Genomic DNA, 1,153,433 nt, shown 5'->3' with positions numbered 1-1,153,433 from the left:
TAAGTTCTCTCAAAGGAATCAACAAAGTATCAGAGATTTAATAATATCTCCCATATAAATGGGTTTTATACTTCAGAAATATTTTTGTTCACCACACAGTACTGCATTTAAAACAATATGTAAAGACATGATTTTAATAAATATTTCTAAGAACGTTAGCTTTTACATATGAGTAAGAACAGTGTTTTTACATTGACAAAATAAGTTCACCATACTGTAGGGCATACAATCCACTATGTAAAGTTACCTGAATGAAATATTTCTAAAAATGATTTAAAAATATTTTAATTTTTTTTCAAAGTGAGCATGAGGAACAAAATTCTATCTCTTTGAAGAGACAACTGGCAGAAATGTGTAGTGGAGTGATAGTAGGAAACAATGCAAGGATGTAGAAATTACTCCAGATTATTGAAGCTCAGATATTAAAAAGGTTTGGTTTACATGGCAGTAAACAGGAAATTAAAGCAGTAATTACATGAGAATGAAGATGGATTCAGTTCATTCCATGCTAAAAATATCACAGATCATTTTTTTGCTCTTCCTCCTAGATTTTATCTTCTAACCCTTAAGCTATTTATTTCTTCTCAAGTCTGAAGTTACTTCAAAAGTTTCCACATTCTTCATGATTCAAAGAAGCCAGAATTAACATTAGACTACACTATGGTGATCTAATGATGTACAGTGAGTAAAATAATAATAACATCTATTATGAATTGAGTGTTCATAGGTTGTCAGGTATTGTACAAAATGTCCTTTACACACATTCTCCCATTTAGTACTCATGAAATCACTGTAATTTAAGCAATATAGTCTCCATTTTACAGATGATGAAACTGAGGCTTACAGAGATTAAACAATTACCCCCAAAGGTACAGAGAAGAAAATATAATTAATCTAATATTTATATCAAGATCCAAAGTCCTGGCTCTTAGCCATTATTGCTAGCATGCTTGCTCTTTAAAATAAACTATAGTGCAATTTTTTATGTTGGAATTTTTTATATGAGCTGTCCATTGAAATGATTTTTAAAAATTTGTGTTCATAAACACAGTTTCAACTGTACTAATCATTACGTATTTCAATATATTGGTTTATAACTCTTTCTGAATGCTATTTATCCATTTTTGCCATTTGGAATTAGTTACTTAAATTCTCATCCTACTCTCAAGGATGGTTGTTTTTTGGTACCCGGAATAGGTATAAAGTGTCAAATGATAACCAATCGATTGATCATGTGAAACATTATTTCTGCAACTAAGTACATACAGATTCTATGTCTTCTACTCATCTAACTTTCCAATGAAGTGGCCCTAGAAAGCATCAAGACCCACTTATAAGACAGGAAAGGAGATTATAGGAGAAATGTGTAATAAAAATAAAAAATAGTACAACATACAGAATATAGTCAATAATATTGTAATAAGGTTATGTGATGACATACAATAACCACATTTCTCAAGGTATTTCATAATGTAGATAAATATTGAATACCTACGTTCTACACTAGAAAATAAGAGTATAAGTCAAATATACTTCATTTTCTAATTTTTTAAAATTTAAATTCAATTAGCCAACATATCACTAGATTCACATGTAGTGTTCGGTAATTCATCAGTTGCTTATAACACCAAGTGCTCATCACATTACATGCTCTCCTTAATGCCTGTCACTGAGTTAAGCCTTCTCCCCACCCACCACCCCTCCAGCAACCCTCAGTTTGTTTCCTGTAGTTAAGTCTCTCATGGTTTGTCATCCTCTCTGATTTCTTCCCATTCAGTTTTCATTCCCTTCCCCTAAATGATCCTCTGTGCTATTTCTTATATTCCTCATAAGAGTGAAACCATATGATAATTTTCTTTATCTAATTGACTTATTTCACTCAGCATAATATCCTCCAGTTCCATCTATGTTGATGTAAATGGTAAGATTTCATCCTTTTTGATGGCTGAGTAATATTCCCCCCCTCTCTCTGTATATATTTTTTATTTATATATTGAGGGACTTCCATACTGTTTTCCAAAGTGGCTACAACAGCTTGTATTCCCACTAGCAGTGTAAAAGTGTTCCCCTTTCTCCACATCTTTACCAACATTTCCTTTTTCCTGTCTTATTAATTTTAGCCATTCTGACTGGTGTGAGGTGGTATCTCATTGTGATTTTGATTTGTATTTCCCTGATGCCAAGTGATGAAGAGCATTTTTTCATGTGTCTGTTGGCCATTTGTATGTCTTCTTTGGAGAAATGTCTGTTCATGTCTTCTGCCCATTTCTTGACTGGATTATTTTTGTTTTTTGGGTGTTGAGATTAGTAAATTCTTTAGAGATCTTGGATACTAGCCCTTTATCTGATATGTCATTTGCAAATATCTCCTCCCATTCCATAATCTGCCTTTTAGTTTTATTGACTGTTTCCTTTGCTGTGCAAAAGTTTTTATCTTGATGAAGTCCCAATAGTGCATTTTAGCTTTTGTTTATCTTGCCTTTGGAGATGTGTCTAGCAAGAATTCGCAGTGGCTGAGGTCAAAGAGATTGCTGCCTGTGTTCTTCTCTAGGATTTTGATGGATTCCTGTCTCACATTTAGGTCTTTCATTCATTTTGAGTTTATCTTTGTGTATGGTGTAAGAAAAAGGTCCAATTTCATTCTTCCACATGTGGCTGTCCAATTTTCCCAGCACCATTTGTTGAAGAGCCTATCCTTTTTCCATTGGATATTCTTTCCTATTTTGTCCAAGATTAGTTGACCATAAAGTTGAGGGTCCATTTCTGGGTTCTCTCTTCTGTTCCATTTTTCTATGTGTCTGTTTTTGTGCTGGTACCATACTGTCTTGATGATTACAACTTTGTAATAGAGCTTGAAGTCTGGCTTTGTGATGACAGCAGCTTTGGTTTTCTTTTTCAACATTCTTTTGGATTTTTGGGGTCTTTCTTGATTCCATACCAATTTTAGGATCATTTTTTCCAGCTCTATGAAAAATGTCAAAGGTAGGTTGATAAGGATTGCACTGAATGTGTAGATTGGGAATCATAAACACTTTAACAATATTTATTATTCCAATCCATGAGCATGGAATGTTTTTAAATTTCTTTGTATCTTTGTCAATTATTTTCATAAGTGTTCTGTAGTTTTTAGAGTACAGATTCTCTTTGATTATGTTTATTCCTAGGTATCTTATGGTTTTTGGTGCAATTGTAAATGGGATTGATTCTTCTATTTCTGTTTCTTCTGTCTCGTTGTTAGTGTATAGAAATGCAGCTTATTTCTGTGCATTGATTTTATATCCTGCCATGGTGCTGAATTGCTGTATGAGTTCTAGTTATTTTGGGGTGGAGTCTTTTGGGTTTTCCACATAAAGTGTCATGTCATCTGTGAAGAGTGAGAGTTTGACTCCTTTGACAATTTGAATGCATTTATTTCTTTTTGTTCTCTGATTATTGAGGCTAGGATTTCTAATACTATGTTGAACAACAGTGATGGGAGTACGCATCCCTGTTGTGTTCCTGACCTTAAGGGAAAAGCTCTCTATTTTTCCCCATTGAGAGTGATATTTGCTGCGGGCTTTTCGTAGGTGGCTTTTATGATATTGAAGTACGTTCCCTCTAACCTTACACTGTGGAGAGTTTTAGTCAAGAAAAAATGCTGTATTTTGTCAAATGCTCTTTCTGCATAAATTGAGAGGATCATATGGTTCTTGTCCTTTCTTTTATTAATGTGATGTATAACATAGTTTGATTTGCTAATGTTGAATGACACTTGCATCCCAGGAATAAATTCCACTTGGTCGTGGTGAATAATCCTTTTAATGTACTGTTGGATCCTGTTGAATAGTATCTTCATGAGTGTTTGGTCATCCATGTTCATTGGGGAATTTGTATGTAATTCTCCTTTTTGTTGGGGTCTTTGTTTGGTTTGTGATCAAGGTAAGGCTGGCCTAATAGAATGAATTTGGAAGTTTTCTTTCCATTTGTTTTTTGAAACAGGATCAGAAGAATAGATATTACTTCTTCTTTAGATATTTGGTAGAATTCCCCTGGGAAGCCATCAGGCCCTGGACTCTTGTTTGTCGGGAGATTTTTGATTACTGATTCAATTTCCTCACTGGTTATGAGTCTGATCAGATTTTTTCTTTCTTCCTGTTTCAGTTTTGGTAGTTTATAAGTTTCCAGGAATGCATGCATTTCTTCCAGATTGCCTAATTTTTGGCAAAATTTGCTCATAATATGTTTTTAAAATTGTACTTCCTTAGTGGTAGTCGTGCCTCTCCTCTTTCATTCATGATTTTCTTAATTTGGGCCCTTTTTCTTTTTTTGATAAGTATGGCTAAGGGTTTATTGATCTTATTAATTCCTAAAGAACCAACTTCTAGTTTCATTGATCTGTTCTACCGTTCTGGTTTATATTTTATTGATTTCTGCTCTAATCTTTGTTTTTTTGCTTCTCCTGCTGGGTTTAGGCTCCATTTGCTGTTTTTTCTCCAGCTCCTTTAGGTGTAAAGTTAGCCTGTGTATTTGATATTTTTCTCATTTTCTGAGAGAGGCTTGTATTGCTATGAACTTCCATCTTAGGACCTCCTTTGCTGTATCCCAAAGATTTTGAACAGTTGTGTTTTCGTTTTCATTTGTTCCCATGATTTTTAAAAAATTATTCTTTAATTTCCTGGTTGACCTGTTCATTCTTTAGTAGGACTCTCCTTAGCCTCTAAGTGTTTGAATTCCTTCTAAATTTTCTCTTGTGCTTGAGTCAACTTTCAAAGCATTGCACTTTGAAAATATGCAGGGAATAATCCCAATCTTTCGGTTTCAGTTGAGACATGATTTGTGACCCAGTATGTGATCTATTCTGGAGAGTGTTCCATGTGTATTCGAGAAGAATGTGTATTCTGTTGCTTTAGGATGGAATGTTCTGTATATATCTGTGAAGTTCATTTGGTCCAGTGCATCATTCAAAGCCCTTGTTTCCTTGTTAATCTTCTGCTTAGATGACCTATCCATTATTGTGAGTGGGGTATTAAAGTCCTTTACTATTATTGTAGTATTATCAATGTGTTTCTTCAATTTTGTTATTGATTGATTGATATAATTGGATGCTCCCAAGTTAGGAGCATGCTTTTTTAAAAAATAATTGTTAGATCTTCTTGTTGGATAGACCCTTAAGGTATGATATAGTGTGTCCTTCTTCATCCTTTACTGCAGTCTTTCATTTAAAATCTAATTTGTCTGATATGACAATTGCTATCCCAGCTTTCTTTTGAGGTCCATTAGAATGGTGAATCATTCTCCAACCCCTCACTTTCAGTCTGGAGGTATCTTTAGGTCTTAAATGAGTTTCTTGTAGACAGCATATGGATGGGTCTTGCTTTTTTATCCAATCTGATACCCTGTGTCTTTTGATTGAAACATTTAGCCCATTTGCATCTAGAGTAACTATTGAAAGATACGAATTTAGTATCATTCTATTTCCTGTAAAGTCCCTGTTTCTGTAGATTGTCTGTGTTTCTTTCTGGTCTATGTTACTCTTGGGCTCTCTCTTCACTTGCAGGATCCTCATTAATATTTCTTGCAGGGCTGATTTAGCGGTAACATATTCTGTTAGTTTCTGTCTGTCCTGGAAGCTCTTTATCTCTCCTTCCATTCTGAATGACAGCCTAGTTTGGATAAACTATTCTTGACTGCATGTTTAATACCCGGAATATATCATTCTAGCCCTTTCTGGCCTACCAGGTCTCTGTGAATAAGTCTGGTGCCAGTCTAATATTCTTACCCCTGTAGGTTAAGAACTTCTTTTCTTGAGCTGCTTTCAGGATTTTCCCTTTATCTCTGAATTTTGCAAGCTTCACTATTAAATATCAGGGTGTTGATCTATTTTTATTGATTTGAGAAAGGGTCCTCGCTACCTGTGGGACTTGAATGCCTGTTTCCTTCCCCAGATTAGGGAAGGTCTTAGCTATGATTTGCTCAAAAATACCTTCTTGCCCTCTCTCTTTCTTCTCCCTCAGGGACCCCAATAATTGTAATATTATTTTGTTTTATGGAATCATCGATTTCTTGAAGCCTCCTCTTATGGTCCATTAGTTGTTTTTCTCTCTTTTCTTCAGCTTCCTTCATTTCCATCATTTTTTTCTTCTGTCACTGACGCTCTGTTCTGCCTCATTTACCCTAGCTGTTAGAGTATCCAATTTAGACTGCATCTCAGTTAAAGCATTTTTAATTTGGACCTGATTAGATCTCGTTTCTGCACTGAGAGATTATCTAGTTCTTTAATGCTTTTTTCAAGCTCAACTAGTATCTTTATAATTGTTTTATTGAATTCCAGTTCTGACATTTTACTTATATCCATATTGATTAGGTCTCTGGCAGAGATCTTCTGGTTTTTTCTTTTGTTGTGAATTACTCCTTCTAATCATTTTCCCAGAGAAGAATGGATGAATGAGTGAAAAAAATAAAAAAAAATATCCACCATGACCCAAGAGAAATACACACTAGACAAATATGAAGAGATCAGAAACTAAAAAAGAAAAAAAAAAGAACAAAAAAAGGGAAATAAAAAAGAGGGGAAAAGGGGGTGAGGAAGAGAGAATATAGTCGCACAGAGTGGACAAAACAGGGCAATCTACTTGGTGCTGAGTGTATTTTGGTCTCTGTGTTAGAAGACACTAAATCCCAAAATTGTAAAGAAAGCAAAACTTACATATATACAAAAATAAAATTGAATAGAATGAAAGGAAGCCAATAATGAAGACTATATTTATAAAATGTAAACTTAAAAAATGAAAGTTAAAAGGACTTGAAAACAAAGATTTGATAAAATAAGAAACTAGTTGAATGGGAAAAAAGAAAAAAAAGAAATGGAAAATTTTATGCTGAAACATAAACGAATCATGAGAATAAACATCAAATTCTTGATACTATTTTACCCTAGTACTGGAGTTTTGCCATCCTGTGAGTTCTGTAAATTTGCTGTTCACCTGTTCTTCCAGCTGGTCTTCTGGGGGAGGGGTCTGTTGCACTGATTCTCAGGTGTTTTTGCCTGGACAGGGTTGCACCAACACTTGCCATGAGGCCGGGCTCACTGTAAGCTCTTTCTGTTTGATCTGTGTGGCTTTTGCTCCTGGAAAGCTTTCTGAACTTCTTTAGAGGATCAAAATAAAAATGAGCCATGCCCTATCTCCAGCCCTAGAGCTGAAAGGTCAAGGTCCCCTCTCTTCAGTAAACACTCAGGGATTAGTGGTCTTCACTTTTGTGTGTGCCAAACTCTGCAGACTCTTGTGGTACACTATCTCACCAATCCTCCCAGGGGAAGGCAGAAGTTTCCCATGTTTCTGCACTTTACAGTGCCCCAGCATGGAGAGCAGTCTTCGGATCATGCATGCACTTGCTCCACCCCTTCCAGGGGAAGGTGGAGGGTCACAGTTTTCCTGTCTTTTGCAGGGCTCCTGCACTGAGAGGTGTCCCCTGGTTTTCCGTACACCTGTTCTGCCCTCCTAGAGGAAGGCAGAGGGTCCCCGACTTCCTGTCCTTTGCAGGGTCCCCACATAGACAGCAGTTATCCAGTTGAGTCTCAGCTCATGGTTTATGGCAAACGGAGCTGAGAGCTCCCTCCTGGGCTGACTAACCATAACCAGTTTCCCCACCTCAATGCTTGGGAACTCTACCAGCTCAGGCACCCCCATTCTTTCTGTGACCCCAGGGATTCTGAGACCACATTGTCTCACCTAGGATTCTGACATGTTTCACCACCTGAGCACGTTTCAGGTAGGGATGTCTCTCATTGAAGCAGATTTCTAAGGGTTCCAATTTTGCACTCTAGGGCTATATCACTTTCTGCTGGCAGCTTTCAGAGGTTCCCTCCCCCTGCTGTTTATCTTCTTATATATCTCCTCAGATTAACTTCTCCACACCTCCTACCTTGCAAAAAGTGGTCACTTTTCTACTTGTAGAGTTTCAGCAATTCTTTTTTTATATCTCAGGTTGAATTCATTGGTGTTCAGAAGTATTTGATAATTATCTAGTTAAATTCAAGGGACCAGATGAAATGAGGTCCTCTACTCTTCCACCATATTGCCTCTCTCCCCCTAAAAACCCTGTCAAGTGTACCTTAATTAAAAATTAAAAAAAATTAAAAATAGTAAACTATGAATCTATAAGATGAAAAAAATAATGGGAAAAGTAACACTGGATTGAAATTCACCTTTCTCCTATCTTCCTTTGTTGGACATATCACAAGTCTGGGGTTCAGAAACTTCAGAAAAAAATATATGTATTAAATTACCTCAATGAAGGGGCACCTGCGTGGCTCAATCAGTTAAGTGACTGCCTTCAGCACAAGTCATGATCCTAGGGTCCTGGGATTGAGCCCCACATTGGGGTCCTTGATCAGCGGGAGACTGCTTCTCCCTCTCCTTCAGCTTGCCACTCCCCCTGCTTGTTCTCTCTCTCTCTCAAATATAAATAAAATCTTTTTTTTTAGAAGTTTCAGTATAGATAACTGGCCAGTGAGCAGAAGTATTTGTTTGTTTGTTTTTAAGATTATTTATTTATTTATTTGACAGAGAGAGACAGGCTGTGAGAGAGGGAACACAAGCAGGGGGAGTGGGAGAGGAAGAAGCAGGCTTCCAGCGGAGGAGCCCAATGTGGGACTCGATCCTGGAACACCGGGATCACGCCCTGAGCCGAAGGCAGACGCCTAACAACTGCACTACCCAGGCGCCCCTAAATAAAATCTTTTTAAAAAACTACCTCAATGAAGTAGGTTTACAGGGAACATACCTCAACATAAAAAGTCCATATGAGAATCCCATAGCTAACATACTGAATAAGAAAAACTGATAGCATTGCTCCTAAGAAACTTAGAACTTTTCCCCTAAGTTCAGGAATAAGACAAAGATGTCCACTCTCACCACTTTTATTCAACATAGTACTGGAAGTCCTAGGCACAGCAAATAGGTAGTCAAAAGAAATAAAAATATCCGCATTGGTAAAGAAGAAGTAAAACTTTCACTATTCACAGATGACATGATATTATATATGGAAAATCCTAAAGACCCTATTAAAAACAAAAACAAAAACCCTCTAGAACTGACAAAGGAATTCAGTAAATTCAGAGGGTAAAAATCAGTGTGCAGAAATCCATTGTATTCCTTTTCACTAATAACAAAGCAGCAGAGACTGATTAAGAAAACAATCCCATTTATAATTGCATCAAAAAATAACAAAGTACCCAAGAATAAACTTAAGTAAGTGAAGGACCTGTACTCTGAAAATATAAAACATTGATGAAAAAATTAATGACACAAAGAAATGAAAAGACATTCTATGCTCATGGACTGGAAGAGCATATATTGTTAAAATGTCCATATTACCCAAAGCAATCTACACATTTAATATAATACCTATCAAAATACCAACAGCATTTTTCACAGAACTAGAACAAGCAAACCTAAAATTTGCATGGAACATCAAAAGACCCTGAATAACCAAAGCAATCTTTGAAAAAGAAACAAAACTGGAGGTATCACAATCCCAGACTTAAGTTATACTACAGAGCCATAGTAATCACAACAGTAGAGTGCTAGCACAAAAATAGACACATAGATCAATGGAACAGAAGAGATCAATGGAACAGAAGAGAAACTCTTAAATAAAACTACATTATATGCTCAATTAATCTTTGACAAAGGAGGAAAGAATATGCAATGGGAAAAAAGTCTCATCAACAATTGGTATTGGGAATACTGGACATCTACACATCAAAGAATGCAACTGAACTAGTTTCTTACATCATACACAAACATAAATAGAAAATGGATTAAGGACTTAAGTGTGAGACCCAAAACCATACAAATTTTAGAAGAGAGCACAGGCACTAAATTCTCTGACATCAGCCACAGCAACATTTTCTAGATATGTCTCCTGAGACAAGGAAAACAAAAGCAAAAATAAACTATTGGTACTACATAAAAATGCTTCTGCACAGTGAAAGAACAATCAACAAGAGTAAAAGACAGCCTACTGAATGGGAGAAGATATTTGCAAATGACATCCCCCAAAGAGTTAGTAATCCAAAATATACAAATAACTTATAAAACTCAACACCAAGAAATAAATAATCCAATTTAAAAATGGGCAAAAATATGAACATACATTTCTCCAATGAAGATATACAAGTTGCCAACAGACACATGAAAAATGCTCAACATCACTCATCATCAGGGAAATGCAAATCAACACTACAATGAGATAGCACCTCACACTTGTCAAAATGGTTAAAATCACAAATACAAGAAACAACAGGTGTTGGCAAGGATGTGGAACAAAAGGAACACTCATGCAGTGTTGGTGGGAATGCAAATAGATGTAGCCACTCTTGAAAACAGTATGGAGGGTCCTCAAAAAGTTAAAAATAAAACTGCCTGACATTCACATTTCTGGGTATTTACTGAAAGAATACAAAAACACTAATTGAAAGAGGTACATGCACCCTTATGTTTGTATCTGTGTTATTTACAATAGCCAAGATATGGAAGTATCCCACGTTTCCATTGATTGATGAATGGGTAATGAAGATGTGGTATAGATGTACAATGGAATATTAGCCATAAAAAGAATGAAATCTTGCCATTTACAATGGCATGGTTGGACCTAGTAAGTATTATGCTAAGTGAAATAAGTCAGTCAGAGAAACACAAGTACCAAATGATTTCACTCATATGTTGAATTTAACAAACAAAACAAACAAGTAAAGGGAAAAAGAGAGAGAGAGAGAGAGAGAGAGAGAGAGAAATCCAAGAAACAGATCCTTAATTAAGGAGAACAAATGGATAGTTACCACAAGGGATGGTGGTGGGGAGATGGGTTAAATAGATGATGGGGATTAAAGAGTACTTGTGATGATAGGCATTGGGTAATGTATGGAAATATTGAATCACTATATTTAACACTTGAAGAGAATAAAACATAGTATGTTAACTAACTGGAATGAGAATAAAAACTTAAGAAAAAATAAAATAAATGGCATGAATGAAAAAAAAAAGCAATTGATACTAGAGTAGCTGGACAGTGATCTGCCTCTGCCTCCTCCCCCTAAACTTGAACCTATACCTAGATGTTACAACATTCATAAAATTTAACCAAAGATGGATCATGGACATAAATGAAAATTACAGAATTATAAAAATTTTAGAGGATAACAGGAGAAAACCTAGACGAACTTGGGTGTGGTGACACCTTTTTAGATACAACATCAAACGGATGAACTATGAAATAAAAAAATGGGAATTTGGACGTCATTAAAATTAAAAATTCTGCTCTTCAAAAGACACTGTTAAGAGAATAAGACACCTTTTTCATGACACATCCCCAAAGGCAAGAGAAACAAAATATTAAATGAACTTATGGGACTTCATCAAGGTTAAAAGCTTCTGCACAGCCAAGGAAACAGTCAGAAAAACTAAGAGGCAGCCCACGGAATGGGAGAATATATTTGCAAATGACACTACAGATAAAGGACTGGTATCCAAGATCTACAAAGAACTTCTCAAACTCAATACACGAGAAACAAATAAACAAATCAAAAAATGGGCAGAAGATATGAACAGACACTTTTCCAATGAAGACATACAAATGGCTAACAGACACATGAAAAAATGTTCAAAATCATTAGCCATCAAGGACATTCAAATCAAAACCACACTGAGATACCACCTTACGCCAGTTAGAATGGCAAAAATAGACAAGTCAAGAGACAACAATTGTTGGAGAGGATGTGGAGAAAGGGGATCCCTCCTACATTGTTGGTGGGAATGCAAGTTGGTACAGCCACTCTGGAAAACAGTGTGGAGGTCCCTTAAAAAGTTAAAAATTGAGCTACCCTATGATCCAGCCATTGCACTACTGGGTGTTTACCCCAAAGATACAGACGTAGTAAAGAGAAGGGCCATATGCACCCCAATGTTCATAGCAGCAATGTCCACAATAGCTAAATCGTGGAAGGAGCCGAGATGCCCTTCAACAGATGACTGGATTAAGAAGTTGTGGTCCATATATACAATGGAATATTACTCAGCTATCAGAAAGAACGAGTTCTCAACATTTGCTACAACATGGACGGCACTGGAGGAGATAATGCTAGGTGAAATAAGTCAAGCAAAGAAAGACAACTATCATATGATTTCTCTCATCTATGGAACATAAGAACTAGGATGATGGGTAGGGGAAGAAAGGGATAAAGAAAGGGGGGGTAATCAGAAGGGGGAATGAAACATGAGAGACTATGGACTATGAGAAACAAACTGAGGGCCTCAGAGGGGAGGGGGGTGGGGGAATGGGATAGACCGGTGATGGGTAGTAAGGAGGGCACGTATTGCATGGTGCACTGGGTGTTATACGCAACTAATGAATCATCGAGCCTTACATCGGAAACCGGGGATGTACTGTATGGTGACTAACATAATATAATAAAAAATCATTAAAAAAAAAAAGAAATCTCTATACTGATGCTACCCCTCCCAGAGACTGGAAAGAAAAGATGAAATGAATAAAATTTTAAGAAATCAAAAAAAAAAAGAGAATAAGACAGAGTATGAAGAAATCTTTGCAGAATACATAATAAATAAAGGAATGGTATCCAAAATACATGAAATAACTGCTAAAACTCAACAATAAGAATACAGACAACCCAATAAAAACTGAACCAAGGAACAGACACTTAAGCAAAGAGGATATACAGATGGAAAATAAGAATATAAAATGGTGGTCAACATCAGATTTCATCAGGAAATTGAAAATAATACACTGCACTTATATCACACATCTATCAGAATAGCCAAAATACTATAGTAAGCTGTTGGTAGTTAAGTTTTGGAAGTATCAAAAGTTATATGTGGATTTTTGACTGTGCAAGGTTGGTGCTCATAACCCCACATTTGTCAAGGCTCAACTGTATATGCAGAAATTCAAATGAAGTAATGAAATAGTTGCTTTAGGCCCACTATTGACCAGCAGCCTTATCAATAGCATAAACAGTCAATTAACACATATTTTTCATGTTATATGCATTATATAATGTATACTCACAATAAAGTAAGCTAGAAAAATGAAAATGTCACTAAGAAAATCATAATGATGAGAAAATGCATTTACAGCACTGTACTGTATATTTTTAAATCTAAAATAATGTGTATGTAAGTGGACCCAAACAGTTCAAACCCATGTTGTTCAATGGTCAGCTGTATATAAATGTAAGGGGAAGAGCTCCTGAGTGCTTCAGTCTGTAAATCATCTACCTTCGTCTCAGGTCATGATCCCAGGGTCCTGGGATGAGCCCCACTCGGGCTCCCTGCTCAGTGGGGAGACTGCTTCTCCCTCTCTTCCCTGCTCATGCTCTCTCTCTCTCTCTCTCTCTCTCTCGAGTAAATAAATATTTTTAAAAAGATTTTATTTATTTATTTGTCAGAGAGAGGGGGAGCTGCAGGCAGAGGGAGAAGCAGGTTCCCCACTGAGCAGGGAGCCCAATGCTGGACTCGATCCCAGGACCCTGGGATCATGACCTGGGCCAAAGGCAGATGCTTAACCAACTGAGCCACCCAGGTCCCAATAAGAAAATCTTTTAAAAAAATAAATGAAAGGGGAAATATTATATAATTTATAAATCAGAATGACCTTCTATTAGTTGAACATTACTGTATATAGTGTTTTAATGTAACTTCATCTCTAATTCTGTATTCTAAGATGGCTTTTATCTTGAGGCAACATGGAATGAGCATTGGCCTGGGAATCAGATCAGCTTTCAATTTCCAGCTTCATGAATTCTGAGCAGTTGTGTGACTAAGTAAAGTACTTACTTCTCTGAGATTTGGATTCTTCATCCATAAAACATGGATAATATCCATTTTCTGGGAGAGTGAGGATTAATAACATCATGAATGCAAATCCCTTAAAACAGGGCCAGTCTCTATAATGGACACTCAAATGATATTAGTAAAAAATAGTGTTTAGGTAAAGGTGATGTTAATGTTGAAAAACTTTTAAAAACTTTATATTTATGGTGGAAGTAGGAAATAAAATACTCAAAAAGTAATCAGTTTTTTTTCTTTTTTAAAGAAAAGAAGCCAATTGAGGTGTAAATGTGTGCCTCTCCTGATGCTTATGGTCATAAGAAATCATTATGACAACAAAACTTTCAAGTATTCAAAATAAAGAATTGCTTTAATGTTTTAATTTAATATAAATGTTTAATTAATTAAAAAAAACTATAGCTAAAACCTAAAACATGGGTAACACCAAATGCTGGTGAGGATATGCATCAATAAGAATTTTGTTTGTTGATGGTGAAAATGTAAAATGTTACTTTGGAAGGCAGTTCAGCATTTTCTTTAAAAACTAAGTATACTCTTACTCTATGATCTAGCAATTGTACTTTTTAAATATTTACCCAAATGAGTTGAAAATTTATGTCCATACAAAAACATTTACATGAATGTTTATAACAGCTTTAGTCATAATTGCCAAAACTTAGAAGAAATCAAGATGTCAATCCAATTTGTGAATGGATAAACTAATAGTGGTACATCTATATAATGGACTATAACTCAGCAATAAAAATAAATGAGCTGCTAAGTCACAAAAAGTATGAAGAAAACTTAAATGCATATTGGTAAGCGAAATAAGTCAATATGAAAAGGGTATATACTGTATGATACCAACTATATAATGTTCTGGAAAAGGAGAAAAAAGGGACAGTAAAGAGGAAAGGTTGCAAAGGGTTTAGGGAGAGGGAAAGAGGGATGAATATGTGAAGCACAGGGAGATTTTAGGACAGTGAAACTATTCTATATGATACTGTCATGGTGGATACATGTCATTATACATTTTTACATATATACATATATAGATTTATACATATATACATTTATACATATACACACAAGGGAATACCTCTCAGCCATCAAAAAAATGAAATCTTACCATTTATATTGATATGGATAGAACTGGATGGTATTATGCTGAGTGAAATAAGTCAATCAGAGAAAGACAATTACCATATGATGGCACTCATATGTGGAATTTAAAAAACACCATCATAGAGGAAGTGAGGTTAAAATGAAACAAGATGAAATCAGAGAGGGAGACAAGCCATAAGAGACTCTTAGTCAAAGGAAACAAACTGAGGGTTGCTGGAGGAGAGGGGAGCAGGGTCATGGGGTATCTGGGTGATGGACATTAAGGAGGGAACGTGATATAATGAGCACTGGGTATTACATAAGACTGATGATTCACTGACCTCTACCTCTGAAACTAATGATATCCTATATGTTAATTAATTGAATTTAAATTTAAAAATATTGGGAAAATAAAAGATGGAGTCATTCATGTCAGGCAGGGTCCTGTGTCAAGCAATGATGTAGGCCCTAAAGTGACTGCAGCTACCAGATATCACAGAGAGCAGCGCCAACTGATGATGACCTGGAACTGATAACAAGAGGAAGCAGATGAGGTCTTCAGGGGCCCAAAAATAATTAATTCCCTTTTAAAAGGGAGGGTTTTTGCAGCCATCAGACTTTTCAAGACACTACTCCTCTACTCTGACCACTTAAAAAAGACAGCTGTCCCAGAAGTCTCCACCAGATTGATCTTGGAACAGAACTGAGCTCCTTCATGGCTTGAACATCAGAAGCAGTAACGGCCGAGAGATGACCCGGACCAGACAGGGGACTCATCTCAACTGTGTGCTCACAAACTGACTTTGAGTTTGGTTCATTAACTTCCTACCCCCTGTGTTATCTTTTTTTTTGGCGGGATGGATTTTGTTTATTTGGTTGAGAGAGAGACAGAGAGAGCACTAGCAGGGGGAGGAGCAGGAGGTGATGGAGAAGTGGACTCCCCACTGATCAGGGAGACCCAAATGGAGCTCGATCCCAGGACCCTGAGATCATGATCTGTGCTGAAGACAGATGCCTGACCAACTGAGACACCCAGGGGTCACACCCCCTCTGTCATCTTGTTTGTTGTGTGGCTTGTCTTGTGTTCTGCTTTGGATGCCATGTAAGCAAAGTTAATCACATGGTGAAATGTTATTTAGTTTGGAATCCTGAGCCTATTTTACAATGTTATGTTACACTCACTGTATGGTAGAATAAAGCTGACACGGTGGGAAGACAAAAAACAAAAAAACAAAAAACAAAAAACTAGGCAAAGAAAGGTAACATGATGTCTTCAAAAATGGCATTTGCAAAATAGTACCATATAAGCAAAGAGGGGTGCCAAGTTCTATTATGAACTTATGAACTTTGGTCCATGACAACCACATAATGCCTTTTTGGCATGATAAAAACTGTTATTTTTTTTTAAACAGGCATATCAAAACAAAATGGAAAAATCAACATAGACTTAATATACGCTCAGATTATCTGTGATTTATCTTTTTTACTTTGTTACAACAAAATATATTTATTGTATCTTAAAGAATATCATCAATTTCAGGAATTACAATTTATACTAGCAATTATTTTTAACCTACATTAATTTGTATTTTTATAAATTTATTTCTGAGTATGTAATACTACAATATTAATTTGTTAATAATCAAGCTTAGTTGTTTGGAATATTTGGAGAGAAGACAGGGATTATCCCTTTGTTTAGATTGGTTATTTCTGAAATAATGGCAAGAATGCCTATGATATACTTACAAATGTATATATAATACATCAGTAAACATACAACACACACACGTATATCTGTATAACATTTTCTGGTTCAAAATAAATTATGACTTAGGTTGTTTTCATGCATTCTTCACAGCTAACACATTTAATTATTCCTAAGTTCTTTATTTCTAACTTGAATGTTCTTCTTTTATTCTTACTAATTAAAGGTAAAAAGAAATAGGCTAAGGTAATAATAATAATGCAATAATGATAAAACACCTCATAATACCACAATATCAGAATACTACAGATGCTGATCATGCTATCATAATAGATCTTTTTTTATTATTACTTTGACAAATAGTTATCATCAAAATGTCAGACAGAGCTTTAAATTTCTAAAAAGTAGGAAGACTCACTTAACCAGTTTCATCAATGCAATGCTAGTAATCAATTTTGTTTTGTTTCAGATTTTTAATATAACATTTTCTTTTCTTATTTGACTAAACCAGTCAGTGGTTTTGATGTCCTACAGTTATAGAAAACATGTATATTTTGCAATTATTTGAGTTTAGCTGTACCTTAAAACCTAGACTTCTAAGTAGGTGGGTAGACCAAATGTTTTTAAAAAGCAAATTCACTCTCTAATTTTCTAGCACTGCAGCTCTGACAGCAATGTATGAAGTCTCACATGATTTAAACCTGGATATTTATGGAGACTTGTGATAACTAAGATATGCTCATGTCCTTCCTACAAAAGTTCCCAGATTTACACTTCCAACAATGGAAGTCATGTGTTTCCAGAGGAAGGTTAACATCTCTGGCATTTCCTGCCTGCTATGGTTTGATAGATATTCACTTTTGTTTTTTGTTTTAAAGAAAGTTTAAAACAAGATATCTTTTGAAACAGCTAGCTTCCTCACTGAGGTGGAAAATGAGGGTTTTTTAATGCTTCTTTATTTTTATTTACTTATTCTTTTGAGCACTGAATTTTTTTTCTCATTCTGTTGATGTTTTGAACTCTTATTGCTTTGTCCATCTCAATAAGCTTTCACCTACATTATCTCAGCATGGTGTAATAGAAAGAGCAAGGGCTTTGAACACAGAAGACCTGGTTCTCCATGAGGTACTAATATCATCTTATTATACAGATGATGAAATTGAAGTACAAAGTAGTTAAGTAAATTTTCCAAATTTATACTGTGTAAGTGGCAAAGCCAGGATTTTAAGGAAGGCAGTCTGACTTTAGAGTCCATGGTATTTACAGTTTTCCTTTATTGTCTCTGATTGGCTTTTATTATTATTTCTGATAGTCCCTAAAGTAGGTAGACCTTGCCCAAACTCACATAACATCTCAGAAGAGAAAAATCATCACTTGATCTTATGCTCAGAAAATGCTGGTCAAATTTCACCATTTTAATCTCCCATAGTAATCATTTTAATTTCCCATAGTAGTAGAAACACATATATGCAAAACACACACACACACAAGGTTTAGGGTAAAAAAGAGGTTACATTCAATAGTTTAACCCTTAGAATGTAACGGAAGAGATGTAGGCTCTTATAGCTGAACAACTTGGCCAACTTAATTACTCTTCTAAAATTGCCTGAGATCAACAACACTAAACTTCACTGTTAAAGCAATAGTGCTAATCAAGTTTAGGTTGTCATAATGGGGTCAGAAACATAAGTATTAAAATGATACAGTAGAATGAATGCAGTAGAGAGGGATCCAGGATAGCACACAGAAAATAAAGTCTGAATATAAACCACTAGTTGGGAATGGAACCCTTTAGGGCTTCACATACTCAAATTTATCTGAATTCTCCTCCATCCCTCCTTCTAGGAATGCAGGTAAATTTCTTCCTGAATCCTAACAGAGAGAAAAACAACTAAATAACCATCTTTATCTTTACCCCAGCATGCTTTACACACACATACACATGCGCTTTAGAAATGTTGAAAGTTTATAATCCTCCTGAAAATCTGTTCTGAAAAAATTCACAACCACTTAAACAGAACTTTCTAACAGTCTCAATGGTTATTCTCATAGTTGTATTTGAATAGTTTTACAGCCTTTAAGACTTTTCTTAATTAACCAGAACATTTTCTACCTTGTTTTATTCATTATGCTAAAATGTAAGTTTCTGATAAACTCAACTCAAAAGTAAATGCCATGTTGGCGTGCCTGGGGAGCTCAATTGGTTATGTGTCTGACTCTTGATTTCGGCTCAGGTCATGATCTCAAGGTTGTGAGATGGAGCCCCATGTCAGGCTCTGCACTGGGCATGAAACCTGCTTAAGATTCTTTCTCTCCCTCTCCTTCCCCTCCCATCCTAGCATGGGCTCATGTGTATGCTTTCTCTATATATAATAAAAATAAATAAATATCATGCATGTCAAAATTAAAGACAATGAAACAAGAAAAACAATAAATAAATAAATAAATAAATAAATAAATAAATAAATAAAGTTTCCATAACCCTCATGTCATTTGGTGTTCACAAGTCAGTAAAGAATGCTGGAATCCTTAGATTATCCATGTAACTGCTGACTAATTTGTGTGATGAGAAAGCATTTTAATGTCTAAAAATATTATTCAGGGGTGTCTGGGTGGGTCAGTCAGTTGAGCATCTACCTTTGGCTCAAATCATGATGCCAGGGTCCTGGGATAGAGCCCCATGTCAGGCCCCCTGCTCAGCAGGGAGCTTGCTTCTTGCTCTCCCTCTGTGTGTGTGCTCTCTCTCTCTCAAATAAATAAATAAAATATTTTTAAAAAATAAAATAAAAATATAAAAATATTATTCATCATGACCTATATAATTCAACTATCAGTCTTAATCATGACAATCTTATTCTTAACTGTCTTTGAAATTCATCTTACTTTTTTCCCATTTTTCTTGATTCTCAGCTGATTTAAAGTGCTATTTTTAATTTTAAAAACAGTAAACTCCCTGCAAGAGAGGAGAAAATGGTAGAAGAGTAGGGGACCCTAGTTTCATCTGGTCGATTGAATTCATCTACATATCTATCAAATTGTTCTCAACACCTGTGAATTCAACCTGAGATCTAAGAAAAGAATTGTTGCAATTCTACAAATGGAAAAGTGACCACTTTTTGCAAGGTAGGAAGTGTGGAGAAGTGAATTTTAGGGGATATATCCAAAGACAAATCACGGGGGGAAGGAGCCTCTGTAAGCCGGTTACTGGAAAGTGATACAGCAGTGGAATGCAAAATCATAACGTTTAGAAATCTGCTCCAGTGAAGGACATCCCTGCCTGAAAGATAGTCAGGTGGTGACATAGGGCAGAATCCTAGGTGGGACAGTGTGGTCTCTGGATTACTGGAGTCACAGAAAGAACAAGGGTGTCTGAATGCAGCAGAGTGCCCAAGCATTGGAGGGGGGAACCTGACTACATTCAGTGAGCTCAGGAGTGGGATCTCAGCTCAGTGCTGCCATAAACCACTAACCCCAGCAGGATCAGTGACTACTTTCTGAGCAGGGGATCAGCAAGCAGCAGAACCATGAGAGAGACCCTCCTCCTTCTCCCAGGAGGAGTGGCATCAATGTGTTGCATAATGGGGCAAGAGCTCACAGAGCAGAGGCTCAGCAAGTGGCAGAACTGCGGTGAGATCTCCATCTTTCCCCCAGGAGGATCAGCATGGGTATGCTGTGCAGAAGTCTGCAGAGTTTGGTACACACAAAAGTGATTAACTGCTTTTCCATGAAGGTCCACTGAAGACTAGGGACCATGATGTTTCAGCTTTGGAGCTGGAGATTGGGGCAATGCCAGTTTTACTTTTATTTATTTATTTTTTATCCTCTGAAGTTGCAAGGAAAACCTTCAAGGAACAGAAGCTACATAGATCCACTCAAAGCATCTTAAACTGAACCCAGCCCCCTGGCGAAGGGTGGTGAAACTCCGTTCAGGCAAAGACACCTGAGATTCAGTGGAACAGGCCCCTCCCCCAGAAGATCAGCAGGAACATCAGGCTAATACCAAGTTGACAGATCACATAGAACTGAAAAACTTCTGAGCTATGGGAAAATAATATAGAGAATCCGAGGGGTTTTTTTTCATGATTCTTTTGTCTTTCAGCTTAAAATTTTCTTTCCTTTTTTCTTTTTTTTTCTTTTTCAACTAGTTTTTTAATTTTATCAACTATTATTTTAAGGTTTTTTTTTAATTTTCATTTTTACATTTACATTTTATAGATATATTCTTCATTTTTGGCTTCCTTTCACTGTATTCAATTATATATATATATATATATATATATATATATATATACTATATATTATATATATTTTTTTCTTTCTTTACAAATTTAACATCTAGTATCTTCTAACAGACCAAAATACACTTAAGACCAAGCATATCACACTGTTTTGTCCACCTGTTAGATTATATTCTCTCCTTTATCCTTTTTCTTTTCTTTTTTGGTTTCTAATCTTCTCGGATTTGTCTAGTGTATATTTCACTGGGGATGGTGGTTTTGTTCTCTTCTTCATTGATTCTTCTCTCGACAGAAATGAATAGAAGGAGAAATTCACAACAAAAGAAAGAACCAGAGGTAATACTCTCTGCCATAGATTTAATCAATATGGATATAAGTATGATGTCAGACCTAGAATTCAAAATAACGATTATAAAGATACTAGCTGGGCTTGAAAAAAGCATAAAAGACACTATAGAGTCTCTCAGTGCAGAAAAAAATATCTAAAACTAATCAGGCCAAAATTAAAAATGTTCTAACTGAGATGCAGTCTAAACTGGATGCTCTAACAGCCAGGGTAAATGAGGCAGAAGACAGAGTCAGTGACATAGAAAGTAGGTAAGTAAGGAAGGAAAGTAAGGAAGCTGAGGAAAAGACAGAAAAACAGCTACTGGATCATTAGGGAGGCTTTGAGAAATCAGTGATAACATAAAGGGAAACAGTATTAGGATAATTTGGGTCCCAGAGGAAGAGGAAAGAGAGATAAGGACAGAAGGTATATTTGAACAAATCATACCTGAGAATTTCCCTACTCTGGAGAAGGAAACAGGCATTCAAGTCCAGGAGGCACAGAGAACCCCACTCAAAATCAATAAAAACAGACCCACACCCCAGCATATAATAGTGAAGCCTGCAAAATTCAAAGATAAAAAGAAAATCCTGGCAGCAGCTTAAGACAAGAAGTCCTTAACCTACAAGGGTAGAAATATTAGACTGGCAGCAGACCTAACCACAAAGACCTGGCAGGCCACAAAGTATTGACATGTTATATTCAGGGTATTAAATGAAAAAAGCATGCAGCCAAGAATACTTTATCCAGCAAGACTGTCATTCAGAATAGAAGGAGAGATAAAGAGCTTGCAGGTCAAACAGAAGCTAAAATAATTTGTGATCACTAAACCAGCTCTGCAAGAAACATTAAGAGGGGATCCTGTAAGTGAATACAGATCCCAAAAGTAAAATAGACCAGAAAGAAACAGAAAATCTACAGAATCAAGGCCTTTACAGGTAATACAATGACACTAAATTCATATCTCAATAGTTACTCTAAATGTAAATGGGCTAAATGCTCCAATCAAAAGACACAGGGTATCAGATTGGATAAAAATGCAAGACCCATCCATATGCTGTCTACAAGAGAGTCATTTTAGACCTAAAGCCACCTCCAGGTTGAATGTGAGGGGGTGGGGAACTATTTTTCATGCTAATGGTCATCAAAAGAAAACTGGGTTAGCAATCCTTATATCAGACAAATTAGATTTTAAACCACGGACTGTAGAAAGGGATGAAGAAGGACACTATATCATACTTAAAGGGCCTGTCCAACAAAAAGATCTAACAATTATAAATATTTATGCTCTTAACTTGGGAGCAGCCAATTATATCAATCAGTTAATAACAAAATTAAAGAAACACATTGATAATACTACAGTAATAGTAGGGGACTTCAACACCCCACTCGCAACAATGGACATATCATGTAAGCAGAAGATCAACAAGGAAACCAGGGCTTTGAATGATGCACTGGCCCAGATGGACTTCACAAATAAATACAGAGCATTCCATCCTAAAGCAACAGAGTACACACTCTTCTCAAGTACATATGGAACACTCTCCAGAATAGATCATATACTGGGTCACAAATCAGGTCTCAACTGGTACCAGAAGATTAGGATTGTTGCCTGCATATTTTCAGACCACGATGCTTTGAAACTTCACTCAAACACAAGAGGAAATTTGGAAGGAACTCAAATACCTGGAGCTTAAAGAGCATCCTACTAAAGAACAAATGAGTCAACCAGGAAATTAAAGTAGAATTTTAAAAAAAATCATGGAAGCAAATGAAAATGAAAACACAACTATTCAAAATATTTAGGAAACAACAAAGGCAGTCCTAAGAGGGAAGTGCAGAGCAATACAAACCTTTCTCAAGAAACAAGAAAAGTCTCAAATATACAACCTAACCATACACATAAAGGAGGTGGAGAAAGAACAGCAAATAGAGCCTAAACCAGCAGGAAAGGAAAATTAATGGAGATTAGAGCAGGCATCAATGAAATAGAGACCAAAAGAACAGAAGAACAGATCAATGAAACTAGAATCTGGTTCTTCGAAAGAAATAATAAGATTGATAACCCCCTAGCCAGACTTATCAAAAAAAAAAAAAAGATAAAGGACCCAAATTAATGAAAAAGAAGTCAAACTCTCACTTTTCTCAGATGACATGATACTTTATGTGGAAAACCCAAAAGACTCCACCCAAAAATTGCTAGAATTCATACAGCAATTCAGCAAAGTGGCAGGATATAAAAATCAATGTACTGAAATCAGTTGCATTTCTATACACTAACAATGAGACAGAAGAAAAAGAAAGTAATGAATTGATCCCATTTACAATTGCACCAAAAAACATCAGAAACCTATGAATATACTCAACCAAAGAGGAAAAATGTTTGCCCTCTAAAAACTGGAGAACACTTACGAAAGAAATTGAGGAAGATCTAAGAAATGGAAAAACATTCCATCCTCATGGATTAGAAGAATAAATATGGTCAAAATGTCCATGTTACCCAGAGCAATCTACACAGTCAATGCAATCCCTATCAAAACACCATCAATATTTTTCACAGAGTTGAAACAAATAATCCTAAAATTTGTATGGAATCACAAAAGACCCTGAGTAGCCAGAGGAATGTTGAAAAAGAAAACCAAAGCTGGTGGTGTCACAATGCCAGACTTCAACTTTTATTACAAATCTGTAATCATCAAGACAGTATTATACTGGCACAAAAACAGACACATAATAGAGAGCCCAGAAATGGACCCTCAACTCTATGGTCAACCAATTTTCAAGAGAGCAGGAAAGAATATCCAATGGAAAAAAGACAGTGTCTTCAAAAAATGGTGTTGGAAAAATTGGACAGCCACATGCACAAGAATGAAACTGGACCATTTTCTTTCACTATACAGAAAGATAAACTAAAATGGATGAAAGACCTAAATGTGAGGCAAGAATCCATCAAAATCCTAGAGGACAACACAGGCACCTACCTCTTGGACTTCAGCCACAGCAACTTCTTGTTGGACATGTCTCCAAAGGCAAAGGAAACAAAAGCAAAAATGAACTACTGGGACTTCATCAAGATAAAAAGCTTCTACACAGCAAAGGCAACAGTCAACAAAATTAAAAGCAGCCTACAGAATGGGAGAAGATATTTGCAAATGACATATCAGATAAAGGGCTAGCACCCAAGATCTATAAAGAACTTAAGAAACTCAACACTCAAAAAACAAATAATCCAGTCAAGAAATGAGCAGAAAACGTGAGCAGACATTTCTCCAAAGAAGGCATATGAATGGCCAATAGACCAATGCTCCACATCACTTGGCATCATGGAAATACAAATCAAAACCACAATAAGGTAGCACCTCACACTAGTCAGAATGGCTAAAATTTACAAGTCAGTAAACAACAATTGTTGGTGAGAATATGGAGAAAGGGGAACCCTTTTACAATCTTGGGGGGGAATGTAAGCTAGTACAGCCACTCTAGGAAACAGAATGGAGGTTGCTCAAGAAGCTAAAAATAAAGATACACTATGACCCAGAATTTGCACTACTGAGTATTTACTCCAAATATACAATTGTAGAGATCCGAAAGAGCACCTGCACTCCAATGTATATAGCAGTAATGTTCACAATAGCCAAACTATGGAAAAAGCCCAGATATCCATTGACAGAAGAATGTGTAAAGAAGATGTGGCATATGTGTGTGTGTGTGTGTGTGTGTGTGTGTGTGTGTGTATTTATCACTGAAGATCATATGGGAAGGGAGGGAAAATCTGAATGGAAAGAAATCAGAGAGGGAGACAAGCTATGGTACCCCTAATTCCAGGAAATAAACTGAGGGTTACTGAAGGGAGGTGGGTGGGGGATGGGGTAACTGGGTGATGGGCATTAAAGAGGGCACGTGAAGTGATGAGCACTGGGTGTTATAGACAACTGATGAATTACTGCACTCTACATCTGAAACTAATGATGTTCTACATGTTGCCTAATTGAATTTAAATAAAAGGAAAAAGATAAAAAATAAAAACACTAAATCCTAACCTTAAGTAAAATATAATTCTCCCACCTCCTGTTTCTCTTTACTTGTGTGTGTGTGTGTGTGTGTGTGTGTGTGTGCGTGCATATGTGTGTGTCTACATGTGTGTGTGTTTTCAGGAGCTTTTAAATATTTGTTTCCACCGGGGATGTACTGTATGGTGACTAACATAATATAATAAAAAATCATTATTAATAAAAAAAAAGAATGAAAAAATAAATAAATAAATATTTGTTTCCATTTTGAATGCCAATTTTTAAGTATTTAAAAATATTTATGAACGTATATTGCTTCCCCATGTTGCAGAGCCTCATTGTCCTAAAAAAGAATGTAGCTTTGATTGTGAATGAGATTTATGAAAGACTTGGAATTGGTGTCCAATTGCTACCTACCTTACTCAGGTATTGTTACACTGTCAGGAAGTAAAGAAAAAAAAATAAGATTCTTTCAGACTTCTTTTTGTTTGGAACAGGAAAGGCAAACCATAATAACAAGTACAAAAACTGACCTACACCAAATGAAATATTGACAATGTATGGAAATTCCAATGAACAGAGAATGCTACTCTTCTGTTTTCTTCAAAAATGTGTGTAAATGGCCTGTCAGATGTGTCATTCTGACTAAGTGAATGCCCACAGCACAGATTTATTACACAGAATTCATGTGTTCCACAAAATTTCATTATCTTTGTTAATATTGTTAATATTAACATATTGCTAATTCCACTAAATGTGATTGCACTGTGTAAAATTGCACATGCCACAATTTGATATTTCTACATCCTCTACAAATAAAGTTGTATTTTTCATTTATGTTATCTATAAATGAGAATTGAGAAATATGAATGTAATACCCAATGTCATGCCAACTCCCTTCAACTATTTAAGTAGCAATATTAGATTATAAGTACATTAGTTTGATGTAATGTATATCAAGAATAGAGTCAAAAAGCATTGTTAAGTTATATGACATTGCAAACCACAAACCACTGTTGATCTTCAAACAGGGAATGTTGATGAAAAGTTTCATTGATAACCTTGTAAGTTACACTTTTGAGAGTACTTTCAGGAAGGGTTATTACCTGTGATGTTTTGAGCAAATTACTTTTCAGAACATCAGTTTTTCCTTTTGTAAAGTGGGGTGTATAACAATGAAAGGAAAAAATGCATATAAAAACCTTTGGTAACTCTGGGGCCCCAGACATGATGGCCTAAGCTCTTCAAATGGTAACACTTGGAAGTATTATCACAGAATGAATAAGAAGATACAGACAGTTATTAAAATGGAAAAATAGAACAAGGATAATTAAACTGCTAGCCTTTTATCACTTTTAATTAAGAATGAACTTAAATTAGAATCATATTGCTATAGTGGTTGCTCATTCATCAGATGATTGGTATACAGTACTATGTTTATGAACTAATATTTCATATCTCTGAAGAAGGTAATACAAGACATTTGAGAGGTGTAGAAAGTCTCAGAAGGGATAAATTGGTCAAAATTATTGCCAGAGCTATGACTATAAAAATAACCTTATTTATGGTACATAATGGCTTACAACACATTAACAAACTGTTTGTATTACAAAAGTTATGTATACCCGATGAAAATATATTTAGTTATTTATTTTTAAGATTTTATTTATTTATTTGACAGAGAGAGAGAGAGACAGCAAGAGAGGGAATAGAAGCATGGGGAGTGGGAGAGGAAAAAGCAGGCTCCCAGCACAGGAGCCTGATGTTGGGCTCAATCCCAGACCGCCAGGATCACACCCTGAGCTGAAGGCAGACCCTTAAAGACTGAGCCACCCAGGCACCCCATACCCTATGACAATTTAAATTTTGTTAATCCATTTAAAATATTAATTTCTGGGTTCCAAGATGGCAGAGGAACAGAAGACCTAAAGTTCGTCTGGTCCCAGGAATTCAGCGAGAGAGCTACCAAACCATTCTGAATATCTATGAACGCAACTGGAGAACAAAGAACAGAGTAGCAGAAACTCTATGAACAGAAAAGCGACCACTTTCTGCAAGGAGGAGAAAAGATGGCGGAGGAGTAGGAGACCCTTTCTCAGCTGGTCCCGAGTCGAACTGGATATCTACCAGACCATCCTGAACACCCACAGAATCAGCCTGAGATGCAGGAAGATACACCTGGATCTCTACAAACGAACATCTCCAGCACTGAGTATTGAAGTACAAATCTGGGAGCTGTGAACCCGCACACAGATATAGGAAGATAAACGGAAGGGGGAGGGAGCCTCCACACTCAAGCATCGGGAAGCAGTAGCCACTTGTGCTGGGAAGTGGGCCAGACTCCTGGACCGGCACCCGCGAGAGAGCTGACTGAGACCGTGAGCCCAGGAAGGCACATGACCAGACTGAAAACTGGAGCTCCAGTGTGCTTACTGGAACCGGATTAAATCCAGGAGCTTGGGAGCGTGCACATGTCCAAACTGAAAACAGGAGCTCCAGACTGCACACTCTAACTAGACTGAAACTGAGAGCTCGGGAGTGCACGAGCGACCAGACTGAAAACCAGCGCTCCAGAGCGCACTCAAACCATACTGAAACAGGGAGCTCGGAAGCTCAGGAGCGCGCATGGGAACCAGGGATAGCTGGTGGTGTTAGAAGCACAAAGGACAGAGACACGCTGGTCCTGGAAGTGAGGGCTGGGACACAGGCTGTGGGGCACACATCCCCCGTCACTGTAGGGTTATTAGCAGCACCGATAGTAACAGAGTTAAAGTGGCCAAGAGAGCTCAGTGGAGAGTGAACTACGATCTCTCTGTTCTGAGACAGAGGCTAGGATACGGCCACTGCTGCTCTGACTCTCAGAAGAGGCACAGAAAACCACTAGGGAAAGCTGGAGAAAACAAAAGCCTGGAAATACTGGCTCACATTGTGCCCATCCCCATCCCCCCTTGCAGGGGACAGGGCAACTCTACCCAAACAGGGTTTCCTGAATATCAGCACAGCAGGCCCCTTGCCCAGAAGGCAAGCTGAAAAATCAGGAAACCGACATCCCTAAGGTCCCTATAAAACAAGTGCACACTTCCTGTGTCCTAGTCAATAACTTGGGCTCTGGGCATCCCCACAACCTCTCCTCATCAGAATGACGAGAAGGAGAAATCCCCCCCCCCAGCAAAGAGAAGATAATGAGTCTGTGGCCTCTGCCACAGAACTGATGGATATGGATATAACCAAATTGTCAGAAATCGAGTTCAGAGTAACAATGGTCAAGATGATGTGTAGGCTTGAAAAAACTATTAATGGAAATATTAACGAGAATATAGAATCTCTAAGGGCAGAAATGAGAGCGAATCTGGCAGAAATTAAAAATGCTATGAATCAAATGCAATCTAAACTAGATGCTCTGACAGCCAGGGTAAATGAGGCAGAAGAACGAATAAGTGAATTGGAGGATGGGATGGTAGAACAGAAAGTTAAAACAGAAACTTGCCTCAAAAAAATCCAATCTCAAAAATGTAGATTATGGGCAATTACTGACTCAATGAAACGTTCCAATGTCAGAATCATCGGCATCCCTGAGGGGGTGGAGAAAGAGAGAGGTCTAGAAGAGATATTTGAACAAATTGTAGATGAGAACTTCCCTAATCTGGCAAAGGAAACAAGCATTCATGTCCAGGAAGCAGAGAGGACCCCTCCCAAGGTCAATGAGAACACACCTACGCCACGTCACGTCATAGTGCATTTCACAAATATTAGATCCAAGGATACAGTATTGAAAGCGGCTGGGGAAGAAAATCCTTACGTACAGAGGAAAAAATATCAGAATAACGTCAGACGTGTCTACAGAGACCAGGCAGGCTAGGAAGGGTTGGCAGGGTATTTTCAAAGCTCTATCTGAGAAGAACAAGAAGCCAAGGGTCCTTTATCCAGCAAGGCTGTCATTCAGAATTGATGGAGAGATAAGGACCTTCTAGGATTGGCAGAAACTCAAGGAATATGTAACCACCAAACCAGCCCTACAGGAGATATTAAGGGGGGTTCTATAAAAGTAAAAAGGCCCCAAGAGTGATATAGAACAAAAAGTCACAATCTATACAAACAAAGACTTCACAGGCAACAGGACATCATTAAAATCACATCTCTCAATAATCACTCTCAATGTGAATGGTCTAAAAGCTCCTATAAAACACCACAGGGTTGCAGATTGGATAAAAAGACATGACCCATCCATTTGCTGACTACAAGAGACTCATTTTGAACACAAAGATACATTCAGACTGAAAGTGAAGGGATGGAAAACCATTTTTCATGTGAATGGACCTCAAAAGAAAGCTGGGGTAGCAATTCTCATATCAGACAGATTAGATTTTAAACAAAAAGACTGTAGTGAAAGATAAAGAAGGACACTATATTATTCTTAAAGGATGTATCCAACAAGTGGATATGACAATTATAAATATCTATGCCCCCCAAAGGGGAGCAACTAGATACATAAGACAACTCTTAACCAGAAAAAAAGAGACATATAGATAATAATACATTAATAGTAGGGGACCTCATCACTCCGTCCTCAGCAATAGACAGACACCTAAGCAGAAAATCAACAAAGAAACAAGAGCTTTGAATGACATACTGGAACAGATGGACCTCATAGATATATATAGAACACTACATCCCAGAACAGCAGAATACTCATTCTCTTCAAATTCATATGGAACTTCTTCCAAAATAGGCCATATACTGGGTCACAAAACAGCTCTTAACCAATACCAAAGACTGAAATTATTCCCTGTATACACTCAGACCACAATGCTTTGAAACTGGAACTCAATCACAAGGAAAAATTTGGAAGAAACGCAAACACTTGGAAACTAAGAACCATCTTGCTCAAAAATGATTGGGTAAACCAGGAAATTAAAAATCAGTTTAAACAATTTCTGGAGACCAATGAGAAATAAAACGCATCGGTCCAAAACCTGTGGGACACTGCAAAGGCAGTCCTAAGGGGAAAATACATAGCCATCCAAGCCTCACTCAAAGGAATAAAACAACCTAAAGTGCAGTTTTTATATTCTCACCTCAAGAAGCTGGAGCTGGAAAGAGGAATAGGCCTAACCCACACACGAGAAGGCAGGTGATCAAGATTAGAGCAGAGATCAATGAATTAGAAACCAGGAACACAGTAGAGCAGATCAACAGAACTAGAAGCTGGTTCTTTGAAAGAATAAATAAGATTGATAAGCCACTGGTCAGACTTATTCGAAAGAATAGAGAAAGGAACCAAATTAATAAAATTATGAATGAAAGGGGAGATATCACAACCAACACCAATGAAATAGGAAGTATCATTAGAAACTTTTATCAACAGCTTTATGCCAATAAATTAAACAACCTGGAAGACATGGATGCCGTCCTGGAAACCTATAAACTAACAAGACTGAAACAGGAAGAAATTGATGACATAAACAGACCGATTAACTATGAAGAGCTTGAAGCAGTGATCAAAAACCTCCCCAAGATCCCTCCTACATTGTTGGTGGGAATGCAAGTTGGTACAGCCACTCTGAAAAACAGTGTGGAGGTCCCTTAAAAAGTTAAAAATTGAGCTACCCTATGATCCAGCCATTGCACTACTGGGTATTTACCCCAAAGATACAGACGTAGTGAAGAGAAGGGCCATATGCACCCCAATGTTCATAGCAGCAATGTCCACAATAGCTAAATTGTGGAAGGAGCCGAGATGCCCTTCAACAGATGACTGGATTAAGAAGTTGTGGTCCATATATACAATGGAATATTACTCAGCTATCAGAAAGAACGAGTTCTCAACATTTGCTACAACATGGACGGCACTGGAGGAGATAATGCTAAGTGAAATAAGTCAAGCAGAGAAAGACAACTATCATATGATTTCTCTCATCTATGGAACATAAGAACTAGGATGATCGGTAGGGGAAGAAAGGGATAAAGAAAGGGGGGGTAATCAGAAGGGGGAATGAAACATGAGAGACTATGGACTATGAGAAACAAACTGAGGACTTCAGAGGGGAGGGGGGTGGGGGAATGGGATAGACCGGTGATGGGTAGTAAGGAGGGCACGTATTGCATGGTGCACTGGGTGTTATACACAACTAATGAATCATCGAGCCTTACATCGGAAACCGGGGATGTACTGTATGGTGACTAACATAATATAATAAAAAATCATTTAAAAAAAAAAAAAAAAAAAAAAACCTCCCCAAAAACAAGAGTCCAAGGCCTGACGGATTCCCCACGGAGTTCTACCAAACATTCAAAGAAGAAATAATACCTATTCTCCTGAAGCTGTTTCAAAAAATAGAAACAGAAGGAAAGCTACAAAACTCATTCTATGAGGCCAGTATTACCTTGATCCCCAAACCAGGCAAAGACCCCATCAAAAAGGACAATTACAGACCGATTTCCCTGATGAATATGGATGCCAAAATTCTCAGCAACATCCTAGCTAATAGGATCCAAATGTACATTAAAAGGATCATCCACCAAGACCAAGTGGGATTCATTTCTGGGATGCAAGCGTGGTTCAACATTCACAATTTGATCAGTGTGATAGATCATATCAAAAAGAAAAGAGTCAAGAACCATATGACCCTCTCAACTGATGCAGAAAAAGCATTTGAAAAAATACAGCTACCTTTTCTGATTAAAACCCTTCAGAGTGTAGGGATAGAGGGTACATGCCTCAATTTCATAAAAACCATCAATGAAAAGCCTACAGCAAATATCATTCTCAATGGGGAAAAGCTGAAAGCCTTTCCCTTAAGATCAGGAACACGACAAGGATGCCCACTCTGGCCATTATTATTCAACATAGTACTAGAAGTCCTTGCAACAGCAATCAGACCACAGAACGGGATAAAATGTATCTAAATTGTCAAGGAAAAAGTCAAACTGTCTCTCTTCGCAGATGACATGACACTCTATATAGAAAACCCAAAAGACTCCACCGACAACCTACTAGAACTTATAGAACAATTCAGTAATCTGGCGGGATACAAAATCAATGCTCAGAAATCAGTTGCATTTCTATACATGAACAATGAGACTGAAGAAAGAGAAATTAGGGAATCCATTCTATTTACAATAGCACCAAAAATCATACATTATCTAGGAATTAACGTAACTGGAGACACAAGGGATCTATATTCAAGAAACAACAAATCACTCTTGAAAGACATTGAAGAAGACACAAAAAGATGGGAAAATATTCCATGCTCATAGATTGGAAGAATAAACATAGTTAATATGTCTATGATACCCAGAGCAATCTACACTTTCAATGCCATCCCGATCAAAATACCAATGACATTTTTCAAAGAACTGGAACAAACAGCCCTTAAATTTGTGGGGAACCAGAAAAGGCTCTGAATCGCCAAGGAATTGTTAAAAAGGAAAACAAAGCTGGCGGCATCACATTGGCAGATTTCAAGCTGTACTACAAAGCTGTGATCACAAAGACAGCATGGTACTGGCACAAAAACAGACACATAGACCAATGGAACAGAATAGAGAACCCAGAAATGGACCCTCGGCTCTTTGGGCAACTAATCTTTGACAAAGTAGGAAAACACATCCAGTGGAAAAGACAGTCACTTCAATAAATGGTGCTGGGAAAATTGGACAGCTATATGCAAAAGAATGAAACTTGACCACTCTCTCACACCATACACAAAGATAAACTCCAAATGGTTGAAAGACCTCGATGTGAGACAGGAATCCATCAAAATCCTAGAGAAGAACATAGACTGCAACCTCTTTGACATCGGCTACAGCAACTTTTTTCATGACACATCTCCAAAAGCATGTGAAACAAAAGAGAAATTGAACTTGTGGGACTTCATCAAGATAAAAACTTCTGCACAGCCAAGGAAACAGTCCAAAAAACTAAGAGTCAGCCCACAGAATGGAAGAAGATATTTGCAAATGACACTACAAATAAAAGACTTGTGTACAAGATCTACAAAGAACGTCTCAAACTCAATACACGTGAAACAAATAACCAAATCAATAAATGGGCAGAAGATATGAACAGACACTTTTCCAATGAAGACATACAAATGGCTAACAGACACATGAAAAAATGTTCAAAATCATTAGCCATCAGGGAAATTCAAATCAAAACCACATTGAGATATCACCTTATGCCAGTTAGAATGGCAAAAATGAGCAAGGCAGGAAACGACAATTGTTGGAGAGGATGTGTAGACAGGGGATCCCTCCTACATTGTTGGTGGGAATGCAAGTTGGTACAGCCACTTTGGAAAACAGTGTGGAGGTCCCTTAAAAAGTTAAAAATTGAGTTACCCTATGATCCAGCCATTGCACTACTGGGTATTTACCCCAAAGATACATATGCAGTGAAGAGAAGGGCCATATGTACCCCAATGTTCATAGCAGCATTGTCCACAATAGCTAAATCATGGAAGGAGCTGAGATGCCCTTCAACAGATGACTGGATTAAGAAGATGTGGTCCATATATACAATGCAATATTACTCAGCCATCAGAAATAACGATTACACAACATTCGCAGCAACATGGATAGGACTGGAGGAGATTATGCTAAGTGAAAATATCAAGCAGAGAAAGACAATTATCATATGGTTTCACTCATTTATGGAACATAAGAAATAGGAGGATCGGTAGGAGAAGGAAGGGAAGAATGCATGGGGGTAAACAGAAGGGGGAATGAACCATGAAAGACTGTGGACTCTGGGAAACAAACTGAGAGCTTCAGAGTGGGGATGGGGTGGGGGATTGGGATAGGCCAGTGATGGGTATTAAGGATGGCACATATTGGGGGCGCCTGGGTAGCACAGTCATTAAGCGTCTGCCTTCGGCTCAGGGCGTGATCCCGGCGTTCTGGGATCCAGCCCTGCATCAGGCTCCTCCGCTGGGAGCCTGCTCCTTCCTCTCCCACTCCCCCTGCTTGTGTTCCCTCTCTAGCTGGCTGTGTCTCTCTCTGTCAAATAAATAAATAAAATCTTTACAAAAAAAAGGAGGGCACATATTGCATGGTGCACTGGGTGTTATATGCAAGTAATGAATCATGGAACATTGCATCAAGAACTGGGTACATACTGTATGGTGACTAATATAACCAAATAAATATTTTTAAGAAAATACAATAAAATATTAGTTTCTGGGCGGTAGATATATAGCAGTGAATAAGATAGGTATATAAAACCTGACCTCATGGAGGTTGCATTCAATCCTAAAAGGTAATAAGTGCATAAAATGAAAGCAGTGTGTTCCATTTCGAGCTATTATCTTACCTGTCAAAAAATAACTATTATCAAAGCTCAATGCCTCTCCTTTCATATCTTTTCTGATCCTTACACAAACGTATGTGTGTATTTGGATGTTTGACTTTGATTTGCACAAGTGTAGGATCATACAACACATGTTATTATATGTTGGTTTTAGTTACTTAATAACATTCCAGGGTCACTGTTTGAGGTATTTTTTTTCACTTTCTGTGCCCTTTTAAGTTTATGGATTAAAGAAAAGCTAATAATACACAAGCTTCTGCCTACTTTCTTCTTTTGAAGTTGTAATTATTTTTGTTATACTTTGTTGTCATTGATATGAAGATTTCTAACTAAAGAAAGGTACAATGTTAAGGTATTTCTAGATAATTCCTAGCAAGCAGAAAGTCTCAAGGCCTATAAATCGGTGAAAATAATGATTGCATAAAGTTACTATGTACATGCCAGATATTTGTTAGGAGTAGAAAAAAAAATTCTTGATAACATAATTTTACACATTGATCTCTGCTCTAATCTTCATCAACTGCTTTCTCTTCCGTGGATTAGGCGTGTACTTCTGTTGCTGTTTCACCTTCTTGAGGTGAGACTATAAAAACTGCATTTTTGATTTTCCTATTCTTTTGAGTGAGGATTGGATGGCTATGTATTTTCCCTTTAGGACTGCCTTTGCAGTGTCCCATAGGTTTTGGACCATTGTGCTTTCATTCTCCTTGGTCTCCATAAATTGTTTAAATTGATTTTTGATTTCCTGGTTTATCAAATCATTCTTGAGCAGGATAGTTCTTACTCTCCAAGTGTTTGAGTTTCTTCCAAATTTTTTCCTTGTAATTGAGTTCCAATTTCACAGCATTGTGGTCTGAGAATATGCAGGGAATAATTTCAGTCTTTTGGTATCTGTTGAGACCTGTTTTGTGACCCAGAACATGATCTATTCTTGAGAATGTTCCATGGGCATTAGAATAGAATGAGTATTCTTTTGTTCTGGGGTGTAGTGTTCTATATATAATCTATGATGTCCAACTCCTCTAGTATGGCATTCAAAGCTCTTGTTTCTTTGTTGATTTTCTGCTTAGCTGATCTATCTATTGCTGATAGTGGAGTGTTGAGGTCCCCTTCTATTAACGTATTATTATCTATATGTCTCTTTATTCTGGTGAAGAATTGGCTTGTGTATCTTGCTGCTTCTCTGTTGGGGGCATAGATATTAATAATTGTCATGTCCACTTGTTGGATACATCCTTTAAGAATAATATAGTGCCCTTCTGTATCTCTAACTATATTCTTTAGTTTAAAATCTAATCTGTCTGATATGAGAATTTTTACCCCACCTTCCTTTGATGTCCATTGGCGTGAAAGATGGTATTCCATCCCTTTACTTTCAGTCTGCATGTATCTTTAGGGTCAAAATGAGTCTCTTGTAGGCAGCAAATGGATGGGTCATATCTTTTTATCCAATCTGCAACCCTGTGGCCTTTTATGGGAGCATTTAGGCCATTTACATTGAGACTGATTATTGAGAGATATGATTTTAATGATGCCATATTGCCAGTAAAGTCTTTGTTTCTATAGATTGTGACTTTCTGTTCTGTATCACTCTTGGGGCCTTTTTACTTTTATAGAAACCCCCTTAATATCTCCTGTAGTGCTGGTTTTGTGGTTATGAAATTGGTCAGTGACTGGCAATTCTGGAAAGTCTTTATCTCTCCATCAATTCTGAATGACAGCCTTGCTGGATAAAGGATCCTTGGCTGCATGTGTTTCTCTGAAAGAGCTTTAAAAATACCCTCCCAACCCTTTCTCTCATTCCAGGTCTGTGTAGACAGGTCTGACGTAATTCTGATACCTTGGCCTTGGCACATGAGAAATTTCTTTGCCCTGGCCACTTTCAATACGGTATCCTTGGATCTAATATTCATGAATTGTACTATGATGTGACGTGGTGTAGGTTTGTCGTGGTTGAATTTGGGAGGGGTCCTCTGCCTCTTGGACACAAAGGCTTGTTTCCTTTGTTAGATTAGGGAAGTTTTCAGCTACAATTTGTTCAAATATCTCTTCTAGACCTCTGTTTTTCTCCACCCCTTGAGGATTCCAATGATTCTGACATTGGAATGTTTCACTGAGTCAGTAATCTCCCCTAACCTACACCCTTGAGATTTAATTTTTTGAGCCAAGTTTCTGTTTTAGCTTTCTCTTCTACCAACCCATATTCCAATTCACTGAGTCGTTCTTCTACCTCATTTTCCCTGGCCATCAGAGCATCTAGTTTTGACTTCATTTGATTCACAGTATTTTTAATTTCTGCCAGATTTGCTCTCATTTCTGCCCTTAGAGATGCTATATTCTCATTAATACTTTCATTATTTTTTTTCAAGCCTACACATCATCTTGACCATAGTTACTCTGAACTCCATTTCTAATAATTTGGTTAAATCCATATCCATTAGTTCTGTGGCAGGAGCCACAGACTCATTGTCTTTTCTTTGCTGAGAGGGATTTCTCCTTCTCGTCATTCTGATGAGGAGAGGCTGCAGGGTTGTCCAGAGCCCAAATTATTGACGAATTTGAATCCAGGAGCACAGTAGAACACATCAACAGAACTAGAAACTGGTTCTTTGAAAGAATAAATAAAATAGATAAGCCATTGGCAAGACTCATCCAAAAGAACAAAGACCCAAATTAATAAAATTATGAATAAAAACGGAGAGGTAACAACCAACACCAATGAAATAGGAAAAATTAGTAGAAACTTTAATTAACAGCTTTATGCCAATAAATTAAACAATCTGGAAGAGATGGATTCCTTCCTGGAAACCTATAAACTACCAAGACTGAAACAGGAAGAAATTGATTTTTTAAGCAGACCAATTAATTATGAAGAGATTGAAACAGTGATGAAAAACCTTCCAAAAAACAAAATGCCAGGGTCTGATGGATTCCCCGGGGAATTCTACCAAACATTCAAAGAAGAAATAATACCTATTCTCCTAAAGCTGTTTCAAAAAATAGAAACAGAAGGAAAACTACCAAACTCATTCTATGAGGCCAATATTACCATGATTCCCAAACCAGGCAAAGACCCCATCAAAAAGGAGTATTACAGACCGATATCCCTGATTAATATGGATGCCAAAATTCTCAAAAAGATACTAGCTAATAGGATCCAACAGTACATTAAAAGGATTATCACTCATTACCAAGTGGGATTCATCCCTGGAATGCAAGGGTGGTTCAACATTCGCAAATCTATCAGTGTGATAGATTATATCAATAAGAAAAGAGGCAAGAATTATATGATCCTCTCAATTGATGCAGAAAAAGCATTTGACAAAATACAGCATCCTTTTCTGATTAAAACCCTTCAGAGTGTAGGGATAGAGGGTACATTCCTCAATCTCATAAAAACCATCTATGAAAAGCCTACAGCAAATATCATTCTCAAGGGGGGAAAGCTGGAAGCCTTTCCCTTAAGATCAGGAACATGACAAGGATGCCCACTCTCGCCATTATTATTCAACATAGTACTAGAAGTCCTTGCAACAGCAATCAGACAACAAAAAGGGATAAGAGGTATCCAAATTGGCGAAGAAGAAGTCAAACAGTCTCTCTTCACAGATGACATGGTACTCTATATGGAACCCAAAAGAATCCACCCCCAAACTACTAGAAGTTATAGAGCAATTCAGTAATGTGGCAAGATACAAAATTAATGCTCAGAAATCAGTGTCATTCCTATACACGAACAATGAGACTGAAGAAAGAGAAATTAGGGAATCCATTCCATTTACAATAGCACCAAAAATCATATGTTATCTTGGAATTTACTTAACCAGAGATGTAAAGGAGCTATATTCTAGAAACTACAAATCACTCCTGAAAGACATTGAAGAAGACACAAAAAGAAAACTATTCCATGCTCATGGATTGGAAGAATTAACATAGTTAAAATGTCCATGCTACCCAGAGCAATCTAAACTTTCAATGCTATCCCGATCAAAATACCGATGACATTTTTCAAAGAACTGGAACAAACAGCCCTTAAATTTGTGTGGAACCAGAAAAGGCCCCGAATCGCCAAGGAATTGTTGAAAAGAAAAAACAAAGCTGGGGGCATCAAAATACCGGATTTCAATTTGTACTACAAAGCTGTGATCACAAAGACAGCATGATACTGGCACAAAAACAGGCACATAGACCAATGGAACAGAATAGAGAACCCAGAAATGGACCCTCGGCTCTTTGGGTAACTAATCTTTGACAAAGCAGGAAAATACATCCAGTGGAAGAAAGACAGTCTCTTCAATAAATGGTGCTGGGAAAATTGGACAGCTACATACAGAAGAATGAAACTTGACCATTCTCTCACACCATAAACAAAGATAAACTCCAAATGGATGAAACACCTCGATGTGAGACAGGAATCCACCAAAATCCTAGAGGAGAACATAGGCTGCAACCTCTTTGACATCGGCCACAGCAACTTTTCTCATGACACATCTCCAAAGGCAAGAGAAACAGAAAAAAATGAACTTGTGGGACTTCATCAATATAAAAAGCTTCTGCACAGCCAAGGAAACAGTAAAAAAAAACTAAGAGGCAGCCCATGGAATGGGAGAAGATATTTGCAAATGGTGCTACAGATAAAAGACTGGTATCCAAGATCTACAAAGAACTTCTCAAACTCAATACAAGTGAAACAAATAATCAAATCAAAAAATGGGCAGCATATATGAACAGACACTTTCCCAATGAAGACATACAAATGGCTAACAGACACATGAAAAAATGTTCAGAATCATTAGCCATCAGGGAAATTCAAATCAAAACCACACTGAGATACCACCTTACACCAGTTAGAATGGCAAAAATGGACAAGGCAGGAAACAACAAATGTTGGAGAGGATGTGGAGAAAGGGGATCGCTCTTACATTGTTGGTGGGAATGCAAGTTGGTACAGCCACTTTGGGAAATATTGTGGAGGTCCCTTAAGAAGTTAAAAATTGAGCTACCCTATGATTCAGCAATTGCACTACTGGGTATTTACCCCAAAGATACAGACGTAGTGAAGAGAAGGGCCATATGTACCTCAATGTTCATAGCAGCATTGTCCACAATAGCTAAATCATGGAAAGTTCCAAGATGTCCTTCAACAGACGACTGGATTAAGAAGATGTGGTCCATATATACAATGGAATATTACTCAGCCATCAGAAAGAACAATTACACAACATTTGTAGCATCATGGACGGGACTGGAGGAGATTATGCTAAGTGAAATAAGTCAAGCAGAGAAAGAGAATTATCATATGGTTTCACTCATTTATGGAACATATGAAATAGCAAGACCAGTAGGAGAAGGAAGGGAAGAATGAAGCAGGGGTAAACAGAAGGGGGAATGAACCATGAGAGACTGTAGACTCTGGGAAACAAACTGAGGGCTTCAGAGGGGAGGGGAGTTGGGGGATTGGGATAGGCCAGTGATGGGTATTAAGGAGGGCACATATTGCATGGTGCGCTGGGTTTTATATGCAAATAATGAACATGGAATATTGCATCAAAAACTGGGGATGTACTGTATGGTGACTAATATAAGAAAATAAAAATTACTAAAAAACATAAAAGATTTTATTTATTTATTTATTTATTTATTTATTTATTTGAGAGAGAGACTGGGCATTTTGACAAGTGTGAGGTGATATCTCATTATGGTTTTGATTTACATTTCCTTGATGATTAGTGATATTGAACATCTTTTCCTCTGTCTGTGGGATGTTCAAATATCTCCTTTGAAGAAGTGTCTATTCAGGTCTTCTGCCCACTTTTAATTGGATTGATTATTTTTTGACATTAAGTTGTATGAGTCTTTTATATATTTTGGATATTAACCCGTTACTGGTTATATCATTGGGAAAAATCTACTCCCATTCAGTATGTTGCCTTTTCATTTTGTTGGTGGTGTCCATCACTGTGCAAAAGCTTTTTGTTATTGTTAAAGCTTCTTAGTTTGATGCAGTTTTATTTATTTTTGCTTTTGTTGCCCTTGCATGATGAGAAAGAGTCACAAAAATATTGCTCAGACTTACATCCTGGAGTTTACTGCTTATGTTTTCTTCCAGATTTTTTTCTGGTCTTACATTTACATCTTTAATCCATTTTGTGTTTATTTTTGTATATGGTGTAAGAAATAAGTCCAGTTTCATTCTTTTCATGTTGTCTAGTTTTCCTAACACCATTTATTGAAAAGTCTGTCTTTTTCCCATTGTATGTTCTTGCCTCCCTTGTTGAAGATCAATTAGCCATATAAATATGGGTTTATTTCTGGACTCTCTATTCTGTTCCGTTGATCTAGATGTCTGTTTTTGTGACAGCACCATACTGTTTTGGTTAGTATAGCTTTGTATTATACTTTGAATTCAGGGAGCATGATACCCACCGTTTTGTTATTCTTTTTTCAAGATTGCTTTGACTTCTCAGGGCTTTCTTGTGTTTCCATACAAATTTGAGGATTCTATGTTCTAGTTCTGTAAAAAAATGTCATTGGTATTTTGAATAGAATTGTACTGAATCTGCAGATTATTTTGTGTAGTATAATCATTTAACAATTTCAATTCTTTCAATCAATGAACACAGTGTATCTTTCAATTTGTTTGGGCCATCTTCAATTTCTTTTATCAACGTCTTATGGTTTTCAGAGTACAAGGCTTTCACCTCTGTGGTTAAATGTTTTCCTTGATATTTCATTCTTTTGGATGCAATTATAAACGGGATTGTTTTCTTAATTTCTTTTTATGTTAGTTCATTTTCAATTTATAGAAATGCAATAGATTTATGTTTATTTATGTATATTAATATTTTATCCTGCAGTTTACCAAATTCATTTCCTAGCTCTAATAGTTTTTTGGTGAATGTTTGATATTTTCAGTGCCAAGGTATTTTCAGTACCTTGTTTGCAGATAAATTTTACAAAATGTACATAATACTTTTGTTCACATTTTCACTATCATTTCATATAAACCTTTTCATTAGATGAAAATTGACTAAGGACAAAAAAATAAGAGAAATTAATGCTCATTGTCCAAATCTTTTCCAAGGAATTTGGCTTCAATACTCTTCTATGAATATTTACCTTTATATCCCTTTGTGTCTTTCTAGTTAAAGTAAATTTCCTACTGATGATAAATTTATAGCTCCTACTTGAATTTTATATCATTTATACCATATTTGAATCAATATTCTTCTTTATACTAAACAGAATAAATAAATCATTTTATGTACTTTTATTTTTTCATTGGATGTATTTTTTTCTTTATAAATTGTTCCTGAATAATTCTGAAAGCTTTTCAACTGTAAGTTACTGGTATGTTGATCTCATTCTTTGTGAAATTGTGGTGATAGGAGTAACTGGTATTTATAGAGTTCCATTCCTTTCCCATTAACTTTGTAGCTAGACTGTGTTGATCTCTGAGTGCCAGCAGACATAACCACAGACTTTCAGCCAGGAAGCAAAAATTTTGATTTACTATTGTTGCTGTGCATTTTAATATACACAAATGCACTTTATCCTCATGCAAGTTATTTGAACTTTAGAACATAATTTCATTGTATATTCCATGAAAATTACTTAAGGAAACTGAGCAGTTGGGTCCTACAATTAGTAAAGACTTTATAAAATGTGAAAGCATTTATTAATTTTACAAAAAGAGATTTAACTTTACAGATATTTATGCTTGAATAATATACACATGCTTCGGTCCACCATTCCTACAGGTAAATATTTATTCCCTGACAGAACTGAATTCCGTACCTTAATAAAAAAATCTTTTTCACTTCCTGAACCATACACACAACTATTAAATTATGAAACTGTTTTGGGTCTATAATGTTATAAAGTAAAAAGTGAATGATGAATTCTTAGCACTAAGATTTTTTTCTAAATAATTTAAAATTTTCTACTTTTTGTACTGCGGGTTAACACTTCCTTTATCTAATTTAATAAACAAAGTAACACTATTAACTGCAATTTATTAGATTACCACAATTGATTAATTTATCACTTAGTCAATACTTGGTCCCATACAACTATAAATGTCAATACAAGTACTAAACTTAGAAGTAGAATATTTAGGTGAATCCAGATTCTAGATTTCATTAGATATATGACTTTGAAAAAAAGCTAAGGGAGGTTATTTTTTCTCCTTCACATTATGTACACTATAGCATAACTTGTAGCATGGTCTATACAGAGAGGAGCCATTGATCCAGAATATCTTGTTTTGAATTATATCCTTGTGACTGAATAGCCATATAACCTTGGAAAAAATAAATTTTGTATGCCTTAGCTTTCTTATCAGAGAAATAATAGTAATAAGAATGTTTAGAGAATTGAATGTGTCAATTTGTACAAAATGACTAAAGTAATAATACATAGCAAGAAATATAAAGTAATTGTCACTATTTTTTATTGTTGTTGTTGATGTTGTTAGCATCCTTATTATTGTTTTTATTATTAAATTTTGGGTTAGCAGATAAATTAAATATGGCCTTTGTTCTACACCATCACTTTTTTCTTTTCTAATTATTTATTATTGAACATATTTGACATATCACAAGTGTAAATTTAAAGTGTGCAATGTGTTTGCTTTAATATATTTATATGTTGTGATATGATTGCAATTGTAGAGACATTTATTACATTATGTAATTATAGCACAATATTGCCTATATATACCATGCATTAAATTCTTATGGCTTATTTACTACTCATTGCAAATTTGTACCCTTAAACAACATCAGTCTTATCTGCCCAATGCTCATCGCTTGGTAATCACATTTTTTTGTTATTTACAGATTTGACTTCTTTTAGATTCTAAATATAAATGATGTTATACAGTAGTTGTAGTTCTCTGTCTGACTCATCTCACTTATCATAATATTCTCAATGTCCATCTGTGTTGTTTCAAATAGGAAGATACCCTGTTTTCTCATGTCTGAGTGATATTCCATTGTGTATATATACCACACCTTTTTTATCCATTCATCCATTGATGGGTGTTTAGTTGTTTCCCTATTTTGACTATTGCAAATAATGCTGCAGTAAACATGGGGGTGCATCTATTTCTTCAAAATACTGTTTAAATTTTCTCTGGGTATTTATGCAGCAGTGGAATTGCTGAATCTTATTGTCAATTTATTTTTATTTATCTTTTTTGAGAAACTCCTTATTGTTTTCCATAGTGGTTGGAACAAATTCTATTCCCACCAACATTGCGTAAGGTTTCCCCTTTCACCACATCCTTGACAACACCTGTTGTCTCTTGTCTTCTTGATGAGAGCCAAAACAATCTACACATTTACTACAATCCCTATCAAAATACCCAGAGCACTTTTCATACATCTAAAACAAACAATCCTAAAATTTGTATGGAACCACAAAATAACCCAAATAGTCAAACAACCTTGAAAAAGAAAAAAAAAACAAAACAAAAAACAAAGCTGGAGGTGTCACAGTTCTGGGCTTCAAGTTATATTACAAAGCTGTACTGACCGAAACAGTATGGTAATGGAACAAAAAATAAACACATAGGTCAATAGAACAGAATAGAAAACCCATAAATGAACCCATAACTCTATGGTCAATTAATCTTCAACAAAGCAGGAAAGAATACTCACAGGGCAAAAGATAGTCTCTTCAACAAATGGTGTTGCAAAAACTGGAGAGCAAATACAAAGGAATGAAAATGGACCATTTTCTTTTTTTTTTTTTTTTCTTTTTCTTTTTTTTTTTTTTTTAATGATTTTTTATTATATTATGTTAGTCACCATACAGTACATCCCCGGTTTCCGATGTAAGGCTCGATGATTCATTAGTTGTGTATAACACCCAGTGCACCATGCAATACGTGCCCTCCTTACTACCCATCACCGGTCTATCCCATTCCCCCACCCCCCTCCCCTCTGAAGTCCTCAGTTTGTTTCTCATAGTCCATAGTCTCTCATGTTTCATTCCCCCTTCTGATTACCCCCCCCTTTCTTTATCCCTTTCTTCCCCTACTGATCATCCTAGTTCTTATGTTCGAAAATGGACCATTTTCTTACAGTATACACACAAATAAATTCAAAATGAATTAAAGACCTAAATTTGATACCTGAAACCATAAAAAATTCTAGGGGAGAAAGCAAGCAGTAAACTCTTTGAAATCAGCTGTAGCAACTTCTCACTATATATGTCTCCTAAAGCAAGGGAAACAAAAGCAAAAAATAATCTATAGGTACTTCATCAAAATAAAAGGCATCTGCACAGTAAGAGAAACAATCAACAAAAACAAAAGACGACTTATGGAATGGGAGAATATATTTGCATATGATATATCTGATAAGAGGTTAGTATCCAAAATTTATGAAGAATTTATAAAACTCGATAGACAAAAATGTATAATCCAATTCAAAAGTGAGCAGAAGACATGAATAGGCATTTTTCAAAAGAAACTATACATTTTTCTACAGAAGACATAAAGATGTCTAACAGACATATGAAAAGATGCTCAACATCATTTATCACCAGGGAAATGCAAATCAAACTACAATGAGATATCACCTCAAACCTGTCAGAATGGTTAAGATCAATAACACAAGAAACAGGAGCATTGGCGAAGATGTGGAGAAAAGTGAATCCTCCTGCACTGTTGGTGGGAATGCCAACTGGTGCAGCTACTCTGGAAAACAGTGTGGAGTTTCCTCAAAAAGTTAAAAATAGAACTACCATATGATCCAGCAATTGCAGCAATTGGATATTTACCCAAAGAATGCAAAAATACTAATTCAAATTGATATGTGAACCCCAATAGCATCATTATCTACAATAAGCAAACTATGGAAACAGCCCAAGTGTCCACTGACTGATGAATGGATAAAACATATGCGGGATATCTATCTATCTATATCTATCTATCTATCTATCTATCTATCTATCTATCTATCTATCTCTATCTCTCTCTCTCTCTCTCTCTCTCTCTCTCTCTCTCTCTATATATATATATATATATATATATATATATATATATATTGAATTGAATACTTTTTCTTGCTTTGTCAAAGAGTAGTTGATCATAGAGATGAGGGTCCATTTCTGGAATCTTTATTCTGTTCCATTGCCTATGTGTCTGTTTTTGTGCTAGTACCATGCTGTCTTGGTGATCACAGCTTTATGGTATCGTTGAAATCAGGTAATGTGATGCCCCCAGCTTTGGTTTTCTTTTCTTTTCTTTTTTTTAATTTGTATTATGTTATGTTAGTCACCATACAGTACATCATTAGTTTTTGATGTAGTGTTCCCTGATTCATTGTTTGCATATAACACCCAGTGCTCCATGCAATACGTGCCCTCCTTAATACTCATCACCATGCTAACTCATCCCCCCACCTCCACTCTCCTCTGAAACCCTCAGTTTGTTTCCCAGAGTCCATAGTCTCTCATGGTTCATTTCCCCTTTTGTTTACCACACACCCCCCCGGTCATTATTTCCTTCCTTTGATCTTCTTTTTCAACATTCCCTTGGCAATTCAGGGTCTTTTCTGTTTCCATACAAATTTTAGGATTATTTGTTCCAGCTTTTTGAAAAATGCCAATGGTATTTTAACAGAGATGGCATTGAAAGTGTAAATTGCTCTGGGCAGGATAGACATTTTAACAATGTTTATTCTTCCAATCCATGAGAATGGAATATTCTTCCATCTTTTTGTGTCTTACTCCATTCCTTTCATAAGTGTTCTGTCGTTTCTAGAGTATAGATCCTTTACCTCTTTAGTTAGGTTTAATCCTAGGTATCTTATGGGTTTTTTTTTTTTTTTTGCTATTGTGAAGGAATTGATTCCTTAATTTATCTTTCTACAGTTACATTGTTAGTGTATAGAAAAGCAACCAATTTCTGTGCATTGATTTTGTATCCTGCCACATTGCTGAATTGCTGTATGAGTTCTAGGAATTTGGGGGTGGAGTCTTTTGGGTTTTCCACATAAAGTATCATGTCATCTGTGAAGAGGGAGAATTTGACTTCTTCATTGCCAATTTGGATGCCTTCTATTTCTTTTTGTTGTCTGATTGCTGTTTGCTAAGACTTCCAATACTGTGTTGAACAATAGTGGTGAAAGTGGGCATTCCTGTAGTGTTCCTGATCTTAGGGGAAAAGCTCTCAGCTTTTCCCCATTGATAATGATATTTGTTGTGGGGTTTTCATAGATGGTTTTTATGATATTGAGGAATATTCCCTCTATCCCTATAATCTGAAAAGTTTTAATCAGGAATGGATGTTGTATTTTGTCTAATGCTTTCCCTCCATTAGTTGAGAAGATCATATGGTTCCAATGGAAAAAAGATAGTCTCTTCAATAAGTGGTGCTGGGAAAATTGGACAGCTATATACAGAAGAATGAAACTGGACCACTCCCTTATGTCATACACAAAGATAAACTGAAAATGGATGAAAGACCTCATTGTGAGACAGGAATCCATCAAAATCCCAGAGGAGAACATAGGCAACAACCTCTTATACATCAGTCACAGTAACTTCATTCAAGACACATCTCCAAGGCAAGTGAAACAAAAGCAAAAATGAACTTTTGGGACTTCATCAAGATCAAAAGCTTCTGCACAGCAAAGGAAACAGTCAACAAAACTAAGAGGCAGCCCACGGAATGGGAAAAGATATTTGCAAATGACATTACAAAGGGCTGATATCCAAGATCTATAAAGAACTTCTCAAACTCAACACTCAAAAAACTAATAACCCAGTTAAAAAATGTGCAGAAGACATGAACAGAGACTTCTCCAAAGAAGACATATGAATGGCTAACAGACACATGAAAAATGCTCAACATCACTAGCCATCAGGGAAATACAAATCAAAACCACAATGAGATACAACCTTACACCAGTTAGAATGGAAAAAAATTAACAGAACAGGACACAACAAATGTTGGCAAGGATGTGGAGAAAGGGAAATCCTCTTACATTGTTGGTGGGAATGCAAGCTTATACAGCCACATGGAAACAGTATGGAGGTTCCTCAAGATGTTAAAAAAAGAGCTACCCTATGACCCAACAATTGCACTACTAGCTATTTACCCTAAACATATAGATGTAGTGAAAAGAAGGGGCACGTGCACCCCAATGTTCATAGCAGCAATGCCCACAGTAGCCAAACTGTGGAAGGAGCCAAGATGCCCCTCCACAGACTAATGGATAAAGAAGATGTAGTCCATATACACAATGGAATATTACTCAGCCATCAGAAAGGATGAATACCCACCATTTGCATCGACATGGATGTAACTGGAGGGGATTATGCTAAGTGAAATAAGTCAAGCAGAGAACGACATTTATCATATGATTTCACTTACACGTGGAACATCAGGAAAAGAATGGAGGACATTAGGAGAAAGGAAAAATGGGGAAAATGGGGAATCAGAGGGGGAGATGAACCATGAGAGACTATGGACTCTGGAAAACTACCTGAGGGTGTCAGAGGGGAGGAGCATGGGGGATGATCAGCCTGGAGATGGGTATTAAGGAGGGCACATATTGCATGGAGCACTGGGTGTTATATGCAAACAATGAATCAGGGAACACTATATCAAAAACTAGTGATGTACTGTACGGTGACTAACATAACATAATAAAAAAATAACCCCCCCAGAAAAAAAACACAATTGAATATCAGTCAACCATAAAAAAGAATGAAATCTTGCCATTTGCAATGTCATGGATAGAGTTAGAGACTATTATGCTAAGTGAAATAAGTGAGTTAGAGAAAGTCGTATACCATATAATTTCACTCATATGTGGAATTTAAGAAATAAAACCAATGAGCATAGGGAGGAAAGAAAGAGAGAGAGAGGCAAAACAAGAAACAGACTCTTAACTACAGAGAAACAACTGATGGCTATCATAGGAGAGGTGGTTAGGGGGATTGGTAAAATATGTGATAGGGATTAAGGAATGCACTTCTGATGAGCACCAGGTGTTGTATGTAAGTGTTGGATCATTAAACTGTACACCTGAAACTAATATTACACTGTATCTGAAATAACCAAATTAAAACAAAAAGTTAAACAGAAGAAATGAATGCATCCTGCTAAGTAAACCTGATAGCTGTACTTATTCTGATCCCATATTCACAAACTACCCTTTTTAAAAATTGGCTTCCTGTATATTTCCTATTGTATACCACATTAAATGATGTGTATACTTTTCATTTAATATTAATATACTAGTTTTTATACTTTTCATTTAATTATACTTTTCATTTAATATTATACTTTTCATTTAATATTAATATACTTTTCATTTATACTTTTCATTTATACTTTTATTTATACTTTTCATTTAATATTAATATACTAGTATTTTGATTCATTTCATCAGTCTCACTGAACTTGGTTGATTGGTCAATGTCCAGTCTTCAGTCTACATCACTGAACCTCTTCTGTTTCAAATTACCTGTAGCATAGTTTCTGGTACTCAATATACAGGCACTCAATATACGTTGTTGAATAAATGAATTAATGAATTAATATAAGTATTCATCAGCTTTCCACATTTAATTTAAAATTCAATGTCACATAAGAACTTGAGTCATAAAATTTGAATTCCTAGTAATTCATTATAGTTACCCATATCTCTATTTGTAAAAAACTCTCAACTAAAAGTTATATCCCCAAATGAAACTCACCATCATAATTTGAGCACATGCATTCTCTATTTCATGTTTCTGCCACAGATGTGTTTAGTTCAATGCGAGAATGGTGAGAAATTCTATCATTAGATAACATTACACCATAGACTGGAAAATCACATGATACTGTTTTGTTTCCACTATCAACAATTCCCTGTACTCCCATTGTTCTTTTATAGCCAGCTTTGTTATTTCAGGGAACAGGCAATCAAAGGCTAGTTCCCCAACATATATCCTATGGTAATAAATCTTTGTCTAAAATGTCATTCATATGTTTGAAATTATTTTTTCCTTGGCTCTTTAAATATGTTGTCAAATTCTTAATGTTTCCAATGACTACAAAAACTAATAAACTGCTGATTATTTCACTTTTAAGAATTGTCCAAAAAAAACCCACGTTATTTCCTTTATTAACCCCATATTTACAGGATATCATAAATGTAGTTCCAGAAAGTGTTTAGGTTTTTTGTGAAATCTTAAGCTAAAAGTGTAGTTTTGACTTACAGAATTTGAGTGTGCCAAAAAATACCTTGAAAAGGCACTTATTCAAAAAATTCCTCAGCCAACCATGTAGAAAATAAAATTACATTAGGAATCTTACTTTAATATCAGCCTTCAAATGCAAAATTGAGAGTTGTGCTATAATATAGTTTTTCTAAAATAAAGTTTCAGGCTGTTAGGTCTCAATAATCACATATTTGTGCACATTATATTAAGAGTCAATAATATTCAGCGTAATCCAACTTTTTAAGAAAAATTTTTTAAAAATTTAATAATGAAAAAATAAGATTCTCCCTGAATTTCTCCCTATGTATGCTTATCTCTGTAGGACTCAATATAAAGAAGTGTCTCTGTTAAGAAAGCTTTGTTGTTTTTTTTATACATAGTGACTTTTCCTTACCTTATTTCTCCATTCAATATAATAATATTGCCTATTTGGTATTTTTATACCAATAAATTTGAAAAGCTCTAAACACCACCTTCAGAACCTGGGAGGAGAGGAAAAGTGGACACTGGAAGTGTGAGAATTGACATAGTGTTTATGTCCCAGATTCTCATATCTTTTGGCATACACTGCCATCTTTTGCTATGATTTACTGTTTCTGGCTTTCATAAAGAAAAGAAAGAGGTAACCACAGAAACATAGTATTATATTATTAAACTTTATAAAATTATATTCATATTCATAAATGTTAGAGTCAATAGTAGGTATTTGGCAAGCTACTGACATCTTGTTTCAATGCCAACAAGCATTACAGTTGGATAATATTTCCTTAAACACTTTTTCCTAGCCTGCCATCAGAATAGAGAGATAATAATACATCTGTTACTTTTTAAATAATTAAAGACCATATTATATTACCCTTCAGCCCTTTTTTTGGCCAATATTTTTTTTCCTTTTTGTAGATTGTTTCTTAATTTCAGACTTACATTTACTGTTTTCTTGATATATTTATGGTCTCGTCATGTTAACAACATGGATATATTTAGAATATTTTAGTGCCTGTCTTCTTAAGCAAAAAAGTATATGTCTCTTTTAAAGACTCCTTTTGGTGTAAAACCTGTTTAAGTTTTTCTGAAAATATGCATAGAAAAATAAATGTTACTTTTAAGCAGAGACATTGAATGGTCATTTGCATGTTTTCCTATATAATCTCTTACTATGTATAACCATTATAAATTTTACTACTTATTTTTCCTTTCAATGAAAATTATTTGATGTTTGGCTAAATTCACCCACTTCATTGTATAACTATCATTTTGAAATCAGAGACTCTTTCAAGCATTTAGCCAGGTGGAATTACCATATGGCTTTGTTTTTTAAAAATACTAACCCCCTCCTCAATGTTTTCAACTTTATGCATTTTACATTTAAAGGTTGTCAGTTTTTGACCTGTATACACTGTGACTCTATTTCTGAAATGGAAACTAAAACTAACTTTAGGGGCGCCTGGGTGGCACAGCGGTTAAGCGTCTGCCTTCGGCTCAGGGCGTGATCCCGGCGTTGTGGGATCGAGCCCCACATCAGGCTCCTCTGCTATGAGCCTGCTTCTTCCTCTCCCACTCCCCCTGCTTGTGTTCCCTCTCTCGCTGGCTGTCTCTGTCTCTGTCGAATAAATAAATAAAATCTTAAAAAAAAAAAAAACTAACTTTATATCAGATCTAAACTAGGACAAAATATGTCATTAGAATTTCAAATGCTAGTACGTAAGAGGTATGAATTATGTAAGAGGTGCTCGCTGTGTATTATTGTTACTTAACACTTAGATGGAATATGTTGTTTCTGATGTGCTCATGCAAATAGTTGCTTGGTCATGCAAGTAAACAGCAAAAAAAGTAATACAAGCTATTTGTTACAAGTTTGACAATCTTTAACTATATTTTTAAATAAGGCAATTATAAGTAGTGATTACATACAATCAGATTGCACCCTTCTTTAGTAAATTAGTGGAATATCTAAACATATATTAGCAAAGTGTACTGTGAAGATACATTGATGGTTTAACTTACTGTGGTCACTTTTCTCAGCGTCAGGCAGAAATATACATGAGTGACATCTCACTTCTCAGGGTTTGCACTGTAGGGAAAATGCTTTTCATAAGCTCACTTTTCAGACAATCAAATAAAAAAATAGACATAATCTAAAGCATTAAGATGATCTACATAAATGTTATCACACTCACAATACCTTGGTTTCCACAAGATTCACACTCCTTTCACCCTGGTTTCTACAGGATTAGTTCCATGATGATTTTAAACCATAGGGGAAAATGTGACTCTGGAAAAGTGATTTAAACAGCATGAGGAAACAAACTGAGGTCCTCAGAGGGGAGAGGGGTGGGGGAATGGGATAGACCGGTGATGGGTAGTAAGGAGGGCACGTATTGCATGGTGCACTGGATGTTATACGCAACTAATGAATCATCGAGCCTTACATCGGAAACCGGGGATGTACTGTATGGTGACTAACATAATATAATAAAAAATCATTAAAAAATAAATAAAAATAAACAGCACGAGGAGTTAAATAGGACTACCCTATGATCCCAGCACCATTTATTGAAGAGACTGTCTTTTTTCCATTGGATATTCTTTTCTTCTTTGTCAAAGATTAGTTGACTTTAGAGTTGAGGGTCCATTTCTGGGTTCTCTATTCTCCGTGGATCTATCTGTTTTTTGTGCCACTACCATACTGCCTTGATGATTACTTTATTGCATTGTAATACACCTGAAGTCTGTAATTGGGATACATCTGACTTTGGTTTTAATTGTCAACATTCCTTTGGCTATTTGGGGTCTTTTATGGTTCCTTAGAAATTTTAGGGTTGTTTGTTCCAGCTCTGTGAAAAATGTTGATGGTATTTTGATAGGGATTGCATTGAATGTGTAGATTGCTTTGGGTCACATACACATTTTAACAATATTTGTTCTTCCAATCCATGACCATGGAATGTTTTGCCATTTCTTTGTGTCTTCAATTTCTTTCATAAGTGTTCTATAATTTTCAGAGTACAGGTCTTTACCTCTTCGGAGAGGTTTATTCCTAGGTATCTTATGGTTTTTGGTGCAAATGTAAATGGGATTGTTTCTTTGATTTCTCTTTCTTCTGCCCCTTGTTAGTGTTCAGAATTGTAAAGGAATTCTGTGCATTAATTTTATATCCTGCAACTTTGCTCAATTACTGTATCAGTTCTATGAATTTTTTGGCAGACTCTTTGGTTTTCTAAATAGAGAATCATGTCATCTAGGAAGAGAGAGTTTGACTTCTTCTTTGCTGATTGGGATTCCTTTAATGTCTTTTTGTTATCTAACTTCTGAGACTAAGACTTCCAGCACTATGTTGATCAATAGCAGTGAGAGTGAACATCCCTGTCATGATCCTGACCTTAGGGGAAAACACTCAGTTTTTCCCCTTTGAAGATGTTATTTGCTGTGGATTTTTCATAAATGGCACTTATGATGTTGAAGTATGTCCCTTCCTTCCCTGCAGCACAGAGAGTTTTAATCAAGAAACAATGCTGTAGTTTGTCAAAATCTTTTTCTGCACCAGTTGAGAGGATCATATGGTTCTTGTTCTTTCTTTTATTAATGTAGTGTGTCACATTGATTGATTTGTGAATGTGAAACCACCCATGCATCCCAGGAATAAATCCCACTTTTTAGTAGTGAATAATCCTCTTAATGTACTGTTTTATCCTATTAGCTAGTATCTCGGTGAGAATTTTGGCAGCCATGTTCATTAGCGATATTGGTCTGTAATTTTCCTTTTTGGTGAGGTCTTTGGCTTTGGGATCAAGGTAGTGTTGGCTTCATAGAATGAGTCTGGAAGTTTTGCTTCCATTTATATATATTTTTGAAATAGCTTCAGAAGAATAGGTATTAATTCTTTAAATGTTTGGTAGAATTCTCCTGGGAAGCCATCTGGTCCCAAAATCTTTTTTTGGGGGGGGAAATATTTCCTTACTGCTTCAATCTTTGCTGATTATGAGTCTGTTCAGGTTTTCTATTTCTTCCTGTTTCAGTTTTGGTAATTTATATGTTTCTAGGAATGCATCCATTTCTTCCAGATTGTCTAATTTGTTGGCATATAGTTGCTCATAATATGTTCTTATAATTGTTTGTATTTCTTTGCTGTCGGTTGTGGTCTTTCCTCTTTCATTCACGATTTTATTTTTTATTTTTGGGAGGTCCTTTCTCATTTATTTTAGATAAGTCTGGCTAGGGGTCTATTGATCTTATTTATTCTTTCAAAGAACTAACTCCTAGTTTCTTTGATATGGTCTACTGTTCTTTTGATTTCTATTTCATTGATTTCTGCTCTAATCTTTATTATTTCTCTTTTCCTATTGGGTTCTGGCTTTATTTGCTGTTTTTTCCAGTGACTTCAGGTGTAAGATTAGTTTGTGTAATTGAGACTTTTCTTGTTTCTTGAGAAATCCTTGTATTGCTATATACTTTCCTCTTAGGACTGCCTTTGCTGCATCCCAAATGTTCTGAACCGTTATGTTTTCATTTTCATTTGTTTCCATGTATTTTTTAAAAATTCTTTAATTTCTTGGTTGACCCATTCATTCTTTAGTAGGATGCTCTTTAACCTCCATGTATTTGTGTTCCATCCAAATGTTCTCTTGTGTTTGAATTCAAGTTTTAAAGCATTGTGGCCTAAAAATATACTTGGTATAATCTCAGTCTTTTGGTACCTGTTAAGACCTGATTGGTGAGCCAGTATGTGATCTATTTTGGGGAATGGTCCATGTGCACTCGAGAAGAATGTGTTTTCTGCTGCTTTAGGATGAAAGGCTCTGAATATATATGTGAAGCCCAACTGGCCCAGTGTATTATTCCAAGCCCTTATTTCCTTATTGATCTTTTGCTTAGATGATCTGCCCATTGCTGTGAGTGGGATGTTAAAGTTCCCTCCTATTATTGTATTATTAATATGTTTCTTTAATTTGGTTATTAATTGGTTGATATAACTGGCTGCTGCAAGTTAGGAACAAAATATTTACAATTATTTGATCTTCTTTTTGGATAGATCCCTTTATTATGATATAGAGTCCTCCTTCATCTCTTATTGCAGTCTTTGGTTTACAATCTAGCTTGTCTGATATAAGGATGACTACTCCGGCTTTCTTTTGATGTCTATTAGCGTGATAAACAGATCCCCACCCCCTTACTTCAATCTTGAGGTGTCTTTGGGTCTAAAATGAGTCTTTTCAAGGTAGCATATTGATGGGTATTGTATTTTATTCAATATAATACCCTATGATGTTTGATTAGAGCATTTAGTCCATTTATGTTCAGTGTAGTTTGTCCTGGAAACTCATTATCACTCCTTCTACTCTGAATGATAGCTTTTCCAGAACAAAGTATTTTTGGCTGCATATTTTTCCCATTTAGCACATTGAATATATCATGCTAGTCCTTTCTCACCTGCCATGTCTCTATGGACAGGTTGGCTGCCAACCTTAACTTTCTACCCTTTTTGGTTAAGGACTTCTTGTCCTGAGCTACTTTCAGGATTTTCTTTATCTCTGAAATTTGAAAGTTTCACTATTATATGTCGAGGTGTCAACCTATTTTTATTGATTTTAAGTGTCCGACTCTTGATTTTGGCTCAGGTGATGATCTCAGGGTTGTGAGGTCAAGACCCACATTGGGCTCCACTCAGCATGGTGTCTGCTTGAGATTCTCTCTCTCTCCTTCTGCCTCTCCCCCAACTCACATTCTCTCTCCTAAATAAATAAATAAATAAATAAATAAATAAATAAATAAAATCTTAAAAAATATGTCACCTAAAATCATCTTGCATATTCCCAAAGGCATAATTGCCATACTTGGGAAAACTGACAGCCACCTATCTTGCACTGACTTGCTTTCAGATACACTTAACTGACTGAGCCACCTGGGTGCCCCTACACTAACATATTTCCTAAAAGTTATTTATTTATTTATTTATTTATTTATTTATTTATTTAAATGTGTGTTAGAGTAATGGAACTAGTCCATCAAACTGGTGATTTCAGTTTTTGAGACTTCTATGACACTTAGACTAAAACTCTCTACCCCTTCCAAAGCAAGATGCTCTATAGTTAATTTTAAAATGTTAAATTAATAATAGTGTGCATTGTCTGCAGAGATCACAAATATTCTGATGATAGTACACAGGATGATTAAAGATTTTGAGAAACAACGATAACTTACAATCCTGATTTCATTTCCTAACTTAAAGACACAGGAATAATGTCTGGTTCTTGAGAAGTAGCAGGGAAACTGTTTTTCACCATGACAGTTTGCATTTTCTAGGGTTTACACTTTTATTCAGACCTATCAAATTTATTTTATTTTATTTTTTTCAGTTCTTTAAATTTGATTTTAATATACTTTATATGTATGTGCTTAGACAGGCACAAGTATAATATAAATCAGATAGAGGAGAATTTAACTTTGAACCTTAGCCTAAAATATTGACTTTCTTAGCATATGAAATAAATATAAGTGAGTCTCATTGAATTTATAACTTTAATAAACTGTAACAATTTCCTTAAGAAAACAACCATATTATTTTGTGTACTGATTCATAATTCTTTAAACTTCATATCTAATGTTGTTTTAACCATTTATATTTTTACCAACTTTAACCAAAGTAAACAACACAAAATAAAACTAGAAGATAGGAAACAGGAATTGTCTAACTAATTGCCTTTCCATAAGCATACATTTTATATCACTTTAACAAATTTAAGGCTACAAATGAACATCTGGACATGTGTGGGGGTTATCATTTAAAGTGTTATCATTTAAAGACATTTCACATCATATTAATCTGTAACCATTCTATGTCTAAAAATAAGCAGCAAAGGCTTAAAAATTGTTTGATTACCAGTATTTATGTATTTTCTCTTGTTAGAGTTTGTCTAGGTATACAAAGCTATGTTGTATTAAAATTTCTTTTATTACTCATGTAAACGAAGCCACATAATACAATGTATTCTCTACACTTTATACTAATTACTCTGAAATGCTTGATAAACTATAGTCTGCATGGAAATCATCTCTGCAGAAGTTCTTTTTCATACACGCTGTGAATGAATGCTTTTTGTACTGTGTAGTTATGACATTAATAGTGTTTTATCATTTGTTTATAGCATTTTTATTCACTGCACACTAAGGAAATAATTAATTTAGCATAATGAGGAACTGAATCTGTCCTTTGAGAATGTATTATTGGGCTGTTTGAGATGAGAAATTACATAACTAATCCTTTTTAAAAGTTTTTATTTAAGTTCCAGTTAATTAACATACAGTGCAATATTAGTGTCGGGTGTTCAATATAGACCTATATAGTTCAATATACTGTATACCATACAACATCTGGTAATCATCAGAGCAAGTACACTCCTTAACCTCCATCACCTCTTTTATCCATGTCCCTACCCACCTCCCTTCTAGTAACCATCATTTTATTCTCTGTATTTAAAAATCTGTTTTCTGGTTTGCCTCCCAATCTTTTTTTTCCCTTTACTCATTTATTTTGTTTCTTAAATTCCACATATGAATGAAATCATAAGGAATATGTCTTTCTCTAAGTTATTTCATTTAGCATAATACTCTAGCTCCATCCACATCCATGCAAATGGCAATATTTCATTCTTTTTTATGACTGACCTATATTCCATAGTATCTATATACCTCTTCTTTATACATTCATCACTCGATTGATGCTTGGGATTTTTTTCATAATTTGGCTACTGTAGACAACGCTGCTATAAACATGGGGGTGCATGTATCCCTTTGCGTTACTATTTTTGTATTCTTTGGGTAAACACTTAGCAGTGCAATTGCTGGGTTTTAGGGTAGTTCTATTTTTAACTTTTTGAGGAATCTCCATACTGCTTTCCAGAATGGCTGCACTAGTTTGCATTCCCACCAATAGTGTAAGTGGTTCCCCTTTCTCCACATCCTCACCAGCACCTTGTTTCTTGTCTTGTTGATTTTATCCATTCTGACAGGTTTGAGGTGATATCACGTTGTAGTTTTGATTTGTATTTCCCTGATAATCAGTGATGTTGAGCATCTTTTCATACGTCTACTGATGATCTCTATGTCTTCTTTGGGAAAACATCTGTTTATGTCTTCTGCTCATTTTTAAATTAGATTATTCATTTTTGGGTGTAGAGTTTTATAAATTCTTTACATGTTTTAAATACAACCCCTTTCTCAGACATGTCATTTGCAAATATCTTCTCCCATTCTGCGGGTTGCCTTTTAGTTTTGTTGATTGTTTCCATCACTGTGCAGAAGATTTGTATTTTGATGTATTCTCAATAGTTCATTTTCACTTTTGATTCCCTTGCCTGAGTACACATATCTAGAAAAAATTTTCTAGGGTAAATGTCAAAGAGGTTAGTGCCTGTCTTCTCCACTAGGATTTTGATGGTTTCCTGTCTCACATTCAGGTGTTTAATCCATTTTGAATTTGTTTTCATGTATGGTGAAAGAGTTTCCAGTTTCATTCTTTTGTATGTTGCTGTCCAATTTTCCCAACACCATTTGTTGAAGGGACTGTCTTGTTCCCATTGGATATTCATTCCAGTTTTCAGAGTACAGTTTTGTGGGTTTTTTTAAACCTCTTTCATTAAGTTTATCCCTAGTTAATCTTACTATTTTTAGTGCGATTGTAAATGGGTTGTTATCTTAGTTTATCTCTCTGTTGTTTCATTAGTGGTGTACACAAATGTAACAGATATATGCACATTAACTCATATCCTGCAACTTTACTGAATTTATTTATCACTTTTAGCAGTTTTTTAATACAGTCTTTCAGGGTTTGTTTTGTTTTGTTTTGTTTTTGCATATGGTATTAAGTCATCTGCAAATATTGAAAATTTGATTCTCCCTTATCAATTTGAGTATATTTTATTCATTTTTCTTGTCTGATTCCTCTGGATAGTTTTTCCAGTAGTAAGTTAGATAAAGGTGGTGATAGTTTACATCCTTGTATTGTTCCTCATCTGAGGGAAAAATCTTTCAGTTTTTCTCCATTGACTATGATGTAACTTGTGGGTTTCCTTATGCAGCCTTTATTATGTTGAGGTATGTTCCTTCTAAACATACTTTGTTAAGTGTTTCTCCTTTTTTAAAATTTGTTGTATTAGTCACCATACAGTACATCCCCAGTTTTTGATGCAATGTTCCATGATTCATTATTTGCGTATAACACCCAGTGTTCCATGCAACATGTGCCCTCCTTCATACCCATCACTAGCTTATCCCAATCGCCCAACCCCCTCCCCTCTGAAGCCCTCAGTTTGTTTCCCAGAGTCCACAGTCTCTCATGGTTCATTCCCCCTTCTGTTTACCCTCCCTTCATTCTTCCCTTCCTTTTCCTACCGATCTTCCTGCTATTTCTTATGTTCCCTAAATGAGTGAAACCATATGATAATTGTCTTTCTCTGCTTGAGCTATTTCACTTAGCATAATCTCCTCTAGTCCCATCCATGTTGCTGTTAAGTATTTCAATCATGAATGGATGTTGTTCTTTGTCAAACCTTTATCTGCATCTATTGAGATGATCATATACTTTTTATGCCTTCTTTTTTTAATAATAATATTTTTGTTATATTATGCTAGTCACCATACAGTACATCCTTACTTTTTGATGTAAAGTTCCATGATTCATTACTTGAGTATAACACCTAGTGCATCATGCAATACGTGCCCTCCTTAATACCCATCACCAGCCTATCCCATTCACTAATGCCCCTCCCCTCTGAAGCCCTCAGTTTGCTTCCCAGAGTCCATAGTCTCTCATGTTTCATTCCCTCTTCTGTTTACCCCCTTTCTTCTCCTACTGATCTTCCTACTTCTTATGTTTCAAAGATGAGAGAAACCATATGATAATTGTCTTTCTCTGCTTGACTTACTTCACTTAGAATTATCTCTTCCAGTGCCATTATGTTGCAGCAAATGTGAGCAATCATTCTTTTTGATGGCTGAGTAATATTGCATTGTATATATGGACCACATCTTCTTAATCCACTCATCTGTTAAAGGGCATCTCAGCTCCTTCCATGATTTAGCTATTATGGACAGTGCTGCTATGAACATTGGGGTGCATATGGCCCTTTTCTTCACTACGTTTGTATCTTTGGGGTAAATACCAAGTAGTGTAATTGCTGGATCATAGGGTAGCACAATTTTTAACTTTTTAAGGGACCTCCACATTGTTTTCAACAGTAGCTGTACCAACTTGCATTCCCACCAACAATGTAGGAGGGATCCCCTTTCTCCACATCATCTCCAACAATTGTTGTTTCCTGCCTTGTCCATTTTTGCCATTCTAACTGGTGTTAGGTGATATCTCAAGGTGGTTTTGATTTGAATTTCCCTGATGGCTAATGATTTTGAACATTTTTTCATGTGTCTGTTAGCCATTTGTATGTCCTCATTGGAAAAGTGTCTGTTCATATCTTCTGCCCATTTTATGATTTGTTTATTTTTTCTTGTGTATTGAGCTTCAGAAGTTCTTTGTCGATCTTGGATACCAGTCTTTTATCTGTAGTGTCATCTGCAAATATCTTCTCCCATTCCGTGGGCTGACTCTTAGTTTTTTGGACTGTTTCCTTGGCTGTGCAGAAGCTTTTAATCTTGATGAAGTCCCACAAGTTCATTTTTTCTTTTCCTTCTCTTGCCTTTGGAGATATGTCATGAAAAATTTGCTGTGGCCGATGTCATAATGGTTGCTGACTCTGTTCTCCTCTAGGATTTTAATGGATACCTCTCTCACATCGAGGTCTTTCAACCATTTGGAGTTTATCGTTGTGTATGGTGTGAGAGAGTAGTCAAGTTTCACTCTTTTGCATGTAGCTGTCCAATTTTCCCAACACCATTTATTGAAGAGACTGTCTTTTTTCTACTGGATGTGTTTTCCTGCTTTGTCAAAGATTAGTTGCCCATAGAGCTGAGGGTCCATTTCTGGGGATCTCTATTCTGTTCCATTGGTCTATGTGCCTGTTTTTGTGCCAGTATCATGCTGTCTTTGTGATCACAGCTTTGTAGTACAGCTTGAAATTCGGCAATGTGATGTCCCCAGCTTTGTTTTTCCTTTTCAACAATTCCTTGGCAATTCGGGGCCTTTTCTGGTTCCACACAAATGTAAGGGCTGTTTGTTCCAGTTCTTTGAAAAATGTCATCGGTATTTTGATTGGGATAGCATTGAAAGTGCAGATTGCTCTGGGTAGCATGACATTTTAACTATGTTAATTCTTCCGATCCATGAGCATGGAATATTTTTCCATCTTTTTGTGGCTTCTTCAATGTCTTTCAAGAGTGATTTATAGTTTCTAGAATATAGATCATTTACATCTCTGGTTAAGTTAATTCCAAGGTAACGTATGATTTTTGTTGCTATTGTAAATGGAATGGATTCCCTAATTTCTTTTTCTTCAGCCTCATTGTTCGTGTATAGGAATGCAACACATTTCTGAGCATTGATTTTGTATCCTGCCACATTACTGAATTGACTCTATGACTTTTAGAAGTTTGGGAGCGGATTCTGTTGGGTTTTCCATCTAGAGTATCATGTCATCTGCGAAGAGAGACATTTTGACTTCTTCTTTGCCGATTTGGATATCTTTTTTCTCTTTTTGTTGTCTGATTGCTGTTGCAAGGACTTCTAGTACTATGTTGAATAATAGTGGCGAGAGTGAGCATCCTTGTCATGTTCCTGATCTTAAGGGAAAGGCTTCCAGCTTTCCCCCCTTGAAAATGATATTTGATGTAGGCTTTTCATAGATTTTATGAGATTGAGGAATGTACCCTCTATCCCTACACTCTGAAGGATTTTAATCAGGAAAGGATGTTGTATTTTGTCAAATGCTTTTTCTGCATCTATTGAGAGGATCATATGAGTCTTGGCTTTTTTCTTGTTGATATAATCTATCACAAGGGTAGATTTGCGAATGTCGAACCACCCTTGCATCCCAGGGATGAATCCCACTTGGTCATGATGGATCATCCTTTTAATGTACTATTGGATCCTATTAGCTAGGATCTTGTTGAGAATCTTGGCATCCATATTCACCTGGGAAATTGGTCTGTAATTCTCCTTTTAATGGGGTCTTTGCCTGGTTTGGGGATCAATGTAATATTGGCCTCATAGAATGAGTTTGGTAGTTTTCCTTCTTGTTCTACTTTTTGAAACAGCTTTAGGAGAATAGGTAGTATTTCTTCTTTGAATGTTTGGTAGAATTCCCTGGGGAATCCATCAGGCCCTGGAGTTTAGTTTTTTGGAAGGTTTTTAATCACTGTTTCCATCTCTTCATAATTAATTGGTCTGTTTAAAAAGTCAATTTCTTCCTGTTTCAGTCTTGGTAGTTTAAGGGTTTCCAGGAAGGCCTCCATCTCTCCCAGGTTGCTTAATTTATTGGCATAAAGCTGTTGATAAAAGTTTCTAATACTCTTTCCTATTTCATTGGATTTGTTGTGACCTCTCCCTTTTCATTCATAATTTTATTAATTTGGGTCCTTTCTCTAATCTTTTGGATAAGTCGTGCCAGTGGCTTATCTATTTCATTTATTCTTTTAAAGAACCAGCTTCTATTTCTGCTGATCTGCTGTACTGTGCTCTTGGTTTCTAATTCATTGATCTCTGCTCTATTCTTGATCAACTGCTTTCTTGTGTGTAGATTAGGCCTGTTCTTCTGTTGTCTTCCAGCTTCTTGAGGTACGAATATATTTTTGTTTTTTAAAGATTTTATTTATTTATTTGACAGAGATAGAGACAGCCAGCGAGAGAGGGAACACAAGCAGGGGGAGTGGGAGAGGAAGAAGCAGGCTCATAGCGGAAGAGCCTGATGTGGGGCTCAATCCCATAAAGCCGGGATCACGCCCTGAGCCGAAGGCAGACGCTTAACCACTGTGCCACCCAGGCGCCCCTTGAGGTACGAATATAAAAAGTGCATTTTAGATTTTTCTGTTCTTTTGGGTGAGGCTTTGTTAGCTATGTATTTTCCCCTTAGGACTGCCTTTGCATTGTCCCATAGGTTTTGGACCATTGTGTTTTCATTCTTGTAGGTCTCCATAAATATTTTAAATTGATTTTTGATTTCCTGGTTTATCGAATCATTCCTGAGCAGGATGATTCTTAGTCTCCAAGTGTTTGAGTTTCTTCCCAATTTTTCCTTGTGGTTGAGTTCCAATTTCACAGCATTGTGGTTGAGAATATGCAGGGAATAATTTCAGTCTTTTAGTATCAGTTGAGATCTGTTTTGTGACCCAGAGCATGGTCTATTCTTGAGAATGTTCCATGGGCATTAGAATAGAATGAGTATTCTTTGGTTCTGGGCTGTAGTGTTCTAAATATATCTATGAGGCGCAACTCATCTAGTATGGCATTCAAAACTCTTGTTTCTTTGTTGATTTTCTGCTTACGTGATCTATCTATTTCTGATAGTGGAGTGTTGAGGTCCCCTACTATTAACGTGTTGTTATCTATATGTCTCTTTTTTCTGGTTAAGAACTGGCTTGTGTATCTTGCTCTTCCACTGTTGGGGGCATAGATATTAATATTTGTCATATCCACTTGTTGGATACATCCTTTAAGAATAATATAGTGCCCTTCTGTGTCTCTAACTATAGTCTTTAGTTTAAAATCCAATCTGATATGAGAATTGCTACCCCAGCTTTCTTTTGAGGTCCATTGGCATAAAAGATGGTATTCCATCCCTTTACTTTCAGTCTGGATATATCTTTAGGTTCAAAATGAGTCTCTTGTAGGCAGCAAATGGATGGGTCCTGTCTTTTTATCCAATCTGCAACCCTGTGGCCTTTTATGGGAGCATTTAGGCCATTTACATTGAGACTGATTATTGAGAGATATGATTTTAATGATGCCATGATGCCTGTCAAGTCTTTGTTTCTATAGACTGTGACTTTCTGTTCTGTATCACTCTTGGGGCCTTTTTACTTTTATAGAACCCCCCCTTAATATCTCCTGTAGGGCTGGTTTCGTGGTTATGAAATTAGTCAGTGACTGGCGATTCTCAAAGGTCCTTATCTCTCCATCAGTTCTGAATGAGAGCCTTGCTGGATAAAGGATCCTTGGCTGCATGTATTTCTCTGAAAGAGTTTTAAAAATGTCTCCCCCAACCCTTTCTCTCATCCCAGATCTGTGGAGACAGGTCTGAGGTAATTCTGATACTTTTGCCTTGGTACGTGAGAAATTTCTTTGCCCTGGGCGCTTTCAATACTGTATCCTTGGATCTAATATTTGCGAATTGCACTATGATGTGACGTGGTTTAGGTTTGTCGAGGTTGAATTTGGGAGGGGTCCTCTCTGCCTCTTGGACACGAAGGCTTGTTTCCTTTGCTAGATTAGGGAAATTTTCAGTTACAATTTGTTCAAATATCTCTTCTAGACCTCTGTTTTTCTCCACCCCCTCAGGGATGCCGATGATTCTCACATTAGAACATTTCAATGAGTCAGTAATCTCCCATAACCTATATTCCTGAGATTGGATATTTTTAAGACAAGCTTCTGTTTTAGCTTTCTCTTCTACCAACCCATCCTCCAATTCACTAATTTGTTCTTCTGCCTCATTTTCCCTGTCCATCAGAGCATCTAGTTTTGACTGCATTTGATTCATAGCATTTTTAATTTCTGTCAGATTTGCTCTCATTTCTGCCCCTTCGAGATTGTATATTCTCATTAATATTTTCGTTAATATTTTTTTCAAGTCCACACATCATCTTGACCATTGTTACTCCGAACTCCATTTCTGACTATTTGTTTATATCCATATCCATCAGTTCTGTGGCAGAGGCCACAGACTCATTATCTTTTCTTTGCTGGGGAGGATTTCTCCTTCTCGTCATTCTGATGAGGAGAGGTTGCGTAGTTGTCCAGAGCCCAAATTATTGACCAGGACTCAGGCAGTGTGCTCTTGTTTTATAGGGACCTTAAGGTTGTGGGCTTCTTCATTTTTGCGCCTGTCTTCTGGGGGAGGGGCCTGCCATGCTGATACTCAGGCAACCCTGTTTGGGTAGAGTCTCCCAGTCCCCTGGGAGGGGGAATGGGGATGGGCACAATGTGAGCTGGTATTTGCAAGCTTTTGTTTTCTGGCGGCTTTCCCTGGTGGTTTGCTGTGCCTTATCTGAGAGTCAGAGCAGCAATGGCTGAATCCCAGCCTCTGTCTCAGATCGGAGAGATCACGGTCCGCTCTCCACTGAGCTCTTCTGGCCTGTTTAACTCTGTTTCTGTTGGTGTTGCTGAAAACCCTACAGCATCCCAGGTTGTGCACCCCACAGCCGGTGTCCCTTCCCATTCCAGCATGTCTCTGTCCTTGTTTCTAATACCTCCAGCCACCAGCTGCCCCTGCCAGTGCTCCCGAGCTCTGTTTCAGTGTTGTTGAAGCCCACTCCGGAGCTCCAGTTTTCAGACTGGTCACACGTGTTCCCAGGCTCACGGTCTCAGTCCGCTCTTTTGCGGGTGCCCATCAGCGAGTCCGCCCGCTCCCCAGTGCAGGTGACTACCGCTTCCTGTTGCCCGAAAGCGGAGGCTCCCTTCCCCTTCCATTTATCTTCTGATATCTGTGCACGGATTCATGGCTCCCCACTCCATACCTCAATACTCAGTGCTAGAGATGTTCATTTGTATAGATCCAGATGTATCTTCCTACGTCTCAGGCTGATTCTGTGGGTGTTCAGGATGGTCTGGTACCTATCCTGCTTGACTCAGGAGACCAGCTGAAAAAGGGGACCCCTACTCCTCTGCCAACTTAACTCCTACACCTATGCCTTTTTTAATTGATGTGGTGTATCATGTTAATTGATTTACAAATATTGAATTACTCTTGCATCATGGGAATAAATCCCAATTGATCATGGTGAAGGATTTTTGTAATGTATTTTTAGCTTCAGTTTGTGAATATTTTGTTGAGGATTCTTGGATCTATGTTCATTAGATAAATTGGCCTTAGTTATCTTTCTTTGTTGTGTCTTCATCTTGTTTTGGTATCAGGCTAATGTTAGCCCCATAGAATAAACTGGGATGCTTTTCTTCCTCTTCTATTTTTCAGAATAGTTTGTCTTATGTTTTGTGTAATTCACTTATGAAGCAGGCTGGACCTGCTCATTTGTTTCTTGGGATTTTTTTTTTTTAAATCACAGATTCAGTTTCATTGCATGTATTCTATCTGTTTAATTTTTATATTTCTTTTTGATTCTGTTTTGGGAGGTTATATGTTTCCATGAATTTATCCATTTCTTCTGGGTTGTCCAATTTGTTGACATAAAGTTATTCATAGTATTGTCTTAATATTGTTTGTATTTCCCTGGTTTGGGCTGTTATTTCACTTCTTTCCTTTGTGATTATATTCACCTGAGTCATGTGTGTGTGTGTGTGTGTGTGTGTGTGTGTGCACGTGAGCACATGCACACCTGGGTAAATGTTGATCAATTTTGTTGATCTTTTTTTTTCTTTTTATCTTTTCAAAGAACTGGTTCCTGGTTTCATTAATCTGTTCTATTGGGGCGCCTGGGTGGCACAGTCGTTAAGCGTCTGCCTTCGGCTCAGGGCGTGATCCCGTCATTATGGGATCGAGCCCCACATCAGGCTCTTCCACTAGGAGCCTGCGTCTTCCTCTCACACTCCCCCTGCTATGTTCCCTCTCTCACTGGCTGTCTTTCTGTCAAATAAATAAATAAAATCTTAAAAACAAAAACAAAAAAAAACCATAAATCTGTTCTATTGCATTTTTTAGTATCTTTTTCACTTATTTCTGTTCAAATCTTTATTGTCGTCCTTCTACTGGTATTTGGTTTTGTTTGTTCTTCCTTTTCTAGTTTCATTAGGTGCAAGGTTCAATTGTTCATTTGATATTTTTCTTGTTTCTTGATGTAGGTTTGTACTGCCGTAAACTTTCCTATGAGAACTACTTTTGCTGCATCCCAAAGCTTTTGGAGCATTGTGTTTTCATTTTCATGCGTTTCCAGGTATTTTTTAATTTCTTCTTTGATTTCCGGGTTGATCCATAAATTGTTTAGTAATATGGTATTTAACTCCATGCATTTGTGCTCTTTCCAGATTTTTTTAAATGGTTGACTTCTAGTTTGATAGTGTTGTGGTCAGAAAAGATGCATGGTATGAATTAGATCTTTCTGAATATTTTGAGGCTTGTTTTGTGACCTAATATGTTATCTATTCTGAAGAATGTCCCATGTGCTCTTCAACAGAATGCGATTTCTGCTGTTTTAGAATGGAATGTTCTGAATATATCTGTTAAATCTATCTGCTTCAGTCTGTCATTCAAAGCCATTGTTTTCTTGTTTATCTGATTAGATGATCAGTCCATTGATGTATGTGGGGTGTTAAAGTCCCCTACTATTATTGTATTTTTATAGATTAGTTCCTTTATGTTTGTTGCTAACTATTTTATGTATTTTGGTACTCCCATATTGGGTGCATAAATATTCATAGTTGTTATACCTTCTTGTGGAATTGTCCTTTTTATCTTTTGTTATAATCTTTGTTTTAATGTCTATTTTGTCCAATATTATCAAATATAAGTATTGTTACTCCAGCCTTCATCTGACATCCATTTGGATGGTATATGTTTCTCTACCCCCTCACTTTCAATCTGTAGGTGTCTTTAAGTCTAAAAAGAGTCTCTTCAAGGGAGCATATTGATGGGTCTTGTTTTTCAATCCATTCTGTCCCCTATCTCTTTTGATTTGAGCATTTAAGTACATTTATATTAAAAGTAATTATTGATAGATATGTATGATTACCATTTTATTACTTGTGTTGTGGTTGTTTCTGAATGTTTTCTCTGATCCTTTCTTGTCTTTCTTTCATGCTTTGCTGTTATTGCTGTTGTTGTTGCCTTTAGTAATATATTTGGATTCTTTTTCTCTATGCTTTGCTTATTTATTAGTAGTTTTTGATTTGTGGTTACCATTAGGTTTGTATGTAACTTCTACATATAGCAGTCTGTGCTAAGTTCCCGGTCATTTCAGTTTGATTCCATTCTATACTCATCTCTTCACCTCATTTTTTTTTGGGGGGGGGAGATTGTCATAGCTCACATCCTTTTATTTTGTGAGTTCCTTGTCCGATTTTCTACAGAAATATTCATTTTTACTACTTTTGTGTTTTCTACCTATATACTGTCACTTTAGTTTTTCCTTTCCACTTAAAGTGTCTACTTAATATTTCTTGAAAGGCCGATGTAGTGTTTTCATGAACTCCTTTAGTTTTTGTTTGTCTGGGAAACTTTTTCTCTCCTGTTCTGAATGATTGCTTTGCTGGATTGAATTTTCTTTGTTTCAGATTTTTCCCATTTAGCACCTTGAATATATCATGCTACTTCTTTCTGGCTTGGAAAGTTTGTGCTGAAAAACCCTGATAGTTCTGTTGGGTTTCCCTTGTATATAACTGTCTTCTTTTATATTGCTGTTTTAATTTTCTTTTTCTTTATCATTATATTTTGCCATTTTAGTTATAATATGTCCTGGTGTGGATCTCCTTTTGTTGATTTTGTTGGGTATTCTCTGTGCCTCCTGAATTGGGATATCCATTCCTTCCTAAGATTAGGGAAGTTTACAGCATTTTTTTTTCAAATAAATTCCCTGCCCCCTTTTCTCTCTCTTCTTCTGGGAGTTCTATAATACAAATGATATTTTGTTTGGTGGAATTACTGAATTCCTTAAGTTTATTCTCATTTCACATAAATCATTTTTTATTTAAATTCAATTAGCCAACATAGAGTACATTAGTTTTTGATATAATGTTCAATGATTCATTAGTTGCATATAACACCCACTACTCATCACATCACATGCCCTCCTTAATGGCTGTCACCCAGTTACCCTATCCACCCACCCACCTCCCAATCTGCAACCTTCATTTTGTTTCCCAGAGTCAAGAGTCTCTCATGGTTTGTCTCCCTTTCTAATTTCTTCCCATTCACTTTTCCCTCCCTTCCTCTATTGTCCTCTACAGTATTCCTTGTATTCTACATATTAGTGAAACCATATGATAATTGTCTTTCTCTGCTTGACTTATTTCACTTAGCATAATACCTTTTTCTCTCTTTTTTTTTCAACTTGGATACTTTCCACTACTCTGTCTTCTAGGTCATTAATTCATTCCACTGCTTCTTCCATCCTACTGTTTATTCTGTGAAACATGTTTCTTATTTTGTTCATAGAGCCTTTATTTTTGCTATGTTATTCCTTATCTCTGTGTTAAGGGTCTCAGTGATGCCTTTCACTCTTTTCTCAGGTCCAATGACTATCTTTATGATCATTAGCCTAAATTGTCTATCAGGCATGCTAATTCTACCTGTTTTACTTAGATCTGTGGCCATGGCCTTGTCTTATTCTTTAATTTGGGACAGATTTCTTTATCTTTTCATTTTGCCTAAGTCTCCATGCCTGCTTCTGTTTGTTAGGAAAGCCAGCTATGTCTCCTGTACTTGAGGGTAATTGTCTTATGAAGAAGAGGTCTGTAGAGTCCTGCCATGTAGTGTCCCACATTCCCCAGGGCCTGACATTTCAGGGAGTGTCTCCAATGTGTGCTTAGTGCTCTCTGCTTTTGTGTCCTGGCCACTTTATCTTTCAGGCCAGTCATCTGCAGAGACTCTCTTTGCATGTTTTGTGTAGTGTTTGGTCTCTCACCTAAATGTGGCCAGAGTTAACTAAGTGTTCTCTTGTCTGTTTGTGAAATGAGACCTATTGACACCACTACCAGAACTGAGGCCTTTCAAAACTCCTGGTTTGGGAGACAAGATGTGGGGTGGGTTTGGAGAGGTCTTATGTGGGAAGGGGTCTTCAATGCTAGGACTGAGACAAAGGAGACTATCTAGAGTGATTCCACCAGAACACTAGGGTGTGGGGCTTGTGAAGGTAAGTTAGGTAGGGAGTATGTATTCTGCACTGGTTTCCACAGGTAGTCCTGTTCTCACGCTGAGGGGCAAAGGAGAGAATGGTGCCTATCAGTTCCTCTGTTTCTGGAGGGGTTTTTCTGTGAACACTGCCTGGGACATGCTCCAAGCTTACCAAATAACCTTTCCACTGTTTCCCATGCACTCTTTAGATTACTGTTTCCATGCTATATGTCTGTAGGCTGTTTGCCCTGCCTTTTCTCTAATAGCATCTCCAATGCCCTCCAAGCTCTATCTGAGTCAAGCCTGATGGCCTTTAAAACTCCAAGTTTTAAGTACCCCTGGTTGCAGAAATACACAAAATTCAGACCCTCTTGCTTTTAATGCCAATTGCTATGGGTATTCCTTTTCCCCATGTACTCCTCTGTGTGCTAGTTTGTCCCTCACTCTTCTACATAACTGTGGCTCCCTCCCCAATGCAGTGACCATGACCTTTTTCTCTCTCAAAGTACATCTCTGCACTTCCTACCTTCTTCAATGTGACCTCTTCTTTACCTTTAGTTGTGGTGGTTGTTCTGACAGTCTTCAAATTGATTTCTGCAGTATTTAGGTAGTTTGTTAATTATCTAGTTGTATTTATGGAATGAAGCAAGCCTGCGGTCCTCCTAATCTGCTGTTATCTTCCCCTCCCTCTCTATGACTGTTTTTTGATTTGTGGTTACCATTCTGTTTATATATAAAATCTTCTGCATATAGCAGACTATATTAAGATGATGGTTGATTAGGTTTGAACTCATTTTTTACTCTTTCCTCCATGGCTCAGATATTTGGCATCATGCTTTACATTATTTTATTTTGTGCTTATCTTGACTGAATTTTACAGGTACACTTAATTAATTAATTAATTAATTTATTTATTTATTTTTGCTTTTGTACTTCCTATTTTTCTTACTCTTAGTTCTGGCTTTAGTTTTGCATTGAAGAGTCCCCATTAACACTTCTTGTAGGGCTGGTTTAGTGGTTATGAATTCTTTTAACCTTTGTCTTAAAATCTCTTTTTCTCTTCTATTCTTTAGGATTGTTTTGCTGGATAGAATATTTCTGAATGCAGATTTTTGATTTTCATTATTTTGAATACATCTTGCCACTCTCTTGTGGCCTGCAAAGTTTCTGCTGAAAAATCAGTTTATATCCTTATGGGATTTCTTTTTTATGTAACTGTCTTCTCTTACAAACTTTAACATTCTTACTTTATCACTATTTTTTCTTTTTTGCTATTTTAATTACTGTGTTCCTTAGTGTGGACCTCCTTGGGTTGAATTTGTTGGGGGATTTCTGTGCTTCCTGAATCTGTATCTGTTTCCCTTCCCAGATTTGAGAATTTTTCAGCTATTATTTGTTCAAATACATTTCTCTCCCCCTTTCTGTTTCTTGTCCTTCTGGGATCCCTGTAATGCAAATGTTATTACTTTTAATGGTGTCACAGTGTTCTCTAAGTCTATTCTCATTATGCAGTATTTATCTCTTACCTTTTCAGCTTGATTGCTTCCCATTTCACTATCCTCCAGGTTACCAATAAGTTTCTCTCTTTTCTGTAGCTTACTATTTATTCCATATATTGTATTTTTAATTTCATTTATTGAGCTATTCAATTATTTTTTACCTCTTTATCAAAGGTCTCACTAATATCCTCCACCCTTTTCTGAAGCCTGGTCTTTATGATCCTACTTTAAATTCTCTATCAGGCATGTTATTTATTTCTGTTTCATTTAGATCTCCTGCTGTGATTTTGTCCTGTTCTTTCATTTAGGACATATTCCTCTGTCTCCTCATTTTTTGTCTACTTTTGTGTGTCTGTTTCTCTATGTTAGGGAAGTCCTCTTCTCTTGAAAGTAATGGCTTTATGATGAATAGGTCTTATAGTCCCCTGCAGTTCAGTGTTCACTGTTCACCAGAACCTGGCACTACAGGAGAGTCTCCCATGTGTACTGCTTGCATTCTGTTGTTTCACTTTTTCTTTCAGTCCAGACTTCTGCACTGAATCTCCCTGTTGTGGATTGTGCTTGCTATCTGTGTTGTTAGTGAGACCCAGGCAGCCTGGCTCTTGAAGGAACATCACCATAGGTGGGCTCAGGACTGGGGTTGTAATGTTAACAAAATTTTTGCTGATCCACTAGTCTTAGGCCAGATTCCCCTAAGCATGGTGTTGAGCAGTGTGTGACATGAGGCAGAGGTCATGGCTAGGGCATGGCACATGAAGAAGGCAGAGTTGGTGAGTGTTGGTGTGTATGGCAATGGTGGTGGTTGTGAGGTACAAAACATCTAACTACAGTGGTGAGACAGGGCACTCACCACAGTAGTAATATTTCCCCGAGTTCAGGGCTAAGGCCAGAAGGCTTAGAGTAGTGGAGTCCTCAGGAGAACTCTTCAGTGGAGCAGACTGCTAACAGGTTAGGTAACAGTTGTCTGTGCAGCACTGCCTCAGGTGGTCCTGTGTTTATGCTAGGGAGCAGGGGAAGAAAATGGCTCCTGGAGCTCCTTTGTTCCTGGAAAATTCCCCCAACTTGCTCTGAAATCTGTATAATGGATCTTCCTCTTGTTTACTCCAGGCATTGTGCAAACTGCTGCTTCTATGTTGTTTCACCATGGGCTGCTATCTTGTTAAATGCAGAGATTCAGCTATCACTGGCCCGCCCTCCTGTCCCAGTACTGAGTCAGCTGACTTTTAGAATTCCAGAATCCAAGTCCCATTGGTTATACAAACTCAGGGAAGTCGGTCTCTGGTTTTTGAAGCCAGACTTATGGAGATTCATCTTCCTGTTTGGGTTCCCTGGTGAGAGAGACCATTTCTTTCCCCTTGCAGTGCCCAAAGTTCCCTGCTTCTTGTGGGCAGCTCCTGATCACCATTTCTGCCCTCCCTAACTTCTCAGATGTAGCTTCTTCTCTATAACTAGTTGTGGAGTTTGTTCTACCAGCTTTGGGATTAGTGTCTAGTTTATTTACATGGATGTGAGTGATATCTAGTTGTAAATGTGGGAGAGGGTGAGCTTCGGGTCTTCCTATTCCGTCATGTTCCCAAGCTTCTCCCCAGTGGGAATGTTATTAACTAATAATGTAATTATGGATGTAGAGGAAATATAAAAATAAAGAAGTAGGAATTATTTATAGAAATGTGTGTGTGTGTGTGTGTGTGTGTGTGTGTGTGTTTGCAGTAATTTAAATCTTCAGGGTTATTTTAAGAATAATTTTATATAGTGCAGAATTAAACTTTTCACAAAATATATAGCATATGCTTTATTTTCAGAATATTCTCTCGGAACAGCAGCCATAAGGCACATATTTTGAACTTCTCGTCTTGTGTGGAGATTAATTTCAATGAACCATTCACATGTTCTCAAGACACTGTCTAAACATTATTTAAATTCAAAGGGTGATGTGGATATGAATTTGACAGAAGATCAGACAAATATTGAAAAATCTTTCCCTCTTCATCTTTCCTCTCTTCCTTTAACAAGCAATCTTCAAATGGCAGTCTGATTACCACTTCATGTTATAATATGAGTCCCAGTCAACTAAGATAAAGCAATTAGAAAAATTTATCAGAAGTAGTTTCAATGTTTTTCAAAGACAAATATAATATTTCTTTTAAATTTAAGTAGTATAAATATGAAACAATACAGAAAAATATGAATGAGGAAGTTTGCCTACAATGCCATCACAGAGATAACTACTATTAAAATCTTGTTGCATATATTTCTAGACTTTATTCTTTACTCTTTACATTTATATGTAATAACTACATCATCAAAAAGATCAAATTATGTAACCTGCTTTTAACACTGGAAAATATATTGTGAGCATCTATTCATGTAGAAAACCTATTGATTCATAACATTTCTGATGATATCACTTCAGTGGTCATAGATAATTCCATTAGTTTATTCTGTCGTCATTTATTTACACACTTTTTGATGGTCGTTTTGTTTCTTCCCCCCAAACTTCCAATACAAGTAGTAGTTTTAACAAACATTTTAGATATACAACCTTTAAATTACATTTTAGATATACAACCTTTAAATTAAAACTTGCACATAATCTCGGTACTAATTGTAATTGTTTTGATGCTCTTGTTGAATCAGGAAATAGGATATCAAGCTCCATTTTTTTTTTCAGCCTATTCCCCATTCCTCTCCACTGGAAATATCCCCCGAAGAGACTCCAAAGAACCACACAATGTTATGTGACTCTTAGCACCCAGAGTCTTGAAAACCAATGTTATGAAACATGTTGCACTCAGTTTCCTTGTGCATACTTCTGTATGCGTTTGCCTAATAATTTCTGAGACAAAATGTCTAGCTAGAAGTAGACTGATGAATCATTGAATATGCAGTTTTATTTCTGACATTATTTATTAATTGCCCTCTAGAAAATATGTATCAATTTACAAACCTCCAAATAAACTTGATATTTATTTACATGTATTTGGTGTGATTGAACATCTTTCTTAATGTATATTGATCATTTGTGCCCAACGCACAGTACATACTCAATAAATATTTATGAAATGAATAAATTTAATTTTTCTTCTGTTAATTACTCTATTTACTTTAATATTGACACTTTCTTCTTTTTTCACTGATATATGTAAGGAGTTTCTTTTCTATTCATTTTATTATGTTATGTTGTTTTGTAGTAAAGATATTAACTTACTCTCTAGCATATATATATATATATATATATATATATATATATATATATACATATACATATATACATACATATACATATTTTCCTGATTGACTTTTAACATTATGTTGGGGTTTTTGTTTGTATATATTTTGAAATTTTGTGTAGTCATATTTATCAAATTGTTATGGTTTTCCCTTTTGGTATCTTGTGTTAAACACCCTTACCCTCAAGCAATAAATAAAATAATCACCTACATTTTTTCTCATTTATGAATATTTGATCTATATTCATGGGACAAATTCTGTTAATTATAATTATCAGAATTTATAATTTTATAATTTAGTACAAAACCCCACAATTAATTACAAAACATTTTGTTGGTAAATAAACTTAGTGACAATTGTTTTAGATTTGCATTTCTTTTTGACATACATATAATTTTGCCTTGATAGTCCACTAGTAAAGTGCTTAGCTTTCTCTGTTAATTTTCCTGTTTAATCAGTAATCTCCTGCTGTTTAGAGTGTGTGTGATAGTCCCATCAAATGGCTTTAGTAACTAAAGTTGCTAGAAAGGCAGGATTAGATTGGGGGGTTACTGATTTATTTCATGGTAAAGGAAGAATGACCTCTTTACTAAAACTATCAAATCACAACTGTGATCCTAAATTGCATTTGTTATAAGTTTGAGAAGTACCAGCTTTTAAGGAAGAGCTGAGTCTTCAAAGTTTCCCTTCATTAAACATGAGGGTATAACACAGGTAAGCCTATCAGCAGGCAAGAAAATACAAACTCTCCCAGTTTTAAAAATTCATGTATTCTCATAAAGTAAGGTAATGAGGCTTTATTATATTGAAAGGAGAACCGATGTACAGATGTGATATAATCACTTATTTGTGTAAAGGGCACCTAAAGAATTTTTTTTAATCCCTCAGCATTGGTTAAGAAATTAGCTATTTAAATTTTATCCTCCAGAGAGGAAATTTATATATATATATATATGTATATATATATATATATATATATATACATATATATATATATTGAGCTCAATTGCTCAATTGCTGATGAATATGATTCCTTTACTTCTTTCTCCTCAAACACATGTCTGTTATTATTCAAATAAACTTTATACTATATTACTTTATTTTAATTAAGCACAAATTCTATCAGTGTGGAATTTGAAGTTCACTAGCTATCCTACTACTACTAGAGTTCAGCATCTCAAAGGAAATACTGAAATTTTATCTGGATCTTAAAGGATAGGTGGGATGTCTAAGAAGATATGAATAATTAAGTAATTGATGAAATCACTGATTTCACTTTGAGACAGGTTATATATAAAACTTGTAGAGGAGAAAGGAGTTTCTAAATAGCTTTTTAGGCTAACCAAACATGGTAGTAACATGGACAGCATAGAAAAGTGTACCAGTTGGGAAGAAAAGAGAAAGGCAAATTCAGTTATTAGTCATGTTGAGTTTAAATAACAAAACATCCAGTAGAACTCTTTTAGATAAGTATAACTATTTCTCTGGAGATTGGTGAGAGGGTTAGCAGTCATCTATGTAAAAGATGAGTATCGACACTGTAACAACAGATACATTTTTAATGTTGAAAAGAGAAAGGAAGCTATGAGTTCAATGAGGGTGAAAAATAATCCCCTTTGAACTCACTGATAATCTTACTTTTCTATGGCATGTAAACTTTCAGATATCACTAATGGCCTTCTACTTGCCATGCCATTACAGTGGCTGAGGAATATGTGTGGTGGTGGAGTGTTTTCTTATTTTTTTTCTACACTGAGCTTCATATCACATTTTTGGAAAGCCAAAACAAAAAGAAATAAGGTAGACAAGTGTTTGAAAATAGGAAGTAGATCTAGTTGTTTAATGCAATATTACTCTAGGTCACTAGTAAGCACCTGATTTGAATATTCGATCTTTGAATGGCAGATAAATTGAAAAGACTTTTAAAAGACTTTAAATATATTATCATGGTTTGCTTGAAACTTTCAAATGTACCTGCATCAGCATTCTTTCATCTTTGTTGACCTTACAAAACAATAAAGATTATGTGAATGAGAAGTAGCTGAGGACACACATCTTTGCACAAAAATCATCAGAAAACTCCATATACCAAAGGTTTATTTGTAGATAGATAACAATCCTAAGGCATAATAAGGATATAAGATGCTGTACAGTGGAGTTTTTCTTTTTCACCTTTCAGCAAAATAGTAAGACCTAAGACTAAGCGGTTTTCTAAATGGTATTCAGTTTTATATTATATAATTTTGTTAAGATAACCTGTGTTCAAGAGTAACACTCTAATCACTATAGATTATTATCTTGCTCTCCACTTAAAGGGCCTTATGAACACTCCAATGGGAAATAATAAGATTATAGTTTTAAACTATATAGTTCACTACTGACATTTAAATTTAGTAAGTAATTTATAGTGAACAAAAACCTGGGCTTGAAATAATGTACGATCAGTGGAAAGCTTATCTTGAAGAGGAGATGAATATTTTAGAAAGCATTTTTGTCTCTGCTAAAAGAAACAGAAACAGTGTCATTTTCACTAAGACAAATGGAGTAAGTACAGAAAACACAGTGGAAAGATTATTGCTATGAAAACAGACTCTAAGTGTCCTACATTCTGCCAAGATTATAATCACATGTCTTTTTATAGATTACTTAGCCTTTCACTGTGAAACTATACGTGAGATTGGGAAAAACAATTTGGGAAAGGGTGCCTTGAGATTACAAAGCTTTTGATTTGGTAGCTATTTTATAGACAAGGAACAGCAGAAAAGATAATGCATCCATTTTAAAAGAAGTTTGTAAGAAATATTGAAACATAAACAAAAATCTTTAACAGCTATTGTCCAGGAACAATATTAATACTACATGCAAAAAATTATGTAGTGTCATTCCCCTCAAATAAGTTCATAGTTTCTCCTTGTAACTGGTTTCATTTGTTACTCCAAATAATGAATGAATAAGACTAAAAAAATGGAATATTTTGGGAAATACAAAATAGTAAGTTTTGATATATGTACCAAAAACTTACAAGTAACATAAACTGTTGCCACTAGATGATAATTATAAAGATAGAGTTGACAAAAAGTGAATGGGATGTAATGAAAATCTTGTTTCCTAGTATAGGAATCATATCTCTTTGAAGAGATGTATTTTGTGGATGGGAGAGTGAGCATTTGGTAAATTGAATTAGATGCCCAAGAAAGATTTTAGAGGAACTGTCAATGGTATGGATAAGGTTTTATTTTGTTTTGTTTTGTTTTTTGGGTTTTTTGTTGTTGTTGTTTAGAGGAGGTAAATAGCTAAATAGAAGCTTTTATTTTTTGAGTGGTTTATGCAATCTAAGAACCATTGTTGAATTGGTAAAAAAAAAAAAAAGCACAGTGGGTTTAGATTTATGTGGAGAAATAGAATGTGAAATGAAGAAGCTGACCTATTTAAAGAAACTTCAGGGGAAAAAGTGAAAGCATTTAATGAGAATTTTAAGGATGTTATTTTGCATGATATTCCTTGTCTCTGTCTAATATGATATTTGTCCAATAAATTATAGAGTTGAATCACTTTATTTAGAGAGAAAATTAATTATTTGCTATAGCTTAAGGATGAGAATGGAGTGAGAATAGAGGCTCCACCTACTGGGATATAGTTGTAATATCATGGTATTCCACAGAGAGCATCATATTATGTTTCTGTTCAATGAAGGATCCACTTATTTCGTCTTGTGTTTGGTTATTTTTTTAAATACAATTTGGTGAGGTATAATTGAAGTACATGTACTTGATATATATGGACACATAGTATGTTGACCTACGGGGGGACATTTCTCTTGGGCAATTGCGTTAAAGTAGAATGCCTAGGCCATAGGTATGCACACACTTAAATTTATAAGAAATATCCAAATTATTTTCTTAAATGATTTTATCATGTTATTATTCCCATAACCAGTGTGTGAGGGTTGCAGGTGCTCCACAAAGGACTCCGTTTTAACCTAAGGCTTCTACTACAGAAACGATTTTTGCAACCAAGGGAAGCAGAATCAAACAATCATGCATTCATAGAATTGTAAAAAATGTAACAAAAAAGTAAGAAGGCTGATTAAGGAGAGAAAATAAACACACAGAAGGTATATACTTCAGAAAGGGAGAACAACTCCAAAGTTAATCAGTAAAATATGAAATACACAAAAAATAGGGGTTATATTTGGAAACAAATGTGAAGTGGAGAAGATTATATCTATGCATAAGAGTTAAAATGCATGCTAGGAAACTTGACTGCCTGAATATATTTTGAGTCTGACATTTCCTGTGGAAAATTGCTTGACTATATGTCCATTTCTTATTTGTAAAATGGAAATAAGTATCTCATAGTACAATAATGACAATGATGATGACAGTGGTGATGATGATGATGATAAGAAGAAAAGAAAAAGAAGAAGAGTAAAAACAATGAAGAGGTAGGGTCAGGGTGAGGATTAAATAAATTAGCTCATGTGAAGCATATAGAAGAGTGTTGTGCATGTGAAAGGGCTCAAAAGTTTCAGATCCTGGGTTCTTTTTTTTAATGTTTTTTTATTATATTATGTTAGTCATCATACAGTACATCCCTGGTTTCTGATGTAAAGTTCGATGATTCATTAGTTGCATATAACACCCAGTGAACCATGCAACATGTGTCCTCCTCACTACCCATCACCAGTCTATCCCATTCCCCCACCCCCTCCCCTCTGAAGCCCTCAGTTTAAGAAGAAGCTCCTGGATTCTGATAAAGCAGGTAAGTTATTGGTAGGAGAAGAAAGGGATAAAGAAAGGGAGGGTAATCAGAAGGGGGAATGAAGCATGAGAGACTATGGACTCTGAAAAACAAACTGAGAGCTTCAGAGGGGAGGGGGGTTGGGGAATGGGATAGGCTGGCGATGGGTAGTAAGGAGGGCACGTATTGCATGGTGCACTGGGTGTTACATGCAACTAATGAATCATTGAACTTTACATCAAAAACCGGGGATGTACTGTATGGTGAATAACATAATATAATTAAAATATTATTATGAAAACAAGGAAATGTATCATTGGTCTGCAATATGTTATCACTGGGGAAGGTCTGGGGAAGGTACATGAGAACTCTGTACTAATTTTGCAACTTCTTGCCAGTATAAAATTATTTCAAAATAAAAAGTTAAAAAAAAGGAAAGGAAAATATTTTAGTCAGCTTTTAACATTCAAAATAGAACACAAAGCAAAACAGTGGTCACAAAAGCCAAGCTTTGTTGAAATAACACTTGATTATCAAAGCATATTCAATGTTCAAAAAGCCAAGTATAGATGATTCTGATAGCATAGTTTTTTTTTTTCATTAACTGTAGAGAAGATGTATCCCTTTCCCTTTAACAGCTAAGCAAGTAGACTTGCTACCCTAGTGTAGGAGACTACTAGTTAGATACTTGAAAGTCAGGTCAGTGACCAGATTAATAAAAATGCAGTGCTGCAGAAGGATTTAAAATATGCACCTTTGGTTAGGTTTAGTCTTCGTTTTTTTTTTTTTTTCTTTTTGGTGTAATTATAAATAGGATGTTCTTAATTTATCTTTCTGCTACTTCATTATTAACTTATAGAAATGAAACAGATTTCTGTTTATTAATTTTGCATCCTGCAGCTGTACTAAATCAGTTTAACAGTTCTAGTAGTTTTTGTTAGAATCATTAGAGTTTTTCTATACATAGTATCATATCATCTATAAATGGTGAAAGTTTTATATCTTCTTTACCAGTTTGGATGCCTTTTATTTCTTTTCCTTGTCTGTGTCTAGGACTTCCAGTATTATGCCAAATAAAAATGGGAAGAGTGGACATCCTTGTGTTGTTCCTGATCTTTGAGGAAAAGCTCTCAGTTTTTACTATCGAGTATGATGTGAGCTGTGGGCTTTTAATATGTGTCCTTTATTATGTTTAGGTATGTTACCTCTAAGTCTACTTTGTTGAGGACTTTTATCATGAATGGATGTTATACTTTCTCAAATGCTTTTCCTGCATCACTGAATGATCATATAGTTTTGTGGGGGTTTTTTTTTTGATCATATGGTTTTTATGTCTCTTGTTATGTGATGTGTCATGTTGACTGATTTGCAAATATTGAACAACCCTTGCATCATTAAAATAAATACCACTTGATTGTGGTGAATGACTTTTTAAAATGTATTGTAAGATCAATTTGCTAGTATTGTGTTGAGGATTTTGCATCTATGTTCATCAGAAATATTGGGCTTTAGTTTGCCTTTTTACTGGGCTTTATTTGGTTTTGATTTCAGGGTAATGCTGGCCCCATAGAACGAATTTGGAAGCTTCCCTTCCTCTTCTATTTGTTAGAATAGTTTGAGAATGAAAGGAGTAACTCTCTAAATGTTTTTGATATAATTCATTTGTAAATCCATCTGGTCCTAGACTTTTGTATTTTAAGAGCATTTTGATTACTGATTTAATTTCTAATAATCAATCTGATCAAATTTTGTATTTCTTCCTGATTTTGCTTTGGTAGGTTATATGTTTCCAGGAATTTATCTATTTCTTTTAGGTTGTTTAATTTGTTGTCATATGATTTTCTCATAATATTCTCTTATAATCCTTTGTTTTTCTCTGGTGTTGGTTCTTATATCTCTTCCCTCATTATTGATTTAATGTATTTGACACCTATACTTCAAAACTTATAAACATTGGTGAAATAAATTAGGGATGACACAAATTGAAAGACATTCCATGCTCACAGATAAGGACAACCAATATTTTTAAAATGCCAATACTACAAAAAGCAATCTACAGTTTTAATGTAATCCCTATCAAAATACCAAGAGAATTTTTCACAAAACTAGAGAAAATAATCCCAAAATCTGTATGGAAACATGAAAGACTGAGTAGCAAAACAGTATTTAAAAAGAAAAATAAAACTGGAGGTATCACAATTCCAGATTTCAAGATACACTGCAATGTTGTAATAATCAAAACAGTATGATACTGGCACAAACATAGACACTTAAATCAATGAAAAAAAAAAAAAGAAACCCAGAAATAAACCTACACCTTTATGGTCAATTAATCTACAACAAAGGAGGCAATGATATATAATTGGAAAAAGACAGTCTTTTCAACAAATTTTCTTGGGAAAACTGGACAGCTATATGTAAAAGAATGAAACTGGACACATTTTTATACCATACACAAAAATAAACTCAAAATTGATTAAAGACCTGAATATGACACCTGAAACCTTTAAATTCCTAAAAGAGAACACAGAGAGTGATCTCTTTGACATCAACTGTAGAAACATTTTTCTAGATATGTCTCCTTTGGCAAGGGAAACAAAAGCAAAATTAAGCTATTGGGACTACACCAAACTAAAAAAAGCTTTTGCACAGCGAATGAAACCATAAAGAAAACAAAAAGATAATAAACTGAATGGGAGAAGATATTTGTAAATGTTATATATGGAAAGAGGTTAATATCCAGAATGTATAAAGAATGTATAATACTCAACACCCAAAACCCAAATAATCTATTAAAAAATGGGTGGGGAATATGATACACAGTTTTCTAAAGAAGACATACAGATGATCAACAGACACATAAAAAGATGCCAGAACATATGAACAAAGGGGAAAAAAGAGAGAGGCAAACCAAGAAACACACCTATTTTTTAAAATTTAAATTCATGTAGCCAAGGTATGGTACATCATTAGTTTCAGAAGTAGTGTTCAATAATTCATAAGTTGCATATAACACCCAGTGCTCATCACATCCTGTGCCTCCTTAATGTTCATCACCTGGTTACCCCTTAATCCTACAGATCTCCCCTCCAGCAACCCTCAGTTTGTTTCCTATAGTTAGGAGTCTCTCATGGTTTTAACTAACTGAAATTTAAATAAAAACTTTAAAAAATGATATATGGGTTTGTAAAAAAAGAGAGAGAGAGAGAGAGAGATGCTCAACATTAGGCAAATGAAAATTAAAAACCACAATGAGATATCACATCATGGCTGTTAGAATTGCTAAAATCAAGAAGACCATAAACAAGTGCAGGCAAGGATGTGGAGAAGAATGAACTCTCATGCACAATTGTTGGGAATGTAAATTGGTACAACAACTGTAGAAAACAGTATGGAGGTTCCTCAAAAAATTAAAAGTGGTAATACCGTCAGTTCCAGTAATCCCACTATTGGTTATCTATCCAGGGTAAATGAAAACATTAAGTTGATGGGGCGCCTGGGTAGAGCAGTCGTTAAGCATCTGCCTTTGGCTCAGGGCGTGATCCCAGTGTTCTGGGATGGAGTCCCGCATCGGGCTCCTCCGCTGGGAGCCTGCTTCTTCCTCTCCCACTCCTCTGCTGTGTTCCCTCTCTCGTTGGCTGTCTCTCTGTCACATAAATAAATAAAATCTTTAAAAAAAAGAGAAACATTAATTTGAAAAGATATATGCACCTGTATGTTTATTGAAGATTTATTTACAATAACCAAGACATGGAAGCAACCTAATTATCCATCAATAGATCAATGGATATGGAAAATGTGATATATATATATATATATATATATATATATATAAAATGTGATATTACACCCTCATTAGAAAAGATAAGATCTTTGCCATTTAAGACAATATTGATGGACCTAGAGGGTATTATGCTAAGTGAAATCAGTCTGAGAAAGAGAAATTTCATATGATTTCACTCATAAATGCAATCTAAAATATGAATAAACAAACAAAAAGCAGAATCAGAACTATAAAAACAGAGAAAAAACTGATAGTTGCCAGAGTGAAGGGGGCTGGGGTTTGGGAAAATAAATGAAGGGGAGTGGCAAATGCAGGCCTCCAGTGATGGAATGAGTAAGCCACAAGAATAAAAAAAAAAAAAGAACATAAAAGGAAGGGGGGAAAGATGGCAGAGGAGTAGGGGACCCTATTACAGCTGGTCCACCAAATCAAGCTGGATATCTACCAGACCATCCTGAACACCCATGAAATCAGCCTGAGACATAAGAAGATACATCTAGATCTCTACAAACAGAACATCTCCGGAGCTGGGTATCGAGGTATGAAACGGGGAGCCAAGGGTCTGTGTACAGATATTGGAAGATAAAAGGAAGGGGGTGGGAGACATCAGGCTCATGTGCCAGGAAGGCAGAAGCCTCCCTTGCTGGGGAGCGGGCCAGACTGGCAGACCCGTAACCACAGGGAAACAAGACTGAAACCAGGAGCTCAGGAGCACATGCGTGAACTGGGGGCGGCTGGCAGTTTTAGAAGCACAAAGGGCAGAGACCTGCCGGCCCTGGCAGCAAGAACTGGGAGAGTGGCTGTGGGGTGCACAACCAGGGACACTGTGGGATTTTAGCAGCATCAACAGAGCTCAGTGAAGAGCAGACTCCGATCTCTCTGTTCTGAGACACAGGTTTGGATATGGTCACTGCTGCTCTGACTCTCAGAAAAGACAAAGAAAGCCACCAGGGAAAGCCGGCAGAGAACAAAAGCCCCAGAAAAAAGGTTCTCACTGTACCCCCCCACAGGGGGCAGGGTAACCCTGCCCAAACAGTGTTGCCTGAGTATGAGCATGGCAGGCCCCTTCCCCAGAAGGCAGGCTGAAAGAACAAGAAGCCCACATCCCTAAGGTCCCTATAAAACAAGTGCATCTTGCTTGGGTCCTGGTCAATAATTTGAGCTCTGTACATCCCCACAACCCCACCTCATCAGAATGACAAGGAGGAGGAACCACCAAGAAAGGAAAGAAACAAAGACTGTGGCCTCTGCCACAGAACTAATGGATATGGATATAATCAAATTGTCAGAAATGGATTTCCGAGTAACAATTGTCAAGATGATGTATAGGCTTCAGAAAAATATTAATGAGAATATAGTATTTCTAAGGGCTGAAATGAGAAAGAATCTGGCAGAAATTAAGAATTTTATGAATCAAATGCAGTCTAAAGTGGATGCTCTGACTGCCAGAGGAAATGAGGCAGAAGAACGAATTAGTGAGAGAAGAATCATGGGAAAAGAAACTCTGTTTTCAAGAAAAAAGGCTACGGGAGATTACTGACTCAATGAAACATTCCAACGTCAGAATCATCGGCATCCCCAAGGGGGTGGAAAAAGAGAGAGGTCTAGAAGAGATATTTTAACAAATTGTAGCTAGTTTGGTAAAGGAAACAAGCATTCATGTCCAAGAGGCAGAGAGGACCCCTCCCAAGATCAATTAGAACAGACCAACACAACAAAATATAACAGTGCAATTCACAAATCTTACATTCCAAGGAAACAATCTTGAAAACAGCAAGGGGGAAGAGATTCTTCATGTACAGAGGGAGGAACATCAGAATAACGTCAGACCTGGCTACAGAGACCTGGCAAGCCAGAAAGGGCTGGCAAGACATATTCAGAGCACTAAGTGAGAAGAACATGCAGCCAAGGATACGTTTTCCAGCAAGGCTGTCATTCAGAAAGGACAGAGAGACAAGGAGCTTCCAAGACTGGCAGAAACTGAAAGAATATGTGACCCCCAAGCCAGCCCTACAGAAATATTAATGGGGGTTCTACAAAAGCAAAAAGACCTCAAGAGTGATACAGAACAGAAATTTACAGGGACAATCTATAGAAACAAGAACTTCATGGGCAGCATGATGACATTAAAATCGTATCTCTCAATAATAATTCTCAATGGGAATGGCCTAAATGCTCCCATAAAATGCCACAGGGTTGCAGATTGGATAAAAAGACATGACCCATTCATATGCTGTCTACAAGAGACTTACTTTGAACCTAAAGATAGATCCAGACTGAAAGTGAAGGGATGGAGAACCATTCTTCATGCCAACGGACCTCAAAAGAAAGCTGGGATAGCAATTCTCTTATCAGACAGAGTAGATTTTAAGCTAAAGACTGTAGTTAGAGATACAGAAGGACACTATATTATTCTTAAAGGGTGTATCCAACAAGAGGATCTAACCATTATAAATATCTATGCCCCCAACAGGGAAGCATCTAGATACACAAGCCAGAATAAAGAGACATATAGATAATGATACATTAATAGTAGGGGACATCAGGGCACCTGGGTGGCTCAGTCGTTAAGCATCTGCATTCAGCTCAGGGCATGATCCCGGTGTTCTGGGATAGAACCCCACATCAGGCTCTTCTGTTGGAGCCCGCTTCTTCCTCTCCCACTCCCACTGCTTGTGTTCCCTCTCTCGCTGGCTGTTTCTCTCTCTGTCAAGTAAATAAATAAAATATTTTTTAAAAAATAGTAGGGAACCTCAACAGTCCACTCTCAGCAATAGATAGATCATCTAAGCAGAAAATCAACAAAGAAACAAGAACTTTGAATGACATACTGGACCAGATGGACCTCATAGATATATACAGAACACTACATCCTAGAACAACAGAAAACTCATTCTTTTTGAATGCACATGGAACTTTCTCCGGAATAGACCATATACTGAGTCAGAAAACAGGTCTCAACTGGTATCAAAAGACTGAGATTATTCCCTGCATATTTCCAGACCACAATGCTTTGAAACTAGAACTCAATCACAAGGAAAATTTGGAAGAAACTCAAACACTTGGAAACTAAGAACAATCCTGTTTAAGAATGATTGGGTATATGCACCCCAATGTTCATAGCAGCTCTGTCCACAACAGCTAAATCGTGGAAGGAGCCGAGATGCCCTTCAACAGATGACTGGATTAAGAAGTTTTGGTCCATATATACAATGGAATATTATTCAGCTATCAAAAAGAACGATTTCTCAACATTTGCTGCAACATGGACGGCACTGGAGGAGATAATGCTAAGTGAAATAAGTCAAGCAGAGAAAGACAATTATCATATGGTTTCTCTCATGTATGGAACATAAGAACTAGGAAGATTGGTAGGAGAACAAAGGGATAAAGAAAGGGGGGGTAATTAGAGGGGGGAGTGAAGCATGAGAGACTATGGAGTCTGAGAAACAAACTGAGGGCTTCGGAGGGGAAAGGGGTGGGGGAATGGGATAGGCTGGTGATGGGTAGTAAGGAGGGCATGTATTGCATGGTGCACTGGGTGTTATACGCAACCAATGAATCATCAAACTTTACATCAAAAACCAGGGATGTACTGTATGGTGACTAACATAATATAATAAAAAAATATTAAAAAAAAGAATGGGTAAAACAGGAAAATAAAGAAGAACTAAGCAATTTATGGAAACCAATGAGAATGAAAACACATCTGTCCAAAACCTATGGAACACTGCAAAGTCGGTCCTAAGGGGAAAATACATAGCCATTCAAGCCTCACTCAAAAGAACAGAAAAATTTAAAATGCAGTCTTTATAGTCTCACCTTAAGAAGCTGGAGATGGAATGGAAGAACAGGCCTAAGCCACACACGAAAAGAAAATTGATTAATATTAGAGCAGAGATCAATGAATTAGAAACCAGAAATACAGTAGAGCAGATCAACAGAACTAGAAACTGGTTCCTTGAAAGAATCAATAAGATCGATAAGCCCCTGGCCAGACTTATTCAAAAAAATAAAGTGCCCAAATTAAGAAAATTATGAATGAAAGGAAAGAGATCATGAATAACACCAAGGAAATACAAACAATCATTAGAGGGGTGCCTGGGTGGCACAGCGGTTAAGTGCCTCCGGCTCAGGGTGTGATCCCGGCATTATGGGATCGAGCTCCACATCAGGCTCCTCCGCTATGAGCCTGCTTCTTCCTCTCCCACTCCCCCTGCTTGTGTTCCCTCTCTCACTGGCTGTCTCTATCTCTGTTGAATAAATCAATAAAATCTTTAAAAAAAACCCAGTCATTAGAAACTATTATCCACAACTATATGCCAGTAAATTAAACAACCTGGAAGAAATGGATGCCTTCCTGGAAACCTATAAATTACCAACACTGAAACAGGAAGAAATTGATTATCTAAACAGACCAATTAATCATGAAGAGATTTGAAGTAATGATCAGAGGGGTCAGGGATGGGGGAATGGAATAGGCTGGTGATGGGTAGTAAGGAGGGCACATATTGCTTGGTGCACTCAGTGTTATACACAACTAATGAATCATGGAACTTTACATAAAAAATCAGGGATGTACTGTATGGTGACTAACATAAAATAATTTAAAAAAATATTATAAAACAAAGAAACAAACAAAACAAACAAACAAAAAACCTCCCCCCAAAAAACAAGAGTCCAGGGCCTGATGGATTCCCTGGGGAATTCTACCAAACATTCAAAGAAGAAATAATACCTAGTCTTCTGAAGCTGTTTCAAAAAAATAGAAACAGAAGGAAAACTACCAAACTCATTTTATTAGACCAGTATTACCTTGATCCCCAAACCAGGCAAAGACCCCATCAAAAAGGAGAATTACAGTCCAATCCCTGATGAGTATGGATGACAAAATTCTCAACAATATCCTAGCTAATAGGATCCAACATTACATTAAAACTATGATCCATTGCGACCAAGTGGAATTCACCCCTGGGATACAATGATGGTTCACCATCTGCAAATCGATCAGTGTGATAGATCAAATTAATAAGAGAAGAGACAAGAATCATATGATCCTCTCAATTGATGCAGAAAAAGCATTTGACAAAACACAGAATCCTTTCCTGATTAAAACCCTTCAGAGTGTAGGGGTAGAGGGTACATTCCTCAATTTCATAAAAACCATCTATGAAAATTCTACAGCAAATATCATTCTCAATGGGGAAAAGCTGAGAGCCTTTCCCTTAAGATCAGGAACACGACAAGGATGCCCTTCTTACCATTATTGTTCAACATACTACTAGAAGTCTTAGCAACAGCACTCGGACAACAAAAAAGAATAAAAGGTATTCAATTTGGCAATGATGAAGTTGAACTCCTTCTGTTTGCAGATGACATGATACTTTATGTGGAAAACCCAAAAGACTCCACCCCCAAATTACTAGAACTCACATAACAATTCAGTAATGTGGCAGGATACAAAATCAATGCTCAGAAATCATTTGCATTTCTATCCACGAACAATGAGACTGAAGAAAGAAAAATTAGGGAATCAATTCCATTTCCAATAACACCAAAACCCATAAGATATCTCGGAACAAAATTAACCAGAGATGTAAAGGATCTATACTCTAGAAACTACAGAACACTGATGAAAGACATTGAAGAAGACACAAAAAGATAGAAAAACATTCCATGCTCATGGATTGGAAGAATAAACATAGTTAAAATGTCTATGCTACCCAGAGCAATCTACACTTTCAATGCCATCCCCATCAAAATACCAATGACGTTTTTCAAAGAGCTGGAACAAACAATCCTAAAATGTGTGTGGAACCAGAAAAGACCCTGAATCGCCAAGGAAATGTTGAAAAGGAAAACAAAGCTGGGGGCATCACGTTGCCTGATTTCAAGCTATCCTACAAAGCTGTGAGTACCAAGACAGCATGGTACTGGCACAAAAACAGACACATAGACTGATGGAACAGAATACAGACTCCAGAAATGGACCCTGGACTCTATGGTCAACTAAACTTGACAAAGCAGGAAAAACATTCAGTGGAAAAAAGACGGTCTCTTCAATAAATGGTGCTGGGAAAATTGGACAGCTATATACATTAGAATGAAACTTGACCACTCTCTCACACCACACAAAGATAAACTCCAAATGGGTGAAAGACCTCAATGTGAGACAGGAATCCATCAATATCTTAGAGGAGAGCATAGGCAGCAACCTCTATGACATTGGCCACAGCAACTTCTTTCATGACACATCTCCAAAGGAAAGTGAAACAAAAGCAAAAATTAACTTTTGGGACTTCATCAAGATAAAAATCTTCTGCATAGCAAAGGAAACAGTCAAAAAAACAAAGAGGCAACCCACAGAAGGGGAGAAGATATTTGCAAATGACACTACAGATAAAAGGCTGCTATCCAAGATCTATAAAGAACGTCTCAAACTCAACACCCAAGAAACTAATAATCAGATAAAAAATGGGCAGAAGTTAATGAACAGACACTTTTCCAATGAAGACATACAAATGGCCAACAGACACATGAAAAATGTTCAAAATCATTAGCCATCAGGGAAATTCAAATCAAAACCACCTTGGGATACCACCTTACACCAGTTAGAATGGCAAAAATTGACAAGGCAGGAAACAACAATTGTTGGAGAGGATGTGGAGAAGGGGGAACCCTCTTACACTGTTGGTGGGAATGTAGGTTGGTACAGCCACTCTGGAAAACAGTGTGGAGGTTCCTCAAAAAGTTAAAAATAGAGCTACCCTCTGACCCAGCAATGAACTCCTGGGTATTTACCCCAACAATACAGACGTGGTGAAGAAAAGGGCCATATGCACCCCAATGTTCATAGCAGCATTGTCCATAATAGCCAAACTGTGGAAGGAGTTGAGATGCTCTTCAACAGATGAATGGATAAAGAAGATGTCGTCCATATATACAATGGAATATTACTCAACCACCAGAAAGAATCATTACCCAATATCTGCATCAACTTGGATGGGACTGGAGGAGATTATGCTAAGTGAAATAAGTCAAGCAGAGAAAGACAATTATCATATGGTTTCACTCATTTGTGGAACAGGAGGAATAGCAGGGTAGGAGAAAGAATAGATTGGTAGGAGAAAGAAGGGAAAAATGATGGGGGTGGTAAACAGAAGGGGAAATGAACCATGAGAAACTATGGACTCCAAGAAACAAACTGAGGGTTTTAGAGTGGAGGCGGGGATGGGCTAGCCTGGTGATGGGTATTAAGGATGGCATGTATTGCATGGAACACTGGTTGTTATATGCAAACAATGAATCATGGAACACTACATCAAAAACTAATGATGTACTGTGTGGTGACTAACATATCATAATAAAAAATATTTTATCAGTGTAAAAAAAACAATGAGGTACTATACCTTAGCCAATTGAATTTAAATTAAAAAGCAGAGCATAAAGAATACAGTTAATGATATTGTAATAGTGATGTAATGGGACAAATATTATATATACCTGGGGTGAACAAAGTATCATGTAAACACTTGTCAAATCACTAAATTATACACCTGAAACTAATGCAACATTTTATGTTAACTACACTCAAATTACACAAAAAGGAAGTCGAAATTTGAATAGATTGAATATTTAAACAGAAAGAGAATGTCTAAACCAGAAGAAATGAAAATATATTTTTCAAGTTTTTATGTAAATTCCAGTTAGTTTACATATAGTGTAACATATATTGAATATATATATATATACATATACATATATATATATATATATATATATATATATATATATATATATATATATAATTCCTGGTTAAAAGAGAACAATATAAAATATAAAATATGAGCATGTACACATGGAAAAACTAATGAAATTTTACAAATAGTATTAAAGCCAAAAATAGGACTTCCTCTTCCACTCAAGATGAAGTCACAAGAACCAGATTTATCCTCCTACTTGAAATAACTAACAGAAGCAGACAAAATATAAGAAACAATGGTTTTCAAGATATAGGTGTCAGACAATAAAGCCAGTGATCCATAAAGAAAAAAAGGCTAAAAGAACAATGAAGTTAGTCTTATAATTGCTCTAGTTTATTGCTTGCAGATACATTCCAGGTCACAGCACAGAAAAGTGAACTCAGGAGGAGCCTAGGAGACTCTTTGTGATTAGGAGATATAGTTGAGAGTCTGAGGAGACCTAGCGTTTAGAATTCACAGAGCAGAGTATCAAAGGGGAGAGAGCTATAGAGGGTTCTACTGGAGTATTAAAGGAAGGAATGATTAGTGCATATGGACTGAGGAAATTATCTGAGACCAGGGGGAAGAAGTTTTCTGAAAGACTAGAGAGAATAATGCCCAGCCTCAAGAATGTCAGGAACAGTTTTCCTTCTAGTCAGATAGCAAAACTTCATGATTTATAAGATTGAGTCCCAGGGAATGCCTGCTAAGTCTGCATGAGGAGTGAGGAATAATTAGCCCTAGATTGCCTAATAAGTTTCCAAACCAAAACCTAAAAGTATCAGACTTTTTCCAAACAACCTAAATGGATCACAAAACAAATGTAAAGGAGATTTATAAAAATACAAAAATAACTACAACCTAATCAAGTATATGGAAGATTGGACATGTTAAGTGGACACCTGGAAAATAGTTAAAGACCCAAATCTAACTTTTAGAGATCAATATTCAAATGTTTAAGGTGAAAATTTACATTTGATTGGACAGCGATGAAGAAAAAATAAGTGAATTTGCAGTCATAGCAATAGAAAATATTCAAAATGAAAAACAGACTCCAACCCCCTTAAAAATAAAGAATGCATCAGTGTATTCCGAGCAGAGAAACCATCCAAGGCAAGCTGGACTACTGACCTACAGTATTATGAGATAATGTCTTTGTGTTTTCTTCTTTATTCTGTTTTTAAAACTTATTTTATTTAAATTCAATTAGTTAATATATACTGTGATATTGGTTTCAGATGTAGAATTTACTTATTCATCTGTTGTGTAAACGCCCAGTGCTCATTATATCATATACCCTCCTTAATGCCCTTCACCCAGTTACACCATCCCCCCACCGACCTCCCCTCCAGAAACCCTCAGTTTGTTTCCTACAGTTAAGAATCTCCTATGGTTTGTCTCCCTCTCTAATTTTGTCTTATTTTATTTTTCCCTCCCTTCCCCTATGATCCTCTGTTTTGTTTCTTAAATTCCACATAGGAGTGAAACCATTTGATAATTGTCTTTCTCTGATTGACTTATTTCACTCAGCATAATACCTCTAGTTCCATCCACATTGATGTAAATGGTAATATTTTTTTTTCCTTCTCTTTCTTTCTTTCTTTCTTTCTTTCTTTCTTTGTTTCTTTCTCTCTTTCTTTTCTTTTTGGATGGCTGAGTAATATCCACAAGCCAACCAATATGATACATCACATTAATTAAAAAAGGGAGAAGAACTGTATGATCCTCTCAATTGATGCAGAAAAAGCATTTAACAAAATATGGCATCATTTCTTGATTAAAAATCTCCATAGTTTAGGGATAGAGGGAACATACCTCAATATCATAAAAACCACATATGGAAAGACCATAGTGAATATCATTCTCAATGGGGAAAAACTGAGAGTTCTTCCCCCATGGTCAGGAATATGACAGGTATGCCCACTCTCACCACTGTTGATCAACACACAACTAGAAGTCCTAGCCTCAGCAATCAGACAACAAAAAGAAATAAAAGGCACCCAAACTGGCAATGATGAAGTCAAACTCTCACTCTTCCCAGATGACATGATACTTTATGTGGAAAACCCAAGATTCCATCCAAAAATTGCTAGATCTCACACAGTAATTCAGCAACTCGGCAGGATATACAATCAATGCAGAGAAATCATTTGCATTTTTATACACTAACAATGAGACAGAAGAAAGAGAAATTGAGGAATTGATCCCATTTACAATTGTACCAAAAACTGTAAGATGCCTAGGAATAAACCTAACCAAAGAGGTAAAGGATCTGTACTCTGAAAACTATAGAACACTTATGAAAGAAATTGAGGAAGACCCAAAAAAATGGAAAAACATTCCATGCTCATGGATTGGAAGAACAAATTTGTTAAAATGTCTTTGTGTTTTCTTTAAGCTTCTAAGTTTGTGGTGATTTCTTATAGCAGGAAAAGAAAACAAACACAAAATGAAAAAAAAAAGATATTTCAATAACTCTTGATAATTGAGAGAACCATAAATATAAAATTGGTAAGCATACAGTAGACTTTAATAAGACCATCAACAAACAGGATATAATTAGCACTTGTAGAGCATTCCATCAACCAACAACAGAATTCACATTCTAAGTAAGTATTGGTTTTAATTGCTCCCTTTGGTTATAAAAGTCATTTATCAGTGGGAGCCTGAGTATAAAAACGTTCATTTCTTTTTCTTTTCATGGAGCAAATGGAACCCTCATACAATGTTGGTGGTAACATAAAATATTACAATCACTTAGGAAAACAATTTAGTTGTTTCATATAAATTCAAACATTCATCTACCCTATGGTCTAGTCATTCTACCCTAGGCATTTACCCACCTCCAAAATGAAATCATGTGACAATATAAAGACTTGAACATGTACATTCATAACAATTTTTTTCAGTAGTCAAAAACTGAAACTAATCCACATATTTTTCAATAAGCAAATGCATAAACATATTCTATGTTCATACAATGAAATGCTATTCAGCAATAAAAAGAAATGAATTAGATATACCCAGCATTACAGATAAATCTGAAATAATTATACCAAATGAAATAAGCCAGACAAAACAGAGTACAGAGTACATATTATATGATTCTATTTATATAAAACTCTATAAAATGCAATCTAATCTATGGTGTCGGAAAGTATATCAATGGTTGCCCGAAGAGGGTTGTGCAGGGAGAACAAAAGTGAGGGTTTACAAAAAGGATCACTAGGGACCTTTTGAGAGTGATGAGATGTTCATTCTCTTGATTGTGGTGATAGTTTCATGGATGTATATACATGTCAAAACTTAATGTATTGTACACTTAAATATGTGCAGTTTACGATGTGCCAATTTTACTCCAATAAAACTTTTTTTAAATCCATGTTATAAGGTAATGATCATTCCAGAATAGAATGGAACGAGGCAAGAATTAGGACATTTTAAAAACCGTCACCATATGGAGGAAAAGAAATCTAGACAGAATTAGGAGAGTTTGATCTTTTGATCATACTGGTTAAGAGTTATCACCAATTGCTGAGAATAGAAGCTAGAAATTAAAATTCTAACTCCACAATAGTTTTCAGAGTTTGTAGTATCATCTTATGTTGTATGTTTATAAGTAAGTAGGTTATGGAATGTGTGTATTCTCATTTCTTATTTCTAAGTAATTGCTCTTAGTAAGTCTAATAATTCCTTTTGATGTCTTTCTAAATTGGGGGCACCTGGGTGGCACAGCAGTTAAGCGTCTGCCTTCAGCTCAGGGTGTGATCTCGGCGTTATGGGATCGAGCCCCACATCAGGCTCCTCCGCTATGAGCCTGCTTCTTCCTCTCCCACTCCCCCTGCTTGTGTTCCCTCTCTCGCTGGCTGTCTCTATCTCTGTCAAATAAATAAATAAAATCTTAAAAAAAATAAATTAAATCTATATCTATATATCTGTCTCTCTTTGTGTCTCTGTCTCTTTGTCTCTCTCTTTGTGTGCATATGTGTGTAGTGGTCCTACTTCACTTTTTAATACTTTATTTAACATACTGTGGGTAATAACGGTATTTTTGTGAGATAAATTTTTGTCTAAATGAGCTATATATTACACTTACATGAAAAAACTCTGGTTTGGGAGTCCAGTTCATGGTTCTCAGTAATTATGTACACAGGAACACAAAGTGGATCCAGTAATGCTTAGTGTTTTATCTTGATAGAGAACAAAAGTTAACAAATCTTACAGTCTGTGACATTGCTCCTTTATCCCACAGATTATGTACTGAGAAAAATATGGTTGTCTAAATATCATGCAAAATGGATCACAAGTTGTATGTGTATAAGTTATTCAAATTGTAATTATTCCTCCCAAATTGTTAATTGAATAACAAAAAATAGAAATATTTAGTTAACCCATGGGTATTAAGGAGGGCATGGATTACATGGAGCACTGGGTGTTATATGCAAACGAGTCATGGAACACTACATCAAAAGCAGAAAGGGGAATGAACCATGAGAGAGAATGGACTCTGGGAAACAAACTGAGGGCTTTAGAGGGGAGGGGTTGGGGGACTGGGATAGGTCGGTGATGGGTATTAAGGAGGCACATACTACATGGTGCACTGGGTGTTATATGCAAATAATGAATCATTTGGAACACTACATCAAAATGGAATCAATGGAACACTACATCAAAAACTAAGGATATACTTTATGGTGACTAACATAACATAATAAAAATTATTATTAAAAAAAATAATGCTGTACTATATGGAGACTAACATAACATAGTAAAATAAAAAAATAAATATTTAGTTAAAACATTTTGGTTACATAAATTTTATAAATGAAGCACACCAATTAAACAGGATGTTGACCAGAAGAAAATTTAAGAGATATCCTTGGGGTGCCTTTGTGGCTCAGTGGTTAAGCATCTGTCTTGGGCTCAGGTCATGATCCCAGGGTCCTGGGATCAAGTCCTGCATAAGGTTCTTTGCTCAGTGGGGAACCTACTTCTCCCTCTCCCTCTGCCTGCTGCTCCCCCTGCTTGTTCTCTCTCTCTCTCTCTCTTTGTCAAATAAATTTAAAAAAAAAGAGATTTCCTTAAATAAAACAACAGATCACAGTGCATTATGCACAGCATCTTCTCAATTTGTAGATCCATATAAGCCAAATAATGTACAGAGATTTACATGACTTAACTACTTATGCACCCTGTACTTAAAGTTTTGGTAAAATATGAAAAAAAAAAAAAACACCTGTGATCAGGTTCCTATAATTGTGTTTAACAAGTACTTCATGATAGTCACAGTTTTTTTTATTATCAAACATTTTAAATGTCTATAAGTAAAAAAAAGTGCAGGACTATATATATATATATACATATATATATACATATATATATACATATATATATACATATATATATACACGTATATATACATATATATGTATATATATACATATATAATGATTTAAGAGGCTCTAAGAAGCTGACTCCTATACTGCAAGTCACTAACCAATGACAACATCAGTAGCAGTGGCACTAAGAATAGCAACAAACCATTGCTAGCTCCACATCACCCACACTCTATCTCTTATTCTACAAATTGTCCATTTAACTTTTTCTATTGTCTATACTTCTAAGAAGTGATTCATGGAAAGGAGAATTTATCTCAATTTAAAAGGAAACTAATTTCTAGGAAAGTTATGTCATTAAAGTCACTTTGTGGTGTATTTTGATCTAAACAATTACACCTATTGAAACATTTACTGAATAGCCACTATATACCTGACACTATGCTAGGGCCAAGGATACAAAGATAAATAAGATGCATTCTTTGCCCTCAAAGACATTAATGCCTAGTGTGGGAAATAGGAAAAATAGATAAATCATAATATATGCTAATATGTAGGTGTCATGGAAATGCACACAAGGACCCTTTACTTGTGTATGTTTGTGTGTGTGGTGTAGTAGACTAGGGAAGTTCAGAGATGAGAACAAGGTCAGGCAAGGCCTCTTAAGTGAGATTCCACTCAAAATTAGATTTAAAGGACAATAAGGAGTTAAAGAGGCAGGGTCGCCTGGTGGCTCAGACAGTTAAGCATCTGCCTTTGGCTCAGGTCATGATCCCAGGGTCCTGGGATTAACTCCAGCACCCAGGCTCCCTGCTCAGTGGGGAGCCTGCTTCTCCCTCTCCCCTGCTCCCCTGCTCGTGCTCTCTCATGCACTCTCTCTCTCAAATAAATGATCTTGGGGTCATGAGTTCTAGTCCCACACTGGATGTAGAGATTACTTAAATAATAAATAAATAAATAAATAAATAAATAAATAAATAAATAAATAATAAATAAATAAATAAAACTTTACAAAAAAATTAAGACATCATCCTGATCAGATTTAACCTCCTAATAATTATTACCTAAGAATAGTCATTAAGATGGAGTCCCAATAGTTTATTTTTGCTTTTATTTCCCTAGCCACAGGAACTATATCTAGAAAAATGTTGCTATGGCTGATGTCAGAGAAATTACTCTCAGTGCTCTCTTCCAGAGTTTTTATATGTTCAGGTCTCACATTTAGGTCTTTAATCCATTTTAAGTTTATTTTTGTGTGTGGTGAAATAAAGCGGTCCAGATTCATTCTTCTTCGTGTAGCTGTTCAGTTTTCCCAATACCATTTCTTGAAGGAAACCAGCAAAACTAAAAGGCAATCTACTGAATGAGGGAAGATACTTGCAAATGACTTATTTGATAAAGGGTTACTATCCAAATTATACTTAGAACTTTTACAACTTAATACCTAAAAAACGAGTAATCCAATTTAAAAAATTATTGAAGCACTATATTTTTCACATGAAACTAATATAACACTCTGTGTTGACTATATTGGAATTAAAATTTAAAAGAATTAATAAGAAAAGAATAGTCATTAAGAAAATGAAGACTTTCATGAAGAGAATAAGAGCACTGCTAATGTTTATTGGGTATCTGCTATTCCTTATGGTAATCTGACTCCATGTTTGATATTTGACTATGGACAGCATTTAGGTTCTGTCCCTTCTCTTTGCTATTACCACATATCTAGTAACATAGATAAGGAAAACTACATGTCTCTTGGGATCTTTGTTCCTGGGGGAATCTGAATCCCACAGCCCCAGCCTGCAAATGGGATCTCTCCTCCTGCAACACTCTTTAGCCATTATAAAAGCCAAAACAGGGCGCCTGGGTGGCACAGCGGTTAAGCGTCTGCCTTTGGCTCAGGGCATGATCCCGGCGATCTGGGATCGAGCCCCACATCAGGCTCTTCTGCTATGAGCCTGCTTCTTCCTCTCCCACTCCCCCTGCTTGTGTTCCCTCTCTCGCTGGCTGTCTCTATCTCTGTCGAATAAATAAATAAAATCTTTTAAAAAAATAAAAATAAAAAAAAAAAGCCAAAACAACTCTCTGCTCTGCTTTTGCTTTTCCATACCAGCTTGTACCTGCCTTGCTCTATACAGAAGTTTCTTCTGTGAATAATACATTGTCTTGCAAGTAAGTGTTATCAGTCTCAATATCTGACCTACTAATTGGACAGAATTCACCCCATCTTCATGCAGCTGATCATAAAACACTGGGGTGGTTTACAGATTTATCATATATAACCTTACTTAATTACCAGTTCAATCATTTGAGTTTACTTTTATTATTTCCTTTTTGCAGAAGAGAAAACTAATCATCAGAGAGGTTGTTTCATCTGTCCAAAGTCACGCAGATAATAAGTGGCAGTGTCAGGAGTTGAACCAAGTTCTTCCAAAATCCAAAATCCTTGCAGAAAATGAAGGCCTGGGTAGAGTGCTGAAGATCTTGACTTTGCATTACTAGAGGTAATATTTTCCTTAACTGCAATTTGAAAAAGTCTGGAAAGAAGACAAATAATCAGTAAAAGTCACTCAGTTTATATGGTTGCAATCCATAAGAAAAATGTAGTAGTAATGATATAGTCTAGCCAGATTTTGTTTTTCTAAAATTGGTACGGCAGTTAATGGAAAGTGTTAGTGAATAAAGTCATTCTTGAAAGCTTTTGCTATAGAGGTAGCAAATAGTTCTTCCCTTTGGTCATTCTTTACTTTGTTATTTCTCTTTTGGCTTTTCCCAAAGAAAGTCCTGGCCTTTATCCTCAGCTCATAGTACATAATCTCTAAGTACTTGAACTAGTCCAAAGATGAGAATGTCTTTTTATTCATTGTGGACCCCATAGACACCTAATGAAATGACTCATGGTAGGCTCACTGGGCCCCATGATATCGGCCAGACCTCCATGGAGCAGGAAGGCTGTAGATTGCGTTCAACCATACAGACAAGCAATAAATTAATCATTCTTACCTACTGAAGCCCCAGTAAAAACTCTGGACACCAAATTCCAGGTAAATTCCTCAAGTTGGCAATACTTTCAGTGTGTTGTCACACATTAATGACAAGAGAGTACTATAGACTGAATTCTCATGTCTCCCCGAAATTCACATGTTAAAACTTAATCCCCAGTATGATAGTATTAGAAAGTGGGGACTTTGGGAAGTAATTAGGCCATGAGGGTGGAGCCCTCAGGAATGAAATTATCATGCTTATAAAAGAGTCCCCAGAGATGTATCTTGTCTCTTCTGTTTATAAGGTTATAGTGAGAAGATGGCAGTCTGTGAATCAGGAAGAGGATCCTTTCCAGACACCAAATCTGCTAACACCCTGACCTTGGATTTCTCATTCTTCAGAACTGTGAGAAATAAATTGTCATTCATAAATTATCCAGTCTATGGTATTTTTGTTATATCAGCCTGAGCTAAGACAGTAATATGTCCTGAGAACACTGGTAGTTTTGCACTTGTGACCCTTACTGACTCTCCCCTATGTGTCTCTTCCTTTGGCTCATTTTCTATACCCATTCTTTTGATAAACCATAATAGGGTTGCAGTAAGTTCTGTGAAACTTTCTGGCAAATCATCAAACTGAAAGTAGTTTTGGAAAACTTCTAAACTTGGAGATAGCATCAGAAGTGAGACTGGTCTTATGTGGATTCTTCCCTCTAACTTTGTAATTGAACCTAAACTGATTTTAGTTGGGGCCAGAAGCTTTGGGTGGACTTGGCTATCTGGAAAACTGCACCTTCAGCCTCAAAATATGGCTTACTCCAGAAATTTAATGTGGTTACACTGCAATGTAGTCACTTCTGATTTGGGGGAAAAGATAGCAAGTAATAAAGAATTCCATCTATGTCACAAAGGTTAGCATTTGTTGGCTATTTCCATATCAAAAATATAAAAACAATGCAAATGAAGTCAGACTATTTTTAAATGTAAAAAAAAGTTTCAATATGTTATCAAATACTAGATAAATTTCATAGAAATTAATAGAAAATAGCAACAAATTATAAAATAAAAATACTGTGGTAAATATTAATTTTTGGAGAAGACTTCTATCTTTTTTTTAAGACTTCTATCTTATTACCATATGATAAATTATTTATATGTAAACCCTGCTAATATAATTTATTATAAGCAATAAGACTTTAGTTTAATTTATGCTATATTACAAAGTATGCCACTAGAGTGTGCAAAAACATTTTCTTAGAATAGAAAATAATTTTTTAAAAGATTTTATTTATTCATTCAACAGAGAGAGAGAGACAGCCAGTGAGAGAGGGAACACAAGCAGGGGGAGTGGGAGAGGAAGAAGCAGGCTCCCAGTGGAGGAGCCTGACATGGGGCTTGATCCCAGAACGCCAGGATCACGCCCTGAGCTAAAGGCAGATGCTTAACGACTGAGCCACCCAGGTGCCCCAGAAAATAATTTTCTTAAAAAATGATATGGTTATATACTGTTTTGAGAAAAAAGTTCCATTCATTGTTGCATTAATATTACAACCATATTTAAGAAAATTAATGTAGTAACACAAGTTTTCAATTTTTCTATCATCTTAAAACTTTTATACAACTTTATAATATATATATATATATATGCCTCCAGATTATGAAAGTACTAGAAATTTTAATTATAATAGCTATCATTTAGTGCAATAAGAAATAAAGATCTAGCTTTCACATTATTTATTCTGTTGAAAGAAGCCAATGTGAGTAATTGGTAGCAGGGCCCAAACATCAAGGAAGCTTAGCACATTGGTAAAATAATGCATTGGTATTGTCAATGTGAAGATAAAATATCACAATGAAATCTTGTGAAATTAGGCAAATTTAGGATACAAATGGCAAATATTTCAAATTTTGATTATTTTTGTTTCATTTGGAAGATTTGTGATATGTAGAATTATACTTATATTTATATACAAATGAACATAAAGAGCAAATGCTTTTTATAGTGAAGGCACATGATAAGACAAAAATATGACTTTTTAAAGCCACATTCTTCTTTATAGAAATGTCTTCTATAACCTAAGGGAAATTCTGTCAGTAAGCAGCTCAATGCAAAAAAAAAAAAAAAAAAAAAAAGAACAGGAATTAGAAAAATAAATACACCTTTCACTTTCCTGTCACACTCCTCCCCAGTTGGAATGTCCCACAAGAAACAAGGGGAAAGGCAAGCCTTAATCTTTAGTTATGACTCTTCAAGCCCACAAACATTTAAATACAGACCAGTGGACTTGTAATTGTGTGCATTTGTTGATGTGGAGAGAAAGAGAGGCATATTATGCCAGTAGTTTCTGGTATCTCCAACTCTAATATGTCTAATTTTAAGCTGACCATCTAAGTCCCATCCTACAACCAAGACCACAATGTTTTCCAAGAATTCACATCCTGATAGGGATCCCAAACCTTCAATATTAGGGATGTGAAAGAGGCCATAACCATATATAAAGAGAGGATTTTTTTTAATTCCAAGAATAAATTTCATTTAGTAGATTTTACATTTTTTGTATGAAGGTTTTAGTGGAAGTTTTATTATCAGATTTGCCTTAAAATAGGCAGACATGGGGCTTCTGGGTGGATCAGATGGTTAAGCATTTGCCTTCAGCTCCAGTCATTATCTCTGGGTACTGGGGTTGAGCCTCATGTCAGGCTCCCAGCTCAGCGGGGAGTCTGTTTCTCCCTCTCCCTCTGCCTCTCCTCTTGCTTGTGCACTCTCTGTCTCTTTCTCTCTCTCTCAAGTGAATAAATAAAAAATCTTTAAAAAATAAATAAAATAGGTAGACATAACAACAGAAGAAATTATAAAAATAAAGTCAAAAACTTCTTCAAAAATGTAAATGGTCCAAATGACTTTATAGGTAAGTTCCCTCAAAAATACAAGAGACAGAGGAGGAAGATGGCAGAGGAGTAGGGGACCCTATTTCAAATGGAACCCTGAATTTAGCTGGATATCTACCAAACCATTCTGAACACCCACAAAATCAGCCTGAGATGTAAGAATATAGATCTGGAGCTCTACAAGCAGAAAAACACCACCTGTCCCAAGGTATGAAGGGTGAAGGCATGATTCTGTGGGCAGATATTGGAAGATAAGTAGAAGGAGAAGGGAGCCACCATAAGCTGGTGCTGGGAAAGGGATATAACACCAGAGAGCAAAAGTGTCTTGCACTGAGCACAGACCCGCAGACCTATAGCAGTGCAGAAAGGACATTAGTACAGCCCCCTGACAGGATCCAGGAGCTGCATGTGCACACCCATGAAACAGGGGTAACTCACAGTTTTAGAAACACAAAGGGCAGAGACATGCCCAGCTCTGGGATCCACCTCTGGGAGTCTTGCTGTGGGACTTACAACCTGAGAGGCTGCAGTTTTTAGCAGCACAGACAGAAATGGAGACTGTGTGTCCTGGAGAGCTCAGTGAAGAGCATACTGTGATTTCTCTGCTCTGAGACAGAGTTTTGGATGTGGTCACTATTGCTCTGACACTTGGAAGAGACAAAGAAAGCTGTTAGGGAAAGTGGGCAGAAAAAAGTCCAAAAAACTGGTTTTCACTGAGTCCACTGCCTCTTGACAGGGTGCAGGGCAACTCTGCCCAAGAAAGGTTGCCTGAGTAATGGTGAGGCAGGCCCTTCCACCAGAAGACAGGCTGGAAGAAAAACAGGATGACAACTCTGAGGTCCCTATAAAACTGGTGCATCTTGCTTGGGTCATGGTTAATACGTTGGACTCTGTACAGTAACTCAACCACCCCCAACAAAATGACTAAGAGAAGGAATCCCCAACATAGAAAAGAATCAGAGACTATGGCCTCTGCCACAGACCTAATGGATATGGAGATAAACAAGACGTCAGAGATAGATTTCCAGAGTAACAATTATGAAGACAATATCTAGGCTTGAGAAAAATATTAGTGACAATATAAAATCTCTAAGGGCAGAAATGAGAAATAAGATCTAATCAGGCTGAACTTAAAAATGCTATGAATGAAATGCAGTCTAAACTGGATACTCTGACTGCCAGGGTAAACGAGGCAGAAGAATGAATTAGTGAGCTGGAAGATAAGATGATAAAAAAGAAGGATACCAAGGAGGCTTGGGAAAAACAGCTTAAAGCCCAAGAGATCAGACTGAGAGAGATTAATGATGCCATGAAATGTTCCAATGTCAAAATTATTGGGATCCCTGAGGGTGGAGAGAGAGAGAGAGAGAGAGAGAGGGGGGGGTCTAGAAGATATCATAGCTGAGGAAATCATAGCTGAGAACTTTCCTAGTCTGGGGAAGGAAACAAGCATTCGTGTCCAAGAGGCAGAGAGGACCCTTCCCATGATCAATGAAAACAGACCAATGCACTGACATATACTAGTACAACTCACAAATCTTGATCCAAAGAAACAATCCTGAAAGCAGCTAGGGGGAAGAGATTTCTCATGTACAGAGGGAGGAACATCAGAATAACTTCACACCTGTCCACAGAGACATGGCAAGCCAGAAAGGGCTGGCAAGACAGATTGAAAGTGAGGTGATGGAGAACCATTTACCATATCAACAGATCTCAAAAGAAAGCAGGGGTAACAATCCTCATATCAGACAAATTAGATTTTAAACCCAAGACTGTAGTAAGAGATGTAAAATGACACTATATCATACTTATAGGGTCTATTCAACAAGAAGATCTAACAACTGTAAATATCTATGCCCCCAAAATGGAAGCAGGCAACTACATAAGCCAACCGTTAACAAAAATAAAGAATTATATTGATTACAATACTTTATTAGTAGGAGACCTCAACATTCCACTCTCAGCAATGGACAGATCTTCTAAGCAGATCAACAAAGAAAAAAGAGCTTTGAATGACACACTGGACCAGAGGGACTTCATAGAAATATACAGGACATTCTACCCTAAAACACCAGAATGCTCATTCTTCTTGAGTGAACATGAAACTTTCTCCAGAATAGACCACATACTGGGTTACAAATCAGGTGTCAATTGATACCAAAAGACTGAGATTATTCCTTGTATATTTTCAGACCACAGTGCTTTGAAACTGGAACTCAATCACAAGAAAAAATTTGGAAGGAATTCAAACATTTGGAAGCTAAAGACCATTCTGCTAAAAAATGTTTGGGTCAAGAAGGAAATTAAAGGACTTAAACAATTCATAGAAACCAATGAGAGTGAAAAGACATCAGTCAAAAAACCTATGAGTACTGCAAACGTGGTCCTAAGGGGCTAATACATAGCCATCCAAGCCTGACTCAGAAAAATAGAAAAATCCTGAGTACACAAGATAGCTTTACACCTTAAAGAACTGGAGAAAGAAGAACAAATAAAGTCAAAGCCAAGCAGGAGAAGCAAAATAATAAAGATTAGAGCAGAGATCAATGAATTAGAAATCAGAAAAATAGAGCAGATCAACAAAACTAGAAGCTGGTTCTTTGAAACATAAAAAGATTTATAAACCACTGGCCAGACTTATCCAAAAGAAAAGAGAAATGACCCAAATTAATAAAATCATGAATGAAAGGGGAGAGATCACGACTAACACCAAGGAAATAGAAATAATTTTTACAAATTATCATCAGCAACTATATGCTAGCAAACTAGGCAATCTGGAAGAAATGGATGCCTTCCTGGAAACTTTTAAACATCAAGATTGAAACAGGAAGAAATTGAAACTCCAAATAGACCAATAGCCAGTAACAAAACTGAGGCAATAATAAAAAACCTCCCAAAAGAATTCCCAGGGGAATTCTACCAAACATTTAAAGAAGAATAACACCTATTCTTCTGAAGCTGTTTCAAAATCAGAAAGAGAAGGAAAACTTCCAAACTCATTCTATGAGGCCAGCATTACCTTGATCCCAAAACCAGGCAAAGATTCCATCAAAAAGGAGAATTACAGACCAATGTCACTGATGAACACGGGTGCCAAAATACTCAACAAGATCCTGGCTAATAGGATCCAACAGTACATTAAAAGGATGATCCATCATGACCAGGTGGGATTTAACCCTGGGATGCAAGGGTTCTTCGACATTTGCAAATCAATCAATCAATCAATCAATCAATTAATGTGTTAGAACACTTCAATAAAAGAAAAGACAAGCCATATGATACTCTCAATTGATGCAGAAAAAGCATTTGAAAAAATACAGCATCCTTTCCTGATTAAACTCTCCAGAGTGTAGGGATAGAGGGAACATTACTAAATTTTGTTTAAAAAAAACACCTACGAAAAGCCCACAGAGAATCTCATTCTCAGTGGGGAAATGCTGAGAGCTTTTCCCTTAAGATCAGGAAAATGACAAGGTTGACCACAATGGCCACTATTGTTCAACATAATACTAGAAGTTCTAGCATCAGCTATCAGACTATAAAAATAAATAAAAGGTATTCAAATTGGCAAAAAAGAAGTCAAACCCTCTGTCTTCGCAGATGACACGATACTTTATGTGGAAAACCCAAAAGACTCCACCACCAAATTACTAGAACTCATACAGCAATTCAGCAACATGGCAGGATAAAAAAAAATCAATGCACAGAAATCAGTTGATTTTCTATACACTAACAATGTAACTGTAGAAAGATAAATTAGGGAATTGATTCCATTTACAATAGCAACAAAAACCATAAGATATCTTGGAATAAACCTAACCAAAGAGGTAAAGGATCTATACTCTAGAAACTACAGAACATGGATGAAAGACATTGACGAGGACACAGAAAAATGAAAAACATCTCATGTTCATGGATTGGAAGAATAAACATTGTTAAAATGTCTATGCTGCCCAGAGCAATAAAAAATTTAAATGCTATCCCTATTAAAATACCATATGCATTTTTCAAAGAGTGGGTACAAGCAATCCTAAAATTTGTATGGAACCAGAAAAGACGTTGAATCCCCAAGGTAACAATGAAAAAGAAAAACAAAGCTGGACGCATCATGTTCCCTCATTTCTTGCTATATTACAAAGCAATGATCAGCAAGACAGCATGGTATTGGCACAAAAACAGACACATAGACCAATGGAACAGAATCGGGAGCCTAGATATGGACCCTCAACTCTATGGTCAACTAATCTTCGACAAATGAGGGAAAAAATATCCAATGGAAAAAAGATAGTCTTGTTAATAAATGGTGCTGGGAAAATTGCACAGCTATATACAGAAGAATGAAACTGGACCATTCTCTTACATCATGCACAAAGATAAACTCTAAGTAGATGAAAGACCTCAATGTGAGACAGGAATCCATCAAAATCCTAGAGAAGAACATAGGCAGTAACCTCTTCAACCTTGGACACAACAAATTCTTTCAAGACATGTCACTAAAGCCAAGGGGAGAAAAAGCAAAAAATGAACTTTTGGGACTTCATCAAGATAAAAATCTTCTGCACAACAAAGGAAACAGTCGACAGAACTACGAGGCAACCCACAGAATGGGAGAAGATATTTGCAAATGATATTACAGATAAAGGGCTGGTATCTAAGATCTATAAAGAACTTCTCAAACTCAACACCCAAAAATCAAATAATCAGATTAAAAAAGAACAAAGATGGGCAGAAGACAGGAACAGACACTTTTCCAAAGAAGACATATGAATGGCTAACAGACACATGAAAAATGTTCAACATCATTAGCCATCAGGGAAATTCAAATCAAAACCACAATGAGATACCACCTTACACCAGTTAGAATGGCAAAAAATGGACAAGGCAAGAAACAACAAATGTTGGAGAGGATGTGGAGAAAGGGGAACCCTCTTACACTGTTGGTGGGAATGCAAGTTGGTACAGGCACTTTGGAAAACAGTGTGGAGGTTCCTCAAAAAGTTAAAAAATAGAGCTACCCTATGACCCAGCAATGCACTACTGGGTATTTACCCCAAAGATACAGACGTAGTGAAGAGAAGGGCCATATGCACCCCAATGTTCACAGCAGCCTTGCCCACAATAGCTAAACTCTGGAAGGAACCAAGACGCCCTTCAACAGACAAATGGATAAAGAAGATATGGTCCATATATACAATGGAATATTACTCAGCAATCAGAAATAATGATCACCCAACAGGGATGAGACTGAAGGAGATTATGCTAAGTGAAATAAGTCAAGCAAAGAAAGACAATTATCATGTGGTTTCACTCATTTGTGGAACATAAGGAATAGCAGGGAGATCGTTAGGAGAAGGAAGTGAAAAATGAAGGGGCTTAACAGAAGGGGGAATGAACCATGAGAGACTATGGACTCTGGGAAACGAACTAAGGATTTTAGAGGGGAGGGGGTGGTGATGGGCTAGCTTGGTGATGGGTATTAAGGAGGGCATATATTGCATGGAACACTGGGTGTTATACACAAATAATGAATCATGGAACACTACATCAAAAACTGTAGCAGTTCAATAAATTCTCAAAGGATTTAAAAACAAATAAATAATTAAATAAAAATAAAAATAAAAATAATTATTAGCTAATGATGTACTGTATGGTGACTAACATATAATTTTTAAAAAACTGAAGATAATTCTCAAGCAGTGATGAACAAAACTAAAAGTATAGAAAACCCAGCTTTCTCACTATTCAGTGTAACAACTCTGAGGCATATTTTAGTCAGTATCTCAGAGACTGAACCCCAGGTGTTCACAGTGATAACTTCTTTATTATCACCATTACTGGTTTTCCTTTCTTCCCTGACTCATTTTCCTTCCTCTCAGTGATTTTTGTGGTTGCTTCCCAAATAAACTATTTTCAGTTAAACATTTAAGATATACTTTTGAGGAAATATAAAATTAAAAAAATGTCCATCCAAAATTTAATTTCTTAATCAATTACAACTCCACATATTTATTTGGGCTTTCAAACTCCAAATTATATTTTAATTTTTTAATAAATTTTATTGTATTCAAATTAAATTAATTAACATATTTTATCACTAGTTTCAGATGTAGAATTCAGTTACTCTTATAACATCATTTGCCCTCTTTAATGCCCATAAACCAGTCATCTCATCCCGCCAAACCCTTTCCCTCCAACAACCCTCAGTTTGTCTCCTATAGTTAAGAGTTCCTTATGGTTTGTCTCTCTTTCTGATTTCATCTAATTTTATTTTCCCTCCATTCCCCTATTATCCTGTTTTGTTTCTTAAATTTCACATATGAGTGAAATCAGATGATAATTGTCTTTCTCTGATTGACTTATTTCATTTAGCATAGTACCCTCTAGACCCATCAATGTCATTGCAAAAGGTAAGATTTCATTTTTATTGATGGTTAAGCTATATATATATATATATATATCCACATCTTCTTTATCCATTCATCATGGACATCTGGGTTCTTTCCATAGTTTCGTTATTGTGGACATTGATGCTGTAAACATTGGGGTGCATGTGCCCCTTCAAATCACTACATTTGTATCCTTTAGGTAAATACCTAGTAGTGCAATTGCTGGGGCATAGGGTAAGTCTATTTACAACTTTTTGAGAAACCTCCATACTTTTTTCCAGAGAGGCTGCAACAGTTTGCATTGCCACCAACAGAATAAGAGTGTTCCCTTTCTCCACATCCTTGTCAATATTTGTTCTTTCCTGATTTGGTAATTTTAGCCATTTTGACTGGTGTGAGGTGGAATCTCATTGTGGTTTTGAATTGTATTTCCCTGATGATGAGTGATACTAAGATTTGTTTCATGTGCCTGTTGGCAATTTGTATGTCTCCCTTGGAAAAAATGTCTATTCATATCCTCTGCCCATTTCTTGACTGGATTATATTTTTGGGGGTATTGAGTTTGATAAGTTCCTTTTTATAAGATTTTATTTATTTATTCATGAAAAAGAGAGAAAGAGAGAGAGAGGCAGAGGAAGAAGCAGACTACCCATGGAGCAGGGAGCCTGATGTGGGACTCAATCCTAGGACCTTGGGATCACAACCTAGGCCGAAGGCAGACGCTTAACTGACTGAGCCACCTAGGCACCCCGATAAGTTCTTTATATATCTTGGATACTAGCCCTTTATCTGATAAGACATTTACAAATATCTTCTCCCATTCTGCAGGTTGTCCTTTGGTTTTGTTTTATTTGTTTCTTTTGCTCTGCACAAGATTTTTATCTCAAGGAAGTCCCAATAATTCATTTTATCTTTGTTTCCCTTGCCTTTGGAGACATGTCTACCAAGAAGTTGTTATGGCCAAGGTCGAAGAGGTGGCTGCCTATCTTCTCCTCTAGGATTTTGATGTCCTATCTCACATTTAGGTATTTCATCTATTTTGAGTTTATCTTTTTGTATGCCATAAGAAAATGGTCCAGATTCATTCTTCTACATGTGGCTGTACAATTTTCCCAACACCATTTGTTGAAGAGGCTGTCTTTTTTCCATTGGATATTCTTTCCTGCATTGTCAAAGATTAGTGTACCACGGAGTTGAAGGTCCATTTCTGAGTTCTCTATTCTGTTCCATTGATCTATGTGTCTGTTTTTGCACCAGTACCATACTATCTTGATGATTACAGCTTTGTAATATAGCCTGAAGTCAGGAAATGTGATGCTACCAGCATTGGTTTTCTTTTTCAACATTCCTGTGGCTATCCACAATTAATTGGTTTATATAATTGGTTTATATAATTGGCTGCTCCCAATTTAGGGGCATAAATATTTACATTTGTTAAGTCTTATTGCTGGATAGACCATCTAAGTATCATATAGAGTCCCTCTTCATCTCTTACTACAGTCTTTGGTTTAAAATCGAATTTGTCTGATATAAATATTACTACCCCATCTTTATTTAGATGTCCATTAGCATGATAAATGGTCCTCCATCCCCTCACTTTTTAAAAAGATTTTATTTATTTATTTGACAGAAAGAGAGAGAGTAAAAGCAGGGGGATTGGCAGAGGGAGAGGGAGAAGCAGTCTCCCCACTGAGCAGGGATCCTGATGTGGGACTCGATCCCAGGACCCTGAGCTCATGACCTCAGCCAAAGGCAGATGCTTAACCAACTGAGCCACCCAGGTGCCCCTATCCCCTCACTTTCAATCTGGATGTGTCTTTGGGTCTAAAATGAGTCTCTTGTAGACAGCATACTGATGGGACTTGATTGTTGTTTTTGTTTTTGTTTGTTTTTTTTATCCAGTATGATACCCTGTGTCCTTTGATTGGAGCATTTAGTCCATTTACATTCAGAGGAATTATTGAAATGTATGAATTTAGTACCACTGTAGTGCCTGTAAAGTCACTGTTTCTGTAGATTGTCTCTATTCCTTTCTACTCTTTGTTACTTTTGAATTCTCTCTTCACTCAAAGGATCCCCTTTAATATTTCATTCAGGGCTGGTTCAGTGATCACATATTCTTTTATTTTTTGTTTGTATTGCATGCTTTTTATCTCTCCTTCCATTCTGAATGACAGCCTTGCTGGATAAAGTATTTTTGGCTGTATATTTTTCTCATTTAACACCTTGAATATATCATGACAGTCCTTTCTGGCTTGCCAGATCTCTGTGGACAGGTCTGCTGCCAGCCTTTTGTTTCTACCCTTGTAGTTTAAAGACGTCTTGTCTTGAGCTGCTTTCAGGATTTTCTCTCTATCTCTGAAATTTGCAAGCTTCACTATTATATGTCAGGATGTTGACCTATTTTTATTGATTTGATGTGTGTTTTCTGGGCCCCCTGCCCTTGAATGCTTGTTTCCTTCCCCAGATTAGGAAAGATCTCATCTCTCATTTGTTCAAATAAGCCTTCTGCACCTCTTTCTCTTTCCTCATCTTCTGTGACCCATGTTATTTGAATATTATTGCCCTTTATGGTATTACTGCTTTCTCAAAATCTCCCCACATGATACAGTAGGTGTTTTACTGTTTTTCTCAGCTTCCTTACTTTCCATCATTTTGCCTTCTATGTCACTGACTCTCTCTTCTGCCTTGGTTACTCAGTAGAAACTTCATTTTTGACTGCATCTCAGTAATAGCATTTTTATTTTTCCCCTGATTAGATTTTAGTTCTTTTATTTCTGCAGTAAGGGATTCCTAAGTGTCCTTTATGTTTTTTTTTAAAGCCCAGCTAGTAACTTTATAATTGTTGTTTTAAATTATAGTTCTGACATCTTACTTATATCCATATTGATTAAATCTAAGGCAGAGGGTACTTCCTCTGGTTCTTTCTTTTGCTGTGAATTTCTCCTTCTGGTCATTTTGTCCAGAGAAGAAAGGAGTAAATAAAGAAAAAAAAAAAACAGCAAAAGCAGCAATAATAATATCACCAACAACAATATCTTCAGGAAATGATTCTGGCTTATGTTGTGTATACTCTGTTGTTTTGTTTTGGCTTCTCTTTCCCACTGGTCCTTCCACTACAGAATTCCTCCTTGCTTGTAGTGTAGTGTTTTCTCCTTTAAGTAGGTATGCTTTGATTTGTTTGTGAAGTTAAGTCAGAAGCTGATATTTTGGAGATTTCTTTATTCAGTAGACTTGGTAGATGCAGTGGTTTGTGTTGGTCTTCTGAGGGAGAAGCCTGCTGTGCTGGCTCACAATCTGATTTGACCTCCTAAAGATGCCCCTGCCAGGTCAGGGGGGTGAGGTTTAGTGTAGGACTCTCCAGCTTCCATTAGAGGCTCTGTGTTTCTCTCTGGAATCTGACTGTGCTGGTGGGTGGGAGTAGGGTGGGGTGGTGGAGGAGGTAGAGTATGGTGTCACCTTGCCCTCTTGTCTCTGGGGAGTGGAACACACAGCAGCTGCTGCTCACCATACCCTCTTAGAAAAGGGAACAATCTCCTGTGACCCAACCCTTGTCAGTTCCCTACCTTAACCTCTCTGTGTCTAGGTTATTGGCATGTCCAGAGCCACAGATCTCCCGTATTTTATCACTGGCCAATGGCTGGGATTCAAAACTCCAAGTTTTAAAGGATGTGGTAATGTGCATGCCCCCTCCCATCCACTGGTGGGAAGGCTCAGAGTGTGCCCAGCACAGTGCCATCCCCAAAATGCCATCACACAGTGCACACACAGAAGCTAGAGATCGTTGTAACACTCAGAGAAAAGCTGGAGCCAGGTTATCAGCCATCTGCACTGGACTCAGTCCCCTAGTTCCCTTTGTCCCAGAAAAACCATTGCAGAGGCTTGAATCTATTGTACCTCACAGTAAAAAGTGGAGCAGCCACTTTATCTGCAATCTGCTCTAGTCTCTGTGCTCCCCTCAGTCAGTCCCAGAAAAGCAGCCAATCAGTGTCCGCACAGAGATTTAAACCTATTGTGCCTCACACCCAAAAGCTAGAGGTTTTCTGCCCTCTGTAGGCTTCTGTGAACCCGCTGCTGAGCTCCACTCAGTGGCTCACTGCCTGTCCTTTTGTCTACGGAGAGGAGAGATACGTCCTCTAAATTCCCTCCAGGAAGGAGAGCAACCTCTCCCTGCACGACCTACGGATCCACTCATCATGGCATATTTTGAGGTCACAAACTCCTGCATTCTTTTCAACTTTCTTCCTCTTCCTGACTTTGCTCCATGAACCAGACTTCTTCCCCTTCCCAACCACGGGGCTTCCCAATCCCCCACTTCAGGGCTCTGAACCTTGCCTCTGACAAATTCTCTTGCTCTAACTGTGCAGATTGTTTCCATGTTCCTCTGATCCTCTTCCTAGTTATTCAAAATAGTTGAAGGTTGGTATAGTTTTATTTGAAGGATGATGCAAGGTTGGGGTCCCCCTACTACTCTGCCATCTTGGAAATCTCCAAATTATGTTTAAATGGTTGTGATACTTACCACCTAACTTTTTGAAGAAACCAAAGACTAAATAAACAATACAGTAATATTACTGAATGAATATTTTCACTATCTCAGATGGAAAACGTGCTAAAATCACTTCTAGTTACTGTGCTTGTGCTTTTTTATTTGGTTAAAAGCAAAGTGGAAAGAAGTTTTTCATTCAAAACTTGCATTCTGTTCACAGTATGAATCTTCACTTGGGCAGTATACATTTTTAGTTGACATTTGATAGGCCAGCAGTCATATGTGGAAGGCATTTGTAGTTTATATTTATACAATGTATAGTATAAAAATATGTAGTAAGAAATTGATAAGTTTAGCTGTTGGCATCAGAAATGAAAAGGAAAGAGTATTGTTTGATGGGACAGTGGTGTTCTATTTTAAGACATATACAACTAGCATTTCAAATTTGAAATACCAATGAGCAGTCACATCTGCTTGTTTTTTCTGTGGGTTATTATGTATAATATAAATAAAATTCTTGTTAGGAGATTTATTTCACCCAGCCATGTGTGCAATTCAATGATTAATTTAGAGTTATTTATTTATTTATTTATTTATTTATTTATTTAGGTGAAAATGGTCATATGGGCCTGAGTTGTCTTGCCTTTTGAAGAGAATATTTATAAGTTTCCTTCCTCATGCCAGTTTTTACCATAGGAAACATAAGTAGTTGTACCAAAAACAAAACAAAACAAAATAAAATCCCACAAAGTGTTAGTTTCTGACCTAGTTAGCCTAGTACATAAAATGTAAAACAAATAAATCAAACAAATGGCAGTTAAAGACATGGGGCTTGTTGGAAGAAAAATGAAACAAGCATTTAGTAGACTATGCAAGCAGAGTTATTATATCAGCAGAAATATTTTAACTGATTTGAAAGGTATGTTTTGCAAATGCTTATTTTCTTACTGATTCCAATCCTTTGCATATGATGATTTTAATTGAATGATTATCCCTTTGCTAAAATATTATAAATATGGTAAAAAATAGAAATGATGTAAAACAATTTTTCATACTTTGATAATCATTCATTCATTCATGCATGCAAGCATTCATTGAAATGAAGAGTTACCAAGCATGGTGCTGGCTCTTAAGTATATGCAGAACTATGAAAAGGCCTCTGCACTCAAGGATCTCAGTCTAGAAGGAAAATCAGCGTGTAAATATACCATTATAATTCAAAATTTTAAGCCACATGGTCTTGAGACAGACTCGACTCAATTATCTCTGTCTCCTCCTACAGTCTATAAAGATATCTAATTTAAGTTTTGCTTTAGAAATTTCCCCAGCCCCTACCTCTCAAGATATGCTTTTTATTTTTTATTCTGATCTTTTTCCACTTCCAGTGTTTTTCACTTTCTTTGACTAGTTGTTTAGATTCAATACTTCTTTGCATGGCCTTACTTTCTTCTCTCTTCCCTGAATTTTGTCTCTCTAGCCAGTCTTGGCTTCACAGTTGGACTACTCTCAGGCCAACTCTGTTACTCTTCTATGTCCAGGGGGAGAGTGCAGGATTCTATATATTATGCTGAGCTAAAGTCCCCAGGTTCCTGCTTGTCTTGGAGAAGGTCAAGGTAACTATAAGAAAGCAACATGCAACGTCTTATGATTTGATCTGCCTGGGATGAAATGATGGACCTTACCTTTTTTCCAAAACTGGAAAAATTACTTTTTTGAAGTTGTGACACTTGTTTTCTGGGACAAGTTACTCAAAAATATTTTAAGGAAAGGGAAAGTCATCAAAAAGTGTTTCCTACTTTTCTATTTTTGTGTATATATATATGAAATTTAGAATTTATAATTTTGCACTTTATTTAATACACATAAGCCTAATAAGTTTTTCTATCTTTTCTTGCATCTGTTAGGCATTTTTAAGCTTTCAAGAAATCGTTCATTTCATCTAAGGTATTGAACTGATTTATATAAAATTCTTTATATTATTTTACTATGTTTAATGTCTGTAAGATTTAGAAAGATAGTCTGTTATTTCTGATATTAATAATTTGTTTTCTGTCTATGCCACTATAATGTAAGTTTCCTGAGGGCAAGAATTCATTTTTTTGACATTTCCCCATGTCTAATAACAAACACATTGTTAGATACATAAAAGGCATTTAGTTCATATTTGTTGAGTGGTAGGCCAGAATTGCAATTGTATATTCATTCATTAACATATCTACTAAATGCTTAAAATTTCTTAAAGTCAGAGGTCCTTTTTAGTTAGTGGGTAATAGTAAAGCAAAGTGATTAATCACATAGGCTCCAGAAGTAGATTGTCTGTGTTTGAAGTCTGGCTTCATTATTTACCTTCTCAGTAAACTTAAGCAAGTCAGTTAATTTCTATCTGATAATAGCAGAGCTCTCCTCTTAAGATATTGTGAATATTAAATGGAATAATACAATTAGGAGGGAATTAAGATGGTAAAGTATAGGGGGACCAAGGGCTTGCCTCATCCTTTGAACACATGCAGATTGACATCAGATCATTTTGAACACCTAGAGAACTAAGTTGAGGATTAAGGGAACAATCTGCACAATCAGAGGGAAAGAAAGTGGCACATATGAAGTATGGAGATGTGAATTGGGGGAGAGAAAAACCACAGTGCCATGGAATGGAGGGAGCCCTTTCTACAGAAAAAAGAGAGAGAAAGAGGGAGGGTGGAAGAGAACAGTGTGTTGGGTTTGTGCAAGTAAAACACTTCACCAAAACCATTGACAGGGAAGTTGAGAGAAATCAACTATTGCAAGTTTTTACAAACAACAGAGTTCAAATTCTGAGGATGTGGAAGTTGATGGCATTTGCTGGGTTTGATCTGGGCATGCATGGTAGTGCTCTTGGGGAGAGGGAGGGCAGAGGCCCAGGAGTGGACAGCATGGTAAAGGGATCTCCTGGGTCCTATGGGAGACAATGTTCCCCTTCCTGGAGTACATTTGAAAGAGGGCATATTTCTTTTCCAAGGACAAAACACTCAGCAGGTGCCATTGAGCAGCCATTCATCAGGAGTGGAAAGAGGCTTTCACAGAGGCTAGATAACCTGGTTACTGCATTTTGCTGTACTTCACCAAAAATTTCAAGGACATGTGCAGGCATGCCACTGTTTTTCTGTGATGAAACAGCACCAAACACAACATGGTGAAGCTCTCCTCCAGAGGGGTAGAGTGGGTCTATACCATGTTAGGTCCTTTAAAGTTTTGGAGTTTTGAATCCCAGCTACATGCCAGAAGTAAAACACAGAATGATGATGCTGGGCATAACAACAGCCCTGGGCATAGACAGGGTGGGGGCATGGATCTGATAGAAGCCTGGGACACAAGTGGGGAGATTGTTTGCTTTTCTGTGAGGGCTTCCTGAGCAATGGCTGGCATGAACTCCCTTCTCCAAGGAAGAGAGACTTGGGGGATACCATCCCCCCCCACCAGCACAGTCAGACTTCAGTGAGAAGCACAGCATTCTGAGTGGAGGCTGGAGCAGCTTACACTAAATCCTAACTGCCCCCAAACCCTGCAGGTGCATCTTTACTAGGGCAGGTCTGACTGTGAGGCAACACTGTGGGCCTCTCCCCCAGAAGACCAGCACAGGCTTCCCACATGCACCAAGTCTACTAACACTAATCATAGAGTGCTTGAAAGCATCAGCATCAGGTCTGGTGGAAATAGGACCAGACTTTCTTTCTTTATTTTTTCTTTCCTCCTTTTTTTTTTTTTGAATCAGGCTTATGGTCTTTTGTTTGTCTGTTTGCTGTTGCTTGTTTGTTTTACTTTTCCTCTTCTCATTTTTGGATGAGTCTTTTTTTTCCAGGCTTATTTTAACAAACAAATCAAAGCACACCTAGGTCAAGGTCCAAACACTCCCTATTGCAAGCAAGGTGGAACTCTGCAGAGGACTGACCTGTGGGAAAAAGCACTCAAACAGAATATCAGAGTGTACACAACATACACCAGAAACACTTCTTGAAGTGACAGGTCTCAGACAGTTTATGACCCCTTCTTAACGTAACATTATTCTCAGGTGCAGGACATAACAAGCTTTCATAACAGGCAAAAGACAAAAACCTAGACAAAATGATAAGATGGAGGAATTCTTCCCAAATGAAAGATCAAGAAGAAATCACATCCAGGAATTTGCTCAATATATATATATATATATATATATATATATATATATATGCAATATATCTGAACAAGAATTTAAAACAGTCATAAAAATACTAGCTGGGCTTGAAAGAAGCATGAAAGACACCAGAGAAACCATTGATGTAGATATTGAGGACCTAAAAACTAGTCAGGCTGAAATAAAAAATGTTATAACTGAAATGAAAAACTGACTGGATGTAATCACAATGAGGATTGAAGAGTCAGACGAATGAACTGGTGATATACAAAATAAAAGTATGGAAAATAACGAAGCTGAAAAGAGGAAGGAAAGAAACCTATTAGATCATGACTGTAGACTTAAGGAACTCAGTGACTCCATAAAATGCAATAATACCTGTATCATAGAAGTCCAAGAAGAAGAAGAACAGGAAAAAAAGGGTAAAAGATTTATTTGAACAAATTACAGCTGAGAACTTCCCAAATCTGGGGAAGAGAACAAGCATTCAGTTCCAAGAGTCACAGAGAACTCCCTCAAAATCAACAAAAACAGGTCAACACCAAGATATATCATAGTGAAATTTACAAAATACAAAGATAAGAGAGACTTCTGAAAGCAGCTAGGGACAAAATGTCCTTAACTTACAAGGTCAGACATATAAGGTTAGCAGCAGACTTGTCCACAGAAACTTGGCAGGCTAGGAAACAGCATCATGAGGTATTCAACATGCTAAATGGGGGAAATATGTGGCCAAGAATACTATATCCAGCAAGGCTGTAATTCAGAATAGGAGATATAGAGTTTCCCAAAGAAGCAAAAACTGAAGAAGTTCATGAACACTAAACCAACTATGCAAGATATATTAAAGGGAACACTATGAGCAGGAAAGAGAGACCAAAAGCAGCAAAGACTAGAAAGGAATACATACAGTCTACAGGAACAGCAAATTTACAGGTAATGCAATGGTACTATATTCATATCTATCAATAATTACTCTGAATGTAAATGGACTAAATGTTCCAATCAAAACACACAGGGTAACAGATTGGATTTAAAAAAAAAAAAACAAGACCCATTGATATGCTGCTCAGAAGAGTCTCATTTTAGATACAAAGTCACCTCCAGATTGAAAATGAGGGGATGGAGACCCATTTATCATGCTAATGGAAATAAAAAGAAAGCTGGAGTAGCCATACTTATATCAGACAAACTAGATTTTTTTTAATTTTAATGTTTTTTTTATTATACTATGCTAGTCACCATACACTACATCCCTGGTTTCCTATGTAAAGTTCGATGATTCATTAGTTGCGTATAACACCCAATGCACCATGCAATACGTGCCCTCCTTACTACCCATCACCAGTCTATCCCATTCCCCCACCCCCCTCCCCTCTGAGGCCCTCAGTTTGTTTCTCAGAGTCCATAGTCTCTCATGCTTCATTCCCCCTTCTGATTACCCCCTTTCTTTATCCCTTTCTACCCCTACTGATCTTCCTAGTTCTTATGTTCCATAGATGAAAGAAATCATATGATAATTGTCTTTCTCTGCTTGACTTATTTCACTTAGCATTATCTCCTCCAGTGCCATCCATGTTGCAGCAAATGTTGAGAATTCATTCTTTCTGATAGCTGAGTAATATTCCATTGCATATATGGACCACAACTTCTTAATCCAGTCATCTGTTGAAGGGTATCTCAGTTCCTTCCATGCTTTGGTTATTGTGGACAATGCTGCTATGAACATTGGGGTGCATATGGCCCTTCTCTTCACTACAGACACTTTTCCAATGAAGACATATAAATGGCTAACAGACACATGAAAAAATGTTCAAAATCATTAGCCATCAGAGAATTTCAAATCAAAACCACACTAAGATACCACCTTACGCCAGTCAGACAAACTAGATTTTAAACCAAAGACCATAATAAGCAATGAAGAAGGGCACTATACCATAATACAGAGGTCTATCCAACAAGAAGATCTAACAATTGTAAGTATTTATGCCCCCAACATGGAAGCAGCCAAATATATAAATCAATTAATAGCATACTTAAAGGAACTCATTGATAATAATACAATAATAGTTGGGGACTTTAACACCCCACTTGGAGCAATGGATGATCAGCTAAGCAGAAAATCCACAAGGAAACAAAGACATTGAGTGGCACACTGGATCAGATGGACTTAACAGATATATTCAGAGCATTTCATCCTAAAGCAGCAAAATACACGTTCTTTTCAAGTGCACATGGAACATTCCCCAGAATATATGACATACTGGGTCACAAATCAGGTCTTAACCAGTTCAAAATGACTGAGATCAAGCAGAGAAAGGCAATTATCATATGGTTTCACTCATTTATGGAACATAAGATGTAAGAAGATTGGTAGGAGAAGAAAGGGAAGAAGGAAGGGGGGGGTAAAGAGAAGGGGGAATGAACCACAAGAGACTATGGACTCTGGGAAACAAACTGAGGGCTTAAGAGGGGAGGGGGGTGGGGGATTGGGATAGGCCAGTGATGGGTATTAAGGAGGGCACATATTGCATTGTGCACTGGGTGTTATATGCAAGTAATGAATCATGGAACTTTACATCAAAAACTAAGGATGTACTGTACGGTGACTAACATAACATAATAAAAATTTATTATTAAAAAAAACCAAAAAGACTGAGATCATACCATGCATATTTTCTAACCACAGAGCTATGAAACTTGAAGTCAAGGACAAAACAAACAAACAACAAAACAAAAAAAAGCAAACAAACAAGAAACTTGGGAAGACCATGAAGGCATGGAAGTTAAAGAACATTCTACTAAAGAATGGATTAACCAGAAAATTAATGAAGATATACAAACGTAAATGGGAGCAAATGAAAATGAAAATAAGGCCAAAACGTTTGGGATGTAGCAAAAGGGGTCATAAGGGAGTAGTATATAGCAATACAGGTCTTCCTTAAGGAGCAAGAAAAGTCTCAGATATACAAACTAAGCCTACACCTAAAGGAGCTGGAAAAATACCAGCAAATAAAGCCTAAAACAGGCAGAAGTAGGGAAATAATAGACATTAGAGCAGAAATATATGATACAGACATTTAAAAAAAAGTAAGAACAGATCAACAAAACTAGGAGCTGGTTCTTTGAAACAATTAACAAAATTGATAAACACTTAGCCATACATATAAAAAAGAAAAGAAAAAGGACTCAAATAATTTAAATCACAAATGAAAGAGATCATAATGAACACAACAGAAATACAAACAATGAAAAGAGAATATTACATGGGGATCTTGGGTGGCTCAGTTAAGAACCCAAATCCCGATTTCAGGTCATGATCTCAGGGTCCTGGGATGAAGCCCATCGTGAGGCTTCCAAATCAGCAGGGAGTTTGCTTGTCTCCCTCTATTTCTGCCCCTCCCCCTGCTAATGATCTCTCTCTCTCTCTCTTCCCTAAATAAATAAATAAATAAATAAATCTTTTCTTTTAAAGAGTGCTATGAGTAATTATATGTCAACAAATTGGACAAACTGGAAGAAATGGACAAATTCCTAGAAATATACAAACTACCAAAACTGAAAAAGAAGAAATATGAAATTTGAACAGACCAATAACAATAAAAAAATTGAATCAAAAATCTCCCAAAAAACAGGAGTCCAGGGCTGGATGGCTTCCCAGGGGAATTCTACCAAACATTTAAAGAATATTTAATACTTATTCTTCTCAAAACTGTTTAAAAAATTGAAATGGAAGGAAAACTTCCAATCTCATTCTATGAGGCCAACATTACCTTGCTTCCAAATCCAGACAAAGATCCCACTAAAAAAGAGAATTACACATCGATATCTCTGATGAATATGAATGCAAAAATTCTCAAAAACATACTAGTAAATAGAACCAACAGCACATTAAAAGAATTGTTCACCACGATCAAGTGGGTTTGTTTCTGGGCTTCAGAAATGGTTCAATATCCACAAATCAATTAACATGATAAAACGCGTTCATAAAAATAAGGATAAAAAACATATGGTCCTCTTAATACATACAGAAAAAGGATTTCACGAAACACAGCATTCTTTCTTGATAAAAACCATCAAGGAAGTAGGGATAGGAAGAACATACCTTAACATCATAAAGTCCATGTATGAAAGACACAGAGCTAATATCATCCTCAATAGGAGAAAACAGAGCTTTTCCTCTGAGGTCAGGAACACAACAAGGATGTCCACTCTCACCACTGTTGTTCAACATAGTACTGGAAGTCCTAGCCTCAAAAATCAGACAACAAAAAGAAACAAAGTCATCCAAATTGGCAAGGAAGAAATCAAACTTTCTTTCTTTTTTTTTGACAGTATCTTTATTTTTATAATAATTTTTTATTATATTGTGTTAGTCACCATACAGTACATCCCTAGCTTTTGATGTAAAGTTCCATGATTCATTACTTGCATATAACACCCAGTGCACCATGCAATACGTGCTCTCCTTAATACCCATCACTGGCCTATCCCATTTCCCCACCCCCTGAAGTCAAACTTTCACTCTTTGAAGATGACATGATACACTATGTAGGAAAACTTAAAGACTCCACAAAAACATTTCTATAATGCATACATCAATTCAGCAAAGACACAGGATAGAAAGTCAATGTACAGGAATCTTTTGCATTTCTATACACCAATAATGAAGCAGCAGAAAAAGAAATCAAACAATCAACACCATTTACAATTGCACCAAAAAAACGTAAGCTACCTGGGAAAAAACTTACCCAAAGAGGTAAAAGATCTATGCTCTGAAAAATGTAGAACACTTATGAAAGAAATTGAAGAGGACACAAAGACATGCGGGAAAAAATTCCATACTCATGAATTGGAAGAATAATTATTGTTAAAATGGCCATACTACTCAAAACTATCTACATATTCAATGCAATCCCTATCAAAATAACACCAGCATTTTCATAGAGCTAGAATCAATAATTCTAAAATCTGTATGGCACCAGAAAATACCCTGAATAGCCAAATTAATGTTAAAAACCAAAAGCAAAACAGGAAGCATCACAATTCTGGTCTTCAAGTTGTACTACAAACCTCTAATCATCAAGACAGTATGGTACTGGCATGAAAACAGACACATAGATAAGTGCAACAGAATAAAGAAACCCAAAATAGTCCCGCAACTATATGGTCAAATAATCTTTGAGAAAGCAGGAAAGAAAATCCAATGCAAAAAAAAATACAGTCTTCAAAATACAGTTTTGGGAAAACTGGACAGTGACATGCACAAGAATGAAACTGGATCGCTTTCCTAGATCATACACAAAAAGAAATTCAAAATGGATGAAAGGCCTAAATGTGACACAGGAAACCAACAATATCCCAGAGGGGAATACGAACAGCAACCTCTTTGACTTTGTCCATAACAATGTCTTACTACACACTTCTCCTGAGAGAAGGGAAACAAAAGCAAACATGAACTATTAAGATTTCATTAAGAAAAAGAGTTTCTATACAGGCAAGGAAACAATCAACAAAACTGAAAGGCAACATACAGAATGGGGGAAGATATTTGCAAATGACATATCAGATAAAGGGCTACTATCCAAATCTATAAAGAACTTAACAAACTCAATACCTAAAAAATAAACAACCCAGTTAAAAAATGGGCAGAAGACATAAACAGACATTTCTCCAAAAAGGACATACAAATGGCGAATAGACACATAAAAAATGCCAACATCACTTATCATCAGGGAAATACAAACCAAAAACACAATGAGCTATCACCTCACACCTGTCAGAATGGCTGAAACTAACAACTCAGCAAACAACAGATGTTGGCAAGGATGTGGAAAACAAGGCATCCTCTTACATTGTTGGTGGGAATGGAAACTTGTGTAGCCATTGAGGAAAACAGTATGGAAGTTCCTCAAAAAGTTAAAAATAGGTTGCAAGTTTGGAGGGGGGCAAGATGATGGCAGAGAACAAATACAGAAATTCAGCAATGTGGAAGGATACAAAATCAATGCATAGAAATCAGTTGCATTTCTAGCACTAACAATGTGACTGACGGAAGAGAAATTAAGGAATAGATTCCATTTACAATAGGACCAAAAACAATAAGAAACATAGGAATAAACCCAACCAAAGAAGAAAATGATCTACACTCTAGAAACTACAGAACACTTATGAAAGAAATGGAGGAAGACACAAAGAGATGGAAAAAGAGTCCATGCTCATGGACAAGAAGAATAAACATTATTAAAATGTCTCTGCTGCCCAGAGCAAGCTACACTCTCAATGCCATCCCTATCAAAATACCACCGATATTTTTCACAGAACTGGAACAAACAATCTTAAAACTTGTATGGAACCAGAAAAGACCCTGAATTACCAGGGGATTGTTGAAAAAGAAAACCAAAGCTGGTGGCCTCACAATGCCCGACTTCAAGCTATATTACATAGCTGTGATCATCAAGACAGCATGGTATTGGCACAAAAACAGACACATAGATCAATGGAATAGAATAGAGAGCCCTGAAATGAACCCTCAACTCTATGGTCAACTAATCTTCAACAAATCAGGAAATAATATCCAATGGAAAAAAGACAGTCTCTTCAATAAATGGTGCTGGGCAAATTGGATAGCCACATGCAGAAGAATGAAATTGGACCATTCTCTTACACCATACACAAAGATAAACTCAAAATGGATGAAAAACCTAAATGTGAGATAGGAATCTATTAAAATCCTAGAGGAGAACATAGGCAGTAACCTCTTTGACATAGACCACAGTGACTTATTTCAAGACACGTCTCTAAAGGCAAGGGAAACAAAAGCAAAAATGAACTACTGGGACTTCATCAAGATCAAAAGCTTTTGCACGGCAAAGAAAACAGTCAGCAAAACTAAGAGACAACCCACAGAATGGGAGAAGTTGTGTACAAATGACATTACAGATAAAGGGTTGGTATCCAAGACCTATAAAGAACTTCTCAAACTGAACACCCAAAAAACAAATAATCATCACGAAATGGGCAGAAGACATGGACAGACACTTCTCCAAAGAAGATATACAAATGGCTAACAGACACATGAAAAAATGTTGAACATCACTAGCCATCAGTGAAATTCATATCAAAACCAGTATGAGATACCACCTTACACCAGTTAGAATAGCAAAAGTTAACAAGGCAGCAAACAAAAAGTGTTGGTGAGAATGTGGAGAATGGGGAACCCTCTTACTCTGTTGTTGGGAATGCAAGCTGGTACAGCCACTTTGGAAAACAATGTGGAAGTTCCTCAAAATGTTAAACATTGAGCTACCCTATGACCCAGCAATTGCACTACTGGGTATTTACCCCAAAGATACAGATGTAGTGAAAAGAAGGGGCACATGCACCCCAATGTTCACAACAGCAATGTCCACAATAGCCAAACTGTGGAAGAAGCCAAGATTCCCTTCAACAGATGAATGGGTAAAGATGTGGTTCATATATACAATGGAATTTTAGTCAGCCATCAGAAAGGATGAATACCCACCATTTGCATTGACATGGATGGAACTGGAGGGGGTTATGCTAAGTGAAATAAGTTGAGAGAAATACAATTATCATATGGTTTCACTCACATGTGGAACATAAGGAATAGTGCACAGGACCACTGGGGAAGGAAGGAAAAACTGAACAGGAAGAAATCAGAGAGGGAGACAAAGCATGATAGACTCTGGATATCAGGAACCAAACTGAGGGTTACGGAAGGTGGGGGGATGGAGTAACCAGGTGATGGGTACTAAGGAAGGCATGTGTTGTGAGGAGCACCGGGTGTTATATGCAACTAATGATTCATTGAACACTACATCAAAAACTAATGAGGTACTATATTTGGCTAATTGAACATAAAACAAAGAGATAATGCTAAGTGAAATAAGTCAAGGAGAGAAAGACAATTATATGGTTTCTCTCATCTATGCAACATAAGAACTAGGAACATCGGTAGGGGAAGAAAGGGATAAAGAAAGGGGGGGTTAATCAGAAGGGGGAATGGAGCATGAGAGACTATGGACTCTGAGAAACAAACTGAGGGCTTCAGAGGGGAGGGGGTGGGGGAATGGGATAGGCTGGTGATGGGTAGTAAGGGGGCACATATTGCATGGTGCACTGGGTGTTATATGCAACTAATGAATCATGGAACTTTACATCAAAAACTAGGGATGTACTGTATGGTGACTAACATAATATAATAAAAAATATTATTGTAAAAAAAAAGACAAGAAATAACAAGTGTTGGTGAGGTTATGGAGACAAGGGAACCCTCGAGCGCTGCTTATGGGAATGTAAATTGGTGCTGCCACTATGGAGAACAATAACAAGGTTCTTCAAAAACTTAAAAATGGAAGTATCATATGATCCATCAATCCACTACTTGGCATATAACCAAAAGAAATAAAATCAGTATTTGAAAGAGATTTCTGCACTCCCATGTTCATTGCAGCATTATTCACAATAACCAAAACATGGAAACAACCTAAGTGTCCATCAACAGATGAATGGATAAAGAAAATGGGATATGTATATATACAATGGAATATTACTCAAACATAAAAAAAGAAGGAAGTCCTGCCATTTGTGACAGCATGGATGGACCGTGAGGGCATTATACTAAGTGAAATAAGTCAGACAGAGAAAGACAAACACTTTATGATCTCACTTATACACAGAATCTAAAAAAGCCAAACTCACAGAAACAGAGAGTGGGATGGTGGTTAGCAGGTTCTGGGTTATGGGGAAAATGGGCAGATGTTGGCCAAATTATACAAAATTGCAGATGTAAGACAAATAAGTACTAGGTCTCTGATATATAGCATTGTGACTATAGTTAAAAATACTATATTATATATTTAAAAGTTGCTAAGAGAGTAGATTTTAAATGTTCTTACCATGCACACACACACACACACACACACACACACACACAATTATGGATATGTTAACTAACTTTGTTGTAGTAATAATTTTGTAATGTATTCATGTATCAAATCATAATGTTGTAGACTTAAATAATGTTATATGCCAATTTTTATCTCAATAAAGCTGGGAAAATTTGTTTAAAAGAAAAAAAATTAAAACAAAGTAACAAAAATAATAAATAAATAAATAAATAATAATAAGTTTATGAATAAAATTATCCTATGATCCAACAATTACACTATAATTTATTTATCCAAAGGACACAAAAATAATTATTTGAAGGGACATGCTCCCCAATGTTTATAGAAGCACTATCAACAGTAACCAAATTATGGAAAGAGCCCAAATATCCATGAACTAATAAAGGATAAAGATGAAGTGGTGTATATGTATACAGTGGAATATTCTTCATCCATCAAAAGGAATGAAATCTTGCAATTTGCATTTACGTGGATGGAGCTAGAATGTATTGTACTAAGCAAAATAAGTCAGTCAGAGAAAGACAAATACCATGTGATTTTACTCATGTGTGAAATTAAAAAAAAAATAAAACATATTTATATAGGGCAAGGGAAGGAAAAATCAGATAAAAACAGAGATGAAGACAAACCATAAGAGACTCTATAGAGAAAAGACTGAGGATTGCCGGAGGGGAGTTGGTTTGGGAGATGCGCTAAATTGTTAATGGGCATTAAGGAGGGCACTTGTCTTGAGCACTGCATGTTATATGTAAGTGATAAATCACTAAATCCTACTCCTGAAACCAATACTACACTCTATGTTAACTAACTTTAATTTAAGTAAAATCTTGGAAGAAAAAAAAATAAGGGGGAACACAAATTATTTTCTTTCTGCATTTATTCATATGTACTTTATTAATGTTCTGATAATAGGAACTTTTACTGTTGGGTCCTGGCCTCCTTTTCCTTCATTCCCATTTTCTGCAAGGCCTCTTTGTCTGTTATGAAGAGTGTTTGCTCCCCAGCAAGGGGTAGGGTACAGTTTAACAAGGTGTGGGCTGGGCTGCTTGTGAAATGGGATCTGCCACCAATGTCACCTGAACTGGGGTTCCTGAAAACACACTGGTGGGGAGATGAGGGTTTGGTAGGGTTTACACTGGGGGAGGGGTTCCCACAGTTTCAGGACTGAGGCATGCATGACTGGGAAGGGTGGATCTACTGAAGCATGGTGGGAAGGGTTGATGTAAGCAAATTAGGTGGGTGCCCTGTTGGTTCTCACAGGTTGCTGTGTGTTTATGCTGGGGGGCCAGAAAGTTAATGGTGCCTGCCAGCTCCTTTGTTCCTGTAGGGGTCTCCTTGTGGTCCCTGCCTCTCCAGGCCATGCTCTGAGATGAGTAAAGAACTCACCCATCCATTTGCTCCAGGTGTTTTTCAATCTGCTGATTCCATGCTGTATCTCCACTGTCTGTTTGTCCTATGTTTCTTTCAATGTGGTGTCCCACTTCCTAATGCCCTCTGGGCTCTCCCAGAGCCAAGCCCAACAAATGTTAAAATTCCAAGGTTTAAGTCCTACTGGTTGTAAGAACTCACAAAATTCAGCTCCACTCACTTTCAAAGCCAAATATCATGGGGATTTGCCTTCTCCTTGTGGGCTTCCTGGTGTGGTACACTGTTTTTTGCCCTTCTCTGTGCCATGGACTCCCTCCCAGCTACATTCAGCCATGGTCCCTTTCATTCCCAAACCACATCTCCAGTCTTCCTACCTTCTTAAACATGGCATCTTCTCTACCTTTAGTTGTGAAATTTCTTCTGCCAATTTTTGGATATTTTCTGGGTTCTTTACACTGATGAGAGTGTTATTTAATTGTATTCCTGGGACAAGGCTAGCTTAGGGTCCTATACCTCTGCCATCCTCCCAGTCTGCTTTTGAAAATAAGAACATTTAAAGAAATTAGGTTACCTAACATGTTAATATTTCTTTAGCTGCCCTAAAAGCTCCATGTAAGACATATACATGGAATAATTTTATTTATTTATTTTTTAATAATATTTATTTTGTTTTATTAGTCACCATACAACACATCCCCAGTTCTTGATGCAATGTTCCATGATTCATTACTTCCATATAACACCCAGTGCACCATGCAATATGTGCCCCCCTTAATACCCAACACTGGCTTATCACAATCCCCCATGCCACTCCCCTCTGAAGCCCTCAGTTTGTTTCCCAGAGTCCACAGTCTCTCATGGTTCATTCCTCCTTCTGTTTACCCCCCCCTTCATTCTTCCCTTCCTTCTCCTACCGAACTCCCTGCTATTTCTTATGTTCCATATGAGGGAAACAATATAATTGTCTTTCTCTGCTTGACTTATTTCACTTAGCATAATCTCCTTCAGTCCCATCCATGTTGCTACAAATGTTGAGAAATCATTCTTTCTGATGGCTGAGTAATATTCCATTGTATATATGGACCACAGCTTCTTAATCCAGTAATCTGTTGAAGGGCATCTCGGCTCCTTCCACAATTTAGCTATTGTGGATATTGCTGCTATGAACATTGGGGTGCATATGACCCTTCTCTTCACTATGTCTGTATCTTGGGGGTAAATACCCAGTAGTGCAATTGCTGGATCACAGGGTAGCTCTATTTCTAACTTTTTAAGGGACCTCCACACTGTTTTCCAAAGTGGGTGCACCAACTTGCATTCCCACCAACAGTGTAAGAGGGTTCCCCTTCCTCCACATCCTCTCCAACATTTGTTGTTTCCTGCCTTGTCCATTTTTGCCATTCTAACTGCTGTAAGGTGGTATCTCAAGGTGGTTTTGATTTGAATTTCCCTGATGGCTAATGATGTTGAACATTTTTTCATGTGTCTGTTAGCCATTTGTATGTCTTCATTGGAAAAGTGTCTGTTTATATCTTCTGCCCATTTATTGATTTGATTATTTGTTTCATGTGTATTGAGTTTGAGAAGTTCTTTGTAGATCTTGGATACAAGTCTTTTATCTGCAGTGTCATTTGCAAATATCTTCTCCCATTCCGTGGGCTGCCTCTTCATTTTTTTGACTGTTTCCTTGACTGTGCAGAAGATTTTTATCTTGATGAAGTCACACAAGTTCAATTTCTCTTTTGCTTCATTTGCCTTTGGAGATGTGTTATGAAAAAAGTTGCTGTGGCCGATGTCAAAGAGGTTGAAGCCTATGTTCTCCTCTAGGATTTTGATGGATTCCTGTCTCACATCGAGGTCTTTCATCCATTTGGAGTTTATCTTTGAGTATGGTGTGAGAGAGTGATCAAGATTCATTCTTTTGCATATAGCTGTCCAATTTTCCCAACACCATTAATTGAAGAGACTGTCTTTTTTCCATTGGATGTTTTTTCTTGCTTTCTCAAGTATTAGTTGCCCAAAAAGGCAAGGGTCTATTTCTGGGTTCTCTGTTCTGTTCCATTGGTCTATGTGTCTGTTTTTGTGCCAGTACCATGCTGTCTTTGTGATCACAGCTTTGTAGTATAGCTTGAAGTCCAGCAACGTGATGACCCCAGCTTTGTTTTTCCTTTTCAACAATTCCTTGGAGATTCAGGGTCTTTTCTGGTTCCACACAAATTTAAGGGCTGTTTGTTCCAGTTATTTCAAAAAGGTCATTGGTATTTTGATCAGGATAGCATTGAAAGTGTAGATTGCTCTGAGTAGCATAGACATTTTAACTATGTTTATTCTTCCGATCCATGAGAATGGAATATTTTTCCATCTTTTTGTGTCTTCTTCAACATCTTTCAAGAGTGATTTGTAGTTTCTAGAATATAGATCTTTTATGTCTCTGGTTAAGTTAATTCCGAGATAACGTATGATTTTTGGTGGTATTGTAAATGGAATGGATTCCCTAATTTCTCTTTCTTCAGTCTCATTGTTTGTGTTTAGAAATGCAACTGATTTCTGAGCATTGATTTTGTATCCCACCACATTACTGAATTGTTCTATATGTTCTAGTAGTTTGGTGGTGGAGTTTTTCGAATTTTCTATATAGAGTATCATGTCATCTGAGAAGAGAGACAGTTTTATTTCTTCTTTGCCGATTTGGATACCTTTTATCCCTTTTTGTTGTCCGATTGCTGTTGCAAGGATTTCTAGTACTATGTTGAATAATAATGGCGAGAGTGGGCATCATTGTCGTCTTCCTTATCTTAAGGGAAAGGCTTCCAGCTTTTCCCCGTTGAGAATGATATTCGCTGTAAGCTTTTCATAGATGGTTTTTATGAAATTGAGGAATGTACCCTCTATCCCTACACTCTGAAGGGTTTTAATCAGGAAGGATGCTGTATTTTGTCAAATGCTTTTTCTGCATCAATTGAGAGGATCATATGGTTCTTGACTCTTTTCTTGTTGATATGATCTATCACACTGATCGATTTGCAAATATTGAACCACCCTTGCATCCCAGGGATGAATCCCACTTGGTTTTGATGGATAATACTTTTAATGTACTTTTGGATCCTATTAGCAAGGATATTGTTGAGAATTTGGCATCCATATTCATCAGGGAAATAGGTCTGTAATACTCCTTTTTGATGGAGTCTTTGCCTGGTTTGGGGATCAAGGTTATACTGGCCTCATAGAATGAGTTTGGTAGTTATCTTTCTTTTTCTGTTTTTTGAAACAGCTTCAGGAGACTAGGTATTATTTCTTCTTTGAATATTTGGTACAATTCCCCAGGGAATTCGTCAGGCCCTGGTCTCTTGTTTTTGGGGATATTTCTGATAACTGCTTCCATCTCTTCATAATTAATCGGTCTGTTTAAAAAATCAATTTCTTCCTGTTTCAGTCTTGTTAGTTTATAGGTTTCCAGGAAGGCATCCATTTCTTCCAGGTCGTTTAATTTATTGGCATAAAGCTGTTGATAAAAGTTTCTAATGACCTTCCCTATTTCATTGGTATTGGTTGTGATCTCTCCTCTTTCATTCATAATTTTATTAATTTGGGTCCTTTCTTTATTCTTTTGAATAAGTCTGGTCAGTGATTATCGATCTTATTTATTCTTTCAAAGAACCAGCTTCTAGTTCTGTTGATCTGCTCTACTGTGCTCCTGGTTTCTAAATCATTGATCTCTGCTCTAATCTTCATCACCTGCCTTCTCGTGCATGGGTTAGGCCTATTCTTCTGTTCCAGCTGCAGCTTCTTTTGGTAAGAATTTAAAAACTGCATTGTAGATTTTTCTATTCTTTTGAATGAGGCTTGGATGGCTATGCATTTTCCCCTTAGGACTGCCTTTGCAGTGTCCCACAGGTTTTGGACCATTGTGTTTTCATTCTCGTTGGTCTCCAGAAATTGTTTAAACTGATTTTTATTTCCTGGTTTACCCGATCATTTTTGAGCAACATGGGTTTAGTTTCCAAGTGTTTGAGTTTCTTCCAAATTTTTCCTTGTGATTGAGGTCCAGTTTCAAAGCATTGTGGTCTGAGAATATGCAGGGAATAATCTCAGTCTTTTGGTATCAGTTGATTTCCATTTTGTGACCCAGTACATGGTCTTTTCTGGAGAAAGTTCCATGTGCATTTGAAAAGAATAAGTATTCTGTTGTTCTGGGATGTAGTGTTCTATATATATCTATGAGGTCCATCTGTTCCAGTATGTCGTTCAAAACTCTTGTTTCTTTGTTGATTTTCTGCTTCCGTGATCTGTCTATTGCTGAGAGCGGAGTGTTGAGGTCCCCTACTATTAATGTTAATTATTATCTATATGTCTCTCTATTCTGGTTAAGTGTTGGCTTATGTATCTAGCTGCTCCCCTGTTGGGGGCATAGATATTTATAATTGTCATATCCACTTGTTGGATACATCTTTTAAGAATAATATAGTGTCCAACTGTACCTTTCACTACAGTCTTTAGTTTAAAATCCAATCTGTCTGATATGAGAATTGCTACCCCAACTTTCTTTTGAGGTCCATTTGCATGAAAAATGGTATTCCATCCATTTACTTTCAGTCTGGATATATCTTTAGGTTCAAAATGAGTCTCTTGGAGACGGCAAATGGATGGGTCATGTCTATTTATCCAATCTGCAACCCTGTGGTGTTTTATGGGAGCATTTAGGCCATTCACATTGAGAGTGATTATTGAGAGATATGATTTTAATGATGTCATGTTTCCTGTGAAGTCCTTGTTTCTATAGATTGTGACTTTCTGTTCTGTATCACTCTCGGGGCCTTTTTACTTTTATAGAACCCCCCTTAATATCTCCTGTAGGGCTGGTTTGTTGGTTACAAATTCCTTGAGATTCTGCCAATCCTGGAAGGTCCTTATCTCTCCATCAATTCTGAATGACAGCCTTGCTGGATAAAGGATCCTTGGCTTCATGTTCTTCTCAGATAGAGCTTTGAAAATACCCTGCCAACCCTTCCTAGCCTGCCAGGTCTCTGTAGACATGTCTGATGTTATTCTGATATTTTTCCCTCTATACATAAGGATTTTCTCCCCCGGCCGCTTTCAATACTGTATCCTTGGATCTAATATTTGTGAATTGCACTATGACGTGACATGGTGTAGGTCTGTTCTCATTGACCTTGGGAGGGGTCCTCTCTGCTTCCTGGACATGAATGCCTGTTTCCTTTGACAGTTTAGGGAAGTTCTCAGCTACAATTTGTTCAAATATCTCTTCTAGACCTCTCTCTTTCTCCACCCCCTGGGGATGCTAATGATGCTGACATTGGAACATTTCATTGAGTCAGTAATTTCCCTTAATCTACATTCTTGAAATTGGATTTTTTTGAGGCATGTTTCTGTTTTACCTTTCTCTTCTACCATCCCATCCTCCAATTCACTAATTTGTTCTTTTGCCTCATTTTCCCTGGCTGTCAGAGCGTCTAGTTTAGACTGCATTTGATTCATAGCATTTTTAATTTCTGCCAGATTTGCTCTCATTTCTGCCCTTAGAGATTCTATATTCTTGTTAATATTTCCATTAATAGTTTTTTCAAGCCTACACATCATCTTGACCATTGTTACTCTGAACTCGATTTCTGACAATTTGGTTATATCCATATCCATCAGTTCTGTGGCAGAGGCCACAGACTCATTATCTTCTCTTTGCTGGTGGGGATTTCTCCTTCTCGTCATTCTGATGAGGAGAGTTTGTGGGGATGCCCAGAGCCGAAGTTATTGACCAGGACACAGGCAGTGTGCACTTGTTTTATAGGGACCTTAGGGATGTCGGCTTCCTGATTTTTCAGCCTGCCTTCTGGGCAAGGGGCCTGCTGTGCTGATATTCAGGAAACCCTGTTTCGGTAGAGTTGCCCCATCCCCTGCGAGGGGGGATGGGGATGGGCACAATGTGAGCTGGTATTTCCGGGCTTTTGTTCTCTGGTTGCTTTCCCTGCCGGTTTTCTGTGCCTCTTTTGAGAGTCAGAGCAGCAGTGGCCATATCCTAGCCTCTGTCTCAGAGCTGAGAGATCATAATTCCCTCTCCACTGAACTCTCTTGGCCACTTTAACTCTGTTTCTATCAGTGCTGCTAAAAACCCTGCAGCGACCCAGGATGTGAGCCCCACAACCTGTGTCCCAGCCCTTACTTCCAGGGCCGGCGCGTCTCTGTCCTTTGTGTTTCTAACACTGCCCGCCGCCCCCTGGTTCCCACGCGCGCTCCTGAGCTCCCTGTTTCAGTATGGTTCGCATGCGCTCTGGAGTACCAGTTTGCAGTCTGGTCGCGCACACACTCCCGAGCTCTCAGTTTCAGTCTAGTTCGAGTGTGCAGTCCGGAGCTCCTGTTTTCAGTTTGGACACGCGTGTTCCCAGGCTCACTGTCTCAGTCCACTCTCTTGCAGGTGCCGGTCCACGAGTCCAGCTCGTTCCCCAGCACAAGGGGTTATTGCTTGCTGGTGCCCGAAATCAGAGGCTCCCTCCCCCTTCAGTTTATCTTCCTATATCTGTGCGTGGATTCACAGCTCCCCGTTTCATACCTCAATACTCAGCACTGGAGATGTTCGTTTGTAGAGATCCAGGTGTATCTTCCTGCATCTCAGGCTGATTCTGTGGGTGTTCAGGATGGTCTGGTAGATATCCAGCTCGACTCAGAGCAGCTGAGAAAGAGTCTCCTACTCCTCTGCCATCTTTTCTCCTCCTTCCAGAAAGTGGTCACTTTTCTGTTCATAGAGTTGCTTCTATTCTTTTCTTCATTCTCCAGTTGAGTTTGTAGGTGTTCAGAATTGTCTGATAGCTATCTAGCTGAATTCCTGGGACCAGACAAAATTTAAGCCTCCTGCTCCTCTGCCATCTTGGACTCCTCTCCATGGAATAATTTTAAACTTCCTTTTTCTGGACACCTGGGTGGCTCAGTTGGTTAAGCGTCTGTGTTTGGCTCAGGTCATGATCCCAGAATCCTGGGACTGAGTCCCTCGTCAGTGTCTCTGCTCTGCAGGGTGTCTGCTTTTCCCTCTGCCCCTCCTCCCACTATTTTATTATCTCAATCTCTTTCTCTTGTTCTCCCTCTTCCATTTTTTATGTTTTTATTTAAATTCCAGCTAGTTAACATACAGTGTAATATTAGTTTCAGGTGTACAATATAGTGATTCAACACTTCCGTATAACACCCAGTGCTCATCATAATAAGTGTATTCCTTAAACCCCATCACCTATTTAACCCATTTCCCCTCCGTTAACCATCAGTTTGTTCTCTATAGTTAAAAGTCTGTTTCTTGGTTTGCCTCTCTTTTTTCCCCTTTACTCTTTTCCATTATACATATATACCACTTCTTCCATATCTATTCATCAGTGAATCGACACTTGGACTGTTTCCATATTTTGCCTATTGTAGATAATGCTGCTATAAGTATTAGGGTGTATGTATCCCTTTGAATTTTTTTTTTTTGGTATTCTTTGGGTAAATACCTAGTAGTGCAATTGATTGATCATAGGGTAGTTCTATTTTTAACCTTTTGAGGAACATCCATACTGCTTTTCAGAGTGGCTGCACCAGTTTGCATTCCCACCAACAGTGCAAATGTGTTCCCCTTTCTCCACATCCTTGCCAACACCTATTGTCTCTTGTGTTGATTTTATCCATTCTGGTAGGTGTGATGTGATATTTCATTATAGTTAAACTTCCATTTTAAAGATACAAGTACACTGGAACCCTCCATTGATTGGAATTTGAGACTAAAGAGTACAATATTAATAAGAATAGCACACACTTACTAGGATAGACAACATTATAAATGCTTTGCATATTTGATATTGTTTATTATCTCAAAAACATATAAGAGATAGATATTATTATGAAACTAAGGGTTGACAATGTTAAGTAACTTGTCCATCATCATACACTTATACTATTACAAGGCAGATACCTGATTCTGATGCTAATAGTCACACATTCTGTATGTTTGTATATATTTACTTTTTATTGAGATATTTTTATAATGTAAATGAAAGAAAATATCATAATCATAAGTATAGCATAATTATATTTTTGTATATATGCATAACCCAACCCAATTCAAGCTAAAGAATATTTCCAAAACTTTAAAATTTCTCCCTGTTCTTCTTCATAGTCAATATTTCCCCAGAAATGACCACAACACTGAGTCATGATAATGATGTATCACTTGTCATACATGTTCTTGAACCTCATATAAATGAAATCATATACTGTTTACTTCTTTGTTTTTCACTTCTATTGCAAAACGATATTTTGATATTCATCTATGCTTTTGCATATATCACTTTTTTCACTTATTTTTTGAATATCTCAATAGATGAATATGCTATGGTATTTACTTATCTGTTCTGTTGAGACATTTGTGATTTTTTTTCAGTTTGATGATATTATGAATGAAGCTGTCATGAAAATCTTAATATAAACCTTTTGTTGGGAATGGACTTTCATTTCCCCTAGGTATATAATCTGAGAGTAGAATTTCTAGGTCATAGATTATGTGTATTTTAAGATTTAGTAGATACTGCCAAATATTTTCCCAAAGTGGTTGTGCCAATTTTTACTCCCTCCAGAAATATATGAAATTTTCAGTTGTAAAGTCCATACTTTTGATAAAAATTGTATACTTTTAAGATGTAAATGCCTATTTATATACATATACATGTAGGAATGATGACTACAATAAAGCTAATTAACATATCTTCTTAAATAGCTACCTTGGGTGTGTGTGTGTGTGTGTGTGTGTGTGATAAAGGCACTTGAAACATACTCTCTTAGCAAATTTCCAGTATTCAATACAGTATTATTAACTATAGTCATCATGCTGTACATTAAGATCTCTAACCTTATTCATTCTATATAGTTGCAGTTTTGTGTGCTTTGGCTAACATATCCTCCATTTTCCCCACCTCCCTGCCCTAATAACCACCTTTTTACTCTCTGCTTCCATGTATTCAGCAAAATCCACACCATGATACTATACTATGTGTGTTGCAGAAAAATAAACTGATATCAGGAATTTCTGTAATGAAGTAACTTCCAGACTGTGTTCCTAGTGCATGGTACATTTTTTGTTTGTTTTGTTTTGTTTACCTTCATATGCACTCACAGGCCTGTATAGTTATTACTGGTGTTCAGATTATCTGATGTCTACAAATCTCATCAATCAATAAAAAGGCTTTTTCATTTGTACTCATTGGACAAATATATTTGAGTACCTGTAGTAAGCCATAAGGATGGGTGCTGAAGTAAGCCAAACAGATGTGGTTTCTGTACTTACGGAGTTCACAATTCTGAGGAGTAAGACAGACAAATAATAGAATGAAGTGGAAATATCCACTGTTTTGCATAAGAATGGTTTCAACATAGATGTGGGGAAGTCATGGAAGGATTTATGAAGGAAGAGATCTCTATCTTAAAGGAAGCCATAAAATTCATCACCCTTACTAGGATACATTTGAGTGTGAAAAGTGTATCATTAATAATTACACCAAGATAGTAGGCCAAAAATAGTATGATTATAGGAAAAGTGGAGCATATAGTTAACCTATTTATCTGTGTCTCAAGGATAACTTGGAGTTAACCAGATAAAATGGGAAAGTTGGGAGAAGCATGTTTTAGGCAGAAGGACTAACATATGCAAAGACCAATATATAAGAAATAGTACATAGCAGTAGAAAACTAAACATAGTTTAGTATCAGTAGAGTATAATGTTTAAGATAGAAAGTGATAAAAATGAGGCTGAATGGATAAATAGAGGTCAAATCACATAGGTCTATGTAATAAAAAGTCAGGAATGTGTTTTAAACAGATAACATATCATGAAGTTTACATTTCAGGAAGGTCGCTTGAGTTGTAATATGGAGCACAAATCAGAAGGGAACAAAACGAAAGATTAGTATTTCAATTAGATTGCAACAATATTAGTGAAAGATGGTGAACTACAAAAGTTATTCTAGTGTAGTTGAAGGGATATCAGTAGATTCAGGATACTTACACAGAACTGGTAGTATTTGGTTGTTATTTGCGTATAGGGTTAGAAGGAGGAATAGTGTATGACTAAGATTTGAGGCTTAATCAAATGCATGGATGTTGGTTTTCTTTCCATTTACTGGAATTGGAGGCAAAAAAGAAAGATTTTTGGAGAAAGATAATGAGTTCTGTTTGGGACATATGGAAGAGCCTGTTGATCTTTTGTCCTATATGCCCTCAGCCCACCTCTCAGTTTATTTATCACTAATTTAGATAGTTCCTATGCACACAGACAGCTTCAAGTTCCTGTGTCATTCAACTTCCCCACGGAGATTTCATGCTCAGTCCACTCTGAGGGCAACTTGGAAGTGCTGGAGCATTAACACTACCAAGGGCAGTTGGAAAACAACCACAGAGCCAGAATCTCTCAAAGAAAAGGATGCAAGTTTCCCATAAACTGAATGTGGGCCACACATGAGAGAGTTGACAAAGGAGTGTCTTCGGTATGATTTTGAAGAGAATAACTGGAGGAGCAAGAAGATATTTGTGGAAGATATATATTTTCAGGAAGCTGAAAATTGTTGTTCCAGATGTCTCTGGAAAGAGTTAAAAGCAAGTAACCAGAATGGGACAGTATTCACTCATTTCAAGGGAATTGTAGATGAGAAATCTCTGGTAATGGGTGGGTGGACTGCATGATTCTGAAGAACTAAAAGCCTTCATGAAAGTCAGCATGCATTAAGTCTGCCCGTCTCAGAGACTACATGAAAACAGATTATAACATTATTAGTCAGGTAAGAATTTTACCACTCATGGGATCTCTTCAGTCTCCTCAAGAACCAACTCTGGAAGTGTACAAAAGCTGGGATAGCTACTAAAAAGGAAGGATTATAGGTAGTATACAAAGATAAAAGTAGCCAAATTGCATATCCTTATCCCCATTGCAAGTGATGAGCTTTCAGCAGTCCTGTTTTTTTATTATTGTATGAGACTGAATGCTTTAATTATTGACTAAAAATTCTTTTACAACTAAAGCATGATCAAAAAGTCATGTTGCAAGAAAGGGGGGTTAATCAGAAGGGGGAATGAAACATGAGAGACTATGGACTATGAGAAACAAACTGAGAGCCTCAGAGGGGAGGGGGGTGGGGGATTGGGATAGACCGGTGATGGGTAGTAAGGAGGGCACGTATTGCATGGTGCACTGGGTGTTATACGCAACTAATGAAGCATCGAACTTTACATCGGAATCCGGGGATGTACTGTATGGTGACTAACACAATATAACAAAAAATCATTAAAAAAAAGTCATGTTGCTGTCTCAAATATTCTGTCCAGCTGAATAAAATGTAAGGATGATAAAAATAAAATTACTGTATGATTATATCTCATCAGTAATACTTGTTCAATATACCACTTAAATGTATGTGTACTATTGTTTTTATAAATTCACTATTGAAAATGTACAAGAAGCTTGGGAAGATGGTGGAGTAGGAGGATCTTAAGCTCACCCCATCCCACATTTAGAACTAGATATCATTCAGATTCTTGTAAATAAGCCAGAGAGTGATCCAAAGACTGACAGAACAAACTCCACAAGTAAATGTAGAGAAACAGCATGCAAGAGTTTGGGAAGAGCAAACTCAGTAGTCAGGAGCTGCCTGCAGGAGGGAAGGAGCTGTGGGCATAGAGAGGGGAAAGCACCAGGGAGCCAACCCAAGGAAAACAAATCCCCGTAGTGTCTGGCTTTGAAAACCATTCCCTGACTTTGTATAACCAGTGGGACATTGGACCTGGAGCCTTAAAAGTCAGCTGACTCAGCACTGGGCCAACCAGGAGGTGAGTGATAGTGGGGTCTCCACCTTTAAAGTGATAGCAGCCTGTGGAAATGCAACATAGAAGCCAGTTTCCACAATCCTTGGGGAAAATGGGAGGAAGATCTGTTTATTCTGATTTTGGAGCATGTTGGGGGACTTCTTCAGAAGCAAAGGAAATGGCAGAATCTATTTTCCTCTTTTGCCCTCCATCATAAACAGGGGGTCACCTGTGGGAAGGCACTGCACAGACACTTGCTACTTAACCTGCTAGCAGTGCACGCTACCCTCTCATTCTCCTGAGGACCCACCCACTCCAAGCCCGCTAGCCTTAGCCCTGGGCTCAGCACAAATTTTGTTAACCATGTTTGTATATGCTTGCCCAGCCACCAGGCACACAGACACCACATGCCCCAATTTCCACCACCTCCTCTGCACAGTCACTCCTGTCAACTCCATGCATGGTGACCCTGGCTGCCTCTTCTATATGCCGCATCCCCAGCCACCACCTCCTCCTCCATGCACCATGCCCCTGGCCACCCCCACCACCACTGCTCCCTGGGCCCATAAAGACAACCACACTTCAGGGATCTAGCCTTGGACTAGCAGATTAGCTCAAATTTTGCTAACAACTCCAGAGCCCTGAAGTCATGCCCACTAATAGCAAGCCTACCTGGGTCTCATTAAAACCAGAGACAAAGAACAATCCATAACAGCCAAAGAGTCAGTGCAGACCTCTTGATTGAAAAACAATGTGACTCAGAAACAACAGCAGGACACAAGCAACATACATGGTGCACTCCCTTGAAGTGCCAGATTCTAGTGAACAGGGGATACCTCACTGCACTATAGAACACCTTCTTCATAAAGTCACTGCATTCATGGGCAGAAGACATAGCTGACTTTTCTAACACAGACACAGAGAAGTAGACAAAATAAGGAGACAAAGAAATATATCCCAAATGCAAGAACAGGACAAAATCACAGCAGAAGATGTAAGTGAAAAAGAAATAAATAATATTCCTGATAGAGAATTTAAAGTAATATTTTTCAAGATACTCACTGGATTTCCAAAAATGGTGGAGGACATCAGTGAGGCCCTTGAAAAGAGATTGAGAGAGAGAGAGAGAGAGAGAGGAAGAACACAATAAATGAAATTAAAAATACAATTGGAGAAATAAATAGCAGGCTACAGGAAGTAGAACAACATATCAGTGACCTGGAGGATAGGGTAATGGAAAGCAATCAAGCTGGGCAGGTGAGAAACAAACAAATATTGCCTAAAAAGAATAGAGTTAGAGAACTCAGTGACTCCATCAAGCATAATAACATTGGCTTAATAGATGTCCCAGAAGGAGAAGAGAGAAAGGAAGACACAAAATGTATATGAAGAAAAAAAAGAGAAGCTAAAACTTCTCCAATCTGGTGAGGGAAACAGAGATTCAGGTTCAGGAGGCACAGAGAGCCCCTAAAAAATTCAACCCAAGAACGCCCATACCAAGACACATAGTAATTGAAATGGGGGAAAAAGTGATAAAGAAAGAATTTTAAAGGTTGCAATGGAAAAGTAGACTTTTACATAAAAAGGAATCACCATAAGGTTAACAGCTGACTTTTCAGCAAAAATTTTGCAGGCCAAAAGGGAGTGGAATGATTTATTCAAAGTTCTGAGAGGGAAAAATATACTGCCAAAAATACTCTATCCACCAAGGTTAACATTCAGAATAGAAGAAGAGATAAAGAATTTCCCAAACAAAAAGTTAAAAGAATTTATGACCACTAAACCAGCCATACAGGAAATGTTAGCAGGAACTCTGTGAGTGGAAAATAAGAAAACTGTAAATAAGAATAAGAAAAATAGGGAGCACAAAAGCAAAATTAAAAATGTGTTCTTGTGAAAAACAATCAAGAGTACAACAAAATAAAAATATGTAAAATATGTTACCAAATATCTGAAACTTGGAAGGGAGAGGAGCAAAGAATGAGTTTAATATTAAGCAACTATCAGCTTAATACAGACTACTATATGCAGAAAATGTTAGCTATAAACCAAATGGTAACCACAAATCAAAAAAGAGTAATATATTTGCAAAAAAGTAAAGAGTAAGGAATCCATGTATATCACTAAGGGAAACCAGCAAACCATGAAAGAGAGAAAGAGAAGAAAGGGGGATGTTAACACCCCACTTACATCAATGGACATATCTAAACAGAAAATCACAGAAAGAATGACCTTGAATGACACACTGGAACAGATGGATTTAACAGATATATTTCCCTTGCCATGGAATACATATTTAGAAAAATGTTGCTATGGCCAATGTCAGAAACATTAATGCCCTAGCTCTCTTCTAGGATTTTTTTTATTTGAGGGAGAGAGAGAGAGAAAGAGAGAGAGAGAGGGAGGGAGAGAGAGAGAGAGAGAGTAGGGGGAGGGACAGAGGGAGAGAATCTTCAAGCAGACTCCCCATTCAGTGAGGACCATGACACAGGGTTTGATCTCATGACCCATGAGATCATGACCTGAGCCAAAACCAAGAGTGGTAAGTTTAACCAATTGAGCCACTCAGGTGTCCCTCTTCTAGGTTTTCATTGTTTCAGGTCTCACATTTAGGTTTTTTCCATATTGAGTTTATTTGTGTTTATGGTGTAAAAATGTGGTCCAGTTTCATTCTTTTGCATGTAGCTGACCAGTTTTCCCAACACCGTTTGTTGAAAAGACTGTCTTTTTCCCATTGGATATTCTTTCCTGCTTTGTCAAAGATTAATTCACCATATAATTATGGGTTTATTTCTCAGTTTTCTATTCTGTTCTATTGATCTATGTGTCTGTTTTGTGCTAATACCATACTGTTTTGATTACTACATCTTTGCAGTATAACTTGAAGTCTAGAATTGTGATACCCTTAGCTTTGATTTGCTTATTTATGGTTTTTTATATAATATTTTTTTATTATGTTAGTCACCATACAGTACATCCCTAGTTTTTGATGTTAAGTTCCATGATTCATTACTTGTGTATAACACCCAGTGCACCATGCAATACATGCCCTCCTTACTACCCATCACCAGCCTATCCCATTCCCCACCCCCTCCCCTCTGAAGCCCTCAGTTTCCCAGAGTCCATAGTCTCTCATGGTTCATTCCCCCTTCTGTTTACCCCCCCCCTTTCTTCTTCCCTTTCTTCTCCTACCGATCTTCCTGGTTTCACTCATTTATAGAACATAAGAAGTTGATTTGCTCATTTAAAATTCCTTTAGCTATTCAGGTTCTTTTGTGGATCCATATAAATTTTAGGAATTTTTGTTCTAGCTATGTGATAGCTATTTGTAATAGAGATTGCATTAAATGTGCTGATTGCTTTGGGTAGTATAGACATTTTGACAATATTTGTTCTTCAAATCCATTAGTATGGAATGTCTTCCCATTTCTTCGTGTCACCCTCAGATTCTTCCATCAATGTTTTATACTTTTCAGAGTACAATTGGCATATATAGACAATGGAATATAATTAATCCATAGAAGAGAATGAGATATTACCATTTGCAATAACACAGATTGATCTACAAGGCATTATCCTAAGTGAAATAAGTTAGATAGAGAAACACAAATATTATATAATTTCACTTAAAAGAGTATTCTAAAAACATAAAATCAAAGAAATAAAAATAAACAAACAAATAAACAAAAAACAGACTCTTCAATACAGAGAATAAATTGATGGTTGCCAGAGGGATGAGTGAAGGGATGGGTTAAATAGATAAAAGGGATTAAGAGTTACAAGCTTCCAATTATAAAATAAATAGGTCACAGAGATGAAAAATACAGCATAGGGAATATAGTCAATAATAATGTAATAACATTGGGTGGTGACAGATGGTGACTGCACTTATCATGGTGAGCATTCAATATTGTATAAGAGTTGTTGAATCAATATGTTGCACACCTGAAAACATTACAACATTGTATGCTAATTATATTTCTATAAAAATTTATTAGGGATATCTAACTTGTCCTTTTTTTTCATTTCAGTACGTACAGCTCTATCTCGTTCTTTTCATTGCTGTATATTATATAATTGTGCTATAATTAATGTAACTACTTCTTTAATGGTGAAAATTAAAGTTTTATCTGTTTACTACTACAAATGCTGCTGTAAACATATAAAAATTGTCTCTTTCACTCTCTCACACACACATTATACACATATACACACAATATATATATCCCTGTTTTTGTCAATCTGTGAAGTAGGATAAATTTTTAGAAGCAGAATTATTTAATAAAATGGCAAGCACATTTTATATTTTATAGACACTTCTATATTACTTTCTGAAAAAGATTTTACCTATCCACATTTTTGAGATTTTAAAATATGTCCACAAATTCTTTGCTACTCCTCTCCTCAAAAGGAAGGAGTTTTATTTTACACCAGTGAGTGTGGGCTATACTTAGTAACTCTTCCTTCAAATAAAGTGTGACGAAAGTGAGGATGTGGGACTTCTGAGACTCTACAGTAAAAAGCATTGGGTTTTTCTCCTCTTCTTATGTCACTCTTCTTGGGGAAAGTCAGCTGTCATTTTATCAGAATGCTTAATGAAATTTATGGAGAGGTCCATGTTGTGAGTAAATTGGGTCTCATGCCAATAGTTAGCAAGGAACTGAGATTATCAGCCATGTGAGTGACCAATCTTGGAAGTGAATCCACCAGGAGACCTAGACAATGTCTTCAGTGCAATCTTCTGAAAAACCTCAAGCCAGATCAACCCATCTAAGCCACTCCTGATTTTCTATCCCACAAAACCTGAGAGAACAAATGTGTATTGTTTTAAGATGCAAACTTTTTAGGAAATATTTTACACAGGAACCAATAATTAATAATCATATTTTCAACAACAGTATGTAATGTACTTTTTTCCTTATACCTTGGAAAATATCAATCCTTCATTTATCACTTTTGTAAATTTAATAAGAAAAACAAATTTAAATGAACATGACTCTTGCCCATATTTCCAACCTCTAATTATTGGGGTGTCTAATGCTTGGTTTTTGAAGTAATTCTCTTCTTTACATTCACTTCCTTAGGAATTTATTTGATCTCATGGCTTGAAAATTTAATTACATACTTACAAATCTCAAATTTATATCTCTAGTCCTAACCTCACTTATTCAACTGCCTACTCAATGCCTCCACTTGGAGGTCTAATATGTCTAAAATATTCTAACTAAACAAAATTTCTGACCTTCCCTTGTATACACATGTATCTGTATATATCTGATACACCTGTAGTTTTCTGTGTCTCGGTAAATGGCAACTCTATCAAGTTGCTTAAGCTAAAAATCTTGGAATTACCCTTGTTTTTTCATTGGCAAATCTTGGGTATACCTTCAGAAGATTTTAAAAAACCAACTACTTTTTACCACTTCCTCTTCCATTTTCTTTGTCCAAGCTACTACTCTCCTAAATAGTTTCCCTACTTTCACCCTTGCTCCCTAGAATTTATACCCTACATAAGTAGCAATGTTGATCTTTCAAAACACATCATGTCCATTTTCTGCTGAAAATCCTCTAATATCTTCCCATTCTATCCAGAATAAAAACCAAAGTCCTATAATGACCTACAAATGCTTTCTCTAATTTTGTCTCCTACTATAAGTCACCTTGCTTGCTTCATTCAGCCACACTGGCCACATAGTGGTTACTGCAAGCTGCAATGCAAGTTTCTGCCTCAGGACCATTTGATGAAGTTATCTCTTTCTTAATAATCTATAAGTACACTTGTATTTAAAAATCTTTGTCATCAAATTCTCGCAATTCTTGTATAACAAATGCGACTGGTCTTCCAAAGAAAAGAGAAAGGACCCAGATTATTAAAATTATGAATGAAAAAGGAGAGGTCACGACGAACACCACTGAAATTGGAAGGATTATTAGAAATTTTTATCAACACCTATATGCCAATAAACTAAGCAATCTGGAAGAGATGGAATCTTTCCTGGAAACCTATAAACTACCAAGATTGAAACCGGAAGAAATTGATTTCTTAAACAGGCCAATTAATTATGAAGAAATTGAGTCAGTGATAAACAACCTTCCAAATAACAAAACTCCAGGCCCGGACGGTTTTCCTGGGGAATTCTACCAAACATTCAAAGAAGAAATAATACCTATTCTCCTAAAGCTATTTCAAAAAATAGAAACAGAAGGAAAGCTACCAAACTCATTCTATGAGGCCAATATTACCTTGATCCCCAAACCAGGCAAAGACCCCCTCAAAAAGGAGAATTATAGACTGATCTCCCTAATGAATATGGACGCCAAAATCCTCAACAAGATACTTGCTAATAGAATCCAACAGTACATTAAAAGGATTATCCATCACGATCAAGTGGGATTCATACCTGGGATGCAAGCGTGGTTCAATATTCGCAAATCAATCAGCGGAAATCAATCAAAATTTCTAGTAATCCTTCCAATTTCAGTGGTCTTCGTCGTGACCTCTCCTTTTTCATTCATAATTTTAATAATCTGGGTCCTTTCTCTTTTCTTTTGGATAAGTCTTGCCAGTGGTCTATTTTATTGATTCTCTCAAAGAACCAGCTTCTAGTCCTGTTGATCTGCTCTAATGTACTTCTGGTTTCTGATTGATTGATTTCCGCTCTAATTTTGGTCAACTGCTTCCTCGTGTGTGGATTAGGCCTGTCCCTCTGTTGCTGTTCCAGCTTCTTGAGGTGAGAATATAAAAACTGCATTTTAGATTTCTCTATTCTTTTGAGTGAGTCTTGGATGGCTATGTATTTCCCCCTCAGGACTGCCTTTGCAGTATCCCATAGGTTTTGGACTGTTGTATTTTCATTCTCATTGGTATCCATAAATTGTTTAATTTGATTTTTGATTTCCTGGTTTATCGAGTCATTCCTGAGCAGGATGGTTCTTAGTCTCCAAGTGTTTGAGTTTCTTCCAAATTTTTCCTTGTGGTTGAGTTTCGATTTCAGAGCGTTGTGGTCTGAGAATATGCAGGGGATAATTTCAATCTTTTGGTATCGGCTGAGACCTGTTTTGTGTCCCAGAACATGGTCTATTCTTGAAAATGTTCCATGGGCATTAGAATAGAAGGAGTATTCTTTGGTTCTGGGGTGTAGTGTTCTATATATATCTATGAGGTCCAACTCGTCGAGTATGGCATTCAAAGCCTTTGATTCTTTGCTTAGTTTTTGCCAGGGTGTTCTGTCTATTTCTGAGAGTGGAGTGTTGAGGTCCCCTACTATTAATGTATTTTTATCTATATGTCTCTTTATTCTGGTTAAGAGTTGGCTTGTGTATCTTGCTGCTCCCCTGTTGGGGACATATATATTTATAATTGTCATATCCACTTGTTGAATACTTCCTTTAAGAATAATATAGTGCCCTTCTGCATCTCTAACTATAGTCTGTAGTTTAAAATCCAATTTATCTGATATGAGAATTGCTACCCCAGCTTTCTTTTGAGGTCCATTTGCGTAAAATATGGTACTCCATCCCCTTACTCTCAGTCTGAATGCATCTTTGGGTTCGAAATGAGTCTCTTGTAGACAGCAAATGGATGGGCCATTTCTTTTGATCCAATCTGCAACCCTGTGGCGCTTTATGGGAAGGTTCAAACCATTCACATTAAGACTGAGTACTGAAAGATATGATTTTAATGATGCCATGTTGCCAGTAAAGTCTTTGTTTGTATTGGCTGTGACTTTCTGTCCTGTATCACTCTTGGGGCCTTTTTACTTTTATAGAACCCCCTGTAATATCTCCTGTAGGGCTGGTTTCGTTGTTATGAAATTGGTTAATGACTGGAGATTCTGAAATGTCTTTATTTCTCCATCAATTCTGAGTGACAGCCTTGCTGTATGAAGGATCCTTGGCTGCATGTTTTTCTCTGAAAGAGCTTTAAATATGCTCCCCCAACCCTTTCTCTCATTCTAGGTCTGTGTAGACAGGTCTGACGTAATTCTGATACCTTTGCCTTGGTACGTGAGAAATTTCTTTGCCCTGGCCACTTTCAATAATGTATCCTTGGATCTAATATTTGCGAAATGCACTATGACGTGACGTGGCATAGGTTTGTCATGGTTGAGCTTGGGAGGGGTCCTCTCTGCCTCTTGGACACGAATTTTTGTTTCCCTTGCTAGATTAGGGAAGTTTTCAGCTACAATTTGTTCAAATATCTCTTCTAGACCTCTGTTTTTCTCCACCCCCTCAGGGATGCCGATGATTCTAACATTGGATCGTTTCATTGAGTCAGTAATCTCCCGTAACCTACATTCGTGGGCTTGGATTTTTTTAAGAGCAGCTTTTATTTTCGTTTTTTCCTCTGTTAACCCATCCTCCAATTCACTAACCCTTTCCTCTGCTTCTGTGACCCTGGCCGTCAGAGCCTCTAGTTTTGCCTGCATTTGGCTCATAGAATTTTTAATTTCTGTCAGATTCACTCTCATTTCTGTCCTTAGGGATTCTATATTTTCAGTAACGTTTTTGTTAATAGTTTTTTCAATTCTACTCATCATTTTGACCATCGTTACTCTGAATTCCATTTCTGATACTTTGGTTACATCCATATCCATTATTTCTGTGGCAGAGGCCACAGACTCACTGTCTTTTCTTTGCTGGGGGTGGGGGCTTCTCCTTCTTGTCATCCTGATGAGGAGAGGTTGCGGAGTTGTCCAGAGCCCAAATTATTGACTGGGTCCCAGGCCGTGCCCCTTGTTTTATAGGGATCTTAGGGATGTGGGCTTCTTCTTTAAAGATTTTATTTATTTATTTATCTGAGAGAGAGAGACAGACAGCAAGAATGGGAACAGAAGCAGGGGAGTGGGAGAGGAAGAAGCAGGCTCCCAGCGGAGGAGCCCGATGAGGGACTCCTTTCCGGAATGCCAGGATCATGCCCTAAGCCGGAGACAGGCACTCAATGACTGTGCCACCCAGGCGCCCCTGGTTGTGGGCTTCTTGATTTTTCAGCCTGCCTTCTGTGTTCTGGGGGAGGGGCCTGCCGCGCTGATACTCAGGCAACCCTGTTTGGGTAGAGTCTCTGTGTCCCCTGCGAGGGGCGATGGGGATGGGCACGCTGTGAGCCGGTATTTCCAGGCTTTTTCTCTGGCGGCTTTCCCTGGCAGTCTGCTATGCCTCTTCTGAGAGTCAGAGCAGCAGAGGCTGAATTGTCACAGAACAGAGGGATTTTGGCCCGTTCTCCACTGATGTTCTGGCCACTTTAACTCCGTTACTGTTGGTGCTGCTCAACCCTGCAGCGTCCCGGGATGTGCGCCCTACATCCGGCGTCCCAGCCCTCACTTCCAGGGCTGGTGCATCTCTGTCCTTTGTGTTTCTAACGCCGCCAGCCGCCAGCCGCGCTGTGAGCTCCAGGATCTCCCGGTCACAGTCTATGCCCGGTAAGCACACCGTGATTCCGGAGTTCTGCGAGATGCCTGGTGGCGCGCGCTCCCGGCTCACCGGTCTCAGTCCGCTCTCTCCCGGGTGCCCTCTGCAAGTCTGCCTGCTCCCCGGTGCAGGTGGCTGCCACTTCCCGGCGCCCGAACGTGGCGGCTCCCTCCCCCTTCCGTTTATCTTCTGATATCTGTGCGAGGTTTCACAGCTCCCCTCTTCGTACCTCAATATTCAGCGCTGGAGATGTTCATTTGTAGAGATCCAGATGTATCTTCTTGCATCTCAGGCTGATTCCGTGGATGTTCAGGCTGGTCTGGTACCTATCCAGCTCGACTCAGGGGACCTGCTGAAAAAGGGGTCCCCTACCCCTCCACCATCTTAACCCCACCTTGGACCACATCTTCTTAATCCAGTCATCTGTTGAAGGGCATCATGGCTCCATCCGTGACTTAGCTATTGTGGACGATGCTGCTATGAACATTGGGGTGCATACGGCCCTTCACTATGTCTGTATCTTTGGGGTAAATACCCAGTAGTGCAATGGCTGGGTCATAGTGTAGCTCAATTTTTAACTTTTTAAGGGACCTCCACACTGTTTTCCAAAGTGGCTGTACCAACTTGCATTCCCACCAACAACGTAGGAGGGATCCCCTTTCTCTACATCCTCTCCAACAATTGTTGTTTCTTGCCTTGTCCATTTTTGTCATTCTAACTGGCATAAGGTGGTATCTTAGTGTGGTTTTGATTTGAATTTCACTGATGGCTAATGATTTTGAACATTTTTTCATGTGTCTGTTAGCCATTTGTATGTCTTCATTGGAAAACTGTCTATTCATATATTCTGCCCATTTTATGATTTGTTTATTTGTTTCTCGTGTATTGAGTTTGAGAAGTTCTTTGTCGATCTTGGATACCAGTCTTTTATCAGTATTGTCACTTGTAAATATATTCTCCCATTCCATGGGTTGCCTCTTCGTTTTTTTGACTGTTCGCTTGGCTGTGCAGAAACTTTTTATCTTGATGAAGTCCCACAAGTTCATTTTTTCTTTTGTTTCTCTTGCCTTTGGAGATGTGTCACGAAAAACGTTGCTGTGGCCGATGTCGTAGAGGTTGCTGCCTATGTTCTCCTCTAGGATTTTGATGGATTCCTGTCTCACATCAAGGTCGTTCATCCATTTGGAGTTGATCTTTGTGTATGGTGTGAGAGAGTGGTCAAGGTTCATTCTAATGTATATAGCTGTCCAATTTTCCCAGCACCATTTATTGAAGAGACTGTCTTTTTTCCACTGGATGTTTTTTCCTGCTTTGTCAAAGATTAGTTGCCCAAAGAGCCGAGGGTCCATTTCTGGGTTCTCTATTCTGTTCCATTGGTCTATGTGTCTGTTTTTGTGCCAGTACCATGCTTTCTTTGTGATCACAGCTTTGTAGTAGAACTTGAAATCTGGCATTGTGATGCCCCCAGCTTTGTTTTTCCTTTTCAACAATTCCTTGGCGAATCTGGGCCTTTTCTGGTTCCACACAAATTTAAGGGCTGTTTGTTTCAGTTCTTTGAAAAATGTCATTGGTATTTTGATCAGGATAGCACTGAATGTGTAGATGGCTTTGGGTAACATGGACATTTCAACTATGTTAATTCTTCTGATCCACGAGCATGGAATATTTTTCCATCTTTTAGTGTCTTCTTCAATGTCTTTCAAGAGTAATTTGTAGTTTCTAGAATATAGATCCTTTACATCTCTGGTTAAGTTAATTCCAAGATAACGTATGATTTTTGGTGATATTGGAAATAGAATGGATTCCCTAATTTCTCTTTCTTCAGTCTCATTGTTCATGTATAGAAATGCAACTGATTTCTGAGCATTGATTTTGTATTCTGCCACATTTCTGAATTGTTCTATAACGTTTGGAAGTGGATTCTTTTGGGTTTTCCATATAGAGTATCATGTCATCTGTGAAGAGAGACAGTTTGACTTCTTCTTTGGCGGTTTGGATACCTTTTATCCCTTTTTGTTGTCTGATTGCTGTTGCAAGTACTTCTAGTACTATGTTGAATAATAATGATGAGAGTGGGCATCCTTGTCATGTTCCTGATCTTAAGGGAAAGGCTTACAGCTTCTCCCCATTAAGAATGATATTTGCTGTAGGCTTTTCATAGATAGTTTTTATGAGATTGAAGAATGTACCCTCTATCCCTACATTTTGAAGGGTTTTAATCAGGCAAGGATGCTGTATTTTGTCAAATGCTTTTTTGGCATCAATTGAGAGGATCATATTATACTTGACTCTTTTATTGTTGGTATGATCTATATCACTGATAGATTTGCTGATGTTGAACCATGCTTGCATCCCAGGGATGAATCCAACTTTGTCATGATGGATAATCCTTTTAATGTACTGTTGGATCCTATTAGGTCAGATCTTTTTGAGAATTTTGGTGTCCATATTCATCAGGGATATTGGTCTGTAATTCTCCTTTTTGATTGGGTCTTTGCCTGGTATGGGTATCAAGGTAATATTGGCCTCATAGAATGAGTTTTGTAGTTTTTCTTCTGTTTCTATTTTTTGAAACAGCTTTAAGAGAATAGGCATTATTTCTTCTTTGAATGTTTCGTAGAATTCCCTAGGGAATCCATCAGGCTTTGGAGTTTTGTTTTTTGGAAGGTTTTTAATCACTGCTTCAATCTCTTCATAATTAATTGGCCTGTTTAAAAAATCAATTTATTCCTGTTTCAGTCTAGGTAGTTTATAGGTTTCCAGGAAGGCCTCCATCTCTTCCAGGTTGCTTAATTTATTGGCATAAAGCTGTTGATAAACGTTTCTAATAATCCTTCCTATTTCATTGATGTTGGTTGTGACCTCTCCCTTTTCATTCATAATTTTATTAACTTGGGTCCTTTCTCTATTCTTCTGGATAAGCCTTGCCAGTGGCTAATCTATTTTATTTATTCTTTCAAAGAACCAGCTTCTATTTCTGCTGATCTGCTCTACTGTGCTCCTGGTTTCTAATTCATTGATCTCTGCTCTAATCTTGATCAACTGCTTTCTCGTGCTTGGATTAGGCCTATTCTTCTGTTGCTGTTCCAGCTTCTTGAAGTGACAATATAAAAACTGCATTTTAGATTTTTCTATTCTTTTGAGTGAGGCTTCGATGGCTATGTAATTCCCCCTTAGGACTTCCTTTGCAGTATCCCATAGGTTTTGGACCATTGTGTTTTCATTCTCATTGGTCTGCATACATTGTTTAAATTGATTTTTGATTTCCTGGTTTATCAAATCATTCTTGAGCAGGATGGTTCTTCGTCTCCAAGTGTTTGAGTCTTCCAAATTTTTCCTTGTGATTGAGTTCCAATTTCAAAGCATTGTGGTCTGAGAATATACAGGGAATAATTTCAGTCTTTTGGTGTTGGTTGAGACATGTTTTGTGACCCAGCATACTGTCTATTCTGGAGCATGTTCCATGTGCATTTGAAAAGAATGAGTATTCTTTTTTTCTGGGGTGTAGTGTTCTATATATATCTATGAGGTCCATCTGGTCTAATATGGCATTCAAAGCTCTTGTTGCTTTGTTGATTTTCTGCTTAGGTGATCTGTCTATTGCTGATAGTGGAGTGTTGAGGTCCCCTACTATTAACACATTTTTATCTATATGTCTCTTTATTCTGTTTAAGAGTTGGCTTGTGTATCTTGCTGCTCCCCTGTTGGGGGCATAGATATTTATAATTGTCATATCCACTTGTTGGATACATCCTTTAAGAATAATATAGTGTCCTTCTCTATCTTTAACTACAGTCTTCAGTTTAAAATCCAATCTGTCTGATATGAGAATTGCCACCTCAGCTTTCTTTTGAGGTCCATCGGCATGAAGAATGGTTTTCCATCCCTTCACTTTCAGTCTGGATGTATCTTTAGGTTCAAAATGAGTCTCTTATAGCCAGCAAATGGATGGGTCATGTCTTTTTATCCAATCTGCCACCCTTTGGCCTTTTATGGGAGCATTTAGGCCATTCACATTGAGAGTGATTATTGAGAGATATGATTTTTATGATGCCATGTTGCCTGTAAAGTCTTTTTTTCTATAGATTGTAAATTTCTGTTCTGTATCACTCTTGGGGCCTTTTTACATTTATAGAACCCCCTTAATATCTCCTGTAGGGCTGGTTTCGTGGTTATGAAATTGGTCAGTGATTGGCGATTCTGGAAGGTCCTTATCTCTCTATCAATTCTGAATGATAGCCTTGTTGGATAAAGGATCCTTGGCTGCATGTTTTTCTCTGAAAGAGTTTTAAAAATGCCCCCCAACCCTTTCTCTCATTCCACGTCTGTGTAGACAGGTCTGACATAATTCTGAAAACTTTGCCTTGGTACGTGAGAAATTTCTTTGCCCTGGCCGCTTTCAATACTGTATCCTTGGATCTAATATTTGCAAAATGCACTATGACGTGACGTGGCGTAGGTTTGTTGTGGTTGAGCTTGGGAGGGGTCCTCTCTGCCTCTTGGACACGAATGCTTGTTTCCTTTGCCAGATTAGGGAAGTTTTCAGCTATAATTTGTTCACTTATCTCTTATAGACCTCTCTCTTTCTCCACCCCCTCAGAGTTGCCAATGATTCTGACATTGGAATGTTTCATTAAGTCAGTGATCTCCCATAATCTACATTCTTGAGATTGGATTTTTTTGAGCTAAGTTTCTGTTTTAGGGTTGTCTTCTACCAACCCATCCTCCAATTTGCCAATTCGTTCTTCTGCCTCATTTACCCTGGCCATCAGAGTATCTATTTTTGACTGCATTTGATTCATATTATTCTTAATTTCTGCCACATTCCCTCTCATTTCCACCCTTAGAGATTCTATATTCTCATTAATATTTTCGTTAATACTTTTTTCAAGTCTAAACATCATCTTGACCATCGTTGCTCTGAATTCCATTTCTGATAATTTGGTTATATCCATATCCATTAGTTCTGTGGCAGAGGCCACAGACTCATTGTCTTTTTTCCTGGGGGGGATTTCTCCTTCTCATCATTCTGATGAGGAGAGGTTGTGGGGTTGTCCAGAGCCCAAATTATTGACCAGGACCCATGCAGTGTGCACTTGTTTTATAGGGACCTGAGGGATGTGGGCTTCTTGATTTTTCAGCCTGCCTTCTGGGGGAGGGGCCTGCTGCGCCGATACTCAGGCTACCCTGTTTGGGTAGAGTCTCCCTCTCCCCTGCATGGGGGAATGGGGATGGGCACACTGTGAGTCAGTATTTCTATCCTTTTGTTCTCTGGTGGCTTTCTCTGGCGGCTTGCTCTGCCTCTTCTGAGATTCAGAGCAGCAGTGGCCGAATCCCAGCCTCTGTCTCAGAACAGAGAGATCGCAGTCCGCTTTCCCCTGAGCTCTTCTGGCTATGTTAACTCTGTTTCTGTTGGTGCTGCTAAACTCTACGGTGTCCCAGGATGTGCGCCCCACAGCTGGTGTCCCAGCCCTCACTTCCAGGGCCAGCACATCTCTGTCCTTTGTGTTTCTAACACTGCCAGCCACCCCTGCGTGCTCTGGAACTCCTTTTCAGTGTGGTTCACACACACTCCGGAGCTCTGTTTTTCAGACTGATTGCTTGCTTGCTCCCCGGCTCATGGTCTAAGTCTGCTCTCTCGCTGGTGCTGGTCTGTGAGTCAGCCCACTCCCCAGTGCAGGTGACTACTGTTCCCTGCGCCCTAATGCGTTGGCTCCCTCCCCTTTCCGTTTATCTTTCGATATTTGTGTGTGGATTCACGGTTCCCTGTTTCGTACCTCAATACTCAGTGCTGGAGATGTTCATTTGTAGAGATCCAGGTGTATCTTCCTGCATCTCAGGCTGATCCCGTGGGTGTTCAGGATGGTCTGGTACCTATCCTGCTTGACTCAGGGGACCAGTTAAAAAAGGGGACCCCTAGTCTTCCACCATCTTAGCTCCTCCATTTCTTGCTTTTGAGGTAAGCTTGTATAGCCATAAACTTTCCTCTTAGAACAACACTTCCAGCATCCCCGATTTTTTTCCATTTTATCTTCATTTTCATTTGTCTCCATGTAATTTATTTCTTTTTTATTTTTTGGTTAACTCATTTATTGTTTAATAGAATGTTATTTAACCTCAAAGTGTTTGTGCTCTTTCCAAGTTTTTCTTGTTGTTGATTTCTAGTTTCATAACTTTGTGGTCAGAGAAGATGCATGGTATTACTTCAATCATTTTGATTTGTTGAAAATTTTTTGGTGGCCTAATACATGATCTATTCTGGACAATATTCCATATACGCCTGAAAAGAATGTGTATTCTGACCTTTTAGGATGGAATGTTCTGAACATGTCTGTTAAATCCACCTGGCCTCGTGTGTCCTTCTAAATAATTGTTTCCTTATTTATTTTCTGATTGGATGGTCTGTTCATCTATGTAAGTGAGGAGATAAAGTCCCACACTATTATTGTATTACTAGTGATTAGTTCTTCTTTGTGTGTTATTAACTATTTTATGTATTTGTGTGGTCCTATGTTGGGTGCATATATATTTAAATTTTTTATCTTCTTTTGGATTGTCCTCTTTATTATCATATAGTGCTCTTCTTTTTCTCTTATTACCATCTTTGTTTTAAAGGCTAATTTTTCTGATATAAGAATTGCTACTTAGGCTTTCTTACAATATCCTTTTGCGTGATAAATATTTCTCCACTTTCAGTGTGCAGGTGTCTTTCTATTGAAAATTAGTCTCCTGTAGGCAGCATATAGATGGGTCTTATTTTGTTATCTATTCTGTTGCAATATGTCTTTTGATTGGAGCATTTAGTCCATTTACATTAAAAGTAATTATTGGTAGATACATATTTTTTCGCCATTCCATTTCTTATTTTGTGGTTATTTCTGAAGTTTTTTTCTACTCTTTTTTTCTCTTTCTTTCATGGTTTGCTTTACTGATATATTTGAATTATTTTGTCTTTATTTATGCATATCTATTAGTGAGTTTTGGTTTTTAGCATTGTATATAACAACTTCTGCATATAGCAGTGTATATTACATCGATGATTATTGAAGTTTGAACTCATTTTTTTCTCCTCTCCCCCCCCCCAAGTTTTAGGTATATGGTATTACATTTTACATACTTTTATTTTGTGAATTTCTTGATTGATTGTTTACAGAAATATTCATTTTTACTGCTTTTGTTTTTCCTACTTTCATACTGTCACTTTTGGTTACTCCTTTGCACTCAAAAATTTTCCTTTAACATTTCTTGAAGGGCTGGCTTAGTGGTCATGAACACCTATAGATTCTGTTTTTCTGGGAAACTCTTTATCTCTCTATTCTGAGAGATAGCCTTGCTGGATAGAGTATTCTTGACTGAAGATTTTTCCCATTCAGTGCTTTGAATATATCATGTCACTGTCTTCTAGCTTGGAATGTTTCTGCTGAAAAATCCCCTCATAGCTTTATGGGGTTTTCCTTGTATGCAACTATCTTCTTTTGTCTTGTTGCTTTGATTTTTTTTCTTTATTACAATAATTTGCCATTTTAATTATAATATGTCCTGAAGTGGATCTGCTTTTCTTGATTTTTTTTTTGGGGGGGGGCTCTGTGACTCCTGGATCTATATATTTGTTTCTTACCCAGGTTAGGGACTCTTTTAGCTATTTTTTTTTTCAAATAATCCCCCCCCCTCTTTCTCTCTCTTCTTTTCTTAAACTCCTATAATGCAAATATTATTATATTCGATGGAGCCACTGAGTTCCCTGTCTATTCTTGTTTTGCAAAATTATTTTTCTCTCCTTTGTTCATCTTGATTACTTTCCATTATTCTGTCTTCTAGGTCATTAATTTGTTTCTCTGCTTCTTCCATCTTGCTGTTCATTACATTAATTGTGTTTCTAATCTCATTTATTGCACTTTTCATCTCTGATTTGTTCTTTTTCTTTCTGTGTTAAGGGTTTCACTGATATCTTCCGGTCTTTTCTCAAGGCCAGTGAGTGTCTTTATTATACTTGCTTTAAATACTCCATCATGCATGTTACTTACATCTGTTTCAGTTAAAACTCTGGGTTGGGCCTTGTCTTATTCTTTTACTTGGGACAAATTTCTCTGTCTTCTCATTTTGTCTGCGTCTATTTATGTTTGTCAGAAATATCAGCTACATCTCCTGCTCTTGAGGGTAATGACCTTATGAAGAACAGTGCCCTGTGATGTAGTTTCCCCTATTCCCCAGGGCCTGACCCTTCTGGGAGTGCCTGCAGTGTGTGCTTCATGTGCTTTGCTGATTTATCCGCTCTGTTTTATCTTTAGGCCAGTAGTCTGTGGAGGTTTTTTTAAAATTATTTTTAATTTTTCCTGATTTGGGCAGTGCTGGGTCTTGGCCTGAATCTGGCAAGTTTTAACTAGGTGTGGTCCAGTGTCCTTGTGAAAAAAGACTTGTCACCACTGCCACCAGAACTTAGGGCCTGAAAATCCCAGGGTTGGGAGACAGGGTGAGGGCAAGGGGTTTGGGCTGGTCATCTGGGGAGTGGGCCTATAGAGATGGGACTGATGCAAGTGTGACTGGGAAGGACAGTTCCAGTGAAGTGGGGGAAGCAGTGTTGGTGTAAGAAAGTTAGGAAGTTAGGTATTGAGTATTAGCACTGTGCTGGTTCCTGCAGTTGATGTTGTGCTTATGTTGAGGGAGAAAGAAGGGACATGGCACCTGCCAGTTCCTTTATTTCTAGAGGGGTCTCTCCATGAAAGCTGCTTCTTTGGAACATGCTCTGAGATGAGCAAATAACCTTCCCACCATGTGCTCTAGGTACTCTTCAGATTGTTGTTTCCATGCTATATATCTGTGGGATCTTTGCCCTCCCTTCTTTTCAAGAGCAGCTCCAGTGCCCTCCCTGAGCCAAGCCTGCTGACCTTTAATACTCCAGTCCTTAGGCCCTGCCAGTTGCAATAAATCATGAAATTCGACTCTTCTCTCTTTCCAAGCCAATTGCTTTGGGTATCTGTCTTCTCCATGTAGACTCCCTTGTGTGTTTGTCTTCCAGACTAGCCACGGCTTCCTCCCCAATATAGCGGCCACAATCTATTTCTCTCTGAAACTGCAACTCTGCACTTCCTATCGTTTCCAATGTGACCTGTTTTCTACCTTTGGTTGTGGAGTTCGTTCTGTCAGTCTTCAGGTCAATTTCTGGCATATTTAAGTGATTTAATAGCTGTCTAGTTGTGTGTGAGATGAAGCAAGCCTAGGGTCCTTCTATTCCACCTCCATCTTCCCTTCCCAATACTTTTGTTTCTTTAATTTTTAAACCAGAATTTTAATTGATTTACTCACTACCACTTTAATATTATACTACTCTAAGTTTAACTATATTTAATTTTACTAATGAGTTTTATATTTTCATATGTTTTCCTGTTAGTAATTATTGTCATTTAATTTCAGCTTGAAGGACTCCAGTTAACATTTGTTTTAATCTAGTTTATTGGTGATGAACTCTTTCATCTTCAGTTTGTATGGAAAACTCTTCATCTCTTCTTCAATTCTGAAAGACAACTTTTCTAAGTAGAGTATTATTGGGTATTAGGTTTTTTATTTGTTTGTTTTTTCATTTTTGTTTTGTTTTGTTTTTTGTTTTTTGTTTTTTTACATTGAATATATTTCCCCAGTCCCCCTGGTCTGCAAGTTTTATGGTTAAAAATCAACTCGAAGCTGCTTTCCTCTTGCTGCTTTTAACATCTTCCCTTGTCTTTATTTTTTTACTTTTAATTATAATGTGTCTCAGTGTGGGTCTTTTGGCTTCACCTCTTTTGGTAGTCTTTGAGCTTCCTGGATCTGGATGTCTGTTTCTTTCTCCAGGTTAGGAAATTTTTCAGCCAGTACTACTTTGAATAAGCATTCTGTTGCTTTCTCTCTCTCTCTCTCTGTCTCTCTCTCTCTCTCTGTCTCTCTCTCTCTCTCCTTCTTGGATCCCTAGAATGCATATATTGGTCTGTTTATGGTGTCCCATAAATCTCTCAAACTATCTTTACTCTTTTTCATTACTTATTTTTTCTTAGTGCTTCTATGATTGGATGAATTCCACTACCCTATCTTAAAGTTTGCTGGTACATTTTTTTCACCTGTTGTAGTCTGTTACTGAAACCCTTCCATTGGATTTCTGTACGCAGTTAATGTATTCTTTAGATCTATAATTTTTGTTTGGTATTTTTTAGGGTTTTCTATTTATTTGTGGAAATTCTCACTTTGTTCATGCCTTAATTCTGACCTTGTGAGCATCTTTATAATGGTTATTTTGAAGTGTCTAGCAGATAAATCAGTTATTTCTGTTTCACTAAGATTGATTTCTAGAAATTTTTCTTTTTCTTTTGTTTAGAACATATTCTCCTGTGTTCTCATATTTCTTGTCTCTTCATGTTAGTTTCTTTGCTTTAGTTAAAACAACCAACTCTTGCAGTCTTGATTTAGTGGTTTTTGTGCAGGAATTAAACCTTTTAAATCAGCCTGACCCAAGCTCCTGGTTGTCCTTCAAACTTTTGTGATTTTCTAAGCCATCATCTTTATTTGTAATGTCTCTCAGTAGTTGAGGGTGTGTCAAGACTAATCAGTGTCCCAAAGGAGAGGATTACAGTTAACACCTCAGTTCAGGCTTATTAGTACTTACTCCTAAGTCAGCAACTGGAAAATTATGTAATTTAGGCCCTTTCAATGAGAAAGTGTGAGATAGGCATTCTTTCATGTTGCCTCTGTGCTGAGCTCAGGTGTACAGTCATGGCAAGTTCCTCTTGTGCACATTTAGAAACTGTTTTTTGTTGTTGTTGTTTTCTATGGTTCTATGAGATTTGAGAGTGCCAGTGCCACCTATTAGAGCTAGGTTATTTGGGGGCTCATTTCTTGTGTGAAAGCTATAACAGTTGGGACACTAAATGTGTGGACAAGATCTTCTGGTGACTTGGTTTTGTTGTTGGAGCAAGCTGGTGGAAGAAGATGGGATAAGTGTTCAGGCTTTCCTGGGCTCCAGGAAGGATTGCAACCAGCCCTTAAATGCATGTTAAAGTAGTCAGACCCTCAGGCAGCAGCTTATAAAGTATGCAGTCAAAATCTTTTCAGCAAATACTGAGAAGTAGGCATTTTCACTACTCTTTTGTGTTCAGTTTTAGAATAACCATAATGAGTGCTTGTATGCCCTGTTAATAACAACTTCTCCTTCTCCTTCTCCTTCTTCTTCTTCTTCTTCTTCTTCTTCTTCTTCTGCTATAGTTCTGTGGGTGTCTCGAGTGCAAGGCTTTTTGACTTTTCAGAGCTATTTCAGGGGTCAGGGTTCCATCTCTTGGGTGGGAGTCTTCAAATTTGGGAGAATAGATGTGTGGTCTAAATGCTTCAGTACTCTGAGAAACGTGGGAAGTTGGGAGTTCCCTCCCAATTGTATTGCATTCTGCTGGTAATGTGGTTTATGGTGAGAGAGTGTCTCAACCTTTCCTACCTGTTTTGATGAAGGTATTTTCTCATTCTTCGGATGTGTAGGAGTCACCCATCTATTTTCTGGATTTTTTTTCAGAAGTTGCTCCATGTGTATTTGTAAATTCAGCACCTAATGGGAGAGGAAAGTTTAGGAGCCTGTATGCCACCATATTGGTCCCTAAAAAGTTATTATTCTTTCTTCATATATAAATTATTCTAATCCCTTCATGAGCTGATTTTAAGATTTTCTAATTTATATTTTATTTTCAGAAGTTTGACTGGCATGTGCCCAGATTAATCCTGGATTCTGCAGAGATTTGTGCAGTTTTGAATATAATTTGGAAAATATTTGCCATGATTTCCTCAACTTTTTCCTGCCCTATTTTCCTGCCCTATTTTCCTTTCTTCTCTTTTTAGGTTTTTAATTACAGGTATTTTCAACCACTTGATATTGTTCCACAGATTATTTTGTTTTATTTGAACTTTTTACATTTATTTTTAATTGACCTTCATTTTAGTTAATTTATGATCTGTCTTCATGTTCATTGAATATTTCTTGTGTGGCATCCAAACATTCTTAAGCTTATCATGTGATTTTATTTCACATATTTTTCAATTCTGAGGTTTCCATTGCAATGTTCCTTTATCACTTCTAAAAGTTCACATCTCTTCTGTTTTATATTCACCTCCTCTTGTAATCCTTAAACTTAGTTTTAATAGCTATTTTAAAGTTTTCACCAATCTCAAGATCTATCTTATCTTTGATTACTTCTATTGTTAATTTCTCCTGATTATAAGTCACATTTTATGAAGACTAACATGTTTCATAATTTATATTATATATTGGACATCATGGATGAACAAACATGGAGATTCTGATGCCTGTCATCTTACTCTGAAGGGTATTGGATTTTTCTCCTTCCATATTTTGTTGTTAGTTTTGTTGCTTCCTTTTTCTTTCATTTTCTATTTTCAGGGTTTAAACATTTCCCTATTCATTCTTTCTTTCCCCTTGGAATTTGTAGTATTTTTTAATCTCATTAATAGTTATTATATCTTTCCATGAACTCACAGTCAGACACATAATTCCCAACCAATTAACTACTGTTTCTTCCACTAATATGTATTTTTCTGTGTCAACTTGACATACTTTTTTAATCTAATTTTTCTTGCACTCTTAGGTGAAGGAACCTCTGGACTACTCATTCCATTTCGTAAGAGAAGCTTAACCTTTATTGATTTCATACATTGTGCTGGTGTATGGGACATTCTTTGGAGGATTCAACTAGTAAACAAACAAACAAAAACACACCAAGTTAGAAAGCCAATCATTTGCTCTATCATCTTCCTTTTGTAAATACAAAAATAAGCTCAGAGTAATTATATCATTTTATATTTTCATATAGAAGCTAAAGTCTAGAACTTAGGTCTTTTTTTTAAGATTTTATTTATTTATTCGACAGAGATAGAGACAGCCAGTGAGAGAGGGAACACAAGCAGGGGGAGTGGGAGAGGAAGAAGCATCCTCACAGCGGAGGAGCCTGATGTGGGGCTCGATCCCATAACGCTGGGACCACACCCTGAGCTGAAGGCAGATGCCCAACTGCTGTTCCACCCAGGCGCCCCAAGAACTTAGGTCTTGTGACTTTCTAACTGTACCACATTTCTTCATATAAGGAGCACTGACTTCCTTAAAGTAAAACAAATTCAGGTGAAATATAATAAAGAGCTTCCTCGTGCATTATATAATGCACACAGGTCAGCAACAATCCAAAAACTATCAATGATGCATTTAAGGCTCAAGTGATCATTTGTGACTGGGAAACACTGTTAACAGTTAACTGCCACTTCTTCTCCATATTTTGGGTCATTGGATTTTCAAATAAGCTAAAAATGTGGTTACACTGCATTTGAATTTTAACAGCTTTTGAAGTACCCATACTACCTCCTTTTAAATACCTGAATGTCAGTACTAAGAAAGGATTGCAAAGCTTGTTTTATAAAATATTAACAAACATTTATTTTACTCTTCAGGCAAAGATCAATAAAGAAAATCTCTTCAGTACAATCAAGAGTACTTTTTATGTAATTAAAAAAAATAGTTGCTGCAGTTGAGCAGTTGCAGGTCAAAACTGCTCATGTGGCCATCAAACACAGTCATGTTTTTAAACTTTATTTTTTTTTTACTTTAGATGCCAGCTCTATAAAACTCAATTTCCTGTGTATTTTCATTTCTTTCTTTCTTATTCTGTAAACATAGTCCCAGTTTCCCAGAAGATTCAAACACAGATGGCTGTCTTATTGTGGCAGAAGCAAAAATGCTACATTAATGTTTACCAGGATTAAAAATCCTCTTGGCAGTAGTGGCATATGTTACCAGTTAATTGTTGCACTGTAAGCTACCCTGCTATTTTAAAACATGGACTCATTTTACATGCTTACATCACAACAGTATGAAATGTCAAATTTTGGGGGATACATTTTAAATTTAGTTGAATCAAAATTAGTCACAAAGAAGGCTATTCTTCCATATTATCTGTGCGTTTAAGTAAGAGTGGACTGCAGTATCATTTATGGTTAAAAGGACCCTGTAGTTGCTCGGTATTCAAGCAGATTTATGTGAACTATACAGAGTGTCCCAGCAATGATTAATTATTTTAGCATCTTTTATACTTTATTTTATACAATTGATACCTTGAGTACAAAACCTGCTGTAAATAGAAGTATTATTAAAATGCAATATAGAGTAATGTAAGCCTTCTAAAAATGGTGAGCAAAGTGTCTTTAATAACTTCTCACCAATAACTACTTGACAATATTGACTGAGGACATTCAACAACCCATATGGTCAGGTAATTAATATTATGTAAATAACACCAACCTTTGAAAGTCTGTATTTTCCTATTAACTTATGATACTATTTTGTGTATGACAAGTGAAATATTGTTAACACAATGAAATGTTTCACGTGGACAAAATATAAGAAAAACTTTAGAAAGTTGAGATTTTGGTTTGATCAATTTTGTCAATAATCTAAATATTTATCTCACTGTTTTATCACCTTTCTGTGGAATATTTCCAGTTCCCACACTCCTTATCTTGGGTACCACCTACCATTTCAGTCATTCATTACCTTGAGAAAGCAGAAGATAGTTTATTAAAGTGTGTAGGATTCCTGCTTCTGGCCAAGATGGAATAACAGGGCAATCCCTTTACCTAGAAGCACTCTAAAAGCAGAAAAATAACAACACCATGAATTCACCAGACTACAATCTGGAGGAACTTTTAAGTCCACTGTACTGGGAGAAAACACCAGACCAAAACTGACAGTCTCTGTAAGATGAAAGTAAAAAACTTGGAGTCTGTGTAAACCAAAGTAGCCAGATTTGACACAGCAGAATATTGAGATGTTTACAAATATAGAGATCTGCAGAGATTCCCCATTAAATATTAGTTGAATACTAATTCAAGCCAAGGAAAAAATCACTTGAAAGAAGAAGCTACAAGAAGCTACATGGAAGAAGCTATATGGAGCTCACACATGTCTTAAGATACTGCTTGTTTCCAATAGTCAGAGTGGAAAATGTCATAATCAGGAGATATCAGGTAAAGTACTCTGAAGAGTCTTTCACTAGTTTTGAAGAAGAATTAACTTTAGAATAAATGTAATTGTGATTCTGCCTAACAAAGTTTAAAAGAAAGACATGAAAGGATAAAATTATTTCCATATTATTTCATCATGTCCTACAAAAATAGCTCAAGCTAATAAATAGTGATGTAATATATGCAGAACCCAAAAGTTAAAATTTACAATGTCTGACATTCAGTGAAAAAATAACAAGCCTTTAAAGAAGCAGGAAAATACAACTCACATGGGGGGGGGAACAATCAACAGAAACTGATACAGAAATTACAGACAAATAATATAAATAGATACCTTCCTGGGTGGCTCAGTCAGTTAAGCATCTGCCTTGGGTCATGATCCCAGGGTTCTGGAATTGAGTCCCACATTGGGCTCCCTGCTCCATGGAGAGATTGATTCTCCTTCTCCCTCTGCCTGTCACTCTGCCTACTTCTGCTCTCTCTCTCTCTAACAAATAAATAAATAAATCTTAAAAAAATATAATAATATAAAGAGCAGACAATGATACAAAAACAATTATGTTCTATATATTTGAGAAGGTAGAGGAAATATTTAACATGTTAAGTGGAGATTTTTAAAAAGTGTGTTTTTGTGTGTGTGCATGTAAAATACCAAATTGAACTTCTAGAAATGAAAAATAAAATATGTTAATATTAAAAATACACTTCCATTAATAACAGATTAAACATCATGGAAAAAATCTTACTGAAATTGAAACAAACAAAAGACACATCCAAAATGAAACAGAAAAAAATGGCTGAAAAAAAATGAACAGAGCATCATTAAACTCTGGAACAATTTCAGGTGACCAAATTAAATATAAATATAAGCACAAATATAAATATAACACAAATGTATATGTATTTAGAGCTTTGGAAAGAGATAAGAAAAAGGTAGAGAAAAATAAAACTGATGATACAAAAACTGGACATTTTCCAAATTTGACTAAAACTATAAATCCACAAATTAAAAGTGCTCCATAAACGCAAGCACAAGAATCATAAATAAAACTGCCAAGATGTTATATGCAGCTAATGAATTGTTGAACACGACATCAAAAACTATGTTGGATAATTGAACATTAAAAAAACACTTTGCCAAGGCATATTATTACCAAGTTGCTAACAGCCAGTAAGAAAGAGAAAATCTTAAAAGCATAAGAAACCTATGTGCAGAGGAGTAAAGAAAAGATGACAGCAATTGTTCATCAAAAAAAAGTGCAAGCTTTAGGGGCGCCTGGGTGGCACAGTCGTTAAGCGTCTGCCTTCGGCTCAGGGCGTGATCCCGGTGTTCTGGGATCGAGCCCCACGTCAGGCTCCTCTGCTGGGAGCCTGCTTCTTCCTCTCCCACTGCCCCTACTTGTGTTTCCTCTCTGACTGGCTGTCTCTCTGTGTCAAATAAATAAATAAATAAAATATTTTTAAAAAAAGTTCAAGCTTTAAAAAGGTGGAACAAAATATTTTAAATACTGAAAAAATGTCAACCTAAACTTCTTTACCTAGTGAAAATATATTTCAAAAATGAAAATGATTGCAGGCTTGTTACTGGAACTTAAATCATTGATTCTCCTGGGGCTCGGGCCTTTGGACTCAGACTGGAATTATACCATCAGTACATCTTGGTCTCCAGGTTTTGACTGGTGATCTCGTGACACATCATAATTAAGTGTGGCTTGGATAAGGCACAGAAGGCACTGTGATTCTCCTGGAGAGAAGACAGACAAACAACACAGGGGCAGACAACTTGGAAACAGCAAACTGAAAAACACCAAGGGCACACAAGAGGGAGATTATCCATTCTTCTTGAGGTGAGTACCTGACGGTAACATTCATGGAGATGTCTCTCCAGGAAAAAAGGAGCTGGCTGTTGGCATTTCCCATCCCTATCCCTCAGCATAAACATGGAGTTGCCTGTGGGAAGAAGTGCAGTGTCAAAGGAAGGCTGCTTAACCTGCTTACACTAAGCAACCCCCCACCCTGTGCTCTGGAGGGATTGCCTCTGTCTGTCAAGCTTGCCTCAGTTCCAGTATGGTATGTCCCTCTCCTAGAAGACCAACACAAACCCCTGCCCAAATGAAGTCTCCCAACAAGAGAGTCCTGTAGGGCTTCAGTTCCGGTGGAGGTGATGTCAAGTATAATTTAACAAGCAGACAAAGGCTCACCATGTTAAAATTTGACACATTCAGCTAGGGACCAAACACTGTCCACAACAGGCAAGTAAAGACTATGCAAACAACTGCCCAATAGTATAGAAAATCCAAAACACAATAGCAGAGTATATGCAGCACACAGCGCAGATGTTCCCTGCAATACAAGGCCCAGGGCACTACATGATCTCTTCTTCATCAAGCCAATACTTTCAGAAGCAGGAGAAATAACTGGATTTTCTAACACAGAAGAAGGCAGAGACTTCAACAATCCAACACAGAGGAATTTATCCCAAAATGAAAGAACAAGAGAAAGGCATACCCAAAGATTTAAGCTAAACGAATATAACATGTGTAATGGAGAATTGAAAGAATCAATCCTAAGGAAACTTACTGGGCTTGATAAAAGAATAGAAGACATCAGTGAGACCCTTACCACAGACATTAAAGAGTTTAAAAACAATCAATCAGTGATGAAAAATGCAATAAACAAGATTGGAAACAGGCTTAATGCAATGAACAACAGCCTAGAAGGAGCAGAGGAATGAATTTGACATAAAAGAAAAATTAATGGAAAATAATGTAGTTGAATGAAAGGGAGAAATAAGAATTGGAAAATGCAAGAATAGGTTTGGGAAACTCAGTGTCTCCATCAAATGGATAACATTAATGTAATAGAAATATAGGAAGAAGAAGAGAAAAAAAGGGGACTGAAATTGTATTTCAACAAGTACTAGCAGAAAACTTCCCTCATCTGGAGAAGGAAAGAAATATTTATATCTAGGAGGTGCAGACAACTCCCATCAAAATCAATAAAAGCAGGCCAACATTAAGACATATTGTAATTAAATTCACAAAAATAGTGAAAAAGAAAAAAAAAAGCAGCAAGGGAAAAGACAGTAATGTATAAGGGAAACCCAATAAGCCTAGCGAGGGTTGTTTCAGGAGAAACATTCCAAGCTAGAAGGGAATGGCATGATATATTCTAAGGGCTGAATGGAAAAGACTTGTAGCCAATAATACTCTATCTAGGAAGGCTAACATTTACAATAGAAGGAGAGATAGTTTCCCAGATGAACAAAAACTAAGGAGTTCATGACCATTAAAACAACCCTGAAAGAAATATTAAGGGGAATCTTTGAGTGGAAAGGAAAAACTAAAAGTGACAAAGACGAGACAGGATCAGAGAAAATCCCCAGAAACAATGACAAAGCAAGTAAGGAAATGGCACTAAATATATATCTACCAATAATTACTCTGAATGTAAATAGAGTCAGTGTCTCAATAAAATGTCATAGGGTGTCAGAATGTAAAAACAAAAACAAAAACAAAAACAAAAAAACAAAAAAAAAAAACAAAACCAAGACCCATCTACATGCTGCCTACAAGAGACTCATTTAGAAAATGACAACTGCTGATTGTAAGTGAGGGGATGGAGAAACATTGATCACTCAAATGGATGTCAAAAGAAAGCCAGAATAACAATAATTATATCAGGCAAACTAGACTTAACACAAAGACTGTAAAAAGACAAAATTGGCAATATATAATCATAAAGGGAACAATCCAACAGGAAGATATAACAATTGCAAACATTTATGCACCAAATATGGGAGCACACAAATATGTAAAACAATTAATAACAAAAAATAAACTATTGTAGGACACTTTTAACACCCCAATTGCATCGATGGTCAGATCATCTATGCAGAAAATCGCAAAGAAACAATGGTTTTGAATAACACGCTGAACCAGATGGACTAAACAGATATATTCAGAACATTTCATCCTACAGCAGCAGAATACACATTATTTTTTTTTTTATTTAACTCCAATTAGTCAACATATGGTACATCATTAGTTTCAGATTTAGTGTTCAATAATTCATCAGTTGCTTATAACACCCAGCGCTCATCACATCATGTATCCTTCTTAATGCCTATGACCCAGGTGCCCCATCCCCACAGCTGCCTCGCCTTCAGCAACTCTCGGTTTGTTTCCCAGAGATAAGAGTCTCTCATTGTTTCCTTTTCTGATTTCTTCCCATTCAGTTTTCCCTCCCTTCCCTTAAAATACTCTCCGCTATATCTTATATTCCACTTATGAGTGAAACCATATGATAACTGTCTTTCTCTGATTGACTTACTTCACTTAGCATAATCCCCTCCAGTTCCATCCATGTCGATGCAAATGGTGGGTATTCATCCTTTCTGATGGCTGAATAATATTCCATTGTATATAAAAACCACATTTTCTTTATCCATTCATCTGTCAAAGGACATCTTGGCTCCTTCCATGTTTTGCCAATTGTGGTCGTTGCTGCTATGATCATTGGGATGCAAGTGCTCCTTCATTTCAGATCTGTAACTTTGGAGTAAATACCCAGTAAAGCAATTGCTGGGTCATAGGATAGCTCTATTTTTAACTTCTTGAGGAACATCCATATTGTTTTCCATAGGGACTGTACCAGCTTGCATTCCCACCAACAATGTAAAAGAGTTCCCCTTTCTCCATATCCTCACCAACATTTGTTGTTTCTTGCCTTGTTAATTTTATCCAATCAAAATGGCTTAAGATGGTATCTTATTGTGGTTTTGGTGTGTATTTCAAACAAGTGATGTGGAGCATTTTTTCATATGTCTGTTAGCCATTTGTATGTCTTCTTTGGAGAAATATCTGTTCGTGTCTTATGCCTATTTCTTACTGGATTATTTGATTTTTGGATGTTGAGTTTGATGTCTTTTTTATAGATCTTGGATACCAACCCTTTATCTGATATATCATTGTCAATATCTTCTCTCATTCTGTAGGTTGTCTTTCAGTTTTGTTGACTGTTTCCTTTGCTGTGCAAAAGTTTTTATCTTGATAAAGTCCCAATACTTCATTTTTGCTTTTGTTTCCCTTGCCTTCAGAGATGTGTTTTTCAAGAAGTTGCTGTGTCCAAGGTCAAAAAGGTTGCTGCCTGTGTTCTCCTCTTGATTTTGATGGATTTTTGGTATTTCATCCACTTGGAGCTTATCTTTGTGTATGGTGTAAAAGAATGATCCAGTTTCATTCTTCTGCATGTGGCTGTCTAATCTTTCCACCACCATCGATTGAAGAGACTGTCTTTTTTCCTTTGGATATTCTTTCCTGTGTTATCAAAGATTAGTTGACCATAGAGTTGAGGGTCCATTTCTGGATTCTCTATTCCGTTCCACTGATCAATGTGTCTGGTTTTGTGCCCGTACCATACTGCCTTAATGATTACAGCCTTGTAATAAAGCTTGAAGTCTGACATGGTGATGCCACCTGCTTTGGTTTTCTTTTTTCGACATTCCTCTGGGTATTCGGGGTCTTTTCAAGTCCCACCCAAATTTTAGGATTGTTTCTTCCAGCTCTGTGAAAAATGTCAATGGTATTTTGATAGGGATTGTACTGAATGTGTAGATTGCTCTGGGTGTCATAGACATTTTAACATTATTTGTTTTTCCAATCCATGAGCATGAAATGTTTTTCCATCTCCTTATGTCTTCCTCAATTTCTTTCATAAGTTTTCTGTAGTATTTGGAGTACAGGTCTTTTACCTCTTTGGTTAGGTTTAGTCCTAGGTATCATATGGCTTTTGATGCAGTTGTAAATGGGATCAATTCCTTAATTTCTCTTTCTTCAGCCTCATTGTTAGTGTATAGAAATGCAGCTGATTCCTGTGCATTGATTTTGTTTCCTGGACATCGCTGAATATCTGTATGAGTTCTAGATATTTCAGGGTGGAATTTTTGGGTTTTCCACATAAAGTATCATGTAATCTGTTAAGAGTGAGAATTTGACTTATTCTTTGCCAAATTGAATGTCTTTTATTTCTTTTTGTTGTCTTATTGCTGAGACTAGGAGTTCTAGTATAATGTTGAAAAGCAGTGGTGAGAGTGGACATCTCTGTTGTGTTCCTGCCATTAGGGGAGAAGCTCTGAGTTTTTCTCCATTGAGAATTAAATTCTCTGTGGGCTTTTTGTAGATGGTTTTATGTTATTGAACTATGTTCCCTCTATCCCTACACTTTGAAGAGTTTTAATCAAGAAAGGATGTTGTAGTTTGTCAAATGCTTATTCTGAATCAATTAAGAGGATCAGATGGTTCTTGTCTTTTCTTTTATTAATATGATCTATCACACTGATTTGTGAATGCTGAACCACCCTTGTATCCCAGGAATAAATCCCACCTGGTCGTGGTGAATAAACTTTTTACTGTACTGTGAGATCCTATTGGCTAGGATCTTGTTGAGTATTTTGGCAACCATGTTCATCAGGGATATTGCTCTGTAATTCTCCTTTTTGATGGGGTCTTTGTCTGGGCTTGGGGTCAAGGAAATGCTGGCCTCATAGAACAAGTTTGGATGTTTTCCTCCCATTTCTATTTTTTTTAGATAGCTTCAGTAGAATGGGTATTATTTCTTCTTTAAATGTTTGGTGGAAATCTCCTGGGAAGCCATCTGGCCCTGGACTCTCATTTTTTGGGGAGATTTTTGATTACTGCTTCAGTTTTCTTGCTGGTTATGGGTCCGTTCAGATTTTCTATTTCTTTATATTTCAGTTTTGGTATTTTATGTTTCTAGGAATACATCCATTTCTTCCAGATTTCCTAGTTTGTTGACATACAGTTGCTCATAATATGTTCTTGAAATTGTATTTCCTTGGTGTTATTTGTGATATCTCCTCCTTTCATTCATTATTTTATTAATTTGGTTCCTTTCTCTTTTCTTTTGGATAAGCCTGGCTAGGGGTTTATCAATCTTATTAATTCTTTCAATGAACCAGCTTCTAGTTTTGTTATTCTGTTCTACTGTTCTTGTTTCTATTTCATTGATTTCTGCTCTATTCTTTATTATTTCTCTTCTCCTGCTTGGTTTAGGATTTATATGCTGTTCTTTCTCTGGCTGCTTTAGATGTACATTTAGCTTTTATATTTGGAATTTTTCTAATTTTTTGAGAGAGGCTTGTATTGCAATGTACTTCCCTCTTAGGACCACCTTTATTGTAACTCAAATGTTTTGAACAGTTGCATTTTTGTTCTCATTAGTTTTCATAAATTTTTAAAATTCTTCTTTAATTTCCTGGTTGACCCATTCATTCTTTTGTAAGATGTTCTTTAACCTCTGAGTGAGTGTTTCCAAATTTCTTCTTTTGATTGAGTTTAAGTTTAGGGCATGGTGGTCTGAAAATATGCAGGAAATAATACCAATCTTTTGGTATCAATTGAGACCTGATTTGTTACCCAGTATGTGATTTATTCTGGAGAATGTTCCATGTGCTCATGAGAAGAATGAATATTCTTTTAGTTTAGGATGGAATGTTCTGTATATACCTGTGAAGTCCATTTGGTTCAGTGTGTCATTCAAAGCTCTCATTTCTTTGTTAATCTTCTGCTTAGATGATCTGTTCATTGCAATGATTGGGGTGTTGAAGTTCCCTACTGTTAACCTAGTAATGTCAATGTTATTTTGGTACTGTCAATGTTACTTTGGTTAATAATTGTTTGCTATAATTGGCTCCTTCCAAATTAGGAGGATAAATATTTATAACTGTTAGATCTTTTTGTTGGGTAGATGCTTCAAGTATGATATAGTGTCCCGTTTCATTTCTTATTACAGCCTTTAATTAAATTAAATCAAAATAAAACATGGACGGGACTGGAGGAGATTATGCTAAGTGGAGTAAGTCAAGCAGATAAAGACAACTGTCATATGGTTTCACTCATTTATTGAACATAAGAAATAGAAGGAAGATTGGTAAGAGTAGGAAGGGAAGAATGAAAGGGGGTAAACAGAAGGGAGAATGAACCATGAGAGACTGTGGACTCTGGGAAGCAATCTGAGGGCTTCAGAGGGGAGAGGGGTGGGGGAATGGGATACGCCAGTGATGGGTATTAAGGAGGGCACATATTGCATGGTGCACTGGGTATTTATTATACGCAAATAATGAATCATGGAACATTACATCAACAACTAAGGATATACTGTATGGTGACTAACATAACATAATAAAAAATTATTATAGAAAATAAAAAATAATAAAACTAATTTGTCTGATATGAGGATTTCTACCCCAGCTTTCTTTTGAGGTCCATTGACAAGATAAATGGTTCTCCATACCCTCACTTTCAGTCTGGATGTCTCTTTAGTCAAAATGAGTTGCTTTTTGACAACATATAGATGGATCATTCTTTTTTAACCAATCTGTTACCCTGTGTCTTTTGACTGGTGCATTTACCCCATTTACGTTCAGAGTAACCATTGAAAGATATGAATTTTCTGTCATTGCATTGTCTATAAAGTCCCTGTTTCTGTAGATTGTCTTTATTTCTTTCTGTTCTGTGTTACTCTTGAGTCCTTGTTTTGCTTACAGGGTCCCCATTAGTATTTCTTGCAGTACTAGTTTGGTGGTCACATATTCTTTCAGTTTCTGTTTCTCCTGGAAGCTCTTTATCTCTCCTTCCATTTTGAATTACAGCCTTGCTGGATAAAGTATTCTTGGCTGCATGTTCTTCTCATTTAGTACCCTGAATATATCATGACAGCCCTTTCTGGCCTTCCAGTTCTCTGTGTATAGGTCTGATGTTAGTCTGGTGTTCTTCCCTCTGTAGGTTAGGAACCTCTTGTCTTGAGCTGCTCTCAGGATTTTCTCTTTGTCTTTGAAATTTGCAAGCTTCACTATTATATGTTGGGGTGTTGTTCTATTATTATTGATTTGAGAAGGCGTCCTTTCTACCTCTTGGACATGAATTCCTGTTTCCTTCTCCAGATTAGGGAAGTACTTAGCTATTATATGCTCAAATATACGTTCTGGCCCTCTGTCTCTTCTTCCTCAGGCACCCCAATAATTCTGATATTATTTCATTTATGGCATCACTCATTTCTCGAATCTTTTCCTCATGGGCTATTAGTTGTTTTTCTCTCTTTTCCTCAACTTTCTTCCTTTCCATCATTTTTTCTTCTAGATCACTTACTCTCTCTTCCACCTCACTTACACTAGTTTTTAAAGCATCCAATTTAGACTGCTTCTTGGAGCATTTTTAATTTTGGCCTGATTAGGTCTCCTTTCTGCAATAAGATATTCTGTACTGTCTTTTATTTTTTTTCAAGCCCATCTATTATCTTTATAATTATCCTGAATTCCGTTTCTGGCATCTTATATTCATATCAGTTAGATCTGGTGCAGAGAGCATTACCTCTGGTCCTTTCTTTTGTTATGAGTTCCTTCTTCTAGTCATTTTGCCCAGAGAAGAATGAGTGAGTGAGCAGAATGAAAGATATCAAACATCACCCAACACATTATTTCAAATGTACATGGGACTGTCCCCATAATAGATAACTTACTAGGTCATAAATCAGACCTGAACAACTACAAAAAGATTGAGATCATATGATACATATTTTCTGAACACAACATTATGAAACTTGAAAACAAACAAGAAAAAAATTGAAAAGACCACCAATACATGAAGGTTAAGGAGCATTCTACTAAAGAATGAGTAGGTCAACCAGGACGTTAAAGATGAAATGAAAAATACATGGAAACAAATGAAAATGAAAACATGATTTTCCAAAACCTTTGGGATGCAGCGTAAGTGGTCAAAAGATGGAAGTATATAGCAATACAGACCTACCTCAAGAAGCAAGAAAAATCTCAAATATACAACCTAACCTTACACCTAAAGGAGCTAGAAAAAGAAGAACAAATGAAACCTAAATCCAGCAGAGGAAAGGTAATAATAAAGATTAGAGAAGACAAAAGTGATATACAAACAAACAAAAAGAGCGAACAGATCAATGAAAACAGGAGCTGTTTTTTCCTGAAAGAATCAATATATTGATAAAGCCACATGTATTAAAAAAAAAGAGAGAAAGAACCCAAATAAATAAAGTCATGAATGAGAGAGGAGAGATCACAACCAACACCACAGAAATACAAACAATTATAGGAGAATGCTATGAAAAATTATATACCATCAATTAGGGCAATCTGGAAGAAATGGATAAATTGTTAAAAGCCTATATATTTATATAACTGAAACAGGAAGAAATAGAAAACTCAAACACACTGATAACCAGCAAAGAAATTAAATCAGTAATCAAAAATCACGAAACAAACAAAAGCCCAGGGCCAGATGGCTTCATGGAAGAAGTCTATGAAACATTTATAGAAGAATTAGTACCTTTTCTTCTCAAACTATTCCAAAAAGTAAAAATGGGTGGAAAACTTCCAAACTCACTCTATGAAGCCAGAATTACTTGATTCAAACACCAGCCACACACACACACACAAAACAACTTCTTTATCCACTCATTAGTCGATGGACATTTGGGTTCTCCATACTGTTTTCCAGGGTGGTTGCACCAGTTTGCATCCCTACCAGTAATGTAAGAGGGTTTCCCTTTCTTGACATCCTTGCCAACATCTGTTTTTTTTTTTCTGTGATGTTAGTTTTAGACATTCCAATGGGTGTGAGGTGGTATCTCACAGTAGTTATGATTTGTAATTCCCTAATGATGAGTGATATTGAGCACCTTTTCATGTGTTTGTTAGCCTTATGGATGTCTTCTTTGGGAAAAAAAATGTCTATTCATTTCTTCTGCCCATTTCTTAACTGGATTAGGTCTTGATCTCAGGGTAATGAGTTTGAGCCCTGTATTGGGCTCCACACTGGGCATGGAGCCTTCTTTAAAAAAAAAAAAAAGGAAAATTTAATGCACTGGATCCTTATATTAGAAAAGAAGAAAATGGTTGAAATTAATTACTTCTGCCTGCACTGTAATAAACTAGGCAAGGAAAAATAAACTAAACCCAAAGTGCAGAATTAGGAAATAATAAATATGAGAACAACAATCAACAAACTAGAAAACAGAAATATAAATAATGAAACTCAGTGTAATATAACTTAGGGTTTTTTGACATACATTTCTATCCAGATTTATCACAATAAAAAGAAATAAGATGAAAAAAAAGAAAAAGATGTAAATTTCCATATCAAGAAGGGGATGTCATCACCACATATTCTGTAGTTATTACATGTGATAAAATAATAATAAGATGATGATATGAAGAACGTTTGCCAATTCTGACAACCTAAATGAAAAATAATTCTTGAAAGACACATACTGAGAAACTGATTAAAAAAGAAATGGATTAAATCAGTTTATATCTGTTAAAGACATTGATATTTTAGTTACAAAACTTCCTACAAAGAAAACCTAAGCACAGATGGCTTTACTCACAAATTCCATAAACATTTAAGGAAGAAATAATGCAAATGTATCCTCAAAATCTTCTCTATAGTTAAAAAAGAGGGGATATATTTCAACTTCATTTACGAGGCCACGGTTCTTACAGGCCATTTATATTAAAACTAGACGATGGTATTGTATGTAAAGAATACTACAGGATAATAAGGAAAACTATAATACCTCTCATAAACTTTTATGCAGAATTTGTTTTTAAAAGATATTTATTTATGTCTTTATTTATTTGAGAGAGAAAGAGGGAGAGAGAAGCAGGGTCCCTGCTAAGCAGACAACCCAGCATGGGATTCGATCCCAGGACCCTGAGATCATGACCTGAGCCGAAAGGCAGATGCTTAACAGACTGAGCCACCTAGGCTCCCCCCAAATTTCTTAATAATATGTAGAATCATGCCATATTTAACAATAATAGAATATGCAAACAATGAATCATGGAACACTACATTTAAAACTAATGGTGTACTGTATGGTGAATAACATAACATAATAAAACATTTTTTTAAAAAAGAGAAAAAAAACAATAATAGAATATGAAAAGCAGACTTTATTCCCAGGATTTCAGGGATCACTTAATATTACCATTTATTTTTTTAGAAAAGATTTATTTATTTATTTGAGAGAGAGAGAGAGAGAGAGAGCATGAATGGGGGAGGGGCAGAGGGAGAGAAAGCATTCTTAAGCAGACTACCTGCTGAGTACAGAGCCCACCCGGGGCTGGATCCCAGGACCCTGAGATCATGACCTGAGCTGAAATCAAGGGCCAGCCATTTAACAGATTGAGCCACCCAAGCATCACTTAATGTTACCATTTCTAACATCCCTGATACATGATAAATGCTCAAGAGATAATAGTTATTTTTAATGACAACATAGTACTTATTATATAGTTAATATTTAGCAGACAGCTTAGATTTATCCAATATTACTTGTGGATCTATAACAAATTCTTATCCAACCTAAAGCATATATCATCAGAGGAAATACCTACTGAGGTTTGAATTTATACACAACCTTGGAACTGTCCCTCTAGATTGATCTTAGCACAGAAAAAATGCTTTTGTTCTGTTACAATCTATGCTGAATGATAGTTTTGATGAGCACTGGGTATTATATGTAAGTAATGAATCACTAAATTAAAAAATTAAAAACAAACAAAAAAGAAGCTTGCTGAGAAACACCCTTCTAAATATGATAAGCCACTGAAATCTATTACACTGAACTATAATTAGCACTGTTAATAATATCTTTTCCAAGAAAAGAATTTAATGAGTGTGCAGAACCAAAAAATCCAGAAGTATCATTATATATATGTATATATATATGTATATATATATATATAATTCTAATATATATTATATATATATCATTCTAATATATATTATATATATATCATTCTAATATATATTATATATATATATATATATAATATATATTGTGTTGAATGATGGTGTTTTATTATTATTATTAACATCCAAAACCTTTGGGATGCAGCAAATGCAGTCCAAAGGGGGAAGTATATAGAAGTACAGGCCTACATAAGAAGCAAGAAAAATCTCAAATAAACAACCTATCCTTACACCTAAAGGGGCTAGAAAAAGAACAACAATCGAAGCCTAAAATCAGCAGAACAAAGAAAATGATGAAGTTTAGAACAGAAATAAATGATAAAAACTAAAAATACAAAAGAGCAGATCAATGAAACCAGGAACTGGTTCTTTGAAACAAATAATGAACTGATAAATCCTTAGCAAGCCTTATCAAAAAGAAAAGAGAAAGGACCAAAATAAACAGAATCACAAATGAGAGAGAACAAATAGTAACCAACATCAAAAAAATGCAAACAATTATAAAACAATATTATGAAAAACTCTATGCCAACAAATTAACAACGTGGAAGAAATTAATAAATCCCTATAAACATATAAACTACCAAAAACTAAAACAAGAAATAGAAAACTTGAACAGATAGTCAGCAAAGAAATTGAATCAGTAAACAAAAATCTCCAACTAACAAAATTCCATGGCAAGATGGCTTTAAAGACAAATTCTACCAATCATTTAAGAAGAGTTATTACCTATTATTCTTAAACTATTCAAAAAAATAGAAAAAGAAGAAAAACTTCCAAATTCTTTCAATGAGGCCGACAATTTGCTGATAACAAAACCAGATAAACACCCAACTGAAAAAGAAAACTACAGGCCAATATTCTTCATAAACATGGATGCAAAAATTCTCAATAAAATACTAGTACACTGACTCCAACAGTATAATAAAAGAATTATTCACCATGATAAAGTGGAATTTATTACTGGGCAGCAAGTGTAGTTTAATAGTCACAAATCAATCAAAAAGATACACCACATTTATATGGTAAGAACCATATGATTATTTCATTAGATGCAGAAAAAAAGTTGACAAAATACAACAACCATTCATAATAAAAATCTTCAACAAAGTAGTTTTAGAGTGAACAGAACATATCTCATCATAATAAAGGCCATATATGAAAAATACATAGCTGATACCACCTTTAATGGGGAAAACTGAGAGCCTTTCCTCTATGGTCAGGAACAAGACAAGGATGTCCAATTTAACTGCTGTTATTTAATACGGTACTGGAAGTACTACCCTCGGCAAACAGACAGCACAAAGAAATAAAAGGCATCCAAATCAACAAGGAAGAATTTAAACTTTCACTCTTTGCAGTTGACACAATATTCTATATACAAAACCTGAAAGACTTCACCAAAAAATTGCCAGAACTGATACATGAATTCAATAAAGTCTCAGGATACAAAATCAGCATACAGAAATCTGTTGCATTTCTATATACCAATAATGCAGCAAGAAAAATCAAGGAATAAATCCCATTTACAATTGTATCAAGAACCATGAGATACCTAGGAGATAAACTAACCAAAGTGGTAAAAGATCTGTACTTTGAAAACTATAAAACACTGATGAAAGAAATAGAAAAGAAAACGAAGAAATGGAAAAAAAAACTTTCTATGTTCATGGATTGGAAGAACAAATATTGTTAAAATGTTTATACTACCCAAAGAAATCTACACATTCATTGCAATCCTTACCAAAATACCACCAGAATTTTTCACAGATCTAGAACAAACAATTCTAAAATCTGTATGAAACCACAAGAGACCCAGAATAGGCAAAGAAATGTTGAAAAAGAAATGTAAAGCTGGAGGCATCACAATTTCAGTCTTCAAGTTATATTACAAAGCTATAGTGATCAAGAAGATCAGTAGTGGAACAATACTAAACATGTAGATCCATAGAACAGAACAGAAAACCCAGAAATGAACCCAGAACTATATGTTCAACTAATCTTTGACAAAGCAGGAAGGAATATCCAGTGGAAAAATGACAGTCTCTTCAACAAACGCTATTGGGAAAACTGGACAGCAATAAGCAAAAGAATGAAACTGGTCATCAGTTCACTATTCAGCCATCAAAAAATGAAATCTTGTCCTTTGCAATGATGTGGATGGAGCTAGAATATTATGCTAAGTGAAATAAATCATTCAGAGAAACCATATGATCTCACTGATATGTGGAATTTAAGAAATAACACCAATGAACATATGGGAATTAGAAAAAGAAAAAAAAGGAGAGAGGGAAACAAGATGTAAGTGACAACAAACTGAGGGTTGATGGAAGGAGATGTTTTGGGTATGGGCTAGTTGGTTGATGGGTTTTAAAGAGGGCACTTGTGATGAGCAGTGGGTGTTGTATGTAAGTGATGAATCACTGAATTCTATATTGCACTGTATGTTAACTAATAAAATTTAAATATAAAAAAAGAAACATTGGGGTACATCTACCCCTTTGAATTAGTATTTTTGTATCCTTTGGGTGAATACCTAGTAGTGTAATTGCTGGATCATAGGGTTAGTGTATAGATATGTGATGGATTTCTGCACATTGATTTTATTTCCTGTGACTTTGCTGAATTCATGCATGAGTTTTAGCATTTATTGTTGGAGTCTTTTGGGTTTTCCACGTTGAGTATCATATTGTCTTCAAATACTGTAAGTTTGACTTCTTCCTCACCAATTTGGATGCCTTTTATTTCTTTTTATTGTCTGTTGCTGAGGCTAAGACTTTCAGGACTATGTAAGTAATGGTGAGTGAGAGTGGCCAACCTTGTGTTGTTCCTGACCGTAAGGAAAAGGCTATCACTTTTTCCCCATTTAGGATGATATTAGCTGTGGTTCTTCCATATTTGGCCTTTAAGATGTTAAGGGTTTTTATCAGGAAAGGATGTTGCATTTTATCAAATGGTATTTCTCATATGGTTCTTATCCTTTCTTTTATTAACATGGTGTATCACATCGATTGATTTGGGAATATTGAACCACTCCTGCAGCCCAGGAATAAACCCCACTTAGTCATTGTGAATAATCCTTTTAATGTACGGTTAGAGTATCTTAGTGAGAATTTTTGCCTCCATGTTAATCAGGGATATTGGCCTGTAATTCTCCTTTTTAGTGGGGTCTTTGTCTGGTTTTGAGATCAATGTAATGCTAGATTCATAAAATTGAGTCTGGAAGTTTTCCCTGTTATTTCTATTTTTTAGAACAGTTTCAGAAGAATAGGTATTATTTCTTTAAATGTTTGGTAGAATTCCCCTGGGAAGCCATCAGGATCTGGAATTTTGTTTGTTGGGACATTTTTTTTTTAAGATTTTATTTATTTATTTGACACAGAGAGAGAGAGAGCATAAGCAAGCGGAGCAGCAGGCAGAGGGAGAGAGAGAGGCAGGCTCCCTATTGAGCAGAGAGCCCAACGTGGGGCTCGATCCCAGGATCCTGGGATCATGACCCGAGCCAAAGGCAGATACTTAACCTACTGAGCCATCCAGGTGTTGGGAGATTTTTGATTACTGATTCAATTTCTTTGTTCATTATGAATCTATTCATATTTTCTGTCTTCTTGTTTCAGTTTGGTATTTTATATGTTTCTAGGAATTTATCCATTTCATCCAGATTGCCTAATTTGTTGACATATAATTTCTAATATTCTCATAATGGTTTGTATTTCTGTGGTGTTGGTTGTGATCTCTCCTCTTTCATTCATGATTTTATTTATTTGGTTCCTTTCTCTTTTCGTTTTGATAAGTCTGGCTAGGGGTTCATCAATTTTGTTAATTCTTTCAAAGAACCAGCTCCTAGTTTTGTTGATCTGTTCTACCATGCTTTTTTTAAAAAATTTCTATATCATTGATTTCTGTTCTAATCATTATTATCTCCACTCTTTTGCTGGCTCTCATTTTACTAGCTGTTCTTTTTCTAGCTCCTTTAGGTGTAAAGTTGGGTTGTGTATTTTAAAGTCTTCTTGCCTTTTGAGGCAGGTATGTATTACAATATACTTTCCTCTTAGGACTGCCTTTGCTGCATCCCAAAGGTTTTGGGCTGTCATGCTTTCGTTTTCATTTGCTTCCAAACTTTTTATTTTTTTCTTTAATTTCCTGGTAAACCCATTCATTAATTAGTATTATTTTCTTTATCCTCCATGTATCTGAGGTCTTTCCAATTTTTTTCCTTGTGGTTCACTTCCATTTTCATAGTATTGTGACTGAAAATATGCACAGTATGATCTCAATTTTTTTGTAATTGTTGAGGACTGATTTGTGACCCAGTATGTGACTTATTCTGGAGAATGTTTCATGTGTACTGAGAAGAATGTGTAATCTGTTCCTTTAGGATAAAATGTTCTGAATATATTAAGTCCATCCTTTTCAGTATGTCACCCAAAGCCATTGTTTCCTGCTTAGATGATCTGTCCATTGTTGTAAGTGGGGTCCTAAATTCCCCTACTATTATTGTACTATTATCAATGAGTGTTTTAATGTTTATTACTAATTGATGCATATATGTTGGTGCTCCCAAGTTGGTGGCATAAAAATTTACTGTTGTTATATCTTGTTTGACAGACCCCTTAATTATGATATAATGCCCTTCTTCATCTCTTTTTGCAGTCTTTGTTTTAAATCTAGATTTTCTGATATATGTATGGCTACTCTGGCTTTCTTTTGAAATCCATTAACATGATAGGTAGTTCTCCATCCCCTCAAGTTTGATCTGCAGGCATCTTTAGTTCTAAAATGAGTCTCTTGTAGGAAGCATATAGATAGCTCTTTTTTTAAAATCTCTTCTGATATCCTATGTCTCTTGGCTGGCACATTTACTCCATTTACATTCAGAGAGATTATTGTAAGATATGAATTTAGTGTCATTGTGTTATGTATAGAGTTGGTATTTCTGGTGATATTCTCTGATCATTTCTCTTCATTGTTGTTTTGGTCTTCTTTTCTCCACTCAAGGAGTCCCCCTTAAGATTTCTTGTGGGGCTGGTTTAGTGGTCACAAACTCCATTGGTTTTTGTTTGTCTGGAAAACTTTTTTTATCTCTCCTTCTATTCTGAATGACAGCCTTGATGGATAAAGAATTAATTGCCAAGGAACTGTTGAAAAGGAAAAAAAAGCTGGGGGCATCACAAAGCTGGATTTCAAGCTATACTGCAAAGCTGTGATCAGAAAGACAGCATGGTACTGGCACAAAAAAAGACACATAGACCGATGGAACAGAACAGATAATCCAGAAATGGCCCCTCGGCTCTTTGGGCAAACTAATTTTTGACAAAGCAGGAAAAAACATCCAGTGGAAAAAAAGACAGTCTCTTCAACAAATGGTGTTGGGAAAATTGGACAGCTACATGCAAAAGAATGAAACTTAACCACTCTCTCACGCCATACTCAAAGATCAACTCCAAATGGATGAAAGATCTCGATGTGAGACAGGAATCCAACAAAGTCCTAGAGGAGAACATAGGCAGCAACCTCTTCAACATCGGCCGCAACAACTTTTTTCATGACACATCTGCAAAGGCATGAGAAACAAAAGAAAAAATGAACTTGTGTGACTTCATCAAGATAAAAACCTTCTGCACAGCCAAGGAAACAGTCAAAAAAACTAAGAGGCAGCCCACGGAATGGGAGAAGATATTTGCAAATGACACTACAGATAAAAGATTAGTATCCAAGATCTACAAAGAACTTCTCAAACTCAATACATAGGAAACAAATAATCAAATCAAAAAATGGGCAGAAGATATGAACAGACACTTTTCCAAAGATGACATACAAATGGCTAACAGACACATGAAAAAATGTTCAAAATCATTAGCCATCAGGGAAATTCAAATCAAAACCACATTGAGACACTACCTTATGCCAGCTATAATGGCAAAAATGGACAAGGCAGGAAACAACAAATGTTGGAGAGGATGTGGAGAAAGGGGTTCCCTCCTACATTGTTGGTGGGAATGCAAGTTGGTACAGCCACTTTGGAAAACAGTGTGGAGATCCCCTAAAAAGTTAAAAATTGTGCTACCCTATGATCCAGCAATTGCACTACTGGGTATTTACCCCAAAGATAGAGATGTAGTGAAGCGAAGGGCCATATGCACCTCAATGTTCATAGGAGCATTGTCCGCAATAGCTAAATCATGGAAGGAGCTGAGATGCGCTTCAACAGATGACTGGATTAAGAAGATGCAGTCCATATATACAATGGAATATTACTCAGCCATCAAAAAGAACGATTTCTCAACATTTGCAGCAACATGTATGGGACTGGAGGAGATAATGCGAAGCAAAGTATGTCAAGCAGAGAAAGACAATTATCATATGATTTCACTCATTTATGGAACATAAGAAGTAGGAAGATCAGTAGGAGACGAAAAGGAAGAAGAAAGGGGGGTAAACAGAAGGGGGAATGAACCATGAGAGACTATGGACTCTGGGAAACAAACTGATGGTTTCAGAGGGGAGGGGGGTGGGGGATTGGGATAGTCCAGTGATGCGTATTAAGGAAGGCATGTATTGCATGGTGCACTGGGTGTTATATGCAAATAATGAATCATGGAACATTGCATCAAAAACTGGGGATGTACTGTATGGTGACTAATATAACAAAATAAAAATTATTTTAAAAAAACTAGGGATGTACTGTATGGTGACTAACATAATAAAATAAAAAGTATTATAAAAAAAAGATTTCTTGGCTGCTTATTTTTCCCATTCAACATGTTGAATATATCCTACCTCTCGCTTCTGGTCTGCCAAATTTCTGTGGCCTGATCTGGTGCAAATCTGATCTGTCTTTCCTTATAGCTTAAGGACCTTTTTTTCCCTTGCTGATTTCAGGATTCTTTCCTGTCTGTAAATTTGAAATTGCATGAATTTGACTATATGCCTTGGCGATGGTCGACTTTATTGAATTTAATGGGAGTTGTCTCTACTTCTTGTACTTTAAAGTCTGTGTCATTCCCCAGATTAGGGAAATTTTTTATTATAATTTGTTCAAATAAATCATCTGCCCCTTTATCTCTTACTTCACCTTCTGGGACCCCAATGATATGAATGTTATTGTGTTTTAATAAGTTTCTGAGTTTTTTAAGTCTACCTTTGTGGTCCAATACTTTTCTTTCCCTCTTCTTTTCAGCTTCATTATTTTCCATAATTTTATCTTCTGTATGACTGATTTTCTCCTCTGCTTCATCCTTCCTCATTTTTATGGCCTCCACTTGGTACTGCATCTTGGTTATAGCATTTTTAATTTTGGCCTGACTAGATTTTAGTTCTTTTATCTCTGCAGTAAAGGATTCTCTAGTGTCTTCTATGTTTTCAAGCCCAGCTAGTATACTTATAATCATTGTTTTAAATTCTAGTTCAAACATCTTACTTACACTTGTTTTGATTAAATTTTTGACCATGAGTTCCACCTTGTGTTCCTCCTTTCGGGGTGAATTCCTTTATCTCATCATTTTGTCCAGAAAAAGAAAAGAAGAAAGAGAAAAAGAAGAAACAAACAAAACATAAAGAAAATGAAAAAGAAGAAAAAACAAAAACAAGAACAAAACAAAGAAACAAGACAGCCAAAAGAATTAGATCCTGGGTGCGTTTTAGGTTTTGGTCTGCTTGTTAAAAGAATCTAGATACCAAAATAAAAATAATAATAAAATGAAATAAAAGTAAACCAATAATAATAATAATAATAATACCAAAAATAAGCCAATATATACACAAATGTAAAAATAAAAATAAATTTGAAATAATAAAATAAGGAATAAAATTAAAAAGGAAGCTAGATCTTATTTATCCTAGAGCAGAAGCTTTGCAGCACTCTATGATCAATAAACTTGTTTCAGACTGGTTATTTGTGCTTGTCTTCTTGGGAAGGGGTCTTCTCTGCTAATTTTTGGGCTGACTTGTTTTAGTGGGTATGCATCTTCAGGACATGGAGATGGGGCTACTTGTATATGGCTCCAGCCTCCACTAGGTGGTGCTCCTTGGTCCCAAAAGCACGCCATCAGCACTGATGGGTGGGATGAAAGTTGCTGCACCCTGCTCTCTAGCCTCAGAGCTGAAATTTTGCACTCCCTGCTTTTCAGTGAGCCCTCACAGAAGAGCAATCAATCATCCGATTTGTGTCCCAAGTTTCCATCTGAACCCTATGTTCACCCTGCCTGTGTTGAAGCCTTTTTATCTCTGGATTGCAACTAAATTACAAAACTCCAAATTTCAGGGAATCCAGTGGCATGGACCTGCACTGTTCCTCCAGGGGAGGGTCCTGCCACACTTGTTGGCCATTCCCAGAAAAGTGGTTGCATAACTCTGTGGTGGTTAGTAGTTTATAGCAGAAAGCCATCACTATGACCGACTGCTCCTGGCTGACTTCCTGGTTCCTATGCCTGGTAACTGTGCAGCACCTTGATGCCACCTGTTCTTCCTGTGACCCAGGGGATCTTTATAACACCCTGTCTCTTCTGGGATTCTGCCCCACTTCACCACCTGAGCACCTTTAAGGCAAGCACATCCCAGATGGTAGCAAACTTCCAAAAGTTCAGATTTTGTGCTCCAAAGCTTCTAATACTTTGCAGTAGCTTCCATAAACAAGCTCCCTCCATGTCACCAGATCCACAGTTATATCTACCCCCAAGTGAACTTATGTACCTCCTAAAAGGTAGTTGCATTTGTACTTACAGACTTGCAGATTTTGTTCTCTCAGAACTCAGATTGATTTCTTGGGTATTCAAAATGATTTGATATTATTGAGCTGTGTTCATGAGATAAGACAAACTCAGGGTCCCCCAAGTGTCCATCTACTGATGAATGGATAAAGAAGTTATATATATGTTTCAGCCTTAAAAATAATGAAATTTTGCCTTTTTCACCTATATGGATGGAGCTATTGAGCATTTTGCTAAGCAAAGTAAGTCAGTTAGAGAAAGACAAATACCATATAATTTCACTCACATGTGGAATTTAAGAGACAAAACAAACAATCATAGGGGGAAAAAAGAGTTAAACCATGAAACAGACTTTTAATTATAAAGAACAAACATGGTTACCAGAGGGGAGGTGGGTGAGTGGATGGGTTAAATAGGTGATGGAAATTAAGGATTGTACTTTTTGTAATGAGCACTAGGTGTTGTATGGAAGAGTTGAATCACTAAATCATACATACATCTAAAATTAATACACTGTGTATGTTAACCAACTTGAATTTAAATAAAACTTAAAAAGAAAATAAATACAATGTAATATCATTTAGCCATAAAAATAAAGAATCCTTGCCATTTAAAACAACATGGATCTAGAGGGTATTATTCTAAATGAGACAAATCATGCAAAGAAAGACAAATACCACATGATTTCACTTGTATATGGAAACTAAAAAAAGTAAATGAATAAACAAACAAAAGAGAATCAGATTCATATATACAGAAACAAACTGTTAGCAGAGGGGGGATAAGATGGGAAGGAGGTGAAATAGATGGAAATTAAAAGGTACAAACTCTCAGTTATAAAATAAATATCTCATTGGGATATAGTGTACAACACAGGAAATACAGCCAATAATATTGAACTATTATTGTATGGTGACAGACAGTAACTAGAATTATCATGGAGATCATTTTGTAATGTACAAAAATATTGAATCGCTATGATGCATGCTTGAAACTAATAGTATATTGTATGTCAATTATACTAAAATAAAATAAAACAGAGCTCTAAATTATTCTACAAATAGTGGAGAATCACTGGTAAGTCGAGATAGGGAAAGTGACATTATCAAAGCAAAGATTTCATCATTAAACTGAAGGTACCGTATTAGGTAGAAAGAGTTTTAGTTGTTGCTAGAGATGGTGAGATCATGAAAGAGGCAATTGCAGTGATCTAGGCATGGGGTCACAGAGTCTTAAGATAGGGTAATTTTAATGAGAAAAGTGCAGAGCAAAAAAGAGAAAAGATAATAGAAATTGAGATGTTTGGTGGAGAATCCGAATGGGGAATAAAGAAGATATTTGCTATTAGAAATATTTTGATTGAACTTCCTATTGGTAAAATATAGGAAAGGAAATATCCCATTTGTACATTTGTATGCCAAATTGAAGTTTGGAAAATAAGTTTGGTGTATAAATATGGATTTGGGAATACATTGCTTGTGTCAGTGACGATTATTGATACCATAATATCAGAAAGATATAAGGTTTACAGTGCATAGAAAGAAAATTATACCTACTACTAGATTTTTAAAAATGTTCATATTTAACATTTTGGAGTAAGAAGATAAGTGAATGATAACTGAGAAAGAACATCACAGAGGTTGGTGCCACTTTGCATTATGTGAACTGCAGATATTCCATTCTCTTAAGGCAATGATTTTTATTCTAAAATAGTTGATGAAAATCTTATGTTGTTGGCTTTATTTTTAACAACGTTACCACTTTACACACAATTAGTTACACTTTCTCTAACAGATTGATCATATATATCTGTCTGCTGTGTATACATTCATCTTTCCACTTCCTTATTATTATTTGTGCTATTGTGTTTTCTCGGAATGATTTTCCCATGGACACAATTATTGTTTTGTAAAAAAATGAGTATAACACTATGCTTTAATTGTTCCATTTACCAGATAAATAAAAGTGTCTGTCTTTATTTGAAAAGTATTTAGGATAGAGACCTGTTTGTGATGGAGAAAAATGACAGAATAGTAGGAGGACCCCAGCCTTCCCTTGTCCCTTGAACACAGCTACGTAAATATCAAATAATTCTGAATACCCAAGAAATGATCTGAGGACTGCCAGAACAAACCATACAAATAGAGGGAGAGAAGAGGCCACATCATGGAAGGTAGGAGGATCAAAGACATGATTTGGGGAAGAGACAGATCATGGGTGCTGCAGAGGGGAGGGATCCCTAGCCATAGAAAGAGGAGAGAGAAAAAGAGTGAGAGAGAAGCACAGGAGCACACAGGGGATTATACAAGGAAAACACTTCCCCAAAACTATTATCTGAGAAAATGAAAGGGGCAACCAGTTTTTGCAACCAGTGGGGCTCAAAGACTGGAGTTGTAGAAGTCCAAGGGCTTGCCTGAGATAGAGACCTGAGAGTGCTGCAGTGTCCAGTAGAGAAGGCAGGCAGGTAACCCACTAGCAGATGGTGTGATCTGGGGTTCACCTATGATGAGCTGGAAAAGATTGTTCCCTCTTCTTGGAGCTCATCTGAGAGAGGTCACATTGCCTTTCCATTGACAAAAGAGCTGTGGATGCTATTTCCCTCCCCTCCCCCTCAGCATGGGTGCAGAGATACCTGTTGAGGTCGGCTATTTTGGACACTGGCTTCTCAGTGTGCTTTGCTCCAAACTCTGTGCTCCAGAACTCTGGTGTGACTGCCTTTTTGTGTCAAACCCACAAACCTTCCTCCAGAAAACCAGGGCATTTCCCAGCCACACCAGTCCCTAAAGTTTGGAGTTTAAAACTAAGCCAGCCTGTCTGAGATAAATCCCAAAGTGCACTAAAATGCTCCAGGAAGGCAAGCAACCTGGACACAGACAGTGTGAAAACACAGATCTGAAAAACATATTGAATACACAAGGGGAAATTATTTGTTCTTCTAGGAGGTCTTCCTTGACATCACCAATCAGGAACTCCCCTCTTGTGGGGCAAAGGAGCTGACTGACACCATTTACAGCTCCACCTCCCCTCAGTATAAACTAACTTCAGTAAAGAGCATAGTACCAATGCTGACTGCCTAATATGGTTACACAAAGCCACCCCACCCCCCTGAACTATTCAGGTGCTGCTTTTCTCAGCCAAGTGTGCCTGAAAACCAGTGCAGCTGGCCCTTCACCCAGGTGACCACCACAAACCCCCCATAGGCACCACATCTAATGACCATAGAATTCTGCAAGCTTTCAGCTCTAATAGAAATGGTATCAGGTTTCTTTTAACAAGTAGACTAGAGCACACCTAGTTAAAGCTTGCCACACTCTGAAAAAGGTCCCAAACCCTCCCCACAAAAGGCAAAGAGAAACTGCAGGACTGACCTGAGGGATAGAGCAGCCATAATGCAGCAGCAGAGTGCACACAACATACACCAGAGACACTTCCTAAAAAAACAGGCCCTAGGTATTATATGAACTCTTCTTCATAAAGCCATTAATCTGAGGAGCAGGAAACATAACAGGCTTTCCTAGCACAGAGAAGATGACAGAGACCTAGACAAAGTGCCAAGATGGAGGAATCATCCCAAAAGAAAGAACAAGAAAAGTTCACAGCCAGAGATCTAATTGAAACAGATATAACTAATATGCCTGCTCCAAATTTTAAAGCAACAATCATAAGGATACTAGCTGGGCTTGAGAAAAGGATAAAAGACTTCAGGGATTCCCTTACTGCAGAGATAAAAGAGCTTAAAACAAATCAAGCTGAAATGAAATATGCAATAACCAAGATTCAAAACCAAGTGGATTTAATGACCACAAGGATGACAAAAAGCAGAGGAACAAACAAGTGATATAGAAGATAGAACAATGGAAAATAATGAAGCTGTACAAAGAGGGAAAGAAAAATCGTGGATCATTAAAGTAGACTTAGGGAATGCTGTGACTCTATCAAGTATAGTAACACTTTTATTATAGAAGTCTCAGAAAAAGAAAAGAGAAAAGGGGCAGAAGCTTTACTTGGGGAAATTATAGTTGACAACTTCTCAACCTGTGGAAGGAAACAGACTTCAAAATCCAGGAGGCACAGAAAACTCCCATCAAAATCAACAAAAGCAGGTGAGCTCCAAGGCATATTGTAGTTAAATTTGCAAAATAGATGAAAAAATCTTAAAAGCATCAAGAAAAATGAAATCCCTTACAAACATGGGGAGACCAATAAGATTAGCAGCAGATATCTCCACAGAAACTTGGCAGCCCAGAAAACAGTGCACTGATATAATCAATGTGCTGAATGGGAAAAATAGACAGCCAAGAATACTCTATCCAACCAGTCTGTCATTCAAAATAGGAGGAGAGATAGTTTCCCAGACAAAAACAAAACAAAACAAAATAAACAAATGAACAAAAACAACAAGAACAACTAAAGGAGTTTCTGACCACTAAACCATCACTACAAGAAAATTTAAAGGAAAATCTTTGAGTGGGAAAGAAAGACCAAAAGTGACAAAGACTGGAAAGAAACACAGAAAATCTCCAGAAACAATGAAAACACAAGTAATAAAATGACAGTAAACTCATATCTATCAACAATCAATCTGAATGTAAAGGGGCTAAATGCTTCAGTAAAAACACATAGGGTGTTGGAATGAATAAAAACAAGATCCATCTATATGCTGCCTACCTAAAGACACGTGCATATTGAAAGTGAGGGGATGAAGAAACACTGACAGCAAATAGACTTCAAAAGAAAACAGATTAGCAAAATTTGTATCAGAAAAACTAGATTTTGACCATAACAAGAGATGAAGAAGGACACTATATCATAATAAAGGGGTCTATCCAACAAGAATACCTAAAAATTGTAAATATTTACTGCCCCAACTTGAGAGCACAGAAATATGTACAACAATTAAAAACAAACATAAAGAAACTCATTGATAATAATACAATAATAGTAGGGGACTTTAACACCCCACTTACAGCAATGGACAGATCACCTAAGCAGAAAATCAACATGGAAACAATGGTTTTGAATGACACACCAGACAAAATGGACTTAACACATATATTCAGAACATTTTGTCTAAAGCAGCAGAATATATATTATTTTCAAGTGCACATGGTACAGTTTCCAGAATAGATCACATGCTAGGTCACATATCAGGGCTTAACAAGTACAAAAAGATTGAGATCATACCATGAATCTCTCTGAGCACAACACTATGAAACTTGAAGTCAACCACAGGAAAATATGTGAAAAGACCATAAATACATGGAAGTTAAAGAATATCCTACTAAAGAATGAATGGGTTAGCCAGGAAATTAAAAAAGAGATAAAAGAAAATACATGGAAACAAATGAAAATAAAAATTAGATGGTTCAAATCTTTGGGATACAGCAAAAGTGGTCATAAGAGGGAAGTATATTGCAATACAGGCCTACCTCAAGAAGCAACAAAAACCGCAAATATATAACCTAAATTTATACCTAAAAGAACTAGAAAAAAAAAACAACAAATTAAGCCTAAAGCCAGCACAAAAAGGGAAATAATAAATATTAGAGCAGAAAAAAATGATTAAAAAAAAAAAAACCTAGTAGAACAGATCAATGAAACCAGGAGCTGGTTTTTTTTTTTACAAAACTAATAAAACTGGTAAACCACTAGCCAGACCTATCAAAAAGAAAAGAGAAAGAACCCAAATAAATGAAATCACAACCAACACCACAGAAATAAAAAATAGTTATGAGAATATTATGAAAAATTATATGCCAATGAATCTAACAATCTGGAAGAAATGGATAAATTCCTAAAAACATATAAACTATCAAAACTGAAACATAGAAAACTCAAGAATACTGATAACCAGTCAAAAAAATTGAATCTGTAATCAAATATCTCCCAACAAAACTCCAAGGCCAGATGGCCACGTGGGATAGTTTACCAGACATTTAAAGAAGAATAAATATCTATTCTTCTCAAACTATTGTGAAAAAAATAGAAATGGAAGGGAAACTTTCAATCTCATTCTATGAGGTCAGGATTATCCTGATTCCAACAGCAGACAAAGATCCCACTGTAAAAGAGAATCACAGGCCAATATCCCTGATGAACATGAATGCAAGAATTCTCAACAAAATACTAGTAAAATAAATGCATTCTCCATAATCAACTGGGATTTATTCCTGGATTGCAAGGGTGATTCAATATTCACAAATCAATCAGGGTGATACATCATGTTAATAAAAGAAAGTATAAGAACTGTATGATCCTCTCAATAGATGAAAAAAATTGACAAAGTACAGCATCCATTCATGATAAAAACCCTCAATGAAGTAGGGAAAATACCTCAACACAGTAAAAGCCACATATAAAAATCACACATCTAATATCATCTTCAACGGGGAAAAACCAAGAATTTTACCTCTATTGTGAGCAAAAAGAGGGGGATGCCCATTCTCGCCACTGTTATTTAACATAATACTGAAATCCATACCTCAACAATCAGACAACAAAAAGAAATAAAAGGCATCCAAATCAGCAAGGAAGATGTAAATATTCAGTATTTGCAGACAACATGATATTCTATGTAGAAAACATGGAAGACCCCAGCAAAAATTGCTAGAACTTGTACATGAATTCAATAATGCCACAGGATAGAAAATCAATGTACAGAAATCAATTGCATTTCTATACACCAATAATGAAACAGCTAAAGAGAAAACAAGTCATTGATTTCATTTACAATTGTACCAAAACCCATAAGATATATAGGAATAAACCTAACCAAAGAGGTAAAAGATCTGTATTCTGAAAACTATAGAACACTGATGAAAGTAATTGAAGAGGACAAAAAAGAAATGGAAAAACAGTCCATGCTCATGGATTGGAAGAACAAATATTGTTAAAAAATCTATACTGCCCAATGAAATCTGCACGTTTATCAGAATCCCTGTCAAAATATGAAAAACATTTTTCATGTAGCTGTAACAAGCAATCTCAAAATTTGTATGGTACCACAGAAGACCCCAAATAGCCAAAGAAATCTTGAAAAATGAAAGCAAAGCTGGAGGCATCACAATTCTGAACTTCAAATTATATTGCAAAGCTGTAGTGATCAGGACAGTATGGTATTGCACAAAACAGACACATAGATCCATAGAACAGAATAGAAAACCCAGAAATGAACCCACAACTTTATGGTCAACTAATCCTGGACAAAGCAGGAAAGAATACCCAATGGAAAAAAGACAGTCTCTTCAACAAATGGTGCTGGGAAAGCTGGACAGCAATATGCAAAAGACTGAAACTGGATCACTATCTTATACCATACACAAAAGTAAATTCAATAACAATGAAAGACCTAAATATGAGACAGGAAACCATCAGAATCCTAAAGGAGAACACAGGTAGTAACCTCTTTGACATCAGCTATGGCAACTTCTTACTAGATATGTCTCCTGCAGCAAGGGAAACAAAAGCATAAATAAAGTATTTAGACTTCATAAAAATAAAATTCTGCACAGCAAAGAAAACAATCAACTGCACAGTGAAGGAAACAATCAACAAAACTAAAAGGCAGCCTTCAAAGTGGAAGAAGATATTTGCAAATAAACATCTGATCATGGATTAGTATCCAAAATATACAAAGACTTATCAAACTCAACACCTAATAAACAAATAATCCAGTTAAGAAAGAATCATGGAACTTTACATCAAAAACTAGGGATGTACTGTATGGTGACTAACATAATATAATAAAAATATTATTTAAAAAGTGAAGAAAACGTGAATAAACATGTTTCTAAAGAAGACATCCATATGGCTAACAGACACATGAAAAGATGCTCAACATCACTCATTACTAGGGGAATACAAATCAAAACTAAAGTGAGATATCAACTCACAGCTGTCAGAATGGCTAAAATTAACAACACAGGAAACAACAGATTTTGGCAAGCAAGCAGAGATATGGAAACTCTCTTACACATTTGGTGGGAATGCAGACTAGTGCAGCCACTATGGAAAAGAGTATGGAAGTACCTCAAAAAGTTAAAAATAGAACTAACCTATGATCCAGCAATCACACTATTTGGCATTTACCCAAAGCATACAAAAATACTGATTTGAAGGGACACATGCACCCCTATATTATAGCAGCATTATCAACAGTAGCCAATGGAAAGAGACCAAATGTCCACTGACCAATGAATGGATAAAGAAGATACACACACACACACACACACACACACCATGCAATGAAATATTACTCAACCATAAAAAAATAAAGAAATCTGGCCATTTGCAGTGACATGGATAGAGCAAGACAGTATTATGCTAAGCAAAATAAGCCAGTCAGAGAAAGGCAAATACTACATGATTTCACTCATATGTGGAATATAAGGAATATAACAGTTGAACATAAGGGAAAAAATGAGAGAGACAAAACAACACAGACTCAACTGTAGAGAACAAATTGAAGGTTTCTGGAGGGGTGGTGGGCAGAGAGAATGAATTAAATGGGAATAGTTATTAAGGAGCACCGGGTTTTGTATGTAAGTGATGAATCACTCAATTCTATACCTGAAACTAATATTACACTATATGTTAACCAATCAAAATTTAAATAAAATCTCAAAGAAAAAAAAGTAAAGTATTTAGATAAAGTTTCATTTTTCTAAGAAATTCTGAAATGTTTCCACAAATGCAGGCTCTGATGTATGCGTGTTCATCTTAGGCAAAATTTCCCAAAGTCATTTCCATAAAACACCAGTGTAATTGGTTGCTAATAAGTGCCCTACAAGAAAATATTTCCTTGATCAAATAGGCTTGGAAATGGTAGGATATTCAATGTTAAATATGTTTTCTACATGCAGCACATCCCAGAGCCTTTAATGGGCTAATTGTTATGACAAATCCCCAAAAGGAAAAAAAATCTTATAAATCATTTCTTTATAAATTGTGCTGGGTCAATACTCCATGGAACACATTTTGGAAATATTTGTTTAAGGTTAATTGTTTTTCCACAGGTTCTTGTATGTGTTTATTATACTGGCAGCAGAATAAGCACTTACCTATTTTCTCTAGGCTTTATAGTTCTTTTTACCGCTCCAATGGCTCACTTCATAGTTTTCCACACTTGTTCTTTAATGATTTTTAGAAAGCACATATTTGAGTTATTTCACAAGCTAAAGTGTTGATTTTAAATAAATATTTATGGTTTATTTCCTTATACAATCTTTCAGGGCTTGTGATTGTGTGAAAAAAGTTCACATTTATTGTTTATTATTATTATTATTAAATTTTTGAACACTAGAATTGTGTGTAAAGTTGCAGAAATATCACCAGTAAGTTTATTTTTTTTTTACATTAAAAGATGATTTCATTTTTGCCCAGTGGGACAGTGTATTGTGGGAAATAAACAAACAAAAACATTGCTCTTTATACATTATGAACTTCTTTGTTAGGCTTCAGAGGATTTATCCAAAAGAAAACTCAAGCTCTTAGAAAGACACAAAAACCTATCACTTCAAAATTGTAACAGATTTTATCTTGAAAAAGTCCCAATAGTTCATTTTTTGTCACAGCAAAGGAAACAGTTGACAAAATGAAAAGACAACATATGGAATGGGAGAAGATATTTGCAAATGTCTTATCAAGTAAACGGCTAGTATCTAAAAATCTATAAAGAACTTATCAAACTCAACACCCTAAACACTAATAATCCAGTCAAGAAATGGTCAGAAGACATGAACAGACATTTCTCCAAAGAAAACATACAAATGGCCAACAGACACATGAAAAAACAATCAACATCACTTGGTATCAGGGAAATACAAATCACAACCGCAATGAGATACCTCACAGTAGTCAGGATGGCTAAAATTAACAAGACAGGAAACAACAAATGTTGGTAAGGATGCAGAGAAATGGGAACCCTCTTGTACTGTTGGTGGGAATGAAGCTAGTACAACCACTCTGGAAAACATTATGGAAGTTCCTCAAAAAGTTAAAAATAGTACTACCCCATGACCCAGCAATTGCACTACTAGATATTTACCCAAAGGATACAAATCTAGTGATCCGAAGGGCCACCTGCACCCCAATGTTCTTAATAACAATATCCACTATAGCTAAACTATGGAAAGAGCCAAGATGTCCATCAACAGATGAATGGATAAAGAAGATGTGAGATATATATATATATATATATATATATATATATATATATATATATATATATATATATATATAAAACAATGGAATACTACTCGGCCATGAAAAGAATGAAATCTTACCATTTGCAATGAGGTGGATGGAACTAGAGGGCATTATGCTAAGCGAAATAAGTCAGTCAGAGAAAGACAAATGCTGTATGATTTCACTAATTTGTGGAACTTAAGAAACAAAACAGAGGATCATAGGGGAAAGAGGGGAAAATAAAATAAGACAGAATCAGAGAGGGAGACAAACCATAAGAGCCTTTTTTTTTAATTATTTTATTTATTTATTTGACAGAGACAGCCAGCGAGAGAGGGGAGTGGGAGAGGAAGAAGCAGGCTCCTAGCGGAGGAGCCTGATGTGGGGCTCGATCCCAGAATGCTGGGATCACGCCCTGAGCTGAAGGCAGACGCTTAATGACTGCGCCACCCAGGCGCCCCTCCATAAGAGCCTTTAAACTGCTAGGAAATAAACTGAGAGTTGCTGGGGAGGATGTGGGTGGGGGGATGGGGTAAAGGAAACAGTCATCAAAACAAAGAGGCAACCCACAGAATGGGAGAGGATATTTGCAAATGACACTACAGATAAATGGCTGGTATCCAAGATCTATAAAGAATTTCTCAAACTCAATACATGAGAAACAAATAATCAAATTAAAAAATGGGCAGAAGATATGAACAGACATTTTTCCAATGAAGACACACGAATGGCCAACAGACATATGAAAAAATGTTCAACATCATTAGCCATCAGGGAAATTCAAATCAAAACCACCTTGAGATACCACCTTACACCAGTCAGAATGGCAAAAATAGACAAGGCAAGAAACAACAAATGTTGGAGAGGATGTGGAGAAGGGGGAACCCTCTTACACTGTTGGTGGGAATGCAAGTTGGTACAGCCACTTCGGAAAACAGTGTGGAGGTCCCTCAAAAAGTTAAAAATAGAGCTACCCTATGACCCAGCAATTGCACTACTGGGTATTTACCACAAAGATAGAGACATAGTAAAGAGAAGGACCATATGCACCCCAATGTTCATAGCAGCATTGTCCCCAATAGTTAAATTGTGGAAGGAGCCAAGATGCCTTTCAACAGACGAATGGATAAAGAAGATGTGGTCCATATACACAATGAAATATCACTCAGCCATGAGAAAGAACGATTACCCAACATTTGCAGCCAAATGGATGGGACTGGAGGAGATTATGATAAGTGAAATAAGTCAAGCAGAGAAAGACAATTATCATATGGTTTCCCTCATTTATGGAACATAAGAAATAGCAGGGAGATTGGTAGGAGAAGGAAGGGAAGAATGAAGGGGGGGTAAACAGAAGGGGGAATGAACCATGAGAGACTATAGACTCTGGGAAACAAACTGAGGGCTTCAGAGGAGAGGGGGGTGGGGTATTGGGCTAGGCCGGTGATGGGTATTAAGGAGGGCACGTATTGCATGGAGCACTGGGTGTTATAGGCAAACAATGAATCATGGAACACTACATCAAAAACTAATGATGTACTGTGCGGTGACTAACATAACATAATAAAAAATTTAAAAAATAAAAAATAAATAAAACAAATTAATATATGGAAGGGGAAAAAAGAGTAAACAAAAATATTTGATGATAGAAAAGAAACTGAAGGTTGACAGAGAAGGTGGGTGGGGAATGGGATAGATGGGTCATGCATATTGAGGAAGGCACTTGCTATCATGAGCACTGGTTGTTCTCTAAAAGTGATAAACCACTGAACTCTACTCCTGAAACCAATAGTGCACTGTATGTTAACTAAATAAAATTGAAATAAAGTTTTGAAAAAAGAAAAAAACCACGAGTGAAATCATATGGCATTAATCTTTCTGTGATTTATTTCATTTAGCATAATATACACTAGCTCTATCCACGTACTTGCAAATGCAAGATTTCATTCTTTTGATGGCTGAATTCAATTGTATAATTGTATATATATATATATATATCTCATATGGACAAATTCCTAGAAATATACAAACAACCAAAACTTATTCTGTATCCAATCATCAGTTGATGGACATTTGGGCTGTTTCAATAATTTGGCTATTATTGATAATGCTGCTGTAAACATGAGGGTGCATGTGTCCCTTTGAATCAGTACTTTTGTATCCTTTGGGTAAATACCTAGCAGTGAAATTGCTGGATCATAGGGTAGTTATTTTTAACTACTATTTTAACTTTTTGAAGAATGTCCATAATGTTTGTGGAGTGGGTAAACCGGTTTGTATTTCCACCAACAGTGCAAGAGGGTTACCCTTTCCCCACATCCTTGCCAACATCTGTTGTTTCCTGTGTTGTTAATTTTAGGCATTCGGAGACCTGTGAGGTGGTATCTCATTTTAGTTTTGATTTGTATTTCAATGATGATGAGTGATGTTGAGCATCATTTCATGTCTTTGATGGCCATTTGTATGTCTTCTTTAGAAAAATGTCTATTCATGTCATCTGTCCTTTTCTTAACTGGATTATTTTGGGGGGTGTTTGATAAGTTATTTATGTATTTTAGATACTAACCCTTTATGGGATATGTCATTTGCAAGTATCTTCTCCAATTACAAAGGATCCCTTTTAGTTTTGTTGATTGTTTCCTTTGCTGTGCAGAAGTTTTTATCTTGATGAAGTCCAATAGTTCATTTTTGCTTTTGTTTCCCTTGCTGCCAGTGCATGTCTATTAAGAAGTTGTTCCAGCTGAAATCAAAGAGGGTGGTGCCTCAGTTGTCCTCTAGGATTTTGATAGTTTCCTGCCTCACATTTAGTTCTTTCATCCATTTAGAATATATGTTTTTGTATGGTGTAAGAAAGTGGTTCAATATGTATTTTGCATGATATGTCCAGTTTTCCCAACACCATTTGTTGAAGAGATTGTCTTTTATCCAATGGGTCTTCTTTCCTGCATTGCCAAATGTTGGTTGACCATATAGTTGTGGGTCTATTCCTATATTCTCTATTGTGTTCCACTGATCTATGTGTCTGTTTTTGTGCCAGTACCATACTGTCTGATCACTACAGCTTTGTAATAGAACTAGAAATCCAGAATTGTGGTGCCTCCGGGTTTGCTCTTCTTTTTCAAAATTGCTTTGGCTACTCAGGGTCTTTTGTGGCTTCATGCAAATTTAGGATTGTTTGTTATAGCTCTGTGAAAAATGCTGCTGATATTTTGGTAAGGATTGCATTAAATGTGTAGATTGCTTTGGGTAGATAGACATTTTAACAATATTTATTTATTTTTCCAACCAATGAGAATGGGATGTTTTTCCATTTTTTGTGTCTTCCTCAATTTCATTCATAAGTGTTCTATAGTTTTCTGAGTACAGTATTTATGAGAGAGAGAGAGCACAAGCAGTGGGAGAGGGAGAAGCAGACTCCCCACTGAGCAGGGAGCCCAATGCAGGGCTTGATCTCAGGACCCTGAGCCAAAGACAGGTGCTTAACTGACTGCCACCCAGGCACTCCTGTTGAATGATTTTGTATTCTGAGACCTTACTGAGTTTACATGTCTGTCTTAGCAATTTTTTGGTAGAGTTTCAGGACTTATACATTGAACATCATGTCCTCTGTGAATAGTGAAAGTTTAAATTTTTCATTGCCAATTTGGATGCCTTTTATTTCTTTTATTTGTCTGATTGCTGAGTTTAGGAGTTCCAGTAGTACGTTAAATACTAATGGTGAAAGTGGACATCCCATGTCTTGTTCCTAATCATAGAGGACAAGATCTCTGTTTTTCCCCTTTGTGGATATATTAGCTGTGGGTCTTTTGTATATGGCCTATATGATGTTGACATATGTTCTCTCTATCCCTACCTTATTTTCAGGTTTTTTTTTTTAAATCAAGAATGGATGTTGTAGTTTGTCAAATGCATTTTCTCCATCTATTGAGAGGATCGTATGGTTCTTATCATTTTTTCATTGTGGTGATGCATCACATTGTTTGATTTGGAATATTTATTTACCCTTGCTTCTCAGGAATAAATCCCACTTGATCATGGTCCATGATCCAACTGTACTGTTGGATTTGATATGCTAGTATTTTGTTGAGAATTTTTACATCCATTTTCATCAGGGATATTGGCCTGTAATTCCCTTTTGTGGAGGGTTGTTTGTCTGGTTTTGGAATCAAGGTAAAACTAGTCTCATAGAATGAGTTTGTTAGTTTTCTTCCTTTTCTACTTTTTTTTAACAATTCGAGTAACATAGTTATTAACTCTTCATTAAATGTGTAGTAGAATTCACCTGTGAAGCCATCTTACCCTGCACTTTTTTTTGGAGGGGAGATATTTGATTACTGAATCAATTTCTTTGCTGGTTATCTGTATATTCAAGTTTTTTAGTTCTTCCTGTTTCAGTTTTGGTAGTTTATGTTTCTAGGAATTTAACCATTTATTCCAGTTTGCCCAATTTGTTAGCTCATATTTTTTCATAATATTCTCTTATGATAATTTGTATTTCTCTGGTGTTGGTTATGATCTCTTCTCTGTCATTTGTTATTTTAGTTATTTGGGTCCTTTGTCTTTTCTTTCTGATAAGTCTGGCTAGGTGTTTATCGATTTTATTAATTTACTGTTTTGTTTGTTTCTAAATCATTTATTTCTTCTCTAATCTTTATTATTTTCCTTCTTCTACTGACTTTAGGCTTCATTTGTTGTTCTTTTTCTAGCTTTTTTAGGTGTAAGATTAGGTTGTGTATTTGAGATTTTTTCTTGAGGTAGGCCTATATACTTCCCTTTTAGGTCATTTTGCTGCATCTAAAAGGTTTTGAACTCTCCTGTTTTTCTTTTAATTTGTTTTCATGTATTTTTTAATTTCTTCTTTAATTTCCTGCTTAACATATTCATTCTTTAGTAAGATGTTGTTTAACCTCCACATATTTGTGGTCTTTCTAATTTTTTTCTTGTGGTGACTTCATATTTCATATCATTGTGGACAGAAAAGCTGCACGGTATGATTTCAATCTTTTTGTACTTGTTGAGGCTTGATTTATGACCGTGCATGTGATATATTCTGGAGAATTTTCCATGTGCACTGGAAAAGAATGTGTATTCTGCTACTTTAGAATGAAATGTTATGAACATATCTGTTAAGTCCATCTAGTCCAGTGCGTCACTCAAAGCCATTGTTTCCTTGTCAATTTTCTGCTTAGATAATCTACCCTTGATGTAAGTGGGGTGTTTAAGTCCCCTAGTATTGTATTATGATCAATGTGTTCCTTTATCTTTGTTATTATTTTTACATATTTGGGTGCTCCCAAGTTGGGGGCATAAATATTTATAATTTTAGGTCTTCTTGTTGGATAGACCCCTTTATTATGATACAGTGCCCTCATTTATCTTTTATTACAGTCCATGGTTTAAAATCTAGCTTGTCTGATATAAGTATGGCTAGTCTAGCTTTCTTTTGACATCCATTATCATGATACATGGTTTTCCATCCCCTCACTTTCAATCTGCAGGTGTCTGTAGGTCTACAATGAATCTCTTGTAGGCAGCAAAAAGATGGGATTTGTTTATCTTTTTTATCCCTTCTGATACACTATATCTTTTGATTGGAGCATTTAGTCCATTTACATTCAGAGTGATTATTGTTATATATGAATTTGGTGCCATTTTATATCTTTTTTTGTCATTGTGTCAGGATATTTTCTCTTTTTTTCAGTGTTTGTCACTTTTGGTCTTTCCCACTCAAAGAGTCACCTTATTTTTTTCCCTTATCTCTGTATTTTGCAAATTTTACTGATATGTGTTGGGTTAGCCTGTTTTTATTGATTTTGATGGGAGTTCTTTGTGACTAATGAATTAGTATGTCTGTTTCCTTCCCCAGATTAGGGAAGTTTTTGGCTATAATTTGTTCAAATAAACCTTCTTCCCCCCTTTTCTCTCTCCTCTTCTCCTGGGACTCCTATGATATAAATGGTATTACACTTTATGGTGTCACTGAATTCCCTAAGTCTATATCCATGGTCTTATATTTTTCTTTTCTCTTTTTCAGCTTCATTATTTTCCATAATTTTATATTCTATCTCATTTATTTATTCCTCTGATTCTTCCAGCCTCATGATCATTACATCCAGTCAGTTTTCATGTCAGTTATAACAATTTTGACTGACAAGTTTTTAGGTTTTTCATCTCTATGGAAAGGAACTCCCTAGTGTCTTTTATGCTTTTCTCAGGTCCAACTAGTATCCTTATGGTTGTTGCTCTCTGGATCAAACATATTTCTTTTATCTTTTATCTGTTTCAATTAGATCCATGGCCATGATCTTTTCTTGTTTTTTCTTCTGGGATGAGTTCCTCCATCTTGGCATTTTGTCTAGGTCTCTTTTTTCCTCTTTGTTTTAGAAAATCCCATTATGCTTCCTGCATCTGAGAGTAGTGGCTTTATTATGAAGAGTTAATATACTGTCCAAGGCCTGGCCTTTCAGGATGTTTTTCTGGCGTATGCTTTTTTGCATTCTGCTGCTGTGTTTTGGCTGTTTTTTTTCCCCCTCTGTTCAGTTTCTGTGGAGTTCTTGTCCTCATTGGGGACTGTTTGGACCTTGGCCAGACTGTGGTGAGTTTTAGCTAAGTGTGCTCTGCTCTGCTTGTTAAAAGAGAGCTGATGTTATTTCCACTAGAATTATCTGTTGATCAAAAATCTTTGTTTCAACTTCTCCTTGAACTTTATTTTTTTAAACAAGTCTTCATCTTTTCCTAATGCCTAAACTTATTTCTTTAATTTGCTTAATCATTTTCTTTTACTATTCTAGCTATTTCATAATTGTTAGGAAAAAATACTGTGATTCATTTATGAGAAAAAACATAATGGTTTAGATGGCAGCATCATGCATTGCATTTCTTATTTCCCCTTGTTAAATATATTGTTTCCAGAGTGACTGAACCAGTTTGCATTCCCATCAACAGTGCAAGAGGGTTGCCCTCTTTCCACATCCTTGTGTGCACCTGTTATTTCTTGTTTGGTTGATTTTAGTCATTATGACATGAATGAGGTGATATCTCATTGTAGTTTTGATTTGTATTTCCCTGATGATGAGTGATATTAAGCATCTTTTCATGTATCTGCTGGCTATCCATATATCTTCTTTGGAAAAATACATATTCATGTCTTCTGCTCATTTTTAAATTGGGTTATTGGTTGTTTTGTTTTGGTGTTGACTTTTATAAATGTTTGTATATTTTAAATACTAACCTTTTATCAGACTGGAATACAGTATGGAATTTCCTCAAAAAGTTAAAAATAGAACCAACCTATTACTCAGAAATTTCACTACTAGGTATTTATTCAAAGAATACAAAAATACTAATTTGAAAGGAAACATGCACCCCAATGTTTATAGCAACATTATCTACAATACACAAATCATGGAAACAGTCCAAATGTGCATTGACTGATAAATGGATAAAGAAGATGTGGTATATATATAGAAGAGTTACGTGTACATAATATATATAAAAGAATATTACTCAGTCATAAAAAATGAAATCTTGCCTTTGTAATGATGCAGATGGAACTAGGAAGTATTATGTTGAGTGAGGTAAGTCAGTCAAAGAGAGACTAATGACATATGATTTCATTCATATGTGGAATTTAAGAAACAAAACAAATGAGCATAAGGAAGAAAGAGACAGAGAGGCAAACCAAGAATCAGACTCTTAATTATAGAGAAAAATGTGATGGTTATCAGAGGGGAGATCAGTGGGGGTTGGGTAAAATAGGTAATGGTGATTAAGGGGTGCACTTGTCATGAGCACCAAGTGTTATGTGGAAGTGTTGAATCACTAAATGTACATCTGAAACTAATACTACACTGTATGTTAATTAAATGGAATTTAAATAAAAACTTAAAAAAATAAATTCATTGTTTCCAAAAGACCTCTTCCAAAAATGCATTTCTGTTATCTTTGTTCTTTTATTTTTCTATTTTTTTTTTCTTTTTTGGTATTCAAGAAACCTTCCTGACTCTGATGCATTGCCTTTGAAAAGACTGGAGTGACTGCATACTATTGGTGTCTCCCTCTTTGCTTAGGCTGATCTAAGAAACAAACATATTCCAGGACAATAACTGCAAAGGTACTGGGAGTTTCAGGAGCCCCTAGAAACCTCTGTTTGGTGTGTGTGTTTAAAGTTGGTTATACCTGAAGGACTATTATTATTATTTACTGCCAAGTACCCTACAGTTTAAACATGTGTGGATGTGAAAGATGTATGGATGTCAATTTTTGCCATTCTAACTGGCATAAGGTGGTATCTTAGTGTGGTTTTGATTTGAATTTCCCTGATGGCTAATGATTTTGAACACTTTTCCATGTGTCTGTTAGCCATTTGTATATCATCATTGAAAAATTATCTGTTCATATCTTCTGCCCATTTTATGATTTGTTTATGTGTTTCTCGCATATTGAGTTTGAGAAGTTCTTTGTAGATACTGGATACCAGTCTTTTATCTGTAGTATCATTTGCAAATATATTCTCCCATTCCGTGGGCTGCCTATTAGTTAGAATGGTTAAAAATTGACAAGGCAAGAAACAACAATTGCTGGAGAGGATGTGGAGAAAGGCGATCCCTCCTACATTGTTGGTGGGAATGCAAGTTGGTACAACCACTCTGGAAAACACTGTGGAGGTCCCTTAAAAATTTAAAAATTGATGCCCTATGATCCAGCCATTGCACTACTGGGTATTTACCCCAAAATTACAGATGTAGTGAAGAGAAGGGCCATATGCACCCCAATGTTCATAGCAGCATTGTCCACAATAGCTAAATCGTGGAAGGAGCTGAGATGCCCTTCAACAGATGACTGGATTAAGAGGTTGTGGTCCAGAGAGTTAAGATGGTGGAGGAGTAGGGGACCCCTTTTTCAGCCGGTCCCCTGAGTTGAGTTGGATAGGTACCAGACCAGCCTGAACATCAATGGAATCAGCCTGAGACGCAGGAAGATACATCTGGATATCTACGAATGAACATCTCCAGCACAGGGTATTGAGATATGAAGCAGGGAGCTGTGAAACCCCGCAGAGATATTGGAAGATAAACAGAAGGGGGGAGAGCCGCCACATTCTGGTGCCGGGAAGCGGTAGCCACCTGCACGGGGGAGCAGGTGGACTCGTGGACCGGTACCCACGAGAGAGCAGACTGAGACCGTGAGCCAGGGAACACGCGCCACCAGACTGAAACAGAGATCCGGTGTGCTCACTGGAACCAGACTGAGACCGGGAGATCCGGGAGCACATGGGGGCGGCTGGCGGCTGGTGGTGCAAGAAACACAAAGGACAGAGACACGCCGGCCCAGGAAGTGAGGGCTTGGATGCTGGGTGTGGGGCACACATCCCAGGACACTGCAGGGTTGAGCAGCACCAACAGAAACAGATTGAAAGTGGCCAGATAATCAGTGGAGAACAGTCTGCGATCCCTCCGTTCTGAGAAAGAGGCTGAGATTCGGCCACTGTTGCTCTGACTCTCAGAAGAGGCACAGTAAACCGCCAGGGGAAGCCGCCAGAGAACAAAAGCCTGGAAATACAGGCTCACAGTGTGCCCATCCCCATCCCCCCTCCCAGGGGACACAGAGACTCTACCCAAACAGGGTTGCCTGAGTATCGGCACGGCAGGCCTCTCCCTCAGAAGGCAGGCTAAAAAAATCAAGAAGCCCACATCCCAAAGATCCCTATAAAACAAGGGTGCATGCCCTGGGTCCCAGTCAATAATTTGGGCTCTGGACAATCCCGCAACCTCTCCTCATCAGAATGACGAGAGGAGAAATCCCTCCCAGCAAGGAGAAGACAATGAGTCTGTGGCTTCTGCCACAGAACTAATGGATATAGATATAACCAAATTATCAGAAATGGAATTCAGAGTAACAATGGTCAAGATGATGTGTAGACTTGAAAAAAGTATTAAGGAAAATGTTAATAAGAATATAGAATCTCTAAGGATGGAAATGAGAGCAGATCGGGCAGAAATTAAAAATTCTACGAGCCAAATGCAGTCAAAACTAGAGGCTCTGTCTGACGGCCAGGGTGAATGAGGCAGAAGAACATATCAGCAAATTGGAGGATGGGTTAGTAGAAGAAAAAGCTAAAATAGAATCTGGACTCAAAAAAATCCACACTCAGGAATGTAGGTTATGGGAGATTACGGACTCAATGAAACGTTCCAATGTCAGAATCATTGGCATCCCTGAGGGGGTGGAGAAAAACAGAGGTCTAGAGGAGATATTTGAACAAATTGTAGCTGAAAACTTCCCTAATCTAGCAAGGGAAACAAACATTCGTGTCCAAGAGGCAGAGAGGACCCCTCCAAGCTCAACCATGACAAACCTACACCACGTCACGTCATAGTGCAATTCACAAATATTAGATCCAAGGATACAGTATTGAAAGTGGCTAAAGCAAAGAAATTTCTTATGTACTAAGGCAAAGGTATCAGAATTATGTTCAACCTGTCTACACAGACCTGGAATGAGAGAAAGTGTTGGGGGGGGCATTTGTAAAGCTCTTTCAGAGAAAAACATGCAGCCAAGGATAGTTCATCCAGCAAGGCTGTCATTCAGAATTGATGGAGAAATAAAGACCTCCCAGAATCACCAGTCATTGACCAATTTTGTAACCACAAAGCCAGCCCTACAGGAGATATTAAGGGGCATTCTATAAAAGTAAAAAGGCCCCAAGAGTGATACAGAACAGAAAGTCACAATCTACAGAAACAAAGACTTTACTGGCAACATGGCATCATTAAAATCATATCTCTCAATAATCAATCTCAATGTAAATGGCTTAAATGCTCCTATAAAATGCCACAGGGTTGCAGATTGGATAAAAAGACATGATCCATCCATTTGCTGTCTGCAAGAGACTCATTTTGAACCTAAAGATACATTCAGACTGATAGTAAAGGGATGGAATACCATCTTTCACGCCAATGGACCTCAAAAGAAAGCTGGGGTAGTTAATTCTCATATCAGACAGATTGGATTTTAAACTAAAGACTATAGTTAGAGACACGGAAGGGCACTATATTATTCTTAAAGGATGTATCCAACAAGTGGAGATGACAATTATAAATATGCACCCAACAGGGGAGAAGCAAGATACACAAGCCAACTCTTAACAACAGTAAAGAGACATATAGATAAAAATACACTAATTGTAGGGGACCTCAACACTCCACTATCAGCAATAGAGAGATCAGCTAAGCAGAAAATCAACAAAGAAACAAGAGCTTTGAATGCCATACTAGACGTTTTGAACCTCATAGGTATATATAGAACACTACACCCCAGAATAAAAGAATACTCATTTTATTCTAATGCCCATGGAACATTCTCAAGAATAGACCATGTTCTCGGACACAAAACAGGTCTCAAGACTGGTATCCAAGATCTACAAAAAACTCAAACTCAATACACGAAAAACACACAAACAAATCATAAAATGGGCACAAGATATGAACAGACACTTTTCCAAAGATAACATACAAATGGCTAACAGACAAGGCAAGAAACAACAGTTGCTGGAGAGGATGTGGAGAAAGGGGATCCCTCCTACATTGTTGGGAATGCAAGTTGGTACAGCCACTTTGGAAAACAGTGTGGAGGTCCCTCAAAAAGTTAAAAATTGAGCTATCCTATGACCCAGCCATTGCACTACTGGGTATTTACCCCAGAGATACAGATGTAGTGAAGAGAAGGTCCATATGCACCCGAATGCTCATAGCAGCATTGTCCACAATATCTAAATCGTGGAAGGAATCAAGATGCCCTTCAACAGATGACTGGATTAAGAAGTTGTGCTCCATATATACTATGGAATATTGCTCAGCTATCAGAAAGAACGAGTTCTCAACATTTGCTGCAACATGGACGGCACTGGAGGAGATAATGTAAGTGAAATAAGTCAAGCAGAGAAAGACAATTATCATATGATTTCTCTCATCTATGGAACATAAGAACTAGGAAGATCGGTAGGGGAAGAAATGGAGAAAGAAAGGGGGGTAATCAGAAGGGGGAATGAAGCATGACTGACCATGGACTATGAGAAACAAACTGAGGGCTTCAGAGGGGAGATGGTTGGGGGAATGGGATAGACTTGTGATGGGTAGTAAGGAGGGCACGTATTGCATGGTGCACTGGGCGTTATACGCAACTAATGAATCATCGAACTTTACATCAGAAACCAGGGATGTACTGTATGGTGACTAACATAATATAATAAAAAAACATTAAAATAAAAAAAAAGAAGTTGTGGTCAATATACACAATGCAATATTACTCAGCTATGAAAAACAATGATTTCTCAAGATTTGCTGCAACATGGACGGCACTGGAGGAGATAATGTTAAGTGAAAGAAGTCAAGCAGAGAAAGACAATTATCATATGGTTTCTCTCATCTATGGAACATAAGAACTAGGAAGATCAGTAGGGGTAGAAAGGGATAAAGAAAGGGGGGTAATCAGAAGAGGGAATGAAGCATGAGAGACTATGGACTCTGAGAAACAAACTGAGGGCTTCAGAGCGGAGAGGGGTGGGGAATGGGATAGACTGAGGATCGGTAGAAAGGAGGGCACGTATTGCATGGTGCACTGGGTGTTATATGCAACTAATGAAGCATTGAGCTTTACATTGGAAACCAGGGATGTACTGTATGGTGACTAACATAATATAATAAAAAAAAATTAATAAAATGTGTATGGATGTATATATTTATCTGCAAAGACCATACAATAGTAGGCACACTGTTTGCAAAGGTGACCAAATGGTCTTTTATAAAAGACAACCGTCCAGGAACTGACTTTTTAGCAACTATTTTCCCTGACTTGGTTCAAATAAAAAGAAATTGCCAATAATTTTGGCAAAAATTCAAACAACAAGAAGAAACTTTGTGGCTAATGACATTTTGAAGGGAATTCATTAAGGAGAGAAAATGAGTTGAATTTTTTTGAAGAAGACATTAATCATATGTCAAATGCAAAATAATATGGGTGTTAAGAAGTATATTTTCTTAGCAAGTGAAAAATGGTGAACTAAATTTTATACCAACTGTAAATTAAAGTAACAAAAATTGAGTGGACAAGTTGCTATTTTTAATGAAGTTCTTTTTTAAAATAAGTTGTTTTGGGTAAGTTATGGAAACTTATTTATTGATTTTCTGGGTATGGAGGCCTATGAACACTTTGTATAATTGCCCAGATAGTAAATATTTCTGACCTTGTGGGCAATAGAGTCTCCCTCACAACAAAACTCTGCCATTGTATTGCAAATCACCATAGACCATGTGTAAACACATGGTTATAGTTGTTCTAACAAAACTTTATTTACAAGTACAGGAAACTATGACTCACAACCCAAAGTTTGTAGGAAAAAATGGATGACTTAATAGGTTGTAAGAACACTTCTGATTTGAGAAAATAATATTTTTATTGTCACTTTGAAATGTTTTCTTAAGAAATTTTGTAATAGGTATGCCATTACCCGATCAGTGGTGCATATTCTTTTCAACATAGATTAAAAGAAATCATATGTGTAAAAAATACACAGCTTAAGTTTATAAAAGGAAATTATAAGGGTATTTATCAAAAAACAAGTAATTTTTTATTAGTTCAGCCCTAAGAGGTAGATTTCATTCTATATACTTTAATGTTAACCTAAAAGCCTGATTTACTGATGGTATGTTACACTTAAAGCTAAATTATCAAGCAACAATATAGATATCATTTTTAAAAACATTGTAGATAGAAAATAAGGATTAAAAATACATGATAATCATAGTTGTCTTCCTAATTCTATGAGGGGAAATAACTCTGGGATCAAAGAAGGCAAAATAAAATTTGTATTTACTGTTATTATAAAGAATATGTAAAGAATACTATAAATGTGAGTGTGAAATGGACCATTTGGAAAAGGTAGAAGTTAGCTATTGGGGACAAAATAGATTTGTCATACAAAAATCTCTAGTGTGTTGTTGGGATTAATTATTGAATAGCACTATGACAGAACATTCTCCCTGATGACATTGTAGATAAAGCTATAAAGGAGTCAGGAAATATATAGCAGCGATAAGTAATGCAAAAGCAAGGGAATTGAGCAGATAATTCAATAGATCTTTTCTTCTGGAATGTATCTTTCATTGTCTCTCTCTCTCTCTCTCTCTCTCTATATATATATATATATATATACACTCTAATATATATATATCATAATTCTCTATATACATATATACTTACATATATAATTATATATACATGTACATGTATATATATAATTTAAAGAAGCTTAAGAGCCAATTCGCTTCTCTTTAATTATAAAAGGATTTATGGGGACAAGTATATAAGGGAAAAAACTTAATTTGCATATCCCTGACTAGTGATAATGTGTAAGGCCAATGATAGTTTCCATGTGATATGGAAGCAAATATTTCTTGGATGTCTTTATAATGAAATAACTAGAATGGTCCTGTTATAGGCAATATGGGAAATATTAATGCCATAGAACAGCAAAGATGACTCATTAAACTTTTAATCTTTTTGTCAAATGAACTCCATGTATTTACCACCTGCCTGTCTACATTTGGAGCAATTATAATGATATCTATAGTCCTGAGTAGGAACAATATGTAAATTCTAATCATTTTTAGAAAATTTTGTTGACTTAAATTTCATTCACTCTCTCTTTATTTCTTATCTGTGAAACACTAGAATTTGTTGAATTTAAGCTTTTGAAAGAGTTCTTAATGTACACGGGTAATTCTCTAAAATAAGAGCATAATAAAATTTGCTCCTCTTTCTAGGGCTATTATGAAGACAATTTGAAATTACCCATGATTCACCCAAGCCCTAAGATCATATTTCATGTTTTACTACAGGTGATCTTTACTGACAGAATTCAGAGAATAGGCTTTTTCTTTCTTTTTCTGTGTCACTTATTAAATTAGACTGAGAAGAAAAAAGATTTTGTGGTACATGGCCTCAGGGCTTAAATAAAAAGGGATAAAGAGCTTTGCAAATAAGTCTACATTCTGCAAGATATGCACAGTATGCAATAATTTAATACTAAAGAAGTTGAAAAAAGTTTTGATTTCTTTTTATGTTTTGATAAAAATATGAAAAACATGAATATCTCTGACATATGTTCATGTAAGTCACAATCTATACGTCAGATGGTTTGCCTAATATGCAAGTATACTGTAGTGGAAGATCAACTGCTATAGCCTATAAATATTCATTTTGATATAGAAGAATCTAATAAAGAATTATATGTATTGGGTTATTCATTCACATATTCACATCTATGTGATCTTCATCAAAAGAGTGAATTACTAGAAATTCTTTCATCTGCCTTGTTGTTCTTTTTAAGAGAATATGAGTATTTACATTCTATAATCTTCATTTGGAGCAAGAATATCTATGCTTGAGGAACACAACAAGCAATAAGAGTAAAAGTAATTGATGTAGAAGAAAGGTACAAAAATGTTGACTATAGCTTTAAATAAGATTTCTCCAGATATTTTTTTTCTTTTTGGAAGTGACAAGAGCACTTGTGATGAGCACTGGGTGTTATGCACAACTAATGAATCATTGAATACTACGTCAAAAACTGATGATGTTCTACATGGTGGCTAACTGAACATAATAAAAAATTAAAAACTAAAAAAATGAATAATTTTAATTGCTAAAAAAAAAGAAAGTGACAAAGGCTTAAGAACCTCCTGCTGTCTTGTTGTTCAACATCTCTATTGCCCATCTGCATTTTGGGTGGTAGGAAATTCCAAGTGGGAATTTGATATTATTAATCATGTTATATCACAAGGATTAGGAATACAAAAACACTTTATGCTTTATATCAGACATCTCCTGTCCAATAAGGCAAGTGAACAAATATAACATGAATATAATATATTCACACTGATTAAAGTTTACCTGGTATAAATTTGTGCACAAGAATTGCTAAGATGGTGCTCTAACAAGTTTCCACTCTCTGCATAATGAACAACATAAAAACAATCAAGCGTTTCAATTTCCTGTTATTTTGTCATAGCCCAGAAATGTGATTGTTAAAAATCCATGCAAAAAATCAAGAAACAACGTATGTTTTAAATAGCACATTATCACATTTAATTGTACATACAACATAGTGAATTAAATAAATTATGAAATTGCAATATTTTCTTTGGGTATTTACATTTGCATGTGTTTTTCTACAAGAAGACACTCATAAACTTTGAAGATAAAAACCAAATTCAACTGTATCAAAACAAAAGTTATGATAATATATTTATATATTGATAACTGGCACTTAGCATCTTTTTCATGTGAAGTTCATAGTTTATTGACTACTATTGTTTCCAAATGGAAACAATAAGAGAAAGACTTATTAACTTATTGTTAATCATCTTGGCTATTAGAGATCACCAGGAATGAGAACAGAGATCCTATGTCCTTCCATTGATATTTCACAGACATTGCATCTATGAGATATAGTCAGTGACTTCTAAGTATAGTGATTTCTAAGTATAGTAACTGTAGATGGCTTCACAGCTGACTCACAACTGCCTTCATTTCCTTTTATGCCCTCCATGTTCTATTAAACCAGACTGTGGCCATGAATCCTTGAATGTTCATCCCATAATCCAGTGCTAACATTATCAACCAAGTCCAGACATAAGAAGTGTAAGTATAAAGACCTATATACAAAATATTCCAAGTATAATTTAAGCCCTACTAGTTAACACTTTCTGGCCACTAGGCATGCTATAGTAGTTTTGCTGTGTGATGCAATAGGTTGCGTATGTGCTGATTCAGAAATTTTTATTAGGAAAAATGACTACGCATTGGTCTTAAAAAATGTTCAGAATATCTGACAAAAACCTGTAACATCTGCACAAGTAACGTAAATATACCTTATAGTTTGGTCAGTTCCCAATCCCAAATGAGCATGCTTACATGCACATGCATGTGCATACATGTGCGTGTGAGCACACACACACACACGCACACACACACACACACACACACACAACACTGTGGTGGGCAGAATTTTAAGATGACCCCAAGATTCCTGTTCTCCCCTTATACACAATACGTGCAATACACTCCCTTTGAGTGTGGGTGGGAACTGAAAATCATGGGATATCATTCTAATGATTTTGCCATATTGTGTTGAAAAGAGATTTTGAGCATGCCATTATTGTTTCTAATCAGTTGATTTTGAATTGGCCAAAAGAGAAATTACCCTGGGTGGGTTGAACCTAATCAGATGAACTCATAAAAGAGAGAAGAAGCAGCCTATACTTTCCAGTTGGTCTTGGAGAAGAAGACTTCATTCTTCCCTTCCTTCTCCTACCAATCTTCCTTCTATTTCTTATGTTCCATAAATGAGTGAAACCATATGATAATTGTTTTTCTCTGCTTGACTTATTTCACTTAGCATAATCTCCTCCAGTCCCCTTCATGTTGCTGCGGAGGTTGGGTAAGCATTCTTTCTAATGGCTGAGTAATATTTCATTGTATCCAAGATCTACAAAGAACTTCTCAAACTCAATACATGAGAAACAAATAATCAAATCAAAAAATGGGCAGAAGATATGAACAGACACTTTTCCAATGAAGACATACAAATGGCTAACAGACACATGAAAAAATGTTCAACATCATTAGCCATCAGGGAAATTCAAATCAAAACCACCTTGAGATACCACCTTACACCAGTTAGAATGGCAAAATGGACAAGGCAGGAAACAACAAATGTTGGAGAGGATGTGGAGAAAGGGGATCCCTCTTACACTGTTGGTGGGAATGCAAGTTGGTGCAGCCACTTTGGAAAACAGTGTGGAGATCCCTTAAAAAGTTAAAAATGGAGCTACCCTATGATCCAGCAATTGCACTACTGGGTATTTACCCCAAAGATAGAGACGTAGTGAAAAGAAAGACCATATGCACCCCAATGTTCATAGCAGCATTGTCCACAATAGCTAAATTGTGGAAGGAGCCGAGATGCCCTTCAACAGATGACTGGATCAAGATGTGGTCCATATATATAAAATGTTGTATATTCTTAAACATCTCTAGAATGCCCTTCCTGGCCAATACAATTTAGTTTGAATCCAAGAAAGGCAGGGCCAAAGAAGAAAGCCAATAAGCTAACAATTTTGTTTTGTTTTGTTCATATTATGTGTTTTTGTGAGGGGTTAACTCATGTAGGGAAATCACTAAAATACCCTATCACATTAATTTTTCCAAAATTACAGATTCGTGTGATTTGATAGGCCTTTTTTACCTCAAAGAATTTATTGTACGTTTCACTAGCACACATTCAAAATGTCTCCTTTGCAGAAATATCTAACCAAGTCCTTTGCATTTTTATTCAGATTATTTTGGATGTTTTTGCTATTGAGCTATATGAGTTTTTTTCTATATTTTGGATATTAACTCCTTATTGGATATATGGTGTGTGAATATCTTCTCCCATTAGAAGGGTTGATTTTTCATTTTGTTAACTTTTCCCTTTGCTGTGTGGAGCTTTTTCGTTTAATATAGTTCCATTTGTATATTTTGTTGTTGTTGTTGCCCCAGATTTTGGTGTCATGCCCAAAAAAATCATTGTCAAAACCAATGTCAAGAAGCATTTTCCCTCTGTTTTTTTCCAGGAGTTTTACATTTTCAGGTTTTATATTTAATCCTTTAATTTATTTTGAGTTGATTTTTGTGTATAAGGACACAGCCATCCTTTTGAATGCAAATATTCAGGTTTAAAACACCATTTTTTGAATTTGATAAGTTCTTTATAGATTTTGGATATTAGCCCTTTACCTAATATGTCGTTTGCAAATATCTTTTCCCATTCTATAAGTTGCCTTTTAGTTTTGTTGCCTGTTTCCTTTGCTGTGCAGAAGCTTTTCATCTTTTTTTTAAATGTTTTTTTAGTATATTATGTTAGTCACCATACAGTACATCCCCGGTTTCTGATGTAAAGTTCGATGATTCATTAGTTGTATATAGCACCCAGTGCACCATGCAATACATGCCCTCCTTACTACCCATCACCAGTCTATCCCATTCCCCCACCCCCATCCCCTCTGAAGCCCTCAGTTTGTTTCTCAGAGTCCATAGTCTCTCATGCTTCATTCCCCCTTCTGATCACTCCCCTTTCTTTATCCCTTTCTTCCCCTACCGATCTTCCTAGTTCTTATGTTCCATAGATGAGAGAAATTATATGATAATTTTCTTTCTCTGCTTGACTTATTTCACTTAGCATTATCTCCTCCAGTGCTGTCCATGTTGCAGCAAATGTTGAGAAATCATTCTTTGTGATAGCTGAGTAATATTCCATTGCATATATGGACCACAGCTTCTTAATCCAGTCATCTGTTGAAGGGCATCTCAGTTCCTTCCACAATTTAGCTATTGTGGACAATGCTACAGCAGAAGCTTTTCATCTTGATGAAGTCCCAATAGTTCATTTTTGCTTTTGTTTCTCTTGCCTTTGAAGATGTGTCTAGCAAGAAGATGCCGTGGCTGAAGTCACAGAGGTTGCTGCCTGTGTTGGCCTTTAGGTTTTTGATGGATTCCTGTCTCACATTGAAGTCTTTCATCCATTTAGAGTTTATTTTTGTGTGTGATATAAGAAAATTGTCCAGTTTCATTCTTCTGCTTGTGGCTGTGCAATTTCACAAACACAATTTGTTGAGGAGGTTGTCTTTTTTCCATTGAATATTTTTTCCTGCTTTGTCGAAGATTAGTTGACCATAGAATTGAAGGTCCATTTTTGGGGTCTTTATTCTGTTCCAGGGATCTATGTGTCTGTTTTTGTCCCAGTACCGTACTGTTGATGACTATAGCTTTGTAATACAGCTTGAAGTCCAAAATTGTGATGCGCTTTGGTTTTCTTTTTCAACATTCCTTTGGCTATTTGAGGTCTTTTCTGGTTCAATACAAATTTTAGAATTATTTGTTATAGTTCTCTGAAAAATGTTGATGGTATTCTGATAGGGATTGCATTGAATGTATAGATTGCTTTGGGTAACATAGACATCTTAACAATATTTGTTCTTCCAATCCATGAGCATGGAATGTTTTTCCATTTCTTTGTGTTTTCCTTGATTTCATTCATAAGTGTTTTATAGTTCTCAGAGTACAGATCTTTTACCACTTTGGTTACGTTTATTCCTAGGCATTTTATGTTTTTTGGTGTAATTGTAAATGGGATCTATTCCTTGATTTATTTTTGTTCTATGTGACAAGTTTTAAGTAGGTGTGCTCTGGTCTGGCTATGAAATGAGCCCTGTTACCACTGCTGCCAGAACCAAGGCCCCACAAATCTACTTTTGGAGAGGTGGTGTGGGCAGTGGTTTTGGCAGGCCATCTGGGAGAGGGGGCCTACAGCACTGTGAGTGAGGCAAGAGTGACTGGGAAATGTGATTGCCCCAAAGCACAGTGTGGTGGGTCTTGGTGTAAGCAACTTAATTTTCTTCTCCGAGCTTGTTCCCACAGGTGGCCCTTGGCTTATACTGAGGGGCAGGAGAGGGAAATGGAGACTGACAGTTCCTTTATTTCCAGAGGGGTCCCTCCATAAATGTTGTCTCTTTGGGACATGCTCTGAGATGAGCAAATAACCTCCCCACTGTGTGCCCCAGCTGTTCTTTAGATCACTGTTTCCAAGCTGTATATCCTCAGGCTGTTTGCTCTTCCTTCTCTCTAAGTGCAGCCCCAATGCCTCCAGGTTCTCCCTGAGCCCAGCCTGCTGACATTTGGAACTCCACACTTTAACCCTGGCTGGTTTCCAGAACCCATGAATTTTTGCCCTTCTCATTTTCCAAGCCAGTTGTTATGGGGATTCATTTTCCCATGTTCTCCTATGTGCTAGTCTGTCTCTCACCCTTCTCTGTGATGGTGGCTCCCTCCTCACTGCAGCAGCCATGATCCTTTTCTTTCCCAAACCACATATCCACACTTCCTACCTTCTTCAGTGTGGCCTCTTCTGTACCTTTAGTTTTGGAGTTTGTTCTGACAGTCTGCAGGTCAACTTCTGGGGCATTTAGGGTGATTTGTTAGTTATCTAGTTGTATTTGTAGGACAGGGTGAGCCTAGAGTCCTCCTACTCTGCCACTATCTTCCCCTCTACTGAGTTTTAGTTTTGATGTTAAAATTTCCCCAACAAAGTGAAAGGTTCTAGTCAAATCCTCTTAAAATTTCATTTCATGTTTCACTTTTCTATACTAGTGGAAGCAGGTAGATAACTGCATTGATTTCTTTTCCTCTAAACCAAATATTTTTTCTGTAAGTTATCTTAGTGAGGGGACATTTGAACTATCTATTTCTTTTCTAGATGTGGTTTACCAATTCTATTTAGAACTCAGAATCTGGTTATAATCATTTGTTAATTTGACAAATATTTACTGTGTATATACATTGTTCCAGGCACTATTTTAGATGTTGCAGATTTACCAGTGAACAACAATAAAAAAAATCTCTGTCCTTATAGAGCTCAAGTTCTAGATGGAAAAGGAAGTAGTACCTGGAGACAATCAAAAAGCTTAAATAAATACCACTTGTATGTTAGTTACTTTAAAGACTCTTTTACCAACTCTGCCTAATTCATTGGTCTCAAAAGAGTCTTGACAAGGAAAAGCTCTGATGCATTTGCCCAGTTAACTTCTGCAAAGTCCCCATACTTTATCCATAGATATCCTAATAATTATAGAAAAGGTGGAATTTGGTTTAGTTTTTGATTATGAAATAGCATGTAGTAGACATTGTAAAGAAAGTGCTGGGGAATCATTTGATAGAAAAATAGTTATACTTGTTCTATTAACCATTATCTGACCATGTAAAACAATGAGAACATTTAAATATTTTTCTTTTTACAAACAATATGGTGATATATATAGCTATATATACAGAAGTAATATTGACTTAAGTATTTAAGTAAAAGAATTCCATTTTGGCAAACCAATGGGCCATCAAAATTACTGTTACATTAGAAGTCTAAATGATGAACTACCATTAGTGTCCAAAGGGAAATATTCATTATTATTTCAGAAAAAAATCTTGTGAATGTTGATAAAACCATTATTCAATGCTTAATGCTTTTTCACATCTCCTCCCATTCTGGTTTTCTTCTCTTCATTCAGTGTCTCTGGGGTTTCAGGTCTCAATTGCTGATATTTTTTCTTTGTAAATTCTATAAAATTTAATAACACTTTACAATATGGTTTTAACATGCAGTATGGTTTTAACATAAAAGATTAAGACAAAAACAGCAATCTCCTGTTATTCTGTTATACAGGATTTTAGGGTTTATAGATGCCACTGTCCCCAAATCAAAAAAAGCACTATAATTATGAACCACCTGCTACAACATGGATATAACTTCATTATAACAAATAAGATATTTCAATGGTGAGTATTGAAATATGATTATCCTGAAAAAAAAAAGATGTGATTATCCTGTAAAAGTGTTTCATACTCTGCTGGTTCCTTCCTGGTCAAATGCATGGAAATATCAATTTACTAATCTACTTTAAAATATCCATTAGCAATTTAATTCTACAAATAGAGCTCGGCCTGAAAATATATTTCATATTTCATTTTTAGCTAAAGATGTTTTCATCCTTCTTTACTTTTCTTCCTTCAGTAGTAGGAGTGTATTTTGGACACATGATCTTAAATTCACTTTTATTGCATGTATAAAAATATTTGATATGATTGATTGTTATATCAGTCCTATATTATATCTGCCTGTCATGTGAGTTTCTTTTTTTTTTTTTTTTAAGATTTTATTTATTTATTTATTCGACAGAGATAGAGACAGCCAGCGAGAGAGGGAACACAAGCAGGGGGAGTGGGAGAGGAAGAAGCAGGCTCATAGTGGAAGAGCCTGATGTGGGGCTCGATCCCGGATCGCCAGGATCACGCCCTGAGCTGAAGGTAGACGCTTAACCGCTGTGCCACCCAGGCGCCCCTGTCATGTGAGTTTCTTAAATCAATTGTGTTATTAAAATATCCTTATTTTGTAGGCGCCTGGGTGGCTCAGTTGCTTAAGTGTCTAACTCTTGATTTTTGGCTCAGATCATGATCTCAGGGTTGTGAGATCAAGCCCTACGTTGGGCTCCACACTGGGCATGGAGCCTGCTGAAGATACTCCCTCTCCCCCGCCTCCCCTCAAAAAAATAAATACAATTAAAATGTAAAATATACTTATTTTGTCTTACATAAATATATTGATTGAGTTTTTAACAAGTCTTTAAGGAAGAAAAACTCATTTTGTGATGCAAATGTGTATCACATTTCTGAACTTTCCAAAAATTTAGGGATTGCTGTTATTTTTCACAAACGGTCAGTATTTTCAATGCAATACAACTAAAAATGTAACTCCAACAATGTTAACAACTTGCATTTGAACCATGCCAAAAATTATACTAAACTAGTATTGATATGGTGTATATTGTTTTCTCTGTCACACCTAATGTGCTATTTCAAAAAGGAATTTTTAATATACAAGAATGTTCTACTCATCAGAATTAAATTTTTTAGTTTCATATAGCTATAATTTTGTTATTGTAAGTGTGTGTGTATGTGTGTGTGTATGCACTGTAAAAGAATGGTCTCTGGAATCCACTGAAGCATAGTGTTTAATAATATAATTTATAGCTGTTTACACAACAATTGCAGCTACTGTAAACAGAGAAGAGGTTGTCTACTAAGCCACAAATATGTGTTGTGCCATCAAAATTCTATAAATGTCAGGAATTATAGTATCTCAGATCAAACACTTTGTATATACATGTAACACTTATTTATGTATGCAATTAAATTATGTTCTTCTTTGAAAGCAAATTACAGTTTTGCATATTTATACATCTGGGTTTTTTTTTTTTAATATAAGGACAGCATTTAACAGTTTGTATGGGAGGATCAATTAGAACAGTGACTCTCTACTCCAATTTATAAAAAGAGGCTTTTTAAAAGTATAAATAACAGACAGCAATGTGTTTATGAAGGCTGCTGATAGAAAAATAAGTTAAAGGTCAGAGTTAAATTAACAATTATTTGGTTCAAAGTTATGTTTATAATACACATACATCTCAATTGAAAACATACATCAAAATAACAATATCTAGTTTTGTTGATCTGTTCCACTATTTTTCTGGGTTCTATTTCATTGATCTCTATTATAACTTTATTATTTCTCTTCTCCTGCTTGGTTTAGGCTTTATTTGCTGTTCTTTCTCCAACTCCTCTAGGTGTAGGGTTAGCATGTGCCTTAGGAGCATTAGGAGCAGAGGCAGCTTCTGAGAGCAGCTAACCTGGAGACCAGCATTTTGCTGTGTTTTACTTTAAATTCCAAACCCTTGCACATTCATGCAACTGTCCTTCTTGGACAAACAGGCACTAGCCACAACACAGTAAGACCATCCCTCAGAGTCTCAGTGTGGGTTTGCACCATACCAGGTCCCTAAAATTTGGAGTTTTGAAACCCAGTTGGCATACTTGAGATAAAACACAAGAGTACTGTGCCACTGGATGGACAGATGGTTCACACACAGACAGGGTGAAGGCATGAATCTGAGGGAAGCCTGGGAAACAGGAGGGGAGATTATTCACTCTCCTGAAGAGAATTAGGAGCAAAATCCCCTCTCAAAGGGCAAGAGCCAGCTGATGACATTTGTACCTATGCTCCTCAGCATAGATATGCTTCAGTGAGCAGCACAGCACCCACAATGGAGGCTTGAGCTGCTTACACCAAGTCCTGATCCACTGTGCTTTGCAGGTGCTTTTGTAATAGGGCAAGTGATCCCCAGAGTAAGAGTGGCAGTGGGCCCCTCCCCCAAAAAACAAGCACAAAGCCCCAGAACCCACCAAGTCTTCTGACCATAGAGTACTGTAAAGCTTCAGCTATAGGAGAAATAGGCTCCAGACTCTTAATAAGCAGACCAAAACACACCTAATTTGAACTCATCACGCAGTCCACAAGGTCTGAATACTCCCCATGGCAGGTAAGGAGAAATTCTTCAGAGGACTGACTTGAGGAAAAGAGCACACCAAACACAACAACAAAGAGCACACCAAACACAATAGCAGAGTGCACACAGCATACAACAGATGCACTTCCTGAAACATCAGGCCCTGGAAAATATCAGACTTCTTCATAATATATCCAATACTCTCAGGAACAAGAAACATAACAGGCTTTATAAACACAGAAAAGAACAGAGACTTAGACAAAATGCCAAGATATAGGAATTCATCCCAAAAGAAAGAACAAGAGAAACTCAGCCAGAGATCTAATCTAAAGATCTAAAAGATACAATTAATGTGCTTGAACAAGATTTTAAAACAACAATCATAAGGGTGCTAACTGATCTTGAGAAAATCAAAGAAGACCTCAGGGAGTCCCTTACTGCAGAAATAAAAAACTTAAAAACTAGTCAGGCAAAAAAAAAAAAAAAAAAGTTATAACCAACATTCAATCAAAGCCAATTGAATGTAATGACCACGAGGGTGGATGAAGCAGAGGAACAAATAAGTGACATAGATTATAAAATAATGGAAAATACTGAAGCTGAAAAGAAGAGGGAAAGAAAAATATTGGATCACAAGTGTAGATTAAGGGAATTCAGTGACTCCATAAAGCATAATAATATTCATATCATAGAAGTCTCAGAAGAAGAAGAGAGGAAAATGGAGAAGAAGGTTTATTTGACCAAATTATAGCTTAAAACTTCCCTGATCTGCAGAAGGAAACAAGCATACTAATCTAGTAGTCACAGAGAATTCCCAACAAAATCAACAAAACCAGGCCAACACCAAGACATAGTAAAATTTGCAAAATACAGAGATAAAGAACCCTAAAAACAGCAAGAAAAAAGAAATCCCTAACTTACAAGGGAAGATGCCTACGATTAGAAGCAGATTTCTCCACAAAAACTTGACTGGCCATAAAGAGGTAGCATGATATATTTAATTAGCTGATTGGGAAAAATCTGCAGTCAAGAATACTGTATCCAGCAAGGCTGTCATTTAGAATAGAAGGAGAGATAAAGATTTTCCCAGTCAAACAAAAACTAAAGGAGTTTGTGACCACTAAACCAGCACTGCAAGAAATATTAATGGGGACTCTTTATAGAGTCCAGAAAGACCAGAAAGGAACAGAGAAAACCTCCAGAAAAACTGACTTTACAGGTAATACAATGGCACTAAAGTCATATCTGTCAATAATCACTCTGAATGTAAATGGAGTAAATGCTCCAATCAAAAGACAAAAGACATCAGAATGCATTTAAAAAGATCCATTAGCATTGTGTTAAGAAGAGACTCACTTTAGACCTAAACACACCTGCAGACTGAAAGTAAGAGGATGGAGAATGATTTATCATGCTAATGTATGTTAAAAGCTAGACTACCCATACTTACATCAAGCAAACTAGATTTTAAATGAAAGAAATTGTAACAAGAGACAAAGAAGTGCACTATATCATAATAAAGAGGTCTATCCAACAAGATCTAAAAATTGTAAATATTTATGCCCCCAACTTGGGAACACACAAATATATAAATCATTTAATAACAAAGAAACTCGGTAACAATACAATAATTATAAGGGATATTAACACCCCATTTATAGAAAGGACAGATCATCTAAGTAGAAAATCAACAAGGAAACAATGGCTTTGAATGACACACTGGACCAGATGGCATTAACAGATAAATTCAGAACATTTCATCCTAAAGCAGCAGAATACACATTCTTTTCAAGAGCACATGGGACATTCTCTGAAATAGATCCTATACTGGGTCATGAATCAGGCCTCAAAAAGTACAAAAAAATATTGAGATCATACCAAGCATATTTTCAGACAACAATGCGATGAAACCTAAAGTCAATCACAAGAAAAAATTTGGAAAGACCTGAAATACATGGAGGTAAAAGAACATACTACTAAAATGTGAATGGGTCAACCAGGAAATTAAAGAAGAAATTTAAAAACACATGGAGACAAATGAAAGTGAAAATGCAAAGGTCCAAATCATTTGCAAAATAATAAAGGGAAAAAATAAAGATTAGAGCATAAATAAATGATATAGAAACGAGGAAAAAAGGAGAACAGATCAATGAATCCAGGAGAGGGTTGTTTCTTTTTTATTTCTTTTTTCTAATAATAATTTTATTGTGAGTCACCATACAGTATATCCTTAGTTTTTGATGTAGTGTTCCATGATTCATTATTTGCATATAACACCCAGTGCAACATGCAATATGTGCCCTCCTTAATACCCATCACCGCCTATCCCAATCCCCCACCCCCTTCCCCTCTGAAGCCCTCATTTTTTTCCCAAGTCCACAGTCTCTCGTGGTTCATTTCCGTTTCTGTTTACCACCCCCTTCATTCTTCCCTTCCTTCTCCTACTGATCTCCCTGCTATTTCTTATGTTCCATAAATGAGTGAAATCATATGATAATTGTCTTTCTCTGCTTGACTTATTTCACTTAGCATGATCTCCAGTCTCATCCATGTTGCTGCGAATGTTGGGTAATCATCCTTTCCGATGGCTGAGTAATAATGGTGCTGGGAAAATCGGACAGCTATATGCCAAAGAATGAAACTTGACCAATGTCTCACACCATACACAAAGATAGACTCCAAATGGATGAAAGACCTCGATGTTAGATAGGAATCCATCAAAATCATAGAAGAGAACATAGGCTGTAACCTCTTTGACATCGGCCACAGCAACTTTTTTCATGACAAATCTCCAAAGACAAGAGAAACAAAAGAAAAAATGAACTTGTGGGACTTCCTCAAGATAAAAATCTTCTGCACAGCCAAGGAAACAGTCAAAAAAACTAAGAGGCAGCCCACGGAATGGGAGAAGATATTTGCAAATGATGCTACAGATAAAAGACTGGTATCCAAGATCTACAAAGAACTTCTCAAACTCAATACATGAAGAGAGGGTTGTTTCAAAAAAATACTAAAATTGATAAACCCCTAGCCAGACTTATCAAAAGAGAGAGAGAGAGAGAGAGAGAGAGAGAGAGAGAGAGAAAGGACTCAAATAAAATGACAAGTGAAAGAGGAGAGATTACAAACAACCCCATGAAAATACAATTATAAGAGAATATTATGAAAAAAGTATATACCAATATGTTTGGCAATCTAGAAGAAATGGATAAATTCTTAGAAACATATAATTACCAAAATTGGAACAGAAAGAACAAAAAATTTGAGTAGACACATAACCAGCAAAGAAACTGAATTAGTAATCAAAAATCTCCCAAAAACAAAGCCCAGGGCCAGATGGTTGCAGCGGTGAATTCCGCCAGACATTTAAGGAAGAGTTAATATATTTTCTTCTCAAACTGTTCCAAAAAATAAAATGGAAGGAAAACTTCCAAACTCCCTCTACAAAGCCAGCAGTACTTTGATTCCAAAACCAGACAAAGACCCCACTAAAAAGGAGAGTTAAAGGTCAATGTCCCTGATAAACATGGATACAAAAATTCTCTACAAGACATTTACAAATAGAATACAACAGTACATTAAAAGAATTATTCAACACAAGCAAGTGGAATTTATTCCTGGGCTGCAATAATGGTTCAATATTTGCAAATCAATCAACATAATATACATCATTATTAAAAGAAAAGATAAGAAGTGTATGATCTTCTCAATAAATGTAGAAAAAGCATTTGACAACATACAGCATCAATTTATTATTAGTAGTAGTATTTTAAAGATTTTTATTTATTTATTTGAGAAAGAGAGCATGAGTTGGGGGGGGAGGAGCAGAGGGAGAGGGAGAAGCAAACTCCCCACCAAGCAGACAGCCCAATGTGGGGCTCAATCCTGGGACCCTGGGATCATGACCCAAGCTGAAGGCAGACACTTAAGCAACACAAGTGCCCCCGACATCCATTCTTGATTAAAACTCCCAAAAAAGTAGGGGTAGAGAGAACATACCTCAACATCATAAATATCATGTACAAATGACCACAGGTAATATAACCCTTGTTGGGGAAACCTGAGAGCTTTTTCTCTAAGGTCAGGAATAAGACAAGGATGTCCACTCTCACCATTGTTACTTAACATAGTACTAGAAGTCTTGGCCTCCACAATCAGACAACAAAAATTAAATAAATAAAAGCCCTCCAGATCAGCAAGGAAGAAGTCAAACTCACTATTTGCAGATGACATTATGCTCTCTGTAGAAAACCCAAAAGACCACACCAAAACATTTCTAGAAGTGATACACGAATTCAGCAATGTTACAGGATACAAAATCAATGTAGAGACATCTGTTGCATTTCTATACACCTATAATGAAGCAGCTGAAAGAGAAATCCAGCAATCAATCCCACTTACAATTGCACCAAAAACCATTAGATACCTAGGAATAAATCTAATAGAGGAGATAAAAAATCTGTACTTTGAAAACTATACAACACTAATGAAAGAAATTGAAGAGGACACAAAGAAATGGAAAAACATTCCATGCTCATGGATTGAAAGAACAAATATTGTTAAAATGTCTATACTACTCAAAGCAGTCTACACATTTAATGCAATCCCTATCAAAATACCAACACTTTTCACAGAGCTAGGAAAAAAGATTTCTAAAATTTGTATGAAATACAAAAGACCCAGAATAGCCAAAGGAATGTTGATAAAGAAAACCAAAGCTGGAGGATTTCCAGACTTCAAGCTATATTAAAAATCTCTAGTCATCAAGGCAATATGGTAATGGCACAAAAACAGACACACAGTTCAATGAAACAAAATAAAAAAAAAAAACACAGTGTGGACCCACACCTATATTGTTACCTAATCTTTGACAAAGCAGGAAAGAATATCCAATGGGAAAAAGACAGTCTCTTCAACAGATGATGTTTGGAAAACTGGACAGGAGCATGCAGAAGAATGAAACTGGGCTACTTTCTTACACGATACACAAAAAATAAATTCAAAATGGATAAAAGACCTGAACGTGAGACAGGAAAACATCAAAATCCTTGAGGAGAACACAGAGAGCAATTTCTTTTACATTGTCTGTGGTAACTTCTTACCTTATATGTCTCCTGAGGCAAGGGAAACAACAAAAAAAAGTGAACCCTTGGGCTTCATCAAGATAAAAAGCTTCTGTGCAGTGAAAGAAACAGTCAACAAAACTAAAAGGCAATCTAGAGAATAGCAGAAGGTACTTGCAAATGACATATCTGATTAAGTGTTAGTGTCCAAAACCTCTAAAGAGTTTACCAAACTCAACAACTAGAAACAAATAATCTAGCTAAGAAATGGGAAGACAACATGAATAGACTTTTTTCCCCAAGAAGACATCCAGATGGCTAACAGACACATGAAAAGATGCTCAACATCATTCAACATCAGGAAAATACAAATGAAAACTACAATGAGACATCACCTCACATACGTCTGAATGGCTAGAATTAACAACACAAGAAACAACAGATAATGTCAAGGATAAGGAGAAAGGGGGAACCTCTTAAACTGTTTGTGGGATTGCAAACTGGTTCAGCCAGTATACAGGAAAACAGTATACAGTTTCCTCAAAAAGTTAAAAATAGAACTACCCTATGACCCAGGAATTATACTACCAGGTATTTACCCAAAGATACAAAAATACTGATTCAAAAGGACACATGCACGCTTATATTTATAGCAGCATTATCAACAATAGCTAAATTAGGAATGAAAACAAATTTCCATTGACTGATGAATGGATAAAGAAGAAGTGGTATATATAGATACAATGGAATAATCCTCAGCCATCAAAAAGAATGAATCTTGCCTTCTGCAAGGATGTGGATGGAGCTAGAATTTATTATGCTGAGTGATACAAGTCAGTCAGAGAAAGACAAATACCATATGATTTCCCTCATATGTGAAATTTATGAAACAAAACAGATGACCATATGGGAAGGGGGTGGAGAGAGGGAGGCTAACCATAAGAGAGTTTTAACTATAGAGAAAAAACATAGGGTTGATGGAGTGGAGGTGGGTGGGGAATGGGCTAAATGGGAAATGAGTTTAAGGAGGACACTTCTGATGAGCACTGGGTGTTATATGTAAGTGATGAATCACTAAACTCCACTCTTGAAACCAATACTACACTATATGTTGACTAACTAGAATTTAAATAAAAACTGGAAACAAACAGAAAGAAACACCCATTGTGCATTAAAATAAACATCCAAAATTATTGTTCTACATAGCCAACTGGAGGCATGGGCCGGGTGGGCACATAAATATTTTTATTGCTTCTGCAGCATATAATATTACATTTTCTGTTGTCATAAAATGTATACTGATCAGCAAATAATATTATTCTTATAACTGAGTACACATGGGAATCATTTTATACTGGATTTCAGTGTAATATGGTATGCATATTTGTGAGGTCCTTAACTTTCATTGTATTTATGGAAGGTGATGTTCCTTATTAAATATTCAAAAGAGGGGACCCCTCTAGAGGATCCAAACCTTTTAAAATGCCTTCATGATAATTTTATTTCTGTCTACTCTGTTGGTCCTAAAAGACTGAGAAAAAGAGAGTGAGCATTCTCAAAAGTTGCCAAATGCATAATAGGGGCAAGCTCAAATGACTATTTTGTTGCTTTTGTGCAAAAATAATTTAGTTTTTAAATATACAGCACTAGGAAGCTGAAATATAATAAAGTGAAAAATGTTCAGTGTATATTAACATTAATATGATTATCCTATCAATACATTATATTCATCTATGTTAAAAGCAAAATTTTAAAAAAAGATTAATGCAAAATAAAAAATGCTCATAATTTCTCAGCATAATGATTTTTATCAAGTTGCAACATTTAAAGATTTTCTCTCATTAACTTCTAATAAAGATATCTCCTCCCAAAAAATATTTATCCTCCCAAAAATACTAATTTCATGACTTTGGAATATATGGAGTTAATAGGCTTTTTTGTTTTCCTTTGGTTTAATGATTTTACTATTCACACAGTTCCTGACCACTGCATCAAAACTTCAACATTTTACTGACAGCAAGTTTCCAAAAGTTATTTGACCAAACTGATGTTCTTCATTACTGTAGACAATACACATGCTGCTTTAAAACTCTGTTAATTTATTTAAAAGTGAGGAGAAAAAATTAGGAATATATTTTTCACTGATAGTCTAAAAATCAATTTAATTAAAATTTTAGTTATTAAGTATGTATGTATGTGACATTACCTTACTATGTTTCTTAATATAATTTCAATTATGCTTTAACAATAAAGAAACACTTTTAGTTTTACTTTCAGTGAGTTGTGTTGGGATTTAGAGCAGGTAATCTGAATGTATGCCTCTGTGTGTGTGTGTGTGTGTGTGTGTGTATTTGTGTTTGTGTTAACAAAGCAATAGTACTCTGAACAAAGATAGATAAAAAATGCACTTAAGTCTGTAAACTTAATGGGATGTTTTTAATAAATGTACCAACAGAACAAAGATTTCATCAAACTGGAATATCTACTGTAATTTATAATTTTCAAAAACCTGGCAGCCTTAGCACTTTTAAGAATTCAAGAGATAGTAAATCAGGGGTAGCTAAGATGGTGACATAGTAGGAGGATCCTAGGCTTGTCTCATCCCTCTAACACAATTAGATAATTATCAAATTATTCTGAATACCCAAGAAATCAACCTGAGGACAGACAGAACAAACTCATGACTAGAGGGATAGAAGAGGCCACAGAGAGGAAGGTAGGAAGTGAGGAGATGTGTTTTGGGGAAGAAACAGATAGATGGTGTTGCAGACAGAAGGGAGCCTTTGTTGCAGAGAAAGGAGAGAGAGAGAGAGAGAGAGAGAGAGAGAGAGAGAAACACAGGGGAACACACAAGAACACTTTCCCAAAGCCATTGGGTAGGAAAATGAGAGGGGCTAATTTTGGTGAGTTTTTGCACCAGTGGGGCTTGAAGACTAGAGATATATGTTTGGGGGGGGGGTGGGGGAGGCTCCATGCCCAGTGTGCAGCCCATCTCAGGCCTTGAACTCATTACCCTGAGATCAAGACCTGAGCTGAGATCAAGAGTTAGATGCTTAACTGACTGAGCCACCCAGGCACCCCAAGACTGGATTTCTTAAAGTGGGCAGGCTTGGCTGGTACAGAGTCCTGACGGCACTGCCCTACTGCTGGAGAGAAGGCAAGCACAAAACCCAGGGACAGATGGCACAACCTGAAGAATGATTGGGGCACACAGGAAGATTATTTCCTCTTTTGGAGTGCATTCTTGAAAGGTAGCTTTCATAGAAATGCTTCTCCAGGGACAAAGGAGCTTGTGGGGTCATTTCCCTCCCCCACTCCAAGCATAAATGCAGAGCCATATGCTAAGGGCAGCTGAGCCTCAACACTGGCTGCCTAGCCTGCTTGCTTCAAGTCCCACACCTCTGTCCTCTGGTGCAACTGCCCTTCTCAGTCAAGCCTACCTTAGTCTCAGCTCAACAAACACCTGCCCAAGAAGACAAGCACAGATCCTAGCCCACACCATGTCCCTAAAGCCTGGAGTTTTAAAAGTCAGCAGGCTTAGCTGTAATAGAGCTTAGAGAGCTCTGTACTGCTCCTGGAGAGAAGGCAGACGGATAAACTAGAGGGAGATAGCTTGATAACAGCAATCTGAAAAGCATCTGGGACACGTGGGGGGAAGAAAATCCACTCTTCTCAGAGTGTTTCCCTGAGAGCAACAAACACTGAGACTCCTATCCAGGGTCTCAAGGACCCTCCCACACTCCCATCAAAAGTACAGAACAACTTTCAATAAACAGCATAGCACATACACTGGCCACCAAACCTTTTACACCAGGTCCCACACCTCCTTGCTCTAGTGGTACTGCCCTTCTTGGTCAAGGTTGCCCCTGTCCCAGCATGGTGGGATGCTTCCACAGAAGACCAGCAGAAACCCCTGCCTACACCACAGCTCTTGATCAGAGTTCTACAAGACATCAGTTCTAGTGGAAGGCGCATCAGCTCTCATTTAACAAACAGACAAGAACACACCAAGTTAAAACTCACCATACTCTGCCCAAGGTCCAAACACTGCCCACTGCAGGCAAGGAGAAACTCTGTTGATGACAGACGTGAAGGATAGAGTAACCAAAACACAACAGCAGAGTGCACACAATACACATCAGAGATGCTTCCTGAAGCACCAGGCCCTGGACACTATATGACCTCTTCTTTATAAAGCCATTACCTTAAGGAGCAGGAAATGTAAAAGGCTTTTCTAACACACAGAAGGCAAAAACTTAGACAAGATGCCAAGATGGAGTAGTTCATCCCAAATGGAAGAACAAGATAAGGTCACTGAGATGTAAGCAAAACAGATAGAAGTAATATGCTTGATGGAGAATTTAAAGCAACATTCATAAGGATACTCAATGAGCTTGAGAAAAGTATGGAAGAGTTCAGGGAGGCCTTCAGGAATCAGTCAGAAATAAAAAGTACAATAACTGAGATAGGAAACACACTGGATGCAATGAACACAAGGATGGAAGAAGCAGAGGAATGTATAAGTGGTAGAAGATTAAAACAATGGAAAATAATGAAACTGATCAAAAGGTAAAGAAGAATTAAGGAACATATGAATAGACTTAGGAACATCAGTGATTACATCAAATGCTATAACATTCATATTATAGGAGACCCAGAAGAAGAAGAGAGAGAAAAGGGGGCAGAAAATTTATTTGTGGAAATAATAACCAAAAACTTCCCTAATCTGGGGAAGTAAACAGACATCCAGATGCAGGAGGTACAGAGAACTCCCATGATAATCAACAAACTGTCCAACACAAAGATGTATTGTAATTAAATTTAAAAAATATAGAGATAAAGAAAAAAATGCTAAAAACAGCAAAACACAAGATGACTCTAACATGTGAGGGAAAACCCATAGGCTAGCTGAAGATCTCTCCACAGAAACTTGACAAACCAGAAGAAAGTGGCATGATATCATCAATGTGCTAAATGGGAGAAATCTGCAGCCAAGAATATTCTCTAGAGCAAAACTGTCATTCAGAATAAGAAAGACAGTTTCCCAGACAAACAAAAATGGAAGCAGTTTGTAACCACTAAACTAGCCCTGCAAGAGATATTAAAGGGGAATCTTTGAGTGAGAAGGAAAGACCAAAAGCAACAAAGACTAGAAAGGAAAGAGAAAATCTCCAGAAACAGTGACAAAACAATAATAAAATGACACTGAATTTATATCTATCAATAATTACTTTGAATGTAAATGGACAACATGCTCCATACAAAAGATACAAGGTGTCAGAATGGATATAAAAAAAAAGAACAAGACCCATCTTTTTGCAGCCTACCAGACACATTTCAGACCTAAAGACACCTGCAGATAGAAAGGGAGGAGCTGGAGAAATATTTATCATGCAAATGGATGCCAAAAGAATGCAAGAGTAGCAATACTTATATCAGACAATGTGGATGTTAAACCAAAGACTGTGACAAAACATGAAGAAGGACACTATATCAATAATAAAGGGGACTATCCAACAAAATCTACCACTTGTAAATATTTATGCACAAAACATGGGAGCACCAAAACATATAAAACAAATAATAAGAAACAAAAATAAATTAATGTTAATAATATAACAACAGTAGGGAACTTTATTTTAACACACCACTTACATCAATGGACAAATCATCTAAGAGGAAAATAAACCAGGAAACAGTGATTTTGAATGACACACTGACCACATGGGCTTAGATATAATCAGAGTGTTTGAACCTAAAGCAGCAGAATAAACATTCTTTTCAAGTGCATATGGGAAATTCTCCAGAATAGATCATATTCTAGGTCACAAATCAGGTCTCAAGAAGTAGAAAAAGACTGAAGTCATACCGTGTATCTTTTCTAACCACAACTCTATAAAACTTGAAGTCAACTGCAGGAAAATATTTGGAAAGACCACAATATACATGGAGGTTAAAGAACATACTATGAAAGAATTAATATGTCAATCAGGAAATGAAAGAAGGAATACAAAAATAATACATGGAGACAAATGAAAATGAAAACACAAAGGTACAAAAGGCTTGGGAGGCAACAAAAGTGGTCATAAGAGGGAAGTATATACCAACACAAGACTAATGAAAGAAGCAAGAAAATCTCAAATAAACAACCCAACATCTCACCTAGAGGAGCTAGAAAAAGAACAACAAATGAAGCCTAAACCCGGTCCAAGAAGGGAAATAATAAAGATTAAAGCAGAAATAAATAATATAGAAAATAAAAATACAATAGAACTGATCAATGAAGCTGGGAGCTGGTTCATTGAAAAAAATAAAATAAAATTGATAAACCACTAGCCAGACTTATTAAAAAGGAAAGAGAAAGGATCCAAATCACTAATACCACAATATGAGAGGAGAAATAACAATCAACACAACAGAAATACAAACAATTAGAAGACAATTTTATGAAAAACTATGTGCCAACAAGTTGGACAACCTGGAATAAATGGGTAAGTTCCCAAAAGCATATAAACTATACAACTTGAGACAGAAAAAAAAAAGAATAGAAAAATTCAACATTCTGATATCCAGCCAAGAAATTGAATTAATAATCAAACATCTCCCAACAAACAAAAGTCCAGAACCAGATGGCTGCACAGGGCACTTGTACCAAGCATTTTAAAAAGAGTTAATACCTATATTTTTCAATCCATTGGAAACAACAGAAATGGAAGGAAGACTTCTGAACTCATTTTATGAGGCCAGCATTACCCTGATGTCCACTCTCAACACTGTATTTAACATAGGACTGGAAGTCCTAGACTCTGCAATCAGAAACCAAAAAGAAATAAAAGGCATCCAAATCAGCAAGAAAGAAGTCAAACTTTCACTATTTGCAGATCACATGGTACTCTATATAGAACATAAGAACGACTCCACCATTTTTTTTCTAGAATTGGTACAAGAATTCAGCAAAGTTGCAGGATACACAATCAATGTAGAGAAATCGGTTCCATTTCCATGCACCAATAATGAGGCACCAGAAAGAGAAATCAAGGAATCAATCCCATTTACAATTGCACCAAAAACCATAGGATACTTAGGAAAAAACCTAACCAAAGAGGTAAAAATTGAACTCCAAAAACTATAAAACACTGAAGAAAGAAATTGAAGATGACAAGGAGAAATAATGAAAAAAATCTCATGTTCATAGATCGGAAGAAAAATATTGTTAGAATGTCTACATTATTCAAAGCAATCTACACATACAGTGCAATCCCTTTCAAAATGGAAACAGCATTTTTCAAGGAGGTAGTATAAACAATCCTAAAATTTGTACGAATCACAAAAGACCCCGAATAGCCAAAACAATCTTGAAAAAGAAAACCAAATCTGGAAGCATAACAATTCCAGACTTCCAGCTATATTATAAAGCTTTAGTGATCAAGAGAGTATGGCACTGGCACAAAAGTAGACACATAGATCAATGGAACAGAACAGACAACCCAGAATTGAACCTACAATTATATGGTCAACTAATATTTGGCAAATCAGGAAAGAATATCTAATTGGATAAAAACAATTTCTTCAACAAATGGTGTTGGGAAAACTGGACAGCAGCATGCAAAAGAAAGTGGACCACCATATACCAGGTCATTAAAGTTTAGAGTGTTAAAACTCAACAGGCTTGGCTTGGTAGAGCCCCAAATGCACAGCATTCCCCCAGGGTGGCAAGGAACCCAGAAAGAGATAGTGCAAAAACAGTGATCTGAACAAATACCTAGGATACAGGGTGGGAAGTCATTCACTATTCTGGGAGGACTTCCCTGAGAGCACTAAGCACTGACTCCTGCTACCAGGACAAAGGAACTGGTTGGGACCATTTCCCTTTCCCACATCTCAGCATAAAGGAACTTCAGTAAACAGCACAGCATCAACACTGGCCGACTAACCCACTTACACCAAGTATTGCCTCCCTGTGCTCTGTTTTTATGGCTTTTCTCAGGCAAGTGTGCCTAAGGACCAGCAGAGTGGGCCCTTTCTCCAGAAAACCAGCACAAAACCCACACAAACTTCATCTACTTATGATAGACTCCTGCAAAGCTTCAGTTCTAGTGGAAATAGTATCAGGTCTCATTTAACAAACAGACCAGACCACACCTAGTTACAATTCACTGCTGTTTGGCTAAGGCCCAAACACTCTCCACTGCAGGTAAGGAGAAACTCTGTAGACCACTGACATAAGGGATAAAGCAGCTAAAAGACAGGAGCCAAGCATATGCAACACATACCAGACACATTCCTGAAGTGCCAGGCCCTGGACATTATATGAACTCTTCTTCATAAAGATATTACTCTCAGAAGTAGGAAACATAACAGGATTTTCTAACACAGAGAAGACAGAGACCCAGACAAATGCCAAGATGGAGGAATACCTCCCATAAGAAAGAAGAATGAAAGGTCTTGAACAGAGATCTAAGTGAAACAGATATAAGTAATATGTCTGATGCAGAATAAGCAGCAGTCATAAGGATACTCACAAGACTTGAGAAAAGCATGGAAGACCTCAGGAGGCCCTTACCACAGAGATAAAATAATAAAAAATCAATCAGGCAGGAGAAGGAGGAAGATGGTGGAAGAGTAGGGGACCCTATTTCAACCAGTCCCCTGAATTTAGCTAAATATCTACGAAACTATTCTGAACACACACAAAATCAGCCTGAGATGTAAGAATATATATCTGGATCTCTACAAGTAGAAAAGCACTGCCTGTCGGGAGGTAGGAAGGGCAGAGTCATGACCCTGCAGGCAGATATCCAAAGATAAACAGAAGGGGGAGCGGAGACACCATAAGCTGGTGCTGGGAAGGTGATATAACAACACCAGAGCACAAAAACGTCCCACACTGGGGACCAGGCACAGACTCACAGACCTGTAGCAGTGGAGAAAGGACTTTAGTTCAGCCCCCTGACAGCATCCAGGAGCTGTGGGTGTGCATGCATGAACAGGGGGCTGCTCACTGTTTTAGAAGCACAAAGGGCAGAGAGGAACCTGGCCCTCCCATTGAACTTTGAGAGAGTTGCTGTGGAGTACACAACCAGGGAAGCTGCAGTTTGTAACAACACAAACAGAAACAGAGACTGCATGTCTTGGAAAGCTCAGTAGAGAGCAGACTGCAATTTCTCTCTTCTGAGACAGAAGTTTGGAAGAGGTCACTTCTGCTCTGACTCTTAGAAGAGAGGTGGAAAGCTGCCAGGGAAAGCTGCCAGAAAACAAAAGCCCTAAAAACCAGTTTTCACTGAGCTCACTGCCCCCCAACAGGGGGCAGGGCAACTCTGCCCAAGCACAGTTGTCTGAGTAACATTGTAGCAGGCCCCTCCCCCAGAAGACAGGCTGGAAGAACAAGAGGATGACAATCTTAGGGCCCCTATAAAACTGGTGCATCTTGCTTGGGTCATGGTTAATACTTTGGACTCTGTACATTCCCTCAACCATCCCCCAACAGAATGACTAAGAGGAGGAACCCCCAACAAAGAAAAGAATCAGAGACTTTGGCCTCTGACACAGGCCTAATGGATAAGGATTTAAGCAAAATGTCAGAAATAAACAACAGAGTAACAATTATGAAGTCAATATCTAGGATCGAGAAAAATATTAGCGACAATATAGAATCTCTAAGGGTAGAAATGAGATCTAATAAGGTCGAACTTAAAAATGTTATGAATGAAATGCAGTCTAAACTGGATAATTTGACTGCCAGGGTACATGAGGCAGAAGAATGAATTGGTGAGCTAGGAGAAAAGATGATAGGAAAGAAGGAAACCAAGGAGGCCTGGGAAAAACAGATTAAAGCCCAAGAGATCAGACTGAAAGAGATTAATGACACCATGAAACGTTCCAATGTCAGAATTATTGGGATCCCTGAGGGGGTGGAGAGAGAGAGGTCTGGAAGATATATTTGAGTAAATTGTAGCTGAGAACTTCCCTAATCTGGGGAAGGAAACAAACATTCATGTCCAAGAGGCGGAGTGGACCTCTCGCAAGATCAATGAGAACAGACCAATGCTCCGACATATAAAAGTACAACTGACAAATCTTAGATCTAAGGAAACAATCCTGAAAGCAGCTAGGAGGAAGAGATTTCTTACATACAGAGGGAGAAACATCAGAATAATGCCAGACCTGTCCACAAAAAAAGCAGGCAAGACATATTCAGGGTACTGAATGAGAAGAACATGCGGCCAAGTATACTTTATCCAGCAAGGGTGTCATTCAGAATGGATGAAGAGACAAGGAGCTTCCAAGACCAGCAGAAACTGAAAGAATATGTGACCACTAAGCTGGCCCTGCAAGAAATATTAATGGGGGTTCTATAAAAGAAGAAAGACCTCAAGAGTGATACAGAACAGAAATTTACAGAGACAACCTATAGAAACAAGGACTTCACAGGAAACATGATGGCATTAATCATATATTTCAATAATCACTCTCAATGTGAAGAGCCTAAATGCTCCCATGAAACAGCACAGGGTTGCAGATTGGATAAAAAGACATGATCTATCCATATGCTGTCTACAAGAGACTCATTCTGAACCTAAAGATAACCTCCAGACTGAAAGTGAAGGGATGGAGAACCATTTTTCATGCCAACAGACTTCAAAAGAAAGCTGGGGTAGCAATTCTCATATCAAATAAATTACATTTGAAGCTAAAGACTGTAGAAAGAGATTAAGAGGGACTCTATATCATTCTTAAAGAGTCTATCCAACAAGAAAATCTAACAATTGTAAATATCTATGACCCCAAAATGGGAGCAGCCAGTTACATAAACCAGCTGTTAACCAAAATAAAGAATCAGATCGACAATAGTACATTAATAGTAGATTTTAACATTCCACTCTCAGCACTGGACAGATCATCTAAACATAAGATCAACAAAGAAACAAGAGCTTTGAATGACACATTGGACCAGATGGACTTTGTAGATACGTACAGAACAATACACCCTAAAACAACACAATACTCATTCTTCTCGAACACACACAGAACTTTCATCAGAATAGACCACATACTAGGTCACAAATCAGGTCTCGACTGATTCCAAAAGATTGAGATTATTTCCTGCATATTTTCAGACCACAATGCTTTGAAAATGGAACTCAAACACAAGAAAAAGTTTGGAAGGAATTCAAACACTTGGAAGTTAATGACTATCCTGCTAAAGAATGTTTGGGTCAACCAGGAAATTAAAGAACTTAAACAATTCATGGAAACCAATGAGAATGAAAACACATCAGTCCAAAACCTATGGTTTACTGCGAAGGTGGTCCCAGGCTGGAAATGCATAGCCATCCAAACCTTGCTCAAAAAAGTAGAAAAATCTGGAATACACAAACTAACCATACACTTAATGGAACTGGAGAAAGAACAGCAAATGAAACCTAAACCAAGCAGGAGAAGAGAAATAATAAAGATTATAGCAGAAATCAATTAAATAGAAACTAGGAAAACAGGAGAGCAGATCAACAAAACTAGAAGCTGGTTCTTTAAAGGAATTAATAAGATCAATAAACCTCTGGCCAGACTTATCCAAAAGAAAAGGGAAAGGACCCAAATTAATAACATTATGAATGGAAGGGAAGAGATCACAGCTATCACCATGCAAATAGAGACAATTATTAGAAATTATTACCAACAATTGTATGCCAACAAATTAAGCAACCTGGAAGAAATCGATGCCTTCCTGGAAACTTATAAACTATGAAGACTTAAACAGGAAGAAATAGACAATCTGAGTAGACCAATAACCAGTAAAGAAATTAAAGCAGTGATGAAAAACCTCCCAAAATACAAGTCTATGGCCTGATGGATTTCCAGGGGAATTCTACCAAAAACTTAAAGAAGAAATAATGCCTATTCTCCTGAGCTGTTTCAAAAAATAGAAACAGAAGGAAAACTTCCAAACTCCTTCTATATGGCCAGCATTACCTTGATCCCAATACCAGGCAAAGACCCCATCAAAAAGGAGAATTACAGACCAATATCCCTGATGGATATAGATGCCAAAATTCTCAACAAGATCTTAGCCAATAGGATGCAACAGTACATTAAAAGGATTATCGATCATGACCAGGTGGGATTTATTCCTGGGATGCAAGGGTGGTTCAACATTTGAAAATCAATCAATGTGATAGTACATATTAATAAGAGAAGAGACAAGAACTATATGATCCTCTCAATTAATGCAGAAAACACATTTGATAAATACAACATCCTTACCTGGTTAAAACTCTTAAAAGTGTATAGATAGACTGAACATTCTTCAATTTCAAAAAACATCTATGAAAAGCCCACAGCAAATATCATTGTCAATGGGGAAAAGTTGAGAACCTTTCCCTTAAGAATAGGAACATGACAAGGATGCCCACTCTCACCACTATTTTTCAACATAGTAATAGAAGTCCTAGCATTTCTGGGAAACAAACAGGGTTTTAGAGGGGAGGGGAGTGGGGAATTGGGATAGGCCAGTGATGGGTATTAAGGAGGGCACATATTGCATGGAGCACTGGGTGTTATACGCAAACAGTGAATCATGGAACACTACATCGAAAACTAATGATGTACTGTATGGTGACTAACATATCATAATTTTTTAAAAAATAAATTTTAAAAAAGAGGTCCTAACATCAACAGACAACAAAAAGAAATAAAAGGTATTCAAATTGGCAAAGAAGAAGTCAAACTCTCTCTCTTCACAGATGACATGATACTTTATGTGGAAAACTCAAAACACTCCACCTTCAAATTACTAGAACTCATACAGCAATTGAGTAATGTGGCAGGATTCAAAATCAATGCACAGAATTCAGTTGCTTTTCTATACACTAACAATGTAACTGTAGAAAGAGAAATTAAGGAATCAATTTCATTCACAATAGCAAAAAACAAAACAAAACAAAACTGTAAGATACCTTGAAATAAACCTAACCAAAGAGGTAAAGGATCTATACTCTAGGAAGTAAAGAACACTTATGAAAGAAATGGAGGAAGACACAAAAAGACAGAAAAAACATTCCATGCTCATGGATTGGAAAAATATACATTGTTAAAATGTATATCCTGCCCAGACCAATTTACACTTTCTAAGCTATCCCTATTAAAATAGCATTGGCATTTTTCAAAAAGCTGGAACAAACTATCCTAAAATTTGTATGGAAACAGGAAAGACCCTGAATCGCCAAGGGAATGTTGAAAAAGAAAAGAAGGGGCACATGCACTCCAATGTTAATAGCAGCAATGTCCACAATAGCCGAGATGCCCTTCAATAGATGAATGGATGAAGAAGATGTGGTTCATATATACAGTGAAATATTACTAATCTATCGGAAAGGATGAATACCCACCATTTGGGTTGGACAGAACTGGAGGGGATTATGCTAAGTGAAATAAGTCAAGCAGAGAAAGACAATTATCATCTGGGTTCACTCCTATGTGGATCATAAGAAATAACATAGATGACATTAGGAGAAGGAAGGGAAAATTGAATGGGGGGGGAATCAGCAGGGGAGACCAACCATGAGAGACTATGGACTCTGGGAAACAAACTGAGTGTTTCAGAGGGAGGGTGTTGGGGGAATGCGTTAACCTGGATATGGGTATAAAGGAGGGCACGTATTACAATGAGCACTGGGTGTTATATGCAATTAATGAGTCATGGAACACTTCATCAAAAACTATGAAGTACTGTATGGTGACTAACATAACATAATAAGAAAAAAAGAACAGACAGAAATGAAAAATTCATTTTGGAGATTTGAAACTGGATGTAATGACTGCAAGGGTGGATGAAGTATAGGAATAAATAAGTGACACAGAAGATTATTTATGAAAATCATGGAGATGAATAAAATAGACAAAGAAGAATGATGGATCATGAGAATAAACTTTGGAAACTCAGTGACTCATCAAATGTAATAGCATTCATATCATAGGAATCTCAGATGAGAAGAGAGAAAATGGGGCACAAGGTTCATTTGAGGAAATAATGGTTGAAAACTTCCACAATTTGGGGAAGGAAATGGATATTCAAATCCAGGAGGCACAGAGGACTCCCATGAAAATCAACAAAAACAGGCCAACATCAAGACATATTGTAACTATATTTGTAAAATGTAGTCATAAAGAAAAAATCCTAAAAGCAACAACACAAAGGAAGTTCCTAATGTACAAGGGAAGACCCACAAGGTTAGTAGCAGATCTCTCAAAAAAAACTTGGCAAACCAGAAGGGAGGAGTGTGATATGTTCAACATGGTAAATGGGAAAAATCTGCAGCCAAGCATACCCTATCCAGCATGGCTTTCATTCAGAATACGAGATATAAAGAAATTTCCAAACCACCACCACCACCACCACCACCACCACAACAACAACAACAAATGAAAGAAGTTCATGACCACTAAACCAGCCCTGCAAGAAATATTCAAGGGCATCCCGTAAGTGAAGAGAGAGCCAAAAGTAACATAGAACAGAAAGGAACAGAGACAATATACAAAAACAAGGCTTTTATAGGAGCTACTGAGTCCAAATGGGCCAGCCCTGAAACCTGGCTTGGTGGTGGTGTTCGTATAGCAGTTGCAGGTGGGGTCCTAAATGACTAGTCTTTAGACCTTTATTGCTTGTTTTGTCATTGTTTCTGGAGGTTTTCCCCAGGGAGTTTCAAAAGAGAACTATCCTATGCTCCAGCATTTACACTACTAAGTTTTTACCCAGAGGATACAAAAATACTGATTCAAAGAGATACCTGCACCCTGATCTTTACAGCAGCATTATCAACAATAGCTAAAGTTTGGAAACAGCCTAAATGTCCATTGACTGATGTTTAGATTAAGAAGATGTGGTATATATTTACAATGGAATATTCTTCAGCCATAAAAAAGAATGAAATCTTGCCATTTGCCACAACATAGATGGAGCAAGAGAATATTATGCTAAAGGAATCAGTCAGCGGAAGACAAATAGTATATGATTTCACTTATATGTGAAATTTAAGAAACAAAACAAATGAATGTAAGTGGGAAAAAAAGAGAGGCAAACCAGAAAACAGACTCTTAACTGTAGAGAACAAACTGAGGGTTGCTAGAAGAGAAGTTGGTTGGCGGGGGGGGGGGGGGGGCGAGGGATGGGTTAAATGTATGATGAGTATTAAGGAGGGCACTTGTAATGAACACAGGGTGCTGTATGTAAGTGATGAAACATTAAATTCTATACCTGAAACTAATAGTGCACTGTCTGTTAACTAACTAGAATTTAAATAAAAACCTGGAAAAGAAAAAAAAAGGCCTTTTTTTTTTTACTTTGTTAGCAAATCCATCAGCTGCTTGGAAATCTCCTATTCCCCTTGTACTGAAAGAGACCCAAACCCAGTATATGTAAGTCTAAAAAAATAACTATTTCATACCTTTGTTTCCTAATGAGAGAGGTAATTTTATTTCTTAATTCATTGGAAACCTTGGTTTTATTTCCTTAACTATTTTAAAAATCCAATATAGACTCTCCTTTTATTACCGTTTAGGAACATTTTTTAATACAAAATGGATCAAAATGTGTCACACTAGTGACCTGGTTCCTCATCACTATTTTATTTTATTTTATTTTTTTTAAAGATTTTATTTATTCAACAGAGACAGAGACAGCCAGCGAGAGAGGGAACACAAGCAGGGGGAGTGGGAGAGGAAGAAGCAGGCTCATAGCAGAAGAGCCTGATGTGGGGCTCGATCCCATCACGCCGGGATCACGCCCTGAGCCGAAGGCAGACGCTTAACCGCTGTGCCACCCAGGCGCCCCTTCATCACTATTTTAAAAAGAAAATGTTGAAACCAAAATACCAGCAGGACTAATAATTTTATTAATTTTGTTTTATATATTTCAAAACTATATTGTTAAAGACATAAAGATTACTTGTCATGTGCTCTTATTTATTATGCATCTTATATAATGTATATAATAGCTTACCATTATGAATGTATTTTTAATGTTTTAATTTTGAATTATTTTTACCATTATGAATGTATTTTTAATGTTTTAATTTTGAATTATTTTAACAATTTTATCTTGTGTGTATATATATATTAATTTACCTGATATATATATGTGTATATATATGCATATACAATTTTATTTTTAATTTTTATGTGTGCAGGAGAATTTTATGATACTTCAGGGGTTCAGAATTGAGAGATTATGTTCTGGTTTAACACAATAAAACTTAAAATCAAATATCAAACAATTAAATTTTTAAAATTACTTAGATATACTCAGCAACAGAAACTTCTCATTTAGACATATCTTTTCCACAGATTTTAGGTTCTTGGGCTTTTCTTTGGATTTAAACTTATGATCCTGTGCCTATTTTCTGGGCCTTTTCAATCATTAATCTCTGGCTTCACACACAAAGTCAAACCTTTTCTTGCTTTATTATTCAAAGAATGTAGAACATTTTGAAAGGAGATACAATAAACAAAATAATATTGCAAGCTCTAGAGCCTCACAGTCTGAGTACAAATATTTGCTCTCTATCAGCCTTAGACAAATTAAGGTACTACTCTTTGAAACATTTTCCTACTTTATAAGAAGGGGATGACAGTAGTAACTATCTGTTAACATTTTTGTCGTGAGGATTAAATGACATAATAAATCTCAAGAACTTAGAGCAATGCTTTGCATATATCATGTGTTCAATTGTTAACAATATTATACAAAGAAAAGGCAACTATTGCTTTGATGAATTTTGTTTTCAACTTGTAAACTAAACATTATTTTATATACATACTAATAAGCATGGATATGTATACTTCATTAATTTATTTTTTTTGATAAGTTAACTTTTGCTTTTTTAAGGAATCTAGTTTTGAGAAATGCATAAAGCCAACTATATGCCTTGCATGCTGACAGAGAAATAAAAATAACGTTAAGGTGGGTTGCAGAATGTAAAGTTGCATATCATCACCATTTGTGAATGAGAAACAGATAAATGTTGTTGGGGTGATTTAACCAGGAAAGTGAAATTCCTCTATGCTCAATCTAACAGTGTTAGTTTGTTTTAAATGTGCCTGTTCTAAACAGCATTGAACTGGGTTATTAAAAACCCAATGTGAGTAGAGAGCTCAGGAATAAATCCACACATATATTTATTGTCAATTAATTTGTGTCAAAGGAGACAAGAATATACAATGAATATAGGATAGTCTATTCAATAAATGGTGTTAGGAAAACTGGACAGCCAGATACAAAAGAATGAAACTAGACAACTATCTTACACCATACATAAAAATCAACTCAAAATGGATTGAAGATTTGAATGGAACACCTGAAACTGTAAAATTCCTAGAAGAAAACATATGGAGTAACTCCTTAACATCAGTCTTGGCAATGATTGTCTGATTTGACACCAAAAGCAAAGGTAACAAAAGGAAAAATAAACAAGTGGGACTACATCAAATTAAAAAGATTCTTCATAGGAAAGGAAAACATCAACAGAATGAAAAATCAACCTTTGAAATGGAAGAAAGTATTGGCAAATCATATCTCTGATAAGTCTTAATATCCAATATATAAAGAACTCATAAAACTCAATAGCAAAAAAATCTGATTTTTAAATGGGTAGAGGGGCTGAATAGACATTTAAAGAAAACATACAAACAAGAATACAATACATGAAACAGTACTCAAAATCACTAATCATTGGGAAATACAAATGAGAACCACAATGAGATATCACATTACACCTGTTAGAAGGGTTGTCCTAGAAAACCAAAACCAAAACCAAACCAAAACAAAACAAAAACAAGCAACAAGTGTTGACAAGGATGTGGAGAAAAGAGAACACTTGTGCATTGTTGATGGGAATGTAAGTTGGTGCAGACACTATGGAAAACTGTATGGAGGTTCCACAAAAAGTTAAAAATAGAACTACCATATACACGATCCAGAAATCTCACTTCTGGATATTTATGCAAAGGAAACAAAATCACTGTCTCAAAGAGATATCTGCTCCCCCATGTTCATTGCAGCATTATTTACAATAGTCCAAACATGGAAATAACCAGTGTCCATCAATGGATGAATGAATAAAGAAGATGTGTGTGTGTGTGTGTGTGTGTGTGTGTGTGTGTGTGTGTGTATTTATATATAATAGAATATCATTCAGTCAAATAGGAAGAAATCATGTCATTTTTGACAATATGGATCAACCTTGAGGGCATTATGCTAAGGAAAATTAGAGAAAAACAAATACTGTATGGTCTCACTTATATGTAGAATTAAAAAAAAAGAAAACAGAACTCATAAATGCAGAAAACAGATTGATGGTTGTCAGTAGCAGAGAGTGGGGAGAGGGCAAAATGGGTTAAGGTCATCAAAAGGTACAAACTTCCAGTTATGGGATATGTAAGTCCTGGGGATGTAATGTGCATCACAGTGATGATGGTTGATAATACTGCATTGTGTATTTGAAAGCTACTGTGAGAGTAGGTCTTAAAAGTTCTCATCACAAAAAAAAAAGTTTGTAACTATGTGTGTTGATGGATGTTAATTAAACTTGTGGAAATAATTTTGCAATATATAAATATTTCAAATTATATTGTACACCAAAAATCAACACAATGTTGTATGTCATATCTCAATAAAAAATAAAATAAAATAACAAAATATCCAATCTGAGAATCTGTCTTTAATAGTTGAATTTTATTGATTCATCATTATGATGATTATAATATATTTGAACTCTTCCAGCTCTGCTAGTTAGTGTTTTCTCATTTCATTTTTTCACTTTAATGTCTTAGGTTGGTATAAATGCGTTTTATTTGCTTTCTTACTGGGATTAAAAACACATATTTTTATCTTATTTTAATGATTATTTTTAGTATTTTCACAGAAATGTTTATATTTGTATAAAATATATATAACTTTTTTTTGATAGAAATTCCTTCCCCAACCCAAACAATACAAAGAATTTAGGAAGCTTTTACTGCCCTATGCATTCTCTCCAACTTTCTATGCTGATATTCCCTAAATTTTATGTTTTTATTTGACTTCGCATGCCTATAATTCATAAATTTTAGAGGAGACAGAATCTTATTTTAGGTGATAAGCTGATTGTCCCTGCCTTTCTTCACCCCATACATACTGCTTATCATTCTTTCAATTATATGCTCTGTGGCCTCTGAGTATGTCTAGTCCTCTGCCTCCACTCACAGTCTAGCTAGACTGATGCCAGTTATTTGGGCAATCCCAGATAAACAAAGGTGTTGGACTTGTGGACTAACTTTACCTCCCCAGGTGGAATCTGAGATTTGGGATTTTTCCACTTAGTTTGTGCTGAATGGGAGGAGGATCTATGGTATTTACCAACCTAAGCTACCATTTCCATTCTCCCCCAGGCAGCTAGACTCTGCCACACCCACTTGAAGTACAAGATAAGGCAAGACAGAAACCAGTCCTTGAGGGAGGCCCCTCTGAAGATTGAGATATTAGACACAGGAAACAACCACCTCCATTCCCAGGGAGAAGTTTCCACCTGGGGGTGACTTTTGGAACTTAAGATGCTGCATTGGAAGCCAGAACTCCAGCAAAACTGTCTTCAGAATCTCCCTACTGACTTCAGTGAGTGTGGTTTCACATTCACCTGGGGGTGCAGGAGCTTTTCAGTTAGTTTCTGCATTTTCCACAGTGGGAATTTGTCCATGGATTGCTGCTCAATCAGTGTGTTTGTACAGAAAGAAAATTCAGGGCCTCCTACTCCATCATCTTGCTGATATCACTCCCATATTATTACAGTTTCTTAAGGAGGAAGGTTAGGTTATTGAATTAAGATCTTTCTTCTTCCTTGAAATAGACATTTAGAGTTATAAATTTCCCTCTAAAGACTACTTTATGTGTGTCCCACAAACGTTAGTATGTGCTGTCTTCATTTCAGTCATCTCAAAGCTGTTGGTTTTTTAAAATTTTACTTGTGATCATTTCTTTGGCTCGTTGTTTATTTAGGAGTGTGCTGTTTTACTTTCCATGTTTTGTAAATTTCCCCCAAATGTTCCTGCTATTGATTTCTAATTTCCTTTCATTGTTGTTGGAGAACATACCTTCTATTATTTCTATATTTTAGATGTGTTGAAGTTTGTGGCCTACATATGGTCTATTCCAGAGAATGTTTCATGTGTACTTGAGAAGAATGCATATTCTCTTCTGTAGGATACTACAGATGAACATTAGTTCAAGTTGGTTTATTGAGTTGATCAAGTCCTCTATTTCCTTGTTGATATTGTGTCTTGTTGCTCTATTCATTGTTGAAAGTGGTTGTTGAAATCTCCAATTATTATTTAATTGAATATTTCATCCTCTATTTCTGTCAGTTTTTGGTTCATATGTGTTGGTGTAAGAGTCAAATATTTTTATAATTGTTATATAGTTCCTGATTGATTGACACTCTTATCATTATAAAATATCACTCTATCTATAGTAAATTTTTTGTTGTTGTTTTAAAGACTATGTTGTCTGGTATTAGTATGAGTTCAACTTTCCTGTGATTGCTATTTGTATGAATATCGTTTCCTAACAATTGACTTTTAAGTTACATCTATGAATCTAAAGTGTGTCTCCTGTATACACCATATAGTGAGGTTATGTTTTTAACCAGTTTGACAATCGCTGCCCTTCAACATTAAATGCAAATTAAATTAATTCGCATTTAATATTGATATAACTGGATTTATATCTGCCTTTTACTTTTTATATTTTATATATATATCAAATATATATATATTGCCTCTTACTTTTTATATTATATATATATGTAATGTCTTTTTTCTTTTCGTATTCCTCATTAACTGCATTTTTAATGCAGGGATTATTTTCTAGTATATCATTTTACTATTTTTTAAATTTTTTTTTATTATATTATGTTAGTCACCATACAGTACATCCCGGGTTTCTGATGTAAAGTTCGATGATTCATTAGTTGCGTATAACACCCAGTGCACCATGCAATACGTGCCCTCTTTACTACCCATCACCAGCCTACCCATTCCCCCAGCCCCCTCACCTCTGAAGCCCTCAGTTTGTTTCTCAGAGTCCATAGTCTCTCATGCTTCATTCCTCCGTCTGATCATCCCCCCTTCTCTATCCCCCCCTACTGATCTTCCTAGTACTTATGTTCCATGGATGAGAGAAACCATATGATAATTGTCTTTCTCTGCTTGACTTATTTCACTTAGCATTATCTCCTCCAGTGCCATCCATGTTGCAGCAAATGTTGAGAACTCGTTCTTTCTGATAGCTGAGCAATATTCCATTGTATATATGGACCACAACTTCTTAATCCAGTCATCTGTTGAAGGGCATCTCAGTTCCTTCCACGATTTAGCTCTTGTGGACAATGCTGCTATGAACATTGGGGTGCATATGGCCCTTTTCTTCACTAAGTCTGTGTCTTTGGGGTAAATATACAGTAATACAATTGCTGGATCATAGGGTAGCTCCAGCAACTGTTGTTTCTTGTCAATTTTTGCCATTCTAACTGGCGTAAGGTGGTATCTTAGTGTGGTTTTGATTTGACTTTCCTGATGGCTAATGATTTTGAACATTTTTTCATGTGTCTGTTAGCCATTTGTACGTCATCATTGGAAAAGTGTCTTTTCATATCTACTGCCCGTTTTATGATTTGTTTATTTGTTTCACGCGTATTGAGTTTGAGAAGTTCTTTGTAGATCTTGGATACCAGTCTTTTATCTGTAGCATCATTTGCAAATATATTCTCCCATTCCGTGGGCTGCCTCTTAGTTTTTTTGACTGTTTCTTTGGCTGTGCAGAAGTTTTTTATCATTTTACTTTTTAAATAATTTTTTGATTATAGCTTCTTTAATAAAATTTTATTTTTTAATTTCAAATCTGGTATAGTTGATATACAGTGTTATATTAGATTCAGATATATAAATTCAACAATTTGACTCTAGCTTTATTTATTTATTTATTTATTTATTTATTTATTTATCTTTCTTTTTATTTTTTATTATATTATGTTAGTCACCATACATACATCCCTGGTTTTTGATGTAAAGTTCCATGATTCATTACTTGCGTATAACACCCAGTGCCCTCCTTAATACCCATCACCAGCCTATCCCATTCCCCCACCCCCTCCCCTCTGAAGCCTTCAGTTTGTTTCCCAGAGGCCATAGTCTCTCATGGTTCATTCCCCCTTCTGTTCACCCCCACTTTCTACTTCCCTTTCTTCTCCTACCGATCTTCTCACTTCTTATATACCATAAATGAGTGAAACCATATGATAATTGTCTTTCTCTGCTTGACTTATTTCGCTTAGCATTATCTCCTCCAGTCCCATCTATGTTGCAGCAAATGTTGAGAAATCGTTCTTTTTGATGGCTGAGTAATATTCCATTGAATACATGGACCACATCTTCTTAATCCAGTCATCTGTTGAAGGGCATCTCGGCTCCTTCCACGATTTAGCTATTGTGTACAATGCTGCTATGAACATTGGGGTGCATATGGCCCTTCTCTTCATCTGGTCTGAATCTTTGGGATAAATACCCAGTAGTGCAATTGCTGAGTCATAGGGTAGCTCCATTTTTAAGTTTTAAGGGACTTCCACGCTGTTTTCCAGAGTAGCTGTACCAGTTTGCATTTCCACCAACAATATAAGAGGGATCCCCTTTCTCCACATCCTCTCCAACATTTGTGGTTTCCTGCCTTGTCTATTTTTGCCATTCTAACTGGTGTAAGGTGGTATCTTAGTGTGCTTTTGATTTGAATTTCCCTGATGGCTAATGATTTTGAACATTTTTTCATGTGTCTGTTAGCCATTTGTATGTCTTCATTGGAAAAGTGTCTGTTCATATCTCCTGCCCATTTTTTTGATTTGATTATTTGTTTCACGTGTATTGAGTTTGAGAAGTTCTTTGTAGATCTTGGATACCAGTCTTTTATCTGTAGTGTCATTTGCAAATATATTCTCCCATTCCGTGGGCTGCCTCTTAGTTTTTTTGACTGTTTCCTTGGCTGTGCAGAAGCCTTTTATTTTTATGAAGTCACACAAGTTCATTTCTTCTTTTGTTTCTCTTGCCTTTGGAGATATGTCATGAAAAAAGTTGCTGTGGCCGATGTCACAGAGGTTGCTGCCTATGCTCTCCTCTAGGATTTTGATGGATTCCTGTCTCACATCCAGGTCTTTCATCCATTTGGAGTTGATCTTTGTGTATGGTATGAGAGATTGGTCAAGTTTCATTCTTTTGCATGTAGCTGTCCAATTTTCCCAGCACCATTTATTGATGAGACTGTCTTTTTTCCACTGGATGTTTTTTCCTTCTTTCTCAAAGATTAGTTGCCCAAAGAGCCAAGGGTCCATTTCTGGAGTCTGTATTCGGTTCCATTGGTCTATGTGTCTGTTTATGTGCCAGTACCATGGCTGTCTTTGTGATCACAGCTTTGTAGTACAGCTTAAAATCCAGCATCGTGATGCCCCAAGCTTTGTTTTTCCTTTTCCACAATTCCTTGGCGATTCGGGGCCTTTTCTGGTTCCACAAAAATTTAAGGGCTGTTTGTTCCAGTTCTTTGAAAAATGTCATTGGTATTTTGATTGGGATGGCATTGAAAGTGTAGATTGCTCTGGGTAGCATAGATATTTTAATTATGTTAATTCTTCCAATCCATGAGCATTGAATATTTTTCCATCTTTTTGTGTCTTTTTCAATGACTTTCAAGAGTGATTTCTAGTTTCTAGAATATAGATCCTTTACCTCTCCAGTTAAGTTAATTCTAAGATAAAGTATGGTTTTTGGTGCTATTGTAAATGGAATGAATTCCCTAATTTCTCTTTCTTCAGTATCATTGTTCATGTATAGAAGTGCAACCGATTTCTGAGCATTGATTTTGTGTCCCGCCACGTTACTGAATTGCTCTATAAGTTCTAGTATTTTGGGGGTGGATTCTTTTGGGTTTTCCAAATACAGTATCGCATCATCTGCGAAGAGAGACAGTTTGATTTCTTCTTTGCCGATTTGGATACCTTTTATCCCTTTTTGTTGTCTGATTGCTGTTGCAAGGACTTCTTCTTTTTTTTTTTTTTTAAAGATTTTATTTATTTATTCGACAGAGATAGAGACAGCCAGCGAGAGAGGGAACATAAGCAGGGGGAGTGGGAGAGGAAGAAGCAGGCCCACAGTGGAAGAGCCTGATGTGGGGCTCGATCCCATAACGCCGGGATCACGCCCTGAGCCGAAGGCAGACGCTTAACCGCTGTGCCACCCAGGCGCCCCTGTTGCAAGGACTTCTAGTACTATGTTGAATAATAGTGGAGAGAGTGGGCATCCTTGTCGTGTTCCTGATCTTAAGGGAAAGGCTTCCAGTTTTTCCCCATTGAGAGTGATATTCGCTGTAAGCTTTTCATAGATGGTTTTTATGAAATTGAGGAATGTGCCCTCTATCCCTACACTCTGAAGTGTTTTAATCAGGAATGGATGCTGTATTTTGCCAAATGATTTTTCTGCATCTATTGAAAGGATCATATGGTTTTTGACTCTTGTCGATATGATGTATCCCACTGATATATTTGTGAATGTTGAACCACGCTTGCATCCCAGGGATGAATCCCACTGGGTCATGATGGATAATCCTTTTAATGTACTGTTGGATCCTATTAGCTAGGATCTTGTTGAGAAATTTGGTGTCCATATTCATCAGGGATATCGGTCAGTAATTCTCCTTTTTGATGGGGTTTTTGCCTGGTTTGGGGATCAAGATAATACTGGCCTCATAGAATGAATTTGGTAGTTTTCCTTTTGTTTCTATTTTTTGAAACAGCTTCAGAAGACTAGGTATTATTTCTTCTTTGAATGTTTGGTAGAATTCCCGGGGAATCCATCAGGCCCTGGAGTCTTGTTTTTCTGGAGGTTTTTGATAACTGCTTCAATCTCTTCATAATTAATCAGTCTGTGTGAAAAATCAATTTCTTCCTCTTTCAGTCTTGGTAATTTATAGGTTTCCAGGAAGTCATCCATTTCTCCCAGATTATTTAATTTATTGGCATAAAGCTGTTGATAGAAGTTTCTAATGATCCTTCCTATTTCATTGGTGTTGGTCATGACATCTCCCTTTTCATTCATAATTTTGTTAAGTTGGGTCCTTTCTCTGTTCTTTTGAATAATCTTGCCAGTGGCTTATCGATTTTATTTATTCTTTCAAAGAACCACCTTCTAGTTCTGTTGATCTGCTCTACGGTGCTTCTGGTTTCTAATTCATTGATCTCTGCTCTAATCTTGATCAACTGCTTTCTCATGCGTGGATTAGGCCTGTTCCTCTGTTGCTGTTCCAGCTTCTTGAGGTAAGAATATAAAAACTGCATTTTAGTTTTTTCTATTCTTTTGAGTGAGGCTTGGATGGCTATGTATTTCCCCCTTAGGACTGCCTTTGCAGTATCCTATAGGTTTTGGACCATTGTGTTTTCATTCTCGTTGGTCTCCATAAATTGTTTAAGTTGATTTTTGATTTCCTGGTTTATCGAATCATTCCTGAGCAGGATGTTTCTTACTCTCCAAGTGTTTGAGTTTCTTCCAAATTTTTCCTTGTGATTGAGTTCCAATTTCAAAGCACTGTGGTCTGAGAATATGCAGGGAATAATTTCAGTCTTTTGGTATTGTTTGAGACCTGTTTTGTGACCCAGCATACTGTCTATTCTGGAGAATGTTCCATGTGCATTTGAAAAGAATGAGTATTCTTTTTTTCTGGGGTGTAGTGTTCTATATATATCTATGGGTCCATCTGGTCTAATGTGGCATTCAAAGCTCTTGTTTCTTTGCTTATTTTCTGCTTAGGTGATCTGTCTATTGCTAATAGTGGAGTGTTGAGGTCCCCTACTATTAACGCATTTTTATCTATATGTCTCTTTATTCTGTTTAAGAGTTGGCTTGTGTATCTTGCTGCTCCCCTGTTGGGGGCATAGATATTTATAATTGTCATATCCACTTGTTGGTTACATCTTTTAAGAATAATATATTGTCCTTCTCTATCTCTAACTACAGTCTTCAGTTTAAAATCCAATCTGTCTGATATGAGAATTGCCACCTCAGCTTTCTTTTGAGGTCCATCGGCATGAAAAATGGCTTTCCATCCCTTCACTTTCAGTCTGGATGTATCTTTAGGTTCAAAATGAGTCTCTTGTAGACAGCAAATGGATGGGTCATGTCTTTTTATCCAATCTGCCACCCTTTGGCCTTTTATGGGAGCATTAGGCCATTCACATTGAGAATGATTATTGAGAGATATGATTTTTATGATGCCATGTTGCCTGTAAAGTCTTTTTTTCTATAGATTGTAAATTTCTGTTCTGTATCCCTCTTGGGGTCTTTTTACTTTTATAGAACCCCCTTAATATCTCCTGTAGGGCTGGTTTCGTGGTTATGAAATTGGTCAGTGACTGGCGATTCTGGAAGGTCCTTATCTCTCCATCAATTCTGAATGATAGCCTTGCTGGATCAAGGATCCTTGGCTGCATGTTTTTCTCCGAAAGAGCTTTACAAATGCCCCCCAACCCTTTCTCTCATTCCAGGTCTATGTAGACAAGTCTGACGTAATACTGATAACTTTGCCTTGGTACATGAGAAATTTCTTTGCCCTGGCTGCTTTCAATACTGTATCCTTGGATCTAATATTTGCGAATTGCACTATGATGTGACGTGGCATAGGTTTGTTGTGGTTGAGCTTGGGAGGGTTCCTCTCTGCCTCTTGGACATGAATGCTTGTTTCCTTTCCTAGATTGGGGAAGTTTTCAGCTACAATTTGTTCAAATATCTCTTCTAAACCTCTCTCTGTTTCCACCCACTCGGGGATGCTGATGATTCTGACATTGGAGCGTTTCATTGAGTCAGTAATCTCCCATAAACTACATTCTTGAGATTGGATTTTTTTGAGCCCAGTTTCTGTTTTAGCTTTCTCTTCTACCATCCCATCCTCTAATTCACTGATTCGTCTTCTGCCTTTTTACCCTGGCTGTCAGAGCATCTAGTTTTGACTGCATTTGATTCATAGCATTTTTAATTTCTGCCAAATTCACTCTCATTTCTGCCCTTAGAGATTCTATATTCTCGTTAATATTTTTGTTAATATTTTTCAAGTCTACACATCATCTTGACCATTGTTACTCTGAACTCCATTTCTGATAATTTGGTTATATCCATATCCATCAGTTCTGTGGCAGAGGCCACAGTTTCATTACCTTTTCTTTGCTGGGGGGGATTTCTCCTTCTTGTCATCTGATGAGGAGAGGTTGCGGCATTGCACAGAGCCCAAATTATTGACCAGGACCCATGCAGTGTGCTCTTGTTTTATAGGGACCTGAGGGATGTGGGCTTCTTGATTTTTCAGCCTGCCTTCTGGGGAAGCGGCCTGCCACACTGATACTCAGGCAACCCTGTTTGGATAGAGTCTCCCTGTCACCTGTGAGAGGGGTGGGGATGTGCACAATGCAAACTGGTATTTCTGGGCTTTTGTTCCCTGATGGCTTTCCTTGGCTGTTTTCTGTGACTCTTCTGAGAGTCAGAGCAGCAGTGGCCGAATCCTAGCCTCTGTCCCAGAACAGAGAGATTGCAGTCAGATCTCCACTGAGCTCTCCTGGCCTCTTTAACTGTATTTATGTTGGTGCTGCTAAAAACCCTGCAGCATCCCTGGTGTACACCCCACAGCTGCTGTCCCAACCCTCACTTCCAGGGCTGGCATGTCTCTGGCCTTTGTGTTTCTAACACCGCCAGCCGCCAGTGCCACCCCCCCCCCCACACTCCCAAGCTCCCTGTTTCAGTGAGGTTTGCGCACACCCTGGAGCGCAGGTTTTCAATCTGGTTGCGCGTGCACTCCTGAGCTCCCGGTCTCAGTCTGGTTCCAGTGAGCGCACCAGAGCACTGGTTTTCAGTTTGGACGTGATCGCATTCCCAGGCTCATGGTGTCAGTCTGTTCTCTCATGCGTGCCCATCCGCGAGTCCAGCCCGCTCCCCAGTGCAGGTGGCTACCACTTCCCAGTGCCCTAGCGCGGCGGCTCCCTCCCCCTTCTGTTTATCTTCTGGTATCTGTGCGTGGATTCATGGCTCCCCGCTTCCTACCTCAATACTCAGCACTGGAGATGTTCATTTGTAGAGATCCAGATGTATCTTCCTGCATCTCAGGCTGCTTCCGTGGGTTTTCTGGATGGTCTGGTACCGATCCAGCTCGGCTCAGGGGACCAGCTGAAAAATGGGACCCCTACTTCTCTGCCGTCTTAATTCCTCGACCTCAACTGTAGCTTTTTAAATTATTTTGAATGGCTGTCCTTAGGTTTACCATATGAATTTCAACTTATCAGAATCAGCTTCAAATTTATGCTCTCTTAATTCCAGTAATACATATAAATGTAACTCCTATTTTCCTTTTCTTCTTTCATGGTATTATGCATAGTATATTTATGAATGTTACAAACCCAACAATATGTTGTTATAATTATTACTTTAATATCTGTAGTCATCCCCTTAAGCAATATAGCTTTGTTCCACCAACCTTCTTTGTGCTGTCATTAAAAAATATATTGTACGTATGTAATATATTTATGTTACAGACTCCACATTGTATTATATACATATTATTTTATACAATTGTTTTAAAAATAAGTTTTGAGACAAAGAAATAACGTGCATCAATACTGTTTATAATTACAAAATTAATTTCACTGTTTTCTTTGTTTTTCATGTTGATTTAAATAACCATTTACAGTCACTTGCTATCAAACTGAATAAATTTCTTTAGTATTTCTTGTAAGCTAGGTAAGATAGCAATAAATTCTCATTTTTTTGCTTGCTTTTTGTTTGTTTGTTTTTTAAGTCTAGGAGGCATTATTTTACTTTAATTTTGGGCGAAAAAAGCTTCTCTCTATATGTGATTCTTGGGTGACTGAGCACTCAGAGTGTGTTCTCCCATTGCCTTTAGCATCCATTGTTTATTGTGAAAACTCATTTGTTAATCTTCTTGGACTATATATCTTGTTGCTTCAAAATTTTCTCCTTGTCTTTGAGTTTCACCATATTTTCTATGATGTGTCTTTTAAAAAATATTTTTTATTTATTTGAGAGAATGAGAGAGCCTACAAGCAGGAGGGGCAGGGGGAGAAGGAGAGATGATCTGAAACAGGCTCTGCACTGAGCACAGAGCCTGAAGCAAGGCTTGATCTCACAACCTTGAGATCAAGACCTGAGCTGAAACCAAGAGTCAGACGCTTACCGACTGTGCACTCAGGTGCCTCTCTGTGATGTGTCTTTTTGTGGATCTCTTTGCGTTTATCCAACTGGGATTATGTTCTTCACGTATGTGTAGGTTATTGTTTTTCAATAAATTTGAATACTTTTCTGTTATTGTTTTTTTGAATATGTTTCTGCTCATTTCTCTTTCTGCTCCACTCTGGTCATCTCATTACACATATTGTTATGACTGATAATGTTGCACATTCTCTGAGGCTCTGTTCCTTTTCCTTTCTCCTTTTTACTCTCTCTTTTTCAGTTTACAAAAATGTTTATTGATTTATTATTGAGTCCACTAATTTTTCTTTTTGCCAGTTTAAATCGACTGTTGAGCTCCTGTAATAATTTGCAAATTTCAGCTATTGTACTTCTCAACTCCAGAAGTTTAAATTGATTCTTTAATAAAATTTTGATGTCTTTATTGATAGTCTCTACTTGATAGAACATTGTTATCCTATGTTCCTTTACTTTTATAATCATGCTTTCCCTTAATTCTGTACATATAATAGTTATTTTGAAGTCTTTTTCTGTTAAATATGACATCTGTTCACTTTCAAAGACAGCTTGTGTCCTTTTTTCCAGTGTATCATTCATACTTTATTAAAGATCTATTTATTTATTTTAGAGAGAGAGAGAGAGCACAAGTGGGAGGGGAAGGGAGAGAGAGAATCTCAAGCAGACTTGGCCCTGAGCATGGAGTCTGCCACAGGGATTGATCTCACAACCCTGAGATCACAACCCGAGCCAAAACCAGAGTTGGATGCTTAAGCAACTACATCACCCAGGTGCCCCATCATTTGTACTTTTTAGTTTCCTTGCATAACTAGTAATATTTTGTTGGAAATTAGATATTTTATATAATAATAGTAGTAACTCTGGGTACTGTTCCATCCACTAGTGGGGTTGTCATTATCATTTGTTTATTTATTTTTTAGTGACTGGCTGGATTACTTTCTTTCCCTGAATCTAATGTCAAATTCCATAGGACAATGGCAAGCTTAACCCAGAGTGATACTGCTGATCTAGGAATGAAGTGCTTACTGGAGAGGGCAGCAGCCTAAGGTATGCAGCCACCTTCCTCATGAGCCAGGGTAGGGACAATCAAGGTCCAAGTGTCCTTAGTATGTCACACAAAAGGTGGAGTCAACATTCTATTAGTGGAAACATGGTGGAAGCAGTGATTTTCTACCTCCTAAATGTAATTGGCCAGGATTTAGCCTTACGTAGCTGGAGGCAAGATGGCAAATGATGAAGTAATGCTCCTTACAAGAAGAAAACCATCTGAATAGGGGCTGGAAGTTGTGGCAGTCTAGAGTGGATTTTCTACCTCACTGAAAAGAAGTAGAAGAGAAAGAGTGGTTTTGGTTTAAGTATCACATATTCTCATATTAGTTACCAAATTTTAATAGAGTTTTTAAAAAAAACATATGTTTCTTCATTTGCTATTTGATCTTAAGACCATTTCATAAGGCTTTAAATGGCTGTATTTAAATAACTTTCAACAGTTTTATTGGGGACCAGGTTGACATGCTGCAAGCAATCCACTTATTATATCTTGTTTATCATTAGCAAGAACTTCCAGAACATAGCTAAATATTAGTGATAAATGAGAGCTTGTTTTATCCTTGAATATAATGATAATGGTTGTCTTTTGTCTTTATATATGATAGTTGTTCCTGAAATGAACTAGAATTTTTATCATAAAAGAATTATCCTCTTATTCCTTACTTTATTAAAATTTTCTTTAAAAATTAAAACTTTTTCAAGGGTTCAAGATGGTGGCATAGAAAAACTCTGAACTCACTTCCTCCAAAGAATGCACCAAATTACACTGATTAATAGAACGATTCCTCCTGAAGAAGAACTGAGGGCTGACTGTTCAACTATTGAACAACTGAAGATAGAGAGAATGGCAAAAGGGTAGCAAGAGAGATGGAGACACAATAACAAAGGGAAAAGCCACCACCAACACTGCAAATGACAGTGGGAAGAGATAGTATTGAGGGACTGGGAAGAGGTGACTTTGTCCTTGGACAAGGGAAAAAAAGTTTAAAAGAGAAATTAAAATATAAAAGAGACAAAACTAGAACTCTGCCAAACAGCAGAGGAGCTTCTGGGCAAGTTCTCTGGGTCAGAGGGACTGGAAAACAACATGGCTTACATTCCCCCACCCCCCACCCCCATTAAAAGCCTAGACTGGGTCAGGGTCTGGACACCATAATAGGCAGGTCCAGTCATCTCAGTAAACTTACAACTTCAGTGAGCCCAGGGTCCACAAACCCACACTAGCCCTAGTCATGCTGGGCACAGAAAAAGAAGTCATATAAAAGGGACAAGGAACTGTGGGAACACTATCCCCCATATGAATAGCCCAGACCAGAGGAGGGTCTGGATGCCATAAGGGGCAGGTTTGGACACCATAATTAGTGGGACCTAACACCATAAATGGAAAGTCTGGTTATCACAGGAATCTTGTGACCTCAGCAATCCAAGGGTCCACAAGTGCATGCCAGCCCTAGCCACGCTGGGACACTGAAAAAAAAAGCCATAGTTTAAAGGGAAAAGGAACTAAGGGATGTTCTCTCCACCCCCATCTTAAAAACCCAGAACATAGCAGGGTCAGCTCACAGTGTATGTGTGACCTCAACAAGCCCAGGGTCCACAAACCCACATCAATTGCCTTGTGGTGCTAAGGCACAGAAAACAAGCTGCAGTTTTGTGGATTTTGGGGGGGTTATTGTATTGTATTTCTTATTTTATTACTATTTTTTAATTTGTCCAGCCTTGTTTATTTTTTTTTCTTTTTGGATTTTTTCTTACTTTTTCCTTTTTTTCATTTCTTTTTTTCCTTTTCTTTTAAAATTTTTTTCTTTTTTATTTTCTTCTTATATTTTATTATTTGTTATTCTTATTTATTATTAATTTTTAAAATTTATTCCTTCTATAAAAAGTCACAGTTTAAAAAAAAACAACTGGCATTTATAGCCACAGCTCCTGCCAACCAGCAAAATCACCAAACAAACATAGCATGTGTAGGAGACACCATACACAAGACTACTTGAAGTTTAGGAGAATTAGCCATTTTGCCTAATTCATAGATACAAACACAGAAAGTCAAACAAACTGAAGAGACAAAAGAATATGCTCCAAAAGAAAGAACAAGAAAGCAGCTAAGGGGAAAAAAGTGAAATGAAACAGAGATAAGCAATATGCCTAATAAAGAATTTAAAGTAGTGATTGTAGAGATACCAGGCTGGAGAAAAGAATGGACAATGTCAGTGAGACCTTCAATAAAGAGGTAGAAAATGCTAAAAAGAACCAAACAGAGTCAAATGATCTAATAACTAAAATAAAAAACACACTAGAGGGAATCAACAGTATATTAGAGGATGCAGAAAAACATATCAGCAATCTCAAAAACAGGGCAAGGAGAAGCACACAAGCTGAACAGAAAAAAGAGAAAAGAACTTTAAGAAAATAAGGATAGATTATGGCATCTCTTTTGCACATGATGTGAACAAAAATTTGCATTATATGGGTCCCAGAAGAAAAATATGAACAAAAAGATCTAAAATATGACAACATATACATAAAATGTGGAGAAAGGAATAAAAAAGCAAGAGAGCGGGAAAAGAGAAATAAAGAAGATATTTTCCTTTTCTGTTTTTTTTCCTAATGTGTTTTAACATAAATGACCACCCAATTAATATGGACTGCTATTAGGATGTTATATACGAATTTATGGTAACCACAAACCTAAAACCTATGATAGACACACAAAAAAATTGAAAGAAAGAAAGCCAAACAAAATACAATAGAAACTCAGAAAGAAAGGAAGAGGAGAAAGGATTAAAGAAAAAATGCAAAAACAACCAGAAAACAAAACTTTTAAATGGCAGTAAGTACATACTTATCAATAATTATTTTAAATGATAATAGCCTATATGTCCCAGTCAAAAGACATATAGAGTGATGGAATGGATAAAAAAGAAAAAGAAAAAAAAGATCTATCTATATGCCACCTACAAAAGACTCGCCTCAGAAATAAGATGCATATGGACTGAAAGTGAAGGGATGGAAAAACATTCACCATGGAACTAAAAGTGAAAAAAACAAAAAGTTGGGGTAGTAGTACTTACATCAAACAAAAGAAACTGGCTAGGTCTGCATTTGTGCCCATAACATGGCAGTGCTCATCTCAGGATCCCCTCCAAGTCCATGGAGAATGAGCCAAAGCTAGGGTGCTGTTTCTTGTAATACTGTGCTTTTATATATATCTCTTTTAATTCTTACAGAAATTCTGTATATACATATTGTCTAATTCAGGAACAAATAAACAAGCTCAGAGAAGTTAAAAATAGATGTAAAAAACTTTATAATATTTCGAGAGGAATTCAGGATACTATCTTCATGCCCATTGGTAAAGTAGAATTTATACATAAAGAAAATTCACAACAAAAATGAGAAAGAATGATAACGTGATCACAATAACTTTAAATTTTCTTCACAATAAGACATCAAAGCAAAATTAAAGGAAAGTCATAAATTAGTACAAGACACTCGGAGTGTTCATTACTGGCATAATGCAGAAAGAACATTTCTAAATAATAAGATAAACATAAATTTAAAATGGGCAAATCTATTAATAGGTAATTTAAAGAAAAAGAATAGCAAATAAACATTTTAAAAATGCTCAAAGTTATTAGCAATCAAGTAAATGCAACTTTTAAAATGAGGGTATGATTTCACATGGTTGAAAAAAATTAATGATTGGCAAAAAATTAATCAGGGAATAAATGTTGGCAATGATGGAGAAAAACAGAATCCGTAGCATAATGAATGTGTGGGTATAAATTGGTAAAACTATGCTCCATATCTACTAAAGCTAAAGATGCACATATATAACAACTTAGGATTTCCACATTTCAATGATTTCTATTAGCCTATAAAAAAAACAAATATTTGCACAATGAAACATGTATAAAAATGTTCATAGTAGGGGCACCTGGGTTCAGTCAGTTAGGCATCTGCCTTTGGCTCAGGTCATGATCCTGGAGTCCTGGGATCGAGCCCCCTGTCAGGCTCCCTGCTCAATGGGGAGTCTGCTTCTCCCTTTCCCTGCTCCTTCTCCCTCTCTCCCTCTCTTTCTCACTCACTCTCTCTTAAATGGATAAATAAATCTTTATAAATAAACAATATTGCAAAAAATATGCTTTTAGGACAATTACCAAAGACTTTAATGCACATACACACACAGATACACACACACACACACACACACACACACACACAGCACTTGCCTTCTCTACCACTCATTTTGAAAATAATGAAAAAATCATTCACAGTAAGACTGTTGGTGATAGAAAGGAAAAGAAATATCAATAACCAACACTTAGAATAGTATTTCATACATAGTAGAGCCTCCATAAATAATTTTTGAAAGGATAAGTGGATCTAAAACTGCATTAATTGGAAAACAGATATATACATTTTGGTATTTATGTCCAATGAAATCTATCTAAAAGTGTTAATGAATGAACTAGATCTGATGCATCAATATGTATAAATTTTTAATATAACATAAAATACACAAGTTGCATATGTAAGGACAGTATGATATTATGTATCTAAAATCTTACAACATCAAAGCAATTCATCATATTACTAATGAATACACAGATATATAATAAAAGTGATTACACAAACTCTCATATGTATGAATGATTAATATAAAATTCAATAAAATTCAATATAGCCATCACCCATGAGGAAGAAAACAAATGGAAAAGACGAGAGGTACACATGGGACTATATATGTATAGCATTTCTTACAAAAATAATTTAAAATAAATATGTTATAGTATTTAAAAAGTTGAAGTTGGTACATACTTGTTTATAATATAATTTTCTATATGTTTAGCATTTGAAATATTTCATAATGAAAACCATGTTGGAAATTTTGAAGTAATTTTATATGTTAACCTAGAAAAGAGAAAATTAAACATGAATATTTTACATCTTTAAATATTAGAAAATTTTCATATAAAATGATGACCAGGCTCATTTTGTCTTCATCTCAATGGTAGAACAGAACATAAAAGTTTTAAATTACATACAGAAATATGATGATGCAAAAGAATAATTTTTAAATAACTTGAGCAGTGGAAAAGTGTGTTTCCTTTCACTATGCCTTGAGCTCCTTTTCTTCCACTAGAAACTTTTAGGGATGCCACAGAGAAATTCGTGGACTGCATAGGAAGACTGCATTGAAGCTTATTATCTATCTATCTATCTATCTATCTATCTATCTATCTATGAGAGAGCATGAGCAGGGGGAGGGGCAGAAGGAGCACAGACTCCCTGCTGAGTGGGGAACCCAACACAGGGCTGGATCCCAGGACCCTGAGATCATGACCTGAGTCAAAAGCAAGTGTCACCAACTGAGCCACCCAGTTATCCCTAAAGCTTTTAAGGCTATCCTCTGTGTCTCTATAATTTGACTAAAAGGAGATAATTGATCATACCCAAGCAGAAACCAGGGAGTGTGCTGTAACTCAAAATATTGTGGCTTCTGTGACTTTTTGCTTTTAAATTTTATTGGTGAAGACAGCATGCTCGTGTATCTTGTGGCCAGGAGCTATATCAAATATATAGATAACAGAAGAAAGTTCCAAATCATCTTAATGGGTTGAATTATGTGGCCTAAAATAACAGGAATAAATATAAATAATAGGTAATCATATATAAGTAAGACATGTAAAAAATGTACACATGGTCTAATTTAAAAACCCCATAATGTACAAAAGAATGAATAGTTTCTTAACACTTGGGTATAACCCAATGGTGAGCTCCCTGTCAGTCAAAAGATTGAATGAATTGACAAAATGGTCATTCAAGTCCTAGAATGCATTAATAGATATTGCTGTCTAGAAAATGGAATTGATGGTATTACAATTATATATGATATACTTTAAAAAGTATGAAGCTAGAGAAGAATGACCAGATGGAGACTGTATTCACAGCACAGATACATGAAGAAAAATTAAAGGAACTACAAAAATGGGAGAAGAAAAATTGAAAGGAAAAGGCAAACAATACCTCTTTTCAAAAAATTCTCTTATGGTGGGGCATCTGGGTGGTTCAGATAAGTGTCTGCTTTCAACTCAGGTCATGATCTCAGAGTCCTGGGATTGAGCACTGCATTGGGCTTCCTGCTCAGTGGGGAGTCTGCTTCTTTCTCTCCCTCTGCCCCTCCCCTATTCATGCTCTCTCTCATGCTCTTTCTCTCTCTCTCTCTCAAATAAATTAATAAAATCTTAAAAAAATAATGTTCTCATGTAGAAGAAGGGTTAGTTTTAAAACTGAGAATTATTTCAGATGATGTTTCTAAAATTATAATATGGTTAGTTCTATAATTAGTTCTAAAGATACAAATATATTCTAAAATGAAATAGATAACCTCATGATATAATAAGCTCTTTATCATTTAGGATGTTCATGCAGATGCTGCATGAAAATTTTAAAAGATGTTGCTTATGGAATTCATTCATCAGGCATGATTCTCACCAAAGTACTGGTATTTAATACCTAATATTGGTGCCAAATATAATAGTACCTTATATAAAGACATGGGAGATTATTATTTATTTAAATCATGAAAGTATTCTATCTTGTTTTATCACATTGTGTTTATTTTTAATTAGAATAATAAATTATTATGTAAATTATATGAATTATAGTTCTATATTATATAAATCATATAATAATACTTATTATATAAAATAATCAATTAATTTAAATATTTTCCAAACATGCATAGTATACATAATTTAAGCAATTTAAGAAATTATACAAACAAAAAATGCAAAAACACATACAGTAGGGTCTGGATGAAGATGATGGCAGAATAGGAGGACCATAGGCTCATCTCATAACACAAACACAACTAGATAATATCAAGTCATCCAAAATACCCCAGAAATCATATTGAAGACTGACAGAACAAACTGCATAACTACAGGGAGAGAAGATGCCACTTTGAGGAAGGTAGGAAGTATGGAGACCTATTTTGGGGAAGAAACATATTACAGGTGCTGTGGAGAAGAGGGAGTCCTGGTCACAGAAAAAGGCAAGGGAGAGGAGTGCACAGGGGATTGCACAAGGAGAATACTTGCCCAAAGTCATTGACTAGGAAAGCGAAAGAGGCTGATTTTCGTCAGCTTTTGCAATCAGCATGGCTCAAAAACTGTGGTTTTAGAGGTCCATAGCATGGCTGGTATAGATCCCTGAAGGTGCTGCAGTATTCCTGAAGAAAAGGTAGGCAGGTAACCCGGGGGGGGGGGGAGGGGAGCGCTATCTGATGATTGGCTAAGATACACTGGGAGAAACCATACCATCTTCCTGGAGTGCATCTGAGAGAGGTAGAACTGCCTCTCTGGGGACAAAAGAGCTCATAGCTTCCTTTTCCCTCCTGTGCCCCTCAGCTAAAGCACAGAGACACTTGCTGAGGGTGGCTAACCCAGACACTTGTTGTTTAGTGTGCTTTGCCCCAAATCCCACATTCCTGTCCTCTGGTGTTACTGCCTTTCTGGGTCAAACCTATATCTATCCCAGCATGGTGAGACCCTCCCCCAGAAGACCAGAGCAGATCTCTGCCATACCTGAATGACACACTGGACCAGATGGACTTACAGATATATTCAGAACATTTCTTCCTAAAGCAGAAGAATACACATTCCTTTTGAGTGGACAAGGGACATTCTCCAGAATAGACCACATTCTAGACGACAAATCAGGCCTCAACAAGTACAAAAGGATTGAGATCATACCATGAATCTTTTCTTACCATAATGCTATGAAAATTGAAGTCAACCACAAGAAAAAAATTGGGAAGATCACAAACATGAAGGTTAAAGAACATCCAAGGAATGAATGGATCATTCAGGAAATGAAAGAATAAATAAAAAATACATGGAAAATGAAAATAAAAACACAGCAGTTGAAAACCTTGGAGATGAAGTAAAAAAACATTCATAAGAAGGAAGTACAGAGCGATACAGCCCTACCTCAAGAAGGAAGAAAAATCCCTAATAAAAAGGCTACCCTTACACCTAAATAAGCTAGAAAAAGAACAATAAACAAGCCTAAAGCCAGAAGGAGAAAGGAAATAATAAAGATTAGAGAAGAAATACATGATATAGAAATTAAAATACAGTAGAACAGATAAATGAAACCAGGAGCTGGTTCTTTGAAAGAAGCAATAAAATTGATAAACTCCCAGCCAGACTTACCAAAAAGGAAAGGGAAAGGACTCAAATAAATAAAATCACAAATGAGTGAGGAGAGATCACAACCAAAACCACAGAAATACAAACAATTGTAAGAGAATATTATGAAAAATTATATGCTAACATTTGGGCAATCCAGAAGAAAGCGATAAATTCCTATAAACATACAAACATTAAAACTGAAGCAGGAAGAAATTGAAACTTTGAACATACCAATGAACAGCAAGTGATATATTGATAATGGGTTAGCATCCAAAACACATAAAGAACTTATAAAACTCAACACCCAAAAAACAAATAATCCAGTTAAGAAATGGGCAGAAGACATGAATAGACATTTTCCCAAAGAAGACATACAGATGAATAATATACACATGAAAAGAAGACATACAGATTAATAACAAACACATGAAAAGATGCTCAACATCACTCATCATCAGGGAAATACAAATCAAACTACAATGAGCTATCTCCTCACACCTGTCAGAATGGCTAAAATTAACAATATAGGAAACAACAGATGGTGGCAAGGATGTCAAGAAAGGGAAACCATCTTACACTGCTGGGAATGCAAACTGGTGCAGCCACTCTGGAAAACAGTATAGAGTTTCCTCAAAAAGTTAAAAATAGAACTGCCCTATGATCCTGTGATTGCACTACTAGGTATTTACACAAAGGATACAAAAATACTGATTTTAAGGAAGACATGCATCTGATCTTTATAGCAGCATTATCAACAATAGTCAAATTTTGGAAAGAACCCAAATGTCCATTGACTGATGAATGGATAAAGAAGAGATGGTATATATATATATATATATATATATATATATATATATATATATAGTGCAATATTACTCAGCCATAATAAAGAATGAAATCTTGTCATTTGCAACAATGTGAATGGAACTAGAGAGTATTATGGTAAGCAAAATAAGTCAGTCAGAGAAAGAGAAATACAATATGATATCACTCATATGTGAAATTTAAGAAACAAACAAAAGGGCTAATGGAATAAAGAAGGAGATAGGCAAAGCAAGGAACAGACTATTAACTAATGGATATAGAAATAACCAAGATGACAGAAATGGATTTCAGAGTAACAATTATCGAGATGGTGTATAGGCTTGAGAAAAATATTAACAAAAATATAGAATCTCTAAGGGCTGAAATGAGAACGAATCCGGCAGAAATTAAAAAGGCTATGAATGAAATGCAGTCTAAACTGGATGCTCTGACTGTCAGGGTAAATGAGGCAGAAGAATGAATTAGTGAGTTAGAAGGTGAGGTGATAGAAAAAAGAAAAAGAGGTAACATGGGAAAAAAGACTCCAATTTCAAGAAAAAAAGCTATGGGAGATTACTGATTCAAAGAAACATTCCAATGTCAGAATTAAAGGGATCCCCAATGGGGTGGAGAAAGAGGTAGGTCTAGAAGGGATAATTGAACAAATTGTAGCTGAGAACTTCACTAATCTGGTGAAGGAAACAAGCATTCATGTCCAAGAGGCAGAGAGGACCCCTCCCAAATCAATGAGAACAGACCAACACCACTACATATAATAGTACAATTCGCAAATCTTAGATCCAAGGAAACAATCTTGAAAGGGGGAGAGATTCCTTATGTACAGAGAGAGGAACATCAGAATAATGTCAGACCTGTTTACAGAGACCTGGCAAGCCAGAAAGGGCTGGCAAGACATATTCAGAGCACTAAGTGAGAAGAACATGCAGACAAGAATACTGTTTCCAGCAAGGCTGTCATTCAAAATGGATGGAGAGACAAGGACTGTCCAAGACCGGCAGAAACTGAAAGAATGTGTGACCATGGATCCAGCCCTACAAGAAATACTAAAGGAGGTTCTATAAGAGTAGAAAGACCCTAAGAATGATACAGAACAGAAATTTACAGAGACAATTTATAGGAACAGGGACTTCACAGGCAGCATGATGGCAATACAATCATATCTTTCAATAATCACTCTCAACATGAACAGCCTAAATGCTCCAATGAAATAGCACAGGGTAGCAGATTGGATAAAAAGACATGACCCACCCATATGCTGTCTACAAGAGACTCACTTTGAACCTAAAGATACAGCCAGACTGAAAATGAAGGGATGGAGAACCATTTTTCATGCCAACGGACCTCAAAAGAAAGCTGGGGTAGCAATTCTAGTATGAGACACATTAGATTTCAAGCTAAAGACTGAAGTTAGAGATACAGAAAGGCACTATATTATTCTTAAAGGGTGTATCCAACAAGAGGATCTAACTCTTATAAATATCTATGCCCCCAACAGGGGAGCAGGCAGCTACATAAGCCAACTCTTAATCAGAATAATGAGACATATACATAATAATACATTAATAGTAAGGGACCACAACACTCCACTCTCAGCAATAGACAGATCACCTAAGCAGAAAATTGACAAAGAAACAAGAGCTTTGAATGACACACTGAACCAGATGGACCTCATAGATGTACACAGAACATTCCACCCAAAAACAACAGAATACTCATCCTTTTCGAATGCACATGGAACTTCCTCCAGAATAGACCATATACTGGGTCACAAAACAAGTCTCAACTGATACCAAAAGACTGAGATTATTCCCTGCATATTCTCAGACCACAGTGCTTGAAACTTAAACTCAATCACAAGAAAAAATATGGAAGAAACTCAAACACTTGGAAACTAAGGACCATCCTGCTTAAGAATGTTTGGGTAAACCAGGAAATTAAAGAAGAGCTTAAGCAATTTATGGAAACCAATGAGAATGAAAACACTTCAGTCCAAAACCTACGGGATGCTGAAAGGAGGTCCTAAGGGGGAAATACATAGCCATCCAAGCCTCACTCAAAAGAATAGAAAAATCTGAAATGCAGTTCTTACATGCACGCCTTAAACAGCTGGAGATGGAACAAAAGAACAGGCCTAAATCACACACAAAAAGACAACCAATTAAGATTAGAGCAGAGATAATGAATTAGAGACCAGAAATACAGTAGAGCAGATCAACAAAACTAGAAGCTGGTTCTTTGAAAGAATTAATAAGATCTATAAGCCACTGGCCAGACTTATTCAAAAGAATAGAGAAAGGACCCAAATTAATAAAATTATGAATGAAAGTGGAGAGATCACAACTAACACAAAGGAAATAGAAACAATCTTTACAAACCATTACCAACAACTATATGCCAATAAATTAAGCAACCTGGAAGAAATGGATGCCTTCCTGGAAACCTGTAAACTACCAAGACTGAAACAGGAAGAAATTGACAACATAAATAGATGAATAACCAGTGAGGAGATTGAAGCAGTGATGAAAAACTTCCCAGAAAACAAGAGTCCAGGGCCTGATGGATTCCCTGGGGAATTCAACCAAACAGTCAAAGAAGAAATAACACCTATTCTCCTGAAGCTGCTTAAAAAAAAAATAGAAACAGAAGGAAAACTTCCAAACCCATTCTATGAGGCCAGCATTACCTTGATCCCAAAACGAGGAAAAGACCCCATCAAAAAGGAGAATTACTGACCGATATCCTTGATGAATATGGATGCCAAAATTCTCAACAAGATCCTAGCTAATAGAATCCAACAGTACATTAAAAGGATGATCCATCATGACCAAGTGGGATTTATGCATGAGATGCAAGTGCAGTTCAACATTTGTAATGCCTCAATTTCCTAAAAACCATCTATGAAAAGCCCCCAGCAAATATCATTCTCAATGAGGAAGAGCTGAGAGCCTTTCCCTTAAGAGCAGGAACATGACAAGGATGTCCACTCCCACCATTATTCTTCAACATAGTGCTAGAAGTCCTAGCAACAGCAATCAGACAACAAAAAAAGAATAAAATGTATTCAAATTGGCAAAGAAGAAGTCAAACACTCTCTCTTCACAGATGACATGATACTTTATGTGGAAAACCCAAAGAACTCCACCCCCAAATTACTAGAACTCATACAACAGTTCAGTAACATGGCAGGATAAAAAATCAATGCACAGAAATCAGTTGCTTTTCTGTACATCAACAATATAACTATAAAAAGAGAAATTAGGGAATAAATTCCCTTTACAATAGCACCAAAAACCATAAGATACCCTGGAATAAACCTAACCAAAGAGGTAAAGGATCTATACTCCAGAAACTACAGAACAGTGATGAAAGACATTGAAGAAGAAACAAAAAGATGGAAAAACATTCCATGCTTATGGATTCAAAGAATAAACATAGTTAAAATGTCTATGCTACCCAGAGCAATCTACACTTTCAACACCATCCAAAATACCAATGACGTTTCTCAAAGAGCTGGAACAAACAATCCTAAAATTTGTGTGGAATCAGAAAAGACCGGAATAGCCAAGGAAATGTTGAAAAAGAAAAACAAAGCTGGGGGCATCACGTTGCCTGATTTCAAGCTATACTACAAAACTGTGATCACCAAGACAGCATGGTACTGGCACAAAAACAGACACATAGACCAATGGAACTTAATACAGACTCCAGAAATGGACCCTCGGCTCTTTGGGCAACTAATCTTTGATAAAGCAGGAAAAAACATCCGGTGGAAAAAAGACAGTCTCTTCAATAAATGGTGCTGGGAAAATTGGGCAGCTATATACAGAAGAATGAAACTTGACCACTCTCTCACACCATACACAAAGATAAACTACAAATGGATGAAAGACCTCTATGTGAGCCAGGAATCCATCAAAATCCTAGAGGAGAACATAGGCTGCAACCTCTTTGACATCGGCCACAGCAACTTCTTTCATGACACATCTCCAACAGCAAGGGAAGCAAAAACAAAAATGAATTTTTGGGACTTAATCAAGATAAAAAGCTTCTGCACAGCAAAGGAAACAGTCAACAAAACAGAGGCAGCCCACAGAATGGGAGAAGATATTTGCAAATGACACTACAGATAAATGGCTGGTATCCAAGATCTACAAAGAACTTCTCAAACTCAATACTCAATAAACAAATAATCAAATCAGAAAATGGGCAGAAGATATGAACAGACGTTTTTCCAGTGACAACATACAAATGGCTAACAGACACATGAAGAAATGTTCAACATCATTAGCCATCAGGGAAATTCAAATCAAAATCACATTGAGATACTACCTTACGCCAGTTAGAATGGCAAAAATTGACCAGGCGAGAAACACCAAATGTTGGAGAGGAAATGGAGAAAGGGGAACCCTCTTACGCTGTTGGTGGGAATGCAAGTTGGAAAACAGTATGGAGGGCCACTTTGGAAAACAGTATGGAGGGCCCTTAAAAAAATTAAAAATAGAGCTACCCTATGACCCAGCAATTGCACTACTGGGTATTTACCCCAAAGATACAGATGTAGTGTAAAGAAGGGCCATATGCACCCCAATGTTAATAGCAGCATTGTCCACAATAGCCAAACTGTGGAAGGAGCCCAGATGCCCTTCAACAGATGAATGGATAAGGAAGATGTGGTCCATATACACAATGGAATATTACTCAGCCCTCAGAAAGAATGATTACCCAACATTTGCATCAACATGGATGGGAGTGGAGGAGATTATGCTAAGTGGAATAAGTCAAACAGAGAAAGACAGTTATCATATCATTTCACTCATTTGTGGAACATAAGTAATAGTAGGGAGATTGTTAGGAGAAGGAAGTGGAAAATGAAGGGGTGTAAACGGGGGGGGGATGAACCATGAGAAACTATGGACTCTGGGAAACAAACTGAAGGTTTTAGAGGGGAGGGCAGTGGGGGGATGGCCTAGCCTAGTGAACGGTATTAAGGAAGGCACGTATTTCATGCAGCACTGGGTGTTATACACAAGCAATGAATCATGGAACATTACATCAAAAACTAGTGATGTACTGTATGGTGACTAAAGTATCATAATAAAAAAATAATAAAATAAAAAAATAGACTTTGGAATTCTTATATATTGTCCTTTCTCTCTTCCTTTTCCTGAGTTGATATTTATTTTATATTTTTACAGCACCAAGATTATAGCATTTACATTCTCCACTTTTACCATAATTTTTGCAATCTTATAATTGCATGGTTTGTTCTTTTTTGATTTATCTCCTAATTCACTTGATTTTATCATCGCATAGGGGTTTTTCAAGAAAATTTTAGTAGTGTTACTTCTTTATTTCACATTTGCTTTCATGTTTCAACATGTTTTTCTGCGTAAAGAATTCTGGAGTCACATTTTATTTCCTTTAGAAAAAAAAATTCTTTATCTTGAAGTTCAATCACTTCAGCATGAAATATGTCCTAGTGTGACCAGTCAGTATCAACTTTTTCTGAAATTATTTATTACTCTTTCTTAATTTCATATAAACTTACTTATATTAAGTATTTTAATAATTTTCCTCACTAATGTGTTTAATTTTTTTTTACTTTAGAGACACTGAGTATTTGCATAGGAGATTTTCTTTGTCTTCTCTAGATTGTTTTCTGATTCCTTGGTCTTTCACAACTATGTTACCTATAATCTCTAAACTTTCATGTTATTAATTTTTTATCCATATTTGTTCTTTGCTTTTTCTAGTTTATTAATTATATAAAAATATTCTGACCCATGATTTATTATCTTAAGTCAAAAATCTACTTTTTCTCTCATCTTTTACCTTTGCATTTTATTTAAACCATGTTGTTCTAAAGTACAAAGCATTTGTGGTGTTTTTGTATTACTTGGGTTATGTTTTTTTCTAGTATAGTTTCTTTCTCTGTCCTTTTTATTAAAAGTGTCTTATGGGGCACCTGGGTGGCTCCGTCAGTTAAGCATCTGCCTTCAGCTCAGGTCACGATCCTAGGGTCCTGGGATCCAGCACCACTTCAAACTTCCTTCTCAGGGGGAGCCTGCTTCTCCCTCTGCCTCTCCCTCTCCCTCCGCCCCTCCCGTTTCATGCTCATACACTCTCTCTCACTCTCAAATAAATAAATAAATAAACAGATAGATAAAATCTTTAAAAAAATAAAAAATAAGAGTGTCTTACTATTTTTTCTTTTGCTGTAACACATCGCCATAATTTCCATGCCAAAACTTTTTAGCTTTTTCACATTATGGAGTTCCTGCAACTTTGTCTAAACTTTTTTTTTTCCTCTCATGTAATGTGTGTTACTTTAACTCCTTGTCAATGCTTCTAAGAGTTAACTTTTCCTAGAAGAGGTTATTTAAGGATGGTTATTTTTGTTCTATCCATTTTTTCTGTAGTCTGCCTCCATGGAGAGAAGAAAGGACAATTTGTGGTTGGTTTTCTTTTCCCAAAATTTGTTATATCTGCTGTACCAAGATGCCCTACCTAGTTATGAAATGTATTTCATTTCCTCGATGTAGCTGTTTTAAAATATATATATATTTGACAGAGACAGAGAGAGAAAGAGCACAAGAAGGGGAGCCATAGACAGAGGGAGAGGGAGAATCAGGCTCCCCACTGAGTGGAGGGCCAGACCCTGGGCCTGATCCCAGGACTCTGGGATCATGACCTGAGCCAAAAGTAGATGCCCAACCTACTGAGCCACCCAGGAGCCCCAATTTCCTTGATGTATCCTTCAACTTAAAATTTACTCAGCTAATTGTTCATTTATCCTTAGAAACCTCACTTCTGTCAGAAAAATTCAGTCTCATAACTTCCTCTGTTTTGCAATTATCTCTCCAGCATCTCTTTCTCCCGAAAGAGACAAAGTAAGGATAGCCAACTAGTGTGCTTTTACACATTTGGTTAAATTAGTAAAAACTCTCAGGTTTTTGTGGAATCACCATCACAGTTTCTAACCTAAAAGAATGGAGTAGGCCCTGTCGTGTCCCTCTCTAAGATGTGCCCTGCCACATTATTACCTCTTTTTTTTTTCTTAGTTGTCACTTTTTGAAGCTAATTATATTGGTCCGTGCCTCTTTTCTTGTTTATGGTTTACTAGCTTTTTTGTATTACTTTTTTATCATCTTCTTATAGCTTTTGCTGTTTTTCTTATTAATATTTGCTGTTTCATTAATTTTTCTTTTAATTAAAAATCTGAGCATTAGAGGAGGAATATTTTCAGGCAGTATTTTCCTTTCCATTGAAAACTGAAAATCTGAAAATTTGCTTTTATATGGTCCAAGTCTAGAATTATTAGGAAGTGAGAAAATGACTTCATGCCCCATGGCGGAGTGATTTTTTTAAAAGTCTAATTGTAAATAATACCTTCTGAACTATAGTAAATTGTCTGTTGAAACATGAAATTTGGCTCCCATAAAAATAGTGGAAATCTGGATTACACAAAATTTTATGAAAATGATAGTTTTTTCCCATTGAACATGTTTTATGTATGCAAATAATTTCAGAACTCTTATTTAAAGCCACAAACCAGGGGCGCCTGGGTGGCTCAGTCATTAAGCGTCTGCCTTCGGCTCAGGGTGTGATCCCAGAGCCCTGGGATTGAGCCCCGCCGCAGGCTCCCTGCTCTGCTGGGAGCCTGCTTCTTCCTCTCCTACTCGCCCCAGTTGTGTTCCCTCTCTCTCTGGCTGTCTCTCTCTGTGTCAAATAAATAAATAAAATCTTAAAAAGAATATAAAGCCACAAACCAAAATCTATAATGCTTCCTTGGAATCATTATGCTTATTTTTCATTATTATTTTATTTTAATCTTATCCACTATATTACTAATATCAAAATATTAAAATTTCTTCATGTGTTATCATTTTGATCTTTAGATATGACCTATTATGACATTAATGTTAGTAAGTAGAAAATATGTATCACTTAATCATATAGAGATAAAAAAGTCATATTGATCATCTTGTCTAGCTTTCATGATTTCTAAGTATATATTTGGTTTTAATAAGAGTCATGGATTTTCTGTGAAACAGAAAACATATTGATTTGGTTTTATGCCAAAGGTTTAAATAAAAATTCAGCCCTAATGGGACAATACAAAATCTTATTTTAAGTTTACAATCCTCCGCTGAGTTTATGTGTTATTACATTTTGTTTTCCTAGCAGTCATGTATGCATTCTATCATTTTCTGCAGTGGGAAAGTACTGTGTATGAGTTACAAGTTATTTCTTTTTTTGAAAAAGATTTTATTTATTTATTTGGGAGAGGGAGTAAGGGAGAGAGGGAGTGATTGAGAGAGAGAAAGAGAGCACAAGTGGGGGAGGAGGGTAGGCAGAGGGACAAGCAGACTGCCCCCTGAACAGGGAGCCTGACACAGGGCTCGATTCCAGGACCTTGAGATCATGACCCGAGCCAAAGGCAGATGCTTAACCACCTGAACCACCCAGGTACCCCATGTTACAATTTCAACGTCACCTAAAACCTGATTTAATAGAACTTTTGACAGGAAGAGAGTGAAGTCTAATTGCATTTGTCAAGAATCTTATAACTAATAACAACTTGTACTTCTGTCTACTTAATCTATAGGATACATATTTATAGGCAGTGGGTTAACAACCAAAAATGTATAACTTTTTAACTTCTCTCTCACATTTTTAAATCAATTTCTATCTGTATGCAATACATGGAAAACCAGCAGTCAATTTACATTAAATTTTCACAGGGGTATATAGAGATCTCTGAAATTATGAGTACACATTATTTATAAATATAAAGTCAGAACTAAGAACTTTTATTCTAAAGTTATATGAACGCCTATCCAATGCAGAAACAAAAATAGTCAAGAAGTCACTGGTGATGTATAATATCACTTAGGGCAGTTAAAACACAGGAACTGTACCAAAGGAAAAATGGGTGAGGATTGGAACAAATAATGTTAAAATAGATCTGGGAAAATTTGGAGGTAAAAAAAGTACTGGATGAAATAAAAATATTCACCTAAAGAACTGAAATAAAATGGTCGAAAACCGGTGTTCTATGACATTTATCTCAAAATTGCCTGCATTCTGTAATAATAATAATAATAAATAATAATAATGATAATAATTGCAGGTTTTGTGTACAAACTATTTTGGTATAAAAATTTTCATTCTTCATACATAACAGATGCACAAAAGAAGAAATGTTTTATGAGTTGTTCTCCTAAATAATAAATTGCTTACTTTCTTTGTTTGATAAGCCTTGATATTTCTACATGCTGTGCACTGGAGAAGTATGCAAATAATTTAATATGATGGAAAATCCTATTTTTTTTAGAAAAATTGGCAACATTAAGAGTCAAAACATGATAAAACATCACAGTCTGTTTCTAAATGCTTTGCATTTTAATATGGTTGAAGTTAAAGCAGTAAGTAATTTTAGAGATTTTCCCTTGAGCAACATATTTCTTTTTATATGCAATTATTCTCTGAGTGCATTAGATAATGCTATGGTTCCCCCAGCTGTATGCACATCTATAAATCATTAATGGGGCAGTTAACTGAAACAAAACTAAAATATTTGCATTACCTGGCAGAGGGATGCTTTAATTGACTTCTAGTTATTTACAATTTTTTTTCCTTTTCAAATAATGACTTTAAGTAATTTAGGATTCTTTTATTCACAAAGAAATTAGATACTGCCTATTTATTAAAAGTATTTTTTCTATGTGACAGAAACTTTCAGTGATGAAGATGGGGTCAGAGGTAGTATTTTTTACTAGATTAAACCCAACCCCACTCTCCTTGCTACCCTCCCTGCCAACTAAAAAGGCAGGGACTATTGAAGTCCACAAATGAAAAGAAAATGCATGTGTCCAAAAATGAGATAAGGAGAATGAGCCCAGGGAAACATACATTTGGGGGGTATGTTTATTGATCCCTTATGTTCTTGAGGGGCAATGTTTTATTAAGTATTTTATTTAAATTCTGGTATAGTTAACATACAGTGAGTGTTATATTACCTTCAGGTATACAATATAGGTATTCAAAATTTCTATGCATTACTCAGTGCTCATCATGATACATATGTACTCCTTAAGTCCCATCACCTATTTCACCCATACTCCCACCTACCTCCATTCCAGTTTGTCCCCTGTAGTTGAGTCTGTTTCTTTCTCTCTCTCTCTTACCCTCTCTCTTTTTCTCTCAACACTTTGCTCCTTTGTTTGGTTTCTTAAATTCCATATATTAGTGAACTCCCATGGTATTTGTCTTTCTCTGACTGAGTTCTTTCACATAACACTGTACTCTCGAGCTCTATCCATGTTGCTGTTAAGGATTTCATTCTTTTATATGGTTGAGATCATATATATATATATATATATATATATATATATATCTCACATCTTCTTTATACATTGATCAACATACACTTGGGCTGCTTTCACAACTTGCCTATTGTAATTAATGCTGTAGTAAGCATAAGAGTTCCTGTATCCCTTTGAATTAGTGTTTCTATATTTTGGGGATGAAAACCCAATGGAGTGATTACTGGACCATAGGGTAGCTTTATTTTTAACTTTTTGAGGAAACTCCATATTGTTTTCCAGAGTGATTATTATTACTAGTGCAATTGTACATGGGTTTGTTTTCTTAACTTCTCTTTCTTCTTCTTCATTATTGGTGTATACAAATGCAACAGATTTATTTACATTTTTTTGTATCATGTGACATTACTGAATTCATTTATCAATTCTAGCAGTTTTTTTAATTTGGTGGAGACTTATGAGTTTTCTATATAGACTATCATGACATTTTGACATTTGCAAATACTGGAACTTATGCTTCATCCTTAACAATTTGTATGCCTTTTATTTCTTTTTGTTTTCTCATTGCTATGACTAGGATTTCCAGGACTATGCTGAACAATAGTGGTGACAGTGGGCATCTTGTCTTGTTCCCGACCTTAGGGAAAACTCTGTTTTTTCCCATTGAGGATGATATTAGCTGTGGGTTTTTCATATATGCCCTTCATTATATTGAGGTTTGTTCCCTCTAAACCTACTTTGTTGAGGGTTTTTATCATGAATGGATGATGTACTTTTCTGCATTCTACTGAAAGGATCATACAGTTTATATTCTTTCTGTTATTGATGTGATGTACCACATTGGTTGATTTGTGAATATTGAGCCACACTTACAACACAAGAATAAATCCCACTTGATCATGGTAAATGATTCTTTTAATGTAATGTTAGATTCAATTTCTTAGTATTTTGTGGAGGATTTTTCTCCGGTTTATTCTATGTTCATCAGCAATTTTGGCATGTAGTTCTCCTTCTTCATGCTGTCTTTTATCTGATTTTGATATTAGAGTAATGCTGGCCTCATACAATGAATTTAGAAGTTTTCCTGACTTTTCTTTTTTCTTTTTTTGGAATAATTTGAGAAGGGTAAGTATTAATTCCTCTTTAAATTTTTGGTAGAATTCCCCTGGGAATGTAGACTTAGGAAACTCAGTGACTCCATAAAGTGTAATAACATTCATATCATAGAAGTCCCAGAGGAAGAGAGGGGGAGAGGGGGCAGGTTTATTTGAGGAAATCATAGATGAAAGCATCCCAAATCTGGGGAAGAAAACAGACATCAAAATCCAAGAGGCAGAGAGAACTCCCACTAATATCAACAAAACCTGGCCAACACTAAGACATATCATATTAAATTTGCAAAACACAAAGAAAAAGAAAGAATCCTGAAGCAGCAAGGGAAAAGAAATCCATACCTTTCAAGAGAAGACAAATAAGGTTAGTAACAGCTCTCACCACAGAAACTTGTCAGTCAAGAAGAAAGTTGCATGATATATTCAATGTGCTGAATGGGAAAAATATGCAGCCAAGAATACTTTGTCCAGCAAGGCTGTCATTCAGAATAGGAGAGGTAAGGAGTTACACAGATGGTGCGCCTTCATGGCTCAGTCAGATGAGCATCTGGTTCTTGATCTCAGCTCAGTTCTTGATCTCAGGGCCATGAGTTTAAGCCCTAGACAAATAAAATCTAAATGAGTTCATGACCACTAAACCTTCCCTGCAAGAAATACTAGAGGGAATGCTTTGAGTGAGAAAGACCAAAAGTAATAAAGACTAGAAAGGAACAGAGAAAATCTTCAGACACACCAACTTTACAGATTATACAATAGCACAGAATTTGTATCTATCAGTAATTATTCTGAATGTAAATGGACTAATGCTCCAATCAAAAGACATAGGGTATCAGAATGGATAAAAAAGCAAGACCTATCAATATGTTGCCTACAAGACTCATCTTAGATCTAAAGTCCCCTGAAGATTGAAAGTGAGGGGATGGAGAACCATCTATCATGCTAATGGACATGCTAATGGAAAGCCAACTCATCTTTGCACAAAAAACTATAAGAAACAGGAATAAACCTGACCAAAGAGGTAAATGATCTGTACTCTCAAAACTATAGAACACTTATGAAAGAAATTAAAGAGGGCATGAAGAAATGGAAAAGTATGTCATGCTCATGGATTAGAAAAACAAATATTCTTTAAATGACTCACTTCCCAAAGCAATCTATACATGTAATGCTATCTCTATCAAAATACTACCAGAAGTTTTCATAGAGCTAAAATAAACAATACTAAAATTTGTATGGAATGACAGTAGACCCTGAATAGCAAAAGCAATTCTGAAAAAGAACATCAGAACTGGAGGCATCACAATTCCAGACTTCAAACTCTATTATAAAGCTATAGTAATCAAGACAGTATTGTAGTGGCACAGAAACAGACACATAGATCAATGGAATAGAACAGAAAACCCAGAAATGGGCCCACAACTATATCATCAACTAATCTTCAACAATGCAGGAAAGAATATTCAATGAAAAAAGGTGGCCTCTTCAACAAATGGTGTTGGGAAAACTGGACAGCAACATGCAGAGGAATGAAACTGGACCATTTTTTTACACCAAACACAAAAAATATCAAAATGATGAAAGACCTAAGTGTGAGATGGGAAAACATCAAAATCCTAGAGGACAACACAGGTAGCAACCTCTTTGATCTAGGCCATAGCAACTTCTACTAGACATGTCACTTGAGGCAAGGGAAACAAAAGCAAAAATGAACTATTGGGACTTCATTAAGATAAAGAGCTTCTGCACAGTGAAGGAAATAATCAACAAAATTAACGGGCAATCTACAGAATAGGAGGAGATATTTGCAAATGACATATCTGATTAAGGGTTAGTATCCAAAATCTATAAAGAATTTATCAAGCTCAACACCCAGAAACAAATAATCTAGTTAAGAAATGGAAAGAAGATATTAATAGACCTTTTTTCCCCCCCAAGAAGACATCCAGATGGCTAACAGACACATGAAAGGATGCTCTACATCATTCATCATCAGGAAAATATAAATGAAAACTACAATGAGATATCACCTTACATGTGTCTGAATGGCTAGAATTAACAACACAAGAAACAACAGATGTAAAAAGTTAAAAATAGGACTACCATATGACCCAGAAATTGCACTACCAGGTATTTACCCAAAGGATACAAAATACCGGGGCGCCTGGGTAGCGCAGTCGTTAAAGCGTCTGCCTTCGGCTCAGGGCGTGATCCCGGCGTTCCGGGATCGAGTCCCACATCGGGCTCCTCCGCTATGAGCCTGCTTCTTCCTTTCCCACTCCCCCTGCTGTGTTCCCTCTCTCACTGGCTGTCTCTCTGTCACATAAATAAATAAAATCTTTAAAAAAAAAAAAAAGGATACAAAATACCTATTCAAAAGGACATGTGCACACTGATGTTTATAGCAGCATTATCAACATAGCCAAATTATGGAATGAACACAAATATCCTTTGACCGATGAGTGAATAAAGAAGAAGTGGTAGATAGATAGATGATAGATAGATAGATAGGTAGATAGATAGATAGATAGATGATAGATGATGATGATGATGATAGATAGATAGATAGACAGATAGAGATAGAGATATTAGATACAATGGAATATTCCTAAGCCATCAAAAAGAATGAAATATTGCCTTTTGCAAGGATGTGAATGGAGCTAGAATTTATTATGCTAAGTGAAACAAGTCAGAGAAAAACAAATACTGTATGATTTCACTCATATGTGGAATTTAAGAAAGATGGGGCACCTGGGTGCCTTAATCGTTAAGCATCTGCCTTTGGCTCAGGTCATGATCCCAGGGTCCTGGGATCAAGCCCTGCATCGGCTCTCTGCTCAGCGGGAAGCCTGCTTCTCCCTCTCCCACTCCTCCTGCTTGTGTTCCCTCTCTTGCTGTCTCTCTCTGTCAAATAAATAAATAAAATCTTTAAAAAAAGAAAGAAAACATATGAACATAGAGTAAGGAGGGAAAAAGAGAGAGAGGAGGCAAACCATAAAAGAGTCTTAATTGTAGAGAACAAACTGAGGGTTGATAGAGGGGAGTTGTGCAGCAGATGGGCTAAATCGTAAATGGGTTTTAAGGAAGGCACTTGTGATGGACAATTGGTTATATGTATGTGGTGAATCACTATATTATATGCCTGAGATCAATATTACACTATATATTCACTTACTAGAATTTAAAGAAAACTTGAAACAAAAATAAAATAATAAAATGAAATAAAATAATGATAAACAACAACATGAAAGCATATGAAAATATAAAGCTCCCTTGTAAAGGTAAGCATATAGAGAAGAAGAATAATGTAATAGTGTGTGAATTACTTTTAAGTATTAAAGTTAATAAAAGTATTAGGAATAAGTATAACTTCAAAAATTTGGTAATAATGAACACAAAGATGTGAAATGGGATATCAATAACAAAGTGTGTGGGGAGAAAGAAAATCATTGAGTTTTTGTGTGTGATTAAAGTTCAGTTGTTATCAGCTTAAAATAGTGTTTTAACTTATAAAAGATGGTTTATATAAGTTTCCTATTAACCACAAAGAAAATATTTATGGAATATAGGCACACAGAAAAAAGTGAAAGTATATCCTACCTAAAAATCATTGAAATGAATGTATATCACTACCAAAAGCATACCAGCTTATCACTAAACTATACCAAAGTATATCACTACAAATCAGTCAATGAAACGAAAAGGAAGAAAAAAAGTAGGGAATGAGAAATAACAAAATGAAGACAGAAAATGATTTAAAAAATGGCAATGAATATTAAGTCCTTTGGTGTCAATAATCACTTTAAACATAAATGGACTAAACTCAAATTCAAAAGACATAAAGTGGCTGAATGCATAAGTATATAGTAGTATATATAGTCTACATAAAGCATAAAGAACAACTAAAAAATGTGTACTTTAGATTTAATTGCAGGCTGAAAATGAACTGATGGAAAAAGATATTCTGTTCAAGTGGTAAGCAAAAGAGAGCAGCAGTGACTATACTTATATCAGACAAAGTAGACTTTAAGTAAAAAAAAAAAGTCACAAAAATAGTGTAGGACATTATATAATGATGAAAGGATCAATTCATCAGGAAGATATAACAATGACAGGTATATATACACCAAATATCAGAAGGCCTAAATTTATAAAGAAAACACTGACAGAATGAAGGGAGAAATAGGCAGGAATAAAATAACAGTAGGAGACATCACAACTGATGCATAGAAATAAAAAGGATCATAAATGATTATTTTAAACAATTAGATACCCCCCAAATTGGATAACCTAAAAGAAATGAATAAATTCCTAGAAACACAAAAACTACCAAGACTGAATCATGAAGAAATAGAAAACTTAAACAGATCAATCATAAATAAGAATATAGAGTTAATGATCAAAAACCTCCCAACAAAGAAAATTCCTCAACTCTTCCAAAAAATAGAAGAAGGGAAACCACTTTCAAACCTATTTTATGAAGACAGCATCACCCTGATAATAAAGTCAAAGATACCATAAGAAAAGAAAAAAAAAATCCCTGATGAAAATAAGTGTAAAAATCTATAAAAATATATTAACACACTGAATTTAACAGTATATTTAAAAGATTATACACCATGACCAAGAGGGATTAATCCCTGGGTTTCAAGGATGGTTCAACATATACAAATCAATCAATGTGATGCAACATATTAACAGAATAAAGGGTAAAAACTATATGATCATCTCAATAGATGCAGTAAAGTGTTTGACAAAACTAAATAAGCTTCCATGATGAAAATGTTCAATAAGCTTGATTTAAGAAGAATTTATCCCAACATAATAAAGGCCACGTATGAAAAGCCCACAACTAACACATTCAGTGGGAAAAACAAAACAAAACTGAAAACTTCTCTAAGATCAGAAAAAAGACAAGGTTACCCATTTTGCCACTAGTATTCATTTTTTTAAAGATTTTATTTATTTATTTGAGAGAGAGCACAGACAGAGAGTGAGAGGGAGAAGCAGACTCCCTGCTGAGCAGAGAGCTTGACACAGGGCTCTGTCCCAGGATCTGATATCATGACCTGATCTGAAGGCAGATACTTAACCGACTGAGACAACCAGTCTCCCCAGTTGCCACTCTTATTCAATGTAGTACTAGAAGTCCTAACCAGAAAAATTAGGCAAGAAAATGAAAGAAAAGGCATCCAAATCAGAAAGAGAGAAGTAAAATCTCCATCTGCATACAACATGAAATTATATGTAGAAAAACTAAAAACTCCTAAAACAAACTGTTGAAACTAATAAATGAATTCAACAAAGTTTAGATATACAAAATCAACAAACAATCTATTGTATTTCTGTACCTCAACAATGAACCCTCCAAAAAGGAAATTGAGGAAACAATCCCACTTACAATAGCATCAAAAAGAATAAAGTAATTGAGAATAATCTTACAGGAAGGTGAAACACTTGTACACTGAAAATCATAAAATATTGATAAAAATAAAGAAGACACACAAATAAATGGAATGATATCCCATGTTGATGGAGTGGAAAAGTTAATATTGTTAAAACGTGTATAATATCCAATGCCATTCCCATTAAAATCTCAGTGGCATTTTTTACAAAAGTAGAAAAAAACCTTTTCTTAAAACAACCTTGAAATTTATATGGAACCACAAAAGACCCTGAATAGTCAAAGCAATCTTAAAAAAGAACAAAGCTGGAACCATCACAGATCTTGATTTTATACTATATTATAATGCATAGTAATTAAAACAGTATAGTAGTGGTGTGAAGACAGACATATAGACTAATGAAACAGAATAGAGAGCCCAGAAATAACCCACATACCTATAGTCAACTCATCTTTCATAAAGGCACTGGTAACACACAATAGGGAAAGAATAGTCTCTTCAACAAATGATGTTGATAAAACTAGATAACCACATGAAAAAGAATGATATTGGTCCCTCATCTAATATCAAATACAAAACTTAATTCAAAATGTATTAAAGACTTAAATAGAAGAACAGAAACTGTAAAACTTTTAGAAGGACACATAAAGGAAAAGCTTCGTGACAGTGATATTGGCAATGATTTCTTGGATATGACACCAAAAGTATAACAAAAAAAGTAACATTAAAAAAAAAGAAAAGTGGGATTAAACTAAAAAGCTTCTGCACAGCAAAGGAACTAGTAGTGATCAGAGTGAAGAAGCTACCTACAGAACTGGGAGGAAATATTTTCAAACCCCGTATCTGAAAAGGGTATTAAGGAGGGCACATGTTGTGATGAGCACTGGGTGTTATATGCAACTAATGAATCATGGAGCACTACATCAAAAAATAATGATGTACCATATGTTGGCTAACTGAACATACTTAAAAATTATTTAAAAAATTAAAATAAATATTCTAAATCTATAAGGAACTCTTACAACTTAAGGGCAAAAACAAAAACAAAAAAATCTCGATTAATTAGTGAGCAAAAGACTTGAATAGAAATTTCTCTGAAGACATACAAATGGCTATCAGGTATAATAAAAGGTCCACAACATCACTAATCATCAGGGAAATGTAAGTCAAAACCATAATGAGATATCATGTCACACCTGTTAGGGTGGCTATTACCAAAAAAAAAAAAAAAAAGAAAGAAAAATGATGAGATTGTGCAAAATTGGAAACTAGGAACCCTGGAACCCTTATATATTGTTAGTGGAAATGCAATATTGGGCTGAACCATGGAAAATACTAAAGAGGTTCCCCCCAAAATTTTAAAAAATACTGTATGATACAGTAATCCCACTTGTATATACCCAAAGGAATTGAAATCAGTATCTTGAACAAATATCTAGACTCCCATAATAATTGCAGCATTATGAACAAGGGGAAGCATATGGAAACAACCTAATTGTTTATGGACAGGTTGATGTATTGAAATAAGCCAGTCACAGGACAATACTGCTTGATTCCACTTACATTAGATAAGTAAAAACATCAACTTTATAAAAACAGAGAGTAGCATAGCTATTGTTAGGGGGTGAGGGAAATGGGAAAAATTTTAATAGGTATAAAGTTTCACTTATACAAAATAAACAAGTTCGAGAGATCTTCTGTACCAAATTGTGCTTGTACTTAACAATACTGTATTGTGAATTAAAAATTTCTTAAGTGGGGGTGCCTGGGTGGCTCAGTCAGTTAAGTATCTTACTCTTGATCTCAGTTCAGGTCTCGATCTCAAGGTCACGAGTTCAAGCCCTGCATTGGGCTCCACGCTGGGCATGGAACCTACTAACAAACAAACAAACAAATAATAAATAAATAAATAAATAAATAAATAAATAAATATTCTTAAGTGGGTAGATCTCATGTTAAGTGTTCTTACCATGATATAAAATTCAAAAATAAAAAATAAATATAGAGGAATAAAAAGTAAGAGAAAACTACTGGTGTTATCATTGAAGGAGCTGTGTAATATTTGTATCTCCATAACAATCTTCTTATAACAAACAAGAAACAGGATAAGGAAAGAAAAATAATTGATCTCATCTCAATAAAAAAAACTGACAGAAAATTTTTACAAATTCCAGATTATAAGTAACTATGGCCAAACTATCAATAGCATGATGTCCTGCACAATATTGTCAGATATGTTGTGGGGATAGGAAAAAGGTGAAATGGAAATACCAATTCTGTAAGCCACAGATATGAAAAAATATCTTACCAGTAAATACTCTTAGCCATAAAAGACACTACCATGACTGGAAACCCAGGCATACAGTTCTTAGAGCCAACACAGCCGTAAAGAGCCTTCAGAATGTCCAAGTTGTCAATGACTGCAAAAACCAGCTACATATAGCTTGAAAAGGGTCAAACAGTAAGCCCTGTGAAGCTTGGATATACACAGAAAATATTTTTTCTTCAAAAAAGAAATATGCTTGAATCAAATTCATTAAGAGCAAAGAGAAAATACTAGGAATAAGGAAACTTTGCAACATCAGGTCAAGTGTAAGAACCAAAGGAAATGAATCACAGTAAAGACAACAGAGTCTTTGAGACTTGAGACTCTAAAAACTTTGAGAGTTAAACTTCAGGTAACATCCAAGTAATCTCCTATACACCAAAATTCCTACAGTTAACACTTTGAATCTTAATTAACTTATTTTATTGAGACAATATAAACATAACATTTATTATTTTGACAACTTTAAGTGTTAATAATTGCATTCACTGTTGTGCAACCATCATCACTATTCCCAAAAAAATTTAGCACCCCAAACAGAAATTCCTTAACTATTAAGGATTATCTCTCCATTCCTCCCTCCTCCACGAGCAGTAACATGTTTGTGAATTTGCCTATTTTAAACATATCACGTAAGTGCAGTCATACAATATTTGTCCTTTGTGTCTAGTTTATTCTCTTACAATGTTTTTGAGGATCATCTGTGTTGTAGCGTTTATCAGAACTTCATTTTTATTATTGAATAATATTTCATTGCATATATATACCATATTTTGTATATCCATTTATTTGTTTATGGACACAAGATTTTTTCCTAACTTTTGGCTATTATGAATAATGCTGCAATAAATATTGACAAACAAGTATCTGTTTAAATCTCTGTTTTCAATTCTTTGTGATATACATATAAACAGAGATAACAGAAATTATATATATATATATATGTATATGTATATGTATATATATACATTTCTTTATTTCCTGGGTTACCCTACAATCCTGCTTTTAACTTTCTGAAAGTAACCTCCAAACTATTGTCCACAACATTTGTATCATTTTACAGTCTCACACACAATGTACAAGAATAACAATTTCTTTACATCTTTACCAACACTTACTTCTGTTTTTAAATTATTATTATAGCCATCCTTATAGATGTGAAGTGCTACCTCATTGTGGTTTTTATTTGTAGTTCTGTAATGATTGATGTTGAATATCTTGTCATGCACTTATTGACTATTTGTAGATCTTCCTTGAAGAAATATCTAATTAAGTGCTTTGCCCATTTTGTAATTGGGATATTTATCTTTTGTTGTTGAGTTGTAGGATTTCTTTATACATTTTGTATTTAAACCATGGAATATTACTCAGCTATCAGAAAGAACGAGTTCTCAACATTTGCTGCAACATGAACGGCACTGGAGGAGATGATGCTAAGTGAAATAAGTCAAGCAGAGAAAGATAATTATCATATGATTTCTCTCATCTATGGAACATAAGAACTAGGAAGATCAGTAGGGGAAGAAAGGGATAAAGAAAGGAGGGGTAATCAGAAGGGGGAATGAAGCATGAGAGACTATGGACTCTGGGAAACAAACTGAGGGCCTCAGAGGGGAGGGGAGTGGGGGAATGGGATAGGCTGGTGATGGGTAGTAAGGAGGGCACGTATTGCATGGTGCACTGGGTGTTATACGCAACTAATGAATCATCGAACTTTACATCAGAAACCAGGGATGTCCTGTATGGTGACTAACATAATATAATTAAAATTTTTTAAAAAAATAATAAACCATTGTCTGATATATGATTTGCAAATATTCGTTCACATTCTGTCGGTTGGCATTTCAATTTCTGGATGATGTCTTTGATTCACAATGGTTTTTAATTTCAATGAAGTACAATCTATCTATTTTTTTTCTTTTATTTGTGCTTTTGTTGTCTGTTACTGGCTGAGTTATGTCTCCCCACCATTTACATGTTGAAGTCATAATCCCCAATACCTCAGAATATGACTGTATTTGGGATAGGTCCTTTATGGAGGCAATTAAATTAAAATGAAGACGTTAGGGTGGACCCTAATCCTGTATGACTGATATCCTTATAAGAAGAGGAGATTATGAAACAGACACACACAAAGGAAATACCATGTGAAGACATAAGGTGAAGATGGTCATCTACAAGTCAAGGAGAGAGGCTTCAGAGGAAACCAACCTTGCTGAAACCTTCATCTCATACATCTGGCTTATAGAATTGAGAGAAAATGAATTTCTGGGTGCCTGGGTGGCTCAGTTGGTTAAGCAACTGCCTTTGGCTCAGGTGATGTTCCCAGGGTCCTGGGATTGAGCCCCACATCTGGCTCCCTGCTCAAAAGGGAGCCTGATTCTCCCTCTCCCTCTGTAAAGCCGCTCTCCCTGCTTGTGCACACACTCTCTCTCTGTGTCAAATAAATAAAACCTTAAAAAAAAAGAAAATACCCAGTGCATCATGCAACTGGGTGTTATACGCAAGTAATAAATCATGGAACTTTGAAAAAAGTTAAAAATAAGTAAAAAAATAAATAAAATAAGATAAAAGAAAATAAAAAAGAAAATAAATTTCTGTTGTGTAAGCCATGTTTATGAGGTACTTTGTTATGGCTACCTTAGCAAACTAGTACAGGGTCATATTTAAAAATCTATTACCAAATCTAAGGTTAAAATATTTTTACCCACTACATTTTCTTATAAGAAATTTAAATAAGAAATTTATCATATGATTTCTCTCATCTATGGAACATAAGAAATAGGAAGATCAGTAGGGGAAGAAAGGGATAAAGAAAGGGAGGGGGTAATCAGAAGGGGGAATGAAGTATGAGAGACTATGGACTCTGAGAAACAAACTGAGGGCTTCAGAGGGGAGGGGGGTGGGGTAATGGGATGGACTGGTGATGGGTAGTGAGGAGGGCACGTGTTGCATGGTGCACTGGGTGTTATACGCAACTAATGAAGCATCGAGCTTTACATCAGAAACCAGGGAGGTACTGTATGGTGACTAACATAATATAATAAAAAAATATTATTATAAACAAAAACAATAGCCAAACTATGGAGAGACCACAAATGTCCATGGACTGATGAATGGATAAAGAAGATTTGGTGTATATACATACAATGAAATATTACTCAGTCATCAAAAAGAATGAAATCTTGCCATTTGCAAGGATGTGAATGGAGCTAGATGTATTATGCTACGTGAAATAAGTCAGTCAAAGAAAGACAAATACCATGTGATTTCACTCAGATATGGAATTTGAGTAACAAAACAGATGAACATATGGGAAGGAGTAGAAAAGAAAGAGAAAGAGGGAGGGAAACAAACCACAAGAGACTCTTAACTATAGATAACAGAGGGTTGATGTAGGGAGACGTTTGGGGGGATGGGGGGTTGGACTAGATGGGTGATGGGTATTAAGGAGGGCACTTGGAATGAGCTCTGGGTGTTGTATGTAAGGGATGAATCACTGAATTCTACTCTTGAAACCAGTATTGTACTCTATGTTAACTAACTAGTATTTAAATAATTTTTAAGTTAAAAAATTAAAAAATTAAAAAGATGTAAAAAAAAAAAGTAAATCTCTTGTAGCAGCAAATTGATGGATCTTGTTTTTTGTTTGTTTGTTTTAATCCTTTCAGGCACTCTGTCTTTTGAGTGGAGAATTTAGTATGATTACGTAAGTAATTATTGATAGGTAAGGATTTACAATTTTTATTAGTTAAATTGTTTTCCTACTGTAGTTCTTTTTTTTCCCCTTTCTTCCTCTTTTGTTGTGTTGTTTTTGTGATTTGTTGATATTTTTGTAGTGGTATGCTTTGGTTCCTTTCTCTTTATCTTTTGTGTATCTACTAGAATTTTTTTTCTCTGTGGTTACCATGAGACCTGCATAAAACATAATTATAACATAATTATAATACATAATAATATAACATAAAATATACTTATTTTAAGGTGATAACAACTAATTTTCAATCCCATACAAAAACTCCACACTTTCACTTCTCCCTCTCCTACTTTTTATGTGATTGGCATAAGAATTTCTACCTTTTTTCAATGTGTACCCATTAATAATTTATTGTAGATGTTGTTATTTTGGATACTTTCAGGGTTTTTTTAAGATTTTTTAATTTATTTTGAGAGAGAGAGAGAGACCACATGAGTGGGGAAAGGGGCAGAGGGCAAGGGAGAAGGAGAGAAGCAGACTCCCTACTGAGTGCAGAGCCCAATGCAGGGCTCGATCCCATGACCCTGAGATCATGACCTTAGCTGAAATCAATAATTGGAAGCTTAACTGACTGAGCCACCCAGGCACCCTGATGCTTTTGTTTTTTTGTTTTATACTAGAGTTAAAAGTGATTTACACCCCAGCATCACTGTAAGATATTCTGAATTTGGCTATGTACTTAGACCTTTACTCGTGAGTTTTATACTTTCATATGTTTTCATGTTGTTACTTAGCATCATTTTATTTCAATTTGAAAAACTTCCTTTCGCTTTTTTTTATAAGGCAAAAGTAGTAACGATAAAGTCCCTCAGCTTCTGTTTGTCTGGTAATGTCTTGTTTCTCTTTGCAAGGTATAGTATTCTTAATTGGCAGAGCTGTTTTCTTTCTTTCAAAACTTTGAATATATCATCCCACTCCATAGTGGCCTGCAAGTTTTTTGCTTAGAAAATTGCTGATAGCCATATGGGGGTTCCCTTATACATGATGAGCTGCTTTTCTCTTGCTGCTTTCCAACTTACCTCTTTATCTTTGAATTTTGACAATTTCATTATAATGTATCTTGGAGTGATCTTCTTTGTGTTGATCTTCCTTGGAGTTTTATATAAGTTCCATGAATCTGAGGGTCCATATCTCTTCCAAGATTTAGAAAGTTTTCAGTCATTATTTTTTAAATAAGCTTTCTGACCCTTTCTATCTTATACTTCTGGGACTCCCATATAGAATATATTAATTCATTTGGTTGTGTCCCATAGGCTGTCTGTTTTCTTCACCCTTTTTCATTCTTTGTTCTTTTTATTCCCCTAATTTCAAATAACTTCCTTTGAATTCACTGTTTCTTTCTTCTGAATGATTGAGTCTGTTGTTAATTTCTACTGAACTTTTAAGTCTTAGTCATTATATTCTTCAGCTCCAGGATTTCTGTTTGGTTCTTCTTTATGGTTTTCACTTCCTTATTAAACTTCTCATTTTGTCCATGCATCAGTTTTTTAATTTAATTTAGTTGTCTATCTGTGCTTCTTTCTTTTCCTTTCTTTCTTTCTCTTTCTTTCTTTCTTTCTTTCTCTTTCTTTTTCTTTTTTTTTTTTTTTTGCTCTTATGGAGATTCTTTAAGATAATTGTTTTGATTTTCTTGTCAAGTAATTTGTAGATCTCCATTGCTTTGGAGTCAATTGCTGGAACTTTATCAGTTTTCTTTGCTGGTGATATATTTGCCTGAATCTTCTTGATCCATGTAGCCTTGTGCTGTTTGTGCATTTCAAAGAGCAAATACCCCTTCCCATATTTATGGACTGGTTTCAGCAGGTAAAGACTTCCTCCTGCTTGGTCCCTGGACTGATGGGATTGCCTCCAGGATCACAGTTAAGCAGGTCTTGAGTCAGGTCACATGGCTGTCACTATGTCTGTAGTGGGGTCTATGGTTTGTGCAATTGTTACTTGAAACTTAGGTGGTCTTGGATCCGATCCCATCTCATTGATAGAAGAACAGGCCTGCCTCCAGGACCTTGGTCAGTAGGGTAAGTGCTCTATATAAGTCTGCTTCAGGGAAGTTGGGTCCACAGCTGGTGGGCCTGTTACCAGGTGGGTGTGGCTCTCATCAGATCCCTGGGAGCAACCCCACTAAGTCACTGGGGAAGATCTCTGGGTGACAGGACTAGATCCAGACCACAGCTGAGAAAGACTAGGACCAAATCACAGTGCAACATCGGATCAACAACCGGGACTGAAGTCTTCAGTCTTCTCTCCAGGGTTACAGAGAGACATGTCTTCTGTCAAGTTCCTGGCAGGAAAACTCTTTCTGGACTGTGTCTAAAGTGGGCTGGAGCCAGGTCACAGGTCTGCTTCAGAATCTGCAATCAGAACATGGTCAGCAGGCCTGCCTACTGGGGCATGGATGGGCATGTCTTTTGCTGAGTACCTGGATCATCAGGACTGCTTCCAGACCACAGATGAGTGAGGCTTGAGCCAAGACACAGGCCACTTCAATGTCCATAGCCAGCACCAAATTCAGTTGGTCTGTTACCTGAGGCATGGGCAGGTTTGGCTCCTCCTAGGTCCCATGGCCGATTGTGCTGGTGACAAGACCAAAGCCAAATGGGGCTGTAACTAAGTACACAGGTTTTCTGGGTCTTTATCCAGGATCACAAAAAAATGTCCTGTGACCTAGACATGAGCCTGTTTTCTAAAATAGCCTTGCTTGGTCTTGGGCTGGATCAGTGTTTCACAATCTCCTACATGGGTCCCAAAGCTCCCACAAAGGTACTTTTTTTCCATGAATAGATGTCAAATTACCATTGTGAGGGGATATGAGCAGGGGGCTTTCTATTCTTCCATCTTGCTCCAAATGAAATTATTTTATACAACCTAAATGTCTAACAATATGAGGTAAGCTGAATTATTGTACCTCTGAACTGTGCAATAGAATGAAGTCATTAAAAACATGTTGTATTATTAAAAAAATGATGTCATATATTGTTATATGAATAAAGGAGGTTCCAAAAGAGCATGTATAAGGAAACTTCAGGACTTTGGTCTGATGTGTTAAGAGTTTACAAGTTGTCACTATTGTACTCACAACAAGAAGGCAAACTGAAAATCAGCAACTTTTCTTATATTCATCAGAAAATTGAAGTCAGAGGGCAAACAACTGTCAGGAAAATTGGAGAAATTGATACTGAGAATTACAGCTTACCAGCAACGGAAGTCTACCACTGAAGCTAGTACTGATTGGAACACTTAAACTCTAATTAATGAATTGCTGTATGCTCAGGTTGGACTAACTTGAGAATTGAAAACTTGGCATGTCCAGTCTTAGTGGGGATCTCAAAACTTTATAAATTTTATCTCCAGGAGCCCTACCAAATCCACTGGACGAAGGTTGGAGAAAAATCCTCTCATGCGTCTGGCACAGGGAGGTAAAAAGTACCCATTTTGAAAAACAGCCAGAGCATTCTGTTCTTCTTAACCATGGCACATCCTCAAAAGAAACTATTCATTAGAGACTAACTTATTTTTATTTACTTATTTATTTTTCACCAAGGCCTAACTAACCTGGGGGAAGGGAAATACCCAACTTCAGTCCCCTCTGTCTGTTCTGACTCACCTAAGGGAAGAAAAAAAATCTAAGAAGCACTTGTGAAAATCACAGTCCAGGGACACATGCTCCTAAATGACTGAGGACTGGTCATAGGAGAATAGAATTCTTCCTCTCTCTCACACCATACCACCATATCAATCTGGCTACTGTATAATAGTGGATTACAACTTAAAGAACTACAAGATTCAGACCCTGTTTAAAAAGGACTGTCTTGGGAAAATCCAAAGACAAAGAGGGAAATAAAAACAAGCACACTAGAGAAAAATTTAGCCTCCTCTAACAGCAGCTACAGCCAACAGTAAACACAGACTATCTCCCAGCCAGAAAAACAAAACTTTTAACCAATACAGGTCTGACTTTGAATAAAAAATTACAAGACATGCTAAAAGGCAAAACAAAACAAAACAAAAACACACAGTTGAAAAGACAAACAAGTATCAAAATTAGACTAAGACATGACAGAAATTTTGGATTTATCAACTGGATTTAAAATAATTATGATAAATACGCTAATGATTCCAATAGAAAAAGTAGAAAACATGGAAAAGCACATAGGTAATGTGAGCAGAGATGGACATGATAAAAAAGAATCAAAAGAATATGCTAGAAATCAACAATACTATAAAAAGTAGCAAAGAATTTCAATGGGCTCATCAGTAAACATGGCCTTGGAAAGAATCAGTGAGCTTGAAAATATGTGCATAGACACTACTAAAACATACATGCAAATATAAAAAGAATGATTTGACAATCTAAAATAGCTATTTATTCAAAATAATCATAGCAATAATGTATTCAATGATTATAGTTTATGGATAACTGAAATAAATAATTACAATATGGTAAGAGATGGGAGGGAGGAATTTGTAATAATATGTTATAAAGTACTTACACTACCCATAAAGAAATACAGTGTTATTTGAAAATTGATTTAGATTAGTTGTAAATGTATATTGCAATCTCTAGGGCATCCACTTAGAATTTTTAAAAATAAATTTATTTGAAATGCTAAGTATGAAGACAAAAATGTAATCACAAAAATGCCTAATTAAAGCCAAAGAAAGCAGAAAAAGAGTAGAAAACAAAATAACAAGAGAAAAAATAACAAAACAATGAATTGAACATAAACATGTAGCAGATTAAACCAAATATACTAATAATAACATTAAATATGGTCTAAATACACTAATTAAAGGACATAAATTGCCAGAGTGGATAACAAGAACAAATATGAATTAGGACCCAACCTTAATAATAAAATATGGCTGACCCTAGTTCTGGATTTTCTTAGTGCAATGCTTATTAATACATATTTTTATTGAAAAAATAAGCACCTATAACATTCCATATTCATTGTAGCACAGTTAAAATTTTAGAAATAGAAAAAATCAGCTTTATATACAGTAACACTTCCAACAGTACAGTGTAGTACTTACAGACTTATAGGTGTGTGTGCGTGAGTGTGTGTGTGTGTGTGTGTATTTCTGTGTGATTATGGTACCCATAGTTTTGTAGTTTGACTTTTTTTTTCAATTATTTATGTATTGTGAGCTTTTACTTAGGCCCATTATATATACAAAATATCCATGGCTGCAGAGAAGTCCCTCAATGGAGGTAACATGATTTATTTAGCAATGATATCTATTGCTGGACATAGAGTTTATTTCACTTTCCCTTGATACAAAAAAAGTGCTGCTGTGAAAAATCTTGTATAAACACTTTTACATGGTTGTGGCAAGGATTTTATAGACTACGTTTATAAAACTTAAATACTAAGTCAAAGATATGTAAATTTATGAAGCTTTTGCAACATATTGATTAATTTTCCTCCAAAAAGTTTATCAGTAAGCACTATCTATTGCAATGTATGAGTGAATTTTTTCACACATATTCATTAACATTAAACATAATTATTATTTTTACTTTCTGTTAATATTATATGTACAAGAGGGTTTCTCATTTCAATTTGTATTGTATTGCAAGTGAGGTTGAGTATGCTTCAAATTTGAATTTTTTAATTAATGAAGTAATTAATCTGTCCATTTTCATTTGACTTTTTTCTTATTAATTACCAATAACTTTATATGATAAAAGGTTACTAACCCTTTGTCAGTCTATATTGTAAATATAGAGCCTGTTTTCTTTTTTATTTTTGCCTGTTGTTTTTCTTTAACTTTCATTTTATATTATGTTTATTATGCAGCTATGGTTGACTGCTAAGATTCAGATTCCTCGATCTTTCCCTTATGGTTTCTGTCTTAGGGGTTATGCTTAGAGAGGACTTTACTTTTAACAACACAATATAGACATTAATCTATATTAGCTTAATTACTTATATGGTTTCTTTCAAAAATTAGACTTTCAAATTTAGCAGCCATTACATGCCAATTCCATGGAGGCACATTTAAATATATCTTGTAATAAAAACAGATGATTTTCAATATTAAAAAGAATATTTACTTCCCAGAGTCCATAGTCTCTCATGTTTCATTCCCCCTTCTGTTTACCCCCCCTTTCTTCTTCCCTTTCTTCTCCTACCAATCTTCCTACTTCTTATGTTCCATAAATGAGTGAAACCATATTATATGGACTCTGGGAAACAAACTGAGGGCTTCAGAGGGTGAGGGTGGGGGAATGGGATAGGCTGGTGATGGGTATTAAGGAGGGCACGTATTGCATGGTGCACTGGGTGTTATACACAAGTAATGAATCATGGAACTTTACATCAAAAACTAGGGATGTACTGTATGGTGACATAATATAATAAAAAATCTTATTAAAAAATAAAATAAAAAGAATATTTACTAGTATATATTTTCAATATTCTATAACTACAAGCATAATGCTTTGCATAGATACAGATATGCATGTGCATTTGTATATATTTGGGCAAACTAACACTTTTTTCTCTCCTTTAGAAGCATCTGTATTGTCTGTACAGGGATATGTGCACATACATGTTATTGGTGTGGGTCTTTATCAGATAATTGATGCTTTAGCCATAATTGTCCCTATATTGTTATGGCTATATCTTAAAACATCTTACAGCAGAAATTTTTCAAAACATTGCAGTGTACAAATTCAGTATGACATTAATTCATTTGCATACATTTGAGGAATATTGATGTAAAATCATAATAACACTTTTACATATATTGTTATATTCCATGCAGTCAAACTAGACCATGTAATTGGAGGTGTACTCTTACTAGCTGCCATACATCTTTTACACAAATTATCAACCAAAATTTCCTTTAGTAACTATTTTAGGTAATGTAGATCCAATAAGCCTATCCTGATGTTAATGATGGTGATGACTTTTAGCCTTTTAGTTAGAGAAAACTAATATTAAGTAGATGGCTATGGTTTTTAATCTGTACATAACTGGAGCTGTTTTAATTTTCAAAATGGAATCACTTAGTACTGGCTAAAGGTAATATACTTTGCCTTCAGTTTTTCACTAGATTTGTTCTGTGAAGATACTCCTCTCTTATAGAAAAATAAATGTAAATGCATTCAGTAACAACCCATTGTTTCAATTCGTCATTAGGCATTGTGAGACAGACGATGTTACAAGTAAATACTTTAAATATTAAACTACATAATAAGAAATTCTGTGCAGATGGCTATTGGGTTATGCTTTTATGGCATGAATGCTGCTGTAGTGCCTAGGCCCTCTACAAATGATATCTCTGGACCACAGTCATCCATATACACTTTATTCTTTTCTATCTGTATCACTGGGGGCTCCCACAAGATATAAGGGGATATTCACCCTGAAAGAAAATCCCACTGAGAAACATTACTATTATGGAGTTCTTTGTCATCCTTGAAATGGAAGTATTATTCATCATGTTTTCTTGGCAGCCTGATTCACATGGGAGTTACACAACGGCAATGTATGTGTTCTGATTAGTTAATTTGAATGGCATATTTAAGAACTAGTGGTTGCTCACTGATAATTCTAATTTGCTCATTATGAAAGCATGAAAAAACTTAGCAAAACAGAGTATTAGTTACAAGCCATTTGATTAGGTAAGGCAGAGATATTTGTACTTCATATCCTGGCCTGTCAATATTTATGAGTAGTTAAGAAATTAACAACAGTTTTCTTCTGTAAAGCTTATTAATTCCCTAAATGTCATTTGCCAGTAGTTTGATATTTAAAATTCTTACAAGGGTAAATTAGAAATCAACAAAATACTTGCCAACCTAATATCAGTGCAGTTTAGAGAAATCAAAGTGATTATTTGAGGAGAAGTAATAAGATTACAGTTAAGAGATGTTAAAGAAGATGTAAGTAGTTGGCTCACAAAGTTCTCTATGAGATGTCAGCCATTAAACTTTACTTTTAATCCTTAGATTATGCTAGCATAAATTCAATGGGAGTTTAGTCATAAGAGGAAATGGTAGTGCTCCTTTTACCTGTCAGCACTGTGAGAATTGATAGACTTATGCCCCAAGGCTTCATGCTAACAGTTTACAGAAGGTTAACAAAACAGATGGGCCAGAACTGACATTTTAGGCATGTTGAAAAAATGGTTGCACTATGACTGAACATTAGATGTCATTCCATCAACATTTTCTTTTGTTACTTGAGCATAACAGGGACACTGTCAACTTGACATTCAGAAGGCTGGTTTATACTTTCTATTATTATTATTTTTTAATGCTGTTGAACTCTAAGCTCTAGCCTCAAAAAGAAGAGAAAAACAAAGCCTTCCTTAGGGCATCCTGGGCTACGGTATTTAAAAAGATCTTGGCCCAAGTCAGAAATTCTTTTAAAACTCCAGCATCCTCAAAGTCTGAGGCAGGAATGATTGCAAACATTGGATAGAGAATCTTCTCAAAATTGGGGTATGAAGGAAAATTCTTTTTACTCTAAATTCCTCCACCTACATCTCTTGCTTCCTAATTTTGGCTGCAACTAGGAACTCTGATTTTAGCTAAATCTAAGAGATAAATGAATAACTATTTGTATGAGTTTTGAAAAATTGTTTTGAGCAGAAGGAGACTCACTTGGAGTTTACTGTGTATTTGTAGAAGTCAATATCAGCTTAAACTGGAATGTATGTCAAGGTGGTTAAGATATTCAATCATTCGTTCACACGTGATACAGTAAACATTAAAAGAATGAGCACTGTGTGTCAGGTGCAGTGCTAAGTGCTCAATAAAAGCATGAGTTCAGGGGCGCCCGGGTAGCTTAGTCTGTTAAATGTCTGCCTTCTGCTCAGGTCATGATCCCAGAGTCCTGGGATGGAGCCCCACACTGGGTCCCTGCTCAACGGGGAATCTGCTTCTCCCTCTCTCTCTGCCTTTCCCTCCTCTCTCTCATGCTCTCTGTCTCTGTCTCTCTCTCTCTCTCAAATAAATAAATAAAATCTTTAAAAAAAGCATGAGTTTATTCATTCAGCATTGGGTATGCTGAGAGCTATGGTAGATATTGGGGGAGTTACAGAGTATAGATAATCTCTAGTCTAGTGGGGAAATAAATATAACAAAAAATAATTCTAATATACTGTCACCTGCTAATAATGATACCAAAAGCTACAATTTATTGGGCACCTCCTCTGTGCTAGGCACTGTTTGATTTAGTTAAATACTTTCAAGCTGCATACCAAACCTATGAAGTGGGTACTATTATCTACATTTTATTTTTTATTTTTTTATTTTTTTTAAAGATTTTATATATTTATTTATTTGACAGAGATAGAGACAGCCAGCGAGAGAGGGAACACAAGCAGGGGGAGTGGGAGAAGAAGCAGGCTCATAGCAGAAGAGCCTGATGTGGGGCTCGATCCCATAATGCCGGGATCACACCCTGAGCCGAAGGCAGACGCTTAACTGCTGTGCCACCCAGGCGCCCCTATTATCTACATTTTAGACAAGGATATATATTCTGAAGTCACAGAGATAGAGTCAGGATTCAAACCTGTTTATCTGGTTCCAAAACTGGTGTACATTGACAGAGAGAACGTCAAAGGGTTATGAAGCAAAGAAAAAAATAGGTTTGGGAAGAATTAGCAGAGAGGAAAATAAGTGTTCTGAATTTCAAAGGATGAAGTAAAAGTTAACCAGATAGAGAAAAGGGTACTGGCAAGGCTGGATTTTTGCATTTAAAATTGGTAACACATATAATAAAACTGAATAAAAATTTGTGCTATTAATTTTAATTTTTTCATAGAATGATATCAAATGGCAAATTTTTAAAAATGTCAGGATAAGAGAGAGACCACGGAATAAAGGAAAAGCCTTCATATGTACATTATTGGCACTTTTTTCCTTCTTTTTGAAGAAAAAGTCACACATTTTTATTTTTCACTTGGCCCCACAAATTATGTAGCTAGCTGTAGGTGCTGGTTGTTTTAGGCAGAAAGAACATGAGATATAAGAAAATGGAGGCATTAAGTACTGTCTCTTGCTCAAGTTGTTGGGTGCATGTTTGGTATGTGAGGGAACTAGTAGGAATTGGGGAGGAAGAAGTAAGACTTTTGTATGCCATCCCCAATTAAGGAGGAGGCACTGAAGGATTAAGGCTAATAATAGCAGGGCCCAAATAAAATCCTGGAAGGATCTCTCTAGGTTTATGATGGAATGGAGTGAGAAAATCTAATACCTGATAGACCAGTCAGGATCTGAAACTCTCCAAATAGGAGACAATAGAGGTCTGAACTAATATGGTGACAATTTAGAAGGGAAATGACTTTGAAAGTTATTTCTGAGAAAGAACTGACTATATTTGATGGCTGATCTAAATGTTGGTAATAAAGAAAAGGGAAGATTCAGGAGATCTCTGAGGTTCCTAGTTTGAGACACCCATGATAGTTATTTCTTAACTTAAAAAAAAATTTTTTTACTGAAAGGAGCATGTTTGAAAGTAAGGATCAAAATTTTGGTTTTGAATGTATTTCACATCCTGTATATGTTGTGATCAAATGGATATGTCCAGAAGACACTTGGAAATATAAGTCCAGAAATATTTGTGTTTCAGTAAGACAATATTTTGCTACTTTGGCAATAATTTTGAATTATCTGGCTCTCTAATTTCTGGCCATTCATGTTCTTCAGAAGTAGATTCTAATTCTAGAAATAAGTAAGGCAGTCTGAGAACCTAAATGATTATTCACAAAGTCCCTGGACTAAAATCATATAATGTATTCTTCTAGACTCTGACCTAAAGCATGATTCTTACTAACACTTAAAGAGCTTCAGTATCTATCTTTGAGATCCTTGTCACTCATGAAACATCCATTAGAGAAGAGTTCTGAAAAGCAGCAGGGATGTACAATGAAGAAAATACAGGAAAGTATTCCTTTAGAAACATGCTGAATGGGGCGCATGGGTGGTTCAGTCAGTGAAGCATCTGCCTTTGGCTCGGGTCATGATCCCAGGGTCCTGGGATCGAGCCCCACGTTGGGCTCCCTGCTCAGCGGGAAACTGCTTCTCCCTCTCCCACTCCCACTGCTTGCGTTCCCTCTCTCGCTGTCTCTCTCTCTCTCTCTCTCTCTGTCAAATAAATATATAAAATCTTTAATAAGAAAGTAAACATGCTGAGTAATAAACATTAAGTGAAATGATGTATGCAAAGATAATTTGTCAAATGTCTACACAAATATCTACATGGTTTTAATCACTCAGGATAAAACTCGTCTTTCTTAATGACCAAGAGAATAAAAGACACTTTTTCCCTTCTCATAGTTGCAAGTGTCTTAAGAACTAAGGACAGGTGGCTTAACCTTGGTGAAATGTTTGAGCCCCTGAGGCACTGGACGTTTTTAGGAGCTTCAAATGCCCTCAAGCTCTATAGACTATGGAGTGAGCACCCTGTATGTGGGGCCACTTCTAATTTTTGAGAAATAGTGAATCACAGAAAAAGAAAAATCAAAGGAGTAATAGAGAAAAGAAAAAACTTTAGACTTATTTCTTCCTAGAGTACCACGGTACTAAAGAAAAAAGGATTTTAAGGGATAAAAGTAGGTTTTTCTGAAATAAATTGTATCTTTGCTTGAAGGTAGCTTAATCTCTGTTCCCCTAACTAGCTATGCTCATCCTTCAAGTTGCAAGCGAGATACCATTTTCTCCAGGAAGTCTTCCTTGACCCCCAGGTCTTAGTTAAGTTTTGTCCCTCTATGTTTCCACAGAAACTTTGATTTCCTCCATGACAACACACAAAATAATGCAATTATCTGTAAGGACTGTGAGGTCCCTGAAGACAGTGTCCATTTCTGTCATCTCCATTACAATACCTCAACATATAGCACAGTGCTCAATAAATATTTGTTGTATGAAGGAATGAATAGATGGATGGAAGAGATGAATGCATAAATGGTCTATTTTGGAGGAATCTGTGTCTTTGCATGAAGACGTTTTAGGCATGAAGGAACTTTAGAGAGATAGAGATCCACATCAGGTAATTCTGAATGCAACAGGAGATAGCAATTAGCAAACAAGTAGGTGGGGGAGAATGGACATTATTAAAGCAGTCACAAGGACAGAAGTTAGAGTTATCTGCTGGATATAGAAGGAGTTAAGAAGGCTGAAAAGTAAACCTCCCAGCATGTCCATAAGAAAACATCAACATTATCATCCTGAATCATAAAGAAAACATAAATCAGGCTTCAGAAGTTGTGAAAGTAGAGCATATCTGGTGTACATGTGATTGATTTTTACCTCAAATAGCCCCCTTCCAATATTTAAGTGTTTAGAATAATAATTTTAGTAATCAAAACTTTATGATTTATATTGGCATATAAATAGACACATCAATGAATGGAACAGAACAGATAGCCCAGAAATAAACCTATGTATATATGGTCAATTAATTTACAACAAAGAAGTCAAGAATATATAATGGGGAAAGGATAGTTTCTTCAATAAATGGTGTTGGGAAAACTGGGCATCCACATGCAAAAGAATGAAATTGGACCATGCACAAAATTCAACACAAAACCAATTAAAGACTTGAACATAAGAACTGAAACCATAGGATTTCTAGAAGAAAACATATGGGGTAATCTGCCTGACATTGGTCTTAGAAATGATTTTTTTTTTATTTGACACCAAAAGCAAAAATAAGCAGGTGGGGGATGCCTGGGTGGCTCAGTTGGTTAAGTGTCTGCCTTCGGCTCAGATCGCGATCTCAGGGTTCTGGAATTGAGTCCCACATTGGGCTCTTTGCTAAGCAGGGAGCATACTTCTTCCTCTTCCTGCTGCTCCCCCTGCTTTACTCTTTCTCTCTCAGACAAATAAATAAACAAAATCTTAAAAAAAATAAGCAGGTGGGACTACATCAAATTAAAAAGCTTTTGTGTAACAAAGGAAACCATCAACAAAATGAAAAGGAAACCTACAGAACGGGAGAGAATACTTGAAAAGCATATCTATGATAAGGGATTAATATCGAAAGTATAGAAAGAATCCACACAACTCAATAGTAGAAAAACAATCCAATTTAAAAATGGACAGAGGAACTGAATAGACATTTCTCCAAAGAAGATATCTTAATGGCCAACAGGTACATGAAAAGGTGCCCAACATCACTAATCAGGGGAATGCAAGTCAAAATCATAATGAGCTATTGTCTCATATCTTTTAGGAGAGCTATTATCAAAAAGATAAGAAATTATGAGTGTTGGGGAGGATGTGGAGAAAAAGGAACCCTTGTGCACTGTTTGTGGGAATGTAAATTAATGCAGCCACTATGGAAACCAGAATGGAGGTTCCTCAAAAATTAAAAGTAGAATTACCATATGATCCAAAAATTCTACTTCTGGGTATTTATCCAAAAGAAATGAAATCACCATCTTGAAAAGATATCTGCATCCCCCCGTTTATGCAGCATTACTTACAATCGCCAAGACATGGAAGCAACCTAAGTGTCCATCAATGGATGAATGGAAAAATACATAAATTCATATATAAATTCATATACATATGAATATTATTCAGACATAAAGAAGAAGGAAATCCTATCATTTACAACCACTTGGATGGTCCTTGAGGGCATTATGTTAAGTAATAAATATCAGACAGAGAAAGAAAAATACTGTATGATCTCACTTAGATGTGGAATCTTTATTTTTTTATCTTTTATTATGTTAGTCACCATACAGTACATCCCTAGTTTTTTATGTAAAGTTCCATGATTCATTACTTGCGTACAACACCCAGTGCACCACGCAATACGTGCCCTCCTTACTACCCATCACCAGCCTATCCCATTCCCCTACCCCCCTCCCCTCCGAAGCCCTCAGTCTGTTTCTCAGAGTCCATAGTCTCTCATGCTTCATTCCCCCTTCTGATTACCCCCCTTTCTTTATCCCTTTCTTCCCCTACTGATCTTCCTAGTTCTAATGTTCCATAGATGAGAGAAATCATATGATAATTGTCTTTCTCTGCTTGACTTATTTGGCTTAGCGTTATCTCTTCCAGTCTCGTCCATGTGGAATCTTTAAAAAACTAAAATGATAGATTCAGAGAACATATTGGTGGTTGCCAGAGATGGGGGTGAGGGTGGACAAAATGAGTGAAGGTCAGAAGGTAAAAACTTCCAGTAATAAATAAGTTCTAGGATATAATGTACAGTATGTTGACTATTAAATGAAAACATAATTTTAGTCATTGGGAAAATTTACTTATGTACCTCACCTTCTTCCCTGTTACAGTCTAATTATGTTCTATTACTGCTAGGCAACCTCTGATTTCCAACTGGAATGTGTTCAAGATTTTCAATGATGATTTGGTTCTTCAGAATAAAAAATACATTTTTATATCAGTCTTGTCATTTGTAATGTTTACCTTCTTAAGCAAACAAAAAATACAATTAAACTACTAGAATAGCTGATCTATAGATAGAGCCATCAGTGCTTTAAAACTCCAGCTACCAGGCGCCTGGGTGGCTCAGTAGGTTAAGTGTCTGCCTTTGGCTCAGGTCATGATCCCAGGGTCTTGAGATTGAGTCCCGCATTGGCCTCCCTGCTCAGCCGGGAGTCTGCTTCTCTCTCTATCCTTCCCCCTGCTCATGCTCTCTCTCTATCTCACTCTCTGTCTCAAATAAATAATTAATTAATTAAAAAATAAATAAAAAATAAAACTCCCAGATACCTATCAAACTTCACAATCTTGTCCATGGGAAAAAAATTGGCCTCATTATGAGTTCCATAATAAATCCCAAGGATATACCAACCAGGATATCCTTAGTAGCAAGATATGGAAATATTTCATCTCCATTTCAGTGTATTGAGTGATGAGAGCAAGGTGATTCATGGGGCTGGGAATGTTGCAAAAGTTCTGACTTTGAGGTTAGCCTGGACAAGGAAGTATAGGTGGCAGAGGGTGGGTGAGAGTTCAGTGGGAGCATGACCTCTCAGGTAGTAGAACTGCTTACACCTGAAAGTAGCGAAAGGAGTGAAACTGGGTGACAGGAAAGAAGTTGAGGCAAAGTTGGAGCCATAGTTCATACATAAAGGATGCCATTTAGCATTCAAGGATTGCCTGTATTTGTAAAGTTGAAAGAATTAAGTTAACTGAGTCTTCAGTTGAAGTGTTTTATTTCAAACAGAAGTTTCTGTGGCAGGGGCACCTGGGTGGCACAGCGGTTAAGCGTCTGCCTTTGGCTCAGGGCGTGATCCCGGCGTTCTGGGATCGAGCCCCACATCGGGCTCTTCCGCTATGAGCCTGCTTCTTCCTCTCCCACTCCCCCTGCTTGTGTTCCCTCTCTCGCTGGCTGTCTCTATCTCTGTCGAATAAATAAATAAAATCTTTAAAAAAAAAAAAGGAGTTTCTGTGGCAAATCATTTTATTGATGTTTGTAGAAGCTTAAATCTCAATATTAAACCTTGCTAAGAACACTTTCTTCATATTGATCAACCCACAGAATAACTCACATTTTCATAATTAACTAAGATTTCAAACATTTATAAATATTGATAGCTAATGTGCCATCCCTAATTACAAGGAAAACTGCTTTTAAATTAGAAATATGTAGAGGAAATTGTAAAAGTGTTATTTTATGATGTGTAACTGTCTCTCTTCCTATACGATCTCCATTCAATCCATCCCACACTGCTCTCTGATTAATCTCTCAAATGGGTTCCCATTATGTGCTTATAGCTACATATTGTATACTTTTTAGCATAAAGTTAACTGCGAGTATTATGGGTTTAATGTGCTTTGGAAAAAGTTATCCAAAGATGACGAAATAGTCCCCCCATCATAACACAATGAATTACCATGACATGGCCTGAAAAGTTCATTAGTTGATTTTAACTGCGTTTGCATTTATTATAGTGCATCCTGGTCACCAGACCTCTCTGATTCAAATAGGTAAGGGGAGAGGCTCCTGGGTGGCTCATTTTGTTGAGCATCTGACTTAAGCTCAATTCTCTTCCCTCCTCCCTTTGTTCCTCCCCCCCACCCCGTGGCTCTCCTCTGCACACTCTCTTTCAGGTAAATAAATAAAATATTTTTTAAAAATAAAAATTAAAAAAAAAACCCAAATAGGTAAGGGAATTTGTTGATGGGGCATAAATCAATTCCAAAAATTTTAAATAAATATGCCTGGGTATCCTAGGCAACCTTACTATTACTAAGTCAGTACACTTGCTTTCTTGAAATTTCTGTCTCCCATATTTCTAATGTATCAGGACTTAAAACATGGTCCCAGGTCTGTATTCTCAGTTCTATTATCATTTAGTTTAAAACTAGAAATTTTAGAGAGATTGCAACATAACTGAGATAAGGCAAAAAGGGGAAATCTCACATGGACAGTATGAGGTCAAGAGAGGGGACTTTGTTTAAAACATTAAAGAGCTGAGCTTCAGAATTATCATCAACATCTAGGCATGTTATATATGAAATTACTTCCACCCTTTCCAATGATAGCTAACAACCTTTATACCTAAATTTCTTTTTATATCTCATATTATTTGAGAGACAATTGAATCATGTGAAATTTTTTAAATGTTCAGATTTGATTTCAATAACTCATTGAGAAAGAAAAGCAGATGCGTTTTGTGTGTATATACTGTGTGTGTGCATACTGGCATGAACATGAGTGCAAACAGGAATGAAACCATGCTGATTCATTTTACATTACCTGTAACACCTGATGGATTTCTATCATTTTTAACTAGGAATCACTTATCTATGTGTATGATTGGGGGTAGTTTTTCTCCATCAAGTTCAAACTGAAGTGGCAAAACTTTGGTTCACTATCAGTTTTCACCTTTCTAATACTAAAAGCTGTCCAACAAAAGAAGTAGCTTCTTGGCATTATAATTGTCCAAATCCTAATTATGTGCCTACCTTTGAGATATCAGGTTATTGATGGTTTTCAAAGATCCTCCCACCCACCCCTTAATCTAAGATTCTATTATAAGTTATTTTTGGATCATCATCCACAGAGACAATTTTCTCTGAATAAGAAGGCACAAAGTTGGTGTTTGTTGGTGGAAAGGGGCCTTCATGACCAAATCCCTTAGCATTCATTTATACATGTTATCAGATGGGAAGAGTGACAACAATTGGATCTCCAAAAATGTTAGGTACTTTGAAAGATATGGGAAGACCCCTATACTAGAATTATAATTGTAGATGAAGGTCCTATGATTATGTCAGAAGGTAGGAACAGTCGTGTTTTCCCACCACTACTACATAAGCAGTGAACTTGAGGTCGGAGTCCCCGAAGTTTTCACTCAGCTAATCAACTCCTTTCACCAGTCTCAGGATTAATGTAAATCATACAATCTCCAAAGAGAGGGGAATGATGTGGCCCTGATCCTCCCAACCCTAGAAGACAGCTTATACCTAAGAAAGAATTGATAGACAATGAAACCACTACCCTGCAATGAAGGAATTCCTGCTTGTGCCAGCTCTTTTCTCAAGGCTAAGTTTCTTTTTTTTTTTTAAGATTTTATTTATTTATTCGACAGAGATAGAGACAGCCAGAGAGAGAGAGAACACAAGCACGGGGAGTGGGAGAGAAAGAAGCAGGCTCCCAGCGGAGGAGCCTGATGTGGGCCTCGATCCCATAACACCAGGATCACGCCCTGAGCCGAAGGCAGACGCTTAACCGCTGTGCCACCCAGGCGCCCCTCAAGGCTAAGGTTCTTAAGTTGTTGGAGGAGGGAGGTAGTGGTGAGGAGGAGGTTGTGGAAGGGTGGTCAAGGGTTTGCATCGAAATGCAAGCAATCCTATCCCAGGAAACATGAAGGTACAGAGTAGGCTTCAATCCCAGTATTTTCCTTTCCCATTCTCTCCAGATGGGCCAATGAGATGAGTTTCAAATAATCAGAAGATTCCTATAGTTGCTTCTACTTCCTAAGAAGTTCCAGCTATCTACCAGACTCAGAACCAAATTGCCCCCAAAATGCTAAGCCAGTCTGGATAACTGCTACCAGATGAGGTTAAACCACAGACACTATTAGGCACCTGGACCACTGACAGTTGGGCAGCAAAGGGCACAGGCTTCCTCTGGTCATTACACTAAGCTTTGAATAATGCAATCCTGCATATCATGTGATTGATTATTGGTATACTTCTTATTGTGTTATGGTGGGAGGAGGTCATACTAGCAGAACAGGCCTGCTTAGTCAACAAAATCCCTTAGGGATATTTCTCCTCTAGAGTAGAGAAAGTGCTTACAGTCTTCTCAGGACTCTTAAAACTTCCTTAAACAATGATGGTAAGGAGGTGATGGTGAGAGGAAACATCTGGAAGTGAGCAACATGGTTCCAAATTAGAAGACCTACAGTCTGTGGTGAGCCGCTGTGGAATACAACACACCTTTTACAAGACAGGGTGAGGAGCAGAAGTGGCAATGTATAGGAAAAGCTTAGAGGTTTCTTGGTGAACCAGATTTTAGATGGACTCAAGGATTGTAGTGGGAATGAACCAAAGAGAAAGCGAAGACATTTTAGATAAATTAGGGCAGGGCCACAGTTCTGGTTTTGGTTTTTCATTAAGCTTTTTAAAAATCTGGCCTTGGTTTTTCATTAGGCTACAATGAATATTTGGATGTACAGAAATTTCTTTGGGCCAGAATAGATACCCTTTCCATTTTATTGTTCTCTACTGAAGGTGTTTCTCAAGAAGACGTTTTTTTTAGAAATAGCATGTTCAGAAATGATTTTCCAGTTTTTGATTGTGTCCCAGTACAACCCTTCCTCCAAAAATCAAGTTCACTAAGCACACACAACCAGGAAAATGCAATCTGGTGTGATTCAGTAGAACAACTGAAGACAAGAATATTGGACTGCTTGAACAAAAGAACTGAAATGAGACATATGTTCATATTTGTTTGGAAATAACCAAACCAGAGGAAGCTTTGCAAATACTGACCTAGTTCCTGAATTTTGATTTGCACTATGACTTCACTTCAATGACTGCAGTTGGCAATTTGAAAATAAAAACTCAGTGACAAGTGACAAAGTCAAAATGCTTTTATTTATACTGAAGTTTAGCAAGTACATTTTTAACAAAGAAGGTGTACTTTAACTTAATATATGGCAGGACAGAGAAACCATACATATGTTTCTAGTCTCTAACACACTACTGCATTTTTTTCCTTAAAAGACAAAAAGCCAAGCTGAAGTGAGCATAGAAAAGCATCACATATGGTCAAGTCACTTTACTCATTAGATTTAGCTCATATTCTTAAACTGAGCAATCAGTTTACATCATTGCATTTAAACTGTACACATGTTCCTATTTTAACGTAATATAGACTGAATAGATGCTTCAGTAAACAAAGCTTTGCTTAAACACAATTGAAATAATTCCATGTTGAATAATTTCAGAGATAAACTGGAATCACAAGCATCTTCATTTATGTAAAGCCAGCGAGGACCTTTCAGGCCGAATAAAACTGTTGTGCCATTGCTAAACAGTAATAGTTACCTCCTTCAAAAAAAAGAAAACAAGTTAGTTCTTCTGAGGAATAATTCTGATATGTGCTTAAAAATACTGAACTTCTATTTTCAGTCACCTAAATGATCTGATGTAACAGGCTTGATTTAGTATTGGTAAAATTTGAAATTTCTTAACATTTCTATAGTTATTGTGTCAGTTTTCAAAGATCTTTCAAGTTTTTTGCTACAGCATCTGTTCTTCCCACAGCATTGAAGACCTTGAAGACTGATAAGACTCATTTTGTAAAGTATGATGTCTATAGTTACCCACATTACTTTTGCTTTTTGTACATAATGATATGTTCAAGACCCCTATGATTTACCACAACAAGGAGAAAGGAGTGTCTGGTTATCATCTAAGGTAATGATAGCTTTGTACATTTAGAATTTCCCTTCCCCAGATTAACCCTGAGACTGTGTATACTGCACGAAGGAGACTAGTTCTGAGTATCAATTTAACCACGTGTTTGGTCAAACTTAAATGTTGGCAATCTATTTAAATGTTGGCCATGAAAAGAATCCATACTATCCGTATTTGATCGTGTGGATAAAAATTACACTTGGAAACAATTTTCAAAAAGAAATTCTACCTCTTTTTGTCTAACGTTGTTCTTTTCCATAGATATGCCTTATGACTTGAGTCTCTATCCAGCTACCTCATAAAAAATTTGTCTCTGGTCACAAAAGAAGAACCAAGAAAGAAAGTGTGGTTGTACAAATCCATCACCTATGCTTAAGAAACAATTAAAGCCTGTGTTTGTGAGTTGAATGTATCAACTTCACACATAAAGGAGAGTACATTATCATTGTTCGACTGATATGCCTAAAGTATTAATTCAGTCTGGTCAAAATTTAGCATTGTCAAGAGGAAAATATACCCCTTTTCAGCCTTGTGTATAAAATCTTTAAAATATTTATTCTTTCTCTATAGAGGTATTGTAGTGAGTCAGTGGAATTTTCTGGATAATACTTCAGAACCAAAAATAAAGATATGGTAAGATAATAGAAGAATAAAAGTCTGTGTTAGTCAGATGACCTAGAGGGTCAACCTTCATTAGAGCGCAACCAGTTATTTTGCCAAAGAGCCTGTGGAATTCATTTGAACTTTACCTAGGACCAGAAGAAAACAAAGTTTGAATTTGGGGGAACTCTTTAGTAGTCTGTCACCCCACTGAATTGCTCAGATCCCTTTGTGGCATCTAAGAATAGTCATTCTGATAAAATTCACCAGATAGTTGCTCAGTTTTCCAGTCTATCTCATCTTCTGTATACACAGCCTAAATGTCAAAGGAAAGCTCTTCAGCATCAAATGGAAAACAAGGTTGAATTTTATACAATGTAGTTAAAGCTTAAATCATGCAATATAAATTGTGAACATTACAAACTTGAAAGCAATAGCAAAACAAAATAATACCTTATAAAAAAAGGTCCATAAGCACAATAACAAATGATAAAAAGCAATCACCATCTGCCCTTTAGAAAAATGGTTTCTGAAAAATCTCCCTTCTTTATTACGTTTAATTACTGCCTTAAAAAAAAAAAAAGACAGACATATCTGCCCACACCCTTCATTAAATGTGCTGGTTTACAAGGCCTATCAGGAACTATTTCCATAGCAGCTCAGAAATCCAAAGAAGAACTAGGCTAACAAGAAGAAGACAGTATTAATATGAATCATTTTTTCTACCCAGAATGCAATAATTTGAGATTTCATAGTAGTAAACCTTTTTCTCCTAATTTAGAGGATAGTAGCAAAGTAGACTCTTGTGCAGCATGCTGTATAATGTTGACACAGATTCTGTTATTGTTCTACATATACCAATTCTGAGTGATCATAAGGAAGGAGCCAATATTGACCTGCTAATTGGCACTGATCCTTGGAGCAATCTCAATGTTTGCCACATTTCAATTTCAAATGCATTTCAGCTATAATATGAGTGATTTATCATTTAGTAGTAGCTGTCAAAGTAAACTCCTAGATAAAACAAAAACATCTGGAACCATAAATAGAGGAGAGCAGTAGCTGAATTTCAATCCAAACCCAGCGTGCTCACTTCATTAGGAGCAGGAAACAGCTAATTAGTAATTAAATGTTGGGTGTTTGTAAGAGTGCTTGTACTTGAGTTCCAAAAGAGATGATCTAATATGCATTCTAGATATAAATAAGATTAAAGATCAGGAAGAGCAGCCAACAAAACCTCTCTAGAAGAATGTTAAGGAGCTTGGGAATTTATAAGGAGCAATACACACTGACATATGGGAAGAGCTGACACAGTTAATTGCTTTAAGATTTCGCAGATAAGTTAAAGGGCAGGGGAGTTTGATATACACAGGTGTGACCATTTAAAAAATAAAAGCGAAGGCCCGTATTGTCCTTCTCTTAGCACAGCAATGCCTGATATAGGCATATACCATGGCACAGGGGTCTGGTGAGGCCCCCTTCATACAGGAGATGAGCCTCTGCTGATCAGTTGAGTTATTTTTAAAGAACCACACCTGTTTGTTCCAAACTCAAGAAAGTGTGAGACTTGCCTTCTGTGGTATACATCTGAAGCTTATGAAAGGAAAAAGCTAAAATTGGGTGTCACAAAAAAGGCAGATATTTGGGAAAAGACCAGAAGAAAACATATGAGGATTTCTTATAGTTCAACCCAAATCAATTAAACATATCTATTTGTAAAAAGACAGTAGTTTGTTTTTACGTGACTTAGATAATTCGAATATGCTATTCAATTTCCCCTATAGTTTAATACATGCTGTTTGACTATCAAATAATGAGACATTCTGGATGCCACATTTTTAGTCACACCTCTTTGTTATTCAGTTCAGATATTTGATATTAGTATAATTTTTAAAAATTGTATTTGCCTCAATCCATGATTTATGTCTTTTTTTATACATGATTTATTTCTAATTTGGCATTATTCACTGAATTAGGTTAAGGCAGCACACCTAATCTCCACCAGTAGACCTTCTACAGTCTATCAAGAGCCCAAGAAGTCAAATTCCTGTGCTTAGAAGAAATTCCTTCAGAGCGTGGAATGACTGGAATATCACACTGATATGAATTAACCTAACATTTTAAAATGTGTAGCGTAGGTGGCCATTCCAGCAGAAATTGCACGTGTTGTCACAGGGAACTGATTATCAGAGAATGGATTAAAAACTCTGTTGGCCTTTTGCATAAGATGAGTGGTGCTTTTGTCACATCAGCAATTAATTCTAGGGAAGATGTAAAAATAGCATAATAGATTAGATTTTGCTTGGTGTAGGGATGGCACAGTAGGATAAGACATTAAAATATTTGATCGCTAGAGTGCCACTTGACACATTGGAATACTGTTCTCTTAGATTCTCAGGAGGCATGAAAATAATGATGACAGGTATTTGCCACCAGCCTTTGGCCAGACCTCCATTAAGTAAACAGTTAAAGATATTTGAGACCATTTCATAGAAAATTCAAGCCAAATGACCCATTTGGTTCTAATTACTGGAACATCTTATGCACCTGGCCATATTTGGATCGGAAGGTGAACAGTGGAAAATAACCACGATGTGACTGATCCATCATATCTGCCTTTCATTCTTATGTCTATAGATTTTTCAGTCTGTTTAGTTGTTGATAGCTTAATAAAGAAGAAGCAGGACTGGAGATGGGAGGAGAGCAGAAAAGAATAAAAGGGTTATTTTTAGTAGCTTGGGTATGTGTTTTTATCATTGTCTTCTTTATAAATAAGGAATGTGCTAGTAGAAAGGGATTAAATGACTTGCTTTACCATCAACAGATCAAAGGGAGACTAGGAATAGCAAAGTCTGCAAACTACATCTGTCTATATTCCCTTAGAGAACACTACAGGCATATTTTTCGTTTGTTTTTGTTTTGTTTTGTTTTGTTTTGTTTTAGAAAAGTGAGCTCCAAAGCAGTGATAACAAATATTGGTCATTTGCACAAATGAGTTAGCTCCTCACATATTTCCTGTTAAATCCCAGGTCAGCCAAAGATAAAGCTATTTCACGGTAATCACAACTTAAAGTGGGTGTGCCTAAGTTCCTGTCACACCATTTAGAAATAGCATTTTCTCTCTCAAAAATTCTTGTACCAACTTACCCCACTAGGATGCTGTTTGATGAATGTGATAACATTTATGAAACACTATGAACTCCATGGAAGAAAGGGGTTATAGAAGTGTAAAGTATCATGTTCGGTCATCATTATGATGATCCCCTAAGAACTTGTGAAGCCTATTCTCTAGCACATTTTTCCTGTACGTGCAAGGTTCTATTTATCAATAATGAACAAATAGTAATTGAAGGTTCCATATTTTAAGAATTTGAGTATTAATTCTAAAGAATTACAGCACTAGATAAGCAGGTAACTGCTACAGCACTCTATTCGTGCCTATGATCAGTTGGAGTTCCGGCATCAGTGTTCAGGCTGCACAGAAAAAACAATAAGACCTGGTCAAAATTTCATTATGACAAAGAAAATTCAAAATCTACTCAATGAACTTCCCTGGAAACCACAAAATGGCTTTACAGTATTTTGCTGTGCTATATATGTTCAAGATTTGAATGAATATCTGTGCAATAAATGTATTATTTTATTAGGCTTATCCCTTAAACATATATTCATTGATGTGAGTTTCATTCTATTAAAAATGAAATTATACAAAGGTGAACAAAACTGTAGATTTACAGTAGTTTAAAGCTTAATCTTATTCTCTCGGGGTGATATTGACAATATAAAAATAGCATAAATGACATTTCCTAACTCTAAAATATGCTTATGAGCCCCTTGTGCATGTTCTACTGCTTTACAACCTGCAGTGAAATGCATGACTAGCTTAATAAGCAAGGCATTAAGAAAGGTTTTTCCCCCTTCATAATCTAAACGTGAATAAAGACCCACACCATTTTCCCTGAGTCAAAATCTTGTTAATGATTGCAATTTTCCCTCAGGATGAGATTTCCTTCCGTGACAGAATGGTTATTTAAAAGTACCTTCTCACTGCGTATTTATTGATTGATTTGAGTAATTGACACACAGTGTTACATCAGCTTCAGGTGTACAACATAGTGATTCAACATCTCTATATGTTATGCTATGCTCACCACAAGCGTAGCTACCATCTGTCGCCATACAAGGCTATTACAGTATCATTGACTGTATTCTCTATGCTGTGCCTTTTATTCCTGTGACTCGTTCATTCCATAACTGGAAGCCTGTGTGTTTTTTTAACTGCAAAGAAATTAGTCTATTATGTTTTTGAAGGTTTAATTTATGTTTAGAAAAAGTTATTTTTCCTACCCAGAGCTCGTTTTCTTCCAAGTGTTTCCTTACCACTTATGCACTTATATAAGCAGTGGGATTAGGGACTGCACTTGATATGATGAGCGCATTGCACTGTAAGTTAACTAACTAGAATTTAAATAAAAATTCGAAAATATAAAAAGGAGTGTACTTGTTTTGGTAAGAACCGGGTGCTGTATGTAACTGTTGAAACTCTAAATCGTACACCTGAAACTAATATTGCACCGATGTTAATTAACTGGAATTTAAACAAAAACTTTAAAAAAGACAATCACATTTCCTTAAGAACTGATAGGCTTCATCATAGGCATACGTTAGGCTATCAAACCTTTCTTTTGGGGTAGCTACCTTATTCATGAACTAATGGCAGTATTTTATAAACAATTTCTCCAGCTAAGTAGTAAGTTTTATGTTTTCAAGTTGCTTGACTAGTGATGTGTCTCTAATCTTCAAATAGGCACTATATTATTTGGCACTAAATAAGATCCTATCTGAAAGGCCATGTTTTCCTAACCTGAATAAGGAGAGATAAAACAATGTGCTGGTTAATGCTCCAATTCAGTCTTAGGTTCAATCCAACTTAAATATTCAGTCAATTGTATGAGCTCTACTTCATTGTGGAAGCATGTTCAGAATGTGGCATTCTCAAATCAAATAAGTGATAACAGTTTGGAGTCCAGTTAGATATTAGCACAGTAGTATAAATATGGAGCTACTAATTTGAAAATAGGAAGAGTAGACTAATGCAAGAAAGGGGCTGATAATAAAATAGTATAGCATTTGATTACTGTCTGCCTAGAGAAAGCATTGTTTTAGAGACATTTTTTAATAGGGTCTGATGTTGATTTTATAATGTGGCACTTTTTTAAAAAATGGAAGTTTCTTGAAAATAATAACTTGACTTTATTAGCACCCCAAATTACTGATTTATATTTTAACCAAAACAAAGATCAGTACAGGTTGTCTTTTCTTTGCAAATGGTATCACAATGGAACATCAACCTCTCTTCCCACTTTTAACCTACTTTGTTTTTGTGAATTAATTCTTTAATATACCCTTTTCCCGTTTATTTAATCTCTGGTCTTTGAGAGACCCACCCTAAAAAGGTGGCATGGATGCCCTTCTATTCTCATATGAAGATAAATTATAAAAAATATATTTGCCATAACTGTATACTGAAGAGAGTATGTTTTAAAGGAGGTTTTAGACATCAGTTCTATGCCAAATATTTCATTCTTACTAAAATCTGCACATGCGAACACAAATGCTAACTTCATATGTATTTTACTGGGCAGAGTAATAATGAAATCTTGTTTTTGTCATACTCGTCAGAAATTATAGATCTAATTTATTGAAGAGGATGATTAGGCAAATATTATAATTACTATTTTAATAAAATTAAAGAAGAGATAGGTTGAATTACTTCTCCAGCTTAGTAACTGAGTTAGACAATTAGTGACTGAAAAATTCTGACTACTAGACTGGTGCTCTTCCTACGTTGTGTCTCCCACAGACCAGATATAAAATGTCAATAAAAGTGCATGTGTCCAGTACACAGACCTGCAATTTTTGAGCCACACTAAGAGCTCTAGATGTACTTGAATTCTACTTTCCTGCAGGGAAAAGAAAGGAAAAGAAAGAAGAATAAATAAAAACTAGTATTTATGGAACACTGACTATGTTAGGAGCCATATTAAGCCATTCTAAGCACTTGTGTCACATGTGGAATGCCATATTCTTTCACTACTTCTTATAGATAATGCCATGGTGAAAAGTGGTAAGTTGCTTATGTCATTTCTCTAAAACTCTAAGGTTGTATCATCCACCTTCCAAAGTATATAATTTAAAAAATGTTTTGTAAAGGTCAAATTTATTTGAGCTTTATTTAGGAAGCATATTATAAATATTTTAATGTTATATTTAAAAGTACAATTAAGTTATTTTTATAACTTTTAACTACCCTTTTTATATATCAAACTAATAGAAAAACACTATAATCCTGAATTTCAAAGGAATCAAAATGTGCTATCAAAATATGGATGAAAATGAAAATGAAAGTAATGGGAAAACATTCAATGTTTACTTGAACAACATTAAAAATGACCACATCCAACATTTCCCATAGAGGATTGAAATGTAGTTACCAGGAGATTGTAAACTTTGAGTTGCAGGTTATGCCTCATCCATTTTAAATGGTTAGTCACCAATGCTGAGATCAACATGATATTTATCTGTATTTTTTAAAGAAAATACAAGCACTTAAACATTTATGGGATAATAGGGAAATAGTGAAGAAATGTTTATAAAAATGCCGTTTTCTTTCAAGTTAAAAGAGAAATTGGTGAAAATGTTGTCTAAATAACCATTTGCATTATTGAGATAGATTGCAGCTTAGGTAAGCAGATTATTACTAATGTTAATTTTCAAATATTAAACAAGTGAATTATAAACTGTGGGGGTCAACAGATTAGGGGACTTCAAGGAGGTCTGTATAAAATCTAAAGAATGCTTTTCTTTAAATTCACTTTAATTTCCAAAAGTGATTGTTATATGGTTATTATAAACGAGAAAGAAGTTCTCTATAGCAAACAAATAAGACTTCATGCTAATGGCCCACAGTAAAGAATCCTGGACTAATTTACATACCTGAGGATCTGCTAAGGTCTTGTTCTGATAGATTATGTGAGTTTTGCCACAAATAGAAAAGTTTCTTTCTATTTTTATGTCAGCTTCTCTACACAGTTCTAAATAGAAAAGAGAGCTGTATGGTATTTGTGTAGTTTTTGTAAGTACTACCCCAATCTCTGTGAAATATTAAGGCAGAAGTGATTATTTAATTATAGTTGGTTTTAAGCTATTTTGGTGAATTAACTACAAGCTGGAGAAGCTTTCTTCCATCCAGGTCCTGTTGCATGGTTTTGCATATAATATTACAGTCTAGTTAAATATCCTAGCTAGCTGACTATGAGAGATTTTAACAGTATGGATTGAAAGCGATATTAACACAAATTGACAATGAGGATAATGGGTGAGGGAGTTAAGATTCCTATGTTTTAGAACCCACTATTAATAGCGAGCCAATTAACTTATCTTAGACTATTTCCCTACTTATAAAATGGAGGTTAATCATACCTCTAATTATCATATAGATATAATGCTGGTAGAGGATGTGTGTGTTAAGAATGGCACAAAGACAAAATCCTCTTTCTGATGGAATCGTTACTAATGAGAGAACTAACAATAAACCCGGGCTTGCCACATTTTGTGCAATGGAACAGGAAAACTTAGCCAAATATATATTAAAAAAAAATCAAAGTCTTCAAAGGGAAGGGAGACTGGAGGGAACTGCGAAGGGAGACATCTTAAACGGATTTATTATTTGAGTTCCTGAATGCAGCCATGCCTGAATCTATCCCTGGAAGTTTCAGTTAAGTCATCCAATAAGTTACCTTTTTAAATTAAGCCCTTGCTCACACTATCCTCAAAAAAAAAAAAAAAAAAAAGAAAGAAAAGAAAGAAAAAAAAAAAAAAGAAATGGCACAAAGTTCACCAAGCTATACAAATACAAAGATCTTGCCTTTCTTTTTTTCACTCTTCCAGTTTTAGGATTATCCAATAAGCATGTTGGCATAGAACCACAGCACATTTATGTGGCTGCAACATTATTCTGCTTTTTATTTTTCATTTTATTCTACTTATTTGAAAAAAAGTGGTATGATAACAATTACATACTATTACAGCCTTCTATGAAAATGCTGTGTGTTTTTAATTGAAACACAAATGTAAAACTGGGGAACTTTTAATCAGAGAAAGGCTTTCCTTTTGCATTTTCCTTAAGCTTATCTGGGTTTGGGGAGGGATAGAGTGAATTTTAAGCTTAAAAATGTATTGTATAAGTACAGAGGATGGAGCACAAAGTAACTGGTTAAACAGTTTATAGAGTTGAGTTAACCCTTCCTGGATAAGAGTCAGAAAGATCTTTTGATTGATGAATCAATTCTACAGACTTCTAAAATGCTGAGTAGCAGAACAACCTATTTTGCTTTGCAAGTCTCACTACCTTGCTATCACTACAACTACAATTTCATCTGTTGTGTAAGTGAGATATAACTGGAGTTGTATGTCTTAGATCTGTAGATGAGACTTTATGTTATCATCATTAGTGTGGCAGCCTTTCAGTCATTGCAAATATTCCATTAACAATGTAGTGGTAGGTGGTGCAAGCCACCTCTTGACAACCAAGCCCTTATTTATCAAGTAATGTAAGCTCTTTCCATCCTTAGAAAGAACTAAAAGCATAATGTGTGCTATAATCTGACAGGTATTTCACAGAAAAAGATATGATATGGTCTGGGAGGTACCATCCATCAAGATAAAAATCCTGTGAAGGATGAAGAAAATGAGAGAGAAATACTTCCTGGGGGAGAAAATAAAAACACTCGGGCCCTCTAATGAATCTTACAGGAAAAAAAAATACTGCCGCTTTAGAGAAAGATGCTAAAATCTTCTCTGTGGGGTGTGTGCTACAGTCTTTTTTCCCTCTATGATGGCAGTTGCAGTAAAGTTTCTCTGAGTAGTAAAAGGCTCCTACTCTCAAAGGACGCATTTAAGAGGAAAGAAGGCCCACTTCCCACAATCTCTAATCTCTGACACGCTATACACTTTAGAAAAGAACATTTCCACTTTACAGTGAGAATATTAAAGTGCCCATGTACACTTTCCAACATAGTATGAGACATAAAAGGAGAGGACAATTAATGAGTGATGAGGATAGAGAAGGAAGTAGTCTGTGGAGTCCCAGGAGAAAGACGTAGAGCACAATGTGGTGGGAATCAGTAGAAAAGCCTACAGAGGAATTCTACCTGCTCTCCTTTTAGTTTTTCTTGTCAAATCACATACATGGCAAGTAATCATATACGATTTAGTTTTTCCAATCTCTTTACTTGCTCCTACCATCACTTGCATTGCTATTCTACCAGATTCTGCAATGACAATTTTAGCCCAAGGGTAATTGTTTCCAATAAATATTGGCATGCCATCTGAAGCTCATCGGAGGAATGTTATTCTGGGTAACAAAGTGAGCAGCAGAGATGGAATATAAGGAAGTTCCAAAGGCCAAGGAAGGCTAGATGTTGCTCAAATTGATTTTGAGAGAGAGGATGAGAATATACATAGTCATATATTTTTCGTAGTATTAATATATATTAAAATTTCTATATTATAAACACATATATTAAATTACATTGTAAAATATAATAAGTGTGTTTTTTTAGCATGGAAGTGTTAAAATTGTGTCTGTTGCTTTTGGAGTCAAATAACACTTTAGTCACCTTGTTTTTAATTCTTCAGTGGCAGCTTCACCAAGTGGTGCGTGGAGGAGATGATGCTTTTTATATTTTAGAATGGTTACTCTATATTCTCTGAATAAGCTTTCACATTTTTCTGAAGAAAAATGGCTCAGTAGGGAAAAATTTTTAGTAGGTTTATCTTTTGCAACAAATTTTGTTTTACTTTTAACATGTAAGTTAGATTTAATATCTATTTCTGGTGTGTAAGTAGCAAAAGGAAGGAAAATTATTTAAGATTCCACCATATTTATGGAAAAACATATTCCAGCATTAAATCATTTTGTGTCATGGTCAAACATGTAGGCAAAAAAAAAAAAAGCAAATGTAAAAGTTATTCACACAGATTGCCATTCCTCTTGCAAAAACAGTTGCAAATTTGTTTGTTTTTTAAATTTTGTTTTGTTTTCCCCAAATACAATGGAAAGAACAGGAGCAATGTGTCACTGTGCCCTTGCAATTTATGATGCTATCTCCCTTGAACTTTTTTTATTATTTTATTTTGTTACTAGAAAGTCAGCTCGTGAAGCTCTTGTGTGTTTTCTAAAACTTAAGAGCTTCATATCCTGGGCTTGTTTTATCTGTTATTATTAAGATGATGATGTCGATTCTCAAAAATTTAAGAACATGCACTGTCAACTCTAACAGTAGCCCCTAACGATGAAATAGAGTCATACAAGAGTTAACTAAGGTATAAACATGCAAAAGGAGAAGTCTCCCTGTGATAATAAAATGATGTTATTTTCTGTTCAGCAGTTCATGTTACTGCTGTTCATGCTAATTAATTAAAGGAGCTGTTGCTTTAATGTGCAAATAGGGAATCTGAGAAACTGAGAGGGCTTTTAGGTCTCCAAGTGAAGTTAAGTCAATCTGGGCGCCGGCAATCAAATGTAATGAAATCACTTGTCAGTGCTAAGCTTGCAAAAACTGTGAAGTTTGACTAGGGAGTAAAAGGATTATAATTAGATTTCCAATAGGATAATAACTAAATGGCAGAACACAGTAAAGAGAAAATATTACTTTGTTAGCTAATGGTACTGCTGTTCAGTTTTAGTTTTTATCAGTGCACTTGTAGTTGTGCTAATTTAATTTGCTTTTATCAGCAGAAATGCACTACACAAATGGTACTCGAATGTCATTTGCAAAAATCATTGATCTGAAGGTGCACTTAATGATACCCAGTATGTTTATTTTATGTGAAACAGAGATTGGTTGATAAGATGGTTAATGTGCTGTCTGCAGGCCCTCAACTGAGTTATGTGACTCTAGGTGGGACAATATTCGTGTATATGCTCCACCGTCCTTCACCTCCAGCAGTAGCTGGACAGAGCTGTCAGAGTGAGTATGTATTCGTTGTTTGAGCACCTTAAAATATTCAGAAGGAGGTGCTATGATAGACTGCTAAAATAAGGGTTACAAAATGTGGTGTATGCATACCTTCTCTGTCAAACAACATTCGAAGCATAAAAGACACGAAATAACTAAGCTAAAGAGATTTAGAATACATATAAGAATTTTAGTACAAAGAATATTTGTACTAAAGTCCGTGTGATAATTATCATAAAACTGTATATGACCTTAATACTTTTGAAGATGGCCGAGCAACGTTCTTCCAAGCCCTCTTTAAACTCTCTTAAGGATATATCCCATTGGAGTTAATTTAATTTCAAAAGTGAGAGCACTGGGTGATTGATAGATTTCTATCCAGCAGAGCTATTGACAATAGGAAGAGAAAAGACTTCACTGATGCTGGAATTGTTTGCTGTGACAAAAATGAGTTTTGGAAATGGCACTGGATTGGCCTGCATGAATTGGCCCTCATAAACAATGCTAGCAAATACTTTTCCAAGATAAGAAATGGGTAATTGAGGGAAATGGAAAGATGAAATCAGTATCAAAATAAGTCACAAAAGATAAAAACTATAAAACTAGTAGGAAGCACAAAACTACTAGGAAGAATGAAAAAATAATGGCCAAGTTTGCATTTTATGTTTTCCAGGCATTATACATTGTAAGAAGTTCATAAATGCATATAAAAGAATTTTTCAATACTGAACATCTTAAATAATAAGTAATATTACTGGGATTTTTCAGGTAATTACTCGAATTGATTGATTTTGTGAACTATATTCAAAACAGTCCTGATAATATTTTCTGGCACCTATCCCACTGGCTAATAAAACTTTTTTTTTCTCAAAAAATAAACTTGTGATGGGTATTAAGGAGGGCGAGTATTGCAATGAGCACTGGGTGTTATACGCAAACAATGAAGCATGGAACACTACTACATCAAAAATAAATAAATAAATAAACTTACTTTAGATATTAAATTGTGATTCTACTGTCATATAACACAAAGCATTCACTCTAGTTTTCCATAAATTGATGATGGGAACTTTATCATTTATAGTGCTTAAATGCTATGCTAAGAGAGATGAGAATGTGTACTTTTCCATTTTCATTACATTTCTCAAGATTATTTAACATAACCTAAAAGACAGACATTCAATAAGTAATTTTTAACACACCATACTTTACTATATTGACACTATTAGATTTGAAAAAATGATAAAAATTAAATGATAAAAATAATAGAAGTTAAGTCCCTTGCTTTAAAATAAATTCTCTTAATCCTTTTAAAGATGTACTAATTCCCTCATGTTTAGCCAGCAAAAAATGGAACTTATTAAAAGTATGCTCAATGAAAATAAATATTAAATGTGCCCTACCCTAATCACAAATTAATGTGCAAAAGCCATTCTTTGCAGATTTTGTTAAAATAAGAAAATTTAAACCGAATGGAAGGTTTTTGATTTATATCATCTAACTAACCTCCCATGAATAAGATATCCATTTTTTGTTGCATGGAAATGAAATACCTTTAGGACAGTAAAAAAGCTTGCATTTATTTTCAAAGTTGGGAAAGATGTCACTACTGCAAAATAAGGCATCATATACATTAAACAAACAGCAATGGATTGAAAGTATAGGATTAAAGGATAATAAAGAGACAACCCACTGATGGTGTGTTTGCTTTAACCTCTCCAGTTCCAAAGCTGACCTTACATCCCATCAAAGGAGGGGCACAATCAAACCCAATATTCCATAAGAGACTGGGTCTATATTTGTGTGCCACAAATTAAGAAGTCATCAAATGCTTCAGGCTTACTCAGCCCTATCTTGGCCCAATATGTGGTGGCAAACTCAACTAGTGGTAGCCCAAAATTAGTGGGGCTTTCCTCATAAATTTAACTGTGGTGAATTGATTGGACAAACACTGAGTCTTGTCCATATTGGCTTTGGTCACATAGACACAACTTGTAAACTGAGGGAAGAAAGCAAGCAAGCAAAAGAGGGATAAGAAATATCAAAATCTTCACTGAATGAACTAAACATACATGCTTTCACACTTAGCAAAATTAATGCATTAGTTAGGTCGACTCCACCGCAGCAGAAACAGGCATTATCAGAAGATCCATGAGTTCTGACATTCCTAGTTTTGTAAAAATGATGGGCGAATTTAAATGAATGAGGGTTTCTAAATTTTCTGAAACTGCCACATAAATGGTGACACACAAAAGAACCCAAAGGGATCTTTTACTCACATCTAGTTCTGTTACCTTCATGGAGATCTAGTCGTCACATAATGAAAAAGCATTGATTAGTTAATCTTCTAGCAAGCAACATATCCATGATTGTCTTGCTTTCTGAAGTTAGGAAATCATTTTCTCGTGGAGATGCCTTTTCTTTTTTTTATTACAGTGAGACATTTTTTTCATATTAAACATAAAAATAAAGGTAATCCGCATAAAAAAAGGGCTAGAAAACTGAATTAGAATCAGACTAGAAAAACTCTAGTGGTTAAATTCAATTTCTCTTTTCAGGTTGTTTTGCACGCCAGTGAAATTCTATATTGACTTGTTTCATCTATTCTCTTATACTAAGATTTTTAAATATTTTAAAGGATCTAAACATTTACGGGAATCCTGAGAATCATGAATTATGAGTCGTGCTCTTATTTCCATATTTAGATGGTTTCTAAAGTAATCTAAATTTAGCATTGGAATTTAGAGGTTGATAAAGAGTGTTGTCTAGAACTCATTAAACATATTGATAGGTTATGATTATTCTACCTGTGGCTTTTATAAACAGTAGTGAGGTTTTTTAAAGTATATTAATGTACACTTCGGAAAAGTAAATTATATTCACATTTATGAATTTTTAGAATACGCCTAACACATAAATATACATTCTTTTAACAGCTAAACATACAAGAGATTTGCCCACATTATATGTGAAATTATTAGTCCTTATGTGTATAATCTCAGAAAACACTGAAGACTTCTCCCTCTGCCATAAAGTAAGAAGAAATAAACTTACTTCTTTTATTTATATAAAGAACATCAACATAGGAGCTCACGCCCACCCCATATCAGACAGTTTTAGAGAGGAGTATGCTGTTTACTGTACCTTGCATAGCAGTGCTATCATGAGGAGTCCCACTGTTTTCTATTTCAACGTCTGGAATTCCAGTATCTGAAAGAAGTGACATTCAAGATTAAGGTACAATTCTATTTTTTCTGATTCCATTTAAGGTGAAAGCAGTAATTTGGTCCCATAGATAACACAAGACCTTAGATGGCATTTTTGTTTTTGTATGTTTGTTTTTAATGGTAAGAGGGAGGATTATAAACTATAGCTGAATTCTACAGTTTGGCATATATTTTCAAGTATATAGTAAATACTTCTTTATTTCATTCTCTAGAGATAATTCTCAGGAAAATAATCCCCTCAGACTATCAGGTAACATGACCTGACTGTAGAATAAGAAAAAGATGGATACAATTACATAAATGGAAGTTCCCCATTCTTATGCTATATTTTGCATTGTAAAATGTGATAGATGGTGAGATTATTTCTATGCTAAGTACACTGAACACCAAAACACAGTTATGGTTTGTGGTCTTTATGCAGTACTGGCTATAAGGGCAAAAGGATACACGAATTGTTTTGGACAAAAAAAAATTTGAGGAAAAGAAGAAATAAGAAGTTAGGTTTTTATTTTCAATTTTAAATATGAGATGTGATTATCTAAAAGCTACCCATATCCACGAAGTACAGCTTTATATGACAATTTCTGTATGTACACATTTGCTTGGACACCCTTGGGTAATGTGATAACAGATGGCAGTGCACCATCCAATGCCATCGAAGATTAACATAAGAAAATAATTTGAATACAAGGTACCCATCATGCTGTAGAAACAGCTGTTTTTCCCTTATGATAGAAAAGCTATACCTAGATGGAGTTCAATTATGGGTGGATTTTAAATATGTGAAAAAAATGTCGAACCACTTCAGAACGACAAGTTCAGGGCCTCAAATAATAATAATGAGTGCACAGAACATATGTCCCATTGCTACTCAAGAAATGTTATTTTTGAAACCTTTGATAAGCAAGGATGCTGGCTCCCACTAAGATGTCTCATTGTGGAAATTATTAATGTATAATTACTTACTCTTTCTTTTCTGTGTCTCAAAATGACGGGAATTGAACTTTTTGTTTGTTTTTTAAAAGATTTTATTTTTTTTTATTTGACAGGGAGAGAGAGAGTGAGAGAGGGAACACAAACGGGGGAGCGGGAGCAGGAGAAGCAGGCTTCCCGCTGAGTGGGGAGCCCAATGCAGGGCTCGATCCCAGGACCGATCATAACCTGAGCCGAAGGCAGACGCCTGATGACTGAGCCACCCAGGCACCCCGGAATTGAACTTTTGGAAAGAAAGAATTTATAAAAATTCTTTACTCGTTCTTAGTCTAGGACACTGAAGCATCCTTCTAGTTTTATGTGTGTGTCATACTATGTATGGGGTATGTGTACATTGCATACAATTCTTAGGCTTATACTTGCTATACACACATATTAGTTAATATACGTATGTATATTTAACATGTCAGTTAAAAATACAATCTGTCAATGTGTTATGAAAGAAGAACCCGAATATTCTATGAGATGAAATGACGTTGTGAAGACTCAGAACTGAAAATGTAATAAGAAAAATGTGGAATTAGATTTCATGACAGAAGCATCTCTTCTCACAGAATCTCCAAGAATGTACTTAGAACATTTTTTTTTCATCCAGGCCCTCCTTGAACCCTCAACACTGATGCAATCTACATTAAAGAAACCATCATCCCATAATTCATTAGAAGAGAGTACACCAATCATTAGCATATTTTAATATGAATGGACATAAAATACTTACATTTTAGGTGCAAGAAGATTATCAGTATTACTGCTTCTACTGTGAAAGTCAGCAGGGTTTCCTGTTATTCCTAGGCTATTTGTATCTCCCAGAATAGGGATTATTTTGACACATTTAATAAATAACAAAAGCACTTGGCCTCAAATTGATTTTTTAATTATTCTTGAACAAAGCCTGCCCCTCCCTTCCTTCCTTCCTTCCTTCCTTCCTCCCTCCCTCCTTCCCTCTTCTTTCTTTCTTTCTTTCTTTCTTTCTTTCTTTCTTTCTTTCTTTCTTTCTTTCTTTCTTTCTTTCTCCATCTCTCTCTTTTTTAAATCGTTTTTTTTTCCTTTGTGTACCTTGAGTGTGAAAGTCCAAATCAGACAGTACCTTTCAACATCCTTAGGCCACTGTCATTTGTAGTGGCTTGCTTAAGTGCTTGTTCCACTTGTTCCCGGCGTTTTGATTCAAATTCCAAGGCTTCCTGCAGTTTTCTCTTGGCTTTTTTCTCCTTCTTCAGACGCTTTTGCATGGTAGCTAAAATATGAAAAGGCAAATCACTGGCAAATTTTGGTCAATAAAATAGGGTTGCCAGTTTTGGTGGATTATAAACCATAGATACAGATACAGAGAGAGACACAAACCATATCATTAGCTTTTTTTGGTTCCAGTTCTCATTAGATTCAACCAGTGTTCAATCAGATAATTTACCTCTTTCTGCTTTCACCTTTGCAGTGCATATGTTTTATAATAAACATGCATTTGTATAGCAGTGGTAGTAATGGGAGAAAATTATTTTCTACTTTCATTAACTACATGCTTTTAATGATAGCATTAAATATTTCATAATTTCTTAGATAGAAATTTTGGGTGCCTGCAATATATTGGTTCATAGCATGGTTTTAAGCATACCAATCTTCATAGTCTTTCTGAATCAGTTTTTAAAAATTGAGATATTTTCATTGTGACAATAGAAAAACATTCAAGAAACATGCAAAATTAAAAATTTTATGACATTTAAAAAATGTTAAAAGTGTTCACATATAATTAAAATGTTTTACTGAATTATTTAAGTTTCACTTGTATTTATTTCACAGTTCAAGGTCTTTCACATAAATGACCTTCAGCAACATGAAAAGAATAATTTACCCAGGTAAATTTATATTTATGTGAAACAAAAATTCAGAGGTCTGAGGTAATAACAAAATTGGAAAACTTGAAACAAAGACACTGAGAATCAGAGGGAGAGAATCTTCAAGCAAACTCCACACTGAGTGTGGAGCCCTAATGCGGGATCTATCATCTCACAACCCAGGAGATCATGACCTGAGCCTGAGTTGGGGGAAGGGGCAGAGGGAGAGGAAGGAAGAGGGAGAAGTAGGATCCCCACTGAGCAGGGAGCCTAACTCTGGGCTCTATCCCAGGACCCCAGGATCACAACCTGAGCCAACTGAGCCCCCCAGGCACCCCTACGATGTCTAGGCATTTTTAAAAGACAATAGATGTGATAGTAATTATACAGATAGATCTGAAGAGTCTATGAGAAGTTAATGAACAGAAATTGGTACAAGTATAACCCTAAAAGTTAGAAGCCAGTTTTACTCTATGTAGTAGATACACATAAGTCAATCTGAGAATGTTATTATATTTAACATATGATTATTATCTTCTTTAGTATAAAAAATATCCTACTAAAATATGTTTTTATGACTCCTAATCATAATAATCCATTTTGTATACCAAATACCAGAAATCAATGAATTTTTCTAAACTTTACAAAGACAAATTAGCTTTTGCTTAATAGTATTTAATGACTTTGACAAGACAATGAGAGGTTTAATTCTTTCGTTTTTAAGATTTTACTTACTTATTTGTTTATTTATGTAAACTCTACAACCAACGTAGGGCTTGAACTTACAACCTTGAGATCAGGAGTCACATGTTCTACCAACTGAGCCAACAAGGTGCCCCCCCCCCCCATTTTTTAAGATTTTATTTTTTAAACAGGTTTAATTCTTTTTTAAATGTAGTGACAATTTATATTTTGAACCAGACTAATAATGATCCCTAGGCCTTAAGGAAAATATACAAGTTTTCAATTACTTGCCAAAATTTTTGGAGTATAATATTCTACTTTGGAATAATGTAAAGTTAGTGGATTTCACTCAACTGGAATTATTCTTCCTTGTTTAAGGAGGCATTATCTACCTTGTGGATTTTCCCTCCCTTTCTTTGCCTCTCCTTCCCACTCTAACTATTTTATTGAATTTTTATTTTGTGACCCTTCTACAGAAGAGTAAGCAGAGAAAAGAAGTTGAAATTCACAGTCATCACTCTGGCTGCTCTTTAGTATTTTATGGTAAATGTTAGGAAAAGGTGGAAATTATTGGCTGAAGTGAAGTTTTAAATTTTATCTGGTTTTGATATGAACTAGTCTCTTTGTCCATATTTGTACATAATCTAATGTCTACCCATGGTTGGAAAGTTAATTCTACTTGTGAACATTAATTATCCATTATCTCTTGTCTCCATCCCCACTTATGCTATCTTAGTTCAGTCCTCATCACCACGGCCAGGAACAAACTCCTTTCACATAAAAGAGGCAAACTCCTTTTACATAATTTCCTCGTATTGAGTCTTACTCCAAGCCCTCTCTAATCTATTCCCAACACCAAAGTGGTCTAATTGAAATCAGACCAGATCATCCCCCCTGCTTATCTTTGACTACTTCCTATCACCTGTAAGACAAAATCCAAGCTAATCTTTTATGTGGTTAAAAATGTCCTTCACAATTTAGCCTCTACCCTCATCTTTCTCCCTCATCTCCCACAATTCATTTCATAGAATTCAGAGCCACAGTAATAAAAACTGTTTATAGTTGCCAATGTATGAGGCTTCTTGCCTTCACGCCTACGCTCACTGATACCTCTATCTAGAATGTCCAAATCACTCAGATACTCTCATGCCCTTTCTTAGCCTAATGACCTTCAAGACTCAGGTTCAAGTATCAGCATGAGGAAGCCTTCCTCAACCATTCACTACCTCACCAAGCTGAACTAACTACCCCTTCTCTATATAACCATTTATACTGTGCATCATTGCTCTTATCACTTGAAATACACCGGTTGGTTGTGCTAGCCCTCTGAAATGTAAATCCCTCAAGGACAGGGACTGAGTTTTATTTATCTTAAATCCCCAGAATCTAGCATTCACTGTTCTTGGCAAAGAGTAAGCATTCCATCTACAAGAAATTAATAGATTAGCTATATCCAGGGGTATTTTATGAAATTGTGAGAAAACTAAGAATATTCATATTTTCCAAATCTGCAACTGGCCTGAAGTCCAGATCTATTCCATTATCTTTTATAATAAAGAGAAATAGTATAGATATCTTACCATGTGGATTACACACAGCATTTGATTCTTAGCTTGTCTTTTTTTTAGTAGTTCCGAACTAAACCTGAGAATATTTCTACTAGTATTGAAAATATCTACAACAAAATATTTATTCTGTAATTGAACTTGTTAAACTTACTTCTGCTTTGAAGCTCAACTGCGAGTTGTCTTTCAAGGTTTTCTCTAATTTCTCTCTCTCTATAGAGCTCCATTCGCAGTTCCTTTTTTTCTTGTTGAATCTGCTTCTCCTGGATGTGAGCATTATCCAAAGCCACTTTCAGTAGACCCTGTCAAAGTATAGCAAATGACATGCAGTTCATCTTATCTGTTTTACTTTCTCAAATATGAAATAATTTATGTAGATGCTAATGTCTTGTATTACATTTATTTTGTTTATAGAAATATTGTTGACCTGAATGTTGGTCAACAGAGTCTCCACGGAGGACAGACTATCAGCAAAAATGAATGGTCCAGGGAATCCAGGAGGCAATGCCTGCCCAGGAGTCAGTTGAATCTTGTCCAAGGGTGATTTCATCATTGGAATTTGAAATGGTACTTCTTCTGGAAAAAAAACAAAATTAATATCAGAATGTTCACAAATTAACAGGTCAAAATTTTCACTGTGTTTCCTTTACCTCTAACAGCATCTATAAATATTTTGTTTCTAAAACTAGATGATGGAAAACTCTTAATTGGAAGTCATACCTATTCCTCAGCTGCCTCTAGTTTCTCAAAATAAATGTTTCAGTAAATAATCAGTGAAAATGAAACATTTACTGCTAAAGAGGAATGAGACTTGGAGAAACACATTTATGATATGTTTATGAATACCTATAAATTAAATAATCAGATCACCTCCTTGTAAAGCATACACTGCTTTTTTTTTGTCCTTTTCAAATCTGTCATCTATCTATCATCTATCTATCTATCTATCTATCTATCTATCTATCATCATCTACCTATCTATATCTACCTATCTATCATCTCCACTCTTTAAATAGCTTTATCGAAGTATATTCATACACAATAAAATTCACCTATTTTAAGTGTACATTTCAATGATTTTTAGTTAATTTACAGAGTTGTGCAGCCACCATCACAAATCTCTCTTAGAACATCTTGATCACCCCCAAAATACCCCTTATGCCCATTTACAGTTAATCTCATTCTCCACCCCCAGCCCTTGGCAGCAACTAATCTACTTTCTGCCTCCATAGGACTGCCTTTTCTGAATATTTTACACAAATAGATACAATCTGTGGTCTTTTATGTCTGGCTTCTTTCACTTAGCATAATGTTTTTGATGTTTATCCATGTGGTAGCATGTATCAGTGGTTTCTTCCTTCTTATTGATGGAAAGTGTTCCATTACATGGATACATTGTTTTTTGCTTAATTATTCACTATTTGGATTATTTCCAGTATTACCTTTTATTTTGAAGAATACTACTTCTGAAAAAATATTACCTGTGGTGTAAAAACACAAGTTGTATCTTTTCACCCTTTTTATTTTTATATTATCTTCTCCCACATTCTCATCACTTTAATAAGATTCTCTCTTAGCTTCAGATAAAGAGACACCAATAGAATTTTGTTTAATAAGATGTTTTGAACAGATATATCTAATGACGAAAGGAATCTTCTCTTACACTGAGAAGCTAACTACTTGACTATGTACTTGAATTCTGATTGTACATGTTTTATGTGAGACATACAAATCAGACAACAAAATTTCCCCTGCAATTAGAAACTGGGGTTTTTTTGACATAGGTAAAAATAAACTGCTTCAAAGAAGTAATCTTGGAAGATAGCCAAACAAACCTTGGTATTCCTTTTTTTTCCTTTTAATTCATCTATTTATTTGAGAAAGAGAGAGAGAGAATGGAGGGAAGGGGCAAAAGAAGAGGGAGAGAGAGAATCTCAAGCATACTCCCCACCAAGCACAGAGCCCAACAGACACAGGGCTTGATCTCATGACCTTGAGATCATGACTAGAGCTGAAATTAAGAGTTGGGTGCTTAACCAACTGAGTTACCCAGGCTCTACAAACACTGGTATTTTTTAAATTATTATTTAAATTCAACTAGCCAACACATAGCACATCATTAATTTCAGATATAGTGTTCAACAAATTATCAGTTGTGTATAGTATCCAATGCTCATCACATCATGTGCCCTCCTTAGTGCCCATCACCCAGTTACCCCATCCTCCCACCCATCTCCCCTTCAGCAACCCTCATTTCTTTCCCATAGTTAAGAGTCTCTCATCGTTTGTCTCCCCCTCTGATTTCTTCCCATTCATTTTCCCTCCCTTTACTTATGGTCCTCTGCACTGTTTCTTATATTCCACATATGAGTGAAACCATATGATAATTGTCTTTCTCCTGTTACTTATTTCACTTAGCATAATACTCTCCAGTTCCACCCAAGTTGATGTAAATGGTAAGCATCCTTTCTGATGGCTGAGTAATATTCCATCGTATATGTGGACCACATCTTCTTTATCCATTCATTTGTTGGAAAACATCTTGGCTCCTTCCACAGTTTGGCTATTGTGGATATTGCTGCTATGAATGTTGGGGTGCCGGTGTCCCTTCGTTTTACCACATCTGTATCTTTCAAACCCTGGTATTCTTAAATGGCTTCAACAGCAGTACATGATGGGGTGAATCATAGCACTTCAAACAAAATTACTCTACTCACTGTAGTCTCTTCATTTCGGTAACTGGGCACAGACAAAGTTTGAAAATATGCATCTCCCTGGTCAGTAAAATTTTCAGTGACCCCGTATGAGAGTCATTCAAGAAAAACAAAAACAAAAACAAAAACAAAAACAAAAAAACACTAGGCTTGAATCTGGACCTAACCAATTTTCACAAAAATTTAGCTATTGGTTCCAGTTCCATTGGAGATAGGAATATGCATTTATCATATAGTTAGAGCTAATTTTTTCAACTCCAAGCAGTCTTTACATGTAGTATGCAGGGTCTTGAACCACATGGATTTCATAGTCATCATGGTTTGTTCCGTAGCAAATGGTATGCCCCATTTACTGTACGGGAAGCTATGGCATAGAATTGTGGGAACCTTCTGTGATATTTTTAGCAGGACAGCATTATCTCTGAATAAAATGCTTTTAATAGAGATCACTGTTTCCAACTTCTTTTTTTGTACAATTTTCAGTTTGCCAAAATCTGTATGGATAAAAAAATGCTAAGCAATTATATTATAGAATTAACAGTTTTGTATTATTTGAATCCAAACATAATATAATAAAATATTATTAAAAATATATATATATCTTATTGAATTGCAACTTTTAAAAAAAAACAAAAAAAAACCCAAAATGTTATAAAAAAACAGTTGTTTATTGGTCTTAAAGAATTCAATAAAATGTATAAATTAACCTGTTAATTTTCTTTTAGTGCAGGAAGCTATAATGAACATATTCTTAGGAATTGTTTTATCATAAAACTTAAAAAATATTTTGATTATAAATGCATGATGCATGTGTTTTGTACAACACCCTTGTAAAATTAACCCTAAACTCTTTCCCTTTTTCCTTCCTTCCTTCCTTCCTTCCTTCCTTCCTTCCTTCCTTCCTTCTTTCCTTCCTTCCTTCCTTCCTTCCTTCCTTCCTTCCTTCCTTCCTTCCTTCCTTCCTTCTTTGCTAGTGGTAGTTTTAGAAGAGGTGAAGTATTCCAGAGGGAGTGAGCACATTATCAGAAATTCTGTGATCTACTTCAACTACAAAGTTTGAACACTTGAAATATGTCACTAAAAAACTAAATTCTAAAATGTTTTAAGCATCATCTCTAATGCTTCTAAAGTACATTTCTTAACACCTAACCAAACAATATTATGTCTTATTTGTATTGTTTGAAGTCTGTATTTAGCTAGTATTTTGTTTTCTGCACATGACAAGTGGATAGAATAACTTCATAATGATTTATTGATAATAACTGGGGAGGTTTTGCACCTTTGTATTGATGTTTATAAATCTAAAAGTATGAATTTATGCACCTTGGAAGATCTATTTTTACAAAATGAACTGCTACGAATTTAGAACATTGACATCCTGCTGATTCAGAGATAATACGTTTCTCTTGAATAAACATTTTGTATCAGGGGCAGAGTTCTTAAAATTAATGGATTCTTTGTTATGTATCCCTCTATACACAAGTAACCTCAGTGATAAGAATCTGAGGGGTATTCTACAAACAAGATATCCAAAAAGGAAAGCAGTACATTCAGGATGCATAAACAAAATTAAAACTACATTAAAATTCCCAGAAGTCTTCTATTTGGAGATTAAATAAATGCCATTGAATTGGTTGAAAGGAAAATTACTATTGACTATGAAGACAGGTTGCATGGTCTATGGTTTGTAATGTTGCTGTACAGTAGATTGAAGTTTCAAAATAGCATTACTCTTCTTTAAAGAGATGGACACAGTTGAATTAGGTGTTGCTTGCCGCAGTGAGGATCAAATGCAAAAAGAATCATATTTCATCGGACCTAGTCAACACCAGGAAAATAAATAGAAATATAAGAGGTATGCAGGCAATGATTCATTTTGATAATCTGGCCCAAGAGAGACACATAGAGACAGCACACAGATCTAAGCTTCTACCAAAAGACAAATAGGACACAGAGGGTGGGAATTGGGATGACAGTGTAGCAGAGGTCACATCGATTTTCAGCAGCAGTTTTCACACTGATGAGATAACCCTGGACTCTATTTGGCCCATTGTTCATATCCTACCTGTCCCACAAGCAATAAATTTCCTAGACCTAGAAAAGGGCAGTAAAGAAGAAGGATTCTACTTACGACTTCTTATGATTAAGTTTCTGTACTAACCAAACATGTTTTTTCAGACCAAGGTCACATTGCATGTTAAGGTCCATAATAGCCAAAAGCTAGTCGAAGTGTATTATATTTTGGTGTAAATGAGTGAAAAGTGTCAAACCATTTGTCATTTTTTTCCTGATTTTAAATCACATGTTACAAAAATGTGTAATAAATGCATTAGAAATATATTTCAATCTTGTAAGAGATCTTCGCATCCGAATGACATCAACATTTTGCTCAGAGTTTAAAGACATTCACTGTTATGTAGGAATTTATTTGGGAGGTTTGAGAAATCCTAATTGCCAATAAAATTAAATATGGACAAGTACTAGAACCATAGACTGTCAGTTAAAGAAGAGCATCTCTTTGTAAGCCAGGAAGAAAAGGTTTTGACTGAGAGCTATGATTTAAAAGGCTGGTGTTCAAAATGTGTATGTTACAATTTTTATCAGCACACATGATACAATGGCATAAACTAAAAGATAAAGATAGGACAACTGCTATCTAGCTGAGGACATGAGCAACTTCTTCATTTATTGAAGCAAAGTGGAGACTGCTTTTATTGAGCCTGTTTGTTAAACTTGCTATATTTTGTAGCAGCCCTTGGCAATCCATTTGAAGAATAAGCTCTTAATTTAATTTCTTCCTTAGGGCCCAGATGAATAGATGCAAAAGTTGACAAGAACTTTATCTGTATAAAAAAGATAAACATATGGTAAATGCTCCGAATGAAAAAGTCTCCCCCAAAATTAAAATCAAGACTGCTAGAGGGGCGCCTGGGTGGCTCAGTCAGTTGAGCACCTGCCTTCCCTCTGCTGCGCCCCCTGCTTGTGCTCTCTCTCACTCACGCTCTCTCTCTCTTAAATAAATAAATAAATAAATCTGAAAAAAAAAAAGACTGTTAGAACTTTCTATATGAATATTGTGCTTATTTTCCCACTTTTTCATGGAGTTCAGTGTTTCCTCTTTCCTCTGGGCTTGGAGGATTGTAATACATAATTAGAAAATGAACACCGCTGACTCACTCAGCAGTGGGAAAATGCGGCAACCTGCCATCAGGTCATCAGTTTTTATTCTTTAACAAATAAATTATATTTCACTATTTGATTTGAGTGCTTTCCCCTAAATACAGCTGCTCAAGAGACACTCTTTTGTTGGTGCCATCAATATTACATTTGGCACAAGCAAGACACCTGCTTCCCTCTTCCAAACTGAGGAACAATAACAACAATAAAATGACCAACTGCTGTGTAATGATGTGACTTGCATGAATATAAGGAAGTGTTCACGGTCTGAGTCCAACAATGACTCAAATGTCGCCCTTACCAAACGTGGAAAAGAAAAACTTGATCCCCAAATTGTTACCTTTCTTTAGGGAGACGAAAAATAAATAATGCTGACAAATGAAAACCGAAAACTCATAGCAAAAGGGTGAAAAAGGTCACCAGCCTGAGAAAGTGAGATACAATACTTCTAAAACTAGTATGCCCCTGCTTTGTTCTAGATCCTTAGATTACGAATTTGGCATAACAGGTTCCTTTATAAATTACGAATTAGAAATAAGTCATCTTTCAGAAAAAAATATTATGCTGATAACAAATATTATATCCAGTGTAGTGTTGGAGGAAGTATGATACCCAGTCCTTGCTGTTAAGGAGCTGACACATCTTGAATAAAAGTCAACAAGTTATAGAAATGGACAATTAAGTGTGAAATCATGTGACATAGGTTGTTAAGTGCCTCTCAAAAGAGAGATCACTGCAGTCCGGAGTAAGCGTTTAAACTAATCCATTCACTCTAGCTGAAAAGTGTTCCCATTGTCATTAAAATAAATCCCATGGACTTCCCCCAAGATATTAGGTATACCAACAAGTTTCCTTGCCCAAACTAGCATTGAAAAAACTGGGTTAAACAATGATAAACAGTTTTAATTAAAGCAAGGGTTAGCAGATAAATTATAGGGTGTTTAGTGAAATTTGAATTTCAGATAAATAGCAAATGATCTCTCAATGTAAGGATGTCCAAAATACTCCATGGGACATAGTTAGACAAAAAAAATAATTTGTTGTTGGGGTGCCTGGGTGGCTCAGTCAATTTCAGTTCAGGTCATGATCTCAGGGTGGTGAGATCCAGCCGCACGTCAGGCGCCTCACTCAGCGGGTAATCTGCTCCAGATTCTCTTGGTCTCCCTCTCCCTCTGCCCCTACACCCCCATGCATGCAACATACTCTCTCAAATAAATAAATAAATCTTTAAAATGATAATAATAATTTGTTGTTTATCTGAATCAAATATCACTGGGCATGTTGTTTTCGTTTTTATCTGTTCAATCTATTAAAGCAGAACAACTCAGAGCCTTTAAAAAGCTAGTGCTAAATAGAAGCATATGGTATCTATTAATTTAGGCGGCTGCGAACACAGTGATGAAGAACAAAAGATGCCAAAGCCTGACTGTGTAGCTTTGAAACTCTGCCCTGTGGTTTGCTAGCCCCTGGGAAGTTACTTAATTTTTCTGTGCCTCAATTTCCTCATCTATAAAGTTCAGATAATAATACCTATCTCATAAGGTTGTTAAAAAGATTAATGAGCTACTATTTGTAAAGTTTGTACAACAATGCCCGACCCAAAGGAAATGCAAAATAATTGTTTGTTAAATAAATTAAATGGCAGTTGAAAATTCCTAGGAGTAGGAGAGGATCCTATAGTAAAATATTTTGACCAGCTAAGCATCCATTAACACCTCATAAAACGTGTGGCAAGATTCTTCTTTAAGTAGTAATGAGATAAGCCTGGCTTCACCCTAAAGTAAGCCAATGTTACTTTTTCAGTTATCAAAGGCCTGGGGAGACTTTGTAAGTTAAGGTCAGTGTTTCTCAACGGGGGGTAATTTTGCAGTCCAAAGGACATCTGGCAATGGCTGGAGACATTTTTGACTGTCAAAATTGAACTAGAGAGCTTAATAAGCTTAATAAAATAATAAGTTTATCAGTTATTTAGAACTAACACAATGCTTTACAAAGTATGTTTTATAGTTCTTATGCATTTAATTTTGGGCGCCCAACTTCAGTTCTTTGCTCAAATGGCACCTTATTATTGAAATCTATACTGAACATTCTATTTAATATTGCACTCTGCAGCCCTATTTTCATTCCCTTGACAGGTTTTCTTTTTTCCTAGAAAATTTAACACCAATAATATATAATGTAACTGACTTATTTACTATTTTTGTTATGCATTTTATCTCACTACAATATACTCTTCATGAAAGTGGGAACTTGGTCTTTTTAAAAATTTTCCTACTGGTGTCCTCTTAGCATCTACAATTGTAACTATCCTGGGTCTGCAACATGTGTAATGACTTTGGATATGCAGACTGGTAACCTTAAAACTTGAGGTAAGATTTCTAATCATCAAATTGATTCCATTATTTCTTTCTATTCAAAAAGACAAGGTTGTACATGAATATGTAATTTTTAAAATATTTTTATAAGTATATGGTCAGAGAAAGGAAGAAAGGAGCGGAGGTAAAGAGTTTCTGGTCAAACCTCAGCCTTTTCAATAAAATCAATGATTACCATACAGATAATGGGACAAACTGAAATTTTGCAATTTTGAAAAATAGTTGCTATAGTTGTCATAACATGCCTACTTTATATTTATTGAACTTGTCTACATATCATAGTCCTTTGAGCAAAAAATAGTAAAATATAAATCTTTCTGGCTCACACACATACTCTCCCATCATCTTTGAGATGATGTATTACTGCATCAAAGATAAAGCAAACTTGACTGGGTTTTTTAAAGTAGATCTATATTTACTAGAGCCTAGAAATTTAGAGAAAAAAAAAAGCTGAGGATCCAGAATGGAAAGAAATTTTAAACATAGACCAGAATTTGCTCTGAAAACTGCAAGACAGGCAAAAATTTCTAATATGAACAACCAAACAGTCCAGAGGCACCTGCAAGTCTCTTCTCCAGAAAACCACCCTGGCTACTCTGTGAAAAAGGCTGCAGAGATAACGTTAACTGAATCGGGAGTAATAATGTAACAGTCTGCGTCAGAAATTGACAAACAAGAGGCAGGAGTGGGCACAGAGGTAAAATTGGAAGGAAGCTGAGGTTTTAAAGAGATGGGTTTAAGAAAGATTGTGGGGAGGACACACATTTCCATCAATTAACTGACTCTTCCAGGTGATAATGTTTTATTATGCTGACTTACCTTTAAAATGGCCTCAGGGTTTCAATATAAGTCTGCTTTTACCCTTACTAGGGATTCAGTCATCTGGCTGACTGCAGAGGCTGTAAAGCAGATTGCTCATTTTGTTTCTCTGCCAGGAAATATGCAAGCCTTTCCATCAATTAGGGAAGAAACCTCTCTTCTTAATCTGGCACAAATAAGGAAGGGGAATTTATTGTTCTGACCTGGAAATTCAGGTGCTAACTTTAAAATCACTGTTGTTGTTCTTGTTGTTGTCGTTGTGTTGTTTTGACTTAGTTAACATGCCTGACTAGAGAGGTTTGGTGGAAGGTACAAGGGAACAAGATACTAATATCTAGCACTTTAACAGCAATAGTTCTTAAACCTTATCATGTATCAGAATGTTCTGAAGATGTTTTTTAAAAAGCTCCCAACTCCCAAAGTTTCTGATTCAGTAGGCCTGGGGTAGGGACTGGCAACTGGAAATTCTAAGCGCCCAACTGATAGTTGATGTTGCCGGTTTGGGGACCACAGTTTGTGGAAACATTGGACCATATTAAGGTCAAATTTTGCTACATTTAAAGAGGATTAATATTGCCTCCTATCACGATATCTTTTTAAACTAGTCTGTACAATTTTAAGAAATCATTTCAAAATGATAACTAAATTTTAAGTATATATTTCCACAGCTTTAAGAATTGCATGAAATTAAAGACGCATCAACTAGCTTCTTCTATAGATCTAGAGATCCTAAAAGTCAATTTACATTGCCCTGAAAAGAAGTGTATAATGGAACCTATTTGTAAACGTAGAATCAGGAAGCAAAATAGTAAAAAACAGTGAGTCTACGCAGATAAAAGCAAAATTCTTTTCCAAGAATGAATTTAACATGAGCAATTGTTTAATAAGGAAAACCACAGTTCAATGCATTAATCCTTAGATACTATTTCCCTGTACTCAAGAAAGGTGGAAAGTGGGTATTCTGGCAGAATTAAGATTAAAAAGTAAAGATGATTCAAAATCAGAATGACACTGTCATGGAAAACTTGGCAAGAATACTCTATATAGCAGTTTATAATTTGTCACCTCCTATAAACCCTTCAATAACAAATGAATAGATACACAGGTTTGACATTTATATATAGATATCCTCACTAATAACTGCAATTATACCTATTTATAATCTGTGCAAGTCATAGTTTATTTTACCACCATACCAATGATAGAAAATTAAGAACATTCTTTTATCATTAGTTATCTCCCTCTCCTCTGTCTCACAGACACACAAACATTCACATGCATGCATGAATGCCCACACACACATCGGTGAGATTATATGCTGATGTTTCTGTTTTAGCTAAGAAATAAGAAATTGAGGCACTAAGGCACCATATTTTTGTGATAAAAATTATGAAGTGTTTTCCTAATAGATGAGCAATCATAATAGCAACACTGTTGTAAACCTAGCCTGTTCAAAATGACACTAATCATTTAATTTAACTATTTTACAAAGCTGAATTTTTCGAATAAATGTTAATTATTAGGGCAAAACACTACAATTTTCACATTTTTTTTCTTGTGTAATGGAGGCATTAAGACATCAAAACGACTGCTTTTCCTCTGAAAATCTCTAGTTTTATCAAAGAAGTAGGCATCTATCAGTAATGCTCCATTCAACAACCTTCACCAAATGCACAGTCCTGCTTTTAGATGTTGTCTATTGCCATGAGAACTTACATTATCCATTGAACAAGCTCTTTTTTGTTAAAATGATAATAATTTATAACATACATCTAAGGGGGTGGGAGGGATAAACATCATCAATAGAACATATTAATGCGCCATTTTATTTCATGTTTTAACATTGCTCTTCCTCATCTTCATTTCTAGTTAGTTTGAAGGGCTTGTTTCAATTTTACTCTCTTCTATTTCAATATTCATATCTAACTTAATGACTTCTTTATTTTTGAAACTTTATTTTATTTAACAGTGTATCACAGAAATACTTTTGTTGTAAAGATATACTCATGGTACACAGTATTCTTTTTACTGATTTCATTGTATTCAATCCTATGATGTAATTTATAAATTCTTAATCCACTTGTCTTAATCTCTAAACATTCAAAGCACATTTTGGGTACTCTTTTATGGCATTTTCTACTTATTATTATGTATTACTATGTATTTGGTTGTGCCTTTATTTCCCTATTCTGCTGTAAGTTCCTATAGGGGAAGAACTGTGTTTCACTAATGATGTACTATATGTTGGCTAATTGAATTTAAATTTTAAAAAAAGAACTGTGTTTCAACGTCTCATTGGTCTCCATAATTGCTACTAAATCCACAGGAGTGCTTTGGTAAAAATAGATACTATTTTTGCTAAATGCATAACTACTTATAGCCAGAACAAAGAATATCAACCAAACTAGTTACAATGTTGCTTCAAATTACTGAGTTTCTAAATGCAATAACTCAAGGACTTTTAAAAAAGATTTTATTTATTCATTTGAGAGAGACAGAGAGCACACAAGCAGGGGGAGAGACAGAGGGAGAGGGAGAAGCAGGCTCCCCACTGAGCCAGCCAGGAGCCTGATGTGGGGCTCAATCCCAGGACCTGGAGATCACGACCTAAGCAGAAAGCTGATGCCTAACCGTCTGAGCCACCCAGGAGCCCCTAACTTAATGACTTTTATCAGAAACATGTAGTGAGTACCTGATGTGCATGGCATTGTACTATAAATTAAAATGAGTTCACAGACTTATAAATTGAAGAGCGTGGTAGTGATTTCTTCTAATAACTACATCAGACAACTATATATTACCTGTATGACAAAGAGAAATAATTCCAAAAAATCTCAATCAATTAGAAAGTTTTCACAAATGTATCATTCAGTTTAACTTCAATGGTTACTCAAGGGTCAATCACCAAATACCCCCACTTTCTTGTTTTAAATCTTTTTTCCCCTGAAATGTGTGAGTCTGCTATTCCACCCATAATGCAACGAATATGACTGGATCTCTCTGTATCTTGGGATGTTAGCCCTGTAAAGCTTTAATGTCCCTATTTTAGAATAGGAAGAACCACCTCAGAGTGTTTGTGGGAGGTTTAAATGAGAAAACTAAAGTGGAAGTACCTAGTATTGTACTTAGCATATAGTAGATCCTTAGTAAAAATTGGCTGGATCTGAAGCTATGCTAGCCTTCTATATATGGAATGTTTAAGGGGAAAAAAAAACTGCATTGAGTATACACTGATTCCAAGATTTGCCCATGAAAATTTTTTTTTCTTTAATGTCTTCTAGTAAATTGATTAAAGGACTTAATATAGCAACCATTCATTAAGGTTTTATAGTATTTTGTCTTCCTAATAATCAGACAAAAACAAACGAGATTTTGTAACTAAAATCGCTCAGATTAGTTCTAAGGTAGTTGGAAGACTTCAGGCTCACATTATTCGAGTCACATTTTTTTTTCTTAAATTTAATTTGGGCTACAATTTTATCCACATGGAGAAATACAAATTTAAGGAGAGTATGCCTTCTACTGAAAAAAAAAAAAAAAGCAGGAAAAATGTATCTTAGATTTTCCTGACAAATTCAGCCGTATTTTATTAATGTTGAAATTCCTTTACCCATTATTTGTTACAGATATTTATGGATCCATATGGAATGGCAGGTGTTGAAGCAAAAACACTGCAGTTATTTTTCTCTTTTGCTAATAACCCTAGTACATAAGGATTTTATTTTCATCGTGTATCATAAGGGCTTTAGTTTGAATGAAATATATAAAATGTTTATTGAATATAAAATACAGAATTATTATAAGATTATGTCTATGCTGAGTGTGGGTCTGTGCAGACAAAATAGAGTTTGTTGTTTTAATTAGCTTGCAGGCAGATATATATTTATATATTTCAAAGCTTGAAATAAAGAGTGAAAAATTGGGTAATCCAAATTACTCTAAAACTGCACAAACTGTTCAGAACTGCCCGGGTAATTTCTCAGCTCTCAACTTCCAGTGACAGTTTAGGTCGCTCTGATTTTCTCCTCTTTTCTTTCCCTATCTGATCCTGTCCTCATACATACTCATCATAGTCAATGATATTTCTTTAGAGGAAAAATTATTTTTAAAAATCTACTTTGCACAAAGCCCAACACAAATCAACAATTAATATTAAATGCAGTCATCTAACATTTTCTATTTGTGTGAATGTTCAAATATTGTGAACTCAGCCAGAGGAAACTTGCAATGTAAAGAAATGGAAATAAAGAGGAAATTAAGAACTAACATCTAATATCTTATAATACTAATGTCTTGTAAACAGACTTGAACAAATCATTCAAACTTTCTGTCCCAGATTCCGATTTTATGAAATTGTTCTATTTTAGCCATTCCGTTATTTGGATAAGTGCTTTAAGGATCAATATTATAACATTTGATTCCAGTGAAGTTCTATTCAGTTTAGTACCATAGATTATTCATTTATGCATTTGACATGTGCTTGTCTTCATTCACTTTGCATGACTTTCGGGAGCATGCCTCCACCCGCCGAGCAGCTGTATCTATCCAGTTCCCGTAGAGATTGTCATTTTCCTAATCTGAATTGATCCCTAGGGAAAATCACTTTGCTTACTGCCTCTGTGTCCACTCTCACTTCCCCAACCATTATTCAGTTCCTATTTGGCATTTTTTCCAGTGTGAAAATACCATATTTTGTACACGACATTGAAATTACCTCCTGTTCTTGGTTACTGACAATGGATTCCGTCCTACCTTCAGTTAAAATACCTGTATTAACTGAGAGTGAAATATGCCATAGTTAGCCTTTGATGCTCAAGTACAATCTGTGTCACAGAATCTTAAGAGAATTTACTAATAACCTAAGAAACCACCTAACTTTACCTAACACCGTCTGAGACAGTCTGATGTTTTAAGAAAAACTATCAGAGTGTAAAAGCAATGATATAATGCTATTTAAGTTTGGATAATGGTGTATATTGCTTTGTTGCCTCAGCTACAACTTCCCAGAGGATACTTCCCTATCTGGATACTTAAAATACATGTTATCTTCCCCCATTTGCTTAAAATGTGGGCTCCGTTATTAGCAAAATTTTATTAAGCACACTTCATAGCTCTTTAAACTTTGTCAGCTCTTCCAAACATGTAAAATATACACAAGCCGCATTTTCGGGTCCCAGATAATTATTTTTAATCTACTTTCCAATGGGATAAAACATATTGTAAAGGACAATTCTGCTATTATGTCTTCCCTGCTTAAACTTCAGAAATATCATATTCCCGGCCACCCACTGAAGCCAACAAGTATCTAGACAAGGCACTAGTATTTTCACAGACGTAAAATACTCCTAATAAAATAGAGATCTAAAATAGGAACAAATTACTCATTCCACTTTAATGAAAGAGTAGCATTTGAACTGCATTACTCTTATGATATTGACATTCCGATTTGTACGTTGCGCATACCATTTCAAAGCTATATACCCTGTTCAAATGGCATGGTGTCTTTTTGCAATACTGCTTGTGTCCAAACAGATACAAGGTTTGTAGAAAATGCATCTAGGGAGCCATAAAACTGGTGGAAAACATATTTCTCCACAGTATTTTAGTACTTTGAAAAATGCAATCACAGGGAAAAATGTTTTGCTATAAACATCTTAAAAGCCTTATAAAGGCAATGGCTTCCCACAGCACTTAAGAGCTAGAATAGACTAGGTCTTATATCCTAAAGCTCAAATTCTTTCAATTTCCTTGATTTTTCACAGGCTTTGTTCTTGAAATTTAAAAAGATTTTAAGTGCAGTGCAATCTGTATGCAAGTATGATAATTAATACTCTGACAACAAATTTGCAATATTACAATGTTTACCAAAATGAAACCAGAAAATGCATTTTCCCTTCAACATAGGTTATACTCTTATGCACAAGGTATTGTTTGATGACAGTAACTTAGCAAAGAAAAATGACATTATACATACTTAACATGCTGAGTATGTTTGGGTAAGTTCCAAATACGCCAGAGTAGGGAAAAATGCCCTATGTGTTCCTCATGGTAGAGTAGATTAGAATTTAAATTAGAAGCAAAGATAGTCAAATCCTAAATTCAGGATTTCTGGAGTTGAAATCTGGGAATATTTGATTCTGTTTTTATGGTTTTTTTATTTTTTAGAAAATCTTAGGAATTAATTAAAAATGAAGTTCCTCGCTGTTGTATAATGCCTTCTACTCAGTCCTCATAAATTTCATTTCCATATTTGTGAATGGGAACTGTGTGTGTGCATGTGTGTGTGCGTGCGTGTGCGTGCATGTGTGTGTGTGTGTGTGTGTGTGTGTGTAGTCTCTCTTACAATTCAAGATAAAGTAAAAGGGTACTTTCCACCTCCTTGTTTTATACCAGAGTTTATTCTCTTATATGCATTTCAAAATCATTTTTATTAACTAGCATCTTTCCTCAAAATTTACTAGTGGTTCCCAATTGTTCTTCCAAATGAATACAGATATAATCATGAAATGTATTACCTCCACCAATTACTTTTTATCCAGCTATCTTTTTTTTCGATTATGTTATATCTGGCAAAACACTGAAGCATCTTAAACGTTTTGTAAACAATCATTCTTCCCTGCCACTTAGAGATGTCCCCACTATTGAAGAAAGAAAAGGTATAGTACCATTTTCGTTTTTCTCTGAAAGGGAAAGAATAACTAGAGTCTACTCCAGTCTGTGTTTTTAGCAATTACTTTTACTCTTAGCTCCAGTTTTTCACTTTCTACTTTCCAATGGACACTTTCACCAGGATATTTTGTCATGACATGAAACGATTCAGAAAGAAAATCCATCACTTTATTAAGATCGCTTATCATCCAACCATAGGTTTCAACCAAATACGACTTCATATCATGATTCTTAGTCATTTTCGCCATCTCTTACCAAGGTTGGAATCCTCCTAATCACTTAGACTCTTCTCTCTCTTTTGTCTCTCACATCATATCTAATCTGTAAACAGGTCTTCCTAATACTACCTTTAAAATATCTCCTATTCCAATCACCTCACATTTGGATAGTTAGCTGGAGTCTATGGCTTTGGTCTTTCCCTATTCTATGCCATTTTGGACACTAACACTAGATTGAAATGCCCAAGATAAATTTTATCTTCTTTGAACAAACCAATAGGCCCTCAAAGACCTCCAATATTTTACCCTACTTTTTGTACTTCATCCACAAATACTCCTCTACAAAAATTTCAGTTTTTATCAACCTGTTTGACTCCTTGTTGCCTACTACTCAAAAAGCATTCTCATTTCTATAATTTTTCTTCAACACACATATCTAGAATATTAGCCTATCCCTTCCACAGTTCTAAATATTATCTGTCATTTAAGATCTTAAATTAATGTCCTCCTCCACTGAAGCTTTTCCTGACTATCGCAGCCCATAATAACCTTCCACTTCTCTTAAATCCTACAGTTAATTTTCTGAACCACACATATAGAAACATATTCTGTACTAAAATATTTCTCTCACAGTGTTATTTACAACTTTTATTAGTAATCAAATATTTATATATTAATACCTAAATTCCCTAATTAGACAATTAGACATTAAATAATTTGAGAGTAGGGAATGTTGTCTACTTATTCTCTTTTTCTTCTGCAGAGACTACTATTTTGCTATATACACCGTTGATTGAATACATATTTGTAGTTTGATTATTAAATTACATAGGATGGGAAACAACAAGAATGTTTTAAAGAGGTTAGGGATATCTACAGAGCACACGTGAAGACTAAGAACACAGAAGCATGAAAGTAAATAGATCCCTAGACTCAGAATCTTTGGAAACTTCCCATGATCCCCAATTTAAGGAAAGAGCACTCAACAGGGTAACATCTATTTTGTGGATGGAATGCGATTGTGACAGCTTGTGGACATGTCTAGTGGTCAGAAAGTCATTAATGAGGATAGGATTTTGAGGTATCGATTCAATCCTGAACAAATCTAACTTTCCTAAATCCAAACTGAATAGGTTTTTATAGGTGGAAAAAAATGTATGATTTTCCTAGCATTATTTAACATTTCTTTAAGCAACATTCTGTGCTTGATAGGAACTAGGTTCTTGTTCTCTGACAGTTGATAACATAAATGTTTTTCAACCTTTTTTTTAAGAAAGATTTTATTTATTTGACAGAGAGAAACACAGCGAGAGAGGGAACACAAACAGGGGGAGTGGGAGAGGGAGAAGTAGGCTTCCCGCTGAGCAGGGAGCCCAATGCGGGGCTCAATCACAGGACCCTGGGATGATGACCTGAGCCAAAGGCAGATGCTTAATGACTGAGCCACCCAGGCGCCCCTATGTTTTTCGTCCTTAATAACAACATACTATTTACAATTTAAACTGGAGTTATTCTCCAATTTCTAACATTTTGAAAAAGTGAAATTTCAATTTGTGGTTTCTAAGCTCTTGTGTACTTGTTCTTTATTATATACAAAAAATATGATTTAATCTTGACTCTACACTTTTAAAAGAGACTAGCCATAGTAGTATGCAACTTAAGCTGTGTCTACACATAAAACTATTTTGATCCTTTTCACTGAACCGATTTAATATAAAACATATAGTAAATTGAGAGAAAAAGAAACCAATCAATTATCTTACAGAGTTGACATATTTTCAGATTGAATTGGTTTGTCCAATTCAATTGTAATGACCAAACTGTGTGCATGATAGAATCAAGTGCATATAAAACTTAAAGCCATCGTCTTCATTTCTACCTAGAAATAAGGTACATGTGTGAAATATTCTTTCTACACAAATAAAAGAATTTCTGTAGCACTTAATATTATTCTAGATTGAATTACAACTGGGAAATTAATTCAATTATTATTTTCCTTCAGTTGATTTCACCCCTCTATTTTTGTCAAATTGCATATCATTTGTGAAATATGTGACATCTATTTCTAATACCTTAAAAAAAAGGTAGTTTTATAAATCCTTTTGGCACAGTATCTTAGACACAGAAGAAAATAATTCCATGCTGAATTATCTCTGCTATGAACAAGTTATTTATGTATAAATGTTCAACATTTAACTGCCTTTTGTCTCTTATCTCCATTCAGTGTTGTGCATGTAAAAGTATCTTAAACCTGTTCCAATTCATTTAGAAGAACCAGGATAGATTGAATTGTACACTGTTATCTGGGGCTCAGTAGAGATTAGACTATATTTTTACACTTTCTGAATAAACACAATATTTTTTTAAATTGTAATTGAAGATAATTTAAAAATAGGGATATATTTTCCATATTGTACATACCATTTTAAATTGGCTCCATTGTTTTTGTAATTAAAAATTATTAATATCACATAGAAGATTTTGGGCTTCTATAGTTTTCAAAAGGTTGTTACCACCTAAAAGTTATGGGAAATGTGCCTGTGTTAACCATGCAAACAAGACAAAAATCAAAATTATCAACCACCCTTTTAAGACCTAACCTACTATGCAGTACTTGAAGATGGAAAGCCTTGCAAAAATATCCATCAGATAGGGGTCTCCTTTCATGAGGAAGATAAAATTGCCTCATGGGGGCCACTGTCCTTTTCTATTACTCAAACCACAGAGAAAACTAAAATTTAACCATTTGTAATAACAATAACAACTTTGTTCTTGTTTTGTGAATCATTAGTCATGGTTACACAGAATTTTATATGCATGATAAAAAATGATCTAGAGTTATGTAAATTGAGAATAAAGATTTGGCCTAGAAAAAAAAACATGAATATAAAGCCTCAAATGTAGATACACGGAATCTTTTTAAGAAGACATCTTGAAATTCTCACAAGTTGGAAAGCTAGCCCCACATGAAAGGACAAATCAGAGAGGGGAAATTATAATTAGATATACCTTAGAATAGAGCCAGCCTACATTAAAAAATGAGTAACTCTTACATATTCTTAGAATATAATTCAACTTAAATTAAGTAGGTACTTTATCAAGAGGAGAAAAAAACAAAGAAAAAACTTAAAGTGATTCTCCAGTGACTTAAAGGTGTCTTCTGTGTGATACAAATATAAATACATGTCCTTTTACTGTCTGATTGTTTCTGAGCTATTTTCCTCCCCTTTCCTCTGTAATATGGTCATTGGTCAAAGAGGGAAATCTCTATTAAGTGAGGGAAAAGGGAAATCCCCATTAGCTTAATGTGTGGGCAGTATTAATTAAAATAAAGAAATTATCATGGAGAAAATGAAAATGGGAAAGTGGTATAATTAAACAATTTGCATATCATTGTAGTTCAACAATTGTGCCAAGGCATATGACATGTAAAAGCAAATTCAATTCCATTGTGCGGGATCTCAAATAATATGTTCCACAACAGTGATGTGCTTGAAAAACAACGAAACCCCCCAAATACTGTTCATTGGGTATCATATCCTTGCCAGTGTATGTATATTTATTTTATCTTGTAAAATAAACTCTAACTCCTTTTCCAGCCCTGGCAGAACAAAATAAAACTTTTAATTTTCATTCAAAAGTGTCAAAGCACAAAATTATTTTTTTCCATTTAAATATCTAGAGACATGTTTCTATGTTGGCACTAGATTTTAGTGGTATTGTTTGAAGATTTATTTTTCAACCCCTCATTAAAGGCAATGATGTTGAAAGAAAATTATTTCTGCAGGAAAATATTGTTTACTACATTAGTATTAAATTTGTTCACAGTTCCTGTTCATTAAATAAAAAAGGTTTCCAAATCCAATAGCCACAATATTGTGTCTTAATTGGCACATGAAATACTAATACAAAAATGTTACAAGTATTTATAAGTAGTTTATAAACAACTAACCAAGACCACTGTGAACATATGATGCCATCTTTTTATCACATAATCAGTAAGAATTTCATCACACTAATTTGGACATGCTGTTTCCATCCATATCCTCATCCGTCACTTAGAGTAATTAGTTTGGCTGCCTCCCTATCACAATGATAACCACGACACCAACACTGACTGTTCCTGGCTCGGTCCCTGCAGGTTGCTGATGTATCAGCTGTGATATAATCATTACCCAGCACTCAAAACTTAATGGACAGCAACTTGCTCTTTAGGTCCATATGTGCATGTGCATCTCCACTCTCCCACTTACTACTCCAGAAACTTCTGGTACTGCTCTCTGCTCCAGTTGAAGGGAGAAGAAAGAGCCAAGGTGCATATTTTGTCTATTTCAAATCTGTCACCCTACTTCTAAGTGATTATTTATCTGCCTCTCTTCCTTTCTGCCTCTTCTCTCCTACCTTGCCCCCAAACCCATGACCTAAGTATACGTGGTAGTCTGGCGTTAGGGAATAATGGTCTATTTCGGTTATAGAAAGAAGGAGGGGAGGGGCATCTGGGTGGCACAGTGGTTGAGTGTCTGCCTTCGGCTCAGGGCGTGATCCCAGCTTTATGGGATCGAGCCCCACATCGGGCTCCTCTGCTATGAGCCTGCTTCTTCCTCTCCCACTCCCCCTGCTTGTGTTCCCTCTCTCGCTGGCTGTCTCTATCTATGTCAAATAAATAAATAAAATCTTAAAAAAAAAAAAGAAAGAAGGAGGGGAGTTCAAACTTCTATCCATGGCTCTGCCTATATATTTCTATAAAGATATGCTTCTTATGACACCACTTCTCTGCTTACCTTTTATAAAAAACAAAATCACTGAAAGAGTTGTCTATGTTTGTGGTAGCCAGTTCTCTTGTAAACTTACTTCTTTATTTCTTATTATGTTATGTTAGTCACCATACAGTACATCATTACTTTTTGATGTAGTGTTCCATGATTCATTGTTTGCATATAACACCCAGTGCACCATACAATACGTGCCCTCCTTACTACCCATCACCAGCCTATCCCATTCCCCCACCCCCCTCCCCTCTGAAGCCCTCAGTTTGTTTCCCAGAGTCTGTAGTCTCTCATGGTTCATTCCCCCTCCCCCCTTTCTTCTTCCCTTTCTTCTCCTACAGATCTTCCTACTTCTTATGTTCCATAAATGAGTGAAACCATATGATAATTGTCTTTCTGTGCTTGACTTATTTCACTTAGCGTTATCTCCTCTAGTCCCGTCCATGTTGCTGCAAATGTTGGGTAATCGTTCTTTCTGATGGCTGAGTGCTATTCCATTGTATATATGGACCACATCTTCTTAATCCAGTCATCTGTTGAAGGGCATCTTGGCTCCTTCCACGATTTAGCTATTATGGACAGTGCTGCTATGAACATTGGGTGGCATATGGCCCTTCTCTTCACTATGTCTGTATCTTTGGGGTAAATATCCAGTAGTGCAATGGCTGGATCATAAGGTAGCTCCATTTTGAACTTTTTAGGGGACCTCCACACTGTTTAACAGAGTGGCTGTACCAACTTGCATTCCCACCAACAATGTAGGGATCCCCTTTCTCCACATCCTCTCAACAAATTTTATTTTTTATTTTTTTCATAATAATATTTTTATTATATTATGTTATTCACCATACAGTACATCCCTGGTTTTTGATGTAAAGTTCCATGATTCATTAGTTGCGTATAACACCCAGTGCTCCATGCAATACGTGCCCTCCTTAATACCCATCACCGGCCTAGCCCATCCACCCACCTCCCTCCTCTCTAAAACCTTTAGTTTGATTCCTAGAGTTCATAGTCTCTCATGGTTCATTTCCCCTTCTGTTAAGCTTTTGCTCTCCCCTGTCCACAGACACTACTCTTACAAAAGTGGCCAATTATTTACATTGCTATGTCCAGGGGTCAATTATTGGCCCCAATCTTACTTGACTTAGCACCTACTGACACGGTTAATCATGCCATTAAAGTATTATGTCATTTGAATTCTGAGATAGCCTTCTATGAGTTTTCTTCCTACTTTATTTACTGTTCCTTTGAGTTTCCTCCACAAGTTCCTCTTATCTCCAAGACGTATTTTGGATGCTTGAAGGCCCAGTCCTTAGGCCTCCTCTCTTTAATCACTCCTTTCCATTCCTAGAGCACCTAGAACACTGCTTTGCAGATATTGTAGATTCACAATAATTATTTGTTGATTATGTTTTAATCCATTCGGTTTTGCATAAGGTAATAATATAATAAGGTTGATTTCTCTAAATTTCATATACAAAAAACCCCTGTCTCATGAGTTTCTAATCATCATGCGTACACAAATACATCTCATTTGTGGGCATATAAGCATGCACATACACAAGCTTATAAATAATAGTGTCATGAATATAATTTCTTTTTTCAATGAATTTCCTTGGAATAGATCTCCGGTAATGACTCCCACTTACCATTTCCATTGAAATTACAATTTGTAGCTTGTTAATGGGAAAGCATTATGTAAAGATTTCAAGCCACTGTGTTCAGAAATGCCACTGATTGTCTCTATTACTGGAATAACAAGCCCCCCCCCAAAATATAATAGCATGCAATATGAACATTGCCCTTGGCAGCGCCATTAAGCTGAGCAGTGAACTACTTCAAATAGCTGTGAGTGTTAAACATTAGTTCAGCCTTAAGTAGGTTGATTTTAATAGCCAAATGTGCACTGCAGTCTATCTGAACATTCAAAGCACCTTTCAAACTTGATTTTACAGAAATGTTAATAACCAGAACAAACTATTGAAGACAGAAAAGAAGAATAATTATTTCAACAGATGAAAGGAAACAGTAAATAAAGCCTCATGTTTTAAAAGGGTAGCAGTAACTTACTATCCTAAGCTCAAAGCACCATGGAGATATTTAAACTGTTATTTATATAAGAATTATTTTAATTTGTAAGTACAATTCTCAGGGAAAAATTAATAGCTTTTCTCAGCTTGAGTTATTTATTGAAATACCATAGGAATATTTATTTTCCAAGTAGAACTTAACGAGTTTATAAATGTCTAATTTAGATATTTTCTACAATGATGAAAAATAAGAATGAATCACAAAAAGATAAATGGCCATGATCAGAAAGGGAATAGAAAGTTACAAAAGCTGGTGTTAAAAGGCTCTTAACCTTTTGGTGGTGGTGTGATGGTAAAAGTGCTGACAGTGAGGTATAAGTCTAATGAGTTTCATTGCCTCTTCTCAGTGACACCACTAGGTTACTCTGAGAATGTGTTGAAATAATAAACAAATAGACAAAGAACATAAATATTGTAAAAATACCATGGTCTTGGAATTGTTCTTATTATTGCTATGTTGATATTTACAAGTAGAGAGTTCAAGCTGTAAATTTCAATCATAAAAGTGTCAAAACAGTGAACTCATGATATTGAAAAATACTTTGAAAGAAAATGAAAAATTATTTGTTAATAAAATATATTGATCTAAAATCAGATTTGTGGTAAACCAAGCCTAAAGCATATTCATTATATACAAAAGAAAATAATTCTCAGCACTTCATTCTATCAGAGTTTTTCCTTCAGGAACAGTGCAATTTGTTTCACTAAAACGAATACCTAAATTTTACTCTGAAAATTTCATAAAGAAATGCAAGCAATGGAAACTAAGTTAACGACCTACATGTTCTTATATCCCAGGTATTCATATTTTTAGACAAGATTCTTGAGCATTATGATAAACTCTTTAAGGCCCTACTGAGTTAGAATAAAAACTGGAACCCTGGGGCGCCTGGGTGGCTCAGCCTGTTAAGCTTCTGCCCAGAGTCCTGGGATTGAGCCCTGCATCAGTCTCCCTGCTCAATGGGGCCTCTGCTTCTTCCTCTCCTTCTGCTGCTCTCCTGGCTTGTGCTCTCTCTCTCTCTGTCAAATAAAATCTTAAACAAAACAAAACAAAACAAAACAAACAACTGGAACCCTTTTCAGAACATTAAATTGGTTCATGAGGCTTAAAAAAATAAAAATGAGCTGATCACCCCTATAAATTGGTCCTTCGGATTAGAAAGAATCATTACCATAGTTAGAAATATTTTAAGATTGAATTTGTGAAGGAAATTTTAGTTTTCTAATATTTTAAGATCTTGGACAGTAGGAGATAGCCTTGTGTAGTTCTTGTATTTCCTCAGAAGCACAGTGTGTGTAAGCAATCAAATGCTCAATACGTGTGGGCTTTTAAGATGATTTCCTTAAGACAACAATACTAGAAATACGACTGTTTCATATAGCAGGGAAGACAATCTGTCCTTAGGAATTCTATAGATGTCTTTTACTGATGGTGAGGTGACTCCCTTAATGTAATTCAGCCCAGGATTTTATCTCACAACGTGTGTTTAGTGAAGCCATATCAGAACACTAGTTCTATGCAATAGGAGTAGAAATATAACCTGATATATTTCTGGCAATTAAAACAGGAACTGGAACTCTGGCAATGTCTTTCTTCCTGTGTATCTCCTACCCTTTCCAAATATAATATTCTATTACCACTATTCCCAGATGAAGAGAAAAACAAAGCACCCATGCCTTATTTTTATAATAATTTCACAATTTCACTTTAGATTTACAGTCTGCTTGTATAGCATGAATACTTCTATAAGGTTGAAATTAGAATTGACAAAATAAAAGCTAGGTTTATATACCCAGAAATGGTAAGTGAGGCTGATTTCTAGTCAGTCTTATTAGTAGGACAACTAAATAAGATGAATAGTTGTTCTACTAATTCAATCATCAAGCATTCTTGGTTGTTTAGGTGAGCACAATATCATACTAAGCACTATGGTATTTGTAATTATGATACAAGTGCCAAGTATTATCTTAAGCTGTTTACATTCATTATCTCATTTATTCCCCATAACAACAGCATAAGATTGGTACTATTGTTTCCTCATTTTCTAGCTGAAGAAATGGACTTTGAGAGATTAAAAACACATGCCCAAACTATACAACAAAGCTCAGAAGTAAATTCAGTTCTGTTTGATTCTAGAATCTGAGCTCTTAACAATTGTCTCTTTAACTACACAGCATAATGCTTGTCTTGTTGTACATTGCACTAATATAGCAACATTTTACAAACCCATAAAGTCATATTCTGAAAAACAACAGACAGTCTGACAATAAGGTTTTTGAATTTCCTTACAACAAAGATTCTCAGTCTTGACGGCTAATAGGGATATACCTAAACTACATGTTTAAGTAGGTGAATGGGATCCAGGAAGCCAAGATACAGAAAACATCAGGTTTAACTGTATCTAGCAGCATACACATTAAAAAAAAAAAAGTGAAATGCAGTCTTCCAGAAAAGAAGCAATGTCATGAAAAAACTTGGCTTACAAGTTTTGTAAATGCTGCATTTTCAATATTATGGTGTCAGTCTTCATTCATTCTATGACAAGGATGTCAATCCAACAGCAGTCTGGTTTTAGAAGACTTTAAACAAAGATTAAAGCAATGATACTGCTGAGTTAACGTTATCTTCCCACTTAAACACTTTCATGCTATAGCATCAATATTAACTTCAAACTATTCTTTCAAAGCAAACATAATGGTACTAACTTTGGTATCTCCCTTGTCAACAAAAACCATAATTTCTAGAGCTACTTCAGATATTTGTGAAACAGTTGCTTCAATTTATATTTTTAAGGAATTGTAATATCGAAAGCCTTTTCAGTGTTTGTTTTTTGTATATTCTGTTTAGCAATAAAAGGTAATGCACTTAAACATGAAATATTATTTTCATTCTCACTTTAGATCAGTCACAAATGAAAGGCATCCAAAAATCAATTTAATAAGCAAATCAATTCAGCAAACAAAATCAGGGTAATTACAACATTAGCAGCCTCAGCATCAAGTTGACTTGTAAACAAAAATGAACTCAAGTCCTAGATAATATGTCACTACAAGCCTCAGTTTTAAGCAAGCCACATAACATTTCTGTAATGCTCATATAAAAAGACCATGATAATTTTTGTTTTGTTTTTCAAAAGTGTTACCATGTAAATGTCACTATAAACACAAAAATAAAATAGTTAATATGTGGGATGTAAGCATGCTCCAATGCTATATATTAATAGTTCAATGTTATATATTAAGATTTCAATGCTTGAGGGCAATAGGCTTTTCAAAGGAATTTGCACTTAACACTGTACAAAGTTCTCTATATTTAACTAGCATTTGGTGAGTACAATCGGGGGATGACTCTGTATCAGGCACTAACACTTCAACAGAAAATAAGACATAGTCTTCAAGGAATATTTTGTATTTTAGTTGCTCTTATTTTTAGGGCCCCAGAACATCCCAGAACTAAAAAAGATTTTAAAAACTGAATCAATTATTTGGATATAACTAAATTAGGCATCAAAATGTGTTATTTTCCTCTGAAAGGTAAGGTGTTTGGCCACATTTGATAGTAAGACCTTGTCACCTGACCTAGTGATAGAAACTGTCAGGTGAGATACACTCTCTCACCATCTCTGAGTAAAGGAATTAATGGATTTATAAATGTAGCACTTTATTTACCATTTGAGGGTGAGAGCTGGACAGGGAGAAAAGGTAGAACTTTGTTTTATGTTTGCAATTGACTGGGAAAAATAGGTTAATCTGATTGGGGAAAGCCAGAGGCAATTCAAGTGAATTACTTACAAGTACCTCAAGTCAAAAGCTGCCAAAAGTTCATGTTTCTTCAAAAGATGTTCTGAAGCTAAGGGACTAGCATTTGAGAATTCTTGGACACCTTGAACTTAAGATTCTTCTTTTAAGGTTCCACAGTTTCCTTAGAACCAGGAATGATGCACCATAATTTTGCTGTGAAAATGTAGTGACCCATACGAATATATGGGCATATTAGTGCTTGACTGAAAACATTAAGTGAGTTCCTAATATATAGTCACCAATGAGTATATGTTTGTATGTGCTTGTTGTATGTACATATGCTTTAAAATTCCAGGTGATTTCACTGAGCATTCCCCATATAAATTGAAAGTGGACTAAAGGGTCATTTTAACTACAGTTTTCTACTACTAGAATATCTGAGGAAAGGAATCTCACAGAGCTTCTGGTATCATTTTGGGTGTCAAAATCAATAATAGCATCTTATCAAAAAATAATAAATTTGTCCTTTAAAATGAAATGACTCTCTCAATCTACTCTGATACAGCCAAGAATATGAGAATGTCTGTGTCCTCAATTCCTATATGATTATGACTATATTCCTACATGATTATAGATGTATGCTCGTATAATTAAACAAAATAAAGTAATGTAACATTCCAAGTTTTCTCAAATGAGTTAATAATATACGTATCCTCAAATTTTTCTAAAAATTACTTGGAAAATATTACAAATAATCTATTTTAAAGATTTTTATTTATTTGAGAGAGAGAACATAAGCAGGGGAGCGAAACAGATGGAGAGTTAGAGAGAGATTGAGAAAGAGACAAACAGAAGCAGACTCCTCACTGAGCAGGAAGCCCAGATACAGGGCTCTATCCCAGGACCTGGAGATCATGACCTGAGCCGAAGGCAGAAGCTTAACCAACTGAGCCACCCAGGCACCCCTACACATACTCTTAACATGTATTGATTTATTATTTGATTCCATTCTACCATAAGTCTATGAACCCTCTGCAAGATCAATTATTTTGAAATAATTGCAAGCAAATTCTAGATTCTACTGAAATTTGCTTCCACACAGGAAGAGACAATTAGAAAAACATGGACTGTAAGCACAACTGATAGTTTTCAGTGTTTTACCTAGAATGAATTTGAAAATTTTGTGTCCTTAAATAGGAAAGGTAAATATAATAATTTTTGGAAGCTGACATTACTAATCATGAAATTCTGCCTAACACAATACCTTTCTTTTTGCTGTTTATGTTGTTAATTTATTGGTGTTACAAAAAATCCATAAATTGCTTTAGAAATATCAAACGTGATGAGAGAATTCATGCTTCAGTTTGACTAAAGTTGTGAATGATCTGTCGTGTAGAAATACTATTCCATATACTACCCTACAGGGAAAATATTTGTTACATATTATAGTAATAACAGAGCCAATTCTTAATTATTCATAAAAAGAGAAGGGAAATCCAATACAGGGAATAATCCAAAGTAACTCATTCTTTTGATTGTGAAATATATTATATGATTTTTAAAAAATTTTTCCTGAGCAAACATGGGCTTAGTTTTTCCCCCTTATAATCCATCCTGCAAATGACCAATAGATTTACCACTCAAAAACAGTGTTTTGATCACATTACTCTAAGACCTGTTATATAAAATATTAACCCTTTACCCTGAAAATCCTGACACTCAACAACTGGATCCCACTGAGTTTTCCTGCCAGTTCATCTATAAGTCTCTAATGGATGAACCCTTTTTCATTGGAAAAAAAGGCAAGCTCACTGCCTTAAAGATATCTTATAGACCAGAAGTGTGTTGTAGGGCAATCACACACCTGAGATCAAATTTTGATGTAATGTAACACTTATTACCTGTGCCAAAGTGGCCAAATTGACTAATCTTTCTGTTCACCAATATTACTAACTAGTTATTTGAACAGAACCCACCTATTATATGTTTTGTGTGTATTTGTTGATGACTAATTCATTCAATGTAGACACATTCACTAACTAACTTGCTTACACCACTCCCTGCTCCCTCCAGCTGGGCCTGACTCAGTCCCAGCACTAAAGGTACTCTCCACCAGAATACTGTTGCAAAACTTGCCAACAATGTATCTCCCAACTGCATGCTTTGCTGGGCCTTGGTCCCAGCAGCAGCAGGTGGTTACCTCCCAGCAAGAACCCATGCACCTTGTTAAAACTACACACCTTGCCAGCATGAGCTTTGTGGAGTAGGTCTCTGAAGTGGAGGTGTATACCCTGTGGAAGAGGACCTGCATGCACAATTTATGGGCACCACACCCCTGCCCACACCTATGTTATGGAGGAACCATAGCTAGCTCTGGTCTTGACAGCTATGTCGCCTGTGGAAAAGGACCACCACCATCTTGTTAAAAATGCATACCCTGCTTACTTCTTTCAAGACCAAGAGACATAGGTGACTTTCCTAACAGAGAAACAGACACAGAGAGTTAGGTAAAATGAAGAGACAGAGGAATATGTCATAAATGAAAGAACAGGACAAAATCATAGCAAGAGACCTAAGCAAAATGGAGATAAGTAATGTGCCCGATAGAGAATTTAAAGTAATGATCATACAGATATTCACTTGATGTATGAAAAGAGTAGAAGACATCAGTGAGACTCTTAACACAGATATAAAAAAAGAATCAATCAGAGAAGAATATAATAACTGAAATTAAAAATACGCTAGATGGAATAAATAGCAGGCTAGAATATACAGGAGAATGAATTGGTGACCTGAAGAAACAGACTAATGAAAAGTAATCAAGCTGAGCAGGTGAGAGAAAAAAAATATTCAAAAGGAGAATACACATAGGGAACTTAGTGAAACCATCAAGAATAATAACATACACATTATGGGGTTCCCAGAAGAAGGAGAAGAGAGAAAAGGGGGGACAGAAAATTGATTTGAAGTAATAATAGCATAAAACTTCCTAAACTTGGGTGAGGAAACAGAAATTCAGATTGAGGAAGCACAGAGATCCCCCAACAAAATCAATCCAAGGAGGTACACAACAAAACACATAGCAATTAAAATGGCAAAAAGCAGTGATAAAGAATTCTTAAAACATCAAGACAAAAGAAGATGTTGCATACAAAGGAAACCCCATGAAGCTATGAGTGGGTTTTTCAACAGAAACATTAGAGGCCAGAAGGGAATGGCACGATATATTAAAAGAGCTGAAAGGAAAAAAAAAAAAATTTGCAGCCAAGAATACTCTATCCAGCAAGGCTATCTTTAGGAATAGAAAGACATATAAAGAGTTTCCCAGACAAAGGTTAAAGGAGTTCATGAATACTAAACCAGCCTACAAGAAATGTTAAAGGGGAATCTGTGAATGGAAAGGAAAGAATATAAATAAGAGTAAGAAAAGTATAATGACAAAGCAGTAAAATAAATGCATATTTAAAAATCAGTCAAGAGAGTCACAAAATAAAAGGAAGTAAGTATAATACTACATAACCTAAAACGGGAGGAGGAGAGGAGTAAAGAATGGGTTCAAACTTAAGCAACCATCAACTTAAGATAGACTACCATATGCAGAAGATGTTGTTCACAAACCTAATGGTATCCCAAGTCAAAAACCAATAATATATGTGCAAAGAATAGAGAGAAAGAAATCAAAGTATATCACTAAAGAAAGTCAACTTACAGCGAGAGAAGAAAGTAAGGGAAGAATGGAACAGAGAAGTTTAACAAAAACAAACACAAAACAAATAAGAAAATGGCAATGAATACATACTTATTAACAATTACTTTGAATGTAAATGGACTAAATGCTCACATCAAAAGACATAGGGTGATGGAATGAATTAAAACAACAACAACAAGATCCATCTATATGCTGCCTACAAGGGACTCACTTCAGACTTAAAGACACATGCAGATTGAAAGTGAGGAGATGAAGAAACATTTATAATGCAAATGGATGTGAAAAGAAAGCCAGGGTAGCAATACTTACATCAGACAAAATTTACTTTAAAACAAACACTATAACAACAGATAAAGAAGAACACTATATGATCATTAACAGGACAATCCAACAAGAAGACATGCATTCTAGTTATGCACTCAACATGGAAGAACCCAAATACATAGAACACTTAATAATAAATATAACTAATACACAGTACCACAATAATGGTAGGGGACTTTAACACTCCTTTTACATCAATGGGCAGATAATCCAAACAGAAAATCAACAAAGAGTGTACTTGTTGTGATGAACATTGAATGATGTACAGAATTGTTGAATCCCTACATTGTACACCTGAAACTGATATAAAACTGCATGATAATTATATTGGAATTTAAATGAAAAAAAGAAAAGAAAATCAAGAAAACAGTTGCTTTCATGACAACTGGACCAGATTGATTTAATAGATCTATTCAGAACATTCCATCCTAAACACCACAATATATATTCGTTTCAAGTGCACATGGATCATTCTCCAGAATAGAGGACATACTAGGTCACAAACAATGAATGGGTTGATCAAGAAATAAAAAAAATTTTTAAAAATACGTGAAGACAAATGAAAATCAAAATGTAAGGATCCAAAATCTTTGGGATGCAGCAAAAGCATTTCTAACAGAAAAGTTTATAGCAGCTTGGAGTTAAGATGGTGGAGTAGTAGGGGGATCCAATGCTTGCCTTGTATCTCGATCACAGCTAGACAAATATAAAATCATTCTGAACACCCAAGAAATCAATCTGAAGACTAAAAGAACAAACTGCACATCTAGAGGGAGAAAAATAGCCACATTGTGGAAGGTAGAAGCTATGGAGAGTTGATTAGGGGGAGAAAAGAACTGTGGGTGCTGCGGTGGAGGGAGCACTGATCATGGAGAGAGGAAAGAGGGAGAGAGAGATAGAGAAAGCAGCACACAGGGGACTTGCACAAAAGAATCTCTTCCCCCAAACCACTGACTGGGAAAAGGAGAAGGGCTGATTATTGCAAGTTTTTACAAGAGAGGATCGCAAAGTCTGAAGTTATAAGGTCTGTGCCAATAATGCATTGTGCCGGGTGGGTTTAGCAGTGCTCCTGTGGGGAAGGAGGGCAGAAGCTTGGGAGCAGACAGCATGGTCTAAGGATAACCAGGATCACACTGGAAGAAACAATTCCCTTTCTTGGAGTACATTTGGGAGAGATGGCACTGCCTCTAAGAGGACAAAAGAGAAGGTGGGCACCATTGAGCAGCCCCATTAATTAGCATAGCAGCAGAAGCAACTGCTGAAGGCAGGTAATTTGGAAGCCAGATTTTGGCTGCTCTTTACTATAAACTCCCAGGTCCTGCATAATCATGCAACTACTTTTCTGGGACAAAGAGGCAACAGCCACAGTAGGGGAAGACCCTCCACCAGAGGACTAGCACAGGTCTGTGCTGCACTGCATCCCTAAAATTTGGAGTTTTTGAAACCCAGCTGCATGCCTGAAATAAAACACAGGACTACTGAGCCACTAGGCAGGCACATGGCTTGGACACAGACAGGGTGAAAACAGGGTTCTGCAGGAAGCCTGGGACACAAGTGGAGAGATTGTTTGCTCCTCTGTGATGGCTTTCTTAATAGTGCCAGGTGCGAACTCTACTTTTTAGGGACGAGAGAATGGGATGATGCCATTTTTCTCCCCTGCAAATCAGCAGGAATAGACTTCAATGAGAAACACAGCACACCCCAGTGGAGGCTGGAGCCGCTTACACCAACCCCTACCCCACTGTGCCCTATAAGTATATCTTTACTAGGGGAAGTTGGCCTTAGAACCAGCACAGCAGGCACCTCCCCCAGAAGAAAAGCACACGCTAAGTCTACTAATCATAGAATACTGCAAAGCTTCATCTCTATTGTAAATAGGATCAGGCTCATTTTAATAAGTATACCTAAGGACACCTAGGTAAACACCACACACGGGACAAGATCAAACATTCCCATGGCAGGCAAGTAGAAACTCTGCAGAAGACAGACCAGAGGGAAAGAAGAGCCAAAATACAACAACAGAGTACAGACTCTGAAACACTTTCTGAAGCAACAGGCCCTGGACATTATATGACCTCTTCTTAATATAGGTATTACTCTCAGGAGCAGAAAATTTAACGTGCCGTCCTAACACCCACAGATACAAAAACAGTGACCTAGACAAAATGCCAAGATAGAGGATTTCCCCCCAAAAGAAAGAACATGATGAGGTGAGGGCCATGGATCTAATCAACCAGATGTAAATAATATACCTGAACAAAAATTTCAAATAACAATCATAAGGATACTAGCTGGACTTTAGAAAAACACTAAAGACACAAGACATAAAAGCGGTCTTTTACTGCAGAGATAAAAGACTAAAAACTAGTCAGGCTGAAATAAAAAAAGCTATAACCAGGATGCAAGACTAACTATATGTAATGCCAATGAAGATGGATGAAGCAGACAAATGAATCAGTGAAATAGAAGATAAAATTATGGAAAATAATAAAGCTGTAAAGGAGAGGGAAAGTATTGGATCATAAATGTTGACATAGGGAACTGAGTGATTACAAAAAGCATAATAACATTCCTATCATAGGAGTCCCAGAAAAATAAGAGAGAGAAAAAAGGGGCAGAAGGTTTATTTGAGCAAATTATAGCTGAAAATGTCCTTAATCTGGGGAAGGAAATAGACGTCCAAATCCAGGAGACACAGAAAATTGTCACCAAAATCAACAAAAGCAGGCCACCACCAAGACATATTGTAGTAAAATTTGCAAACTACAGAGATAAGGAAAAAATCCTAAAAGCAGCAAGGGAAAAATCCCTAAATTACAAGGGAAGACAAAGTTAGTAGCAGATTTCTTCACAGAAAAATGGCAGGCCAGAATAGAGTGGTATGGTATATTCAAAATGCTGAATGGGAAAAATTTGCAGCCAAGAATTCTTTATCCAGCAAGGCTGTTATCCAGAATAAAAGGAGAAATAGAGATTCCCAGACAAAAAATGAAGGAGTTCATAACCATTTAACCAGCCCTACAAGAAATATTAAAGGGGATGTTTTGAGTGGGAAAGAAAGACCAAAAGCAACAAAGGCAAGAAAGGAGCAAAGAAAATCTCCAGAATTACTAACTTTACAGGTAATACAATGGCACTAAATTCTAATCTATTAATAATTACCCTGAATGTAAATGGACTAAATGCTCCAATTAATTACATAGTGTATCAGAATGGATTAAAAAATAAGACCCATCTATATTCTACTTACAAAAGACTCATTTTAGACCTAAAGACACCTCCAGAATGAAAGTGAGGGAATGGAGAAACATTTATCATGCTAAAGGATGTCAAAAAAAAAACAAAACAAAACAGAATAGCCAAATGTACATCAGACAAACTAGATTTTAAACCGAGGACTGTAACAAGAGATGAAGAAGGGTACTATATCATAATAAAAGGGTTTATCCAAAAAGAATACCTAACAAATGTAAATAGTTATGCCACAACTTGGGAGCACCCAAATATATAAATCGATTAATAAAAAAAAATAAACTCACCGATAATAATACAATAATAGTAGGGGACTTTAACACTCCACTCACAGCAATGAACAGATCATCTATGACAAATAATCAACAAGGAAACAATGGCTTTGAATGACACACTGGACCAGAAGGATTTAGCAGATATAACCAGAACATTTCATCCTAAAGCAGCAGAATATACATTCTTTCTGAGTGCACATGGAACATTTTCCAGAATAGATCACATACTGGGTCACAAATCAGCCCTCAATAAATACAAAAAGATTGAGATCATACCATGTATATTTTCAGACCACAATGCTATGAAACTTAAAGCACACAAGTAAAAAATTGGAAAGACCACAAATACAAGGAGGTTAAAGAACGTCCTACTAAAGAATGAATGGGTTAAACAGGAAATTAAAGAATAAGTTTTTAAAAAATACGTGGAAGCAAATGAAAATGAAAACACAACAGTCCAGTACCTTTCAGATGCATCAAAGGTGGTCATAAGAGGGAAGTATATAGCAATACAGGCCTACCTCAAGAAGCAGAGAAAATCTCAAATACACAACATAACCATTCACTTAAAAGGGCTACAAAAGTAACATGAAATAAAGCCTAAGGCCAGCAGAAGAAGGGAAATAATAAAGATTAGAGCAGAAATAAATGATATAGAAACAAATAAATAAAACCCACAGTAGAACAGATCAATGAAACATAGAGCTGATTCTTTGAAAGAATTAATAAAATTGATAACCCTATAGCCAGACTTATCAAAAAGGAAAGAGAAAGGACCAAAATAAATAAAATTACAAATAAGAGAGGAGAGATCACAACCAACATCACAGAAATACAAAAATCATAAGAGAATATTACAAAAAATAATATGCCAACAAATTGGGCCACCTTGAAGAAGTGGATAAATTCCTAGAAACATACAAAATACCAAAACTGAAACAGGGAGAAATAGAAAATATGTACAGACCCATAACCAGCAAAAAATTGAATTGGTAATCAAAAATCTTACAAAAAACAGAAGTCCAGCGCCAGATGGCTTCCCAGTGGAATTCTACCAGAATTTTAAAGAAGAGTTAATATGTATTCTCCTCAAACTGTTCCAAAAAATAGAAATGGAAGCAAAACTTCCAAACTCATTCTAAGAGGACAGCATTACCTTGATTCAAAAACCAGACAAAGAGCTCACAAAAAGGAGAATTACAGGTCAATATCCATGATGAACATGGATGCAAAAATTCTCAACAAGAGACTAGCAAATTGAATTCAATAGTATATTAAAAGAATCATTCACCACGATCAAGTGGGTTTTATTCCTGGGCTGCAAGTGTGGTTCAATATTCATAAATCAATCAATGTGATAAACAACATTAATAAGAGAAAGGATAAGAATCATGTGATTCTCTCAATAGATGCAGAAAAAGCATTTGACAAAATACAGCATCCCTTCTTGACAAAAACCTTCAACAAAGTAAGGAAAGATGGAACAAACCTCAACATCATAAAGTCCATATACAAAAGACCCACCACTGATATAATCAACAGGCAAAAATGGAGAGCTTTTTCTCTAAGGTCAAGAACAAGACAGGGATGTCAACTCTCACTATTGTTATTTAACATAGTACTGGAAGTCCTAGCCTCAGCAATCAGACAACAAAAAGAAATGAAAGGCATCCAATGAACCATGAGAGACTATGGACTCTGGGAAACAAACCGAGGGCTTCAGAGGGCAGGGGGGTGGGGGAATGGGATAGGCTGGTGATGGGTAGTAAGGAGGGCACGTATTGCATGGTGCACTGGGTGTTATACGCAACTAATGAATCATGGAACCTTACATCAAAAACTAGGGATGTACTGTATGGTCACTAACATTATATAATAAAAAACTATTATTAAAAAAATGAAAGGCATCCAAATCAGCAAGGAAGAAGTCAAACACTCACTATATGCAGACTACATCATACTATATGTAGAAAGCCCAAAAGACTGCACCAAAAAATTACGGGACATGATATATGAATTCAGCAGTCACAGGATATCAGATCAATGTACAGAAATCGGTTGCATTTCTATACACCAATAATGAAACAGCAGAAAGAGAACTCAAGGAATCAATCCCATTTACAATTGCACCAAAAAAATACGAGATACCTAGGCATAAACCTAACCAAACAGGCAAAATATCTGTACTCTGAAAACTCAAGAACAGAAAGAACACAAAGAAATGGAAATATATTCCAAGCTCATGAACTGGAAGAACAAATATTGTTAAAATATCCATTTACCCAAAGCAATCTACACATTTAATGCAATCCCTATCAAAATACCAACAGCATTTTTCACAGAGCTACAACAAACAATCCTAAAATTTGTATGGAACCACAAAAGAACCTGAATAGCCAAAGAAATCTCAAAAAGGAAAAGCATAGCTGGAGGCATCACAATTCCTGACTTCAAGTCATATTACAAAGCTGTAGTAATCAAATGAGTACAGTACTGACACAAAAATAGACTCATATGTCTGTAGAACAGAATAAAGAGCCCATAAATAAACCCATAATTTTATGGTAAATTAATATTCAACAAAAGAACGAGAATATGCAATGTGAGAAGGTCTTTTCAACAAATGGTGTGGGGAATACAGATCAGCCACATGCAAAAGAATGAAACTGAACCACTTTTTTTACACCAAACACAAAAATAAACTCAAAATGGATTAAAGATATGTGATACTTGAAACCTTAAAAATCCTAGAAGAGAGCACAGGGAGTAATTTCTCTGACATCAACCCTTGCAACATCTTTCTAAATATGTCTCCTAGACATGGGAAACAAAATAAAAATAAACTATTTGGGCTGCATGAAAATAAGTAAAGGAAACAATCAACCAAATGAAAATAAGATTTACTAAATGGGAGAAAATATTTGCAAATGACATATCTGATAAAGAGTTAGTATGCAGAATATATAAAGAATTTACATAACCCAACACCAAAAAATAAATAATTCAACTAAAAATAGCAGAAGACATAAACACACATTTTTCCAAGAAGACATACAGATGGTCAACAGACACAAGAAAGGATGCTCAACATCACTCATCATCAAGGAAATACAAATCAAAACCACAATAAGAGATCACCTGTCAGAATGGCTAAAATCAACAACACAAGAAGCAACGGGTGTTGGCAAGGATGTGGAGGAGGGAAACCCTCTTGCCCTGTTAGTGGGAGTGCAAGCTGGTGCAGCCACTCTGGAAAACAGTATGGAGTTTTCTCAAAAAGTTAAAAATAGAACTATTCTATGATCCAGCAATTGCACTACTTGGTATTTACCCAAAAAACACAAAAACACTATTTCAAAGTGATACATGCACCCCTATGTTTATTGCAGCATTATTTATAATGGCCAAATTATGGAAACAACCTAAGTATCCATTGGCAGATAAATGGATAAACAATATGTAGTGTGTGTGTGTTTGTATATAGATGAAGATATAAAGATGAATAGGTAGATAGATTAGATAGATGATAGATGATGATAGATAGATGATAGATAGATGATAGATAGATAGATAGATAGATAGATATTACTCAGCCATAAAAAAATAACAAAATCCATTTTCGTTGACATGGGTGGATCTAAAGAGTATAATGCTAAGTAAAGTTAGCCAATCAGAGAAAGACAAACACCATATGATCTCACTCACATGTGGAATTGAAGAAAGAAAACAAATGAAAAAAGGAAAGAAAAAAAAAAGGAGACAAACCAAAAAATAGGCTCTTAAATATAGAGAACAAAGAGATGGTTACCTGAGGGGAGGCGGGTGGGGCCATGGGTGAATTAGGTGAAAGAGATTAAAATTAAACTTATCTTTATGAGCAGTCAGTAATATACAGAATTTTGGAATCACTATATTGTACACCTGAAATGAATATAACACTATATGATAAATACATTGGAATTAAAATACATATGGCTTAGACTAACCTCAGTGTTCTCCGATTTAAATTTGCCAAAGAGAATTCACAGAGTGGCAAATAACAGAAAAGGTCAAATTCAGATTTAGCATCAGTGTGCTACCCTATATTTCAATTAATAGTACTTGAAGGGAAAACTCTCTAAAAGATTGCACTCTATTTATACAAATAGATTCTCAGAATATGCACTCACCCACATTTCTGCCAGGTGCCCTCCTTCTTTGAGGCTTTCTAGGGAAAATGCAAATGTCATTTGAATACTTAAGGGACATTCCTTTCTTTGTGGTATTTTGCTTAAACTAAGGAGGAGAGAGAGAAATACATATCTAAACAATGCCAGAAGTAAAATACAAATTAGCATCATTATAAGAAATAAGTATTGCTTGTGAGGTTCTTGCCAATGAATTAACTCCTGTTCACATCTTATGTAGCCCAAAATTACATAAAGCACAGGAGTTCAGAGGTATTAATTTTCCCACAATAGTGACATTCTATGGTCAATTAAATCCCTAATGTTAAATTAATTATTAAAGACAAAAGTCTACACTAATGATTCATTGGATATAGGTCAAGTCCATACAAGATTAAACTGTTTTGGGGGGGGATATGTGTGATATGTTTCAGGAAACTTTCTGCTACTTAGCAAAGAGAGTTTAAATGTACGACTAGAATACATTAAATCATATTGACCAGTTGTAATTAAGAGATTGATCTGCCCTTCAGCAATTAATTTATTTCAAGTGTGGGTATTAAGGGCAACCAAGACACTGGGAGGAAGACTATTGGGAAGAAGAACAAATCCCTGAACTCAAGGTATTTAGAATCTTGGTGGTAAAAACAAAGATACGGAGGTTTGCAATTAGTAAACACAACTCACAGAATATAATATAGAGTAAGTTCATGTGAATACCAGGAAAATCTTCAAGGAATTGAGCCTAGGATAGCTTATTAGCGTTTCAGTAGATAAAGGTGGAGTGTGAGGTTTTTCCAAATTTAGTCAATGGCATGAACAAAATAACAGTGTGTAAGTCATACAGGTAGAAATGTGTGGTGTGCAAGCAGCAAATAATTTTTAATCTAATTTGGTGCAAAAAGACAAGATAAGGCTGGAGATAAAATTTGAAGACAGGTAGTAAAGGCAGTGGTATATTGGAACTAGCTTCACACCAGTTTCTGAAGGTGACTATTAACATCTTTATCATGTCTTTATTCAGTGGCATCATGTCGTTAGCTTGAAACTGGCCATAGTAGGAGAATTTCCACCATTTTGTCAAATACCACAAATCAGGGCCATTTATTGATTGATTCATTGATAACCACTTTTCAGGATACTACTGTATTTAAGAATTTGAATGCTAGGGTCAGGAAAATTTTTATCTTAGAAGACCTGTGTGAGGTATTGAAGAATTTTAGCAGAGAAATGATATGAGAGTCATTTCCCTAGAGCTGTAAGTTAAAGCCACAGACATAGACAGGATTTCCAAGAGAGTGTTTAGAGAAAGAAGTGTTCTGAAGAAAGAATGGTTGGAAATATCTAAAATTAAAGGAGGAAAAGGAGCTTACCAATGAAATACATAAAAAGAATAGCCAGAAATGAAATAGGAAGATCAGAATAAAGCCAATTCATAAAAGAAAGAAATGTTTCAAGAATGAAAAGCCATTAACTTGTCAAAGACATTAACTTTCAAGCATCCTTAAGATTTAGAAAAGGCATTAGGGAAAAGAAAATAAGCAAAATGACATGCTAGGGGTCATATAGACTATTACTGTACATTTACTGTATAACACATAGTTATACAAGTATATTACAACATATGAAACAAAAGATCACTGTGGATCAAGTGTAAAAGGTGTTTTCCTAGAATGTGATTAAGGTCTATAATAATCTTTTTTTAAATATCAATTCATATACAAAAGAAACAGGAGAGAGTAAAAACTTCAAGATTCAGTGCCATCATGTTAAATACTATGCATTAAATATGGTGTTGCTGTGGTTTTACCCTGGAATAATTCTTACTATCACATGTTCTATTACTGACAAAGAGCCCTCACCAACCTTTTTAAAGACTTAAAATTGGTATCTAACATGTGTATAGTACAAAGCAGTTTCACATACATTATTTCATTTAACCTTCCTAACAACACAGTGAATTAAGTGTAACTCCCATTTTACCTATTATGTAACCAAGGCTGAGAAATACTAAGTGATTTGTCCAACATCAAAACATCTGACAAGGAAGAGTGTGGAACCATAAGCCCACCTTTCTTTCTTTCCTTCATTCCTTCCTTCCTTCTTTCCTTCCTTCCTCCCTCCCTCTCTCTCTCTTGCTTTCTTACTTTTTTTCTTGCTTTCTTTCTTGCTTTCTAGAGAAATGAGCAGTGGGGTGTGGAGGGGCAGAGAGAGAGGGAGGGAGAATCTTAAGCAGGGTCTGCACTAGGTGTGGAGCCTGAAGTGGGGCTTGATCTCATGACCCTGAGATCATGACCTGAGCCAAAATCAGGAGTTGGATGCTTAACCTAATGAGCTATTCAGGCACCTCCCAGGCCTTCTCATTCCAAGCCCAGAATAATTTTTCCTGCAATATGCTGTGTCACATCTTCCCTTTGTCTTAGTACTTATTTAACTGAAAGTCCATGGTCTTTAATGTAATTAAACCTAAAATTAATAACTTGGTACATTTTCTTAATATGTGAAGAGTGACTGAGACTGACTTGATAAGAACATCTCCCGTGATCTGGGGATAAAACCTACTCCTTTCTTTAATTATTTTATTTTATTTTTATTATGTTCGATTAGCCGACATATAATACATCATTAGTTTTTGATGTAGTGTTCAATGATTCATTAGTTGTGTATAACACCCAGTGCTCATCACCGCATGTGTCTTTCTTTAATTTTTTTAAATTCTATATTAATTTTATTTTTAATTTTTGTTACATTATCTTCAGGTGTACAACATAGTAATTAGATAACTCTGAGTTATGCAATGCTCACCACAAATGTAGCTACCATCTGTTATCATACAACACTAATATAATACCATTGACTATATTCCCCATGCTTTACTTTTTATCCCAGTGATCTATTTGCTCCATAACTGAAATTCTATATCCCCAGATTCCCTTCACCCAGTTTGCATATCCCCTCACAGCCCTATCCTCTGACAATCATCAGTCTATTGTTTGTATTTATGGGTCTGTTTCTGCTTTTTGTTTGTTTTGTGTTTTAGATTCCACATATAAATGAAATCAAATGGTATCTGTCTTTCTCTGACTTATTTCACATAGCATAATACTCTCTAGGTCCACCCATGTTATCTCAAGTGGCAAGATCTCATTCTTTTTATGGCTGGGTAATATTCCCTTGTATGTATACTCCATTTCTTCTTTATCCATTCATCTATTTATGGACACTTGGATTGCTTCCACATCTCAGCTATTGTAAATAATGATTCAATAAACATAGGGGTGCATATATCATTTCAAGGTGGTGTTTTCATTTTCTTTGGGTAAATACCCAAAAGCAGAATTACTGGATCATATGATATTTTTGATTTTCTGAGGAACTTCCATACTGTCTTCCACAGTGGTTGCATAAATTTACATTCCCACTAATAGTGCACAAGTGTTCTTCATCTACACATCCTTACACTTGTTATTTTTTCTCTTTTTGATTCTAGCCATTCTGAATGCTGTGAGGTAATATCTCATTGTGGTTTGATTTGCATTTCCCTGATGATTAGTGATGTTGAGCATCTTGTCCTGTGCCTGTTGGCCATCTATATGTCTTATTTGAAAAGATGTCTCTTTAGGTCCTTGGTCCATCTTTTAATTGGATTATTTGGGATTTTTGGTGTTGAGTTGTACAAATTCTTTATATATATTGAATATTAACCCCTTACTAGATATATCATTTGCAAATATCTTCTCCCATTCAGTAGGTTTCCTTTTTGTTTTGTTGATGGTTTCCTTCACTGTGAGAAATCTTTTTATTTTGGTGTAATTCCAATAGCTTATTTTTGCTTTTGTTTCCCTTTCTTGAGGAGACATATCCAGAAATGTGTCTCTAAGGCCAAAGTCAAAGAGATTACTGCTCATGTTTTCTCCAGGAGTTTTATGGTTTCAGGTCTCACATTTAGGTTTTTAATTGATTTTAAGTTTACTTTTGTGTATGGTGTAAGTGGTCCAGTTTCATTATTTTGCACATAGCTGTCCAGTTTTCTAGCACCATGTATTAAAGAAACTACCTTTTCTGTATTGTATATTCTTGCTTCCTTTGTCACAGATTAATTGACCATATAAGCGTGGGTTTTTTTCTAGGCTCTCTATTCTGTTCTATTGATCTATGTGTCTATTTTTGTGCCAGTAACATACTGTTTTGATCACTACAGACTTGTAGTATATCTTGAAATCTGAAACTGTGATACCTCCAGCTTTGTCTCTCTTTCTCAAGAACGCTTTGGCTATTTGGAGTATTTTTTGATTCTATACAAATTTTAGTATCATTTGTCTGTTAGATGATCATTGTTCTGTTAATAATGCTGCTGGTATTTTGACAAGGATTGCATTGATCTACAGATTGCTTTGGGTAGTATGAATATTTAACAATATTAATTTTTCCAAACCATGAGGATGGAGTATCTTTCCATTTGTTTGTGTTGTTTTCAATTTTGTTCATCTAAGTTTTGTCATTTTCAGAGTACAGGTCTTTCACTTCTTTGGTTAAGTTTATTCCTAGATATTTTATTACTTTTGGTGCAATTTATAAATGTAATTATAAGTGTTATTGTCTTCTTAATTTCTCTTTCTGATACTTTGGTATTAGTGTACACAAATGCAACCGATTTCTGTATATTAATTGTGTATCCTGAAATTTTACTGTTTATTATTTCTAATACTTTTTTGGTGGAGTATTTAGGGTTTTCTCTATGTACTAACACGTTATCTGCAAATAGTGACAGTTTAATGTCTTCCTAACCAATTTGGATGCCTTTTATTCCTTTTTCTTGTCTGATTGCTGTGACTAGGACTTCCAATACTATGTTGAATAAAAGTGATGAGAGTGGACAATGTTGTCTTTTACCTGATCTTAAAGTAAAAGTTCTCAGTTTTTCACCATTGAGGATGATGTTGGCTATGGGTTTTTCATACATGGACTTTATTATGTTCAGGCATGTACACTCTAAACCCACTTCATTGAGAGTTTTCATTGTGAGTGGATACTGAATATTGTCAAATGCTTTTTCTGCATCTCTTGAGCTGTTTGTATGATTTTTATCCTTCATTTTGATAATGTGGTGTGTCATGTTGATTGATTTGTGAATATTGAACCATCCTTGCATCCCTGGAATAAATCCCACTTGATCATGGTGAATGATCTTTTCAATGTATCATTGAATACAGTTTACTAATATTTTGTTGAAGATTTTTGCATGTGTGTTCATCAGGGATATTGGCCTGTAGTTTTCTTTTTTTTTTTTTTAAAGATTTTATTTATTTATTTGGCAGAGATAGAGACAGCCAGCGAGAGAGGGAACACAAGCAGGGGGAGTGGGAGAGGGAGAAGCAGGCTCATAGTGGAGGAGCCTGACGTGGGGCTCAATCCCATAATGCCGGGATCACGCTCTGAGCCGAAGGCAGATGCTCAACCGCTGTGCCACCCAGGCGCCCCAGTAGTTTTCTTTTCTTATGTTGTCTTTGTCTCATTTTTATATGAGGGTCATGCTAGCCTTGTAGAATGTATTCAGACGTTTTCTTTCCTCTTCTGTTTTTTGGAATAGTTTGAGGAGAATAGGTATTGAACTTTCTTTAAATGTCAGGTAGAATTCCTCGGTGAAGATATCTGGTCCTGGATTTTTATTTGTTGAGGCTTTTTGAATACCAATTCAATCTCATTACAAGTTATTTTTTATTCAGATTTTTTTACTTCCTCCTGACTCAGTTTTGGAAGATTTAATGTTTCTAGATATTTGTCCATTTCTTCTAGGTTGTCCAATTTGTTGGCATATAATTTTTTATAGTAGTCTCTTATAATCCTTCGTATTTCTGTGGTGTTGGTTGTTAATTCTCTTTCATTTATGATTTTGTTTTTGTGTCCTTTCTCTTTTTTTTTTAACTGAGTATGGCAAAGAGTTTATCAATTTTGTTGATTTTATCAAAGAGCCAATTCTCAGTTCCATTGATCTTTTCTTCCTTTTCCAAATTTTTATTTATATACTTGTTAGTTAACATATAGTGTAATATTGGTTTCAGGAGTATAATTTAGTGATTCATCACTTACTTACAACACCCAGTGCTCATCATAAAAAGTGCCCTTCATTGGGGCGCCTGGGTGGCACAGCGGTTAAGCGTCTGCCTTCGGCTCAGGGCGTGATCCCAGCATTCTGGGATTGAGCCCCACATCAGGCTCTTCTGCTATGAGCCTGCTTCTTCCTCTCCCACTCCCCCTGCTTGTGTTCCCTCTCTCGCTGGCTGTCTCTGTCTCTGTCAAATAAATAAATAAAATCTTTTAAAAAAAGTGCCCTTCATAAATACCTATTATCAGTTTACCCCACCCCCCACCCATCTCCTTCCATCAACCCTCACTTTATTCTCCATGGTTAAGAGTCTCTTATGGTTTGCTACCCTCTCTCTTTTTCCCCTTCCCATATGTTCCCCTGGTTTATTTCCTAAATTCCACATATGAGTGAAATCAGATGGTATTTGATTTTCTCTGACAGACTTATTTTGCTTAGCATAGTGTACTCCAGCTATATCAATGTTGTTGCAAATGGCAAATTTTCATTCTTTTTATGGCTGAGTAATATTCCATTATATACACATACACAAAAATATACATACATACATATCATATCTACTTTATCCATTCGCAAGTCAATGACACTTGAGGTGAGTCATAGTGTAGTTCTATTTTTAGCTTTTTTTAAATTTAATAGTACTTTATTAATAATACATGCTAACCATCATCTAAGCTTTCAGCAAGTTATAATCTTTTTTTTTAATAATAATATTTTATTATATTATGTTAGTCACCATAAGTACATCCCTACTTTTTGATGTAAACTTCCATGATTCATTACTTGCGTATAACACCCACTGCACCATGCAATACGTGCCCTCCTTAATACCCATCACCAGCCCATCCTATTCCCCCACCCCCCTCCCCTCTGAAGCCTTCAGTTTGTTTCTCAGAGTCCATAGTCTCTCATGGTTCATTCCCCCTTCTGTTTACCCCCCTTCATTCTTCCCTTTCTTCTCCTACCAATCTTCCTATTTCTTATGTTCCATAAATGAGTGAAACCATATGATAATTATCTTTCTCTGTTTGACTTATTTCGCTTAGCATTATCTCCTTCAGTCCCATTCATGTTGCAGCAAATGTTGAGAAATCATTCTTTTTGATGGCTGAGTAATATTCCATTGTATATATGGACCACATCTTCTTAATCTAGTCATCTGTTGAAGGGCGTCTCGGCCCTTCCATGATTTAGCTATTGTGGACAATGCTGCTATGAACACTGGGGTGCATATGGCCCTTCTCTTCACCTGGTCTGGATCTTTGGGGTAAATACCCAGTAGCGCAATTGCTAGATCATAGGGTAGCTCAATTTTTAACTTTTTAAGGGATCTCCACACTGTTTTCCAAAGTGGCTGTACCAACTTGCATTCCCACCAACAATGTAAGAGGGATCCCCTTTCTCCACATCCTCTCCAACAATTGTTGTCTCTTGCCTTGTCAATTTTTGCCATTCTAACTGGCATAAGGTGGTATCTCAGTGTGGTTTTGAGTTGATTTTCCCTGGTGGCTAATGATTTTGAACATTTTTTCATGTGTCTGTTAGCCATTTGTATGTCCTCTTTGGAAAAGTGCCTGCTCATGTCTTCTGCCCATTTCTTGACTTGATTATTTTTTTTTTTTTGAGTATTGAGTTTGAGAAGTTCTTTATAGATCTTGGATACCAGCCCTTTATCTGTAGTGTCATTTGCAAATATCTTCTCCCATTCTGTGGATTGACTCTTAGTTTTGTCAACTATTTCCTTTGCTGTGCAGAAGCTTTTTATCTTGGTGAAGTCCCAAAAGTTCATTTTCTCTTTTGTTTCCCTTGCCTTTGGAGTAGTGTCTTGAAAGAAGTTGCTGTAGCTGATGTCAAAGAGGTTACTGCCTATCTTCTCTTCTTGGGTTTTGATGGATTCCTGTCTCACATTGGTTTTTCAACCATTTAGAGTTTATCTTTGTATATAATGTAAGAGAACGGTTGACTTTCATTCTTATGTATAACTGTCCAATTTTCCCAGCACCATTTATTGAAGAGATGGTCTTTTTTCCATTGGATATTTTTTCCTGCTTTGTCGAAGATTTGTTGACCATAGAGTTGAGGGCCCATATCTGGGCTCTCTAATCTGTTCCATTGATCTGTGTGTCTGTTTTTGTGCCAGTACCATGCTGTATTGGCAATCGGATCTATACTCTAGAATCCACAGAACACTGATGAGAGACATTGGGAAAGATACGAAAAGATGGAAAAACCATTCCATGCTCATGGATCAGAAGAATAAATATTGTTAAAATGTCTATGCTGCTCAGAGCAATCTATACTTTCAAGCCATCCCAATCATAATACTAATGCCATTTTTCAAAGTTCTGGAACAAACAATCCTAAAATTCATATACAACCAGAAAAGACCCTGAATTGCCAAGGAAATGCTGAAAAACAAAACAAAAACAAAACAAAAAAAAACAAAAAACAAAGCTGGGGGCATCATGTTGCCTGATTTCAAGCTATCTTACAAAGCTATGATCTTTTTTTCTTTTTGCTGTTCAGATTGGGTGCTTTTCATTACCTTATTTTCCAGATCACTGATCCATTCTTCTGCATCTGCTAATCTACTGTTGATTCTTTCTAGTGTATTTTTCATTTCAGTTACTGTATTCTTCAACTCTGGTTCCTTTTTATATTTTCTATCTCTTTGGTGAAGTTCTCACTATATTGGTTCCCCCTTTCTCTTCAGCCTGGGGAGCATCTTTATGATCATTACTTTGAAGTCTTTATAGGTATATTGTTTACCTCCATTTCACTTAGTTCTTTTTCTGAAGTTTTGTCTTTTTCTTGTGTTTGGAGCATACTCCTCTGTCTTCTCAGTTTCCTTGACTTTCTGTGTTTGTCTCTATGAATTAGTTGGAATAGTTACTTCTTCTAAACCTAAAGGAATGGTCTTGTGTATGGTAATCCCCTGTGTAGACTGTGTCTGTTTACCTCACCTGGCTGTCTGGAGCTGTGTCTGGTGTGGGCTGGGTGTTTCCAGTCATTCCATGCTGGGGTTGCTATGGTTGGATGTGGAGATTAAGTGTGCATGGGCCAGGGAGTTCGTGGGGTTTTCTTTGCAGAATCCTCTGGCAGAACAACTGAAGGTGAATTGGGTGCAAACTGGGGAGTGGGGTGTCCCAGGGCTGTCTGCACAGATGTCATCCTAATAAGTAGCTGAAGCTGAAGTGGATGTAAGCTAGGGGGTCTTGGAACTTCACACAGAGGGCACCCTGGCAGGAGAGCTACACCTGAAGTGGGCACAGGCTGAGGCATTCCCCAAGCTCATTGCACAGACAGTACCATAGCAGGACACCTGAAGCTGGAGTGGGTGCAAGTCAGAGGGTCCCAGGTCTTTCCATGCAGAGTGCACATTGGCAGGAGGGCTGAAGCTGAAGTGGCTGTAAGCTATGATGTCTTGGGGTGCTTGGTACAGGGGGTGCCCTAGTGGGGCAGCTGGAACCAAAGCACTGTGAGCAAGGTGGTCCTAGAGCTCCCTGTATGTGAGGTACCCTAGCAAGTCAGCTGCAATTGAAGTGGTGTGGACCTGAAGTATTCTGGGGGGCTTTGCACCTGTATTTCCTTGGCAAGATAGCTGGAGATGTAGTGAGCACTGACCAAGAGTGTTGCAATATGCATTACATTTGGGCTACCTCGTTAAACTGGCTGAGGATGCCCAAATCCTGCTATCATGGTCCATTTTGTCCATGCTATCAAGGTAGAGGGGGTACATAAATTGTGGAGCTTGCCAATATTTGGTAGGGTTCTAGAGCTGCTTCCTTTATATTCTAGTTGCCTTTTTCGATTACAGCATTTTTTTTCTTTCTGTGCCCCGGGGCAGATAAATCTGCTCATTGTCACTCAGTACTATCCTTCCCCACTGCAGTTCACAGCATTGGGTGAGAAGGTTCCCTTTGTTACTGTATCTCCAACCCTTTTGCTTTTCTCTATGTGGTCTCTCTATGTTTTGTTGCGCAGAAGCTGTTCAGTCAGCTCTCCATTTTTCTTCAGGAGGAATTACTCCATAAATAGGTGTAGATTTGATATGTCTATGGAGGAGCTGAGTTCAGGGTCTTCTTACACTGTCATCTTAGGCTAGAAGATACCTAGTTCTTCTTGTGTATGACTTTGGGCAAGAAATTCTACCTCTCTGGACCTGTTTTCTCATGCATAAATGAGAAATTTAATGTGAGAATTTAATGAGATAATCCATACAAAGCACTTAGAACAATGCGTGACATATAGTAAGTTCTTAATAAATACTATCTACTTTGATTATTGCACTGTGGAAATCAAAGGCCATTTACTAACATTCAATAGTTATTAAGTGTTTTTGTAGTAGGGCTGAGATCTTTCTGGACTGATGATACTTTGATAAATAAGTGCTGGAATTTACTAAAACTGGTCCATGTAAGGTGGATCAGTTTGTTTTATGAATAAATCAGTGATCTGCACTCATTATATGTAGTTTGCCTTTAACTAAATGTAAATAGCCCCTCCTTATAAAGACTTAATCATTTAAAAAGTAGTAGTCACAAAAATTTGAAATAACTATTAATTCAAAATTACAATTAGAAGCTATAATGGTAGGAAATGAAATTTCAAATAAAATTAGGATTTTTTTTGTGGTTGTCAGGACTTTAGAATGATTTAAAATCTGTTTTACAGGGGCACCTGGGTGGCTCAGTCAGTGAAGCGTCTGCCTTCGGCCATGATCTCTGGGTCCTGGGATTGAGCCCTGCATCAAGCACCTTGCTAAACATGGAGTCGGTTTCTCCCTCTCCTGCCCCCCCACTTGTGGTTTCTCTCTCTCTCCCTCTCTCAAACAAATAAATAAATCTTTAAAAAAGTAAAATAAAATCTGTTTTACATATGCAAGCAGAGTTCTTTTTATATGCATATAATACATTTTCAATAAATTGAATCTAGCCATTGTAAGAAACAAAAAACGATAGTCTTTTAAAATTATTTTTAGTAAAATTGTTTCCATAACAAGCATAACTATTTATCAGTTTTGAAAACAGACCAACTAATAGTGAAGATAAACTAATCTTGGCACACAATATAGAGAATGCCAATATGTCTTTTTTTTCAAAAACAGTTTTGCATCAATTTTATACATTTTTCAGGTTCTTATCTCAAAGCCCAAGCAGTTATTCATATCTTTCAGAAATCATTATATACTACTTCTAATAATTTTCCTATAGATGATTTTATAAGAGAAAAGAAAATATTAATTGCTACCAGATGCTGTTACTTCATACCTGTTTATAAACACACACAAAAAAATGTACTCAAGGGATTGAAAAAGAACAACAGCTATTTCATTTTGTATTTCCTTATTTTGTAGGTACCCTGATCATTTGCCCTTTTTTTTCAGATGTCCAATCTAATATCAGGAAGTGGTTGTTCATTTTGACCATTCTTCAGAGTTAAGAATCTTCTTCCCTCTTTCTATGATAAACAGAATGCCCCTACTCTAAAGATGCCCAGATCCTAATTCCTGAATCCCAAGAATATATGAACTTACATGGGAAAATAGAATTTTCTAGATGTGATTAAGCTTATGGACATGAGATCAGGAAACTGTTCTGAATTATCACAATGGGCCCAGTGTGATCACTTGAGTCATTATATATGAAGGTCAGAGAGATGCAATATGAGTAAGTCTAAATTCACTGTGCTGGCTTTGAAGATGAAGGAAAGGGTACATAAGCCAAGAAACAAAGATGGCCTGTAGAGCCTGGAAACAGCCCTTAGGGACGGCCAGTGAAAATTCAGGAACCTTAGTCCTACAACAAACCACAAGGAATTGATTCTGCTAGCAATCTGAAAGAACAGGATATAGATTCTTCCCTAGAGCTATTAGAAAGTAAAACATTGAAGAAACACAAAAAGATGGAAAAATATTCCATGCTCATGGATCGGAAGAATTAACGTAGTTAAAATGTCTATGCTACCCAGAGCAATCTACACTTTCAATGCCATCCCGATCAAAATACCAATGACATTCTTCAAAGAACTGGAACAAACAATCCTAAAATTTGTGTGGAACCAGAAAAGGCCCTGAATTGCCAAGGAATTGTTGAAAAGGAAAAACAAACCTGGGGGCATCACCTTGCCAGATTTCAAGTTGTACTACAAAGCTGTGATCACAAAGACAGCATGGCACTGGCACAAAAACAGACACATAGACCAATGGAACAGAATAGAGAGCCCAGAAATGGACCCTCGGCTCTTTGGGCAACTAATCTTTGACAAAGCAGGAAAAAACATCCAGTGGAAAAAAGACAGTCTCTTCAATAAATGGTGCTGGGAAAATTGGACAGCTACATGCAAAAGGAAGAAACTTGACCACTCTCTCACACCATACACAAAGATAAACTCCAAATGGATGAAAGACCTCGATGTGAGACAGAAATCCATCAAAATCCTAGAGGAGAACATAGGCGACAACCTCTATAACATCGGACACAGCAACTTTTTTCATGACACATCTCCAAAGGCAAGAGAAACAAAAGAGAAAATGAACTTTGGGACTTCACCAAGATAAAAAGCTTCTGCACAGCAAAGGAAATAGTCAACAAAACTAAGAGTCAATCCACAGAATGGGAAAAGATATTTGCAAATGACACTACAGATAAAGGGCTGGTATCCAAGATCTATAAAGAACTTCTCAAACTCAATACTCAAAAAAAAAAAAAAAAATCAAGTCAAGAAATGGGCAGAAGACATGAGCAGGCACTTTTCCAAAGAGGACACACAAATGGCTAACAGACACATGAAAAAATGTTCAAAATCATTAGCCACCAGGGAAAATCAACTCAAAACCACACTGAGATACCACCTTATGCCAGTTAGAATGGCAAAAATTGACAAGGCAAGAGACAACAATTGTTGGTGAGGATGTGGAGAAAGGGGATCCTTCTTACATTGTTGGTGGGAATGCAAGTTGGTACAGCCACTTTGGAAAACAGTGTGGAGATCCCTTAAAAAGTTAAAAATTGAGCTACCCTATGATCTAGCAATTGCGCTACTGGGTATTTACCCCAAAGATCCAGACCAGGTGAAGAAAAGGGCCATATGCATCCCAATGTTCATAGCAGCATTGTCCACGGTAGCTAAATCATGGAAGAGCCGAGATGCCCTTCAACAGATGAGTGGATTAAGAAGATGTGGTCCATATATACAATGGAATATTACTCAGCCATCAAAAAGAATGATTTCTCAACATTTGCTGCAACATGGACGGAACTGGAGGAGATAATGCTAAGCGAAATAAGCCAAGCAGAGAAAGATAATTATCATATGGTTTCACTCATTTATAGAACATAAGAAATAGGAAAATCGGATAGGAGAAGAAAGGGAAGAATTAAGGGGGTACACAGAAGGGGGAATGAACCACGAAAGACTATGGATTCTGGGAAACAAACTGAGGGCTTCGGGGGGTGTGTGGGATAGCCTGGTGATGGGTATTTAGGAGGGCACATATTGTGTGGTGCACTGGGTGTTATACGCAAGTGATGAATCATGGAAGTTTACATCAAAAAGTAGGGATGTACTGTATGGTGACTAACATAATATAAAAAATATTATTATTAAAAAAAAAGAAAGTGAAACAGACAACCAACACCCTGGTTTTAGTCTGGTGAGGACCATACCAGAGTTTTGACCTACAGAAATGTAAGATAATAAATTTGTATTGCTTAAGCCACTAAGTTTGAGGTAATTTGTTACGATAATAATAGAAACCTAATATACTCTTCATCATTTCATACAGGAAATAACCTTTTAAGATTTTGCTGTAATTTTCTCTTAAAAGATGAATAAAGATAAATAAAAGTTGGACCTCATAAGTATCATCTCCTGTTACCTGTGACTATAAAAAATGCAGACACCAAAAAAAAAGAAAAAGAAAAGAAAAAAAAAAGAAAAGAAGAATGTGGCCATTCTCATTTGTTATGTGCTTCACTGAAGAAAATAAAACGCAAACATCTGAGTTGGATCGATTAAAATATATGAAACTGCAGATATTTAAATAAGTAAGAGTGTAATCCATATGCCTAAGTATAAAGTTTTTCCTTTTTTACTGAAAATGAAATTCAGGCTACATATCTGGAAAGGGAATTTTAGCTTAGTATTTTGAAGCAGAAACAGCTACACTGACAAGACATTGAAGATATTTAATTATACTGATGTGTGGCACATGAGACGTTGAAACAATTGATATGCATCTGTTTTTAGAGTTCAAAAATCTGATTTTAATGGTTTATTTTACTACTAATAATGAAAATATCCAAATCATAATAATAATGGAGAAATCAGGGGTGCCTGGGTGCCTCAGTTGGTTAAGCGTCTGCCTTTGGCTCAGATCATGATCCCCTGCTCAGTAGGTAGTCTGCTTCTCCCTCTCCCTCTGCCCCTCCCCATTGCTCATGCTCTTTTTCTCACTCTCTCTCTCAAATAAATAAATTAATTAAATATTTTAAAAATGAACAAATCATATCTTTAGAGCTCATTTTTAATTTTTTCAAGATTATTTGAGAGAGAGAGAGAGAGAGAGGAGAGAAAGGCAGAAGGAGAGGAGAGAGAGAATCCCAAGCAGACTCTGTGCCAGGTGTGGAGCAGGGCTCGAACCCACAATCCATGAGATCAAGACATGAGCTGATATTGAGAGTTGAGTGTTTAAGTGACTGAGCCACGCAGGTGCCCCTAGAACTCATTTTTAAAACAAACAAACAAACAAACAAACAAACAAACAAACAGTACTATTTTCCATATAAATAATTCTAAATTGAAAATATAAAAAAATAGTCTCAAATTCATTAATACCAATGCTGAGCTCAACACAACACTGAGACGCCACGTATTCCCATTTTGCAGATAAGGAAACTAAGGCTTAGAGAGATTAATTTGTCTAGTGTATTATTGGTTAACTATTTCACTGCCTCACTCAACATTATCAAGGGCCAATTATGACTAGATACAATGGCTTGTATGTAGGAAAGCTGCGACAAGTACTTAGATGTAAATTTCCCACTCTACTTTTGCTTCTGATAATATTTTTTCAAGTGGGAGGTTGACATCTTAACAAAGATTGCGTCTTTCTTACTCTGAAATATCAACATGCAGACAGATCTCTTATCTTTCTACCCATCATAGAGAATAGAAAATACTCAGTTTTCCCAATTACCTGGGAGTTGGCTTCCCAATTTCAGGGACTAGCAAAGCACCTTATGAATGAAAAACCTTCAGAGAAAGAATATGAAAGGGTGGGAAATAAATTTGGCTCTCTCTTATTTCAACACCCACCGAGTAACAATATTCACAAGGATTTAAACAAAAAAAAATCTTTATTTGAGAATAAATGCTTGTAGATACTAATTTAGAGATATAGAGTCTTTTAGTTATTTTTTGCACTGAACTAATGGCTTTCAGGTTAAAGTTGTTTAAAAGAGCTTTGGCAAGTTCATGAGGTGACATAGTCAATTCTTTTTGATCCATTTGCAGTTTTCTTTAATTTTATAACAATTTTTTATTATGTTATATTAGTCACCATACAGTATATCCTTAGTTTCTAATGTAGTGTTCCATGGTTCATTATTTGATCCATTTGCAGTTAAATGATGGCTTGAATTCATGATGGCTCGAATCTTTCATTTGTTCATCTGTTTTTATCTTCAACAATAATTTTTTTAAATCCTTTATTTTTTTAAGAATTAAAAAAAATCTTTTAAAAATAATTTCTTTTATTTCCCTTCCATCTAAATTCCACTTAATTTCTAATGCTTGAAGCATTATGAAAAATATGTCAAAAGATGAATAGCAGCTTGCATTTATCTTTTAATATGTATTCCCATTCTTTTGCTTGGAGGGCAGTATATTAGATACATAGATATAGATACAGATAGAATGATATCAAGCTTCACACATAATATGTACCTATCAAAATGTATCTATATGAGCATTTTTTTCTAATAATATCCTATATTTTAAAATAGAGTAGCTAAATGGAGTCCATTTTAAAGCTGTTCCTGTCTCTATTGACTTTTTATTTATTAAATTATCAATTGTTTTCTTTGAGAGGAAATGCACTCTGCCTTACAGAAAATTGGTGCTAAAATCCTGTATAGATTAAAACAGCAAGAGAAGTAAACAAATTAGGTAATGTTTTCAAAGCAGTATGCTGAGTACAATTTTAATCAAAGGAGTGATTAAAGATTAAAATAGTCGAAATAATAATTGGTACTACAGCTTCTGTCTTCAGTGTCTCTCAATTTCTACATCTTTTTTGGAATGGTAAAGATTAGATTTTCATATACTTTTTCAGTTTACATCTCTCTTTGTATTGTCTGGATTCCAACAAAAAAATCCAGGAGAACAGATGTCTAACATACATTCTGTATTCACAGAAATAAACCATTAGTCATTTCAAGGTTACTGAATTCAGCCAAGATAAAGATTCTAAATGTATGGGACAGTTAATGCATTGATGTAAAAACACTGCATCCTCACTTAATATAACCTAATCCAGCTAGGCTATTAAAAAGATGTGGGATTTCTTTTCTACACAGGATTTGAGTTCCATAAACATTTACTGGGCACATTTATATTAGCTAGATGATTTGATAGATGATTTCTTCAGAGTGGCTTCTAACCCTCAATCTAGAAACATATGTTGAGTAATTTTGGATAATCTCTAGTTTCTTGCTCATTAGTTTAATCTCATTTTTCCTTTCTTTAGGGAACTCATATAAAGTGTAAGATAACTATATATTTGAAGTCCTTAGGGATCTAAATCTATGGTTTGTTGTTTCTGTGACTCTATTATGGTGGTTTGATTCTTTGGGTATTTGAAGACTTTTTTTTTCTTGTGAGTTCATATCTGGTTAAATTTAATTGTGAGAAATCCAAGGGCCTAAAATGAACATTCTTTTCTTCAGAAGAAAACTGTGTTTGCTTATATTAGAAGCTACTGATATGGGGAACCTGGCTTAATGCAGGAGTTTCCATTTCAGCATCCTCACCTTACTTTATCTTGATAGCAACCCAGCTTTCCTTTAGATCTATTACTGCTTAGAGCAAATTTCTTGAACTCTTGGTTTCAATTCCATGCATTTTTTTTCCTTTCATTATTCTTTTCTCCCTTGCTCTTCTACTTTCTCTGTCTTTTTCTCTCCTTTTTGTCTGGTTCACTAGGAATTACACCTTGTGAGTCCAACAATGCATTAAAAAGTATGTTTCTTTAATGAAGATTTAATTATATTGTAGCAGGAGAGCTCTTCAGTGTATCTAACTTGATATTGTTGAAAGCTGAGCTCTCAATATATGTTGACAATGAATGAATAAATGTGTGTCACTGTGCATGTAAGCTCCCTGTATATTATAACACATTTATGCACAATGTTACTTTAGAAGACACCTATCAATATCCTAGAAAAAGTTTTAAATACTCTAAAAACAAATAATATTGAATATATCTCTTAGAAATATTCATGTAAATGTAGAGACTCTTATGCTAAATACTAAACTCACAGAAAACAATCTCTAAAGAATATATCACTTACATCAATAGAATTATACAATATCTATGAGCTACTTGAGGACAAGAATATCCTTCATCATAACATTTCCAACACATGAATCAATGTGAGACACAGAAAACATTTACAAAAATAATTAATTAAAATCACAGTAAGGACCCCAATTATAACCCTGAGAAAAGTATGCATATGTAAATTATTTTTCTTATTCTATCATTGCCATATCAAATGCTAATTAGATTTCTATTACATTCAGTATCATAGTACTTTAACAAGATCAGCTGTCACCATTGAAATCATCAAGATTCTTTTTTAATGAAAATCTACACAATAACTAATGTATCTAACCACATTCTCATTCATTAAAAAAAAAGAACTTTTAAATACTTAAAAAAATTTATCGGGGACCTGTAAAATATGATTATGCAAACAAATGTACCCATAATGAATAATTAGAAACCTTGACAAAAATATTTATTATTAGAAGATTAAACCTAAAATTTGAAGTTTTTAGTTTTAAAAATACACATGATCATTCTATGATTACAGTAATTAACATGTGGTGCTCTTATCTCAACAAATAAATTCTTGTCTAAAGGATGAGAATAACTAAATTAGAATAAATAAAAATGCATTACTATGACTACTTGATTTGTCACTGAAATTATAAATGAATTGTTTTGGATCAGAATATGCCAGTTTTAGAAATATTAACAGCAGATATTATCCTTGCATAACAAATATTGCTAGAATGATAAGTAACTATGGAAGTCTTTTATTTTTAAGATTTTATTTATTTATTTGAGAGAGAGTGAGAGAGCATGAGCAGTGGGGAGGGGCAAAGTGAGAGGAAGAAGCAGACTCCCCGCTGAGCAGGAAGCCCAACGTGGGGCTTGATCCAAGGACCTTGAGATCATGACCTGAGCTGAAGGCAGACTTTTAAACAATTGAGCCACACAGGTAACCCTAGAATGATAGCTAACTGTGGAAGTCTTGAAAATAGAAAAGAGAGTAAAAAATATTTTAAAATGCTATATTTTTTAATAGGGAAGAATCAAGTACACTGATATATTTATTTTTACCTTTGTATTCAAATGACTACATTTTCAATTAGTTTAAACCTGAATATACACATGTAACTTAATAATACAACTCTAATAATACCATAGGAAGTCTCTCAGGCCAGAGTTCTATGAATATGAGTATGAGACTATTAATGTAAAATTAGTAATAACAAGTATGTTTATATTATTTGAGCACTTATATTTTAATTCAATACAATCTCCAATGTTGCTTTTAGAATTTAGCTTCCACAAAGACATGCATGCATGTGTGTGCACAAACACACATACTTTCACGGACACACACACACACACACACCATGCTTATTCGTCATTTAAGAAAGGCTCTAGGTTAAAGAGAACAGAAATAGAATGATTATGGCCAGTTTGTTTTATGTGTTATTATTGGTTTTTAAGCTGATGGTTTAAATAAGTATGCTTTGAGAACTATAACAAATCTGTATATCAGGTGCAAATAATTTTTTAAAAGTGAAATTCTGTCACATTGGTCAAAACAAGTCAGATAGTGTCAAAAGAATTGCAGCTGACCCTGACAGATTTTGATACAAATGAAAAAAGACCCAAAAAGGGATTTCTAAAAGGCATAAACTACTAGCTTGATCTGCCTTGTTTGAGATTGTAAAATTATTCCCAGATGTGGCCTTCATGGTAACCACATCCTTATAAATAGCATTCGACTCTGTTCTAATGTGATGTTCAGATATGGGTAATAGGAATTGAGATAAAGTTAGTTTATTTCAAAACTCCTTGTCATTTTAATCTGCAATGTTAAATTATTAATGTTAAAGGCTTTGTTTACTGTGATTTTACAAAATGGGGAAAAGGAGTGGCTGATCTTTAATCTGGAGATTTGATTATAATAGAAATAAATATAAAGATATATATTAATCATCAAAAACAACCTCGAGGACAAATATAAAATCATGTCTTTATTTACTTCAAAAAATGCATGAAAATAATCTCTAGCTCATAAGTCACAACTAAGCCAAAATATTAATAGGCCAAACACGTTGTAGGTGTTGTAAAATAACATTGCATTTTAAAATCTTTAAATTTAATGTATACCTTGGTTTCTCAGCTCATTGTTTGTACCTTGTTCACCCTATCTGGATGATTTGTTTAATCCTTTAAAAAGTTTCTAGAGAATTAATCTTCATATCACATTTGCCTATTGATGTTTCAGGTGTTGTGTACCTGTTTTATCTATTCTGCTTTCATCACTGTAAAAAAATATAATTATTTTGTCAAAGAAGTACCTCAAATTGTACAATATATTTTTCCACTAATGAAATCTGTGAGATTAAAATGAAGGTAGAGGACACTTCCAACTAATTGTATAAGACTAGTCTCCCAACTCATTCTATGAGGCAGTAATTCCCTGATACCGAAGTGAAAGACATCACAAGAAGAAGAAAAAAAAGCTGTAGAAAAAACAAATTATGAATATTAGTGCAAAAAATGCTCAACAAAGTATGAGCAATTGAAATTCAGCAGCATGTAAAGATGACTATACACCATAGCCAAGAATGTTTTATCCAAAGACAAAAAGTTCAACATACAAAAAATTGTAAAACTATCTCTTTTTGTAGATGACATGATCTAATATGTAGAAAACTCTAAAAACTCCACAAAACCCTGTGAGAACTAATAAACAAATTCATTGAAGTTGCAAGATAGAAAAATCAACATACAAAAATCCACTGTGTTTCTATATAATAATAAAGAGCTATCACACAGAGAAGTTAAGAAAACAATCCTAATTACAATTGCATCAAAAAGAATAATGTATCTAGGAATAAATTTAACCAAGGTAGTTAAAAAAACACCTTGTACACTGAAAACTACACAATGTTGTTGAAACAAATTAAAGAAGACACAATGGAAAGACAGCTCATGTTCATGAATTGGAAGACACGACATACTTCTCAAAGTGATCTATAAATTCAAAGCAATCTCTATCAAAGCCCCTATGGCAGTTTTTACAGAAATAGAAAAAAAAACAATTCTAGAATTCATATGGAACCACAAAAGATCCCAAATGTCTACAGCAATCTTAAGGGGGAAAAAAGAACAAAGCTTGAAGCATACTTCTTGGATTAAAATTGTTACAAAGCTGTAGTAATCAAAACAGTATGGTACTGGCATAAAAACAGACACATAATGAATGGAACAGAATAGAGAGCCCAAAATAAATCCACTCATATATGGTCAACTTATCTTTGACAAAGATGCCAAAAATATATAATAGGAGAAGGATAATCTCTTCAACAAATGGTGCTGTGAAAACTGGATATCCACATGAAAAATAATGAAATTAGACCCTTATTTTACATCTTAAAAATGGATTAAACGTTTAAACATAAAACCTGAGATTGTAAAGCTCTTAGATGAAAACATAGGGGAAAAGCTTCATGAAAACAGTCTAGGCAATGATTTCTTGGATATGCCACCAGAAGCACAAGTAACAAAAGCAAAAAAGACAAGTGTGGATACATCAAACTAAAAAGTTTCTGTACCATAAAATGAAAACTCAACATAGTAAAACAGCAATCCACAGAACTGAAGAAAATATTTGCAAACTATACATCTGATAAGGACATGGTATCCAACATATATAAGGAACTCTTACAACTCAATAAAAAATTAAAACAACCTAGTTTGTTTAGTAAAAGTCACTTAAATAGACATTTCTCCAAAAGAGACATACAAATAGCCAACGGGTATATAAAAATATGGTCATCACTCATCATCAAGAAAAATCAAATCAAAACCACAATGAGATATAACCTTACACCTGTTAGGATAGTTATTTAAAAACATAACAATTGTTTATCTGATAAAGGGTTAATATCCAAAATATATAAAGAACTTATAGGAGAGGAAAGGCAAGATGGCAGAGGAGTAGGGGACCTCATTTCCACTGGTTCCCTGAATTTAGATGGATATCTACCAAACCATTTTGAACACCCACGAAATCAGCCTGAGATTTAAGAATATAGATAGGTAGATTAGATAGATAGATGATAGATAGATAGATAGATAGATAGATAAATAGACACATAGATAGATAGATGATAGATAGATAGATGATAGATAGATAGATAGATAGATAGATAGATAGATAGATAGATAGATGATATAGATATCTGGATATCTACAAACAGAAAAACACCCCTGTCCCAAAGTAGGAGGGACAAGTCATGAATCCATGGGAAGATATCATAAGACAAGCAGAAGGGGGAGGGAGCTGCCATAAGCTGGCTCCTGGAAAGTGATGTAACACTGGAGCACAAAAGCATCCTGCGCCAGAACTGGGCAAAAACTCACAGAGTAGTAGGTAGCAGCTGGGAAAGGGCTTTAGAGCAGGTGCACACACACGAGTGTGAACCTGGGACTGCTCATGGTTTGAGAGGCACAAAGGGCGGAGACAAGGCCAGGCCCCTGGGTTGACCACTGAGAAGGTTGCTGTGGGCCCCCACCATTGTGGGAGGCTGTGGTTTTCAGCAGCACAGACAGAAACAGAGACTGTGTGTTCTGGAGGGTTTAGAGAAGAGCAGACTGATTTCTCTGCTCTACGACAAACTTTTGAGTGCAGTCATTTTTGCTCTGACCCTGGGAAGAGGATTGGAAAGCCATCAGAGAACAAAAGCTTAAAAAACCGATTTCCACTGAGCTCTGACTCCTTACAGGAGGCAGGGCAACTCTGCCCAAGCAGGGTTGCCTGAGAAACAGTGTGGCAGTCCCCTCCCCCACAAAATAGGCTGGAAGAACAAAAGGATGAAAACCCTAGGGCCCCCATAAAACTGTAAAACCCTAACACCAGGGGAAGATAGTATATTGAGCTCTCGGCATTGCCTCACGGCTTGTGTATTTTTCAGATACTACTTTTTCTTTTTATTCTTTCTTCTATGCTGCTTCTCTGTTTTTTTCTTTTTACTTTTTTCTCATTTCAACTAGATACTTAATATATCATATTTCATAGTAGCTTTTACACTTGTACTTTTTCACACCTATATATTTTTTATAGATACATGCTTCAATGTAGTCCTTTTTCCCCTATTCAATACTACCTTTATATATATACCAGTTTTACTTTCCCTGTAATTTTGGGAAGTAGTGTCCTCTAAAAAATAGAACAAAATATATCCAGGAAAAACTGAAACACCCTACTTTGCCCACAATGAGAGATTACAGCTCCCTTTCCTCTCACCCCCCTTTTTAATTTTTAATTTTTTATATTTTTTTATTTATTTTTTCAAATGATTTTTTATTATATTATGTTAGTTACCATACAGTACATCCCCGGTTTCCAATGTAAGGCTCGATGATTCATTAGTTGCGTATAACACCCAGTGCACCATGCAATATGTGCCCTCCTTACTACCCATCACCAGTCTATCCCATTCCCCCACCCCCATCCCCTCTGAGGCCCTCAGTTTGTTTCTCATAGTCCATAGTCTCTCATGTTTCATATTCCCTTCTGATTACACCCCCTTTCTTTATCCCTTTCTTCCCCTACTGATCGTCCTAGTTCTTATGTTCCATAGATGAGAGAAATCATATGATAATTGTCTTTCTCTGCTTGACTTATTTCACTTAGCATTATCTCCTCCAGTGCTGTCCATGTTGCAGCAAATGTTGAGAATTCATTCTTTCTGATAGCTGAGTAATATTCCATTGTATATATGGACCACAACTTCTTAATCCAGTCATCTGTTGAAGGGCATCTCGGCTCCTTCCACGATTTAGCTATTGTGGACATTGCTGCTATGAACATTGGGGTGCATATGGCCCTTCTCTTCACTACATCAGTATCTTTGGGGTAAACACCCAGTAGTGCAATGGCTGGGTCATAGGGTAGCTCAATTTTTAAATACTTAAGGGACCTCCACACTGTTTTCCAGAGTGGCTGTACCAACTTGCATTCCCACCAACAATGTAGGAGGGATCCCGTTTCTCCACATCCTCTCCAACAATTGTTGTCTCTTGCCTTGTCTATTTTTGCCATTCTAACTGGCATAAGGTGGTATCTCAGTGTGGTTTTGATTTGAATTTCCCTGATGGCTAATGATTTTGAACATTTTTTCATGTGTCTGTTAGCCATTTGTATGTCTTCATTGGAAACGTGTCTGTTCATATCTTCTGCCCATTTTTTGATTTGATTATTTGTTTCTCGCGTATTGAGTTTGAGAATTCTTTGTAGATCTTGGATACCAGCCCTTTATCTATAGTGTCATTTGCAAATATATTTTCCCATTCCTTGGGCTGCCTCTTAGTTTTTTTGACTGTTTCTTTGGCTGTGCAGAAGCTTTTTATCTTGATGAAGTCCCATAAGTTCATTTTATCTTTTGTTTCTCTTGCCTTTGGGGATGTGTCATGAAAAAGGTTGCTTTGGCTGATGTCGTAGAGGTTGCTGCCTATGTTCTCCTCTAGAATTTTGATGGATTCCTGCCTCACATCGGGGTCTTTCATCCATTTGGAGTTTATTTTGTGTATGGTGTGAGATAGTGGTCAAGTTTCATTCTTTTGCATGTAGCTGTCCAATTTTCCCAGCACCATTTATTGAAGAGACTGTCTTTTTTCCTCCAGAAGTTTTTTCCTACTTTATCAAAGATTAGTTGCCCAAACAGCCAAGGGTCCATTTCTGGGTTCTCTATTCTGTTCCATTGGTCTATGTGTCTGTTTTTGTGCCAGTACCATGCTGTCTTTGTGATCACAGCTTTGTAGTACAGCTCGAAATCCAGCATTGTGATGCCTCCAGCTTTGTTTTTACTTGTCAACAGTTCCTTGGAGATTCGGGGCTTTTTCTGGTTCCATACAAAGTTAAGGACTATTTGTTCCAGTTCTTTGAAAAATGTCATCAGTATTTTGATCGGGAAGCACTGAAAGTGTAGATTGCTCTGGGTAGCATGGACATTTTAACTATGTTAATTCTTTCAATCCATGAGCATGGAATGTTTTTCCATCTTTTTTGTCTTCCTCAATGTCTTTAAAGAGTGATTTATAGTTTCTAGAATATAGGTACTTTACGTCTCTGGTTAAGTTAATTCCAAGGTAACATATAGTTTTTGGTGCTATTGTAAATGGGATGGATTCCCTAATTTCTCTTTCTTCGGTCTCGTTATTCGTGTATAGAAATGCAACTGATTTCTGAGCATTGATTTTGTATCCCGCCATATTACTGAATTGCTCTATAACTTCTAATAGTTTGGGAGTGGCTTCTTTTGGGTTTTCCATATAGAGTATTGTGTCATCTGCAAAGAGAGACATTTTGACTTCTTCTTTGCCGATTTGGATACCTTTTATCCCTTTTTGCTGTCTGATTGCTGTTTCAAGGACTTCTAGTACTATGTTGAATAACAGTGGCGAGAGTGGGCATCCTTGTCGAGTTCCTGATCTTAAGGGAAAGGCTTCCAGCTTTTCCCCATTGAGAATAATATTTGCAGTAGGCTTTTCATAGGTGGTTTTTATGAGATTGAGAAATGTACCCTCTATTCCTACACTCTGAAGGGTTTTAACCAGGAAAAGATGCTGTATTTTGTCAAATGCTTTTTCGGCATCGATTGAGAGGATCATATGGTTCCTGAGACTTTTCTTGTTGATATGATGTATCACGCTGAATGATTTGCGAATATTGAACCACGCTTGCATCCCAGGCATGAATCCCACTTGATCATGATGGATAATCCTTTTAATGTACTGTTGGATTCTATTAGCAAGTATCTTGTTGAGGATTTTGGCGTCCATATTCATTAGGGAAATCGGTCTGTAATTTTCCTTTTTGATGGGGTCTTTGCCTGGTTTGGGGATCAAGGTAATATTGGCCTCATAGAATGAGTTTGGTAGCTTTCCTTCTGTTTCTATTTTTTGAAATAGCTTTAGGAGAATAGGTATAATTTCTTCTTTGAATGTTTGGTAGAATTCCCCAGGAAAACCATCCGGGCCTGGAGTTTTGTTATTTGGAAGGTTGTTTATCACTGACTCAATCTCTTCTTAATTAATTGGCCTGTTTAAGATATCAATTTCTTCCTATTTCAATCTTGGTAGTTTATAGGTTTCCAGGAAGGATTCCATCTCTTCCAGATTGCTTAGTTTATTGGCATATAGCTATTGATAAAAATTTCTAATAATCCTTCCAATTTCAATGGTGTTTGTCATGACCTCTCCTTTTTCATTCATAATTTTAATAATTTGGGTCCTTTCTCTTTTCTTTTGGATAAGTCTTGCCAGTGGTCTGTCAATTTTATTGATTCTCTCAAAGAACCAGCTTCTAATCCTGTTGATCTTCTCTACTGTACTTCTGGTTTCTGATTGATTGATTTCCGCTCTAATTTTGGTCAACTGCTTCCTCATGAGTGGATTAGGCCTGTCCCTCTGTTGCTGTTCCAGCTTCTTGAGGTGAGAATATAAAAACTGCATTTTAGATTTTTCTATTCTTTTGAGTGAGGCTTGGATGGCTATGTATTTCCCCCTTAGGACTGCCTTTGCAGTATCCCATAGGTTTTGGACCGTTGTGTTTTCATTCTCGTTGGTCTCCATAAATTGTTTAAGTTGATTTTTGATTTCCTGGTTTATCGAGTCATTCCTGAGCAGGATGGTTCTTAGTCTCCAAGTGTTTGAGTTTCTTCCAAATTTTTTCTTGTGGTTGAGTTCCAATTTCAGAGCGTTGCGGTCTGAGAATATGCAGGGGATAATTTCAATCTTTTGGTATCGGTTGAGACCTGTTTTGTGTCCCAGAACATGGTCTATTCTTGAGAATGTTCCATGGGCATTAGAATAGAAGGAGTATTCTTTGGTTCTGGGGTGTAGTGTTCTATATATATCTATGAGGTCCAACTCGTCGAGTATGGCATTCAAAGCCTTTGATTCTTTGCTTAGTTTTTGCCAGGGTGTTCTGTCTATTTCTGATAGTGGAGTGTTGAGGTCTCCTCCTATTAGTGTATTTTTATCTATATGTATCTTTATTCTGGTTAAGAGTTGGCTTGTGTATCTTGGTGCTCCCCTGTTGGGGGCATATATATTTATAATTGTCATATCCACTTGTTGAATACTTCCTTTAAGAATAATATAGTGCCCTTCTGCATCTCTAACTATAGTCTCTAGTTTAAAATCCAATCTATCTGATATGAGAATTGCTACCCCAGCTTTCTTTTGAGGTCCATTTGCATGAAAGATGGTACTCCATCCCCTTACTCTCAGTCTGAATGCATCTTTGGGTTCGAAATGAGTCTCTTGTAGACAGCAAATGGGTGGGTCATTTCTTTTTATCCAATCTGCAACCCTGTGTTATTTATGGGAGCATTTAAACCATTTACATTGGCACTAAGAACTGAGAGATAGAATTTTAATGATGCCATGTTGCCAGTAAAGTCTTTGTTTGTATTGGTTGTGACTTTCTGTTCTGTATCACTTTTGGGGCCTTTTTACTTTTATAGAACCCCCCTTAATATCTCCTGTAGGGCTGGTTTCGTGGTTATGAAATTGGTTAGTGACTGGCGATTCTGAAATGTCTTTATTTCTCCATCAATTCTGAATGACAGCCTTGCTGGATAAAGGATCCTCGGCTGCATGTTTTTCTCTGAAAGAGCTTTAAAAATGCCCCCCAACCCTTTCTCTCATTCCAGGTCTGTGTAGACAGGTCTGACATAATTCTGATGCCTTTGCCTTGGTACATGAGAAATTTCTTTGCCTTGGCTGCTTTCAATACTGTATCCTTGGATCTAATATTTGCGAAATGAACTATGACGTGACGTGGCGTAGGTTTGTTGTGTTTGAGCTTGGGAGGGGTCCTCTCTGCCTCTTGGACACGAATGTTTGTTTCCTTCGCTAGATTAGGGAAGTTTTCAGCTACAATTTGTTCAAATATCTCTTCTAGACCTCTTTTTTTCTCCACCCCCTCGGGGATGCCGATGATTCTGACATTGGATCGTTTCATTGAGTCAGTAATCTCCCGTAACCTACATTCGTGGGCTTGGATTTTTTTAAGACCAGCTTCTATTTTCGTTTTTTTCCTCTATTAACCCATCCTGCAGTTCACTAATACACTCCTCTGCTTCGGTGACCCTGGCCATCTGAGCCTCTAGTTTTGCCTGCATTTGGCTCATAGAATTTTTAATTTCTGTCAGATTCGCTCTCATTTCTGTCCTTAGGGATTCTATATTCTCAGTAACCTTTTCGTTAATACTTATTTCAATTCTACTCATCATTTTGACCATCGTTACTCTGAATTCCATTTCTGATAATTTGGTTACATCGATATCCATTATTTCTGTGGCAGAGGCCACAGACTCACTGTTTTTTCTTTGCTGGGGGGGCTTCTCCTTCTTGTCATTCTGATGAGGAGAGGTTGCGGGGTTGTGCAGAGCCCAAATTATTGACTGGGCCCCCAGGCCGTGCCCCTTGTTTTATAGGGATCTTGGGGATGTGGGCTTCTTCTTTAAAGATTTTATTTATTTATATGTGGCAGAGAGCCAACCAGCGAGAGAGGGAACACAAGCAGGGGAGTGGGAGAGGAAGAAGCAGGCTCCCAGTGGAGGAGCCCGATGAGGGACTCCTTTCCGGAACGCTGGGATCACGCCCTAAGCCGGTGACAGGCGCTCAATGACTGCGCCACCCAGGCGCCCTGGGTTGTGGGCTTCTTGATTTTTCAGCCTGCCTTCTGTGTTCTGGGGGAGGGGCCTGCCACGCGGATACTCAGGCAACCCTGTTTGGGTAGAGTCTCCGTGTCCTCTGTGAGGGGGGTTGGGGATGGGCACGCTGTGAGCCGGTACTTCCAGGCTTTTCTTCTCTGGCGGCTTTCCTGGCGGTCTGCTGTGCTTCTTCTGAGAGTCGGAGCAGCAGCGGCCGAATTTCAGCCTTTGTCACAGAACAGAGGGATTGCGGCCTGTTCTCCACTGATGTTCTGGCCACTTTAACTCCGTTACTGTTGGTGCTGCTCAACCCTGCAGCGACCCGAGATGTGAGCCCCACACCCGGCATCCCAGGCCTCACTTCCAGGGTCGGCGCGTCTCTGTCCTTTGTGTTTCTAACGCCACCAGCCACCAGCTGCCCTGTGTGCTCCTGGAGCTCCCGGTCTCAGTCTGAATCCAGTGAGCACACCGGGATTCCTGAGTTTCCCGAGATGTCTGGTGGTGCACGCTCCCGGCTCACCGGTCTCAGTCTTTTCTCTCGCGGGTGCCGTCCGCGAGTCCACCCGCTCCCCTGTGCAGGTGGCCACCACTTCCCGGTGCCCGAACTCGGCGGCTCCCTCCCCCTTCCGTTTATCTTCCGATATCTGTGCTCGGATTCATGGCTCCCTGCTTTGTACCTCAATACTCAGCGCTGGAGATGTTCATTTGTAGAGATCCAGATTTATCTTCCTGTGTCTCAGGCTGCTTCCGTGGTTGTTTAAGCTGGTCTGGTACCTATCCAGCTCGACTCAGGGGACCGGCTGAAAAAGGGGTCCCCTACTCCTCCACCATCTTAACTCCTTAATTTTTTTTTATTTTTTAATTTTATAAATTTTATTAATGGGCTTCGTTTTGGCTTTGTTTTTTTGGTGGTGGCTTCTGACTGCTCCAGATTTTCCTAGGGTTCATCTTGCTTGGGTAGTGTTTGGTATTTTGGACTCAATACATTCCCTCAACCATCCCTCAAGAGAATGACTAGGAGGAGGAACTCTTAACAGAGAAAGAACCAGAGACAATGGTCTCTGCCTCAGACCTAATGGATATGGATATAAGCGTGATGACAGAGATAGACTTAAGGGTAGCAATTATGAAGTCAATAGCTAGGCTTGAGAAAACCATTACCAGTGATATAGAATCTCTAAAGGCATAAATGAGATCTAATCAGGCCAAAATAAAAATGCTATGAATGAGATTCAGTCTAAACTGGATACTCTAACAGCTAGGGTAAATGAAGCGAAGAATGAATTAGTGAGCTAGAAGATAAGCTGATAGAAAGGAAAGAAGTCAAGAAGGCTAGGGATAAACAACTAGAAGCCCTTGAGATCAGAATTAGAGAGATCAATGGCACCATGAAATGTCCCAATGTCAGAATTATTGGAATTCCTGAGCGGGTGGAGAGAGAGAAAGAGAGGACTAGAAGAGATATTTGAGCAAATCATAGCTGAGAACTTCCCTAATCTGGGAAGGAAACAAGCATTTGTGTCCAAGAGGCAGAGAGGAAACCTTCAAAAACCAATAAAAATAGGCCAACACTCTCGCATATATAGTAACCCTTGCTAATCTTACCGCCAAGGGAGCAATGCTGAGAGCAATATGATGACACTAAATACATATCTTTCAGTAGTTACTCTCAATGTGAATGGCCTAAATGCTCCCATGAATTGGCACAGGGTTGCAGATTGAATACAAAGACAGGACCCATCCATTTGTTGTCTACAAGATACTCATTTTGAACCTAAAGTCACCTCCATATTGAAAATGAGGGGATGGAGAACCATTTTTCATGCCAGAGGACCTCAAAAGAAAGCTGGGGTTGCAATTCTCATATCAGACAAATTAGATTTTAAACAAAATAATAAAGTAGGAGATGTAGAGGGACACTATATCATATTTAAAGTGTCTTTCCAACAAGAAAATCTAACAATTATAAATATCTATGCCCCCAACATGGGAGCAGCCAACTACATAAGTTAGTTTTAACCAAAATAAAGAATCATATTGATAATAATACATTAATAGGAGATCTTAACATTCCACTCTCAGCAGTGGAGAGATCATCTAAGCAGAAGATCAATAAAGAAACAAGAGCTTTGAATGACACATTCGTAGATATATACAGAACATTCCACTCTAAAACAACAGAATACTCATTCTTCTCGAATGCACATGGAATTTTCTCCAAAATACACTACATACTGGGTCACAAATCAGGTCTCAGCCAATACCAAAAGATTGACATTATTCCCTGTATGTTATCAGACCACAATGCCTTGAAACGAACTCAGTCACAAGAAAAAAAATTTGGAAGGAATTCAAACACTTAGAAGTTAAAGAACATCCTGCTAAAGAATGATTGGGTCAAACAGGAAACTAAAAAAAACTTAAACAATTCATGGAAGCTAATAAGAATGGAAAACAGTGGTCCAAAACCTATGGGATATTGCAAAGGTGATCCTAAGAGGGAAATACATAGCCATCCAAGCCTCTCTCAGAAAATTAGAAAAATCCCAAACGCACAAGCTAACCCTACACCTAAAGGAGCTGGAGAAAGAACAGCAAATAAAACCTAAACCAAGCAAGAGATGAGAACTAATAAGGATTAGACCAGAGACCAATGAAATAGAAGCCAGAAAAATAGTAGAATAGATCAATGAAACTAGGAGCTTGTTCTTTGAAAGAATTAATAAGATCGATAAACCTCCAGCCAGACTTATCCAAGAGAAAGGAGAAAGGACCCAAATCAATAAAATCATTAATGAAAGAGGAAAGGTCATGACTAACACCAAGGAAATAGAAGGATTTATTAGAAATTATTACCAGCAACTGTTTGCCAACACATTAAGCAATGTGGAAGAAATGGATGCCTTCATGGAAACTTACAAACTACCGACTGAAACAGGAAGAAATAGACAATCTGAATAGACCAATAGCCAGTAACAAAATTGAAGCAGTAATCAAAAACCACCCAAAAAACAAGAGTCGAGGGTCAGGTGGCTTCCCAGGGGAATTCAACCAAACATTTAAAGAAGAAATCATACCGATTTACTGAAGCTGTTTCAAAAAATAGAAACAGAAGGAAAACTTCCAAACTCGTTCTATGAGGCCAGCATTACCCTGATCCCAAAACCAGGCAAAGACCCCATCATAAAGAAGAATTACATACCAATATCCCTGTTGAACATGGATGCCAAAATACTCAACAAGATCCTAGCTAATAGAATCCAACAGTACATTAAAAGGATTAATCACCACAACCAAGTGGGATTTATTCCTGGGATGTAAGGGTGGTTCAACATTTGGACATCAATCAACCTGCTAGATCACATTAATAAAAGAAAAGACAAGAATGATATGATCCTCTCAGCTGATGAAGAAAAAGCATTTGACAAAATACATCTTTTCCTGATTAAAACTCTTTAGAATTTAGGGATACAGGGGGCATTCTTCAATATCATAAAAACCATCTATGAAAAGTCCACAGTGACTATCATTCTCAATGGGGAAAAGCTCTCAGCTTTTCCCTTAAGGTCAGGAACACGACAGGGGTGCCCACTCTCACCGCTATTGTTCGACATAGTGCTAGAAGTCCTAGCATCAGCAATCAGACAACAAAAAGAAATAAAAGGCATTCAAATTGGCAGAGAAGTCAAACTCTCTCTTCACAGATGACATGATACTTTATGTGGAAAATCCAGAAGACTCCACCCCCAAATTACTAGAACTCATTCAACAATTCAGCAATGTAGCAGTATACAAAATCAATGCACAGAAATTAGTTGCTTTTCTATACATTAACAATGTAAGTGTACAAAGAGAAATTAAGGAATTGATTCCATTTACAACAGCACCAAAACCCATAAAATACCTAGGAATAAACCTAACCAAAGATGTAAAAGATCTATACTCTAGAAACTACAGAACCTTATGAAAGAAATTGAGGAAGACACAAAAAGATGGAAAAACATTCCATGCTCATGCATTGGAAGAATAAACATTGTTAAAATGTCCACCCTGTCCAGAGCAGTCTACACTTTCAATGCCATTCCTATTAAAATACCATTCACATTTTTCTAGGAGCCTGAACAAATAATCCTAAAATTTTTATGGAACCAAAAAAAACCCTGAGTTGCCATGGAAATGTTGAAAAAGAAAAACAAAACAGGGGGCACCACAATGCCTGACTTCAAGCTATATTACAAACCTGTGATCACCAAGATGACATGGTATTGGCACAAAAACAGATACATAGACCAGTGGAACAGAACAGACACTCCAGAAAGGGACCCTCAACTCTATGGTTAACATTTTTAACAAATCAAAATTAAAAGTTGGAAACAAAAAATCCAAACATTTCAATTTAAAAATGGAAAAAGTATTTAAATAGATATTTCTCCAGAAAAGATATGCAAATGGATAATAAATTCCTCAAAAGATGCCCCAAGTCATTATTCATCAAGGAATGAAAATGAAAACCACAAGTTAATACTTCATATCCACTAGAATGGCTATAACCAAAAAGGAAAATAATAATAAGTATTCGAAAGGATAGGGAAAAACTGGAACCCTTACATTGCTGGTAGGAATATAAAATTCTGTAGCCACCTTGGAAAACAGTGTGGCAGTTCCAGAAGTGATTAAATGGAAGGTTACATGACCCAGCAATTCTACTCTTATGACCCAGCAATTCTACTCATAAGTATGTACACAAGAGAAATAAAAATATAAATGAATACAAAAAATTACACAAACATTTATAGTAGTATTATATGTAATAGCCAAAAAATGAAAACATTCCAAATGTCCATCTACTGATGAATGGATAAACAAAATGTAGTATATCCGTAGACTAGAATAATATTAGAGATAAAAAAGAAATAAAGTAATGATTCATTCTACATCATAGATGAACCTTGAAATCATATAAGTGAAAGAAGCAAGACACAAAAGGGCACATATTGTATCAGTCCATTTTAAATATCCAGATTAGGCAAATCCATAGATAAATATCAGATTAGTGGTTTCCAGAGGTTGAGGGAAGGGGGATGGGCAGTGACAATTAATAGGTACAATAGATTGGTTTGTTTGTTTGTTTTGGTTTATGAATATGTTCTTAAGTTAGATAGTAGGGATGTTTCCACAACCTTGATAATATGATAAAAAACACTAAATTTCACACTTTAAATGGGTGAGCTCTGTTATATATGTGGTGCATCTCAATTTTGTTTAAAAAAATGAAGGAAAGGTAGACTTCTGCCTCCAAAAGATGGAGTAGATACATATTTTTTCCTATTCCTCCCTCTAAGTACCACTAAAACCTCGGGACATTTTCTGTATAAAACGTAAGAACACTCTGAAAAAGTACAGAGGAAAGAAGATCAGTTAGTGACAGTGGAAGCTAGAGAATAACACAAAAGTGATATCCCTGACCTTTCCTTTTGTCTCATCTATCCCTGACTGAATAATAGAAAAGACAGCAGTTCAGAAACACCAATTGGCATGCACATGCAAGTGTGCATGCACACACACACACACACACACACACAATCCCCAAGAAAAGCAAGTTTTCTCTAGCCAAAAGATAGGAATGGGTAGTTTAAGAATGAGTCCCAAGTATCTGGGACTATATCAAAGATCCAACATTTGTGTCATTGGGCTCTCAGGGAAGAAAGAAGCAAGGCTAAAAAGCTACTCAAAGAAATAAGGTCTGAAAACCTCCCAAATTTCTCAAAACATAAACTAACAGATTCAAGACTCTGAGTAAATTCCAAAAAGAATATATCCAAAGAAATCTTCACCAGACACATCATAGTCAAACTTTAAAACTAATGACAAAGAAAATCTTGAAAGTAGTCAGAGGATAACAACCAATTACTTATTGAAGGAAAAGCAATTTATTTATTTATTTATTTATTTATTTATTTATTTATTTATTTAAATGTTTCAAGTTTTTATTTAAATTCTAGTTAACATGTAGTGTAATATTAGTTTCAGGAGTAGAATTTAGTGGTTCATCACTTACATATAACACCTAGTGATCATCACAAGTACCCTCCTTAATACCCATCGTCAATTTAGTCCATCCCCCCACCTATTTTCCCTCCAGCAACCCTCAGTTTCTTCTCTATTGTTAAGAGTCTATTATGGTTTGCCTCTTTCTCTCTCTCTCTCTCTTTTTACTTTCCCTATGTTTGTCTGTTTTGTTTCTTAAACTCTACATATGAGTGAAATAAAATGGTATTTGTCTTTCTCTGACTGACTTATTTCACCTAGCATAATACAGACTATCTCCATCGATGTCATTGCACATGGCAAGATCTCATTCCTTTTTATGGCTGACTAATAGACATATATATATGTATTTGTATATATCTGTGTATATATATATACATATATAGTGTGTGTGTGCATATATATGTGTGTGTGTATATATGTGTGTGTGTGTGTATAGCACGCACACACATATATTGTGTATGTGTATACAATACATCAGGGTGCATATGCATGCCCCTCTGATCAGTATTTTTGTATCCTTTGGGTAAATATATAGTAGGGAAATTGCTGGGTCGTAGGGTAGTTCTATTTCTAACTTTCTAAGGAACCTCCATACTGTTTCCCAGACTGACTGCATCAGCTTGCATTCCCACCAAGAGTGTAAGAGGGTTCGTCTTTCTTTGCATCCTCACCAACATCTGTTGTTTCCTGTGTGGTTAATTTTAGACATTCTGACACGTGTGAGGTGGTATCTCATCGTGTTTTTTTTTTAAGGATTTTATTTATTTATTTATTTGAGAGAGAGAGAGAACGAGCATGAACAGAGAGAGAGGAAGAGGCAGAAGCATACTCCCTACTGAGCAGGGAGCCTGATGCAGGGCTCAATCTCAGGACCCTGAGATAATGACCTGAGTCAAAGGCAGACAGATGCTTAACCAACTAAGCCCCCAGGCGGCCTTCATTGTGGTTTTGATTTGTATTTCCTTGATGATGAGTGATATTGAGCATCTTTATATGTGTCTGTTAGTTATTTGTATGTCTTCTTCAGAAAAAACTATCTATTCATGTGCTCTGCCATTTCTTAACTGGATTATTTGTTTTTTGGGTGTTGAGTTTGATAAGTTCTTTATAGATTTTGAATACTAACCCTTTATCAGATATGTCATTTTCAAATGTTGTCTCCAATTCTGTAGGCTGCCTTTTAGTTTTGTTGATGGTTTCCCTCACTCTGCAGAAGATTTTTATCTTGAAGAAGTCCCAGTAGTTCATTTCGGCTTTCGTTTCCCTTGCCACAGGGAACTTATTTAGAAAAAAAAAAAAACTTGCTTCAGTAGATGTCAGAGAAGTTATTGCCTGTGGTCTTTTCTAGGATTTTTATAATTTAGGTCTCATATTTAGGTCGTTCATCCTTATTGAATTTATTTTTGTGTGTGGTGTAGCACAAATGGTCTGGTTTCATTCTTCTGCATATTGCTGTCCAGGTTTCCCAGAACCATTTGGTGAAGAGACTGTCTTTTTTCCATTGGATACTCTTTCCTGCTTTGTCAAAGATTAGTTGACCATATAGCTGTGGGTGCATTACTGGATTTTCTATTCTATTCCATTGATCTATGTTTCTGTTTCTGTGCCAGTACCATAGTGCAGCAAATGACTACAGCTTTGTAATATAGCTTGAAGTCCAGAATTCTGATGCCTCCAGCTTTGCTTTTCTTTTTCAAGATTGCTTTGGCTATTCAGGGCCTTTCGTGGTTCCATACAAAATTTAGGATTATTTGTTCTAGCTCTGTGAAAAATGCTGGTGGTATTTTGACAGGGATTGCATTAAATGTGTAGATCGTTTTGAGTAGTATAGACATTTTAACAATACTTGTTCTTCCAATCTACAAGCATGGAATATTTTTCCATTTCTTTGTGTCATCTCCAATTTCTTTCATAAGTTTTTTATACTGTTCAGAATACAGATCTTTTACCTCTTTGGTTAGGTTTATTCCTAGGTATCTTATGGTTTTGGTGCAACTGTAAATGGGATTGATTCATCAATTTATCTTTCTGCTGCTTCATGATTGGTGTATAAAATGCAAAAGTTTTCTGTACATTGATTTTGTATCCTGTAACTTTTCTGTATCTGTATATCACTTCCAGTAACTTTTTGGTGGAGTCTTTTGTGTTTTCTACATGGAGTATCATGCCATCTATGAATAGTGAATGTTTGACTTTTCCTTGCTGATTTGGATGCCTTTTATTTCTTTTTGTTGTCTGATTACTGAGGCTAGGACTTCCAGTACTATGTTTAATAACAGTGATGACAGTGGCATCCATGTCTTGTTCCTGACCATAGAGGAAAAGCTCTGTTTTCCCCTATTGAGGATGATATTACCTGTGCATTTTTTTGTATATGGCCTTTATGATACTGTATTACGTTTCCTCTATCCTTATTTCTTGAAGGTTTTTATCAAGAATAAATGTTGTGCTTTGTCAAATGCTTTTTCTGCATCCATTGAGAGGATCATATGGTTCTTTTTTTTTAAACTAGAAATTCTCAATTATATAATCACAAAAAGAAGGAAGAGATCTGTCAGTTTGGCCTTTGGGATGAGCAACAACAAAAACACACCAACATTAAAATAAAACAACTGTTATAAAACATCAGACGAAAACAGCCAGAGAATTGGCAGGACAACCAGGTGCAATATACAAAATTTTCTTCAGGTTTATAAGGGATAGCTCAAAAAATAAATAATTTGCATTAGTCTTTAACAATGCAGATATTAATATTACCCCTTATATATTTTTTTATTTTAATGTTTTTTTATTATATTATGTTAGTCACCAAACAGTACATCCCTGGTTTCTGATGTAAAGTTCAATGATTCATTAGTTGCCTATAACACCAAGTGCACCATGCAATACGTGCCCTCCTTACTACCCATCACCAGCCTATCCCATTCCCCCACCCCACTCCCCTCTGAGGCCCTCAGTTTGTTTCTCATAGTCCATAGTCTCTCATGCTTCATTCCCCCTTCTGATTACCCCCCTTTCTTCTTCCCTTTCTTCCCTACCGAACTTCCTAGTTCCTATGTTCCATAGATGAGAGAAATCATATGATAATTGTCTTTCTCTGCTTGACTTATTTCACTTAGCATTATCTCCTCCAGTGCCGTCCATGTTGCAGCAAATGTTGAGAACTCATTCTTTCTGAAAGCTGAGTAATATTCTATTGTATATATGGACCACAACTTCTTAATCCAGTCATCTGTTGAAGGGCATCTCAGTTCCTTCCACGATTTAGCTAATGTGGACAATGCTGCTATGAACATTGGGGTGCATATGGCCCTTCTCTTCACTACGTCTGTATCTTTGGGGTAAATACCCAGTAGTGCAATGGCTGGGTCATAGGGTAGCTCAATTTTTAACTTTTTAAGGGAACTCCACACTATTTTCCAGAGTGGCTGCACCATCTTGCATTCCCACCAACAATGTAGGAGGGATCCCCTTTCTCCGCATCCCCTCCAACAATTGTTGTTTCTTCCCTTGTCTATTTTTGCCATTCTAACTGGTGTAAGATGGTATCTTAGTGTGGTTTTGATTGGAATTTCCCTGATGGCTAATGATGTTGAACATTTTTTCATGTGTCTGTTAGCCATTTGTATGTCTTCATTGGAAAAGTGTCTGTTCATATCTTCTGCCCATTTTATGATTTGTTTACTTGTTTCTCATGTATTGAGTTTGAGAAGTTCTTTGTAGATCTTGCATACCAGTCTTTTATCTGTAGCATCATTTGCAAATATATTTTCCCATTCCGTGGGCTGCCTCTTAGTTTTTGGACTGTTTCCTTGGCTGTGCAGAAGCTTTTTATCTTGATGAGGTCCCACAAGTTCATTTTTTCTTTTGTTTCTCTTGCCTTTGGAGATGTGTCATGAAAAAGGTTCTTTGGCCGATGTCGTAGAGGTTGCTGCCTATGTTCTCCTCTAGAATTTTGTTGGATTCCTGTCTCACATCGAGGTCTTTCATCCATTTGGAGTTTATCTTTGTGTATGGTGTGAGAGAGTGGTCAAGTCTCATTCTTTTGCATGTAGCTGTCCAATTTTTCCAGCACCATTTATTGAAGAGACTGTCTTTTTTCCTCCAGAAGTTTTTTCCTACTTTATCAAAGATTAGTTGCCCAAACAGCCAAGGGTCCATTTCTGGGTTCTCTATTCTGTTCCATTGGTCTATGTGTCTGTTTTTGTGCCAGTACCATGCTGTCTTTGTGATCACAGCTTTGTAGTACAGCTCGAAATCCAGCATTGTGATGCCTCCAGCTTTGTTTTTACTTGTCAGCAGTTCCTTGGAGATTCGGGGCTTTTTCTGGTTCCATACAAAGTTAAGGACTATTTGTTCCAGTTCTTTGAAAAATGTCATCAGTATTTTGATCGGGAAGCACTGAAAGTGTAGATTGCTCTGGGTAGCATGGACATTTTAACTATGTTAATTCTTTCAATCCATGAGCATGGAATGTTTTTCCATCTTTTTTGTCTTCCTCAATGTCTTTAAAGAGTGATTTAGTTTCTAGAATATAGATTCTTTACGTCTCTGGTTAAGTTAATTCCAAGGTAACGTATGGTTTTTGGTGCTATTGTAAATGGGATGGATTCCCTAATTTCTCTTTCTTCAGTCTAATTATTCGTATATAGAAATGCAACTGATTTCTGAGCATTCATTTTGTATCTCGCCACATTACTGAATTGCTCTATAACTTTAATAGTTCGGGCGTGGATTCTTTTGGGTTTTCCATATAGAGTATCATGTCATCTGCAAAGAGAGACATTTTGACTTCTTTGCCGATTTTGATACCTTTTATCCCTTTTTGTTGTCTGATTGCTGTTGCAAGGACTTCTAGTACTATGTTGGATAATAGTGGCGAGAGTGGGCATCCTTGTCGAGTTCCTGATCTTAAGGGAAGGGCTTCCAGCTTTTCCCCATTGAGAATGATATTTGTTGTAGGCTTTTCATAGACGGTTTTTATGAGATTGAGGAATGTACCTTCTATTCCTACACTCTGAAGGGTTTTAATCAGGAAAGGATGCTGTATTTTGTCAAGTGCTTTTTCTGCATCAATTGAGATGATCATATGGTTCCTGAGTCTTTTCTTGTTGATATGATGTATCACGCTGATCGATTTAAGAATGTTGAACCATGCTTGCATCCCAGGGATGAATCCCACTTTGTCATGATGGATAATCTTTTTAATGTACTGTTGGATTCTATTAGCCAGGATCTTGTTGAGGGTTTTGGCGTCCATATTCATTAGGGACATCGGTCTGTAATTTTCCTTTTTGATGGGGTCTTTGCCTGGTTTGGGGATCAAGGTAATATTGGCCTCATAGAATGAGTTTGGTAGCTTTCCTTCTGTTTCTATTTTTTGAAATAGCTTTAGAAGAATAGGTATTATTTCTTCTTTGAATGTTTGGTAGAATTCCCTAGGAAAACCGTCCAGGCCTGGAGTTTCGTTATTTGGAGGGTTGCTTATCACTGCTTCAATCTCTTCATAATTAATTGGCCTGTTTAAAAAATCAATTTCTGGGGCGCCTGGGTGGCACAGCGGTTTGGCGACTGCCTTCGGCTCAGGGCGTGATCCCGGCGTTATGGGATCGAGTCCCACATCAGGCTTCTCCTCTATGAGCCTGCTTCTTCCTCTCCCACTCCCCCTGCTTGCGTTCCCTGTCTCGCTGGCTGTCTCTATCTCTGTCAAATAAATAAATAAAATCTTTAAAAAAAAAATTAAAAAAATAAAAAAATAAAAAATCAATTTCTTCCTGCTTCAGTGTTGGTAGTTTATAGGTTTCCAGGAAGGCCTCCATCTCTTCCAGATTGCTTAATTTATTGGCATATAGCTGTTGATAAAAGTTTCTAATAATCCTTCCAATTTCATTGATGTTGGTTGTGACCTCTCCTTTTTCATTCACAATTTTATTAATTTGGGTCCTTTCTCTATTTTTTGGATAAGTCTTGCCAGTCTGTCAATTTTATTGATTCTCTCAACGAACCAGCCTCTAGTTCTGTTGATCTGCTCTACTGTACTCCCGGTTTCTAATTCATTGATTTCTGCTCTAATCGTGGTCAACTGCTTCCTCGTGTGTGGATTAGGCCTGTCCCTCTGTTGCTGTTCCAGCTTCTTGAGGTGAGAATATAAAAACTGCATTTTAGATTTTTCTATTCTTTTGAGTGAAGCTTGGATGGCTACGCATTTCCCCTTAGGACTGCCTTTGCAGTATCCCATAGGTTTTGGACTGTTGTGTTTTCATTCTCGTTGGTCTCCATAAATTGTTTAAATTGATTTTTGATTTCCTGGTTTATCGAGTCATTCTTGAGCAGTATGGTTCGTAGTCTCCAAGTGTTTGAGTTTCTTCCAAATTTTTTCTTGTGGTTGAGTTCCAATTTCAGGGTGTTGTGGTCTGAGAATAAGCAGGGAATAATTTCAGTCTTTTGGTATCGGTTGAGACCTGTTTTGTGACCCAGAATATGGTCTATTCTTGTGAATGTGCCATGGGCATTAGAATAGAATGAGTATTCTTTGGTTCTGGGGTGTAGTGTTCTACATATATCTATGAGGTCCAACTCGTCGAGTATGGCATTCAAAGCCCTTGTTTCTTTGCTGCTTTCTTACTTAGGTGATCTGTCTATTGCTGATAGTGGAGTGTTGAGGTCCCCTACGATTAGTGTATTTTTATCGATATGTCTCTTTATTGTGGTTAAGAGTTGGCTTGTGTATCTTGCTGCCCCCCTCTTGGGGGCATATATATTTATAATTGTCATATGCACTTGTTGGATACATCCTTTAAGAATAATATAGTGCCCTTCTGTGTCTCTAACTATAGTCTTTAGTTCAAAATCCAATCTGTCTGATATGAGAATTGCTACCCCAGCTTTCTTTTGAGGTCCATTGGTCTGAAAGATGGTATTCCATCCCTTTACTTTCAGTCTGAATGTATCTTTAGGTTCAAATTGAGTCTCTTGTAGACAGCAAATGGATGGGTCATGTCTTTTTATCCAATCTGCCACCCTGTGGCAGCATTCAGGCTATTTACATTGAGACTGATTATTGAGAGATATGATTTTAATGATGCCATTTTGCCAGTTAAGTCTGTGTTTCTATAGATTGTGACTTTTTGTTCTGTATCACTCTTGGAGCTTTTTTACTTTTATAAAACCCCCCTTAATATCTCCTGTAGGGCTGCTTTCGTGGTTACAAAATTGGTCAGTGACTGACAATTCTGGAAGGTTTTTATTTCTGCATCCATTCTGAATGACAGCCTTGCTGGATAGAGGGTCCTTGGCTGCATGTTTTTCTCTGAAAAAGCTTTAAAAATGCCCCCCCAACCCTTTCTCTCATTCCAGGTCTGTGTAGACAGGTCTGACGTAATTCTGATACCTTTGCCTTGGTATGTGAGAAATTTCTTTGCCCTGGCCACTTTCAATACTGTATCCTTGAATCTAATATCTGAGAATTGCACTATGATGTGATGTGGCGTATGTTTGTCGTGGTTGAACTTGGGAGGGGTCCTCTCTCCTTTGGACATGGATGTTTGTTTCCCTTGCTAGATTAGGGAAGTTTTCAGCTACAATTTGTTCAAATATCTCTTCTTGTCCTCTGTTTTTCTCCACCCCCTCGGGAATGCCAATGATTCTGACATTGGAACGTTTCATTGTGTCCGTAATCTCCCGTAACCTACATTCCTGAGTGTGGATTTTTTTGAGTCCAGATTCTATTTTAGCTTTTTCTTCTACTAACCCATCCTCCAATTCGCTGATACGTTCTTCTGCCTCATTCACCCTGGCCATCAGAGCCTCTAGTTTTGACTGCATTTGGCTCATAGAATTTTTAATTTCTGCCAAGTTCGCTCTCATTTCCACCCTTAGAGATTCTATATTCTCATTAACATGTTCGTTAATACTTTTTTCAAGTCTACACATCATCTTGACCATTGTTACTCTGAATTCCATTTCTGATAATTTGGTTATATCCATATCCATTAGTTCTGTGGCAAAGGCCACAGACTCATTGTCTTTTCTTTGCTGGAGGGATTTCTCCTTCTCGTCATTCTGATGAGGAGAGGTTGTGGGGTTGTCCAGAGCCCAAATTTTTGACTGGGACCCAGGCCATGCACCCTTGTTTTATAGGGATCTTAGCGATGTGGGCTTCTTGATTTTTCAGCCTGCCTTCTGGGGGAGGGGCCTGCCGCACTGATACTCAGGCAACCCTGTTTAGGTAGAGTCTCTGTGTCCCCTGCGAGGGGAGATGGGGATGGGCACAATGTGAGCCAATATTTCCAGGCTTTTGTTCCCTGGCGGCTTTCCCTGGTGGTTTGCTGTGCCTCTTCTGAGAGTCAGAACAGCAGTAGCCGAATCTCAGCCTCTGTCTCAGAAGAGAGGGATTGCGGACCATTCTCCACTGATGTTCTGGCCACTTTAACTCTGTTTCTGTTGGTGCTGCTCACCCCTGCAGCGTCCCACACCTGGCTTCCCAGCCCTCACTTCCAGGGCTGGCACGTCTCTGTCCTTTGTGGTTTTTTTTTCTTTCTTTTTTTTTTAATGATTTTTTATTATATTATGTTAGTCACCATACAGTACATCCCCGGTTTCCGATGTAAGGCTCGATGATTCATTAGTTGTGTATAACACCCAGTGCACCATGCAATACGTGCCCTCCTTACTACCCATCACCAGTCTATCCCATTCCCCCACCCCCCTCCCCTCTGAGGCCCTCAGTTTGTCCTTTGTGTTTCTAACACCGCCAGCCTCCAGCTGCCCCTGCGTGCTCTGGAGATCCCGGTTTCAGTCTGGTTCCAGTGAGCACACCGGAGCTCCGTTTCAGTCTGGTGGCGCGCTCCCAGCTCACGGCTCACGGTCTTGGTCTGTTGTCTCACGGGTGCCGTCCACGAGTCCGCCAGCTCCCCCATGTCCCGGCGTCCAAACGCGGTGGCTCCCTCCCCCTTCCGTTTATCTTCCGATATCGGTGCGCGGTTTCACGGCTCCCCGCTTCGTACCTCAATACTCAGTGCTGGAGATGTTCATTTGTAGAGATCCAGATGTATCTTCCTGTGTCTCAGGCTAATTCTGTGGATGTTCATGCTGGTCTGGTACCTATCCAACTCGACTCAGGGGACCGGCTGAAAAAGGGGTCCCCTGGTCCTCTGCCATCTTAACTACCCCCCAGGATCATATGGTTCTTATCCTTTCTTTAATTTATGTGTATCACATTGATTGATTTCTGAATAGTGAACCACTCTTGTTTCCCAGGAATAAATCCCACTTGGTTGCTGTGAATAATTCTTTTAATGTATGGTTGGATTTGATTTCCTAGTATCTTGTTGAGAATTTTTGCTTCCATGTTCATTCAGGGATATTGGCCTGTAATTCTCTTCTTTAGTGGGGTTTGGTTTTGGAATCGATGTAATGCTGGCCTCATAGAATGAATTTGGATGTTTTCTTTCCATTTCTCCTATTTGGAATTATTTGAGAAGAATGTGTATTAACTATTCTTTAAATGTTTGGATGAATTCTGTTGGGAAGCCAACTGTCCCTGGACTTTTGTTTGTTGGGAGATTTGTGATTATTGATTCAATTTCTTTGCTTGTTATAGGTCTGTTCAGCTTTTGTATTTCTTCTTGTTTCAGCTTTTGTAGTTTTGAGGTTTCTAGGAATTTATCCATTTCTTCCCAGTTGCTCCATTTGTTGGCAACCAATTTTTCATAATATTACTTTATAATTGTTTGTATTTCTGTGTTGTTGATTGTGATCTCTCCTCTCTCATTTGTGATTTTATTTATTTGGATCCTTTCTCTTTTCCTTTTAAGTCTGGCTAGGGGTTTACCAATTTTATTAATTCCTTCAGAGAACCAGCTCCTAGTTTCACTGGTCTGTTTTGCTGGAGTTTTTTCATAACATTTATTTCTGTCCTAATCTTTATTATTTCCTTTCTTCTGATGGCTTTAGGTTTCATTTGCTTTCCTTTTCTAGCTTCTTTAGGTGAAATGTTAGGTTGTGTGCTTGAGATTTTTCTTGCTTCCTGAGGTAAGCATATATTGCTGTATACTTCCCTCTTTGGTCCACTTTTGCTGCATCCCAAATATTTTGGACCATCATATTTTCATTTTCATTTGTTTCCAAGTACTTTTTAATTTTTTTCTTTAATATCTTGGTAAACCAACTCATTCTTTAGTAGAACATTCTTTACCCTGTATATATTTGTGGTCATCCCAAATTTTTTTCTTGTGGTTGACTTCAAGTTTTACACCACTGTGGCCCAAAAATAAGCATGGTATGACTTCAATCTTTTTTATTTGTTAAGGCATGATTTGTGACCCAGTGTGTGATCTATTCTGGAGAATGTCCCATGTGCACTCAAAAATACTGTGTATTCTGCTGTTTTAAGATGAAATGTTCTTTTTTTTAAGGATTTTATTTATTTATTCGACAGAGATAGAGACAGCCAGCAAGAGAGGGAACACAAGCAGGGGGAGTGGGAGAGGAAGAAGCAGGCTCCTAGCAGAGAAGCCTGATGTGGGGCTTGATCCCATAATGCCGGGATCACGCCCTGAGCTGAAGGCAGATGCTTAACTGCTGTGCCACCCAGGTACCCCAAGATGAAATGTTCTGAATGTATCTGTTAAGGTGATCTGGTCCAGTGTGTTGCTCAAAGTCATTTTTCCTTGTTGATTTTCTGCTTCGAAGATCCTCCATTGCTATAAGTGGGGAGTTAAAATTCCCTACTATTATTGTATTATTGTAAATGAGTTCCTTTATGTTTGTTATTAATTGATTTATATATTTCAGTGCTCCCAGGTTGGGAGCATAAATATTTACAATTGTTAAATCTTATTGGATAGACCCCTTTATTATGACATAGAGCCCTTCTTCAACTCTTGTTACAGTCTTTGGTTTAAAATCTAATTTGCTTAATATAAGTATTGGTATTCTGGGTTTCTTTTGATGTACATTAGCATGATAAATGGTTATCTATCCCCTCACTTTCATTCTGGAGGTGTCTTTAGGTCTAAAATGAATCTTCTCTAAGTAGTATATAGATGGGTCTTTTAAAATTATTTATTCTGATACCCTATGTCTTCTGATTGGTGCATTTAATCCATTTACATTCAGAGTGATTGTTGATAGATATGAATCTAGTGTTATTTTATTACCTGCAAAATCAGTGTTTCTGGAGATTTTCTCTGATTCTTTCTAGTCTTTGCTTTTTGTCTTTCTTTACCACTCAAAGATTTGCCTTTAACGGTTCTTGCAGGGCTGATTGAGTGGTCATGAACTCTTTTATTTATTTTGTTTGTTTGTTTGTCTGGGAAAATCTTTATCTCTGCATGTATTCTGAGGGACAGCCTTCTTGGATGAAGTATTCTTGGCTGCAAATTTTTCCCATTCAACACATTGAATATACCATACCACTGTCTTCTAGCCTTGTAAGTTTCTGTGGAGATATCTGCTGCTAACCTTATTTGTCTTCCCTTATAAGTTAGGGATTTCTTTTCCCTTGGTGCTTTTAGGAGTTTTTCCTTATTTCCATATTTTGCAAATTTTACTACAATATGTCTTGGTTTTGGCCTGCTTTTGATGGGAGTTCTCTCTGCCTACTGGATTTGTATTTAGAATATATAAAGAACTCTCAAATTTTAGCAATATGAAAACAAGCAAGCCAGTTAGAAAATGGGGATAAGACATGAAGAGATGTTTCAACAAAAAGGATATACAGTCAAGGGGCTCAATATCACTAGTCATTAGAGAAATGCAAATTAAAATCATAATGATGTCACTACACACACCTATGAGAACAGCTAAATTAAAAAAAAAAAGGACAACACAAAATGCTGGCAAGGATGTGGAAAATGGACCACTCATATATTGCTGGTGGGAGTATAAAAATGGCCCAGCTACTCTGAATGACAATTTGGCAGTTTGTTGTAATCTAGACATTCACTTACTATGTGACCCAGCAATTGCACTTTTGGGCATTTGTCCCAGAGAAATGAAAGTTATATTACATAAACACCTATACATAGGTGTTCATAGAAGCTTTATTAATAACATGAAGAAATTGGAAACAAGATGTCCTACAATGGACGAATGGTTACACAACTACTCAGCAACAAAATGGAAAAATTAAAAACACATGCAACAATTTGGATGAATATTAAGAGAATTATGCTGAGTGAAATAAAAGCTTATCTCAAAAAGTCACATAATGTATGATTCCATTTTTAGAACATTCTTAGAATGATGGAATTATAGAGATGGAAAACAGATTAGTGGTTCTCAGAAGTCAGGGATCATGGGGTGGGGATAGACAATAAGGGCATAACAGGAGAGAACCCTGTGGTGGTGGAACATGTATCGATTTGCAGTGGTGGTTACACAAATCTATACATGTGATATAATTCCATAGAAAAATACACACAGAGACATACACACTAATGGTTGTAGGTAAAACTGGTGAAATATGAATAAGGTCTATGGTTATAGCAATGTAAATTTTTTGACTTTCATATTATATTATAATTATATAAGATATTGCCATTGGGAGAAATTAGTTGAAGGAAACACAAGATTTTTCTGTATTCTTTTTGAAACTTATTGTCAATCTGCAATTGTTTCTAAATAAAAAAATAAATGAATGTAATTCAAAGAATATTTCCAAACTCTGTGCAATGAAAGTATCATAGCCAATGAGGTTTAACCAAGGCATGATTGCTAAAAGAAAATTTCCAGTGAGTATGTCCTTTTTTCCTCTCATTTCTATTTAGAATCACTGAAAAGCATAAAATGCATGAAACTGTATTTTTCACTTCCCTTTATGTATTTTAGCTTCATCATAAAGTTTATTTGTAATGATGTTTGTATTTTAGTTGGTGCAATACATTTGTCTCTCTTATTGAAGATAATATAATATTCAGAAGATATATTTTCTATTTTAACCATAGTCAATATTCATTTCCAAACACCTAAATAGTGCCATTTGGTCTGAAAGATTTAGTGTAGTATCTAACATTATCTAGGAATAAAAAGAGAAAAGCATTTGATTGAAAAGAGAACATTTAAATTATTATAGTGTCTATATATAGCCCAAGTCCTGCTCTAAACTAAAATTAGTCTATTTGCATAAAAACAAATACTTTTATTCTAGATGAGATATACTTTAGATTCTTATGATCAAAGGAAGTTAAAATTATTAGTTTTTCATCAGTAGCCTGTAGACTGATTTAAAATGTAATGGTTCAGTGGACTCAAGTCTTGGGCTTAATGATAAATATATTGTTCCACCGTTTCTATAGAATTCCAGACTTGATCAACAGTGCTTCTTGCACACGTAAAGTTATCAATAAATAAATTCAATAAAAAATGAAAAATATCAAAAACCTTTATTCCTGCTAGCAGCTTGGGAGACCACTGGCTGCCATGGGAAGAGGATCTTACTTTGTGCCTTTGTTTCCACATGGTTTAAACTACAGTGAGTAGTCACAACTGCTCTACTTTAAAGAATTCCAGAACTGACTGCTAAAAGCCATGTAACACAATGTTATAACATGCAATTGATTTACTCAATTTGTTTGACAAAGTCTGTGGAAAAATAAAATCAAAGCCTTCTCTTAACTGATCAGTCAGTTGAGTCAAAATACTCGAGTCAATACTAAAATACCAATTTTGGTAAGTCATTTTGGACATAGTCTAAATGGACATCACTGACAAGAAAGCCCAGACTAACAGAGGTGGAAATGTCTGCATATGAAAATTCAAGGGGAAATGTAAATTATTGAGACATGTATTACCGTCTCTCAGTTTTACAAGGTACAGCAAGAGGTGGGCTGCATGAAGCTTACTCTAATGGTAATTCTTCATTTTTCTGAAATTTCCACATAATAGCAAAACTGGCATTTTATAATTTCCAAAGCTATAAATCATTTTTTAAATCATGATGATATTACTCAAAACAGATGTGAAAACATATGTTTGCCATAGGTGTATAAACTGCTTACTTGTCATATTTAATAATGTTGAGACTTCTACTTTAACTTCGTTTCCTCTTAATAACTCAAATCTATTGAAGAAAATATATTTTATCTTAATATCACATATATAACTGGTAGAATTTGACATCAAAAATCTCATTTTAAAGAAAGCTTTCCACTATAACCTTGATGCAGTTTAATATGCCACTCCTATCTATTAATGTCCTCATCAGAATGTGTGACCAACCTATTTGATTGAAATGAGTAAAACTGCCATTTCACAGCTAGAGATTCAGAAATGCCAGTACATACTACTGTGTATTTTATGAAAATCAGTTACTGTACATCCGTACTAGTGCTCCAGCTCATTTTTCATAAGACACAGTAGTGTGTACTTGAACATTGCAGCACACAGGCCAGCCCTAAATGCCATTTTGACTTATGGGGCTTGCAGTTTTGATAGAATCACATGCATCATGTACAGCTTGAGATTTTCCTAGAAAAGTTGTTTTACTACCACACTGTCCTTCAAACGGTCATGACTTGGTGGTAAAGAGGTCTCAGGAACAAATTGTTGCTGGGTTAAGAATGAAATTTCATCTTTAACTAGAATTCCATTACCCGTATAAGAGGTTGGGTATTTTAATATACTAAAACTGGCTTCTTCCATTCTGGCAAGTATTCTGAAATCAATCATTTACATCTTGGAGCCCCAGAGGGTATAGCCTTTCAGCATTTGGATAAGAAATGACTAAACATGTGGCAAGGAAACCAACCATGGATCAATGAAATTAAAATCATACATTATTCCAAATTCTAACTAAAACGTTCATCTATGTAATTAGGAAGGAAGCTCAGTCTAGAGAAGAAAGATAAATTTCTCCATTAACTCTTCAGTTCATGGAGTCTTTTTTCTATATATTATGAGTATCTTTAGTAGAGATAGAAAAATACACCCTATACTGAAGTACAAACAAGCGATTTGGTAATCTGATAAATTACATATTAGCTTATGCTCTTTAGAGTTACTGTTTAACTCACAACGGCAGACATAATGTATAGCCTATAACATATGCCAATATGTTTTCTTTTTCTCCTATCTTTTAGCCTTTTAAACAAAGTTGTACTCAGTTTTCATGTCAAGATAACATGACTTTGAAATAGCATGACTTTGAAATTCTTACTCTTCCTACCTTCTTTAAACTGATATCCTAAGAAAAAACTGGATACTGTGCAGAGATGATCCATGTAACTCAGTGGATCAAAAGCTAGATTGGCATCATATCTATCAACATTCTAGGTAAATACTTGGTTGGAGTAACTTGCTAAGCTTTCACTTGAAATGCCCAAATAAGCATATATTTTAAAAATCTCTTTTGGTGGTTGGGGTGATATCTTTTCTCCATGACAGCAACTCAGGTTTTCAAATGTAACTATCAAATGGTGAGTCGTTCAAACATAGTTAACCAAGTGCATATATAATAAAATGAGAGTCAGAAGTTTCTGATCAGGCATAAAATGAAGTTTCCAGCCACAGGCACAGAAAAACTTCAGGATGTTATTAATTTATTAACATTAAATAAACAAGCTTCAGGTAAACATATTTTTTTTTACTAATAAAAGAATTTATCTGAAGCCAGTATAAATCTATTCTGTTTAGGAAAGGTGGATGCAATATACAGCACTGGCATGTTAATTCAGTTACTATCTAATATTTGTGTGTCCATCAAATAAGCAAAAGTCATTTCACCTTTATTATCCCTTTGGAATTTTTTGATGGTTGGTCCATTATCTTGATCAACAATTAGTTCCTCTCTATTGTTGGACATCATAGCTATAAATAAAAGAAAAAAAACTGAGTAATTTTCTTGCAAAACACTCAAAAGAAAGGTAGAAAATTATTATATAAATAGCTATTTTACTCCAATAACAACTAACATGAATTGTATACATCTCTATTTCTGAAACCGTGGAATCATTTGTGTTGGTTTGATGATTATATAATTTAAAGATCAAGAAGCTACTCAATCCTGTGAATTTTTAAAAATTTTTTTAAGATTTTATTTATTTATTTGATAGTGAGAGAGCACAAGTAGGCAGAGCGGCAAGCAGAAGGAGAAGAAGAGGCAGGCTCCCTGCTGAGCAGAGAACCTGATGCAGGGCTGAATCCCAGAATCCAGAGATCATGACCTGAGCTGAAGGTAGACGCTTAACCGACTGAGCCATCCAGTGCCCTAATCATGTGAATTTTTAAAGTGGGATTAATATATAGTGCGTATATAATTGCCTACATATTTTCTTTAAATCATTTTAAATGTTAAAATTCATATGCAAATTAACTATTTACCTGCATAATTAATAATCTAGTTCCCAAAATATTTCTAGAAAGAATTTATCACTTAATTTAGTGCGTTTAAAATAATTACAGATTTAACTCACTTTATAGAGGTTTTTTTTTTTTTAAAAAAATATATAACAAAATTAATAGGTGAAGTATAGCTTTCTGATAATTATAAATGCTTCTTCACAAAATATTTATATTGAAAGAAAATAAACATGCCAATTTTCATGGTTTATCATTTAATTCTCTTTTGTTATATTTTATTAAAACATTATGCTGCTAAGGGCGTCTGGGTGGTTCAGTCGGTTAAGCGTCTGCCTTTGCCTCGGTTCATGATCCCAGGGTCCTGGGATAGAGCCCCACATTGGGCTCCCTACTCAGTGGGGAGCCTACTTCTCCTTCTCTTCCTTGCATTTGCTCTCTCTCATTATCTCTATCTCTCTCTATCAAATAAATAAAATCTTTAAAAAAACATATTGCTCCATATTTTTTTCCTTTATAGACAATCTCACTATCATGCTTAGATATCTGGGAATGTGCATAGACAGCCTAATTACTGCCAGTGGAATTAGAAATGTTTTATGTGGTTAATATATTTTTTAGAAAATTACATTGCTTTAGAAATATTTGATTTTACTTCTAAGTGTAAGATACCATTCCTTTACAACATATCTATCACATAATATATTTCCCTACGTGTTTTGCTCTTAGCCAGCCCTCAATAAATAATTCTCTCTCTCCCTTTTCTCTCTCCCCCACCCCTCATCAATACAAAGATTATCCTGATGGAATAATGTGTGTTTTGTTTTCTTGATTCTTTAATGGTCATCTGGCTATATCTGCTTGTCTTGCTCAGACTCCCTTAAATCAGTTGCACACAGTGTTGTAACAACCAGGTAGTCTGTGTCCAAAAGCTGTGATAAAGAAAAGCTAGAAGACCTGTCACCTCTTCCAGGAATTAAACTTACTCCCTTAGGGCCACTAACCTCAAGTTCTAGCTCAGTGGTTCTTAACACTGGCTGCACATTAGGATCTCATGAGGAGACACTGAAAATCAAAACAAAACAGTCCTGCCAGACTCTGTTCCAGACCAGGTAAATCAGACTCTGAGCATGTAACCCAGGCATCCAGATTTGTAAATGCTCCATGAGTGAATATAATGGAGAGCCAGATTTGAGACTCTTTGGGCTTACTATGAACCACAAACAATATATAATATTGAAAGGTTAAATGAGACTCGGATGAATTTCCAGAAGGCAGAAATAATTTTCATCCTTTCCCAGCACAAATAAAGAAACTAACACCTCTGTTAATCCCTCAAATTCCTCTCCTGCCCGAAAAACAAAAACAAAAACAATAAGCAAAAAAAAAACATATTTTGGAAAGGTTTAAGGCAATCACTATTATGAAATATAAAAACTTAGAGTTCATTTAAAGGACGTCCTTATAGAGTAAGACTAAAAGAGGAACAGAAACCATTTTTTCCTAGAGGAAATCGATATTTAGGAAATCGATTTTGTCGATACAACAGATTAATAAAGATTTTACTTATCTCATTTGGTTCATAATTATTATATACTAAATGAGAATTTGTTACAACTGGGTGCACTTGGTAACATCTGTATACCTGAGTAAAATCAGACAGCTAAAGATAATAAGCAGTCAAGGTAAAGCCACACAGACAAAAATAGTGCTTATCCCTCACATTTCCTTAGCACTTTAATCTTCTGAAGTGTTTGTCCATATTATTTCATTAGACCTCATAAAAATCCAGTGCATTAGGCCTGGCAGAAATATTTCCATATATTAGGTAAAGAAACTCACGATGGTTAAGTGACATACCCAAGGTCTCATAGCTACTGAGTGCCAGAACTGTGGCTAGATTCAAGTTTCCAATATGTCACATCACTGACAATACCATTATAGTATTTCTGGGATAGTGTCTATGGTGTAAGACTTCCAAGATAATAAAAAAAAATAAACTAAGGGAAAACATCTTAAATATTTTTGATCTAAATTATTGAGATTGTAGCAAATTATGTCTTGGTTCACTTTTTAATCACTCTTAAATGATCAACTGTTTGAAAGATATTTTATCTTTCATTAGTCAAAGATGCTGTGAATGTAGCAAGTGATTGTATCACATGAACTGTTAAATACCAATATGTTGAACTAACATATACTCTACAAAAAATCCCATCCTATTGTTACCATGGAATCCAGTGACACAGTAAATAAAGGCCCTTCCAGAGAAGAAACTTCTAATACGTTTAGTTTCATTTTGTTGTTCAAATTGCTTCAGCAGTAAAAAATGACCACTTCAGAAAGTCATTTTTATTAAGGAGGCATCAACTCCCCCACCTTCTTTCTCCCCCTTTCTATTGACTAATGAAGAAATTCTCAAAAGAATATATTTTAATTCCTTGTTTTAGATGAGATACTTACCCATCCTCTCTGAATGATGATCCATCTGAGAAGGAGAGCTGGACACACTGCTGCTGGGGTGGGAGGAAGTCTGACTCTCAGGGTGATGATTCTCTTCTACAGAGGGAACAGGAGAAGGACTCTCTGGGATCCGTTCCTGACACAAAAGGAAACACAACAGGAAATGTCATCTGTTCATCAAGTTTTTCATGTTGTTGAGTCCATAATATTTGAAATGTTGACCTCTCACTTATCCCAAAAGCATACATGTTCATGACAGTTGGTCTTAAACGTGTATCTTTAGACAAATACATATTTTTTGTTCTTGTAAAATTAATGGGATATTATGAGGGTTAGAGAATGTGAAAAGGCTCAGTGCCATGCTGTATATATGTCAGAGTTTCAAGAAAAGTTAGTTTCCATTTCCTTTCCTAGAAAATTCATGAAGAATTATGAACATAGGTGTGCAGTGAAGATTATTGTTATTGTAAACTCTTATATTTATATATATTCCAAAGCCTGGAGCGTGATCCTACTCTCTAAGAAGATCTTTCAAAAGTAAACACTTTAGAATCTAAGAATAAAACACAAATAGTAGCATCTGGTACATACTGAGTCTTTCTGCACAAATAAAAATTATGGAAACAATATACATGCACTCTATCAGACTTTAGGAATTTATGTTGAATTCTGCCAGCAAAATGGTTTGGTAGTGATAGGACACAATGATAGGTTTTCCAAACTAACATTAAAACCTGTCAATATCAATTGCTTAGTATTATTTAGATTTTTATAGTTTTAAATAAAGAATTAGAATAAAAATAAAACATTTATTTTCCATACCTCTACAGTAACTGTTATAGTTCTCAAGACTTTTGTGATTATGAATATTGCTATAAAACTCTGAAATTATTCACTATGTTTATGCATCACAACTTGATGAATAAATCTGACAATCATTCAATTAATTTGATCACTAGAAGAACCAAATTGCTGTGTTTATGCACATATGCAATTAATGTGAGTGGGTAATAGACATGCTGGGACAGAGAATGTTTGTTCTATAAAATATTTAATTCATCCATAATAAATTTCTTAAATGTTCTAATTATCTGTAATTACAACATCAGTATTCTAGTTATCATAGCAGTAAGAATTAGTTTGTCAAATATGTGCTTGTACATTTTCAAATTGATTTTGCATGAAAGGCCTAAAATTTATAAATTCCCTAAAGAAAACTGTTGTTTGTTTAGATACAAAAGTAACAGCACAAGAGTTAAAGCTTATTATTTCATTAGTAGAAGTTAACATTTTGCAACATCTATCATTGCAGCAGGCAGAATAGTAGCAGGCAGAATAGTGGCCCCCAAAATGTCCACTCCACGTCTTGATGACTGAGACCTGTGAATATGCTACATCACATGGTAAATGGATTTTTCAGATGTGATTGAGAAACTTGAGATAGATAAATTACACTTAGAGGCAGAAAGGGAAGGTCAGAGGGAGATATTATGGAAAAAGAATCAGAGATGCAAACTTTCTGACTTTGAAGATGGATGAAGGGAACCATGAGCCAAGAAATGTGGGTGGCTTCTAGAAGGTGGAAAACAAGGAAATAGATTCATCCCTGGCAGATACAGAAAGAAATGCAGCCCTGCCAACACCTTGATTTTAGCTCAGTGATACCTATGTTAGACATCCAGCCTACAGAACTGTAAGAAAATAAACTTGCATTGTTTTAAGCACTAAATGTGTCATATTTTCTTATAGCGGCAATAAAACACTAATACAATCATTAATGTAGTTTTATTTTTAAATGGTGTTTAATGTTATTGCTTAGCTTATAATTAACATTTGGTAATTTTAATAAAATGAATAGTAGAATTTGACTATATTAGCTGCAGTATTATATCCTAATTAAATACTGATAATTATAATAATTTTATGTTACACTTTAAAGATTCTATAACTGTTGTCATACCTCAAAAAATGTTTTAAGACAGAGAAATATATATTTAATTCATATTTACTATACAGATAAATATCTAGTTGTAACACTACATATACAGCACAAAATAAAAAAGAAACATTTAAGCAAAGCAGAAGAAAAGAATCTAGTTTTTATTTTCTAAATAATTTCACTTGTATTCTGGAGTGATGGTATGGGGATAGATAGTAAGGTATATACAGCCCTTGTACCACATTCTTTTACTTTCTGAGAAGACCAATAGTTCATTAGTTGTGAAATTCAACTTAAACTCTCATGATTAAAAATATATTCTTTAAATAGTATATGTACACAAAAACACACCAATGCAAGGATTTTTATATATAAGGTCAAAATTAATTTTTTTGGCTTTCACTGTTGTATAGCCTCAATGATTCTATGCCAAAATATGTATATGAAGTGTAGAACATTCAGTATTTGTCTTTGAATTGTAACATTGAAAATTTGTTGAAAAAGTATGTAATTCAATGAACTACAATTAAGTTTCATGGACATCCGAATGAATGGACAGGGACAAAGTACAGCAGTTACTAGGCAAAAATAGAACTGAACTAACAAAATCACTATATGGTGGCAAACAAGAATCATACACACAGAAATATATGCCACCATAATAAAAATGGAAAACTTTTAAGTTGGTTGATAAAATTGATGGTTTGGAAAAACAAGAGAATCCAACTGACAGTGATACTTGCTCTTGTCCACTCTGTTTAACAAAAAATGAAAGCTCACTTTGAATTGTCTTTAAAAATTGAGAGAACATCTACACAAATAGAAAAATGCAATGAAAATGAGGAAAAATACAATACTATAAAGGAAGATCCCCCCAAATGCTTAAAATTAGTAAATGATCAAATAATACGAACTCAAATAACTTACTCTTCAACTCCCTCTTTGACATTTTCAGCACCATATTAGGTGAAACAATAAACTAACTTTGAAAACATGATATAGTAACATTTTGCATAAAGTAATATTTCTGCTTTAAGATTTCATAGCCTGCACTTTCCAAATTCAGTCAAGGTTCAGTTCATTGTTATTGTTTTCTTAAGGCCCTACAGAGGTCAGACTTTTTCACCATGTAAACTGTATTAGATAAGTTCAGTGTCTTATATTGATTAAGAGTTAGGTGGGTTTAAAATGTGTGTGTGTGTGTGTGTGTGTGTGTGTGTGTGTGTGTAGAGCTGGGAATGTTTAATTTCTCTTAAAGTAATTTATAGTTCTATGAACAATTTCTTCTTTGCAAGTAAACAGATCCATTTTTCACCCCTGTAATCACTATGCATCTATTTAGCTACTTAACTGCAATGTGCTTTGGTTCATTAGGTGGCTAGTGTTGTGTCTCAGCCTAGTTAAAATTTCACAGCAAGTTAATCTGTTTTACTACAAATGAGAACACAAGTGATAATGTCCTCATCATTTGCCAAATACAGGGTTAACAGTATTTGCAACAAATCAATAAGGGCATTTAAAAAGGAAAATTGCAACTCTAAAACCCCAATCATTTTTAGTCATTGATGACTTAATTTTATTTGGCATTTATGACTTTTACAACCCTGCTACACTTCATGTATTTCATTTAGGCCCACTGACAACAGCTGTAGCTCTTCTGAAACACTACAGGTCTTCTCCAGATTCAAAGTAACAAAAGGGAGACATTTCCAAAATTGATACATACTTACCCAATCAAATCCCCATTTCCCTACAACTAGTAAATTTATCTGTAATAATAACTCAGATTCTAGCATATATGTATAGTTCAAGGCTAATGCCTAAAAAGAAAGAAACATTACAGAAAATATTATTAATTAGTACATGCTATCCCCTCTTTTATCATACTTTTCCCCTTTTGGGAGGTATATACCACAAATGGTCAAAGGAGACATTCATCATATTAAATCATTTGAAAGTACATTTGACCCTTAATAAAGAATAGGGTCAATGCTTAGAAAATTGAGTTCTATACAAGGTTTAACACAGTCGATTTGATTTAGGATTTAGTTTATTGGCAGTAAAGTATCAACTCTGCCCATTTTCATGCAGATGCTTTATTTCACCTCAGTATATTCCTTTACATCCTTGGAAATGTGGTAGTATACATAGAATGTATGAAGTACTAATAAATACATATTAAACGTGTTTATACATATGTGTACATGTGTGTAGTTGCCTTTTACTAGCAACTGTATCAGTCAATGTTAAATTGTTACCTCTGACATTTTATTATGTTGTTATTAAGTATTCAGTGTGATTATGTATTATATAATTTGTCTTTTTATTTTTATTTAATTGGAATTCAACTCTCACTGTAATTATGCTTCCAAATGCTAATACATTAATGAGTTCCTAAAGGATTTAATGGCATTTCACTACTGAGGAGTGGCTTTTGGAAGTCTGTATGAGTGCTAGATATTTTACTCATGCATTTGTCTTGATATTTCATATTTAATTGATCTGCTCCTTCTGTACTGTCACCAGAGTTCTGCAGAAACAGAACAGACTGTAACTTGACAGACTTTAATAATAAAATCAGGGACAGGGAAATGAAAAGTTTATTCATTGTTGCTGCTAACTTGGCTTACTACTATTCCTGAGGAAGAATTTGATGCCTTAATTTGGTATCTCTGAATAATATTGGAAATATGACAACTTATGGACCTTTACAAATCAGTTTAAGAATTAGTCTGTGGGGGCACCTGGGTGGCTCAGCAGGTTAAGCGGCCAACTTTTGGTTTGGGCTCAGGTCATGATCTGGGGGTCCGGGGACCAAGCTCCACATTAGGCTCCATGCTTAGCAGAGAATCTGTGGATTCTCTCTCCCTCTCCTCCTGCCCCCCCCCCACTCATGCTCTCTCTTTCTCTTAAATAAATAAATAAATAAATAAATAAATAAATAAATAAATCTTTATTATAAAAAAGAATTAGTCTGTTTTCCACAATCACCAATTTACAATCTTATTAAAGTTAACATAAATGAATACAGCAGGGTTTTCATGAATTAAAAAAAAATAAGCAGATAAGGGATGCAGCTGGAACATGTAACCATGAAACAGTCCAAAATCATAGGCACACCCTACATGTGATCTATGTTATATTAGGGCAAAAGATGCTTTCACATCTTCACCCAGATCAACTTGTTCTGGAAGAGGCTGACAGCTTAAGAGAATCAGTCTTAATATCTGCTCATAGCTTGCAAATGCCCTCGAGTGGGAAAATGGATAGTTCAGTGGGAAAGTGCAGGGCTTCCAAATTATGTTTTGGGATTGGACCTCTGCCACCCACCCAAACACACACACACACACACACACACACACACACACACCCCTCAGTTCTCACTCAACCCATCTTTACCTTATGTTCTAAAAGATAGTAATTGCTTTGTATTTCCATAGAGCATTATTTTTCTTTTTCAAGTTATATTTAAATTCCAGTTAGCTAAAATAAAGTGTAATATTAGTTTCAGGTGTAGAATTTAAAATAAAGACTCAACTAGTGATTTTTCAGTGCATTTGCATTATCATAAAAAACCCTCTCTGTGTTGATTAATTTTAATACCAGATGTTCACATGCTAATGCCACTGCTTTGTGACCATTTCCTATCAATTCATTAATTGCCAGCTGCTCAACCAAACAAAAACCAGAGCTAATGAGACGGTACTGGTAAACATCCAAAACACAGTTCTACTTAAATTTCTCAAATTTGTTACCAGAGAAAACTACTGTACACTGATATTACAAAGTATCCCATGAAGTATAGAATTGTTGAATCACTATACTGTACACCTGAAACTAATATAACACTGTATGTTAATTAACTGAAATTAAAATAAAAAACTTAAAAAAGCACAGTTTCCCACACACAAAAAAAATAAGGTACAAATGTCAAATAGGAAATAGGTTCTCATACCAGTCAGGTATTTTACCTATTTTTTTAAAGATTTTATTTATTTATTGGACAGAGAAAAATACAGTGAGAGAGGGAACACAAGCAGGGGGAGAGGGAAAGGGAAAAGCAGACTTCCCGCTGAGCAGGGAGCACAATGTGGGGCTCGATCCCAGGACCCCAGGATCATGCCCTGAGCTGAAGGCAGACACTCAACAACTGAGCCACCCAGGCGCCCCAGGTATTTTACCTATTTTGCTCTCAGGATTTTGCCATACTCGGTGATACAACTAAAGGATGAATAGCCTTTCAAGCCTAATAATCATAATGCAATTTCCAGTTCCTGCTATACCTATATTAGTTATTAGATACAAGTGTTACTTGCCGAGCCAATAGTAAAGGAATCTGAGGTAGAACTAAAGAATATATGCTTGGAGTAACAATATTCCCAAACTTATTTTTGACAAAACCAAAACCAAAACCAAAACAAAACAAAAACAAAAAAACATTTGTTTGCAACTTGTAATGTCTTTTCCAGTTTTGCAATTAAATTCTATATCACTAATGATCATTTATGTTAGAAATACTCCCCAAAGTCTAATATACAATGAATCATTATTTTTAATTAATTCATTCAGCAAACATCAAGTGTCTAATGTACCTATTGAGGACAGAAAGAAGGTCTGTGGGTATTTTCACATGGGATGTAAATGTTCATAGTTCAAACTGAAGAATAAATAATCCACACATAAGCAGTCAAAATGGCTTAAAATAAAATATGAATCAAATCAATTTTGGTATTAGAATAGACACTCCTCTCCAGTCCCCACCAGATCCCTAACTCTTTATTCTGCATGGAGATCAAATCAGTCATGACTGGTGAACAAATGCTCTGTAGATGGAGGGTACAATACCAGTATATGTATCTAATGGTGGGGGGAACCCTTGGTTATGGTAGTGATAGGGGTTATACAGAGGCATGTGTATAAGAGAAGTTACTTCTTTCTCAGGCTAGCTCTTGGCCATGATATTATTGCTCTCTACTTACTAGTATCTTTATATGGATCCGTGAGTATAAAATATAATAAAATAAAATAATATTTGCTAATATACACTGACTAATAAATGCCAAACAGTGCTCTAAGTATGTTGACAAGCCTTGTCTCATTTAGTCTCATGTTAACACTACACTATGAGGTAGTTATAACCACTCTCACCATTTCACTGGAAGATGAGGGAAACTGAGATAACAGGTATAATTTGCCTAAAGTCAGTCATATAACAAGGAATGGTGAAACCAGAATTTAAATACAGGCAGGCAGTCTGACTTCAGAGCCTATGCTCCTACCCATTAGGCCATACTGTCTCCAATGAAATCTGCTTCGTAATTCATCTAACCTCACTAACAAACTATAATGGTTCTAGCCAGAAATAGTATATAATTCTACAAATTCTTTTGAGGGTGGAGCTTAAGTCTGTTTCACTTTCGCGTTTTTGACAAAGCAATGTGACACAGTCCTTTGCACATATTAAATCTTGCAAAATCAGTGAATTCTGTGTTCTTGCCCTCTTTCCTAACAAAAAATGATGACAATAATAATTCAGTAAGCCAATATTCAGCAACAGCTATTCTTTTTGGCTAACTGCAAGGCTAACTGCAATATACTTGCTGACTTTTTGGTCTGTATTATCTTCTCCCCCAAAGATTACCAGTGATTCATGACTTTTTGTCCACCCTACTTAATGCTCTAAAACAGTGCTATATAATAAAATTTTTTGCAATGATGCAATGTTCTATCCTTGTGCTGTCTAATATAGTAGCCACAAGTGACATGTGATTACTGAGCACTTGAAATGTGGCTAGTTGCAACAGAGCAACTGAGGTTTTCATTTTCTTTACTTCATTTAAATTGAAATTGCCACATGTGGCTAGTGGCTACTGTATTGAACAGTGTTGCTATAGTAGATATGTTCTATGCATCTAAAACTCATTGTTAGGGTGCCGGTGTGACTCAGTCCGTTAAGTGTCTGCCCTCAGCTCAGGTCATGATCATGGGGGTCCTGGAATCAATCCCTGCTTGGGCTCCCTGCTCAGCGGGGAGTCTGCTTCTCCCTCTCCCTCTGCCCCTCCCCCGGATCATGCTTGCTCTCTCATGCTCTATCAAATAAATAAATAAAATATTTAAAAAAATAAAACTCGTTGTTAATTACAATGGTTACATGGTTTACATCCATGAAGATAGGGAAATTCACTAAACTATAAGTAAATATGTATATATATATAATTTATGATATATGTATAATTTTAGAAATATAAACTTCTAAGAGTCACATCACTTCTCAGATCCTTTAAAAGCTATGGTTTTCTCTCCTACCTGTGAAAAGAAAATTTTAAAACTATGACAGGAGTGGTGAATAGACAGCCATGTCTACTCTTCTTTGTGTTAGCTTTCACTATTTGAGGGCATTTGCAGGAATACACACCTCTGATTATGAAAGGTTTCTCACACTGAGGTAGAAATATTTACACATTGGTAGAAGAAAAAGGCCCAAATGCAATCATGTTCTTTTCAATTTGACATCAGTCTATGTGAAGTGATATAATTTCCATTGAGAAACAAACTACTTATTCATTGATTTTTATAGAGTTTTCTCATACTTTTAGTTAATATGTTATGTTATTTTGAAGAAATAGAAAATTAGTAGGTAAACTAGTTTGAAAGTTTTTGTTTTGTTTAATGGATATGAAGGAAGATTGGCATGGAGAGTTTGATTTGATAAACATTTCGTATTTCATATAATGTTTTTAAAAGGAAAGTATTATTTTGAAGCCTGTTCAAGCTAAGGCCAATTGCTAAATATTCAGTAATTTTGTGAGCCAGGTGTTAAAATGATGGTAACTTGAAATCAGCCATGACGGAAATATTTACAACACAGAAATTGGAAAATGGTATAAGTCAGAGCTCTTCTTTTTTATTTTGTGTTGTTTGGGGTCTTTTTTTTGGAGATACAGCTTACAGGCACACCACTGGATGCTGGCCCAAATAAAAAACATTGAATGTTTAAGTCCATTATAGGAATCTGAGGTTTTTATTTCTTTCTAATGTTCAACGTCATCTGACTAGGCAAATATTTAAGTATATGAATAAGTACACTAAATATTGTATTCATTTGAGTTTATGAGCATTCAAAGAAGCACAAGTAGAGTGTCATATGATAAAAATATGTATTAGGTAAAATGCATTCAATTACAGTAATCTGTATCCCACACAGTTCCTTTTAAAGAACCTGAAAAATTAGAAACAAACATCATACAGTAACAAAACATGTACTATTAAAACATTAAACAGAGAATGTAGGAAAATTCAAATCATTATATGTAGTTTCCATTCTTGCTATGACTCAGGAACCTGGTCTTACAGAGTATAAAACAAAATCTGCAAAACCATGTTTTCAAAATAGTACATGAGTTCATTTTGTCTATTTAAATGTTTAATAAAAAATCATAGAACTATTAATCCTGTTTATTGTTTGTCTCTTCACATTAGATTATAAACCTTAAAAACCACCTGATGCATAATAGAAACTCAATCATCGAAAAAAAAATATGGACGCACCCACAAACTTTTTAAACTAGGTATCAGTGGCTTATTCTGATTCAATTAGTTAACAAATGGGCTTGCTAACAAATGCCAATTGGGTCTACCTGAATTAAAATGAGGAGCTAACATGACTTATACATTAACCCAAACAGTTTTCTGATATAGACTCAATCAGAAGAAATGTAAACACAGAAACAGTGTAAAGAAAGTGAGATCTATGTTGCAGAAAGAAAAACTGAAAATAGAAATATTAAAATAGTTGCTTCCAGACCTTTAATCAGAAGTGGTAAGTGCTGGAAATTAAATATGATTTGTAGGCCAGTCATTCACTAACTCGATAACACTATTTATCATATAATCCTAATATTCAAATCACATGCTGTAAGACCAGCTTCCAAAGGAAATTGGGATCACAGTCTCATGATCATCAGTGGCAAAGCACAGGCATCAGCTTAACACAAACTATGCTAAAGAAGAGTAGCAGGTGTTTAGAAGGATATGAAACCTTCTTTTAATATTGCAGTATGTTCCCCCTGCCCCGCACACCAGCGACATTTTTAAATGATATGGAAAAAAGGTAAAGTTTTACATGCAAGTAAAAAAAAAGATATGTAAATAAGAATAATTGAATAATAAAGCAGGAAAAAACATCCAGTGGAAAAAAGACAGTCTCTTCAATAAATGGTGCTGGGAAAATTGGTCATATGAATGCAAAAGAATGAAACTTGACCACTCTCTCACATCATACACAAAGATCAACTCCAAATGGATGAAAGACCTCGATGTGAGACAGGAATCCATCAAAATCCTAGAGGAGAGCATAGGCAGCAACCTCTATGACATCGGCCACAGCAACCTTTTTCATGACACATCTCCAAAGGCAAGAGAAACAAAAGATAAAATGAACTTGTGGGACTTTATCAAGATAGAAAGCTTCTGCACAGCCAAGGAAACAGTCCAAAAAACTAAGAGGCAGCCCACGGAATGGGAGAAGATATTTGCAAATGATGCTACAGATAAAAGACTGGTATCCAAGATCTACAAAGAACTTCTCAAACTCAATACATGAGAAACAAATAAACAAATCAAAAAATGGGCCGAAGATATGAACAGACACTTTTCCAATGAAGACATACAAATGGCTAACAGACACATAAAAAATGTTCAACATCATTAGCCATCAGGGAAATTCAAATCAAAACCACACTAAGATACCACCTTATGCCGGTTAGAATGGCAAAAATTGACAAGGCAAGAAACAACAATTGTTGGAGAGGATGAGGAGAAAGGGGATCCCTCCTACATTGTTGGTGGGAATGCAAGTTGGTACAGCCACTCTGGAAAACAGTGTGGAGTTCCCTTAAAAGGTTAAAAATTGAGCTACCCTATGACCCAGCCATTGCACTACTGGGTATTTACCCCAAAGATACAGACGTAGTGAAGAGAAGGGCCATATGCACCCTAATGTTCATAGCAGCATTGTCCACAATAGCTAAATCATGGAAGGTGCCGAGATGCCCTTCAACAGATGACTGGATTAAGAAGATGTGGTCCATATATACAATGGAATATTACTGAGCTATCAAAAAGAACGATTTGTCAACATTTGCTGCAACATGGACGGCACTGGAGGAGATAATGCTAAGTGAAATAAGTCAACCAGAGAAAGACAATTATATGGTTTCTCTCATCTATGGAACATAAGAACTAGGAAGATTGGTAGGAAAAGAAAGGGATAAAGAAAGGGGGGGTAATCAGAAGGGGAATGAAGCATGAAAGACTATTGACTCTGAGAAACTGAGGGCTTCAGAGGGGGAGGGGGTGGGGGAATGGGATAGGCTGGTGATGGGTAGTAAGGAGGGCATGTATTGCATGGTGCACTGGGTGTTATATGCAACTAATGAATTATCGAACTTTACATCAATAAATAAATAAACAAATAATTTTAAAAAGAATAATTGAATAATTAAAACATATGAATAAATATGGTAGCTCTATTTCTGAACTTTCATAAATTTTATTATAACTAAACATGTACTTTGGACTTTTTGTGCAATGTGCCCTAATCTCTTTCTGTATATGTTTCTGATTTAAATTTGTTTTTATGCAGGTGAGTTTTAGAATGCCAAAAATAGGGGCACCTGAGTGGCTTAGATGGTTAAGCAGCTGCTTTAGGCTCAGGTCATGATCTCTGGGTCCTGGGATCGAGCCCCACGTTGTTGGGCTCCCAGCTCAGCAGGGAGTCTGCTTCTCCCTCTATGTCTGCCTCTCCCCACTGCTCGTGTGCTCTCTCTCGCTCTCTCTCAAATGAATGAATAAAATATTTTAAAAATGTTGAAAATAAGGATACAATGGAAATACCAGCAGATCATTAACTGTAGAGATGCTAGCACGGTGACATTATAATCACATTAGATTGTATATTCTGATGACTGAATATCTCCCTTAAATTCCTATGTTAAAACTCTAACCTTAATGTGAAAGTATTTGGAAATGGGACTTCTGGGGGGTAATAAAGTCATGGCGTGGGGGAGCCCTCATGGTGGGATTAATGCCCTTTTAAGAAGAGATATGAGAAAATTTGCTTCCTGTCTACCTTTGCCATGTGTGAACACAGTGAGAAGGTGATCATCTGGAAACCAGAAAGAGAGCTCTCACCAGGAATCAGAAGTCACTTTGATCTTGGACTTTCCAGCCTCTAGAAATATGATAAATAAATTTATCATGTTTAAGCCACCCGGTCTATGGTATTTTGTTATAGCAAACCAGCAAAGAAGGTGAATCAGGTTATTGTGTCTTTCCCTAATTCACAGTGGATTTGTCAGAAAGAAATCAAATTTCATAATTGTGGCATTTCTTTCAAAATGTTCAATGTTAAATTTTCTTTTTTTTTCAGCATCCGAATTTTTATTTTATGTTGGCATAATACAGATAAAATTGCCATTCACACAGATAAGTAGATGAACATTTCTTTTTTTTTAAATAACATCTTGTGATCTAAGTATATTTTCTTTTTTTATTGTTTTTATTTTTTTATTTTAATAATATTTATTTTGTTATATTAGTCACCATACAGTACATCCTCAGTTCTTGATGCAATGTTCCACGATTCATTACTTGCATATAAAACCCAGTGCACCATGCAATATGTGCCCTCCTTAATACCGATCACCAGCGTATCCCAATCCTCCACCCCCTCCCCTCTGAAGCCCTCAGTGTGTTTCCCAGAGTCCACAGTCTCTCATGGTTCATTCCCCCTTCTGTTTACCCCCCTTCATTCTTCCCTTCCTTCTCCTACCGATCTTCCTATTTCTTATATTCCATAAATGAGTGAAACCATACGATAATTGTCTTTCTCTGCTTGACTTATTTCACTTAGCATAATCTCCTCCAGTCCCATCCATGTTGCTGCAAATGTTGTGTAATCATTCTTTCTGAGGGCTGAGTAATATTCCATTGTATATATGGACCACATCTTCTTTATCCAGTCATCTGTTGAAGGGCATCTTGGCTTCTTCCACAGTTTAGCTATTGTGACAATGTTGCTATGAACATTGGGGTGCGTATGGCCCTTCTTTTCCCTACGTCTGTATCTTTGGGGTAAATACCCAGTAGTGCAATGGCTGGGTCATTGGGTAGCTCTATTTTTAACTTTTTGAGGGACCTCCACACTGTTTTCCAAAGTGGCTGTACCAACTTGTATTCCCACCAACAGCGTAAGAGGATTCCCTTTCTCCACATCCTCTCCAGCATTTGTTGTTTCTTGCCTTGTCAATTTTTGCCATTCTAACTGGTGTAAGGTGGTATCTCAATGTGGTTTGATTTGAATTTCCCTGATGGCTAATGATGCTGAACATTTTTTCATGTGTCTATTAGCCATCGTTATGTCTTCTTTGAAGAAGTGCCTATTCATGTCTTCTGCCCATTTTTTGACTTGTTTTTTGGGTGTTGAGTTTGAGAAGTTCTTTATAGATCTTAGATACCAGTCCTTTATCTGTAGTGTCATTTGATCAATGTGATGAAAGTATTAATAAGAGAAGAGACAAGAACCATATGATTCTCTCAACTGATGCAGAAAAAGCATTTGACAAAATACAGCATCCTTTCCTGATTAAAACTCTTCAGAGTATAGGGATAGAGCGAACATTCCTCAATTTCATAAAAACCATCTATGGAGAGACCACAGTGAATATCATTCTCAATGGGGAAAAGCTGAGAGCCTTTCACTTAAGATCAGGAACATAACAAGGATGGCTACTCTCTCCACTATTGTACAACATTGTACTAGAAGTCCTAGCATCAGCAATCAGACAACAAAAACAAATAAAAGGTATTCAAATTGGCAAAGAAGAAGTCAAACTCTCTATCTTCACAGATGGCATGATACTTTATGTGGAAAACCCAAAAGACTTCACCCCCAAATTACTAGAACTCACAGCAATTCGGTAATATGGCAGGATTCAAAATCAATGCACAGAAATCAGTTGATTTCCTCTACACTAACAATGTAACTGTAAAAAGAGAAATTAGGGAATCATTTCCATTTACAATAGCACCAAAAACCATAAGATACCTTGGAATAAACCTAACCAAAGAAGTAAAGGATCTATACTCTAGAAACTCTGGAACACTGATGAAAGACATTGATGAAGAAACAAAAAGATGGAAAAACATTTCATTTTGATATTGTTAAAATATCTATGCTGCCCAGAGCAATCTACACTTTCAATACCATCCTGATCAAAATACCAATGGCATTTTTCAAAGTGCTGGAACAAACAATCCTAAAATTCATATGCAACCAGAAAAGACCTCAAATTGCTAAGGAAATGTTGAAAAAAAAAAAACCAAAGCTGGGGGCATCACATTGCCTGATTTCAAGCTATATCACAAAGCTGTGATCACCAAGACAGAATGGTACTGGCACAAAAACAGACACATAGATCAATGGAACAGAATAGAGAACCCAGATATGGACCTTCAACTCTATGTTCAACTAAACTTTGACAAAGCAGGAAAAAATATCCAATGGAAGAAAGAAAGTCTCTTCAATAAATGGTGCTGGGAAAATTGGACAGCTTTATACAAAGGAGTGAAAACTCAACCATTCTCTTAACACTATACACAAAGATAAACACTAAATGGATGAAAGACCTCAATTTGAGACAGGAATCCATCAAAATCAGAGAGGAGAACATAGGCTGTAACCTCTTTGACATCAGCCACAGCAACTTCTTTCAAGACTCATCTCCAAATGCAAAGGAAATAAAAGTGAAAATGAACTTCTGGGACTTTATCAAGATAAAACCGTCTTCACAGCAAAGAAAACAGTCAACAAAACTAAGAGACAAACCACAGAATGGAAGAAGATATTTGTAAATGGAACATGAGAACAGACTTAGAGAACTCAGTGACAACATCAAACGTAACATTTGTATTATAGGAGTCCCAGAAGAAGAGAGAGTAAAGGGGACATAAATTTTTTGAAGAAATAATAACTGAACACTTCCCTAATCTGGGAAGGAAAAGAGACACCCAGATCCAGGAGGCACAGAGAGTTCCCATCAAAATCAACAAAAGCAGACCCACACCAACACATATTTTAGTTAAATTTGCAAAATATAGTGGTAAAGAAATAATCTTAAAACCAGCAAGACAAAAGAAGTCCTTAACGTGCAATGGAAGACCCAGAAGGCTAGCCAGAGATTTCTCAACAGGAGCTTGGCAAGCCAGAGGGAGTGGCATAATATATTCAAAGTGCTAAATGGGAATCATCTGCAGCTAAGAATGCTGTATGTAGGAAAACTATCATTCAGAATAGAAGGAGAGATAAAGTTACCTAGAGAAGCAAAACTAAAGATGTAACAATTGTAAATATTTATGCCCTCAACTTGGAAACATGCACTTATATAAAACAATAACAAACATAAAGGAACTCATTGATAATAATACAACAATAGTAGGGGACTTTAACACCCCACATACATCAATGCACGGATCATCTAAACAGAAAGTCATCAAAGAAAAAATGGCTTTGAATGACACTGGAACAAATGGACTGAACATATATTTTCAGAACATTCAATCCTAAAACACAAAGTACTTATTCTTTTCAAGTACACATGGGACATTCTCCAGAATAGATCGCATACCAGGTCACACATCAAGCCTCAACAAATATAAAAAGACTGAAGTAATACTATGCACCTTTTCTGACCACAGTGCTATGAACCTGAAGTCAACTACAAGAAAAAAAATGGAAAAGCCATAAATACATGAAGGTTAATCAACATGCTACTAAACAATGAATGGGTTAACAAGGAAATCAAATAATAAACTTTTAAAAAACGGAAACAAATGAAAATGTAAACACAATGGTCCAAAATCTTTATGATGCAGCAAAAGTCGTCCTGAGGGAAGTATATAGCATTACAGGCCTATGTCAAGAAGCAGAAAAATCTCAAATAAACAACGTAACCTTACATCTAAAGGAGCTAGAAAAAGAACAACAAATTAAACTTAAAGCCAGCCAAAGGAAGGAAATAATACATACTAGAGCAGAAATAAATTATATAGAAACTAAGAAAACACAACAGAACAGATCAAAAAAATCAGGAGATGGTACTTTGAAAAAATTCATAAAATTGATACACCTCTAGCTCTTCTTAACAAAAATAAAAGAGTAAGGACCCAAGTAAATAGAATCACAAATAAAGAGAAGAAATAACAATCAATGTCACAGAAATACAAACAATTTAAGAGTATATTATGAAAAACTACATGCTGACAAATTGTACAACCTGGAAGGAATGGACACATTCCTAGAAACATAAAATTAGCAAAACTGAAACAAGAAGAAATAGAAAACTTGAACATACCAATTACCAGCAAAGAAATTGAATCAGTAATAAAAAAACTCCCAACAAGCTAAAATCCAGGGCCAGATGGCTTCACAGGCAAATTCTATCAAACATGTAAAAACAAGTGAGAACCTATACTTCTTAAACTTTTCGAAAAAATAGAAAAAGAAGGGAAACCTCCAAATTCAACCCATGAGGACAGCATGACCATGATACCAAAACCAGGTAAAGACTCCACTAATAAAGAGAACTACAGGCAAATATCCCTGATGAACACAGATGCAAAATTCTTAACAAAATACTAGCAAACTGAATCCAACAATACATTTAAAAAATCTTTCACCATGATTAAGTGGAATTTATTCCTGGGTGGTTCAATATTCACAAATCAATCAACATAATGTTATCACACCAATAGCAGAAAGAGTAAGAACCATATTATCACCTCAATAGATGCAGGAAAAGCATTAGACAAAGCACAACATCCATTCATGATAAAAAAAAAATGTAGGTTTAGAAAGAATATACCTTGAGGCACCTGGGTGGCTTAGTTAATAGTGTCTGACTCTAGGTTTTGGCTCAGGTCATGATCTCATTGGTCCTGAGATCAAGCCTTGGTTCAGGCTCTGCACTCAATAGGGAGTCTGCTTGAGGATTCTCTCCCTCTGCTTCTCCTCCCACTCACATGCTGACTCTCTCTCCCTCTCTCTCTCTCTCAAACAAATATTTAAAAGAAAAAAAGAAGGAACATACCTTAACATAATAAAGGCCATATATGAAAACCCACAGATATTATCATCCTCAATGGGGTAAAACTGACAGATTTTCCTCTACAGTCAGGAGCAAGACTGGGATGTCACTATCACCACTGTTATTTAACACAGTACTGGGAGTCCTAGCCACAGCAATTGTAAAACAAAAAGAAATAAAAGGCACCTAAATTGGCAAGAAAGAGGTAAAACTTACACTATTTGCAGATGATATGATATTATACATAGAAAACCAAAATGACTCCACAAAATAAACAAACAAAACCAAGCAAACTAACAACGACAACAAAAACTGCTAGAAGTGATAAATTCAGTAAAGTCACAGGATACAAAACAATGTAAAGAAATCTGTTGCATTTCTATTCAGGAAAAATGAAGCAGCAGAAAGACAAATTAAGGAATCAATCCCAATTACAACTGCACCAAAATCCATAAGATACTTACGAATAAACCTACCCAAAATGTGTAAGACTAGTACTCTGAAAACAATGATACATTGATAAAGATGACCCAAAGAAATGGAAAGACACTCCATGCTCATGGATTAGAAGAATAAATTTTGTTAAAATGTCTATACTATCCAAAGCAATCTATATTTAATGCAATCTCTATCAACATGCCAACAACGATTTTCACAGAGCTAGAAAAAAACAGTTCTAAAATTTGTAATGAACTCCAAAAGACTCTGAGTAACCAAAACAATCTTGAAAAAGAAAAGCAAATGTGGAGGTGTCACAATTTCAGACTTCAAGTTATATTACAAAGCTGTAGTGATCGAAACAGTATGGTACTGGCACAAAAATAAATACATAGATCACAGGAAAAGAGGACAAATCACAAAAATGAACCTACAATCATATGGTTAATTAATCTTTGACAAAGGTGGGGGATACGTAATGGAAAAAAGGCTGTCTCTTCAACAAATGGCAAATGGTGTTGGGAAAACTGGACAGCAACTTGTGAAAGAATTAAAGTTCTGAAAGACCACTTTCTTACACCAAACATAAAAATAAACTCAAAATGGATTAAAGACCTAAATGTGAGACATGAAACATTTAAAATCCTAGAGGCAACAAACTGAGGGCTTCAGAGGGGAGGGGGGTGGGGGAATGGGGTAGGCTGGTGATGGGTAGTAAGGAGGACACGTATTGCATGGTGCACTGGGTTTTATACACAACTGATGGATCATCGAACTTTACATCAAAAACCAGGGATGTACTGTATGGTGACTAACATAACATTAAAAAATATGATTATTAAAATAAATAAATAAATAAATAAATAAATAAATAAATAAAAGCAGATTGCATGCTGAGATGCCATAAAATTTCACTTTTAATTAGTCTATAATGGCAAAGGGTCACAATTCAATATCTGCGGTATAAAAGCAGTATACTTCAGGAGCTTGAGTTTAATGTTTTGCCACCATAGCATGGGGTAACAGCTAATGTCTTTATTTTAAATAAAGGATCAGAATTTACTTTTTCTAAAAAAAAAATCCTAGAGGCAAACACAGGCAATAACCTTTTTGACATAAGCTGTAGCAACTTCTTTCTAGATATGTCTCCTGAGGCAAGGGAAACAAAAGCAAAAATAAACTATTGGAACTACATTAAAATAACTTCTACACAGTGAAGGAAACAATGACCAAAACTAAAGGAAACCTAAGGAATTGGAGAAGATACATGCAAATGACACTCTGATAAAGGATTGGTATCCAAAATATAAAAAGAACTTATAAAACTCAACAACACAAAAAGGATTAATACAATTATATATGGACAGAAGACATGAATTGACTTTTTTCCAAAGAAGACATACAGATGGCCAACAGACACATGAAAAAATGTTCAACATCACTTATCATCAGGGAAATGCAAATCAAAAGTACAATGAGATATCTCCTCACACCTGTCAGCATGGCTAAAATCAACAACATGAGAAACAACAGGTGTGGGCAAGGGTATGGAGGAAGGGAAACCCTCTTGTGCTGTTGATAGGAATGCAAACTGGAGCTGCCACTCTGGAAAACAGTACGGAGTTTCCTCAAGAAGTTGAAAATAGAACTACCCTACAATCCAGCAATTGCACTACTAGGTATTTATCAAAGGAATACAAAAATACTAATTCAAAGGGATACCTATGTCCCAGTGTTTATAGCAGCATTATCTACAATAGCCAAATTAAGGAAAGAGCCCAAGTATCTATCAACTGATGAATATATAAAGAAGTGGTGTGTGTGTGTGTGTGTGTGTGTGTGTGTGTGTGTGTGTGTGTATAGTGGTGTATTATTCAGCCATAAAAAAGATGATATCTCGCCATTTGCAATGACATGGATAGAGCTAGAGAGTATTATGTTAAGTGAAATGCCATTTGGAGAAAGACAAAAACCTATGATTTCACTCATATACAGATTTTAAGAAACAACACAAATAAGCATATAGGAAAAAAAAGAGAGTAAGGCAAACCAAGAAACAGACTCTTAACATAGAGAACAAACTGATGATTACCAGAGGGCAGAGTGGTGGAGGGATGAATTAAATATCTGATGGAGATTAAGGAGTGCACCTGCTGTGATAAGCACCAGGTTTTGTATGGAAGTGTTGAATCTCAATGTTGTACACCTGAAACTAATATTATATTGTCTGTTAACTAACTGAAATTTAAATAAAAACTTTTAAAAATCTGTAAATGTAAATAAAACATGTTTTTGTTTGAATAGTCCCCATATCCTCCAAATCATAGTATATGAAAAAGTCTCAATACGTAGGTTTGCCCACTGCCTGTAGGATTCTAACAGATTGAACTTGAAAGTGTTCTTCACCAAGAAGCATATTGAAAACAAATTTCTATTAAAATATACATCAACTGAGGTGTGGAATTTCTGTCCTTAGAGCTTAGTATCATATTGATAACTATTCTTGAAAGGAGTGCTAAAAATTTCAATATATTAACACCCATTTGGCAATTAATTAGAAAGTTTTTTATAATGTTATTTCTTGTGAATTATTTTCAAAGCTAGTAGTTGCAATTATATAATAATATCTTTGTAAAAAATAAACAAAACTTGGCAACAATATTAAAAGCCTCTCACTATTCACAGAAATCAACTATTTAAAAACAAAACAAAATAAAACATTTTTTCTTCATTTCCCTACCATTCTCTGATAGAAATCTACTTCTATAGATCTGTAGAAAAATTTTATCAAAGAGCATTCAAAATAAATATATTGTTTTCAACTGACTTTGGTCAAAATAATTATATGAAAGCAGATACAAATTTCATATTTGGTAAGACTTAAATAAGCATGTTGTATAATATCAGCTTTTAAAAAGCAGTATCCAGTTTTATGTCTGTAAAGGTTCTCTTTCTAAAGTCGCATATGAAATAGTCAAATTAGCAGTAAACAAAAATATAGCTCTATTGCTTTAATATGTTAACAATATTTGGATTATTTAAGGAGAAGATAATTATCCTTTCCATTTCCATCATCATCACTGCCAATAACCGAATGCTAGTCATGAGCTCCTCCCCAAGTACCCCTTCACTCCAAATTCATGGCAAAGCTACCATACGTCCCAAGCATTCAACCAAAATGTAGCTGATTCAGTCTGAATAATCATCATTAAGAAAGCTGAATAAATACATTTTTGAAAAGCCACAAACATGCTTCTACTAAAAGCAGTTTTTCATCATTTCAAAGCAAGTACTTTAAACCATGCTCTGTTTCTTAATAGTTTTCTAATTTTGTGTGGGGGTCGCATTTACTTAGTAGTCACCCAATTTCAAAATTATCAGAAATTTATTCCATCTTTTAAATATGTTCATGTATGGGGGCACCAGGGCGGCTCAGTCATTAACGTCTGCCTTCAGCTCAGGTCATGATCCCAGGGTCCTAGGATCAAGCCCCAAGTCAGTCTCCCTGCTCTGTGGGGAGCCTGCTTCTCCCTCTCCCACTCCCCCTGCTTGTGTTCTCTCTCTTGCTATCTCTCTCTCTGTGAGATAAATAAAATCTTTAAAAAATTTTTTAAAAATAAATAAATATGTTCATGGATGATTTTTTTTTCTCAAAGATTACTCTGTTTCCTGGTTTAGCCTCTGATCAAATATTCAAACAACAAAGTTTTGATTAGCTACAGTAGACTGATCTATTGAGGGCCACAATCTTTGCAGGAAGCATACTTCTACTTGGCCATGTAAATATATATGGAGCTTAATAAAAAATTATCAATTTTTCTTGTCCTTTCCCACAAAAGTTTGTCACAAATTTCCCCTATTTTTTAAAAAATCCCCCAAACTGGAAGCTAATTTAAAATGAAAGAAAAATAGCCAGAATCTTACATTTCCTCTGCCTTTCTTTCACATTCCCCCATGTACATCTATTACGATCATATCTATATTGCCAAGGTCCAGTTCAAATCCAACAACTGTAATGTTTTTCTTGATATTTTCCCCCTCTTTCTGCCAAGCTAGGTATAATAAGCCCCACCTCTAAATTTCTTTAATACTTGGTGATATTCTATACCATTCATCACAGTCTGTCTTGTTAGTGCAAGACAAATGGGTACTTGTTTGTATCACATTTAGTTTGTGAGTACTTGAAGTCAGGCATTATGTCTTCTTTACCTATATCCCATGTTGCCCCATACAACATGTATACATGAAGGGTATAATATTTGTTGAATAAATAAAAGAAATAAGTGGGTTGTTCTTATTAACCATAATCTTTTAATCCCATGTACCTTTGTATTATCTCCTTGCCAAAAGAAAAAAAATACTAAAAAGCCAAGTTCACATGATACTTGCAGAGAGGGCAGAGAGGCCATATGCCAAACTAATAGAAAACATCAGGACATATTATAAAATATTACTTGTGCTTCATTACCCAATGGTCATGAAAATTTGAAAAAAGATAGTATTCTAATGATTATAATGATAATGCTATAAATTATCATAAATATTTGCTTAATGTTTCACAGTTTTTTAACTTATATTTTACTCATATTGTCTCTGGACAATGAATGAAGTAAGTGGGATAGATTATTACTATAACATTTAGTTTACAGTTGAGGAAACAAGTTCATGCAGGTTAAATGTCATATCCAAGGTTGTTGAGGTAAAGTGGCAGGATCAGAATCAAAACTTAGGTCTTTCTGACTACAAGTCCTGTATGGTTTATACTACCACGGAACTGCTTCCCAAACACCAAAAAGATGCACAGTGTATACTTCATTTCACCCTAGCAATGGCAATGATTTTTGTACACTATTCTACTGTGCCATTAGTCTTGCTATGCCTCCCACACACTGTGCTCATGATTGCAAGACATGAAGCTAGAATTAAAAGTGATGTCTGTGGTCATGGAAACAAACAAACAAACAAACAATCAACAACAATAAAACACCTTAGCAGGCCTAGACAGAAATAAAATCAATACTATATGCTAAGCAACTGAGTCAGTAAGCTGTGTGTTTATACTGAAGATTCAGTGGTATTGCTAATATTTTCTCAAAATTTACATGTAATTAAAGCCTGTGTCCTCTTCCAAATCATGATTCTTACCTTTATAACAGAGGCCCCAGCTCTGGAGAGTGGACTGTGAATCTGGGCTGCAGCAGCCATGTTGGCAATAGTATTGAGATGGTTCATCTGATTCATTGCCATGGCAACTGATGCAGGAGGTAAGCTGACTGGAAGTAAGGGATGAGGCATCATCATAAATGGCAGATCCAGTCCTAAAAGAGGCAGTGTACGTTAAATTACTACATTTGGAAAAGGAAAATCACATCAAAATTAATGCTATGAAATAGTAAAAAAAAAAAAAAGTATCTGGATTCATTCTTGTTGGCTTTTCTTTTCTTTTTTTTTTTTTAAGATTTTATTTATTTATTCGACAGAGATAGAGACAGCCAGCGAGAGAGGGAACACAAGCAGGGGGAGTGGGAGAGGAAGAAGCAGGCTCATAGCGGAAGAGTCTGATGGGGGGCTCGATCCCAGAACGCCGGGATCACGCCCTGAGCCGAAGGCAGACGCTTAACCGCTGTGCCACCCAGGCGCCCCTGGCTTTTCTTTTAAATCAAGTTTTATCATATCCTAGTATCTCTTTGGGCAATTAATGGTACCTAAGATTTAATATTGCTTTATACTTTATCTATAAACTTTTATCTATTCCTTGTTCTCGCTCTCACTCTCAAATATTTATATGACGCAATTTGTTTTACCCATAAAACTAAATAAAAATCCTTAAGCCAAGCACCATTTTGTTCAATAAGAAGGAACTTTCTTTTTAATCATTATAATATATTGATTTGTTAGTAGCTTCTAACTTAACACCTTCTTTAGAAAATATAATAGTGGTGCTGGTAAGACAGGATGTAGATTCTCTAGGCTTCAGAATTATTAAAGAAAATAAGACTTGGAATACATCCTTTTTTTGAAGATCTTATTTATTTATTTACTTTAGAGAGAGAGTGTGTGAGTGGGGGGAGAAGCAGAGGGAGAGAGAATCTGAAACATATTCTGCGCTGAGTGCAGAGCCCAATGCAGGGGTCAATCTCATGTCCTTGAAATCACTACCTGAGCCGAAACCAAGAGTCTGATCCTTAACCAACTAAACCACCCAGATGCCCCTTGGAATATGTTCTACCCTTTTAGTTATAATCTCTAAAATGAATGTGATGGCTCTAATTTGAAGCCTTTATCAATACGGAGTAACTCCTCTATAAAAATATTTAAATTATTTTCGGTTTAATAACAAATACCAACATCATTGAGTAGTATCTAGAATTCTGTTTGTTTTCTTATGCAAAGTGAAATAGTTTTCACACATTTTAAATTTCTTAATGAATATCTTTCAAGTATTATCCACATTACATATGTGTAACTTGTGTTACATCATGAAAAATGTAACAAATTAAAGTAGTTGTCTTCTTACCCTTATGAGGTTGGGATTTGTGAGGAAACATCTTTGAGCAGAGGTTAGGGAAGGTTAGCCTAACATTACAGATACTAACATCACTATGATAAGTAAACCATAGTGGTCTACAATGTATTTTAAACTGTTGCCTCAACAGTAATCTTGCCTTCATCTGGACAGAAGCCCAGAAACCAGTAATCTTTAACAGATGTTCTGAAATATCCTTGCCTATAATTTTCCAAAATTATTATAGATTATAGAAATCTACAATGGATAGTGTTTATGTTGATCCCACACACAATTATCTAGTATTAATAAAATCCTTTTATCCTTTTTGCTGTCCCCTCATTTTTTTTTTGCATCGAAGATCACAATATCTAGTGAACAACAATGAATCAATAGGAAGTATTATCAGAGTCTTCCTAAATCTCATTCCTCAAAACAACAGTAACAGTAATACAAACTCTCAAAACGCATACTTTTAGGACAAAGGCAGCCTAGAAAAAAAATGCTATTAGTTGATTTAAGGTCTGTCTCCTAAGCTGAACAATGATGGTTGAATTAAAGCCATCAACAACAACAACAACAAAATATCAAAATTGTGCAATACAATAAAACACACTTAACAGGTCTCATGCAACACTAAAGTGATCGTCTCAATTGAAGGAACTCCTATATAAAGAATGCAACAGTCACCAATATTTGTAATAAAACAGCCATAAAATGCACTGTTAATAAAATTACACAATGGTTTAAAGAAGGTTAGAAACTGAAATTCTGCATGGAAACCAAGAAGAACATACTCTACTTCCTATAACTGAAAATCCCCACAGAATATTAATAAATTTTAAACTTTCCCCCTATCAATTCACTTATGACTCACTATCTCTAATCCTTTCAAGGAGCAATCTGCCAAACCCAACTTTTCAGTTATGAAGTTTCCTTCTGTGATTATTAATTTATTAGAGAAGCCTCAATACAGTGTAAACACTGAATTAAAATTGGCCTCTGCACCCCCTTTTAAACTACAAATTTTTCAGTTAGCATTCCAAAATTACTTTGATGTCTATGCATTTTTATACTATACTCATCATATGAATTTGCTATAATGATATTACATAACACATATTAAATTAATCACTGTTTATCTTTTTCCTAGACCTTCACTTTATGCTCAACATAATAGTAACCCTCAATGATGTAAATAGGTTTCTATATAAGGCTCTCATTTACCCAAGATAATTATAGATCTCAATTCTTCTTTGTGTTCTCAGAATTTTAGTAGAAAATTGACCAAATTGTAGATGAAAAGTAGCCATCAGTGCCTCCCTTTACCACACAAATGCTTAAATAAGCCTCTGTTCAATTTACTTTTCCCTTAACAGTGTAATAATCTGTCCTCATCCTCCAAAGATTTTCAGCGTCATTCAGACATCAACTGGCCATATCAAGTCACGTGCTTACTTAAAGTCCAATTGACGTATAAACTAAACACAGACTACAAACAGAATTTAACAGCCTATCAACAGTTTTAAAATACAATTCATCAAACATTTTAAAAGACCCTGAAGGACTTAAAAGTTACACTTCCAGATCATGACCTGCAATAACTGTCAATTGACTGTAATACCTTAGACTCTAAGCTAATATTTACATCTCTGGCTAGTTTAAAAGTGACCCCACATGAGCTGCACATGCAAAGCATATGCAAATACTGAATTATGTAAGTCAACCTTTTTCCAAAGTTGAAAACATTAAATTAAGGGCCATCAAAAGTACACCACACTCTAACAATCTGGCTCATTTAGTAACATGCCAGAAATGTATAAACTTTTAATAGTATGGTAATTAAATTATTTTTTTAAATCACCAAAATGGATCATCTCTTTCCTGTTTACCCTAAGGTCATCATGCTAGCTACTATAAGCTTTATTTTCAAAGAATTTTGGTATTCCAGCAACTCATAACTTTTATGTAAGTGAATAGCACCATCTCTTCATAGGTATTAAGGCTACAAACGTCAGTAATACTCTAATACTCCTAAAATCCCATGCTCATTTCATTTCCAAGAGATGTTGACCTCTGTAACATCTTGCCATTTCTAGTCAGGTACCAATCCTATCATCCTTGTTTGGTACCCTGTCTTTCTGGTTGGTTCTCTTATGCCATTTCATTTACCTTTCCACTCCAATTTTAGGACTTTAGTGGCTACTTACCATCTCCAAAATAAAAAATAAGTACTGTATGGTGACTAACATAACATAATAATAAAAAAAGAAAGAAAACAACAACAACAGCAACAACAACAACTACAACAACAACAACATAAATAAATAAATAAATAAATAAATAAATAAATAAATAAATAGCTCTTTGGTTCCATGTGAAGTTACTTTTCTAGCTTCATTATCTCAGGATATTTGTCTATGTATGCTCTACTCTAGCCTCGCTGAACTAATTGCAGCACTCTACAATTTGAATTCACCTTAGCTTACTCTTACTCGTGCCTCTATCTGGAATCTACCTCTTTAACCCTATTTATTTTGGTACAGTAAAGTTCTTTCTTTTTAAATCCATAGACTTGATTTTTAGAAAAGCTTAAGGTTTACAGAAAAAAAATGAGTAGAAATTGGAGAATTTCCATCTATCTCCTCTCCATGTATCAACCTTTTAAGTATCATACAGATCAGTTCGACCGCCCTAAAAATCCCTTGCACTCCATAGATTCATCCCTTCATTATTACCCTTGGTTTTTACTGTCTCTATAGATATGTCTTTCCTCAACGCCATATAGGTGGAATCATACACTATTTTTTTTTTCAGACTGGCTTTGTTTCACTTAGAAATATGCACTTACAGTTCTTCTAAGACTTAGTTTTGAAAAAAAAATTCTATTCAGGCGTAGCTGATAATCAGTGTTATATTAGTTTCAGGTGTGCAAGACAGTGATTTCACCAGTTGATACATTATGTTATGCTCACCACAAGTATAGCTACCATCTGTCACCATACAACACTATTACAATATCATTGACTACATTCCTTATGCTGTACCTTTTATTCCTGTGATTTATTCATTCCATAACTGGAAGGCTGTGTCTCCCAGCTCCCTCACCCATTTTGCCCATCCCCCCACTGGCAACCATCAACTTGTTCTCTACTAACAAGAATGATTCTGTTTTTCATTTGTTTCTTTTTTTGAAGATTCCAAATATGAGTAAAATCATATGGTATTTATCTTTGTCTGATTATTTCACTTAGCATAATACCTTTTAGGTCCCTCCATGCTTTGCAAATGGCAAGATCTCATCCTTTCTTATGACTGAATAAGATGACTGAATGTATATATATATACACTACATCTTCTGTATCCAATCATCTATCAATGGACTCAGATTGCTTCCATATCTTGGCTACTGTAAATAATTCTGCAATAAACATAGTGGTGAATATATCTTTTGCCTTAATGTTTTCATTTTGGGGAGTTAGTACCCAGTAGTGGAATTATTAGGTATGATATTTGTATTTTTAATATTTTGAAGAACATCCCTAATGTTTTTCAAATTGGTACACAAATTTACATTCCCACCAACAGTGCACAAGGGTTCCTTTTTGTCCATATCAACACTAAACTTATTTCTTGTCTTTTGATACTGGCCATTCTGACAGATGTAAGGTGATATCTGTTTATAGTTTTGATCTGCATTTCTCTGATGATTATTGATGTTGAGCATCTTTTCATGTGTACTTTGACAACTGTATGTGTCTTTGGAAAAATATTATTCAATATCTCTGCCCATCTTTTTAATCAGATTGTTGCTTGTTTGTGTTTTGGTGTTGAGTTGTATAGCTTCTTTTTTTTAAGTTTTTATTTAAATTCCAGGTAGTTAACTTACCGTGTAATATTAGTTTCAGGTGTACAAGAAAGTGCCTCAGCACTTCCATACATCACCTAGTGTTCATCACAATTACTGTACTCCTTAATCCCCATCACCATTGTACCTATCCCACCACCAAATTCCCTTCTGGCAACAATAAGTTTTCTCTCTATGGTTTACCTCTCTTTCTCTCTCTCTCTTTTTCCCCTTTGTTTTGTTTCTTAAATTACACATATGAGTGAAATCACGTGGTATTTGTCATTCTCTGACTGACTTCACTTAGCCTAATACTGTCTACCTCCATCCACCCATGTTGTTGCAAATGGAAAATTTTCATTCTTTTTATTACTAATAGTATATATATATATATATATATATATATATATATATACATATATATAATATCACATCTTCTTTATCCATTCATCAGTCCATGGATACTGGGCTGTTTCCATAATTTGGCTATTGTAGATAATGCTGCTATATATATATCGGGTGTACGTGTCCCTTTGAATTAGTAATTTTGTATTCTTTTGGTAAATACCTAATAGTGCAATTGCTGTATCCTAGGGAAATTCTATTTTTAATCTTATGAGGAGCTTCCATACTATTATCCAGAGATGCTGCAAGAGTTTACATTTCCACCAACAGTACAAGAGGGTTCCCCTTTCTTGACATCTTTGCCAACAACTGTTTCTTGTGTTGTTGATTTTAGCCATTCCTACCAGTGTAAGGTGATATCTCATTGTAGTTTCAATTTGCATTTCCCTATTGATAAGTGATAATGAGCATCTTTTCATGCATATGTTAGCTTTCTATATGTCTTCTTTGGAAAAATGTCTATTCATGCCTTCTGCCCGTTTTTTCATTATATTATTAGTTTATTCAGTGTTGAGTTTTAGAAGTTCTTTATATATTTTGGATACTAGCACATTATCAGATATGTTATTTGCAAATATCCTTTCCCATTCTGTAGGTTGTCTTTTAGTTTTAATGGTTTCCTTTGCTGTGCAGAGCGTTTTTGTTATGATGAAGTCATATATTTATTTTTTCCCTTACCTCAGGAGACATATCTAGAAATAAGTTGCTAAGGCCAATGTCAAAGAAGTTACTGCCTGTGTTCTCTTCAGGAATTTTTATGGGTTCAGGTTTCACATTTAGACCTTTAATACATTTTGAATTTACTTTTGCGTATGGTATAAGAAAGTATTCACATTTCTTTTGCATGTGTCTGTCCAGTTTTCCTAACACCGTTTGTTAAAAAGACTTTTTCCCACTGGATATTCTTTCTTGCTTTGTCAAAGATTAATTGACCATATATTTGTGGGTTATTTTCATGGTTTTCTCTTCTGATTTATTGATCTCTGTGTCAATTTTTGTGCCAGTACCATATGGTTTTTATTACTACCGCTTTGTAGTAGTAATATAACTTGTAATACAACTTGAAGTCCAGAACTGTTAATGACTCCAGCTATGCTTTTCTTCTTCAAGATTGCTTTGGCAATCTTTTGTGGCTGGAGTCTTTTGTGGTTCCATACAAATTTTAGGATTATTTGTTCTAGCTCTGTGAAAAATGCTGGTGGCATTTTGATAGGGATTGTATTAAGTGTGTAGATTGTTTTGTGTAGTAGAGACATTTTAAAAATACTTGTTCCTCCAATCCATGGGCATGAAATGTCTTTCCATTTCTTTATGTCATCTTTGATTTCTTTCATAAATGTTTTATACTTTTCAGAGTACAGGTTTTTCACCTCATTGGTAAGGTATATATTACATATATATCTTACTATTTTTGGTGCAATTATAAGTGGGATTGATTCCTTAATTTCTCTTTCTGCTGCTTCATTATTGGTGTATAGAAATGCAGCAGTAATTTTCATATGATTTCTCCCATCTATGGAACATAAGAACTAGGAAGATTGGTAGGGGAAGAAAGGGATAAAGAAAGGGGGGGTAATCAGAAGGGGGAATGAAGCATGAGAGACTATGGACTCTGGGAAACAAACTGAGGGCTTCAGAGGGGAGGGGGGTGGGGGAATGGGATAGGCTGGTGATGGGTAGTAAGGAGGGCACGTATTGCATGGTGCACAGGGTGTTATATGCAACTAATGAATCATCGAACTTTACATCAAAAACCAGGGATGTACTTTATGGTGACTAACATAATATAATAAAAAATATTATTATAAGAGAAAAAAATAAATAAATTGTTAAAGTTGTAAAAAAAACCAGAAATGCAGCAGTTATGTTGATTTTTTATCCTGGGATCTTACTGAATTTGATTATCACTTCTAGCAGATTTTTGGTGGAGGCTTTTGGGTTTTATACATATATATATATACATATATATATATATACATATATATATACATATATACATATATGTATATATATATGTATATATATATATATATATATATAGTATCATGTCCTCTGAAAATAGTGAAAGTTCTACTTCTTCCTTGTCAATTTGGATGCCTTTTATTTCTTTTTATTTTCTGATTGCTGTGGCTAGACATTCTAGTACTATGTTAAATACCAGTGGTGAGAGTGGACCTTCTTGCCTTCTTCCTGACCTTAGAGGAAAAGCCCTCAGTTTTTCCTCATTAATGATGATGCTAGCTTTGGCATTTTTATATATGCCCTTTATTATGTTGAGGTATGTTCCCTCTAACCCTACTTTGTTGAGGTTTTTTTTTTTTATTATCATGAATGGATGCTTTACTTTCTCAAATGCTTTTTCAGCATCTGTCGATTGTCCTTGATTGATTTGTGAATATCGAACTACCATTGCAACCCAGAAATAAATCCCACTTAATCGTGGTGTAAGATTTTTTAAATGTATTGCTGGATTTGATTTGCTAATATATTATTGAGGATTTTTGCATCTATGTACATCAGGGATATTCAGCTGAAGTTCTATTTTTCAGTGGTGTTTTTATCTGGTTTTGGCATTAGGGTAATGCTTGCCTCAAAGAATGAATTTGGATTTTTTCCTTCCTTTTCTATTTTTTGGAATAGTGTGAGAATAAATATTAAGTCTTCTTTAAATGTTTGGTACAATTCACCTGTGAAGCCGGGGTGCCTGGGTGGCTCAGTTGTTAAGCATCTGCCTTCAGCTCAGGGCGTGATCCCAGAGTTCTGGGATTGAGCCCCACATCAGGCTCCTCCGCTGGGAACCTGCTTCTTCCTCTCCCACTCCCCGTGCTTGTGTTCCCTCTCTTGCTGGCTGTCTCTCTCTGTGTCAAATAAATAAATAAAATCTTTAAAAAAAAATTTCCCTGTGAAGCCATCTGGTCCTGGGCTTTCATTTGCTGGGAGTTTTTTGATTACTCATTCAGTTTTTTTGGTGGTTATTAGTCTGTTCAAGTTTTCTATTCCCTCCTGTTTCAGTTTTGGTAATTTATAGGTTTCTAGGAATTCATCCATTTATTCCATATTATCCAATTTTTTTGCATATAGTTTTTCATATTTCCTTATGATTATATTTCTGTGGTGTTGGTTGTTATTTGTCCTCTCTCATTTGTGATTTTATTTAATTGGATCTTTCTCTTGTTTTTGTAAAGTCTAGCTAGAGGTTTATCAGTTTTGTTGATTTTTTTTTCAAAGAACTAGTTCCTGTTTCTATTGTTTATTCAGTTTCTGTATCACTTATTTCTACTTTAATGTTTATAATTTCTTTCCTTCTGCTGTCTTAAGGCTTTGTTTGTGGTTCTTTTTCTAGCTCCATTAGGTGTAAGTTTAGGTTTTTTATTGGTGATTTTTTGTTTCTTGAGGTACAACTGTAGTGCTATATACTTACCACTTAGGACCATTTTTGTTTCATTCAAAAGATTTTGGACCATTTTGTTTACATTTTCAATTGTTTCCATATATAATCTTTATTTCTTCCTTGATTTCCTTGTTGACCATTCATTGTTTACTAGTACATATTTTAACCATCATGTGTTTGTGACCTTTCCAGTTTTTTCTTGTGGTTGACTACTAGTTTCATAGCTTTGTAGTCAGCAAAGGTGCATGGTATAACTTCAAACTTTTTGTACTTGTCAAGGCCTGTTTCTTGGCCTAATATGTGATCTATTCTGGACAATGTTCTACGTGCACTTGAAAAGAATACAGATTGTTATTTCAGGATGGAATGTTCTGCATATATCTGTTATCTGGTCCAGTGTGTCTTTCAAAGCTTTTCTTTACTTGGTGACTTTCTGTTTAGATGATCTGTCCATTGATCTAAGTGGGATGTTAAAATCCCCTACTCTTGTTGTAGTATTATCAATTAGTTCCATTATGTTTGTTATTAATTGTTTTATATATTTGGGTGGTCACATGTGTGTGCATAAATATTTACAACTGTTATATGTTCTACTTGGATTATCCTCTTTACTATTTTATATGGCCCCTCTTTATCTGTCATTACCATTTTAAATTTAAATTCAATTAGCCAACATATAGTATTTCATTAGTTTCAGATGTAGAGTTTAGTAATTCATCAGTTGCATATAACACCCAGTGCTCATTACATCATGTGCCCTCCTTATTGCCTGTTTCATTACTATTTAAAAAATAATAATAATTAATAATAATAATAATAATGACAATAAAAGTATGGCTACTCTGGCTTTCTTTTGATATCCATTTGCATGAAAAATATCCCTCCATCCCCTCACTTTCAATCTTCCAGTGACTTTATGTCAAAAACGAGTCTCTTGGAAGAATCATTTGGATTGGTCTTCTTTGTTATCCATTCTAACACCCTATGTCTTTTGATTGGAGCATTTTGTTCATTGACATTCAAAGTAATTATTGACAGATATGTATTTATTGCCATTTTAATACTTGTTTTGTGGTTGTTTCTAGAGATTTTCTCTGATCCTTTCTTGTCTTTCTCTCTTTCATGTTTTGTTGACTTTTTATTAGTGATATATTTGGATTACTTTCTCTTTATCTTTGCATGTTTATTAGTAGTTTGTGATATATGGTTACCATGAGGTTTGTATATATCCTTTTCTGCAAATAGCAGTCTATATTCACTTGATGGTTGTTCAGTTTTGTACTCATTCTTTTCTCATCTTCCCCCCCCCCCATTTTAGGTATATGTTATTATATTTTATAAACATTTCTGTATGAGTTCCTAGACTGATTTTTTTCAGAAATTTAATTTTTACTCTTTTCATGTTTCCTACCTTTATATTGTAACTTTTGGTCTCTCCTTCCCATTCAAAATGTCCCCTTCAATGTGTCTTGCATGGCTGATGTAGTGGTCATGAACTCCTTTAGTTTTTGTTTGTCTGGGAAACTCTTTATCTTTCCTTTTGTTCTGAATGGTAGCCTTGCTGGATAGAATATTCTTGGGTGCATATTTTTCCCATTCAGCAGTTTGAATATATCATGTCATTCCCTTCTGGCTGCCAAGTTTCTGTTGGGAAATCTCCTGCTAGCATTATGGATCTTCCCTTGTAAGTTCAGTACTTCTTTTGTCTTGCTGCATTTAAGGTACTTTCTTTATCACTATATTTTCCTAATTTAAGTACAAGATGTCTTGGTGTTAGCCTGCTATTGTTGATTTTGATGGGAGTTCAGAGTTCTCTGTGCCTCTGGGATCTGGGTATCTTTTCCTTCCCCAGATTAGGGAAGTGGTCAGCTATTATTTCTTCAAATAAATTTTCTCTTTTTGTAAAGATTTATTTATTTATTTGATGGGGGGAGAATACAAGCATGGGGAGCAGCAAGCAGAGGGAGAGGCAGGCAGAGGAAGAGTGAGAAGTAGGCTCCCCGGCTAAGCAGGGAGCCCAACATGGGGCTTGATCCCAGGACCCTGGGATCATGACCTGAGCTAAAGGCAGATGCTTAATCAACTAAGCCACCCAAGTGCCCCCAAATAAATTTTCTGTCCACTTTTCTTCTTCTTCTTTTTCTTGGACTCCTATAATATGAATGCTATTATATTTGATGGAGTCACTGAGTTCCCTAAATCTATTCTCGTTTTGCATAATTCTTTCTTGCTTCTTGTTCAGCTTCATTGCTTTCCATTACTTTGTCTTCCAGGTAATTAATTTATTCCTCTGCTTCTTCCAATCAGCTGTTCATTGCCTCAAGCATGTTCTAATATGATTTATTAGACTCTTCATCTCTGATTTATTCTTTTTTAACTCTTTTTTTCTCTGTGGTAAGGGTCTCACTGATGTCCTCTATTTTTTCCTCAAGCTCAGTGAGTTCCTTATAATTGTTGCTTTAAATTTTCCTTCAGGCTTGTTAATTATATATTTTTTTCACTTAGATCTTTGGCTGTGGCTTTATCTTGTTTTTCATTCCTCTGTCTTGACATTTCATTTAAGTCTCTGCTTTCTTCTGTGTTAGAAAATGGAGTTATGCCTCCTGCTCCTGGAAGTAATGACCTTATGAAGAAGAGGTCATGTAATGTGAAAGGCCTGGTATATCAAGGAGTGTCTCTGGTGTGTGCTTCTTGTACTCTGCTGTTGTGTTTTGGCTGCTTTTTCCTTCTGGACATTCTTCTGCAGAGGCTCTCCTTGTCTGCTGTGGACAGTGTTTTGTCCCTGGCTTGAATATGGTCAGTTTTAACTAGGCGTGTTCTGGTTGGCCTGTGAAATGAGACCTCACACTACCTCCACCAGAACTAAGCCCCTGCAAAACTCTCTGGTAGGGGAGAGGTAGTGTGGGCTGTGGTTTGTGCTGGTCTTCAGGGGAAGGAGCCCTCTGGACTTGAATGGGGTAAGTGTGACTGAGTAGGGTGGATCCATCAGAACACAGGGGATGGGGCTTGGTGTAAGCAATTTAGGTAGCCAGTGTTAGAACTACACTGCTTCCTTCAGGTGACTTTTGTTTATGCTGAGAGACTTGGGAGGGAAATGGTGCCAGTCAGCTCCTTTGTTTCCAGAGAGGTATCTCGATGAATGCTGACAATCAGGCAACTTCTCAGAGAACAGTGAATAATTTCTCTATGTGCCCCAGGTGCTCGTCAGATCACTCCTTGCTGTCTGTCCCTGGGTAATTTGTCTGCCTTCTCTCCAGGAGCAGGGCAGTGCCCTCCAGGCTCTATATCAGGCACAGCCCCTGACCTTTCAAACTCCAGGCTTTAAGCCCTGCTGGTTGCAAGAACTCACAAAATTCAGTCCTTTTTTTCCTAAGTCAAGGGCTATGGAGAAATATTTTCCTTGTGTATTCCCCTGTTTGCTCCACTCTCTTGTGCCCTTCTCCAGGACCATGGCTCCCTCACCTCTGCAGCAGCTATGATCTGTTTCTCCCCTAACTCTCATCTCTGCACTTCCTACCTTCTTTGATGTGTCCTCTTTCTTTATGGAGTTTTTTTTCTGTCAGTTTTCAGGTGATTTCTGGAGTGTTTAGGATGATTTGATAGTCATATAGTTGTGTTTACAGGATGAGATGAAACTAAGGTCCTCCTAGTTTGCCATCATCTTCTAAGCTCTGTATAAGTTCTTTATATATTTGGATATTTACGTCTTATTGGGCATATCATTTCCAAATATATTCTCCCATTCAATAGGTTACCTTTTGTCTTGTTGATGTTTTCCTTTTTTGTGAAAAGTTTTTTATTTTGATGTAGTCCTAATCATTTTTTTTTAATTTCCCTTGCCTTAGGAGACACACATAGAAAAATGTTGTTACAACTTATGGCAGAGAAATTACTACCTCTGTTCTCTTCAAAGGTTTCTATAATTTCAGGCCTCATATTTAGTTCCTTAATCCATTTTGAGTTTACCTTTATGCATGGTGTTAGAAAGTGGTCCAATTTCATTCTTTACATGTAGCTGTCCAGTTTTCCCAGCACCATTTATTGAAGAGGCTGTCTTCCCCATTCTTGCCTGCTTTGTCATAGATTAATTGACCATATAATCAGGGATTTATTTCTAGTTTTTCTATTCTGTTCCTTTGATCTATGTGCCTATTTTTGTTTCAGTACCATTCTATTTTGATTACTACAGCTTTGTAGTATATCTCAAAACCTGGAATTGTGATACCTCCAGCTTTGTTTTCTTTGTCTCATGATTACTTTGGGTATTTGGTGTCTTTTGTGGTGCCACAAAGATTTTAGTATTATTTGTTCTAGATTTGTGAAATGTGCTGTTGGTATTTTGACAGAGATTTCATTGAATCTCTAGATCGCTTTGTGCAGCATGAACATTTTAGAAACATCAGTTCTTCCAATCCATGTGCATGGAATATCTTTCCAATTGTTTGTGTCATCTTCAGTTTCTATCCTCAGTGTTTTGTGGTTTTCAGAGTACAGGCCTTTTACCTCTTTGGTTAAGTTTATTCCTAAATAAAACATCCACTTGGTGCAATTGTAAATGGAATTTTCATAAAATTTCTTTCTGCTTGTTATTTGTGTAAAGAAATGTTACCAATTTCTGGGTTTCATTTTTGTAGCTTGCAAATTTACTGAATTAATTTATTACTTCTAGTAGTTTTTAGTGGAGTTTTTAGGGTTTTCTAAGTATAGTGTCATGTCATCTGCAAATAATGAAAATTTTACTTCTTCCTTACCTATTTGGATATTTATTTCTTTTTCTTGTCTGATTATTGTGGCTAGGATTTCCACTACTAAGTTGATAAAAGTTACAAGATTAGACATCATCCTTTTGTGTTCCTAATCTGAGAGGAAAAGCTCTCAGTTTTTCTTATTAAGATGTTACCTGTGGGTTTTTCATATATGGCTTTTAGTATTTTGAGCTATGGTTCCTCTACAATAACACTTTCATTGAGAGTTTTTATAATGAACAGATGTTAAATTTTTTTCAAATGCTTTTTCTGCATGTATTGAAATGATCATGTGATTTTTATCCTTAGTTTTGTTGATGTGGTGTATGATGTTGATTGATTTGTGGATATTGCATCCCCAGAATAAATTTTACTTGATTGTGCTGAATAATCTTTTTAATGTATTGTGGGTTTTTGTTGTTTTTTTTTAATGTTTTTTTATTATATTATGTTAGTCACCATACAGTACAGTACATCCCTGGTTTCCGATGTTAATGTATTGTTGAATGTAGTTTGCTAGTATTTTGTTATGGTTTTTGCATGTATCTTCATCAGGGATATAAACCTGTAGTTGTTTTTTTTTTTTTATGGTGTCTGCCTGATTTTGATATCAGGGTAATGCTGGCCTAGTATAATGTATTTGAAAATTTCCCTTCCTCTTCTATTTTTTGGAATAGTTTGAGGAGAATAAGTATAAACTCTTCTTTAAATGTTTGGTAGAGTATACCTCTGAAGCCATCAGGTCCAGGACTTTTTTGAAGGGGAGAGAGAAGTGTTTTCATTACTGATTTAGTTTCATTACTTGTTTTCAGTCTGCTCAGATTTGCTATTTCTTCACGGTTCAGTTTTGGAAGATCATATATCCTTCTGTTGTTGGATACAATATTATATAAAAGTCCATTAGATCCAGTTGATTGATGGTGTTTTCAGTTCAATTATGCTCTTCCTGAATTTCTGTCAATTTGATATGTCCATTTCCAGAGAAGAGTATTGAGTTCTCCAACTATAATAGTGGATTCATTTATTTTTTCTGGCAATTCTATCAGTTTCTACCTCACATATTTTAACACTCTGTTAGTAGGAGCAAACACATTAAAACTTGCTAATGTTTTCTTGGAGAATTGGCCTCTTTATCATTATGTAATACCTCTCCTATTCTGGACACTTTTTCTTGCTCTGAAATCTGCTTTGTCTAAAATTAATATAGCTACTCCTACTTTTGATTAGTGTTAGCATAGTATATATTTCTTCATTGCTTTACTTTGGATTATGTTTTTAAATTTAAAGTGAGTTTCTTATAGACATCAAATAGTTTGGTCTTCTTTGGTGATCTACTCTGACAATCCTCATTTTTTTATTATCATTGTTTTGGTTTGGTTATTTAGCTTGATACATGATTATATAAGAGATATATTGCAAGTAATGGCCAAGGAATCAACATTCCTGGTCATTAGAGTACATAGGACAATCTATGTTTGTAATTGGTGTACTTAGACCAATCATATTTAAAGTGATTTTTAATAATCAGATAATTAGTTATAATATCTGTAAGTGTTTTCTATTCATTGCCCCCCCTTTTTGTAATCTTGTCTTCCACTCTTGTTGTATACTCTGGTATTAACTGAATATTTGATATGATTCTAATTCCTCTCCTTTCTTAGTATATTAATTTTACTTATTAAAAAATTTACATGGTTGCCCTGGAGTTTGCAATATGCATTTACAACTTTAAATTCACTTGCAAATAAGACAATACCATTTCACATGTACTGCAAGTATCTTTTAGCAGAATATTTTCAATTCCTCCCTCTTATCCCTTATAATATTATTGCCATTTATATCACTTGTCAATATATTGTTATTATTTTGAATAGAGTATTATTAGTAAGACTGACTAAGAATAAGAAAAAATACATTTACCTTAATTTATTCCTTCTCTAACCTTCTTCCTTTATGTAGATCCAAGCTTTTGACATAAATTATTTCCGCTCTCTCTGTAGACCTTCTTTTAACATTTTTTATAGGGCAGATCTCTGGTAGGGGAACAATTTCCCTCAACTTTTGTTTGAGAAAATCTTTATTTTCTTCTTCACTACTAAAAGGAAATTTCACTGGATTTAGAATTCTAGGTTGGTGTTTTTTTTTTTTTTCTTTTTTCCTTCAACACTATTTCACACCACTCTATTCTTGTTTGCCTGGTTTCTAAAAAGAAGTTCAGTGTAATTCTTATCTTTGTTCTTGTATGAGTAAGGACCATTTATACCTCTCTGATTTTCTTTAAAGATTTTCTCTTTGTTTTTGATTTTGCAGTTTGAGTATAATATGTATAGGTGTATTTTTTTAAATATTTATTCCTCTTAGTAATCTCTGAGCTTCCTGAATCTTTTATTTGGTGTCTCTCATTAATTTGAGAAATTTTTCAGTCATTGTTACTTTCAATATTTCTTCTGTTCCTTTTCCTCATTCTTGCTATTTTTTTATTCCCATTACATTTATCTACACCTTTGTAATTGCTGCACAATTCTTCAATAATCTGTCGTCAGTTGTTTTTGTTTTCCTTTTTCAAATTTTTTTATTATGATATGTTAGTCACCATACAGTATATCCTTAGTCTTTTATGTAGTGTTCCATGATTCATTGCTTGTGTATAACACCCAGGGCCCCATGCAATATGTGCCCTCCTTCATAGCCATCACTGTTCTAGCCCAATCCCCCACAATACTCCCCTTCTGAAGCCCTCAGTTTGTTTCCCAGAGTCCATAGTCTCTTGTGGTTCATTCCCTCTTCTGTTTACACCCCCTTCATTCTTCCCTTCCTTCTCCTACTGATCTCTCTGCTATTCCTTATGTTCCACAAATGAGTGAAACCATATGATACTTCTCTTTCTCTGCTTGACTTATTTCACTTAGCATAATCTCCTCCAGTCCCATCCATGTTGCTGCAAATGTTGGGTAATCATTCTTTCTGATGGCTGAATAATATTCCATTGTATATATAGACCACATCTTCTTAATCCAGGCATCTGTTGAAGGGCATCTTGGCTCCTTCCACAGTTTAGCTATTGTAGATAATGCTGCAATGAACATTGGAGTGCATATGGCCCTTCTTTTCACCATGTGTGTATCTTTGGGGTAAATACCCAGTAGTGTACTTGCTGGGTCATTGAGTAGCTCTATTTTTAAATTTTTGAGGTACCTCCACACTGTTTTCCCAAGTGGCTGTACCAACTTGCATTCCCACCAACAGTGTAAGAGGGTTCCCCTTTCTCCACATCCCCTCCAACATTTGTTGTTTCTTGCCTTGTCCATTTTTGCCATTCTAACTGGTGTAAGGTGGTATCTCAATGTGGTTTTGATTTCAATTTCCCTGATGGCTAATGATTTGAACATTTTTTCATGTGTCTGTCAGCCATTTGTATGTCCTCTTTGAAAAAGTGTCTGTTCATGTCTTCTGCCCATTTTTTTGATTTGATTATTTGTTTCTCATGTATTGAGTTTGAGAAGTTTTTTATAGATTTTGGATACCAGCCTTTTATCTGTAGTGTCATTTGCAAATATCTTCTTCCATTCCGTGGGTTGACTGTTTGTTTTGTTGACTATTAACTTTGCTGTGCAGAAACTTTTTATCTCGACAAAGTCCCAAAAGTTCATTTTTTCTTTTGTTTTCCTTGCCTTCGGAGATGTGTCTTGAAAGAAGTAGCTGTGGCCGATGTCGGAGAGGTTGCTGCCTATGTTCTCCTCTATGATTTTGATGTATTCCTTTCTCACATTGAGATCTTTCATCCGTTTGGAGTTTATCTTTGTGTATGGTGTGAGAGAGCGGTCAAGTTTCATTCTTTTGTATATAGCTGTCCAATTTTACCAGCACCATTTATTGAAGAGACTGTCCTTTTTCTACTGGATGTTTTTTCCTGCTTTGTCAAAGATTAGTTGACCATAAAGTCAAGGGTCCATTTCTGGAGTCTGTATTCGGTTCCATTGGTCTATGTGTCTGTTTTTGTGCTAGTACCATGCTGTCTTGGTGATCACAGCTTTTTAGTATAGCTTGAAATCAGGCAACATGATGCCCCCAGCTTTGTTTTTCTTTTTCAACATTTCCTTGGCAATTCAGGGCCTTTTCTAGTTCCACACAAATTTCAGGATTGATTTTTCCAACACTTTGAAAAATGTCATTGGTATTTTGATCGGGATGGCGTTGAAAGTGTAGATTGCTCTGGGTAACATAGACATTTTAACTATCTTTATTCTTCCAATCCATGAGCATGGAATGTTTTTCCATCTTTTTGTGTCTTCTTCAATGTCCTTCATCACTGTTATGTAGTTTCTACTGTATAAATCCTTTACCTCTTTGCTTAAGTTTATTCTGAGATATCTTAGGGGGGTTAGTACTATTGTAAATGGGATCGATTCCCTAATTTCTCTTTCTTCAGTCTCACTGTTCGTGTATAGAAATGCAACTGATTTCTGAGCATTGATTTTGTATCCTGCCACATTACTGAATTGCTCTACAAGTTCTAGTAAATTGGGGGTGGAGTCTTTTGGGTTTTCCATATAGATTATCATGTCATCTGCGAAGAGAGACAGTTTGACTTCTTCTTTGACAATTTGGATACATTTTATCCCTTTTTGTTGTCTGATTGCTGTTGCAAGGACCTCTTGTACTATGTTGAATAATAATGGCGAAAGTGGGCATCCTTGTCATGTTCCTGATCTTAAGGGAAAGGCTTTCAGCTTTTCCCCACTGAGAATGATATTCACTGTAGGCTTTTCATAGGTGGTTTTTATGAGATTGAGGAATGTACCCTCTATCCCTACACTCTGAAGTGTTTTAATCAGGAAAGGATCCTGGGGGCGCCTGGGTGGCACAGTCGTTAAGCATCTGCCTTTGGCTCAGGGCGTGATCCCAGCATTCTGGGATCGAGCCCCACATCAGGCTCCTCCGCTAGGAGCCTGTTTCTTCCTCTCCCACTCCCCCTGCTTGTGTTCCCTCTTTCACTGGCTGTCTCTGTCAAATAAATAAATAAAATCTTTTTTTAAAAAAGGAAAGGATGCTGTATTTTGTCAAATGCTTTTTCTGCATCAATTGAGAGGATCATATGGTTCTTGTCTTTTCTCTTATTAATGTGATCTATCACACTGATCAATTTGCGAATGTTGAACCACACTTGCATCCCAGGGATGGATCCCACCTGGTCATGATGGATAATCCTTTCATTGTACTGTTGGATACTATTAGCTAGGATCTTGTTGAGAATTTTGTTGTCCATATTCATCAGGGATATTGGTCTGTAATTCACCTTTTTGATCGGGTCTTTGCCTGGTTTTGGGATCAAGGTAATGCTGGCCTCGTAGAATGAGTTTTGAAGTTTTCCTTCCGTTTCTATTTTTTGAAACAACTTCAGGAGACTAGGTATTATTTCTTTTTTGAATGTTTGATAGAATTCCCCAGGCAGTCCATCAGGCCCTGAAGTCTAATTTTGGAGGTTTTTCATCACTAATTCAATATCTTCATGATTAATCGGTCTCTTTAGATAATTAATTTCTTCCTGTTCCAGTCTTGGTAGTTTATAGGTTTCTAGGAGGCATCCGTTTCTTCCAGGTTATTTAATTTATTGGCATATAGTTGTTGATAGTAGTTCCTAATGATTGTTTCTATTTCTTTGGTGTTAGTCATGATCTCTCCCCTTTCATTCATAATTTTATTAATTTAGATCCTTTCTCTATTCCTTTGAATAAATCTGGCCAGTTGCTTATAGATCTTTTTAATTCTTTCAAAGAACCAGCTTCTAGTTTTGTTGATCTGCTCTACCATGCCCCTGGTTTCTAATTCATTGATCTCTGCTCTAATCTTGATCAGTTGCATTCTCGGGCATGGGTTAGGCCTGTTCTGCTGTTCCATCTCCAGCTTCTTAAGGTAAGAATATAAAAACTGCATTTTAGATTATTATATTCTTTTGAGTGAGGCTTGGATGGCTATATATTTTCCCCCATAGGACCGCCTTTGCAGTGTCCCATAGATTTTGGACCAATGTGTTTTCATTCTCATTGGTTTCTATAAATTGCTTAAGCTCTTCTTTAATTTCCCGGTTTGCCCAATCATTTTTAAGCAGGATGGTTCTTAGTTTCCATGTGTTTGAGTTTCTTTCAAATTTTTCCTTGTGATTGAGTACCAGTTTCAAAGCATTGTGGTCTGAGAATATGCAGGCAATAATCTCAGTCTTTTGGTATCAGTTGAGACCTGTTTTATGACCTAGTATATGGTCTATTCTGAAGAATGTTCCATGTGCATTCAAAAAGAATGAATATTCTGTTGTTCTAGCATGTAGTGTTCTGTATATATCCATGAGGTCCATCTGGTCCAGTGTTTCATTCAAAGCTTTTGTTTCTTTGTTGATTTTCTGATTGGATGATCTGTCTATTGCTGAGATCAGAGTGTTGAGGTCACCTAGTATTAATGTATTATTATGTCCCTTTATTCTGGTTAAGAGTTGTCTTGTGTATCTGGCTGCTCCCCTGTTGGGGGCATATATATTTATAATTATTAGATCCTCTTTTTGGATACACCCTTTAGAATACTGTAGTGTCCTTCTGTACCTCTGACTATAGTTTAGCTTAATGTCTAATCTGTCTGATATGAGAATTCCTACCCCAGCTTTCTTTTGAGGTCCATTGGCATGAAAGATGGTATTCCATCCCTTTACTTTCAGTCTGGATATATCTTTAGGTTCAAAATGAGTCTCTTGTAGACTGCAAATGGATGGGTTATGTCTTTTTATCCAATCTGCTACCCTGTGGCATTTTATGGGAGCATTTAGGCCATTCACATTGAGAATGATTGTTGAAAGATATGATTTTAATGATGTCATGCTGCCTGTGAAGTCTTTGTTTCTATGGATTGTAAATTTCTGTTCTGTATCACTCTTGGGGTCTTTTTACTTTTATAGAACTCCCCTTAATATTTCTTCTAGGGCTGGCTTGGTAGTCACATATTCTCTCAGTTTCTGCCAGTCTTGGAAGGTCCTCATCTCTCCATCCATTCTGAATGACAGCCTTGCTGGGTAAAGTATCCTTGGCTGTATGGTTTTCTCACTTAGTGCTCTGAATATGTCTTGCCAGCTTTTTCTGGCTTGCCAGGTCTCTGTAGACAGGTCTGACGTTATTCTGATGTTCCTCCCTCTGTAGGTGAGGAATCTCTTCCCCCTTGCTGCTTTCAAGATTATTTCTTTGGATCTAAGATTTGCAAATTGTACTATTATGTGACGTTGTGTTGGTCTGTTCTCCTTGATCTTGGGAGGGGTCCTCTCTGCCTCTTGGACACGAATGCTTATTTCCTTCACCAGATTAGGGAAGTTCTCAGCTACAATCTGTTCAAATATCTCTTCTAGACCTCTCTCTTTCTCCACTCCCTCAGGGATACTGATGATTCTGATGTTGGAACGTTTCATTGAGTCAGTAACCCCCCACAGTCTTATTTCTTGAAAGTGGAGTTTCTTAAGCCATGTTTCTTCTCTTTCTTTCTTTTCTATCATCTCATCCTCTAACTCATGAATTCATTCTTCTGCCTTGTTTACCCTGGCAGTCAGAGCATCCAGTTTAGACTGCGTTTGGTTCATAACATTTTTAATTTCTGCCAGATTCCCTCTCATTTCTGCCCTTAAAGATTCTATATTCTCGTTAATATTTTCGTTAATATTTTTTTCAAGCATCCACATCATCTTGACCATTGTTACCTGAAATCTATTTCTGACAATTTGGTTATATCCATATTCATTTGTTCTATGGCAGAGGCCACAGTTTCTGTTTCTTTCCTTTGTTGGGGGTTCCTCCTCCTTGTCATTCTGGTGAGGTGTCATTGCGAGGATGTAGAGAGCCCAAATTATTGACCAGGACCCAAGCAAGATGCACTTGTTTTATAGGGACCTTAGGGATGTGGGCTTCTTGTTCTTTCAGACTGCCTTCTGGGGGAGGGGCCTGCTGTGCTGATACTCAGGCAACTCTGTTTGGGTAGAGTTACCCTGTCCACTGTCGGGGGGGAGGTGGGCATAGTGTGAACTGGTTTATCCGGGCTTTTGTTCTCTGTCGGCTTTCCCTGGTGGCTTTCTGTGACTCTTCAGAGGGTCAGAGCAGCAGTGGTCATATCCAAGCCTCTGTCTCAGAACAGAGAGATCACAGTTCACTCTCTACTGAGCTCTCCTGGCCACTCTAACTCTGTTTCCCTTGGTGCTGCTAAAAACCTCACGGCATCCCAGGTTGTGAGCCCCACAGCCACTCTCCTAGCCCTCACTTCCAGGGCTGGCATGTGTCTGTCCTTTGTGCTTCTAACACTGCCAGCCACCCCCGGTTCCCACGCGTGCTCCCAAGCTCCCTATTTCAGTGTGGTTCGCACACGCTTCAGAGCTCCAATTTTCAGTCTGGTCGCGTGCGCATTCCCGGGCTCAAGGTCTCAGTCTGCTTTCTTGGGGGTGCCAGTCTGCGAGTCTGGCCTGGTCCCTAGTGCAGGTGGCTACTACTTCCCAGTGCCCGAGCGTGGCGGCTCCCACCCCCTTCTGTTTATCTTTCGATATCTGTGTGCAGATTCATGGCTCCCTGCTATGTACCTCAATACCTAGCACAGGAGATGTTTGTTTGTAGAGATCCGGTTGTATCTTCTTACATGTTAGGCTGATTTCATGGGTGTTCAGTATGGTCTGGTAGATATCCAGCTCGATTCAGGGGACCAGATTAAAAAGGGTCCCCTACTCCTCTGCCATCCTCAGTCATGGTTTTTTGTTTTGTTTTGTTTTTTCACTTTTTTTCCGTTTTGGGAAGTTTCTATTGACATACTTCAATTGTTAACTTTGTCTGGTCTACTGATCAGCCCATCAAAGCTCTTCATTTTGTTGGAGTGTTTTTGATTTCTAGCATTTACTTTTGCTTCTTAAAAATTTCATCTCTCTGCTTATATTTCCCATGTATGTTTTATTCAAGTATAAGTAACATACATTGTTAACATTCCCATGTATTCTTGTATGTTTTCCATTTTCTTAGTATACTAATTATAGTTATTTTAAGTTCCCAGTCTGATAATTCTAAAATATGTGCTATATCTAATTCTGGTTGTGATGCTTGCTTTATATCTGTAGACTGTGTTTGTTTTTTTGTTTTTATGTTTTTGTTTTTGCTTTTTTCATGCCTTGTAATTTTTGTTTTAAAGCCTGAAATGGTGCATTGGCTAAAGGTAACTGAGGTAAACAGGCTTTTAGTTGGATGCTTTATTTTTAACTGACTGGGAATTAGGTTATATTTACTGTTTGCTGTAGCTGTTGTATTAGTGGTAGTAATTTCTTATCCCCCCTGTTATCTTTGGTGTATCTTAAAGAGTTCAAATTCAGTTGCATCTGAGGACTTCAGTTTTCTTAGTTGTAACCCACTGTTCTTACACAGAGCCTTAGTGTGGTGATGGTAAAATGTGTAAGGAGGAGAAACATATGATTAGATTTCAGTCTCTTAGTGAGCATGTGTCCTTGGGCTGTGATTTTCACAAGTGATTTTTGTTTTTTTTTTCTCTCTAGGTGAGAGAGAAAGGCTAAAGGTGGCTAAAGTTAAGTATTTCTCTTTCCCCACAGGAAATGTTAAAGGAGCTAGAGATGTGCATTTCCCTTACCTCACTTCAGTGATTACAGGGTGCTGGATTTTAATATATCCTTTTCCCCACATCAGTTAGGCTCTGATAAAACAGAATAGTTTAACTCTGGTAAAGTTGTTTCCTTTGAGGATAGGCCTTTGTTGAGGAGAACAGAACACTGAGCATATTTTGAAATGGATATTTTTCTTGTCCCCCAGCCAAAAACATGAAGGGAATTTTCTCACGTTCTCCCTGAGAACATGAAGGTGCTCCTGAAGTTTAGACTCATGAAAGTGCAGACACCCACTAAGAACTGACCCCCAGGGTCTTTTATCTCTCAAGCTAGGTCCTCACTGAGTCTCCAACAATTTCAATGTTTCTACCGGACTCTAGCTGTGGCTTCTGCTCCTTATAAGCTCTGATTATCTGTATCTGCCTATCTCTCCAGTTTTGGGGACAGCTCTGCCATGTGAATTAAATCTCTGATGGATTTAAAAGAGTTTTTGTTCTTGCTTTGAGGAGGAGTGACTTCTAAATTCTTGAGTGACTTCTAAACTCTTTATGCGTCAGACCAGAAACCGGAAGTTTTCCAAGTTCTCTTGCTTTATGAAATAAGTCTACCTTAATCAGTCCTTTTTTGACTTCTCAAAACATATTTATACCTTTCTTGGCATTTGTTTATTTACTGTTGCTTAACAGTCCATTTTTTATGGCACCCTTCACATTTGAGTTTATAATATTTTTAAAGTAAGACCATAACTTATTTTGTATGCTTAATAACTGATAATTTCATTAAGATTTAAAACATCATATTAAAATATCTCAGAAACTCTCTGTTCTGTTGTTTTAATCCTAAGGTTTAGTGGGAAAATGAAAATCTCAGGGAAAGAAATAATGGAAGTTTTTTCTCAGATTTGTGGGCACTGAGACTTGGAAAAGTTAGATGAATTCTCTGAGGTCAAATAGTAATATGGAATTTTAAAAATGTGGATTTCAAACCCAAGTTTATGTGACTATGAACAACATTCTTAATTACTCTGCTACATGGCCTCCCTTGTATCTCTACTCTGCTACATGCCCTCTCAATCTATCTTTACTCTAAAACCCACACTTTCAAATGAATCCCTCTCAATCTACCCTTATGACTTCAAATTGTTAAACATTATGGAAGAAGAATACACTAGTCCTGCTTGTCCAACGTGTCTAGTGGGTCTTGTGTGGTATTTTTCTCAACACAACGAGTTTTGAAAGGACTGTATACATACTATTGTTCAGTAAGTGGTTCTGCTGCAGTGGATTGAGGGTGGGAGCACCCCCAAGTCCTGGCTGGCTAGCCAGGGCTGCATGAGCAAGTCCATGTTGGGGTCCAGGAGCAGTGAGAGAAGATTGCATCTTATCCTTATCCCAGGAGGATTCACTTCCACCTGAAAAACATTTTTATAAACAGATTGTAATTTGGCAACTTTCCATGAGAGGTTTTTTGAAAAATTCCCTTTTAGGGTGAAATTATTAATCTTACTTCTTAGAAAATTATTATTAAACACAGGTAACTCACTTTTATAATGGTTTCAAAAACTTTCAATAGCCTTCAAGCTGCTTCTGAGAAGACTAAACAACTCTAACGAATGATATAGTTATAGGTAGTGTAAACAAATCAGAAATCATAATGAATAGCTTTTGAAGGCACTAACTTGTTGAAGGCCATTAACTGACCATTACTGTCTCCCATTCTGGTGGTGCCAATGTGCTTCCCTGTTCCCTAACAGAGGAAAAACGACACTGGCTGAGGGCAGCAAACCTTGGTGCCGGCTTTTTGCTGTGACTTACCATAAACTCCCAGCCGCTGCAGGGTCATGCAACTGCTTTACTGGGACAAACCAGCAAATGGCAAAAGCACAGTGACCCGCCCTTAGAAGATCACTGAAGGTATGTGCCACATGGGTCCCTAAAATTTGGAGTTTTGAAACCCAGTTGCATGCCTGAGATAAAGCACAAGAGTACTATGCCACTTGGCAGGCAGACAACTCAGACGCAGACAAGGAGAGGACAAAGATCTGATGGAAGCTGAGGACAAAAGAGGGGTGATTATTCACTCTTCCATGAAGGCTTACTGAAGAGTGATGGGTTCAAACTCCCCACTCCAGGGAGGAGAAAGTAGAACAAATCCATTCCCTTCCCTTGCACCGCAACACAGACCAACTTCAGTGAACAATGCAGTGCCCTGCAGTGGAGACTGGAGCTGCTTACATTAAGCCCTGACACCCTGTGCCCTACAGGTTTATGTCTACTAGGGCAGATTGACCTGAAAATGAGCCCAGCAAGCCTCTTCCTCAGAAGATCAGCATAAACCCCTCAACACACCAAGTCTCCTGATCGTAGAGTGCTACGAAGCTTCAGCTATAGGAGAAATAAGATCTACCTTCTTTCTTTGAATCTAGGTTCTTTTAACAAGCAGACTGAACACACCTAGGTAAAACTTGTCACACAGTGGACAAGGTCCTAACACCCCCCACTACAGGCAAGGAGAAACTCTTCAGAGGACTTACCTGAGGACGGGAGCAATCAAAACACAACAGCAGAGTGCATATAAGACTTCCGCCCTATTTTTGGACTTCTTTATATAGCCATTACTCTCAGGAGCATGAATATAACAGGCTTTCCTAACAATCACACACACACACATACAAACAGTGAATTAGACAAAATGACAACATGTAGGAATTCATCCATAAAGAAAGAACAGGAAGAAGTAATGGCTAGGAGTTTAATCAATACAAATATAAGATGTATGAAACAGATTTTAAACAACAATTATAAGGGTAGTAGCTGGGCATGAAAAAAGCATAGAAGACATTAAAGAATCCCAGAGATTTTTAAAAAGCTAAAAATTAGTCAGTCCAAAATTAAAAATGCTATAACTGAGATGAAAACCCAACTGGATGCCATGACAATGAGGATGGAAGGAGCAGAGGAATGAATCACTGATCTAGAAGATAAAATTATGGAAAAATAATGAAGCTGAAAAGAAGAGGGAAGGAAAGGTATTGGATCACAAATGTAGACTTAAGGAACTCAGCAACTTCTTAAAACATAATAGCATTCATATCATAGGAGTTCCAGGAGAAGAGAAAGGAAAGGGGTCAGAAGTTTTAACTGAGCAAATTATAGATGAAAATTTGCCTAATCTGGGGAAGGAAACAGCAAAATCCAAGAAGCACAGAGAACTCCCATTAAATTCAACAGAAGCCAGCCTTCACCAAGACATATCATAGTCAAATACACAAGATACACAGAAAAGGAAAGAATGTTGAAAGCAGCAAGGGAAAAAAAAAGTCCTTGACATACAAGTGGAGACAGATCAGTTTTGCAACAGATCTGTCCACAGAAACATGGCAGGCCAGAAGAAAGTTGCATGATACATTTAATGTGCCGAATGGGAAGATATGCAGCTAAGCATACTTTATCCAACAAGCCTGTCATTCAGAATAGAAGGAGAGATAAAAGATTTCCCAGACAAACAAAAAGTAAAGGAGTTCATGAGCACTAAATGAGCCCTGCAAGAAATATTAAAGGGGGCTCTTTTAGTGGGGAAAAAGACCAAAAGCAACACAGAATAGAAAGGAACAGAGAACATCACCAAAAACACCAACTATACAGGTAACACAATGACACTAAATTCATATCAATAATCACTCTGAATGTAAATGGACTAAATCCTGCCATCAAAAGACATAGGGCATCAGAATGGATTAAAAAACATGAACTGTCTATATGCTGCTTATAAGAGACTCATTTTAGACCTAAAGATACCTGCAGAATGAAAGTGAAGGAATGGAGACTTCAGATAGGAGAAGGAAGTAAGATGGCAGAGTACTAGGGAGACCCTGGGTTTGCCTTGTCCCATGAATACAGCTAGATCAACATCAAATTATTTTGAACAACTAGGATATCAATCTGAGGATTAAAAACCATCTTGCACAAGGGTGCCTGGGTGGCTGTCGTTAAGCATCTGCCTTCAGCTCAGGTTATGATCCCAGGGTCTTGGAATCAAGCCCTGCATTGGGCTCCCTGCTTGGCAAGCCTTCTTCTCCCTCTCCTTCCACCTGCTGCTCCCACTGTTGTGTTCTCTTTTTCTATCAAATAAATAAATAAAATCTTAAAAAAAGAAAACATTTTGCACAAATGGAGGGAGAGAGAGAATGTGGCAGATGCAATATTCAGAGACATGAATTGGGGGAGAGAAAAACCATGGTGCTGTGGAGGAGAGGGAGCCCTTTTTGAAGAGAGGGAGAGAGTGGGAGAAAGAGCAATGCATAGGGCTCATGCAAGACACTGTGGTGAGGGGATCCCCTGGGTCACAGTGGGAAAGAATGTTCCCCTTCCTGAAGTACATTTAGAAGAGGGTATATTGCCTCTCCAAGGTCAAAAAACCCACCCAGTGCCATTGAGTGGCTTTTCAACAGCAGGGCACAAAAGGGAGGGCAGATAATCTGGTTGCAGCTTTTCACTATAATTCACAATAGACTCCAGGGACCCTCACAGCAATGCAATTGCTTTTCTGGGACAGAACATGTCAGGTGCAGTGCTGTGAGGCTCTTGTGGGGGAGGGGAGTGGGTCTGCATATTGTCAGGTCTTTAAGATTTGGAGTTTTGAATCCCAGCCACTGACCAGAGATAAAACACAGAACTGTGGCACTGGGCAAGCAGATGGCCCAGGCACAGACAGGTTGGGGGACAAAAACCCGGGACATAGGAGGGAAGATTGTTCCTGTCTTTGAAGTCCTCAGGAACAGTGGTGGCCCTGAGTTCCCCTCCCTGTGAATGAGTGCAGGTTGACATAATCTTCTACCCCCCCAACCAGTCCAACAGTATGGTTGGACTTCAGAGAAAAAAACAGCACCCCCAGTAAAGGCTGTAGTCACATACACTGAACCACACCACCCTGTGCCTAGCAGGGGCATCTTTACAAGAGCAGGTCTGACTGTAAGCCAGAGCAGTGAGCCTCTCCCCCAGAGGACCAATGCAGGGCACCCACAAATACCAAATCTACTGATTATCAAAGCATCAGCTTCAGTTATGGTAGACATAGGACCAGATCTTTTTTTTTAATTCTTTTTTATTTTATTTTTTAAATTTTTAAAATTTAATTTCTTTTCTTTTTTCTTTTTTTTCTTTTCTCTTTGGAATCAGGCTTATAGTTTTTTGTTCATTTGTTGGTTTGTTTATTTAAGCCTCTCCTTTTGGAACAAGATTCTTCCCCCCACCCCCTCTTCTTTATTCTGTCTTTGTTTTTCTTTGGAATCAGCTTATAGTTTTTTGTTTGTTTGCTTTTTTTTTCTTTTCCTTTTCACTTTTCTTGGATCAAGCTTTTTTTAAAGGCTTATATTAACAAACAAATCAAAACACACCTAGTTAAAGGTTCAGACACTTCCCACTGCAAACAAGGAGGAATTCTGCAGAGGACTGAACCTGTGAGAAAGAGCAGCCAAAACACAAAAGCAGAGTACACACAGCATACACCAGAAACACTTCCTGAAGTGCCAGGACCCCTTATTAATATAGTATTACTCTCAGGAGCAAGAAACATAACAAGCTTTCATAACACACAAAAGACAGAAACTTAGACATAATGACAAGATGGAGGAATTCTCCTCAAAAGAAAGATCAACAAGAAATCACAACCGGGGACTTTCTCAAAACAGATATAAGCAATATACCTGAACAAGAAGGTAGAACAACAGTCAAAACAGTACTAGCTGGGCTTGAAAAAAAAGCATAAAGACACAAGAGAAACCCTGGATTCTGGGATTTAAAAACCTGAAATCTAGTCAGGGCTGAAGTAAAAATACTATAACCGAGATGGAAAACCAATTAGATGTAATCACAATTAAGATGGAATAAAGAGAGGAATGAATAGGTGATATAAAATATAAAATTATGGAAAATAATGAATCTGAAAAGAAGACAGTGAGAAAACAATTAGATCACAAATGTAGTTAGGGAACTCGGAGATTCCACAAAGCATAAGAATATTCATATCATAGGAGTCCCAGAAGCAGAAGAGCAGGAAAAAGGCGCAGAAGGTCTATTTGAACCAATTATAGCATATAGCTGTGAATTACCCTAATCTGGTGAAGGAAACGCATTTAAGTCCAAAAGGCACAGAGAACTCCCCTCAAAGTAAACAAAAATAGGTGAACACCAAGAGATAACATAGTGAAACTAGCCAAATAAATAGATAAGAAGATAATTCTGAAAGCAGTTAGGGACAAAAGGTCCTTAACCTACAAAGGTAGATACAAAAGGTTTGCAGCAGACCCAGCCATAGAAACTTGGCAGGTCAGAAAAAAGTGGCATGAGATATTCAACATGCTAAATGGGAAAAATATGTGGCCAAGAATATTATATTCATCAAGGCTGTCATTCAGAAAATAAGAAGAGATAAATAGTTTCTCAGAGATGCAAAAATAAAGGAGTTCATGAACACTAAACCAGCTTTGCAAGATATATTAAAGGGAACCCTTTGAGCAGGAAACAGAGACCAAAACAAACAAGGACTAGAAAGGAACACAATCTACAGGAACAGTGACTTTATATGTAATACAGTGGCATTAGGTTCATATCTATCAGTAATTACTCTGAATGCAAGTGGACTAAATGCTCCAATCAGAAGACAAAGGGTATCAGAATGGATAAAAAACAACACCCATCAATACGCTGCCTACAAGACACTCATTTTAAACCCAAGGTCATCTACACATTGAGAGTGAGAGGGTTGAGAACCATACAGTATGCTAATGGACATCAAAAGAAAGCTGGAGTAGCTATACGTATATCAGACAAAATAGATTTTAAACCAAAGACTGTAAGAAGAGCTGAAAAAGGGCTGTCATAATAAAGCAGTCTAACCAACAAGAAGATCTAACAAATGTAAACATTTATGCTCCCAACTTGGGAGCACATAAATATATAAATCAATTAATAAAAAACAAAGAAACTAACATTTGTAAATGTTTATGTCCCCAAATTGGGCTCACCCAAATATAAAAATCAATTAATAACACACATAAAGGAACTCATTGATAATAATAAAATTGGAGTAAGAGACTTTAACACCCCACTTACAGCAATGGAAAGATCCTCTAGCAGAAAATCATCAAGGAAACAATGGCTTTGAATGTCACACTGGATCAGATGATCTTTACAGATATATTCAGAGCATTTCATTCTAAATCAGCAGAATACACATCCTTTTTGAGTACACATGGAACATTCTCCAAAATAAATCACATACTGGATCACAAATCAAGCCTCAACCAGTGCAAAATGATTGAGATAACACCATGCATATTTTCAGACCACAGTACTATGAACATGAAGTCAATGACAAGAAAAGATTTGGAAGAACCACAAGTATATGGAGGTTAAAGAACATCCTTCTAAAGAATGAATGTGTTAACTAGGAAATAAAAGAAGAAATAAAAAATACATGGAAACAAATGAAAATGAAAACATGACAGTTCAAAACATTTAGGAGCAGGAAAGTAGGTCCAAACAGGGAAGTATAAATCAAAAAGGCCTACCTCAAGAAATAAGAAAAGTCTCAGATACACAATTTAAACATACACCTAAAAGAACTAGAAAAGGAACAGCAAATAAGCTTAAAGCAAGCAAAAAGGGAAATAATAAAGATTACAGCAGAAAGAAACAATATAAAAACAAAACAGTATAATAGATCAACAAAACAGTATAACAGATCAACAAAACTAAGGGCTGGTTCTTAAAAAAAAATAAATAAATAAAATTAATTAATCCATAGCCAGACTGTCAAAAAGAACAGAGAAAGGACACAAATAAATAAAATCACAAATGAGAGAGGAGAGATCACAACCAACACCACAGAAATACAAATGATTATAAGAGAATATTATAAAAAATATATATGCCAAAAAAAACTGGCAATCTAGAAGAAATGGACAAATTCCTAGAAACATACAAAGTACCAAAACTGAAATAGGAAGAAATAGAAAATTTGAACAGACCCTTAACAAAGCAAAGACATTGAATAAGTAATCAAAAATCTCCCACCAAACAAATGTCCAGGGCCACATGGCTTCCCAGGGGAATTCTACCAAACATTTAAGGAAGAGTTAGTATGTATTCTCCTCAAACAGTTCCGAAGAAATAGAAATGGAAGGAGAACTTCCAAACTCATTCAAGGAAGCCAGCAATACCTTGATTCTAAAACCAGACAAAGGCCCCACTAAAAATAAAAATTACAGGCCAATATCCCTAATGAACATGGATGCAAAAATTCTCAACAACATTCTGGTAAATCGAAACCAACAGTACATTAAAAGAATTATTCAAAAGGATTAAGCAGGATTTACTCTTAGGATGCAGGGGTGGTTCAATATTTACAAATCAATCAATGTGATACACCACATTAATAAAAGAAAAGATAAGAATCATATGATTTTCTAGGGTGCTTGAGTGGCTCAGTCAGTTAAGCATATGGTTTCAGCTCAGTTCATGATCCTGGGGTCCTGGGATTGAACCCCACGTCAGGCTCCCCATTCAGGGGGGAGTCTGCTCCTCCCTCTTCCTCTGCCCCTCCACCCCACTCATGCTTTTTCTCTGTCTCTCTCTCTCATAAATAAATAAATAAATAAATAAATAAATAAATAAATAAACTTTAAAAATTAAAAAAAATAAAAATCAATTAAAAAAAGAATCATATTATCCTTTCAATCAATAGATGCAGAAAAAATATTTGATGGGGGCACCTGGGTGGTTCAGCTGTTAGGCATCTGCCTTCAGCTCAGGTCATGATCCTGGGGTCCTGGGATCAAGTCTTGCATCGGGCTCCCTGCTCTGCAGGAAGCATGCTTCTCCCTCTCACACTCCCCTTGCTTGTGTTCCCTCTCTTGCTATCTCTTTCTGTCAAATAAATAAATAAAATCTTAAAAAAAGAAAACATATTTGACGAAATTTAATATGCATTCTTGATAAAAACCCTCAACAAAGTAGGTTTAGATGGAAAAATACCTCAACACCACAAAAACCATGTACAAGAAACACACAGAAAATATAATACTCAATGGGGAAAACTGAGAGCTTTTCCTCTTTGGTCAGGAACAAGAGAGAGATGTCCTCTCTCACCATTGCTATTTAACACAGTACTGGAAATCTTAGCCTCAGCAATCAGACAACAGGAGAAATAAAAGGCACCCAAATCAGCAAGGAAGAAGTTTAACTTTTACTATTGACAGATGGCATGATACTCTATGTAGAAAACCCAAAAGACTCTACCAATAAATTGCTAGAATGGATACATGAATTCAGCAAAGTCAAGGCATATAAAATCAATCTATAGAAATCTGTTGCATTTCTATATGCCAATAATATAGCACCAGAAAAAGAAATCAAGGAATTAATCTCATTTACAATTGCACCAAAAGAATAAATCTAACTAAATAGTTAAAGTATCAATACCCTGAAAACAATAGAACACTTATGAAATAAACTGAAGAAAATACAGAGAATTGGGAAAATTTCCATGCTCATGTATTGGAGGAACAAATATTATTGAAATATCTATACTATCCAAAGCAATCAACACATTGAAAGCAATGCCTATGAAAATAACACCAGCCCTTTTCACAGAGCTAGAACAAACAATCCTCAAATTTGTATAGAACCACAAAAATCCCTAAATAGCCAAAGCGATCCTGAAAAAGAACAGCAAACCTGGAAGCATCTTATTCTGGATTTCAACCTATATTACAAAGCTGTAGTTATAAAGAAAGTATGGTACTGGCACAAAAACAGACACTTAGATCAACAGAACAGAATAGAGACCCCAGAAATGGGCCCACAACTATATGGTCAACTCATTTTGACAAAACAGAAAGAATATTCAAGGGGAAAAAGACAGTCTCTTCAACAAATGATCTTGGGAAGACTGGAGACCCTCATGCAAAAGAATGAAACTGGGCCACTTTCTTACACCATACACAAAAATAAATCCAATATGAATGAAAGACCTAAATGTGAAACAGGAAAATATCAAAATCCTAGAGGAGAACATAGGCAACAATCTGTCTGACATCGGCTATAGTAGCATCTTACCAGACACATCACAGAAGATAAGGAAAGCAAAAGTAAAAATGAACTATTGGGACTTCATCAAAATAAATAGTTTTTGCACAGCAAAGGAAACAATCAACAAAACTAAAAGGCAACCTACAAAATGGGAGAAGATATTTGCAAATGACATTTCTGATAAAGGGCTAGAATCCGAAATCTATAAGTAACCTATCAAAGTCAACACCTGAAAAATAAATAACCCAGTTAAGAAATGGGCAGAATACATGAATAGACATTTCTCCAAAGAAGACATACGGATGGCTAACAGACACATGAAAAAATGCTCAACCTCACTCATCAGGGAAATAAAAATCAAAACCATGATAAGTGTTAGAATGGCTAAAATCAACAACACAAGGAACAACAGGTGCTGGCAAGGATGTGGAGAAAGGGGAACCCTCTTGTACTGTTGGTGGGAATTCGAACTGGTGAGGCACTCTGGAAAACAGTAAGGAGGTTCCTCAAAAAGTTAAATATAGAACTACCCTATAAACCAGCAATTGTACTACTAGGTATTTATCCAAAGGATACAAAAATAATAACTCAAAGGGTCACAGGCACCCCAATGTTTATAGCAGCACTTTCAACAATAGTGAAATTATGGAAGAGCCCAAATGTTCATTGTGGGATATATATATATATATATATATATATATCTTTAATGTCTTCTATGCTTTTTTCATGCCCAGCTACTACCCTTATAATTGTTGTTTAAAATCTGTTTCATACATCTTATATTTGTATTGATTAAACTCCTAGCCATTACTTCTTCCTGTTCTTTCTTTATGGATGAATTCCTACATGTTGTCATTTTGTCTAATTCACTGTTTGTATGTGTGTGTGTGTGAACTCTTATATATATATATATATATATCGGAATATTACTCAGCCATCAAAAATAATGAAGTCTTGCCATTTGCAATGACATGAGTGAACTAAAGTATATTATGCTAAGCAAATAAGTCAGTCAGAGAAAGACAAATACCATAAGATTTCATTCATATGTGGAATTTAAGAAAGAAAACAGATGAACATATGGGAAGAGATAAAAAAAAGAGGGAAAGAAACCATTAAGAATCAGAGACTCATGATAGAGAACAAACTGAGGGTTGATGGAATGTGGTGGGTGGGTGTTGGGTTAAATAGGTGATGGGCATAAAGGAGGGCACATGTTGTGATGAGCTGGGTGTTATATGTAATTGATGAATCACTAAATTCTATTCCTGAAACCAATATTATACTATATTTTAAATGACTAGAATTTAAATACAATTTGGGAAAAAAAGAAAATAAAATGGTTGTGTGGGCTCCCATCTATTTGCTTGATGTGGTTCATTCATTCAGAGGTCAGTGGTCTTGCTCCCATTTCCTTTCTGGAATTTTGACATACACTGCCTAAAACACTGACTCTGTTTTGTGAAGGGGTATGCATGCAGAATCTTTGACACTCTGTAAAATACGTGCATTTCCTCATTTATAAAGAAGAAATCACATGCTCATGTTCTTAACATCCAACATAAAATATATTTTCACTTCTTTGAGATCTTTCCAGCACTTTTCTCATATGGATACCAATTTTTACTTTTGAAACACTCTGCCATGTTACTTCAGGTATCACATTTACAAAGTAAATATGCAATGGCTAAATGTAAAGGCTACACAGTAGTCTACTGAGTTATCGTACTATAATTTATTAAACATTGAATTTTTAGTTTGCTGTAAATTTGTCACTATTCTGAATTACACAGAGATTCCAGAGATGTGTGCACATGGAGGAAAGACCATATAATGACACAGGAAAAAGGTGGCTACCTGCAAGCCAAGAAGAGAGGTTTCAGGAGAGTCCACACCTGTTGACATTTTGATCTTGGAGTTCTAGCCTCCAAAACTGTGTGAATATAAATTTGTGTTATTTAACTGACAATTCTGTATTGTCTTAGTCCTTTTGGGCTGCCAGAGTAAAAACAACATAATAAATACAGCATAGATTGGAAGATTCAGTGTATGTTGAGGACCCACTTTCTGGTTCATAGATAGCCATATTCTCACTGTGTCCTCCCATGGCATAAGGGATCTCAGAAGTTCTTTGGGGTCTATTTTATGAAAGCATTTATCCCATTCATGACATCTTAAAGGCCCGAACTACAAATACTATTACATTGGAGATTAAAATTTAACATATGAGGGGCATCTGGTGCTCAGTCCGTGTGTCAGTCAGAGTAAGAGAGTCCTGAGCTAGCCCAGTCCCATGTTTACAACTAGGTATCATCCACATCCAAGTCAATAAACCAGAAAGTGATTCAAAGACTGACAGAAAAATTCCACAACTAAATACAAAGAAGCTGCATCTGAAAGGTTAGGGCAATCAGAAAGGTGGAGGAAGGCTGCCTGCAAAAGGGAGAGAGCTGCATACAGGGAGAAGGCAGGGAAACGGGCCCTCACACCAGGTAGCTTACATGGGGAAGATTAATTCCCATAACGTTTGGCTTTGAAAACCACAGGGGCTGAATCCCGAGTTTGTATAACCAGTGGAACTTGGACCCTAGAGGTTTAAAAGTCAGCTGACTCAGCATGGGCTACCTGGGAGGGTGAGTGATAGCAGGGTTACTACCCTTAAAGACACAGCAGCCTGCACAAAAAGGCAACATAAAAAGAGTAATTTATACAACACTGGGGCCAATGAGAGACAGATTTTTTCATACTGATTTTGGAGTGTGTTGGGGGACTTTGAAAATGAAGGAGCTGGCAGTCACCATTCACCTTCTCTGACCCCTAGCATAAACAAAGGGCCACCTGTAGGAGGCTGGGCAGCATAGACACTTTCTACCTAACACACTAGCAATGCACCATGTCCAAGAATTCTCTTGAGAACTCACCTACTCCAAGCCTGCTAACTGCAGCTCTGGGCTCACAGAATCTTTTGTTAAGCTGCACATGCATCACATGCAGCTGTCAGGTACACACCTGCCACAATGTGGTATGCCAAGACAACTTGCAGCACCAACCCACATCACTGCACCATGCCCAGGTGTGTCCAGCCATTGCCAAGCTCAGTGCCCAGCCTCACACCCACAGCTACACTCACTGGTGTGCAGACCCCAACAGTCACAGTGCTTGGGGGGATCCAGCATAGGACGAAAGCTCAGCACAATTTTTTGCCAACAATGCTGCCTCAAACCCAATTTCCCCAGCAGGCATGCCCTCTCAAAGCTGGCCTTCCTGGGTCCCACTAACATCACAGACAGAAAGCACAGCCCACAACAAGCAGAGTCAGTGCAGATGATTGCACTGGAAGGAAAAGTGACTCAGACACAAGAGCAGGAAATAAGCAACATGCATAGGATACTCTTCTGAAGTGTCAGGTTCTCATGAACAGGGACACTGCACTGCAGGTCGTTCCAGGACCTCTTCTTCATAAAGTTGCTACTTTTAAGAGCAGAAGACATAATTGCTTTTCTTAACACAGAGAAACAGAGAAGCAGACAAAATAAGGAAACAGAAATTTATCCCAAATGAAAGAACAAGATAAGGCATGGCCAGATATCTAAGTGAAACAGATTTAAATAACATGTCTGAGAATTTAAAGCAAGGATCATAAGGGTACGCACTGAACTTGAGAAAAGTGTGGAAAACATGACTGAGACCTTAGCACACTGATCAGGAATAACATAGCAGAGATAAAAGGCTCAATAAGCAAAATAAGAAACACATTTCCTGGAGTGAACAGCAGGCTGGCTAAGGAGAGGAATCAATTAATGACATAGAGACAGAACAATAGGAAGTAACCAAGCTGAATGAAAGAGACAAAAAAAGCATTATACAAAATGAGAATAGAATTGAGGAACTCAATGACTCCATCAAACATAATAACATTTATATTATAGGAGTACCAGAAGAAGAGAGAGAATAGGGGGCAAAAAATTTATTTCAAGAAATAATAGCTGAAAACTTCCCTAATCTGTGGAAGGAAACAGACATCCAGATCCAGGAGGCAGAGAACTCTCATTGCAATAAAAAAAAGCAGACCCCACACCAAGACATATTGTAATTAAATTGGGAAAATACAGGATAAAGAAAAAAAAATTAAAAGCAGCAAGACAAATGAAGATAGTAACTTACAAGGGAAAATCCATAAGGCTAGCAGAAGATTTTTCAGCAGAAACTTGGCAAGCCAGAAGAAAGTGGCATGATATAATCAGCATGCTGAATGGGAAAAATCTGTAGCCAATAATACTCTATCCAGCAAGGTTGTCATTCAGAATAGAAGGATAGATAGTTTCTCAGAAATACAAAAAGTAGTTCATGAGCACTAAACCAGCCCTTCAAGAACTATTAAAAGGGACTGAGTGGAAAGGAGAGACCAAAAGTGATGTTGATAAAGGTAGGAAACACAAAAGTAGTAAAAATGAATATTTATGTAAAAAATCATTTAAGGAACTCACAAAATTATATATATATATATATATATATATATATATATATATATATATATATATATAAAACATGGGGAGGAGAGGGTAAAAAATGGATTTAAACTTGAATGACCATCAACTTAATATAAGCTGTTCTATGTAGAAGAGTTTAGATGCAAACCTAATGGTAACCATATATCAAAACCCACTAATAACATGCAAAGAATAAAAAGAAAGAAATGCGAATATATTACTAAAGAAAATCAGCAAACCACAAAACAGAGAAAGAAGAAAGGATCAGAGAAAATCTTCAGAAACAGTGACAAAACAAATACTAAAATGATGTATCTATAAATAATTATTTTGAATATAAATGGGATAAATGCTGAAATCAAAAGTCTCCAATGGATTAAAAAAAGCAAGAGGATCTATGTGCTGCCTACAAGAGACTCATTTCAGATGTAAAAATGAAGACTGTAACATGAGACAAAGAAGGACACTATATAATACTAAAGGGGACAATCCAACAAGAAAATATAACAATTGTAAATATTTATGCACCCACATAGTAGCAACCCAATGCATAAAAGACTTAATAACAAACATAAAGGAACTAATCAATAATAATATAATAATACTATGGGACTTTAACACCCCACTTATATCAATGGACAGATCATCCAAACAGAAAATTAACAAAGAAAAAATGGCACTGTACAGGTGGATTGAACAGATATATTCAGAGCATTCCATCATAAAACAGCAGAATAAACATTTTTTCAAATGCCCATGAAACATTCTCCAGAATAGATCACATATTAGGTCACAAAACAGGCCTCACTACATTCAAGATAATTGAAATCATACCATGTGTCTTTTCTGACCACAATGCTATGAAACTATAAGTGAACCACAAGAAAAAATCAGGAAAGAACACAAATACATAGAGGTTAAATAATATGTTACTAAACAATCAATGGGTCAACCAGGAAAGACAAGAAGAAATAAAAAAAAAAGACATGGAAACAAATGAAAATGAAAACACAATGGTCTAAAACCTCTGGGATGGAACATAAGTGGTTCTATAAGGGAAGTTTATAGCAATAAATGCCTACCACAAAAAGCAAAAAAGATCTCAAACAAACTTCCCTTACACCTAAAAGAGTTAGAAAAACAACAAACAAAATGTAAAACCATTAGAAGAAAGGAAATAAAAGATTAGAGCAGAAATAAAAGATATAGAAACTTAAAAAAAAAAGACAATTGATCATCAAAGAAACTAGGAGCTGGTTCTTTGAAAAAATCAATAAAACTGATAACCACTAGCCAGACTTATCAAAAAAAAAAAAAAGAAAGAAAAAGAAAAAAGAGAGAGAGAGAGAAAGAAAGTACCCAAATAAATAAAATCACAAATGAGGAGAAATAGCAACCAACCCCACAGAAATACAAACAATTAGAAGAGAATATTATGAAAAACTATATGTCAACAAATTGTATAACCTAGAAGAAATGGATAAATTACCACAAACGCATAAACTACCAAAACTGAAACAGGAAGAAGTAGAAAATGTGAACAGACTGATAACCAGCAAAGAAACTGAATCAGTAATCAAGAAACTCCCAGCAAACAAAAGTCCATGATCAGATGGTTTCACAGGTGAATTCTATGGAAGGTTTAAAGAAGAATTAAGACCTGTTTTTCTCAAACTATTCCAAAAAATAGAAAAGGAAGGAAAAATTCCAAATTCATTCTATGAGGCCTGCATTATAGCAATATCAAAACCAGATAAAGACATCACAAAAAAAGAGAACTACAGGCCAATATACCTGATGGACACAGATGCAAAAATTCTTAACAAGGTACTAGTAACATGAAAAAAAAAGCACTAGCAAACCAAATTCAACAATACATTAAAAGAATCATTCACCACAGTCAAGGAGAATTTATTCTTGGGTTGCAAGGGTGGTTCAATACTCACAAATCAATGTTGTTCATCTCATCAACAAGAGAAAAGATAAGAACCATATGATCATTTCAGTAGATACAAAAAAAAAAAAACCTTTTGACAGAGTACAACATCCATTCATGATAAAAAACCCTCAAAAAAGTAGTTGTAGAAGGAACATACCTCAATATAATAAAGACTATATATGATAATCCCACAGCTAACATCATCCTAAATGTGGAAAAACATGAGATATTGCCCCCTAAGGGCAGGAACAAGTAAAGGATGCACTCTCCCCACTTGCATTCCACATAGTACTGGAAGAGCTAGTCACAGCAATCCCGAAAAGAAATAGAAAAAGAAAAAGAAAAAGGGAAAGGGAAAGAGAAAAAGAAAGAGAGAGAGAGAGAGAGAGAGAGAGAGAGAGAGAGAGAAAGAGAAAGAGAAAGAGAAAGAAAAAGAAAAAAAAGAAAAAGAAAAAGAAAAAGAAATAAAAGGCATCTTAGTAAGGAAGGGATAAAACTTTTGTTGTTTGCCAACAACATGATGCTGTATATAGAAACCCCAAAAGACTCCATGAAAACATGGTTAGAACTGATAAATGAATTCAGTAAAGTCACAGGATACAAAATCAATGTACAGAAATCTGTTGGATTTTCATACACCAACAATGAAGAAGCTGAAAGAGATATTAAGAGAACAATCCCATTTACATTGTATCAAAAATAATCAGGTCCCTAGGAATAAATGTAACAAAAGAGGTGAAATGCCTGTATACTGAAAACTATAATATACTGATGAAAGAAATTGAAGATGACAGAAGTAAAGGAAAGACATTCTATGCTCATAGATTGGGAGAACAAATGCTGTTAAAATGTCTATACTACTCAAAGCCATCTACACATTCTGTGCAATTCCTATCAAAATACCAAAAGCATTTCTCACAGAGGTAGAATAAACAACCCCAAAATTTATATGGAACCACAAAAGATTTTCTCTAAATAATGATGGGATGTGTGTATATGTGTATGTCTGTGTGCATACATATAGATAGATGATAGATGATATAGATAGATGATTGATAGATAGATGATAGATAGATAGATAGATAGATAGATAGATAGATAGATAGATGATAGATTAGAAACAGAGACAGACACTAATTCAGGGTTTAGAACATTCCAAAATTGAATTTGTGAATGGAAAACTAGGAGTATGTGTGAAGAGTGCTATAATCTACAAACCTTGTCATATTATTTGTATATGCTTTTGCTTGGTTCCTTATATGCATTCAAAAAATAGAATACTTAACAACTTTGTATATTGGACCAGATTGTTAATGCAATACATGCACTGCAGCTGGAATTTTGAAAGACATTTATCGAATAGATAACTAATATTCAATAAAAGTGTTAAAGAGGTGTTTTACCAGTTGTCTTCTCTTTTGCTTTGAAATGCTGCCTATAGAAACAGCCACATCCTAAGGCCATAGCTTAGAAGTTTCAAGTTTTACCAGAGGTACAATGGACACTCATTGATGGGCCTCTAAGGCTGCACTCTCCAATACAGTAGCTACTTTTCATATCCGGCTGTTTAAATTTTAATTTAAACAAATTAAAATGAAATAAAATAAAATAAATCCAGGTCCTCGGTTATACTCGTATTTCAAGTGCTCAAATGCTATTTATGACTAATGACTACCATACTGGGGAAGGTAGATATTGGTCATTCCCTTCATTGCAGAAAGTTACATTAGTGCTATTCTAAAGGATAAGGAGTCACTGGTAAGTTTGTATAAAACAGTTTAACACACAGAGGTATCTAAGAATCTTCAACATTTCCAGTTGTAAATTGACCATTATTCAATGAAAGAGATCTCACTCCTTGATTCTTTCTATCTGGTATTTGAACAATTGTTTTAACTGGAAACTTTTGAGTTCCTAATATGTGTCAGGTGCTATTCCCAGTTACTGAGAATACAGAGACAATAGTCTTTGTCCTCAAAGATCCTGTTTAATAAGTATCATTTCCATCTATCTCTTCAGTCCCTGCCAAAGTATCCAAGTACCTGGAATCAACTTTGCATTGGCGTTCTTTCCATTTGCACTGCCATCACTTTCATTTGGACCCTCCTTACTCTTTCCTTTTACTATCTCAAGAGCCTCTTAACTAACGTTCCTACTTCAAGGATCTTTTTCTCCAAGTGACCCTTGTCACTGCTGCCAAAGTAAGCTATCAAAAACAAAAATAAATAAGGGGAAGTATTAGAAGGGACAATTGGAAAAGCAGAAGAAAAAACTCAACAGAGCAGTATCCACAAAGCAAGAAAGTCATACATTCATTCTATGGCCACAAAGTTTACATACAATAAACATCAACAGATGAGAGCGAGTCTGGACCAACATGGTCTACAAATCAATATATCAATATATCAGAATCACTCTAAGAAAAATAAGCTCTACTCTTTTACCATCATCATCCTAAAGGATATGGAATCAGTTCCAAAATCTTCAAAAATTAATAGTTACTGAATAAGCTTATATCTGGATTTCATGGGAAACTATTCCTTAAAAGTCTACTTAAATAATTAAAAGATAAATATTCCTCACAGGCTTATGCACAGAAATTGCACCGTACTCATACATCATTCTAAGGGTTAAGCTGACATGTTTCACTAAGTAAATGTAAAACTCAAATGAAGTCCCAGTACACTTGTTTCTAAATTAAGATGCTACAAGTTGTACATATTCCCTGTGTGTCACATTAATGCACAGTGGCCAAAACCTGAACACCCATGTGTTATTGAGTTTCAAAGATTAGTTCAGACATATAGGGAATTAAATTGCATGTAATGAAGATGAAGCCTCGGTGCTCTCCTATATGACCTGCTGATTATGACGGGGTTGGAGAAACTCTTGCAAACTGTTCATTTGTATAACTTGAAAAAGACTCTGGTTAAAAGGAATTTTGCTGTAGACATAGGAAGAAAATAGGGTTTTGTCTAGTATTATTTTGCAATTCCAAATGATAATCTTATCTTAATCACTCTCCTATGAGCCCCACAGACTTTTAGATTGTCCTCTTATTTATTCTGGTATAATTTAGTGTTTCCTGAAACCAAATTTAAAAAAATCCTTCAATTTCCTATACACTGTGCACCATGACTAGTTCAGAACTTCTTCGTGTGACACAAGATAAGTTTGGATTCACTTATTGCTGGTATAAGTAGTACAAGTTGAAAGATCCTCAAAAGCTAATACAAGTTCAAGGTATTGATGATACTTTCTTAATCTGAATTTGGATTCCTTTCGTCACCCTTAAGAGGATGTGGTTGTCTAAATGACAACTGTGTTAAGTCACTTGCAATAAGTAATCATATAATACCAATATCTGTCTTTTCCACTTTTCTGTCATATTTCTAAAATGCTGAACATCAACAGCTGAGAATAAATGCTAAGGATTTATTTTAAAAAGATGGGTCCTAGAATTCAGAAGCTGTGGCATATGATTTTGTGAAATATAACTTAAATTCAAGGTCTCTGAGGTGAGGTATGCATATCCCAAAAAATACAAAAAATGATTTATGAAGATAAAGCAAGATATTAAAGTTTCAATTTTTATTTTTAACTACAAAGAAAGTACATTATGTCTCAGTAATATTTAAGATATGGATCATCAGTGATGCCCTCACCAGCCAAATACCAAAGTTATGGTAAAGGAAAAGTGGGAGCTCACAGCAGAGTAAGTGGCTGGCCATTGGCAATTCCAATCTTTTCAAATTAGTGCTTTCATTTTCATTGGGTAAATACCCAAATAATGGAATTCTTAGATCACATAGTGTTTCTATTTTTAATGTTTGGAAGAACCTCCATACTGTTTATTGTAGTGGCTGTATCAGCCTACATTCTCATCAACGTTGTTTGAGGGTTCCTTTTTCTTACCATCTTCACCAACAACTGTTAGTATATTTTTGATTCTAGCCATTCTGATGGGTGTGAGCTGATACCTCATTGTGGTTTTGATCTGCATTTCCCTGATGATTAATGATGTCAAGCATCTTGTCATGTGTCTGTTGGCCATCTTCTTTGGAAAAATGTCTATTCAGGTCTTCTGCCCACCTTTTTGTTTCTTCCAAATTTTCATTTACATTTCAATTAGTCAACAGAGTGTAATATTGGCTTCAGGTGTAGATTTTAGTCATTCGACACTTACAAAAACAGCTGGTGTTCATCACAAGTGCTCCCTTAATCTCCACCACTTATTTAACCTGTTCCCCCACCCACCTCCTCTCTGGTAACCATGAGTTTGTTCTCTATAGTTAAGAGCCTATTTTTTGGTTTGCTTCTCCTTTTTATTCCCCCATGTACATTTGTTTTGTTACTTAAATTCCACATATGAGTGAAATCATGGTATTTGTCTTGCTTTTTTCACTTCAAGTTTTAATTAAATTCTAGCTAGTTAACGTATAGGGTAAAAATTGTTTCGGGAGTAAAATGTAGTGATACATCACTTACATATAACACCCAGTGGTCAACACAATAAATCCCAACACCCGTATAGCCCATCCCCTGCCCACCTCCCTCCATCAATCCTCAGTTTGTTCTCTATAATTAAGAGTCTTTTATGGTTTGCTTCCCTCTCTTTTTTCCCCTTCCCCTGTGTTCATCTGTTTTATTTCTTAAATTCCACATATGAGTGAAATCATATGGTATTTGTCTTTCACTGACTGACATTTTCCTTAACATGATACTCTCTAGCTCCATCCACATCATTGCAAAAGGCAAGATTTCATCCTTTTTGATGGCTGAGTAATATTACGTTGTATATATAAACCAAGGATCCTGAGACCACACTGTCCCAGCAAGGGTTCCACCTCCCACTATAGCTGTATATGTAAACCGCATATTCTTTATCCATTCCTTGGTTGATGGACATTTGCACTGTATCCATAATTTGGTTATTTTTGATAATGCTGCTATAAACACTGGGGTACATGTTTCCCCTTGAATTAGTATTTTTGTGTTCTTTGGGTAAATACCTAGTAGTGCAATTGCTAGATCTTACGATAGTTCTATTTTTAACTTTTTGGGAAATCTCCATACTGTTTTCCAGAGTGGTTGCATCAGTTTGCATTCCCAATTACATTGTAAGAAGATTCTCTTTTCTCCCCATCCTTGGCAAACCTGCTGTTTCCCGTGTTATTATTTTTGGCATTTTGACTGCTATGAGATGATATCTCATAACAATTTTGATTGGTATTCCCCTCATGATGAGTGATGTTGAGCATCTTTTCGTGTGTCTGCTGGATATCTGGATGTTTTCTCCAGAAAAATGTCTATTCATGCCTTCTGCCCATTTCTTAGTGGGATTATTTGACTTTTGAGTGTAAGGTTTATAAATACTTTCTAGATTTTGGATTATCAGATATGTCATTTGCAAATATCTTCTCCCATTCCATAGGTTCTCTTCAAGTTTTGTTGACTGTCGCCTTCATTCTGCAGAAGTTTTTATTCTGATGAAATCTCAATAGTTTATTTTTGATGTTTCCCTTGTCTCAGGAGACATATCTAGTAAGAAGTTGCTACAGCCAATGTCAAAGAGGTGACTGGCTGTATTCTCTAGGATTAGTGGTTTCCTGTCTCACATTTAGGTCTTTCATCCATTTTGAATTTATTTTTGTGTATAATGTAAGAAAGTAGTTCAGCTTCATTCTTTTGCATGTGGCTGTCCAGTTTTCCCAACACCATTTTTTGAAGGGCCTGTCTTTTTTCTATTGGATATTCTTTCCCGCTTTTTTGAAGATTAATTGCCCATACAGTTGTAGATTCATTTCTGGGTTTCTCTTCAGTTCTATTGATCTATGTGTCCATTTTTGTGCTAGTACCATACTCTTTTGATCACTACAGCTTTGTAACATAGCTTGAAGTCTGGAATTGTGATGCCTCAAGCTTTGCTTTTCTTTTTGAAGATTGCTTAGACTATTTGTGGTCTTTTTGTGATTCCATATAAATTTTAGGATTGTTTGTTATAGCTCTGTGAGAAATGCTGGTGGTATTTTGACAGGGATTGCATTAAATGTTTAGATTGCTTTGGGTAATGTAGACATTTTAACAAAATTTTTTCTTCCAATCCATGAGCATGCAATATTTTTTTTCATTTTTTTGTCATCAATATCTTTCATCAATGTTTCATAGCTTTCAGACTACAGATCTTTTACATATTTGGTTAGGTTTATTCTTAGGTATCTTACAGTTTTTCAGACAATTGTAAATACCAGTTCCTTGACTTTTTATCTCCTGCTTCTTTATTGGTGTATAGAAATGCAGTACATTTCTGTACATTGATCCCATATCCTGAGACTTTACTGTATTTGTGTATTAGTTCTAGCAATTTTTTTGGTGGAGTCTTTGGGTTTTCTACATAGAACATAATGTGATCTGCAAATAGTGGAAGTTTGACTTCCTCCATGGTGATTTTGTTGCCTTTTATTTCTTTCTGTTGTCTGATTGCTGTGGCTAGGACTTCCAGTACTATGTCAAATACCAATGGTGAGAATGGACATCCCTGTCTTGTTCCTGACTTTGACTTTGTCAAATGCTTTTTCTGCATCTATTGAGAGGATCATATGGTTCTTGTACTTTAAAAAAATATTTAAATTCAAATTAATTAACATATAATGCATTATTAGTTTCAGAGGTAGAATTCAGGATTCATCAGTTGCATATAACACTTAGCGCTCATTACACCAAGTGCCCTCCTTAATGCCTATCACTTAGTTACCCCATCCCCCCACATCGATTGATCTGTGAATATTGAACCACTGTTGCAGCCAAGGAATAAATCCCACTTGATCATGGTGAATGATTCTTTTAATGTACTATTGGATTCATTTTGCTAGAGTTTTATTGCGAATTTTTGCATCCATATTTATCAGGGATATTGGCTTGTAGTTTTCTTTTTTAGTGGAGTCATTGTTTTGTTTTTTGGCATCAGGGTAATGCTGGCCTCAGAATGATTTTGGGAGTTTTTCTTCCATTTCTGTTTTTTTGGAATAGTCTTGAGAAGAATAGGTATTAACTCCTTAAATGTTTGGTAGAATTCTCCTGGGAAGTCATCTGGCCATACAATTTGGTTTGTTGGGAGATTTTTGATTACTGATTCAATTTCTTTGCTGATTTCCAGTCTGTTGAAGTTTTCTATTTCTTCCTCTTTCACTTCTAGAAGTTTATGTATTTCTAGGAATTTATCCATTTTTCCAGGTTGTCCAATTTTTTCATATATAATTTTTCATAATAGTCTCTTAGAATTATATTTCTGTAGTGTTGGTTGTTATTTCTCCTCTCTCATTTATGATTTTATTTATTTGGGTCCTTTCTTTTTTTCTTTTTGGTAAGTCTGGCTAGGAGCTTATCAATTTTATTAATTTTTTCAAAGATTCATCTCCTGCTTTCATTGATCTATCCCATTGTTTTGTTTGTTTTTTGGCTTTTTTTTGCTTTTAACTTTCATATCATTTATTTCTGCTCTAATCCTTAGTATTTTTCTTCTGCTGCTGGCTTTAGGTTTCATTTGTTGCTTTTTTTCCAGCTCCTTTAGATGCAAGGTTAGGTTGTTTATTTGAGGTTTGTCTTGCTTCTTCACATAGGCCTGTACTGCTATGTACTTCCCTCTTAGGACCACTTTTGTTGCATTACAAAGATTTTAAAACATTGCATTTTCATTTTCATTTGTTTCATGTATTTTTTTATTTCCTCTTTGATTTCCTGGTTGACGCATTTATTGCTTAGTACCATGTTGTTTAACTTCCATGTATTTCTGGTCTTTCCAAATTTTTTCTTGTGCTTGACTTCATGCTTCATAGTGTTGTGTTCAGAAAATAGGCCTGGTATGATCTCAATCTTTTTGTTAATTGTTGAGGCCTGATTTGTGACCTAGTATGTGATCTATTCTGGAGAATGTCCCATGTGCACTCAAAAATAATGTGTATTCTGCTACTTTAGGATGAAATTCTCTGAATCTATCTGTTAAGACCATCTGATCCAGTGTGATATTCAAAGCCATTGTTTCCTCGATGATTTTCTTCTTAGATGACCTGTCCATTGATGTTAAGTCCCCTACTATTATTGTATTATTATCAATGAGTTTCTTTATGTTTGTTATTAATTTTTTATATATTTTAGTGCTTCCATATTGGGCGTATAAATACTTGCTATTGTTAGATCTTCTTGTTGGATAGTCCCTTTATTATGATGTGGTGCTCTTCTTCATCTCCTGTACAGTTTTTGGTTTAGAATCTAGTTTGTCTGAAATAAGTATGGCTACTCCAGCTTTCTTTTGATGTCCATTTGCATGATATATGTTTTTCCATCTCTTCACTTTCAATCTGCAGGTGTCTTTAGGTTTAAAATATGTCTCTTATGGGCAGCATATACATCAGTCTAATTTTTTTATAATAATAGTTTTTTATTATATTATGTTAGTCACCATACAGTACATCCCGGGTTTTTGATGTAAAGTTCAATGATTCATTAGTTGCATATAACACCCGGTGCACCATGCATTACGTGCCCTCCTTACTACCCATCATTTTTTTATCCATTCTGACACCCACTATCTTTTAATCAGAGCATTTAGTTCATTTACATTCAGAATAATTGATAGATATGTTTTTAGTGCCATTTTATTACTTGTTTTGTCATCGTTTCTTGAGATTTTCTTTGTTCCTTTCTTGTCTTTTTCACTTTTGGTACTTCCTTTCCACTCAGAGTCCCTTTTAATATTTTTTGCAGGGCCGTTTTAGTAGTCACAGCTCCTTTAGTTTTTGTGTGTCTGGGAAACCCTTTATCTCTCCTTCAATTGTGAACAATAGCCTTGTTGACTAGAGTATTCTTGGCTGCAGATATTTCCTATTCGGCACATTGAATATATCATGCTAGTCTTCTTTGGCTTGCCACATTTCTGTGAGAGATATGTAGCTATCCTTATGGGTCTTCTCTTGTAAGTTAGGGGCTTCTTTTGTCTTGATGCTTAGGATTTTTTCTTTATCACTTTTTTGGGGGGGAATTTAATTATAATATGTCTTGGTGTTGGCCCACTTTTGTTGATTTTGATGGTAGATCTCTGCCTCCTGGATCTGGATGTCTGTTTCCTTCCCCAGATTAAGAAAGATTTTAGCTATTATTCCTCAAATAAATTTTCTGCTCCCTTTTCTTTCTCTTCTTCTGGGACTCCTATAATATGAATGCTATTACTTTTGATGGAATCACTGAGTTCCCTAAATCTATTCTCTTTTTTAAAAATATTTTTTATTATATTATGTTAGTCACCATACAGTACATCCCTAGTTTTTGATGTAATGTTGCATGATTCATTACTTGCATATAACACCCATTGCGCCACGCAATACATGCCCTCCTTAATACACATCACCAGCCTATCCCATTCCCCTGCCCATTTCCCTCTGAAGCCCTCAGTTTGTTTCCCAGAGTCTATAGTCTCTCATGGTTCATTCCCCCTTCTGTTTACCCCCCCTTTCTTCTTCTCTTTCTTCTCCTACCGATCTTCCTACTTCTTATGTTCCATAAATGAGTGAAACTATATGCTAAATCTATTCTCTTGATCTATAATTCTTCTTTCTCTCATGTTCAGCTTCATTATTTCCAATTTTATCTTCTATATTACTTATTCATTCCTCTGCTTCTTCCATCCTTGTGTCATTGTACCAGTTTGTTTTGAGTCTCAGTCATTGCAATTTTCATTTCTGAATTTTTTTCAACTCTTTTCTCTCTGCAATAAGGGCCTCCCTGAAGTCTCCCATTCTTTTCTTAAGCTGAGCGAGTATCCTTATGATCATTATTTAAAATTCCCCAACAGGGTTATTAGTTATATCTGTTCTGCTTAGATCTCTGGTTATGACCTTATCGTGTTGTTTCATTTAGGATGAATTTCTCTGTATTGGTATTTTGTCTAAGTCTCTGTCTTCTCTGTGTTAGAAAGCTGGTTATGTTTCCTGCTTCCGAGAGTAATGGCTTTATGCAGAGCAGTCATATAGTTTACAGGGCCTGGCACTTCAGGGAGAGTCTCTTGTGTGTGCTGCATGCACTCTGCTGCTATATTTAGGCTCCTCTATCATTCAGGCCAGTTGCCTGCAGAGGCTCCCTTGCCTGCCACGGGAAGTGTTTGGTCTGTGGCCAGAGTGTTGCATGTTTTAACTAAGTGTGCTCTGGCGTGCTTGTCAAATGAGACCTGATGCTGCTTCCTCTAGAAGTGAAGGCCTGCAGAAGTCTCTGGTTGGGTGATGTGGTGTGGTCAGGGGTTTCTGCTGTCTTCTGGGGAAGGGGCCCACTATGCTGGGATTGAAGCGTACTTGACCGAGAAGGGCAGTACTGGCAGAATGCAAGGGAGTTGGACCTGGTGAAAGCTGGTTAGGCAGCCAGTGTCAGGGCTGTGCTGTTTACTGAAGGTGGTTCTGTGTTTATGCTGAAGGACGGTGAAGGGAAATGGAGCCAGTTAGCTCCTTTGTCACTAGAGAGGGGTTTCAGTGTTTGTTGCTCTCAGCAAGCATTCTGAGAAGAAGGAATAATCTCACCTGTGTGTGTCCCAGGCATTTTTCAGATGGCTGTCTTCACACTGACTGCCACTCTGTTGTTTGACTGCCTTCTCTCCAGGAGCAGCCCAGGGCCCTTCAGGTTCTATCCCAGTCCAGCTTGCCAACTTTTCAAACTCCAGGTTTTAGAGATGTGGTGTAAGCAGGAGCTGCACTGGTTTTTGGGGGAAGGATCTCAGTGTGCTGGGACTGAGGGAAGTCTGCCTGAGGGCAGGTGCACCAGAGCACAGTGATGTTGGACTTGGAGCAAGCAGCTAGGAAGCCAGTGTTGGGGCTGAGCAGCCCTCAGAAGGTGGCTCTGCATTTATGCTGAAGGGCGAGGGAGAGAATTGGCACCAGCCAGCTCCTTTGTCCCTGGAGAGGCATCTCTGTGAATGCTACCTCTCATGGATGTGCTCCAGAAGAGCAATAATCTCCCCACTGCATGCACCAGGCATTCCTCAGAAGTTGCCACCTCCCCCTGTGTTGTTTGCCTACCTTTTCTCCAGGAGTAGGGCAGTACCCTCAGGGCTCTAGCCCAGCCAAGGCTGCTGACATCAAAAAAGTCTTTAAGCACCACTGGTTACAAAAACTCATAAAAATCAACCCCTCTCATTTTCCCAGACAATGGCTTTGGGGATATATTCTCCCTGTGTGTTCCCTGTGTTCTTCTCTCTTACTTTTCTCCCTGGCCAGAGCTCCCTCCCCTCTGCAGCATCTGTGATAGGTTTTTCCACAAAACCATGTCTCCGCACTTTCTATCTTCCTCGATGTGGCCTTTTCTCTCCCTCTGGCTGTGAAGTTTGTTCTGTCAGTCCTCAAGTTGATTTCTTGAGTATTCAGAATGATCTGACAGTTATCTAGTTGTGTTTGAGTGATGAGATTATGTTAGGGACCTCCTATTAACTTAGCTCCTTCTGACCACTTTTTAATTGGGTTGTTTGTGGTGTTGTTGTTGTTGGTTTTTTTTTTTTTTTTTGATGTTGAGTTGTATGTTCCATTAATTCTAACTAAACTAACTCTTATTTAATGGACAACACAATCACAGATTGAAGATAATGCAAGCACAGGAAAAGAGCAATAAAATAGCTGAAGTGATACTTCTACTTCTTGTAGGAACTCTTTGTCACCTCCATTAAGAAGTAAAAATATTGTTAAGGTCTTCAAATTAGACAGGTTACTTGTATTTCTCATAGATATTAGTATATATTTTAAAGCTTTTATATCATTAATAAATAAAATACATTAATTGAAGTCCTGCTTTTAATCTTAGGCTCACCATTTAATTTTTATCTCGTGTACAAATATTAGCACATATATATAGGTCATAATTCAATTATGCATATTAAGAGAACAGGCTCATTATTTACCTGATGATGTGCATGAACAAAAGACTTTAGGCAACTGTCTTAAATTAAAATAATAATAATAATAATAATAATAAAGGGAACACAAACAAACCTCTTTACACAATCAATCAGAAATCTTCACAAAATATGTATTCACAATATTAAATTTTACAATTTTTCATTTTCTTACGCACTAGATTTATGGTCTATAAACCTACTGTTAACATAAGTTAATTACTCCTTCTATTACACTATTAATTTAACCAAATAATCAATACTTTTGAAGCTAATGAGTTAGAACTAAAAGGAAAAGACATGACTGGACATACAGAATTGAGCAGAATAATTCATCTTTTCTGTTTTTTAGTCCCTCTTAATGGTGATATACATAATTATTTTATGTGTGCCTTTGATAATATGTGTAATATTATACACATATAATATCATCCCTACAAGCATTAATACTTTCCTGTCAGAGTAATCCTTGCGAGTATAAAAAAATTATTTGGAGGAACCAAAAAGTGGTCTCTACCCAAAAGAATTAATTTTGCCCATAAAGTTAAAATGAGGCCATTTTGATCTTTTTTTAGTAAATGAGGAGAGTTAACTATTACACATACAACAACTTTTCTTGTTAGGATACCAGCCTATCTATTTGTATGCCTTCAAGTGGTGAGGTTAGCGTCATCTCGACTGGCAGTTGTCAACTGGCAAAGGTCTATGAAAAATAGTGTCAGATAGAAACAGATGCAAAATAGAGAGGGAAGAACTGTATTCTTCCAAAATTATAATAGCATAGTAGAATGAGAATCAGACAGACCTGGGGTTGAATCTTGGTTCCTCCAATTAATAGCTATGGGTTTTGAAAGAATATTAAAGCTTTTTAAGCTTAGTTTCCTAAATTGAATATGGAGATAATAGTATCCACTTACTCTATGGTTGTCTTAAGGATTAAATGAGATAGAACATGTATAACACTTAGCACAGTATCTGCGGACATATTAAACACTAAATAAGTATAACCTGTTATCATTTCAATTATTTTAGAATATAAAGGGCAAAGTAAAATATTTTCAGTTATTAACATCATTAACTTGTCCACAGGATAAATACATTTTTAACAATACTACCAACCTGATGAAGATCACCAGTGATCCCAATAATTAAATAGATAATCCACAAAGGTGAAAATCCATTATTTTTGCAGGTAGCACATTTATTTGCATTACCATATGCATTTTAACATATTGTCCTTAAAATGAACTGTATAATCTGCTATGTTAAACCACTGAAAATAAAGAACTCCAGATATGACTTTACTGGGTTACTTCCAACAACATATCAAGTGTTTCAGCAGATGTAATTACTGCCAACCTTGCCAAAGATTTGAAATGTGCCCATTAATTCAGCAATTCCCAATCTGTCCATCAGTCAGTCATACTTAAAAAATATGCCTATCACCATGTAGGTGAAGGAATACATTGATAATTATACAATAAAATCCCCTTGAATATTGAAATGTATACTCCATTTTTTCTTAAAAATATCATATTACCTAAATCAAACTTTGTTCTAGAAGCAGATAGAAGGAGAAGATACAAAAATATTGGGCATTTCTGAAAGTGTATTTTTTTTCATAAAAAAAGGAGTGCATTAAGGAGGGTACATGAGATCTAAACAACCATGTATAGCATGGTCTCCTCTTGGAAAAGCAGAGGGAGATGGTTCTTTTTTCTCTTTCCCTCTGTACAAAGGAGATTGAGTTTGTCTGGTAGACAGTAGGTATTAATCCTAGGATTTCTGGAAAGAAGAACCATAAGAAAAAGCAACATATTTAATGAGATGGAATAAGCACTAAAGTGAGAAGAATGTTGTAGGAGATGGAAATGAATAATTATAGAATGAAAGTAACAATAACAATATATAACAATTATAAATTTGACAAGAAACATTTACTAGGTCTACATTCATGATGCCTATGGATGTATGTAATGAGTCTTTCACTTCTAATATGAAAGGACTTGTGACTTACTGCTGATAGTATCAAAGAGGTTAATAAATGCACTTTATCACTATGTTGACTAAAACTACAATTAGTCGTTACGAGTCACTACTTAGAAAAAATTACAATATATAAGTCTAATATCTATGGGAATCATATTTATTTAGCCCCTAAATTGTGCCAGAAAAATGTTCAAGGCACATTGAGCACTTGATATGTGACAGAAACTATTCATCTAGTCCTCACAACCCTATATAGTGAGTACTATGATCAGTCACACTATATAGAAAAAACCTGAGCTTGAAAAGATTAAGTAATTTGTCCAAGCTCACATAGCCAGTAAGGAATTGTATTAAAACAGGCTCCAGAAACACACACATGAAACCACTATTTATCAATGTTGTTTATATAAGACATATTGACATTAATATTTTTAACTAAACCTTTCATTGTGAATGGGAATGATACTGTTTCAACTCTGAGAAGCAAAATGAGGCACTTTGTGAAGAAAACTGAGAAAGTAGTAGTTTCAAAGGCAGTCTTACTAGACTAGGCTGAGATCTGTAATGAGCAGATCTGAGTCATGTATATATGAACCACATCTTCTATAACATTCTCAATGGGAAAAAACAGAGCTTTTTCATTAAGGTCAGGAACATGACAGGGGTGCCCACTCTCACCACTATTGTTCAGCATAGTACTAGAAGTCCCAGCCTCAACAATCAGAAAACAAAGAGAAATAAAAGGCATTCAAATTGGCAAAGGAGAAGTCAAACTCTCTCTCTACACATGACATGATACTTTATGTGGAGAGCCCAAAAGACTCCGCCCCCAAATTACTAGAACTCATATAGCAATTCAGCAACATAGCAGGATACAAAATCAATGCACAGGCCCCTCATTTAAAAGCAAGTCTTAAAAATACATGTCATGTATGCTACCTCTGGGTATTATTTTCTCTGTATTTTGAAAACAAGTATGGGACTGCAAAATATCAAAGGGGAAAAAAGCCAACTTGATTCCTGAAAAGAAAAAAAAAAGTGGAAAAATAATGGTATTCCTTGGAAGTCAATCACTTTTGAAAAGAGGATGGATCATATAAGAACTAATGCCACAGTTGAAAAGAATCATTCAGGTGGATAAGGCAGCATTACTGCATCCAATATAATTGTCAAAACAGAGGGGAGGGGGGTGGGGGAATGGGATAGACTGGTGATGGGTAGTAAGGAGGGCACGTATTGCATGGTGCACTGGGTGTTATATGCAACTAATGAATCATCGAACTTTACATCGGAAACCAGGGATGTACTGTATGGTGACTAACATAATATAATAAAAAATCATTTAAAAAAACCCACTTGTTTCATCTTCAGAAAAAGACACTAAAAGTCATGGGCTTAAAGTTATGAAAATATATCTAATTCAAGGGGCACCTGGGTGGCACAGCGGTTAAGCGTCTGCCTTCGGCTCAGGGCGTGATCCTGGCGTTATGGGATCAAGCCCCACATCAGGCTCCTCCACTATGAGCCTGCTTCTTCCTCTCCCACTCCCCCTGCTTGTGTTCCCTCTCTCACTGGCTGTCTCTATTTCTGTTGAATAAATAAATAAAATCTTTAATATATATATATATATATCTAATTCAAAATACAATAAAAATATCTTAAGTAGAGAGAACTATATAGATAGTGATATAGATAGATTAAAATGCATATTTTCATAGCTGCATTTTTTGATATTATATTATTTATATGTTTACCATATCATAAAGAAACAAATTCAAGAAAATCATATCAAGCATGATGGAATGGAGTCAGACATACATACAGATTTATGAGTGTAAAACATACAATCTCAGCTGTCTATGAACTGAGGTCTAGATAAAGAAATATCCTGTTTTAAAACCAAGATAAATGAGGGCTTCAGAGGGGATAGGCCAGTGATGGGTATTAAAGAGGGCACATATTGCATGGTGTACTGGATCTTATATGCAAGTAATGAATCATGGAACTTTACATCAAAAACTAGGGATGTACTGTATGGTGACTAACATAACATAATAAAAAATTATTATAAATAAAAAATAAAAATAAAAAAAATAAAACCAAGTTAAATGAGTCATTATGAATTAAATAATTAAAATAAATTTACTTAGAAAAACCACTAAGATTGTTAGAAGAAAATAATGATGAATGTAGTTAAGATATCCACTAAATTTTTAAGTGATCAAGGAGAAGCACTATTATTTGGTCTCCAAATGGCCATTCAATGCACCACAGGCAGGATAGTTTTAAAAAAAACACTGTCTGATAATTGGACTCCAGATATTTCCTTTGAATACATTTTTGAAAGAAAGAGATAAAATATTGTGTAAAAATACTTAATAATAATCATTAAGCTGCAATTTTTAATAAATATATTACATATAATATATATATAGTGCAAATATTTCAAAACATGATTACATATTCTGCAAAAAGAGCTAGATGATCCTTAGTTACCTTTAACAAGTTTTATTTTATCAGGAGCGGTGCAATAGTTAGAAAAGTTTTAGAACCTTTCGGTTATATTTCAATACTCTTTTTCAAAATTCAGCAATATATGGAGGTACAAAATTGATCTTAAAATGATACAATTTAATGCTCAGAATTTTTAATTAAAAATTGAATTTTTACATTTTTGAATTATTTGAATTGGTCTCTTCATGGCATGTATGGTATGCTCAGAAAAGAGGGATAGAATTTAAACAAATGAGTCTATTTTGCTCATTCATTTGCATAATTCAATGTATATTTACAATGGGATTCTCTATTTATTGTTCTCAGCCTACTAAACCCCAACACATAACCTCCATTAAGGTCAGACTCATTCCTGTAAGGATGAAAGGTTAAATATGCACTGACACACCACACACCTCAGCTTTTAAGGGCTAGCAGTGCAGCAAAGGTAGCAAAAGATGTCTGGTACTTTTGGCCAATTTACAAACTTTTGTTTCCAAGACTGACAATCTGGCATAATGAATACATATAGAAAAAAATAATATCACCTATGCCTCACACTGAAAGCAAAGTATTTATGTTACAGTTTAATAGTAACTTTTCAGTTTTATAAAGTAATAGTAGCTCCAGAGTTATTGACATTATAATACTATAGACAATTGAAGTGTTTGGATTTTGTCTATAATATTTTTTGCATTAAGCTGTCAACAGTAATAATGTTTTTCCCAGGTTGTGGAACAGAAAACAGCACAGATCCAAACTCTAAATTTAGGGTGAACTGTTGATACATCAGTGTGGGGACAATTTATCCTATGCTTTCACACAAATTTCCTAAACTGGCCCAACTTAATGGTGCACAGTACAAAGTAGCCTTGGAATTTGGGTTTCAAATAAGGAGCCTCAAGAGTTAGTTTGGGAAGAAAAAGCTAGATATTATTATTTTCCAAGCTCAAGTAACAACTCAATTCATACATGTTTCCTTCATGCAGTCTTATATTTTATAAAATAAATATGCCAAATTTAAACTATTGAAGAAACTAAGATGTGAAGGAATATTTCTGGGATGTAACTTAGATAGGATAGTGTAGGAGATAGATGATGATGTAAGATACAGTTACCCAGGAGTAGCCTAAGAAGAGAAAGATAAAAGGACATAGAGATCTGGAACCTTGGAATGCCATGGAAGCAGGCAGCTTCATAGTTTTGTCCACTTTTCCCCTTCTCTATCACTGACAAAAGGAATCAAATTTGTGGTCATTCCATTGAATTCAACAGCTAATGTGTATGTGACAGATACACACTCCCTAAGCAGGGCTGTGTTATAGAAAAAGCCAAAGATAAATCCGCTAGCACTTGTTAAAATATCTTTGGCTTGATAATAAGATACACTAAAGTGGCCTATTTTATTTTATATTTCATTTTAAAGGTTGTTATTTATTTATTATTTCTCTCACCCATTACATCTTTGTAATAATATCTGTAGCTCATAGGCTTCTGAGGATTAATTTCATAAAAACATATTTGTTATGTAATTATTTTGGCAAATCAACAAATTTGTTGATCAAATGAAAAGAATTCTTTTTTAGATTTCCATTACAGATATTTTGTAAATGATGCAAAAAAATGATTTTTATTCTTTTATTTTTCCCAAATAAAGAATTTAAATGTTTTCTCACTGACATGTGTTTTTTTTTTTTTATGTTCACTTTGTTTTCCAATTTTAAAGCGTATTTTCAATTTGGAAATAAACACAATAAATATTGCACAGTCTGTTATTTGATAGGAAAAAAAATAAATGATATTATATCTTTGAATACAGAATGTGTGTTCCTTGCTTCAAATGAAAATAGACCATTTATTACCATAAAATATCATGGCATGAAAGGATTTCATGGCTACAGTGCTCAATGGGAATACACTATCTAAAAATGTATTAATCTTTTGAGATGTGAACACCTGCACCTTTGTATTTTTTCTTTAAAATATGCGTTACACTTTTACTATGTACCACCTTGATTATCTTTAGGAAAAAATATTAACAGCTTGCATCCTCATACCAATGCCCAGTTACAAATTCCAAATGTTTTGTCACATTTCTTGTGAGCAATGCCATCTGCCAGAGGTGGCATTTCATGGCTATTTACTCTGACTCCCTCCAAGAATTCATCTGCCACTATCTAATGCTGCCTGAATAAAGGGGATTAAGACTCTGATACAACAGAGACTATTGATAATTTGGTATAATTGGGAAGAAATGAAGATAAATGAGGTTGAGAATGGAGAGGCAATTAGTTGAGCCGCCTGTACAGCTGTGTTCTCAGCCTAGCTCCCCTGGCCTTTTCTTCAGTGAGGTATGTGCAAATTAACCATAATGACAAATACACACTTTCCAAAGCTCTTGTACTTTGTAAAACTTGAGAATTCACTTTTCACTTCTGATAACTGAGTTAGTTGTTTGGTAAAGTTGTTTTAACATGGTCTTTTAATGTCCATATCACACAGGACTACTGCACCTGCTATACTTTAGGAATAATCCACCCTACACCCTATTTCCTTGTTCTCAGTTGATGTCAGGCTACTGTTTACAACCTCAGTACATTGAGGATCTAAAGCCTATTTTGCCTTAATTGTAGTCCGGTGTTTAGGACAGAGTGGCAATGTTTTCCTTTTTACATGATTAGAAGCCAAGAGTTGATGAAAAGAAGCTTCTCTTTTGATTTTAGGAATACAGTCTGCAAATAGCATCCTTTTTGAGAGTTTTCAATGAAAAGGTAGAGCCTGCTTTATAAACCAGCTCTAATGGGTCTTTAGAGACTGGCAAAACCAATATTTTCATGGATGAAATTTACATATTCATATTAAGGTCATTATTATTATGCTTCCTAAATGAAAATGGCAACTCAGCAAAAAATTAACTACAAAAAAATTTAGGCACTGATTAACTTAATTCTAAGATCCCTTCTCCTAACCACAGAAATGGTTATACCAGGTATTTGGTTAAGATGCTTTCATAGGAACTAAATATTTTGAGGTCTGGTATTTTGATTGGTAGTTTTTCCTCTATTTTGTCATTGAAATTATTCTTATTATTTCTTGTGTTTAATAAAAAATTGTATCACTGTGTGCCTCTCTATTGTTAGTCCTTGTGAGAAAACAATAAATCTGCACTGTTTTAGAATATGTAACTGTACTAATAGAGTGTAGGGTGATGGATTTCTCCCCACATTACAAAAAGGGATGTATCAAGAAAATAAACCCTTCCTCAGTTTTGATTTGTTTCACTCACTTAAGAAACTAGCCTAAAATTATTTATGTCAAAACAAACAGTATACTAGTTACAAATGCTTATCAACTCAGGCAAATGTGTCTAGTAGGATGACTCTTTAAGGTTATATCCTTATTTCTTGAACATCACCAAATTAACCTTTTGATAGTTTCTATCTGAACTGCCCAAAATGGTAGCCATTAGCCAAACGTTGTTATTTAAATTATTTAAATAAATAAAAGTAATAATTCAATTCCTCAATCACAATAGCCACATTTCAAGTGCTATATTAGTCAAATGTGCATGGTGATTATCATATTGGACAGCATGGAAAATAATTTTCATCATTACAGAAAGCTCTGTTGGTCAGTACTGGTCTATATGTCATACTTACTATCTTCCCATTAACACAAATAAGTCAGATTGAACTGTGGACAAAACTATGAATTTAAGAACAAATAAATCAAATACTGAATCTTCAATTTACAAAAAAGTTCAGGGGGTGCCAGAGTGGCTCAGTTGGTTAAGTGTCTGACTCTTGATTTTGGCTCAGGTCATGATCTCAGGGTCATGGGATTGGGCCCCGTGTTGGGCTCCACACTTAGCCCAGAGTCCGCTTGTCCTCTGCTCTTCTGCTCCTCCCCCCAAAAATAAATAAATAAAATCTTTAAAAAAAAGAATTTGGAATTCCTTTAATTTCCTCATTATGAGAGTAAGAAGCTCCAGTTTAAATAGCTTCAGTTGATAAACAATTAGAAAAACATTATGGTGTGCTTACAAAGCACCCATGTCTTTTTAAGGCTTTAGAAAACTTTAGCAAAGTTTATTCTTTTCTCCCTTATGCTGCGCCTTTTATTTCCATGATTTATTCATTACATTACTGGAAGCCTGTATCTCTCTTTCCCCTTCACATATTTTGCCCATCCCCTCCACAACCATTAGTTTATTTTTTTATAGGTCTGGTCCTACTTTTTGTTTGTTTAGTCATTTGTTTTTTTAGATTCTACATAGGAGTGAAATCATATGGTATTTGTTTTTCTCAGTCTGACTTATTTCACTTAGCATAATACCCTCTAGGTTCATCCATGTTGCCACAAATGGCAATAGGTCATCCTTTTTATGGCTGTATAATATTCTATTGTAGTATTCCTTAGCTACATCAGTGCCATTTTATCCACAATTCTCCTCAAATGAATCCATTAACCAACATATGAAGTGTGACAATGACAAGCCATCAGAAAGAAGTCTTACATTATCAATTCTGAAAGGAGATGACTGTGATATGCTACAATTTCTAAGGACAGTTTTAGAAATTAATAATCTGCTTAACTGGTCTGAAAATATTATATGTATTAGTACACTAGTTCATCATACTATTTAATGTATGCAGTAATATAATTCCAAAGAAAATCAGAACACATTAATATTTTTGTCAGAATTTTTTTTATTGAGATATGTCTTTTAAAAGAATTTACTGAACATTTAAATATTTTTAATGGGACTGATGCTCTGGGTTTATAATAGAATTCAGAGACTAAGGTACAATATATACAATTCTTATTTATAGGCAGTTTTTCTGTAGATATGTTATTATATAATTTTTATATTTTTAAGTTACAAAGACTGCTGATTTAAGACCTATAGCACCTGGATTTATTGTTAAATATTTTACCATCAATTATTATGATTGCAGTTATTACCAAATAGATAGTAGACTCATAGAACATTAGTATATTTCCAACCTCCCAACTGATGATTAAATTCCCACCGAAAGTCCAGCTATCCTCATTCTACCTCCCCCGGGTCTCAGTTTCCCTTTATGTAAAATGATGGAGTTGAGCTGGATGATCTCGCAGGTACATTCCAGCTCTGACATTCTATAATTCTTTAAGTTGTTTCTAAAAATAAATATTTCCTTTCAAATAAGTAGTGTAAGAAAACAAGAAATTAAACACAAAATTTTAGGGAGTGCTTACCTTTGGTGGGGAGGCAGAAGTAGAGGAAAAGGGATGGACATATAAATAGATGCAAGTTTTTGATAATGTTTTAGTTCTTGAGTTGCATGGTGTGTTCACTGACATTTATATTATTGTACTTTATAATTTGCATATGTGTTACATATTTTTACATTTGAATTTTAAAAATATATAATAAAGGGAAAAATACAATAGCATTTGGATGCTCCATTTGGTTCTAAGAAGCAAATTATTTAACAGTAGTGTTACATGAGTGTGTAGAGCAAGACTTCTTTTAAGCAAATACTGATGGGATAGGAGTAAATGATATGTCCAGATTCCCAGAGTGTACAAAGCTAGCTTGAAGCTGTTATTTCTTTATAAGATAGAAATCTTGTATTTTCAAATAAGACAAACCAAAATCTAGAAAAGTAACTGATTTGTAATTTGTGCAATGTCATTCTTAAGGAGAAAAGATAAACACTGGATACCCAAAATATTTCTATTCACAATGATGTTATTTACCCTTAATAAGCTCAACATCTTAATGAGTAGTCTTGATTTATATCGAACATCATTGTAGTATTGATTTACATTGAACATCATTCTAGTCTGCTCTTTTGACCATTCAGCTGTAAAAGATGAAAAAACAACCATACAGGGGCACCTGGGTGACTCATTTGTTTAAGTGTTGGGCTTTGGCTCAGGTCATGATCTCATGGGTTGTGGGACTGAGGCCCACAACTGGCTCCATGCTCAGTGGGTAGTCTGCTTGAAGATACTCTCCATCTGCCCATCTCCCCACTCACACACATTCTTTCACTCAAATAAATAAATAAATCTTTTAAAAAACAAAACAAAAACAAACAAACAAAAAAACAAGCATACATATACACCAGTAAAAATCAGTTCAAGATGGAGCAAGCTCAACAGTGAAGCGTTTACAACCTTCTTTTCTGGTAAAACACTTGGACATTTACAGTGAATTGTGACTTTCAAAGTTGTCAAATGAGAGATTGTGGCTAGGTAAGGATAAGTGATTTCTCTTTTGAGTGTCTGTAAAGGTGATTTTCAAACAACAGTAATAAATGATGCCCTCTGAATGCATATGTAAAAATGAACCAGTGATGAAGCTTGGCTGTCACTGAAAGTGCAAAGAAAAGACCAGAAGGTTGCAAGAAGTCTTTACAGTTCTGGGGAACTATGTAAGAAACAAAATTATCCAAAGATCCTTCTTCTATAACAATTTTGGTGTCAATGTTAATAAGCTAAAAGTAGCTAAATTGATATTACTAAATTAATGCTTTTTTTCCTTAGCACAATGCATAGATTTTAACAGAAAAGCTAATGTGGAATATAGCTGATCTTCATTGAATTAGCAGCTATCACATATATACAATTAGGATCACTGAGAATTGTGATGCTAGAAAATAATTATATTTATTTCTAGCTTTATCTAGTCCATTTTATACTCATATAATATATATGAGATAGTCTTTTATCAGTGTACTACATAAAATTCAATTAGGTCACTAAAAATTGAACATTCAATGCAAGTGAATATGTTTTAGGCATTTGGATTGTGAGGCTATTACTATTGACATCCTTAATATATCTTTTTAAAAACACCCTATTCCCATTTCTTTCTGTTACCAGCAATTCTGTCTGCACCAAATGGATAGAGAGCATTGACTCCACAATGTAGCCACAATAAGGGGTGAATGAAAATATGCTGGTTAGTTTGGTCATCACAACATTGTCCATGCCCTATTCCTTCATGTCCTAGATAAGAAGAGAAACAAATTCTAATTTGTGCTTATAGCAACAGTATATTTCAGCTGAAAGTTCTTAAATGATCTTTTCCCCCCACATGCTTAGCTTCCCAATTTTGGCTCCCCCATTGCACCCTAAGGAGTTTACAGCATTAGCGAGGTGTCGTCATCAACTAAATGATCTTTGTTTGTTTGTTTTTGTTGTTGTTTTCTTTTTTCGTATTTCAATTCAATTGACCAACATATAGTACATCATTAGTTTCAGATGTAGTGTTCAATAATTCATCAGTTGTGTATAACAACCAGTGCTCATGACTTCACATTAAATGATCATGTTTTGGATGGACAAAACTGAGATTCACACAGATGAGAATTAAGATCATACTATCACATAGTGGCTGAACTGCTAAAACCTCTTTCTATTCATCGGTCAAAAAGATAGGTAGAGAGGTGTGTCCACATTAGGACACAGGGGTTCTTTTTTTTTTTTTTTTTTTTTTAAAGATTTTATTTATTTATGTGACAGAGAGACAGCCAGCGAGAGAGGGAACACAGCAGGCGAGTGAGAGAGGAAGAAGCAGGCTCCCAGCGGAGGAGCCCGATGTGGGACTCGATCCCGGAACACCGGGATCACGCCCTGAGCCGAAGGCAGACGCTTTAACGACTGCGCTACCCAGGCGCCCCAGGACACAGGGGTTCTTACAACGAGTGGACCACAAAAACTGGGGTTTAAGAAGTCTGCACCATGGCTGGTGTTGAGTCTGGTGGGCATTGCAATGCTCCTGTGGAGGAGGGCAGAAGCCCAGGAGCAGATGGTGTCATTAGAGACTCCCCTGAGATGCACTGGGAGAGAGAGTCCCCCCTTCTTAGAGTGCATCTGGGAAAGGTGGTATTGCCTCTCAGGGGACAAAAGACCTGGTGGACACCATTGTTCCACTCTACCCCTTAAGCTTAGGGGTAGAGACACTTGCCAAGGGCAGCTTATCTGGTCTTGGGCTTTTTGCTGTGCTTTACTCTAAACTCAACTACTACACATTGGTGCAACTGCCCTTCTGGGACAAACTGTCACCAGCTCCAGTGTGGCAAGTCCCTCCCCTAGAAGGCCAGCATGGATCCTCACTGCACCAGGTCCCTAAAGCTTGAAATTTTAAAACTCAGCTTGTGTTTCTGAGATACAACACAGGTGCACAATGATGCAAGGTGGGCAGATGGCCCAGACATAGAGGGCGAATGTGGGGATCTGAGGGACATCTGAGACACATGAGGAAAGATTATTTGATCTTCTATGAAGGCTTTCTGGAGAGTAGATAGAATCAAAAGACAAGGGACAGGGCTTGTGCCATTTTCTTCCCCCTCCCATCAACATGAACTGATTTTATCAACAGTGAAGGTCTGAGCCACTTACACCAAGTCATACCTTATTTGTGCACTGCAGGTGCTTCTTTTCTAGGGCAAGTGTGAGAACCAGAGCAGCGGTCCCCTCCCCCAAAAGAAGAACACAAAGTCGACTGACCATAGAACACTACAAAGCTTCAGTTCTAATGGAAATAGGATCAGGCCTCTTCTAACAAGCAGACCAAAACACACCTATTTAAAACTTACCACATTCTGAGCAAGGTACAAACACTTTCCATGGCAGGCAAGGAGGAGCCATACAGAGAACTGGCCTGGGAGAAAAAGAAGTCAAACACAGCAGCAGAGTACACACAGCATACACCAGAGACACCTCTTGAAGCACTGGGCCCTGGACAGTATATGACTTCTTCTTAATAAAGGAATTACTCTCAGGAGCATAAAACATAACAGTCTTTCCTAACACAGAATAAGACAGACACCTAAACAAAATGCCAAGAGGGAGGAATTATCACAAAGGAAGGGTCAAGAAAAGGTCATGGCCGGGATCTAATTGAAACAGATTTAATATACCTGATCCAGAATTTAAAGCGGCAATCTTACGGTTACTAACTGAGCTTGAGAAAGGCATAAGAGACACCAGGAAGTCCCATACTATATAGATAAAAGACCTAAAAACTAGTCAGGATTAAATAAAAAGTGTTATAACTGAGATGTGAAATTGACTAGATGCAATGACCATAAGGATGGAAGAAGCAGAGAAATGAATAAGTGATATAGAAGATAAAATTATGGAAAACAATGAAACTGAAAAGAAGAGGGAAAGAAAAATATTGGATCATGAATGTAGACTTAGGGAACTCAGTGATTCCATAAAGCTTAAAAACATTTAGATCATAAGAATCCCAGAAGTGGGACAGAGGGGAAAAGAAGTAGAAGGTTTAGTTAAACAAATTATGGCAAAAAATTTCCCTAATCTGGGGAAGGAAACAGACATTCAAATCCAGAAGGAAGAGAGAATTCCCATCAAAATCAAGAAAAGCAGGACAACACCAAGAATACTGTAGTAAAATTTGTAAATTACAGAGATAAGGAAAAACTCCTAAAAGCAGCAAAAGAAAAGAAATCCCTAAATTATGAGGGAATGCAACTAAGTTACCAGTAGATCTGGCCACGGAAACTTGGCAGGCAAGAAGAGAGTGGCATGATATATTCAACACGCTGAATGGGAAAAACATGCAGACAAGAATATTCTCTCCAACAAGGCTGCCATTCATAATAGAAGAAGAGATAAAGAGTTGCCCAAACAAAATTTAAAGGAGTTCATGACTACTAAACCAGCACTGCAAGAAATATTAATGATAACTCTTTGAGTGGTAAAGAAGGACCAAAAGCAACAAAGAAAGGAACAGAGAAAATCTCCAGAAACACCAACTTTACAGGTAATACAGTGTCAATAAATTCGTATCTATCAATAATCACTCTGAGAGTAAATAGACTAAATGCTCCAATCAAAAGACATAGGTTATCAGAATGGAAAAAAAAAAACAATCTGTATGCTACAAGAGACTCATATTAGATGCAAAGACATTTACAGATTGAAAGTGAGTGAATGGAGAACCATTTATCATGCAAATGGACCTCAAAAGAAACCTGAAGTACCAATACTTATATCAGACAAACTGGATTTTAAACCAAAGACTGTAACCGGAGATGATGAAGGGCACTGTATCAAAATAAAGAGGTCTATCCAACAAGATCTAACAATTGTAAATGTTTATGCCCCCAACTTGAGAGCACCCAAATATATAAAACAATTAATAACAAACATAAAGAAACTCATTGATAATAATAAAATAATAGTAGGGTTACTTTAATATCCCACTTACTTCAATGGATGGATCATCTAAAGAGAAAATCAACAAGGAAACAAGGGCTTGGAATGACACACTGGACCAGATGGACTTAACATATACAAATATATATGAACGTATATGATACATACAACAGATGAACTTAACAGATATATTAAGAATACTTAATTAAGAATACTTCATCCTAAAGCAGCAGAATACACATTCTTTTAGAGTGAACATGGGACATTATCCAGAATAGATCACATACTGGGTCACAAATCAGGCCTCAACATATACAAAAAGATTGAGACCATGCCATGCATATTTCCAAACACAATGCTATGAATATGAATGCAGTCAGTAGAAAAAAATTGGAAAGACCACAAATACATGGAAGGTAGGGAATATCCTACTAAAGAATGAATGGGTTAACCAGGAATTAAAGAAGAATTTTTTTAAAAAGTCATGGAAACAAGTTGGAAGAAAGGGATAAAGAAAGGGGGGTAATCAGAAGGGGGAGTGAAGCATGGGAGACTATGGACTCTGAGAAACAAACTGAGGGCTTCAGAGGGGAGGGGGGTGGGGGAATGGGATAGACTGGTGATGGGTAGTAAGGAGGGCACGTATTGCATGGTGCACTAGGTGTTATACGCAACTAATGAATCATCAAACTTTACATTGGAAACCAGGGATGTACTGTATGGTGACTAACATAATGTAATAAAAAAACATTAAAAAAAAAGTCACGGTAACAAGTTAAAATGAAAACACAATGGTACAACACCTTTGGGATGCAGCAAAAGTGGCCCTAAGAGGAAGGACACAGCAATACAGGCCTACCTCAAGAAGCAAGAAAAGTCTCAAAAATACAATCTTACACTTAAAGGAATTAGAAAAAAAAAACAATGAAGCCTAAAGCCAGGAGGAGGAGGGAAATAATAAAGATTAGAGCAGAAATAAATGATATAGAAGAAACAAAACAAAGCAAAAACAAAACCCAGGAGAACAGATCAATGAAACTGGGATCTGGCTCTTTGAAAGAATTAATAAAATTGATTAACCCATAGCCAGACTGTCAAAAAGAACAGAGAAAGGACACAAATAAATAAAATCACAAATGAGAGAGGAGAGATCACAACCAACACCACAGAAATGCAATTATAAGAGAATATTATGAAAAATTATATGCCAACAAATTGGGCAATCTGGAAGAAATGGACAAATTCTTAGAAACATACAAACTAAAAAACCTGAAACAGGAACAAATAGAAAAATTGGACAGACCTATAACCAGCAAAGAAGTTGAATCAGTAATCACAAATCTCCCAACAAACAAAAGTCCAGGGACAGATGGCTTCCCAGGAGAATTCGACCAAACATTTAAAGAAGAGTAATACGTATTCTCAAATTGCTCCAAAACAAAGAAATGGAAGGGAATTTTCCAAACTTAATCTACCTTGATTCCAAAACCAGAAAAGGCCCCAATAAAAAGGAGAAGTGCAGGCCAATATCCTTGATGAATATGAATACAAAAAATCTCAACAAAATACTAGCAAATCAAATCCAACAGTACATTAAAAGAATTATTCACCACGATCAAGTGGGCTTTATTCTTAGGCTGCAAGTGTGATTCAATAATTGCAAATCAATATGATACACCAAATTAATAAAAGAATGGATAAAGACCATATGATCCTCTCAATAGATGCAGAAGAAGCATTGGAAAACATACAACATCCATTCTTGATGAAAACCCCCAAACAAGTAGGGATAGAGGGAACATATGCAACACCATAAAGGCCATATACAAAAGACCCACAGCTAATATACTTAATGGGGGCACTTCTCCTCTTTGGTCAGGAACAAGACAGGCATGTCCACTCTCACCAACCTTATTTAACAAAGTACTGGAATTCCTAACCTTAGCAACCAGACAACAAAAAGAAATAAAAAGCATCCAAATCAGCAAGGAAAAAATCAAAGTAAGTTTCTTTTCCTTCCTTCCTTCCTTCCTTCCTTCCTTCCTTCCTTCCTTCCTTCCTTCCCTTCCTTCTCTCTTTCTCTCTTTCTTTCTTTCTTTCTTTCTTTCTTTCTTTCTTTCTTTCTTCTTTCTTTCTTTTCTTTCTCTTTCTTTCTTTCTTTCTTTTATTTTACAGAGAGGGAACACAAGCAGGAGGGGATGAGTGGGAGGGAGAGAGAAATCCAAGTAGATTCCCTACTGAGTGCAGAGCCTGATGCAGGGCTCGATCTCACTATCCTGAGATCATGACCTGAGTTCAAAGCAAGAATTGGTCATTTAACTGATGAGTGACCCATAAGCCCCTCAAACTTTAATTATTTACAAACAACATGGTACTCTACCAAGAAATTGTTATAACTGATACACAAATTCAGCAAAGTCACAGGATACAAAGTCAGTGTACAGAAATCTGTTGCATTTCTATACACCTATAATGAAACAGCAGAAAGAGAGTTCAAGGAATCCATCCCATGTACAATTGCACCAAAACACATACAATACTTAGAAATAAGCTTAACCAAAGAGGTAAAAGATCTGTACTCTAAAAACCATAAGACACTTATAAAAGAAATTGGACATGACACAAAGAAATGGAAAAACATTCCATGCTCATGGATTGGAAGAATATTGTTAAACTGTCTATACTACCCAAAGCAATCTACACATTTAATGTAATCCCTATCAGAATACTACCAGCATTTTTCACAGAGCTATAACAAATAATCCTAAAATTTGAATGGAACCGCAAAAGATCCCAAAAAGCCAAAGCAATCTTGAAAAAAAGAAACAAATCTGGAGGCAGCACAAGTTATATTACAAAGCTGTAGTCATCAAGACAGTATAGTACTGGCACAAAAAAGATGCACAGATCGATGGAACAGAATAGAAAATCCAGAAATTGACCAACAACTATATGGTCAACTAATCTTTGACAAACCAGGAAAGAATATCTAATAGAAAAAAGACAGTCTCTTTAACAAATGGTGTTTGGAAAACTGGGCAGCCACATGCAGAAGAATGAAACTGAACCACTTTCTTACACAATACACAAAAATAAATTCAATATAGATGAAAGAGCTAAATGTGAGACAAGAATATCAAAACCTTGAGGCAGCAACCTGTTTGACACGGGCTGTGGCAAGGTCTTACTAGACACATTGCTGAAGGCAAGGGAAACAAAAGCAAAATGAACTATTGGGAGTTTATCAAAATAAATAGCTTTTGCACAGCAAAGGAAACAATCAAGAAAACTAAAAGGTAACCTAAGGAATGAAGAAAATAATTGCAAATGACATATTTGATAAAGGGTTAGTATACAAAATATATGAAGGACTTAGAAAATTCAACACCCATACAATGAATAACCCAATAAAAATGGGCAGAAGCCATGAATATGTATTTTTTCCAAAGAAGACATCAACATCACTCATTATCAGTGAAACAGAAGTCAAAACTACAATGAGATATCACCTCACACCTGTTAGAATGGCTAAAATCAACAACACAAGAAACAGCAGGTGCTGGTGAGGATGTGGAGAAAAGGGAACCCTATTGTACTGTTGGTGGGAATGCAAACTGGTGCAGCCACTCTGGAAAACAGTATGGAGATTCCTCAGAAAGTTAAAAATAGAACTATCCCATGACCCAGAAATTATATTAGTAGGTATTTACCCAAAGGATACAAAAATATTGATTCAAAGGGATACGTGTGCCTTGATGCTACTATGTTAATAGCAGCATTATCAACAAGAGCCAAATTATGGAAAGAGCCTCAGTGCCCACTTATAGATGAATGGATAAAGAAGTGATATATATATATATATATATATATATATATATATATATATATATATAATGGAATATTACTAAGCCATCAAAAAGAATGAAATCTTGCCATTTGCAGTGACATGAATGGAGCTAGAGTGTATTATGCTAAGTGAAATAAGTCAGTCAGAGAAAGACAAATACCATATGATTTCACTCATATGTGGAATTTAAGAAACAAACAGATGAACATAAGGGAAATGGAAAAAAAAAAGAGACGGAGAGAAACCATAAAAGAGACTCTTAAGTGTAGAAAACAAATTGAGGGTTGTTGGTGAGGAGGTGGGGGGGGTGGGCTAAATGTGTGGTCGGTATTAAGGATGGTAGTTGTGAGCATTGGGTGTTCTATGTAAGTGGAGAATCACTAAATTTTACTCCTGAAACTAATATCTCACTATCTGTTAACTATGAATCTAGATATAAACATGAAAAATAAAAAGTATAGATCCTATACTCTAATACTTTCAGTTTTTTTAAATGTTCTCCAAATTCTCTATGATCACTTTTTTACATTACCTGCCATGCCTAATGCTTGAGTTTCCCTGTACTAATGCTCCCATCACTAAGACAAAGCCTATCTTTCATTGGAAGTTATCCAAAATAACCCGTTGTTAAGAACTACTGTAATAGACTGATTGACTTTTCTTGCAGTAGTAAATCACAGCAACAAATTTAATTTTTTCCTTGGAAGTTTCTAAATCAAAAGTTATTACAGAATTGTTCATCTTAACTATTTTATCTTTAAGCATACTTTCCTGTAGGCTATTTAGAAGACAAAACAATGTTAGTTATAAAATTTCCATCTATGTATTTATTTTGGACATTGCAGGGGAATGTAGTTCTTTGTTTCTAATTGGCAAAAAAAAATTTTTTGTCAATAATGAAGACAGAGCTAGAATTACAGTGTGTCCTACAGTATATTAATCCATAGGACTTTCAGTTATATATTAAATGAAATGGCATACTACACAATCAGCATCCAGTAAATATTTATTGACTACCAACTATATTCCAGAAACAGCTGCCAAATTTGATACAATTGATCTCTCCTTTACATATTTTTCATACCAAATTTATGTATGAGACTGTTCTAGGCTAATGAATATAAACAGGAAAACTAGACAATTATCACATTGCTGCAAAGTATAAGGAGCTTTCTAGTATTTCATAATGGAACAGCTAGAATCCCTAGAGTTAATTTGTACATTTGAACTCAAACAGGTCATTTCATTAGCTCTTATAGCTAACATATTATGTGTGCCAATAACAAAGACATTGTTTTTAAGAAGTGGAAAAAGAAAATCTAATGATAACCATATATATGTGTCTGTGTTTGCAATATATTGCCAGAAGGGAGGCAAACAGCACACCACTTGCTTTTAATCTTAAGAAACAAGGATTTTATAATTGTTGCTCTGTCACTGATATGATCTTTGATTTCTTTTGCAAAGAAAGAGTAGGGAACCCATTGATGGTCTAATGTTTCATGGGAAAAAAAGCTAGTTATCATAGCAAATAAAGATTCTGTTCACCATTATCAAATTGAAATCTACTTGATTGCTTTGCAATGTTAGCAGAATCATGAACCCACTGTTTGGGAAAATTTCCTTTCTCATTACATTGTGTTCCTACCCATTATGAAGTCACCAAAAGCTATTAACCTGTATATTGATGAAACCATAGGTGTTCTCGCTTTAATTTCTCCACCATGAGCTATTTTGCCATGGGAGAATGTTGTCTTTGGAGTTTAAAGTAATGTATTGACTTATGTACTATCTATTTGAACTTAGCCAAATTGCTGAGCCTCTTCGGGTTTTGGTTTCTTCAACTACCAAAATGTAATAATACCTGTTCTATTTACTTTGCAGAATTTTTGTGATAATCAAAGGAAATAAATAGGTGTGAGACTGCTTTGTGAGCTAAATTGCTAAACAAATTTGAGCTTCCAAATAAGGGCCTCACAATATTTTTTCTCTTTTCCCAAGTCTTGGATCTACTAAGAAGAGTTCAACGCATGAATTAGAAAGCAAAGGAATGCAGTAACAACTAAATTGATCATCATATACTATTAAGTATGTACTAATCAAAATCTCTAAGAAAGTGTCCAACCATTCTTACTACCATAAATGTCAATAATACATGTGTTTTGGAGGGAAGATGAAACCTATCTATAATACATTTCTTTGTAAGACTTTTTTGTGGCTCCTGGAGTCCATTAGCATTAAATGGAAAAAGATGTAAAATTTACAAACATTACTAAATCTTTAGTGACCAGAATGATTTGTGGCAGTAGCATTTACTGACAATGAAGAACATGATGTACAGAATAGCTGTTGCACTCAGTCTGTCCAGTCTTTAAATTCTTTGGTTTGAAGATAAAATTGTTCTTTAAAAGAAGGTATTATTTTGTGTGATCATGCTAATGTAAAATACATGCTTCAGTAATATGGTCTCTGGCACTTAATTAAACTTCTCTATTTAGTCTTTGCAATAACATTCAAAGATCATTATCAGGAACAAAGCAACAAATATAAAACCCTTGTTTCCTAAAATTAAACACAAGATACATGCCCTTTCCTTCCCCCACTACAGTCAGTATATTGAAAGTAACACTAAAATATTTGGATTGGAAGTTTTTATTAGATCTTATTTTCCTCCTTTTAAAAATCAATTTCTTTGTTCTTGCACACATCTCCTGTCAATAAAATGAAAAATGATATAGATTTAGGAGGATAGTGGTCTCAGTGTAGCATCTCTCATATTATTATTCCAGTATCATCTGTTACAAAGTAAGACCAATTCCCACATCTAATTACAAACAGGATTTCAGAGTCATTAAACAAAATACATTTCCATTAGTGCTGCTGTAAGATGATAGAGAAAAAATGAAGATTAGTTCATGTTCCACCTTTGTTTTTCAAGCTTTGAAGATTTAGACCTCTGTACTCAGACAGCATAAATTTGTGGAGAATCAACAAGGTGATAGACATGTAAAAATGCTTCATTCTTCTAAACAGTTTAACTACACTACTTGCATTTTGTCATTAGTTTTTGTTCCATTGTATTTAGTTCTGATAGTAAAAATAGCAAGAAACTGAAAGCTTCCTTCCTTATTACTTGGAAGGTGCCTGGAGGTATGTCCTTGTGCTCTACAAAGAATTGTTCTACATATCTCAAAGTAAATTTGGTACAACAAAGCTTACATAAGAAAATGGATTACTTGCAAGTAGGTAATCTTGATTCAATGAGACAAAGTTTTTTTTCTGCTATAAAATGCAGTGTCTGTTTTTAGAATGCAAGAAGGTTATAGACTAGATAAATAAAGTAAAGTAGATCATACAATATGCTTAAATGGCTGAAATACAAACTAAGAGGTATATATTTTCCTTCAATGAATGCATGCCAGTCCATTAACATTAATGCTTCCAGGGAGGACTATACCTTGAAGTATTGCTGAATGACTGAAGTACACAATCAATGGCATTTTATTTAGTTACAGCTTTTCTTATGGAAAGTCTGTTTAGATAGTTCAAAGAGACCTTTAATGTTTTGCTGCTCATAGTATGTTAAGACATATAGTTCATGAAGATCAGAGCTTTTCTAAACTGGAGGAAGATAAATAGAATTGATCTGGTTGTATAAGTAAAGGAGAGAGAAGGTTTCTCATTTCAGTTTTAACTCTTTCAAGAACAATGATAAGCCCAATTCTTATTCTATCATATATTAATGATTTTACCCTTTTATTTTGGGGGTCGTTGGACCAGGACTATGTTTTTTTTTTGCCATGTGCTGTTGAGATGCATTATATAGCAATTCAGCATTATCTCATGTGTATTAAGAAGATGTATTCTAGTTATAGTAGTATTCTAGAAAAGAAACAGAAGGTTGATAATCAAACCATATGTGCATTATTAGTTTTCTAAAATTTATTTATAGGCAGTCTCTGAACTAAATGGCCACCCTTACATATGTATAGAACATTTCTCTTGCTCCCTTCTGAAATTAGAGTGCTGGAATAACCAGTTACCCTATACCCAAAGGTAGAATTACCATAGCTGGTATTGACCTTAAATGTCCCCCACTTCTTATTTTTATATATGTTTTAAAAAAGCACACAGAGGGTCAGATACAGGAAGAAAATTGCTTCTTGGCAGACATGGTTCTAGAACCCAGATCTCCTAATATCCAATGATCATTTGGCTTCCTCTGAGACCTTGCAACTTAGTTTCAAATGCATCCTCTTATTTTTCCTTATTTCCAAACCATCCTGACAGTTCTTGTTTCTTGCCTGAAGGTAGGGATTCAGCCTGCTCAAATGTAATCCAATTATCTACAATCCACACAAATACTTTATAAATTTAAGTATGTACCAAATGTATTTTCATAAATAATTATAACAGATATTGATAACATCCAAAATGGGAAATAATCAGAAATTGTCAGGAAGATTTTGCCTAGGAGGGATATGTCTCTCTTCTTTTTCTCTTTTCTCTCTCTTTCTCTGTCTCACACACTTCCAGAAACATTATTTCAGTATATGAAATGCTATTAATATACCCAGCAGGTAATTCCAAAAGTAGACTCAGCTCAGAAATGCAGTAAAAAGAGGATGGTGAAGAGGAAAAGGAGAGGATAGAGTTGGAAACATCATTAAGAAACACAGGAGCTAGGCATAAGTGGTGATTTAGACCTCACACCATTCCACAGGTAGACTGAAAATATCAGTTGAGCTCCCTGAGTGTTTCACTTACTGTGATTCTGCCAGTAGAACTTTCAGATAATGGTGATAATTATGAGTTTTCCAAAAATAAAAAAAAAAAGTGTAAATCTATACTCCTACCAAAACAGTCCTCTATGGAACACAAACCCCACAAGAACTTACAAAAAGAAAGTTTAACCATCCATATGCCAAAGTATGCACATCTCTCCATAGAAAGGCTGGAGACCCAGAAATCAGGGGATAACATGTGTTCTACAAATTACTCCTAGGAGCACCTGGGTGGCTCAGTCAGTTAAGCATCTGACTCTTGGTTTCAGCTCAGGTCACAGTCTCAGGGTCATGAGATCAAGCCCCATGCTGGGCTCTGCATTCAGTGCAGAGTCTGCTTGAGATTCTCTTTCTCCCTCTCCTTTTGCCCCCCCACCCCATCCAAAATAAATAAATACATAAAATCTTTTTAAAAAATTACTCCTATGCGTTATTTCCAGTGGTAATATCAAAAAGTTTATAATTTTCTACCAAAGTAAGGTGCAATTTTAAATTGGACCACCTCACTAGGAATCCAACTTTTACAACCTTTCTTGAGACTTTTCCAAAATATAGTGACACCAAAAATCTCATTTTTCAATTTTATGCCATTATTCCTGGTTAGCTAGTTATGTGATTTTTTCCTTTGTTGACTATAAATTAGCAGCTAACATGGAATAGAACTATTTTATTAAAATAGAATATTTTATTAAGATAATATGGAATAGAAGAGTTTTATTAAATGTAAAGACAAACTTATAAATGCACAATGACTTACAGAGAAAAGTCAGGGTATAACCATACTATAGAAAATACTAGGATCACCAGACTGAAAACATAAAAGTCTTGTTTCTATTACCACTAAATTTCTCTTATTGCTAAACTATGTAACTTTAAGGAAGGCACTGGATTTGTTTGTGCCTTTCTTTTCTATACTTTCAACAATAGGAAGAGTATTGGCTTCTTACTTGCCTCACAGGAGTAATATAAAGGCATAAGGAGATCAATAACTATATTTTGGCAATACGTATTTAAAAATAATTAAAATACTATGTCATTTTTATATTAGTAGAGAATAAAACTTTCCATGTTTATAAATGATATAGTACTGTGGTTAAAGCACTAAAACAAAGTATTTTCTCCCGTTTGTTGAAAGAAAATGATTAAGAAAATACTTTGTTCATGGGATAAATGTGTAAAAATAATACATACCTTAACAACCCCAAAACACTCCTGGGAAACCTGCACAGCACTCACAAAGATGAAAAACAGTCTTTCTTTGGTCTTGTCATCTTTAACACTAAAATAACAGCCTAGACATTTTGCTTTTTTAGAATAAAAGATCTACCTCTTTTGCGTTTTGAAGCACTTGAAAATTTAAAAGAGAAAAACTAAAAAATGCTGACCGCATAATAGCTGACTATTCATGGTGGGTGTAGAACATGAAAGGTTACAATATAGATCTGTGCCTACGCATTTCTTTTCAACTTGAACAGCATCCTCCTGCTTCTGCTAACTTGGCAATCATACAGCTGACAGATTTCTGAGTTTTCTAAATAATGCATGGGCTTTTCTTCTAACGTGTCAGTGAAAAAGTATCAATTCTGCCCCAGTGTCATTCATGATGCTGATTTGACTTGACAGCATTCCATTAAACCAATGAGATTTTTTTTCCTTCTTCATGGTTCCTTAAATATGCCTCTGAGTGATGTATTTGTGGTTTTTTAAACAGATTATGAAGGAATCACATTTATAAGAAAACTCCATGGCAGATACAGTTGGAAAAAAAGTTACAAAACAATAAAACTTTATAATAGGACACATTTCCCAATTCTCTTGATTCCTCAAATACCACCCCTCTTACCTCCCCTGCGCCAAAATGAAAGGTCTACACTCAAAAGTTTTGAACTTCTAAGGAAATATCACTGGAATATGTAGTACTGCTTGGTATCTTTCTTGGGAAAGCAAAAACACATTCATTAAATCATGCATGTTAACTTCAGAGACAATACAAGGACTTACTCAGTCCTTTAGGAAAGCAGGACTTTATGAAAGTTTTTTTATGAAACCAAGACAATGAACTGATGCTCCATTGATTATGCCCCAGCAGTATAAATCAGCCTAAAGCCAGAAAGTCTGAGAAGACCATTTGTGCTCTATTTTTAGACTAAGGTATATATTTTTCAGAGAAGCTGCTGCCCCATAAAATGTAAAGCTTGAGCATCCGGAGAAAAAAACTTTTGCCTGGTGGTTAATAATGATTTAGATATAAGTAAGTCCTAGGGGGTTCTAAAGGTTTCTTTGCAAAATTCTGCAAGCCATTTAAGATAAATATTAGGATCTTGTAGTGATCTCCTAGAGGAGGAATTTGTAACTATTCATGACCCAGCTAGAAAGGTTTGACAATTTGATTCAGATCGGAAAAAGAAACCTGGTCTAGGAATGCATCAGGTAAAGTAGACATGGACTCAGTTTGCATGTGAAGAATAATCCTTGTGAAATGACTTTCATTTTGTTGGCAAGAAAGAGAAGTCAAGCATCTTCAATAAAATTTTGAAATACATTTCTTTAGAAAATGTTCTGGGCTCAAAAAAGGGGTAAAATCTGAAACAGAGTTAAGTATTTGGGCCCCCAAATCTCTTTTCACCTAGTTGTACACAATCTCTATCCATTAGCCTTTCTTTGCCCAGGGAACTCCCTCCTTTCATCAGCACCAACTCTCACACTTTCATTCATACTAATATGTAAACAACTGAAAAATGTGAAAATTATAATATCCTAGGGAAATTTAAAATGGACTTTGTACTTTGCATTAGACATGTACTAAGAGAGTTGGCAATGTCAGAAACATTTCCCAGAGACCATGAAATCATCTTACTTACAGATAAAACCAGCTCTGGTGAAGTATCCTATATTACTTGATTAATTAATTTTGCTAAAGGGAAAATGTTCTTTGAGAATCCATGCCCAATCAACTTCCCTCAGTAAGTCAGAAACCAAAACTCTCACACATGAATGAAATACTTCCTACAGTGAGCGCCTACATTAAGTTTCTATATTGAGTTTCTACAGTGACAGTCAGTGGCTTTAATTAAGATTTTAGAAAGTTTCTCCAACTCCATTTTTTTATTCCTGGAGAGTGACTGATTTTCACTGTGTATACGCAGGTGTTATTTTATTTTTTTTTCATTTTTCTTCCATATATATTTACTGCTTATTTATTAATAAAATTTAAGCAGAAATATAGTCAGAGTATTTTGATAAATAATTACTTATGGTTAAGTATTTTCCTTTTATCATTAACATAATATATATTTATATGTATGTGTGTAATACACATATTTATAAATGTGAGTGTATGCCCTCTAGCTGCCACCTTGTGTCCCCATGTGTGTGTACCTCATCTCAGCTAGTCCTCCTGAGACCCCCTGTGCACTGATCTTAGAGCCCCAGGTGGTCCCATTTCTGCTCCATCATGTGAAAGATACTACCATGAACCAGGAGAAACTCACCAAACTGCAAGCACAAGTGTGCATTGGTGGGAAAGGACTACTTGTCAAAAGAAGGTGGTTCATAGAACAACTACAGCAAATGATAAAACAACAACAACAAAAAAAACCACTTTGGTCTTTCTTGAAGTTAGGGGTAAACAATAACTCTGGTATTGAAGAAGTGAATATGTTCACAAACCAAGGAACAGTGATCCACTTTAACAACACTACAGTTCAGGCATCCTTGGCAGTGAACACTTTTGCTGTTAGGCCATGCTGAGACAAAGCAGCTGACAGAAATGCTACCCAGCATCTTAAGCCAGCTTGGTACAGACAGTCCAACTTGTTTACGAAGACTGCCTGAAGCTCTGCCCAAATAATCTGCAAATGGAAAAGCACCACTTGCTACCAGAGAGGAGGAGGAGGATGAAGTTCCAGATCTTGCAGAGAATTTTGATGAAGCCTCCAAGAATGAAGTAAACTGAATTGAGTCAACTTTGGAACAAGATAAAATTTGAAGTTACTGGAAACTGCTATTTTATGATTACTTTTTATAAAATCTTGTTGATGGATCTGATAAAATCTAGATCTCTAATATTTTTAAGCCCAAGCCCCTTGGACACTGTGGCTCTTTCAGTTTTTTGCTTATGCACAATTCATTCTTTGCAGCTAATTAACCTGAGGAAGCCTGGGAATAAAGTTTGAAACAAGATTAATAAATTTCTTTGAATAATAAAAAAATGTGTATGTGTAATTTGGGGTGTGATGATTCCCTTGAAAGGCCTCTTATTTAACTATTCTAAGGTTTAAGATTAAGGCTTTTGTCTTTCCGTATTGTAAAACAGAAAAGAAAGGAAAAGTCCTAAGAGGAGAATAATTCCCTTGAGGACATACCTGAATCCATAAACAATGTATCTTAAGAGAGTTCAGCCTCTGGCAAACTTTCCAATATGTAACTTCTTTTCATCCTGTGCTCATGGTCGTGCTATTTCAGCAGGAAAGTCTTGTAAAACCCTTCCTCCCAATCCTGGAGTCAAATAGTCATGTGTTTATCCCTGGTAGTAATACTCTTTGCACTCTTCTTGGACTAAACTTTTGTCCCTTAAACAATCTTACCTCCACCTGTGACCAGTAGGCAAGGGTTGGAATGCTAGGCTAATTCTAGAAAGATCATGCAAAAGCTTTGGTTTTGATGAAATGCTGCTATAATGATCCCTTTGTGGTATGATTTTTCTCTGTTGCATATTGGTATACTATAAACTTTGAAAAAATAGTCAGAGGTCAGTTCCTCTTTCCCTACATCAACTAAACTATCATATATCACTTCTTAAAGTCTCTTTAAGTCACAATATTTGCTATTTTCAACATTCTTGGGAGCACTGGAGTTTCTGCTATCCAGCAGGATCAGCTTTCCTGTAAAAAGGGAAATTATAACGTTGGAATATCATGAAATCTGCACAACAAAGAAGAGGGCAGAGTATCCAGGAAATGTATGATAAACTACATTCTAATTTTTGAAACCAATCTGTAGATATATAATCCACAAATTTCACTTTGGGAATATAAAATGTTGTAGCCACTTCATAAAACAGTTTGGCATTTCTTCAAAATAGTAAACATAGAGTTACCATTTGACACAGCAATTCCACTTCTAGTCATATACCCAAAAGACACAAAAACATATGTCCACATAAAACCTTGCACATGAACATTGATAGCAGCATTATTTATAACAGGCAAAATGTAGAACAACATAAAAGTCCATCAACAGATGAATGGTGAAACAAAATACAATGTTTTTATATGATGGACTATTATTCAGGCATTAGAAGCAGAGAAGTACTAATAAATGCTACAATATGGGTGAGACTTGAAAACATTATGTCAAGCTACAGGCCAATATCCCTGATAAACATAGATGCAAAAATCCTCAACAAAATACTAGAATACAAAATATTAGCATACAGAATTCAACAATACATTAAAAAAATCATTCACCACAACCAAGTAGGATTTATTCCTGGGTTACAAGTGTGGTTCAGTACTCACAAATCAATCAATGTGATACGTTACATCAATAAGAGAAATGGTAAGAACCATATGATCATTTCAATAGATACAGAAAAAGCATTTGATAAAGTTCAACGTATATTCATGATTAAAAAAACAAAAAACAAAATAGGTTTAGAGGAATATACCTCAACATCATAAAGCCACATAAGAAAAACCCACAGCTAACATCATCCTGTATGGGGAAAACCTGATAGCTTTTCCCCTAAGGTCAGGAACAAGACAAGGGTATCCACTCTCACCATTTTTATTCAACATAGTACTGGAAGCCCCTGTCACAGCAATTAGACAACAAAAAGAAATAAAAGACATCTAAATTGGTAAGGAAGAAATAAAACCTTCAGTATTTCCAGATGTCATGATACTATATATAGAAAACTCAAAGGACTCCACCAAAAATGCTAGAACTGATGAACACATTCAGTAAAGTCCCAGGATACAAAATCAATGTACAGAAATATATTGCATTTCCATATACCAATAATGAAGCAGCAGAAAGAAAATTAAGAAAACCCATTTACAATGGCACCAAAAATAGTAGGATACCTAGGAATAATCCTGACCAAAGACGTGAAAGATCTGTACTCTGAAAACTAATAAACACTGATGAAATAAATTGAAGACAACACAAAGAAATGGAAAATAATTTGAAGAACAAATATTGTTAAAATGTCTATACTACCCAAAGCAGTCTACACATATAATGTAATTCCTATGAAAACACCAGCAGCATTTTTCACAGAACTAGAACAAACAATTCTAAATTCTAAAATTTGTATGGAACTTCAAAAGACCCCAATGAGCCAGAGCAATTTTGAAAAAGAAATCCAATGCTGGAGACGTTACAATTCCAGACTTCAAGTTATATTACAAAACGGTACTAACCAAAACATGACGTTACTGGCACAAAAAATAGACACATAGATTAATGGAGCAGAAAAGAAAACCCAGAAATGAACCCACAGCTATATGGTCAATTAATCTTTGACAAAGCAGGAAAGACTGTCCAACGGGAAAAAAGAATTACTCTTCAACAAATGGTGTTGGGAAAACTGGATGGCAACATGCAAAAGAAAGAAACGACCACTTTCTTACACCATACACAAAAACAAATTCAAAATGGATGAAAAACCTAATGTAAGACCTGAAACCATAGAAATCCTAGAACACAGGCAGTAAATTCCTTGACATTGGCCATAGCAATTTCTTTCTAGATATGCCTTCTGAGGCAAGGGAAGCAAAAGTAGAAAATAAACTATTGGGAGTACAACAAAATAAAAAGCTTCTGAGCAGTGAAGGAAACAATCAACAAAACTAAAAGGCAACCTATGGAATGGGAGAAGATATTTGCAAATGACGTATCTGATAAAAGGTCAGTATCCGAAATATAAAAAGAACTTATAAGATTCAACACCCAAAAACCAAATAATAATCCAATTAAGAAATGGGCAGAAGACATAGACACATTTTTTTCCAAAGAAGATATCCAGATGGTCAACAAACACATGAAAAGATGTTCACCTGGTATTTTTGTCTTTCTCTGATTGACTTATTTCCCTTAGCATAATAGCATATGATTTCACTCATATGTGGAATTGAAGAAACAAAATGAGTCAACATTCAAGAGGGGTAAAAAGAGAGAGAGAAGGAAACAAATCATGAGAGACTCTTAACTATAAAGAACAAAGTGAGGCTTGATGGAGGGAGGTGTGTGGGGGATGGGATAGATGGGTGGTGGGTATTACGAAGGACACTTGTTATGATAAGCACTGGGTTTTATATGAAAATGATGAACCACTGAACTCTACTCCTGAACCAATATTGAACTGCACGCCAACTAACTAGAATTTAAACTTAAATGTATATATACATATAGATGTTCATCATCACTTACCATCGAGGAAACGCAAATCAAAACTACAATGAGATATCACCTCACCCTGTCGCAATGATTAAAATCAACAACCAGGAACACAAGAAACAAGAGGTGTTGACAAGGATGTGGTGCAGCCACTCAGGATAACAGTATGGAGGTTCTTCAAAATGTTAAAAATAAAGCTACCCTATGATCTAACAATTGCATTACTGGGTATTTACCCAAAGAATACAAAAACACTAATTCAAAGGGATACATGCACCCCTATATTTATAGCAGGATTATTTACACTAGCCAAGATATGGAAGCACCTCAAGTGTCCATTGATTGATGAATGGATAAAGAAGATACCTCATAATGCAATATTATTCAACTATAAAAAGCATGAAATGTTGCCATGTGCTACAACATGGATGGAGTTGCACAGTATAATGCTAAAAGAAGTCAGTCAGAGAAAGACAAATACCATATGATTTCACTCATATGTGAATTTAAGAAACAAAACAAATGAGCAAAGGGGGAGACAGAGAGAGAGAGAGAGAGAGAGAGAGAGAGAGAGAGGCAAACCAAGAAACAGACCCTTAATTATAAAGAGCTGATGGTTACCAGAGGGGAGGGTGGGGGATGGGTTAAATAGGAGATGGGGATTAAGGAGTGTACTTGTGATGAGCACCAGGTGATGTATGGAATTGTTGAATTGCTATATTGCACAGCTGAAACTAATATACCACTGTATGTTAACTAACTGGAATTAAAATAAAAATTTACCAAGCCAAAATAAAATAAAATAAAACAAAACATTATGTCAAGTTAAAGAAGCCAGACCTAAGAGGTCACATACTATATGACTCTACTTACAGGGAACGTCTAAAACAGGTAAATTCATACAGTATAATGAATTATTAGATTAGTGTTTGCCAGGGAGTTGGAGGAGAATTGGGGAGTGACTCCTAATGGTTACAGGGTTTCTTCTGAAAGTAATGAAAAATGTCTGGAATTAGATAATGGTGATAATTACACAAATCTATAAATATAGTAAAACCACTGAGTTATACACTTTGAAAGGGTAAATTTTGTTACGTGTGAATTTTACTTTAATAAGACTCATAAAAATTCACTTTGTGACAATGTGGATGGACTTTGATGGCATTATGCTAAGAATAAATCAGACAGAGAATGACAAAAACTGTGTGATTTCACTTTAGGCGGAATCTGAAAAACAAAACATCTAAGCTCATAGATATAGAAAACAGATTGGTGTTTGCCAGAGGCAGGGTTTGGGTGATGGGCAAAATGGGTGAAGGGGTCCAAAAGGTACAAACTTCCAGTTATAAAATAAGCCATGGTGATGTAATGTGCAACATAGTATCTATAGCTAGTAACAGTATATTGTATATTTGAAAGTTGCTAGGTGAGTAAATCTTAAATGTTCTCATCACAAGAAAAAATTTTGTAACTGTGTATGATGACAGGTGTTAACTAGATTTATTGTGGTGATCTCACAACATATATGTCAAATCATTATGCTCTATAGTTGAAACTAATATGTCAATTATATTTCAACAAAGAAATATTATATAATTGTTTTCTAGTTCCAATGTGCAGAAGAATATTTGCAGTTGACAGACTAACACCACCCTGAGCCACAAAATAATAGAAACTTTCTGAACAATTACTTTCCAAGATTTCTGTATAATAAAAGCTGATTTTTCAAGACCAAAACAAACAAAACCCCCCAAAAAACCCAAACCCAAAACCAAAAACAAAACAAAACCCTCACTTCAGATGGTTAAAACCTTTTTAACTTTCCATTAGAGACACAAGTATTTATTGAACTTGAGTTCAATGCATGCAATAGGTCATCACATACACTGGTCATATTCATACTGCAGTAATTATGACATCCAAGTATCATAGAACCATAGAGAATTACAGTTTAGAAAAAAATAGTGATTATTTCCATGTCCCTTACACTAATAGGTTCACTAACTGAACATTCATTAAATCTGGAAGATATTTAATGATCCCAACTCTAAAACTTAATGCATATTAAACTGCCCTTTTTAAAGGAAATAGAAAATTTTTAAAAATGACAGTACCTGATGACTATTTTAATTTTTTTACACACACATATACTCTTAAGAGGTAGATATGTGCTATAAATCAGCTTTTGAAATCTGGCACGGTAATAAGCTAAGCAAATTACTATTGAATTTTTTTCAAGTTCCAATTCATTTACAAAATTTTATTTTTAAAATAAAATATACCAATAGTCAGCTATTGTAAACCCCATTTATGAGTACATTCTCCCAAGTAACATATACATGACAACTCATTTACAATGATTTCTCCAAAGGTTTTAGAGAAAGGAATTAAAATTCTATTTTTCTTGGCCTAGTTTAAGAGCTATTGCTTATATTTTCCTTTTCTATTGTCACCTGTTTGTGTTTAATCTGTAAAGAAAATATGTGTTTCCTAGAAGATACTGCAAATCGATTTGCAAATACCTTGAAGAGAACAGTAGGGTGGGTAACACCAAGCATAACTTCCTAAAGATCAAGACTTTTCAGTTGAATCTAATCTCCTCTGTGACAGAATGACAGCCTGAGGATAGAGGAGAAGAAATAGATGTAATTTATTTTGACTTTATCAAGCTTTTCAGACCAGTCTAAACAATTGGCTCATCAATAAAGTGTGAAAATCCAGGCAGGTCCATGAATAGAGAGAGTTCCCAGAAGGCAGGAGAGGAGCACTCAAAGAGTGGTCACCCCTGAATTAATGTCAGTCTGGGGCGATGATACAAAGTATCTCCTAGATCCCAAGGATAGTCAAACATTTGTATCAGTGTCCTAAACACAAACATAGGACATTTTGATCAGGTGACACTAGGCTAAAACTTCTGACAATGGGTTCAGAATCTGAAGTGACATTGCTAAATGCAAGACACAATAAGAAATAAATGATATGGAATTTCAGAGCACTGGATCCAGGAGAGTACCCATTAAATAAAAACAATATAAACAGGTAATGGGGACAGAAAGATGTTCACATATCATAAAAATGAAGATTAGAATTCAAAAACAATAATGATTATCTCAAACTCCTTCACTTTAACTAAGGCACAAAAATAGAAGGGACTTGTTCAAATCACAAACAGAAAAAAACTGTAGCAGAAATACATATTTAGAATTAATGTACAAAAACACAAAAATGCTTAAAGAGCTTAACGTGTAGGAATCAAGGCAATAAATCCAACACTGGTTAGATTCTTCCCCAGAAGTGGAGTTCTGCCCTTTGCTCTAAATAATGGACTAGTTTGGGGCAGGAAGAAAAAGAAGTATTAAGAATAAAGACAAACAATGATTGTAGTCTGAAAAATAAGATCAATAAGGAAAGATCACATTGTTTTGAATTATTCACTGTGAAAAAAAGATAATGCTTAGGCTTAACTTGGAGGTGTTTTTATACAAACTACCCTAATAATACTGACAGAACAAGTTCTTAATCCACCATATGAGTTATTAAGAGTAGACATAATAAATAATTCTTCCTTAGTCAGAGTTGCTTATGCCTGGAATAAGTTTTTAGAAGGGTCTTGGTAAAAATATGATGGGTTCTGGGGGCACCTGGCTGAGATCATTTGGTAAAGCAAGCAACTCTTAATCTTGGGGATTCAGTTTAAGCCCCACATTAGGTGTAGAGACTCTCAACTCTAGGAAATAAACTGAGGGTTGCTGGAGGGGAGGTAGATGGGGGGATGGGGTAATTGGATGCTGGGCGTTAAGGAGGGCATGTGATGTGATGAACACTGGGTGTTTTACAACTGATGATTTATTGAACTCTACGTCTGAAACTAATGAAACTATATGTTGGCTAATTGAATTTAAATTAAAAAACAATGGGAAAATAAATAAGCGAACAAAACAAACCAATGGTTCTTGTGGCTTACATTTCTTTTTAAGGGGCCACAGGCATGAAAGTAAGATGGATAAAGTGCCCAAAATTCACAATTCTATGAAAAAAGGCATCTAAAACCAGTTCTTGATATCAGGATCCAATAAAAACAAGCATGCTTCACTTGATTCTCTAGAACCATCTTGCTCCACATCTAATGAAGGGTTTGGATAACATAAAGAATGAAGGTAACTTTGGGATTTTCTATTTCGACTTTGCAAGTTAATCAACCATATATAATTTGATTCTTTCCACTATAAACTATATTGTCTAAAAGGTTAAATATACAAAATCTGCTCAGAAGCTAAACCAACACAAAAGTCAGAACAAGCAGGGACTCAGAGGATAAAGATTTACATGATTATCATTTTGGATTCTCTAGAGGAAGTCACCATGCACAGTTCTTACTGAAATAAGCAATGTAGTTGAAAAATACTCTGCTTATTTCTTCTACTTTCATTTATTTCCAAATGGGCAACCCTTGAAGTCTTTGTTATAGCAAAAAAAAAAAAAAAAAAAAAAAAAAAAAAAAAGGACCTGCTGCTATATAACTATATTTCTCATTTGACAGTTACAATTATAATCATTCAGGCATCTATTTCCCACAAACTCTCCACAGCCATAACCTTTAGTGATTAATTATAAAGCTCCAGGAGCAATAATACAGAGACTAATTTCCTAAAACAATAAAAGACAGAATTTCTCATTTGGAGCTAAATGAAACACGAACAGGTTGTTATTCATGCTGAAATCTTGATGCAGAGTCATGGTGCAGCCATTATAGAAGCTATTAAACAAATTCTCAAATCAAAGAAACTATAGGTCTGTCTTCAAAAGGGAAAATACTGTGTTTGCCTAAGAAATTTCTAATATCTATGCTTGTCTTTCCTTTTTTAAGTCTCATTAATTCTTTCCTGTTTCTTCTCTTACTGAATCATCTAAAAATATCAATTTTAACCAAACAGGAGGAGATACAAGAATTAACAGAAGGGAAATTCCTATTCACTCACATTCAAACATCTCGAATACAGGCTTCTTGTCCTGCTTATTTCAAGATATGTCAGTAGATTTGGAAATTACCTTGGGTCATGGAATATGTGTTCTATGACTACCCTAGTTGTGTTTTGAAGAGCATAATGCACAATGGCTGATTTCATACCCACTAGGAAAATGTTACATTTCTGCACATTTTACTGTTGAGTATAAGTATGAAGAAGATGATATTTCACTCCACACTCTGATAAAATCTACCACAAATAAATAAAAACCAAGAATTCCACAATTAAATGGCACAAGTCAAGCAGGCAATGGGAGGATTGGAATAACAAGTTATGAGAAATGTGCAGAGAAAATAAGTTGTGATTTTTTTAAATGACAAGATAGATAAACATATTAACATCAACACAAATTTTAATTGAATCTTTGTTATATTTTTACAGCTGCCATACTTTGCTTTCTGGGGATTTAGCAACTAAGAACAATGATGAAATTGAATAGTAAGCTTGCCAGGATATGGCATTTAGAAAAGAGCATGCTCCTTCTAAAATTAAACCAAACAACAACAAAAAAAAACCTCCCCATTTTTTGAGCATTCTGGTTATATAGATCACTGTGAAAATGGTTCCTAAGTGCCAAAAATCTTTTTCTAAGGTAAAATATTCACATGACCACAGATAAATGGGGTGAAAAGAAATTATTCATTTCTGCTTAAAATTTTACCTTATAATAACAAATGTTTCACATTAGGGAAAAATAAGAAACAGATTGATTTGAGAGCTGATATGTAAGTCATTGAGCTTATACTTAAAAAATGGTAGAAAGTTCTAAATCATTTTTCATCTGCAATATTTGCAGGTCTAGCATATTTTAAGGCTTGATTAATTGGACCCAGTTTCAGAACTCCAAACGTTTCTTTTCTGTAACACACTTGATGTAGGAGAAAGAAGATACTATCAAGAAAGAAAACTGGGGGGAGGAGTTAAGATGGCGGAGGAGTAGGGAACCCCTTTTTCAGCCGGTCCCCTGAGTCGAGTTGGATAGGTACCAGACCAGCCTGAACATCCATGGAATCAACCTGAGACACAGGAAGATACATCTGGATCTCTACAAATGAACATCTCCAGCACTGAGTATTGAGGTACAAAACAGGGAGCCCTGAAACCGCGCACAGATATCGGAAGATAAACGGAAGGGGGAGGGAGCTGCCGCGTTCGGGTGTCGGGAAGCGGTAGCCACCTGCACGGGGGAGCAGGCAGACTCGTGGACCAGCAACCGCAAGAGAGCAGACTGACACCGTGAGCCGGGAACGCGGGCGACCAGACTGAGGGCTGGAGCATCGGAGCACGTGGGGGCAGCTGGCGGCTGGTGGTATTAGAACACAAAGAACAGAGACACGCCAGCCCTGGAAGTGAGGGCTGGGACTCCGGGTGTGGGGCGCACATCCCAGGACACTGCAGGGTTGAGCAGCACCAACAGAAACAGAGTTAAAGTGGCCAGATAATCAGTGGAGAACGGTCCGCGATCCCTCTCTTCTGAGACAGAGGCTGAGATTCGGCCATTGCTGCTCTGACTCTCAGAAGAGGCACAGCAAACCGCCAGGGAAAGCCGCCAGAGAACAAAAGCCTGGAAATACCGGCTCACAGTGTGCCCATCCCCAACCCCCTCGCAGGGGACACGGAGACTCTACCTAAACAGGGTTGCCTGAGTATCAGTGTGGAGGGCCCTTCCCCCAAAAGGCAGGCTGAAAAATCAAGAAGCCCACATCCCTAAGATCCCTATAAAACAAGGGCGCATGGCCTGGGTCCCGGTCAATAATTTAGGCTCTGGACAACCCCGCAACCTCTCCTCATCAGAATGAAGAGAAGGAGAAGTCCCCCCCAGCAAAGAAAAGACAATGAGTCTGTGGCCTCTGCCACAGAACTGATGGATATGGATATAACCAAATTATCAGAAATGGAATTCAGAACAACAATGGTCAAGATGATGTGTAGACTTGAAAAAAGTATTAACGAAAATGTTAATGAGAATATAGAATCTCTAAGGGCAGGAATGAGAGAAAATCTGGCAGAAATTAAAAATTCTATGAGCCAAATGCAGTCAAAACTAGAGACTTTGACGGCCAGGGTGAATGAGGCAGAAGAATGTATCAGGGAATTGGAGGATGGGTTATTAGAAGAAAAAGCTAAAATAAAATCTGGACTCAAAAAATCCACACACAGGAATGTAGATTACAGGAGATTACTGACTCAATGAAACGTTCCACTGTCAGAATCATCGGCATCCCCGAGGGGGTAGAGAAAAACAGAGGTCTAGAAGAGATACTTGAACAAATTGTAGCTGAAAACTTCCCTAATCTAGCAAGGGAAACAAACATTTGTGTCCAAGAGGCAGAGAGGACCCCTCCCAAGCTCAACCATGACAAACCTACGCCACGTCACATCATAGTGCATTTCACAAATATCAGATCCAAGGATACAATATTGAAAGCATCCAGGGCAAAGAAATTTCTCACGTACCAAGGCAAAGGTATCAGAATTACGTCAGACCTGTCTACACAGACCTGGAATGAGAGAAAGGGTGGGGGGGCATTTTTAAAGCTCTTTCAGAGAAAAACATGCAGCAAAGGATCCTCTATCCAGCAAGGCTGTCATTCAGAATGGATGGAGAAATAAAGACCTCCCAGAATTGCCAGTCATTGACCAATTTCATAACCATGAAACCAGCCCTACAGGAGATACTAAGGGGGGTTCTATAAAAGTAAAATGCCCCAAGAGTCATACAGAACAGAAAGTCACAATCTATAGAAACAAAGACTTTACTGGCAACATGGCATCATTAAAATCATGTCTCTCAATAATCAGTCTCAATGTAAATGGCCTAAATGCTCCCATAAATGCCACAGGGTTGCAGATTGGATAAAAAGACATGACTGATCCATTTGCTGTCTAAAGAGACTCATTTTGAACCTAAAGATACATTCAGACTGAAAGTGAAGGGGTGGAATACCATCTTTCACGCCAATGGACCTCAAAAGAAAGCTGGTGTAGCAATTCTCATATCAGACAGATTGGATTTTAAACTAAAGACTATAGTTAGAGACACAGAAGGGCATTATATTATTCTTAAAGATGTATCCAAAAAGTGGATATGACAATTATAAATATATATGCCCCCAAGAGGGGGGCAGCAAGATACACAAGCCAACTCTTAACCACAATAAAGAGACATATAGGTAAAAATACACTAATAGTAGGATACCTCAGCACTCCACTATCAGCAATAGACAGATCACCTAAGCAAGAAATCAGCAAAGAAACAAGAACGTTGAATGCCATACTCGACGAGTTGGACCTCATAGATGTATATAGAAGACTACACCCCAGAACCAAAGAATACTCATTTTATTCTAATGCCCACGGAACATTCTCAAGAATAGACCATGTTCTGGAAAACAAAACAGGTCTCAACCGATACCAAAAGATTGAAATTATCCCCTGCATATTCTCAGACCACAATGCTCTGAAACTGGAACTCAACCACAAGGAAAAATTTGGAAGAAACTCAAACACTTGGAGACTAAGAACCATCCTGCTCAGGAATGACTTGATAAACGACGAAATCAAAAATCAATTCAAACAATTTATGGAGACCAAAGAGAATGAAAACACAATGGTCCAAAACCTATGGGATACTGCAAAGGCAGTCCTAGGGGGAAATACATAGCCATCCAAGCCTCACTCAAAAGAATAGAAAAATCTAAAATGCAGTTTTTATATTCCCACCTCAAGAAGCTGGAACAGCAACAGAGGGACAGGCCTAATCCACTCACAAGGAAGCAGTTGACCAAGATTAGATCAGAAATCAATGAATGAGAAACCAGAAGTACAGTAGAGCATATCAACAGGACTAGAAGCTGGTTCTTTGAGAGAATCAATAAAATTGACAAACTGCTGGCAAGGCTTATCCAAAAGAATAGAGAAAAGACCAAAATTAATAAAACTATGAATGAAAAAGGAGAGGTCACAAGCAACACCAATGAAATTGGAAGGACTATTAGAAACTTTTATCAAAAGCTAGATGCCAATAAATTAAGCAATCTGGAAGAGATGGAGGCCTTCCTGGAGACCTATAAACTACCAAGACTGAAACAGAAAGAAATTGATTTATTTAACAGGCCAATTAATTATGAAGAGATTGAGTCAGAGATAAACAACCTTCCAAATAACAAAACTTCAGGCCTGGACGGTTTCATGGGGAATTCTGCCAAACATTCAAAGAAGAAATAATACCTATTCTCCTAAAGCTATTTCAACAAATAGAAACAGAAGGAAAGCTACCAAACTCATTCTACGAGGCCAATATTACCTTATTCGCCAAACCAGGCAAAGACCCCATCAAAAAGGAGAATTACAGACCGATGTCCCTAATGAATATGGACACCAAAATCCTCAACAAGATCCTGGCTAATAGAATCCAACAGTACATTAAAAGGATTATCCATCATGACCAAGTGGGATTCATCCCTGGGATGCAAGTGTGGTTCAACATTTGCAAATCGATCAGCATGATACATCATATCAACAGGAAAAGTCTCAGGAACCATATGATCCTCTCAATTGATGCAGAAAAAGCATTTGACAAAATACAGCATCCTTTCCTGATTAAAACCCTTCAGAGTGTAGGGATAGAGGTACATTTCTCAATCTCATAAAAACATCTATGAAAAGCCTACAGCAAATATTATTCTCAGTGGGGAAAAGCTGGAAGCCTTTCCCTTAAGATCAGGAACACAAGGATGCCCACTGTAGCCATTATTATTCAACATAGTACTAGAAGACCTTGCAACAGCAATCAGACAACAAAAAGGGATCAAAGGTATCCAAATCGGCAAAGAAGAAGTCAAAATGTCTCTCTTCGCAGATGACATGATACTCTATATGGAAAACCCAAAAGAATCCACTCCCAAACTATTAGAAGTTATAGAGCAATTCAGTAATGTGGCGGGATACAAAATCAATGCTCAGAAATCAGTTGCATTTCTATACACAAATAATGAGACTGAAGAAAGAGAAATTAGGGAATCCATCCCATTTACAATAGCACCAAAAACCATACGTTACCTTGGAATTAACTTAACCAGAGACATAAAGGACCTATATTCTAGAAACTATAAATCACTCTTGAAAGACATTGAGGAAGACACAAAAAGATGGAAAAATATTCCGTGCTCATGGATCAGAAGAATTAACATAGTTAAAATGTCCATGCTACCCAGAGCAATCTACACTTTCAATGCTATCCCGGTCAAAATACCGAGGACATTTTTCAAAGACCTGGAACAAATAGTCCTTAAATATGTATAGAACCAGAAAAGGCCCCGAATCTCCAAGTAACTGTTGAAAAGGAAATACAAAGCTGGGGGCATCACAATGCCGGATTTCGAGGTGTACTACAAAGCTGTGATCACAAAGACAGCATGGTACTGGCACAAAAAAAGACACATAGACCAATGGAACAGAATAGAGAACCAGAAATGGACCCTCGGCTCTTGGGCACTAATCTTTGATAAAGCAGGAAAAAACGTCTGGTGGAAAAAACACAGTCTCTTCAATAAATGGTGCAGCGTAAATTGGACAGCTACATGCAAAAGAATGAAACTTGACCACTCTCTCACACCATACACAAAGATAAACTCCAAATGGATGAAAGACCTCGATGTGAGACAGGCAACCATCAAATCCTAGAGGAGAACATAGGCAGCAACCTATATGACATCGGCCAAAGCAACCTTTTTCATGACATATCTCCAAAGGCAAGAGAAACAAAAGATAAAATGAGCTTGTGCGACTTCATCAAGATAAAAAGCTTCTGCACAGCCAAGGAAACAGTAAAAAAAAAAAAAATAAGAGGCATGAACAGACACTTTTCCCATGAAGACATACAAATGGCTAACAGACACATGAAAAAATGTTCAAAATCATTAGCCATCAGGGAAATTCAAATCAAAACTACATTGAGATACCATCATACACCAGCTAGAATGGCAAAAATAGACAAGAAGCAACTATTGTTGGAGAGGATGTGGAGAAAGGGGATCCCTCCTACATTGTTGGTGGGAATGCAAGTTGGTACAGCCACTCTGGAAAACCGTGTGGAGGTCCCTTAAAAAGTTAAAAATTGAGCTACCCTATGACCCAGCCATTGCATTACTGGGTATTTACCCCCAAAATACAGATGTAGTGAACAGAAGGGCCAAACGCACCCCAATGTTCATAGCAGCATTGTCCACAATAGCCAAATCGTGGAAGGAACCAAGATGCCCTTCAACAGATGACTGGATTAAGAAGTTGTGGTCCATATATACAATGGAATGTTACTCAGCTATCAGACAGAATGAATTCTCAACATTTGCTGCAACATGGACGGCACTGGAGGAGATAATGCTGAGTGAAATAAGTCAAGCAGAGAAAGACAATTATCATATGATTTCTCTCATCTATGGAACATAAGAACTAGGAAGATCGGTAGGAGAAGAAAGGGATAAAGAAAGGGGGGTAATCAGAAGGGGGAATGAAGCATGAGAGACTATGGACTCTGAGAAACAAACTGGGGGCCTCAGAGGGGAGGGGAGTGGGGGAATGGGATAGACCAGTGATGGGTAGTAAGGAGGGCACGTATTGCATGGTGCACTGGGTGTGATACACAACTAATGAATCATCGAACTTTACATCGGAAACCGGGGATGTACTGTATGGTGACTAACATAGTATAATAAAAAAAACATTAAAAAAAAAAACTAAGAGGCAGCCCAAGGAATGGGGGAATATATTTGCAAATGACTCTACAGATAAAAGACTGGTATTCAAGATCTACAAAGAACTTCTCAAACTCAATACACAAGAAACAAATAAATCAGAAAATGGGTAGAAGAATGCACCCCAATATTCATAGAAGCAATGTCCACAATAGCTAAATCGTGGAAGGAGCCGAGATGCCCTTCAACAGATGACTGGATTAAGAAGTTGTGGTCCATATATACAATGGAATATTACTCAGCTATTGGAAAGAACGAATTCTCAACATTTGCTGCAACATGGACGGCACTGGAGGAGATAATGCTAAGTGAAGTAAGTCAAGCAGAGAAAGACAACTATCATATGATTTCTCTCATCTGTGGAACATAAGAACTAGGATGATCGGTAGGGGAAGAAAGGGATAAAGAAAGGGGGGTAATCAGAAGGGGGAATGAAGCATGAGAGACTATGGACTATGAGAAACAAACTGAGGGCCTCAGAGGGGAGGGGGGTTGGGGAATGGGATAGACTGGTGATGGGTAGTAAGGAGGGCACATATTGCATGGTGCACTGGGTGTTATACGCAACTAATGAATCATCGAGCTTTACATCGGAAACCGGGGATGTACTGTATGGTGACTAACATAATATAATAAAAAATCATTAAAAAATAAATAAATAAATAAATAAATAAATAAATAATAAAAATGGAAAAAAAGAAAATGCGTAGAACATATGAACAGACACTTTTCCAATGAAGACATACAAATGTCTAACAGACACATGAAAAAAATGTTTAAAATCATTAGCCATCAGGGAAATTCAAATCAAAACCGCACTAAGATACCATCTTATGCCAGTTAGAATGGTAAAAATAGACAAGGCAAGAAACAACAATTGTTGGAGAGGATGTGGAGAAAGGGGATCCCTCCTACGTTGTTGGTGGGAATGCAAGTTGGTACAGCCACTCTGGAAAACAGTGTGGAGGTCCCTTAAGTATTTAAAAATTGAGCTACCCTATGACCCAGCCATTGCACTACTGGGTGTTTACCCCAAAGTTACAGACGTAGTGAAGAGAAGGGCCATATGCACCCCAATGTTCATAGCAGCATTGTCCACAATAGCCAAATCGTGGAAGGTGCCGAGATGCCCTTCAACAGATGACTCGATTAAGAAGTTGTGGTCCATATATACAATGGAATGTTACTCAGCTATCAGAAAGAATGAATTCTCAACATTTGCTACAACATGGACGGCACTGGAGGAGATAATGCTGAGTGAAATAAATCAAGCAGAGAAAGACAATTATCATATGATTTCTCTCATCTATGGAACATAAGAACTAGGAAGACCGGTAGGGGAAGAAAGGGATAAAGAAAGGGGGGTAATCAGAAGGGGAAATGAAGCATGAGAGACTATGGACTATGAGAAACAAACTGAGGGCTTCAGAGGGGAGGGGGTTGGGGGAATGGGATAGATCAGTGATGGGTAGTAAGGAGGGCATGTATTGTATGGTACACTGGGTATCATATGCAACTAATGAATCATCGAGCTTTACATCGGAACCCGGGGATGTACTGCATGGTGACTAACATAATGTAATTAAAAAAACATTAAAATAAAAAAAAGAAAGAAAACCCATCAGAGTTATAGTCAAAATAGTAATGCCCCAGTAGATCCTGAGGTCATGTCAAGTCTGACCTGAGATCTAGTATTTACATTGTAAATAGAACTTTGGGCAGGCCAAATTAAGGACAGTCTCCTCTATCAGCTGCATCTCTATCTCTGGGATTATTGATTGACACTCAACATTAATGAAAGAATTTCTGTTATATATCTTAGGCTATAGTGTAAAATCAATTCAAACATTAGAGCATAATGTTGTAACAGAAAGATCAGTGTCAACTCTTTCGTTATCTAGCTATGTGAAAAAAAAAAAAGCCAATTTCTTCTCTAAGCATTATCTGTACTATGAAGGCCTGGCACTTAATTATTTCAAACTATGTAGTACTCTAAAATTTAATTTAAAAAATACTTGTCAGTAAGATTGTAAATAACACATGCTTTATAGTTAATCTAAGAATGCAATTAATCAAAACTTTCCAGTTATTAAACATAATGCTTCCTCAAGCCAAAACCTCAACTCTTACCCAACTCCTGAGAGTTGGCTGAGAGTTCTGAGAACCACTATTTGAAAATGACCATCCTGGGGAATTCATTGTACAATCTCCTTACATCATTCAAGGCCATCCATTTTCTCATTTTCACTTTCAGATTCTTTAAAGACCACTGCTAATGTCACACTCTACACTTGAATGTCTTTCTGATTCTTTTATTCATAAGAAATTTCCCCTTTCTCTATAGTCACACAGTACTTTGTTCCTCTCATTGCTTTTAATGCATTCCATTTTAGAGTAGAGTCATTCATATATTTATTTTTATATTTCTTCTCCTAGATCATAAGCATTTGAAAGCCATTTATTTTTGTCTTTTCTCCCCATTGTATCAGCATATTGCCTTTTTTATTACTGAAATATTATACATTGTGGATGAAAACTGATTTTATTAAAGAATCATATCCAAGAATTACTCTAACCTCTTATAGAGTGTCTTATTTTTTTAAAGATTTTTTTTATTTGTTTATTTTGACAGAGAGAGACAGCCAGCGAGAGAGGAAACACAAGCAGGGGGAGTGGGAGAGGAAGAAGCAGGCTCCTAGCAGAGAAGCCTGATGTGGGGCTCGATCCCAGAACACTGGGATCACACCCTGAGCCGAAGGTAGACGCTTAATGACCGTGCCACCCAGGCGCCCCTAGAGTGTCCTATTAATGGTCATTATCCACACTGTTCATTTCACTCACATGCTGGACCTTTATGAAATGTCTACCATTTGCTAGTCACTTCAACTACACCACTGGAATTATGTGCAACCAAAGCTAAAAATAACCACCATAGATCATAATCTAATGATCAGCATCTAGGTCATCACACAGGTCATATAAAACATTCAATATGTTTTCCTCATACCATACTTCACAACCCATTTGATTGAATATTATTACTGCATTGACTGATTTTTCTTGACCTAATTGGATCTAGTACTTATCTTGTAAATAGAGACTTAGTGATTCTCCAATACCTAGTTTACCTTTGGTTTGAACGTCTGACTTCCCATTTCTACTGAACCACAAACATTCAGGAAAACTATACCTATTAATAGTAATCAGACCATAAATGATGTTAATTGATATCTCCCTTGTCAGTATCTACCTGCTTCTTTCCCTTCTTGAACTGCACTAAAGTAAATCAAAAGTTTATAACCATAGAAATCAAAATGAGAGAAATCAAGCACAGTGTTTGATCTCAAACAAATTAAAGAACATCACCAATTTAAATCCTGAGTTAGAATACCCGAAGAGTATCAAAGACATACTAGTTCTTGACTTATCAAAAAAAAAATTCAGTTCCAAAATTCTTGATATGAGTTTCTATTTACAAATGATCACCTGTGAAACTGTAGCTTTTTTTTTACAATAAGCAGATATTTCATTTATGCAGACTCTTCCCACATTTATTGAGGTATAATTGACAAATAAAAATTGTATATATTTAAGGTATACACTTGATAATTTGATATACATATACATTGTGAAATAATCTCTATAATCAAGGGAATTAACATGTCTATCACTTCACATAATTAGCATTTTCTTTTTTTCTTTTTTGTGGTAAAAACACTTAAGATCTTAGCAAATTTCAAGTAAACAATACAGTATTGTTAACTATAGTCACATTGTTGTACATTAGATCTACAAAACTTACTCATCTTGCATAACTTAAACATTGTATTCCTTGACCAACATCTCCCCATTTCCCCACATGTGAGCAAGGTCATGTAGTACTTTGCCTTTCTGCCTCTAGCTTTTTTCATTTAGTATAACATCCTCCAGATTCATCTATGCTGTTGGAAACAGAAGGAGTTGCATTTTTATGGCTGAATAGTATTCCAGTATATATCACATTTTTCTCTATTGATTCATCTTTAGAAAGACATTTAAATTGCTTCCATATCTTGGCTATTGTGAACACTACTGCAATGAACACAAGAATGCAGATGTCATTTTGAGGTCCTAATTTCATTTTCTTTGGATGTATATCCAGGAGTGGGATTGCTAGATCATAAGGTAGTTTTATTTTTAATTTTTTGAACAACCCCTATACTCTTTCCCATAATGTCTGTACCAATTTACATTACCAACGGTATGCAAGAGTTCCTCTCTCCACAACCTTGCCAATACTTTCATCTTTTTGTCTCTCTGATAAGAGCAATTCTAACAGGTGTGAGATGATATCTTATGGTGTTGATTTTCATTTCTGTGATGATTAGTGAAGTAGGGCACCATTTCAAATACCTGCTGGTGATTGTATGTCTTCATTTAAGAAATGGTTATTCAGGTCCATTGTCCATTTTTTAGCTGGATTATTTGGAGTTTCTTTTGGCTATTGAGTAGAGTTCCTTATGTATTTTGAATTTTAGCCCCTCATTAGATATATAGTTTACAAATATTTTCTCCCATTTCATAGGTTGCCTTTTCACTCTGTTGATTGTTTCCTTTGTTGTGTAGAAACTTTTTAGGTTTAGGAAATCCCATTTGTCTATTTTTACTTTTGTTGCTTGTGCTTTTGGTATCTTAACCAAAAAAAATCATTGCCCAGGTCAACATCAAGAAGCTTTTTTCTTGTATTTTGTTCTAGTAGTCTTATTTTTTCAGGTCTTATATTATAGTCTTCATCCATTTTGAGATGATTTTTTATATGATGTGATATAAGGGTTCAATTTCATTATTTTTCATAAGGATTCCCTGTTTTCCTAGCACATTTATTGGAGACTGTCCTTTCCCCATTTTGTGTTCTCAGAACCTCTGTCAAAGACCAATTTATTGTAAATATATAGATTTATTTCTGTGCTCCTAATTGTGTTCCATTGGTCTATGGGTCTGATTTTATGCAAGTATCATACTTTTTTGATTGCTAAAGCTTTATAGTATATTTTAAAATCAAGCACTGTGCTGTCACTAGCTTTTTTCTTTCTCAATCATGCTTTGCTTATTCAGGATATTTTGTGGCTCCATAAAAAATTTAGAATTAATTGGTTTATTTCCATGAAAAGTGCCACTGGAATTTTGATAAGGATCAGAATTGAATTTGCAGACCACATTGGGTAATATGGATATTTTAACAACATTTTCCACCACGACTATGGGATATTTCCCATTTATCTGTGTCTTCTTTAATTTTCTTCACTAATTTTTTTTTAATTTTTGGTGTACAAGTCTTTCATCTTTTTCATTAAGTATATTCCTAAGTATTTAATACTTTTTGTTGCTATTGTAAATGAAATTATTTCTTTAATTTCCTTTTTGGGTAGTTCACTGTGTATAGAAACACCACTAATGTTTGTATACTGATTTTGTATATTGAAAATTTATTAAATTCATTTATTGGTTATAACTTTTGTTGTTGAGTCTTTAGAATTTTCTACATATAAGACTATATCACAGGTTTACATATATGATTACCTGAAATAGAGGTAATTTTACTTCTTCTTTTCTGATTTGATATCTTTTATTTCTTTCTCTTACCTAATTGCTCTGGCTAGGACTTCCAGTACTACGTTGAATGGAACTGTTGGAAGTAGGCATGCTTGCCTCCTCCCAGAATGTAGAGGGAAAGCTTTATAATTTTCCCCACTGATTAAAGTGTTAGCTGTGTGCTTTTTATATATGGTCTTTATTTTGTGAGTTAAGTTACTTCTATACCTCTTTGGTTTAGATTTTTAATTGTAAATGGCTGTTGAGCTTTGCCAAAAGTTTTTCTGTGTCTATTAAGATAATCATGTGGTTCTTTCTTTCATTTTGTTCATATTTTATTGCACTGATTGATTTGCATATGTTAAACCAACTTTGCATCCCAGTGATAAATCCCTCTTGATCATGGTTTATTATCCTCTTAATGTGCTGTTAAATTTGTTTTGCTACTATTTAATTGAGAATTTATGCATCTGTATTTATCAGGGATATTGGCCTTTAATTTTTCTTGTAGTTTTTTTTTTAATCTGGTCTTTTAAAAAAGATTTTATTTATTTATTTGAGATAGAGAAAGAGCACAAGCAGGGGGAGGGGCAGATGGAGAGAGAGAAGCAGACTCCCCGCTGAGCGGGGAGCCTGGCACAGGTCTTGATCCCAGAACCCTGAGATCATGATCAGAGCCAAAGGTAGAGGCTTAACCAGCTTAAACAATTTAGCCACCCTGGCACCCCATTTATCTGGCTTTTTAATCAGTGTAATGTTGGGCACATAAAATGAGTTTGGGAGTGTTCCCTTCTCCTCAATTTTTGGAAGACTTTAAGAAAAATTGGGGTTATTTCTTATTTAAATGTTTGGTAGAATTCACCAGAGAACCCACGTGCACCTGGGATAGTTGTTATTGTTGGGAGGTTTTTGATTACTGATTCAATTTTCTTACTAGTAATTGATCTATTCATGTTTTCTATGTCCTCTTCAGTTTTGGTAGGTTATGTATTTCTACAAATTTATCCATTTCTTCTAGATTGTCCAGTTTGTTGGTGTATAATTATCCCTTGTAATCTCTTGCCATCCTTTCTATTTCTGAGGCATTATTTAATGGCTTATCTTTCATTTCTGATTTTATGTATTTGTATCTTTTTTCTTTGTTCCTTAGTCTAGCTAAGGTTTGTTGATTGGTTTCTTTTCAAAAAAACAACTTTTATTTTGTTGATTTTTCTATTGTCTTTTAATTCTCCACTTGATTTCTTTCTGCTATAATCTTTATTGTATCCTACCTTCTTCTAACTTTGGGTTTAATTTGTTCTTATTTTTCTAGTTCCTTCATGTGTGAAATTAGGTTGTTTTGAGATTTTTTTCTTTTTAATATAGGCATTTATCACTATAAATTTCCTTCTTAGTACTATTTTTGCTACATCCCATAGTTATGTTTTATTTTCATTTTCATTTGTCTAAAGATCTTTTTTAAATTGTACTTTTTTATTTATTTAAACACCCTTTTGATTTCCTCTTTGACTCAATGGTTGGTCAAGAGAGCATTGTTTATTTTCCATATAGCCATACATTTCCCCTTCTCCTTGCTGTCATTGATTTTTAGTTTCATTCTATGATAGTCAGAAAGGATACTTGGTATGATTTCACACTCTGTAAATCTGTGGAGACTTGTTTTGTTACCTAACATGGGACCTATCAAGAAGAATGTTGCAAGTGTGCTTAAAAATATTGTGAATTCTGCTGTTGGATAGATCCTTCTGTGTATGTCTGTTATGTTAATTTGTCTATACAGTTGTTCAAGGTATTTTTGATAGCTTTTTCTTTATTGATTTTTTGGTCTAAATGTTCTATCCATTATTTTAAGTAGAGTATTGAGGTCCCCTACAATTACTGCATTGTTGCAAATTTCTGCCTTCAGGTCTGTCAATATTTGCTTTATATACATAGGTGCTCTGATGTTGGAGGTACATATATTTATAAATGATACTACTTCCCATTGAATTGATACTTTTTATCATTTTATAATGACATTCTTTGTTTCCAGAAACAATTTAAGACATAAAGTCTATTTTGCTAGATAGAATTATAACCACTCTTGCTTTCTTCTGGTTACCATTCGCATTGTGTATCTTTTTTTCATCTCTTTGCTTTCAACCTATGTGTGTCATTAAAACTGAATTGAGTCACTTGTAGATGGCATATTTCTGGACCTTGTTTTTTATTGGAACACTTGTTGTTTATTCATGCTTTACATTTTCCAACTATACACAATCACCATGTAGTATTTTTTAAATTTTATTCAAGTATAATTAACATACAGTGTTATATTAGTTTCAGGTGTGCAATATAATGATTAAAAAATTCTATACATTACCCAGTGCCCATCAAATAGCTGCACCCATCCTAACACCCACTTCTTTGCCAGCACCACATTGTGTTCTGTATTTAAAGGTCTATGTTTGTCTCTTTTTTTTTTCTTTGTTCATTTATTTTGTTCCTTAAATTCCACATATGAGTAAAATCATATATTTGTCTTTTTCTGACTTATTTTACTTAGTATTATACAGTCTAGGTCCATTGGTGTTGTCTCAAATGGTGAACTCACATTTTTTTTATGATTGAGTAGTATTCCATTGTATGTCTATACCAGACATTCCTCTAACACAATTACTTCCATATCTTGGCTGTTGTAAATAATACCCCAGTAACTATGGTGGTGTGTATATTTTTTTCAAATTAGTGTTTTTGGATTCTTTATTAAATACCCAGAAGTGTGATTACTGAATCATAGGGTAGTTATTTTAAATTTCTTGAGGAACCTCCATATGTTTTCTGCAGTGATTTCAAGTTTGAATTTCCACCAACAGTGTAAAGGGGTCCTTTGTATCCACATCCTCACCAATACTTGTTTCTTGAGCTTTTGATTTTAACCACTCTCAGGTGTGAAGTGATATCTCATTGTGGTTTTGCTTTGTATTTTCCCGATGATGAGTGATGTTAAGCATCCTTCCATGTGTATGTTGACTATCTGGGTGCCTTCTTTGGAAAAATGTCTTTTCATGTCTTCTGCACATTTTTTAAACTTTTTTAGATATTTTTATTATTTATTTGAGAGAGAGACAGACAGACAGACAGAAAATGCACACATGAGTGTGGGGAGGAACAGAAGGAGAGAATCTTCAAGCAGACTCCCTGCTGAGTGCAGAGCTCCACATGGGGCTCGATCCCATGACCTATGAGATCATGACCTGAGCCAAAACCAGCAGTCAGATGCCCAACTAACTGAGCCACTCAGGTGCCCACTGCACTTTTTTAAATTGGATTCTTTGTTTTCCTTTTGTTGAGTTGTACATTCTTTATATAATTTGGATATGAACCCTTTATCAGATATGTCATTTGCAAATAACTTCTTCTATTCTGTACGTTGCCTTTTAGTTTTGTTGACTGTTTCTTCACTGTGCAGATGATTTTATTTTGATACAGTCTCAATATTTTGTTATTTCTTTGGTTTCCCTTGCCTCGGGAGACTTATTTAGAAAGATGTTGTTACAACTGATGTCAGAGAAATTATTGCCTGTTCACTGTTAAAGGATTTTTATGGTTTCAGGTCTCACATTTAGGTCTTTAATCCATTTTGAGTTTACTTTCATGTATGGTGTGAAAAAGTGGTCTAGTTTCATTCTTTTGCATGTTGTTGTCCAGTTTTCCGAACACCATTTGTTGAAGAGACAGTCTTTTTCCCATTAGATATTCTTGACTCCTTTGTTGAAGATTAATTGACCATATAATCATGGGTTTGTTTCTAAGATTTCTATTTTGTTCCATTCATCTAGATGTCTATTTTGTGCGTGTAGTGTTTTTGATTACTATAGCTTTGTAATATAACTTGAAGTCTGGAATTGTGGTACCTCCAGCTTTGCTTTTCTTTTTCCAAGTTACTTTGGCTCTTCAGAGTCTTTTGTGGTTCCATACAAATTTTAGAATTGTTTGTTCTACTTTTGTGAAAAATGTTGTTGGTATTATGGTAGGGATTGCATGAAATCTATAAATTGCTTTGGGTAATATAAACATTTTGAAATATTTGTTCTTCCAATACATGAACATAGAATGTCTCTCCATTTCTTTGTGTCATCTTCAATTACTTTTATCAATGTTTTATATATTTCAGAGTACAGGTATTTCTCCTCTTTGGTTAGGTTTATTCCTAGATATTTTATTATTTTTGGTGCAATTGTACATGGGATTGTTTTCTTAATTTCTCTTTCTCCTGCTTCATTATTAATGTATAGGAATGCAACAAATTTCTGTATATTGATTTTGCATCCTGTGACTTTACTGAATTCATTTATCAGTTCTAGCAGTTTTTCAGTACAGTCTTTCAGGTTATCTATATAAAGTATCATGTCGTCTGCAAATAGCAAAAGTTCTACTTCTTTCTTACCAGTTTGGATGTCCTTTATTTCTTTTTGTTTTCTAATTGCTGTGGTTAGGAATTCTGATATTATGCTGAATAAAATAAGTGAAAGGGAACATCCTTGTTCTGTTCCTGACCAAGGGCAGAACCTCTTAGTTTTTCACCATTGTGTATGATGTTAGCTGTGGGTTTTTCATATAAGACATTTATTACTCTGAGATATGCTTCTTCTAGACCTACTGTGTTGATGGTTTTTATCATGAATGGATGTTGCACTTTGTCAAATGTTCTTCCGCATCTATTGAAATGGTCACGTGGTTTTTATCCTTTCTCTTATTGATGGACTGTATCATGTTGATTGATTTGTGAATACTGAACCACACTTACAAACCAGGAATAAATCCCAGTTGATCGTGATGAATGATTTTTTTAATGTTTTGTTGGATTCAGTGTGCTAGTATTTTGGTGAGGATTTTTGAATCTATGTTCATTAGAGGTATTAGCCTGAGTTCTCTTTTTATTGTGGTGTCTTTATCTGGTTTTGGTATGAGGGTGATACTGGCCTCATAGAATGAACTTGTCAGTTTTCCTTCCTCTTTTATTTTTTGGAAAATTTTGAGAAAAATAGGTATTAACTCTTCTTTAAATGTTTAGTAGAATTGACCTGTGAAGTTATGTGGTCTTGGGTTTTTATTTGTTGGAATTTTTGGATTATTGATACAATTTCATTGTTGGTTATTGGTCTGATCAACTTTTCTAGTTCTTCCTGCTTTAGTTTTAGTAGTTCATATATTTCTAGGAATTTATCCATTTGTTCTAGGTTATCCAGTTTGCAGGCATATAATTTTTCACAATATTCTCTTACCATCCTGTTTCTCTGTGATGCCAGTTTATTTCTTCTCTTTTGTTCCTGATTTTGTTTATTTGAGTCTTCTCTTTCTTTTTGTGAGTCTGCTAGAGGTTTATCAATTTTGTTGATCTTTTCAAAGAACTAGATCATGGTTTCATTGATCTGTTTTATTATTATTTTAGTTTCTATATCATTTATTTCTGACCTAATATTTATTATTTAGTTCCTTCTCTTTTTCATATGTCAATTTTTATTGAGATATAACTGACATGTAACATTGTATTAGTTTTAGATGTACACATGATTTAATATTTGTGTATATTGCAAAATGATCACCACAATAAGTCTAGTTAATGGTTTTGGGTATGTTTGTTCTTTTTCTTCTTCCCTTAGGTGTAAGTTTGGTTATTTTTTTGAGAGTTTTCTGGCTCCTTGAGGTAGGCCTGAATTGTTATAACCTTCCCTCTTCTCATTGCATCCCAAAGATTTTGGAACTTTGTGTTTTCATTTTCATTTATCTCCATATTTTAAAAAAATTATTCTTGATTACTTGGTTGACCCATTCGTTGCTTAGTACCATGTTGTTTAAACTTCATGTATTCATGCTCTTTCTAGATTTTTTTTATGGTTGATTACTACCTTCATAAAGTTATGGTTAGAAAAGATACATGGTATAACTTTGATGTTTTTAGTTTTTGAGGCTTGTTTTGTGACCTAATATGTGATTTATTCTGGAGAATGATCTGTGTGCACTTGAAAAGAATGTGCATTCTGCCATTTTAAAATGGAATGTTCTGAATATATTTATTAAATCCATCTGGTCCAGTGTGTCATTCAAAGTCACCGTTTCTTGGTTTTCTCTTTGGATGATCTGTCCATTGATGTAGGTGGGGTGTGAAGTCCCCTACTATGATTGTGTTACTACTGAATTAGTTAGTTCCTTCATATTCGTTGCTAACTGTTTTATGTATTTGGGTGCTCCCATAATGGGTGCATAAGTATTTACAATTGTTATATCTTCTTGTTGGATTGTTCTGTTTATTATTATATAGTGCCCTCCTTTGTCTCTTTTACAGTCCTTGTTTTAAAGTCCAGTTTGTCCAATATAAGTGTTGATACTCCAGCTTCCTTTTGACATCTATATGCATGATAAATGCTTCTCCATCCCCTCTCTTTCAATCTGCAGGCATCTTTAGGCCTGAAATGAAGCTCTTCTAGGCATCATATTTTTGTATCCATTCCATCTCTCTTTGTGTTTTAATAGGAGCATTTAATCAGTTTACATTCAAAGTAATTATTTATAAGTATGTATTTATTGCAATTTTTAAATTTGTTTTGTGGTTGTTTTCATAGAACTTCCCTGTTCCTTTCTTCCCTCTCTCTTCTCTCACCATAAGTTGGCTTTCTTTAGTGATATACTTAGATTCCTTTCTCTTTATTTTTACAATATCTATTACTAGTTTTTAATTTTTGGTTACCATTAGGTTTGTATATAACATCTTCTGCATATAGCTCTCTATATTGAGCCGATGGTCACTTAAATTTGAAACAACTTTTTAAGTTTCTTCTTCTTACCTTTTAGATACATGGTGTCATAACATATCATTTTATTATGTGAGCCTGTCATTCACTGATTTTAACAGATATATTTATTTTTACTGCTTTTGTGCTTCTCGCTTTTTTTACTCTTATGGTCTTTCCACTGAAAGTCTTCTTTAATATTTCTTGCAGCGTTGGTTTAGTGGTTATGTACTTCTTTAGCTTTTGTTTGTCTGGAACATTCTTCATCTCTCCTTTTATTCTGAATGATTTCCTTGCTGGATAGAGGATTCTTTTGGCTGCAGATTTTTTTTTTCTTTCAGCACCTTGAATATATCATGCCACTGCCTTCTGATCTGCAAAATGTCTGTTGAAAAATCTGCTGGTAGCCTTATGGGGTTTCCCTTTCATGTAACTGTTCTGCTGCTGCTTCTAAAATCCTCTCTTTATCAATACATTTTCCACTTTAATTACTCCTTGGGTTGATTTCTTGGGGGATCTCTGTACCTCCTAGAACCTGATTTCTTTTTCCTTCACCAGATTAGGGAAGTTTTCAGCTTCTACCTTTTTGAATAAATTTTCTGCCCCATTTTTTATATTCTTCTTTTGGAAACCTATAGTGTGAATGTTATTACACTTGATAAAGTTGCTGAGTTCCCCAAATCTATTCTCATATTGCATAATTGTTTTCCTCTCACCTACTCAACTTGATTATATTCCATTACTCTGTCCTGCAGGTTGCTAATTCATTCTTCTGTTTCCTCTACCCTGCTATTTATTCCAACTAGTATGTTTTTATTTTTATTTTTATTTTTATTTTTATTTTTATTTTTATTTATTGTGTTCTCCAGGTCCAGTTTATTCTACTATATGTTTTCTATCTCTTTGTTAAGGTTCTCATTGATGTCCTCCACTTTTATCTTAAGTCCAGTGAGTATTCTTATGATTATTACTTTCTTTTTTTAAATTTTTTTATTTAAATTCCAGTTAGTTAACATGAAATGTAATATTAGTTTCACAAATAAAATTTAGCAATTGAATATATAGAACAACTGGTGATCATCATAACAAGGGCCTTCCTTAATTCCCAACACATAATTAACACATTTCTCCACCACCTGCCCATCTGGAAACTGTCAGTTTGTTCTCGATAGTGCAGAGCCTGTTTCTTGGTTTGCATCTCTCTCTTCTTTTTCATGTGCTCATTTTTTTCTGTTTCTTACAATCCACATATGAGTGATTTCATACTGTATTTGTCTTTCTTTTAGTGACTTACTTTGCTTGGCATAATACTCTCTAACTCCATCCACGTCATTGCAAATGGCAAGATATTAACTTTTTGTGGCTGAGTAATATCCCATTGTGTATATATATTATTTCCTCTTTATTCATTCATTAGTCGATGGACACTTGGGCTACTTCCAAATTTTGGCTACTGTAAATAATGCTGCTATAAACATCATGGTTCATTTCTTCCTTCACTTTTGTATATTTGTATTCTTTGGGTAAATACCTAGCAGTGCAATTGTTGGATCATAGGGTAGTTGTATATTTAACTTTTTGAGCAACATCCATACTGTTTTCCAGAGTGGCTGCACCAGTTTCATTTCCCACAAACAGTGCAATGGGTTTCCCTTCCTCCATATCCTCAACAACACATACTGTTTCTTGTGGTCCTAAATGTTGATTTTAGCCATTGTGATAGGGATGAGGTAATATATCATTGTAGTTTTGATGTGCATTTCCCTGATGATGAATGATGTTGAGTATGTTTTCATGTATCTGGTGGCCATCTGTACACCTTCTTTTGAAAAATATCTAGTAATGTTTTCTGCCTATTTGTATTTTTACTTATTTTTTTAATTTGGAAAAATATTTTTTTAATGTTCAATGATTCATTAGTTGTGTATAGTACCCAGTGCTCATCACATTACATGCCCTCTTCAATGCCCATCACCCACCTGCCCCATCCACCCACCCACCTCCCTTTTCACAAACTTCAGTTTGGTTCCCAGAGTCAAGAACTTCTCATGGTTTGTCTCCTTCTCTGATTTCTTCCCTTTCAGTTTTTTCCTCTCTGTCCCTATGATCCTCTGTGTTATTCCTTATATTCCATATATAAGTGAAACCATATAATTGTCTTTCTCTGATTGACTTATTTCACTTAGCATAATACTCTCCAGTTCCATCCATGTTGATGTAAACGGTAGTATCCATCCTTTCTGATGGCTGAGTAATATTCCATTGTATATATGCACCACATCTTCTTTATCCATTCATCTGTCGAAGGACATCTAGGCTCCTTACACAGTTTGGCTACTGTAGACATTGCTGCTATGAATATTGGGGTGCATATGTCCCTTCTTTTCACGACATCTGTATCTTTGGGGTAAATACCTAGTAGTGCAATTGCTGGGTCATAGGGCAGCTCTATTTTTAACTTCTTGAAGAACCTCCATACTTTTCCAGAGTGGCTGTACCAACTTGCATTCCCACCAACATTAGGGTAAGAGGGCTCCCCTTTATCCACATCCTTGCCAACATTTGTTGTTTCCTGTCTTATTAATTTTAGGCCTTCTAACTGGTGCAAGGTGGTATCTCATCTTCTGCCTATTCTTAATTGGATTATTTGTATTTTAGGTGTTGAGTTTTATAATTTCTTTATACATTTAAGATATGAACCCTTTATCAGATATGTCATTTGCAGATGTCTTCACCAATTCCATAGGTTGCTTCTAGTTTTTTCATTGTTTCCTTTGTTGTGCAGTACTTTTTATTTTGTTGAAATCCCAATAGTCTATTTTCACTTTTGTTTCCCTTACCTCAGGAGACATATCTAGAAAGAAGTTGCTACAACCAATGTCAAAGACATTATTGCTTGTGTTCTCCTCCAGGATCTTAATGTTTTACTACCTCAAATTTAGATCTTTCATCCAATTTCAATTTATTTTTTCTGTTTGGTGTAAGAAGGCTTTCCAGTTTTATTCTTTTGTACATTGCTGTCCAGTTTTCCCAACACCACTTGTTGAAGAGATTGTCTTTTTCCCACTGGATCTTCTTTACTACTCTGTTGAATATTAATTGAGCATATAGTCATGGGTTCATTTCTGGGTTTTATATTCTGTTCCATTAATCTCCATGTCCATTTTTGTGCCAGTACCATACTATCTTGGTCACTACAGCTTTGTAATAGCACTTGAAGTCCGGAATTCTGATGCCTCCAAATTTGATTTTCTTTTTCAAGGTTGATTTGGTTATTCAGGGTCTTTTGTGGATCCATACAAATTTTAGGATTGTTTGTTTTAGCTCTGTGAAAAATTCTGTTGGTTTTTTTTTATAGGGATTCATTAAATGTGTAGATTGCTTTGAGTAATGCAGATATTTTAACAACATTTGTTCTTCTAATCCATAAGCAAGGGATATTTTTCCATTTCTTTGTGTCATCTTTAATTCCTTTCATCAGTGTTTTAAACTTTTCAGAGTATAAATCCTTTACCTTTTTAGTAAGGTTTATTATACCTAGGTATCTTGTTGCTTTTGGTGTAATTGCAAATGGGATCAATTCTTTGATTTATTTCAGATGCCTCATTTTTACTATATAGAAATGAAACATATTTCTGTAAATCGATTTTTTATCCTGCAACATGACCGAATTTGTGTATCAGTTCTAGCAATTTTTTGGTGGAGTCTTTTGGTTTTCTATATAGAGTATCAGGTCATCCGCAAATAGTAGAAGTTTTCCTTCTTCCTTGTCAATTTGGATGCCTTTTATTTCTTTTTTTTTTTTTTTTTTGTGGGATTGCTGTGGCTAGGACTTCCATTACTATGTAAATAACAGTGGTGAGAGTGGACATCCCTTTTTCTCCCCTGACTTTAGAGGAAAAGCTCTCAGTTTTTCCCCATTGAGGATGATACGAGCTGTGGGTTTTTTTATTTATGGCCTTTATTATTTTAAGATATGTTCACTCTAACCCTACTTTGTTGAGGGTTTTTATCATGAATGATGTACTTTGTCAAATGCTTTTTCTGCATCTATTGAAAAGATCATATGGTTCTTATCCTTTCTTTTTTTAAATATGATGTATCACATTGATTGATTTGTGAATATTGAAACACAATTGCAGCCCAGGAATAAATCACACATGATTGAGGTGAGTGATTATTTTAATGTAATATGGGATTCAGTTTACTAGTATCTTATGGAGAATTTTTGCATCTATGTTCATCAGGGATATTGGCCTGTCATTCTTTTTCTTTCTTTCTTTTTTTTTTTTTTTTAGTGGAGTCTTTATCTGATACTGTATCACAATAATGCTAGTTTCATAGAAGGAATTTGGAAGTTTCCTTTCTTTCCTGTTTTTAGTTTCTTTTCTTTTCTTTTCTCTTTCTTTCTTTCTTTCTTTCTTTCTTTCTTTCTTTTTTTTTTTTTTTTTTGGATGGGGGAACAGTTTGAGAAGAATAGGTATTAAGTCTTCCTTAAATGTTTGGTAGAATTAACCCTGGAAGCCATCTGGCCCTGGACTTTTGTTTTTTAGGGAGTTTTTGATTACTGATTCAATTTCTTTGCTGGTTATGGTCTGTTCAAGTTTTCTATTTCTTCCTGTTTCAGTTTTGGTACTGTATATGTTTCTAGGAATTTCTCTGTTTCTTCCAGATTGTCCAACTTGTTGGCATATAGTTTTTCATAATATTCTCTTATAATTGTTATTTTGGGTTATTTGTTGTTATTTCTTCTCTCCCATTTGTGATTTTATTTTTGGGTCCTTTCTCTATTCTTTTCCACAAGTCTGGCTAGGAATTTATCTTTTTTTTTTTTAATTTTTGCAAGCAACTAGCTCCTCCTTTCATTAATTTTTTTTTATTGTTTTTTGTTTGTTTGTTTCTAGAGGATTTATTTGTGCTCTAATTTTTATTATTTCTTCCTTCTGATGGCTTTAGGCTTCACTTGTTTTTCTTTTTCTAGCTCCTTTAGGTGCAAGGTAGGGTTTTTGAGATTTTCTTGCTTTTTAACATATGCCTGTATTGCTGTATATGTCCCTCTTTTGACCACTTTTGCTGCATCCCAAATGTTTTGGACCATTGTGTCTGCATTTTCATTTGTTTCTCTGTGTTTTTTTTAAATTTCATCTCTCATTTCCTGGTTGACACATTCATTGTTTAATAGCATGTTGTTTAACCTACACGTATTTGTGGTCTTTCCAGTTTTTCTTGTGGTTGACCTCATGTTACATATCTTTGTGAACAAAAAATATGCATGGTATGATTTCAATCTTTTTGTACTTTTTGTGGCCTGATTTGTGACCTAGTATGTGCTATATTCCGGAGAGTGTCCCCTGTGCACTCAAAAAGAATGTGTATTCTGCTACTTTGGAATGGAATGTTCTGAATTCAAAGCCATTGTTTCCATGTTGATTTTCTCTTTAGGTGATCTGTCTATTGAAGTAAGTGTAGTGTTAAGTTTCTTACTGTTATTGTATTATAATCAATTAATTCCTTTATATTTGTTATTAATTTATATATTTGGCTGCTCCCATGTTGGGTACATAAACATTTATAATTGTTAAATCTTCTTGTTGGATAGTCCCCTTTATTATAATATAATATCCTTCTTTGTCTCTTTTTACAGTCTTTGGTTTAAAGTCTAGTTTCTCTGATATAAATATGGCTGCTGAAGCTTTCTTTTGACATCCATTTTCATGATAATTGTTTCTCCATTATTTTACTTTCTATCTGCAAGTGTCTTTAGGTCTAAAGTGAGTCTTTTCTAAGCAGCATATAGATGGTTCTTGGTTTATTTTTTTTTATCCATTCTGATACCTTATGTCCTTTGATTGGAACATTAATTTCATTAACATTCAAAGTAATTATATTTTTTAATAGACTGTGAATTGGGGAGGGGCAAAGGGAGATGGAGAGAGAGAATCTTAAGCAGGCTCCACACTCAGCACAGAGGCCAACTTGGGGCTCAATCTCATGACCCTGAGATCATGACCTGAGCCAAAATCAAGAGTTGGACACTTAAACAACTGAGCCATCCAGGGGCCCCAACATTCAAAGTAAGGATTGATAGATATGTATTTAGTGTCATTTTATTACGTATTTTGTCATTTGTTTCTAGAGATTTTCTTATTCCTTTCTTATCTTTGTCACTTTGGGTCTCTCCTTTCCACTCAGAGAGTCCCTTTAATATTTCCTGCAGGGCTCATTTACTGGTTATGAACTCCTTCAGTTTTTTGTGCGTCTAGGAAACTCTTGATCTCTCCTTTTATTATAAATGATAGCCTTGCTGAATAGAGCATTCTTGGCTGCAGATTTTTCTTATTCAGCGCTTTGAATATATTATGCCACTCCCATCTGGCTTGCCAAGTTTCTGTTGAGAAATCTCCAGCTAGCCTTATGTGTCTTCCCTTGTAAGTTAAGGACTTCTTGGCCTTGCTGTTTTTTAGATTTTTTTCTTTATCAGTATATTTTGCAAATTTAATTACCATATGTTTTGTTGTGGGTCTGCTTTTGTTGATTTTGTTGGGAGTTCTCTGTGCCTCCTGGATTTGGATATCTGTTTCCTTCCCCAGATTAGGAAGTTTTCAGCTATTATTTCCTAAAATACATTTTGTGTTCCTTGTCTTTCTCTTCTTTATCGGGGACTCTTGCAATATGAATTTTGTTATGTTTGATGAAGTCACTGAGTTCCCTAAGGCTATTCTTGTGTTCCATACCTCTTCTTTCTCTCTATTGTTCAGCTTTATTATCCTACATTATTTTATCTTCTATATCATTATTTACTCTTCTGCTTCTACCAGCATTGTGTCCTTTGCATCAAGCCTGTTTCCAAACTCAGTTATCACATTTATCATTTCTGAATATTTATTTTTAACACTTTTATCTCTGTGGTAAGGACTTCCCTGAAGTCTTCATTCTTTTCTCAGTCCCAGTGAGTATCCTTATGATTCTTGCTTTAAATTCTCTGTCAGTCACGTTACTTACATCTGTTTCATTTAGATCTCTTGTTTCGTTTGTGTGGAATTTCTCCATCTTGGTTTCTGTCTTCTTCTGTGTGTTAAAAAAGCCCATTATGTTTCTTTTTTGTGAGAGAACTATGTTTATGAAAAAGAGATCATATAGTTTCCAGGGCCTGGTGTTTTAGGGATTGTCTTTGCTATGTGTTGCATACGCACTGCTATTGTGTTTTGGCTGCTCTATCCTTCAGATCCATTGTTTGCAGAGTTTCTCATTGACTGTGGTAGGCAGTGTTTGGTCCTTGGCTAGAATGTGGAGAGTTTTAATTAAGTGCACTCTTGTCTGCTTGTGGAATGAGAACTGATACTACTCTCACTAGAACTGAAGTCCTGTAGAACTCTCTGGTCAGGAGATGCAGTGTAGGCGTGGGTTTCTGCTGTACTTTTGGTGACAGGACCCACTGCACTGGGAATGAAGCAGTCTTGACCGAGAAAGGCAGTCCAACCAGAGCACAGGGGTGTGGTACTTGATTTAAGCAAGTTAAGCAGCCATTGAGGGAGCTACATTGTTTTTGTCAGGTGGCTCCTGCTTTATGCTGAGGGGCGGGGGAGGAAAATGATACTGGCCAGCTCCTTTGTTCCCAGAGAGACTTCTGGAATGCTTCCTCTCAGGGATGCACTCCAACAGAGGGAATAGTCTCCCCAGTATATGCCCCAGACATACTTCAGATAACTGTTCCCATGGCTTCTGCCCCAGATTGTTTTTTTTCTCTCCAGGTGTAGGGCAGTTCCCTCAGGGCTCTATCCCAGTCATGTCCTCTGACCTTTAAAACTCCACTCTTTAAGCCCTGCTGGTTGCAAGAACTCACAAAAATCAGCCCATCTTGTTTTCCCAGCCAATGGCTTTAGGAAAATCTTTAAGAAATTGTTGTCCTTCTGTGTTCCCCTGTGTGCTCCTCTCTCTCTCTCACCCTTCTCTGTGACCCTGGCTCCCACCCCTCCTCAGCACCGGCTATCTGTTTCCTCCCTAAACCATGTCTCGTACTTCCTGCCTTCTTCAATGTGTCTTCCTCTCTCCCTTTAGATGTGGAGTTTATTCTGTCAGTCTTCAGGTTAATTTCTGGGGTATTTAGAATGATTTTGTAGTTATCTTATTGTGTTCCTCCTACTCCTCCACCATCTTCTCCCTTCCACCCTCTTATGATCATTACTTTAAATTCTCTATTGGGCATATTACTTTTCTTTATTTCACTTAGGGATCTTGCTGTGGTTTTGTCCTGTTCTTTCATTTGGGAAATATTCCTCTGTCTCCTCATTTTGTCTATCTCTCTGTGTCAGTTTTTCTGTGTTAGGAAAAGTGAGCTATATCTTCTGCTCTTGAAATTAGTGGCTGGGATCTACACTTTTAATACGGTGGTGCTAGTCTTTGCCAGAGAGGATATGTCTTTGCTGTGGTTACCAGGGCCAACCTGGTCTGCTCTGCAAAGTGCACACAGATGGAGCTCACTGTGCCAGCTAGTTTTGTTCACTGGTCCTCTTCCACAGGGGACTCACAGCTGCTATGTATGTACACTGGGGCCAGCTGGGGCCACTCAGGCAGGGCACACTGTGTCCACATATTTTCTGCACCTGTCATCTTCCATTGAGGATGCACAGCTGCTGCCGAGCCTGGGACAGTGGGGAGATGCTCTGCAAATTGAGTGTGGATGGGCTGCATAATGCCTGCAAGTTTTGTGCACCAGTCCTGTTCCACAGGGAACATGCCACCACTATCAAGACACAGGTTAGCTGGTGTCTAATTCACAAAGTGCATGAGTGGGACCCATAATTTTAATAAGTTGTTGCATCATCAGCAGATGGTGACTGGCCATTGCCAAGGGACTGAAGCCCCACAAAGCATGCAGTTGGGAGTAGTGTTGGCAAACTTTTCATGGGTCTTCTGGGGGATGGGGCCCATAGCACTGGTACTGAAGCAGGCCCGGGTGTGTGTGTGGGGGGGGGTGAACTGTAACTAAGTTATAATGTGAATGCTTATGCTGTGCTAGTTCACACAGGTGGCTGTGTGTATATGCTGGGGGTTCGGGGAGGGAAATGGAGACTGCCAACTCCTTTGTTCCTGGAGGAGTCTCCCAATGAAAACTGTCACTCTGGGACCATGCTCTGTTATTAGTAAATAACTCTTCCATATATTCTAGGTGTTTTTCAGATTGCCACTTCTATGCTGTATCTCACAAGCAGGTTTTGTGCTATTTAGAGGTAGGAATTCAGTTTCCTCTGGCTCTCCCAGAGCCGAGTCTGCTGATTTTTAACATTCCAGGCTTTAATTCCTGCTGCTGTAAGAACTCATGAAATTCAGACCCTCTGGGTCTTAGAGCCAATGCTATGGGGATTTTCCTCACTATGTGAGTTCCCTGATGTGAGGGTCTGTTTATCTCCCTTCTCTGAACCCATGGCTCCTTCCCAGAAATGGCCCACAAGTTCATTTAGCTCCCCACTGTGTCTCCACCCTTCCTACCCTCTTTGATGTGGCCTCTTTTCTCCATTTGGTTGTAGGGTTTGTTCTGTCAGTCTTCATGTTGTTCTCTGGGTTATTTACACTGATCTGAGCATTATCTAGTTGTGTTCATGGGACAAGGTAAGCTTAGGGTCCTCCTGCTCCACCATCTTCCCCAGAAGTCTATATGTTCTACTTCTGTCAAAAATGCTGTTGGCATTTTGATAGAGTTTGCACTCAATGTGTAGATGGCCTTGAGTAGTATGGACATTTTAACAGTGTTGGTTCTTGCCATCCATGAGCATGGAACATCTTTCCATTTGCTTGTATCATCTTCAGTATCTTTCATTAATGTTTTCTAGTTTTTGGAGTACAGATCTTTCACCTAAAGAGGTTAAGTTTAACCAGATATTTTATTATTTTGGTACAATTTTATATGGGATTATTTCTTAATTTATCTTTTTACTACTTCATTATTAATGCATAGAAATACAACAGAATTCTGTTTATTATTGTGTACTGCAACTTTACTGAATTCATTTATAAGTTCTAGTAGTTTTTTTTATTATATTATGTTAGTCACCATATAGTACATCCCTAGTTTTCGATGTAAAGCTCCATGATTCATTACTTGCGTATAACACCCAGTGCACCATGCAATACATGCCCTCCTTAATACCCATCACCAGCCTATCCCATTCCCACACCCTCTCCTCTCTGAAGCCCTCAGTTTGTTTCCCAGAGTCCATAGTCTCTCATGGTTCATTTCCCCTTCTGTTTACCCCCCCCCCTTTATTCTTCTCCTTCTTCTCCTACTGATCTTCCTACTTCTTATGTAGTTTTTTTTTAAGTGGAATTTTTAGGGTTTTCTATATATGGCATTGTGTCATCTGCAAATAGTGAAAGTTTTATTTATTTCTTACCAATTTGGATACCTTTTATTTCTTTTCTCATTTGATTGCTGTGGCTAGGACTTCTAGTACTATACTGAATAAAAATGGAGAGTGGGCATCCTTGTCTTGTTCCTGATCTTAGAGGAACAGCTGTTTTTCACCATTGAGTAAAGTGTTAGCTGTGGGTTTTCATATATGGCCTTTATTATGTTGAGGTATGTTCCCTCTGAACCTATTTTGTTGAGGGTTTGTAACATGAATGGATATTGTACTTTGTCAAATGCTTTTTGTGCATCTATTGAAATGGTCATATGGTTTTTATCCTTTATTCTGTTAATGTGATGTATCACATTGGTTGATTTGTTTATATTGAACCACACTTTCATCCCTAGAATAAATTCCCACTTGACTAAATCTTATTTTTTTTATCCTTTAAGCCTCTTGATTCATTAATTGGTTAGTTTAATCCATTTACATTTAAATAATTAATAGGTAATGACTTACTCTTGCTATTTTGTTAATACATTTTGGTTTAAACTTGTTTTCTCTTTCTCTTCTTCTATTGTTGCCTTTCTTCGTTATTTGTCGAGTTGTTATGATAGTGATTTGCTTTGATTCTTTTCTCTTTATCTTTTGTAGATCTACTATAGCTTTTTATACTTTCTGTTTAACTTGGGCTTGCATACAATATGTACTTAAATTTTTTATTTTGTTATTTATTTATTTATTTATTTATTTATTTATTTATTTATTTATTTTTAGTGAGAAGCAGACTCCCCAGTGAGCAGGGAGTCTGATGCAGGCCCCTCTGATCATGACCTGAGCTGAAGGCAGATCCTTAACTGACTGAACCACCCAGGGGCCCCTGCAATGATGCTATTTCTAAACAAGTTCACATTCTGAAGTGCTGGGGGTTAGGATTTCAATACATTTTTTTAAGGGACACAATTCTACCCATAAGAAAAAGTGAGTAAAAACAAATCATAGATGCTGAGTGCTGGACAAAGACTCAGTTGGTCCCTTCCTCCTTGAGTTGGTCTCTCACTACCTGGGTTGATTGGTCCCTCACATTACTTACAGAGCTCTCTAGTGAGAGCAACTACTCAACCGCCTTGCATTTCAATACAACTTTTATTTTAAGTAGATAACAATTTAACTTCTTTTTTTTACTATGTTCAGTTAGCCAGCATATAGTACATCATTAGTTTTTGATGTAGTGTTCAACTAATGAATTGTTGAACAATTTAACTTTTATTGCATACAAAAACTCTCCCACTTTTACTTTCCCACACACCCTTTGTGTTTTTGTAGTCAGAATTTGCTTCTTTTTATATTGTGTATTCGTCAACAAATTTTTATCTTTTAATTTTTATATTAGAGTTAAAATTATTTATGCACCATTACGGTGTTACATTATCTATACATTTACCTTTACCAATGATATTTACACATTCCTATGATTTAACACTGCTGTTTTTATTGTGTTTTCATTTTATTTTGAGAATGCCCTCAAGCATGTCTTGTAAGGGAATTCTAACAGTGATGAACTCCTTCAGTTTTTATTTGGGGAAAAATTTATTTCTTGTTCTATATTTCAAAAAATATTTTTCCAGTTATTATATTTTTGTTGTGAAGTTTATTTCATTTAGTACTTTAAATATAACATCACACTCTCTTCTGGCCTGCAAATTTTCTGCTGAGAAAACCACTTATAGTCGTATTGTGGTTTCTTCATATGTAAGAAATTGATTTTTCCCTTGATTCTTTCAAATTCTCTCTCTGTCCTTGATCTCTGACAATTTGATTATAATGTATCTCAGTGTAGTCTTCTTTGGACTGATCATATTTAAGGATTTTTGAACTTCATTAACCTGGATGTCAATTTCCCTCCCTAGATTTGAAAGTTTTTCAGTAATTATTTCTTTAAATAAGTCTGTTTTCCCCCTTCTCTCTCTTTTCTCCCCCTGGAACTCCCGTAACACATATATCAGTGCAAGAGAATCAATATATCCTGATATTCTGTAAATCCTGGAGGCTTACTTTCCTCTATTTCATTTTTTCCCTGTTTCTCCTCTGACTGAAAAATTTCAAATGACCTATCTTCAAGTTCACAGTTTCTTCCTTCTGATTGATCATGTCTGATATTGAAGTTTTTACTGTATTTTCTGTTTCTATCATTGTATTCTTCAACACCAGAATTTATGCCAGATTCTCTTATTGACTTCTATCTCTTTGTTGAACTCCTTATTTTGTTCATGTCTTGTTTTCCTGATTTCCTTGAGTTACTTAATTGTGTTCTCTTATAATTCATTCAGCTTTCTTAAAACAATTATTATATAATTATTATTTGAATTCTTTGTCAGGCATTTCACCACAGATCTCCATTTCTTTAGGGTCAATTTAGTAAAAAAAATATTTTGTTCCTCTTGAGTGGTGTTTTATTGATTGTTCATGTTCTATATGACTTTTCATTGATGTCTGCACATTTGAGTCAGAAGGCACCTCTTTCAGTCTTTATCAACTCACTTCAATAGGGAAAGAACTTCTCAAGCAGGTGGGTTCAAAGACATTGGCTGGGTGGAGTGTGGCAGCTCTGGATCTAAGGAAGTGAAATGGAAGCTCCAGATTTGGGAATGGGGAGAGCAGAGCAGTGTTTACTTTGTGAAATGCCATCAACTGAGATCATCATTGGCAAAGAGTGTGAGGTTCTTTGACAGACAAATCTGTGGTTGTCTGTGGTGACAGTGAGAGCTGCTGGAGTCCTCAGTGGCAAAGACTGCCAAGGTCTAATTGTTTTCCAATACAGCATGAGGGGAAGTTATGGCTGAAGGGATAACACAAATTTGGTGTGCATATACATGCATGGCAGCGGTGCTCATTTATAGACTTTGAAAATCTCAGGGGCTTCATATAAATATGTATTATTATTATCATCATCATTATAATTATTTTTTATATCTGCTTACCTTCATTACATCAAGATAAGGATAGATCGCAATCTTCAAGGTCAAACACAGTGACTACTGTAATTTCATTTCTGTAACACCAAGTATAACATTATACACAAATGGAAACCTAATACTTTATTTTATCACAATGATGGATAGATGGAGTTAAAACAGATTATATTTAGAAAAATTAACTACTTACTAAGTTAGAAATTAGGTCACCAGTACATGTCTCAAAATGTCTTTATTGTCTTGTTACAAAGTAACAACTTATAAATTTTGTACAGTTTTTTTCCCATAAACTGTTATACCTAAGAAAAACATGACAGAAATTACTGCTTCAACTCCCATTAATTTTTATTGGTACAAAAATATTTTTATATACAAGAGGTTTCCTGTCAAATGATGGTCACTTCTAAGACACTACAAGATTTGAAATCCAATATGAAGTAAGAGGTGTTAGGACTAGGAAACTGATCATCAGTTTATCAGTGTATCCTTATCATAAAAACAACTTTTATTTAAAAGTCTTGATAAAATAAAATTTCTGCTACAAAACAGCATTAAAAAGGAGGAAGAATGTGAATAAAACAGACTTTGGACTTAACCAGACATGGGATTGAGATATACCTCTGCCACTTACTAGCTTTGGTACTATGAGCAAAGCTGAACCACATTGTGCTTCTGTTTCCTGATCTGCAAAATGGAGTATTGAAAACACATTTTTTTCTGGAAATTTGGTAAGAATTAAATTGGTTAACACAAGAGATAGATGAATAAATTCTTCACAACATTGAGATTATATTTAACAATAATGTAACTTGAAAGTTGCTAAGAGAATAGATCTTACAGGTTTTCACCACAAAAAAAATGATAATGTGATGTGATGGTGGTGTTAGTTAACACTGTGGTGGATACATATGGATAAGTTACAATGGATAAGTGTAACAAATCAACACATTGTACACTTTAAACTTACATACTATTATATGTCAATTATATCTAAGTAAAAAATGTTTGGAACTGAAGAACAAACATGGGAGATATTTAGTACATAATAACTGGTAACTTCTTATTGTTATTATTCTTTGCTTAATATTAATTTTAGCATTATCTATGTGTTGCTTACAGTTGCCACAAATTCAATAAAAGAATGCATTTTTCCATTGATTTCTTGCTGTGAGCACTGGTTGAAGCCCAACTCTCACTCTATAATTCACTGTGAACATTTCGATTTTAGATAAGAAGAGCTACACTCTATCAAAGTCAGCATATTTTATTATACTGATCTGAGTCAGTTGTTTCCCTCTTTAATTACCCCCTTTTTTCCTCTAAAATAAGGTCCCACCATGCTTGAACTTCTAGGAGCCTAAAAGAGGAGAGATTAGACTGGTACCAATCTGCTTATCACATTATATTAAATTTAGTTGCAGAATTAGATCAGAAACCTACGGCTCCTAAGACTGTCTTTGGTTACCCATTCTTATTTCCCAATAAAATGAAACCTTATTTATTTATTTATTTATTTATGCATCCATTAGTGTATGTTGATGTCTATAATCCAAGTTACTTCCAAAAGAGATCTGAGGGGTGGTCCTATGAGCAAAACCAAAGTAAAATTATCACAGAGTAAAGGAGAAAAGACAAGTAGCAAGAAGGGAAGGGATATTCCACTCCACAGGCATCTTTCTGTTCTCTTCCTTTCTTCTGTCTTTCTTTTTTCTTTGCTTTCTCTTTGTTCTACTTCTTTTCGTTAGCCCCTGCCAATGACCTGAGTATGCCAGAACCCTTACTTAGCTAAGGGGGTGGTAGGCCACCTAAAATGACTGCAGATGAACCAAAGTAGATTTTCAGAACTGCCTCTCAATGGTAAGTTGTTGAGAGAAAGTTGAAGTAAGAAGTCTGGGGCAAAACCGAAGGGGGCAGCATTTCACAGGCAGTAGGTCAAATAACTAACAGTATAAAAATTAGTAATTCCACTAGAAAATAATGAAGATAACTGACTATTTCCTGAAATGTAATTCTGACGTGTAATGGTTTTCTAGTTTCACTGTACTAGTTAGAGGTAAGGTTAAGCATCCTTCTTCAATAACTGCTCAAAATCAAAGTATATTAATTATTCTCTCCTCTCCACCTCATCCTTCCTCTCTCCAATCTCAGAATACATTAGCAAGAGTCACCTGCCTTGTAGTACTGAAGACACTCACCAGTATTAGAATTAAGATCGTCAGGCTCTGATTCTGTCCCATTTTGGTTTCCATTTCCCTGAAGAGTGTTCATTGCCATAAGCTTCATCTTCTGCAGCTTCATTGCCTCAGCCATTGCTGCAGCCGTTATACCTAGAACCAGAACCATCCTTTTTAAAATGGGGACCATTTCTTAATGTAATTGAAAGCTGGATACATTTCTTTAACATACCTATGCTGCATAGCACAAGCCAAAAGAAAACTCATGTCTAATTTATGAATAATATTCTTTAACAAAGTAATCTTCAACTTCTGTTTTTTACTTCATCTTACAGTGGACAGTTTAAAAATCTACAAAATCATCAAATGAATAATAAATTCCATCTAAAATAACATTGTCAGAGGAAGTACTGTGAAATACTTGAAAGAATTACTTTCTAGTGAATCTATTGTTGGGAATTCTGCTAAAGGGTGAGCTGTCTTCTCTGTGAGAATTACCTTGGAAGAGAAGGGGAGAGAGGAGGGAGAAAATGATTTCAGATTGTCATTGTACCTTTTACTTTTCTCATGCTTGTACATTAAGGTACCAAATAAATGAAAACATGGCATGTAACCTCTGAAAATATGCCAGCTCCCATAGTATAATTACATTCTTTTGTATTAATAAAAGGTAATGTACTCCAATGTTTATAGCAGCAATATCCACAATAACCAAAATATAGAAAGAGTCCAGATGTCCATCAACAGATGAATGGATAAAGAAGATGTGATTATATATATGTATATATATGTATATATATATATATGTATTAGAATATTGCTCAGCTAACAAAAAGAATGAGAGCTTTTCATTTGCAACAATGTAGGTAGAACTAAAGGGTATTATGCTAAGTGAAATAAGTCAGAGAAAGACAAATACCATATAATTTCACTTACATGTGGAATTTAAGAAACAAAACTGATGAACATAAGGGAAGGGAAGGAAAAATAACTTAAGTTAAAAACAGAGAGAGAGGCAAACTGTAAGAGACTCTTAACTATAAGAAACAAACTGAGGGTTGTTGAAGGGAAGGGGATGGGGAGGTGGGGTAATTGGGTGATGGACATTAAGGAGGGCACTTGATGTAATGAGCACTGGATGTTATATGCAACTGATGAATCACTAAACTCTACCTCTGAAACCAACAGTACATTATATGATAACTAAATTGAATTTAAATAATATATTTTAAAAATATATAAAGCAATTATTTTTTTAAAACTCTGTATAATGGTACAAAGAGGTAGAAATAAAAAACTCAAAGAAAAAAATGTGAGTGCTTAAGTTTGAAATTATTTCTCTTAAGAAGTCTATATCAGGCAGTACCATAAAGATACATAAAGAAATGGGTACTAAAAATAGAACAAGCTATATTCCAACAATGCCCTCCAAATGTCTAGTAAATTCAACTTAATTATTTTTATTAACTGTCTAAATTCATCTATTGGTGCATGGGTGTCATGGGCAAAAAAAGGGGGGGGACCTGGCAGATTTAAAACACAGCATTTTAGAATTCAGTGAAATCTAATCTCCCATGCAAAAGCAAATCAAGGAAAATAAGGCATATATTGGTTGTGGCGAACAGAAAATTTAAGTGCCATTATTAGAAGAATCTGATTCTAAGGGGTAGGGTGAATTCCTTATGAAACGTGTAAGGAGAAGCATAGTCTAACATATGTACTTGTGTATGGGAGAATCATTAAGGTTCTATTTTGCCACTCTGTGTTCTTTACAATGCATGGAAAACACCAAATGAAGTAAACTTTTCACTACATTATCTTATCTATGAATCGTGGCAAAAAAAAAAAAAAAAGAATTTGAAAGAAATTGCTTTAGCCTCAGAATTGATATACATTTGTACATTATATAATATAGATGATCCCAGAAATTTTCTTGCTACATTTAGCTTTACAGAATTCCAGTCCCCCAGTGACCTGTCCAACATCAAACAGTAACTCTAGGCAGAAAATAAGATGGCCGTGATTTAAAACAATCAAAGGGCCCTGATTAGGACTGCCAGGAACAAGTGCCTCATAACAAAATATGTATCAGGAAAAGTTTCAACAATTTACATCATCTACTCTGACCAGCAATCCAGAACAGGATCCTCGCTATGATAATTACTGAACTAGTACTTGTTTAATTACTGAAAGTGTAGTAGTGGATTTTTACAATAATATATGGATTTATACTCTGTGAAAAAAAAAGTCAGCATAATATCTTATAGACAGGGTATTCCAGATAAAAAGGGTCTCATACAATGACACTAAGCCAATTAGTAAGCAAGAGTCCCCTCATATTTTTAATTCAGAGAAAAAGCAGAAAGTTCCAATATCTATGCATTTTTCAACCAGATGCTATCTGTATGATATCATTGAAGAAAAAAAATCAGTGAGCAAATTCAGAAAGTAATATTAAGGTAGTAAAGAATCAAAAGATGATAGCACTACAAAGATATTTAGGAGCTACCTAGTTCAATCTCTTCCTTTTGAAAATGAGGAAATAGTCTCACAGCAAGCTGTCATAGGTCAGGTATTTAGAGGAAGATATGAAACAAAATCTAGGTTTTGTGATGGGATCTGGATGTATTTGTTAAAATACTGAACTAGTTCAAATGATAGTTAATGAGGAGAGAGGAGTGTGGAAAGACAGCAGAGTAGGAGGACCTTGAGCTCACCCCATCCCACATTTACAAGTAGATATCCATATCCACGTCAATAAATAGGAGAGCAATCCAGAGACTGGCAGAAAAAAAAAAACCCTCCACAATTAAATATAGAAAAGATGCTGCATCTGGAAGGTTAAGAAGATTAGAAAGATGGAGAGAGACTGCCCACAAAAGGAAATAAGCTACACACAGAAAGGGTAGAGAAATAGGCCCTTGCACCAGAGAGTTGCTATGGGGAAGACTAATCCTCATAATATTTAGCAGTAAAAACTAGAAGGACTGAATTCTGTGAGTTTGTAAAACAAGTGGGACTTGGAACCTGGAGCTTTAAAAAGTCAGTGCCTCAGCACTAGAGGAGCCAGAAGGGTGAGTGATAGCTGGATTGCCACCCATAAAGAGACAGTAGCCTTTGTGGAAAGACAACATGAAAATCACAGTTTACAAAATGCTGGGGGGAAACAGGAGACAGATCTGTTCATACTGATTTTGTAGCATATTGGAGGACTGAAAATGAGAAAGCTGGGGAGGAAGTAAGCTAGAGGAAGAGAAGGGGACCTCATTTCATCCAGTCCCTTTAATTTAGCTAGGTAACTAAAACCATTCTGAACACCCATGAATTCAGCCTGAGATGTAAGAAAAAAAATATCTGGAGCTCTACAAGTATAAAATCAACTGCTTTTTGCAAGGTAGGAGGGGTGGAGAAGTGAATCTGAGGGGAGATATCAGGAGATAAGCAGAGAGGGGAGGGAACCTCCATAAGCCAGCTACTAGAAAGTGATATAGTCCCAATGGGCAAAATCGGAAATCTTAGAAACCTGCTCCAGGGAGAGACATCCCTGTCTAAAGGGGCTTAGGGGATCAAAAGGGCAGAATTCTAGGTGGGTCAGTGTGGTGTCAGCATCCCAGGGGTTACAGAACTAACAGGGATGCCTGAGCCAGTAAAGTGTGCAAGCAGTAGAGCAGGGAAACTGGTTACTGTCTGTGAGCTGGTGGGGGGGTGGTGGTGGTAAGGGCTCTCAGCTCAGTCACCATAAACCATGAGCCAGACCCAGTTGAGTGACCACTGTCTGCCTGGGCACCGAGAAGTAGACTGGAACTCAGGGACCCTCCACCATCCCCTGGGAATGGTGGAGCAGGTATGTGCACCATCCCGTGACAGCTCTCAATACCAGGGCCCTACAAAGGGCAGTAACTCGGGATCCTCAGACTTCCCCTGGGAGGTTCACTCTGGGCACACACTGCAGGAGTCTGCAGAGTTTAGCAAAAACAAAAGTTAAGACTGCTTTTTGCAGAGTATTTACTGAAGGGGGAACAACAATCTTCTGGCTCTAAGGCTAGAGATCAGGGCATGGCCATTTTTATTTTTATCCTCTAAAGAGGCACAGAAAGCCTTCAAGGAAAAAAAGCCTTACAGAGGAACAGCATACACTGAACTCAGCCTCCTGGCAAGGGGTGGTACAACTCTGCCCAAGCAAAGACACCTGAGAAGCAACACAGCACCCCTCACCCAGAAGAACAGGTGCACAAGTTTATGGATCCCACAAGACTGTAAAACTCCAGCACTAGGGGAAAATAGTATATAGAACTTGAGGATTTTTCTCATGATTCATTTATCTTTCAGTCTAAAATTTTCCATTTTTTTTCTTTTTTCCCTTTTCAACTAGTTTCTTATTTTATCAACTATTTATTTTTAGGTCGCTTTTAAATTCTTTTTTAAGATTTTATTTATTTATTTGACAGAAAGAGAGCACAGCGGGGAGAGCAGGAGGCAGAGGGAGACAAAGAAGTGGGCTCCCAGGACCCTGGGATCATGACCTAAGCTGAAGGCAGACACTTAAAAACTGAGCCACCCAGAAGCCCTTTTAAGTTTCTTTTTAACTTTTATTTTTTACCTCCACATTTTATAGATATATGCCTCATTTTTTGCCTTTTCTCACTCTATTCAATTTTAGTTTTATATATATATATGTGTGTGTGTGTGTGTGTGTGTGTGTGTGTTTTACTTTCTAACACAGAGACCAAAATTCACTCAGGAACAAGTGGATCACCCTGCTTTTTCCACCCTGTGAGATTATATTCTCTCCCCTACCTTTTTTTCTTTTTTCTTTTGTTTTGTTTTTGCTTGTTTTTCTGTTTTGGTTATTGATGTCTTCAGATATGTCTAGAGTGTATTTTGCTTGGGTCATTGTTGATAATTTTGATTCTGCTCATTCACCCATTCTTCTCTGGGCAAAATGATTAGAAGGAGGAATTCACAACAAAAGAAATAACCAGAGGTAATGTTCTCTGCCACAGATCTAATTGATATAGATACAAGTAAGATGTCAGAGATGGAAAACAGGATGACAATTACAAAATTACTAGCTGGCCTTGAAAAAAGCATAAAAGACACTAGAGACTCTCATAGTGCAGAAATGAGATCTAATCAGACCAAATATAAAAATGTTATAACGGAGATGTAGTCTAAATTGGATGTTCTAACAACTAGGGTGGATGAGGCAGAAGAGAGAGTAAGTGATCTAGAAGAAAGGCTGATGGAAAGGAAAGAAGTTGAGGCAAAGAGAGAAAAAGAGCTAATAGCCCATGAACAAAAGCTTTGAGAAATTAATGATGCCATGAAACATACCAATGTCAGAATTATTGGGGTGCCTGGGGGTGAAGAAAGAGAGGGCAAGAAGGTACATTTGAGCAAATCACAGCTGAGAACTTCCTTAATCTGGAAAAGGAAACAAGCATTCATGTCCAAGAAGCAGAGAGGACCCCTTCCAAAATGAATAAAAATACAACACCCCAACATATAATAGCGAAGCTTACAAATTTTAGAGAAAAAGAATCCCGAGAGAAGCTCAAAACAAGAGGCTTCTTACCTACCGACATCAGACTGATATCGTACCTATCCACAGAAACCTGGCAGGCCAGAAAGGGCTGGCATGTTGTATTCAGGGTACTAAACAAGAAGAACATGCAGCCAAGAATATTTTATCCAGCAAGGCTGTCATTCAGAATGGAAGGGAGTGATAAAAAAAACTTCCAGAAAAAACAGAAACTAAAAGAATTTGTGATCACTAAATGAGTCCCACAAGATATAGTAAAGGGGATTCTGTAAGCAAAGAGAGAACCCAAGAGTAACATAGACCAGGAAAAAGAGATAGAGAGAGAGAGAGAGAGCGAGAGAGAGAGAGAGAGAGAATCTACAGAAACAGGGACTTTACAGGCAATACAGTGGCACTAAATTCATGTCTTTCAATAGTTACTCTGAATGTAAATGGGCCAAATGTTCCCATCAAAACACACAGGTTAGCAGACTGGATGAAAAAGCAGAACCCATCCATAGGCTGCCTACAAGAGACTCATCTTAGACCTAAAGACACCTCCAGATTGAAAGTGAGGGGATGGAGAACAATTTACCATGCTAATGCATCTCAAAAGAAAGCTGAGGTTGCAATCCTCATATCAGACAAATTAGATATTAAACCAAAGGCTATAGTAAGTATATCATACTTGAAGTATTTATCCAACAAGAAGATCTAACTATAGTAAATATTTATGCTCCCAACATGGGAGCAAAAAATTTTATAAACCAATTAATAACCAAAGTAAAGAAACACATTGATAATAATACATTAATAGTAGGGGACTTCAACAACCCCCTCACAACAATGGACAGATAATCTAACTAGAAGATCAACAAAGAAACGAGGGCTTTGAATGACACAATGGACCAGATGAACTTCACAGGTATATACAGAACATTCCAACCTAAAAGAACAGAATACTCATTCTTCTCAAAATCATGGAAATTTCTCCAAAATAGATCACATAGTGGGTCACAAATCATGTCTCAACTGATAGCAAAAGATTGGGATTTTCCCTGCCTATTTTCAGACCACAGTGCTTTGAATCTTGAACTCCAACACAAGAGGAAATTTGGAAGGAACTCAAATGCCTGGAGGTTTAAAAGCATCCTACTGAAGAATAAATGGGTCAACCAGGAAATTAAAAAATAATTTTTAAAAAAATCATGGAAACTAATGAGAATGAAAACACATCTGATCAAAACCTTTGGGATTCAGTAAAAGTGGTCCTAAGGGGGAAGTACATTGCAATACAAGCCTCTCTCAAAAAATTAGAAAGATCTCAAACACAAGCTAACCTTATATCTAAAGGAGTTGGAGAAAGAACAACAAATAAAGCCTAAACCAAGCAGAAGACAAATAATAAAGATTAGAGCAAAAATCAATGAAGTAGAAGCCAGAAGAACAGTAGAACAGATAAATAAAACCAGAAGCTGGTTCTCTGAAAAAACTAAAAAACATTGATAAACCTCTAGCCAAACTCATTCAAAAGAAAAGAGAAAGGACCTAAATTAATAAATCATGAATAAAACAGGAGAGATCATGAACAACACCAAGAAAATAGACAACTTTAAGAACATATTATGAGCAACTATATGCCAACAAATTAGGCAATCTGAAGAAATGGATGCCTTCCCGGAAACTTATAAAACACCAAAACTGAAACAGGAAGAAACAGAAAACCTGAACAGACCCATAACCAGCAAGAGTATTGAAGCAATAATCAAAAATCTCCCAGCAAACAAGAGTTCAGGGCTGGATGGCTTCCCAGGGGAATTCTACCAAATATTTAAAGAAGAAATTATACCTATTCTACTGAAGCTATTTCAAAAAATAGAAATGGAAGGAAAACTTCCAAACTTGTTCTATGAGGCCAGCATTATCTTGATCCCATAACCAGACAAAAGACCCCATCAAAAAGGAGAATTACAGAATAACATCTCTGATGAACATGGATGCCAAAGTACTCACCAAGATATTACCCAATAGGACCCCACTGTACATTAAAAGGATTTTTCACCAGGACCAAGTGGAATTTATTCCTGGGGTGCAAGGTGATTCAACATTTGCAAATCAATCAACATGATACATCAAATTAATAAAAGAAAACACAAAAACCATATGATCCTCTCAATTGATACAGAGAAAGCAGTTGACAAAATACAGCATCTTTTCTTGATTTAAACTCTTTCTTGACAAAAAAAACTTACCAAAGATATAGGGATAGAGGGAACATACCTCAATATCATAAAAGCCATCTACGAAGAGCCCACAGTGAATATAATTCTCAATAGTGAAAAACTGAGAGCATTTCCCTTAATGTCAGGAACACGACAGAGATGCCCACTCTCACCACTGTTGTTCAAAATAGTATTGGAAGTCCTAGCCTCAGCAATCACATAACAAAAAGAAATAAAAAGCATTCAAATTGGCAAACAAGTCAAAATTTCACTCTTCACAGATGACATAATACTTTATATGGAAAACCCAAAAAACTCCACCCCCCAATTGCTAGAACTCATAGAGCAATTCAGCAACGTAGCAGGATACAAAATCAATGCACAGAAATCAGTTGCATACACAAACAATGTGACTGAAGAAATTAAGGAGGCGATCCCATTTACAATTGCACCAAAAACCATAAGACACTTAGGAGTAAACCTAACTAAAGATGGAAGGAATCTGTATTCTAAAAACTACAGAACACTTATGAAAGAAATTGAGGAAGACACAAGAAGTTGGGAAAACCTTCAATGCTCATGGATTAGAAGAATAAATATTCTTAAAATGTCTAGGCTACCCAGAGCAATCTGTACATTCAATCAATCCCTATCAAAATACCATTGACATATTTCACAGAGCTATAACAAACAATCCTGAAATTTGTATGGAACCAGAAAAGACCCTGAATAGCAAGAGGTATGTTGAAAAAGAAAACCAAAGCTGGGGGCATCACAATGCCTGACTTCAAGCTATATCACAAAGCTGTAATCATCAAGACAGCATGGTACAGGCACAAAAACAGACACAAAGATCAATGGAACAGAATAGAGACTCCAGAAATGGACCCTCAACTTTATGGTCAACTAATCTTTGACAAAGCAGGGAAGAATATCCAATGGAAAAAAAAGACAATACACAAAGATAAACTCAAAATGGATGAAAGACCTAAATGTGAGACAGGAATTCATCAAAATTCTAGAAAAGAACACAGACAGCAACCTTTTTGGCCTTGGCTGAAGCAACTTCTTGCAAGACATGTCTCTACAGGCAAGGGAAACAAAAGCAAAAATGAACAATTGGGGCTTCAAGATAAAAAGCTTTTGCACAGCAAAGGAAACAGTCAACAAAACTAAAAGGCAACCTACTGAATGGGAGAAGATAATTGCAAATGATGGATCAGATAAAAAGCTGGTATCCAAGATCTATAAGGAACTTATCAAACTCAACACCTTAAAAAATAAATAATCCAGTCAAGAAATAGGCAGAAGATGTGAACAGACATTTCTCCAAAGAAGATATAGAAGTGGGCAACAGACACATGAAAAAATGTTCAACATCACGTGTCATCAGTGAAATACAAAGTAAAACCACAATGAGATACCACCTCACACCAGTCAGAATGGTATAATTAACAATACAGGGAACAACAAATTTTGGTAGGGATGTGGAGAAAGGGGAACCTCTTATACAGTATGGAGGTTCCTCAAGATGTTAAAAATACAGCCACCCTATGACCCAGCAATTGCGCTACTTGGTATTTACCCCAAACATACAGATGTAGTGAAAAGAAGGGACGTATGCACCCCAATGTTCATAGCAGTAGTGTCCAAATAACCAAACTGTGGAAGAAGCGGAGATGTCCTTCAACAGATGAATGGATAAAGAAGATGTGGTTCATATATACAATGGAATATTAATCAGCCATCAGAAAGGATGAATAGTTACCATTTCCATCAACATGGATGGAACTGGAGGGCATTATGCTAAGTGAAATAAGTCAATCAGAGAAAGACAATTATATCATTTCACTCATATGTGGAATATAAGAAATAGCACAGAAGATCATAGTGGAAGGGAGGAAAAACTGAAAGGGAAGAAATCGGAGAGGGAGACAAACCATGAAAGATTCTTGACACTGGGATACAAACTGAGGGTTGCTGGAGGGGAGATGGGTGGGTGGATGGGTCATCTGAGTGATGGGGCCTAAAAAGGGCATGTGATGTGATGAGCACTGTTTTTTTTTTTTAAGATTTTATTTATTAATTTGACAGACAGAGACAGCCAGCGAGAGAGGGAACACAAGCAGGGGAGTGGGAGAGGAAGAAGTGGAGGATCCTGCTGGGATCACGCCCTGAGCTGAAGGCAGACACTTAACGACTGTGCCACCCAGGCGCCCCGAGCACTAAGTTTTATATGCAACTGATGAATTATTGAACACTATATCTGAAACTAATGATGTACTATATCTTGGCCATTTGAATCTAAATTTTAAGAAAGAGAGAGAGAAAATGAGAGAGGTGGCAGGTGACTTTCCCCTCCACCACCCATAGTATAAACACAGACTCATCTGTGAAAGGAAAGGCTTCAGAGATACATTTATCCTCAATTCAGGGCTCAGGGAAATTTTTTAAAGGCTCTACACCTGGCCTGTGCAGCCTAAGTTCAACACCCAGACTCACACCCCCAACCACCATTGTGTCCCCAGCCCAGCTGTACCAAGCCAATGTCCTGCCCAGCCTTCCATTTCCAGCAGCCCCAGGACTCAGCCTTCAGCCACCAGAGCACTTAGGGGGTTATGGCATAGGACTTATCTCAACACAAATTTTGCTAACACCACTATCCTGCTCCAAATTCCCCAGTGGGCACACTCACAAAATACAGCATAGTTCCCACTGACACCACAGAGAGTGAGCATATCCCACAACAAGCAGAGAGTCAGTGCAGATGATTGCACTAAAAGGAAAATTGACTCAGACACAACAAGACACAAGCAACACCCATATGATACTCTCCCAAAGTGCCAAATTTTGGTGAACAGGGGGCACTGTATTGCAAGAGAATCCAGGACCTCTTCCTCATGAAGTCAATAACTTAAAGAGTAGAAGACACAGATGACTTTCATGACACATATAAATAGATACAGAGATCTAAGGAAAACAGGTAAAAGTAAAATGCCTGATGGAGAATTTAAAGAAATGTTCATAAGGATACTTACTGGACTTGACAAAAGGGTGGAAGACATGAGTGAGACCGCTAACACAGAGTTAAGGAATAGCATAGAAGAGATAAAGAGCTCAATAAACAAAAATAGAAATGCACTTGATGAATGAATAGCAGGAATAAATAGTATGGAAGAAGCAGAGGAAGAATTAATGATCTAGAAGTCAGAGTAATGGAAAGTAATTAAGCTGAACAAGAGAGAGAAAAAAGAATTACATGGTATGAGAACAGAAATATGGAACTCAGTGACTACATCAAATGTAACAACATTAGCTTTATAGGAGTCCGAAAAGAAGAGAGAGAAGGGGCAGAAAATTTATTCAAATAAATAATAGCTGAAAACTTCCCTAATCTAGAGAAGGAAACAGACATCCATATCCAGAAGGCACAAAGAACTCCCACCACAATCAACAAAATCAGGTCAACACCAAGATATATTGTAGTTAAATTTGACAAATAGAGGGATAAAGAAAAAAATCTTAAAAGCAGCATGACAAAAGTAGTCCTTAACTTACAATGGAAAACCCGTAAGTGTAACTGGTGACTTCTCAAGAGAAACGTGGCCAGCCAGAAGAGAGTGGAATGACACATTCAAAGTGCTCAAAGGGAGAAAATTGCAGCCACGAATGCTCTATCCAGAAAGGTTATCACTCAGAATAGAAGGACAGGTAAAGAATTTCCAGAACAAACAAAAGCTAAAGGAGTTTGTGACCCACTAAGCCAGCTCTGCAAGAAATATTAAAGGGGACTCTTTGAGTGGAAAGGAGAGAAAAAAATGAGAGCATAAAGTTGGGAAAGAAAAAAGGAGTAAAAATGAATATTTCTGTAAGAAAAATCCATCAAGGTACTCACCACATGAAAAATAGAAAATATAATATATACCTACAAAATGGGTAGGAGAAGGGAAAACAATGCATTCAAACATAAACAACCATGAACTTAAAATGGACTGCTATATGAAAAAGACATATGCAAACATAATGGTAACCAAATATCAAAAATCAGCAAAACATGAAAGAAAGACAAGAAAGTATCAGAGAAAATCTTCAGAAACAAACACAAAACAAGTAATAAAATGGTAATGAATACACACCTACTAATAATTACTTTGAATGCAAATGGAATAAACGCTATAAAAAGACAAAGGGCGCAGAATGGATTTTAAAAAAAAGATCAATCCATATACAAAGACTCATTTTAGACCTAAAGACACCAGCAGATTGAAAATGAGTAGAAGGAGAAATTTCTATCATCCAAAGGTAAGACAAAAGAAAGCCAGAGTAGCAATACTTACATCATACAAAATAGATGTTAAAACGAAGATAGTAACAAGAGCCAAAGAAGGACACTATATGATAATACAGGGGGAAATCCAATAAGAAGATATAACAATTGTAAATATTTCTCTACCCAACATAGGAGAACTCATATATACAAAACAGTAAATAGCAAACAAAGGAAACCAATTGATAATATCATGATAATAATAGGGGACTTTAACACTCCAATTAGATCAATGGACAGATCATCTAAGCAGAAAATCAACAAGGAAACAATGGCTTTGAATGGCACACTGGGCAAGAAGGATTAATAGATACATTCAGAACTCCATCCTAAAAAAGCAGAATACACATTCTTTTAAAGTGCACATGAAACTTTCTCTCCAGAAGAGAGTTGATATTTGACAACAAAACCAGTCTCGACAAATTCAAGAAGATAATAGTTTATACCTCACATCTTTTCTGACTACACCACTTTGAAACTACAAGTCAACCATATGAAAAAATCTGGAAAGACCACAAACATATGGAGGTTAAGTAACATGCTACTAAACAATGAATGGGTCAACCAGGAAACCAAAGGAGAAAAAAAGTGCATGGAAACAAATGAAAATGAAGCCATGGTGGTTCAAAACCTCAGGGATGCAGCAAAAGTGTTTATAAGAGGGGAGTTTATAGGGGCATCTGGGTGGCTCAGTTGGTTAAGCATCTGCCTTTGGCTTAAGTCGTGATCCCAGAGTCCCAGAATCGAGCCCCGCATCAGGCTGCCTGCTCAGCAGGGAGTCTGTTTCTCCCTCTGCCCCTCACCCTGCTAGTGTTCTCTCTCTCTAACTCTAGTTCACTCTCAAATAAATAAAACCTAAAAAAAGAGGGGAGTTTATAGCAACACAAGCCTACCTCAAGAAGCAAGAAAAAACTCAAATGAACAACCTACCCTTGCATCTAAAGGAGTTAGGAAAATAAAAACAATCAAAACATAAAACTTGCAGAATGCAAGGAAATATTGAAGATTACAGCAGAAATAAATGATACAGAAACAAACAAACAAAAAGCCAGAAGAGATCAATGAAATAAGGAGTTCTTTTTATGAAGAAGCCAATAAAATTGATAAATATCCAGCCAGATTTTTTGAGATAGAGAGCTCAAATACTTAAAATCACAACTGAGAATGGAGAAATAACAACCAATACCAAAGAAATACAATCGTAAGAGAATATTATGAAAAAAATATATGCCCACATATTGGGCAACCTGGAAGAAATGGATGAATTTCTAGAAACATATAAACTACCCAAACTGAAACAGGAAGAAAGAGGAAGTTTGAACAGACTGATAACCAGCAAAGAAATTTTATCAATAATCAAAAAGTCCCAACAAACAAAAAGTCCAGGGCCAGATGGATTCAAAGGCAAATTCTACCAAACATTTCAAGAAGACTTAATACCTATGCTTCTAAAACTATTCCAAAAAATAAAAAAAGGAAGGAAAACTTCCAAATACATTCAATGAGGCCAACATTACCCTGATACCAAACCAGGTAAATACTTCACTAAAAAAGAGGACAGGACAATATCCCTGAAGAACACAGATGCAAAAAATTCTCAGTAAAATAATAGCAAACCAAATTCAACAATACATTAAAATAATCATCCACCACAATCAAGTGGGATTTATTCCTGGGTTCCAAGGGTGGTTCAATATTTGCAAATCAATCAATACATTGCATCAATAACAGAAAGGATAAGAATTGTATAATCATTTCAACAGACCCAGAAAAAACATTTGACAAAATACATCAATTCACGATAAAAACCCTCAACAAAATAGGTTTAAAAGGAATGTACCTGAACATTAAAAAGACCATATATGAATAACCCATAGCTAATATCATTCTAAAAGGAGAAAAACTGAGTATTTCCTCTAGTGTCAGGAGCAAGACAAGGATGTCCACAATCATGACTTTTATTCAACATACTACTAGAAGTCCTAGCCATAGCAATAAGACAAGAAGAAATAAAAGGCATCCAACTCAGCAAAGAAGTAAAACTTCTGCTATTTGCAGATGACATGATACTATATATAGAAAACCCAAAATATTCCACCAAAAACCTACTAGAACTAATAAATTAATTTAGTAAGGTTGCAGGATACAAAATCAATGTAAACAAATCCATTGCATTTCTATACACTAATGAAGCAACAGAAATAAATTTAAGAAAGCAATTCCATTTACAATGCCTCCAAAAAGAACAAAATAGCTATGAATAAACATAACCAGAGGCAAAAATGTACTCTGAAAAATATAAAACTGATGAAAGAAACTGAAAATTACACAAACAAATGAAAAACATTTCATGTTTTTCAAACACGTTCATGGACTGGGAGAACCAAGACTGTTAAAATGTCCATATGACCCAAAATGATCCAAAGAGTTAATGCAATCCTTTTCAAAATACCAATAGCATTTCGGACACAACAAAAACAAGCAATACTAAAATTTGTATGAAACCAGAAAGGCCGTGAATAGCCAAAGTAAGCTTAAACAAACAAACAAACAAACAAGAAAAACAAAGCTGTAGATATCACAATTACAGACTTCAAATTATATTACAAAGCTTTGATAATCAAAACAGTATTGTACCAGCACAAATACAAACACATAGATCAATAGAAAAGAATGGAAAGCCCAGAAAGAAGCCCATGTTTCTATGGTCAATTAATCTTCAACAAAGGAGGCAATAATATTCAATGGGAAAAAGACAGCCCCTTCTACAAATGATACTGGGAAAACTGGAGAGCTACATGCAAAAGAATGAAACTGGACCACTTCTTACACCATACACAAAACTAAATTCATAACGGATTAAAGACCTAAATGTGAGACCTGAAATGATAAATATCCCAGAAGAGAACACTAGCAATTATTTCTGACATTGGTCATAGTGACATTTGTTGATATGTCTTTTCTGGTAAATGAAAGAAAAGCAAAAATAAAATATTGGGAATATACCAAAATAAAAAGCTTCTGCACAGCAAAAGAAACAATCAACATAACTAAAAAACAAACTGCAGAATTGGAGAAGATATTTGCAAATGACATATTTGATAAAAGGCTACTAACTGAAATATATAAAAAAACTTATAGAATTCAACATCAATATATAATCCAGTTAAAAACTGGGAAGAAGACATGCACAGATATTTTTCCAAAGAAGACATCCAGATGGCCAAAAGACACAAGCAAAATTGATCAACATCACTCATTGTCAAGGAAATACAAATCAAAACCACAATGAGATATCACCTCACACATATCAAAATGGCTAAAATCAAAAACACAAGAAACAACAACTGCTGGTGAGGATGTGGAGAAAAAGGAATCCTCAAGCACTGTTGTTGGAAATGCAAACTGGTGCAGCCACTCTGGAAAACAGTATGGAGGATCCTCAAGAAGATAAAAATAGAACTAACGGTGTGTTGTTGATTTTAGCTATACTCATGGGTGTTTGGTGATGACTCTGTAGCTTTGATTCATATTTCCCTGATGATCAGTGATGTTGAACATCTTTTCATGGGCCTGTTGCCATCTTTGGGAAAATGTCCATTCAGATCTTCTCCCCATTTTTTAACTGTATTATTCATTTTTTCAGTGTTGAGTTTTAGAAGTTCTTTATATAGTTTGGATACAAACATTTTATCAGATATGTCATTTGCAAAAATACTCTCTCATCCCATAGTTCACCTTTTAGTTTGGTGATTGTTTCTCTTACAGTGCAGAAGTTTTTATTTTGATGTAGTCCAAATACTTTATTTTTCCTTTTCTATCACTTGCCTCAGGAAACATACTGAGAAAGAAGTCACTACAGCTGATCTCAAAGAGATTACTGCCTGTGTTCTCCTCTAGGATTTTTATGGTTTCCTTTTTCACAGTTAGGTCTTTAATTCATTTTGAATTTATTTTTGTGTATGGTGTAAGGAAGTGGTCCAGTTTCATTCTTTTGCATGTCACTGTCCAGTTTTCCCTATACCGTTTGTTGAAAAGACTATCTTTTTCACCTTGGATATTCTCTCCTGCTTTGTTGAAGATTAATTGACCATATATCTGTGGGTTCATTACCGGGTTTTTTAATCGGTACCATTGATCTATGTGTCTATTTTTGTACCAGTAACTTACTGTGTTGATCAATACAGCTTTGTAATGTAACTTGAAGTCTGGAATCGTGATGCCTCCACCTTTGCTTTTCCTTTCAGGGTTGCTTTGGCTATTTGGGGTCTTTTGTGATTCCATACAAATTTTAGTATTGTTTTCTCTAGCACTATGAAAAGTACTGGTGGTAGTTTGATAGGGTTTGCATTAAACGTGTTGACTGCTTTGGGTGGTATAGACAATTTAACAATATTTGTTCTTTCAATCCATGAACATGGAGTGTCTTTCCATTTCTTTGTGTCATCTTCAATTTCTTTCATCGGTGTTTTATACTTTTCAGAATACAGATCTTTCACCTCTTTTGTTAGGTTTATTCCTAGATATCTTACTGTTTTTGGTTTGATTATAAATGAGATTGATTTCTTCTTTCTCCTTCTGCTATTTCATTATTGGTGTATAGAAATGCAACATATATATTTACATTGATTTTGTATTCTTCAAATTACTGAATTCATTTATCAGTTCTAGCAGTTCTTGTCAGAATAGCTAAAATAAGCAACAGAAGAAATAACAGGTGTTGGCAAGGATGTTGAGGAAGGGAAGTCCTCTTTCAATGTTGGTGGCAGTGCAAACTGGTGCAGCCACTCTGGAAAAAACAGTATGGAAGTTCCTCAAAAAGTTAAAAATATAACTACCCATGATCCAGCAATTGCACTACTAGGTTTTTACACAAGGAATACAAAAATCCTAATTCAAAGGGATACATGCACCCTGATGTTTATAGCAACATTATTAACCATAGCCCAATTATGGAAAAAGAACCATGTGTGCATTAACTGATAAATGGATAAAGAAGATTTTGTATCTTCTTTATCACACACACACACACACAATGGAATAGTTAGTACTCAGACATGAAAAAGAATGAAATCTTGCCATTTGCAATAACATGGATGGAGCTAGAGAGTAATAATAAGCAAAATAGATCAGTCGGACAAAGATAAAGAGCATATGATTTCACTCATATATGGAATTTAAGAAACAAAACAAATGAACAAGGGGAAAAAGAGAGAGGCAAACCAAGAAACAGACTCTTAATTATAGAGAACAAACTGATGGTTACCAGAGGGCAGTTGAGTGGGGGAATGGGTTAAATAGGTGATGGGGATTAAGGAGTGCACTTGCTGTGATGAGCACCAAGTGTTCTGTGAAATTATTGAATCACCATACTGTACACCTGAAACTATTATACTGTATGTTAACTAACTGAATTTTAACAAAAATTTTAAAAACTAAATTATACCCTCTATTTAAAAAAAAATCACACTAACCTGCAATTTGATAATTGCACTACTGTATTTACCAAAAGAATATAAAAACACTAATTCAAAATGATATATTCACCATTATGTTTATAGCAGCATTATTCCTATAGCCAAGTCATGGAAGTACCCTAAGTGTCCATGAACAGATGAATGGATAAAGAAGTATATATACACAATGGAATATTATTCAGCCATGAACAAAAATGATATCTTGCCATTTGCAATAACATGGATAAAGTTAGAGAATATGATGTTAAGCAAAATCAGTAAGTTGGAGAAAGACAAATACCATATGATTTCACTCATACATGGAATTTAAGAAACAAAACAAATGAACAAAGAAAAGCAAAAGAGAGATGAAAACCAAGAAACAGACACTTAAATATAGAGAACAAATTGATGGTTACCAGAGAGGAGGCAGGTATGGGAATGGGTTAAATAAGGGATATGTATTGAAGAGTACAATTATCATTAAGAGTACTGAACAATGTATAGAATTGTTGAATCACAATATTGTATACTTGAAACTAATATAACACTGTATGTCAGCTATATTGGTTTTAAAATAAAAAAATCATTTAAGTGATTCATAAAATAAAAGAACATAAAAAAGATATATACATAAAACATGGAGGGGGAGTAAAAAAACTTAGTGCTTTTAGAATGGGTTCAAGTTTATGTCCCCATCAACCTGATATAGACTGCTATGTGCAGAGAATCTTATATATAAAATTTTCCCCCAAGTTTTTATTTAAATTCCTGTTAGTTAACATACACTGTAATATTGGTTTCAGGTGTAGAATTTAGTGAATGAACACTTCCATATAACACCTGGTGTTCATCACAAGTGTCCTTCTTTAAAAATTTTTAAAACTTAAAAAAATATATACTAAATGGTAACAACAAATCAAAAGCTTTTAATAGATATGCAAAAATAAAGAGAAAGGAAGCCAAGTATATCACTAAAGAAAGCCATCAATCCACAAGGGAAGAAAGAAAAAGAAAAAAGGAACAGAGAAGAATAACAAAAGTACAGTAAAACAAATAACAAATAGAATAAGGACATAACCATCAAAACAAATCAGGAAAAAATATCCAATGGACCAAAGACGGTCTCTTCAAAAAATGGTGCTCAGAAAATTGGACAGCTACATACAGAAGAATGAAACTGGAGCGTTCTCTCACACCATACACAAAGATAAACTCAAAATGGATGAAAAACCTCAATGTGAGACAGGAACCCATCAAAATCCTAAAGAAGAACATAGGCAGTAACCACTTTACCATTGGCCACAACAACTTCTTTCAAGACATGCCTCCAAAAGCAAGGGGCTGCTCCATACCCCCATCACCCTCCTCCACCAATGTCATTGCAAATGACAAGATATAATCTTTTTTATGGCTGAGTACTATTCTATCATATATATATATATATGATATATATATAAAACAAAGATCACATATATATATATATTCTATCATATATATATATGATATATATAAAACAAAGATCACATATATATAAAACAAAGATCACATATATATATATATATATATATATATATATATATATATATATACACATACATGCACACACACACACACAAAATCTTCTTTATCCCTTTATCTGTCAATGAACACTTGGGTTTTTTCCCATAATTTGACTATGGTTGATAATGCTGCTATAAACACTAGGGTGCATGCACCCTTTGAATTAGTATTTTTGTGTTCTTTCAGTAAATACTTAGTGAAGTTGCCAGATCATAAGGTAGTTCTATTTTTTTTAACTTTTTGAGAAACCTCCATACAGCTCTCCATAGTGGCTGCACCAGTTTGCATCCCCACGAACGGTATAAAAGGGTTCCCCTTCTCTGCATCCTCGTCAACACCTGCTGTTTCTGGTGTTGTCGAGTTTAGCATTCTGATAGGAGTGAGGTGATATATCATTGTTTTTTATTTATATTTCCCTGATGATAAGTGATTTTGAACATCTTTTCATGTCTCTGTTGGCCATGTGTATGCCTTATTGGAAAAATGTTTATTCATGTCCTCTGCCCAATTTTAATTGGATTGTTGGTTTTTTAAATTCTTTATAAATTTTGCATGTGAATAGTTAAACAGATATTTTATTTGCAAATATTTTCATCCATTCCATAGATTCCTTTTTAGTTTGGTTGACTATTACCTTTGCTATACAGAAGGGTTTTATTTTGATAAAGTCCCAATAATTTGTTTTTCTCTTTGTTTCCTGGCCTCAGGGGACATATGTAGTAAGAAATTGCTTTGGCCAATGCAAATGGGTTACTGCCTGTGTTCTCTAGGATTTTAATGGCTTCTTCTCTCATATTTAGTCCTTAATCCATTTTGAATTTATATTTGTGTATGGTGAAAGAAAGTTGTCCACTTTCATTCCTTTTCACGTTGCTGTCCAATTCTCCCAATGCCATTTGCTGGAAAGATTGTCATTTTCCCTTAGGATAGTCTTTCCTGCTTTGTCAATGATTAATTGACCATATAGTTGTGGGTTCATTTCTGGGTTTCCTATTCTGTTACATTGATCTATGTGCCTATTTTTGGGCCAGAACTATACTGTCTTGACCACTACAGCTTCGTAATATAACTTGAAGTCAGGAATTGTGATGCCTCCACATTTGCTTTCCTTTTTCAAGGTTGCTTTGGCTATTCAGGGTCTTTTATGGTTCCATAGATATTTTAGGATTGTTTGTTGTATGTCTGTGAAAAATGCTGGTCAGATTTTGAAAGTGATTGCATTAAATGTGTAGATTGCTTTGGGCAGTAGAGATGTTTTAACAATATTTGTTCTTCTACAACATGAGCATGGAAAGTTTTTCCATTTCTTTGTGCCATCTATAATCTTTCATCAGTGTTTTGTACTTTTCAGGGCATAAGTCTTTCACCTCTTTGGTTAGTTTTATTCTTTGGTATCTTATGGTTTTGGGTGCAATTTTAACTTGATTTCTCTCTCTGCTACTTCATTACAGGTGTACAGAAATGCAACAGATTTCTGTATGTTGATTTTGTATCCTGTGACATTACTGAATTAGTGAATCAGTCCTAGCAATTTCTTGTTGGACTATTTTAGTGTTTCTATATAGATTATCCTGTCATCAACAAATAGTGAACATTTTACTTCTTGCTGTTTTGGATGCTGTTTATTTCTTTTTGTTGTCTGATTGCTGTGGCTAGGACTTCCAGGACTATGTTAAATAGCAATGGTGAGAGTGGACAGCCCTGTCTTGCTCCAGGCCATAGAGGAAAAACTCTCAGTTTTTCCCCATTGAGGAAGATGTTAGCTGTGGGTTTTTTTAAATATGGCTTTTAAGGTGTTGAGATATGTTCCTTCTAATCCTACTTTGTTGAGGTTTTTATCATGAATGGATGTTGTACTTCATCAAATGCTTTCTCTGCATTTAATGAAAGAATTGTATGGTTCTTACCTTTCTTTTATTAATGTAGTGTATCAAGTTGATTGATTTATGAATATTAAACCACCCTTGATCATGATTAATGATTCTTTAATGCACTATAGGATTCACTTTGCTAGTATTTTATTGAGAATTTTTGCATCCACGTACATCAGGGATATTGACCTCTCATTCTCTTTTTCAGTAGAATCTTTATTTGGTTTTGGTATCAGGGTAATTCTGGCCTCAAAGAATAAATTTGGAAATTTCCTTCCTTTTCTATTTTTTGGAACAGTTTGAGAAGAATAAGTGTTAACTCTTTTTTAGATGTTTGGTAGAATTCAAGTTTCATGGTGTCAGAAAATATGCATAGTATGATCTCAATCTTTTTGTATTTGTTGAGGCCTGATTTGTGATCCATTATGCAATGTATTCTGGAAAATGTCCCATTTGCACTCAAAGAGAATGTGTATTCTGCTGTTTTAGGATGGAATGTTCTGAATATATCTGTTAAGTTCATATGGTCCATTGGGTCATTCCAAGCCCTTGTTTCCTTGTTGATTTTCTCTTTAGATGATGTGTCCATTGATTAAAGTGGGGTTTTAAAGTCCCTTATTATTATATTATTGTCAATGAGTTCCTTTACATTTGATATTGTTTTATGTATTTGGTGTTCCATGTTGGGTGCATAAATATTTACAATTGTTAGATCTTCTTTTTGGATACTACCCTTTATTATGATATAGTGCCCTTCTTCAATTCTTGTTGTAGGCTTTCATTTGAAGTATAGTTTTCTGATATAAGTATTGCTACTCTGGCTTTCTTTTGATGCCATTTGCATAATAAATGTTTCTCCATCCTCTCACGTTAAATCTCCATCCTCTCACTTTAAATTTTTAAGTATAAAATGAATCTCTTACTCTTAATCATAGGAAACAAACTGAGGGTTCCTGGAGGGGAGGTGGGTGAGGGGATAGGGTAACTGGGTGATGGACATTAAGGAGGACACATGATGTAATAAGCACTGGGTGTTACATAAAACTGATGAATCACTGAACCCTACCTCTGAAACTAATAATACACTGTATGTTAATTAATTGAATTTAAATAAATTTAAAAATAAAAAAGCTGTGATAGATTTTCAATAAATGTTTTCTTATCAAAAAAGTAAAAAAATAAAAAAAAATAGTAAAATAAGTCTCTTGTAGGCAGCATATAGATGTATCTTGTTGTTTTTGTTGTTTTTATCTATTCTGACACACTATGTCTTTGGTTTGGAGCATTTATTTCTTTTGCATTTAGAGTAATTATTGATAGATATGTATTTATTGCCATGTTATTACTTTTTTTTCATTGTTTCTGGAGATTTTCTTTGTTCCTTTCTTTTTTTTTTTTCTCACTTTTATTCTCTCCTTTCCACTCAGTCCCCTTTAATATTTACTGCAGGGCTGTTTTAGTGGTCATGAACTCCTCTAGTTTTTATATGTCTGGGACACTCTTTGTCTCTCCTTCTCTTCTGAATTACTACCTTCCTGGATAAAGTATTCTTGGCTGCAGATGTTTTTTCCATTCAGCACGTTGAATATATCATGCCACTCTCTTCTGTCTTTCCAAGTTTCTGTTGAGAAATCTGCAGTTAGCCTTATGGGTCTTCCCATGTAAGTTAAGGACTTATTTTGTCTTGTTACTTGTAAGATTTTTTTCTTTATCACTATATTTTGCAAATTTAATTACAATATGCCTCAGTGTTGGCCAGCTTTTGGGTTTTTCTTTTATTTTTTTATTTTTTTGTCCCTCCTGGATTGCATATTTGTTTCCTTTCCCATATTAGGGAAGTTTTCAGGTATTATTCCTCAAATAAGTTTTCTGCCCCCTTTCCTCTCACTTCCTCCTCTGGTACTCTATAATACAAATGTTATTACATTTGATGGAGTAACTGATTTCCCTAAACCTATTTTCACGTTCCATAATTCTTTCTCTCCTTTGTTCAGCTTCATTATTTTCCATTATCTTATCTTCTACATCACTTATTCATTCATCTGCTTCTTCCAACTGTTTTCGTTGCATTGAGCCTGTTTCTTATCTGTTATTGCATTGTTCATTATTGACTGATTCTTTTTTAACTCTTTCATCCTTGTGATAAGGGCCTCTCTGAAGTCTTCCATTCTTTTCTCAATCTCAGTGAGTATCCTTATGATTGTTGCTTTAATTACCATCAGGCATGTCACTTATATCTGTTTAACTTAGATCTTGGGCTGTGAAATCTTTTCTTGTTCTTTCATTTGCAATTAATTATTGGCATTTTGTCTAAGTGTCTACCTTCTCTTTTATGTTAAAAAAGCCCATTATGTTTCCCATTTCTGAGAGTAATGGCTTTATGAAGAAGAGATCACATAGTGTCTAGGGCCTTCCACTTCAGTGTGTCTCTGGTGTGTGCTGTGTGTGCTGTGTTGTTGTGTTTTGGCTTCTTTATTCTTCAGGCCAGTCATCTGCAGAGGCTCTCCTTGCCTTCAGTGTCCTTGGCCAGAATGTGGCTAGTTTTAACTAGGTGTACTTTGATCAGGTTGTGAAATGAGAACTAAAACTAGTTTCACCAGAACTGAGTCCCTGCATAAATATCTGGTCAGCAGATGTGGTGTGGACAGCAGTTTCTGGGTAGGGGCCTACTGTTCTGGTACTGATGCAAGCTTGACTGAGAAAGGCAGTCCCGCCAGAACACAGTAGTGTAGGACTTGGTGTAAGCAAGTAAGGCAGCCAGTATGGGTGCTGTGTTGGTTATGGAAGATGGTTCTATGTTTATGCTGATGGATGGGGAAGGGACGTGGCACCAGTCAGCTCCCCCAGAGGAGCATCTCCCTCCATGCTGCCTCTCAAGGATGCACTCTGAGAAGAGTGAATAATCTCCTCCCTGTGTGTCCCAGGCATTTTTCAGATCCCTGTTTCCACACTATCTGTCTCTGTATTGTTTGATTGCCTTCTTGCCAGGAGTAGTGCAGTGCCCTCTGGCCTCTATTCCAGAAAAGCCTGCTGACTTTTAAAACTCCAGGCTTTACAGACATAGTGGGGGGAGGGCTTGTTCTGGTTTTCTCAGGGAGGGACCACCATATTGAGATTGATGTAAGCTTGACCAAGAAGGGTAGTTACACCAGAGCATAGGGGGGTGGGACTTGGTGTAAGCAGGTTAGGCAGTGTCAGTTCTGAGCTGCTTCCAACAGGTGGCTCTTGTTTATGCTGAAGATGTGGGAGGAAAATGGCATGAGTCATCTCCTTTTTCCCCAGAGAGGATTCTCCTGCATTGTTGATTCTTGGGGAAGCACCCAGAGGACTTAAAGAAGAACAAATAATCTGTGTGCCCCAGTCATTCTTCGGATCTCTGTTTCTATGCTGTCTGCCCCTCAGTTGTTTGTCTGCCTTGTCCCCAGGAGTAAGGCAGTGCCCTCAGGGCTCTATCCCAGCCAAGCCAGCTGTTCTGTTGTGGTTGCAAGAACTCACAAAAATCAGTCCTTCTCATTTCCTCAGCCAATGGCTTTGAGGATATGTTCTCCTTGTGTGTTTCCCTATGTGCTCCTCTATCTGTGACCCTTCTCTGCATCCATAGCCTCTGCCACACTGCAGCACCTGTGACCAGTTTCTCCCCTGAACCACATTACCACACTTCCTAACTTCTTTGATGTGGCTTCTCTCCCTTTTGCTGTGGAGTTTGTTCTGTCAGTCTTCAGGTTGATTTCTGAGATATTTAGAATGATTTGATAGTTATCTTGTTGTGTTCCAAGGATGAAATGAACCTAGGGTCCTCCTACTCTGTCTTCATCTTAGCTCACCAATGATCATTTTAATTGATGCAGAAAAAGAATTTGATGAAGTACAATATCCATTCATGATAAAATCCCTCACCAAAGTAGGCTTAGAGGGAACATACTTCAATATAATAAAGGTCATATATGAAAAACACATAGCTAATATCATACTCAATTGTGAAAAACTAAGAGCTTTTCCCTTAAGATAAAGAAAAAGACAAAAATGTTCACTCTCACTGCTATTGTTCAACATTTACTGGAATTCTTAGCTACGACAATTAGACAAGAAAAAGAAATAAAAAGCATTCAATTTAGTAAGGAAAAACTGTACTGTCACTATCTGTAGATAACATGATACTTACTGTATGTTGTAAACCCAAAAGCCTCCACCAAAATACCACTAGAAGTGATAAATGAATTCAGTTAAGTCACCAGATATAAAATCAATGTACAGAAATCTGTTTCATTTCTTACAATAATAATGAAGCAGCAGAAAGAGAAAGTAAGAAAACAATTATATTTACAATTGCACCAAAAAGAATATAATACCTAGGAATTAACTTACCCGAGGAAGTGAAAGACCTGTAATCTGAAAAATACAAAAATTTGTTGAAAGAAATTGAAAGTGACACAAGGAAATGAAAGAAATTCCAGGTTCATGGATTGGGAAAACCAAGACTATTAAAATATCCCTACTATCTAAAGCAATCCAAGATTAAATGCATTCTTTATCAAAATCCAACATTTTTAACAGAACAAGAACAAACAATCCTAAAATTTATATGAAACCACAAAAGGCCCCAAATAGCCAAAGCAATCTTGAAAAAGAAAACAGAAACTGGAGGTATCACAATTCCAGATTTTAAGATATGCTACAAAGCTGTTGTCATCAAATAGTGTGGTCCTGGCACAAAAATATACACATAGATCAATGGACCAGAATAGAGACCCCAGAAATAAACTCATGCTTATACTGTCAATTAATCTATGAAAAAAGAAATAAGAAAATGCAATGAAAAAAACAGTCTCTTCTATAAATTGTGTTGGGAAAACTGGACAGCTACATGCAAAAAAATGAAACTGGACCACTTTCTTATATCATATACAAAAATCAATTCAAAATTGATTAAATATATAAATGTGAGATCCAAAACCATGGAATTCTTTTTTTTATGTTTAGTATAGAGTTCCTTGTTATTTTATTTCTAATTCTTGGGACATTTACAATGGATGTATAGCAGCACCACAACTTAAAACCATGAAATTCTTAGTAGAAAACTTCAGCCGTAATCTCTTTGATATCAGTCATAGACACATTTTCCCTAGCTTGTCTCCTTTGGCCAATGAAAGAAAAACAAAAATAAGCTATTGGGATATACTAAAAACAAAAAGGTTTTGCACAGCAAACGATCAATAAACAATAAGACAACCCACCAATTGGGAGAAGATATTTGCAAATGACATATCCAATAAGAGGTTAAGATCCAAAATATATAATGAACTTATAACACTGAACACCAAAAAACCCCAAACAACCCAATTAAAAATTGGGAATTATACATGAGTAGATATTTTTCATGAAGACATACAGATGGCCAGCAGACACATGAAAAGATGTTCGACATTACTCATCATCAGGGAAATGCAGATTAAAACCACAATATTACATCATACTTGTCAGAATGGCTAAAATCAAAAAGAAAAGAAATAACATCAGGTGTTGTATGGAAGTGTTGAATCACTATATTGTATACCTGAAACTAATATTATACTGTATGCTAACTAACTGGAATTTAAACAAAAACTTCAAAAAAAAATAAATAAATAAAAATAACAAGTGTTTTCAAGCATGTAGAGAAAAAGGAACACTCATGCACTGTTGGTAAGAATGCAGGATAATGCAGCCATAGTGGAAAACAGTATAGACATTCCTCAAAACACTAAAAATAGAATTAACATGTGAGCCAGTGATTCCACTACTGGGTATTTACCCAAAGAATATGTAAACACTAACTTGAAAAGATATATGCAGCCCTATGTTTATTGTAGCATTATTTACAATAGCCAAGATATGGAAGCAACCCAAGTGTCCATCCATAAATGAATGAATAAAAAAATGGTGTATATATATAATGAAATACTAATAAGTCATAAAAAATGAAATATTGCCATTTGCAACAACATGGATGGATCTAGAGGGTACAACGCTAAGTAAAGTAAGTCAGAGAAAGAAAAATATTGTATGGCAATTCATATGTGTAATTTAAGAAACAAAAATAAATGAACAAAGAAAGAAACAAACAAACAAAAACTTCAGACTGTTAAATATAGAGAACAAACTGGTAGTTGTCAGGCGGGAGGTGGGGGGATGAGTGAAATAGGTGAAGTGATTAAGAGTACTCTTATGACGAGGACTGAGTAATGCATAGAATGGTTGAGTCATTATATTGTACACCTGAAATTAATGTAACACTGTATGTTAGTTATACTGGAATTAGAATTTTGAAAAAATACCAAATATATATATATGTGTGTGTGTGTGTGTGTGTGTGTGTATACATATATGTTTTTTGCTTCATTAGCACATATGCTAAAATTATAACAATATAGAGAAAATTACCATGGCCCCTGAATAAGGATAAAAATGCAAATTTGTGAAGCATTCCATATTTTTGGTGATGATTGCAAAATGATGTGAATTTACTTAATACTAATGAACTGTATACTATTTAAAATGGTATTTTATGCTGTATACGTTTTGTTACCACAAAAGAGAACATATTTGTTCAAGTCAGTGATCCCCTACAATCAAAAACTGATACCAAACTTATAAAAAAGAACAGATTGTTAGTTTCTAGTATACTGCCAAATTTGTGACTATTTTCCTTCCACAGTTGCTTAAAGAAAGTATTTAAGTTTCAGTTGAAACATGTTAAGCAAAGGTAATTTACATTTTGGTGTGTTTTTTTGTTGTTGTTGTTTTAACCACACGAATGAAGTATATAATTTAAAATGTCACCACGGTGATGAAAGGGAAGAAAGGGGATGCTGCCTGAGAACATGATGGAAAACACACATTGATTTAGGAGGGCCTCTGAGACAGAGGGAGGGAGAGGAAAGAGGAGTGACCCAGGGGGCCTGACCTGTGAAGGCCCCCAGGCAGGAAGAGCTCACTGGAGGGGCCGCATGGCCTGTGGGCCAGGCTGTGGACTGGGACAGCATGGCCCTGAGCTCAGAGGGAAAGCATGGATGGGCTTCCAGAAGGGGAGGGGTGGGATCAGATGCATGCTGGTGGGGAGAACGGAGTGGAGGCCAGTGAAGGCCCAGCATTCCGGGTTGTGCAATTTTTCAGTGTGGTGATGCCTCCTCTCTTGAATTTCCCTGCAGTTCATCTCTCTGACTCGGCCCCTTACATTTTGAAATGTGTTTGACTATAACAAGGGAGTCAACAAGAGTATATGCAATAAGATATACAACATCCGTACTGTAAGTTTAATTTATAGAAAGTCACAGAAAAGAGTCACATTCACAGAAGAAAGTTGAAAAGAATTCTTATACATTAAATCAATTCACTTTTGATCTGTAAATCAACAATAACAGTAATTGATAGAAGTGCAGCCTAATTTTGGATGATTTGGTTTGGCTCTGCAGCAGTTAATACCAAAAAATAGAAATGAGAGAAATAGAGTAAACTAGCATTAACAGCATTGATAGAAAAACCTGGCCAAGTTCAAATATATAACAAAAACCACGTTTACCTTAAGATAATTTCCAGATTGGTAAGGAAATTCAATTCACTAAATGTATTTTAAAATATGTATTTGAGGAAATCAGAAGATGTGTAGGTAGATATACTTTAAGCATTTTAACTCAGGATATTAATTTTTAAAAGTGGTTATTTTTATGTAATTTCACTCTCTCTACATAGTTTGTTTGGCTCAGTGCAGCTATAAGACTCGTATCCTTGTTGCTTTTTGGAAAGCTGTTTCTGCCTGTGTGGAAAACCAGTAACACACTTCAAAATTAGAGCAAATGAATACATTTTTCTTTAGAAGAAAAATTCAGGAGGAAAACTTCTTATTCATTTTTCTTTAGAAATAGAATAAATGGGAAATTAGCCTCAAATTAAAAATCTATTTTGGCCTAAATTTAATCTCTAGTGTTAACTTCTGTGTAGCAGCTAATGAAAATTCAAATGTATTTTGTGTTTGTTCAAAAGGTATCAAAGTGCCATTAGAAGAATATTAAACTTCAGGGGGCGCCTGGGTGGCTCAGTCATTAAGCATCTGCCTTCGGCTCAGGGCGTGATCCCAGGGTCCTGGGATCAAGCCCCACTTCAGGCTCCATGATAGGCTGGGAGCATGCTTCTTCCTCTCCCACTCCCCCTGCTTGTGTTCCCTCTCTCGCTGGCTGTCTCTTTCTCTGTCAAATAAATAAATAAATAAAATCTTTAAAAAAAAAAAGAGGTCTTGCTTTAATGGCTTCCTTTATAATAAAAAGGAAGAATATTAAACTTCAATAACGAATCACCTTTCTAAAAGGTAATTGACTTCCTGAAGATCACTGCCATTTGAGACTTCTAAGTAGCTGGTCTTCTCTTGGATATGCCATATAAATGCCAGAGAATGACCTGTGCAATCAATTCTCCACTCTTCTGTATAGTAGTTATCAAATACTGCTATGCTATGTTGCCACAGAAAGCTACTACAATGATCCTGTGATGTTTTAACATTATGAAATTTTGCATTCTAAACACATATATGACTTAAATCAAGACTGAAAAATCCAGCAAAACATCTAGAAATGTTGGTTGTTAAAAAAAATCTGCATTTTTAAGATGATTAGCATATTTATTATAATCAAAAGTGTAAATTATAACACCAAGAAGGACCTGAGGTAATTGCAAGGATAGTGCTTGTCTATCCCAAATAATGATGTAAAGAATACTGTATGAGATCAGAAAAGCTAGCTATTAAAACTGGGTTTATCTATAGCTAGTTATAAACCTATCTGAATCACTTTACCTTCAGAATCAATTTTCTTGTCTTTAAAATGAGTTTTAAGGAAGCAACCAAGATGTCCTTTGGTAGGTGAATGGATAAATAAAGTATGGTATATGTAAACAATAGAATATTATTAAGCATTAAAAAGAAATGAGCCAGCATGTGATGAAAAGACATGAAGAAATCTTAAATGCATATTACAAAGTGAAAGAAGCCAATATGAGAAGGCTACATATAGTATGATTCCAATTAAATGACATTTTGGAAATGATAAAGCAATGGAAAAAATAAAATGATCAATGGTTGCCAGGGATGAGTGTGTGGGGGGAGATAAACAGGCAGAGCACGGCATTTTGGAGGCAGTGAAAAAACACTCTGTATATATTATAATGATGGATATATATCATTATGTATTTGCCAAATAATGATGGATATATATCATTATGTATTTGCCAAACTCATAAAATGTACAAAACCAAGAATGAACCCAAAGGTAAACTATGGACTTTGGGTGATAAAGATGTGTCAATGTAAGTTCATCCTTGGTAATAAATGTACCATTCTGTTAAATGATATTGATAATAGAAGAGGCTGTGCATATCTCTAAGTATGAGATATAAAGGAAATCTATGCCCTTTTATCTCAATTTTATTGTAAAGCTAAATCTGCTCTAAAAATATTGTCTTTAAAAAATGACATTCGGGGAATTCTATCAAACATTTAAAGAATAAATACCTATTCTTCTGAAGCTGTTTCAAAAATTACTAATGGAAGGAAAGCTTCCAAACTCATTCTATGAAGCTAACACTACGTTGATACCAAAGCCAGACGAAGACCCCATCAAAAATGAGAATTACAGACCAATATGACTGATGAACATGGATATCAAAATTCTCACCAAGACCAATAGGCTCCAACTGTACATTAAAAGGATTATTCACCAAGACCAAGTTGGATTTATTCCTGAGCTGTAATGGTGGTTCAACATCCACAAATCAATCAATGTGATACATCACATTAATAAAAGAAAGGGCAAAAACCATAAGATCTTCTTAATAGATTCAGAAAAAGAATTTGACAAAATACAGCATCCTTTCTTAATTATAGCTCTCAGCAGTTTAGGGAGAGAAAGAAGATACCTCAATACCATAAAAGCCACCAAAGAAGAGCCCACAGTGAATGTCATTCTCAATAGGGAAAAACAGAACTTTTCCCGTAAGGTCAGGAACATGACAGGGATATCTACTCTCACCACTGTTGGTCAGCTAGTATTGGAAGTCCTAGCCTCATCAAACAGACAACAAAAAGAAATAAAAGGCATCTGAGTTGGCAAAGAAGAAGTCAAACTCTTATTCTTTGCAGATGGCATGATACTCTATGTGGAAAACCAAAAGACTCTACCCTAAAATTGCTAGATCTCATACAGGAATTTAGCAAAGTTGCAGGATATAAAATCAATGCATATAAATCAGTTACATTTCTATACACTAACAATGAGAAGGAAGAAAGAGAAATTAAGGAATCCATCCCATTTACAATTGCACCCAAAACCATAAAATACCTAGGAATAAACCTAACCAAGCAGGTAAAGGATCTGTACTCTGGAGACTATAGAACACTTATGAAAGAAATTGAGGAAGACATAAATGAAAACACATTCCATGCTCATGGATTGGAAGAACAAATATTGTTAAAATGTCTATGTTACCCACAACAATCTACACATTCAGTATAATCCCTAACAAAATACCATTGATGTTTTTTACAGAGCTGGAATAAATAATCCTAAAATTTATATGGAACCAGAAAAGAACCCAAATAGCCACAGAGGAATGTTGAAAAAGAAAACCAAAGCTGGTGGCATCACAATTCTGTACTTCAAGCTAGATTACAATGCTGTAATCATCAAGACAGTATAGTACTGGCACAGAAACAGACACATAGAAAAACGGAACAGAATAGAAAACCCAGAAATGGATCCTCAACTCTATGGTCAACTAATCTTCAACAAAGCAGGGAAGAATAGCCAATGGAAAAAAGACAGTCTCTTCAACAAATGGTGCTGGGAAAATTGGACCGCCACATGTAGAAGAATGAAACTGGACCATTCTTTTACACCATACACAATGATAAACTCAAAATGGATGAAACACCTAAATGTGAGGCAGGACTCCATCAAAATCCTAGAGGAGAATGCAGGCAGCACTCTATTTAACCTTGACCACAGCAACTTCTTGCTTGACACTTCTCCAAAGGCGACAGAAACAAAGGCAAAATAAAAAGCTTTTGCACAGCAAAGGAAACAGTCAACCAAACCAAACGACAACCTACAGAATGGGAGAAGTGTCTTATCAGATAAAGGGCTAGTATCCAAAATCTGTAAAGAAGTTCTCAAACTCAACACCCAAGAAACAAACAAAAAATCCATTCAAGAAATGGGTAGAAGACATGAACAGACATTTCTCCAAAGAAGACATACAAATGGCCAACAGGCACATGAAAAAATACTCCACGTCACTTGGCATCAGGGAAATACAAATCAAAACTACATCGAGATACCACCTTACACCAGTTAGAATGGCAAAATTAACAAGGCAGAAAACAACAAATGTTGGAGAGGATGTGGAGAAAGGGGAACCCTCTTACACTGTTGGTGGGACTGCAAGCTGGTACAGCCACTCTGGAAAACGGCATGGAGGTTTCTCAAGAAGTTAAAAATAGAGCTACCCTACAACACAGCAATTGCTCTACTGAACACTCCAGGATAGAAACGTAATGATCCCAAGTGATACCTGCACCCCAACATTTGTAGCAGCAATGTCCACAATAGCTAAACTGGAAAGAGCCCAGATATCCATGGACAGATGAATGGATAAAGAAGATGTGAGATTATACACACACACACACACACACACACACACACACACACACAATGGAATATTACTCAGCCATCGAAAAAGAAATCTTACCATTTCCAACGACATGGATGGAAATAGAGGGTATCAGGCTAAGTGAAATAAGTCAGTCAGAGAAAGAGAATTACCATATGACTTCACTCATATGTGGAATATAAGAAACAGTGCAGAGGATCATAGGGGAAGGGAGGGAAAAATCAAATAAGATGAAATCACAGAGGGAGACAAACCATAAGAGACTCTTAACCATAGGAAACAAACTGAGGGTTGCTGGAGGGGAAGTGGGTGGGGTGATGGGGTAACTGCCTGATGGGCATTAAGGAGGGCACATGATGTAATTGGCACTGGGTGTTATATGCAACTGACAAAACTGAACTCTACTACTGAAACTAATGATACACCATATGTTAATTATAGAATTTAAATAAAATAAAAATTTTAAAAATAAGGTTCAAACCAATGTTAACTTTCAATGAGTTTACATGGAATACATTACTTCCAAGATAATTTATTGACTTGTCATTTATTAATTTTACATGTAAATCCTGTCTCCCTTACCTAGGCTGCAAGTTCCTTACTGGAAGAAACTATTATTCTTACCCTTTGCATTTCTTGGTGCCTGACACTCTATTGGGTTCATGGTGGTGTCCAGTGAATGACTGAAGAATAACCAAATGAAATTGTGAAGGGACACCACCAGGAGGAAGAAAAAGGGCTACTTGCCCAACACTAGCAATTGTGCAATTCTCTAGTAATAGGTATATTTTGCAATCTCTCCAAAATCACGTTCTGCCTAACCTTCCTGCCAAGATGTAATAACAAATGTAAGTAGTTGGCAACGACAGAGATGGTTGTCAAACACTGAAAGTGGCAATAGCTCTGCCTTTATTTTACTCATTCACTGTCTGTTGGTGCCATTCTTTATGATCAGCTTATGCTTATGCCTACTGAAGCACTATATGTTAAGTATCTGTTCTAGAAAGCAAAGCAATATGTTATATTGAACGTAATTATAGAACAATTTTGTGACTGAACTTGTCTTATTCTCAATTTAAAGAACAAATGAAACTAACCATACGTGTGTTGATATAAATGCATGAATAAATTTATGGTCATGTCTCAGGGGCTTTCATTTGTATAATATTTAAGGAAATGTGAAGCTAATTCTTTTAAATATAACAGATTAATTCTAACCCTCCAAAGAAAAAGAGATAAAAGAGAAAGTCTAAATCATTCCCACTATAATAATAATCATATGTAATTATATGTGTGTGTTGCTGCATACTTTGAGACATAAATATTGATAGCTATATCTCTAGCTATCTGAATCCACAATTACTTGAAGTTAACTGACAAAGCCCAAAACATGAACATTTGTTATAGGAGTTACAAGGGAGAATAAAACGATATCATGAGAAACTGGCTCTTATTCTTGGATCTTCAATGGACACACGGTATCTGGCAAGATTATTCTTTAAAGCTTATATTACTTTGCCTCATAAAATGCAGTGTAATAACTCAAGACTTCTGTCACTTTTGAAACTCACCAGTCTATTGCATTTCTAATAATTGAATATAATACAAGTTTTCAGGTATTGTTATTTCCATATTAAAACTATACTACCTAAATTTCTAGGACCAGAAAAACCTGGCTGTCAGAGTGGCATGGGTAAGAATTCTTCTACATCATATGCAGTTTTACTTTATTTATTTATTTATTTATATTTATTTATTTATTTATTTATGTAGAAAAAATTTTATTACTGTCATATACAATCAACAAAAATGGGAAATAAATCAAATATTTAATACAAAATTACAATACATTCATATGATGAAATATTGTGTAACAATTAAAATAATCTTCTTAAAGAACCTTAATGGAGGGTACAATTTTCACAAGATTATTTTATATTTTATTTTTTTGTTTCAAGTTTTTATTTAAATTCCAGTTAGTTAACATATAGTGTAATATTAGTTTCAGGAATAGAATTTAGTAATTCACCAATTACATAAACCCAACGCCCATCACATAAAGTGCCCTCCTTAATACCCATCACCGACTTAACCCAACCCCCACCCACTTCCCTTCCAGCAACCCTCAGTTTGTTCTCTAAGTTAAGAGTCTATTTTATGGTTTGCTTCTCTTTTTCCCCCCATGTTCATCTGTTTCTTTCTCTTTTTTCTTTTTTTTTAAATCTGCTTCTTTCTTAATTCCACATATGAATGAAATCATGTAGTATCTGTCTTTCTCTGACTGACTTATTTGGCTTAGCATAATATACTTTAACCCCACCCACATGGATGCAAATGGCAGGATTTCATTCTTTTTTATGACTGAGTAATATTCTATTATATATCTATATAAATATATCATATATAAATTTATATATGTAATATATTAGTATTTTTATGTCATATATATTTATATACCATTATTGGTTGATGGACATTTGGGCTCTTTCCATAATTTGGTTATTGTTGACAATCCTAGTATAAACACAGGGGTGCATGTGTCCCTTCAAATCAGTATTTTTGTATCCTTTGGGTAGATACCTAGTAGTGAAATTGCTGGATAGTAGGATAGTTCTATTTTTAACTTTTTGAGAAACCTATATATTGTTTTTCACAGTGGATACACCAGTTTGCACTCCCACCAACAGTGCAAGAGGGTTCCCCTTTTTCCGCATCCTTGCCAACATCTGTTGTTTCCTGTGTCATTAATTTTAGCCATTTTGACAGGTGTGAGGTGATATCTCATTGTAGTTTTGATTTGTATTTCCCTGATGATGAGTGATGTTGAGCATCTTTTCATAGCAGTTTTACTTTAAATAGAGCCGCCATTCCTCTTACAGTGATATCATTCCCAGGATGAGCAGGGTTTAGAAAATTATGTACTATTGCCATCCAACACTAAAAATTATCTAATGAACATTATTTTCTCCTAAAATTGCTGTAGAGAGTTTTATCCACAGTTAAGACACCAAGATGTTTGAACTACAGGCATCCAGTATTTCATTATCTCCCAGTAGAATAGATGGGTGCAAAGAAGTTACAACTCATGTTTATCCATACTGAAATATGCTATTATCTCAAGGGGGCCTGGGTAAGCAGCTGCCTTCATCTCAGGTCATGATCCCAGGGTCCTGGGATCGAGTCCCACATCAGTCTCCCTGCTCAGTGGGGAGCCTACTTCTCCCTCTCCCCTGCTTGTGCTCCCCCCTCTCTCTCAAATAAATGAAAAAATAAATAAAATCTTTAAAAGAATGCTATCTCTTATATATGAGTTAGTGCTTGGGTAATATAAAAATAATTCTAAGTTAAATAATTAGGCCACGTCATTAATAGAGGAGACATACATAGACACATGCCAACATGCATACACAATAAAAAGGATTCTGCATGGAGCTGAGGACTAATGAATGATTTATAAGGTGGCACATTCTTTCTGGTTTCCTCTATTGTGTCAGTCCTATTAACAATACATTCAAAAAGAGATAAAAACCATTTTTTCCCACTTGAAACCAATAGCTTCAGCTTGCTAAAGGGGCATACTAACTCAAATGGATCAAATGAAACAGAGGCCATAAAGAAATTTATCTCTCTTCTAACCTTTTATTTCAGTCAGAATGCCAAACATCTTAGTAATAATATGTATGACTTCAAAATTGCTTATAGCTAGAGATAAACAAACATACACAGCTGGGAGGTAGATGAGGATGCACAATGTTAGGAATGCTACACCATCTTGATGATGAGACAAGGAACTTCACCTTTTGTAGCTTTGTCGATTTCCACGGCTATTATTCCTGGGAATAAGATAGTATGTCCAGAAACAATAAAATGAGAACAAGTATCATCCCAGTTTCCAGTTCACTAAACTATGTTCTGTTTACAATTCAATTGATTTCTTATTTTTCCTTTGTTATCCTAAGTCTCTGATATTTTTGGAAGGCTGTGTTTCTGTAAAAACTGTAGTAATTTGTACAAATAGATTGGCATAAATCATGGGCTTTCCTAAGTCAAAAGGTGTAATTTCAAGGTGGTCTATATCACCATTCCTCCTGTTGATGATCTTAGTAATGAAGCACTTAAACTCTGTCAAATGAAACTCTGTCTTAGCCAGCTATTACTCTCTACTTTTTTTAAGGAACACAGGATCTTAGTTTAGTTTTATATGCTAATTTTTTAAATAATTGCCATGTATGTCAGGTGTGGTTGACACAGTTTAATAAAAGATATTTGCTCTGGCTCACTGCAATTGATTTGGGCACATAGGAAATTTAGAAAGTTTCACACGAAATAATCAGATTATATAGATAAAGTATATCTTATTTTTTTAGTTTGAATTCCATTGCGAATAACTTCAAACAGAACATTAATTTTCTAAAGCAAATTTTAAATGGTATTACTTCAAATTCATACACTATGAATCTAAAATTGAAATCTTGACTCTAAAATGAACTAAAAATTCCACAATCCATTTTTAATAGGTATACATTCCTTCTCAGCTAGACTAATTGAAGAACTTCCTAAGTGATCTTCCTGCCTCTCTTTCTTTTCCCTTCAAGTTATCCCATACTGTCTTAGTGATATTTTCATAAGCAGCAGTACTTTCACATTCCTCACCCTCACAAAAATATTTAGTTGTTCACCATTGCCTATAGAATCAAGTCCAGAATTCTTATTTTGATATTTATAACCTCCCACTTTTGGCCCCACCCATCTTTATAGACAGAGCTTCCACTCTTTTTTTATCATATAACTACTACTCTAACCAGACTAAACACTCTGTCACCCAGACAAAATCACTACTACCTCATCTTCACACATTTGCAGATTGTCTCTTTTGCCTGGAATGTTTTTTTATCCCTGTCTTGCTAACTGCAGCCTAACCAACCTTTAAAACAAAATTTAAATACCATTAATCCAAAAAGCCTTCTTTAATTCTCACAACTGGACATAATTCTCTTCTTGGAATTTTCCTATATTACTTTACATACACATATTTATGTGAACATATTTATCACTTTCTGCCTTTTATTATGATTATGCCTACAAGTAGGCCTCACTTCTCCAACTAAAATGAAGGCTTTGAAGGCTGTTGTAGGTTTTGTACTCATAGTAGGATCTAGAATATGTCTTGCAAGTAGGAAATACTTGATAAATGTGTGTCTAATGAACTTACCATTCTAGAGAATAAAGGTTTAGAAAAGGTTATTTAAGATCCTGAATACTTAAATACAATCATACATATGGGTAAACAGTAGTCACATGCATATATGTACACTGACATCAAACACACTATGTTTGTTATTTCTCTTGGGTCTTAAATATATCATGAAAATTTCTCCATAGTTTACTTAATAGATGAAAGGCAGAATGAAAAATGTATAATCCTTCCTAGTGGTTTTAAGACATTTTTAAACAAAGTTTTTATTTTTTAAGTATCTATGGAGGAAAAAGTGTTTTCCCTGATTAATCATGGAGTAGCTATGACTGGTGAGAAGAAAATTACATCACAAATGGCAGCTACCTGTTATCAAATTGCAAGGCATTTTCATCGAAGTGCCCAAAAAAGCAGCAGACTTACCAGTTAACATGTTTCCACTGACCTGGAGGGATTTTTTTTTTCCAATTAATAGCTTCAGAAAAATGTTTTCTTTTGATTCTTGTCTCTGACACAAAAACAATTGTCCCATTTAACTGGTCTTCTATCACATATATGAGAGAATCCTATTTACTCACACACTATTGGAACATTAACACACAATAGAATGATTGTCTTTCAAAGAATAATTTAAAGATTAATTTTTTTTTACCCCAAAAGGGGGTTGAGATCAAAAGCTAACTTTAATAGATGTTTGACTAAGGTCATACTCCTAGGAAATGTAACACTAAAGATAAAAGAAAAGAAATAGTTTTGGCTTTTGATCTCAGTCAAATCCATTTGGTGTTGTTTAGCTTTTATATAATGCTTCGGTTTTAGGGGATATCATAACTAAAATGAATTGGCTTTCTTCTTGAGGCTTTAATAGCTCTTTATTACTTCGGCATTTAGAAAAGTTTAGTAAAACAGATTCCTTCTTTGTTAGCTAATATTGCAATAGTAGGTATAAACAGGTTTTCTTCATTTATAAATACCACTATCATATGATATCCATGATATATTTTCAAGTAACGCAAAAAGGAGTTCAAAAATAAAATTTTCCTATGAAATACTCTTCAAAGAAAATCATCACTGAAGTGACTACAAATTTATAGGTAACAAAGGGCCATCTTAATTTTAAGTTACATTATTTTGAATTTACATTTTCCATGTACTAGAACAGTTTGCTTTCTTGTAGTTCAGCACTGGACAGACCCAATATAAGAGCGAAAAAAAAAAAAAAACAACAACCCAACTATTATTGAATACCCATAACTATAGGTCAAGCACCATTTAGAACTGTTATATACATTATCTCGTTTAATCTTCAAAACAACTCTACAAAAATGCAAGGACTATTATGCCAGTTATACAGATGAGGAAAGAGAGAGTGAAAGAGACTGATTAGCTTGGGCAAGATCACACAGTGAATAAGTAATAAGGCGGAGCTTTGAACAAAGCTTCATCTAACTCCGAAGTTTTATTCTTTTCATGCTGCTTTTTGATTATTAAAATAATAGTACAAAAAAGTTCCTTTTTTTTAGTTTCATGAATTAAGTGATTCTTAAAACTTTAGCAATCGTATGATATATATATATATATATATATATATCTCACACAATATGGCCTATTATATGAGATCTGGGGGAGAAGTTACACTATTTAATTAATCAAGCACTTGCCTAGATCATTCATGTCTCCCCAATTTAACTTTTGTCAAATGCTTACAGATTATCACTGTGAAAGTTTAGGGTATTGTGTTTTATTTCTTGAATTATCCTAAAAATTATCTCAATGGCCACTTCTTTTAGCAGATACAGGCTGTCTATAAGTATCTACATCTTGTAATGCTTTAAAAAAATAGAAAAACAGCTCTCTAGTTTATTTTTTTTTAAAAAAAAGAGCTTTCTAGGTGACAGTTTCCCATCATCTATCAAAAGACTTTACCCAATGGAATTTTTAAGAAAATGATCACCACAAAGATTAGTGATTCTAATGAGAAGGTTGAGTTTCCAAATTAGTAGTTTAGCAGATGATTTTAGAAGAGAAGAAAAAGGTCAAAGGAAACATAATATATAACAGCCTCTTCTTAGCAGACCTTAAACATTTCAACTTTATTAAAAGACAGACCCATAGTTCTTATGCCACACTAACTTCTAAAAAGCATGAATATCAATCAAAAAGATTATGGACTCTCTGTACTAAAAACTGACAGCTTCCCAGAATTGGAGATCCCCTCAAATCCACTTGTCTTTGAAAAACATGGAGTAGATTAGGATATCCTCTTTCTCTCCTTTTTTTTTATTTTCTTTGCTTGTCAAAAGATTATTCAGGATCATTTTCTCCCTCTTTCACTGCTCACACTCTTCAGTCCTCCAACCAAGACCTTTCACAGCCTGTCTCAATCACAAACAGAAGGCACAGTAGAGAAAATAGTAAAAGAACTTTGCAACCATTCTCTGGAACAAATCAAAATTTGAACATCCTGAGGATAGAAGGTTCAGATTAAAACATTTTTGAGACTCAGAGAATTTACAATATGTTTGGCAGTCCAGTTTCAAAGGGAAAAAGAGACCAATATGTCAGGGGAACATTGAGGATTTTCTTTTTATCCCTTAAAGTAGAAAAGCTCTAGTAAGGCAAGCATGTAAAATACAGAAAGCATACCTTTAATATGTAGTGGTTATGTTCTTTGATGCTTTTTTTTTTCATAAGAATGAGAGTGAGAAAGCTAGGCAAGACTGTTGTCCATGATGCCCATGGAGAAGTAAGAATTCTTCAAATTACAAAACAATCAGCCAACTGCAATCCTAAAAATGGCAAGAACCAAGCACAACTGACAGTCTCAGCAGTTATCTGATTAAAGATGCCATCTTATTTCATGTCCTTTATCTATGTACAATTTAAAAGGTAATTAGATTTTCCTTTTTAGAAGTTATGAACATAAAGGATTACTTAACATTTGACAGAAATCATTTTACTTTTATTACCAAAGAGTGAAAGTGGGGGAAGGGGCAAAAGTACATTTCAATCACTGAAGGCCTAAATAAAGTAAAATTCAACCCATTTAATTAATTCTATGGATATTTGCAATAGAATAAATTTGAAAAATCATCCTTCAAACAGTCAGGGTTGTTTCACCTATCAATCAGAGTTAAAGTTCACACACTATGAAAAGCAGTCAGTGAACAAAAAGAAACATTTGAATTTTGTCAGAATTTTTTCTAATAAAAACTAGTCTTTAGAAAACTTAGTAGCTACATATATCAAAGACTGAAATAAGTTCATTTTAGTTTAAAACCTTTCTTAATATTAAAATTGTGATTAAAAATTTTGCATTTAATTTTTTTAAATAAAAAGTAAAAAATTTGCGTTTTTAATCTTTGCCTGACAATTGGAATATTAAATACATTAATACCTACTAAAATATGTATTACATATTTAAAAATATTAAAAATGATGTTTAATAAATTTACTTAATAAACCTAAAAGAATGTTTAAAATATTTCCTAATATTAAAATTGTAATAAAAAAGCATTTTTTAAATCTTTTTGACTGACACTTGGGATATTTTATATTTCAGCTGTTAGAGTTTTAATAAATAGTACACTATTTCTCTTCATATCTACCTTCCCACTGCATTGTAACTTCTTTGTTTATAATGAGTTGGTATTGTAAGTATTTAATACATGCCTACATTAGCAGAACTCTAATCATTTTCATTTTTAATGTGATTAAACTTTTAGAGTAATTGTAATGCAACTTTTCATAGTATGATGACTAAGGCAAAGTATTGTATTACCAGCCCAACCACAACTGATACTGTATCTTCCTGCTCATGCAGCAATTCACTTGCACAGCTTATGTGGGGAAAAGATAACTTGGTGTTATACAGCATCTCAAATCCTAAGGACTATGGTTTATTTGGACTATGGTTTACTTAATAGCAATATCAGTCAGGATCTGTGGCTTGAAGAAGACTCAAAAATTTGTTGTTAATATCACAGAGAACATAGGATTTTCAAAATAGTTTATTCCTTATAGGTAAATAATCTTGCAGTAAATAAGATGATGTATTTTACAGGTATTAAGGACACCATGCTAAAACTATTTTTCCCTGACCTTGCCACTTATGACATGAATAGACCTAGAGGGTATTATTATGCTAAGTGAAATAAGTCAAACAGAGAAAAAAAATACCGTATTATTTCTCGTATATGTGGTATCTAAAAAGCAAAACAAACACAACAGAAATGGGCCAATAAATACAGAGAACAAATTGATGGTTGTCAGAAGGGAGGGAGATGGGCAAAATGGGTGAAGGGGAATGGGAGACGTCTTCCAGTTATGGAATGAACAAGTCACAGATATGGAAAGTACAGCATAAGAAATATAGTCAATGATATTGTAATAGCATTGTATGGTGACAGATGGTAGCTACACTTGTGGTGAGTATAGCATAATGTATAGAGTTGTTGAGTTACTAGGTTGTACACATGAAACTAATGTAACATTGTGTGCCAACTATACATCAATTAAAAAAACAAACAAACATTTCTTTCGTATCCTCCCTTCTCCCTGCTGACTCCAGTAAAAATAAATTCACACAGAATAGTTACCTGAGAATGTTATTCTGGTTTTCAGGAATATTTGGTTAAATGTGTGGAAGACAGAATATCATATAGGTCCGTTACCCAAGTCTAAACAATAGATATTCAAATACAATGGATGTGGCTTTTTCAAAAGAACTTTTACATCAAATTATTTTATGCCTTCATGTGATAGGGTTCCTAAAAGACCTATTCAACAGGTAAATATTTCATCTTCTCTTCCTTATTTTACAAAACTATTTTTAAGATCCTGGTTATATTTGATAACCAAGTTTCTTTCTTAGCATTGACAAAAAAATCCAGTTGAAAGAATTTTGCTTTAAAGTACCACATATATTTTCATAGATAATTACAAATCAATATGAAGAGTTGAACTATATGGGAGAAAGTACATGATAGAAAGTGTGAGATTTAAAAAGCTAAAACTGTGTAGCCACTATGGAAAACGGTATGGAGGTTCTTCAAAAAGTGAGAACTGGGTGTTGTATGTAAGTGATGAATCAGTAAATTCTTCATCTGAAATAATATGACAGTGTATGCTAACTAACTAGAAGTTAAATAAAAACTTGAAAAAAGAAAAATATATAATTGCCCTTCAGTAGTGATGAATCTTCATCTATTCATCTAAGTCATATAGTTATTTGGTCAAGCAGCTTAGAAAAAGCAATTACCCATTCTTTTCTTCAACAGATCAAGTTTCTCATTTGAAAAAATAAAGAGATTTTTTTAAAGAATATTACTATACTATAGAAAGTCTTTGAGTAAGATGCTGAATTGTTAATACAGTTAGTTCATTTTTAGTATTTGTGTATGTACACGATAATAAGTTTATCAGAACATTCAACATTAATTTATACCAAAAATATATTCTGCACTTTTCCTTTATGAAGTATATGAGAATTATGTAGAAATAGGCTGAATAATGTTTTATGAAATAAGTCATAAGTATGAAAATTAGAAGGACCTGCCCCATCTGCTGGAACAGACCATGTGACTAATTTATGCCATGAGTCCTTAATTATTGATGAATATGTTTATATATTATATTTTATAAGAGTTATCAGGAGATCACACCATCTGGTGAGAAGGCATCAGTGACAGTATCTTATTCTTGGTAAACACTAGAATCCAGAGAACTCAATAATTAAACAATTTTTTTTAATATGAGATTCTGCCAAGGTAGAAACTAAAACTAAAAAGGAGTAATTTATATCATCTTCCCAAAGAAGTTACTCACTGAGCAATTTATAGCATACTTCCCTGAGAAGTCACTGCCCATGGATTATACCAATCAAGACAACATTTTATTCTTTTTTTTTTAATTTAATAATGATTTTTTATTATATTATGTTAGTCACCATACAGTACATCCCCGGTTTTCGATGTAAGGCTCGATGATTCATTAGTTGTGTATAACACCCAGTGCGCCATGCAATATGTGTCCTCCTTACTACCCATCACCGGTCTATCCCATTCCCCCACCCCCCTCCCCTCTGTAGCCCTCAGTTTGTTTCTCATAGTCCATAGTCTCTCATGTTTCATTCCCCCTTCTGATTACCCCCCCTTTCTTTATCCCTTTCTTCCCCTACTGATCATTCTAGTTCTTATGTTCCATAGATGAGAGAAATCATATGATAGTTGTCTTTCTCTGCTTGACTTATTTCACTTAGCATTATCTCCTCCAGTGCCGTCCATGTTGCAGCAAATATTGAGAACTCATTCTTTCTGATTGCTGAGTAATATTCCATTGTATATATGGACCACAACTTCTTAATCCAGTCATCTGTTGAAGGGCATCTCGGCTCCTTCCACAATTTAGCTATTGTGGACATTGCTGCTATGAACATTGGGGTGCATATGGCCCTTCTCTTCACTACGTCTGTATCTTTGGGGTAAACACCCAGTAGTGCAATGGCTGGATCATAGGGTAGCTCAATTTTTAACTTTTTAAGGGACCTCCACACGGTTTTCCAGAGTGGCTGTACCAACTTGCATTCCCACCAACAATGTAGGAGGGATCCCCTTTCTCCACATCCTCTCCAACAATTGTTGTTTCTTGCCTTGTCTATTTTTGCCATTCTAACTGGCGTAAGGTGGTATCTCAGTGTGGTTTTGATTTGAATTTCCTTGATGGCTAATGATTTTGAACATTTTTTCATGTGTCTGTTAGCCATTTGTATGTCTTCATTGGAAAAGTGTCTGTTCATATCTTTGGCCCATTTTTTGATTTGTTTATTTGTTTCTCGTGTATTGAGTTTGAGAAGTTCTTTGTAGATCTTGGATACCAGTCCTGTATCTGTAGTGTCATTTGCAAATATATTCTCCCATTCCGTGGGCTGCCTCTTAGTTTTTCTGACTGTTTCCTTGGATGTGCAGAAACTTTTAATCTTGATGAAGTCCTATAAATTCATTTTATCTTTTGTTTCTCTTGCCTTTGGGGATGTGTCATGAAAAAGTTTGCTTTGGCTGATGTCGTAGAGGTTGCTGCCTATGTTTTCCTCTAGAATTTTGATGGATTCCTGTCTCACATCGAGGTCTTTCATCCATTTGGAGTTTATTTTTGTGTATGGTGTGAGATAGTGGTCAAGTTTCATTCTTTTGCATGTAGCTGTCCAATTTTCCCAGCACCATTTATTGAAGAGACTGTCTTTTTCCCACCGGATGTTTTTTCCTGCTTTATCAAATATTAGTTGCCCAAAGAGCTGAGGGTCCATTTCTGGGCTCTCTATTCTGTTCCATTGGTCTATGTGTCTGTTTTTGTGCCAGTACCATGCTGTCTTTGTGATCACAGCTTTGTAGTACAGCTCGAAATCCGGCATTGTGATGCCCCCAGCTTTGTTTTTCCTTTTCAACAGTTCCTTGGAGATTCGGGGTCTTTTCTGGTTCCATACAAATTTAAGGACTATTTGTTCCAGCTCTTTGAAAAACGTTCTCGGTATTTTGATCTGGATAGCATTGAAAGTATAGATTGCTCTGGGTAGCATGGACATTTTAACTATGTTAATTCTTCCAATCCATGAGCATGGAATATCTTTCCATCTTTTTATGTCTTCCTCAATGTCTTTTAAGAGTGATTTATAGTTTCTAGAATAAAGGTCCTTTACGTCTCTGGTTAAGTTAATTCCAAGGTAACGTATGGTTTTTGGTGCTATTGTAAATGGGATGGATTCCCTGATTTCTCTTTCTTCGTTCTCGTTATTCGTGTACAGAAATGCAACTGATTTCTGAGCATTGATTTTGTATCCCGCCACGTTACTGAATTGCTCTATAACTTCTAATAGTTTGGGAGTGGCTTCTTTTGGGTTTTCCATATAGAGTATCATGTCGTCTGTGAAGAGAGACATTTTGACTTCTTCTTTGCCGATTTGAATACCTTGATCCCTTTTTGTTGTCTGATTGCTGTTGCAAGGACTTCTAGTACTATGTTGAATAATAGTGGCGAGAGTGGGCATCCTTGTCGTGTTCCTGATCTTAAGGGAAAGGCTTCCAGCTTTTCCCCATTGAGAATAATATTTGCAGTAGGCTTTTCATAGATGGCTTTTATGAGATTGAGAAATGTACCTTCTATTCCTACACTCTGAAGGGTTTTAATCAGGAAAGGATGCTGTATTTTGTCAAATGCTTTTTCGGCATCGATTGAGAGGATCATGTGGTTCTTGAGTCTTTTCTTGTTGATATGATGTATCACGCTGATTGATTTGCGAATATTGAACCACGCTTGCATCCCAGGTATGAATCCCACTTGATCGTGGTGGATAATCCTTTTAATGAACTGTTGGATTCTATTAGCAAGTATCTTGTTGAGGATTTTGGCGTCCATATTCATTAGGGAAATCGGTCTGTAATTCTCCTTTTTAAGGGGGTCTTTGCCTGGTTTGGGGATCAAGGTAATATTGGCCTCATAGAATGAGTTTGGTAGCTTTCCTTCTGTTTCTATCTTTTGAAATAGCTTTAGGAGAATAGGTATTATTTCTTCTTTGAATGTTTGGTAGAATTCCCCAGGAAAACCGTCCGGGCCTGGAGTTTTGTTATTTGGAAGGTTGTTTATCACTGACTCAATTTCTTCATAATTAATTGGCCTGTTTAAGAAATCAATTTCTTCCTGTTTCAATCTTGGTAGTTTATAGGTTTCCAGGAAGGATTCCATCTCTTCCAGATTGCTTAGTTTATTGGCATATAGCTGTTGATAAAAATTTCTAATAATGCTTCCAATTTCAATGGTGTTCATCGTGACCTCTCCTTTTTCATTCATAATTTTAATAATCTGGGTCCTTTCTCTTTTCTTTTGGATAAGTCTTGCCAGTGGTCTGTCAATTTTATTGATTCTCTCCAAGAACCAGCTTCTAGTCCTGTTGATCTGCTCTACTGTACTTCTGGTTTCTGCTTGATTGATTTCAGCTTTAATTTTGGTCAACTGCTTCCTTGTGCGTGGATTAGGCCTGTCCCTCTGTTGCTGTTCCAGCTTCTTGAGGTGAGAATATAAAAACTGCATTTTAGATTTTTCTATTCTTTTGAGTGAGGCTTGGATGGCTATGTATTTCCCCCTTAGGACTGCCTTTGCAGTATCCCATAGGTTTTGGACTGTTGTATTTTCATTCTCATTGGTCTCCATAAATTGTTTAATTTGATTTTTGATTTCCTGGTTTATCGAGTCATTCCTGAGCAGGATGGTTCTTAGTCTCCAAGTGTTTGAGTTTCTTCCAAATTTTTCCTTGTGGTTGAGTTCCAATTTCAGAGCGTTGTGGTCTGAGAATATGCAGGGGATAATTTCAATCTTTTGGTATCGGCTGAGACCTGTTTTGTGTCCCAGAACATGGTCTATTCTTGAGAATGTTCCATGGGCATTAGAATAGAATGAGTATTCTTTGGTTCTGGGGTGTAGTGTTCTATATATATCTAAGAGGTCCAACTCGTCGAGTATGGCATTCAAAGCCTTTGATTCTTTGCTTAGTTTTTGCCAGGGTGTTCTGTCTATTTCTGAGAGTGGAGTGTTGAGGTCCCCTACTATTAATGTATTTTTATCTATATGTCTCTTTATTCTGGTTAAGAGTTGGCTTGTGTATCTTGCTGCTCCCCTGTTGGGGGCATATATATTTATAATTGTCATATCCACTTGTTGAATACTTCCCTTAAGAATAATATAGTGCCCTTCTGCATCTCTAACTATAGTCTGTAGTTTAAAATCCAATTTATCTGATATGAGAATTGCTACCCCAGCTTTCTTTTGAGGTCCATTTGCGTGAAAGATGGTACTCCATCCCCTTACTCTCAGTCTGAATGCATCTTTGGGTTCGAAATGAGTCTCTTGTAGACAGCAAATGGATGGGTCATTTCTTTTTATCCAATCTGCAACCCTGTGGCGTTTAACGCAAGAATTTAAACCATTAATGTTCAGGCTGAGTACTGAGAGATATGCTTTTAATTCTGCCATGTTGTCAGTAAAGTCTTTGTTTGTATTGGCTGTGACTTTCTGTTTTGTATCACTCTTGGGGCCTTTTTACTTTTATAGAACCCCCCGTAATACCTCCTGTAGGGCTGGTTTCATGGTTATGAAATTGGCTAGTGACTGTCGATTCTGAAATGTCTTTATTTCTCCATCAATTCTGAATGACAGCCTTGCTGGATAAAGGATCCTTGGCTGCATGTTTTTCTCTGAAAGAGCTTTAAAAATGCTCCCCCAACCCTTTCTCTCATTCCAGGTCTGTGTAGACAGGTCTGATGTAATTCTGATGCCTTTGCCTTGGTACGTGAGAAATTTCTTTGCCCTGGCCGCTTTCAATACTGTATCCTTGGATCTCATATTTGCGAATTGCACTATGACGTGACGTGGTGTAGGTCTGTCATGGTTGAGCTTGGGAGGGGTCCTCTCTGCCTCTTGGACACGAATTTTTGTTTCCCTTGCTAGATTAGGGAAGTTTTCAGCTACAATTTGTTCAAATATCTCTTCTAGACCTCTGTTTTTCTCCACCCCCTCGGGGATGCCGATGATTCTAACATTGGATCGTTTCGTTGAGTCAGTAATCTCCCGTAGCCAACATTCGTGGGTGTGGATTTTTTTAAGACCATCTTCTATTTTTATTTTTTCCTCTATTAACCCATCCTCCAATTCACTAACCCTTTCCTCCACTTCCGTGACCCTGGCCGTCAGAGCCTCTAGTTTTGCCTGCATTTGGCTCATAGAATTTTTAATTTCTGTCAAATTCGCTCTCATTTCCGCCCTTAGGGATTCTATATTCTCAGTAATATTTTCCTGAATACTTTTTTCAAGTCTACTCATTATCTTGACCATTGTTACTCTGAATTCCATTTCTGATAATTTGGTTACATCCATATCCGTTACTTCTGTGGCAGAGGCCACTGACTCACTGTCTTTTCTTTGCTTGGGGGGGCTTCTCCTTCTTGTCATTCTGATGAAGAGAGGTTGCGGGGTTTCCAGAGCCCAAAATTATTGACTGGGTCCCAGGCCGTGCCCCTTGTTTTATAGGGATCTTAGAGATGTGGGCTTCTTCTTTAAAGATTTTATTTATTTACTTATCTGAGAGAGGGAGACATACAGTCAGCAAGAACGAAACAGAAGCAGGGGAGTGAGAGAGGAAGAAGCAGGCCCCCAGCGGAGGAGCCCGATGAGGGACTCCTTTCCGGAACGCTGGGATCATGCCCTAAGCCGAAGACAGGCGCTCAATGACTGCGCCACCCAGGCGCCTGGGTTGTGGGCTTCTTGATTTTTCAGCCTGCCTTCTGTGTTCTGGGGGAGGGGCCTGCCGCGCCGATACTCAGGCAACTCTGTTTGGTTTGAGTCTCCGTGTCCCCTGCGAGGGAGGATGGGGATGGGCACTCTCTGAGCCGGTATTTCCAGGCTTTTGTTCTCTGTCGGCTTTCCCTGGCGGCCGGCTATGCCTCTTCTGAGGGTCAGAGCAGCAGAGGCTGCATTGTCGCAGAACAGAGGGATTGCGGCCCGTTCTCCACTGATGTTCTGGCCACTTTAACTCTATTACTGTTGGTGCTGCTCAACCCTGCAGCGTCCCGGGATGTGCGCCCCACACCCGGCGTCCCTGCCCTCACTTCCAGGGCCTGCGCGTCTCTGTCCTTTGTGTTTCTAATGCCGCCAGCCACCGGCCGCCCCGCGCGCTCCCGGGTCTCCCGGTCTCAGTCTATGCCCGGTGAGCACACCTCGATTCCGGAGTTTCGGGAGAAGCCTGGTGGCGCGCGCACCCGGTTCAGGGTCTCAGTCTGCTGTTTCGCGGGTGCCGACCGTGAGTCCGCCCGCTCCCCCGTGCAGGTGGCCCGCCAGCCGCCAGCCGCCCCGCGCGCGCTCCGGGAGTTCCCGGTCTCAGTCTGGATCCCCTGAGCACACCGGGATTCCGGTGTTCCGGGAGATGCCTGGTGGCGCGCGCGTTCACGGCTCACCGGTCTCAGTCCGCTCTCTCGCGGGTGCCCTCTGTGAGTCCGCCCGCTCCCCCGTGCAGGTGGCTGCCGCTTCCCGGAGCCCAAACGCGGCGGCGCCCTCCCCCTTCCGTTTATCTTCCGATATCCGATATCCGTGCATGGTTTACAGCTCCCCTCTTCGTACCTCAATACTCAGCGCTGGAGATGTTCATTTGTAGAGATCCAGATGCATCATCCTGCGTCTCAGGCTGATTCCGTGGTTATTTAGGCTGGTCTGGTACCTATCCAGCTCGACTCAGGGGACCGGCTGAAAAAGGGGTCCCCTACTCCTCCGCCATCTTAACTCCCTCCAAGACAACATTTTATTCTTAAGTGAAAAAAATGATAATGGATTTAGAGTGAATAGTAACAGGATAGTGGTTTAGAGGAATATTACATAAAGATGAAGTTTTTTGGAAGGGAGCTAAGATGGTAGAGTAGTAGGAAGACCCTAAGCTTGCCTCATCCCTTGAACATAGCTAGATAAATATCAAACCATTCTGAATACCCCAGAAATAAATCTGAGGACTGACAAAACAAACTGTACAACTAGAGAGAAAGAAGAGGCCACATTGTGGAAGGTAGGGGGTGCAGAGACATGGTTTGAGGGAGCAACAGATCATGGGTGCAGCAGAGGGAAAGGAGCCTTGTTCACAGAAAGTGGCAAGAGAGAAAGATGAGGAGGAGAGTACACAGGGGACTGCACAAGGAAAACACTTCCTCAAAGCCACTGACTGGGAAAATGAGAGGGGCTGATTTTCATGATTTTTTTTTTATAACCAGCAGTGCTCAAAGACTAGAGTTTAGAGATCCACAGCATGGCTGGTGTGGAGCATTGAGGGTGGTGCAGTACTCCTATGGAAACGAAGGGCAGATAGCCCAGGGGCAAACGTTGCAATCTGAGGATCCCCAGGACACACTGAGATAGACAGTTCCCCCTTCTTGGTGCACATCTGGAAGACCTGACATTCCCTCTCAGGGAACAAAAGAGCTGGTGGTGCCATTTCTCTCCCTGCCCCTCAGCATAGGCTCAGAGACACCTGACAAGGGTGGCTCACCTGGACACTGGCTCTTTCTTGGGCTCTACTCCAAACCCTATGCCCCTGCACTTTGGTGTAACTGCCCTTCTGGGAGAAATCTGCATCATTCCCAGCATGATGAGACTTTCATCCAGAGGACCAGCATTACTCCCTAAAATGCCTAGTCCCTAAAGTTTAGAGTTTTAAAGCTCAGCCTGCCTGCCTGTCTAGGATACACCCCAAGGTGTAGTATGTTGCTAGGTGGGCAGATGGCCTTAACACGGACAGGGTGAAGACAGCATCTGAGCGATGCTTGGAACACATGAGGGGAGTTTGTTTGCTCTTCTGGGAGGGCTTCCCAGACAGCAATGTTTGTGAACTCTCCTCTCCAGTGACTAGTGAACTGGCTGGCGCCATTTTCCTCTGCTACCCCTTAGAAAAAACTAACTTCAATTAGAAGCACAGTGCTATCAGTGGTGACCTAAACCTCTTAAACCAAGCCCTGTAGCCCTACACTCTGCAGTTGCTACTTTTGTCAGGCAATGGTGCCTGACAACCACAGTAGCAGACCCCTACCCCAGAAGACCAGCACAAATCCCTGCATGCATCAAATCTAGTGACCATAATATTCTGCAAAGCTTCCGCCTGAGTGCAAATAGCATCAGATCTCTTTTTACAAGCAGACCAGAGCACACCTAGCTGAAACTTGCCACTCTTTGGACAAGGTCCAAACACTCCCTACTGTAGGCAAGAATAAATTTTACAGAGGACTGACCTGAGGGAAAAAGAAGCCAGAACACAGCAGCAGAGTGCACACAGAATACACCAAAGACACTTCATGAAGTGTCAGGCCCTAGACAGCATATGACATGACCTCTTCATAAAGCCATTACTCTCAGGAGCAGAAAATATAACAGGCTTTCCTAAGACACAAGAGAACACAGAGACCTAGAAATAATGACAAGACAGAGGAAATCATTCTAAAAGAAAGAACAAGAAAAGGTCACAGCCAAGGATCTAATCAAAACAGATATAATTAATATGCCTGATCCAGAATTTAAAGCAAAAATCATAAGGATAGTAGCTGGGCTTGAGAAAAGCATAGAAGGCACCAGAGAGTCACATACCACAGAGATAAGAGAGCTAAAAACTAGTCAGTCTAAAATAAAAATGCTATAACCAAGACGCAAAACCAACTAGATGTAATGCAAAAAGATGGAAGAAGCAGAGGAATGAAAAAGTGATATAGAAGATAAAATTATGGAAAATAAAGAAACTAAAACAAACAGGGAAAGAAAAATATTGGATCATGAATGTAAACATGGGGAACTCAGTGACTCCATAAAGCTTAATAACATTCATATCATAGGAGTCCAAAAAGAAGAGAGGGGAAAATGGGCCAAAAGGTTTATTTGAGGAAATTATATCTGAAAATATCCCTACTCTGGGGAAAGAAAGAGATATCCAAATCCAGGAGACACAGAAAACTCCCATCAAAATCAACAAAAGCAGGCCAACACCAAGACATATCTTATTTAAATTTGCAAAATAAAGAGATTTAAAAAAATCCTAAAAGCGACAAGACAGATGAAGTCCCTAACTTACAAGAAAAGACAAATAAGGTTAGCAGCAGATCTACCTACAGAAACTTGGCAGGCCAGAAGACAGTGGCATGGTAATTTCGACCTCTTGAATGGGAAAAATTTGCAGTCAAGCATCCTTTACCCAGCAAGGAGGTCATTCAGAATAGAGGGAGAAATAAAGAGCTTCCCAGAAAAAACTCAAGCTAAAGGAGTTTGTGACCACTACACCAGCCCTGCAAGAAATATTAAAGGGGACTCTTTGAGTGGGAAAAAAAGACCAAAAGCAACAAAGACTAGAAAGAAACAGAGAAAATCTCCAGAAACAATGACAAAACAAGTAATAAAATGGTATTAAATTCATATCTATCAATAATTACTCTGAATATAAATGGACTAAATTAAAAGACACCGGATGTCAGAATGAACAAAAAACCAAGACCCATCTATATGCTGCCTACGAGAGACTCCATTTGGACCTAAAGACACCTGTAGATTGAAAGTGAATGGCTGGAGAACCATTTATCATACAAATAGACATCAAATGAGAGCCACAGTACCAATACTTATATCAGACAAACTAGATTTTAAACCAAAAACTGTAGTAAGAGATGAAAAGCCTGCTATATCATAATAATGGGGTCTATCCAACAAGAAGATTTAACAAATATAAAAATTTATGCACCCAACTTGGGAGCACCCAAATATATAAAACAATATCAAATGTAAAGAAACTCATTAATAATAATACAATAATACTAGGGGACTCTAACACCCAACTTACAGCAATAGACAGATCATCTAAGCAGAAAATCAACAAGGAAACAATGGCTTTGAATGACACACTGGACCAAAATGGAATTAACAAATACGTTCAGAACATTTCATCCTAAAGCAACAGAATACACATTCTTTTTGAGTAAACATGGAACATTCTCCAAAATAGATTACATACTGTATCACAAATCAGGCCTAAACAAATACAAAAAGGTTAATATCATAGCAGGCATATTTTTTTACCACAACGCTGTGAAATTTGAAGTTAACCATAAGAGAAAATTTGAAAAGACCATAAGTACCTGGAGGTAAAAGGACATCCTACTAAAGAATGAATGGGTAAATCAGGTAATTAAAGAAAAATTTTTAAAATACATAGAAACAAATGAAAATGAAAACAAGATGGTCCAAAATCTTTGGGATGCAGCAAGTGGTCTTAAGAGGGAAATAAATAGCAATACAGGGCTATCTCAAGAAACAAAAAAAAAATTGAATTCTCAACCTAACCTTACACCTAAAGGAGCTAGAAAAAGAACAGCAAATGAAGCCTAAAGCCAGCAGGAAGAAATAATGGATATTAGAGCAGAAATAAATGATATAGAAGCAACAAATAGTAGAATGTATCAATGAAACCAAGGTGGTGGTTTCTTGAAAGAATTAATAAAATGATAAACACCTAGCCAGATTTTCAAAAAGAAAAGAGATAGGACCCAAATAAATAAAATCATGAATGAAAGGGGAGAAATCACAATAAACACTACAGAAGTACAAGCAATTATAAGAGATTATTATGAAAAATTATATGCCAACAGATTGGGCTATTTGGAAGAAATAGATAAATTGCTAAAAAATATATAAACTATCAAAAATGGAACAAGAATGGGGTGAATGTGTGGCTCAGTTGGTTAAGCATCTGCCTTTGGCTCAGGTCATGATCTCAAGGTCTTGGAATCAAGCCAAACACGGGGCTCCCTGATCAGTGGGGGAGCCTGCTTCTCCTGCTCCCTCTGCCACTCCCCCTGCTTGTGCTTCCTTTCTTTCTCTCCCTTTGTTAAATAAATAAATGAAATCTTTAAAGAATGGGACAGGAAGAAGTAGAAAACTTGAACAGACTGATAACCAGCAAAGAAATTAATTCAGTAATCAAATTCTCCCAACAAGAGTCCAGGGCCAGATGGATTCCCAGGGGAATTCTGCCAAACATTTAAAGATTTTATTTGTTTGTTTGTTTGTTTGTTTGTTTATTCATTCAGTCATTCATTTACTTGACAGAGAGATTAGGGGGAAGGGCAGAGGAAGAGGGAGAGGGAAAATCCCAAGCTGACTCCCCACTGAGCACAGACCCCCAACACCAAGATCTGACCTGAGCTGAAAGGAAGAGTCAGACGGTCAAGTGACTGAGCCATCCAGGTGTCCAAATTCTACCAAGCATTTAAAGGAGAGTTAATACCTCTTCTCAAACTGTTTGGAAAATAGAAATGGAAGGAAAAATTTCAAATTCATTCTACAAGGCAGCATTACTTTGATGTCAAAACCAGACAGACCCCACTAAAAAAGAGAATTACAGGCCAATATTCCTCATGAACATGGATGCAAAAATTCTCTACAAAATACTAACAAATTGAATCCACAGTACATTAAAAGAATCATTCACCCCAATCAAGTGGGATTTATTCATGTGCTGCGAGGGTGGTTTAATATTCACAAATCAATCAATGTGATACACCACATTAATAAATGAAAGGATAAGAACCATATGATCCTCTTAGTAGGTGCAGGAAAAGCATTTGGCAAAATACAGCATCCGTTCTTGATAAAAACCCTCAACAATGGGATAGAGGGAACATACCTCAATATCATACTGGCCATATATGAAAAACCCACAGATAATATCATCCTCAATGGGGAAAAACTTAGAGCTTTTGCTCTACAGTCAGGAACAATACAGGGATGTCCACTCTCACCACTGTTACTTAACATAGTACTCTAAGTCCTAGCTTCAGCAATCAGACAACTAAAAGAAATAAAAGGCAGCCAAAGCAGCTAGAAGAAGTTAAACTTTCACTATTTATAGACAACATGATACTATATGTAGAAAACCTGAAAGACACCACCAAAAAAGAGTCCTAGGAGTGATACACAAATTCAATAAAATCTCAGGATACAAAATCAACAAAAAAAAAATCTGTTGCATTTCTATACAGCAATAATGAAGCAGGAGAAAGAGAAATCAAGGAGTTGATCCCATTTACAATTGCACCAAAAAAAAGTAAGATACCTAGGAATAAACCTAAACAAATTGTTAAATATCTGTACTCTGAAAACTATAGAGCACTTATGAAAGAAATTGAAGATGACACAATAAAATGGAGAAACATTCTATGCTCATGGTTTGGAAGAACACATTTTGTTAAAATGTCTCTACTGACCAAAGCAATTTACACATTTAATGCAATCCTTATGAAAATATGACCAGCATTGTTTGCAGACCTACAACAAACAATTCTAAAATTTGTATGGAACCAGAAAAAGACCCTGAATAGCCAGAGGAATGTTGAAAAAGAAAACCAAAGCTGGTGGAACCACAATGCTGGACTTCAAGCTATATTACAAAGCTGTAATCATCAAAACAGTATGGTACCAGCACAAAAAACAGACAAATAGATCAATGGAACAGAATAGAGAACCCAGAAATGGACCCTCAACTCTATGGTCAACTAAGCTTTGAAAAAGCAGGAAAGAATATCCGATAGAAAAAAGACAGTCTCTTCAACAAATGTCATTTGTGAAATTGGACAACCACATGCAGAACAATGAAACTGGACCATTTTCTTACACCATACACAAAAATAGACTCAAGATAGATGAAAGACCTAAATGTGAGACAGGAATTCTTCAAAATCCTAGAGGTGAACACAGGCAGCAACCTCTGTGAACTCAGCCACAGCAACTTCTTGCTAGACACTTCTGCAAAGGCAACAGAAACAAAGGCAAAAATGAACTATTGGATCTTCATCAAGATAAAAATCTTCTGCACAGCAAAGGAAACAATCAACAAAACCAAAAGAGAACTGACAGAATGTGAGAAGACATTTGCAAATGTCTTATCAGATAAAGGGCTAGTACCCAAAATCTATACAAACTCAAGACCAACACACACACACACACACACACACACACACACACACACACACACACAGCCAAGAAATGGGCAAAAGACATGAACAGACATTTCTCCAAAGAAGACATACAAATGGCAAACAGACACATGAAAAAAATGCTCCACATCACTTGGCATCAGGGAAATACAAATCAAAACCACAATGAGATACCACCTCACACTCTGACATTGGCCATAGTGACTTTTTAATAGTACGTCTCATGAGGCAAGGAAAACAAAAGGAAAAATGAACTATTGAGACTTCATCAAGATAAGAAGCTTCTGCACAGCAAAGGAAGCAATCAACAAAAAGGTAGCCTATGGAACAGGAGAAGATATTTGCCAATGACCAATCTGACGAAGGGTTAGTATCCAAAATCTATAAAGAACTTGTCAAACTCAACACCCAAAAAACAAATAATCAACTTAAAAATGGGTAGAAGACATGAAAAAGCATTTTTCAAAGAAGACATACAGTTGGCTAATAGACATATGAAAAAATGCTAAACATTACTCATCATCAGGCAACTTCAAATCAAAACTACAATGAAATATCACCTCACAAATGTCAGAATGGCTAAAATTAATAACACAGGAACAACAGATGTTGGCAAGGATGTTCAGAAAGGGTAATTCTCTTACACTGTTTGTGGGAATGTAAACTGATGCAGCCACTCTGGGAAACAGTATGGAGTTCCTCAAAAGGTTAAAAATAGAAATACCCTAAGACCCAGCAATTGCACTACGAGGTATTTACTCAAAGAATCCAAAAATACTGATCCAAAGGGATGCATGCAATACAACGTTCATTGTAGTATTATCGACAATGGCCTAATTATGGAAAGAGCCCAGATTTCCATCAACTGATGAATGAATAAAGAAGATGTGGTATATATATCTGATGGAATATTACACAGTCATAAAAAGTGAAATCTTGCCATTTGCTACAACATGGATCAAGCTAGAGAGTACTATGCTAAGCAAAATAAGTCAAAGAAAGAAAAATACCATATGATTTCACTCATATGTGGAATTTAAGAAACAGGTGAACATAGTGGGGGGAAAAAGACAGAGGCAAATCATAAAACAGATTCTTAATTATAGAGAAGAAACTGAGGGTTGCTGGAGGAGAGGTGGGTGGGAGGATGGGCTAAATGGATGATGGATATTAAGGAGTGTTGTGATGAACACTGGGTGTTATACATAACTAATGAATCATTGAACACTACATCAAGAACTAATGATGTACTATACAGTGGCTAACTGAACATAATAAAAAATATATAAATAAAAGTTAAGAAAAATAAAATAAAATAAGAAAATAAATAAAGTCAGTATAAATAAATTTTTAAAATACACAAATATATACTATATATACAATTATATATAGACATATATATGGACATATACACATACCTATATATTTTATGTATACACACAATTATATATACATACTACATAGTTATATATAATAATACAATATATATAATATATATAGCATATATATATAATTTTATTAGCTGTGTATATATTTTAACTGTGTATATATAATACTATATGTATACATATATAAACATTCTCACTAAGTTCCCTTTAATGTCATTACTAAAAGTGTTACTGAACAAAAGAAACACTTAATGCATGAAGAGGTTATGGAATAAAGAAGAGGAAGAAAATGGAAAAACAAAGCAAGACAAATGAGGACCAGGGATGTTTGTAACACTAAGACAGAGTTCTATAATTGTATTGATACAAAAGAACCAGAGCACATTTTACTCCACCCATTCATTTTGAAATAAGCATTGGGTCTCTAGATGTTAACATTTACCTTGCTCCAATTTGTCCTCTATATTGAATGCTTGTTCAAAAGACATAAAACAGGGGCACCTGGGTGGCTCAGTTGGTTAAGCATCTGTCTTCAGCTTAGGTCATGATCCTGGAGTCTCGAGATCAAGTCCCACATTGGGCTCCCTGCTTGGTGGGGAGTCTGCTTCTCCCTCTGCCCCTCACCCCACTCGTGCTCTCTCTCTTTCTCTCAAATAAATAAGTAAAATCTTTAAAATAAAAGACAAAAAAATTCTGTCCTTGAGCTTGAAAAACAAGAACAACGTCAGTAACAACAGCACACTGTCTCAAGGAAATAAACTATCTTTCCCATTTGAAAAAACATAATATGATAATCTTCAATAATAAAAGGAAACTCTATTGTATATTGCAGTAAAAATAACAAGTCTAGAGGTGCCTGGCTGGTGCAGCCAATTAAGCATCTGACTCTTGGGGAGCCTGGCTGGCTCAGTTGTTAAGCGTCTGCCTTTGGCTCAGGGCATGATCCCATGGTCCTGGGATTGAGCCCTGCATTGGGCTCCCTGCTCCTCTGGGAGCCTGCTTCTTCCTCTCCCACTCCCCTTGCTTGTGTTCCTTCTCTCACTGGCTGTCTCTCTCTCTGTCAAATAAATAAATAAAAATCTTTTAAATTAGCGTCTGACTCTCAATTCGGTTCAGGTCATGATCTCAGGGTCATGAGATTGAGCCCTGTGTCAGTCTCTGCACTCAGCGTGGAGTCTGCTTGAGATTCTCTCTCTCTCCCTCTCTGCTCCTCCCAATCATGCTCTCTCTCTGTCTCTCTCTCTCTCAAATAAATCGATAAGGCTTTTTTTTAATAACTAATCTATTATGAAGACTTCTGGCCAGAAATCATGGAAGCTGGACAATTAATATCTGCTCTTATTTTTGGGTGGAGGGAGTCAGGATTTTTTTAATTGAGAAGAGAGGTCTGTATCATAACTTCCAATGGCATTCATTCACAGACGACTAGATTTTGCCCTGTATTCCTGTATTTTCTATTTTGCCAATCTAAATAGAAGACAAAATTGTCTGCTATCCTTTGACACATTACTATTCATTACACTGAAAAGTAAATGAGAACTATTTCATCTTCAGAGTATTATTATATGACATTAAGATCTAATAACAATATTAAAGTCACATTACAGGTCTTTAATGTAGAAAAGACCTGTAATGGAAGTAATACAGTAATAATGTATCGTGTGCTTTACTTTAATGCAGTAATAATGGTGTCTAGTTAAATAAAAATATGCATTAAAATTAACATTTGCACTATGAACTTTTAAGAGTTTGCAAACATTATTAGAAGCAAATGAAATAAATTTTAAAAGCTTAAACTGTAAAGCATATGGCTGTGAATTTACTTTTGCTTCATAGTAATATCTTAGTATGTTTTTCCTTTATCCCTTAGGACTACTACAAGAAATCAGTATATTGATGAGTAATCCTAATCAAAGTTCATCAAAATTCAGGGCCTTTGTTACAAGGATACCAAGAACTACTTAAATCTTATATTATGATTTACCTATGTGATTAGTGGCATAGAAATGGTGTACCTAAGAATACAGGGAAAGACCAAAATACTTACTGTAACAAAACTGATGGTGGTTCTATGTAAAACACGGTAAATATGTGCATACTTTCTCTCACACACAGCACAATGATCCCTGGACAAAGTGCATGACGTAAATATTTGAGAATTTTGAAAAGTATGTCAGCAGGATGATAGAGGAAGAAAATCACAATTCAAACCACTACTGATCCAATAGTGATTTTGAATAATTTTCCCTCCAGTATTTCCCCAGTAGAACTCAACATAACCTGAAACATATAAACGGGCATTGGTACATCAGAGAGCAGAATAGGAGAAACCCTCTAATTCTAGATCAAGGAGCAAGAAAGGGAACTCTTACTGTTAAAAGATTATAGAAACATTTGATTTTTCACTTTTGTGTTTTGTTTATTTTCCTTTCTCCATCCCTCACATCCTAGCTCTCACACAAGCTGTAGTATGGAAACAAAGGCACAAAAATTTGCTAATCAAAAAAGGCCTAGTTTTAAGAAAGTAAGGCCAATTCCACTGATATTCTTTACAGACTTCCAACCTCTTGAACTTAAACACAGGCATGGGAATGGAAATACCTAATATAGTGGAATGACTAAGTTTCAAGTATCCGTATAAATGACCAAAGAGAAGAGACCCCAAAACTGGAAATCACAGGAGAGATTAGGAAGAGAGATGAAATCAAGACAGTGAGCCTATAAAGTTGCTTATGAAACCCTGGTATTAATTCTGAACTGTGCATGCATGGAGATCTGATCTTCATCTGCAAACCAAAGACTTTGAGATCTAAACTAAACCACTGCTAAGCAACAGAATGTCCCAGGTAATGCATACCAAGTTGAGATCTCAAAATCACTGCAAAGACTTTGAGAATTGCAACTACATTGAAAGCACATATGCACAATATGAATGAAATTCTGCTCTGACATAAATAGGCCAATTCCTTGATCAAACATAAATATTGAGAGCAAGAAGATGGTGGTAGAGGAGGAGGACCCTAGGCTCACCTTTCCTACCAACACAACTAGATAACTGTCAAATCATCCTAGATACCCCAGGAATTGACCTGAAGACTAACATAACGAACTCCACAAGTAAAGGGAGAGAAGAGGCCATATAAAGAAGGCAAGAAGTGTGACCAAAACCTCAAAAAATACAAATAATTTTAAGACAATATTATGGGCTCTCTCTCTTAGGTTGGGGTTACATAGTGGTGATTGGCAAAGTGATCCTTAGAAAGACTGCTGAAGCCAGAACAGCCAGAGACCTGTGGGCTGTCTGCAAGCCCTGCACTCCCTCAATGAGCTGGAGAAGTCTTGTTGTATCAGAGTAAGATGGACAGTAGCTTTGATTGTGATTGTTGTAATTGTGTTGAGCTGGAGCCACCTGATCGTTAACAGAAGTCATCTTGTGTTAACCAACAACCACCAGGGCTTCCTGTTGAAATATATAACAAAGGAAGAAAAGATGCAAAACAGAAATAGTGCTTACCAGAACCTTATAATGATGATGCTCAGGACCAGTTCAACATTAAATGTATCTGCACTGTGAGGAGAATGTTCATAGAAGACTGTTATGTGCATATTTGTTCACATTTTTGTTGAAAGTTAAATCATTTAGCACAGTAAGTCTGAATGCACAACATGCCATTTTGTTCTGTTTGAATTTCTTGAGTGTTTTCTTTACATGTCTGCAGAGTTGTTGCCCCTTTCTTGATCTATGAGTACCACAATATTTTAAATCTCAATATGAGTAGAGCTTTTTGAGCTTTAAGTCTAAGGGGAACTCAATGGACCTGGTGGTATATACAATGAACATCAAGAAATCATCATGCTGTGGAAGCAAAATTATTTTTTTTCCTTTTTTGGAAGATCTTTCCTTTTTATGTCAGTTTTATTCCTTGTTTACACACTCAATTCAAAAGGAAAAGACAATAGTAAAGTTTTCAAAATGGCAGATAAATTTTAAAGTCTCATGAAAATTCATGGTTTTGATCTGGACTCTAGTTATATAGACTTAAAGCCATTGGGTTGTGGAGGGAATGGCTTGCTTTTTTTCTGCTGCTGACAATTACTTTGACAAAGGAGTAACCATCAAGAAAATTGTCCTGCTGATCCCCAGAGTGCCAAACATGCTCTATGTGAAATCAGAATTATTAGAAGACTTAACCATAATAACGTTTTGTGTTTGAAATTCTTGGTCCTAGTGGAAGCCAGTTAACAGATGATGCAGGTTCTCTTACTGAATTGAATAGTGTTTACATTGTTCAGGGGTATGTTGAGACAGATTTGGCTAATGTGCTAGAGCAAGGACCTTTACTGGAAAAGCATGCCAGGCTTTTCATATATCAGCTGTTTTGTGGGTTCAAATATATTCCTCTGCAAATGTACAGCACAGAAATATCAAACCAGCTAAACTTATCATTAATAATAAAGACTTGGTACTGAAGATAGATGATTTTGGTCTTGAATGGACCATGGATCTCCATTATTCCTATAGTGGTCATCTTTCTGAAGGACTGGTTACCAAAAGGTACAGGTCTCCACATCTATTACTTTCTCCTAATAGGGCTGCAGGCTCCATATTTGCTGAAATGCTGACTGGTAAAACCCTCTTTGCAGGCGAACATGAACAGATGCAGCTGATTTTAGAATTTATTCCTGTTGTACGTGAGGTAGATAGATCATCAGGAGCTTCTCAGTGTAATTCCAGTTTATGTTAGAAATGATATGACAAAGCCACACAAACCTTTAACTCAGCTGCTTCCAGGAATTAGTCAAGAAGCCCTGGATTTCCTGGACCAAATTTTGACATTTAGCCCCCTAGATCGGTTGACAGCAGAGGCACCTTCACATCCTTACATGAGCATATATTCTTTTCCAATGGATGAGCCAATTTCAAGTCATCATTTTCATATTGAAGATGAAGTCGATGATATTTTGCTTATGGATGAAACTCATGGTCATATTTATAACTGGAAAAGGTAACATGATTGTCAATTTTCAGAGCATGATTGGCCTATACATAACAACTTTGATATTGATGAATTTCAGCTTAACCCAAGAGGTCTGTCTGATGTCCCTGATGAAGAAGTACAAGTAGATCCTCAAAAGTATTTGGATGCAGATCATGAAAAGTATTTTAAGGATTCTGTTTTTATACCATGTACTCTACTGAGCCTTGTTGGCAGTACCCAGATCATCATGAAAACAAATATTGTGATCTGGAGTGTAGCCATACTTGTAACTACAAAACAAGGTCATTATCATATTTAGATAACTTGGTTTTCAGAGAGAGTGAAATTAACCATTATCATGAAACCAAACTTACTATAGATCTTTCCAATTGGAAATAACAAAGCAAAGAAAAATCTGATAGGAAAAGCAAGTCAAAATGTGAAAGGAATGGATTGGTTAAAGCCAAGATAGCTGTAGAGGATGCATCATAGTAACTGCCTAGAAAAGAAAGGGGAAAAGAAATAGGGATTTGACTTTGATTCTTTTATGGCAGGAACTATTCAACTTAATTCACAACATGAGCCTACTGATGTTGTTGATAAATTAAATGACTTGAATAACTCAGTGTCCCAACTAGAATTGAAAAGTTTCATATCAAAGTCAGTAAGCTGAGAAAAACAGGAAAGAGGAAAGGCAAATTTATCTCAATTAGAAGCCTTGTATCAATGTTTTTGAGATAGCCAGTTTATGGGTGGAGGGGAGGACTGTTTTCTCATAAATCAGTTTTGTTGTGAGGTAAGGAACAATGCACAAGTTGAGAAGGAAAATACTTACACCAGTTACATGGACAAGTTATTTAGGGGGAAAGAAAGTTCTGAAATTCTGGGAACTAAGTCAGTAGAGGATGAGAAGCTTTGGGGGAGAGGAAATGAGGAAGGATGTCTGAACAACAGTGGGGAGTTCCTCTTTTTAAAAAAGCTTGAATCCATAGGCATGCCATAGTTTCACAGCCCAGTTGGGCCCCCACTTAAGTCGATACAAGCCACTTTAACACCTTCTGCTATGAAATCTTCCCCTCAGATTCCTCATAAGACATACATCAGCATTCTGAGACATGTTCACTAAAACACTTAGCAGACATTACTCTTTGTATTCTTCATGAAATGTGTTTTGTTTTTTTATTACTATTGTTTAAGTCATTTTTTTACTTGAATCAGATGGTGTCATTTAGAATGGATTTTACTAGTGTTGGTTTTTAAAATCCTGACTTCTTTTCTACACGTGAGATGGTTTCCATTTTAACTGGCATGTCATTTACAAACAAAAGAAAGAATACAGCAAAATAATGCAATGCAAGAGGACACAAAACAAATTCACTAAGAAAACTAAAAAACATTCTCTTAAGAATAATGATCTGTTTTACAGGAAACAAAAATCTTGCCTTCAAATGTATGTAGTGAAATCGTCCATAAATAATTGCATGAAAATATTTATTTTTTTCCTAAAACATATCTCATTCATGAGTATTTTTAAGTTTTGAATACTGTGCACATTTCTCAAAATACATGGTAACAGCAGCAACTGAAAATGAACGCTCAATTTGGTAGACATGTGTTATGAACCTCAAGGTAACAAAAGTAAGTGGCAAAAGATATACCACACTTAGAGCTTCACATATACACTTCTATTTAGCCAGGGTTATTGTAGTAAGCTACCCTTAATAAGATTCATACACTATTTATATATGTTCTGGTATGCATTCTTTAGAGTGAAGTGTTACTACATCACATTTCATTTGTCATAGCAAATCAGTGTATTCCCTGTATTTAATTATCAAAGTTAGCTTCGTTTTTGAAAATTATTTGTAAATACACTTTTCCCATTTGACATTATGGCTTGTTGCCTACTTAGCTGAATATATAAATGTCAGCTCATCCAAAAGCTGTCCATGTACTTAATTTACTGAAGTATTTATTTTAAGTAAAACTATCACTGTGTATAGGAATATGTATTTTGGAGGTGATTGATCAATCTATAAAGAAACATTATGAATTATTTTATTATATAATGTTCTTAGAAGACTTACCTGTGTTTAGATTTTTAAAATATGGTAATACTAGCTTTGTGTGCATGGAAGTAAATAAGGTACATTATTGTAGTTTTAAAGTTGTACATGATAAGATATATTTTTAATTTACTGTATTTTTTAACTTTAATTTATTTTAAAACAATTAATTAACATACAGTGTATTATTAGTTTCAGAGGTAGAGTTTAGTGGTTCATCAGTTACATATAACAACAAGGACTCATTCATCGAGTGCCCTCCTTAATACCTGTGACCCAGTTACCTGATCCCCAAGCCCACCTCCATTCTAGCAATCCTCAGTTTGTTTCCTATACTTAAGAGTCTCTGATGGCTTGCCTCCCTCTTTGATTTCATATTATTTTATATTTCCCTTCCTTCCCCCATGTTCATCTGTTTTCTTCCTTAAATTCCACATATGAGTGAAATTATAAGATAATTGTACTTCTCTGTCTGACTTATTTAACTTAGCATAATACCTTCCAGTTCCATCCATGTGGTTGTGAATGGGAAGATTTCTTTTTCTGATGGGTGAGTAATATTCCATTGTATATATATACCACTTCATCATTATCCATTCATCTGTTGATAGACAGCGGGGCTTTATCCATATTGTTGCTATTGTGGACATTCCTGCTATAAACATTGGGGTGTGGGTGCCCCTTTGATTCACTGTGTTGTTATCCTTTGGATAAATACCTAGAAGTAAAATTGCTGGATTGTAGGGTAGTTCTATTTTTAACTTTTTTAAATAATTTTTTTATTATGTTATGTTAATCATCATACCGTATATCCTTCGTTTTTGATGTAATGTTCCATGATTCATTATTTGTGTATAACACCAAGTGCACCACGCAATATGTGCCCTCCTTAATACACATCACCAGCCCATCCCAGCCCCCCACTCCTCTCGCCTCTGAAGCCCTCAGTTTGTTTCCCAGAGTCCATAGTCTCTCAGGGTTCATTCCCCCTTCTGTTTACCCCCCTTAATTCTTCCATTGCTTCTCCTACCTATCTTCCTGCTATTTCTTATGTTTCATAAATGAGTGAAACCAAATGATAATTGTCTTTCTCTGCTTGACTTATTTCACTTAGCACAATCTCCTCCAGTCCCGTCCATCTTGCTGCAAATGTTGGGTAATTGTGCTTTCTGATGGTTGAGCAATATTCCATTGTATATATGGACCACATCTTCTTAATCCAGTCATCTGTTGAAGGGCATCTCGCCTCCTTCCACAATTTAGCTATTGTGGACAATGCTGCGATGAACATTGGGGTGCATATGACCCTTCTCTTCACTATGTCTGTATCTTTGGGTTAAATACCCAGTAATGCAATTGCACCGTCATAGGGAATCTCTATTTTTAACTTTTTGAGGGTCCTCCACACTGTTTTCCAAAGTGGCTGTACCAATTTGAATTCCCACCAAGAGTGTAACAAGGATCCCCTTTCTCCACATCCTCTTCAACATTTGTTGTTTCTTACCTTGTCATTTTTGCCATTCTAACTGGTGTAAGGTGGTATCTCAATGTGGTTTTGATTTGAATTTCCCTGATGGCTAATGATTTTTAACATTTTTTCATACGTCTGTTAGCCATTTTATGTATTCATTGGAAAAGTGTCTGTTCAAATCTTCTGTCCATTTTTTGATTTCACTATTTGTTTCTCGTGTATTGTGTTTGAGAACTTCTTTGTAGATCTTGGATGCCAGTCTCTTATCTGTAGTGTCATTTGCAAATATATTCTCCCATTCCGTGGGCTGCCTCTTAGTTTTTTTTTTTTCTGTTTCCTTGGCTGTGCAGAAGCTTTTTATCTTGATGAAGTCCCACAAGTTCAAAGAGGTTGCAGCCTATGTTCTCCTCTATGATTTTGATGGATTCCTGTCTCACATTGAGGTCTTTCATCCATTTGGAGTTTATCTTTGTGTATGGTGTGAGAGAGTGGTCAAGATTCATTCTTTTGCATATAGCTGTCCAATTATCCCAGCACCATTTATTGAAGAGACTGTCTTTTCCACTGGATGTTTTTTCCTGCTTTATCAAAGATTAGTTGCCCAAAGAGCCGAGGGTCCATTTCTGGGTTCTCTATTCTGTACCATTGCTCTATGTGTCTGTTTTTGTGCCAGTACCATGCTGTCTTTGTGATCACAGCTTTGTAGTATAGCTTGAAATCTGGCAATGTGATGCCCCCAACTTTGTTTTTCCTTTTCAACAATTCCTTGGTGATTCGGGGCCTTTTCTGGTTTCACACAAATTTAAGGGCTGCTTGTTCCAGTTCTTTGAAAAATGTCATTGGTATTCTGATCGAGATGGCATTGAAAGTGTAGATTGTTCTGGGTAGCATAGACATTTTAACTATGTTTATTCTTCCAATCCATGAGGATGGAAAGTTTTTCCATCGTTTTGTGTCTTCTTCAATGTCTTTCAAGAGTGATTTGTGGTTTCTAGAATATAGATCCTTTACATGTCTGGTTAAGTTAATTCCAAGATAACATATGATTTTTGGTGCTATAGTAAATGGAATGGATTCCCTAATTTCTTTCTTCAGTCTCGCTGTTTGTGTATAGAAATGCTACTGATTTCTGAGCATTGATTTTGTATCACGCCACATTAATGAATCACTCTACAAGTTCTAGTAGTTTGGGGGTGGAGTCTTTTGGGTTTTCCACATAGAGTATCATGTCATCTGCGAAGAGAGACAGTTTGACTTCTTCTTTGACAATTTGGATACCTTTTATCCCTTTTTGTTGTCTGATTGCTGTTGCAAGGACCTCTAGTACTATGCTGAGTAATAATGGCGAGAGTTGGCATCCTTGTCGTGTTCCTGATCTTAAGGGAAAGGCTTTCAGCTTTTCCCCACTGAGAATGATATTCGCTGTAGGCTTTTCATAGGTGGTTTTTATGAAATTGAGGAATGTACCCTCTATCCTTACACTCTGAAGGGTTTTTTTTCAGGAAAGGATGCTGTATTTTGTCAAATGGTTTTTCTGCATCAATTGAGAGGATCATATGGTTCTTGATTCTTTTCTTGTTGATATAATCTATCACACAGATCGATTTGTGAATATTGAACCACTCTTGCATCCCAGGGATGAATCCCACTTGGTCTTGATGGATAATCCTTTTAAGTACTTTTGGATCCTATTAGCTAGGATCTTGTTGAGAATTTTGGCATCCATATTCATCAGGGAAATCAGTCTATAATTCTCCTTTTTGATGGGGTCTTTGCCTGTCTTGGGGATCAAGGTAATACTGGCCTCATAGAATGAGTTTGGTAGTTTTCTTTCTATTTTTTGAAGCAGCTTCAGAAGAATAGGTATTATTTCTCCTCTGAATGTTTGGTAGAATTCCCTGGGGAATCTGTCAGGCCCTGGACCCTTGTTTTTGGACAGGTTTTTAATCACTCCTTCAATCTCTTCATACTTAATTGGTTTGTTTAAATAATCAATTTCTTCGTGTTTCTGTCTTGGTAGTTTATAGGTTTCCAGGAAGGCATCCATTTCTTCCAGGTTGTTTAATTTATTGCCATAAAGCTGTTGATAAAAGCTTCTAATGACCCTTCCTATTTCATTGGTGTGTGCAATGATCTCTCCTCTTTCATTCATAATTTTATTAATTTAGATCCTTTCTCTATTCTTTTGAATAAGTCTGGCCAGTGGCTTATAGATCTTATTTATTCTTTCAAAGAACCAGGTTCTAGCTTTGTTGATCTGCTCTACTATGCTCCTGGTTTCTAATTCATTGATCTCTGCTCTAATCTTGATCACCTGCCTTCTCGTGCTTGGGTTATGCCTGTTTTTCTGTTCCAGCTCCAGCTTCTTGAAGTGAGAATATAAAAACTGCATTTTAGATTTTTCTATTCTTTTGAGGCAGGCTTGGATGGTTATGTATTTCCACCTTAGGACGACCTTTGCAGTGTCCCATAGATTTTGGACCAATGTGTTTTCATTTTTGTTGGTCTCCAAAAATTGATTAATCTCCTTAATTACCTGGTTTACCCAATCATTCTTGAGCAGGATGGTTCTTAGATTCCAAGTGTTTGAGTTTCTTCCAAATTTTTCCTTGTGATTGAGTTTCAGTTTCAAAGCATTGTGGTCTGAGAATATGCAGGGAATAATTTCAGTCTTTTGGTATCGGTGGAGACCTGTTTTGTGACCCAGTAAATGGTCTATTTTGGAGAAAGTTCCATGTGCATTAAAAAACGAGTATTCTGTTGTTCTGGGGTGTAGTGTTCTGTATATATGCATGAGGTCCATCTGGTCTAGTATGTCATTCAAAGCTCTTGTTGCTTTGTTGATTTTCTGCTTAGTTGATCTGTCTATTGCTGAGAGTGGAGTGTTGAGGTCCCCTACTATTAACGTATTATTATCTATATGTCTCTTTATTCTGGTTAAGAGTTGGCTTGTGTATCTAACTGCTGCCCTGTTGGGGGCATAGATATTTATAATTGTCATATCCACTTGTTGGATACATCCTTTAAGAATAATATAATGCCCTTCTATATCTCTAACTACAGTCTTTAGATTAAAATCTAATCTGTCTGATATAAGAATTGCTACCCCAGCTTTCTTTTGAGGACCATTGGCATGAAAAATGGTTTTCCATCCCTTCACTTTCAGCCTGGACGTATCTTTAGGTTCAAGATGAGTCTCTTGTAGACAGCAAATTGATGGGTCATGTCTTTTTATCCAATCTGCAACCCTGTGGCACTTTAAGGGAGCATTTAGGCCATTCACATTGAGAGTGATTACTGAGAGATATGATTTTAATGATGTCATGTTTCCTGTGAAATCTTTGTTTCTACAGATTGTAAATTTCTGTTCTGTATCACTCTTGAGTACTCTTTACTTTTATAGAACCCCCTCTTAATATCTCCTGTAGGGCTGGTTTGGTGGTTACGAATTCTTTCAGTTTCTGCCGATCTTGGAAGGTCCTTATCTCTCCATCAATTCTGAATGACAGACTTGCTGGATAAAGGCTCCTTGGCTGCATGTTCTTCTCAGTTAGAGTTTTTAAATTACCTTGCCAACCCTTCCTGGCCTTCCAGGTCCCTGTAGACAGGTCTGATGTTATTCTGATATTCTTCCTTCTGTATGTAAGGATTTTCTTCCTCCTGGCCACTTTCAAGACTGTAACCTTGGATCTAATATTTGAAAATTGCACTATGACGTGACGTGGTGTAGGTCTGTTCTCATTGATCTTGGGAGGGGTCCTCTCTGCCTCTTGGACACGAATGCTTGTTTCCTTTGCCAGATTAGGGAAGTTCTCAGCTACGATTTGTTCAAAGATCTCTAGACCTCTCTCTTTCTCCACCCCCTTGGGGATGCCAATGATTCTGACATTGGAACATTTCATTGAGTCAGTAGTCTCCCATAATCTATATTCTTTTTTTTTTAAAGATTTTATTTATTCGACAGAGATAGAGACAGCCAGCAAGAGAGGGAACACAAGCAGGGGGAGTGGGAGAGGAAGAAGCAGGCTCATAGCAGAGGAGCCTGATGTGGGGCTCAATCCCATAACACCGGGATCACGCCCTGAGCCGAAGGCAGACGCTTAACCGCTGTGCCACCCAGGCGCCCCTCCCATAATCTACATTCTTAAAATTGGATTTCTTTGAGCCAAGTTTCTGTTTTTACTTTCTCTTCTACCATCCCATCTTCCAATTCACTAATTCGTTCTTCTGCCTCATTTACCTTGGCCATCAGCGCATGTAGTTTAGATTGCATTTGATTGATAACATTTTTAATTTCTGCCAGATTTGCTCTCATTTCTCCCTTAGAGATTCTATATTCTCATTAATATTTCTGTTAATATTTTTTCAAGCCTATACATCTTCTTGACTGTTGTTACTCTGAACTCCATTTCTGACAATTTGGTTATATCCATATCCATCAGTTCTGTGGTAGAGGCCATAGTCTCTGTGTCCTTTTTTTTTGCTGAGGGTTCCTCCTCATCATCATTGTGATGAGGAGAGGTTGCAGGGATGCCCAGAGCCCAAATTATTGACCAGGACCCAGGCAGTGTGCACTTGTTTTATAGTGATCTTAGGGATGTGGGCTTCTTGATTTTTCAGCCTGCCTTCTGGGGGATGGGGCTGCCACACTGATACATAGGTAACCCTCTTTGGGTAGAGTTGCTCCTTCCCCTGCGAGGGGGGATGGGAATAGGCACAATGTGAACCAGTATTTCCAGGCTTTTGTTCTCTGGCAGCTTTCCCTGGGGTTTTCTGTGATTCTTCTGAGAGTCAGAGCATCAGTGGCTGTATCCTAGCCTCTGTTTCAGAACAGAGAGATCGCAGTCTGCTCTCCACTGAGGTCTCCTGGCCACTTTAACTCTGGTTCTGTTGGTGCCACTAAAAACCCCACAGCATCCCAGGATGTGTGCCCCACAACCACTCTCCCAGCCCTCACTTCCAGGGCTGGCATGTCTCTTTCCTTTGTGCTTCTAACACCGCCAGCCGCCCCCAGTTCCCTCACGCACTCCTGACCTCCCTGTTTCAGTGTGGTTCGCGTGTGCTCTGGAGCGCTGGCTTTCCGTCTGGTTGGGTGTGCGCTCCCGAGCTCCCACTTTCAGTCTAGTTCAAGTGTGCACTCCAGAGCTCCAGTTTTCTGTCTGTTCGTGGGCACGTTCCCCGGCTCACGGTCTCAGTCTGCTTTCTAGCGGGTGCCAGTCCAGGAGTCTGGCCCACAACCCAGTCCAGGAGGCTACTGCTTCCCGGGGCCCCAGCGTGATGGCTCCCTCCCCCTTCTGTTTATCTTCTGAAAACTGTGCGTGGATTCAAGGCTCCCTGCTTTGTACCTCAATACTCAGTGCTGGAGATGTTCGTCTGTAGAGATCCAGATGTATCTTCCTACATCTCAGGCTGATTTTGTGGGTGTTCTGTATGGTTTGGTAGATATCCAGCTCCATTCAGGGTACCAACTGAAAAAAGGGTCCTCTACTCCTCCTCCATCTTTTCCCCTCCCCCTTCTATTTTTAACTTTTTGAGAAACTTCCATACTGTTTTCCAGAGCACCTGTACCAGTTTGCATTCTCACCAACAGTGAAAAAGTGTTCCCTTTTCTCCACATCCTCACCAACATCTGCTATTTCCTGACTTGTTAATTTTAGTTATTCTGACTGGTGTAAGGTGGTATCTCATTGTGGTTTTTGATTTTTATTTCCCTGATTCTGAGTTGAGCATTTATTCATACATCTGTTGGCCATTTTATGAGTTCTTTGGAGAAATGTCTGTTCATGTCTTCTGCCCTTTTCTTGAATGGATTATTTGGTTTTTGGGTGTTGAGTTTCATAAGTTCTTTATAGATTTTGGATACTAGCCCTTTATCTGATGAGACACTGGTAAATATCTTCTCCCATTCTGTAGGTTGTCTTCTGGTTTGGTTGACTGTTTCCTTTGCTGTGCAAAAGCTTTTATCTTGATGAAGTCCCAAGACTTTTGCTTTTGTTTTCCTTGCCTTTGAAGATGTGTCCAGCAAGAAGTTACTGTGGCTGAGGTCACAGAGGTTGCTGCTTGCGTTCACCTCTAGGATTTTGTAGGATTCCTATCTCACATTTATGTCTTTCATCCATTTTGAGTTTATTTTTGTGTATGGTGTAAGAAAATGGCCCAGTTTCATTCTTCTACATGTGGCTGCCCAATTTTCCCAACGCCATTTGTTGAAGAGACTGTCTTTTTTCCATTGGGTACTCATTCATACTCCGTCGAAGATGAGTTGACCATTGAGCTGAGGGTATATTTCTGGGGTCTCTATTCTGTTCCAATAATCTATGTATCTGTTTTTGTGCCAGTACCAAACTGTCTTGATGATTACAGCTTTGTAATATAGCTTGAAGTACAGAATTATGATTCCACCAGTTTTGGTTTTCTTTTTCAACATTCCTTTGGCTATTCAGAGTTTTTTCTGGTTCCACACAAATTTTAGGATTATTTATTCCAGCTCTGTGAAAAATGTTGATGGTATTTTGATAAGGATTGCATTGAAAGTGCAGATTCTTTGGGGCAGCATAGACATTTTAACAATATTTATTCTTTCCATCCATGAGCATGGAATGTTTTTCCATTTCTTTGTGTCTTCCTTAATTTATTTCATAAATGTTCTATAATTTTCAGACTACAGATCATTTACCTCTTTGGTTAGGTTTATACCTGGGTATTTTATGATATTTGGTGCAATTGTAAATGGGATCAATTCCTTGATTTCTCTTTCTTCTGTTGCACTGTTAGTGTATAGAAATGCAACTGACTTCTGTGCATTGGTTTTAGATCATGCAACATTCCTGAATTCCTGTATGAGTTCTAGCAATTTTTGGGTGAAGTCCTTTGGGTTTTCCACATAGAGTTTTATGTCATCTGTGCAGAGCGAAAGTTTGACTTATTTTTGGCAGATTTGGATGGCTTTTATTTCCTTTTGTTGTTGGATTGCTGAGGCTAGGACTTCCAATACTATGCTGACCAACAGTCATGAGAGTGAACATCCCTGTCATGTTCCTGATCTTAGAGGAAAAGCTCTCAGTTTTTCCCTGTTGAGGATGATATTTGCTTTGGGTTTTCATACATGTCTTTTATGATATTGAGGTATGATCTCTCTATCCCTACACTGCAGAGAGTTTTAATCAAGAAGGGATCCTGTATTTTGTCAATTGCTTTTCTGCATCAATTGAGAGAATCATACAGTTCTGGTCCTATCTTTTATTAATATGGTGCATCACATTGATTTGTAGATGTCGAACTACCCTTGCAGCCCAGGAATAAATGCCACTTGGCCCTGGTGAATAATCCCTTTAATGTACCATTGAATCCTATTGACTAGTATCTTCGTGAGAATTTTTGCACCCATAGTCATCAGGTACATTGGTCTGTAATTCTCCTTTTTGGTGGAATCAAGTTAATGCTGGCTTCTTAGAATGATTTTGGAAGTTTTTCTTCCATTTTTTGAAAAAAGCTTCAGAAGCATAAGTATTAATTCTTCTTTAAATGTTTGGTAGAATTCTGCTGGGAAACCATCTAATCTTGGACTCTTGTTTGTTGTGAGATTTTTGATTACTGAATCAATTTCTTTGCTGGTTATGGGCCTGTTCAAGTTTTCTAATTCTTCCTGTTTCAGTTTTTGGTAGTTTGTTTCTAGGAGTGCATCCATTTCCTGCAGATTGCCTAACTTGTTGACATGTAGTTGTTTATAATATGCTCTTATAATTGTTCATATTTCTTCAGTGTTGGTTGTGATCTCTTCTCTTTCATTTATGATTTTATTTATTTGGGTCCTTTCTCTTTTCTTTTTGATAAGTCTGGCTAGGGGTTTATCAATCTTATTAATTCTTTTGAAGAACAAGCTCCTAGTTTTGTTGATCTGTTCTACTGTTCTTTTGATTTCTATTTCATTGATTTCTGCTCTAATCGTTATTATTTCTCTTCTCCTGCTGGATTTAGGCTTTATTTGCTATTCTTTTTCCAGCTCCTTTAGTTGCAAGCTTAGGTTGTGTATTTGAGACTTTTCTTGTTTATTGAGAAGGGCCTGTATTGCTATATACTTCCCTCTTAGGACCACCTTTGCTGCATCTCAAAGGCTCTGAGTTGTGTTTTCATTTTCATTTGTTTCAATGAATTCTTGTAATTTTTCTTTAATTTCCTGGTTGACCCATTTATTCTTCAGTAGGATGCCCTTAACCACCATGTATTTGTGTTCCTTCCATTTTTTTTTCTTGTGATTGAGTTCATGTTTTAAAGCATTGTGGTCAGAAAATATGCAGGGAATAATCCCAAGCTTTTGTTCCCTGTTGATACCTGATTTGTAACCCAGTATGTGGCCTACTCTGGAGAATGTTCCATGGGCACTTGAGAAGAATGTGCATTCTTTTGCTTTAGGATGAAATGCTCTGAATATATCTGTGAAGTTCGTCTGGTCCAGTGCGTGATTCAAAGCCTTTATTTCCTTGTTGATCTTCTGCTTAGATGATCTATTGCTGTGAGTGAGATGTTACAGTCTCCTACTATTTTTGTATTATTATCAATGTGTTTCTTTAATTTGGTTATTAATTGGTTTATATAATTGGCTGATTTCAAGTTAGGGGCATAAATATTTATAATTGTTAGATCTTTTTATTGGCTAGACCCTTTTATTATGATACACTGTCCTTCTTCATCTCTTATTACAGTCATTGGTTTAAAATCTAGTTTGTCTGATATAAGGATTACTACTCCATTTTTCTTTTGGTGTCCATTAGCATAATAAATAGTTTTCCACACCCTCACTTTCAACCTGGAGGTGTCTTTGGGTCTAAAATGAGTCTTTTGGAGACAACCTATGGATGGGTCTTGTTTTTCTATCTAATCTGATACACTATGCAGTTTGATTAGGGCATTTAGTCCATTTACATTCAGAGTGATTATTGAAAGATATGAATTTTGTGCCATTGTATTACCTGTAGAGTTGCTGTTTCTGTAGATTGTCTCTGTTCCTTTTTTTAGTCTTTGTTACTTTTATGCTCTATTTTTTGCTCAAAGGACCCCCTTTAATATTTCTTGCAGGGCTGGTTTAGTGATCAAAAATTTGTTTAGTTTCTATTTGTCCTGGAAAATCTCTCTCCTATTCTGAATGATAGCCTTGCTGAATAAAGTATTCTCGGCTGCATATTTTTCTCATTTAGCACTTTGAATATATCATGCTGGTACTTTCTTGCCTTCCAGGTCTCTGTGGACAGGTCTGCTGCCAGTCTTTGTGTCTACCCTTGTTAGTTAAGGACCTCTTGTCCTGAGTTGCTTTCAGGATTTTCTGTATCTCTGAAATTTGTAAGCTTCACTATTATATGTCAAGATATTGACCCATTTTTATTGATTTTGAGCATGGTTCTCTCTGTTTCCTGGACTTGAATATCTGTTTCTTTCCCCAGATTAAGGAAGCTCTCATCTATAATTTGTTCAAATAAACCTGCCCGTCTGTCTCTCCTCTTCCTCTAGGACCCCTATTATTCTAATATTATTTCAGTTTATTGCTGATCTCTTGAATCCTCCCTTTGTGATCCAGTCGTTTTTCTTTTTTTCTCAGCTTCCTTATTCTCCATTTTGTTTTCTATATCACTCACTCTCTCTTCCTCCCCATTCATCCTAGCAGTTAAAGCCTCCATTTTTTTAAGATAGAAATATTTTCTTTTATTAATGACCCCAACCATATTTCTTTGATACAAGAGTTTGAACTTAAATATTTAGGAGAAAACAAGTTAAGATTGCATTATTCTGCAAGTCATGACCAGTAACATAATGCAAAGTGCAATGGCTTGGAAAAGGGGGAGGAAGGTAAGGGGAGTAAGGGAATGAAGGTAAAGAAAAGGAATTAAGTTGACCAAGTGGAATTTTTTTCTTTTTTTAATTCTTGAGAATTATGAGTCCTTGCAAGCAGAGCTTGTTTCTGCAGATTATTTTCCAAACGTGTACAAAATGGAACCAAAATGTAGAATCCCTTAAGAAACTGAAAAGGTGCAACAATAAGAGGTATAATTATTCAATAGCAACTGTTCCAGCCTTCAGTTTCCACCCACCTCCTCTTCCTGTTCCTAAGAGTTACTGGGATGAAAACATCTTCCCCGTGATTGTTTTCATTTTTTTTCTTCTTGGCATCAGACATACACAGTTCAGTACCTTGAGGAAGTCAGATGATTTTGCCTGCTATGTGTGTGAATATAGGCCTTAGAGCACTTGGTGTGGTAGTGAAGAGTCCCAGAACACATGGATCAGGTTGATGGTGTTGTCTCAAGCACTGGCATTGGTGTGGCAAGGGAGCAGCGTGAAGGTAATGTAAACAATGTTGTCACCCACAGCAGCATTGGTGTCTTTCAGCTCCAGAGGAGGTTCCCTGTGGCAAAAGAGGACCTGTGGGGATGGCTCTGCAGCTTTCTTTGAACGCCTGCATGAACACTTTTCCAATGACCATATCGTTGTCATCCTTAAATACTGTGCTGAAGACTACTGTGACTCTGTCCTTTTCAGATTCAACGTACATGGTCTTATCATCCCTATAGTGGATAACTGCCCTGTTCTCTCCTTCCTCACCCTCTTCTTGGATCTGGGATTATTTCTCAAAGGCAAAGGCAAAATAATTTTATTTCAACATGCCAGCCTGATGCACAATGGAATCTGTGGATACTGGCTGATTTTCAAGGTCAGGTAGCAAAAAGACATTGCATCCTGATTCAGGATTTACCAAGAAACTCCTGTACACTCTCTTTAATAACTCATCAGAACCATTAGCCTGAAGTTCCTTGTAGAATTTCAAAGAAATACAGACCATCATTTTTGTTTTGTCTCAATTAAGATTTGAAATATGATAGAGGACTTCATCAAAATCTGCAAATGTTACTTCTACTGCTTCTGGTTTGTTATTGGCAGCCACGTTATTGACCTTGGGTGCAAGTATCTCCTTGCTGATGCAGTTGTTCACCTCCAGCATGATCATGGTGACAGCTATCCCAGGCAGGGGAAGGAAAAACAAATAGAGCCTCCATTTTTGTCTGCATCTCAGTAATAGCCTTTTTTATTTTGACCTGATTAGATTTTAGTTCTTTCATTTGTCCAGTAAGGGATTCTCTAGTGTCTTCTATGCTTTCTTCAAGCCCAGCTAGTATCTTTATAATGATTGTTTTGAATTCTAGTTCTGACATCTTACTTATTTCCATATTGATTAAATCCCTGGCAGTGAGTACTGCCTCCTGTTCTTTCTATATATCTCTTTATATATATTTATCTTATCATATATATTATATATATATAATTGAATACAATAAAAGGAAACCATATATATTTAATATAAAAGTAACTTAAAAAGACTCAAAAGAGAATTGATAAAATAAAAAAATAGCTGAAAAGGAAAAAAACCTGAAAGATTGAATAATAATAATAATAAATAATAATTTAAAAAACCCATGAATGCTATTTTCCCCAGGAGCTGACATTTTGCAGTTCTCTATGATCAGTAAACTTGGTATTACCTGGATGTTCCTGCTGGTCTTCTAGGAGAGGGGCCTGTTGCACTGATTCTCAGGTGTCTTTGCCTGGGTGGAATTGCACCCCCTTGGATAGGGGACTGGGCTCAGTATAAGTGGCTCCAGATTGCAATATGTGGTGCTATTTTATTCCCTGAAGGCCCTCAGCACCAATGGGAAGGATGAAAATGGTGAAGCCCCAATCTGTAGTCAGAGCTGAAAGTTCATACCCCCCACTCTTCAGTGAACCCTCACAAAAAACCAATCTGTCACTCTTGTCTCCCCGGTTTTCATCTGAACTCTGTGTTCACCCAGCCTGTGACCGAGCATTTTTATCTAAGGCATTTGACCCCATTTTGAGTCTCCAAACTTTACAGACTCCTGCAGTGTGGACCTGCAACCTTTCTCCTGGGTGAGGGAGGGGGTCTCACCATGCTTGTGCTTTTCCTATCCCAAGGCAAGCAGGAATAAAATTAGGTTAAATGTAAAACAAAAAAAAGATAGAATATTATGAAAAACTATATGCCAACAAATCCTGGAGGAAAATGATAAATTCCTAGAAATATAAATTACCAAGACTGAAACAAGAAGAACTAAGAAACTCAAACAAATCACCAACAAAGAAATTGAGTTAATAATAAAAAATCTCGCAATAAACAAAAGTCTAGGACCAGATGGCTTAACAGGTCAATTCTACAAAATATTTAAAGAAGAGTTAAAACCTGTTCTTCTCAAACAATTGCTGAGAGAGAGAGAGAGAGAGAAATAGAAAAGGAAGGAAAATTTCCAAATTAATTCTATGAAACCAGCATTACCCTGATACCAAAACCAGATAAAGACACCACTAAAAAAAACTATAGGCTAATATCCCTGATGAACACAGATGTAAAAATTTTCAATAAAATAGTGGAAAACCAAATCCAACCATACATTTAAAAAAATCATCCACCACAATCAACTGGGATTTATTCCTGGGTTGCAAGTGTGGTTTACTAATCACAAATCAACATGATACATCATATTAGTAAAAGAAAGGATAAGAACCACATGATCATTTCAATAGATGCAGAAAAAGCAATTGACATACTACAGCATCCATTCATGATAAAACCTTCAACAAAGTAAGGTTAGAGGGAAAACATCTCATCATAATAAAGGCCATATTTAAAAAAAAACACAGCTAATATCATCCTCAATGGGGAAGAAGAGAGCTTTTCCTCTACATTCAGGAGCAAGATAGGGGTGTCCACTCCCTAGTAATGTTATTTAATATGGTATTGGAAATACTAGCCACAGCAATAAGACAACAAAAAGACATAAAAGGTATCCAACTCATGAAGGAAGAAGTCAAACTTGCACTATTTGCGGATAACATGATTCTCTACATAGAAAACCCAAAAGTCACCACCAAAAAACTGCTAGAACAGAAACACGAATTCAGTAAAGTCACAGGATAAGAAATCAATGTACATAAATCTGTTTCATTTGTATACACCAATAACGAAGCAGCAGAAAAAGAAATCAAGGAACCAATCACATTTACAATTGCACCAAAACCGATAAGATATCTAACAATAAACCTAACCAAAGAGGTGAAATACCTATATTCTTGAAACTATAAAACCTTGATGAAAAAAATTGAAGAATCGAAGATGACACAATGAAATGGAAAGGCATCCCATGCTCATGGACTGGAAGAACAAATATTGTTAAAATGTCTATACTTCCCAAGCAATCTATACATTCTCCACAATAAACCATGTGCTTGGCAATAAAACAAATGTCAATAAATTTTTATAAATTGAAAATATGTAAAGTGCATTTTCTGACCACAATATAATTATTTTTTTAATTATAATAATAATTTTTATTATATTATGTTAGTCACCATACAGTACATCCCTGGTTTTTATGTAAAGTTCCATGATTCATTAATTGCGTATAACATCCAGTGCACCATGCAATACGTGCCCTCCTTGCTACCCATGACCACAATACAATTAAGTTAGAAATCAATGAAATGGAAAAAAATGAGAAATTCATAAATATTATTAAACTAAAAAATGCTCCTAAATTACCAATGGGGAAAATAAGATCACAATGGAAATTAGAAAGTAGTTTGGGATGGGTGAAAATGAAGACACAACATACCAAACTTTTCGAATACAACTAAAGAAGTGATTAAATGGAAATTTAGAGTTTTAAATGACTGTATTAAATATGAAGATGGAAATACATCCCCTTGTCATGGAATCAAGACTTAATATTGTTAAGATGGCAATACCCTCCAAAGCAACCTACAGATTCAATGCAAACCCTACAAATATGCCAAAACCTTTCCTGCAGAAATGAAAAATACAATTCTAAAATTTATATGAATTTGCAAGGGGCCCCAAATAACCAAAACAATCTTGGAAAAGAATAAAAAAGATGGAGATCTCAAACTTTTCAATTTCAAAGCTTACTACAATGCTGTAGTAATCATAACATCTTGGTACTTCAATGAGGATATTTGTATCAATGGAATAGAAATGAAATCCAGAAATAATCCATACAACTCTGGTCAATTGGTTTTTGATAAGGGTGACAAGACTATTCAATGGGGAAACAAGATTTTATCCAATTAATGAGGCTGGGAAAATAGAAGCTAACTATAAAACTTTTAGAAGAACTTATAAGGGTAAACCTTGATGATCTTGGATTTGGCAATGGTTTCATGGACATAACATTGAAAGCACAGCAATGAAAGGAAAAAAAGACAAATTTGAAATAATTATATTAAACATTTTTGTGCATCAAACAACACTATCAAGAGAATGAAAAGACTACCTGGAACAGGAGAAAATACTTACAAATCATAAAATTGATGTGAATCTAGTATCCAGAATATGTACTCTTAAAATTGAAAAACAAACAATTAAATAATGGAGAAAGGAGTTGGACAGACATTTCTCAAAAGAAGTTATGCAAATAGCTATTAAGCACATAAAAAATGCTCAATGTCATTAGGCACTAGTGAAATTTCACCAAATCCACAATGATATACCACTTCACACCCACAAGGATGGCCACATGAATGGAAAAATAAGTGTTAGCAAGGATGTCAAGAAGTTAGAACATGTACACATTGCTAGTAGGACTGTAAAATGATGCAATTACTATTATTTAAATGTACATACTACTCAAAGCAATCCACAGATTCAATGCAATCTTTATCAAAATACCAACAGGATTTTCACAGAAGTAGAACAAATAATCATAAAACATTTATGGAAGAACAAAAGACCCCAAGTAGTTGAAACAGTCTTGAAAAAGGACAGAATTGAAGATACACCAATCTCAGATTTCAAGATGTCCTACAAAGCTGTAGTAATCAAAACAGTATGGTACACACAAAAATAACTCATAGATCAATGGAATAGAACAGAAAACCCATAAATAAACCCATGTTTATATGGTCAATTAATCTATGATAGAGGAGACAAAAATGTACAATGGGGAAAAGACAACAACTTCAATAAATGTTGCTAAGAAACCTGGACAGCTAAATGCAAAAGAATGAAACTGGACCATTTTCTTACACCATACATAAAAATAAATTCAAAACTAAAGACCTAAATGTGAGACCTGAAACCATAAAATTCTTAGAAGGCCATATAAGCAGTAATTTCCTCTACATCATCTTTAGCAACATTTTTCTAGATCTGCCTCCTAAGGCAAGAGAAACAAAGCAAAAATAAACTAATTGGGAATACATCAAAATAAAAATTTTTTTATCCATTTGTCTGTTGAAGGGCATCTTGGGTCCTTCCACAGTTTGGCTATTGTGGACAATGCTGCTATGAACACTGGGGTGCATGTGACCTTTCTTTTCACTACATCTGTGTCTTTGGGGTAAATACCCAGCAGTGCAATTGCTGCGTCATAGGGTAGCTCTGTTTTTAACTTCTTGAGGAACCTCCACACTGTTTTCCAAAGTGGCTGTACCAACTTGCATTCCCACCAAGAGTGTAAGAGGGTTTCCCTTTCTCCACATCCTCTCCAACATTTGTTGTTTCTTGCCTTGTTAATTTTTGCCATTCTAACTGATGTAAGATGGTATCTTATTGTGGTTTTGATTTCTATTTCCCTGATGGTTAATGATGCTGAGCATTTTTTCATGTGTCTGTTAGCCGTTTGTATGTCTTCTTTGGAGAAGTGTCTGTTCATGTCTTCTGCCCATATTTTGACTTGATTATTTGTTTTTTGGGTGTTGAGTTTGAGAAGTTCTTTATAGATCTTGGATACCAGCCCTTTATCTGTAATATCATTTGCAAATATCTTCTCCCATTCTGTGGGTTGCCTCTTAGTTCTGTTGATTGTTTCCTTTGCTGTGCAGAAGCTTTTTATCTTGATGAAGTCCAAAAAGTTCATTTTCACTTCTGTTTTCTTTACCTTTGGAGACATATCTTGAAAGACGTTGCTGTGGCCGATGTCAAAGAGGTTACTGCCTATGTTTTCCTCAAGGATTTTGATGGATTCCTGTCTCACATTGAGGTCTTTCATCCATTTAGAGTTTATCTTTGGTATGGTGTAAGAGAATGTATTACTCAGCCATCAGAAAGGATGAATACCCACCATTTGCATCAAAATGGATGGAACTGGACGGGATTATGCTAAGTGAAATAAGCAGCGAAAGACAATTATCGTATGATTTCACTTATATGTGGAACATAGGGAATAACATGGAGGACATTAGGACAAGGAAGGGAAAATGAAGGGGGTGAAATTAGAGGGGGAGATGAACCATGAGACCATGGACTCTGGGAAACAAACTGAGGGTTTCAGAGGGGAGAGGGGTGGGGGGATGGGTTAGAATGGTGATGGGTCTTAAGGAGGGCACATATTGCAGTGAGCACTGGGTGTTAAATGCAAACAATGAAGCATGGAACACTACATCAAAAACTAATGAAGTACTATATGGTGACTGACATAACATAATAAAAAAAAGTAAAAAAAAAAATAAAAGCTTTTGCACAAGAAGAGAACTACCAACAAAACAAAAAAAGCAACTTACTGAATGGGAGATGATACTTGGAAGTGATATATCTGATAATGGGTTAATATTCAAAATATATAAAGAACTTACACCATGCAACACCAAAAAAACCAAATAATCCAATTAAAAAGTGGGCAGAGGGCCTGACTAGACATTTTTCCAAGGAAGACATACAGATGGCCAACCAACACATGAAAAGATACTCAATATCACTAAACATCACAGAAATGCAAATCAAAACCACAATGAGATATCACCTTACACGTGTCAGAATGGCTGGTATTAAGAAAGACTAGAAATAACAAATGTTGGTGAAGATGTGGAAAAAAAGGAAACAATGCACACTGTTGGTGGAAATGTAAATTGGCACAGCTGCTATGGAAATCAGTGTGGAGATTCCTCAAAAAATTAAAAATAGAAATACCATATGATCCCAAAATTCCACTACCAGGTATTAACCCCCCACAAGTGAAAACACTAATTCAAGAAGACATATGCACCCTATGTTTATTGCAACATTGTTTACAATAGCTAAGATATGGAAGCAACCCAAGTGCCCATCAATAGATGAATGGATAAAGAAGATGTACACACACACACACACACACACACACACACAGGATGGCATATTACACAGTCATAAAAAGGATGAGATCTTGCCACTGGAGACAAAGTGGATAGACCTAGAGGGTATTATGCTAAGTGAAATAAGTCAGACAGAGAAATATAAATACCATATTATTTCGGTTATATGTGGAATCTGAAAAACAGAACAAATGAAAAAACAAACACAAAGCACAGTCAGACCTACAAATACAGAATACAAACTGATGGTTGCCAGAAAAAAGGGGATGGGGGGATGGGCAAAATGGGTGAAAGTGAGTGGAGACAGGCTTCCAGTTATGGAATGAATAAATCACAAGAATAAAAGATACAGCAGAGAAAACATTGTCAATGGTATTGTAATAGCATTGCATGGTGATAGGTAGTAGCTACGTACACTTGTGGGTGAGCATAGCATAACATGAAATAAACTTTCCACAAAAAAAGTGCAGAACAAGATAGCTTCCTTGGGGAATTCAGCCAAGATTTAAAAGATGAACTAACACCAATTCTACACAAAATCTTTCCAAAAATAGATGAGAGGACATACCCCAACTCATTCTATGAAGAAAGTATTGTTCTGATACTAAAATCAAACTAAGACATCATAAGAAACCTGAAAACAATATATCTTCTAAATCTAGATGCAAAATTTCTCAACAAAATACTAGCAAACCAAACCCAGAAACATATAAAAAATATTAAACACCATGGCCAATTAAAATTTATCTCAGGATTGCAAGAATGGCTAACCATAGAAAATCAGTTAATGTAACATAAAATATCAATAGAATAATAGACCAAGACCACATTATCATATCAATAGAAACAAAAAGAATTTGACAAAATAAAACACCCCTTCTTAGCAAAAAACACTCCGCAACTACAAATACAGGGAACTTAATCTGACAAAAGGCATATTTGAAATCTTACAGAATATCATAAGTAATGGTGAAAAAGTAAATGCTTTCCCTGTGAGATAAGGAAAAAGGAAAGAATGTTTGCTATTGCCATCTCTGTTGAAAAATGTACTGGAAAATCTAGCTATAGGAATTAGTCAAGTAAATGAAATAAAAAGCAACAAGATTGGAAAGAAAGACATAAAACTATCTGTATTTGTGGATGACATAATCTTTTATTGAGAAAATCCTAAAGAATTCAATTAAAAAAATCTGTTGAATAAAGTGGATTGACATGGCTGTAGAATAAAAGAATCAATACATAAAATAATTGCATTTCTGGTGTGTTTGAGTGTGCATCCTACTCTTGATTTCAGCTCAGGTAATAATCTCAGGGTTGTGAGATCAAGCCCTGCATTGGGTTCATGCGCTGAGCATGGGTCCTTCTTATGATTCTCTCTCTACCTCTCCCTCTGCCTCTCTTAATTAATTAATTAATAATATAAAATAATTATATTTCCATAAACACTTAAATAGAACGACTTGTGAAATTGAAAGAACAGTTCATTTACAATAGTATCAAAAGAAATATGATACTTAGGAATAAGCTTAATAAAAGAATTGAACAATGCATACTCTAAAAACTACAACTCTTGCAACTCAATAAATTAAAAGACAAATATCCCAATTAAAACATGAGTAAGGGTAGGGGTGTTGCCTGGGTGGCTCATTCAGTTAAGCATCTGGCTTTTGGTTTTGACTTGGGTCATGATTTAAGTGTCCTGGGACTGAGCCCTGTGTCAGGCTCTGTGTTTGGCATGGAGTCTGCTTCTCCCTGTCCCTCTGCTCCCCCTCTTTCTCTCTCTCTCTCTGGAATAAACAAATAAAATCTTTTAAAACATGAACAAAGGATTTGAATAGACCGTTCTCCAATGACATATAAATATAGCCAGTAAACACATGAAAAAATGTTTAACATCATTATTCATCAGGGAAATGCAATTCAACCACACAATTACAGTTTTCTGGAAGTCTTCACTCCTATTCTCACAATAGGTAAAACCAAACTCAACAAACTGAAAATCAAGATTTTTCTTAGGTCCATCAGAGAACTGAGGGCCCAGCGAGAAACTTTGCCCTCAAAATTATAAAAAAAAAAAAGTGAATACACAGAATCACATCTTATGAGACCAGAGACATAGGAAAATAATCTACCATTAAAGTCAATAACCATGGTAGAAAACTTAAAGTGCAATTGACAAATTACCAAAGGCTCAGTGTAGACAAGCTTGAGAGTTAAACATCAATGAAAGCCAATCTTGGAAGGGGCTTATACTTTCCCAGGTTTTATCTCCAGGACACCTACCAGGTTCCCATAGTGAAAATCAGAGAAAAATCCCCTAGCACTTTTGGCAGGCAGAGGAGAAAAGTACACATTCTAAAATACATCCAGAGCATTCCATTTTTTTAATAAAAAATACCTTCATGGAAACTATATTACCAGAGCTTAACTGACTGACCTTTTACCAGAAACTAACTGACCTGGGGAAGGGAAATACCCACCTCTAGTTACCCCTGAAAAAAAATTCCATGTCTAGAAATATTTAAGAAGTAGTGTCTACTGTTGAAAGCTTAATGCAATGGCACACTTATAAGCACTGAAAGAAAAGCAAAAAACAAAACAAAACAACAACCAAAAAACCCTTCTCAACCCATAGTTATATATCCACTGAAAATATCCTTCACTAAGGATGAAATAAAGACGTTTTCAGATGAAGAAAAATTAAGTGAAACATTGCTGGTAGACAGGCTCCAAAAAATTGTTGAACGGAATTTTTCAGAGTAATTTTAACAAAAAGAAAATTAGAATATCAAGAATGAAGGAAAAATAACAAATGCTAAATATCTGGGTAAATGTAACAGACAATTTTCCTGTCTTCAGTCTTTTTAAATAGGTTTGACAAATGAAAGTAAAAATTGTAGCATTGTCTCATGGGCTTTTCTGTGTATGTAGATGCAGTGTGTGTGTGTGTGTGTGTGTGTGTGTGTGTAAAGAAGGATAAAGGAAACTATATGGTGGAAAAGTTTCTCCATTTCAAGACTTCAATAATCCTCTCTCAATAATTAATAGAAGAAGAAAGAAATTGGCAAAGATATAGAAAAACTAAACAATGCCATCAACCTACTGGATCTGATTGATATTCATAGAACTCCCACTCTGCAATAGCAGAAAATACAAACTATTAAGGTGCAAAAGAGTGTTTGCCATTATAGAACAAATTCTGTGTCATAAAACAAACAACAAATTTGAAATGATTAAATCATACAAGTATGGGCCACCATTATGGAATCAAACTAGGAATAAATAAGAGAAAATTCATAGGAAAATCTCCAACCACTTGTAAACTAAACAGCACATTTTAAATAATCAATGGATCAAAGACGAAATATCAAGAAAAAATTTAAAATATTTTGAACTAAACAAAAATGCAAATACAACACACCAAAATGAATGGGACTCTGTTAAAACAATGCTGAGAGGGAAATTATTGCATTAAATGCTTATATTACAAAAGAAAAAAATGTTTTGAAAATAATAATTTAAGTTTTCACCTTAAGAATCTAGGAAAAGAAGAGAAAAAGAAAGCAGAAGGACGGGTCAAATAAAAATAGAAGTAGAAACAGAAAACTAGAAAAAAAAATCAATAAAATCAATGAAAAAAAAGCTGTTTTTTAAAGGATAAATAAAATGGAAAAACATCAAACAATGAAAAGAACTGAGAGAAGACACACACAAATATTGGGAATAAAAATAGAATCTCTTACACACCTGAAGACTTCAAAAAATAATGATGGAATAATATGAATAACTCTATGCACATAAATTCAACAATTCATATTAAATTGACCAATATTTTGAAAACCACAAACCTCCAAAATTCACCCAAATTGGTACAGATAGCTTGTATATAGTATACTCCTCTAAACATTGAAGATAATTTTCCCAAAAAGAAATTTTCAGGTCCATATAATTTCAATGGAGAATTTTATCAAACATTTATAGAAGAAACAGCAGTAATTTTACATATTTATTATAAAAGAAAAGGGAACATTTCTGGTTTCATTCTGAAAGGCAAACATTAACCTACTACCAAAACAAAGATTTTACACACACAAAATAAATCCCTGATGAATATCCCTCATCAATAGAGACACATAAATCCTTGATAAAATATTGGCAAATAAAAAAATTGGCAAATAGAGTTCAGCTATATAAAAAAAAAATTATACACCCAGGGATACAGGGTTCATCCAAAATTTGAAAACTGATCAATGTACTCCAGTATATCAGCAGTGTAAAGAAGAAAAACCACATGATCTTACTAATTGCTGCAAAAAATTGACAAAACCAATATTCAAACATGGTAAAAATTCTCAGCAAAATAGAAATAGAAAGTAATTTCTTCTGTATAAGAAGGGGCACTACAAAAATCTTACAATTAACATCACACCTGACAGCAAAAGAATGATTACTTCCCCTAACAAGGACAATGTAAAGAGGCCCACTCTCAACACTCCTATTCAACAGAGTATTGGAGATGTTAGCCAGTTAAATAAGTCAAGAAAGATTTTTAAAAAAGACCATCAATACCCTGATACCAAAACCAGGAAAGGACACTACAAGAAAAAAGAAAAAACAAACAGCAAAAAACCACAAAACTACAAGCCAATAATATTGATGACTATAGATGCAAAAATTCTCAAGAAAACACTAGCAAACCAAATTCAGCAGCACATTAAAAAGGTCATTCATGATGATCAAGTGGGATTTATCCCTGGGATGCAAGGATAGTTCAATAAATAAGATATATCATATTAATATAATAAAAAAAATCATATGGTCATCTCAGACACAGAAAAAGCATTTGACAAAATTCAGCATCTGTTCATGATAAAAACTCTTAACAAGTAACACATGAAAAGATAATCAGTATCATTAGCAATTAGAGAAAAATAAATCTATGAGATTCCACTATACCTATTGAAACACTAAAATTTTTAAAAAATCAAACTGAGGGCTTCAGAGCGGAGGGGGTGGGGAATGGGATAGGCTGGTGATGGGTAGTAAGGAGGGCACATATTGCATGGTGCACTGGGTGTTATATGCAACTAATGAATCATCGAACTTTACATCAAAAACCAGGGATGTACTGTATGGTGACTAACATAATATAATAAAAAATATTATTATAATAAAAATAAATAAACAAATAAAACAAAAAATAAATAAATGAAAGTTTGTAAAGGAAAATGAAAAAAATAAAAATATATATATTTTTTGACAATATCAAATGCTGGGAAAGCTGAAGAGCAGCTAGAAGTCTCTAACATTGTTGGTGCAAATGCAAAAATGGTACATCTACTTTGAAGACAGTATGGCAATTTCTTATAAGGCTAAACATACCATACAACCTAGTAATCATGTTCCTTGGTATTTACCCAAGTGAACTGAAAACTTATTTACCAAAAAAAAAAAAATCTGCACATCAATGCTTATAGAAGCTTTATTCATAATTACCAAAAATTGGAAGCAACCAAGATGTCCTTCAATAGGAGGTGACTATATAAACTGTGGTACATCCATACAATGGAATATTATTTGGAAATTAAAAGGAATAAGCTGCCAATCCACACAACAATATGGAAAAACCTTAAATGCATATTGTTAACTAAAAGAAGCTGGTTTGAAAAGATTAGACACTCTATGATTCTAATTATATGACATTCTTGAAATAGTAAGACAAAATAAATCTGAAAACAGAATTAAAAACTAAGGAAATATGAATAAAGGGTGGATTTTTGTTATAATATGTATCAATATCAGTTCAAAATTTTTTGATTAGTATACTATAGTGATACAAAATTTTAATAATAGGAAAAACTGGGTATGAGTATAAAGGAACGCTCACCATCTTTGCAGCATTTCTGTAAATCTAAAAATATTTTTTAAATCCTACATTTTAAAATACCTCTAAAAAAACTTACCAAAGAAGTTAATTTTACCATATTGTTATAAATAAGATTTTAATTAAAAATGATTAAGGAACACAGCTGATGGAGATTCCAAATAATAGAGATTTTGTTATATAAAGGCTAGAAAATTTTGTTAAGAATAGTATCCTATTAAAAAATCTGACAGACGTCTATTCCATTCCTACTTCCTTTCACCTTGACTAACCATTTTCCTGCTCTAAATCATATACACAAATACTCAGAAACAAACACATGCAAACCTCAAAAATCTTTAGAAAATAAAGATAGTTACAACTGCCACTCATTTGGTGCATTATATCACCTAAATTTGATGTTGTATACATTACAGTACATGGCATATAGTATTTCTTGAATATAACTATCCTAATAATGACTAAAGTAAATGTCTAGCATTTGACAGAAGTTTCAAATTTACTTTTGAAAAAATAATTTTAAAATGTTTTGAGATAACAAGACCTTTTTATTATGCAGATAAGGGAAAAGAATATCTAGATTAGAAATAATCAATTGCTGTAAAAATGTCCTAACCCAAACCATTCTACATATTTTACTTTCTATTCTATATTACACATGAATTTAAGGAAAAACTATTTATTTTAACAAATGCCATTAAACAATGTATGTTTAAAAAAAGATCCCTTTGTAAAGTTAGGGTAAAATGTTAATGCATATTAAACAAAATCAGATACCATTTTCTTATATTTACTGCTATCATATCTCCTTTACAATGCATGTCCTGGTCTCACAAAAATATATCACTCTTTTCTTTGCTTCATTCTTATAACATTAATATTCAATATTGATTACTTGTGAATGATCTTAGATCCCTAAAAATTTTAGCTTCTTTAAGGACAAACACTCTCTTCTTTATCATTTAATGCTCTGTGTTTAACACATTGATTGGTCCATAAAAGGAATGAAATATTTGTTGAATAACTAAAAGGATATATGAATAAATGAATAATTACACATTAATGTTATCATGTTTCTTTTGAGCATTAGACTTCAAAAAATAACACCATGGGGTTGTGTGTCTATAAGGGCTTCTGTGCAACTAGGTCATTTTCAACACTACTGGAGAGAGATTTTTAATTATTTCATCTATAGTTTAAATAGTCCATTTTCTGTGATCAGTACCACATAATAGCTAGTTGAGGGGAGCTGCAATCTGTGGAACTAACTGCCACAAAAGTTGTCCAACCTGTGCCTTATTTGTATGTATAAAACCTAGCTGAATTGAACAGTCTATTCCCTAATGTTGAAAGTACACTGGAGCTTCTGTTTAATATTTCAGTTCAATCAAGAAGTATTTATTGTGCCATTGCTTATGTGAGCAGCCTTGTATTTCTAATATGTTCTAATGTATTTTCTTTTATTATTTCAATAACTACCTGTCCCCTTCTAGGTATAAGAGAAACTCAATTTAGTGAATTCTGCTCTGATGAGAAATTATGTTATAGTGGAGTTCCAGGGAATTTAAGAAAAGGCTTAAGAGCACCACATAAAATTCACTTGCAAATTAGGTAGAGTATTCTTTAAGGTTAGATCTCCTTCTTAGGCCCCTTCTGTTAAATGACAAATACAATTCAACTAAAACTCTGGACTATTCACTTCCAACTTTTATGGAAATCATAGTCACTGTTTGTGCTTTTTTTTTAAACACCCTCTGAATTGCAGCTGAACATAATTCACAATTTGTTCTAATTCACTGTAACACAAGAGCAAGCCAGATAATTTTTTTGGTCATTAAAATTTGTGAAGAAAAAATTATTCTCAAGTGCCAAATCCATTATAGAAAGAGTTTGAAGTTGGCATCACTCTTCACAGTATTTTTTAAACTCACTAAAAGTATGTTTATAATGGAAACACCATTCCTTACTAGCAAGTAGCCAACATGGCACATCAGTAAACACAATGATACATATTCAAATAAAGACAATTATTTCCCTTATTAAACAAATATATTTCTCACCTATTTCTCATGTTGACACAAGAATAACTATAAAACAATCACAAAGTAATTATTAGGTAACAAATATTTATGCTGTTTTTGTTAAAAACCATGAGAGTTTAACTTGAGATTTGTTTTTCCATCAGCTACTAAAAAAGATATTTTTAAAAAGAAAGAATAATTAACTGAGTATATTAGAAGGCTTTTGGTCAGCCTCTTCTGCCTCCTTGATTATCTCTTTTAATTGTCACCTTCCATTCCTTAATATTTTGAAGTACAGGACCTTTTTGGAAATTGTGACATTTAATTTAGGTCAGCAAACCCTTGTTTGATAGTTTCATTAAGAAAAGAGGAAATATTTATTAGGTCCTGAGAAACTGTATGTAAAAATGACAGAGGAAAAGCAAAATGTTCAAATATCTGATCATAATTTTACCCTTCAAACTTTTATACCTTCAGGGTCTTCCACAATTAAGTGAGCAAATTTTTAAAATTACATAACATCTTCCCTGCCTGTATCACCCACAAATCATTTACTTGTATAAGGTAGCTGTGGCATAAGAAACTAAGTCATGATTTTCATTCACTTTTGCAGATGACCAACAGTTTGCACTAGATCATTGTAAAATAGATCTTTACTGTGTGCTCTGTCCTGTGAGGTTTCATTGTGCACATTTTCTCATCAATATTTGATGTATTCCTGATAAGAAAAAGTTTAGGTTTCAGGGATTAAACCTAAAATCTTCTGACATTCTGTATTGGAACATTGTTGTGGCATAAGAGCATGGTAAAATAGATTTCCTAACATTATTGGATATACATATTTAATAAATAATGCCTTTGTAACTTCCATATGTAATATCACATTCTTTTTTTAAGGAAATCATAAATTTATTTTTTAAATAATATGTATTTTGTTATATTAGTCACCATACAGTACATCCCCAGTTCTTGATGCAATGTTCCACGATTCATTACTTGTATATAACACCCAGTGCACCATGCAATATGTGCCCTCCTTAATACCCATCACCGGCCTACCCCAATCCCCCACCCCTTCCCCTCTGAAGCCCTCAGTTTGCTTCCCAGAGTCCACAGTCTCTCATGGTTCATTCCCCCTTCTGTTTATTTTAATATTTAAATACCTATTTCAAGTTTAAAATGTACAGAATGTATGTGTATAGCTTAGCTCTCAATGCCTGCCCATGCATATATAGAGGAGCATGAAAAAAGAAGGCATACACAGAAAATCTCAAAAATAACAATATGTGTATCTGGATACTTGGGGACATGCCATTATTAATATGAGGGATAATTTTTTTTCTTATTTTATTAAGGTTTATTTTAATTGCAGTATAGTTAACATACAGTGTTACATTATTGCCAGGTGTACAAAATAGTGACTCAACAATTCTATACATTGCTCAGTGCTCATTAGGATAAGGGTATTCTTTAAAACCCATCACCTTTTTCACCCATCCGAACACCCTCTCTTTCGTGGTAACCATCAGTTTGTTCTCTATAGTTAAGAGTCTGTTACGGTTTGTGTGTATGTGTCTCTCTCTCTTCTTTCATTTGTTCATTTGTTTTATTTCTTGAATTTGACTTATGAATGAAATCATATGGTATCATCTTTCTCTGACTCACTTTTTTTGCTTAGCATTATACAGTTTAGCTCCACCCATGTTGTTGCAAATGGTAAGATTTCATTCTTTTTATGGCTGTGTAATATTTCATTGTATATATATTCCATATATTCTTTATCCATTCATCTAATATGAAGGAAATTTTTAGGTGTATCTCTTCAGTTGGAAACTATAAAGATTAATGGGTCAGGGTAATAATGGTAATGGCACAGACAGGACTCGCCAATTAAATGTCATGACACTAAGCAATAGCAACACATATACTTAAATTGGTTGGTAAAAATTGGGGTAACTGGGAGAGTTTGTTTGTGTAGCTACTAAAAATCTTCTTTGGACACAGCTGCCTGAAAGCTGCTTTTATAGGTTTAGATTACTAGAGGCTATAAGGGGTAATGTAAATTTTGTGTATATCTCAATTTGATCATTATCTTTATCACTATTGGATCATTCTACTGTAATCTTTGGAATGAACTCAATCACATCATGGCAGAATACAGGATTGTGTCCCAATTAAAGACATGGCATTAGAATAGGCACCAGGTCACATTTCCTAGACATGTGGGCTATATGAACATATACAGCATAAAAGCAGACAGCAAATAAGATTTTTTAATAATATTCTTTCTGCTTTGCTTAAAATACAATGGATTTTGTTCTTTGATGAGGAGGGGAAGAAGATATAGTATTAAAATTTGCTTTAAGGAGGAGAGTGGGGGAAGGTGGTGGCAGAGTAGGAGGCCCCTAGCCTCACCTCATCCCATGAACACAACTAGATAACTATCAAATCATCCTAAATGCCCCAGAAATTGACCTGAAGATTGGCAGAACAAACTCCACAACTAAAGGTACAGAAGAGACCACATTGAAGAAGATAGGGAAGTATGGAGACACAGTTTGGGAAAGAAACAGATCTTGGCCACTGTGGAAGGGAGGGAGCTGTGATCAAGGAGAAGGGTGAGAGATAGACTAGCACACAGGAAAGCACATAGGGAAGATGATTCCTCACAACAATTTGCTTGGAAAATGAGAGGGGCTGAATTTTGTGGGTTCCTGCAAACAGTGAGGCTTAAAGCCCAGAGTTCTAAGTGTCAGCAGTCTTGGCTCAGATACAGCCCAGAGGCATTGTGACTGCTCTTGGACAGAAAACGGAGAAAATAGCCCACAGACATACATCATGAAAGCACCTATTTGAAGTGCACCTGGGCAATGTTATTTACTCATCTTGGAGGATGTCCCAGGGAGGCGGAGTTCACAGAGAGACCCCTCCAGGAACAAAGGAACTGGCAAGCACCACTTCCCTCCCCCACCACTTAGCTTAAGCATAGGGACACTTGCATGAAGCAGCACACTGTCCACACTGGCTACCTAACTTGTTCACAACAAGTCCTGCACCCTTGTGCTCTGGTGGAACCACCTTTCCCACTCATGTTTTCTTCAGTCCCAGTGCAGTGGTGCTTTCTTATAGAACCAGTCCAAACCCTGCCCACACAGTGTCTCCTGAACCAGGAGTTCTACAGGGCCATGGTTCTGGGGGCAGTGGTGACAGGTCCCATTTCATGAACAGACCAGAAAACAGCAAGTAAAAATTTGCCACATTCAGGCCAGGACAAAACACTGTGCAGTGTTTTGCACTGGACCACTCTGAAGATGACTGGCCCAAATGATAAAGTGGCCAGGGCACATCAGAGCTCACACAGGATACATTGGAGACGCTCCCTGAAGCACCAGGCCCTGGGGAACAGAGAACACTACACTGTATGGCACTACAAGACCACTTCTTCAAAAGCTATCATGCCCAAGAACAGGAAAGTAGCTGACTTTCCAAAAAAAGCAGGCACAGAGACTTGACAAAATGAGAAGACAGAGAAATTAGCCCCAAAAGAAAGAACAGGACAAGTCCACGGCCAGATCTAAGTGAAGCAGATATAAGTAACATGGCTGATAGAGAATTTAAAGTAATGATCATAAAGATACTCATTGGACTTGAGAAAATAGTGTAAGACATTGATGAGACCTTTAACACAAAGATAAGTAATAACATACCAGAGTTAAAAAACTCAATAAAAACAAATGAAAAACATGCTTGATGGAATGAACAGCAAGCTAGAAGAAGCAAAGGAATGTATTAAGGATCTAGAAGACAAAGTAATTGAAAGCAATGAAGCCAAACATAGGAGAGAAATAATAATTATGGAACACGAGAAGAGACTCAGGGAACTCAGTGACTCCATCAAACACAATAACACTCATATTATAGGAGTCACAGAAAAAGAGAGAGAATAGGGGCAGACAATTTATTTGAAGAAATAATAGCTGAAAACTTCCCTAATCTGGGGAAGGAAACAGACATCTAGATCCAGGAGGCACAGAGAACTCCCATCAAAATCAACAAAAGCAGACCCACACCAAGGCATATTGTAATTAAAATTGCAAATAGAGTGATAAAGAAAGAATCTTAAAATCAGTAAAAGAGGTCCCTAAATTACAAGAGAATGCCCCTAAGGCTAGCTGGAGACTTCTCAACAGAAACTTGGTAAGCCAGAAAAGAGTGGCATGATATATTCAAAGTGCTGAATGGGAAAATCTTCAGCAAAAATACTCTACCCAGCAAACCTATCATTAATAGTAAAAGGAGAGATCAAGAGCTTCCCAAACAAAAACTAACATAAAAGAACTCATTGATAATAATACAACAATAGCAGGAGACTTTAACAACTGACATACACCAATGCACAGATCATCTAAAGAGAAAAATCAACAAGGAAACAATGGCCTTGAATTACACACTGGGCCAGATGGACCTAACTGATATAGTCAAAATATTCCATCCTAAAACAGCACAAAATACATTCTTTTCAAGTGCACATGGGACATTTTCCAGAATAAATCACAGATGAGATCACAAAACAAGCCTCAACAAATACAAAAAGACTAAAGTCACTCCATCCACATTTTCTGACCACAGTTCTATGAAACTAGAAGTCAACCAAAGAAAAAATCTGGAGAGACCACAAATACATGGAGGTTAAAAAACATGCTACTAAACAATGAATGCATCAACAAGGAAATCAAAGGAGAAACTAAAAAATACAAGGAAACAAGTGAAAATGAAAATGCAATTGTCCAAAACCTTTGGGATGCAGCAAAAACGGTCCTAAGAAAGAAATATAGAGCAACACAGGCCTACCTAGACAAACAAGAAAAATCTCAAAGCAAGCTAACCATATATCTAAAGGAGCTAGGAAAAGAACTAGAAAGTCTAAAGCCAGTAGTAGGAAGGAAATAATAGATTAGAGCAGAAATAAATAATATACAAAAATAAGCAATAGAACAGATCAATGAAAAGAGGAACTTGTTCTTCCAAAAAATTAATAAAATTGATAAATCCATAGCCAGACTTATAAAAAAGAAAAGAGAAAGGACCCAAATAAAATCACAAATCGGAGAGGAGAAATCACAACCAACACCACAGAAGTACAAATGTAAGGGAATATTATGAAAAATTATATGCCAACAAATTGGACAACCTGGAAGAAATGGATAAATACCTGGAAACCATAAGCTACCAAACTGAAACAGGAAGAAATAGAACTTCAACAGACTGATAACCAGTAAAGAAATTGAATCAGTAATTAAAAACTTCCAAATATCAAAAGTCTAGGACAAGATGCCTTCACAGACAAATTCTATAAAATATTTAAAGAAAAGCCAATATCTATTCTCAAACTATTCCAAAAAAAAATTGAAAAGGAAAGTAAGTTTTCAAATTCATTCTATGAGGCTGGCATTACCCTGATACCAAAACCAGATGAAGACATTATGAAAAATCCCTGATGGCCAACATCCCTGATGAATATGAAAAAAATTTCAAAAAAAATATTAGCAAACTGAATCCAGTAATACATTGAACAAAAATTATTGACCATGATCAAGTGAGATTTATTCCTGTGTTACAAGAGTGGTTTACTATTTGCAAATCAGTCAACATGTTACATGACAGTAATAAGAGAAAGGATAAAAACCAAATGATCATTTCAATGGATGCAAAAAAAGCATTTTACAGGGTACCAGGGTGGCTCAGTTGGTTAAGCGTCTTACTCCTGGTTTTGACCCAGGTCATGATCTCAGGGTTGTCAAATTGAACCCTGGGTTGGGCTCCATGCTCAGCATGGAGTCGGCTTGGGATTCTTTCCCCTTCTCTCCCTCTCTCTCTACCCCTCTCTTCATGTGTGCTCTCTCTCTCTCTCTCAAATAAATAAATAAAATATTTTTAAAAAGGAAGAGAAAAAGCATTTGACAATGTACAATATTCATTCATGATAAAAACCCTTAACAAAGTAGGTTTAGAGGGAACAAACCTCAGCATAATAAAGGCCATATATGAAAAGCCCACAGATAATATCATCCTCAATGGAGAAAAACTGAAAGCACTTGCTCTACAATCAGGAACAAGACAGGGATATCCACTCCCACCATTGCTATTTAACATAGTACTGGAAGTCCTAGCTACAGCAATCAGACAAAAAAAAAAAAAAAAAAAAAAAAAAGAAAAGAAAGAAAAGAAAAGAAAAAGAAAAAAGAAAGAAAGAACATCTAAATCAACAAGGAAGAAGTAAAACTTTCACTCTTTGCAGGCAACATATTATATATAGAATATCCAAAAGACATCACCAAAAAATAGCTAGAACTGATAAATAAATCCACTAAAGTTGCAAGATACAAAATCAATGTACAGAATTCTGTTGCATTTCTCTACACCAATAATGAAGCAGCAGAAAGAGCAATTAAGGAATCAGTGTCATTTACAATTGCACCAAAACCAATAAAATACCTAGGAATAAGCCTAACCAAAGAAGTAAAAGATCTGTACTCTTAAAAGTATAAAACGCTGATGAAAGAAATTGAAGATGACACAAAGAAATGGAAAGACATTCCATGCTTATGGATAGGAAAAACAATTATTGTTAAAATGTCTATATTATCCAATGCAATCTACACGGTTAATGCAATCCCTATCTAAATATCACCACCATTTTTCACAGAACTATAACAAACAATCCTAAAATTTGTACATAACCACAAAAGATCCTTAGTAGCCAAACATTCATGAAAAAGAAAAGCAAAGCTAGAGACATCACAATTCCAGACTTTAAGTTATATTACAAACTGTAGCAATAAAAACGGTATGGTACTGGAACAAAAACAGACACATAAATCAATAGAAAACACAAGCATAAATTATATGGACAATTAATGTTTGACAAAACAGAAAATAATATCCAAGGGAAAAAAACAGTCTCTTCAACAAATTGTGTTGGGAAAACTGGACAGCTACATGCATAAGAATGAAACTGGACCACATTTTTATACCACACACAAAACTAAAAGGTAATCTATGGAATGGGAGAAGATATTTGCAAATGACATATCTGATAAAAGGTTAGTATTCAAAATATACGAAGAACTTCTCAAACTCAACATCCCAAAACAAATTATCCAATTAAAAAATGGGCAGAAGACATGAACATACCTTTCTCCAAAGGAGACATACAGATGACCAACAGACAAATGAAAAGTTGGTCATCATCAATTACTATCAGGAAAATACAAATCAAAACTACAATGAAATATCCCCTCACACCTATCAGAATGGCTAAAATCAACAGCACAAGAAACAACAGGTGTTGGTAAGGATGTGGAAAAAAAGAAACACTTGTGCACTAGTGATCAGAATGCAAACAGGTACAGCCACTTTGGAAAACAGTATGGAAGTTCCTCAAAAAGTTAAAAATACTCTTGCCACCATTTTTTCATGCTGCCATGATGGTGTGTATGAATGTCCTGTTAAATGTTCTCAAGATCATTAACAACACTGAAAAGAGGAAAATACAAAGTTCTTATTAGGCCATGCTAAAAAGTCATCATCTGGTTTCTTTTTTCTTTTTTAAAGATTTTATTTACTCATTTGACAGAGAGAGAGAGACAGCCAGCAAGAGAGGGAACACAGGCAGGGGGAGTGGAAGAGGAAGAAGCAGGCTCCCAGCGGAGGAGCCTGACGTGGGGCTCCATCCCAGGACTCCAGGATCACGCCCTGAGCTGAAAGCAGACGCTTAATGACTGAGCCACCCAGGCGCCCCATCATCTGGTTTCTAAATGTGATGATGAAACATGGTTACATTGGTGAATTTGAAATCATTGATGATCACTAAGCTGGGAAAATTGTTGTGAACCTCACGGACTGGTTAAACAAAGGTGTAATGATCAACATCTGATCTGATGTACAACTCAAAGATGTAGAGAGATGGCAGAATGATTTGTCCCTGTTCCAGTAGTTTGGATTCATTGTAGTGACAACCTCAGCTGGCATCATGGACCATGAAGAAGCAAGACGAAAACAAACAGGAGGGAAAATCCTGGTATTCTTTTTCTAGCAATGTAATATATACATGCAAATAAAATGCCTTAATGGGAGAAAAAAATGAAAAATAGAACTACCCTATGATCCAGCAATTGCACTACTGGGTGCTTACCCAAAGAATACAAAATCACTAATTCAGAGGGATACATGCAGCCCAATGTTTATAGCAGCATTATTTACAGTAGCCAAGATATGGGAGCAGCTCAAGTGTCCAACTATTGATGAATGGATAAAGAAGATGTAGTATATACGTACAATGGAATATTATTCAGCCATAAAAAAGCATGAAATCTTGCCATTTGCAACAACATGGATAGAGCTAGACAGTATAAGGCTAAGCAAAATAAGTCAGTCACAGAAGGACAAATGCCATATGTTTCCACTCATACGTGGAATTTAAGAAATAAAGCAAATGAGCCGAGAGGGAAAAATGAGAGAGAAGGAGGTGAACCAAGAAACAGACTCTTAACTAGAGAATAAACTGATAGTTACCAGAGGGAAGAGGGTGGGAGGATGGTTTAAATAGATGATGGGGATTAAGGAGTGCACTTGTCATGATGAGTACAGAGTGATGTACAGAAGTGTTGAATTACTATATTGTACACCTGAAACTAGTATTACACTGTATGCTAACTAACTGGAATTAAAATAAAAACTAAACTAAACTAAATCAAATCAAATCAAATCAAATCAAATCAAATCTCCTTTAAGGATAACATGATGTTTAAAGCATGTACCAATTGTATAACTGTACTGAGAAGTGATAAAACTTTTTGCAACCTGACTAGGGATAATATGGTATAAAGTAGAGTAGAATGAGAGAAATTACTAAAAATCCTTTAAGGAGAGCTGGTATTTAGAGCATGTAACTATTGCATTAGTGTACTGAGAGGTGATAAAAGTATTTGCAATCTGAGTAGTAGTAGTAATACAGTAAAAAAAAGAATAGAGTGATGGCATAAAATAAAGCTGAACAGGAGCACACCAAATAGTGGCATGGCGTTTGGCACATAGTAGGCATATATTTCCTGTATATCTACAGATAATGTTTATATTTTTCTTCTGACAGCATCATTATTCTTGAGAACAATGAAACATGTCAGGGAAAGACCTTTGGGGCTCTTACTATAACCACACAGGTAGATACTGGTCACTTATAGATTCTATCATTATAGGAGTTGGCAATACACACTTAGACTGAATGTCATAACCTGGTTCTAGGCCAAGCAATTAACTTTATAGTTTCTAGAGGTTGTGACACTCCTATCCAATAAGCTGTGTTCCTGAATTCCTTCACATGGATTCTATTTCTAAATATTCATAATGCATAAGAGTGCCCTGGAGGATTAATGATGATGGCAGATGTTTTCAAAGACTTAGTTTTCCAATTTCCGGTATGAGTGGTGGAAGTGAATCAGATCCAGGCCACTTTTAGGAGCACACACTTTCCTGCTCTCTTGTCTCCAGTTAAAATTAACAATGGTGATCTCTACTGAGAATATCTTTATCTCTCTCCCTCCCTTCTTTTCTTTTTCTCCGCCTCCCTTGTTTCCTTCCTTTCTTCCTCCCTTCCTTCTTTCCTTCCTCCCTTCCTTTCTTCCTTCCTTCCTTCCTTCCTTCCTTCCTTCCTTCCTTCCTTCCTTCCTTCCTTCCTTCTTTCCTTCTAACGATTGTTGAACATTTTCTTTGTGCTTAACACAAAAAATACAGAGATTAAACTCAAGGTCCCTGACCTCAGTAACCTAACTATAATAAGAGAAGAAGAAAAGACAGTTACCATACATAAGAAAGGCTACACTTGCGGTATACACATGGTAATCAGGAAGTTCAAAGAAAGAATAATTAAGACATCTCACAGTGGGAATCAAGAGGTATGTGGGAAAAGAAAACACCAGGTGAAATCACTAAAGCTTCCCCTGGAAAAGGGAGCTTCCTGAGATGAGCACTAAAAAAATTATACATATTTTTTATAAATTTGTGTGAAGCTCAGGGCATAACATTCCAAACAAACAGATCAATGAATTTGTGTAAAGGTGGTTTAAAGCAGTATGGCATGTTCAGGAGAACTACAATCTGATATATATAACAACTAAAGCATAGAACTGTGAAGAAGAAATGGTGTGATGAATGAGATGAAGAGTCATACAGAAGTCAGATGAAGAAGCATTTTATAATTACCAAAACTAATCTAAGAAGAAGGAGAAAACATAAATATCTCTATAGGAAATAAATTAAATCTTAATTTAAAACCGTACCAACATCATAATGCCAAGCACAAATAGCTTCACTGGTGAATTTAATGAAACATTTAAAAAGAAACAGCAATCCAGTAGAGCAAATGGAACTCCTATGTTGTTGGTGGAAATGCAAATTAGTTGAACCACTTAATCAATTTGGCAGTTTTCTTCTGAAGTTACATATGCTTACCATATGACCCAGCAATCCTATTCTTAGTTTTCGCTCAAGAGAAATTAAGATATATGTGCAAAGGCTTGTAAGTATAACACCATAAACTCATAGCACTATTCTTCATATTAGCAAACAAGGCGATCATCATCAACTAGTGAATGTATAATCAGATTTTGGCATACCCATACAACAAACTTTAATGAATTATTGATGCAGGCAATGTCATGGATAAATCTCAAAAAGACTATGCTGAGTGAAAGAAGCCATAAGCAAAAGACTACATAATGTACAATTTCAAGATAAAACTTTAGTAAAAGCAAATCAGTGGATGACCAGGGCTGAGATTGGGGAAGGGACTACGTACAAGGGTAGGAAATCTTCTAGATCTTGATTGTGGTTTTTAGTGTTGCATACAATTGCCAAAACTCATCACATGGTACATAAAAAATTGGCAAGATTTATTGTTTGTAAATTATAACCCAATAGAGATAGATGGATCTTATACAAAGGGCAATGAAAATGCACTAAAGAGGCTTCAGTTGTTGACTATGAAAATAATGAAGAGTGTTTTTAGGGTATTGGCAGTGAGAAAACAGGGGAGGAAACAGATATGACAGGGTTAGAAGATAAAATCTGTAAGGATAAGTTGATTGTTTACATGAGTGACACGTTAATGATGACTTCCAGATTTCTAGTTTGGTCAGGGTTGTACCATTTTCTCTGAGAAAGAGAACACAGGGAAGAGGATAAAATATTGAGGATGAAAACAATGGACTTGATTTTATATGTGTTGAGTTTAAGTTACTCTTTGGACATCTAGGTACCCAGTAAGGGTGTGAACATATAGTCTGAAGCTCAGGTGAGAGACTTGGGTTGGTATTCAGTCACTTCCTCCTACTTATTTAGGGATGATGAATTTTTACTTATTTTGGTTTCATTAGTTTGTTTTGGGTAGTACAATTGATTGAGAACTTAAATGGTAAGCATGGTAAAAGTCCTCCTATTACACTTTTGTCACAAACCATGGGTGATTCCGTAATTTCAAATCCTATTAGATCTGTGCAACATAAAAGTGAGCTTCTAAGAATTTCCTTAGAACAATTGTGGAGCTCATCAAGGATGAGGGCTACCTGCCTTAGCAAGCCATCATCATAAACCAAAACTAATCTACTGTCAAAAAATGTGTCTGGTGGAATGAATATCAACAAAAGAAAAGTTTGCCTCATCAAAGCTCTGAAGAACCAACTCATAGTACCATTTGGTAGTAATGCACCCAAAGTCTGAGCTAAATCCTCTCTGTCACATTGGACTTAAAAACATATGCATCTATTTAAAGCCTTATGAGCTTTAAATCTGTTCATGTATATGAGAGTTTCTTTACTGAAGATAGAAAAAAGGTAGTAACTCATTGGATGAAAAGATCCACAAGGTGCAATTGGGAGTGATGACTGAATAATCAAATTCTTCCCATATCCATGTCCCAATACTTTTGGATTTTTTATATTTCCTTTATCTAGTTGTTTTCCTGCCCACATATCAACCTTTGTTAAAGACAAAATTATTATATTTGTTAAGTAGTAATCAAACAGTATCTAGAGTGTAGATATACACAGTAGCATTCAGTCATCGGGAATCTAGCATAAAGGCATCAAATACATATGAAGCATGAGCCCCATGCAAAATGTGACATTTCATACATCACATATTTATCCATGTGAACTATGAAAAAACTAGAAAGGTTGACTATTACTTTTCTAGAAACAAACTACACACTCAGTGTAACATTCCACTCTCACTTTCCTGTCTCTTGATTCATATGTTAAAACTTTCCTGTCCCTTAACTCATATGTTAACTAAAACTAACCACTGAAACTTTCAATAATAAACGAAATTTTAAAACACTCAACAACAAAGTCCAAACCTAAAGTTATACGAACAAATGTCATTGGACCTCATCTATTTTAAACACCATGAACATTTCATAAGGCTGATGAGTTAATATTTTTCCAGCACCCACAATAAGCAAAGCACTTTATTGACCAAGCTCTGTAGGAGATCTATAGAATTTTTTAAAATTGCACATAAGGAGAGGGAAGATGGTGGTGGAGTAGGAGGACCCTAGGATCCTGTCCTCCCATGAACACAACTAGATAGCTGCAAAATCATCTTAGATACCCCAGAAATAGACCTGAAAGCTGACAGAACAAACTCCACAACTAAAGGAAGAGAAGAGGCCCCAATCATAGAAGGTAGGAAGTGATGACATATGGTTTTGGAGAGAAATGAATCACGGGTGCTGCAGAGGGGTGGGAGCCAAGGGGACAGAGAAGGGCATGAGAGATAGAAGCACAGAGGAGAACACACAAGGAGAAACTTTCCCCAAAGCCATTGGGTTGGAAAATGAGTGTGACTGAATTTCATGCATTCTAGCAACCAGTGGGGCTTAAAGCTTAGAGGTGTTTTTTTTTAAAGATTTTATTTACTTATTTGAGAGAAAGAGTGTGAGAGAGAGAGAAGCAGCCAGGGGAGGGGCAGAGGGAGAGGGAGAGGGAGAAGCAGACTCCCCGCTGAGGAGGAAGCCCCATGTCGATCTCTATCCCAGGACTCTGAGATCATGACCTGAGCTGAAGGCAGACGCTTAACCAACTGAGCTACCCAGGAGCCCCAAAGGCTCCCAAGTGTCCCAAAGCCCAGGTGCCCTAAAGGTAAGTGGGTTAGAGTGGGATAGAGCTAAAGGGCACTGCCCTGCTTTTGAAAAGAAGGCAGGCAAACAATCCAGGTGCAGACAGCATGGAAACAGTCCTCTGAAGAATGCCTGTGGCACAAAGTGGGGAGATTATTCACTTTTCTTGGACTTGTCCCTGAAGGGCAGCATTCTGCTTCGCTGGGAACAAAGGAATGGCTGGCACCATTTCCCTCCCCAGCCATCAGCATAAACACAGAGCTACCTGCAGGAAGTAGCACAGGGTGGACACTGGCTGCCTAACTTCCTTACACCAAGGCCCACCTCCTTGAGATCTAGCAGGACTGATATTCTCAGTGAAGCTTGCCTCAGTCCCATGGAGGTGGGCATCTCCCCCAGAAGATCAGCACAAACATTTGCCCACAGTGCATCTCCCAATGAGAGAGTTCTGCAGGGTGTCAGTGCTGGTGGAAGTGGTATCAGGTCTCCTTTCACAAGCAAACCAGAGCACACTTAGTTAAAACTCACCACATTCAGATTAGGCACTACCAGAGAAGGCAAGGAGAACCTCTACAGATGACAAGAATGAAGGATAGAGCAGGCAAAACTCAACAGCAATGCACATGTAGCATACAATGGAGACACTCCCTGAAGCACCAGGCTTGGGGCAACACATGACCTCTTCTACATAAGGCCATTACACTCAGGAACAGGAGACATAATTGGCTTTTCTAACACAGAGAAGAAGACAGAGACTTAGACAAAATGTGATGAATATATCCCAAATGATAGAACAAGATGTCTATGGCCAGAGATATAAATGAAGCAGATATTAGCAACATGAGCAACAATCATAAGTATACTCACTGTACTTGAGAAGAGGATAAGATATTGGTGAGACTTTTAACAGAGAGATAAGGAATAACATACCATTGTTAAAAGGCTCAATAAAAAAAAATGAAAAACACATTTGATGGAAGGAACAGCAAACAGGAAGAATCAGAGGAAAGAATTAATGTCCTAGAAACTGAGGACTTCAGAGGGGAGGGGGGTGGGGGAATGGGATAGACCGGTGATGGGTAGTAAGGAGGGCACGTATTGCATGGTGCACTGGGTGTTATACACAACTAATGAATCATCGAGCCTTACATCGGAAACTGGGGATGTACTGTATGGTGACTAACATAATACAATAAAAAATCATTAAAAAAAAAAAAAAGAATTAATGTCCTAGAAGACAAAGTAGTAGAAAGCAATGAAGCTGAACAAAAGAAAGAAGAAATATGCAACATAAGAATAGACTTAGGGAACTCAGGGACTCCATCAAAAGTACTGAAATTCATATTATAGGAGTCTCATAAGAAGAAGAAAGAGACAATTTATTTGAAGAAATAATAGCTGAAAACTTCCCTAATCTGAGGAAGGAAACAGACATCCAGATCCAGGAGGCACAGAGAACTCCCATCAAAATCAACAAAAGCAGGCCAACACCAGGACATATCGTAATTAAATTAGCAAAATATAGTAATAAGCAAAGAATCTTAAAACCAGCAAAACAAAAAAGGTTTTAACATACAAGGGAAGACCCACAAGGCTAGCCAGATACTTCTCAACAGAATCATGGCAAACCAGCGAGGAGTGGCATGATATATTATCCAAAGTGCTGAATGGGAAAAACTTCAGCCAAGAATACTCTATGCAGGGGCACCTGGGTGGCACAGCGGTTAAGCATCTGCCTTCAGCTCAGGGCATGACCCCAGCGTTATGGGATCGAGCCCCACATCAGGCTCCTCTGCTATGAGCCTGCTTCTTCCTCTCCCACTCCCCCTGCTTGTGTTCCCTCTCTCGCTGGCTGTCTCTATCTCTGTCAAATAAATAAATAAAATCTTTAAAAAAAAAAAGAATACTCTATGCAACAAGGCTATGACTCAGAATAGAAGGAGAGATAAAGAATTTCCCAGAAGAACAAAACTAAAGGAGTTCATGAACACTAAACCAGCCCTGCTAGAAATATTCAAGGAGACTCTTCGAGTGGAAAGGAGAAACTAATAGTGACAAAGACAAGAAAGGATCAGAGAAAATCTCCCAGAAACAATGACAAAACAAGTAATAAAACTGCACTAAATACATATCTATCAATAATTACTTAGAATGTAAATGGACTAAGCACCCCCAACAAAAGACCTAGGGTGACAGAATGGATAAAAAAAACAAGACTCAGCTATCTGCTACCTACGAGAAACAAATTTCAGACATAAAGGCATCTGCACATTGGAAGTGAGGGGATGGTGAAAAATTTTTCATGAAAATGGACACCAAAAGGTATCTGGAATAGCGATACTTATATCAGACAAACTAGATTTTTTTAAAAGACTGTGGAACAAGAGAGAAAGAAGCACTATATCATAATAAAGGGAACAATCCAACCAGGAGATATAACAAGTAAATGTCAGGGTGCCTGGGTGGCTTGGCTTGTTGAGTGTCTGACTCAATCTCAGCTCAGGTCTTGATCTCAGGGTTGTGAGTTCAAGCCCCATGAAAGGTATCTGGAATAGCGATACTTATATCAGACAAACTAGATTTTTTTAAAAGACTGTGGAACAAGAGAGAAAGAAGCACTATATCATAATAAAGGGAACAATCCAACCAGGAGATATAACAAGTAAATGTCAGGGTGCCTGGGTGGCTTGGCTTGTTGAGTGCCTGACTCAATCTCAGCTCAGGTCTTGATCTCAGGGTTGTGAGTTCAAGCCCCATGTTGGGTTCCATGCTGGGTGAGGAGCCAACTAAAAACAAAAACAGGGGCACCTGGGTGGCTTAGTTGGTTAAGCAGCTGCCTTCAGCCCAGGTCAGGATCTCAGGGTCCTGGGATCAAGACCCACATTGAGTTCCCTTCTCAGCAGGAAGTCTGCTTCTCCCTCTTCCTCTGCCCTTCCCCCCATATTCATGTGCTCTCTCTCTCTCAAATAAATAAAATCTTAAAAAATAAAACAAACAAAAAAAACCAATTATCAATGTTTATGCACCCAAAATGGGAGCATCCAAATATATAAAACAATTAAAAACAAACATAAAGGAACACACTGATAATAATACAATAATAGTGGGGGACTTTAACACCCCACTTGCATCAGCGGACATACCATCTAAACAGAAAATCAACAAGGAAACAAGGGCTTTAAATGACACACTGGAACAGATGGACTTAACAGATATATTCAGAACATTCTATCCAAAAACAACAGAACATACATTTTTATCAAGAGCACATGGGACATTCTCCAGAGTAGATCACATACTTGGTCACAAATCAGCCCTCAAGAAATACAAAAAGGTTGAAAACATACCATGCACATTTTCTGACCACAATGCTATGAAACTAGAAATTGGTCACAAGAAAAAAAATGGAAAGACCTCAAATACGTGGAAATTAAACAACATGCTACTAAACAATGAGCAGGTCAACCAGGAAATCAAAGAAAAAACTAAAACAAAGTACATGGAAACAAATGAAAATATAAACACAATGGTCTATAAACTCTGGGATGCAACAAAAGCAGTCCTAAGAGGGGACTATCCTGCAATACAGGCCTACTTCAAGAAGCAAGAAAAATCTCAAATAATCTAACCTTACACCTAAAACAGCTAGAAAAAGAACAATAGATGAAGTGTAAAACCAGCAGAAGGAAGGAAATAATAAAGGTTATAGCAGAAATAAAGGATATAGAAACTAAATAAATAGAAAGATCAATGAAACCAGGAGCTGGTTCTTTGAAAAAATTAATAAAATTGATAAACCTCTAGCTAGAATTATCAAAAAGAAAAGAGAAAGGACTTAAGTAAATAAAATCACAAATGAGAGAGGAGAAATAACAACCAAAATCACAGAAATACAATTATAAGAGATTATGGAAAACTATATGCCAACAAATCACACAACCTGGAAGGAATGGATAAATTCCTAGCAACCTATAAACTACCAAAACTAAAATAAGAAGAAATAGAAAACTTGAACAGACTGATAGCCAGTAAGGAAATTGAATTAGCAATAAAGTACATCCCAACAACCAAATATTCAGGGCTGAATGGCTTCCCAGGGGAATTTTACTAAAGATTTAAAGAAGAGTTCATGCCTATTCTTCTCAAACCTGTTCCAAAAAAATAAAAAAGGAAAGAAAATTTCCAAATTCATTCAATAAGGCCAGCATTACCCTGATAACAAAATCAGATAAAGACTCCCCTAAAGAAGAGAACTAAAGGCCAAAATCCCTGGTGAAGATAGATGCAAAAATTCTCAATAAAATACTAGGAAACTGAATCAAACAGTACATTAAAAGAATCATTCACCATGGTCAAGTTGGATTTATTCTGGTACTGCAAGGGTGGTTCAATATTCACCAATCAATCAATGTGACACACCACATTAATAAAAGAAAGGATAAGAACCACATCACCCTTTCAATAGATGCAGGAAAAACATTTGACAAAGTAAAGCAACCATTTATGATACAAACCCTCAACTAGTAGCATTAGAGGGAACATACTTCAACATAAAGGCCACATATGAAAAACTCACAGCTGATATAATCCTCAACGGGGAAACACTGAGAGCTTTTCCTCTATGGTCAGGAACAAGACAAAGATGTTCATTCTCACCACTGTTATTTAACATAGTCCTAGAATTTTAGCCACTGCAGTCCCACAGGAAAAGAAAATAAAAGGCATTAAAATCAGAAAGAAAGAAGTAAAACTTTCACTATTTTCAGATGACATGATACTATAGAGAACCCTAAGGACTCCACCAAAAAAAACAGACAAATGAATTCAGAAAAGTAGCAGGATACAAAATCAACATAAAAATCTGTTGCATTTCTATACACCAATAATGAAGCATCAGAAAGAGAAATCAAGGAAGCAATCCCATTTACAGTTGCACCAAAAACCATAAGATACCTAAGAATAAACCAAACCAAAGAGGACAAAGACCTGTACTCTGAAACTACAAAATTCTGATGAAAGAATATGAAGATGACACAGTCAAACAGAAAGACATTCCATGCTCAAGTATTAGAAGAACCAATATTATTAAAATGTCTATACTACCCAAAACAATCTACACATTGACTGTAATCCCTATCAAAATACCACCAGCATTTTTTCATATAGCTAGAACAAACCAATCCTCAAATTTGTATGGAAACACCAAAGACTCCGAATAGCAAAAACAACCTTGAAAAAGCAAAGCAAAGTTGGAATCATTGCAATTCCAGACTTCAAGTTACATTACAAAGCTCTATTGATCAAAACAGTATGTTACTGGTACAAAAATAGACACATAGTTCAATGGAATAGAACAGAAAACCCAGAAAAGAACTCACAACTGTATGGTCAATTAATCTTTCACACAGCAAGAAAGAACATCCAATGGGAAAAAGACAGTCTCCTCAACAAATGGTGTTAGGAAAACTGGACAGCAACAGGAAAAAGAATTAAACTGGACCCCTTTCTTACACCATAACCAAAAATAAATTCAAACTGGATTAAAGACTCAAATGTGGGACTTGAAAGCATAAAAATCCTAGAAGAGAACACAGTGTCTTTGACATTGGATATAGAAACTTCTTCCTAGATATGTCTCTAAACAAAAGCAAAAATAAACTATTAGGACTTCAACAAAATAAAAAGCCCCTGAACAGCAAATAAAACAATCAACAATACTAAAAAGGCAACCTGCAAAATTGGATAAAATACTTACAAATGACAAATTTGATAATGGGTTAGTATTCAAAATATATAAAGAACTTATAAAACTTAACACCAAAAAAAAAAAAAAAAGAATAATCCAATTTTAAAAATGGGCAGAGGACATGAATTGACACTTTTCCAAAGAAAACATACAGATGGCCAACAGAAACATGAAAAGATACTCAGCATTACTCAATGTCAGGGAAATACAAAACAAAACTACTCAGATATCACTTCACACCTACCAGATTGGCTAAAATGAACAACACAAGAAACAACAGATGTTGGCGAGGGTGTGGAGAAAGCGGAACCCCCTTACACTGTTGGTGGAGGTGCAAACTAGTGCAGGAAATTTGGAGAGCAATGTGGAGGTTCCTCAAAGAGTTAAAAATAGAACTGCCCTACGATCCAGCAGTTGTACTACTACGTATTTACTGAAAGCATTCAAAAATACTAATTTGAAGGAATACATATACCCTGGTGTTTATAGCAGCCTTATCTACAATAACCATATTATGAAAACAGCCCAGTGTCCAAAATATATATATATATATATTATATACACATGCACACACACACACACACACACACACACACAATGAATGTTAGCCAAGAAAAGAATGAAATCTTGCCATTTGCAATGGCATGGATCAAGCTAGAGAGTATCAAGCAAAGTGAAATAAGTCATTCAGAGAAAGACAAATACCACATGATTTCACTCATATGTGGAATTTAAGAAACAAAACAAATGAGCAAAGGGGAAAAAAGAGAAAGGCAAATCAAAAAACAGACTTTAACTCAAGAGAACAAACTGATGGTTACCAGAGGGGAGGTGGGGAGGGTGGGTTAAATAGGTGATGGGGATTAAAGAGGGCACTTGTGATGAGCACCAGGTGTTATATGGAAGTGCTGAATCAGTATATTTTACACCTGAATCTAATATTACTCTGCATGTTAACCAACTGGAATTTATTTTTACTTTATTTTTTACAATAATTTTTTTTATATTATGTTAGTCACCATACAGTACATCCCTAGTTTTTGATGTAAAGTTCCACGATTCATTACTTGTGTATAACATCCAGTGCACCATGCAATATGTACCCTCCTTAATACCCATCACCAGCCTATCCCATTCCCCCACCCTGCTCCCCTCTGAAGCCCTCACTTTGTTTCCCAGAGTCCATAGTCTCTCATAGTTCATTCTCCCTTCTGTTTACCCCCCCTTTCTTCTTCAGTTTCGTCTCCTACCAATCTTCCTACTTTTTTTGTTCCATAAATGAGTGAAACCATAAAATAATTGTCTTTTTCTGCTTGACTTATTTTGCTTAGCATTATCTCCTCCAGTCCCATCCATGTTCCTGCAAATGTTGTGAAATCATTCTTTTTGATGGCTGAGTAATATTCCATTGTATATATGGACCACATCTTCTTAATCCAGTCATCTGTTGAAGGGCATCTTGGCTCCTTCCACAATTTAGCTATTGCAGACAATGCTGCTATGAACATTGGGGTGCATATGGACCTTCTCTTCACTACATCTGTATCTTTAGGGTAAATACCCAGTAGTGCAGTTGCTGAGTCACAGGGTAGCTCAATTTTTAACTTTTTAAGGGACCTCCACACTGTTTTCCAAAGGGGCTGTACCAGCTTGCATTCCCACCAACAGCGTAAGAGGGATCCCCTTTCTCCACATCCTCTCCAACATTTGTTGTTTCCTGCCTTGTCAATTTTTGCCATTCTAGCTGGCGTAAGATGGTATCTCAATGTAGTTTTGATTTTAATTTCCCTGATGGCTAGTGATTTTGAACATTTTTTTCATGTGTCTGTTAGCCATTTGTATGGCTTCATTGGAAAAATGTCTGTTCATATCTTCTGCCCATTTTTTGATTTGATTATTTGTTTCCTGTGTATTGAGTTTGAGAAGTTCTTTGTAGATATTGGATACCAGTCTTTTATCTGTAGTGTCATTTGCAAATATCTTCTCCCATTCCGTGGGCTGCCTCTTAGTTTTCTTTGACTGTTTCCTTGGCTGTGCGGAAGCTTTTTATTTTGATGAAGTCCCACAAGTTCATTTTTTTCTTTTGTTTCTCTTGCCCTTGGAGATGTGTCATGAAAAAAGTTGCTATGGCCGATGTCAAAGAAGTTGCAACCTACATTCTCCTCTAGGATTTTGATGGATTCCTGTCTGACATGGAGGTCTTTCATCCATTTGGAGTTTATCTTTGTGTATGGTGTGAGAGAGTGGTCAAGTTTCATTCTTTGGCATGTAGCTGACCAGTTTTCCCAGCACCATTTATTGAAGAGACTGTCTTTTTTCCACTGGATGTTTTTCCCTGCTTCCTCAAAGATTAGTTGCCCAAAGAGCCGAGGGTCCATTTCTGGATTCTCTATTCTGTTCCATTGGTCTATGTGTCTGTTTTTGTGCCAGTACATGCTGTCTTTGTGATCACAGCTTTGTAGTATAGCTTGAAATCCAGCAACGTGATGCCCCCAGCTTTGTTTTTCCTTTTCAACAATCCCTTGGCAATTTAGGGCCTTTTCTGGTTCTGCACAAATTTAAGGGCTGTTTGTTCCAGTTCTTTGAGAAATGTCATTGGTGTTTTGATCAGGATGGCATTGAAAGTGTAGATTTCTCTGGGTAGCATAGACATTTTAACTATGTTTATTCTTCCATGAGCATGGATTATTTTTCCATCTTTTTGTGTCTTCTTCAATGCCTTTCAAGAGTGATTTGTAGTTTCTAGAATATAGATCCTTTACATCTCTGGTTAAGTTAATTCCAACTGGAATTTAAATAGAAACTTAAAAAAAACCTGCACAAAATGGTTAGCAAGGATTTTATAAACAAGGGAGAGAGTCAGCACATTCTAATTATGTACAGTTGAGGAATTCACATATCCCTCTTTTCTATTGTCAATGCTGATATTCTAGCTTAGTCCTTATGTCCTCAAACTGAGATTATTACAACCTCTAACTAGAGCCAAAATTCTAGACACTTTGTACACCTCCCTCTCTCCTCCAATATAATTGCCTATAGCTGCCAGATAAATCCGTTTAAAATTCCTATTTCAGCATCCTCTGTTCAAAAGATATTCACTGGTTTCCTACAGAGTAAATTTCAAACTCCACTTTGGAATAGGATGCTCATTATAACCAATCCCAATCCATCTCTCCAGTCTCATCTCCCACTCTTCTCCAAAGTGAATTATTCATTAATTGTTCATTCTTCAATATGTCTTGGCTTAAACCACATCTGTTTTTATTATGTTATCATTCCAACCTAGATTTGTTTGCTTTTTACTTACCAACTCTCCAAATGCTACCCGTCATTTAGGACACTGGAATGCATTATTTCTAAATATACCCAAGCATAGTGCCTGAAGGACAGAAGTCAGTACACACTATAAATGGAATTGAATCTGTACAAGGACAGAAGTCAGTACACACACTAAATGACATTGAATCTGTACAAGTGTGGGAGAAGGATAATGAAGTGGAAGGAGAATATGGCTTTCAGGCAACCTGGGTTCTAATTCTATCTTGAAATCATTTCTGTTGCCTGGGTCTTGTTTTCTTCATCTTTAAAATAAAAATAATATCTGTTAACTATTAATTATATTGAAAGTTTAACTATATTAAATTTTTGAGAATATCAATAACATACAAAAACACTTCTGTGGGATTTATCTTTTGTTGCACAGAAGGAATGAACATATTGATAATTTATGATCTTTGACTTTTTCATTATTTCATTATTTAATTTTCATTATTTAAAATAAAGAATCTACTTAGAGAAACATGGATTTTGAACGTTAGTTAGATAAAGGAGCAACAGGGAAGTTATATGCATTTCCATAGCTTCTCAAAGATTTGCCATTTTTGCATACCATTTATTTCATCTTCCTGTAACTCATTCTTTCAAAATGTATTTTTTAGTACTATGTGCTATAATACACCATGTGAAGATTTAAAAGTTGAATAAGCTTTTGCTTATGTCCCCAAGATGTTCACAATCTAAATAATTCTAATTTTACCATCCATCAGAATCACATTAGAGCCTCATTGAAACAGAATGTCAGGCCCCATCCATGGAGTTTCTGATTCAGTAGTTCTGGGATGATGCCTGAAAATTTGCATTTTTAACAAGTTCCCAAGTGATGCTGAAACTGCTAGTCCAGGGACCCCACTTTGAAAACCTCTAGCCTAATAGATAGAGACAAGCATATTAACAGAAATAAAAGGCAATTCAATTAGTAGAATGGTAGAGGAATCTGAAGTGTTATATCAGTATATAAAAAAAGGAGTGACTAAATTTTCATATGACGTGTCAAGGAAAATGTCACAGAAGATGTAGTAGATAAGCAAGGTAAATTGGATAAACCAGGAAAAGTTACCACAGGCAGCAGAATTTGTCTTCTTTTCTTTTCCAAGTTGATAAACAAGGTTTCAATGATAGATTAGGGCCAGAACATGAAAGGGTTTTTACATCATGCAAGAGAGTTTCATCTTTATCCTCTGAATAATAGGTAGTAAATGAAGGTTTATATCCAAGAAAGTTACAAGACAAGATTTGTGCAAGTGACTATACAGAGGATGGATTGGAGTGGAGAATGGGGACAGAGATGCTATATAGATTTGTGCAATAGTCCAAATAGAAAGATGATAGCTGTGTTAAGTCAGTGGTAGAAGGGATGGAAAGAATTAGATTATTTCATCACCTATTTCCTTGGGCTCCTTATATATGAAGCCAATAAACTGCTTATTTTTTACATGGCACACTTGTTTCCTAGAACTAGGTGGAGCAATTAAGTGTAGTTGAAATCTAAACAGCAACCCCTGCTTATGTGGCAATATACATGGTTGCTGCTGTTGGAAGATTTCATATTACATCTTTAATTGTGGGCATTTAGCAGATAGCCTCTTATTATTAAGATATTGCTGACTTTTATTGTCATTGTGGCCACAGGACAAAGCTAATAATTACCAGCAACAGAAGCAGCTTGTGGTTTTATATTACATTGAGGTAAATTACACTGGAATTAGAGTGGATTACTTTTATCAAATGGGGAATAAGCTGTTAATTAACTCCCTGCTGTAGCAATCTTTTTTTTTTTTGAGCTTGCAACTGTTATTAGGTCTAGATTAAACTGTTGAATTAATTTCCCACTTACTTACTATTTCAAGAGTTTTTAATTTACCTGGCAGCAGTTTTAATGGGAAATTGTATTAGTGAGCATAAATTGTTTTTGGGAAGGGTAAACAGTTTGTGATAATGTTTATTAAGTCATTTTGTTTGAGCAAAAATATAATTGCAGTTTTAATTAGTACATAGTTGTTGAAGTATTAGGTTTGAGATTACATTATGGCTTCTGAGAAAACAATCACTCAGGTAATCCCAGCATTTATAACTGATAACAAATAGAAAAGTTATGTCAATGTGGCAATGACTTGGATTTTGTACCATATTTCAGGAAGGAAAAATGGGAAATTATCTAAGTGTTCTTCCTTCAATTATCTTAAGGTGTATTGGCTGCTCCTGAATATCACTGTCTGTTGTGACAGGTATAGATGAGGTAATAATACACTTGAAGGGATGACTGAGAAAATTTAAAACTTAAGAGATGCAGATTCCTTTAAGATAAAATGAACAGAAATAAGAAAATATGTTTTTTTAAAAAAGATTTTATTTATTTATTTATTTTTAGAGAGAGATTGAGAGGGAGAGAGATCATTAGCAGAGGGGAAGGGTAGAGGGAGAAGAAGACTCCCCAGTGAGCAGGGAGTCCGATGCAGGACTCAATCCCAGGGTCCCGGGATCATGACCTAAGCTGAAGGCAGATGCTCAATCGACTGAGCCACCCAGGCACCCTGAGAAAATGTATTTATATGATCAATATATTTTTCAAAGATTTTATTTATTTATTTGACACAGATAGAAACAGCCAGTGAGAGAGGGAACACAAGCAGGGGGAGTGGGAAAGGAAGGAGCAGGTTCCCAGTGGAGCAGGGAACCTGATGCGGGGCTCGATCCCAGGGCCCTGGGATCATGACCTGCGCCGAAGGCAGACGCTTAATGACTGAACCACCCAGGCGCCTCTGATCAATATATTTTTTGATATTGATTATGATGCTGGCAATATTTGTCTTATAATACCAACAACAATCATGTGTTACATTTGTATGGTGTGTTACAGAAGAGGACCAATAGATAATGAACTTGGGAAGGACTTAGGACATAACAGTGCATATTGAAAACGGAGATCTGAAGAGAATATAAGATTTGCCCAAGAATATAGAGCTAGTGACTGAAATAAGACAAAACATAGGGCTGTTTACACAACTACATATGGACTTTTGGTTCAACATTTATGTTCCATTTCTTTCCCAAATTTGTGTTGACTCCCTTTGCAATTAACAGTTTATAGTATGTGAAATTTTATGTTCCAAAGAAGTCTGAAATCTTTTCTTGTGATACTTTTAATATTAACTTTCAAATTAATATGACACTTGTTTACAATGACAAACTCGACTGATTATATACAACAGTTATTTTGTAGCCAAACTTTATAATAATCAGAACTTTCAAGATGGCAATATACACACTTAAGTGGTCAAGACTATAAAATTAATACAGTGTTTTTTCCTTTAACATTTATTTTTTAAAAATTTTTATGAGTATAGGTGACATACAGTGTTACATTTGTTTCAGGTGTACAACATAGTGATTTGACAACACTATAAGTTATGCTATGCTCTCCACAAGGTAGCTACCATCTGTCACCATACAGTGCTATTACAATATCATTGACTGTTTTCCCTATGTTGTACCTTTATTCCTCCGACATTCATTCCATAACTGGAAGATTGTATCTCCCTCTCCTCTTCACCCATTTTGCCTGCCCCCCCACCCCTTCCCCTCTGGCAACCATCAGTTTGTTTTCTGTATTTATAGGTCTGATTCTGCTTTTTATTTGTCTGTTTTGTTTTTTAGATTCCACCTATGTATGAAATCATATGGTATTTATTTTTAATCCAAAAATAATCATGATGATATTTCTAAATTGGTGCAGTAAACAGACATGAAGTAATAAAATTTACTTAAAATTAGGTCAGCAGCTTTGGCTGCATAAAAGCCACCTACTATTTTGCAGAAATCTAATGAGTAGTCTTTCCTGAGTACCCATATAATATATTATAAAATTCTATCTATTTCAGAAAAAAAGATAATTCTCCTACATAAGACTAACATGGAACAAATCTAGATTTTCCTTACTCCTTTCTTTCAGAAACCCAGATCAATCAAAAACCTTATAACAAAATATAGTCATAATGTCCAAATCCTTTGTATATGCCTTTCAAGTTACTATTTAGCCATATATAATTTCTATCTTTGAATATTAAGAGACATAGGAATGCAATCATATTTTTGTTATCGAATTCTTTTCATCTACTTACGTACCAATAAATGTTGAATTTTGGATAAGGAAATGTAAAATGAGAAAAATGCGCCAATATTGAAATACAGTTATGATATCATCAATAAATCCTGTAGTCATTAAAAATAACTTTGAAAAGAAATATTCTGGGGGGAGGAGTTAAGATGGTGGAGGTGGTGGATGAGTAGGGGGACCCTAAGTGTGTCTCATCCCTCAAACACAGCTACATTTCACCCATGAAACCAGAGGTCTGAGAGAACAAAAACTCCAAGTATACAAGTAGAAAAGTGACCACTTTTTGGAAGATAGGAGGTGTGGAGAGTTGACTTAGGGGAGATATAGCTATGGGTTCAGTGGTAGGGAGGGAGCCTGCCTATGGAGGCTACTGCAAAGTATTATAAGCAGCAGAGTGCAAAATCTGAACTTTTGAGAAGTCTACTACCCTGGGGGATGTGCCTGGTTTAAAGATGCTCGGTGGCAAAGCAGGGCAGAATCCCAGGAGTGACAATGTGGTCTGAGGATCCCCTGGGTCACAAGAAGAATGGGTGGTAACAAAGTGCATCTCTGTTCCAAGGCATAGGAGCAGGAAAGCCAACTGAGAACAGCAGGTGTTGTTGCTGGCTTTCTACTCTGTTTTGCCATAAACTGTGAACCACTGCATGGTTGTGTAACCCTTTCCTGGGGCTGACTGGAGAAAGCAAAAACATGGTGATACCCTCCCCGAAAGGGAAGAGCATAGGTTTGTGCTGTGGAAGTCCCTAAAATTTGGAGTTTTGAAACTCAGGTATGTACCTGAGATTTAAAAAAAAAAAAAAAAAAAGCTTGGACACAGGCAGGGTGAATGCAGGGTTCAGATGGAAACTGGGGACACAAAGGGGTGATTTGATTACTCTTCTATGAGGGCTCGCTGAAGAATGGGGATCGCAAACTTTCAGCTGTCTGGCTAGAGAGCAGGGTGCCACCATATTCATCCCACCCATCAATGCTGAATGCCTTCAGGGAGCAAAACAGCACCACCAAGTGGAGGCCAGAGCCACATAAACCACACCCCTGCCCCCTGAGCCCTAGAGGTGCATTTCCACAGAAACAAGTCACCTGAGAATTAACACAGAAGGCCTCTCCCCCAGAAGACCAGCACAAACAATTGATTCGCACCAAGTATACTGATCACAGTGTTGAAAACCTTCAGCTCTAAGAGAAATAAGATCTAGCTTCCTTTTCACTTTCATTCTTTATTTTTATTACTTCTTCATTTATTTTCTTATTTTTAATTCCTTTTTATTTATTTCTATTTTTTTACAGATTTATTTATTTATTTGAGAGGAAGAAAGAGAGACTGTGTGAGTGGGGCATAGGGGCATGGGGGGAGGCAGAGAGAAAGAATCTCCAGGGGACTCCCCATGGAGTGTAGAGCCCAATGAGGGGCTCCATCTCCTGACCCTGAGATCATGACCTAAGCAGAAATCAAGAGTTAGATGGCCAACTGACTGAGCCACCAAGGAGCTTCCTTTTTTTAATTAATTTTTAAAATTTTTATTTTTATAATCATATTATATATATTTTTAAAATTTTTGTTTACTTTCATTTTATTTTTGTTTTCATTTTAGGATCTAGATTCTTTTAACAAACAGATGAAAGCACACCCAGGGTTTAGTTTTTTACCTTGTTTTGTTTTGTTGGGTTTTGGGGGGATTTTCTTTCTTCTTTTATTTTCTGGACAAAATAACAAGACAGAGAAACTCACCTTAAAAGAAAGAAGAGGAAGCAGAACTCACAGTCAGGGATTTAATCAATACAGATATACATAAGATGTCTGAAATAGAATTTAAAACACTGATTATAAAGATATTAGCTAGGCTTGAAAAAGTATAAAAGATACTAAAGAATCCCTTACTGCAGAGATAAAAGAACTAAAATCTAGTCAGATCAAAATTAAAAATGTTATGAAAGAGATGCAAACTGAAATGGAGGCCACAAAAATGAAGATGGACAAAGCAGAGGAGGGAATTAGTGATATAGAAAACAAAATTATGGAAAATAATAATGCTGAAAAGAACAGAGACAGAAAGGTAATGGACCACAAAGGTATATTTAGAGAACTCAGTGACTTATTAAAATGTAATGTTTGTATCAGAGAAGTCCCAAAAAATGAAGAGAGAGGAAAAGGGGCAAAAAAGTTAATTCAAACAAATTATAGCTGAAAACTTCCCTAATCTGGGAAACGGCACAGACATCAAAATCCAAGAAGCACAGAGAACTCTGATTAAATTCAATAAAAGTTGACGATTGCCAAAGGCATATCATAGTCAAATTCACAAAGTAAACAGACAAGGAAAGAATCTTGAAAGCAGCAAGTGAAAAAAGTCTTTAACCTACAAGGGGAGACAGGTCAGGTTCACAGAAGATCTGTCCACAGAAATCTGGCAGGCAAGAAGTGAGTGACATGATATATTCAACATGCTGAATGGGAAAAATATGCAGCAAAGAATTTTTTATCCAACAAGGCTGTCATTCAGAACAGAAGGAGAGATAAAAAGCTTCCCAGACAAACAAAAACTAAAGGAGTTCATGACCATTAAACCAGCCCTGAAAGAAATTTTAATGGGGGACTATTTGAGTGGAGCAAAAAAAGACCAAAATCAACAAGGAATAGAAAAGTACATACAAAATCTCCAAAACAACTACTTAACAAGCAATATCATGGTACTAAATTCATATCTATCAATAACCACTCTGAATGTAAATGGACCAAATGCTCCAATCGAAAGACATAGGATATCAGAATGGATAAAATGACAAAAACCATCTGCATGTTGCCTACAAGAGACTCATTTTAGACCTAAAGAAACCTGCAGATGGAAAGTGAGGGAAGAGAGAACAATCTATCATTTTAATGGACATCAAAAGAAAGTCAGAGTAGTCATACTTACATCAGACAAAGTAGATTTTAAAACAAAGACTGTAACAAAAAATGAAGAAAGGCAATATATCATAATTAAGGAGACTATCCATCAAGGATATCCAACAATTGTAAATATTTATGTCCCCAACATGGGAGCACACAAATAAATCAATCAATTGATAAAAACATAAAGAAACTCATTAATAATAATAAAATAATAGTAAGGAACTTTAACACTCCACTTACAGCAGTGAACAGATCACCTAAGTAAAAGATTAACAAGGAATCAATGGCTTTGAATAACATACTGGACCAGAAGGATGTAACAGATATATTCAGAACACTTCATCCTAAAGCAGCAGAATACACATTCTTTTTGAGTTTACATGGAACATTCTTCAGAGTAGATCTCATACTGGGTCACAAAACAGCCCTCAACAAGTATAAAAAGATTGAGATCATACCATGCATAATTTCAGATGACAACACTATGAAACTTGAAGTCAATCACAAGAAAAAATTCAGAAAGACCACAAATACATGGAGGTTAAAGAAGATCCTATTAAAGAATGAATGGTTTAACCAGGAAACTAAGGAAGAAACAAAAAAATACATGGAAGCAAATGAAAATGAAAACACGTCAGTCCAAAACCTTTGGGATGCAGCAAAGGCAGCCCTAACAGGGAAGTGTATTGTAATACAGGCCTAGCTCAAGAAGAAAAAAAGTCTCAAATTCACAACCTAACTTTACACCTGAAGGAGATAGAGAAGGAACAAATAAGGCCAAAAGCCAGCAGAAGAAGGGAAATAATAAAGATTAGAGCAGAAATAAATGATACACAAATAAAAAGAAAAAAACATTAGAATGAATTAACAAAAGAGTTGTTTCTTCAAAAGAATTAATAAATTTGATAAACTCCTAGACAGACTTGTCAAAAAGAAAGAGAAAGGATTCAAATAGATAAAATCATAATTGAAAGAGGAGAGACCAAAACCAACACCATGGAAATATAATCATAAGAGAACACTATGAAAAATTATATGCCAATATACTAGGAGAAATGGACAAATTTCTAGAAACTAACAAACTACCAAAACTGAAACAGGAAGAAATAAAGAACATGAACACACCCATAATGAACAAAGAAATTGAATCAGTAATCAAAAATCTCCCAGCAAACAAAATTCAGGGCCAGGTGGCTTCCAAGGGGAATTCTACAAGATATTTAAAGAAGGGTTAAAACCTATTCTTCTCAACCTGTTTCAAAAAATAGAAATGGAAGGAAAACTTCCAAACTCATTCTAAGAAGCCAGCATTACCTTAATTCCAAAACCACACAAAGACCCCACTAAAAAGGAGAATTACCATCCGATATCCCTGAAGAACATGGATGTAAAAATTCTCAATAAAATACTAGCAAATCAAATTCAACAGTACATTAAAAGAATTATTTACCACAATCAAGTGGGATTTATTCCTGAGCTACAGGGGTGGTTCAATGTTCACAAATCAATCAACATTATGTACCATATTAATTAAAGAAACCATATGATTCTCTCAGTAGATGCAGAAAAAGCATTGGACAAAATATAGCATCCATTCTTGATGAAAACCCTCAACAAAGTAGGGATAGATGGAATGTAGTTCAACATCATAGGCCATATATGAAAAAGCCACTTAATAATATCCTCAATGGGGAAAAATAGAGAGCCTTTCCCTTATTGTGAATAAGACAAGGATGTTCACTTTTATGCACTTTTATACTATTTAACATAGTACTGGAAGTCTTAGCCTCAGCAATCAGGCAACCAACAGAAATAGAAGGAATTCTAATTGGCAAGGAAGAAGTCAAATTTCACTATTTGCAGATGCCATGATACTATATGCAGAAAACCTGAAAGAATCCATGAAAAAATTGCTAGAACTAATACATGAATTCAACAAAGTTGCTGGACATAAAATCAATGTGCAGAAATCTGTTGCATGTCTATACAACAATAATGAAGCAGCAGAAAAAGAAATCAAGAAATCAATCCCATTTGCAATTGCACCAAAACCAATAAGTTACCTAGGAAAAACCAAGCTAATGAGGTAAAATATCTGTACTCTGAAAATTATAGAACACTTATGAAAGAAATCGAAGAGGACAGAAAAAAAAAAGGAAAAGTATTCCATGCTCATGGACTGGAAGAAAAAATATTGTTAAAGTGTCTATACTACCCAAAGCAATCTACACAGTTAATGCAATCCCTCTCAAAATACCACCAGCACTTTTCACAGAGCTAGAACAAACAATCCTAAAATTTGTACATAACCACAAAAGGCCCCGAATAGCCAAAGGAATTCTGCAAAAGAAAAAAAGAAAACTGGGGGCATCATGATTCCAGATTTCAAGCTCGTATTACAAAGTTGTAGTCATCAAGACAGTATGGTACTGGCACAAAAATAGACACATATATGAATGGAACAGAATAGAATACCCATTTGTGGTATTCTATATGGTAAACTATATGGTAAACTAATCTTCAACAAAGCAGGAAAGAACATCCAATGGGAAAAAGACAGTCTCTTCAACAAATGGTATTGGGAAACCTGGACACCAACATGCAGAAGAATGAAACTGGACCACTTTCTTACACCATACCCAAAGATAAATTCAAAAATGGATTAAAGACCTAAATGTGAGACAGTAAACCACCAAAGTCCTAGAAAAGAACACAGGGAGAAACCTCTTTGACCACAGCCCCATCAACTTCTTACTAGACATGTCTCTGGAGGCAAGGGAAACAAAAGCAAAAATAAACTATTAGGGCTTCATCAAGATAAAAGCCTCCTGCACAGTGAAGGAAACAACCAACAAAATTAAAACGCAAACTTCAGCGTGGGAGAAGATATTTGAAAAAGACATACTTGATAAAGGGTTATTATCCAAAATCTATAAAGAACTTATCAAACTAAACACCCCAAAAAACCCAAGTAATCTAGTTAAGAAATGGGCAGAAGAAATGAATAGACACTTTTCCAAAGATATCCAGATGGCTAACAGACATGAAAAGATGCTCAACATCACTCATCATCAGGGAAATACAAATAAAAACCATAATGAGATACCACTTCACACCTGTCAGAATGGCTAAAATTAACACAAAAATAACAGGTGTTGGGGAGGGTGTGGAGAAAGGGGAACCCTCTTGCATTTTTGGTGGGAATGGAACCTGGTGCACCCACTCTGGAAACAGTGTGGATTTTCCTCAGAAAGTTAAAAATAGAACTATCCTATGACCTAGCAGTTGCAGTACTAGGTATTTACCCAAAGGATTTAAAAATATAGATTTGAAGGGATACATGCACCCCAATGTTTATAGCAGCATTATCAATAATAGCCAAACTATGGAGAGAGCCAAAATGTCTATTGACTGATGAATGGATAAATAAAATGTGATATATACATATATATGTGTATATATATATATATATATATGTGTATATATATATATATATATATATATATATATAGAGAGAGAGAGAGAGAGAGAGAGAGAGAGAGAGGGATGGAAAACAATTTTTTCGATTTGACTTATTAATTTATTAGCCATTGATTTTCTGATTTTTAATCCAAAAGAGTTTAAGCGTATATATATATATATATATATATATATATATATATGCCTATTTTATTAATTTGGTGTGTATGTGTGTATTAAATATGTATATAATTTTACATAAATTTAATAGTTTAAATATGAAATATAGGCCATTTCTGTTAAGAGGATTCAAAAATACTAAAATAAGTAGACATATCATGTGGTTATATAAGGAGAGAAGGTAGAGCTCTTCACTGCTGCAACCTTCTTAACCCTTTTTTTAAGGCCATGCACTATTCATAAGAACCACATCATATGGAAAGCACCCTGAGTTGTTTCAAACGAAGTGAGATTGTGTCATCTCTTCACAGTGAAACAGACAATCCAACAGACACTGGTACAGATAAATTGAGAGTGAACAAAAAGACAATAACCAAAACAAATCTTACAGGCAAACAAATGTTCTTTCTTGAAGAAACTTCCAGTCAAGCAGTAATATAATCATTACTACTACTACCTGTCCATCCCTATGAACAGAAAATATGGAAAAGTATGTGTTCGTGGGAAGATTTGCCTTATAAATTCATTCATAATGCATCTTCAAAATATTTTTCAAAGCCCATTAATATCTCTCACCTAATTTTATTCTCCCAATGACCTATAAACAGACAATCATCCCCATTTGATAGATGAGGAAATGAGACACAGTGAGTGAAGTTAAGCGATTTGTCCCAGTTTCAAAATTTGGCTATAGGCACATCAGGGACTAGAAACAGTCCATGCTCTTTCTACTATTCCAATATTCCACAGTGACTAGCAGATACCACATCTGAGACTTAGAACTTGAGAAAGGTAATGTGGTCCAGTAGTTAAGAGCGTGGTCTTGGAAATGCCATAGATTTGGCATTGATTCACCAGAAGTGTGACTTCTCTAAATCTTCATTTCCTCACCTATAACAAAGATAATCAATGTCTACCTCATAAAATTCTTGTGGAAGTTAAAAAAGATAATGGTTGTAAAGCACCCAGCACAGTCCAGCACATAGTAAGCACTTGGGAAACTGTTTCTATTATTGTTGCACGACTGCTATGGACTGAATGTATGCACCTCAAATTCTCTGAAGCCCTAAAGTGATGGTATTTGGAGATGAGGCTTTCTTTTGGTAATTAGGTCATGAGGGTGGAGCCCATGAAATGATTAATGTCCTTGTAAGAAGAGGAGAAGATCTCTCTCTCTCATCTCTCTTGTTCATTTGAAGATACAATGAGAAGGTAGCTGTGTACAAGTCAGGAACGGAGCCCCCGCCAGTAATTTGATCTGCTGACACCATGATCTTGGACTTCCCAGCATCCAGAATTGTAAAAAGTAAGTGTTTGTTATTTAAGTCACCCAGTCTATAGTATTTTTTACAGCAGCCTAAAATAACGAAGAGAATGACTATGTTAATATATTTTTGAAAATTAAAAAGAACTACCTATGTCTGACTCCTGAGCAGGCAACAATTTTCTTTCAGGCTATTAATGACTGCCCTCTCCCCCACCATTACCTGCCCCTGTTGAGTGGCTTACTTGTGTAAAAAACAGGAGAGTCTCCCCTGTTGTGGGCTTCCATCACCCTATATTCCATTACTGGAGTTTGGCATTGTGTACCACATGAGTGATTGCAAATTCTTGATTTTTAGGATTCTGTAAAAGTTCTATTGTCAAAATGAATGAAGCCATCCTAAGCACATAGAAATGATGTCTTTAAATTGGCAAATGCCTCACTCATCCATTAACACTTAAGGCATTTTGGGAGCCTGTGGGATGAAAGAACTACTGCAAAAATCATAATTTCTGTATTGGTTGGGAAGTCATGCTAGTCAGATCTGATTTAGATATCACAGATGCTGGAATTAAAGTTGTATTAATTTAGTAATCATGTTGGCCTTAAAAACTGAAAATAAATGGTACTTCACACTACATCAGCATTATTTTCCCTTGCACTGCATTAAATTTTGGGAAGGGAGGTAGACACATTAGCCACTGTCACTAGCTCTGAAGAGTTTACAATACACTTTAAAAAATGCATATAGAAAGATAAAAACATTCAATTGGAGTTTATTCAATTAATTTTTATTTCTAATTTATATTTTTTTACTATTTAAGCAAAGGAAAAGGAGAATTAAAATGTGTTTGAAGACACAGTGTGCTGACACATAGCACAATTCTATAGCCTTTTTAATACTAAAGTAATTTTTAAAATAATGGGCTTAAAATAGTAAAACAAACAAACAAACAAAAAGAAAAAATACCTAAAACAAATAGTTTTGCTAAATTGTGCTTTTATTGCATGGTTTCCACGAACATTTTTTTCCTCTAAAAGATACAAATTATGTTTTAATTTTTACTGGAATAAATTATAGGATGATAGAAATAAGAAGAGTTTTTCCAAATAGTGGCTGAGTGCCCAACAGATAGTATACATACCACTTTTGATTTCTATAATGATTTGCTCTTGTAAATATTGAAAACATTAACTCCTGAGAGCATATGTGAGCTCCAAAACATATTTCTCACATATGGAAAGGCATACCTTTTACAAAACTCATTTATGTTATACTTAATATGAATGAACCCCAAAATTACAAATAATAAAATGTTTTCAGCAAGAATGGTATTTTTGGATAGCTTTGAAGTTATTAGAAACATGTTTTGATATTACTTAAGATATGCTATTGCATGAAGAGCCTGTAACATGGCAGGTGTGTAGAAGATTCATTCCATGTATTATTAGCCATCTGGGTTAAAAACACTGGATAAACAAGACATTTTTGGTGGTAATGAAATATAAAAAAATCATTCAGCTCATGAGTTAGTCTATGATATCCATGAAGTCAAAATATTTTCCTTTGCATTACAAGGAATCTATGTCCTCATTCCATAATATAGCATATATTAATATTAAAACATGGACCAAAATGTAAAGAAAACCAAAGTACAATAAGAATAATATGACATACAGTATTTTGCATCATTCAAAGCATTTTCACATACAATTCATGCATCCATTTGACCTCATAGTAACCTAACAGATGAACAGGGCAAGCAAGACATCTTACAGATGAGAAAAATATTCCCTGGAGAAAATAAATATGATTTACCAGAAATGACACCTAACTGGTCATTATTGAGGAGCCAATCCAGTCTCCTTCTATAGCATCAGGCTGCCATTACTGTGTCAGAAGAGAAGAGATATCATGATATTCTCTAAGTTATAAGAAGTATACTATATGTTATATAGATGCTAATATAACCACTTCCTCTTGCCAGCTGCACCCCCGTCTATAATTCATAATTAAAATAATATACACCATCATTTCTGCCATAAAAGACATATTACTATATGCTAATAATGCCCTTCTAAAAAATCTGTTCAGAAGTAGAACTTTCCATGTGATATAGTGTTTTCATCTTGAGTATGTACATGGCAAAAATTTTAATAATAAAATGAATTGACCATTTAAAATCCTTAGTAAAGCAGAAAATACATTTCTAATAAGAAGGTGGCTATACTTTGTATAATATATTATTATTATTATTATTATTTACAGAATGCCTCTGGGTGATACTGTCACAACATTCCACTTACACTTATGAAAACAATAACAAACGTGACAAAATCATCAAAGCAATTATATTAACTTCTCATCTATAAAACCTTTATGTAATATAAAATATATCAATCATTAAATGTTTCTAAATTAGGTGTATTACAGAAATAAAATATTATATCACACACACTCACACACCCACACACCCACACAAAACCTGTTTCAATTTCAAATCACATTGTCAAACAAAAAAATTGTCCTGAGTAGTTACTGAATGAGGTACTCTGACCTAAGTGCTCAGACATGTGTTGTTTTTCTTTATTGTTATTCATGAATAATTTATGCTAGGCAATTATGGTGAAAGAATATTTTTGTCACCAGAGAAATCTAAGCAACCTGAAAATAAGAATCAGTTGTTCATTCATCACATTTGGCCTTTACAGTTGACTATGTGAAACAAACCATATTCATTTGACTTCTAAACTTACTTACCTACCTTCCTACCTATCTACTAAATGTCTACTTATCTACCATTGCTATGTAATTTTTTTTCTCTCTTTGAAATAAATTCTGTTCCCTAAATGTGTCTGTTGCTCCCTGATTATTTACCATACAGTGTATGATTTCACATATGTTTAGTTATTAAAATGTATTACATAAGTTACAATAAACATCATTATGTTGGGAACATTTTGGTTTCCTATAGGACTTTCAATGCTGTCAAACTGCTACTATATACTGAATATAGAAACCAGAAAAGTATATTATAAAAAAAAATCCATTGGATTACATTAGATATACATTAGCTTTACACACTAGCTTTAGATTGTGTGTAACAAATCTCGCCTTAAATTTAATGAAAGCATTTCTCAATCAATAATAGCACATTTTACTTCATATGAAGCCATAGTCAAGCGCACCATGCATTTTCATAGCATGGATTGCATTGTTACTTGTAAATTCTTAAAATGTTCAAAATTTCTGATTAAAGCAATTCAAAGTTAGTTTGCATTCTAATCTTTCCTAAGAAAAGACCCATCCTTAGCTCCCTCATTAGTTGTGCTGCCTGGTGTGTTTTGCAATAATGCTAGTGCCTAATACAATGAATAGAAACATATCATTAAATGTGTCTTAGTGCTTCACATTATGATAACGCAGAGAAAAATTGAGGTACTTAAAGTGCTAGTTTATAGCTAGGCTGGCTCTGGAAAGGGCGAGGATCAATGGTGGGTACAGCAATTTTAAACTTTTTAGACCCAATTTAGCATTCCATTTGTTTCCGTATAAAAGTACCTGAAATGAGGTGGCCTGCTATGTATAATATGCCTCTTTATTCTCTTACAGTCAAAAAAATGTTAATTGAGATTTATTGGTTATAAAAGGAAGAGAGAACCAATAATGTTAGAATTCATTTCTATACATGTTGAGCTCCAAAAGACACTAAGATAAATTTACTCACATAAAGATTAGATAGTTTAATAACTAAGATAACTATATAATTTATCTTTCAAACAAGAGCACTTTTGAAAGTGATGAAACACTAAACTGGGCAGGGCATCAGAACAGGCATAAACCAAGAATACCCCAGGAAAATGAATTACCCTGGTCTTAACACATAGTTAAACTGAAAAGAAATCAGGAAGCACTTGGAACCAGGCCTGCAAAAGTCAAAAGCTTCAAGGTTCTGAAGCCTGGAAAAAGCATGCTGAGATCCCATTTTCTACTAAACACTTATCTAAGCCATGTTTACAAGATAAAAAAATAATGTACAGATTGGATTTAGATCATCAGGAAGAAAAACCAAAACTCATATATCCAGGCAGGGAGGAAATACCAACACAAAACACAAGTTACTGATTTGCTGAAACAACAACAACAACAAAATGTTTTGCTGCAGAAAGAATGAATTTAGAATTGCCTGTGGAGGAGACTTGGCATCTAATATCATGCCTTTCTAATGTAACTCATAAGAGAAAAAGGAAGTCTTAACATAGATAGACAGTATTGACAGAAATTCTCCCTGGTGACATTTAGCAATGCTAGAAATCCTCAAGGCACAGAGCCATCATTCTTATGCCTTGTGGTAAAATTGTTTATCAACTCAATTGGTGATTTATAATCAGTTTCCTAAGCTACTGACAGAGTTATGCTTGAGATCATTGGGCAAAAAACTGTGAACATAACTCAGAATCAGAAATAATCTGTATGAGTCAGGTATGCCATAACATTTCAATGATGCTTTTAAATTTTAATGGTTTCAAGCTGCTCCAAATTCTTGTAGCAATCAAAAATAATCTGTCATGGGACCAAGGCCTATGAACATCACGTTATAGTCACTTAGATTTATTGGAGGGTAGAGCATGTCATTTATGCATCAACTCCCAGGAGAAAAAAGCAATCCCTATGAAGTTAATCTAATAATAGACTGGAAAGCAATGATTACCATTTAATGTACACTAGCTATTTGTAGCAGTTGTAGGCCTAATTCTGTAGGCCTTGCTTGTCAGAGCTTTGGGATTAACAAGTGTTCAGCTCAAAATCTATTGGGAAACATCAGGAAATGGTTTAATGAGGAACAAATCTTTCATTTGTTACCCTTCAGAAGATACTGAAACCGCACTTCCACCTCCCAATTCACCCCTTCACTCTTTAAAAACTTGTTGCAAAAGACATATTTTTCATGTAAAACAAACCTCTAAGAATTAATTTTAACAGATACACAATAACTAGATCATTTCCCCCACATAATACTCAATAGTTTTCATGACAATGGTCTAAGTTTTAGCCAGTCTTTTAGCGGCAAACACTTAATGAGGGAATTCACCACTGACCTCTTCATGAAGCATTTTCCTCTTGTAATTCTGATAAAGTGAAAACAGACAGCATTACCCATAGCAAACATTTATCCATAAAAATCTCTAGATTTAGGAATCTGTTTTCCCCCCAGGAAGGAAAACATCATCAGGTTGTTGATACCTGAGAATGGCACAAGGATATCACAATATGGCCCTCTTTGAGGAAGAAGAATACAGGACGGTTTGTTGTTGTTGTCTTGTTTTGTTTGCATTTGCACTTAATCAGGGTTTTCACTGATAAGTTACACTGTGAAAAAATTATCAATTATTCTACAGAATATTTCATTTCATCTATCTAATAGTTTACTCCTAGAAGATTTGACTTCTACATTTAGGTTACACAAACATATTTCTACCACCTGTCATGAAGGAGAAAAACCAAACAGATTCATTTTCCATAGATTAAAATCAATTTTTATCATATATTGAAAAATTCCAAAAATTTAAAATCAAATCAATCAAAATTATCCTCTCTGTATTGCCTTGAATACTTCTTAGTAGTCTTCCAATGCTTTATTTAAAAGGATCCAAATCGATATTTCTTTTTTTTTAAAGATTTTATTTACTTATTTGACAGAGAGAGACAGTGAGAGAGAGAACACAAGCAAGGGGAGTGTGAGAGGGAGAAGCAGGCTTCCCACTGAGCAGGGAGCCCGATGCGGGGCTCGATCCCAGGACCCTGGGATCATGACCTGAGCCAAAGGCAGACGCTTAACGGCTGAGCCACCCAGGCACCCCCAAATCGATATTTCAATATGATTTTCTCAGTGTCCCTAAGAAATGTGCAACATTCAAGTTCTAATATCACCAGGGTATACAATTTTGCATTCAGAGGTGATCTCCATTAGACTCCAAAGACTCCAATATTCAATACAAATATTATGGTAGTTATTTTTGTAGATACACACATATTTGAGCCATGAAAATAAAGCTTATCATTTATTGAAAAATAATAGTTTTCAAAGAAACAAATGATTGAAGATTATTTACAATATCAGTATAAATCTATTCACTTATTAAAGGTAAGTGCTGATGGATTAATAGCTATTCTTAATTAATGTACTTCTTTACTCCAAAAATTATACTTGGAAATTAAGTTACTAAGTGAAAATTTAAATTAAACATCTTTTTTTAAAGATTTGATTTTTTTATCTGATAGAGACAGCATAAGCAGGGGGGAGTATCAGAGGGAGAGGAAGAAGCAGGCTCTCTGTTGAAGAGGGAGCCCAATGCAGGGCTCAATCCCAGGACCCTGGAATCATGACCTGAGTTGAAGGCAGATGCTTAACAAACTGAGCCATCCAGGTGTCCCTAAACATCTTAATATGCAAGTACATTTTATTCCAATTAACTGTTCTTAAGACTATACCGTAAAGTCAGATGTAGACTTAATAAAATATAAGTGTTAGTTCTGACTACACTTAATTTAAAAAAAGCCTTCATAACTCAAAAAATAGGAAGAAAAGCTGTGTTTTTAACTTACACCTGAAAGAATATAAAAGAGAAAAAAGCTTTTACTCCTGACTCATCTTTTTTACACATATTTTTTTAACTCATTCACTGTATAGTTAACAGAATTCAATAAAAATTTTAAATGACTGTTAAATCACACCCTGTCACACCCTGTAGGTAGCCTCAGCCAGGACCCAGGCCACCCCCAATGTGGCTCCCACCTTGGGAGGTGGGGAAGAACAGCCCTACCCACCAGTGTGACTGTGATAGTCACAGCTAGGTCTCAAAATCAGACACACTGGGGGCTAGCCATGCCTACCAGCACACCCACAGCAGTCAACCCAGCCAAAACAGGAGGTTGCAAGCAGTCCACAAAGAGGACACCCCTGGAATGCCTGGTCCTGGTAACTAACTGGGGGTGCACTTCTGGGCCCCATAGGACACCACCTACATAAGGCTACTCCTTCAGCACCAGGAGTTGTAGCTGATAATACACAGAAACACAGAGAATGAAACAAAATGAGGAGAGAAAGGAATATGCTCCAAATGAAAAAACAAGATACTACATCAGGAAAAAAAAAAAACAACCCTAAATGAGATGGAGACAACAATATCCCTGATAAAGGGTTCAAAGTAATGGTCATAATGCTCACTAAACTGGTGACCAAAATGGATGAACACATGGAACTTCAACGAAGAGATAGAAAATACCCAAAGTTGAAGAATACAATAACTGAAATGAAAAATACACTAGAGGGAATTAGCAGCAGATTAGATGATGCAGAACAGACCATCAATCTGGAAGACAGGGTAAGGGAAATCACCCAAGCTGTCAGAAAAAAGAAAAAAAAGAGTTTAAAAAATGAGAATAGTTTCAAATAACTCTAGGACATCAAGTGTACTAATATTTGCATTATAGGGGTCCCAGAAGAAGAGAAAGAAGGGGGCAGAAAACTTATTTGAAGAAGTAAGAGCTGAAAGCTTTTCCTCTAAGATCAGGAACAAGACAAGGATGCTCACTTTTTTTTTTTTTTAAAGATTTCATTTATTAATTTGTGAGAGAGAGAGAGAGAGAAAGAGAGTGAGTGAGACAAACAGGGAGAGAGAATCTGAAACAGACTCTGCTCTGAGCACAGAGCCCAACATAGGGCTCAATCCCATGTCCATGAGGTCATGACCTGAGCCAAAACCACGAGTTGGGAGTTCAAACGACTGAGTCACCCAGGTGTCGTAGGGATGCCCACTTTTGCCACTTCTATTCAACATAGTACTGGAAGTCCTACCCACAGCAATCAGACAATAAAAAGAAATAAAAGGCATTCAAATTGGTAAAGAAGAAGCAATCTGAAGATGACCTGACTCTCTATATAGAAATACCTAAATGCTCCACTTAAAAATTATTTCAACTAATAAATGAATTCAGTAAAATTATGATACAAAACGAATATACAGAAATTTATTGCATTTCTATAAACTAATAACAAACTATCAAAAATAAATGTTTTTCAAACATCTAATTTACAATTTTGGTAAATTACAAATTACATCAAAACAATAAAATTACTAAAGTTAAACTTTGGTGATGAAAGGCCTGTACTCTGGAAACAATAAAAAATGGATGAAAGAAATTGAAGACTACACAAATAAATGGAAATATTTACCTTGGTCATGGACTGGGAGAATTAATATCATTAAAATGTCCATAGTACCCAAAGGAATCTAAAGATTCAGTACAATCCTTATCAAAATACCAGTTGCATTGTTCATAAAACTAGAACAAATAATATTAAAATTTGTGAGCAACCATAAAAGACCCCAAATAACCAAAGCAGTCTTGAAAAAGAATAATAAATCTGGAGGTATCACACTCCCAGGTTTCAAACTACACTACAAACTATACTACAAAGCTATAGTAATCAAAACTGTATGGTACTGGCACATCGATCAGTGAAACAGATTAGAGAGCCCAGAAATAAACTAACTTATACGATCAATTGATCTACAAAACAAAGAGGCAAGAATATATGACAGGAAAAAGGTAATCTCTTAAATAAGTTATGTTGGGAAAACTGAACAGCTATATGAGAAAGAAAAACATTGGAGAACTTTCTTACACCATATACAAGAAAATACTCAAAATGGAATAAAGATTTAAATGTAAGACCTAAAAACATAAAATTAATAAAAGAAAATATAGTAAGTAAATTGTTGGGCATTGGTCTTAGCAATATTTTTTGGGGGGCGATCTGTCCCTTCAAGCAAGGACAACAAAAACAAAATAAATAATTGGGACTACAACAAATTAGAAAGCTTTTACACAGAGAAGGAAATCATCAACAATGAAATGACAGCCTACTGAATGAGAAGATATTTGCAAATGATAGATCTAATAAAGGGCTAATATCCAAAATACATAAAGAATTCATACAACTCAACACCAAACAATCCAATTAAAACATGGGCAGCAGACTTGAATAAACTTCTTTCCAAAGACATAGAGATGGACAACAGACACATGGAAAGATGTTTAACATCACAATCATCAGGAAAATGCAAATCAAAACTACAGTGAAATACCATCTCACACCTGTTGGAATGGCTAGTATCAAGAAGACAAGAAATAAGTGCTGGCAAGAATGTGGAGAAAGGAAAACCCTTGTGCACTGTTGGTAAGAATGTAAATTGGCATAGCCACTGTGCAGAACAGCATAAAGGTTCCTCAAAAAATTAAAAATATAAATACCATATGACCCAGCAATTCCACTTATGGGTACTTTTGTAAAGAAAACAAAAACACTAATACAAAAAGATATATGAACTATTAGGTTCATTGCATTCATTATTTAAAATAACCAAGATATGGAAGCAACCTAAGTGTTCGTTGATAGATGAATGGATAAAGAAGAAAGATGAGAGATAGATACATAGATGATAGAAAGATAGATAGATGATAGATATTGATATAGATATAGACATAGGTAGATATATAATATAATATATGTAGATATAAGATATATCTATATATGAAATATAGATATATGTATAGATATATGATATACCTATAAGTTATAAAATATATCCTATATATCTATATCTTATATATCTATATATAACAGAATATTATGCATATAATATATCTAACAGAATAAGATATAGATAAAGCTATATATAATGGAATATTAGTTGGTCATAAAAAAGAATGAAATCTTACCATTTGTGACAACATGAATGGACCTAGAGGATATTATGCTAAGTGAAATAAGTCAGAGGCCAAATACCATGAGTTCACTTAATATGCAGCATGTAAAAAACAAAACAAAGAAATAAAACAGAAACAGTCTCATAAATACAGAGAACAAATTGGTGGTTGCCAAAAGGAAGGGGGGTGGGTGAAATAGGTGAAGGTAATTAAGAGGAACAAACTTCCAGTTACAAAATAAATAAGTCATGGGGATGAAAATTAAAGCTTAGGGGATATAGTCAATAAGGTTGTAATAACTTTGTATGGTGACATCATGGTAATCATTTCATAATGTATATAATGGTCTAATCACTATGTTGTACACCTGAAACTGATACAATACTGTATGTCAATTATACCTCAAGTGAAAACAAATTATTATTAAATCCAGGCACATTTTAAGCAGTATTCATACATTTTATTTTATTTTATTTTTTCAAAGATGTCAAAGTTTGAATTGGCAATTTTGAAGTAATGAGTACTGGTATACTTCTTCTGTAATTAGCCAGTGTATGTCATTTATTCATTTTCCCATTCTAGACATTCGTATTTTTCTAGATTTCTATGACCTCATAATACATTATGATTTTTCACTCTTTCCTATCATATTCTTAAGTATTTCTCTGTAATTTATCTTTTTAAAAATTTATTTAAATTCCAGTTAGTCAACATACAGTGTAATATTAGTTTCAGGTACACAATATACTGATTCAACCCTTCCATACAACACCTGATGCTCAGGTTAGCAAGTGCACTTCTTAATCCCCATCACCTATTTTACTCATCATCCACTCACCTATCCTCTGGTAACCATCAGTTTGTTCTCTATACTTAAGAGTCTGTATGTTGATTTGGCTCCCTCTATTTTTTTCACCTATTATTCATTTGTTATGTTTCTCAAATTCCACATGAGTAAAATCATATGATTTTTGTCTTTCTCTGACTGACTTATTTTCCTTAGTATGACACTTTCTAGCACCATCCATGTCATTGTGAATGGTAAGATTTCATGCTTTTTTATGGCTGAGTACTATTCCGTTGTGTGTGAGTGTGCATAGATATATACACCACTTCTTTATCAACTCATCAGTCAATGGACACTTGGACTGTTTCCATAATGTGGCTATTGTAAGGTTGTTATAAAGGTGTATGTATCCCTTTGGATTAGTATTTTTGAATTCTTTGGGTAAATAGCTAAAAGTACAATTTCTAGATCACAGGGTAGCTCTATTTTTAGCTTTTGAGGAACCTCAGTACTGTTTTCCAGAGCGGCTGCACCAGTTTTTATTCCCACCAACAGTACAAGAGGGTTCCCCTTTCTCCACATCCTCACCAGTACCCATTTTTTTCTTGTGTTGCTTTTAGCCATTCTAACAGGTGTGAGGTGATATCTCATTGTAGTTTTGACTTGTGTTTCACTGAGGACAAATGATGTTGATCATCATTTCATGTGTCAGTTGGCCATCTGGATGTCTTCTTTGGAAAAATGTATATTCATGGCTTCTGCCCATTTTTTATTGGACTATTCATTGTGAGGCATTGAGTTGTATACGTTCTTTATATATTTTGTATACTAAGCCTTTATCAAATATGTCATTTGCAATTGTTTTCTCCAATTCCTTAGGTTGTCTTTTAGTTTTCTTGATTGTTTCATTTGCTGTGCAGAAGTTTTTCATTTTGATGAAGTCCTAATAGTTAATTTCTGCTTTTGATTCCCTTGTTCAGGAGACATAATTAGAAAGAAGTTGCTATGGCCAATGTCAAAGAGTTTACTGCTTATGTACTTATGTAGGATTTTTATGCTTTCAGGTATCACATTTAGGTCTTTAATTCATTCTGAATTTACCTTTGAGTATGGTGTAAGAAAGTGGCCCAGTTTCATTCCTCTTCATGTTGCTGTCCAGTTATCCCAACAGAGTTGAAGAGACTGTCTTTTTCCCATTGGATATTCTTTCTTGCTTTGTCGAAGACTGATTGACCACAGAGTTGTGGGTTCCTTTCTGGGTTTTTTATTCTGTTCTATTGATCTATGTGTTTATTTTTCTGTCAGTGTCATACTGTTCTGATTACTGCAGCTTTGTAATATAGCTTGAAGTCCAGAATTGCAATGCCTCCAGCTTTGCTTTACTTCTTCAGGATTGCTTTGGCTATTCAGAGTCTTTTATGATTCCATATAAACTTTAGGATAGTTTTTTTCTACTTCTGTGAAATATGCTATTGGTATTTTGAAAAAGATTGCATTAAACCTGTAGATTACTTTGGGTAGTATAGACATTTTAACAATATTTGTTCTTCTAATCCATGAGCATGGAATGCCTTTCCATTTTTTTGTGTCATCTTCCATTTCTTTCATCAGTGTTTTGTACAGACTTTCACTTCTTTGGTTAGGCTTATACCTAGAAATTTTATTGTTTTTGATGAAATTTGTAAATGGGATTGATTCCTTAACTTCTCGCTGCTTCATTAGTGGCATATAGAAATATAACAAATTTCTGTATGTTGATTTTGTATCCTCTGAGTTTTCTGAATTTATCATTTGTAGCAGTTTTTGGTGGAGTCTTTCAGGTTTTCTACATAGATTATCATGCCATCTGCTAATAGTGAAAGTTTGACTTCTTGCTTGCTGATTTGGATGTGTTTTTTTTTTTCTTTCTTTTTGTTGTGGGAGTGCCATGGCTAAGGTTTCTTGTACTACATTAACTAACAATGGTGAGAGTGGACATCCTTGTCCTATTCCTGACTGTAGGGGGAAAGCTCTTAGTGTTTCCCCATAGAGATTGATATTAGCTGTGTTTTTTTGTGTATGGCCTTTATGGTGTTAAGGTATGTTCCCTCTACACCTGCTTTGTTAAGAGTTTTTATCATGAATGGCTGTTGTACTTTGTCAAATAATTTCTCTGCATCTATTGAAAAGATCTTATGTTTTTTTATCCTTTCTTTTATTAATGTGGTGTATCATGTTGACTAATTTGCAAATATTGAACCACACTTGCAACCCAGGAATAAAACCCATTTGATCATAGTGAATGATTTATTTTATTTTATTTTAAATATTTTTTATTATGTTCAGTTAGCCACTGTATAGTACATCATCAGTTTTTGATACAGTGTTCAATGATTCATTAGTTGTGTATAACACCCAGTGCTCATCACAACACATGCCACCCTTAATACCCATCACCCTGTTACCCCCTCTGCCCAACCCCTTCCCCTCTGAAACCCTCAGTATGTTTCCCATGGTCCATAGTCTCTCATGGTTCATCTCCCTCTCTGATTTCTCTCCCTTCATATTTCTCTCCCTTCCCCTATTGTCCTCCATGCTATTGGTTATGTTCCACATATGAGTGAAACCATATGATAATTGTCTTTCTCTGCTTGACTTATTTCACTTAACCTAATCCCCTTCAGTTCCATCCATGTCAATGCAAATGGTGGGTATTCATAATTTCTGATGGCTGAATAATATTCCATTGTATATATGTACCACATCTTCTTTACACATTCATCTGTCGAAGGGCATCTCGGCTCCTTCCACAGTTTGGCTATTGTGGACATTGCTGCTATGAACATTGGGGTGCATGGCCCCTTCTTTTCACTACATATGTATCTTTGGGGTAAATACCTAGTAGTGCAATTACTTAATGTACTTTTGGATTCAATTTGCTAGCATTGAGTAATTTTGCACCCATTTTCATTTGAGATATTAACCTGTGGTTCTCTTCTCTCATGGAGTCTTTTTCTGGTTTTGGTATCAGAGTAATGCTGGGCTCATAAAATGAATTTGAGTTTTCTTTCCTTTTCTGTTTTTTGGAAGTTTAAGAAGAATATGTATTAACTCTTCTTTAAATGTTTGGTAGCATTGGCCTGTGAAGCCATCTGGCTCTGGACATTTGTTTGTTGGGAGTTTTTTGGTTACTGATTCAGTTTCTTTGGTGTTTGTCAGTCTGTTCAAGTTTTTTATTTCTTCCTATTTCACTTTTGGTAGTTTATATGTGTCTAAGAATTTGTCCATTTCTTCCTGGTTGTCCACTTAGTTTTTCATAATATTGTCTTATAACTGTTTATATTTCTGTGTTGTTGGTTATTTCTCCTCTCTAGTTTGTGAATTTATTTATTTGGATGCTTCCTCTTTTCTTTTTGATAAATCTGGCTAGAGGTTTATCAAAAAATTTTTATGATTTTTTTCAAAGAAACCACCTCCTGGTTTTATTTATTTGTTCTATTGTTTTGTGTTGTTTTAGTTTCTATACCATTTATTTCTCCTTTAATCTATATTATTTCTTTTCTTCTTCTGGCTTTTGCTTTCATTTTCTATTCTTTTCCTAGCTGCTTTAGGTGTAAGATTAGGTTGTGTATTTGAGATTTCTCTTGCTTCTTGAGATAGGCCTGTATTGTATATAATTCCCTCTTAGAACAGATTTTGTTGCATCTGAAAGGTTTTGAACCATTGTGTTTTCATTTTCAATTGTTTCCATGTATTTTTTATTCCATCTTTGATTTTCTGGTTGAACCATTCATTGTTAAGTAGCATGCTGTTTAGCCTCCATCTATTTGTGGTCTTTCCAAACTTTTTCATGTGGTTGACTTCCAGTTTCATAGTGTTGTCATCAGAAAAGTTGCATAGTATGATTTCAATCTTTTTGTGTTAGTTGAGGCCTGATTTGTGTCATTCTGGGAATGACAATTCTGATCTACTCTGGAGAATTTTTATGCATACTAGAAAAGAATGTATATTCTCCTGTTTTAGGATGGAATGTTCTGAATACATATGTTAAGCCCATCTGGTTCAGTGTGTCATTCAAAGATATCATTTCCCTGTTTATGTTCTATTTAGATGATCTGTCCATTGATGTAAGTGGGCTATTGAAGTTCCCTACTATTATTGTGTTATTATCCATTTGTTCCTTTAGGTTTATTATTAATTGTTTTATATATTTGGGTGCTCCCATGTTAAGTGCATAAATATTTAAAATTGCTAGATCTTCTTGTTAGTTGTCTCCTTTAATATGATATACTGCCCTTCTTCAGCTCTTGTTACAGATTTATTTTAAAGATGAGTTTTATTGATGCAAGTATTAATACCCTGGCTTTCTTTCGACATCCATTGACATGGTAAACGTTTCTCCACACCCTCACTTTCAAAGTGCAGGTATCTTTAGGTCTAAAAAGAGTCCCTTGTGGGCAGTATATAAATGGGTTTTGCTTTTTCATCACTTTGACACCCTATGTCTTTTGATTGGAGCATTTAGTATATTTACATTCAAAGTAACTTTTGATAAATATGTATTTAGTCTCATTTTATTATTTATGTTCTCATTGTGTCTGGAGATTTTCTCTGATCCTCTCTTATCTTTGTCACTTTTGATTTCTCCTTTGCACTCAAGGAGTCCCCTCTAATATTCCTTGAAAGGCTGGTTTAATGGTCATGAACTCCGTTCATTTTTCCGTGTCTGGAAAACTCTTTATCTTTTCTTCTATTATGAATTACAGTTTTCCTGGATAAAGTAATCATAGCTGCAGACTTTTTTTTTCCATTCAGCAGTTTGAATATATCATGCTGCTCTCTTCTGGCTTGCCAAGTTTCTGTTGAAAAATCTCCAGCTACCTTATGGGTTTTCCCTTGTAAGTTAAGGACTTCTTTTTCTTGCTGCTTTTATAATTTTTCCTTTGTCACTATATTTTGAAAATTTAATTACAATATGCCCTGGTGTTGGTCTGCTTTTGTTGATTTTGATGAGAGTTTTCTGTGCCTCCTGGATCTGGATGTCTGCTTCATTCTCTATATTAGGGAAGTTTTCTGCTAGTATTTCTTTAAATAAAATTTCTGCCCCTTTCTGTCTCTCTTCTTTTGAGACTCCTATAATATAAATGTTCTTACATTTGATGGAGTCACTGAGTTCCCTAAGTCTATTCTAATGTTCCCATATTCTTCTGTCTTCAGTTCAGCTTCATTATTTTCCATTATTTTGTGTTATGTCACTAATTCAGTTACCTACTTCTTCCATCCTGCTCTTCATTGCATCAAGACTGTTTCCAATCTCATTTATTGTACTCTTTATTTCTGATTGATTCTTCTTTAACACTTTTATTTCTCTATAAGGGTCTCTCTGATGTCTTCTATTCTTTCCCAAGCCCATTGTGTATCCTTATGATTGCTGCTTTCAATTCTCCATCAGGCATGCTAATTATATCTGTTTTGATTAGATCTCTGAATGTGGCCTTATCTTGTCATTTCATTTTGGATAAATTCTTCTGTCTTTGCATTTTGTCTAAGACTCTGCCTTCTTCTCTGTGTTAGAAAAGCCAGTTATGTCTCCTGCTTTTCAAAGTAATGGCTTTATGAAAATGAAGTGATGTAGTGCCCAGGGCCTGGTGCTTTAAAGAGTGCCTCCAGGGTGTGCTGCATGCACTCTGTTATTGCTATTGTTTTGTGGCTGTTCTATCCTTCATGCCAGTCATCTTCAGAGGCTTTCCTTGACTACTGTGGGCAATGTTTAGTCCCCAGGCTGAATGTGGCAATTTTTTTTTTTTATGATTTTTTATTATATTATGTTAGTCACCATACAGTACATCCCCGGTTTCCGATGTAAGGCTCGATGATTCATTAGTTGTGTATAACACCCAGTGCACCATGCAATACGTGCCCTCCTTACTACCCATCACCGGTCTATCTGAATGTGGCAATTTTTAACTAGGTATCTTCTGGTCTGTTTGTGAAATGAGACCTGACACCACCTCCACTGAAACTGAGGCCCTGCAAAACTCTGGTTCAGAGACATGGATTGGGCAGGGATTTGTGCTTGTCTTCTGGGGGAATGGCTTGTCATTCTGGGAATAAGGCAATCTTGACTGAGAAGGACTGTCCCCCCATGGCACAGGGTTGGTGGGACTTGCTGTAAGCAAGTTAGGCAGGCAGTGTAGGCGCTGAGCTCCTTCCCTCATGTGGCTCTGTGTGTATGCTGAGGGGCAGGGGAGGAAAATGATGACCACCAGCTTCTTTGTTCCTGGAAAGGCATCTCTGTGAATGCTGCCTCTCAAGGAAGTGCTTTTAGAATAGTGAATAATCTTCCCTCCTGTGTGCCCCCGGCATTTTTCAGATTACTGTTTATATGCTGTCTGCCTCTGGGGTTTTTTTCTGCCTTCTTTCCAGGAGCAGCATAGTGCTTTCTGGGCTCTATTCCACCCAAGCTTGCAGACCTTTAAAACTCCAGTCTTTAAAGATGGTGTGGACAGTGGCTTGTGCTGGTCTTCTTGGGGAGGGACCAACCACACTGGGAGTGATGCAAGCTTGACTGAGAAAGGAAGTCCCACCAGAGCACAGGGGCACAAGGTTTGGTATAAACAAGTTAGGCATCCAGTGTCAGTGCTGAGTTACTTCCTGCCTGTGGCTATATATTTATGCTGAGAGGTAGGGGAGGAAAATGGCACTGGCTCCTTTGTTCCCCATGAGGCATATCCCTGAACAATCCCTCTCAGGAAAGTGCTCCTAGAATAGTGAATAATCTCCCATGTGTGCCCCAACCATTTCTTAGATTGCTCTTTCCATGCTTTCTGCCCCCAGGGTTTTTTTTTTTTTTTTGCCTGCCTTCTTTCTAAGAGCAGTGCAGTGCTCTCCAGGCTCTCTCACAGTCAAGCCAGCTGACCTTTAAAACTCCAGGCTTTAAACCCTGCTATTTTCACAAGTCATGAAATTCAGCCCTTCTAGTTTTCCAAGACAATGGCTTTGAGGAAATGCTCTCCTTTTGCATTCCCTTGAGTGCTCTACTCTCTCTCACCCTTCTCTATGACTATGGCTCCTTCCCCTCAACAGTACCCACAATCCATTTCTCCCCTAAACCATGTCCCCAAACTTCCTACCCTCTTTGATGTGGACTCTTTTCTCCCTTTAGTTTTAGAGTTTGTTCTGTCAGTCTTTAGCTTGATTTCTTGGGTATTTAGGATGATTTGATAGGTATCTAGTTGTGTTTATGGGATGAGGTGTGCCTAAGGTCCTGCTACTCTGCTGTCATCTTTCTCTCTTCTATTCATACATTTTAAGTAAGATTTCAAATATTTCTTTTACATGTTATCAAAATTCCATAAAATTATACTTCAAAATTGTGGAAAACATTATGAAACATGTCTAAGACTATTTCCTAGTAACTGCCTACAGAAGCCTAAAAACATTTCTACCAGGAACATTACATACATTATGGATCTAAACTTTGCTATCTTGAAGGAAAAGATTAATGTGATTATTACAAGTATATCACATATAATTTGGATATACTGTTTCAAGAGAAAAGTACACAAAATGTCTCTTGAGATGTCGAACAAAATATGAAGAACATGCGATTTTGATTTCCAACTGTCAACATAAAGAAATGCAAGTGCATGACACCCAATATCTGACATCTAACATCTTACACTATAGCTCATCTATTTCTGTAGCTACAATCTAATCTCATTAAATGAATGTGTGTAGGAAAACAATTCTCAACAATTCAACCGACATTTCTTAACAAAATGTAAGGGACATTCTGTAATAGAACAACTCTTGAAGAGCCTACCAAGTCACTAAAAAGATGCTCCCAATCACAGTAATATATGCAAATATTAGGGTTTTTTTTAAATGTCAGTATTAATTTCAGGTTTTGATTGCTGCACAAATATAAAAATTCTTTGTTAAATATTTTAAGATGGTAAAATACTTCATCCCATTCAAATGACAAATAGAAGTCAATGTGCATATAAAGATTCTATTGTGCACCTTCACTGTCCATATATATGCACAATGATAACAATGGTTCTGTTAATACTAGTTAAATCTGATTCAGAAATTCAGAAGTATGTAAGAAAATGCTTAGGGATTTGATTCAGAGACGGACAGAAGAAACTATTTGTTTAAACAAAAGTGAATTATCTCTCATTTAAGAATCTTTATTTAACCAAAGATATATCCCATTTCTAAAGCTTTTGTGTTTGTACTTCTATTAAAGATTTAATAAGAGGAATAAAATTTCACTAAAGCTCATCTTGTTTAATCTTTCTTCACTTGTGTCTCATTTTTAAATCATAATCATTGTTTTGTACCTGCTAAATATATGGATCATAATGTATTTTGGAGGTTTCCTAAGTGGACTGCAACTTTAAAGTACTTCAGAACTTCAGAACAGCTAGATATGGAGGTTGCAAACCTAAACCCACCCAAGCACACTTGCTGATTGATATTCACTAAATGTATTAGCTGAAATAAGCATAATAAATGAAAGAGAATAAAATAAAAAACAATTTCATACTAAGTGATGGCTTGACTTATAGGAAGTGGCAGCTCTGATGGCCCAAGGCACAGAATTAGTTTTGCCACTTGATAACTTGACTGATTCACTTGAGTGGCCAGAGGAGGACATTTTCTGCCCGATTTCAGTGTAATCAAGTCACCTGCTCAGCAATTGCTAAGGCCAAGTCAATTTCATTCCACTAAGCACTGAGAGTGTGCAGGGAGTGAAAAGAACAGCTTTCTGCATATATGTGCAGAACTATTGAGCGTTAATGATAGTAGCAATTAACTCTTCCTAATGCATTATTGTGCTTTCCTTTCCATGTAATATGTAAAGTGAAAAGGAGTTACCTATCTTACTTCCTCAAGTAACCACCCATTCCAATCAGTGCTAATGGCATTTTTGCTTCCTTTACTAACAGATTTTAAATTTATATTTTAAAAAAATAAAAATAAAATCAGAAAATGTTCAGAGGAAAACATTGTGGCACCATATATCATTCAAAATTAAATCATGTCAATAATGTATTGTACTCTAAGCAGCTATGGTGTGTGTGTGTGTTTGTGTGTGTGTGTGTGTGTGTGTGTGTGTGTGTGTGTGTTCTGTGGCACTTTAAGTTTCATTTATTCCAAAAGATGACTAAGCTGGCACCATTCCAATATAAAGCAAGACAATACACCAAATCACAAGATTTAAATGATCTTAGAAACAATAAAACAATAATGACCTGTAAATACAAACTTTAACTCATAAATGGTGATCTTTGCAAAATGTATTTCCGTTTATTACCAGTGAATAATAAACATTCCCACTGACCAATAAAATTATAAGTATCATTTAAGGAAACTCCCATAGTTTATTTTAATTTCCATGCACTTAGTAAGTGGCACTTAAATAAAATTTCACTGAATGAATATGCATTTGCTTCCACAAGTTGACATTTTTCTTTAACATACTGGAGATTCTCTCTGGAATGTCAAATGAGCATCAAACAAAACTACTAGATTGGAGTATTGGAGAAATATACATTGCTTTCACTCCTTCATTAAAAACAGGTGCATCTAATCGACAGGTGTATGCCCTAAATTTTTCTATCTTGAGGGAAAAGATAGCTCTATAGGTCCAGTGTCCAGGTAAAGTGGATTGAAGAGTGAGGTTCACACAAAAAGGACAAGGGTGAGGAAGATCAAGTCCTACATTGCTAATATTCACACAACGTAAAAGTGGACACTGTTCAACTGGTTTATAATCTACATAGTAGATAAATAGAGGTGACAGAGAGGTAAAAAGGCAGACTGGAAGGAGGACTCTAGACTTGTCTCATCCTTCAAACACAGCTAGATAAATATCAAATCATTTTGAATATTTAATAAATTGATCTGAGTACTGACAGAAAAACATACACAACTAGACAGAGGGAAGAGACCACCTTGTGTAGAGACATGATTTGGAGGAGAAGACAATCATGGGCATTGTAGAGAGGAAGGATCCCTGTTCACAGAGAGAGGTGAGAGAGAGGAGCACACAGGGGATCATACAGGAAAACCACTTCCCCAAAGACATTGACTGGAAAAAACCGAGGGATTGATTTGGATGAGTTTTTGCAACCAGTGTGGCTCAAAGATTGGAGTTTGAGCGGTCCCCAGCATGGCTGGTGTGGAGTTTGGCAGGCACTGCAGTGCTCCTGTGGACAAGGAGGGCAGATAGCCCAGTAGCACACAGTGTGATCTGAGGATCCCCTGAGATGTAAAGGAAGAGACAGTTCCTCCTAGTTGCAGCACATGTGGGAGAGGTGGCATTGCCTCTCAGGGGACAAAAGAGCAGGCAGGAGCCATTGCATTCCCTGCCCCTTAAGCACAGGGGCAGAGATACTTGCTGAGGTTTAGTAACCTGGACTCAGGCTTTTTGCTGCACTTTTCACTAACCTCCGAGCTCCTGCATGTTGGTGCAACTGCCCTTCTGGGAAATCGGCACCAGCCTCAGTGGGGTGAGACAATCCCCCAGAAAACCAGCATGGGTCTGCAATGTGCCAAGTCCCTAAAGTTTGGAGTTTTGAAACTCAACCAGTGTGCTTAAGATAAAACACAGGGGCACTGCACTGCAGAATAGACAGATGGCCCAGACACAAATAGGGTGAAGGCAGGGATCTGATAGACACCTGGGACACATGAGGGGAGATTGTTAGTTATTCTGTGAGGGCTTCCTGTACAGTGGCAGGTGCAAACTCCCCTCTCCAGGGATGAGCAAGAAGGCTGGTGCCATTTCCTTCCACTACCCCTAGCATAAAATAACTTTAGTTAGCAGCACAGCAGCAACAAGAGCATCCTAAACCACTTAAAACAAGACCCGCCCTCTGGCACTCTGCAGGTGCTACTTAACTGGGGCAAATGTGTATGAGAATCAGAGCATCAGGCCACTCCCCCAGAAGGCAAACACAGACCACCTGCACATATCATGTCTACTGACCATAGTGTGTTGCAAATCTTCAGCTTTAGTGGAAATAGCATCAGGTCTTTTATTTTCTTTTTCTTTTTTTTTTAATATTTTATTTATTTATTTGACACAGAGAGAGAGAGCACAAGCAGGCAAAGCGGCAGGCAGAGGGACAGGGAGAAGCAGGCTCCCCACTGAGCAAGGAACTCGATGTGGGGTTTGAGCCCAGGACCCTGGGATCATGACCTGAGCCGAGGGCAGCCACTTAACTGACTGAACCACACAGGTGCCATAGCATCAGGTCTTTTCTAACAAGCAGACCAGAGGACACCTAGTTAAAGCTTGCCACATTCACCAAGGTCCAAACACTCCCCACTACAGGCAAGAAAAACTCTGCAGAGGACTGACCTGAGGGAAAGAGCAGCCAAAACATAGCAAGAGAGAGCACACAGCATAAGTCAGTAACAATTCCTAAAGCACCAGACCGTGGACAATATATAAACCTTTCCTCATAAAGCCAATGCAGTCAGGAGCAGGAAACATAACAGGTTTTCCTAACACACAGAGGAAACAGACACAGAAGAAATGCCCAGATTGAGGAACTCATCCAAGAAGAAAGAACAAGAAAAGGTGATAGCCAGGAATATAACCAAAACATATATAAGTAACAAGCCTGATGTAGAATTTAAAACAACAATCGTAAGGATACTAGCTGGGCTTGAGCAAATCATAGAAGACACTAGGAACTCCCTTACTTCAGACACAAAAGACCTAAAAACAACTAAGAATGAAATTTAAAAATGCTATAACCAAGATGAGAAACTGACTGGATATAATGACTACAAGAATGGAGGCAGCAGAAGAATTAATAAGTGATATAGTAGATAAAATTATGGAAAAGAATGAAGCTTTAAAAAGACAAAAAGAAAAATATTGGATCACGAATGTAGACTTAGGGAACTGAGTGATTCCATGAAGTGTGATAACATTTGTATCATAGGATCCCAGAAGAAGAGAGGGAAAAAATAAGCAGGAGGTTTATTGGAGGTAATTATAGATGAAAACTTCACTTCCACAGTAAGGGGAAGGAAATAGACATCCAAATCCAGGAGGCAGAGAGAACTCCCATCAAAATCAACAAAAGCAGGCCAACACGAAGACACATCGTAGTGAAATTTACAAAATATAGAGATAAGGAAAAAAATCCTAAAAGCATCAAAAGAAAAGAAGCCCCTACTTACAAAGAAAGACAAATCAGGTTAGCCACAGATCTCTCCACAGAAACATAGCAGGCCAAAAGAAAGTGGCATGGAAGTTTTCCTTCTCTTTATATTTCTTGAAATAGCTTCAGTAGAAGAGGTATAATTTCTTCTTTAAATGTTTGGTAGAATTCCCCTGGGAAACCATCTGGCCCTGCACTCTTGTTTTCTGGGAGTTCTTTGATTCCTGCTTCAAGTTTGTTACTGGTTATTGGTCTATTTAGATTGTCTATTTCTTCCTGTTTCATCTTGGAAGTTTATAGGTTTTCAGGAAGTCATCCATTTCTTCCAGGTTGCTTAATTTGTTGGCATATAGTTGCTGGTAATAATTTCTAATACTTGTTTCTATTTCCTTGGTATTAACCGTAATCTCTTCCCTTTCATTCATGATTTTATTGATTTGGGTCCTTTCCCTTTTCTTTTGGATAAGTCTGGTCAGAGGTTTATTGATCTTATTAATTATTTCAAAGAACAAGCTTCTAGTTTCATTGATCTGTTCTACTGTTTCTCTGGTTTCTATTTCATTGACCTTTGTTCTAATTTTTATTATTTCTCTTCTACTTGGTTTAGGTTTTATTTGCTGTTCTTTCTCCACCTCCTTTAGGTGTAAGGTTAGCTTGTGTATTTGGGATTTTTCTATTTTTTTTTATAGAGGTTTGGATGACTATGATTTTCCCCCTTAGGACTGCCTTTGCAGTATCTCATAGGTTTTGGACTGATGTGTTTTCATTCTTATTAGTTTCCATGAATTGTTTAAGTTCTTTAATTTCCTGGTTGACCCAATCATTCTTTTAGTAGGGTGCTCTTTAGCTTCCAAGTTTTTAAATTTCTTCTCATTTTTTTTTCTTATGATTGAGTTCCAGTTTCAAAGTGTTGTGGTCTGATAACATGTGGGGAATAATCTCAATCTTTTGGTATCAGCTGAGACCTGATTTGTGACCCAGTATGTGGTCTATCTTGGAGAAAGTTCCATGTGTACTCAAGAAGAATGAGTGTTCTGTTGTTTTAGGGTAGAATGTTCTGTATATATCTATGAAGTCCATCTGGTCCAATGTGTCATTCAAAGCTCTTGTTTCTTTGTTGGTCTTCTGCTTAGATGATCTGTCCATTGCTGAGAGTGGAGTGTTGGGTCTCCTACTATTAATGTATTATTATCAGTATGATTATTTATTTTGGTTAATACTTAGTTTATGGAGTTGCCAGGTCCCATGTTAGGGGGCATGGATATTTATAATTGTTAGATTTTCTTCATGGATAGACACTTTAAGTATGATATAGTGTCCCTCTACACCTCTTACTACAGTCATTGATTTAAAATCTAATTTGTCTGATATGAGAATTGTTATCCCAGCTTTTTTTGAGATCTGTTGGCATGAGAACTTTCATGGTAACCCCTCACTTTCAATCTGGAGGTGTCTTTAGGTTCAAAATGAGTCTCTTGTAGACAGCGTATGGATGGGTCCTGTCTTTGTATCTAATCTGCCACCTTGTGCCATTTCATGGGAGCATTTAGGCTGTTCACATTGAGAGTAATACTGAAAGATACGCATTTAATGCCATCATACTGCCTGTAAAATCCCTGTTTCTATGAATTGTCTCTGTAAATTTCTGGTCTGTATTACTCTTGGGATCTTTCTTCTTTCATGGAATCCCCCTTAATATTTCTTGCAGGACTGGTTTGGTGGTCACATATTCTTTCAGTTTCTGCCAGTCCTGGAAGCTCTTTGTCTCTCCATCCATTCTGAATGACAGTCTTGTGGGATAAAGTATCTTGGCAACATGTTCTTCTCATTTATTACCCTAAATATGTCTCTGTGGATAGGTCTGAATGGATAAAGAAGATGTGGGTCACCTCTTACACTGTAGGTGGGAAAGCAAGCTGGTACAGCAACTCTGAAAAATAGTATGGAGGTTCCTCAAAAAGTTAAAAATAGAGCTACCCTAGAGCCAGCAATTTGCACTATAGGGTATTTACCCCAAAGATACAGATGTAGTGAAAAGAAGGGGCACATGCGCTCCAATGTTCATAGCAGCAATGTCCACAATAGCCAAACTGTGGAAGGAGCCCAGCTGCCCTTCAACAGATGAATGGGTAAAGATGTGGTTCATATATACAATGGAATATTACTCAGCCATCAGAAAGGATGAATACCCACCATTTGCATTGACATGGATTGAACTGGAGGGGATTATGCTAAGTCAAATGAGTCCAGCAGAGAAATACAATTTTCATATGGTTTCACTTACATGTGGAACATAAGGAACAGCATGGAGGACATTAGGAGAAGGAAGGGAAAAATGAAGTAGGGGAAATCAGAGGGGGAGATGAACCATGAGAGACTCTGGACTACAGGAAACAAACTGAGGGTTTTAGAGGGGAGGGGTGGGGGGATGGGTTAGTCCAGTGATACGTATTAAGGAGGGCACATATTGCATGGAGCACTGGGTATTATATGCAAACAATGAATTATGGAACACTACATCAAAAACTAATGAAGTACTATATGGTGACTAACATAACATAAAAGAAGAAAAAAAAGATGTGGTTCATATACATGATGTAATATTACTCAGCAATCAGAAAGGATGAATACCCACCATTTGCATCAACATGGATGGAACTGGAGAGGATTATGCTAAGTGAAGTAAGTCAAGCAGAGAAAGACAATTATCATATGGTTTCACTCATATGTGGAATATAAACAATAGCATGGAGGACCATAGGGGAAGGGAGGGAAAGCTAAATAGGAAGAAATCAGAGAGGGAGACAAACCATGAGAGACTCTGAACTCCAGGAAGCAAATTAAGGGTTATAGAAGGGAGGGGGTGGGGGATAGGGTAACCGGGTGATGGGTATTAAGGAGGACACATGTGTTGATGAGCACTGTGTGTTATATGCAACTAATGAATCATTGAACACTGCATCAGAAACTAATGATGTCCTATATGCTGGTTAATTGAACATAATAATAAAAAAAAGAAAATGGCATAAAAAATGAAAAAAAAATAAAAGAAAGTGGCATGATATATTCAAAATGTTGAATGGGAAAAATATGCAGCCAAGAATACGTATCTAACAAGGTTGCTATTCAGAATAGAAGACAAGACAAAGAGTTTTCAAAACAAACAAAAACTGAAGGATTCATGACCCCTGAACCAGCTCTCCTAGAAATACTAAAGGGGATGCATTGAGTGAAAGAGAAAGACCAAAGGCAACAAAGAAGAGAAGGGAGCAGACAAAATTTCCAGAAGCAGCTACTTAACAAGTAATGCAATTGCACTAAATTCGTATCTATCAATAATCACTCTGAATGTAAATGGACTAAATGTTCCAATCAAAAGACATAGGGTGTTAGAATGGATAAAAAAGAAAAATAAGACTCATCCATATGCTTCTTACAAGAGACTCATTTTAAATCTAAAGATGCCAGCAGATTGAAAGTGAGATATGGAGAAACATTTGCTATGCTAATGGAAATCACAAGAAACTGAGACTAAGCATACTTATATCAGACAAAGTAGGTTTAAAACACAGACTGTAACAACAGATGGAGAAGGCCATTATATCACAACAAAGGGATATATCCAACAAGAAGAACTAACAATTTTAAATATTTATACCTCCAACTTGGGACCACACAAATATACAAAATAATTAACAAAAAGTATAGAGAAAATCATTGATAATAATATAATAATATTAGGGGACATTGAAACCCCACTTATGACAATGGATAGATGGTCTAAGCACAAAATCAACAAAGAAACAATGGCTTTTAATGACACACTGAAACATGGACTTAACAGGTATATACAGAACATTTCATCCCAAAGCAGCAAAATTCACATTCTTTTCGAGTGCACATGAGACATTCTCCAAACAGATCACATAGTGGGTCACAACTCAGGCCTCAACATGATCAAAAAGATTGAGATCATACCATGCATATATTCAGATCACACTGTGAAACTTGAAGTCAAGAGGAAGAAAATTTGGAAAGGCCACAAAAAAAAAGCAGGTTAAAGAATATCCTAGTAAAAAAGGATGGGTCAACAAGGAAATTAAAGAAGAAATTATAAAAAAAAAAACTACAGGGAAACAAATGAAAATGAAAACAGGAAGTTCAAAATATTTGGGTTGCAGCAAAAGTGATCATAAGAGGGAAGTATATAGCAATACAGGCCTACCTTGAGAAGCAAGAAGGGTTTCAAATACACAACCTAACCTTATATAAAGCAGCTAGAAAAATAAATATAAATGAAACTTAAAGCCTGCAGAAGAAAGGAAATAATAAAGATAAGAGCAGAAATAAATGATATAGAAACAAACAAACAAACAAAAAACAACAACGGTAGAACAGATCAGTGAAATCAGGAGCTGGTTCATTGAAAGAATTAATAAAATTGATAAATCCCTAGCCAGACTTATGAAAAAGAAAAGTGAAAGGACAGAAATAATTAAAATCATGAATAAAAGAGGAGAGATCACAACCAACACCACAGAAATAAAAACTTAAATTAATTAGAAAATTAAAAGAGAAAATTATGAAAAATTATATGACAAAAAAACTGGGCAGTCTGAAAGAAATGGCTAAATTACTAGAAACATACAAACTACCAAAACTAAAATAGGAAGAAATAGAAAATTCGAACAGACCATAACAGACAAGAAAGTGAATCACTAATCAAAAATCTTCCAACAACAACAACAACAAAAAAGTCCAGGACCAGATGTCTTGGACATCTGACCAAAAGTCAACCTTTCACTATTTACAGATGACATGATACTCTGTGTAGAAAACCTGACCAGATGTCTTCCCAGGGGAATTCCACCAGATATTTGAAGACATTTAAAGAAGAGTTAATACTTATTCTTTTCAAACTGTTGCCCCCAAAAAATAGAAATGGAAAGAAAACTTACAAATTCATTATATGAGACCAGCATTACCTTCATGCCAGAAGCAGATAACACCACCACTAAAAAAGAGAATTAAAGGACAATATTCCTCATGAACATGGATGCAAAAATTCTCAACAAAATACTAGCAAATTGAATCCAAAAGTACATTAAAAGAATCATTCCTTTCAATCAAGTGGGATTTATTCCTGGTTTTCAAGTGTGGTTCAATATTCAGAAATGAATCAACATAATACACCACATTAATAAAATAAAGGATAAGAACCATATGATACTCTCAATATGTGCACAAAAAGCATTTGACAAACTACAGCATCCATTCTTGATAAAGACCCTCAACAAAGTAGGGATAGAGGGAAAATACCTCAACATCATAAAGGCCATATATCAAAGACCCATAGCTAATATAATCATCAATGGGGAAAAACTGAGAGCTTTCCCTCTATAGTCAGGAACAAGAGAGAGATGGCCATTCTCACCATTGTTATGTAACATAGTATGGGAAGTCCTAGTGTCAGAAATGAGACAACAAAAAGAAATAAAAGGCAGTCAAATTGGCTAAAAGTCAACCTTTCACTTTTCACAGATGACATGATACTCTGCGTAGGAAACCTGAAAGACTCCACCAAAAAATTTCTAGAACTAATGCACAAATTTAGTGATGTTGCAGGAGAAAAAAAATCAGTGTACAGAAATCTGTTGCATTTCTATAGAGCAATAATAAGCAGCAGAAAGAGAAATCGAGAATTGATTGCATTTAAACCGGGGATGTACTGTATGGTGACTAACATAATATAATAAAAAACATTAAAAAAAATCGATTGCATTTACAATTGCACCAAATACCATAAGATAACGAGGAATGAACCTAACCGAAGAGGTAATAGATTTGTACTCTGAAAACTATAGAAAACTGATGAAAGAAATTGAAGATGACACAAAGAAGTGGAAAAACATTCCATGCTCATGGATTGGATGAATAAATATTGTTAAAATGTCTATACTATATTGGGGCACTTGGATGGCTCAGTCGGTTAAGTGCCTGACTCTTAATTTTGCCTCAGGTCATGATCTTGGGGTCAGGAGATTGAGCTGCACATAAGGCTCTGTGCTTAGCATGGAGTCTGCTTCAGATTCTCTCTAATTCTCCCTCTTGTTCTCTCTCTTTCTCTCTCTTTCTCAAACAAATAAATAAATATTTTTAAAAATTTGTATACTACCCAAAGAAATCTACACATTTAATGCAATCCCAATCAAAATACCACCAGCACTTTTTCACAAAGGTAGAACAAACAATCCTAAAATTTGTACATAACCACAAAAAAGACCCTGAATAGCCAGAACAATTATGAAAAAGAAAAGAAAAGCAAAGCTGGAGACATCACAATTCCAAACTTCAAGTTATATTACAAAGCTGTTGTGATTAAGACAGATGGTATTGGCAGAGAAACAAACACATAAATCCATGGAACAGAATAGAAAACTCAGAAATAGATCCACAACTATATGGTCAACTAATCTTTGACAAAGCAGGAAAGAATATCCAGTGGAAAAAGACCGTCTCTTCAACAAATGTTGGGAATTCTGGACTGCAACATGCAAAAAGAAGAAACTGTACTTATACAATACACAAAAATAAATTCAAAATGGATGAAAGAAGTAAATGTGAGATAGGAAGCCATCAAAATCCTAGAGAACACATGCAGCAACCTGTTTGACATCTGCCATAGCAACTTTTCACTATATACATCTCTGGAGGCAAGATAAACAGAAGCAAAAATTAGCTGTTGGGACTTTAACAAGATAAAATTTTCTGCACAGCAAAAGAAACAATCAACAAAACTAAAAGGCAACCTTTGGAATAGGAATAGATATTTGTAAATTACATATCTGATAAAGAGTATCAAAAATATATAAAAACTTAACACCCAAAAAACAAATAATCCAGTTAAAAAGTGGGCAGAAGACAGGGGGCCTGGGTGATTCAGTCAGTTGAGTGTCTGACTCTTGATTTCAGCTCAGGTCATGATCTCAGGGCTGTGGGACTCAGCCCAACATCAGGCTCCATGCTCAGTGGGAAGTCTATTTGGCATTCTCTCTCTCCTTTTCCCTCTGTCCCTCCCCACCTCTGAATAATAATAAATAAATAAATCTTTTAAAAAAGAAATGGGCAGAAGATAGGAATAGACATTTTTCCATAGAAGACATCCGTATGGTCAACAGACACATGAAGAGATGCTCAAAATAATTCATCATCAGGGAAATACAAATCAGAACAAGGCAATATTGACTCACACATGTCAGCATGGCTAAAATTAACTACAGAGGAAAAAAAATAATTGCTGGAAAGGATGGAGAGAAAGGGAAGCCCTCTTGTACTATTGGTGGGAATGCAAACTGGTGCAGCCACTCTGGAAAACAGTATGGATGTTCTTCAAAAAGTTAAAAATAGAACTACCCTATGATCTAGCAATTGCACTATTGGGTATTTACATAAAAGATACAAAAATACTGATTTAAAGGGATACATGCAACCTGATGTCTGTAGCATCATTATCGACAATAGTCAAATTATGGAGAGAGCCCAGATATCCATAGATTGGTGAATGGATAAGGAAGCTGCAGCATATACTATATATATAGTATATGTGTATGTGATATATATTACTCAGCCATAAAAAATAATGTGACCTTGCCAAATGCAATGACACGAAATGGAGGTAGAGTTTACTATGCTAAGTGAAATAATTCAGTAAGAGAAAGACAAATATCATGTGATTTCATTTATAAGTGGAATTTAAGAAATGAAACAGATGAACATGGGGGGGTAGAGAAGAAAACCATAAAACAGACTCTTAACTATAGAGAACAAACTGAGGGTTGCTGGAGGGGAGGTAGGCAGGTGGATGGGTTAAATGTGTGATGGGTATTAAAGAGGGCACTCGTGATGAGCACTGGTTGTTGTATGTAAGTGATAAATCACTAAATTCTACTCCTGAAACTAATATTATATTATATTTTTAACTAACTGGAATTAAAATAAAAGCTTGTAAAAAAAAAAGAGAGAGAGAGAGGGGGGCGCCTGGGTGGCGCAGTCGTTAAGCGTCTGCCTTCAGCTCAGGGCGTGATCCCGGCTTTCTGGGATTGAGCGCCGCATCAGGCTCCTCTGCTGGAAGACTGCTTCTCCCTCTCCCACTCCCCCTGCTTGTGCTCTCTCTCTCACTGGCTGTCTCTCTCTCTGTCAAGTAAATAAATAAAAAATCTTTAAAAAAAGAAAGAGAAAAAAAGTAAAGGGTAGATAAGTAGATATTGCAAAGAATAGCTCAGAGGCATATTCCCCCATCATTCACAGTATGAATGGGAGATGGTAAAGAGGTTTCAGATGCAAGATGATCAGTTCACCAAGCCAGACACGGAACATTGACTGTCTTAGGTGTATACACCTACTGGCAGAATTCTGGAAAAAAGTGCATTTGAAAGGCATAGGAAATCAATCTGCATATGATTTATTCCCACATTAATTGAGCCATTCGAGGGAAAAAAACACCTAAAAAATAATTGAAAAATAGCACATACTATTAAACTCCACCTAAAGTACTACTATTTTAGCCCATGTTTTATTTCATATTCTGTGATGTGATTCATCCTTCTTTCCCTAGGAATTAAGTACATAATCTAACAAACCATCTATATTAGTAAAATGAAATGTTGATCTTACCTAATGTAATTAGACAGTGTAGAAATACTCTTTCAATATGTTAAGACTTATAAAAGATTATATCTTTCATTTATTAAGGTTATTCTGTCCTTTTAGGGTTCACTTTTCAATCTGCCCATACTTCTCAGTTACAAAAAATGTTATGCAATATGATCTGCTTTTAATAAAATTTATTTTTCCTAATAAGTGTCTCATTACTAATTTAAATCATAGATGTACAAAATAACAGAAACATTATGAATCTAACTTATTAGAGTAGACTGAGAGTTGAAAGAAAATATTGATATTTACCAAAAAAATGCCTCTAAATTTTTTAAAAATTTAAATCACATAAAATCTTTGCCCTTAGTTATGTTTTTAAGACTGGAGGGATTATATTAAATTCTAAATTATCTCTGTTGAGTGGAAGGGTTATTGAAATGCCAAGATAAATCTGATACCTTATTCTTGCTCCAGGGAATTTGGTTTCTTTTTCTTTTTACATGGCAGGTAAACAAGCAGAAAAAGAAACAAACAAAAAAACCCAGACAAATAAGAGTGAAGCTAGAGTGACAGAGTGTCCTACATCTTTATATCACTGTCTCTGCAAAAAAAAAAAATTTTCAAAGTGAAATAATGAGGCAAGTATTAGCTGGACATGAGGACTTTATTCTAACATATAAATACTTCCAGAAGAAGAGTTAAGATGGCAGAATAATAGGAGGTCCTCATTTTTGTCTTGTCCCTCCAACACAGATAAATATCAAATTGTTCTGAACACCCAGGAAATTGATCTGAAGACTGAGAGAAAAAACTGCACAACTAAAGGTAGAAAAAAGGCCACATCCTGGAAGCATAAATGGACTTTAGGAAGCCGGACAGCATCTTCACTACAGGCTTGAAATGCATAAACCAAGCCCCTCCCCTCTGTGATCTGCATGAGCTTTTATTACAAGGTCAAGTGTGCCAGAGAGCCAGAGCAGCAGTAGGCTACTTGCCAAGAAGACCAGAACAAACATCCCACATGCACCAGGTGTACTGATAAGAGAGTGGTACAAAGCTCTAGGGGAAATAGGACCAGACCCAGGCTTTTCTAACACAAAAAGACAGAGACCTAGGCAAAATGCCAAGATGGAAGAATTCATCCCAAAAGAAAGAACAAGAGGTTACAGCCAGGAAGCTAATAAAAAACAGATATAAATAATATGCCTGAACGAGATGTTAAAACAACAACCATTAAGGATACTAGCTGGACTTGAGAAAAGCACAGAAGACACCAGGGAGTCTCTTACCACTGAGATAAAACACTTAAAATCTAGTCATGCTGAAACAAAAACCCCTACTGCCAAGATGCAAAACTGACTGGTTGTAGTGAACACATAGATGGAAGAAGCACAGGAATGAATAAGTGATACTGAAACTAAAATTATGGAAATAATGATGCTGAAAAGAATAAGGAAAGAAAAATATTGGATCATGAATGTAGACTTAGGGAACTGAGCATTTCCATAAAGTGTAATAACATTCATATCATAGGAGTCCCAGAAGAAGAAAAGAGGGGAAAGGGGGCAGAAGGTTTATTTGAACAAATTATAACTGAAAACGTCCCTAATGTGGGGAAGGAAACAGACATCCAAATCCAGGATGCACAGAGAACGCCCATCAAAATGAATAGAAGCCGGACAGCACCAAAACATATTGTACTAAAATTTGCAAAATACAGAGGATAGAAAAGAAGAATAATAAAAGCAGCAGGGGAAAAGAAATTCCTAACCTAAAAGGGTAGACAAATAAGGTTGCCAGCAGAGCTATCGCCAGAAACAAGGCAGGCCAGAAGGGACTGGCATGATATATACAACATGCTGAATGGGAAAAGAATATGCAAGCAAGGATACTTTAATCAGCAAGGCTGTTATTCAGAATAGAGGGAAACATAAATAGTTTCCCAAACAAACAAAAATTAAAGGAATTGATGACCACTAAACAATCCCTGCAAGAAATATAAAAGGGGACTCTTTGAGTGAGAAGGAAAGACCAAAAGCATCAAAGATTAGAAAGGAACAGACAAAATTTCCAGAAACACTGACTTTACAGGTAACACAATGACACTAAAATCATATCTATCAAAAATCACTCTGAATGTAAATGGACTAAATGCTCCAATCAAAAGACAGGGTAACAGAATGGGGGAAAAAATCCATTTGATGCCTATGAGACTAATTTTATACCTAGGGACACCTCTGTATTGAAAGTGAGGGGATGGAGAACCATCTATCAAGCAAATGGATGTCAAAAGAAATCCAGGGTAGCCATACTTATATCAGACAAACTAGATTTTGAAACAAAGAATGTAACAAGTGATGAAGAATGGCATTACATCATAATAAAGGGGTCTACCCAACAAGAAGATCTAATAATTGAAAGTATTTATTCCCCTAACTTGGGAGAGTCCAAATACATAAATCAATTAATAACACCCATAAAGAAACTCATTGATAATAATAAAATAATAGTAGGGGACTTTAACACCCCACTTACAGCAATGGGCAAATTATCTAAGCAGAAAATTAACAAGAAGGCAAAGGCTTTGAATGACACACTAGACCAGAAGAACTTATCAGATACATTCAGAACATTTCATCCTAAAGCAGCAGTATACACATTCTTTTTCACTGCACATGGAATATTCTCCAGAATATATCACATACTGAGTCACAAAACAGCCCCCTCAACAAGTACAAAACGATTGAAATCGTACCAACCATATTTTCAGACCACAACATTATGAAACTTGAAGTCAATCACAAGAAAAGATCTGGAAAGACCTCAAATGCATGGAGTATAAAGAACATCCTACTAAAGAATGAATGGGTTAACAAGGAAACTAAAAAAGAAATAAAAAATACATGGAAACAAATGAAAATGAAAATATGACCGTCCAGAAAATTTGAGATACAGCAAAAGCAATCATAAGAGTGAGGTATATAGCAATACAGGCCTACCTCAAGAAGCATGGAAACTCTCAAATACATAAACTAAAATTTTACCTAAAGGAGCTAGAAAAGGAAGAGCAAATATAACCTAAGGCCAGAAGAAGATGAGAAATAATAAAGATTAGAGCAGAAATAAATGGTATAGAAACAAAAAATACAGTAGGACAGATCAATGAAACTAAGAGCTGATTCTTTGAAAGAATTAATAAAATTGATAATCTCCTAGGCATACTTATGAAAAAGAAAAGAGAAAGGACTCAAATAATTAAAATCACAAATGGAGAGGAAAGATCACAACCAACACGACAGAATAAAAACAAATGAGAAAATTATTAAAAGTTATGTGACAACAAATTGGACAACCTGGAAGAAATGGATAAATTCCTAGAAACATACAAACTACCAAAACTGAAACAGGAAGAATTAGAAAATTTGAACAGATCATAACCAGCAAAGAAATTGAATCATGAACCAAAAATCTCCCAACAAACAAAAGATCAGGGCCAGATGGCTTCCCAGGGGTATTCTATCAGAAATTTAAAGAAGAGTTAATACTTATTTTTTCCACACTGTTTCAAAAAATTGAAATGGAAGGAAAACTTCCAAACTCATTCTACATGGCCAGCATTACCTTGATTCCAAAACTAGTCAGAGACCCCACTAAAAAGGAAAATTAAAGGCTAATATCTCAGATGAAGAAAGATGCAAAAATTCTTAACAAGATAGTAGCAAATCAAATCCAATAGTACATTAAAAGAATCATTCACTATCATCAAGTGGGATATATTCCTGGGCTGCAAAGGTGGTTCAATATTCAAAAATCAATCAAAATGATACACCACGTTTATAAATGAAAGAATAAGAATCATATAATCCTCTCAATAGATGCAGAGAAATTATTTGACAAAGTACAACACGTATTCTTGTTAAAAACCCTCAACAATGTATCTTTAGAGGGAACATGGGAACATAGCTCAACATCATAAAGGCATTTGTGGCAGTCCCACAGCTAATATCATCCTCAACTGGGAAAAACTGAGAGCTTTTCCTCTAAGATCATGAAGAAGATAGTGATGTCCATTCTTCATTGTTTTTTTAACATAGTACTGGAAGTCCTAGCCTCAGCAACAGACAAAGAAGAAAGAAAGAAAGAAAGAAAGAAAGAAAGAAAGAAAGAAAGAGCAGCCAAAATTGGCTAGAAGAAGTCAAACTTTTGCTACATACAGATGAATGGTGCTCTGTGTAGAAAACCTAAAAGACTCCACAAAAAAATGTCTAGAACTGGTACATGAACTAAGCAAAATCACAGGAAATCAATATATAAAATCAATATATAGAAATTGTTGTATTTCTATACAGCAATAATGAAGCAGCAGAAAGAGAAATTAAAGAATTGATTCCATTTACATCTGCATCAAAAAAATATAAGATACTGAAGAAGTAACCTAACCAAAGAGGAAAAAGATCTGTACTCTCAAAACCATAGAACAATGATGAAAGAAATTGAAGATGACACAAAGAAATGGAAAAACATTCCATGCTCATGGATTGGAAGAACAAATATTGTTAAAATATCTTCACGGCAGAAAGCAATCTACACATTTAATGCAATCCCTATTAAAATACCACCAGCATTTTTCACAGAGCTAGAACAAACAATCCTAAAATTTGTATGGAACCAAAATAGGCCCTGAAGAGCCAAAGTATTCTTCAAAAAGAAAAGCAAAGTCAGAAGCATCATGATTCCAGATTTCAAGCTATATTACAAAGCTGTAGTCATCAAGACAGTATGGTACTGGCACAAAAACAGACATGTAGATTAATGAAACAGTAGAAAGCCCAGAAGTGGACCCACAACTACATGGTCAACTAATATTCGACAAAGCAGGAAAGAATAGACAATGGAAAAAAGACAATCTCAACAAATGGTGTTGGGAAAACTGGACAGCAACATGCAGAAGAATGAAACTGGACCACTTTCTTATACCATACACAAAAATAAACTCAAAATGAACGAAAGACCTAAACATGAGACAGGAAACCATCAAAATCCTGGAGAAGAACACAGGCAGCAACCTCTTTGACCTGAGCCACAGAAATTTCTTACTAGACATGTCTCCAAAGACATGGGAAAGAAAAGCAAAAATGAACTATTGTACTTCATCAAGATAAAATCTTCTGCACAGTGAAGGAAATAACCAACAAAACTAAATGGCAACATTGGAATGGGAGAAGATATTTGCAAGTGAAATATTTGATAAACAGTATTCAAGATATGTAAAGAACTCTTCAAACTCAACACCCAAAAACAAAAACATCCAGTTAAGAAAGGGGCAGAAGACATGAATAGACATTTTTCCAAAGAAGACATCCGGATGGCCAACATACACATAAGAAGATGCTCAACATCACTCAGCATCAGGGAAATCCAAATCAAAACTACAATGAGATAGCACCTCATACCTGTCAAAATGACTAAAATTAACCACCCACTTGTTGGCAAGGATGCAGAGAAAGGAGGACCCCTTTACATTATTGGTGAGAATGCAAACGCTTGCAGCTACTCTGGAAAACAGTATGGAGGTTCCTTAAAAAGTTAAAAATAGAACTACCTTACGACCTAGCAATTGCACTACTAGGTATTTACCCAAAGGTTGTAAAAATACAGATTAGAAAAGGATACATGCACCCAGATTATTATAGTAGCATTATCAACAATAGCCAAGCTATGGCAAGAGCTCAAATGTCCATTGACTGACTGATGAATGAATTAAGAAGATGTTATATATATGTATATAGAGAGCATCATACACACACACACACACACACACACACACACACACACACACACACACACTGGAATATTACCCAGCCATCAAAAGGAATGAAATCTTGCAGTTTGTGGTGACATACATAGAGCTAGGGTGTATTATGCTAAGTGAAAAATGTCAGAGAAAGACAAATACCATATGATTTCACTCACATGTGGAATTTAAGAAACAAAACAGATGAATATAGGGGAAGGGAAAAATGGAGAAGCAAACAATACAGACTCTTAACTATAGAGAACAAAGTGAGGATTGATGGAGTGGAGGTGGGCAAGGAATGGGCTATATAGGTGATGGCATTTGTTGTGTTGAGCACTGGGTATTATATGTAAGTGATGAATCACTAGATTCTACTCCTGAAATCAATATTACACTATATGTAAACTAATTTGAATTTAAATGAATATTTGAAAATAAAATTAAAAATTAAAAACACTTCCAAATTCTCCAGATATTGATTAATCATCCCCTAATCCTGAAAAAAATAAGTTCTTTTGTTTAAACTCTCTGGGGTTAAGAGTACAAGCTCTGGAATCAGGACTCCTGAACTGAAATCTTATGGCCAACATTTATGCTAAACGGATTCTTGAAAATGTCACATTACCTTCTAAGTCCTATGGCACAAGTCCTTTATCTATAACATTAGGATACTAAGAGTACCTATCTCCATAAAAGGTGTCCATAAGATTTCAGCTCAGGAGTCCTGATTCCAGCGCTTGTACTTTCAACCTGTGTGTGGTTAAAAAAAGACTAAATGAAATAATGTATGTACAGCACATTATCAGGCATACAGAATATTCAGTAAATTTTGTCTATTACTTTTTTCTCCTAAATATAATCACAAATAATTTAGTATTTTTGATATCATCTTTGACTTATTTTTAATAATAATTTTAGACCACAATTGGACTTTTTTTCCCATTTTCCAAACTAAGGTGAATAATTTTTTTAATTCTTAATGTAGTCTGTTTGTTTGTTTATTTACATTATTAGGTTATGTGAACAAATTTTAACCCAGTGAGACCTGGGCTCTTTCTATCAAGGACAAAGAATTAATAAGTGACCAAGGGTTTTTTTTTTTTTTTGAGTCAGGCCTATTTAATCATATATTTTTATATGCATATTTCAATTTAACAAACACATACTCAGAATCTATTAAAGGCAATACATTGTGTTAGATAGAGAAGGGAAGAAGAAGAGGAGGGACTCTGACTATAATGAGAGTATAAACTGTGGTGGTAGGAAAGCAACTATTATTCAGAATAGAGGTAAAAGAAGCACCATCACAGAAGACCAAAACTGCATGGCATGAAGCACACATTCTAATACCATCAAGTAAAAATTACATATTCTCATGCATTTTGCAAATTCAATATAGTAGGGATGAGAACCTGATATGACTTTAGTCAAAAATTTATTTTAAAGCAAGAAAAGTACAATTGTAAGTGAGATTGATTCCTCAATTTCTCCTTCTGATGTTTCATTAATGATGTACAGAAATGGGTTAGTATAAAAAATCTATAAAGAACTTATCAAACTCAACACCCAAAAAATGAGTAATCCAATTAAAAAATGGGCAGAAGCCATGAACATACATTTTTCCAAAGAAGACATCCCTATCACCAACAGACACATGAAATGATGCTCAACATTATTCATTTTTATCAGGGAAATATAAATCAAAACTACAATGAGATATTACCTCACACCTGTCACAATGGCTGAAATAAACAATACAAGAAACAACAGGTGTTGGTGAGATTGTGGAACAAAGGAAACTCTCTTGCACTGTTGGTGGGAATGCAAACTGGTACAGCCACTCTGGAAAACAGTATGGAGATTCCTCAAAAATTTGAAAATAGAAGTACCATACCATCCATCAATCACACTACTGGATATTTACCCAAGGAATAGAAAAAAACTAATTCAAAGGGATACAGGCACCTTGATGTTTATAGCGGCATTATCTACAATAGCCAAATTATGGAAACAGCCCAAGTGTCCATCAACTGATGAATGCATAAAGGAGATGTGGTAGATAGATGATTGATAGATAGATTAGATAGATAGATAGATAGATAGATAGATAGATAGATGATAGATAGATGATAGATAGATAGATAGATAGATAGATAGATAGATGATAGATAGATAGATAGATGATAGATGATGGAATATGACTGAGCCATCAAAAAGAATGAAATCTTGCCATTTGCAACAACATTGATGGAGCTAGACAGTATTGAGATAAGCAAAATAAGACAATTCCCACGTGATTCCACTCATATGTGGAATTTAAGAAACAAAACAAATGAAAAAAGGGGAAAAAAGAGAGAGGGAGGCAAGCCAAGAAACAAACAATTAACTACAGAGAACAAACTGATTGTTACCAGAAGGGAAGTGGGTGGGAAAATGGGTTAAATAAGTGATGGAGACTAAGGAATGCACTCATGATGAGCACAGGGTGTTGAATCACTATATTATACTGTATACACTATATTATACAGTATAATATTACACTGTATGTTACCTACTGGGAATTTAAATAACAACTTTAAAAAAATAAAGCAAGAGAGGAATTTTGCTTTGCCCATCATTAGGTTTAACCAAACATTGTAAACATTTTTGCAATACATGTCTTTTTCACAGGTAAGCATTTGGTCATGAATATTTCAGTGCCTTGGCTCAAAGACAAAAATCTGAGAGATGATATTCATTGTTGGATGGAATCTTTGTTTAGTCCTAACATTCCTGGGCGTCAACCAGGCATCCCATCAGCATTCATAAACATATGGACTATTACTTCTCTATCACAGTAGTAACCATTAATTTATTGTATTTTTATGTAGTGAAGACCCACATCTTTTTCACAGCCTGTCAGAATAGCAACAAATTATAGCAATTGTAACACTAAAAATTACAACATAAAGCAAATATTTATCTAGTTTGGAGTTTATAATTTTGAGACAAGTAAATCAGTTCTATGCTACATTAAATAAACAAACTCTTGCTATTTTCCAACTAAGGAACAGCTATCCATCCAACAACTTAATTTCCAGATCAGCAGGCATAATTTGGACATTCACCAAAAGATGTGACTCTACTAAATGTGCCAGCAAAAGAGATCAAGACACATGTCGTCATTCTTCATATTTGACAATGATTCTGCTGATTGGGCTATTTTTTATGCATACAAATGTGGTTACAAAAATGGATCTGAAGCCAGTATTGACTCTCACACAGGTTAGGTGATGCATATTTTCTTTACGTCATGGTTATAGCATTTGTTATAAGAATCTTTCACATTTAATATTCTGTTTCTCAGTTTGTGATCTTTCTGGCATTTTATTTCAGATAGTAGACCCAGTGTAGACTGCTAAATGATTTATATCTACTGCCTGCTCCTGATTTTCTTCAAATGTAAAAAGAGATCACCTGAGAGGCATTTAGGACTATCTGAAAACTGGCAGGTAGCAACTATCCAGTCACAGAAAAATGATTAATCAAACACATTCTCTAAAATACCCAGACATTATTTGTGTATAACACCCAGTGCACCATGCAATGTGTACACAAATAATGAATCATGGAACACTACATCAAAAACTAAGGATATACTGTATGGTGACTAACATAACATAATACAAAATTATTATTAAAAAAATACCCAGGCAAAAAAATAAAATAATATTATGTTCAAACATAGATTTTTAAAGATGTATTGAGTTTATAACAGCCAAATATAACATTATTTTATAACTTTTTTAGGTTGAGAAAAATTGGACTTCTTTATGACCATAATTTTGCCATCATTCACTTCCTTAATAAGTTATTTTGCTGATTTTTAAATTTCCTAAGTCAAGTTGTGCTCTGAAAGACCCTTTTTCAGATGGATCAACTGTAATATAGTATCCTTATGCTATGGCTTCATGATTTTAAATTAGGCTTCCCAAATAATAATAATAATAATCATAATAATAAATAATAATAATAATGTAATAGCTGACCATTACTGAATGCTTATTATGCCAGACACAATGCTAAGTTATTTACATGCATAATGTCATTGAACTCTTACAACACACTTATAAGGTCAACACTATTATCTACATTTTACAAATGAGGAAAGTCGGGCACAGAATAGAAAGAGTAATATGCTCAGAGTCACAGAGCTAAAATTATATAACATTCTTGTATGCCTCATATTTAAATGTATTCACCCAGTTCTCAATATAGTAGTTTTCATCTTTTTGCCATTATTAGAGCACTAAACATGGAGCCAGAAAAAAATTGCATTCTCATTTCTATTTTGACTCTACTGCTATTAATTGTGTATTCTTGAGCAAATCATTTAATTTTTGAGGCTTCAGATTCCTCATCAACAAAATGTTAAGATAAACACTCCACTTGGTCTATCTTGAAGAATGTAATGCAGCAATAGTCACCAAAGTTCTTAAAATCTCTAAAGTACTATGAACACTTAAGTAAGTAATCATCATCAACAACAAAATAAACACTTTCAAGTTATTATAAAATGAAAATGGGAAGGGGAGATCCTCAAGATATTCTTTCTGGAACTGTCCTCAAAAGGACCCATCCCTGTGAGGAATATAGATTTTCTTTTATAAGGTATGTTATCAGTCTTTCCATTTTGTACTCATTATTATTATAGTCACAGAAATGTGCCTCACTTTTGTTATGGTAAGCTCCTTTGTCTCTCTACACATTCAAAAATTGTTACTATGCAATTATTTCTTTTGTCTGAAACATTCTCAGCCCCTCTCTTTCATGGAGTCCTGTTTTACACATGCACAGACATAAATGAAATGATCTCATAACTCCTTACCTATTGGGACAATCACCCAATCTCAAGGATGAGTTCTTTGAAGGCAGGGGTCATTTCATATTAAACTTTGAATCCTTGTTTCTAGGCATATAAAGATCCTGAATAAATACTTAATAAATGAGTTGAATGAACAAGACATTACACAAATAAATGTACTACTTCCCCTTTAAAAAAACATAAAAATTAAAACAATGCTTTACAAAGAGAACTATGAATAACTTAATTATGCATTGTTTGCGATATCACAATTGAGAAATATCTACATATTGGCTGTCCTTTCCATCTCTTTGTGTATACGAAGGAAATTTGTATGTGATGGGAAAACTATAAACATATTTAATGTAATCACATAATTGGATTTCTTTGTTTTGTATTTACTTGAGTATCAATGTAAATTTGATAGGACAAATGAAAAATGTAAGACTAAGTGTTTTGAAAAAGGACAAATTCCATTTAAACTAACAAGTAGTTATTAAGCTGCTTGAAATAACATTTAAAAAATAACAAAAAGGTAAAAAGAAAATATGACACATTAGGAGAAAAATTAACAAGGGGTATACAATAATAAAGCCAAAAGCACACAAGGTTTTCAAGAAGAAAGGCATGACAACTGAAGATCCATAAAGGAAAATAAACACTTAATTTAAAAAGAGGAAGAATTTTAGTAAAGTCATGGGGCTGCATGAAATACAGTTTTAGGTCATTCTTGGATGGATCAACCACAGAAAGGAAAGGGAGTACTTCTAGTCTGGAAAGAAGCACAAGTGTAATCTAATGCATGATTTAGCTCAAGTAGAATATGGTCTGGCCATTACGGCAAGACTGCAAACTGTTGAGTAGCACAGTCTTCAATGCATATGGGCTTTTAAATTTTGTTTCATTTCTATAGAAGAATATTAATGAAAGAGAAGATGCATCGTCCCTTTCAAAAAATTTGTTAATCCTTTACCTATTCATTTATCATCTTTTGATATCTAACACAGGTGATAAAATTCAGAAATAATTTTTCAGTTTTCTATCCTGTGAACAGAAACATTGCATACAACCCACAGTTTTCCTAACCAGACAAATATGAATGGTCAATTAACTTCTTTTGTCCCTTCCAAAACTCCATACACTGTAGCCTTACTGTGATGAAGCTTAATCTTGGGGTACTTTCCCTTCAACCATCTTTGATTTCTACTTCCCTTCCAATAACTCCCCAACTCCTTCATGAGATACTGCAAACAAGTGACTGAGGTTTCAAATTAATAAATTAAAAATTAAAAATAATCAGGCTGTAGGACTCTACTAACAGATGGATCACCATACTGGAGTACTTTTAAGTCTCAAGTTGACAGTCCATTTTTATGGGTAGCAAGAACTCATGTAGTAACTCCTTGGAGTCCACAAAGATTGGCAGTGGCTTCTCAAGTAATCAAATTGATAGAGATGTCATCACGGAAGTTCTTGTTTTTGTGTAGATTTGACATGCCAGAGATATCTTTTGCTTTATCTGACATCCTTGACCCTGACATTCTGAAATAAAAAACCCTAAAATGGCATACAATTAGCAACACCAAAGAGCTTGTAAGAGTCAAAATGTAATCAGTGCTCAATAATTACTCATTAAATAATGATTGAAAGAACTTGATACTCATAGCAAATTGACAGAAATACTCATACTATTCAAGTATTTTATTTTTATTTTAAAGATAATAAAATAATTGTATATAACTAATATCCTGCTATACTAATTCAGAAGTTCCCATGTCAAAAGAGATTCTATATTGATAATGAGTTTTGCTCATCTTCATAAGTAAAGCAAACCAGAGGGAAGAGCATACACAAAGTCATCTGTGTATGAAGGAGCATGGGGTATCTGAAGACTAGAGAGTTTAGTGGATTTATACAGTACAAGGTATTTGAGGAAGGACTTGTGGGAAGTGATGATAGAAAGTTACGTTGAAGCAGGATCAGAAACTCTTTCCATTTTATGGAATTTGAATTTTATTTTGCTGTCAGTGGAAAGGCACAGAAGATTTTCAAGCAAGGGATAACAGATCTGTATTTTTGAAAGATCAGAACAATGTTAGAAGAAGACTGGTCTGTTGACTACAAGCAGAGCTAATGTTAAAATAATGTCCTTTTTGGATTTTAATCAAGGACACAATCATGGAAATGATGTGTTTTCTCTTCAGCTAAATTGTATGTTTAATTTTTGGGAAACCACAATATATCAGTAGAAGCTATATAAAATTTTAGTTAATACTGATTGAAAATTACTAATATAAAATTAAAGTAATTTTGAATAATACAAGTTATTAAAGGATTGCTCATTGCTGGTCAAATGAACAAAACTAAAATATAGGGAAACACATGGTTTTAGTTAGAATTCCTCAAAAAAACATACAAAAAGAAGAGAACTTTATTTAACATACCTCTTTAGAAATAAACAATGTAAACAATGTCATGTGAAGATAGACCTTTCTTTTGTTCTATCTCTAAAAGAACACCCAAGGATGGCTTGTGGGAAACTGATCACTAACTCCAACAGATGTCACCTTCAGAAGAAAAAAAAATGGCCTATCATGAACACCACTATGGTTTCTTATCACTGCTTATGAATTTGTCATCTCGATTGTTATCTTGACAAATTATAGTCTAACTAGACTATAATAGGGACAAACAAATATTTAAACCAAAAGCCATTTCTCTCTCTTCCTTTCACCCCAAATTATTTTCAAGGATTACTCCCATTTCCTCCCTTAATCTTCAACATAATTATTGCATATTCTATAAACTAATGAGCAGGTCTTCAATCACTCAGTGCATGTCTTAAATGGTCTACTTTTTAATTTTTAAAATTTTTTATTATGTTCAGTTAGCCACCGTATAGTATATCATAAGTATTTGATGTAGTGTTCAATGATTCATTAGTTGCATATAAAACCCAGTGTTCATCACCGCACATACCCTCCCTAATACGCATCACCCTGCTACCCCATCACCTCACCCCCCTCACCTCTGAACCCCTCAGTTTGTTTCCTGGAGTCCAGAGTCTCTCATGGTTTGTTGCCCTCTCTGATTTCTTCCCATTCAGCTTTCCCATTCTGCCTCTATGGTCCTCCATGATATTGCTTATATTCCACATATGAGTGAAACCATATGATAATTGTCTTTCTCTGCTTGACTTATTTGGCTTAGCTCAATTTCCTCCAGTTCTATCCATGTTGATGCAAATACTGGGTAATCATCCTTTCTGATGGCTGAGTAATATTCCATTTTATATATGGACCACATCTTTATCCATTCATCTGTTGAAGGGCAGCTGGGCTCCTTCCACAGTTTAGCTATTGTGGACATTGCTGCTATGAACATAGGGGTGCATGTGCCCTTCTTTGTACTACATCTGTATCTTTGGGGTAAATACTAGTAGTGCAATTGCTGGATCATAGGGTAGCTCTATTTTTAACTTTTTGAGGAACCTCCATACTGTTTTCCAGAGTGGTTGTATACGCTTGTGCTTCCACCAACAGTGTAAGAGGGTTCCCCTTTCTCCATATCCTCTCTAACATTTGTTGTTTTCTGTCTTGCTAATTTTTACCACTCTAACTGGTGTAAGGTAGTATCTCATTGTGGTTTTGATTTGAATTTCCCTGATGGCTAGCGATGTTGAAACCTTTTTCATGTGTCTGTTAGCCATTTGTATGTCTTCTTTGGAGAAGTGTCTGTTCATGACTTCTGCCCATTTTTGGACTGAATTATTAGTTTTTTTGGGTGTTGAGTTTGAGTAGTTCTTTATAGATCTTGGATACCAGCCCTCTATCTGTAATGTCATTTGCAAATATCTTCTCCCATTCCGTGGGTTACCTCTTAGTTTTGTTGACTGTTTCCATTGCTGTGCAAAAGCTTTTAAGCTTGATGAAGTCCCAAAAGTTCATTTTTGCTTTTGTTGCCCTGGCTTTTGGAGATGTGTCTTGAAAGAAGGTGCTATGGTTGATGTCAAAGAGGTTACTGCCTATGTTCTCATCTAGGATTTTGATGGATTCCTGTCTCACATTGAGGTCTTGCATCCATTTTGAGTTTATCTTTGTGAGTGCTGTAATGAATGGTCCAGTTTCATTCTTCTGTACGTAGCTGTCCAATTTATTGAAGAGATTGTCTTTTTTCCATTGGATATTTTTTTCCTGATTTGTGAAAGATTAGTTGACCATAGAGTTGACAGTCCCTTTCTGGAGTCTCTATTCTGTTCCACTGATCCATGTGTCTGTTTTTGTGCCAATACCATGCTGTCTTGGTGATCACAGCTTTGTAAAGTAGCATAAAGTTAGGGAACGTCATGCCCCAGGCTTTGTTTTTCTTTTTCAACGTCCCCTTGACAATTTGGGGTCTTTTCTGGTTCCATACAAATTTTAGGATTGTTTGTTTCAGCTCTTTGAAAAATGCCAATGGTATTTTAATAGGGATGGCATTGAAAGTGTAGATTGCTCTAGGCAGTGTAGACATTTTACCAATGTTTTCTTTCAATCCATGAGCATGAAATGTTTTTCCATCTTTTAGTGTCTTCCTCAATTTCTTTCATAAGTGTTCTGTAGTCTCTAGAGTATAGATCCTTTACCTCCTTGGTTAGATTTATTCCTAGTTATCTTATGGTTTTTGGTGCTATTATAAATGGAATCAATTCCTTAATTTCTCTTTCTACAGTTACATTGTTAGTGTATAGAAAAGCAACTGATTTTGTGTATTGATTTTGTATCCTGCTACATTGCTGAATTATTGTATGAGTTCTAGTAATTTTGGGGTGGAGTCTTTTGGGTTTTCCACCTAAAGTGTCATGTCATCTGTGAAGAGAGAGAGTTTGATTTCTTCTTTGCCAATTTGAATGTCTTATTTCTTCTTGTTGTCTGATTGCTAATGCTAGGACTTCTAGTACTATGTTGAACAATAGTGGTGAGAGTTGGCATCCCTGCCATGTTCCTGACCTTTAGGGAAAAGCTCTCATCTTTTCCACATTGAGAATGATACTCTATGTGGGCCTTTCATAGATCATTTTTATGATATTGAGGAATGTTCCCTCTATCCCTACACTCTGAAGAGTTTTAATCAGGAAAGGACACTGTATTTTGTCAAATGCTTTTTCTGCATCAATTGAGGGGATCATATGATTCTTGTTTTTTATTAATGTGCTCTATCACGTGTATTGATTTGCGAATGTTGAACCACCCTTGCATCCCAGGAATAAAACCTACCTGGTTGTAATGGATAATCTTTTTAATGTACTGTTGGATCCTATTGGGTAAGATATTGAGTATTTTGGCATCCATGTTCATCAGGGATATTGCTCTGTAATTCTCCTTTTTGATGGGGTCTTTGCCTGCTTTAGGGATCAGGGTAATGCTGGCCTCATAGAAGGAGTTTGGAAGTTTTCCTTCTTTTTCTATTTTTTGAAACAGTACTGGTATGATTTCTTCTTTAAATGTTTGATAGAAATCCCCTGGGAAGCTATCTGGCCCTTGACTCTTGTTTTTTGGGAGGTTTTTGATTACTGTTTCAATTTTGTTACTGGTTATTGGTCTATTCAGATTGTGGATTTTTCTACTTTTTTTGAGAGAGGCTTGGATGGCTATGTATTTCCCCTTAAGGACCACCTTTGTAGTATCCCATAGGATTCGGATCGATGTGTTTTTGTTCTCATTGGTTTCCATGAATAGTTTAAAATCTCCTTTAATTTCCTGGTTGACCCAAATGTTGTTTAGCAGGGCGCTCTTTAACTTCCAAGTGTTTGAATTTCCTCCCAAGTTTTTCCTGTGATTGAGCTCCAGTTTCAAAGTGTTGTAGTCTGTTAACATACAGGGAATAATCTCAATCTTTTGGTAATGGCTGAGACCTGATTTGTGACCCAGTATGTGGTCTATCTTGGAGAAAGTTCCATGTGCACCCGAGAAGAATGAGTGTTCTGTTGTTTTAGGGTGGAATGTTCTGTCTATATCTATGAAGTCCATCTGGTCCAATGTGTCATTCAAAGCTCTTGTTTCTTTGTTGGTCTTCTGCTTAGATGATCTGCCCATTGCTGAGAGTAGTTAGGTCTCCTACAATTAATGTATTATTTATTATCAATGTGATTCATTATTTTGCTTAACAGTTCCTTATGTAGTTGGCTGTTCCCAAGTTGGGGGGAATAGATATTTACAATTGTTAGATTTTCTTGTTGGATAGACCATTTAAGTATGATATAGTGTCCCTCTATACCTCTTACTACAGTCATTTGTTTAAAATCTAATTTGTTTGATATGAGAATTGCTATCCCAGCTTTCTTTTGAGATCTGTTGGCATGATAAATGGTTCTCCATCCCCTCACTTTCAATCTGGAGGTGTCTTCAGGTTCAAAATGAGTCTCTTGTAGACAGCATATGGATGGGTCCTGTCTTTGTATCCAATCTGCAACCCTGTGCTATTTCGTGGGAGCATTTAGGCCATTCACATTGAGGGTAACTATTAAGATATATGAATTTATTGCTGTCATATTGCCTGTAAAGTCCCTGTTTCTATCAATTGTCTCTGTAAATTTCTCGTCTATATTACTCTTGGGATCTTTCTTCTTTTATAGAATCCTCCTTAATATTTCTTCAGGGCTGGCTTGGTGGTCACATATTCCTTCAGTTTCTGCCAGTCCTGGAAGCTCTTTTTCTCCCCATCCTTTCTGAATAAAAACCTTGCTAGATAAAGTATTGTTGGCAACATGTTCTTCTCATTTAGTACCCTGAATATGTCTTGCCAGTCCTTTCTGGCTTGCCAGATCTATGTGGACATGTCTGATATTATTCTGATGTTCCTCCCTCCCTCCTTAAGAAATCTCTTCCCACTAACTGTTCTCAGCATAGCTCCCTTGGCTCTAAGATTAGCAAGTTTTACTATTATATGCCGGGGTGTTGGTCTATTTCTATTGATCTTGGGAGGGGTCCTCCCTGCCTCTTGGACATGAATGCTTGTTTCCTTTCCCAGGTTAGGGAAGTTCTCAGCTATGATCTGCTCAAATGTTCCTTCTAGTCTTCTCTCTCTCTCCACCCCCTCAGGGATCCCAATAATTCTGATGTTGGTATGTTTCATGGCATCATTAATTTTTCAAAACCTTTGTTCATGGGCTATTGTTTTTCTTTCTTTTCCTCAGCTTCTTTCCTTTCCATCAACTTGTCTTCTATTTCAGTTTTAATTCAGACATTGGAACATTTCATGGCATCATTGATTTCTCTAAGTCTGATCTCATGTGCTTCTAGCTGCTTATCCCTATCCTCCCTGGCTGCCTTCCTTTCTATCAGCTTATCTTCTAGATCACTAATTTGTTCTCCCTCATTTACCCTGGCTGTTAGAGTATCCAGTTTAGACTGCATCTCATTCATAGCATTTTTAAGTTTGGCCTGATTAGATATCATTAAGAGATTTTGTATTGTTGCTGATTGTTTTCTCAAGCCTAGTTATTGACTTCATAATTGCTACCCTGAAGTCTATCTCTGACATCTTTTTTATATCCATATCCACTAGGTCTGTGGCAGAGGCCATAGTCTCTGGTTCTTTTCTTTATTGGGAGTTCCTCCTCCTAGTCATTCTGTTGAGGGATGGTTGAGGGAATACACAAAGTGCAAAATATCAACTACCACCCAAGCAAATGCACCCTAGGAAAATCTGGAGTTGTCAGAAGCCACTGCCAAAAAAAAAAAAAAAAGCCAAAATTAAGCAAAAGAATAAAATTTATAAATTTTTTTAAAAATTAAATAATTAAAAAAATTTTTAAAAGGGGGTGTAGGGAAGTGGGGCTAAAATCTCTCAGTGTGGATAAAGTAGGGTATTTCAGTTGTTCCTGGGTGTATTTTGTTCTGTTTCTCAGAGGACATTACTTCCTAAAACTACAGGTAAAGTAGTTTTATATATATAATATTGAATAGGGAAAAAAAGACTACAGTGAAGCGTATATCTATAAAAAATATAGGTGTGAAAAAGTACAAGTTAAAAAGCTACTATGAAATATAAGTTGATATATTAAACGTCCAGTTGAAATGAGAAAAAAGATAAAAAGAAAAAAACAGAGAGGAAGCAAAAGAGAATAAAAAGAAAAAGAGAGTTATATCTGAAAAATAAACAAGCCATGAGGCAACGCCTGGAGCTCAATATACTATTTTCCCCTGCTGTTGGGATTTTGCAGTCTTATGGGGACCATAGTGTTGTCGTCCTCTTGTTCTTCCGGTCTGTCTTCTGGTGGAGGGGCCAGCCAGGCTGTCTCTTAGGCAACCCTACTTGGGCAGAGTAGTGCTGCCTCTGTGGTGGAGGGGGCTAGGCTCAGTGGGAACTGTTTTTTTGAACTTTTGTTCTCTGGAGGCTTTCTGAGTCTCTTCTGAGGGTCAGAGCAAAAATGGCCACACCCAAACCTCTGTCCCAGAGCAGAGAAATTGAAGTTTGCTCTCTTCACTAAACCCTCCAGGTCACAGTTTCCATTTCTGTATGTGCTGCTGAAAACTGCATCCTCCTGTAGTGTGCACCCACTGTGACTCTCTTAGAGGTCATCCCAGGGGCCTGGGCATCTCTGCCCTTTGTGCTTTTAAAACTGCAAGTGGCCACGGGCTCTCACACATACCTGCAGCTCCTGGATCCTGTCTGGGTGCTGCTCTAAAGCCCTTTTCTGGCTGCTAATGCTTTTGCATACTCATGTTACATAACTTGCTAGGATCCAGTTTATGGAGGTTCTCTCCACCTTCTGTTTATCTTCCAGTATTTCCTGAGAGATTCATGACTCTGCCCTTCCTACCTCTCAACAGGTGGTGTTTTTCTGCTTGTAGAGATCCAGATATACATTCTTACATCTCAGGCTGATTTCATGAATGTTCAGAATGGTTTGGTAGATATCCAGCTAAATTCAGGGGACTGGTTGAAATGGGGTCCCCTATTCCTCCACCATCTTGCCTCTCCCCTTGAATGGTTTAATATACTTAGGTCATATTCCCTTTTAAATTTTATCTATCTTGCTTAAAGTGTGCTATTCATTTTTAACTTGCTCCATATGCAAGCCTTTCCATGCCCTTGGTCATTTTAGTTATCTTTCTCTAAACACCCAACAGATATTCTGGTCCTAAAATAATATCAAATGTAAAATATTGAACATATATTTTGAGACACATATATTTGGGACACAAGCTGTTGTTGTTGTTTTTAGAAGAATAGGCATAGAATTTATGGAAATGAAAAGATCCACTTCCATAAATCATACATTCTTCACTAAAACACATGCCAGAAAATATTTAACTTGAAACCAGTTTTACTTTGATAGTGTGATGGAATACCATGCATTTCTCACAGTTTAAGGACAGTTTAAGGACAATATTCTTTGTCATTTATTAATCTGTTGATCTAATTACTTTAATTAAGCTTTTAATCTAACTCACACTTTCATAATGAGGTGTAATAACTTATGAATTTTTTCCTGGGAAAGTAGATTAGATACCAGAGTATCTAAGCCCAAGTGGTTATGGTCTTTTCATAAAGCCCTTCCCATAAGTGAATTCAAAGAAAACCATTGAAGTTGCTTTTTTTCCCCAGAAAAAAAATCTACTTCAGCTTTCAAGTGGGATCCTTGATCAAAAAGCCAACTGCATAAAACAACAAAATCATAAAAAGTATGATTCCAACTTTCAGCTTGCAAATATTTAACTATTTCTACCTTAGTCTGACACTAGAAAAAAGTGTGAACTAGGAAGAGCTCATTTGGGTCACTTTTCTACTTTCTCTATTATTGGTTTCTCTCCTCTGGCCCTTCTTTTGTTCCTCTTCACAATGTCAAGGTCCACAATGCTTCAAAGAAACAAACCATTAATCACCCCCAAAGGATATGTCCTTCACCCTAGTACTCAGTCTCCATTCCTCACTGAAGATGAGCCTACACTTATGTAGAAATGGATACCCATTTATACTACAGTCACACCATTAAACAAAGTATGGCTTATTTTAATTCAAAGATTAACCTTTAAACAGGGGACAGTATTTGGTGCAAATGCTTGAATTCAGGATTCAGGGATAGGTTGTTAAATAATGCATTTCTTTACATTCTAAGACCAACCACACCAAGGGATAGCAATGATATGTGATACTTGGAACTCTTGTATACTACTGTTGAGAATGTAAAAGTATACAACAACTTTGTAAAAACAGTTACAGTTTATAAGTTTCTTATAAACTTAAGCATACAGTTACTATACAACCAAGTAATCCCACTGCTATAATTATTCTAGAGAAATGAAAACATCCACAGGAAAAAAATGTGTAAATGAAGGTTTAAAGCAGTATCATTCATTATAGCCAAAAACTTGGAAACAACTCAAATATCTAGAAGAGGGAAACGTGAATAAATTATGGTATATTTATACCATGGAATACTACTCAGCGATAAAAATGAAAGAACTATTAATGTGCAAAACTTAGAATCTCAAAACAATTGCACTAAGTAAAATAAATCAGACAAAACATAATGCCTATTCTAAGATTCTCTTCATATAAAACTTCAGAAAATACAAACTATAGTGACAGAAAGCAGATCAGTGGTTGCCTGGGAAGTAGATAGGGAAGGAAAGATCAGGTGTTAGGAAAGTTTAAGGAAATTAGTATGCTGATGGTTTTGTGGCTATGCACATGTGTCAAACAACAAATTGTACATTTAAATATGTAAGTTTATTCTATGACAGTTATGCCACAAGAGACTCTAAAAAAATAAATTTTTAGCGAGAAACTTTCTCGGTCTTTTCCAAATAATGATACACAGGCAGCAATCCATTGTTGCATGTGATGACCCTCTATCCACCACATGATTATTACCAATTGCCCTTTTTCACTCAGTGTTAGTCCTATATGAGAAACTTCCACTTCGTTCTTACTCTGACTTCAATTTAATATTCATTGTTATCCTGTATGGCCCATACAGGATATGATTTAAGTAATTTCATTTATCTTCACATAAGGTGCAAGGGGAAAAGGGTATTTTATATGATTAAAAAGAGTTCTTTTCTATTGGTCTTTGGGTTATACAAGTAACGCTACTAAAAAAGAAAACATTGTTACTTTTGAGGATTCAGAGAAAAGAGAAAATTGAGTTAATTTAACTGAGTGACACCTTTTATGTTGTCATTTAAATTCAGAATGCTAATTTTTATTTCTAATGATTATGTAAGAAGTACATCATATTATTCTCTAGCCCAGGTTTATTTTACAGAAAGATTAAAAAAAAAAAAAACCTCTCACCTAGCACTTTCATTTATTTTTTTGTTTGTTTGTTTGTTTGTTTTTTAAAGATTTTATTTATTTATTTGACAGAGAGACAGCCAGCGAGAGAGGGAACACAAGCAGGGGGAGTGGGAGAGGAAGAAGCAGGCTCCCAGCGGAGGAGCCTGACGTGGGGCTCAATTCCAGAATGCCAGAATCATGCCCTGAGCCGAAGGCAGACGCTTAACGACTGAGCCACCCAGGCACCTCATCATTTGTACATTAAAATGACTAGGTGAGAGCACTCAAGAGAGGAAAAGCATACAGTAATAACATTTTTAAGCTCAATATTTTGGCACTGTCTACACTGACTCACGCATGTGTACAAATGTAGAGTAGAAATTTTGCCATTTTGAGAATTCTCAGGATCTTGCCTGTATTGAATATAAACAAAATGAGTTGAAAACGTGGTCCAAAGTCTATATATTGCAAGAAGGGAAGGAAAGAAGTCACGCAAAACATTTTCACCATCATCACCACTATGGTAACCAATCCCTACCCCCAGCTTTTAGTTGTTAATAAAGGCAGGATATCTTATGATCTATAGATTTTTTTTAAAGTTCAGGACTAGGTCTCAAGCTATTTTTTGTTAATCAGTTCTGGTCACAAAATGAAGGTGATGCCTGTAGATTCTAAATCTTATTACCCTCTATTGCTTTAATAGAAAATGATAGGAAATTTATTTTTGTTTTGTATGATTCTTTGAATGATTAATACTTAGTGCATTTTCCTAACTATAGGCTTTAGTTTAATGGATTATTTCAATCCATCCATCCACTGCTTCCAATAAAATAAACTAGTGACAAGACAGCTTATCATCTGTCAGGTATATTGTAGAATGGAAAGTTTTATTGTGCTATTTAAATGTACACTTTCTCCCCTGGGAAAAACAAGTCAGCATAAGGGGCAGACACTTGAAAGAATAACACATGTAATAGGTGAGTTGTATATTTCATTTCATGTAAGTTCCGTGTGATGGGAAAAATGAGGTTGGAGGATGAGCTCTGGAGATGCAAATGTGACTTTCTACAATCCACTATTTGGCTTGTGACTATGTGATTTTTATAAGATCTCTTATTTTGGGATAGATTAAGGATTGACCAGATGGAAAGCAGGGCACTGTGGGATATATCACTTATCACAATGACAGTGTGTAGTCATCAGTGATCCTCTCAACACAGAGGGAAGTTAGAACTGTAAATGTGAAATAACATTGCAGCCAGACTAGTGGTGTTTGGCAGCATTTCTATTTCTTATTAACTTCATCATATTAATTCAATCCACCTATATCAAAGTAATTTACTCAAGAATCATCACAAAAAAACAATTTGTTACCTTTCTCTACAAGAAAGGCAGGTTGCAATCATTCTGAAGATTGTGATTATTCTCTATGGAAAGAAAAATTACAGCCACATCTAATTATACTAGCTACCCCACATTGTAAAATCTGTAAGAACAAAAAAAAGGGGAACAGAAAACATTAAAGTGTTATTTTATTGAAGTTATACAGTCACCAACAGTTAATTACATGGACTATTCTAGGATTTCCTACTTCTGAAACACCAAACAACTTCTCTCTCATACTTAAGTAGTTCTGATATAACCCTGAAGATTTCTAGCCTAAATTTTCAATACCAAGCTTTTGCATGAAAGATATAGTTCAGTGTATTTGTAAAATTATGGTATTAATGGTCCAGAGACCTGGGCTTTGAAATTAATGGTCAAGACTCTTAACTATAGAGAACAAACTGATGGTTACCACACTGGGAGGTGGGTTAAAGAAGTGATGAGGTATAAGGAGTGCACTTGTGATGAGCATGGAAGTGTTGTATACTATACACTATATTATACACCTGAAATGAATATTACACTGTATATTAACTAACTAGAATTTAAAATTTAAAAAAATAAAATAAATATTGAAAAGGGAAAAAAAGAAATTAATGGTCCAGAAACATGGCTCCACACATTACTTCCTCTGAAATTTGGACCAAGTCAGTGAACTTACTGAAAACTCGTTTTCCTCATCTGTTAGTCAGAAATATTAACACTAAGCTTACAGGATTGCTGAAAAGATTAAATGAAAAAAAGTTTTGAAAATCATTCTTTTTAAACTTAAAGCTTAGCTACATGCATACACATAGAGACACCTTAAAGATGTAGAAGTACTTTATAAAAACACTATATAGATCATCATCATCATCATCACCACCACCATCAATCAGTTGGTAAAATTTGCTTAAATTCCAAGTTATCTCCTCTACCCATGTTGGAAATAAGCACTGGGTTCTGCTCTATGAGACACTCATTCAGGACAAACATAATTGACAGGAGTCTTAAAAAATTGGGTACAGACATTTTTATGTTAAAATACTTATAAAACATTCAGAAAGAAAAAACCCATTAACACAGAAACTGAGATTTGGGAAATCCAGATTCAGCTAATAGAATGAATGGGGTTCTTATTATCAAAGTCATGTAGTTAAGCTTTTTATCTAGTAGAGAAATTAAAATTGTTTACTAAGTCTAAACTCTACACTGTGTTAGAAAATATAAGTAATTTGAGGAGGAGGGAAAAGATGGCGAGGGGGAAGCGGTCCCCTTTTTCAGCCGGTCCCCTGAGTCGAGCAGGTTATGTACCAGACAATCCTGAAAACCCACGGAATCAACCTGAGATGCAGGAAGATGCACATGGATCTCTACAAATGAACATTTCCAGCGCTGAGTATTAAGGTATGAAGCGGGAAGCCGTGAATCCGCGCATAGATGTTGGAAGATAAATGGAAGGGGGAAGGAGCTGCCACGCTTGGGCGCCAGGAAGCAGTAGCCTCCTGCACTGGGGAGCTGGCCGGACTCGCGGACCAGCACCCGCAAGAAAACAGACTGAGACCATAAGCCCAGGAACGCGCGCGGGACCAGACTGAAAACAGGAGCTCCTGAGCACGCACTGGAACCACACTAAAACCAGGAGCTCGGGAGCGTGCGCATCCAAACTAAAAACCGGAGCTACGGAGCGCACACTTGAACTAGACTGAAACCGGGAGCTCAGGAGCGAAGGCGTGACCAGATTGAAAACCGGCTGAGAGCACGCGAACCACACTGAAACAGAGTGCTCGGGAGCGCACGGGAACCGGAGGTGGCTGGCAGTGTTACAAGCAAAAATGACAGAGACGTGTGGGCCCTGGAAGTGAGGGTTGGGACACCAGCTGTGGGGTGCACAACACAAGACGCTGCAGGTTTTTTGGCAGCACCGACAGAAACAGAGTTAAAGAGGCCAAGAGAGCTCAGTGGAGAGTGGACTGTGATCTCTCTGTTCTGAGACAGAGGCTAGGATATGGCCACTGCTGCTCTGACTCTCAGAAGAGTCACAGAAAACCATCAGGGAAAGCTGCCAGAGAACAAAAGCCCGGAAATACCAGCTCGCGTTGTGCCTATCCCCATCCCACCTCGCAGGGGACAGGGAGACTCTACCCGAATAGGGTTGCCTGATTATTGGCACAGCAGGTCCCTCTCCGAGAAGGCAGGCTGAAAAATCAACAAGCCCACATCTCTAAGGTCCCTATAAAACAAGTGCATACTGCCTGGGTCCTGATCAATAATTTGGGCTCTGGGCAACCTCACAACCTCTCCTCATCAGAATGATGAGGAGAAATCCTCCCCAGCAAAGAAAAGATAATGAGTCTGTGGCCTCTGCCACAGAACTGATGGATATGGATATAACCAAATTATCAGAAATGGAGATCAGAGTAACAATGGTCAAGATGATGTGTAGACTTGAAAAAAATATTAACGAAAATATTAACGAGAATATAGAATCTTTAAGGGCAGAAATGAGAGCGAATCTGGCAGAAATTAAAAATGCTATGAATCAAATGCAGTCAAAACTAGATGCTCTGACAGCCAGGGTAAAGGAGGCAGAAGAACAAATTAGTGAATTGGAGGATGGGATGGTAGAATAGAAAGTTAAAACAGAAACTTGGCTCAAAAAAATCAAATCTCAAGAATGTAGATTACGAGAGATTACTGACTGAATGAAACATTCCAATATCAGAATCATCGGCATCCCTGAGGGGATGAAGAAAGAGAGAGGTCTAGAAGAGATATTTGAACAAATTGTAGCGAAAACTTCCCTAATCTAGCAAAGGAAACACGTATTCGTGTTCAAGACGCAGAGAGGACCCCTCCCAAGGTCAACCACGGCAAACCTATGCCATGTCACCTCATAGTGCAGTTTGCAAATATTAGATCCAAAGATACAGTTTTGAAAGTGGCCAGGGCAAAGAAATTTCTCATGTACAGAGGCAAAAGTATCAGAATAATGTCAGACCTGTCTACACAGACCTGGAAGGAGAGGAAGGGTTGGCAGTATATTTTTAAAGCTCTATAGGAGAAAAACATGCAGCCAAGAATCCTTTATCCAGCAAGTCTGTCATTCAGAATTGATGGGAGAAAAAGACCTTCCAGAATTGGCAGAAACAGAAGGAATTCATAACCACCGAACCAGCTCTACGGGCTATATTAAGGGGGTTCTATAAAAGTAAAAAGGCCCCAAGAGTGATACAGAACAGAAATTTATGATCTAAAGAAGCAAAGACTTCACAGGCAACATGAAATCATTAAAATCATATCTCTCAATAATCACTCTCAATGTGAATAGCTGAATGCTCCCATAAAATACCGCAGGGTTGCAGATTGGATAAAAAGACATGACCCATCCATTTGCTGTCTACAAGAGACTCATCTTCAACCTAAAGATACATCCAGACCGAAAGCGAAGGGATGGAAAACCATTTTTCATGCCAATGGACCTCAAAAGAAAGCTGGGGTAGCAATTCTCATATCAGACAGATTAGATTTTAAACTAAAGACTGTAGATACAGAAACAGAAGGACACTATATTATTCTTAAAGGATGTATCCAACAAGTGGATATGACAATTATAAATATTTATGCCCCCAACATGGGAGCAGCTACATACACAAGACAACTCTTAACCAGAATAAAGAGACGTATAGATAAAAATGTGTTAATAGTAGGGGACCTTAACACTCCACTCTCAGCAATAGACAGATCACCTAAGCAGAATATCAACAAAGAAACAAGAGCTCTGAATGACATACAAGACCAGATGGACCTCATAGATATATACAGAACACTACACCCCAGAACAACAGAATACTCATTCTTTTCTAATGCACATGGAACTTTCTCCAGAATAGATCTTATAGTGGGTCACAAAACAGGTCTCCACCAATACCAAAAGACTGAGATTATACCCTGCAAATTCTCAGACCACAATGCTTTGAAATTGGAACTCAATCACAAGGAAAAATTTCGAAGAAACTCAAACACTTGGAAATTAAGAACCATCCTGCTCAAGAATGATTGGGTAAACCAGGAAACTAAAAATCAATTTAAACAATTTATGAAGACCAATGAGAATGAAAACACAATGGTCCAAAACCTATGGGACACTGCAAAGGCGGTCCTAAGGGAAAAATACATACCCATCCAAGCCTCCCTCAAAAGAACAGAAAAATCTACAATGCAGTTTTTATATTCTCACCTCAAGAAGCTGGAGCTGGAACAGAAGAACAGGCCTAACCCATGCACGAGAAAGCAGTTGATCAAGATTAGAGCAGAGATCAATGAATTAGAAACCAGGAGCACAGTAGAGCAGATCAACAGAACTAGAAGCTGGTTCTTTGAACGAATAAATAAGATCAATAAGCCACTGGCAAAACTTATTCAAAAGAATAGACAAAGGACCCAAATTAATAAAATTATGGATGAAAGCAGAGAGATCACAACCAACACCAACGAAATAGGAAGGATCATTAGAAACTTTTATCACCAGCTTTATGCGAATAAATTAAACAACCTGGAAGAAAGGGATGCCTTCCTGGAAACCTATAAACTACCAAGACTGAAACAGGAAGAAATTGATTTTTTTAAGCAGAAGGATTAATTCTGAAGAGATTGAAGCAGTGATTAAAAGCCTACCCCAAAACAAGAGTCCAGGGCCTGAAGGATTCTCCAGGGAATTCTACCAAACATTCAGAGAAGAAATAATAGCTATTCTCCTGAAGCTGTTTCAAAAAATAGAAACAGAAGGAAAACTACCAAACTCATTTGATGAGGCCAGTATTACCTTGTTCCCCAAACGAGGCAAAGACCCCATCAAAAAGGAGAATTACAGACCGATTTCCATGATGAATATGGATGCCAAAATTCTCAACAAGATCCTAGCTAATAGGATCCAACAGTACATTAAAAGGATTATCCATCATGACCAATTGAGATTCATCCCTGGGATGCAAGGGTGGTTCAACATTCACAAATCAATCAGCGTGATAGATCATACCAATGAGAAAAGAGTCAAGAACCATATGATCCTCTCAATTGATGCAGAAAAACCATTTGACAAAATACAGCATCCTTTCCTGATTAAAACCCTTCAGAGTGGAGGGATAGAGGGTACATTCCTCAATTTCATAAAATTCATCTATGAAAAGCATACAGCAAATATCATTCTCAATGGGGAAAAGCTGAAATCCTTTCCCTTAAGATCAGGAACACGAAAAGGATGCCCACTCTCACCATTATTATTCAAATAGTACTAGAAGTCCTTGCAACAGCAATCAGACTACAAAAAGGGATAAAAGTTATTCAAATCAGCAAAGAAGAAGTCAAACTGTCTCTCTTCGCAGATGACATGATACTCTATATGGACAACCCAAAAGAATTCACCCCCAAACTACTAGACCTTATATGGCAATTCAGTAATGTGGCGGGCTACAAAATCAGTGCTCAGAAATCAGTTGCATTTCTATACATGAACAATGAGACTGAAGAAAGAGAAATTAGGGAATCCATTCCATTTACAATAGCACCAAAAATCATACGTTATCTCGGAACTAACTTCACCAGAGACGTAAAGGATCTATATTCTAGAAACTACAAATCACTCTTGAAAGACATTGAAGAAGACACAAAAAGATGGAAAAATATTCCATGCTCATGGATCGGAAGAATTAACATAGTTAAAATGTCTATGCTATCCAGAGCAATCCACACTTGCAATGCCATCCTGATCAAAATACCAATAACATTTTTCAAAGAACTGGAACAAACAGCCCTTAAATTTGTGGGGAACCAGAAAAGGCCCCAAATTGCCAAGGAATTGTGGAAAAGGAAAAACAAAGCTGGGGGCATCACGGTGCCTGATTCCAAGCGATACTAGAAGGCTGTGATCACAAAGACAGCATGGTACTGGCACATAAACAGACACATAGATCAATGGAACAGAACAGAGAACCCAGAAATGGACCCTCAGCTCTTTGGTAACTAATCTTTGACAAAGCAGGGAAAAACATCCAGTGGAAAGATGACAGTGTCTTCAATAAATGGTGCTGGAAAATTGGACAGCTATATGCAAAAGAATGAAACATGAGCACTCTCTCACACCATACACAAAGATAAATTCCAAATGGATGAAAGACCTCGATGTGAGACAGGAATCCATCAAAATCCTAGAGGAGAACATAGGCTGCAACCTCTTTGACATTGGCCACGGCATCTTTTTTATGACACATCTCCAAAGGCAAGAGAAACAAAAGAAAAAAATGAACTTGTGGGACTTCATCAAGATAAAAAGCTTCTGCACAGCCAAGGAAACAGTCAAAAAAACTAAGAGGCAGGGGCGCCTGTGTGGCTCAGTCCCTACGCGTCTGCCTTCGGCTCAGGGCATGATCCTGGCATCATGGGATCGAGCCCCACATCGGGCTCCTCTGCTGGAAGCCTGCTTCTTCCTCTCCCACTCCCTCTGCTTGTGTTTCCTCTCTTGCTGGCTGCATCTATCTCTGTGAAATAAATAAATAAAATTAAAAAAAAACAAAGAAACAAACTAAGAGGCAGCCCATGGAATGGGAGAAGATATTTGCAAATGACACTGCAGATAAAAGACTGGTATCCAAGATCTACAAAGAACTTCTCAAACTCAATACACATGAAACAAATAATCAAATCAAAAAATGGGCAGAAGATATGAACAGGCACTTGCCCAGTGAAGACATACAAATGGCTAACAGACACATAAAAAAAATGTTCAAAAATCATTAGCCATCAGGGAAATTCAAATCAAAACGACATTGAGATACCACCTTACACCAGTTAGAATGGCAACAGAATGGCCAGTTAGAATGGCAACAATTGACGAGGCAGGAAACAACAAATGTTGGAGAGGATGTGGAGAAAGGGGATCCCTCTTATACTGTTGGTGGGAATGCAAGTTGGTACAGCCCCTTTGGAAAACAGTGTGGAGGTCCCTTAAAAAGTTAAAAATGGAGCTACCCTATGATCCAGCAATTTCACTTCTGGGTATTTACCCCAAAGATCCAGACGTAGTGAAGAGAAGGGCCATATGCACCAATGTTCATAGCAACATTGTCCACAATAGCTAAATTGTGGAAGGAGCCGAGATGCCCTTCAACAGATGACTGGATTAAGAAGTTGTGGTCCATATATACAATGGAATACTATTCAGCCATCAAAAAAGAACAATTTCTCAACATTTGCAGCAACATGGATGGGACTGGAGGAGATAATGCTAAGTGAAATAAGTCAAACAGAGAAAGACAATTATCATATGGTTTCACTCATTTATGGAACATAAGAAGTAGAAAGATCAGTTTGAGAAAAAAGGGAAGAAGAAAGGGGGGGTAAACAGAAGGGGGAATGAACCATGAGAGACTATGGACTCTGGGAAACAAACTGAGGGCTTCAGAAGGGGGTGGTGGGGGAATGGGATAGTCTGGTGATGGGTATTAAGGAGGGCACGTATTGCATGGTGCACTGGGTGTTATACACAAATAATGAATCATGGAACTTTACATCAGAAACTAGGGATGTACTGTATGGTGACTAACATAATATAATAAAAAATTATTTAAAAAAAGAAAATATAAGTAATTTAACTTCTGGCTCCTATTAGAACAATGGTCTTCCTGAACACACAAGAAATACCTTTAAGAAAATGTAATGACATAGCAGTTTACCATTTGTGTGATATGAAGTATGCTTTACATTATTGCACATTCAAAAACCCAAAGACAGTCATAGAAACAGACATGTTTTAAGCAACCATCAAAAAGGCTTTTTTTTTCTAGGTTGATCTCTCTTTTTTATACTCACAAAATAAATGCCTAAGGCCTCTCTGTCCTCCTTAAGACCACTTCTTAGCATCCAAACTGATTGAGAATATGAAATGCATCATGAAAAAGAAGGGACACTGATTCCAGCAATATGACCAGGCTAATTGGCATTATTATCATATCATAAAGTTGACATCACATTGCCAGGACTTGGCATGTTTCTAGTTATGGTTCTGCCAATTCTGAGTTGAATGTTGTAGCACTATTACGACATTGTATCTTCACTGGTTCAGGGATTTGGAGAACAGCTAAAATTCCTAAAAATATTTTACCACAATAAAGCTAGAATAAAAACAAAACAAAGCAGGGGCGCCTGGGTGGCACAGCGGTTGGGCGTCTGCCTTCAGCTCAGGGCGTGATCCCGGCGTTGTGGGATCGAGCCCCACATCAGGCTCCTCTGCTATGAGCCTGCTCCTTCCTCTCCCACTCCCCCTGCTTGTGTTCCCTCTCTCGCTGGCTCTCTATCTCTGTCAAATAAATAAATAAAATCTTAAAAAAAAAAAACAAAGCAAAACAAACAAACAAAAAAAGCCAAAGAATCTGCTACCTTTTAAGAAATGAACACTACATGAATTTCATCTGAAGCACTATATTACTTCCTTGTAAACTGTCAGTTTAAATCTCTCTCAAGCCAAATTCCACATCTATTTGAAATGCTTCCTAAGCTGAAGAAAGGAGAGCACTCATATTTTAGAAAATTCAAAGGCACACACAGCTAATCCATCCTTTAAATGTGATCCAGGGATATTAGCACTTCTACAGAGCTGCAGAGAATGATGGAGATAATATTCCCTCTTTTTTTTTTTCTCCCTATACACCAAAAGACTTTACAACAAAATACCAAAAAATAGGATTATTATGTATTAATGTGCTATTAGTAATTAAGATATGAATTGAACAATAGGAACAGAGACAGAGACATGAGATGTTCAGAATATCAAGCAGTTCAATATATAAAGGCAAAACAGTCAAACTTCATCATTTTGTAATAACTAAGGAAAAGGCTGGATGAAATTTGGGAAAACTCTGACTACAAAATGAGTTTTATTTTAAGGTGTTATAACATTCTCTCATATTGTTTGGTGCAGAATAAATACTTAATAAATATCTGTTAAATGGAAAGAAAGAATATATATATATTATATATATACTTAATAAATATCTGTTAAATGGAAAGAAAGAATATTATATATATATATATATATATCAGTAGAGATGGAGATAGATACTATATCTATCTATAGTTATGTAGGTGTAATATATAAATGGATATTTAGATTATATATATTTATATCTATACATAGGTGTAATATCTAAATGGATATCAGGCAATATTCAAGAATAGATCCTATGGGTCCTATTTTAGTGAATAAAGACCTATCATTAATAATTAGTATCTTGATTATTTGCATAGAATCAGATCTTGCTAAAGTACTTTCTAGGTACCTAAGGAAATTTAAACCTGTCCAGTATTTTAATCCTATACCAATGCACATGCTTATACCCATGTACATTTCTTTCTTGTGTATAGTTTTGTTTTGTTAAGTATGATATTTTTGCTAACATTAGCGACTTTAACATAACCACTGTCTGAATTATTTCAAATTCTGAATTAGTGGAGTTTGAATGAATCAAGTTCTGTTGTATAAAGATGTAAATGTCAAGCTATAGGAATAATTTAAGAACTCTTCTTAAATAAATCAGAGGATAATGTCTTAACCATTTCTAATCCTTTTCGCTTGCGTTTTTTGCTTGCAACTGCTGGGGGGAAAACAACTTAAAGACAAAAATAATGTGCAAAAACATCACAATATCTGAAAAGAGACACCCTGATCATTTTGTTACCATTAGACACCATTTTTAAGTTATAAATGGAAAGAAATAATACAAACAAGTGTATAGAGGAGACAAGATGGCAGAAGAGTAGGGGACCTCGTTTCATCCGGTCCCTTGGAGTTAACTAGATAACTATTAAATTATTCTGAACACCCAAGAATTCAACCAGAGAAAAGAATCTGGAACTCTACATGTAGAAAAGCAATCACTTTCTGCAAGCTATTAGAAGATAAATGGCTGGGAGAGGGAGTCTCAGTAAGCTGACTACCAGAAAGTGATATAGCCCCAGAAGGCAAAATCAAAACCCTTAGAAATCTGCTCCAGTGAGAGACATCCCTGCCTTAAAGAAGCTTAAGGGGTGAAAAAGGGCAATATTCTAGGTGGGACAGTGTGGTCTCAGGATCTCTGGAGTCACAGAAATAATGGGGGTGCCTGTGCTGGTAGAGTTCCCAAGCATTGGAGTGGGTATGCTAGTCAGGGTCAGTGAGTCTGGGAGGGGGCTCTCAGCTCAGTTAGCCATAAACCAGGAGCCACAGCTCTGTTGGGTGACTGCTCTCTGCATGGGGACAAGGCAAAGGACAGGAACTCGGGATCCCTTCATGTTCCCCTGGGAGAGGTGGAGTGGGTGCATGCATGAACTGGCAACAGCTCTTAGGACAGGAACCTGGTAAAGGACAGTAACAGGTGACCCTCTGCCTCCCCCTGGGAGGGACAGAGCAGGTGCACACATCATTCAGTGACTTCTTTCCATGCCAGGGCTCTACAAAGTGCAGTAACATGGGACCCTCTGCCTTCCCACAAGAGGATCGGTGTGGATGTGCACTGCAGGAGTCTGCAGAGTTTGGCACACATGAAAGTGAAGACGGTTTATCCCTGGGGGTTTACTGGAGAGAGGGGACCGTGATCTCTTAGCTCTGGGGCTGGAGATCGGGGCATAGCAATTTTTATTTTGATCCTCTAAAGAGGCACAGAAAGCTTCAGGGAACAAAAGCCACACAGAGGACAAGCTTACACTGAGCCTGGCCCCTTGGCAAGAAACAGTGCAATTCTGCCCAAGCAAAGACACTTGAGAAGCAGCACAGCATGTCCCTCCCCCAGAAGACTAACAGGAACACCAAGCTAATACCAAGTTTTTGGAGCACACAGGACTGTAAAACTCCAGCGCTAGGGGAAAGTAGTGTATAGAATTTGAGGTTTTTCTCTCATGACTCATTTATCTGTCAGTTTAAAATTTTCCATTTCTTTTTTTTCTTTTTTCCTTTTTCAACTAGTTACTTATTTTATCAACTCTTTAAGTCTTTTTTTTAACTTTCATTTTTTACATTTACATTTTATAGATATAGTTTTCCTTTTTGGCTTCCTTTCACTCTATTCAATTTTATTTCTGTATATATATGAGTTTTGTTTTCTTTACAATTTTGGGATTTAGTTTCTTTTAACACACAGACCAAAATACATTCAAGACCAACTAGATCACCCTGTTTTGTCCACCCTGTGAAATTATATACTCCCTAAAATGTCAGAGTTGGAATTCAGGATAACAATTACAAAGTTACTAGATGGCCTTGAAAAAAGCATAAAAGACACTAGAGAATCTCTTAGTGCAGAAATGAGATCTAATCAGGCCAAAATAAAAAATACTCTAAATTTATGCTGTCTAAATTGGATGCTCAAAGTGCTCAGGTAGACGAGGCAGAAAAGAGAGCCAGTGACATAGAAGACAAGTTGATGGAAAGGAAAGAAACTGAGGAAAAGAGAGAAAAACAACTAATAGCCCATGAACAAAGGTTTTGAGAAATTAATGATGTCATGAAACTTACCAACATCAGAATGATTGGGGTGCTTGAGGTTGAAGAGAGAAAGAGAGGGCCAGAGGTGTATTTGAGCAAATCATAGCTGAGAACTTCCCTAATCTGGTGAAGGGAACAATATTCACGTCCAAAGGTAGAGAAAACCCCTCTCAAAATCAATAAAAATAGATCAATAACCCAACATATAATGGTGAAGTTTGCAAATTTCAGAGATAAAGAGAAAATCCTGAAAGTAGCTCAAGATAAGAGGTTCCTAACCTAGAGAGGTAGAAACATTAGACTTATATCAAACCTAAACACAGAGACCTGGCAGGCAGGAAAGGGCTGACATGATATATTCAGGGTAAAAAATGAGAAAAACATGTAGCCAAGAATACTTTATTCAGCAAGGCTGTCATTCAGAATGGAAGGAGAGATAAAAAGCTCTAGGACAAACAGAAACTAAAACAATATGTGACCACCAAGCCAGCCTTGCAAGAAATATTAAGGGGGATCCTATAAGCAAAAAGAGAGCCCTGCAAGAAATACTAAGGGGGATCCTATATGCAAAGAGAGAGCCCAAGAGTAACATAGAGCAGAAAGAAACAGAGACAATCAACAGAAACAGGGACTTTATCATTAACACAATGACACTAAATTCATTTCTTCCAATGGGCTAAATGCTCCAATCAAAAGACGCAGGGTGTCAGATTGGATAACAAAGCAAGACCTATCCATACGCTGTCTACAAGAGGCTCATTTTAGACCCAAAGACACTTCCAAATTGAAAGTGAGGGGGTAGAGAATGATCTATCATTCTAATGTACATCAAAACAAAGCTGGGAGGGCAAGCCTTATATCAGACAAATTAGATTTTAAACCAAAGACTGTAGTAAGGGATGAAGAGGGACACTATATCATACTTAAAGGGTCTATCCAACAAGAAAATCTAACAATTATAAACATTTATACCCCTAATGTGGGAGCAGCCAATTATATAACCCAATTAATAACCAAAATAAAGAAACACATAGATAATAATGCAATAATAGTAGGGGACTTCAACACCCCACTCACAGAAATGGACAGATAATATGAGCCAAAGGTCAACATGGAAACAAGGGCTTTAAATGACACCTTGGACCAGAGGGACTTCACCAATATATACAGAGCATTCCATCCTAAAGCAACAGAATACACATTCTTCTCGAGTGCATGTGGAACTTTCTCCAGAATAGATCACATACTGGGTCACAAATCAGGTCTCAACTGATATCAAAAGATTGGGATTATTCCCTGCCTATTTTCAGACTGCAATGCTTTGAAATTGAACTCAATTTGGAAATTTGGAAGGAACTCAAACACTTGGAGGTTAAATAGCATCCTACTAAAGAATGAATGGATCAAGCAGAAAATTAATGAAGACTTTTAAAAATTCATGAAAACTAAGAATGAAAACACAACTGTTCAAAACCTTTGGCATACAGCAAAGGCGGTCCTAAGAGGGAAGTACATTGCAATACAAGCCTCTCTCAAAAAATTAGAAAAATCTCAAATGCACAAGCTAATCTTACACCTAAAGGAGCTGAAGAAAGAATGGCAAATAAAGCCTAAACCAAGCAGGAGAAAAGAAATAATAAAGATTAGAGGAGAAATCAATGAAATAGAAACCAGAAGACTAGTAGAACAGATCAATGAAACTAGAAGCTGGTTCTTTGAAAGAATTAATAAGATTGATAACCCTCTAGTCAGACTTATCACAAAGAAAAGAGAAAGGACCCAAATCAATAAAAACATGAATGAAAGAGGAGAGATCATGACCAACACCAAGGAAATACAATTTTAAGAACATATTATGAGTAACTATATGCCAATAAATTAGGCAATTTAGAAGAAATGGCTGCATTCCTGGAAACTTATAAACTACCAAACTGAAACAGAAAGAAATAGAAGATCTGAACAGACACATAACCAGAAAGGAAATTTAAGCAGTAATCATAAAACTCCCAACAAACAAGAGTCCAGGGCCAGATGGCCTCCAGGGGAATTCTGCCAAACATTTAAAGAATAAATAACACTTATTCTACTGAAGTTGTTTCAAAAAACAGAAATGGAAGGAAAACTTCCAAATGCGTTCTATAAGGCCAGCATTACCTTGTCCCAAAACCAAAGACTCCATCAAGAAGAATTACAGACCAATATCCCTGATGAACATGGATGCCAAAATACTCACCAAGATACTAGGCAATAGGATGCAACAGTATATTAAAAAGATTATTCACCACAACCAAGTGGGATTTATTCCTGGGCTACAAGGGTGGTTCAACATTCACAAATCAATTAATTTGATACATCACATTAATAAAAGAAAGGACAAGAATCATATGATCCTCTCAATTGATACAGAGAAAGCATTTGACAAAATACAACATTCTTTCTTGATTAAAACTCTCCAGCAAATTGCCTCAGCAATCAAACAACAAAAAGAAATAAAAGGAATTTGAATTGGCAAAGAATAAGTTAAACTCTCACTCTTTGCAGATGACATGATACTTTATGTGGAAAACCCCAATGACTCCACCCCAAAATTCCTAGAACATATACAGCAATTCAGCAACATGGCAGGATACAAACTCAATGCACAGAAATAAGTTGCTTTTTTATACACTAACAATGAGAGTGAAGAAACAGAAATTAAGGTATCAAGCCTGTTTACAATTGTCCCCAAAACCATAATATACCTAGGAATAAATCTAACCAAAGAGGCAAAGGATCTGTACTCTAAAACTACAGTATGCTTATGAAAGAAATTGAGGAAGACACAAAGAGATAGAAAAACATTCCATGCTCATGGATTGGAAGAATAAATATTGTTAAAATGTCTATGCTACCCAGAGCAATCTACACATTCAATGCAATCCCTATCAAAATGCCATCAACATTTTTCACAGAGCTGGAACAAAGAATCCTAAAATTTGTATGGAACCAGAAAAGACCCCATATAGCCAGAAGAATGTTGAAAAAGAAAGCCAATGCTGGAGGCATCACAATGCCTGACTTCAAGCTCTATTTCCAAGCTGTGATTGTCAAGACAGCATGGTACTTGTACAAAAACAGACACATAGATCAATGGAACAGAATAGAGAGCCCAGATATGGATCTTCAATTCTATGGTCAACTAATCTTCAACAGAGCAGTAAGAATATCCAAATGAAAAATGACAGTCTCTTCAATAAGTGGTGCTAGGAAAACTGGACAGCCATATGCAGAAGAATGAAACTGGATCATTCTCTTACTCATAGACAAAGACAAACTCAAAATGGATGAGATACTTAAATGTGAGACAGGAATCCATCAAAATCCTAGAGAAGAATACAGGCAGCTACCTCTTCGACCTCAGCCACAGCAACTTCCTGCTAGATACACCTCCAAAGGCAAAGGAAACAAAAGCAAAAATGAACTATTGGTACTTCATCAAGATACAAAGCTTCTGCACAGCAAAGGAAACAGTCAACAAAACTAAAAGGCAACCTATGGAATGGAAGAAGATATTTACAAATGACATATCAGATGAAGGGCTAGTATTAAAGTTCTATAAAGAACTTCTCACACTCAGGGCGCCTGGGTGGCACAGCGGTTAAGCGTCTGCCTTCGGCTCAGTGCTATGGGATCAAGCCCCACATCAGGCTCCTTCGCTATGAGCCTGCTTCTTCCTCTCCCACTCCCCCTGCTTGTGTTCCCTCTCTCGCTGGCTGTCTCTATCTCTGTCGAATAAATAAATAAAATCTTTAAAAAAATTAAAAAAAAGAACTTATTACACTCAACATGCAAAAAAAAAAAAAAAATCCAGTCAAGAAATGGGCAGAAGACATGAATAGACATTTCTCCAAAGAAGACATACAAATGGCCAACAGACACATAAAAAATGCTCAACATCATTTGTCATCAGGGAAATACAAATCAAAGCCACAATGAGATGCCATCTCACACCAGTCAGAATGGCTAAAATTAGCAAGACAGGAAACAACAAATGTTGGTGAGGATGTGGAGAAAGGGGAAACCTCTTACACTGTTGGTGGGAATGCAAGTTGGTACAGCCACTTTGGAAAACAGTATGGAGGTTCCTCAAGAACTTAAAAATAGAGCTCCCTACAACCCAGCAATCGCACTACTAGGTATTCACCCCAAAGATACAGATGTTGTGAAAAGAAGGGACACATGCACCCCAATGCTCATAGAAGCAATGTCCAAATAGCCAAACTGTGGAAGGAGCTGAGATGTCCTTCAACAGATGAATGGGTATGGAAGAATGGAGTGTTACTCAGCCATCGGAAAGGATGAATACTTACCATTTACATCAACGTGGATGGAACTGGAGGGTATTATGCTAAGTGAAAAGGGTCAATTAGAGAAAGACAATTATCACATGGTTTCACTCATATGTGGAATGTAAGAAACAGTACAGAGAACCATAAGGCAGGGGAGGGAAAACAGAATGGGAGGAAATCAGAGAGGGAGACAAACCATGAGAGTCTCTTAACTCTGAGAAGCAAACTGAGGGTTGCTGAAGAGGAGGTGGGTGGGCGAATGAGGTAGCTGGGTGATGGGCATTAAGGAGGGCACATGATGTGATGAGCACCAGGGGTTATATGCAACTGATAAATTGTTGAATACCACATATGAAACCAATGCTGTGTTATGTGATGGGAAGTTGAATTTAAATTAAGAAAAACATAGAATAAGTTCCTTTACTTAGGCAAATTTAGCAAGGTTCAGAGGGGCTTCTACTCATATGTAACTCAGAAGCAGGAGTTACCAGCAAACACTTTTCAATAATTATTCAGTTGTATGTAAAATTGTACACAGCTGTATGACATTATCTCTTTCTTCACACACACACACACACACACACACACACACACACACACACACAAATTGAGACACAAGCACCTGAAGCCAGAAAGCACTGTAAAACATTTCAATAATCATTTGGGAGAAAAATGGATAAATCTCAACCCGTAAAGACCATATTAGAAATATCAACTGGTTATGATAAGAAATAGGTGTTGTATGTAAGTGATGAACCACTAAATTCTACACCTGAAACTAATATTGCACTGTATGCAACTACCTGGAATTTAAATAAAAACTTTAGGGGTGCCTGGTTGGCTCAGTCAGTTAAGCATCCAGCTCTTGGTTTGGGCTCAGGTTGTGATCTCAGGGCCATGGGATCAAGCCCTGAGTCAGTCTCCACACTCAGTGCTGAGTCTGCTTGAGTGATTCTCTCTCTCCCTCACCCTCTGCCACTCCTGCCACTCAGGCTCTCTCTCTCTCTCAAGTAAATAAATAAATAAATAAAATCAAATAAAAATTGGAACCAAAAAAAAAATCAACTGGAATTTGAATAAAAACCTAAAAAATATAACAACTGAATTCTTCAAAAATTATTCAAAATGAAATTAATGAAAGTTAGGTTTGAAATGCTTAGTAAGTACAATGTCAAATATGAAACCTTCTGATAACTAAATTGAGAATTGATTCTCAATTATCTTTGTGAATGGAGGAGTGAAGTGGTATGTCTAATCCAAAATATGCATAATCCCAGAATTATTTCTACTTGGTTTTACAAAGCATTTTTTTTCTTACATTTGGCTATAGGCAAGTAGGATATTCTTGGGCATGTAAAATAAATTCATGTAAATTAAGGAGAGGAATTACTATAAAGCTGGGCATATTCCTCCTCCTCCTGTTTAATGTTTTTTCTACTTTCTGTCTTTTAGACAGAAGTGCTCATGCTTTTCCCCATTCAATACCTTATCTATCTCTATCATCTCATTCTAGGCACAAGCAAAGGGTTAAGATTTTGGTTTGAGGATTTTTCTTTCGATGTCTCTCATTGGGATAAATTCAAGCTGTAGGAGGGAAAGCCAAGTCCCTAATCCAAGGAAGGAGGCACCAAGGAAGGTGAAATATATAAGCCAAGTAAATTAGGAGGAAGAGAAAGCCTCAGACTGGGTTCTTACAGGTACTATAAGACATCGTGATGATGAAGAAAGAGTATGGGCTCTGGAGTTCAAAAGACCTGGACGTGAAACCCAGTTCTGCCATTCAATTGCTTTGTGGCCTTATGGAATTAATTTAAACTCACAGAGCCATAAATTGCTCACTTGAAAAATGAAGACAATATCCATAAGTCTACAATGAAGATTAAATGAAGTGCATATAGAATAGGATAAAAACAGAGAGGGAGGCAAACCATAAGAGACTCTTAACAATAGGGAACAAACTGAGGGTTGCTGGAGGACAGCTGGGTGGGGGGGATGGGGTAACTGGGTGATAGGCATTAAGGAGGGCATTTATTGTAATGAGCACTGGGTATTATATGCAAGTGATGAAACACTAAATTCTACCCCTGAAACTAACACTACACTATATGTTAACTAAAAACAACAACAACAACAACAAACCACTTAGCACCCATGCCTGGTATATAATACAAACTTAAATATTACAGATTTTCCTCAATAGTTAAGGTACTAAAGTTTACTCAAGAGTACATTACCTTCAAGGTAGTTTTAAAATCCTTTTTTCTTTCATCTACACATTCCCTCAAAATCAGGACATGGATCTGATTATTTACATGGTACTATTTCTAGGCTCTGTCAATGTATTTTATAAGTTAAGAAATAGATTATCATCTATTGAGCACCAAGGTATAATTCCAGCACTATTATCCCCTCAATATTATTTTATATGTACAAGACTGTTTTATTCTTGTATCAGAATTTGTTTATAAATACTTAGTCTAAAAAATCATTTTCTAACCCCCAAAGCCTTAACAGTGGTTCTTTTTACTTACAGCAGGTTTTTTATTTTTTATTTTTATTTTTTAAAGATTTTTTAAATTTATTCAAGATAGAGAGAGTGAAAGAGAGAGAGCATGAGCAGGGGGAGGGCCAGAGGGAGAGGTAGAAGCAAGCTCCCTGATGTGGGGCTCAATCCCGGGACCCCAAGATCATGACCTAAACTGAAGGCAGATGCTTAACAGACTGAGCCACCCAGGCACCCCATACAGCATTTAAAAAAAAATTAAACAAAGTACTATAGGATATATAAAATTTTGAAGCAGAAATGGGGAATCTGGAAATACTTCTCGAACTCCACATCAGCAGGTAAGGAAAGTCCTTGAAAGACACTTTGGAAACCACTGGTCTATAGGGAAAATCCTAACCTTCTAACCCTGATAAATAAAAAGTTAGCTTCACAAGTTGGCTTTTCCCCACACTTTCTATTCTAAACATATTGCCTATGAGTCTCCCACCTCAAATATCTGCTCTTGTCTCTTCAACTTAATTGATATTCCCCCTAACACACTGGGCTCTTTCTCACTAGTGTTTATCTGTCTGTAGTCTTCTCTCTGTCTAGAATGTTTTTCACTGATTCTCCTCCTATCTGACATTCAGTCTATAAAACATAGCTTGAAAGTTTCCATCTCTCTCTATATTACCCAACTTACCAAACTGACTTAGTTGCTCCCATCTCTGTGATCTTATAGCACCTGGTATGTACTTGTATTATAGTCTGTATCACACTTTAGTGCAATTATTAGGTTACATGTCCTCTCTCTAGTTCTAGTGTTGACAAGGACTGCTACTCATACAATTTTTCATTACCTTAGACATAATACCATGTACAGCAGGTTCTTTATAAAATTTTGTATGGTGAAAGGTATAAAAATCTCATTGTCATTAAATTCTTTTTCATTTTTTACCATGTAATAACTTTAATAATTTTTAAAGGTTTAGTTAAAGAAATATTAAGCTTATTTTTAAGCATTTCATGCAGTTTTAAATTCTTTTATAGAGAATTAAAAAGTGCAATACTAAAGTAAGAAACTGGTATTTTTAGGGGAGCACTGTTTATCATGTTGTTGATAAACACTGAATTATTAAGACAATGACCATTTGGATGTTCTTTTCTAATCATAAGGCTTCTCTACCAAGGGTACATCTTCTTTCTACTTTTTAACCTAGATTAAAACTGGACAAGATACACAGATGCTCAAAAACCTTAAAAACAAAGAAAAATATATATTACTGAAACATGTAAGTAAGTAGATGTGCTGCATTCTATAGAAGGCTTTGAGACAAGGCTGGTTTGGCTAGTACCCCTCATCCCTGCCCCCAGCACACAAAAATATACATACAATAAGGCCTCGAAAGGGATTTCCCGCAAGGAAATGACAATTTTTTTAAAGAGTCATATCCATTTGATTTGAGTCACTAGAGTAACAAAACTGTTTTCAAGAATACTTTAAAAATTCAATACTGTAACCTCTAGTACAGCTTGAAAAGCTCTGAAGGACAAGGCAGTTAGATCAATATTTGTTTATTTCTAATGCTGGGCAGCATGAACAGACAAGGCTGATCATCAGATGGATTTTATTACCTGTTGGAGTGATAAGTCCTGGTGATAAAAGGCCGGGGACTGAATGCGGCAGAAGGCGAGCATTGTCCTGCAACACTCCCAAAGAACGCTTAGGAGGCCTGCCAGGCCTGGAACTGTTGAAAAACAGACAAAAACAAAGATCAGGTTAAAAATGTACTCTTTTTGGAAATACCATCACTTGCCATACTTGCCTCCTCAATCTTGTTTAATTACCAAGAGTCATAGGATTTTATTTAAAGACTACTTTCATTGATTACCAAAAGACCAATACTTTCCTTTCTACCAAATTTCTCAACATAGTTATGGCAAACATTAAAACCATAAAAAACTAATCTTTAGTTTAGATTACATTTTCAAGGCAGCACTTTGCAATACAGCTTACTTGTTGTGAGAAACTCAAAGTTATACCCCCTGCCCTTAAAGCTACGTTTGATCCCAAGTGTTAAAGCATGATACTGAGACCTGAGATAGTGACTCAACAGAATTCAGATTGTATAGAATGTGAAGTGATTAAGTCTCTGTGCAGAGAGGTAAAAGGGTAAAGAGCTAAGAGATGAAGAATAAGATGTGATTTTTTTAGCATTTCCACAGCTGCCAGGAGACCACCAGGAACAAAGGACCCCCACTCTCAGTAGATTTTTTAAATCTACCTATTATTTAAAACAGGCTATATAACCAGCAGTGCACTCTCTTGGAGTGGCTGTAGTAACAAAACCTGCCACTTTTGCTATCTAGACTGTCTTTTCTTACAGATTTATTAGTGTTTTTAACTGATGAGTTGAGGCTAAACTTATAGCATTTATCTGATCTATTCCATTTGCACATTCTTCACCCTAGCGTGAGCAGTTCAGGAATTGCAGTTGCAAATGTTAATCCATAAAATAATAAAATAGAAAGTCAGTATCTGGCTTCCATGACTCTAATACAGTTAGTGTACTGAATACATCATTGGATGCTGTCACCACAATGAAGAGAATTATAAGTCATTGAACATTAGGATCAAGTTATTCTCAAGTCATCCAATATATTTCAAATATTACTTTCTAATGTTGCCTATGATATTTCTATTGTTTTTTAGTAAAAATGCAGTTTAAAAGCTGACTAATTGGGCTTTTGACAAAATACTGAAACACTGTATTAAATAGCCCAAGCCACAAAAACATACGAGGTTCAGATAGAGAACACTTCCAAAAATGACTTTTGGTTCACAAAAAAAGTTTAAGTTAAACCTTACTCTATCAATTTTGCAGTAGCAAAGCTCTATCAATGTAAGACAAACTCGACTTCTTAAATGAAGACAACTTCTAGCAACCTTACACAGAGGTACCATTGCCCAATTCATTTTTCAAACACTGTGCTGGTGTTATTTTCTTTCATTGTACATCAATATTGTATATCAGTCTAGCATGAAAGATTCTGTTTTTCTCATTCAATGTTTCAATTTTATAAACTGACTCTCCCCTCCTTCTTCCTACTCGATTCTGAGCCATAACTTATTTTACTTAATTCAGTATTGTTATCCTGTTTGCCCTCACCTTGTTTTATGGCTTCCTCTCTTAAGGAAATGATAAGAAAAGAGCTATTTACTTCAAATGCCTTAAAGGATCAAAAGATCATTGAACAATGTTCATCAGTGTATATCCAGTCATTCGAAGTTAAATAATCTTCACCAAATCTGTACTTTCTAAGTGCTTCTTTGTCTTTTCATGTGTCAGAACACAAGCCTACTAACTTTACTCAAGTCTACCCTATTACTTCGTACTTTTCCAATGTAAACATTTCAGTGCTGTCTTCATGCTCACCATCACTTTCAGACTATCTCCAGAACTAAGCAGCCTGATGCTCCTTCAATTTCCATATAATGAGCCAGTTGTTGACAGTGAACTTTGAAACCTTTCAAGTTTAATTAGATTTGTTCCAAACTTCTTGGTCAATCTCACAATTTGAAGTAGCTCTTTTCCAATGAGCCGACTCAGGTTTGAGAGGCATTAGATGCTTCTCAGGTGGTTCTACCTTAAATTCCAAGATTTAAAAAAAATTGGTAAAATCTCCCACCATCAGATTTATATTGGGAAAATCATGGCTTATGTTATAAACAGCTTGGTAGTATTTACTGCATATGTTATAAACCAAGAGGACCATATTCTCCAACCTAACATCTTTTTCAGTTGGTTGGTTGGTATGATTAATTGAGTCTCCCCAACAAGAATGTATGAAGGCTATATATATATATATATATATATATATATATATATATATATATATATAAAGTGCTTCTTTGTTTGCCCTCACCTTGTTTTATGGCTTCCTCTCTTAAGGAAATGATAAGAAAAGAGCTATTTACTTCAAATGCCTTAAAGGATCAAAAGATCATTGAACAATGTTCATCAGTGTATATCCAGTCATTCGAAGTTAAATAATCTTCACCAAATCTGTACTTTCTAAGTGCTTCTTTGTCTTTTCATGTGTCAGAACACAAGCCTACTAACTTTACTCAAGTCTACCCTATTACTTCGTACTATATATATATATATATGGTTTATATATGCATCCTGAGAAATTCTCATGGTATCTACACACAGTAGGGCCCAGTAAATGCTTAATTAACTCACTGAATAGGAAATATTTCACTGTTGCTACAGTTTCCAGATATTCCTTAAATTGCTCTATTCTCCTTGACTACATGAATACCAAGGTGGTTGCATCATTTAATCATCAGGTAATCATTTTTAAGTCTTGGACTCCACAATAATTATAGGAGCTTCTAAATATTATCCACTTGAATCTGACTATGTACAAGGTTAAAGAAGGGTAGATGCCACTTATCTTATGCCACTTCAAGAACCACTCAAGGACTAAAGATCCCTGGAGTTATGCATATGTAGTGACAATATCACTTATTTGATCATCCAGTAAACACTTCATCATCCAGTAAGCAAACATGCTGTAGGTGCCCAACCAATGTGTGTCTGACATGGTACTATATATAAGGGTTATAGAGGTTAAAATGGAAGCTTGACAAAGGCAGTGGTTTTGGTCTCTTTGTTTATTGATATACTGTGAATACCTAGAACAGCTTCTATCTTTGAGGAGCTTATTGTCTAGGGATAGAGATGTCTGTCTGACCTGTTGTTTTAAAATTTTGATTAACTCTTTAGTGGGTATGATTGTATGATATCCAAACTTGTTTAAATTTATCAGTGAGCTAAAACCATATTCAGATGCCTTTGTTTCTATTCTTGGAAATAACACTTGGATCCCTAGAATAAATTAATTAGAATCAAATTTCTAAAAGTGCTTTATAATCAATAAAGTTACATACTAATGGAAGATAGCTTTATTTTTGCCTTTAGACCTAATGATCCTCTCTAGTAAGGCACTCCTAGCACTAACATTCCTGCGTTTTTTTATTTAAATTCAATTAGCTAACATATAATACATCATTAGTTTCAGATGTAGTGCTCAGTAATTCATCAGTTGCATATAACACCCAGTGCTCATCACATCTCATGCCCTCCTTAACGCCTGCATTTCTTTTCAAAGAACACAAGCTTAACATGATGCAAGACTATGGAGGACACTGCAGAAAGTTGGAAAAGATCATTCTTAACAGATGATCCTGCTATACTTCTTATCTTTAAAAGCTTTATTAGCATCAGGCAGATATTTACATATTAATCAAGACAAATAAACATGTGGTGATTTAACTAGAAAACTGTTATTTGGATGACAATTTAATCAGCATAGGTTCAAAGGTCCATCATTGCAGCATCCTATCTCTGCTGAAATATTGATTGTGTTACTGATTTCAGTAATGCTTTACTTTACAGGAAACAAATAACCATGTAATTACTTTTTAATTGAATGATAATTGCTTGTTGGCAATTATTTGTTTTCTGTTTAATTACAGAGTTATTTGCACTCTGTAAAATAAAACAGCTTTTAAAAAAATTTCCCACCCAAATGACTCAGTGGATGTACCATCAATGAACACCATAAACAGAAGTTGTTAAGGTACAAGGCAAACAACCCAATAAATAGCAAAACTTTTATTAAATAACTCAGCTAAATCTTTAAGAGCTTCAGCTTATAGAATCAACATTAGGTGGTTACACCTAATTAATGGGTAGTTTGTAGGGAGATTATACCAAAAAAATCAAGATTTTGTCTGGGTCCAGGTCATTCTTTAACATAATTTATCTTGATATGTATTTCCCCCTTCATTCTGTAAGCTTCTTTAGAAGAAATAAGTCAGCTTCCTGAGGTAAAAGAATAAACCAACTTGAAACACATACCTACAGTATTTCATATTTCTGCAGTTGAAGTGGATTACCGTCAGGGCATTACCTCACAGTTTATAAACTTTATAGACTTGGTGGTTCCCTAAGAGGGAAATTCAGTAGGCCTTCTGGTATCAATAAGATATGACACATTCCATGATATATCTATTCCATGTTGTAATAGATAAAGTAGCTAGTACTTAGTTCATTAAGATTATGAAATTTCATTGTTGGAGTTATTTTTACCTCATGTTAGCAGCCATTTGTATATGAATCAAGGAATAAGCAACTGAGTAAAGTGAGTGATCTTGTTTTTCAAAGAATAAAAGTCTTGTTAATAAATTAGTGATGACAAGAGCCTTCAGGATAGTTAATACCAATAATATGGTCAGTACAAGATTTGGTGAGGAATTGCAAGTCATGTCATCCTCTTCAATGAAAGCTTGGCTTACTACTTTTAAAGAAATACTTGTAACATTCTGGAACAAACTGAGCAGATTGCTGAAGATATAGTGGCTGTTAGGGTGGTGTTAGCAGTCACTTGTAAGATCACTGCAATTGGATTCCTGAAGTGGGACCTGTTAGCAATGACCTGGGATTCACTTTTCAGCATTATCACTGATATTTAAAATCCCCTGGGATAATCTCTGAATGCATCACTTTTTCACTCACATTAGAAGCCAAGAATGACATTAGCTTTGAAGCTGTTGTTTACCTGTGAGAGAACTGCTCTGACTTTCAATGTGCTTTTTAAATTAAATAAGAATCTTTTTGCCCAGACAGTAAAACTTTTAATTGCATCATGGATTAATAATAATCTCTTAGGCCTGACATTTATTACAACATTTCAAGGATGCCAGTGGTAGTTAAACTCTACCTGACCTTTCATTGTTTATGAAGAGAAACAAACTCTGACCTCACAGCAGTCTGAATCCATCTTCTCTCAGTGTTGGCAAACTGATAATTTGTCTAACTATTGCACTGGATTGTATTCCCAACCAGATCAAAGGCAGCAGCAACTAATTCAGCAACTGGGAGAAAGTCACCCATGAAAAATGGGCAATTAACATTAATCATATATGAAATTGTTCAAGCTGATAACTAGAACCTGGTCACTATGGTAACTCTCATAAAATGGTGCTTATGTTAAGTGGGGCATCAATCGGCTCTTGGATCATGGGAACTTAAAGTGTGGCTCATCATGTCTCTAGGAGCTATCAATGCAAAGAACAAAATGACACACCAGAAGAAAGACCATTTATATTCCATCACCATTGACTCTTTTTTTTTCAGTTTTTTCAGGGTTTTTTGTTTGTTTGTTTTAGTGTAGTTGATACATAATAGTTTGAGGTATACCTTTTTCAGTTCTTATAGGCAATCCAAAACTCAAATTTGGATATGTTAAAATCATCATACACCAACATTCCATTAGAGTTAGGGAAGTTAAGGAAATTATCTTTAACCTAAGGGTGTTCAAGGGATGAAGAAAAACCTCCACTTGTTAATGGGTCACACATTACAATATCGGGGATCATATAGAGCAATCTGTTAATGCATTAATCTTATAACTGTGATAAATTGAATTATTTGTATCTATTATCTGAAATTATAATGTTTAATTCCCTTGTTAATGCTGAGTTTGTTTTTCCTTCAATAAAAAAAAGAAATCTGATGTAATAGACAATTTAAGGGTTGACTACTCACTTGATAGAAAGTATAACTGTGAAGCTATTTTATACTTCATTTACTTGACTCTGCTCCCTATTTAAATTAAATGTGCTCCAGGTCTGGTTGTTAGCACCTTTAAACAAGTTTACTTTTTGTCATAAATTGACTCAATTCTAATGAAGGTTTTAGTATAATTAACAAAGATCGTATAACAGAAATGCTCGTGTATGACTTGAATTCTTAGTGGCCTCTTTTTGTTCTGCTTGTGTAATTCCTATTAACTTCAGTGAAATCAATGCACCTTAGTAAATCTTAGAGTAAATCAAATTAAATAAACATTTCCCCTTCTAAAGAGTATCATATCACTGTCAGATACAATGTTTTTTTTTTAAAGGCATTCTTGAATTCAAAGATTATGTCACTGTGCAAAACTTCTGATATTAAGAGAATGGATAAGTTAACATTCACATTTGGATACATTCCATTAGCATTTCAAATTCAACTACACCTCCCCAAATCCCACTCTCCAATCCTCCCTTCTCTTGTTTTGTCATCAGTACAGGCGTGCTCTCCTGCTGATTGCCGAAACTATAAACTTGAGGGCAATTTTGATTCTCCCTCTTCTTCTCCCTTAATTTTCAGTCTCCAATATTTTTCCTCCATTGTAATGTGTTGCAGATTTCCATCTCCACCTATTGCTAACACCCTAATTCAGGCCCTCATCACTTCGTGCTCAGGCTATTTTTAACAGTTTGCTTCATTGTTCCAATTCATTCTATCTATGTAAACTGTCCTGTGAATTTTGGCGAAACATCCCTTTCATTATGTCATCTTTTGCTTTAGAACCTTCAATACTTCCTGACTGCGTACCAAACAAAGTCTAAATGCCTTAGTCTGGCAATCTCCCCAAATATATATTTCTTTCCTTTCTCCAATTACTTCTTAAATGAGTCTTCTATTCTGGCTGGAAGAGTTGATTCACTGTCTGCTAAGCATAGTATCTGACCTTAGAACCCTTTCATTGTAAAACATTTTCAAGGTATCAGAGTTCCTTGAAGACATGCTTTGTTAAGTTCCACTGCCTTGGGAAAGCTTCAGTATAACCTGCTGTAACTGCTGCTGCTTTTCTAAAAGGCCACTGACTTTTACTTTGTAACATTATTTATAGGTTTTCTTTAATGGTTATCACAAAGGGCACTTTAGTACCAGCATTAGGGAACCTGTTCCAAATAACCAAAATACTGTCTTTCATGTTTGGCAAATGAAGTCCCATTAGTTACTGTCACAGTCTGTGTGTAATCCTATGATGATCTCAATAGTTAACATCTCAGATTTGAATGTCAATCAGAAAATACAGAAGCATGACCTTAATATCACCACTCAGGAGAGCTTAGGAAGTTGAGCAAGACCTTTAGGAATGCAATCACCATTAACTTGACTGCATTAGTCTCTATGGTTAGGGATATAGCATGGAAGAACATATGCAATTGATAAACACAGGCACCAGTTTCCTTGCTGATTTAATTTTTTTTAATTTTGCATGGATAAATATTAGCAACTCATACTAAAATAAAAATAATTTAAACAATCTTAGATATTCAGTCAGACGCAGAGGAAAGCTCTAAAAGTTAAATCTGAGTTCTAATTCCAGTTGTGGTAGGCAGAATTCTAAAATTCTCCTCCACCCCAAGATTTCCAGCCATAATCACTAGAACTGTGAATATATTACACCTGAGGTCGTTACAATTACACGGCAAAAGGGATTTTGCACATGTGATTAACTAACAAGTTGACTTGAGTTAATAGAAGAGGAGATTAGATGGACCCAATCCTTTAAAAACAGAAAGGAAGTCAGAGAACATACCATTGCTGGTTTGAAGATAGAAAAACCCATGTATCAAGGAATGCAAGTAGCTTCTCGAAGCCAGATGCAATCCTGGGCTGACAGCCAGCAAGGAAACAGGTATGCAAATCCTACAATTGAACTAGATTCTGCCAAAAACATCAATGTGAGTAGATTCTTCCCCAGATCTTCCAGATTAAGAGCCCAGCCTGTCAGCACCTTGATTTCAACCTTCCAAAACTATGAGAACCCACTCAAGCCTCTCCAGACTTTCTGATATGGAGAACTATGAGATAATAAATGAGTGTTGTTTTGAGGTGCTAAATTTGAAGCAATTGGTTACACAACAGAGAACTAGTACACAAAGGGGAGCCTGGGTGGCTCAGTCATTAAGCGTCTACCTTTGGCTCAGGTCATGATCCTGGAGTCCCGGGATTGAGCCCCACATCCTGCTCCCTGCTCAATGGGGAGCCTGCTTCTCTCTCTCCCTCTGCCGCTCTCCCTGCTGATTCTTTCTCTCTCACTCACTCAAATAAATAAGTAAAATCTTAAAAAAAAACACTAGTACACCAGTTCTGCCATTATTGAGACATGTGACCTCAAGCAAATTACATGACTATTCTAGATGTACTTTCTCACTTTAAGATTAGAGATGTAAACTAAATAATCTATGAATCTGATCATTAGAGCCATGTTACATTTCTGGTCTAATTCAGATAATTCATTAACTTCAAAGTGTGCATAGTTTTCCACTTTCTCAACTGTTTTAGCTTATATTTTAAGTTACATTAAGTTTCTGTATTGATTCTATGGAAAATTACCCAAAAAAGAACAAAATGTGTGCATAATGCCATAGTATTATCCTCACCTGATAGTTGCGTGTAATTAGTCTCTCTCTCTCTCTCTCTCTCTCTATATATATATATATATAAACACTGGTTTAAAAAGTTAAAAGTGCTATACAACTTAAAAGGAAGAAAATTCTGACAGACACTGCAACATGGATGAACCTTGAAGACATTATGCTATGAGAAATAAGGCAGTCATAAAAAGACAAATATTGAATAATTCTACCTATATGAAGTATATATAGTAGTAAACTTATATAAATAGAAAGTAGAAATGTGTTTTCCCGGGGCCAGGGTAGGGGCTGGAGGTGGGGTACGGGGAGTTAGTCAATAGGTATAGAGTTTCAGTTTTGCAAGATGAAAAAGTTCTATAAATCTGTTGACAGCAATGTAATATAGTTAACACTATTGTATTATACACTTAAAAATGGTTAATATGGTACTAAAATGTATTTTACCACAATTTTTTACATGCTGTACAAATTTAGGGAGTGTTGTTACTATGCTTGCAGTTATTAATAGTTAAAATTTCCACAGAAATAATTTTGAATGCCAAAAAAATTCTATCCAAAGAGATACACCCTGCAGTTTACATATCAAAAAAGTAGTATTCTCATCTGAATGCTAGTACTAAAAGAATTACCGACTCTCCTAACCATCTCCTACCACATATTTAATTTATATCCCAAGAAGTCCTTACTTCTAAGGCAGAATTCAAGCTTTCCATTTTAATTTCACAATTCTAATTTTTCTTAGGGCAACTGTACTACATGTTTACCCATAGATAGATTTTTTTCTCATTATTTTCCCTTCCCCATTCCTTACTTTGACAGGAAAACATTTTTTTAGGCATTTCCCCTCCCCACAAAAAACTTTGCCCCATATCTCTTTACTGTTTTGAAATAATAAGACAATCTTTATCAAAGAAACAATAGATCATAGCAGTTCACTAAGAAATAGATAACTGAATTTTAATTTTTTTGTTGTAGATTGTGGCATGATCATGTATAAACTGCTAGATTTTAATAAGTGGGCTTGAAGAGCATTAAGGTTGCCATGGCCGTAGACATGCTTATGACTAACTAGATGGTCTCATAAAGTTCCCTGCCCTCCCTCACTTTCATATTGAAATCAGGTAAATTTGGGTAGATTCAAATGCAACAAGTAAATCTTGAGACACAGCTGCCTGGTTACAGATTAAAGCACTTTTCCAAAAAGTCACTTTCCCTCCCCAAATCATGGTTTCCACAAGGCAGCACAATTTGATAGGCCAGCAATGTACTGTGAATTCAGTTTGTGACTCTGAGAAGCTCAACCTCTCTCTGCTTCAGTTTCATCATATGCTAAATGGGTACTGAAATGATTTGATTCAAGGAATTATGAGGAATTAGAAATTCTTTTCCCTAAAATCCCCCATAATTAAATAATGTGCAAGAAGGGAAAAGAAACAGCCAATGTGTGAACAATGTGTGAGCAGAATTTTCCAATATAAACAGATTCTCATTTTATATAGTAGTGGTGTGTTGCATCATACAATTACTTTGATAATGTTCTTATTGGAGTATCCCTGAAGCAGTTTTATCCTTTTTTTAGCTGTTCTAAGTAAAAAACATGATCACTTTCATTATTTAATTCCTCAAAAATATCCTCATACCTCACTGTCTTCTAGCAAACAAAATTGCCAAATCTGACAGCTGGCAAAGATTATTTTCTTATTTCCCTCTAGCTTCCCCTCTTCCCTATAAGAGAGAACGTTTTCCTAAAAACATGGTATTTTCCCCAAACCTATAACTTATTACTTTAACCATAGAAAAATTAAATCAATGTAATTTGCAAATTGACAGTATGCTTTTTAATATTCCCTCATGAGTACATTTGATTCCCACTGGAATGGTTTACCACTTTCTGAGGGAAATGAAATTAATAACACCTACAACTAATGTGGGTCTCCATTTCAGGTGAGAATCTCTTTGATACTACTGATAATGAGTTGATCTTATAGTTCCTACTAGGAACAAGACAAGGTTGCAAAAAGGGCAAACCTTTTGTTTTTTTTCTTAAGGTATATCATTTTTATTATAATATAATTCAACTGTGAATACCCTAATGGCCATTTTTTTCTTTTCTCTCCCTAATAGGACTTCACAACAACCCAAAGCCTAATCCTAGTCTTAGGCTGTGTATTGAAATTTAGTTGTGAAGAGAACATCCTGCCAATCCTGATCATCGACTGAGCCCCCTACAGATGGTCACTCTCCCAACCTTAGCCATGCACAGAACCCTATGTCAGGCCCCAGACAGCCCTGTGTATGGCCAGAGAGTGACCAATATTAAGGACAACTAGATATCTCACAATGACCCCAGTAGGGAGCAGAGGAAAGGAGAGGTGGGAGGTCAACACAGGCCTATTCCACATGGGGACTTAACTCATTGTGCATATCTTCTCAAACATGGGTAGGAGGCATTTTTATTATGAAATATGATACATTCATTTCAGTTTCCTAGCAACAGGATGCCAATCAGCAGACTGTAATTCAAGGATTCATCTTTGTTATAAAGGAGTTGGGAACAGTGGAAGGCAGGAGGACTTCCCAGAAAGAGGTAGAATTGACAGTGTGATTTGAGGATGAGGAAACCAAGCCTGCAGAAGGAGAAACATCAGAAAATCTGCCTTTCCTCTTACATTTTCTTTCAAGCAGCATTTGTCCTACTGCTGCAGCTTCTGGGATATTTTGCTTCTGCATTAATTCCTAGTGTCATTGGGAAAAAATTCAAACCATACGGCATGTTCCTGAATCACAAAACTTCTTCCATATGCAAAACACTGACAGTAGAAAATTAATCAGGACAAACAGTAGAAAACTAATCAGGACAGAAACAAGCTTACCCATATGTTATCTTTAGATTCAAATATTGTACAAACCTTTAAGAATAGATATGCTGGGGGTTGTGTTCCAAGATGGCGGAGGAGCAGGAGACCTACAGTTTGTCTGGTCCCAGGAATTCAGCTAGAGAGCTACCAAACCATTCTGAATACCTATGAACGCAACTGGAGAACAAAGAAAAGAGTAGCAGAAAATTTATGAACAGAAAAGCGATCACTTTCTGCAAGGAGGAGAAAAGATGGCAGAGGAGTAAGGGACCCCTTTCTCAGCTGGTCCCCTGAGTCAAGCTGGATATGTACCAGACCATCCTGAACACCCACGGAATCAGCCTGAGATGCAGGAAGATACATCTGGATCTCTACAAACAAACATCTCCAGCGCTGAATATTAAGGTACTAAGCGGGGAGCCGCGAATCTGCCCACAGACATCAGAAGATAAACGGAAGGGGGAGGGAGCCGCCGTGCTCCGGCCCCGGGAAGCAGTAGCCACCTGCACTGGGGAGGCGGCCGGACTCCCACACCGACACCCACGAGAGAGCAGACTGAGACCTTGAGCCCGGGAACCCGGGCGTGACCAGACTGAAAACCAGAGCTCCGGAGCACTCACTGGAACCGGACTGATACCGGGAGCTCAGGAGCACACGAACCATACTGAAACAGGGACGTAGGGAGAGTGCGCAGGAACCGAGGGCAGCTGGCAGTGTTAGAAGCAAAAAGGACAGAGACGTGCCGGCCCTGGAAGTGAGGGCTGGGACACTGGCTGTGGAGCGCACAACCTGAGACGCTGCAGGGTTTTTGGCAGCACTGACAGAAACAGAGTTAAAGAGGACAAGAGAGCTCAGTGGAGAGTGGACTGCACTCTCTCTGTTCTGAGACAGAGGCTAGGATATGGCCACTGCTGCTCTGACTCTCAGAAGAGGCACAGAAAACCACCAGGGAAAGCCGCCAGAGAACAAAAGCCCGGAAATACCAGCTCACATTGTGCCCATTCCTATCCCCCATCGCAGGGGACAGGGCAACTCTACCCAAACAGGGTTGCCTGAGTATCAGCGCGGCAGGCCCCTCGCCCAGAAGGCAGGCTGAAAAATCAAGAAGCCCACATCTCTAAGGTCCCTATAAAACAATTGCACACTGCCTGGAGCTTGGTCAATAATTTGGGCTCTGGGCATCCCCACAACATCTCCTCATCAGAATGATGAGGAGGAGAAATCCCCCCCAGCAAAGAAAAGATAATGAGTCTGTGGCCTCTGCCACAGAACTGATGGATATGGATATAACCAAATTGTCAGAAATGGAGTTCAGAGTAACAATGGTCAAGATGATATGTAGGCTTGAAAAAAATATCAACGAAAATATTAACGAGAATATAGAATCTTTAAGGGCAGAAATGAGAGTGAATCTGGTAGAAATTAAAAATGCTATGAATCAAATGCAGTGTAAACTAGAAGCTCTGACAGTCAGGGTAAAGGAGGCAGAAGAACAAATTAGTGAATTGGAGGATGGGATGGTAGAAGAGAAAGGTAAAACAGAAACATGCCTCAAAAAAATCCAATCTCAAGAATGTAGATTACGGGAGATAACTGACTCAATGAAACATTCCAATGTCAGAATCATTGGCATGCCTGAAGGGGTGGAGAAAGAGAGAAGTCTAGAAGAGATATTTGAACAAATTGTAGCAGAGAACTTCCCTAATCTAGCAAAGGAAACAAGCATTAGTGTCGAAGAGGCAGAGAGGACCCCTGCCAAGGTCAATGAGAACAGACCTACACCACGTCACATCATAGTACGATTCACAAATATTAGACCAAGGATACAGTCTTGAAAGCGGCTAGGGGAAAGAAAATCCTTACCTACAGAGGGAAAAATATCAAAATAAGGTCAGACCTGTCTAAAGAGACCGGGCAGGCTACGAAGGGTTGGCAGGGTATTTTTAAATCTATCTGAGAAGAACATGAAGCCAAGGATCCTTTATCCAGCAAGTCTGTCATTCAGAATTGATGGGAGATAAGGACCTTCCAGGACTGGAAGAAACTAACTGAATTTGTAACCATGAAGCCAGCCCTACATGAGATATTAAGGGGCGTTCAATAAAAGTAAAAAGGCCCCAAGAGTGATACAGAACAGAAATTTACAATCTAAAGAAACAAAGACTTCACAAGCAACATGACATCATTAAAATCATATCGCTCAATAAACACTCTCAATGAGAATGGCCTAAATGCTCCCATAAAATGCCACGGGGTTGCAGATTGGATCAAAAGACATGACCCATCCATTTGCTGTCTACAGGAGACTCATCTTGAACCTAAAGATACATCCAGACTGAAAGTGAAGGGATGGAAAACCATTTTTCATGCCAATGGACCTCAAAAGAAAGCTGGGGTAGCAATTCTCATATCAGACAGATTAGATTTTAAACTAAAGACGGTAGTTAGAGATACAGAAGGACACTATATTATTCTTAAAGGGTGTATCCAACAAGTGGATTTGACAATTATAAATATCTATGCCCCCATCTGGGCAGCAGGTAGATACACAAGCCGACTCTTAACCAGAATAAAGAGACATATAGATAATAATTCGTTAATAGTAGGGGACCTAAACATTCCACTATCAGCAATAGACAAATCACCAAAGCAGAAAATCAGCAAAGAAACGAGAGCTTTGAATGACATACGAGACCAGATGGACCTCATAGATATATACAGAACACTACACCCCAGAACAACAGAATACTCATTCTTTTCTAATACACATGGAACTTTCTCCAGAATAGATCTTATACTGGGTCACGAAACAGGTCTCCACCAATACCAAAAGACTGAGATTATTGCCTGCATATTCTCAGACCACAATGCTTTGAAACTGGAACTCAATCACAAGGAAAAATTTGGAAGAAACTCAAACACTTGGAAACTAAGAACCATCCTGCTCAAGAATGATTGGGTAAACCAGGAAATTAAAAATCAGTTTAAACAATTTTTGGAGACCAACTAGAATGAAAACACATTGGTCCAAAACCTATGGGACACTGCAAAGGCAGTCCTAAGGGGAAAATACATAGCCATCCAAGCCTCACTCAAAAGAATGGAAAAATATAAAATGCAGTTATTATATTCCCACCTCAAGAAGCTGGAGCTGGAACAGAAGAAAAGGCCTAACCCATGCATGAGAAGGCAGGTGATCAAGATTAGAGCAGATATCAATTAACTAGAAACCAGGAGCACAGTAGAGCAGATCAACAGAACTAGAAGCTGGTTCTTTGGAAGAATAAATAACATTCGATAAGCCACTGGCAAGACTTATTCAAAAGAATAGAGACAGGACCCAAAGTAATAAAATTTTGAATGAAAGGGAAGAGGTCACAACCATCACCAATGAAATAGGAAGGATCATTAGAAACTTTTATCAACAGCTTTATGCCAATAAATTAAACAAACTGGAAGAAAGGGATGCCTTCCTAGAAACCTATAAACTACCAAGACTGAAACAGGAAGAAATTGATTATTTAAACAGACCAATTAATTATGAAGAGATTTAAGCAGTGATCAAAAACCTCCTGGAAAACAAGAGTCCAGGGCCTGACAGATTCCCTGGGCGTATTCTACCAAACATTCAGAGAAGAAATAATACCTATTCTCCTGAAGCTGTTTCAAAAAATAGAAACAGAAGGACAGCTACCAAACTCATTCTATGAGGCCAGTATTACCTTGATCCCCAAACAAGGCAAACACCCCATCAAAAAGGAGAATTACAGACCGATATCCCTGATGAATATGGATGCCAAAATTCTCAACAATATCCTAGCTAATAGGATCTAACAGTACATTAAAATGATTACCCATCAAGACCAAGTGGGATTATTCCCTGGGATGCAAGGTGGTTCAACATTCACAAATCAATCAGTGTGACAGATCATATCAACAAGAAAAGAGTCAAGAACCATATGATCTTCTCAATTGATGCAGAAAATCCATTTGACAAAATACAGCATCCTTTCCTGATTAAAACCCTTTAGAATATAGGGATAGAGGGTACATTCCTCAATTTCATAAAATTCATCTATGAAAAGCCTACAGCGAATATCCTTCTCAATGGGGAAAAGCTGGAAGCCTTTCCCTTAAGATCAGGAACACAACAAGGATGCCCACTCTCGCCATTATTATTCAACATAGTACTAGAAGTCCTTGCAACAGCAATCAGACAACAAAAAGGGATAAAAGTTATCCAAATCGGCAAAGAAGAAGTCAAACTGTCTCTCTTCGCAGATGACGTGATACTCTATATAGAAAACCCAAAAGACTCCACCCCCAAACTACTAGACCTTATAGAACAATTCAGTAATGATGCAGGATACAAAATCAATGCTCAGAAATCAGTTGCATTTCTATAGACGAACAATGAGACTGAAGAAAAAGAAATTAGGGAATCCATTCCATTTACAATAGCATCAAAAATCATACGTTATCTCGGTATTAACTTCACCAGAGACGTAAAGGATCTATATTCTAGAAACTACAATTCACTCTTGAAAGACACTGAAGAAGACACAAAAAGATGGAAAAATATTCCACGCTCATGGATCGGAAGAATAAACATAGTGAAAATGTCTATGCTACCCAGAGCAATCTACACTTTCAATGTCATCCCGATCAAAATACCAATGACATTTTTCAAAGAACTGGAACAATCAGCCCTTAAATTTGTGTGGAACCAGACAAGTAATTGTTGAAAAGGAAAAACAAAGCTGGGGGCATCTCGTTGCCGGACTTCAAGATATACTACAAAGCTATGATCACAAAGACAGCATGGTACTGGCACAAAAACAGACACATAGACCAATGGAAAAGAATAGAGAACCCAGAAATGGACCCTCAGCTCTATGGGCAGCTAATCTTTGACAAAGCAGGAAAAAACATCCAGTGGACAAAAGACAGTCTGTTCAGTAAATGGTGCTGGAAAATTGGACAGCTACATGCAAAAGAATGAAACTTGACCATTCTCTCACACCATAAACAAAGATAAACTCCAAATGGTTGAAAGACCTCGATGTGAGACAAGAATCCATCAAAATCCTAGAGAAGAACATAGGCTGCAACCTCTTCGACATCGGCCACCGCAACTTTTTTATGACACATCTCCAAAGGCAAGAGAAACAAAAGGTAAAATGAACATATGGGACTTCACCAAGATAAAAAGCTTCTGCACAGCCAAGGAAACAGTCAACAAAACTAAGAGGCAGCCCACAGAATGGGAGAAGATATTTGCAAATGATGCTACAGATAAAAGACTGGTATCCAAGATCTACAAAGAACTTTTCAAACTCAATACATGGGAAACAAATTATCAAATCAAAAAATGGGCAGAAAATATGAACAGCCACTTTTCCAATGAAGACATACAAATGGCTAACAGACACATGAAAAAATGTTCATAATCATTAGCCATCAGGGAAATTCAAATCAAAACCACCTTGAGATACCACCTTACTTCAGTTAGAATGGAAAAATTGACAGGGCAGGAAACAACAAATGTTGGAGAGGATGTGGAGAAAGGGGATCCTTCTTACACTATTGGTGGGAATGCAAGTTGGTACGGCCTCTTTGGAAAACAGTGTGGAGGTCCCTTAAAAAGTTAAAAATAGAGCTACCCTATGATCCAGCAATTGCACTACTGGGTATTTACCCCAAAGATACAGACGTAGTGAAGAGAAGGGCCATATGCACCCCAATGTTCATAGCAGCATTGTCCACAATAGCTAAATTGTGGAAGGAGCCGAGATGCCTTTCAACAGATGACTGGATTAAGAAGATGTGGTCCATATATACAATGGAATATTACTCTGCCTTCAGAAAGAATGATTTCACAACATTTGCAGCAACATGGACAGGACTGGGGGAGATAATGTTAAGTGAAATAAGTCAAGCAGAGAAAGACAATTATCATATGGTTTCACTCATTTGTGGAACATAAGGAATAGCAGGAAGATCGGTAGGAGAAGGAAGGGAAAAATGAAGGGGGTATAAACAGAAGGGGGAATGATCTATGAGAGTCTATGGACTCTGGGAAACAAACTGAGGGCTTCAGAGGGGGTGGGGGTATGTGATTGGGATAGGCCGATGATGGGTATTAAGGAGGGCACGTATTGCATGGTGCACTGGGTGTTATACTCAAATAATGAATCATGGAACACTGCATCAAAAACTGGGGATATACCGTATGGTGACTAATATAACAAAATAAAAATTATTTAAAAAAAAGAATAGATATTCTGTTGTGGACACATTCCTGTTGGCTAAACCCACAGCACAGTTCAAGGTTAGAAAATGTCCTGATAGAGCTCAATGTGGAAAACCGAAGTTTTACTGTGAGAAAATGAACATATACTTGCTCTAATGTTCACTGTTTAATACTTGATATCACAAAATGTATCCCAACATATAAGGGGGGAAAGGGTTTAAGAAAGTTTAAAAAGCTTTTCAAAGTTTAGATGAGGGAATTGTATTTATAAGTGAGAAATAATTGTATGTATTTATTCTGTGTTTTTGCTTTTTCTTTGTATCATGCCTTTATCTAGTCCATTACTCTTATATTAATATTATAATTATTTTACTAGAAAATAGTTTCAATGAAAGAATCTCACAGTGCCTGTACTCTTTGTCTTTGGACTTTCTGGGTGTTATTTATTCTGTGCTTTGAGGAAATGCTATTTTCTGGCTTAGCAGGTTAAACAGTAACAAATATGCTGTTAAACAACATCCCCTCGAGGCAGGAGAACATAGATAGAAATAAACCTTTGTACCCTAAAATTAAAAGTTTTTCATCACTGATAACTTTTTCTAAGACCAATCCAACTAACATGCTCCCATTATATAGTTGCTAAATACAATAAAAAAACCTGCCCTAAGCAGTAAAAACCTGTTATTTTTCCTTTTTGAGAAAAAAAAAAGTTATCAAGGTCAAAACCATGGAAGATTAAAATTCTTAAACACTTGGCAATTCAACCCCATCAATGGGGCATACTCAGAGCACTGTAACATCCACCTCCTGAAAGAGCTACTGATGACCCTAACTCTAACAGTCCTTCCATTACCAGAACAGCAAGACATTTCCTGCGTGTGTACAGCAATTTCATCCTTTTAGGTATCGCAGGAATGTAAATTAAATTCATCTCAGCACCACCTTTAAGTGAGGAGTTTGTTCCACTATGCCTATTGTAAAAACTTAGAAGTAAATAGACAATAACTACTTGTTTGGACTCTAAATTTCTTGTTGTTGGAGACTGTATCTTATTGTATAGGTATTGCATGTTTGTGCCTAACAGTTCTTGGTACAAAGTGAACATCAACTAGGAGGGAAGGAAGGAATAAGGCAGGGATAGAAGGAGGGTAAGAGAATTATTTTTAATATTTTGCCAGAATACTTTGTACTGTGCCATGTAAGCACTTTTGAGTTTCCTTTGAAACTTTGGAGGTAGAAATAAGATTCAAATAGGTCGATTTTTCTCCTGAACTCTCCCAGAACTGTTTTTAAAATATTAAAATTAACAGTTGGCAGGCTTACCAATTAGTGCAACAAGAGAGCTGCACACTGAATATTTTTGCAATCTAAATTTAGAAAGGAAACATTTTTGAAAACTGGCAGAACAAAAACTGAAAAATGTTTTTCCTTAGTTTCCTATTTAGGTGAAAAGATTGATTCTGCTTCAAATGCACTTGGAAAGAAGCCATCCACAAGTTTAGCTAAAAAACTGGGGAAGCAAAAGTTCAAGAAGGTAACACAGTCTTCTATTTAATTCTCAATTTACATTAAGTCACAGGAAAATTAATCATTCCAAACAAGCATCAAAATAATAGTAAAAAAGGAAGAGGTTTTGAATTTCCCTAAACCCCTGCTGAGAGGCCATTGTATCCTTTATCTTCCTGCCTTCCAGAAAGTTTGTCGTTGTGTTTAACTTAAAACTATTCATTGACCCTTCAGATAGAAAATATTATGCGATGATTTTCAGTGACTATTAGCCACTAAAGTGTACAAACTTTCTGGCAGCTTCCTTTAAATTCCTGTAGTTACATGAGCATTTCACAAACCTATCTTTACAACTGCACACATTATAATTTACACATTAAATACAACAGGGTTTCACCTTAGGCCTGTTGCCAAGAATAATCATTGTAAATCTTTTTATCCTTTTGTAAAAGAATAATTATAAATGTGAAAGTGGCAGCAAAGGAAATGTGTTAAGAAAGGATTTAAAATAATCTCCACTTGAATACAGGAAGGCCAGTGAAGAAGAGAATTTGGTGAAGGTGGCAAAGCCAATTTTTGGGGTGAAAGGTAACAAGTCGAGCGCAAAGCATGACATATTAAACTGAAGGTGTGATAATCTAACCGTCCCAAGCACAACCAGCCTCCTTTGTGCTCAAAGAACAGGAAAACACGCGAACATTCCTCAATGGAATTTATTGGTAAAAAGCCAGTAATGAAATACACATGCAAAAGGTTACTTACTGCTTGTACTTCCCACGAGTTGGAGCTATCTAACAACTCAGCAACTATATTTTCCCTGAAGATAAATAGTATGCTCATTTAATTTTTCCTTTGTTGCAATCTGAATGTGTACAGTCTAATCTTGGAGTGGCTTCCTTCACACTACAGGTGTTTCCCTTTTGCTAATTATACATTAACACTGCAATTGTTGGTGCTCTAAAATTGGTAGTTAATTGCCTCTGACTAAGAGTACTACAAAAAATCTAAGTAAATTGTGTTCCAGATTAATTGCAATGAATACTAGATGTTTCCATTCTCTGTCGAAACATTACACTGGAAGTTTATGGTTTATTTTTCAAGATTTCTACTTTAAACAGAATTTTTTTTTTTACAATTTCATTCCTTGAAGGAGTGAGTTGGAATGTGGGTTATGAATAAAGGATGTTCCTAAAGGAAGTATGTCACATTATTTAGGACCTCAAGTCAAAATCAAAAACATTGGGATTTTGCCCATCTTGCTGCTTGCATTTTGGGGGAATTCCTTTTCTTTTGTTGTGTTTTTCTCCTCCTGAAAGGCACTAATTAATGTTAAGGTTTACATCCTCCTATGAATAAGCATCTGGAACTCAAAACAACACTTTCACTATATGGAGAAATATTATCTATTACCAAAGCAATGAATATTGGGTTTGAAGAGAATACAGACAAAAATATGAAATCCAGGAGTCTTGACTATATGTATGAGTGTGTATATATGTACATAAACTGAAAAAAAGGACCCAAGTGAGATAAAAAGACCCTGAATTAGATCCCTAGTCTGTCATGTGTGCTCTGAGAGCAGTGACATGCTTGAACCAACCATACTAGCTCGCAAGCATCAATTGTGTGTGTTAATTCCTAATTTCTCATTGAGTATCTCATGTTGGTAGCTTGAAATAGTCCACGGTGGAAATCAGCAAATACCACAAATCAGGGCTCTACTTCCATGCTAATCTCCAGCCGGTTGTTAAACATTTACCAGCACACAACTGTCTGAAAGGAAAGCATTGTGGTCATGTTTTCTAAATCAAATAATTCATTTGAACTTTCCATTTTCATTTTTTATATAATTGAAGATAAAATAATGAAGACATTTTAAGTACCTTAAGTCTGGGGAACATATCAATGTACCAAAACATATGGAAAGCTATTTTCAACATTTAGTAGCCATGAAAATGAGCATAGAGGCATGAAAGCATTACATCAGATTTGGAACTGCCATTATTATCTCTCCAATCTTGGGCAAATCATCTGATCCCCTGGGCTCTATATTTATAAGCTGAAGATATCAGTTCAAATGAGTTCTATTCCTTATGTTTAATATTACAGGATCTTTGTGATAATAACATAGAACCTTCACTTGCCTCCATACAGGTCTATTTTTCCTGTCTTTTTGTGAGAGGAGATACCAGTCAGGATGGCTTATGGAGAATTCAATAGTAACTCCCACCCACTTGGAGTCTTGATTTTTTCTTTTGATCTTCCTACATTATCAAGAATTCTTTTCTGTACATTAACTACCCACAAGAGTAAATGGAGTAAATTTTCAGCATACAGAACAAATTGCATTCTGAGCAACAATGTCCTTAATTCCAGTTAAGATTAGCTATTTCAAATTCAAAATTATTTTTTATAATCTGGGTGGAATATTTCAAAAGAAATAAGCTGTGGGGCATCTGGGTAGCTCAGTCAGTTAAGCATCTGACTTTTGATTTCAACTGAGGTCATGATCTTGGGGTCCTGGGATTGAGTCCTGCATTGGGCTCTATGTTCAGCAGGGAGTCTGCTGGGGATTCTCTCCTTCTCCTTCTTCCTCTGCCCCTCCCCCTGCTCATGCACCCTCTCTCTCTCCCCCACTCTAAAAAATAAATAAATCTTAAAAAAAACAAAAGAAATTAGCTGCCTATGCATATCCTGATATTTAATGCACAATGTTTCTAAATAAGATTTTTGATATGATGCAAACATTTAAAATGCTATTCAATTTTTAAAGCTAATTATGTATCATCAAATAAATACAAAACAAGTTATCAGCTTCTATAACCAGAAACAGATATTAATAAGCAATATATAAATCAGAACTGACTGCATTTAGAGTGACAAAAGCAAGAATTAATTTTTAAAAAGATTTTATTTATTTATTTGACACAGAGAGAGAACACAAGTAGGCAGAGCATCAGGCAGAGGGAGAGGGAGAAGCAGACTCCCCGCTGAACAGAGAGCTGGATGTGGGGCTCAACCCAGGACCCTGGGATCATGACCTGAGCTGAAGGCAGATGCTCAACTGACTGAACCACCTAGATGCCCCAAGAATTAACTGTTTTAAATATTTCAGAATCTGAGATCATACACTTGAGAGAAATTCTATTTGACACAGGCAAAAATTAAACAGTCAAGTACTAAAGAGAAAATATTCCACATGAATAAAATGGTTTAGGCCATCTTTATAATTTGCTATAATTCATGAAAATTTATGGCAATTCACAACTATAAAATAGGTATGATTCCTACTTAAATTTAAAAAAAAAGTAAAAACATAAAGTCAATGATGATTGCTAAGTAACTGCCAGCTTCCTAAGCAGGGTCAATTCTGAGGAATGGTTCACAGCATGTTATATTCCCATGTTGAGAAGTACAGATGATGTGATGTGCAGAAATAAAAAGCCATCAGAAAGAACGATTTCTCAACATTTGCTGCAACATGGGCGGGACTGGAGGAGATAATGCTAAGCTAAATAAGTAAAGCAGAGAAGGACAATTATATGGTTTCACTCATTTATGGAACATAAGAAGTAGGAAGATCGGTAGGAGAAGAAAGGGAAGAAAAAAGAGGGGTAAACAGAAGGGGGAATGAAGCATGGGAGACTATGGACTCTGAGAAACAAACTGAGGGCTTCAGAAGGGAGGGGGGTGGGGGAATGGGATAGGCTGGTGGTGGGTGGTGGGGAGGGCACGTATTGCATGGTGCACTGGGTGTTATACACAACTAATGAAGCGTCGAGCTTTACATCGGAAACCAGGGATGTACTGTATGGTGACTAACATAATATAAAAAAAAAAAAAAGAAAAGAAAGAAAAAGCATTTCCAAAACATGAACATGCCATGTCTATACCAGGAACTTAGGTATCTATCTTATTGTAAATCATCTACCTGTGATGCAAATATATTTGCAATGTCATTGTTCAGTCATATATTAGAACTATGGTCACTTGCTTTTGCTTGTTTAATAAAGACGGATTTAGATATTAAAGAAGTAGTTTATCATAGCTCTAAGTTTGTTAAGCATTTCATTTCTTTTATTAAATTGTACTTTTATTATAATAATAGTTAAAACTAAAATATAGAAATCTATACATCAAAATATGCCCTATTTTATATTATGTAGTATACAACAAAACTAATCAAGAATCATTTCTAACACTGAAAACATATTTGCTAAGCACTGTTTGAATCTTTATACAAATTCACTTCATTTATTCCCAATTTTATGAGGTAGGTACTATTATTGCCCCATTTTCCAAAAAAGAAACATGAAGCAAAGATGGGTTAAATAACTTACACAGGGTCACACAGCTTGAATTACTATTTGCCTATGTAAGTCTAGAGCTGCGCAGCCAAGTAAGATAACCAACATGGCTGTTGAGCACTTGAAATGTGATGAGTCCAAACTGAGATGTTGGGTAACTAAAACACACTAAAATACACACTGCATTTAGAAATTTTGGTATAAAAATAATGATACTAAGTATATTATTAGTATTTTATATTTTATATATTACAATGATATTACTTTGGATATATTGGGGTCAATAAAACATATTACTAAAATTATTTTCACCTACTTCTTTTTCTTTTCAAATGTTGCCACTGGAGAACTTAAAATTAGGGATGCCTGGGTGGCTCAGTCAGCTGAATTTCAGACTCTTGGTTTTGGCTGGGATCATGATCTCAGGAGTCGTGGGATTGGGCCCTGCATCAGGCTCCATGCTCAGTGTGGAGTCCCTCTCCTTCCCCCCACTTGTGCACACACACTCTCTCTCTTGCTTGCTTGCTCTCACTCTAAAATAAATAAATAAAATCTTAAAAAAAAAAGAAAACTGAAAATTACACATAGGGATCACATTTGTGGCTCACATATTTCCATTGGACTACACTGGTCTAGAATATATATTCTTACATGTGTAAATATTGGTGCATCAAATGATGCTCTTGTTTTCTAAATCTCATTTCATTCACATAAAACGAGAGAACAGTTACCTAAAAAGGTGCAATAAAATGATTAGAGATAAAGGTATCACTGGTGATTCAGAGGTAGAAAAGAAATATGCATAATAGTTTATACCAGAAAAAAGATGCAATTAAACATATTAATTAGAAGATATCAAGGTTAGGAGTTAGGTGCCAATCACAACTCTGTTACAACACTTCCCTTCTTCCATTCATCTTCATTGTGACGTTTCTTATATCCTAGTCTGATGTTCTCATGTAGCTCTCCAATTTTAAACTTATTTAATGTTTTATTTTCTTAACCGTTTTAGGTTATTTTCTTAATTGCCTGCATCTTTATACTTACATATATCATTGATGCTTTAAAAAAGCATTGGGCTTTTAGTAGGCGTTCATTAACTATTTGTGAGCTTTAAAAGTTGATCCAGAAAGGAAAACATTTAATTTAGGAGCAATCACAAATTAAGAGCAGTTCTTAAAAACAAATAAAAAAAATTCTACTTCCTGAAAACTTTCTTCATTTGCTAAAGCCTTTTCTCATGTATTCAAAATGTCACAACAATGTCTTCCTGTAATGTTGTTATACTATTTGCTCACTTGCACCCATATGGGTTTCACTGCCATTCAGAACTAGGCAGAAATCAGCAACCATTCAGGCTAGAGCAGGGCCAACACTCTCTCTGTTTAGATCACACTAATGGGTTGAAAGCATCTTGTAGCTTTCTAAGTCAAATGGCACAAAATAGACCCCCAAGAATTATGACCAGAGTTTGACTTTGGGGCCTTGCTTTAGACAGATCATTTGTCAAGGCAATCAAGATTGCTTCTATCTTAGTCTCACTCTAAAGTCCAAGTGAAAAGGTCTCTAGGAACTCATGAAATTATCCAGCTCATACTCTTCACCTATTTATTGCATTAATATTATAAAAGCTGTTATTTGCTGCAGTTGTGTGACAAAGAAACACAGAAATTTTAAATTATTTTAACATCAGGTAGACCAGGTTTGAGCTCGTTGTCAGTTATACCTAGGCAAGTCACTTGATTATAGGCAAGTCATGTAACTTCTATATATCTCAGATTCTTAATCTACAAATTGGAAGTAACACCTTTCTTACCTTTTAACACCTACCTCTAGAGTTGTAGTAAAGATACACACATCCAAACACACACACAAGAGAGCAAAAATATTCCTGCAGAGTAATGTAGTATGTAGTCTTTATGATAGTGCTTAATAGTTTGACAGAGGGGTGCCTGGGTGGCTCAGCCATTAAGCGTCTGTCTTCAGCTCAGGTCATGACCAAGCCCCACGTTGGGCTCCTTGCTCGGCAGGAAGCCTGCTCCTCCCTCTCACACTCCCCTTGCTTGTGTTCCCTCTCTCACTGTCTCTCTCTGTCAAATAAATAAATAAGATATTTTTTAAAAAAGTTTGACAGATACCGTTAGTAGTAGTGGTATCATGAAGAATCTTAGAATTGCTAAATTGGTATAGCTTATTTGATTGGTATAATATTTTTCTTTCACTATAGTATATGGAATGAATATCATATTTTGCTTTTCTTGAATTTCTTATCCATAAGGTTTAAGTAAAACTCCTTAGAACTCCATAGCAGTCTAACGTTTTAAACCATAAGTAACAGTAAGGGGAAAAAAAAACTACTTATGGTTCACTTAGTGTTTATATTCACTTCTCACCTCATTATCAAACTTAACCAAGATAAATATAAATAATTTTACTTGCACAGTCTGTGAAAATGAAGCAAAGAGGAAAATTAAACTGGTTTTAGACACGATTGTGTTGTAACAGAAGAAATTTGAATACATCTATAGTTGGTAGGGGATAAAATGCACATAATTGGCAATATTTAATCCAGATTAAAATACTATGATTGTTTTAATTGTTTCTTTTATTTATTTAAATAAAACGCAAAGGTAAGAGAGTTTTCCATTAGAAAAATAAAAATATGATATGGGTCATCATTTTGATGTTTGAAGACACATGTATTTATATATATTTCACTGAAATGCAAAACGTAGATTATATAGCATTTATTAAAACTTTCTCATCTTGCTGATTAATAAACTGAAAGCCAAGAGAGGTGAGATGATCAGTTAAAGGTCACTCAACAAGTAAGCTACAGAGTTAAAGCTAAAATCTATTTCTATTGCTTCTAGTGTTCTTTCAACTGCACCATACCGCCATTTTTGTTTAATCTTTTTTAAACCTTGAGGGCATCTTTTTAACACTTAAAAAGACAATATTTTCAAAATGTTTTCACGGTCAAAATACATTCTCAAAATATTTCCATAGGATGATGGGTGAGAAGGAGAGACACTCTCTCTGTGAATATAAAGGGTGGAAACATTTTGAAATTGCTGTGAAAACATTTGACTGCCTTAACAACCTTAAAGAAAACATTTATTTTGGCCATAATGACTAAAACATTTGCTTCCTTTGGAAATGCCTGCTGCCAAAATAAAAGTTTCTTTTTTCATATGGAAGCAAATATTTTGTTGAATAAAATATTTTATAATTTTGTATAAATTACTTGAATATTGATTATGACTACTCTTAGTGACATCATTGTATACAGAGGTTGTTTTGTAAATAAATTAGGGATCCTTGTACTTTAAAACTTCTCTTCCTATACAGATATAATGTTTTTAAATAGCAACTGCATTGGGGAAAAAAACCTACATGAGTAATGAGAAACTCAGTCACCCTGTTAAGGAGCTTATCCTCTACAATGATTATGTCCACACAAGTGAAACATCTGGAGTAAAAGTCATTGTACACACCAAATAGCTAGAAGATAGACTGGCTGACCATACTTTTCACATTTTAGGTTACAATTTTATTTTCTTGTGGAATTATTCTAAGGATTTCTATCAAATGAGTGCACAAGACACAAGACATATTAAGAAATTCAATTTGCTTCTACATGGAGTTTATTTCTGATATCTAGGCTGATTTCAATGTATTTTATGTAGCCATTTTGGCTAATAGACTTAACTCTAATACCCCAAATCCAGTCACATGTAATTATGCTAATGAATCCACACATGCATTGATTGAAAGGACCTGCCTATGTCTACAAAAGTTGGGCTACAACTCTATTTTAAAAGTCCACTGAGGAGCTAAGATGGTGGAGTAGTAGGAGGACTCTAGGCTTGCCTCATCCCCAGAACACAGCTAGATAATTATCAAATCTTTCTGAATACCCAAGAAATTGATCTAAGGACTGACAGAACAAACTGCACAACTAGAGGGAGAAAGGAAGCTACATTGTGGAAGGTAAGAATGCAGAGATGTGGTTTGGGGAAGAAAGGGATCATAGGTGTTGTTGAGGGGAGGGATCTCTGGTCACAGAGAGAGGCAAAAGAAAGAAAGAAATGCACAGGGGATCACACAAGGAAAACATATCCCTAAAGCCATTGACTGGGAAAATAAGAAGGGCTGATTTTTATATTTGCAGCTCTCAGGGCTCAAAAACTAGAATTTTAGAGGTCCATGGCATGGCTGGTATAAAGCCCTAAGGGCATTGCAGTGCTCCTGCAGAGAAGGCAAGCAGGTAACCTGGGGGCAGAGGGTGCAATCTGTGGATAACCTGCGATGCACTGGGAGAGATGCTTCTCCCTTCTTGAAGTGCATCTGAGAGAGGTGCTATTGCCTCCCCAGGGACAAAGTAGCTGGAGGATGCCATTTGCCTCCCTCACCCTTTGTCTTTCAGCATAGGTGGAGAGACACCTGCTGAGGGTGGCTAACCTGGACACTGGCTCTTTAGTGTGCTTTGCTCCAGACCCCACATTCCTGCATTCTGGTGCAACCGCCCTTCTGGGTCAAACCTGTATCAACTGCAGTGTACTAAGACCCTATCCCAGAAGACCAGTGCAGATCCCCACCACACCAGGTCTCTAACGTTTTGAGTTTTAAAACTCAGTAGGCCTGACTGGGATAGAACATAAATTGCACTGTGCTGGTCTAAGCAAGCAAGCAACTTAGACACATACAATGTGAAAACAGTGATCTGAAAAACACCTACAACACAGAGGGGAAATTATTTGCTCTTCTTGGAGGGCTTTCCTGACAGCAGGGAACATGAACTTCCCTCTCCCAGGACAAAGGAGCTGGCTGGTGCCATTTCCCTCCCCTCATATTCAGCATAAATTAACTTCAGTAAACAGCACAGAGCCAACACTAGCTGCTTAAATTGCTTTCACCAAGACCCACCCCACTGCACTCTGCTGGTACTGCTTTTATTGGGCAAATGTTCCTTAGAGCCAGTGCATTAGGCCCCTCCCCTTGAAGACCAGCAAAAATGACAACATACACCAGGTCTGTTGACCATAGAGTTCTGCAAAGTTTCACCTCTACTGGAAATACCATCAGGTCATTTTTAACAAGCAGCTCAGAGAACACATAATTAAAACATGCCACACTCTGACAAGGTGCAAACACCCCACTGCAGGTAAGGAGAAACCCTGCAGAAGACTGACCTCAGGAGTAAGGCAGCCATAACACAGCAGTAGAGTGCCTGCAGCATACACCAGGGAAACTTCCTAAAGCACCAGACCTGGACATTATATGACTTATTCTTCATAAAGCCATTACTCTCAGGAGCAAGAAACACAACTGGCTTTCTTAAAACACAGAAGAAGACATAGACCAAGAAAAAATGACAAGATGGAGGAATTCATCTCAAATGAGAGAACAAGAAAAGGTCACATACAGAGATCTAATCAAAACAGATATAAGTAATATGCCTGATTCAGAATTTAAAGCAACAATCATAAGGATACTAGCCGGGCATGAGAAAAGCATAGAAGACACTAGGGAGTCCCTGACCACAGAGATAAAAGAGCTAAAACCCGACAGGCTGAAATGAAAAATGCAAACTGAGATTCAAAACCAACTGGATGTACTGACCACAAAGATGGAAGAAGCAGAGAAAAAAATAAGTGATATAGAAGATAAAATTATGAAAAATATGAAGCTGACTAAAATAAAGAAGAATGATAGATCACAAAAGTAGACTAAAGGAACACAGTGATTACAAGAAACATAATAACATTTGTATCATAGTAGTCCCAGAAGAAGAGAGAGGAAAGGGAACAGAAGGAATATTTCAGGAAATTATAGCTGAAAAATTCCCTACTGTGAGGAAGAAAACAGACTTCCAAATCCAGGAAGCACAGAGAACTCCCATCAAAATCAACAAAAGCCAGCCTGAACACCAAGACATATCATAATTAAAATTTTAAAATATACAGATAAAGAAAACATCCTAAAGGAAGAAAGACAAAAAGTGCCTCACTTAGAAGAGAAGACAAACATGGTTAGCAGCAGATCTCTCCAAAGAAATTTGGCCAGAAGAAAGTGGCATGAGATATTCAACATGATGAATGGGAAAATATGCAGCCAAGAATACTCTACCTAGCAAGGTTATCATTCAGAACAGGAGAGATAAAGAGTTTTGCAAAAAAAAAAAAAAAAAAAAAAAAAAAAACAGAAACTAAAACTTAGTTCATGTCCACTAAATAATATTATTTAGTGGACATGCAAGAAATATTAAGCAAGAAATATTAAAGGGGATCCTTTGCATGGGAAAAGGCCTAGAAAGGAACAGAAAATCTCCAGAAACAATGACAAAACAAGCAATAAAATAGCACTAAATTAATCTCTATCAATAATTACTCTGAATGTAAATGGACTAAATGATCTAATCAAAAGACATAGGGTGTCAGAATGGATTAAAAAAAACTAGATCCACTTATATGCTAACTACAAAAGACTTATTTTAGAACTAAAGACACCTGCAGATTGAAAATGAGGGGGTGGAGAACAATTTGTCATGCAAATGGGCATTAAAAGAAAGTCTGAGTATCCATATTTATATCAGACAAACTAGATTTTAAACCAAAGATGTAACAAAAGATGGAGAAGGGCACTATATCATAATAAAGGCATCTATCCAACAAGAAATCTAACAATTGTAAATATTTATGCCCCCAACTTGAGAGCACCCAAATATAGAAAACAATTAATAATACACATAAACCATTTCATTGATAATAATATAATAACAGTAGGGGACTTCAACACCCCACTTGCCACAAATGGACAGATCATCTAAGCAGAAAATCAATAAGGAAACAATATCTTTGAATGACATACTGGACCAGATGGACTTAACAGATATAATCAGAACATTTCATCCTAAAGCAGCAGAATACACATTCTTTTAGAGTGCACATGGAACACTGTCCATAACAGATCACATACTGGGTTTACATATCAGGACTCAACAAACACAAAAAGATTGAGATCATACCATGCATATTGTCTGACTCCAAAGCTATGAAACTTGAAGTACACCACAAGAAAAATTTGGAAAAACCACAAATACATGGAGGTTAAAGAATATCCTGGCAAAGAATGAATGGGTCAACCAGGAAATTGAAGAAGAAATTTTTAAAAATACGTGGAAAAATGGTAATGAAAATATGACATTGCCAAACATTTGGAATGCATTAAAAGCAGTCATAAGAGGGAAATATATAGCAATACAGGCCTACCTCAAAAAGCAAGAAAAGTCTCAAATAGGCAGCTTAACCCTATACCTAAAGGAGATAGAAAAAGAACAACAAAGGAAGAAAAAAGTGAAGAAGGGAAATAATAAAGATTAGAGCAGAAATAAAAGATAAAGAAGCAAACAAAAAACCCAGTAGAACATAACAAAGAAACTTAGAGCTAGTTCTTTGAAAGAATTAATAAAGTTGATAAACCTCTAGCCAGGCTTATCAAAAAGAAAAGACGAAGGACCCAAATAAATAAAATCATGACTGAGAGAGGAGACATCATGACCAACAGCACAAAAATATAAGAGAATATTATGAAAATTATATGCCATTAAATTGGGCAATCTGGAAAAAATGGATGAATTCCTGAAACATACAAACTACCAAAACTGGAATAGGAAGAAATTGAAAAACCTGAATATACTGATAACCAGTAAAGAAATTAAATCAGTAATCAACAATCTCCCAACAAATGAAAGTCCAGGGCCAGATGGCTACCCAGGGGAATTCTACCAAACAGTTAAATAATCAATAACTATTCTCAAACTGTTCTAAAAAATAGAAATGGAAGGAAAACTTCCAAACTCATTTTACAAGACCAGCATTACCTTGATGCCAAAACCAGACAAAGACCCCACCAGAAAAGAGAATTATAGGCCCATATCCTTCAAAAAAGGGATGCAAACATACTCAACAAAATACTAGCAAATTGAATCCAACAGTACACTAAAAAAATCATTCACTTCAATCAAGTGGGATTTATTCCTCTGCTACAAGGGTGGGTCAATATTTGGAAATCAATCAATTTGATATACCACATTAATAATAGAAAAGATAAAAACCATATGATCCTCTCAATAGATGCAGAAAAAGCATTTGACAAACTACAGCATCCATTCTTTTTTCTTAATAATAATTTTTTATTATATTATGTCACCACATAGTATATCCTTAAATTTGATGTAATGTTCCATGATTCATTACTTGTGTATAACACCCAGTGCACCATGCAATATGTGCCCTCCTTAATACCCTTCACCGGCTGATCCCAATCCCCCACCCCTCTCCCCTCTGAAGCCCTCAGTTTGTTTTCCAGACTCCACAGTCTTTCATGGTTCATTCCCCCTTCTGTTTACCCCCCCTTCATTCTTCCCTTCCTTCTCCTACTGATCTTCCTGCTATTTCTTATGTTCCATAAATGAGTGAAACCATAGGATAATTGTCTTTCTCTGCTTGACTTATTTCACTTAGCATAATCTCTTCCAGTCCCGTCCATGTTGATGCAAATGTTGGGTAATCGTTCTTTCTGATGGCTGAGTAATATTCCATTATATATACGGACCACATCTTCTTAATCTAGTCATCTGTTGAAGGTCATCTGGGCTCCTTCCACAATTTAGCTATTGTGGACGATGCTGCTATGAACATTGGGGTGCATATGGCCTTTCTCTCTACTACGTCTGTATCTTTCGGGTAAATACCCAGTAGTGCAATTGCTGGATCATAGGGTAGCTCTATATCCATTCTTGATAAAGATAATCAACAGAGTAGGGATGAAGAGAACATACCTCAACATCATAAAGGCCATATATCAAAGACCAATAGCTAATATAATCATCAGTGGGGAAAAACTGAGAGCTTTCCCTCTATAGTCAGGAACAAGACAGGGATGTCCACTCTCACCACTGTTATTTAACATATGGCTGGAAATCCTAGCCTCAGCAATCAGACAACAAAAAGAAATAAAAAACAATCAAATCTATAAGGAAGGATTAAATCAACATTTGCAGATAACATGAAACTCTATATAGAAAACCCAAAAGACCACCCAAAAACTGCTAGAACTGATACATGAGCTCATTAAAGTTGCAGGATACAAAATCAACATACAGAAATCTGTTGCATTTCTATTCAACAATAATGAAGTAGCAGAAAGAGAACATAAGAAAATAATCCCATTTGTAATTGCACCAAAAACAATAAAATGCTGAGGTACAAGCATAACCAAATAGGTCAAAGACCTATACTCTGAAAACTATAAAAACACTGATGAAAGAAATTGAAGGGGACACAAAGAAATGGAAAGACATTCCATGCTCATAGATTGGAAGAACAAATATTGTTAAAATGTCTATACTACCCAAAACAAGCTACACAGTTAATGCAATCCCTATGAAAACACCACCAGCATTTTTCACAAAAGTAGAACAATCTTAAAATTTATACAGAACCCAAAAAACCTTGAAAAGCCAAAGCAACCTTGAAGAAGAAAAGCAAAGTTGGAGGCTTTGGAATTTCAGACATCAAGTTATATTATAAAGCTGTAGTGATCCAAACAGTATGGTACTGGCACAAAAATAAACACATAGATCAATAGAACAAAATAGAAAAACCATATATGAACTCACAACTATATGGCCAATTAATCTTCAACAAAGCAGGAAAGAATATGCAATGGAAAAAAGAGTCTCATGAGCAATAGTATTGGGAAAACTGCACAGCAATGTGTGAAAGAATGAAACAGGACCACTTTTTTACACCAAAGACAAAAATAAATTCAAAATGGATTAAAGACCTAACTATGATACCTGAAACCATTAAAATCCTAGAGGAGAACATAAGCAGTAACCTCTTTGACATTGGCCATAGCAACTTCCTTCTAGATATGTCTCCTGAGGCAAGGGATCAAAAGCTAAAATAAACTATTGGAACTTCACCAAAATAAAAATCCTTTGCACAGTAAAGGAAATAATTTTAAAAAACTAAAAGACAACCTATGGAATGGGAAAAGATATTTGTAAATAACATATTTGATAGAGGGTTAATATCCAAAATATATAAAAAACTTATAAAGCTCAACACCAAGAAAACAACCCAATTAAAAAATGGGCAGAAAGCATGAATAGACATTTTTCCAGGGAAGACATACAGACAGTCAACAGACCTTGAAAAGATGCTCAACATCACTCATCATCACGGAAACACAAATGAAAACTACAATGAGATATCACCTCACATTTGTCAGAATGGCCAAAATCAACAACACAAGAAACAACAGGTGCTGGCAAAGATGTGGAATAAAGGGAACCCTCTTGCACTGTTGGTGGGAGTGCAAACTGGTACAGTCACAGAAAAACAGTTACAGAGGCTCCTCAGAAAGTTAAAAATAGAACTACTCTATGATCCAGCAATTGCCCTTCTAGGTATTACCCAGAGACCACAAAAACACTAATTCAAAAGGATACATGCACCCTGGTGTTTACAGCAGCATTATCTACAATAGCCAAATTATGGAAAGAGCCCAAATGTCCACCAACTGATGAATGGTTAAAGAAGTAGTGAGATATCTATATCTATATCTATATCTATATCTATATCTATATCTATATCTATCTATATCTATATCATCTATATCTATATCTATATCTATCTATATCTAATGGAATATTACTCAGCCATAAAAAAGAATGAAATCTTGCCATTTGCAATGACATAGATGGAGCTAGAGAGTATTATGCTAAGTGAAATAAGTCAGTTAGAGAAATAAATACAATATGATTTCCTTCATATGTGGAATTTAAGAAACAAAGCAAACAAGGAAAGGGAAGAAAAATAAGAGATAGAGAGTAAGCAACAAACAGATTCTTAATTATAGTAAATAATCTGATGTTTATTAGATGAGAGATGGGTGATAGAATGGCTTAAATAAATGATGGGGATTAAGGAGTACACTTGTGATGAGCACCAGGTGTTGTATGGAAGGGTTTTATCACTATATTATATACCTGAAACCAATATTACACAGTATGTTAATAAACAGAAATTTAAATAAAAACTTACCAAAAAAAGCAATATGGAAGCTGCCCAAATGTCCATCAATAGATGAATAGCAGAAGAATAATTGAATATATATAATGGAATATTGTTCAGCCATGAACAAGAATGAAATCTTACCATTCATCACAACATGGATGGACCTAGAGGATATAAGACTAAGTAAAATAAGTCAATCAGAGACGAATGCCATATGGTTTCACTCGTATGTATCAAGAATCAAAACAAATGTACAAACGAGGAAAAAGAGACAAACAAACAAAAAACCCAGACTTTTGAATATAGAGAACAAATTGGTGGTTGCCAGAGGGGAGGTAGGAGAGGGTGGATTAAGTAGATAAAGGGGATTGAACGATACTTATCTTGATGAGCACTGAAAAATATATAGAATTGTTGAATCATTATATTGTATACCTGAAACTAATATAACATTGTATGTTAATTATACTTCGATTTTTAAAAGTACATGTTAAAATATGGTATCTGTACATTCTGGTCCCTACAAAGAAGAAATTAGAAAATTTAGTCCCATAATTCTCCAGGACAAACTCTTCACTATTCCTTCCATTTCAGATCTCAGTTAAGGAAGAGCTTTGTTCCATTGTATAGCCCATTATTAATGAGTTTTGTTACTGTTGTTGGATGATTTAAAGGAAGGAATAATACTGACAAATTAACACCTACTATGTGTCAATTATTATGCTAGGGTTTACATCAACTTCATTTAGTTCTCTAAATAATTCTGTAACTATTATCCTTATTTTAAGATAAGAAATTAAGCCTTAGAAAGGCTTATTGGCTGAAGGCCAGCCAGCAGATCCAGACTGTAGCCCTCATCTGTCTGACTCCAAATCCACTATATAGTATGCATATACTATACTAGTATGCATATACTCGACCTAGTTTAAGACAAATGATTTTTCCTTCCTTCCTTTCTATAAATAGAAGAGCACCTCCTCAGAGTTGAAGAAATAAACTCAACCATAACAGAACAAAATAAGCAAGGGAATAAAGGGGGGATTGTTCATGGTCATCTCACTTGGGGCTTGAAACATTTTGTATCTCCATGATTTACCAAACTTGGATAAAGGCAAATCAGACAAAGGGAGCTAAGACTTCATTCTAGGAGTAATTTTTAAGTGACATGAAAGATACCAAATAAGTGGACTATAAGTTCACAACTATTAGCCTAACGCAAATAAAAGGAAAGAGGAAATGATTAAACAGCAAAGGCTATAATAGAAGAAAACTAAGGAAAAGTACAACCAGTTCAGAGGGAGTCAGTGAAAGCTTTATGGAGGAAAGGAGCCCTTAGCCAGGTCTCAGACTGGGTGGGACCCAGGCAAGAAGATGCATGAGAGACACATTCCAGACTAAAACATGGAGATGGAAATGAAGCTGTCTTGGGATCAGGGAAGAGATAGGCCTGTTTGTTAAAAATTAGGTTATAATGGGGGCGCCTGGGTGGCACAGTGGTTAAGCGTCTGCCTTCGGCTCAGGGCGTGATCCCGGCATTACAGGATCGAGCCCCACATCAGGCTCCTCTGCTATGAGCCTGCTTCTTCCTCTCCCACTCCCCCTGCTTGTGTTCCCTCTCTCGCTGGCTGTCTCTATCTCTGTCAACTAAATAAATAAAATCTTTAAAAAAAATTAGGTTATAATGGAAACAATGGAAATAAATAATAACAATAAGTTGCATAGGGCTTCCTAAGTGCCATACACACTTCTAAGTGCTTTATATTAAGTCACCTCAATCTGGTAAAAATCCTGAAATTTAGGCATAGTTAAATAATCTGTCCAAAGTCAAACAGGTAGTGACAAAGATGGGATTTAGAACCTATAAAGTACGATTCCAGAGTTTAAGCAATTAACCACTACAATGATACATTAGAAGATACATTAAGAAAAATATATATTCAAGTGAAGAGATATAGGTAGTCATTTTTTAGGTAGTCAAAAATTGAGCTTTTCAATATAAATTATGAGGAAGCAAATATATAGGTAATACACGTAATACTAGGCAAAGCCCATAACTGGTCAAGATTTTTATATATTTATTGCTTATGGACAATGTGATTTACTATAAACCATAAATAATTTGAAATATATTTTAAAAGAATTAGCAGTATTTACAGCACACTTTAAGTAGATCTATTAAATTTATGTTTTTAATTTATAATCTGATCACTTAGAAAGATAAAGTGGAAAAAGTGCTCATAAATCTCAAAGATTTTTAATTAGCTTCTTTTTATCCTAATCTGCATATTACATAAGGTTCGAAATATTATTCTCCAACAGAGGTCATAACTATATACATACACAGCTACATCTATACACACAACATATTTAAGAGCAAAGGGGGTTGCTCTATCTCTGTCAATTCTTCATTTTAGCTATTTTGAAGGTAGTAATATGTAGAATGTCATATACAATATTAATGTGCCAACAATATGCATGAAGAAATGTGATCTACCATTAACCATTGTTCAACCTGGCATACTAAAATATATGGTAGTATCTGAAATATGTTTAAGAATTATGCTTGAAGTTTAAGACATTAATTTTCAGACCACATATATTTTTCTCTATCATATATGACAAACTACAGACATTGTAATATAATAGCAATATTTTTATAATTAAAGATAAATGCCTTTCTTTTTAAAATACGTTTATTTTTCTATTAAACAATGGACACTTATTAGAAAAACGCAAATAATGTGCATAAAATTATGATTTAAACCTCCCCCTACTTCTTTCTAAAGATAGCAGCCAAAAACTGGAAAAAGTCAGGGTGCCTTTGAGGATATTTAATTAAAATCTAATCCCACATTCTTAAAAGCTCACATAAATTAAGCTGTCATTCAGGAGATTTATGCATTCACATTTGCATATTACATACAACTCATCAATTACTCATGTTTGAAAGCAATGCCTTTCCCAGGGTGCTGAACTGCCAACAGTGCCAACAGGCACATGCAACCCACAAAACCATACCAACTGGTACCTTGAAGAAAGCCATTTCCATATGGCCTTTCATTTCTGCACATCCACAGAGTTCCAAGCATGCTTAGAAAACTATGACTACAGTTTGATGGATTGTATTGAGCTAAATTTGTTCGAAAGAGACCATCATTTTACTTAATCTTGGTGCAACTGCCTAGTGGTAGCAATTCAACAGCCTTTCTTGCATTCATGGCAAGTTTTAAAATTACACTAAAGATACAGAATGATTCCCGAGCTTCAGCATAGTAAGAGAAAGCAGATAAGTTAAAAATATTCTCTTCAAGTTAATAAAAGGTAACCATTTATTTAGCATGGCATATTTAAATAAAGTAAAAAAAAGTAAAAAAAATATATACCTGTGTATGTATATATACACAAAAGAGATGTATACACATACATAAGGGGGGGGAGATGAAAATATCAAAGTGCAGTGGCTCATTCAGAACACTTGGAAAGCTTTAAAATATGGCAAAAATAAAATGCCTATAACTTTTCCAGACTGCAGTTTTTCCTAAAGACTATTTTTGGGAAGAAAATGGCAAGTTTTTAATAGTATGGTATCAACAAGCAAATAGATGTAAAGGTACATTTTCTCCATGAGCTATAAACTGTTACAAAATACCTTTAACTTTCAATACATACTGAGAAGAGAGGTCACTCCAGTTGTTCCAAAGGGATAATGGCATGTTTATAAGACACCACATGTAAGAAAAAGAAGGAAGCCACCTAAATGACATAACAAGGTAAGCTATTTCCAGCACAGATCTACAACTGCCAAAATATTTTGCATGAGTGTATATTTTACCATTTAATATATTTGTTTTAGAAGTCCAAACAACCACTAGCTGTAAAAAGCGACACTTGAACCCAGGAACATTCCTCCTTTTATAAAGAATTCCTTCCCCTCTCTTTCTAAAATTTGTCACCAATTTCCTTATCAGTTGGACATCCAGAAAACTCCCAAAACCTATGGCAACTGGAACAATTAAATGATCTTCTCGCATTTATTTCATATAAGCTATAAGCCTGTGTATTAGTGTGAATGTATGCTGCAGTCATAGTCAGCAAAAGACTTACAGAAATTCAAGTCCATAAAGATGTTTTGAGTGCCCACTATTACAAGAAATTTTGTTACATGTTGTGAGAAATATAAAGGTACATTATACATGGTCAGAACTCAAAGTCTAATATGAAAGATATACACATACACTAATGACTGAAATACTGACATAAACAATGCATTTGGAGCACAAAAGAGAACTATTCAATCTGAGGAGATCAAAGGAGGCGGCATTTGATCTGGTCTTTAAAGATGAGTAGTATAAATATGAAGACTGTTTTATAAGTGTACATGCCTTTGTAGAGGGGCCGTGCAAATCTTTCTCTGTATCATTCCAATTTCAATATGTGGGTTGCTGGAAAAAACACAAAATCAAAACTAGCTTGAGAATCTCCTAATGTTCAAAGCAGAAAAAAGACCAAAAAGAATATACTAGATAAACATTGTATTTCTAGTTATCTACTATTTTCCAAGGTATACAGATTTTATATATATATATATATATATATATATATATAAATTTAAAAGCTTATTGGGTGTTTGTTGCTGAACATTAGCTAGAATACTAAGATAGCAATAACAATGGGTTTATTCTATAAGGAAATAGTATTTGCCTTTTACTTCAACTTGCAAAATCCTGCTTTCCTCCTAACAGATAATACTAATAGGTGTATATTACTTTTGTCATATAAATTTAATGCAAAACCTTATAAGAGGCAGAATTTTTATTAACTGGAATGGGAGGAAATAGTACTATAGAACAAAATATTGTGTGCATGTGTAGTGTTATTCTTCTGGCTATAATTTAACACTGAGAAAAAATACTTGAGCTTGGTTCTGAGCAAAAGAATCTCTCACAGGTTATCAGTTTCAGTTAACAATGTTAGCAAAACAATTGATACTCAGTGTGCCCAATGTTCCAGCATTCAGTGTTAACTTCTTCAAGTCCTCTTCAAATCTTCCACTTCTAAATCCTACTAAACCTAGGTGAGTTTTAATTATGATCAAGAAACTTACTGTAGTTGTATTATAGTTAGAAAAAAAATGTATACAGATTTTCAGAATAACAATTAAACTGATTACATAATATCCAAAATATTTTTTTAAACAGTGAAGTGTAATAGGGACACATCAACAAAAGGTTACTATACCTGAACAGCTAGTGACCATTTACCACTATAATGCTTTTGCCTTACACAATGCAGGTCTTAAATCATAACTGCTATTTACAACTAAAAATTGTCTTATAATATCTTTCCCTAAGTGAAAAGTAATGTATTATACCTGACTAACATCTCTCTTCAAGAAAGACATATTTGTCTCTTCTTTCAGGAAAAAAAATGTTAAATGTTATACCCCCAATAACTTTTTTTGTTGTTTTTTTTATTTTTCAGAGGCACACAGTACTAATATTGAATAATGTTTTATTGAATGATTATAAAACAGTTTTTCATTTCTTATGCTTACTGAGGTAAATTCCTAATTTCTTAAAGAAAGGAAAATGTTTCCTTGGTGAAAAACCATAGCAGAATTCAAACCAAAGGGAATTCAACTTCTGTTAATAAATAAAACTGCCATAATCCAAATAACAAGACTGACATTTTACCAGATATAGATCAATCTATTCTAAGTTACTCATTAGTCTAAACATTAATTAAAACCATCAAAATCCTAGAGGAGAACACAGGCAGTAACCTCTTTGACATCAGCTGTAGCAAACTTCTTATTAGATATGTCTTCTGAGGCAAAGGAAACAAAAGCAAAAATAAACTATTGGAGTTCATCAAGATAAAAAGCCACACAACAAAGAAAACAATCAACAAAACTAAAAGGCAACCTTTGGAATGGGATAAGATATTTGCAAATGACATATATGATAAAGGGTTATTATCCAAACTATATAAATAATTTATAAAACTCAACACCCAAAAACAAATAATCCAGTTAAATGGGAAGAAGACATAAATAGACATTTTTCCCAAGAAGACATTCAGATGGCCAATGACACATGAAAAGAAGCTCAATATCACTCATCATCAGGGAAATATAAATGAAAACTACAATGAACTATCACTTCACACACGTCAGAATGGCTAAAATTAACAACACAGGTAAAAACAGCTGTTGGTGAGGATGTGGAGAAAGGGGAACCCTCTTGTACTCCTAGTGGAAATGCAAACTGGAGTAGCCACTCCAGAAAAACAGTATGGAGGTTACTCAAAAAGTTAAAAATAGAACAACACTATGACTCAGCAATTACACTTCTAGGTATTTACCCAAAGGATACAAAATACTGAATCGAAGGGACAAATGCACCCCAATGTTTATAGCAGCATTATCAACAATAGCCAAATTATGGAAAGAGTCCAAATGTCAACCAACTGATGAATGGATAAAGAATCTGTGGTGTATGTATGTGTGTATATATACACATATATACATATACATATATATACACATATGTATATACACATATACACACTATAAATATATATATATATATATATATATATTTTTTACCCAGCCATAAAAAAGAGTGAAATCTTGCCATTTGCAATGATGTGAATGGAGGTAGATAGTATTATGCTAAGCGAAATAAGTCATTCACAGAAACACAGATACTGTATGATTTCACTCATATGTGGAATTTAAGAAACAAAACAGATGAACATAGGGGGAAAAAGAGAGGCAAACCATAAAACAGACTCTCAAATATAGAGAACAAACAAATATAGAGGGTTGCTGGAGGGGAGGTGGTTGGGGGGGTGGGTTAAACGGGTGATGGCTATTAAGGAGGGCAGTTGTGATGAGCACTGGGTATTGTATGTAAGTGATGAATCACTAGATTCTATACCTGAAACTAATGTCACACTGTATGTTAACTAATCGGAACTTAAGTAAAAACTTTTTAAAAAACACTGGTGAATTAAAATCTATTGTAAGTCAGAAGTAAAGACGAAAAAACATCTCTCAAACATTCATTATAAATAAATTAGTAAGGTGGAAAAACTCACAATGTTTTCAGATAGATTTTATTTATTGATTGATTTGAGAGAGAGAGAGACAGAGATAGTGAGAAGGAGCACGAACTGGGAGGACAGGGAGAAGCAGTCTCCTGCTGAGCAGGGAGCCTGATGTGGGCTCAATTCCAGGACTCTGGGATCATGACCTGAGCCGAAGGCAGATGCTTAACTGACTGAGCCACCCAGATGCCCCTATTTTTAAACATATCGTAAGGATAGAGATAGTGCAAAATATTTTATGCTAAAATGTATGAACTGAATGAGATATTTGCTCAGTTTAGATTATATTTTATATACTAGTTTTGTTTCAGTTCAGTAGTTATAGAAAAAAATCTATAAATTCAATTCCAGTTCTATCCACATCGTTGGATTAAAGAAAAAAAAAAAAACTAGGGGCGCCTGGGTGGCACAGCGGTTAAGCGTCTGCCTTCGGCTCAGGGCGTGATCCCGGCGTTATGGGATCGAGCCCCACATCAGGCTCCTCCGCTTTGAGCCTGCTTCTTCCTCTCCCACTCCCCCTGCTTGTGTTCCCTCTCTCACTGGCTGTCTCTATCTCTGTCAAATAAATAAATAAAATCTTTAAAAAAAAAAATAAAGAAAGAAAGAAAAAAAAAACTAGCTCAGCTTGTGGTTTAGTAAAAATAATAATGATAATAATATGGAGGATTGGATCCTACAAATTAGTAAAGCTTACTGAGTTTTTCCACAATGATTTGGCTTAGTTCAAATCCTTATTTTAGATAATAACAAAGGGTTAGACTAATGACTAAATTATAGCACTGTGCAAAAATCTTGTCTTTCGATATATAACATGCACTTTAAGCAGAACATCCTTCCACATTGTATTTTCATTTTATTTTGTCTCTATGTTTTATATCTAACAAATGTGCCCTAAAATTAACTTATGCAATAAATATGCTGTATAATATTTGTCTTCCAGAATATGATGACATTATATGACGTATCACTAGCTGTACAACTTCTGTGTTGGAAAAGACATCACCTAACAAGAAAGATAAATGCTCTATCCATGGTGAAACTCTATCATATGTTGTTTAGGAAAGAAGAAAATTGAAAATGACAAGAAGTATGTCAATCAAAATATAGAGATATTAAAAGTGCTCAAGGGGCGCCTGGGTGGCTCAGTCATTAAGCGTCTGCCTTTGGCTCAGGTCATGATCCCAGCATTCTGGGACTGAACCCCCGCATAGCTCCCTGCTCAGCAGGGAGCCTGCTTCTCCCTCTCCCACTCCCCCTGCTTGTGTTCCCTCTCTCGTTGCCTCTCTCTCTGTCAAATAAATAAATAAAATCTTTTTTAAAAAAGTGCTCAAATACATCTATTGATAATCCACCCTGTGCTAAAAGAAGCACAATAGGCCAAGTATTTTTCTAAATTATAACTTTAAGGAAGGTCATAATTCTTTCCCCAGGCACAACTAAATATGAAGTCTTCTTACCACTTTTTTGGCAACAGTCTCACCATAAGCACCCATCAATTTTGCTGTCCACAACCTTTTTTCATTCAAAATAAGATTAACAGTGTTACTTTGGAATATCTATTAAGTCTCTAACTTACTGAGAGCATCAGTCAGGATAGAAAGAGACAGAAATTAGGTAGGAAACAGATACTGTTAAATTCCCGTTGTCAAAATTGGAGGATATGGCAGTAAAAATCTCAATTCATTTATTTGATATGGCAAATATTTACTGAATTATTAATATTTGCTGTTGATTAGCACTCAGCATAGATATAGTAGAATCTGGAAACTGTATACACACACACATACATGCACACAGAAATAATATGTATATATACACATTTCCACATCAGCAAAGCCTAGTAGAATGCATGGCACATAGTAAACAAACATAGAGAAAGGGAAGGAAAAACAAAATAGGATAAAAACAGAAAGGGAGACAAAACATAAGAGACTCTTAACTATAGAGAACAGACTGAGGGTTGCTGGAGGGGAGGTGGGTGGGGGATAGTGATGGGCAGTAAGGAGGGCACTTGATGTAATGAGTACTGGGTGTTATATGCAAATGATGAATGACTAAATTCTACCCTGAAATTAATAATACATGATATGTTAACTAACTTGAACTTAGATAAAACCAAAAAAATGGAATAAAGACAAACAGTAGAAGCCAAGAAATAATAAGAAAATAACAAAATGAATAAAATGAGGAATAGCTTACAAAGTCTCAAATATAGCCAAATAAAGAAGAGAGTGCACTAAGTGATATTTAAGTATATAGAACATGACTGTAGTCAGCAATACTCCAACACCAAAATTTAAATTAGTGGCTTTGTGTATTTCCTAGCATTTTGCCTATACTCTATTCTATTTCATTATCCGAGCACTGATGAACTTGACCCATAACCTTGCAACAGTTATTGTATGTTTTTAGATTGAAGATACTGTCCGAATAAGAATGCAGTAACCAAGGGTTGCTCTGGTAATTCTTTCACATTTTTTTCTTTTTTCTTTTTGTTTTGAATATAATTTACATACACTATTACATTCATTTTGGGGGTACAACTTAATGATTTGAAAAGTTTAGACATTATACTATGTTTAACACAAGTGTAGCTACCATCTGTCCTGTTACATCACTATTACAGTATGATTGACTGTATTCCTTATGCTGTGCTTTTTATTCCTGTGACATTCATTTTATAACTGAAAGCCTTTATCTCCCTCACCCCTTCATCAATTCTGTCCAACACCTGCCCCCTTCCCCTCTACAACCATCAGTTTCTTCTCTGTACTTCCAGGTCTGCTTCTGCTTTTCCTTTCTTCATTTTTTTTTAAGATTTCACATGTGAGTGCAATCATATGGGGTTTGTACTTCTCAGTCTGCCTTATTTTACTTAGCATAACACCCTAGATTCATCCATGTTGTCCCAATGACACAATCTCACCTTTTCTATGGCTACATAATATTCCATTGCGTACACATTTTCTTTATCCATTCACCTATTGATGGACTCTTAGGTTGCATCCATATCTTGGCTGTTGTAAATAATGCTGCAATAAGCATAGGAGTGCATATATAATTTTGAATTAGTGTTTTCATTTTCTATGGGTAAATACCCAATAGTGGAATTATTGGATCATATGGTATTTCTATTTTAATTTTTTTAGGAACCTCCATACTGTTTTCCACAGTGGCTATTCCAATTTACAACCCTACCAACAGGGCACAAGTGTTCCTTTTTCTACACATCCTTACCAACACCTGTTATTTCTTGTCATTTTGATTAAGTCATTCTAACTTGTATAAGGTGATATCCCATTGTAGTTTCGATTTGCATTTTCCTGATGATTAATGATGTTGAGCATTTTTTCATGTGTTTGTTGGCCATCTCTCTATCTTTGGAAAAATGTCTGCTCAGGTCCTCTGCTCATTTTTTAATTGGATTGTTTGTTTTCTTGCTGTTAAGTTGTATAAGTTCTTTATATAATTTGGATATGAACCCCTTATCAATTATATAATTTGCAAATATCTTCTCCCATTCAGTACATTGCCTTATAGTTTTGCTGATGGTTTCCTTCACTGTGCAAAAGCTTTTTTAAAAAAAATTTGAATTCAATTAGCCAAGGTAACATCATTAGTTTTTGATATTGATTCACTCCCACCAGTTTAATTTTTTTAATTTTATTTTCTTGATTAGGAGACAGATCTAGAAAAACATTGCCATGACCAATATCAGAGAAATTACTGCCTGTGCTGTCTTCCAGGATTTAGGGTTCATATCTCACATTTAGGTTTTTAATTAATGTTGACTTTATTTTTGTGTGTAGTGTTAGAAAGTGGCCCAGTTTCATTCTTTAACATGTAGCTGTCCAGTTTTCTCAGCACCATTCATTGAAGAGACAGTCTTTTTCCCATTACATATTCTTTCCTCCTATGTCATAGATCAGTTGACCATATAATCATAGGTTTATTTATGCGCTCTCTCTTCTGTTCCATTGAATGTGTCTATTTTTGTGCCAATACCATACTGTTTTGATTACTACAGATTTGTAGTGTATCTTGAAATCCGGTATTGTGATATCTCCAGCTTTGTTCTCTCTCAGGATTGCTTTGGCTATTTAGGGTCTTCTGTGGTCCTATACAAATTTTACTATTGCCTATTCTAGTTTTGTGAAATATACTGTGGCATTTTGATAGGGTTTGCATTGAATCTTTGCAAATCAATCAACAGCTTACACCACATCAAAAAAAGGAAAGATAAAAATCATATAATCATCTCAATAGATGCAGAAAAAGCATTTGGCAAGAATCAACATCCATTCATGATAAAAAATCAACAAAGTGGTGTTAGAAGGAACATACCTCATAATAAAAACCATTTATGAAAAACCCACAGCTAACATCATACTCAATGCTGAAAAACTAAGAGCATTCCCTCTAAATTCAGGAACAAAACAGGAATGTCCACTCTCACCACTTTTATTCAACATTGTACTGGAATTCCTAGCCACAGTACTCAGACAAGAAAAAGACATAAGAGGCAACCATATTGGTTAAGAAGTTAAACTGTCACTACTTTCAGATGACATCATACTATACACAGAAAATCCTAGAGTCCATCAAAAAACTGCTAGAAGTAATAAACAAGTTCAGTAAAGTAGCAGAATACAAAATTAATAGCCAGAAATTAGTAGCATTTCTATACACTAATAATGAAGTAGCAGAAAGAGAAATTTAAAAAACACCATTTACAATTGCACCAAAAAGGAATACAATACCTAAGAATAAACTTAATCAAAGAGGTTAAAGACCATTATCTGAGTCCAAAAATAATAAAACACGGATGAAAGAAATTGAAGATGACACAAACAAGTACAGATATTTTATGCTCATGGATTGGAAGAATTAATATTGTTAAAATGTCATATTACCCAAAACAATCCACATTTTTCATTCTTAAGCAGAATTGGAATTTTATAATCCCTTCTGGTTGCTTATAACAAGAAACAATATTAGGTATCTGATGCCAATTTCCCCAACATGTAAAAAGTAATATGACAACAGCTGTATGCTCTTGAAGAAGGCTCATTAACTATAATCTGTCATTGTAAAGTACCTACCCCACTTCTACCATCCAACAATTCACCTAGGTAGCCTACCATTTTTGTCTGCAATGTTAGCTTTGCATTTAGATTGCACAGCTACGGGGAACCACATAGCACAGTCTTCAACCCCACCAACCCTCTTGCCCCAAATTAGCAAAATAAAATATGTCTCTGAAGGTCTTCATAGTTACCTTCAAGGATCATGGTATAGGAAATCAATGACATATAGGCAAAACAAATATATTATCCCATATTTGTATTCAACTATACAGATAGCCCCAACTGCAAACCTCTTCAGGTAACCTGTCCTGAAAAAAAACATTGAAAAGAAATATATTAAAGCAAACCTTCTATTGAGATTAAAAATGGAAAACTCTTTCTGAAGTAATAAATACTCTAAACCATCTCTTAAAAAACAAAAAGACTCAAGTCAGGGCATGGCAAGCTTAAGACATCGATTTGATATCCTGCAATATTATATACATATCTTTTCCAGATTGTCAAAATTAGATCTGATTTCGTTGGATCTGGTGCCCCTTACTTCCAGAGCCTATAGGTATCTGTAAAAATATATGGTGTCTGAATGTGGACTCCACTACTTAGGAATGTCACAAGGTAAAAGCCATTGTGCTGGGTGCTTCAAGCATCTAAAAATGACAAGATGGATACCCCAGGCTCCTTTCAAAACTGAGCTGCTAGGAACATGCAAGTATCCCTGTGAGTATCAGGACAGAGGGTTCGCAAAGGAGGCAGATGTAGCTCCTCTCTGTTTTGGACATGGCTATCCATGCAAATCTTTGTCCCTACTTCTTTCCTTGAAAGGATAGAAGAGTTTCAAGTATAACCCAAATCCCCATTTAGGGTTTCTAATTTAGTGGAATTTTATGATATTATCAAATGTCTATGTGAACTTAAAACATACTATATTTCAAGTATTATATTTTCACTAGAGTAAAAATCAAATACTGTCATGGAAATTCCCTGAGAAAAACTATCCATATTCTTTCTTACAGAGAAAAACAGCAATATAAATTTATAAAAATTATTGTTTTGAATTATGATACTTAGAAGCCAAGAAAATACTGAATTCAGCACTGTTCTTAATAGTATGTATTTCTGGGGCTCCTGGGTGTCTCAGCTGGTTAAGCAGCTGCTTTTGAAAAAAACAAAAAAGCAGCTGCTTTTGGCTCAGGTCATGATCTCAGGGTCCTGGGAGCATCAGGCTCCCTGCTCCGTGAGGAGTCTGTTTCTCTCTCTCCCTCTGCCCCTTCCCCCACTCGGGTGCTCTTTCTCTCTCTAATAAATAAAACCTTTAAAAATATTATATATTTCTATTTTTTTTTGTTAAGAGACTTTGACTTTCAGTCATTAAAATTCATTGTGGGTCTTCCTATTCTTATAAGCAAAAAGCCATTCATCCCTCTATGACCTCTCTACTGCTATCCCCAGTCTTTATCTATACCTGTCTTAAGGCATTTGCACTTCTTCCCTTTTATTTAAGTAATACATACATAAAAGCATGTGTTATTTCTCCCACTAGATTCATCAAGAGGCAGGGAGGAACTAGTTATGTGCCTACATATATTCCTGCAATGCTCAGGACAGTTCTTTGAATATTATTGTATACATGAAAATATAATTATAGATATATAATGCACTGAAAGATAGTTAACATGTTTCTTAAGATACAATAGGTAACAGGATGGTTCAAGGAATAGGATATTATACTTAGTGTCTGTAACTGAGCTTTACCATCAGAATCTGCTCAAAAGCAACAATTTAAATAATTCTTAAAGTCCTGTGGTTTAATATCCTTCCAAAATATGTTTGAACAATTTCCTAGTTTTGTAAATATAAGTTTATAACAAAATAGGATTTTTCTCAGATGAGCAGAAATATTGCTATAGCTTACAGTCATTGCTCTGAACATAATCAACCATTGTGACATACTAGAGATGCAGAGAGCAAATAAAATTGAAATGAAATGAGGACTGATTTCAAGATATTTCTTTAATTAACTTATCATGCCACGTCCTCCTTATAGATAAATAGAATTCCACAGAGAAATTTGTTTAATTGAGGATTTAAAGTAGTTATTTTTCAGTTAATCATGGCTTTGTTGTACCATTACTAAGCATTTTCTGCCAGCCCCATAAATGAACAAGACATCCAAATACCATTTAAAAATATATATTATGTAAATATACATATGTGTGTATATATACATAAACATATATATGTCTGTATATATAACCATTGTGATAAGACACAGTTTACAATGATAAATAGGCATTCTGCAATTCTTCATGGAAATTGTGGACTTGTGCATTTATTTGCACAAAGGCATAAAGAATGTATTAATTAGGTGAACAGTGTGCAAATCCCCTCTCACAAAAATGTTCTCGTTGCAATGGGAAAATCATATGATGCCAACTGGCTTTCTAATTTCAGTTTTATATTCTCTGTGTTCATCATCTGCACTGATTTCACGATATGCATTCTTCTTTTATGTCAATGTAATGCAAAAATATGACAACCAAAACATCACTCCCAAGGAAGGAGTGTGCTCTAGTCTAAGGAAAATATTTGTTTCATGCAAAAATACATTGAAGAGAAATGTAAAGAAACTATTCAAATTCTCGGAGGGATGCCAGGAAGATGGCAGAGTAGGACCCTAAGTTTATCCCATGCTATGTTTACAACCAGATATAACTCATATACAAGTCAATAAACCAGAAAGCAATTCAAAGACTAACAGAACAAACTCCACAACTAAATGTAGAGAAGAAGCCACATCAGAGAGATTAGGAAGGACAGAAGTGGTGGTCAGGAGCTGCCTGTAGGATAGAGGGAGCTGCTGTCCCAGAGAAGGTAAAGCACCAGGGAGCCCACACAGGAAACACAAATCCCCATAACATCTAGCCTTGAAAACCAGAGGGGCTGAGTTCTGTGAGTTTTCATAACCAGTGGGACTTGGAGGCTGGAGCTTTAAAAGTCAGTGGACTCAGCACTGAGTGAGCCATGAGGGCAAGTGTTAGCCAGGTCCCCACCATTAAAGAGACAACAGCTCAAGAAGACACAACCTAGAAGCGACAGCTTGCACAATGGGAGGGAGATCTGTTTATACAGATTTCACAGCATGTTGGGACACTTCTCTGGGAACAAAGGAACTAGCAGTCACCATTTTTATCCCCTAACCCCCAGCGTAATCACAAAGCCACCTGCAGAGGCAGTGCTGCACAGACACTTGCTTCCCAAACTGCTGGCAGAGTGTCATGCCCACAAGTTCTCCTGAGGGCTCCCCCACTCCAAACCTGCTGGATTTGGCCCTGGGCTCAGCACAATTTTTGTTAATGCTGCACACCCCACTCAGCTGCTGCACACAGATGTGGCTTTCCTCAACCATTGCACTCCATGCCCAGCCACCATGCACACAGATGCCACATGGCACAACCAGCCACCAGGTGCAGACACTGGGCCCAGCCACTGTGCACAAAAGGCTATGGGTCCCTGACCTGCTATGCATCATGCCCCCAGCTGCTGTGTGTCACAGAATCACCTAGGACTAGCAGCTCATTGAGAATTTTCCTAACACTGGCACCCCAGCCCTGAGCCCTTCTACTGTCATACCCCAACAAAGCCAGCCTGCCTGGATCTCACTAACATCACAGACAGCAAACACAACTCATAATAGGCAAAGTCAGTGCAGACATCTGGACTGAAAGGAAAAGTGGCTCAGACACAATAGCGTAACACAAGCCACACACATGGCAAACTCCCATGAAGTGGCAGGTTCTGGTGAACAGGGGGTACTGCACTGCAGGGCACTACAGGACCTCTTCTTCATAAAGCTACTATTTTCAAGAGCAGAAGACATAGTTAACTTCTTCAACACAAAGAAACACACACAGAGAAGTAGACAGAATAAGGAGACGGATGAATATTTCCCAAATGAAAGAACATAATAAAATCACGGGAGGAGATCTAGCCAAAGAGAGATAAGTAATATGCTTCATGCAGAATTTAAAGTAATCATCATAAAGATACTCACTGGAACATTGGAGGAAGAAGGCAGCAGAATAGGAGAACCTGAGGATCCTCTGGGCCCATGAACACAACTAGATAACTATCACACCAACCTAAATACCCCAGAAATCAACCTGAAGACTCACAGAACAAACTCCACAACAAAAGGGCGAGAAGAGGCCACATTGAAGAGGTTAGGAAGTGCAGACATGGTTTAGGGGAGAAATGGATCATGGGTGCTGCAAAGGGGAGGAAGCCATAGTCACTGAGAAGGGTTAGAGAGAGAGGGGAGCACACAGGGGAACACACAAAAGGAACATGTCCTCAAAGTCATTGGCTTGGAAAATGAGTAGGGATGAATTTTGTGAGTTCCTACAACCAGCAGGGCTTAAAGTCTAAAATTATAAAGGTCAGCAGGCTTAAATGAGATACCCCGGGAGGGCACTGCCCTGCTCCTAGAGAGGAAGCAGGAAAACAACTCGGAGGTAGACAGTATGGAAACAGCAATTTGAAGAACAACTGGGGCACACAGTGGGGAGATTATTCACTCTTCTTGGAGCATGTCCCTGAGAGGTAACATTTATGGAGATGCCTCTCCAGGAACAAAGCTGCTGGCTGGCACAATTTAACTCCCCCACTCCTCAGTATAAACATAGACCCAACAGCAGGAAGCAGTCCAGCACAAACACTGGCTGCCTACTTGTGTAGACCAAGCCTTACCTTCCTGAGCTCAAGCTGGACTACCCTTCTCAGTCAAGCTTGCCTCAGTCCCAGCCCAGAGGATCCCTCCCCCAGAAGACAAGCAAAAACTCTTGCCCACACCACCTCAGCCAACCAGAGAGTTCTGAAGGCCTTAGCTCTGGTGGAAGATGTGATAAGTCTCATTTAACAAGCAGACCAGAGCACACCTATTTAAAACACACCACATTCATGCAAGGGATCAGAAACTATTGACAGCAAGCAATGAGGACCTCTACAGACAACTGGCCTGAAGGATAGAGCAGCCAAAACACAACAGCACAGTTCATGCAACACACACTAGAGGCACTCCTTGAAGTGCCAACTACAGGAACTCATCTTCCTGAAATCATTACTTTCCAGAGCAGCAGACATAATTGGCTTTTCTAACACAGAGAAGAATGCAGAGACTTAAGCAAATGCAAACACAGAGAAATTTATCCCATATGAAAACAAAATGAAGTCATGGCCAGAGTTCTAGGTGAAACAGATATGTTACAAGCAAAATGGAGACTTTAAAGCAATAATCAGAAGGATACTAACTGGACTTGAGAAAAGAGTACAAGCCATGAATTAGACCCTTAACACAGACACAAAAGAGTTTAAAAATAATCAATCAGAAATGAAGAATGCAATAAATGAGATTAGAAACAAGTGTGATGAAATTAACAGGAGGCTGGAAGAAGCAGAGGAAAAAATTCATGATACAAAAGACAAAATGGGAAATAATGAAACTGAACAAAAGAGAGAAGAATTACGCAACATGAGAATACACTTAGGGAAATCAGTAACTACATCAAATGTAATAGCATTCGTATTATAGAAGTCCAAAATGAAGAAGACAGAGAAAAGGAGATAGAAAATGTATTTGAAGAAAAAATAGCTGAAAACTTCCCTAATCTGGGGAACAAAAAGTCATATAGATCCAAGAGGAACAAAGAACTCCCATCAAAATCAACAAAAGCAGGCCATCACCAAGACATACTGCAATTAAATTTACAAAATACAGTGAAGAACAACAACAACAAAAATTAAAGGAGCAAAAGAAAAGAAATCGTTAACTTACAAGGGAAAACCCATAAGGCTGCCTGGAGATATCTCAACAAAACTTGGAAAGACAGAAGGGAAAGACATGATATATTCAAAGTGCTGAAAGGGAAAAATATGCAGCCAAGAATACTCTATCCAGCAACACTATCATTCAAAAAAGTAGGTGAGATAAAAAGTTTCCCAGGCAAACAAAGCCTAAAGGAGTTCATGACCACTAAAACAGCCCTGCAAGAAATATTAAAGGAAACTCTTTGAGTGGAAATGAGAGAACAAAATTGACAAAGACAAGAAAAGATCAGAGAAAATCTCTAGAAACAATGACAAAACAAGTGATAAAATGGCACTACATACATATCTATCAATAATTACTTCAAATGCAAATGAACCAAATGCTCCCATCAAAAGACATAAGGTGTCAGAATGGATTAAAAAACCGAGACCCCTCTATATTCTGCTGACAAGAGATTAATGTCAGACCTAAAGACAACTGCAGATAGAAAGTGAGGAGATGAAGAAATTTTTATCACACAAATGGATGTCCAAAGAAAGCCAGAGTAGCAATACGTATGTTGGACAAACTAGACTTTAAAACAAAGACTGTAACAAGAGATAAAGAAGGGTACCATGTCATAACAAAGGGGACAATCAAGCAAGAAGATCTAATACTTGTAAATATTTATGTCCCCAATATGGGAGCACCCAAATATTTAAAACAATAACAAACATTAGGGAACTAATTGAGGATAACACAATTATAGTAGGAGAGTTTTACACCCCAGTTACATCAATTGACACATCATCTAAACAGAAAATCAAAAAGGAAACAACAGTTTTGAATGACACACTGGATCAGATGGACTTAACAGATACATTCAGAACACTCCATCCTAAAATAGCAGAATACACATTCTTTTCAAGTATGCATGGGACATTCTCAAGAATAGATCAAATGTGAGGTCACAAATCAGGCCTCAACAAATACAAAAAGACTGAATGCATACCATACAACTTTTCTAACCACAGTGTAATGAAACTATAAGTTAACCATAAGAAAAAAAATTAGAAAGATCACAAGTACATAGAGGTCACACAACATGTTACTCAACAATGAATGGCTCGACCTAGAAATCAAAGAAGAAATTAAAAAATACATGGACACAAATGAAAATAAAAATACAATGATCCAAAATCTTTGGGATACAGCAAAACCAGTCATATGAGGGAAGTTTAGAGCAATAGAGACCTACCTCAATAAGAAAAATCTCAAATAAACATTCTCACATTGTATCTAAAGGAACTACAGAAAGAAACACAAAACCAGTGGAAGGAAGGAAATAATAAAGTTCATAGCAGAAATAAATGATATAGAAACTAAAAAAAAAAAAACAATAGAACAGATCAATGAAACCAGGAGCTGATTCTTTGAATAAAATTAATAAACCTCTAGCTAGAATTATCAAAAAGAAAAGAGAAAGGACCCAAATAAATGAAGTCACAAATGAGAGGGTAGAGATAAAAACAAATACCACAGAAACACAATTATAAGGAATTATAATTACAAGGAAACATTATGAAAAACTACATACCAACAAATTGGACAACATGGAACAAATAGATGAATTCCTAGAAACATATAAACTACCAAAGTTGAAAGAGGAAGAAATAGAAAATTTGAACAGACTGATAACCAGAAAAGAAATTGAGTCAATAATCATAAAACTCCCAACAAACAAAAGTTAAAGGCCAGATGGCTTCAAAGGAGAAGTCTACTAGTCATTTAAAAAAGATTAATTAATATCTATTCTTCTTAAAATGATCCAAAAAATAGGAATGGAACTAAAATTTCCAAACACATTCTTTGATGTCAGCATTACCCTGATATCAAAGCCAGATAAAGACTCCTTCAAAACAGAGAACTACAGGCCAATATCCCTGATAAGCATGGATGCAAAAATTCTCAATAAAATACTAGCAAACCAAAGCCAACAGTACAATAAAAGAATCATTTACCATGATCAAATGGGTTGTATTCCTGGGCTCCAAGTGTAGTTCAATATTTGCAAATCAATGTGATACATCACATTAATAAAAGAAAGGATAAGAAAATTATGATTTTTTCAATAGATGCAGGAAAAGCCTTCGACAATGTACAACATCTGTTCATGATAAAAAGCCTCATATAAAATAGGGTCAGAGGGAACATACCTCAATATCATAAAGGCCATCTATGAAAAACCCACAGCTAATATCATCCTCAACAGAGAAAATCTGAGAGTTTTACCTCCAGGGTCAGGAACAAGACAGGGATGTCCACTCTCACCACTGTTGTTCAACATAGTACTGGAAGTCCTAGCCACAGCAATCAGACAACAAAAAGAAATAAAAGCCATCCAAATCTCTAAGGAAAAAGTAAAAGCTTCACTATTTGCAGATGCCATGTTATTCTATATAGAAAACACAAAAGCACCACAGAAAACTGCTAGAAATGATGAATTAATTCAGTAAACTTATAAGATACAAAATCAATGTACAGAAATCCGTTGCATTTCTATAAACCAATAATGAAACAGCAGAAAGAAAATTACGGAACCAATCCCATTACAATTGCACCAAAAACAATAAGATACCTAGGAATAGGAATAAACTTAACTAAAAAGGTGAAAGAACTGTACTCTGACAACTACAAAACACTAATGAGAGAAACTGAAAATTAAACAAAGAAATAGGAAAACATTCCATGCTCATAGATGGGAAGAAGCAATATTGGTAAGATGTCTATACCACCCAAAGCAATCTACACATTTAATGCAATCCCTATCAAAATACCACCAGCATTTTTCACAGAGCTAGAACAAACAATCCTAAAATTTATATGGAACTACAAAATACCCGAAATCAGCCAAAGGAGCCTTGAAAAAGAAAAGTGAAGTTGGAGGCATTGCAATCTGAACTTCCAGTTATATTAAAAAGCTGTAATGATCAAAACAGTATGGTACTGACACAAAAATAGACACATTTCAAAGGAAGAGAATAGAAAACCCAGAAATAAACCCACAATTATATAGTAAATTAATCTTTAACAAAGCAAGAAAGAATATTCAATGAGAAAAGAGAGTCCCTTCAACAAATGTTGTTGGGAAAACTGGACAGCAATATGCAAAAGAATGAAATTGGACCACGTTGTTATCTGATCCATAAAAATAAATTCAAAATGGTTGAAAGACCTAAATGTGAGACTTAAAACCAAAAAAATCCAAGAGAAGGACACTGGCTGTAACGGCTTCTATATAAACCATAGTAACCTCTTTCTAGATATGTCTTTGGAGGCAAGGGAAACAAAAGCAAAAATAAACTTTGGGATTTCATCAAAATAAGAAGATTCTGCACAGTGAGGGGGAAAAAATCAACCAAATGCTAAGGCAACCTATGAATGGGAGAAGATATTTGCAAATGACATATCTGATAAAAGGTTATTATCCAAAATATAAAAAGAACTTATAGAACTCAGCACCCTAAAAATGAATAATTCAATTAAAAATGTGCAGAAAACATGAATAAACATTTTTCCCAAGAAGACGTACACTTGGCCAACTGACACACGAAAGATGCTCAACTTCACTCATCATCAAGGAAATAGAAGTCAAAACTATAATGAGACATCACCTCACACCTGTCAGAATGGCTAAAATCAAAACAAGAAATAAGAGGTGCCAGCAAGGATGGGGAGAAAGGGAAACCCTCTTGCACTGCTAGTGGGAATGCAAACTGTTGCAGTCACTCTGGAAAACAGTATGCAACTTCCTCAAAAAGTGAAAAAATACAACTACCCTGTGGCCCAGCAATTGCACTACCAGGTATCTACACAAAGGTTAAAAAACACTGATTCAGAGGGACACATGCACCCTAATGTTTATAGCATCATTATCAGCAATAGCCAAATTATAGAAAGAGACCAAATGTGCACCCATGATGAATGGATAAAGGGGAAATGGCATATATATATAATGGAATATTACTCCAGCCATAAAAAAGAATGAAATCTTGCCATTTGCAATGACATGGATAGAAGTAGAGTATTATGCTAAGTGATAAAAGTCAATCAGAGAAAGACAAATACCATATCAAAATACCATACGATTTCACTCATATGTGGAATTTAAGGAACAAAACAAGTAAGCAAAAAGGAAAAATAAAGAAAGAGGGGCAATCCAAGAAACAGACTCAAGCACAGAGAGCAAAGTGATGGTTACCGAAGGGGAGGTGGGAAGAGAGATAGGTTAAATAGGTGATGCGGATTAAGGGGTGCACTTGTTGTGATGAGCACTGGCTGTTTTATGGAAGGTTTAATCACTAAAACTAATATTTCACTGTATGTTAACTAACTGGAATTTAAATTGTAACATAAGAAAACATGGAAAAAATAAAGATACTCACTGGACTTCAGTAAAGGGTGGAGGACATCAGTGAGACCCTTGACAAAGAGATAAAAAATAACATATCAGAGATGAAGAACTCAATAAATGAAATAAAAAATATAATAGATGGAATAAATATGTGACAGGAAGCAGAGGAACATATCAATGATATGGAAGATAGAGTAATTGAAAATAATGAAGCTGAGCATGTGAAAGACAAATTCTGCATAATGAGAATAAATTTTGAGAATTGGTTCCTCCATCAAGCATAGCAAAAATCGCATTGTAGGGATTCCAGAAGGAGGACAGAGAAAGGTGGGCAGAAAATGTATTTGAAGAAACAATACCTGAAAATTTCCCAAATCTGGGGAGGGAAACAGATCTAGATTCAGGAGGCATGGAAATCATTTTAAAGATTGTAAGAGAGAAGAAGACAGTTACATGCAAAAGAAACTCCATAATGATTTCAGAAATTTCAGCAGAAGATTTGCAGGCCAGAAGTGAGTGGAATGATGTGTTTGAAGTGCTGAAAAGAAAAATCTGCAGCCAAGAATACTCTATACAACAAGGGTATCATTCAGAATAGAAGGAGAGATAAAGTGTTTCCTAGATACTTAAAAGAATTCATGACCATTAAAGCAGCCCTGCAAGAAATGTTAAGTGGGACTCTGTGAGTGGAAAACAAAAAACAATAAGCAAGAGTAAGAAAAATTGTAAGTACAAAGTAAAAGGATGTAAAAGATGATACCAAATATCTGAACCATGGAGGGGAAAAGAGAAAAGATTGAATTCAAAAATAAGTAACCATACAGTTAATATAGACTGCTATATGCAGAAGATGTTACATGTAAGGCGAAAGGTAACCACAAATTAAAAAAACAGTAATACTTCTTTTGCAGCTAGTGCCAAGTGATGGGACTCTCTCAGGACAACTGGCACAAGCATCACAATACTGGGGGCAAGAGAAAGCCCTACCACAAAAAGCAGAAGTATGAGCAGGGATGCCCCACTATCAACACTAAGATGGGCCCCTGCCATATTCATACAGTCCACATTTGGGGAGTCAACAAGAAGAACCATGCTTTGAAGCTGGATGTGGGGAACTTTTTCTGGGGCTCTGACTGTTGTACTTGTCAAACAGGAATTATTGATGTTGTCTACAATGCATTCAACAAGGAACTAGTCCACACAAAGACCCTGGTGAAGAACTGTATCATGCTCATTGACAATGCACCATAACCACAGTAGTATGAGTCCTGTTATGCACCACCCCTGGGCTACAAGAAGGGGGATAAGCTGAAGCCCAAGGAGGAAGAGATTAAAAAAAAAAAACCTCAAACAATTCAAAAGAAATATGATGAAAGGAAAAAAATGCCAAAATCAGCAATTTTCCAGAGGAGCAGTGCCAGCAGGGCAAGCTTCTTGCATGCGTCACTTCAAAAACAGGCCAGTGTGGCCAAGCTGATGGCTATGTGCTAGACGGCAAGGAGGTAGACTTCCATCTGAGGAAAGGAAAAGCTCAGAAAGGCGAATAAATCTTCCTACTTCCTATCTTTGATCATGTAATAAAGGTGTTTATTGTTCTAAACAAAAGCAGTAATAGGTACAAAAAAAATAGAGTAAGAAACCAAAATATATCACTAAAAAACCCCAGCAAACCATGAAAGAGAAAAGAAAGGAATACAGAAAAACTATAAAAACAACAACAAGTCAAATAACAAAGTGGCAATAAATACACATCCATCAAGAATTATTTTGGGAGTACGTGGGTGGCTCAGTCAGTTAAGCTATCAACTCATGATTTCAGGTCAGGTCATGATCTCAGGGTTGTGAGATCGAGCCCCATGTTGGGCTCTGTGCTCAGTATGGAGTCTGCTTATCCCTCTCCATCTGCTCCTTCCCCTGTTGTCTCTCTCTCTCTCAAATAAGTAAAAAATAAAATCTTTAAAAAATTACTTTGAATGTAAATGGACTAAAAGCTTCAATCAAAAGAAATATGGTGACAGATTGGATAAAAAAATAAGACTCATCTATATTCCGCCTGCAAGAGACTCATTTTAGACCTAAAGATACCTGCAGATTGAAAGTGAGGGGATGGAGAAATATTTATCATGCAAATGGATGTCAAAAGAAAGCCACAGTAGCAATACTTATATCACACATAATAGTCTTTAAAACAAAGTCTGTAACAAGAGACAAAGACACTATATATTAATAGAGGAGACAATCCAACAAGAAGATATGACAATTTTAAATATTTATGCATCCAAAATGTGAGTGCTCAAATACATAAAACACTTAATAACAAGCATAAAGGAATGAATCAATACTAATACAACAATATTAGGGGCTTTAACACCCCACTTGCATTGCTGAGCAGAACATCTAAACAGAAAATAAACAAGAAACAGTGGCTTTGAATGACACATTGGACCAGATGGATTTAACAGATATATGCAGGTCATTCCATCCTAAACAGCAGAATACACATTCTTCACAAGTGCACATGGAACATTTTACAGAATATATCACATACTAGGTGACAAATTGGGCCTCAACAAGTACAAAAAGACTAAGATCATACTATGCATATTTTTGACCAAAACACTATGAAACGTGAAGTCAACCACAAGAAAAAGTTGGGGAATACCACAAATACACTAAACAACGAATGGATCAAACATGAAATCAGAGAAGAAATTTTAAAAATACATGGGAACAAACGAAAATGAAAACACAACATTCCAATACCTTTGGGATGCAGCAAACATGGTCCTAAGAAGGAAGTATATAGCAGCACAGGCCTCTCTTAAGAAGCAAGAAAAATCTCAAATAAAACAACCTGACCTTACACCTAAAAAGAACTAGGAAAGGAAAAACAAATGAAGCCTAAAGCCAGTAGGAGGAAGGAAATAATAAAGATTAGAACAGAAATAAATGACATCGAGAGCAGAAAACAAACAACAACAACAACAACAAAGACAGAACAAATCAATGAAACCAGGAGCTGGTTCTTTGACAGGATCTACAAAATAGATAAACCTCTAACCAAAGTCATCAAAAAAAAAAAAAAAAGAGAGAGAGAGAGCGAGAGAAAGGAACCAAATAAAATCACAAATGAGAGAGGAGAAATGACAACACCACCGAAATACAAACAAGTATAAGAGAATATTATGAAAAACTGTATGCCAACAAATTGGACAAACAAGAAGAAATGGATAAATTCCAGGGAACATATAAATTACCAAAACTGAAACAGGAAAAAATAGAAAATCTGAACAGACCAATAACCAGCAAAGAAATTGAGTCAATAATCAAAAAACTCCCCACAAACAAAATTCCAGGACCAGATGGTTTCACAGGTGAATTATACCAAATATTTAAAGAAGAGTTAATACCTATACTTCCCAAACTATTCCAAAGAAATAGAAAAGGAAAGAAAACTTCCAAATTCATTCTATGAGGCAAGTATCACCCTGATTCTAAAACCAAAGACACCACAAAAAAAGGAGTTCAATTTAAAAATGAGCAGAAGACATGAACAGACATTTCTCCAAAGAAGACACCTAAACAAGCACATAAAAGGATGCTTAATATCTCTCATAATCAGAAAAATGAAAATCAAAACTACAATGACATATCACCTCACACCTGTCAGAATGGCTAACATCAACAACACAAGAAACCACAACTGTTGGTGAGGATGTAAAGAAAAAGGAACACTTGCGCACTATTGGTTAGAATGCAAACTGGTGTATTCACTGTGGAAAACTGTATAGAGGTTCCTCAAAAAGTTAAAAATAGAACTACCTATGATCTAGTAATCACACTACTGTGTATTTACCCCAAAAAATATAAAAACTTTAATTCACAGATATACATGCACCCCTATGTTTATAGAGGCATTATTTACAGTAGTGAAATTATGGAAGTAGTCTACGTGTCCATCGACTGATGAATGGATAAAGAAGATGTGGTATATATACATATTTTTTAAAGATTTATTTATTTTAGATAGAATGAGTTTGGGGGGAGAAGCAGAGGAAGATGGAGAGAGAGAATCTCATGCAGACTCCCCATTGAGCATGGAGCCCAACATGGGGCTCGATCTCATGAAACTGAGATTATGACCTGAGCAGAAATTAAGAGTTGGGTGCTTAACCAACCCAACCACCCAGGCACCCCTACACAATTTAATATAATTCAGCCATAAATAAAAGAATCAAATCTTGCCATTTGCAGACATGGATGGAGCTAGACAGTAGTATAATGTTAAGTGAAATAAGTCAGTCAGAGAAAGACAAATATCCTATGCTTTCACTTATATGTAGAATTTAAGAAACAAACAAAAAAATGAACAGAGGGGAAAAAGAGTCAAACCAGGAAACAGACTCTTAAGTGTAGAGAAGAAGCTAATGGTTAACAGAGGGGAGGTGGGTGGGGGGATGGGTAAAATAGGTGATGGGGATTAAGGAGTGTACTTGTCATGATGAGCACTGGTTGAGTATGAAATTCTTGAAACATTGTATTGTATACCTGAAACTAAAATAACACTGTATTTTAACTATAGTGGAATTTAAAAGAAAAAAAAGAAACTATTCCATTTAGAGTGAGCTACTGGTGTACTTTCCTTATATATTTGTAGTTTAATCTGTTATTTCTTTCTTCTCTTTTATTCTCTATCTTATATTTGTTTTTATAACAGTATTTTATTCAATTAAATGGAAAACCGACAATGCTTTTTCTCTATGTGAATAAACAGGAACTCTTCGGTGGCAATTCCAAGTTGATAGCCTCCTGTAATTTCTACAGAAAGTTTTTGGTCAAGGTTCTGCCCATACTTTACAAACTTATTGCCATTTTTCTAAGAAATTTTGACTCTGTGTTATTTTTCCATAGACGATAGAGGAAATGTATCCAGTGAATAAGAGACCAAGGTTTTGAAAGGGTGAATGTCAAAAGTAAATTAGACCTCTGATGACATGAACTCCAAGGAAAATCAAATGGAATATTTCTTCTATGAATTTGTAATTGCATACCAAAAAGCAAAGAATAAGATAAACATTTTTCTGTTTGTTTTTCACTTTAACGGAAACTCCATTCTTATATGCTTTTAGATGGTCACATTTTGCTGACATTTACAAACATTTCATGTTGATCTTACATGGGTCACATCAATCACCTATACAGTTTCAATGACACTTTGTTAAATAAACTGTCATGAAAGATTTATAGAGAATTTGATAAAAGTAAAGAAGATATAGTTTAGCTTTTAAAGATGCATTGCCCATTTTCTGAGGTGTAATATCACGTCTAAAACACCATTAAGCTTTTTCTAACAGTAAAAAAAAACACCTTTCTCTCACAATTTTATTTGCATAACCTTCTTCTTCCAAATACCGGAGGTGGGAGTAGGAAGGAGAACCTTACCCTCAATTTAATACTCCTTAGATGTAATGGTTGTGCATTGATCCCATGTTAAGAAACACTGTATGTAAGTTAACAGTATTTGGAATTTATTCACTAAAGAACAATTAAATAAATGAGTCTTTAATCCATTCATGCAAACAAGGGCTTCCCTCAAATGCTTGAGTCATTGTATTCTGAATTGGGACATATATGGATGACAAAGATGGCACAATTCATTCCTCACACATTATTAAAGTATCCTAGTGGAGGAGGGTTACTAAAAAGCTATGCCGGAATTTATAGATTTTTTTTAACAAGTATAATGACAATTCAAGAACATTTCATTCAATCTTAAGCTACCAGCTGCATTAAACATTTGTGTAGTTTTTTTGTTTGTTTACTTTTTTCATGAAATTAAAATTCAGTGTTCATTTGAATTAGATTTGTAAGGAGTCACTAAAACTCTAATTTTTGCAAGAAGAGAAATAATAATGTTACACTGCAATTATGTTTGCAATTTTATATCTCATTGTGATGGGAGAATAGGTAATAAAATTTTTGTTAACATCATGGATCTCTCTTTTTTTTCATTTTACATGTGAATTTGTTGAAGTGTTAATTTGGAATATTAATTCCCTATTGAAGCACTGTTGTAGTACCCCTTGTAAGTTTCCTTGCTTAATGCTCTACTTACTGACAGATCTGGGTTATTTCCCCTGTTTTCAGTTCCCAGGAAAAATTTAAAACTTTTTAGATCACTGAGTTTTGTTGTCTGTAAAAGAAGGGTACATTCTGGTAAAGAATAATTAGTAATTTTAAAATTTTAGACCCTTATGTTTAAAAGAGAAACTTATATATGATAAAACCCCCAAACATAAGTGCTTAGTACAGTATTTTGCATGTGTTAAGTGCATACTATTTATTCAGCATTAAGCTATGTATTGGTTATGTTTCTAAAGGTGAGATTTGACCTGTAGTATAATCAAATATGTGCTTTAAAAAATAAGCTTTACTATAACAGAATTCAACTTTACAAATGGTTAGAGTACACAAACCATTCTTCATGAAAGAAAGCCCAGAGCAAACTTACATTTTAAACATAACATTCATAATTCATTGACACATAAGAGTTTGAAATTTAGTAATTTTAGAGCAATAAAATAATATTCCCATGTAGAGTTAACATGTAGAGTCCTTTCCTATTTCAAAAGCTAAATTTCACCTTTGATAATATTTATTTAATCCTATTACACTTATTAATTTCCAAAATATCTTTTTTGAGTTTCTTTCTTTAAGGAGCATCAGTGATCCCTATCCTGTTTTATTCCAATGATAGCAGGCTGAGGTTTTCAGCTATTTATTCTTTTATTTTTAAGTAACAAATTCTTCATTTGTTATGAAATCAAAAAAGAAGTTTCTGAGTTATCAAAATTAAAGGGGGAGCAAACTTGATTTTCAGATTAAGGCTTAACTAGCAATTCAATTGTAGAAACACATTTTAAGAATCACTGGACAATATTATACTAATTAAACAGTAAATAATGAGGAAATCAATAATATAATACAAATACAGCTTCTTATTATAAGCCTATTAAAAAAATTCAAGATCCTGTTAATGGTATTTTCATTTTATCAAAGAGAATTTGAATAAAGAAATTTAACTTTAGGAATAGCAATGCTAAGCACCCTACTTAATAGCACCTGGTCTGCACACTTACTATCACATCAGAGTTGTTTTCATTACAAAACTATTGCCATTCTAATCATTAGATTTGGTAAACTGAAACTTAGGGACCTCTCATTCACTAAGTGAAACTAAGCATTATCTCAGAAAGCTGAGATGACAAAGAATGAACCAGGACATTTATATTATCTTTAATATTTACAAGTTAAGTTTGCTAAGTTAAAGGTCAGAAAAATATATTTGCATTCTACATTACTTTGTCACACAAACTTAGAGGTTAGTAAAATACATCTGAATCCTCATGAATCCAAATGAACAAACATATAAAGCCTACAGCATGGTGCCAGGTACATAGTGGGTGCTCAAAGATTTTTTTTTAATAACTGAAAGAACTTTCTCAGAAAGCATTTTAAAGTAACAGTAAAAGTTCTTGCAAAACTATAATTAACTCTTTAAATTTTAAGTGGCATCTAGATGCCTTCTAATAGTCTTTAATAGTTCAGTACAGCTTCTATAAATATTTCTTCTGATCTACAACATAAGCTTCATAGGAAAACCAGTTTTACATGGGTAAACTTGTTATAAAAGAATTGAAGAACAAAATAGCATATTATTTTCATGTTTGAGGTGAAAAAATATTTTTGGAATGCTTTCATGATTTGAAACCAATTACTTATGATTAAAAACATCCCTCTTAAGGAAGGCACTTGTTGTGATGAGCACTGGGTGTTGTATGTAAGTGGTAACTCACTAAATTCTACACCTGAAATTAATAATACACTGTATGTTAACTAACTGGAATTTAAATAAAAACAAAAAATAAAAACATACCACTTATTGCTTTTATTTTAAAATATTTTCTATTATTAAAATGTCAATACTACCCAAAGCAATGTACAGATTTAATGCAATCTCTATCAAAATACCAACAGCATTTTTCACAGAACTAGAACAAATAATCCTAAAATTTGTATGGAACCACAAAAGACCCCAAAGAGCCAAAGCAATCTTGAATAAGAAAAATAAAGCTGAAGGTATCACAATCCCACATTTCAAGATATACTAAAAAGCTGTACTAATCAAAAATGTATTGTACTAACACAAAAATAGACACACAGATCAATGGAACAGACTAGAGAACCCAGAAATAAACCTGTGATTATATGGTTAATTAATCTTAGACAAAGGAGACAAGGATATGCAATGGGAAAACGCCTCTTCAACAAATGATGTTGGGAGAACCGGATGGCTACATGCAAAAGAATGAAACTGGACCACTTTCTTTCACCATATACAAAAATAAACTCAAAATAGATTAAGGACTTAAATGGGAGACTTGAAACTATAAAAATCCTAGAAGACAGCTCAGGTAGTAATTTCTCTGACATCAGCTGTAGAAACATCTTTGTAGATATGTTTCCTCAGGCAAGGAAACAAAAGCAAAAATAAACTATTAGGACTACATCAAAATAAAAACATTACACACAGCAAAGGAAACAATAAAAAAACTAAAGACAACCTACTAAATGGGAGAAAATATGTGCAAATTGCATATCTGATAAAGGGTTAGTATCCGAAATATATAAAGAACTTATATAATTCAACACCAAAACAAACAAACAAACAAACAAATAACCCAATTTAAAAAATGGGCAGAAAACATGAATTGATATTTTTCAAAAGAAGACATCCAGATGGCCAACAGATGCATAAAAAGATGATCAATATCATGCATCATCAGGGAAATGCAAATCAAAACCACAATGAGGTATCACTCCCTACCTGTGAGAATAGCTAAAATCAAAAACACAAGAAACGAGTGTTGACAAAGATGTGGAGAAAAAGGAACCCTCTTGCAATGTTGGTGGGAGTGCAAACTGGTACAGCTACTGTGGAAAACAGTTTAGAGGTTCATCAAAAACTTAAAAATAGAATTACCATATGATCCAGTAATTCCACTACTGGGCATTTACCCAAAGAATATGAGAACACTAATTTGAAAAGAATAGGTGATAACCCTTATGTCTATTGCAGTATTATTTATTTACAATAGACAACTTATGGAAGCATCTTAAGGGTCCATTGATAGATGAATGGATAAAGAAGATGTATTATATAGAGACAATGGAATATTACTCAGCCATAAAAAGAATGAAATCTTGCCATTTGTGACAACATGAATGGATGTAGAGGGTAAAATGCTAATTGAAACAAGCCACTCAGAGAAAGAAAAATACCATATAATTTCAATCATATGTGGGATTTAGGAAATAAACAAACAAGAAAAAAAGAGACAAACCAAAAACCAGACTCTTAACTATAGAGAACAAATTGATGGTTACCAGAGGAGATGGGCGAAATAAGTGAAGGGGATTAAGGGTACACTTATCTTGATGAGCACTGAGTAATGCATAGAATTGTTCAATTACTACAGTAATTAATTGTAATTGATTATTGTATACCTGAAACTGATATAACATTGTATATTAACTATACTAGAATTAAAATTGTATATATAACACAAATATATAAAATATATATGAAACATATAAATGCATATTTAAACCATTAATAATAATAAATAATTCCTACCATGAATGTCAAATTGAAGAATTCTTTTTGACTTGGAGCTTTTCCCAATGTTAAGCTTTTTTAATGAAAACTTAATTATGTAAAATATAATGCAAAAAGAGCATAAACTATAAAAGATCTTTCAAAGTAAGAGGAGGAGATTGGATGCTTCAGTTATAAGCTTAGACTCTGAGATGGTAAAAAGAGCAATGTGTAAGAAAGAAGATTTAAAAAGCAAAATTTGTCTTTCATGTAATTTGCCAATCAAATTTCCCAGAACAATTGACTAAATATAGTTACTAAATGAAGAGAGGTGTTTTATTCAAACCCAATCACTGTGTTATTTCACATTTCATAGATGTATTGGTAAGTATTGCCAGGGACAATCTACTTCTGGATCTGCCATGCCCCAAACAAATACCAATGGATACAAAAGTTTTATCCTTCTCTCACCAGACTAGGCCTTAAAATGTTAGCTTCAGAACCTTTGCACCTTCTGCTCTCTCTGCCCAAAAATTCCTGCCCAATATGTAGGTTGCATGCTCACTCATTCTATTCAGGCTCAAATGCCACCTTATCAGAAAAGCCTTTCCCAACAATTGTAATTGAAAGAACATCCCAAAGTCATTTTCATTTTGTTTTCTCTGCTTTATTTTTCCTCATAACACTTACTTCATATGACTTGCAATTTATTTGTTTACTTGTTGATCATCTTTCTGCCTCAACTATAACAGAGGTATCATTTTGTTTTGTTCATTATTGCATTTCTGTGCCTAGAACAAAACCTAACAAATGTGATCGATAAATATTTTTAATTAATAAATAAATGAACTTGCTGCTCTCAACCAGTCATAAACACAGTTAATACCTATAAAATGCCATGCCTCATGATCCTTTCTCTCTGACTGATATAAAAGGTCATGTAGTACTCTGGCCCCTACCATTGTTGTTACTCACAGAACTGCTATCTGTCTTCATGAATGAGAATTTCTTGAGAACCACAGGCTATTAAGATGACTCATTCATCCCATTATCCCCCCCTTTTGCCATCAGCTTAAGGCTGCATTCTAACTAAATCATTGAGACAATTCTTAAGCCCTCATCTTCATATTCTATCCCATAGTTATAGGGAAGCACAAGACATCAATATTACAACTACATTTAACTCTGCCTAGCCATATCATATTCAAACAGCAGAAAATTAAAGATAAAGAAAAAATCTTCATAGAAGTCAGATTTTAAAACACCTTCCCTATGGAAGAGCAAAGATTAGGAGTTAAATTTGACTTCTCAGAAACCATGCAATCAAGAGACTGTGTTGAGAGAGAGAAAAAAAACAACCTAGAATTCTGTATTCTGTGAAATTATCCTTCAAAAGTTAAGAGGAAATAGACTTTCTCAGACCAAAAAAGAGAGAGAGAGAGAATTTGTTACCAGTAGAAATGCCTTGCAAAAAAAATCAAAATACGTTATTCAGAGAGAAGGAAAAAGAAATAGGTCAGAAATTCAGTCCACATAAAGCATGAGAATTAGAGAAAGAATAAGTGAAGGTAAAATAAAAACCTTAACTTTTTTATTCTTAATTTATCTAACAGATGACAGATTGTTCAAAATAATAATGTATTCAAAGATTGTAGCTTATATACTGGTGAAATTGAATGATAGCAATGATACAAGGTACAAGAAGGAGGAATTAGAAATATTTTGCTATTATAAGGTAGTTGCTCTAATTGGGAAGTAGTGTAATATTATTTGAAAGTAGATTTGGGTTCATTTTAAATATTGTATACATCAGGGCAACCACTAAAAAAACAGTTTTAAAAAAAGAACAAGTGTAATTAATATGCTAAGAAATAAGAGAAAATAGAATGATATAAAATGCTCATTTAAAATCAGAAAGGGCAGAGTAAGAGTAGAAGACAAAAATAGGAACAAATAACGAGGACAACAAACAGAAAAGAGTAACAAATATGGTAGATATTAATCCAACTATATAAATTATAATTTTTAATGTCAATGGTCTAAAATATACCAATAAAAAAATGGAGATTATCAGAATGGATCAAAAAACAAGGTCCAAATATATGCTGTCTACAAGCAAGCCACTTTAAATATAAAGGCACATGTAGATTAAAAGTAAATGAATGGAGAAAGATATACCATACTAACACTAATCAAAAGAAAACTGGATTAGCTATATTAACTTCAGATAGAGCAGACATCAGAGCAAGGAAAGTTATTAGGGTTAAAGAGAGCCATTACTTAATAATAGTCAATTATCCAAGAGGACACAACAATCCTTAATGAGTATGCTCCAAACAACAGAGCATCAAAATATGTAAGGCAAAAACTGACAGAACTGCAAGGAGAAATAAATGCATCCGCTATTATAGTCTTAGACTTCAACAGATCCAGCAGGCAGAAAATCAGTAAGGACATTGTAAAGCTCAACAGTATCATCAATCAACTGGATATAATTGGTATATATAGACTGCTTAAAACAAAAACGACAACAATAGCAAAATATGCATTTTTTTCTCAAGCTAACAGGTAACATTCACCAAGATAGACCACATTCAGGACCATAAAATGCATCCCAACAAATTTAAAATAAGAGAAATTGTACAATGTCAGTTCTCAGACCATAATTGATTTAAAGTAGAAATCGATAACAAAAATAGCTAGAAAATCCCAAATACCTGAAGATTAAACAGCACACTTCCAGAAAATGCATGTCTCAACAAAAAACTCTCTAAGAAAATTTAAAAATATTTTTTTAAATATTTCAAACTAAATGAAAATGAAAATACAACTTATCAAAAGTTGTGGGATGCATTGAATGCAGTATTGAAAGGGAAATGTAGAGCGCTGAATGCGTATATTTTAAAACAGTAAATATCTGAAATCAGAAATCTAAGCTTCCATCTTATGACTAGAAAAAGAAGAGCAAATTAAATCCAAAATAAACAGAACATAAGAAATAATAAGTGAAGTCAAAATTAATGAAACTGAAAACAGGAAATCAATAGAAAAAAACCAACAAAGCCAAAAGTTGATTATTTGAAAAGCTCAATAAAACCAGTAAGACTCTAACCATGCAAACTGTGAAAAAAATAGAGAAAACACAAATGTTGCTAATATATGAAACATTTAATAAATGAATCTAATAAATGAAAGAGGGACATCACTATGGATCTCATGGATATTAAAGGATAGTAATAGAATATTATGAACAGCTCTATGCCCACAATTTTATAACCTTTATGAAACGGACCAATTCTTTAAAAAACACAATCAGCCAAAGGAGGTTAAGATGGTGGAGTAGTAGGAGGACCCTATGCTTGCCTCGTCCCTTGAACACAGCTAGATAAATATCAAATCATTCTGAACACCCAGGAAATCAATTTGAGGCCTGAGGGAACAAATGCACAACCAGAGGGAGAGAAGAGGCCACATAGTGGAAGGTAGGAGGTGCAGAGATGTAATCTGGAAGAGAAAAGAATGGTGGGTGTTTCAGAGGGGAGCGAGCACTAATCACAGAGAGAGGAGAGAGAAAAAGAGAGAGAGAGAGAGAGAGAGAGAGAAACCGCACAGGGGATCACACGAAAAACATTTGTCCCAAACCATTGACTGGAAAAACAAAAGGGGCTGATTATCATGAGTTTTTACAATCACCAGAGCTCCAAAACTGGAGTTTTAGAAGTCTGCACCATGGTGGGTGTGGAGCTTGGCAAGTACAGCAGTGCTCCTGTGGAGGAGGAGAGATGCCCAGATGTAGATTGCACTATTTATCTATCTATCTATCTATCTATCTATCTATCTATCTATCTATCTATCGTCTATCTATCTATCATCTATCTATCTATCTATCTATCATCTATCTATCTATCTCAAGATCCCCTGGGATGCACTGGGAGAGATATTTCCCTGTTCTTGGAGTGCATCTGGGATAGGTGACATTGCTTCTCAGGGGACCAAAAAAACCCAGCAGGCACCATTGAGGTGCCCCATTCCTTAGCATAGGTGCAGAGACACCTGTTGAGGGCAGGTAACCTGGACAACTGCTTTTTGCTGTGCTTTACTCTACACTCCCAGCTCCTGTGCACTAGTGTGATTGCCCTTCTGTGACAAACTTGCATCAGTCCCAGCACTGTGAGACACTTTCCCAGAGGACCAGTGTGGGTACATGCCAGTACCTAAAGTTTGGAGTTTTGAAGCTCAGCAGGCCTGCCTGAGATAAAAAACAGGTGCACTGCCCTGCTAGGTGGGCAGATGGCCTGGACCCAGACAGGATGAAGGCAGGGATCTGAGGGATGGCTGGGACACATTAGGGGAGATTTTTCATTCATCCTCAGGTCTTCCTGGACAGTGGTGGGCACGACCTCCCCACTCCAGGGATAAGGGAGAGGGCATGTGCCATTTTTCCCCTACCCACCAACACAGATCTACTTCAGTGAGCAGAACAGCACCAACAATGGAGCCTTCAGCCATTTACACCAAGCCTCACCCACCTGCACTCTGTTTACTAGGGTAAGTGTGGCTGAGAACCAGAGCAGGAGGCCCCTCCCCCAGACCAGGAAAATACCCAGCACACACCAAGACTACTGACCATAGAGTGCTGCAAAGCTTCAGCTGTAGTGGAAATTGGATCTGGCCTCTTTTAATAAGCATTCCCGAGCACACCTAGTTAAAACCCAACACACACTGGCCAAGGTCTGAATACTCCCCACTTCAGGCAAGGAGAAAATCTGCAGAGGACTGACCTAAGGGAAAGAGCAGCCAAAACACAGCAGCAGAGTGCACACAGCATACACCAGAAACACTTCCTGAAGCCCCAGGCGCTCCTTAATATAGCCATTACCCTCAGGAGCAGGAAACATAACAGGCTTTCCTAACACAGAGAAGAAAACAGAAAACTAAACAAAATGCCACAATGCAGGAATTCATCCCAAAAGATAGAAAAATAATAGGTCATGGCTGGGGATCTAATCAAAACAGATATAAGTAATATGCTTGATCCAGAACTTAAAGCAACAATCATAAGAATACTAGCTGGCTGTGAGAAAAGCATAGAAGACACCAGGGAGTCCCTGACCACAGAGATAAAAGACCTAAAAACTAGTCAGACTGAAATAAAAAACGCTGTAACCAAGAAACAAAACTGACTGGATGTACTTACCACAAGGATGTAAAAAGAACTAATAAGTGATATAGAAAACAAAATTATGGGAAACAATGAAGCTAAAAAGAAGAGGGAAAAAAAAATATTGGATCATGAATGTGGACTTCCAGAATGCAGTGACCTCATAAAGTGTAAATACATTCGTATCATAGGAATTCCAGAAGAAGAGAGGGGGAAAGGGCCAGAAGGATTATTTGAGCAAATTACAGCTGAAAACTTCCCTAATCTGCAGAAGGAAACAGATATCCACATCCAGAAGGCATAGAGAACTACCAAAATCAACAAAAGCAGGCCAACACCAAGACATAACAGTAAAATTCACAAAATATAGAGATAAGGGGGAAAATCCTAAAAGCAGAAGGGGAAAGGAAATCCCTAATTTTCAAGAGAATACAGATAAGGTTCGCAGCAGACCTGTCAACATAAACATGAGCAGTCAGGAAAAAGTAGCATGATATATACAACGTGCTCAGTGAGAAAAATATGCAGCCAGGAATACTTTATCCAGCAAAGCTGTCACTCAGAATAGAAGGAGAGATAGAGTTTCCCAGACCAAAAAAACCAAAGGAGCTCATGACCACTAAATCAGCCCTGCAAGAAACATTGTAAGGGACTCTTTGAGTGGGAAAGAAAGACCAAAAGTGAGAAAGGCTAGAAAGGAACAGAGAAAATCTCCAAAAATGACTTTACAGGTAACACAATGGCACTAAATTCATATCTATCAATAATTATTCTGAATGTAAATGGACTAAAAGCTCCAATCAGAAGACATAGGGTGTTAGAATGGATGAAAAAACCAAGACCCATCTATATGCTGCCTGCAAGAGACTCATTCCGGATCCAGACACCTGGTGATGGAAAGTGAGGGGATGGAGAACCATCTATCATGCAAATGGACACCAAAAGAAAGCTGGAGTAGTCATACTTACATCAGACAAACTAGATTTTAAACCAAAGACTGTAACAAGACATGAAGAAGGGCACTATATCATAATAAAGGGATCTATCTAACAAAAAGATCTAATAATTGTAAACACTTATACCCCCAAATTGAGAGCACTGAAATATATAAACCAATTAGTAACAAAAGTAAATAAACTTGATAATGATACAATAATATTAAGGTACTTTAATACCCCACTTACAGCAATGGACAGATTATCTAAGCATAAAATCAACAAGGAAACAATGGCTTTGAATGCACATTGGACCAGTTGGACTAACAGATATTTTGAGAACATTTCATCCAAAGCAGCGGAATACATATTCTTTTTGAGAGCACATGGAAGCTTCTCCAGAATAGATCACATACTGGCTCACAAATCAGTCCTCAACAAATACAAAAATACTGAGGTCATACCATACATATTTTCTAACCACAGCACTATGAAACTTGAAGTACACCACAAGAAAAAAATTGGAAAGAGCATGAATAAATGGAAGTAAAGTAACATCCTACTAAGGAGTGAATGGGTTAACCAGAAAATTAAAGAAGAAATTAAAAAAATACATGGAAACATATAAAAATGAATACATGGTAGTCTAAAACCTTTGGGATGCAGCAAAAGTGGTCATAAGAGGGAAGTATATAGCAATACGAGCCTACCTCAAGATGTAAGAAAAATCTCAAATTCATGACCTAACCTACACCTCAAGGAACTACAGAAACAACAGCAAATGAAGCTTACATGCAACAGAAAAGGAAAATAATACAGATTAGATCAGAAGTAAATGATATAGAAACAACCAAAAACAGTAGAACAGATCAATGAAATTAGGAACTGGTTCTTTAAAAGAATTAATAAGATTGATCAACCCCCAGCCAAACTTATCCAAAAGAAAAGAGAAAGGACCCAAATAAAATCATGAATGAGAGAGAAGCAATCACAACCAACATGACAGAAATACAATCAATTATGAGAGAATATTATGAAAAATTAAATGCCAACAAATTAGGCAATCTGGAAGAAACGGATAAATTCGTAGAAACTCATACCACCAAAACTGAAACAGGAAGAAATAAAAAACGTGAACAGATCCATATCCAGCAAAAAAAATTGAATCAGTCATTAAAATCTCCCAACAAACAAAAGTCCAGAGTCAGATGGCTTCCCAGGGAATTCTACCAGACATTTAAAGAAGAGTTAATACCTATTCTTCTTAAACTGTTCCAAAAAATAGAAATGGAAGGGATATTTTGAAACTCAGTCTCTTAAATAACTAAATAAAATCTTTCTAAAAAAGAACTTATCAAACTCAACATCCAAAAAACAAATAATGCAGTTAAGAAATGCACCCCAGAAGATGGTGTGCCTGGGTGGTGCAGTCGGTTAAGTGTCCAACTCTTGGCTGCGGCTCAGGTTGTGATCTCAGGGTCATGAGATCGAGCTACATGTTGGGCTCTGCACTCAGCATGAAGCCTGCTTAAGAGTCTGTCTCCCTTTCCCTCAGTCCCTCCCCCTCCACTCTCTCTCTGTCTCAAATAAATAAATCTTTAAGAAAATAGGCAGAAGACATGAATAGACATTTTTTTTTCCAAATAAGACATCCAGATGGTCAACAGACACATGAGAAGATGTTTAGCATCACTCATCATAAAGGAGATATAAATCAAAACCACAATGAGCTACTACCTGACACCTGTCAGAGTAGCTAAAGTTAGCAACACAGGAAACAATAGATATTGTCCAGGGTGCAGAGAAAGGGGAACCCTCTTATATTCTTGGTGGGAATGCAAACTGGTGCAGCCACTCTGGGAAACAGTATGGAGAATCCTCAAAAAGTTGAAAATAGAGTACCATACAATGCAAAAATTGCACTACTAAGTATTTATCCAAAGGATATAAATGTTGCAATTCAAGGGGTCACATGCACCCCAATTTTTATAGCAGCAATGTCCACAATAGCCAAAATATGGAAAGAGCCCAAATGTCCATTGACAGATGAATGGATAAAGAACAGGTGGTAATACACACACACAGACACAGACACAGACACACAGACACACAGACACACAGACACACAGACACACACACTGGAATATTACTCAGCCATCAAAAAGAATGAAATTTTGCCATTTGCAATGACGTGGGTGGAACTAAAAGGTATTATGCTAAGCAAAATAAGTCAGAGAAAGACAAGTATTATGATTTCACTTGTATGTGGAATTTAAGAAACAAAACAGATGAACATAGAGGAAGAACAAAAAGATAGAGGGAAGCAAACCATAAAAGAGACTCTTAATGATAGAGAACAAACTGAGGGTTGATGAAGGGTAGTTGGGCAGGGGGATGGATTAAATGGGTGATGGGTATTGAGGGCATTGTTGTAATGAGTGCTGGGTGTTATATGTAAGTGGTGAATCACTAAATTCTACTTCTGAAAGGAATATTACACTATATGTTAACTAATTAGAATTTAGATTAAAACTTGTTTTAAAAGATAATAAAATAATATAAAAATAAAAATATAAGGAAAACATAATCTGTCAATACTCTTATAAGAAGAAAGAGCCAATCTTAAGAAATCTGTCAATACTCTTATAAGAAGAAAGAGCCAATCTTAAGACATATATCTATTAAAGAAATTGATCAATAATTACTAAACTTGAAAATAGCACAAGGCCTGAGGTGGGTTTACTCATGAATCCTACCAAGCCATTAAGGAAGAAGTTATGTCAATTCTCTAGTATATCTTTCAGAAGATAGAAGCAAAGGAAATACTTCCTAACTCATTCTAAGAGGCCAGCATTACCCTAACATCAAAACTAAACAAAAGCTTTAGAAGAAAACTACAGACTAAATCTCTCATGTTACCTCAGCAAACTATTAGCAAATCAAATTCAACAATGTACAATAAGAATTTTACACCAAGTCTGTTTTATTCCAGGTATGGTTCAACTTTCAAAACTCAACATACTCCATTACATCAACAAGTTAAAGAAGAAAACTACATGTGTTGTATTTGTACTTATGCTTTCTCTATTTAAAAATATAGGCAGAGGAAAATGCAACTGGTCTCAGTTCCATTTTGCTACAGGAATTTATTCTTGAACGAGATGAAAACAAGAGTTAACTTCTTTTTGAGAAAAAGCTGAACACTACTGAAGGGTTCCACATATATCCTTAATTTAAAATAGTAGTTGATAAAAGATTTTTCTTGAAAAAAATCTTTTTTTTTAAAGATTTTATTTATTTATTTGACACAGAGAGAGAGAAAGCACAAGCAGGGGGAGCAGCAGGCAGAGGGAGAGGGAGAAGCAGACTCCCCACAGAGTAAGGAGCCCGATGTGGGACTTGATCCCAGGAATACTGGGGTCATGAGTGAGCCAACCAGGCGACCAAGATAAAAGTTTTCTTATGAATATAACTTCTGAATTTTTAATATTACATTAACAGAAATTTTAGAATTATGGCATAGTCCAGTGGGAAATCTGTAATTCAAAGGACTGCTCGTATTTCATCATACATTGTAAACTAATTAAGTGTTGATTAGTGAACTATAGATCTCCCTCAGGGCAATTACAGAAGATATCATATCAAGGTATTCTGAAATATATTTACTAGTATATCAAATTCATTTAAAAATCAGTCAATACTCATAAATTATTATGGAATGAAAATATTCATAAATGCAAGATGACACAAATTTAGTGGAGACAGATTTCACTTCTTTGGATCATTAATCCCTTGTTAAAACACAGGCATAACCCACTTAGTGCTACTTTGTATATTCAGAGTTTCATTTATTTGTAAAAAGCACAGTTAAGCCACTTTAAAAATGGGTGCACAAACTCGTTCTGCCATTTCTGGCCAGTTTTCTGTATGTAGAGTATACAAACTGACATTCTACTAAATGCAAACACATTTACGTATACTGAGACAGGGTCATAGGCCTTTAGAAATAATATAAATTCAACCTTTTATCTAAATCTGCAATTGTATTTTCCTTGCATAATTAATCCAAAATAGTCCCTATTTAGGTGTGCCAAACCAAAAAAAAAAAAAAAAGAAAAAAGAAAAAAAAAGCAATTGGGAAATTTCTTTGAAGTCACCCTTCACAGGTTTTTGAGAACTAAATATTGAATATTAGTCACATTTGCTCTGATTCAAGTCAAATTTAAGTTTTAATATTTTATTATTTAAGTCTCTGCTAATAGACGAACAGAATTTAAAAGTTCAAATTAATATGTTTGGAAATACACAATTTTTCAATATAAGCTGCTGCTAATTTCTGAAAGAGTCTTACATTTAATCACAATTTGAAAACCTTATTGTTGACGATTGAAAACCTTGTTGCTTGACAATTACGGAAAGTAATTGCCACAACAGAGGCTAGAATTGAGAAGTTAGATGTTTTTCAAAGGTGTATACCAATTATCAAATTATAAGTCACAACTCATTCATTCACATGGCACTCCTTTAATTTAGCTCTGACAAATGACATTTTTCTCACCAAATTCCATTTGAAGAGAATTCAAGAATAAAACAGTGGTGGGAGGAAGGGAGTTCTATGGCTACACATGACAAAGACAAAATGGAATCTGGTCATATATGATATAGATAGTTTACATATTTCTGCAGCTGTACTTTAATCTTGTCAGATTACAAAGTGAGTTTACATAATAAAATATGCTTCTACACTTTTACTTGAATCACAGAGTTAAATACGTTTTTCATGATAGATAAGTGAAGCATCAAGATAAGTAATATTTTTTAGTCTGGGAGAGATTGAAAAAATATTATACAGTAATCAATCAGGATATCATAAGTGTAAAAAATACCTTAAGTTTTGTAAAGGCACAATTTTTAAAAAAGGCATAAAATTGTATGCACGCACATAAGCAAGCTAAACATTGTAAAAGTACACGTACATGAAAGCATTAAAAGCTAATTAACCAAATTCTGCATATTAAAAGGTACATTTTTCTCTTATACAGGTAAGATATTGACCAAAATAACAAATCTATTAAAGAATTACTGCCTGATAGTGCAGTCATAATGTCCTCCTGTGTATTGTGTCACCTGATGCTGCAAATTACCTCCCATGAGCACTGCATCATTCACACATCTGTTCTCACAAAGATTTCACCCAAGAATATATGTGATATTTTTCTGCATTGCTTAGATCTTCTTTGTGAAATACAGTAAAGTCCTCATAATTTTCCCCCCGTCTTTTGTTCTTCTTTCTTATTACAGTAAATACCTGATAATATGCCACCATTGAGAAATTAAATGTAGGGTTAACTTCCTAGCCTGATTTTACAGAACAGTTTAACTATCTAGCTACATAATTCCAAAAAAGACATAAAAAGTGAACTTAAATCATGCATTTGTTACCACAACTACAGCTTGAATGATTCTTCCATCCAAACCATCTATCAACGCTACCAATAACTTGAAAAATGGAATTTCATCTTCTTTTATTTTCTCTCCCTATGCTCTAGTGAAAGTGCCTAGCACACTGCCTGGTATATGGAAGGTATATGAAAAAAGAATGTAGAAAAGGAAAGCTAAAACTACTCTGGATAAATCTGAAACACCTAGTAAATTTATTAAAGAAATCATGATGTTATACATGAGCTTTACATATTTAACCATGTGGGCCTAAGCAGGCAAGATTTTTCTAGATACCTCTATAGGAAATAGCAACCTATAATCTCATGGATTAGGGCTGAAATTATTTCTTCCACCAATTTTATGTATGTATTTAACTGACACGTACATATACTCTTCCTGTTTATCAGGCATTGTCCTAAAGCCTTTACAGATAATAACTCATTTAATTCTTAAGACATCCTTAGAGGTAGGTCCTATTATTATCATCATCCTTGCTTTACAGATTAAGAAACTAAAAGACATGCAGTTTAAGCAACTTGTCCAGAATCACAATGCTAGCAAATGATGAATCTAGGGTTAGAGTCTCCCCAGTCTGGCTCCAGAGTCCATGTGTTCAACCACACACTATGTCTCTTCTAAGAATAATTTTACTGATGTTCTAAAATTCTCCAATGACATAATTGTATCCTGTAGTATTAACAGTTTCATTTTTTATAATGTGATTCAAAATCCACATGCACAACTTTTAATTAGGGTAAAGCTCTCATCTAGCCATGTAAGTGTAAAATTTTGTAAATCTAAAAATAAAATTCCAGATGGAAGTAATTTCATAGATTAGGTTCTTTAGATATTTACAATAATAAAACCCACAGGCTAGAGAAAAACAAGCCTGCCTAATACAAAATTTCATTCTATAAATGAGATGTAACATTTTGATTCTCCAATGTACACTGTTATGCGTAAGTCACACACCACAACTAAAATATCTGTAATCAAGGTATTTACCTGAAAAAAAAAAGATATTTGCCTGGATTGTGCTAAGTGAAATAAGTCAGAGAAAGACAAATACTGTATGACCTCACTTATATGTGGAATCTAAAAACAAATTCATTGAAACAAAGAACAGAATGATGGTTACCAGAGGCTGAGGGATTGGAGAAATGGGGAAATGTTGGTTAAAAGGTGCAAACTTTCAGTTATAAGATGAAAAACTTCTAGGGATGCAACATATAGTATAGTGACTATAATTAACAATACTGTATTATACATTTGGAAAATGCTGAGAATAAACCTTTACTGTTCTCGCCATAACAAATAATAAGATGCTAATTATGTGAGTTGAAGGATGTGTTAACTAATCTTATTGTGGTAAACATTTCCCAATACCTATGTTTATTAAATCATCATACTGTACACCTTAAATTATACAGTTATATGTCAGTTATATCTCAATAAAGATGGAAAGAATAAGACATTTACCTGGGACATCTGGAACATCTAAGTGTTCTTCCAAGTTTCACCTGAATGACATTTCTCCTCAGTCTGATATTCTGATCCTTCTTATCTTTCTCAATGTACGTTACAGGCTATAGAGGGAACTACATAACAGCTTTTAATAATGGCAGAAACCCTCTTTTGTGAGAGAGGATTACTGTCACTCAGTACCAGGGGAAACAGAGCCCTGAGCTCATTTGGTGGTTTTTTATTTAATATTCTACTCTAATTTGTTTAAAACTGTAGCAGTACAAAATGTCATGGGAAGATGTAAATACTCACTGAATTCTTTTTTGTACCTACAAACAAAATGGAAAACAAAACCCTGTTCATTTCTTGTCACTCAAACTTTTCCAAGTTATTCTGTTATTTAACATTTCGGCTGACTTTAGGGACTTTGTGGACTTCCCTGATGGAGTGTGTTTCAGTGGCAGCCAACAGGATACCCTCAGTGTGCTTGTCAATCCAAATAAAACTGGAAGATAGATTTCTTTTTTGTTAAAATTAGTTTTCTCTGGACCTTAAAACTTTTTATTACAGATTTGACAATCCAGAAAGAACAAATAATTTTTTTCACTAAGACCATAAAAACTCAAACTAAATATGGAAAATTCTTTGTTAATTCAAAGCCTTTTTAAATTTTTTTTAATTCCAGTTAGTTAATATACAGTGTTCTATTAGTTTTGGGTGTACAATACGGTAATTTAACACTTCCGTACATCACCCTGTGCCCATCACTGGTGCACTCCTTAATCCCTATCAACTATTTTACCCATCCTCCCACCCACCTCCCTTCTGATAACCATCAGTTTGTTCTCTATACTTGAGTCTTTTTCTTGGTTTGACTCTCTCTCTCTTTTTTCCCCTTTGCTTATTTGTTTTATTTCTTAAATTCCACATGAGTGAAATCATATGGTATTTGTTTTTCTCTGACTGACTTATTTCACTTAGCATACTATACTCTAGGTCCATCCACATCATTGCAAATGGCAAGAGTTCATTTTTATTGCTGAGTAATATTCCTTTGTGTATATATATCACTTCTTTATCCATTCATCAGTCGATGGACACTTGGGCTATTTACATAGTTGAGCTATTGTAGATAATGTTGCTATAAACATTGGGGTACATGTATCCCTTTGAATTAGTATTTTTGCAACCTTTGGGTAAATACCCAGTAGTGCAATTGATGGATGGTATGGTAGCTCTATTTTTAAATTTTTGAGGAATCTCCATGCTGTTTTCCTGAGTGGCTGCACCAGTTTGCATTCCCACCAACAATGCATGAGGGTTCTCTTTGTTCCACAGCTTTGCCAACACCCATTGTTTCTTGTATTGTTGATTTTAGCCACTGTGACAGGTGTGAGGTGATATCTCACTGTAGTTTTGATTTCTATTTCCCTGATGATGAGTAATGTTAAGCATCATTTCATGTGTCTGTTGGCCATCTGGATATCTTCTTTGGAAAAAAAATCTATTCATGTCTTCTGCCCATTTTTAATTGGATTATTCCTTTTGGAGGTGTTGAGTTTTGTATGTTCTTTATGTATTTTGGATACTAACCCTTTATCAAATATCTCATTTGCAAATATCTTCTCCCATTCTGTAGATTGCTTTTAGTTGTGTTAATTGTTTCCTTTGCTGTGTAGAAGGAAAGTTTTTTATTTTGATGAAGTCCTGATAGTTCATTTTTGCTTTTGTTTTCCCTGTCTCAGGAGACATATCTAGAAAGAAGTTGCTATGGTCGATGTGAAAAATCTTACCTGCCCGTGTTCTCCTCTAGGATTTTTGTAATTTCATGTCTCACATTCAGGTCTTTAACCCATTTTTAATTTATTTTTGTATATGGTATAAGAAAGTGATCCAGTTTCATTCTTTTGCATGTTTTCCTAATGTCATCTTAGGTTTATCACAAAAAGAATAATAAATGGTATCTTTCCAAGTTCAACTGTATGAGGTTTTTTTTAAGGTGCAAGTCAAATGTATGACCTGTGCAAAATTCAAAACAGCCACTGTTTAGGCACCTGTGTGGCTCCATCAGTTAAGTGTCAGACTCTTGATTTCAGCTCACGTCATGATCTCAGGGTGCTGGGATCAAGACCCACTTTGGGCTCTGCACTCAGCAGGGAGTCTGCTTGTCTCCCTCTCCTTCTGCCCCTCCCTCTGCTTGCTGTCTCTCTCATTCTCGATCTATCTCTTTCAAATAAATTTTTTAAAAATGTTCCAAACAGCCACGGTCTACTCATGGTACTAATTATGCAACTAGTCTTAAGCAAATAATCTAATCAGTAAGAACCTCAAATTTTAAGACACTATAGAAATGACTGCTGGAATTATTCTCATTATACTGCTCTTATGTTGTTTTTATCATATTTGTTATGCTTTTGTGGTGTTGTAATGATTTTATAACAGAGTTGCTGAGTCACTCTGTGTAGGGAATTCAGACTCATGCCTTTAAATAATTATATCATTTCATTCACTATACTACCTATGACAATATCACATTCACATTTTCTGTCTGATCTTTCATCTTCTCAGTTGGATACAAGTCTTCAAAAGCTCACATTATTCTTCCCTGTAATTGGTGACTGTATATTATGAAAAATTTTGAGGTATTTAAATCCATTTGAACACAACATTCTAAATGAGACACCATTTGTTTCATTTTTCTTTTTGACCTATTTTCCTCAATTTGTTTTATAAATTATTCTGAGCACTACATAACCATTATTTCATCCTTAAATAATTCAATAATACAAATTTGGATAAATAATAATGAAATGGCCCCAATTTTCCCAGGCACACAAATTTATGTAAGTCTGGCTATACACTTTTTAAAAAACCGTCATGGGAGGAATGTAATTTTGCAGTTTCTGGTCTTTCCTTGGAGAAGCTATCAACCCATTAAAAAGTTACTAAAAAGCTTAGTACCCATGTAACTGAAAGGCTATTCATCTGTTCCAACCACTAATGATAAGAGACATACTAAAAGTCAATTTAGGTGATGTTTAAGTCTTTAGGCCTAAAGAACAGAGGAAATTTACTCAGTGAAATCAATAGTTAAAATCCAGACAACTTGAAGGCAGCAAACTGTAGAGTTTAGTCACTCACAACAGAATGAATGTTTATACAGAAGGGGACATGCACAGTGGTTGCAACTTTGAATAGGATGACAAGCTAAGTTTTGTAGGTAACAAAAAGCAGGCCATATTGTCACCAATTTTATAAGACTTAAACATCACCTAAATTGACTTTTAGTATGTCTCTTATCATTAGAGGTTGGACCAGACAAATAGCTTTTCAGTTATATGGGTACATTGTCTGTTCTGTGTGGGAATGGAGCTGAAAGACCAGAAGCAGCAAGAGAAGAATGCTTTTTCTGGTCCTTAGCCTTCCATACATCATTTTTAGTGAAGGTGAATCAGGACAATATAATCTTTCAATCAAATACGACCAGTAAAATAGATATTTTCATTTCCTAGGCTCCAGAAAGTGCACTAGTGGATTAGACACTTTATGCTCAGTTCTCTTCTATGAAGCCAGTCCCTAACTACCACACACAGAATTGCCAAATTTAGACATAATTGAATTAAAACAGTTTGGAAAAGCACTGTTAGATAAAAAGAAATACAATGTGAGTTACATGTGTAATTTTAAATTTTCTAATAGCCACATTTTCAAAAAGACAAAGAAATCAGTGAAATTAATTTTAACAATATTTTAGTTAACCCAGTATAAAGTCCACCATATAATCAAGACTAAAAATTATTAATGACATACTTTTATATTCTTTTTTTCATATTAAGTCTTCAAAACCTAGTGTATATTTCACACTCACAGCACATCTCAATTTGGACTAGCCACACTTTAAGTGCTGAAGAGTCACATAAAGCTGGTTACTACCTAGCATATGGGACACAGAAGGTTTAGAGCCACACAGTATAAAACTATCATACAAACTATAAAATGCATTACACAAAATATAATGCAAACTATAAATAAAGTTTAGTAATACCAGATAAGTTAGCCTACACTTCCTCAAACCTTGCCACATAAATTGAGAGGAATCTGTCACTACAGTTCATTGAAATCAGATGAACTCTATAGAAGCCTGTTTAAAATATTCTGCATTTTGTTGCAGTATTGACACAAAGAAAATTCTCATTTTCATCTCCAAAGGTTGTTTTATTGCTTTTTTATTTATCTTTATGAAATTCTAGAAGTTCTATGTTTCAGAAAAGAAACAGCGTCAATTTAGAAATCCACTTCAACAGTTATTTTATTAACAACAATGAAGGCATTTAGAAGCCTTATCTTTTTTCCTTGAATTATGTTATTAAAGATTAGAACTTCATCCTCCAAAACATCTGTAGATTACTTTTGAAATCATTGTTTATTTCAATACCCCAACTGTTTTTCTTTTCCCAAATCAAAATAAGATTTTGCTTACTTGAATCTTAGTAGACACAATTTATAGAAAGTATAGGAGGAAATGCAATGGGTAGAAGAAAAAAATAATAGGGTCAAGTGAAAGTCAATTCACAGAAAGATTTTTCACACTTTAAAGCTTTGTTTGAATTTAAAGCTTTGTTAATATCCCAATTTTTGTGTTCATCAGAAAAGAGTATAAAAGTCTCCTCTGCATTTTTCCAAGTTCACAAAATCTAAAATTTTATAGAGGACAAATTGAAAGACAATCTAATCTGGCCTTTATTTACATATTCAACAACCTGTATATGCAAGGCACCATGCCAGATGCTAAGGATACAATGAAAAACAAGTAGATCTGGCCCTGAATTAATGGAGTCTCCAACCCAACCCACCCTTCATTTATATAAAAGGGGAGAATTACCAATTAATATTATCTTCAAATTAAAAGATACATTAATAAAAATAGCAAGTTTGGGGACTAACTCTGAAAATACTGATACATGAATTTCTAGACAAGTCCAGTTAATTAAAAATTTTGATATATTTTTCCAAAAACAGTAAATAACAAACTTAAGAATAGAAATTTAAAGAATATAATATATATTCTTCCCTGATATAAAAATTATATATCAATTTTTTTTAATTTTTGGTTATTTTATTTTTTAAACATAGCAGTTCCAAGATTAGCTTGCATTCAGATTTGCTTTGAAGAGTAGAGGAAAAAAAGTTATCATTGGAATACCAAGAACTAGATAACCCATGGCCCATCCTATGAGTAATTCTAGGGGAGGATATCACATACATGCCTATCACATAACGACAGATAAGACAAAGAAGACTTTTAAGGGAAATACATCCAATCAATCTCTGGACTTAAAGAAATATAAGTATATAAGTCTATGCTCATGGTTAAAATTGAAGAAGGCATATGTGATAGTTTGATAAATGTCAGTGTAAAGGAATCCCTTAATCTGGAGTCCAAGAAGAATCAACTCAACACTAGAAGAGAAAGTTTTATTCCTGACCCTATCAGCTTATAGTTTCTGAGATATGCCTCAGTGTCCAATCTGCTATGAATGACTGCATAAATAAATTTAAGTAAATAACAGTAAGTAAACTCTTAAGTAAAAGTCAACAGAAGTGTACAGTTAACTTAGTATATCCAAAAAGGGAATACTGTGCAAAGTATTACTTTGCACTTACCAAATGCCATGCAATATGAGCTAATATTCAATGATATGCAAAAATGTTTACTGGAAAAAGTGTAACAAAATAATATACAATCAACTTTCATTTTTTGAAGTTTTACATATTTGCCTAGAAAAAAGATTAAGAGGCTATATACTAAACTTTGTAATTTTCTGTATTTTTTTAACTTTTCTACACTGAGCATATTATCCTTTTGAAGTTCGAAAAAAATATGAAGTATGAAAGTTCTCAAAATAAAATTAATATTAAATTCACACTGATCTTAAAAAGTGTCACAGAGCTCCAGTTGTAAAACTACGCAACAAAACATATGGAAAATGACATTAAGGATACAAAATGGTCTAAACTATAGGATCTCACATAATACATATCATACTACATAAAGGCATGCCATCTAATGTTCTCATGACTTTGATAATTCAAGAAAAACAGGTAGTAAATATTTCTATGTAATGATTTTAACTAAGGTTCAAATCAAGGATGACTACAAGTACATTCACTTTTTTTTCTAAAAACTATTTATGATCACAGCTTTGTAGTACAGCTCGAAATCTGGCATTGTGATGCCCCCCAGCTTTGTTTTTCCTTTTCAACAGTTCCTTGGCGATTCGGGGCCTTTTCCGGTTCCACACAAATTTAAGGACTATTTGTTCCAGTTCTTTGAAAAATGTCATCGGTATTTTGATCAGGATAGCATTGAAAGTGTAGATTGCTCTGGGTAGCATGGACATTTTAACTATGTTAATTCTTCCGATCCATGAGCATGGAATATTTTTCCATCTTTTTGTGCCTTCCTCAATGTCTTTCAAGAGTGATTTATAGTTTCTAGAATATAGATCCTTTACGTCTCTAGTTAAGTTAATTCCAAGGTAACGTATGGTTTTTGGTGCTATTGTAAAATGGGATGGATTCCCTAATTTCTCTTTCGTCAGTCTCATTACTCGTGTATAGAAATGCAACTGATTTCTGAGCATTGATTTTGTATCCCGCCACATTACTGAATTGCTCTATAACTTCTAATAGTTTGGGAGTGGATTCTTTTGGGTTTTCCATATAGAGTATCATGTCATCTGTGAAGAGAGACAGTTTGACTTCTTCTTTGCCAATTTGGATACTTTTTATCCCTTTATGTTGTCTGATTGCTGTTGCAAGGACTTCTAGTACTATGTTGAATAATAGGGGCGAGCGTGGGCATCCTTGTCGTGTTCCTGATCTTAAGGGAAAGGCTTCCAGCTTTTCCCCATTGAGAATGATATTTGCTGTAGGCTTTTCATAGATGGCTTTTATGAGCTTGAGAAATGAACCCTCTATTCCTACACTCTGAAGGGTTTTAATCAGAAAAGGATGCTGTATTTTGTCAAATGCTTTTTCCGCATCTACTGAGAGAATCATATGATTTCTGAATTTTTGTTTCTGAATAAAATCTAAGACACTGATAGATTTGCAAATGTTGTACCATCCCTGCATCCCAGGAATGAATCCCACTTGGTCATGATGGATAATCCTTTTAATGTACAGTTGGATTCTATTTGCCAGCATCTTGTTGAGGATTTTGGCGTCCATATTCATTAGGGTAATCGGTCTGTAATTCTCCTTTTTGTTGGGGTCTTTGCCTGGTTTGGGGATCAAGGTAATATTGGCCTCATAGAATGAGTTTGGTAGCTTTCCTTCTGTTTCTATTTTTTGAAATAGCTTTAGGAGAATAGGTATTACAGCATGGTACTGGCACAAAAACAGACACATAGACCAATGGAACAGAATAGAGAACCCAGAAATGCACCCTCGGCTCTTTGGGCAACTAATCTTTGATAAAGCAGGAAAAAACATCTGGTGGAAAAAAGACAGTCTCTTCAATAAATGGTGATGGGAAAATTGGACAGCTACATGCAAACGAATGAGACTTGACCACTCTCTCACACCATATGCAAAGGTAAACTGCAAATGGATGAAAGACCTCGATGTGAGACAGGAATCCATCAAAATCCTGGAGGACAACATAGGCAACCTCTACGACATCGGCCAAAGCAACCTTTTTCATGACACATCTCCAAAGGTAAGAGAAACAAAAGAGAAAATGTACTTGTGGGACTTCATCAAGATAAAAAGCTTCTGCACAGCCACGGAAACAATCAAAAAAACTAAGAGGCAGCCCACGGAATGGGAGAATATATTTGCAAATGATGCTACAGATAAAAGACTGGTATCCAAGATCTACAAAGAACTTCTCAAACTCAATACATGAGAAACAAATAAACAAATCAAAAAATGGGCAGAAGATATGAACAGACGCTTTTCCAATGAGAACATACAATTGGCTAACAGACACATGAAAAAATGTTCAAAATCATTAGCCATCAGGGAAATTCAAATCAAAACCACACTAAGATACCACCTTACGCCAGTTAGAATGGCAAAAATCAACAACGCAGGAAACAGCAATTGCTGGAGAGTATGTGGAGAAAAGGGATCCCTCCTACATTGTTGGTGGGAATGCAGGTTGGTGCAGCCACTCTGGAAAACAGTGTGGAGGTCCCTTAAAAAGTTAAAAATTGAGCTGCCCTATGACCCAGCTATTGCACTGCTGGGGATTTACCCCAAAGATACAGACGTAGTGAAGAGAAGGGCCATATGCACCCCAATGTTCATAGCAGCATTATCCACAATAGCTAAATCATGGAAGGAACCGAGATGTCCTTCAACAGATGACTGGATTAAGATGTGGTCCATATATACAATGGAATATTACTCAGCTATCAAAAAGAACGATTTCTCAACATTTGCTGCAACATGGACAGCACTGGAGGAGATAATGCTAAGTGAAATAAGTCAAGCAGAGAAAGGCAATTATCATATGGTTTCTCTCATCTATGGAACATAAGAACTAGGCAGATCGGTAGGGGAAGAAAGGGATAAAGAAAGGGGGGTAATTAGAAGGGGGAGTGAAGCATGGGAGACTATGGACTCTGAGAAACAAACTGAGGGCTTCAGAGGGGAGGGGTGTGGGGGAATTGGATAGACTGGTGATGGGTAGTAAGGAGGGCATGTATTGCATGGTGCACTGGGTGTTATACGCAACTAATGAATCATCTAACCTTGCATCAGAAACCAGGGATGTATTGTATGGTGACTAACATAATGTAATAAAAAAAACATTAAAAAAAATATTCATGTCGGGGTGCCTGGCTAGCTCAGGTGGAAAAGCATACAACTCTTGATCTCAGGGTCGTGAGTTCAAGCCCCACGTAGAGTGTGGAGATTACTTAAATAAATAAAACTTAAAAACAAAACAAAACAACAAAACTGAAGTCAGTTATATCTCAATTTTTAAAAATGTAAAGTTAAAAAAAAATCCAGGGCTAGTTTCCACTTTTTTCCAACATACTATCTAAAGAAAACTAAGCTTTAGATCTGTACAACAAAATATATAAAATGGCCAACTACACTGTCCTCAAGATCACACATAATAAAACTATGTTGAGCCTGTGAAAAAAAAGTCATTATAAAGTTTGAATTATGTTTTAGCTGAAACATACATAAAACAGTAAAGAAGCCACCAAAAATAGAATTTTCAGATATTTCTAGGAAAAAATTCACAAATCCTATTTATCTAAATAGCAGTATAACTTATGCGAAGTGAAATAAGTCAGTCAGAGAAAGACAAATAGCATATCATTCTACCCATATGTGGAATTCAAGAAACAAAAGAAACAAGTTAGGCGTGGGGGGAGAGAAAGAGGCAAACCACGTAACAGACTCTGAACTACAGAGAACAAACTGAGGGTTACCAGAGGGGAAGTGTGTGTACTGGGGGAGCATGCCAGAGGTGGGTACACTAAACAGGTTATGGGGATTAAGGAGGGCACTTGTGACAAGCACTGGACATAAGTGATGAATCACTGAATTCTACAACTGAAAGTAATATTGCACTGTATGTTAACTAGCTGGAATTTAAATAAAAACTTGGAAAAACATAAAAATAAAAAAATAAATAGCACTATAACTTGTAAGACAGAGAACTCATATAAAATCCAAAGACTCCGAAATTTATCACTCATTATATTAAGTAGACTAAAGATAAATCTGTTAACTATACTTCCCAAGATTTATTTTTCTATGTTTTCGTTTTTCCCTTTGTATTCCAGATATAGCCAAAAGTGTCCTGAAGTCCACAAGAGTGCTGAGGATTTGTATGAGTGGAAATAAATATGTATAATATATAGAAGTATATATTGTTTCATTGCTGAACTTTTTAAAAAATTGTTTTATTGTACTTTCATCAATAAAATAAAAGCTTTCAGTCTTTAAAAAATAAAATAAAATAAAAACTATTTATGGCTGTAGGGGCACAAAGCTCTACAAAAATATGATTTCATATATTCCACTTTTGTTAAAAAACATTTGTTAAATAACTAAAGAAGAAAGTGCTAAGATATCTTTTCACTCTAGGACACTTATTTGACTGTTTCCCAATTCTAATAATAGACATTTTCATTTGGCCGCAGGAAATGTACTTGCAGAATTAGAACAGCCCATAAACTCATAACATCATCAATGACAATTAGTCACCCATTGTCAGCAGGCCAGCAATCAAAAAGGCATTAGCAGTGGTGGCTTTTGTAAAAATAAAAACCAAGCAAAAGAGCACTTTGACACATGAATTCAATAACATTGTGAAATTTGCAACTATAAATTATCATAAACTTAATAATCTATATTTATGTCCATTGTTTTACTTGAATTTTTGTACTGACATGAATATGCATGATATCAACTTCAGTGGCTATTATTTAATCTCAAATTTTCTAGTTGTATTTGGAATTTTATACAGTATGTTTACATTATATTTAAGCTATTGTCTTTCTAATTTTTAAATTGTATAATATGGGAACATATTATGGGAACAATATGGGAACAGTTAACATACAGTGCAATATTAGTTTCAGTTATAGAATTCAGTTATTCATCACTTATGTTCTATTTCATCTCTCTTGCTAAATTGTTTGCATCTTCTGAATTTAACAGTCTCACTGTAGTTTTGAAATAAACAAGTAGTCTTCTAATTTTTAAATAATGTACAAACTTCTGTTTAGGTGAATTGGGATTTGAAGAAACCTCTAAATCTTTTCATCGCTTAACCTGAAAAGCTTTCAACATCCATTTCTGAAATTAAAGAAATACTGTAACAACCTCAATCTTTTGCCTTCTAAAATAAACTCCTAACCATTATTCTTCCTGGAAGTAGAACAAGGAAACTTAAGTCCAAACATGTACATAAAAGTTTCCCTTATATTGTCAATTAGGCCATTTGATTCAGATTTTTCTAGCCTTGGTTGTTTTTAATTTCCATTTCCTGAACCAAGTTAGTAAATATTTAATGGTATTTGCTTCTTACAGATTATATATTTAAGACTTCATTTATATTTGAAAGATTTATCATTATTTCATGACAAACATGGTTAGAATAACACTTCTTTCTATAAACAAATTGTTCTTAGGGATCTAAAATCAACCATAGTTTCAGCAAAGAAAAATCTAAGTTTAGAACATTTCCAAGTAGCAAGCCAGCCATAATGTCTGAACCTGTGGAAATATTTCCAAGACACTGCAGAACAACTGCTTTTTTCCACAGACAATCCATCACATACTGAAATGAAATTTATTTCAAAGAAATAAATCACTGATAAGAAAAAGTAGCAAAACTCTTTCCCTATAGTAGAACTAATCCTCAACAATTTTCTATTGATTGGAACCTCACATCCTGAATTTATAAAAGATTTTACCCAATTTCCAGCCTTATTTCTAGTAAAAAACTAAAACCTACATCTCTCCCTCAAACATAAAACAGTACTTTGTAAACCAGTTAAGAGAAGATGTGGTCCATATATACAATGGAATATTACTCAGCCATCAGAAAGAATGATTTCTCAACATTTGCTGCAACATGGATGGGACTGGAGGAGATTACGCTAAGTGAAATAAGTCAAGCAGAGAAACACAATTATCATATGATTTCACTCATTTGTGGAACATAAGAAATAGGAAGATCGGTAGGAGAAGGAAGGGAAAAATGAAGGGGGGGGTAAACAGAAGGGGGAATGAACCATGAGAGATGATGGACTCTGGGAAACGGAGGGCTTCAGAGGGGAGGGGGGGTGGGGGATTGGGATAGGCCGGTGATGGATATTAAGGAGGGCACATATTGCATGGTGCACTGGGTGTTATACATAAATAATGAATCATGGAACATTACATCAAAAACTAAGGATATACTGTATGGTGACTAACATAAGAAAACAAAAATTATTATAAAAAAAGAGGTATGATCCATATCCAATATACAACCAACACTAGACTTCAATCACCAGCATAGCCTGTCTTTAAAGATAAAGGACAGGCCAAGGTAAGAGTAAATTGCTCTTGCAAGTTACTCCTATCCTGTATCTTGTCTTTTTGGGGTTAGCCTAAGGAATGAGAGTTAGACTGATAATACTAGTTCTATAAGCCAGCAACCTGATAAGCATGCTGAATGAAAATATTTTAACCGTGATGACAAGAAATTATCTTCTCTCTGTTTGAAAGAGAAAGCTGGAGGCAGACAGGGAAATAAAGGCATAATCTTTAAAATTCTACAATTAAGCATCTAGAAATGGGGGATTATATAACTATAAATTTAGCAAAGTTGTTCAGGGTTAGAAATACATTACATTACAAAGTTATCTGATCTTCTACAAAAAGCTTTTCTTTAGTAATTATAGCTTCTAAAAAAATTCCTTCTGATGATTAAAAAAAAGTTTGTAGAAAAACACCCTAGACAATATAGCCAAATCAACGCTCAGAACTGGTGTGACTTGTTCTTAAGTAGAGAGAGAAAGCAAGTCAGAGTTTAAGGAAATAACTACAGTTACCAAACAAGGGAGAAAAAGGGCACACATGGAGTGAGGAAAAAACTGCTAGGTGCCTGTGCATACACACACACACCCCACATACACACACGTAAGTAACGTCACCCCCCATTAACAGATGGAAATTGCAGCAGTACCATCAAATTTAGTACTGTGATAAATATGATTTTGCCTAGCTAACTTTATGCACACACCAAGTCCATAGAGAGAAGATGAAATATTAGCTCAACGTTCATCATTCAATTTCATAACTAAAGTATTTGTTATTTTAAAATCACAGCATTATTACACGATTGTTCCAATATACAAGTCTCCTAAGCATGCAGTTTCAGTAATATCAGTATTCCTTTGTATGAATTTATTTTTTGATCTTAAACCAGTCCACCACCTACTCATGCTAGTTCTTATAATCTCCAACTTTTCTTTTCACCCTTTAGCACCACTAAGCATAGTTATTTGCTGCTGTCAGGAAAGCTGTCATCCTAGCCCATTACCTGGGTCACACTGTACCTTAAACCTTACCTAACCCTAATTTAGCACTTCATTTAATAATGTGTGCTTCATAATTCTTCACCAGAACTCTTTAGACTAACCAAAGCTGATCTTTTACCCTGCACCCTTAAATATAACAGGTCGAGTATGGCAAATTCCTTTCTTCTCCTTCAAGGGCCTCACCCAAATTGCACAAGAAAAGCTACTGTTAAGATTTCAAAAATTGCCAAATGATTTCATTGCTATTCCTACTAATAATTCCTAAATATCCTTCCCTTTCTTTAAACTTTCTAGGAAGATCAAAGGAGAGATCATTTTCCTATATCCAGATGCAATCAACATATAAACTCTCAAAATTAATTGTACCTTTTTCTACACCCAAAAAGAATTTATCTACTATCTTCATACCTAAAATATATTTATCCCTCCCAAGTATGTAATGTAAACATTTTAACTATTTGCATATTTCTTCAATGTTTTAATCTTTCCACATATCCTTTAGGTGTTGGCATACATCAGCCTTGTCTTCAATTTCAAAATCCTTCAGGAAGACATCACTGTATTCAGATCACCTACATAACTTCTAGCTAATATGCAAATATGGCAAATACATGCCTACTGGATGGTGTTTGGTATGCTAAAGATGATGAACCTAATCATTATTATTATTTTCTATTATATATCATTCTTAACAGTATGATATTATTTTTTGAAGGTTGCATGAACTCTTTGGGGCCAGCAGGGAATTATAATAAGTAACTACTCAAGTCTAATAATGGTTGGCTGATGATTAGAAAAAAAGTTATTTGCAATTTAGCATTTGATGTATCATGAATATAGACTGTTTTTTTAGGACACTGGGTTAGGCCAAAGCAAATATTTTTTTAAAGATTTTATTTATTTATTTGACAGAAAGAGAGAGAGAGCACAAGCCGGGGAGTGGCAGGCAGAGGAAGAGGGATAAGCGTCTCCCTGCTGAGCAAGGAGCCCAATGAGGGGCTCCATCCCAGGACCCCAGAATCATGACCTGAGCCAAAGGCAGACATTGAACTGACTGAGCCACCCAGGTTTTGATCACTGTATGGGCCAGCAATTACAGATTGTCCCCTAACACCAGTCAGCTTTCTGCAAAGGCACACCATTGCGGGGGGCGGGGGTGGGTGGGAAGGAAGGGGAGAAGATGAGATAATATAGATTGAGTTAGAGCAAAACAAAATAATTTTTAAAAAACATTAAAAGCATGACTCAAAAGGGTGATTTTAATACATGAGGGACAATCAATTACAGGGTAGCCTTTCCCCATAAGTATCACAAAATTCTCCAAATATGGCAATGCTATTCTATCAATCTTCTTTAGAAGAGGAAGGAAAACTATAGCCAAAGAGAGTAAATAATGCAATCAAAATATAAAATAAACCAAGGGGAAATAGTCTTTTAAAACTATCCTGTCAGTTGATTCAGGGAAAAGACAAAGAAAAAGATCAAATAGAAACTTGGATCTGTAATTTTTTTCCCCATAGAATATTTACGTGATGCATTCTACCACGTATACTATATATGTCATTTCCCTTCTGTTCTGCACTAACTTAACAAAAAGTCTCTTAATTTTAAGGATGTCATATTATGAAATAATAACAAACAATGAACTATATTTACACAGTGAGAGTTTTTTTCCTCTAATTTTCATTGTAGTTCCCACATGCATATTTTTGGCATAAATTTAAGTTTTTCAGCTTTATTCTGGCCCATTGCCTCAACCCTCCCCAGGGGGTTTACCTCATTTTGTGTTTTCCATTAAACTATGAAGCTATTTACACAGCTACAATGTCAATGGTGTAAGAATTTATGTATTATAAATGTTATCCCATATGACTAAGCAGGTCTTGTTTTCAGTACAACCAGCTGGAATAAACAAAATATAAGCAATTCTTCCACATGTCTAAGAATTTTTCCCCTCCAGCTAAAAGCTAAGTAGCATTCAAAAAATAGAATTATTTTTATAATGTAAGTTGATTTGACAAAAGAAGTTGACTCCAATACATTCAAACGACAAAAGATTTTTAAAAATTAATTAGAAATTAAGTATATGAATTAATATTCTATAAAAAATCTTCCACAAAGTAACCCTCATTTTCAAATAATAAATTTCTGTGTTGGGAATTTCGATTTATTTTTAAAAAGGTAAGCAAGGCAAAGAAAATTCTTTTACCAGGTCCTCACTCAAAAACTTTTAACCTGTTTCTCTTTCTTGCCAAACAGAATTGGTCTTCATTTCTCAGGCACATCCTATGCTTTCTCATCAGTTCACTCTTGTGCAACTCCCTCCATCTGGAATATTCTTAATCTTAATCTCCACCCAATTCAAATCAATCACCCTTCAAGGTAATGCTCAAATACTATGTTTTAAATCTTCCCTCGCCATTAATAACCCTGACCTCCTTGATCTGTCACTCTAAAGGGACTCTACTGAGCACCACCTAATTCCTGGGCCTGCGTTAAAGATCCATGAGATAACAGGTGTTAAACCACTTACTAAATCATGAAGCACTGTACAATTGTAAACCATTGCTATAAGCACTCTAAAAACACTTGCTGGATACATGAATGAAAGCATCTGCTTATAACCATGAAGTATTTTCTTAATCTTCAAGCTCTACAAGGAGATGACATAAAGTTTATATTCATAATTTACAATTTACTTGCACTGGAAGTCTGGGTGCAAGTGTACATTATGAAGTATTGTGTGCTTTAGTGCATGATAAATTATGAGAAAGGGAAAGTCTAAGTAAGAAACATGCATTTGATGCTTGTATAGGTGGATGAAAATTAGCTTCCACCATCACCTCCTAGAAAATCCTCCATAATATATAATTATTTATTTATTTCCTTGGGTTTGATTCATTATATAAAAAGTCATTTGAAAAAAATTTATGGGCAGCATACAATATACTAAAATTCGTTAAAACTGTTCAGGGGAGGAGTTAAGATGGTGGAGGAGTAGGGGTCCGCTTTTTCAGCTGGTTCCCTGAGTCTAGCTGGATATGTACCAGACCATCCTGAAAACCCATGGAATCAGCCTGAGATGCAGGAAGATACATCTGGATCTCTACAAACATCTACAGCCCTGAGCATTGAGGTACGAAGCAGAAACCCCTGAATCCTTGCACAGGTATCAGAAGATAAGCAGAAGGGGGAGGGAGCCGCTGTGCTCAGGCGCAAGGAAGCAGGAGCCACCTGTACTGGGGAGTGGGCCGGACTCTCAGACCCGCACCCACAAGAGAGCAGACTGAGACCATGACCTGGGAACGCGCACACGACCTGACTGAAAACCGGAGCTCTGGAGTGCACGCAAACCACACTGAAACAGAGAGCTCCGGAGCACACAGGGGAACTGGGGGTGGCTGGCGGTGCTAGAAACACAAAGGACAGAGACATGCCAGCCCTGGAAGTGAGGGCTGGGACACCAGCTGTGGGGTGCACAACCCAGGACACTGCAGGGTTTTTAGCAGCACCAACAGAAAGAGAGTTAAAGAGGCCAAGAGAGCTCAGTGGAGAGTGGACTGCGCTCTCTCTGTTCTGAGACAGAGGCTAGGATTCCGCCACCACTGTTCTGACTCTCAGAAGAGCCAAAGAAAAACACCAGGGAAAGCTGCCAGAGAACAAAAGCCCGGAAATACCAGCCCACATTGTGCCCATCCCCATCCCTCCCTCACAGAGGACAGGGAGACACTACACAAACAGGGTTGCCTGAATATCAGCACAGCAGGCCCCTCCCCCAGAAGGCAGGCTGAAAATCAAGAAGCCCACATTCCAAATGTCCCTATAAAACAAGTGAACACTGCCTGGTTCCTGGTCAATAATTTGGGCTCTGGGCATCCCCACAACCTCTCCTCATCAGAATGACAAGAAGGAGAAATCCCACCCGCAAAGAAAAGATAATGAGTGTGTGGCCTCTGCCACAGAACTGATGGATATGGATATAACCATATTAGAAATTGAGATCAGAGTAACAATGGTCAAGATGATGTGTAGATTAAAAAATATATTAACGAAAATAGTAACGAGAATATAGAATCTCTAAGGGTGGAAATGAGAGCAAATTTAGCAGAAATTAAAAATGCTATGAATCAAAAGCAGTCAAAACTAGATGCTCTGACGGCCAGGGTAAATGAGGCAGAAGAATGAATTAGTGAATTGGAGGATGGGATGGCAGAAGAGAAAGTTAAAACAGAAACTTGGCTCAAAAAAATCCAATCTCAAGAATGTAGGTTACAGGAGATTACTGACTCAATGAAACGTTCCAATGTCAGAATCATCGGCATCCCCAAGGGGGTGAAGAAAGAGAGAGGTCTAGAAGAGATATTTGAACAAATTGTAGCTGAAAACATCCCTAATCTAGCAAGAAACAAGCATTCATGTTCAAGAGGCAGAGAGGACCTCTCCCAAGTTCAACCATGACAAACCTATGCCACGTCACGTTATAGTGCATTTCACAAATATTACATCCAAAGATACAGTATTGAAAGCAGCCAGTGCGAAAAAATTTCTCACATACAGAGGCAAAAATATCAGAATTACATCAGACCTGTCTACACAGACCTGGAATGGAGAAAGGATTGGCAGGGCATTTTTAAAGCTCTATCTGAGAAAAACATGCAACCAAGGATCCCTTGTCCAGCAAGGCTGTCATTCAGAATTGATGGAGAGATAAGGACTTTCCAATATCGCCAGACAATGACCAATTTTATAACAAAAAAACTAGTCCTACATGAGATATTAAGGGGGGTTCTACAAAAGTAAAAAGACCCCAAGAGTGATACAGAACAGAAATTTACAATCTACAGAAACAAAGGACATTACAGGCAACGTGACATCATTAAAATCATATCTCTCAATAATCACTTTCAATGGGAATGGCCTAAATGCTCCCATAAAATGCCACGGGGTTGCAGATTGGATCAAAAGACATGACGCATCCATTTGCTGTCTACAAGAGATTCATCTTGAACCTAAAGATACATCCAGACTGAAAGTAAAGGGATGGAAAACCATTTTTCATGCCAATGGATCAAAAGAAAGCTGGGGTAGCAATTCTCATATTAGACAGATTAGATTTTAAACTAAAGATGGTAGTTAGAGATAGAGAAGGACACTATATTATTCTTAAAGGATGTATCCAACAAGTGGATATGACAATTATAAATATCTATGCCCCCAACAGGGGAGCAGCAAGATACACAAGCCAACTCTTAACCAGAATAAAGAGACATATAGATAAAAATACGTTAATAGTAGGGGACCTAAACACACCACTTTCAGCAATAGACAGATCACCTTAGCAGAAAAACAACATAGAAACAAGAGCTTTGAATGACATACTAGGCCAGATGGACCTCATAGATATATATAGAACACTATACCCCAGAACAACAGAATACTCATTCTTTTCAAATGCACATGGAACACTCTCCAGAATAGACCATATACTGGGTCACAAAACAGGGCTCCACTGATACATAAGACTGAAATTATTCCCTGCATATTCTCAGACAACAATGCCTTGAAATTGGAAATCAAACACAAGGAAAAATTTGGAAGAAACTCAAACACTTGGAAACTAAGAACCATCCTGCTGAAGAATGATTGGATAAACCAGGAAATTAAAAATCAAATTAAACAATTTATGGAGACCAATGAGAATGAAAACACAGCAGTCCAAAATGTATGGGACACTCAAAGGCAATCCTAAGGGGAAAATACATAATGGCCCAACCTTCACTCAAAAGAATAGAAAAATCTAAAATGCAGTTTTTATATTCTCACCTCAAGAACCTGGAGCTGGTACAGAAGAACAGACCTAACCCACACACAAGAAAGCAGTTGATCAAGATTAGAGCAGAGATCAATGAAATAGAAACCAGGAGCACATTAGAACAGATCAACAGAACTAGAAGCTGGTTCTTTGGAAGAAGAAATAAGAGCCACAAGCCACTGGCCAGACTTATTCAAAAGAATAGAGAAAGGACCCAAATTAATAAAATTATGAATGAAAAGGGAGAGGTCACAACCATCACCAATGAAATAGGAAGGATCATTAGAAACTTTTATCAACAGCTTTATGCCAATAAATTAAACAACCTGGAAGAAATGGATGTCTTCCTGGAAACCTATAAACTACCAAGACTGAAACAGGAAGAAATTGATTACTTAAACAGACCGATTAATTATGAAGAGATTTAAGCAGTTATCAAAAACCTCTGGAAAAACAAGAGTCCAGAGCCTGATGGATTCCCTGGGGAATTCTACCAAACATTCAAAGAAGAAATAATACCTCTTCTCCTGAAGTTGTTTCAAAAAATAGAAACAGAAGGAAAACTACCAAACTCATTCTATGAGGCCAGTATTACCTTGATCCCCAAACCAGGCAAAGACCACAACAAAAAGGAGAATTACAGACTGATATCCCTGATGAATATGGACGCCAAATTTCTCAACAAGATCCTAGCTAATAGGATCCAACAGTACATTAAAAGGATTATCCCTCATGACCAAGTGGGATTCATCCCTGGGATGCAAGGGTGGTTCAACATTTACAAATCGACCAGTGTAATAGATCATATCAACAAGAAAAGAGTCAAGAACCATATGATCCTCTCAATAGATGCAGAAAAAGCACTTGACAAATACAGTATCCTTTCCTGATTAAAACCCTTCAGACTGTAGGGATAGAGGGTACATTCCTCAATTTCATAAAATCCATCTATGAAAAGCCTACAGAAAATATCATTCTCAACGGGGAAAAGCTGAAATCCTTTCCCTTAAGATCAGGAACACGACAAGGATGCCGACTCTTGCCATTTTTATTCAACATAGTACTAGAAGTCTTTGCAACAGCAATCAGACAACAAAAAGGGATAAAGTTATTCAAATCGGCAAGGAAGAAGTCAAACTGTCTCTCTTCGCAGATGACATGATACTCTATATGGAAAACCCAAAAGAATCCACCCCAAACTATTAGAACTTATAGAGCAATTCAGTAATGTGGTGGGATACAAAATCAATGCTCAGAAATCAGTTGCATTTCTGTACATGAACAATGAGACTGAAGAAAGAGAAATTAGGGAATCCATTCCATTTACAGTAGCACCAAAAATCTTACATTATCTCAGAATTAACTTAACTGGAGACGTAAAGGATCTATATTCTAGAAACTAGAAATCACTCTTGAAAGACATTGAAGAAGACACAAAAAGATGGAAAAATATTCCAAGCTCATGGATTGGAAGAATTAATATACTTAAAATGCCTGTGCTACCCAGAGCAGTCTACACTTTCAATGCCACCCTGATCAAAATACCAATGACATTTTTCAAAGAACTGGAACAAACAGCCCTTAAAGTTTTGTGGAACCAGAGAAGGCCACGAATTGGCAAGGAATTGTTGAAAAGGAAAAACAAAGCTGGGGGCATCACGTTGCCGGATTTCAAGCTGTACTACAAAGCTGTGATCACAAAGACCGCATGGTACTGACACAAAAACAGAGACATAGTCCAATGGAACAGAATAGAGAACCCAGAAATGGACCCTCGGCTCTTTGGGCAACTAATCTTGGACAAAGCAGGAAAAAACATCCGGAGGAAAAAAGACAGTCTCTTCAATAAATGGTGCTGGGAAAATTGGTCAGCTACATGCAAAAGAATGAAACTTGACCACTCTCTCACACCATGTACAGAGATAAACTCCAAATGGATGAAAGACCTCAATGTGAGACAGGAATCCATCAAAATCCTAGAGGAGAACATAGGCAGCAACCTCTACAACATCGGCCACAGCAACTTTTTTCATGACATATCTCCAAAGGCGAGAGAAACAAAAGAAGAAATAAACTTGTGGGACTTCATCAAGATAATGAGCTTCTGCACAGCCAAGGAAACAGTCAAAAAAACTAAGAGGGAGCCCACTGAATGGGAGAACATATTTGCAAATGACACTACAGATAAAAGATTAGTATCCAAGATCTAAAAAGAACTTCTCAAACTCAATACATGGGAAACACATAATCAAATCATAAAATGGGCAGAAGATATGAACAGACACTTTTCCAATGATGACATACAAATGGCTAACAGACACATGAAAAAATGTTCAAAATCATTAGCCATCGGGGAAATTCAAATCAAAACCACACTAAGATACCACCTTACGCTAGTTAGAATGGCAAAAATTGACAAGATAGGAAACTACAATTGTTGGAGAGGTTGTGGAGAAAGGGGTTCCCTCCTACATTGTTGGTGGTAATGCAAGTTGGTACAGCCACTCTGGAAAACAGTGTGGAGGTCCCTTAAAAAGTTAAAAATTGAGCTACCCTATGATCCAGCAATTGCACTACTGGGTATTTACCCCAAAGATACAGACGTAGTGAAGAGAAGGGCCATATGCACCCCAATGTTCATAGCAGCATTGTCCACAATAGCTAAATCGTGGAAGGAGCTGAGATGCCCTTCAACAGATGACTGGATTAAGAAGGTGTGGTCCATATATACAATGGAATATTACTCAGCCATCAAAAAGAATGATTTCTCAACATTTGGTGCAACATGGACGGCACTGGAGGAGATAATGCTAAGCAAAATAAGTCAAGCAGAGAAAGACAATTATCATATGGTTTCACTCATTTATGGAACACAAGAAGTAGGTTCAATAGGAGAAGAAAGGGAAGAAGAAAGTGGGGGCGTAAACAGAAGGGAGAATGAACCATGACAGACTATGGACTCTGGGAGACAAACCGAGTGCTTCAGAGGGGAGGGGGGTGGGGGAATGGGATAGGCTGGTGATGAGTATTAAGGAGGGCACGTATTGCATAATGCACTGTGTGTTATACGCAAGTAATGAATCATGGAACATTACATCAAAATCTAGGGATGTACTGTATGGTGACTAACATAATATAATAAAAAATATTATTATTAAAAAAAGTTAAGACTCTAAACCATCTAGAAGAAAACATAGGAGAAATCTTTGTGAACTTGCATTTGGAAAAGATGGAACACCGAAAGTACAATCCATAAGAGAAAAACAATGATAAATTCGATTCCCAGATATAAAAATCATTTAAGAACAGATGATTATGACAAGACATAGGCTAGATTAAAAATTCTGCAAATCATATACATGATAAAGAACTTGTATCCTGAATATATAAAGACAACAAATATAAGTAAATAAAAAGATATGTAACCCAACTAAAAAAAAATAATAATAATAAATAAAGTAAAATAAAACTGTTCAAGATGTTTTATCATTAAAAACAATAAAATATGATCAAAATTATTGAAATCTAAGAGACAGAATTCATAGGCTCAAAACTTTTATTAATTTATGTCTTAATGAAGCAAGTTACTTTAAACATTTACAATTTCTTATGTTCTTTCAATTTTACATAAATGTAAATGAGAAATATTATTATTGACTTCTGATATTAACTAATACACTTTAGGTGCATGTGAATATGATTGAGGGTTAGAGGGTAAATTTTCTGTAATGCAATTATAGCATAAAATAAGTGGCTGGGAAAATGGCAAGTTCTGGTTTTTGTTTATGTAAATGTGTCCTAGTACAAAAAGAAAATGCCTGGGCACAAATACATGTGTAGTACTTGTGATTTTGTTAGGCAAGGGAAAAACTCTACAAAACATTTTAAGGAAGCCTACTCTACAGATGCTAACTTATAATTCCATAAGGAAAAGAAAGTGCACATGTCTGTGACTATTACAAAAATTAGGGTACCTGGGGGGCTCAGTCGGTTAAGCAGCTGACTCTTAATTTCTGCTCAGGTCATGATAGGGTTGTGGGATCGAGCCCCACGTTGGGGCTCCATGCTCAGAGTGGAGTCTGCCTGTATCTCTCCCACTGTTCCTCCCTCTGCTCATGCACACACACACACACACACACACTCTCTCTCAAATAAATAAAATAAATAAAATCTTTCAAAAAAATTTATTAACAGGAGCACCTGGGTGGCCAGTCAGTTAAGCCTATGTCTTCAGCTCAGGTCATGATTTCAGGGTTCTGGGATGGAGCCCCACATCAGGCTCCTTACTCAGTGGGGAGCCTGCTTCTCCCTCTCCCTCTGCTGCTCTCCCTGCTTATGTTCTCTCACTCACTATCTCTCTCTCTCTCAAATAAATAAATAAAATCTTGAAAACTTTTTATTAACAGTCTGCCTCCTCATTTATGCATCACAAAACAGTAAAGTCATCAGTGATGTTTATTTCTGGTCAAAAGAAAAATATCTTATTCAGACACCTAGAGCATAATAAAATATAGACACGGAAATTGCAGTTGGTTATTTAACTGGTATTTGGTACTGGTACCATGCATTTACTGGCATGCCTTCCTCTCATTGAGATAAATATGATTGGCTAGCCACTTTGCTTTATTCCCTGTTTTTGTTCTCTATCAGGAACTGAAGCCAATAGGAAAAATGTATAACTCATTGCAGGTGAGACTGCCATTTATTGAGCACTGATATATGTCAGGTCCCACTTAATCTTCACACAAGTATCCTTCAAGATACATACTAGTTTCATTTTGCAGCTGAGGACACTGAGCTCAGAGAGTTTAGGAAACTTGCCCCAAGTCACAATAGCTAGAAGAAATAGTGCAGGGATTTGAACCAAGGTTTCTCTGATGCCAAAGACTGTGCCCTTTGTACAGGCCATGCTACTTCCTGAAGCTGACTATTGCCTGTATGCTTTTAGGGCTGCCTCCCCTCAATCCGAGAATCAGATTACCTACAAAAACAACTATGTATTTAGTGATGGTCCCATCTCACATTATTTTCTGAAAACACCCCCAACAGCTACACTTTCATGAAATTCCAATTATACATTTCACAAGGACATTGCTGCCCTTTTAAACAATTAAGTAAATCTAGAGCTCTTCATTCCCACCTTCCTGATGAACATATATTTCTGCATCTTTTTGCCACTATTGTAACTAAAAATGTAGCTTGAAGGGACTCAAGTTTCTGTCAAGTAACAGAAAGCTCATTTATAATAAATGCACACACACACACTCCTCAGACAGTCTTTTATTTTTAAAAAATATATATAAACTGCAGCAAGAAACACATAATATATATATGATATATAATAAGTATATAAATGAATAACGAAATATAAATAAATATGTATATAATAAATCTAATTAAGGCACTGAAGATGCCTTAAATGAAGATGCCTTAAAATCAGAAGATAAACGACTTGAATCCATTCACTATTAAAGTCAATTGTCTGAGCTGTATACTCCTCTCACCCTACCTAGTCAATCTATCCAGTCAATCTCAAGACCTTAAACTGACCACTCATTTATTTAAATAAGTTCAAAGACACATTTATATTCATCCCTCTGTGGAATTTCATTTCTGGGAAAAAAGAGTTTTCTGTCCATAGAATCTTGTTAAATTCTTAAACCTATGTCCTTCGCTCTCCCACATTTTGCTTGATTTTTCTCTGTTTCCCAGTTATGACTCCCATTTTGGTCCAACTGCTTCTCAATAAAAGCCAGCAAACATGTTTGACTACAAACAGAGAATATAAGCAAAAACAGACTGAGAATCTTTAAAAGAGGAATGAAACTAATGAGCTTATTTTCTTCTTTCTCCTCAGAAACCTGGTAGTTTCTAGAGGCAGTAATACCCTCTTACATATATCAAACATTTTGGTAGATTTTCTCAGTGCATCAGGTGACTAACTCTCCCAAACAACCTCTAATAATTTCCTCCTGGTAGAGAATATATTATAAATTCCCCTTGCTGGAAAATCTAACTAGAGCCAATGTACAATGGCAGCCACACATTTTCTCCAGAGTTCAAATTACTCTGGTGAAATCTTATTTTTTATAAATTTGAGGGAAATCTTCTTAAAAGTATTTTCATATGACACAGAAAGCTGAATGTCAGTACCAAGAATGAAGGGGAGGGGAGACAGTGAATGAGGAAGGAATTTCAGAAAAAAACTACATCAAACCAAACTCAAAACCAAGATGATCCCCTGAACTAAAATAAAAAATTCATAATGTCCTGTTGCCTAAAGTTACGATGGTGTTAAAATAGAATACAAATATAATGGGAAATCACAATTCACTTTTTCTTATCACAGGAAAAATCAAAGAAAAGTTCATTTAGAATTACACCAAATGAAAACATATATGAACTGATTTGCTTCCAATAAGGTTCTGTTCTCCAGTGACAGACGCACACCATAGAGAGCAATGAGCAAATTATATAAACTTGACTAAGTATTTCTAACCAAGTTCTCCATAAATAAGCTCTGAGTTGAAAAAAAAGATAAAAATCTCAGCTATTATAATCTCAATCTGCTTTGCCTCATCTTTTCTATCAATGCTAGTCTATTTATTTAGGCACTTGTGCTTAATACATATTGGCAATGAATCTAAACAAGAAGGAGAACATTGTTTTCTTATAGACTAACACTTGGTACACTTACCAAGGCTATATAACTCATGAAACGATTCCCATGTCCTAAGCACAACTTTAACAATAAACTGTATGATTAATATGAATGGACAGACCCAGCAAGTGTGGCAGAAATATGGGCTGGACCATCAATTAAAGATTCTCAGAAACAGGACACAACAAAGACACTGTGGAGGTCAGAATAGCAAAGATGTTGTCAGGGAAAATAGGGTAAATTTGAACATTCTTTGGGAACAGAAAAGGTGACAAAAATAAACATAATCAGGATCTGCATCCCAGTTCCAAACTCATTTGGTTTGGGATTTGAGGCAACAAATTTCAAATTGATATCAGGAACTAATCTAATATCAAATGACTGATATCAGGTCAATAGGAGGAAATTCAGCAAGCAAAAAATCCTAAATGCTGGAAAACTATACTAGAAGATTATTTTTCTAATTCCCAGACACAGTGGGATAAAACTGATTTAGTTTCCCATGTTTTTCTGGAGACTTGTGTAATTCCCACTATATCCACAGAGTAGAAAACTATTAGAAAAGCAAGTAGTCAGTTCCAACTAGGAACAGCTGCTGTTTTCCAATTAAAATTCACAAGACCAAAATATTAATTTATTAGGCAACAATGTTTAATTTAGGCAACCAAAGCAACATTTTCTAGCAAAGCATTGTTTTTAAAAGCAGGCTGTCATGATTATTTGGCATAAATAATTTAATGTGACAAAACAGTTTACTGTTGATATGCAAACAATTTCATCCCATATTGAGAAATAGCTATTTAATATGAATCCAAGTATAAAGGATTGTTCCTTAGTAAAAACTGAACTTCATTGACAGCTTCCCAAATATTTCATTTAGTAAAGTACTGTTGTTCTAGACAGTGGGAAGATTATCTTTTGCTATCAAAGAGGAAAGTTAATAAAGTGACAATAACAAAGTGATGTATCTGTCAAAGTTTATAGATAAGAATGTCAAGCTATAGGTTATCAGCCTACAGCATTGACACTGTTCATATATCATAGCTCCCCAACACACTCTGTCAGCATTGTTTATTTTCAGTCAGGGGTTAAATAATGACCATGTACTAAGAATGCCTTTGGGGAACTACCTGTTTACTTCAGAGCAAGTTTTCAGTTGTTTTTGTTTCGTTTTTTGTTTGGACAGATGGTATTTGTCAAATGGAAACAAGCTTTAGATCAACTATATGAAAAATATCAGTTTTAACTCCCTTTCCTATATATATTTTTAAAAGATTTTATTTATTTATTCGACAGAAATAGAGACAGCCAGCGAGAGAGGGAACACAAGCAGGGGGAGTGGGAGAGGAAGAAGCAGGCTCATAGCGGAGGAGCCTTATGTGGGGCTCGATCCCAGAACGCCGGGATCACACCCTGAGCCGAAGGCAGACGCTTAACCACTGCACCACCCAGGCACCCCTCCTTTCCTATATTTTCTATATTACTCTTAGTATATCTATATGAAGTGCCACTCTGCCCAGTTACTACTCCAAGTGCTTCAGTCATCAGCGGTCCCGTAATTATGAATAGTCTTTTAATCAGCTGCATCACACGTTATATCTACGTAACCTGAGATGGATGATAAAATATGTAATGGTCTGTAAAAATAATTAAAATTATTCAGCTTTGTTTGAGTAACTTGATGAATCCTCAGCAAGGAAAAATGATGTTTAGTTCTCTCTATTCAACAGATAATTAGCCAAATATTCCTCTCCCTTACTAATCTCAAAAATTAAACTACTGCCCTGGAGCATCCTGGAAAAATAAAAGAAGGTAGGCTCTTGAAGGACCTGTAAAGACTCAATACACTTCTATTTAATTTAATATCACCTCGTGCCTTAGTTCAACCATTTCTTTTGCTCAATTCATATTTATTAATGATTCATTTATTTATTTTAGTTATTTATTAGGCATCTACTAATATGCACAATATTGGATCTAGGGTATCAAAACAAGTTTCTTGACCCTTGTCCTCCAGAGGTTTACAAGACAGTGAGGAAAACAAAACATATATGGCAAATGCGACTAATCACAGTTCAAAAGCTGTCTTGTGTCCAGGTCCTTTTAGGAAGAGCTAGAAAGTGCACATCCCAGGAGAGCTCCTCCCAGATATATTCTTTCTATTCCACTTCAATTAGACTTCTATTTCTCTAGTCCCAAGATCTTCACACAAATGCAGCTGGCTTACTTGTGAGGTTATCATAACTAATTTTTAAACGAAGCACCTATCACAATCCCAGTGAAATGATTTAATATGCTGCTTTTAGTATAAAATACATTTATGTAAGAATAATACTTTTAGAGAATTTGTTTCCTCATCTAAAAAAAAGAGAAAAATAATATCTATTATTGCCCTTTTCACATGGATGGCCTGAGAAATAAATGAATTGGGAGTTATCAGAAAGCTGTATAAAATAAAAAATGCAAGTCAAAGAAGAAGCATCATTGTCAATTGCTCAACAAGTACTCAAAACTGTTTATATCTGCTGCAAAATCCACATCCACCCTTGAGATAGAATATTCCGCCTATCCTTTTCATATGTAATGCCCATGTTCTTAAACCTTCAGGCCTCAAGGCCCTAGAAAAAACTGCCTCAACTGACTTATCATACTTGTCTCTTTCTTTCTCTGCATCTTTGGGTATAGTATACCCTCATTTAGAGGCTTTTCCCCATTCATTAGCAATTGAATACAGTTCAACATTAAACAAAAGCTCAATGCCCTTTCCTTATCCATGGCCTTACAAGAGGGTTATAGGTCACAGTGATCTCTCATGCCTCAAAACTTTTGTCTGTACTAATCATGTGAAATTTGTAATCTCAGACAATGGATTGAAATTTTTAGATTTTGTGTTATAATAATAATAAAAGCCACCCCTCAGGGAGCCTGGGTTGCTCAGCCGGTTAAGCTTCCTACTCTTCGTTTCAGCTCAGCTTGAGATTCTCTTTCTCTCCCTCTGCTCATCCCCCCACCCGCCACTCACTTTCTCTGTCTCTCTCTCTCCCTCTAAGATAAATAGCCCGGTGATGTGTATTAAGGAGGCCATGTGTTGTAAGGAGCACTGGGTGTTATATGCAAATAATGAATCATGGAACACTACATCAAAAACTAATGATGTACTGTACGGTGACTAACATAACATAATTTAAAAGAATTTTTTATAAATTTTTTATTTTGTTTTTTTATGTAAATTTCGATGATTCATTAGTTGCGTATAACACCCAGTGAACCATGCAATACGTGCCCTCCTTACTACCCATCACCAGCCTATCCCATTCCCCCACCCCCCTCCCCTCTGAAGCCCTCAGTTTGTTTCTCAGAGTCAATAGTCTCAAAAAGAAAAACCACCGGGGGGGAGGGGTTAAGATGGCAGAGGAGTAGGGGACCCCTTTTTCAGCTGGTCCCCTGAGTCAAGTTGGATAGGTACCAGACCAGCCTGAATATTCAAGGAATCAGCCTGAGACACAGGAAAATACATCTGTATCTCTACAAATGAACATCTCCAGCGCTGAGTATTGAGGAGACACGGAGACCCTACCCAAACAGGTTTGCCTGAGTATTGGCGTGGCAGGCCCCCTCCCCCAGAAGGCAGGCTGAAAAATCAAGAAGCCCACATCCCTAAGATCCCTATAAAACAAGGGCGCATGGCCTGGGTCCTGGTCAATAATTTGGGCTCTGGACAACCCCGCAACCTCTCCTCATCAGAATGACGAGGAGGAGAAATCCCCCTCAGCAAAGAAAAGACAATGAGTCTGCGGCTTCTGCCACAGAACTAATGGATATGGATGTAACCATTTTATCAGAAATGGAATTCAGAGTAACAATGGTCAAGATGATGTATAGACTTAAAAAAAGTATTAACGAAAATGTTAATAAGACTATAGAATCTCTAAGGGCGGAAATGAGAGCGAATCTGGCAGAAATTAAAAATTCTATGAGCCAAATGCCGGCAAAACTAGAGGCTCTGACGGCCAGGGTAAATGAGGCAGAGGAACGTATTAGCAAATTGGAGGATGGGTAGTAGAAGAAAAAGCGAAAATAGAAGCTGGACTTAAAAAAATCCACGCCCACGAATGTAGGTTACGGGAGATTACTGACTCAATGAAACGATCCAATGTCAGAATCATCGGCATCCCTGAGGGGGTGGAGAAAAACAGAGGCCTAGAAGAGATATTTGAACAAATTGTAGCTGAAAACATCCCTAATCTAGCGAGGGAAACAAGCATTCGTGTCCAAGAGGCAGAGAGGACCCCTCCCAAGCTCAACCATGACAAACCTACACCACGTCACGTCATAGTGCAATTAGCAAATATTAGATCCAAGGATACAGTATTGAAAGCGGCCAGGGCAAAGAAATTTCTGATGTACCAAGGCAAAGGTATCAGAATTACGTCAGACCTGTACACAGACCTGGAATGAGAGAAAGGGTAGGGGGGACATTTTCAAAGCTCTTTCAGAGAAAAACATGCAGCCAAGGATCCTTTACCCAGCAAGGCTGTCATTCAGAATTGATAGAGAAATAAAGACCTTTCAAAATTGCCAGTCATTAACCAATTTTATAACCACAAAACCAGCCCTACAGGAGATATTAAGGGGGGTTCTATAAAGGTAAAAAGGCCCCAAGAGTGATACAGAACAGAGACTCACAATCAATACAAACAAAGACTTTACTGGCAACATGGCATCATTAAAATCATATCCCTCAGTATTCAGTCTCAATGTGAATGGCTTAAATGCTCCCATAAATGCCACAGGGTGGCAGATTGGATAAAAAGAAATGACCCATCCATTTGCTGTCTACAAGAGACTCATTTTGAACCCAAAGATACATTCAGACTGAAAGTAAAGGGATGGAGTACCATCTTTCACACAAATGGACCTCAAAAGAAAGCTGGGGTACCAATTCTCATATCAGATAGATTGGATTTTAAACTAAAGACTATCGTTAGAGACACAGAAGGACACATCCTTTATTCTTAAAGGATGTATCCAACAAGTGGATATGACAATTATAAATATATATGCCCCCAACAGGGGAGCAGCAAGATACAAAAGCCAACGCTTAACCAGATAAAGAGACATATAGATAAAAATACATGAATAGTAGGGGACCTAAACACCCCACTATCAGAAATAGACAGAACACCCTCGCAAAACTAAGCAAAGAATCAAATGCTTTGAATGCAATACTCGACGAGTTGCACCTCATAGATATATATAGAACACTACACCCCAGAACCAAAGAATACTCATTCTATTCTAATGCCCATGGAACATTCTCAAGAATAGACCATGTTCTGGGACACAAATCAGGTCTCAACCGATACCAAAAGACTGAAATTATTCCCTGCATATTCTCACACCACAATGCTTTGGAAGTGGAAATCAAACACAAGGAAAAATTTGGAAGAAACCCAAACACTTGGAGACTAAGAACCATCCTGCTCAGGAATGATTCGATAAACCAGGAAATCAAAAATCAAATTAAACAATTTATGCAGACCAATGAGAATGAAAACAAAACAGTCCAAAACCTATGGGATACTGCAAAGGCAGTCCTAAGGGGGAAATACACAGCCATCCAAGCCTCACTCAACAGAATAGAAAAATCTAAAATGCAGTTTTTATATTCTCACCTCAAGAAGCTGGAACAGCAACAGAGGGACAGGCCTAATCTACGCATGAGGAAGCAGTAGACCAAGATTAGAGCAGAAATCAATGAATTAGAAACCAGGAGTACGGTAGAGCAGATCAACAGAGCTAGAAGCTGATTCTTTGAGAGAATTAATAACATTGACAGACCTCTGGCAAGACTTATCCAAAAGAATAGAGAAAGGACCCACATTAATAAAATTATGAATGAAAAAGGAGAGGTCACAACCAACAACAATGAAATTGGAAAGATTATTAGAAACTTTATCAACAGCTTTATGCCAATAAATTAAGCAATCTGAAAGAGATGGAGGCCTTCCTGGAAACCCAAAAACTACCAAGACTGAAACAGGAAGAAATTGATTTTTAAAACAGGCCAATTAATTATGAAGAGATTGAGTCAGTGATAAACAATCTTCCAAAAAATAAAACTCCAGGCCCGGACGGTTTTCCTGGGGAATTCTATGAAACATTCAAAGAAGAAATAATACCTATTCTCCTAAAGCTATTTCAAAAAATAGAAGCAGAAGGAAAGCTACCAAACTCATTCTATGAGGCCAATATTGCCTTGATTCCCAAACCAGGCAAAGACCCCAACAAAAAGGAGAATTACAGACCGATTACCCTAATGAATATGGACGTCAAAATCCTCAAAAAGATCCTGGCTAATAGAATCCAACAGTACATTAAAAGGATTATCCATCATGACCAAGTGGGATTCATCACTGGGATGCAGGGGTGGTACAACATTTGCAAATCTATCAGTGTCTTAGATTTTATTCAGACACAAAAATTCAGAAATCATATGTTTCTCTCAATCGATGCCGAAAAAGCATTTGACAAAATACAGCATCCTTTTCTGATTAAAACCCTTCAGAGTGTAGGAATAGAGGGTTCATTTCTCAAGCGCATAAAAGCCATCTATGAAAAGCCTACAACAAATATCATTCTCCATGGGGAAAAGCTGGAAGCCTTTCCCTTAAGATCAGGAACACGACAAGGATGCCCACTCTCGCCACTATTATTCGACATAGTACTAGAAGTCCTTGCAACAGCAATCAGACAACAAAAAGGGATAAAAGGTATCCAAATTGGCAAAGAAGAAGTCAAACTGTCTCTCTTCACAGATGACATGATACTCTATATGGAAAACCCAAAAGAATCCACTCCCAAACTATTAGAAGTTATAGAGCTATTCCGTAATGTGACGGGATACAAAATCAATGCTCAGAAATCAGTTGCATTTCTATACACGAATAATGAGATGGAAGAAAGAGAAATTAGGGAATCCATCCCATTTACAATAGCACCAAAAACCATACATTATCTTGGAATTAACTTAACCAGAGATGTAAAGGACCTATATTCTAGAAACTATAAATCACTCTTGAAATACATTGAGGAAGACACAAAAAGATGGAAAAATACTCCATGCTCATGGATCGGAAGAAATAACATAGTAAAAATGTCCATGCTACCCAGAGCAATCTACACTTTCAATGCTATCCCGATCAAAATACCATGACATTTTTCAAAGAACTGGAACAAATAGTCCTTAAATTTGTGTGGAACCGGAAAAGGCCCCGAATTGCCAAGGAACTGTTGAAAAGGAAAAACAAAGCTGGGGGCATCAGAATGCCGGATTTCGAGCTGTACTACAAAGCTGTGATCACAAAGACAGCATGGTACTGGCACAAAAAGAGACACATAGACCAATGGAACAGAATAGAGAACCCAGAAATGGACCCTCGGCTCTTTGGGCAACGAATATTTGATAAAGCAGGAAAAAAACATCCAGTGGAAAAAAGACAGTCTCTTCAATAAATGGTGCTGGGAAAATTGGACAGCTACATGCAAAAGAATGAAACTTGACCACTCTCTCACACCATACACAAAGATAAATTTCAAATGGATGAAAGACCTCGATGTGAGACAGGAATCCTTCAAAATACTGGAGGACAACATAGGCAACAACCTCTACGACATCAGCCAAAGCAACCTTTTTCATGACACATCTCCAAAGGTAAGAGAAACAAAAGATAAAATGAACATGTTGACTTCATCAAAATAAAAATCTTCTGCACAGCCAAGGAAACAATCAAAAAAACTAAGAGGCAGTCCACAGAATGGGAGAATATATTTGCAAATGATGCTACAGATAAAAGACTGGTATCCAAGATCTACAAAGAACTTCTCAAACTCAATATGCAAGAAACAAATAAACAAATCATAAAATGGGCAGAAGATATGAACAGACACTTTTCCAATGAGGACATACAAATGGCTAACAGACACATGAAAAATTGTTCAAAATCAGTAGCCATCAGGGAAATTCAAATCAAAACCACACTAAGATACCACCTTACGCCAGTTAGAATTGCAAAAATCAACAAGGCAGGAAACAGCAATTGCTGGAGAGGATGTGGAGAAAGGGATCCCTCCTACATTGTTGGTGGGAATGCAAGTTGGTACAGCCACTCTGGAAAACAGTGTGGAGGTCCCTTAAAAAGTTAAAAATTGAGCTACCCTATGACCCAGCCATTGCAATACTGGGCAGTTACCCCAAAGATACATAGTGAAGAGAAGGGCCATATGCACCCCAATGTTCATAGCAGCATTATCCACAATAGCTAAATCATGGAAGGAACCAAGATGTCCTTCAACAGATGACTGGATTAAGGAGCTGTGGTCCATATATACAATGGAATATTACTCAGCTATCAAAAGGAATGAGTTCTCAACATTTGCTGCAACATGGACAGCACTGGAGGAGATAATGCTAAGTGAAATAAGTCAAGCAGAGAAAGACAATTATCATAGGGTTTCTCTCATCTATGGAACATAAGAACTAGGCAAATCGGTAGGGGAAGAAAGGGATAAAGAAAGGGGGGTAATCAGAAGGGGGAGTGAAGCATGGGAGACTATGGACTCTGAAAAACAAACTGAGGGCTTCAGAGGGGAGGGGAGTGGGGGAATGGGATAGACTGGTGATGGGTAGTAAGGAGGGCACGTATTGCATGGTGCACTGGGTGTTATACGCAACTAATGAATCATCTAACCTTGCATCAGAAACCAGGGATGTACTGTATGGTGACTAATATAATGTAATAAAAAAATTTAAAAAATAAAAGAAAAAAAAAGAAAAACCACCGTTGGTTGATTGAGTACTGAGGGATAGGCACTTTGATTGCATTATATCTTCTCACAACAAGGCAATAATTTAGATAATATTATTGTCTTTTTATATAAATAAGAAAATTGGGCTCAACAAGATTATGTGTGTGGCAAAAGATCACAAAGCAAGTGGCAGAGCTGGGGATATAAATCCAGACCTATCATGCTCATTTAGGTTTGCTATGCTGTTTTCCCAGCTAGATTTCCAAACTTCCAAGCTTTATTCCTTGCACCTAGCACAGCATTATCAATTCTCAATACTGTTGATGAATTGAATGGATAAATGTACTCATTTGATTATCACTTTAGTATATGAACTAAAACTTTTCTGGGTCAATCATGTTAGTTCAAGTTACTGTACTCAAATAGTCTTACTCTAGGCGGCCAGCAAAGAAGAAAAAAAGTTAATCCAGTCTGACACTACTTCTAAAGTTTATGTTTCTTGAGTGATGCACATGCATTTTTCCCCTCTACAGTTTCCTTCTGGGTCTTTGAAATTCTTCAGAAGAATTTCAAGTTGGGAAGTTTTCATAAAAAAAAAATCAGAGTAAGTAATTTCAATAAGATTTTTAAAATTAGGATCTAAAACTCTCCTTTGACCATGGACCAGATATACATTCTATTCTTTGCAGAAACTGAAAATAGGGAGACAGATCTCTTTCTGGTGTTAGAACATGAGTAAAAATCTGGAACATATTTTTCCCAGCACTTGACCAAAGTTTATTATAGGAAGTAGTCATTCTCTCATATATTCTGGACATATCTTAACATTTCTGAACTAACATAAATTATGTCTATGTCTTATGTCATATTGATGTAAACTAAAACCATACCAGTTTCATGAGAAGCACATCTAACAAACTTCTTAATTAAATTTATAATACTGTCAATACCATATTTTACTGCTATTTTTAGTAATGAGAGTTTTATGCACATCTTTTATTCCTATAATTCCATTATTTTCCCTTGCAATAAAAACTCAAAATGTTCTCGGGATAAAGCATTTTCCTATTTAAGAAGAAATACTAAGCCCTACATGTAACATATGTCTTACTATTTAAACTTGTTAAAAACTCATATTGCCTTCAGTAACATAAGATATTTTTACATTTATTTTTAATTGCTTAAATAACTCATGGAAAAGCTACTCTTTTTTAAAAAACAGAAACACAACTTATCCTATACTCATAGGTTGTCAAAATAGAGTTAAGTATAATACTTTTGAGTATTTTCATTATGTCATTTAGTGCACTGGGTGAAAGAGCTGCTTTTTCAGGGTTTTTGGATTCATTCTGTCATAATGGAATTATGTTTTCTTTTTCTTTCTTTCTTTTCTTTTTTTTTTTGCAACCTATACTACTAATACTTTTTTTAAAAGCAACCTTGCTTCTCTGAAGAATAAACCAGGGATGTTATGAATCATCATTTTTAAAAAGATTTATTCATTTATTTGAGAGAGAGAGAAAGAGAGCGTGTGTGGGTAGAGGGAGAGGGTGAGAGAAACTTAAGCAACCCCACACTGATGGGGGGAACCTGATGCAGGGCTTGATCTCACAATCCTGAGATCATGACCTGAGCCAAAACCAAGAGTCCACTATTTAACCAACTATACCACCCAGGCACCCCTGATTCATCATTGTAAAAGGTGACTATTTGTGAAGTTTTTCTTCCCATACAAAGAACTTCTGTACATTGACCTTACCCTTGCCCCAGGAACTTACAAAGAAGCAAGTACATACAAAACCTGAAGAGCTGTGCATTCCCACACTTTCATTTAATCCTACTTAAAGGACTTGCTACTTGAGTGAATAAGACCACAGTTAAAGGCATTATTACACGGTCAAAATGTATCAGCCTACTCAAGTGTTAACCTGTTTACTCCCCCACAGTCCTCATACTACTGGACTAGAGGCTAAGTAGGTGTTTTCCTTGTTCCTCATTATTCATTCCAGATCCTTTTCACTCTCTACATAAAACACTCAGCTTTGAATCCCACATTATCAAAATATATCCTCAAACAGTTCTCCTTTTTTAGAAGTCATCTACTGATTTACAGATTATTCCTTCTAATTCCGTGAAATTTTGCCATCTGGATCATTCTCTGATTTTGTAACTATTTCTATATTAATCTTAGGTTTGTTTTTTTAAAGATTTATTTATTTATTTGAGAGGGTGGGGCAGATGGAGAGGGGGAGAAAGATGGACAGATGGAGAGGGTCTGCTTGACTCCCCACTGAGGGTGAAGCCCAGTGCAGGGTTCAACGCAGGGCTCAATCTTGAAGGGTTCCATCTCATGGGGCTTGATCTCACAACCCTGAGATCATGACCTAAGCTGAAATCAAGAGTCAGACTCTTAACCAACAGAGCCACCCAGGCCCCCATATAATCCTTGTTTAAATATCCTAGTAGATGAGGTCCTTCTACAGTATAATTCTGTTAAAATGAAGTAACATCATGTTACTCTTCTTTCCAAAATCCTTCAATGGCTTCTCATTTATTTAAAAGTAAAAGCAAGAGTCTATATGTTCTGGCCCCTTGTCACCTCTTTTGTCAGGTCTTCTACTGCTGGATCCCTTATTCACATTGCTCCAGTCACACTGCCCTCCTTGATGTTCTTTGAAGAAGTCTGTCAAAACTCCTGCCTGAGGACATTTGGGTTTACTATTCCCCGTGCCTGGAGGGTTCTTCCCCTCCCATCTTTCATATCTTTCCTTAAAAGTCACCTCTGTAAAGGCTTCCCTGATCACCTTATCCAAAACTTCAATTCATTCCCTTCCTCAAACTTCAAATCTGCCTTTCCACCTTTATTTTTCTCTTTAACACTTATTACTATATAATATAATGTATATTTTACTAGTTTATCTTGTCTGTTGTCTGTCTCCACCCACTAGAACATAAGTTCCTTGTGTAAAGGGATTTTCTACTGTCTGCTTTGTTCATACTGTATGTTGATTACTTACACCAGTATTCGGCATGTATAGGTACTCAAATGTTTTTTTAATAAATTTAAATAAAGAATAAACGTGAGCGATGCACAAAAAAAAAGTGTAAGGAGAATCAAAAAAGAGAGAATATTTTCTGGTGTTCCCTTCCCTTCAAGGAACGGTCCATGGAGGAAGTGACTTACAATCTAGGCCTTAAAACATGGGGGAAGCAGAGAATATAGATAATTATGATAAAAGGCATTTTCCCCTTTATATTTCAAGAAATTGAATTTAACTTTGTTTAAATACCAAGTTGTTTAAATAAAAGGTTCAATAATAGGATGTTTTCTGTTCTGTGATGTTTTCAAATGTTTATGAAATTACATCTATTTTTAGCCATTTTCCCTTACCTGTTCTGAGAAAGTTAACCAAATATTGATAGATATTTATGGAATAATACTGCCTTACTAATTTATCTTTTTTTTAAGATTTTATTTATTTATTTGACAGAGATAGAGACAGCCAGCGAGAGAGGGAACACAAGCAGAGGGAGTGGGAGAGGAAGAAGCAGGCTCATAGTGGAGGAGCCTGATGTGGGGCTCGATCCCATAATCCCGGGATCACACCCTGAGCCGAGGGCAGACACTTAACAACGGTGTCAGCCAGGTGCCCCTATCTTTTTTGGTTACCTTTAGCCAGCCAAATGTCACTGCTTGTTGATGCATGTTCATGAATGGTGCAATAAATGTTGATATTTTCTCATGCTATTTCCCCCTATTTATGCAACAGCCCCTTCTCTTCTTTAAAGCAACTATTGGGGCACCTGGGTGGCTCAGTCAGTTAAGTGTCTGCCTCCAGCTCAGGTCATGATCTCAAGGTCCTGGGATTGAGCACTGCATTGGGCACCCTACTCAGCGAGGAGTCTGCCTCTCCCTCTCCCTCTGACCCTCCCCACTGCTCGTGCTCTAGCTCTCTCTCTTAAATGAATAAATAAAAAATCTTTCAAAAAAATAAAGCAATTCTCAAATTCATGTGAAAAATGTGTAGGTTGCTTTAGGTAGTATAGACATTTTAACAATGCTTGTTCTTCCAGTCCATGAGCATGGGATGTTTTTCCATTTCTTTGTGTCCTCTTCAATTTCTTTCATTAGTGTTCTATAGTTTTCAGAGTACAGATCTTTTACCTCTTTAGTTAGGTTCATTCCTAGGTAACTTATGGCTTTTGGTGACATTGCAAATGGGATCAAATCCTTGATTTCTCTTTCTGCTGCTTCATTTCTGGTGTCTAGAAATGCAACAGATTTCTGTACATTGATTTTATATTCCACAACTTTGCTGAATTCATGTATTAGTTCTAGCAATGTTTTGGTGTAGTCTTTTGGGTTTTCTACATAAAGCATCATGTTATCTGCAAATAGTGAAACTTTTTTTTCCTTGCCTATTTGGATGCATTTTATTTCTTTTTGTTGTCTGATTGCTGAGACTAGGACCGCCAATACTCTGTTAAGTAACAGTGGTGACAGTGGATATCCCTGTCTTGTTTCTGACTTTAGAAGAAAAGCTCTCAGTTTTTCCCCATTGAGGATGATATAATCTGTGCATTTTTTATATGGCCTTTACGATGTTGAATTATATTCCCTCTATCCCTACTTTGTTTTGGTTTTTATCAAGAATGGATGCTGTATTTTGTCAAATGCTTTTTCTGTATCTATTGAGATCATGTGATTCTTATACTTTCTTTTATTAATGTGGTGTGTCACATCGATTGATTTGCAAATATTGAGCCAACCCTGCAGCCTAGGAATAAATCCAACTTGACCATGGTGAATAATTATTTTAATGTACAGTTGATTTCAATTTGCTAGTATCTAGTTGGGAATTTTTGCATCCATGTTCTTCAGGGATATTGGCCTATAATTGTCCTTTTTAGTGGGGTCTTTGATTTTGGAATCAAGGTAATGCTGACCTCGTAGAATGAGTTTGGAAGTTTTCCTTCCATTTCTATTTTTTGGAACAGTTTGAGAAGAAAGTATTAACTCTTCTTTAAATGTCTGGTACAATTCCCCTGGGAAGCCATCTCGCCGTGGGCTTTTGTTTGTTGGGAAATTTTTTATTACTGATTCAATTTCCTTGCTGGTTATGGGTCTGTTCACATTTTCTATTTCTTTCTATTTCAGTTTTGGTAGTTGGTATGTTTCCAGGAATTTGTCCACTTCTTCCAGATTGCCGGGTTTGCTGGCATATAATTTTTCAAAATGTTCTTTTATAATTGTTTGCATTTCTGTGGTGTTGGTTGTGATTTCTCCTCTTTCATTCATGATTTTATTTATTTGAGTCCTTTGTCCTTTCTTTTTGATTCAATTTTATTAATTCTTTCAAAGAACCAGCTCTTGGTTTCATTGATCTGTTCTACTGCTTTTTTATTTTTTCTACATTTATTTCTGCTTTCACCTTTTTTATTCCTCTTCTTCTGGATTTAGGCTTTATTTGCTGTTCTTTCTCCAGCTCCTTTAGGTGTAAGGTAGGCTGTGTATTTAAGACTTTTCTTGCTTTTTGATGTAGGCCTGTACTGCTATATACTTCCCTCTTATGACCACCTTTACTGCATCCTAGAGGTTTTAGACTGTCTTACTTGCATTTTCATTTATTTCCATCTATTTTTTTATTTCTTCTTTAATTTCCTGGTTAACCCATTCATTCTTTAGTATGATGTTCTTTACCTTCCATGTATTTGTGGTCTTTCCAATTTTTTCTTGTGGTTGACTTCAAGTTTCATTGTGTTGGGGTCAGAAAATATGTATGGTATGAACTCAACCTTTTTGTATTTGTTGAAACCTATTTGTGACCCAGTATGCAATCTATTCTCAAGAATGTCCCATGCGCACTCAAAACGAATGTGTATTCTGCTGCTTTAGGATGAAATGTTCTGAATATACCTGTTAAGTCCATCTGGTCCAGTGTGTCATTCAAAGCCATTGTTTCCTTGTGTGATTTTCTCCTTAAGTGATCTGTCCATTGCTTTAAGTGTTAATGTCATCTACTATTATTGTATTATTATCAGTGAGTTCCTTTATGTTTGTTATGATGTGATTTATAAATTTGGTGCTCCTAAATTGGGGGCATAACTATTCATAATTGTTAGATCTTCTTGTTGCATGAACCCCTTAATTATGATATAGTGCCCTTCTTCATCTCTTAACACAATCTTTGGTTTAAAATCTAGTCTGTCTGATAAAAGTATGGCTATTCTGACTTTCACTTGACATCCATTAGTATGATAGATGGTTCTCCTTCCCTCATTTTCATTCTCGAGGTGTCTTTAGGTCTAAAATGAGTCTTGTAAGCAACATACAGATGGGTCTTGTTTTTATCCATTATGATACCCTATATCTTCAATTAGAGCATTTACTTCATTTACATTCAGAGTAATTATTGATAAATAAGACTCTAGTGCCCTTGTCTTACCTATAAATTTGGTGTTTCTGAAAATTTTCTCTGTTCCTTTCTAGTCTTTGTTACTTTTTGTCTTTCTTTACCACTTATAAGGTGCCCTTTAATATTTCTTTCAAGGCTAGTGTAGTGGTCATGAACTCTTTTAATTTTTGTTTTGGAATCTCTTTATCTCTCTTTCTATTCTGAATGACAGTCTTGCTGGATAAAGTGTTCTTGGCTGCATATTTTTCCCCTTGAGTATGTTGAATATATCATGCCACTTTCTTCTGGTCTGCCACATTTCTGTAGAGAGATCTACTGCTAACTTTATTTCTCTTCCTTTGTAGGTTAGGGATTTCTTTTCCCTTGCTGCTTTCAGTATTCTTTCCTTTTCTCTGTATTTTGCAAATTGTAGTACAATATGTCTTGGTGTTGGCCAGCTTTTGTTGAATTTGATGGGAGTTCTCTGCTCTTCCTGGATTTGGTAATGGTTTCCTTCCCCAGATTAGGAGTTTTCAGCTGTAATTTCCTCAAATAAGTCTTCTGCCCTTTTTTGCCCCTCTCTTCTTCTGGGACTCCTATGTTATGAATGTTATTATGCTTTATGGAGTTGCTGAGTTCCCTAGGTCTACATTAATGATCCAATACTTTTCTTTCCCCCTTCTTTTCAGCTTCATTTTTCCCTACAATGTTATCTTCTATCACTGATTCATTCCTCTGCTTCATCCATCTTCATTGTCATTGCATCCACTCATTTTTGCATCTTGGCTATAGCATTTTTTTTTATTTCAGCCTGACTAGTTTTTAGTTCTTTTATCTCTGCAGAAAGGGATTCTCTAGTGTCTTCTATGCTTTTCTCAAGCCCTGCTAGTATCCTTATGCTTGTTGCTTTCAATTCTGATTCATACATATTACTTATATCTATTCCGATTAGATCCCTGGCTGTAACCTCTTCCAGTTCTTTGTTTTGGGATTCTTTGTTTCCAGATCTTGGCATCTTGCCTAGACCTCTGTCTACTGTGCGTTAGGAAAACCTGTTGCATTTCCTGCTCCTGAGAGTAATGGCTATACTAAGAAGAGGTCATAGGCCTGGCATTTCAGGCCCAGTCCTAGGCCTGGCACTTCAGGAGGTTTTTGTGGTGTGGTATATGTTGTGTGCACTCTGCTGTGTTTTGGTTGCTCTTTCCTTCAGATCAGTCCTCTTCAGAATTTCTCCTTGTCTGTAGTGTGGAGTGTTTGGACCTAGTCTAGTGTGTGGCAAGTTCTAACCAGGTATGTTTTGGTCTGCTTGTTAGAAAAGGCTAGATCATATTTCCCCTAGAGCTGAAGCTTTGCAACACTTTATGATTTATAGCATTGGTGCATGTGGAGGATCTGTGCTGCTTTTCTGGGGGAATGGCCTGCTGCACTGTTTCCTGGGCCAACTTGCCCTTGTAAAGATACACCTGCAGGTCTTAGTGAGGCGGGGCTTTGTCTAAGCTGCTCCAGTTTCCACTGTGTTTCTCGCTGAAGTCTGTCCATGCTGATGGGTAGGGGGAAATGGCATCACCCCACTATTTCATCACCAGAGAAGAGATTTCATGCCCACAACTGTTCGGGAAGCCCTCACAGAAGAGTGAACACTCTCCCCTCTTGCATCCCAGGCTTTCATCTATGTCCAAGACATCCATCTGCCTGGCAGCACAGTATTTCTGTGTTTTATCTTAAGCATGTGGCTGGGTCTCAAAGATCCAAATTTTAGGGACATGGCATGGCACCGACCCATGCTTATCCTCTGGTGGAGGGTCTCACTGCACTGTGGCTGGTGCTGGTTTATCCCAGAAAAGTAGTTGCATAACTGTACAGGCCTAGGAGTTTATGATAAAGCACAGCCAAGAGCTGACTTCCAGGTTAGCTGCCTTCAGCAGGTGCCTCTGCTGTTATGCTATTTAGTGGGGCTGCTCAGTAGTGTGCACCTTCTCTTTTGTCCCCTGAGATGTAGTGTCACCTCTCCCAAATGTACTCCAAGCCTTACGGGGAAACTATTTTTTCCCATGGGATCCAGGGGATCCTCAGACCATGCTGTCCACTCCTGGGCCTCTGCCTTTCCTCCCCACAGGAAGACCACTAACCCTCCAGGTATGACCCTGGTAATGATGTGGACTTCTAAAACTTCAAACTTTGAGCTCCACTGCTATAAAAACTTGGGATAGTCAGCCCCATTCCCTTTCCCAATGATTTAGGGGAAGTGTTTTTCTTGTTCAGTCCCCTGCACACTGCTCTCTCTCTCCTCTGTCCATAATCAGGCTCCTTCCCCTCTGCAGCACCTGCAGTTCTGTTCTCCCCCACATCAACTCTCTACAGCTCCTACCTTCCATGATGTGACCATTTTTCTCCCTCTAGATGTACAGTTTGTTCTCTCAGTCCTCAGATCAATTTCTTGGGTATTCAGAATGATTCGATATTTATCTGGCTGTGTTGGAGGGACAAGGAAAGCATAGGGTCCCCCTACTACTCCACCATCTTAACTCCTTCCTCAAATACATTTTAAATTATTCAAATTACTTAGCACTTACTCAGTTTAAAATACTATGTTCCATTTCATAAAACATAATTGATATTCTTTGAAAACATTAGGAGCGTTAATACTGAATATAATTGGGAGAACACATTAATTCTGAGTCAATTACCACACCTCTGTTGATGATTCCCTAAATATAATAAAAATAATAATAGCAACTAATTATCATAACTTAATGTTTATTTAGAAATTTCTATATGTCAAGAAAGGATGAGTAAGTCACAGACTTATCCTCAAGGAACTTACAATGTAAATACATTTGCAGTTATGGGCAGTATGTGAGAAATGCCAAAAAGTGGCTAAACTAAAATGCTATTGAGTTTAGAGGAGGAAGGTGATCATCTTGCCCTGGAATCATCATAAAAGGCTTCATGGAAAAGATGGTAGATGTATGACAGGTTTCATTTCAAAAGACAGAGGCCAATGAATGAAAGAGCACTCATAGCAATGGAAATTAATAATAATAATAATAATAATAATAGCTTAATTTATTGTTAACTATATGTCGAACAATGAGATGAGTGCTTAACATGTATTAACTCATTTAATCCTTACAACCACCCAATCAGGTAGATACTCTTACTTTCCCCATTTCACAGATAAAGTGAGGTTAAATGATCACAGAACTGATATATTCACTCAGACTGGTCTATTTCCAGCTGTTTATAGACATTACTAAGTCAATGAATGTAAGTTCTCATGATCTAACTCAAGATTAAGTTCCTTCTTAACTCCATCATCTCTGTCCCCCTTCCCTCAGTCTACCTGGTTTATGGAAATCATCTTCTGTCACAATCCACATCAAATAATTTACCTATCCATCAGAATTTTCCCTTTGCAGTCACACTCAAATATACTTCTTCTTCATTCCCATAGCTATTATAATCACCCAGATCCTTACCATCTTTGTTTAGCTAGGTATCCAAAACCTCCTCTAGTCTATGTACTTATTTAACAAGTATTTAGTGCATCTCAAATAGCATGCTGAGCAATAAGGATACAAAAATGAGTAAAACATGCTTCCTATAGTCCAAGAGTCTAGGTGATAGGCATATATAGAAGAGTAAGCAGGTGTAGCAGAATGAAGGTCAGAGGTATGGGAAAATGGGGAACAGAGTATGTTCTAGGTAGAGAGAACAGTGTTTATGAAAATCTGAAAGTGAGAAAGAAAATGGAATGTTCAACGGCAGGCACCAAAGTAATTGAATTGATGGTAAGGGAACAAGTAGCAGAGATGAGATTAAAAAGTAGGCAGTGATGAGATCCATAAAGGGTAGCATCTCTCATTTCTCCACCTCAACACTATTGATGTTCCAGGCTGGGTAATTCTTTGTATCTGAGGAACTTCCCAGGCATTATAGGATTTAGCAGCATTCCTGGCTTCTACCCACTAGATGGCAGTAGCACCGCCACCCCCCAGTATGACAACCAAAAATGTGTCCAAACATTGTCGAAGGTTCTGTGGGAGCAAAATCATCTCCAGTTGAGAACCACTGATATAAGGCCTTTAAAGTCATATTTAAGATATTTGGACTTTATTCAAAGATCAAGAGTGGTGTGCCACAGTGTAGAGGAGGGACTAATTCTCACCATCAATTAAGAATGGTGATAAAGACGCAAATAAGGTGACTATTCAATGTCTAAGTGTGAGGGTTTCAGAAGGGGGTGTGGGGAGATGGGTTAGCCCAGGGATGGGTATTAAGGAGGGCACGTATTGCATGGAGCACTGAGTGTTATACACAAACAATGAATCCTGGAACACTACATCAAAAACAAATGATGTACTCTATGGTGACTAACATAACATAATAAAAAATAAATAAATAAATAAAATAAAAATAAAATCATTAAAAAATAAATAAAATTTAAAAAAAATCTAAGTGTTATTATTATTCCCCAGTGTTATCACTTCAGTGTAAGTGGGACAGAGTTCTACAATGTTCCCATCATATGCTGTAATTATTTGTATCTGTGTGCCTTTGCTCACATGGGCTCTCAAAACCTAGAATACTGGTGCTTTTTCGACAATTCAAATTTCGTAAATTCATTTAAGGTCTGAGTTGGAATATTCTTACCTTCTGATTTATTGTCGTCTATGCAACCATTTCAAAATGTTTACCACTTTAATTCTTGTGCCTGAAGTCTATATATAATACCATATCACACTTTTTTATTTTCTTCCAAGTTTTTATTTAAATTTAAGTTAGTCAACATATAGTGGAGTGCTGGTTTTAGGAGTTAGTGATTCATCACTTACACACTTTCTTATTTTAGCACTTTGGGTTTATTCTCAGTTGATTCATGTTTATAGTTACTCAGTCAACTGAATTATAAACTCCTAGAAAAAAAGACAATGTGTTTTCCACCTTATATATATTCCAGATCATTGAGCAAAATCTTGAGCCAAAAGCAGGTGTCATTTTAATTAAATTTAAGAATCATGTACTCTTGTGTGATTTCTCCACCACCTAGAAGATTCAGAATCAAAATTAGCTATTTTTTTATATTAACTGAGGTAAATCATTATGACATTGAATGGTTGACTGTATTTTCTAAACTATTAACTGAGATCAAAATTACAATCTCTGAGCATAGTCAGAGTTAATTAAGGATTTTCTATTTCTTCAGAAAATGTATAAATAAAAAGTATTAATGCATAAATACCAGAGATCCTACCTTATAAAATTGGCTTATCCTGGAAATGAGTGTTATGGACTTTTATCCTCACAAAGACTAAAATTTGATAAATAAGTGCTTGGAAAATTCCTGACATCCAAATTTGTTAAAACCTCATGTTTAAAAGCTAGGTTAATTTTGATGTTCATGCTTATGTTATAGTCATGTCATTTAAGTTGGATAGTTTCGGTATTTTACATTCAATACCTCCAATTGTTGATGTTTTTACAACACCTTATAAATCATGGACCAATTCCACTAGAAAGGACCTCAAAATGACCATCTGATCTAACCCTTTGTTTCAATCAAGTAGGTGGCTGAATAATCCAGGATACTTTCTAGAGATCTAAATATCAAAATTTTTCATTTTTGATAAATTGACAATAAAACCAAGGCTGGAAGTTCATTATATTTCTATTTTTAATAATGTTACAGATTGTTTAACAAAAAAAACCTGATAGAGTATCTCCTATAAGTAATACTAACATGTTATTCCTCAGCCTACCAAACACATGAAAGTCATTCTATAATATCCAATTACATATTTATTCCACTTTTATAAAGACCTCAACATTAACATCAAATTATAAAAATCATCTTTCTTCTGACCTTAAAGCTAGTCAAAGTACGTGCACTCCCTTTCTCCTTCTCCCACCTTTCTATATAAGGGTATTATCAGACACTGTAACTTTAAGCAACCTAACAGCTTGCGCTCAAACTTAAAAGAAGCGTTACAGATTTTCGTTGAAAGTTTAAGTGACAGAAACAAATCTGCTCATTTTCAGTTACTGAACATGCTTACTAGTTTAACAGAGATTTTTTACCATAGATTTTGCCAGCTTTCACTTTGTCAGATGATTTTAAAATCTACGACACTTCTACCCTGCATCAAATAAGATCTAATGGATTAAGATATGAGTAGACTTTCTTGTATGTCGTGTTGGAGACTTTTCACAGGCACCCACAAGCCCCTAATATAAAAGTAACCAAGGGGTGCCAATGATGAAAGACTTTGTTGCCATGGTGTCATCTCATAAATCATCAATTATTGTCTGTTATTATGAGTGTGACAGCCACATACTGTCATAAAAGGATTTGCATTTTCATCTAGTTTGAAATTTTTTTTCCAGACGTCATTTGCTTTGTAAAAGAAATGTCATGACAACCATAGAATGCTTAAGCTTGTTATGAAGTGTTCAAGCATTCTTTCGGACTTTGTCAGTTTGGCATTTTGGCAACCCAACCTCTTTTGCATTATTGAATTGTTTATCTTTATAGTTCATAAATATATTTCTGAACATGAGTATATAGCACAATGGGCTAAATCCAACAGAAGCAGTGCAACTCTTTGGTTGCTATGACAACCTAAACTGATCAATTTCCTGTCACTGTTTTAAAAGAGGCATTCTCCTGTGGCCATAAATACTAATTACAAACGCAAGCCATTTGCTAACATGTTCAGTTTACAGATTAAAGCAGTTCATGCCCAATTTATCATTTAAAATGTCCTCCCACATTTGTAGTGTGGTACAGAATGAATAATAACTTCACTTGTTTACAAAATTTTCAACTTAATTTCACTAATTATTTTTGCAGTTGCTGGAACTTAGCTGTGCTGCTACAAGTTCAGTAAACTCAATGGATTTTCAAAGTGCAAGTAAAGATTTCTAAATGTAATTCCTGAATTAAAGTTGAAATATTTGCTTAAAACTCCTTCCTGTAAATGCTTATTTTAAAGAAGGTGGTTATATTTTATGTAGGAAAGTTGCAAAATTTTCAAGAGCACATGAGTATCTTGTCCCACGATCTATTAGTTTCAATTAAATGAAGAGCTAATATATTTGGCTAAAACCTGTAATGAATAATTTTATGAAGGTACTTGATACTCTGAATGGGAAATCTCACTTTTAAAAGAAAGTAGTAGATTCAGGGAAAAAATGAAAAATTCATCAGACAATGCAGTCATAGTACTATATAATCTTTTTTTTTTTTTTTGAGAGACCACACTTGCAAGCATGAGTGGAGGAGAAGGCATAGAGAGAGAGAGAGAGAGAATCACAAGGAGGCTCCACGCTCAGCACGGAGCCTCACGTGGGGCTTGATCTCACAACCCTGAGATCATGACCTAAGCCAAAATCAAGAGTTGGATTCTTAACCAACTGAGCCACTCTGGTGCCCTCATAGTACTATATAATCTAATATTAAGTCCCCACTTCTGCACCCAGACACATGTTTTATACAAGCCTTAAATTAAAATTTATACTTCATCTTTTGAGAGGAAAGGAGACTTGGTGGGGGAGAGAATTTCTAACCATCTCAGAATGTGATGTAAGAGCAATGTTACAAATTGTTAAAGTATCTTTGGAGAATTTCTACCTCTGACCAACACCTGTGAAAATTTAGGGTACCATTATCCTATATAGCTTTTTGAAAGTAAAGCACTTCTATTTTTGAGCTCCCATGAATTTCACGACAGACAAAGTTTTGCTATATGTATCATTATGATTTATATATTGAGAGGAAAGACCTCTAAACTAATCTTTTCTATTTTCTCACTAGCTCACAAGCCTAGAATTTGATTTAAATATTTTTACAATTTCCAAAGCTGAATGGGTTCTTTCTGGACTTCAATTAATCACCTAGCATTTCTAGAAAGGCTGACAATTTCTCAAAATCAAATATAATAAGCATGCTCTAATTGATTCTCTGAAAAGAGAAGCTGATACCTAAAAAGTTTACCTCTGGGAATACCTACAGAATGCATCGTGTTGTGGGGGATTAGACAAAATGAATGATGTGAGATCGCTGTTCCTGTTACTATCTGCACACTACTATCCTCACCAAAATATATTTCTTAACAGGGCCTGCCGTGCCACCCTCATCACAGGTCTACCCAATAACTACTGTTAATCAACACAAATTATACATCCAAAGAAAGTAAAAATTCATTAGTTGGTCTCCTATGGTTGCAAAGGAAGGACAAAGCACTTCCAATTGCTTCTAAACCCAGCAGCTGTAGCCTTACTCTAGGGCTCTGAAGGCCTCTGACAGCCTGTGCTCACAGGTGCTTCTCTTCTAGCACTAGCTCAGTGACTCTGCAGCAGGAATTTCACATCATCACAGTGTTGAGGTGAAAGCTCCAGTGCCCTTATTAAAAAAAAAAAAATCGGGTCTGCTTGAAGTAATGAAAACTAATCTGAATGCAGCCAGTCATTGGCTGTGAGCACATGCTCAGCAAAACAAAGGATGGCCTCACAAGGTTTTTTGCATATATATAGCCACTTCAACTGTGTTTCTACCTGTATTTTGTTACATGGACTCCTAATTTCAAAAAACAATTTATAAAATATCATAAGCTGCTATACAGCACTTGGAGAGAAATAGAAAATAATGTAAGAGATAGTAATACCATTTAATTGCTTAATAAATATTTATTGACTATTGAAGACTAAATGCCAGGAAAATATGCTAGATACCAGAGATAAAAGTGGTCAGCAAAACAAAGGCATGGTACCTAACTTCATGGTGCTTATTACATTTCCACATCATTTTACCATTTCCAAAACATTTTTACATACTTCTGCTCATTTTTTCTCTTCACAATAATCTTATGAGGGACATTAATAGATCCATTTTATGGACAAGAAAACAGAGACTTATAGATGGTAACTGATTTGCCTGTGATCATAGAGCTAGTTGTTGGTACAGTAAGGGATTAAACACAAGATATCTGACTACAAAGTCAGGGCTCTTACCACTATAGCAGCATTTCCAAAAGTGTGTTTCATAGAATGCTGGTTGTCTGAACAAAAAGTTTCTTTTAACCAAAAAAGACTGAAAAGTCTTGTGTATTGTATCTCCTCTTACAGGTTCATAGAGCAAATGAACAAGTTATAGGCTCTGAGAAGACCTGTGATAAATTTTTATTTGTATTTAACCCCATGTTTTCCAAACTTGTTTGACTACAAAACCTCTCTGAGGAAAAAAAAATGAATCCATGGTGACTCAGGAACTGATGATAAACTACTATATTGGATGCAGAGTGAGGGTGGATTGCAGAAAGGACATGTATTTGGGAGAGTTGCACATTACATTTTTTTTATTTTTTTATTTTTTTAAAGATTATTTATTTATTTATTTGACAGAGATAGAGACAGCCAGCAAGAGAGGGAACACAAGCAGAGGGAGTGGGAGAGGAAGAAGCAGGCTCACAGCAGAGGAGCCTGATGTGGGGCTCGATCCCATAAGGCCGGGATCACGCCCTGAGCCGAAGGCAGACGCTTAACCGCTGTGCCACCCAGGCGCCCCTACATTTTTAAATCTATACCTGACCATGAATGTTTGTGAGTGCAGAAGACCACGAAGTTTTTTATTCTCTCCTCACTATTACGAAAGAAAGGGCAGATGTGTATGTGGTGAAAGAATGAAGCCTATATGCATTATCAAAATGATACACAATTTAGGGTACCAGCAAGAAAATGGAACTGAGAGAGTTCCCTTAACCCTCTTTCTTAGCCACCTCCAGTGCTTGCTCAGGATTGAAAAGATCAAATTGTCCCTTAACTAAAACTTCCTGTAATGGCTGATTCTAGGACTAGGGCAGAAAATATACAAGATGAGCCTGAAGCATTTTGTAGTGGTAGAAAGTAAGAAAGTGCTCAAAAAACCCCACATATCACACATCATATGTGATATGAAGATGCCACTTTACCTCTATGGTCTTCTACCCCCAAATTCAATTTTACAATGAGAAAAACACCAGACACACCCCAGTTGAAGGGCATTCTACAAATACCTGACCTGTACTCCTCAAAACTCTCAAGGGCATCCAAAACTAGGAAAGTCTGAGAAACTGTCATAACCAAGAGGAGTCTAAAGAGACATGATGACTAAATGTAAGGATATCCTAATTTCTGGAACAGAAAAAGGACATTAAGAAAACACTGAAGAAGTCTGAATAAAGTCTAACTTTAGTTAATAATGTTGTATCAGTATTGCTTCATTAATTGTGACAAATTGATTTATTAATTATAAGATGTTAACAATAGGAAAACTGAGTCCAGAGTGTGAGGAAAGTCTCTGTACTATCTTTGCAATTTTTGTATAAATTTAAAGCTGCTCTAAAATAAAATTTTCATTAAAAGAAAAAAGACACTGTCTCTAACCACCTTGTTTGTGTCAAGCCCAACTTTATTAAAAACTCCTTTATCTCTACGTGAATCCAAGTTTAACTTAGCTCCCAAAAAACACAAGCAGTGACTTTGAAGCAGGAGAACTGGACAAATACAAATTAAGGAAAGCACAATTTGTTTTTAATGCAACCAAAAGTAAAGTATGTATATACTATGTTTAAATGGGCTGCCTCAGATAGATGTCCCAAATCCTTTCATGTAATGTTCAGTAGGTGCTTTACTGCCAAATGTAAATCATGATCAAAAAATTTAAAAAAAAACTTTATACTTAAAATGTTAGATATATCAATATGTAATTTAATGGGTATTTGTAAAACTCTTACAGCATAAAGTATATAAAATCACTATTTTTTTTAAAGATTTTATTTATTTATTTGACAGAGAGAAAGACAGCCAGTGAGAGAGGGAACACAAGCAGGGGGAGTGAGAGAGGAAGAAGCAGGCTCCCAGCAGAGGAGCTTGATGCGGGGCTCGATCCCAGACGCCAGGATCATGCCCTGGGACAAAGGCAGACGCTTAAGGACTGAACCACCCAGGTGCCCCTAAAATCACTATTTTTGTTATTTAGGCTAATTTCACTCTAAAGCAGCATACCCATACAGATCTGCTAACCAACTGTATTACAGTAATATATTATTTGGCTAGAACTAGCCATTTAAAATGAAAATGTCTGGAGCGCCTGGGTGGCTCAGTTGGTTAAGTGCTCAACTCTTGGTTTTGCCTTAGGTCATGATCTCAGGGTCCTGAGATGGAGCCCCGTGTTAGGCCCTGTGTTCAGCGTGGAGTCTGCTTGTCCCTCTCCCTCTGCTCCTTCCCCTGCTCTCTCTCCCTTTCTAGAATAAGTAAATAAAATCTTATTAATTAAATGAAAATGTCCAAATCATTTGATTTTCATCAAATAAAAATCAAATAATTTTATTTTAATAATTAAATAAAAATATTATCTGTAGAGAGAATATTTTGTAATGATGTATCAGTTCAAAATGCTTTAAATTCTCTTACTTGGAACATATCAAAGCATGGCTGTTGTTATTAAAAGCCTTCAGTATTTTATATGTTTTAACAGCTTTTACATATTTTTTTTAAAAATCTGGAACATTGGGGCACCTGGGTGGCACAGCGGTTAAGCGTCTGCCTTCGGCTCAGGGCGTGATCCCGGCATTATGGGATGGAGCCCCACAGCAGGCTCCTCCACTATGAGCCTGCTTCTTCCTCTCCCACTCCCCCTGCTTGTGTTCCCTCTCTCGCTGTCTCTATCTCTGTCAAATAAATAAATAAAATCTTTAAAAAAAAATCTGGAACATTGTATATATCAGATGATCTAGCACTTTGTACTGTGGATTATGAATAATATATCATTTACATAAATCAGTTGATTGAGTTATATATTTTTTACATCTCAGTTTTCTAATGGATTTATTTAAAAACAGTTTTATGTTTTATGGCTAAATCATTTTATACTTGCCCCTTCTTGAACAGTAGGTTTAGTTAAAAAACAAAAATTCCAGATAATAATCTAAAGTAACAGCAGATCTTTGGAGTCCTAATATGCTGAGAGGAGAACTCTTTCAGCAAATGTATTCACTGTATTGAAAACTTATTGTTATCAAAAACACTAAGCAGGACTAGACTTCAGGGCACTTCACATGTATCTATCTGCAGGACTGTAGAGCACGTTGCCATGGAACATAATTCCTTCAAGGACTACAAACCAAAGAACGGCCATTTTGGCATAATAGTCCCATTTCCTAACATTATTTTGTAGCATTCAAGATGTATTACAAACCCTACCAATTTAGGAACAATGCATTGCCTTTTTAAATGCATTCATACTGGGTCTTAGAATCAACTCCATTTTAGCAACTAGTTAGTTACACTGACAAATTTAAGATTAGGGCTATACAATTTTAGAAAATGTCACCACTATCTTTGTAAAATAATGATACGTTCCCCGTTGCATAATAATAGGTGGTTATCAGCCTTTCCTTTTTATCCTGTCTCAGTCATTTAGTTAAATCTACCCTGCACCCTCCAGAGAAATTCATGGTCTGTCACCGTACCCACTGGTGTCTAGATTTATGGATATTTTAGCAGTCCCTTCATTTTCACATCATTAGGCAACTCTTCTAAGTTAAAAAAAAAAAACAAAAGACAGACTTCACCTGAACATTCAGACAAGTATCCTACTACAAAGTCCATTTTCCTTCTGTAATTCCACTTTCCTTTCATTTATATTAAAGAAACACACAGCCTGAGACCTAATGTATTGTACCTTCACATTATTAAATGTAACATGCAGAACATTACACATTATTATTCTACACATGGCCAAGAAATTTTAGTATTCACGGGATTATGGTAATTAAGTCTTCCTTCACTTTGGGTGATGTGACACTTGCTTGACTATAATGTCAATCCACTTAAAGTCTGTGTAAACAACATTATCTTAGTCACTCTGCATTACATTTCCAACTGTGAGCAAAATTACAAGGTCAGAGTGGACAAGAATGTAGGTAATCCCAAGGAAACTTCATGTAAATGACTTGCTCAAGGTTCAAACTGGGTTTTCAATAATAGCAAAAAGGAGTATTTACCATACTATATTATAGTATTATTATTTAGATACCATCCATGGTGAAACACATGGGGATTCTTGGAGACAGAGGTACAGATAAAAATGTCCATTATTTTGATGTTTTGAGATAAAAAATAAATGTTCTTTGCCAAGGCTTTGTTTAGTCTAACAAAAGTGTAGTACTCCATTAAAAAAAAAAAAAGGAATACTACATGGAACAACTGCAAATTATTTTGTAAATAAAGATCCATTAACATCTCAAATATAAAGAGCACTTTTTAGAAACATGTTTCCACCTTTCCTGTTTTTTTAAGATTTTATTTATTTATTTGGAAGAGAAAGTGAGAAAGCTTGTTCATGAGAGAATGAGCAGGGGGAGGGGGAGAGAAAGAAGCAGACTTCCCCTGAGCAGGGAGCCCGATGGAGGGCTTGATCCCAGAACCCTGGAATCATGACCTGAGCTTAAGGCAAATGCTTAACTGACTGAGCCACCCAGACACACCTGCCCCCCCCATTGTTGTTGTTGTTTTTTTAATAAATACTCAGCAGCCATAATATTTATTTTCTTAAAGTAATGATTTTTCAATAGTCTTGTCAGCCACCTAGTGTATTATGTCCAAGAAGTGCTTTTGTGAAAATGCTCTGACTTATAAAAGTGGCTTAAATGCTTTGTGATATCTTGTGTTTTAATTGATTTACTTAGTGCTTATTGAAAAAGTTATCTAATCTAATTAAATCTCCACATAGGATAGGTGGGATTTAGGTAATTTGGCACAAGTTCCTCTGAACTTGTGGAAGTAACAGAGAAAGCAAAATAGTGGTTTTCAGATTATGCTTAAACCATAAAATGGGGTGCCAATTAGCAAAATAGCAATGGAAGTTCTTAAATAGGAGTCCCACAGTCAGTTCACAAGTAGGTAAAACCCTCAAAAGCAGCTCATGTGGGATTCTCTAGGCTTATTGTCACATTTGAACAATGAGTTATACACATGTGAATTGTATTAATCTGGAGATCATCTGAACAAAGTGTATTAACAACAAATTTCTTGTAATATCTGATTTGAAACACTGGGAAGTCAGTTCACTTCCCAGGAAGGCCATTGTCAAAAATTTTTCCCAGGACTACTTATAGAGAAGTCCCTAAAAATTTCATCATCACAAGAGATTAATTGATTTAGATTTTGTTTGCCACAATTACCACCTTCCATAAGTAGAAGCTTCACTAAAAACATAACTGTTTTCATGTCTTCATAGATTTCTTTTTAAAAGTAATTGAAAATAATAGTATTCTGTGATAGAGATAGGATGTATTTGTGTGTGTTAATGTGTGATGGTACGTGAGTGTGTTTGTGTGGTACACTGGCAATTCTTGAAGTTTAAGTAAAATCAATTTCAACTAACTACCTTTTATTTTATTTTTTTAAATTTTATTTATTTATATGTCAGAGGGAAAGAGAGAGAGAGAGCACAAGCAGGGGGAACAGTAGGCAGAGGAAGAAGCAGGCTCCACACTGAGCAAGGAGCCTGATGTGGGACTCCATCCCAGGACCCTGGGACCATGACCTGAGCTGAAGGCAGGTGCTTAACTGACTGAACCACCCAGGAGTCCCCCAACTGACTACCTTTTATGATTTAATCTCTTCCAATATTAGACAGGTTTCTAACTGGATGTTCTTTCCAGTACACATGGAATCTAAGAAACCCCAAAAGCTCTTTGTTAAACTCTCAGGTACAGACCCAGCTCATTTAATAAAAAATCTCCCAAACGCAAAATCCAATTAGTTATTCCCCCATCCAGAAAGAAATACAGAATATACAGAAAAGTCAATCTGAGTCATCCCACTACTTTAAGGGAGGGGCCCTTTATGTACAGGACCATAAAAGCATTATTGGAATCAAATCTTAAGTGAGTTGAAATATTGAAGACCCTCTTCTCTGAATCTGAAACATGTAAAAAGAGCTTGAAAAGAAACACAAAACCATAATAAATTGTAGTTGGATTTTCATTGTATTTCAGCATTTGTAATATGATGATTCAAAATGGGAAACATTGAAGAATAATTCAAGATGGTGTGTCTAGTCATAGTGCTGAGATCCTGCTTCAATCTTCTATCCCACCTCCCACCCCCAACTGTCCTTAAATTAAAAGAAACACAAAGATATATAGGATAAATAATAAATATGATCTTGACTATGCCAGAGAGTGTTATAACACTTTTCACAAATTGATAAATTCCATTTTTTCTTTGTCTTATGCACAATAAGTAAATTATAGCTTCAGGGAAAAGGGAACATATGCATCATAGATTAAAGGTTATAATATGTCTCTAGGAGACTGTTTAGTCCAACATCCTAATTTTACGGATGTGGCAACTGAGGTCCCAAGCCACAGAGTTATTTTCAGTGTTGTTTTAAGTCCATGGACTTGTGACTCTTTCCATAGCTCTTCCTGCTATACCACACTCTCATCAAATGAGGCTTTATGGGAAAGTGCTTTGTAACCTGGAAAATACTTTACAAACTTTAAATAGTATTTTTATTCATATCTGAACTACGTATGTTTTAAAATGAAGAATAATGACAAAAATAGTTTCAGTAAGAATTGTCATGTGCCCTAAGTGATCAGAATCAGTGTTTCATCTCTGGGTATAATCATGAAAGAGAATCAATAAAAAGAATTATTTTTTTCTTCAAAGGAATTGTTTGTTAAAAATATCTACCACAGGGGCACCTGGGTGGCTCAGTCAGTTAAGCATCTGCCTTCGGCTCAGGTCATGATCTTGGGGTCCTGTGATCGAGCCTTGAGTCTGGCTCCCTGCTCAGTGGGGAGTCTGCTTCTCTCTCTCTCTATCTCAAACAAATTAATAAGATCTTTTAAAAAAATTCTACCACATTGGTAAAATGTGGGGAAATAAGGGTTCTTGTATAACACTAGTAGGAGTGTAAGGCAGAACAATTTTGGAGAGCAATTCAGCAATAACTATTAAAGTTGGGATGTGCATAGCCCACAGCTCAATGATTTTACTTCTAGGTTTATACCCCAGAGAAATTCTCCAAAAAGGGCACAAGAACACATGATGTCCATTTACAGCACTGTATGTAATAACAGAAAATTGAAAACAATCTAAATGTCCATCAGTATAGTAAAGAATAATCAAACTGTGGTATACTCGTGCAATTAAATAGTAGAATGGACAATTAAAAAATAAATGAACTGGGGTGCCTGGGTGGCACAGCGGTTAAGCATCTGCCTTCAGCTCAGGGCGTGATCCTGGCGTTATGGGATCGAGCCTCATGTCAGGCTCCTCTGCTAGGAGCCTGCTTCTTCCTCTCCCACTCCCCCTGCTTGTGTTCCCTCTCTCTCGCTGGCTGTCTCTCTGTCAAATAAATAAATAAAATCTTTAAAAAATTTTTTTAAATGAACTAGATCGGCATGTATCAACATAGATAAGTCTCAAAAACATAATGTAAAAACAATGATTACAAAAGGGTAGTATAGCACCAAACCATTTAGGTATATTTTAAAAACACAAAAACTAATACTGCATATTGTTTGTGCATAAATACACATATGATAAAAAAACACAGAGCAATAATTCACACAAATTTTAAAACAGTGGTTAACTCTAATGAAGGGTGGAGGAGAAAGGAAATTGGTGTTAGTTATATCAATAATGCTTTACAGATACATTTTTTAAAAAAGAGCTCTGAATCAAATGTAGCAAAATGTAGACTTGGTTATTGGTCTACAAATGTCTCTCATTATTTCCTGCTCTTTCTATTTGATCTATTTTATAATCAATCTTGCTAATTTATTACACAATAAAAATGATGCTACTAAAATTGATTTCAGAATAAGAATGCCATTTTCCAGTAAATCAGAATAAATATATATATATGAATTTGATAATTAGTCTGATTCCAGTTGTCAGTTTATAAAATATATTGATCCAAAGTATATGAGCTTTATAATCAGACTGCCTTGATTCAAATGCTGGCTCTGATATTTGTAGGCTGTGTGGCCTCAGATAAGTCATTTAACCTTCTCTGTGCCTCAGTACCATCATCTGTAAAACAAGGATCACAATAATATCACCTACCTTGTAAGGTTATTATGAAGATTAAATGACCTAAAATAACTTGGGATATCATGTCTGAAAAATGTTAGATATTATTAAGTTCTGGCAAAAATAAGAGTAGCAGCTGTTCATCAAAATTTTTCCTGAATTACCTTATTTATATGTCTACACGGGTTAAATGTATCAAATAATCATTCACTTCTTAAATTCTCTACCTCTGAGGACTAACCAATTAACTAAGAATTTCCAGTTGTTAGAGTTTTTAGACAACAGTTTTAATTAATTAGTATATTTAAACATCGTTCATCCCTATCACACAACAGATTACTTGTGGTCAAAACTATCTGATGATCTAGAAAGGGAAGCGCTGTCTACCCAAATTTTATTTAGGTAAACATCACCTATTTTGCACATTGTCATATGTATTGACCAGTTGTCCAACAATTTCTCATCTTTTACACATGTCTGTGTTAAATCTGCAACTAGAATAATTTGTTGATAAATAGGACGCTTTTAAAAGTTAATTTAGAATTTGAGATTGTGCATTCTTTTCTTTTTCTTTTACACTTTTTTCTTTTTTTAAAAGTCCTCTGATAAGTTTCTCATCAGAAATGACAATGTTAACTGACCACCCTTTTTTTAAAGTTTTTATTTATTTATCTGACACAGAGAGAGAGAGAGAGAGAGAGCGCACAAGCAGGGGGAGCAGCAGGCAGAGGGAGAGGGAGCCCAATGTGGGGCTTGATCCTAGGACCCTGGGATCATGACTTGAGCTGAAGGCAGACTACTTAACTGACTGAGCCACCTAGGTGCCCCTTAGCTGACCACCCTAAGGATTTATGGTGCAGATCCTAGGGGCCTTTAAAGCAGTGAAGTTTGTTTCTTTTCTTTTTCTTTTTCTTTTTTTTTCTGGAAAGATTGGAATTTGTTTCCTTTTTAGACAAATAAACTTTTAGCTTGCCAGTGATGAAAGGGGCATACGGATGTTAAAAGCATTGTAGCACAGTGGGATTGTGTGCTAAGGTCCAGGGCAAGACAGACAAACAAGTGAAGTCTCAGATCAATCAGTTACCTCAAACAAAAATTACCAATGACCAACTTCTGTTTTATTTTTGCCAATGCCAATCAAAAGTTCGAATTAAGTTTTATTGTGTTAACTACTTATATTTCTTTTATTTCTTTAACCATTTGTACAAATAAAGGAATTTTGCTAGAAGAAATTGGAAATTTGTTGAAAGGCAAGTAAACTTAAAATTAAGAGAACACATACTATGTATATGGCCTTCTTCCTATTAAAGCACCATGAATTAGGCTTTAAATGGAAGCCTTAATTATGTTATGTGACAGAACCTATACTTAAATGTTCTCTTTGGATATGGCAGTAATGATCTTTCACACTGCATTTCATTGATAAATATGAAAGTAAAAAATTCATAATTTCATCTTAATTTTCAAACCAAATTAAGGGAAACTATCTTGGCTATTACCATATAGTAAGGAAAAATCATGACGTGCAAAACCACAATTTTGACTACCATAAGAATTATTTATAAGCATTCCACTTATTTTTAATTCACTTTACATGAATTTTCCATCATCAAGATCTTCAGGTATATTTATAACATACTGTGATTTTTTTTTTTCTAAATTGCAGTACCTAGAGGATTTACAATTTAAAACAGAGGTCATGTACTGACAGCCCGTGGACTAGATCCAGACCATAGATGATTTTGTTTACCCTGCATAGTGTTTCTTTCTTTTTCTTTTTTTTTTTTTTGTTGTTGTTTTTGCTTTTATTGAGTTGGTTACCAACATTTAAGAATTAGGGAATTTCAAATAAAAATCTGCATTCCTGGCTTCTCTTAAAAAGCTGAGAGCTTAACAATATTGGGCCTACATTCCCACATGGTGGCAATCTCTACACTGAGTAATAGCTGACATCTTTGGAAAGAATATATACTCTCCAGGTCACCACTCCCTATTGCTTATGGCCTTTCATTTACATTACCAGCCTTGCATTAGTAGGCGTTAAGAGTTTGTGATTTTCCTGTTTCTCTGTAGTTTATGTGAATGCATCAGTGCATATACTTTGAAGAACATTTCATGGTTTTTCTCAGATTATAGCAAATGTAAAAACTCATTACATAAATATGTACATATGTAATGTGCGCTCTGATTAATCTAAAATAAATCTATATAGTTATAAACTACTGTTACAATTAATTAAATGAAGAGAACATTGCATTAATTTGCAAGTCATTTTACTAGGAAAATTAAAATAAAATGAAAGTCAATTTCAATGTCTGAATTAAATTGCATTCATTTAAAATTAAAAAAAATTACTTTCAATATCTCAAGACTAAACTCAAAACTCAAACCATGTAAAGTTTTTCAGTTAAAATCATTCATTAATGAAATCTAGTGGATTCTAGTCTCCCCCAGCACTAAAGTTACAGTCTAATAGAAAGTTTGGCACTTAAGGAGGCACATCCACTGCTTCAGGTCACTTGGGTATTATTTAGTGTGCGTGATATTTAAAAGTAATATTTAGTATAGGAAATGTCCTAGATATTACAAACATCACCATAGTGGTTTTCATTTTCTACATTGAAAACCCACATGGTGTGTCCCCATCTCCCCCATAACCCTATGGTATTTTTCTTATAGAAAAATATGGATAAAACATATTATCAAGGGCAGCCCTGAAGAAATTGGGAAAAAGTCACCAAAGGGTGATTCAACCTGAGAAGGGTATATGGAAGAGAAGAGGGGGCACTACTGCCAGGCAATATCAAAATGTACTTTTGCACTTTATTACCACAGGTTGCCCTCCTTTGCCCTTGCTTCTCTGAGTTATTGTCCATTATTTTCCTCATTACAATCTAAAAGGTGTAAAGCCTAGAGCAATATGGGCAATATGGTATTGCAATTCAGCTGAAATTGTCCTAGATAATTTTAAGAAGTTTCAAGCATAAATCTTCTTAGACTTCCAAATCTTTTTTTAAATGTATTTTTAGAAAAAGAAATTTCAAATATTTTAGAACTAATGGCATGCTTACAAAATATATCCATGCCTAATGCTTAGAACAACTCCACAAGATTAGATGTCCTATTTTTCCCCTTTATTGCTACAGCACACTTAATAACCTGTGCTGCCCTGTAAAAGTGAATGTACCTTCCCAAGCATTCCAAAGTCATGGGGTGAGTGAATTACCTTCTTGTTATTTTACATAGGTGTCATGGTTTCTGTGTCAGTGACCCTCACTCAACCCGCATCAACTTTGCAGCCTTTCCCTAGCTTCTGCCTTAGTTCCCAGGGAAGGAGTTGTTCCCTGTGGCTGGAAGTCATCTCCCCACTGCATGGTCCTGGAATCCATTCCCAGTTAATAGATATGAATGACTACTGTCAAAAATGAAACTGTGGAGACCCAATTAACTAGTACCTTCAAATGGATAGACAGGGTCTAATAAACTATTTGGATTTTGTTTTTCTTATTATTAACTAAGGATTAAGAAAGATTTGACATTTGCTCTAAAAATTTTAAATGGCTCTACTTTCCTACCTTAATAAGTACAGTACAGGGAACAAAATTATTGAAGTCGGGCTGAATCTGTACAGGCTCCAGGACATTCCCAGGAAGTTGATTTTTAAAAAATAAATACATAAATACCTGTTAACAGCTTGTTTTCTTGTCATTTGCCTCTTCCTTCTAAAAGGAGAGTATAGCAAAAAATAAACAAATAAAACTGGTTAATTGAGAGTTCTGGTTAGTTAGCTTCCAATTAATCAAGGCTTTATTATATTTCACAACAAAAGCTTCTTCAACTCTTCAGGAATTTTAGATAGGTTACACACAATGAAACACCAGCAGGGAAGAGCACAAAGAAGGTAAGAAAGCCTGAATTGTTATTAGATAGTGTTTTAAATATATGGACAATGTTATTGTATTTCTGGTCTAATCCCCACTGAGTAAAGAATAATGTGAAATGTCATATGGTTTAGAGCTTTTCCATATATGAAGGCAAGGAAATAAGGTTATAGATTTCTGTTGAAAAAAATGGCCTCGGGTCATAACAATTCCTAAAAAAGATGCAGCAATATTGTGTCTTCTTCCTTTCTCTTAAGAGCCTTCTTCCCATCCCAATGGGTATTCCAATATATTTAGGAGGAAAAAAATCCTCTTCTGTGTTTTTTTTTTTTCATTTTTTATTTGGCCAACAGGAAGACGAAGGTGAGCCAATATCAATGTTACACCTTAATTTTCTAAACATGGAGGTATTAATCACACAGCTCACTATATACTTATTCTGGAGCAATAATGAACTATCTTACATCCTTCCCAAAAGGGTTACACACACACACACACACACACACACACACACACACACACACAAAACACACACAGAGTCATACACACATCATACAAAATAAACACATACAAAAGAGATTAATAAAAATCCCACAAAATTAGCTTAATTAACAAAACAAACATTCTTTCCAATAGTATAGTATTTCCTAGTGTTTCCAAACTCATCAGTGGAGAACAATGAAATCTAAAACAACATGCTTCTCTGAGGAAGATGGGAGAGTAGGAGCATCCTTGTCCCTTACTTGTCACCTCATCCTGTGATCTTACCTAAATAACATCCACATTATAGTAAATAAACCAGAAAATGACCAAAGACTGGCAGAACAGACTCTCCATAGCTAAATGTAGAGAAGCCACATCAAAGAGGGTAGAAAGGGCAGAGATATAGTCAGGAGCGAAACTGACCCACAGGACTGTCCATGGGAGGGAAGGACACATTGGGTGAGGAAAAGAGAGAGGTGCAGACCCTATACCAGATACCACAGGCATTAGGGACCCATGCTGGGAAAATGAATCCCCATAATATTTGGCTTTGAAAACAAATAGAACCTATTTTGTGAGTTATTACAATCAGTGAGGCTTAACACCTAGCACTTTAAAATTCAGCAGCTCCACTCTGGGAGAGCCAGAGGGTGATTGGAACCTGAGTGCCTGCCCTTAGACAGGACAATAAACAGCTCCACTGAAATGTAGCATAGAAACAGCAGTTTAAAAAATGCTTGGGTATACAAGAAGGAGATTTATTTACTAATCTCAGAGCATGTGCTGGGGGAGGGATCTTTGGAAGACTCCCAAAATAAAAGAGCTGGTAGGTGCCATTTCCTTCCACCTCCCCACAGCCTACCTACCCAGACAACTGTAGGAACCAATGCAGGATGAACACTCTCCACAAAGCTTGCCTGACCTCTGTGCTCTTCTACAGACCATCCCCTCCATCTCAGACTGGGCAGTTTTTCCAGGATGGCTGCAGGTCTCCTCCTACAGTGGAACAGCATAGACCTTGCTGACACTGTGTGCCCCACTTCACATTCTCCTGTGGACATGCCCCTTCCAAGATGCCCATGGCAGGAGACCATCCAAAGGAGTGCCAGAAGCCTGGCAGAGTGAAGCAACCCTGACAGAGGCCAGAACCACTCCAAAGTGAATCCTGCCCCAGGGAAAAAAGAAGATAACCACAAACACCATTCTGACTGCAAACCCAGCAGTGGGCTGGGAGCACACGTCTGGTCTGACTGAAGGACAGCTGACAATGACAGCTTCTCAGGGAACAAGACAGGAAGAGCACCCTGCAGTTTGATGCTGCCACAGCTCTGGCAAATGCCTGGTCTGATTCAACTCAAGCCTAAGGTGGCCCAGACTTGCTCCCTAACAACACAGGGACCAAACCCTGATCATGAGGCAAAGAGAGCCACTGTAGATAATTGTACTGAAGGCAAAAGCAGGGTATACGTAACAAACACAGAAGACACCCCTGAGGTGCCAGGTTATGGTTAACAAGGAACATTGCATTGCAGGGCACCACAGGACCTTTCCTTCATATGGCCACTACTTTCAAGAGAAGGAGACATAGCTTACTTTCCTAACATATAGAAACAGATACAGAGAATTGGACAAAATGAGAAGATAAAGGAATATGACATGAAAAGGGGGACAAAATCACAGCAAGAGACCTAAATGAAACAAAGATAAATAACATGCCTGATAGAAAATTTAAAATAATGGTCATAAAGATATGCACTGAACTTGAAAAAAGAGTGGAGAGCCTCAGTAAGACCCTTAAGAAAAAGAAAGAAAACATTTTTTAAAAATCAGAAATGAAGAACTCTGCTGCTCTCCCTGCTTGTGCTCTCTCTGTCTCTGGTAAATAAATAAATTAATTAATAATAAACAAACAAATAAATAAATAAATAAATAAATAAAATATTTTAAAAAAAGAAATGATGAACTCAATAACTGAAATTTAAAATACACTAGAGGGAATAAAGACAGACTAGAGGAAGCAGAAGAACAGACCAGTGACCTGGAGGACAGACTAAAGGAAAGCAATCAAGCAGAATGTGAGACAGCAAAAATAATAAATGAAAATAGGGAATTCAATGACACCATAAAGCATAAAAACATTATCATTATAGGGATCCCAGAAAGAGAAGAGAGAGAAAAGGGGGCAGAAAATATATTTGAAGAAATAATAGCTGAAAGTTTCCAGAATATGGGACGGAAACAGAAATCCAGATCCAGGAGACACAGAGAGCCCCCAGTAAAATCAACCTAAGGAGGTCCACACCAAGACACACACTTATTAAAATTGCAAAATGTGGTGATAAGAGAGAAAAGAAAACATTACATACAAGGGAAACTCCATTAGACTCTCAGCGGGCTTTTCAGCAGAAACTGTGCAGGCTTAAAAGGAGTGGCATGGTGTATTCAAAGTGCTGAAAGAAAACAAAACCTGCAACCAAGAATACCCTATCCAGCAAGGCTACCACTCAGAATAGAGGAAGAGACAAAGAATTTCTCAGACAAACTAAAGTTAAAGAAATTCATCACTACTAAAATGGCCTTCAAGAAATGTTAAACAGGACTCTGAGTGGAAAGGAAACCTCTGTGGAGGCAGGAGTGGAAAGCAGGAGTAGTAAAAGTAGGAAACACAAAAACACTAGAATTAATTATAGCTATAAAAATCAAAGGATTCACAAAATAAAAGGATATAAAGTATGACACCATATATCTAAAATGTTCAGGGAAGAGGAGTAAAAATGTAGTGCTTTTAGAATGGATTCAAATTTAAGCAGCCATCAACTTAATATAGACTTCTATATGCATGAGATGTTATATACAAGCTTCATGGTAACCACAAATCAAAAACTGGTAATAGATAGGCAAAAAATAAAGAGAAAGGAATCCAAGTATATCAACAGGAAAAAAAAAAAACAACCTCAGCAAATCGTGAGAGAAGACAGCTGGAGAAGGAAGAGAGAAAAACTACAAAAACAAGTATCAAAATAGCAATAAATACATACCTAGCCATAATGACTTTGAAAGTTAATTGACTATATGCACCATTCGAAAGACATAAGGTAAAAAAAAATGGATAAAAAAGCAACACCCATATATATGCTGCCAACAAGAGATTCACTTCAGACTTAAAGACACATGCAGTTTGCAAGTGAAGGGATGGAAAAACATTTATCACGCAAATGAAAGTGAGGGTAGTAATGCTTGTATCAGACAAAATAGACTTTAAAACAAAGACTTTAACAAAACAAAGAAAGACACTACATAATCATAAAGAGAAGAATTCAAAAGGAAGATAAAACAATTGTAAACATTTATGAGCCAACATGGGAGCACCCAAAATACATAAACCAGCTGATAACAAATATAAAGGGAGTAATTGATAGTAATACAATAAAAAGGTATTTAATGCCCCACTTACATCAATGGACATATTATCCAAGAAAATCAACAAGGAAACAGTGGTTTTGAATGATACATTGGACCAAAAGGATCTAACAGATATATTCAGAACACTCCATCCCAAAAGAGAGTACATATTCTTTTCAAGTGCACATGGGACATTTTCCAAAACAGATCACAAAACAAGGCTCAACAAATTAAAAACAATCAAAGTCATACCATGCATCTTTTCCAATGGCAATGCTATGAAACTAGAAATCAACCACAAGAAAAAACCTGGAAAGAATATAAATACATGGAGGTTAAATAGCATGCTACTAAACAATGAATGGGTCAACCAAGAAATCAAAGAAAAAAAAATACATGGAAAGAAATGAAAATGAGTGGTGCCTGGGTGGCTCAGTCGTTAAGCATCTGCCTTTGGCTCAGGGCGTGATCCCAGGGTTCTGGAATCAAGCCCCACATCAGGCTCCCTGCTCCACTGGGAGCCTGCTTCTTCCTCTCCCAAACCCCTGCTTGTGTTCCCTCTCTCACTGCCTGTCTCTCTCTGTCAAATAAATAAATAAAATCTTTAAAAAAAAAAAGAAACGAAAATGAAAACACAATGGTCAGAACAATTCCAGATGCAGCAAAAATGGTTCTAAAAGGGAAGTTTATGCCAATACAAGACTACCTCAAGAAGCAAGAAAAATCTCAAAGAATCTAAACTTACACCTAAAGAAGCTGAAAAAAAATCCAAACAAACAACACCCCCATACAGTAGAAAGAACGAAAAAATAAACAGTAGAGCAGAAATAAAAGAAATAGAAACCAAAAAACAAACAGAACAGATCATTGAAACCAGGAGCTGGTTTTTTGAGATCAACAAAATCGGAAACAAAATCAAACTCATCAGAAGAAAAAAAGGGTGGAGGGGACTCAAATAAAACCAGAAATGAAAGGGGAGAAATAACAACCAACACCACAGAAACATAAAGGATCATAAGATTATGAAAAATTATACGCTGACAAATTGGACAACCGAAAAGAAACAAATTCCTAAAAACATATGACCTCCCAAAACTGAATCAGGAAAAAATAGAAAATTTGAACAATTATTAGTAATGAAATTGAATCAGTAATCAAAAAACTCTCAACAAACAAAAGTCCAGAACCAGATGGCTTCACAGGCGAATTCTACCAAACAAATAAAGAAGAGTCGATACCTAGTCTTCTCTAATTATTCCAAAACATAGAAAAGGAAGAAACCTTCCAAATTCATTCTATGAGGCCACCACTACTCTGATACCAAAACCAGATAAAGAGAACTATAGGCCAATATCTCCAATGAACATAGATGCAAAAATCCTGGGAAAAATATTAGCAAACCAAGTCTGATAATACATTTAAAAAATCATTTAACTCAAACAAGTGGGATTTGTTCCTGGGATGCAAAGGTGGTTCAATATTCACAAATCAATCAATGTGATGCATCACATCAATAAGAGGAAAGATAAGAACTACTTCCACATTTCAATAAATGCAGAAAAAGCATTTCACATCCATTCATGATAAAAGTATTCAACAAAATGGGCTTAGAGGGCACATACCTCAATGTAATAAAGGCCTTATATGAAAAAGCCACAGCTAACATCATACGCAATGGTGAAAAACTGAGAGCTTTTCCCCTAAGGTCAGGAACAAGACAAGGATGTCCACTCTTATCACTTTTATTCAACATAGTACTGGAAGTCCTAGCCACAGCAATCAGACAACAAAAAGAAATAAAAGGCATCAAAATCAGCAAAGAAGAAGTAAAACTTTCACTATTTGTAGATGTCATGATACCATATATAGAAAACTCTAAAGACTCCACCAAAGAAACTACTAGAACTGATAAATGAATTCAGTAAGGTTGCAAGATACAAAATGAATATACAGAAATACATTGCATTTCTGTACACTAATAATGAAGTAGCAGAAAGAGAAATTAAGAAAACAATTCTATTTGTATTTGCACCAAAAAGAATAAAATACCAAGGACTTAAACTTAACCAAGGAGGTAAAAGACCTGTAGTCTGAAAACTATAAAACACTGATGAAAGAAATGGAAGATGACAAAAATGGAAAGATATTTCATGAGCATGAATTGGGAGAACAAATATTATTAAAATGCCTATGCTACTCAATCAAGCTATGATCCCTATCAATTTACACAATCCCTATCAAAATACAAACATTTTTCACAGAACTGGAACAATCCTAAAATTTGTATGGAACCAAAAAGGACCCTGAATAGCCAAAGCAATTTGAAAAAGAAAAACAAGACTGGAAATATCACAATTCCAGATTTCGAGATATACTACAATGCTATAGTAATCAAAATAGTATGGTACTGGCACAAAAATAGACACATAGATCAATAGAACAGAATAGAGAGCCTAGAAATAAACCCACGATTATGTGGCCAATTACTCTTTGACAAAGGTGGCAAGAATATGCAATGGAAAAAGGCAAATGGTGTTGGGAAAACTGGACGGCAACATGCAAAAGAATGTAACTGACCCACTTTGTTACACCATACACAAAAATAAACTCAAAATGGATGGAAGACCTCAATGGGAGACCTGAAACCATAAAAATCCTAGAAGAGAGCACAGGCTATAAATTCCCTGACAATGATCATAGCAACATTTTTCTAGATATGTCTCCTGAGGTGAGGGAAACAAAAGTAAAAACAAACTATTGAGACTACATCAAAATAAAAAGCTCTGCACAGTAAAAGAAACATTCAACAAAACTAAAGGCAAACTACAAAATGAGAGAAGATATTTGCAAATGACATATCCAATAAAGGGTTAGTATCCAAAATACATAAAGAACTTATAAAACTCAAACCTAAAAACAAATAATCCAAATAAAAAATGGACAGAAGACATGAAAGGCATTTCTCCAAAAAAGGCATCCAGACAGCCAACAGACACATGAGAAGATGCTCAAAAATCATTCATCATCGGGGAAACACAAATCAAAACCACCATGAGATATCATCTCATACCTGTCAGAATGGCTAAAATCAACAACACAAGAAACAACAGGTGTTGGTGAGGATTTAGAGAAATAGGAACACTCATGTTGGTGGGAATACAAACTCGTGCAGCCACTGTGGAAAACAGTATGGAGGTTCCTCAAAAAATTAAAAATAGAGGGACTCCTGGGTGGCTCAGTAGGTTAAGCATGTGCCTTCAGCTCAGGTCATGATCCCAAGGTCCTGGGATTGAGTCCTGCATTGGGCTCCTTGCTCAGTGGGGAGCCTTGTTCTCCCTCTGCCTGTTGTTCCCCCTGCTTGTGGGCTCTCTTTCTCTCTCTCTCTCCCTCTCTCTCTCTGATAAATAATAAAAATAAATAAATAAATAATAAATAAATAAATAAATAAATCTTTAAAAAAATAGAATTACCATATGATCCAGTAATTCCACTGCTTGGCATTTACACAAAAATACAAAAACAGGAACTCAAAAAGATATATGCACCCCTATGTATACTGCAGCATTATTTATAAAAGCCAAATTATGGAAGCAACCCAAGTGTCCATCAATAGATGAACAGATAAAGAAGATAAGGTATATAGAGATATTGGAATAGTACTCCATCATGAAAGAGAATAAAATCTTGCCACTTGCAACAACATGGGTGGATCTAGAGGGTATAATGCTAAGTGAAATAAGTCAATCAGAGAAAGACAAATATCGTATGATTTCATTCATATGTGGAATTTTAGAAACAGATGAACAAAGAAAAAAAGAGAAACAAAAAAATCTATACTCTTAACTATAGAGAACAAACTGATGGTTACCAGAGGGGAGGTCGTTGGGGAAATGGGGGAAATAGGTGAAGAGGTTTAAGAATACACTTATCCTGATGAGCCCTGAGTAACGTGTAGAATGGTTGGATCACTATACTGTATACCTGAATCTAATATAACACTGTATGTTAGGTGTACTGGAATTAAAATTAAAAATAAAAAAGTAAGTATATAAAAAATAAAACAGCATACTTAAAAAATCTATAAGGACTTTAATTTGGTTCTTTTGAGCTTTAGTGCACTTTTTAGTAGTACAGAAACAGGAACCTCCCTAAAATGCCCACAACAAATATATATGGTTTGTTCATCACTCCTCTGTAATCTCTTGCAGTAGCATTTTTGTTAAGTCCCTTTTAGTAAGTCAGTCAGGGAAAGACAAATACCATATGATTTCACTCATATGTGGAATTTAAGAAACAGAACCAATGAGCAAACAAAAAAAGAGACAACGAGACTCTTAACTAAGAGAATAAACAGATGGTTATCCAAGGGCAGGTGAGTGGGAGAATGGGTGAAATAGGTGAAGGGGATTAAGAGTATACTTATTGTAATGAGCACTGAGTATAGAATTGTTGAATCACTGTATTATACACCAGAAACTAATATAACACTATGTTAATTTTGTTGGAATTAAAAAAATTAAATTGAAAAACATCTCTTTATTTGTTGTTTGCTTGTTTGTTTTGAAAGGCAACTGTTTTTCTGCTTAATGGTCTGTAGAAAGATTTCTAAATAAACCATAAATGCAAACATGTAACTGGGGTTGCTAGGGAAAGGGAGGCAGGAGTGAAGAAAGGTGAAACTTTTTTTCACCTATTCTTGTGTTCTGCAGCTTAACTGTTAGAACTATTTGATTTTGCTTTATAGTTCACTCTCCCAAACTGTTTTGAAATGACACTTTCTCTTTTTTTGAGAGAGAGAGAAAGAGGGGGGAGGGAGGGGCGGAGGGAGAGGGAGAGAGAGAGAAAATCTCAAGCAGGCTCCGCACCCAGTATGGAGCCTATCACAGGGCTTGATCTCATTACCCTGAGATCGTAACCTGAGCTGAAATTAAGAGTTGGATGCTTAACCAAACTGAGCCACCCAGGCACTCCAAAATGACACTTTCTTAAGGCAAAATGTATTCATGCATACCAAGTCAATGATAAAGTGTACTTTCTTAATTCAATGGGCTATATATTATTGGATTGGAGAACTTATTTTTCCTTTTACCAGTGATTCCCCCTCTTTTCTATATATAGAAAACTTTCTGAACTCAACAGAACTTTTTTAGCTATTACTATATATATATATATATATAGAGAGAGAGAGAGAGAGAGAGAGAGAGGGACTCCTGGGTATTTTATATATATATATGACTCCACCAAATAGACTCCACCAAAGACTCCGCCAAATACATATAAAGACTCCACTATATATATATATATATATATATATATATATATATATATATATATTTATATTTATATTTATATATAAATATATATATATATATATTTATATTTATATTTATATATAAATATATATATATATTTCCCCCAAAGATATATATATATATAATACCAAGTTCAAAAAAAGTCATTTAAATCTTCTGTGACCTGAGATTCATAGATTATTTAGGTTTAGACTTTAAAATTACCAAATACTAAAACATTCTTGTTAGGATTATCCAATAAATACATAAATGTCCATGAATTAACTGTTCTTTTATTAAGGAGTTAAAACTTTCTTAGAAATTAGGACTTGATTTTAAAAATTGTTTCATTTGTCTTGTCAAGTGTGGGAATGTATTTTACAATACTACCTAACACTAGCTATGGCTCTAGGACTTTAGGGACTACAAGTTAAATTCATAAACTTTATTTTTGACATTCAAAATAGAATGTGACTTCTATACTTTTGAATTTGTTCAATCTGTGTGTCAATTTATTTTAGATTTCCTTATACTTTGCCAAGTAATCAACATTTCGGAAAATTTTACTGAACAAGCAGATGATGCTTCAAATATTATCAGATCAGTATAAAATAGCTCTCATCTGTGTTTCCTGGAGTTGACCTAGAATGTTTCATATCCCCCTCTAATATCTCTTAGTCTTCTGTAATTACCTTTTTGCTGCCTCTCCCCACTTCTAAATCTGGCTGTAAAATTTAAACCATGAATAAAGGGCCTTAAATTCACTAGAACTTATTTTTGTGGCTGAAATATACATATGGCCACATTCTTATGCAAATACTGACAAAATGGGATTACACATGTTCAAGAACACTGGGCCAGATACTATACTCAATATATCACTACTGGCAATAGAATTATTACCAACCAAGTTCCTACAACATATGGTGATAAGTAGTAAGGGTCTCTACACAGCTTACCAGCTCCAATCATCATCATTGCTGCACAGCATCAGAACACCAATTTTCCCGACTATAGCGAGACTCTCCCCGACAAACAAGTTATGACTAGAAGTTGAGTCTGCACTGGCTTAGATCCAAGAATTAAATAAATGAGAGAAGGCTATGTTTTGAATTTTTCAGGATCATTTTTACCCTGTACTACTGATAAATACATTTTCATACTTTAGTTCTTCTAACTTGTAACATTTGGATGCAAGGCAACGAAGTTAATGGCAATGATTGCTACCCACTACCCTTTTCTGGTTGGAGTCAGGTTAGTAGAAGAATCGGAGACATGGAATTCTTACTTTTGAAACCTAAACTTAGACCACAGAATCACATTTAACAATTGAGAAACAGCATACAAAACACATGACAAGAGGCAACAAAATATCACAAAGTGAGAAAACCAGTTAAGAACTCACAGAATCATTGGATTTAGGTTTTTTTTAATAATAATTTTTATTATATTATGGATTTAGGTTTTTTAGTACTTTTGAAGATAAATTGAAAACTCACTATCAAATATCACAAAGTAAGTCCTATCTCTGATGTGAGGGCAACTAAATAAAGTGCTACATTCACTAATTATTCAAATAGGGAAAATTACTTAAAACAGGGCATTTTACAGATATGGTTATCCTTTGAGATGATCTACTCCAGTGGATTTGAAACTGGACTCTAAAGAAAAGGAAAGTGCTGGTGGTTAGCAGAAGGAAAGGTAAGAGGGAGCCATTCCTTTTCATCCCTTCAGTTAGTAGTGAAGCCCTTCTTTTCTTCACATGATATATTGGGAGTCTGAACTGCTCTACTTTACTACCAACCACCACCACGTGACAGATGAGAAAATTTGCCCCTGAGATGTCCAGTTTTTTGGGCATTGTTACATAGAAAATTTGTGTCAGAAGTCTCCTGACTCCTAACTCAAGATACTGCCCCTGAATACATCACCCTGTTTCTTCTACTGTATACTAGGGAACCACTTTTTGAACTTTCCCCCAAAGATTATCATATCTGTTTTTTTCTCATGGGAACATAATAAAGTTGACAGATGTACTACACATTCAGATAGTAGAAGAGACAGACAAGACCTGTGTCTCCCTTGATCTCTAAGCAAGTGTTTTTTCTACACCACACTACTTTTAAAGCAAAAGCTGCAAACTGGAAAACCAAGACTGCCAAATGTATTTTGTTTGGTCTGCCCAGAGCTATGAAAAATCTGAGAATTTTATATAAAATCTGAATTTCCAGTAGATTCTTTAAGGAAAATAAAAGATCTTCCAAAAGATCTGGTCCCACATGTTTACTGGCTCAGCACAACTAGATGAAGTAGAGAAGCAATGGCTACCCATAGACTGAGCATGCACTCTTCTGTCCCCTACAGAATTGTGGTTCCACAATGTCCTATGATCTTATATGTGGCCCTCTAAATTAATATATGTTATTTTCCTGGTTCCAGTAGGAATTTGAGTTTTATGGCCATTATTTAAAGTTTGTGGATATAATTTACTTCAAACGTTAGTCAATTTCCTCATAGACAATATGAGATATCGGAAACTTCCGTATATGTATACACTATTGATTGAGGGTACACTAAAAGTGCTAGATTATCTACCTAAAGAGTCATATGCACTTTCTCTAATGAGGAAAGACAAGCTTTCAACCCTCGAAGTAGAACCATTTTACTATTTTTTCACACACAAAAAAAGAAAACCAAAACCAAAACACACCTAAAGCAAGTTGTGTTAAATTAAAATAGATTCAATAAGAAGCTGATTATACTCAGAGAAACCTTATATTCAATCAGAGTAGCAGTCATATATTTAAAATTCTAACAAATCAATAACATGTTTCCTATGTTTCAATATATGTATACATTGTGAAATGATTTAATACCTTAAATATATACAATTTTTGTCAATTATACCTCAATAAAGCTAGAAAAAAAATGTTTCTTATGCTTTGAAATAGAAGTCACCTGTTAACCTGGCATATATTGCCATATTTTGGGGACTATTACATTAGGCTTTACCTGTTCCTTACACATACAAGATTTTTTGGTCATGTAACTTCTTTTTCTGGCCCAGTACAATAAACAAAATATTGATTGGGAACAAATGTAACAAACAAATAGGACATAAGTCAAGCAATGATCTGTCCCTCTCCCCCACTTCATCTGTAGAGTAAAAATGGCCAGTAAATATGCATTGGGAAAACGTTTTTAGGTTCTCTTTCGAGACATGATTAAATCAGATTAGCTGTTGCATTTCCACGGTTGGAGCTTTTAGGGAGCTTTTCTCATACTCTTAGCTAATAACTTTATTCATTTTATATGTCAACTCTTACTTCATAGCAGCATATATAAAGCTATTTAATCTCTTTAGGAATCCCAGAATTTTTTTATAAGTATGTAGGTTTAAAAAAGGGACTGAAAATATTTTTAATATAAAAGTATAAAAATAAAGGCCTGGATATGTTAGGCTTATTTAAGTTTCCAGAAGACATCCAAACAAACTGTATCACTTAATTCTCCAAAGACAAATTCTTCTGATTCAAGGCCCAAACAATTAAAACTGACTATTTTCCTCCTTTCAGGAATTTATTTTTCCTAGAACTATTTGGGAACAACAAAACCCTTGGCCATATTAAATATCTGCTTCTTCTTAAAGACTTTGGTGCATAAGCTTGACTCTTTCAAAAGTCAGTGAGATTTATAATCAGAGTCTAGAGAAAAAAGAAAAAAGAAAAATTGAATATGGGATGGGGTAATAGTAAAGATAAATAAGCCTATGGCATTTTTAAAATTTGTACAAAAGGGAGCTTCAGGATATATATTGTATTAACAAAGGCTGCCAATATAATTTAAAGAATGCGAGACTCTATGCAATTGTGTCTCACAGATGATCTTTTACACAAACAGAACCTTGTCAATCCAGTCTGTAGAGTCTCAGTAGGCTCAATAATATTTCTCATATGCCCTACAATAATAAAGAATCTCAGAAATGGAATTACAGTTCAGAATATCAAATGTGTTTTTAATGGCAATGATCATAAAAAAATAAGAATAACGTGTTCTTCTCACAATACAGTAATAATTATATTCAGTATTAACAATATGAGTATATGTCCCATCAAAGAGACCAATTAAATATCTTTAGTGGTACTACAAATGCATCTTAAATAGGTTTTTCAATAATATATTTCCACATATTCAAACTCAAAAATACCAGTCACACAAATGAACTGATTATTAAATAGCCTACCTGAAATCATTTATATCATATAAAACTGTAAACATTTCTCAGAATCTTCATTATTTGAAATCTCTTAATGCTGTGGCATCTTTGTCCACAATATTTCTGTTGGAAATTTTTTCTTTATAGTCTTGCTATCCCTGTTTGTAGGTTTGGCTAAAGACACAAAGAGTGACCCTTTGAATCTGGGCCTTTGATCTGTATGGGGGTTCTAGTCAACCTTTTATATGGGCTTTTTAAAACACTGAATACTAGTTATATTTCATGTATTCTACTTGATCATCATGTCTTGTTATTGTATATTCAGAATTACTTACAGAAAGCACTAAGGAAATGTTCCGAAAGCCAAACAAAACATTTATATAATATATATATATATATATTAAAACCCTTAAGGTATTGGACACAATTACTTCTTTACTAGCCTCTAGTTAGCCTTAGGTTTGATGGTTTGATATCACACTGAGATGACAGTAAGTTGAACCACTTCCAAAATAGTATGCTGCCTATGTAGAGAAATTAGTAGCAGCCTCCAATTCTGAGTTGCTAGAATGGTGTTTCCTTCATAGAATTTAAAAAATGTGTAAATATTTTAACTATTTATTTGTTGATCTATCTTCCCTATGAACGTGCAATCTTTATGTAGGAATGGGTTTAAGTTTCTTGTCCACTGTTCCACTCCAAAACCTAACAAAGATACTGGCACAGAATGCGCACCCAGTAAATATTTGTCAAATAAACTGAATGATGGCTGTGTGAAGGGACACTTTACTCATTCAAATTTATCACTGTAGAGTCTTCAAACTCATTTTTATAAAACATATTTCGAGGACCTATTTCCACCATGCAGCATAGTTTTAATCATTTATGATGATGCTTAATTTATATAAGGATACCCATGATGCTTTAGAATCTAAGTAAACTTTCATTGAGCACCTAAAATTGATCAGAAACATCATGAGACCAAACTTAGTTGATGACATCAAATATGCTGAATTATTGATGAATAAAAAAATATAGATTCATTATAAAGTTTTTCAGAGAGAAAGATATTCTAAAATTTTAATTATACCTTAACTTTTTAAAAAAATATTTGGCTTGTTTAGTGAAGCTTAAATTGGATGTAAAATGCTGACAGTTCTGTAAGTAGAACTCAGCTAAGCTGTTTTTAAGAAAATGAGTTCAGGGGCGCCTGGGTGGCACAGCGGTTAAGCGTCTGCCTTCGGCTCAGGGCGTGATCCTGGCATTATGGGATCGAGCCCCACATCAGGCTCCTCTGCTATGAGCCTGCTTCTTCCTCTCCCACTCCCCCTGCTTGTGTTCCCTCTCTCACTGGCTGTCTCTATCTCTGTCGAATAAATAAATAAAATCTTTAAAAAAAAAAAAAAGAAAAAAAAAAGAAAATGAGTTCATTTGATCACTGATCATACTTGGTAATCCTATCTGTTTTAGTCTAGCACAGATGAAGACAATCAAGCAGTGTTAAAGCAAAGGAATCTTGGCTTAGCCATACTCTCAATGTATTACTAAAAGGCAGTAATGGGAATGAAGGGGATTACTTACTTGAAAGTCTATTAAATCCCTTAACATACATCCCCCTTCACGTAATCCCTGACAAGGGCTACTCTACTATCTGAAACTAAATTAAATTAAATTAAGAATAAAAGAAAAGAGAAGAAAGGAAAGGAAAGAAAATAAAAAGTATGTTCTTCACGAATTAAGACACCAGAGGCAGTTACTTAAAATTACAAATGATTATCTTTAGAAAAACTAGATCTAGGTCATTTATGTGTCTAAAATCTTATGTTAAATAATAACATCTTATTGTTACATAGTTTTACAGTTAATGGAGTATTTATTCTTTATTAACTAATGGAGTACAACTATTCTGTGTGTAAAGTGGGTTTAAAATATTGTCCCACTTTTAAATATGTAGAAGCTGAAACTGAAGTCTTTTAAGTCTGATTCCACGCCTTCTACTTTTTTTGTTGACAATATTATTTATCAGAATATGACTGGGGTACTGCTGTGATACTTTTTTCCTTGATCATCTTGCTACTTTCATGATATGTAAAGAACCAACTTCTTTAAGAGTTAAAGGACGCTCTTCAAACATGCTTATAATTGATATCTAACAATTTGTTTACTGATCCCATGGAGACCACATTTATCTGTTCGTCTTATGAATATCAGCTTATTAGTTCAGTATTTATTCTACAAATACTTACTAATCATCAACTATGTACAAAAGGCTCTTTGCTATGGGCTATGTAGAATACAAAGATTTTCAAGCATGGTTCCAATATCAAGAACATTACAATCTAAAAAAAGTGATAAATCATAGTCCCAAATTGTTACATTGAAAGTCTGTGAATGATAAACCACACAATTTCCTGACATAAAGTAGGCACTCAAGAATATCTGATGAACAAATGTTGAATGTGTGAGTGATATAAACTAAGCGCTATAAGAATTTAGATGAAGGTATCCCTTTTACCTGAAGTGGTAAGTCATTATAGAAGAGATGAAATTTGATTTGAGTCTTGAAGATAGGTTTTGTAAAACAAAAACAGAAAGAGGACAAAAACATTTTAGGAAATTGCAACTGACAGGATGAATTTTTACAAAAGAGTTTGAAGGTGAGACCAGATAGGAGGTTAGTGCAATGTTCTCAGCATGAAATACCGAAGTTGATAGAGATAAGAATCAAAAAGAAGGGACATGTGCAACAAAAAGTCTAAAGCTAGCATTAATATGACTGGAAGCCAAATTTACACGGAAACAGTGTATTAGAATAGAACAAAGGAGAACTCTGAGCTTATGACTTTGTTTCCATGAAAAGTTATTTTCCAACTTGCATGAAACCAAGTTATAAATGAATTTTCAAATAACCACCTTCTGGAAGCAATACTGTTAACAGAACTGAACAAGGCATAAGGAGACTCGGGTATTAGTCTCAACTATGCAACTAACTAGCTGTGTAACTACGAACGAATGACTTCCCTTCTTTACATCCCAGTATCCTAATTAGCAAAGCAAGGGTTGGACAAATTGACCTCTGTGGCCCATCATAACTCAAAGGCCCTATGGTTCTCTGATTCCTAAGTTGCTGACTATCTTCCTAAAATACAGGTAGATTAAAATGAAATTCCTCTAAGAAGTTAGTGAAAATTGCAGCTTAGTTGCCCCTCCTAAGATATACTATTTTTCCTTTGATTTATAAACAGTTATTGGAATGTCTGTTACTGGTATTCAGTTAAGGGCATCTCCTTTTTACGTTTCAGAAAAAACACTGACTGAAATTTCTTCAGACATTTTACTTCATAGAGGAAAACAGTAGAACATTATTCTGCTTAAATGCTACAGAAAGATGGACTTAAAAAACTGAGGAGTACCAATGTTTGTTTTACCAAGTTTCACTTCTATTAAAATTTATACATCTCTTTTACAATAATCTGTGTTGTAATAAAAACAGAGTTGACATTATCTATCTACATGTATATTGAACTGAGTTTATTTTCAATTAAACCTTATTCAACCTTTGCTCTTTAAAGGTTACAGAAACTCAGGATTCTATCTTGTCTTCACACCTCATACCTTGCAGCCCTAAGGTCAATCTAATTCCCCTTTTCAAATGCTACAACTTTTCTTTTTTAAATATGGTAACCAGAACTAAACATAATATTCTAAGTGCGGTTATAGGAATGCTGTAATCTCATTGTATATCCTTTAAATTTTTAGATCTTTCTTATAACCATGTATGCAGGTAAAAATAAGCTGTCATTCATCAAGAAAGCCACTGTTGTTTTCATTTCTCCTCCAGGCAGTTACTTTTATCTTGGACTTCCTGATTGGAAATTCCTATAAATAAAGAGAATAAATTACCTAGTTTGGCTAACAATTGCAAGATTAAAACACACCACTCCTACTGACTGCTGTCTACCATTCCATTTCATCCTCCTCAGATAAAAATAAAAGGACATATGTGCATTTTCATTTATTTATTGATATGTTCACATTACCTAACCCCATGAGTGTCTGTTGATTTTATCACTTGAAATTCAAACAACTAAAAGCAAGAACCATTACTAATGGCTATCTCTCTGTAATGTCTAGCAAAACATCATGGAGACAAAAGCACCTAATTACAAAGTGGTTATAATGAACATTTAAAAGGACTCTGAAACTTACTAGCTCTTACGTCTACTGTGAATAAATTACCATATTCCTTTCTAATAGTAAAATCAGGTCAAATACTAAGCTAATCTTAACATTATCCCTGGTGGACTCATTTTTGTCATTTTTAAAGTACGTAAACTGAATTATGGCTCCTTCCTCTCTGCTCACAGACAACATTGTGCATGCGTTTGTTATAGCACTCAGTCATTATGCTTGTCTCCCTCAGTAGGCTGTGAGAGCAACAAAATCTAACTACTAAACATCCCTTTACTCAGCTCCAACATTATAAAACATTATTAAAGGCTTTAGAAGACACATGTTTAATAAAAAGTATTTAAGGGGATGGTATATATTTCGCATGTGAATGTCAAGATAAAGCTTAATTTTTTCAGGTCTTAAATCTTTGATGCAATGAAATGTTGCTTTTTTACCCACATTCATTTTTAATTGACAAGCAAAATAAGACAGGTATGAGGAAACCTATTTTATGTTCATTTCAGTTACTGCCGGGTAACTGGAGGGGGAAAGGAGAAGCAACACGGGATAAAATACAGGAAGTGTCCTTAAGTACACTGTGGTTTTCTTTGTCCTTTTTCTACTGTTTTCATTCTTTTTTAAGGATGTTAACCTTTATTAAAAAATCTTGATGATGGTATTAATGATAAACATCTTCCGAGAGTTTTCTCCATTTGGTACAATCACTAGTACAAAGGTAAAGCATATGATACTTTTTTTTTTTAATTTTACGATTTGGGGAAAATCCATGCATATGGATATACATATATAAATTTCACTAGAGTGTTTTTCTCTTCTTGTAAATAAATAGTCAAATGGGTTTTTTTCTTCCAAAAAATCAATCATCCATTTTTCTGGAAATCAAGTTTTTCCTTCATTGCTTCAAAAACATATTCAAATTTGAAGTGGATGTTGTAGCCTGATAGTTTATTATATTGCCTTTTAATGGAAATTTAAAATTAATCTTTACTTCTTTATGTTTATTATTCCCCAGATTTTAATGAATACTATTAAAATCTTTATAAACAGAGTTTCAATTTTTGTCATTCTCTGATTTTAGTACTTGTTACAATGCCATAAATTTTGAGCTACACAAAATTTTCTACAACTGAAATTTCCTTCCCCAAGAATTATTCTATTTGTTCCACACCTTCTATAGTTAGTTTTCTGTTGCCTCAAAACTGTTTAATATCATCTTACGCCATTTTCATGCATAGTTTTGCCTTTATCTCTTGATCCTAAACAAAGAAAAGAATGATTTCCGCTTAGTGAAAATCAATATGCTGACACTGTCTTCTATTTTAGTCATCAATCGTTAACATTTTAGCAAAATCAGATGGGTCCACCAACAAGTCTCTAAATAAACTTTCTAATATATGGGTATCTAGTCAGCTTATTCAAATATGAATCTTGTACTGAGGTTCACATCAAGGGATATGATAAGCACTAAATGAGTGCCTATGAAGGCTATTAGATATTTCACTAACTAATATTTTCTTTAGGCCATTATATTTCTTGACTAGTGTTTTTTTTCTCCTTTTCAGATTATTCCTTTTGTATATTGACCCTTTTGACTTTATCAATTACTAGAGGTTACTCATATAAACTATCTCCTCAAAGAATGCATAAGCATCTTCTTTATTCAAACATAGCTATATATATACTCCATCTATCAGAAGATATTTCCCCTTAAGTCTAAACCTTCATCAGGCATGCATTTTTCTTAAAGGTTCATCAGCAAACTTGCCACAGGCTTTTGGAGAAAACTCATCTGATCGCTTTGTCTCTGATTCAAACAAATTTTAAAAGAATAAAAAAAATGAAAGAACAATGAAAGAATAAAAGAAAGAAAAGAAATCCACTCTCCTCTTAGTTATGTGAATATGAACCACTGCTAATGAAAATGATTCAATACTACCCTGCATAGATTTTGGGTTCTTCCCACCATCACATCCTAATTTCTCCTTATCTCTCTATAGTCACTTCTCATTTAGGACTCCTAAGCGTTACATTCTTTCTCTTCCACACTGTAGAAAGTATAGCAGTCCTCACACTGAAAATCAAGGATTTTAAATTGCATCTTCATCTCGCCAGGGCAACTAGGCTTCTTTTTTTCCCCCTTGTATTCACTGTAGCAATCCCATATGAGATCATTAATCTTTTACTCTGCTTATTTGTAAAGTTCTTGGTCTTATACTGATCAAATCCTGAAGAATGTCTTTGTATCTAGGAATGCTTCCCCCTAAAAGTCACATCAAGTGACAAATACCACCCAGTTACTTTTTAAGGTGCATTCATAGTAGGAAACAATGGCAAAAATTAACAAAAAAGGAAACAACAAATGTTAGTGAGGATGTGGAGAAGGAGAACCCTCCTACACTGTTGGTGGGAATGCAAGCTGGTACAGCCATTCTGGAAAACAGTATGGAGTTTCCTCAAGAAGACAGAAATAGAGCTACCCTACGACCCAGGAATGGCACTACTAGGTATTTACCACAAAGATACAGATGTAGTGGAAAGAAGGGGCACATGCACCCCAATATTCATAGCAGCATTACCCACAATAACCAAACTATGGAAGGAGCCCAGATGCCCTTCAACAGATGAATGGATAAAGAAGATGTGGTCCATATACACAATAGAATATTACTCAGCCATCAGAAAGGATGAATACCCACCATTTGCATCGACAAAGATGGAATTGGAGAGGATTTTTCTAAGTAAAATAAATCAAGCAGAGAAAGACAATTATCATATGGTTTCACTCATATGTGGAACATAAATAATACCACGGAGAACCATAGGGGAAGGTGGGAAAACTGAAGGGGGAGAAATCAGAGAGGGAGATGAACCATGAGAGACTATGGACTCCAGCTAACAAACTGGGGGTTTCATAGAGGAGGGGGGTGGGGGGATGGAGTAACAGGGTAATGGGTATTGAGGAGGGCATGTGTTGTGTTGAACACTGGGTGTTACACACAACTAATGAATCATTGAACACTACATCAAAAACTACTGATACACTATACAGTGGCTAACTGAACATAATTAATTAATTAATTAATTTTAAAAATTGAAAAAAAAAGACCAAGGAATCACTGACCTCTACCACTGAAACTAACAATACACCATATGTTAATTAATTGAATTTAAATAAAAATTTTTTAAAAAAGGAAACAATACCTGCTCACAAATAGCATGTCCTTATTCCCTCATCCTGACCATTTACCCATTACAAACTGCAGCAAATTGAAATGAAAAAAATTAATAGCAATGTCACACAAAATAGGCAAACAAATCTTAAATTCTTCACACACAATTTATAGACCATTTAGGAATGGGGGAAAACTCAAAGGTGTTCAAAGCCTTGACATCCTATTAAAAGCATCATTTTCCTCAAAGGCCTTTAATAAGAATGAAACCAATGTCCTATTTTAATAATCTTTGAGTATTAAAATAAAATAAAAACCATGTGAAACACAAGACTATTTCTTTTAATTATAGGAAACAAAATTCATTTCTAAATTAGAAAAGCCTGTTAATCAAATAGCTTTTTCATATCATTCAAATACTACTGTGGTCCCAAATTTTTACCTGCTAAATATGTGTATGTAGAATTCAAACTTATATATATATATATATATATATATATATATATATATACACACACACATATTCCATCCAGAGAAACAAAATCTTAATACCAGACCACATGAATTTTCTGAACTATTTTTCAGGGAAAAGATAGAATTTTATAATTAACTATCACTATTACAATTTCAATTTTGGTCTCCTGCTAAAAAGGAAAAAAAAAGACTACTGAGAGCAATCATATATATACGATTACATAGAAGCAAGCTGTCTTCATAGAAAACTTTTGAAAATCAGTTATAATAATATTAAGTTGTGGTTATGCAAGCCACATTGTCACCACGTATGAAAATTGACCTCATCAACTTGCCACATCACAATATCAAAAGGATAATTTATGTGACCAAAATATTTTAAAGCTGACCATATCATATTTAAGTGAAAAAATTTAAAAGATATGGAGAACGAGAAGCCCACATCCCTAAGGTTCCTATAAAACATGTGTATCTTGCTTGTGTCCTGGTCAATAAATTGGGCTCTGTATACCCCTGCAACGACATTTCATCAGAATGACAAGGATGAAGAACCCCAAACAAAGAAAAGAAACAGAGACTGTGGCCTCTACCACAGAACTAATGGATATGGATATAACCAAATTGTCAGAAATGGATTTCCGAGTAACAATTGTCAAGATGATGTATAGGCTTGTGAAAAATATTAATGAAAATATAGAATTTCTAAGGGCTGAAATGAGAACAAGTCTGGTGGAAATTAAGAATTCTATGAATGAAATGCAGTCTAAACTGGATGCTCTGACTCTGAGGGTAAGGAAGGCAGAAGAACGAATTAGTGAGCGGCGAGCGAAAGAGATTCCTCATGTACAGAGGGAGGAACATCAAAATAACCTCAGACCTGTCTACAGAGACCTGACAAGCCAGAAAGGGCTGGCAAGACATATTCAGAGTGCTAAGTGAGAAGAATGTGCAGCCAAGGATTCCTATCAAGGAAAGCTGTCATTCAGAATGGAGGGAAAGACCATGAGCTTCCAAGACTGGCAGAAACTGAAAGAATATGCGACCACCAAGCCAGCCCTACAAGAAATATTAAGTGGGGTTCTATAAAACTAGAAAGACCCCACGAGTGATACAGAACAGAAATTTACAGAGACAATCTATAGCAACAAGGACTTTACAGGCAACATGACAACATTAAAATCATAACTCTCAATAATCACTCTCAATGTGAATGGCCTAGATGCTCCAATAAAATGCCACAGGGTTGCAGATTGGGTAAAAAGACATGACCCTTCCATAAGCTGTCCACAGGAGACTCATTTGGAACCAAAAGATACATCCAGACTGAAAGTGAAGGGATGGAGAACAATTTTTCATGTCAACGGACCTCAAAAGAAAGCAGGGGTAGCAATTCTCATATCAGACAAATTAGATTTTAAGCTAAAGACAGTAGTTAGAGATACAGAAGGACACTATATTATTCTTAAAGGGTGTATCCAACACAAGGACCTAACAATTATAAATATCTATGCCCCCAACAGGGGAGCAGCTGAATACATAAACCAACTGTTAATCAGAGAAAAGAAACATATAGATAATAATACAGTAATAGTAGGGGATCTCAACACTCCACTCTCAGCCATAGACAGATCATCTAAGCAGAAAATCAACAAAGAAACAACAGCTTTGAATGACTCACTGGACCAGATGGACCTCATAGATATATACAGAAAACTCCACCCTAAAATACCAGAATACTCATTCTTTTCAAACACACATGGAACTTTCTCCAGAATAGACCATTTACTGGGTCACAAAATAGGTCTCAACTGATACCAAAAGACTTGAGATTATTCCCTTTTTCTCAGACCACAGTGCTTTGAAACTGGAACTCAATCCAAGGAAAAATTTGGAAGAATAAAACACTTGGAAACTAAGGACCACCCTGCTTAAGAATGATTGGGTAAACCAGGGAATTAAAGAAGTACTTAAGCAATTTATGGAAACCAATTAGAAATGAAAACACACCGATCCAAAACCTATGGGACACTGCAAAGGTGGTCCTAAGGGGGAAATACATAGCCATCCAAGTCTCACTCAAAAGAATAGAAAAATATAAAATTCAGTCCTTATACTCCCACCTTAAACAGCTCGAGAGGGAAGAGAGGTACAGGCATAAGCCACACACGAAAAGACAATTGATTAAGATTAGAGCACAGATCAATAAATTAGAAAGCAGAAATACAGTAGAGCAGATCAACAAAACTAGAAGCTGGTTCGTTGAAAGAATTAATAAGATCAATAAGCCACTGGCCAGACTTATTCAAAAGAATAGAGAAAGGACTCAAATTAATAAAATTATGAATGAAAGGGGAGAGATGACAAATAACACCAAGGAAATAGAAAAAATCACTAGAAACTATTATCAACAACTATATGCCAATAAATTAAGCAACCTGGAAGAAATGGATGCCTTCCTGGAAACCTATAAACCACCAAGACTGAAACAGGAAGAAATTGATCATCTAAATAGACCAATTAACAATGAAAAGATTGAAGTAGTGATCAAAAACCTCCCAAAAAACGAGTCCAGGGCCTGATGGATTCCCTGGGAAATTCTACCAAACATTCAAAGAAGAAATAATACCTATTCTCCTGCAGCTGTTTCAAATAATAGAAACAGAAGGAAAACTACCAAACTCATTCTATGAGGCCAGCATTACCTTGATCCCAAAACCAGGGAAAGACTCCATCAAAAAGGAGAATTACAGACTGATATCCCTGATGAATATAGATGCCAAAATTCTCAACAAGATCCTAGCTAATAGGATCCAACAGTACATTAAAAGATTTATCCATCACGACCAAGTGGAATTCATCCTTGGGATGCAAGGGTGGTTCAACAATCACAAATCAATCAGTGTGATAGAACACATTAATAAGAGAAGAGACAAGAACCATATGATCCTCTCATTGGTGCAGAAAAAGCATTCACCAAAATACAGCATCCTTTCCTGATTAAAACCCTTCAGAATGTAGGGATAGAGGGTACATTCCTCATTTTCATAAAAACCATCTATGAAAAGCTTACAGTGAATATCATTCTCAATGGGGAAAAGCTGAGAGCCTTTCCCTTAAGATCAGGAACACTACAAGGATGCCCAATCTTGCCATCATTGTTCAACATAGAACCAGAGGTCCTAGCAACAGCAATCAGAAAACAAAACAAACAAACAAAAATAACAGGTATTCAAATTGGCAAGAAGAAGCCAAACTCTATCTCTTCAAGACATGATACTTTATATGGAAAACCAAAAAGACTCCATCTCCAAATTACTAGAACTCATACAACAATTCAGTTATGTGTCAGGATACAAAATCAATCCTCAGAATCAGTTGCATTTCTATACACTAACAATGAGACTGAAGAAAGGGAAATTAGGGAATCCATTCCATTTACAATAGCACCAAAACCCATAAGATATCTCGGAATAAACTTAACCAGAGAGGTAAAGGATCTTTACTCTAGAAACTATAGAACACTGATGAAAGACATTGAAGAAGACACAAAAAGATGGAAAAACATTCCGTGCTCATGGATCAGAAGAATAAACATAATTAAAATGTCTATGCTACCCAGAACAATCTATACTTTCAATGTCATCCCCATCAAAATACATTTTACAAAGTGCTGGAACAAACAATCCTAAAATTTCTGTGGACCAGAAAAGACACCGAATCACCAAGGAAATGTTGAAAAAGAAAAACAAAGGTGGGGGCATCGCGTGGCCTGATTTCAAGCTATACTACAAAGTTGTGATCACCAAGACAGCATGGTACTGGCACAAAAACAGATGCATAGACCAATGGAACAGAATAGAGAACCCAGAAATGGACCCTCAACTCTATGGTCAACTAATCTTTGACAAAGCAGGAAAAAATATCCAGTGGAAAAAACAGTCTCTTCAATAAATGGTGCTGGAAAGAATGAAATTTGACCACTCTCTCTCACCATACATAAAGATAAACTCCAAATGGAGGAAAGACCTCGATGTGAGACAGGAATCCATCAAAATCATAGAGGAGAACATAGGCTGTAACCTCTTTGACATCTGCCACAGCAACTTCTTTCATGACACATTTCAAAAGGCAAAGGAAACAAAAGCAAAAATGAACTTTTGGGACTTCATCAAGATAAAAAGCTTCTGCACAACAAAGGAAACAGTCGAAAAAATAAAGAGGCAACCCACGGAATGGGAGATGATATTTGCAAATGACACTACGGATAATGGCTGGTATCCAAGATCTACAAAGAACTTCTCAAATTCAGTACCCAAGAAACAATTAATCAAATCAAAAAATGGGCAGAAGATATGAATAGACACTTGTCCAATGAAGACATAAGAATGGCTAACAGACACATGAAAAAGTGTTCAACCTCATCAGCCATCAGGGAAATTCAAATCAAAACCACATTGAGATACCACCTTACACCAGTTAGAATGGCAAAAATTGACAAGGCAAAAAACAGCAAATGTTAAAGAGGATGTGGAAGAAAGGGGAACCCTCTTACACTGTTGGTGGGAATGCAAGCTGGTACAGCCACTTTGTTAAACAGTGTGGAGGTCCCTTAAAAAGTTAAAAATAGAGCTACCCTATGACCCAGCAATTGCACTACTGGGTATTGACTCCAAGGATACAGACGTAGTGAAGAGAAGGGCCATATGCACCCCAATGTTCACAGCAGCATTGTCCACAACAGCCAAACTGTGGAAGGAGCCGAGATGCCATTCAACAGACGAATGGATAAAGAAGATGTGGTCCATATATACAATGGAATATTACTCAGCCATCAGAAAGAATGATTCCCCAACATTTGCATCAACATGGATGGGACTGAAGGAGATTATGCTAAGTGAAATAAGTCAAGCAGAGAAAGACAATTATATGGTATCACTCATTTGTGGAACATAAGGAATAGCAGGGAGATCGGTAGGAGAAGAAAGGGAAGAAGAAAGGGGAGATAAACAGAAGGGGGAATGAACCATGAGAGACTATGGACTCTGGGAAACAAACTGAGGGCTTCAGAGGGGAGGGGCGTGGGGGAATGGGATAGGCTGGTGATTGGTATTAAGGAGAGCATGTGTTGCATGGTGCACTGGGTGTTATATGCAAATAATGAATCATGGAACACTGCATCAAAAACTAATGATGTACTGTATGGTGACTAACATACCATAATGAAAAAAATAATAGTAAAGCCCTCTGATGGCTCCTGAACTCAAAGGAAAAAAAATGAAATATTGTACTATTAAATAGGAATAAATTCTAAACAACCTAAATTTCTTGACAAATAATTTTTCTCTGGAACCCATTTTATTTTGCATTGAAAATTGATCAATATCATATACTAGATTCTGGGCTTATTTTCCTATATTTGAAGTAGCCAAAGAGGCAGAAAAAAATTGAAGCACCAAGTATCAAGCCTATGCCATCTCACCAAAGGATTTTTGCTAAATACTGATGGACTGCTCTCAAATAAGATATTAGTATGATTTTTTATTACAAATATTATCACAATTAAAAATAAATCCACATGTAAAATATGGAATATACTAAGGAAAATCATCTATTTAGTAACTGGAAAATATATAGTATTTTATTTTTTTAATAATAATTTTTTATTATATTATGTTAGTCACCATACATCCCTAGTTTTTTATGTAAAATTCCATGATTCATTACTTGAGTATTGCACCATGCAATACGTGCCCTCCTTAATACCCATCACCAACCTATCCCATTCCCCCACCACACCCCCCCCGAAGCCCTCACTTTGTTTCCCAGAATATATAGTATTTTAAAGTCACTGTCCTTTCAGAGTTCGGTAACTTCATAACATATTGGAGTGATAAGCAATTCTGTTTGTACTGGCTCTAGAAAAGGGAGAGATTATATGTTTTAGAAAACATGGAAATATGTTTTCCTTTTACTTAAGACAATTATTAGGATGAAGTGGGGAAATGTCAGGGGAGTTAGACTTTTCTGTCCTTTGCAAACAAATTCCCTCAAATTATCCATACGTTTTAACTGTGCATCTCTTATGAATATTTTTTCAAAACAATCCTCTTATTGAGCTTCTTTATTTTATTTAATATATCATCTTAAATTTATTTTAATTTTTTAAAGGTTTTGGTTAAAATTCATCACCTTTACACTTTTTTTTTTCCAGTATGGGTGACTGAAATTTCCTTTTGTTAATTTTTTTTAAGTTCAGTATTGTTAACATACTATGTTATATTAGTTTCTGGTGTACAATATAGTGATTCAACAATGCTACACATTACTCAGTGTGCATCAGCATAAGTGTACTCTTTTTTTTTTTTAAGATTTTATTTATTTGACAGAGAGACAGCCAGCGAGAGAGGGAACACAAGCAGGGGCAGTGGGAGAGGAGGAAGCAGGCTCCCAGCAGAGCAGGGAGCCCATGCTGGGCTCGATCCCAGGCTCCTGGAATCACTCCCTGAGCCAAAGGCAGATGATTAACGACTGAGCCACCCAGGTGCCCCAGGATAAGTGTACTCTTAAATCCCTTCACTATTTCACCCACTACCGCATCCACTTCCCCTCTGGTAACCATCAGTTTGTTCTCTATAGATAAGAGTTTTTTTCTTGGTTTGTCTCTCTTGTCATTTTTTTCCCTTCATTCATTTTTCTTAGAATTCCACAAATGAGTGAAATTATATGATATTTGTCTTGCTCTGTCTTATTTTGCTTAACATTATACTCTCTAGCTTTATCCATGCAATTGCAAATGACAATATTCCATTCTTTTGGATGGCTGAATAATATTCCATGGTGCGTGTGTGTGTGTGTGTGTGTGTGTGTGTGTGTGTCCATTCATCTCTCAATGGACACTTGGGCTGCTTCCACAATTTGTAAATAACTGTAAAAATGCTACAGTAAACATAGAGGTGCATGTATTCCTTTGAATCAGTGTTTTGTGTTTTTAGGGTAAATTCTCAGTAGTGAGATTACTGGATCTTAGGGTAGTTCCATTTTCAATTTTTCGAGTAACCCCCATAATGTTTTCCACAGTGGCTACACCAATTTGCACTCCTACCAAAAGTGTACAAGGGTTCCTATTTTCCACATCCTCACCAACATTTGTTGTTTCTTATGTTGTTGATTTTAGCCATTCTGACAGGTGTGAGGTGATAGCTCATTTTAGTTTTGATTTGTATTTCCCTGCTGATGAGTGATGTTGAACATCTTTTTGTGTTTCTGTTGGCTATGTGGATATCTTCTTTGGAGAAATGTCTGTTCATGTCTTATGCTTATTTTTTTTAAGGATAATTTATTTTTTTTAGCAATGAGTTTTCTAAATTCTTTATATATGTTAGATACTAACCCTTTATCAGAAATGACCTTTGCAAATATCTTCTCCCATTCCAGAGGTTGTCTTTTAGTTTTGTCGATTTTTCCTTTCCTGCACAGAAGCTATTTATTTTGACGTAGTCCCAGTAGTTTATTTTTCCCTTCTTTCCCTTGTCTCAGGAGATGTATCTAGAAAAAGGTTGTTACATCCAATGTCAGAAAAATTACTGCCTCTGCTTTCTTCTAGAATTTTTGTAGTTTTAGGTCTCATATTGAGGTACTTAATCTATTTTGAGTTTATTTTTGTGTATGGTGTAAGAGAGTGGTCCAGTTTCATTCTTTTGCATGTAGGATCCAGTTTTCTCACCATCACTTGTTGAAGAGGTTGTCTTTTTCCCATTGCATATTCTTTCCTTCTTTGTCAAAAATTAATTGACCATATAAAAGTCAGTTTATTTTGGGGCACCTGGATGGCTCACTCTGTTAAGCATCTGCTTTCACCTGGGGTCGTAATCCCTGGATCCTGGGACCAATCCCCACATCAGGCTCGCTGCTCAGCTCAGTCATTTATTTATTTATAAACAAATAACCTCTTTTTTAAAAAGTGGGTTTATTTCTGGGCTTTCTATTCTGCTCCATTGAACTATGTGTCTATTATTGTGCCAGTACCATACTGTTTTGATGACTATAGCTTTGTAGTATAACTTAAAATCTGGAATTGTAATACCTTCAGGTTTGTTTTGTTTTTGCTTTTTTTTAAGATTTTATTTATTTGACAGAGAGAGAGAAAGAGAGCACAAGCAGGAGGAGCAGCAGAGGGAGATGGAGAAGCAGGCTCTCCATTGAGTAGGGGCCCCAACTCGGGGCTTGTTCCCAGGACCCTGGGATCATGACCTGAGCTGCAGGCAGATGCTTAACTGAACCGAGCAACCCAGCTGCTCCAGTTTTGCTTTTTCAAGATTGTTATGGCCATTCAGGATCTTCTATGGCTCCATACAGATTTTCATATTGTTTTTTCTAGTTCTGTAGAAAATGTTTGTATTTTGATAGGGATTGCATTAACTGTGTAGATTGTTTTGGGTAGTATAGACATTTTAACAGTATTTGTTCTTCCAAATCATGAGCATGGAATATCCTTCTTTTTAAAAAAGATTGATTGATTTGAGAAAGGGGGGAGGGGCAGAGGGAGAGAATCTCCAAGCAGACTCCCCACTGAGCACAGAGCCCAACTTGGGGCTGGAGCCCATGACCAATGAGATCATGACCTGAGCTGAAACCAAGAGTCAGACACTTAACTGACTGAGCCACCCAGGTGCCCCTCCTTCTACTTGTTTTTATCTTCAATATCTTTCTTCAGTGTTTTCAGAGTACAGGTCTTTCATCTCCTTGGTTAAGTTTATTCTTAGTTATTTTATTATTTTTAATGTAATTGTAAATGGAATTGCTTTCTTAATTTCTCTTTCTGTTGCTTCATTATTTGTATATAAAAATGCCACAAATTTCTGTATGATTTTGTATCCTGCAACCATACTGAATTCATTGATCAGTTCTAGTGGTTTCTTTGGTGGAGTCTTTAGGGTTTTCTATATATAGTATCATGTCATCTGCAAATAGTGAAAGTTTTACCTCTTCCTTGCCAAATTAGTTGCCTTTTATTTCCTTTTTGTTTTCCAATTGCTGTCCCTAGAACATCCAGTACTGTGTTAAATAATGGTGGTGAGAGTAGACATCCCAGTCTTGTTCCTGACCTTAGGGGAAATGCTGTTTTTCACCATTGAGTATGATCACCTTTACACTTTAGACTTTAGCCAGTTTTTTAAAGTTCATTTCTTACCTATCTTCACTTTTCTGTCAATTCTGTACATATATTTATAATTTAATAATTTCCTTTATTAAAATTAATGCCATAAAGAGGTTCTCCTTCTGTCTCTGAATTTATACCTCACAGTATAACTAAAATCCTGGATTCTAAATTCTACACTCATCTTTCCTGAACCATAAAGTCTTCTTTGTAAGACTCCCAACAGGACTTTTATTTGAATATTTAAGTTTAAAGAGGAACTAGCGGGGTGCCTGGGTGGCACAGCGGTTGGGCGCCTGCCTTCGGCTCAGGGCGTGATCCCGGTGTTACGGGATCGAGCCCCACATCAGGCTCCTCTGCTGTGAGCCTGCTTCTTCCTCTCCCGCTCCCCCTGCTTGTGTTCCCTCTCTTGCTGGCTGTCTCTATCTCTGTCAAATAAATAAATAAAATATTTTTTAAAAAAAGATGTCAGGAAGACCAACCTCCTCTCAAGGACTCTCTGGCATTTTAAAAAAAATTAAAAAAAAATAAATAAAGAGGAACTAGCATTGTTCTAAAGAGTACCACTTCTTAAACACAACAGATAAAATAATGAAATCAAAACTTTCAACAACAAAAATTCATATGTAAACTGAAAAATGTGTCATTATTCCAATAACTACCACCCTTAGATACTAATCACATTTTTGAAAATGAATATTAAGTAATATTCACAATTCCCTGTGGGAACCTTAAATACTCCAATTTAGACAGCAACAACAACAACAACAAAGATAAACAATGGGTATACACAGAAAATAATAAAATTAGGTACCATTTTACAAATTATATATTGTTGCTGAAAAATGTTGAAAAGCAGGTACATGTTTAAAAAATTATTTATTTATTTGAGGGGGTAGGGGCAGAGGGAGAGAGAGAGTCTTAATTAGACTTGGTGGCACCTGTTGTTTCTTATGTTGCTGATTTTAACCAATCTGACAGGTGTCAGGTGGTATTTCACTGTGGTTTTGACTTGTATTTCATTTATGATGAATGATGTTAAGCATCTTTTCATGTGTCTGTTGACCATCTGGATGTCTTATTTGGAAAAATATCTATTCATGTCTTCTGCCTATTTTTTAAAAAGATTTATTTATTTATTTATTTATTTATTTGAGAGAGAGCAGGGGGAGGGGCAGAACTATTAACAATAGCATGAGAGTAAGCATTTTGTTGATACTATAAAATGCAAAGGTGTGCTTTTACCTAATAGGTTTTTTAAAGATTTTATTTATTTTAGAGAGAGAGGGAGAGTAAGGTAGGGAGGGGCAAAGGAAGAGAGAGAGAATCTCAAGCAGACTCCATACTGAGCATGGACTCCAACTCAGGCTCAATCTCACAACCCTGAGGTCAGGACCTGAGCCAAAACCAAGAGTTGGACACTTAACTGAGTTTTTGAGACACTGAAAATTTTGCTGATCTTGTATTCTTGGGGGAAAAAAGAAAATGGTGTTGGTAAGAAGGGTCCATTTTAGTTCACGTGCTTGTGTGTGTGTGTGTATTTCCTCCTTATATTCCATCTATCATTCCTTCATTGTTTTATAGAAAGATGTCAACAGAATGGAAGTGTGCAGCACAGGGGGGCCATCCTGGGAAAGAGATCATTCTGCACAGTGACAGTGATCATGATAATATCAATCAGAAATATATGATTGAACATTATTACCCTATAAACGTTTATAGTGCCTAAAGAAACAGAAGACATATAGATATATAACACATTGGATGCCATTATATGGATGCTATATAAATAATGAATATTGAATTAGAGGGAAAAATCTTAGTGAAACCACAAATCAAAAATGGACAGAAGAATTGAATGTATTCACTAGACAGGCAGAAGTAATCATTCTGTGTAAGAATATTTAACCAAATATCTTGGAAGAGTCAACTTGCTCTTTTCCATTTTAAAATTTAACAGGGACCAGAATTCAAAGCTGAGTAGAATAGAGCTATGTTTATAATAATAAAAATGTTAAAGATGGGAATGCTTTTTTGAAAAAGTCCAAATTCGCAGGTTCACAGGAGCTAATATAAATTATGCTCACCTTATTAAGCAAATGTTTCCTTTATTCCATTTTTAAAAACCTGTTTTGCTAGATTTCACAAAAAGACAGTATCACCTCCACCTAAAAAATCTAAAATATACTACAATTTCCCTCATAACAAATTTAGTAAACATGAATTCTGTGGCCATGATGCACAAATGATTTTGTAAAAAAACAAAATTAAATGCACTTATAAGAGTATAGAATTGGCATAAAAAATGAAATACCCCTTTTTAACCTTGTAAGACTGTAATTTTACTAGCAGTTCCAAGGTACACTGAAAACAAAGGGTAAACAGTTTTATAAACAATGGTATTCAATGGAACGTTTTAAGCAATGAAAAAATCATTAGAATGTTAGGTCTAATGAGAACCTTAAAGAAGAGTTCAAACTGAGGTTGCATCCATCTTACATCTGAATTAAACTCTGGTAATGCCATTCAAAATAATGGCTTGATGTCTCATGCCTATTACCCAACAAATGCACTTCTAATACTCAAAGTTAAAAACCTAAACATCCTGAGTCAATATCACAAAGTGTAGATCTATCATGCTAAGTAAAGAAAAATAAGAAATAGCATTACTCATAAGCCTACTGGCAAAGCATGTCAATTTTATCAACATTCCAAGATGATAAAGGTCTGAGTAGGTTTATTCCCAGATTCTGTCTATACATGAGATAACCTTCAACTAAGATAAAGACAGATTATGGCACTCTGACACATAAACAGTGCTTCCACGTTAGATGCCATAAGCATGATTCTCTCTGGAAATATATCTGCATTCATTATAATGGATGATCTTATGAGTGTATCTGTTTGGAGTACCTTCCTGAATATATGTTCAGAAACTGTGTATTTATAAAAATTAGACTTCAATAGGCTTAAGTATCAATCCTTTATACTTGGAAGCAAAAGGTGAGGAGGAAAATAAGATCTTAAACATAAAGCTTAAATTGTAAATATTAAGGAACTTTTCTCTGTAGCATAAACTGGTGGGGGATAAGGGGAACATGCAGAATTCAAAGTGTTTGATTGGTAGAATGAAACCTGTCTGGGTGTTTAAATTCAAAATGTTGATATCTCAGCTGCAATAGGAACATTTATGTTTCTTTGAAAGATGATGGTGAGTCTTTAGTTATTATGCCAATCATATTTAGCAGATGGTCAAAGAAAAGTACTTTTAAAAAGTTGCCCAGAGGGTTATATAAACCAACAAGCCAAAACAGCTGGCAGCTGGTGCATGAAATCAATAATGAGAAAATGAATTCTACTGTATCTTTGTCTTTATTGTCTAGTTGAAGACAGTGAAGACAAGAGAAAGCAAGAAGGAACTTATCAACTTCACAAATGGGCTGAATGCATTGTGTGTATCTAATTAGAAAGAGACAAACCTCCTGGAGCGAGTCAGTAAAACTTAAGAAATTGTGTGTGTGTGCAAGTGTACCCATGTGCTGAGTGGAGAGAAGTATGGAGATGAAACTGTCCTTTCTAACTACTTCAGCTACACTGCTATTCTTGATTCATTGCTTATTTTATGACCTCAGAAAATTCAAATTACACCTAATCAGAGGAAAATATTCAAAAGATGGAATAAGCAATATTAATGGAATAATGATGATTTGGACATTGATGGTTTTCCCTCACTTGTTATTCTTCTAAGTAATTTCAGTAGAATTTCTTAAATTAAAAAATTCCCACTGAGCATCACAGAATCCTTCTGAAACTGGCTAGTAACTACTTCTACCAGAAGGATCCCTACCCTAGTTTCTCTTACTCTTTTTACACTGATAATTCTTCATTATTTAAGGGAAACTGCAAATGAAGCTGTGTCTTTTCAATTACAAACAAGTTCTTCGTGAAAACATTATGTCTGAAGAGCACTAAACAATTAGGACATGACATTAAGATAGGAAAATAAATAAAAGTATATTCATGTTTATAACACTGTATTATACTGAAAAACTACTATAATAATTATTTGTAAAGTCACAGAGAATATCCTGAACACTACGATGAAATAGTCTAAGTTCCCAGGGATTGTATGAGTCAAATTTCTCCCATAAGGTCCCAGGGCATAAAACCACCACCAAAAATCCCTCAATAGGGAATCTAAATTTTAATTTTTATTTACCAAGGAAAAATATTATTTGAATGGGGAAAAGGGAAAAACAATGTAAAAACTTTCCAAACTGATGTTTCAGATATGTAGACAGAAAATAAGAAAGAGCTTTGCAGTATAGAGATAGCACAGCCTGTTCCAACTCTAGTAAGCATTTTATTTCATTGGCTTTTATCTTAACATGAAAGGGGTACATACCATGCCAACCTACACTGAGCATTTTATTTTATAGGATTTTGTCTTCAGGAACTAATGATGCTCACAGCTTTGCCTTTATTCATTTTTATGACAAGTAATGGATAGTTTTCTTTTGCACACAGAGACTCTGAGTTTGTCCTGAGATAAGGAAGTTACACTTCCTGTGGGTATCAGGGATAGGACAATGGAATTAATGTTAAATTATTTGGTTTTGGCCAAGGAATGTTTTCCATAGAAAATAAAACTTTGGCCTTCAGCCTGCACAGAGAAAGAGATGGAAACAAGATGAATTTATGCCCTAACTAGGCATTGGGCAGATTATTGTGCACTGTATACTACTACTCAAGAAAACATGTTTTACCATAATAGCAATTTTGACATAGATTAGATTAAAAGAAAGAGGGATGTCTTTTTTTATGTTACTTGTACTTGAGTTTCAAAGTCATCACAGTCTGGTTTGCATTTAATATATATATATAAACAAGGTTCTTTCAGCACTCCAATTTACCTTCTGTTATTCACATAGATTCTACATAAATAAAGCACAACTATAATTATTTCTAAGTTTTGATTTAAATTCCAGTTAGGTAGGATACAGTGTAATGTAAGTTTCAAGTATACAATATAGTGATTACACTTCCAAACAATACCCAGTGCTCATCAGAAATACACTCCATCTACATGAAATATTTAACCTATACTGATTCCAGAGTGGCTGCACCATTTTCATACCCACTAACAGTGCAGGAGAATTTCCCTTTCTCCACGTCCTCGCCAACACCTGTTGTTTCTTGTGTTGTTGATTTTAGCCATTCTGATGGGTGTGTAGTGATATCTCATTGTAGTTCTAATTTATATTTCCCTGATGATCAGTGATGTTGAGCATCTTTTCATATGTCTGTTGGCCATTTGTATGTCTTCTTTGGAAAAATGTCAATTCGTGTCTTCTACCCATTTTTAATTGGATCATTCCTTTTTTGGGTGTTGAGTTCTTTAAATATTTTGGATACTAACCCTTTATCAAATATGTCATTTGCAGGTACCTTCTCCCATTCCACAGGTTGCCTTTTGGTTTTGTTGATTGTTTACTTCACTGTACGGAAGTATTTTATTTTGATATAGTCCTGGTAGTTTATTTTTGCTTTTGCTTCCCTTGCCTCAGGAGACATATCAAGAAAGAAGGTACTATGGCTGATGCCAAAAAAAGTGACTGCTCCTGTTCTCTTCTCGGATTTGTGTGGTTTCAGTTTTCCCACTGAGGTCTTTAACCCATTTAGAGTTTATTTTTGTGTGTGCTGTAAGAAAGTGGTCCAGTTTTGTTCTTTTGCATGTTGCTGCCCAGTTTTCCCAGCACCATTTGTTGAGGAGATCGTTTTTCAGATTGGATATTCTTTCCTTCTTTGTAGAAAATTGATTGACCATATAGTTGTGGGTTCATTTCTGTGTTTTCTATTCTGATCCATTCATCTAGGTGTCTATTGCTGTGCCAGGAACATACTGTTGGTGTGTGTGTGTGTGTTTGTTTGTTTTATTTTTGGGGTTTTTTTAAAAAAGATTTTATTTGACAGAGAGAGATACAGTGAGAGAGAGGGAACACAAGAAGGCAGAGTGGGAGAGGGGGAAGCAGGCTTCCTGCTAAGCAGGAAGACCAATGCGGGGCTCTATCCCAGGACCCTGGGATCATGACCTGAGTCAAAGGCAGACACTTAACGACTGAGCCATCCAGGTGCCCCATGGAACATACTGTTTTTTATTACAACAGCTTTGTAATATAACTTGAAGTCTGAAATTGTGATGTCCCCAGGTTTGCTTTTCTTTTTCAAGGTTGCTGTGGCCGTTCAGGATTCTTTGTGGTTCTGTACAAATTTTCAGATTATTTGTTCTAGTTCTGTGAAAAATGATGGTGGTATTTTGATAGGGATTGCTCTAAATGTGTAGATTGTTTTGGGTAGTATAGGCATTTTAACAATATTTATTCTTACAATCCATGAGAATGGAATATCTTCCCATTTCCTTCTGTTGTCCACTGTTTCCTTTACTCTGCAGAAGCCTTTTATCTTGATGAAGTCCCAAAAGTTCATTTTTGCTTTTGTTTCCCTTGCCTTTAGAGACATGTCTTGAAAGAAGTTGCTGCGGCTGATGTCAAAGAGATTATTGCCTATGTTCTCTTCTAGGATTTTGATGGATTCCTGTCTCACATTGAGGTTTTTCATCCATTTTGAGTTTGTCTTTGTGTATGGTGTAAGAGAATGGTTCCATTTCATTCTTCTGCATGTGGCTGCCCAATTTTGCCAGCACCATTTATTGAAGAGACTGTCTTTGTCCATTGGATATTTTTTCCTGATTTGTCAAAGAGTAGTTCAACATAGAGTTGAGGGTCTTTTTCTGGGGTCTCTGTTCCATATCTATGTGTATGTTTTTGTGCCAATACCATGCCGTCTTGATGATCACACCTTTGTAATATAGCTTGAAGTCAGGCATCATGATGCCCCCAGCTTTAATTTTCTTTTTCAACATTACCCTGGTAATTCAGGGTCTTTTCTGGTTCCATACAAATTTTATTATTATTTTTTCCAGCTCTGTGAAAAAGGCCAACAGTATTTTGATAGGAATGGCATTCAAAGTGTAGATTCCTCTGGGCAACATAGACATTTTCACAATGTCTATTCTTCCAATCTATGAGCATGAAATGTTTTCCCAACTCTTTGTGTTCCTCAATTTCTTTCATAAGTGTTCTGTGGTTTCTAGATTATAGATCCTTTACCTCTTTGGTTAGGTTTATTCCTAGGTATCTTATGATTTTTGGTGCTATTGTAAATCCAGCCAAAAAATGGGCAGAAGACATGAAGAGACACTTCAATCCAGTCAAAAAATGGGCATTAGACATGAATAGACATTTTTCCAAAGAAGACATACACATGGCTAACAGACACATGAAAAATTTTTCAACATCATTAGCCATCAGGGAAATTCAAATCAAAACCACAATGAGATACTACCTTGAATCAGTTAGAATGGCAAAAATTAACAAGGCAGGAAACAACAAATGTTGACAAGGATGTGGAGAAAGGGGAACACTCTTACACTGTTGTTGGGAATGCAAGCTGGTACAACCACTCTGCAAAACAGCATGGAGATTCCTCAAGAAGTTAAAAATAGAGCTACCCTATGACCCAGCAATTGCACTACTGGGTATTTACCCCAGAGATACAGATGTAGTGAAAAGAAGGACCATATGCACCCCCAATGTGCATAGCAGCATTGTCCACAATAGCCAAACTGTGGAAGGAGCCCAGACGAATGGATAAAGAAGATGTGGTCCCTATACACAATGGAATATTACTCAGCTATCAGAAAGGATGAATACCCACCATTTGCATCGACATGGATGGAACTGGAGAGGATTTTTCTAAGTGAAATAAATCAAGCAGAGAAAGACAATTATCTATGGTTTCACTCATATGTGGAACATAAGCAATAGCATGAAGAACCATAGGGGAAGGAGGGAAAACTGAAGGGGGAGAAAGCAGAGCGGGCAACAAATCATGAGAGACTCTGGACTCTTGTGAAACAAACTGAGGGTTATAGAAGGGAGGGGGTGCAGGGATGGGGTAGCCAGGTAATGAGTATTTAGGAGGGCACAAGTAGTTATGAGCACTGAGTGTTATGAACAACTAATGAATCATTGAACACTACATCAAAAACTAATGGTGTACTATATGTTGGCTAACCGAACATAATAAAAAATTGCAAAAATAAAAAAACCTACTTTGTTGAGGCCTTTTATCATGAATGCATGTTGTACTTTGTCAAATGTTTTTTTCTGCATCTATTGAAATGATCATATGGTTCTTATCCTTTCTCTTATTGATGTGATGTATCACTTGACTAATGTGAGACTACTGAATCACTCTTTCCAACTCAGGAATAAATCCCACTTGGTTGTGGTGAGTTTTTTATTGGATTTAGTTTACTAGTATTTTGTTGGGGATATTTGCATTTATGTTCTTCATGGATATTGCCCTGTAGTTGTCTTTTGTAGGAGACTATTTTTCTGGTTTTGGTATCAGGGTAATGCTGGCCTCATAGAATGAATTTGTAAGTTTACCTTCCTTTTCTATTTTTGGAATATTTGGGAAGAATAAGTATCAACTCTTTAAGTGTTTGGTAAAGGGACACCTGGGTGGCTCAATCATTTAAGCATCTGCCTTCAGCTCAGGTCATGTTCCCCGGGTCCTGGGATTGAGCCCTGCATGGGGTTCCCTGCTCGGCAGGGAGTCTGCTTGTCTTTCTCCCTCCCCCAAAACTCGTGCTCTCTCTCTCATTCTCTCTCTCAAATAAATAAATAAAATCTTCAAAAAAATAAAACAAAAAATAAATATTTGGTAAAATTCACCTGTGAAGCCATTTGTCCTGAACTTTTTTTGTTGGGAATTTTTTGACTACTGATAAAATGTCTTTTCTGGTTATTGGTCTCTTCAAGTTTTCTATTTCTCCCTGTTTCAGTTCTGGCAATTTATGTTTTTAGGAATTTATCCATTTCTTCCAAGTTGTCCAATTTCCTGGCATATACTTTTTCATAATATTCTTTTATACTTATTTGTATTTTTGTGGTGATGGTTGTTATTTCTCCTTCTCATTTCTGATTTGATTTATTTTGATTCTATTTTTTTCTTGCTACGTCTGGCTACAGGTTTATCAAATTTCTTAATTTCTTCAAAGAACAGGTTTCATTGTACTGTTCTTTTTTAAATTTTCTGTATCATTTATTTCTGTCTACTTGTTACTATCTCCTTCCTTCTGCTGGCTTTAGGCTTTTTTTGTTGTTATTTTTCTAGCTCCTTTTGGCGAAAGTTAGCTTGAGCATTTGAGATTTTTCTTGCTTCTTATATTGCTATATACTTCCCCGTTAGGACCACTTTTACTACATCCAAAAGATTTTGGACCATTGTGTTTTCATTTTCGTTTGTTTCTATGTATTTTTTATTTCTTCTTTGATTTTCTGGTTGAGCCATTCATTGTTTACTAGCATGTTGTTTAGCCTCCATGTATTTGGGTCTTCCCAATTTTTTTCTTGTGGTTGACTTCAAGTTTCCTAGCATTGTGGTCAGTAAGGTCCACAGTATGGTTTCAATCTTTTTGTATTTGTTGAAGCCTGTTTTGTGACCTACTATGTGATCTATTCTGGAGATTGTTCCATGTGCGCTCAAAAAGAATGTGTACTCTGCTCTTTTAGGATGGAATATTCTGAATATATCTGTTAAGTCCATCTGGTCCAGTGTGTCATTCAAAGCCATTGTTTCCTTGTTGATTTTCTGCTTAGATGATCTGTCAATTGCTGTAAGTGGGGTGTTAAAGTCCCCTCTATTTTTATATTATTATCAGTGAATTTCTTTATTTTTGTTATTATTTCACCTATATCTTTGTGTGCTCCCAATTTGGGGGCATAAATATTTATAATTATTAGATCTTTTTGTTGGACTGTTCCCTTACTAATATATAGTATCCTACTTTGTCTCTTGTAACAGTCTTTGTTTTGAAGTCTAGTTTGTCTGAAATAAGTATGCCTACTCCACTTTTCTTTTGACATCTATTTGCATAATAGATGTTTCTCCATATCCTCACTTCAATCTGCAGGTGACTTTAGGTCTAAAATGAGTCTGTTGTAGGCAGCATATAGATGGGTCTTGTTTTTTTATACATTGTGTCACCTTTTATCATCAATGGACGATTTAGTCCGTTTACATTCAGAGTAATTATTGAACGATATGTATTTAGTGCTATTTTTCTACTTGTTTTGTCTTTGTTTCTGGAGATTTTTTCCGATCCTTTCTTGTCTTTCTCACTTTTGGTCACTCCTATCCACTCAAAGAGTCCCCTTTAATATTTCCTGCCAGGCTAGTTTAGTGGCCATAGACTCTTTTAGCTTTTGTTTCTCAACACAACTCTACATTTCCTTCTGTTCTGAATGATAGCCTTCCTGGATAAAGTCTTCTTGGATGCAGATTTTTCCCATTCAGCACTTTGAATATATCACGCCACTCCCTCCTGGCTTCCCAAGGTTCTGTTGAGAAATATCCAGCTAGACTTATGGGTTTTCCCTTGTAAGTTAAGGATTTCTTTTGTCTTTCTGTTTTTAAGATTTATCACTGTACGTTGCAAATTTAATTACAATATGTCTTGGTGTTGGCTGGCTTGCTTTTGTTGATTTTGATGGGAGTTCTCTGTGCCTCTTGGATCTAAATGTCTGTTTTCTTCCCCAGGTTAGGGAAGTTTTCAGCTGTTATTTCTTCAAATAAACCTTCTGCCCCTTTTTTCTCTCTTATTCATCTGTGACTCTTATAATATGAATGTTATTATGTTTGATGGAGTCACTAAGTTCCCTAAGTCTCTTCTCATGTTCCATAACTCTTCATACTCTCTTTTGTTCAGCTTCATCACTTTCCATTACTTTATCTTCTAGGTCATTAATTTATTCCTCTGCTTCTTCCATCCTGCTGCTCATTGTATCAAGTGTGTTTCTAATCTCATTTACTGAACTTTTCATCTGTGATTGATTCTTTTTTAACTCTTTAATCTCTGTGGTAATGGTGTCCCTGATGTCTTCTATTCCTTTCTCAAGCCTGATTGCTGCTTTAAATTCTTCCTCAGTCATGTTACCTTTATCTGTTTCCCTTAGATCTCTGGCCATGGCCTTATCTTGTTCTTTCATTTTGGATGAATTCCTCTGTCTTGGCATTTTGTTGAAGTCTCTGCTTTTTCTGTGTGCTAGAAAGGCCAATTATGTCACCTACTCCTGAAACTAATGACCTTATGAAGAAGAGGTAATGTACCGACTAGGGCCTGGTGCTTCAAAAGTGTCTCTGGTGTTTGCTGCATGACTTCTGCTGTTGTGTTTTGACTGTTTTATCCATCAGTCCAGTTGTCTGCAGAGGGTCTCCTTGCCTGGAGTGGGTAATGTTTGGCCCCTAGCTTAAATGTGGCAAACTTTAACTAGGTGTGGTCTTGTCTGAATGTGAAATGAGACCTGTCATGGGTAGTCCCATCAGAGTGCAGGAGAGTGGGTCTTGATGTGTGCAAGTTAGGCAGCCAATGTTGGCACCTCACTGCTTTCAGCAGGTGGCTCTATGTTTATGATAAGGGGTAGGGAAGGGAAATAGCAGTGCCATCTCCTTTGTTCTTGAAGAGGTGTCTCCATTAACACTGCCTTTCAGGTATGTGTTCTAAGAGTGAATAATCTTCCCACTGTGTACCCCAGGTACTCTTCAGATCACTGTTTCCATATTGCCCTTCAATTGTTTGCCTGCCTTCTCTCCAGGAGCAGTGCAGTGTCCTCCAGGCTCTATCCCAGCCAAACCTGTTCACCTTTAAAACTCGTCTTTAAGCCACACTGGTTGCAAGAACTCACAAAATTCAGACCCTCTTGTTTTCCATGCCAATGACTCTGGGGAAATGTTCTCCTTGTGAATTTCCCTGTGTGCTCCAGTCTCTCTCACCATTCTCTGTGTCCATGGCCCCTTTCCTTCTGTAGCACCCAGGATCCATTTCTCCCCTACTCCCCTAAACCATGTCTCCACACTTCCTGCCTTCTTCACTGTGTCCTCTTCTTTTCCTTCAGGTGTGAAGTTTTTTCTGTCAGTCTTCAGATCTATTTCTGCAGTATGATTTGATAGTTATCTAGTTGTGTTCATGGTAGTAGGCAAGCCTAGAGTCCTCCTACTCTGACACTGTCTTCCTCACAACTATCACTTTTTTTTTCCTGTTCAGCAATACTTTCTTTCAATCATGCAATATATGAAATGTAGATTACCAGCAGTGAGCATTATTCTTTCCTGTTCATGTATTTAGAAATCTTGAACATGCTTCTGAAACAGTTTACGACAAACTCATAAACTAAAATGCACTAGACTAATAAAGACAAAGATGTCTCATTTCATAAGGGAAATGTCTGCATTCCTGGGTAAACAGGATACTTGCATAAATGTAGCTTTGCCTTGTCAGGCAATTGGTGTGAGTCGAGGCTGCATAGTCCATTATGCTTCCTAATAAACTAGGCTAATTCCTTGAATCATACTGAAGCATTACTTTTACGTCTAGAATGTTGCAACTTTGAAAAAAAATTGTATTCCTCTTTTCTGTTACTTAATGACTGTTCTTCTTTACTTCTTCCTTATTTCCTTTACTCCTTGCTCCCTCCTTTCCTCTATCTTTTCTTTATCTTCATTCCTTTCTTTCCTCTTTTTTCCTTCTATTTTTCTTTCTGTAGTGAGTTGGAAAACACAACCTAATCCTTGTCAGGAAATCTTTCCATCATGTGTGAAATAGTGAACTCACAGGGTTATTAAAATGTGGTTATTGGCAATGGAATAAGTGTGACACAACCACAACACTTCCAGTTTCCTGAGCCCATAAGAGTAAAGAAACCACAGCTGATTGAGCAACTTCATCAGGATGCAGACATCAATACCCACCAACCTTGGTTGGACAATTAAAGTAATATTCAGCCTCTGAATTACCTCCTTTTCACAGAAAGGGGAGAGAAACTTTATAGAAAAATAAGAAACAGTTTGAAAAGCTTAATGATTTCAGTTGAAAGGAAGAGTAATATCATTGTAATACTGCTCACTCATGTGAGTCTCTAGGATTCCTAATCATAACTATACTACAGTCTCCAAAAGACAGCATCAGTAACATAAAATACTTTTTAATTAGGTCAATAGCAACAAAACCTTGATTTTTGCTGCTTCTTTCTACTATGTTCTTCTAATTCTAGAATTTTAAAAAATAGTGATCTGAGTTTCCACTATCTGTCCTCTATACAATATATTGAAGAATTTTTTAAATTATAGCTTCCAAGAACATCAATATAATGAATTCATTTCACAAAGTTCACTTGCTAATCCTTGTGATGTACTCTTAATCTAAAGCTAAATCTTTAAAGACTTACCAGTTTTCTTGAAGTCTCTAAGTCCAAACTCTAATGCCTAAGGGCATTATTAATGCCCAGGGTAATATTATCAACTTAGTTGTCATTCTTGACCTTTACTATTTGGCTACATTCTCTTTTCCTCTAGACAATCAGTGACTACAGAGGAATGCTGTCTTGTAAAAAATGGATACTTCTTCCATTGAATATGATTACAAGCTTCTATGATTGTGGTTTACTAGGATTTGAATCATTCTACAGTCCTGAACACAGATGATACAAATTAGAATTGAGACTAGAAACATAGACCAGCTGATAGGACCAAGTCTCCAATTTCCTGAACAAGAATTGTTGTTGGAAGTTTGGTATGTGATCTACATGAAGGGATGTCACATAGCTCATTTCACAATCACCCCCCCCCCCCACAAACACACACGACTTTTAGTTACTTGTAAATTAAATAACTCTCCAACAGAAGTAGATACTTTTTCCATTCAGTAATGGATACTTGAGGAGTTAAAATGGTGGAGTAGTAGGAGGATCCTATGCTTGCTTCATCCCTCAAACACAGCCAGATAAATATCAAATCATTCTGAACACCTAGGAAATTGATCTGAGGACTGAGAGAACAAACTGAACGACTAGAGGGAGAAAAGTGGCCACATGGTGGAAGATAGGAGATGCAGAGATGTGATTTGGGAGAGGGGAGGTGCTGCAGAGGGGAGGGATCCGTGATCAGGTAGAGAAGAGAGAAAGAGTGAATGGAACATAGGGCATTGCACAAGAAAAACACATCCCCAAAATCACTGATAGGGAAAAAGAGGGGCTGATTATTGTAAGTTTTTACAAGCAGGAGAGCTCAAAGCCTAAGTTTTAAAAGTCCACACTATTGCTGGGTGGAGTCTGGAGGATGTAGAGTTGCTCCTGTGGAAAAGGAGGGCAGAGGCCCAATGCCCTGGGTCACACTGGGAGAGAGAGTTCTCCTTCTTGGAGTGCATTTGGGAGAGGTGGCACTGCCTTTCCAGGGACAAAAGAGCAGGCAGGCACCATTGAGCTACCTCATTCATTAGCATATAAGCAGAGATGCCTGCTGAGTAAAGCTAACCTGGACTACAGCTCTTTGCTGTACTTTACCATAAAGTCCAAGCCCATGTGCTTTAGTGTGATTGCCTTTCTTGAACAAAATGGCACCAGCCCCAGTGCAGCAAGACCCTCCTCCAGAGTATCAGCATGGGTCTATGTCACACCATGTGCCTAAAACATGGAATTTTGAAACTCAGCCAGCGAGCCTGAGATAAAATGCAGGAGTACTGCTCTGTTGTGTTGGCAGACACCTCAAATACAGACAGGGTGAAGGCAGGGATCTGAAAGATGCCTGGGACAAATGAGGGGAATTTGTTCACTCTTCTATGAGAGCTTTCTGAATAGCAACAGGTGTAAACTCCCCTCTCTGAAGACAGTAGAGCTGGCTGACACCATTTCTCCCCCACAAATCAGCACAGAGGGACTTCAGTGAGCAGCACACCACCCCACAGTGAAGGCTTGAGGTGCTTTCACCAAGCCCCATCCCCATGTGCTGGGCAAGTGTGCTTCAGAGTCAAAGCAGCAGAAGGCCCCTCCCCTAAGAGACCAGCACAACCCCCCCCCCCCACACACACACATACACACAACAGGTCTACTGATCACAGAGTGCTGCAAAACTTCAGTTCTAGGGGAAATAGGACCTAGCTTCTTGTAACAAGTAGACCAAAGCACACCTAGTTAAAACTTGCTACACACTGGACAAGGACCAAATACTCCCCACTGCAAGCAAGGAGAAACTGTGCTGAGGACTGATCTGAAGGAAAAATGGGGGGGGAAAAACGCACAACAGAACAGCACACATAACATACATTAGAAACACTTCCTGAAGTTCCAGGCACTGGACAGCAAAAGACCTCTTCTTCATATAGCCATTACTCTCAGGATCAGGAAACATATAGGCTTTCATAACAAACAGAAAACACACCCCTAAACAGAATGCCAGGATGGGGTAATTCACCCCAAAAGAACAAGTAGAGTTCATAGCTAGGGGACTATCAAAACAGATATAAGTACTATGCCTGAACCATAAATTGAAACAACAATCATAAGAATACTATCTGAGTTTCAGAAAAGCATAAAAGACTCCAAGGATTCCCTTAGGGCAGAGATAAAAGACCTAAAACCTAGTCAGGATGAAATAAAAAATGCTATAACTGAGATGCAAAACCAATTGGATGTTATGACCACAAGGATGGAAGAAGCAGAGGAATGGATAGATGATATAGGAAATTATGGGAAAGAATGAAGCTGAAAAGAAGAGGGAAAGAAAAATATTAGATCATTAGGGTAGACTTAGGGAACACAGCTATTCCATAAAGCATAATAACATTTACATCATAGGAGTCACAGAAGATGAACAGAGGGAAAAGGGGGCAGAAGGTTTATTTGAGCAAAGTTTAGCTGAAAATTTCCCTAATCTAGGGAAGGACAGGGACACCAAAATCCAGGATACACAGAGAGGTCCCATCAAAATAAACAAAAGCAGGGCAACACCAAGATATATCAAAGTAAAACCTGCACAATACAGAGATAAGAAAAGAATCCTGAAAACAGAAAGGGAAAAGAAAATCCTAACCTAAGGGAAGACAAATCAGTTTAGTAGCAGATCTATCCATAGAGATTTGGCAGGCCAGAGGACAGTGATATGATATATTCAAGGTGCTGAATGGGAAAAATATGCAGCCAGGAATACTTTATCCAGCAAGGCTCCCATTCAGAATAGAAGGAGAGATAAAGAGCTTCTCAGACAAATAAAAGCTAAAGGAGTTAATCACCACTAAACTAGGTCTGCAAGAAACATTAAAGGGGAGTCTTTGAGTGGAAAATAAAGAACAAAAGCAACAAAGAGTAGAAAGGAAGAGAGAAAATTTCCAGAAACACTGCCTTTATGGGTGGTACAATGGCACTAACTGCATATCTATAATTAATCATTCTGAACATAAAAGGACAAAATGCTCCAAAGAAAAGACATAGAGATAAAATAAAAATGGATAAAAAGGGAAAAAAAACCCAATACCCATCTATATGATGCCTACAAGAGATTCATTTTAGACCTAAAGACACCTGCATATTGAAAGTGAGGGAATGGAGAAACATCTATCATGCAAATGGACATCAACAGAAAGTCAAAGTAGCAATAGTTACAACAGAGAAACTGGATGTCAAACCAAAGACCGTAACAAGAAATGAAGAAGGGCACTACATCATAATAAATGGGTCTATCCAACAAAAAGATCTAACAATTGTAAATAGTTATGTACCCAAATTGGGAGTGCCCAAATATGTAAATCAATTAATAACAAACATAAAGAACTCATTAATAATAATACAATAATAATAGGGGACTTTACACCCCAATTACAGCAATGGACAGATCATCTAAGCAGAAAATCACACAAGGAAACAATAGCTTTGAATGACACACTGGACCAGATGGACTTAAAAGATACATTCAGAACATTCCATCCTAAAGAAACAAGTTATAAATTCTTTTCAAGAGCACATGGAACAATCTCCAGAATAGATCATATACCGGAACACAAATCAAGCCTCAACAAGTACAAAAGATTGAGATCATACCATGCATATTTTCAGACCATAACACTCTGAAACTCAAAGTCAACCACAAGAAAAAAATTTTAAAGACCACAAATACATGGAGATTAAAGAGTATCCTACTAAAGAATGAATGGGTCAACCAAAAAATTAAAGAAAAATAAAAGAACACATGGAAGCAAATGAAATGAAAACATGACAGTCTAAAACCTCTGGGACACAGCAAAAGCAGTCCTAATAGGGAAGTACATAGCAATACAGGTGTACCTCAAGAGGCAAGAAAAGTCTCAAATGCACAACTTAACCTTACACCTAAAGGAGTTAGAAAAGGAACAAAAATAAAACCTAAGGACAACAGAAGGAAAATAATAAATATTAGAACAGAAATAAATGATATAGAAACAAAAAAAAAGCACAGAACAGATCAATGAAATTAAGAGCTTGTTCTTTCAAAGAATTAATAAAATTAATAAACCCCTAGCCAGACTTATCAAAAAGAAAAGAGAAGGACCCAAACAAATAAAATAATCAACAAAAGAGGAGATAGCAAAAACACCACCAAAGAAATGCAAACAATTAAAAGGGAGTATTATAAAAAATTATATGCCAAAAACAGGGCAATCTGGAAAAAATAGATAAATTCCTAGGAACATATAAACTACCAAAACTAAACCAGGAAGAAATAGAAAATTGGAACTGACCCATAACCACCAAGGAATTGAATCAGTAATCAGACATCAACAAACAAAAAGTACAGGGTCTGATAACTTTCCAGGGGTATTCCAGCAAACCTTTACAGAAGAGTTAATACTTATTCTTCTCAAAATGTTCTAAAAATTAGAAATGAAAGGAAAACTTCCAAACTCATTCTACAAGACCAGCATCACCTTGATGCCAAAACCAGACAAAGACCTCATTAAAAAAGAGAATTACAGGGGCGCCTGGGTGGCACAGCGGTTAAGCGTCTGCCTTTGGCTCAGGGCGTGATCCTGGTGTTATGGGATCAAGCCCCACATCAGGCTCTTCTGCTATGAGCCTGCTTCTTCCTCTCCCACTCCCCCTGCTTGTGTTCCCTCTCTCGCTGGCTGTCTCTATCTCTGTCAAATAAATAAATAAAATCTTTAAAAAAATAAAAAAATAAAATAAAAAAGAGAATTACAGGCCAATATCCCTCATAAACAGGGATGCAAAAATCCTCAACAAGATGCTAGCAAATAGAACCCACAGTACATTAGAAGAATTACTCATTATGATCAAGTGGGATTTATTCCTGGGTCACAAGCATGGTTCAATACTTGCAAATCAATCAATGTGATACACCACATTAATAACAGAAAGGATAAGAACTATATAATCCTCTCAATACATGCAGAAAAAAAAATCATTTGACAAAGTAAAACATCCATTCTTGATAAAAAACCCTCAACAAAGTAAGGATAGAGGGAACATACCGCAACATCATAAAGGCCATATAGGAAATACCCATAGCCAATATCATCCTCAATGGGGAAAAACTGAGAGCTTTTTTCTAAGGTCAGGAACAAGACAGGATGTCCACTCTCGCCATTTTTATTTAACATCATACTGGAAGTCCTAGACTCAGCAATCAGACAACAGAAAGAAATAGAAGGCAAGGAAGAATTCAAACTTTCACTATTTGCAGACAACATGATACATTATATAGAAAACACAAAAGACTCCACCAAAGAAAAATCCTAGAACTGATACACAATCAGGATAAAAAATCAATGTGCAGAAATCTGTTTCATGTCTATACACCAATAATGAAGCAGCAGAAAGAGAAATCAAGAAATCAATCCCATTTACAACAGCACCAAAAACCATAAGATACTTAGGATGTGAACCAAAGAGGTGAAAGATCTAAAAACTATACAACACTAGCAAAAGAAATTGAAGATGACATGGAAATGGAAATGGAAAGAAATGGAAAAATTGTCCACGCTCATGGATTTGAAGAACAAATGTTGTTAAAATGCCTATACTACACTTAAGGAAATTTACACATTTAATGCAATCCCTATCAAAATAACACCAACATTTTCCAGAGAGCTAGAATAAACAATCCTAAAACTTGTATGGAACCAAAAAGGACCCCAAATGGCTGTAACAATCTTGAAAAACAAAAAGCAAAGCTGATGGCATCACAATGCCAAACTTCAAGTTATATTAGAAAACTATAATCATCAAGACAGTATGGTACTGGCACAAAAACAGACAGTTCAATGGGACAGAATAGAAAACCAATAAATGGACTCATAAATATATAGCCAAGTAATCTCTCACAAACCAGGACAGAATATCCAATGGAAAAAAAAAGATAGTCTCTTCAATTAATGGTGTTGGGAAAAGTGGACAGCAACATGAAGAAGAATGATACTGGACCACTTTCTTACACCATACACAAAAATAAATTCAAAATGGATGAAAGACTTAAATTTGAGAGAGGAAAACATCAAAACCCTAGAGGAGAACATAGGTAGCAACCTCTTTGACCTTGGCCCTAGCCAAGTCTTACTACACACGTTTCTGGAGGCAAGGGAAGCAAAAGCAAAAATGAACTACTGGGAACTCATCAAGATTAAAAAAAACTGCACAGCAAAGGAAACAATCAACAAAACTAAAAGGCAGCCCACAGAATTGGAGAAGCCATTTGCAAATTACATATCTGATAAATGATTAGTATCCAAATTCTATAAAGAAATTATCAAACTCGACACCAACAAAACAAATAATCCAGTTAAGAAATGGGCAGAAGACATGAATAGACATTAGACATTTTTCCTAAGAAGACATCAAGATGGCCAACAGACACATGAAAAGATGCTCAACATCACTCATCAGCAGGGAAATACAAATCAAAACCATGATGAGATAGCACCTCATATCTGTCAGGATGGCTAAAATTAACAACACAGGAAACAACATACGTTGGCAAGGATGTGGAGAAAGGGGAACCCTCTTACACTCTTGGTGGGAATGCAAGCTAGTACAGCCACTCTGGAAAACAGTATGGAGGTTTCTCAAGATGTTAAGAATAGAGCTACCCCGGGGCGCCTGGGTGGCACAGCGGTTAAGCGTCTGCCTTCGGCTCAGGGAGTGATCCTGGCGTTATGGGATCGAGCCCCACATCAGGCTCCTCCGCTAGGAGCCTGCTTCTTCCTCTCCCACTCCCCCTTCTTGTGTTCCCTCTCTTGCTGGCTGTCTCTGTCAAGTAAAAATAAATAAAATCTTCAAAAAAAAAAAAAAGAATAGAGCTACCCTATGACCCAGAAAATGCACTACTAAGTATTTATGCAAAGGATACAAAAATACAGATTCAAAGGGGCACATGAGGTTTACAGCAGCATTTTCTACAATAGCCAAATTACAAAAAGATCCCAAATGTCTATTGACTAATGAATGGATAAAGATGTAGTATATATATATGTGTGTGTGAATTATATATATATATATATATATAATTATACATAATTATATATAATTATATATATATATTCACACACACACAGACACAGGAATATTACTCAATCATAATAAAGAATGAAATCTTGCCATTTGCAATGACATGGATGGAGCTAGAGAATATTTGCTAAGAGAAATAAGTCAGTCAGAGAAAGACAAATACCATATGATTTCACTCATATGTGGATTTTAAGAAACAAAACAGATGAACATACGGTAAAGGAAAAAAAACAGAGAGGGAGGCAAACCATAAGAGACTTTTAACTACAGAGTTCAAACTGAGGGTGGCTAGGATGGGAGGGGGCAGGGGAGGGACTGAATGGGTAATGGGTATTAAGGCGGGTGCTTGTTGTGATGAACATTGCATGTTATATGTAAGTGATGAATCACTAAATCCTACTCCTGAAACTGATATTACACTATATGTTAACTAACTAGAATTTAAATAAAAACTTTAAAAATAATAATGGATACTTGACATTTACCTTCCTGGATAAAGAATGAGCCAGTACCCAAATCCAGCAGTAGTTTAAGGCACCCTAAAAAAATCACCCAAGCCAAAAACATTTGCTGGGTAGAAGTTAAACAATGTTTTCACTGATTTTTATTAACACAGGTAACAAGGTGGTAAAAACACTTCAAAGACATTTTTAAAGGATTTCATAAAGCTTGGCAATTATGTAAAGATAATTCACAATGTTTATTAAAACACTATGCTGCCAACAAGTTCTTGATAGAACATGCAGCAATCCCTGTGGGAGAAAGAATTTAATGTTGTGGTATCAGGGTATTTCATTTACCATTTTCTAGAGTTTCATTTAAACTCAAGAAGGAAAGAAAAAACAGGTACACACAGTGAATCTGCATCATATTGAGATTTTTTTATAAAAACTTTTGGAGAGAATTTTGTTTTTATTATTGCAGATCTTCAAACTTTTTCCTTCCTTTTTCTGATTTCCTGGCAAACCTGCACCAAACCTATGAGGCAGTGTGGTGCAGGGATAAAGGTATGGACTATGAAGCCAGAATTGGAAACTTCACTCAGGAAATTCCATTACTTATTAACCTTGTAACTCTGAATACATAATTGCACCTTCTTGTGCCTCAGATTCCTCATCTGTAAAATAGGAATAATAATAGCATTTCTTTCATAGACCCGTTGCCTACATTCAATGAGCTCAAAATATATTAAAGTGCTCAAGTTAAAGCCTGGCAAAGAGTAAGGAATGTAAGTGTCTGTTAGAACGATTATTCTCATAAACCAAGTATCATTACAATAACATTAAAAGCAATTTGTTTCATTTGCTTTTTGGGGATAGAAAGTCCATAAAATCTACTTTACTTACTAAATGAAACTTCAAAATTTAAAAAGTTTGAAATGGTGAGTTCCTTTGCTCTGTTTTCTTTTGAATCAATGTAATAAGGAATAAGTTCTTGCTCCATCAGGTACTGTAATTGCTCTGAGAGATAGTACCAGATTTAAAGATACTTCCGGTTTCATATTGTGCCGGCTAATGAAATTCACATGTATGTGCATTTCAATTTAATTTAAAAATACTTATCAAAGGGCTAACATTTGATCAAGATTAACCTTACAGAATCCTTTCTCTCATTATTTTCTCCCAAGTATCTATTGTTCTTTGATACATATTGATAAAAGAGTGGTACATAAAGGAGTGTCAGGCTTTTGATTTAAGTCATCCAGAGCACTACTGCCTATGTTTCAACTTGTCTGCTTGTTACTAATTCTCATTGTTAGCTTTCAGGCTCTCTTCATGGCCCCCTTGCTTCCAATTTAGGCTAAATGATCACACTTGCTACTGTTAAGAGTGTGAGAAGGTCAGCAAGGTCATTCCTTCCCATAGACTCACTAGAGACTTCACACAAAGATATAAAGTAAAGCTTCTATTACATTTTCCCTTCAATAAAATGCAACCTTTCAATGACACAGCCTTTTGAAATTATCCAGCAAGCTTATCTTCTTTTTAAGTGTGCATAATTTTTACAAATGTAATTACTTCATCTTTTAAACTTTACTTCATTTGAGATTCAGGAAATGAGATTAAATGATTATTTGCTAAATATAAAACTTCAAAAATTGGAGATCAACAGGATGAAAGAAGAGAAAGTGAAAATATAAGGAGTCTACATATGGAGATATTAAATCATAGAGTGGTTTATTTCTGGACTTTGAATATTTTAAATTACAAAGTACTTTCCGTATGATGTTTTCTTTTTATTTTAAGAGTTACTATAATATCAATTTATAATTTATTAGTCAAAAACAGATCAATGAAAACCTAATAAGCATAAATTACCAAAAGTTTGTTTAAAATTGTAGCATTAAGCAAAATATAACACATGCACAGACACAAACATAATTTTCTTATTCTCAATGTATTTTTTTCCTATATTATAATCATATAAATTTGATGGGATGAAATGAATAGGTTATGCTATGTTGCACTGATAGAATTCTCAAATACAAATTGCCATTGTGCAATTTTAGTCTTCTCTTAACCGAATTCAAAAGACAAAGAAATATTCAGAATTTAAATCTATCTTTTAAAAAAATGTTCAGTTCATCATAATTGCTACTATCATAGCTGATCCTCTGATGATAACAGTACAGTGGTTTCTCAGGTCCCTGTATTTTAGAGATGTTAGTGTTATGTGACTATTGATAACATTTCTTTAGAGAAGTAAAAATGACTTTTAATATATTATCTTAATACACATATACAAAAATAGTAGCAAACACAGACACTATAATCATTAATTTGCAAATCAACTAACTCTCATTCAGAAGTTGTGTTCAGTAGTTAAGGTGGAACTGCAATCAAAATTAGCCTCATTTTACTCTTTAGGTATTAAGGTACTAATTGAAATACACTGCTAACTATTAGATCTGATCACACACATATAGAACAAATAGCTGGTAGTGTGAGACCACACCAACAATTATGATCCTTAGATACAATTTAGTATCCTGGAAAGTAGTATTTATTAACTGGACACTATTGATCTTGAAGAATCAAGGCATTTTCAAAATAAAATCATATCATTTATTATAAAAATAATGGTAAGAAATAATTAGCCCAGAGCACTAAGGCACATATACCAATATGTCATAAAAATTTTACCTACCATTTGCATAGGTTTTTAGATATCACACTCAGTGACTATGGAGCCATAAATTTAAAACAATTCATCCACATTTTACAAGGAAAACTTAACTACCATATTCTTTAAGCAAATGTGAGCTTTTACAATTAAGCTTAATTTTCAGGTAAACTGGGCATTAAACAGAAATTCCATGTTAATGAAAACCTTCTCAAATGGACTTTTTTTTTTTTTGGTAGCCACTATTTTTTTTATTATGATATGTTAGTCACCATACAGTACATCATTAGTTTTTGATGTAGTGTTCCATGATTCATTGTTTGCATGTAACACCCAGTGCTCCATGCAATATGTGTTCTCCCTAATACCCATCACCGGCCTAGCCCAATTCCCCACCCTCATCCCCTCTGAAACCCTCAGTTTGTTTCCCAGAGTCCATAGTCTCTCATGGTTCATTCCCCCTTCTGTTTACATCCCCTTCATTCTTCCCTTCCTTCTCCTACCGATCTCCCCGCTATTCCTTATGTTGCATAAATGAGTGAAACCATATGATAATTGCCTTTCTCTGCTTGACGTATTTCATTTAGTATAATCTCCTCCAGTCCCGTTCATGTTGCTGCAAATGTTGGGTAATTGTTCTTTCTGATGGCTGAGTAATATTCCATTGTATATATGGACCAAATCTTCTTTATCCATTTGTCTGTTGAATGGCATCTCGGCTCCTAACACACTTTGGCTATTGTGGACAGAGCTGCTATGAACATTGGGGTGCATATGGCCCTTCTCTTCACTACGTCTGTATCTTTGGGGTAAACACCCAGTAGTGCAATTGCTGGATCATAGGGTAGCTCTATTTTTAACTTTTTGAGCGACCTCCACACTGTTTTCCAAAGTGGCTGTACCAACTTGCATTCCCACCAACAGTGTAAGAGGGATCCCGTTTCTCCACATCCTCTCCAACATGTGTTGTTTCTTGTCAATTTTTGCCATTCTAACTGGTATAAGGTGGTATCTCAATGTGATATTGATTTGAATTTCCCTGATGGCTAATGATGTTGAGCATTTTTTCATGTGCCTGTTAGCCATTCATATGTCTTCATTGGAAAAGCGTCTGTTCATATCTTCTGCCCATTTTTTTAAATTTGATTACTTGTTTCTTGGGTATTGAGTTTGAGAAGTTCTTTATAGATCTTAGATACCAGCCCTTTATCTGTAGTGTCATTTGCAAATATCATCTCCCATTCCGTGGGTTGCCTCTTTGTTTTGTTGACTGTTTCCTTTGTTGTGCAGAGCTTTTTATCTTGATGAAGACCCAAAAGTTCATTTTTGCTTTTGTTTCCCTCGCCTTTGGAGATGTGTCATGAAAGAAATTGCTGTGCCAATGTTGAAAAGGTTACTGCCTATGTTCTCCTCTATGATTTTGATGGATTCCTGTCTCCCAAGGCTGGGCACAAATCTGCTTTTGTGCTTCTAAAACCACCAGCTGCCCCCATTTCACATGCGCACTCCTGAGTTCCAGGTTTAAGTCTGGTGCGGTGTCCTAAAGACCTTTCCCCACCGCTCGCTACTGGTCTGCCAGTCTGGCCTACTCTCCAGTGTGGGAGGCTTTTGCCTTCCTGGTGCAAGTTCACGGAGGCTTCCTCCCCCTTCCGTTTATCTTCTGATATCTGCCCACAGACTCTCAGCTCCTTACTTCATACCTTGAGACCAACCGCCAGAGATATTCTGTTTGTAGAGATCCAGCTATATCTTCTTACTTCTCAGGCTGATTTCATGGGTGTTCAGAATGGTCTGGTAGATATCCAGCTCAATTTAGGGGACTGGTTGAAATAGGGTCCCCTACTCCTCTGCCATCCTTCCCCCACTTATCTCTCAAATGGACTCTTACAAGCTCAGAATGGAAATGCATTTCCTTTTTTTTCCCTGATGGTTCAGACCTCCAAGGGCCTCAGAGTGCTCACTCTGCATATATATCATTACTAAGATAAGCACCTGCAGGTTTGAGAAGGATTAGATCCTGGAATCAGGTCAAACCTCTATTCCTCCACCTCCTCCAAACCATACCAACTACACAAACTGCAAATTGAAAGCTTGACACCTATACTAGTATATTTTTCATATTAATCTATGATTTTTTTAACTGTGAGGGAAAGTAGACCTTTGATAGTAAAACATCACAATCAACAGAAGAGTGGATAATTTCCATAATAAAACCCTAATATGCACATTTTCCTGCCATTGACCCCCTTACATAAAATTAGAGTGCAGATAAAATTCCCTATATGATAGCAAAGTCAACCTGGAGAAGAGGCACCAGTCAGCAACAATTAGACTGAGCATAATAAAAATAAATAAATATAAATAAATAATATATACATACATACATACATAAAAGTGTGAGTAATTTAAAAAACAATTAGACTTCAGACTTACTTCTGTTTTTTTTTTCTTCAGGTATCTACTGTAATTTAGAGGTAATTGTAATTACCTCTAAAGCTAGAGGTAATATCAATGTTCTATCCAGAAAAGGGCTCTTGTCTGGAATATTATACAAGTGACCATACTGTTATTTTAAGCAGTTCTCAGGAAGCACAATCAACCACATTTGGTTAGTTTTTGTTGTTGGAACCTATATTTACCAATACTACTAGCCTCTCCCTTGTAACTGTCCTAAGAGTAGTAACTTGCTAAACATTTCATCCAATGATGTATGACAGAAAACCATGTTTGCTTTGACATGTGCAAACCCATGGTGAACAGAAAGATTTTTGAAAGTAGTTTTCCAAGTTCAAATATAAGGCTAGTGTTTTATTTCTTATAGTACAATCAGTTTGTTTCATAATTTTGTAGTGAAAAATACACTCTCCCTTTTCCATTCTCAGAGTGACAGTGACATTCTGGTTTTGTAAGTAAAAATATATGTGTAAATAGTATACTAAGTTTAAATGATCTCTGTACATTTGAAATTATGTTCTCTATAGATGTTGAAATAGTGAACTAGGTACTAAATCTGTATGGTCATGGTTTAACTATTCTAAATGATACACTTCCAGTCACTAAATTAAACTTTCACCTCAAGGGAGGGGAGCATTCCACTTGGGTATTTCTTAATACTCCTCCATACACTGTCATCCAAAGACCCAAATTTAATCCCTTGATTATCTAAAACCCAATTAAGTAAACAATTAACACCATTTTAAAAATTTGTATTATTAGGAGAATTTTTTTTTAATTATGAGAAAGTGTTATTTAAAAATAATGATTGGTAAGACAGGAAACCATCAAAATCCTAGAGGAGAAAACAGGCAACATGTTTGACCTTGGCTGCAACAACTTCTTACTAGACACATCTCCAGAGGCAAGAGAAACAAAAGCAAAAATGAACTACTGGGACCTCATCAAGATAAATAAACTTCTGCAGAGCAAAGGAAACAATCAACAAAACTAAAAGGCAACTGACAGAATGGAAAAAGATATTTGCAAATGACATACATGATAAAGGGCTAGTATCCAGAATCTATAAAGAATTCATCAAAATGAACACCCCAAAAATAGATAATCCAGATAAGAAATGGGCAGAACCCATGAACAGACATTTTTCCAGAGACATACAAATGGATAACAGACACATGAAAAAATGCTCAACATCACTTATCATCAGGGAAATACAAATCAAAGCCACAAAGAGATATCACCTCACACCTGTCAAAATGGCTAAAATTAACAACTCAGGAAACAACAAATGTTGGCAAGGATGTGGAGAAAGAGAAACCCTTTTTCATTGTTGGTGGGAATGCAAACTGGTTTGGCCACTCTGGAAAACAGTATGAAGTTTCTTCAAAAAGTTAAAAATATAACTACCCTATCACACAGCAATTGCACGTGCAAACATACTGATTTGAAGAGGCACATGTGCCCTGATGTTTATGGCAGCATTATCAACAATAGCCAAATTATGGAAAAAGCCCAAACATCAATCAACTGATGAGTGGATGGGGGGATGTGGTATATATATGCAGTGGAATATTAGCTATCAAAAAGAATAAAATCTTGCCATTTGTAAAAATGTGGATGGAACTAGAGTGTATTATGTTAAGCAAAATAAGGCAGTCAAAGAAAGATAAATATCATATAATTTCACTCATATGTGGAATTTAATAAACAAAACAAATGAACATAGAGGAAGCAAAAGAAAAATAAAATAAGATAAAAACAGAGAGGATGGCAAACCATAAGAGACTCTTAACTACAGAGAACAACTGAGAGTTGCTGCAGGGGATGTGGGTGGGGGGATAGGCTAAATGAATGATGGGTATTAAGGAGGGCATTTGTTGGGATAAGCACTGGGTCTTAATGTAAGTGATGAATCACTAAATTCTACTCCTGAAACCAATACTACACTATATGTTAACTAACTTGAATTTAAATTAAATAATAAAAATAATTATGATTGTTTTGTGAAGCTTCACTAAATTCCAATTATATTCCAAGACACAGTAAGACCAAATTTCTATATTGATTGAGTTTCTATATGGATAGCTCTATAGCTTCTATAGCTCTATCCATATCACTATACAATCAAATTTGGTGAGTAGAATGATGTTTCTGAGGCCCCAAGAATTCAATGACCCAAATGAAGCTTCATTTATGTTAGCTCTACTATGCTAAGGCAGGCAATAAAAAGACCAATATTATTTAAAAGATTTTCAACAAGGATTGACAACACAAACACATGATTAACTTCAATTAGCTGGAACCCCCTTACCTGATCTTTCTAGTCCATCAAGATTTGTAATGTAAATAAGTCTACATTCCACAAAATAATTACTATGTGGAACAATGAAGAGTTTGATGATCTAAAATAAGTTGTATATTCCATCTTCCAGGAGCTTGGGAAGATGGTGGAGTAGGAGGACCCTGAGCTCACCCCATGGAATGTTTAAAGCTAGATATCAACTATATCCAAGTCAATAAACCATAGTGATCTGAAGACTGGCAGAAAAAATTCCACAATTAAATATAAAGAAGAAGCTGCATCTGAAAGGTAAGGAAAGTCAGAAAAGTGGAGAGAGACTGCCCACAAAAAGGTGGGAGCTGCATGTGTGGAGAGGACGGAGAAAAGAACCCTCACACCAGGTAGCCCAAATGGGGAAGTCTAATCCCCATAACGCTTGGCTTTAAAAACCAAAAGGACTAAATTATATGAGTTTGTAACACCACTGGGACATGGAGCCTGGAGCTTTAATAGTCAGCTGACTGAGAACTGGATGAGCTAGGAGGCCCAATGGGGAGAGAGAGTGATAGCTGGAAGACTGCCCTTAAAGAGACGGCAGCTTCTGTTGAGAGGCAACATAAAAACAGCAGTTTACACAATGCCAAGGGCAAACAAGAGACAAATCTGTTTATAATAATTTTGGAGCACTTTGGGGGACTGATGAGTGGATGGGGGGATGTGGCATTTCCTCTGGAAATGAGGAAGCTGGCAAGCACCACTTTCCTCCCCTGTCTCCCAACATAAACACAGAGCCACCTAAAGGAGTCATGGCTGCACAGACACTTGTACTCTTGTCTAGGGCTCAGGGCAAATTTTGTTAAAGCTGTGTGACTGTCCTGCTTAGCAACCAGGTGCATAGATGGCACCATGAACCACACCCAGCTGCACACCCCCAGCCACCATCACACATGGGGCCCAGGCACACCCAGCCATTGTCACATACCACACCCAACCTCATTCCCCTGACCCCAGTTGCTGCAGGGCTTAGAGGATCCAGCATATAACTAGAGGCCCAAAACTATTTTTGATAACACTGCCACATGGCTCTCAAGATCCACAGCAGGCACACCTCAGAATTGACATGCCTGGATCTCACTGACAGCACAGAGTGGAAGCACAGCCAATAATAGGCAGACAGTAACGGCAGATGAATGCACTGAAAGGAAAAATGACTCAGATGCAACACCAGGGCATAAGCAACACAGAAAGGATACTTTCCTGAATTGCTAGGTTCTGGTGAACAGGGGACACTAAACTGCAGGGCACTTCAGGACATCCTCTTCATAAAATCGCTACTTTTAAAAGCAGAAGATACAGCTGACTTTCTTAACACAGAAACAGACACAGAAAGGCAGAAAAAATAAGGAGACAGAGAAATTTATCCCAAATGAAAGAACAAGACAAGGCCACAGCCAGAGTTCAAAGCAAAAAAGATATAAGTAACATGCCTGATAGAGAACTTAAAAATACCCACTGGACTTCGGAAAAGACTGGAACACAAGAGAGAGATTCTTAATGAAGAAATAAGGAATAACATAACAGAAATAAAGGGCTCAATAAACGAAATGATAAAAACACCTGATGGAATGAATAACAAGATGGAAGAAGCAGAGGAGTGAATTAGTGACCTGGAAGACAGAGTAATGGAAGGTGATCAAACCGAAAAAAGGAAAGGAAAAAAAATTAAACAAAATGAGAATAGTTTAGGGAAATCACTGACTCCATGAAATATAATAATATTCATATTGCAGGAGTCTCAGAAGAAGAAAGAGAGAAAAGGGGGCAACAAATTTATCTGAAGAAATAATACCTGAAAACTTCCCTAATCTGGGGAAGGAAACAAATATCCAGATTAAAGAGGCAGAGATAACTCACAACAAAATTAAAAAAAAAAAAAAAACAGACCCAAACCAAGACATACTAATTAAATTGGCAAAATATACGGATAAAGAAAAAATCTGAGAGCAACAAGACAAAAGGAAGTTTGTAACTTACAAGGGAAAACCTGTAAGTCTAGCTGGAGATTTTCCAACAGAAACTTTGCAAACCACAAGGGAATGACATGGTACACTCAAAGTGCTGAATGGAAAATCTGCACCCAAGAATACTCTATCCAGCAAGGCTATTATTCAGAATAGAAGGAGAGACAAAAAAAAAAAAAAAGTTTCCCAGACAAGCAAAAACTAAAGGAGTTTTTGACCACTAAACCAGCTTTGTAAGAAATATTAAATAGGTCACTTTGAGTGCAAAAACGAAATAAAAAGTGACAGTATAAAAATAGGAAACACAAGGAGATTTGGGAAGATGGCGGCAGAGTAGGGGACCTCGTTTCATCTGGTCCCTAGCATTTAGTTGGATATCTATCAACAAATTCTGAACACACACAAATTCAACCTGAGATGTAAGAAGATTTATCTGAATGTCTACAAGCAGAAAAACAACTACTATTTGCAAGGTAGGAGATGTGGAACCTTGAATCTTCGGGGGAAATACCGGAAGATAAACGGAGCGGTGAAGGAGGCTCCATAAGCTGGCCAATGGAAAGTGATATAGGACCAGAGTAAAAAATCGGGACCCTTGAAAATATGCTTAATTGAGAGACACCCCTTTCTGAAAAGGGCGCAGGGATGAATAGGGCAGAATTCTAGGTGGATCATTGTGGTCTCAGGATTCCAGGAGACTCAGAAACAACGGGAGGGCCTGAACTGATGGAGTGACCAAACAGTGAAGTAGGAAGACTTCTTATGATCAGTGAGCCCAGAAGGGACTCTCAGCTCCAGTCACCATAAACCTTGAGTGGAGCCAGTAGAGAGACCACTCTCTGTCTGATCACCCTGAAAGGACTAGAAGGTGCGGGTTGTTTAACATCCTAGGGGAGATATACAACGGCTTGTGCCCATGACAGGGCAACAGCTCTCAGGGCGATGTGACCACCAAAAGGATACTGGGGCAGCACCCAGCATGACCTGGAAGCTGTGGAAGAAGGTACACATGTGAGCCCACAGTCGCTAGCAATTCCAAAGTCACAAAGTGCAAAGATGCTCACGGGTCCCTGTAACTCCCCGTTGGAGAGGTGCACAGGCATGAATAGCATGAGTCTGTGGAGTTTAGTACACACAGAAGTGGAGAGAGTATGACCTGGAAGACTTACTGAAGAAAGGGGACTGAGATTTTGTGGCTCTGGACCAGAGATTCCCTCACAGCAATATTTGTTCTGACTATCTAAAGAGAAGTGGAAAGCCACCAGGGAACAAAAGCCACACAGCTGATAAGCTCACATTAAGTTCATCCCCCTGACAAGGGGTGGAGCAAAGAGCCTGAGAAGTCAAGCTGCAGGCGCCTCCCCCAGAAGACAGACTGGAAGAACAAGTGAGTGATAGCTTATTTCCCAAAGGACTGTAAAATTCCAGCACCAGGGGAAAACAAGATACGGAGCTCCAGGTATTCCCTCATGACTCGTTTATACTTCGGGCTAAAATTTTACATTTCTTTTTTGTATATTTCCTTTTTCTTTCTTTTTCTTTCTCTTACCCTGTTTCCACTTCAAATAGATTCTTATTTCCCAACTTATATTTCTAAGTTCCTTTTTAACTCTTTTTTTAACATCTACATTTATATATTTATGGCCTGTAGTAGCTTTTCACTCTATTCAATTTAATCATGTTACATATATAAGTTCTGATTTCTTCGCAATTTTGAGATATAGTATCTTCTAATACACACACCAAAAATCAAGCAGGAACAGGCAGGTCACCCTCATTTGCCACCCTGAGAGATTATAATCTCTGTCCCCACCCTCCCTTTTTTTAACTGTTTTGGATCATCTTGGGTTTAGTTGTGTATCTAAGGTGGTAGCTTTCAACCACTTCAGATTTTTTCTAGGATGCATTTTGCTTGGCTCATGGTTGATATTTTGGACTCTGTTCATTCTCTGAACAATCCCTTGACAGAATTACTAGGAGAAGGAACTCTCAACAAAGAAAAGAACCAGAGAAAATGGCCACTGCCAAAAAACTAATGGATATGGATATAAGCAAGATGTCAGAGATAGACTTCAGGGTAGCAATTATGAAGTCAATAGCTAGGCTTAGAAAGCATTAGGGACAATATAGAATCTCTAAGGACAGAAATGAGATCAAATCAGCCCAAACTTAAAAATGCTATGAATGTGATGCAGTCTAAACTAGATATTCTAACAGCCAGGGTAAATGAGGCAGAAGAGCGAATCAGTGATCTAGAAGATAAGATGATAGACAGGAAGGAAGCTGAGGAAGATAGGAATATGCAGCTAGTAGCCAATGAAAAGAGAGAGATCAGTGATGCTATGAAACATTCCAATGTCAGAATTATTGGGACCCCCAAGGTGGTGGATAGAGAGGGCTAGAAGCTTTATTTGAGCAAATCATAGCTGAGAACTTCCCTAATCTGGGGAAAGAAACAAGCATTTGTATCCAAGACGTAGAGCAGACACCTTTCAAAATCAATAAAAATAGATCAACACCATGACATATAATAGTGTTGCTTGCAAATCTTAGAGCCAAGGAAGCTATCATGAGAGCAGCTAAGGGGAAGATATTTCATACATATGGAGAAAGGAACATCAGAATAACATCAAGCTTATCCACAGAGACCTGGCAAGCCAGAAAGGTCTGGCAAGATATATTCAAGGTACTAAATGTGAAGAACATTCAGCGAAGAATACACTAACCAACAAGGCTGTCTTTCTGAATGGATGGTGATATAAAGAGCTTCCAGGACTGGCAGAAACTGAAAGAATGTGTGACCACCAAGCCAGCCCTGTAACAAATGTTAAGGGGGATTCTATAAACAAAGAAAGACCCCAAGAGTAATATAGACCAGAAATTAACAGAGACACTCTATAGAAATGGACTTTACAGGCAATACAGTGGCACTAAATTCATATCTTTCAATAATTACTATCAATGTGTATAGGCTGAATGCTCCCATCAAAAGACACAGGGTTTCAGATTAGATAAAGAAGCAGAACCCATCCATACGCTGTGTACAGGAGACTCATTTTGAACCTAAGTCACCTCCAGACTGAAAGTGAGGGGATGGAGAGCCATTTACCATGTCAATGGACCTCAAAAGAAAGCAGGGGTAACAATCCTCATATCAGACAAATTAGGTTTTAAACCAAAGACTGTAGTAAGAGATGTAAGGGACACCACATCATACTTAAAGGGTCTAGTCAACAATAAAATCTAACAACTGTAAATATCTATGCCCCTAAAATGGGAGCAGCCAACTACATAAACCAACTAATAACCAAAATGAAGAAACATATAGATAATAGTACATTAATAGTAAGAGACTTAAACACTCCACTCACAGCAATATACAGATCATCTAAGCAGAAGATCAACAAAGAAAGAAGAGCTTTTAAGGACACATTGGACCAGATGGATTTCATAGATATAGACAGAAAATACGATCCTAAAACAACAGAATACTCAATCATGAGTGCACATGGAACTTTCACCAGAATAGACCACATACTGGATCACAAATCAGGTCTCAACTGGTAACAAAAGATTGGGATCATTCCCTGAATATTTTTGGACCACAATGCTTTGAAACTGGAACTCAACCACAAGGAAAAATTTGGAAGAACTGAAACACTTGGAGGTTAAAGAGCATGCTACCAAAGAATGAATGGGTCAACCAGAAATGTAAATAAGAAATTAAACAATTCATGTAAACTGATGAAAATGAAAACACATTGGTTCAAACTCTATGGGATACTGCAAAGGTGGTCCTTAGAGAGAAGTACATAGCCATCCAAGCCTCTCTCAAAAAAGTAGAAAAATCACAAATGCACAAGCTATCCATTCAACTAAGAGACATTGAGAAAGAACAGCAAATAAAGCTTAAACCAAGCAGGAGAAGAGAAATAATAAAGATTACAGGTGAAATCAATGAACTAAAACTAGAAGAACAGTAGAATACATCAACAAAACTAGAAGCTGGTTCTTGGGAAAAAATTAATAAGAGCAATAAACCTCTGGCTAGACTTACCAAAAGAAAACAGAAAGGAACCAAATTAATAAACTGATAAATGAAAGGGGAGAAATAATAACCAATACCAAGGAAATACAGACAATTATTAGAACTTATTACCAGCAGCCATATGCCAAAAAACCTAGGCAATTTAGAAGAAATGGAAGCATTCCTGAAAACTTATAAACTACCAAACTGAAACAGAAAGAAATAGATCTGAACAGACATATAAGCAGAAAGGAAATTTTACCAGTAATCAAAACCCTTCCAACAAATAAGAGTCCAGGGCCAGATGGCTTCCCAGAGGAATTCTACCAAACATTTAAAGAAGAAATCATACCTATTCTACTAAAGGCATTCCAAAAATACAAATGGAAAGAAAACTATTGGGGCCAGCTTTACCCTGATCCCAAAACCAGACAAAGAACCTATCAAAAAGGAGAACTACAGACCAATATCCCTGATAAACATGGATGCCAAAATACTCAACAAGATCCTAGCCAATAGGATCCAAGAGTACATTAAAAGGATTATTCACCACGACCAGGTGGGATTTATTCATGGGATGCAAGGGTGGTTCAAAATTTGCAAATTAATCAACGTGATACATCACATTAACAAAAGAGGAGACAAGAACCATATGATCCTCCCAATTGATGCAGAAAAAGCATTTGATAAAATACAACATCCTTTCCTGATTAAAACTCTTCAAAGTATAGGGATAGAGGGAACATACCTCAATATCATAAAAACCATCTATGAAAAGCCCACAGTGAATATAATTCTCAATGGAGAAAAACTGAGAACTTTTCCCTTAAGGTCAGGAATAGGACAGGGATGCCCACTATCACCACTTTTGTTCAAGATAGTGCTAGAAGGCCTAGCCTCAGCAATCAGACAACAAAAAGAAATAAAAAGCATTCAAAATGGCAAAGAAGTCAAACTCTCTCTCTTCGCAGGCAACATGATACTTTATGTGGAAAACTTAAAGACTCCACCCCAAAATTATTAGAACTCATACAATAATTCAGCAACATGGTAGGACACAAAATCAATGCACCGATATCAGTGGTATTTCTATACACTAGCAATATGACTGAAGAAAGAGAAATTAAGGAATCAATTATATTTAAAACAGCACCAAAAACCATAAGATACCTAGGAATAAACCTAACCAAAGAGGTAAAGGATCTATACTTTAGAAACTACAGAACACTTAAGAAAGAAATTGAGGAAGGCACAAAGAGATGGAAAAATAGTCCATGCTCATGGACTGGAAGAATAAATATTGTGAAAATATCCATGCTTCCCAGAGCAATCAACACTTTCTAAGCCATCCCTACCAAAATACCATCCACATTTTTCACAGAGCTGGAACACGCAATCCTTTTTTTTTTATAATAATATTTTTTACTATATTATGTTAGTCACCATACAGTACATCCCTGGTTTTTGATGTAAAATTCAATTATTCATTAGTTGCGTATAACACCCAGTGCACCATGCAATACGTGCCCTCCTTACTACCCATCACCAGCCTATCCCATTCCCCCACTCCCTCCCCTCCGAAGCCCTCAGTTTGTTTCCCAGAGTCCATAATCTCTCATGCTTCATTTCCCCTTCTGATTACCCCCCCTTTCTTTATCCCTTTCTTCTCCTACCGATCTTCCTAGTTCTTATGTTCCATAGATGAGAGAAACCATATGATAATTGTCTTTCTCTGCTAGACGTATATCACTAAGCAACATGCAATCCTAAAATTTCTATGGAACCCCAAATCACCAGGGGATTGTTGAAAAAGAAAACCAAAGCTGAGGAAATCATGATACCTGGCTTCAAGCTATATTACAAAGTTCTGATCATTAAGACACCATGGCACTGCCCAAAAAACATACACATAGATCAACTGAACACAATAGAGACCGTAGAAAGGGGCCCTCAACTCTGTGGTCAACTAAACTTCAACAAATCAGGAAGAATGTCCAACGGAAAAAAGACAGTCTCTTCAATAAATGGTGCTGGGAAAATTGGATAGCCACACACAGAAGAATTAAACTGGACCATTCTCTTACACCACACACAAATATAAACTCAAAATGGATGAAAGACCTCAGTGTGAGACAGGAATCCATCGAAATCCTAGAGGAGAACACAGGCAGTAACCTCTTCAACATTGGACACAGAGACTTCTTTCAAGACATGTCTCTAAAGGCAAGGGAATCAAAAGCAAAAGTGAACATTTGGGACTGCATCAAGACAAAAGGCTTCTGCACAGCAAAGGAACAGTGGACAAAACTAAGAGGCAACCCATGGAATGGGGGAAGATATTTGCAAATGACATTACAGATAAAGGACTGGTATCCAAGATCTATAAAGAACATCACAAACTCAATATCCAAAAAACAAATTATCCAGTCAAGAAATGGACAGAAGACATGAACAGACACTTTTCCAACAAAGACATACAAATGACTAACAGACGCATGAAAAAATGCTCCACATCACTAGCCATCAGGAAAATACAAATCAAAACCACAATGAGATACCACGTTACAGCAGTTAGAATGGCAAAAATTAACAAGGCAGGAAATAACAAATGTTGGAGAGGATGTGGAGAAAGGGGAACCCTCTTACACTGTTGTTGGGAATGCAAGCTGGTACAGCCACTCTGCAAAACAGTATGGAGGTTCCTCAAGATGTTAAAAATAGAGCTACCCTATGACACAGCAACTGCACTACTAGGTATTTGCCCAAAAGATACAGATACAGTGAAAAGAAGGGGCACATGCACTCCAATGTTCATAGGAGGGATGTCTATAATAGCCAAGCTGCGGAAGGAGCCAGGATGTTCTTCAACAGATAAATGGATAAAGAAGATGTGGTCCATATATACAATGGAATGTTACTCATCCATGAGTAAGAATGGATACCCACCATTTGCATCGACACGGATGGAACTGGAGGAGATTATGCTAAGTCAAATAAGTGAAGGAGGGAAAGTCAATTCTCATATGGTTTTGCTCATATGTGTAACATAAGAAATAGCATGGAGGAGCACAGGGGAAGGGAGGGAAAATTGAATGGGAGGAAATCAGAGAGAGAGACAAACCATGAGAGACTTAACTCCAGGAAACAAACTGAGGGTTAGAGAAGGGAGGGGGTGGGGGGATTGGGTAAGTGGGTGATGGGTATTAAGGAGGGCATAAGTTGTGATGAGCACTGGGTGTTATATGCAACTAATGAATTACTGAACACTACATCAAAAACTAATGATATATTATATGTTGGTTAATTGAATATAATTTAAAAATTCTAAAAATTTAAAAAGTAGGAAACACAAAAGCAGTGAAAATAAACATTTGTGTAAAAAAAAAGTCAAGTAACTCACAAAAAATTATACAAAATATAATAAGTATACTAAAACATGCAGAGTAGAGGAGAAAAGAATGGGCTCAAACTTGAGCGACTATCAATGTAATATGCAGAGAAGGTTATATACAAGCCTAACCATAACCATATAAGAAAAAATACTAGTGAGCATGTAAAAAATGAAGAGAAAGAAATCAAAATATATCACTTAAAACACGAAAAAGGGAAAGGCAAGAAAGGATCACAGGAAATCTTAAGAAAAAAACCACAAAACAAGTATTAAAATGGCAATAAATACACATCTAGCAATAATTTCTTTGAATGTAAATGGGCCAATTGGTCCAAACAAAAGACATAGGGTGACACAAAAGATTAAAAAAATTACACCTATCTATATATTGTCTAGATGAGATTCATGTTAGATGTAAAGACATCTCCAGATTTAAAGTGAAGGGATGGAAAAATATCTATCATACAAATGGATGTCAAAATAAAACTAGAATAGCAATACTTATTTCAGATGAAATAGACTTTAAAACAAAACTGTAACAAGAGACAAAGAAGGACTCTATATAATAAAACAAGGCAACAATCCAACAAAAAAACAAAACAATTGAAAGTATGCACCCAACATAGAAGCATCCAAATACATAAAACAATTAATAACAACATAAAGGAACTAATCAACAATAATACAATAATAGTAGGAAATTTTAACACCCGACTTACATCAAGACTGATCATGTGAACAGACAATCAACAAGGAAACAATGGCTTTGAATGCCACACTGGACCAGATGGACTTAACAGATATGTTTAGAACATTCCATCCTAAAACAGCAGAATACATATTCCTTTCAATTGCACAAAGAACATTCTCCAGAATAGATCACATATTAGGCCAAAAAAAAAAAAAACAGCCTCAACAAATTCAAGAAGACCAAAGGCACCCATACAGCTTTTCTAACCACAACACCCTGAAACTAGAAGTCAAACATAAGAAAATAAATTTCTTAAATATTTTACTTATTTATTTGAGAGACAGCGCCAGAGAGAGAGCACGAGCAGGGGGACAGGCAGAGGGAGAAGCAGATTCCACTGAGTGAGCAGGGAGCATGACGTGGGGCTCAATCACAAGACCCTGGGATCATGACCTGAGCCAAAGGCAGATGATTAACCGACTGAGCCAATCAGTTGTCCCAAGAAAAATTCTGAAAGAACACAAGTACTTGGAGGTTAAACAACATGCTACTAAACAATGAATGGCTCAAACAGAAAAACAGAAAACAAAATTTTAAAAAATACATGGAAACAAAGGAAAATGAAAACACAACAATCAAAAACCTCTGGGATGCTTTTGCAATACAAGCCTATCTCAAAAAACAAGAAAAATCTCAAATGAACAACCTAACACTACACATAAAGGAGATAGAAAAAGATTAACAAAACCTAAAACCAGAAGAAGGAAGGAAATAATAAAGACTAGAGCAGAAATAAATGATACAGAAATTTAAAAAAAAAATAGATCAATGAAACCAGGAGATGGTTCTTTGAAAAAGAATCAATAAAATTGATAAAACTGTAGCCAGGCTTATCAAGAAAAAAGGAGAAAAGGAGAAAGGACTCAAATAAAAACAATCATAAATGAGAGAGGTGAAATAACAACCAACACCACGACAATATGAACAAGTATAAAAGATGAAAAACAATAGGCCAACAAATTAGAAAAACAAAAGTGGAAGAAATGGATCAATTCCTTGAGAGTTGAAAGAAACATATAAACTACCAAAATTGAAAGAGGAAGAAATAGAAAAGTAGAACAGACTGACCACCAGCAATGAAGTTGAATCAGTAATCTAAAAACTCCCAACAGAAAAAGTCTAGGACCAGATAGGTTTGCAGGTGATTTCTACCAAAAATTTAAAGAAGAGTTAATACGGGGAGGAGAAGAGATGGCGGAGGAGTAGGGGACCCCTTTCTCAGCTGGTCCCCTGAGTTGAGATGGATATCTACCAATCCATCCTGAAAACCCAAGGAATCAGCCTGAGACGCAGGAAGATACATCTGGATCTCTACAAATGAACATCTCTAGCGCTGAGTATTGAGGTACGAAGCAGGGAGCTGTAATGAATCCGAGCACAGATATCGGAAGACAAAAGGAAGGGGGATGGAGCCGCTGCGTTCAGGAGCCAGGAAGCAGTAGACACTTGCACTGGGGAGCGGGCCAGACTTGCAGACCGACACCCACAAGAAAGCAGACTGAGAGCATGAGCCTGGGAACGCGCACCTCCAGACTGAAACTGAGAGCTCAGGAGCGCATGCATGACCGACTGAAAACTTGCGCTCCAGAGCATGTGCGAACCACACTTAAACAGGGAGGTCGGGAGCGCGAATGGGAAGAGGGGGAGGCTGGCAGTATTAGAAGGACAAAGGACACAGATCTGCTGGCCCTGGGAGTGAGGGCTGGGACAGCAGCTGTGGGGCACACAACCTGGGACACTGCGGGGTTTTTGGCAGCACCTACAGAAACAGAGTTAAAGTGGCCAAGAGGGGTCTGGAGAATTAAGATGGCGGAGGAGTAGGGGACCCCTTTTTCAGCCGGTCCCCTGAGTCGAGCTGGATAGGTATAAGACCAGCCTAAACAACCACGGAATCAGCCTGAGACACAGGAAGATACATCTGGATCTCTACAAATGAACATCTCCAGTGCTGAGTATTGAGGTACGAAGCGGGGAGCCATGAAACCGCGCACAGATATTGGAAGATAAACGGAAGGGGGAGGGAGCCGCCACGTTCGGGCGCCGTGAAGCGGTAGCCACCTGCACGGAGAAGCAGGCGGGGACTCACAGACAGCACCCGCTAGAGAGCGGACTGAGAAGGGTGAGCCGGGAGTTCGTGCAACCAGGCATCTCGCGGAACACTGGAATCCCAGTGTGCTCACTGGAATCAGACTGAGACCGGGAGCGTGCGCGGGGCAGCTGGCAGGCCACCTGCACGGGGAAGCGTGCGGACTCGTGGTCAGCAAGTGCAAAACAGCAGACTGAGACCCTGAACCCGGTGCACGCACGCACCACCAGGCTTCTCATGGAACTCCGGAATCCCGGTGTGCTCACCAGAAATAGACTGAGACCCGGAGATCCGGGAGCGCGGGGGTGGCTGGCGGCTGGCAGCCTTAGAAACACAAAGGACAGAGATGCGCCGGCCCTGGAAGTGAGGGCAGGGACGCCGGGTGTGGGGCGCACATCCTGGGATGTTGCAGGGTTGAGCAGCACCAACAGTAACAGAGTTAAAGTGGCCAGAACATCAGTGGAGAACCGGCCGCAATCCCTCTGTTCTGAGACAGAGGCTGGGATTCTGCCCCTGCTGCTCTGACTCTCAAAAGAGGCACAGCAGACCGCCAGGGAAAGCCGCCAGAGAACAAAAGTCTGGAAATACCGGTTCACAGCATGCCCATCCCCGTTCCCATCCCCCCTCGCAGGGGACACGGAGACTCTACCCAAACAGGGTTGCCTGAGTATTGGCGCGGCAGGCCCCTCCCCCAGAAGGCAGGCTGAAAAATCAAGAAGCCCACAACCGGGGCGCCTGGGTGGTTCAGTCATTGAGAGCCTGTCTTTGGCCTAGGGCATGATCCCGGCGTTCGGCGTTCGGAAAGGAGTCCCTCATCGGGCTCCTCCGCTGGGAGCCTGCTTCTTCCTCTCCCACTCCCCTGCTTGTGTTACCTCTCTCGCTGGTTGGCTGCCACATAAATAAATAAATAAAATCTTTAAAGAAGAAGCCCACATCCCTAAGATCCTTATAAAACAAGGGGCACGGCCTGGGACCCAGTCAATAATTTGAGCTCTGGAAAACCACGCAACCTCTCCTCATCAGAATGACAAGAAGGAGAAGCCCCCACCCCCCAGCAAAGAAAAGACAGTGAGTCTGTGGCCTCAGCCACAGAAATAATGGATATGGATGTAACCAAATTATCAGAAATAGAATTCAGAGTAATGATGGTCAAAATGATGAGTAGAATTGAAAAAAACGATTAACGAAAAGGTTACTGAGAATATAGAATCCCTAAGGACAGAAATGAGAGCGAATCTGACAGAAATTAAAAATTCTATGAGCCAAATGCAGGAAAAACTAGAGGCTCTGACGGCCAGGGTCACCAAAGCAGAGGAACGTATTAGTGAATTGGAGGATGGGTTAATAGAGGAAAAAACGAAAATAGAAGCTGGTCTTAAAAAAATCCACGCCCACGAATGTAGGTTACGGGAGATTACTGACTCAATGAAATGATACAATGTCAGAATCATCGGCATCCCCGAGGGGGAAGAGAAAAATGGAGGTCTAGAAAAGATATTTGAACAAATTTTAGCTGAAAACTTCCCTAATCTAGCGAGGGAAACAAACATTCGTGTCCAAGAGGCAGAGAGGACCCCTCCCAAGCTCAACCACGACAAACCTACGCCACGTCACGTCATAGTGTATTTCGCAAATATTAGATGCAAGGATACAGTATTGAAAGCAGCCAGGGCAAAGAAATTTCTCACGTACCAAGGCAAAGGCATCAGAATTACGTCAGACCTGTCTACACAGACCTGGAATGAGAGAAAGGGTTGGGGGTGGGGGGCATTTTTAAACCTTTCAGAGAAAAACATGCATCCAAGGATCCTTTATCCAGCAAGGCTATCATTCAGAAATGATGGAGAAATAAAGACATTCCAGAATCGCCAATCATTAACCAATTTCGTAACCACAAAACCAGCCCTACAGGAGATATTAAGGGGGGTTCTATAAAGGTAAAAAGTCCCCAAGAGTGATACAGAACAGAAAGTCACAACTGACACAAACAAAGACTTTACTGGGAACATGGCATCATTAAATTCTATCTCTGTTTTTAGTGTCAATATAAATGGTTTAAACGCTCCCATAAAACAAAACAGGGTTGCAGATTGGATAAAAAGAAATGACCCATCCATTTGCTGTCTACAAGAGACTCATTTCGAACCCAAAGATGCATTCAGACTGAGAGTAAGGGGATGGAGTACCATCTTTCATGCAAATGGACCTCAAAAGAAAGCTGGGGTAGCAATTCTCATATCAGATAGATTGGATTTTAAATTAGAGACTATAGTTAGAGAGAGGGCACTATATTATTCTTAAGGGAAGTATTCAACAAGTGGATATGACAATTATAAATATATATGCCCCCAACAGGGGAGCAGCAAGATACACAAGCCAACTCTTAACTAGAATAAAGAGACATATAGATAAAAATACATTAATAGTAGGGGACCTCAACACTCCGCTATCAGAAATAGACAGAACACCCTGACAAAGACTAAGCAAAGAATCAAAGGCTTTGAATGCCATACTCGACGAGTTGGACCTCATAGATATATATAGAACACTACACCCCAGAACCAAAGAATACTCATTCTATTCTAATGCCCATGGAACATTCTCAAGAATAGACCATGTTCTGGGACACAAAACAGGTCTCAACCGATACCAAAAGATTGAAATTATCCCCTGCATATTCTCAGACCACAACACTCTGAAATTGGAACTCAACCACAAGGAAAAAATTGGAAGAAACCAAACACTTGGAGATTAAGAACCATCCTGCTCAGTAACGACTTGATAAACGAGGAAATCAAAAATCAACTTAATTTATGGAGACCAACGAGAATGAAAACACAACGGTCCAAAACCTATGGGATACTGCAAAGGCAGTCCTAAGGGGGAAATACATAGCCATCCAACCCTCACTCAAAAGAATAGAAATATCTAAAACGCAGTTTTTATATTCTCACCTCAAGAAGCTGGAACAGCAACAGAGGGACAGGCCTAATCCACTCACGAGGAAGGAGCTGACCAAAATGAGAGCAGAAATCAATGAATTAGAAACCAGAAGCACAGTAGAGCAAATCAAAAGGACTAGAAGCTGGTTCTTTGAGAGAATCAATAAAATTGACAGACCACTGGCAAGACTTATCCAAGAGAAAAGAGAAAGGACCCAAATTATTAAAATTATGAATGAAAAAGGAGAGGTCATGACCAACACCAATGAAATTGGAAGGATTATTAGAAACTATTATCAACAACTATATGACAAAATACTAAGCAATCTGGAAGAGATGGAGGCCTTCCTGGAAACCTATAAACTACCAAGACTGAAACAGGAAGAAATTGATTTCTTAAACAGGCCAATTAATTATGAAGAGATTGAGTCAGTGATAAACAACCTTCCAAATAACAAAACTCCAGGCCCGGATGGTTTTCCTGGGGAATTCTACCAAACATTCAAAGAAGAAATAATACCTATTCTCCTAAAGCTCTTTCAAAAAATAGAAACAGAAGGAAAGCTACCAAACTCATTCTATGAGGCCAATATTACCTTGATCCCCAAACCAGGCAAAGACCCCATCAAAAAGGAGAATTACAGACCGATTTCCCTCATGAATATGGATGCCAAAATCCTCAACAAGATCCTTGCTAATAGAATCCAACAGTACATTAAAAGGATTATCCATCATGACCAAGTGGGATTCATACCTGGGATGCAAGCGTGGTTCAACATTTGCAAATCGATCCGCATGATACATCATATCAACAAGAAAAGACTCAGGAACCATATGATCCTCTCAATTAATGCAGAAAAGCATTTGACAAAATACAGCATCCTTTCCTGATTAAAACCCTTCAGAGTGTAGGAATAGAGGGCACGTTTCTCAATCTCATAAAAGCCATCTATGAAAAGCCTACAGCAAATATTATTCTCAATGGGGAAAAGCTGGAAGCCTTTCCCTTAAGATCAGGAACACGACAAGGATGCCCACTCTCGCCACTATTATTCAACATAGTACTAGAAGTCCTTGCAACAGCAATCAGACAACAAAAAGGGATCAAAGGTATCCAAATCGGCAAAGAAGAAGTCAAAATGTCTCTCTTCGCAGATGACATGTACTCTATATGGAAAACCCAAAAGAATTCACCCCCAAACTATTAGAAGTTATAGAGCAATTCAGTAATGTGACGGGATACAAAATCAATACTCAGAAATCAGTTGCATTTCTATAACAAATAACGAGACTGAAGAAAGAGAAATTAGGGAATCCATCCCATTTACAATAGCACCAAAAACCATACATTACCTTGGAATTAACTTAACCAGAGACGTAAAGGAACTATATTGTAGAAACTATAAATCACTCTTCAAAGACATTGAGGAAGACATAAAAAAATGGAAAGATATTCCATGCTCATGGATCAGAAGAATTAACACAGTTAAAATGTCCATGCTACCCAGAGCAATCTACACTTTCAATGATATCCCGATTAAAATATCGAGGACATTTTTCAAAGAACTGGAACAAATAGTCCTTAAATTTGTATGGAAACAGAAAAGGCCCGAAATCGCTAAGGAACTGTTGAAAAGGAAAAACAAAGCTGGGGGCATCATAATGCCAGATTTCGAGCTGTACTACAAAGCTGTGATCACAAAAACAGCATGGTACTGGCACAAAACCAGACACATAGACCAATGGAACAGAATAGAGAGCCCAGAAATGGACCCTCGGCTCTTTGGGCAACTAATCTTTGATAAAGCAGGAAAAAACATCCAGTGGAAAAAAGACAGTCTCTTCAATAAATGGGGCTGGGAAAATTGGACAGCTGCATGTAAAAGAATGAAACTTGACCACTCTCTCACACCATACACAAAAATAAACTCTAAATGGATGAAAGACCTCGATGTGAGACAGGAATCCATCAAAATTCTAGAGGAGAACATAGGCAGCAACCTCTATGACATTGGCCAAAGCAACCTTTTTCATGACACATCCCCAAAGGCAAGAGAAACAAAAGATAAAATGAACTTATGGGACTTCATCAAGATAAAAAGCTTCTGCACAGCCAAGGAAACAGTCAAAAAAACTAAGAGGAAGCCCACGGAATGGGAGAATATATTTGCAAATGACACTACAGATAAAGGACTGGTATCCAAGGTCTACAAAGAACTTCTCAAACTCAATGCATGAGAAACAAATAAACAAATCAAAAAATGGGCAGAAGATATGAACAGACACTTTTCCAATGAGGACATACAAATGGCTAACAGACACATGAAAAAATGTTCAAAATCATTAGCCATCAGGGAAATTCAAATCAAAACCACATTAAGATACCACCTTATGCCAGTTAGAATGGCAAAAATAGACAAGGCAAGAAACAACAATTGCTGGAGAGGATGTGGAGAAAGGGGATACCTCCTACATTGTTGGTGGGAATGCAAGTTGGTACTGCCACTCTGGAAAACAGTGTGGAGGTCCCTAAAAAAGTTAAAAATTGAGCTACCCTATGATCCAACCATTGCACTACTGGGTGTTTACCCCAAAGATACAGACGTAGTGAAGAGAAGGGCCATATGCACCCCAATGTTCATAGCAGCAATGTCCACAATAGCTAAATCGTGGAAGGAGCCGAGATACCCTTTAACAGATGACTGGAGTAAGAAGTTGTGGTCCATATATACAATGGAATATTACTCAGCTATCAGAAAGAACGAGTTCTCAGCATTTGCTGCAACGTGGACGGCACTGGAGGAGATAATGCTAAGTGAAATAAGTCAAGCAGAGAAAGACAACTATCATATGATTTCTCTCATCTATGGAACATAAGAACTAGGAAGATCAGTAGGGGAAGAAAGGGATAAAGAAAGGGGGGGTAATCAGAAGGGGGAATGAAACATGAGAGACTATGGACTATGAGAAACAATTTGAGGGCCTCAGAGGGGCGGGGGGGGGATGGGCTAGACCGGTGTTGGGTAGTAAGGACGGCACGTATTGCATGGTGCACTGGGTGTTATACGCAACTAATGAATCATCGAGATTTACATCGGAAACCGGGGGTATACTGTATGGTGACTAACATAATATAATAAAAAATCATTAATTTTTAAAAAAAAAGAAGGGGGAATGAACCATGAAAGACTATGGACTCTGGGAAAGAAACTGAGGGCTTCAGGGCAGGGGGGAATGGGATAGGCTGGTGATCAGTATTAAGGAGGGCACGTATTGCATGGTGCAGTGGGTGTTATATGCAAGTAATGAATCATGGAACTTTACATCATAAACTAGGGATGTACTGTATGGTGACTAACATAATTTAATAAAAAATATTATTATTAAAATAATAATAATAAATAAATAAAAGAAAGACGTCAGTGTGACATAGGAATCCATCAAAATCCTAAAGGAGAACGTAGGCTGCAACCTCTTTGATATCGGCCACAGCAACTTCTTTCATGACACATCGCCAAGGGTAAGAGGAACAAAAGAAAAAATGAACTTGTGGGACTGCATCAAGATAAAAAGCTTCTGCACAGCCAAGGAAACCATCAAAAAAACTAAGAGGCACCCCACAGAATGGGAGAAGATATTTGCAAATGACACTACAGATGAAAGATTAGTATCCAAGATCTACAAAGACCTTCTCAAACTCAATACATGGGAAACAAATAAACAAATCATAAAATGGGCAGAAGATATGAACAGACACTTTTCCAATGAAGACATACAAATGGCTAACAGACACATGAAAAAATGTTCAACCTCATCAGCCATCAGGGAAATTGAAATCAAAACCACATTAAGATACCACCTTACACAAGTTAGAATGGCAAAAATTGACAAGGAAGGAAACAACAAATGTTAGAGAGGATGTGGAGAAAGGGAATCCCTCTTACACTGTTCTTGGGAATGCAAGTTGGTACAGCCACTTTGGAAAACAGTGTGGAGGTCCCTTAAAAAGTTAAAAATTGAGCTACCCCATGATCCAGCCATTGCACTACTGGGTATTTACCCCAAAGATACAGACGTAGTGAAGAGAAGGGCCATATGCACCCCAATGTTCATAGCAGCATTGTCCACAATAGCTAAATTGTGGACGGACCTGAGATGCCCTTCAACAGATGACTGGATTAAGAAGATGTAGTCCACATATACAATGGAATATTACTCAGCCTTCAAAAAGAACGATTTACCAACATTTACAGCAACTTGGACGGGACTGAAGAAGATTTTGCTAAGTGAAATAAGTCAAGCAGAGAAAGACAATTATCATATGATTTCAGTCATTTATGGAACATAAGAAATAGGAATATCAGTATGAGAAGAAAGGTAAGATGAACGGGGAGGTAATCAGAAGGGAGAATGAACCATGACAGACTATGGACTTTGGGAAACACACTGAGGGCTTCAGAGGGGAGGGGGGTGGGGGATTGGGATAGGCCAGTGATGGGTATTAAGGAGGACATATATTGCATGGTGCACTGGGTGTTATGCGCAAGTAATGAATCATGGAACATTACATCAAAAAGTAGGGATGTACTGTTTGGTGACTAACATAACACAATAAGAAATTATTATAGAAAAATAAAAATGAAAATATATCACATTAAAAAAATAAAGAAGAGTTAATACTTATCCTTCTCAAACTATCCCCAAAATACTAGAAAAGGAAGGAAAACTTGCAAATTCATTTTATGAGGCCATCATTATCCTGATACCAAAACCAGATTAAGACAACACTACAACAGTGAACTACAAGACAATATCCCTGATATCTATGGATGCCAATATTCTCAACAAAATACTAGGAAACCAAATCCAACAATAGATTAAAAGAATTATTCAGCATAACTAAGTGGAATTTATTCTTGGGTTGCAAGGGTAGTTCAATATTCAGAAATCAATCAACATAATACACCACATCAATAAAAGAAAGGATAAAAACCATATGATCCTCTCGATAGAGGCATAAAAAGCATTTGACAAGGTACAACATCCATTCATGATAAAAGCACTCAGCAAAGTATATTTAGAGAAAACATACCTCAACATAATAAAGGCCATTTATGAAAAACCCACAACTAACATCATCCTCAATGGGGAAAAACTGAGAGCTTTTCACGTAAGGTCTGGAGCAAGAAAAGGATGTCCACTCTCACCACTTGTATTCAACATAGTACTGGAAGTTCTAGCCGCAGCAGTCAGACAACAAAAAGAAATAAAAGGCATCCATCTTGGTAAGGAAGAACTAAAACTTTCACTATTTGCAGATGACATGATACTACATAGAGAAAATCCAAAAGACCACACCCAAAAACAATTAGAACTGATCGATGAATTCAGTAATATTACAGGATACAAAATCAACATTCAGAAATTTCTATACACCAACAATGAAGCAGCAGAAGGAGAAATTAAGAAAATAATCCCTTTTGCAATTGCGTCAAATACCATAAGCTATCTAGGAATAAACCTAATCAAAGAGGTGATAGACCTGTACTCAGAAAACAATAAAACACTGATGAAAGACATTGAAAATGACACAAAGAAATGGAAAGACATGTCATGTTCATGGATTGGAAGAAGAAATATTGTTGAAATGTCCATATTACCCAAAGCAATCTACACAGTTAATGCAATCCCTATGGAAATACCAACAGCATTTTTCACAGAACTAGAACATTCCTAAAATTTGTATGGGACCATAAAAGACCCCAGATAGCCAAAGCAATCTTGAAAATGCAAAGCATAGGTGGAGGTATCACAATTCCAGATGTCAAGTTACATTGCAAAGCTGTAGTGATCAAAACAATATGGTACTTGCACAAAAATTGACATGTAGATTAACAGGACAGAATAGAAAATCCAGAAATAAATCCATAAGTATATGGTCAATTAGTCTTCAACAAGGCAGGAAAGAATATCTGATGGGAAAAAGACAGTCTCTTCAACAAATAGTGTTGGAAAAACAGGGCAGCAACATGCAAAATAATGAAACTGTACCACTTGTTTACACCATACAGAAAAATAAATTCAAAATGTATGAAAGATCTAAATGTGAGACCTCAAACCATAAAAATCCTACAAGAGAACACAGGTAGGAACTTCTTTCTTTATGTGTCTCCTGAGGAAAGGGAAACAAAAACAAAAATAAACTATTGGGACTACTTCAAAGTAAAAAGCTTCTGCACACTAAATAAACAACCAGCAAAACTAAAAGGCAACCTGCAGAATTGGAGAAGATATTTGCAAATGGCATATCTGATAAAGGATTAGTATCCAAAATATATAAGACGTATGAAACTCAACACCCCCCCAATAATCTAATTAAAAAATGGACATAAGACATGAATAGAAATTTCTCCAAAGAAGATATCCAGATGGCCAACAGACACATGAAATGATGATCATCATCACTTACCATCAGGGAAATGTCAATCAAAACCACAATGAGATACCACCTCACACCTGTTAGAATGGCTAAAATCAACAACACAAGAAAAAAACAGATTTTGGTGAGGATATAGAGAAAAAGGAACCCTCTTACACTGTTGGTGAGAATGCAAACTGGTGCAGCCACTCTGGAAAACAGTATGGAAGTTCCTCAAAAAGTTAAAAACAGAGGGGGCACCTGGATGGCTCAGTTGGTTCAGCACTGGACTCTTGGTTTCAACTCAAGACATGATCTCAGGGTTGTGAGACTGAGCCCCATGTTGGGCTCCACACTCTTCATGGAGTCTGCTTGAGATGATTTTTCCCTTTCTCTGCCCCTCCCACTTGTGCTCTCTCTCTCTCTAAAATAAATTAATAAATCTTTAAAAAAAACAAAGTTAAAAACTACCTTATGATCCAATAATTCCACTACTGGGTATTTCCCAAAGAATACAGAAATACTAATTCAAAGGGATACATGCACCCCAGTATCTACATCAGCATTATTTACAATAACCAAGATATGGAAGCAGCCCAAATGTCCAACTGGTTGACTAATGGATAAAAAGGATGTGAGATACACACACACACACACACACACACACACACACACACTGTGGAATGTTATTCAGCCATAAAAACAATGGAATCTTGCCATTTACAACAACATGGACGGAGTTAATGAGTATAATGCTAAGGGAAATAAGTCAGTGAGAGAGAAATACCATATGATTTCACTCATGTGGAATTTAAGAAAGAAAACAAATAAGCAAAGTGATAAAAAGAGAGAGTGACAAACCAAGAAACAGAATCTTCATTGTAGAGAAGAAACTGATGGTTACCAGAGGTTAGGTCGGTGGGGGGATTGGTTAAATAGGTGATAGAGATTAAGGAGTGCACTTGGGATGAGCACAGGGTGATGTTAAAGTGTTGAATTACTTTATTGTACAACTGAAACTAATATAACACTGTATGTTAATTAACTGGAATTAAAATAAAATAAATCAATTGTATAATCTGCTAAATCAATTCCTGTGAGGGAAGAACTATTTCATTGTATCAGATTTGTTCTCTTTCTTAAAATAAGTATTACTAACAAGAAGTTTCTCACCTGAACCAAATGATCTGCTTAATACAATGGCAGGTGCCTGCTCAGGGATGTTCCATTTTTCTTGCTCTTATCTGAGTCACCAGTGACCACTCTTCTAGTTGTCCTCTTACAAAACATATAATTTTCTCTATTTTCCAAGAAAACCACTTCCAATCAGCTTTCAAACACTACACCAAAATAAAACCATCCCAAGAATGGTCCTGAACCTAGGAATCCCACACCAACTACAATGCTATAAATATCTTCTAAACACTCAGGTCAGTGTTAATGGTGGTTTGCAATAAATGAGTCCTAGTGAATTCTAATGTAACTCCAAATTCCACTGGCTGTTGACAGGTTATCATCAAATAAAAATGCCTTAACATGATCCAAAACAATGTTGTAGTTCACTATTATCCTTGAAGACAGCCTCCTCTTCGGTTATTTTTCTGTAAACAGAATGCTCACACAGACACACACAGCCCTCTGCTCCACCACAATCAAATCCAAAGCTCACTAATACTCATTAACAGCAAGGTCAGAATTTTTTTAAGTAAAAAAAAAAAATTCTTTGATTAACGCTGAGAGCTGCACTACATTTAGACAGGGTCATGGCCCCAGGAATCAAATATCTCTGCTGCCTGTCCCAGTGGACCCATCACAACAAGAAACTCTCTCAATGAAAAAGGGTGGGGGTAACGGGGAAGAGCATACTTCACATCTCACATTGTTTACACAACGTTAAGTAATTATTTCACTCGTCCACCACCATTGGCCATGGACAGACAATTTACCTCCTTGGAGACTCTGAAAAGTCTATTCAGCTGTATATATCTCATTTCTCCCCCTTCATAGTGAAGCTAACTGCTTAGTTTACAGACTTCTTTGTGAGTACTAAAGTATACTTTGTCCATGCTAATGATTTCACTAATTATATTTATCGTATAGATGTACTCAGTTTCTCGTTATGAATACCAGTTTCTCAACTTCTAGAGCAATACTTTCTGTATAATTTCTTCAGGCCCAAAACACCACTTCAATTCGTAAAGATGAATAACCTTCCCCATCCAGACATACACAATAAACCTGTTTTCCCAAGGAATTGTATCATTGTTTGAATGGCCAAATAAATTATTTTTCAGGAGTTTTCAATAACACTCTGATATTTAATGCATCTCTTCTCCAAGGCAAAGAGCAGAAATGTGGCAGGCAGATAATAAAGAATTACAGTTTGCTTTTGTTTAATAGCTCTATCAGTCAGAGTAGTAGAGATGGACAAAATAGTAACCTAATCATCCAATCCTTCCTAATTGGTGCCCTAAAAAGCAAGAAGAGAAATAAGGGTAAGAAAAAAAGTTCATTTCTAATCGCAGTTCAAAAATTAAAGGCAAATATTTTGAAATTTAAGTATAAGCCTAATCCTCTAAAATACAAATGGAAACAGACTATAAAACATGCTGTTTAGTAACTAAAGAGAAAGCTGAGAAATGTTTTCCCCCAGTTTTGCAGAAGTAAACATATTCATACCACTTTGTTCATGCTTGGAGATAAAGAGAAAAAAGTGCAAAAATTTTTCTGATTAAAAACAAAGCTACAAGGGAATTAATTTAATAAATTTCCTAGAATTTTTGCTTGAAAACTCAATTTTAAGTGAATACTTTTCTCCTTATTTTATCTCCAATATTCACTTGCTGGTTAATGGTCACCTACAAAAATAAAATTCAATTGAATGTTTCTCCCAACAAGATGCTCATACTATCATACTAGACAATTATAATCTCAGAAATAAAGTGCTTCCTTCTCTTCTAAGAAGCTTAATACACAGGGTAAAACTGGACCAGGATATCTATGCTTTCAGTGTGGTACCATATCCATTACCAAAAGGAAAAGAGGACCCTACCTTATGCATAGAGGCAGATTAAAACTACAAAGTTAATGTAGTTGGGTGTGAATATAATTATTTTTGTGTTTTTGTATGTGGCTACAGTAAATATTTCCAATGGGGAAGGAAAAAATAAATAAGAAAACTAGCTAAAGTCATGAAAGAGGAAGAAAAAAAAAACAAGTATTGTAAGAATGGGAAAAGGCAGGAAATTATAAGGAAAACTGGAAAATATACAAATGTAGAAAGGAAAGTAAAAAATACTGAAATATTGATTTAATGTGATTTTGAAAAGAAAGATTTGTTCCAGTTACCCTTACAGTCATGAAGATAAATGAAATAATAAAGAAAAACTGAGAAGAACCTTGATACACCAGAAAAAACACTGGGATGAATCTCAAAACTAGATTCCAATGGCTGCTGCCAAATATCTGAGCTACCAAAGGCAAGTCACTTCATTTTTCTAGATTTTGTTTCCTCATCTACAAAATGAAAGATTGAACTAAATGATCTCTGATATCCCTTCTGTTAATCACTGAAAAGCTTTAATGTTTTCATTATTGATTTTTTCCTGTCTTTTTTCTTACACTCATGATTGCTTCATTCTGTAACAGGAGCAGAGGAAAAATAATCCATTCTTAACTTCACTATTTGATATTGCCACTTAGTAAAGAACATTGATTCATCAAGAATTACTAATCAGTGGGAAATTAATAGGCATTTCAATCTAATATTTCTTTTTCTCTCAAAGTGTAGGGTGAAAGAGTGGTTTGAGAAAAATTATGTGTCATGGAGGAAAGGAAAGCCACAGGTGGGGAAAACATAAAAATATGCAAGTGATTAGAAAGAGGGTATTTATATTTAACATCTCTTTCCTTTCAAGTTTCACCATCTGTTTTTAAAATGCCCAATATTTCATAGTGGCAACTGGAGGAATATTGGGTGAAGGGTAAAGACAAAGAATACCAGGTCCCTTATCTAGTTTGTATCTAATAGTAGAGAGTCCTTATTTTAAAAAGGCAATTGTGTTATTTTATCCCTCAGGGTGTTTACTTATTCAAGTTTCAACACATATTTCATTTTCGCCCACTTACACAAATTTGAGTGGCTATGATGGTGCCTGGCACACAGCCCACTCTTGAAAAATATCTGTTAAATGAATGAATGGATGAATGGACCAGTAGATGGATTATGGATGGATTGATCATTATTTCCTTCACTTGGCTCCTTGACTACTCACAAAAGATAGTGCCATTGGAATTTTTCTGAACATGTCCAACCTGAAATTTATCCCTTTTTTATCCAGGGGAAAAAAAGGTCCCTTAAGAAATAATTTTTTAAATGTAAACAAGGGCCAAAGATTGTACAACTTACAGGGAGTGTCATTCACATTGTTATTTTGTGTAAACAATGAAGTTCAAGGGAGCAGACTGACAAGGTGGAGAATTTAAATTCCTCAGATATAGTCATTCACATACTTACACTCAATAGATATTTCACATGCATTATTTAATGAAGTCCTCTAACTCTAAGGATTAGATCCACATCTATCTACTCCAAAGCTTCCATTTTCCTACTGTACTGTAATAGTCTCTCTAAAAGGTAAAAAAAAAAAAAAAAAACCAAACCAAAACAAAACAAAAAACCCTCTGCTCTCCTTGTTTTAATTAAAGAATTTATCTAATACAACAACATTCTCTTTCTTTAAACCTAGCATTTCCCTGACCAATTCAAATTAATGACATTTCTTCTAAAATTGGAAATGCCATGTGAAAGATTTTACTTCTCATGCCCAGTTGCAAATGACAAAATATTGAAAAGTAGTAATTGGCCTCATTAAAATGGCACCAAGTTGATTGTATAACATCCTTACTAGACCAAATGGCAATAAGGAAAGTTTAATGAAAATAATAAAAATCAACACTTATGAAAAGATGATTTCATTAAAAGTACACTCAAAATTATTGTTCATGTGACTAAAACTTAATTCATTCTTCAATAAAAGCTAAGACTCCAATATTAAATCACAATTCAGTAAAAGCATCTCCAAGGACAATCAGATAATACATTATGGGTACACTTTTGAGTAATCTAACTTGATATAAAAATGGTACTGAAAGAATCTAGAATCTTTCTCTCACTCTCACTCTCACTGTTGCTCTCTCTTCATTTCACTCATTTTATTGAGATTTTTGTGGAAGCTGTAGAGTACAGAATTGAGCATGAGGTCTCTGGCCAATGCCTGGAGTGCAGACACCTAGTGTATATTGACATGAAAAACATATTCTTTAGATACCAGATATTCACACAGCAATACTGATGTTATGTGAGCTTTAAATATACCATCAATCTTTACCATATTTTTTAAGTCAGCATTGAATTATTTTAGGCAGACACTCTCCTTTGCTGTTCTGCCCACTTTTCACTTGCTGTGTATTCAATCAACTTATCTCTTTTGTTCTTCCTTGTGTGAATTCTTTCACTGCCCCTGCACTGGCCTCCACCCAATTGGGTTGTCTCCATATTCTGTGGTCTGTATGGAACCCTCTTGGCCCAGGACTTTTCCCAGATTCTCCATGAATTTCTTGGGACTTTCCCTCAGTGGACTGATACTAGTACTCCTTGTGGAACTGACAGTTCCACCGAGGTTACTCCTTGGTGTGAATCCAAAGCCCCAAGGGAAGCCCGCTGGGCAGACCTTGCCTGGAAGGATGAGGGATTTCCACTCTTGCCCTTCAGAGGGATCCTTCCCTCCCTCTACTTTCTCTTTTCAGCCCTTCAGTGGCCTATCCTTAGTACTCATCAGACAACAGAAGATCTCTGGCCAGGGTGGCTTCTTGGTGTGGTCTGAGGGCAAACAATTTGGACTGCCTGTGCCTGTGAGGGTAAAGGACCCCTTTCTTCTCCTCTCTCACTCTGTCTCCTCTGAGGTCTCCATTCCCAATGTGCTTATTTTGGAACTGCCTCCCTTTTCCTTATTCCCAGGATCCAGTTGCCATCTTGATCTATAGCCAAAACAGGTTCCTATGGTCTGAGTGGTGAGTCCCCCCCTTCCTTTTTCAGACCCAGTATAGCCAACCAGTGTCCAGCTTTCCTTGTTGCAGGGGATGTCCCAGAAGGGATTGTTATTGTCATTTGCCATGACCCTCTCCTTGGTGGGATGCCCCAGTAGCCAGTCGCCCTGTATAAGGTCCAGTCTTCTCAACTCAGGGGGAAACCCTGACTGAAATTGTGACCACGAGTCAGAGCTCCATTCCCTTTGGTGGGATGCTCATTTGGGAATTGGCAGCCAGTCTTTCCCACTATGGGACAAACCCCTTCTATTCTTTTGGACTCACCCTTGGGCTGTATTCTTAAAAACTGGAATAAATTTGACCCCCAAGGCCTGAGGAAACATGTGTCATATTTCTATGCAATGTTTCCTGGTCTCAGTACAAACTCCTAAGATCAGTAGGTATGGCCCCTCCATGGAACCCTTTTTTTATACTACTATTTTCCAGCCTGACCTCTTTTGCTTGAGCTCTTCCAAATGGTCAGAAGTCCCATATGTGCAAGCCTTCGTGGCACTGTTCCAAAAATCCCAACCTCCAAAAAACTGTAGAATTTGTCTTGCTTGGTTTCATGGCCCATCTGACCCTGTGAATAGCTATCAAACCTGAAACTTTGAAGTTTTGCTAAGTAAAGTGAAAAATTGGGTCAAATTCATTGGGTATCTGAGTCTTTTCCAAATAAGATAAAATACCAAAGCATTGATCACTAAATAGAAAGTTTATCTGCTTTTGACTTCTTATTGCAGAGAAATTAAAGATACTTGGGTCTGTTGGAAAGCATGTTTTCTGCCTTTTTAAAAAAGTATACTATGAAAAATGCATGCTCTTAAAAATTATGAAATATATTCATAAATTTACCAAGCTAAAGAATCCTAATGTAATAGACAGCTCACAATTGGTTACTACTTAGTTTTCACCGGAGGCTAAGAGTTAAAATTCTGCTAAATGTAGTTAAGACTGATGGAAGTGATTAGGAAAGCAACTTTGTATGTAGGAAAGCAGGAGATGTGTAAGAAAGATATAAGAAGTGAGAATACATTTTGTTGAAGGAAAGAGAAAGTAATTTTATCCTAAAATGAGACTGGTTATTTAGAGAGAAAAGGCTTGGGACAAAATCTGAATGCAAAAGAAAGGTGTAGAAGATTTGTGAAGGGAAAGCCTTAGAAAAGAATTTTGTGGTCAGGAAGGAGAAGAATGAAATGAATGGATTTTAAAAGTACACCGGTATGAGATTAAAATTCTGCTTTATTCCCTGTTAAAAAGATAAAGTTTTCTTGGATTGTTGGTCTGCTCTTGATAAGAAAATACAAACGAAGTTTTTTTTTCTTTATTTAACCAAAGTTTCTATGTTTGTCTTGATCAGATCTTTGGTTACTTAAGTTAAAACCTCTCAATATTAAAGAAGATAAGTTTTGCTAACAACTATATAACTTCCTGTAAAATCTCTTATTGCCACCTTGATTAACTATTATAGAAATTACATGAAATTCCTGAAGTTTTAATATATTCTGGTATAAAGTCATTACATAAATTATTGAAATGTTACATGTCACAGAAATAACTGGATTTCCTTGTCAGCTACATTATAATGAACTCTCATATCAGATCTTTAGCCATGTCCATTTCTGAGGATTTTTTTTTTGTCATTTACAATTATTGTTCTGATGCTCTTGCAAAGTGAGATTTGTCTTCAAGGAGATTCATAAAAAGGACTTTTTTTGACAAACGCAGGTATTTGATATCTTTAAGAACATAAAACTGAACTGAGTAAGAATTTCCAGAACTATTGAAAAAGCTGCATCCAAACAACTAGAATTGGTAATATGGGACTAAATTAATTGAGAAAGATGATTATAGTTTTTGTGACTCTTGTTTGAAACATTGCTGGTTCTCTAATGTTTTGCTCTTCCAGATTGAGGAAACTTTCTCTTAAGATATCCATGATATACAGAAATGTGATAAAGTATTCCTTTATGAACAAACTGAAACATTTAACTTTTCTCCCTACCTGAATCCTCCAAAATTCAGAAACTCTCAATGATTATTCTTTCTTCCATGGCAATTATAATTATTTATATAAGATCACTAAGAATCTGTTTTCCTTGTAACAGGACATCATTGGAAACATTGGTTATATTACCAAGGCTTTGACTGGAATGTCATATTTGAGAGGCATGCATAGACTCAGATATGATCAGACAGCTCTAAGGAATTAAGGCTGACTTTATGGAGCCAATAAAGCCATTTGGAAGCATTGGCCTGACACCTTGCTTACAGGGTTCCCATCAGCCTTATCAGGTGAGTAAAGAATGTCACTTCCTGACGGGTTGCGGTTCAGTATGGCGATGTAGGAGGATCCCAGGCTCACCACCTCCCACAGACACACCAAATCTGCAGCTACATAAGGCACATAAGGCATTAAAACTGTCTGAGCAACTGCTACAGATCCGGTGAACACAGAAGCCCCACATCAAGGCAGATGGTCTTCAGACTCAGACTACATCAACTTTTCCCTGGGTCTCCAGATTACTGGACTGCCTTGCAGATTTTGGACTTGCGAGCCCCCACAATCATAAATGGCATCAAGCAAACATTAACATTTAAAAATGTAGTGCTAGAGAGAGAAGTTAAGATGGCAGAGGAGTAGGGGACCCCTTTTACAGCTGGTCCCCTGAGCCGAGTTGGATAGGTACCAGACCATCCTGAACATCCATGGAATCAGCCTGAGACGCAGGAAGATACATCTGGATTTCTACAAATGAACATCTCCAGCGCTGAGTATTGAGGTATGAAGTGGGGAGCCATGAAACCGCACACCGTGAAACCGCACACCGATATTGGAAGATAAACGGAAGGGGGAGGGAGCTTCTGCATTTGGGCACCAGGACACGGGGGAGCAGGCGAACTCGAGGACGGCACCCGCGAGAGAACAGACCGAGACCGTGAGCCGGGGAACGCATGCCACCAGACTGAAATGGAGCTCCTGTGGGCTCACTGGAATCAGACTGAGACCGGGAGCTCCAGAGCGCGCGGGGGTGGCTGGAGGCTGGTGGTGTTAGAAACACAAGAACAGAGACACGCCAGCCCTGGAAGTGAGGGCAGGGACGCCGGGTGTGGGGCGCACATCCCAGGATGCTGCAGGGTTGAGCAGCACCAACAGAAACAGAGTTAAAGTGACCAGAACACCAGTGGAGAATGGCCCGCCATCCCTCTGTTCTGAGACAGAGGCTGAGATTAGGCTACTGCTGCTCTGACTCTAGAAGATGCACAGCAAACCGCCAGGGAAAGCTGACAGAGAACAAAAGCCTGGAAATACCGGCTCACAGTGTGCCCATCCCCATCCCCCCTCGCAGGGGACATAGAGACTCTACCCAAACAGGGTTGCCTGAGTATCAGCGAGACAGGCACCTCCCCCAGAAGGCAGGCTGAAAAATCAAGAAGCCTACATCCCAAAGGTCCATATAAAACAAGCGCACACTTCCTGGGCCCTGGTTAATAATTTGGGCTCTAGACATCCCCACAAACCTCTCCTCATCAGAATGACGAGAAGGAGAAATCCCCCCAGCAAAGAAAAGACAATGAGTCTGTGGCCTCTGCCACAGAACTAATGGATATGGATGTAACCAAATTATCAGAAATGGAATTCAGAGTAACAATGGTCAAGATGATGTGTAGACTTGAAAAAAAGTATTAATGAAAATGTTAATGAGAATATAGAATCTCTAAGGGCAGAAATGAGAGCAAATCTGGCAGAAATTAAAAATTCTATGAGCCAAATGCAGGCAAAACTAGAGGCTCTGACGACGAGGGTGAATGAGGAAGAAGAACGTATCAGCGAATTGGAGGATGGGTTAGTAGAAGAAAAAGATAAAATAGAATCTGGACTCAAAAAGAACCATTCTCATGAATGTAGCTTATGGGAGATTACTGACTCAATGAAATGTTCCAATGTCAGAATCATCGGCATCCCCGAGGGGGTGGAGAAAAACAGAGGTCTAGAAGAGATATTTGAACAAATTGTAGCTGAAAACTTCCCTAATCTAGCGAGGGAAACAAACATTCGTGTCCAAGACGCAGAGAGGACCCCTCCCAAACTCAACCACGACAAACCTACGCCACATCACATCGTAGTGCAATTCACAAATATTAGATCCAAGGATACAGTATCAAAAGCGGCCAGGGCAAAGAAATTTCTCACGTACCAAGGCAAAGGCATCAGAATTACGTCAGACCTGTCTACACAGACCTGGAATGAGAGAAAGGGCTGGGGGGACATTTTTAAAGCTCTTTCAGAGAAAAACATGCAGCCAAGGATCCTTTACCCAGCAAGGCTGTCATTCAGAATTGATGGAGAAATAAAGACCTCCCAGAATCGCAAGTCATTAACCAATTTCATAACCATGAAACCAGCCCTACAGGAGATATTAAGGGGGTTTCTATAAAAGTAAAAAGTCCCCAAGAGTGATATAGAACAGAAACTCACAATCTATAGAAACAAAGACATTAGTGACAACATGGCATCATTAAAATCATATCTCTCAATATTCAGTCTCAATGTAAATGGCCAAAATGCTCCCATAAATGACACAGGGTTGCAGAATGAATAAAAAGACATGACCCATCCATGTGCTGTCTACAAGAGACTCATTTTGAACCTAAAGATACATTCAGACTGAAAGTAAAGGGATGGAATACCATCTTTCACGCCAATGGACCTCAAAAGAAAGCTGGGGTAGCAATTCTCATATCAAACAGATTGGATTTTAAACTAAAGACTATAGTTAGAGACACAGAAGGGCACTATATTATTCTTAAAGGATGTATCCAACAAGTGGATATGACAATTATAAATATATATGCCCCCAACAGGGGAGCGGCAAGATACACAAGCCAACTCTTAACAAGAATAAAGAGACATATAGATAAAAATACATTAATAGTAGGGGACCTCAACACTCCACTATCAGAAATAGACAGAGCACCCATGAAGAAAATTGACAAAGAAACAAGAACTTTGAATGCCATACTCGACGAGTTGGACCTCATAGATATATATAGAACACTACACCCCAGAACCAAAGAATACTCATTCTATTCTAATGATCATGGAACATTTTCAAGAATAGACCATGTTCTGGGTCACAAAACAGGTCTCAACCAACACCAAAAGACTGAAATTATTCCCTGCATATTCTCAGACCACAACACTTTGAAATTGGAACTCAACCACAAGGAAAAATTTGGAAGAAACTCAGACACTTGGAGACTAAGAACCATCCTGCTCAGGAATGAGTCGATAAACCAGGAAATCAAAAATCAATTTAAACAATTTATGGAGACCAACGAGAATGAAAACACAATGGTCCAAAACCTATGGCATACTGCAAGGGCAGTCCTAAGGGGAAAATACATAGCCATCCAAGCCTCACTCAAAAGAACAGAAAAATCTAAAATGCAGTTTTTATATTCTCAGCTCAAGAAGCCGGAACAAAAACAGAGGGACAGGCCTAATTGACACACAAGGAAGCAGTTGACCAAGATTAGAGCATAAATCAATGAATTAGAAACCAGGAGTACAGTAGAACAGATCAACAGAACTAGAAGGTGGTTCTTTGAGAGAATTAATAACATTGACAGACCTCTGGCAAGACATATCCAAAAGAATAGAGAAAGGACCCACATTAATAAAATTATGAATGAAAAAGGAGAGTTCACAACTAACACCAATGAAATTGGAAGGATTATTAGAAACTATTATCAACAGCTTTATGCCAATAAATTAAGCAGTCTGGTAGAGATGGAGGACGTCCTGGAAACCTATAAACTACCAAGACTGAAACAGGAAGAAAAGGATTTTTTAAACAGGCCAATTAATTATGAAGAGATTGAAACAGTGATAAACACCCTTCCAAAAAACAAAACTCTTGGCCCGGATGGTTTTCCTGGGGAATTCTACCAAACATTCAAAGAAGAAATAATACCTATTCTCCTAAAGCTATTTCAAAAAATAGAAACAGAAGGAAAGCTAACAAACTCATTCTATGAGGCCAATATTACCTTGATCCCCAAAGCAGGCAAAGACCCCATCAAAAAGGGGAATTACAGACTGATTTCCCTAATGAATATGGACGCCAAAATCCTCATCAAGATCCTGGGTAATAGAATCCAACAGTACATTAAAAGGATTATCCATCATAACTAAGTGGGATTCATCCCTGGGACGCAAGGGTGGTTCAACATTCGCAAATCAATCAGTGTCATAGGTTTTGTCCAGAAAGAAAAATTCAAAAATCATATGATTCTCTCAATAGATGCAGAAAAAACATTTGACAAAATACAGCTTCCTTTCCTGATTAAAACCCTTCAGATTGTAGGCATAGAGGGTACATTCCTCAATCTCATAAAAGCCATCTATGAAAAGCCTACAGCAAATATCATTCTCAATGAGGAAAAGCTGGAAGCCTTTCCCTTAAGATCAGGAACACAACAAGGATGCCCACTCTCTCCACTATTATTCAACATAGTACTAGAAGTCCTTACAACAGCAATCAGACAACAAAAAGGGATCAAAGGTATCCAAATTGGCAAAGAAGAAGTCAAACTGTCTCTCTTCGCAGATGACATGATACTCTGTATGGAAACCCAAAAGAATCCACTCCCAAACTATTAGAAGTTATAGAGCAATTCAGTAATGTGGTGGGATACAAAATCAATGCTCAGAAATCAGTTGCATTTCTATACACGAATACTGAGACTGAAGAAAGCAAAATTAGGGAATCCATCCCATTTACAACAGCACCAAAAATCACACCTTACCTTGGAATTAACTTAACCAGAGACGTAAAGGACCTATATTCTAGAAACTATAAATCACTCTTGAAAGACATTGAAGAAGACACAAAAGGATGGGAAAATATTCCATGCTCATGGATCAGAAGAATTAACACAGTTAAAATGTCCATGCTACCCAGAGCAATCTACACTTTCAATGCTATCCTCATCAAAATACCAATGACATTTTTCAAAGAACTGGAACAATCAGCCCTTAAATTTGTATGGAACCAGAAAAGGCCCGGAATCGCCAAGGAACTGTTGAAAAGGAAAAACAAAGCTGGGGGCATCACAATGCCAGATTTTGAGCTGTACTACAAAGCTGTGATCACAAAGACAGCATGGTACTGGCACAAAGACACATAGAGCAATGGAACAGAATAGCGAACCCAGAAATGGACCCTCGGCTCTTTGGGCAACTAATCTTTGATAAAGCAGGAAAAAACATCCAGTGGAAAAAAGACAGTCTCTTCAATAAATGGGGCTGGGAAAATTGGACAGCTACATGCAAAAGAATGAAAGCTGACCACTCTCTCACACCATACACAAAGATCAACTCCAAATGGATAAAAGACCTCGATGTGAGATAGGAATCCATCAAAATCCTAGAGGAGAACATAGGCAGCAACCTCTCCGACATCGGCCACAGCAACCTTTTTCATGACACATCTCCAAAGGCAAGAGAAACAAAAGAAAAAATGAATTTGTGGGACTTCATCAAGATAAAAACTTCTGCACAGCCAAGGAAACAGTCAAAAAAACGAAGAGGCAGCCCACGGAATGGGAGAAGATATTTGTAAATGACACTACAGATAAAAGACTGGTATCCAAGATCTACAAAGAACTTCTCAAACTCAATACACAAGAAACAATCAAACAAATCATAAAATGGGCAGAGATACGAACAGACACTTTTCGAATGATGACATACAAATGGCTATGAGACACATGAAAAAAATGTTCAATATCATTAGCCATCAGCGAAATTCAAATCAAAACCACACTAAGATAACACCTTACACCAGTTAGAATGGCAAAAATTGACAAGGCAAGAAACAACAATTGCTGGAGAGGATGTGGAGAAAGGGGATCCCTCCTACATTGTTGGTGGGAATGCAAGTTGGTACAGCCACTCTGGAAAACAGTGTGGAGGTCCCTTAAAAAGTTAAAAATTGAGCTACCCTATGATCCAGCCATTGCACTACTGGGTATTTACCCCAAAGATACAGACGTAGTGAAGAGAAGGGCCATATGCACCCCAATGTTCATAGCAGCATTGTCCACAATAGCTAAATCGTGGAAGGAGCTGAGATGCCCTTCAACAGATGACTGGAGTAAGAAGTTGTGGTCCATACATAGAATGGAATATTACTCAGCTATCAGAAAGAACGAGTTCTCAACATTTGCTGCAACATGGACAGCACTGGAGGAGATAATGCTAAGTGAAATAAGTCAAGCAGAGAAAGACAAATATCATACGATTTCTCTCATCTATGGAACATAAGAACTAGGAAGATCAGTAGGGGAAGAAAGGGATAAAAAAGGGGGGTTAATCAGAAGGGGGAATGAAGCATGAGAGACTATGGACTCTGAGAAAGAAACTGAGGGCTTCAGAGTGGAGGGGGTGGGGGAATGGGATAGACTGTTGATGGGTAGTAAGCAGGGCACGTATTGCATGGTGCACTGGGTGTTATACGCAACTAATGAATCATTGAACTTTACATCAAAACCAGGGATGTACTCTATGGTGACTAACGTAATATAATAAAAAAAATTTAACAAAAAATGTAATGCCAAAAGAAAAAAAAAGAATGTCACTTCCTGGGGTGCCTGTGTGGCCCAGTCAGTTAAGCATCTGACTTTGGCTGAGGTCATGATCTGTGGGTCCTGGGTCCTGGGATCAAGCATCTGACTTCACCTCAGGTCATCATCTCAGGGTCCTGATTCAAGCCCCGTGTGGGGCTCCACACTCAATGGAGAGTCTGCTTGTCCCCCCACCCCTCCCCCACTCATGCTCTTTCTCTCTCTCTCAAATAAATAAATAAAATCTTTTTTTAAAAAAGAATGTCACTTCCTGGCAGGTGCAGGAATCTCAGGATATTTTATTTGGGGGACCTTGAGAAGAGGAATTCACCCAAATCTAGAGATATTTCAGGCATATCTGATGACAAATATTTGCCTTGGCTTTTGGCCTCAAGAGTCTATCAAAAGTTCAACCTAGACATTCCTTATAAAAAAATTCCAGCAAAGAAGATTTTAAAGGATCTTTATCATCAATCACTATTCTTGCTGAGCTTATGTAAATAACTGGGCTGGGTTTGTTAAAACTGGACTTGTTTTACAAATGAACTAGTCTTGATTTAGCCAGCTCTGGAAATAAGGGTGAATTTAGAGAAAAATTATGTTTCAATAACATACCTTTGTGGATGTTAAATTCTAGTTTTGATTAATTCTCTTTAAATGTTTGTTGTTTGCTTAAGCTAAACAACTTCAGGTATACTTCAGAGAAATTGCCATAATAGGTCATGAATAGACAATCTTCATGCTTGTTATTCTGTGGCCATAATTACAGGACCCCATGGGCATATGATCATTTAAACAGCTGGAAAACAGATGGACTCCCCAAAAATTATATAACTCAACTATCACTTTGACCAATTCTGTGTGTCTGGGAAGACAAAACTGCTCCTTAAAAGCTGGAGCATATACGCCGCTCCACGGGATTAACTATGGACTTATGGAAATAATGGATGGCCCCCCTTTACTTATGATTGGATTGGATAATGCACTTGGGGATGCCCTTACCTCTTGGGGCAAGTCTTCTCCCACTTGTCAGTGGTACCCCATAATTAGGATATTGTTAAGGGTAGACATCAAACAAAGAGGGCTTCTTGATGGTTTTATCCCTTAGCCATGTTTGTCCCAGGAGCTGCCTCTATTGATATAAAATTGCAAATAGAGGCTTTAGCCAAGCATACAGCAGTCACCTTTAATCAAACCCAACATGCAGTTGCCCACGAATTCAAAAGGTGGACCTCCAAAACTGAATGGCCCCTGATATCCTCACTGCAGCTCAAGGAGGAATCTATGCTTCGTTAAAACAGAATGTTATGTATATACCCCAGATTAACACAGAAATGTGGCAGGGTTACTAGAAGACACAGATACTCAAATTAGCACTTTAAATGATCTCTCTCCTTCCTTTAATTGGTTAAACTCCTGGACTGGAGGAAGATTTTGCTCAACAATCAAAGGTCTTTTATTCGGGCTTCTCTTCCTCATAATAATTTTATTTTGTTGTCTTTATACCTCAATAAAGCTTAAAAATAAAACAGAAAGGATAAAAGACCTTAATGTGAGACCTGAAACTATAAAAGTCCTAGAAGAGAGCACAGGCAGTAATTTCTCTGACACTGGACATAGCAACATTTCTCTAGATATGCCCCCTGAGGTAAGGGAAATAAGAGCAAAAATAAAGTATTGGGACTAAATCAAAATAAACTCTTCTGCACACAAAGGAAATAGTCAACAGAACTGAAAGACAACCTACTGAATGGGAGAAGATATTTGCAAATAACATGCAGCATAAAGGATTAGTATCCAAAATATATAAAGAAATGATACCACTCAACACCCAAAAAATAATTCAATTTTAAAAAATGGGCAGAATTTTGGGATGTTTGGGTGGCTCAGTAATTTAAGCATCTGACTCTTGACTACAGTTCAGGTAATGATCTCAGAGTCATGCGATCAAGTCCTGCATCAAGCTCTGCACTGCACATGAAGCCTGCTTAAGATTCTCTCTCTTCCTCTCCCTCTCCCTCAGCCTCTCTCTCTCAAAAGAAAAAAAATGGGCAGAAGACATGAACAGAAATTTCTCTAAAGAAGACATATGGATGGCCAACAAACATGAAAACATGCTCATCATCAGTCATCAGGGAAATGCAAATCAAAACTACAATGAGATACCACCTCACACCTGTCAGAATGGCTAACACAAGAAATATGAGATACAACAAGTATTTGTGAGGATGCTGAGAAAAAGGAACCCTCTTGCACTGTTGGTGGGAATGCAAACTTGTGCAGCCACTGGAGAAAACAGTATGGAGTTGCCTCAGAAAGTTAAAAATAGAACTACCCTATGATGCAGCAACAGCGCTACTAGGCATTTACCCAAAAATTACAAAAACACTAATTCAAGGGCCTATATGCACCCATATGTTTATTGCAGCATTATTTACAATAGCCAAGTTATAGAAAGAGCTCAAAATGTTCATCCACTGATGAACAGATAAGGAAGATGTGATATATACACACAATATTCTATTGTGTGTATATATATACACAATAGAATATTATTCAGCCATAAAAAAGAATGAAGTCTTGTCATTTGCAACAAACAACATGGATGGAGGTAGAGAGTATAATGTTAAGTGAAATAGGTCAGTCAGAGAAAGACCATTATCATATGATTTCACTCATATGTGGAATTTAAGAAACTGAGTGAGTAAAGGAAAGAGAGACAGAGAAAAACCAAGAAACAGACTTTTAACTATAGAGAACAAACTAATGTTACCAGAGGGGAGATGGGTGGGAGCCCTGGGTGAAATAGGCATTAGGGATTAAAGAGTACACTTATCATGATAAGCACTGAGTAATGTATAGAACTGTGGAATCACTATATTGTATACCTTAAACTAATATAACACCATATGTTAAGTATATTGGAATTAAAATTTAAAACAATTTAAAAAACAGAAAGAATACAGATATAAAATAATAACTAAAAGAACTACATATTAAACCATTCAATTCTAACAATAATAGGGTTTAGGTCTCTTATTACTTCCAGTCTACAAATGATGAAAGCAAGATTTGAAAAGGTTAAATTGCTTCCCAAATATCACAGGTAGTAGTAGTGATAGAATCTTCACTGAAATCTAGACAATATTTTCTCCAGAACCCATAGTTACAGCCACTAGGTTGTTCGTAATTGAAGCATGAGGAAGAAAGTGTCAAGGGAGCACAACGTATCCCCAGTGCCATTCTTTATGTAGTTTCATCCACTTAGAATATGTTTCGTTCCAAAATGTCGGCTTAGTAGATAACTGAAGCCTCCTGTGTAATGCCATATTAAACTGTAAATCAATGTCCTCAAACATTGTGTGTCTGTTTTTAAAATGAGCAAAATTACCTCTTACATTTTAGGTTATTTAGAACTAGACCATCTACAAGCTTTTTAAATAGATGAAATTCATGCAAGATTCATGCTTTAAGTCAGGTTCTTAAAGAAAAATAAATACAGTATATTCACATAATCACATATATATGTGCTTAGATATAGCTGAAGTAGATTACTTTTGTTAAATGAATGAATGAGATGTTGACAGGATTTGTAGAATCATAAAATCTCAGGGTAGAAAGGAGCATTAAAAGCTACTGTATATATATATTAAATCATCATGTCATGCGCCTTAGGAAAAAAATACTGTACAATCTAAATTTAAACAGTTTTTTATGTCATTCATAACTCAATAAAGCTGGGGGGGTATCATCCACTCTATTTCACTGCCCAGTCGACACTTGAATCCTCTTTTAAAGCATCCCACCGAGTGGTCATTCAACTTTTGTTTGAACATCCACTGATGGCAAATGCACTATATGCTTAAGTCAGCCTACTCCATCTTTGGACAGCTTAGAATAATAAACTGTACTTCACCTCTGGATGAGTTCACACTCTGTAACCAACAGAGCAAATGGTACACAGAAAGTTCAGTGGGCGAGGAGTGGATGCCAAATGAATTAGTCTGCTTTTGAAGCTCTCATAACCCCAGATTAGAAACACCTGAACTTGTCCATTTTTCAGGTGAGGAAACTTGAGACCAATGAATAATCTTGTATAAGATCATAGGACTACCTAGTATCAATAAAATAAGATTAGCAATCCAAGTCTCCTGACTCCCATTCCAGTGCTCTTTAAAGTATATTGTCCAATGATATCCCTTACTGATTTAAGAACATAGGCTCTAAAGACTGGCTGGATTTGAATCCCACCTTTACAACTTACTAGAAACATGGGGAAGAAAGTGTCAAGGGAGCACAATGTATTTGTTTAAACTGAGGCAAGCTACTTACCCTCTCTTTGTGCCTAAATTTCTTCATCTGCAAAACACAGATAATACTGGTACCTCTTTCATATGATTTTGGGTAGAGTATATGTTTTTGTATATGTGATGTTCTTAAAGCAGTGTCAGGAACATAGTAATTTTTTTTAGTAAATATTGGTTATTATTATTATCATTAATAGTCTTTTCAAACTTGCATAACACTGTCAATCCACAGCCATATTACCAGTGAATTCCTATGACACTTTAGTCTCACCTAAAACATATTTGAATATGGAACATTCTTTCTCTCTAGTCAGGAAAAAAAATTAAGACAATATAAGAGTATATATATACATATATATATATATATATATATATATATATATATATATATTCCCTTCATGTTATATACTACTTTCAAACTTAAGGAAATCAGATTTTTAACAATTCATTAATCTTATAGCCTGGGCAGTAAATTGGGTAAGCTTTCTGACCCTCGGAACCAAAGAGAAAAACTTTTCTTCCCACACACCCAGGAGTTTTTAAGCACACTCAAAAGAAGATATAAAGGAAGAGATGCGAGAAAATATAAAAAGAAAAAAACAAATCACCATTATAAAAGTTCTGCTCAGATCCCAGGACAAAGTTTGCAAAAGCATACAATTAGTTGTCTGAAATTCATGTCAGTGGAAGCAGTAAGCATCTAAACATTTTTCACAGGCATTCTATATAAATAAATAGCAACTACCAAGTACAAACTCACAGCTAAATCACTCCACACATAAATATATTAATAATCTACTTGTAGAGAAGTCTGTCCTTTCTTATATTACATTAACTGGAAGTTTCACAGCAGAAAGAAGTAAAATACTAAAGAGATATACTTTCTAATTTATGCAAAATTAGGAAATCAAAGATTTTGTCTACAGCTATTTAGATTAATCTAAATACTAAAACTGTATTTACAGCTGTTTGGAAGTAATTGCTGGTGTTATCATTCATTTTAACATAAAAAGTGTCTCTACACTATAGTACATCTGTACAAAATGTCTGACTAAATACAGTGTGCTCTCCCAGAGTATGAAGAGGGTTATGGAATAAAAGCAAAGAGAATAAAAATGTAAAACCAGGTCCTTTTCCCTTCATGTATCTGAATGAATTAAATAGAAGACATTTCAGAAAAAAAAAAAAAGAAAGAAAACAAAGCTTGGTGAAGTAATAAGGATGTTAACTATATATTAACACTGGGTCAAGTGGTAGTTACTAATTCTTATTTATTTTAAAGCTTTGTAAAATAGCAGAGGAGAAAGAGGAGGGTAGAGGATAAGTAGGATCAAAAAAATGTGGCTACAGTGATCTCCCATAAGCATAGACATGGCTTTTGAAAAATTTCAGAAATCCTTCTTTGTCTATGCCATATTGGGAACAAGTAACATAGTGCAGGTATACCGATAAGATAAAAATTCAAACCATGTAACAAAAATGTAGTTGACAACTTGTATATTATGCAATTATGACTGTCATTTTATTACTGTTATTAATTTATTAGAATAATTGCAATTTTTTCAATGTCATAATGTGATAATAAAGGACTTGTCATTACTAAGTTAACCTCCGACAATCTCTGACCTCAGGGGAGGTAGTTGCACACTTTCAGTCCAAAATGAGCTGTCAGTTACCACAACGGCATTTTGATGACTACATTATCTTGTAATTAAATGTCTCAACAAACTTCTGCTTTTGATTGACAGGTAGTTAAGACTATCATTGTCCACAGGGCAGTTTCTTTATATTTCAAGAATAATTTTCTTTATATTTCAAGAATAATTTTTTAGCACTGAAGCAGGAAGACAAGATTTTAAAAATTAAAATGCCTTCAATAATGTATCTATTAATGTATACCTAGCAGTGGTAAAAGCAAAGAAAATTATGCTGTTATGTATACGTTGCCCAATCCATTGTGTTGTAGTGAAAGCTTTGATTAAGAAATGTCTATGATGTTTTTGTTAACCTTATTGAACATATAGAATAATTTCATTACTCTTCTCTTCCATGTCCAATTTTTCCATGACTGAAATAATTGAAAGCCACAAGCAATGGATGCTTGTAAATGCTTTATGATCATATTCCTCTTACCATCCTCAAGCCCAGTGTGTTAGTTCAATAGGCTAAGGGCAAGATAGATCACATATAATGCATACAATGAATTCTTTCTCCTTTTTCCTGTTACCTTCCTTAATATATGGACCACTAAAGGAATCCATTTCCAACTACATTGCTCACAATACTGACATTAACATTTGCATTGTTTCAGATTGAAAGAAAACTTCCTAGATGAGGCTAAATATTTGCTGAATTTTAATAATTCTAAAATCATAGGAAAATAAAAGAGCAGAAAAGCTATCAAAATAGAATTTTTGTGTACCACACCTGAAGATTATTATAAATTGCATAGTCAAGAATCCAAGTACAAAGCCACTGAGAAGTAAAATTAAGATGAGCCACTTGGATTTTGGTTATTTTCATTATACTACTAAAACTTCTTTTTATTTAAAAACTGGTGTATTCATAAAGGAAACTTTTTAAAAATAAGGATCTCTCATAATGAAATAAAAGTAACATAATGTGAGAGATTCTACCAGTAAAGTAAATCCCATTAAATCCCATTTAAATCCCATTAAAACTCAACATTATCAGTACTGAATTAGAGATATCTTTTTTCAATTACCAAGATGCAATTTTTCTTTCACAAAGAAGAAAACTTTAGTTCCTTCGATTTCTTCATTAAGTGTTCTATTTAGGATCCCTGCACTTTAAAAAAATATAGAATGAGAATTTTTAAAATAGGTTTTATGTTGTTGCTCTCAGCAAACTGAAAATTTCAATAGAAAAGACTACTTGCATGCAAACACATACACCCTTCTCAAAATGCTAACAGATGGAGGAGGCCAAATGGGGAGAAATGCTATAAAATGATTTTATCTGAGCTCTATGTGGATGCACATTATTTGGAAACATTTGTTTCTTCCTTTGAATGAGCAATGATATCTTTTTCAAGTTATGGAATAACCTGACTTCTCAGAATGTGAAACAAATTTTTGGGAGTCAATCACCCTTTTCCCACACTACGTGTAAAACCTAGCCTAAAGCAACCATCACAATTCCCAGTTGTACCGAATGTTCCTTTAGTAATCATAGCACACAAATCTTTGTGAGTTACAAAAGTTAAATTTATGCCAATATTATACGCAGCAAAAAAGTCCTAAGCATCTACTTTGTGCTGAACACTTTCATAGTCACTGCAGAGTTTAATGCGCATTAATCATTCTATGTACATGTCACCGAACCTGAAAAAGCAGAAGTAGAATGAAAATCCCCATGTGGGGAGGTGAAAAGTGAGGTAGAGGGAGGCGAACTCCATTGCAGTGTAACATAAGAATCATAATAAAGCAATTATAAATGGGATTGATTCACTGATTTCTCTTTCTGCTGCTTCATCATTGGTGCATAGAAATAGAACAGATTTCTCTACATTGATTTTATATCCTGCTACTTTTATGAATTCATATATTAGTTCTACTAATTTTTTGAACCAATTTTCAGTTTTCTACACAGAGTCTTGTGTTGTATGTGAAGAGTGAAATTTTGACTTCATCCTTGATGATTTGGATGTCTTTTATTTCTTTTTGTTGTCTGATTAGTGAGACAATGACTTCCAGTACTATGTTGAACAACAGTGGTGAGCGTGGATATCCCTGTCATGTTCCTGACCTTAGGGGCAAAGGTCTCGGTTTTTCCCCATTAAGGATGATATTACCTGTGGGTCTTTCATATGTGGCCATTATAAAATTAAGGTATTGATCACAGTTACAATTGCATCAAAAACCATAAGATACCCAGGAACAAACCTAACCAAAGAGGTAAAACATCTGTACACTGAAAACTACAGAACACTTATGAAAGAAACTGAAGATAACACAAAGAAATGGAAAAACATTCCAAGCTCAAGGGTTAGAAGAATAAATATTGTTAAAATGTCTATGCTACCCAGAGCAATCTACACATTTGATGTATTCCCTATCAAAATAACACCAGCATTTTCCACAAAGTTAGAACAAACAATTCTAAAATATGTATGGAACCAGAAAAGACACTGAATAGCCAAAGGAATGTTGAAAAGGAAAACCAAAGCTAGAGGCATCACAATTCTGGACTTCAAGCTGTATTACACAGCTGTAATCATCAAGATTATATGGTGCTGGCACAAAAAAGACACATAAATCAATGGAACAGAATAGAGAACCCAGAAATGAACCCTCAGCAATATGGTCAACTAATCTTTGAGAAAGGAGGAAAGATTATCCAATGGAAAAAAGACAGTCTCTTCAACAAATAGTGCTGGGAAAACTGGACAGCCACATGCAAAAGAATGAAACTGGACCACTTTCTTACACCATATACGAAAATAAATTCAAAATGGATGAAAGAGCTAAATAACAGACAGAAATCCATCAAAATCTTAGAGGCAAACACAAGTAGCAACCTCTTTGACCTCAACCATAGCAACATCTTACTAGACACATCTCCAGAGGCAAGGGAAACAAAAGCAAAAGTGAACTACTGGGACATCATCAAGAAAAAAATCTTCTGTACAGCAAAGGAAACAATTAGCAAAACTAAAAGAAAACCTACAAAATGGGAGGATATTTACAAATGACATATTGGATAATGAGTTAGTGTCTAAAATTTGTGAAGAATTTATCAAACTCAACACCCAAAAAATAAATAATCCAGATAAGAAATGGGCAGAAGACATGAACAGACATTTTTCCAAAGAAGACATATAAATGGCCAACAGACACATGAAAAAATGTTTAACATCACTCATCATCAGGGAAATACAAATCAAAACCATAATGAGATGGCACCTCACATCTGTCAGAATGGCTAAAATTAACAACACAGTAAAGAACAGATGTTGGGGAGGATGCAGAGGAAGGGAAACACTCTTAACACTGTTGGTGGGAATGCAAACTGGTGCAGCCACTCTGGAAAACAGTATGGAAGTTCCTCAAAAAGTTAAAAATGGAACTACCCTACAAACCCAACAATTACACTACTAGGTATTTACCCAAAGGATACAAAAATACTGATTCAAAGGGGCACATTGCACCCCAATGTTTATAGCAGCAATGTCCACAATATCCAAAATATGGAAAGAGCCCAAACGTCCATCGACAGATGAATGGATAAAGAAGATGTGGGATATACATAACATAGGAGAAGGGGACAAAAAAGAAAAGAAAAGAAAAAAAGAGGTTGAGGCAAACCATAAGAGACTCTTAACTCTAGAGAACAAACTGAGGGTTGCTGGAGGGGAGGCGGGTGAGGAGATGGACTAAATGGGTGATGGACATTAAGGAGAGCATTTGTTATGATGAGCAGTGGGTGTTATATGTAAGTGATGAATCACTAAATTCTACCACTGAAACCAATATTACACTATATGTTAACTAACTTGAATTTAAATAAAATCTTGGAAGAAAAAATATAACATATTTATGAGTTCCAATTTGCTTTTTAAATAAACATTATTAATTTTTTTAAAAAAATCATAATAAAGCTGCCTCTTATTTATGGTGGAAAAGCTGATCCAGAGTAACTTAATTATAAAATATAACTGACATAACCTATTCTCCTTTAATAAAAGATGCTGTATATTCATGAAAAACGGCTATCTAGTTTACAAAAGTAAAGCTTGAAGTCACTAAAATATATGAGTAGAAAGTGGACAATTATTTAAAAAGAAAGAAAGATGTTGACAGAGCCCAGAGGAACTTTCCAATCTCAACAGATCTCAGAACCTATAGATACAAATTAAGAAATAATGTACCTGGTTATCTGAGCCTTCTGATTAGCTTATATTTCAGATAAAGAGGTGTTTGCCATTTATTTGTCAAAAAAATTACAAGAATCACAGGATTCTAGAATTGGAAGCATAGTGTTGAAAAATCAAATTGTTTGGAAATATTTGGAGATATTTTGGGTTGTCATAAAGATTAGGAGTTGCTACTAGTTAGATGCCAGATATTTTAAGTGTCCTGCAATGTGCAAGGCAGTCTCACACATGGAAGAATTGTCCTGCCTCAGGACCAATTGCTTCTCCATTGAAAATCTTTCTGTCCAACCACTTATTTTAAAATTAGGAAGTTGCTTCTGAGGAAATTGAGTGCCTTGCTCTTGATCCCACAGCTAGTGGAGTTAGTACTAAAACCCAGTTCCCCAGACATGGCATAGAAGGCCAACTGGGACCTGGGGGTTAAATATATCTGTGCTGTTGTTCTGTAAACTGCACTAAATTATTATGAGAAATAAATAAATACATAGCGAAAGAAAAAAAAAGAAATGCAACTTTACAATGGACTGAACTAACAATACATTGCTGATTACATTTCCTTTTGACCAATGAAGAGGGCGGATAGTCCTTATCTTTCAACATCAGTTACACAGTCACAAAAAAATTTTAAGCTGAACTGTTTTTTCCTCAAAATATTATGAAAAATAAGTAAATCTGGTTATACATTGAAGGTGCAGAAAGACACAAAAATATGAATTAGCCAAGCAGCTCACAGCTAAAATAATTTTTGCTATCATTTTACAAGTTGAACAATGAAACCTCCACTTTGAAACCTTTCCTATGAAAATAATTCAGAGACACTGGAACAATTGATATAATTAGGCATTTTCAAATTGAAAAAAAATCTTTACAACAGCATTTTGAACAAAGAATTAGACTTGTGGGGAAACGTTTCATCTGCAAAGGGCTGAGTTTGTGGTTCTATTGATATAATGCTACTTCATGTAGCTATATTGTCTTTCAGCTAAAAATGTAAGTAAGCTGCATAAAATGCACTCACACATTTTATTTTATTACAAAACTTCATAAAGACCAAAAAAAAAGAACAAAAACCACTTGGGCAACAAGAGACTCAAAAGTGTCTCTCTGAAGCCTCTCTTTTAATTACAATATATTAGGTGTGCAGAAAAAATAGGGCCTAAAGGGGAAGCAAATAAAATATACCATGTTTCATTAGACTGTAAGTCAGCCTCAAATGAAAATTCTAAGAAGAAAGAAACAAAAACTAGAAGTAGGCCAAAAAGGTCAAAACACTAGTGGAAATTATGGAATTATACCATTTTTTATGACAGCCATTGTATCAGGCACTTCCATCGAATGATGCTGCAATATCCTACCACATTCAAACTTTTTCAGGGCTCAGAAGAAAATCCATACACATAACATGTTCAGGAACCATATTATATCCTGCTATAAAATGGATATTTATTATATGGACATTTCATTTATACAAGTATCACTTTGGTACTAGGCTAATGACAATGAGTTTCACTATGGAGTAGTCCTGGGTTGCCTGTGGAACTATCTTGTAAAATTTTATATCTCATGCTTAGGGCACATATACATCCCAGTTTATCTGAAATAGTCCTTCCTGATTTCTGCCAGTTGTACTGATGTAATTATTAATGGTAACCCCTTTCACCCTCAAAAGTATTCTGGTAGGAAGATAAATTATATGTCTTCCCTATTAGTATCTCACTGACCAAAAACAAGTATCTAGAATGATCTACTACAGGAAATATCTTCACTTCCCGCTTTATCCAGAGATTGCTCTTCAGACAGCGGTATGAGTACAGCATGAAACATTTTCTAAGCCATAATACGGTATGACTGCTGAGGATTATCACTCACATTTCAGCCACCACTACTTCACACACATAGCCTGATTCACTTGCAGCAGAGTAATTTAACAACCCCCTATGTTCTGACTGAATTCCAATAAATTCTCTTTTTGTCATTAATCTTGTCAGAAGAAGATTTCATTTAGAAGGCTTCTGAAATGTTCCACATAAAATGAAATCATATCATCATGGGGCCACCTATTCCTTGTACAACTAACCTCCTATGATAGGGATGCTATATACTTTAGTGTTCAGGCAGCTGCTCATATACCAATACAACTGACAAATTATTTTTTTACACCAGAAAGCAGAAAGGCACTTGCTATCACTGGGTAGTAATACAGGTTGTATCAGATCATATTGGGAGCCAGATGTGACTCATAGACTGTGAACTTGCTCTTGTTTGTTGCTTGGCCTTTAGATTGATTTATCTAAGAAGGTCAAAGCTCTTTTTTAAAAAATTCTGTAATATTATGAAAATTAGGCCACTTATCACCCTATTATAAGGATACCAGATTAACACTTTGTGTGGGTAGAATTGAAGGGTTTTCATTGGTTTAACTACTCAAATTATGTTTCCATATATGACTGTATATGTTTCTGTACAAGACTCTGAAGATGGTAAGTTTGTGAATGGAGGTGTGTATTACACAATGTATGTGTATGTATGGGCTATATCCCTTTTCCCTACTTTACTCTCTTCCAACATGGTACTGCCAGTAACATCTATTTTATCTTCTGTGTGCAGTCTCTACATATTTGTCACAACCTGAACTCTCAAGAATAAACTCAAGTAAAATAAAATAACTAAGCCCAGTAAAATGTTGTGATAATTCCAATATACACGTAATCAATTTTCCTAGATCCCTCTAAGAACTTTAAAAAGTTTTTATTTAAATTCTAGTTCATTACTATACAGTATAATATGAGTTTCAGTTGTACAATATAGTGATTCAACACTTCCATACAACACCTGGTCCTCATCATAATAGGTGTATTCCTTAATTCCCATCACCTATTTAACCCATTCCCCCACTCAACTGCCCTCTGGTAACCATGTTTGTTCTCTATAGTTAAGAGTCTGTTTCTTGGTTTGCCTCCCTATCTCCTTTTTTCCCCATTTACTTGTTTGTTTTCTTTCTCCAATTCCACATATGAGTGAAATTGAGTGAAATCATGTGGTATTTACCTTTCTCAGACTGCCCCATTTTTTTGCTTAGCATACTACTATCTACCACCATCATGTAATTACAAATGCCAAAATTTCATTCTTTTTTTACAGCTGAATAATATTCCATTGTGTATATTTTTTTTTTCTGTCTTTTCTTTTTTTTCACATCTTTATCCATTCATCAGTTGATGGACATTTACGCTGTTTCCATAATCGGGCTATTGTAGATAGTGCTGCTATAAACATCAGGTTCATGTATTCCATTGAACTAGTATTTTTGTACTTTTTGGGTAAACTCACAGAAGTGCTATTGTTGGATCATAGGGTAGTCTGATTTTTAACATATTGAGGAATCTCCGTACTGTTTTCCAAAGTGGTGCACCACTTTGCATTTCCATCCACAGTGCAAAAAGGTTCCCTCTTCACACCCTCACCAGCACCTGTTGATTCTTGTATTGTTGATTTTAGCCATTCTGACTGGTGTGAGGTGATACCTCATTTTAGTTTTCACAAGCATTTTCCTGATGATCAATGAGCACCTTTTAATCTTTCTATTGGGAAAACGGCTATTCATGTCATCTGCCCATTTTTTAAAGAGATTATTTGTTTTTTTGGTGTTGAGTTTTATAAGTTTATATTTTTTGAATACTAACCCTTTATCACACATGTCATTTGCAAGTATCTTCTCCCATTCTGAAGGTTACCTTCCAGTTTTGTTGGTTTCCTTTTTGTGCAAAAGCTGTTTATCTTGATGAACTTCCAGTGGTTAATTTTGTTTTTTATTACTGCCTCTGTAGATGTATCTATAAGAAGTTGCCTTGGCTGTTGTCAAAGCTGTTACTGCCTTTGTTCTCCTCAATTTTCATGGTTTCCTGTCTCACACTTCAGTCTTTCATCCGTTTTTATTTTCACACATGGTGTAACAAAGTGGTCCAGTTTCATTTTTCTATGTGTTGCTGTCCAGTTTTCTCAGCACCATTTGTTGAAGAGACTGTCTTTTTTTCATTTGACATACTTTCCTGCTTTGTAGAAGATTAGTTGACCATATAGTTGTCTGTCCATTTCTGGCTTCTCTATTCTGTTCCATTGATCTATGTGTTGGTTTTTGTACCAGTATCATAATGTCTTGATGACTACAGCTTTGTGATATACCTTGAAATCCAGAATTGTGATTCCTCAATCTTTGCTTTTCTTGTTCAATATTGCTTTGGCTATTCAGAGTCTTTTCTGATTCCATAGAAAGTTTCAGATTTTTTTTCTAACTCTGTGAAAATTACTGGTGGTATTTTGATAAGGATTATATTAAATGTGTAGATTGCTTTGGGTGATAAAAACATTTTAGCAATATTTGTTCTTCCAATTCATGAACATGTAATGTTTTTCCATTTTTTTTGTGTGTGTCATCTCCAATTTCTTTCATTAGTGTTCTATGGTTTTCAGAGTACAGATCTCTTACCCCTTTGGTTAGGTTCATCCCTAGGTATCTTATGGATTTTGGTGCAATTATAAATGGAATCAATTCCTTGATTTCTCTCTGCTGCTTCTTTATTGGTGTATAGAAATGCAACGGATTTCTGTACATTGATTTTGTATCCTGTGACTTGACTGAATTCGTGTATCACTTCTAGCAATTTTTTGATGCAGTCTTTTGGGTTTTCTAAATAGACTATCATGTCATCTGAAAATAGTGAAAGTGACTTCTCCCTTGTGAATCTGGTTGCCTTTTATTTCTTTTTGTTTCTGATTGCTGTGCCTAGGACATCCAGTAGTATGCTAAGTAACAGTGGTAAGAGTTGACATCCCTGTCTTGTTCCTGACCATGGAGCAATAGCTCTCAGCTTTTCCCATTGTGGATGGTATTAGCTGTGGGTTTTTCCTATATGGCCTTTATGATGCTGAGGTATGTTCCCTCTATTCCTGCTTTGTTGAGGGTTTTTTTATCAAGAATGGATTTATTTTGTCAAATGCTTTTCCTGCATCTATTCTGTGGTTCATATGGTTCTCCTTTCTTTTATTAATGTAGTGTGTCATGTTGATTGATTTGTGAATATTGAACCGCCCTTGCAACACAGGAATAAATCCCACTTGATCATGGTGAATGATTTTTTTAATGTACTGTTGGATTCAATTTGCTCCTATCTCATTGATAATTTTTGTATCATTGTTCATCAGGGATATTGGCCTGTAGTTCTATTTTTTAGTGAAGTCTTTGACTCATAATTCTGGCCTTGTAGAATGAGTTTGGAAGTTTTCCTTCCATTTTTATTTTTTGGGATAGTTTGAAAAGAATAGGTATTAACTCTTCTTTAAATGCTTCGTAGAATTCCCCTGGGAAGCCAGCTGCTCCTGGACTTTTGTTTGTTGGCAGATTTTTGATTACTGATACAATTTCTTTGCTGGTTATTGGTTTATTCAAATTTTTGGTTTCTTCCTATTTCAGTTTTGGTAGTTTATATGTTTCTAGGAATTTATCCATTTCTTCCAGATTGCCCATTTTATTGGCAAAGAATTTTTCATAATATTATAATTCTTTGTATTTCCGTGGTATTGGTATGATTTCCCCTCTCTCATTTATGATTTTACTTATTTAGGTCCTTTCTCTCTTTTTTTTTTTTTGATAAGTCTGGCTACAGATTTATCAACTTTTTAATTTTTTAATAGATCCAGCTCCTGGTTTCATTGATCTGTTTGTGGATTTTTGTTTGTTTGTTTTTTAGTTTCTATATCATTTATTTCTGCTCTAATCTTTGTTATTTCCCTTCTTCTGCTGGTGTTACCCTTCATTTCTAGTTCCTTTAGGTGTGAGGTTAGGTTGTGTATATTGAGATTTTTCTTGTTTCTTGAGGTAGGCCTGTATTGCTATATAGTTTCGTCTTTGGGCCACTTTTTCTGCATCCCAATGTTTTTGGATCGTTGTTTTCATTTTCCTTTCTTTCTATGTATTTTTAAATGTATTCTTTAATTTCCTGGTTAAGCCATTCATTGTTTAGTAGCATGTTGTTTAACCTCCATGTATTTGTGGTTTTTACAAATTTTTGCTTGTGATTGATTTCTAGTTTCATAGTGTTGTGGTCAGAAAAATTGCATGGTATGATTTCAGTCTTTTTGTATTTGTTTAGGCCTATTTTGTGGCCTAGTATGTGAATTATTCTGTAGAATGTTCCATGTGCATGTGAAAAGAATGTGTATTCTGTTGTTTTAGGATGGAATGTTCTGAATATATTTCTTAAGTCCATCTGGTCCAGTGTACCATTCAAAGCCATTATTTCCTTGTTGATTTTCTGCTTACATGATCTGTCCTTTAATGTAAGTGGGGGTGATATTGACCCCTACACTACTATGTGTTATCATCGAGTTCCTTTATGTTTGTTATCATTTGTTTTATATATTTGGGTGCTCCCATGTTGGATGCATAAATATTTACAATTGGTATACTTTCTTGTTGGATTGTCTACTTTATGACTATATATAATCCTTCTTTGTCTCTTTTTACAGTCTTTATTTTAAAGTCTAGTTTCTTCAATGCAAGTATTGCTACTCTAGCTTTCTTCTGACATTTATTTGTGTGATAAATGGTTCTCCATCCCCTCACTTTCAATTTGCAGAAGTCTTTAGGTCTAAAATGAGTCTGTTGTGGGGCACCTTGCTGGCTCAGTAAGTGGACCATGCAACTCTTAATCTCAGGGTTGTGAGATTGTGGGTCACATTGGGTGTGGATATTACTTAAAAAGTAAAGCTTAAGGGGCGCCTGGGTAGCGCAGTCGTTAAGCGTCTGCCTTCGGCTCAGGGCGTGATCCGGACGTTCTTGGATCAAGTCCCACATCGGGCTCCTCGGCTGGGAGCCTGCTTCTTCCTCTCCCTCTCCCCTGCTGTGTTCCCTCTCTCGCTGGCTGTCTCTCTGTCACATAAATAAATAAAATCTTAAAAAAAAAGTAAAGCTTAAATACATACATACACACATAATAAATAAAATGAGTCTCTTGGTGGCAGCAAATAGATGGGTCTTGTTTTCTTTTCCTTTCTGACACCCTATGTCTTTTGATTGGAGTGTTTAGTCCATTTACTTTCAGAATAATTACTGATAGATGCATATTTAGTGCCATTTTATTACTTGTTTTGTCTTCTTTTCTGGAGATTTTCTCTAATTTTTTCTTGTCTTTGTCACTTTTGGTATCCCTTCCATTCAGAGTCCCCTTTAATGTTTCTGGCAGGGCTGGTTTAGTGGCCATGATTTGTTTGTCCGTAAAACTCTCTATCTCTCCTTCTATTCTGAATCATAGCCTCCTGTGATAGACTATTCTTGGCTGAAGATTTTCCCATTCAGCACTTTGAATATATCAAGCCACACCCTTCTGGCCAACTTTCTGTTGAGAAATCTCCAGCCTTATGGGTTTTCCTTGTAAGTTAAGGACTTCTTTTGCTGCTTTTAAGATTTTTTGTTTATTGTTATATTTTGCAAATTTAATTTCAATGTGACTTGGTGTTGGCCTGCTTTGGTTGATTTTGATGGAAGTTCAGTGTCTCCTGTAACTGGATGTCTGCTTCCTTCCTCAGATTAGGGACGTTTTCTGTTATTATGTTTTGAAATTTTCTGCCCACTCTTCTCTCTCTTCTTTTTCTGGGACTCCTATAATACGAATGTTATATTTGATGGGGTCACTGAGTTCCCTGAGTCTATTCTCGTTTTCCAAAATTCTTCTTTCTCTCTGTTGTTCAGCTTCATTATTTCCCATTATTTTTTCTCCTAGGTCACTATTTAATTCCTCTGCTTCTTACAACCTGCTGTTTGTTGCATCAAGTTTGTTTCCAATGTCATTTACTACATTCTTCATTTCCAATTGATTCTTTTAACTCTTTTATATCTGTGGGAAGGGTCTCCCTGATGTCTTCTTTTCTCAAGCCCATTGAATATCCTTATGATTTTTACTTTAAATTCTCCTTCAGGAGGTGCCTGGGTGGCTCAGTTGGTTAAGGAACTGCCTTCAGCTCAGGTCTTGATCCCCTGGGATCAAGCCCCACATCGGGCTCCCTTCTCAGTGGAGAGCCTGCTTCTACCTCTGCCTCTGCTGCTTTCCCTGCTTATGCGCTCTCTCTCTCACACACATAAATAAATAAAATCTTTTTAAAAAATCAAGTAAATAAATAAATAAATAAATAAATAAAAATAAATTCTCCTTCAGGCATGTTACTTACATCTGTTTTGCTTGGATCTCTGGCTGTGGCTTTATCTTATTCTTTCTTTTGGGATAAATTCCTCCATCTCCACATTTTCTCTAAGTCTCTGGCATCTTCTCTGTGTTAGAAAAGCCATTTCTGTCTCTTGCTTCTTAAAGTAATGGCCATATGAAGAAATCATGTAGTGCCCACTGCCTGGAACATCAGGGAATGTTTCTGGTATGTCCTGCATGTGCTGTGCTGTTGTGTTTTGGCTTCTCTGTCCATCAGGCCAGTCATTTGCAGAGGCTCTCATTGCGTTTGTAGAGGCTTTCATGTGTGTAGTGCACACCGTTTGGTCCCTGGTGTGAATGGGGCACATTTTAACTAGATGTGCTTTGGTCTGCTTGTGAAATGAGCCCTACACCAACTCCACCAGAACTGAAGCCCTGCAGAACTCTCTGGTCAGGAGACATGGTCTGGACAGGGTTTTGTGCTGGTCTTAGGGGGGACGGGCTTGTTAACAATGGGACTGAGGTCAGCTTGACGTATAAGAGCCGTCCTGCCAGAGCACTAGGGGGTGTGACTTGGTGAAAGCAAGTTAGGTGGCCAGTGTTGGTGCTGTGCTAATGCCTGAAGGTGGCTCTGTATTAATGCTGAGAGGTGGGGGTAGGGGAAATGGTGCTGGCCAGCTCCTTTGTTCCTGGAGAGGAACACTGCATCTCAGGGACCAGCTCTGAGAAGAGCAAATAATCTCCCCCTAGTGTGCCCTAAGTGTTTTTCAGATCACTGTTACCAAACTGTCTGCCCCCTGGCTGTTTGCTTGCCTTCACTTAAGGAGCAGTACAGTGCCCTCCAGGCTCTACCCCTGGAAATCCTGCTGATCTTTAAAACTCCAAGCTTTAAACCCCTCTCATTTTCCAAGCCAAATGGCCCGGGGAAATGTTCTCCTTGTGTGTTTCCTTGTGTGCTCCTCTCTAAGAACTATCTTTTTTTTTTAAAGATTTTTTTTTTATTTATTTATGTGACAGAGAGAGAGCCAGCGAGAGAGGGAACACAGCAGGGGAGTGGGAAAGGAAGAAGCAGACTCCCAGTGGAGGAGCTCGATGTGGGACTCAATCCCAGAACGCCGGGATCACGCCCTGAGCTGAAGGCAGACGCTTAATGACTGCGCTACCCAGGCGCCCCTCTAAGAACTATCTTTAATCACTGTGATATATATATTTGTAAATCTCAACATCCTCATTTGAAATAAAAAAGATTTCAACTTTATTCAGCTTATAGACAAACCAAAAGAAATCACAATATAATGGGTGTTTAATAATAAAAAGTGAGATTATTCTTCTAATATAAATTTATGGAAGACACTGCCATTGATTCTTATGTTTTATAGGCAAACTTGGACATATGATGTACTATTAAATTTGACTCATGTAATTGAGGTGTTACATTTGTAACAAATTATATCAAATACATTATGTATTAAGATATTTCACATATAACTTTCACAAATAATTTTTGTTTAAAAAAGTTATTTTAAATTATTATTCCACCTAGGAATTTGGGGGCATTTCTTATTTTATTTACTTTTTTAAATTAAAGTATAATTAACATACAGTGTTATATTAGTTTCAAGTGTACAATATAGTAATTCAAGAATTCCATACATTACTCAGTGCTCATCACAAGTGTACTCTTAATTCCCTTCACCTGTTTCACCGATCCCTGCAACCGATCTCCCCTCTGGCAACCACCAGTTTGTTTTTTATGTTTAAAAGTCTGTTTTTTGTGTTTGTCTCTTTTTCTTTGTTCATTTGTTTTGTTTCTTAAACTCCACCTATGAGTGAACTCATATGGTATCTGTCTTTGACTTATTTCACTTAGCATTATACCCTCTAGATTTATCCATGTTGTTGCAAATCACACAAATTCATTCTTTTTTATGTTTGAGCAATTAAATGACTCTAAATGAGTGTGAAACTATAATTAAAATTTATGTCATTAAACATGAAATCATTTTTGAAAGGACACTATCAAAACATTGTTATGATATTAACTTTTTGTAATGGAAAGTTTACTGAACTACAAAGAAGTTTTAAGTTACACAATAATGTTTGTTGTATAAATCCTTTATGGTATATTACTTTATTATGTGTAAATCAGAGGTAAAAATTCATCAACTGCAATCCATTCTTCTTTATTCTGCCTGTTTAGTTCTCTCAACCCTGACATGCCAGGATCACATTGTCTAAAATATGCCAGTAGAAATATGCAAAGTCAAGTGCCTCATTTAGTTTTACTATGTTCTGCTGTGCTGCTTTCAATACGCTGTTACATGATTACCTCAAGCCTCAAATAATTCTGTATTCATTGAAGATGATTTTTATATTTATCTTTTTTATGATGTCCTTTATTATTTTTATTAATTCTTCCCCTAACACCTCCAGACTTTTCAATACTATATGCCTTCAATACCTACATTATTTAAAATGTTAACATGATTGAGAATTTAAAGTGCCAGCTCATTTTATTTTTTTATTTTTATTTAAATTTTAGTTACTTAACATACGGTGAGTGCCAGCTCATTTTAAATGGATCCTAAAACAATGTTACACCTGTGGTTTGCAAAAGAAAGGGTGCCCTTAAATCTTTTTTTGTCCAGTACATTCAGCCTGAGTGGTCAGTTTTATAATTGTTTCCATAAAGTTTTGTAACTGGGACTGGATTGAAATTGCTTTGTTCAAAATTACATCAAGGCAAAAGACAGAATATATTGGGTTTCTTCCCAGTACAATGTAGGTTTCCTCTGTTTAGAAAAGTGCAGCAATTCATCAGTAATTTAACCTATAGACATTTGAAGGTTGGAGAGTACCTCTAAGGGGCTGTTGACCTTCAGCAACTGAAAGAACTGGAACTTCAGCTGCAGTCAATATATATTTATCTTTCTGTTGGGACTATTACAACTGTGCAAGTAATGCTGACCTTGAAACTTCTAGTATGGGATGCACACGAATAATGTTCCCTAAAGGAAAAATATAAAAGTACCAAAGTAGGATACTTAGATCTAAAATGCACATTCTGTAAAGATCAAAAGAAAGTGTTTTGAACATTAAAATCAATGCTGAAAGCAATAAACGTATTATTCCTATGACCTGGTGGGTTTCTCCTAAATATGAGTATGGTTGGAACCCCATTAGACCAGAATCATAAAATTTGGAAATGCCAAGTATTTCTGATTTTCCTAAAGGTTACTGATATCAAGAGCTTGGCTTGTTTTCATATGAACTGATCTTATTTTATTTCCCACAGTACCATAATACTATAGATCTCTCAAAAATCATTGTATCCCTTATTGACTATATCAAAAGCATGCTTTTTTTTTTAATTTGGAGAAAACTTAAATGGTGATATGCTGAAACTCTTTTTAGTAATTTTCCATTTTATCTGATGGAATATTTGTTTTGGAGACTTTTTCCCCCATTAGCCATAGCATGCATTCTCACTACGGACCAATGGGAATATGTATATTCCTTCAAGACATTGACTGAGGAATTACTTAATATATAACAATTTTGGTGTGCTAAATAGAGTCCACAAAGAGTAAATTAAAATTTAACTAACACCTAGTAAGTAATGGAAATCCTAGGAGAATCGGCTGGGTATCTTATTCAAATAAAGTAGGAGATTTCAGGGAAAAAAGAGGGAAATGCTCATTCTTTTATAAACAAATAAGAAATTAATGTATAGGGCTAATTGAAAGTAAAGGTGAAGTTAGACCTCAAAAGCAAACATATCTATATACTATTGGTAAAAATATATAACTTTTTACTTCTACAATTTCATTTTCCTAAAATACACATACAGATAACTGGGGCACTATGAAAAGGTCTATGAATGGTAACAGAGACATGAATGCACAGTTTTTTTTTTAAATAAAAACATCTCTATTATCAAAATATTGTTTTATCTGTTGAATGGCATGGAGTCATTTGCATGTCTCCCCTTAGGATGTCATCTTTGCAACAGAGGGAGACAACCACTTGCAGGGTATCTTTTGTGGTCCTGTCAGCATTAAAAATCTATAGTCCCCCACCCCATAAAATGATTGTAACACAGGCAACACAGACACCAAACCAAGAGAACCATAGACTTGATATATTGACCCAAGACACATTGTTCCATTGAGTCTGGCAGTATGTACAATATTAGGGAAAGATTCCGTTTATTCAAAAAAAGATTTTCAACTAATCTTATGATATGGAATCATTAAGTAAATCTTTACAGGGACTTGTCCCCGATGTGGACCAGCTCACTTGAATTGACTTCTGAATTGATCCAGACAAGTCAACTCAACAGCAATCTAAACCTAGTAGCTCTTCAGTGGTACCGGTTCATGCCATTTTCATGCTGACTCAGAAAAATCTAGAAATCTCTCTAACCCTTTAATTAGGTGTCCAATCCAATTTATCTTGGTAATGTTCACACAATGCTGTTTTCCTCTTTTTGTTGTTGTTGTTTTTTAATCTCTACTACTTTCAGAGTGACCTCTACAATAAAGCCAATAACCTTCTTATTGTTTACTCTTCAGTTCTCTCTAAATCCAAGTTAAATTTTGTCACCTTTTACTTTTTTCATATCTTCCTCAAAATTTTCTCTTCTTTTTAAACAATATATTTAACATGGTATTATTTTGAGAATAATTGGAAATATACCAAGCCTTTTTATATAACTATTTTAACAAAAGCATGATAAAATTTAAGGTAGCATATATTAGTTCTTGCATTAAAATCCATTGGTTCTGGGGAATAGAATGTAAAAGTTTAAAAATGTCTTTATTATACTCAAATCATGTGCTTTTTGTACTCCTTCTAAACTGACAAATTCATTTGCACCCCCAGAGCTGTGCTCCTTACTTTTCTCTGCCTAACCAATTCCTACTCATCTCTCATGGCTCAGCTTCTATACAGTTCCCATCTTTAATAACAATTCCATTGTCAAATAAATTGAACATATATCAAGGTTCTTATTATGAGCAAAGCACTATGATGGGCACTAGAGGTAAATAAAATAATAGAAATATTGTGTTACAATATTCTGTGCACAGAAAAGGAAAAATCAAGTCTAACTGTGGGGACTCATGGAAAGGGTAGCATTTGAATTACTCTTAAAATATTACAAGCTGAAATTGAGCAGGGGTGGGGCAGGGAACACTGACAAGGTGAACTATAAAGCTGAAAGAACAGCATTAACAAGTCAGAGCATCAAATGAGCTTCAAGGGCCTTAATGGAACTATTTCGTATCAATCTCTTCTCTGACCTCCTACAGCACTTATTTGCTGTAGGGCTGTCATACACTCTAACTTTTTTGTGTGTCTTGATGCAAAACACTATAAGCTCTGTAAATGCCATCTTATATTTCTTATAAATTTCCCCTACAATATCTATTATTGAGTGTGCACATAGTAGACAACCAAGAAATAGTTACTGATTGACTGATTGAAATGGAAGGTTTTACATATATCTGTCTAAATATTAATTTGATTTATTTTGAATCATTTTAAAGGGATTATTTCTCCCTCTTTGCAGAACCCATAAGCACCCCGAAAGGATATACGTATTCATTTTCATGTTAAAAGTGAAGCACAGATGAAATCTGCACACTACCAAATAAAATGGAAAACTATATTTCAAATACTATTGAGTCTACACCCTGTCTTCCTATAGCTCAAATATAATAGTGCATTTGGCAATAGTGATAATCAGTGAGTTAGAAGAAAAACTGCTAAAATATGTACAAGTGTAAAGAGTGAAAGGATTTTCTTACCTGCTTATGGTTCTGAAGTATCAAAATCAATGGCTACTGAGGAATTAACTTTATAAATTTATAGAAAAATTCAACATGAAACTAATCCCACTTCTAACTAACCATTTATTGCAATCCAAATGATTTCTAGAGGTGCTGGCAAATTACACTTAATTCATAACTTTTTTATATAGAGTGAGCTATTCATGAGCATGTATATGGAGAAAGTTACTTAATGATAATTGTCTCAATTTCCCTTCTAACTTGCTCCATTATCAGAGACCTCTGCTATAGTCTCAGAAATAAATATATGTGTTGTTTCTTTTCTATTTTAATGTCTGTGTAAAAACAATGGCTTTAATATTTAAAATAATATTTTGTATCAAAGTCTAAGAAACAAAGTATAAGATTAGGAATCAGGAGACTTAGGTTCCAATATCAGCCTTCAAAATCAACAAGTCCTTTGCTCATTCGTTTTGTTTCTTAAATTTTACATATGAGTGAAATCATATGGCATTTGTCTTCCTCTTACTTATTTCCCTTAGCATTATATTCTCTACCTCCATCCATGTCATTGCAAATGGCAAGATTTCATTCTTTTTATGGCTGAATAATATTCCTTTGTGTATATATATCACTTCTTCTTTTTCCATTCATCTATTGATGGACACTTGGGCTGCTTCCATAATTTGGCTATTGCAAATAATGCTGCAATAAATACAGGGGTGCATGTATCCTTTTGAATTACTGTCTTTGCATTTTTTGGATAAATACCCAGTAGTATGATTACTGGATTGTAGGGTAGATCTATGTTTAACCATATGATTTCACTCATATGTGGATTTTAAGAAACAAAACAAATGAGTGAAGGAAAGAGAGAGAGAGAGAGAGAGAGAGAAACAAACTAATAAACAAACTCTTAACTATAGAGAACAAACTAATGGTTATCAGAGAGGATGTGGGAGGGGAAATGGGTGAAACAGGTGATGGGGATTAAGAAGTGCACTTGTGATGAGCACTGGGTAATGTATGGAATTATTGAACCACTATATTGCACACCTGAAACTAATATAACCCTGTATGTTAACTATACTGGAATTGAAATTAAAAAACAAAACAAAACAAAAAACAAGTCACTCAAATTTGTACTGACCAAAATATACCCATTTGGAAACATGCAATCTGCATGCATCCCCACTCCCAACCCAACTTTACCCCAATTGAAGAATCTGAATGTAAATTAGAAAATAGATGTGAAAGTTGGTTAACTCTTTAGGAAAAAAAATCTAATTAACAGACGGATTTCATCTTGGTCTGTTTCCCACTTTGAGTAGTGGGAGGAGAATTGATTCCTATTCACTTTTCTGAAAAGCCTTATATTTAGAATAAGCCAGCCCATTTAATTAAGATTCAAAACTAATAGAAAGTCATAGTGAATATGTAAAACCAAGCACCAAAGCCCTAAAGTCTCAGAATAATTTTTAACACAAAATGACAAATCTCAAAGAACCCCATTAGAGAGCAACAGTAAATTCTGTAGTTTCAGCTCATTCTACTTTAGTTAAGCGGGTTGGTGCCTAAAATGTTATTTCTGTATAAATTTTGTCCCACTGTAATATACATCTAAGTTTTAGTCCTGCCTTTAGTAAAAGAAAATGCCAGGTCCTGTGGATGGGAGTTAAAAAAAAATAACGCACCCAGTGAACTGTTGAGGACAGAAAATTTTCTCCCTGCCCTTGCAGGAGGAGACCAGTATATTCTCTGAATGATGAGATTTGATTATCTGTATCATCAAGAGCTTGTACTTTTTAAAAAATGGCAGACGACTGTCTGAGTCACTAAAATACATGGCAGTAGAATTTACGTGCTAAAAGTTCAAGCCAAATATGGTAATGTAACAAAAAGAGTTCTCACCAACACATACAACTCTCCAAAGACAGCAGCAGTAGAGTGCACAACACAAACCTATAAGACAGCCTAACCACACCTTCAACTACCCTCCTGGATAAAGCCTACATATTAATTTTGAGCAATCATCATTGTTTTGTAACCTTAGTCTTTAGAAAATGATCTCTACTATTACTCTATGTTTGGCTCAGGTAAGTAACTTTGCACCTAGTAATAAATCACTAAGGAGTACTGCTTACCACTAGCAGTCCTCAATTAAGCTTAACCTTTTACTTACCATGTGACATTGGTCAAGTTGCTTAGCTTCTTTGTGCCTCAGCTGAAAAACAGGGATAATGATAGTACCTTCCTCAAAGGTTGTTGTGAAGACTAACTGAGTCAACACATACAGCATTTGGAAGAATCCTTCGCACATAGTAACTATTCACTAAATATTAGCTACTATTTACTATGATCACTTTTAATTTGCATACCAGCTTTTCTCAAGGAACTAAGAAATTTGAGATTATTATATTTCCATCACATGAATAAAGCAATGACGTAAGTCTATTACACTATAGTCCTTTGGTACATAATAAAATGAACTTAATCGGGCTCTTTTCATCCACAGAGCTGGAATCAATACTTTCTTTGAAGAAAAAATTTCCTTATGTTTTCTAGTAATTTTTCTCCCCTGCCAATTGTTCTCATCCACCAATGTTCTCCCAACTATAAGCACATAGAAATGAAAAATTAGCACATAGTGGCGGACCTCAAAATTTGGGGTGTCAGAATTTAACCTGGCAGAGTGAAGTCTATGACTTTCATGTAATAAGTACTTGTATTTTACCTATATTAATGATAAAGCCAATGTAAGGTAAGATTTGGGTCTACAGTGAATTAAACCATAACATTTAGTGCCAGAAAATGGGGGAAGGTATTTAACATACTAAGCCAGGAATGCTATTATACATTGAGATAATGAATATGAATAATCGTTTTGGCACGCTACTATGATGGCTTTCTTATAGTACTAATAGTATAAGAATTGTAGAACATTATGGATGAACGGGATCTTAAAACCACTGATTCTGACCACATTTACAATTGAGGTAACTGAGGCCTAAAAATGATTAAATGAATAGACCAGTGACACGTAAATAGTGGGGACATGAAAAAACATACTAATTAATCTTTGAGAAGGCATTCAATCATTAGTCTCCATTTCAGGTGCTGATTTTCAAGAAACTGAAAAAATATATATTTTTTCAAAATATCAATAGCTTTTGAAATTTTCAGATTTCAAATTTTCAGATGTCAGTCAAGACAGTCTTCAGATGCTTATTTATATTTAAACAGATTGTTATCTTTGCAGATCTCTATACGGACACATGTCTCAACAGCAGAAGAAGTTCTGTTGAATAAGGTTGGTTCACTTATCTCAATTTTCTAGCACTTATTGTAATACTGTCTAACATTTAGATACTGAATACTCAGTATATGTATACAGAAGGTTTCATCCACAGTAATAAGTGATATATTCCTTTCAAAAATTACAAATCAAGAGTGAAGCTAATCATTAGTATGAACTCATGATCATTTATCAATATAAACATAATTAAACAATTGAATTGACTTAAATTTGGCTGCAAAGATTTAGAAAATATAATTTAGAATGTAGTCAGAGATGCATCATTATAATTATTTAAGACTACTATCTATTTTTCATCCATAGAATATATGAATACCAAAGACAAAAAAGAAAAGTTCAATATCCCGTAAAACAATTTACGGAGATAAATTTATATAATTGGCAAATAATATTAGTAACTGATTGTTACATGGCAACATAATTGATTGTTACACTGTGGGTCAGGGACACATTTTATGCACTTTTAACAGGGATAATATAGTTTATTCTTTATAATCCCATGAGGCAGGAACCATATAACATGTTGAGAAAACCGAGGCACAGAGAAATTAAGTAACATGTCCAAGCTCACACTCCAACTTAGTGGCAAAGCCAGGATTCAAATCCAGGCAGTCTGTTCCAGCACCTAGAGTATTAACTACTATGCTGTGCTGCCTCCACGTCATGCTAAAAATTTATATGCAATACATTGCATGAAACACTGCATGAGGCCATGTAATAGAGTAAAATTATATACTTTGTTATTATCAATTGTCATTATCTTAATTTGTTTTAGAATTTCAGTGTTGTAGTGGACTTCAAAATTATTCCAGTGTACTCTCTTCATTCTATGGATGAAGAAACTAAGGTTCAAGGAAGTTCTGAAATTTGATTGTTTAAAATCATTTCATTAACTAAGAGTGAGCTGACACTAGCACTCACCCTTGTTTCCTACACAGTTAAAACAGGCTGCATATGAAAGTGAAATCTAGGAGATTTACTCTAGAACAGAGCTTCTCAGTGTGGTCCCCAAACCAAGGCTTCAGCATCACCTGGGAACTTCTTAGAAATGCAAATTCTCAGACCCACACAACACCTACCAAATCAGAAACATAGAGGTGGGTTCCAGCAATCTGTGTTTTAACAAGACCTCCAGGGTCTCTGATGCATGACAAAGTTTGAAAACCACTGGTCTAGAACCTCCTTTTCCTCTAAACTGAAGTCATAGCTTTGGACAACTTCATTGTGTTAGTTGAAATCCCTTCAGTTTTACAGACAGAATGAGAAAGTATCCCTTTCATCTACTCCCACACACACAGATTTTATTTTTATATATGGGTATATGTATAATACTGTTTACAATATACACAAAGATAACATGATCACACTTACAAGTATAATTATAATAACTAACATAATTAATACTGTCTACATAATACATATACATTTGTATAATCATGTTATTTATACGTATTAAGTAGATAGTTCTGCCATACCCCAGACATATTTCCATTCCAAAGTCCATGGTCACCGACATTTAAAAAGAAAACCTTCCCCTCAATCACCTTGCAGCTCAGAAAAGAAAGAATGTTGGCAGAAGACATGAAACTCCTTGGTCAGAGACAAAGGATTCCGTCATTCATAGCACACGATTCCTCATTCTCTCTGAGCACCTGAAGGAAATCACTTAAAGTCTCTGGAATAGGAGAAGGAGAAAGATGGTGAAGGAGTAAGGGACCCTATTTCAGCTGGACCCCTGAATCCAGCTGGATATCTACCAGACCATCCTGAACACCCTGAAATCAGCCTGAGCTGTAAGAAGATACATCTGGATCTCTACAAACAGAACATCTCTGGCACTGGGTCTCGAGGTACGAAGCGGGGATCCCAGAGTCTGCGGGCAGATATCGGAAGATAAATGGAAGGGGGAGGGAGCTGCCCCACTCAGGCTCTGGGAAGCAGAAGCCTCCTGCCTTGGGGAGCAGGCCAGACTCGTGGACCAGTAGCCGCTGGAAAACCAGACTGAAACTGGAGCTCTGGAGCTCGTGAGCGAACCAGACTGAAACTGGGAGCTCGGGAGCGTGCGTGTGAATGGGGACAGCTGGCGATTTTAGAAGCACAAAGGGCAGAGATAGACCGGCGCTAGGAGTCAGGACTGGGAGAATGACTGTGGGGTGCACAACCTGGGATGCTGTGGGTTTTTAGAAGCACCGACAGAAACGGAGTCAGTGTGTCCTGGAGAGCTCAGTGAAGAGCAGACTGTGATCTCTGTTCTGAGACAGAGGCTTGGATATAGTCACTGCTGCTCTGACTCTCAGAAGAGACACAGAAAGCCTCCAGGGAAAGCCACCAGAGAACAAAAGCCCAGAAAAACCAGTTCTCACTGTGCCCATCCCCACCTCAGGGGACAAGGCAACTCTGTCCAAACAGGGTTGCCTGAGTATCAGTACGACAGTCCCCTCCCACAGAAGGCAGGCTGAAAGAACAAGAAGCCCACATCGCCAAGGTGCATATAACACAGGTGCACCTTGTTTGGGTCTTGGTCAATAATTTGGACTCTGTACATCCCTGCAACCACACCTCATCAGAATGACAAGGAGGAGGAACCCCCAACAAAGGAAAGAAACAGAGACTATGGCCTTGACACAGAACGAATGGATATGGATATAACCAAGTTGTCAGAAATGGATTTCAGAGGAATGATTATCAAGATGATGTATAGGCTTGAAAAAAAATATTAATGAAAATAAAGAATCTCTAAGGGTTGAAATGAGAATGAATCTGGCAGAAATTAAAAATTCTATGAATGAAATGCAATCTAAACTGGATGCCCTGACTGCCAGGGTAAACGAAGTAGAAGAATGAATTAATGAGCTAGAGGATGAGATGATAGAAAAGAAGGACAGAGAAACAACACGGGAAAAAATACTCCTTATTCATGAAAAAAAGCTATGGGAGATTACTGACTCAATGAAATGTTCTAGTGTCAGAATTATCAGCATCCCCAAGAGGGTGGAGAGAGAGAAAAGTCTAGAAGAGATATTTGAACAAATTATAGCTGAGAACTTCCCTAATCTGGTGAAGGAAACAAGCATTCATGTCCAAGAGGCAGAAAGGACCACTCCCAAGATCAGTGAGAACAGATCAACAACACAACATACAATAGCACAATTTGCAAATCTTAGATCCAAGGAAACAACCTTGAAAGCAGTGAGGGGGAAGAGATTCCTTATGTACAGAGAGAAGAACATCAGAATAGTGTCAGACCCGTCTACAGAGACCTGACAAGCCAGAAAAGGCTGGCAAGACATATTGGGAGCACTAAGCGAGAAGAACGTGCAACCAAGGATCTTTTATCCAGCAAGATTGTCATTCAGAATGGATGGAGAGACAAGGAGCTTCCAAGACTGGCAGAAACTGAAAGAATATATGACCACCAAGCCAGCCCTACAAGAAATATTAAAGGGGGTTCTATAAAAGTAAAAAGAGCCCAAGAGTGATACAGAACAGAAATTTACAATCTATAGAAACAAAGACATCACAGGCAGCATGACATCATTAAAATCATATCTCTCAATAATCACTCTCAATGTGAATGGCCTAAATGCTCCCATAAAACACCACAGGGTTGCAGATTGGGTAAAAAGACATGACCTATCCCTATGCTGTCTACAAGAGACTCATTTTGAACCGAAAGATACATCCAGACTGAAAGTAAATGGAGAATGATTTTTCATACCAATGAACCTCAAAAGAAAGTGGGGGTAGCAATTCTCATATCAGACAAATTAGATTTTAAGCTAAAGACGGTAGTTAGATATACAGAAGGACACTATATTATTCTTAAAGGGTATATCCAACACAAGGACCTAACAATTATAAATATCTATGCCCCCAACAGGGGAGCAGCAAGATACATAAGCCAACTGTTAATTAGAATAAAGAGACATATAGATAATAATACGTTAATAGTAGGGGACCTCAACACTCCACTCTCAGCAATACACGGATCATCTAAGCAGAAAATCAACAAAGAAACAACAGCTTTGAATGTCATATTAGACCAGATGGACCTCATAGATATATATATATAGAACACTAAACGCCAGAACAATAGAATACTCATTCTATTCTAATGCACATGGAACATTCTCCAGAATAGATCATGTTCTAGGTCACAAAACAGGTCTCAACCAATACCAAAAGACTGAAATTATTCCCTGCATATTCTCAGACAACAATGCTTTGAAATTGGAACTCAATCGCAAGGAAAAATTTGGAAGAAACTCAAACACTTGGAGACTAAGTACCATCCTGCTCAAGAATGATTCGATAAACCAGGAAATCAAAAATCAATTTAAACAATTTATGGAGACCAAAGAGAATGAAAACACAACAGTCCAAAACCTATGGGACACTGCAAAGGCAGTCCTAAGGGGAAAATACATAGCCATCCAAGCCTCACTAAAAGAACAGAAAAATCTAAAATGCAGTTTTTATATTCTCTCCTCAAGAAGCTGGAAGAGCAACAGAAGAACAGGCCTAATCCATGCATGAGAAAGCAGTTGATCAAGATTAGAGCAGAGATAAATGAAGTAGAAACCAGGAGCACAGTAGAGCAGATCAACAGAACTAGAATCTGGTTCTTTGAAAGAATAAATAAAATAGATAAGCCACTGGCAAGACTTATCCAAAAGAATAGAGAAAGGACCCAAATTAATAAAATTATGAATGAAAAGGGAGAGGTCACAACCAACACCAATGAAATAGGAAGAATTATTACAAACTTTTATCAACAGCTTTATGTCAATAAATTAAGCAACCTGGGAGAGATGGAGGCCTTCCTGGAAACCTATAAACTACCAAGACTGAAACAGGAAGAAATGACTTTTTAAACAGACCAATTAATTATGAAGAGATTGAAACAGTGATTAAAAACATTCTGAAAAACAAAACTCCAGGGCCTGATGGATTCCCCAGGGAATTCTACCAAGCATTCAAAGAAGAAATAATACCTATTCTCCTGAAGCTATTTCAAAATATAGAAACAGAAGGAAAACTACCAAACTCATTCTATGAGGCAAGTATTACCTTGATCCCCAAACCAGGCAAAGACCCCATCTAAGAGGAGAATTACAGACCAATATCCCTCATGAATATGGATGCCAAAATTCTCAACAAGATCCTAGCTAATAGGATCCAACACTACATTAAAGGATTATCCATCATGACCGAGTGGGATGCATCCCTGGGATGCAAGGTGGTTCAACATTCGCGAATCCATCAGTGGGATAGATCATATCAAAAAGAAAAGAGTCAAGAACCATATGAACCTCTCAACTGATGCAGAAAAAGCATTTGACAAAATACAGCATCCTTTCCTGATTAAAACCCTTCAGAGTGTAGGGATAGAGGGTACATTCCTCAATCTAATAAAAACCATCTATGAAAAGCCTACAGCAAATATCATTCTCAATGGGGAAAAGCTGAAAGCCTTTCCCTTAAGATCAGGAACACGACAAGGATGCCCACTCTCGCCATTATTATTCAACATAGTACTAGAAGTCCTTGCAACAGCAATCAGAAAACAAAAAGGGATAAAAGGTATCCAAATGGGCAAAGAAGTCAAACTGTCTCTCTTCGCAGATGACATGATACTCTATATGGAAAACACAAAAGATCCACCCCCAAATTACTAGAACTTACAGAGCAATGAGGTAATGTGGCAGGATACAAAATCAATGCTCAGAAGTCACTTGCATTTCTATGCACGAACAATGAGACTGAAGAAAGAGAAATTAGGGAATCCATTCCATTTACAATAGCACCAAAAATCATATGATATCTCAGAATTAACTTAACCAGAGAGGTAAAGGATCTATATTCTAGAAACTACAGATTGCTCTTGAAAGACATTGAAGAAGACACAAAAAGATGGAAAAACATTTCATGCTCATGGATGGGAAGAATAAACATAGTTAAAATGTCTATGCTGCCCAGAGCAATGTACACTTTCAGTGCCATCCCGATCAAAATACCAATGACATTTTTCAAAGAACTTGAACAAATAGCCCTTAAAATTGTGTGGAACCAGAAAAGGCCCCAAATCGCCAAGGAAATGTTGAAAAGGAAAAACAAAGCCGGGGGCATCACGTTGCCGGATTTTGAGGTGTACTACAAAGCTGTGATCACCAAGACAGCATGGTACTGGCACAAAAACAGACACATAGACCAATGGAACAGAATAGAGACTCCGGAAATAGACCCTCAACTCTATGGTCAACTAATCTTTGACAAAGCAGGAAAAAACATCCAGTGGAAAAAGGACAGTCTCTTCAATAAATGGTGCTGGGAAAATTGGACAGCTATATACAGAAGAATGAAACTTGACCACTCTCTCACATCATACACAAAGATAAACTCCAAATGGATGAAACACTTCATCCAAATGGAAACACTCCAAATGGATGATGGAGACAGGAATCCATCAAAATCATAGAGGAGAACATAGGCTGTAACCTCTTTGACATCGGCCACAGCAACTTCTTCCATGACACGTCTCCAAAGGCATGGGAAACAGAAGCAAAACTGAACTTTTGGGACTTCATCAAAATAAAAAGCTTCTGCACAGCAAAGGAAACAGTCAACAAAACAAAAAAGCAACCCACAGAATGGGAGAAGATATTTGCAAATGACACTACAGATAAAGGGCTTTTATCCAAGATCTATAAAGAACTTCTCAACCTCAACACCCAAAAAACATGTAATCCATTCAAAAAATGGGCAGGAGACGTGAACAGACACTTCTCCAAAGAAAACATACAAATGGCTAACAGACACATGAAAAAATGTTCAAAATCATTATCCATCAGGGAAATTCAAATCAAAACTACATTGAGATACCACTTTACACCAGTTAGAATGGCAAAAATTGACAAGGCAAGAAACAACAAATGTTGGAGAGGATGTGGAGAAAGGGGATCCCTCTTACACTGGTGGTGGGAACTCAAGTTGGTACATTCACTTTGGAAAACAGTTTGGAGGTTGCTTAAAATGTTGAAAATAGAGCTACCCTAGACCCAGCAATTGCACTACTGGGTATTTACCCCAAAGAGACAGACGTAGTGATGAGAAGGGCCATATGCACCCCAATGTTCATAGCAGCATTGTCCACAATAGATAAACTGTGGAAGGAGCTGAGATGCCCTTCAACAGATGAATGGATAAAGAAGATGTGGTCCATATATACAATGGAATATTACCCATCAGAAATGATTACCCAACATTTGCAGCAACATGGACAGGACTGGAGGAGATTATGCTAAGTGAAATAAGTCAAGCAGAGAAAGACAGTTATCATATGGCTTCACTCATTTGTGAAGCATAAGGAATAGCAGAGTGATCGGTAGGAGAAGCAAGGGGAAAACAAAGGAGGATAAACAGAGAGGGAATGATCCAAGAGAGACTATGGACTCCGGGAAACAAACTGAGGGTTTTAGAGGGGAGGGTTGGGGGGGAGGGGCTAGCCTGATGAATGGTATTAAGGAAGGCACGTATTGCATGGAGCACTGGGTGTTATACGCAAACAATGAATCATGGAACACCACACCAAAAACAAATGACGTACTGTATGGTGACTAACATATCGTAATAAAAAGAAAGAAAAAAGAAAGAAAGAAAGAAAGAAAGAAAGAAAGAAAGAAAGAAAGAAAGAAAGAAAGAAAAGAAAAGAAAACCTTCCCCTCTACCAAAGTTCCTCTTTAAGACAATGAAATGCCTCCTCTTTTCTCTCTGATCTCAGCATCCGTGTACTGCACTGTAATAGGGACCACTTCTTTCATAAGATGCTAAGTTGCTAAAATAGCAGTTCCTCTAAGAAATGTGCTAACTAGGGACGCCTGGGTGGCTCAGTCAGTTAAGCCTCTGACTCTTGATTTTGGCTTGCATCTTGATCTCAGGGTCCTGGGATCAAAACCTGTGTAAGGCTCAGCACAGAGTCTGCTTCTCTCTCTCTCCCCCTCCCCTTCTGCCCCTCCCTCCACCTGCTTGCACTCTCTTTCTCTCTAAATTAAATAAATCTTTAAAAAAAAAGAAATGTGCTAATTAAAGGCATAGGGATGCATGATTAATGCTTTAACTGTTTATTCTTTCATTTTATACTATGTACAAAAGTACTGACTCAACATTCAAAATGTTGATTCAAAGACATAATGTGCCCATCAGATTACCTTTATTCAGATAGTATTTCTTAAAAAGACAAAACAGTAATGTTACTGGAATTCTGTTTCAAGGGTGTAAAGACTCTAATTACCAAACACAAAAATTAATGTTTTCTGTTTTCAATAAACTTTACCTTTTGCCTTTGCTCTATGAAAATCAGTTAGTAAGTGACAAAAGGGAAAAAGTGATGTCTTTTAAAATGCAAAGGGTGAACCTAGTCATTTAGAAAGTTAATACAATATGCATTATTGGATAAATATAAATGTTTCCTTAACAGAAGGAGATCTCTACACTCAAGGAAGATTGGGAGAATCTGTTTTACCACTAATCCATCCCATAGTAGTGTTGCCTATGTACATTCATTTATAAAAGGAACCGCTTCTATTGAAAGATGGTAATATGAGCAACTGCTACACTCTCCAAATGCACTGATTCACTGTATATTTCAATGCTGAGCTTCTATATTAAAAAGTTGTTTTAATCTAAATATTTATTTTTCCTATTTAAAACTATTTATTTATTTTAAGTTTTTATTTAAATTCCAGTTTGTTAACATACAGTGTAATATTAGTTTCAGGTATACAATGTAGTGATTCAACACTTCTATACAACACCCGGTGCTCATCTCAGCAAGTGCACTCCTTAATACCCATCACCTATTTAACCCATCCCCTAGCCTCCTCCCCTCTGGTAACCATCAGTTTGTTCTCTAGAGTTAAGAGTCTGTTTCTTGGTTTCCCTCACTTTTCCCCCCTTTATTCATTTCTTTTGTTTCTTAAATTCCACATATGAGTAAAGTCATATGGTATTTGTCTTTCTCTGAACTGAATTATTTCGCTTAGCGTAATACTCTCTAGCTCCATCCATGTCATTGCAAATGGCAAGACTTCATTCTTTTTTATGACTGAGTAATATTCCATTGTATATATCAAAACCTTTAAGATGGCTTTGAACCTAATGACCATGGAGATTACCCACCCCTTCTCAAATCCCCATGTACCTTTACGACTAGAGATATTTGTTACAGCCCTCTTGTTACCCTATCCCCAGGTTTGTATTTCAGCAAACATCATGATAAATATCATGGGGTATTTCCCACAGAGAGGGAAAAAGTTGGGAATTCTTTTTCTCCAGTCCAAAAGAAACCAATTAACTGGCCTTCACAGTGAGGGACAAGTCTTATATAGCATAGTGCCATGAGCTGTAAAACAGGATGCCAAGGTTCTAGTCCCAGTTTCAGGCAAGTCATACATTGTTAAGAGTTAAAGGAAATAATCAAGACTCTCTCATATTACAAATAAAACAACTGAGGTAAGCAGGTTAGCTTACTGTAGCCAAATGACCAGATTAGCAGCAGAACTCATCTCCTGATGTCAAGCCCATCAATCTTTTTTTATGACACCATAATACCTCTCTTTCAATAATACTATTTATAATATTCCCAACTCTTATAAAAATAGGAATCTTGAAAAAGATTTTGTGTTGTTACACAAACAGATACACATAGTGACTCACTGGTTCAAATGTAAGAGAACAGTTTTATAGCATCTTTGGGTTTTTAAAAGTTCATGAGTTTGACTATTTAACCTAGATTGGAAAGAACTAGTGGAGATATTAGGCCTTTAATATCAAGGATTTAATCTTGCAGTTTCACAGATAAAATGGTGAATATCTTTGTACTACCTAACAAAAATGGAGTTTGCAAAACTAATGGAAGGTGAATAAAAAGTGGTAGGTGGGCTGACAGCCCCCCTGAGAAAACAAGCTACTTAAGAACATTCCTACAACAAATGTGTGTAAATATCTATTCATTAGAATAGTTGATGATAGCTGCCAGGAAAAAGCAATTCAAGTTACTGAGTGTGCATGAAAAATTGCAGTTTTTTGCATTACTATTCTATAATAGGTTATATTTTTGTTTTTTTATTATTGAAAAAATGTTGCAATAAATTAACTTAATATTCAGCATCCCAGGATAATATTTTCACTTCAGATTTAATTTTTTATACACGTTTGACATTATTACCAATATTTTTGGACTGCAGCTTGTAGTCAGACTTACTAATTCTGACTACATTAAAATAAACAGCATTAAAATTTTAAAGTAATTTTTTTCTCAACAGAAACAGATAGCATTAAAATTTTAAAGTAATTTTTTTCTCAACAGAAACAGAACTAATTTTTGATACTGTGCTTAAAGAAAAATCATATCCAAAATTTTTTTGGAAAGATCAAAATTCATCACAAATGAATATGGTGAATTGAATAGTATAATTTATATTTATATTCTCATGTTGCAATCGATTTACATATGAATGTTTCTGTTTGAGGTACATAATTTATTTTTTCCCCAGCTGTGAGGTGTAATTGGTATACAAAAACTGCACATAATTAATGTATACAATTTGATATGACTGGACATATGTATACACTCATGTTACTATCACCATAATCAAACTTATCCATCACCTCCAAGTTTCTTTGTGTCCCTTTGTTGTTGTTGTTTTTTAATAATTGCAATTTTTAGAAATATCCTGTAACTCATTAATTCAGAATGTCCTCTCCCAGGTGCAAGTTGGCATTCTGACCTTTTAAAGTTTTATTTTAGTCCCAGTTAGTTAACACACAGTGTTATATTAGTTTCAGGTATACAATATAGTGATTCAACAATTCCATACATCACCCAGTGCTCATCACAAGTGCTCTTCTTAATCCCCATCACCTATTTCACCCATCCCCCCACCCACCTCCAGTCTGGTTACCATCAGTTTGTTCTGTGGTTGAGAGTGTGGTTCCTGTTTTGTCCCTCTCTCTTTTTTCCCTTTGCTCCTTTAGTACATCTGAGTTTATCTTTTCTTTTTTCTACAGATTTGCTAGCTTTACTCAAATCTATGGGCATCTATCTAGATGAATCTAGGTTTTCAAGTTGCTTCCAACATCTAAATCAGAGAAATATTTTAAGCATATATTACATATAAATCATATTCAAAAATTGGTTTGGTTTCATGTGACAGAAACAGAAGAGAGAGAAGCATATTCTTTTGCTTTTTAAAAGATTATTCAACCATTTATGACTTCTTTATAAAATTATGCTACATTTGCTGTGTAACAATCAACTGCCTCTTTGATTCCATATCCAACAGATCTGAAAGAGATGGAAGTTTTGCAGCAATGGGGGAAGAGAATAAAGCTCCTTTTATCCAAACCAAAAGAGCTGTACCTAATTGTTTTTCACATGCCTTAAAAAGGTCTCAGCCTTGGTTTCTACCTGACGCAAGCACATTTGATTTGTACTTAGTGAGTGGTCATGGGTAGTAAGCTCTTAGATTCACACAGAGAATGAACAGCAAAGACAATGGTACCCTGCTGGCAGCCTGGAAGGAAGCTAAACATTCTTATTCAATGACATCCCCCAAAGTAAGCACACCATTTTTAGTAGCTTGAAACATCCCCAAAAAGGGGGTTTCTCTTTTACTCAACTTAATTCTTAAAAAAGAAAAACCTTAGTATTTATTTTAATAAAATGTGAGAAAAAAACTATCAAGTTCCTATAAATGATTTGTATATATATATATATATATATACATAAATCTATATAAATGATCTCCTTCATGGCTGCAAACTGAATTCACAGACATGCTGCATTTAATCCAAGTCATCCTAAAATTAAAATAATTAGGACAGAATACTCTTGCAATGCATATTCTTCTAACATCGTTCTTTAAAGCTATTTTAGATAAGTGAGATAAAGCCCATTTTAAAAGCATCGGCTACCTAGATGTTAAACATAAGCAGTAAATCCACTTTTCTAAATCACCCCATTTATTATATTTAATCCTTCTTTCTGTAATTAGGAGCACTGAAATACACATGCATAGTTGCTTCCCTTTGACACCATTCTTTTATTACTGTCTCTTTTTCTTACATAGTACCCCAGAGCAGCTGGCCTATTATTGTGATGTTTTTCCTCCTATCTTTTTCTTTATCGGTTTCACTAGCACAAATAATTAAAATGTACTTACCTTCCACTGCTCTGGCTGCAACTAAGGGTGCTTTGGGTGCATATATCTGGGAGTGGGGTGGGGAGGGGACTATTAATATGGAGGGGAGCTGGGGTTGTTTGTTTCTTTCTATTTTATTTCTGAACAGTGACATATTGATGTTTCAGATAATAAATCATTCCAATTTGTTCATCCCTGCAAGCAATGGTTTTAATCTTCATTTACGACTTGCAAAGTCCGTTTTGTTAGAAGCATTTGATAAAATACTCAATTACCATTTTTTTTTTTACACTGTAGTTCAACTGCTGTGCTGATAAAAGGCTCCGGCTCAGAAGATAAACTGCAAATAATTCCTGAAGAACAAATGTCAGAGGCGCTATACGATGAATGGGATTTTTTTTTTTTGAGCAGATTATTCCCTCACCAAAGTGACAGGGTGGTTCAATATTTATTTTGTTGAGAATGTCGTTTAGATATTGTTTGACACCTGCTCCCTATAGTCAGCTACTCATCACATTACAATTTCAAGGGACTTAAAAGTGAGATTTAACTTTACATCTAGTGAGAAAAAAGAAACTCATCTATAAACCAAGACTATGCTGCTTGATAGTATGCAAATTATTTAAATAAATGGAAATGCAATCGACTCACTTTTGTGAGTTTATATGGGAGAAGAATATTTAAGCCTTGGCACCCTTTCCCGCCCTTAGCTTTCAAGTGTTTATTTTTGAGACCATATTTGAAATCTTGCCAAGAATACCTACTTGTTCATTCATTAAATTGCCTTTTTCTAGTGATCTACTATTGAAAATGACCACTTTACTCACCCCACTTGTTCAATTTTCCTTCATATGCATACTTTAGGTGCCATTGCTCATTGGCTAAGAAGACAGCTCACAGTGCCAAAGGATATAATAAACTAACTTTCTTTAATGGGCATAGGCTTATTTTATTTATCTCCATTTGCTCAAGCTGAAAAGTTCCTATTAAGTACGCAGTAAATGGGAATAGTTATCATTTCAAGTATGGGCCCCAGAATGCAAAATATTCCATTAAGGATCATCCTCCCAGGAATTCCTCTCCATCCTCCACTTCTAGTCAATCACTTTTGACAATTTCAAATCCAGCACTTTTTGCTGTGAATTTTAAGTAGTCAGAAAATGTCTTCAGATGAAATCAAGTCTTAATCCCTGCCTCACTCTTTGGAAAGTGTCATGGCAGTAGAAAATTGAGTGAAGGAGAAAGGGGATAAAAATCATTAGGGGAAGGGGAACCAAAGAATTAGTTTGTGAAATTTTCTGTTTGCTTTAACAACAATTGTTTTGATACAATTGCTTTATTTTCCACTAAATGCCCCTATATTAAGTCATTAGATTATTCCAGTGACTGAACACATCACAAATTTGTATATTACCTCTACTGGAGACTACTGCATTCAAGAAAAACACTGAGACACTACAGAGTGAAGAAGTGTGAATATTTACTTACTAGTCATGTAACTCTTTGGCTCTTAGAACTTTTCTGAAGAATACAGGAGCTCTGAACAGGAGAAGTAGTTGAAATTGAATCAACAAAAGGCAATGCAGAAAATAGAAACAATCATTTTTGTCTACTAAGTAAATCGGCTAAAATTACTAGAATCATCATAGACACTGTTAGGCAACTTTAAGTATGAGTAGAACCACTATTGCCAAGAGTGTAGATTGAGCACTCTGAATTAGATCCTCCATTTTTACTTCCTGGAATATTTTTGGTACATGAGCAAACACATTAACTCCTTCCCTTAATAGGAGATAGCATAATGTGAAAGAAAGAATGTCTTTGGAGCCCCCTTACGGGTTCAAATCTTCATAAAATGGCCATGGGACAAGCTAATTATTCTCTCTAAGGCTCGGATTTTCAATCTGCAAAACTGAATTAATAATACCTTATTCAGGGGTATGCATGGATTAAATGAGATTTTATAAGTATTTAAAAGCACCCAGCATAAAATAGAAACTAAATAAATTCATATTGAATAGATTTATGTTATTAAATTAAACAAATGGTGCATGGTTTGTTTGGTTTTTTTTTAGAATTTCATTTCAAAACTTGCAATTTTTGTACTGAATGTTAACCCCAGTGGCTTGAAAATATGCTTAATGCAAAGATGCCCAAAGGGGTTTATCTATTGGGAGAACCTAGCTCAGTGACTTGCGTAAGCATTCCACAGTCCTTGCTGAGCATTAATGGGTTTTACATCCGTATCTTCACATAGGAAAGGGTCTTGAGAATGTGAGGTTTGTAGGGCATTATCTCCTTCTCAAGAACAAAACAAGGTCAATCTTCTATCACTAAGTTAAGGGTCCTCCACGCTAATGTGATTCCCATTTTAAAGGAGAAAAATGAGGTCAGTTTGAAGTCCATAAGCTGTTCCAGAAATATTACCATAACTATTAAGTTTTGTCCAGTTTAAACTGCTTAATCATAAGGTTTGATACTGCAAAAAGAGAGGTGTATGCAGAATTAACCTATCTTAAATAGATCTTCTTTTGAAATATGTTGAGAAATTTAAGTAGATCAATTTAAAGCTGACCTATGTCCTCTACAAACTTGAGTTTTTTAACAATCTATTTCAATACTTTAGATATACCAATATTTCAAACAAAAATAAGCAGGAGGTGCCTGGGTGGTTTAGTCAGTTAAGTGTCTTCCTCTTGATTTTGGCTCAGGTCATGATCTCGGGGTTGTGAGAGTGAGCTCCACATCTGGCTCCATGCTCAGCTGGGAGTCTGCTTCTCTTCCTCTTCTTCTGCCCCTCCCCTGGCCCACGCTCTCGCTCTCTCTCTCCAAAATAAATAAACAAATCTTTTTAAAAAATAAAAATGAAGAGAAAGAAAATCTCTTGTTTACTGTGATCTATATTTAACATTGCGTCAATATGGTCAAGACTATCAAATAAAACTACATGAATGGATAAGAAGAGGATTATTTAAATTTAAGGTTGTTTGTCATGAGTAAACAAGGTTAATTAACAGAAGTCAGTTAAAAGAAATTGCTTGAAACTTTTTAAGGTTTAACTTGGGTTTTATCCAGACTTAGAAATTCATTATGATCCTCACCTTCAAGTCATTTGAACTTAACAAATGTTGCAGTGCTTACTATGAGCAAGACACTGTACTAGCGGTTAACTTCCCTCCTCCTCCACTCTTAGTATTGTCACATGTGGTCCTTTTAAAAATCCCTTATTGCTTTTCACTTGCCTCTCAGAGAGTATTAAAGATAATGAATCATTGTGTTTCCAAACATTTCTTATTTTCTTTTAAACTTCCTGTAGTTCACTACAGACATCATTACTTCTCTGCCAGTATAGTGATTCTGTTCATCATGCCTGAAACAACTATGAACAGAGATTAAATACAACCTATATCCACATAAATCATTGAATAAATGAATCATGAAATTAATATGTAAATTGTGTGTTTAACCTCTATTTATACAGCACTGTCTGTCACCATGTTGTAAATCTAAAACTAATTGCAAATTCACAACTCTGCAAAAAGAACACCATGGTAAAAGCTTGACATATTTATTAACTAAATGTTGAACTACACTGAGTAAGTAATTAACAGTAATACCAGAACAGGGATAGAAAATTATATTTAAGCACAGATGTCACCTGTATGAAATGGCTAAAACTATTTTAGATTAGATTTTGATATCAGTCAAAGAATACTATTTAATTTTTGACAGACAAATTTACTCCATTTATTTCCATTTACTCATAATTCCATTAAACTTCTCATTTTCAAATGTGCCTGCCACAATCACCCATAGAAATAAAAGTTCCTTTTAATTTGTCTCCTTAAAGAAAAGAGAGATTTCCAAAAGATTAGGTGACAATAAGCCCATTCAAAGATTAGTCAAAATCTCCTCAACTCAGCACGTTAATGACATTTTGTATTTGATATACAAATAAACAACCTAAAATAAACAATTTCTACATATATTTTAATGATGTACTGAATAACATTATTTAAATGTTTAATGGGTCCTGTTACAACCAACATTGGTACTTCTGAAAAAAATTTTGTTCTATAAATAACAAGTTACTCAAAGAACACAACTTTGAAGTTGTTTATGTACACAAAAAATGTATTAGACTAAGTATTCTCATCCCTTCATGCATTTTGATCATTGATTTTAAGAAGATATTCTCATTGTTAGCTGTCACTTCTAACCTGAGTTTCTATTAAGGTGCTATATTTATTTTTTTGAAGATTTTATTTATTTATTTGTCAGAGAGAGAGAGCACAAGCAGGGGGAGAGACAGGCAGAGGGAGAAGCAGGCTCCCCACTGAGCAAGGAGCCCAATGCAGGACTCAATCCCAGGACCCTGGAATCATGACCTGAGCTGAAGGCAGCTGCTTAACTGACTGAGCCAACCAGGTGTCCCAAGGTGCTATATTTAAAAAGCACACATGCATAAACTATAAGATATGGTATTTAAAGTATTCATAATTGATAATCTTGATTATAATGAGAAATAATCACCTATTTCAATTGGTATGGCACATGCAAATAAGAGACAAAATGTGATTAGCCTCTGATTTTCTCATCTAATTAAATCAGACTCACTAGTTACATTTACAAAGGGCAAAATAGAAAAAAAAATTCAGAAGCCCACGGAATGGGAGAAGATATTTGCAAATGATATTACAGATAAAGAAAGGGCTGGTATCCAAGATCTATAAAGAACTTCTCAAACTCAACACTCAAAAAAATGATAACCCAGTCAAAAAATATGCAGAAGACATGAACAAACACTTCTCCAAAAAAGCCATACAAATGCCTAACAGACACATGAAAAAAATGCTTCACATCACTAGCCATCAGGGAAATACAAAGCAAAACCATAATGAAATACCACTTTATACCAGTTAGAATGGCAAAAATTAACAAAACAGGAAACAACAAATGTTGGTGAGGATGTGGAGAAAGGGGAACCCTCTTACACTGTAGGTAGGAATGCAAGCTGGTACAGCCACTCTGGAAAACAGTATGGTGGTTTCTCAAGATGTTAAGAATAGAGCTACCCTATGACCCAGCAATTGCACTACTAGGTATTTACCCCAAATATACAGATGTCATGAAAAGAAGGGGCACATGCACACCCAGTGTTCATACCAGCAATATCCACAATAGCCAAACTGCGGAAGGAGCGAAGATGCCCTTCAACTGACGAATGGGTAAAGATGTGGTCCATATACACGATGGAATATTACTCAGCCATCAGAAAGGATGAATACCCACCATTTGCATTGACATGGATGGAACTGGAGGAGATTATGCTAAGTGAAATAAGTCAACCAGAGAAAGACAATTATCATATGGTTTCACTCATTTGTGGAACATAAGGAATAGCAGGGAGATCAGCAGGAGAAGGAAGGGAAGAATGAAGGGGAGGTAAACAGAAGGGGGAATGAACCACGAGAGACTGTGGACTCTGGGAAGCACACTGAGGGCTTCAGAGGGGAGGGGGGTGGGGGACTGGGATAGGCCAGTGAAGGGTATTAAGGAGTTCACATATTGCATGGAGCACTGGGTGTTATTCACAAACAATGAATCATGGAACACTACATCAAAAACTAATGATGTACTGTATGGTGACTAACATAACATAATTTAAAAAAAAAAAGAAAAAAATTTCAGCTAAAGAAAACTATTTCCTAGAGTTTTACACTTCAGTAAATGTGTCCTTTGTTTCCTCATGTCTGAGATGTTTGGAATGCCCAAATACTTTTAAAAATCTAATGTGCAAAGTCAACTAAAAAATATGAACAAATTTCTGATAAAATAATTTAAACAGAACTGTATGAAAATTAGGCAATTAATACTCAGAATTCCGATGTTGGCATTTTGTCTTGGAAAATACTTTTTGTACAATATACAAGAAATGTCATTAGTACTCCACCATCCTTGTAGATAGCTCATACTGAGCTATCCACTCTCCAATGCAGGACTCAATCCCAGGACCCTGGAATCATGACCTGAACCGAAGGCAGCTGCTTAACTGACTGAGCCAACCAGGCGTCCCAAGGTGCTATATTTAAAAAGCACACATGCATAAACTATAAGATATGGTATTTAAAGTATTCATAATTGATAATCTTGAAGTATGATCTATCAATTAGATGCCATGATAGAAAGAATTGAAGGAAAAAAAGAAGACCATATCTTAGAGAAAATAGATAACACAAAAGTGGATTAAATGTGCTAAGGCATGTTAAGAGTTTAGCACAGTGCCTATAACATAACTAGAACCTAATAAATGTTAGATATAATGACAAAAGTGATGATGATAAGATGATAATAACAGTATCTAAAAATACAATATAATCTATATATTCCTATTAATAAAATGCTTAAGGACTATATATAACGAATCATTACACAATCATTAAATAGCATGTTTCTGAAGACTATTAAAAACATTGCAAAAATATTCATAATATAAAGTTAAAAAAAGAAAAAGAATGGAGAAATAGTATATTTTGTAATCGCAATTTTGCTTAAATAAATATGTAGATGTATGCACCAAAGGAAAAAAAAAAACATGCAATAACTCTGGGTGTTTCGGAAGATAAGGGGTTTATATTTGCCTTATATATAGATTCCCAAATATTCTCTAATGCATATTTTACTTTTTTAATAAGACTCTCTCTCTCTTTACATATATACATATATAAAGTCTTTTCCCATATATACATATGTGTGTGTGTATAATTTCTAAACACAAATAAAAGCCTTTATATCTTAATTCTGCAGTTCTCAAAAGCTTTATTCTAAGGATACCTTCCTGACTTATTTATTAATTCTAAAAATAACAGTAATAAAACTATTATATATTGGGATACCTGAGTGGCTCAGTCAGTTAAGCATCCTTCTCTTGATCTCAGCTCAGGTCTTGATCTCAGGGTTGTGAGTTCAAGCCCTATGTTGGACTCCATGCTGGGCATGGAGCCTACTTTAAATAAATAAATATACATTTTATGAAAAAGTAACTATTTTCCAAGCAAAAATATGACAAAAAGCATTTAGTGAGAAGAATGGCATTGTTCTACATTTTTGTAAATTTAGCAGACATCTGGATTTTCTATCTACATCAATCTGATGCACAATGTCATTTTTGTTTAAGTACAGGGAGAAGATCTGGCCTTACACACATGTGTTATGGGAAAAGGAACGGACACTGCGGACCACTTGGAAGTATCTTCAGGTCCCCCGGGATACTTTAGACCATACTTTGAGAACTGCTGCCTTAATTCCACTTGTTATTTTGGGACATTGTTTTTCTATACTTTTACTATAATTCTCATCTTGGAGATCAGTGAGACCTCTTCAGGAGGAAGGTATGACCTATGATTTTAGTAAAAATAGAGTAGGGCAAGGAACAACATGCTGCTCTTCAAGGAGTTAGAATTTGGCATTTTAGAGCTAACAAGTATGATGATTAATTTGTATATAGATAAATTAGTATCCTCACTGATGCTCTTCCTGTTCCCCTAAAAGGAGTACATAAGTCTGCATTACATGCCTTTTTCCTACTAGTTTTGTTTTCTCTTTCACTTTTTTTTTTTTTAAGAAAATCGCTATGTGGGAGAGGGGGTTAAGATGGTGGAGAAGTAGGGAGACTGTAAGGTTGCCTTCTCCCTTGAACACAACTAAATAAATATCAATCATTCTGAACACCCAAGAAATGAATCAGAAGTCTTTAAGAACAAAGCTGTACATCTACAGAGAAGATGACCCAGAGAAGACAGAAGAATTCACCCCAGAATAAAGAAGAGGAAGAAATGCAGACCTGGGATTTAATCACTGCAGATATAAGTAAGATGTCTGAACTAGAATTTAAAACAACAATTATGAGGATACTAGATGCTCTTAAAAGAAGTATAGAAGACACTAGAGAATCCATTACTGCAGAGATAAAAGAGAAAAACCTAGTCAGGCTAAAATTTAAAATGCTACGACCAAGATGCAATCCTGAATAGATGCCATAACAACAAAGATGGACGAAGTAGAGGACCAAATCTGTGATATAGATGGTAAAATTATGGAAAATAGTGAAGCTGAAAAGAGGAGGGAAACAAAGGTAACGGATCATGAAGGTGGACCTAGGGAACTCAGTGACTTATTAAAACAGAAAAACATTCTTATCATAGGAGTCCCAGAAGATGAAGAGAGAGATAGAAAGGGGCAAAAGATTCATTTGAGCAAATTATAGCTGAAAACTTCCCTACTCTGGGGAAGTACACAGACATCAAAATCCAAGAAGCACAGAGCACCCCCATTAAATTCAACAAAACCAGCCATTGCCAAAGCATATCATACTCAAATTCACATAAAAACGCAGACAAGAAAAGAATCCTGAAAGCACAAAGGGAAAAAAGTCCTTAACCTACAAGGGAAGACAGATCAGGTTCACAGCAGATCTTTTACAGAAACTTGGCAGGCCAGAAGCCAGCGGCAAGTATATATTCAACATGCTGAATGGGGAAAAAGTTCACCAAGAATACTTTATCCAACAAGGCTGTCATTTAGAAAAGAAGGAGAGATAGAGTATCCCAGACGAACAAAAACTAAAGGAGTTCATGACCACTAAACCAGACCTGAAAGAAATATTAAGGGGGTCACTTTGAGTGGGGGAAAAAAGATCAAAAGCAACAAAGACTAGAAAAGAACAGAGAACATCAACAGAAACACCAACTTCACGGGTAACACAATGGCAATAAATTCAAATCTTTCAATAATCATTTTGAATATAAATGGACTAAATGCTCCAATCAAAAGACATAGGGTATGAGAATGGATAAAAAACAAGATCCATCTATATCCTGCCTACAAGAGACTCATTTTAGACCTAAATACATCTGCAGATGGAAAGTGAGGGGATGGAGAACCATCTTTCATGCTAGTGACATCAAAAGAAAGCTGGGGTACCCATACTTATATCAGACACACTAGATTTTAAAAGAAAGACTGTAACAAGAGATGAAAATGGGCATTATATCATAATTAAGGGGTCCATCCATCAAGAAGATCTGACAGTTGTAAATATTTATGCCCCCAACATGGGAGCACCCAAATATAAAAATCAATTAAAACAAACATAAAGAAACACACTTATAAAAATACAATAATAGTAGGGGACTTTAACACCCCACTTACAGCCATGAACAGATCATCTAAGTAGAAAATCCACAAGGAAACAATGGCTTTGAATGACACAATGGACTGGATGGATTTAACAGATATATTCAAAACATTTTATCCTAAAGCAGCAGAATACACATTCTTTTTGAGTCCACATGGGACATTCTCCAGAATAGATCACATACTGTTCCAAAAATCAGCCCTTAAAAAGTACAAAAAGATTGAAATCATACCATGCATATTTTCTGACCTCAATGCTATGAAACTTGAAGTCAACCACAATAAAAAATTTGGAAAGACTACAAATACACAGAGGTTAAAAACATCCTACTAAAGAATGAATAGATTAACCAGAAAATTAAAGACAACATAAAAAGTTACGTGGAAGCAAACGAAAATGAAAACACATCAGTCAAAGACCTTTGAGATGCAGTAAAGGTGGTCCTATGAGGCCTACCTCAAGAAGGAAGAAAAATCTGAAATATACAAACTAACCTTATACTTAAGAGGCTAGAAAAGAAACAGCAAATAAAGCCTAAAGCCAGCAGAAGAAGAAGGGAAATAATAAAGGTTAAAGCAGAAATAAATGATACAGAAACAAACAAACAAACAAAAAACCTCAGTAGAACAGATCAATGAAACCAGGAGCTGGTTCTTTGAAAGAATTAATAAAATTGATAAATTCCTAGCCAGACTTATCAAAAAGAAAAGAGAAAGGACCCAACTAAATAAAATTAAGAATGAAAGGGGAGAGATCACAACCAACACCACAGAAATGTGAACAATTATAAGAGAATATTATGAAAAATTATATGCCAACAAACTGGGCAACCTGAAAGAAATGGACAAACTCCGAGAAATAGGCAAACTACCAAAACTGAAACAGGAAGAAATAGAAAATTTGAACAGATCCATAATCAGCAAAGAAATTGAAACTGACCAAAAATCTCCCAACTAACAAAAGTCCTGAGCCAGATGACTTTCCAGGGGACCTCTACCAGATATATAAAGAAGAGTTTTTTTTAAAAAAAATAAAAAAATTTTAAAAAATAATAAAAAATTTAAATAAATAAATAGAGAAGAGTTAATACCCATTCTTTTAAAACTGTTCCAAAAAATAGAAATGGAAGGAAAACTTCTAAACTCAGTCCATAAGGCCAGCATTATCTTGATTTAAAAACCAGACAAAGGGCCCATTAAAAAGGAGAATTACAGGCCAATAACCCTGATGAACATGGATGCAAAAATTCTCAACAATATAATAGCAGATTAAACTCAACAGTACATTAAATGAATTATGCACCATGATCAAGCGGGATTTATTCCTGGGCTGCAGGGATGGTTCAATATTCGCAAATCAATCAATGTGATACACTACATTAATAAGAGAAAGGATAATGAACCATATGATCTTCTCAATAGATGCAGAAAAAGCATTAGACAAAATACAGCATCAATTCTTGATAGAAACCCTCAACAAAGTAAGGATAGAGGGAACATACCTCAACACCATAAAGGTCATATACGAAAGAGCAAGAACTAATATCATCATCAATGGGGGAAAACTGAAAGCCTTTCCTCTATGTTCAGGAACAAGAAAAGGATGTGTACACTCACCATTACTATTTAACAAAGTAGTGGCAGTCTTAACCTCAGCAATCAGACAAGAAAAATAAATAAAAGTATCCAAATCAGCAAGGAAGAAGTCAAATTTTCATTACTATAGAGGACATGATACTCTATGTAGAAAACCTTAAGGACTCCACCAAAAAATTGCTAGAACTAATACATGAATTCAGCAAAGTCACAGGATATAAAATCAATGTACAGAAATCTGTTGCATTTCTATACTCCAGTAATGAAGCAGCAGAAAAAATCAAGGAATCGATCCCATTTGCAATTGCACAAAAAAACATAAGATACCTAGGAATAAACTTAACCAAAGAGGTAAAAGGTGTATACTCTAAAAACTAAAGAACACTTATGGAATAAATGGAAGAGGACACAAATAACTAAAAAAGTATTCCATACTCAAGGATTGGAAGAACAGACATTGTTAAAATGTCTATACTACCCAAGGCAATCTACACATTTAATGCAATCCTTATCAAAATACCACCAGCATTCTTCACAGAGCTAGAACAAACTACCTTCAAATTTGTATGAAACCACAAAAGACCCCAAACATCCCAAGCAATCCTGAAAAAGAAAAACAAAACTGGAGGCATCACGATTCTGGATTTCAAACTATATTGCAAAGCTGCAGTCATCAAGACAGTATGCTAGTATCACAAAAATAGACACAAAGATCAACAGAACAGAAAACCCAGAAATGGACCCACAGCTATGTGGTCAACTGATCTTTGACAAAGGAGGAAACAGTATCCAGTGGAAAAAAAAGACAGGCTCTTCAACAAATGGTGTTGGGAAAACTGGACAGGAACATGCAGAAGAATGAAACTGGACCATTTCCTTACACCATACACAAAAATAAATTCAAAATGGATGAAAAACCTAAATGTGAGACTAGAAAACATCAAAATCCTAGAGAACACAGGCAGCAATCTCTTTCACCTCAGCTGTAGCAACTTCTTAATAGACACATCTCTGGAGGCAAGAGAAACAAAAGCAAAAATGAACTCCTGGGAACTCATCAAGTTAAAAAAACTTCTGCATAGCAAAGGAAAAAATCAGCAAAACTAAAAGGCAGCCTACAGAATGGGAGAAGATATTTACAAATGACACTTCTGATAAAGGGTTAGTATCCAAAAGCTATATAGAACTTATGAAACTCAACCCCCCCAAAATACTCCTCTTAAAAAATGGGCAGAAGACATGAATAGACAATTTTCCAAAGAAGACATCCAGATGGCCAACAGACACATGAAAAGATGCTCAACAATACCCATCATCAGGGAAATACAAATCAACACGATGATGAGATAATACCTTGCACCTGTCAGAATGGCTAAAATTAACAACACAGGAACAACAGACGTTGAGGAGCATGTAGAGAAAGGGGAACCATCTTATACAGTGGCTGGGAATGCAAATTGTTGCAGCCACTCTGGAAAACTGTATGGAGGTTCCTCAAAAGTTAAATCTAGAACTACCCTATGATCGGCAATTGCACTACTAGGTATTTACCAAAATGATACAAAACTACAGATTCAAAGGAGTACATGCACCCCGATGTTTATAGCAGCATTATCTACAATAGTGAATCTACAGAGAGAGCCCAAATGTCCTTTGACTGATTTGGCTGATGAATGGATAAAGAAGAAGTGATATAGATAGATAAATGATAGCTAGGTAGCTAGCTAGCTAGCTAGATGATAGATAGATACAATGGAATATTACTCAGCCATCTAAAAGAATGAATCTTGCCATTTGCAATGATATGGATGGAGCTAGAGTGTATAATGCTAACTGAAGTCAGATAGAGAAAGACAAATACTGTGTAATTTCACTCATATGTGGAATTTAAGAAACAAAACATGAATATACGGGGGCAGGGGGAAGAGAGAGGAAAACAAACCATAAGAGACTCTTAAAGATAGAGAACAAACTGAGGGTTGATGGAGGGGAGGTTGGTGGGGTATGGGCCACATGGGTGATGGGCATTAAGAAGGGCACTTGCTATGATGAGCACTCAGTGTTGTATGTAAGTGATGAATCACTGAATTCTATTCCTGAAACCAATATTGCACTCTATGTTAAATAAGTTGAATTTAAATAAAAATTAAAAAGAAAGAAAATCCTTATGTGAATCTACCTTGCCCAGAGACAAATCATATGAACCAAAAGCTATAATTCTAGATGGAAAGAAAGGTGACTTGCTGCTCATTTCTAGTTCTGCTAGTAATCCTTTGTGGGATTTTAGGCAAGTGGCTTAACCAATCTATGGCTAAAATATTGATAATGAAATTGTCACCCTCCCCACATTACAAATTCACCCTAGACACTTTGTTGGAAATTCTTCTTCCATTAATTAGGTGTGTTTCCTTTTATTTTCTTTATTAAAAGTTCAGTCAATTTTGGTAACTTGGTGATCTATATATACATAAAGAGAGAGAGAGAGAGAGAGAGAGAGAACCTTACTGATACCATCTTGATGACAGTAATAGTGATTTCTTTAATAATCAGAAAAAAGGGGGTTTTGTTCCCATTCAATAATTTCTAGGAAAAGGCAAAAAAATTCTGGCTACATAAGTTAATAGACTGGTAGAAAGGGAAAGAGACTAACACTTTGCAATAATTTATTATGCACAAGGCACTGTGCTAGGTTTTTTTTTTACATGTCACCCCATGTATATTCCCAGTAACTTATGAGATCAATATTATTATTCTAAATTTACTGATGAGGGTAAGTACCTTGCTTAAAATTGCAGGTTTACCTACAGAGAATTGTGTTTAGCCAGAAATCAAGACCTGGGCTCTACATATTTTACTCCATACCGTACCTTCTTCTAATTGAGTATCATCCCAGTTCAACATGTCTTTCAGGTTAATCCAAAAGTGTGACTCCATTAAAAAATTTCTGTTCCAGTTTTTAAAATTAAGAACCAAGTTACACCAAGCACAGAAGAAAACTGTTACCATAACCTACCTATTCTGCATCCTGGGATGAGAAGGAATTGCTAAAAGGAAGTATTTTCTTCACCTCATCTTTAAGCTGGAGATTGGCACTACACTGTCTTTCTGTCCCTTCTGGAGATTTACGTTAAGGAGATAAAACTTTCTCTTACTTTTTTGTTTTCATCTGTTCCTTGTCTCTATCCGACATTTCATTCGGAGAAGGAGAAAGAGCTGCTCATCTCAGTGGCAGGAAAGAACAATCTTTGATTTATAACATGCTAGGAACCCATCACTGTGATAGAGCAATCTTTCCCCCAGACATCTCTCCATTACTGAGGCTGATGCCTCCCTGCCCTGATGCCACTTCAGTACTGATCCGTCAGTCCCAACAGCAGGGCTAATGGCAACACCTGCTCCTATGTGCATTTTTCATCTTTATCGCAGAAAACCTCCTTGTGTGGATTCTTCTTTAAACAAACTGTGAAAATATATTTTCTACAATTTTTGTTTTACAAACCTCTTCCCTCACGTATATATTTGAATGACATACCACATACTTGGCAGTATAACTTAAGTTGTACTTGCTTTTCTTCCTTCCTTTTTTATGAGTTCCTCTTTAGATCTTGTGAAATATCACAAAAAGTAAGAAGCGTCATTTGCAGAGTACAACAGAAATAGTGAATCAAGAAATGATTTAATTACTATTAGGAAGTCACTGGAGTAGATGCAAGAATCCTCCTTTAAAAGCCTCCTTGCTAGGGCTGAATTTTATTCTTACCTATTATTTTTTTAGTTTGGCACATGATGTAAATTACTGAAATAAGCCTTTTAGTTACTTTGCAAAAAATATTTAAGAGCAAACATAAAAGCAAGGGACAGAGCATCATATGAGAATCTTCAGTTTCTGGAAAGGTAATGAATAAAAGAAAGAAAAGATTAATAAATACAATCCATGTTTAGATAGCCAGAAATAATTCTGAAGATTATATTTTCCCTACTCTGAAATAAGTGGAAGAATATCAAAATGACGCTATTACGCATATATGTTTATATGATGATCTTCTATAATACATGCTCAATGATCATTTAAACATGTTAGAAAAATAGTCAGAAACTTCCAATTTCCCCATATTCTGACATGTAGATACTATATTCAAAGTAGAATATATTTTGATAAAACGTGATCAACTAAACAGTAGGTTTGATGTCCCCTTTATACTCAGGGATTGTTCTTGGAGCTGATTCGTTTTAACTTAGTATTCGCTTATTTATAATATTCATAGGGAACATTTAAAAATCCAATAAACCACACAAAATATTTGTTAGGATTTAATGGATTTCTCTGTAAATATTGGAAGCATACTAATTAGAGTGTCAAAAATACAGATAACACAATTTGCAATTATCTGTGTCACCCTCCCTTCTGGTATCATCTCCCTAATACAGTAAACATGAAGAATCCAACCAGGCCTCCGGATGGCTTACATGGCATTTATGGATTTAACTTTTCTTTATCTTTCTGTCCATCTCAGAGCTTTCTGCATTTCAAAACCCATCTGGTTCTTAAACTAAAGATGAATGTAAATAGAGAATAAAGCAAAATATTTTTCTGTAGACAAGTAGCACATTTCTCAAAGAATCACATGTTTATAAAAAGTTCCCTTAGAATTATTTTTTTAAGATTTATTTATTTTAGAAAGAGAGAAAGAGAGAGCATGAGCAGAGGGAGGGGCAGAGGGAGGAGGAAAGAATCTCAAGCAGACTCCCCACTGAGCGTGGAGCCCAATACAGAGCTTGATCTCAGGACCCTGAGATCATGACCTGAGTGGAAATCAAGAGTTGGACACTTAACCAACTGAGCCACCCAGGTGCCCATCCCTTAGAATTCTTAAACTGACACCATAAAAATCTATTACTTGTGTCAAATTGTGTCAAAATTGACTTTGTGTCAAAATTGGTTGAGAACTTTATTTTCCAGAGATATTTACATGTTAAACTTGAATTCACTAGTCTTGTTTGAAGGGTTTTTCCTAAAGTCTTTGATTTGCACAACATGCAAAAAAGCAATACATGTTGATCATTTGGGCAATAACAAGATAATAGAAGATAATTTAGGAAGTAGTCATTTAAGAGGAGATAAGATTGTCAATAAATGATCAAGAAATTTCAAACAGGCTAAAGTATTTCTTCATTTAATGAGACTTAGATGAAATCTGCTTTTACATCTTTGATATTCCCATGAGACTGTGAAGGCAGACCATCTCTAAGACTTATTTAATATATATGTCTATTTTTAATGGCCAACTATGTTTTACATAAATTGTTTTAATAACATGTTTCTAATACACAGCAGATGTGGATACACTGTATTACTGCAAAGACAATGCAAGCAAGTAAGTATCTGATGCTTAAGGCATCTATAAAGTTAGGAGTCAGAACTCCTACAGGAAACATGCTTTGTTGAAACTAACTGGAAACCTCACATTGCAGCCAGTAGGTTAATCACCTGATTTTGAAGGTAGGCCGTCCTTTATTTTAACTGAGAAGTAAACCGACAGCAGTGAAGCTTTCAAAACGACGCTATTATGATTAATCCTGCAGTCTCAGATGTTAACGCCTCATTTACCTTTAAAAGCAGATGTAATAACCCAGAAAGATCAATATTATAATCTCTTTATTTGGTGTTAAATTACTGTGGATTCACTGAATTATTATATTGCAGAGGTTTTTCAGTGACATTAACTTAAAAACCAAATACGTGTTATTGGCGTGGTATATCCTAATTTTCCTGATCTTGGAACTTGGTGGTTACCTGTAAAGGCAGTTTATAATAAGAATGTGTATTGACCACTCAGATAACATTTTCAAAGCCTGTAATGACTTAAAATGAAGAAAATAAGAAAAAGATATAAAAAGCACTTTTATACTGTACATGTCTAAAATATGCAATGTTATTAATTGTTTTTATAACTCCAACTAATTTCATGTATATCCATACAAGAATATGGACCTATTGCCCAAGAACAAAACGATACTCTGGGTTAGAAATATCCAAGGGACAGGCAAGGATTTGATATTCTTCCTGAACTAGTACCAAAGTAACAGACTTTCTGTTGTCAAATATACCTAGCCAGTACATGTACACGATCTCACTGCTGACATTTTAATTAGTTTCTCTTTGATAATCTTTAATAGTCACATTTACTTGTTTAATTCCTTTGCCATGGAGAAGAAGAATGAATGGTGGAGAATTCATAGTGAGGTTTTTTCCAATGTTTCTTCAAAGTAAGACAATTATACTAATATCTCTGTTTTATTGGTTTTATCACTGGTTTTATCAATAATCCTACATTATTTCTATAATTATATTAATTTTGTTCTTATACTGCCTTAACTGCCTTAAGTCCTTTATCAGACTATATCTTACAGATACTGTAAAACTTTATTAAATAAGATTGCATAATATACATAAGATACATATACATTCATATACATAAGATATGAATGTATTTCTCTGTTTCATGTTCGATTATTCACTGGTTATCATATATAATGTGTACCCAACAGAAAGCAAGTTTTCCTTTCTTCCTGTAATAATTTTTAGTGGTAATCTCTCTATCCTACATTTGTAAAATCCTAATAATAGTGTACTGTTTACAGAGCACTTTAAATTTACAGAAGATTTTAATGCTTATGATGAATATGTAAGGTGGTAACTGAATATTTCTCCTCATTTTACAAATAAAGAAGATAAAATCAAGAGAAGTTGAGTGATTTGCATAATATTATAGATAGTAACTGACCCTGCCAACCAAGAACTAGAAATATTCCTCACCTATTCCATGCTTCTGTTAAAACACACTGCCTCAGCAACAGTCTAATCCAATACATTTCCTGATTTCATCTATAATCTAGTTATAACTGTCTTTTCAAAATATTTATTCAGTATTAGAAGTAGTATTAGTAGTATTACGATAATCAATTCACTCGGAGGTTTATTACACAATAGAAAGGCTTTTGTCCTCTTTTTAAATTCCTTGTGGACATGCAATAAACCCAGATTGATGTAACCAGTGCTCTTGAGTGGCTTTGCAATGTGGCCTCTCTTTCAACCTAATGACAGATTAAGTCCTTTTAGGAATAAACCCCACCTCTTAATATAAGATAATCAATTCTTCAAATGCATTACAGTGTAGATCTGACCTACAAATATTGCTTTGTGAATATAGAATACTCATTGAACTCCCCATATAGTCAGATATTGACGTATGGTAAAATAAAAAATGAGTAATTCTACACTATCAACTCAAAAATTCTAATAAATATTAAAATATTAAATATAATTCTACAAAAATATTGTCAATCGCTTAAAATTAGGGTAATGGGGTAGAAATGTAAATCATCTCATGGTTTCAGAGAGAAAAATCTAAATGGATTCCATGACAATGCCACCCCACAGTTAATTTATGATCTAACTGAATATTGTATTATAAATTAGCCTTCATAAAAAATGACCAGATATCTTCCAAACATCTCTTTCTATGTTATCAATACAGACTTATTATGATGAACTGAAAAAGATATAACCAGAGACAGTGGAAAGCACACCTTTCTTGGAAGGATGCCTGAGTGATGACAACACCAAAGAAAATATTCTCTGCCTCTGCAAATTCACTTTCTTTGAGCAGTGGGCAACTTATCACATTGAGACAATTTGTTTAAAGTAGATGAAAAAGTATCTGTCCTAAAGAGGTACTGATCAGAAAATGATGGTTGATAGAGTAACTATCTCTTCACTGCCACCTAGTTTAAAAACCATTTGGTTAACAGGGTGCCTCAGTGGCACAGTTGGTTTGGCATCTGACTCTTGGTTTCAGTTCAGGTCCTGATCTCAGGGTTTTGAGAGCAAGTCCTGCTTTCCGCTCCACGCAGCATGGAGTCTGCATGAGATTCTCTGCCCCTCCTGCTCATGCTCTCTCTCTCAAATAAGTAAATCAATTTTAAAAAACCATTTGGGAAAGGATAAAGAACAATAAATAAAATAACAATACTCTAACACAGCAGCCACGGTGGTGAATGTATTCTCTAAATGCATTCAGTTGCAAAATGTCTGTAGCCCTAAGAACTTTGGTTTGAGAATATCCAATTTTAACATTTCCCAAAAGTTTCACAGACTTTCCAAATTCATATCCTACTTGTTGGTCACTTTAAAACAACTTAAACTTAAAAACTTTCTGGTGTGGTGCCTGTATGCTTAAAGTTCAGAATTGGGCTTAATCAGGTCAATCTTTCAAGACTATTAAAGATTTCATTTCCAAGACACACCCTAGCTTACAGGGCTGGTTTAAAATGACAGTTTAAATAGACTCAGTTTTGGAAGTTGCTTTTTTTGTTTGTAATTAGTCAGATGAAAAGACTGAAATGAAGTGAATGGCATTGAGTTACCCCATGGAGAAATGATGACACCAAGCACTGGTTCTTTCCAGCCAGGGGACTCTACAATTAATATCAGGATATCACTTACAGATGTTCACTGAATATAATTTCCTATATTTAAAAACCCCTATGCAGACACATGTTTTTCCCTTCTGACAGTTTTAACAGACCTCATTACACACCCATAAGAATGTCTAAAATGAAAAGATAGATAATACCAAATGTTAATAATAAAGTGAAGAAACTGGAACTCTTACACTCTGCTTGCTGATGAGAGCATAAAGCTATTTGGCAGTATCTATAATGCTTAAAATCAGAATATCCTAATATATATCCCATGATAGGAATGTGTGCTTATGTCCACCAAAGACAGGAAGACAAACACATGAATGCTCATAGAAACACTATTCATTATAGCCCCAAAATGGAAACAACCCAAGAGTCTATCAATAGTAGAATGAATAAAGGTTTATATATTCATATAATAGACTATCATGCACCAATAAAAAAAGAACAAACTACTGCTACACATAAAAATATGGATGGATCTTACAGATATAATAGTGAATAAAAGTAGCCAGATACAGGGGCGCCTGGGTGGCACAGCGGTTGAGCGTCTGCCTTCCGCTCAGGGCGTGATCCCGGCCTTATGGGATCGAGCCCCACATCAGGCTCCTCCACTATGAGCCTGCTTCTTCCTCTCCTATTCCCCCTGCTTGTGTTCCCTCTCTCGCTGGCTGTCTCTATCTCTGTCAAATAAATAAATAAAATCTTTAAAAAAAAAGTAGCCAGATACAAAAGACTATATACATTGCGATTCTATTTAGAGGAAGCTAATAGGCAAACAAATACATGATGATAAATGTCAGAATACAGCTTATTCCTTGACATGGTAGCGTTATCTAAAATGGAGTAAAAAAGGGACTTCTGGGGTGCTGATGATGCTCTAATTCTTGATCTGGGTGCTGGCTTCCCTTGTGAAAATTAATGTTCCCCTTGTGAAAATTAATGAAGTTGTATACTAATGATCTACGCACTCCTCTGTATGTATATTACATTAAAAGGAAGGAGAAAAAGAAAACTAACAGCCTGAATTAGTTACTTCACAGTTCATACCAGCAACCATGACTGCTTTATTCCATTTCTCTGATGTATAATAATTCTACATTAACTATGATATAAACTATGAAGGATAAGATTTGGTATTGCAACCATACTCTTTTCTCTATTGCAGAAAAGAGAGATGGCTCACTGGTAACAAAAATGCAAATCCTAAAGAGTTCTCTTTGCTTTCCTTTTACATTTAGTACTTCTCACTTTCTAGCAGTCACCACATTAATCCTTATAAATATACAGACACTAAAGTCATCCTGTCATAGCTGAATTATCTTATCATCATTTACATTTGCTTATTTTATTTCAAGAACAACGTTAATATTTTTCAAATGAAAACCCTCTTATTGAATTTTAATATAAAATTCAGTTATCCCACTAATCAACTGGAACTCAACATGAAAGTAAACAGCCAATATTGGAAACTTAAAAAAATGTATATTTTGATTAATTTCATGTTGTTGCATTATGTACTGGTAGGGACACACATTCATTATGCCATGCAAACTATTATTATATCTGAATTACTCTTTTATCCAAAGACAGATAAAATCAGAAGCAGTGAGCAATTTTATTAAAGTAAACACTATCTAAATGTTGAGTTTTCATTATGTAAATACAGTACTGTTGTAGTTTAATAAATAGGCAATGACTTTTGCTGGAACATTATATTTTTAACAGTATATATATCATTTTCAAAGTCTAAGAATAGGTTTCATAACCATAAAAAGCTGCTGGTTTGGAATTTGTTTCTTTGCTACGAAAGACTTGATTGCTTCCTTGCAAGAATGTATCACATGTATCTAGTGCTACCAGAGCCATGAAAATACTTGAAGGCTTTCAAAGGAGGCAATAAATCTATATTTAAAAGATGATAGGAAATTTTTGGAGGAGCAGGGGAAAATGGTGGAGTGGGAGAACCCTGAGCTCACCCTGTCCCACGTTTTCAACTAGATATCATCCACATCCAAGTCAATGAACCAGAGGGCATTCCAAACACTGGAAGAACAAACTCCACAAATACAAAGAAGCTGCAGCTGAAAAGTTAGGAAGGTCAGAAAGGCAGAGGGAGGCTACTCACAGGAGGGAGGGAGCTCTGCAAACAGAGACAGCAGAGAAATAGGCCCATGCACCAGGGAGCTCACAAGGGGAAAACTAATCCCTATAACATTTGGCTTTGAAAACCAGAGGGGCTGAATTCCATGACTTTATAAAGCCAGTGGAACTTGGAGAGTAGAGTTTTAAAAGTCTGCTGACTCAGCACAGGGGCTGGGGGGGGCGGGGAGCCAGGAGGGTGAGTGATAGCTGGGTCATTGCCATTAAAAAGACAGCAGCCTGCGTGGAGATGCAACAAAAAACCAATCGTTTGCACAATGCCAGGGGCAAAAGGGAGACAGATCTGTTTGTACTAATTTTGATTTCAGAGCTTGTTGGGGGACTTCTCCAAAAACTGGGGAGCTGGCAGGCACCATTTACCTACCCTGCCCTGCACCATAAACACAGAGCAACCTGTCATAGGCAGGGCTACACAGACACTTGCAGCCTAACCCACTGGCAGTGTGCCACAACCACAAGGTCTCCTGAGGACTAGCCCACTCCAAGCCTGTTGTCCTGGGCTCTGGGCTTAGGGTGAATTTTGTTAAAGCCATACATTCACCCCTACCAGCCCTTGGGTACACATCCACTGCACTGTGCCCGATAGGGCACCTCGTACCACTGTAATATGCTCTGTCCAGCTACTGCACCAGGGCCCAATCAACCCACCAGGCACAGCTGCAAGCATCCAGCTATGATCACATCCCAGGAGCAGGAGCATCCAGTCATCTTCCTGCACCTCACCCAGCCTCAAACCCCCAGCAGCCCTGGTACAGAGCACCCAGCTGCTGCAGCGCTTCAGCATATCGAACATAAAAATAGTGGCCCAGTGAAAATATTGCTACATGGCCACACCACTCCCAAGTTTCCCAGAGGGCACACCCCCTCAGACCTGGTCTACCTGGGTCCAACAAACACCACAGAGAGCAAGAATAGCCCACAACAGGCAGGTGACTGCACTGAAAGGAAAAGTGACTCAGACACAACAGCAGGGCCTATGCAATGCACATAGGATACTCTTCTGAAGTACCAGATTCTGGGAAACAGGGGCACTGCACTGAAGGGAATCCCAGGAACAATTCTTCATAAACTCACTACATTCAAGAGCAAAAGACACAGTTGACTTTATTAACACACAGAAAGAGACACAGAGAGGCAGACAAAATGAGGAGACAGATAATTTATCCCAAATGAAAGAACAGGACAAGGCCATAGTCAGAGATCTATGTGAAATGGATATAAGTAACATGCCTGGTAGAGAATTTAAAGCAATGATCATAAAGATACTCACTGGACTTGAAAAAAGAGTAGAAGGCAAGAGTGAGTCCCTTAACACCAAGATAAGTAATAACATTACAGAGATAAAGGGCTTAATGAAATGAGAAACATGCTTGATGGAATGAACAGTAGGATGGAAAAAGCAGAGGAACAAATTAATGATCTAGAAGACAGAGTAATGGACAGTAATCAAACTGAACAAAAGAGAAAAAAATTACACAAAACAGATTAGGTTAGGGAATTAAGTAACTCCATCAAATGTAACAGCATTATATCATAAGAGTCCCAGAAGAAGAGAGAGAAGAGGGTGCAGAAAATTTGAAATAATAGCTTTAAACTTCCCTAATCTGGGGAAGGAAACAGATATCCAGATCCAGGAGGTACAGAGAATTCTCATCAAAATGAACAAAAGCAGACTCACACCAAGATATACTGTAATTAAACTTGCAAAATATAATGAAAAAGATAAAAACCATCAAGGTTGCAAGGCAAAATAAGACATTAACTTACAAGGGAAAATCCATAAGGGTACAAGAAATTTTTCAACAGAAACTACACAAGTCAGAAGAGAGTGGTGTGATATATTCAAAGTGCTGAATGGGAAAGATCTGCAGCCAAGAATACTCTATCCAGCAAGGTTACCATTCAGAATAAAATGAGAGATAAAGAGTTTCCAAGACAAACAAAAACTAAAGAAGTTCGTGACCATTAACCAGACCAGCAAGAAATACTAAAGGGAACTTTTTGAGTGGAAAGGGAGACACCAAAAGTGACAGTATAAAGGTAGGAAACACAAAAGCAGTGAAAATGAATATTTCTCTAAAAAATCAGTCAAGGAACTCCAAAAAAGGATATAAAATTAATAACATATAACAAAAATGTGGGGAGAAGAGAAGAAAAGAATGGGTTTAAATTTAAAAGACCATCAACTTAATACAGACTACAATATACAGAGAAGTTTATAAAAAAAAAAAACCAATGGTAAACATATATCAAAAACCACTAATAAACATGCAGAGTAAAGAAAAAGAAATCCAAATATATCACTAAAGAAAATAAGGAAAACATCAAAGAGAGAAAACAAAAAAGGATCAAGAAAATCTTCAGAAACAACCTAAAACAAGTTTAAAAATGGCAATAAATGCACATCTATCAATTTCTTTGAATGTAAATGGACTAATTGCTCTAATTGAAAGACATAGGGTGATACAATGGATTAAAAAAACAAGACTCATCTATATGCTGCTTACAAGAGACACATTATAGACCTAAAGACACCTGCAGATTGAAAGTGAGGGAATAGAAAAAATTCTATCATGCAAATGGATGTCTAAAGAAAGCTAGAGGAGCAATATTTATTTCAGACAAATAGACTTCAACACAAAGATTATAACAAATGAAAAAGAAAGACACTATATAATAATAAAGGGGCAAAATTAATAAAAGAAAGGGTAGGAACCATGTGATCCTTCCCATAGATGCAGAGAAAGCATTGGACAAAATATAGCATCTGTTTGTGATTAAAAAAAAAAAAAACTCTCAATGAAGTAGGGATAGAGGGAACATACCTCAACATCATAAAGGACATATATGAAGGCCCCACAGGTAATTTCATATTCAATGGGGAAAAACTGAGAGCTTATCCTCCACAGTCAGGAAGAAGACAGGAACGTCCATCTTCACCATTATTATTAAACATATTACTGGAAGTACTAGCCTCAGCAATCAGAAAAAAGAAAAGAAAAGGAACGAAAAGTCAAAGAAAAGAAAAGTCAAAGAAAATCAAAGAAAAGAAATAAAAGGCATCCAAACAGGCCAGGAAGAAGTCAAACTTTCACTATTTGCTGATGACATGATACTCTATGTAGAAAATCTGAAAGACTCCACCAAAAAATTGCTGGAAATGATACACAAATTCAGCAAACTCACAGGATATAAAATCAACATACAGAAATCTGGTGCATTTCTATACACCAGTAATGAAGCAGTAGAAAGAGAAATCAAGGAATCGATCACATTTACAATTGCACCCAAACTGAAAAGATACCTAGGAATAAACCCAACCACAGAGCAAAAGGATCTGTACCCTGAAAACTATAGAACACTTATGAAAGAAACTGAAGATGACCCAAAGAAATGGGAAAAAAATTCCATGCTCACGGATTGGAAGAACAAATATCATTAAAATGCTTATACTTTGCACAAAGCCATCTATATATTTAATGCAATCCCTATCCAAACACCACCAGCAGTACTCACAGAACTAGCACATTCCTAAAATTTGTGTGGAACCAAAAAAGACCCCAAATAGCCAAAGCAATCTTGAAAAAGAAAAACAACAATGGAGACATCACAATTCCAGACTTCAAGCTATATCACAAAGCTATAGTCATCAAGACAATATGGTCCTGGCACAAAAACAGACAAATAGATCAATGAAACAGAAGAGAAAACCCAGAAATAAACCTACAACTATATGGTAATCTAATCATTGACAAAACAGGAAAGAATATCCAATGGAGGGTGCCTGGGTGGCTCAGATGGTTAAGCATCTGCCTTCAGCTCAGGTCAGATCCCCAGGTCCTGGGATCAAGTCCTGCATCAGGGTCCCTGATCAGTGGGGAGTCTGCTTCTCCCACTACTCCCCCCAACACTCATGCTCTCTCTCTCTTCAAATAAATAAAATCTGAAAGAAAGAGAAAGAAAGAAAGAAAGAAAGAAAGAAAGAAAGAAAGAAAGAAAGAAAGAAAGAGAAAGAAAGAAAGAAAGAAAGAAAGAAAGAAAGAAAGAAAGAAAGAAAGAAAATTCAATGGAAAAGACAGTCTTTTCAAGAAATGGTGTTTGGAAAACTGGACAGCAACATGCAGAAGAATGAAGCTGGACCACTTAATTACACCAGCCACAAAAATAAAGGATGAAAAACCTAAATGTGAGACTGGAAAACATCAAAATCCTAGAGAACACAGGCAGCAACCTCTCTGAACTCGGCTGTAGCAACTTCTTACTAGACACATCTCTGGAGGCAAGAGAAACAAAAGCAAAAATGAACTATTGGGATTTCACCAAGACAAAAATCTTCTGCATAGCAAAGGAAACAATCAACAAACCAAAAGGCAACCTACAGAATGGGAGAAGATATTTGCAAACATTTTCAATAAAGGGTTAGTATCAAAAATCTATAAAGAACTTTTCAAACTCAAGACCTAAAAATCAAATAATCCAGTTAAGAAATGGGCAGAAAATATGAATAGACACTTTGCCAAATAAGACATCCAGATGGCTAATAGACACATGAAAAGATGTTCAGCATTACTCATCATCAGGGAAATACAAATCAAAATAATGATGAGATACCACCTCACCCCTGTCAGAATGGTTAAAATTAACAACATAGGAAAAAAACATATGTTGGTGAGGATGTGGAGAAAGGGGAACCCTCTTACCCTGTTGGTGGGAATGCAAAGTGGTGCACCCACTCTGGAAAACAGTATGGAGGTTCCTCAAAAATGTGAAGAATAAGAAAATAAATAAATAAAACTACCTTACAACCCAGTAATTACACTACTAGTTTATTACCCAAAGGATACAAAAATACAGATTCAGAGGGGTACATGCACCATGATGTTTATAGCAGTATTATCAACAAGAGCCAAACTACAGAAAGACCTAAAGGAGCTAGAAAAAAACAACAAACAAAACCTAAATCCAGTAGAAGGAAGGAAATAAAGATTAGAACAGAGATAAGTGATACAGAAAAAATTTTTTTAAAAGATACAACAGAACAGATCAATGAAACAAAGAGCTGGTTCTTCGAAAAAAATCAAAATCAATAAAATTGATAAACCTCTAGCCAGACATATCAGGAAAAAAAGAGAAAGGATTCAAATAAATAAAATCACAAATGAGAGAGGAAAAATAACAACCAATACCACAGAAATACAAACAATTATAAGAGAATATTATGAAAAATTACATGCCAGAAAATGAGACAACCTGGAAGAAAAGGATAAATTCCTAGAAACATATAAACTACCGGAAAAAAAAATAGGAAGAAATAGAAAATCTGAACAGACCAATCTGCAGCAAAGAAATTGAATTAGTAATCAGTGTGACACACCACATAAATAAGAGAAAGGATAAGAATCACATGATCATTTCATTAGATGCAGAAAAAGCATTTGAAAAAGTACAACATCTATTCATAATAAAAACCCTCATCAAGGTAGGTTTACATGGAATATACGGCAACAAAATAAAGGCCATATATGAAAAACACATAGTTAACATCATCTTCAATGAAGAAACACTGAGAGCTTTTCCCCTAACATCAGGAACAAGACAAGGATGTCCACTCTAACCACCTGTATTCAACAGAGTACTGGAAGTCCTAGCCACAGCAATCCCACAACAAAAAGAAATAGAAGGAATCCAAATCTGTAAGGAAGAAGTAATATTTTCATGATTTGCAGATAATATGATACTAAAGATAGAAAACCCAAAAGACTGCACCAAAAAACTGCTAGAAAAAAATCAATGAATTCAGTAAAGTTGTAGGATAAAAAATCAATGTACAGCTACCTGTTGCATTTCTATACACCAATGATGAAGCAGCAGAAATAAAAATCAAGAAAACGATCCCATTTACACTTGCACCAAAAACCATGATATGAAGGAATAAACCCTACCAAAGTGGTGAAAAACCTGTACTCTAAAAACAATACAACACTGATGAAAGAAAAAGGAGACAACACAAAGAAATGGAAAGACATTCCATGTTCATGGATTGGAAGAAAAAATATTGTTAAAATGTCTATACTATTCCAAGCAAGCTACACAGTTAATGCAATACTTATCAAAATACCAACAGCATTTTTCACAGAACTAGAACATTCCTAAACTCATTCTATGAGGCCAATATTACCGTGATTCCCAAACCAGGCAAAGAACCCATCAAAAAGGAGAATTACAGACCGATTTCCCTAATGAATATGGATGCCAAAATCCTCAACAAGATCCTGGCTAATAGAATCCAACAGTACATTAAAAGGATTATCCATCATGACCAAGTGGGATTCATCCCTGGGATGCAAGCATGGTTCAACATTCGCAAATCGATCAGTGTGATACATCATATCAACAAGAAAAGACTCAGGAACCATATGATCCTCTCAATTGATGCAGAAAAAGCATTTGACAAAATACAGCATCCTTTCCTGATTAAAACCCTTCAGAGTGGAGGAATAGAGGGTATATTTCTCAATCTCATAAAAGCCATCTATGAAAAGCCTACAGAAAATATTATTCTCAATGGGGAAAAGCTGGAAGCCTTTCCCTTAAGATCAGGAACACGACAAGGATGCCCACTCTTGCCACTATGATTCAACATAGTACTAGAAGTCCTTGCAACAGCAATCAGACAACAAAAAGGGATAAAAGGTATCCAAATCAGCAAAGAAGAAGTCAAACTGTCTCTCTTCGCAGATGACATGATACTCCATATGGAAAACCCAAAAGAATCCACTCCCAAACTATTAGAAGTTATAGAGCAATTCAGTAATGTGGCGGGATACAAAATAAATGCTCAGAAATCAGTTGCATTTCTATACACGAATAATGAGACGGAAGAAAGCGAAATTAGGGAATCCATCCCATTTACAATAGCACCAAAAACTATACGTTACCTTGGAATTAACTTAACCAGAGACGTAAAGGAACTATATTCTAGAAACTATAAATCACTCTTGAAAGACATTGAAGAAGACACAAAAGGATGGGAAAATATTCCATGCTCATGGATCAGAAGAATTAACATAGTTAAAATGTCCATGCTACCCAGAGCAATCTACACTCTCAATGCTATCCCAATCAAAATACCAATGACATTTTTCAAAGAACTGGAACAAACAGCCCTTAAATTTGTGTGGAACCAGAAAAGGCCACGAATCACCAAGGAAGTGTTGAAAAGGAAAAACAAAGCTGGGGGCATCACAATGCCGGATTTTGAGCTGTACTACAAAGCTGTGATCACAAAGACAGCATGGTACTGGCACAAAAACAGACACATAGACCAATGGAACAGAATAGAGAACCCAGAAATGGACCCTCGGCTCTTTGGGCAACTAATCATTGATAAAGTAGGAAAAAACATCCAGTGGAAAAAAGGCAGTCTCTTCAATAAATGGTGCTGGGAAAATTGGACAGCTACATGCAAAAGAATGAAACTTGACCACTCTCTCACACCATACACAAAGATCAACTCCAAATGGATGAAAGACCTCGATGTGAGACAGGAATCCATCAATATCCTAGAGGAGAACATAGGCAGCAACTTATACGACATTGGCCAAAGCAACCTTTTTCATGACACATCCCCAAAGGCAAGAGAAACAAAAGATAAAATGAACTTGTGGGACTTCATCAAGATAAAAAGCTTCTGCACAGCCAAGTTAACAGTCAAAAAAACTAAGAGGCAGCCCATGGAATGGGAGAAGATATTTGCAAATGACACTACAGATAAAAGACTGGTATCCAAGATGTACAAAGAACTTCTCAAACTCAATACACGAGAAACAAATAAACAAATCATAAAATGGGCAGAAGATATGAACAGACACTTTTCCAATGAAGACATACAAATGGCTAACAGACACATGAAAAAATGCTCAAAATCATTAGCCATCAGGGAAATTCAAATCAAAACCACACTGAGATACCACCTTACACCAGTTAGAATGGCAAAAATAGACAAGGCAAGAAACAACAATTGTTGGAGAGGATGTGGAGAAAGGGGATCCCTCCTACATTGTTGGTGGGAATGCAAGTTGGTACAGCCACTCTGGAAAACAGTATGGAGGTCCCTTAAAAAGTTAAAAATTGAGCTACCCTAGACCCAGCCATTGCACTACTGGGTATTTACCCCAAAGATACAGACGTAGTGAAGAGAAGGGCCATATGCACCCCAATGTTCATAGCAGCATTGTCCACAATAGCCAAAACGTGGAAGGAACCGAGATGCCCTTCAACAGATGACTGGATTAAGAAGTTGTGGTCCATATAAACAGTGGAATATTACTTAGCTATCAAAAAGAACGAGTTCTCAACATTTGCTGCAACATGGACGGCACTGGAGGAGATAATGCTAAGTGAAATAAGTCAAGCAGAGAAAGACAACTATCATATGATTTCTCTCATCTATGGAACATAAGAACTAGGATGATCGGTAGGGGAAGAAAGGGATAAAGAAAGGGGGGTAATCAGAAGGGGGAATGAAGCATGAGAGACTATGGACTCTGAAAAACAAACTGAGGGCCTCAGAGGGGAGGGGTGTGGGGGAATTGGATAGACTGGTGATGGGTAGTAAGGAGGGCACGTATTGCATGGTGCACTGGGTGTTATACGCAACTAATGAATCATCGAACTTTACATCGGAAACCGGGTATGTCCTGTATGGTGACTAACATAATATAATAAAAAAACATTTAAAAAAATAATAAAAAATAAAATAACAGCCTCAGGAAAAAAAAAAAAAAGAACATTCCTAAAATGTATAAGGAACCACAAAAGACCCTAAATAGCCAAAGCAATCTTGAAAAAGCAAAACAAAGCTGGGGGTATCAGAATTTCAGACTTCAAGTTACATTACAAAGCTGTAGTAATCAAAACAGTACAGTACAGGCACAAAAATAGACATGTAGATCAACAGGACAGAATAGAAAATCTAGAAATAAACCCGTAAGTATATGGCTAATTACTAGTTGACAAAGCAGGAAGACTATTCAATAGGAAATAGTCTCTTCAATAAATGGTGGTGAAAAAACAGGACAGCAACATGCAGAAGAATGAAACTGTACCACTTTCTTATACCACACAGAAAAATAAATTCAAAATGGATTAAAGACTTAAATGTGAGACCTCAAACCACAAAAGTCCCATGAGAGAACACAGGCAGTAACTTCTTTGACAATGGCCATAGCAATTTCCTTCTACATGGGTCTCCTGAGGCAAGAGAAACAAAAGTAAAAATAAACTATTGGGACTACATCAAAATAAAAAGCTTCTGCACAGTGAAGGAAACAATCAACAAAACTAATACGGAACCTACAGAATGGGAGAAGATATTTGCAAGTGACATATCTGATAAAGGGTTAGTATCCCAAGTATATATAGAACTTATAAAATTCAACACACTCTAAAAAATTATCCAGTTTAAAAATGGGCAGAAGACATGAACAGAAATTTCTCCAAAGAAGACAGAGATGGCCAACAGACACATGAAAAGATGCTCATCATCACATTTCATAAGAGAAATGCAAATCAAAACTACGGTGAGATAGCGCCTCACAGCTGTCAGAATGGCTAAAATCAAAAACAAGAAACAACAGGTATTGGTGAGGATGTGGAAATAAAGAAACTCGCATGCGTGTACTGTTGGTGGGGATGTAAACTGGTGCAGCCACTCTAGGAAACAGTATGGAGGCTCCTCAAAACATTAAAAATAGAACTACCTTATGATCCAGCAATTGCACTACCGGGTATTTACTCAAAGAATACAAGAATATTAATTCAAAGAGATACATACACCCGTATGTTTATAGCAGCATTATTTACAATAGCCAAGATATGGAAGCATCCCAAGTGTTCACTGCTTGATGAATGGGTAAAGAAGACGTGGTGTACTGTGGCATGTCATTCAGCCGTAAAACAATGAAATCTCGCCGTTTGCACTGACATGGATGGAGCTACTGAGTATAATGCTAAGCAAGATAAATCAAAGAAAGACAAATACCATATGATTGCACTTGTATGTGGAATTTAAGAAACAAAACAAACAAGCAAAGGGAAGAAAAATAAGACAGAGACAAAGCAAGAAACAGATTCTCAATTATGGAGAGCAACCTGATGACTACTAGATGAGAGGAAGGTGGGGGAATGGCTTAAATAGGTGATGGGGTTCAGGGAGTGCATTTGTTGTGATGAGCACCAGGTGATGTATGGAAGTGACGTACTATATTGTACACCTGAAGCTAATATAACACTATGTTAACTGGAATTAAAATACTTTAAATAAAAAATAGTGTAATTTGCAATAACAAATTATATTGACACTGTAATACATATTCCATTAATTGAAATAAAAATAAGTAAATCATTTTTCATATAGAATTTATGATGAATACAGACATATTAGAAACACATAGGATGCATACACATAATTTATTTGGAATACTTGGGTTTTTCTCCTTGCATATCCATTTGTAAGAATACCAAAAAAGAAAGAAAAATGAGAATCCCAAACAGACTTGTGATTTTTGTACAGAAATTTGGACCTCTTTTTGCCCTCATTTTTCTTTTGCAAAAATTGCCTTACATGAAAAATGTATAAAAGTAATGCAACTCCAGAGTGATGCTTTAATCTCTAGTTGCTTCCATAAAAGAAGGGCAGATCAGAGAGTATAACTTTCCCTTATCATACAGCTCATCTCCTGTGTTGACAAAAGAAATCCTGTTAGTTTTTCTTAGACAAATGCTACCCCAATCTGATATGACACTTTATTTTTTCAGCTGTGCTACACCATAAAACCTAGTGCTTTTTAAGCTGCACTATACCGACTCAGGAAACTTTTGCATTGAAAGCCGCAAGCTTCCAGAAATTTAAAAGTACAATTTTTCTTCATTGCAAGATCCAAGTCACCTGAGTAAATTTTAATGGAATTAAAAGTCACTTGACTGTCTTATACATTCAAAACTGCCTTCATCTTTATAGAATTCTCAGGAAAACTTTTGAACCCTTCTGAAACAAATAGCAATTCTGACTTTGATGGTGCTTGGCCCTCTTAGGTCCATATCCATTACATGTATTTCTTAAAGCAGCATTAGTTCTTTCACTTCTAATATGATATTTCAGAGAGGGGGAAAATTGTGCTTGCTCCTTTCTTCAACTATGAATATCCATCAGTTAAAACAATTTGAGGACTGGAGTCTTTGGTGTCCTGTTTTAGGACTTGCTAGCCATTGAATTATTGCGCCTTAGCCTGGATTTATACCTCTCATTCAGCGATCATGGTTATTCAAAACCCTGGCTTTAAATATCTGCCACATAGATAACGAGTAACAAAAAGAGAGTATAACTATTGTGCCTTCAAAGAAAAGCAATAAACCATTCTGCTTGCTCTCCTTCGTGTTCTTTAATTCATTTCATTTCATTTTAACTACCCAGAACATTTTCACCAGCCATTAGCCTGGAATGAACCTTACAAAGGCTGATTGCTGTTATCAAGATGGGTCCCACCTGAAACAAATACAACACTGTATGTTAACCAACCAGAATTTAAATAAAAACTTAAAAAAAAAAGATGGATCCCAACACTCCCTCCTCCTCCTTTTCATAAGTTTTGGCACAAAATATGTAATTTTAGGGCTCCAGACTTCTTTTTCCAAAGGAGAAAACTTGTGAAGCAAAGGATAGATAAAAGTCAGATCCAGATTCAAAAACCTCAGAATAATATCCACTAAGAAGAATTTTGATTTTGTGTCACATTTTATAAATTAAGACCCCCACACACACTTTATGAAAAAAAAAAAGAAGAAAGAACAGGAGGACTCTCTTTGGCAAATTCTAAAACTAGGTAACTCCCAATCTAAATCTTAAATAAAAACACCCCAAGCCACTAATTACCAGAGTCATGAAAATCAGCTAGTTCAAGAATTTTTCTTCAAAGAACACTAACCTCCTAAAATGGCAATAGAGAAGAGTGAATATCTTGCAATATTGAATGGAAACAAAATCACAATAAAATTATTTATCGGGGGACATCTGGGTGGTGCAGTTGGTTAAGCACCTGCCTTTGGCTCAGGTCATGATCCCAGGGTCCTGGAATCGAGTCCTGCATCGGGCTCCTTGCTCAGTGGGGAGCCTGCTTCCCCTTCTGCTTGCCTCTCCTCCTGCTTGTGCACTTGCTCTCTCTTTCTCTCTGACAAATAAATAAATATAACTTTAAAAAAATTATTTATTGGATCTTAAATCCAGAAAAATATATCTATACTTCTGGAAGCAGGTGATCAGCATATTTAGAAATACAAACTAGCTCTCATTTTAGAGTGTTCATGGAGTGTATGCAAAATTCATAATATTGTTGGAGAAATGTTAAGGCTAGGAAGTGAACTAGGAAGTGAACAGCAAGTTATTGCTGATTCTGTTTACAAAGAATATCTCCATTCCTCAGGACTGCCAGCTCTCACCAATCATTTAGAACCTCATCGAAGGCTATTGCCACATCCACAAACTGACTCCAAATATAGGGGTGAAAATGGAGCTGGTGATTGCATTAGAAACAACAAAACGCAACTAATGAATCATGGAACTTTACATCAAAAACCAGGGATGTACTGTATGGTGACTAACATAATATAATAAAAAATAGTATTATATAAAAAAATAAATAAAAGTAAAAAAAAAGAAACAACAAAACAGCTTTGCTGAGTAAAGCATATTCATTATTTGCAATGCCAGTAACAAGAGAACTCTTTAGACTTTCTTGAAGACCATGCATTTTCTTGTTCTTAAACTGTATAAAATGGTTGCACATTGAATCATTATTTCAGAGACATGATTAACAGAATGCTGAACATGTTGGAAAAAATCCAGTTGTTTTCAGCATTTGAGGAAATTCTTTACTTTTAAATTCTTTATTTTTTTTTAAGATTTTATTTATTTATTTGACAGAGAGACAGCCAGCGAGAGAGGGAACACAGCAGGGGGAGTGGGAGAGGAAGAAGCAGGCTCCCAGCGGAGGAGCCCGACGTGGGACTCGATCCCAGAACGCCCTGAGCCGAAGGCAGACGCCCAACGACTGCGCCAGCCAGGCGCCCCTAAATTCTTTATTAATTATATTTGCAAATTTTGCCACCCAATTAAATGTAAAAGGAAAAATCCTAACTAATAAAACTTTTCATGAGCCACCTCACTTTTTAAGTTATTAACAATCATTTCAAAATAAGGTTGATTATTAACCCTATTCTGATATTTCTAGGTAATTTGTATCATCTACTGGGATTTGTATAATCCAATGTGGAAGGTGTTGGTTTGTGATTAATAAGTTACAGAATACACATATATCAGCGTTAACCACCCCTACGTATGGAGTATGTTTTTCAGGCAAGATATAGTGAGCACAATACAGGCACAAGAATCAAATAAATTCTCATGATAATTCTCAAGATTGTTTGTTTAAATGACCAAAACTTCGCCAAAAAATGGACATGTTCTTAAGTAACTTCTTAAAGTTATTTAACTCGTCCTTAAATAAATGTGCATACCTCAGCCCATTTTCAGTTCCTAAAGGGACAAAAAAAAACAGAATAAACATGGAAATTCACATTATTTCTAAATGACAGCTTTCTTTCCTATGGGAAAGGACAAAAACCAGATCAATAGTGTCAAAACAAAAGAAGCAATACTCCAAACATGCAGACGAGACTGACGGAGAAAGCTATGAAACTAGAATTTCAAAGAGAACCCTCTTTGATAAATGAAGACACACCTTACCATGTCATTAAAATACACAAGCTACACAGTAATACACCAAGGCCCTACTTCTCAAGAGCTGGTCAGCATCTGAAAATGGGAATATCAGTCCAGCATTCAACGCTTTACAATGTGTGCACACAAAGAAAGATAAATAACTACAACTCTAACAGTCAAATGAACAGCAAAAGGCTATTTCTCCTTAAAGCTCAGGTCTATCTTTCCCTTTGACAGAGAGACAAACTGTGATATCCCTTTCTGTCGGACCTTCCCTTGAAAACAGAAGTTGTCAGGATGATCTATGAGCTGATAGTAAGCTTGTCATTATAAAGACCTCCCAATTCTATTTTCTGGTATAAGAAAAAGGTTTTTGTTTTATCCAGCATTAAATAAATGAAGGAAAGAAAAAAGATGTCCTTTACTATATATACATACAAAAATAACATGCACTTACTTACACAATATACATAATTATGTAAGGTTAATTATAGGCATCAAAATTCAGCATATACTTGAGCTCCAGGAGGGGAATTCACTGCTGGAACATCATGCTAATGTAGGAGATTTAACAAAAAGGATATCAGGCTAAAATTTTAAAAGGCACCAACAGAAACCACTCTAGAGGTAAAAAAAAAACAAACAAACACTTTTTTGAGGTTTGATGTAAAAGGAAGCAAAGTTTTCTAATAAGGACAGTACATTATACACAAAAAAAGTATGAAGTTCAACAAGGTGATTATACTTCAATCCCTTATTATGTACAGGATAAATGGCTATAGTGCAAAGACCTGTGATTATCAGGTAGGTATTACTGAATTCTTACTGTTTACAAAGCAATAAATTACTAATTCATCCATGAGTTACATTATGACCATTTAATAAGGTGCTTTCTTTTGGAATAGCCTCCACTTTGTAAGCATGAGCTGGTAGGAGTGCTGACAATACTGACTCCATCTTTAACTCTCCATCTTGTTCACGTCCTCTCTTGAGGCTATGTATTCTGGGCCCCGAGGAGATTAATGTACATACCTTAGAAAAGCCCTCCAAGGCCAGGATGGGGGAAGCCTTACTTTGGCCCTCCATAAATTTGTTAAAGGTAACATAGTCTTTCCCTTCCTGACACACAGATGACTCCATGAGATCTAATTAAAGGTTAGCTGTCAAGTAGGTGCAAGCAAGCCCTTTGAGGTGCATGCGAATCCTTTGATCTCACTACAGTGCCCTTCTGCACATTCTCTCAATCTATAAAATCTGGCAGTAAGGTCTGAACTTTGCAGAGAATAGCTGCACACCTCTGGATCACTGCCTGCCCAATCCTCCATCAGCATTACCCTGAATTAGCTGTGTAAACTGTATGGAGTTGCCTGCTTGGTTTTCTGGTCTCAAACTGCCTTTTCAGTGGGGAGGACAGTCTCTCCCCCTGCAGCCACCTTTGAATAGAGCTGTAGGTATTTGGTGGTGTGGTTTTTGAGGCAAGTTCACATTGCATCATAACACAAATTGTGTAACCTCTTTCCTAGACATTAAACTTTTCTCCCTGTTCCCACACATATCACTTTTTTTATTGTATGTTCTGAAGCATTTTCTTCTTTCTGTTTGTCATTTTCAACTTTGGCTCTTATAAATTGGCCTCCCTTCATACAGAACTGATATGACTTCCTTTCCTTCTTTCATGTCATGTTCTCAGACTTTTCCTTCCAATGCTGTCCTGGTTGGTGGCCATTTTCCTTGATCCAACTCTCCTGGTTAAGTAGCTTGCTTTGTGTCCCATTCGCTAGTGCTGCATTCATTCTCCTTTTAGCATCCCTGGTTAAAATCAGGAAATTAAGTCTGCCTTTTGAGACTCTTCAACTACCATTTTATTGCCAGCTTCTCACTCTTAGTATCAGTCCCAGTGTCTTTCTGTTATCTCTGATGGCCTAAACCCTCTCACCCAATGACTGAGCCCATGCACCAGAACTCTCTTCAGTATCTAGTCCCAATATGGTTGCTTGTATCCAGTTCCCAAAGGAATCTACTCACTACTTACTGATACTTACTTTGATCCCCTTCTTGTATTGTTGGCTATTAGGTCATTTGTTTACGTGCTGCTGTTAAGCTAGATCTTGCCCATCTTTTACTTCCAGAATAGTTTTCTGAATATATGCTTAGATCCTTGCTTTTAGGAATCACAGTTCATCTTCTAGAACTGACCCATTACACTAGCCTCTCACAATTTGAAACAATAATTTCTAGAGACCCAACCCATCCTGTTAATATTTGAAAGGATTGAGAGGTTTCTCTTCTTACATTTTAATACAATTTAGTGCATTACTTTCATGTACAGCAAATTATTTCTTATATAGCAGAGTCTACCTGATATTATGAACTGAATTGTGCCCCTTAAAAGTCATATGTTGAAGCCCTAAACCCCAATGTGACTGTATTTGGTGATAGGACCTTTAAAGAGGTAATTAAGGTTAAATGAGGTCATAAAAGTGAGATTCTAATCCAATACAACTGGTGTCAATATAAAAGGAGGAAGAGACAGCAGAGATCTCACTCTTTAGCAGTGCAAATACACAAAGGAAAGGCCATTAGAACACAGAGGGAGAAACTGGACACCTGAAAGCCAAGGAGAGAGGCATCAAGAGAATCCAGACTTGCTGACACCTTGATCTTGGACATTCAGCCTCCAGAACTGTGAGAAAATAAATTGTTTATGCCACCCAATCTGTGGTATTTTGCTATGGCGGCCTTGGTAGACAAATACACGTGACTTTATGGATCAAAGTATTGCTCTAGTTTGCTATTTATGCTAATAAATATTTATGTTAAAAATATTAATATAAATATACCAACTATTGAATGGCAAGGATCATAAATTTTTCCCTCAAGAAACAGGAACTAGAACTCACTACAGTGCTATATTCTCATTTAATTTTATTTTAATGTAATGGCATTCTATGTCTGAACTTTGTCCACAAATTCCATTAATGGAATTAATAATGTAACCCCATATGTATTTCTTTAAATATCCTTCTATCACATTTCTAGTAATTACAACCCAGGGATGAAGACTGAGGTTTTGCGGGACTGGGGAAGTGCTTCCTTTTAAGCACATTTTTCAAAAATAAAATGGAGTTTTAAGCCATATTATATGGACTACAAATAATACAAAATACTTGTTCTTACTCAAATCTCAGAATTTATATAATATGTAGATCCCAATGCGAAATAAAAAAAAAAGAATAAAAGGGGAGAGATAGTGGAAGCCCTTACAAATGTTAAATTTCACAAGTAAACTGCAGCTTGTGATCCACAGAATTGTGCTTTATTCTTCTGTAGAATTCATGCAATTATACACTTCAATTTTACCATCAACCATCACACTTTAATACAAAGGATAATCAGAAAGCATTAACTATGCAATAAATGTGATGCTGATAACTATTATAAGTTAACCAGTATGGTAGAATTTCACTTATTCTCACTAATGACAAGAAAACTTGCTGCTGATGACCAATTTTAGAAAATCAGTAACTGGGTAAACAGTTTCCAACAATTGAGGGGAAATTAATAGGCAATTTGACAGTTATTTTAAGGAAACCATTTATATAATCACTAAATATAATTCAAAAAGTTAGTATAACAAGACAAATATTTTAAAAAGTATTTTTTTTATAAAATTATCCAAAAACTAAAACCAAAAAACTTAAGATTTAAATGTTTTTGAGGTGCAATGAATTCATATATTCTTCTTGGATGTTTTATTTACACACTATCTTAGGTGTAACATGTAGCATAATATTCATGCCTTCTCCTCATACTAGTTGTGAGATTTTGGGCAAACAACCAGAGCAAGAGTGAGAGAGAGAGATACAGAGAGAGACGGAGAGAGGGACAGAGACCGAAAGAGATTTGAAGAGATACACCACTATATATTTTATCTAAATAATCCTACCTGCAAGCCCAACATGTAATAGAATTGCTCTAATTGATATGCTTTATAATTGTCAGACCCCACCCTGGTTAATGGCCCCTGATGTAAATGATCTTGGAATTCCAAGAACCACAGTTGGAAAAACATCAGATTGTCCACCTATGGCTATATAACCTGAAAGTTTTCATGACATCATATTTGTTACCTGTATTCACTCTGTTTATAATTCCTAAACAGGCTTTTAACTATAGAGAACAAACTGATGGTTACCAGAGGGGAGGTGGGTGGTGGGATGGGTTTAATAGGTGATGGGGATTAAGGAGTGCACTTGGCTGTGATGAGTCCAGCACCAGGTGTTGTATGGAAGTGTTGAATCACTATATTGTACACCTGAAACTAATATTACACTGTATTTTAACTAACTGGAATTTAAATAAAAACTTTTTAAAAATTTACTAAAGGGCTTTTAAAATTTTTTTTTCTTCAGGCGCCTGGTGGCTCAGTCAGTTAAGCGTCTGCCTTTGGCTCAGGTCATGATCCCAGGGTCCTGGGATCAGGCCCCGTGTCAGGCTCCCAGCTCAGCCGGGAGTCTGCTTCTCCCTCTACTTCTGCCTGCCACTCTGCCTGCCTGTGCTGTCTCTCTCTTTCTGTGTCAAATAAATAAATAAATAAATAAATAAATAAATAAAATCTTAATTTTTTTCTTTTCTTTTTCTTTTTTAAAGTATAATAAACATACAATGTTATGTTATATTAGTTTCAGGTGTACAATATAATGATTCAACAGTTCTCTACATTTCTCAGTGCTCATCAAGATAAGTGTACTCTTAATCTCCTTTATCTATTTCACCCATCCCCCCACCCACCTCCCCTCTGTCAACCACCAGTTTGTTCTCTGTATTTAAGAACAAACTGGTTCTCTGGTTTTTTGGTCTCTTTTTGTTTGTTCATTTGTTTTGTTTCTTAAATTCCAAGTATGAATGAAATCATAAGGTATTTACCTTTCTCTGACTTATTTCACTTAGCATTATACCCTCTAGATCCATCCGTGTTGTTGCAAATGGTAAGATTTCATTTTTTTTTATGGCTAAGCAATATTCCATTATGCCCTTGAGTGATTGCTGAAGCTGTTAGGCCAGATAGGTTTTATAGGTAGGAGGTAATCAATTAAGGGGAAAGACTGAGTTCTTAGCTCAGGAGTTCAAATTTAATACTAAAGACAATTTAAAAATCTCTAGAAGAGTCACTAAAGACTCTTAAGAAAAATAAAAGCATGCCATACAATTTTTTGAAATGATTATCCTAGAAGCAATATGAAGGGTATACCAGAATAATAAGGGACTCAAAAAGCCAGGAAGTCATTTCAACATTATAGTTACTGTGTGTTAGGGTTGGCTGGAAATAGAAAGTAGGGAAGGAGAAAAATGAGGGGAAAGGGGTCAAAAGACAGTAAAGTGTGAATGAGAATCATAAGCTTATAAAATGGAATCATAGAGCTGCTAGACACAATTATAAAGTACATACAATTATTATATATACAACTAATATTAATATAGACAATTATGAAAGCTGATTTAGAGATGAAAATTCTAAGTCCAGTTTGGGGATGTGAGAACATGACTAAAGGCAGCCAGGATTTTAAGACAGGAAAGAAGAAAACTTTTGTTTCTGGAGTTTGAGGATCATTTTTGAACAGGTAATCATTTAAGTCATGATCCCTTCAAGGCAGTGAATATAGAGGTAGAAAAATGGAGAGTCAACAACAGAATTTTTTATTCATTAGGTACGGAGGTACAGCAGGACCAGCAAATGATGAAGAGTAATCAAAGAGACAAAAGAAAACCAGAAAATTATATTGTCACAGAAGGCAAGGAAGAAAGATTTTTAAGCTTTTCAAAAGCTGCAGAAAGGAAAAAGGAAAATGAGACTAGAAAAAGATTACTTGAGTTTTTCAGTCTTCCACTAATATGTAAATTTTATGATGTCATAATGGAAAATTATTCATTCTAAAGGATAAGGACTATTACTGATTATATTTAGAAAAATGAAATGTAGGATTAGAATATACTTCCATAAAGGGTGATTTGAAAATGTTCTGAGCAGAAGCAATGTTATTTGGAAAGGTTTGTATGTAAATAACTAGTTTAGATACATAAATTCTGATGTGTTGATTAAATATCACATAGTAGACAAACTTCATAAGCAAGTACCTACTCTACTTTTATTCCTTTGTTGAGCAGTAGCATGTTAATTCTGCTCATTCCTTTTCGGAGTCAACTTTTTTAAAGTATTTAATTTTGGTTCCTCAGTCTCACCACAGCAAATGGAATTTATGCCATTCACTTCTATTTTCCTTAGAAATTGCCCTTGGAGATTAATAAAATGTTGTCAGGAGACTGCAGGGAAGAATATAAAGAGTGTGTGTAAAGGTATATAAATAAATTTTGTTCTATGGAAGTAAGTCACATACTTTGAAGTAGATACAACTCCGTTGCCTCTTGGTAAAATTCTGTGGTAAGAAAACTGTAATTTTAGCCATTTGACCCTTGAACGTGCTCAAGATTCCCAAAATACAGATCTTCCGACCTTGAGAGCATTTATCCAATGCTGAAAACATACACTTGACATTTGTTTAGTGGAACTTAACCTATCTAAAATTATTTTTCTTAAAGATTTTATTCGTCCATTTGACAGAGAGACAGCGAGAGAGGGAACACAAGCAAGGGGAGTGTGAGAGGGAGGAGCAGGCTTCCCGTGGAACAGGGAGCCTGATGCGGGGCTCGATCCCAGGACCCCGGAATCACGACCTGAGCCAAAGGCAGATGCTTAAGGGCTGAGCCACCCAGGCGCCCCGAACCTATCTAAAATTATTAAGATGAGAAGTGAATCTTGTAGTTGATGGGAAAACATAGAAGTCTATATATAGTTTATAATGGAAAATCCACACTAGAAAAAAGCAAAAGGAAAAACATAGTTTCCCCCTAAAAATACAAAACCACAAAATGGGGGGAAAAAGGTAAATCCACAAAATGGGGGGGAAAAGGTAAATCCTGGTTTAATTATTATTTAATCTCTACTAACTTCCAATTCTAAAAATTCAAGTCATGACACTGACTTGAACATGATTCCCTCTATCCTGACAATTTGAAGAGTTTTAATTAAGAAAGGAGGCTGTACTTTGTCAAATGTTTTTTCTGCATCTATTGAGAGGATCATATGGTTCTTGTCCTTTCTTTTATTTATGTTGTCTATCACATTGATTGATTTGTGGGTGTTGAACCACCCTTGCAGCCAGGAATAAATCCCACTTGGTCTTGGTGAATAATCCTTTTAATGTAGTGTTGGCTAGTACCTTGGTGAGAATTTTGGCATCCATGTTCATCAGGGATATTGGTCTGTAATTCTCCGTTTTGGTGGAGTCTTTGTCTAGTTTTGGGATCAAGGTAATGATGGCCTCAAAGAAAGAGTTTGGAAGTTTTCCTTCCATTTCTATTTTTTGAAACCACTTCAGAAGAATAGATATTAATTCTTCTTTAAATGTTTGGTAGAATTCCCCCGAGAATCCATCTGGCCCTGGACTCTGGTTTTTTGGGAGATTTTTGATTACTGCTTCAATTTCCTTGCTGGTTATAGGTCTGTTGAGGTTTTCTATTTCTTCCTGTTTCAGTTTTGGTAGCTTATAAGTTTCTAGGAATGCATCCGTTTTTTTTTTTTCCAGATTGCCTAATTTGTTGGCCTATAGCTGCTCATAATATGTTGCTATAATTGTATTTCTTCAGTGTTATGATCTCTCCTCGTTCATTCATGATTTTATTTGTGCCCTTTCTCTTTTCTTTTTGATAAGTCTGGCCAGACTTATTAATCTTATTAATTCTTTCAAAGAACCAGCTCCTCATTATGTTGATCTGTTCTACTGTTCTTTTGGTTTCTACTTCATTGATTTCTCCTCTAATCTTTATTATTTCTCTTCTCCTGCTGGGTTTAGGCTTTATTTGCTGTTCTCTGTCCAGCTCCTTTAGGTGTAAGGTTAGCTTGTGTATTTGAGACCTTTCTTGTTTCTTGAGAAAGGCTTGTATTGCTATATACTTGGCTCTGAGGACCACCTTTGCCTCATCCCAAAGCTTTTGAACAGTTGTGCTTTCATTTTCATTTGTTTCTATGATTTTTTTAAAATTCTGCTTTAATTTCCTGGTTGACCCATTCATTCTTTAGTAGGATGCTATTTAGCCTCCATGTATTTGAGTTCTTTCCAAATTTCCTCTTGTGATTGAGTTCAAGTTTCAAAGCATTGTGGTCTGAAAATAGGCAGGGAATGATCCCAATCTTTTGTTACCAGTTGAGCCCTGATTTGTGACCCAGTATGTGATCTATTCTGGGGAATATTCCATGAGCACTCGAGAAGAATGTGTATTCTCTTGCTTTAGGATGGAATGTTCTGAATATATCTGTGAAGTCCATCTGGTCCAGTGTGTCATTCAAAGCCCTTATTTCCTTGTGGATCTTCTGCTTAGATGATCTGTCCATTGCAATGAATCGGGTGTTAAAGTCCCTTACTGTTACTGTATTATTATCAATCTGTTTCTTTGATTTTGTTATTAATTGGCTTATATAATTGGCTGCTCCCAGATTGGGAGCATAAATATTCACAAATGTTAGATCTTGTTGTTGGATAGAAGCCTTTATGATATAGTGTCCTTCCTCATCTCTTATTATGGTCTTTGGTTTAAAATCTAATTTGTCTGATGTAAGGATTGCCACTCTAGCTTTCTTTTGATGTCCATTAGCATGATAAATTGTTTTCCACCCCCTCACATTCAATCTGGAGGTGTCTTTGGGTCCAAAATGAGTCTCTTGAAGACAGCATATCGATGGGTCTTGCTTTTTTATCCAATCTGGTACTCTGTGTCTTTTGATTGTGGCATTTAGCCCATTTACATTCAGGGTAACTACTGAAAGATATGAATTTAGTGCCATTGTATTACCTGTAAAGTGACTTTTACTGTATATTGTCTCCGTTCCTTTCTGGTCCATGTTATTTTGGGCTCCCTCTTTGCTTAGAGGATCCCTTTTAATATTTCTTTTAGGTCGGGTTTGGTGATCACAAATTGTTTTAGATTGTGTTTGTCCTGGAAGCTTTTTATCACTCCTTCTATTTTCAGTGATAGCCTAGGTGGATAAAGTATTCCTGGCTACATATTTTTCTCATTTAGCCCTGAATATATCATGCCAGTCCTTTCTGGCATGCCAGGTCTCTGTGGATAGGTCTGCTGCCCCTAATATCAGGAAGATGTCAGGGATGTCCACTATCACCACAGCTGTTCAACATAGTACCAGAAGTCTTAGCCTCAGCAATCAGACAACAAAAATAAATAAAAGGCATCTGAATTGGCAAAGAAGTCAAACTCTCACTCTTTGCAGATGACATGATATTCTACATGGAAAATCCAAAAGACTCCACCCTGAAATTCCTAGAACTAATACAGGAATTCAGGAACGTGGCAGGATATAAAATCAATGCACAAAAGTCAATTGCATTGCCATACAGTAGCAATGCAACAGAAGAAAGAAAATCAAGGAATCCATCCCACTTACAATTGTACCAAAAACCATAAGATGCCTAGGAATAAACCTAACCAAAGAGGCAAAGGATCTGTACTCAGAAAACTATAGAACACTCATGAAAGAAACTGAGGAAGACACAAGAAATGGAAAAATGTTCCATGCTCATGGATTAGAAGAACAAATATTGTTAAAATGTCTATGCTACCTAGAACAATCTATACATTCAATGCAATCCCTATCAAAATACCATCAACTTTCTTCACAGAACTGGAACAAATAACTCTAAAATTTGTATGGAATCAGAGAAGTCCCCCAAAGAGCCAAAGGAATGCTGAAAAAGAAAACCAAAACTGGTGGCATCATAATTCCAGACTTCAAGCTCTATTATAAAGCTGTAATCATCAAGACAGTATTGTACTGGCAGAAAAACAGACACATAGATCAATGGAACAGAATAGAGAACCCAGAAATGGACCCTCAACTCTATGGTCAACTAAACTTCAACAAAGCAGGAAAGAATATCCAGTGGGGAAGAAAACAGTCTCTTCAACAAATGGTGTTGGGAAAACTAGACAGCCACATGCAGAAGAATGAAACTGGACCATTTCCTTACACCATACACAAAAATATACTCAAAATGGATGAAAGACCTATATGTGAGATAAGAATCCATCAAAATCCTAGAGAACACAGGCAGCAACCTCTATGACCTCAGCCACAGCAACTTCTTGCTAGACATGTCTCCAAAGGCAAGGGAAAGAAAAGCAATAATGCACTGTTGGGACTTTCCCAAGATAAAAAGCTTTTGCACCGCAAAGGAAACAGGCAACAAAATCAAAAGACAACTGGCAAAATGGGAGAAGATATTTGCAAATGACATATCAGATAAGGGCTATTATCCAAAATCTATAAAGAACTTATCAAACGCAACATCCAAAGAACAAATAATCCAATCAAGAAATGGGCAGAAGACATGAACAGACATTTTTCCAAAGAAGACATCCAAATAGCCAACAGACACATGAAAGAATGCTCCACATCACTCGGCATTAGGGAAATACAAATCAAAATCACAATGAGATACCACCTCATATCACGGAGAATGACCAAAATTAACAAGTCAGGAAATGACAGATGTTGGCGAGGATGTGGAGAAAGGGGAACCCTCCTACACTGTCGGTAGGAATGCACGCTGGTACAGCCAGTCTGGAAAACAGTATGGAAGTTCCTCAAAATTTTGAACATGTAGCTTCCCTATGACCCAGCAATTGCACAACTGGGTATCTACCCCCAAGATACAAATGTGATCCAAAGGGACACCTGCACCCCAATGTTTACAGTAGCAATGTCCACAATAGCCACAATATGGAAAGAGCCCAGATGTCCATCAACAGATGAATGGATAAAGAAGATGTGGTATAGATATACAATGGAATATTACTCAGCCTTCAATGAAATGAAATCTTTCCATTTGCAATGACATGGAAGGAACTAGAGGGTATTATGCTAAGCGAAATAAGTCAATCAGAGAAAGACAATTATCATATGATCTCACTCATATGTGGAATTTAAGAAACAAAACAGAGGATCATAGGAGAAGAGAGGAAAAAATAAAATATGGTGAAACCAGAGAGGGAGACAAACCATAAGAGACTCTTAATCACAGGAAACAAACTGAGGGTTGCTGGAGGGCAGAGGGGTGGAGGGATGGGTTAACTGGGTGATGGACATTAAGGAGGGCATGTGATGTAATGAGCACTGGGTATTCTATAACACTGATGAATCAAAGACCTGTACCCTGCAACCAAGACATTATGTTAATTAATTGAATTAAAATTTTACGAAATGTTTAAATTAAAAAAAATCAAGTCAACCTGGTTTGATAAATCAAGAAATATTATAGTTTTAGGAATATATACATTAGGTATACATTATAATAACACAATTTAGGGTGCTGTTTAAGTCATAAATTCATTCTAAAATTATCACATTCGTCTTTAACAATAAAATTCCCCCATCCAAAATACTCAGGATATTAGTTAATAAAACCCACTATAAATAAAATAGTTTTTTTTAATTGAATGACACCATTTATTCAGTACTCAATGCGAGAAGGTGGCCATATTAGAAATGTAAAAGATTAAACTAATGTGCATTTAATTGTAGAGTTTATGAAGTGTTTTTTTAATTTAAATTCAATTAGCCAACTTGCAGTACATCATTAGTTTCAGATGTAGTGTTCAATAATTTATGAGTTGCATATAACACCCAGTGCTCATCACATCACATGCTCTTCTTAATGCCCATCACCCAATTACCCCATTCCCCCACCCACCTCTCTTCCAGCAACCCTCAGTTTGTTTCCTGTGGTTAAGATCTTGTCTCTCATGGTTTGTCTCCCTCTCTGATGACTTCCCATTCAGTTTTCCCTCCCTTCCCCTATGGTCCTCCACCCTGTTTCTTATATTTCACATATGAGTGAAACCATATGATAATTGTCTTTCTCTGATTGACTTATTTCGCTCAGCGTAATACCCTCCAGTTCCATCCACGTCAATGTAAATGGTAATTAATTATTCATCCTTTCCGATGGCTGAGTAATATTCCATTGTGTATATATATCACATCTTTATCCATTTATTCATCTGTCAATGGACATCTCAGCTCCTTTCACAGTTTGGCTATTGTGGACATTGCTGCTATGAACACTGGGGTGCATGTGCCCCTTCTTTTCACTACATATGTATTTTTGGGGTAAATACCTAGTAGTACGATTGTTGGGTCATAGGGTAGCTCTATTTTTAACTTCTTGAGAAACCTCCATATTGTTTTCCAGAGTGGCTGTACCAGCTTGTATTCCCACCAACAGTGTAAGAGGGTTCCCCTTTCTCACATCCTCGTCAACATTTGTTGTCTCCTGTCTTGTTAATTTTAGCCATTCTGACTGGTGTGAGGTGGTATCTCACTGTGCTCTTGTTAAATAAGATAGTTTAATTAATTATTGAGTTATACATGCATACAAATGCAGATATAAGAGCCTTGGCTTATTTATTTATGCAAAGATTTTCAATATTATAGACTGTTTAATACTTTTTACAGAAAACATTACAATCATGAAAAAAATTGCATTGCCACTGCCTTCTTCAGAAGTAAAAGTAAAATAAGAGGGGCGACTGGGTGGCTCAGTCAGTTAAGCATCCAACTCCTAATTTCAGCTGAGGTCATGATCTCAGGGTCGTGGGATGGAACCCCAGTGTCAGGTGGGGAGTCGCTTGAGATTCTCTCTCTTCCTCTCCCTGTGCCCCTCCCACCCCCGCTCATGCGCTCTCTCTCCCTCTCTCAAATAAGTAATTAAATCTTTTTTTATAAAGTAAAATAAGAACAATAAGATATAAAGTTTGCAAAGGAAAATTAGTTGACTACCTTGCAACCTGATTTGATCCCTGACTTTCTCCCAAACTAGTAACAGGTTTATACACATAAATACCATTAGGTCTCTTCTAGGAACTTTTGAGATCCAGATGTTTTCCTGCTTTAGTGATTTTTTTTAAATAGCTTGTAAACAATTAACTGTATCTATAAACTGGACAGGGTCAATGATTTTGCAAACAAGTCTAGCAACAGAAATTAACTGTGTTTGCCACACAATCACTACAAAATCACTTCTGCAAACTGCTAGTTGAAATAAAATAAAATAGGTAAGTGATGCTTTGGAACTCACAGTTTTGAATATATACTTCGGATGAAAGCCTAAAAGTTCTACACTTAAATTCTTAAGAAAAAAACATAGAACTGCCATATACAACTCTACTTTGCCAAGATAAAAGGCATAGAAATAGCACTACAAATATTCAAAATTTGTCATTTAGTTAACTTGGGGCAAATTCTGGAACTTTAAAGAGGGGCGTTAATACAATGAATACAAATGATCACTGTTCTTTTGACCTTCTTATCTTTAATGTTATTTTTCTGCATCATTCATAAAAACAAACTGTTGGGCACCACCAGAATTATGTCAGAGCCATAAACTCCCCTCTGTCTCCCAATTCATATTACACAAATCAGCTATCATTTAATGAAGCAGCTATGTTAGGCATCCCAGGGTTCCAAAGACATCTGCCTCAATAGTATATACTATTGTATACATCAATATACAATAGAAGCGTGCTAATAAGTGCCAACACCTAGTCTCAGAGTCAAGACTTACTTAAAAGGAAAAATATAAAAATATACTTGGTTAAAAGTCAGCAGTAATTTATAAGCAGCAAATAACCAGAACAGCAATCTTTTTGTGTGTAGAAAGAATGTAGCTTCCACCCCAACAATGTATCTCAAATGACTTCATTGTGTTCTAAGTACAGATAAAATACTTTTTGTTTGATTCTTTCTTTTAAAAGTTCCTTTTTGGGGATTCATCAGAAGAGAAAAGCCCCAAGGTCACCTGTCAATAACAGAACAAACCCTCAGTAAATCACAGCGCTTCACAAATAAATTCCTCATCAGTAATTAAAACCAGGCCTCTCTGGCCCTGTGTTATCAGCTCATCAAATTCATTGCTCATCTAGAATAACAGATCCACATCTGCAGTCATTACAGCATGCCAGATAAATCAATCCTCTCAATGATGCTTTGAGCCATCTCTGCTCCCTTTTAACCAGCCCGATATTTATTTCCCCCTGACACTTCTGACATTCTATTTACTGTAGGCAAATGGAACTCATACGGCACCTTGTAATGGCTTTACCAAATCCCATTGTGGGGCATATCTTGGAAGACTGATGGTTGCAATAAACAAGGTTTTATGGTGTAAGTGTGTGCTTCCAACTTTTTTCCCCTAGAATTTGACTTCTGCTGTGAAGGTTTATTACACTTGATTGCAGGTGGAAGACTAGTAGCCATTTAGGGCTTTGTTAACTAAAAGTCAGCAAAAAACTTTTAAGCTGATGTCAGGGTTTCTTGTCTTTCTTTTATTTTCTTTTAAATTAATTCTCTATCAAAGGAATCTTAAACAGAAGTTTAAAAAAAACAGAGTCCAAGTCCATAGACTAACAACAATAAAGCTACTATGAAATCATTCCTTTGCTTTTTGAGATTTTTTTTTTTAAAAATTAAACTATCACAAGGTTAAAAGAAGGAGGTTTTTAAATTATTATTCTTAAAAGGAAATAATCACACTGAGAAAAATGATACACATCCTGAATGCAAAAAGTTCATGCATTTTAATACCAACTAGCTCTTATGAACATAAAATACTAAGTAATTCAAGGAAAATCAAGGTAGTGATCATGCTTTTGAATAAAATGGGAATATTTAGAGAGCCCACCCCTTTTTTTATCTTCACAAATGAACCAATACTGTGAAGAAAAATAAAATGAGAAATTTTAACAGTTGTGTGACTCTAGTCAGCCAGACCAATTTTGGGTGGCTCTGCACAAACTGTTCTTCACTCAGCTGCACTACTTTTCTGGACAGCGATTATGCAGGACTCAAAGAGACTTGCATTAAATTAATGAGACTTGCATTAGACACAATGTTAGTGCAACTCACTGTTGGCATATATTAAACTTATTTCTTTATGCCACAATAGTATTTGAAAGAAGAATTGTCAACTTTTCTGTTCCCTCCTTTTCTTCAGGAGCACAAAGCTACAGCACATAGTAGGTTGTGAATACTGAGATTACCTTCTGAACATTGATTTTAAAAGGACATGATATAGTCTTTTCCTTAATGAAAATTCTACACTTATCACTCTATCATTTGTGTGTACTGATTCTACTGCTCTCAGAAGCCAAAGTTTGAATATATGGGATTTTTAAATAATACCTAAAGTATCAAGTTGCTGGACCATGATATACAAGTGATAGGCATGCCCCTCCTCCTTAAGCCTCCTGCCACTCGACTCAAGCAGGGGAAACACACACACACACACACACACACACACACACACACACAACTTCTAGGTTGAAACTTCTAGGAGGCTTGTGTTATCTGCACTAAAATGGAAATTATGCATGAGTTTTCTTAGGACTCCAAGGAGTACAAATAATAAGGATATTCTGAGCAAGACAACTCTGCCTACTACAAAGAGAGAATAAATCACACAAAGCCCTCTGAAAAACAAAACGTTTAATTTCTGCCTTCACTTCACACTGCACATAGCATTAACCTCAAAGTAAAGTCCAATTTTGACTGATCCTCTACATTAGGGAAATGTTGTCCAGGAAAACAACAAACTTGGCTTGAGAGTTCGTTTGTATTTATGGTGGGATAGATTGGGTCACCAAACTCATCATTTCCCTTTACACGCACCATGAAAGGTATTATTCATTCAAAGGTTGGTAGGGGACCTTTCATCCCAGACATTCTTTTCCAATCTTGTTGGCTAATGAAGCTAATCAAAAGAAACAAACTCCCTTGTCTTTATAAACTGCTGTCTTACCTATAACTAAAGACAGAAACCATAGGAACCCTGGACTACATGAGGTCTTAAAAATTATAGACGAGAAAACTGAAATGCCAAGGAGTGGAACTGATGTGCCCAAGGTCACACAGCTAGGTTATGGATGAACGATGGAAACAGAGCCAGCACACGGAGCCTCTTTCCTATGAAATAGTAGACGTGATCATTAATAGCTTCAACTGTCATACTGTGTTGAGCCCTCTCAGCACCCTGCTTTCTTGCACCGTACCTGAAGCCAAGGCAGGATTCAGCTAAAGAAACTTGGATCTATACTTCTAAGCTTTCTAAAAGAAGGGACAGGAAAGTACCACTTTTGAATTCTCAGCAGTAAACCCAATTCCTGGCACACAGTTGATGTTCAATAAATATCTGTTTAAGGAGGAGGGAATATAGGAGAAAGATATATGCAAAATTCTTTAACTGCATACTAGAGAGAAGACTTTACCTCTCTAATTTATTTGTACATGCTGTGCTAAGACTGTCCACAAAGATGCCAATCAGAATAAAGTAGTGCTAATAACCATTATGGTTCTTCATATTTGAGAATCTCAAAAAAAGGAAAGGAAAGTTTCATAACATCCTGTATGATGTAGTTAAATATTATTATCTACATTTTACAGAAGATAAATTCAGGAACAAAGGTGTGAAGTTGGATACTCACAGTCAAATAGGAAGTTTATGACAAAATTGACAATGTAATCCATGAACCCTAATCTTAAATGCTCAACACAATCAATTGTACCAGTTACAATGGCTGTGTGATGATAATAAAAGCTACCTTTTATAATGCTTTTACTGGTAGAAGCTCAAAGTCCTTCACAAAGACACGGTCTGCCCAGTAGTTTTGTAAATACCAATCTACAGATGGACAAAGAGAAGTAACCCTGTCTTTTTGTAAGTGAGGAAAGAGATTTAGCCAGGCTAAATGACTTCGCCATGGCTACCTGTTTGTAAATTCTGGAGTCATAACTGCAACTGGGTCTTCTCTTGTCTAGCTTCTGATGTCTTTCATGATGCCTTCCTGGTTAGTGGGATGCATATATGTGTGTTTTAATCGTTCAGAAGACAAGGGTGCAAATCATTTTATATTTTATAAATGCAGCGTGTACTTTACCAACAATGTTCGTGTAGACAGGCAGTACAAGGACCGGACAGACGAGACACAGCCATCTTCTGGTGCCAAAGATTCTCAGTGAAGTGCATTCTTCAGCATGTGCCAACAGAACACTAACTAGGAGAGGATTTAAAAAAACAAGGAAGTCTAGTTTCTTCCTTTTGGAACATGCCCCAGTGAAAATACCTCAAGAACAAGTTGAATGTATATACCAAGGAGTGCAAATTCACATGTAAGGCTGACTGAACGGAATGATAATATGGGTGTGGTTCATCAGGAAGCTAGCAAAGGACTGATTAGAGTTTGGCTTTCTACACATATAAGACAGATCACACTAGTCTTTCTATCATTTATCAGAAGTAGAACCCCAGGCAAGTCATTCTCCCTCCCTGTAAAATGAGGGAAAAGTCTGTTTTACATAACAGAGTGTTATGAAGACTCAATGAGAGAATAGATGTAAAAACACGCTGTAAAGCACGAAAGCTATTGATTTCGAGTAGGCAGCAGGTAAGAGCTCATAACTCCATTACGAAATTTTGAGGATTAAGAACCACATTTTAGTTATCTTCAAAATTTCAAAATTCCTTGTTCAGAAGGAACATGATACACAGTTGGCATTTATTCATTCATGGGTTTTTTCATTCACTCAACAAACCTATTTATCGAATTGAGTTGTTAAACTGAATGAAATAAAATACTCTACAAAAAGAAAACTTATTCTCTATTCCCTAAGGCTATCATTCTAGTACCTTTCAAATCAGTTTCAAATGATTGTTTTAAAGTATCCAAAGGCTAGAATATATAGTTCTGTTTTTATTTTAAGTAAAAGCATAAATCTTTTATGAATTACTTTCCTTTTTAATAAGGAGGGAAAATGCTATAATATGTGTCATATCCTCATGCAAAAGCCTCATTTCTTTATCAAGGTCAGCTACATAGGGCTCTCTTTCAAGTATATGGAATAGGTAGTTGTTTATATAATACAATCTGAGGGGCACTTAGAATATGATTCCTGCCCCTAGATGCCCCCCACCTTTCTTGGTTTTGTTTAAAAACAATCCTTGCATTAAGGACTTCTTTCTGGACCTTAAAAACTTCCATCTTCAAGATTCCTATAGTAAAAGTCAAATAACTCCAGAATTTACATCTTGAACTACTATGACAATGCTTTTTGACTTTGACAGCTGAGAGCAAAGCCCTGAAACAGCATTTCCCAAAGGAAACTCTGAGAAACACCGATCTTCGGAAAGGCTCTATGAAAAGAAAAACGTCCTATAATCAGAAAAAAATTAGAAAATTCTGACTATTGTATTTTCCACTTAGTTATATGAAAACATGATACAAATTAGCATTTAACAGGCTAAAGATTCTATGTACTATCATTAAGAAACCTATTTAGGTTTCCTAGACATTTGAATATGAAACTTCCTCTCATTTATGGGGGAGGGGGGAGCAGGGGGACAGTTCTTTAAAACCTCCAAAACTCATTTTTTGTGGACACACTTGGAGAAATACCCTTTATAGAAGTGGAACACAACTCTTACCAGCAAGTACCCCTGGATAAGGCACTTTTCTGTGAGCCTTGGTTTCCTTGCCTATAAAATAGGCATTATTTCAAGAATTCAGTGAAATAAGACACGTGAAAGTGCCTTAGAAATTATAAATTATTCCTTATTTTTAGTTACTTCTCATTCTTGTTACCTTTTATTATATTGTTGGACTTGTGCTAAGCAGCACATTGTTCTCTCTGTACTCTTATGTATTGCTTTAAATCCGATCTGAAAAGTTTTTCTGAACTTACTTTTGCTGCTTTGAAATTTTAGTGTAAATTAACCATTGCCAAGGTGTGAACACTTTTTTAGATTATGTCACAATAATACCCTGGACGTCAATTTACCACTTTCCTAAATTATAAGTTATTCTTAACTCATAAAATGTATATATACATATATATACATACTCATAACTCATAAAAAATATATATAAAAATACAATGTCCCTAGGCCAGCACACAAAGGCCTATTTAATGTATAATGAACCTGAGGCAATAGTTCTTTTTCTAATAGACCCAACTACTACTGAGATTAGGTCTTTAGAACCTGCGTGGCCCAGTCCTGGGGAGTACTTGTGGCCGTCCTACAAACAGCAAGATAACCAAACACTATTACTTCTATGCCATAGATCTTAACCTCTTGAGACTTCAATTACAGAAAGAGTATCATTGCTTAACAACAACAGAGGTTTGAATTTACAACACGTCTTTCCACAGGAAAATTGATTCAACAAAGGTTTTTGGAATATCTAGTCTGTGGCAGACACAGTTCTAGGTTCTGGGGGGAGAACAATGAACAAAGCAAACAGAAGTCCTACCTTCTTGGAATTTATATTTTATTTTTTTTTATTTTTATTTTTTTAAGATTTTATTTACTTATTTGACAGAGAGAGCCAGCAAGAGAGGGGGCACAAGTAGGGGAGTGGGAGAGGAAGAAGCAGGCTCCCAGCAGAGGAGCCTGATGCGGAGCTGGATCCCAGAACACCAGGATCACGCCCTGAGCCAAAGGCAGATGCTTAACGACTGCGCCACCCAGGTGCCCCTGAAATTTATATTTTAATGCAAAAAATAGCATTCCTTCAGCCAAAGGAGCCATGAACACATCTTCACCGTTAGGTCTTGGGCAGACACTTTCGAGAAGTGACTTGAATTTGCTCCACAGCTGCTTAACTCCACATTGCTTAAATAAGCTGCTAATAATAATAACAGCAGCAACAACCACCAGCACCACAAGAACCACTGCTCCTCATTTCTGAACCCAGGAATTAGATTAAGGGCTTAGATATGTGACTGTTTCCCTACCTTTCCTGGACTCTACCCCACCCTCCCTCATAGTCCCATTATAACCCCTTAGACACCTACTTCTCTTTTAGATAACCCCTCTTCCCCAGTCCATTCTCATTTCCCAACTCCAGTTTGGTTTACAGATGTATGAGTCTCAAGTATTACCGGCTGAAGAATAACCTGAGGAACTTGATAAAAGTACATATTCTCGGGTCTTGATGAGGAATTGAAATCAGAAATGAAGGTAATTCCTGACACTAAGATTTCCTAGCTGTCATCCTTAGAGAAGTTATTTTTCTTCTCCAAGTATCAGTGTCCTCAGCTACAATATGAGTGTAAAAACGTATTTTCTGTCAACTTCAGAGGGCTTTTTTGAGAACTTCCTAGGGTAATTAAAAGTTCTTGTAAGTGTAATATTTTAATTAAGAATACTATAAATCTGTCTAGCAAATCCTTTTATCAGGCATATTGAAAAGATAAGCAACAATTCAGTTCTGTTCACATGATAATAAATACCAAAGTTCTGAATATCTCTACCTATTTCCTGTTCTCAATGACAAGGAAGCCAATCTATAAATTCTTTATGGTTTTACTTGAAAAACAGAATTGTTTTCTTGCCCTTGGAGACATTAAAAATCATTTAATAGTGAACCTAATATTCTTAAAAGTTACTGGAATGGCAGCTGTGGAAATAAGAAAATAAAACCTTATCTTTATGATGATATTAATATCTTCTAGTCAAGAGCTTTAATCAATGCAATTAGACAATAATTTAATGACCCCCTTCTATGTACAAGGCACTATGCATACTTCTGAGTCACAAGACCTAAAAAGGCTTATTTTCTTTACCTAAAAAGGCTCTCCAGTTTTTCCTTCAGTCACCAAATCCTGTCAATGTGACTTCTGGGATGGCTCTCAAACAAATCCTCACTCCATTCCCATTGCCACTGCCAAGTCTTCAAAATCTCGTTCTCGGAGCACTACAGCAATCTCCTAGATACTTTTCCAGCCTCTAGTCTCCTTTTCACTCCAATCTTTCTTCTCAGAATATATTTTTCCAACTTCTCTAGGATCTGTAGGCAGCCCCCCATTCATTTACACTACACCTCAGCCATACCAAAGTACTCAGTCTCTCTGGAACACATAAGGTACTTCCATACACCTGTACTTTCTCTGGCTTTTTCTTTCTCCTTAGAATGCCTTCTCTTTCCAAATCTGCCTGAAAAAAAAAAATCCTACCCATGCTTTAGGAATCAGTTCTAAAGCCATTTTGGGGAAACTGTTTGAATATCCCAAGTTGGGATCAGTAACTTCCCCATCTCTGTTGCCATGGCACTTTCTGTATCATTAATATGCCTCTATTACATAAGTCTATAGCATCATAATTACATACTTGTTTACTGCTCCCACTTAATCCCCTCCTCTCTCCCTCCATAAAATAAAGTACATACTCCTTCAGCATAGGGATTATATTTTATTAACCTTTTCATTCCAAGTAGCTAGAACAGAGCATGTAGTTGGTACCTAGTAAATGAAAACTAGGATAAGACAATAAGATGTAGTTTCTGTCTTCAAGTAGCTTGTAATTTAGTGAAGGGAACGATAAAACAAATATAAAAATGTATGCTGATGTTTTGAAAACCTACAGTCACATTTTTTAATTCAAATTTTCTAATCACTCAGAGAATTAAGTAAAATGGTTATTATCCCTCTTTTATAAATAAACAGGGCTGACAAAGGATAGGTGACTTGCCCCACACTACACAGCAGCAAATTAGAGAGGGACAAGGGTTCCCTTTTCGCCACATCCTCACTGACATTTGTTTCTTGTCCTTTTCATTATAGCCATTTTAACAAGTGTGTGGTGATAGCCCACTGTGATTTTGATTTGCATTTCCCTGATGATTAGTGAGGTTGAACATCTTTTCATGTATCTATTGGCCATTTGTATGTCTTCTTTGGAAAAATGCCTATTCAGATTCTTGTGTACTGTTGCTGGAAATGTAAATTGGTACAGGCATTATAGAAAGAAGTACAGAGGTTCTTCAAAAAATTAAAAATAGAACCACCATGTGATCTATCAATCCCAGTTCTTGGTATGTATCTTAAGGAAATGAAATCAGCATCTTGCAGAGAGAGCTGCATTCCCATTTTCATCGCAGCATTAGTCACAATTGCCAAGATACGGAATCAACTGATGCATCCACCAACAGAGGAATGGATAAAGAAATCGTAATTATACACCCACACACACTCACAGACACACACACACTGAAATATTATTGGGCCTTTAAAACGGAGGAAATCCGGCCATACACAATAAAAGGGGGATGAACCTGGAGAACATTATGTGAAGTGAAATAAACCAGACAGAGAAAGACAAATGCTATATAGTATCATTTACATGTGGAATCAAAAAAGAAAAAGCCAACTACGTGAGGTGATGGATGCTAATTAACTTGATTGTGGTAATCATTTCACGACGTACACAACATATGAAATCATCATGTGGTACGCTTTAAATATATACAGTTTTGTCAATTATTCCTCTTAAAACTGAAAAAATGAAAAAAAATGGGAAAGGGACACACTAGAACCTCAGTCACTTGGCTCGGAGTAAGTACATATCTAGTGTGAAGAAGGTAAAATCATAGCAAGCACTTACCCAAGTTGTATGACTTTAGAATGATTTTAGTAGGCATCATGCTAGAACTACTCTCTCAGCCTGCCCAAATAAAAATACTTTAATCTATTAAAACTAAATGCTACTAAATAAGTTATATATCTTATTTCTTAGTCAATAATTTCTCATTGTCATTCTATACAATCGTTCATGTTACATATTTAATAGTTGCTCCCTTGAAGAGTAGTTTAAGAAGCTGCAATAGCAGAGCATTTTAGAATGAACAACCAACTGAAATAAATAACTTTAGCTAAGTGCATAAAATAATATCTGTCAAATTTTTCTAGTTATATCTTAAAGGGAGACTACATTTTAGTGAATTTATACACTTCTTCATGAAAAATATGCAGGATTTTTCCCAAGATGCAGTAAATTCCCCAACATAAGATGAGTATTCACCCTAACCAAGGTTAACCATGGCTTTGATACTTTTACAAAACACAACTCAGTGCTAATTAGTCTCCCTCAGTCAATTAGCTGAATTGGGGCTGTCTGGTCTCTTTCTGTGTCACACAGAATTCTAAACAATTCCATCACCTGTCAGTTTCAGGTGCTATACATGGAGGTTACCAGCGGGGCAAGAAGATCACCTCACAATGATGTGAACAACAAAGTCGCTTATGAATAATTAGCAGAATTCACAGTATATTCCCTTTGACCTATATTCACTTAAAAAACTAAAGCAAAATTCATATCCTTATAATATGAATGTCATATACAGATATCTAAAGAAAACCATAGAGTGCCTGGGTGGTTCAGTGAGTTAAGCTGCTGCCTTCGGCTCGGCTCGGGTCATGATCCCAGGGTCCTGGGATGGGGTCCTGCCTAGGCCTCCTTGCTCAGCAGGGAGGCTGCTTCTCCCTTTCCCTCTGCCAGCTGCTCCCCCTGCCTGTGCTTGTCCTCTCTCTCAAATAAATAAATAAAATCTTTTAACAAAAGAAAAGAAAGAGAGAAGAAAGAAAGAAAGAAAGAAAGAAAGAAAGAAAGAAAGAAAGAAAGAAAGAAAGAAAAGCAGAGTCATTCACAAACGGTAGACGGAATCTGCAGTTGGTTGTCTTGTGACTAGTTTCACATACCTCTTAGCATATAAACTGTTTAAAGGAGTTCTTAGGACCTAGAAAAAATAATTGCTAAGGACATTACTGTTCTTTTAATATATTCACTTTCTTTGTTCTGGCGAAGTTTGGCAAAGTCAACATGTCCCTGAGAACCGTCAAGAATTGGGCTGAGGTTATAAATTGAGGTCTATATTGAAAATTCTTCAAATATATGTGTCTAAAACAGCTATCCACTCTAACTTACTATACTGTTACAAACCACTTTAAACACAAGATAGCTTCTAGTTACGTCCAGAAACAAATAGTACCTATCTCCTAAGAAAGAATGTTGTAAAGAAAGGGTGAAGAATATTAATTGTTTAAGGAGAAAAAACAATGCAACCTAGTTTTGACCTATGATATTTGACCTTACAGATCAAATGCTTTCCCTTGCAGAATAATATCACCATTTATTTTGTTGTACTTTATTGAAGTATCAATATTAGTACAACCTCTTTGCCTTTAAGAAATGCAAAAGTAGCAATTGGCAACACTACCAATAAATGCAGGGATTTTAATCTATTTGTCATATAGGTGGGTAATGGAAAAAAGAAGGCAGGCAAATTTTTAGTATACTAAGTAAAAGAAATCTACGTGGGCTTAAGTTACAATCATTTTAAAAGTTTAATTATGAATCAGAATATTGTCTTTCTCTTATTCAACATGTCATTATTTTCTGGAAAGTAATGAGCAAATAGAATTTATTTTCCAGTAATGTTTCATAGAATAACTGATTTTACAAAAAAGTCAGTGGAATAGAATTCTTATTCTGAAATGAACATTCACCAGAGGGCACTATACTGCATAAAAATAAGATAAGCCAATTCTTGCAGTGTATAGTTTAAACGTGTAAGAATAAGGAGACTGTGATTCTCCATACCATCCCAAAATAAATGAAAAGCAGACTTTTCATAAAGAACTTAAAACATCAAGATCCTTCCCTTTTCCAAACTTCTACATAATCTAAAGAGTCTATATTACATGTTTTGACCATTAAGTATATTCTTTTGTTTCATGTGTGCACATATTGCTTACCAAATAGGATTTCTTGAAGGCAGGATACAGGAACACGTCATTTACTAAATATATTAATGAACACTACTTGGTAAATGTATTTTAGAAGGTCATGGTGGAGTTAACCAGAACAACAACTTATAGCAGCAACCCACCAAATCTCTACTCCCAGTCCCATAAAGGAAGACTGGATCTTTTTCAAATATTACTCTTGTTAAGTACCATTAATTAAACATTCACTATGTGACAGGTCTTGCGCTAGGCTATACACAATACACACACATAAACACACACACTTTATACAAAATACTGAATTTTTCACTGTATCACATGATTTGGGCAATATTTCTCACTGCTAAACTAAAGCTTGTTGCAAACAGATTGAATAGTGAAAGCCAAAAGCAGCTAGTCGTATCATCTAATTTTTAATAAATTATTCACCATAATGTTTCAATTTAACTTAATACTTACAAGCACCTCCCATATGTAAGGCATTGTTTTGTGGAAAAATCGAAGCAGACAAGGCTTGTACTGATTTCCAGGAGATTAACCTAGAAAGCAGCGATCAGATGCACAAAGTGCTCTTTTCTTTGGCTATGGTTTTTTTGAGGGGATTTTTCTTCAAATATGATTGTTTATTTCAACACTATTCATAATAGTGAGGATATGGAGTAATATTTTTGACCATTGTTCTATGAGACTTGCCTATGTATAAATTTGAAACTGCAATGAACAGATACTACACGCATATTGAATACTGTTAGAGGCAAGATGAGCGCCTGGCAGTAAGGGTGCCATTGTGAGTATGGGCCAACATTGTCTCACACACAAAACACAGTCAGGAAGTCAGGAAGTGTTGAAAACCACAGTAAGAATAAAGAGGAATCAAAGTTAAGTAAGACTAATGAGGAGAGATTGTTTTAAAACATAAGTTTTGAAGTAGTTTTGAAAGGGTAAGAGACATGTATTTAATGCAAAGGACCAAGGAGGACTTTCCAAAAATGAATGCATCTTGAGCCAAGGAAATGGAAGCAGATTAAAATGTCTGCAGAATAGACTCCAAGATGCAGAATAATGAATAATGACATTGGTCAAATATGCAGAGGATGAAAAAAGGAGTTATTTAGGGGTTTATGTTATGAACATACAAGAACAAAATGCAGAGATCTACATAAGAGTCCAGAGAGGAGATGGTTATCTCAGAGATAATGAGACGAATCAGCAGGATTTGGTAGTTTGGATATGAAAGACAAAGAAGTGAAGGGTTTTTTTTTTTAATTACTATAAGATCGAAAGTCTAGGGGATTAGGTGACCCTATTAACAAGATGGAAAAAGTAGAAAGAGTGACCATCTAGTAATGGGGAAATGATAAATTTCATTTGCATGATGTTTCAATGCCAGAAAGACATTAAAATATAAATATGAAAAATATATGAATATTTTATTTTAATATTTTGTATATTCCTAATCCAACCATGACCTATATAACATTTTTACTGAGAATTCTGGCAATATAGCCTAAGAAAATTCTTATCTATATTCTTTTGGTTTTGTTACTTACTTAATGATTAATGCACCCTACTTAAGGGCCTTCAGACTAAACTAACATACATGGTACTTTATATAACTCATTCCAAAGCTGTTATGGAGCCATACAGGCTACTGTTATTTTAAACATGCTTATCTATAATGTGCACTTGTCCATTATTTGAACCTATCAATATGATAGTCTTTTTTAAAAAAGATTTATTTATTTATTTTAGAGACAGAGGGCACACACGTGGGGGGAGGGGCAGAGGGAGAGAGAGAGAATCTCAATCAGGCCCCACACCCAGTGGAGCCCAAAGCAGGGCTTGATCTTACAATTTCGAGGTCATGACCCTAGCCAAAACCAAGAGTCAGATGCCCAACCTACTGAGCCACCCAGGTGCCCCAATATGATAGAGTATTAATAAGCAATTAAATGACATTTGTTCATTGACATGGTTTAAATGTGAATGCAACCAAAGCCCCCTAACTCCCCAAGTTATCTTTCTCCCCACTTAATGTAATCAGATTTTAATTCCAGTGACAAAAATAGCAATGTAGATGGTCTATTGCCCTTAGACATTTCTGCTAGAGCTAAATGATAACAAAATCAAAATGTCCTGGCTACTAGCTTTGTCTAAGTTCTAAATATCTGTGTATGAATATGGAAACCTATAGTATTTTGCATAGAATTCAGCTACCTCAATCCTTAACCTGCTCAGAGCAAATTTCAGCATTTTACAGAAATGTTGAAGATTTTCCAAGTTCATTATAACAACTGTCCGCTGATCATATAAAGAGTCCCAGAATCACTTCTAGTTAATCATTTCCTAGGTTTTCTGGTAAGAGAGCCAAACAAAAAATGTGTACTGTCTACCATGTACTCAGTCATATGACAGATACTGTGGGAGACGCAACAGAGCTTAAGGCATGTATTAGTTTCCTACTGTGGCTATAATAAACGACCACAAATTCAGTGGCTTAAAACAACACAAATGTATTCTCTTACGGTTCTAGAGGGCAAACTCAAGGTATCTCCCCTGGTTCCCTCAGAAGAGAATCCATTTCCTTGCCTTTTCCAGTTTCTAGAGGCTATCGCATCCCTTGGCTCATGGCTCCTTCCTCACTTTACTCCAAGCCCTTGCTTCCATTGTTGCATCTCCTACTACTGATGCTGGTCCTCCCACCTCAGTTTTATAAGGACCCTCGTGATTATATCAGGTCCCCTCAGATAATTCAGGATAATCTCTTCATTTTAATTTTAAAGTCCTGAACCTTAATCACATCAGCAAGATCCTTTTTGTCATGTAAGGTAACATACACAGGTTCCAGGGATTAGGATGTGGACATCTTTGGGAAGCCATTATTCAGCCAACCACAGGGCACATCATATGAAATAGAAACTGATGCCAAATGCCTTATCTAGTAAGCTCAGTGGTGTAGCCACAGATAAATAGGCACCATCAAACCTACCTGTAATTAGACCAAAGTTTGAGAGTAGAGGGCAACACAATTCTTCCCACCTACTGATTCACCCTGAGTTTCAATCACTATCTTCTCAGCAATTATACAATGGACCAGAGAAAACAGGATGGACTTAACAACTCATGCCAGTTATACTCTCGGGAAAAACTGGCTGGTCTGAACTTACAATTGAGTGTCCCTTTCATTTTATCAATCGTACAGATAAAAAAAAAAGGCTAAAATATATCAGACCACATAAAATTTTATAAGCTCCCTTTCTTTGGTGTTAAATAGGCTATCTAACCAGGGGTGCCTGGGTGGTGCACTCCATTAACCGACTGACCCTGGTTTCAGCTCAGGTCGTGATCTCAGGGTCCTGAGATCGAGCCGGCATCAGGCTCTGCAGCCCACATCAAGCTTCTCGCCCCACATGGGGCTCTGCGCTCAGCATGGAGTCTGCTTAAGACTTCCTCTCCCTCTTCCTCTGCCTCCCTCTCTCTCTCTGTCAAATAAATAAGTAAAACTTGAAAAAAAAATAGGCAATCTAACCAGTAAAATAACCCCCTTCACTACTGGCATAGCATTTCCTTACTAGTAGTTGCTAGAAGATAGGTCGGTAGCTATCTGCAAACCTCTGTAGAAGTATATGACAATAAATCAAACCTGGGAGCTCATTATTTATTTTACCGATCTTCTTGGTATATCTTGCCTCTAACCCTACTACTACCTTTTTGATATTCTATGTTCTAGAGTTTCCTTCTTTCTCATAGTGGAATTTCATATACATTCTGGTAGACTCTTAGTCTAAGTTGGAAAAGTTTTCTAAAAGTGTTCCCAAAAACCATCTAAGTCAGTAAGCTGCCTTATTAGTTACTAATGAATAGAAACTACACATCAACTAAAATATCTTGTAGTTTCCTACTTATATCGTAAGAATTGAAAGTAGAGACCACATCTAAACCTTTTTCTATACACTCTTATAGTGGTTTATGCTATGCCAAAAATTTAGGAGAAATTTTTCTCTCATGGCATCAATTATAATCTCAAGGTAGTTGACACCTCTGACCATGTTTTCCCAATATTCAAACATCTTACTCAGCTCATGAAACACATCTCATTAAATTTTATTGTTATCCTATATAACCACGATACTTCATGAACTATTGTTAATAAGCTATTCCAAGATCCCTAAGTAAATTGAGTTACACAGCAATGAAAATGATATAGGAAACATTGTCCAGTGATTAGAGGACTCAAAATAAGTACATTGCCATTTCTTTTCTACCACTGCCAGTTTGGCTTTGATAAGACACTTAGTCTTTCCAAGACTTAGTTCCTCCATTTGCAAAATAAGATAGTACTAACTTGACAAAGGTGTCATGAAAACATATGTGTGAAGAAGTGAGTCCATATAGGCCCTACAATTTAGATCCACCACTATTATTAAGAAAATGTTAATTGACTTACCTATTCTATACCCCAGCCTGGGGTCTGGACCCCAGTTTGTATGGATCCTCATTACTCCTCTCCCCAATACGCTTCCTTTGCAATATTGTATGAAACAATTCTCTCATTCTCCTTGAAGTCACAGCAAATTGCATAATTAAATCCTGTGCAGTAGAAACATAAGACTTTTTCCAGTTTATAGCTCCCTATAAATATCCTACTTAACATTCAACAGCCTAAATTATTTTTTAGAGAATTGTTACCACCTGTCTTCAAAAAACACCATTTTTTCATTTAAAGGCAGGGGACAAGAGAAACAAAACAATGGTAGGTTCAATGACTCTATTTCTCCCCTGAAATATATTTGACATTATTTGGAATGTCCACTGATAAGTTCAATGAATAAGTGACTTGTCAAAATAAATAGATATTCATTTTACAGATGACAGTCTCTATCCCATCTGTAACCAGAGCTTGAATATTTCTGAAGAAAACTAGTGTTTGCCAATACTAGCACCCCTTTAAAATGTACTAGTAGATACCAATGATCAAGATGTGTTCCATATTCTAAGCCACCAAGAGTAGATATTTCAATTTTATGTCTTTATCTCAAATATCCTTTCCGCAAGCCTGATCCACTCAGTGCCCTAATTTAAGGATGTTTAATTAATGTATTATTTTAGTTAGTACAGGATTATATAATCAAAAGAGCCTGGGTTTGGTGTCAGTGAATTCCTGGCTCTGCATTGACTAGTTCTTTTACCTAATTTCCCTTAGCTTCAGTTTTCTTAACTGTAAAAGAGACTAGCAGTAGCAAACTCCTAAGATAGCCATGAGGATTAAATTGGGTAATGAACAAAAAGATCCAAGGACAGTGTCTGGCTCACAGATGCCACTCAGTAAATAGAAATTATTATTATAACTTCAAACCCTATAAAAAGATGGCAGGTTTCCTTTTTTCTAGAAACTTTAATCTACACATTTTCATTTAATAGTACTATAGCAGCCATGTCTATGCTTGAGTACAGATACATGGTAATGGATGCCATTTATTAAATCAGGTTTTTAAATAATGTTATTGGCAGTTAGAAAGTTATTTAGTTACTGCTATATGCAGAACATGTATGGAAGAAAGCCATACAATGCTCTGTATTTAACAAATGCTACCAGGGATAGTTTATTACAACTATTAGAACTGTGAAAATGAGCAAACTTCAAAAGCCCCCATAAAAAAGATAGAAATTAATCACTACTACCAAACTTGTATCAACCAAGATCAAGATTCTAGAGAGCTGAGCATGCCAGAAAGTTAAGCATGTACTGGGTAAGGAATCAGGCCCTTTAGACAATTAAAAGACATATTCTTCCTTGTCTCGGCCTCTTAAATGAATTACCTAGAAATTACAGGCTAGGGTTCGACTCTGTTCCATCCCATTAAGGTTCCCTACCTCTACACAGAATCAAGGACTGGAGAAAAAGGAAAAGTCAGATAAATGAGAAAAACATTGAGAAAAACTATCGACTGTACTTCCCTATATTTTTAGAAAGCTGAGAAGGTTGCCTCTTACAGGGAGGGTTCACCAGAGACATATATTCTTTATTGCCAGATCATTTATTAAGGTTTGACATATACCAGGTTGCCATATATGTATGGCAATCTTAGGTTTTTCAAAAGATCACTCAACATTCCCAATTATTGAAGAGAAGGAGAAGTAAAACAGTAGCAGATTAATCTTCCATACTTCCTATTCCTCTGAGTCTTTCTGAGGCAAATTACAAGCTTAGCTCTATAGTTTGGAATTTTAAGAAAGTGATGTCATACTTCTGACTATACTAAAACAGTTGATAAACTTCTCTGAGTTTCTTTTTTAATTCTCAGAGAATATAACCCTCCTGTATAGAGGGTACTTAATCTCCCATTTGTGAATAATCAGCTATTTTACGCCTCCTTATTCTAGTCCTTGAATGAAAAAAAAAATAGCAGAGCTATAGATTCAAATTATTTCCCAACTTCCTTGAAAATATTTAAAAATTACTTAACTGCTCAATACTATGTTTTAAAATCTATTTCTCATAACCTTAGGATTCTGTAGAAGTGCTTTCAGAGCCCAGGAGGTGTGGGTAGCACTTAATGATGTGACTGAGTCAGTGGCGATGTGGAGACTCAATCAATAAAAGCAGATCTCCTGTTAAACTTTTATGTAAATGATAAAATGATAAACCATAAAGATATATTTTATTACAATAAAATAATAAAAATGAGTGTGAATACAACTGTTCTATCATTGTTACACAAATGACATGTTGTGGAAAACTAAAGAAGTAAGGTATTATAAAATCAATTACTACTATTCCCAAATATTCAAACCATTCTTCTTGATCTCCTTTAAAACAAAAGCAGTATCTGTTCAACTTATTTAGATTTTTTGGAAAACCACAGCAATGACTTTGAGGATTAACTCAATCTCAAAAAAAAATGTATTAACAGGGACATATTCAGGGGCGCCTGGGTGGCGCAGTCGTTGGGCGTCTGCCTTCGGCTCAGGGTGTGATCCCAGCATTCCGGGATCGAGCCCCACATCAGGCTCCTCCACTGGGAGTCTGCTTCGTCCTCTCCCACTCCCCCTCCTTGTGTTCCCTCTCTCGCTAGCTGTCTTTCTCTGTCAAATAAATAAATAAAATCTTAAAAAAAAACAGGACATATTCAGTTCATTGTTTTTTATCATATGATATGGTAATGCAACACTTTTTCTGGGTGGGTGGGATGTAATAATCATATTCGTTTCCAAAGGGAAAAGAGAGCTAAAGCTTCATGGGACAGCAATGTAATAAGTTCTAAAGGACTCACCCTTCACTTCCACGGGATAACCTGGCCCTTCTGAATTTGGTGCAGTCCTGAAGGCAGTGGTCTCTTCACTGTAGAAATCTATAAATAGCTGTCTTCTACAGGAATACACGTCAAATCTCCAGAACAGAGTTCAAAAAAAATCAACCTCTGAATGTCTGATAAGTTAGACTCATTGGCTTCAATTATCTAAATAAAGACCTTAAACATTTTTTCCCAATAAAAGCAAATAAACTGTATTTCAATGCCTACTATTAACAAGCAAAGATGTTAGAGACACCTGGGTGGCCCAGTCAGTTAAGCGTCCAACTCTTGATTTCGGCTCAGGTCACAATCTCAGGGTTGTGAGATCCAGCACCACATCAGGCTCCAACCCAGCATGGAGCCTCCTTAAGATTCTCTCTTGGCAAACCATAAAAGAGTCTTGACTATAGGGAACGAACTGACGGTTGCTGGAGGGGAGGCAGGTGGGGCGATGGGGTAATTGAGTGATGGGCACTAAGGAGGGCACTGGATGAAATGACCACTGGGTCTTATACTGCAACTAATAAATCACTAAATTCTACCCCTGAAACTAATAACACACTATATGTTAACTAAGTAGAATTTAAATTTTGGAAAAAAAAAAAAAAACCTCTCTCCCTCTCCCTCTGCCCCTCCCCCCACTCTCTCCCTCTCTAAAAAAAAAAAAAAAAGAAAGAGAAAGAAAAAAAAGCAATGATGTTAAATAAATGCCTATATACACTTGTCATCAATATAGCAAGGACCTGCCACACTCCAACAGACAATAGCAGCTGCTGGTGATCAGTGGGTCTTCTCTGTGAACTGAATAGCACATGCGAAAGAATAAGCTCAACAAGAAACAGTAAAAGAATGACAGCACTGGTCTCAAGAACTTGAGAAAAAATACCAAGTGCAATCCACAAATGTTTATGTTCTATTTAGAATACATTTCTTGAGATTTTGTTCTCAAACACATTGGGAAATGGTTTACATTATATAAAGAAAATATCCTAGAGTTTACCATAATGACCAGCACAGAACTCAAATCAATAAAAGACCATAGTAAAAGGACATAAATGTTACGATTTCTGACTCCCACAAATGCACCTTTAGGAAATAATTTTAGGAGGCTCCAAAATATACACAGTAAACTTCTTTTCTTTCATTTCCACAGCATGATTTATTATGTTTTTACATTATTATAAAAACTACATCAATGTATAAAGTTTGACATGGTTGCTAAGGAACAATAATAATATGATTTATTATCATATTTATTGTTAACCTAATAAGTATTTGTTATCGAAAAAGAGACAATATCTATATTGCCTAGAATAACTACAGCCACAACTAAATAGGACTATTGTCCTAAAAACTGTATACAATCAATGGATGGAAGTAGAAGCACAAAGCCACAGTCAGATCTTGCAAATACATATCTAGAGTGTACCCTGGAATTTAAACCTAAACTCCCCAGTAGGAAGACTATATTCGTTCTGGGTTTGTGTGTCTTGACTTTGTTTAATTTTTCATGGAAAAGGGAACTGCTTCTGCTAAAGTTGTCTGAAAAACCTAATGTATGTTCCTGGTCAAGGTGCAGTCCCATTGCTTTGCCTCAGATTATCCTCCATGGATTAAAAGAGCAAGCCAACTCCTTCACCGCGTGAAATAATAAAAACCCTAGATCCCTTGAGTGTTCAAGAATAAAGGAAACTTAACACTTGCCTTACTAAGAATTTGAGGTTAATCTCAAAAAAAAAATGTCATCAGAGATAAGGAATTATATCTCCTGTCAAAAGATGGCACAAGTCAGGTCTGTGGATAGTATATGTGAGCCTTCCCATCTCCTTTCATACCAAATACATAGATTCATCTAGTACGCATTACTGTACCTTCAGTGATTTCATTGTCAGCTCCCATTTTCTGCTTCCTGCATTCGTCCCTCTCCTGATTTAAAACCATCCCTTTAACACATCATTCCTAATTAGATGATTAGTGCTTGGAAGGGCAGGAGATAAGTCATTTGCATAATTTAATCATAAAAAGAAGTTAAAGATACAGATTTTGCTGTTCGTTTGTACAATTATCTTCTTCAGCCTGGGGGGCTGAGATATTAATGTGATTAAACAGTATTTCTGCAAACAGGCAACTGTGTGTCCTCTATTAAAGGAAGGCTGGAGGCAAATGAAAAATTAATTTTAGAAGACAATCAATTTCATTCTACATGACTGTAATAAATAACAGCCCATCTGCAGACAACTCATTAAGCCTAGGGAGGGTACATGTGTCACAAACTCTAAATGACACACAAGGCTGAATTTTCCACCAAAATAGAACTAGTAATAAATGGCCTACCAGCTGCTGTATCAGCCTAGAAAGTCAACATACAAGAATTTCTTAGAAAATGAAGTGCATACAGTGTCACTCACAGTTCTGGTTAATTTAGTACTGGTTGCAAAAATTTCTGCAGAATTTTAAATTCTGAGATTTGCCCTTTTTCTTGTGTTCTGAATGTAGGTATATATGTGGGTTCACACATGTTAGTGCGATACCACTTTCAGTAATAAAAACTAATAATTACCTAACTCTTACCATGTGCTTCAGCACTTTATGAACATAATCTCATTTAATCTTAACAACTTCGTGATTGATGTAACTAATATTATCCCCATTTTTAGATGAAAAAACTGAGGCTTGGATGGTCATACATTTAGAAAGTGTTGGAATCAGAACAAATGTGGGTATCTGAGACAGAATAGTAATTCCCTAGGTTTCTGTTGTTCAAGAGGAGCTGTCACTCAGAAGCAGAATAATACACCCTTTAAGTAGAGCAATAACCTTCCTTAAAATATGAATATTTCCCAAAGCAAATAATTTAATTATAATAAATCATAGTTACACTAACAAACTGAAAACATTTTGAACATTTACATCTGTGTACTATATTAGGCACTATGAGTGATAAAATGACACACATCAGACTGTTCCTGAATTTGAGGAATTTAGAAACTAGTTGGGAGAAAGAGAAAACATATACGGCTTAAAACAACAATTTGGAGAAAGAAGAAGAACAGGAGTAGGAGGAAAGCTATCTATCTGCAGATAAAATTTCAGAGAAGCAGGAGATCACTGCAGGTGATAAGGGAAGTCCTCATAGAGGAGGTAAGACTTCGGCTAGATCTTTAAAGATGTTTTTCAATTCTTGAGTAGAGGTAATTCCTCTTGGAAGCTCAATCTTAACACTTTCTGCTATCATTTTCCTTAAGCAGTTTATATTACATCAGTGCGCTTCCATTCAGTTTTAACAAACCTGTCGATGATTCATGCTTGGATAAAATATTCATTTGAAGTTTAAGCTCGTCAAATTTGAAATATCAGGCAGGATGAGTAATCACTTGTTCCTCTGCTTTGCTTTTGTATAATAGATACTAGGGTCATAGTGCCTAAAACAGTCTTTCTACAACACTTTGGCCAGCCCATCCCAATTGAGATAATCCAGTATCTAGTGTATGTACGTGTCTCTTTTCAGTGGTACGTAAAGAAGGGAAACATGATATTTTAAATCAACCCAAAAGAGCTAAAATCAAGTTTTAACAATGGAACTGCTTTTTTTCCCCCCTAAACAAGAGTCTTAATAGCAGATGTTACTACATCTGGCTTCCTTTGCTTTTCTCCAGCTGTAGAAACTAAAACTGACTCAGAATCAGTGACAGAATCTAATGGGAGTTTGCAAATGCTGACCAAACCCTTCTCCCCAACCACTTTATTAAGATGCCAAGTGAATGGCTGGGTAAGCTCCACCAGAGAAAATTCATTTTCCAGGTAATTAGCAAGGAATTGCTATTGATTTCACCAACTTCCTAGCTTTACTCTGCAAGGATTTCACATGAGCACCTGATTTAAAGCTTAGCTATTTCTTCATCGCCAAACCTGCAATGTCACAGAAACCCAACTAGTAGTCAAAGAATAGCTAGGAGAAATGGTGACTGCAGCGAGAGCTGTTTAAGTAGTTTTCATGTAAGGTAAGTAACATATGAGTCAGAGAACAGCAGGTGTCAAAAATATATTTTGATTGGGTTTCTGCAATGTTGAATGCATGATGCACCATCTAGAAGTAAAGAACCATGACTATTAATTCTGTGCTGTACCTAGCAGATTTTTAGTATTCTGTTTATAAAATATCAGTGTACTGAATGAAAGTGGGAAATTAATTTACTCTTCATGAATATATGACATAATAATATCAACAAACACACTTCCTGGGACTGATAATGTTCCTGATATAAAGCTCAGTTCGTTGCTAAAATTAACAACACAGGAAACAACAGATGTTGGCAAAGATGCAGAGAAAGGGGAACCCTCTTGCACTGTTGGCAGGAATGCAAAGTGGTGCAGCCACTCTGGAAAACAGTATGGAGGTTCCTCACAAAGTTAAAAATAGAGCTACCCTACAATCCAGCAATGGCTCTACTAGGTATCTACCCAAAGGATACAAAAATACCGATTCAAGGGGATATGTGCACCCTGATGTTTATAGCAGCATTATCAATAGTAGCCTAATTATGGAAAAAGCCCAAAAATGTCCATTGACTGATAAATGGATAAAGAGTGTACACACACACACACACACACACACACACACACACCCCATGGAATACTACTCAGCCATCAAAAAGAATGAAATCTTGCCATCTGCAATGAGGTGGATGGAACTAGAGTATATTATGCTAAGCAGAATAAGTCAGAAAAAGACAAATACCAGATGATTTCACTCATATGTGGAATTTAAGAAACAACACAGATGAACATAGGGGTAAAAAAGAGGCAAACCAAGAAACAGACTATTGACTAGAGAGAACAAACTGATGGTTACCAGAGGGGAGGTGGATGGGAGGATGGATTAAATAGGTGATGGGTATTAAAGAGAGCACTTGTTGTGATGAGCACTGGGTGATATATGTAAGCGATGAATCACTAAATTCTACACTTGAAACTAATATTGCACTGTATGTTAACTAGCTGGAATTCAAATAAAAACACGGGGGAAAAAACTCAGTTCATTATAAAAATGAAGTGCATTATCTATTGTAAAAAATAAACCAAACATGATTTAAATTATTTAGAAAACATTATTTTTTGCCATATTATTTAAGACAGTTTAACTAAAGCACAGCATTCTCATGGCAAAATGGGGATTGTTAGAGTAAATATTCAAACTTTTGTAATATAGTGAATGAGGAATACTTCTAAAATTTGGTCAGGTTGAGCTCCCTGAGTTCTTAATTCCAACAACTTTAATTTTAAAGTTTTAGAAATTAAGTTAAAAATCATTTTTTAACAAAGCAAATTCTGATAGCATTACTATATGTACTACAAAATTTGAAATGCAATACATTGACTCCTCTCTTAATCCTTAGCAATTTCGATGAACAGTGTATTCACAGATGATATGACCAACACGCTGGCCTTTCAGTTTCTAGATCTCCTCTCCTCTAAATATCTTGCCCTCTTTACTTCAGCCACTCATGCCCATGGCCATACCCTAAACCTCATAATTTACCAATAACTGCAACACTTCCATATTTTTAATTTTGTGCATCCTACTCTCTGGCCCTCACTGCTTCTTTCTGGTTCACACCTTCTAGTACTCCCACTCCAACAATCCTTTGACCTTTTCTTGGAACCTCCAATTCATTGACACTACCATCTTTTCACTGTCTCTCACATCTTCGATGTCCTCTTTTCCTTAGCAGTTTAAAATGCATTGTCACCCATTATAATCACTTTTTGCATAAACCTTCAACTCTCTTGCCCCCTCTGGTTTCGTTAGACTCATACCACTTAGCAAAACCATAAATCTCATTAAATCCAGTTTTCCCCTGCTTTGCATCAGTACCAATGCAGCTCCGCATAAGTGGAATTAAAACACACAACTGCACCAACCATTTTGAATTTATGATCATAAACGTCAAAAGGCGTTGATGTTGCCTGGGAATCATACTAAACCTCTTTAAATAGTTCACTCACCTCATCTGGATGGCTATTATACACTTTCTTTTTCTCCTCAAACCTCCAACACTTCCTTTTCAGTCCTCCCAGCTAACAGAAGAGGACTCCCATAGAATCCCAACACCAGATCAATCAGAATCTCCATTTACATACTCAGGCTTCCCATCTACGGGTGCACTAACCTTGCTCTTATCCAAAACTGATGACTTTACCTGTGCACTGGAACCTATCCACTCTCTCTCTCCTATTCAAGAATATCACTTCAGCAATACTCCTCTCTCTTACATAAATTTTTTTTAAAATTTCTACTGGAAAATTGCTGACTGCACAATGCTGTTATGTCTTCCATCTTAATAAAATATAATAACCTCTTGATCCATTGATCCCTGCTTTCAAGCTACTCCCTCCCCCCTTGAGTTGTATGCTATCTTTGCAGCAAATCACTGGAAAGAGTTGTCTATACTGTCTCCAATTCCTCTCCTTCTATTCTCTCTTAAACACATGTCACTCAGACTTTTCATCCATATTTTTCCACTCGGACTGCTCTCAAGATCACCAATGACTTCCATTGTCACACCTAATGGCCAATTCTTGGTCCTGTGGTTTTTTGCTGATTAGCAGCATTTGATATGGTTGATCACTCCTTTCTTTCTGATACATTTTCTTTGCTTAGCTTCGGGACACCATTCTCTCTTGTTTTTGTTTTGGGTTTTTTTTTGTTTTTTTTTTTCCTACTTCACTGGATTTTCTTTCTCAGGCTTTTGCTGATTCCTCCTCTTCTTCATCATCTTTGAGCTGAATTGACTCAGGACTCAGTCCATTTACAATCACTCCTGTCCTAAATTTATATCTCCTGTCCAGATGACTCTTCCAAATACCAAACTTCTTTATCCAATGACCACTCTATATCTCTGCTGAAAATGCAAAAAGATATCTAAAAGCTAACAAGTATAAAACTGAACTCCTGAACTTCCTCCCCAAATCTGCTCCACCTACAGCCTTCCCCTTCTGAAACGACGGAAACTTAATCTACTCTGCTGCTCATACCAAAATCTTGGAGTTACTCACGACTGTTTTCTTTATCTCACACTCACTGTCTAATCCATCAGGAAGTCCTTATTGGTTTTACCTTCAAAATCTACCCAGAATCTGATTCTTACTACCCCTACTCTACCATTATGGTCTAAACCACTACCATCTCTCTCCCAGTTCACCGCAATGGCACCCTGACTGCTTCTACCCTTGCCCCGCTTTAATTAAGCCTATTCTCAACCTGCAGCCAGAGTGATCCTTTAAAAACCTAAGTCAAATCCTGTTACAGCCTTGCTCGAAACTCTGCAGTGACGCCTCATTTCATTCAAAATTTTTAAAAAATGGCTTAAAAGGCCATATATGACCCCCACCAACATTACCATTATAATCTTATTCCTACTATAAGTTTCATTATAACTACAGACGATGCTGATTTAGCATTGAGTGAAAAAAACCTAAATGAGATTAAGTGATCTCCAGAAGTACCATGTCATAAAATGATCAGCCATCTGTTTATAAAAATTTAGAAATTTCAAAACAAAATTGTAAAAGCAGACTATTCTAATGGTCAGGATAAATGAGCTAACATATATGAAAGCACTATATAAACTATGTACCAGTATATACACGTAAAATTTTTACTATTATACCTAGCTAGTAATTTTAAACTTCCAGATATATTTTCAGGCAGAAGGCATGAAGGAAATATTTAAACTTTACTGTACTTATTAAATACAAAAATGACAAAAATGCCACTTTGATGTGCTTTAATTCAAATTTTAATGTTCGTTAAATAATCTTGAATGCAGTGGTTCAAATTACTTCCTAAAATGCACACTTAGTTACTATTGAATACAATAAAAACTTCACACACATACCCAACGGCAAAATGTAACCCTTTTAAAAAAATTCACAGTCAACATGTGTTTTAAAAATGTGCTATGGGCAAAAACAGACACACAGACCAATGGAACAGAATAGAGAACCCAGAAATGGACCCTTGGCTCTTTGGGCAACTAATATTTGATAAAGCAGGAAAAAACATCCAGTGGAAAAAGGACAGCCTCTTCAATAAATGGTGCTGTGAAAATTGGTCAGCTACATGCAAAAGAATGAAACTTGACCACTCTCTCACACCATACACAAAGATCAACTCTAAATAGATGAAAGACATCGATGTAAGACAGGAATTCATCAAAATCCTAGAGGAGAGCATAGGCAGCAACCTCTACGACATCGGCCACAGCAACCTTTTTCATGACAAATCTCCAAGGGCAAGAGAAACAAAAGAAAAAGTGAACTTGTGTGACTTCATCAATATAAAAAGCTTCTGCACAGCCAAGGAAACAGTCAAAAAAATTAAGAGGCAGCCCACGGAATGGGAGAATGTATTTGCAAATGACACTACAGATAAAAGACTGGTATCCAAGATGTACAAAGAACTTCTCAAACTCAATACACAAGAAACAAATAAACAAATCATAAAATGGGCAGAAGATATGAACAGACACTTTTCCAATGAAGACATACAAATGGCTAACAGACACGTGAACAAATGTTCAACATCGTTAGCCATCAGGGAAATCCAAATCAAAACCACACTAAGATACCAACTTACGCCAGTTAGAATGGCAAAAATTGATAAGGAAAGAAACAACAATTGCTGGAGAGGATGTGAAGAAAGGGGATCCCTCTTACATTGTTGGTGGAAATGCAAGTTGGTACTGCCCCTCTGGAAAACAGTGTGGAGGTCCCTTAAAAAGTTAAAAGTTGAGCTACCCTATGACCCAGCCATTGCACTACTGGGTAGTTACCCCAAAGATACAGACATAGTGAAGAGAAGGGCCATATGCACCCCAATGTTCATAGCAGCATTGTCCACAATAGCTAAATCATGGAAGTAGCCGAGATGCCTTTCAACAGATGACTGGATTAAGAAGCTGTGGTCCATATATACAATGGAATATTACTCAGCTATCAAAAAGAATGATTTCTCAACATTTGCTGCAACATGGACGGCACTGGAGGAGATAATGCTGAGTGAAATAAGTCAAGCAGAGAAAGACAATTATCATATGTTTCACTCATCTATGGAACATAAGAACTAGGAAGATCGGTAGGGGAAGAAAGGGATAAAGAAAGGGGGGTAATCAGAAGGGGGAATGAAGCATGAGAGACTATGGACTCTGGGAAACAAATTGAGGGCTTCAGAGGGGAGGGGGGTGGGGGAATGGGATAGGCCGGTGTTGGGTAGTAAGGAGGGCACGTATTGCATGGTGCACTGGGTGTTATATGCAACTAATGAATCATCGAACTTTACATCAAAAATCAGGGATGTACTGTATGGTGACTAACATAATATAATAAAAAATATTATTATAAAAAAATTAAAAAAATAAAAATGTGCTATGGCAAGCTAAAATCAGGCTAACAGACCAGTAATAGTAATGGAACTTACAGAAGAAATATAAATGGATGCTGTATAAAATATTTTAGAAATTAAGTTAACATTTACTAGCATAGTAAACAAATATTTTAGTGACAAGATGTATTCAAATATTCTGTTACGGTTTCAAATGCCACCAGCTCACCTCAAATGGAGTAACACTTCCACATTTGCCTTTAGTGTTTATATTTTTATTTACAGCTAATATTTTTTATGCTTTCTGTGCCTGTTCATGAATCTGCTTAAAATAACCACTAAAATAAAAGGAATGCAATTAAAAGCGATAATTCATTTAAAAACTCTGTCATGAAAGGCCTTCATCAGTCCACACATACTGCCTACCTCTCATCTATCAACTAGTTCCTGATCCATTCAATATTTCCATGAGAAATATTTTCTCAACAAGTTTTCTCCACCCTTTTTTAGCTTCATTCCTTTGTCCATGCCCAAATGGAACTGTATCAACGCAAACGTTACCCAAATTACAGTCCTCCTATCTTTAAATCAAGGCCTTCCTAATTGGGGTACCTGCCTGGCTCAGTCAGTGGAACATGCGACTCTTGATCTCAAGGTTGTGGGTTCAAGCCCCACATTGGGTGCAGAGATTACTTAAAAATAATAAAATCTTAAGGAAAAAAAAGAGCCTTCCTAATTGGACAGAAAACCTAAACTGTTGAGCTGCCCTGTGCCTTCTTTGATGGAACATGAATCCATGAGACAAATACTTTTACATTTTTACACTAATACAGAAAAAATATCTAGCAGGGGGAATTCCTTGAGTTTTATTTACACTTAAAAACTGAGAGCACTCTTGAAAAAGAAACAATACACAGAAGGACAATTATTCAATTCAATGGGACTAAATTGTAAAGAACAAGAAAAGCTTTAGACTCTGGCATCATGGAGATTATGTAAACACCACACAACCTTATGAGAAAGAACATGTCCCTAAAATAACAAAAACCTGTCAGTCTTTTAGTATGACAAGGACAAATCCAAAACGACTGCAAATGTAAGAAAGTGGATGTACCAAATGTACTCAGATCAACTAAGCCCTGGAGCAGTTACTACAACCCTCTTCAGAGGTCAAGGTGGTCAGCAGGTGCCCATCATCAAAATGACCATTCTTGCAGGACATGACTGGCATTAAGACTATAATGTTCCATTTTTTAAAACTGCAAGCTGAAAATTGATTAAATATTCTCATCATAGAATAGAAACACTTCACAAAAATGATTTAGGGCTCTACTCATCAAAGTGTTTTAACCCAAAAGCCATGTTTTCTCTGTCAACAAATGCTTGTTTAGCTTATGGAAGATGGTTATTTAGGGGACCTAAGCATAGGAAAGCATGTTAAAATGAACAACTGGCTTCATGCAGTTTTCCAGGTTTTGATCTGCTAATAGCTGTAATGACTACTATATCCATTAAGTATAGAGATCTTTCCACAGATAACATAAGAATAAATTCAAACGAAATACACTACTTTAGTTAATCACTAACATGATCCAGTACACTGCTGTTAGCTATAGGTTCTATGTCTGCTTATGCTTTATTCACTTTAAATATTTTCTATATGAAGCATTTAATTTCAGATTTAATTCAACCTTAGCATGTTTCTGGGCTATCTCTCCTTCCCACCGGTAAATACTCATAAAATGTAATACAATTTAATAGTAGAATAAGCAAAATATATTTAGAAAGGTAAATATGCCATAAACATTTTTAAATGCACTGCAAAGCTTAATTAATGTTACTTTAATTTTCCGTAATTTTGAATTGCGTACATCATTTGCTGTTCCTTGCATTAATGTAGGTCTGCTGAGAGTTAACCATGTAACAATAAAATTCTACCTACATAATCTGGAGATAAGAAAAATAAGAATTTGGATAGTTCTTGAGATCACTACTTTCCCCTTGATAAATAGCCTTGAACAGATGAATAGTATGTACTTATTAAATATTTGTTGAAATGAAGTGACAAATGAAATGACTTGGAAAATATTTTATACATTTATGTATACATGTTTATAATACTTATATATTACATATGAATATGTATAATATTCATATATTATCAGTTAACATTAGATATATACACATAGTGTGTGTGTATGTGTGTGTGTATGTGTTCAAACTGAATATTCTAATTGGCTTATAAAATGAGACCTAAAACTTGTGTACTATGCATAAAATGTACTATGCAGTAAATTTTTTTCTATGAAAAAATTCCCCTTTTGTCTTCCTCAAATAAAAACCTAGAGGCTACTCATAAATTTTTTTTACAAAATAAACTTAGAAGTTTAGCAGATCACAGACTATTTTCAAAGCAGCAGTCTTAATGTTAATATTAAACATTTAATTATACATGTTTGCAAATAATCTTGCAAAGCAAATCAAACTCTAAGCTTGAGGATCTATTTAAAACTCTAACACTAATGAAAGAAAGCTTTTTTACATGGGGAAAAAAACATGTTTTTTAATCCACAGTTGCACATTTTACTACAAAAACATGTCTCACAGAATGACTAATTTTATGAATTTTAAGGGCTCATATCATAAGGACTCAGCAAATAATGTCAGAGAAAAGATACTAAAGTCAATTAACTACAGTCATTCTTAAGTAGAAATACCTGTTTTATTCCAATCTCCTCCTGATATGTATTTTATTTATAACATGAGTAATTCTCTACATTCATAAAACTAAAATATTTTGCTTTATATCTCAGTAACTCTTTTTTTAGTTGAAACTTTCTGGTATAATTCTAAAAACTAAAAAAAATCTGTCATTTACTGATAAAATAACACAAGGAAGATATGAGAAAGGAAATTGAAGTATTCAACAATGGATATCTGGCAAAAAATTTGTAATCACAAAGATTTCACAATTTAGCAAATATAATAAAGGAGGTATATGGTTTAAGTACCCTAAGCTAAAGACAGCCTGCATGATTCTAGAATGTAAGCTCCATGACAGAAGAAGCTGTTGTGTTCATTCTGTTTGCAGCAACTAAAACATTGGCACCACATAGTATACTCTACACACACACACACACACACACACACACACACACACGTATGACAAATCTAATCATAAGATCAAAATGATTGTGAGGAGGTTTTTATTTTATTTTAATTCCAATAATTAAATTGATAGATTGAGTTTTTCAAATGTCTACAGATTAAAGACAACACTGCAAAAAAGATATTCACGAGGGTCTAACTTATGTCCTGTGGAGAACTGTTTCAGTTGAAGTCCTCAAGTTTTTGTAAATAAATTTCCTTGGATTGAATGCAAGAGGGGAACCATATCACACAGTATCCTACCCTATTGTTCATAGTGTTATATAAAGCAAGTCTTCAGTGTCAATATGGTTATTATCCTTCCAGAAGGATCAAGGCCTAACATACACATATGGTTACATTTTATGGATGGTCACCTTAAAGTTTTTATATAGTTTTTGTGAATTTGGTGTGCTTTAATATGGCACTAAACTCAACATTCTTAAAATAAGTACTACGTAAATTGCACCTATGTAGCCTACTACCTAAAGCCACTAAGAGAGAGAATAGTCTTAAATGATAATTATGTATATATTTTTTAAATGTTTGACTTCAATACAGCAGAGTATCTCACAATTGATACATAATGCAGATAATGCATTTAACAAATATAATAAAAATAAATTTATCCCAGTATTGTTTGTGATACTATTACTATGCTTTGTTAGACAAATAAGTGAGAGACTTCTTCCAAAATAACTAAAAGCTCAGAATCTAACATATTGCTGTAAGCTATAATGGTTATAACTGTTAATCCAATACACCTTTTATACAAACCCATAAACACATGAGTGGAAAAATAGCACAGATGTTCATCTCTAATGCAATTTCCATTCAATTTCCTAAGTGCGGTCCCTGTGTGCAAACTAGCTTAACGTTATGTTTAGCTTGCAAATTCTTTTAATAAATAATGAATGCAATAAAACTAGGAGATCAATGGCAAGCTGAGAAATCATAAAAAAAAAAAGCCTTTTGTGTTCGGGCTGTTGCCCATTTCAAACTTTAATCCAGAGACAGATCAATATTACTTTTTTTTCTTTTTAACTCATCACATAAATAGCAGATATACTAAGTGTAGCCTAAACGCTGTTACCAGCTAACAGTTGCCAGCAACCTGATAAGATCTTCGGACACAACTGCAATTGAATGTTTTATACCTTAACATACACACTACATTATACACTATTGAGCAGTCAACTTGTTTAAGACAAAAATGGTTATATAGCAATAAAAATACTGTGTTTCATTATTTTTTAACTTTCCTGTACCATATTATTCCAGTAGCATAATTACAAAGTTTTCACCACGATTTGCTCTAATAAAACAAATAATTTTAATGGGTCAAGATAGTACATATATATGAGTAGTTTAAACCTCAGGGATCCTAGATGAAAGGAAATTTTACTCTTCAAAATTAATTACACCTGAAAGAACTAAGTTATTCCTTTAAATGGATTGGAGGGGGGTGCTTCATGTAAATTCATGTTGCACTGAATGGGTCTTGAGATTATCCAGGAAAAAAAAGTAAATCATAAGACTTAGGTATTTGTGTTTCTATGCACACGCTATAGGTAGAAGGGAGGAAAACCCTCTTCTTACCAACCCTTTTTAGGTAAACATGCATTTTCTGTTCGAATGATCAAAAGTAAACTGTCACTAGGGGCAGTGCTGATATCAAATAGTATAAATCTAAATAGCTGAGAATGATTTTATGGTAGTAGGCTTGTCTTATTGATTAATTCTTGCCTATTCATAATATTAGAGGACCTTCTGTGGGTTTTCACTAAAAGGAAATACCAAGAAGTCACCCTTTCTTTAAAGATATATTTCAAAGTTCTAATTTCATATATTAGGTTTTGATAGCTTTATATGTATATTTGTGAAAAGTTTATGGCATGATTACAAGTGGTTTCATAATAGTATAGTAACTGCATACCTTACATAACTATGAATCATGTCTCCAAATACTTTTCAAAGGAATGGCAATTTGTGCAAAGAGTTCTGATGAGGAATAAATATGTGTGTGTGTACAAGATTGTATTCATCTAACAAATGTGAATTACGTGCCTAAAATATACACAATATTAGGCTTAATGAAATTTTGCAATGAATATGACTAAAGTTAAAATTACTCCTTAGAAATTATTATTACAATTTCAAGGTTTTTTTATGCAACAAATTCAGTTCTCTTTTAAGGGTATCATTATAGGTAGTGATAAATATGTCAATTTGCCCCTTACCTATATTATATTCAAATTAGCTATATTATATTCACATTCTCAATATAATTTCATCAATCCTAATATATAAATTCAGCTCTAAAGAAAGATGTGGCAAAAAAAAATCATGAAAATATTCCCATGTTTTAAGCAAAATTTGAAAAAATCACTCCAGTATATAACTTTGTTAAACTTCATTATAAATTTCTCTTTAAACTAGACTAGAGATCATAGCATATATCTTAAGCTTCTAAAATTAGCCTAACTTTGGAGATAAAAATTCTCCCAAAGAATTTGAGACCTCAATAGTATCAATTAACAGTGTTTCCTGTTTTCCTATTTTAATAAAGTTAACAAAATTGTAATGAAAGAATACTGTAAGGGCTACAAAGAGGAACTACTTCTAAAAGCTGATTTATTTTAATATATATATTCTTCAGAAAGTTGAACAAGAGAAAAATCCAATCTCCTTTTTAAAATTTGTATTTTCAAATATCAGAGATTAACTAAAAAGTTATAACACCTACAACATTCAATTCAAAATATTTCACAATAATTGACAGGATTGTTTCTCTCCTAAAGCCAAGGTAATGTAGCCTTGGGCTAAATGATATAAATTATGGTTGCCATGATATTTAATGCAGGTAGGTAATAAATTTCACTGGAGTTATGATAAAGTTCCTTTTGGTTGTGCCTATGCTTTTCTACAGTTTGAGAAATTAAATTATAAAAGTAGCATTTATTGTTACTGAATGATTTGCAAATAATTACCCAGAATATAAATAACTGAAATATACTAAAATGAAATAAACTTTTCTTAGATTCTCAGCTTTACAAAGTGAGGAAATGATGAATATACAGTGGACAGGCTATCTTCTTCCTACTAAAAAGAAATATTAAATCCTGAAGGAGTTCTAAATCCCTTGGTAAGAGTACATTACAGCTGCATTAAGCCAACAAGAAGCTTATTAGTAAGGATTTAAAAACTAACACCCTTCTGTAATCAATTTGGATATGGCATTATTCTATTTATAGTGACACTTTCAATGTGTCCCAATCATATATTACTTATTATCATTTTTCCTACCATGATTAAATATTAATGTGGGGTGCACTTTTAAGTAGCTACACTATATTTAGGTTTTAATATATTGATTTCCACCATTTTGGAATAGTTAATATAGCATGAAAATTCAGAATCTTTCCCATGAAGAAACTCATGATTGAGTTGATATTTTTCTCTGATTCCTACATAAAGTAAAATGAGTTTAGTTGTTCTAGCAGAAAACGGAAAAAGGGATGCTGCCACTTTAAAAGCTTCGATCTCTTTGACATTGCTGGCAGTGTATGGGAACATTAATGCATCTGTCATGATAACAAGCTAAGAATAACATCTAGACATCAAACCGAGCAGAGAATCCATCTGAAGTGATTCATTCAGATCTGTCTCATTGATTTATTAAACACAGGGCAACATCTGCAGCCTCACAGAGCCGCTTGGTGAAATTAATGCAAGATCAATTCAAATGGAAAAAAGTGTAAAAGAGATAAATCAAAACACAATTTGCATGCAGTTCCACAATCAGGCTTATTGGGTGCAAATGCTCAATTTCCCTTCCAAAGCAAATGTGTTTAAATGTTGTTTTATCTTTTTAGAATTGTGTGATCTGAAGTGACAGTGAAGAGTTCTGCAGGTTGAGATGGTGAAAGGGAAGAAAAGGAGGAAAAAAATGCTACCAAAGACCTTCTGAATATGCAACAAGAATATCATTAATACCTAATTGTTTTGCTTTTGGGGAAAGGTTTGATGTCCTTTCTCCGAAAACAATATTTTCAGTTGTGGTCAATTAGGGTGGTTTTAATACATATTTGAAATGTATAGAGTGGATAAACCCAAATCATTTGTATCTCTAAGTGCACCACACGAAGTGACCCTGAAGATCTAGATTGCCAAATGAAACATAATATATTGTGATTAAGGTTCCTCACAATTATATTTGCCCACTAGAAGCACTTTTAAAGCACGTAGGGATTTCATTCAGACAAAATAAGATTACTTAAGAAAGCATCAAATAATTCAGACGATATTTTCGACAGGTATTAGGGGTTTCTTGTGTGAAACCATATAAAATATTAATGTCTGAAGACCATCACTTGCTAATTATTGGCATACTATACATTGAGGTTAATAGTACACATAAATATCCAAAGAAATTCTCCATCATACCGTGCATCATTTCTTTAATGTAATATCCACCACCTAATAAATGAGCGTTTGGACAAATATTAAATCCAGCTCAAGTACTTAGATAAATACAAAAATTGTTGGTTATGAGAAGTGTACATTTAAAATGAATGTACATGTGGAAGTTCTGTGCCCAGGCACATGACTAAATCGCTTTAATTATAAGCTTGACATCATTCTTCTAATAAAAGACAGAGCAATGACGACTAAGTGACTGCTTTTAAAAGACAATCTGCCTATCCCCTCATTATTCTATGAAATAAAATGTCTGCATTTGCTGCCCAGATTAATTTCTAAAATCTTTTTATTGTTTCTGCAAATGTTAAGTCATACAAAATATTAGCCCAGGAAAGTGATGCAAGTTCTTCAAAAATCTGGTTTTGTATAACTTTCCTATGTATGAAAACATCAATTTTCAAAGTAAATTGCTATTCTGTGTGGATTATGAACCATATTCATCGAATGTGAATACAAAGCCGAAATCACTGAGTACTTACAAAAATTGTATTTCTTGTATTTGAAAGTAGTTTTAAATTGTTTTAAAGTCATAATTCACATAAAGTTATTCTAACATGGATGCCCATTTATGTTCTATTCACATGGTCAAAATAACAATTAACCACAATTGGATCATTTAAATTTTTAACTTAAAAAAACTGAATTTTACTCATTTGAATATATGTTGAATCATGTCTCCAAATACATTTAAATGTTTTCTTAATCATACATTCTTCTTTCTCTAAGCATTCATTTAACTATACATAAATGACTGAATAACATTTAATCAGTTGATCCTCAAATGAAATACCGATCATGAAATCTAACAATGTTACTTTTATATAGATGGATAGATGAAAAGAGATAACACTAAAATGTGCTGGCTGATTTGTCACATTTACTGAATACCAATTTTTAATCTAATATTTTACTGCTGCATTAAACTTTGAAGAATTTAGTAAGGAAAATCCATTGCATGAGAGGTTTTTAGACATTTGTTTTCTGAATCTGCCTGCTCTGATGTTAAAATCTCCAAGTTTTGTTCCTCGAGACATTTTTTTTAAAAATCACAGTGCCTCAGCTGGAAAAAAAAAAAAAAAGATCTAAAACAAAATAAGTTTTCCCATTTGGTTTGGGTCTTTTTATCATCATTTTCTTAATGATCGTCAGAATAATCTCCCTACAATTAGTTTCTGAAGTAAAAAAGCATCAAGGAAAAATATTGCATAGCCCTTTGAAATTGCAGTGATGTAAAGCTTGATTTAATAGAACAATGTATAGTCAAGAGCTTTTTTTAGCCTTACTATTCTCTAGTAGCTAAGGCAGGTATTATTTTCCAACTTCTTTTCTGGGAAAACAAGTTTGAGTATTTTGAAAATTAGCTAATAACAAAATAGTTAATATAAAGCACTGATAGAGTTCTTGTGACTTTCAAAGAAACAATCATTATGTATTTTATTCATTCACCTTTCTTCAGTGCACATTAATAAAAATATGTCCCGAGCCGAACGAATCCAAATGCCACTTAGTGGCAATACGCTATGGTCTTCGAAAATGACCAATTTGAAAATAGTCCATTTTGTGTCTTCTGGAATAGTGTAGGAAGCATTCCAAATTAGAATACCCTAAGTCAGGACTTGTACTCTCCCTTAGTTAACTGACAGAGAGGAGAAGAAATGCTTATTATGTAGGAAAAGAAAATTGCCAATGACACCATTACAAATAGGCCTTCCATTGAACAATACATTATGGAAATTTATTCATTGGGAGATGAAGATGAATCTCTTCTCTCAAATAAGAATAGCATATAAGAGTTTGCACTCACTGAACATATATACACTTTTTCCTTGCATCCCCCTTTAGCCAGAGGAGCTAAGAAGTCATGAGTCCTCAGTGACAATCCTCTTTAGCCAAGTCTCCATTGATTCATTGCTCATTTCTTTGGGCATCTCTATAGGCTCTTCTTATCCATCTTTCACCTTCTCTCATAGCATCATTCTGCTCATATCCTACATCGCTTTTCTCTTACTGGCTTCATGTCTTATCTACCTTATTTTGTCTCTCTTGAGTCTCATTCTTGTTTACATCCCTCACCTTTCTTTTCACTGACTAGAAAAGTCATAGAAATTATGTTGATCTAAATAATAATTTCACAGTTTTATAAAATCATTCAGATGTTGGGAATGATTTAAGGTACACATTTCTGTAAATCATGTTACCTAAAGTCCTAAAGCATCCACTGTAAGCATTATCATATTTTGTAGTTTTAAACAACATGGTTATGAGGGCATTTTGCAGTGATAAAATTTGGTAATGCTATTTTATCATTAATAAGATTTTCCCCAGAAATATTGTAGGGTGTTTGTTGTTGATTTTTTTTTTTTTTACTATCTAGAAATTGCAATATAGGTGTATTTCTAGTAGTTTTCCTCATCTCCATTCATGGACTGCATTCATAGAATATATTTCATAAACTTTTACAAACATATATTATAACACTTGCAACACACTTATAGAAAATGAATGTTAATTAATAACGTACCTAAAGAAATACATGCAAAAGGAGACACCGGCATCATATTTCATACATATTTCTTCTTATATTTTTAATATTTCCCTATCATCTTTATACACACGTATACCCAAAAGCAATTTAAGCCGTCCAAAAAGTTAGCATTTTAAATGTTGTGATAAGGAGTCAATAAAACTTAACTGAATTAAAATAATAACCTAAAAACATATCATATAATAGGGTCCAAAAATAGCATAAGAACACCTGCCTCTTGATACAGAGTAATTTATCATTTTTCCCTTCGGTAAGTAGCTCTAATAAAAATTAATTAAAGAAAACTTTGTACTTAAAGGAAAGCATCAAAGTCACATTAAAATACTAATCTATTTATTTTTAAATGAAAGTCATAGATTTTGCTCGAGGATGTGTAAATTAATTATTAAGGTAGGACAAATTTCCTGTGTGTAATAATTGTTACACTTTAATAATGGGTGTTTGTAAGAGAGAAGAGGGAAGGGAGGGAGGAGGAGAGGAGGAGGGGGAGAGAAAGAGGGGGCAAAGATAGGTTTTCAGGTCTGCAATTGTTTAAATGTGTCTTTTTGAATTGGCAACACATGAACTAGATGGCCCTCATCTGAAGTCCCTGGTAAGTTTCTAAGTTTGTGTATTAGTAAGGTGCTTTGTGGTCAAAATAAGATTTCCTTCCTACTCTTACAAATTATAATTGCTTATTTTATCAAAGGAGCGGTTATCCTTTGTGTTTTAAGACCATCTATCTACCTTAAGAAAATTTGCTCTAATAAACCAGGTTTGTAAGCCCCAGATATGAATCACCTAGAAGTTCTCATATAAACAGTTTTCTGTTTAATTGCTAGAACACAGGACACTGCTCAAAGTCAGGGAAGAAAGGTTCCCTTGTAAGTTTTGTAGCATTATCTTATTGCAGCAGTCAGCAACAGTTTGTCTACAACGTGTCAGTATACTTCAACTATAGGTAGTAATTTGGATTTTACAACAGATGTTGACAACTGAGTTCCTTTTAGTTGGTAATTCCAGCGTTCTTATGATTTAAAGTTGCATTGTGAGAAAGTCTACCTCTGCAGAAGTTTTCTGCAAAATGATCAACGGTAGTGCTGTTTTACTACAAAACCCTTTGCTCCCTTTAACCGAATGATGATTTCTTGGTTTGTATGCCAAATGTGTACATGCCTAACAGATGGTACCAGACTGGAGAGGGAATAAACACTACAAGGACTAATTCACAGGTCTTTAAAAAGTCAAATAATCTTGAATATAGTTAATTTTACTTTCTTTTTTAAACTTAGAAACATTGAATACGATTTGCTTATGGACATACGACAATGGACATTTATTCTACTGTCATGTGAAGGAGGTACACTTACAACCACAGAAGCTGGCCATCATCATTTAAGAAATCCTCTCTTTGGGGGAAAAGGATCCTTCCAACTGTTTTCCTGGGGAGAAGAGCTGGAAGCATCCTCTCCAACTTCTACTACAACCCTCAACCAGTTTCCAGCCCCAGCGTTTCTTGCCCCACATTGCCCTCTGCAGATGACCCAAAAGGGACGATACCAGGAAAGCGACATCTGTCGCAGTTCTTTTTTAAAAAATGGGAGCCATCGACTTTGTTGTACCGTGAACCGGGGGAGCTTTGCACAGCAGGCATATGCACACGTCCTCAAACGCTCGCGCTCCCTCGCACGCGCGCTCTTGCTCTCTCTGTGTCTCTGCCTCTGCTCTCTCTCTCTCTCTCTCTCTCACACACACACACACACACACTCATACACACACCACCACAACCACCACCATCACACACCCCATGTACTCTCACAACAAACACACAGGATGGGGAACGAATCACCCTCTGGGATGGATTCTAGACTTCCGACCCTCTGCATCCCCCAAATGCTGTGTACTGGATTGCTAGCTTAGGAGCCCAGTTTACAGCTCTGCCAGCCTTCTCCCCTAGAAAGTCCCTGGTGTCTGTGTTCAGGAGAGAACCTACTCGACCCATATGGCCACAAAAGAGGAATGAAAAACCACAGAGAGAAATTAACAAATAACCACAAGCAGCCAATAAGCCATGCAAGATATGGGCGAAAAGCTGTGAAGTTTCAGTAGAAGGACAAGAAACTGAAGTTTGTACGGGGCTTATGTTAGCCCCAAGCCCTGCCACTGAGCGGGGACTAGAAGGGATGGGCAATTAGTCCTTCTAGTCCTCTTTCCCCCACCGACTTACAGCGTGAAGACTGGAGGCTAGCTAGTTAAGACACTCTGCAAAGTTGGATGAGAGTGATGAAACATGCAGAAGAGGGCAAAGGGGGAAAGAACAAGCTAAAAAATGAATATCTCACCTGGCATTGGTGCAATCGGTGAACAAAGTTTCGAAGTCTTTTCTGGTGATGAGTTTGCAGCGGTTCACCCCAGGCTGGATGGCCCCCAGACCGCGGAGGATCCGGACCTGCTCCACAGTACACACCACGGGGGATATGTCCAGTCTCTTCAGCTTGGTGTACACCGTGTGCAACCCTCCCACCAGGTGCTTAAGGAAGAGATCAAAGACTTGCGGCAGGCAGATCAATTCCTGACCGTCCATCAGGAACGAAGCCACCTTCACACCATGCATGTCGACCATCCTGCACTCGTTGGTGTTAGTGTTGCCGCTGCCTCCGCTGGCTCCACCGATCCCGCCACCCCCGGCGCTGCCGCTGTGGTTATTGGCCATGAAACTGTTGATCACATTAGGGGTGAGACGAGGAGACTCACCAGGGGTCGAGTACAAGGTTTCTGCCCGAAATAAGCCCCCTGGGACGCCGGCACCGCTGGAAGTTGCAGAGATCACCGGAGGTGCGGAGACAGCCATGGTCATTCAGTCTCAAACCGTAGGTCTTTGGGCCCTGTTTTCTCGCCCTGTCTCCTCTAGGTCTGCTCGCACTCGCTCCCGCACTTTCTCGCGCTCTCTCTGGCGCGCTCTGCTCTCTCCGAACTGTTCTCAAGTCTACAGTAGCCCCGCTCACACGCTCACGCTCACCCACCACCCAACGAACAGCGAGTAGCCCGGACGCGCGGCGGTCCGAGAACCCACCCCCAACACACCCCCTTCCGAGACTGACAGCATCCCCCAGCCAATGGACCCCACCCCCTTCGGCTCCCAAGCGCACCGAATGGCTGCTCCCCGCAAGGAGGTGGAGACTCCCTGGCCGGCCTCCCAACTACCTGAGGCCTTTCTGGGTTCGCTGGTGAAAGAGGATGGAGCCCGAGAAGGGGGCGGTATGGTTCCTCCGCTTCTTGCCTAGCAGTCAGACGGGAGAACCGCCAATAATCAAGCAGAGCTCTCAAAGTGCCCCAGGCTACAAGCCCCTCCCCCTCCATGCCCCACCAGTGTTGAGGTGGGAACACAAAGCGGGACTCCAAAACATGCCTCTCCGCAACCCTGCGCCACCCTGCACCTGGGTTCAATTCAAGAAAAGGGTGGCGGCAGCTCCAATTCCATTTGCACATTGCTTCCAAACTCCGCGGGGCTGAGAGAGCTTCGCCCCGCTTCCAGGAGAAAGGCTAGTGAGTTCAGAAGTAAAACAGTTCAGGCCACTTAGAGCGCTTAGTGTGAATTCTTCAATACCAGCGCACAGAGGAACCAGCATCCAAAACCGCACTCAAATCACAGTTGGACGTTGCTAACCAGCTTCTACGCACTGACTATCAGCAGGCGCAGTGAGCCTGTGATCACTTTGGAAAACAGGCTGAGGGACTTTGGTTTGCGAGTGGTGGTTGGATGCATCATTTTACAGTACTTCCACCACTGTCCTGGAATAGACTCACTTTTCTCTGTCTCCATTCCTTAGTGTCCTGCCCCGTCCCTGGCTTAAATTGGTAGGAAAAGTTCCCCTGTGACTCAAAACAGTCATTACAGAATATGAGAGAAGAGCAAGGATTTGCAAGCTCTTTGATACTGCATTTTCTTTCTTTGTCTATGGGCTTTGATGGTCCAGTAATTAGAGCTCCATGTCCTGCACTGTAGCTCAAGATTCCTCTTCCCCCACATGTCAAGTGCCCCTAAATGCACTACTAGAGCTCAGGATAAGCAAAATGTCTAGGCAAGGTTCCATTCCAGGGAAAAGGCATGGTCTTTCCCACACAGCATATGGCAGATCACTGTAGCAAAATTGTTTTCAGACTCCTTTTCCAGCTTTTGATTCTCTGAAATCAAGGTATTTCCTTTCCTGTGTTTCTTTCCTCTACAGGCTGTTATTCAGAAAGTGAAATCCATGCTTGGTTTTAACCAATGATACAGCTAAGGCAACTTCTCCTATATCCTTCCAAAATGTAAATAACTTTAGATCCTTACTGAATTCTATTTAGAACTCCTTGTACTTAGCAGTATCAAAAAGTAGGAGTGGGTGGGCTTCCCCATCCCCTTAATAAGACATAAATGTCCTAAACTGGATTTTTTCTGCCTCTCTCTTCAACATATTTTCTCCTTTTGTCATTTCATCAACCAAGTACTAAAGAACTACCCTTTGAATTGCTTCATACTGTTACAATTTTTAAAAGATTAATTTATTTATTTTATTATTTCTTATTTCTTAAATTATTATGTTCAATTAGCTAACATTAGTTTTTGATGTAGTGTTCAATGATTCATTAGTTGCGTATAACACCCAGTGCTTTATTTATTTTAGAGAGGGAGAGAGAGAGCACCAGCAGGAGGGGCAGAGGAAACAGAATCTCAAGCCCACTCTGCACTGAGGGTGGAGCCCCAGGAGGGGCTCCATGTGGGCTTGATCTCATGACCCTGAGATCACGACCTAAGCTGAAACGCAGAATCAGACGTTTGACTGTGCCACCCAGGCGCTCTACTGTTACAAGTTTAATTGTATGGAGTTAAAATGCTAAGAAGCTGTGATAGGTGTTTTTAGAATACAATGATAAATGACTGCTACATAATAGACTAGAATGCATGCAACCACAAAACACTTTTATAAGTGTTTGCTAGTTTGGTATTGTGGGAAGAAAATAAGGAGCAAAAAAGGACAATTGAGAAGGGATATTAGAGGCAGAAAAAGCTTCCACAAAAAGTAGAGGTTTTCAGAAAGGAATAGAAAAAGCACTAACAGAAATGTTTTTATTTACCAGCTTTTAAAAGAAAAAATTCTGGGGCTCCTGGGTGGCTCAGTCGTTAAGCATCTGCCTTCAGCTCGGGGCCTGATCCCAGGGTCCTGGGATCAAGCCCCGCATCGGGCTCCTCCACTGGGAGCCTGCTTCTTCCTCTCCCACTCCCCCTGCTGTGTTACCTCTCTCGCTGGCTGTCTCACTCTCTGTCAAATGAATAAATAAAATCTTTTTAAAAAATAAAATAAAATAAATAAAAAGAGAAATCCTAAATTGTGTTCAACAGGTGTTTTGACAGAAATGGCTATTAAGCTGTTCGTTAATATAACTTACCTCCAATAACTTGTAATTGAAATTGGTAAGTTTGACTTTAAAGGAAAGTTGTTTTCTCTTATTTTTTTTTGGAAATTCATCTAAATGCATTAAAAATCCTAAGGCCAAGCTACTCCCTGTATATGGCTGCACGCACATTATCAAATCCTTTTTATTTGCAAAGTGATTTGGAGTTTTCAGCAATAGAACATTCACACATATATTATGATGTTTCAAATTTAAGAAATGCTGAAATATAAAAAGGAAAGGTAGAACATTCCGGCTGCAATCACTATTTGCAATACTGAAAAACAAATTTTGACAACTTTAGAAAAGACTCGAACTAGATGTGTCTTATACGTTTAATGTGATCATCAGATATGTAGTAATATTTTATTTATTTTATTTTATTTTATTTATTTTATTTTTTAGACAGAGAGCACAAATGGAGGGAGGGACAGAGGGAGAGGGAGAGAGAGAATCTTAAGCAGGCTCCATGCCCAGCATGGAGCCCAATGCGGGGCTCAATCTCACAACCCTGAGATCACAACCTGAGCCGAAATCAAAAGTCAGATGCTTAACTGACTGAGCCACCCAGGTGCCCCTGCAGTAATATTTTAATTATTACCAGAGATTAAGGTTCAAATTCTAGTAAAAATACTAGAGACTAAAATTGGCCATGGATCATTTAAGGGTTAAAGTCCCTTGGAAGCTTTGTCAATACACAGAAGACCCTTGGCTTCATTATTTGAATTCCCTCCTACTAGCAGTCTTCTAGAAAATAAACTTGGTAATTGTCTTAATGGATACTTGTAATTTAAAGATTTAGTCATTTAGATCTAAGAAGCCAGATGTTGTCTCCTTGGGTTTTCTTGATATTTTGATTACTCTCTTTCTATTACTGCTACTTCAACTCTTGTTATCTGTGCTTTGAGATTGAGATAAATTCCACATGGAGAGTTTGTTTTTATCCCTGTCTGACTTTCATGTCTTCCATAAGTCTAACACATTTCTAAATAAGGCTGGATTTCTACAAGGCCAGGGGAATCCTTGTGCATCAATACCCTGGAAGTTGGAATTTCATGAAGCAACATAAAATCATAAAGGCTGCAGTAAACAGAGTACCCTTGGGAGATGACTCTCCGTGGAGAGAGGCACTGAACCAAAACTAAGAAAATACTCAAGGTGTGAATTGTTTCCAGACAAGAGAACAAGCAAATAAGAGAACAAAATTAGTACAGATATCATATCTCATCAGAAAAAGTTCTAGATGCCACTATTCCAGTGGAATGATTTGGGGCCTAAGTGTAGCTTCTCATACTCTGAAATGCATCTTCCAAGATTTAATTAGCAATTTACATGTTCTGTTCATTCATACTCGGTTTGGAGGGGAAGGATGCTCATTTGTGACTTTAGGTCAAATATTCCATGTGGACATTGTCAGTGAGATGCAAATAACTATTCTAATTAAAAATAAGTAAGTATATTGGCAATCTTATGCAGGATTACGAAATGTCCAGAACCATTTAAAGGAGCTGGTTTTCAGAATGGGCATTCAAGCAAAACCCAAGGTAATAAATGGAATTATTTGAAACACTCAGCCAACTGACATTGCAGCCTCTAATCAGAACCTCTCAGGAGCCCTGTAAGGTTCACTGTTAGGCAAACAGTAGAAGGAAATTGATTAGAATTGTCAAATCACTAGGTCATACACCTGAAACTAATATAACCTTGTATGTCAACTATCATTCAATTAAAAAATTGATTGGGCAAGGCAATAAATGTGAAATGAAAGCATTCATATAACTGAGAATTTAACTGGCTAAAGCCCATAGATATACCCCCGCCCATTCAATGAAATATGTATTCCCTTAGGAAACTGGCTATAAAACGACCTTCTATAACATAAATTCTTTTTTCTTATTCCATTCAGTGTTAAATTGAAGATGAGTTCCAAGCAAGCAAAGATGGAAAAGGGGGATCACTGGAGCAAGAAGAAAACTAGTCAAAACTCACGGAGTAACAGTTAAAATCAGATGCATAGAGGAAAAATGGACATTTGCTAACTGAACTATAAAAGGGAAACTCTCAAAGCAACTCATAAAGTATACGGACTTGCCAACTTTTACCATATCGTACCCCAAACTGTACTGCTCTAGAGCAAAAGGAGATGTGTCTGCTTTAAATTCCATCTATGTCTCTCACTGTCTCGTTCCCCTTTAAATCTTAGGCTTTTAAACTGTTCAAATTCAAGCCATTCTAACTTAAGCCAGACTCCCACTGCTACTTAGGATCCTTTTATTCATTTTGTTGACTCCCTATTGAATTCCCCTCAGCAGCTACTCCAAACCTTTGCTACTCTTTGCAAATCCTCCTCCCCCTAACTCATCACCTATCCCTCCCTACTTCTCTGATTTCACCATAAAATTATTCAGTGGGAGGTCCCTCATCCTCCCTTCTCTCCTCCTACAAAGTTCCCCCCCCTATATTCTCTCTTATACTCTCCTACTTCCTTCATCCTTCAGAAAATAAAAAGTCTCCTCTACTCCTTTCACTGACGCGCTTGACCCCTCTTCCCTCCTCCAAGTCACTAATCTGGCAGTTTTATTCCTACCACTCTCTTTGGCATCTCCAATATCTCTCCCTCTCTACTTTTTCTTTCCCCATTTATTATTGAAAATGTGCAAGGCTAGGAGCCTTAAGACAAACAAAAACTTTCCTCAACCCTAAGGTTCTCAGTGTGGTCTCTGGACCACCAGCATCAGCATTAGTGAGTACTAGATAGAAATGCAAATTGTTGGACTCTACCCAAGAGCTCCAGAATGGGATACTCTGGAAGTGAGGCCCAACAATCTGCCTTTTAACAAGCCCTGATGATTCTGATGCAGGTAAAAGCTTGAGACCAACTTGTCCTGTAGTTACCAACCATTCAAGCACTTTTTGAAAATCTACAATTGTTTCTCTTCTTCCTTAACAACAAACTTTCATGCTTTAACCTTTTACAATTTGATTTCTGCTCACCACTTGGCTGAAACTATTTTAACAAAGGTAATTATTGGCCTAAACACCAAATCCAAAATTATTTCCCAAATCCTCATCCTTTGATATTCTACAGCTTTTTACATTACCAGCGTCATTCTTGAACACCTATCCCCTGGCTTTCATGACTCTCCAACAATCTGTTTCTCCTCTTTCCTACACCCCTTTTCTTTTTCATGTCCTTGCTCTTGACCCTGAAATGTTAAAATTCCTAATGTCTACACTCTTACTTGTGGCAATTGCATCAACTTTCTATAGTTGCAACAACCACTGCTTTACAGGTTACCCGAAATCTTCTTTCTAGCTTTCTTAAAACTTTCCAGGAGAATTGGGCATTTCCATTGGATGTCTCATGGTCACCTCAATCTCAGCACGCCCAAAGCTGATAATCTGACTCCCTTCAAATCTTTTCTTTGCTTTTAACTTCCAATATTTCTTAGTGCTGTCTCCATGCTGCTAGTCACCTAAAATAGCAACTTGGGAGACACCTTTGATTTATCTGTATCCATTATATCTCCATCCAGTTAGTCATGACATTTTGTGAATTCCCTCTCATCAATCTCTCTCTCTACTATTCCTTTCTGTTCTTAATGTTGCCACCTTAATTTTGTTCATTATTTGTTGTTTGTACCATTACAACAGTTACTTCTTAATCTCTCAACTTTCAGGTCCTTCCTCCTCCAAGCTAGTTAGCATACCAGGTTATTTTGTCTAAAGTTTTACTCTACAGTTTAAAAATCTTCATTACTATCCCTCTGGCCACCAGATAAATTCCAGACTCTTTAAAGTGACATTTAACTCCTTTTTCGATTTACCTTTCATCCTTTCTTCCGATACTCTGACATGTTGCATTGCACTGGTAGATGGGTATTACTTTCCTCTGCTCCTGAACCTGTTACACCTTCCCACCTTGGTGCTAATGCTTATGTCATTCTTTCCACATAGAATACGTTGCTGCACACCTCCTCATCTCCATTCATCCAAATCTGAACCAGCCTTCAAGACTACTCCAATTCACCTGCACAAAGATTTCCCTCATTCTTTTTTTCCCAGCCAGAAATGGACTCTCCCTTTTCTGAACTCTTCTAACATTTTGTGACTTTCTTAACACAGTTAGAACATGGTGCTTTGCATCACAGTTTTTTGCATCTTACAGTCTTGGGTCCTCTCCTAGAATAAGATTCAGTCAAGTTAGGAATCACATGTATCTTAATCAAGATGCTATTTCAAGTGCCAGCCACAGTGCCTGGCACATCAGAGGTGCCCATACATGTTTATTAAATGAAAGGGTATTTGAGCGATACTCATCTATAAACTGTTAAGCAATATATGTTTATTATTACCAATTCTGAAGTAACCTAAGAGGTTAGTGTGCATTAAAGAGTTGTGCGTTTTGTGTTTTTTTGTTGCTGTTGCTAAAAGACTGATTGTTTTGCTTATTGGCAGTTTCTGGATCTTTTTAGTGATGGCTGGCTTCTCATATTAAGAATTATTTCAATTTTTATCTATCTAAGCATTAATTTCCTCACAAAAGCTTCTTTAAGTGTGATAAATTTATATGTTATGTTTGCTTCTATGAACTCTAAAAAATATTATACATTTGCAATGAATATGTAACAAAATTTCAATAAAACATATTTAAATCTGTTTGAAACCTTATTAATATTTTTTATTCTATACATTTTGTTTTATGTAAGGATATCTTAATAGAGGAAGTATGTCACTGAGATAACTATTTCAAATCATTGCTGGGAGATGTTAAAACTACATAGAGCTAATGTGTAAGCTTGCCACTCCATGCAAAATAACCAGCTCTAACTTGAGAAAAAAGTCTTCCTCTTGAGTAGGAGAGAAATCAGTACCTTTCTCTTCTGTGGGGAAAATATTAACATGAGGGTATTTATACTCCCAGCAGCATCAGAACACCAGGCAATTGTTGCCTTTTGTTGTTGTTATTTTGCTTCTGGAAAAGATGAGTAAAGAAAGCAAGAACTCCTAAGTGTTGTTATTGAGAACATAGCAAAGGCCTTCCCTGGGTTTTGCTGGAACAATCCAGACATATGACTGAACCATTTTTGGCTGAATTCATATAGCTAAGCAGCTCTAGGCACTTCATCGCCAAGCCAGTGTAGAGTTGAGAATCAACTCCCAATAATATATATGCATACCAGCTAACGGTTGGGCTAGCTGTGTAAAAATTTAAAGTATTCATAATAAAGTTACTATAGTGCTATTTATATAATTGACATTTATTGAATGCTTACTTTGTGCCAACCTTTTGCTAAAAACTTTTTCTGCATCCTTCTATTTAATCTTCATGACCGCTGTGCAAAGGAGATTCTATTCTTTTTTTTTTTAAGATTTTATTTATTTATTTGACAGACAGCCAGCGAGAGAGCGAACACAGCAGGGGAAGTGGGAGAGGAAGAAGCAGGCTCCCAGCGGAGGAGCCCGATGTGGGGCCCGATCCCAGGACTCTGGAATCACGCCCTGAGCCGAAGGCAGACGCTTAAGCTTAACGACTGAGCCACCCAGGCGCCCCAGGAGATTCTATTCTTATCCCCATTTCTCAGATGAGGAAACCAAGGCTTAAAATGATTAACTTGTCCAAGGTCACACTGATATGAAGTGTCTGAGCTGGAAATATAATTCAGATGTGATCTAGAAACCCAATTCTTAACCACTGCACTATTTCTTTAAAAAACACTACTCTACACTAAATTTAAAGTTCAGATATTTTAAGTATAAAATTGCATCTTTAATAAACAGGATAGGAAAAGTAGTTTAAGAAGTAGGGGGAGGGTTGTAGCATTGGAAAAAATACCTATCTGAATCTCGGACAAAGCTTTCATCTCAGAGTTTAAGCCGTTCTCCATATGGTGGCACAAACCATAAATCGCAGCTTTAAGCTTTTTTTTTTTGAAATGTCAAGAGAACAACTATCAAAGTTGACATTTGCAACCCCTAAGTTCTGAGGTGATAGAAAATGGCACAAAAATGTATACACATATTCCAAACTATAGAAACTTTTAACATGTCGAAAACTTGCCTTACATTCAACCAATGAAGAGGAATACTTCATGAAAATGAACATAAACCCAAGACATCCCACTGCAATAGGAGGAGTAACTGTACTTGCTGTTACCTTAACAGTTCAGTGCTTTATTCATTGAGCACTGCCTAATTAGGACGCTACAGTAGAGTAACCCCTCCACAACTGTAAGATCCCGTCAGGTCAAAACTTCGTTATTCCTCTGTGAGAAAGCAATCGAGGAAAGTGGGTAAAAAAGTGGAATCTGCAACCAGCCTGCCTCGGTCCAAACTCTGGCTCCACAATTAAGTAAACAAGGCAATTTGGAGTAAATTACTTAGCCTTGTTGTACCTTGGTTCCCTGATCTGTAAAATCAGAATAATGGTGATTATACTTCTTCATAGGGTTTTGTGAGGTAGCAAGAGTTAATGTACACAATGTATATAAAGTGCTTAGAATAGTGCCTGTCACAGAGTAAGTGCTATTCCTGTTAACTATTATCATTTATCTTTGAACTTTTTTTTTCAAAATTTCAGTTTCAGTATATACAAACTGTGACTCCCTCAACGCGGAATAATTAGTAAAGGCCGGAAAGGGGTGTGCTGACAAGCGGTAATAGAAAAGGAAAATGAGTAGGAAGCAAAGTCAAAGTATACATTTCTGCAGTGCAGCCTGGGGGAGATAGAAGAAGCAGAGGGAAAGTAACCCAAGCCATAGAATTAATTGCATTCAGGTATCTGTGAGAGGAGGGAATTGAGATATAGGCAAGATCTGACAGCATGTTTTGTGGGAAGAACAGTTGAAACCTAACTAACTCAGCTAAATGGGGTCATTTTTAAAAGACTCCCATAAAGATTCTTTTCATCTCAAACTTCCAGGGGTCTACACTTCTCTGGTATCTGCAGCTTGAGAAAACAACAGGGAGTCACGACACCTGAAAAGCCTTGAACACTTGAATGGGGAATAGACACAAAGCAGCACTATTACCATCTACTAATGTGAATACAACCATCATTAAAGTGAAACAAAGTGGTAAGCCGCTCCTTGAAACCACAGGAGTGGAGGGGAGAAATAAGGAAATCCTGAGCAGTTTCTTAGGAGCAAGCATGACAAATGAACACTAATTGTCCAGGCCTCAGTATTGGTCATTTATAATGTGAAAAAAAAAAAAGCCCTTGTAAGTCTGTCTCTTAATGTGCCAGAGCCATTGTCTTAGTTTAGTGCATTTAAAATTAATTTGTAAGGGCTTTTCTGTGTACTCATGGGGTCAATTCTTTTAAATCTGGATGCTTGAAGTTGTAAGTTCCTCAAACATGACTTCTACTCCAGAGATTTTGAGAGACCTTGCCCTCATTGTTGGAGAGGACCCAACTGTCACACTTCTTGCCTACTTTAACTCCTTATTTGTGATGTCCAGTGATGTCAGAAGAGATGATGGTAGCACTGCATATGCATTCACGATAAAGCACACACGCTGCTTGATTTTCAATTATGATGAAAAATGTAAGTAGTATATTCTCCAGGAACACATTATTTGAAAAAGGGAACCATACTTATATTCTTCATTTATTGGGGCGCCTGGGTAGCGCAGTCGTTAAGCGTCTGCCTTCGGCTCAGGGCGTGATCCCGGCATTCCGGGATCGAGTCCCACATCGGGCCCCTCGGCTGGGAGCCTGCTTCTTCCTCTCCCTCTCCCCTGCTGTGTTCCCTCTCTCGCTGGCTGTCTCTCGGTCACGTAAATAAATAAAATCTATATTCTTCATTTATTTGTTGACCAGACCTCATCTTGTCCATTTATCCTTTAACTACTTAATTTTAATGGGTCTTACGCATGAAAATAAACAGGAAGCCTTAACTGGTGCTGGACCCCTCCGTGGTATCTGGACTCCAGAGTTGTGCTGATTTCATAGTTGGAACAGAATGATAATTTAATCTGTGAAGCTCCACTCATACATTAGTTTTCATCAGTTCCTATCTTCACCATTTTTTCTCACAGTCATGCTAAACCCAACCTCAAAGCTCCCAAGACGCAGGCAAAGGAGATAGGAGACATATTTGCCAGAGAGAGCTTTTGCCTATAATCCTACTTCTCCTCAACCCAGTTCCAATATCGCCATCATCTCCATCAAGTGTATAAATTTATTGGTAGAAACAAACAAGCCACACCTTTGCCTTGTCCATGAAAGACTCAATTCTCAGTTAATTTCCAAGTTAAATGTAGACATGCAATATTGTTTTAATGTCTCAACTTGCCTGGGTGCTGAAGTCGAATTGGTAATACTGACAGTGGACTGGAAGTCAAGGAGAGCCTGAAGTATAAACATTATATTCTTCATTAGAGTTTTCTCTAAATACATACATGTTCTATGTTTTTGTGGACAGTAATTTATATAGGTTGTAAGAGATATGGAAAAACTAACAGGTAATAGGCCTCTAGAAAGAAGGTTGTTCAAATAATGAAAACCCAAACGGTATGCCTCTACAATTAAGTGAGAATTATACCCCCAAAAAACAAGTGAAAAAAATATAGGAAAATGAGGCTGTGATTCCCCTTCCCCACTTTTGCCAACTAGAATGATGACCTCTTTGCCTATACTTAATGCAATCTGTTTTCTGATTCTAAAAATAATTATTAAAATAATTTCCTCTCAGAACTAAAAAGAAAACTATTGCTTGTGATGTGGAATTCAGGTGATGGTGATGGGAACAGTTTCACCATGGTTTTGGTTTTACTGGTATTATTGAAATCAAATTCAGTTTAATGGAAACCTTACAGGTAGAAGAAATAGTGTCTTACATTGTAAGGAAAATAAGCCCCCTACCATCTCCAATGACCTACACCAAATAGAACGGTTTGCTTTTTTAAATTCATTTATACATACAATTCTAGGTTGAGCCAGATACCAAGCCAACGGACTATTTGGAGCCTATGGGAAAATAGGAAGAATAATTACCTAGGGCAGCCATAAGTAATGGAACTTGTTTCCACTATGAACTCCCCTCTTCCAGATACCCTGCTCACTCCGTCATGCTCCACAGCCTGGCCCCAGTGAACCATCACATGCTCTTCTCACTACTCTCCTACAAGTCAAACTGTTAGAGTCAGTATCCGCTAAGCCCACATTTCTCTTCCATGCCTCCAATCCTTTATGGATGCTGTTTCTCTGCCTAAAGTTTTATTTCTCAGCTTATGAAAATGCACATTTCAAAGTATTTAGTCTGTCTTAAAGTCTTCCCTGGCTGCCACAGGGAAACATGACACCATCTTCTCCAGAAACCCATAGAATACATTTCAATCATAAAAATTTTTTAGATTTTCTTCAAGATCAACATTTAGACAGCAAATATTTGTTTCTTTCCCACTAAACACAAAGCGTTCTATTAGGCATTATTCAGAGTATGTGTTTAAAGGCTGAAAGCCATGCAATTCTAGGAAGTGAAGAATCATTGGCTGCTTCAGAGATATATAATTAAGCAGCATATTAAAATTAATGCAATCTTGCTCAAGAGCTCATATTTCTTAGGCATTCTTTTAAATAAGCTTAAAATCAGTTGATATTAATATTCTGAGTGTATTCTTATTTCAGTCTGGATCAACGCTTATTACTCAAACTTAATTTTGTTTTTAAATAAAACTGATGAATTCAAATGTCTGCATATCAACAGAAAAATGATCCCATCTTCTGTGTAATTAAGTGCATTGTATTTATGTGTGCATAATGTAAAATCAATAAATAATGAATTACCACTGATTGTAATTGAATGTTTCCATAATTTTATTGTCAGCCATGATAAATAATCAGTACACTTATAGTGCATTAAATTAATTAGTGTGTCATTTCTATTACATACATCAGCAGTGAAGTAATGCAGCGACATCTGTTTTTAATGTTTTAAAGATGGGATATCCCTTAAGTAGAAGAAGGAGTTACTAGAGATATTTTCAGTAATTGGCATTTATGGTGGTATCTTCAAGGAGATCTAATAAAGGCATTGTTACTACTCACGATAACTACATTTTAATCCACTATCAATTATGAGTAACGATACTCAGGCATAAACCCTTTCTTTCTGGGGAAGTAAACTGAGGAATTCTTTTGTTACATTGCCCTATCAGTTTGAAAGCTTATCAATTAATAATGGTAGGCTATTCCTCTGCCACACTTAGAAGTTGCAGACTAAGATACAGGTATAGTGTAATTAAGCCAAAAAAAGAACAGTGGAGAATTTTATGTTGAAAGCCAATTTGTAACATTTTGCAATCAGTCCTTTCACAAAAGCCATACTCATTTATATGTTTCCTGTATCGTTGTTTTCTAAATCTAGTAACCCTTACATAGGGTGAATCAGGAAAGGCTTCTCAGGTGAGGTGATCCTTGAGCCATCATGAAGGATCATTTGAGGTTGGCTAGGTACAAGTGGGTGGAAGGATGGGGCAAGGCATTTGAGTCGGAGGCATGAAGATAACAGTAAATATGGCTGAGAATAGGAGTGTGAGAGAGTGATAAAAAATAGAGGTGAGCCCTTCAGTTTATTTAGAAAATTAACTTCTGACTCCACAATGACAACCGATCAAAGGGACATTACTTTATTTGAATCTCCAACCCTTTTCTCCAAGTTCAAGAGAAGTCTGACAGGTGTGAACACAGCAGCAGTTGTGCAAAAACCAGTTGTTATAAGAATACATAGCTCTTCTTTGTCCAAAATTCTTTCTCTTTCAGAACCTTCAAGAGGTTTACCTTGCTCTGTGGGAGCTAATCAGCTTTTGATTCTCTCCAGTAAGGAATCCTATTGCTTCTCTTTTCTGTCAACATGTTACATTCCACATTCTATGCAACTGTTTCCACCTGTCAGGATGTCAGGTCTCAATGTAATTTTATGGCTGGAGTAGGAAATTTGGGTGCTCCAAAAGGAAAATTTTCGCCAATAACTTATGTTTAATGAAAGAACCAAATGTCCTTTAATGTAAATCGATGTCTGTATCTTGCTTGCATATTGCCTTCTGAAAAGTTTTGCTCTGAGCATGAACTGTTGTTCATTATGTGATTCACTAAAATCTCTCAGTATGAGGCCTTTATTATGGCAGATCACACTTATCTCCATTGTCCTTCATACAAAGTACAAATTTCAATTGATATCACTCATCATGAGGATCTCAAAAATTCATTTCAAACTCAATAAGACACACATTTACAAATAGCTTATCTAAACTCCCTACTTAAAATATAGAGACAGATGGATGCATTTTGAGCCCAAAATGTCTGAAAAGAAAGAAAACATCACGTGGAAGATGTGACCTGCTCTTAAATAAAAATCATGTGCTACTATCATCATTAACAATGACTTGTAAATCATTCTGTTTGGAATACAAATACTAAACATCTGTATACAAGGACAATGCATGAAAATAAAAATGCCCTGTGTTTTATCATATGACATTTTTATATTTTTCTAATTTGGTATTTGGTTTTAATTTCATACATATGCAAAAAAGGGATCTAAAAGAGTTTCAATTTTCTCGTAAACCGTGGACTATATCTTTGATACAAATAAAAACATTCACACACACACACACACACACACACACACACACACACTCCTCCATCGTCCCTTCCCCAACAAACACACACTACCACTAAAATCTTGATCGGGGCTTACTATGTATCTTTATCTTTGTTGAAAGCAAAAAAAAAAAAAAATTTCCATTTTACTGCTTACTGAAAGAAACCCATCCTGGAGTTACCGCCATCTAGTGACAAGTAGGGGTATTTAATCCTTTTATTTTTCAAAACTAAATGGCCAAAAATTTTTTAAAGTAAAGTGAAAATAAACAAGAAAATGAATATATAGACTCTGAAAGAACTCTTTAGTCTATAATATAGCTGCCACAGTATTGTTTGACTGTAAATGAAGGTAATTACTTTTGTTTTCAAGTAAATTGGACTTCTTCCAGGTTTCTATGTTAACATTCTACTTTGTGATGAAAATGTAAACTATACAGATTATGTATTCCTTTGCATCTTAAGCTTATTGAAATTCTATGCTGAAATATTTCTTTTTATTGACTAATTGTTTTCAATAATAATAATTTGCTATTTTTAAAGAATGTGCTTCATCTGTAGCTCTTATCTTGAGCAGTTTGTGTGTGCAGGTTCCTGAGATGTTGTCACAAATGATTTCCTTGCATTTGTCACTACATAAATATTGCCTTGAAGGAAAAAAAGTGTTAACATTTGGTCAAAATACTTTAGAATTCTTTCAGAAATAGGGTATTAAATAATTTATGCTAGAAATATCTGTAAAATCTAGCTGCGTAGGAGTTACAGTTTGTTAACAGTGCCCTACTATCAGTTTTCAGAGTCACATGCATAATAACCTCAATCTGAAAAGTGACCTCTTGTTTAAACTAGGAAACACAGAGATAGTGCAGAATTTCGGTTCAGTCTTCTTAAGAATCAAATGCAGCCCCATTGACTACAAATGGTAACTTCCATGTAAATGTCCAAATTTTATACAGAACTAGTTTTTAGTGTCAAATAGTGCTTATTTAAAAATCATCTGTCCTGCCAATTAAAAATACAAAGAATTATATGTAATCTCTTTAGTTAGTTCACTTTTCCCTAAGGAACGAGATAAAAATATCTACCATGGATACTGACCACTCCAAAGGGGAATTTAATCACTTCATCAGGTTGAAGAACTGCTTGGGGTGCTTAGGCCAGTTCTTTTGTCTCTGCCGCTATGGAAAAGCCTTAAATATGAATGGGTAGGTTCTGGGTCTCTAGGTTAGCAGCCACTTTTCTTTCCCAGAGTCATTGGAACCAAGTCCCATTAATCTACGTCTTATAAAAAGTTACAGAGGTCACATTAAAATGTGTGTAATGTAATGGTTTCTCCATCTGGGCTAGAAAGGAAAACAAAAGTAAACAGTAGATTTCTGAGGTTTAGCTCATTCATAATTTAATATCAGAATTGAATTTAAGAAGTATCATAATGATACTACTGAGCCATAATATTAGAAATGTAAAATCAGCTGATGATTTCTAATCAGACACTTAGAAATAGACACCTACTAATTGACTAAAGTATTTAGTCTATGGTTAGATTATGTTTTAAATGATCTCAAATTAAATATATACAATATGGTTCAATTATGTTGCTATTTGAGAATTATAAAAATTTATTTCCCATATTTAAGAGGTGATCTATTTGTATCATATAAAATATTCAAAACAATATAAAATAGTCTTTATTCCTGGTCATCTTTCTCTTTTCTCATATTTGTGATTTTACTTCCTGAGTGGAATCTAAATTGAAAAATAGTGAGTGCCCGTGGTGTACCCTGGATATTATATAACACTGCTTTAATGTATGCAAAGAAAGAATATAATGGTTTCAACATTAGGAAAATCCAAAATCTTTTATGTTTAATGTGAAAATAAATAGGGCATTAAAATGATGAAATTGAATAAGCACAGATACCTCAAACATCAGAAGTATCTTTTCTCAGCTTGATTTTTTAAGTGGCCATTGCCTCATCTGTATTATGAGAATCTTAATTTTTTTTAAAAAAGTGAAATTTTTTAAGTAAGATATTAATATAACAAGAGGAATCATTAGAAGAAATATTTTACTTTAGGTACATAGATACAAATCATTTCTTTTCAGGTGTCCAAAAATCATCACCGAGAATGTTATAGTAGCAATTTAAAGGACAATAAAATACTCATTTCTCCAAATATTTATGCTAGTTTCTTCAATTCTGAGCTAGATACTTCGCTTTCAATTTAAAATGCATGTTTCTAATCTATTCAGCATTTCTTATTTAAAATCAGCCATGTAGGTAAGGGTTAGGCTACAGTAATACATCAGAGTGGAACCTCCCCTGTGTTAACTCTGGAGTAGGAGATTTTTAGTGTTCTAGAAAACTAGTGAAACCCTATATTATTGTATCCTATGGCACTATAAGGCAAGAATTAGACTGAGAGTTAATTCTTAAATTTAAGACAAAGACAATAAATTTGAAATCAGGCAACTCTGATTGTCTAAGTAATCTGAGGCAATTAAGCTCAGAGAAAACGTTGTTCTGAACCCACTGACTGAGATCCTAATAGAGAAACTGTATTAAGAGGATAAGAAGTCTCAAAAATGAAAATTTCATTATATAACTAAAAACAATCCTCACATAAAAGAAGAGTGAATCTAAAGATGATGTGACCTTATCAGGAGCTTTCAATAAAAGGAGGCACACAAAAGATGGAAAAATTAATATACTCTACAAATATTTTTAGATGGCACATATATGCCTATTTATACACTATCTGAAAGGTTGAAGCCAGGGAAGGGATGAATACTATAAGATTAGAAGAAAAACATAAAACCACCAAAAGTGCCTTTTTAAAAGTTATATTTGGAGTAAGAAAAAAAAAAGGGCTACACCAATATGTTTCTCAGAGTTGGGATGTTTATTTAAAATGCAGATTCCAAATTTCAGGAATGGACCCAGCACCCAAATTTCCAGCAATGGACCCATTTTAATTAACTCCCCAGGTGAATTTAATTTTTTCAAAGCAGAGTGAATATTATTTTAAAGGTCAAGTAATGCTTAAAGATATGCAGTAAATGATAGTTCCCTTAGCCAATACATTCCCAAACCCTCAAAATTCCTCCTCAAAGGTAACAACTTTCAAATGTTTTGGTTCTCTCTCCTGGCATTTACCTCCACATTTCTACGTAATATACTATATTGCAATTTCTTGATTAATCACTTTTAAATATTACCTTTGACTTCTTCTTATAGTAGATAAGGATTTAGGTCTCTTACACTTCCACCTATATACTTGCCCTCCTCCTCACTCTCTGTATAGTTATATCACAATTTGGGGAAAAACAATATTCAGTGTTTACGTTGGCATGACCATATACATCTTATTTGTACTTGAGCCAATTAGTGTACTGTGATTATATTCCTTTCTCCAACAGTTTCTTGTTTTTCCAAATATTAGTAATTGTCTCACATATGCTTGGATTTCATGTAATGATTGCTAATTCTACCCAAATATTCCAAAATTGTCCCAATACTATTTTCCACATAAGCAAACACATCAGGTAATTCCTCAATTCTTATTTTCCCAAAAGTCTTCTCTTATAATAATATAATATAATAATATAATATCCTTATAGCTAACAATCAGCTTCGCAGTATCTCATTTTTAACATGAATGGTAAGCCAAGTATTACTAGATATTTAAGGAATACCCTTGCTATAAAAAACAGAGACCAAAATAGTGAAAACTTGGAGAAAGAAAAAAAAAAGGAAGCCAAGGCTAGGAACAAAATAAAACTTAAAATATATAAGTAATATGCTCAGACCAGTGAGAGATGTTGCAGCTATGAAACAAGAACAAAATAACTATAAAAATAGTAATCAGCACACAAGACTTAGATCCTGGAAATTTAAAATATGACAAAAAGAGAATCAGCCCTCTTTGGTTGGTTAATATTTCATTGTTGGATATAGTCTAGTGTTCTCAAGGTGTACCTGAAAATCACCTGGATACTATAGGTTGAACATGGTGGAATGCACTAAGACAGTTATCCATTCTTCCCTCCCCAAATCCCATTAAAATAATAGTGAGCAAAAAATTTTAAGCCTTAATTGTGACAGACACAAAAACAGAGAAGGGAAATAGAAGAAAAATAAAGACAAGGCTAGGAAAAGAAGAAAACTACAAAAATTATAATTACTATCCTCAGAGAGATAAAGGAAGATGTAAAGTAGATAGAGGTGTGGTAAACAACTTAGCCTATGGCAGAGAATGACGTACATAGGCTCACTTTTCACTGGACTATTTCTGACCAGTCATTTCAGCTTCCTCCAAAAGCTTGTTAACACCTCTTCTCTGTTCTTTGTGTCCATGGGTAGAGTTTGTAGATGCATAAGCTTTCAAGGTCAGCTGATTGAGCACTAAGACAAGCAGGTCCCCAAAATGTCAGTATTTAGAGTTCTTGAAAAATAGACATCTTAATTTTGATGAAGTCTAATTTATTAATCTTTTCCTTTATGGCTTGTGCCTTTTGTGCTGTGTTTAAGAAATCTTTGTCTACTCCAAGAGGTTGTGAAGATATTTTCCCATGTTATATTCTACAAATTTTATTGTTTTACCTTTGTCACGTATTTTTATTTTCAATCCTCTGAGAATTGATTTTTTTTATGGTGTGAAATAAGGGTCTTTTTTATGTGGCTATCAAAATGACCTATTTATTTAATGTTCTTTACCCATTACTCTTCAACATTGTCATAAATCATGTGAGCAGATACGCATGGGTCTGTTTCTAGATTCTCTATTTCATTCCTTACTCTATTTGTCGATCCGTGCACCAATACCATACTACCCTAGTCAATATATATTAATGGTAGGTCTTGATATTTGGCAGTTTTGTTTTATTAATCCTCTTCTTGTTGTCTATTCTGGACTATTGTTTGGCTTTTGCACTTCCAATATAATTTTGAGAATCAATTTGTCAGTTTCTACATAAAACTTGCTGGGGTTTTCATGAGAGTCAAATATACCAATTTGCAATGAATTGGCATCTTTACAATTTTGAGTGTTTCAATTCACGAACATGCATAGCCCACCATTAATTTTGGTCTTCCTTAATTTTTTTCAATAATGTTTTATAGCTTTCTGTGTAGGATTTTTGCAATACTTTGTTAGATTTCTTCTTCGGTATTCAATGCTATTATAAAAGATATTATTTTCCCCATATTCTAACATTGAATTTTGTGTACTGACTTTGTATCCAGACAACTTATTAAATTCACTTACTACTTCTAACATATGTGTGAAGGTATTCCGAGATTTTCTTCATACATAAGAGTGTCATGTACAAATAATAATGCCCTTATTTTTTTCATTTCTAACTTTTTTACATTTCACTTACTTTTCTTGCTTTATTGCACTGATTAGGACGTCCAGTACAATGTTGAATATAAGAGATGATAACAGGTATTCTTGTCTTATTGCCACTCTCAGGAGGAAAGCTTTCAATATTTTACCACCAAGCATGATCATTGCTGCAAGGTTTTATACTATTTATCAGATTAAGGAAGTGCTATTCTATTCCAGGTTTGCTAAAAGCTTGTGGGCTCTTTATCACAAATAGATGTAGAATTTTAACTCTAATCCATCTATTGAGATTATCACAGGCTTTTTCTAACTTCTCTTTCTTTTCTCATTTCTCCTTAGTTAATTTTTATCAATTTAATTAATTTATAATAATAAATTGAATGATTTTTCTTTACAAAAAGTTAATTTTTATTATTAACATGGATTCAATATTCAATAAGCTCATGTTAAAGTATTTTTAAAAATTATTAAGTGCACCATAGGAAAAGACAGTACTCTTAAAACTAGAGCTATCAAAACTTTGATCTATTGAGTAATTTTTTGAATGTCATTTCACCTTTGAATTCTTGAAATAAACCCAACTTGGCCATGATGATTATCAATTTTATATATCACTGGATTCAATTTTATAATACTTTAAAAGAATTTTCATTTAGCCAACATATAGTACATCATTAGTTTTTGATGTAGTGTATGCTGGCTAATTGAACATAATAAAAATAAACAAATAAATAAAATAATTTTTCATTTATGAGTATCAGAGAAATTGGCCTATAATTTTTCTTTCTTGTAATGTCCTTGTCAGATTTTGTGATGTTATTCTGATCTCATAGAGTGAATTAAGAAACATTCCCTCATTTTCTATTCTCTAGAAGAGTTTGTGTGACATTAGTGCTATTTCTTCCTTACATGTATTGAATATTTAGTCATTTTCAGTAAAATGGGGCTGCGGTTTTCTTTTGGGAAGGTTTTTAACTGCAAATTCAATTTCTTTAATAGACATAATACTATTCAAATATGTTATTTCTTGTGTCAATTTGGTAAATTGTGTTTTTCAAGGAAGTTTTTTATCTAAAATTGTAATTTATTGTTATAAGGTTAAAATAAATGCTTATCTTTTTAATATTATTCCTTTTTTCATCTCTGATATTGGTGATTTGTGTCTTATCCACTTTTTTTTGTCCTGAGCGGTTTTTTGTTTTTTGTTTTTTTTTTAAGTAAACTAGAACCCCAATGTGGGGCTTGAATTCACAACCCCAAGATCAAGAGTCATACGTTCTATCAACAGAGCAAGCAGATGCCCCTTTGTCTTGGGCACTTTTGCAAAAAGTTTATTGATTTTATTAGTCTTTGCAAAGAAGTAACTGACATTTTGAATTTACTGTATATCTTTCTACTTAATTAAATTCTGCTTTTGTGTTTATTACTTTTCATATACTTTTATTGAATTTAATTTGCTGTTCTTTTTCTAATTTCTTGAGATGGATACCAAGATTACAAGATCCTTCCTCCTTCCAAACTCCTGTCACATACTGGTGAATAGTCAGAAGTCAGACAACATATGAGTCTGGGGAAAGCAACCCCACAAGGTAGCCCCCTTGTGATTCAGAGCAGAACAAAAGTAGGGCAAAGGGTGACTATGACAGCCCCACAGGCAAATGTGTAATACAGAGTGTGAAATCTGGAGAAAAAAAGACTTGGGCAGAACATGATAATGCTCTTTAACTTTTTAAAGGATAGTTATATGGGAGAGAGACTGCATATGTTATGTATGAATTCAGAAGTCAGTACTAGAACAAATGGAGGAAATTATAGAAAAACAGATTGCAGCTCAATATAAGAAAAAACTTTTAACAATTAGAGACACACAAAAATAGAAGAGCTAAAATATATGGAATCAAGCACTCTCATAAAATTTTGGTTGGAAAGCATTTTGACAAAATCTGTTAGAATTTAAAGAACTCTTTTTAATAAAGATTTATTTATTTGAGAGAGAGAGAGAGAGAGTGGGAGCACGAGTTGGGAGAAGGACAGAGGGAGAGAATCTTCAAGCAGACTCCCAGCTGAGTGAGGAACCAGATGTGGGGCTTGATCTCATAACCCATGAGATCATGACCTGAGCTGAAACCAAGAGTCAGCCACTTAACCAACTGAGCCACCCAGGCGCCCCTGACATACCCTTTCACTCAACAATTCTACTTTCTGTTTTTTTTTAATAAGCATTATTATAATGTAATATGTAATATGTAGTACGTACCAAGAACTATGTTCAAGGATGGTTACTGAAGACTACTTGCAATAGCAAAAGATTGGTGAAAACTTAAATGACTATCAAAGGGAACTAACTACAGTTACAATACAGCATAGCCATTTATTGGAATAATGTCCAAGATACATTATGTGCAAAAAGAAATATACAAAACAGTTTCATAGTATGCTGCCATTTATGCAGTATACTATTATTTGTATAAAAAGAAGGAATACAAACTTACATATATGTATACACTTTATTTGCACAGTATAGCTCTAGGTGTATACACAAGAAACTACCAAGCAATGGGGGAAGGAATCCTAAAGGCATAGCTTATCTGAACTTTCATAAACCAAATGAATTAGAAAAATTTCACATTTATATATTTAGTTACATTTTCACAGTAAAATAAAGAAATATTAGCTGGATAATTGGGTGAATACTAATTGGTGGATCAGTATCAACCACAAGTAAAGGCTCTATATTGCATCACAGAGCACTAGCCTCCGTTCTGCTCAGCATAGGTAGGAATGACTTGGATGAGAACATAGATTACAAACTCAGCAATTTCTATTATATCAGAAAACTCATAAAAATAAAAAAAATACCTTGGATTGTTGCTTAGTGTTCAGTGGTGTGAACTAAAGTCAGCTACATTCCTTAAAAAACCATTTGATTAAAAATAGAGAAGATAAGAGAAACTGATAATTGTCATCAATTTTACATTTCCAATTAGAAATTTGACTATTACTATTTTCTCAACACTTGCTAAGAAGAATTTATTTGTTGAATTCAAGGTCAAATGTGGATTGGTAATTTTCTTTAAACCTTAATAAGAAAGCTTACTAATGTTTATTTTTTATATCTGGCTTTAAGCATTTCAGGATTTTTAAATTTTGGTTCTTTTCATTACAGAAAGTTGATAAATGAAAACATGCTCTAGACAATGGATTTATCATATCTTATTAAATAACATAAGAAATACAAAAAATAAATATGTCAAGGACAATGATGCAGAAATTCAACTCACCATAAAAACAATGATTTGCTGCTCTAACACTTGGTATACTAAAAGTCATACAAATGCCCCTGTTTTCAACCTAAGAAAAATCCGGTTGGGGTGAAGCAAAGCAGGCACAATATCCTTATTTCAAGATTGATGATTCTTTGAATTGCTTCATGTGTACTCATCACATGGTCAAAGTAGGACCTTACTAGTTGGCAGCCCTTTTTAAATTTAACTTATCAGTTGTAACTGTTCCTCAGTGCACTCTCAGTACAGCAGAATCAAGTCTATAGCATGCTTACGAGAAAGGGCCATCAATTGTTTCCTTGTGGGAGCATCAAAAGCCATTCCGGCAGACACTACGTGGAAAAACAGATCTCTATACAAAGCTTTTAAACATAAGTTGTCTCAAGGGAGCATCTATTAGAATATTATAGAATTATTTTATTTACATATGGTCTTACATGTCATTTCACCCCGATCAGACCCCTTAAGTATACTCTCATAGTGTAACCCTTCTTGAGTTTTAGTCATTTGTTCTATAGCCAGGAGTGTGATGGTCCCAATAATGGTGTGGAAAAGCACCGACAGGTGAAATGTCCAAATCATGTTTTTTTTTTTAAAAGATTTTATTTATTTATTTGACAGAGATAGAGACAGCCAGCGAGAGAGGGAACACAAGCAGGGGGAGTGGGAGAGGAAGAAGCAGGCTCATAGTGGAGGAGCCTGATGTGGGGCTCGATCCCATAACGCCGGGATCACGCCCTGAGCCGAAGGCAGACGCTTAACTGCTGTGCCACCCAGGCGCCCCCCAAATCATGTTTTATACCTGCTATATATTTGGTCTGGCTTATTGTTCAGGAAAAATAATTAAGACTGTGAAATAGATATTATGTCTAAAAAGGAATCAATTTAAAACAAAATTTAATGATACTTTCTCTTTAATAATGCCGCTCCCCTTTCTTTGTTGCTTGGGAAACAAAGATTTACCTAAAGATATCATATAACACTGTTAGGAACTTAAGATCTAATGAAACATTTTCAATAAGCAAGTGCCAACAGTGTCAAGCCTAAAGCTGTAAAGAAATCCTGTCAGTCCTTCAGCCATACTTATGGGTCACTGAGATGAATCTTGGCCTT

General features: G+C 36.1%; 1 protein-coding gene, 3 non-coding genes and 5 pseudogenes across 4 annotated transcripts; 5 read left to right on the top strand and 4 right to left on the bottom strand.

Annotated features, from left to right (window-relative positions):
* Positions 1-322,096: 322,096 nt before the first annotated feature.
* DACH2 (dachshund family transcription factor 2) lies at positions 322,097-1,129,726 on the bottom strand. The gene is made up of 12 exons (XM_026480109.4): positions 1,128,989-1,129,726; positions 904,940-904,978; positions 763,688-763,800; positions 563,573-563,704; positions 466,044-466,202; positions 441,428-441,600; positions 418,763-418,898; positions 415,727-415,810; positions 327,716-327,864; positions 327,443-327,590; positions 324,298-324,444; positions 322,097-322,200 (listed from the first exon to the last, which is right to left on the bottom strand). Exons 1-12 carry the CDS (start codon positions 1,129,501-1,129,503, stop codon positions 322,097-322,099), a joined length of 1,899 nt encoding a protein of 632 aa, XP_026335894.2. The 5' UTR covers positions 1,129,504-1,129,726.
* Positions 412,667-412,796, top strand: LOC130544258 (U4 spliceosomal RNA; annotated as a pseudogene).
* Positions 504,804-504,883, bottom strand: LOC113242183 (small nucleolar RNA SNORD55/SNORD39). The gene has a single exon (XR_003311823.1). It is a non-coding gene; the product is annotated as a small nucleolar RNA SNORD55/SNORD39 (small nucleolar RNA).
* LOC113242172 (transcription factor BTF3-like) lies at positions 520,001-520,484 on the top strand (annotated as a pseudogene).
* Positions 590,882-590,985, top strand: LOC113242179 (U6 spliceosomal RNA). Its single transcript, XR_003311820.1, has one exon. It is a non-coding gene; the product is annotated as a U6 spliceosomal RNA (small nuclear RNA).
* On the top strand, positions 625,309-627,440 carry LOC113242168 (mitogen-activated protein kinase 6-like; annotated as a pseudogene).
* On the bottom strand, positions 639,956-640,847 carry LOC113242169 (actin-related protein 2/3 complex subunit 2-like; annotated as a pseudogene).
* On the bottom strand, positions 802,705-802,809 carry LOC113242181 (U6 spliceosomal RNA). Its single transcript, XR_003311821.1, has one exon. It is a non-coding gene; the product is annotated as a U6 spliceosomal RNA (small nuclear RNA).
* LOC113242170 (40S ribosomal protein S8-like) lies at positions 821,693-822,315 on the top strand (annotated as a pseudogene).
* Positions 1,129,727-1,153,433: the final 23,707 nt, after the last annotated feature.

This window comes from Ursus arctos, chromosome X (assembly GCF_023065955.2).
Source record: "Ursus arctos isolate Adak ecotype North America chromosome X, UrsArc2.0, whole genome shotgun sequence".
NCBI classification, from domain to species: domain Eukaryota; kingdom Metazoa; phylum Chordata; class Mammalia; order Carnivora; family Ursidae; genus Ursus; species Ursus arctos.
This window is presented reverse-complemented; position numbering and strand designations above follow the sequence as displayed.

What these genes read in the sequence shown, in the direction of transcription:
- DACH2 (XM_026480109.4), bottom strand. Translation starts at nt 1,129,503, where the DNA reads ATGACCATGGCTGTCTCCGCACCTCCGGTGATCTCTGCAACTTCCAGC. An exon ending in AGGACTTATCACTCCAACAG is followed by an intron (nt 563,705 to 763,687) that starts GTAATAAAATCC and finishes TTCTGGTTCTAG; the next exon opens with GTATAACGGCTGCAGCAATG. An exon ending in TGGCCTAAGGATGTTGAAAG is followed by an intron (nt 322,201 to 324,297) that starts GTACTGTCTGAT and finishes CACTTCTTTCAG; the next exon opens with ATACTGGAATTCCAGACGTT.